This window comes from Pelodiscus sinensis, chromosome 1, assembly GCF_052426305.1.
Source record: "Pelodiscus sinensis isolate ZL-2025 chromosome 1, ASM5242630v1, whole genome shotgun sequence".
In the NCBI taxonomy this organism is placed as follows: Eukaryota; Metazoa; Chordata; order Testudines; family Trionychidae; genus Pelodiscus; species Pelodiscus sinensis.
In genome coordinates, this window is record NC_143052.1 from 212,986,337 (window position 1) to 214,042,972 (window position 1,056,636).

Genomic DNA, 1,056,636 nt, shown 5'->3' on the forward strand with positions numbered 1-1,056,636 from the left:
GGGGGGCCGAGCGCGTGGTCGGGGTCTGGCTTTCCTAGAGCCACACACGGAAGGAGACGCCGCAGTTGGGGGGGGGGGCTCCTAGTGCAGCGCGAATACAACTGTCTCGAGCCTCCCCGGCTCCTGCGCGCGGCCCCGGCAGCCCCCTCGCCCCCAGCTACCTGCGAGCGCCGGGGATTGGCTGCGCCGGCCCCGCCCCCAGCTGCTGACGTAGGCGGGCTCGGTTTGACGGGCAGGTATGGCCGCGGCGCCATGTTGCGAGCGGAAGCGGGGAGCGAGCGGCGCTGAGGCAGGGTAGCTCGCTCCGCCCGGCGGGAGGAGGGGAGGAAGCGGCAGCAGCACCACCAGAGTAGCCGCCGCTGCCGGGTAGGGCCCCGCGCCGCGCCCGCACCAGGGTCCCTCGCCCTGTCGGAGCCGGGGGCTGCCCCGATCCTGCCCCGGCCCCGCGGGGGCGCTTGAAGGCGGCGCGCGAAGGCGGCGGCGGAGTCGAGCGGGGACGATGCCGCTGGCGCAGCTGGCGGACCCCTGGCAGAAGATGGCTGTGGAGAGCGCGGCCGAGAGCAGCACGGAGGTACGGGGCCGGGGTGGGGAGCGGCGCAGAGACACGCCGGCCCCCCTGGCAATGGGGGCCCTAGCTCCGTGGCCCGGGCGCGTTGCCCTTGAGCGAGCGCCCGGCGGGGCAGGGGCTGTGAAACACCCGCCGCTCTGCTGGGCTACGGCCCCCCGGGGCCGGGACGCGCTGTCCCGCGTGGCTGGGCGATGATGGGGAGCGCGCCTGTCCCGGGGCTGGGCTGAGCGAGGTGTCGCGACTCCCCCCCCCCCCCCCCCCCCCGTTTGTGGGAAACTTTCCTTGGCCGCGTGTGCGGGTCGCTCGGCCGCGGGGGCGCCGCGGAGCTGGCCGGAGCTCATAGGTCAGGGGAAGGCCGGAGGGAGCCGCACAGGACTTTCCCCCTCTCCCAGCAGCTGCTGCTGCTGCTCGGAGCTCAGTCCTGGCGTCTGGCTCCCTCCTTGGCCCGAGCGAGTCCTGGCTGGGTGCCGCTTCCTTGTCCGGAGTGACCGACCCACACGCACCGGGGAACCGGCCGGGACCCCACCACTTCCGGAGGAGGTGGGGAGGCTTAGCCTGCACCCTTCCTCCGCTGGGAGCAGAATAACCTGCTTCTGCGTCGCTGCAGGACTTGGCTGGTTTCGTTCCGTTCCGGTATCTGGTTACTGTCACCGCGAGCTACCTCCTCCCGGAGTGGCCCAGCCTCCTCCACAGCATTTCCCAGCTAGCGGATACGGGGTTTAGGAAGACTAGCGTCTAGTAGGGCAACTCTGCATAGCCACCTGCCCCTTTGGCAGGCCAGGCAAGCATATAAGAAGCCTGGCTTCACCTTGCTTAACGGTCTCTCCTTTTCCTTTCTGTGCTGTTGGAAAAGCTCACCCACTTCTCCCATCCTGAAATGCCTTTATTTAGACAGACCTGGATTGTGTCTGCTGTTGCTGTTTTGCAAGCATTTGGGATACCACACGTTGGTAACATTTTCTGTTTGGCCAGTTATGGAAAACATCTATGTGATGCTGTGCAGTGTGGTTTCCTGCTGTTCACAGTGAGGGGCAGTGGGACGTTAATGAGTTATGACATCAAAGTCACAGTTCCGGATGCATTTTTAGTTACTAGTCAGTTGTTCCACGTGCTGGTGAAGAAATTCAGATCCAGCCCAAGTGGGGTAATAATTTAGAGCTTCGGTCACTTCCACTTTTTCTTAAATAAAGAATTGTGTGCTAATGTGGTTTGGAAATCAGATGATAAAGGCTCAAAAGATTTGTAATAATGCTGAGAAACTTGTCCCATTGCTTCCTGACAGACTGCAGATTAGTTTGCCCTCCAATTAAGTGGTTTTGATACCACAATAATTTAAAAATACCTATCCTCCTTACAGTAGTTTTCTCATTAACCTTCCAAGTGGGAGTTCTAGGTGAAATAATTTAGGAAAGGAGAATAATTACTAAGGAATTTTACACTTGTTCTAAGAGGACAAATATTTTTTCCTTCCTGAGACTTATCCAGCATGACTGAATTTTATCATGTAAACTGTCACTTTAATTGACACTCTGTTATATATATTTATAATTAGGGAACATATCAGCTAACTGCTCTGAATATAAGGAAGCCACACTGCTAAATTTAGAAGGTGTTGCATTAATGGATGTGTGTTACTAAATATGTTACGTTTCCATTATTTGCTTGATTTCTCATCTTTCAAAATTCTGGTTTTGGAGGCTACAAACTGAATAATTTATGAAGACTTTTAAAACAAACATTTCAAAGTGTATTCAGTCACTTTATAAAGAAAAGTTACACATGTAAACAAGGCTGTCGTGCACTTTTATTACATGAAACTTAAAAGTTACCTAGAAGCATTACAAAAATAATAATAGCTTATATCTGAAAGGTTTATAGTGTAAGGCTCAAGCGTAACAAATACTGTGCTTCATATGAGTGTAATCCCAAATTATTTCAGGTTTATTTCTTAGACAGGACACAGATAATCATTGATGTTTTTAGTGAATATTCATATTGCCTGTGTGTGGTGGTATTTTAGTACACATTTGCTGTGGAATAGATTTAGTATTCTAAGTTACTACAGTGGAACCTCTCAGTTATAAAAATTTTGGTGATGGTGGTTGTTTATAGTTCTGAATAGCAGGTTCTGGTTCTTTCAAAAGTTCACAACTGAATTTTGACTTAATTCCAATTTGAAACTTTACTACACAGAAGGAAAAGTGCTTCTTTTAACCACCTTAATTTAAATGAAGCAAGTGTAGAGACAGTTTCTGTGCCCTGTCAAATCTTTTTCTAAACTTTCCCTTTGTTTAGTAGTTTACATTTAACACAGTACAATACTGTATTTTTTTTCTTTTGGTTTCTGCCTCTGGCTGATTGCATACTTCCAGTTCCAAAAGGAGGTGTGTGGTGGATGGGTCAGTTTGTAATTCTGGTGTTTATAACTCTGAGGTTCTACTGTTTGAAGAACAATTATGAATATTTGATTAGAATATTAAATGTATATTAGGGATGTTAAATTCAATTAATTGAATTTAATCTAATAGTCAATGCAATTTACTCGATTAGTCGATACTTCAAAGGCAGAGGTGCTGTATAGCAACAGCTGTTGCTACACTTCAAAGGCGAAAGCACTGCAGGGAATGCCTGGCCAGTGGAGCAGTCTCCCACTGGCCCTGTGCTCCCCATGGAGTTTCAAAGCAACAGCACCCTGCAGAGCCCGGGGTCAGCTGAGGATTCCCATTGACCTTTGGGCTCCATGTTGTACTGCCACTTTGTAGTGCTTTGTGGAGCCTGAAGTCAGCTGGGGACTCCCCCTGCTTATCCTGGGCATCAAGCTGACTCTAGGCTCCATGTAGCGCTGCCGCTTTGAAACGCCACGTGCAGCCTGGAGACACCCCAGCTGGCCCTAGGTTTCACGCGGTGATTCAAAGTGGCAATGCCGAGTGAAGCCCGGGATCTGGCTACTGGTTCCTCACGGCGCTGCTGCTTTGAAGCACCTTTTTCTCTCCTCCCTCCCCGACTTCCTCACCCCCCAGCTGCCTCTTTCTGATTGGAGGAGGGAAGTGATTAGTTAACCAGCCTGTCGACTATGCAATAAGCAAATACTTATTTGACTAGTCATTCACATCCCTAATGTGTATATATGGAATTTAAAAAAGAACCTAAACTATGTTAGTGTCCAGAACCTGCCAAAGTTTAAAGGAAGTTGTTTTTCCAACTTCTGCAAACTCTAAAGAAGAAAATAAAGTTTGAAAGCTGTCGGTCAGATCAAGTACCTAAACAAATTACTAATCTACATAATCATATATTTAATGCATATGACTGTCATGTTAGCAGCACTGCAGTCTCTTGACTATTCACACTACTGTGGGAGGTCTTGGTGTTCTCATGGAGTCCTTTTGTGACTTATTCTCTATAGCTGTACATTGGCTGTTATCCACAGCTTTTGTAAATCATGTACATTTACAGTATTTGCAATTGATCCTAACTGAGGACTTGTCCGCATTGTGATGCTTCAGCGCAGGTCATGAAGGCATGAACTTCAGAGCACACCAAAGTGTTGCCATCTAATAGCCCTGTGTGGATGCAGCTGGTACAAACTAAAAGGCACATAGTTTGCATTAGGGATCTTAAATTAAGGTTATTTTAGTAATCGAGAGTTGATAGAATTTTTATCAACTAGTCAATTACTCAGTAGTGGAAGGCAGCCCCACTCAGTCCTGGCTCGTGCCGGGACCAAACCTCGGTGCGGCTCTGCAATTTAAAAGGCAGTGAGAGCTAGGCAGCCTGCCCCCTGGCTCCTATTACATTTTAAATTGCAGAGCCACAATGAGGTTTGGTCTCTGAACAGGCACTGAGCTGGACTGCCTGTCCGCTTAGCTCCTACTAAATTTAGGAGCCAGGTGGACAGGCAGTCCAGCTCAGTGCCTGCTCGTGCCGGGTTTACCCTCTGTGCTTCAGCCTTTTAAAGGTATTAAGAGCCAACAGGTCCCCACTACCCTCCTGCCAGCTCTTAAAACATTTAAAAAGCTGGTGCACAGTGAGGTTAGCTCCCAGGGCCAGGAGCAAACCCTGCTGTGGCTCACTACTTATCGACTAATCAACTAGTTGATTTAAAAAAAATCATTAACTAGTCAATTAGTTGACTCAACTATATTCAGCAACCCTAATACCAATATTAGGGGTGTTCAGCAAGGTTCTCTCTAAGCCAAGGCTGGACAAAATGTGGCCTGGGGGGCTGGATCCAGCCCGCCAAGCCACCAGATCCAGCCCATGGACCGCTGTGCTGGGATGCTCAGTCACACAGCTGCTGTGGGTTTAAAGCACAGTCTGGTGGCTCTCTGCTCCAGAGGGAGAGGAGGAGCTTTGTGTGATCTCCTGCATCCAGTCCAATACTCAGCTCCTGTTGGCCAGTAACAACTGGCAAGTGGGAATTGACATCACCCAATCTCTCAGCTCCTGTTGGCTAGAAACAACCAGCCAATAGGAGCTGAAAAATTGGCCTGACGGATAGGAGCAGCCTCTTCCTCCTCTTGGAGCTAAGCCACATGGAGGGAATAGTCTGCAGCTATAAGTGAACCCAGCTTGCCTTGGAGGTGCTGGCTAGGAGATGCTTAGGTAAGTGCCTCCCAGCAAGAGCTGCCTCTGGCACCCTTGCCCCTCCTGCACCCCCAACTCCCTCCCCTAGTTCCATCCAAACCCTATGCCCCATGTCACAAATCCGTCCCAGACCCTGTACTCCCTGCTACACCCCTCCCTCATGCCAGAATCTTCTCTTGTACCCAAATACCCTCCCAAACCCTGTACCCCAAACCCCGACCCAGGTCACAAGCCTCTCCTTCACCCAAACTCCCTTTCAGACCTCACACCATCTCCTGCACCCCAGTCCCTTACCCCGTGTGCCCTTCTGCACCCAGCCTGCATCCTAGACCCCATATCTCCTCCATAGAAAAGTACAGCCCTTGAACACTTTCCAAAATCTTGGAGTGGCCGCGCACTGATACTTATTGCCTACCTTAGAGCAGAGGCTCTAAGCTGCATGGCAGCACAACCCCACAGCTACTTAATGAGCCCTGCTCAGGGCTGCCATGCACAGAGCTGCCTGGCTGGGGCAGGGGCACTTCTCCCTCAACTACAGCAGCAGTTCCCTATCTGCTGAAAGAGACTCGCTGCTCTGTCTTCCACAGGGAGCTGCTGCTTTAGCTCCATGCATGGCAGCCCTGAGCCCCTGGGCATGGCTTGTTAAGCAGTTGTGGGGCCATGTTGCTGCTTAGCTTAGAGGAAACCTTGCTGTTCAAAGTATTTATATCCCTCACAGGAAAAAAAAGTCATGCAAACTGGTAAAGAGCTTTGGGGTAAAAACATTTGATTTTCTGCATCATCCAAAAAGCAGAAATCATGGATGAGGTCTCTAGGCATTACTGTAATGTTAAGTATTTGAGGTAGTTTGTGTTAATGATGGTATCTACAAAGTTGTATTGTATATAAAAACTTGAGGGAACATTCAAAGTGTAAATCAAGCTCTGTTAAAACCAATGGAATTGTATTGATTTACATCAGCTTAGGTTCTTGCCCTACATCCTTAACCGACTTCTGTCTGATGCTGAATATATATTGTGTGTTGTTTGATCATGCACAAGACACTTTAGCCAAGAGTTTCAAATATTGGGAACATAATGTTAAGCTCCTAAATTCATATTTAAGCACCTGTACTCCCAGTACTTGCCATTAACATCAGTCAATGGGCAGTATGTAAATAAGGGCCTTGGAGCTTAACTTCAGCATGTAGTTATTAAAGTCTTGCCTATCACAGATAGAGATTATTTAAAAGCAAGATAATTTATACTCATTCTTTCACTTACCTGCTGGATCTAGGACTGTCTTGTACTAGTGCAGTCAGTGGGACACTACTAATACAGTATTGAAATGACATGGTTGAAGAGGAATGCCAGTGAGTTATGTGAAAGCATAACTAATATGGTGTAGCATTGATGTGTATGACCCCATTCTTGCTAATATTTACACACATGCGTAATTTTTAAGTACATCAGCAGTTGACCCAAAGCTGAAATTAAATTAATGCATAAATGTTGGTAAGATTGCATCTGTTCTTTGCCACTTGCAGTCATAATGGTCAGCTGTGATTACCTTTGTACTTATTTTGTATATCAGCCTCCTTTGGATTATCATATACTGTGGAATAAGCCACAGGAACAAAGATCACATTGGCAACAATCCTTTACATAATAAAAGTGGAGAAAGAAGTACTGAAAACATAAGCAGGATTGTCAAAACAGAATGCTTCAGTAGATTTTGAAAGTTACTCAACTATTTACCACCATTCCATTGTACTGAAGAATTTCATTACAAAATGTCCTCTACATAGTTCTTTATCATCTCTTCCAAAATCTTTATCTATTTAAATACAGTATTTCTTGGAATTTGCTTATTTCTCTAAATTTATAGAACATTAAACTTTCTAGTTTTCTTTATTATAATAAATCATTTCATCTTATGCTTATCCATAATATGTATTTCAAAGACCACTGTACTAGGGATGTAAGCAACTAGTTGACAAGCAAATGCTTATCGGATAGTCAACTCAACTAGTTCCTCCCCTTTTGCTGCCTCTATCAGAAAACATAAGAACGGCCATATTAGGTCAGACCAATGGTCCATCCAGCCCAATACCCTTCTGTCGACAGTGGCCAATACCAGATGCCCCAGAGGGATGGGACACAACAGGTAATCCTCACGTGATCCCTCCCCTGTCACCCACCTCTGGAGAAACAGAGGCTAGGGACACCATTCCTACCTATCCTGGCTAATAGCCATTGATGGACCTAACTTCCATGAGTCTATCTAGCTCTTTTTTTTTAACCCTGTTAAAGTCCTAACTTTCACCACATCCTCTGGCAAGGAGTTCCACAGATTGACTGTGCGCTGAGTAAAGAAAAACTTCCTTCTGTTTGTTTTAAACCTACTGCCTATTAATTTGCTGACCCTTAATTCTTATATTGTGGGAATATGTAAATAACTTTCCTCTATTCACTTTTTCTACACCAATCATGATTTTATAGACTTATATCTTCCCTTAGTCTCCTCTTTTCTAAGCTGAAAAGTCCAAGTTTTTTTAATCTTTCTTCATATGGAACCTCTAATAATTTTTATTGCTCTTTTCTGAACCTTTTCCGATGCTAATATATCTTTTGAGATGAGGCGACCTCATCTGTATGCAGTAGTCAAGATGTGGGCGTACCATGGTTTTATATAGAGACATTAAGATATTTTCTGTCTTATTCTCTATCCCTTTTTCAATTATTCCTAACATTCTATTTGCTTTTTTGACTGCCACTGCAGACTGATTGGATGTTTTCAGAGAACTATCCACAAACTCTCTCTTGAGTAGTTGTAGCTAAATCAGTCCCCATTATATTGTACATATAGTTGGGGTTATTTTTTCCAGTGTGCATTACTTTACATTTATCAACATTACATTTCATTTGCCATTTTGTTGCTCAGTCACTTAGTTTTGTGATATCTTTTTTTGAAGCTCTTCACAGTCTGCTTTGGTCTTAGCTATCTTGAGCAGTTTGGTATCATCTGCAAATTTTGGCACCTCACTGTTTACCCCTTTCTCTAGATCATCTAGAGCTGTGGTCACCAACCGGTAGATCGCGATCTACCGGTTGATCTCAGGGGCTCTAAGAGTCGCTCTTGAGTCCTCTCTGAATTGCGTGCCTGCGCAGTACATTTTAATTTGATTTCCTCATTTGAGGAGCAGCTACTCACAGAGCAACAACACAGGTGAGTAGAATGGTGGGAGCTGGGAGGTCGAGGGGCTGAAACACTCCGGCCAGCTGGCTGAGGCTTTCAGTTGAAAGAGGCTGCCCCGTGCTCCAGCTGACCGGGCAGCTTCTCCTCTGCGCCCTCCTGCCCTCCTGTTCCCTCTCCCTTGCCCCTCCGCCCCTCTGCAGAAACCTGACCCCACAATGCAGGAACCTGCCCCCCCCTGCAGAAACCAGTTCCCTCTGGCACCCTGTCCCGTACTGCAGAAACCTGTCCCCCTGCCTTCCCCACTACAGAACCCTGTCCCCCTGCTTCCCTCTGCAGAAACTTGTCCCCTCCCCCACCAGCACCCTGTCCCCTGCTGCAGAAACCTGTCCTTCTGGCACCCTGCCCCCTCTCCCCTGTCCCCACTGGCACCCTGTTCCCTGCCCCAGAACCCACTAGCACCCCTCCCCAGTACTGTGTCCCCTGCTCCTGAATGACTTTTCTATGGGTCAGTGACCCCTGACTCAAGGCAGGTTCCCTGCCATTCTCATGAATAAAGACAATGCAGAAACTTTTTATGTTTAACATAGTATTTTATTTAAAAATGAAGCCTGGCCAACAAACCCCCAATTGGGGCCAAGCCCCCATCTGGCCACAACCACTCCTGCATTCCCCCTTCCCCAGACCCTAGATCTGAGCCTATCAAACACTAGAACCCCCTGCCCTGAGCCCCTCACATACCCCAACCCAAATTCCTGCACCTTCACATCCGCAAACCTGTGGCTTGCTTAGTACCCCAACACTGCCCGGCCTGGAGCCTCCTCCCCGAGCCAGTGTCCCTTTCTCCACCTCCTCCTGCATCCAGATTTCCTCCCAGAGCTTGCATCTCTCACCCCTTCCCACACCCAAATCCCTCATTCCCACCCCAGAGACTACACATCCTGTCTCAAACCAGCAAGGGTCCAACTAGACTGCAGGAGTTTTTCAGGATTCTGGAGATATCCCAGAAAAACTCTTCTGCATCCAGGGTTGAATTTGTTCTTCCACTTTTTTTAGTGGAAGAGCAAATATGCTCTTTCAGTCACCCCTATATTCCTCTTTCCATAAGGAATAAAGGGGCTTCCAAAAGAAGGGTTTTTTTTTTTCCTGACATTTGGTCCAGTCTAGACAGGCCAAATGTTGGAAAAACCTCTTCCTACAGAAGATTTTTTTTTAAAAGTAGCAGTATAAGGATTGGGGATAGCAAGTGATGGAGAGGAGGAGAATAGAGAGGGCAGGGCTTCAAGGAAGGGTCGGGATGGTAGATCTTGGCTTGGTCTGTCATTTAAAAAGTGATCTTGGGTGTAAAAAGGTTGGAGACCACTGATCTAGAGAGGCAGCAAGGGTGGGGGAGCAGGAGCCAGTGCTGAGGGGAAAGTGGTAAAACTGGTTCCTCTCCATACTGTCTCTGTGTGGAGCAGGGGAGGCAGAGGCACAGCAGGAAATGGCAGGAGTGGAACTGTTTCAGTCCCCACTTGAGCTGGTTCCCATTGTGGGTGCTTCTGCTTTTGAAATGTATAAAGCCCTTTAGGGCTATTGTACATTTCAAAAGCAGAAGTGCCACAGGAAGCACAGGGTGAATAGGAACTCTCTCAGTCCCCGCTCGTGGCATGCTCTCTGCAGTGCCCCCCTCCCCCCCCCCAATTGCTGCCTCTATAAGAGGCAGCAAGAGTGGAACTGGTGCTGGGTATAGCTGGCTTAAAAGCTGATTTTTTTTTTTCCCGCAGCATAGTCTCTGGGGTGATGCCTTTCTCCCGCTTCCGCTGCCTCTATTATAACTGGGAACTAGGGCTCCCCATGGACAGGGGCTGTTGCTGCCAAGGAACCCCTGTTTGCAGCGGTGAGCCCTGGCTGCCATGAAGCAGCCCCTGTTTCTGGCCAGCACTAGCTGCTGCAAACAGGGGCTGCTGAACTCAGTGTAAGCTGGGACTGAGCAGTCCTGGCTCATGTTGATTGTTGCACCTCTGCATTTTAAATGTAGTAAGAGCCCAGCAGTTCTTACTACATTTAAAATGCAGAGCTGCAGCGCAGGTGGCTCCAGAGCCAGCATGAGCCAGGACTGCTGAGTCCTGGCTCGAGTCAGCTCCTGGAGCAACCCCTGCTGTAGTTCTGCAAAGGCACTTATCGATTAATTGTATAGTCAATACAAATTTTATCGACTATACAATTAGCCAGATAATTGCATTTTAACATCCTTATGCTGTACAGCAGATGCTCATAGATTTTCATGATTCCATAAGTAAAATGAATGTTACAATCACGTGAATATAATATATTATATCCTCCAACCCGTTAGTACTTACTTCAGCTATCTGTGATCTTCTGTTTGCTGATGACTGTGCACTGTTGGCTCATTCAGTGAAGGATGCACAGGAGCTTTTTGATCGCTTTGCTACTTCTGCTCATTGCTTTGGACTCAGTGAACCTCAAGAAGACAAGTTGTGCCTCAGCCTGTTTGGAAACAGCCCAGCACTCCAGTGATCACTGCTGCTGGTACAGTCCTTAAGGCTGTTGACAAGTTCTGCTGTCTGGGAAGTGTACTGTCTTCTAGCATAAACGTGGATCATAATGTATCTGCTCAATCACCCAAAGCCAGTGCTGGCTTTGGAAAATTGACCAAACGCCTATTGAATGACCATGATATCAAACTCCATACCAAGGTAGAGGTTTATTAGGCAGTTATCCTAAATATCCTGCTGTATGGCTCGGACTCATGGACGCTATATCGTCGCCATGTTTTGAAGCTTGATCAATTCTGTATGCATTGTCTGAGGAAGATTGCCCATGTGAATTGGTGGGACAGAATTCCCAACACTGAGGTTCTTAAGCATTCCTTCATGACCATGACACCAGACAGCTTATGAACAAACAGCTTCACTGGATTGGTCATGTTATGAGGATGGATGACACACTGATAGTACAGGTGGTCTTCTATGGCCAGCTTGCTCATGGAAAGTGACTTATCAATGGTCAGTATAAGTGCTGTAAAGAAACATTGAAGGCCAACATGAAGTCATGCGGCATATCTCCCAATGATCTGGAAATTCTAGTTCAGGTCAGTTTGTCCTGGTGGCAAAACCACTTTACAGGCTCTTAATTGCTTTGAGAATCAGCGTATCCAGGCATTCCAGGAAAAGCATAGGATCCAAAAAGAATGTACAACGCCTGCAGTTGGCAGTTTGTGACATTGTAATCGGCTTTGCCGATCAAGGATTGGTTTAGTTGCTCATCAACAGCATTATAGAAGATGAGATCCATCGATCAGTGGCTCAGTCCAAGCAAGCAAGTACTTACTGCAAGTGATTTCATATTGGTAGTTCTAAGCTTGTGAATGTTTTGCTGCCGTAGGGCCCAAGTAACATTTTTCTTTACAAGCACATACCTAGGTAACTAGATGAAGAAATGGGTGTGTGACAGACACTGGTTGGAAGGGGCAAGTGCAAGAGTTTGGAGGGGGATTTCCCAGTCCCTGTGGCTCCATGCAGGGTTAAAACCTGATCCCCAGCATCCACTAAGTGTCTGAAACTGGGAGCTATGTAGCTGAAGCCCTGGTACACCCCATGGGTCAGAAGCCCAGAACAACAGGCAGTCCTGGGGGCAACTCCGCCCACCTCATCTTCTCCTTTGGCCAGGTCTGAGGTGGGAAACCAGAACCTGGGAGTGCGGTGCATGGCTGGTGCCACAGGGCAAGCAGCTGCAGCATTCCATCATCTCCTTTGGCTGTGCATAGCTGAAGATGCTCCTCAGCTCCCAGCACTCTCTGCTCCCACAGAGACAGCTGGTAAAAGCCACCCAGGTGGGGGAACTCAGCTCTGTGGTTGGCAGAGCCTTCTATGAATCAGGACTGCAGGGGAGTCCTCCCCACACACATCATCAAGTAGCCCTCTCCCTATGCCCTTAATTACCCCTCCTGAACCCAGAACTACCCCCTGTCTGGTCATAGGTCCAAGGCCCTTTTTCTCTCTGTTACCATATGGTACTCTCCTGGCCATATATAGCCCCTAGCTGTCTCCTGAGCTGTTCTTTAACTTTCTGAGTTTAGTTCTCCCTACCCCTCCCTTTGAGTTATAACTTCTGGTCATGTGATCCCTGCCAACTCAGGCAGGCTGGCTGTCTTTCTGAAGTGAGTTAGGGATGTGAATGTTTAACCAGTTAACTGGTAAGCCCTACCCTTAACAGGTGAAACTTACCGGTTAAGCTTATCTGGTGGGGGCTGGAGCAGTTCCTCACCTGTCATGGGCAGGGGGTTGCTCCAGCTGTGGGAGGGATCTTCTTTGCACAGGGGCTGCTTCAGTGTCCCCTCCCACTCCAGTTAACCAGTTAAACAAACAGGATTTTACATCCCTTTTAGGGATGGAGTCAGCACTCCCTCCCTGAACCCCACCTTGCAGAGCTGGCTTGAGTCCTGCTGTCCCTACTCCCCAAATAGAAGTCAAACTATGACTATGCCAAGGTCACTGCGCCAAGGGCTCTGAACACCCCTCTCCTCTGGGCCCTGGGAGTTTTATATTATGTGGGGGGTCATGTGGCTCAAAAACAAAACAGTTGAAAACCCCTGCCTAATAGAGCACTTTTCTCCAGGGCCTGGAATGGAAACCATTACCTCTACTGTCAGCAATTATTTTTGAAGCCTGCTGACCTCCTTGTCTTCTCTGTCCTCCATTATGGCTTCCATACCCATCTCTTCCCTCCCCATCTCTCCTAACACACACCTCAGTTACCCTCATTGCATTTCTTAATTCTTGTTTCAGTGTCCTTTTCAGAGATTTAAAACCTTTAGTCCTGAGATTTGCTGTACACCTGAACTAGTGACAAAATTACAATGTAGAATTGAGGAATTAGTGATACGCTTGCATGCTGTGTAAAACTACAAATATCATACCACTAAACTCAGAGTTTCTGCTTTCCAATAGAGTACAGCTTTATTTTGTGTTTTTAGTACACTATAAAGGTGTTTATTCTGGCTGTTACCTCCTCTGGGCTAGAGTGAATGCACAGCTTTCCTAACAGTAGCTTTAGCAACAGCATATGATTACTGCTACAATAATGAAAAAGATCATTTTGTTCTGCTGTTCCAGTTGCAATACAATGTACAGGGACATTAGGGGAGGTGCAATCCTATTCTGCCAAGAATTTTACTCAGCAGTTTTTGAACCTGAAAAGTCTAAATTTGCCACAGACACCTTAAATGTCTCATGAATAGAGCTTTTATGGAGAGTAATTCTTATCTTTCAAGCAAAGGATGAAAACCCTACACCCCTGAAACAAAAATGTAGACACAAACATTGATGGTTAATCCACAGATTCCAAGACCTGATGGGACCAATGTAATCTCACAATCCCATGGCGTACAACCAGTTCTGAAGCAGTAATCACTAGAGTGGCAACTGCTATAGTGAACTAGCCACACTCAACAAACCAAATAGCCACATGTGGCTAGCATGTTAGATACCAGGGACATTGTTTGTGTTCTTGTGTAACAAAAACCCTGGAACTTCACCAGAATAATTCCTAGGGCATATCTTTAAGAAAAACATCCAATTTTGATTTAAAAATTATCAGTGATGGAGAAGCTGTTGCAGTACTTGTTAAGTCTATCCCTTATTTCCAATCTCAAATTGTCTAGCTTTAGATTCTAGCCATTGGATTGTTAAACCTTTCTCTGCTGCACCAAAGAGCTCATTATTACTTGTTCTCCATGTTCTCTACTTATTAACTGTAACAAGACACTCCTTACTCTTTTCTTGAAGCTCAATTGATTGAGCTCCTTGAGTCAATCCCCATAAAGCATGTTTTCTGATCCTTTAATCATTCTCATGTTTCTTCTGTGAACACTAGCCAGTTTATCAATATCCTTCTCAAATTGTGTCAAATTGGACATAGTATTCTAGCAGAAGCTGCACCAGTGCAACATACAGAGATGAAATAAACACTCTGCTTCTACTTAAGGAGTCCCCTGTTAATGCATCCCAGGAACGCATTAGCTCTTTTGGCCACAGTATTACAGAGAGAGCTCAAGTTCAGCTAATTAATTATTCCTCTCTTCCCCCTTCCTCACTATCCCCAAATTGTCACTGTGATCCATCCTTTTCATTATTTACCTCTTCCCCAATTTTTATATCAGCAAATTGCATCAGTCATGTTATATTTTCACCCAGGTATTCGATAAAAATTTTAAATAACACAGGGCCAAGAACTGACCTCTACAGGAACCTACTAGAAAGACATCCACTCAGTGATGACTCCCTGGTAAGTTACATTTTTAGATGTCAGTAAGTTAGCTTTTAGTCCTTTAATGATGCCATGTTAGTTAGGATACAGAATGACAGAAATGCATGGATTTTTATTGCCTTAATTTTATATCCTAGTTTTTTTTAATTAAAATAACATGACACACATTAAAAGGACTAAAAGCTTACTGGTTAACCATTTACATCCTTCCCTCTACCTGAATGTTTTTCTTTTTAGGCCAGACCTCTCTCTTGTCACCTTTACCTAGGTTAGTACCATATATTATGGCTTGCTTGTGCACTGATCAGAGAATGGATGGAGGGAGAACATTGTTTAAATGAATAAAGTAACAAATAACTTTGAGGACTTGACTAAAAGAGCCCTTACTCACCTTGATTTTTAGGAGCTCTCCCTTTCAGGTATTGTAAATGATAAGATTCTCAAAATCCATGCTGTGGGTTGATCTTCACAAGGGTGTCCTGTTATTCTTCCCTTTACCTCGGTACTTCTGAGACACTTTTTGATTCCCTAGAAAAGAGAGAGAAACTGAAAAAAAAATCACGGTTTCCTCTTAACACTTAATCCTTCACACCTTCATAGAAACAATGAAAACCTTAACAATGAATGTCATTTAATGTTAATCAGTTATTTAAACATGCCAGTTTTTGCAGCACATAGGAAGCCAATAAGCAGTCTCAGCAGTTTGTCAATCAAGGTTAATCCAGATAATTGTGAAGATGCTCATTTCCTAAACTGGGTACCTAATGTTCCTATGCTGGATACCCAAAGTTGTAAGCCCTGTGCTTTGTCTATGAAAGGACCGCTGGACCTCTTAAGTCTCTAGGCCAGGGGTGGGGAACCACAGGCCTGGGTTCAGCACCTGAGGCTCAGCATTGGGGAGCCCATGCTGGCATTCCCGCCACCCGCCCACCCACCCTCAGGGCTGGAACACCTAAAATCTACTAACTTGGACACCACTAGGCTCTGGTGTGTGAGGGGAATGTCTTTCTCCTTCTCAGTCAGGGGCTTCTCACTTTGCCTAGAGGGAATCTTTTTTGGGTCAGGGGCTGCTGGCCCACAGAAAAAACAGCTGAGGGCCATACACAAATGAGAAGCAGTCTGAAAATGTAATGTGCAGAATTGATGAAATCTTTAGTAAAATTTAAATAGCCTGTTATCACCCCAGACATGCCATTCTGTGGGGCTTCTTTGAAACACAAGAATGGCTATGCTGGGTCAGACCAAAGGTTTGTCTAGCCCAGTAACCTGTCATCTGACAGTGCTTCATATCAGGTGGAAATGAACAAAATAGGTGGTGATCAAGTGATCCATTCCCTGTCATTCATTTCCAGCTTCTAGCAAAGTGAGGCTATGGACTAGGAATGTTAAATATCAGTTAGTTGAATACTTGAGTAGACTAACCGATAAGAATTCATGAGTTAACTAGTCTATAATCCCTGGGGGCAAGGCCAACAACAATGCGGGGTGCCAGGCGGGAGCTAGTACACAAGGGTAGCCAGTTAAAAACCAGCTTCTTGCAGACCAGCTGCTTGTTGTCCTGTACTGCTGCCTCTGATAAAGAGGCAGCAATGCAGAGTGGCAGCAGCCCCTGTCTGCGGGGCTCAGGGTCTGAACTCCCGGATCCGGCACAAACCGGACCTGAGCTGGGCTGCCTGCCCGCCTGGCTCTTAATACACTTTAAATGCAGAGCCACAGCAGGGGTAGGGCCTGCACCTGGCATGAACCAGAACTGAGCTGGGCTGCTGGCCAGCCTGCTAAAAAATGTTCTGGGGGAGGAGGGCGAATGCATGTAGTCTATAGCATTAACCTATAAGCTTTTGCTTACCAGCCTAGTCATTTAATCTACTACATTGTTACATCCCTACCACAGACACCATTCCTGCCCATCCTGTCTAATAGGTTCATCAATGGCTATCATCCACTAATTTATCTAGTTCTTTTTTTGAACCCTGTTATAGTCTTGGCCTTCTGTTATGTCCTTGGCCTCTACAACATCCTTTGGCAAGGCATTCAATAAGTTGACTGTGCATTATGTGAGGAAATATTTATTTTTATTTTCTTTAATCCATCTGGTATTTTCATTTGGTGACCTATAGTTCTTGGGTTATCAGAAAAGGACAATAATATCTAGAAAAAGTTATAGACAAATAAGGCAAACAATTCATCAGTAAGGTTCACCATCATAACCCTAATGGTGAACTTGGTTTTAAAAAGAGAATACTGTAGTGACAAAGGTCAGAGGGGTAGTCGTGTTAGTCTGAATCTGCAGAAGCGTCTTTGCCCACAAAAGCTTATGCTCCAACACTTCTGTTAGTCTATAAGGTGCCACAGGACTCCTCACCGCTACTGACAAAGTGAATTTCTAGTAGGTGGCAGTACATGGATGGTGCTTGATAGCTTATCTCTTCAGTCTGAGTGGCATACATGTCTATCAAAGAGTTTGAAGCGTTTTTCCAGCCCTGCTTTCATTTTCCCTTTTCAGAGCCTCCACCAGGAAAAAACAGTGAAATGAAAGGTCTCTTCAATTCCTTGACTCCCCTCCAAAAGCATTCTGGCTGCTATGAGGCATTGGGGAAGGGAAGGAAGTTTCTTCCACATCATTCTTCACCTGCCCTATTTTGCAGATTGCATGTTAACTGGGCAAACAGGAGTTATCACACTTAAACCCAATACTTGCTTCTGCTTTGGGTTTTCTCCAGCAGCATAAAATAACTAGCTTTTTGATGGTTTTGCAGCTGGCCAAAGAGTTCTGAACAACAGAATCATTTTTAATTTCGATCTATTGCTACTTCGTAAGCAACAGATACTAGAACTGTCTACAATTAAACTGAAAATAATAATTCAGACGCTTTGTAACTATGCCCAGTGACCAAGATGAGCAACAGTATAATGCTCATGCTTTGTTGCATTTTAGTAACATGCTGTGTTGTGCTTCATAGAAAGAGAGGTAAATTGGTTGGGTATGCTCTTGAAAGTGTGAAGTGGTAATAACCAGGGCCATGACCTTCAAGCCTGAACATCATTGTTCTATTATAAAACTGTGAAGTTATCCATTCCAGCTTGTGTGGGTTTTTTTAACTAAATCAAACTAAAACAATTTTATTGAAATCTAAACTGTAACAATAATTGTTATTTTGCAGCACTTCTGAAAGTGATGGAAATGTCTTAATACATGTAGTTGGGGAAAGGAGTGCTATTTTTGCTGAATAACTCCCATTGTAGGACTCATTTGGACTGCTGTGTGATACTATATGGGCATTGGAGTTTGGGTGTTGCTCTGTGATAGCCACATCATTCTTATCTTTTGATAAAGATGTCACCTTTGTGTTACCCAGTTGAACTTTACTGGGCTTTAGAGACTACCATGCTCATAATATTATTATGATGGGGGCTGTGTAAGCACCCAAAGAAATATTTTTCTGCTTTTTTAACGGAATTCAGCAGTTTTAGTAACATGCTGTGTATTTGCTATATTTATTATAGAATGGGCAACAAATTATGGATGAACCTATGGGAGAAGAAGAGATTAATCCGCAAACTGTAAGTAAAAAATTGCAAATATAAGCAAGGATAATTGTTTTGTGATATATTGTTATAAGTCTCTCAAAGACTAAGGGCTTGCTATAACCCTTGTAGTGTACTCCTTTGTTCATTACACCTAAATTGTATATCATGAACCTATATTTTTCGGGAAAAGCTCTCTTCTGTATTAATCCACTGGTTCAATACAGTATTCCTTGTGTTTAGTGCTGAAATAAATTCAGCTTGTTGTACAATATTCCTGATATTTTTAGTGATACAGTATTTCTCTATGGACGGTATGAAGCTGTATCTTGTGAAAGTCTGGGGAAAACCAGTGACTCTGATAGCTGGAAAGGGCACAAATGTGGCATTTGAGATTAGGTGGCCTTTGGCAGTAGTGAGGGGATACATTTTCCCCTCCATTTAGACTGAGGAATCTGTGATCACCCATACAGGTAAGCAAAGTGTCCCATGGCAAGCTATTGGCTTTCCTCAGTGGTTTTACAGACCATATAGGAAAAACTTAAAAAACAGTGAATAGTCTAGTAGCACTTTAAAGACAAACAAAACATGTAGATGGTATCATCAGCTTTCATGGGCACAGCCCACTTCTTCATATCAGAAAGAGGCAGCAAGGGAAGGGAAGAGAGAGAGGCTGCTGGAAGGAGCCGGCTTAAAAGCTGGTTCCTCTGAGCTCCATGGGAGGGAGCAAGACCGCCGTGGCGGCATTACACCTTTGAAATGCCATATGGAGCCCGGGGCCAGTGGGGAGTCCCTCTGGGGCTTTTGTACATTTCAAAGCGGAAGTGCTTGCATGGAGTCCGGGGTCAGCGGGGCTCCACACAGTACTTCAAGCTTTGAAATACAAATGTACATTTCAAAGTTGGAATGCTGCCTCTGCACCCCTGCTCCCTCCCACAGAGCTGAGGGAAACCAGCTTTTAAGCCGGCTCCCCCAACACCACCTCCTCATCTAAATCATCTAGTCAACTAGTATGTCAATTATGCGAAAAGCTTTTGCTTATCGAATAGTCGGTTAGTTGCTTACATCCCTAACTGACACCAGTGCCATAGTATTATTGTTCATTGTTTTTTTTTTTTAATTGTTTTGTAAGGTCTAGCGTTTTGTGAAGTTGAGGGGTCAAATTTCATGTGGATACAATTTAAATAAAAAATTAAATCTTAGCGCTTTTTTAAGAAGTGAGTTCTGAACTGCATCTATAACAGAGGTCTGCATACTTTGCCTTCTAGTCTGTTAGGGTAAGCTGCTGGTGCACCAGGAGATTCGTTTGCTTGCAGAGTCTGAGGCACATGCTGGCTGCAGGCACGTAGTCTTTCTGCTATTCCCAGCCTATTGGAGCTAACAGCAGCCAATGGGAGCTTAGAGGCATTATGACTACAGCCAGCACATTCCTCAGCACAGGCTGATGTTAAGGAGCTGGGACCAGAATTTTGTATAAGTCGGCTTATAAATGAGTCATTGACTTTTTAACATGTTTTTGTCTGTAAGTTGTGGAGGATCGGTCACCTTATGAACAAATGGGCTTATGTTTAAGTATATATGGTAATTTTTTTTAAACTAAGGCTTACTCATCTTCTCACAAATATGTATTAGATAGTACACTATGACTTTGATCTAATCTCCTGCTTATTAGAAATAATAAGAAAAGTTAGCTCTTCTTCAAGTTCTTGTCCCTATAGATGCTCATCTGTAGGATGGGTATTAGAGATTTTAGTCGGCAGTGTCTGCTAAAGATATAAAAATTAAAACTCACTTACTTAAAACCGATTGAAATTGGTTACATGGTTAAACGCCTTGCGGACTGCTAGCTCTATGGTCTTTAACCAATAAATTATTTGTGATAGGGTGCGGTCACAGAAGATCACTCGGGGTTGCTTCCCGGTATGCTGATAAAGCACTGACACTTGCCTCCTTGCTCTCTGGTGGTTCTCACCACCCTGTCCACTTGGACCAGATCTCCTGATCTCCCCTAGCCAAGGCATGGAATTGAGATCATGCCTCCCTGAAGAGCAATACAGACACTGAAACTCTTCAGGGCTGACAAGAATGCAGTTTTGGGCCCAGCTTCCAGGGAAACAACCCCCAAATGAGATCAGAATCCCAAATAAATTATTCAGGTAAGCCCCATTTAACAATGAAAGGAGGATGTACACAGGGTATTTCATTTTAAAGGCAAAACTGTCTCTTTCTGGCTAAACTGGGGAATTCAGAAACCCAAACTATCTCCTCACAAATAATTTCAAAATGGATCTGACACAAAGTGGGAATACATTTAGTTTTTTGTATGAATACTGTGTGTGTGCCTCAGTTTCTTCCATGCTACTCAGGTATCTATGTGGTAAGGCAAGGATGTGTGATCATTGCTGAGGCCCACAGGGAGCAGGTGTGATGGACTGCTTGGGCACAGAGAATGGTTGGCCATCTGTGTGTAACCCCTCCTGTAGGCTAGCCCAGTGTGAGGTTATTCAGCATAGGGGAAGCTTGTGACTTCTTACACCACTGTGGGGGGAGGGCTAGGCCTGAGGCTGCTTGGTGTGCTCTGCGTTGTGTATGTGTGAGTGCACCTCAGACCAGACCCACTCCGACAAATCACCAGGAACAGGCTTTATTCTGTAAAAAACATAGAACAGGAAAACAGTTCAGCAGCCCCTTCTCTCAGCATGCAGCCTGTGTGCTGCTTCTAGCACAGTCCTTGCTGAGACCCTGCTGGGGGCAGAGAGCTTACAGCACACAACACAGCCCCCTTGGAACACATGTTCCAACTCCCACAGTAACTAAACCCCACATAACCAAGTCCAGGTTCTCCCTTTGCGTCACTTAAACTCCTCTCAGGGTGCTCTATAGCCCTTTCTGGTCCTACCTGTAAAAAACATAGAACAGGAAAACAGTTCAGCAGCCCCTTCTCTCAGCATGCAGCCTGTGTGCTGCTTCTAGCACAGTCCTTGCTGAGACCCTGCTGGGGGCAGAGGGCACATCCTGGAAGGAACCAGGAAGTTCTCCCAACATGCTGCAGTTTGTAGTCCACAACTTGTAGTTCCCAGGGCTGCTGCTGAAACACACTGGACCTTGGGCTACATGTGTATTGGCATTTGATGTCTGGGCCTTTTCTTCTGCAAGAATCAGCAGAAATTGTTGGAGAACAATTGTACAATACTGGTTGAGTCACTGCAAAAGTTGGGGTTCACGGCTCATTTGGGGTGTGTAAGACTTGCCTAGTTGTCCCTGCCAGATGGATTCATTGTGAGAAGGTTACAGAGTGAACAGGGTGATGCTGAATGCTCTGAGGTCAGACGCAAGAACCACTGAAGCCAAGGAGTCATCTTGTCCTGATGAAAATGTGCCCTGAGATTTGAGATGCTACATTTAGTCTTACTAGACGTCATTTGGCATGGTTTCAGAGCACAGAGATTGATCCTGATAGGGTCTCACAGGGCATCGGTGCTTGCTCAATCAAAGTTCAAGTGACTTCTTCTGTCCTGCTTCAGACACAATGTGGAATAACTTACTTTTATCAGGCACTGTGCCTTAGCTATAGCTGTTAGGCCAGATGTCAGAAGAGCAGTATTGTAGTTACTGGAATAAATTACCAATGGAGGTTATGGAATCTCCATCATTGGAGACTTTAAGAGCAAGTTAGACAAAGACCTGATCCTAACACCCATTTTTGATCGCTGCTTTTCAGGGTCTTCAGTTACCACAGGCTTTGAATTGCAAGAGAGTCTTGCAGCTTTTCCACCCTTCCTGCTCTTACACTGCATGTATGGCCCCCAACAGACAGTGCTTTTGCAAAAAATCCAATCTTGTGCTCATAAGGTGAATTTACAGCTACAGTGTACTCCTAACTAACTGCAATACCTCAAAGATATTGCAGGGTAAGTAACCATTCTTTTTAGCAGATGCAGGTGAGAAAAGTATACCATAAACATCTTAATCCTATGAAATATGTAGAAAAAATTCTGATGTGGTAACTTTATGACTTCCTTTAGTATGTATTTGTAGTTTAGCTTATATGTATATGAATAGAATGGGAATCAAATGTTGCTCTTTGTACTATTTCATGTTTTGCTAGCTCTCTAGTTATGCACTGGTCTATCATAACTCAAGCACAGTTACAGAAGTGTGGAAGCGTTATTGAATAGATGTGGAAACTGAGGGACGTTGAATTGGAAGCGGAACGTGTGAGGGAAAGAAAAAAGGTGGTGGGCTTTTTTATAAAACTTCAGGTAGGGCTGGGAATGAAAACTGAATTCATTCATTTTGTATATGTTTTGAGGAAGGCTTCAACAACATAAGTTTGTAGAGGTGCCTGATCCCCAGTCTAATTGTGCCTATCGACTACTGAGACTCATCTTTCTGATAAAGGATTGTGGTATGTGAAGTCAAAACATAGTTCAGAGCATAATTTGATGTTGGTGAGGATGCAACTGTGCAGGGCTTAGAAGGCAAAGGCAAGAAATTGGAAGTTGGTACAGTAGTCGGGATGGACCTAGTGGAGAGATTTGAAGAGTAACATAACATGGTGATCTGAGTGGTTGATTGAATGTTATCAGCTGTGCTTCGTCTAAGAGCAAATGATCTGGGAATTGAAGGCTACAGATGATGTTGCAGTGATCCAAGGTGCAAGATGACTGGTGTATGGGTGATTATTTTAGAATCATGGGCAAAAGAGGAAGGGATTTTATCATTTGCAAAAGAAGTAGCACAAAGACTTTATTTGCTAGGATATCAGTTCTCCAAATCTGATCATCTCTGAGCTTTCCGTAGGTAAACGTTTGCAAGTGTCTTGGGATAAATAATTTAATCTTGAAGTTTTGAATTCTTTCTCTGAGGAAGCTGCAGCTCTAACATAGCACCATGTTAAATACATCCCACTAATATATTATTGACTGTGGTACTAAAAATATTTTAATAGACATAATTATATTTGTATTCTCACATCAGATCAATAGTACTTTAAGTACTGGACACATTTAAATGGAGTTTAAAGCTCTCATGTTTTGTCATTAGCTATTGGGTAAAGGTAGATTGAAATCTTTCTTTCATAAAAAGGCTTGACGTTTTACAAAATATTTTAAACTGGCTAAATAGGTAAAAACTTCATGATACTCTTTTTAAAGGATAATGTTTGTGGATAAGCCAACAAATTCTGCTGGGTCATTAGATTAAAATAAATGAGCACATATAGCCCCATCCATCGTCTGACCCCATATTTTGTTGTCCTCCATATTTTGTTGGTACCAAGACTTTTTCTGCAACATGTACAGTCAACAGGATCCAGCACGTGGCTGTGCAGCACCTACGCAGCACTTACATTGTGCAGAGGGCCTTGCATTTGGCCCTCCTCCGCTGGGTGAATTTTCTTCCTCAACCTTTTGCATGCATTAGTAGATGAATACAAGTAAACCATATAAGCACATTGCATTCCCTTTGAAAAGAAGCTAAAAGTTAGTTACTGTACTTTTAAAATAGTCCTTAATTCACTTTTCAGACAAAAACCTCATAAAACACAAATATCCCACAATAAATTAGTATTCCTGTTTTATTTAATTGTGTTTATAATTTTATTTTTTGTAGATAGATTTCATCTTTTTGGGGAGAGGGAGAACCAGGAATAAATAACTTTTGCAACAGCATGTTGCTATCAGTCTGCCAAGGCTTCCTGTGCTGATCTCCTATGCTATTAGCTACATGAGTACTATTGCCTTCCAGCTTTTTCTTATTTCCCCCACCATCCCTGTAATCAGACTTCGTTTTTCTAACAGTGTTTGACTTGCCTGACAGGAAATTTTCTAATTGCCGGAACAGCTAGTAGCAGCAAGAACATTAGGGTTTGGTCTTCCCTGTTAAACACAGGATCACTCAGAACATTTAAACATCATGGTTTCTTAGCCATGTTTAAGTTTCTGGCTCTACGTATTCGCTCTATTCGGGTAAGTTTGGTTCCCGATTTAAAAGAATTAAATAGAAGTTTAGAATTTTTACAACCTGAAGTTAAACTGATAATTTTTAAGGTGGCATGTGATATTTGCTGCTGTGTGAAATACATCTATGTATGAACTAGTAAACTTCTGATATCTCTATATTCATGATGGTTTTCACTACATTTAAAAAAATGAACTGAATACATAAATTTCTGTTAAATTCATATTTACAGAGCATTTCTTGAAGAAAATATTTTACTTAACTATACAGTTTTTACTTACTGTACAGTTTTCTGAGTCAAATTCCAGGTTTGTTTTAAACTTTGCACTTTCAAATATATAAAAAACTATACAAATGCAGCTTAACATGTCTTGAATTATAACACACAAATTTTTTTTAATAAATAATATTAAGTTTTTGCCTTTTAAATATTAAGAAGCTGGTAGCCAAGCGCTTATTAGAAAAATTGATACTTCTGCTTAGGCAGATTATATGCCTAACTCAATTTAAATGGTACCAATAATAGCAATTTTCAACAAATTATACCATTTTGATTTTTTTTTTTTACATAGTTTAAAGGAAACTTCTAAGCACACAATTGTTCTTTATCACTAGAAAATTTTGTGAAGGAGAGATGTATGCAATATTCATATGTAAATACAAACAGTAACTTAGCATTTAAAATTTCTGAAGGTCAAAAATGAATTTTCATATTGCCTAACTTTCCACTAGTGAGTCCAAAAATTGTTCAGTTTAAAGAATTGCTTGTGTCTTAAGATGCTGGTATTTTTAATTTTTTTTAAATTAACATGCAAAATTTCATGGAATTAATAAATAGAAGATTGACCCAATATTGGGTTAAACTTTTCAATAATACTTTACACTGAAAACTGAACCATAATTTTGCCTACTGTAATTGAAACAGTTAATCCATAAGTAACACTTCAGTGTATATGTAAAACAAAACTAGATTAAGCTTATTGTTAATTTTCAGATGGCAAAAAGGTTCTTACCTAGTTTTTATTTGACTTCTTTTGAGAGATTCTGCTAAAAAGGGTGGATGCATTATAGTATTTACAAGTTACCTGTCTGACAATTTTTTTAAAGGTTGATTTGCTTTTTTTTTTTTTTTTTTAAATGGCATTGCTATATATTTAAAGTTCCGGTGGATTTGAAATGTTCAGTAGAGGAATTTGTAATATGATTCATTTGACCAAACCATTGTGTGTGTATATATACTGTTGCATATGCAGGTTAAATTTTAGTATACCTCTAAATAGTTTACCAAATTAATAACAATAGAAAATGTTTGTGTGTATTGTCAGTATCAATAGACTCTACATAAAATATTGTTCGGTCATTGGGTTAGTATTACTTCCCTTTCTGTAGGTAGAAAAATTGGGTGCTGCACATGTGCAAGAATTTTTTTTTTCTAACCTCATTAGCAGATGAGTTTCTTTTTAATAGAAGAACTTTAACTGCCATCATGAAAGTGCTCTGAAAGAATGGGATCAAAGCTTGTGAATTTTGCATTGAAATCAGTAGGAAATGCAAGTTGCACCCCAAGATTTTTTTTTTCCTATATGAACATCCATGGTCTAGTACAGGAGTTGCAACCTATGGCTCACGAGCCAGATATGGCTCTTCTGGAGCTACTACTGACACCCCCCGCCCCCCCCCCCCCCCCGGCAGCAGGCGGCCTGCTGTGGCACAACAGCCTTATTTCAGCACTGAAGCACCAGTGAGGTGTTTCAGTTGGGGGTCTCATCAGTGAGGGTTGTGTGTGTGGGGGGGGGGGGTTGTTTTTTGGTTTTTTGCTTCTCCCTCGACCCAAAAATATAATAATTTTCTTGATTTAAAAATGAAGCCTGGCCAGCAAGCCCCCAATTGGGGCCAAGACCTCATCTGGCCACAGCGTCATAACACTCCTGCAGCCCCCAACCTTGAACCCATCATACACTTAAACCCATTGGATGCAGAGCAGCCTCTGTCCATAAGGCGCTCGGGGACCCCCATAGGTGGAGGCTGCTTCACAGCAGCCTCCCCTGTCCCTCCGCCCATGCTGCTGCCTCTGATGGGAGGGAGCAGCAGCACAGGCAGGGGAGGTGACACTGAAGAGCTGGTGCTGGGGGGAACCGGCTTTTAAGGCAGGTGGATCTGCTGCTTCTGGGGTGATACAGAGGTAGAAAGAGGGGAGAGTGTGTGTAGTCGTCAAGATTAATTGATAAGCCCAGGCTTATCAGTTAATCAATTAGTCAACTACAGGTTGATATGCCTACTCATCACTAGGTTGACATGGAGCAGGAGGACTGCCTTTTCTGGCCTACAGCGATGTAAAAGAAGTGGGTGGAGTTCAGTGTAATGAAGAATCCTGAACTTCTACCCTGCTGAAGCCAGTGAACCAGTAGCTAAGACACTGGGCAAAGCATCATGCTGGCTGGCGCCGTATAAACACATAGACATAGCAGCTTGAAGCCCAGCTCCTTCAGTAATTTCAAATCAAAGCCAGCATAATGATTGAGACACCAGGAGGGGAATGCAAACAGGATACCCAAAGAGAAGAATTAGAATATAAACTATTTCTTTGGCTACCAATGCACACTGGTAAGTAAAATAATTTTTTTTAAACTCTTTTTTTCAAAATGCATGGAAAACCTTGCTTTCAGGTAAAACCATAAAGCCATATCTGTAGTAACACATCAATTATTTTGGTGTCATTTGACATTGACTGTGCCTAATATTTTAAAAGCTTTTAAAAGCTACCTCCCTTTCCATATTTTAAAGAAGAACAAACTTAAATAATTCTAAATAAATAACTTCACTTATAATTGATTATTAAAGTTGAAGGAAATCTACATTCTGCTTGTTTGCTTCTCTCAGGTACCTTTGTGCTGGGGGCATATATAATACCTTTGAACTGATATTCTGTCTGTTACTTCTCTTTATGATCAATTTTCCTTTCAATTCTTAAGTACTACAGTATTGACATTTCAAACATTGCAAGGGACTGTTCACTACAGAAGCAGCTGTTATCAGTGAAGTTACAGGATAAACTAAACAATTTAGTCATTTTACTTTTTTTTTTTACAGAATTCAAATTTTAGGCGAAAGTTCAGTTAACAATATCATTTTAAACTAGGCAGACGCTTTATGCCATGCTGCACCTCACATTTTTCTAAAACTTCAGAAGCTGTGAAATGTTCTTAAGCTATTAAAATATTTTGAAAGGCAATTTTTTTTATTTAATGAACTAAATAGACTGAGGTTGCTATTTTAAAAACATGTAACATTGTTACCACATTATACAGGCTTGCATTTTTGTATTTAATGTGGAAAACATTTTTAAGCTCTGGAATATGCGATACAAAGATGACTGATTTGCATTTTTTATAGCTTGTTTGTTTTTACAGTTTTGTTTATAGGGATATTTTAGTTTTTCTAGATAGCAATGAAATGATTTGTCCTGACTTTGATAGCAAGTTACAGAAAGTAAATACATTTAGTTGACTTCCTGGCTTAAGGGAGGGGAGGAAAAGGAAATTATGTACAAGTCAGGGAGTTGTGCCAACACTGAGTCATCCTTCTAAAATCACTTGATATCATCATGTTGGATCACTGTCCTTAACAGTGGGGTACCAGAATATGATTATCCTTATATAACTTATTTGAAAGACACTTTAAATATGCTAAATAATGTTGAAAATGTTCCTCGTATTGTTACTTTTCTACTAACATAAGAAATTTCATATAGTATATTTTAAGTATGTCACTGAAGTTTACCCGATATAGTATAAAGTCCAGTTGACTGTAATTGGTAAATACATAATGGGGTTACAATAAATAGGCAGGGGAAACTTCCAGCAGTGTCTACAAGAAGTCTAAGTAACTTTCCAGGGAAATAGTGCTCCTCTTTTCATTCATATCTTTTCTGTTGATGAATACTCACAAGACTTGAAAAAGTCCATGTACCCCAGTGAGTAAAACTTTTCTCTTACCTTTAACAGAATATAAGCTTTCCTGTACAAAGAGTTTCTGCCCTTTGTGGTTGCACAGGTTACACTCCCAAACACAAACTAAGCCTTCCTGCTCAACTGTTTGTAGTAATGTTACTTTTATAAAAAACAGAATGTGGACAGGCAATATACATTACAATCACAAATTGCTCTCGGTGGTAGGAACTAGTACATTCTATGGGGAGAAGGTAAATTTCTAACAGTAGGGAAATAGATAACTTTGGATTTAGTTATAAAATAAATATTTTCACTTTAGAACCGGTCTTTTTATCTTTTATTCTGCTAGAAAGTTGACAGTTCTTATCAAATAATTTCACATGCCAGTCTTATTTGTAGATTTTATATCCTTTTTTGTTTTTGTTGGAAACCACAGCAACAGAGGAGCTCAGTCTTATTATCTGGTTTCTAGTTCCTGTTTACATGGAAATGGATATTGGATCTGCGAAAATATAACATTATAATTGAAAAACTTAGCACTTTTCAAAATTAAATGGAGCCTGTGTCAACTGGATTTTAAAAACTGTTAACTGACAGATTTCAGAATACGAATTTTAAAATAAGGAGTCATCCAGTGGAATAGTTTCTAGTAAGAATTTACAACCAGAAGGGACAACCATATCATCTAGTCCAGTGGTTCTGAAACTGGGTTGGGACCCCAAAATAGGGATGTTAGCATGTTGTGTACACAGTTAACTGATAAGCCTTTGCTCGCCAGTTAATCCTATCAACTACATACACTTGTTGCCCCGGTATCAGAGGCAATGGGCGGGGGGAACGTGAGGGGGAGGTGGGAGCTGGTGGTAGCAGGGAGCTGGCTTAAAACCCAGATTTCCCTAAGCACTGGCTTCAACTAGCCTCCCTGCATATAAGCATGTAACCACTGAAAAATTCTGCAGTTACACATTTACAAAAATAAATATTTGCTAACATCCCTGCCCCAAAGTAGATTGCTTGCATCTCCATTTTAATGGGCTCACTAAGGCTGCTGTTAGACTTGCTGGGCCCTGGGACTAAAACCTGAGTCCACCACCCAGGGTCAAAGCTAACACCCTTCAACTTTTCCCCCCTTCCACTCTCACCTCGGGCGGTAAGGCTCGGGGGTCCTGTATTAATTTTTGTTGTCAGAAGGGGTCATGGTTAAGTGAAGTTTGAGAACCGTTGAGCTAGTCTGTACTGGCACTCCAACCCTCCACACACACTGAAATGAGGTTGAAGCCTCAGCACTGGCTTCCTGCTGCAGGGGCAAGCCTTGTGGGCCAGATCTGGCTTCTGAGGGACAGGAAGAAGCTCCGCATACTGCCATTCCCCTTCCTCCGATTGGGGAATGGCAGCACAGGAAGCCACTCGCTTGAAGACTTTCCCCACTGCTCCTATTGACCACAGTCCTGGCCAATGGGTGGTGTGGAACCAGGTAAGTGCCTCTAAGCCCAGACCCTCCACCCACACTGCTGTGTACCCCCTTTCTGCTGATATCACACTCCTGCATCCTACCTTCCTATCTATCCCCATCTTCAGACCGCTCCTACATCCTACCACCCAGCCAGACCCCTCCTACACATCCACTTTGTTGTCATGGGTGATAGTCTGGTGGTCCGTGGAAAGGTTTACATTGAGCGGGGTGGGCCATACGCCAAAATGTTTGAGAACCACTGATGTAGTGAAAAGAGACATAACAAGGTAAGTGGAGGGAAGCAGAAATAGGACAAATTCATAGTAGAATTGAGTGCATGTTTTTAAGTGAGGATAATTAATGTTTGGAAAAATTACCAATGGTTTGTCCAGACTGTAATCCTTTGTCCAGAGCTGGGTCAGCGTACGTGTTCAGACATCATCCAGGTCTCATTTTTTCTCACCATAAAACCTAAATTATTGATAACCATGACACAGAATCTGAGGTCTATGTTTTGGGTTTTTAAGGAAATAGAGTTAGCAGGTATTCTCAGTGTTAGAGGTGTAGCCGAGTTAATCTGTAACTGAAAAAATTTAACAAATAACAAATAGTCTTGCAGCTTGTTAGTCTCTAAAGTGTTTCAAGACTATTCATTATTGAAAAATTCTCATATCACTTTGTCTCCTAATTCAGACCTAAAAGGTTCTCTACTTATGTGCTACAATCTAATTATAATTCCCCTCATCTTTCCACCAAAGCCAAGAAAAAAAATCTGATTCTAAGGCAGTAAATTCAATTAAGAAAGCTGAGTAAAGATGTAAAGTGTCTGAACATAAACCTGTCCCATGTTTTGTCAGTTTAGATTATAATTTGATGGAATCTCTGAGTGAGGGGGAGAATTCTTCATTTAAAAAAAAATCCCACAAAAAAAGGGAGGCTTTGTGTGTTGCCCCTACTCCCAGCACAATATCTCAGCTCCCATTGTTCTGGGGGTGGGGGCATGTGGTGCGGAAAGGCACATGAAGCAGCCAGCCACTTTGAGGCTGCTCCATGCCATAGTCCCAGTAGGGCAGGTCGTGGGCCAGATTGAAAGGCTTGATGGGCCGGATTTGACTTGTGGGGTGTATCTTGCCAACCCCTGATTTAAATGCTGATTTTAAGCAAAATGGGAAGCATCCTTCAGAGCATTGTTCAACAATTCATTCCTTTTCCTTTAGAACTTCAGAAATTGAAATTGGAAAGCTATTAAGTCACTAGCCTGCTGCTTTTTCCCCTCCTCACCCTCAGAAAATGTGGGCTTGTTCTAACAAAGTTGTTACGTTATAGAGAAAAGGCAGAAAAATATTGTTCTTAGTGGGGTTAAGGGAGAAACTAAATTCTCTACAGGTTTCTCAGTAATTTTCTAGAATATAAATGTTCTCCACACAACTGAAAGCCATAGGTTTCTACTATATTTAGATATGCCATGGGGAAGGGGTATAGAGGATAGTCTTAACTAAGTGCAGTAAAGGTAAGAACAGAAAATATGTGGCCCAAATGGGGACTCACCCATTTTGTGCACTGGAGGAGTGGGTGGGTATTTATATTCTGTGCTTTTACTGAAAGGATCTCTGTCACCCATGTGTACTGGCTCTTGCCACATTTCTCTCCCTCCCCCCCCCCCCCCCAACATACACACATACAGACACACTGCCTCTATATTTTTTTATATCTGTATCTTTTATCGTGTATATTTTCTTTTGGGCCTGGGAGGAAAGAATTGAAAGAATCCTCAATAGTATTATTAGTTTAGATCCCCTATTCAGGATACTTGTAAAATAGTAACCTGGCCTTCATTGTGCACTTTCTCCTCCCATTACACCATCACCCAGTACTCTAGATATTCAGCCAAATTTGGTTGTGATATTTTACAGTCCGTGACTGTTCTTAGAGATACAATGCATTTGTCATTCCACGATCCATCGTCCTATCCTTCTACATCAGAGTATTTGGAAAGAAGGAACTAAGGAGGCTTGGGGTCAGCCAGTCCCTTTTATGCTGATGCCAGTGGCACGCACACAGCAGCAGAGGGAATTCAAGCTGCCCTGACAGGTACTACTAAGGGAAAATCTTATGGCAACTGTGCATAGGGGCACAAACGCACCTAAAGTTGAATGGACATATGCAGCCCATCTCGAAGAACAATAGTTATGGAAGTTCAGTAACCACTTTTTTGCTAAATTAATTACAAGCTTCTTGACTAGTTTTATTTGTCATCTTGCTTCTTAGAAAAAAATAACTTGCTCAATTATTGTGAATCTTTCTTGAATGCATTGGGGGAAAATGCAAGGGTTTTTACATGATTTTTCATAAATGTGTGTTTTCCTGTGTTTTGACGTGCCAGAAACTCTGTGGTGGTTAAAGTACAAATTTATGTAATTATTGTTAACTGATTGATTGAAGAAATATTTTCCTGTGCCATCATTGTTCTAATTGCATGTGGAATGCGGGGGAAAAAATTAGTGTACTGTTTTGCTTTGGTCTTACTAGGAATTTGCACTAAATAAAGCACATGACTTTAACCAAGAGAGATGCTGGCACTTACAAATTAGTTATATAAACATTTAAAAGTGTGTTCAGCAGTTAATGTAGGAACTTAAAGCTTTACAGAACTCTTGAAAGGCAACTTAAGTTAAAATGGCAAGCTTTTACATACAGCATGTAGGATGGCAGTGTGCCAGAAAGCCCATCTAGGTCTATTTTCAGTTCACTGTTTTGCAATGCTGTAATAAAACATGCAGGACAGTGAAAGCAATGTGTCAGTCTCTAATGATGCCTAGACCCCGTTATGTTACTAAATGTTTTGTTATGAATATACATTGTTCAACCTGATATATTCATTAAATGTCACTTCAAAACGGCAGCACAAAATGTCCATAGAAGGGTTTCTGAAAGGTTCATAGGAAAATCTTCAGGAACCTTTTTTTAAACTGGAAAAAATGAGCAGTTGACTAGTGTTAGATGAACCTGCAGAACATGAACAAACTGTTATTCATGTTAGCTGTTCTTCAAGTTTGATAACTTTTTATATATACACTCCAAGATGAACACCAAATTACATTAATATTTTCACATCAACATAAACAATTATAATTTTATTAATGGTAAACTTAATCCATTTGCTGCAATCCATTAATACTTTGCTTAATAGAAAAGAAACTGAGCAATAGTACTATTTTGTTGTGAACTAATGTAGCAATAAGTATTACTGTTCAGGGGATAAGTATATAAGCAAGCATCACATAGTAATTAAGATTAAGCCACAAGCTACTGTCTATAATTGTTTGGGGGTACTAAACAAACAGAACTTCTAACTGCATTGTCATTCTGAGAGACCCAAACCAGGAATTTAAAGTTTGTAAATAAAATATTAAAGAATATTACTTAATTCCAAAATTAGGCTAGTGGCAGGACTAGGCTGTGGCTAATGGTTATTTTTGTTAATGTGAAATGTTGGTCATCATACTTTCTTTTCTTCCTTTGCTCCCTTACCTGAAGTTTATGTAGAATTTTCAGGATTTTTTAAAAATTTGTCATGAATATATCTTTTTTTAAAAAGGACTTATTTTCGTTGAGCATGAGGAATATTGTTGCCACTGTTAGTGTGTACAAGTGATTGTTAAAATGGTAGCATATGGAATATCCAGCATTGTGTAAAGAGGAATTATAGTAACTTTGTTGCCGCTCCAACGCAACGATGTATCTTGCTTACTGCTGTTTTAGACTGTTCCATTAATTAGATTACATCTGCTTTACTGGGCTGATATTTTGAATGTTATACAGCAAGTCACTGGTACGTGTTGGAGCTGTGTTCTTGGAAAGGGTAATATATATTGGTGACCTGCTGGTACAGTAATGGCATAGTCAAGAGGGGACACTTGGCGGGCCCTCAAGAGGTAGGCAATGATAGGGAGAATGGAGGGATAGAAGTGATAGATGCTTTGGCCAGAGGCTCCAAGAAAAAAGCAAGGCCTGGTAATGTCTTTTCTCTCACCCCCATCCACTTTGTCCTCCCTGCCCGACGCTCCTGCCAGTGAGTGGAATTAAAGCACAGGGGCGTGTGCCATTTTGACTGGTGCTCCTCCAAGGGAATGGGAGTGTAGGAGCGGGAGGCACAGGAGCTTGAAAACCCCTGCACCCAACCCTGTTACCCAGCAGGAATGCTGGGTGGGATAAGAAGTGGGATGGGAGCAGAGCCAGGACTGGGTGGATGGATCAGGATGTTAAGTAGGTGGGCTGTAGTCCATTCTTGCCTCCCCAGGACATATCCATCACTCATCAATAGGGCAATGTGTTCTGGTTCCCATCAGTCCTGATCAGCATATGTCATTAGCGATTTACAGTACCGTACTGCATAAGACACATATGCAGATTAGCAGGGCTCGACAAACCACGGTGAAATCCACTCACCAGCCCTGCACCGCGCATGCGCCAGACCCACACTGTGCATGTGCGCACCGCTGGTGAACAGGGCGACTGGCTGAAATCTACTCACAACGGGCGAGTAGGTAAATGGATTTGTCGAGCCCTGCAGATTACGACCAACATTAATCAGAATATGTTCCCCTATTGATGAGCAAAGGATATGCAAACCAATGGATGGGAGGGAGGACTTATACCAGGGTTTCCCTGTAATAAAGCACGAAAGACTCTGTATTTCCTACAATTTTATTTGTTCTTTCCAAGAAAACTCTTATGTGAAATGTATATGCTGAATAAGTGTGTGTCCTATGACAAGATTAGTGTCTAAACTATTAAAGATTTCTTATGGAATGTGTCTGACTTCCTTTAAGAAGACTGACTATGAATTCAGGCATAACATTTTCAGGAGCAAAAATTTTTAAAAAAACCCAAATTATTTTTGAACAGAACTGCTCATTAGTGTGTTACATTAAGAGTCCATAATTAGTTCATAAAATGATTTTTCATAATTCCTATTTATAAGGAATTAATAGGAAGAGACTGTTATGGATCTGTATCTTTGTCACTAGGAATGTAATAGTGTAACTGTTTAAATGGTTAACCAATAAGCATATGCTTATTGGTAACTATAATGGTTACATGCTGCTCCCAGAAATCTGGCTGCCATCTAGTGCTGCTGGTTCTGTATCCGAGCTTGCAGCGTGGGGTGGCAGCCAGCTCCAAGGAGCTTAAAAGCTGGCTTCTGGGGTAGATCCGCTCCCAGGAAGCCGGCTGTCGCTCCATGCTATAAATTCTACAGTATAAAGTTTATGCTGCAGAGTCTGCAGCACAGCCAGCTGCCAGCCCCACTCCTGAGGAGCTAGCTTTGCTGCAGGCTTGCAGTAAAAGTTATACTGGAGGGCCTGCTGGGTGTAATTGTGTAACCACTAAGACTATGTCTACACTACGAGTTTTCTCTGCAAAAAACATGCTAATGAGGGACTCATTTGCATATTTTCTGCCAATCTGTTTTTGCACAAAAACAAGCAGTATGGACGTTTCTTTTTGCACAAAAACCTCTTTTCCCACAAGATTGGAAAAAGGGGCTTTTGCACGAAAAGAAATCGTCCACACTGCTTGTTTTTGAACAAAAACCCAAGCACAGAAATGAATCGGCACAAAATATGCAAATGAAATCATGACTCATGCAAATGAGTCCCTCATTAGCATGTTTTTTGCCGAGAAAACTCGTAGTGTAGACATAGCCTAAGATTTCTAACAATTACAGTTAACTAATTAACCACTCTTTAACATGTCACAAAGATTTCTTAAAATCTAAATTGGGGCACGGGGGGAGTTTTGTATACTGGACTTGACTTCCATGTCCCAGAGCAAACTGTTCCTGATTTAACTGGCTGGCTTTAATTTGATTCAGATAATATAGATTCCTGGCTTGTTTATCTTAAAATCAAGTTGGAGCTGTCCTTCCGATGATGGGAAAATGAATTTTCTAATTGATTTTATTTGTGCAAATTAAGAAGATAGCTACATAACTACTGTATATTAACTGTAAGGAGATCGTTAATGCATTGAAATAAAATTTTTACATTCTTACAAATTCTTTACTGTAAACTACATTCAGGCCTTTTGACAGAAGATGGTGAGAGAGGGGACACGTCGTCAGTTGTCCTGGGGCCTGGCGATTCGAAGGGGCCTGGGACTCCTGGCCAACACTACTGCGGCTACCATGGCAGCGATGGTGGCCAGCACCTTGGGTCCCTTTGAATCACTGCTAGAGCACCACTTCACTCAGCTCTGTGTGTGGGCTGAGACCAGCGCCGCAGCCCAGGTAGTGCTCCTGGCATTGCCTCTTCCACCCAAGAGCCCATCCCTTCTGAGGGCATGGGGCTGGTGTGTGTGTGTGTGTGTGTGTGTGTGTGTGTGTGTGTGTGTGTGTGTCTCTCTCACACACACTCACACTCACACACACACACAGACACCTTGCCCCAGTGTCAATGGTAGCTGTTGGTCCTGCTGACTATATTCTAGGCACCGTGACTTTAAAATGTTCTAAGGAGAGTTCATATGCGAAGGTTTGTAAATTCACAACCTTTCAATGATGTAACTGCATAACTACTATAATTATAACTGGTTATAGGATATTTTAGTTAGATAGGTTGAAATAACACAATGTTTTTTAGTGAATATGAGTTTTGTAAATTATTTGGAACATAGTGTACTTATGAACAACTTTGAATAGTACATGAAAACTGCTAGTTTGAAGAAATCTTAGAATTAAAAATGAAGATTAGAAAGAAGCTGTGAGTCTGTCCAAGATACTCAGGAAAAAATGCCTTCTGACGTTTTATTGTAAATTCAAATAACGTATATGAATAATGTATAAGTAATACCAAACCTTATGGTTCCTGTTTCTTTGAGATTTGTATAGAAAGTGTTCACATCTCCTAAAGGTCTGAAGGTAGTTCCCTTCTTTATTAGTTACCAAAGGGGTGTCCCCGAAGTAAGAGTATACACATGTAAATACAGATATCTTATATTAAATCACATCTATTTGGCCTAGAATAATCACAAAATATTTCAGAATGCATGTAGTTTAATATTAGAATAGAAACACTGCTAGATGTACACAAAGTTTGGAATATTTACAGCAGTATAGTTAGAGAAATATCTTATTCAACAGCCTAAAAGCTTTCAGCTAGCATTCCCCCACCACACTGTGGAGTAACCTAGGCTAGTGAGTGGCTGCATGCATGGCCCTCCTTCACCTGAGTGAGCCAAAAAATTGTCTCAACCCCAAGACCACCTTGTAGATCTACGTGTGTACCTTGAATTTGCAGTGTTTGCCAGTTGAACTGTAGCAGCACTTGAATTAGATGCAGAGAGAGCATATGGCTTTCACAGTGCTGTGTGCAATCAATCACATTTTATTTCATGTGCTTTACATGCATGTCAGTTTTGAAATACCAGTAGGGAAAAACTGCATGGATGAAAATCAGCAGCAACCCTGTGCATAGGCAATGGTAAACAAAATGTCTTGTGGACCACACACACAACCCCAATCAGCTGCATTCAGGTTGCTCACCACTGCCCTACCTCATTCAAGTGTGTTTTTGGCCCAGTTTGTGACCAGTTCCTCAAAAAATAAAATGAATGTCATCTTTTGGTGAATTTTGTATGGTTAATCATGTTTTTAAAAGCCAATCACTTCATCCTTGTGCGTCAATAAATAATAAAATTAAAGTATTCCTCCTCTTGAGTAAATTAAAGTCCAGTATACTAGGTGTTTCATTCTTTGTTAGCTTTTTGTTTCTATACCATTATTCTTGTTTAAGCACCAATGATGTATTTTAAACTGTGCAACACAGCTATAGTTCAAAGCTCTGGGAAATCTTTTACAGCGGAGTGAGCTGCTCTGTTTGGGGAACAAATAATTGGAATGCTCCTGTTCTGCCCTCTGAGGAACATAGTGACAGGCAGACTGCTGCTGCAAGGAGAGGGCTGGAGAGACTGCTGTGCTGCTTTTGATATTCTTTAGCACTAAGAGCACACAGAGCTATGAGAGAATCCCAAGAAGCACAGGGATCATCTCTGCCTTCCCACAACACTGCACTGCAGGATGCTTACACAAATTACTTTGCTCTATTTGTCCATAGGGTGCTAGCAATGTGGCCATGAAATATTGACAATGGGAGGCAGAAAAACCAGTTTGACTGTTTCTCACGTTTGGTGACATTTGCATATTGACAGCATGAATTTATTGTAACATCTGATCACATAGACGACCCCCCCCCCCCATGCAGCACTGCCACTTTGAAATGCCTTGTGCAGCCTGAGGACTCCCCAGCTGGCCCTAGGCTGCATGCGCATTTCAAAGCAGCGTCACGTGGAGCCCAGGGTCTAGCCCCACGATCTATGCGGCATTACCGCTTTGTAGTACCCTCTCCTCTCCCCTTTCCTTACTGCCTCTTGCTGATAGAGGCGGCGGGGTTAGGGAACAAAATAGGCACTGGGAGCTATAAAAAAAAAAAAATGAGAAGATGATAAAATGAGAGAGAACTTAAAGGCACAAAAATCCAAAAGGAGGAGGACAATATACATATAGGCTGTGTCTACATTGGCACCCTTTTCCGTAAAAGGGATGCTAATGAGACACTTCGGAATTGCAAATGCCACGGGGGATTTAAATATCCCCCGTGGCATTTGCATGAACATGGCTACCGCTTTTTTCCGGCTCGGGGTTTTGCCAGAGAAAAGCGCCAGTCTAGACAGGATCTTGCGGAAAATAAGCCCTTTTCCGGAAGATCCCTTATTCCTACTTGAAAGTAGGGCTTATTTTCTGCAAGATTCCGACTGGTCTCATTAGCATCCCTTTTCCGGAAAGGGGTGCCCATGTAGACACAGCCATAGAGACAAGAAGGGAACAATAAATAGGTAACTTTTACTCAGAGGAGAGCGACAAGAACTAGCAAAACCTCTACCAGGTGCCTTAAAATATTAAGGGTAATTACCTTGACAGGAAGATGCTTTTCTCCTCTGTACTAGCACCAAACCTATTTTTGGCATTAACATTTTTAATCATGTTGACCCCAATCCTGCAGTGTCAGCTATTTTGTCTGAAAACAGACTATAAGATTGGGCCCCATTGGAAAAACTTGGGCTGGGCAAAAATGATGAGATAGTCCACATTTCCTTACCTTGCATGAATGTGTTGGGGATTTAACCACTATCCCATATGGGGGATATAAACAGTTACATCAACATTGTGGTGATTAAAATCTTAATGGAAGTTTTTTCCTGAAGTTTCTACTGTAGTGGTGATTGAAAGAGGAGGCTACAAAACTATAGCTAAAATAGAGCTGTGCCATCAAATCGTAACCAAAGCTGCATATTTTGAAAAAAAAAATGCATTCATAAAGTACTACTAGAAGATTTATTCAGCATTGCTTGGGTTCTTAAATCCAGTTTTTGTTTTGGGGGGAAAAACAGAAAATGTACATGGTTTGGGGTTGGGAATGAGCAGTTCAGTATACAGGCTGGCCTAGGGGGAGAGAGGACTACCCCAGGTCTCTCTCTCTCTCTCTCTCTCTCTCTCTCTGCAGCAGCTTGGGGCACAGTGAGAAGCACCACTTCATGGCCACTGTGGATGGGGAGCTTCATCCCTCTCTGCCTGCCCTAAAGGGCCCCAGGATGGTGGGAGGCTTGGTGCTGGGGCAGTCCCAGATGAGGGGAAGGAGTGTGACCCCCTGTCAGTCCCTTTCACCTGCATAGTGATTGTCTTTTTTCTGTATGATTTTATGAAAAGTAGTCCCATTCCAGACATATCACATTTTCCTGGCACAACCAAACCCTTACCTTGCTTTAGTTTTAAATTATAAGCGGAAGCTATATATCAAATTTGGTGGTCCTAACTCTTACCATTTGGGAGGAGTTCTTGGACAGATGGGCAGACTGACTAACTGAAACGTTCTCAGATATGAAGATTACTAGGGGGCTGTGCCTTCTGCTTGTTGCACTTGCCAACCCACCTCATTTGGAGGTAGGCAGCCCCAGCTCTCCCCCCCAGTGGCCAGGGAGAGCCAGGCTGAGACGTGACATCCCTGGCCTGCCCCAGCTGCCAGTTCCCTCTGAGGCCAGACCAGTCCTGGCTTTCTACCTCTTCCACTGGCCACTGGGGCATTGGGCCAGGCTGGGCCACAGCAGGCCCAGCTCTCTCCCTCCAGCTGCCAGGGCCGAGGCTCCCCACTGCCACCAGGGATGGTCTAAGGCTTCCACTGCTCTTCCCCAAGACCCCTTCCCCCCAACTCTTGCCCCCTTATGCCTTATCTCCCCCCATCCCTTCTCTCTCCCTCCTCTTCCTCAGAGCTTGGAAACCAGGGCTGGGGTGAGGTCATGCCCAGCTCTCCCCAGCTGCTGGAGAGGGGATTTCACTGGGCCTGTGCTCTCCCTCCCCCGCCCCGGTTGCCAGGGAGGTGGGGTCTACTCTGTGGCTTTGCCAGTTTCCGTGTTCTCCCCCAGTCACTGGGAAAGTGGGAGGAGGGAGGCCTTGGCACTGGAGCAGAGCACTGGGAAAAGAGGTGGGGAGAAGGAGGGAGGAGTCAGGTGGGACTCAGAGTGATGAGATGATGTCACTCTGTTATCCCACAGGAAGAGGTTTTTTTTTATATATAGTGAGAGATCAGTGCATTGAAAAGTGACCTCCAGTAATGACCTATATTAATGTCTAATCTCACACAACCAAAACATCCTTGCCCTGTCCACTGTTCTGCCCTTTCTCTGATGCCACATCACTATTCACTCCATTTCCTCCTTCCATCTCTCACTCTCTCCCCTTCTCACTTTCACCAGGATGGGGCAGGTGGTTGGGGAGGAGGTGCGAGTTCTGGGCTTGGGTCGAGGGGTTTGAAGTATGGGTGGGAGCTCTGGAATGAGCTTTTACTTTGGGAGAAAATTTGCACATCCTTTGATTTTACAGGTGACACATTCTATTCATTCAACTGATTTGTGTTATTTCTGCACTCTCCATATGTAGAAACTTAGAATTGCCTATTATATAATTAGGATTCAATTCTAGACTGATAATTGTGTGTCTTCATCAGTTTCACTATTGCTGATATTTGTGAATAGATTTGTGATGTTTACAAAATATTTTGGAAGGCATGACATTAACCTGTAGTTATTTTTTATATTTTCCTTGCCAGGAAGAAGGCAATATCAAAGAGATTGCAATAACACATCATGTAAAGGAAGGACATGAGAAAGCAGACTCATCACAGTTTGAACTTCTTAAAGTTCTAGGGCAAGGTTCTTTTGGAAAGGTAAGTTAGTTGTATATATTTTTGTAGAAGGGTTATCAATAGCCCTGATATTGGAAAGTCATAAGGATGACATATTAAAAATATCTTACATTCAAGCTGTAGTCTTAGATTATTTCCTAAATTGAGCTTTATTAACGAAGCACTCAAGTTCTGGCAGTTCTTCACACAGGGCATAGTCAACCTGTGGGACTCCTTGCCAGAGGAGTCTGTGAAGGGTAGAACTGTAACAGAGTTTAAAGAGAAGCTAGATAAATTCATGGAGGTTAGGTCCATAAAAGGCTATTAGCCAGGGGGTAGGAATGGTGTCCCTGCCCTCTGTTTGTCAGATGCTGGAGATGGATGGCACGAGACAAATCGCTTGATCATTGTCTTTGGTCCACCCCCTCCGGGGCACTTGGCGCTGGCCACTGTCGGCAGACAGGCTGCTGGGCTAGATGGACCTTTGGTCTGACCCAGTATGGCCATTCTTATGTTTTTATGTTCTTTTGAAACCAGTAAATCTGTTCCAAATTTAGCTGTTCTGTAAACCATAGAAAGATTCCAATTCTCTCTTCATGCGACTCTGGTATGAAAGTTTTCTAAAGATATTTAGTATTAATATGGACAAGTGTATGCTTCCTGGATTGATTGACCCCTCATATCTTTAACCCACTGTCATATCTGGGGGGGAAAAGAATGTGGTAGGCAGAATGGCCATCAGTAAGGAAAAAGTATTTCACAATGTAGGATGGCTCTAGTTTTGTTCATGGGCTACAGAAAATGAGTTTTGGTTCTGTAGTCACTGAATAAATAAGTGATATTTGGTAACCTCACAGGGTTGTTTCTATCATACAATATCTATCAAAATTGGACAAGGCAGGGCTGTTCCTCATCTTCAGTATATTTGGAGATTTTGATAGACTCATTTGCACTCATCTTAAATGATAACCTTAATACTTTGAGTATTAAAACAGGTACTATCACAAGAAAGATCTCTTTGCTTGCAGATAATTAGTCACTTTTGCACTCACAGGAATATTTAAAACTTTAACTGGGTTCTGGATATGTGCAAGGCTCACAATCAAGTGAGGAAGCTTGAAATATATCCTATGAGCCAACAGTACTTTCTGGTTTCCTCTTAATATTAGAATCCAGATTAAGTACTGATCATAAACCTAAAGATGTTTTAACCTCCTGTTATACTTGAATTCTGAACCAGTCTTAGCTAAAAATCATAATTGAAGAGAGATGAGGACAACCTGTCTATGCCTAATTTAGTCAAGTAAGGCACAGTATCTGCTAAGTTTATTTTTGGTTGAGTGTGTTTTTAATCTGCCTTGTATTTATTTAAGAAATAGCACAGAAAAACAATTATTTGGATAAATAGAAATGTTTTTGACAATAGCATTGACATTCATCTAAATGTTTAATAAGGTACAAATCCTAAAGTTATTACCTGTCTGTACCCTGTTTTTTTTATCAAGAAATACTAGCCAAGTCATTATATGAAAACCTCTGAATTTAGGTAAAGATGAGTAATCCAGGATAAAGAAAGCAATCTTCGAACCATTAGCAATTATATTTGAGATCTCATAGATGACATAGTTTTACAGGTAGGGACCTTCCTGGTCCAACACACTCAGGACCTAACTGGTCCTGGATGAGGAATTTTGCTGGTCCAGGGGAGATTATGTCTGGCTCCTGCTACCAAGCCTCCCAGCTGTCTCCTTACCTCCACCACCTGTCCCTGGAGTGGCTGCCCTACCTGTCCCCCACATCTCCCTGCTAAGCCAGGCTCCCAGTGCGCCGGGCTCTTGTTCCACTACCGTGTGCCAGGCAGCCCAGCTGCAGGGGCCTACCCGCCTGCCCTCCACTGGAACTCTCTGGTCCTGGAACAGAAAGAGTCCCAGTTTACAGAGGTTCAACCTGTATTCATCACTTCTAAAAGGCCTTGATGCCTGGGCAGTTCTTAAATATTAATAACTCATAATTTTGAAGCCACAGTAACTCCAAGGGCCTGATTCTCATTAACACCAGAATATGTTTGTATTTCTCTGGTATCCACTGGCATTTTAGTGTACATGAGATCTGGGCCCAAAAATATTAAATATAGTTTACTGTACCAAACAGTAAAACTTGATTCACATAACAGTTGCATTACATCTAACTGCCCAATGTGTCATAACTCTATCCAGTCACTAGCACAAACATGTGTGATCATCCTCTGTTGTCAGATTTACCCTGAGTGGTTAATAGCAAATACTAAATTATGGCTCAAAATCCCCTTCACTAGTGAACCAAAACACCAATATAAAATGGTTTGTATTTGGCTCTTACTAAACATAGAATTTGTCTTCATTGGAAATCAATACATCACCCTTCCATATCTGCCTTGTTTAGAGATATTAAAAACATAATCCCTCTAAAGAAATCCAGTTATATTGCAAAAGAAAATGAAACATGCTTTGATTGAGTCTGGTATTACTTTACTAATACATGTGATGTTTGATCATAGTATACTATAGCAAGGTAGATGGGCACAAACAGCTTTGTAATTTTCTGGAATATTTTAAAAAAAAACTTTTAGAATAATTAATATATTTCCTTTAATTACTTATGAACAGTTGTTAGACTTGCAGTCGTTATATTTGTTTCCTTTCTAAATTAACTCTTCTACTCATCCCAACTATATGTAATATCTGCAGCTTGCTTATAACTGGGGGTACGTCTACACTTGCTCCCTACTTTGAAGTAGGGAGGCAAATGAAGCATACCGAAGTTGCAAATCAAGCGCGGGATTTAAATATCCTCATTGCATGAGGAGTACCACTTAATTTGAGGGAAAGGATTTAAATCGGACTACCGCATCTACACGCCACAAGTTACATCGAGCAACCGGCATTTTAAAATAGCGACCGTCCGTGAAAATGCTAATCAAGCGCGGGATATTTAAATCTCGTGCTTGATTTGCAACTTCAGTATGCTTCATTTGCCTCCTTACTTCAAAGTAGGGCGCAAGTGTAGACATACCCTGGGTTTTTTGTCACCTTCCTATTAATTCCTATAAAATGTGAAACTGCTTGAAGAGAAATACTTCAAAAACTTTTCTGTAACTGAAGAGAATGGGCAGAATGTTTAATTTGCTGTTTCATTTAATTGCTTTTTAAATGCTTATTAGAGCAACTTCAGACTAAGGATGCTAAGAAGCAGGTAATTGACTAATTGTGTAGTTAAGGGGAGTCAGAGTCCAGGAGCTACCCCCTCTGCAACTTAAATGTAATAGGAGCCAGGCGCACAGGCATCCAGCTCCTACTATATTTAAACTGCAGAGCCGCAGCGGGGGTAGGTCCGAGACGTGACATGAGCCAGGACTAAGCAGTCCCAGCTTGCGCCAAGTCACAGATCACCATGGCTCTGCCATTTAAATGTAGTAAGAACCCCCTGGCTCTTACTACATTCAAAAGGTAGAGGCACAGTCTGGGTAGGTCCGGGACCCAGCACAAGCCGGGACTGAGCAGTTCCGGCTCTCACTGGATCCCAGACCACTGCACTTCTGCCTCCCCTGCCCTTCTCTCCCCCTCCAGCCCTGTGGAGATGGTGCTGGGGCTTTTAAGCCATTTCCCTCCAGCACCAACCAATTCCTGCTCTTTTCCCCCTGCCCCCAAGAGAAGGGGGAAGTAAGTAGTTGAGTAGTGACTCAACTAGTCGCTTACATCCCTACTTAACACTAGTGGTGGGAAAAAGTACCCAAAAAATTACTTGAGTAAAAGTACTGCAATTTCTGGAAAACTACTTGAATAAAAGTACAAATGTAAAATTGTCCTCAAGTACAGGCAGTCCCCGGGTTACGTACAAGATAGGGACTGTAGGTTTGTTCTTAAGTTGAATCTGTATGTAAGTCGGAACTGGCGTCCAGATTCAGCCGCTGCTGAAACTGACCGCCAGTTCTGACTTACATACAGATTCAACTTAAGAACCCCAAGCTTCCCCAAATCAGCTGCTGCTGAAACTGATCAGCGCTGATTCCAGGAAGCCTGGGGCAGAGCAACTCTGCCTCGGGCTTCCTGTAGTCAGCGCTGGTCAGTTTCAGCAGCGGCTGACTTGGGGACGCCTGGGGCAGAGCAGCTGGGATGCTGCTGGGTTGCTCCTGCTCCTCGGCGCTACTGGACCAACCCAGCAGCATCCCAGCTGCTCTGCCCCAGGCGTCCTGATTCAGCCACTGCTGAAACTGACCAGCAGCGGCTGAATCAGGACCTGGGGCAGAGCAGCTGGGGTGCTGCTGGGTTGGTCCAGTAGTGCCCAGAGCGGCGCTGCAGGACCAATCGGCAGCGCCCCAGCTGCTCTGCTCCAGGGTCCAAAACAAAAGCCTGGTCTGCTGGGGGGGGGAGGGGGTCAGCTTACTTATCTGATTAATATTTATCTAATTTAAGAACTTTTTAAAATATATTGAATACAGGTATTTCTTGTCAAAAAAATCTCAGGATCAGATGCTAGACAGCTTTATGCAATGAAGGTATTAAAAAAAGCTACGCTCAAAGGTAAGTGATCATTGAAGTAATTTAATGTACAGAAATTGATGTGTATGTGTGTACCAAACCTTCATCTTTTGCAAACAAATGTAAATATACTGTTAAAAATTTAGTTCGACACAGAGCTTTTAAGTACACATTTAACTTAATTCTAAACCATGAAATATGACAAAGTACTGTCCTTGTATTGTAAACACAAAAGGACTAATGAATGAATGAAAGCATCATGTTCGTAGAATTTTTATGAAAACAAAGCTGTCATGGAAAGAAAACTGACAGGATGACAACAAAGAAGTTGACGTGAATCTGTGTACATTAGACAGGACATTTTCTAAAACTTTTAGTACAAATTTAATTATAATGTAGTTTGATAAAATTTGAAATAAATAATACGCTTGAACCTCTGTAGTCCGAGTGTCCCTAATCCAGGAACACCCATGATACAGAGGAGTAAGTGACTCTGTGTGCTGGTGCTGCCCCTTCTCCCTAATTAGGGTAACGTAATGCAGCAATGTGCTTCCCCTGCAGCTTTTCCCCACCACTTCCATAGCAGTGGGGGCTCATGCCTGGGAGTGGTGGGGAGCATGGAGCCACACGTGACCCCTGGAGCAGGACGCTAGGTAATCTCTCTAACTCAATCCCGCTCATGCCTACACTACGCAGCACCCTCCTTGGCCTGGCAAAATCTTCAGTCCAGCATAACCTGCTTCTAGGGTTGGCAGGTGTCTGGTATTGACCCAGATAGTCTGGTATTTTTGCCTCCTGTCCGGTAAAAAAAAAAATTCAGAAAATACCGGACACCTAAAATGTCCGGTATTTTTTTATTTTTTTTTCCCCTGCCGGGAGGTGAAAATACCAAACACCTGGCAAACCTACAACACACTCAGCAACCGGGCCCGGATCCCCCGCCTAGCTCCACCTCCCCCACCCCTCCACTTACTTGATTCCGCAGGGGAGCGGTCTTGTGGCTGGAGCAGAAAAACAAGATGGCCGGGAGTGTGTGTGGCAGTGTGTGACTGACTCTGTGTAAGTGTACACAGACTGGGTGTGTATGATAATGACAAGAATGCATTCTGGCTGTTGCTGGGTAAGTTTCTGAGAGAAGTCATGCGCTGTTTAAGACTGGGAAAATTGTCTTGCTCTGTTTTCTCCCTCTCCCAGTCTGCAGAGATGGGGTATGGGAGGAAGAGTGAGCGTGAGAGAGAGGAAATCCATTCTCCCCTCCCCGCCACACAGTTCGCAGGTCAATCCTGGAAGCAGCTCATTGTAGGATGGAGCAAGGTGTGGAGAAGGGGCAGCTAAGCACATGTTGTCAGCTATAAGTATACACAGTCTGCTAATTGGCTGGATATGCTGGAGAGAGATGTTGACAGGCCAGATCTGACCCCTGGGCCTGATTTTGCCCACTCCTGGTTAAGTGGGAGGTTTTCTCCCTCCTGTGTGCTTTGACATCAGCGCATGCATGGGCATGCAAGCCTATGGATCTTGTGGCAAGCATATACCTAAAAGTGACCCTCACACTTCCTGTTTAAAGTGTTTTAAAAGAAGAACATCAGAAGGATCTCTCTCAGATCCCTCAAATTGAATAAGATTTCCCCTTGGATGCCTATAACTGATGAGTGTGAAGATGTTAAATTAGTTCAGTTCTGGCAAGGAAAACTCTGTCAGTGGCTGTACATGAGGTCTCTCTCTCCATCGGCACAGACACCTGTGGCAGGCTTTCTGATCTTCTTCATGGAGACAACGCTTGATCTCCAAGTGTCGGGCACCATTCTTGATGGTGGGCCTCCAGTTTACCTGATCCTCCATTTGCCTCTCTCAGGTGTCGGCACCAATGTTATTTCCCCTGCCTGCCACGAGACCTTGTCCCAGTCCTCAGCTTAGCATAGAAAATCCGTTTGGCAAACATGTCAGGTATCTTGACCACATGACCAGACAATCGTAGCTGCCTGTGGGCATTTTCCTGAATGCTGCAAGAATCAGCCTCTGCAAGGACACTAATGTTGGCCTGTCTGTTCTGCCACGTGATGCCCAATATTCTCAGGTACCTTTGGTGGAATTTCTCCAGATATTTAGTATGACATGTATAAGGAGTCCAGGCTCCAGCTCCATATAGCAATGTTGGAATAACAACAGCATTATAGATGTCGATTTTGGTCTGTGTCTTGATGTCACACTCATTGTCAGTGTCAGCATTACTGGACAGATAACATGATAAGGATGTTAAAGACTAGTTGACTTTATGCTTATCAGCTGCTTATCAGATAGTCAAGTCTACTAGTCACTTCCCCTCCCCCCCTTTGCTGCCTCTATCAGACAGAGGTAGAAAAGGGGGTGGGTGAAGAGGGAGTACTTCAAAGCAGCAGCTGTCCCCAGGCTCCATGTGGCATTTCCACAGAACCTGGAGTCAGCTGGACGCCGCGGAAATGCCACACGGAGCCCTGGATCTGCTGGGGAGTCCCGAGCTGGCCCCAGCTCTGCGTGGCATATCCAAGTGCTGCATGGAGCCTGGGGTCAGCTGAGGAATCTAAGTCTCCCGCTGACCCCAGGCTCTAGGTGGGCACTTCTGCTTTGAAATGCACAAGAGCCCCCACTGGGGACTCTTGTACATTTCAAAGCTGGCATGCCATGGATCTCCACTGTCCCCGGGCTTCACATGGAGTTCTGCATTCCTCCGTTGAAACGTACAAGTGCCTATCGAGTAGTAAATTAATTGGTATTTAACATCCTTAATAGAGTATCACGGTCTGCATGTTATTATTTAAGACATAATGACGAATTTTGGTGTACTGCCAAAGTGTCTCAGGGTCTTCCAGAGGGCCTTTTGGTTGACAGTCCAATGCTTTAGTCAAATCGATGAATGCCATATACAGAGGCTGATGGTGTTCCCGACCCTTCTCCTGTAGTAGGCAGGCAGAAAAGATCATATTGGTCATTCCTCACCCTGGTCAGAAGCCACATTGTAACTGAGAAAAGACTTCTTCAGCTGGTGGAAGGAGATGTTCAGAAGGACTTTAGAATTTTACCTGCAGTTGAAAGTAAGGAGATCCCTTAGTAGTTTCCTGTCGCCCTTCTTAAAGGTGGTCACTGTGATGGCATTTCTGAGCTTGCTGGATACGGTTTCTTCTCTCCAGATCATCAGAATGAGGGTGTATAGGCACTGCAGCAAGGATGGACTTCCCTGTTTGAATATCTTGGCGGGGATTCTGTCAGTTCCTATGGCCTTGTTGAATAGTAATAGAGATGTAGCCGTGTTAGTTGTGGCCTTGTTGTCTTTCATCTTTTTTGTGGCTGCCTGGACCTTGCAGATGGAGAGTTCACAATCCATTTCGACATGGGCAGGTTGACTGGTGATCATGTTGAAAATGCTGTTGATAATTGCATAATGGTTGAACAGGTAGCTGAACTATTTCTGCCACTGGCAATTGATGCCATGTTTGGTCTTATCAAGTGATGTCCCATTTGCTGATCATAGGGGAGTGAAACCCTGTTTTGACAGTCCATAAATTACTCCAATAGCATTGAAGAACTCATGACTGTTGTTGGAGTCATCATAGGCCTGTATTTTCTTTACTTTGTCTTTCCACCAGTTGTTTATAAGGACTCTTTGTATAATTCCATGTTTGTTCTGCTGTGATGAGAAGTTGCTATGCTATACTTTACATCATCTGCATTTAATATCAGTTAGTTCCTGGTTCTCCTTATTAGTATCAAACCAATTAGAATGATCACCACCCATCTGTAAGACCTTCAAGCCCCTTACATTAAAAGACCGGGATCCGCATTCAAAGGTCCTTTTAATGGAGGTTGCTCTTTGACCTCAATTACACCACGTGCTACAGACTCGGCACTGACTGACGCATCATCTGTCTGAAGCACACCAGTGTCATCAGTGCATGGGCAGGGATGCCAGGTGGGTTGCCTTATAGACTTTTTGAGATGCTCTCACCACAGGTACTGGCCCCAATTGCTGGCAGTACAGCCAAAGAAGAAGAGGTAAGAAAGAGGGAGGTCCCTTGCAAAAGATAGGCCAAAGGTGTAACCCAAATTGGGCCACCAGCTTTCTGCTCTGCCTCTGAGCACTGCTGAAAAGTCCCCGACACTGCTTCTATCTTGTTCTCTGGTTCAAGCGGCTAGTTTGTTTGTTTGCTCTATACTCCTGAAGTGTTTCAGGCTGCCTAGGATCTCCTTCATTCTACGGCTCGCTTCTCATAGCTGGCACCTGCCCCACCACTGGCACCTTCTAGGGGCAAGCCAGCTATGATGTCCTGGCGCTCTTTCCCCAGCACTGTGCTCCCTGGTGCTGCAGACTGACTTTCCATCTGGAGTCTGTGCCAAGAAGTTCTACTCAAAGATGGCCATCCTGTACAAACACCTCTGAGTTGGAATCAGGAAGATCAAGTCGAAGCAGGAGCTGTGTATCACCATCAGATATGGAACAGCCACAGTGGCAGGCACCATCACAATGGCCCTTTTGAACCCCCTTGGCTTTTCATCAGAAACAGAGCAGAAGACAAGGGTAACACTCGGGGACAGTATCAGTGGCATCAGCTACCTTTGTGCCACCAACAGCACCCTCTGCTCACGTGCCAATTTGAGCCTTGGCACCGCCATTGGCTTTGACCCTAGCGCCTCATGAAATAGCACAGTTGCCAAACACTGACACCGGTCCTACCTCCAACTTCAGTGCTGACTCCCACTCCAGCATTGATTGGGCATTGGTACCTATGCCGTTATCTGCTCTGTGTACACTCTCTGCACCAGTTCAGGCACTGTGTCCACTGGCACCAGCTGCTTTGTCATCAAAGACACCAATGCTGTTCACAGAATCTGTCCTGCTGGTTTCCATCTCTTGCTCCTCTTCCCCCAATGAAACACTGACTGGCTCCATTCCTGGAGGATAATAAGGCCCTTCAGTAGTTCCAAAGGAGAGTGGCACAGGGTCTCGATGTACAGCAGAAGAAGCTGTAGAGAATACAGATCCAATTGTGAACATTTTATCTTCCTCAGCACTGGGATAGATAGCATGCTCATTGATCAGAGTAGACAAAACTAAGGCATTGTGGCAAACAGCATTCTCCGTACCACCAATGGCCAAAAGAAATGGAAGGCAGTACTTTGTGCCATTGCAAGGGTTTGAATATTTATATAGCCTTCTGCATTCCCACTGATTGATAGTCGACACAGCGAACTACCAGGAGAGAAAGGGGTTTCGAGGTCCATCACCCAAAATAGACACCAAACACCTGGACTTATATGGGAACAAGGTCTATTCCACTGGGGGCCTATAGCAGATACGGGTTTAATACATGTAGCTCTTTATCAAAATGTATGGGGTTGGTCCTTCAAGACTCCAGAGTTGAGTTCTCTGCTCTGGTAGAGGGAGGATAGGCTAGTGTCCAGGGCTTCATTGCAAGTAGTTTTGGATGTTTCACATGCCACCCATGAGGATAATGGCCCCAGGGATAGTCAAGACATGGCTTAAGATTTTGGTTGCCCTTTGAAGTACAGCAGACTATTCGCTTGAAGGCGATACCCTGTTTTCTGAAAAGATGGGCAAAAGGCTTCATAGCCTAAAGGACTCCTAAATGACACTTAGGTTGCATATGCCCTCCACTTAGAGGAGGCATTTTACACCCCATCCTCAGTATTGATCATATCCACCCCAAAATAGACAGGATGGGTCTAGGAGGCGACACAGGAATGGCCATAGGCATTAGCCCGGGTCAGGGTTTCTAGCCAACCGAAACCTGTCTTTAGTAATAAGCAGCAGTTTGGAAGGTGTGGTCAGGAGCACCATACCAGTTGCGATGATGGGTCCCTCCCCATTTTATTTTTCATTACAGTTATCCTGTTATTACCATGTGTGGACCTGTATTGCCACAGATCCTTGGATGCTGCATACCATAAGAATGGGATATTATAATTAATTTTCCTTCCTCCTCCCTTTCTGCCTACCCTCCCCATCCATATTCAGGGACCCTTCTAACAAGCAGCTTCTACTTCAGGAGATGCACACGCTCTTGTCTCTAAGAGCACTAGAGAAGTTTCCTCTGGAACTAAAGGAACAGGGGTTTTACTCCTGCTACTTCCTAAACCCAAAAGCTAGTGGTGGACTTTGGCCCATAATGGACCTGCTTGAGCTCAACAGGTTTATAAAGAAGTGCAAGTTTTGTATGGTTTTCCTGAAATCTATTATCCCCTCTCTTGATCCAAACAATTAGTATGCCACCTTTAGCTTGAGGGATGTGTACTTCCACACTGTAATTTGCCAGACTCTCAGGAAGTACCTAAGATTTATGGTAGGCAGTTGTCATTATCAGTTCACAGTTCTCCCATTTGGCCTCAAGCAACTCAGTTCTTCACAAAGTACATAGCTGTGGTGACAGCCTTCCTACATAGGCATCACATTCATGTGTTTCCCTATTGGGAGTATTGGCTTGTAAAAGACTGCTCCAGAGACTAGTACAAACTCGTTGGACACTCATCAGTCTCGCATTCAGTGAGCTAGGCCTCCTGCTGAACAAGTCCAAATAGACTTTTCCCCAGTTCAGAGGATAGAGTTAAGAGGAGCAGCCCTACACTCCCCATGGGCAAAAGTGTATCTCCTGCTATAACATTTTCAGACCACGTCCAAGATCATCCATAGCCTATGGCAATTTCCTACAAACACAACCAGAAATTGTCTCAAGCTTCTCAGGCACATACATGCATGATACTATGTAGTACGCTTTGTACGACTCAGACTGAGACCTCTAAAATTTTGGTTAGCATCCACCTACCAATCATCCAAGGACAGACTGGACAGGCTAATAGTCCTCCCGTTGACCTTATAGGACTCCCTCCTTTGGTGGCTTGACCAAGAACAAGTATGTTCAGGTGTACCTTTGGCAATCCTACGGCCCTCACTGACTTTAGTGAGAGATGCCTCAAACCTGGAGTGGGGAGCTCATTTAGGGGATATGAAAACTCAAGGTCTATGGACTGTAGCAGACTGAGCACTGCACATAAATGTAAGATAGCTCAGGGTGGTCCACCTAGCATGCCAAACATTCAGGTCCCATCAACGTAGCTTATTATAAGGTGTACTTTGTATTAGGGCTGTCAAGCGATTAAAATATTAATCGTGTAATAAATCACATGATTAATCGCACTGTAAAACAATAAGAATACAATCTAAATATTTTTGGATGTTTTCTACATCTTCTAATATATTGATTTCAATTACAACACAGAATATGAAGTGTTCTGAATACGAAGTGTATAGTGTTCACTTTATATTTATTTTTTCTTACAAAACATTTACACTAAAAAAAACTTCAGTTCACCTCACTGAAGTACTGTAGTGCAAATTCTATCAGGAAAGCTGAACTTAAATTTTTCTCCTAATCAAGAGTGTCCTTTTTTTTAGCTCAGCCCCAGCTGCAGGTGGCATAGGGCTCAGAGGTGGGGGTTAGCCCCCAAGCTCGGGGAAGGGTCATCCCCTAGGCTGGGGAGGGGGGTAGACCCCACCATGGGAAGTGCAGAGTTCGGGGGGGGGGGGGGGGGGGGGCTCAGGCCCAGTATCAAATGTGTGGGAGGGTCAGTCCCAGCCCCAGAAGGCAAAGAGAGTATGGCTCGGGTGAGCCCTGGTGGGGAGGGGGCAGAAGGAGAGACAGTTTAGGCAAGCCCCCCCCACCCCCAAGGCTGTTTTATTTTTTTAAAATATGGTCACCTGGGAGGGGACAGGAACGGGTGTCTGGGTCTTTACTTTTCTTATTTACTTCTCTGCTGGAGCTGGAACCATGGCTTCAGGTTTTTATCCTCCTTGCTGGCTGCTTTGTTTTTCCATGAGCCCTCTGGTGGTGGTTTGCTTTACTGCGCCTTACCAGAGAGGGTCTCTGAAGCCATTCATGATGGTTTGCTGACCTTTGCAATTATCAAGAGTTAATTTTTTTAACACATTAATTCTGCCCTGTGTTAATCGCAGGCATTAATGCCCACTAATTCACAGCCCTACTTTGCATCAGTAAACCTGCATACATGCCAGTGGGGTTGTGCCATTTTAACAGTTTCTAAATTGATATAGTACAAAAATGTACGTAGATCAGAGTATAGTGCTGTTGGAGTTCTTGGTTATTGATTTTTAATTTTTCCCCCCAAGGTTTCAAGTACCACCGACTTGAGCAAATCTCAGTTATTAGTGAGATTTTTCAGAAAACAATGTATTCTGAATTAGGTTCTTCATTCAGTCTCTCAAATTTGTCTCTGCATGGATTTTATTGAACAACATCAAGTTTAATAATTTAAACCAAAATATACAAGGAAGAATAAATTAGGGACATGTAAGAGAAATAATCTGTTCTCCCATGAATTATAGTTTGTTTTCTTCTTATATTATAGTTCGAGATCGGGTTCGGACAAAAATGGAACGTGACATCTTAGTGGAAGTTAATCATCCGTTTATAGTCAAATTACATTATGGTGAGTTATAAAAGATGAAATATTTCTGTCACTGTGGTGATAATTCAAATATCTGTGCAAAGAATCATAGAAATGAGTTGGTCATCTATACCTCAATCTTGCAAAGATTTATTGCACATACCTAGCTTTACACACTTTGAATGGTGACCATAAAATTAGTTGTACAATTCTCAGTATATAAAGTTAAGCACACAGGTAAGTCTTTGCAGGACCTGGGGCTTTAGTCCATCCTTTTATAGAAGAAACGTGTCATTTTAAATCCAACTAGTATTTTAAAAAAGATTTGTTTCTACGGCTGCCTATCTCACTTGTCTATTTTAAAACTATTTTCTATCCCTGGTTGTCCTATAAAATAATGTGTACAAATGTGTCTAGTTGCATTCCCATGTAAGTCTGTAGAAATACTATTGATTTTAGTGGCAACTCTGTTAGAGGAAAGAATTAAAATTATTCTCTTCAGCGTTCTGTTAACTGTACAGAGTAAACAAAATGCTGCAAAAGTAGAGAAGTATATTTTCTGATCTATCAGTTACAGCAACTTAGTTTTTTTGTAACAATAGTTGCTAAAAAGTTCAGAAATACGTGATTTTTTTCTTAAGTTGATAGTGCCCCTGTAATATCATATTGTTCCCTACAATTCAGTATTTTTGTACAGTCCTGTTTCCATGTAATTACTGTTGAGTATCATAGATCTACTTATTAGGTCTAATAGCTCATAACACTAATTTGTATTATGAATATTAAATGTATTAGCATGTCACATAAATCTAACTGTTTTGTTATCAAGATTTGGAAAAGAAATGCTGACTGGCCAAATTGTTTCCAGTGGCATAAAGTGTATTGGTGACCTGCCTCTACTATTTTCTTCTGACATGATACCGATTTGTTTAAAGGAAGAATTTATTTAATTATTTTAAGAAACTATGTTTTAATCTAGGAGAGAAAAAATCATTGTTTTAGTAATGGGAACAATGGTAAATTCTGGTAAACTTATTCTTCTGATTATAGTTAAAAATATGAATTAGCTGCTTATTGAAATTTGTTTTTAATGGGTCTTTTCAGCTTTTCAAACAGAAGGGAAGCTATATCTTATTTTGGATTTTCTCAGGGGAGGAGACTTGTTTACACGCTTATCCAAAGAGGTAAACAATTTTTTTACATTAAATATATTGTTCATTGATCTGTTTTGTAGAGGTATATCAAGAGAGTTTAATTTCATTTTCTTAATTATTAAAACTGTGGTTTTCATTAAACAGATTTTAAAAATAAAAGTATATTTCTGTCCCTGCTCTTCAGGGATTTGTTTTTCCCAAGGTACACACAGTGTTCCCTTATTGCTTTTGTACCTTCTCATCTCTTCCCCCTCTACACCAGACTGTTTAAATAACATGCTTCAAAAAGCATTTAGAGCTATTGAAATATGCTTATAAAGGGAGAATAGCTTAGGTGGATATGCCATAGTTTGACTGCATTTATTAACATTATAGTTTTGCTAAATTGATCTGTATTATTATTAGCCTCCCACTCCCCCCCCCCCCCCCAAAAAAAAAAAGAGCTGTGCAAACTTACAGTGAGCGGGATTTGTAATCCTTAGTCTAAGTTTTTAAAAAAAAAAAGAGCACACATTTTTAGCCCTTATGGTCATGAAGATAACTTTCTAAATATGAGCCAGAAGTAACTGATGCAGAGGTGTCTGTTGACGCTGCACTCAGGAGGCGTGATTGAAGCTTATATAGGTTGCTTTCAACAATGCAGCGTCAGCCCTGATCATGATTGGAAAGCCAAATGGAGTTCACAAGAAATCACAAATAAACAGCTTATGAAATATCCAATGCAGGAGATTTCTGGCTTTGGTCTCCAATGAAATTCATGGACACCTTAAAACCAATTGCACAAACCATGGCAGGGTGCAGTTACTTGTTGCATGAATGGAAAATAAAAAACTTTCCAGTGTGCAGCTGTGATCACCCAGAACACCACTGAACATATAACAGCTCGATGCCCATTCACACGTGAAGGGGGCGTGACAATCCCAATGCACTCTACTACTCAAGACTCAGTTATCTGGCTTACTTATCTAATTGCTGCTCTACATTTATATCAGCCATTTAAAAAAAGACTATAGCCTCTGACTGAAGAGGGCTGGGACTTTTAGTGAACTGGTAGCATTTTATTTGCATATTCATTATGCAAATTGTGAATATGCAAATAAACTGCTGGCAGCCCGCCAAAAGTTTGGGAATGGGTTTGTTGGTCTGCAGTATAAAAAAGGTTGGGAACCACTGCTGTAACTATTAGCACTAATGGAAGTTTATCTCAAAAATTCACTCATGCAGTTCTTTGCGTGTATTGTCTCTTCATATTCAGGATTTTGCTTGCCAGCCCTTTCATTTAGATTCACGCTTCTTGTCTCAAATGTAATTAATTTGTACCCCTAAAGCCATTTTATAATCTTGGGCCCAAATGCTTAGATCCACAAGGGGGCACGCATGCTACCTAGCTTTGACAGTGTTTCCAAATATCCATGATGCAAGCATAATACATGTTCTTCTTCTTCCAGTGATGTTCTGTGTTGTATTCCACTGAAGGTTACTTGTATACCAGAGGGATGTAACCAATGAGCAAAGGTTAATGCTATAGACTACATGCATTTTCTCCCTCCCTCCCACAGTAAATTTTTAGCAGGCTGGCCAGCAGCCCAGGTCCTGGCTTGGACCTACGCCTGCTGCGGCTCTGCATTTACAGTGTATTAGGAACTAGGCAGGCAGGCAGGCAGCCTGGCTCAGTCCCGACTCACACCCAATCTGGGAGCTCAGAACTCCCCAGGACAGGCTGCTGCCTCCCTGGTTTTTAAACTGGCTCCCCTCATGGACCAGCTCCCACCTGGCACCCCACACAGTAGTGCAGAGTGACAGGGAGGTCCTCAGGAGTGGAGCTGGAGCACACTGACTGCTTGTTCCACCCCCGGATACTATAGAATAATCGAGTAACTGATACGAATTCATGAGGTTAATCAACTATTCAGTTAACTGATATTTAACATCTCTAGTGCACCATAGATCCAGAATCAGAGAATTTACAACTACTAGTGTCTGCTGGTCTATGCATTCTCCCTTGCTCTGTGTCTTGATTTCGTCCAAGATGACAAAGTGCAGTATAGATTTATTGTACCTTCAGTTCCTTCTCATCACTGCATGGTCTAAGTCAGAGCTGCTTGTGGCCTCTCATTTTTCTCTGATGCACTCTAGAACAAAATCCCATTTTTGGAATTGTACATAGTCGGGCTTTTTTTGGTAATTTGACTTTGCACTAATTTTTAGGAATTAAGAGGCTTTTGGGACTCCATTTCTCTGATTTCCCTCCACCCATGTTTGGGTACTGGATTATACTAACGACACCAGTATTCTAGATCTGTGCCTCTTGCCTTCATTCGTTCTTGGTCAATGACATGAACCAGCACTACCTGTACTGTTTGTAAGAAGCCCACATTTTATCCAGATTCAGCTACTACCTTTCCTTCCCAAGCTATATTCAGAAAGGTTGGTCTCTGTGCCTCAAGAAGCACATGATTCAAATTCCATGAGGCTGCAGTTAGATCCAGGCCAGGAAGCCACCCACTTAACATTAGCCTTAGAAGCCCGGGATCATGTTTCCAATCTTGGAGATTAAGTCCAGTTTCAGTATTCCCCATGCAGAGGCCTAGTCATGAGGCAAGGAAGCATGTACATAAGCATGGCAGTAATTCTTCCTCCAGACTGACAAGGCAACAAGTTCCAGCCACAACAAACTATCACTTCTCGTGCTTGCGAGCCTTGGAATATAACACAAACCACCGGATCTGCTGGTTCCATCTACCCTGTGTTTTTCCAACAAAAAGGCCATGGGTACCCTGCTCTGGGGACCTTTACCACATCCAGCAGATTGAGCCCATTGGCCAGACTGAGGATCCTGGCCTCAGTATCCTTCTTTGGAACCTTCCTATTCAGCAAGGCTACATCTATACTGCACCTCTCTTGCGCAAAAGCTTATGCAAATGAAGTGTGGATTAGCGTATTGCCGTGCTTCATTTGCATAATTAATTAGGGGGCACTTTTGCACAAGAGGCTTTTGCACAAAAAGGAGTTATGTACAGGCAGTCCCCGGGTTACGTACAAGATAGGGACTGTAGGTTTGTTCTTAAGTTGAATCTGTATGTAAGTCGGAACTGGCGTCCAGATTCAGCCGCTGCTGAAACTGACCGCCAGTTCTGACTTACATACAGAATCAACTTAAGAACCCCAAGCGTCCCCAAGTCAGCTGCTGCTGAAACTGATCAGCAGCTGATTCCAGGAAGCCCGGGGCAGAGCAACTCTGCCTCGGGCTTCCTGTAGTCAGCGCTGGTCAGTTTCAGCAGCGGCTAAATCAGGACGCCTGGGACAGAGCAGCTGGGGTGCTGCTGGGTTGCTCCAGTAGTGCGGCTCCTCGGCGCTACTGGAGCAACCCAGAAGCACCACATCTGCTCTGCCCCAGGTGTCCTGATTCAGCCGCTGCTGAAACTGACCAGCAGCGGCTGAATCAGGACCAGAGCAGCTGGGGTGCTGCTGGGTTGGACCAGTAGCGCTCAGAGCGGCGCTGCGGGACCAACCGGCAGCACCCCAGCTGCTCTGCCACAGGCCTGCGGAGAAAAGCCTAGTCTGCTGGGGGGGGGGGGGTACTAGCTGCGCCCCCCCCCCCACCCGAGCAGACCAGGAAGACACGGGCGGCGGACCGAGATGCACCGCGGACCAGGGAGACGGGGAGAAAAGCCTCTGAGGACGCCGGCAGCGGGACAGCCGTGGGGCGTCTGGGCTGTCCCGCTGCCGGCTTCCCCCGCGGCTTTGCAAAGCGCGGGAAAGCCGGCAGCGGAGCAGTCCAGGCGCGCCTGGGGTGCCCTGCCGCCGGCTTCCCCGCAGCTTTGCAAAGCCGCGCGCGGGGATGGGGGGGGGGGCTCGGGCAGCAGGGCTGCCCCGCTGCCCGAGCCCCTCCGCGGCTTTGCTCTGCGTCTTCCTGGTCTGCAGACCAGGGAGACGCAGAGCAAAGCCCCAGAGTACACGGGCGGCAGGACCGCGAGGTCCCGCAGTCCGTGTACTCTGGGGCAGCCCCGTTCGTAGCTGCGGATCCGACATAAGTCGGATCCGCGTAAGTCGGGGACTGCCTGTAGATGGCTCCTTTTTGTGCAAAAACCCCCTCTTGCGCAAGAGCTGTTCTTCCTGAAAAAATGAGGAAGAACGGCTCTTGTGTAAGAAGGGGTTTTTGCACAAAAAGGAGCTGTCTACACGGCTCCTTTTTGTGCAAAAGCCTCTTGCGCAAATGCTGCCCCTAATTAATGACGCAAATGAAGGGTGGCAATATGCTAATTGGTACTTCATTTGCATAAGCTTTTGCACAAGAGAGGTGCAGTATAGACGTAGCCCAAGAGAGTATTTGCCCCTCCTCCCGCTTTAACCATCCTCAAGGAGGTGCTTGGCACTACTCTTGGAGGAGGAACCACTGACTCCAGCAATTCCACTGCAAAAGGAATGGTTTTCATTGTCATCTCCTGGTGTAGCTGTGTCCTTTTCTTCCCTCTCGCATCTGGATGACTTTGAGCAGTTCTAGGTTCTTTTGCACAGAATGACTGAGAACTTCTTATTCCACTGAACAAACAGAAAGTTGGAAGACTTTGCAGACAAGCTTCCTCAGAAAGACTGTGCCCACTTCCAGACTATCCTGGAAGAGGGTAAGTTGGTCGTGAGGGCTTCATAGATGCCACTTCACACAAAATGGCCAGGGGATTTTCATGTGGAGGGAATTGTGACTGCATTAATCTGTTTTCCCAAGGGAAGCTCTGAATGCTATAGAGGACCTTCCTTTTGATGAATTTCATCTCTTCAATCAGAAGACCAATGATTCCTTTCACTTCCTCAGAGATTACAGGGCCACTCTGCAATCCCTAGGCATCTACTTATGAGTACCCAAGTGCAAGTTCTTCCATCTGCACAGAGGTTCAGAGCTCCTCCATTATTCCATCAACAGCCCTATGAACCTCCTTACCAGCAGCAGAAGACTCAAAGCTCCTGTCCCTCTGGTCATTTGTCATGGTCTTCAACATCATATGTAATACAAGTAATATTTCTGGACTTAGAGCCAACAACAATACTTGCCTTTCATCATACACTCAATCTATCCCCCTTTAGGGAGGCATCTATCTCTCTTTACCAGCTTGGAGTTTGATAACAATGGACAAGTGGGTCCTGGATGTTATTAGACATAGCATTGTGAACTGGATTGTATAGCTACCTTGTCCTCCATGCCCCAGGCCCATCTCAGGAACCACTCTCACAACAGTATCCTCATTCTAGAGGTGGACTCCTTAATGCAAAGTGGGGTGATAGCTCAGAGGAAAGAGTTCTATCAGGATGCAGAATTTTATTCCATTTATTTCTGGTACCTAGAAGAAGGGCGCATGGAGACTAATCTTTGACTGACGTCTCGGTTCATATGCAAGAAGTTTCGTATGGTCGCCTTAGCAGCCATAACCCCTTTATAGCCTTGAATGAAACCGGGAAGTGGAGCATGTGTGGATGTGCACACCAATGCACACTTCTTTCAAATGCTGTGGCTCCAAGCACGTAGTGCATGTATCTAACCCTCGGTGGAATACAAATAGGGGCAACACATGTTGAAGAATCTCCAGTTACAGGTAAGTAACCTCCTTTGCACTAAGTGTAATTATGCAGACACAGTGCCCTCAATAGTTAGCAACTACGTAACATTTCTTGGTCTAGCAAAAAGATTGTGATGGAGAATCCATTTAAAAAATTGTCATTCATATACTTACAGTAATGCATGATATAAAGTAGAAGAAAATCAAACTGATTTCTTGATTAAGCAATTTTTAATTTAGTATTTTATCAAAGTAGCTCTTCCACAATGGAGAATGCTTTGTAGATTAAATACAAATGGGGAGGCAAGGTGGATAATCTAATATCTTTTATTTGACCAACTTGTGTTAGTGAAAAAGACAAATTTTCAACTTCACACTGAGCCCTTTCTCAGGTCACAGATCTCTGTAAGCTTAAAAGCTTCTCTTTCATCAACAGAAGTTGGTCCAATGAAAGATACTCTCACCCACTTTGTTTTGCTAATATCCTAGGAACAATATGACTACAACAATAGTGCATACATAGAAATGGCTTATTCAGTTGATCCTTTTTGTGTTTTTTACACTAGCATGGTGGATATTAAAAAACTTCTCTTATTTTGCTTTTTCAGGTGATGTTCACAGAAGAAGATGTCAAATTCTACTTAGCTGAGCTAGCACTTGCTCTAGATCACCTACATAGTCTTGGAATAATATACAGGGACCTGAAACCAGAGAAGTAAGAATCCATTATAGTTACTGCAATGTGTGTATTAGTTAATATTTTATTTAGCAATTCAAAACATAAGGTGTTACATAAATGCTAAATGTTATCTTTAACTATTATCCATTTTAAATTAGTGACTCTACAAGCTTACAAATGAGGGTTGCTTTTAAAAAAAGTGATAGCATTTCCAGTTAAAAAAAGCCACAAGTTTGGTATACTAGATATTGGACATATGTTACCCTGCTAGTTACTCCCCGACAGCTGCTCTTCTGTGATAAAATAACTATTGAAATATGCCTCGCCTGTGCTTTCCAGGTGCTTTAACAGCAGAATGGAGCATAGCATACTCTTGATCACACCATCAGTGAATATGCTGAGAAAAAATGGCCTTGATTTGTTGTCTGTCCATCAGATGTTTGTTTGATCAATATTATTGCCTTTATTGTAGGAAACAGACATTTCCAGAGAAGGGCTGAAGTTTAAACAACTACATAGTAGAAAGTTACATATGAACCTGTTTACTTTTACAAAACCCATTTGAAAACTGTGGAAAAAATTCTCCATGTCTAGTTTTCAATGTAAATTGCAGTGAGATGGAAAATTGAGTTCATGGTTTAAAGCAATATTGTCAAGTACAGTCATTTAAAATAGAATTTTTGACCTATCATAAAGTGGCTCAGTCCAAATTTAATGGGTTTATATTTGTCATGCTGAACCAGAATGAGTGACCACTGAAGTTTGGGATGCCAGTCAAGGTGTCCAGCTCCATCTCGGTACCAATGACTGAATTCTTGCTCTCATTTCCCTATCCTTCCTTTGTTCAGTTTTCTCAGTTATCATAGAATTTTAGGACTGGAAGGGACCTTGAAAGATCATCAAGTTCGATCCCCTGCACTCAGAGCAGAGCTAAGCACCAATATAGATAATATAGGTCTTCAGTGAGAGGGTGGAGTTTAAAACTAAAATAAAATAAAGGCAAAGAGGAAAACAGTTGAGTGATGTTCCCGCGGGTGCTCCACTGTAGGTGTCGGGCTCATCCCGGTGCCACAGATCGGAGTCTTCAACAGCAGTAATCAGACGGACCTCGCATGGGTGGTCAGTGTCTTGCAACGTTCACGCTCTTTCCCTCATGCACATGGTCCGGCTCCCACTGGTTCCTTCTTTGCCACCCTCAGTCAGAGACAGAGTGAGCTCTTCTCCTCAATTGTTGATCACAAAAATAGGAATTCTGTTATTTTAACAGTTAGTTATCATTGATAGTTCATACTTTTTAGTTAGTTGATAAACTGTCATTTGTTTAAAAAAAAAAACATATTCGGCTTCTCGCCGCTTTTGAGAGGGAGAGGGGGGAAGATCCTACAGATAAAGAAGTAAAGTACTTAGTCGAGGAGAACTCACAACAGTTTCTCCTCCCCTCTCCCCAATGCCGGGTTCGCCAGGATTTTAGAAATGCAACACGTCTCGACCCCATGCCAGCATTAGACGGGCACTCTTCTTGTATTAGGTGCCTGGGAGAGGCCCATGTGCCTCAGAAGTGTCGCATTGCTCAAAACTTACAGCGAAAGTTCATTGGGACAGAGATGCAATTACACACGTTCCTCTTTGATAAAGCACTTCAGCCTTCGGACACTACACTGTCCATGGCTCTGTCGAACCTCTCTAGGGCTCAGAAACGTAGGGCTTCTTTGCCTACTACGGGGTTTTTACCATAGAAGTGCACTTCTCTAGCGCGCTCCTTGCTGCCCTTACCAACAAGAAGGGTCAGTACTGCGAATAAGCCTGGTACATTTGGCACACCCTAAGGCCCTCTTGGACCTGAAAACCCGGCACAGGGCACCGTTGGTGCCGACACTGGAAACAAACTCCCGGCATTCAGCACTGAAGGCAGCATTGGCAGCTGCACCTACAAAGACACCAGCACCACAACCCACGGCGCCAGCACCGCCAGTCTCACCGGCATGGGCATCCCACCCTTCACCTGCACCAGATTCACCCGACAGACCTCCGGCACTGAGGAAGGCACACAAAGTCGGATATGCCACGCAGTCCTAGTCCTTCCTCACCAACCTTTTTGCAGGTCCAATATCACCACCAACCGTTGGGTTCTTCAGATTGTTTCAGGCTACGCTATCTCCCTCACTTCACTACCTCCAACCTCCCCACCTTCCCTGTCCCTCTTCAGGGATCCTTTTCACAAGCACCTGCTACAACAAGAAGTCCACCGACTCCTTGCCATTAGAGCTGTAGAAAGGGTACCGACCAAATTCAGAGCAGAGATTTTTTTTTTTTCCTCCCAATTATTTCTTCATCCAGAAAAAAGCTGGAGATTGGAGACCCATACTCAGTCTTCAAAAACTCAACCGTTATCTTCGAAAGCAGCAGTTCAAAATGGTTACTCTTGCAACCATAATTCCAGCACTAGACCACGGGGATTGGTTTGCAGCCCTGGAGCTTCAGGATGCTTATTTTCACATTACTTTCCATCCCACTTACAGAAGATTTCTTTGTTTCACAGTCGGGGAAGTCCACTTCAAATATTGAGTTCTGCCCTTTGGAGTCTCTTCAGCACCAAGGGTGTTCTCAAAAACACTTGCAGTGATAGCCACGCACCTCCGTTGATGTGGTGTTGTAATCTTCCCCTACTTTGATTGCCTTCTAAAGGGTCCGTCTGCATCCGAAACTTCCCACATGATTCTTATGGTGAGACAGACATTTGAGTCTCTAGGTCTGATCATAAATGACCAACAATCCACACTAGGTCCAATCCAGAGTTCATAAGGGAGCATCTGGATTCCACTACAGCAAGAGCCTACTTACCTACACAGAGATACCAAGCTATGCAAGCCCTAGTTGTGATACTTTCCTTAAGCCCTGCACTTTCTGTCCTTACATGTCTGCAGCTCCTGGGCCATATGGTAGCCACAGTATATGCCATGATTGCATTTCTGGTGCCTACAACATTGGCTACCATCCATGTATGTTACCACAAGACACCACATTCACAAATGGGTCACTTTAACATCTGCTGCAATATCTTCCCTCAAGTGGGAAACCATACAACCTCCTTGCAGGAGTCACATTTCATCAGCCTCAGCCGTCTGTTCGTCTCACTGCGGACACCTCTCTTGTCCATTGGGGCGCCCATGTGAACGGCCTATCCATTCAGGGGTGATTGACACCATAGGAAGCAACTTTTCATATTAACATTCTGGAACTCAGAGCTGTCCTCAATGCCTGCAAACATTTCAGAACACATATTTCCAGTTACACAGTCAGAATTCTCTCTGACAACATTGCTATGATGTACTATATCAATCGCCAAGTAGGAGACTGTTTCTGCTCCCTTTGTGCAGGGGCTGTTCGCCTCTGGAACTGGTTTGTCGCCAACAAGATCACACTCGTAGCTTTATACTTACCAGGAATCAGCAACACTGCAGTGGACACTCTAAGCAGACACTTTGCGCCAGACCAGGAATGGGAACTCTGCCAAGATGTTCTTCTACATATCTTCCGCCTTTGGGGATTCCCGCAAATAGATCTGTTTGTCTCTCACAAAAACTCGAAATGCCAACAGTATTGTTCCAGTGCCAGGATCAGCAAGGGCTCTCTGGGTGACGCTTTTCTTAGCGAGGCAGGCGCACTGCTTTATGCATTTCTGCCCACCATGCTCATTCCCAGGGTCCTAGAGATGATCAAAAGGGACAGGGCAAAAGTGATTCTCATAGCGCCTTCATGGGCTCACCTGCTGTGGTTTTCCTTTCTTTATCAGATGTCTCTCCTACCACCTTATCTCCTCCCCAAGCTTCCTGACCTATTGACCCAGAACCACAGGACCCTTCTCCACCTACAGCCTCACGCTCTTCACTTGACTGCATGGCTCCTAATTGGTTCTCCGATTTCGAGAACCTCTGTTCTTTACAAGTCAAACAAGTCTTGATACATAATAGGAAGAACACTACAAAAGCAACCCACACACACAAATGGCGTAGGTTTGTTTCCTGGTGCTCCAGCAAACACCTGGACCCATACGTGATGCCTCTGCATGAAATCCCATTACTAAAAGTATACCTGGTGGCTATTCCTGCCTTCCAACAGTCTGTAGAAGGCACATCCATATTCTCGCACCCTACCACCAAATGCTTCCTTAACAGGTTAACCAACCTCAACCCACCCCACAGACCCCCCCCCCCCCCACCAACTCTGTGGGGCCTGGACCTAATCCTGGACATTCTCACTGAAAACCCCTTTGAACCATTGGTGACTGTACCTCTCCCAGTAGTCACAATGAAGGTGATCTTTCTGCTAACGATTATCTCAGCCTGTAGGGTCAGCAAGCTAGCAGCCTTGATTACAGGACCGCCATACACTATCTTTAACCAACACAGTGTAATATTATGCCCTTACCCAGGCTTCATCCCTAAGGTGTATTCCGAGTTTCATATTAACCAAACCCATTGTTCTTCCAGCATTTTTTCCTAAACCTCATACCTCCGCTCAAGAAGCACTGCTGCATACCCTCAATGTGCATAGAGCACTAGCCTTTTACATTCAGAGGACTAAAAAATGTAGATGGTCCCAATGTTTTCTAGTGTCTCAAGCAGACCGTTCTAAAGAACAATCACTTTCCTCTCAGCACATCTCAAATCTCACTTTCTTGTATCGAGATGTGCTACACGGTCCTCAACAAACCTCTTCCGATAACACCCACATCTCATTCTACCAGCACCGTATCCACATCCACAGGATTTCTGCATGGAGTTCCTCTTAGGGGCATTTGCCAATCAGCCACATCATCTTCTAATGGCACCTTTATGAAGCATTATGCTATAATACACCATTTGGCTGCAGACTCATCAGTGGCCTCAGCAGTACTTTCCACAGCAATTAGACCATGACTCGGAAGCCCACCGTTCAGGTGCTCTCAACCACTGCTACAAAGTCATCTACAGTGGAGTACCCATGGTGACATCACTCGAAGAAGAAGAGGAAGTTACTCAACTTGTGTAGTAACGACGGTTCTTCGAGATGTTTCCCGTAGGTGCTCCATTACCCACCCTCCTCTCCGCTTACGGAGTCTCTGCTCGTAATTGTCTTTATTTCAGATTCTCGGGCAGACGAGAGGAACTGGTGGGAACTGGACCACGTTCATGAGGGAAAGAGTGTGAATGTTGTGAGACGCTGACCTTGCATGCATGGTCCGCCTGATTACTGCTGTTAAAGACTCTGATCTGCAGCACTGGGACAAGCCCAACACCTACAGTGGAGCACCCCTTGAGGGACACATCTCGAAGACCCGTCGTTACTGCACAGGGTGAGTAACTTCCTCTTCTCCTTGGAACTGCAGTCTGGAATCTCTGAATCTTTGCTCTCAGTACTAGACTTTTGAGCTATCTGGAGCAATTTCTAAATGGGAATAAAACTCTCAACAGTGCTTCATCTGACAAAGTTCATTTTGCCTCAAAGGTTTTAGGTAAGGTAAGATTCAATTATACTTAAAATATTGCTGCCTGGGGTAATCTTACCCTTGTTTCTCAAGGATTTTGCAGATTTGTAGCAGCCAGATTCCAGAATAAAGTGTCTATTTCTGTAGAGCAAAAGAATCCAGTTGAAGTTAAAACAGGGGAAGGGGAAGGATATAATTAAAAATGCTACTCTTCAGTCAAGTTAAAGCCTAAACCTCAAAGGCTGTTAAAGACTAGTTGACTATCTGATAAACAAATGCTTATCGGATAGTCGACCAGATAGTCGACTAGTTGCTCCCCCTTCTCTCCGCTGGCTCTATCAGATAGAGGCAGCAAGGGGAGGAGGGAAGACAGGAGTACTTCAAAGTGACAGCACCGCAGGGATCCCAACTGACCCTAGGCTCTGTGCAGTGCTAAGCTCGGGGTCAGCTGCAGCATTTCAAAGGGGCAGCGCCGCCCTATCGACTAATCAAATAGTCGATGCAAAAATATATCGACTATTTGATTAGTGAAATATATGCTACTTAAAATCCTTTAAACCTACAGCTCCCACCTATAGTTGGTGGCTGTAGTGTTAAAAGCCAGCTCATTGAGAATCAAATATAGAAACACAGTGATGCTGTAGGTAGCCAACTTCTTGAGCTCTAAATTTTATCCCTCTGATTCTAGTGGGTTTGGGGGGGAAATTACCCAGATTTCTCATGTTATGATGCGACTGCTTTAAGAAGAGATCCCAAATCAACCCCACTAATTAGCTTTAGAAAACTAATCTGTTCTCTGTAGGAATAATACAAATTGGTGCATCTTATCCTCCTAAAACCAGTTATCCATATTAACTTTGAGAAAAGTGATCTGGATAACACTGTCCCATTTCTTCCAGTGGTGCAAATATTATTTTATTTCTGTCGTGTCCCAATATCCCCTTTATCTTGCTTATGCTTTCAATCAGTAGAAGGTCTCAACAGACAAAACTTAATTCTGAGCCATTGTTCCCAAAGTTGATCTAGCATTTGTTTATTTTTCAGGAAGTAAATACCTTTTCTTATCCTGAAAGATTCTTTGCAAACAAAATAGATGTATATTTTTTATTTCTCTTATCACCTAATTCAATATTCTTTCTCCTTTGCTAGAGTCCTGGGTTGTAACCTACTGACCGTAATACTCTTCCAGAGACCCTTTCCTTCTGAGTTCTTAGAATTTTATCCTGCAAGTCTTCATACTTTTTAAGTAACTGTCTGAAACATAGAGAATTGTATCCATTTTCCCACCACAGCTATTGGTGTCCTCATACTGGCTTTCTGAACCTTCTAGCTAAAGTCCCAAAGAAGGAGGGGACAACTTTGCTAAGTATAGTCTTATGGCTCTTTTTTTATTCCTGGGACAGACTTTCTGGAGAGCTTTTTTAATCAGGTTATTAAGGACTAAATAAGAATGAGAACTCTTTGCTTTTCTCTTAATAAAATTGTTTTCACCTGACATAATTTCAGATTTTGCACTGTTTTCTATAAACTGATCAGAAGATAAAATTATTAATCTATACAGAAGAGGGGGTATTACTGCAGGTTGTAGGAGAGAGGAAATCCAGTTCCCTTTTCTCCAAGATTATGACTAAATGAAGAACCTGGAAAGTCTACCAATTAGGAGTTACCCTTTTTATTTAAAGCACAATTTTTTAAGTGTCACAAGTGGTTACAATAGTCATCTTCTTTGGTACATCTAGACTACATTAATCTGTCAAAAGAAGATATGCAAATTTGGAGCTAATTTGCATATCTTCCAATCGTGTTACTGGAAGAGGTTTTTCAAAAGTGAAAGCAGTTTAGACTGGTTTTTTTTTAAAGAACCCCCCTTTTTCAAAAGAACCCTTCTTCCTTAAAAGTGAGATGTACAGGTTTCTTTAAAAAGGGAGATTCTTTTTGAAATTTGGAGAAAACTGAATTTTTGTTTTAAGTTTTACAGCACTTTATTTTATATTTTTTTACTTTTTACACCAAAAATTTGAATCGCCTGCCCGGCTACGATAAAGTTGTTTAAACAAATGTGTTGCAATGGTAGAAAAAATTTTGTGTTTAAAAACTGTAGGTAGTGGGGGTTCCTTTAATTTTTTTAAGGGATACTTTATAATAAAAAAAAAAGATTGACACACACTGTTCTAGGACATAGAGGTTACATGGTGACTCCCATCCTCGTTCACTTTCTTCAGGCTGGTTTGGACTTTCAGATTGGACTTTCCATATATTTCATGAGGCAACAAATCTTGGTTCTCACAGAATACCCATTTATTATGGGTATGTGACCTATTACAAAAAAATCAGGTATAGTTATGGATTAAACTTCCCCTTACACCTTTTTTTAAATTAATTAATTAATTAATTTGTACCAGCCAGTTTAATCAGGGCTGGGCAAACTCTCTGTATTTGGCCACTCCAGTAGATCAAATTCTATAAACTGTTTCCTAAAGACAAGGTGGTTCTTCACTCTGCCCTTTTTTGTTTATAGGTGTCCTACCACTTTTCATGAAAATCAAGTGGTGGTTCCCCCCTTTTTTCTGCCATTGTTATGGAGAATTGCCTTCATTCCCTGGATGTCAGGAGGGCCTTGAATTTCCATATCAATAGAACCCAGGATTTCAGGGTCAGTGAATACTTTTGCTTTTTGTGTAGGTTCTAAGAAGGGTGACGAGTCCTTGCAGAATGTGTTTTTGATGCATATATTTTACAAGAGCCCACCTGAAAAGCTTAGCACTACTTATATACCTTTTATAGGGTTCTAAATTATCAGTATCAGTTGAAGAAAAAGGATCTGCTTATCTTTGTGTACAGATCAATAAAAATCTCTTCTTAATGACTAATTGCAGTTAAAAATGCAAATCACATTAGGATGTGTAAGGTATGGGATGGAGAGTAGTACAGAAAATATTTAAATGCCAATATTAAAATCGGCGGTGAGTATTCTCATCTGGATTACTGTATATAGACTGGTTACTCCATCTCAAAAAGACTTACGCAATTAGGTGGTTCAAAGAGAAGCAACAAGAATGAGTTAGGGAAATGGAAAAAACTTTCATAAAAAGAAATTGAAAAGATTGTAGTAGTTTACCTGAGAAAAAAGACCTATAAATAAGAGTTAGGACAAAAGAATACAAAATAATTAATGGTATAGTGAAGATACATGGGGAATGTCTATTTTTCCTTGCTACTTAAAAGAAGACAATAAAATAGACGGATCACAAAACTGAAACTTTTTCACATATATAATTAGACTGTAGAATTCATTGTTTTATTATGTTGATTCAAGGGATTAGATATTTAAATGGTTAACGAGTTTGCTTTGTTAAAGTTAATGAAAAAAATTGAAATAATTTCTGACTCTTAGGGGTTAAGATGAGATTTTCATAAGCACCAGTTTATCATCTTCTACGGTGCTTCTTGTACCTTCATGTGAGGCATTCTGGTGCTGCCTGTCAGGCAGTATATTGACTGAGGTGGCCCATAGGTCTGATCTAATACTGTAATTCCTGTGCTTCTTAATGGGGGAAGAGGGAGATAGTGTTGCTTTGGAAGAGGACTGCAAGCTGTGAGGTTTCACATTCATACCCCTGTGTTGCATTGTTGAATTAGATGCCTACCGACTCATAGACTTTAAGGTCAGAAGGGACCATTATGATCATCTAGTCTGACCCCCTGCACAATGCAGGCCACTGAATCTCACCCACCCTCTCCTAGAATAATCCTCTCACCTATATCTCAGATATTGAAGTCCTCAAATAGTTTAAGGACCCCAAGATGCAGAGAATCCTCCAGCAAGTGATCCGTGCCCCATGCTACAGAGGAAGGCAAAAAACCTCCAGGGCCTCTGCCAATCTACCCTGGAGGAAAATTCCTTCCCGACCCCAAATATGGCGATCAGCTGAAGTCTGAGCATGTGGGCAAGCTCCTAGTGCTCCGTTTGGCATATTGACTTTGTTCTTGAAAATTAATTCCTCTGTGTTGTGGAAATGGATTTGCTATAGACTAAGCTGGTTTACTGAAAGAATAGAAATTTTTTCTTATCCAGAAATGGTTGTATTCTTATGAAACCAGCTCAGTCCACAATGACCAAACTTTTAATGGAACTGTTTCTATGGTCATTCTGTAACTAGTACCTGCCTCTTTTCTGAAAGGTATTGTGAAAGGACAGTGTTATTTGCAGAATGCCACCTCATTTTGGCTTTATTACATGCATGTTTTCTGTTGATGTTAAATGGAGCTCTTTAATGTGATCACTTATGCTTTCATCAAGGTACGTGTATTCTGTCCTAATTGTACCTACTCCAATTAGTGCTATGGCAATGCTAGTAGCTTTCTCAGGAGGAACTTGGGGACACATGAATTATTTCCTAAATTCCTGCACTTTCCATCGGTTGTGTATGTCTATACAGCAGTGATGTGGGTGGGGAAAATGGTGAAATCTTTAACTGAGCTGGTTTAATTAAACAAATTCCATTTACGGGTAAGAATGTTTTTGTGAAGTATTGAGGAATGTCTTCCAGATACTTAAAAAATACCTCTCTGTGTGAGAAATAAACTTTTCAAAACCATCTTTTCTGTAGGAACCATGATGGTTCCTACATAGTTGGAGCACAGCAAGGTATTCTACCACCAGAAGCAGCAAAGATTAATAAATTAGAATTTTCAGATGAGAATTTTAGAGGTTTTATTATAAGGCTGTTTTTAAAAATTCCTCAAATTAAATCTTGTTACCATTTACTTTTTTAAATAAATATTTTAATTGTAGCTAAGGTAGAAAAATGTAATCAAACACTCTGTATTTTTAGAAATCATACATTGACTAAATGGTATATCCTTTATAGATTTCGTGTTCCTGAGTTTGAGCCTTGGTGTATCTGTCTTGTAGCTAGCTAACAAAGGTCAAAATTATTTAGCTGTTTTGAGGTCCCACACTTGGATCTGGACTTCTAAAACTCCTGTCATCTGAAGAAGTGGGTTGTGCCCACAAAAGCTCATTATAACATCTACATGTTTTGTTAGTCTTTAAGGTGCTACTAGACTATTTGTTGTGTTTCAAGTTTTTCCATTCCCGCTAAATCAGTTCTTTTAAATGTATACAAACTCTTAATTCTCATAGACCTCTTAATCCTATAGCATGCTGAAGACCCTGAACTCCTTTTAGTGGGAGTTGAAAATGCTTAGTACAGGCAGTCCCCGAGTTACACAGATCCGACTTATGTCGGATCCGCAGTTACGAACGGGGCTTTTCTCGCCCCGGAGGACGGGAGCGGCGGGACGCCCAAATGTGCCATGGTCCCGCCGCCAGCGTCCTCCGGGGTGAGAAAAGTTGCTCCGCGTCTCCCTGGTCTGCTGGGGGGGCTACCACCCCAGCAGACCAGGGAGACACGGAGCAAAGCTGCGGAGCAGGCGGGCAGCGGGACAGCCCAGATGCGCCACGGCTGTCCCGCTGCCGGCATCCTCCGCGGCTTTGCTCCCCGTCTCCCTGGGGCTGAATCTGGACGCCAGTTCCGACTTACGTACAGATTCAACTTAAGAACAAACCTACAGTCCCTATCTTGTACGTAACCCGGGGACTGCCTGTACACATGAAAAGTGTTGTTGTTTTTTTTATATACAAGACCCATTTGTGGTTATAGTAAATGCTTCAAAGATACTATGTTGGTCCTTTGAATATTCTGTGCTGTGTATGTTTCCCTGCTCAGTTTGAGTATTATGGATAGAAAATTCAAGATGAAAGATCTATTGCTGCCACATGAACTACAGGCAGTCCCCGGGTTACGTACAAGATAGGGACTGTAGGTTTGTTCTTAAGTTGAATTTGTATGTAAGTCGGAACTGGTACATATTGTAGGGGAAACTCTAGCCAAACATATCTCCAGACCTCAGTTTTATTCTCCCACACCTCACTTCCCTCAGTCCTTTATTCTCAAGCTGAGATGTCTGCTGAGAAAAGCCGCTCCACGTCTCCCTGGTCTGCTGAGGGGAAGGGGAGGCGCTAGCTTCGCATCTCCCTGGTCTGCTGGGGGGAAGCAGCTAGTGCGGGGTTGCCTCACCCCGTTTGTAAGTAGGGATCCGATGTAAGTCGGATCCATGTAACCCGGGGACTGCCTGTACTGGCAAATACTTTTCAATTTTAGGGAATTCTTAAGAGGTACAGATTCTGTGTTCATTGGCATTGTTTACTAAGAAAGAATCTGAGACAATTGAAAAATTGTCCACAGACATCTTTAGCTGTTTTGTTTTGTTTTTTTAATATTGTGACTTTGTCTTTACAGACTGTTTGTTAAACTATGTAACTAGGATTGAGGCACAACTTCTGAATTTCTTGGTTCTTCTTCGAGTAGTGTCCCCGTGGGTGCTCCACTCTAGGTGAAGGGTCGCCCTGAGCCACAGATTGGAGCTTCGTACAGCAGTTTCTCCTGTTGAGCCACGCATGCCCAGGAGGCGTCTCGCGCCCTTCCTGCCTCCTGAGGACCACGGCTCAACCTCCTCCCTTTCAGTTCCTCTTTAACCGCCCTCATCAGCGGACAGAGCAAACAGGAGCTCCCTGTCAGATTGACTACTTTCCCTTTAGTTATTTAGGCATAGTTATTTTAACCTGTTCTAATCCAAGTTAGTCTCTCCTTGTTTCTTTAAACAAAAAACCCTAGAAATAGGAAAAATAGATTTAATTAAAATCCCCCCCTCAGGGGGCTTGAACTCACCTCAAACCAGGACTCGGGCGTTCTCCCGGCTGTCAAAGCAAGAGACACATAAAGACATTTAAAAAGGGGGGGGGGGGGAAACAGAAGAAGAAGAAGAAGAAAAACCACACAAAGACATACTACAATAACAGTATAGAAGATAAATATAATAAGCTGAAGGAGGAGAGAACTCGCCACGTCCAGCTCCTCAGGCTTTAAAAAATGCACTCAATGCCAGGACCTGATGCTGACTTCAGATGGTCACTCAAACTGCATACGCTATTTGGGGGAGACTCACTCTCCCCACAACTGTACCCATTGCAATTCCCTGACAGAGAGAGCCAGAAAAGATCGTGAGCTGCGCCTCAGAATGATTCTATTTGAAAAGGCTTTACAGCCTGCGGGAGAACAACCTACAACACAGCAAGAGCCTCCCCCGCCTTCCAGTAATGACCTGAGAGCGAGAGCCTCTCCATCCTGCTCCCTTCCAGCCTCTTCCTCTCCCAGACGTAGAGGAGAGGCACACCAGGCTGGGAAGACCCCTACCACTAAGTCTTCGGGGTGATCCTCCCACTCTACGCCGGCATCGGGGCGCACAACAGCTGAGTGGCCCCGGGAGGAAAAGCCGGCGCCGCTTTAAAGTGCGGCACCGCTTCCAGCACTGGCTCCACTTCAAAACTCTGCGGCACTGAAAGCTATAGCACAGCTTAAAGCTGCGGCACCGATTAAAGTCACGGTACCGCAGCAAAAGGATGGGCAGCCTCTGAAGCCTCTGGCACCAGCTGATGCTCTGCTGGTCCTGCCACAGCCAGACAAGGCTGCTAGGGATCAGGCCCAGCGAGAGACAGGAGGCATCACTATCCGTGCTTGCCCTCTACTTCTTACTCTCTTGGGAGGTCTCCATCAAGGCAATCCCCTCCCAGGTCGATATCACCATTATCTCTTCAGGACGCTCCCCTTCCTGATGATGACTGCCACATGGTCTATTCCTCGCGACATCCATCACCTGAGAAGTCTTGCTCCCACCATTATAGGGCTCCACCACAACATAGCCCATGGCACCCATACTGGCCTTACCCGCCTCCACTTTATCCACTGCATTGGGGACCGTGGGAACACTGGGAGCCATATGGACACCGCTCCCCACCTTGCTCCACCGCATCCTGGAGAAGCTTGTCTTGGCCACAGCCCCTACCTCCAGCAAGTCTTTCGGAGGGCGAGGCGGAATGAATATCAGACAATGACTCCGATGCTCAGTCAGTAAATGTCACACACTCTGATGCCCTTGATGCACAACCAGATGACGCTGTAGTACCACCAGACACTGGAACAATTGGCGATCTAAAACAGTTCCAAGAACTATTCAAGAGAGTAGCAACAAGCCAGAATGTCTCCCTGCAAGAGGTGCAGAAGAAACAATACCAATTGCTAAAGAATCTACATCCCACACTACATGGCAGGATTGCCCTGCCCATAGACGAGGCAATAATGGACACCTCAGAAGACCTGTGGAAGACAACTGCATCCATTCAACCAACTAATAAGAAAATTGACAAAGTACTTTGTCCCCTCAAAAGACAACGACTTTCTCTTCACTCACCCACAACCTAACTCACTAGTCGTGGACCCAGCACAATAACGAGCGAAGCTTCCACAATATAGGATGGGCAACGCAGACAAGGACCACAAAAAATTGGACTCCTTTGGCAAGAAAATATACTCCTCTTCCACTTTACAACTCAGAATATCAAATTACTCTGCTCTTAGCAAATCACGACTTTGACAACTACTCAAAACTGGGAGAACTAATGCTACACCTCCCTGACTCCAAAAGACCCATCTTAAAATCAATAGTTCATGAGGGCCATATGATCGCCCACACCGCTCTCCAAACAGCAATGGATGTAGCTGACACCACAGCCCGAGTTACAGCTACAGTGGTGGTGATGCATAGAACTTCTTGGCTCCAGTTGTATGGAGTTCCCCGCAAACTCCAGCCCAAAGTGGAAGACTTGCCATTTGACAAGCAAAAGTTATTTGCAGCCACTACAGACAAAATGCTCCACAACAGCAAAAATTCTAAGTCCACACTTCGCACGTTAGGCATGTACACGCCACCCTATAAACGCAGGTGATATACCCCATATAATTCATATAATCGATACCGATATGGACAATATAATCGACCACAGAGGCCTTATGAAGACACCAGACCAAGACAGCGAGGTCCCAGAAGGCGACCTAACCAAGTCCGCCCACCGGCTACTCAACTATCTAAGCAGCAAATTTGAATATTTGGTCGAGGGCCTGCAAGACCTCCTTCATGATCTAGCACCAGCTCAACATGGCCACCTATTCAACCACTGCTTGCACCCCTTCCTCCCACAGTGGGAATCCATAACATCGGACCACTGGGTCCTAGAGATAATTCGAGTGGCTATAGCATCCCTTTTATTTCTATCTCCTCTACCCTTCACCCTACCCCGTCCCTTTTCAGGGACCACTCTCACGAAACCCTTCTAAAACAAGAGATCGATTGGCTCCTTGTCATCGCAGCAATAGAAAGGGTACCCCGAGAGTTCCACGGGAGAGGGTTTTACTTGAACTATTTCTTGACCGAGAAAAGAACAGCGGGTTGGAGACCTATATTGGATCTCCGCAAACTGAACACATTTCTCAAGAAACAGTGTTTCAAGATGGTTACTCTCTCCGCAATCATTCCTGCGCTAGATCAAGGGGACTGGTTCACAGCCCTCGACCTCCAAGATGCCTATTTCCATATAACCATCGACCTCTCCCGCAGACACTACCTACGCTTTGCGTTCGGTCCAGACCACTTCCAATACAAGGTTCTCCCCTTTGGCCTCTCATGAGCTCTGAGGGTATTTTCGAAGGTAATTGCGATCGTAGTTGCGTACCTCAGGTGGCAGAATGTTGTCATATTCCCCTACCTGGACGACTGCCTTCTAAAGGGATCCTCATACGCCGAAACCACCTCTATGATACATACAACCATGGTCCTCCTCAACCGTCTAGGCCTCCTGATCAACAAAGACAAATCAACGCTGCACCCAGTCCAAGATATAGAGTTCATTGGCGCACGACTGGACTCCATTACAGCCCGAGCATACCTACCTCGGCAATGTTTCGCAACTGTACAGGAAATTATAACCGGGATGCTCACAATGCCTACCACCAAAGTACATACATGCTTCCGACTAATGGGAGACATGGCTTCCAACACCTACGTAGTCCACCATGCTCGCCTACACTTTCGATGCTTCCAGCTCTGGGTGGTGACTGTTTACATCCCATCACAACACCCTCGAAGCAAAAGGGTTACTATCCCATCAAAAGTGCTTGCATCCCTATGATGGTGGACCATGCCAATCTTCTGGTGGGGGTCCCATTCCAACAAACCGAACCCACTATCGAAATTACCATGGATGCTTCCCTCTTCGGCTGGGGTGCACATATGGACAGCCACGAAGTTCAGGGCAGGTGGTCCCCAAACGAGACACTCCTGCACATCAACCTTCTCGAATTAAGAGCACTAAGGAACGCTTGCACACACTTTGCTTTCGACATCACCAATCATACAGTTCGCATCCTAACGGACAATATTTGCACGATGTTCTACATAAACAGACAGGGCAGAGCCCGCTCCCGCTTCCTATGCGTGGAGGCTATTCGCCTCTGGAACTCGTGCATCCGCAACCAGGTCACCCTTATAGCATTCTACCTGCCGGGGGTGAACAATACCAGAGCGGACTCCCTCAGTCGAAACTTCACCTTAGACCACGAATGGGAATTACATATGGAGGTCACAAACTCAGTTTTCCACCAGTGGGAATGGCCATCTATAGGCCTCTTCACTTCAGCCCAGAATACCAAATGTCCCCAATTCTGCTCACGTGCGGGACTTGGCAAGCACTCTCTGGGGGGTGCCTTCCTAATCAAATGGGCAGCCCCCCCTACATTACGCCTTTCTCCCATACCTCTCATCCCAAGAGTCCTACGCAAAATCCTGAGACACAAAGCCCTAGTCATCCTGATTGCCCCATCATGGTCTCGCCAAACCTGGTACCCATACCTTCACAAGCTAGCGGTCCAGCCTCCCCATCCACTACCATACTGGATAGACCTACTATCTCAGGACAACGGCAGGATACTACATCCACAACTCCATACCCTGCATCTTCAAGCATGGCTTCTTTCTGGTTCTCAGAAGACCGCTGCTCGCAGCAAGTAAAAGACCTCCTCCTCCATAGCAGGAGGCAATCCACTCAAAACCTACCAGCAGAAATGGGTACGATTCTCTCTCTGGTGTCAATGGGCCAAAGTGGAACTGTGTCTCTCCACTGAATACCATCCTAGACTACATTATGGACCTTAAAGCATCAGGACTGTCAATTTCCTCTCTAAGAGTACATCTCTCTGCAATAGCAGCATTTCATACCTCGGTGGACGGCTTCTCCATTTTTAACCATCCTATCATGAAGAGATTCCTCAAGGGACTCTGAAATGTGTACCCACCATATAAGGCCCCACCCCCCTTGTGGAACCTAAATCTCATTTTGGACTACCTCGCCAGACCTCCTTTTGAACCATTGGCAACAATACCACTGCCCTTCCTTTTTATGAAAGTCTGCTTCCTCTTAGCCATCACCTCCGTCAGAAGGGTGAGTGAACTTGCAGCACTAATGTCGGAACCCCCTTACACAGTTTTCACGAAGGATAGAATCATACTTAGACCCCACCCGACGTTTCTGCCCAAGGTCTGTACGGAATTCCACGTCAACTAACCGATCGTATTACCTGCCTTTTTCCCGAAACCACACTTTTCACAGAGAGATGCCACCCTGCATACTCTGGATATCCGGAGGGCTCTGGCCTTCTTCCTAGAAAGAACAAAACCATTTCGTAAATCTGAAAGACCTTTTATTTCCATCGCTGAACGATCCAAAGGGACACCAATATCATAGCAACGAATCTCAAAGTGGATATCGACATGTATAATCAAGTGCCACTCTCTGGGCAATAGACAGTTACAGCGCCCACCACGAGCGCATTCCACCCGAGCCACGGCTGCCTCTACAGCCTCTCTGGGCAACGTCCCCTTAAGAGACATTTACTGGGCAGCAACATGGTCTTCAGACCATACTTTTGCTAAACACTACGCTATTCTTCCACAACTCAAGTGACTCAGCAGTTGCCAAAGCAGTGCTCTCTACCACTGCCAAACAATGACTCCGGCTTCCTCCAGCCTTACATTGAATACTGCTTTGTAGTCACCTAAAGTGGAGCACCCACAGGGACACTACTCGAAGAAGAAAAGGGAGTTACTCACCTCGTGCAGTAACGAGTGTTCTTCAAGATGTGTCCCCCCGTGGGTGCTCCACGACCCTCCCTACCTCCTCTCTGCTCAGAGTCGAAATTACTCGGGCGGAGACAAGGAGCTGAAAGGGAAGGGGTTGAGCCGCGCTCCTCAGGAGGCGGGAAGGGCTCGAGATGCCTCCTGGGCATGCGTGGCTCAACAGGGGAAACTGCAGTACAAAGCTCCGATCTGTGGCTCAGGGCGACCCTTCACCTAGAGTGGAGCACGCACGGGGACACACATCTCGAAGAACACTCGTTACTGCACAAGGTGAGTAACTCCCTTTTTTTGTTAGGCTCTGATCCTGCAAACTTGCCATGCACAGATCCGAAAGTCTATCTGAGAAGAGCAGGATTGTAGCCTTAGAAAACGCATTGAATAGATGTTTATGTAACTTTATTAAAATTATAATTTTTAATTGTAAATTCCAAAATTATTCTTCTAATCAGTAGTTTTCTTAGATTTTTACTGTTACATGTCTTTGGGTGTTGATGTTACTCTCTAAAGTGCTATTCTTTATGAAGTTTCTTTTAAGTGTCATGAAACTTTCTAAAACAAGGTTAAAAGATACTTTCAACTGCTTTTTTTTTTTAGTATACTTTTGGATGAAGAAGGACATATCAAATTGACAGGTAAGTAAAAATAAATTCCAGTTTATGAAATTTTTATTTCATATATTGTCTGAATTACTTTTAAAAGAATATAGTAAAATCTGAATTTTCTTTTGCATTACAAGTAATTTTTAAGAACAGATGGTATTATTTAATATGGACTAAATTAAATGGCATTATTTAAATAAGAAATCTGGTTTAAATAACGAGCACTATTGTGACTTTTTTCATGGTTTTATAGCTTTTGTGTTGATTATATTATGCTTAGAAATTCTTAACCAATAGGAAAATTTCATTTCAGTTTGTATGTTTTCCAGATTTTGGCTTAAGCAAAGAGTCCATTGATCATGAAAAGAAAGCATATTCCTTCTGTGGGACAGTAGAATATATGGCGCCAGAGGTGGTTAATCGACGAGGCCATACACAGAGTGCAGACTGGTGGTCTTTTGGTGTTTTAATGGTAGGTTTCTGATAAACCGGAATCTTAGCAAAATGTGGGTTATGATTGGCTTAACCCAGTCACATGAAGTTATTGATAATTAGCTCTACTGTTCAGTTTGGATCAACATCATGGAACAGAAGATTTCACCTCATCACTGATATCATTCCACCTTCTTTCTTTTGCTTGAATGGCATATTGTGTGCCTATGACTTTCTTAACCGGGACTCATAATATCTGAAATAGTGTCTTTCCATAAAATATTTGTTTTTGTAGCCTGTATTTCTGTTTCCTAAGGTTGATTGATCTCAGAAAATGAACTATCAATGGACGTTCAGTTAATCTTTTTGCAATGGATTCCTCAAAATAAGTCTTCATAGTGACTTCAGCCTCTGCCCGGTATAGCTAAACCTGTTTGTTCAGTTGCTTCTTTTGGTGAAACGGTTGTTCTTAACCAGGTAATAAAACAAATTGCTCCTTAGTTCCTGATGTACTTTATGTAGATGATAGGTCCGCTTCTTGGAAATCTACCTCAAAACTGTCGATGAACAGATTATATCACCATTTTCTTCATCAGTGTTGGCTTGTCCACCCTTGTATCATGTTTATTTTCACTTTGCATCAGTTACAGGAAGCAGTCACTTGAAGGAAAAGTGTGTGCATGCATGCACTTGCATGTACATACCAACCAGAGATAATGTTTATATGTGGTAGACACTGTAACTATCAAAATTTAACGTTTTAAGGTGGGACTTCCAAAAGTACTCAGCACTGGGTGAAGTCTGCTCCTATTGAATTCAAATTAATTAGGACTGATTTACAGCCAAGTCTGAGCATTCTTGAAAATCCCACTCTTAAAATATTCTGGGTCCTAAATAATCTTTTGGGGAAGAGGGTAGAGATCTTGGATGAGGATCTGTGAAAATGACATATGAACTCCAATTACAAGAGGATATTTCTTAGTCTTGCTTAGTTTTTTGGTGGTGGGTACTTGTAGATGTTATGAAATATCTCATAAATAAGCTCATTAATTCATATGAAATTTTAGACTTGTATATTTGCGAACTTTGCAAATTAGAAGTAAGCAAATATACATCAGAAAAGAATAATACTGTACAATATCATTTATTTTATTTTGACATGGGTAGGTGTTTTAATTTTAATTATGTATTTCATAGACCACAATTGAATGTACACAGTAATTTTTAAAAAGTCTTGATGAGATTAGACCTTTCTCCAGAATACCTTACCAGGATGTGTGATGAGATTATCTAAGTACTGCAGTTCTTCTGTTAAATTAAATAGGAAAAAAAAGTTAGCTGTACAATCAGTTTCCAGTGCAAAATTCAGTGCTTCATCTGCGGTGTTAAATTGTCAGCATTGAATAATTTTTATAAAAAACAAGGTATATAGGTATAGGTTTAAAAACTGTATGGCTGTGTCTACACTGGCATGAATTTCCGGAAATGCTTAAAACGGAATACTATTCCGTTTTCATTTTTTCCGGAAAAGGAGCGTCTACATTGGCAGGCTGCTTTTTCAGAAAAGCACTTTTTCCGGAAAAGCGTCTGTGGCCAATGTAGACGCGCTTTTCCGGAAAAGAGCCCCGATCACCATTTTCACGATCGGGGCTTTTTTCCGGAAAAGACTACTGGGCTGTCTACACTGGCCCTTTTCCGGAACAGTGTTCCGGAATAAGGACTTATGCCCGAGTGGGAGCAGAATAGTTTTTCCGGAATAGCGGCTGATTTTGTACAGTAGAGCATCGTTGCTTTTCCGGAAATTCAAGGGCCAGTGTAGACAGCTCGTAGCTTATTCTGGAAAAGCGGCTGATTTTCCGGAATAAGTGGCCCAGTGTAGACACAGCCTATGTGGGTTATTGCACTTCCTTATTTTGTACTCAGACTGTTACAGTTGGGTGTGTAATCAGGCTTATTATTCAGTCATAATTATTGATTTACAGTTTCAAACTTTAGGGCCATAATGAAAACTCAGGAATAGAAGTGACAGAGAGCTAGTTGTGTTAGTCTGATCTTGGTAAAGCAAAAAAAGCAGTCATGTAGCACTTTAAAGACTAACAAGATGGTTTATTAGGTGATGAGCTTTTGTGGGGCAGACCCACTTCTTCAGATCATATTCTGAAAGTAAATTGGCATGACCATTATATAACAGTGAAATAGAAGATACTCTGTATGTAACATGACCACATTAATATGGGTGCTTAAATCTGAACTTTATCATTTCATGACTTTTGGTGATTTTAAGTGACCAAATATTGCATGAACATAAGTAAACATATGCATAAACATAAATTTCATTAACGTATTTTGAATTAAATTCTCTGGGTTTTATGTTGCAAAATAGCTTGAAAGCATCAGCACTTAAACTGTATTACAAATTCATAAGCATCTAACATCACCTCACAACATCTTAAAGATTTAACTTTTTAAACTATCTTGAATATATAGGGTGACTTAAACTGCCATATAGTAGACTAAGGGCTAATACTGATAATTACATAATTTTACAAGTGTGCATTTAGAAAAGTACTTAAGCTACTTCAGCTGCTTTTAGTGCACTTTTGCTCTTAAAGGTGATAGTAAAAATGGCATTGTGAGACCATGTTGTGCAGGTCATATTTGTTGAGATTACAAAAAAAAATTTAAGGTTAACGTCACAAGCTATATTCATGATCAGGGCTCAACGATCGCGGCGAAAAACCACTCGCCAGCCCCGCACCGCGCATGCGAGACCTGCCACGGACGAGTAGATAAGCGTATTTGTCGAGCCCTGTTCATGATCATCCACAGTAATAATAATTCTGTGCTCAGTTGTACTTTTCCATCATTATTGTGTCTAAAGAGGCTGCATAATAGTTGAAATTGGTCTGGCAAATGGGAATTAAATAAACAATTATTTAAACAATTTATGAACCTGAATAATGAAACACAGTTGTTTCTCTAAAGCTTGTATGAGTAAAAGGTAGTTAACTTTTTTTTTCCCAAATTAGGCATGATCCTGAATTCTAAAGAGATCAGATTAGTAGACTAAGAATGTGCCTCATTTATACAGACAAGGTGAGAGAGGTATTATCTGTTAGTGGACCGACTTCTGATGGTGAAGAGACAAGATCCACAGAGTCCTTCTTCGACTTTATGGTTCAAAAGCTTGTCTCTTTCACCAAGAAAAAGGGGTCCAATAAAAGATTTTAACTGCTACAACACAAACCTCTTTTATACAGTCACTTTCAGAATAGAACAATATTTTAAAAGTGATAGCTGCTCATTAAAAGGCATTTTAAAATATATATACATGTATAATCCAGATTTTCTCATTGAGCCCTCTGATCTAATTATATTCCCATATACATACACACACACATGCAGTAACTACTTTTAATTGTGCATAATATTATTATCCATCTTTTTTTTTTTTCTAATAAAGAATATTTACATGCCAGTCTTCATTGTTTCACCATTTAGACATGTGGTAGTATTTTTTAACTGGGAAAACTATATTTTTGTCCCATTGAAAAACTCAGATAAACAAAGATACCTTGCTCAAGCTCCCAAAGAAAATTGTATTTAGAGAAAACTAAACATAGAAAGTTACAGGTAAACAGGAATTTTTCAGAAGGTTAGTGTGTAAACACAGAGTAATGACAGAAACTGTTTTGCAGCCTTAAGTTCAGTAAGTGCTTCCTAATGTTTGCAATAATTAAAACTTGTAGCACAAGCAATTGCTTTGCAAAGTCTTAATTATTATATTCATGACTTTTAAAAGACTATTCTGTTGAGTACTTTTGTCAAAAATTAGATATTGTCCAACTCTTGTAATGTAATTGATGCAAGTTTTACTCTATACAGTTTGAAATGCTCACGGGTACTCTACCTTTCCAAGGGAAAGACAGAAAAGAAACCATGACTATGATTCTCAAGTGAGTACACTCTCTTACTTTTGTATCTTCTAAAGGGATGTCCTATAGGCAGCAAACCTGATTTCTTCTCCTCCCTCATTTTCAAAAATAGTGGTATATCCTTGCTCCCTTTTCTACACACCTAATTTGCCTGTTCTTCTAGTCCTTTCCCTTACCAATTTCAAAGAATTTATCATTCTTTTAATCTAATATTTCCTTAATTTATAACTAACTTTTCCAGCCCTATTTTCTCTCCATAAAACTTTCTTTTATGGATGTGAATGTTTAACCAGCTAACCAGTGGGGCTGGAGCAGCTTCCCACCTGCCACGGGCTCCAGCCCTGTAAGGTATAGGAGAGGCATGGAGAGGGGTTAAATATTTAACTAGTTAAACAATATTTTTAGCTGGTTAACCAATTACACAGGATTTTACATCCCTTTTTATTGTACGCTACACGTTTCTGACATAATCCCATCTTTTTTAAAAAAGTCTCCTTCGTCTATTCCTGTTTGTTCCATTCTCCTCCCCCTGCTCCTTTACACTACATGCATTGCCAACAGAGTTCTTCCTTAGTACCTTCCCCCAGTTTTCCAAAATCTGTATCCACCTTTGACCCTCATGAAGTTGCTCTGTCTCCAACCTTTTGAGTCACTGTACGGACCATATTCTTGACTATTTTCAGTGTGGGCTTTGGTTTTGCTTTAGCTATAGCATGGAAAATGCTTGCCTTTGTGTAGTTAGAGATCTTATTTCTGTTGACAGAGACTTGCTGTCTCTCCTTGTTCTCCTTGACTTCCGTGAAATCTTTGATATTGTGGAACCCTCCTCCTGAAACTTTATCTTTATTTGTTTCTTCCTATCAGAGTTTCAGTCCTACCTATCACATCCCTACTTTTCCTCTCTCTCAGTTCTATGCTAAGACCCTTCCTCTGTTGTCATTTTATCTTGGGACCCCAGTCTTAGCTACCATGTGTATATTGATTCTAAATTGTATCTTTACGTAGCGCTAATGACATCTTCTTGACAGCCTGTTTTGGAAAATTACATTTATTATTTCCTCTGATTCCTTCAACGAAATATCTCACAGTTGCATCAGTAAACAGAATCCATTGTTTTTCTTTCCCTGTCTGACTCTGCTCTTCCATTTGCTTTTTTTTTTTTCTTCTACATATTATCTTTGGCCTTGAAGTTTCCTTTTTCCTTTTGCATCTCTTACATGTGAAAAACTGTTCATCAGTTCCAGTTTATGCCATGCTGGCTGAAATCTTTATTCATGTTGTCTTCTGTTAATCTTAATTATTGCTACGTCTTAAACTCTCCAAACCTAAGCAGATATAGGTTGGTGCTGCCTACCTCATGTTCATGGGTGAGTTCTGCACTGCTGTACAATACAGAATTTGCACAGAAAATAATGGGTTTTGCACAGAATTTCCTTCCTCCCACACCCAAAATAGGCTGCAGGACTGCTAGCCACTATTGGGTGCACTGGACCTAGCAGAGCCCAGTTCACAGGTAGACAGCACTGCTGGGGGAAAGGAAGGAAGCTGGGAAGGGAAGAAAGCTGGGGTCTGCAGGGCAGCTGCAGTTCACCACATACCCTGTAGGAAAGAGGTGACATGCATGGAACATCATATAAGCCCAGAATCCAGCATTAGGGTATTTCTCCTTCTGGATCTACAGGGGGAGGAAATGTGAGTGTCTGGGTTGGAGGTGGGGACCTAGTTGGGTGCTGGGATATATATGGGGTATGAGTGTCTGGGCAGAGGAGGCATAGCTGGGCTCTGGAGAGAGGGTGCATGCAAGCATCTGGGCTGGGGAGTGCCATGCAGCTGTACTCTGAGAGTAGGGTGTCTGGCCCCCTGTTGGGCTCTTGGTGGGTGGAGGAGAGAGACTGGAACTAGGTTTGGTGGTGGGTATTTCTCAACTGTACTTCTGGAATAATTTTGTGTCAGTGTTGTTACAGACATCAGGCTGGTCTACATTAAGGCTGTAAGTTGATTTAAATTGTTAATTCAGTTCCACACAGTACATAACTGAAGTTGGCATAATTTAGCTAGACATATACCAGTGTCTACACTGTACTATGTCAACAGAAGATGCTCTCCCATCCACATAGGTCCGTCGCTTGGGGAAGTGGAGTTCAGATGTCAAAAGAAGAGCAATCCCCCATCAACTCAGCCTGTCTTCACCTGACCACCTAAATTGACACTGATGTAGCAATGTCAGTGGTTCCAGTTTAGCTGGTAGTGTAGACTTGGCCATGTATAATTGCCGATAGGTATTTTGAAATTGCCAAAATAATTGTAACTGGTATTGTTTTGACATATGAAATATGCAGAATTCTAAAATATCACATGTAGAATTTTTAATTTGTTGATGCAGAATTCCCTCAGGAATATCATGTACAAGAAGCATGAAACCAGACAGTCGCTCATTCTTTCAAGATCCAATTCAAATTTCCTACCTGATTCTTTTTTTTAATTTAACTAGGGCTTTGTTTCTGCCTACTTTTCATAAACCACATTTTTATATCCCTTATTCTGCTTATACACATAGGACTTCTCTCTCTCCCTCACTGCAATCTTTTTATGCAGGGTGCAAGAGCCCTTTTTGTGCCCTGGCCATTTGAAACAGCCTGCTAATGTCTTTCTGGCTAACTGACTCTCTAGCTGTTTTCATATCTCAGCTGGGCACACATCTCTTCTCCCTTGCCTATACTGTTAAGTTTTAATTATCTACATTTTAATTTCAACTTTGTTTAAATTGTTTAAGTGGGATAATTGTACAAAATGTGATACAAAATTAAAGAAATAAATTACAGCCGCTCCCCGAGTTACAAACAAGTTACGGACCAACACTTGGTCCGTAACTCGAAGTGTTCATAACTCGGATCCCGTAGAGTTACATGGCGACCGCGCTGTTCGTAAGCGTGGACCGCCATTCGTAACTCAGATCCGCATTTACGACCGCTTTGGTCGTAAGTACAGATGGTCGTAAGTGGAGGTGGTCATAACTCAGGGAGCGGCTGTATTCAAGTAGTTTTACAAGCAATTGTAAATTTTCAGTAACTATTAATAAATAATACATTAAATCTTGAATAATATTCAGAAGTAAAAAAAATTTAAAAATATTTTCTGCTAAAATTTCCTTTTACTATCTAATTCTATATGCTATTGAACACAGTACCAGTCTTTTCTTTGTAGTACTTTACTGTCTCATGTCTCTCCTCCCAAAATACTCTTAGAACCCTTTTCAATTATAGGAATGGCATACTAAACCCATTTTCCACTGTCCATTCCTTTCATTCCCCTTAAATTCATACAAAATGCACTCTTCCTACAAAGCACTTATATTTGCTTGTGTTCTTTGTTTTTAAACAGGAAAGCTTTCTGTATGGTTAAAATTGAGAAGTTCTGTCATTTGAAGAAATCGTAGTTTGTAGTTATGAGTAATTTTTTATGCACCTCTTTTCCTAGCCAATGCTTTTGTATAGGATTTGTCTCTGCCCGTTACTAACCGGAGACAAGATTGCTGTCGCTCATGCAGCTATATAACCTAGAAACTCTCCACTGACAGTAGCCATTTTTTGCTCTCTGCTATGGCTAATTGAGAATTTACAGCAGAGTTCTCTGCTATAACAGAAAATAAGCAATGACAGTCATACTTGCTGTAACTTAAGGAAAGGAAGTTGTGACTTGCAACTATATGGCCCTTAGTACAGTTAGATCCATTACTTCCTCTGGTAGATGCAATTATGCTAGAGTTTCCACTGGATTCTCTTCTTGTCCAATAAGCTATTTCTCCAGAAGGTTAGTGACACTTGTATTTTTAGCCACAAATTTGATTCTAACAGTGCTGTCCATCTCCTGTCCTGACTTACCATAGTTAGGGCTGGTCTACCCTACAAAATTAAGTTGACTTAATTTAGGTCGACCTGCCCTCAGTGCAATAATACTATCCGCTGATGCAGTTCACGCTTCCATCCTTCTGTCAGTGGTGCAAGTCCTCACCAGCAGTGCTTGTACTGACTGAAGAGGGGAACTGACAGCCAGAGAGGGCTCACAGCAGGTGCTCCACCCCACCACCAGGTGACAGCTCGAGCAGTAAGCCTGGCAGGGGATCAGGGAGCCTACCAGCAGTGAAATTGACAGTCAGTTTTGCGGCTCCCGCTGCAAGTACTGCTCTCTGTCAGAGGGCTGTTATTCTTATCAATTCCACAGTTAACAGCTAACTGCATCACCCTAACCACACCAGTGTAAGTGCTATGCCTCTCATGGAGGTGAAGTCATGATGTTGGTGAAACAGGCCACTTCTGCAGAAGTAGCATTCTAATGTATGTTGACATAAGCTGCCTTACTTTGATCTAATTCTGTAGTGTAGACCAAGCTTCTCATCCTACTTCGATGAGTATCTGTTTAAAAAGGGATTTATAATCTTTCATTATAACCTCACTGCATCTGGTCTCCTGGTCTGTAACCTGCAATAGCTCTCTTGTGCTACAAGTCCATGTTGTTGTCTTTGGACAGGCAACAGAACCCAGTTCCTTACTATCTACCTCTCAACTGCTGTTCCGCCATGAGTGGAAACAATACCTAGTAGAGTAAGTATAATAAGAGACACTGCCTAGAAAATACACATGTGAGGATGTAACTGCTAGAGGTTCATGAACACCAGAGGAGTAGCTGATGATCAGGCATCATCACCACCAGTCAGCTCATCTTTTTGATATATATGTACTACAATATTGAAGAGCCAATAGACAAAGAAGAAATTTTCTTCAGCTTCTACCCTGCAGAGGGGGATAGCAATTAGGTGTCTTACTAAAGAACCGATGAATAATATGTGATCAGATAGTGGGGAAGTGGCCATCTCCTGCAAGTAGCTTCACTGATGGAACCTTTTGCTCAGAATAGAGGGATGTTGGATACACTCATGTAGTCTGTGTTAGATCCTCACTCCCTGGATCTTTGTGGCAAAGTGAGGAATGGTATATATCTTGGAATGTGATGGGAGACTGGGTAAGAGAGGGGCGAGGGGAGAAAGGAAATCTTATTTTCCTAGAATAGATGCAGAGATTTATTTCAAGTATAAGTGTGTTCATCCCATTTGCCAGAGCCTTTTGCATAGCAGTACGTGTAAAAGGGCATCCCTTGTTCCTTTAGCCTCTCTGTTGGCTATATGAGATGGCACCTCCTCAACCCCGTCTCCGTTCTTACTCACCACCCATAACTTGGAGGTGGAGCTCTGTGTGACTGTTGCATAACTTTGCAATTCATCCCTTTGGCCTAGTTTTATTGTATTTAGTTGTTTAGTTTAGTGTTGGAGGAAAAGTTATAGACTACAATATAGCAGTAGACCTCCTTGATGCCCTTACCTGTGTTGAAGCATTGCCCTTCCTAACAGTGACCCCCCGTGGGAGGTGTTTGCTCTTCTTTAGCAAAGCCTGCTGGTGCTGTTCAGTCTGTAAATTATTTAAAAAGGTGACTCAGGTGGCATGGGACCTTCACCTTAAGCAATACCTGCTTGAACAGACCCTGAAGCCTCACCTAATACCTGAGGTCTTTTCCAGGCCACAGATTAGACTCCAATTCAGAAGATGCTACTGCTGCCCATTGGGGCTCAGAGGCCCTTTAAGAGCTGCAGGAGTACAGTAGTTTTGTCATGGGAGCCAAAGGAGTTTTCAAAGATCAATTGAGAGCTCTCTAGGGGTATGTCTACACTACAGCGCTATTTCCAATTAACTTAATTCGAAATAGTTAATTCGAATAAAACTAATTCAAAATAACTCATCTATACACAAAACCTACTTCAAAATAGCACATCTTGGATTATCTGCTATACCTTCAGGAATTTGACTTGGCACTCTAAGGCTGTGTCTACACTGGCCGCTTGAATTTGCGCAAGAACACTGACGATCTAATGTATTTGCGCAAGAGGGCCAGTGTAGACAGCTAAAAACTGTTTTGCGCAAAAAAGCCCTGATGGCGAAAATGGCGGTCGGGGCTTTCTTGCGCAAAACTGCATCTAGATTGGCACGGATGCTTTTCCGCAAAAAGTGCTTTTGCGCAAAAGCGTCCATGTCAATCTAGATGCTCTTTTCCGCAAATGCTTTTAACAGAAAAACTTTTCCATTAAAAGCATTTGCGGAAAATCATGCCAGTCTAGGTGTAGCCTAAGAGTACAGTTGGCAACAATATTGGCATTTCATCCATTTGTCTGAGAGAAATCTGCTTTCTCCAGTGCAATGGTGATGTAGTTCTCTCCCTGAATCACTCAGTCTAAGAGCCAGTCCCATGGAACATGATCTTAGCTATTCTAATGGAGACTCCCATTTGAGCTGCTTGCTTCCTAACTACTATCCCTCCAGTCTTACAAAACTGTATTCTTGATAGCCACATCCTGTGCCAGAAAGGGGTTGTTATTACAGGCCCTTATGGCTGGGCCATCTTACAGTTCTCCAGAGACAAGGTTATGTTCCGATCACATCTGAAGTTATATATAATCTCTGTTTCATTTGAAGGTAGTCTCTGTTTCATCTGAACCAGGCTGGGTCATTGCCTGTATTTTTCTCTAAGCAGCATTCCTCTGTGAAGGAGCAATGCCTCCATATGTTAAAGATGGACACTGTCTAGCCCTTTTTTCCTCCCTGAACCAGACTGAATTGCTTAGTGCTTTGCACTGCCTGTTCATATCATATGCAGACCACATGAAAGGTCAAGCAGTCTATGTGCAAATCATCTCTAGATGGATAACATCTTGTATCAAGACTGTGTATGTGATAGTGGTGACTACATCCCCTCAGCAGATACGGGCACGTTCAGTGAGAGTTCAGGCATTGTCAATGACATTCCTTAATGGTGTTTCCATATTGGACATTTATAGGGCAGCCACATAATCATCTCTACATGTGTTTACAGACCATTACATGATTGCTGCTTCCTCCAGAGAAAATACTAATTTGGAAGAGCAGACCTTAATCAGGTTGCCTCTGAAACCTACCTCCAGGTGGAGGTATTGCTTTCTAGTCACCTGCATGGAATACATCTGTACTTCTACTCAAAGAAATGGTTACTTAACATTTCTGTGGTTCTTTGAGATGTGATGCAGATGTATACTCCATGATCCGACCTCCATCTCCCCGCAACAGTCTTCCCGTGGACATTTGATGCAAAATAACTGAAGTGGGTCTGGCACCAATGACTCTCATAGCCAGAGAGGGGCTTATGAGATGCAGATGCCAACCCTCAACAGGTACTGCTAGATAAAAGTCTCCAGTGAGCAGGGTGCACAGTCAGCTACTTGGAATATGTCTACATCACATCCTGAAGAATCAGACTTACAGTAACTAATCCCAGTTTCTTATACCATGCCCATCACCAGTGTATGTGATGAAAAGTAGAATAGAGATTGAGCTGTGATAATGTGGGAACCAACATGTGTACACACTGTTAGTTGGGGAGGAAATAAGGTAGAGTGAAGAATAGTATGAGAAACTAAAAGTACAGAAAAGTCAAAACCAAAAACCCCAGAAGCAGAAGAAGGAGAAAAAGGTGCAAGAAATAAGAGTTTAGATGAGATGATCTCTCTCTCTCTCTCACTCTCTCTCTCTTCCCCCCCTTCCGCTCCCCCACACCCTACCCCTCAAATTCTCTGGTCTTTGTTGTCAGGGAAATTGCCCTAAAAGATTGTAGGGGCAGGGCAGGAGGGATGACTCTAAAATGGAGGGCTAAATAGTATTTGTCTTCGCATCTTTCCCTTTTCTGTCATGGATTCCAGTTTGATTTTTTTTCTTTAATTTTGAGAGAGGCTGGACTTGACAAACTGGTGAAATGAGGGGAAATATTAGACACGTACATGACAAATCTTTTCAAATAATGATCATCATGGGTATTAGGCTTTTACACCAGATGTTGCTTTTTCTTACTGTCTACCTTGTTTGCCTCATTGCTATGAAGGAAGAAGTCAGTGTTTTTGTTTCTCAGGATATGTTCCACTTGTGTCTTCCAACTCAGCAGTTCCTCAGTTCCCGCTTGTAGTATTTCATGGATGTTTAAATTGCATCCCAAATTTTAACCATTTTTCTTAGATCAGACTTCCTCTCAAGACTGCTTTTTCTCTTTGTCAAGGAGACTGGCTTACTTGCCATAGATTGGTAAAAAAAAAAATTAGAGTAACAAAAGTGCAACAGTTGACTCAACCCCTACTTTCCTTCCTACCATCTTAGTCTCTTATGTTCCTGGCCCACTACGTAAAATATTGGACTCCTGAAATACCGGAGTTTGAAGTTATATGTCTATGTGATTGACACCATTTTTACTTTTATTTCTGATGTCTAAAGTCAAATCTCAATGGTGTTGATTTGCCTGATGTGGTTGGGGTGGTGGGGGACTAGAAAAAAGTAAGAAGTTGATTCTTGATTAAAAATATTTGCATGCTATAAATGTTGTTTTATAGAGCCAAACTTGGAATGCCCCAATTTTTAAGTTCTGAAGCTCAGAGTCTTCTCCGAATGCTCTTCAAACGAAACCCTGCAAACAGATTAGGTAAAGTGTTCATATAAACACTATTTCAGCTAGTTATTCTTCACGGTCAATAAACTACTATTCAGACTGATTTTTTTTTTTTTTTAATAATAGGGGCAGGTCCAGATGGAGTTGAAGAAATTAAGAGGCATTTATTTTTCTCCACAATAGACTGGAATGTGAGTATTTCAGTAAGAACTTTTTTATAAGGAAATGTTTGTTGACAGTTATAATTTTTAATTTTCTTTCACCACTGCCTTCTCAATAGAAATTATACAGAAGAGAAATTCATCCACCTTTTAAACCTGCAACTGGCAGGCCTGAGGATACATTTTATTTTGATCCTGAATTTACAGCAAAAACACCAAAAGGTAAGAAAATAATTGACGTATTCATAAGTAGAAGAAACTTTGTAATTTTCATACATTGTCTTCTATTTTAGGAACGAGTGGTACTATGGCTCTTTAGAGACAGCATATATATATATATATATATATATTTGTTAATCATGAGCTTTCGTGGGCAAAACCCACTTTTCAGATGAGTCTCAAGTTAATCTGAAGAAGTGGGCTTAGTCCACAAAAGCTCATGATACTATATATATATTTTTGTTAGTCTCTAAGAGTGCGTCTAGACTACATGGCTCCGTCGACGGAGTCATGTAAAGTATTTTACTCGACATAGTCAATGAAGCGGGGATTTAAATAATCATGAGCTTTCTGGCACAGCTGATCCAGCACAGTGCAGCAGTCTAAATGTGGCGCGGGCGACAAGGGAAGCCTTTGTCGACCGCTCTGGTAAACCTTGTTTCACGAGGCATACTGGAGCGGTCAACAAAGGCTTCCCTTGTCGACCGCGCCACATCTAGACTGCCGCGCTGTGCCGGTTCAGCTGATTGTTGGCACAGCGCGGCGGCCATTTTTATTTTAATGAAGCGGGGATTATTTAAATCCCCGCTTCATTGACTATGTCGAGTAAACTACTTTACATGGCTCCGTTGACGGAGCCATGTAGTCTAGACGCACCCTATGTTGCCACAGGACTACTTGCATAAGCAGGGCTCGACAAACCGCAGATTCTACTTCCCCGTGGCGAGTAGATTTCAGCCGGTCGCTCCATGCGCCCCATTCACCGGTGCTGTGCGCATGCCCAGTGCTGGTTTCTCGCATGCGTTGTGCGGGACTGGCAAGTAGCTCTCGCCGCGGTTTGTCAAGCCCTGTACATAAGAATGGCCGTACTGGGTCAGACAAAAGGCCCATCTAGCCCAGTATCGTCTGCTGACAGTGGCCAATGCCAGATGCCTCAGAGGGAGTGAACACAACAGGTAATCACCAGGCAATCTCTCTCCTGTCATCTACTTCCAGACAAACAGAGGCTAGGGACACCATCCCTATACATCCTGGCTAATAGCCATTGATGGATCTAACCTCCATGAATTCAACTGTCACTTTCTTGAACCCTGTTAAAGTCCTCGTCTTCACAACATCCTCTGGTAAAGATTCCACAGGTTGACTGTGTGCTGCTTGAAGAAAAACTTCCTTTTGTTTGTTTTAAACCTATTACCTGTTAATTTCGTTTGGTTACCCCTAGATTTTATATTATGAGAACAAGTAAATAACATTTCCGTTTTCACTTTTTCCGCACTAGTCATGATTTTATAGGCTTCTATCATATCCCCCCTTAGTCTCCTTTTTTTCTAAGCTGAAAAGTCCAAGACTTTTTAATTTCTTTTCATATGGGACCCATTCCAAACCATTTTTGTTGCCCTTTTCTGAAACTTTTCTAATGCCAATATATCTTTTTTGAGATGAGGCAACCGCATCTATATGCAGTATTCAAGATGTGGGTGTATAATGGTTTTATATAGAGGCAAAAGTATATTCTCTGTCTTATTCTCTATCCCTTTTTAAACTATTCCTAACATTGTTTCCTTTTTTGATTGAAAACATCCACTCAGTGGGGAGCAGCAGAGAACTATCTACAATCACTCCAAGATCTCTTGAGTAGCTATAGCTAAATTAGTCTCCATCATATTGTATGTATAGTTGGGATTATTTTTTCCAAGTGCATTACTTTACATTTATCAACATTAATTTTCATTTGGCGTTTTGTTGCTCAGTCATTTAGTTTGTTGAGATCTTTTTGAAACTCTTTACAATCTGCTTTGGTCTTAATTATCATGAGCAGTTGAGTGTCATCTGCAAATTTTGCCACCTCATTGTTTATCCTGAGCTCCAGATGATTTATAAATAGGTTGAATAGGATTAGTCCCAGAACAGACCCTTGGGGGATACTGCTAGTTACCTCTCTCCAATCTGAAAACTGGCCATTTATTCCTATTCCTTTAACCAGTTATCAGTCCATGAAAGGATCCCATGCTGACTTACTTTAGTTAAGAGGTTTTGGTGAGAGACCTGGTCAAAGTCTTTCTGGAAATCTAAGTACACTATATCCACTAACGCTCCATTGTCTACATGTTTGTTGACGCCCTCAAAGAACTCTAGTAGATTAATAAGGCATGGTTTCCCTTTACAAAAACCATGTTGACTTTTCCCCAACAAATTATGTTCATGTATGTGTCTGACAATTTTACTCTTTACTTTAGTTTCAACTAATTTGCCTAGTACTGGGTGTATAGACTCATCAGTCTATAAGTGCCATGATCACCTCTAGAGCCCTTTTTAAATATTGGTGTCACATTAGCTATCTTCTAGTCATTAGATACAGAAGCTGATTAAAGGATCGGTTACAAACCAATTAATTCCGCAATTTCACATTTGAGTTCTTTCAGAACTCTTGGTTGAATGCCATCTCCTCCCCGTGACCTGTTACTGTGAAGTTTATCAGTTTGTTCCAAAATCTCCTCTAGTGACACCTCAACCTAGGACAATTCCTATGATTTGTCACCTAAAAAGAATAGCTCAGGTTTGGGAATCTCCCTAATATCCTCAGCCATGAAGACTGAAGCAAAGAATTCATTTAGCTTATCTGCGATGACTTTTTATCGTCTGTGAGTGTTCCTTTAGCACCTCAGTTGTTCAAGGGCCCCTCTGGTGGTTTAGCATGCTTCCTGCTTCTGATGTACTTAAAAAAGCCTGTTTGCTATTATTTTTTGAGTTTTTGGTTAGCTGTTCATCAAACTCCTTTTTGGCTTTTCTTATTATATTTGTACACTTAATTTGATAGAGTTTATGCTTGTTTCTATTTTCCTCACTAGGATTGTACTCCCACTTTTTAAAATATGCCTTTTTATCTGTTACTGCTTCTTTTACTTGGTGGTTAAGCCACGATGGCACTTTTTGGGTTCTGTTACTGTGTTTATTAATTTGGGGTATACATTTAAGTTGAGCCTCTATTACAGTGTCTTTGAAAAGTCTCCATGCGGCTTGCAGGGTTTTATCTTTGGCACTGTACCTTTTAATATCTGTTTAACCTCTTCAATTTTTGAGTAGTTCCCTTTTCTGAAATTAAATGCCACAGCATTGGGCTGCTGAGGTGTTTTTCCCACCACAGGGATGTTAAATGTTGTTACATTATAGTCACTGGCATTATAGTCACAGGCAGTCCAGTTATAGTTACCTCTTGGACCAGATTCTGCACTCCACTTGCTGTTTTTAAAGTTAGAGACTAACATAGCTACCCCTCCGTGTCTTCTATTTGTTTAGATTTGACATGTATGACACTTAAGACTTGCTTATATACAATCTCTTCTCTAATACTGTAGGTAATATTAAATGCAGTTAATTACTTGTAAATTAGTATATTGAGGATGCAAAAATACTTTCAGTAAATAACAATCTCCAAACTGGTTTATGGTGTAAAAAATGTTTCCAGTGTTTAAACTATGACATTACACTCACTTCTATTCAGTACAAATTAGAAATATTGGTAATGAACTACTTTTGGATTTTTGGAATAAATTGGAAAGAGGTCTTCCTAAAGACATTCGTTCTGTTTTTCAGATTCTCCTGGTATTCCACCTAGTGCTAATGCACATCAGCTTTTTCGGGGCTTCAGTTTTGTTGCTATTGCATCAGATGATGAAAGCCAGGCAATGCAGGCAGTTGGAGTTCATTCAATTGTTCAGGTGGGTGCTGTTGTTGAAGAATAAATGTAATCATACCAAATTATTTAAAAATGAGTTGTCCTTTGCATAAAATAAGATTTAGCTTTGTTATGCCTTAGATAAACAAGATACCTGAAAACGCTTTATAATAATTAGACTGATTAATAGTACTGTAACACTATTCCTTTCATGAAATATCATGTAAACTTTAACAGCAACTAAAGACAAGAAAATGTCAGATTATTTTATTCAAAGAACAGTGCCTCAGACAATGCAGCACCTCTGCTTCTGTACATACGGTATGATCGATCAAGCATGGATTTTGAAAGCAAACATTTTAGCACCTGAGCAATAATGATTGTTCAAATATCTAAATAATCCAGCCTTATCATTTTGAAAAAAGTTTACATATTCTGTATAAAGTAAATCCTAAAAAAAGAAAGTTGCAGTTGGATTATTTCAGCGTGCACAGGAACTGATTTCCTAGTAGAATTGGGAGAGCTGCTTAAATATTTACAATGCTCATGATAGTTTATTTGCACACACTTCAGGTGTTTAGTGGTGAGGATTTGTCGATATTCATGTACTCATTGATTCGTAGATAGTTGTGCCAGAAAGGACTATTGTGATAATCTAAATTGACCTGTAAGGTTATAGAATTTCCCCAAATAATTCCTAGCACATAACTTTTTGAAAAATATCCAATCTTGATTTAAAAGTTGTTGGTGATGAAGAATCTATCATGACTGTTGGTAAATTGTTCCAATTTAGACAATGGTTTGTTTTAACATGAATTTTAAACTGACAGTGTCCCTCTAATTTATCTGTCTCGAGTGATATCGCCTCATAAATAAAGCTACGTTTGGAATTTGTGGCTGGTTTGTGGGTGAACAATACTTAATTTTCATAAACTTTCTTCATTTTCTCAGTTTGCTTTAGAAAAGAAATAAGGAATTTGCCCACAAAGGATGTACAGTGTCAAGAAAATTAAACAAGAGAGTAGGACATGGATTGGAAGAGATTGTTTTCCAAGGGAAACAAAAAAGGGTGGAGGAGAGGGAAGAGTAGCTGCAGAGGTTAAAATCCCTATTAATTGGGTTAAATTCACAAGGGTCTAAGCAAATAGGAGCATGTACTTTACAAACTGACATTGTCTATCTCTTGTTTATCCTCCACTGCTATTGACTTTCAGTTGCATTGAAAAAACCTGTACAATCCATTTGAGTTTATTGGCTTTTAGAAAGTTCAGCCCAGCTATGTTTTCTGGCAAAGCCAACTTCACAAAAAGGCTGTGTCTAGACTGGCAAGTTTTTCCACTAAAGCAGCTGCTTTTGCGGAAAAACTTGCCAGCTGTCTACACTGGCCGCTTGAATTTCCTCAAGAACACTGACTTCCTACTGTCTGAAATCAGTGCTTCTTGCGGAAATACTATGCTGCTCCCGTTGGGGCAAAAGTCCTTTTGCGCAAAGCTTTTACGCAAAAGGGCCAGTGTAGACAGCTCAGATTTGTTTTGCACAAAAAAGCCCCGATCGCGAAAATGGCGATTGGGGCTTTTTTGCGCAAAAGCGTGTCTAGATTGGCACGGACCCTTTTCCGCAAAAAGTGCTTTTGCAGAAAAGCGTCCGTGCCCATCTAGACGCTCTTTTCCGCAAATGCTTTTTGCGGAAAATCATGCCAGTCTAGACGTAGCCAAACTGTATTTTTTAAATCCACCTTAAAACCAGTTTGCTATCTTGATGGAACAGGGAGTATAATATATTGTGGGCTATGTATTCTCTTGACGTTTATGCTGCTTATTGTCCTTCAGTCCTGAATCTCTCTGCCAACTGTGCTATGCTTTCTTTTGTTTGCACAAATTTGCAGAAGGAGTTCTTCTCTGTACTGCTTCCTCCTGTAAACATTTTTCAAAACTTCTCTGCTCTCTTTTCACTGTACCCCCTTCAACCACTTCCTCATTTTTATTTCCCCTTTTCACATCTGCAGGATACTCAGCTGCCTTCCTGCTAAAGTTAGGCATTCTTTGTATGAACTCCCCTACCGTTTCCCTGTACCAAAATACTGTTTCCTTTGTGTGCAAAACAGGTTAACAGTTATTCATTCTGCCTTTTATCCCCAGACTCTAATTTATACTACTACTTCTGCCTGTAATTCCTAGCAAATTTGCATCCACTGTGTCAAAAATTCTCATACTGAGCACTACACTTGCAAAAAAAATCCTAATTTTACCATCCATATTTTGCCATTGGAGACCAGAAAAATTGCAATGTATTAAGATTAATGGGAAGACTTGTTAGAATTTCTGTGATTTCCTATAAATAGATGCCATTTATATGATTTATAGTGTTTATCATCCAAACAGAACATTATGGGATTTTGAAAACATTTTGACATAACAGGACTATCATATTAAAGAACCATAGGGAACAAATATTTCTTCAAGTGCTTGATCATGTCCATTCCAGTTAGGTGTGCATGTGCCGTGTGCCCAGATTGCCGGAGAGTTTCCCTTAGCGGCATCCATTGGGCCAGCTGTGGAGTCCCATGGAGTAGTGCCGCTATATCAGTTCATATACAAGCCTGCTAGCTTCCACTCCCTCAGTTCCTTTTTACTGAGCTCCCTTCTCGCTTGCCTGCAAGCTTGATCTCAGGAGTATTTATAGCGTTCTAAGTAATTAGCACTTGTTAAACCCTTTTGTTTCTTATCCAAGTTACTTTCTCTGTTAGATAGTTAGATAAGTTGTTCGGGTTGGGGCTCACCTGTTGCGTCCCCTTTCCGCCCTGCCCATGGGGCATGCCAGGGCATCACGGTCTTAAGCCAGGGCATGATTCATGCTTAAAGTGTTTGGGCAAGGCCCACGTCCCAGCTAACTGCAGAATCTGCCACAGTTTCAAACCCAGGACTCAGTGCAAGAGGGACTCGTGCTTGAAGATGTTCCTTATGGAGTCAGCACTTCACCCAGCACCATCTTCAGACTCGGCACCGGAGTCCAGCAGCATACCACCTTGGGTACAGGAGAATCCCAGTTCCTCAGAGGTGTTGAGGTGCCCTACAGCGCAGCATAGCTCACAGTTGCTGGTGCAGAGCAAGAAGAGGAGAGGGGCAAGTCTACGCCCCATCATGTGCCCGAGGTGCACCCCCATTTGGGGCACCCTGTCACAGCTGCACAATCCACTAGGTCTGCTGCTCCTGGGCAGGAGCGTGGTCAGTCAAGCGCGACCAAAAGCCACAGTGAAGGAGAGGAACCAGTTCAGGTCTAACGGCTCTTCACTCTGGATACGTTCAAGGTGGCACGGGAGCTGATCGAGTTGACAGCTGACTCTCCCTCTCCTCCTCCGGAGTGCTAGAATCGGTCTCAGGCTTGGGCCTTGTCATCGGCACTGGATCCAGGTAGGCCTGCACCACCCTCGGCACGTGGTGCGGCATTCCCCGGCTTTCATGTCAATGCTGGCACCGATGACTTCACTCTTTCAGGAGTCCAGAGAGTGCTCAGCGTCGAGCATGCTCATCCCGGCAGCCCAGTCAGCAGCACTGGAGCACCTCATGCCCTCTTCACTGGTGCAGCACTGGGACAAGCTGACCTCCATGGTTCGGCATGCAGAGAGACATTGTTCCCCAGGCCCGACCTCCGCCCCACTGTGGTCGGAGTCCGACCTGGAGTCGGTACCATCAAGGGTGTCCATCTCTCATTCCTGCTGTCAGCACCGCTCAAGTTCCCGGAGCCAATCCCCATCCCGACACCGCTCTAGGTCTTGGTGCCATTCTAGATCCCGATGCCACTCCGGGGCTCGGCGCCGTTATCACTCCCAGCATCGTGAGCGCCACAACAGTGTCTCGAGCCTCACAAATGTGGCCTCCGTGGTGGCAGGATCCAGACCAGTGGCTGTTCTGGACCCTCTGGGCATACCACCAGGCCCAGGGGAGTGATCCCTCTATGGTGGGGTCCACACGTTTGGGGATCCAGGCTCCACCTTCAGCCACCCCAGTGCCCCAGCACCGCACGTCTTGACAGTACGGGGGGAGTCTCTGAAGCTCCAGTTGGAAGAGGGCGGGGGTCATGGGCCATTGGAGCAGTCTGTGCCCCCTCTCAAATGTTGGAGTGGCCCCATGAGAATTCATTGTCCTCCCCTGACGAGGCCCTGGGATTGGCTTCTTTGTCCGCGTTGGCCATGGACTCCCGGGCCCATCTACAGTTTCTCTGGAAACTGGACCAAAGCCTCGGAGTCCAACTTGAGCGGACCTCCAAGGACTCAGACCCTACAGTCAACATTCTTAACACCGAGGTGCCGTCTCGTGTGGCCCTGCCCCTAAATAAAACAGTGGGCAAAATCATGAAGGTCCTCTGGCAGATGCCAGCATCTATCCCGCCCACAGACAATCGGGCAGAGAGCCAGTACTTTGTCCTTCAGGTGGGCCATGAGCACCTGTTCTACCATCCGCCACCCGGTTCGATATTGGCACAGGCTGCTAATCACTGTGAGAGACAGGGCCAGCCTGCCCCTACCCCTAAGAACAGGGAAGCCAAGCACTCAGACTTGTTGGGTCGCAAGGCCTATGCCTCGGGGGGAGGTCTTCTACTCAGGATCACAAACCTGCAAGTTGTTCTGAGTAGGTATGCTCATTAGGGATAGCTCAGTGGTTTGAGCATTGGCTTGCTAAACCCAGGATTGTGAGTTCAGTCCTTGTGGAGGCCATTTAGGGATTTGGGGCAAAAAATTCATCAGGGGTGATACTTGGTCCTGCTGTGTAGGCAGGGGACTGGTTTCAATGACCTTTCAAAAGGTCCCTTCCAGTTCTAGGAGATAGGCAATCTCCATTAATTTAATTTGTGGCAGCTATGGACAAGTGTGGGGAGTTGCTGCCTCAAGATTCGAGGCAAGAATTCAGGGCCTTGTCCAGGGAAGGCAAAGTAGTGTCCCAGGCCACACTTTGGGCTGCCCTAGATGTGGCAGCCCGTACTATGGCAACAGGCCTGGTCCTGCATAGGGGCACATGGTTACATGTGTCTGGCATTTCCCCAGAAGTCCAGAACACAATCCAGGACCTGCCCTTCAAGGGTGGTGGTGTTCTCGGAGCGAACCAACACCAGTTTCATGGGCTAAAGAGTTCTAGGGCAACCCTGTAGTCCCTGGGCATCCACATCCCCGCCCCACAAAGGCGCTCCCTCCCTAGGGCCCCGCCTCACCCTGTCCAGCAGAGGAACAGGTCAGACTTCCCCAAGCGTAGAGGCCACAACAATAATAATAATAGGAACGGCAGATGTCCCTCGCATTCTCCCTCCAACCGAGGGGATGGGCCCCTCCAGCAAGCCTCGGGGCCCTAGGCCGAATCTTTGAAGGTGCGAGCGGGGACAGCAAACCAGGCTCAGACCGGAGGCCCTTTACCAATTGCCTTTTCCCTTTCTACCATGCCTGGTCGCTTATCCCGACAGATTGTTGAATTTTTAGACACAGTGAGAAGGGGATACCCAATTCCTTTCCGCTCCCACCCACCCCTCCCCCCCAATCCCTTTTCAGGGACCCATCTCATGAGTATCTTCTCAAGGTGGAAGTTCAGAAACTCCTCAACCTGGGGCAATAGAGGAAGTTCTGTGGGACCTCAGGGAAAAGGGTTTCTACTCCTGCTACTTCCTGGTCAAAAAGGCCAAGGGCGGCTTCGTCCTATTCTGGATCTGAGGGATTTGAATACCTTCATAGTAAAGTCCAAGTTGCCCTCCATCATTCCTTTCTAGACATGCAAGACTGGTATGCTGCCTTCGATTTCAAAGATGCCTATTTTCACATTTTGATTGCACCTGCACACAGGCGCTGCTTATTCTTCAGGATGGGCCATGACAAGTATCAGTTTACGGCCCTCCCATTTAGCCTTTCCACTGCCCTCAGGATTTTCACAAAGCGTATGGCAGTGGTGGCCACTTTCCCGAAGAAGTGGTGGGTCCAAGTTTACCCGTACCTAGACAATTGGCTTGTAAGAGGCTCATCCTCGTTCCAGGTGATAAGCCATGTATCCCTCGTAAGGGAGACGTTCCTCAGGCTGGGCCTCATATTGAACGAGGCCAAATCTACCCTATTTCCCACTCAATCGATAGAGCTCATGGGAGCTCTTTTGGATATGACACAGGGCAGAGCCTCCCTTCCCTTGGGGCGCTTCATGACACTGAGGGACACTATTCTGCAACTACAGTCATTCCCCACTACAATGGCCTGCTGTTGCACAATGCTGCTGGGGCTTATGGCAGCCTGCATTTACATGGTATGCCATGACAGGTTCAGAATGAGACCGCTTCAACTATGGCTGCACCATACCCACAACCCAGCTTTCCATCATATGGACACGGTGCTGACAGTGCCCGCAAACGTGCTGAAATCCCTCGAGTGATGGCTGTGCGAGGGAGTGTTCCGCAAAGGGATACTGTTTCTCACCCCTTCCCTGTCCATTCAGCTGGTGACAGATGCCTCCGACACGGGCTGGGGAGCCCACCTTGGGAAGCTCGGGACGCAAGGTATGTAAGGCCCCATGGACCTCTCTTTCCACGTCAATGTCAGGGAGTTGAGAGCTATCTGCCTCGCCTGTGGCGTGTTCCTACTGCAACTGTGAAGCAAGTGTGTTTCAGTTTTGACCGACAACACAGCTGCGATGTTTCATATAAACAGACAGGGTGGTGTTTGCTCCTGTCCCCTGTTCAAGGAGGTTCTCCTCCTCTGGGAATTTTGTGATATTCACCCAGTGGCCACCTCTCTCCCTGGGCTTAGAACGAGCTGACAGACCGCCTTGCGGGTCCTTCCAGGGGCACGAATGGTCTCTGAGGGCTGACTTGACCCTCTCAATCTTCCGCAGGTGGGGGTTTCCCCACCCGCTCAACAGGAAGTGTCCTTGGTTTTGCTCTCTATTCAGGCACAGTCCGGGGTCTCTGGGGGATGTGCTGATGATCCCCTGGTCTTGGGGCCTGCTGTACACCTTCCCCCCTTCCTGCTGATCCCCAGAGTAATCCTCAGGGTCAAGGAGTTCCAAGCCTCAGTGATCCTGATAGCCCCAGCCTGGCCTCATCAGCATTGGTTCCCGGACCTCCTCGCCCTTTCAGTGGAGCAGCCTCTGGCCCTCCTCCTGTGTCTGGACCTAATCTCACAGGAGTTCGGCAGGCTTAGGCACCTCAACCCCTGCTCCCTGCACCTCCATGGCTAATGGCCTCAGAGAGGCAGTGTTCAGAGCAGGTCCAGGCAGTCCTCCTAGGGAGTCTTCCTACCTGGTGAAGTGGAAATGGTTTGTGATCTGGTCAGGTGACATGGTCCCCCCTACAGAGGCCCCGGTCCCAGTTATCGTGGACTACCTCCTGGGGCTCAGGCTCCAAGGACTGGCTTCCTCCTCCATGTAAGTGCACGTAGCAGCCATCTCAGCTTTCCACTCTGGCTCAGTGCAAAGGACTGTCTTCTTGGAACCCATGGTGCATTGATTCCTCAGAGGCTTAGACAGGGTTTACCCTCAGGTACAGGAACCAGTGCCCTCGTGGGACCTAAATTTGGTGCTCTCGAGGCTCAGGCGTCCTCCCTTTGAGCCCTTCCCTTCTACAGCTTTCCTGGAAGGTGTATTTCCTGGTGGCTATTACCTTAGCCAGGTGAATATTGGAATTCAGGGCCCTAGTAGTGCCCCCCGCCCCCGCCCATATGGTCTTCTTTAGGGACAAGGTCAGGTTGTGCTCCACCTGGCTTTTTTGCCCAAGGTGGTGTCTGTCTTCCATGTTCATGAGGATATTTTTCTCTCTGTATTTTACCCTAAACAGGCATTACATACGCTTGATGTGAGGCATGCTTTAGCTTTTTATTTAGAGAGGACCAAGCCAAGCCCTTCTGCAAGTTCCCCCAATTGTTAATTGCGTTAGCAGATAGGATCAAGGGTCAGCCAGTGTCAGCTCAGTGTATTTCATCCTGGATCTCAGATTGCATCAAGGCATGCTACGCGCTAGCACAGTTTCCAGCCCTGCCCATTAGGGCACACTCCACAAGAGCGCAAGCCTCTTCCATGGCTTTTGCGGCCCAGGTGCCCATTGTGGAAATTTGCAGGACTGCTACCTGGTCCTCAGTGCACACTTATGCTACAGTCCGTCTCTAGGTAGGCTCCTACCCTGCTTCCTGGGGGGCTAGCTTTGGAGTTACCTAAGTGGAATGGACATGAGCAAGCACTCGAAGAAAAAATGGTTACTTACTTCCTAACTGTTGTTCTTCAAGATGTGTTGCTCATGTCCATTCCACATCCCACCCACCTCCCCTGCGTCAGTGTGTTCCAGCAAGAAGGAACTGAGAGGGTGGAGGACCAGTGGGGAGATATATGCACTGATATAGCGGCACCACTCCAGGGGGCTCCCCATCTGGCCCAATAGATACCACTAAGGGAAAATTCTCCAGCAATCCATGCACACTGTTTCTTTTAGATCCAATTGATTTGTAATATAGATGGTGTATATATTTTTAAAGTATTCATCAATTGATTATATTATTTTGGTAGCAGTTGCACAGAAACAGCGTTCAGTTTACTGATGGATATGAAGTAAAAGAAGACATTGGGGTTGGTTCTTACTCTATTTGCAAGAGATGTATACATAAAGCTACGAACATGGAATACGCAGTTAAGGTAACAAATGTTTAAAACCTCTTAATTGCTAACAGTCATGTTCAGAATTTAGCCATAGAAGTTAGTTAAATTTATCTATCATAAAATTGCTAATTTTTCTTAGTGAGTAGAAAAGTGTGAACGCAAATGTCACTTATTCATTCCATTTCATATTTTGCAATTTTATTTTATTTTTTTATTTAAATGCGGTACAGCAGTATTATTCTTCGAGTGTTGACCCGTGGGTGCTCCACTGTTGGTGTGGACTCATCCCGGCACCATGGATCAGAGACTTTCAAGCAGTCATCAGGAGGGCTGCGCATGTGTGCAAGTGGAGAGCGGCATTCCTGCCTTTGAAGTAGCATGCGCAGTCCGCTTTTCCCTTGGTACAGAGGAACTCAACCCTCTCCTCCTCAGCGTGCTTTGCATATCAAAGAGAAGCAATTGACAACCAATTGAGTACTTTAGATAGACTCCTCTTTATTCAAATAAAAACAAACAAGCAAGCTGCTAGTAGCTCTCACTGAGGCACAGGGACAAGCTGTGGGAGCTGAGTCCAACTGAAACAAACAAAAAAAAACCTAAGGAATAAACCAACTAATAACCCAAGCAGACAGCTTGGTTTACACAACTTGGGGAGTATACTCTGGCTTGGGGAAGACATGCCAGTTCTACTTAAGAACGAGAAATATGGAAGATGCCAGGAGCCTATGCCAGTCTCTGATGCCCACAGCGAATGCATATGCTGTTTGGGGGATACATACGTACAACAAAAATATGTCCACTGCCACAGCCTGATAGCGAGGGCTTGCAAGGAAAGAGCTCACAGCCTGCATGCTGTCTGTTGACAAAGCCCTTGATCCCCATAGCTTTAAAGGGGGCAGTAAGGGCTCAAGCGCAAAATTCCCTCAGGGCAATCCCTCCAGCCCTTTACTTCAGAAAGCATGGTCAGAAACCAGCCCGCTCTCTCCCCCCAAGAATCAGTAAAGAGGATGAACCCAGCACCTCGGGCATGGGGAAATCTTGAGCCTCTTCTATGACAGGCTCAAGAGCGCGCTCTAAACAAGCGGTCTAACCATCTTCCCAGGAATCAAAAAGGGCACCTACTAAGAGCCCTGATGTAACAGAGGCACCAATAGCATCAAGGACACCTGGAGTGCCTCGAGCACACTCAGTATCCCTGGCACAATGTGAACCCCCTATGCAATCTCCATCACAGGCACTCAGAGGGTGTGTCTAAACTACATGGCTCCTTTAATGGAGCCATGTAGATTAGGCTGATCGGCAAAGGGAAATGAAGCCGCGATTTAAATAATCGCGGCTTCATTTAAATTTAAATGGCTGCCGCACTGAGCCAACAAACAGCTGATCAGTTGTTTGTCGGCTCAGCGCGCTAGTCTGGACGCTCCCGCGCCAACCTGCAAGCCCTTTATCGACCTCCCCGTTATGCCTCGTAGGATGAGGTTTACCGGGGAGGTCGATAAAGGGCTTTCATGTCGACCACGGCGCGTCCAGATTGCCCCGATCTGCCGACAAACAGCTGATCGGCAGAGTGGGGCAGCCATTTAAATTTAAATGAAGCCGCGATTATTTAAATCGTGGCTTCATTTCCCTTTGCCGAACAAACAAATCTACATGGCTCTGTCGATGGAGCCATGTAGTCTAGACATACCCAGAGGTGACAGGACTAGTCCCAGCTGCTCTTCAGTACCTCACGCTAACTCCACATCCCCCGGGGTCACAACTGCACCCATGCCACCACTTCATGTACCGGGGGCTCATCAATGGCTCACCGGACATCATCCCACAGCCGTTCCCCAATGCTCAAAACAGGCACTGCCACAACCGGACATTAGGGCTAGAACTGGGCCCCCCACTCAGCCTTCGACACGGCACCACTTTTGCTCCCCATTACCGATAAGGGGCTCACCATGTTCACCTGCTTTGTCTCAAATCATTGCCTACCAAGGGGATTCAAGGAATAGGTTCTCATCTCAACACTCCTTCCCAGAGAGTGCAGATCCTTAAGGGGCATATGACCTACCTCATTATCAATATCCTCCTGGCATCCAGAATGGCACTATTATGACAGACACCATAGCCAATAGTCACGGGGCACTTTGTCATACCTCCACTGCTCCTCCTACACTGCACAGAGGTCTGTGACCTCTATACATTCAGACCCATCGCGTTCCCCATCTGAGGGCATGGATCCAGAGGAAGGGCAAATTGAAGATGAACCAACGGTCCAGCAATCAGACATACCACCCAATGATAACTCCTCGTCTGCTCCTTATGAAGCGGTTATCCCGAATGATCCAGCACCTTGTGATGACCTTAAATAGTTCCAGGAGCTATTTAAGAGAGTAGCTGTCAATCAGAACTTAGTCTTATCAGAGGTGCAGGAAAAATACCACAAGCTCCTAAAGAAGCTGCAGCCCTCTGCAAAATCCAAAATTGCCCGGCCTCTAGGCGAAGCTATTCTTGAGACAGACCGTAAAGTATGGCAAACCCCAGCCATGCCCCCCTCCTGACCAACAAAAGGGCTGATCGAAAGTATTTTGTCTTCATCAAAGGGCATGGAATTCCTGTACTTACACCCTCAGCCTAACTCCTTGGTGGTTGATGCTGCAAACCAAAGGGCCAAAAACCTGCAGCACAAGGCTCAGACACAGGACAAAGACCACAAATGCTTTGATGTCTTTGGGAGGAAGATGTACTTCTCCTCAACCCTGCAGCTTCGCATAGCCAACTATACAGCGTTGCTTGCAAATCATGATTTTGACAGTTACACGAGACTAACAGAGTGTATGCACACTATTGCAGCGGACAAAGGCAATCATTAAAGAGGGATACACTATATCCCGGACAACGCTATAAATGGCCCTAGATGCTGCAGATACTGCGGCTGGATCTACTGTGATATCTGCAGTAATGAGACCTGAATCTTGGCTGCAAGCAGCAGGAGTCCCTAAGGATCTCCAGGCCAAAGTAGATGACCTGCCATTTGATAAGACCAAATTATTGTTCAATATCTTCATCAATGATGTAGATATTGGGATAGAGAGTACGCTTATTAAGTTTGCAGATGATACAAAACTGGGTGGGGTTGCAACTTCTTTGGAGGATAGGGACATAATTCAAAATGACTGTAGCAAGTTAGAGAAATGGTCAGAGGTAAACAGGATGAGGTTTAATAAAGAGAAATGCAAAGTGCTCCACTTAGGAAGGAACAATCAGTTCCATACATACAAGATGGGAAGCGACTGTCTAGGAAGGAGCATGGCGGAAAGGGATCTAGGGGTCATAGTGGACCACAAGTTGAATATGAGTCAACAGTGTGATGCTGTTGCAAAAAAAACAAATATGATTCTAGGTTGTATCAACAGGTGTGTTGTAAGCAAAACTCGTGAAGTCATTCTGCCGCTCTACTCTGCACTAGTTAGGCCTCAGCTGGAGTACTGTGTCCAGTTCTGGGCGCCACATTTCAAGAAAGATGTGGAGAAATTGGAAAGGGTACAGAGAAGAGCGACAAGAATGATTAAAGGTTTAGAGAACATGACCTATGAAGCCAGGCTTCACGAACTGGGCTTGTTTAGTTTGGAAAAAAGAAGATTAAGGGGGGGACATGATAGCGGTTTTCAAATATCTAAAAGGGTGTCACAAGAAGGAAGGAGAAAATTTGTTCCTCTTGGTTACTGAGGACAGGACAAGGAGTAATGAGCTTAAAGTACAGCAGGGGAGGTTTAGATTGGACATTAGGAAAAAATTCCTAACTGTCAGGGTGGTCAAATATTGGAATAAATTGCCAAGGAGGTGGTGGAATCTCCCTCTCTGGAGATATTTAAGAACAGGTTAGATAGACATCTGTCAGGGATGGTGTAGACGGAGCTTGGTCCTGCCTTGAGGGCGGGGGGCTGGACTCGATGACCTCTCGAGGTCCATTCCAGTCCTATTATTCTATGATTCTATGATTTGCTACAGGTACTGACGAGGCCTTGTACTCTAGCAAAGATTCGCTCACTACTTTGCGCACATTGAGAATGTACACTCCACCCTACCAGAGGAAGCGCTACACACCTTACCAGAGACAGTCTTTATTACACAACAGCAGTACCAGCCTTTTGAACAGAATCACTTCCAATCTTGAAACCACTGTAGAAGAGCCCCTAACAACTGCTCTTCCATGACTCACACCTCTAGGCAGCAAATGTGAGAATTTGGTCGAGGGTCTGCCTGACCTCCCTGCCACTCCAATACCTGGCGAGGCCAACATATTTCAGAAGCATGTGTGGGAAGCCTCTCTAACCCTGTTTCACTGCCAGTGGTGGTGGCAGGGAGGTCCTCAGTTGGTTTTTAATTGCCCTGGCATAGCAGATGGGACCCAGTCATGCCAGGGGGGGGTGTTAATGCATGGAGATCCTTATTCTTCCCTCCCCCAAAAGCCCTGTTGGTGGATGGAGGGGGGAGAGGAGTGCCTGCTAGGAGGATCTGAAGGCTGGCACTGGCCCGAAGGTAATTTGAGTTTGAGGCCCCTGGTAAAGATAGTAAGAAACTGCCTAAGTATATAGGGTACAGACACACCAGAAAGCTACGATATATTGCCTACACAGCCTCCTGTATGTCCCAGAAGTGCTTCCTATGTCTGTACTGCTTTTATAGACATATATATAGTGTGTTTCTGCATTCCTTTAGACAGAGTCTTTCCCTGGTGCAGCAAAAGTGTCTGCTGGTGGTGGTGGGGAGGCAGCAGGGAAAGGCTCTGGTAGGTCCAGGCTGCTGAAACCTTTCCCCACTGCAGGAAAAAGGCTCTGGCAGCAGGGAGCTTGCGGCTTCTCCCGTAAGTAAGCATATGGTAACTGCTTTGCCATTGTATTCTCAATAAACACGGCATATTGCCTTTTCCCCCATAAAGATCCCATGTGCTTCTTATAAGCATAACAATCCTAAGTGAATGCTTTAAAAGTTACCAGAGGATAGGTGGGGTACTACCACCACCTCTTCTGGTGTTGGTTGCTAAGAATAACTTGGACATCTAACTGTAGGAGAAGGTGCATGTCGGAGAATCCCAAACAGACAGAGGCATCTCCCTGCAGCCTGGAGTTAGGTGCCTAACTCATTCTGAGGGGTGAGCTTAGGACATCCTTCTCTTTGGTGTTTTGTATCAACTAGCTTAGGTGGCTACCTGCTCAACATCCTCGCTTATGTGAATCTGAGTTTTAGATGCCTGTCTCTCTCCATACATCGTATAGGCAGCATAAGTAGCTAACTTGGGGTTGTGGATCCTTTCTAGGTGACAGGATATCTCAAAATTAAGTCCCTCCCTTTGTAGATCTCTTCCCAGGTGCCTAGCTGCAGCCAACCATACTAAAACCAGTCCAGTAATGTCATCCATCCAGGGTTCAGTAACACATGCAAAGTTAGGGGCTTTATGCTTTACTAAATGGACTAAATGGTTAAATTGTTAATTGGCATCTTCACATTAATGATTGTGACGTAAAGAACCCATTTGTTACCCACCAGTAATCCACTACATCTAAAAAAAATTCCACATTCTTCTCAAAGATTTTTTTCCTCCTCCACTACCTAAGGTGTTTTGTAGCCAGCATCCTTGTAAACATTAGTGAGGAATGTTTTGCATTTGTGCAAATGAAAACACGTGCTTGCTGCATTTTTTCAGTTTTTAGAAAATATTTTTTCTTACAAATTTGCTTGGTTTTCTAGATTATTGACAAAAGCAAAAGAGATCCAACAGAGGAAATTGAAATCCTACTGCGCTATGGACAGCATCCAAATATTATTACCCTTAAAGATGTAAGTAGACCCCAAAAATGCGTTCTTTGATAGGGTATTATAAAAGTGCTTTCACTCTTTGTTTTGTATCTGTCAAAGAAGAGCATGTATGTTTTAGATGTACCTAAAAAGTTATTTTGTCTGCTATAAACAGTCATTTCAAATGTCTTAATATACTTTTCCCAATATCCAATTTTAAAATAAAATATGTAACTCTTATTTGAGGCACTTAACATAGTAGACAGTTTAATAAAATGCAATAAAATACTAATCACAGTCTGAAATTACTAATTTTTTAAAGTTCAGTGTTTGTTGTAAAAGAGACAAAAGATGAAGGGACGGGATGGGGAAAAGCTAATAAATAAAGGTTCAGCAGTGGTCATTCAAAAAAACTTCAGGACTATGCAAATAATTTTCAGGGGGTGTATATTTTTATATCATGCTCATCACTGTAGTTGCACATCTATGTCCCAGTCAAACAGGTCTGCCAATCTAAGGCACGATGGCGGGATACCTAGGTGATTAGTATTCAATGTGTAGTAAATGTAGAGTGGATAAAATCTCCAATCAGAGGTGCAGGGTACATGCACATCTGAAATGGAGACCCCACAGGAAATACATCTCCAAATATTCCAGCTACCTCCTCTCCCCATGAAGCGTCATGGACCCATAGGCACATTCAGCTTACCTCTAAATTCACTCAAAATGATATGTTTCATTGTATTACCACAAAACATTTCTATTTTGAAATACCTGAAAAAAAGTTTCAACATTTCCAAATGAAATGTTGTTCATATTTCTACTTTTCATCCATGCTCAGATTTAGGATGAAAACAACTAAAGATATTGGAATTTTTCACAGGATGGAAATTCCAGTTATTACTCAGCAGTAGTTATTACTCAGCAGTAGCTGTTTCACCTTAAAGATGTCTGCATTGAAATGATGGATATTCAAAACACTGTTTTCTCAGATTTTTTTTGGCGGGGGAGGGGTGCCTTAATTTTACAGCACAGTTTATGCCCAACTGTGGGGAAAAAATCTATAGCATTTTTCAATACAAATTCATTGTTGGGAATGATCAAAGTACAAAGATACTTGGTTTTGAAATTAATTTTCACTGATGTCAGGAAAAGCAGAACTGTACAGCCAAATGTTGTAGATGAATACCCAAACTGAATTATGAAAAACATTGGTTACTTTTACCTTTCTCTACTGTTAATCAAACAAGAACCTTTCAGACCTTAAAGGCCACAATGAGTGTAGGTGAAGGATGACAACCAGGCTAAAATTTGAAAAAGTGGTTACTCTTACCATTTTGGATCTTTAATGACACTATCATAAAATTTTCCCATTTCTGTTTTACTTGAAATAGTATGAACCTACGTTGGAAGAAATCAACATCTCCTTTAGACCTATGAAACTTTTCATTATAGTGTTTAGAATTATTTAATTTATCTGCTTTTATGGTTTGTATAACATTAAATTTCTTAACCCCAAAAAAGTTGGTTACTGTTTTTAGTTAATTGAATTAATTCATTCATTAATTTACATTGAAGAAATAGTATATAGTCCTTGGTCTCTGGAAGAAACACATTCTATAATTTGTCTTTTTCAAAAAACTATAAAAACTATGGAATTAATGGCTAAATTAATCCCATAGCTTTTTCTTCTGCATTTGGATGCAACCTTACTGAAAAGCATGCTTTCTACAGTATGAATTTTGTTTTTCATTTTGATTATTATTGATAAAGAAAATAATGTAAAATACAAAGCCTCCTATATAACTGATTTTAACTACACCAGAATGTAGTTAAAAACATAGAAATTGGTCACTTTTAAACATTTAAGTAACTAAAAACTTTTTCATTTTGAAACCCAAAATTTGCTAAGTTTATTAACCTATAATATAAAATAATAAAGTGTATTTTGAGAGGAGAAAGATAGAAATGTTCCATTTCCTCTTGATTATTCATTAAATACACCACTTCATTTTATTATATGTTCATATACTATATATCATACATATATATATTGCATACATATTATATAAGTATATATATTATGTCTATAATTTATTATATATACACATATACTCACACATCCTCAAGGATACCTATTTTTTAATGTGAAATAAAAGTAATTTCACCATTTTTGGCACATACTGTGGGGCGAATAATCTTACATTTTGGAAATTTATATTGAAATATATTGAAATCATGAGGGAATGGTTTCTCTAAAAGTACACTTCTGCATAAAACAAGGAGGATCATGTAACGAGGTGTTCTTTTAAAGAGAAGCCAAATTTTGAAGCAGATTGAAGTTAAAAGCCCAGGGAAGTGCAATAAAAATGAAATTTGGTATTCACATACAGGTTGTACCTCCCTTAACCAGGACTCTGTAGCCCAGCACCAACCATGGATGTTCCTGTACCACAGAGCCCAGGAACAGAGGTGTCTGACAATGGGGCAGAAGTGCTGTAGGAAGCTCTGGTGACTCAGCGGGGAGCCCCAGAGTGTGTTGCGGAGGTGGGGGGACACAATGGGGAGCTCCAGCTCAGTGACAGCCATGGAGCACCAGTGGTGGCCAGGGAGCTCTGGCCCTGGCTACGGAGCTCCAGGCCCAGGCACAGAATCAGGTAGCTGCGGAGATCTGCACCATCTGCGGAGCACCAGCTGTGGCACTCCGGTCCCGACAGCAGCAGGGCAGAATCTACAGAGCCCCCGGGGTCTGGAGTAGCAGTGGGGGCAGGTTGGAGCCCAAACCCAGTGACAGCCTGGGTGTCAAGAGAGATGGGACTTCTCCCTGGTCCAGCCCATTCCCTTACTCAGGACCAGTAATGTCCTGAGGATGCTGAACCAGTGAGGTCCAACTTGTATTTGCTTTCGAGGCATTTCTATGCAGCTTACAATCTGCAATGTTCCTTAGTGGCAACATGAATATCTGGTCAGCTACTTCGACAGAATAGAATAGGTTTGTAGCCAATTAGTTGCATGATATTGGAGAGAAAAGGTGGGTGAGGTACCTTCTTTTATTGCATCAACTTCTATTTGTGAAAGATAAGCTTAAAGCCACTTAGGGTTCAAGAGCTTGTCCCTCACCAACAGAAGTTGGTCCAGTAAAAGTTATTTTCTTACCCAATTTATGCTCTTAAGGTGATTTTTGAAAGGTCCCTTTATAATGCTCAAAAATGCATGTTGAAATGGCCAATTTCTAGGCATTGCTGAACTTTTTTTGCGGAATAGTTACTTCATGGTGAAATAAGCTCTAATTCAGCCTCACAAACTTATTACCTCCTGATGACTGCGTTAAGATCTGATATGCATTTAGATTAGATCAAAGTAGTAATCTGATCCCTCCTAAATTTTACACATCTATTCTTTATATTTAGACATTAGCCTAGCAATTTATTGCATGTTATTCAATAACTGTTCTTAGTGAATAAAGTTTTGTGATCATTTTGCAATTTAAAATATTGTTTGAATAGGTTGCTTTGGGAGTGGCAGTGATTCCACAGGTTTTCTAATGAAAAGAATTGTTTGGAGTTATCTGCATTATCTTGATGCCCTTAGAAGAAAATAACTTTTAAAAGTTTACCATGTTAATATATTTCATTTTTGAAGGTATATGATGATGGAAAGTATGTATATGTGGTAACAGAACTTATGAAAGGAGGAGAACTGCTGGACAAAATTCTTAGGCAAAAATTTTTTTCTGAACGAGAAGCTAGTGCTGTCCTGCTAACAATAACAAGAACTGTTGAATACCTCCATGCACAAGGGGTAAGTCTTCTACTTGAAGAAAACATTTAGAAATTCATTAACTGAAACACACTCTGTGACAGTTTGCAAGGACAAATCCATATCTGATGCAGCAGGGCTGGCCCACAATATTTTGGCACCTGAAGCAGAGAGCTCAAATGACTCCCCCATGCAGCCTTTTCTCCTGCCTGCCTGTTACGTCTCTTGTGCCCTCCTTCCTCCAGCACAGCACTCCAACCATCTCTGTGCATCTAGAGCAGAGAGAATACATATCCACCAGCAGCAGACACAATTTTCTACACTCTGGGTCCTAGTGGTGCCCTCTCCCCCCCCCACACACACACACAGTCTAGCACCTGAGGCGACCCCCTCAGTTTGCCTCTTGGTAAGGCCAGCTCTGTGATGCAGTATTCCAGCATGCATCATTAAACAAAAGTTTCCTAGCAAATAACGATGCTGCACTAAACCTTTTCTCCAAAACTCAAACTCCTCATAGTGCAAAGCTCATTTTAACAGGTGAAGTAATTTAGAGGTGAGGGAGGTTAACATCAAAAGTGGAGAATCTTTGTATTGTAAAAGAAGGGACCCTGATGGTTAAGGACAAACTGAGTAACGAACGATTGGAAGCCAGTGAGGTGATAAGACAGGAGGTGGTGATGTCATCAGAACAAGTGAATGAGGCAAATGGATGAGATGCATCTGTGTCTGATAGGAAGAAGAGGAAGAGTTATAATTAATAACTTAATACATTCATTTGCTTCTCTGCCATGGCTTCCCATTATGTATGGTTACAGTTTTTGTGATAAATTCAGGATATGACTTCAACATGTATATCAAGCAACAGTCCTCAGTAGTTAGCCTACATAATCTTTGTTTCTCCAAATACTATAGTTCTAGGAAATATGGAGATGAAATTACTTGGTGTTCATCATTATAACTCGTGTCACTTTCATGATCAGTGCCCTAATTTAGAAACTGAACCTAGAGTATTCTCAAAACGAACTCATGTATTTCACCATTCTGACATTTTGGGTAGCCAAAAAACAATGCATTGTAGTGTACTGGAATTGATATTAGAAACATCACCTTTTAAAGTCCATTGCTAACTTCAAGTTAAAAATAAATTAGTAAGCAATGAAGTAAATACTTACAATAGAGAACACTATAATATATTTTGGTTTTTGTATTTATTTAGGTTGTTCATAGAGATCTGAAACCTAGTAACATTCTTTATGTTGATGAATCTGGTAATCCAGAATCAATTCGAATTTGTGATTTTGGCTTTGCAAAACAGCTAAGAGCAGAAAATGGTCTTTTGATGACTCCATGTTACACGGCAAATTTTGTTGCTCCAGAGGTAAGTATCAAGTTGTAGTTTATATGCCTTCAGATTATTTTAAATTTCATTATTTAAACATTATTTCTCCATTATTGCATGATTACAAAACACTCAATGAATTAAGCTTTTGAAACAACAGTTGAGATCTTAGATTCATATGATGATGATGATGATGTCACCAAAATCATAATTTTTAAGAAAACACTATAGTTTAATATATTTGCTTTTCACAGGTTTTAAAAAGACAGGGCTATGATGCTGCTTGTGATATATGGAGTCTTGGTGTCCTGCTTTATACTATGCTTACTGGGTAAGTTTGCAAAAATTAAGTGGGCTTTTTGGTTGAGAATAGTTAATTTAGCCAAGCAAATAATGTAGTGACTATCGTCTCAACCCTGCAAAATGCTGATATTGCTGGGAGGTGCTGGTGCTGGTTTCAGCGGGAATTGAGAGCGCTCTGCACATAGTATCATGCTTTTAAGGATCTGATTTATAAAATAAACTTCTCTATAAACGTGCTTAACTGTTGTTAAATCAAAGATTATATCAATTGTATATTTTGTAGCCTTAGGATTATTTAAGAATCGGAATAGTTATATGCACTGGTTCCCACTAAAAAAGCTAAAACAGGAGTTGGCAACCTTCAGCACGTAGCCCGTCAGGGTTATCTGGCAGGACACAAGACATTTTGTATACATTGACTGTCCACAGGCACAGACACTCCCAGTTGCCACAGTTTGCCACACTTCTGTGGGAAGTGGCGCAGACCATAGGGACATGCTAGGAGCTGCAGAGGGCTGTGCTTGCGAGTGGTCAGTGTAAACAAAATGACTTGCACCCCATAACTGGGTTACGTTGATGGTCTGCGTGCCTAACTTTGCTGACTCCTGAGCTAGAAAGTACTATGCATATTGAAGAGAATGTATGTATTTAAAATGTACAAATGAAGCTTTAGATTGAGTACTCAAAAGAATGAATCAGATCACTTCAAACCATGTCATCAAATGATATATACAACAGAAGTATCTGCTTAAAATAATACATTAAGTGCAAGTTCATCAAGTAATAATTCCAGATCTCTTCTCTGAAATATACCACCTTTATTATCACCAATTTAACCTTTGCATACAAGTTACCCTTAAGGTTCTTTTTAAACTATTTATCTGGTTATCATTTATTTACTGTCACAGTTTGAGTATGCCTGGTCATCTTAACCTCTTTACTAAGGCAAAACAACCCACATGTATAAAAATAAGCGTAACTTATAAAAATAAGTGTACTTGTTAGTTCAATAGCAAGGATGTGGTTTGTTGAATAAGGTAATCCTCTAAGCTCAGTGGCTGCTGCTTCTTTCACGGATAGGCTGGGTATTTGTTCTTTCCAGGTCCTAATCAAGTCCTCCATTTTCAGAGTTCCTGTATACGGGTAGTCCCTACATTTCATTATGATTATACTGACTTTTGGCCATCACAAGGACGGTCCCTAGAGCTGTGACTCAGAATTAGCCTACATTTAGACATTCTTCATTATGAAAGGAATATAGTAAGAGAGAACAGGTCTTTATTCCCATGCTACCATGCATTTATCCTGTTTATTGTTTTGGGTGCTTTTTCTATCAGTTTTACTATAATTTGTGATGTTGGAGAGAGGGGCGTGTTAATTACATTTATTTTGAAAGCATTGGTAATTTGTGGTCTGACTTTAAATAAGGATTGGTGTCCCACATGGAAAAGCTATTAATACTGTGAACTTCTTTGATTAATTAGCTACACTCCTTTTGCAAATGGTCCTGATGATACCCCAGAGGAGATACTGGCACGAATAGGTAGTGGAAAGTTCTCTCTCAGCGGTGGTTACTGGAACACAGTTTCAACGACCGCTAAGGCAAGTATATTTTATTGTCCTTGTGTGCATGAGATTTGTAAATGACTTTTTTTATCACAATAAAAATTGCTTGTAGTATTAGACAATGTAAATTTTAAAGGTTTCAGATTTTTTAAAAAAAAATTTATTCAGCCAGTCCTTTCTTCTTTGAATAGATATTAATTTGATAATTATGAACCCTTCATGTTTAAATAGTCACGTGTAGGAAGAAAGTCAACCATGTTTTGTACCATTGTCATTTCATGTTTTTCTTCCTATATATTTTGAAATCCCTCTAGTTTAATCTGCTTTACAGATGTTTTGAGGTTGGGTTTGTTTTGGGGGGAGGGAAGAGGTTGCACAGGAGGAGGAAGATCTGCAAACTTTTCTTCTATGCTGAAGTGCTGTAATAAAGCTAATATATGAGTGTGGCACCTGAAATTACACAGATTATCTAAATCTGCATGATGTTATTACAATAAAGACCAGATGCCCTAATTCTTGGATTTAAAAACGAAATAATAAAACAACATTTTTGTATTGTTCTTGATTTGGGGGGGGGAGGTGATTTATTATTTTCAAAGTATCAAAGGAAGTTAGGCAGCATATACATTTAACTATTTTTAAAACATCCACTTTTTTTGTTACATAGTAACTAGGGGGCTGCACCCCCTACTTGCTACACTCACCAACCCTTTCCCCGCTCCCCCCCACTGGCTGCTTTCGCTAGTCCTTATCCTGGAGCTCCATCCTGGAGCCCCTCCCCCTTTCCATCCTGACCCCCACCTCCACTCTCCATTCTTACACATACCATCCTCCCTAATCTCTCCCCCTTCTTCCATCCCTTCCCTCATCTCCAATCCTACACCGCATCTTTCCCTAACCCCCCCTCTGCATCCCCACGCTGCCCATCCCACCTGCCTCCATTCCTATATTCCCCTCACCAATCGCTCCTTATCGTACCATACATCCCTACATATGCCCTATCCCCCTCTCTCCCTCCCTATGCACACCCTGCCTCCTCCCACAAATTCATCAAGCTGACCCCCGCCCTGACCCCCAAAACACCAGCAGGCTGGGTAGCACATCCCTGGCCACTGCAGCAGGAGCTACAGCCCAGCCCCAGCCCAACCTTTCTGAATGGGCTTTATGGGCAGCTTTGCTCCCTGGCAAGCCTAGCGAGCCCGGAGCACAGAGTATCTGCTCCAGAGAGCCAGGAAAGTGGTGAGGGTGTGAGACCTGCCCAGCTCGCGGGAGGTCTGGGAGAACATGCCTGAAACAGGGGCCTGGCCCCAGGTCACTGGCACACACTGGAGCTGCTCACCTGGGGGGAGACTTGCAGCCTGGTCCCCAAGCGCTGTGACTGGGCCCGGGGCCACACAGAGTAAAGCCATGTGGTACGCATGTGGGCCAGACAGGCTGGGAGCAGAGCCCAGAGGAAGGCAAACACTCCTCCAAGGGGCGTCCCTCCCCTCCCATTTCACAGGGGCTGGTCAGCAGGGAAGCTGCCTGCGGCGCTGGTAGAATGACAAAGTGGGGGAGAGGGACACCTGCAGGGCAGAGTTTGAGTAGGCAGGGGCGGTGAGTGAGAGGGTTAGGGATGGCACGTTGGAGAGGCTGCAGGTGAAGAGGCTGGTCACCAGGGAAGCCTGCTGGCAGTGCTAGTAACATGGTGAGAGGCTGTTGGGGGGAAGGGTAGGTGGTTCTAGGCTTGGAGTTGGGGGCATGGCGACACAGGATGTCTTCCCACAGGGGGAAAAATTAGAGAGAGATTATATTTAAAACTAAGGGAGGAAAAGGAAGTGATTGAGACGATAGTTCAGTGTCTTCAGTGCACAGAAAAAAGGCATATGTTAAGCTAACTCTTACTGTGTTAAGAGATGTAAAATGTTATAGACAGTGAACAGGCTGCAAATTTACACAAATATTTGTCATATGAATTTGTTTACACTGAATAGTGAACTGCTAGCATATTGACTATTTATAGCTATTGTTGTAGCTGGTTGGTTTCATGCCTTTTTCTTTGAGAAGTCCCTGTGGATTCTCCACACTTGGTCTTGATGCTGTCCCGGCGCCTGAATCGGAGATTTTGAAGCAGTCCCTGCCATGACACACATGTGCAGCATGAACCAATGGACACCATGTTAGTAGGCACCATGCATGCGTGGCCTGATCCCTCCAGTTCCTTGTCAATCACCCTTGACCTGAGACAGAGCTCTGCAGTTCTCTGCCTTACTGACACTCTTCAACTAGTTATTAGTCTTTAATTATTATTTGAGTGTTGTTCTTGTTACATTGTTAGTTAATTGTAGTTCTTTATTTAAAAAAAAAAATGTTTCATCATGCCCAGCTCTCCAGGTTTTAAACGGTGCACCTCCTGCAGAGACACAACCCCAGTCCCGACAGTCACTCACAGTGCATCAGATGCTTAGCGGAGCACCATTTGTCGCAAGATCATCCCCACTGTGCCAAACTCAAGGCCAGGACACTCAGGGACAGGGACCTTCGCCTAAAACTGATCCTGCTGGAAAAAAAGGTATATCCTGCTTCAGATCCGGGAAGGCAGCCCAGGGAGGTATGCTCGCCTCAGGCTCCCCTCAGGTCAAGAAGGCATCAAAAAAGAGGAGTTCCTCTGTGCCTCATCATCAGCCCTCCTCCAGAAAGTGGTCTCTACCCAAACTATCAACACTGAGGTCCCGCATTAGTACTTAAGATGCTCCAGGTACCTCAGGCATGATAGTGCTGACAGCAAGGGCCCAAACACTGCCCTAAGACTACACTGGTACAGGTCACAGTACCGTCATCTACATCGGTACCATCTCATTCATCAGTGGTACTAAAGACCTCTCAAGTTCCCTTCCAGTTCTAGTATTCTGTGATTCTATGAATTTGGCAGACTCTTGCATCGATCCCACCTATGTGCAAGCGTGCAGACAAAAAATACTATGTACCCGCCAATACCTCAAAAGTTCTCCTTACTCATCCCACACCAAGCTCTCTAGTGGTGGAAGCTGCACATCAGTGGGTGAAACAACATCGCTTTTGCACCACTCCACCAGGTAAAGACACTCAGAGGCTTGACCTCTTTGAGCGCAAGACATACACTTCTGCAACTTTACAGTTCAGAATTTCAAACTATTCAGCCATGCTAGTGAAATATGACTTTTGCAATTAATCCAAACTCATGGAGTTTGCTGGCAACATCTCTGAGGCAAAGAGACCTCAACTTGCTGCCATACTATTGGAGGAGCATACCATTTCCTGAGCTGCTCTCCTGGCAGCACTTGATGCCGCTAACACTGCTTTTAGGACCCCGGCCACTGCCATTGTGATGCGTAGAGCCTCCTGGTTCTCTTCAGCCACGTTCCTGCATGAGATCCAATCCACAGTGGAAGACCTGCCATTTGATCAAGAGAAGCTATTTGCAGTTAAGACCAATGAGGTCCTCGTACTATGAAGGACTCCCATGCCGCTCTCTGCACATTAGGGATACATACACCTGCCAGCAGGAGTAGATAATACTGATATCGTAGATAATACTGGTATCAGCCCATCAGCAGCCACGCTATCTTGCCTATCTTAACTAATGGCAGGATAACAGCCCTAACAGAAACTGAACCCAGCCTCAGAGCTTTTGGGCCGGGGCCCTCCACCGCCATCAGCCAACAAGCAAATTTGAATGCTTTCTTGAGGGCCTTGCAAACCCCTGACAAATTTCAATGCTGAGAATGACTACACAAACTTTCCAAAATTAGCTCCACCCATTCTACCATCAATGTGCTTACATCACCTCTGACAGATGGGTGCTCAACATTATTCTGTCGTTACATCATGCTGTTCCTCTCCAAGTCTCCTATCCACCCTCCTACCCTGTCCCTCTTCTGCGACCCCTCTCTTGACGCCCTGCTACAACAAGAGATGCTGCATCTGTTAGATCTAGGAGCCATAGAACTGGTTCCACAGCAGCACAGAGGCAGGGGCTTCTATTCCTGCTACTTTCTAACTCAAAATCAGGAGGCTGGAGGCAGATTCTGAATCTACGCAAACTGAACAAGTTTTTCAAGATGCAACACTTTCATATGGTCAGTCTATCCACCATTATCCCGGCATTGCAATAAGGTGATTGGTTTTCAGCCTTTGACCTCCAGGATGCATACTTTCATATCCTGATTCATCCCGCTCACAGAAAATTCTTGAGATTCACAGTAGACCCGGTCCACTACCAATACCAAGTCCAACCCTTTGGTCTGTCCACAGCCTCTCAGCTTTTCTCCAAGGTACTTGCTGTAGTCACAGTGCATCTTCACTCTGGGAATAATTATATTCCCCTATCTCAATGACTGCCTTCTCAAGTCATCCTCCCAGATGGAATCAGCATGCATGACAGCAATGACCATACAGTGCTTTCAAAATATAGGCCTTTGAATAAACTGGGAAAAGGCTTCTATTCACCCTTCCCAGAACATACAGTTCACAGAGGCTCTCCTACATTCCACAGTGGCTTTGAGCCTACCTCATGAAAGATTCCTCGTCATTCCGACATTAGCCACAATGATTTACCTTGTCTCTCGCACTACAGCCAAGGGTTTTCTGCAACTTCTTGGCCAAATGTTGATCACAATATTTGTAGTACCACATGCTTGACTTCACATGCGCTGCCTACAAGTTTGGTTTTCCAGAGCATACAAGTCTCACAAATACCCCATGTCACTCTCTCACAATACCGCATGAGGTCAAAACATTGCTCCTTTGGTGGACCAAACCAGCCAATCTTTGCACAGGTGTACCGTTACTTCAGCCTTCTCCCTCATGCATGATTACAACGGATGTTTCGCTCACTAGATGGGGCACTCACCTCTGAGATCAGACTGCCCAAGGCCTCTGGTCCACTCCGGACATATCTTTACACATAAATCTCTTAGAACTGCATGCCATACACAATACTTGCAGATATTTCCTGCTTTCCATTGCCAACAAACATGTCTGTGTCCTTACGGACAACACTGCTTGTGTCTTCTATATCAACAGACAGAGTGGGGCCAGATCTCCATCCCTTTGCACCGAAGCCATAAAACTGGAATTTTTGCATCACAACCACATACCAGGTATCTCCAACATGACAGCCGATGCTCTCAGCAGACACTTTCCCCGACCTCACAAATGGAAGCTCAGCCCTTAGATAGCATGCTCCCTTTTTCACAAATGGGGCCAACCATCAACAGATCTATTTGCAATGTCACACAATATCAAATGCACTCAGTTTTGCGCAAGAGAAAGCATAAGGACAGGATCTCTTGGGGATGCCTTCCTTATCTAATAGTCATGACCTCACTTACTCCTCCTCCCTCATATCACTTCTGGACAAGGTCATTCAGACGATCAGGACAGACAGCTCCACAGTCATCCTGACAGCCCCCGCCTTGCCGAGACAGCCATGGTAGCCCTTCCTGCACGGGATGTTGATTCACACACCAGTCACTCTCCCTCTCTGACAGTCTAATTGCTCTGGGGCAGATAGCCCTAACCTACCCGGATCTACAGAAGCTACATCTAACAGCATGGCCCCTCTGTGGCTCTCCCACTTAGAACTAGACCTCCCAGAACAGGTTTGAACAATCATCATCCACAGCCATAAGGACTCTACCCATGCTTCCTACACTTACAAGTGGAAGCGATTCTCAGCATAGTGCACATTGAAATGGCAGGACCCACTGTCAACACCCCTGTCTCTTATCCTTGATTATCTACTCAACTGAAAGCAATCATTGCTCTTGTTTAGTTCAAGGTCACCTAGCAGCCATTACAGCCTTCCACCACAAAATTGACAGCTACTCTGTGTTTACTCACCCTACAACCAAAAGGTTTCTATCATACAATCAGTGCCTGCCTGGGATTTTTGGCTAGTACTACGAGCACTGACCAGGCCGCCTTTCGAGCCCCTCATCTCCTGCTCCCTTTTGTACCTGTCCATGGAAGTTGTATTCCTCGTTACCGTCACATCAGCTTGCCGCATCAGAGATATAGCGGCACTCATGGCCAACCCACCTTTTTACAGTATTTCACTCTAATAGCGTTACCCTTCTAACACATCCAAAATACTTACCTAAGGCTCCTTCATCATTCCATATAAATGAACCTGTAAACCTATCTGTATTCTTTCTAAAGCCATATGCAAGGGTATTCGAGCCTGCCATGCATACCCTTGATGTTCGATGAGCATTGACTTTTTATCTAGAAAGAACTAGGCCCTTCAGACAGTCACCTCGCCTATTCCTCCCATTAACCGATCAAGTTAAGGGACAGCCCATATCAAAACAGAGGCTGTCAAAATGGATCACAGACTGTATAAAAATCACTTGCACATTCAAGGGCCTACAGCCATCATTATGCTTGACAGCTCATTCCACCAGGGCCATATCCACTTCTTCTGCGTAGCTATGCAAAGTGCCACTAACGGACATTTGCAAGGCAGCCACCTGGGCATCACAACTTACCTTTACTAAGCACTATGCTCTGTCCTACCCAGTTGACATCACAGTGGGCTGCGCAGTGTTATCATCCACTTAGCATAACATTCTGAAGCCTCAACCACTAAGGGGCAAAACTGCTTGTTAATCACCAAGCGTGGAGCATCCACAAGGATACCTCTCGAAGAAAGGAAGGTTACTCACCTTGTGCAGTAACTGGAGTTCTTTGAGATGGTGTCCCCGTGGATGCGCCACAACCCACCCTCCTCCCTTCTGCTTCGGACCTGGAAGCCTCCGGGGTAGATAGAGAACTAGAGGGATCGGAGTGCACATTCACAGTGTCTACTAGCAAGGCGCGCACTGATTCGTGCTGCGCATGCGTGGCCAAGCAGGGACTGTTTCAAAATCTCTGATTCAGGCACCAGGATGGCACCAAGACCAAGCGTGAAGCATTCACGGGGAAACTATCTCAAAGAACTCCAGTTACTGCACAGGGTGAGTAACCTTCATTTTTTACACATGGCAATCTATATATATATATATATATATAACTCCCTGTCCTTGGTAAACAAAGGTCCCATCCCTGACATAGATAAACAAAGATAGTCTAAATCTGGAAGGATACCTAATCATAGCATTTTTGTCCTTGCTCAAATCAAGAGTAAACATCATTAAAGAATAATCTACAGCTAGATACACGGCAGAGGGGGCTTCCAAAACTTAATTATTTGAGGGCATTGGAAAGCCAAATCAGGGCTCAGTACTTATGGCCATTTGCTCCCAAGTCCATGAAGTCTCTGTGAGGGCAGCAGTAATTTGGCACTATAGGTATAATGTCAAAAAGTTTTTGATAGTATCCTTCATTCCCCTCTGTCTTGTTATAATAAAACCCTAATAGGCTCAAAGAATTCTATTTATTTAAGCATGGGTTTCCTTTTCTTGGCTAATATCTTTAATTTGCTCTGTGCCTCCAGGTGTCTTGATTTCTAAATACTCAAGTATTTTCCTACAGTTTATGTTAAACAGCCTGAATGACGTGTCAGCCTCTTGTCCCAGACAAGATATAGAATTACATCTGACCTTATTCAGTGCCAGGCCAACCACTCATACAGGAAATTCTTCATGTGTCTAAAATCATTCAGTTTTTAAGAAGTCATTGTATTAAGGCATTCATTGCAAACTGCACAATAGAGAGTTTGTTTTATAAGAAAATGTTTACATGCTGTTTACAGAATATCTTTAGGCAGTTTAATATTACTAAATGCATTTTTCCCATAAGCAATTGTCACAGGATTAGAAGTTTTATACTATCCTTACCCATACCATAAGGAATCTTACATCAGCCCAATTAGAACAGAATCAAAGGTCTCCCGGAGTCCACTCCAAGAATTTTCTCTTGGACCACTGCCTGAATTTGCTGCTGCCACCATCAGGCAAAAGTGTGCCCTCGAGCATCTGTCATAACCACCCACTCAACGAGAGTGCAAACCTTGTTGGCAACTTCTCTAGCCCAAGAGCTCATTCAGAATATCACTAGGGCAGCAACCTGATTGTCAGTCCACACATTCATGTCCCATCACGCACTTACCTAACAGACCTGAGATGATGCTGGTTTCGGTAGAGCAGTACAGGTTAAAGCTCTCTAGTCCAGCACTCTGGGGATCTGACCAGTGCCGAACCAGAGAATTTGCTGAACCACAGGAGGTCAATATTGTCTAGCAACATTAGTAATCCTTCCACTGCTTACTGGGCTCTTAGAAAACATTTAGGGATAAATTAGAGCTAAATAATAGCACAGAACACTGAGAGCCAGGACTGGTGGCTGTAAGCAAACAGTGGGACTGCAGGAAACTTGGCCACACCCATAAGTGGACATCTGGCTGGTTAAATCATGCTGGACCAGAAAGCATCAGACTAGAGAGGCTCAACTTGTACTGTAAGCTGTTTCCCTGGAGGTGGGCTAGGAGTTTACAGTGGTACTGCATGTGAGCCATTTAGAATGGAATCAACACAAGTGCTTGAAGAAAAAATGGTTACCTACCTTCCATAACCTGTTGCTCGTGTCCTCTCTGTTACCTGTCCTCTGGCCCCTCTTAGGGTTGCCAGCAAGAAGGAACTACATAAAGTCAGTAGCACCAACTATACCAACGCATGACACAGCATAGAGCCAACCCTACAGATGCCTCTAATCAGCTAATGCAAAAATCTCTGACTCTGCACATGGGTGCACATACCTAGAATGAAATGGACATGAGCAACAGACCTTGAACAGTTATGAAAAGATAGGTAACCATTTCTTCTGTGTCATTGACAGGACCTGGTTTCAAAGATGCTTCATGTTGACCCACATCAACGATTGACTGCTGCCCAGGTTCTTAAACACCCTTGGATAGTTGACTGTGACCAGTTGCCTCAGTACCAGCTAAACCGACAGGATGCTCCGCATTTGGTGAAGGTAAATATGTGTATGTTTAGCTACATGATTAGCTAGAATTAATTGTAAACGAAAACATTTGGTCTAAATATTAATCTGAGTTGCATGATTGGGAGTTCAGTAAACTTCATTAAGCCATGTGAACTTGTTTTACCCAATGTACAAGACTTCAAATGAATTCATCTATGCAAGAAATCTGCTCTGTTTACAAAAAAGCAGTACTATGCAATCTCCATGCTGTTTTACTTTTTGTGTTGAGACAGATTAGAAGTTAAATGAGTTTATAAATAGTGTTTCCCTGGTGATTGAAATGGCTGTTGCGTAAATTTTTAACTCTGTTTTTAAAAAATAATTCATTTGAGACTTTAAGTGATCTAGTTGTTTACAGTGGAGGAGTTGTAGTTGTATTATTCCTACAGTGGTTTTAGTAGAAGGATTGTAAGTGTAAAAATTGATATTTTAGAGTGGAAATGGACTCTCTTCCAATTAGTTTCATTAATTATATACAAAATAAAATGGAAACTTTTATGAGAAGTTATTGGTGTATTTATGTAATAATCAATGCTTGGTAGTCTAAAACCATTTTATATCAACTGGTTTTTATTTATTTTTTATTGTAACCTGCATGGGTGAGATTGAATTCCCATACCTTTCCACACACAGATGAAGTCCCTCAAAAGCCTTAAGTCATGATGAGCCTGTCAACGTCAGAAGAGAGATCTTATATCTTCAGAGTTAATCAAAAGATCATAGCGCTTCCAGTACTAAATTGCTTAGAAAGGAGCCAAGTTTAGATCCTAGGCATAGATTAGAATTTTCTAGCAATCTGTGCATTTAATTAGACATAATGTTTCATATTTATATAGACTAACAATAAAACATTTTAAAAGCAATTTTTTAGAGAAAAGAAATGGTAGGCAGACCGTAACAAGGACAATCCCTTGGGATCTAGCACTTTTGGGATCTAGCACAACTTAATTTTGTAATATAAATATCAGTGGTTTTTGTTTATTTGTTTAAATGTCAGTTGCCTTAAATTAACATAGCAGAGTTTTTCTGTGCTGCAAAAAAGAAACATGCTTCAGGTAGCTAGAATAATACTTTGGTAAATCAAGCCCATTGTTTTTAACCTACAGAAAACAGTTTTGATTGTTAACAGTAGTACATGATTTAAAGATCTTACTATTTCTAGAATGTAGTAAAGCCACTTTTTGTTGTTGTTGTTTGTTATTTTACCTCTGTCTTCTAACCTTTTAGGGTGCCATGGCAGCCACCTACTCTGCCTTGAATCGCAATCAGTCACCAGTTTTGGAGCCAGTAGGCCGTTCTACTCTTGCTCAGCGGAGAGGTATAAAAAAAATTACCTCAACAGCCCTGTGAAGTGACCTCAACTAGATACTTGGTACCATGGTATAAGATGATAGCACAAATCATGGCGACAAGTAGCACATATCTGACAGATACCTGCAAGCACACACTGTCCCAGCTGGTACCCATAATGCTGCTGCTGCTCCTATTGTTGCTACTGCTTTCATCTATTCTCCCTTTAAGCTATTGATGGCAAGTTACTGACCTTTCTGGAGCTTTGGATGGAGTGAAAAAGAGGAAACACAATGAAAATGAACATATTCACTGATTGAATAAACTAGAAGAATTCTGAATGCCAATTCTGTCATAAAAATACACTGAATAAAGCACTCTGCACCATATAGCATTATTTTTATAAGAAATATTTCTTGTCCCCTGAAATATTCTTCGTTACACGTTGGGTTGGACAATTTATGTTAAGCACTTAGCTTAAACAATCTGTTTATATTAGCACTGTATACTTTGTGCCATCCAACATTTTGTATGTTTTTTGTAAACAATTCATAAGCAGTACTTTTATGTGCTGTTTTCTTTAATGTATACATGCCTTGGTTTATTTAGAGATTTTATTAATCATTTTGACAGTAACTCTGGTTAAACAGTTCACCTGGATTGATCAGTATTGTTGGACCGCTCTAAAACAACCTGACTGTTAAACAGCTATTGAATGTAATACTATGAATGTGTATTTTTCCTTGTCTATGTCTTTTCTACATTGCCATGTTTTTGAAGTTGCATGTCTGTTACGAGAACCAGAGGGATGTTGTAGTATTTAAAATTTAAACAGTGGGTTTCTCACACATGTAATAGGCAGCGCCTCCATAAAAAATGTAACTTGATCCACTGCCCTTTTCCCCTGATATTCCCCCACCAATTACAGGACTCAGGAATCACTGCTAGCCTCCTTCAAGATAGTTTTCTTACTTTTTCTGATAAACCATTTAATATTTTTACTTAAGAGCTGACAAATACTTTGTTCAGCAGGTGCTGGCATTAAAGCAGAAATACCATGCTGTCACTAAAGCAAAATATAATGTCCATCGATAAACAGCAGCTTACCAAAAATGGATGTAAACTTTGTCTCTTGTGGTTAGAATATGCTGGACTGTTGCATAGAGATGTTTTGGTTTTTTGTTTTATTCTTGTGATGCTCTCAATTTACAGTTCAAAGCAGAGTTAGAGGAGAGAATCATCCAGTATTTTCAACTGACAGCTGAGGGATCTATCTTCATCATTGATCTCCTTGGACTGGTTATCACCAGTCCAGGCACCCTTAACATTATACTGTCCAAGTTTAAACAAAACCACCCTCTTTGTGTTTCTTGATGCCAATATTCTTCCCTCTTTTCCTTTTTAGTGTGTGTGTAAAAGGCTCACATTAAAGTTAGTTTAAGGTCTGAAGCCACAAATGATAAAATGTGCTTGTTTTTATGTAATTTGAGATTCACTGCAAATAGCTGATCTTGAGTGTGCACTGGAGCATGTTAGTTTGGCTGATATCCCATTCTGCCCCAAAAAATGGTAAATCAGCTACTTGTATCAAATACCCTATTCAGAAATATCCAGAGCTACTAATTGTGGAGCTCACTGCACTTTTTTTGTGAACAATGCTATTTAGGAATCAAGAGATCAGCACAAATGGCAATATGTTTATTGGTTAATTAGTCTGTTCACTTATTTTTCCAATAATGAATTTGTTAGTTTTTCTACAGCAAGAAGTTTTCAAATAAATGGGGGAGAGTGAAGTCCTCCATTAATGTGACACCACATATTTCCTCCTCCTTATTCATGGATCCATATGAACATGGAATAAAGACTCTTCCAGAAGCTTTTAGGTATTTCTTGGAAAATAGAAAAACTTAAATTCTTCTAAGCTGCCTGAAACTTCACAGTTAAACAATTAGCCATTGTTTTAAGTGTCAGGAATAAAAGTAATAGTTTGCCGGTTTAGTGCTCTAAAGTGAAGAAAGCAAGACATTCTGGTTCCCTTATAATCTTGTTAGGATCTCTGAAAGGGGAGTAGAAATAGAGGATTGGAAAGAGAAGGGATTTTAATTGGCGAACAAACAGTTTAGCTTCCAGAATCAACTTCATCCCTGGTGTTAAAATGCTAGAGAATCATGCTGTCAAATAGTCTCCTAAGAAAAAGGTAGGAGTATGGGGGAATTATGTTGACTCCATACTCCCTTAACCAAAAAGCTAGAGGCTTCGAATGTCATTTTGTGCTGTCTATGCTGATGTCCCTCAAGGGGTCTGGAGAACAAGAACAGCCCTTTGCAAATAAATAGTAATAAGAGTTCCTCTATTAAACCTGCAAAACAGTCTGTTGTATCTTATTTCTTAATACCTTGCCGTGGTGCTGAACTAAATTTGGCAAGGATGATGATGAACTAAAGACTTTCCAAGGCAAGATCCAGAACTTCCACAGGCCCCTCAAGCTGTATACCTGTGCTCAATGAGGCATGGTAATCCAAGCGAAATGGAGGATTTTAATGTTGCTTTGTATTAAAAAATTACTTTAACGGGAGGATTTTTATTGATCTCAAAAAGTTGAATAGTTGTCTTGAACATATTTGTTTCACTACTATCCTCAGAGTAATTACAAATTTCATCCTTAAGCAATGTTGTACAATTGAGTAGTGGCTCTTTGATTTTGTTGAGAATTCTCCATTTATGCAAGAAAATTCCTTAATGTTAAAGTGAGGAAAAGCCACTTGCAGTATAGTCTTTCCTTTGAGATAAACTAACACCATTGGTGCTGCAGCCAAATAGTAGTAATCTCTTCACCCTTCAATATGCCTTTCTTCAAGCCCATCAGTGACTATAATTCAGGCTCAACAAAAATAAATAAACCATGTCTCCCAGAAACTATTTTTAATTTCTTCTCTTAAAAAGTAAACATTGTCAAATCTAGGTAATAGATATCATTTTAGAACCATACTGCTGGAATAAATACAGGGTCTTTCAAGTTATAAGATGATCAGTAACTGAATTCAGGAAGAAATATCCCACATATGCTCAATAAACGGGAGCACTTTTGGGGATTTTTATGCCTTCCTTTGAAACTTTTGGTATTATGTCAATATAACAGACCAGAAGGACAATAAATACTCATATATGGTCATTGCTGTGCTCCTGTAGTTCTTAATTTTGAAGTTGCTTCATTTATTCTGCCCCTGTTCCCTCACAAACTCAACCTATAGATCAGAAATTTCATACCCAGCATTCATCATTTACCTTTCATTGCAGACTTCAAACACTCCTTTTACCATCACCCCAACCAGTGTCAAACTAACCTCATTCCATCAGTTTCCCTATATCTTTCTTGCCTTGACAGATGCATCTCCATCTTGTGAGAATATCTGTGCACCCAATCTACCAGAGTTAGGGCAATATCAAGACAAATTACTCTGGCAGAAATCCATTGATTTTTGACACTGCATGTGTGTGTAACAGTTGTCTAATTTCAGAAGTTAGCTATTGTATGGCAGTCTATTTGAGCTAGACATAATCCTCTGCCTGGCTCTGTCTGAAAGTAGGATGAAAGCACATTAATGGAAGCACAAAAAGGGTTGCTTTCAGGTAACAGATGCTTAAACCTTTGTTTCCCAGTGCTTTGTAGTTGATATGTCCAAGCAGAGACCATTAGGAAATGTGAATGTGATCAGTATGTTGCCTTTAAAAAGATGCTGCTCCCACATCTTACTGTGTTATATGCACAAGCAAGCAAACCATATTGGTCTTTTAATTTCTTCAATGACCTGTTTCTCAGGTTTGATCTAGAGTCATTTTTTAAGGTGTGCTGTTAGATGGAGTTGTATAAAACAGCCTAATGAATACCATAAATACTAGTTAAGACAAAGTGATTGTATTTTAACACATCCTAAACTACTCAAATTAAAGTCTAGTTATATTATTGTTTTAAATCCTAGTTTCAATGACGTGTTTCTGTTGAGAAAATTCATTTTACAGGAAAATGAACCGAGTTTTATACAGGACTCTTTCAGGGGTCTGTACATCTTTTTTCTTCTCATTTGTAAGGATGTGAAATTAAAATACTATTGCTTACATGTAGCCTCAACTCCTTAGTGCACAAATTTGAAGGGTGTATAACCCACTGTGTAAATTTTCACTACTGCCCTTTTGTCTGCAAAACATAGCAAGTGACTCTAGAATACAAATTCATGGAAGAAGGAGAAAAATGAAAAAGTGCAGATACAGGTGACTAACCTATTTTTCAAAGCAAAATTGCCAGTTGCGTGAGAGAACAGAGGGAAGGAAGGAGAGAGGGAGTAGCTACACTACTCAGCTTACATGCATATCTAACAAAGGTGAAGATCATTCATAATCACTATTAGTACTGAACAAAACTTGTATTGAGTTTTTCAAATGAAGTATTTAAACTTGATTTTTAAGAGAAAAAGGCATGAGGAAATAATTTTTGTTTTGTTTTTGTTTTTGTAAATGTAGAATACCAACTAAAGCTCTACTTTTCTATTATTGGAAAGAGGCTTCTAGGTATGTCATTCCTTTGGTAAACATCAATGGATAGTGGATGAGTTTTCACTCATGAAAATAATGTAAATGATTAGCTTTATCTTGATGCTCTTGACCTAATCAAAGGGAAGGTGCACTCATAAGGGATGTAATTATTTTGCAGTCTAGTGGAGGAGGGAGGAATCTACTTAAAACAGTTTTTAAAATGATGAAATCACAGATAATATTTTTCTACAATTCTGTACAATCGTACTTTATACTAGTTTCCTCCGCACAGCATGTAAGTGAGTCTAAGGTACTGCATCAGGAATTGTATTGTACCTTTTGGCAGACAATTAAAATAGCATCTCTTCAGGTGCTTGGAACTGCTGTCATATAATTGAAATGCTAGTAAAAAGGGTTAAATAGTACTGAATACTTCAAATGATTGTTTCATTTAGAGTATGATCTAGGAAATTTTCTAATCATACTATTAATGTATAATCTAAACTGTTCCAGATGTATCTATGAACAGTCCTGGAAAGATATCATTGCTTGCATCCCTGTCAAATGGCAGGTTTTGTAGTCTTCAAATGAAATTGAAATTTATACAATGAATAAATTTTCAAACATATGAAAACAAATGTTTGGTTTTTTGCGTTTGATTTTTCCAATACTAATGCTTATTAAAAAAGACTGCAGTGTGGTTTTTAACTCACATTTAACTAACTTTGCTCCTAATACAATATGTATTCCCACCTAGAAATAACTAATTAAATTGTTTCTAAACTAATAAAAGTAGTTTGGTGGTGGTGTTGTTTTTCCTGCACTTACTATGCTGGTGTTTTGTCAAACATTTATTCCACTACTTTGCATTTTTATTCATCTGAACCTTTATGAGTACAGTCAACAGAGGACTGATGGGGGGAAAAAAGACCTTAGTAGAAGGTCTCATTCACATTCAACTCTAATTAAAAACTGTATATTTGTAAGGTGTCCAGACCAAAAGATTCTAAAAATATTAAAATTTGGTAGTACTTAGACTGTTATCCTGAAGCTGCTTGCATGTGGACTAACTGCTGTGTATGTATAAAGTGCCATTAAAGTCACAGGGCTCTGTGCAGATGAAATTATCCATCTGTACACAAGAAGCTGAAGATGGGATGGGGGGGGGGCATAAATTGTAGGCTCCAAAGAGCAGGAACCTTGTTTTTTCATTTGCCATAAAGTGCTAAATAAATTTTGAAAATTAAAATGTTACAAATTAATGAAAAATATATGGAAATACTGATTCAGACAAAATCACTCTTTACGAGTCATAAGGTATGGCGAACTCAAGTTGTGATTCTGAAATTGTATAATCTCTTCAAGCTTGCAACACAGAAAAATGAGAATTGTTAGTCAATACAAAAGATGTGAAATATTTGTATATTTTAGGTAAAATGGCAATTATGATAGGAGATACAGGGGGGTTTTTTAGATAGATTTCTCAGTAGTCTTGTTAAATTCATGGAGAAGCTGAATACAGTGTGAAGGTATTTCATCAAGCTTCCAGAATCAATAGAAATACGGTTTGCCTTCACAACAACCAGGAAAAAGTGATTTGAGAGACTAGGGGGGTACTGTATGTTAAACTGGCAGATTTTTAAATGTTTTCTTGTGTGCATTTGAACCCAGTCTGCCCATAACCAACATGAAAAGTTCAAATGGAATTTTAATTATATTTAATGTCTCCCATTTTGATATTTCATTAAAACAACATAAAGACTTAACATTTCTGATAAAACAAAATTGTCACAACGTCAACCAGCACTGTAAGTGAAACTACACAACATTTGTTTCTTATCCTGAGAAATGTCTCAATCTTTCCCTGACTGCAAGTCATTTTTTGCTTTGTACAGAAACTATCACAAACCCTACCTCTTAAAAATTACAAAGTAGGGTAACAGTGCTAGTTGAGGTTGTGACAATTTTGTCAGAAATGTTAAGTGAGGTCCACCTGTGAATCCCCTAACTTGCTTAAATTCCTGAGAAGGAGGGTGGAGGGAGACAGGCTGTAGGACGAATATAGTAGGAACTATAAAAAAACCTATATCCCTGTGCTAAAGCTGGTCACAATATTAAACAATAGTGTAAATTATTGTGCGCAAGCATTATGTAATCATGGAGCTTTTACAATCAAACTATAAACCACTTGTAAATTATCTCAGATTCCTAGGCATAGTAACTTTTATTTATAACATGAATATACATTTATATATCACTCAGCTCCATTACAATATTAAATTACTTTGAGACAGACATTGATTGCTTAATTACAGATTGGAATATAATAGTAAAAAAAGTCAAGGGTAGCCATTCAACCTGATTTTCCATATTTCCTTGTTCTTGAATGAAATCACGCAGTTTTAATAATTTTAATGTAATTCTTTATATGGTTAGCTTCATTAGATTTTAGTGATGGTTTTTGCCAACAAAGAAAAAGATAGAAAAGATAATCCTAGAAGCAGTTTGTCAAAGATAAATCCCATTCCTGGACAACTAATACATAGCAAGAAATAGAGGAAGCAGGATGGGGAGAATGCAGATGAAGTCACATGTGTTAGATTATTTGGGGGTGGGGGATCAGTGTGCTAATGCTTAATAAAGGCTCTAACACCAAACTATCAAAGAAAAAATAAAAGTAAGGGAACCCAAAACAATCCTCAAAGATCTTCATAGGATAGAAGGCATTTGATCTTGGGAAAGCAATTTTATTGGTTCTTGATTAGATATTTATCTTTTGGGCATTTATCACAATTTGTAGCTGGAAGGAACAAATAAGGTCTTGGTATCTCTAACATGTCCATAAATGTTTCTCAACACATGCTTTTAAACTAATATCCAAGAAAATGAAAGGACTCATTTATTACACTAAATAATAAACTAAATCTCCCTACAAAAGCACAGGAACAAATTTACAGATGCACCCCTGGAGCCCCAACCAGGGTTATTCTATCTACTACCCAAGTTTAGGGTTGCCAGATGGTTTCAACAAAAATACCAGACACACTTGACATTACATCACAATCTACATTACATCTTATTTAGAAAATACTGGATATTTATATTTTTCTCAATTTGTTTCTGAACAGAAAGCTCAAATACTGGACTGTCTGGTTCAAAACCAGACACCTGGCAAACCTACCCAAGATCCATAAACCTGGAAATCCTGGAGGCTCATCATCTCAGGCATTGGCAGTCTCACTGCAGGACTGTCTGGATATGTGGACTCTCTACTCAGACCCTACACCACCAGCACTCCCAGCTATTTTCGAGATATTACTGACTTCCTGAGAAAACTACAATGCATTGGTGATATTCCAGAAAATACCATCCTAGCCACAATGGATGTAGAGGCTCTCTACACCAATATCCCACATGTAGAGGGAATACAAGCTGTCAGAAACAGTATCCCTGATGATGCCACAGCACAACTGGTGGCTGAGCTCTGTGACTTTATCCTCATCCATAACTATTTCAGATTTAGGGACAATTTATACCTTCAAACCAGTGGCACCCACATGGCCCCACAATATGCCAACATTTTTATGGCTGACCTGGAATAACGCTTCCTCAGCTCTCATTCAGTAGTGCTTCTCCTCTACTTACGCTACACTGATGACATCTTCATCATCTGGACTCATGGGAAGGAGGCTCTGGAAGAATTCCACCATGACTTCAACAGTTTCCACTCCACCATCAATCTCAGTCTGGACCAGTCTACACAAAAGATCCATTTCCTGGACACTACAGTGCGAATAAGTGATGCTCACATAAACACCACCCTATACCGAAAACTTACTGACTGCTATGCTTACCTACATGCCTCCAGCTTCCGTCCTGGACATACCACACAATCCATTGTCTACAGCCAAGCACTAAGATACAACCACATTTCCTCCAACCCCTCAGACAGAGATGAACATCTACAAGATATTCACCAAACATTCTTAAAACTACAATACCCACCCGAGGAAGTGAGGAAACAGATTGACAGAGACAGATGTGTACCCAGAAGCCCATTGCTACAAGACAGGCCCAACAAAGAAAATAACAGAATACCACTGGCCATCATATATAGTCCCCAGTTAAAACCTCTCTAACGCATCATCAGTGATCTACAACCCATCCTGGACAATGATCCCTCAATCTCACTGACCTTGGGAAGCAGGCCAGTCCTCGCCTACAGACAGCCCACCAACCTGAAGCAAATTCTCAACAACTTTACACTACACCACAGTAACTCTAACTCAGGAACCAATTTCTGCAACAAACCTCAGTGCCAACTCTGCCCATATATCTACACCAGCAACACCATCACAGGATCTAACCACATCAGCCACACCATCACAGGCTCTATCACCTGCACATCTACCAATGTAATAGATGCCATCATGTGCCAGCAATGCCCCTCTATCATATACATTGGCCAAACTGGACAGTCCCTACGTAAAAGAGTAAACAGACACAAATCAGATATCAGGAATAGTAACACACATAAACCTGTAGGACAACACTTCAATCTTTCTGGACAAAGAGATTTAAAAGTAGCCATTCTGCAACAAAAAAAAACTTCAAAAACAGACTTCAAAGAGAAACTGCAGAACTACAATACTTTTGCAAATTTGACACTGTCAATTTAGGATTAAATAAAGACTGTGAATGGCTAGCCACCTACAAAAGCAGTTTCTCCTCTCTTGGGCTACGTCTACACCATGAGTTTTCTCAGCAAAAAATAAGCTAATGAGGGGCTAATTTGCATAAAACACAATCTCATTTGCATATTTTCTACCGATCTGTTTTTGCTCTAGGGTTTTTGGGCAAAAACAAGCAGTGTGGATGTTCTCTTTTTGCACAAACACCCCTTTTTCCGCAAGATCCTTATACCCCAAGAAAGCATGCTGGTTGTTTTTGCACAAAAACCCTAGTGCAAAAACGGATCGGCAGAAAGTATGCAAATGAGATTGTGACTCATGCAAATGAGTCCCTCATTAGCATATTTTTGACAAGAAAACTAGGAGTGTAGACGTAGCCTTGGTATTCACATCTCTACATCAGCTGCTAGAAGCGGGCCACATCCTCCCTGAGGGTACGTCTACACTGCATCCCTAGTTCAGACTAGGGATGCAAATGGAGACGACCGAAGTAGTTAATGAAGCAGGGATTTAAATATCCCGCGCTTTATTTACATGATCTCGTTGGAGCGCTAGTTCGAATCACAGCTGATTCAAACCAGGAAGTGCACGCCGGGTCGCGTTAGTTCGGACTAAAGCCCTTAGTCCGAACTAACGTTACTCCTGAAAAAATTAGGAGTAACGTTAGTTCAGACTAAGGGCTTTAGTCCGAACTAACGCGTCCTGGTAATTATCCTTATGATAATTGGTGCTTCTGGACATGGCTTGCATGTCCCTGCAGCCCCTGAGAGAGAGGCAGAGCAGGGGGTCTCCGCATGCTGTGCTTGCCTGCAGACACCACTCCTGCAGCTCCCATTGATCAATAGCGGGGAACCGTGGCCAGTAGAAGCTGTGAGTTCAATGCCTATAGATGAGGGGCAGCACGTGGAGCCATGGAGTCACTGATGTACACGTGAGCTGATTTCAGGAGTAAGCCTGCCTTAACCCCACTGCTCCATCACCTGGAAGCCATCTCAGTTAAATGGTGCTCAGCCAGAGACTGCATCCTGAACCTCTGCCCCAGCCCTGAACCTCCTCTTACATCCTGAACACCCAATCCTCTGCCCCAGACATGAATCCCCCTGCACTTAAACTCCTTCCCAGAGCTTGCATCCTGAAACACCTCCTGGATCCCAATCCCCTACCCTGAGCTAAGCACGGAGCCCTTTCCACACTCCAGATTCCTTGGCCCAAGACCAGAGCCTGCACCCAGGGGCGGATATAGGCCAGGGTGAGTGGGGCGGCCGCCCCAGGCCCCGCGCTTCAAGAAGCCCCGCGCATGCGCTGTGTCAAAGGTGGGGCCCCATGAACTTGTGCTGCCCTGGGCCCCGCAAAATTGCCATCTGCCTCTGCCTGCACCCCAATCCGTCAGCCCAGCCTGGTGAAAGTGAGTAAGGCAGGGGGATAGAGTGAGCAGGTAAGGCCCTGGAAAAGGGGTGCAGCAGGGGCAGGGCCTTTAAGAAAGAGCAGGAAGGAGGTGGGGCAAGGGTATTCAGGTTTCAGGTAGAGCTTACATAGCACTTAAATTGGAAAAGCAATCTTGTGGTTAAAAAGGTTGGAGACCACTGTCCCAAAGCATGGGGAATGGGGTGGCTGCCCCAAACCGCCAGAGGATGGGCCAGCTCTGCACATACTTATCCAGCTTCCCTTTTGCCCATCCTGCTCCCCCAATAGCAGTGTTTCTTCAACTGTGTTCTATGGCGCACCGGTGTGCTGTGAGGCAGTCGGAGGTGTGCAGTGGAGAACAACAGAGTTTAAAATGGCAGGGAACTTTTTTTTTGGGGGGGTGCTTAATAACTTTCCCCCAACTTTCCTCCCCCCCAAAAGAAATCCTTGGTGTTCCTCATTTTTAAAAAATGATTGTTTGATGTTCCTTGGTCTTTTAAGAGATACTGCCCTACAGTGTCCTCTTTTGGGGAACTGGAACTATGGTTATCCTAAGCAAGGTTTCTCCCACTAAAAAGCATGAAATGGTAACACCGTTTTTGGCAGATTGCTTGTGTTTGCTTTCTGGGGTTTGAGCCATTCACTGGTCTCTTGTTTTCCAGCTTCCCACCCCCAAACTGGTCCCGTTTTTAAGGCGGGGCAGATCCCCACATTAAAATGGGACATTAGGAAAGTCGACAAATATGGGCACTTGCACAGCAAAACCCTCAGCGCCAGCAACACAGCGCCCTGGCTGCAGACAGGACACTGCGCAGCGCGCGGGGAACGGGGCTGGGACACGCGCAAGCACCACCACCGTCCCGCCCCTCCCCCAATTCCTACCTAACGCATGCGCATTTGGGAGCGGGGCGGGGCTTTGAGCAGTGAGTCATGAATGGTGGCAGCCGCCGGCAGCCAGGGGGCGCTGGAGCGCGAGCCGGAACGCACGCCGCAAATAGCCGCAGCCTCGTCTTGTCTCGTCGCCTGTTGCGGTCGCTGCCTGTCGCGCGACTCTCCAATCTCAACGGCCTCCACGAGACTCGGTGCCCGCGCGCCGCCCGCAGGCCCCGTCAGCCCGCCCGGAGCAGCGCGTAGGACTCCCCCTCCCCCTCCCGCCCGCACTGAGGAGCGGCCGGCGCCATGCCCAAGAATAAAGGTGAGGCCGCGCGGGCAGCCCCTCAGGCCGGGCCTGGGCCCGAGCGGCCTGTGCCCGGGGGTCGGTCCGCGCCGGGCGGGCTGCGGGGCAGCGCTGCTCCGGCTCTAGGCGCGGCCTCCCCTCGCCGGCTCACGTGGGGGACCCGGGCGGGGCGGGCGCAGCCGCTGCGGCCTGGCCTTGCTGCCGGGCTCCAGCGTCGCCCCGTGTGAGTGACGCTGCCCGGGGCAGCCCCGCGTCGCTGCCGCCCCCGCCTCCCTCTGCCGGGCGCGAAGGAACCGGGCCGGGCCTGGGGTCTCGGCTCCGCGCTGCCAGCGCCCGGGTCCCTCTCGGTGGGCTCCTCTCAGGCCGGGGCCCAGACGTGCGCGGCCTTTGCGGCAGGTGACCGCGGCGGGCGGGCGGGCGCGCGGGGGTAGGGAGCAGTCTGAGTAGTGCAGGGGTAAGGGGGGGGGGGTGTATAGAGAAGCAAACTCCGGGGGCAAGTTTGGTGTCTTTCCGCCCTGTGGCAGACTCCAACTCCACGGCCTGTGCTATGTCCAGGCCCCGGCAGCGCTGTTGGTTATTATCTGTACTGTACACATCTGTACTGGGGCACTGGCCGATGTGCCTATATTTTAGCAACCCTAACGGGGGATGTTCACATGTGGCTCTTCACGGTCTCTTTCCCCTCATGCTGACAAAAAAAGAGGAGAGAAAGGAAGCAGCAACTTTTTTGTGGCAGGGTTTACAAAACTGTCAGCTGCTCTTGCTGAGTTTTCAACAAGAAAGGCTAATCCTGTTGCTGAAACGTTGCTGTTTAAAAGGAACACCTCGATTTGAAAATTACTTTCCAGCTAGATATTTGCACCTACTGATGCTCCAAGGAAATTGCCTAAAATTAATTTTCTTTAATTTTTAAATTTAATCTGTTGAACTTTATCTAGTTTATAGTCACTTTCATTGTTTTGTTGGTAGTAAGGTACACTTCCTGTCTTGTGTATTTGCATAATGATATCATTTACTGATTTGGGGTGAAGGGTGCCTATAGATGCTTCTCCTATCCAGGCAACAATGTGTTGACCAGTAGCAGCAGTGCCACAGCTGAAACTGGAGATTCATCACAGTGTCCCTTTGTAGTCTGTTTCCTGAACAGTCATGAAGGCTGATTAAGGAAGGTCAATCAAAATAATGAGGAGTCCTGTGGCTCTGCAGAGACTAACAGATTTATTTGGTCAAAGCTTTTGTGAGCAAAATCCCGCTTCATCGGACAAGGTGGGGTTTTGCCCACGAAGGTATGTGCCCATATAAATCTGTAGGTCTTTATGGTGCCATTGGAGTTGGCACAGATACAGACTCTCATGGTTACTTCTCTGAGATCCACCAAAATGCAATGAATCACAGGTTCAGAGTTGATGGCAGTAAATACTCTTTTGAAGACTGCTGTTACCTGCGTTTCAAAATGTGTTTAAATAATAGTGCTGTATAATCTTTTAATTAATCCCTGGTTTGACAAAGGCAAAATAAGAACAAATATGGGATTATTTGGTAATAAATATTGCTGAATTTGATCCAAAGAAACACTGAGCACTCCAGACCTTAATATGCTAATGGTATCTTGTTTTATTTATCATTGCTCTGAGATTGAGGGACGGTACTCAAGAGATATGATTCAGTTTCTCCTGCATTTTTCTTTTGTGGTGTGGGACCGAGGAGTTTATATGCACATTAATTTCTTCTGTCTCTGTCCCATGTGGGATATTTTTCTTGTATCTTAGCCCCAGAATTAGGAAGGGATTGAATAGAAATGAAAAGATGATAAAATTATTGCCGAACTCGTTTTAAGTTGTTCCTGCAGCTGATGCTGGACTTCTAAGAGTCCAAAGAAATAATTTTTTTCCTCGTATCGTATTTATTAGGAACATAAACATTACCATTTGTCTTTCACAGTTTTGATATTAGCCAGCCTCTTCATCCTTTTGAAAAAATACTTGAAATAGTGATTGTCACAGCACAATGATGATCAGCTTTAGCACAGGCCTAGATATAGTGCTTTAAATCTTCAATAGTGAAATTAGGTACACAGGTCTAACAAATATTGATATTTCATCATTCCAACACGTGCTTTTATATAGGTTTATAAATTGCGTGTGGTAATTTATTTATTTTTTCAATTTAGGTAAGGGAGGTAAAAATAGACGACGAGGTAAGAATGAGAATGAATCTGAGAAGAGAGAATTGGTGTTCAAGGAGGATGGACAAGGTAAGATTTTTGAATTGTAATTGTCATTACATACATTCAGTCAAGTATAGTAGCAGCCATACTTTACAGGCTTTTATATAAGGGATAATTGGGCTGAAGCCAAAATCTAGGATGTTAAGTCTTTGTTACTGTTTGTATTTAAAGTGACTACATAATATATTTTACACTTCACCCCTCTTAGATTTATGTATGGTTTATTTTTCTCCGGAATATGTTGAAATGATATATAAGTGCTTGCATTTATTATCCTTGACTTCCAGAGCAAGTGCGCTCAGTTGACACATGGCAACAATAGGTGAATCAATCACCAGCCCACTCCACTTCTCAAGACAGATGACAAAAAACAAGCAGACCATTTGGGGATAGGAGAGCACAGCGTTATTTTCTCCCTTCTTCTGGGGTGTTCTGACTCCTACCTTTAGGAGTCCTATTGCTCTTACAAGGATGGTATCCCTAAATCACAATGAAAAGCTCACTTCTTTCACGCTTATTAGCCTTTAACTGAGAAATGCAAAGTTCCCAGCACCTCTGTCTGCTGAAAGATCTCATGGGAAGGTGCAGGCAAGAATGTCCTTCGCTACTTGAGTACAACCTCAGTTTCTCGGACAATGCTACCGATTGCTACAACTTCATACCTTCCCTTGGCCTGCAGGCGGCTCTTGTACATTTCAAAGGGAGAGAAACAGCAGTCGGGACCAGAGTGAGAGGGATTGTTTCAATCCTGATCACGCCATTTCCCTGTTGCCTCCCCTGTCCCCAACCCCTACCCCCACTCAGTGACAGTGCTGTAGGGAACTGGTTTTTAAGCCGGCTCCCCTCAGCACCAAGTCCTGCTCTCCCCCGACCACCCTCCAACCCCCTGTTGCACCTCTCTGATAGAGGTAGCAAGGGGATGTATGCGACTAGTCAAGTTCCTGCTCGACTACCTGATAAGCATTTGCTTTTCAGGTAGTCGACTAGTCACTTACCTCGGTAGGAATAACATATTGCACCTTCTCCTCACAGAGCCTCCAGAGTATGCTCCTGCAGGGAAGGGCAGTCTTTTGTTCTGTTTCTACAGTGTCTCACACAGTGGGATCCTGGTTCATGACGAGGGTTTCTTGGTGAAACTGTAAAATAAATACATACTTTTTGTAAAACTTCCTGATGGCTGTTTAAAATTATTATTACATAATTCAGCAACATTTTGGCTTCTCTCTTCCAGAATATGCTCAGGTTATTAAGATGTTAGGCAATGGAAGATTGGAGGCACTGTGTTTTGATGGTGTGAAGAGGTTATGTCATATCAGAGGGAAGCTAAGAAAAAAAGTAAGTCTAACTTATGTGGAAAATAAATGAATCCTGTTGTGCTAGATATATAATCTTCTGTAAATTGACATTGCACACTCTGAAATAAAGGGGACACTTCTAAAAAATCCCTAATTATGGTATTAGCAACTTTAAATTACTAAAATTGAACATATTTTAAAACTCACATTTAGTTTTTTCTGTTTGTTAGCTACTTGCACTTCTCTTGACTCGGGCAATAAATCTTGCCCGTAGTCACACTGACTTTAAGGTTCTTAGGGACTGTAGGTGTTCCAGGGAGGTTCTGGCTTGTGTTTAAAAAAAAAAAAAGTCAGTTTTTTATTTTATAGAAATACTTCAATTGGACTTGGGTTTTATAAAAACCTCTGTTATAAACTCTGAATTTTGGATTGAGTTTAAGGTTACTGGGTCACGATAACCTGGTAGATAGCATGACAGTAATTAAGATTGAGGCTAGCTTACTGTTTAACAATTCTAAAATCTTCATGCTTTGTTGGATAGTCTCACAAATTGATGTACCTCACGGGAGTAAAATTAGTGATTCATATTGCAGGAAATGTGAGGGTTCCTATAATCTCCTAGAAATTATATGCGCAACAGAACAAAGGCTCTGTTGCACACCTGATTGTTTTGCAAGTAGCCTGGCATTAGAATAACGGAGCTCAAGGTGATATTCTGTGGCAAATTCAGGCATAATTTTGACTGCAAGGATTGTCAGTTTTCTGAAAATGTATGTTATGCACATTGCTTTTTGTTTATATTCTGTAGGTGCTCCATTTGAATTCTGGAAACCTTGCCTAAAAAGCAAAATTTCTGGTTAAATTGATAATTCCATAACATGCATACTCAGATTTTACTTGAGAAATATTGTCAAGGAAAATAGCTTTAATTGATAGAGGGAAGATAAAGTGAGCAGAAGCATTAAAGTAATAGTCATGCTCTTTACTACTTTCCTGAGCAGTGGAACTGAGTGTGATCAAAGAACAGCAAGTAGTTACTCCTCTCATCAAAGTCAGTGTGGTCAAAGGAATTGTTGAATTTCAGGAAAAGCACCTATAATAGACATACCTTTTCCTAATAACTGGTATATTGTTCACATCGCCTAATGGGGAGTCAGGGTGTTGTCGTCAGTCAAAATATTATTTTAGGTTTTATCATGAAAAATAAATGTAGAAACCCTCAATTTTCTACCCACATTTTTCTAATGTACAAAATCAAAAATGTGCATGCATCATTTTCACACCCTCAAAGTGCTGTTGTTTTTGTGAAAGAGATCCAAAGAAAGTGTCAGATGCTAATGGGGAAATTAGTTGCAGTACCATTTAAGAATCATCAGATGAGCCCTTCAGGCTCCCAACTGCTATAGAAAAATGAGGCAGCGCACAAACTACGTTAAAAATTTTAAAATGATACTTTAACATAAAAAGACTTCTCTTGACTGTGTTCTGCCTATGTTAAAATGGAAGTGGCCCTGTAATCTTACTAGTGGTACTGCCCCTCCGTAATAATGTGGTGTCACATTAGAGCCAGTAGTAGTTTTAGTGGATGTATGAGATTGCTTAGTTAAGTTCTAGGATTCCAACCCTCCAAAAAGCTTGTTTTTAATTATCAAGGTGCTGTCAAATCCATGTGCATAGGGAAAATGTTTGGAAAACTAGTATAGGTATGTAACACAGTAGGGTTAGAATAGATTTAGGTAGGTTATTTCACAGCTATACAATTCTCTTATACTGCAGAAGGTTGGACAGGAGTCCTTGAAACAAAGTGTAGAGTCTGGAATTGCCTTGCTACAAACGAATGTGTTAGGACTGTGAGTTGGTCACAGATTCCATGAGTTTCCAGGGCCTTTGTAATTTCCGCAGCAGCTGGCTTAAGGACCTCCTGAGCAGCTTGGCAGCCTTTGGGCCAGTCACACCAATCACTGCTGCGGCAGTGTTGGGCCACTCGCCTCCCCTCTCCAGCAGCAGTAGGTGTTTGGGTGTAGGAGGGGTCTCAGAGCTGGGTCAGGAGGTAGTAGCGACTTTGCAAAGCCTGGGGGAAGCCGGCGGGGGGGCAGCCCAGGCACGCCTGGGCTCCTCCCCCGCCCGAGCCCCTCTGCGGCTTTGCTCCCGGTGCCTCTGGTCTGCTGGGGACCGTCTCCAGCAGACCAGGGACACCGGGAGCAAAGGAGGGGGAGGGGCGCTGGGGTATAAGACGAAACCCTATCTTTTCATTAAAAAATTAGGGGGGCGTCTTATACGCCCAGTCGCCCTATGCGCCGGAAAATACGGTATTCTTTGTGTCTGCTCTTCCCCCCTTCCCCCCCCCTTCCCCTTACTTTTCCCAGTTTTGTTTAAGGCCCAAAAAGAGAGCAATGAATATAATTATCAATCCTGTGATTTCTCCCCCCCACCCACACCAACTAGGCTTAATACTTGACATACCAATTTTGGCTCATTTTCCTCTGGTGTCATATCTCCTGTTTTTAACTAGCATGATTTCAATGCAGTCCTTGAATTGTATCAGCTTAGTCTTTTTGTTTAGACTAATTCAGTTATTCTGTCTCCCTTTCATACCTTTTCACGTTGTATTTTGTTATGCATAATTTTAACATCTTATTACCTTTTACATACTTCTTACACTTGAGCTTACACTTCAAGTGAATTTGCAGCCCTACAGTGGACACTCCCCTGCAATTTGATGTCCCATTTGACCCCAGTAGCTATTGTAGCACACTGTGCTTCCTGATAATATGGAATAATAATGATAGAAATGTAGCCGTGTTAGTCTGGTGTAGCTGAAACAATATACGGGACTATGTAGCTCTTAGTCCTGTATTTTGTTTCCTGGAATAATAGCCCCCAGTTTAGGGGTTAACTGCACCTCTGTCCCATTGGTTGTCTCCTAAAAGAACATTCTTTCCATTTGGTAAACCTGATAAGTGTCAAAGTCCTTCATACTCTTTCAGCAGGATTTGCCCCTTTGGTTACAATCAGACATCAATTGTAAGATCCAAAACAAGGGCTCCTCAGCCAGTTCAGGCTGGCCTTCAATACTAAAGGCTCATTCTTTGGTTCCTGAAACAAAACACCAGATTAACACGGCTACATTTCTATCACTATTCTTTGGCTCCTGAGATCCTTGAACCTGTTTTGAATCAGTATATTCAGGTCACCCAATGGGAGGTACTTTTCTGCATTTTTTCTGTTCTAGGTCTGCAGTAATTAAACCTCCCTCTCTCCCAGTTTTAGTTCTTAGAGGAAGCTGGGTAATATGCCAACATACAATTTCTGTCTTACACAGATAGGCTGTGTCTACACTGCACCCCTTTTCTGGAAAAGGGATGCAGATGAGACAAGTCGGAATTGCAAATGAAGCGGGGGATTTAAATATCCCCCACTTCATTGGTATAAACATGGCTGCCACTTTTTTCCGGCTCGGGGCTTTGCCGGAGAAAAGCGCCAGTCTAGACGGGATCTTTCAGAAAATAAACCCTTTCTATTAGCGGGTGAGGGGAAGAAATAGGGAGGATTGAGGTTCAGGGCTTCCCATAGGCCAGATTTAACTTTTCTGGGGTTCTAGAGTTAGTGGATGTTGTGGACCCCCTTAGGCTCTGGGGTGGGTACAAAAATGAGGGGTTCAGTGTGCAGAAAGGGCTGCCAGCGAGTGGGATAGGGAAGGAATGCAGGATCTGGATGGGTGGTGGGGTGCAGGAGGAATTGAGGTCTGGGTGGGAGGTAGGGTGCAGAAGCACGCTGGGAATAGGGTGTCTGGCCAAGGGAAGGAAGCAAGATCAAGGGACAGTGCAGTGTGTGTCCAGAAGAGAGGATGCAGGAACAAGAGTGGATGCAGGAGCAGGGTGGGGATAGGTGTCTGGCCAGAGGGGAGGGAGCAGGAGTGGCTGGGGAGGAGGGTGTCTGGCCAAGAGGGAGGGCGCAAGAGCAAGCTGGGGGTGTGGGGTCTTGGCAGAGGGAGGAGAGTGAGTGAGGGGCAGTGGGGTACAAGGGTCTGACACGGGGGCGGGGGTGCTTATCTGGCTTCACACCCAGTTGCACTGTGGAAAGCCTCGAATAGCGCATCACAGCATTGCTGTTCTTCCAGAGGGGGAGGGAGTTCAGCTCCTTCCTGGCCAGCGAGTAGCTCCTGGGTTCACCACTCCCATGACTGTCCAATTCATTTGTCCTGCAACAGATATTGGCTCCCAGCGTCCCCCCACAGCAGGACTCTTGGGCGCGTCACAGGCTGTGAGGCAGCCAGTGACTGTGCAGCATTGACACTAGAGCTAGGTATACAGGTATCTCACACCTGGTGCAGAGATGCAGCTGGCTTTGGGGTGGGGTAGGAGAGTTGTTTAGGTAGGGATCCTCAGCTCAGTGCTGAGACGCAGCCATGTCTGGGGTGGAGCTGTGTAAAAGCAGCACTGCACAGTTGTTCAGTGAGTTTCAGGGAGAACTGTTAATTGGTGCTGATGTCAGTTCCCTGATGTGATGCTGAAGGAGTCTGTGTCCTGTCCTCAGCTGAGGGGGAGTGTGTCTAGTTAGAGCAGGGGGGTGATTTTAAAACAATGGACTGACCTGGGAATCCTTATACTTCCTGAGGGCAGGCCAGGCCTCGCTCCTCCCCTTGCATCCATCCAGAGATTGTGCCCTGTCTGTCTGTCTGCCCTGCTTCCTGGCATGGCTCGAGCTGTGGTGCAGTCCCTGGGGTCTGCTCCTTGTACAGCCTTGCCTGTGGGGAGGGGTCACACTTTTACCATGTGCCCCAAGATCCTACAAACTCTGAGTCTGACCCATCACACACCAGTCCTCTATTCCCCCATTGCCTCCTCACCCCTGACCCCCACCATCCCACCTCATTGCTTCCTCTTTCCCCAGCTCACTCGTTGCCCCCCAACCCAGCTCCACCATTGTCTCCCCCACCCTATTGTTTCCTAGGATCCAGCACTGTCTTCACCCCCCAGCCCCCACACCACATATCCCCTCCCCCCCCCCCCATCTCTCTGCAGCTCTTAGGGTCACTGGGGGCAGACTTGAATGGAGAGCTGGCTCTGGTGGGGAAGTTCAAATCTTTCTTAACTCTCTCTTCTCCTCTGCACCCTCCCAGCCAGAAGCCTTAGTTAGTGTTCAAAGCCTTGCGGCTTTGCGGGTTCCCCGCTGGGTGGGGGAGGGAGAGGAGTGAGATCAAGCCGCGGACCACCTAGGAGGTGGCTGCAGACCACTAGCAGTACACGGCCCGCACTTTGAGAACCACTGTACTAGGATGAACTGACAGCCTGGCCTGTGACTGGGCCAGGTGTTCCCCTCCTCTGCAGCTCTCCAAGCTCCCTTGGCTCCCCCTCCAGTGGGCGCTGCACACTCCACTCAGTGCTCTCTATAACAGGCCATCCTGAATTGAGCCAGGTGCCGTCTCCTCCCCTTGCAATATTTGCCCTTGCATCCCAGCATCTCTGGGAGAAATCTCTCTCTGTTGCCTATTCCCCTCTCCGGCCGCTTTCACTTTGCTGAGAGAGCCTGTTGATGCTGATGATGTGGTGATGTCATTCTGTCGCCTGGCAAGAAAAATCTCTATCTGTCTCTCTCTCTCTAGATATGTATCATAGAATCATAGGACTGGAAGGGACCTCGAGAGGTCCTCGAGTCCAGCCCCCCCACCCTCAAGGCCGGACCAAGCTCCGTCTACACCATCCCTGACAGATGTCTATCTAACCTGTTCTTAAATATCTCCAGAGAGGGAGATTCCACCACCTCCCTTGGCAATTTATTTCAATATTTGACCAACCTGACAGTTAGGAATTTTTTCCTAATGTCCAATCTAAACCTCCCCTGCTGCACTTTAAGCCCATTACTCCTTGTCCTGTCCTCAGAAACCAAGAAGAACAAATTTTCTCCTTCCTCCTTGTGACACCCTTTTAGATATTTGAAAACTGCTATCATGTCCCCCCTTAATCTTCTTTTTTCCAAACTAAACAAGCCCAGTTCATGAAGCCTGGCTTCATAGGTCATGTTCTCTAGACCTTTAATCATTCTTGTAGCTCTTCTCTGTACCCTTTCCAATTTCTCCACATCTTTCTTGAAATGTGGCGCCCAGAACTGGACACAGTACTCCAGCTGAGGCCTAACTAGTGCAGAGTACAGCGGCAGAATGACTTCACGAGTTTTGCTTACAACACACCTGTTGATACAACCTAGAATCATATTTGCTTTTTTTTGCAACAGCATCACACCGTTGACTCATATTCAACTTGTTGTCCACTATGACCCCTAGATCCCTTTCAGCCATGCTCTTTCCTAGACAGTCGCTTCCTATCTTGTATGTATGGAACTGATTGTTCCTTCCTAAGTGGAGCACTTTGCATTTCTCTTTATTAAACTTCATCCTGTTTACCTCTGACCATTTCTCTAACTTGCTAAGGTCATTTTGAATTATGTCCCTATCCTCCAAAGAAGTTGCAACCCCACCCAGTTTGGTATCATCTGCAAACTTAATAAGCGTACTCTCTATCCCAATATCTACATCATTGATGACGATATTGAACAGTACAGGTCCCAAAACAGACCCTTGCGGAACTCCACTTGTTATCCCTTTCCAGCAGGATTTAGCACCTTTAACAACTCTCTGACTACGGTTATCCAGCCAATTATGCACCCACCTTATCGTGGCCCTATCTAAGTTATATTTGCCTAGTTTATCAATAAGAATATCATGTGAGACCGTATCAAATCCCTTACTAAAGTCTAGGTATATGACATCCACCACTTCTCCCTTATCCACAAGGCTCGTTATCCTATCAAAGAAAGCTATCAGATTAGTTTGGCATGACTTGTTCTTCACAAACCCATGCTGGCTATTCCCTATCACTTTATTACCTTGCAAGTGTTTGCATATGATTTCCTTAATTACCTGCTCCATTAGCTTCCCTGGGACAGACGTCAAACTGACCGGTCTGTAGTTTCCTGGGTTGTTCTTATTCCCCTTTTTATAGATGGGCAAAATATTTGCCCTTTTCCAGTCTTCTGGTATCTCCCCTGTCTTCCATGATTTTTCAAAGATCATAGCTAAAGGCTCAGATACCTCCTCTATCAGCTCCTTGAGTATCCTGGGATGCATTTCATCAGGACCTGGTGACTTGCTGACATCTAACTTTCCTAAGTGATTTTTAACTTGTTCTTTGTGTATCCTGTCTTCTAAACTTACCCTCTCTCTGCTTGTATTCACTACGCGTTAGGCACACCTCAAGACTTCTCAGTGAAGACTGAAACAAAGAAGTCATTGAGCATCTCTGCCATTTCCAAGTTTCCTGTTACTGCTTCTCCCTCCTCACTGAGCAGTGGGCCTACCCTGTCCTTGGTCTTCCTCTTGCTTTTAATGTATTTATAAAGGGTCTTCTTGTTTCCCTTTATGCCTGTAGCTAGTTTGATCTCATTTTGTGCCTTTGCCTTTCTAATCTTGCCCCTGCATTCCCATGTTGCTTGCCTATATTGCCTTTGTTGTTTGTCCTAGTTTCCATTTTTTATGAGACTCCTTTTTTAGTTTGAGATGATGCAAGATCCCCTTGTTAAGCCAAGCTGGTCTTTTGCCATATTTTCTATCTTTCCTACAGAGCGGAATTGTTTGCTTTTGGGCCCTTAACTTCCCTTTGAAATACTTCCAACTCTCCTCAGTTTTTTCCCTTCAGTCTTGCTTCCCATAGGACCTTACCTACAAGTTCTCTGAGCTCATCAAAATCTGCCTTCCTGAAATCCATTACCTCAATTGTGCTGGTCTCCCTTCTACCTTTCCTTAAGATCATGAACTCTATTTACTTCATGATCACTGTCCCCCATACTGTCTTCCACTTTCAAGTTCTCAACTAGTTCCTCCCTATTTGTTAAAATCAAATCCAGAACAGCTTCTCCTCTGGTAGCTTTTTCAACCTTCTGAAACAGAAAGTTGTCTCCAATGCAGTCCAGAAACTTATTGGATAGCCTGTGCCCCGCTGTGTTAGTTTCCCAACATGGGTATGTCTAGACTACAGGGTTTTGTCGACAGATACTGTCGACAAAGCTTCTGTCGACAAAGAGCGTCTAGACTACATCCAGGTCTGTTGACAAAGCAAGCCACTTTGTCGACATAACAGTGTGGACGCAAAGGACAGTGTAGATGCAATAATGCCTTCTATCGACAGAACTCTGTCAACAAAAGGCGTTATTCCTCGTAGAATGAGGTTTACATACGTCGACAAAACTGCTGAGTTTTATCTACATTATGTTGACATAACTCAAAGGCAGTGTGGATGCAGGTATAGTTTTGTCGACAAAAGTCCACTTTTGTCGACAAAACCCTGTAGTCTAGACACACCCCATATGTCTGGATAGTTGAAGTCCCCCATCACCACCAAATCTTGGGCTTTGGATAGTTTTGTTAATTGTTTAAAAAAGGCCACATCCACCTCTTCCACCTGGCTAGGTGGCCTGTAGTAGACTCCTAGCATGACATCACCCTCATTTTTTACCCCTTTTAGCTTAACCCAGATATTCTCTACACAGCTATCTCCTACGTTCATTTCCACTTCAGTCCAAGTGTGTACATTTTTAATATACAAGGCAACCCCTCCTCCCTTTTTTCCCTGTCTGTCCTTCCTGAGCAAGCCGTACCCTTCCATACCAACATTCCAATCATGCGTCCCATCCCACCAGGTTTCTGTAATACCAATGATATCATAGTTGTATTTATTGGTTAGCAATTCCAGTTCTTCCTGCTTATTACCCATACTTCTTGCATTTGTATATAGGCATCTAAGATACTGATTTGATCTTGCCTCCCTGTTGTGCCCTGACCCTCCTTTCTCCTTGCCATTATAGGCCGTAGTCCGCCCCCCCCCCCCCATTTCCAACCCATCTCCCAGTCCCGCGCATTCAGCACTTACCTGTGGGCTTTGCTCACCTGTCCCCGTCGAACCTAGTTTAAAGCCCTCCTCACAAGGTTAGCCAGTCTGTGTCCAAACAAGGCCTTCCCGCTCCTGGAAAGGTGAACTCCAGCTCTGCCAAGCAGTCCTTCCTGGAAGAGCAGCCCGTGGTCAAGGAAGCCGAAGCCTTCCTGGCGACACCATCCTCGCAGCCAGGCATTCACCTCCAGGATGCACCTTTCTCTGCCCGGGCCTCTATCTTTGACAGGAAGGATCGAAGAGAATACCACCTGCGCCCCAAACTCCCTCACCTGTACTCCCAAAGCCCTGTAGTCACGCCTGATCCGCTCAGTGTCACACCTGGCAGTATCATTTGTGCCCACATGGATGAGTAGCATGGGGTTGTATTCAGAGGGCTGGATAATCCTCGACAATGCCTCTGTAACATCTCGGATACGGGCCCCTGGCAGACAGCATACCTCTCGAGATGAACTGTCAGGGCAACAGATGGGCACCTCAGTTCCCCTCAGAAGAGAGTCTCCAACCACCACTACCCTACGTTTCTTCCTCGCAGTGGTGGCAGGAGACTGCTCAACCTTGGTGGTGCAAGGCTTGGTCTCCTCCACTGTGGGGGGTGACTCCTTGTCTCCTGCAGAAAGTATAGTGTAATGTTGACAGAGTTTTTCCGTTCGGGTGAAAGAACATTCCTGCCAGACAACAGAATGACATCATCAGCATCAACAGGCTGTCTCAGCGAAGCGAAAGTGGCTAGAGAGGGGGGGGTTGGCGAGTGTAGCAAGCAAAGCCTCCTAGTTACTCTTTAGGAACAGTTTTCCAATCAGTTATGCACTTTAGGGGAATGGTAACTTAAAATTCCCCTCATTGCCAGCCAAGCTTGCAGAGGCAAGTGTAAGTACAGCAAAAGGAACCCTCCCCAAAAAAATTATGCTAACAGACAGGACATGTGATCAGTTGACTCAATTGTCTTAACACGTACCTAGATTAAAAACACACAAAATTAAGTTTCCGGGTTTTTTTCAATGATGTATGCTGTTTGGGAAAAATCAATTTAAGCAAAGAGACTGAAGTCTTAACACAGACATGTCTGCATCTAATATCGGCCTCTGTAGTAGATCTTAGGAATCTGTGCATCTGATCTCTGTGTAGTCTGTATTCCTATCTAAGTGATGAGTCGCACCTTTCTTACTGAGGGTTCTCACACTACTATGACAGGAAAAGCCTCCCATTCGCACCAGACATTACAGGATATCAGCAAGTATTTAGTATTCCAATAAATGTTCAGGAATTTAAGTTTAATTAATGCAATATTGTATTTGTATTAGTTATTGCATTATTTGTATTGCGGTAGTGCTTAGGGCAGTGGTCCTCAAAATTTTTGTGGCCAATAGCACATTCATGTTTTCAGAAGAATGTGGTGGGCGCCAACAATTTTTCAAGGCTTATTTTGTATTTGCCCCCCTTTGGAGAAAAAATAGAAAAAAGGCATCAACTGCGCAAATTGAAGGCTGTTTTCATATTAAATGTGAATTGGGTAAATTTGATAGAAACTTAATTTAGTTGGATAATTTTTATTTTAATTATATTGTAATTAATTTTTAAACAAAATCCTGCATTAATAAAAAGGGGGCAGATGTCCAAATGTTAAGCAAAAAAAGCACCCTGCCCCCCAAAAAATAATCATGGCACCTTTACATCTCACACTCCTCATCCCCACCATCTGCTGCCATGTCTCCTCCCCTTGCTCCATCAGCTCCCCTGGTGCCTGCTGCCCCCCAGCCTCTCACCCTCCTCTGCTGTCCTGACTTCTGCCCTTCTCACTGCCCTCAGCCTTCCTGAGACCTGCCCCTCTCCACCAGCCCTTCTCCTCCCCGCTGTGCCCACTCCTCCAGTAGCCCTACTCTGATCATGTGAGCTACCCCTCCTCATCCCCTCTCCTAACACCTCCCTCTACACACCTGCCCTGCCTCTCTCCTCTGATGCTGGTCCCTCCCCTGCAGGTGTCTGCCCTTCTACTTCACCCCCAGAATCTCCTGGCACCCGCACCTTCCCTTACCCCTGCACCCTCTTGGTGCCTCCCCTTTCCCTCACTGCCCCTGCCTCCTTTGCCCCCTTTCCCCTCATGCCCCTGTGCCCTCTCACATGATTTGCTTCATCGCTGTCTTCCTCATGCCCACCCTTTCTTTCAAGCCTTCTCCCAGCGCCTCCCCTCCCCTCTCTAGCCCCCAATGCCCTTACCCTCTCCTCTCCCAGCAGTACCCTGTCCCCCTTCCCACTGACACCTCCCCTCCTGCCCTTTTCCTTATTGTGTGCACTTGGCCCCCTGGCATTTGTCCCTTGGTGCCTTCCCCGTTCTTCTCCTGACCTGGCCCCCTCCCCTCAGCACAAGCCCCTTCCTCTCCCACCCCTTTCCCCTATTTTTCCCACACCCCCACCTTGTGCTTTCCAGTTTGAGTCTGTGATTGGGCCTGGCCCCAGTTGCTTCCGTGACCCGGGCCTAGAGCTGGGCCGCGTGGTTTTAAAATTAAAATCCCGGGCCATCACGTCATGGCATGCCAGGTGTCTCCCCTCTCAGCTGTTGTGCGGGCGTTAGAACACGCTGCACGTGTGCTCCCTCTGATGTCTTGCAAACCAGCGTCTCCCCTCTTAGCTGTTCCATGGCAGCATGCGCTCCCTCCTTCCCACTTTGGAGACCACTGTTTTAAAACACCGGTGCGGGCACACACAAATGTCCCAGCAGACGCCATGGCACCCATGGGTATCGTATTGGGGACCACAGGCTTAGGGGCTTCAGTCAGGTATCTCTTATCAGGTTAGGCACCGTACAAATGTTTAATGGATGGTCCCTTGCCTCAAAGTTTTTTTTTTTTTTTTTTTTTTTAAATCAAAGTATAAGAAATGACTCTCTTCTTTTATTGCAGACCTCCTAAACCTCCTAAACCACTGGAATGCACAGTGAATAGTTGAGCATATTTTTAATTTTCATTTTCTTTAATGTGAATTCATATTATCTTTGAAAAAGGCCCATTCATATATTATATCTTTAATAAATAAAATAATCCAACTTTTAGTAAATCACTGTCCAGTTTAGATTTTTTGGGTTTTCTTTTCTGCTTGTCTTTTTTTCTCATCCACTTTACTATAAAGTTTTATTTTTTGTGGAACGTGGTCAGTAAAATGGATACAGACTTCCCTATTAGTAGATCCACCAGGTAGAGTTTAAATTTATTGCTGTCAATTGCTGTGGATTTGCAGGTTTTTTTAACAAATGTTCCTTGTTTCTGACTTTCAGGTTTGGATAAACACATCTGATATTATATTGGTGGGCTTAAGAGACTACCAGGTAAATATTCTTGATTTATATACTGTTATAGTACAGAGCAGTGTTTCCCAATTGGTGCTCCGTGGAACCCCAGGGTTCCGTGGACCAAAACGAGGGATTCCGCAAGGAGTCGGCGCTCCCCTGCTCTCTCTGAAAAAGAGAGAGAGAGAGATGGCTAGCCAGCAGAGGCATAGGTGGTGAGTTGTGTGGGCTTGTGGTGCCCATGCTCTAGCAACATTTGGAGCTGGAGCGGGTCCCAACCCCCTCCCCCCCGCGCGCGTCCTCCCACCCCGGCCCCAGAGCGTCTCTCCCCCGTCCCGTCCCTGCCGTGCACAACCTTCCCTGAGCTCTCCCTTGCTGGCTGCTGCTGCCCTGCGCAGCACGCTCAAACCAGTAGGTGGAGACACGCCCGGACGTGACATAACGTCACGGCATGGGATTTTAAACTTGCTGGGCGCTGTGATGTGCCACATGGCTGAGTTGCGGGTTCGGAGTCCGGGGACAGAGCACAGACTCCGGCCCCACAAAGTGGAAGGCAGAAGGTACAGGAGAGGGAGGGAAGGGAAGAGAAGGGGCTTGTGCAGAGGGAAAGGAGAAGGGCTGGGAGAGGAAGGTGCTTGTGTGGAGGGGAAGGGAAAGGCACCAAAGGGACGGGGTGGAGGAGAGAGAAATGGCAGGGGGCCAAGCGCAGACGATGAGGAAAAGGGCAGGATGGGAGGTGACAGTGGGAGGGGGACAGGGTGATGCTGGGAGGGGAGAAGGTAAGGGCATTGGGGGCTACAGGGATGAGTTTAGGTGCTGGGAGAAGGCTTGAAAGAAGGGGTGGGCATGAGGAAGGCTGGGATGGAGCAAGTCAAGTGAGAGGGCACAGGGGCATGAGGGGAATGGGGGCAGAGAGTGGTGAGGGGTGGGCACCAGGGAAAAATGGAGCAAAGGGGGCAGGGGAAGTGAGGGAAGGGCGAGACACCAGGAGGGTGCCAGGAGTAAGAGAAGGTGCAGATGCCAGGGGATTCTGGGGGTGAAGCAGAAGGGCAGTGGAGGGACCACCACCAGAGGAGAGATGCAGGGCAGGTTTTTAGAGGGAGGTATTAGAAGAGGGGATGAGGAGGGGTAGCTCACATGATCAGAGTGGGGCTACTGGAGAAGTGGGCACAGGGAGGAGAGAAGAGCTGGTGAAGGGGGGCAGGTTGCAGGAGGGCTGAGGACAGTGAGGAGAGCAGGAGTCAGGACAGCAGAGGAGGGTGAGGAGTGGGGGGGCAGCAGGCACCAGGGGAGCTGACATGGCAGCAGAGGGAAAAGGTAGAGGGGTGGAGGAGAGACAAATGCCAGGGGGCCAAGCGCAGACAATGAGGAAAAGGGCAGGAGGGGAGGAAAAGATAGAGGTTTAAAAATATTTATTAATTACTTGGGTGGCACATCCAAACAAGCCACATGAACTCAATACTGGTGCACAACACAATTCATTTTGCTCATGTGAGGAAACTCTTAGGCTATGTCTACACTGGTTGTTTCTTGTACAAGAACATCTTGCACAAGTGTTCTTGTGCAAGAACACATCCACTCTTCCATGTGCGAGCTGTGCTTTTGCACAAGAGCATCTATGTCAGTGTGGACACTCTTGCCCAAGAAAGTGTCGATGGCCATTTTAGCCATTGGGCTTTCTTGCTCAAGAAATTCATGTTGCCTGTCTACACTGGCCTCTTGCGCAAGAATAGTTGCTCAAAAGGGCTTATTCCTGAGTGGGAGCATTGTAGTTCTTGCGGAAGAAGCCCTGATTTCATAAATGAGAACATTAGTGTACTTGCGCAAGAACACATGACCAGTGTAGACAGGCAGCAAATTTTTGCGCAAAACCGGCTACTTTGGCGCAAAATCGTGCCAGTGTAGACACAGCCAAGGGGAGGGAGGAAGGCAGGGGCAGGGACTCAGCACTAGCTCAGCATGTCTACGTGGTTTGGAGGAAGGTGCAGGGAAATTGAGCTCAGCTGGGTTGCAGAGTGGGGAGGTCTAGGGGGCTGGGCTGGGCTGTGGGGTGGGTGGGTGGGTGTGTGTGTGGGTGTGTGTCAGAGCTCAGTTTGACTGCAGGAGGAGGGAGGTGCCGGGAACTGGGACTGGACTCCAGGGGAGGGAGGGACAGGGTATCAGCTCTTGGCTCAGCAGTTTTGTGGAGCTTGGAGGAGGTGCAGGGAAATGGGGCTCAGCTGTGTTGTGGGGGAGGCATGCAGGGAACCAGTGCTGGGCTGAGGTGGATGGGGGAGGGCATACAGAACAGACAGGTAGCTCAGCTGGGCTGTGAGGGGCTGCAGGGAACTGGTGCTGCACTCCCTTGGATTGTGAGGGATGGTTTTGGGGAAAGTGCAGGGAACCAGCAGGAGTGGGCAGCTTAGTTCTGTTGCAGGGGCTAGAGGTGCAAAGAAGCCTAGTGGGGAAGGGCGGGGAACCAGGAGTCCTGAAATGACCTCCCCTGGTCCAAAAATTCCTCATCTGGGACCAGTCAGGTCTAGAGGGTGCCAGATCAGGGAGGTCCAACTCCTACCCAAGTCCCCTCCTCGCACCCTCCCTCGTAGCCAGACACCCTACATCCAGCCTGCTTCTGCACCTTACCTACCACCCAGACCTTGTCCCCTTCCGCCCCCCAGCTCCCTCCCAGATCCTGCACCCCATCCCTATCCCGCTCCTTGGCAGCCTTGCCATCCACCCTAGCACCGCCCTGGCCCCAGCACCTTACCTCACACCCCAGGACTCAGCACTGCCCTGGCCTAGGCCCCAGCACCCTGCCATCCACGCTAGCACCCAGCAGCACCCTGTTCCTTGTCCCAGCACCCTGCCAGTCACCCTAGTGCCCAGCAGGACCATGTCCCTGACCACAGCACCCTGCCACCTGCCTGTCCCAGCACCTTGCCCCAGCACTCTTCCACCTGAACCAGCATCCTTCCACCCAGCAGCACCCTCTCCCCAGCCCCAGCACCCACTAGCACTCTGTCTCCTACCCCACCAGCACATTTGGGACCACATTAGTGAGGCTTAGGGGGTTTTGGAGGAGCTTTTTTTTTGTTTTTTTGCGTCTCACTTGTGTGGCCCCAGTTGACTTTTCTGTGGGTCAGTGACCTTTGACTCAAAACAGGTTCCTCACCCCTCTCATATATAAAGACAATGCTAAAACCTTTTGAGTTTGACATATTTTATTTAAAAATGAAGCCTGGCCAACAAGCCCCCAATTGGGACCAAACCCCCATTTCACCGCAGCATCATAACACTCCTGCACCACCTGACCCCAAATCTGAGCCTATCATACACTGGAACCCCCGTCCTGAGCCTCTTACATCCCCAAACTCCTGCATCCCCACATCCTCAGTCTTCTGCCACAACATTCCTCCACCATCCACACATCACAAATCTGTGTCCTGAGCCCATCATACTCAGAACCTTCTTGCCCTGAGTCCCTCTCATATCCAGCCCAAACTTCTGCACCCTCACATCCACAAGTCCTGGCTTGCTTAGCACCCCAACCTTCCACCTGAACCCAACACTCCCCAGTCTAGAGCCCCCTCCCTGAGTCAACAGCCCCTTCTACTGCGTCCAAATTCCCTCCCAGAGCTTGTACTTCTCACCCCTTCCCACACCCAAATCCCTCATTCCCACTCCACACCTCACTCTCACTAGGTTGAGACAGGTATAAGGGCTGGGGATAGCAAGTGATGGAGAGGAGGGGAACAGAGCGGATGAGGCCTCACAGAAGGGAGATGGGGGGGGTCTTGGGGAAAGAATGTGATTTTCATGAATTGGTGGGTCCCTCTTTCCTCCCCTGCCCCCCCCCCCCCACCTTTTTTTTTTTTTTTGCTTGACAAGTCTAGGGGTTCCTTGAAATTTCTGAAAAGGGTTCCTTGGCCAAATAAAATTGAGAAACACTGGTGCAGAACATGGCTTAAATAGCCCTAAAAATCTGCTAAGGAGTACTGAACAAATAATTTCTATTTCAGTGGCACTTAAGTGTTGAATTGTATCGTGTTAAATATGTTTCATATTTGATTTTGATTTTTGTTATGCAAGGCAAATCCAGTCATGAGTAAATGGACAGCTTTTCATCCAGATTGCTTTGCCCCTTTAGAACACATGTTCATGGAAAATGCCTCTTAGAAATTGCTGCTGGGTGAGCTGCTCCTGTGCGTTTCCCTGCCAAATGCAGCAAAGTGCTCCTGTAGTCTAGTATGGTAGGATGCCAGCCCTCACAGTTAGGGATGTGAACGGTTACCCGGTAAGCATCACCCTTAATGGGTGATAGTGTAACTGGGAGTTGCCTGCTGCAGGCAGAGGGCTTCTCCAGCCCCATGGGGCTGCCAGAAGCTCACGGATTAGGAGTCGGCAAACTTCCCTCTCCCTTTTCCCCAGCCCCCAGCTGCTGCCTCTGATCCTGCATGAAGCTGCCAACTGCCAGCCAGGAGCCAGCGGCCCCTGCCCACGTGCTCCACGTGCAGAGAGGGGAACACTCAGACTAACTGCGCTTGCATTTTCCCCTTTTGTGGTCCAGCAAATGCTCCCACTGTTAGGCTTCTGGCTGCTGGCCCTTGCTCTCCATGCTGCATAGTTGCCTAACTACAATGTGTTTTTTCCAGTAAGTCAGACTTCCTACACAGGCCCCAGAGGAAATTTATAGTAGGTTTAACTCAAAACAAGCGTACACGTGGATAATCTTTCCTTTGCATATTTTGGGGTTTTACTTTTCAGATTCTGGGAATGAAACTCAGTAGACAAAGCACTTGACGTTGACCAAAAGTCCATTCTTGTCTCACCCATTGTTCAGTATAAATGTTTGAATTTCAGAACACGTTAGGGTTTATGATAATGTATAACCTTTTCATTTAATACTATGGACTCCAAAGGTACTTAAATTTAGTTCAGTAAGGTTTGTCAAGAATATGGCAGAAAATTGCCATGTCTGTCATATCAGCCATTTCACTCCATTTTATTATTTGAGCCCTTTGTTGTTTGAAGAATCCTCTTTTAATCTGTCACAGAATCGAGAGACTAAGTAAGCTTTTTTTAAAATGTCTGCTCTAGTATAGTAGTTACAGTTGCCACTGATTGAACTCAATATACAGTAAACTTCCGATAATCCGGCACCTTTAGGACCGAGGGGGTGCCGGATTACCTAATATGCTGGACTATTGGAAAGGGAAGTTATGGGGGGGGGGGGAATTCCACTCCAGACCTCTCATAGCCCCCTCTTCCGATAGTACGGCTCTGCCGCCGGCGTCCCCAATTCAGCCGCTGCTGGTCAGTTTCAGCAGCGGCTGAATCCGGGACGCCGGCGGCAGAGCAGCTGGGGTGCTGCCGGGTTGGTCCGGTATCACTGCCCCTTGGCGCTGTGGAACCAACCCGGCAGCGCTCCAGCTGCTCTGCCCCAGGCGTCCCCAAGAGCAGCTGGGGTGCTGCCAAGTTGGTCCCGCTGCTCCGAGGGGTAGCGCCACAGGACCAACCTGGCAGCACCCCAGCTGCTCTGCCCCCGGCTTCCCCGATTCAGCTGCTGATCAGCTTCAGTAGCGGCTGAAGCCGGGCACAGAGCAGCTCCAGTTGTCCGGCTGCCCGGAGCACTTCCGGGTTCCCGATGGTGCCAGACCATCAGGAGTGCTGGAGCATTGGATGCCGGACCAATGGAGTTTTACTGTATATCAGATTTTTAAAGAGCTTAGCTTTTGTAAACTGTATGTCTGTAATGTATGACAGATGTAATAGATGTGCCTTGAAAAAGACGAGTTTAGAATGCTTAACAAAAATTAGGTTTCATAGAGGGAAATTTGTAATAATCTGTATAGTAGGAAAATATTTAGGTATCTCCAACTATGTTTTAGAGTACAGTATGGTTAGTATGGTTTATCTCTTTCATTTGTAGTGTCAAATGGAATAGTTAACTAGACTCCAACTAACAAGCACATTGCTAGTTTGTCATTTTAGGAAGCAGAAACCTTTCTACATTGCTGACTAATACAGTGAAGTGTTCTTTTTCTTAGGATAACAAGGCTGATGTCATTCTAAAATACAATGCAGATGAAGCCAGAAGTCTGAAGGCATATGGGGAACTTCCAGAACATGGTAAGAATCTTTCAAGATCAGTTTGGGAGTTGGTCATGAATGTGGTCAATAGGTCACAATGAATTTTCAGTTTTTAATGTATGCATTAACTTTTAAAAATCTCTCTCTCTAGCTAAAATCAATGAAACCGACACGTTTGGTCCTGGTGATGATGATGAAATCCAGTTTGATGACATTGGAGATGATGATGAGGACATTGATGATGTGAGTAATAAAAATATTACTCATCTTATATTTGAAGTGCCCACTGTAGATGATACTGTTTTGTTTACTACTTATTTTAGGTAGCATAGCTTATTAAAGCTTTGAAGTCTTTCACCAGGCTAGGTATTATTTCTCAAAGGCTGGTCAGTGACTTAAGTAATTGATATTGGTCAAAAATCCTGTCCTTTGACATTATGGCCCTTTTTGCATACCTGCATGCTCTTAAACCAGTGATTTGTAGGATATTATTCAGTGAATTTTGCTTCCAATTTTCAAAAATAGAATGTCATACCTGGCAAAGTTTGATCCTAAACACAGTTCATAGGAGCTAGTAACAAATTATCCCATTGTGGTTGATGGAATATAGTCAACATCAGCAGTCACTACTGATTAATCAAATTGATGTGTTAATTTCAGAGCTTTAGTATAGGGTTCACAAATGAAAAAATTAAAGGTTGAGAACCACCTGAAATTTCAAATTTGGACATCTTAGATCCAGTCAGCAGACCCTGGGTTGCTCTAGATAAGACAAGTGCCCATCAAAATGAGCAATGACACAAAATCCCCGTCTCTAACTCAGGCAAATTCTGAAAACTGTGTGCCATATCTTATAAACATGGGATTTTAAATGGGGAAAAATATAGTCTAAAATATAGTCTTAGACTGTTGATTAATCATGTATATAGTGGCATAAGATGGTCATAATACAGTAAATAAGGTGCAACAAGCAGAGGACAGGATTTCTACCCAAAGGATAAGAGGATAGACTAAAACAGTATGAAGAAATACTATGAAGTGTTAGCATACTTGCAATTTTTTTTAATCCAGTTGCAGAATTGGTGAGTAATACAAGCTCAAATCCACAGTTATTGTGTGAGAAAGTTACATGATTTGTATGCTGAAGCACTTAGTGGTGGTAGTAGTAGTAGTAGTAGTATTTCAACAGAAACCAGTTCTTTTTGTCAATAACTTCTTATTTGTATTTTGATTTGGAACTTTACCTTACTGTTCAGATTTTTCTTTTAGTTTCTTCAGGAAAATCATAGTCCTCCTTGTTTGCATTTTACTGTTTACTCATTGAGATTTGACATTGATAATTAACTTCCCCAGAGTAGATGAGTTGAGAGGGGAGGGGCAAGTGATTATATACTCATTAACAAAAAATGGCAAAGGAAGGTGGAAGGGGAGAGATCCGCTGTGATATGAGTTGTGAATCTTTTGTTCTCTAGGATAAGTTGTTAAAATACATCTTAAACATCAAATTGTTTGCTCACATAGTCAACATTTTAATTTTTCTCAATGTGCTGTCTTTTTTTCCCCCCTTACAGATCTAATTTGAATTAAGAGGTTTACATTCCAACTTTTTTCCTCCAAGGATTATTCTACATCGATATTTTGGGTAAAATCCCTTTCTTTTAAGAAGACTGAAACGTCAGTAATGAGTGTAACTTGTTACATCAAACGAGAATTTATTTTCAATGTTTGTTTTAAAGTATTTATATTTCTTTAGAAACAGATAATGCTGGATTATCTTAAAGGCTAAATAAAATGCCACAACAATTTTGTCTTTTCACAAATTAGAGCTCTTACATCTGGATGGAAGTGAGACAGAGTAATATCTGCTGTAAAAGCCTGCATTCTTGCCTTTTATGCTTTCATCACTACATTTCCAGTTAAACCTGTATTTTGAAATAAATTTGTTTATCCTGTAATTATCATGGATTTTGATTAAATACCCAGTTCAGATTAGTGTCCAATCATACTATGCAGTGTCTTTCTGTATACCCCTTGCCTTGAAGTTAACTTGAAAAGATTTTGATAATATAAAAGGGAGGCAGAAATCTTCATTCAAACTTCTGATGCATGGGTCTGCTTTTCATGTTTTAGTAGAATGCTGCTATTTTTATAATAGTTTTGATAATTAAGCACTCATTCATTCAAAGATGTAAAGTTGCCACAATGGGAGAAAAAAATAAATGTAAAAAATAAGCAGCTTCTTAAATTTCCTGTTGTTTAAAGCTGTCATGTATGTTTGAATAGCTTTTCTGTTTTTAAGTGCAGTATTATACTGTAGTTGCGGAAATTGAACACTTGGTGGCATTCAGTTTAACAGACACATTGATACTAAACCATTTACAGTTCTGTTTTTTATACTGAAACATGCATAAAATAGTTTTCCTTCAAAATAGCTGCCTAACATTCTTGATGGGTTAAACATACGTAGAATATTTTTACATTATTGAAAAGGTATTGTTAAGTTAGAGTTTTAAGTTCCATACATTGTAAGGTACTACTTTGAAAAGGTTATGTAAACTTTGAATAACAGAATATAAATGAAAAATTAAATTAATGTCAGATTCTGAAAAATCTTTTTATCCAGAATTAACCAGAGACACAAACTAATGGAAAGATTCTCTCCAGCTTCTGAATGGAAGAGTCAGCTTTAAAAATTGAATAAAGACTAACAAATTCATGGAAGTATTTTCATGTGCTAGCTTTAGTTTGTGTGTCCTTTTTAATAATGTATTTTGAGTTCAACACTTAAAAGCAAAATGGTAGTCTGCAAAATCTAATTTTCATTCGGTGCTATGTAAAATTCATTTGACATTTGTATTATATGGTCAGGGCATTGACTGTATCTTTAAAGTTCAGATTGGTCTTATTGCTTTAAGTAGACTTTCTTGGACACTGAATATTCCAACAAATTCTCTTAGAACATGTAGCAAAAGTGTAACTTTCTACCTTTTCACCCCAGTGTGCGGTATATGGTAGGTTTCCGTTTTCTTTGTGTGGAGTCAGGAGTCATCACAGGGACAGTGAAACATTTTCTACAATACTCTATATTTGCAACTTATTACATATATTTAAATGTATAAAGAATTTTATAATCCGTGCTGACCCCAGCACTGGCTCCTGCTCCCGCCCCTTGCTGCCTCTCTCTGTTAGAGGCAGCAATGGTGGGGTGGGGGAGAAGTGACTACTCAAGTTCCTACTTGACTACCCTATAAGCATTTGCTTATCAGGTAGTCACCTAGTCACTTACATCCCTAACCCAGCACAGCCTTCCTGCTCCATTGGTTTACATCAGTTGTGTTGACTTTTGTGACCCTTACATGCCTAAATTTCCAGCAATTCATGATGTAATTTTTTAATTGTCATAGAACCTGTAGTGAATATAAATACACTTTCTCCCTTTCCAGAGCTTTTAAAATTTAGCTAGAGGCATGGCATTTAAGGCTTTTACTATTAATTGGATGGGTGTCACAATAGATAAAATGTTGGCATTAACTTGAAAATGCTAGAATTAACCATTGGAAAAGATTCAGTGGTGTTGACTAAATCATCCTGCCTGTCCACTTATTGAAGAGACTGCTGCCAGGGAATTTGTACTTTTTATTCAGATATGAATCCATCATTATCATATTGTCACTGGGAGGGATGAGCAAATTTTACACTGATTATCTTCATTAGTTACAGGGAACTATATTCATCATACAAAAGTCCACCAATCTATTACTGTATTTCAGCTTGCAAACAGATCTGGATTTGTCAGTTACCGGAAGTCTTGCTCATACTTGTGTGCCCACAATGGCAGATGGCACAGCCAGACACCCTTGCTGAAATGCTTTTAGGAGGGAAAATTCCCAGCTTCATTTTCCAGACAGACATAAGGATCTTGCGCAAAACAGGGTTTTTTCACACACAAATCCACACTGCTTCTTTTTGCGCAAAAATCCCTTGCTCAAAAAGAAATGGCAGGAAATATGCTAACGAGATCGCGACTTGTGCTAATGAGTCCCTCATTAGCATATTTTCTGCTAGAAGAACTCACAGTGAAGACGTAGCCTTATAGTCTATTTATGGAGCTTGACTGGCTTTATGGGCAGAGGACAGTGTCTCTCCCTCATCCATTCCAAGCAGGTTTGCTTTAGCCCCCCTTTCCTGGGAGGAATGGAAAAACTGGGACAAGCAGTTCCACTCCCACTTTGATGCCAGGACCGGGTGCTAGATAGAAGATTGCAATTAGGTCCCTGGAATTCATTTAATAGGAGGGATGGTGGTACGTTGAGCTCAGTCATCTCTGCTCACTCCGCACAGCGTAGACAGTAAAATGTAAATGGTGGATGATAATGGACTTAGTACAGATACAGCCCAAGACAGTGTGTGCAGTAACGAGTCTCTGCAACTAGCTGGCTCCTACTGCCACAATTTAAAAGATCTCTATTGATATCCCAGGCTGAGGTCTCCAGGAGGTTGCAGGGCCATCTAGATGTCATGAATAGAGGGGGTAGAGCTGAGCTGTCCATCCTTAAACTAGGGATGTTAAATATTGGTTAATTGAATAGTTGATTAACCTCATGAATTGTTATCAGTTAGTCTACTGATCTATAGTCCCTGGGCTGCCCCTGACCGGGAGGAGGGGTCTGAGCTCTTGGACCCAGCATAAGTGGGAACTGAGCCGGGCTGCCTACCTGTCTCCTAATCCACTTTAAATGCAGAGCCTCAGCATGGGTAGGTCCGGGACCCAGTACAAGTTGGGACTGAGCTAGACTGCTGGCCAGCCTGCTAAAAAATTTACTGGCTGGAGTGGGAGGGGGGAATGCATGTAGCCTACAGCATTAACCTATAAGCTTTTGCTTATCGATTAATAGACTATTCTATTACATCCCTACTTGAACCCCAGGCTACCTTGAGAGACCAATGATTTAGAAGTTAGCAGAGGATATGGGAAGGAAGGGATAATACATCTGACCACTTTAAAGAGAGGACAATAATTAACCACTTTAAATACTGTTAGCACAATCTCTGGAACTGGTTCTGCTGCTCACCTTCAGAGTGCAGTATGGCAAATCAGTTCAGAAGAGACCGATGCATAGGCATGTGCTAATTTCAGTGACTGTATGGCTGTTGGGTATAGCGAACTCCAATCTTGAGTCATTCCCATGAGTTGTTTAATGAGCTAAAATCATATGAGACCTGTTCAGTAATTCTGCATCTTTCTGGCTGCGTCTAGACTGACATGATTTTGTGGAAATACTTTTAATGGAAAAAATTTCCGCAAAAGAGCGTCTAGCTTGGCACAGATGCTTTTGCGCAAAAGCATCCATGCCCAGTCTAGACGTGCTTTTGCGCAAAAAAGCTCCGATAGCCATTTTAGCCATCAGGCTTTCTTGCGCAAAAAATTAAGCTGCCTGTCTACACTGGCCCTCTTGCGCAAGTATTCTTGCGCAAGAGGGCTTATTCCTGAGTAAATAAATATGAGTATTTATGCAAGAAGCACTGAATTCTTACATTAGAACGGCAGTGTTCTTGCGCATATTCAAACGGCCAGTGTAGACAGCTGGCAAGTTTTTATGCAAAAGCAGCTGCTTTTGCCAATATCTTTCCAGTCTAGATGCACCCTCTGTGTCTCATCCATTGACGTTGATCAAGGTCTCATTCGGTATCTACTCTGTCAACTTAATGCGGAAGCAGGGTTGTTTTATTTTGAGAGCTCCATCCATTATTGAATTAGACAGAATGGTTCTATCTCTGATGGCTGCTGGTTTTCATGGCAACATTCATTCATCTCCAGGCAATAAATTCCTGATATAGGGAATCTACCTTACCACCTGGAACTGGTGAATCAGACACATCTTTGGAGCATCTTTCCTTGCAGAATACAAAACTTGTTTTGGTTCTAGCCATCAGTGCTTGACAGTTGTTTTCCTAAAATAACAACATGATCAGCCTGAGTCAACTTTTCTAGTCCTGGGCAGAGCAGTTTCCCCTGTGTATGTATACTACCCATCAAGAGGGGGACATGAATGCCATGGCTTACATGTCCAGAATAACCTTGCTCAGAGTAGAATGTGCATCTGGAAATGCTTTCTTTTAGTGTGAGTCAATTTGATAATGATTGACCTTGAATCTAGAAAGCAGTCACCTGCTTTGTAGCCTCTCCGTGTTATTGGACTTACAATGTGAGGTGGTGAACAACCTCTTTCAAAGCTTGGAAGTCTGGGCTGTGTGTCTTCCTACTTTTTCCATTTCCCTAGAACCATACAAAAATAGGAAGTAAAAAACAGCAGTGTTACTGTTTGTGTTTCTAGCTAAAGAAGCTATGGCTTTTTGAGCTGATTAATGTGCCATTCAATCATCTGTGTTGAAGTCTGCTAAACCAAGTTGCACTAGTTGTCTTGTTTCATTAGAAGATCAGAAGGTACTTTGGCAAAAAGAGGTAATTAAAGAGTTTTTCTATCTACGCCAGACAGTAAAATGTCATTTTTCATTCACCAAGTCTGAGGTCTAGTCCTGCTACTGCTTTTAGGCACTGTTAAGCAAATGCCCTTAACTATACTGACATCTTTCATTACATTTCTGATCTATTAAATAAATTAGTGTTTATGCACAGTTAAAATCTGTTACAACCATGTGGAGTTCTAATATGCTTGCATTGGCCAACAGGACCAGAAGATCAGTATTAATCGTGCTTTCTGGTGCTTTTATCTCATTGAATTTTTTATTTGTTAGCCAGATTTGCACCAACCAGCTAACTTGCATTAAAACTTTGTTGATGTTAACAGAACTTCATGCTGCAGTAGACAGAGCTGGGCAATCACAAGTTAGTCATCTAACATTTGTCTAGCTCTTTACAATTGCCGCAGAACAATTGAGTTCTTCATGCTTATTGTAATGCCACATATCCAGTCATATGAGACTCAGAAATTTCTGGATTCACATTCTGTAGTTCATGGTGTCATCACCCTGTGTTTGGACTGTAACATGTATAATGCCATGTGATTATGATGTGTGCTTTACTATATGGGTGAGAATGAGGAGGAATATGTTGGGACAGGATATGGGGGATGCTTACAGACCTCCACCTCGTGCTGATGGACGGTCCATTACAGAAAGGGTGACATGGAGTGCCTTGTGTGTCAGTGGTGCTAACTGAGATTAATGCCGCACCTTGGACCAAAGCATGAAATTAAATGTCCTTTATGAAATAGAAATAGTGCACTTGTCATTTCCAGTGGTGTACTGTTAGCCACTATAATTCCAGACCACAGTATGTGAGCTTTATAGACAGTAACCACATTTGGGCAGCTCAGCTGCCATTACAACACTGAAAAGATGTACAAACAGCAACAACTCTAAACCAGCACCAACTACCTACAAAGATATTACAGTACAAAACATTCTAAACATCAAGTAAAAGTAACGGAAAATACAGATGTGCAGTGCAATATGGCAGCATTATATCTGTTTCTTCCCCTATTCCTCCTCTCCCAGCTTCACAAGTTACAGTTGTCCCAAGGTTGGATGATTGTATTGTTGAGATGAAGTGACAGGACTGGGCAGGAGAATTTAGAACCAACTGGTTTGTGATCCCTAAACATCCCTCAGAGATGTCTCTGATCTCCCAGTCGTAACAAATATATTCCACCAATGTAATTTTCATCTTTAGATAGTTTCTTCAACACCAAGTCCTCCCTTTACAGATGTTTATAGGTTCACCTGCTGGATTCTGAGCTTTATTTCATAGTGGTCACCTGACAGCACGGCCATTCTGCATCTCCAGCAGCAAGACATCCCTGGTCCTCTGTCACTTGCTTTTCAGATTCTGCAGCAGATTCACAGGGCTTTTGGCAACCTCCCCCCCCTTATGTTTGAAACTGACTCAAAGGTTCCTAGCAGAGGAAAAAAAAGTCTGTGAACGTCCTTGAGTCCTACTAAGAATTTTATATCCTTTCCATGTAGCTGGAAAAAACAAAAAAGTGCAACTTTTTATCTGAAATGCCATTCCTTTCACATCCCTGTGTGTCTGGTTAAAGCATATTCTTAGGAAAAGAATAGTGTGCTTCTGAAAATTTCCACTTTTAATAGGCAGATCTTTTAAAGGGAGGCAGTCAATCTTGGTGATACAATAGCATTGGTGATTATTTCAAACGTGTGGACTGATGAAGTCATGCTGAGATTCCAAGCTAGAGGAGAGAGTCATTATTTCAGTCATCAGAAAAGACACAGTTATTCAAGAGAAATTTCTTCACTTTTATACCAGATGAACTGAGAAATAACAATTGAAGGGGCTTGTGAATTACAGAAGGCGGAGGCAAGTTTACATTGTTCAGAAATCTGGTAGCCCACCTGGAATTTCTACTATGTGAAAAATTGTACTATTTCTTACAAATGGACAAAAACAAGATCTGCAATTAACTTGCTGCTACACCAGTGAGCAGGTGATACCACATTCTGTCTTAATATGCTGTTGAACTCTTGGGTGTATCTAGTAGTGCTTCTAAGGAGTGCGCAAGCAAGCTATAGTTTATCAGGATTCTGCAGTGTGTTTAGTCTTTTGCACACTTGCAGTGCATTTCTGTTAATAAATTGGTAATGTTATCAGCCACTGGAAATGGTTCCTTTTTTCTTTCTATCTAATTGAAGAGTATCTGTTAGGAGGAATAAAGAGAGAGAGTGGGAGATGGAGGGATGCAGGTAATAACAATGCAAAAGATTAGGATGAAAGACTAAAACTCACTCATAATAGCCTTTATAACAGAAATATCTTAGTCTTTACCCAACTGCCATACTGTGTTCGTTTTGATTTAATTAACCTTGCAGGAAAAATGCTCAAAGTCATTGGAGCTTTCTCTACCTTAGGTTCTCCCACTGCTGTTAACAGTGAATGAGCTGACAGCTTCTGCAATAACAATGAGAACCTCCTGGTTACAGAACTTCTATAGAGCATCTGACATCTAGCAAACTATAGAGGACCTTTTATTTTCCAGCAAAACTGATTATATTCATTAAAGACTCCCATGCTGTGCTTCATTTATTACTGGACCCCCAGCTCCCAAAAAGCATTAATATAAAGCCCCACAACAAAAATATTCTCAGTAGTATTACAGGAAGCCAGGATATTCATCTAAGATGTATGCCTTTTCTAGGAGGCTATAAAAGCCACAAAGAAGAAGCTCCTCAGTTCTAACTCAGATCAGCCACTTCATCCCCATTCAGCTCTGGGGAAGCAGAATATTTGACTTCTTTCTGGAGGACAGTGATAGAGTCATTAGTAATCAACAGATTATTTTGCCTGACACTGTTTGGGGACAGAGACACTTTCTCAATGTTTGGGAAGCCATACAAGCAGACAGAGACAAAATCTTACGTCAGTGCTCTAAGAAGTTCAGATTCTGTTCTCACTGTGAGCCAGTTTAAGTTCCCCTTCAGCATTAGGGAAAGGGTTTTTTTACTCACGATACTCTTCTGATCCCCAAATCCAAAGAGGGATCTGAGACCTGTATTCAGTCTTCAAAAATTAAACAAGTTCATCAAGCATATAAGATTCTGCCTGGTTTCCCTAACTTCAGTCCTTCCCCCCCTAGATTCTGAGATCTGGTTTGTTGTCTTCAGTCTCCAGAACTCCTACTTCCACATAGTTGATGCTTGTCAGAGGAAGTTGCTGAGATTCCTGGTTACAGGTCAGTGTTATCAATACACATCCTCAGGTCTTTCAGTTCCCTGAGAGTCCAGTTGGCTATGATCTTGGCTATTCATCCTTCCATTCAAGGAAGATTAATTTTTTTTCTAGCCTCATGCTTGCCAGATTTTCAAAAGTTGTTGTCTGGCTTTCTTCTCCTATAAGGGACATGGTTCTACTCTAGGTCCTTAATATAATATTGTCAACCTTGACAGGTCTTCCATTTGATCCTTTGGCAACTTGTCCTTTGCCTTGCTTGTTACAAAATAAGCTGATTTAGGGTGGATATTAGAGAAAAAAACTCAATTGTCAGAATAGTTAAATACTGGAACAGGCTTCCAAGAGAGTCTATAAAATCCTTATCATTGGAGGTTTATAATAGGTCAGAAAAACAAATGTTAGAGATGATCTAGGTTTACTCGGTCCTACCACAGTCCAGGATACTGTGTTTCTCAACCAGTGGTACAAGTATCCTTAGGAGATACTTGACAGAAGTCTGGGGGATACGTCAAGACATCTGAAATTTGGAGAAAACTGAATTTTTGTTTTAAGTTTTACAGCACTTTATTATTTTTGTCCTTTTTACACCCAAAAATTTCATCGCCTGCCTGGCTATGATGAAATTGTTTAAACAAATGTGTCGAAAAAAATTGTGTGTGTCTGAAAAGGGGGTACTTTAAAAAAAAAGTGTACTTTATAAAACAAAAGTTTGAGAAACACTGGACTAGATGTTCTCTTGAGGTCCCTTCCAAACTGACATTGCTGTGCCTCTATGAGAAGCTCTCCCACTAAAAGAAAAAGTTTAGGTTTGAAACTAACCATTTTTTCCAGTTTGGTCAATTAACTGAAATTATTTGTTCACTCACTTCTAGTAAGTATATTGAAGTCAGTAGGTTTGACGGTTTAGCTAAAGATCTGTCCTTAAAGTGAAATTCTGGACCCACTGAAGTCAATGGCAAAAAGTGATATATTAAATATGATCAGTTAAACATTTTATAGCTATTCATTTGAAACTTATCTACCATAGTTCAAACATTACACGCTGTAGAAACTATTTGGTCTTATTTTACTTATCAATATTGCCTGAAGCCCTGATTTACGAGTTAGGCACAACAAGCTTTCAGTCTTGCTCTATCAGAGTTTTAATGACCTATATACATGCTTTTAGTTTGTATATGCTCAATCACACACGATTAATTAGCATGAATAAGCAGGTCTCGACAAATTATGGAAAACCCTACTCACCAGACAAAAATGGGACTTACTACCCTCCCCCCGCAAAAAAGTGTTTTTTTTAATGGCATAAATTCCTAATAAGAATAAGAACAGTAATTACTAATACATTCTTAATAAATATCACCAAGTTATTAATAAATATCTTATAAACTTCTGCCTTTTCCCTCTGCTGCCATGTCTCCTCCCCTTGCTCCATCAGCTCCTCCAGTGCCTGCTGCCCCCCAACCTCTCACCCTCTCCTGCTGTCCTGACTCCTGCCCTTCTCACTGCCCTCAGCCTTCCTAAGATCTGCCCCCCTCCACCAGCCCTTCTCTCCCCCCCCCCCCATTAGCTACCCCTCCTCATCCCCTCTCCTAACATCTCCCTCTACACACCTGCCCTGCCTCTCTCCTCTGATGCTGGTCCCTCCCCTGAAGGTGTCTGCCTTTCTGCTTCACCCCCAGAATCTCCTGGCACCTGCACCTTCTTGGTTCCTCCCCCTTCCCTCCCTGCCCCTGCCCCTTTTGCCCTCTTTTTCCCTGATACCCACCCCCTCAGCACCCTCTGCCCCCGTTCCCCTCATGCCCCTGTGCCCTCACACATGCCTTGCTCCATCTCCACCTTCCTCATGCCCACCCCTTCTTTCAAGCCTTCTCCCAGCACCTCCCCCTCCTCCCTCTAGCCCCCAGTGCCGTTACCCTCTCCTCTCCCAGCATCACCCTGTTCCCCCATCCCACTGACACCTCCCCTCCTGCCCTTTTCCTCATTGTCTGCACTTGGCCCCCTGGGATTTGTCTCTCCTGCATCCCTGTCCCTTCCCCTTTCTTCATCTTCTCCTGATCTCCTTCCCTCCCCTCCCCACAGCACATGCCCCTTCCCCATATTTTTCTCCTCCCCTCTCCTCCCCTCCCCTCCCCACAGCCCAGCCCAGCCGCTTCCCCTCCCCCAGGGCCAAGTAAAACATCCCCCCCCCCTTTTTTTGTTGTCTTTACACGTTTGCATTTTGCAATGGGTTTTTGTTTTCATTTTTGTCCCAGCATTTTAGCCCTATAAATAGCAAATCGCATTTTCATTCATTTTTTTTCCATAAAGGCAAAGGCGCTTCAAGTGAACTCCCCCTTTCACTTGCTGCTGGGTCACAGCAGCCTTTTCCCTGAACCTGTCCAGCCCCTCCCTATGGACAAGCACCCCTCACTCCTGACCCACAGGGGAAACAAGGTGCAGGGACAGCACAGAGCCAGAGGGGTGCAGGCAACAGTGGGAGGCGGGGGGCAGCGGTGGCACAGGGAATGGGAGGCGCAGAGGGACGCAGGGATCGGGGGGAGTAGTGTGCGGGGTGCAGTGGAGGCATGGGGAATGGGAGGGGCAGAGGGATCGGGGTCTAGGGGCAGTGCAGGGAACAGGCAGCACAGAGCTGGGGAGGGAGCAGGGATAAGGGGGAGCAGGGTGCGGGGTGCAAGAGCAGTGCAGAGCCAGAGGGAGAGCAGAGGATCCGGGGTGCAGAGGCGGCATGGTGAATGGGCGGTGGAAGCCAGATGGGGCACGGGGCAGGCGCAGTGAGCTGGGCGGTCGGCAGGGAGCGGTCTCTTGCCGGCAAGAGGTTGGGGCTGTGGCAGGACTAGAGCCGGCGGGGTGGGGCCTGACTCTGCCGCGCACCGCAGCCAGCTGCCGGGGACACACAGCCAGAGCCGAGCTGCTGCGGCCCTTTAAAATCAGCCGGGCCACGTCACGCCAGTGTCCTGGAGTCTGCCGGCGCTTCGCCTCCTCACACTGCAGCTGCACCCAGTCAGCCCAGCGCTGAGAATCACCGCAGTTCCCCCTTCCTGGCAGCGCTCTGCTCCTCCGTCGGCTGGCGGATTGGATTGGGCCACACTGCCCGTAGTGCGGGCTTTGGCCAGCCCGTTACAACAGACCACCAGGCCAGTCCGCCCCTGCACTTGCCAGCTGGCAAAATCTACTTGCCACGGGCAAGCGGGCGAGTGTATTTGTCAAGCCCTGTGGATAAGATTCCCAGCTTATAAAAATGAAAGAATAAGGAAAATAAACCAATTTCAAAGCAAATAAAATAATAATTTGCCATTTCAATTATTCTCTTTATAAAAATGCAATTTCTATCCAAAAGTTAGTGATGCTGTGCCCTTTTAAAGAAATAAACAAGCAAACAATGAAGACAGGGTAACTGTTAAAGGACTTTTCATGAAAAAAGAGACCATCTGAAATCCTTATTTCAAGGAAAATACAAGTTTTGTTCTTTTTTTCTCCCCTAATTATATTCAAAGTGACTAATCAATTATTGAGATTTAGACAAGGAGACGTTTTTAAATTTAAATTATGTATTTTATTTTTAACAATATTCCCACTCAGTGCTCTGAATGTATGCAAACTATAAAAATCACTAGAGGGCTGCGCTACCTGCTCAGTACACTTGCCAACCCCCCACCTCTCAACGGGTAGGCAGCCCTGGCTCTCCTCCTCCCCCAGTGGCCAGGGAGGGCCAGGCTGAGGTGTGGCAGCCCTAGCTTGCCCTCTTCCCTCTCCCTGGCTGCCAGGAGGAGGCTGGGCCAGCTCTGGCGCTCCCCCTGAGCACCAGAGAGGAGGTAGGAGGGACACAGAGCGACATGATGACATCACTGTCATCCTGCAGGAAAACATTTATATATAGAAAGAGATTAACCAAATTACCACCTAACAGGGCACAGTTCCCTGAACAAATAGTTCCATGCTCATCTTCATAGAGCTACTGCATCACCAGTACCAGTCAAGGAAGGACCTGATTCAATGTCCGTGGAAGACATTAAGTCTTTTAACTGATTTCAGTGGAAGTTAGACCAACTCACCAGTGATATGAGTCTACAGAATATCACCAGAGAAGGTTGGAAGGGATCATCTGAAACATCTTGTTCAACTGGCTGGATTAAGAAGGAAAAATATTATAGGCCCAGTCATACAAGGGATTAAACATGTGCTTAGATCTTTGCAGACTCAGGACCTAGGTATTTTCTATGTGCTTACATAATCTTTCTTTTTAATTCCACTGGCTCTGTCATAGCTTCCTTATAAGATAAATTCAGCACCACTATTTAAGCAGATTTGATAGCTTGCACCCCATGCAGCTCTTCTATATTGGATGTTCCAGGGCCTGGACCAATGTAGGAATCCCTAAAATTGCCATACTTTTTCTTCTTTATTTTTTAATCAAAGGATTTACTTGCCATTGTTCAGGTCCTTGTGTGGGCTCAGGGTAGGGGGAAGTGCAGAAGTGAGGGCGGGGGAGGGGGCAGAAGGGAGGGGAAGGAGGTAGGGAGATGTCAGGGAGCTCAGGGTTAAGAGTTGGAAGGGGTAGGAGGGCTCAGGGCAACCCTGAGGTTGGCGAAGGCTGTGCTGCCTGTCCCCTATCTGGTGATGAAGAGACATAGTGGTGGGAGGGATGTGCTGCCCGGCCCTAGCTTGTGCCTGATCCAGCCAGGACAGGGCTACATGGCTGGTGCTGCTCTCCAGAGGGAACCTCAGTGGCAAGGCTACTGGCCAGTGGAGCTACTCCCGCCAGTGCCAGGAAGCCAGGGAGCACTGACCCAGCCTCAGAGTACTGGGAAGCCTAGCACTGCAGTCCCAGTCTCCTCAGCCACAGAGCACGAGAAGGGTGTACAGCATGGACCCAGCACCAGTAATAGCTTAGGCCCCGGTAGTACATAGGAAGAGCCAGCCATGGTGGGAAGCAGGTGGGATCCTGGGGAGACCCAACAAGTGTGGAATGATTCTTGGCTGTTTAGGGAGGCTCAGTCTCCCCCAGTCTTTGATACCCACCATCCATGCCTGATTGGCTGTGCTTCATGCACTTTCTTTGAGTGGTTCTAGGGCAGCCACTCCTTCACACAGCTAAAGTAATTTGACTTAATACAGGGATACACAATGGCTTGTGTTACACAGGAGGTCAGACTAGAATCTAATGGTCCCTTCTGGCCTTGAACACTATGAAATCTATTAATGTTTGCTGAAAGGGTGCTCATTTGTCTTACTGGCATTGCAAATGCACTAGTGCAGTTACACAAACACTACAAACAACTCAATTTCCTTCAGGCAAGTATCAGTGATTTCAGCAGTTGGCGATGAAAAACCTAAAAAAATGTTTCTGTGACTTGAGGCCAAACATTCCATTCTTCAGGGGGAGGGGTTTTCTTTTTTACCTCTCCAAACAAATCCTGAGACTGTCACAGCCTGTTAAAGTATGAACAAGGAGGAGCACATTTGCCATTTCTTTGCCTAACATTGTAGCAAAACTTCTTTAGTTCAGTCCCGGAATCAAAAATAATACAGTGGCCCCTGACAGAAGCAAGGGAAAGCATTGCAGGGGAAATCCTGCTCAGGACATATTCAGACAGTCTATAGCTCATCTAGTGGGTGGGACGAAACCATGTGAGGGAAACGAATATATCCAGTACAGATAGAATCTTTGGTGTATTTAGCTACCAAACTCTCAAGACATCTCTACTGAGTGCATGTGAACTGTGATATTTTTTTTCAGAAAGTTATAACTTCGCTAAATTTGGGTGCATTTTTTGTGGGAGTTCCTCAGTAAGAATGACTAAGATTTTTTTTTTTTTAAATATGGGAAAATATATTTTCCCCTAAACTCATTCTTAGAACAGGATGAACCGTTTTAGATGAAACATTCCAGAATAACTAACAGCCTGAGGGAGATGTCCATCATGGACATTTTCAGCCAGAATGATTTAACTTTGGTGCAGTTATCAGCAATTGAGAACAGGGTAAAGTTAGCAACCTTAACTTACAGGCATTACTACATGCACCATCTATAATTTCCAGTAGTAAATCATAGTTTTGTCTAGTCATGTTATTTTAATGATACATGTAAAGCAAAGCCCAATTGAATATATTGACTTGAAAGAAAAATATTTCACAAGCAAGTTCCAACTAAACAATTAATGTGCAGGAAGAAACTGTAATTTAGCTGAAGTAGAAGTAAAACTAAAATATTAACAAAATCTTGTTGCCTATTGTTATGTATTTTCATGTCTTGCAGACTTGGAGTTCTCATTTGAAGAAATGGGTTGTGCCCACAGTACAGGCAGTCCCCAGGTTATGTACAAGATAGGGACTGTAGGTTTGTTCTTAAGTTGAATCTGTATGTAAGTCGGAACTGGCGTCCAGATTCAGCCGCTGCTGAAACTGACTGCAAGTTCTGACTTACATACAGATTCAACTTAAGAACCCCAAGTCAGCTGCTGCAGAAACTGATCAGCGGCTGATTCCAGGAAGCCCGGGGCAGAGCAACTGTGCCTCGGGCTTCCTGTAGTCAGCGCTGGTCAGTTTCAGCAGCGGCTGACTTGGGGACGCCTGGGGCAGAGCAGCTGGGGTGCTACTGGGTTGCTCCAGTAGCGCCGCTCCTGGGCGCTACTGGACCAACCCAGCAGCACCCCAGCTGCTCTGCCCCAGGTGTCCTGATTCAGCCGCTGCTGAAACTGACCAGCAGCGGCTGAATCAGGATGCCTGGGGCAGAGCAGCTGGGGTGCTGCCGGGTTGGTCCAGTAGTGCCCAGAGCGGCGCTGCGGGACCAACCGGCAGCGCCCCAGCTGCTCTGCCCCAGGGTCCACAACAAAAGCCTGGTCTGCTGGGGGAGGCACACTAGCTGTGCCCCTCCCCCCAGCAGACCAGGGCCAGAGCAAAGCTTCAGAAGCGCGGGAACCCGCCGCAGCTGTGGCTTTGCTCGCGGTGCCCCTGGTCTGCTGGGGACCGTCTCCAGCAGACCAGGGACACCGCGAGCAAACCCACCGCGGCTGCGGCTTTGCTTCCGGTGCCCCTGGTCTGCTGGAGACGGTCCCCAGCAGACCAGGGGCACCGGGAGCAGCTTTTCTCGCCCCGGAGGTCGAGGTGGCGGACCACTGCCTGCAAGCTCCGGGGCGAGAAAGCCCCATTCGTAAGTGCGGATCTGACGTAAGTCGGGGACTGCCTGTACTCTCTCTCTCTCTATATATATATACATACAATTTGTTAATCTCTAAGGTGCTACAGTTAGTTTTTTATAGTAGGACAGAGTAGCAATAGTACTACATTGTCTATTAAAAGTTCACTGTTTCTATGTAAAGTAAGATTTGTTCAATCCAGCTGAACAGTACATGTCTTTCCATCACAAAATGTAGGTATCTTACACTCTGTTAGTACTAAAGCTGCCAGAGATTTTGCAGGAATTAGCTGAAACTGATATATCAGAAGCAAAGCAGATGTACCAGCTAAACTGTATAGCTTTCAATCCTGCTCCTTGATCACAAACATGCAGATACAAACAAGAAAGAAGCAGATTTCAGAAATCCAAAAAGCGATTTCCATAATTATTTTTGGAGCTTGTCATGAGATGTATAAAGAAAATCATCACACTTGCACAACAGATCAAATATATATGAGTAATCTTCCCCTCAACCCAAACAATGGAAGGACCCATGTATTTAAACTATTGAAATTACATATTTCATGTTTTTCAAGCTATATTCCACACTGAAAACCAGGCAGTATGTCTTGCAATTAAATAAGAAGCTAATAATGAGAGTTTGCCATTGGGTTATCCAAGATACTGTGTGACCTCCAATAAGCCACTTAACCTTCTTTTGTTTCAATCCACTCAGCTGAAAAAATGAGTTAAATCAGGACCTCCCTGTAAGTCAGCAGCTACAACTCATTTGTCTCCTCTGGATAAACTATTTACAAGAACCTAATTGTCAATGCATGAAGTCATGTTGCTCTACAATACATACATTGCATGCAAAGCTATGATGCAATGCATCTCTTCATAATATTAAAAAAAATCAACAGGCTGAAAGCTTGACATCTCCCAGGTAGTGCTGTCTTTTCCTTCTAAATGCCAGTGAAATTTGTTTTCATCCTGAATATTTTTAAAAGTTCACTGCCTGGTATTACAATTTCTTTATTGTGGAAGTGCAAACTTTGGAACACAAATTATATACTGACAGCAATAAAGAATTAGTGAAAAAGGAAAGAAGATAGAAACTTTAATTCTACTTAAAACACTTTCAGAATTCTTACTTTTTTTTGTCCTATAAATATGCTTTTATCTGATATTTATTTCATGTATTGGTTTTGTGAATAATCAGGGAGCAAATTTGCACATTAGCAGGTCCACGTGTATGAATCCAAATTCCACGTGCCACCTTTTTCCACAGAGCATGTGCAAAGCAGTCAGAAAGCAGCTGAAAACTGACCATCATGACGTACCTCTCACGATTGTCCATGGCACTAATGATATCTTAAATAATAGTGCACCTGGATCCAGGTGTTTTCTCCTTCTCCCTAAATATACCACGATTCAAGTGTTTTAGTCCTATTGGAAACTGGTAGGTGGTCTTCCACATCTAAAGCACCCTCCAAGTGTTTTGGTGTGTTTGTAGGGGAGGTTTCATTCCTGCCAAAAACTGTCCTGGTGAAGTAAGTTTTTTCTCCTGCTGATTGTTAAAGAATATGCATGGACTTGGACTTTGTATTAGAAGTTGTCAAGCCAGAGCAAGAGCCCTTGAAACAAATTTTCCTCCAACCTGGGAATTAGAAGTATTTGAAAACAAAAAGAGAGACCAAGTGTGTGATGACAAAGGGTGTGTAGCAAAAGGGATGTAACTCCACAAGCCGGTCTCTTTGAGTACATCTATGCTGCAGAGCTATTTCAGGATACCAGAAGTTTCCTGAAATAGTTATTCCATGTCTGTTGAAGCAGCCCATTATTTTGAAATAGATTTTTGAAATAATTAGTGGCTTATTCTGACATCCCAGTAACACTTGTTCCACGAAGATGAAGGGACATTTTGGAATAGTGAGTTATTTTGAAATTAAGTGCTATGTTTGGTTTCATAATTAATGAAATAAGCTATTTTGAATCACAAAATAAATTACACAAATTGTATAGCACAAACTGTGTAGCTTATTTTGAGCTAAGGGAAATAGCGCCAAATTATGAAATAAGCTATTTTGAAATACACTTGAAATAGTCTATGCAATTTGTGCTACAGAATTTGTGTAGCTTATTTCGAGATAAGGGTGCTGTATTACCCCCATTTTCTAGCCTCAGGGGGTAGCCATGTTAGTCTGTAACTTTAAAAAACAAGAAGTGGCCCTGTGGCATCTTGGAGACTAACAAATAGAAAGGGATCTAAGGGTCATAGTGGACCACAAGCTAAATATGAGCCAACAGTGTGATGCTGTTGTAAAAAAAGCAAACATGATTCTGGGATGCATTAACAGGAGTGCTGTGAGCAGGACATGAGAAGTCATTATTTTGCTCTACTATGCACTGATTAAGCCTTAATTGGAATATTGTATCTAGTTCTGACACAACATTTCAAGAAACGTGGAGAAATTGGAAAAGGTCCAGAGAAGAGCAACAAGAATGACTAAAGGTCTAGAGAACATGACCTGTGAAGGAAGACTGAAAGAACTGGGCTTGTTTAGTTTGGAAAGAAGAAGACTAAGAGGGGACATGATAGTGGTTTTCAAATATCTAAAAGGGTATCACAAGGAGGGAGACAAATTGTTCTCGTCCTCTGAGGAGAGGACAAGAAGCAATGGGCTTAAAGGGCAGCAAAGGAGGTTAAGATTGGACATTAGGAAAAACTTTCTGTCAGAGTGCTTAAACACTGGAATAAATTGCCTAGGGAGGTTGTGGATTCTCCATCTTTGGAGCTATTTAAGAGCAGATTAGATAGCCATCTACCAGGGATGATCTAGACAGCACTGGGTCCTGCTATGAGGGCAGAGGACTGGACTCTATGGCCTCTTGAGATCCCTTCCAGTTCTAGTGTTCTATGAAATACAGGATCACGAGCTTTCATGGAGAAAGTGGGTTTTAGCCACAATAGCTCATGGAGCCTGTATATTTGTTAGTCTCTGAGGTGCCACAAGACTACCCTTTTTCTAGCATTATGGCAAGCAATGAGTAGTCCTTGGTTTCTAAGGTCTCACAGAATAGAGTATCATGAGCTTTCTTTGGTCGAAATCCATTTCTTCAGATGAACTTGAGTGGAGACAAAAAAGCTCAAGCGTCATTATCCGGCATCCTGAAGCCACCACAGCTGGGAGGCCAGGGAATGTCATTCCCTTCCCCCCACAGCCCTTGCCCGCCAGAGCGACCCCGGCAGGAGACAGCGGCCGGGCCCCGCTGAGCGCCCCCGCCCGGAGGAGCGGAGTTGCCGGGCCAAGGGCCGCTCCCGGAGCCGGCTCAGGTGCCCGGGGCAGGGGGCGGGCGCTAGACGGGCCGCCACACGCCGGCAACGCGCGGAAGGAGGGAAACACCTGCAGGCGCCGCCGCCCCAGCCGCTGTGCGCGCAGCCAGCACCGGAGCCCGCCGCCGCCTCCCCTCTCCCCGCAGCGTCAGGTGCGGCCAGCGCGCCTGTGCGGCCACCCGGAGCGCAGCCGGGAGCAGCAGCCGCGCTCGCCCGCCCGAGCGGGAAGATGGCGGAGCCGGGGGTTGCCGGCACCTCCCCGCCGCAGCTGCGGGCACCAGGTGAGGGACGGGCGGGGGCGCCAGGTGCAGCGGGGCTACGGCCGCGCGGCGGGGAGGGGGGGAGCGGCGCCTCCTTGCCTGGCATCAGGCTAACGCAGGGGGCAGGTGCCCAGCCACGCATGGGGGGTGACGGAGCCAGGCGTGAGGGGCGGGCAAGGCCTGAGCGAAGGACTCGGGCCCTGGGCTGCAAAGGCGCCCGGCCCCTGGTGGGGAGAGCGGCGCTCGCCGTGGGGCAGGGCCCGGGGTGCCCGGCCCTGGGTGTTTGGTTGGGTGCGGGGCGACTTTAGTCTCCGGGCGCTCGTGAGAGAATTGGGGGAGCTCCCCGCATCCCGGGAGCTCCAGGCCGGGTGTAAAAAATGCCAGGGAAGGATTAGCCGGACTTGTGGATCCCTGCGTCTGTGGGAGCCCGTGTCAGTGGGAGCGACACAAGGAAGCTGTTAATGCTGCTGAATGGTTTGCTGTTCCCTGGGGTGTCAAACATGATTTGGTTCAACACTCTCAGAAAGGGAGCGTGTGTGAGAGTGAGAAAATCTGCTCGGAGCCCTGCGAGGGTTACACGGGGACCCTTCGGATTCACATCCACGTCCCTTTGTAGGCTTGTGTTCATTTTAAGACTATTTTTTTTTTGGTATAGTAAATACTTGCTATGAGATAGTGCTTAGGTGTCTTTTAAACTGTTGGGTTGGTCTTGCAGGGCAGAGGTGTATACATTTCTCAACCATTACATGTGTTGCCAGCTATGAAATGAGCTATATTTTAGCCTAAAGTAGGTATCAAGGACAGAACATCTAAACACAATTTCTTGCAGTGCCTGGGCCTGTCTATACTGGTAGGCCAAGCCATGGAATAAACTGGTTAAGCTGGTATTGAGTTTGACTACTCAGTTTAATTCTGAGTCCTGTGTAGGCTCAGCTTCTCAAGGGCCCTCCTTTCCTGCTTCATTCTAAATAACCACATTATAAGTTCCTTGGGGCAAGGACTGACTTTTGCTATGTGTGTGTGCGCAGCACCCAACAGAATGGAGCTCTGATTTTAATGGTGATTTCTGGGTGCTACCACAATATAAAAATGATTACATTAGAACATATTCAAATGTTGTTTGATTTGCAAAGTCAAGCATTCCAACACCTGGGAATACTAGAACTTCAGTTGTGAAATCTTATTTTCCTCCAATGCCTTGTATGTGTGGGTGCTTGCATTATAATGGATATTAATTATGTGGCTAATGCCTTTTTTCATGACCTCTGCTTCAGTCAGTGCACAGGAGGGACAGTGCTCAGGGAATGAAGGAGCTATTCGATATATTTTTATCTCCATCATCCAATATGTGGCCCTTGCTTTATTCACTGCACATCATAAAAAACCATGCACTGAATACAGAATTTTTTATTTACTCATGGTGCTCATTAACTGTAGCATCAGAATGCCTCACTGACACTAATACATTTATTTGCACAACTTCTTGGGGGAGATAAGAGTTCTGTTATCCCTGCTTTACAGATGGGGGAAACTGTGACAAGTACTGTACAGTGATTTGGTTGACACACAATGGCAGAATAAGAACATGCAACTTCAGTTACTGATAACTCCAGATTATACTGCCTGACTCTGCTGAGCAGCCACAGCTCCCATTGACTTCTGTTGCTCTTCAGAGCATTGCTGATCATCTGACCCTTGGTATTGCAAGTTGGGCCCCTAGAAAATGAGAGAGAAACAGTGGAAGTGACACCTGTCTTACCTCCAAGAGCATCTTTAATCTTTTTGCATTCCCTGCTTTGTTAATATACCTTCCAACTGCTAGAGACATGAGGTGGGGCCGTACAAATAAGTTTCATTGACTGTAGGCTTATCAGTGTCATCCATTCTATGCTATGTCCTGTGGAAAAAATAGTATGTTATTGTGTGATGAAAGAATCTGCACAAGGTGGCAGAATGATGGTTGCATGGGTAATTGTAGTAACTACTGATCCTGAACCACCAGGGTTTGAATCCTGCATTTTAAGCATTGCAACATAAGAGTGCTACCCCTTGAATTATAGGACTAAATATATTGGCTGGTAGCCAAAGACTATTTGAACCTTCTACTAAAAGAAGTGGATACACTGAAAATTAGTGGGTTATATATACATGAGTAACCCCATTCTACAGACAGAATAAAACATAAAGATATGCAGTGTGATAGATTGACTGAGATTTGGATCTGCTTGAATGGGTAGCTGGGATTTATTGCTAGTCCCAGCTTAATAATAAGTGTGATGGATACACAATTACTAAAGCACTCAGCAACAGAGAGTTTAAATACTCTTCTGGTATTGAAATATTGTTTGTCTTCACCTGAAATATTGTTTGTCTTCTCCTGGGGTTCTCATCTTACCTAGGGTTGTCAGGCATATGGTTTTGACTGGAACACCTGGTCAAAAAGGGATCCTGGTACTCCAGTTGGTACTGTCAACCAGGCTGCTATAAATCCAGTTGGCAGTGCAGCAGGGGCCCAGGGCTAAAGCAGACTCCCTTCCTGCCCTGGCTTTATGCTGCAACTGGAAGCACTCACCAGGTCCTTGTGGTCCGTAGGTGCTGGAGTGGGCAGTGACTGGGAGGCTCTGGATGCTGGTCCCACCCTGAGTGCCAGCTATGTAACTTCCCAATGGGAATTGCATCCAAAGGGCTTAAAAGCGGTTCCCCTAGCACAATCTCCGTAGGGGACAGGGGAGGTGGAGGCACAGCGGGAAACGGTGCAAGCGGGGACTGAAGCAGTTTCCTTTGCTTCTGCTATGATTCTGCTTTTGAAATGTACAAGACCCCCACCAGGACTCTTGTACATTTCAAAGACTCAGGTGCCACAGGGAGTATGAGGTCACTGGGACTCCCCCACTGGCTCTGCACTCCCTGCGGGGCTTCCACTTTTGAACTGTAGCAAGAGCCTGGTAGGGCTCTTGCTACAATTCAAAGGCGGAGGCACTCTTATCAATTAATTGAATAGTTGATGGATATCCCATTGATTATTCAATTAGTTAATCTAAATTTAACATCCCTACTCCTGCACCCCAAATTCCTCCTCCCTAGCCCCACCCAAGAGCCCACAACCTCTCCCACACTCCACACCTGTTGGCCTCAATTCCACCCCACAGTTCACACCCCCAGCTGGAGTCTGCACACCAATCTTCTGCCCCAACTGGATAAAAGTGAGTGAGGGTGAGGATGTGAGCAATAGAAGGAGGGAAATGGAGCAAGTGGGATCAGGCCCTCTGATGGTCGTGGCCTTCGGACAGGTACGGAGCTGAGCAGGGATTTTTTTTTTTTAAAATTAGAAAGTTGTCAACCTTAATCACACTGCAGGAGGTATACATGTGGGGAGAATATTTCTGTCCTCTTTTGTAGCCCTGAAGGTGGGCAGGAGTATACAGGAACTGTATTTTGGGCACATCCCATCCCTTCTTCTGATACTTTAGCTGGTCTGGCAGTAACTTGCTGGATTTCCTGTTCACTGGGATTGCATGCTGCTCTGGTAGAAGTTGTGGGATCCCAGCTTCAGAATGTTCGTCAGGTTTTTTTTTTTTTTTTTTTTTTTTTACATGCTGCCAAAATCACACACAGGTGGCATAAGCCCTGGTAGAGAAATAGGGTTTTCAACAGTTTATATTCATTAAAATCTGAGCAGAATTTTCATGATACTAATAAACTGTGCTTTCCCCCTGCTGAAACCTTGCTGCAAATAATAGTGGTGACAGAGCTCAAGAAAGATGGTGGTAATCTTGTTTAATGAGAGGTGTTAGGCAAACTAAGTATTGGAGTGTCTGCCAGTTCTGTTTCTAATAATAATAATTAATTATGAGGAATACTGTAAATACCAAATGTCAAGCTCTGTGAAGTGTACTTAGATCTGTCCTGGAAACCTAAGGAAGAACTCTGTGGTTTTGATTATTTTTCAGGGAAGTGTTTTTTTCCCCTTTCAGAAAAGATTGGTCAAAACTAGGAGGATTTAAGAGGGTGACACATATGGCACCTAGTTAGGTAGAAAATATTCTAAACAGTGGAAATATAAGGAGTAACTTCTTACATATGTCTTCAGTTTTTTTGGCTGCTATGACGACAGCATACACTCAGCTGACTTCCATAAAAATTTCAGTGTATAGGAAAGTATACTAATGTTGTTTTATAGTATTCTTTTATGTGAGACATTTATATTGTTTTCCCAAGGTGTTAGTTTCTGTGCTTACTTTTATGTGGTATAATCATTTCATAAGCATCAATTTTAGTTCAGAATAGCGTAATGCATTCTCTAGTTACATAAATAATGGCTTAGAGGCATTACCAGTTAAAATTATTATTGTACTTTGATTAAAATGAAGTAAGGAACAATAGCTTGCCTCTTTGAACAGCAAAAATGGAGGGGAAAAGAGTTGTTGCTTGAATATCATCAGCTATAAAAATGTAGCAGCTAAAAATCTGAACATCACAGTGTTAGCAGTCTTGATACCATACATAATATACATATTTCAGTGTGCATTATTGGGCTCTCATAAATATGGGGGAAATACATGAGGGTTAACTTAGATATTTCACATTCTTTTTGGATGTGTGATATATTGACTGAAAGGAATACATTATGTATGTCATGTAAATAAAATTGTGCATCTTACATGTTGAAATCTTAAGATTTTTGTAGTACACACTTTTTATTATGTATTAAAACAATTATAAATTTCTTAGCAATTCTTTTAACTTTAGATGTATTTATATCTTAACCTCGTAAAAAGAGAAATTTTGAACATTCTGTCGATACTCTTCAGTCAGATACTAACAACACATATCCCATGCACTGAAATGTGAGAATTTGTGATTGGTGACCAGATTGTTATTTTTAAGTGTTCATGTAATAAGGTAAGTCTTTTTTTTTAAAATCTTATTCCTGTGAATTCCTCCATTGGCAATGTATTCTGTGGTTGGCAATCCTACTTGGTTCTTTCGGGGTGGGGGGGAGCTTTCCCCCACTGCGGTGATATTGGCAGTCTCAGTGGACAGTATTTTAATAGATTAGCCATCTTCAAATTATTGCCTTTTTATTTTGATGAGTAACTAAGCCTGGCTCCCCTCAAATCATTGGCTCTCCCTGTGTACAAGCTGGCTTTCATTAACTTCATTGCAGCACTATCTGTGGAAGGAAATCACAATCTCCTTCTGCTAGGACCAGACACACAAGCTGTTACTAAACTTTTTGGCTCAAGTAGCTCTAAATTTTGGGGCATTCTCTGATTCTTAATAGCAGTTAGTCTCAATTTGAATGTCCATATTCAATTTCTATGTTTAAATAAAATAAATGTTAGGTATAAAAGTTGTAATTAAATGTATTTATTCAAGCACTATAAAAAAATGACTAGGCAGACAAACACTATGTTATGAAGTGTGAACCATCACACCTACATTCTGGTAGAACCATCTCTCAAGCCACTCTTTTGTCTACCTTTTATCATCTCTAACTAGCTGTCACAATTATTTCTAGCCTATCAAGTTAGAATTTCAGCAAATCTTTGGAAGTCTGTTTGCTCCAGGTTCTCCTTGATACAATTATTTTTCACTTTATGTGAAAAACAATGTTTTACCTAGGTCAGTACACCATGTTACAGTTATTTGCATAGTACATATTAATACAGTGTGTTCCATTGTTGCTTCATCCAAGTTTAGCTTTCATACAGCATGTCGGTCTCATACTGGCCCTGGTAAATGTCTAGTTTATTTTCTTTTCTTGTTAAACTGTTTACAGGAGTACTAGTGTACCTTAACAAAAGTTTCACTAATAAAACACCAAAGTTCCTCTAGTACTTCTGTGAAATTGATATAATGATTATTTAGCCTCTCTCATTTATTACCATTTACTTCCTTTTTGTATGCATTTGCTGTAAGTGACCTGCATGATTCACAGATAATTTTATATATAGATAGATAGATAGATTGTGTTTTCTATAACTGAGAGGATTTTACTGTTCTATGCATGTGTTTATATGCAGACATATATATTGCCCTTAGTCAGTTTCTCTGTTTTTCCATGCTCTAACTTCATAAAACTATACAATTTTAATTTTCAAACTGTTACAGTATGTTAGTCTGCCGCTTTACTTGTGCCCAGTGCTTGGTTTAGGTCATTTAGTAGGCTACTCACCAATTTAGTGTCTTAAAATCTTAGCTAGACATTTTACAGGAAAATAATATACAGTACAGGCAGTCCCCGGGTTACATGGATCCGACTTACATCGGATCCCTACTTACAAACGGGGTGAGGCAACCCCGCATTAGCTGCTTCCCCCCAGCAGACTAGGGAGACGCGAAGCTAGCGCCCCTCCCCAGCAGACCAGGGAGATGCAGAGCGGCTTTTCTCAGCAGACACCTCAGCTTGAGAATAAAGGACTGAGGGAAGTGAGGTGTGGGAGAATAAAACTGAGGTCTGGAGAAATGTTTGGCTAGAGTTTCCCCTACAATATGTACCAGTTCCGACTTGCATACAAATTCAACTTAAGAACAAACCTACAGTCCCTATCTTGTACGTAACCCGGGGACTGCCTGTACTGAGTCTTTAGCTATACCTGTCATTGTACTTGATCTCTCTGTAACTGATACTGGTGTGTGTGCACACTTGCCTCAGTGTGGGATTGGTCTTCCTCCTGGGAAATGTCTTGAGACAGAGGAAATGCATTTCACTGTTAAGATATGTCTACACTATGTAGTTTTAGCACAGTATGTAGTTTAGTGTCAACACAGTCTAGTCTCTAAAAGACAGTTTGGATGAATGTTGTTTGTCAGCACTTTTGCCAACAAAATACTTCCACCCCTTTTGAGGAGGTTTTGCATTGAAAGCAACGTTCACACTTGCCATTGTTGTCGTTTGTTGGGAGGTTTTTAAAGCAACGAAGAGCGACACAAACATTGTGAAAGTCTAGTAGAGAGAGCCATAAATGAAACGGGCAGAGTCTATCAAGGTTATGATTGATCTGTTACTTAAAATCTTATGTTTGACATTCTCTCTCCTTCAAATAACGAATTTCATTTTCTTTGTCTTGACTTCTGCCGACGGACTGTTAAGATGGCAGCATTCCCTGTTTGAAAGTCCCTTCAAATGAATATTGTGAAGATCTTAAAGTGATGCTTTATGTAATTTAGTTATTAAAATCTTTCGTTTTAAAGAGCAGTTTTGCTTTAAAATTGTTCTTTGTATTTGGTGTTTATATAGTATTTTTGATAATGTAATCAAATAAGATGGCCAGATTATCTCCAATTATTGATTATTTAAGTGATTAATGTAATTATACTTTCATTTAACTCTTAACAGTTTTCTCTCTTTGGTTAATCTGAGTTTGTGTCAAATGTGAGATCAGACAGACCGCATCTAATTTTTATATCTCCACTCTTGCTTAAGGTGTGCCTAATTAGCATGTCCATGTGTTTCTGTGAATCTTAGTGCAACAATTCTCTTTGCCCAATTTAACCTGTAAAAAGCATACATCTGCTACATGTTCTTTAACCTATATTAACAATGCTTGTAATAGTCATTCCAGAATAATAACCGAAAACCTTTGCTTTCTCTAGATTGTTTTCTGTAGACCAGTGGAACACAAATGGGAGGGGGCATACGCCTAAAAGGGGCACAAGAAGTTCTCTGAGGTGGTGTGAAGAAACTTTTACCTTCCGCCCTTTTAATAAGCATACAAATACTACAGTTACCACCATTACTTCTGCACTGCTGTTGGCAGTGATACTGCGTTCAGAACTGCGCAGCTGAGGAGCAGTTGCTGCTGACCGGAGGTGCTCATGTTGTGTGTGGCATGGGAGGACTATTTTTTTTTAATCCTGTGCCAATCCCACCATGCAATTCCTACTCTCACCTGTTCCATATTGCACGTTGATTCCCTTCCCCCCCATTCCCACTGTTATGGCAACAGGTCCTTTTTTGTTTCTTTCTTGCTTCCTTACTCTAGTTTCTAACCAGGGATCCCAAATTGCTAATGACTGGAAAAGACGCTCATTTTAATGGATTTTATTTTTCCAATGTTTTGGGGAAGCAATTCACATTTTAAGTAGCCTCTCTGCAGGTAAAGTAAATGAACCTTTAAATATTTAAAGTCATTTCATGGTTTCTCAGTATGCAAAATTCTTTTTCACCTCAGTTATTATTTTCCTTGATCTATCTTTTTCTGACTTGCTTTTGGATTGGTTTTGTTAATACTAAAACAAAAAGGCTAAGAATATCCTTCTAAACAGGAAAAACTCAAATATGTCTGACAAATAAAAATCACAGTTACAAACTTTAATTTAATATTCAAGAAACCTTAAGAAAAGTGTTCCTCACTTTATGGATGAGTCATCTTTATTGCTTTCTATTGTCAGAATACAGGCATTCTAGTCTTTTGTAGAATTTAATTTCCCTGAAGATTTCTTATCCCATAATGAGCTGAAATAGATTTTTATCGTATATTCAGTTCCTGGTATGAAAAAAATCCAGACACACTTTTCTCTCCCTATTCGAGACACATTCTAATTGCTCCATTCATTTGCTCTCTGTAGTTTAAGCAGCCAAACCTTACCTCTTTAATGAAAATTCATTTTTATAATTTATATCTAATGTCAAATCAGTTCTGTGAGTTTGTTGTGGGGTAGAACAGTTTCCTTCTAATTTCATTGTACATGTGTCAGTTCGCTGTTGTAAAGTTGGTGTGTCTGCCTGCAGTGTCTTCCTAAGTGGGTTGTTTTGTCAATGATGTTGGCCTTTATGTTCCTTTTAGAGCTTCTGCTGCATTTCTCACCTCCAGTGATCGAAAGGAGATGGGGCACATAGAATATTCTTTAATCTTGCGGAGCTACTTACTAACAATCATATGAGAATCAGGATGTTCCTTGTCACTTTTTCTGTTTTAATACATTTCCCCTCATGCTTGTTTTAACAGTTGGGAAAAGTAACATTAACTCCCTTTATGAGAAAAATGGGAAGTGTTTAAAAATGAACAGTTTTAGAGATTTGAATTTATGATAGGAAAGGGCAGAAAGGGTAATATTGGTGAAACCATATGTCAGGTCCTGGATGCCAAGCTCCTTAGAAATACGTAAAAAGACAACATGACCACTGTTCCCTCTAAGATTTCCCAGCTGTGAGTGGGGTGAGTTTTGTCTTGTGCACCTACATTGACATCATGTGCACTTGTTCGGATGCGCACTACTGCGGCACCCACCAGTTATGCATTCTCTCTGTCACACTCACACGCTCACGCATGCACACACATACTCTGTTGTACAAGGAAAATACCAAACCAAGGGATAATTAACAAGGTGCATGACCTTAGGATACAGGAATCAGGAGTGCAGGGAATGGGCGGTCTGGGGGTGGCTTGGGCTGGATGATTCAGGGCGGGGGAAGGTAGGATGGGGCACTGAGATGTCAGGGAAGTGACAGCTCCCTGCTGTATGGAAGCTGGATCTGGGCTGCCCATTCTTGCGGGGGGTGGGCCAAGACTGTGCTGCCCAGCCCCCCAGGAAGCTACTCACTGTGGGTAAGTGGGGCTGGGCTGCTTGGCTCCTTCAACCAGTGGACTCCCAGCCGGCTGGCCGGCAGCTTCTGAGGTAAAGGTGCCAGGGATGCTGGCTGGTGGCTGCCCACCTGGCTGGTGCTGCAGCAGAGAGTCAGGGGGATAGATTTGGGGGCCAGGCGGCAGTTTTGACCCTGGGTCTGCCACTGCCACACGCCATATAGCGTCTCCGGCTCCAGCCCAGGGCAGCTGCCGCCGCCGCCACTTGGCAGCTCCAGTCACAGCCAGGGCTGCCCAACCAGCTGCCGCCTGCCACGCAGCAGCTCTTGTCCCAGCCGGTGCCTCCCGACTGGATGCCACCTTCCATGTGGCAGTTTTGGTCCCCAGAGCTGCCGACCAGCCACCTCTCTACATGTGATGGCTCTGGTCCCGTCTGGGCTGTGGCATCCTGCCCACCGTAGCTTGAACTGGGGGCCAGTGAGGCTGCCCAAGTAGGGACAGCCTCATAGTGCCCCGGCACCAGCCAGAGCAAATAAGGGAGGGCAGGCCAGCCACTCACACCCCACATCCCTGCCAGAACCCACCAGGCCACTACAGCCGCCGCCGCCGCTGCCGCCACCACCACCACTCACCTTCCTGTTGGCCAGTTGGGCAGGCCTAAAATTTTTGTGTGAAGGCGCGCAGCTTAGGAGGAACCCCAAACATGACGAAGATCTGTTGATTTCCTGTTCCTGTCAGATGATGGATGGCATATTGATCTCTGTAAGTTTAATTCAGTTAAATGGGAAGATCCAGTGTGTTGAACAGAAACCAGAATGACTGACTGTTTTTTATGTTAATAAAATGTTCTTTCTGGTATCTGGAGTGTGCAATTAATTCAGTTTCTGACATAGAATTCTGGAATTTTTAATGGGTCTTTGATCCACAAAGAAAGATACAGACTTATCATAAGACTAAGCGAGCATGCTCCAGGGTATTGACTGCAGAAAGAACTTTGAAGTCGTTTTTATTTTCAGTCATTGAGTGTGTTGCTTTGAGTAAATTGGGCTATCATTTGAAGAGAGCTATAATCTAAGTAAATAATCTTCCTTTATCTATATGGAATTAATTAAATGTTTAAAATAAACTTATTTTATTGTAAGTAAAATAAACCCTGAATTTGGAAAACCTTAATCACTTAAGGATGTGCTATTTATTTAGTTAAGCAGGGCATAGGACACATCATAAAATGGATCTTGCTCTGTTCCAAAAGGAAATAAACATAATCTTCCATTAAATATCAGGACATGAATAAACACTGTATTAATAGCATTTTTAATACTTGAGGCAATGATGCCTTTCTTTTTACAATACTTCACATGATATCATGTAGGCATGTTAAAATGAGTGTATTTTGGTAAATTTTCAGCGGGTACATGTTTACATGCAGGAGGGTAGGAGCAAGTAGGAACCGATGCTTGTGGGGAGCCAGCTTTTCAGCTGGCTCCCGCATAGGTGCCTGCCCCCCCTTGTGCTGCCTTTGTATCCCTTCTACTTGCCCTATTCACTCCCTAGCACTGCTGCCACTGACACAGAGGCAGCAGTGTGGGAGTGGGAGAGGCCCTTGCATGTAACCATGACGGTTAACCGATGAACCCAGGCTCATCAGTGAATCATTTACTCATGTACACTATTCTATCCCTAGTATCATGACTGTATTTTAATAACAATAGTAATGCTTTCCATGTGTATACTTTTTTCCAATGAAAGCTCTTCACAAATAATAATAAAAAAATGTACCGTATGAGGGAAGCAGGTATTCTGGTTTCCCTGATGGAAGAAGCTGAATATTGCAATTAGTCAAGATTGCAAAGGACATCTGAGGTAGAATCTAAGTTTTATTCTCAGTCTCTTGATTTTGAGTCGTGTGTTTCAGATACAAGATATCCTTCCCTGTATTCAAAATATTTTATCTGCTGTTAACGTGTGAGAGTGTTTGTTGTCCAACTTCAAACATCTATTAGTGCGAAACACAGGTAAATGCTGTGGCTATGATTAGGAAGAGCAGTTATGGAAATGCTAAAGGTCTGGTCTGAAGCTCACTGAAATTGATAGGTGTCCTTCCATTGATATCAGTGGGGTTTTTTATTAGACCCTGGAAGAAGACATCTAAGGCAGGGGTGGGGAACCTCTGACCTGCAGGCTGGATCCAGCTCACCAAACAAATTCATCCAGCCTTCGGGGGTCCAGTGGCTGGGGGTTGGTTTAAAAACGTCTCCCAGTCTCCCCTGCAGCGAGGCCAGGTACTTCCGGTTCTTCTACTGACATGGGAGAGGCCCACGCAAGAGATCTGGTGTGAGGGAGAAGGTCCATATGCTGGAGCCCTGTGGCGTTTCCGCAAGGAGGAACTGAAAAAGGCTGACTGCCAGCAAAACTCATTTTGCTGAGAAGGAGACATGCAGGACCAAAGGAGAGAGAAGGGTCGAGGGAAGAGAAGCCCTGGAGCCCTTTCCTTGCCTGGGGCACTTTTTGGGAGGCAGAGGAGGCCACAGTGGAGAAAGCTCCCCCCTCTCCTTCTCTGAATAGGCTGGGTGCAGCAGGGAACAGCGTCCAGCAGAGTGGAGCCACATGCTGCCAGCAATGGCTCCTTAACAGTTAAGGAGATATGTGGGACCAGAGGGAAGGGTGGGGGCAATCACTTGCAGGAGTGGGAGGGAAGAGAAGCCCCCCCCAGCTCTTTCCCTGCAAAAAGCAAACTCAGCCATCACACTAAAATTCTAAATAAAAAAATAGAACATCATACCACATCAAGGCGTTTTATAAAATTTTTGTGTGCGCATGTCTCGTTTTTTGTTTGTTTTTCTTCTCACTTTTGTATGAGAAGATATCTCTGAGGGTTAGTGGTCTCTGACCCAAAAAAGGTTCCCCGCCCTGATCTAGGGGTTTTCAAGGTGGTATTCTAGAATGTGGCTTTGTTGTTTTTCTGAGGTTAGATTCTAGAACGTTGGTTCTTGAACGATAGGTCACGTCCCATTTTAAGGGCTAACTTAGAGTGGGGATGTAACCAACTAGTTGACAATCCAATAAGCATATGCTTCCCCCCCTTTGCTGCCTCTGTCGGAGAGAGGCAGCAAGGTGGGGGAGCAGGTGCTGGGGAGAGCTGGCTTTTAAGCCAGTTCCCCCCCAGCACCATCTCAATGAGGGATAGGGGAGGCAGAGGTGGTGGCTCTTAAGACATTTAAAAAGCATAAGTAGCAGGGGGGACCAGGCGCGAGCTGGGACAGCTGATTCCTGGAGCCACTGCGGCTCTGCAGTTTCCCTTCCTTATTAACTAACTGACTAGTTGATTAGCTGATTAAATGCCATTTAACATCGCTAGCTTAGACTTGCTGGGGTCTGGGACCAAAGCCTGAACCTGATCATTTGGGGCAGAAGCTGAATCCTGAGGGTGTTTGAACTCAGGTTACAACCCCCTGCCTGGGAATGAAGCCCTTGTAACTTCAGCTTTGGTCCCTCCTTCCCAGGACAGTGGGGCTCAAGCTTTGCTATCCTCTCCTTGGGGCTGTGTAGTGATATTTTTTGTCAGAAGTGGGTTTCGATGCAATGAAGCTTGAGAGTCCCTGTTGTAGAAGAGAGTCTGAACAGGAATGACGCAAAGGGAGATGGGACGCAGAGTGCATGATATAAGTTGTTTTAGGAATGCTAATGTGTACCTGTGTATTTGGTTAACTGATGAGTCTGGGTTCATTGGCTAACCCTAACGGTTACAGGAGGCTGGCTCCCCATGAGCACCAGCTCCTGCCTGGGCCCCCACAGGTAAACATTGTAAATTTCAGCAATTACATGTTTATAAAAATTAACATATTTTAACATCTCTAGGTTGTTTAGGGAGACTGCTCTATGGAGAGAGCAGAGTTTGTAAAGTCACTGAATCCTACAGTTAGTCAACTGACTGTTGACAAGCTGAAGACCTAGAATAAAATCTGAGACAATTGCATCAAAGCACAAATTAACTGAGATCCACCCATTTTTATAAGATAATGTAAAGAGAGCTTATTATATCAACTATTTTGACAGTATGAGGGAAACTTTGCATTTTGGTTTGTTTTTTCTGTATATTGTGCCCAATATGTTTTATGTTCCTGAGTTTTAGGTATTATTCATTTGTCGTTCATGCTCTGATAAGGTCTTCAGGGCTTGAAAACTTTACTTGGCAATAATTTGCAAGAGTACTATTCCTACTGTTTTAAGCCAAGAACTCCTATGCTGCTATGACCCCAGAACCATATATGTGCAACTGTCTTTGATTTACTGGTGAGTATGAAGGTGTGCCTATTGTGTAACCAACCTAAGTAATATAGTTCTGGGCAGGCCACTTTGAGTTTAGAGGCTCCAGCCCCAAATCCCTGACATATCGTAACTTCTCATCCACAGGGTCATACTAAAGCCAAAAGACTATATGAAAATGAACACTTGAGACATTTATTAACAATTAAGTCAGTATACCAATAGCATGTATATTAAAATGTAACTATAATTGTGAGTTTCCTCTGCAAGCAAAAAAATCTTCATTTTAGAAATGCTTTTCTGGCTTCGTGTGTAAACTCTTTTATAATTTGGAGTACAGGCAGTCCCCGACTTACACGGATCCGACTTATGTCGGATCCGCACTTACAAACGGGGCTTTCTCGCCCCGGAGCTCACAGGCAGCGATCAGCCACCTCGAGCTCCGGGGCGAGAAAAGCTGCTCCCGGTGCCCTGGTCTGCTTGGGACCGTCTCCAGCAGACCAGGGACACTGTAAGCAAACCTGCAGCAGCGGGGGGGTCCCGTGCTTCTGAGACTTTGCCAGAGCAAAGCCTCAGAAGCGGGGGACCCCGCCGCTGCTGCGGGTTTGCTCGCAGTGCCCCTGGTCTGCTGGAGACGGTCCCCAACAGACCAGGGACACCGCGAGCAAACCTGCAGCAGCGGGGGGGTCCCGCGCTTCTGAGGCTTTGCCGCTCTGGCTGCCGCTTTGCTCCCTGTGTCCCTGGTCTGCTGGGGGGGGGCGCAGCTAGTGTGCCCCCCCCCAGCAGACCAGGCTTTTGTTGTGGACCCTGGGGCAGAGCAGCTGGGGTGCTGCTGGGTTGGTCCAGTAGCGCCGAGGAGCGGTGCTACTGGAGCAACCCAGCAGCACCATAGCTGCTCTGCTCCAGACGTCCCCAAGTCAGCCGTTGCTGAAACTGACCAGCGCTGACTACAGGAAGCCCAAGGCACAGTTGCTCTGCCCCGGGCTTCCTGAAATCAGCTGCTGATCAGTTTCAGCAGCAGCTGACTTGGGGTTCTTAAGTTGAATCTGTATGTAAGTCAGAACTGGCGGTCAGTTTCAGCAGCGGCTGAATCTGGACGCCAGTTCCGACTTACATACAGAGTCAACTTAAGAACAAACCTACAGTCCCTATCTTGTACGTAACCCGGGGACTGCCTGTATTGTGTCCAGTTCTGGGCACCACATTTCAGGAAAGATGTGGAGAAATTGGAGAGTGTCCAGAGAAAAGAGCAACAAGAATGATTAAAGGTCTAGACAACATGACCTATGAAGGAAGGCTGAAAGAATTGGGTTTGTTTAGTTTAGAAAAGAGAAGACTAAGGGGAGACATGATAGCCGTTTTCAGGCATCTAAAAGGGTGTCATAAGGAGGAGGGAGGAAAACTTGTTCATCTTGGCCTCTGAGGATAGAACAAGAAGCAATGGGCTTAAACTGCAGCAAGGGAGGTTTAGGTTGGACATTAGGAAAAAGTTCCTAACTGTCAAGGTAGTCAAACACTGGAATAAATTGCCTAGGGAGGCTGTGGAATCCCCATCTCTGGAGATATTTAAGAGTAGGTTAGATAAATGTCTATCAGGGATGGTCTAGACAGTATTTGGTCCTGCCATGAGGGCAGGGGACTGGACTTGATGATCTCTCGAGGACCCTTCCAGTCCTAGTATTCTATGATTTTATGACCAGATTTAGTGTATGGTTTCCACAATTGAAGAAAACACCATTTGAATTTTGCTCTAAAAGGACTGCTTGTACTCTGTTGTACTTCCCAGCCATATTGGATCCATTTTTATAGGCTTGGCCAATACAGACTTGAATTTTTAATTTAAAGCCTTCCAGAGTTTCTGATACACGAGTGGCAATTTCTTTTCCGGTTTGTTTCTTGATTTTGTTGAACAAAATGAATCATTCTTCAATTGAAACCTTTGCACTTCCTGCAATTCTAACATACTGAACAACGAAGGTAGTTTGTTCTTTATGAGAACAGTCTGGAGTTGCATCAATAATAATTGAGAAGTACTTTGCATTTCATATCTCTTCAAGAATTGTTTGCACAATAGTCCAACACAGTTCAATAAACTCATTTTATATTCTGGTAGACAGATAATGGACTTAGCTCAAGTGGGTACCAAGAAAGCTTCCTTTTGTAGGATCACTGGCCAATCCCCATTCAGAAAGGAAAAATAATTACATTCAATATCTGCTCAATGACTTTTTTCCCCCCAGTTATCAGTTTCTGTGTTTATTTCACTCGGGTAAGTTTTCAATTGAACTGTCAGCTAGTGCTGTGCTACAAGCTGATTTCCATGTAACATCATTATCTTTATGCGATTCTGAAGTTTCACATGCAAGAATTTGGTCTTTCAACTTCCTTCAACGTTTACTGATGCTCCAACCAGGTGGATCAGACAGTACTGATGCATTTGAGGTATTACTGTTGAAAATGAAACAGGATACACAGTACAGAGCCTGCTTTTCCATGCTCCATCAGAGCCAGTGTCTTGTGTCTATCTCTCCATTTGGAAGGGTTTTTGTCAGCAGATGGGTGGAAAAAGCATGATTTTCAGCATCTTTCAGTATATTACTTGGAATCTGAAAACAACTAACTTTGGGAAATGACTGCTTTTGAGCAACTTTGTTTTTATCAAGAAGTCCAATATCAGGTTCTGATGCCACTGTTGTTGCACTGTGTCAGTCATAAGTTCTTGCTCTTGTTGTTGTGCAGCATCTCCGAGGTCCTTATTTTCTGTCTGCACAGTCTCTAAATTAAGCATAGATTCTGCATCTATTGCTATTGGCATTTCTGTCTCTTGACTAATGACCTCATTTTGAGGCAGTGGCATTTAAATGTCATTTGTGGATACAAAGTTTTCATCACCAGAACTGGAAGTGTCACTGTCAGTATGGTCACCATCTAATGGCTGAGGCATCTTTTTTATGAGAAATGATGTTATTGGCTTTATACTTGTAATTGCTGCTTCACTCTATTGCTTTCGCTGTCTCTTACTTGCACCACTTTCACATTTTCGTTTCGTTTTTGTAAAAGGGTTCTTTTAAAACACAGTAACACACAATTGATTAATTCGCTAAAGTCTATTGGTTATAAAAAAAATTAATTGTATATACTTCGCAATGAATATTATATAATAATGGTTTTAGGGTGTTATGTACTACCGCCCTTATAGCTTTATTTGAAAATCCTGAAATTTCATCTAACATGTTCCTGTTATTAAATTCCTCTAATAACTGGTGCATTTCTATGAATATGAAGATGGGGGGATTGTCAGATTAGATATAAAGTTTATTAAAAAACTAGAATTAAGTTTATCACAAAAAAAGCCTTTAAAGGTGAATCTAAAACTGGATGAAGAGGAACCTGATCTGGTTATTGTATACGATGGCACATCATAAAAAACAGGAATACGAAAATCTCCTATGCACAGATAAACATCTAATTTAAAGGTTAAATTCGCCCTCAGACCAAGCAAAATCACTTTACAGTAACAGAATTAATTACAACTTTCAAAATCTTTAAATTATTCAAAGACTACAAACAGCATTTTATAACATAGAATCTCTAATCACAGAAACTACTTCAGTCATGTAGATGAAAACTTGGATGTGACCAAATAATTGGCAAAGGCCTGAGGTTCCACAGTGATTTAAATAATTGTTTTGCAGGTGTGTGTATATATAGCTTCTTTTGTTGTTTCTGTTATAACTGCAAGGTGTATAATGAATGTAAATGACTTGGTAGAAAAAAATGTCTCCTGAGGCCGAGGCTAAATGGCCCTCCTGCCCCCTTCACCCTGGATAGGGCTTGCTTGAGGGCCACACATAGAACCTGGATGGGCTGGTTGCATGCCCCAGGTTGCCCACCGTTGCCCACCATTGCCATACACATGACAACACTAAAAAGCTTTACTGTTTATTGGGTATTTGCAATGGAAGGTAAGTTGTGTTGATTTTAATGGACATAGTAGTGAGCAGTCAGAAGACACTGGAAGTTTTCCCTAGTGCTTTCAAATAATGCCAGTTTTGTTATGGTCAGAAATTTCCTAGAAGGTATTAAGTTAAGTAGTTTTGTTCAGTGAACAGTAATAGAAAACTTGCCTATAAAAATACATTTAAACCACTTGCTCCCCTTGTTAAAAGTAAAGAGGGACTGAGGGAGGCACACGTTAGTGGATGTTGCAGAAGCAGTGAATGGAGGGAGGGATAGCTCAGTGGTTTGAGCAGTGCCCTGCTAAAGAGAGGGTTGTGAGTTCAATCCTTGTGATAGGCCATTTGGGGCAAAAAATTGGCAGACATGGTACTTGAGCCTACTGTGAAGGCAGCAGACTGGACTTGATGACCTTTCAAGGTCCCTTCCAGCTCTAGGAGATAGGCAATCTCCATTAATCAATATTGCTCTAAGGTAGCGGGTAATGGATGTTAAGACGTGTGCTTGGTTGGCAAGAGTTATTACCAGTTTGAAAATTTCACTGACAAGCTCTGAAAAAAAGCACTGTAGCAGGAGGAGAGTTATGCTGCCGCAAGGCCTGTCAGCAGTGGAAGAGGATTATAGAAGAAGATATAGAGTCTTTAATAAAAGCACATCTTTTCTTGCTGAGATGGGGAGGGAGGTGGAAGGGGATGAAGGAAGAGTGCCTGCAGCCAAGAGCCTACATGGTGAGTTCCTGAGTGAATTACTCAAATGGAAGGACCTGGCTTTTGGGGATGAGGAAAGAGGAAATATAAGTGAAAGCATGGCAGTTATGTGGAATAGTAAGGCAATGAGGTGTTATCCCCAACCCTTTAAAATCATGAGAAACAGAGGCTTTTCAAAAGCTTAAATATATTTAAAGTGATTTCTGCAAAATGTTAGGTAACTGTTGTCCCTGTGATCACCGTATACTAGTCTTCAGGGAAATTTAAATTATAACTGATACAAACCATTAATCAAATAAACCAGAGAATGTAGTAAACTTTAAAAAAAATCAAATAATTGGAGCCTTCTTTCTTTCTGATCTAGAAATGTTTAGTTTTTTCTGTAAGAATCTGCTTTAAGTATACACAGACAAAAAGGTGGAATTTCCTCCAAGTATTTCTCCTTGCAACTGCCTATCTCCTTTGTGAGGAACCACAAAGAGAATCATAGAATTCTATTTTGGGGACTACATAAGTTGAAATATTTATCTGCATACATTGTTTCTCATGCATCAGATGTGAAATCTGAAATGACACATTACTATTCAGATGTTGTTTAGTTTGGAAAAAAGAAGATTAAGGGGGGACATGATAGCGGTTTTCAAATATCTAAAAGGGTGTCACAAGGAGGAAGGAGAAAATTTGTTCCTCTTGGTTTCTGAGGACAGGACAAGGAGTAATGGGCTTAAAGTGCAGCAGGGGAGGTTTAGATTGGACATTAGGAAAAAATTCCTAACTGTCAGGGTGGTCAAATATTGGAATAAATTGCCAAGGGAGGTGGTGGAATCTCCCTCTCTGGAGATATTTAAGAACAGGTTAGATAGACATCTGTCATGGATGGTGTAGACGGAGCTTGATCCTGCCTTGAGGGCGGGGGGCTGGACTCGATGACCTCTTGAGGTCCCTTCCAGTCCTATTATTCTATGATTTAGAGATAATCACCAGTTTCCAGGGTATTCGTATTTCCTCCCTAAATCTCAGATAATATGTTTAGTTTTAATTTGTTTTTTGGTCTAAGTAGAGAGTAGAAGCTGTCACTTACATATATTGTGATTCTTTTGAGTAACTTTAAGCTTGATGCTGTCAGAATTTAAGGGAAAGCAGCAGAGGTATGATAGGATCTCTCAGGTTGAGGCTATGTCTATGCTGCGTTCTTTTTCTGGGAAAACCCCCCACAATTTTTGTACTTTTTTCCAATTTTTTTGGGGTGGGGGGTGGGGGTGGGAGAGGCTTTTCTGACATTTGGCCCATCTACACAGGGTCAAATGTGGGAAAAAACTCCTCTTTCGGAACACCCCTTATTCCTCATAAAATGGGGAATACAGGGCTTCTGAAAGAACACGCCTGCTTTTTCTGAAACTGTTCCAAAAAAGCGGATGTGGGATGAGTATCCTGGAAAAACTCTGTAGCGTAGACATAGCCAGAGTGGCTCCTTTTTCTGAGACTCATAATATGAGTCAGTCAAGAGTAAGAGATTGGAGAATCCAAGATTAAGTTCTTACAGATAAATATACAGGTAAACATTTTGAATTTCTGGTAAAAAGGAGTATATTTGAAATGTTGTAGAGCAGACTTTCATAGTCTGCTGTAATGTGTGTGTGTGTGTGTGTGTGTGTGTGTGTGTGTGTGTGTGTGTGTGTGTGTGTGTGAAATACATATATATTTTCAGTTACTGAATCCTGCATTAAAAAGGTACCATTCATGATGGAGCAACAGCAGTGTGTCATCAGGGTGTTGGAATGAATTGGCTGAGCTGCATTACCCAGGGTGTGAATTAGGACTCTTCCAAATAGTAGTCATTTGTTGGTTGCCGGGCGGGGTCAGTAATTTTGGCAATCTGAAAAATCTCAAAACAAAGAAGCACTCACTTCCTATAGAGTTTTTAAACTCCTCCTCAATCATGTTTATCTGTTTGGCTGAAGTTGGAGCAGAACTTTACCAGAGAATTGTAGATGTGGGGGAAGACTGTGTAGCTATCTTCATGCCACAGGCTTATTGCTGCATTGGTCAGCATTGAGGAAAGCAGAGAGCCAAGACATGTAAAGTATGTCAAGTGCAAGTTTTAGAGTGAATTTCACTTCTAACAATAGCTTATTGTTTTCAGTACTTGCATGTCCAGTTTCGTATTGGAATAAATGAGACACTCTTTAGCATAAATTATAAAACAAAGTCCATTTTTACTTGGAACGTTTATATGAAAATATCAAAACCCATGGTTTCCTAGGAATACGTGGTGCTCTACAGTGCTGTTTCCAATCTCTGGTTGATCAAGAAACTTTGATTTTTTTCCCCTTCAATGCACACCTTGTCATGATTATTCTTTCCTTAATTATCTGGAATCTGACAGTTACAATTAGCAGAGATGCTTCAGTTATGTGTTAGGCTAGAACTGTGTAGTAAATGGCACTGTTAGTAAAAGTCATCCTCTTATGGAACGTGATTCCAAATAGATGACTTTCTAAGAAGGATGCTGCGATTTGGGCTAAGGAAGCTTTCATGTGAGGTTTGGGTTCACAGGGAAGATATGTGTGCCAGTTGGTAATTAAGGACAGAAATAGCAATGATAATTTAACCATGTGTGACTTGCAGAGCTTTTCAGATAATTTAAAACTACACTGGGCACTTTCTGGAGAAGAGATAGGAAAGCAGGTGGCTTTTTAAATTTTGTTTTTTACAAATACTTGCATGAATAAAGTAGACACACACTAGTCAGGTAAAATTTGATCCAAAATGTGTTTTGTAATTATATTTTTTACCAAACAAAAATGTTTTTAAGAAATAATACAAAAAAAATTAATGGGAAAATCTCTGAAAGTGGCTTCTTACTATATCAATATGAAAATGATTAGGCAGCTTTCATTGTCAAAGTACAGTGAAATGTGAAGGAATAAACAAACAGCATAAATACTGCAAATATTGAATTTTTTTAAAAAATGTGTAGTATTTAGAGTGCTGCTTCTAATAGGGTTAAGGGTTGCTTACATAATTTTTAGAAAAGAAATCAGTAATAGACTGAACATGATCCTGGATCTTCCAAGTTTTAGTGACAGCTCTGTTGTGGACTCTCTGTATATTACTGAGTACACTCCTGCACTCCATGCCTTTCCACCCCAATAAGGATAAGAAAGATAATATCTAACAAGGGTGTTTTGAATAGTAATAGTAGTAGTGTTTTGAAAACGTAAAGTTAACAAAATCAGACTTTTAAAAATAGCTCATTCTGCAAAATTCACACTGCTTGATGGCTTTAAAAGGTACCTTCCTGTGGCCAGGAGGAATGTGGGTGTCTAAATGGTGTTGGTGGAGTAAAGCGAGGAAAAAAATCTCGAGGGAAATATTTTAATCCGATCTATTTTGTTACTGTTCTTTTGTAGGTGCGGGAGGGGGCGGAATTCGTCTGACAAATTGACGGAGAGGAAAACAAGAATATCTTAACATCAGATTTGTTGGTGAAAAATGTGTCTAGGTGTCATGTTTACAGTAATATTGAGACTATTACGCTAGAGGCATCCATGTGTAGCCAGTCTAAACTGTGCTGGGTTAACGATTCAGGATGTGAAACTGAGATGGTGTGAATATGGCACAAACACCTGTGATAGGCTTGTTACTATAATGTATCAACTGCAGAGTTGGCATTCATATCTCTAAATCTTGGATTGTACAAAATGAGTATCCACATCATGGGAGCAAAAATAAAATTGAGCACATCCTTTAAAATTTTAGCAATTTGGTTGCACATAATAAATGAAATTTAAAAAGCAATCAGAATTGTTTACTATTTTTATTCTCTGAAGGCAAATATCACTGGTTAGAGTATGATAGACAGTGTTTCAATTACAAGATTGATGTGTAAATATAGAACCAGAAATCCATGTTGTAGTTGAATTTTCTTTAATTACCTGAATGAATATTCTTGTGAATGTGCTTTTTAGATATATATAAAAAGGGTGTGTGTGTGTCTTGCTCCTAGTTAATGGTCATGGAAAATAAATACTTTCTCTAAATAGTCATATTCTGTGTGGGGATGCATGCCTGAACTTCTACCATGGGTGTTGGTTAGAAATGATTTCATCCTACATGTAAATGGTTTGGCGGGCGGAAGGAATGCAGTTCAGTAAGATTATTTTTGTACTGTCTCCACTTTTTGTATGTCCTTTGGTATATGAGGTCCCCATTTGCTACACAAAAGCTGCAATGTAACAGGATACTGGGAGGGTGGTGATTGGCTGGTCAAGATGTCTCTGCTTTTCAGGTAAAGGGGATAAGGAAATCCAGACCTTTTTTCAACTAGGGATATCAGTGTGTAGATGACTACACAATTAACCAATTAGCCTGGTTTTATCAGTTAATCTCGTTGACTACGTGGATTCCCCTCCCTGCTGCCTCTGTATCTTTAAGCTAGCTCCCCACTGTTACATCGTTTGAAGTTTAGAAAGAAATCATTTGTAACGCAGAGAGCTGGAAGCAGCTGCAAGTGTCCATTTATTCCATAACACAGAACTAACTAGAATCAGCCCAAACGGGCTGGGCTGACAACAAGATCTAGATCTACAACAACCCAATACACAACACCCATGAGCACTGGATCTGATAGAGAGGCAACAGTGCGGAGGGTGAGGGGGGAGGTGATAGGAGCTGATACATGCAGGGAGTCAGTTTGTAAGCTCCATGGATCTGCCTACCCCCGTGGTGGAGGTGGGAGGGAGGAGGAGCTGGTGCTAGGGTGAGCCGGTTTAAAAGGGTGCCTCTATCAGTGCTGAGTGGCAGGGAGTTCCCCAGGAGTGGGGCTAGGAGCACACTGGCTGCCAGCCCCACCACCAGGAACTATTGAATAGTTGTCTTACTGGTGAAATTCGATGTGGTTACATCACTATTCAATTACATGCTATCTAGCATCCTTATCTACATCATTACGGCCCTGTTTGAGATGGTACCCTGAATAGGGGCACTCCAAGCAAGGAATTCTAAACCACTGCCCTGGGCTACTTTCTGTTAGAGTTCCCTCAGTTTGGGGTGTGTTCCCTATAGTCCAGTTTGCTAGTGTGACTTGCATCCTGTGGCATCCTATTGTGAATCTTGAGTGGCTTCTGCTGCAGTTCTGTAGAAAGAGCCTAGAAGTTTGGTAAAGCCAGACCTCACAATGTCTCTGGGCTAGAGTCAGCTAGTTATCTCAATTGGTGGAGGCTCCAAGGTCTCCTTCACAGTCTCTCTTGGCTGGGAGACAGGGTAGTAGCTAGCTCCTGCCTTTTTGCCAGTCAGTCCTGATCTGGGCCTTGCTCTTTTCTTCTCTCCTTTCTCCAGGCCTAACTTTTGTTGCAGGTATAAGAGGGTGGGGCTAGCTGGGCCCAAAAGCTCTTCTTAACCCCTGCAGTACTGTTTGGTGGTTTTTCCACTTCATTTCAATCAGATACGTATTTCTAAAGGTAGAATAGATGACAAAATGTCAGTAGACATTGGTACATAGTGTATTTAAGTAAATACAGAACACCTCTTATAATAATAATCTAAAATGATTCCCAGTGAAGTGTAAATTACCAGTGTGGCTGAGGCTTCTACATTTTATTGGAAGAGATTATAGGCGTGATAGAAAAGCAGGAAAATGGGATTAAGATTAAGTAAAGGTCACGTATGTTGTACTAGCTTTATTTCACTACTTCTTCTGTTTTCTTAACCATAGTCAGTCTAACTCTCCTTTCACTAAACTATGAAAACTTTGAGACCACCTTAGGTTTACCGCTTATGTTTTAAGGCTAACGTACTACAAGTTGTGAGGGCTCAGCACATTAAGCATAGTGATAGAAATGTAGCCGTGTTAGTCTGGTGTAGCTAAAACAAAATACAGGACTATGTAGCACTTTAAAGACTAACAAGATGGTTTATTAGATTATGAGCTTACTATTTGATCTGAGGAAGTGGGTCTGGCCCATGAAAGCTCATCATCTATTAAACCATCTTGTTAGTCTTTAAAGTGCTACATAGTCCTGTATCACATTAAGCATGATACTGAAAGTATGACACTTGGAAAACAAAGTTGGTGTGGTCTGTCTAATGCAGTGGTCCCCAACACGGTGCCTGTGGGTGCCATGGTGCCCGCAGGGGCATTTGTGTGCTACCGCCAAGTGCTCGGGGTTGGCCTGTGTCAGCCGACGGTCAGGGCTCCCTATATCTGTCCCTTAAGACCGGCTGAAGTTCTTTTAAATTGTGCTTGGTTCTGTTACAGCAACTGAAGGAGTCAGGTTAAAACTTAAACAGTTACAGGTTTATTAAAGAAGCTTATAAATCATATGGTTACAATGGCTATTGCTCTATTTCTTAACTATTTGCAAAATATAAGTCTTAAAAATGGTTACAAAGAAGATAAAGATAGAAAAATAGAAATAATGGTACCAAGTAACAGCTTACTCTTTCTATGTGTACACTTAAGACAGAGGACCACATCCAGGTATCATTTTTACCCCCTTCTGTGCCTCTCGACTCCAGCATGTCAGGCCAGGGCCGGTCCCTCAATTCCTAGGAAAGACGAAAATACGAGGTGGGCGTCCCCATAGAACCTCGGGAGGTCAAACACCTAACCCGACCAGCAGGTAGACGGTAGAATGACACTCAAAGTGAGTGTGTGCTGGGCCCATCTTTTATACTCATGGGGTCACGTATTTCTCTTTCTTATCTGTAATGCCAATTGATGCTGGTCTGTCTGCTGTGAGACCAGTTCTTACAAGGGAGTTGTGAACTTAATTTACACTTGTAACAGAGATTTGAGATGATTAAATTGGAAGTACGGGACATTGTTTTCTCAGTGGGAAATTCCCCTTCCAGGGACTGTGTGTGTTCGAATCAACATAGGTGCCAGCCGCAGCCTTGAGGCCAGCTTATTGACTTAGCTGCTCTCTATCCACATATCTGTGTTTCAGCTTCTCAGGATCAGATGAGCCAGCATAGACTATGCTGATATTATTGCTCCTTCTCTGTCCTGTGCTTCAGAGAGGCAAATAAGATGGATGATATGGGGTTAGTCTGTCTGGCCACAGCCTGGCCCCGGACATGTGGAGCATGCGCTATGCCGGAGCTGGCTTCGGGTGCATGGCGCACGGTGAGCACCGGCCCCAGGAGCGTGGCGAAGTAGCCGCCTGCACTCCGGGCACGCAGCGCATTGGGAGCGCCGGCCCCGGGCACGCGGCTATGGAGGGGGAAGGGTGGCCGTCCGTGCTCCGGGCGCGCGGCGCATGGGGAGCACTGGCCCCGGGTGCACGGCTATGGGGTGGTTGGGGCACCGGACCCAGGTGCGCAGCGAAGTGGCCGCCTGTGCTCCGGGCATGCAGCTCATGGGGAGCGCCGGCCCCGGGCGTGCGGCTATGAGGGGGGAGGGGCACCGTCCCTGGGCATGCCGCGAAGCATTAATTAGAGTGTCTCTGACAGATAGAGGATCTTTTTTAAAAAATCCACCTTTCCATAATTTTATGTACTGAGCATGTACTAATAGAAAATTTGGTTTTGCAAAAAAAAATTCTTATTGGAAATTATATTTTTGATCAGCTCTAATTTAACCATAAGGCCTGGCTTTGCTCAGCCCACTTATCCTTGCCTCTCCTCCTAGATGTTCCTTATCCCCCTTTGTCTTGTCATTATGAAGATTGTGAGTTAATTGAAATGGGGGCTATCTTTTATTTGATTGTCTCCTAAGGTGCTATAGGACCATTGGTTGTGCAAGTTTTTTCAACCAAAAAATGTAGATGGTATCATGAGCTTTTGTGAGCACAACCCACATCTTCAGAAGAAGTCGGTTGTGCCCACTAAAGCTAATGATACCATCTCCATGTGTTGTTACCCTAATAGCACCTTAAAGACTATTTGTTGTTTAAGTTTTTCCTCTTACAGACTAACTCTGCTAACCCTCTAAAAATTTTCTTTTATTATGCATCACTCAGCACACTTGGTGCCACAAGCTTGATAGGAATCTCTGGGTGTTTCTGCAATAAAAATAACACACATTGCTATTTTGTCTTCTTCGTGTCCTTTGGAAAAAAAACTAGATACAAAAAATAATATTTTCATTCTCCATGAGATTACTATAACACATTAATTAAAATTCCTAGCAACCATATATAGAATCCCTGTTTGAACATGTAGGTATTCTATGCAATATGGACATGAGGAGAAAACCTTTTTTATTTAACACTTGAAAGTTTTAAAAATCAAGAGTCCCCCCCCCCCAAAAAAACCTCACTCCTACTTCCTCCATCACAGTAAAACACAATGTTATATGATATGAATAGGATCACATTTAACAATGTTTAAGGTGTGTTGATTGAAAAATGTCTTAAATGTTGGGAAAAACTCCATATGTGGAATGGCAAATTAAAGTATTTTTTTCAAAGTATATTTGCACTGAGTACAGACTTACATAAATATAGGACTGGTAGGGACCCCAAGAGGTCATTAAGTGCGTCTTTTGTGCTGAGTCTGAACCAAGTATACATAGACTGTTCCTGACAGGAATTTGTCATTGGAGATTTTTAGTAACAGCTTGGACAGAAATGCCACAATCTCTACTGGAAGCCCATTCCAATGCTTAAATATTCTCATAGTTAAAAAGTTGTTTTTCTAATATATGTGATGAATCTCACTTCCTCAGATTAAGCCCATTACTACTTGTCCTACCTTAATCAGTAGATAGGGAGAACAGTTGATCCCCATGTTCTATATAACAACTTTTAGTATGATATGAATAGGATCACATTTAACAATGTTTAAGGTGTGTTGATTGAAAAATGTCTTAAATGTTGGGAAAAACTCCATATGTGAAATGGCAAATTAAAGTATTTTTACTTTTACAGAAGACTGTTATCAGGTTCCCTCTCAGTCGTCTTTTCTAAAGACTAAACATGCTCAATTTTTATTATTCTTTCCTCAAAGTCAGTTTTTTCTAAATCACTTAATATTTGTTGCTTTCTTCTGGAACTCTCCAATTTGTCCACATCTTTCTGTTCAAAAATGGGCACATTTCTTCAGCTGAGGCCTTATCAATATCCAGCAGAGTAAGGCAATTTCCTCCTGTGTCTTACTTACAATACTCCTGTTAATCCACCCCAGAATGGTGTTAGCCTTTGTTGCAACTGCAACACGGTGTTGCATATATTCAATTTGTGATCCATTGTAAGTCTTAGATCAGTGGTTTTCAAACTTAGGGTCATGACTTAGAACTGAGTCACGGAACGTCAAGCACTGGATCTCCTTGCTCCATGGGGATCAGGTGACCACTGTGGAGGTGCTAAGGCAGGCTACGTGCCTCTCCTGGCACCACAGACCGCTCTGTGCTCCAGAAGCAGCCAGCAGCAGGCCTGGCTGTGAGTGAGGGTTGGGGGGCTGTGGTTCTGCGCACTGCCCCTGCTCTGAGCACTCCCCCTGCTCTGAGTACTCCGCACTCCCACTGGCTGGGAACGTGTTGCTGGGCTGCTTCTGGAGTGCAGCGTGGTCTGTGGTGCCAGGAAGCCTGCCTTAGTGCCCTGCTGTACTGCTGACCAGGAACCACTCAAGATAAGCCCCTCTTGCCCAGCTCTGACCACCACCCCCAAAACCAGAGTCCCCAAAAAGCTCTCATCCTCAACCCCACCCTAGAGCCCACACTCTAGTCAAATTATGTTGGGTCTTGGGCATCAACAATTCTCTTCAACTGGGCCATGAGAAAAAAAGTTTGAAAACCACTGGCTTAGATCCTTTTCTGCAGTACTACTGCCTCGCCCAGATTTTCTCCATTTTAAAATTTGTGCCCTTGATTTTTAACTTGTGAAGTGAAGTATTTTGCTCTTGTCGTTATTCAGTTCCAGCTTGTTGAATTCACACCAGTTTTCCAGTTTAAGGTCATTTTGAATTGTACTCTAGTCCTCTACAGTAGTGGCAGTCCTTCCAGCATGTGTCATATGCATATTTTATAAGCATGCTCTCCACTTTATTATCCTCTCTATTATGCATTAATGAAAATATTGAATAGTACTGGACCCAGGACAGTTCCTTTTGGGAATCAGTTAGATACGTCCTCCCAGTTTGACTGAGAGCCATTTTTAACTGTTCTGTGAGTATACTCTTCCAATGAGCTATCAACCCACCTTGTAATCATTGAATCTATATCATATTTTCCTAGATTGCTTATGGGAATGTCATGTGAAACTGTGTCAAACTTTACTGAAATCAAGATATTTTCTGTCTGTAGCGCCCCCTCCAAATACACTAGGCCAGAACCTATCAAAGGAGGCAATTAGATTGGTTTGGCATGATTATTCTTGAGAAATGCAGGTTTGGCTATTCATTATAACCCTATTAGCTAGATCAGGAATAGGCAATAAGCCAGACTGGCGTGCCAGTGTCCTGGTCCACACCCCTTCCCACAGCTCCCATTGACCATAAATGGTGAACCAGGCTAACGGGAGCTTCAAGTCGCTGTACCTGCGGAGGTGCAGGTAAATAAAGAGCCAGCTGCCCACCCGGGGCTAATCCTGGCGAACTGCCTCCGGCCCACGGGCCAGTTATTGCCCACCGCTTCTCTAGGTGCTTACAAACCGATTGTTTAATAATTTGGTCAGTATCTTTCCAGGTATTAAAGTAAAGCAGAGAGCTTTATAAATCCCCAGAGTCTTTTTCTTTCCATTTTAAAAGATAGATATTGTATTTGCCCTTCTGCAATCCTCTAGGATCTCACCTGTCCTTCATGAGTTCTCAAAGATAATTGCTAGGAGTTCTGAGATTTCTTCAGCTGGTTCCTTATGTATCCTAGCATGAATTTAATCAGACTCTACTGACTTGAATACATTTAATTTCTCTAAATATCCTTTAACCTGTTCCTTCCCTGTTTTGTTTTGCATTCCTCCTTCCTAGTTAATATTGATTGTGTTAAGTAAAATCAACCTTTTTAGTGAAGACTGAAGCAAAATAGGCATTAATCACCTAGCTTACTTGAGGTCATCCTATACAGGTTGAACCTCCCAAATCCATGACTCATCATTGGTCCAGCCCGGTTTGGCTGGGGAACCCCTGGAATCAGCAGGCCCCAGTCAGAGAACCCCTGGTGGCAGTTGGGCTGGGCGGCAGCACGTGAGCCTTGGCTGGGAAGCCCTGGGGAATCCCCAGTGGCAGCGGAGCATCATTGTTTGGGTGGCACTGGCAGGGGAACCTGGGAACCCCCGGCAGCAGCGAGCGAGAGCCTCAGACTAGGGAGCCTGGGAGCGGGGCAGCCAGCAGGGAAGCTTGACCTCCCCTGGTCCAACAAACTCCCTGGTTCGCGACAGCTCAGGTCCTGATGGTGCCAGACCAGGGAGGTCCAGCCTGCATTAGCTCTTCTTTACTGTTCAGTATACCTGCACTTCACCTTTCTCTTGCTCCTAATATATTTATAGATCATCATATTGCCTGTTATTGTCCTTAACTACCCGTTATCTGAATTGGTGATAATTTGTGATAATTCTTGATCCACAAATTGCTTTTCTTCTTTGATCATTTAATTTGATCAGACACAAGTATAATCTTGTATAGTAAAATCAGTATAGTGTGATGTGTATGCTTAAACATATAAAAGTACCTTGTATGTAACTTGCTTTTTAAAATCCCAAATAAATGTCCTTCTTAGCAGAGGCTAAAGATTCATTGTTTGCATTTGGATGGTTTTGTACTTACTGATAAATTAACAAAAATATGTACTTTATTCCTATTTTCAAAATATGTTTTGTGTATTCATACTGACTAGCAGAGAAGCTTGCAGTTTGTCCTATAGTCCACGAGCTTGTTACATTTTCTGAGGTTATATAACAGTGCCAAGCACACAACAAAAAATGTGCTCCAGAGAGAAATACATAAAGCATTGAGTATCTATTGTTCATTTAGAAAACCTTTTATTTTCAATATGAAGGCCCTGTAAATCAAATAAGCCAAATACTGATTGAAATGAGGTCAGTTGGATGGGAGAATGATCCCAGTTCAGTAACAGCTCTCTGTTCGTGTCTGTCTTTGTGGGCATTACCAAGAACAATACACAGGAAAAAGGATGATCCCTCTCTCTTTTGTTGCATACTAGGAATCGATTCTCTGCCCTGCCAGTAGAAAAGTACACTTTTACCTACTCTCCTAATGTAGCCCTCCACCTGATATGAACTACACAGTATTCTATATCTGCGGTTCTCAATCTTATTTGATGGTATCCTCACCTTCCCTTGTGTGATTGGGCAGTGTAAACTACTACAGACACAAGTGCATAAAAAAATCAATATGCAACTAATAATAAAAACAGTAGACATTGATTCAAACAGCCAACAATTCATTGTAATAAGAGTGAAAGCAGAGGTACGATTGTGTGAATACTTACATTTAAATGTGTACATTCCAATTTACAAACAGATTCATGTACTTTGTATAATGCTATGCTATGCAAGTTTAACAGAAATCCATCAAAAGACTGTTGCCTTCATATGTCTGGAGGAATCAGCTTTCCTAGTTATTCATTGCTGTGGGTAAAATATGCACTGTATTTTTTCCCTAAAGCTTCTCATGTCCCCTCGTCTTCTGAACACATTCCATCCCTGTCGCTATCCTCCAGGAGGGTCCAGCCCCCACTTTGAGAAACCTCTGTTCTGTCTCATCACCGGGTAGTGAGAACTCCTTTGCCAAACCCCGCTTTTGTGGGCTTCGTTTATACTGTGAAAAAGCATCATATTAGAAAATATTAACACTGTATTAAAATTGGGGGAAGGGAGGAAAAAACTTGAGCCCCATCGCCCTCAGAGAGGCCAATGGCTTCAGCCCCAGGTGGGTGTTTGTAACCTGAGCCCCATCACTCAGGTTCCCTGGGCTTGAGCTTTGGCCCCAGTAGTGGGGCTCAGACTTCATTTTCGTCCCTGGGCCCCAGCAAGTCTTAACGCCAATCCTGGCACCCCATTACAATAGGATCACAACTCACTTTGGGGTACTGACCTATAGTTTGAGAACTGCTCCTGCAGAGCAGTGTTTCTCAACCTTTTTTTTATAAAGTACCCCTTTTTCAAAAAAAAGTACCCCCAGTACCTACAGTTCCCCCTTTTAAAAATATATATGTACTCCTTTTTAAAAAAATGTACAAGTACCCCCAGTACCTACAATTTTCTCACAATTTTTTTTCTACCATTGCAACACATTTGTTTAAACAACTTAATCGTAGTCAGGTGGGCAATGACATTTTTGGGTGTAAAAAGTACAAAAATAATAAAACCCTGTAAAATTTAAAACAAAAATTCAGTTTTCTTCAAATTTCACTTGTTACCATACCCCCCAGACTTCTCCTCAGTATCCTTAAGGGTACTCGTACCACTGGTTGAGAAACATTGCTGTAGTAGAGGTTTTAACTGCTCATCTTAAGGAACTTCATGCTTCCTAATGCGTAACATTTTTAATGTACATACAAATGTTGGCATTCTAACTTTTTGTTTTAAAAAGAATACAGAATTCAGAATAGTTTGCAAAATGACAAATTATGTTTAAGATTGCCGCACAAAATAATGTAGGCTAAGAATTTAAAAATTCCTGCTCTTTGTAAGCACATGCTGTTGAGTGAGTGAGTATTTCAAAAGTAAAAACAAAATATATAGTGCTTATTCTAATTTAGTAGTAATTTTATTGCAGCCGATTTTTATTTTTATCTGGCTATATCACACTATTTTGCTACAGTGTGAAGGATGAAAATCTTCTAGATCCACTCTTCTTTTGTTTTAAGCCGTTGCATTTTAAAGTACACAGGACACAGGGAAGAACTGGTTGAGTAACTAATCTGTATAAGGTGAATGGGTGGGTGGAGGTGGAGAGAAAGCCCCCACTAGTTTGGTACCTGAGCATCAAATTCATTCTCTTCAGAGTACACTTTTACCCATAGAGCACACAGTAGTGGCTTTTCTCCTCTCTCGTGGTTCTAGGAAGAGGCGAGTGGTATCGATGATATAGAACAGGTTAACCAACCCTTCTTTATAGTGGTGGACACTGTACGGGTGAGCTGCAGTGTTGCTCTGGGCAGGTCATAGGTACTCTCCATACTGATTCTGCAAGAGATTCTGCATGGATGCACCTGTGTGCCTGTGCAGAACATCAGTGACTGCAATTTATATACGTATGGGTCCACCTGTATAGATCCATTTGCAGGATTAGGGCATACAGTGCCTGCCACAAAGAAACACCAACTCTGAGTGAGGTCTCTGAATGCTATTAATAGAAGGTGCTTTTGCTACAACATGTACGGTATCTTGAATCCCAACTACATTTAAAGGCAGTTGGTTTTGTTATAATAATGTCTTTCGGAGCTTATCTAAATAAGTTTTACTCCCCAGGGATGGTGTTATATTGAGAGGGTGCTTTATTTGTTTTTTTTCAACAGTATGAGAAGATGAAATAACATTGGATTCACTCTTTGTCTGCACCTTCAAATTCCTAATGAAATAATTGGACAAGTCTCCACAATACAGTTGTCCTTTTTGTTACACTTCAGGCAGCACTGCAGTAGTTAATCTAATGATGGTGGTTTAACCATTAATACTTATTAAGTGAATAGGTCTAAGAGGGTGTGAACTGCACCTATCATTTTGCATTGTCTGCGGACACAAGGACTGAGTATTTGAAAGTTTTTCAGCAAGCTTAAAGGGTTTAAGAATTTTTAAAAGTGAGATTAGATTGTGAATTGCAATAAGACTGCTCTCTAAAGAAGTGCCAGCTTGCTGAGTTGCAGTAAACTGGCCCAACTCAACCCTTGATTGGATCCCCATGAAATGATAGCAATTCTGTTAGCTGCCTCACCCTTAAACTAATTGGATCTTTAGCTCTATTGATTACTTGAATTTCAGTTGCCTTGGGCATGTGTTTTTCCTGTTAAGATAAAAGGAGGCCCTACATACTTGTTGTTAGGTAACCATAGTCTCGCTCACTTCACAAGTTGCCTGCAAGCAGAAGCACATGCAGCCAAATTATGATTTTTCTACTGTAATTACTTATGAGGGATAAGACTATAATGCTTGCAGCAAAACTGATGCAGTGCAAAAACTGGCACTGTCTCAGCTCTGTGAGAACAATATCTATAATGCCTATCCTGAATGTAATGAATAGTCTATGTGCCTCCTGCATGGTGGGCACATTAAAAAGGTCAACAGCTTCACTGAAGAAAGGAGATGCTGTATTCAGTATAAGAACTTATAATGGTCCTTCCAATATCTTGGCTTCTGACAATGGCCAGTACTTGGGAAATGAACAGAACAATTATCAAGTGATCCATCCCTTGTTCTCCAGTTCCAGCATTTGGCAGTCAGTGGCTTAAGGAGCATACACATTGAGCAGATGTTTTCAGAGAATTCTCCACAATTACTCCAAAATCTCCTCCTTGAATGGTAACAGCTAATCTAGGCCCAATGATTTTGTACAAATAGTTAGGATTATATAATGCGCATTACTTTGCATTTATCAACTGTGAATTTCATTTGTCATTTTGATACTCAGTTGCCCAGTTTGATGGCATCCTTTTATTTGTAATTCCCTGAATTCTGCTTTGGACTTAATTTTCTTGAGTAATTTGATATAGTCAAATTTTGTCACCTAGCCCCTTTTTCCAGAACATTTTATGAATATGTTGAAAAGCTCTGGTCTCAGATCCCTGGCGCACACTATTGTTTACCTCTCTCCAAGCTGACCACTTATTCCTATTCTCTTTTCTATATTGTAACCAGTTACAGAGCTATGAGATGACCTTCCCTCTTATTTTATGACTACAGTACTTAGTTTGCTTCAGAGCCATTCGTGAGAGATCATTTCAAAGGCTTTCTGAAAGTTCATGTATTCTATATCCACTGGATCACTACTGTTCAATTCTGTTGATGACCCCTTCAAAGAACTCTCAACATATTGGTAAGGCATGATTTCCCATTGCAAAAGCCTTGTTCATTCTCCATTCCTCCCCTGGCCAAAAATAAATAAATTAATCTATAACTGATAAGTTGGTTAGTCTGTTCTTTGCTCTAGTTTCAACCAATGTGCCTGTTACTGCATTTAGACTTACAGGCCCGTAATTGCCAGGGTTGCCTCTGAAACCTTTTTAAAAGAATTGGCATCACATTAGCTAACCTCCAGTCATCTGGTACAGAAGCTGAAATAAGTGATAGCTTACATACCTGTTAGTAGTTCTGCAATTTCATGAGAGTTCCTTCATTACTCTTTGGTGAATATAATCTGATCCTGGTAACTTACAACTGTTTAATTTCAGTTTCTTTCAAAACTGCCTCTAGTGACACTTCAGTCTGCCAGAGTTTCTCAAATTTGTCACATAACAAGAATGGCTCAGCTATGGGAATCTCCCTCACATCCTCTGCAGTGAAGATTGATGCAAAGAATGTATTGAGCTTCTCAACAACCTTGTCTTCCTTGAATGTTTCTTTAGCATCCAGAATATATCTATTAAGGGGGATGCACTTTGTCTTGCATAGAAATACTGGAGAAAGTAACAATTCTGTGTGTATATAGTCTTGTCCCTGACTTGGACCCATATTATTGGGTGGGTGGGGTTCGTTTGGGTATTGACATTATTGTGAAGAAGCATTAAATGTGCAAAGCTGACCATACTCCTTTCCATCACTTTCAAAAAGTCTAATAATATAAGGGTTTTAATAAGAGCAGCAGTGGCTAAAGACTCAGGTCTTTGAACTACTGATGTAATCTCCTTTCAGTCACTGAACCAGTAATAACATTTGTTTTGCTCACTGATTTTTCATTACTGACTGGATAGGTTGTACTGCCTAAGGCCTGGCTTTTGGCACTTTAGCTATTGGTTCTTTCCTTTCCTGTCTCAGTGGAAAGTTTTCTTAATGTGTATTGTACCTTCTTGCCTAAGCAAACCCTCACCCAAACCCTAGTGCAGTTCTGAGGAGGATGTAGGACACAAATCTTATTTTTTAAAAGCGAAGCACTTAAAAAGTTAAATACAGGCTGTACCTCCATTAACTGGAACTCTTTGGTCCGGCAGGACCGCAGATGTTCCTGGACTAGAGAGCCCAGGAGTTGGGCCCAGTGGTGGGCAGGGGAGCCCACTGCTAGAAGGCTCTGGTGGCATATTTAGCCCTGTGGCAGGGGGACCACCAGCATGGGGAGCTCCCGTTGCACAGCTAGGAGTCCCATGGGTGGTGGTCAAGCAGTGAAGTGTCCTGCAGCAGGGGGCTCAGGTGGCACGGGGAGCTCCTGTGATTTGTACACAGCTGCTCCCTACAGCAATGTGCTACTTAGGGAGAACTTAGGGTTCTACCGATAGCACATTGCTACAGGGAGCAGCTCTGTATGAGACACTGGCAGTACAGCCAGGAGCATGGCAGGGGCGCAGGCAGTACAAGGAGCCCCGTGGTGTGGCTGGAGCCATGCAGCAGGTGCTCAGGTGGTGCGGGGCTAGGTTGGTGCTGGGAGTGCCACAGTTGGGAGTCCCAGGGCTGGGGGGTCTAACCAGGGCCGACAGTAGAGCTGGCTGAGGGCAGTGGGAGCCGGCTGGAGCCAGAAATGCAGCTGGCATGTGTCTCGGAGACCAGTGACAAGGGACCTCCCCTGGTCTGGCCAATTCCCTTGTTCGGGACCAGTCAGGTCCCAAGGGTTCCAGACCAAGGGTTCCAATCCGTATTTACATTTTGTCTGTCTAACAGGGTGGCTACTTAATAGGTGGCAAACAGGTCTTTAAATTTTCCAAAATTGGGGGAGTCTTAAGGCACAGGAACAACAGCTCAGGGAAAGTAAAAATGGCTCTGTATGACAACTTAGATGTGTTCAAATTCATGTAGGTATCCTTATGCTGCCTAGATCTTCCTGAAGCAGCTTTAACCCAAGAAGAAAAAATTCAAACTAACCTCTCTGAGTACTATTCATCTCTCACATTGGCTAATCATTTTTTCTGTTAACGTTTTTGTTTAATGTATTGGTTGAGATTCTTTGCTCAAGGGTTTATGAATGTTGCTATAAAAGATACATTTATTGATCAAGGTATCCATGTTGGTTTGCATTTTAATTCAGAGAAGCAGGCTTAATTCCAACATCAGTATATAAGTACAACAATTTAAGATGTTTTTCTCTTCAGTGGATCTCTGGCAAAGTTTGGATGGGCTACCATCAATCAGTTCGGTTAGTTTAGCTGAAAAACAAGCTTTAGTTCACATAGCTTAAAAATGTCACACTGACAATTGTAATCAGTTTTTATCCTTTTGGGTATTACCACAAGATATGGATATATTTAGTCATAACAAAAACGTTACACAACACATCTATGTATATCAACATTCTGGAATTGTGCTTGAAGACTAGCTACTTGTGTACTTCAATCCAGTATAGATAAAAATTCACACACGTTAGTAACAAGGGATTTGCCAATTTTCAAGGTCTCTTCTGTATATTCAAAGATTCCTTGGCATAAATATCTTCCATTGGTATCTCTTTCATTTTAGATATTGTTTATGCTAAGTTTAAGAACCATCCAATACATGTCTGACTATTTTTGGAATGTACAATCTTTAAAATTCGCTTTAATAAGGCTTTTATACACTGGCATTGCTTTTTGAGTTTCCTGAGTTGTTTAACTTTCACTTTGTTTTGGCGTGGCTCTTAAACTAGAAGCTTCATTACACCAATATTTACATAACACTGAAAAGTAATAATTTAATCAACATTTTCTTACTGAAAATCTTTCATGCATCTCCCTCTGCATATCATACTTAAGACAATATATATTATTTTTAAATTTTAGTGGAATTTAGACAAAACAAAATGAGATGGTTTCCAGCAGTGTAATGTTAAGATATCGTTGTACGTCCTTTAATGCAAGAAACTTCCCTGATATTTTAATCAATCATGCATGAAGACATAAAAGTTCAATAAATATGTTGGCATGATAAAGTCCTTCATAAATAAATAAATCTGAAGTTTCATTGAACTTAGGAACAGTGTTGGTCCTGTTTCCGTAACTGAATAATAAATAAATATTGAAACTGTCATTGTTTGAGGGAGGACAGAGTGGAGCAAATAGAGTCATGGCTTGTCTCTCCTCTTCACTACTTCTGTTTAAAAAGTCAAAAATTGGGAGGGGGGAGAAAGGAGAGGAGTTTAGGAGAAAACTCAGGGTGTTTTTTTTTTTTTTTTTTAAACCAGCAAAGGTAGAGAGAAAAAGATTTACCATAATGGCCTGTATCCCATTCCCAAACTAAACAGTGAATTTTGCATCAGTTTTTCATTTTGAATACAGAAAATATCACCATTTCAGTATTTACATTATTGATATTGATTTTAAAAAGTCAAAACTGTCCTTGTGGCTTTCAGATGGTTGAAATTGTATTTTGTGTTAGACTCACTCACTTTGGGGCAAGAGCTAATAGGCATGCTTTCCACAATGAAAGAAACAAAAAATGTATTTCAGAATGTAGTTTTAAATGGAGATTTGTAAAATAGATTATTATTGTATTTAAACACAAAGTTTATTTAGTATAATTATACAAAATTTATTTTCTCTGACTTGTTTTCTGTTTCTGCCAGGAAAACTGCTTGTGGAGTAAAACTTAAGCTGAGATCTTCTTTGCTAATGTGCAGTCAGATCTTCTTAGCTTACATGCAAGTCACCCTAGATATGCTTGTTCTGAGTTCAAACAAGAAAACCTTTAACCTTTCAGATAAAGATTTAGAATTAACCAAAATGACTGATGAAAGTTGTGGATAATATGTCCGAAGATGCTGTCTTAACGTCGAAGATGTAATCCTTCAATAAAAGGAATACTGTCACCTATTGAGTGGGTTAAAATTTGCATTATTCTATTGATGATAAAAATAATTACAATGTATTTCAAAAGCGACGAGGAGTCCTGTGGCACCTTATAGACTAACTGAAGTGTAGGAGCATAAGCTTTCGTGGGCAAAGACCCACTTCGTCAGATGCATGCCTCTGACGAAGTGGGTCTTTGCCCACGAAAGCTTATGCTCCTACACTTCAGTTAGTCTATAAGGTGCCACAGGACTCCTCGTCGCTTTTGCAGATTCAGACTAACACGGCTACCCCTCTGATACTTGACACAATGTATTTCAAAAGACTGTTTCTGGTGGTTTCCATACTATGGTAGGTGCAGTACAACCTTACAAAAAGATATGGGTCTTGCTCCAAAGAGCTTACTCTAAAAATTGGGCTCACTAAATTCAGTATGACCTAGAAAGAGTGTTCTCCATCTATGGGATATATATGATAACATAATTGGAGAATTTTTTTAGTAGGGGTTGCTTCCCCTCTGGGTCAATGGGTACATTGCTGGATATGTTGCTCATGGTTAGGGGAATCTGCTAGGTGACACACCAGCTGTGACTTTGGCTGGATGCTCAGTCAGAGCCACTGTTCATTGGGGTCACTAGACTGCAGTTGGGAGCAAACAGTTATCTCTGCCCTAGTGTCTGCAGTCTGGATGGGGCAGCAAGGCACCCAAAGTTCAGGCCTATATTCAGAGCTAAGCAGCAAGTGGGGTAGGTGCCATAGCTTTGGTTGGATGGCCGACAAACACAGGATTCTTGGCCCAGGGAGGGGAACCTGCCATCGCAGGTTTTGAGGTGATGGGGGGGGGGTAGGTCCACTCCACTGTGTCCCAGCCCAGGGCACTACCAGTGGCATGGTGGTCTGCTACCAAGTTAGCGAGCACCAGGGCTGCAACACACTGATTGATTGAGTCTCTGTCAACAATGCAGCTGGACTAGGATCAACTGCAATGTTCCCTCTAATCTTTTCCATCCATGTGTAGGAAAATGTTTCCAATGTGCACTGGAGCATGTGTGAATGTGCACCAACAGTAAAAACAAAAAAACTAAATGTGGGCACTCTGCTGGGTGACATCTGAATAATTCCTGAGTGGCCTCACAAGCATACAGCTTATAGGGAACTGGTCAGCTGTTCCTGGACCACTTTCGAACTCCCCCACGCCCCTCAATTGTACCTGATCTGTAGCGGGTTCTCTGGGTCCAGCAGAAAGGCAGCTTGTGGTAGTTCTGGCAATTCTTCTGTGGCTCAATCCACAGGAGGTTCTGGCAGCTCAGATCAGCCCTCAGCTCCAGAGTGGTACTCTCCCAGGGTATGTCTACACTACCCCCCTAGTTCGAACTGGGGGGGGGGGGTAATGTTGTCATACGGAGTTGCAAATGAAGCCCGGGATTTGAATTTCCCGAGCTTCATTTGCATAAAGCACCCAAATGGCCGGCCAGCGCCATTTTTAAATGCCGGCTAGTTCGGACTGCGTGCCGCGCGGCTACACGTGGCACGAACTAGCTAGTTCGGATTAGGCTTCCTAATCCGAACTAGCTGTACGCCTGGAACGAGGTGTACAGCTAGTTCGGATTAGGAAGCCTAATCCGAACTAGCTAGTTGGTGCCGCGTGTTGGCGCGCGGCACGCAGTCCGAACTAGCCGGCATTTAAAAATGGCGCTGGCTGGCTTTATGCAAATGAAGCTCGGGAAATTCAAATCCCGGGCTTCATTTGCAACTCCGTATGACTACATAACCCCCCCTCGTTCGAACTAGGGGGGTAGTGTAGACATACCCTGGGAGAGTACCACTCTGGAGCTGAGGGCTGGTCTGAGCTGCCAGAACCTCCTGTGGATTGAGCCTCCTGGGATGAGGCATACCTGGGAGGTCGACAAATGCCTTTGATGTCGACCGCGGAGCGTCCAGACTACCGCGCTGAGCTGACAAACAGCTGATCCGCTCAGCGCGGCAGCCATGTAAATTTAAATGAAGTGGTGATTATTTAAATCGCCGCTTCATTTTCCTATGCTGGGTAGTGTAATCTATATGCCTCTGTCGGCAGAGGCATGTAGTCTAGACGTACCCTTAAGTGGGCCAGTTGTTCCAAGACACAGGAAAAGCTTCTTTCTGCAATAGTGAAACCTCAAATTGGGATTAACTCTGTTGCTGTTTGACGCTTATGTGGATTCTGAGGTAAAATCAACTTACCCCTTCTCCATGTTGTACAGAGCTACCCTGTAGCCAGCAGCAAACTCCAGACAAGGTAGTGGAATTGACATCTGGAGTTTCCCTAAGGAGAAACTGTGTGTGTGTGTGTGTGTGTGTGTGTGTGTGTGTGTGTGTGTGTGTGTGTTTAGACTATTCATTTTACTATATACATCAGAAATGTGCATCCGTCTGTCCATCTGCGAGTCCGTTTGTTCAAGAACTCCTCCTATATGGCAAGAGCTAGGGCCACCAAATTTGGCATGAAGCTTCTTCTTGTCATAACTTAAAGCCAGGTCAGGGTTTGTGCCAGGACAGTGGGATGTGCCTGGAATTTTTTCTCATAAAATGGACAAGGAAGGGTTTGGTAGAGAGGAGTATACTGCAGAATGACCATAGGGGAACAGCTATGGTGGAGGGTGGAGAAAGGGACCGCTATCTACTATATATTTCAAAGTGTTGGTCTGTTGTGTGTCTTTTTGTTGCCCAGCCAAGGGACATGCACCTCTCCCTTGGCTGTGCCTACTGAAGTGGCCATGGAGAGTGGCTTCTCACCTGGCCCCAAGCTGCTTCAGAGAGGTCCCTGGGGCAGCCTGCGTACTGATCCCCTCATCCCCAGCCCCACCTCAGAAAAATGATTTAAATGAAGAAAAAGAAAACATATAAGGCTCTGAGTAATGCTGGGTAAATCTTCTAGTATTTTTAATAAAGAGGAAAAATGATATAACCCTGGGAGAAAAGATTGACCTAGAAGTATGCAGAAATGCAAAATTAGACAGTGCCCCATTAGCTATGTCTGCCCAGGAAAGGGCTTTAGTGTCTTTAAATATATACCAGTGGGTTTTCTTTCTTCCATTGCTGGTGTGAAACACTTTGGCAATGCTTACCTTATTGTATTAAATTTTAACTTTTGCACTGTTCTCTACATGGCTGTTATATAGTGCTGTACCATGGTTATAACCCTGTTTGGTGTTTCTGCATGCAAGAACAAATCCTATGATAACATGGTTGTGGCGTTATTGTGTTGTAACACGAAGCCCTGATAAGGTCACTTTGGCTGTTAAGTCTCTTACTCCAGGGGGAATTCTGCACCAAACAATTCAAAGTTCTGCATATTTTGTCAAAATAATGCAATATTATAAAAACTATTGATGTTATTTACATAAACTACAATACAGAAAAGTCACAATTTGACTCACATTTTCTAAGCACATGAAAATTAAATCTCAAATGCTTGCTAACTAATACCCTATGTTCGTATTATAACATTTTAAATTACTTAGACATAAATACATGATAGTCATACAGTTTTGCTAATCACTGTCTTGGACCTGACTCAGGTACTTTGGGAAGTGCTTGGTTCTGATTGCCTTGACATTTTATGGACTGCTTGATAAATCTTTTATTTGCCTGTGTAATTGTCTCAGGCTGTGGGTGGCCTGGCTGCCTCCATACAACTAGTCCCAGAGCCCTGTCGTGGGGCAGGGCGGGGTGAACACACAACCAATGGTAGTCTGAGCCAGGCCCTGGGATCAGGGCGAGGTGAACAAATAAACATTCACAGTCTTTAGGACAGGCCCTGAGATCAGGGCAGGCAAATAAACAGTTGAGTAACCCAAAGGGTTCCCAGGCGCAGGCCTTTTTTCAGGCTGAGCCAGGGGTCAGGTCTCCTTGCTGGTGGAGAGCCGACAGGTGCAGGTGGTTTCTCCCTTCAGGGGGAACCTGCCACCCAAGGGAAAAGGGCGGGGGGGGGAGGGAAACGGGACACAGGCCCACTTGCTCCACTGTGTCCCAGCCCAGGGCCCTAAGAGTGGCAGGGCCAGCTGCCACCGGATTGCCGGGGCTCTTGGCCGCAACACACCTGTCTGGTCAGTGGGCTAGCGGGGGTCCGGACCACAACCTGCAGCCCAGCTGACCTCCATGTCCTCGTCTGGTGCTAGGTTGGCTCCCTCCTGGCTATTTCCCGTTTCCTACCTGGCTCTATATCTGCTCTGCAAGCTCCACGGGGGCTGGAGGAACTGGCAGGGTGTCCATAGGTTCCAGAGGTAGTGCTGGCAGAGGTCCAGTGGGTCCAGCCCATTCTTCTGGATCCGGTGTTGGTCCTGGATAGGCAGTAGACCTTCGCAGGGGTCTCTGCAGCCTCTCGTAGTTATGGTGCTCTCACAAGGGTTGCAGTGGCCTGGAACACTTCCCAGGGAACAGCAGTGGTCCTGGTGGCCCAACCTGGTCATCCTGCTGGGGTTGGCGGGGTAAGGCTCACTGTTGCCTCTGGAGCTTCGGCCGAGCCTCCTCAGCTGCTGGGTTCCAACTGAGCTAGGAGCTCCCTCTCTCATACTTCCACCCTTCTGCTTCCTGGGGGTAGGGCTGTGGCGCTCTGGCACCGCCCACTAAACGGTCTTTAGGGAAACTTCCTGCTCCTGGTCATCAGGAGACCATGTGTTCTCCTTACAGCACTCTGTCTTTATTTTTATTTTTTTAATGGATAAGTAAAATAAATCCTGAGCTGTAATCTAACCACATGGTGCCACTTTAGCACAGGAAAAAAAGTGAGAAAGCACATAGATCTTTCTAGATGAGGATTCCCTTACTGTTGTAATAAGACTCTTGACAATGTAGGGGCCTTAAAACATTTTACAGGTTTTATGCTCTTAGAGGAATTAACTGAGTGGTGTAGCCAGAAGGGGGCCCATTTGGGTTGGCCCCGACTTTGGATGGTTGTGCAGTTCTGGGGGTGGGGTTAAGCTGCAGTGTCCTGTCTTCATTCCCTGGCTGCAGCTCCAGGTAAATCCAGGTGCCCTGTACTTGATCCCCAGCTGGAGTGCCAGATAGGTTGGCGGGGATTGAGCCTGGAAGCAAAGTGGATGGGCCATGGCACACTCAGGCCCACGCGTAGCTACACCCCTGCGGCTAACTAACAATTAAAACAATAGACCTTATACTACACTTGTGCCTTAGACGATGAGATCAGTTAACTCAGGCAGGCTGCTTCCCTGATGCCTCCTGCATAACGAAAAGCTCTACACTTACGTGACAGGGAGCTGCAACCGTGTGTGTGTGTGTGTGCGTGCGTGCGTATGTCGATGCATACCAAGTCTCCTCTAGGGATGTTAGATAGTGATTAATTGAATCATCATGCAACTTCATTAAATTTTAGACAATTTGAGTCTATTTGAGAGTTCCCGGGGGCAGGGCCAGCAGTCAGTGTACTCCTGGCCCCACTCTTGGGGAGCCCCCTGACACTCTGAGATGCTTCCTTAAAAACCAGCTCCCTGCACTGACTGGCTCCTGCCTGCTGCCGTGCACTGCTGCTTCTGATACAGAGGAAGCAATGAGGGCAGCAGCAGGCCCTGACCGCAAGGGGGAGGGAGAGGAGGGGAGTGTTTAAGTGCCCCATGGACACTTCACTGGCATCCCATGGAGCAGCCTCTGTCTGCAGTGAGCCTGGGCCTACCATGGACAGAGGTTGCTTTGCAGCAGCCTTGCCGGTGCTGCTGCCAGCAGTGCAGGGAGTGAGTGGGCAGCTGTCTCCGCGAATCCAGTGCTTGTGGGGAGCCAACTTAAAAGCTGGTTCTCCACCGACACCACCTCCTACCTCTCCTCCCCCCCTCGTTGCCCCTGATACAGAGGCAGTAAGGAGGAGGGGAATGCGGGGAGTGTAGCCGATAAGATTAATTGATTAGCCTAGTGCTTACCTGTTAGTTGTGTAGTTGACTACACATTGACATCCTTAGTCCCCACCCCTCCAAGGTTATCTCGCTGGCAGGCACACCCAGTACTCCATTTCTTGAGTTTGAGGCTGCTCCCAGCATGCTGGAACAGATGCACTACCAGGGAAGAGGCACATATCCCCTGGTCCTTTTTTGCATTTTTCTGCATGGGAGGGCGCAGAAAAATGTGGGACATATAAATTCCCCAGGGGCAGTCTCTCTAGATGGTATAATGATAAATGCTGTAAAGAAACCTCAGATAACTGATAAATTATGGTTTGGAATGGTGAGGACACTATTCAAAATACTGTTCTGGAACTGCTGAGAATTAAATTCCAAATCAGTCCCAATGTAAACAGTGATTTAGCCAGTCTACAGTTAACAAATGTGTGTTGGGTGGGAATAGATGATCGTGATGTTTTCCCATTTATTACTCCTGCTGGCCTGAGGAAACTGCAAAGTATCATTACACTTTACTACAGCACTCTGCCTTTCTGATTTGGTCACAACGCTCTCACCATCTTGACTTGAGTTGCATGGTTATTTAACGGTTAAATTAGCACATCCATGATCAGAAAATTAACCATGCTACATTTGCTCAGTTGGACCATATTTCTTGTCACGTGTAATTTTGGCTGGAAGTCTTCATCATTTTGTATACATCATACTCTCTGGACTTCTGTTGGCTTTGATAAAGATTGCTTTTGGCAGCTAACTGGATATGAATGGAAATGCTGTTGATACAAAAAACCTGAAATGTGTTAAATGTCCCTGTGCTATCTGAGTAACTTGCATACTGGTTGCTAACAGTATAAATGCACTCCTTTACAATACATTTCCAGAGCAAAGATGCGAAATGTTCTTTTTATTGTTTTGGGAGATGGTGAGGGATCATTCATTGCCCATTTGTAGGCAAGCCTCATTGCTCTTGTCAGTGGTCCAAGATTAAAAGTCCTTATTTTAAGTACCTGGAGAGGATGGATGCCCAACAATGTAAGTATGCCAAAGCACGCACACTCTAAAACCAGTCATTCAGTGTTAGAAATAAGAGGAAGAGAGATGTATATAGGTGTTTTTTACACTAGGGATGTTAAGAAGCAGATATTTAACTAATCGAGTAGGTGATAGAATTTTTATCGACTACTCAGTCAATAGGCAGCTGGCTTGCTCCGGGTCCATGACCAAACCCCGCTATGGCTCTGCAGTTTAAAATGCAGCAGGAGCGGGGGAGAGGAAGGGCAGGCTGCCAGGGCCAGCCCACAACATTTTGGCACGTGAGGCAGGGAGCTCAAATGACGCCCCCATACTCCCTCGCTTGGGCCAAAACTTTGACAGGTCTCAATTCTGCTTTCTTCCTGTTCTACTCCTCTCATGGTACTGCTCTGCTACCTACATATGCACCAGCAGCAGACACAATTTTCTATACTCTGGGTCCTAGTGGCACGTCCCCACTCCCCCACAGTCTGGCACCTGAGGTGGCTGCCTCAGTTTGCCTCATGGTAAGGCCAGCCCTGCAAGCTGCGCAGCTCCTACTGCATTTTAAATTGCAGAGCCACAGCGGGGTTTGATCACAAACCTGGCTTGAGCTGCGACTGAGCCAGGCTGCCTGCCCAGCCGACAACAGCCCCTGTCCACAGGGGGTCCAGGTGGGGAATTGGGACCGCCCCTCGTGGACAGGGGCTGCTTTGTAGCAGCAGCTCTTGCCCTCCTCTCCCCGCCCCCTGGCTGCCTCTGATAGAAGCAGCAGCGAAGGGGAGCAGGCGGCACCACGGTGCTGGAGGGGGGCGGAAGCCTAGGCTTATCGGGTAGTTTATTACTCCCTTCCATCTCTCTTTTACACTAGCATCCTAAAAAGGGAAGCAAAGCAGAATATATAAGAATACAATGGAACAGTATCGGTTGTGCTGTAAAATTTTAAAGGTCAATATTTGCATTTTTACTGCCTTTCTCTTAGACAAATGTATATGCTGTAAACATTTTTTCAATCTCAGTAGATTTTTAATATACAAATCAATACCTCTTATCGTAAAAGGGCAGGGTTTAATTTATCATGTAATTGTGCGTCTGAGGCATTAATGGACCACTGAATGTCTTAATGTTACATTGATCTACCAAATTAAAATGGAGAGTTGAGCCAATCAATGAAATGTAATATTTAATACATTTTTTTATATTTGCTGTTCTGATGGTGAGTAGCATCTTCTCAGTTGAGTTCTGATGGTGAGTAGCATCTTCTCAGTTGAGTTCTGATGGTGAGTAGCATCTTCTCAGTTGAATTCTGATTGCTCAGCAAGAAAAATACCCTTGAAATAATAACTTATAATGGCTAATATTTTTCACTAAAAGACATATTTAGAGAAGTCACAGCTTAGTGTCCATTTTTACTAGTTATTTTTGTATAATTCTCAGTAGTGAGTTTTATAAACGTCTTTGAGACCTCTACTCTTTCTTCTTATGCTTCTGAGTTGCAAAGTTGATGGAAAAAGTGGATCTTTTACCAGTCCGTGTTGGTTGGATAGTTTGATCAGGCTAGTGTGGCAAGTTATAGAACAGTAGAGTAAATAGCACAGATATGAAGGAAAATGCTGATTCACCAAAAACAAAACTTTTTGCAAGGGAAATAAAAGATGGAAATCAAAACAATGTTTCATTTGACCTGAACCAAAGTTGTTGTGTTTTTTCCTGGTCTTTGTTCACCAAAATTTGAGGTTTTTATCTTCTTCTGCGTCCCCCCCCTCCCTTTTAGGGACATAGAAATTTTTCAAAATTTTTCAAAATTTTACCAAGATGGGCATTTTCAGCCCCTGAGTTGTAATCCAAGTTCTGATCAGGCATGGATAAAACACACAAAATCTGTGGTTTAATATCTATCTGTAGATTGGGAGATATCTATCTCAATAGGGTGTTGCAGATTATTACACACAAGTCTAAATTATGTATTAATATTGTGGTTTTAGAACATTTTCCAGCATGAATATCTTGACTATCTGAAGTATTTGATATAACTGAGACCTTAGCCTCCTTTAGAACAGTGGTTCCTGGCCTGTAGTCTGCAGACCCCTGAGGGGTCCACAAGGGCACTGCAGGGGGTCCATGGAAAGTTTTAAAAGTAAGGATCAGTGATCCTTCCCCCTCCCCACCTCCTTCTTGGAGTGTGTGAGAGAAGGTAGCTGCTGTGAATCCTGGGACATGGCTTGCTTTTGATCCCGTTCTCTGGAAGCTAAGGGTGTGCAGGGAAAATGCTTGCATGCCATGCATGCCTCTCAGGCCTGGCTGGTGTGTGAGAGGTATGTATGGGCTGCAAACACTTTCCCCCTCGCTCCCTTAGCATCCAGGGAATGGGATCAAAAGCAAGCAGCTACTTGGAGCGTATGGCTGCTTCTCCCCTGTTCTCCAGGTTGCGACTTGCTTTTGATCCCATTCCCAAGATGCAAGAAGAATGAGGGGAAAGTGCTTGCATCCCATGCATGCTTCTCACACCAACCAGGAATGACAGGCATGAAAGCACTTCCCCCACGCTCACTTATCTTCCGGAGAACAGGATCAAAAGCAAGCCGCATTCCAGCGTGCACAGCTACTTCCCCCCTCCCCCATAACCTCTATGGTCCCAAAAGTTCCACCCTTCCCCCTACCCTCTCAAAATTCCACCCTTGAGGAGCTGGTAGTTGGAAAGCTCCCTTTGGCCACAAGTGCCCCCTCCCTCTATAGATAGGCAGGGGACGGAGGGAAGAAGAGAGGAGGGGAACGGAAGGCAGAGGAGGAAGCAGTGTGGGTGAAGAGCAGCCAATGGGACCTTGGAACCTCCATGATCTGCAGTCTGCACTTCCCTCAGCCCACACTGAAGCTGACAAGCTGCAACTGTACTCTGGAGTTGGCTTATAAATGGGTCAGTCACATTTTACCTTTTCTCCCCTCTTTTTTGAATGTCACCCTGCTCTAATTGTTCAAAAGCTATTACAGTGGCAGGAAGGGATTAGCTTGATCGCTAGCAAAAATGGATGAGTGGATCAAATACAACAAAAATATATGGCATCTCAAAGTTGTTACGTTTTAGTGTGGACATGCTGTATTATCTCTCAATACTACTATATTTGTTTAGAAAACATGAACTATTCTAAATTTTAAATTATTATCAAGTAATAGAATGTTAGAAAACAGCTGTATTATTGGGGGGGGTCCGTAAAATTTTAATAGATTAAAAAGGGGTCCGTATGCTCAAAAAGGTTGGGAACCACTGCTTTAGAACACAGGTTTGTTGCTGTGGGAAGAGCAATAATTGCCAAATGTAAATGGACACTCTTTCTAACTAAGGGATTTGTTCTTCAAGAGGATATTACGATGGAAAAAAGAAGAATGATTTGAATATTAGAGGAGCTGATTTTTGTGTCTTTGTAAATTAGTTATAAAAATATAATTATCAACCAGCTTTTGACATTCAAAACCCACATTGTGTGCATATGGTAGCCAAATAAAGCAATTTTTATTTGCAGAATTGGCGAAGTTAACATTTCTACAATGAAATCGGTACAGTAAAAGCATAATTATGACATGCCAGAGGGAAATTAAAATGAGGGAAATAATTTTTTAGTTTTCATTTTAATAAGGAAAAAATACTGTTAAAATTGCATGCCCCATGTAAGTTACCAACACCCGTAGAGGCATATTATAAACACAAATTGAACTCCAAACACACATTTGAAGATATTAAACTGATTACAAAACTTACTCAGTCCTAATATTATTGTGCAGTATGCAACACAGTTGTAGCTGTGTCAGGATTAGGATGTCAGACACACAAACTGGGTGAGGTAATATCAAAGCATTTTGCTTTATATTTGACCTAGTCCTCATCCTCAAAGGAAACCTGCCCAAAGCTTTCAAAAGATAAGCCAGGGAGCTAAAATTCATTATCCTGCTAGACATTAAAAATCATAGCTTGAATTACACCCATTTTTTTCATAGGGTTGGGAGATGAGTGGAAGGTCTGGCACTGGCAGCCAGGCCTGGACCCGCCATCACACTCACCGACAGCAGTGAGTTAATATGGTGCGGTGTGTAACTCGAACTCAGGAACCAATCCTTGCAACAAACCTCGGTGCCAACTCTGCCCACATATATACACCAGCAACACCATCACAGGACCTTACCAGATCAGCCATACTGTCACTGGTACATTCTCCTGCACATCCACCAACGTAATATATGCCATCATGTGCCAACAATGCCCCACTGCTATATACATCGGCCAAACAGGACAGTCCCTACGTAAAAGAATCAATGGACACAAATCTGATATTAGGAATGGCAACATAGAAAAACCTGTAGGGGAACACTTGAGTCTTCCTGGACACACAATTGCAGATCTAAAAGTAGCCATCCTGCAGCAAAAAAACTTCAGGACCAGACTTCAAAGAGAAACTGCTGAGCTACAGTTCATCTTTAAGTTTGACACAATCAACTCTGGATTAAACAAAGACTGTGAATGGCTTGCTAACTACAAAAGCAGCTTCTGCTCTCTTGGAATTCACACCTCCAGATCAGCTGCTAGAAGTGGGCCTCATCCTCCTTTATTGGATCCACCTCGTCATCTCCAGCCTGATCCTGGCCTGCATATTTATTCCTGCTTCTGGAAATTTCCACTACATGCATCTGACGAAGTGGGTCTTTGCCCACGAAAGCTTATGCTCCTACACTTCAGTTAGTCTATAAGGTGCCACAGGACTCCTCGTCGCTTTGACAAGGAAAAGAAAGCTTTAAGATGTGATTAAAAGCGAGGAAGTGACAAAAGTAAAATCTCTGCAAGCTGCATGGAAACTCTTCAAAGACACCATAATTGAAGCCCAACTTAAATGTACACCCCAAATTAAAAAACACCGTAAGCCAAAAAAGTGCCACCGTGGCTTGGCTTAACCAAGTAAAATAAACAGAGAGAGATAAAAAGGCATAGTTTTAAAAAGTGGAAGTCAAATGTTAGTGCAGAAAATAGAAAGGAGCATAAACTCTGTCAAATTAAGTGTAAAAAATGTAATAAGAAAAGCCAAAAAGGAGTTTGAAGAACAGCTAGCCAAAAACTCAAAAAGTAATAGCAACATGTTTAAGTAGATCAGAAGCAGGACGTCAGCTAAACAGCCAGTGGGGCCCTTGGACCAGTGCTGGACTGAGCCATACTTGCGCCCCGGGCACGTGGTGCCTGATTGTCATGGTAAGAGGCGCCATGCCCCCAGGCAAGCAGCCCTTGCGCAGCCGAGCCCCCGGGCGCCAACCTATGGGGGGGGGGTGCCTGATTGAAGTGGTAAGGGGCGCCGTGCGGCGTATGCGCAGCCCCGGGCACGCAGCACCCCTTACCACTTCAATCAGGTGCCCCTCATAAGTTGGCGCCCCGGGCAGCTGCCCGGCTAGCCCCCCCCTTAATCCGGCCCTGCCTTGGATGATCAAGATGCTAAAGGAGCACTCAAAGATGATAGTCATAGCGCAGAAGCTAAATGAATTCTTTGCTTCAGTCTTCACGGCTGAGGATGTTAGGGAGATTCCCAGATCTGAGCCATTCTTTTTAGGTGACAAATCTGAGGAATTGTCCCAGATTGAGGTGTCATTAGAGAAGGTTTTGGAACAAACTGATAAACTTAACAGTAACAAGTCACCAGGACCAGATGACTTTCACCCAAGAGTTTTGAAAGAACTCAAATGTGAAATTGCGGAACTATTAACTGTGGTTTGTAACCTATCTTTTAAATCAGCTTCTGAACCTAATGACTGGAAGATAGCTAATGTGACAGCTGTAGTATGTCACTTTGGAGAAGGATAAAATGGTCTCAGATTTGACAGGATATTGACATCTTTCCAGTGTAGAACACAACATCAAAGGATTAAAACAAAGGAAGACTCATAGTCAGCATTTCTTTAAATTCATATCTGAAAGGTTGTATTATTTCCACCAGGTGCATGTTACATCAAGGGAAGGGTGTAGTAGAGACTAGTCTATATTTGTATGACTTACGTTAAACAGTCCACACGTACCTGGTGGGCATCCAGAATAGTAAATAAAACCCCTGTAATTCTCCTGCCTAAAAAAGCTAAAATACCTGGGGCACCCCAACTCAAGTAGTTTTAAAATTAGGTGAGGCAGAGTCTCTTTAATAATTTTATTAATCACAATTATAGTAATTGTTTGTTTTTAATTTTTGTAAGCTTTAGGTTTATTTTATTTTAACAGTTACACAAAATTGAGGGAGGATCCAATTATTTGATAATATAGACATTTTGATTCAAAAAGTTAGCTTTGTAAAACTATAAAGCACAAGCTGTCAATATTGTATGTCAAAATATACAGTACAAAGTAAATACTTAAACTAATAATTTCTGTTTTTAATATTTACTAATCCATTTGTAACAAGCCTAATTCTAATTCTGAATCCCTGGATTTTGATTCTAAGTTATCAAACAATAAGTTTTTTTAACTTTTCTGTAGATATTTATCAGTGTTAGTTTTGGGGGGAGGAAATCAAATGTTTACAGGCATTTGCTAGAAGGTTGCATGTGTGTACGTGTACAGAAATGATTGCCTGGCAATATCTCCAGAAAATTAAGAATTAAATGATTTTATAAACTTTTTCTGTAAGTGATGCTTCAGTAATATATAGGGTGAGTGTAGACTGTTTGCCACCAGCAAGAAATCATCCTAACATTTCCTTTTAAAAAGGGCTCCAGTGTCCTGAAATCCATTGTACTACTTAATCTAGTGGTGGCAGAAAAACTCTCCAGGTGGAGAAGAAATAAGGGAACATTTGACTTTGACTAGCCCTTTGAACATATATAGGTCCATGGTCCTTTTGTTAAATTACATTATTTGGAAGCATTTATGTACGGGTGAGAAACAAGTGGGCGGTGGTGTTTTTTGTATGGTAATATAAATAATAAAATGAAAAAGTATTTTGATATCCAGTTCCAGATCATTACTTTGTCCACATGGGGGCTGTACAAGACTGCAGAATACGCTGTTTTTGGAGTTTCCACTAAGACTGTTGTTAGTTTTTTGGACCATAAGAACAGCCCTATGATTTCTGGACCTTCCCTGCCATCCATGTTAACTACATTCCAGAAGTATATTGTTGTAAAGAGTACAGTAGAACAAGTGAAAAGGACTCCTCTTTCCCCTTTTCCTTTTTCCTCCTCCTCTCCCTAGAATGTGGATGCAAGGTGCTTTTCCTGTGTTCAGTACATGCTGGCAAAAGATAATTAACCCTGATAGCAAGCAGTTTTTAATATGTAGCTATGGAATTACAGTTTCCGTCATCAAACCACAGAAATCAAAGTAAATGGCACACCGATCTTGGTTGTGACCTCTATGTATAATACTAACAACAATAAATACTTATAATTGAAGGTTTTATTTTTATAAAATCTGATCACTGTTCTCCAAATATATTTAATGTTTAATATGGAGAAATTAACTCTAAATTACATATTAAAACTATGCTGATGCTGTTTGTTTAAATAACGTAAGTGCAGATTTAAAAATCAATTTATCTTCACTGCAGATACCAAATCCCTACTATACTCAAAGGCATATTTTAGGAGGGCTTTTATTGAGACTCAGCCTGAAGTCAATAGATGGAGAAGGAAATAGGTATGACAATAGGTATTCCACTTTTTTTTTTTTTTTTTGGGATAGCTAACTATATTTACAGTACTTTCTTGTGAAGTTGATAGGCCATGGCACAAAATGAACTGGAGTAGCCATAAACAGAAGGTCTTCAGGATACCTTCCTTCACATTCTTCAAATGTATTATTCTGTTTGTATTGTGGTAGGGATGAAAGGCTCTGATCAGGGTTGGGATTCCTTTGTCCTAAATACCACTTGGAAACATAAAAGAGCTTCTGACCTAAGATGCCAGTTTTGCAGATATTTACACACCTGATTATCTTATCTGATGTGAGTAGCCTAACTGAAATAATTGGAGTTGCATACATTCACTAAAAGTAAGAATATGCATAAATATTTGCAGGCTCAATGTCTAATTCAAGACAAGTTCAACAAGTGAGTGTAACCAAAAAAAAAAAGTGTTTTAAAGTGGAGGCGAGACAATGACTAACAGTAACACATCATTCCATAGATTGTGTCTTCAGCTTGATGGTTCTGAGTAATTTTTAAAGTTATTTTTATTTTAAAAACTATAGAAGACTGCTGGCTTTTATCCTAGCACTCTCTACTAGCCTCAAGCTAAATTGTGTTACTTATTTTAGAAAAGTAAAGCATTACTTAGAAGCAGTAATTATTCTAGTCCTCTGAAGCAATTGATTTTTTTTTTCTTTCTGAAAGATGTTGACTTGGGCTGACCTCCATTCATCTAGTTTTAAAAGATGGATGTGCCCCAAGAGACTATATGACCAAATAGAAATCATGCACTTAATTTTTGGGTATTTCATTTGCTTAGTGAGAACATGAAGATGCAGTTTTCCTGAGGAGCCAGGGAGCAATACATGTATTCTCAAAATACTGTCTGTGCTCAGTTGTCCTTTGAAAGTAAATTATTATTTCATTCAGTGAACAATGGAGGCCCGTGACTATAGGTGGACTCAATCGCCGCCTAGGGCGCTGCCTTCAATGGGGTGCCCGGAGCGCCCGATGATGACGTCAGTCCTTTGATGGCCTTGCAGGCAGGGGCACCGATCACGTGTTCCGCCTGGAGCGCCAGCTGCCGCAGCCCGCCTCAGCCCGCTCCTGTGGAGGAGATATGCATGGTTAAATATCTGAGCAGAGTGAATGCTACAGTCTGATAAAATTTGGTTCATATTTCAGAGATATTTGAAAATTTCTACTGTTGACAAAGTAGTAGCCTCTTTATACTTAAAGCTGCAACCAGATGCTGCTAAAAAGCCCTGACTTCCACCACCTGCCTAGAATACCTGGATTATAAAACTTGTTTGTAAAATTGCTAGAGTTACCATATTTAAATAAGATATTTAAAACTGCTTAATTACAGGTAACTAAAATTGGAAATTTGCGATGTTGACTTTTTGGTCTAACATTCTTGTCTCCCTCTGACTGAAAAGTAGCTTATTAATAACTTCAGAAATTTTCCATGAAGTTAAATCATCATCTTAGAGTAGTGTCCTGTGGGTGCTCCACTGTAGGTTGTCACGAGAACCACGGGTCCGATGATGCATACCCAAGGGGGGAAGGACAGAACCAGGTGGACCATTCTAGTAAATAAAAGATATTTTTATGATAGTGATGAATTTATAGTATTTATTCTAAGATTTTTAATTGACCATGTCAGTAATGAATTTACAATATTTATTATATTTATTCTACGAATTCTAGTTGAATGTATCCGAAATATAAGGATGGGAATGGCAAGGGGAATAGTCTCTGCTCTAAAGATATCAAGCTATACTAATTAATAATAGTGATAACTACAAACTCTATGTACTACCAAAATAACTATAACACTAAGCTATACAACAAGGAAAATCAAATCATACATACCAACTTATACAGCACATGGAACATTTCAAAGATATCGGTTCGGTTGCGAAGGCCTTGGTTACGCCTGAGAGTCGGGGGGAGGTGGCTGTTCGGTTGATCAGGCCGGCCGTGCTTTGAAGTATACGGGAAGGCACACGCATGGTGGTGCGTGTGTTGCGAAGACCTCCTCGAGCGAACTGTGCGATGGGTATTTATCCCCAAGTCTGCACATCGCTTTCCCGTGCTTACATATTACCATATACGGCCCAACGGTCACCAAGTGGGGGTATGTGTCACAAGGGCTGGGCCGAAACTATGCAGGTTTCATGCAACCAGGTAAGCCCTGCAGTTCTCATGCCAAGGTGATGGGTGGGAGAGTCCAAGGCTATTTTCCCCTTTTCACACCTTCCCTTTCCTAAAGGCAACGGTATGCAGGAAGGGTGCAGCCGGTTTCTCCCAAGGAGTATTGTGGCCCACTATAGCAAGAGCGGTCTGGCCTAACTTTTTACTGGGGGGTAGTTTTTTTTCTAACATAGGTGTTGGGCTTGTCTCAGCACCGCAGATTGGAGATCTTTTTCAACCATAGTCCACCGAACCGTGCATGTGCGAAGCGCATCTCGTGCCTTTTAGCACAGTTTGTGTGTGCATGCGGTCTGGCTCCTGCTAGTTCCTCCTGACCGTCCTCAGCCGCGGACGGAGTGAACCCCCTCTCCTCAGATTCCTGTCAGGATTGAGAGAGAATTTGTTTAGTTAGTTAGTTAATCATTTAGTTGTAGTCTTCGTTCCTATAGTTAAAGATATAGTTATATCGTTTAAAAAAAATTCCTTGTAAATAGTTAGCTTATTTAGTATAGTCGCCTCAGATGAAAAGGGACAACCATGCCCGGATCACCCGGCTTTAAAAAGTGCGGTGCATGCCGAGAAGCAATGCCCGCCTCTGATGGACACTCCCTTTGTATAAGGTGCCTCGGAGAGGGGCACATTCCGCAAAAATGTCCCCATTGCTCCAAACTAACTGCGTGAGCCAGGAGGGACAGGGAGATGCGTCTAAAAATGCTCCTCTTTGATAGACCATTACAACCACAAGGTACTGATGCTCCCCGTTCAGTGGAGCCTTCCCGGCCCACATCTTGGCGGCCACCATCTCCCAAGAAGACGAAGAAAAGACCTTTACCCTCTCGGTCTTTACCCCCGACGCAAGTCAGCGTCAGAGATAAGCCAGGCACCTTGGGCACATCCGCTTCATGCAGCCCCGATAAACTTAAACAGAGCCGCAGTACATCGGTGCAAAATCCATCGTTGTTCGGCTCCTCAGTGCCAACTGTGACATTGGTGCCACATTCAGCACCAAGCGCTCCACCGGCACTAACACCATGTAAGGCACCAAGCTGCTCGTTGGCACCAACTGCTGCCTTGGCACCGACTGCCATCTCGGCACCTGCTGTACCACCGGCACGGCCTATCATTGAGGCCCCGGTGCACCATCCCTCATTGGCACCGCACACGTACACAGTGCCGTTATACGAGGCACCGTAGGACATGCTAACAGTGAAACCAACCACACATGACAGACGGCACCCTGGGCCCATGGAAATCTCCACTCTGGCCTCATCCTCACCGGAACAATTCCCTGCTCACACCACCAGCTGCCAAAAGGCACGGAAACTGCCAACTCCTTCCACCAGCCCAGACCACATGCGCTTCTCCCCGGAGCTGCCCTCACCTTCTCCAGCACATTCAAGGCACTCACCAGGGCATCACACATGGCGAACTTATTGTTCCCCACAAGTCTAACCTCACTACCACTACTGGTACTGATGCTCCATCCTTACACTCCAGGGGAAGATCATGATCTCCCAGATCACCAATGCTTTCTACCCACTTGTCATACCATGCAACACACAAACGGGCATACTATACTAGGTCTCCACATAAGTCCTGTTACTATGATCGCTCACCAAACCGCTATCGCTATTACACTCATCATTCCCACTCATCTCGCCGGGACACATTATCGCCTTCATCTCCTCACCACTCACATTCCTCACCTTCCGAAGATCATTTGTCTGCACCACCCTTAACAAGACCACCAACTCCAACTGGTGCTCCGCCTCCCATACCTTCCATGTCACACACCGAGCAATACCAGCAACCTCCTTCTGAACAGGGAGAATTACCAGGACAATCACCCACTGACCAATCATCATCATCACCAGATGATGCAGTCTTTCAAGGTGACACTTCCCCATCAGATGACCTTCGTCCGTTCCAAGAACTGTTTAAGAGGGTAGCAGACAGCCAGCATGTATAGCTTGCTGAAGTACAACAAAAACAACATCATTTGCTCAGGAACCTTCAACCCTCACATCCAGCCAAAGTTGCACTACCGTTAGATGATGCCATCCTAGAAATAGCGGATGATATATGGCAGGTACAAGCCTTGACTCCCGCTACCAACAAAAAGCGGACAAGAAATATTTTGTTCCAGCGAAAGGCATGGAGTTTCTCTTCACCCAGCCACAACCAAATTCACTGGTTGTGGACGCAGCTCAGCAGAAGGCAAAGGCTCCGCAACAGAAACCCAATGGGGCAGATAACGTCTAGACCTGTTCAGCCGAAAGATATATTCTTCGGTGACACTGACCCTACGCATGGCCAATTATGCAGCATTATTGGCCAACCATAATTTTGACAGTTATGCGAAGTTGGTCCCACTTATGGAACACTTACCCAACACTAAGCGTGACATTCTTAAGGCAGTGGTCCAAGAAGGCTATGCAGCCTCCAGAACAGCTCTGAATATAGTCCTGGACCCAGTGGACATTGCCGTGCGCACCACAGCCACCTCTGTGGTCATGCTCAGAGTGTCATGGCTGCAACAGTCAGCTGTCCCAAAAGACCTTCTGTCTAAACTTGAAGATCTTCCATGTGACAGGCAGAGTCTCTTTTCCGAGAAAACAGACCAAGTCCTCCACTCAGGCAAGGATTCCAGAACCATACTCAGACCTCTGGGGATGTAAACCCCACGTTACCGGTGTAAGAGGGACACACCATACCAAAAGCAAAGACTATTCTCCCACCAAATGACCTCATATAGACAGCATGACCAGCAATGCAACAAACAGTGTCAACAGAGAAGACGACCCCCATCAAAAGTGTCTGGCCAGCACAACACCAGACAATAGGTTTGACGCTTCGGTCGAGGGACTCAGAACTATACCGCTCAATGACCACACTCGTGCCACAGACACTTTATTCCACCATCACCTAAGGACTTTTCAACGATGATGGTCCCATATCACCACCAACAGATGGGTCCTTCAAACCATTGAACTAGGTTACACCATCCCCTTCACATCACTGCCTCCCCCACCCCATCCCTCTTCAGGGACCCCTCTCATGAACCTCTGCTAAACCAAGAAGTACTTTGTCTACTGACCATTGGAACAATAGAGAAAGTTCCAGACGAGTTCAGGGGCAGGGGTTTTTACTCCTGATAATTCTTAACGAAAAAGTTGGGAGGTTGGAGGCCGATTCTAAACCTTCAAGGCTTAAATTGATATCTTCGAAAGCAACATTTCCAGATGGTTACCCTAACTACAATCATCCCGGCACTACACAGTGGAGACTGGTTCACGTCCTTCGATCTGCAGGACGCGTATTTTCATGTGGCCGTCCACCCGGCCCACAGAAGGTTCCTTTGTTTCCAAGTAGGTGCAGACCATTTCCAATACAAGGGCCTGCCCTTCGTTCTCTCATTGGCTCCCAGGGTTTTCGCCAAGACTCTGGCGGTGGTGGCAGCATACCTACGTCGTCTGGGTATAATGATGTTCCCTTATCTGAATGACTGCCTAATCAGAGCACCTTCGTCAACAGAAACGCTTCATGCCACAAATTCCTTGAGAGCAGTCTTTGAGGCGTTAGGCCTGCTTCTCAATATTCTGAAATCAGTCATGACACCCCATCAATCAATACAATTCATCTGTGCCCACCTCAATTCAACCAAAGCTCGAGCCTTTCTACCAATGACCAGGTTTCAAACAATCCAAGACCTGCTACAAATACTTTCTACCAGTCCCAAAACATCCATACTCCGCTGTCTACAACTCATGGGACACATGGCGCCCACGACGTATGTCGTGCAACACGCGAGGTTACACTTCCGGTGCCTTCAGTACTGGATAGCCACGGTATATACCCCGAACACCCACGACATCCACAGGACGGTTACAGTCTCTATGTCAAACAATTGCTGACTTGGTGGATTATCCCCAAGAATCTGGTGTCTGGCATACCCTTTCATTGTCCCCAGCCAACAATTCAGCTGACTACCAATGCATCACTCCTTGGGTGGGGCACCCACTTGAAACCCAAACAGGTGCAGGGCCTATGGTCCTCCAAAGAATCGTTGATGCACATCAATTTCCTGGAACTACGGGTGGTTTACAGTGCCTGCCAACACTTCCTCCCTGTAACCCAGAGCCAAGTTATACGAATCCCTACCGACAATATGACCACTGTATATTACATTAACAGACAGGGAGGAACTCGGTCCCAATCCCTTTGTGCTGAAGCGATAAGTTTGTGGAACTGGTGCAATCACCACAAAATCTCCCTTCCCACAGACTATCTCCTCGGACGGCAGAATTCCACAGCTGATGCACTGAGCAGATATTTCTCCATGAACCACGAGTGGGAACTACATCCAGAAGTACTCTCCATCATATTCTATTGCTGGGGGTTCCCATCAGTAGACCTCTTCGCCACTAGTCTTAATGCGAAGTGCCCCCAATACTGCTCAAGGGTCAGGATTGGACGGAACTCCATGGGAGACGACTTCTTGTGCAGTTGGAGTCACCGTCTTCTATATGCCTTCCCTTCCATGCCCTTAATCCCCAGAGTTCTGGAAAAGATAGTTATCGACAGAGCTACAGTGATTCTGATAGCCCCCTTCTGACCACAACAAACGAGGTTCCCTTACCTGTATCGCATGTTGGCTCGCTCTCCATATCCTTTGCCCAGATGCCACGACCTGCTCACACAGAACACTCGATTCATCCACAGACCGACCACCTTGCACTGATAGCCTGGTTGATTCCAACAAACATAGATGATATGTTCGCAAGCTGTCAAATTTTATTACATAGAAAATCTACCACACGGTACCACTTACCTTATAAATGGACACAGTTTTCTTCATGGTGTTCTGAGATGCACTTAGATCCCTACTCAGTCCAGAATCCGGTGGATAGGGACAATCTCGTACATCTTAAAGACTCTGGCCTTACCTGTGTTCCTATTAAAGTACACATAGCTGCTATCACTGCTTTCCGTCATTCAGTAGACGGCTTCTCAGTCTTTTCACAGCCCGTGACAGATTTATGAAGGGGATGGCTATCCTCTTTCCACACCATAGACAGCCTGCCAGACCCCTGGGATATGGAGCTAGTCCTGAACACTCTAACACAGAATCCCTTTGGACCTTTAGCAACATGTGACCTACGCCCTCTCACAATGAAGATCATCTTCCTGCTCGCGGTAACCTTTTCAAGGAGAGCTGGGGAACTGTCTGCCCTATCAGTTTCACCACCCTACACAATATTCACCCCTCAGGAAGTTTTATTACGCCCCCCTCAACCTACTTTTCTCCCCAAAGTAAATTCAGAGTTTCACGTAAACAAACCAATAGTCCTTCCCACGTTCTACCCTAAACTTCATTCTTTGACGGATCAAGCATACCTCCATACCTTAGATATCAGACAAGCATTGGCATTTTACATAGACAGAACTAGATCCTTTCAGAAGTTGCACATGCTCCTAATATCCATGGCTGAGTGCTCTATGGGCCATCCCTTATCAGCACTGCGCATTTCATCAATCATCATCGCCTGCATAAAGAAACGTTATGCTTTGCAAAATAGACCTCTACCACATGCGCTGAGAGCTCACTCAGTGCAAGCAATAGCCACGTCAATCGCTTTCCTGAAAGGGGTTTCATTGGGAGCAGTGCCGGACCGAGCCATACTTGCGCCGCGGGTGCACAGCGCATGCGCGGCTCCGCCCCGGATGCGCGGCGCCTGATTGACATGGTAAGGGGTGCTTTGCCACTGGGCGAGTGCCACATGCGCAGCCATGCCCCCGGGCACGCGGCACATGCACAGCCCCGCCTCCAGGCACCAATCTTATGTTGCCCACATGATAAACGTAACTACATTTAGGAGTTAGCTATTGAAATGGGATGAATTTTCACTGTAGCTCAATTGGAAGGAAGTGAGAGAGGTGCGGGTTTCCTTACTACACAGAAACAAACACCACATTCTTTCTGAGAAGATGAAAATGTTTAGGAAACATTGGCAAAAATGCATCCAACACAAATGTGAGTGTTATTAACATTGTAAATAAAGGGAGATATAAAACAGCAATCTTATTAACATGTAACCAGGAAAATGTAGGTAAAGTAAATCAGCAATAGTAAGTTAAAAGAAATTGCCATACTGTAGCTTAAATCCATGTTTTTTCCTCAGATTTGTTTATGGAGGTTCTTAAACTGGCTGAGGTGCCCTTGTTAGCTGACTGCTTGGACAAGTTATGGTGTAACTCGGGTTGGGTGGAATGCAGGAGGGAATGCATTAGGGATATGAATGAATAGTCAACTATAAGCAAATGCTTATCAGATAGTCAACTAGTTGCTTCTCTTCTCCCCCTACTCTTCCCCCCCTCGCTACCCCTGTCAGAAAGAGGCAACAAGGGGAGGAGGGAGTGGAAGGGGTGCTTCAAAGCTGCAGTGCCACATGGAGCTTGGGGCCAGACCCCGGGTTCCATGTGGCGCTGCTGCTTTGAAATGCTGCATGCATCCTGTGGCCAGCTGGGACTACCCCACTCATCCCAGGCTCCATGTGATGCTGCTGCTTAGAAACGTCGTGTGGAGCATAATGCTGGGCTCCCTGTGGCGTTTCAAAGAGGCTATGCTGCATGGAGTCCGGGGCCAGCCTTGGGGCTGTTGTTACACTTCAAAGGCAGAAGCGAACTGATGGACTAATCAAATAGTCGATGCAAATTGCATCAATTATTCGATTAGCTAATTAATCGAAATTTTACATTCCCAGAATGCATAGGACCTCTTCTACTATGGGTGATAAGCACTCTAGGCCATTTGGATGACAATGCCGTTTTAACATGGCTGGGGATCTGGTGAGGAAATATTGTGCTGAATATGGTTATGAACAAGCAAGTGTCTTCTGTGCTAATCAGAGTGATATTAATCCCACCTAACACCAAGGGAAAAGCGAGAATTTCTTGGCATGTTGCCAGATTTTGCCCGCCCTGTTTTGGTGTACTTTCTTGACATTTGCAGAGGTCCTATCTATTTGCTGGATAAGAAAGAAGGTTTTGAGTCAATTTAAATTCTGGATATTTATTCAAAAATCCTTTCTTTGTCAGTTTGTCCTTGGAGAGCAAATTGAACCAATATACATGAGTTTCTCTTGATATGATAGGAGTTCTCTGGAGGTATTTTAGCCTGAGTGAATTTGCCTAATCCTGATCTTCTCATGGAATTGCATACAATCTCTGGCCCACAATGATGCATTAACTTAATTCAATAGGGTTTAATTCAAGATATTGCAGGAATCTGTCACACTTATCAGCAGAATATTCTTGCATATGCAATGACAGCCCAGCTGGAGGAGGGGAGTGTAAAATACAGGGCAGAACAGTGATTTAACAGATTTGTTAGTTCTCAGCAGTATTTTAAAGTAAGGAATTATATTTTATAATAAAATAGAAAAAAAATTAATAATCGAAAAATGAATTATTACAAAAATCTAATAATACTGTACAGTGCCAGATTTTAGGATGTATACAGCAAGACAGTTATGAGATCAAGGTTAGTTCTTTAAGAAACAACAAAACAGCTTTGATAAGCTGATGGCTAGGTCAACCTTTACATACTAAATGCAAGTATTTCAAAACAATTGGTGTTTTGGTGGGGGGAAAAGCAATTGAATCGGGAACCCAGCAACTTAATTACAAGGTATTAGATATGGGAGCTCAGTGCAATGATTCTAGAAAGGCAATATTTTCATTTTCTGAGGCAAAATTCTGCTTTCTTCAAAGTACAGAAATTCCCTACAGGATTTTTAGAAATATATATTGTTCTTCAAGTAGTGTCCCTGTGGGTGCTCCACTCTGGGTGCTGGTGCATCCTCGCGCCGGTGACCGGAGATTTTCCTAGCAGTGTGCGCCATGCACGCACTGTGGCGCCCCCTTATGCCACCCCTTCATGCCGTTGGTGTCTGTTAGGTGCGCATACGGCGTGGCTTCCTCAGTTCCTTCTCTACCGTCCTCAGCAGCAGACAGAGCTTCTTTCCTTCCTTCTATTCTACAGAGAAATGACAAAAAAAGATTAATTCCCCTTAGTTTCCTCACATTTCCAAGTTTTAAGCCCCTGCACCCAACCCTATAACAAACAAACAAAAAAATTCCATCAGCCCGCCGCTTTTCGTCGTGCTTAATGCTTCAAAAGATATGAGTCGTGCCGGGATGCGATGCCTGTCTCTGATGGGCGTTCTGCATGTATAAAGAGCCTTGGAGAATCGCACCAAACACAAAAGTGCTCTCACTGCTCCAAATTGATGGCTAGAGCATGCCGCAACCTCACTAACAGACTAAAAACCTTCCTTTTTGAAAGGTCTCTCCAAACACCTTCAGAGCACCCAACATCTGCCTCAAAATCACCATCAGAGCCAAAAGTATGGACAAATCACATCCCTCTACCTCTTTTGACAAGTTTGTCTCTCAAATGAGACTATCTCCAGCCCAATCCTTACCCTTGGCACTGACTGCCTCGAGGGTCAGCACCGCGGACAGACCCGGAATATCGGGCACAGCACCTTCCAAGATGCCGGCACCGCATAAGAGGGTGCACTTGGAACCCAAACAAAAACAAGTGACACTGACAGCACCAGCCACACCCATCCGACCAACACAAATACCACTCGGCACCTAAGCAGCCAATTTGCTTGGCACCAGAGAGACCGCATGCCGATATGTCACCTCTAGACCAATCGGCACAGCCTACGCCCCTGGCACTGAGCAATACAAGAACCTCGGCACTGTCCCAGGAGCATCAATGGCACAATGCTCCTATCAGGAGCCTCCCCGCACCGGCATCCCCAGACTCCTCCATACAATCAGTGCGCTCTTATAGATAGCCGAGTCTCTCTCGTGTCCCGAGTGAAACCGGTGCCGAACCATGCAGCCATTTTTCTTCCCAGCAATCCAGCCCGGCACACAGAGCACCATCCTGGGACACTGGGACTGCTACATACACATACCCACCATCACCCTGCTATGCGCCTCATTATACATATCTGCCACCCCCCTTACTTGGGGCAATGGCAATCACGGGAGTCACGTCCTCATGCAAAGACTATAAGCAAATGCTTATCAGATAGTCGACACGCTAGTTGACTTGTTGCTTCCCCTCCCCCTTTTCTGCCTCTATCAGAAAGAGGCAACGAGAGGGGGGAGTGGAAGGGATGCTTCATCATGATCATCTATTGTAACCTCCTTCACATCATAGACTACAGAAACTTTACTCATCTGCTACTGTATTAGGCCCATAACCTCTGACTAACTGAAGTCCTCAAAACTTGATTAAAATACTTCAGATTACAGAAAATCCACTATTTACTTTATTGATAACTAGCAAGTGACTCATGCCCCCACACTGCAAAGGAAAGAAAAAAAAAATCACAGGATCTCTTGACAATCTGACCTGGAAGAAAATTCCATCTTGATCCCAAATATTGAGATTTACAATGAGATTGCTGACATTTGTGGGAGGAGGAGTTAGGAAGTTGATATTATTGAAATTAATCACTGTGTTGGAATGAATAAAAAGCAAGGAGCCAGTCAAGTGGCTTGGAAAGTCAACTGCAGGCATGCTTATAAGATCTGACATTGTAAACATGATAAGATGCATGCAAAACTTTGCTGGGAAAGAATTATCTAGATGAAGAGGGATGTGAGTTACTATAGTGTCCCATTTCTGGCAGTTGGAAATATTTGCAATTAGCAGACTTACCCATTGTTGCCTGGGTCCTTCAGGGCAGAGCCTTGAGGATGTGCAAGGGCAGTGCAAGAGTGAGGGTTGGGGGCTGAGGAGGGACTCCTCTCCCACCAGGGGCCTGTTCTCCCCATCTCGGCCCCCTCCCCTGCAGCCATCAAGGGCCTTTTTTCCTGCTCCTCTCATGTTTAGAAACCTTCCTCCGATTTGAAGACTAAAGTGGCTGGTGGCCAATTTATAGCCATTTGTTTGCCAATGTTGATTCTAAAACACTACTTCCCTGGTGTCTATCTCTCTGATGCATTTACTGTGAGCAATTACATATCTCCTTCAGCCTTTATTTTGTTTGGCTAAACAAGCTACACTCTTGTAAGTCTCCAGTGATCATCCTAGAATCATTTCTCTGAACTTACTGCAATTTGAATTAATCTTTCTTAAACATTGGAAACCAGAATTGTACACAGTTTTCTGAATGAGGTCTCACCCTGTTTGGTATAATGGCATACAACCTGGGATTGCATTAGCCTTTTTCATAGTTGCATCATATTGGTGGCTCAGTCATCCTACCAGTACACACAGATCTTTCTCCACCTCTGTCTTCACCAACTGGTAGGTTCCCAGCTTATAACAATTTTTTTTGTCATTTCTACTTAAATGTATGAGCTTAAACTTTGCATTATTAAGATTCAACCCATTTCTGTTAGTCCAGTTTACAAGGTCACCGAGATCTTTTGGTTTGTTATTTTGGTGGTCCTACATATTAGCATTACCTCCCCACTTTGTGACAGCCACGGTTTTATTAGCAGATGCACATACTTCATGCCAGGGTTATTAATCAAAATGTTAACTAAGGTTGGTCCCAAGATCTTCAGGAATTCCACTAATAAACTCCCTGTAGTCTGACAGTTTAATTTTCAGTATGTCCTTTTGTGGTTTCCCCTTTCCTTCTGTTCAATGGGAAGTTCTTCTTATTATGGTAAAAGCTGTTATCTTGAAAGTTGGGTAACTGGAGAGTGCCTTTTACTTGAATATTCTGGTTAACTGAGAGTTATACAGCCGGTCCCCGAGTTGCGAACGGTCGAGTTACGACCATTCGCATTTACGACCAAAGCTCCCATGGAGCGGTCGTAAAGGCGGTCCCCGAGTTATGAACACGACCCGCGCTTATGAACGCGCAGTTGCTATGTAACTCAATGGGGTCCGAGTTATGAACAAATTGAGTTATAGCCAAGTGTTTGGTCCGTAACTCACTCGTAACTCGGGGAGAGGCTGTACTTTACTAATGGAATACTACTTTCTAAAAAATTAGAACAAGATAAAATGAATAAAATATAAAAAAATATGCAAGTACTCATGATCCAGCACATACTGGACTTCCCTGGTCTGGCACCCTCTGAACCTGGTCATAGTCAATGTGCTCCCATTTTTTGGTTCGTAAAATATGTATGCGTATAGATAACCTACTGTGCAGAAAACTTTATCTTATAACACTACGTAGCACTACAGACATACACAGTGTATACCCAGATCATTAAAAACACACGACATGAAAACCATGTTGATCCTAAGTTAATCTTTCTTTGATTCAGCACAAACTTCAGGATCTCGCAGTACCTCAGGATCATCATTACCAACATTACTTATCATTGAAGATGTAGACGGTGGAGGAGATTGGGCTGAATCTGTAATGGCCCAATGACACCCTGGAAGCTGCTTTTTTGAATAATCCTCTGATTTCAGTTTGTTTACTTGTCTTCTGCTTCTTTTCCAAAAAAGTGAAGTGCAGGATATGCAATTGCATAACGTGGGCAATATGCTAGTTCTGGTTCCTAGACTGAAGTTTTGAATTGGGAGTTATCAGAAATGCCAGTTACTTGAGCTTTCTGGTTAATTGAGTGTCAGATAAGAGAGCTTTTACTGTATCTTAAGAAAAGCTTTCCTAGGCTGCATAAAAGCTTCAGAGGGGTAGCCGTATTAGTCTGTAAGGGTTTGTCTAGACTACAAGCCTCTTTCGAAAGAGAGCGTGTAGATGACAACCACTTACTTCAAAAAAGCGAGCCGCTTTTTCAAAAAAGGGCACCCAGGCAGTCTGGATGCTCTCTTTTGAAAAAGCCCTGTTTGCATTCAATAGAACCTTTTTTCGAAAGAGCACTTTAGAAAAAAGGCGTTATTCCTCGTAAAATGAGGTTTTCCACGGTCGAAAAAACTGCTGCGTTCTTTTGATTTAATTTCGAAAGAACGCAGCAGCAATCTAGACGCAGGTGAAGTTTTTTCTAAAAAAGGCCACTTTTTTTCAAAAAAAACCAATAGTCTAGACCACACCCTAACTGGAAAAACTTAAAAAAACAATGAATAGTCCTGCAGCACTTTAGAGACTATCAAAACACGTAAATGACATCTTAAGCTTTCGTGGGCATAGCCCACTTCTTCAGATGAAACTGTATGTCACAGTATCCTGAGAAACAAGGAACTATTGAAACCAAAGGAATGTATGATCTTTACTGTTAATTTCAAAGGTGACCATTCTGAATTCCTTGTAAGATAACCTAATATTTCTTACATTATAGCTAAATTTGTTATCTTTCATGTTGGTAAACAAATGATTTTATCAGTTTAGGAATACTACTGAAGTATTAATGAGTTAATGTTGAAAATGTATGTTCTCATTACTGATTGTAGGAATGTGGTATAAAATTGCTAACTTTGAATTATGAATCTGATATTAGATAATACAAGTTTTTTGAATGTTTGCTCATCTTATTAATGTTTTGAAATTATTTAGGACAAGATTAAAATAGAATATTTTAATTATTGGGAATTATTATTATGATTTTATAATGAACCTGGGAGTTATTTAAAGGTAGCATCAAATAGAGGAAACCTTCCTTTCTCCTCTTATGAGAAAGTTGAGAGAAACTCTCCTCAAATTAAAGTTAAGCAAAAGAACAAAGAAGATGAAAGCTTTAACTTAAAAATTAAGTAGAATTCTGGAAGAAATTACCAAAATACTTCATTCAGTTGTTAAGTGGTTCAAGAGGAAGTGGCAATGGAAAATTTAGCCAAAAGATTTTTCAACGAATCTGTTGGAATATACTTCAATAATGCAAAACAAGAAATTTAAGTCAAAAGAAAAGGGTTGGAAACTGTTGAAGAGGTGAACTTTTCTAAAGATTGGTTGCCCTCTACTGGATGACTACAAAACATGAAATGACATTTTGACTTGTTCAGATGATGAATTTATTAACTGCAATCAGTGTGCCCTCTAAGATTTTCCATCCTTGAGCAGGTTGAATTTTCTTTTGGGTGGGTTGAAATTTCTTATGTTGAGGTAGTGTGTGGATATGCACCCACCAGTACAAACAAAAACCATAGTCCTTAGGTGTGGAAGAAAAAATATTAAAACAAAGAATAATTAACAAGGAGCAGTGCTTATGATGTTTATTTAATATGAAATCAAATAAAAAATTAACACTACCCTTGGCTGAAGAAATGGGTTGTGCCCATGAAAGCTCGTGATATGTATATATATTTTTTTGGTCTAAGGTGCTAAAGAACCACTGTTTTCTGACATTTTTTTTTTTTTGGTTACAGACTAACACAGCTACCCCTCTGAGACCTGCATCCTCATTGTTTCTAACAGACAGATGCATGTTTCAAAGATCTTGCAAATAAGGTTTCATCCTACAAAACCACTACTTCTAACTCATAAGAGCCAGAACTCAATCAGAGAGGAAAGATCTGGTCTTAATGCAATACAGTTTACCATGTATGAATTAGTAACACAGGATTTAAAAAATCATTAAGATCAGTTAGAATCTTTTTTTATTTTAAGCCATTAATGCTTATGTAAACTTGGAAATGTAATCATGCAAATGTCCTGGTGCAAGCGCACACACATATACGCATGCCTTGTCTTGTTTCAACCAAATCCATCCCCCCACCCATTTGCAGCTTCTGCACATGTAGATTGTGGCTGTCTTGTTTCCTGCAGCTAGGGAGGGAAGCTTTCCAAGCATGGACTCAGAGAGTTAAAAAGGGAAAGGCTAAAGTGATCAGAGATGCTAAAACTGGGGAGTCCCATTTTCAGTGACCGCGCAGGGACAAGTTTGGTCTTGCTCTCACTGTAGGAGATACTAAGCTGATTCCAAACAGGGTAAAAGTATTAAAGCACCAGAGAGGGGGAAGAGAGAGGTGCTGTCTTGTTACCATGGAGCCAGGGAGGGGAGCAAATTGGCAAGAGCAGGAGGAAAATACGAGGCAGAGAAGTAAAAAGAGCAACTGTTTTGCTCTGAATGGGCAGCTGGGGAGTGGACACGGGAAAACGGGATCCCTACCCAACCAATTCCCCAACAAGACAGAGGCAAAGGGAGGAGCAGAAAGGAGGGTAGGCTGCTGCCCTTTTAGCAGTACACAGGGCAGGGGAGGATTTGTGAACAAAGCAGAGTTGACCCATTTCCTGTAACTTACCCAGCTTTTCCCACATGGCCAGTGGCAGGCAATGAAGCAGGATCCCTCCCCAATTCAGCCTGCACCTTCACCAGGATCTGGGACACATGATCCCCTAAGTACTTCCTGTCTCTGATTGGAGAACTCACTCCCTGTTTCTCCCTCCCCCCCCCCCCCCCCCAGACCTTCCAGGAGAGTTGTGGGAGATCCCAAGTAGAGGCTGGAGCCAGTACAGCAGGCAGAAGTTGCTGCTCCTCCACCCTGAGAGCGCAAGTGCCCTGCCTTCCTCCCCCACCAATCAGCTGAGCTCGCTACCTGTAAGGGGAGCTCTGAACCTCTGCACGGGACTCAGAAAAGGGTTGCACAGCCACTCAGCTTACAGGGAACCTTGCCTCTGCAATCAAATCTTTGTATGTCTCAATTTTAAACTTCCCAGTGGGAAGATGCTAGAATCATAGATTGATTCATTTTTGGAATTGGACCAACTTTTCAATGCAAAGGAATGGAAAGATACCACACAAGTTTTGCAAAATTCAAGTTTGTTCTCTCCACCTAAGAGAGTCTGTGGTTTCTCTTCATTGAGAGATTCAGTCTTTGTCCAAAAGCCTTAAATACAGAAGCATCCTGATCTCAACTCAGATGAATGTGTCCTATTAATGTAGAAAAATGCTCAGTGATTGTGTCCCCAAGAGATAGTTTCTTCTAATTGAAAGCCCTTTATAACAGGGATGTCAGCATGTAGACAACTACACCGTTAACCAATAGGCCTAGCCATATCAGTTAATCGTGTCGATGACATGCATTTCCCACCCACCCACCCCATGCCTCTGTATCAGAAGCAGCGGAGGGAGGGGAGTGGCAGCTGGTGCCTATGAGGAGCTGGTGGCAGGCAGGCAGTCTGTGCAAGAAGCTGGATTTTAAACTGTCTCCCCTCGTGGACCACCTCCTGCCTGCCCAGACTCCCTGTGGACAGAGACTGCTCTGAGGCAACAGCCTACATACACAGGGACCTCAGACCCCCTGAGGATGGGGCTGCTGCTACCCCACACTGCTGCCTCTGTACAGAGCAGCAGGCAGGCAGTCTGCATAGGGAGCTGGTTTTTAAACTGTCTCCCCTTGTGGACCAGCTCCCGCCTGCCACCCCATGCTTCTGCCTCTGATATAGCATGAGGTTGCAGGGGACTCCACAGGAGTGGGGCTGGAAGTACACTGGCCGCCAGCCCTGACTCCGGGGACCAGCACATAGTCCTGTACAGGGCTCGACAATCTATGTAATCTACTCGCCTGTGGTGAGTTAGTTACAAGCAGAAAGAGCCGGGTTTGGGAAATCTGCGCATGTGCAGAATGATCTGCGCAGGTGCAGAACGCCGGACAGCGCGGCTGGTGAGTGGCACTCGTCACGGCTTGGCGAGCCCTGGTCATGTAACTGCTAAGATTTCATGCAGTTACATGACTATTCAATTACACGATATTTAACCTCTCTACTTTATAAGATGACAACTTGAATTTTTGAACTTGAAAAGCCCAGAGTCCTAAATATAATTGGGATGTGCAATTGTAATCTCAAAGTCTGGGGATGTTGGTAAATATTTCTAAATTAATGTACTTCCTTGCATCTGTCTAGTATTTATTTAATTAGATAGATGGCACTCTAACTTCTATTTCAATCTGAAGGCAAGGGTTCTTCCTAAAATCAGTTTGGGAGTGTTGTGTATAGGGATGTAAGCAAGCATTCAACTACTTGCTTCCCCCCTCCCCACTGCCTCTGTATGAGGCAGCAAAAGGGGTTAGAAACAGGAGCTGGTGCTGCGGGGAGCTGGCTTAAAAGCCAGTTCCTCCCGGTACCGTCTCTGCCTACTCCCACTGCTGGCTCTATTGGGTAGGGGATACAGGAAGCTGTTTAGCAGCAGCCCCTGGTCCATGGGGGTCTCAATGAGGACCTGGGCCGCTGCAAACAGGGGTTACTACTGTATTGGCCTGGGATACTGTGAACAGGTGCTGCTGGACCTGGTACAAGCTTGGACCGAGCAGTCCCGGCTTGTTCAGGCTCTAGACTGCTACGCTTCTGCGTTTTAAATGTAGTAAGATGCCAGTGGCTCTTACTACATTTAAAATGCACAGTTGCAGTGGTCAAAAGATATATTGGCATTAGAAAAGGTTCAGAAAAGGGCAACAAAAATGATTAGGGGTTTGGGATGGGTCCCATATGAAGAGAGATTAAAAGACTTGGACTTTTCAGCTTAGAAAAGAGGAGACTAAGGGGGGAAATGATAGAAGTCTCTAAAATCATGACTGGTGTGGAAAAAGTGAATAAGGAAAAGTTGCAAGGAGTCCTGTGGCACCTTATAGACTAACAGATGTATTAGAGCCGTGGTCCCCAACACGGTGCCCGCGGGCGCCATGGCGCCCGCGGGGGCATTTCAATATGCCCGCCAGGTGCTCGGGGCTGGCCTGGCCCCGGGCACGTGGCGCACGGGCGCTTGCGGGGAGAGCGCGCTTGGCGGGGGGAGTGCCGGGCACTCGGCGGGAGGCGGCGGGGGGGAGCGCCGGCCCCGGGCACTCGGCGGGGGGGGGGGCCGGCTCCGGGCCTGCGGCCCTTGGAGGGGGCCCTGCCCCCGGGCGCGCAGCTATGGGGGGGCCCCGCCCCTGGGCATGCGGCTAGTTGGGGCCCCGCCCCCGGGCGCCCGGCGGGCAAACGGCCACGCCCCCTGGCGCCTGACAACCTAAAAAGGTTGGGGACCACTGTATTAGAGCATAAGGTTTCGTGGGCAAAGACCCACTTCTTCAGATGCAATAAGAAAAAGTTATTTATTTATTCCCACAATATAAGAACTAGGGGTCATCAAATAAAATTAATAGGCAGCAGGTTTAAAACAAACAAAAGCAAGTTTTTCTTCACTCAGCACACAGTCAACCCGTGGAACTCCTTGCCAGAGGATGTGGTGAAGGCTAGAATTTTAACAGGGTTCAAAAAAGAGCTAGATCGATTCATGGATGTTAGGTCCATCAATGGCTATTAGCCAGGATGGGTAGGAATGGTGTCCCTAGCCTCTGTTTGTCTGGAAATGAGTAACAGGAGAGGAATCACGTGAGGATTACCTGTTGTGTTCCCTCCCTCTGGGGCATTTGGTATTGGCCACTGTCTGCAGACAGGATATTGAGCTAGATAGATCTTTGGTCTGACCCAGTATGGCCGTTCTTATGAGCCCGCTCCAGGAGCAACCCCTGCTGTGGCTCTGCAGAGTGCCTCCTCTTTTCAACTAATCATAAGTTGATACAAATTGTATTGACTACACAATTAGCCAAATAACTGCTCTTTAACATCCTTAGTTGTGTACCTTCAAATGCTCCTAACATTTAGGACTTTTTCTCTCCTGGCTAAGCATTCCTTTTATAGCCTGTTCATGGGCTATAGGATCATTTAACATGATACAAGAGCATTCTTTTTTTGAATTTCCATGCAGCTGTTAAGAGATGGATTAACATTTCTTTTAGGATTAAACGTAATTAGAGACATTTGTGGGATTAAATTTTATTTCCAGTTAAATTCATGTATCGTCTAAGAATCAGAGTTTCAGTATAGTAATTGAACAGAGAGGAGGAGGAAGGAATTGACTGACCTCTTAAATATTGAAATGTGGGAAGATGTCAGCAGGGAACCATTTGGTATCTGTTCTCACAGCTACATTTCCCTTTCAACATAACTCATAATATCTTTGGTTACAGTTGCAATTGTAACTAAGAAAAAAAAGGAGAAAGACATTAAACAGTGCTTGTAGGTTAATCCAAATGACTACACATGCTTTACCCCCTCCCACCTCTATTCCCTCCTGCTGCCTCTGTATCAAAGGCAGTAAGGTGGGAAGGTGGAAGCCAGTGCCTGTGGGGAGCCAGCTTTTAAGCTGACTCCTCATGAGCACTGGATCTCACAGAGCTGCCTGTCCCCTTCCCATTCCCCCATCCCTGTGGCTGCCTCTGATACAGAGGCATCAGCATGGAAGGTGAGGAGTGCAGGCGGGAGCAAGTACATGTGGGAAGCCGATTTTCAAGCTGGATCCCTATGCATATTGGCTCCTGTGGAACCTCTTGCCCCCCTCTTGCTGCTTCCCTCGGAGGCAGTGCAAGGGGGATCCAGGTGGGATCTGGCTTGGGGGAGATGGCCTAAAAGCCGGCTCCCCAGGGGTACTGGCTTTGCAGAGCTACCTCTTCTCCCTCCCACTGCTGTGCTGCTCCCTCTGTATCAGAGGCAGCAACCCTGGGGGAGGGAAAGGGAGAGTGAAGCGGAATGCCGGAGCAGCCCTGCAGGAAGCTCGGGGATCGAGGCTGAGCTCAAGCTACGGATCACTGATAATCCACCAACTGCAGTTTGAGAACCGCTGTACTAGAGCAAAAACAAAAACTCTCAGCAATAATCCATAAGAGTAGGGTGATTTTTTTTTAAATGCACTAGTTCTTTGGCTCTCTTTTGATTTTTTTTTCATTTTCTTTTATTAAAATTCCTTTTTCCTCCTCTGGTTTTAGTTGTGGATGGATTTCTGAAAACTGATGAAAGGCAAAGATTAGCAAAAGAAAGAAGAGAAGAAAGAGAAAAATACCTAGGTAAGTTGACCTGTGCATTTTTGAAAGCTATAGATGAGTTTTTAGTGGGGCTTATATTATTAAAAGGAAAATAATCACGATTTTCCTTCTCTGGATTGAAAATGTTATATTTCAGTCTATTTTTGTTTTTCTATCCCCTTGAAATCATTTACATTGCTGGAAAATTTTAACAGAATCTAATTCACTTTTAGATCGAGAGCCTAATGTTCTAGGACTTTTTCAGCTGATATCAGTGTACAGCACTTCATAGTCTATGGTTAACAATCAAGTTATCTTCAGTAATTTTATATTGAATATTACGAATGCGATATTAATATATGTTTAGATAATGACTTTTTGGAAGCTGATGTGTATGATTCTGTGACGAAGTCAAGTCTTGAATAATATCTAAAATGAAAAATTGATTGGTTATGGCATTGTCATTTTATCTTATGAGTCTTTTAACTACCTTAAAATTTAAACTGAAGTTAGTGAGAGAGGCATAAAGTAGATATGTTCTTTGCCTTGCTGTCACATGAATGAAAGTTTACAAATTCTTTTTCAGTTGTGGAAGGCAAAAATTATTTTCAGACTCATTGGTGTAGTTTCCGATGCTTTGAAGAACCTAATGGGAAACGAAGGGAGAGGGAGACACAGACCTTTCTCTCTCTGAATAATTTTTTCTACCACATTATTACAGACAGGGCAGGTTGTCCAAAACTTTTTAGAAGTCCTGCTTTCCGTTCCTTATAACTCTGCCAAACTTTCAATATTTAGATTGAAATTTGCCTAGTATTTTTGGAAGATTTCACCAAAATTATTCTGTTGGCAAGAACAAGGCTGAAGAAAAGATGATATTTTGCTCATGTCAAAAGTCTCTGGCAACCTATTCTTTGAAAAGTTGCAGTGCCTCCATTTTTTTGAGTAGGGACTTGAAATTTAGCAGGGCTGTGGCCTTTGTGTGACCTTTATACTGCAGTTAGACACCTGCAGCTGGCCCATGCCAGCTGACTTGGGCTCTTGGGTCTGCCAACAAAAAGGGGAAAAGAGGATTTTCGCTGGCAGTGCAGCAGAGCTAAGGAAGGCTTCCTGCTCGCCTTTGCTGCATGCTGCTTTCAGAAGTGGCTGGTGACATGGCACGTCCCTGCAGCCTCGGACAAGGGGCAAGGCGCCTCCTCCTGAGTGCCAAATCCTGTAGCTCCCACTGGTCCCAGTCTCATTGCCCAGCTAGTCCTTGTGTTAGTCCCCCACTTAGCTCCTCAACTGATCCGTCTCTCTTCCCCATCCTTTCCTACAGCTCCATACCCATTGGCTTTGACTCCCAATCCTCCTCTTCAGGTTCCTGATTTAGTTCTAGTGTCTGAACCTTCCCCTTCTGGCTCCTACGCTAATCTCTTCGCCCAAGTAATCGCAGCTTTCTCCCCTGCACTTTTATCTGATGTCTTCCCACCTTCCCCCGCCTCATTGATTCTCACTCCCATTCTCCTTGCCCATTAGTCCTACTCTCCATATTTGGCTCCTCACTCAGTCTCAGTCTGCCAGTCCCTTCCCCATGTCCTTGCCTGTATCCCAGTCTCATTTGGATCTTGCTGCCAGTCATAGTTTCCTTTCGCCACTCCGTCCGCCTGCAATTGCAGTCTCTCCACCCCTTGCAGGCTCCTTATTCCACTATACTCCCCCTGCCCTCTCCCCCCACATAGACCAGTCCTGGTTCTTGTTCTCTCTGAACTCAAATCAGGTATCTTTCTCTCCCATACTGATCCCAGGCTTCAAGAGCACATCAGGGAGAGTCTCCCTCCTCTTATTTCAGGTGCCCACATCTGGCACTGGCACAGGCTGCTGCAGCCCAGCACTGTTCTCGCAGAGAAAGCCCTGCCGAGAGCCAGACTGCATAATATTCAGTCCATACAGAATCTTTGGGGAATTTGTCAACGAAAAATCTAAAATCTCCCTATTGAGCATGTGCAAACTGTGATTTTTCTAAAGCGTCTATTGACCAGTTTTTGGCAGCTTTCCACCAGGATAGGAAAGGGCACATCCCTGACAGTGGGAATGTCTAGTTTGCAATTAGACACTCCTGGCTTGCCCATGCCAGCTGACTTAGGCTACAGGACCCTAGCTAAGGGGCTGTTGAATTGCAGTGTGAATTTTGGGCTCAGACTGGGTTGCAGGCATTAGGACCCTTCAAGGTGAGAAGCTCCCAGAGTTTGAGCTTCAGCCTGAAACGAAGCCTCTACAATCACAGTTAAGCAGCTCTTTCACTCAATCCCTGCAAGCAGGCCTCCCAGCCACAGTTCCAGACCCTGGGACAGAATAGTCAATGCAGGCACAAACCCTGCAGCATGAACTTGGTCCAACTGACATTTGGGCGGTGCTGTGCCTGTGCTGGCTGGTGCCCAGTGAGCTGCTGGCTGCACTGCTGAGCCTGCTCTTCTGGCACAGCCAGGCTTCCAAATGCCCTCCTGGTGGGGTTGCCAACTGTTGTCTGACCATGCAAACCCAAAGACCCTTTGCCTTGCCCCACATTCCATCTCCTTCACTCTCCCTCACTCACTTTCACCAGGCTAGGGTAGGTGGTTGTAGTGGAGGAGGGGGGCGGTTAGGGTCAGACTCTGGGAGGGAGTTTGGGTGCGGGAGGAGGGTGTGGGATGCTGGCTCTGGGAGGGAGTTTGGGTGGTGACAGAGTCAGGGGATGGTGTTTACCTCTGACAGCTGCTGAAAGCGACTTGCACACTCTTCTGGCAGCAGCTTTTAGGCTGCAGGGATTTTCTGTGCACTGCTGCCCACAGGAACTGCACCGGTGGAAGAGGAATGGATCTCAAAATGGTTAGGTGGGGAGACTGGAGCTGGAACAGCCTGACATATGGAGATGGGGACTAACTGGGTGAGGCAAATAGGACTGGATGTAGGATTTTTCAAACTTTAATAATATTCTGTTAATGTAGCTTTTAGTGTGCGTGTAATATATATTGAAGTGGGTGTGTATATTCACTCTTCTACCTTCATATCTATTCTTAATTATTTTTCTATTGCCTTTTACCTTAAGTTTGCATGAGAACTGCAGCTTTCTTAATTTGATTCACTCCTGCTGTTTATTCCCCCCATACACTTGAAATAACAGTCCTGTTTATCATGTTGCAGTCATCATTCTATAGCAATAAATTAATATTTCAAAGAGTATTATAACTTTCATGTGGAACAAGCAACTGAGACAAACTCAACAACAAAAATACATTTTCTTCATATAAATAGCCAGAGGTGACAAACAAGGTAACTGAAAAGTACAAAATTACTACCAGAATAATTTCGGTTAACAGAAGCTTTCCATATAGCTTGGGCAACCATTTCAATTCTTTCTTTAAAGAAGATACTGCAAAAGAAGATAAAAGAGAACAATCAGCCTTTACAGTTCCAAAACCCACATTCCGCTCTTTGTCTACATGACTCCCTTTTAAAGCCACAGAAGGCATTCATGTGCACAGAAGAATTTAGCCATAAAGGAACTCATAATATATACAGAGGCAGGTCACTTGTTAGTCTGATCATACCATTCATGAAAGAAATGGATCACCTGCCAGTTTGCAAACAAAGAGTTTGCTCATTACTTATTATACTAATTAGATTTTTTTTTCTTGTTTGCCAGCCTAGAGTATTTTTATACATTTTGTTGGCGGGTGTGGTGTGTGGTGTGTTTGTTTGGTTGGTTGGGTTTTTTTGCACCAGTGTGTCCTGTATATTTGCATTTTGTCATACTGTTAAATGAGTTTATGGGAGGGGGGGATAAATTCAAGTTAAGTGAATCTTTTTATTTATTTAAGCTGCCCGGGAGCAGCAAATTTTGGAGAAGGAGAGAAGAGCAAAACTTCAGTATGAAAAGCAAATTGAAGAACGATGGAGAAAACTGGAGGAACAGAGACAGAGAGAGGAACAAAAGAGAGCAGCTGTTGAAGAGAAGAGGAAACAGAAGCTCAGAGAAGAGGAGGTGAGGTACATTGGCATGGCATATAGTACAGCCACCAGTAGCATCACTGTAATATAAGAATGCTTATGCTTTCAAATGAGCTATCCAATAATTATGACAATAGGACTCAGCCTTTGCTGCTATAAGGACCATTCTTGCTACAGGCTATTAGCCAATCATTATGCCTAAACTTACAGAGCATATCTGAGAGATGCACAAATATTGTTTTTACATTTATCTGTATGTGTTGAGGATGTTTTATTGAGCACATTGAATGGTATACAGTACTTTGCAAATTGTACAGAGATGAAATGCTCTGTGGGCTGCAGGGAAGGAAGTATTTGAGAAAATTAGCACTGCATCTCTGAAAGTTGATCATTTCTGACACCATTAATTTTTCGTAGGTTTTTGTTTGTTTGTCCCCATGTGTTTCTGCACCCCATGCACTATTCAGCCTCTGCCCCAATCTGTGACCCCTCCTATGCTCTCCATCTACCCCATATCCCATGTTCCTGACCTGGCCCAATGGGTGTGATTCTGTGAGGAACTTGCATGCTTCCACCCGGCAACAGCTGCTTTCTGTTCTGGTGGCATGCCTTTGCTGGGGGAAAGACATACCGTATTTTTCCGGCCTATAAGGCGACTGGGCGTATAAGACGACCCCCTAATTTTTTAGTTAAAAGATAGGGTTTCATCTTATACCCCAGCGCCCCTCCGCCTCCTTTGCTCCCGGTGTCCCTGGTCTGCTGGAGATGGTCCCCAGCAGACCAAAGGCACCGGGAGCAAAGCCGCAGCAGCGGCGGGGTCCCGTGCCTCTGAGGCTTTGCCAGAGCAAAGTCTCAGAAGCGCGGCACCCCCCGCCGCTGCGGCTTTGCTCCCGGTGCCTCTGGTCTGCTGGGGACCGTCTCCAGAAGACCAGGGACACCGGGAGCAAAGCCTCTGAGGACGCCCCGGCAGCGGGACAGCCCCGGCGCACCTGGGCTGCCCCGCCGCTGGCTTCCCCCGAGGCTTTGCAAAGCTGCGGAGGGGCTCCGGCGGCGGGGCAGCTCAGGCGCGCCTGGGATGTCCCGCAGCCGGCTTCCCCCGAGGCTTTGCAAAGCCGCATACCTGGCGTATAAGATGACCCCCGATTTTGGGGGGATGTTTTTTAACATCAAAAGTCGTCTTATACGCCGGAAAATACGGTAATTACAGGACTTTTTCAGCAGAATGCATTTTCTGTAGAGAAAAAAAGTTCTGCACGGTACATGAAGTCTGTGCATGCACAGTGGCACAGAATTCTTTCCAAGATTAATATACTCATTTTAATATTAAATATTGATGTCCTGCTTTATCTTTGAAGTGGCTACACACGTTATGAAGTACAGACTAGAGTTGGTCTGGCTGCTGACAGAGACAATGGATGTGGGGTATGATACAATTCCTAAGGGCATGCCTACACTAACCACTTAGATCAAACTGTTAGATCAATTTACAGCCACCAAAGTGGCTGATGTCCACACTACCCTCCTTCTGTCAGTAGTTGCGTACTTACCAGGAGTGCTTCTATTGACCGCAAAGGAACTGAGTGTGTGGGTGGGGTGAGATTGAGAGTTCTCAGCCCCACTCACCTTCCCAGCTGCCTAGGCTTCTTGCTTCTCTGAGCAGGGAGCCAGGAGAGCACAGCACAGCTGGGAATGGAGAGCTGGGCAGGCACAGTCTAGCAGGGAGTTGGGGGCAGCTCTAGCTGCCAGTCTTGCATTAATAGTTGACTGAAACTGACAAAGTGACTTACCTGTACTGATATAAGCTGTATGCCTCTTATGGAGGTGGAGAAGTTATGTCGGTGTAGTAGGGCACTTATGTCAGCGGGACAAGGCTGAACTGTGCATTGATGTAATTGGGTTAATAATATAAGTTGCCTTATGCCCACCTAATTGTGTAGAGTGGGGCTGGTGGCCCAGGAGAACACTGGGAAAGCCCAAGGACTGACTTCCCCTGCTCTGGCAAATTCCCTAGTTTGGGACAACTCAGGTCCCAAGGGCACCGCACAAGGGAGGTCTGACCTGTACTCAATTTGTTTTTTGTTGTGGTGAACAGTGGCCTAATTTCTGAAGTAGTTTTCTCAATGCAGCATGTGCGTGAATGTATCTGTGCGCACATAGATGGGAAGGTGACATAGCAGACAAGTGTGAAATGAGATGGTTTTAAAAATTCTTTGTTTTGTGCTTTTTTTCCCCATTGTTAAAGAAGCAACACATTTCTGATAAATTGTGGTGTAGCAATTTAGTCAAACCTAAAAATATTATTTTATGAAGTCCCAAGGCACTGAATTATCAAATGAGTAAAAACAAAGTGAAAAACCCGAGTTCCTTAACATAGGGAATTGCATAATGGCAACAATTGAAATGTTTCAGAGTTAGTGCTTCTTTATGGTAAAATAGGGTATGTTCACATCTCAGACTAACCTTTGCAGTGGACTGTTGCAGTTCTTTGTAAAAGGCTTTAACAGATCAGAAAGGATTAAAGACTTAAAATAGAGTGTGAAAGTTCCAGTTCTGCTGAACATACAGGCCCACAAGCTTGTAAGACACTTCTGAGATTTCACTTTTACACTTAAGTTAATTGCTATTATCCGATTGTTGTTAATCACAAAGTTCTTATTACTATCTGCTTAAATGTGGGAAGAGATTGAAGACGGTGTGGGCTATACTAGACCATTGCACTTGCACTGTAACTGATTAAGAATTTAAAGTTTTTTGAAAAAGAGATGGGTGAAAAAAAATGTAATGGGACAACACTGATTTTCCTAGAATAGTTAAATCTCAAATCTTGTAGGGACATACATTCTAGATGGCTTTGAACCCTTCCTTTCCCAGAGACCAAAACACCTTTGCAAAAGAGAGAAAACATATTCATTTTGCCCTGACTTCATCTTCAAAAGAGAAAACAAAATCTGGTCTCTCCTGCCTTAGCTGTAACATCCTGAGTCTAGGATTTGGTTCTTTGTGCACTTGAATGTCTGTGAAAATTATCTGCTTCATTTTTGGAAAAAAAAAATCTCACACCAGGAACAGCCATAATTCTTTTATTGGCCAGGGTGGAAAATGTTTTTCATAGAATCATAGAACTGGAAGAAACCTCTAGAGTCGTCCAGTCCACTGCACTCATGGCAGGACCAAGTACCATGTAAATCATCCCTGATAGACATTTGTCTAACCTTTTCTTAAACATTTCCAATAATGGAGATTCCACAACCTCCCTAGGCATTTTATTCCACTGTTTAACCACCTTGACAGGATTTTTTTCCTGATGTCCAACCTAAACCTCCTTTCCTGCAATTTGAGCCCATTGCTTCTTGGCCTATCCTCAGAAATGAAGGAGAATAATTTTTCTCCTTCCTCCTTGTAACATCTTTTTAGGTACTTTTGATTCACTCCTGCCCTGCTTGAGCTGCAGAGCAATAAATACAGAACTTGTGGCCAGCCAATCAGTGGAGTATAAAGTAAACAAAGCTGGGTGGCACAGCAGTGTGGCACCATTTGAAAGTTGGAAGCCAATGACAACCGCCCTGCTTGCTTGCCTATGTGCCATATGCATAATTGAATTGCTCCTGTTTTCCCTTTATAATAAGCAACAACAGACTTCTGTCTCCTTCTGAAATTACTTCATTGCCATGACAGTACTCCCTAAATATGTGTTTAAAACTAATTGTATGCAGTTGGAAATTCATATCAATGATCCATCTGGGGAAAAAAAAGGTAAGTATAAGAACATAAAAATTACTATACTAGGTCAGACCAATAGTCCATCTAGCCCAGGATCCTGTCTTCTGACTACGGCCTATGCCAGATTGTTCAGAGGGAATGAACAGAACATGGCATTTAGTAGTGATTCATCTTCTGTCCAGTCCCAGCACATGGTAGTTAGAGGCTTAGGAATATTCAGAGCATGGGATTACATCCCTGACCATCTGTGACGGCGCGTTGGGGGTTCCCCGTCTCCTGCACCCCGAAATGGCACAAACAGACTGCACCAGCCGGTGGAATAGAGGAAGTTTATTGCCTCTCCAGGATACAGCATAGCACAGATGGAATCTGGTCCCAGAGCTGGGCTAGGCTGCCTCAGGCCCCCTTGAGTTGGGGGGAGACTGGGCCCCTAAACTCCAGCTCCTCTCCCTAGGCTGTCTCCTCCATCCTCCCAGACAGCCAGCAACCAACTAACTCCCTTCCAGCCCTGCCCCCCAGCCAGGGCAGCATTCACCTTCCTTTGTTCCTCTCCATGGGGGGTGTCTGGCCACTGGTTCAACAAGTTTGGCATTACCTTGGCCTAGTGAGGTTTTCCCTGCTGGGTCTTGCTCCAGACAGCAGAGGTCACCACATCCCAGCAAGTACCCCCACTACGTCACACCATCTTGGCTAGTAGCCATAGCTAGAGCCCTGAGTGATGAAATTTCCATTGACTACTTGATCAGTCAATAAAGGATGGGTTGGGGCACTCGCTTTCCCCACTGCGCCTCTTCCTTTTAAATGTAATAAGAGGCAGCATTGGGGGGGAGAGAGGGGATAACTAGTCAAGTCACTACTTGATTACCCAATAAGCACATGCTTATCAGGTAGTCGACTAGTCACTTACATTGCTAACCCAGAGCTACCTGTTGGATTTCCACATTTGTGGAGGCTGCTGTCCTTTTTAACCATGTGCCGGGGGTTCCGCAGGTCAGTGCTCACCAGGCTGGGGTGGGGGAAGAGAGAAGAGAGGAGGAAGCGAGTCAAGCAGGGTCAGCACTCTGCCCATCCTGCAGTGAGGTTTTAGGACGCAGCTTCTTGTGCCCTTTCCCTGACAACAGTTGAGGGGCCTCCCCTGATGCCCACTCCATCCACCTAGTGGCAGGGGATGGATGGGGAGAAGACTGCTGTATGGTTATCTGCTCCACTATCCACGGATGTGGATATGAAGCAGATATCCTCAGACATGCAGGGCTCTATTTTCCATGAACTTATCTAATTCTTTTCCGAACACAGGTGCACTTTTGTTCATCAAAACATCCCAAGGCAATGAGATTCACAGGTTGACTGTGCATTGTGTGAAGTACTTCCTTAGGTTTGTTTTAAACCTGTTGCCTATACATTTAGATGGCTTACCCCTAGTTCCTATGTTAAGTGTATGCACCATCACAAACCTCTTTTAAGAAGAGTAGATGGTGATTTTAAGGAACACTGCAACTAACTACACTTGAACTTCTTTAATCTGGCAACTTTGGGAAATAGGTGATGCTGGATTATGGAGTTTTCTGGACCATGGGTGTTCACCATAATGAAGGGTAAACAAAGTCTGTAGGGGCAGCTAGCCAGTGTCAGTGCTTCAGTCATGTGAGAGTTAGGGGATGTTAAAATGCGGTTAATTGGCTAAGCAAGTGGCCAACGGAATTTTTTATCAACTACTCCATTAGTCAATAAGGGAAGGCAGCCTGGTTTGTGCCAGTCTGGGACCTTCCCCTGCTGTGGTTCTGCAGTTTAAATGTAATAAGAGCCGGGTGGGCAGGAGCCTGGTTTAGTCCTGGCTTGCGCCTGGCGTGAGACCTACTCCTACTATGTGGCTCTGCATTTTAAGTGTAGGAAGAGCCTGCCTGCCCTCCTGGCTCTTGGTATATTTCAATTACAGAGCCTCAGTGGAGTTAGGTCCCAGACCCGGCGTGAGCCAGGATGGAGTTGGGCTGCCTGCCTGGCCAGAGCAGCCTCTGTTTGCAGCCAGCCTGGGCCACTGCAGACAGGGGCTGCTTTGCAGCAGCCTCCCCGACCCCTCTCCCCCACATTACTACCTCTAATAGAGGCATCAGCATGGGGGGGAGCAGGTGGCATCGTGGAGACGGTGCTGAGAGAAACTGGCTTTTAAGTTGGCTCCCCCCAGCACCAGCTCCTGCTCCTCCCTCTCCACCTAGGTTTATTAGTTACAGGTGTTCCCAGATCAGACACACAGATTAAGGAGGTTCAAGTGTATATACACTGTTTTGATTCTATTTAAATTCTCTTTTTTTGTTTTGCTTACTTTTGTGAACATTATTTTTTTCTCTAACCTGACAGCTGGTTGTTTGAAACAGTAGGTACAAATATTCAAGCAAGAACATGACCGTTTAAAGCTGTCCTTTTAATAAATTCCTTTTTGTTTATAGCTATGATAGTTGTAAAATACTCTCCAGTCTGAGAAAAAAATTAAAAAGACAATATTAACATTGTATCTACCATTATGTTGTGGTTTAAATGAACAAGCACTACAAAATAGGTAGATAGAAACATACGCAAAATCTAGCTCCCAACTGTAAGATCTTGGTAACATTATGGGATACATTTTGTATTTTTGAAACTCACGTTGGGAAAGGTATGCCTTGTTTGTTCTTTTTCTTGTGTGTGTAATATTTTGTATAGCTGAAAGGGAAGATCTTTGATCAATTTACTTGCATTTTCTATGCTAATGCTTTTTTAAAAAAGAGATAATTTTGAGTGATCCAGTGGTTCTGTTCTTTATACTGAAGAAACTTAAGTAGATGTATAGATGAGCTTTTGGAATGCAGAAATAAATGTTATATTTTCCTCTATGAACAGTCAATGGCTCTTTTCAGGTTTTGCTTATTTTTTATTTAACCTTCATGCAAAGCTCATGGAATATTATAGAATTGTTTTTGATGGCTCAACATGTTTGTATTGCAGCAGTTACCTTCACAATAGCTATTACATATTCCAGATGGGAAGTAGGCAGGAACAGTGTTTGAAATGTCTTTCAAGTAGGTGTAGGATCTGTAAGGAATGCATTTGTGTCCAACTGTTTAGCTATTCTTGAGAAAATAAATTGGATGTTGCAGTACTAAATCCAAATGTTTTTGCTAACTCAGCATTTTATAGCCTATGTTGATGTATATGTGTATTCGTTTTGTGAGATTTAATATTAAATCTGTGATTCTCTGATGAAAGGCACTATTATTTATATACTTTTTTGAGTGCTTGCTCATGTCCATTCCATGTTAGGTGTGGGTAATCACTACATGCACCAGTGCTGGTAGTTTTTCCCTTAGCAGTATTCATAGGGGACTAATTATGGCGCAGTATGAGGGGTGCCACTGCCTCCCCTACCCCAATCCTCAGTTCTTTCCTACTGCCAGTGACAGTACATGGAACATTCCTTTGCTCTGGCAAAGCTCTCTCCAGATCTGTTCACTCTGAGCTTTCTGCTGTAAATAGTTAGCATTAGTTCTGTGTGTTGTAAATTAGGGTTAGTGTCCCAGATGGGATTTAGCCCCAGAACAGGGCATGCTCGGCTCCATGAGGTTTAGGGGCTGCAACAACTATAAAAAGCCTAATTATAAATGCTTTTAGCCTCACACTAAGAGAGAAGGGGACATTAGGCTTAATGTCCTCCTAATGGAGTCAGCGCTGACGGCTGGAGTCAGCCTTGAGCGGACTCAGCCCACAGCACCTCGACTACAGCGCGAAGCACCCGGCCAGTACTGTCATTGGATGGGCAAAGATCCACCTCCCTGGCACCAGCCAGTAAAAAGAAGGTGGCTGGTAGAGGCAAAGCTCCTCTCCACAAGGGCAAGGAAAGGGCTGGAAGCAAGCCTAGACTCACGAAGAGCAGCTCATCCCCTCTAAGAGGGAGCTAGGCCCCAGCTTCAGTTGAGCAGGCTAGCCCTCCCAGGGACCCGCCTGCCACCTTGGATAGCATCTTGGGAGTCGGGCACCTAAAAATGTCATTGACTCTGGAGGTCATGTAGGCAGTGCAGGATGTTCTGTCCCTCCAAGTGCTGCCAACACCAGTCACCTCCACTCACCTCCTCATGGAGCACCCTGCCAGCACTCACCTGCTCAGAGCCACCACGCCGAGGATGTAGAGTCGTTGGCAAGTTGGAGCCTTCAGCAGTAGTCTCCGGGTTCTGAACATTGCTCTGTGGACCCAAAACATCAGTCGCTAGCAAGGGGGTGCAGGTCTGCTGAGGTGTGCACCACTCTTAGGAAAGTCTCTATTGGGACTCCCAGTACTGGTCCCTGACTTACCAATGTAGGTCGTCATTTCAGAGTCAAGGCACTGGTCATGTTGCTGCTTCTCTTCAAGGCACCGGTCAGGAAGATTTGGTATCAATAGCTGGGGTACCATCTGCTGTACACTGACACGGGTCCCAAGGATCTCAATACGATGGGTCATCACCCACGTACAGATCCTATTCAGAGCATGGCAATTGTCCCAGCTTGGACTTGGACATTTGGTTAGTCTATGGGTACGTCTAGACTACATGCCGCTGACGACAGAGGCATGTAGATTAGACTACTAGACATAGTAAAATGAAGCGGTGATTTAAATAATCGCCGCTTCATTTAAATTTACATGGCTGCCGCACTGAGCCGACAAACAGCTGATCAGCTGTTTGTCGGCTCAGCGCGATAGTCTGGACGCTCCCCTGCCGACATCAAAGGTATTTGTCGACCACCCAGGTATGCCTCCTGGGATGAGGTTTACCTGGGTGGTTGACAAATACCTTTGATGTCGGCAGGGGAGCGTCCAGACTATCGCGCTGAGCCGAGAAACAGCTGATCAGCTGTTTGTCGGCTCAGTGCGGCAGCCATGTAAATTTAAATGAAGCGGCGATTATTTAAATCACCGCTTCATTTTACTATGTCTGGTAGTCTAATCTACATGCCTCTGTCGCCAGAGGCATGTAGTCTAGACGTACCCTTAGAATGGTCCCGAGCCCCGGAATTTGGCCTTCCCTCCCGGGCTTCAGAGTCTAACCAGGAATCCCTGCAGGTAAGTCAAGATCTTCCTTCCATTGCATCGATCATCCTGGTGGCACCTCCGATTCTTACGACCCCAGGGACAATGCCATGGCTCCCCTGCAATCTGTGGGGCTTTGTATGGCCTTACCAGTGGCAAAAGGCAGTGTCTGTAGCCTCCAATAAACATTTGTCCATAGTCTCCCATCCACAGAAGATGGAGACCACTTTGCAAGGGACCCCACGGATGCTTCAAATGGTGGACAATGCCCCATCAAACAGGTTGCTTAAGTGGTGATGTTGGTCAGGCAAGCATCCTCCTCCTCCTCTCTTGGTGAACTATTGTGGGGCCTCCACCTACAATCTGCAAGGACAATGCAGAAGTTCTCCAGGAACTGTTGAGGAGGGTAGCCTCAAGCTTGGAGCTGGTAACTGAGGAATTTGAGGAGCTCTCCGGCACTCTGATCAATGTCCTCACCTCAGCAGTCCCAGCTAAAATTGTGCTGCCAGTGCATGAAGGGGGTGGCTAAGATCATTTAGGCCCTTTGGTCGCAGTGATGAAGGAGTTTTCCATTCTCTAATTGGGCAGAGCAAAAATACTACGTGCCTGCAAGAATGTACAAATATCTATACACCTACCTTGCCCTGAACTCATAGTAGTGTCTGCTGTCAAAGAATTGGCAAGGCAGGACCACCTGGTGGCTACTCCTAAAAACAGAAGCAAAGAAACTGGGCCTTTTGGGAGGAGAGGTTTATTCATTTTTAAGCCTGCATTTACAGGTGATAAATCATTAGGCCTTCTTGGGACGCTATGATTTCAACATTTGGCAATCTGTGACTAAATTTGCAGATACTCTCCTGCAAGACCCCAGAAAACAATTCCAGGCACTACTAGAAAAAGGACAGGGAGTCACATTAGTGGCACTGCTGGTAGCTTCTGATGTGGCTGGTTCTGCAGCACAGACTGTGGCTTTTGCTTGTCAACTGAAGTCCAGCAGTCCATCCTGGACCTTCCCTTTGATGGCCAGACTCTGTTTGCAGAGAAAACAGACAATAAGTTGCATTGCCTCAAGGACTCACATGGTGCACTCAAGACACTGGACCCGTATGTCCTGTGTCAGCAAAGAAATTAATTTAAGCTACATTGTCTCTACTGACTATGCTGCTGGTGAGAAGAGAAGTCCTTCCCTAATAGAGCCAAGGCCTATAGGTGCCGTCAGGTCTCAACACAAGCTGGCTCTGCCCATCCTTAGTATGGGTCAAAAGTAGTATTCTGAGGGTGTGCCGAAGGGCAGCATCCCTGCCACTGTCCTGGATTCTGCCCATCTCATTTTCTCCCGTTCGCTTTCTTTTTTCCTTTTGGCCTGGGTTTCTATAACCTTGGACCACTAGGTCCTCAGTACTGTGGTGCAGGGCCATTCCCTTCAATTTGTTTCTACTTCTCTACCCCATCTTTCCTACCCATCCTGCTTCAGGGAACCCTTTCATGAGAATATACTGCAGTAGGAGGTGCAGAGCCGGCTGCAAGTGGGCGTGTGGAAGAAGTCTGTCTAGACCTCAGGGGAAAAGAGTTCTACTTGTTGTTTTCTAATCCCAAAGGTCAAGGGTGGTCTGAGAACTACCCGGACCTGTGAGTCCCAATAAGTATCTCAGTAAGTTGCAGTTTGCGTGGTCTCCTTGGCCTCCATCATCCCTTCCCTGGGTCCAAGAGACCGATATGCCTCCTTCAAATTGAAGAGTGCATGCTTTCATGTAGAGTTCTTTCAAGAACACAGATACTTCCTCCCCTTTACTGTGTGATCATCACATTACCAGTTTGTGTGGTGCCACCATTTGGCTTGGCAGTGGTGTCAAGAATGTTTACGAAATGTTTGGCAGTGGTGATGGCCCATCTCAGGCATCAAGGAATCCTCATTTATCCTGGTCCAGCAATGGCTGGCTATGGTCTGCACCCCATCCATGGATCACCTGGACAAGATTGTCACCATTCTGCCAGATGTATTTACTATGATAGAATGATGGACTGACCCCAGGACAGTCCTAGATGGAGTCTCGTTTGTCAGCCTATGCTCATCATAGTCACTGGTACTGGATGTCTCCGAAATTGGTGCGATGTGAACACAAGGTATGTGGTCTTCAGAGGTGCTGTTGTGACATATAAAGGTGAAAGAGCTTAGAATGGTTTTCCTGGTGTGCACAGTGTTCCTCCCGCAGCTCTCCAGCCATGTGGTTTGTGTGTTGACGGATGTCATGGCCTTGATGTATTACATCAGCAGGCAAGGAAAAGTGCTCTTAAAGATCCTCTGTCAAGAGGTGCTATGTCTATGGGAATTCTGCAGCCAACATGAGGTCTGTCTTGAGGCTTTTCATCTACCTGACGTTAAAAACATGCTAGCCAAACAGCACATCTGGGGACAGGGGCATGTGACCCTGTGTGCCCCTTATGCATTACCTTTGAAGACCAGTCTCCTCTGCCAAAGTGAAAGAGGTTAATGGTAAAAAGGTTCGTGATTAATGTCAGCAGAGAGTTAGTGATTCAATATATTGGCAGGATTTTGAGATTGGGTTGGGGCTTTGACAGGGATGAAAAAGGGAGATAATATGGCGATCAGGGACAGAGAATTCAGAGCACAAGAATCCAGTGTGTGGTGAAAAACAGTGTGACCAAAGCAGTGAGTAAAAGAACTTGATCCGTAGCTTCAGATAAAAAACAAACCAATGAATGATGGCTAAGCAAGTGAGAGGCTGTGCAACTGGATGGATGTTTAGCATGGAGCTGAAGTGGCCAAGATTGAGAGAGGGCAGTTTGGAGGAAGTAAGGAAAGAGGATCAGGATCATAGGAGGCAATAGATGCAAGAAATAAGTAGAGGTTAAAGAACCAGATGATATCCCTTGTGAAAGGGAAAAAGAGGAAGAAAATAAAATGCCACCATCTCTAAATCACAGAGAGAGCGCATTGTAAGGGAAGGTGGAAATGGGCATGGATGGAGGAGGAGTCAGGCTTCAGCGAGGGCCAGGAGGCGGAGGTAGTGGGACAATTACTCATAAATTGGCAGTTAGAGGTGGATTGCCAACTCTGCAGGATTGTCCTGGAGTATCCAGGAATTAGGGATTGATCTTTATTTAAAGATATTATGTCATGGGATGACACATCTGGTTCAGTCAGAATAGGCGACCATAGAAGTAATAGGTATGTGTATCTATATTGCACCGTGTATCTATATTGGACCGGAATATGCAACTCCGATCAAGATAAAGACCCTCTTAAATGTCTAATTTGTAGACGGTATGATGGGGGACAGAGGGATTTTTTTTTAAATAATATAAATGTCATCCTGCAAATGCAACTTGTTTCTGGTTTGAAGTGATCATTTCTCTGTACAGCTAGGAGGAGCCACTGGCTTTGCAGCAATCTAGCTTTAATACTGGAGGAGAAAAACCTGAGGCTTGCTTAGACAAGAAGGAGTTAATGCTTGTCAAGCATTATTCTTATACAAATTAAGTCCAGAGCACAGCAGCAGACTCACCAGTGGGAGCAGATGCTAGGCAGTGATGCAACCTGTGGTATTTACTTAGGCCTCTGTAGTGACCTCAGTGGCTTGCAAACAAAGGATACTTCTCTGTGAAGGTAGGTAGGCATACTGGTACCTTCTGTGTTCACTTGTTTTCCTTTTGTTGATAACAGGTTCTTGTAATAGTGCTGTGTGGGGTGACAAACCATATTGATCAGAAAAGCGCAGGTGAACTGAATTAGATTTTATTTCTCTGTCTCAATTTTTTGCAACAATTTAACCAGGAACGTTTAGAAGCCATGATGCGTCGGTCATTAGAACGTAGTCAGCAGCTGGAACAGAAACAGAAGCGATGGACCTGGGGAGGAGCACTGGCTGCAGGCTCCGGAGGGAGAGATGGTAAGTGAAACAAGCTGTCTGCATTGCAGAGCCTGAAGTGGAGAATGCATGAGATTAAAGATGGAAAGAAGGTACCCGTTTATAGCTATTCTGGTGTTGTGAGGATTGTTGATATGTAGCATGAATAAATGCTTTGTAATCGCTTACCAGGTTTCCTGTCTATGGTATCTCCTGGGAAGAAAGATCATTCCTAAGTTGGTGAAAGCAGATCATTTCAATAGAGTAATCAGAAACTGTTCTGGGAATCACAGAAAATGCTAAAATAAAATTTAACACCCACAACTCATTTAGCTCCCTACATATTCACAAAGGGGTTGAGTATTGACCAAGCCTTTGCAGAAAACAATCTATTTTTGTCACTGTCGCTTCACAGGGATTTCTAGATGATTATGCAGCATTCACAGTTAAAAAGGATTTTTCCACATACTTTTTGTTGTTGCTCTTTTTGATTTGGCTTCATAATTATTTCATAATCAACCATGAATTGCTTTTACCTTTTAAAAAGCATATATCTTCAGTTTATATCATTAAAATAAACTGGGTTTCCAAATGGACTGGCTTATTAAAAACAACAAAAACACTCTGTGCTCAGATGCTGAAATAGGACTGCTGCTCTCATCTAAGCTAAGTGTAAATATGTTTTAATTGGCCACGTTAGAGCAAAAACATTTTATTTTATTTCATTATACAATTTTCAGGGTTTATTATTTAAGGAATATTGGTAAAGAAATATACCTGCAACATAATAAAAGCATCTCTTGTGCTTCTACAAGCAGACTCGTTATTTTTCTAGTATAGCTTATAGCATGATTTTTTTTAACCTATTCGGTAATATCTTTCATCTCTCTTTGCGGTAATATCTTTCACCTCTCTGATTTTTCTGCTGTATAGGTGAATCAGAAAATACCCCACCCCCTCTCCTAGGTTTAGCTGCCAACACCCTTCCTTCAGACCCTGTGACCTCTACTGCTGCTGCTGATTCCTACAATGGTATTTCAGAGAATCACAGTACCATAGTGTCTTGTTTATAACTGTTCTAATCACTTAAAACCATTCACTGATCTTGTCCTTCCTAACCACTGATTTTCTTATTATTTCAGTCTGGTACTATTACCATTAAAGATGTGGAACAAATGTCTTTTTTCTTTTGATTTTTGTCATAGTGAAGCAATGCATGCCTTGCATTCCAGCACAGTGGAGACATTTCATAATTTCACACTAACTATGGACTTGAATAACTCAATAAATTCACATTTTTGTCAATTTGTGGGCACGGATATATGTTTTTGTAATTTTTTGTATGTATGTCGTTTGAGTAGCTTGTTTAAGACAGATTTAATAAGGGCAGAGGTTCTATTTTTTAAATATTTCAGTTATATAAAAAGAGTCAATATGGAGATAGCATGTCACCATCATGTACCTATTCCGTCCAGTCCCACAATCTACATTAAGATACGTTAAAAATTAGTAAGCATTGTTATTGTATGCTGAAGTGTTTTGGACATTGTAATAATGATTATGAATTCTGACTCTAAATTTGTCCTTTGACTTTATTGCATTTTGTTTCATATGTTACATTAGAATTTTAATTTCAAAGGACTGTGAAATAGATCTTATATGTCTGGGCTAGGAATGAATTATGCATACTGGTGGGTTGTTGGTTTTTTTTAGTGGTGTTTATTTTTTACTTCAGCTGCAAATATATTTGACGTTTTAGAAATCTAGCACAGCCAATCTACTCGATCTGTTTCTTCAAAGATGGGCACAGTGGTTAGGCCAGCAAAATGCATGAGTAACCAGTGTGGTGCAAATTATGTACAGGAATCTCCAGGACTTACTTCTGGGTAGACATGGGTATACACAAAGTAGTATTTATGTACAAATAAGTGATTTGCAGGTTTGTGTGCATTTTCTGGAAGCAACCATTGCACCTGCATTTTAAAAATGTGAAAATAAGGAATTGTATTGCTTATGTAGTTCAAAAGGCCAAATCTTGCAGGTGTCCCATAGGCAAGACTTCCACTGTTGTAAGTGGGAGTCATTGTTGATCAAGGACTGCAGAATTTGGAACGTGAATATGAGTTACTAGCTGAGACTTTTTTGTTGTTGACAGAAGAAACAAATTTTTTAAAACAGACATCCCCTTGTAGCTTCTGACTAAAACATAACATAAACAACATGTCCTAGTTCACTGTGAGTAAATAGGAATAATTATCTAGATAACTTACTTTAGCAAACAATATTGCAACCAAAATAAAAAGAAATGTGAACACTTGGGCCAAAACCAAGTTACTGTTTTGAAAGTTTTTTTGCACGTGATGGTAAAGACTGCAATGGTGCTGTCATTTCCTATACATGCATACATTAGTGTTGAATATCTTGAGTTTTGCATTAGAATAATACTTGTGAGATGTAGCTCCTCCAGATTGCAGCCGAGAGGTGTCAAGGAAGAGCTCAGATTTGTTATGTTTGTGTTGCCTTATATACTTTCTTCTTGTACAAGAATTGCATTTCTTTCCTTGATACAATTTCATTCATTTGGATTTAGTGTTAAGTCTCTTGTTCCTGGCATTGTATTACACAAGGGCATTGTAAAATTGAAATATTAAAATCATAAGTGGAAAAATTGTATCCCAAGCTGTATCCTATCAAATGCCGGTATCTACAGCATTTGGAATAGGATTACCTGCCCTACGTTATTCACTGCCCCCCAATGAATGACAGGGTCTATGAGTACAAAATGAAAGGTTAATTTTGGACGCATTCAGTAATGTAGTATGAATATAAATATCTTTAATGCGTGTCTCTGCAGCATGTGACAAACTTTCAGCTTCTACAATGAATCTGCCAAAGCAAATGGAGTCACCAATCAGTAAGCGTCTCTCCTCCTCCACAGCAACAATAACATATTCCCCTGACAGAGGCAAGTGAATATGCTGCTCAGTCTCTCTTATCAGCATGAACTCTTCTGTGTTTAAAACGTACTTTCTTGTCCATAGATCTGCTTGTAATGTTTGAGTTCTTTGCATTAATTGGTTCAAACATTATTAAGGTTGTGAATTAAATTTATCAGTAAGAGTTCTTAAATACATAAAAGAGCTTTGTAACCAGCCTAGGATTAATGCTACCATGTTGGGGATTGCCAGCTGCATGTGACGAAATGTTGCATGGCAGATATAAGACTATGCCATGGAGAGCAAACTGCACCTTCATGTAGCTGTTTTGTATGCTGGTTATCTGTGGTGTTGTGGCTGAATATTGATGAGGAATGGCAGGATAGTGAAAATGTTGGCCAAATTAATGAAAGGAGACAGATTAGGGTTGGGTTTTTTGGGGGGGTTTTTTGTTTTTTTGTTTTTGAGATGTGATGGTTCACACTCTGCACCTTCAGTAAATATGAGGATTATTTAAACCATAAAACACAGTAGCCATTTCTTACTGGTTGTAAATCATCTCGTGATGCACTAAGAAACCAGGCTGTGCACAACATGTAATTGCAGTAATCCCCCAGAGATGCATTGCTTGTGACATTAAGCATATTAAGAAACTATATTATTGGGCTCAGATGTGAATGTACTTACTGTTATTGACAAAAGTTTATCGTTGTGAGCCAGTTGGAAGTTGTCATTTGTGTCAAGGGTTCTAGAGCCTCTTAATCTGACTAAAAGGCCTGATGTATGAGAGCTCTGCAGATGATGAGCACTCTGCAAGATTACACCCTTTAAAAAATATTAACTGAACTGAAAATACTGAAGGATTTGTCTCTTGGTGAATTGTTTTTTAGAACAAATGAGAAATATGTTGTCAGAGAGAAACAGTAAACATAATTCATTTTAAGTTAGTTTTAGAGTTGCCTAATGAATGTAGTGATGGGTGGCTTTATAAATGCAGGTAATGGGAATTTATTTATAAATGTATGTAGTCATCTCCCATATTTAAGAGGAGGAAAGACATAAGGGTACGATGGATAAAGATGGTTTATACAACAGTGAGACTGCATTTTAAATGATTCCCAGTGTTCTGAGCACACAAACCAGGAACTGCTTTGTCATTGGGGGGAAAAAAGCAAACCTTTTCATGCTGAGTCATGAACACGACCATTTTGCAAAAGTCTTCTATATAAAAACAAGTTTAATCTACTGTATTTATTACATAGGCTGGAAAATAATTTAAGTGGTTTAAAATGACAAAAAAACAGAAATCTCCTTTAGAAGAGCATTACATTTAAACAGCATTTTAAAATCACAAACAGGCTTTTTTTTTGTTCATTTTACTCTATCATTTCACTAGTTTTATTTATTTTAAAAATTGTTTTTGTTTACCTTTTGCTTTTATAATTTTTTTTGTTTTATTTGCTCCCATCCTTCAGCTCACCGCATGCACCTTAGTCCAGTGGAAAACTTTATTGTTTCTCGACTGCTGACTCCCACAGAGTCTTCTTTAGCCAGAAGCAGAAGTACATTAATGCTTTCTGAGCAATACAGTGATTCAGGTAAAAATGAAAATTGTGCCATTTGAAAATGTTAAGGTATGTGTTTAGCGGCACTTGAAAAATTGTTTAAAGAGATACTGCCTGTTATTTTCTAACCTAATTTTGTTCTCCATTTTGGGTAGTAATGTTTCAAAAGCATGGAAATATTTACGTCTACTATTTTGTCCTTTTCAGTTCTTACCTTTATATATAAGAAAATTTGGTGACAAGGTCTTCAATTTGCTAACTAAATAAAATCAATAAGAAATTTCAAACCAGGGAGGAATAATTGAGAGATGTCAATTTTTTGACCTACATTACAAAGTGACCCATTTATAGAGTTAGAGAGAGCACGTAATGTAGTGCTCTTTATCTTGAACACCCAAATAAAACCAAAAATACAAGTTAGCATTTTAAACATGTAACTTCAACCATAATTATTTTATCAGGGCTGCTATTATTTACTATAGAATCAACTTTGTCTTTTTAAAGGAACAGATCATAAAAAGATTTTGTTCTTCGATATACTTAGAAATAAACTAGATGCATAGAGTATTGGGTATTGTTGGAAGGCTTGTTCCTTCACCCTCCCACTTCCCTGGTCCTTCTCTCATGAATTGAGAACAGCAATAGTTGAAGTCCAGAGATGTAAATAACTCTGTTTATTAGTGTTAGCTTCCAGCAAGCTTGAATCCAGTTTCCTTTCTTTTCTTCCTCTGTTCCCTTGTTTTTTCCCACTTGCTTTCTATTTGCCCCTAATATACATAGCAATATTTTCAAGTATACCTTAACCCTGTGGTATCCAGCCCGCTAGCCCAAGTGGCTATTTGGCTAGATTGAGTGTGGCTAGTTGACTTGAACAATGTGGCTATTTGGCCAGTTGAGTGTGGTAGCTTCAGAACTGGTTGGACACCATGGCCTTAACCAATCATCCTACTAAAATTTAACTGACCAACTCTAACATATTGTAACATGATTATCTAACTGATTTTATCCCCCACCTTAACTGGTTTACACTCAGCAAAATTAATTATACAGGAGACAAACAATCAAATAACCAGACAGAATCATAGAGATAAACAATAGAGAGTTGTGAATTGGTTCGCTGCCAGACAGAAAGTTATCAGACTAAGTTTCTAGGTTCTTCCCTTTATCTGACATAGATAATAGCCCCAAACTGTTGGAATGTGCCTTATTTCAATATGAACACTTTGGACTGGTTTGGAGTGTGCCAAAAGCCTTAGCTTAAGAACAAGGCCTCAGAGAGAGAAACTGTTTTTACATAGGCCTTTAGAGGCAAGCCTGAATATCTGTGTCGTAACAGCTATCAGCTGTTGTAATGATGAATATATTGATATAGATGTGTAAACTAGAAATTAACAGAGTGCTAGCAGTTATTTTGTCTTTTCTATATGTTACAATCTAGACCCTTAGCATCACAAAACTAAATCTGGCACCAGTCTTACTGACTTTATGCATATGCCTAATCCCATTGACTTCAATGGGACTACTCAGAGGCACGCATTTGCAGAATCAGGACCAAAAGCTGGAAAAGTTTTGTGCACCTCTTTTTTTAAATAGACCTACTGCAAATGAAAATACTTTTCAGGACAAAACTGTGATAAGATACAACATCACTGTCATCCTCATATGATGTGACTTAAATGTATTCATGCTCTAACAAAAGTATATTACAAAGAAAAGAGACATTCTCTTTCCCTTCACTTTTTCTTTATGGTTTATAAAGCTGGAGTGGACTCATTAAAAGATTCTCCAGATTTTGTTTCTACATGAAAAATACTGTATTTTGGAAGTTAAGATATACAGTATTTTAGCTGTGGGAGAATTTCAGATTTACTGTTCACAAAGCAACTATCTAAAAGAAAGCCAGCTCAGAAAGTCACTGTACTCTGCTGTTAATAAAAGAAGAAATGCTAAGCCAAAGAAAAAGTGTGTTGCTTTTACTTCAGAGACACACAGAAATGTAGGACTGAAAGGGACCTAAGTAGGTCATCTAGTCCAGTCCCCCTGCATTGAGAGGAGACTAAATCTTTTATGGTTTCCTTATAACTTATATAGAAGATACCAAACCTAAAAAATGTTTTATGTTTTGCCTTTTCTCACATTCTTCCAGTTAATATATTTTTTTCACATGTGAAAGGTGCCCTCCATATTACTAAAGAAATTAGGGATATCAACGAGTAGTCAACTAAACGATTAACCGATAAGCCTAAGTTTATCAGTTAATCTTGCCAACTACTCTCATCCTCCCCCCCCCCCCCCCCCCATGGGGGTGTTGGGAGCAAGAGTTGGTGCTGGGGGGAGCTGGCTTAAAAGCCTGCCTCTCTCCCCCATGCTGCTGCTTTTACAGAATAGATGGCAGTGGGGGGGAGAGGAGGCATCTCCCGGAGCAGCCTTGCTGCAGGCAGAGGTTGCTTTGCGGTAGCAGTCCCTGTCTGCAGGGGGTCTGAGCTCTCGGCAGACAGATGCTACTCTATATCCCAAAGAGCAACTTTTGTCTGTGGGGAGCTCGGACCCCACCACAGACTGGGGCTACTGCCACCCCGTACTGCTGCTTCTGTATCAGAGGCAGCAGCACGGGGAAGCAGGCAGCTGATCTGTGAGGGGAGCTGGTTTTTAAATGGACTCCCCTTATAGACTGGCTCCCCTGCCCCCCTGTGCTGCTGCCTCTGATAGAGAGGCAGCAGTGAAGGGTGCCCGGGGGTTCTCTAGAGATGAGGTTGAGATTGCACTGGCTGCTGGCCCTGCCTCTGGGGACTATCAAATAGTCGTGTAACCAACAATAATTTATGCGGTTACATAGCTATTCAATTATATGATAGCTAACATCACTAAAAGAAATATGAGCAAAACACAGAATATCCTCTTTTCACAAACCTTTGTTCAAATTTCAAGTAAAAAAAAAAAAATGAAAAAAGGAGGGGGGCAGAAAGCCCTGTGGTTGTGGCATCATGATGCTTATACAAGTGAACTTTCAAATTCAAGGCTATGTGTAATAACACTAACTGCATTTAATATGTGCACTGTAACAATAACTGTGCACTTGTATTAAGTGCACAATTATTATTACTCTCTCAGACCAGGTTTTTTTAGGACTCATGGTTACATCTTTTGAAAGCAACAGCTTGATTTGTGTGATTGAGACCTTGTCTATGCTTGACACACACTACAGCCAAACAGATGCTGCACACTGCTGTAGTGCTTTAGTCCAGATGCTTACTACTGCGATGGGAGGGGGTTCTCTCATTCATGTAGCTAATCCATCTCCCTGAAAGGCAGTCGTCAGATTGACAGAAACCTAGCACCTAGCACTGTCTTCACTGATTCAACTATGGCTATCCTATTAACCTTTTAATAAGTATTTAATAAATGAGATCGGTGCTCTTCAGAACAAGGGGGAAACAAATCACAAAATCTGTCCTTACAAATTAATTCAGAATTTATATAGGTAAAAGAGAGAGACTTTAGTTCTCAGGCATTTTATGGGCTTTTAAAAATTGACTTGATTTTATGGTAATGCTTTTTAGTGATAGCATTTTTGGTAAATGAGACAATTCTGCACATATGCAAAAGGCACAGATTTAATGTGATTTAAATATCCTTTTAAACAAACCTTTAATAATGTCATTTGCCATGTCTAACATTACAACATAAAGTTGTGCTGTTTTCTCCTCTCCCCTACTTCCTCTGTCTGTTCCCCTTCGCTCTTGCTATTGTACTATAACTCTTTAGTATTCCATATCTGTCCTCGTGTAGCACCAGCTAGTCCTCTTAAATCTCCCTACAAGCCTTCCCCCACCCGAAGTGCAGAAAGGAAGAAGGCAGCATCAGCTTCCACATCTGATACCATGAAAGGGGCAACTGCAGCTGAAGTCACAGAGGTGAGTTTAGAACATGTTTTAATTGCATTCCTGGACAAAGTTGTGTTTCTTTTAGTTGCTATATTTTATTATTATATGGTACACCTTTTTTAAGAACAGAAAGCAAAGCATTCATGTCCATTTGTAGTTCCATTCTCTTGCCAGTCAGCAGGTTTTTAATATCTTCCCAGATAGCAATGTGGCCTCTTATTAACCAGCATTAGTTGGAATGACATTTTTGTATTCAGAGAATCTACATTTCTGGCAGTGAACCATATTGTCTGGATGGGCTGTGTCTTGTGAAACCAGTACTTCTGGGAATGGGTTTATATCTGCATTGAAAATAAAGCCACCCTACTAGTGAATTGCCAAATTTTCCTTATGCTCAGGTAGCTAATGTATTGGCAGCATCTCTAATTTATACATGTCAAATTTCACTTATTTCTGTAAATATCATTTTAAGAGGAAATGTATTCAACATTTTCACTATTGACAACTATACGTTTTCCATAGAGCCATAGAAACATAGCTTAGCCTGAATGTTCCTCGTCCCTACATAGCATCTGAGAATAAGAAGTCAACTTTTCTGCCAAATCCCATGGGACTGCCATATTTCTTGTAATAATTGATAATTTATGGTGCTTGGTCCTGCCATGAGTACACGGTACTGGACTTGATGACTTTTTGAGATCCCTGAGGTTCTTTCCAGTTCTATGATTCTATGATAAGAAAACATGTCTGTGTAGATGTAGACGTCAGTAAGATTTAGTTGCTTTTGAAAATTCTACTCGATTCCTAGGCTCCAACAAGGGCAGTGCCCTTCTGTACTGTTCCACTAGTATTTGTTTATGGTCTGAAAGATGTTATTGCAGCAGCATATACTGTGTGTACAAGACATGAAAATATATATACGTTATGGCTGGTCCCCGAGTTACGAATGGTTGATTTACGACCGTTCGCATTTACGACCAAACCTCCCATTAAGCGGTCGTAAAGGCGATCCCCGAGTTACGAGCGCAGTCGCAATGTAACTCAATGGAGTCCAACTTACAAACATTTCGAGTTACGGCCAAGAGTGTGGTGCGTAACCCGTTCGTAACTTGGGGACCGGCTGTATTTTAAAAAGATCTTGCAGTTCAGTTGTATATTGGAATTTAGTAAACTTCCATTTTATGCAAATATGTTGTGTGTCTTTCTGTTAATTATCTATCTGTATCATTGAAGCATTGCTTTTAATTAGAAGCTAAACAAAACCACCCGAATTTCTTTTTCCAGTATGAGAAGATAAAGAAAGAAAAGCGATCCCCAACATCTGTTTCATCATCTGGCCTAGGATCTCCTCTGAGAAGGTCTGATTCTCCTGCAAGCATGTCTAGAAGATCTGCATCACCTGCACTATCGAAGTATGAATATTTTCTCATTGCTTCAGTACTTTCTGATAATATCTTATTTCCATAGGAAAACATTAACTGCTCAGGGGCGTCCTTAGAAATTTTGATTAAATTAAGATTGTTTTGAGTACAGGCAGTCCCCGGGTTACATGGATCCGACTTACATTGGATCCCTACTTACAAACGGGGTGAGGTAACCCCGCACTAGCTGCTTCCCCTCAGCAGAACGGGGAGACACGAAGCTAGCGCCCCCCCCAACAGACCAGGGAGACGCGGATCGGCTTTTCTCAACAGACACCTCAGCTTGAGAATAAAGGACTGAGGGAAGTGAGGTGTGGGAGAATAAAACTGAGCTCTGGAGAAATGTTTGGCTAGAGTTTCCCCTACAATATGTGCCAGTTCCGACTTGCATACAAATTCAACTTAAGAACAAACCTACAGTCCCTATCTTGTACGTAACCCGGGGACTGCCTGTACTCATTTTTTATTTTATTGTGTTAAATGGCCTGATAACATTTCTCTTTATCTAATGTAGCTGGAGTCTAAATACTTTAGGTTGGTCGTGGTGCCAATTCCACTGTAGGAGGTCGACAGGAAAAACACTCCTGTCAACTTCTCTTACTCCTCACGATAGCGAGGAGTACAGGTGCCGACAAGTGTGCCCACAGTGTTCAATTTAGTTGGTCTTTACTGGACCTGCTCAATCGAACCCCAGAAGATCTATTGCAGAGCATCGATCCTCCGGTAAATAGGGATGTTACATACTGTGTAATTGAATAATCATGTAACCACATCAAAGTTTAGCAGTTACATGGCTACTCAATTGTTCCTAGAGGTGGGATCAGCAACCAGTGTGCTCCCAGCCTCACGCCTGGGGAGCCCCATGCCACCCTATGCTGATGCCTCTGTATCGGAGGCAACAGAACAGGGTGGCAAGTGAGAGCTGGTCTGTGAGGTTTAAAAACCAGCTCCCTATGCAAACCGGCTCCCACCTGCCACTCCGTGCTGCTACCTCTGTGTCAGAGGCAGCAGTGCAGGATGGCAGCAGCCTGTTCATGGCAGGCTCAAGCTCCCTATGGACAGAGGCTACTCTGCAGCAGCCTCCCCTGTCTTCCCTCCCCCTGCTTTCCCCATCCTGCTGCCTTTGATAGAGGCCCAGACTTATCTGTTAATTGTATAGTCAATATCCCTACTGGTAAATGGAGACGTGACCTAAAAAATTGGCTAGAGTACAAATACAAACATTAGTCTGCCCCTTTTTGAACATATTTAATGTTGCAATTTCTGTTACTGATTATGATAGTCTAGTCCACAAATTTATCACTCTCCATTTAAACAAATTTATCCTTAACTTCCTTATAACTTCATCCTTTCTTCCTTTACTTCAGTGTAATACTGTTTGAGCTGATTACTGCTAATAATAGTTCTGTTACCCATCTCCTCTGAGTCCCTTGGAATATTCATGCCTCAGTCTTATCCATCTATGATATGATCTCCTTTTTCTAAATAGCATAAAGGAATTGTTTTTAACCTTGCCAAATCCTGATGCCATGTGAGTCCAGTTTGACACACACCCATCTTGAACCACAATAACAAATAACAATCCAACCTTCCCTCTCTTTGAAACTTTTCGCATGTAGCCCCTTCACAGAGTTTTGTGCATATAAGTTTAGTGTTGGTCAGTTATTGTAGGGATTTCATGGAGACGTTTCTAAAAGCAATCTAGCCCTTGGCACCGTGGCTATGTTTCTGCTACAAGCTAGGAGTAGAATTCCACCTGCTTGCGTATGCACATTTGCATTAACTCCCCTGGAGCTAATATGAGCATAAACAGCAGCATAATCAGGGTAGCACCAGTAGCGGGAGCGGAGGCACCGTTGAGCCATGTTGAGTACAAATCCTCCTGAAACTCATATTCAGCTTGACTCAGTGATGCCACTATTGATGCTACTGTGTACCATGGCAGTGTTGTTGTTTATACTCATGAGTTAGTGCAACTATGTATGCATAAGCAGAGGAATTACACCCCTGCCTTGTGGTATAGATATAGCCTGTATGGATGCACATTCTATCTTCCAGAAGACCCCAAACACTCAGCCACAAAACATTCTTCCTTCATGTTTCCATCCTGGGTTTCAACAAAATGTCATATATTCAATATATAGTAAAGACTTGTATGTCCCAAATGTTGGACTTACATATATTTGGACCGAGATAAATTCATGTAACATTGAAGAATGAAAAGGCAGCTCTGCTGCAGAGGACCCATTTTTAAGCATCATTTTGGACAGCTCAGGGAAAACTGGGGCTCAGTGTGTATGATGGCAGTCAAACATGTAAACAAAGAATTAGTTGATAGAAAGGATATGAAAAATTTCAAATAGTATTATAAAAATGATGGTATCTCTTAAATGCTGGTATTCAGTAACACTACAATCACCCTATCTCAAAGACATACGAGAAATAGAAGCAGTTCAGGAATGGGGGAGTAGTGACATGGAAACACTCCGGGATGAGTAGAGGTAAATAAGAAGGGACAAGTTAGAAGGATGCAAATTAATGAATGGTTCAAAGTGGGGGAATAATAGGACCTGATTTACCTTTTTCATATGATAGAACAGGAGGACATTGAATGAAATTGAAAGGTGCCACAAACTTAGAACTCATGAAGGAAATATTTTAATTTGCTATGTTCTTTAATATAGGTAAGTGGTTAACATAGGACCAAGGAAAGATGTTAGATTTTTTTTTAAAAAATGGGCACTTATATAAATTAAGGATGTTAAGGAGAGGGTATGTGGCTAATTGTGTAGTCGATACAATTTCCAATGACTACATGATTAGTCAGTAAGGGGAGGTGCTCTGCAGAGCCATTGGGGGGGGGGGGAAGGGACAGGGATTGCTCCCGGAGCTTGCACGAGCTGGGACTGAACAGTCCTGGCTCATGTCAGCTCTGAGACTGCTGCAGCTCTGCCTCCCTTTACTACCACTTTCCTCCCCCCCCCCCCCCCCCCCACTGCACACTGTGGAGATGGTGCTGAGGGGGAACCAGCTTTTAAGCCAGCTGCCCCCAGAACTGGCTCCTGCTTCCCCCCACTTGCTGCCTCTGATACAGAGGCAATAAGAGGAGGAGCGAGTAGTCAAGTAGTGACTTGACTGCCAGATAAGCCTGGGCTTACACCTCTAACATGAATAGTAAGAACATCCACAATTACATTTAGACAAAGGCTGAGTGAAATGATTAAAAGAAAGGTGTTTATTCCCCTAAAAGGACAAGATATACACCTGGAGGCATTCTGCACCAAAAAAAATAAAAATTAAAAATGTTCTGCACACACTATTTTAGATATTCTGCAAAATTGTACAAATTTAATTTGTCAAGATAACACCACATAATCATGTCAGTTTCTATTCTTTCGGTAATTTATTTCAAAGTACCTGTCAACCAGTATGTCTATAATACACAGAAAACCAAACTGGGGGGAGGGAAAGGGACAGACACCCGCAACCAGTCTCCTTCAGAGCCCAGCTGTGGGGGCCCCCAGCCTACACACCTGTACCTTTCCCCCATCAGGCCTTAGCTGTGCCACTGCCCAGATGGCTGCCATCTCCTGCCCACCCCATCCCAGAGCCCAGGGATCCAGAGGGAGAAAGAGCCTGATGCTCAGTTCCAGGATTGTGGAGAGCTTCCTGTACACCACCTTCTCTTTCTCTCAGGGCATGCAGGGAACTGCGACTGCCAAGAACCCTTAGATCCCACTCTCTTCCCCAACAGTGTGTTCTATGTACCTTCCAAGCTAGGCTCTTCTGTGTCCAGCAGCCCTAGTGGCACCTAGCAGCACTTCAGCCCATTTCTGTGCAGGAAATGAAATTCTGGGTGCATAATGTTAATTTTTGCAAAATTCTGCATTACACAGTGGCACAGAATTCCCCGAGGAGTACAAGGAGACTGAAAGAGAGTGATAATATGGGGAGGAAATAAATAAGGTACCAAAAGAACACTAATTAGAAGACAAGACAAAGTATATAAAGTTGTCTGAAATTACATGAGTCTGGAAATGGCAAGAAGCACAGAAATGTTTTTAAAGGATAATCTTAACTTACTTAATATGGAAGTCTGTTAACGGGCAGGGAAGTTGACAAAGTGGGATAGCATGGCAAAAACAAGGAATTATTTTTAATTTCTCAGTTGCCAGTGGATATTGATTGTTTTAAATGTTGACCGCTTCCAAGATGCCTCCCCTGATCAATAATACTTAGAACTCTTAAAGCTTTCTTCATCTTCAAAAATCTTGAAAAATCAGCTAATTTTCAAAATATCCCTCTGAGTGTGGGAAGATAAGTATTGTTATCCTATTTTATGGATAGATAGAGTGATTAGGGACCACTTTGGGCTTGCCTTTACTCATGTGAGAAGTTCCACTACACTCAGTGGGACTACTTGCCTGAGTAAAGCAAGCAGGATTTAGCCCTAATTTTTTTTTTTACCATAAAGTGTAAGACATAGATGGAGCCAGTACTGGGGCCAGGAATAGAAAGCAAAAGTTTTGGTCCAAGTCCTCTGTCAGGCCATTAGATTCTCTCTCAAATCAGGGAAGCATGTGGCCATTTTAAATTATTGTTCCATTGCAAGTTTTTCTCTGACCTTTGGTCTGCCTGTATGAAGAATTCCCCATTTCTTCTAACTTTATTTGGGCCCGGCCATAGTCCTCCTGGTAACAAACAGGCCCCAACCTATTCAAGTACCTGCAAATTTTCATATTTTGTAACATATTATTTTCTCTAGGATGCTTGATGTACAGTATATTTTTTTAAAAGATGGAAAAGTGAATCCAGTGATGATTCTCTGTGGATTGTCTACTTCCAGACCTGACCTGTATGTGTCTGGCTTCTGTTGCTAAATCAATTTAGATTTTTTGCCATCAGTCAAGCTTACTATGGCCCAGTCCTGCAATTTGATCCATGTGGATGGACCTTTATATCTGTGCAACATGTTCTCCAACCCAGCAGGATTCTTTATGGGCTCAATCTATTTTCATGGATCAAATTGCAGGATCCACATATTGGATGTGGAATGATAATAAGATCAGTTAAAAAAATTGAAAAAAATCCCTACAAGATCCCACTGGAAATACCCCTGTTCAGTGATTAATTCTTCATGTACAGTTATATTTTTAGATCTATCCGTTAGCCAGTTTTTAATCTATTCATTAGGCTACCATGATTTTCATTAGGCTACCATGATTTTGTCTTGACTGAGGGTGGGAGAGAAATAAAGAAAAGACACATACTCCGTATTCTACAATATTTACAGTTTACTTCCCTCAGAGATAGCTAGCAAACAGAAGGCACTCATGCTGAGATGCTCCAGTTTCAGAGCTGTGTTGACTTAACTGATCAGGTATTCAGACAAGTAGTAAAGCCAGGCAAAGCTGTGTTGGGTCAGGCACTACTGGAAATGAAAGGAAGAAATGAACCAAACTCTGGTGTTAAGGGGGAAATTGCTTCCAAACATTTGAGAAAGTATTACAAGTTACGAACTGTGCAAAGCAGAAATGTTAATGCCAATCCTTTCAAAAAGGAAAACCTGGAAGTATGGCAGTCTCTTGGATTTGAATTAAAGTGGGCATGAAACAAACAGGATGTCAGAGCAGTTCATTTCTGATTTTAATATCTTCCTTCTAATCTATATGGTCTTTCCATTCACAAGCTAATGTGAACTTGGCTTTTAGAACAACAGATTGTTCTCTTCTCTGCTTCTTTCAGATCAAGTTGGGTGTTAACTCTAGCTGGCACTAGTAGGAGACCTCAATTTTTGTTTTTATTGATCTTCTGGTGCAGCAAAACATATGTTTTACCTGTCCTTGTTTCAGTTGAACTAATCCGAGAACTCTTCCAGTGCTGTTTTCTACACATTCCTCTAAAGCGTCATCTTTTTCCCCCTTCAGAAGTGGCAGGTGTTGACCCACAAACAACAGTGATTCCTCAGAACATTTGGAAGGCTTGTGCCCCTGCCTTGGTGTTTGTCCTTGCTCTGCTTCTTCTGCTACTGTGTCAGTACAGCATCTGCAAGAGTTGTGCTAGCAGGTGCTGCATATGAAGGCCCAGGATTGTAGCCATCTTGCCCAGAGTGGGAAAGGAGGTACAATTGGGTGGTTGGGCAGGAAGTTTCTATGAAGAAGTGGAGGGCATTTGTGAGGCAGATGTTTGACTCAGTCCTGTAACGCTGTGTGACCCGTGGAGCTGTTAGTAGAGCTCTGCAAATCCACAGATATCCAGAGACAGATTTTGCTGCTCAGATGCAGATATACATTTTTGTATCCACTCAGGGCTCTATATGTTTGGGTTCGGTCTTTCAGTAAAGAGGGGGAAAAATAAGAAACTTGCTTCAGAAATGACCCTCTACTAGCATCTTGGAAAAGAGGAATGCTTGAGGTGTCCACCCAATCAAAGTGTTGTTTCTTTTTCACATTTTTGAAATATGGGATGTGAAAACTTCAGAATACAGATTCTTATTGCTGCTATACATTTTGTTTAATAGCTATTCCTCTGTCAGTGTGGAATAAGTCATTTTTACGGTTGTTACAGGTTTTATTTCTGGTTTACAGCAAATATCAAAACAAGTAAACCACCGTTCTCTTTTCCTCTCACCAGACAACCACAAAATAAGATGTAGAGAGATTTATTCAAATTAACATTTTAACTCATATTTTTGCTCCAGTGTAGTATATGATGGGCAGTTCTTCTGTCTCATACCTCAGAGTAAATAAAGAGATATAATTGCTTATTGAGCCCCTTCCCTACCATCCTGTTTAATATAAAACTGTAATTATCCCTTAATCAGAATATAATTAGTGTTGTGGTAATGCTAAAAGTAATAACTCAGCCTTAGTTAAATGACTGGTTCTCCTTGTATCAACAACTAAAACAGCGATTTGCCAAAAATGTGTTGTGAAATGTAAATGGTGATTCAAGAAATTTAGGAAGAGCGTCACTGCAATCTGGCAATTCCTCTGTGAAAAGGAAAAAGGATGTCAATTAAGTTTTTTTTACAAATTGTATTAAATAGAATATATAGAAGTAGTTTTATCATTGAACATATGAAAGCTAAAAGGGTTTTCAATGTACCTGATATGCTTCATTCATTTTTATTTATTCATTTAGTGTCATAGGTCTACATGATATTTTACATGTGAATAAAACAAGGTAATTTCCTTCAGTAGTTTATATTCTAACTCAAATGAAATTTGGACACAAAGAAGGGAAGTGAACAAAACACAGCAAAGAACAAAAAGGGGAAAGTTCTGTCAATAGACTGCTTAGAGAGTTGACTGTGAAAGAAGTTGTTTGGATAAACAGTTTTCCCTGCCTCCCCGCCATGCAACCTTAAGCAGACTAGAGGCATATCTTTTAATGGAACTTAAGTCTCATTTTCAAAAATGACTTTCCATGAAAATTAGGCTCCTGAATGCCTGCATGACTTTTGAAAATATAACTTGGATACCTAAATCATGTAAATGCTTTGTAAATGTTATCCTGGGAGAATGTGTTAGATTGGAAAACATGTTAGATAACCTGCTTTTAAACAAGGACTTTGCACGTAGAATAGACACAGTTTAAAAGTGTTAGCTGCTTGTGGTCAACTATGGACTCCCCACTAGGATAAACCACAACCAGCTAAACTGAATTTATGGTAGATGCAAAGTTCAGGTTTAAAAGAAGTTAGCTCACATGTTTCTAAATGGGAATTGTTTTCCAAGTGTAGACATGATCTTAGAACTGCAGTGTCTAACCAGTACTGCTATAGTGAACTAGCCACACTCAATCAGCCAAATAGCCACATTGTTCAAACCAACTAGCCACACTCAACTGGCCAAATAGCCACATGTGGCTAGTGGCTAGCGTGTTAGACACCATGGTTTTAGAAGAATTAAATTCCTTTCATGTGCTATTCTGAAACATCTCACAGGAAGTGTATTTGAAGGAGAGACTCAAATGATCGACAGGAGCACGGTTGTTCAGTACCTTAAAGAGGGGAATCAAGTGGAAGTTAAAGGAAAGTCAGTGAAGGAATTCCAAAAGGCACTAGATTTGACGCTGCCGAAGGAGCATAACGCATGCTTTTTTTTTTTTTTTTTAAAAGCGTATGAATAGATTGGAGCAGAATGCAATGAAGGGAAGGTTGCAGTAATCAAAGTGGTAGATGATCTTGCCCATACTTGGCTTTCATTTCTCACTGCTAAAGGACTGCTATAAGGGAGAGGAATGGTTTATTTTATGGATATCATTAAAATCAAACTGCAAGATTAATTATCAGGTTATATGTGGAAGAAGAGGAGATAGGAATCACATGATGCCAGATTAGAACATGGGCCTCTACTAGATGATTTAAATGAGGAACTCAACTGGTTCTGCCAGTAGAGGAGCTGATAACCTGACATTTCACATTCTAAAGGATAGTAATGTGAACAGGGATGGGTGGTGTGTGTGTATGTGTATATTATATATATATATATATATATAAAATAAAATTCAAGACCATAAGTAGCATACTCTTTATATATAAAAATAGCATTTATTTTCCTTGATAGTCTGAAGTATTGTGTCAAAACCTACAAGAAAGGAGTAGCAAGTATCCGTTAAACTAGAACTCCTCACTAAATCCATGTGTAATTTATGGACTTCTCTATCCCTGCCCTTCTCCAAACTACAGGACAGTTACGAAGACATATCCACAGTCTCCTAAAAATGTTAAACAATATCCTGCATCTCCCGTGAAGAACCGTGTCACCTCTAATCTCAGCCAGGAGATTCCAAAAAAAAAAGCCGAAAAGGAGAAAGAGAACACCACCAGTCACAAACCCCAGCTGTCTTCCACTGAGGAGGTTGTGGGCCAAGCAGTCGCTGAGAAGCCTGTGCCTTCTACAGGAAAGACTGACAGCAGTGAAGGTGGGTTTTGTTGCAAGGATATATCCAAAGCTGCTGCAGGTACATGATGCTTTTAAACAAAGACTTTTTCTTTTCTTTTCCTAAACCTATTTGTAAATCTGAAGTGTACAATAGTGGTCGAAATCACTGGTTATATAATTTCCACCATGGTGACATTAATTATGCGCAAAAATGCAGCATGAGATGGTCAAACTGAGGATTCCTATCAGTGCATCTCCTGGACCAAGGTTTTCAAAAACAGGAGCCTAGAGTTAGTCATTTTCATCAATGGAAGCATAAGGATTCATGAATTTGAAAATCAGATTAAGGTTTTAGATGCCTAAGTAGTCCTAGGGTGTGGGGTTTTTTTTTTCATTTTTTAAAAATTTTGACCATTTTGGATTAAAACTTTCGCTTTACTATATTCTTCATATCAAAAAAATCTGTTAAAATCCCTTTTTTGCATTTCTGTTTTTCATGCTAACAAGATGCTCCCCATTCAGCTGTGCTAATTATTTGAAGGCAACTGTCATTAAATTGAGCTCCTTGAATGCTCCTAACATTTAAGCCAAATTTTCAAAACTTAACTTTATTCTGCCTGGTACTTTCCTGAAATATGAGGCTCTGTCTGAGCAGGATCAGGTTCATGTATCTAGACAATAGATGCCACTTGCAAGTATTTTCTGTTTCTTTGTTTTAAGGTTCAGCTAAATTGTTACAGCATTTATGATATAAAATATTTAACCACACAATGAAAGTTATTTTTATATTAATCTTATTTCTACGGCTTTGTCAGCTGTTTTACAGTGCCTGGTACTTTATAGACATACACAAAATAAAGACCCAGACCTAAGGCGTTTCCAGTGCATGAGGGATATAGAATAGTACTTGTAAGGTGGATACTGGGAGATGGCTACAGTGAAAAGATAACATGCTTATTGAATACATGTTAAATGTGTGTGTTTATGTAATACAGGTGTTGTGTAGCTTTTATTCTTTTCCTGACTCTCATTCTAACCACAATGTTCCAGTAGGAAAACCCACAGCAGGAACTACTGATGCAGAAGAAGCTACAAAAATTCTGGCAGAGAAAAGGCGGCAGGCTCGTCTACAGAAAGAACAAGAAGAACAGGAGAGACAGGAGAGAGAAGAGCGGGAGAGGTACTTAAAAAGAATTGGGGTGATAGTAATTAGCACCCAGAAATCTAAGATCAGCGGCCCATTGTAAAAAGTACTATAGAAACACATAGTAAAAGAGAGAATCCCTATCCCAAAGAGCTGACTTATCATGGTAGCTCAGAACTTTTGAAAATCAAGCTAGGTACTCAGGAACCTAAACTGAAAACCTCATTTTTTAAAAATGTAACTCAGATAACTAATTACAGAACTCATGTCTTTTTACATCTTGTGCAATAGAAACACATTGTTATCCCTGTAGAAAGCCTGAGGTTCCTTGTTCTTGCCCCACTTTACACCCTCCAGCACATCTAAAGTGTCTGTCCTTGGAGGACTGAAGGGAAGGAGTTTGCCATTACTCTTTCATAATTGATAGCTAGAGTCACTGTCAAATATCACCATGCCATAATAGATTCTTTCCCTCACCTTGCTTCCCCTGTGGCTAAGTGAGTATGAAAACATTACAGTTCTCTGAGCTCTTGCTAGCCTGAATTGAGGTATGCATTTACAGGTTAACTATCATGCAGTCTGCTTTTTCCTCCTGCTTCCCTACTGAACTGTTAGGCATCCTGAAGTCCCTATGCTGTCTGGCTAAAATTGCACAGGCACAAGAGACCTCCAAGGAGAGCCATGTAGCCCAAGGATCATGAGAGGCTTAGCACTGGATGGAAGGATTAGGTCCTAATTCTGCAATCTCTTCTGTTATGCATGTCAAGCTTCATACATGTAGCATTTGAAGTGCTGAGGCACTAAACTTGGCAGATTTTTTTAAAACCAGTTTATTTAGAAAAGTCTGAAACTTTAAGCAATTCAGTAAAGTAGGGGGTTTTCTCCTATCTCCAACTGCTCTGGGGAACTAATATACATGAGTTTCTGTACAGCTGACCCACTTTGCTCTCAGTGCCCTGTAGTTTTGTTTCTGGACATATGCACATATGAATTGAGCAGAATACACAAATGAGTTTGAAAAATGTTAATTCTATGTAGTGTAGCTGAAATTACAAACATCTTTTTTTTGTTTGTTTTTTTGTTTTATTTATTTTTTTGTTTTGTTCTGTCCTACTTTAGTCACATCACTGTTCAAAGGGAAATGTTATTTCTGCAAAACATTAGATGGAGTGAAAATCAGGCTAGAATGGAGGCTAGGTTGCAACTTAAATTAAGGAGTTGTGGCCAGTGCCTCCATTGATTTGGAGCCCATTCCATACAAATGTATGTAGTAGCATATATTCAGACCCAGATTTACATTCTGTGCACCTTTGAGTTCTGTGTTAACCAAAGTGCTGCACTGTTAAATGTGCTGCCGTGTCTTTGAAGGCTAGAGAGGGAGGAACTGAAAAGAAAGGCAGAAGAGGAAAGAATTCGCCTAGAAGAAGAAGCTCGTAAGAGAGAGGAGGAAAGAAGGCTTGAAGAGGAAGAGGCGAGGAGAAAAGCAGAAGAGGATGCCAGAAGGAGAGCTGAGGAAGAAAAAATGCTTAAGGAAAAGCAAGAAAAAGAACTTCAAGCCAAGCTTGAAAAACAGGTATAGTACAAGATACTTTTTACAAAAAACTCCTGTTAAAGGAAGAGAAATCTAAAATACAATCTGCCTACAGGCAATGGGCCTGGTTTTCAGACATTCTGAGAACAGCAACTCTAGTGGCATCAATAGAAATTTTTGTATGCTCAGCATTTCAGAAAATTGGGGCCCCATCTTTATTTATGAACATTGTAAACAAACTACTAGTGTGGAAAAGCTATTGAAGAGCTCTTATTAACTTAGTCTTTTGCTTCTTAGATCAAGTGAAAAGCAGTAGCACACTGTAGAGAAGATAAAATGTAATCTAGAAATTCCTTCAGTGATCCTTTTTAAAATGGGTGCAGCCTAATGAAACTGAAAACTCGTTCACTTTTGTAAGATGCTTGTTGCTGAAGTTATGCCACACCTGGCAGCCTACGCAAATTTTTATAGAATCTGGTAATTTGTCTAAAATAAATAATGGCTCTACCTTAGCTTACACATTTTAATTAGAGAGAAGCAGCTGAAGCAAAGGCCCGAGAGGCTGCTGAACATATGCGCCTGGAAAGGGAACAAATCATGCAGCAGATTGAGCAAGAAAGACTGGAGAGAAAGAAGGTAGGTTTTCATCTCTGATTTAAAAGAATTAGTACCTTTCTTATTTTAAATGTACAAATCCAGTAACCTGCTCAAAAATATCCAAAACAGACATTCAGTTGAGTAGGAAGAGTTGAAGTGTTTTTAAAAACGTAATCCATATAAGCTAGTTTTAAACCCAGAGAAACCTGTACCTCAGAGTTTGCAACAAACTTAGTTATTATTTTATTATTATTTTTATTCATATTTATTGTGGCAGGGCCCTAGGGGCTTGCTGAGAATGGGGTCCTCTTGTATAAGGCACTGTACCCACACCCACACACGCACAGTATTGGACTGCCCTAGCCCAGAAGAACTTACAATTTAAATAGACTAGACAAAGGGTAGGACAAATGTTACCACTCAAACTAATAAGGGACAGAATTTTAATTATAGGAATGTGATGCTTTAAATAAATGTACTGTGTTGTCGTTGAGAGAGTAGATTTGTGCTCTTAAGGAAAAAAATGTTGTTATCCAGGTGGAAAAAGCTTTCCCCTCACCCTACTTTGCCTCTGAAGGGATGGAGAAGCAATAGTAGAGCCACTCTATTGCCATTACAGCAGTGCTTTCCCTCGTGTATGGAAATGGCTGGTGGTTCTTTGTATTTCCATACTTACAAAGTCACACTGCATGGCTGTAGGTGGCTGGACAGAATTTTCACCAGATTTGTAGAAATCTCTGTCTTTAGTTTAGGTAAGAGATGCCTGAGATGATGATGATGTAAAAGCCTTCCCTTTTGTGATTTTTTTTTTTAAACTTCATTCTAAATTATTAGCCTTGGAGGGTGAAGGGGTTTAACTCTAGGGTCAAACCCTGGAACACAAGAACTAGAAGTGATATCTTAAAATCTAAAATAGTTGAAATCTATAATACTCTGGGCAAAGACACAATACATTTAATGAATTAATGTTGGAATTATGCTTGCAAAGAGAGTTCCCTTATCTTCTTCCCCTCCTCTCCTCTCCTCTGAGTATATCTACACTTCAGTAAAAAACTCACAGAGCTAAATCTCAGCATTAACTTGGACCCCCAGGGCTTGGGATGTAGGGCCAGAAATTTCCATGTACGCCTTTTGACTAGAGCTCAGGCTCTGAGAACCATAGAGTCTGGGCTCCTCAAAACACCTACATTGTTGTTTCTAGCCCTGTAAATCCAATTCAGATGACGCAGGCCAGCCATGGCTGTGCTGCACGTCTTTTATTGCAGCGTAGATGTACCCTCTGACTTCTTCCTTTCTAGTGGGGACAGAGGCAGAGAGAAGTTTGTGATAGGGATGTAATAGTCAATTAACTGATAAGCAAAAGCTTATAGATTCAAGCTGTAGACTGCATGCATTTCCTCCTCTCCACCCTCCCCCAGTACATTTTTTAGCAGGCTGGCCAGCAGCCTAGCTCAGCCCTGGCTTGCGCCGAGTCTGGGACCTACCCCTGCTGCAGCTCTGAATTTAAAGAGTATTAGGAGCCAGTTGGGCAGACAGCCCAGTTCAATTGTGGCTCACGCTGGACCTGGGAGCTCAGACCACCCCAGACAAGGGCTGCTGCCACCCTACACTACTGCCTGTATCAGAGGCAGCAGTGCCGGGCAATAGGCAGCCAGTCCACGAGGGGAGCTGGTTTTTAAACTGGCTTCCCTCATGGGACAGCTCCTGCCTGGTACCTTACGCTACTGCTTCTGGTACAAAGGCAGCAGCACGAAGTGGCAGGGGGCTCTTGTGGGGTAAGGCCAGAGCGCACTGGCTGCCAGCCCCACCTCCGGGGACTCTAGAATAGTTGAGTAACCGATAAGAATTAATGAAGTTAATCAACTGTACAGTTAACCAATATTTAATATCCCTAGTTTGACACCAGAGTTAAATCAGCCTTCCCTGCAACTTGTTACAAGTTGAATGCACCTCCTATGCCAGCTACACAGCATGTCTGCCTTGTAACCTTCTGATAGGATTGATTTACTTTGATTTCTAGCGAATAGATGAAATAATGAAGAGAACAAGAAAGAGTGAAACACTGGAAGTAAAGGTATGGAACAGTTTCCCACCCTCACAACCAGGATATTGCCCCTGTGGGTGGGGGGGAGGGCACTGTCACATTGCTTCAAAAGAATAAATGCTTTGCCTAGAAATGTTCTGTTCTTATTCTTCTGATAAATTTTATAATGAAGAGTGACTGTAGCTCCACCATGCAATCAGTGTCCCTCTTGTAGGCAGTAGAGGGGTGAGCAATACATATAGTTCAGAACTACGAGTAGTTCTGAGAACTGGTGGTATTGTGATTTTCATTGTCTGTGCAATGAACCTCCTCCCATTTGAAGATCAGTTAATCAGTCATAGAGTTCTTATGCTCCTCATGTTAATTCTGATCAAGGGGCAGGATTAACAGCAGGGGTGCCTGATGGTGCACCAGCATTTACTGGACAGAAGTAAAATGTTTGACTCTCTCTTCAGACTTTTACTTCATAACATTGTTTTTAGGGAAGATGTTTATTTGACATGGGAAGCTCTAGTTTTCTTTAAAAAGACAAAACCAGAAACATGTCCTGTCCTCTCCATGTTTCCCTAAAAGCTACCAGACATTAGACATATGAGGGGAAGCTTTGTCTGGTCTGGGGGAAGAACTGGGGGCTTGTGACTCCTTCAAGGGTTCCTCTCCTTTGGGTGGAGCAGGAAGAAAGGACACTTGAGTTGAACCACAAGCGGGTCACTAATCCATGGACACGTTGGGGAGGAAGGAGGGTTGTCACATTTTGAGTGCAGTCCTAACCAGTAAGAGGTTGTGCCACCATCTGCCCAGTGACCCTGTTTGTCTGCAGACATGCACTGAGTGTCTGTGTTAAGCAGTCCTGCTTCAATAAATTCTTGCTCCAGCTATTTGCTTGTTTCACCTCAGCCATGTGCTGGTCTTCACCCACCCTGGTTACTGCTAGCCAAGTGACCCCAACATAGCCCCTGTGCCGAGTTGTACTGCCTTCTCCTGGAACACTCAATGAAATAATATGGTTGGTTTGTTCCTACAAAGAGACAGATTAGAGCTTTTTTTCCTTAAATGGAGTAAATACACACTTCCCTTCAAGCATGTCACTAAGGTGTTTTTGTTGTTGTTGTTGTAAAAAAAACCCACAAGGATATTAACAAAAAAACATAAATTAAGTGATGCCAAGGAAAAGGAATAACGGTAAAAAGGGATACAGACAAAAAAATTAAAAAAGAAGCTACAGCCTTGGTTTGAGGTAGATTTCTTACCAATCTTTTCCTTTCTAGATGTGCCTGACTTTCTCTTAGTCAGGACTTTCCACAGAACTACAATGCGCTGTTTTCCTTTATCTTCCTTTATGAAAGATCTTTGCCTAGGCAGGTTTTTCACTTATATTCAGTTTCCAGAGACTTCAGCCTCCTTGTCAACTTGCAGGAGATCTGACCCCTTATGTCGGTCTAGTGATTGATGCCAACATGGCTTCTTCTTTCACCTGGTATTATCTTTATGGTGACTATATTTTCTGAACCAAAAATAGGAACACCTTGGCCACACCCCCTGAAACCACTAGCCATGCCTCTGACCACTTAGGCCCTGCCCACCTGCCACAGGAAGTCCCACCCCTGGGGTAGTACTTCTGGGGTCAAGCTGAACACATGACCAGAAGTAAAGGGTGTCATGTGACCCCCTCTAAGAACTTCTCCCACCATCCTCTACTTTTAGGGATGGGTTTGGGTCCCATAAAAGCCTCCTATGCAACTATACTACAATTGTATAAACCCAGGGTCCAGACCTAGGGTCCCATGATACTGCAGTGCTAGGGGTCCCATTTCAATTCAAGATAAGATCCAGGATCTAAGACCTATTACTTTGCAGTGTAGATGCAGCCCCATTTGACTCAGAGTCTGGGAATCATCCAGAACTATCCCACAATTTCATGGGACAACTTCCATAGTCCTCTTAATGCTGTGGTTCTCAACTGGTGGTCCATGGTGACTTTTTCGGTGGTCCACAGTGGTCCAAAGTCACATGGCGTGAGCAAGTGCTGCCGTTAGGCTGTTTTACACCATGTTCACAAGCACGTGGCTTGTTCATCCATAGTGTCACCTAGGACGCAACCGTATTGTGTTGCCAGTAACTTCCATCTGAGGCTCTGAGCGTCAGTGTAGCTGCTGCCATCGTGCTGAGCGGTTGCTGTGTCGTTCATCCTGTACTACATGTGCTGAAAGTGGTCCATGAAAATTGTTTGATTGGCCTGGTGGTCCGTGGACTGAAACGAGTTAAGAACGACTGTCTTAATTGATGATGCTTACTGGTTCTAATTAACTGGTAGTCAGAGGAGGCTGGCGCAGCTCCCCTTCTGTTTCAGGAAGGGGGGTGCCCCAAGCCCACAGAAGGCCCGCTGCTGCAGACAGGGATTGCTCTCGTCCAGATCAGCCCTGTCTCTGGGTAACTCGGGGGGCTGCTCTGGAGGGGTCTGGGAGCCAGTGGCAGCCCCAGTGTGACCTAACATTAACCGGTTAACTGATGAGTGGGAATTTACATCCCTAAGGAGATGTACTACAACTGCATTTTTTGAAGTTACTGCAAAATTATCAAGTGTCCTCTGTTTCCACAAGCCAGAATGACAATACTGAATTAACCATGACAATTACGGGGTGGAGAAGACCATGTCACTAACCCTCCCCACCACTACTTGAAAGGTACATTGCCCGTGGAGATCAATGGGGCTGGGCTATTTTACATGTAAAGCTACTGATAAATGTATATGTGGCAATGCCTATATTATGTAAATAATACTTAATAATTGCCAAATGAGACCACTTCCCAACCTGCTTACAAAGTGCCTGATCCAATTTAATTTTAAACTAGGATTGGGCCCAAAGCAATCTGTCGATATTGCCCAAGAAGATCCAGGTAATATTTAGACATCCTTCAAAAATATAATGGACCAATCAGTCAAAGCCCCACTGCCTGGTAGAGGCAATCTTTGAAGAAATTTGGAGAAACTGCTCACCAGCCAGACACCCAGAAAGTTCTCTATAGTAACTCCTATCATCCCTCCATTGACCTATTTACCATTGATAATGAATGGTCAATTAGTTACCAAGATCATGTTATCTCATCAAACCATCCCCTTCATAAACCCATCTAGTTTAATCTTGAAACCAGATAGACCTTTTGCCCCCACTACTTCCCTTGGAAGGCCGTTCCAGAACCTCACTCCTCTAATGGTTAGAAACCTTTGTCTAATCTCAAGTCTAAACTTCCTACTAGCCAGCTTATATCCATTTGTTCTTGTGTCCACATTGGTATTAAGCTTAAATAATTCCTCTCCCTCCCTGGTATTTATCCCTCTAATATATTTAAAGAGTGCAATCATGTCCCCCCTCAGCCTTCTTTTGGTTAAGGTAAACAAGCCAAGCTCCTTGAGTCTCCTTTCATAAGACAAGTTTTCCATTCCTCGGATCATCCTAGTGGCCCTTCTTTGTACCTGTTCCAGTTCGAATTCATCCTTCTTAAACATGGGAGACCAGAACTGCACACAGTATTCCAAATGGGATCTCACCAATGCCTTATATAACAGCACTAATACCTCCTTATCCCTACTGGAAATACTTCACCTAATACATCCCAAGACCGTATTAGCCTTTTTCACGGCCATGTCACAATGGCGGCTTATAGTCATTCTATAATCAACCAGGACTCCGAGGTCCTTCTCCTCTTCCGTTACTTCCAACTGATGTGTCCCCAGCTTATAACTAAAATTCTTGTTATTAATCCCTAAATGGATAACCTTACACTTCTCACTATTAAATTTCATCCTATTGCTATCACTCCAATTTACAAGGTCATCCAGATCTTCCTGTATGATATCCCAATCCTTTTCTGAATTGGCAAATTTTATCAGGACACTTCCACTTTTGGTGCCAAGGTCAGCAATAAAAAGATTAAATAAAATTGGCCCCAAAACTGATCCCTGAGGAGCTCCACTAGTAACCTTCCTCCAACATGACAGTTCACCTTTCAGTATGACCCGCGGTATTCTCCCCCTCAACCAGTTGCTTATCCACCTCTCAACTTTCATATTAATCCCTATCTTTTACCAATAATTCCCCATGTGGTAGTGTATCAAATGCCTTACTAAAGTTGATGTAGATTAGATCCACTGCATTTCCTTTATCTAAAAAATCTGTTACTTTCTCAAAAAAGGAGATCAGGTTGGTTTGACACGATCTACCTTTCGTAAAACCATGTTGTAATTTGTCCCAATTGCCATTAGCCTCAATGTCTCTAACTACTTTCTCCTTCAAAATTTTTTCCAAGATCTTGCATACTACAGATGTCAAACTAACAGGCCTATATTTACCCGGGTCACTTTTTTTCCCTTTCTTAAAAATAGGAACTATATTAGCAATTCTCCAGTCAAATGGTACAACCCCTGAGTTTAGAGATTTATTAAAAAATTTTGCTAATGGACTTGCAATTTCATGTGCCAGTTCCTTTAATATTCTTTGATGAAGATTATCTGGGCTCCCCGATTTACTCCCATTAAGCTGTTCAAGTTTGGCTTTTACCTCGGATATGGTAATATTTACCTCCATATCCTTAGTCCCATTTGTTATGTTACCATTATCCCTAAGCTCTTCATTAGCCTCATTAAAGACTGAAGCAAAGAATTTGTTTAGATATTGGGCCATTCCTAGATTATCCTTAACCTCCACTCCATCCTTAGTAATTAGTGGTCTTACTTCTTCTTTTTTTGTTTTTTTCCTATTTATATGGCTATGAATATATTTATATGTGCTTGAATATAATTGAGAAAAAGCATTCTAGGTACAATTTATATTATCGAGCAGGTTTTTTCAAAGGTTCTCAGCCATTTCTCTGAGTCTTAGAACCTTGTATCTAATGCAGTCAAAACATTGTTTGGTTACAGAAGGAAGAGCCAAAACTGCAGATAGCATCTACTTTGACTGAGGAGAAGCAACCAAAAACACTTGTTCTCAGTCAAACAGGTAAAAGCCCTTCATTTTTGTTTTGACCAATATTCAGTGTTGATAACTTGAAAACAAAAATCCATAACCTCATATTATGTTGTACTGTCACGGATGCTGTGTTTTCATTCAAAAGGGGCGTGCGTGCGTGTGTGTGTATGTAAGAGAAAATAGAAGTTTGGTTTACCCTTTATGTAGAAGCAGAAGACAACTATCCTGAGATGTAATATTCCATTCCACAATATGTCCCAGAGAGCATTTATATAAAAGTTATTCTTGCCTGCAGATTTCTGTTTTGTAGGTTCTCTAGGAATATTCTCCAGCAGCCAAGCTTGACATGGTTTTTAAATATGGTTTAAAATACAGTCCCTTTTTATTTAATTTGGTTTAATAACAGCATATATATTTTAAAGTATATGAGAGATATAAATAGGAAATGTGACTTTTCTCTTTTTCCCCCTTCTCTGGGGCTTCTTCATGCTTGTTGTAAAAGATAATAAATAATTTTGCTTCTCTTTCCAACTGTCCTACAGTAATGATGATTGACAAGATAATATGATAGGTCACTTTCATCTGTAATTTCTATGACTCAAATAATTTTGTGTTTAAATATAAACCCTACTATTGTCATATTTCCTAATGAGGTTCTTTTATAGAAATCAATGGACTGACAGTTTCCCAGGAGAGTAAAGTTTTAGGATGTGCTGCTTCTGAAACACTTTCTCGAGATATATTTTCTAATGGACTTAAGTCAGTTAAGGGGCTTATTCAGCTGGATGCCATTGATGGGAAATCTAACAGCATGGATGATTCAACAGATGAGGATCAGTCTATGGATGAGAGGTATGCATCACTTGAAACACATAACTTTCAGGTAACTATTCAGCAAACCAAAAACAACCTAGCAAAACGTATACTTTGTTCTCATTTGTTAATCTGTCTCTCTGAACAGCCCAGTTCCCAATATGGACTCCTGTGTCACTACTCTTTATATTTTCTGACCAGTAGTGTGCTCTCAAGAAGAAAATGCACTTTCAGATCAAAGGCTAAGGACAGTCTCTTATATCACACTCATATCTTACAAAATACAGGACTATGTAGCACTTTAAAGACTAACAAGATGGTTTATTAGATGATGAGCTTTCGTGGGCCAGACCTACTTCCTCAGATCAAATTGTGGAAGAAAATAGTCACAACCATATATACCAAAGGATACAATTTAAAAAAAATGAACACATATGAAAAGGACAAATCAAATTTCAGAACAGAAGGGGGATGCGGGGAGGGGAAAGGTAAATGTCTGTAAGCTAATGATATTAGAGGTGATAATTGGGGAAGCTATCTTTATAATGGGTAAGATAACTAGAGTCTTTGTTAGGACCCTGGCATAAAGTGTCGAATTTTAGCATGAATAACAGTTCAGAGGATTCTCTTTCAAGTGCAGTCTTAAAAGGCTTTTGAAGCAGGATGCAGGTAATTAAGTCATTGAGACAATGTCCTTTCTGGTTGAATGGCAAGAAACTGTTTTTTCTTTGTGATCCTGTCTAATATCTGTTTTGTGGGCATTGATCCTTTGGCGAAGTGTCTGAGACGTTTGTCCAGTGTAGAAGACGGACACTTTTGGCACATGATAGCATAAATTATATTTCTGGATGCGCAGGAATATGTGTTCTTGATCTTATAACTCACTTGGTTAGGCAAAATAATGGTATCAGCAGAGTGAATATGTGGACAAAGCTGGCAATGGGGTTTGTTGCAAGGGAAGGTACCAGGGTTGGGATTAGTGTGGTATGTCCTGTGGTTGTTGGTAAGAATCATCTTGAGGTTAGGTGGTTGTCTATAGGAGACTATGGGTCTGTCTCCCAGAGCCTCTTGGAGTTTAGTATCCTGTTCCAGTATAGGCTGTAGTTTATTGATAATGTGTTGGACAGGTTTAAGTTGGGGGCTGTAGGTGATAAGACAACCTCCCTGGCAATTTATTCCAGTGTTTGACTACCCTGACAGTTAGGAACTTTTTTCCTAATGTCCAACCTAAACTTCCCTTGCTGCAGTTTAAACCCATTGTTTCTTGTTCTATCCTCAGAGGCCAAGATGAACAAGTTTTCTCCCTCTTCCTTGTGACACCCTTTTATGTATCTGAAAACTGCTATCATGTCCCCCCTCAATCTTCTCTTTTCTAAACTAAACAAACCCAATTCTTTCAGCCTTCCCTCATAGGTTATTTTGAGTGAAAGTTTCCTATTGTACAGTATATTCACCAAGGGAATTGACATTTTAAGATTGTACCAAACCATAGTCCTGAATTCTTTTGAGTTTAGTAAATTCTCATATTTAATATTGTATTATTGTAGCTTTTTAAAACAGCAGGCCAAATTAAGCCCTGATGCCATTTGTTATGATGTTAAGTTCATTTAATTTTTAGTTATAATGTTAACGGGTGGGGTATGAACACTGTATTCAAGGTACTTCAGTAAGTTTTGTTTTTCTTTATTTAAATCATTGCTTTGGGGTGGGGTTAGGCATGAGAGGTTGTATGTACAGGCTGATTTGGGGAGAGAAGACAACACACCTCTCTCTCACTACAGCTTGGGGCCAGGTAAAAAGCACCTCTCCATGGCTGCTGCAGCTCCAGTGGGCCCAGCCAGAAGAGGGGTGCTTCTTCATCTTGCCCCCTGCACTCCCCAGACTGATAGAGGAATGGAGTAAACTCTGCACTTCCTCCTGGCTGCCTGACAAGGGGAACAGCCAGCAATGTTCTGGTATGAAATAGGGATGTTAAATTTAGTTTAATCAAATGTCGATGGATTTTACACTCACTCTTACTCTCACCTCACTCTCTCTCTCTCTCACATATATAAAAATATAATCTGGTATCTAAACATTGATAAACAGATGTCTACAGTTTTTGCTTATTTCCTCCTGTTTCTCTAACAAATTATCAACAGGGCATGGGGACATTTCAAGTCCAATTTTACTAAGATATTTCTTGTTAAAATCTTGTTATAATTTTCAGATGTAACATTAAAAAAAGAAAATTAAATGGGCCTAAATGAACTTAATGTTATAATTCATTTCATAACTACTGAAGTAATTAGAATTGCATTAGGGCCAAATATAACTGCAAATTAACATTGATTAAAAACATTACTTCAATATTAAGTATCACGTTTTACTAAAATCAGGGAATTCAGAAGTATGGTTTCTAGCAACATTAGGATTTCAGTTTCCTTTTTGTGCTGCATTTAATTTTGTTCTGTAAAAGTTACATTTTAAAATTTCACATGGTCAAATATATCTGTTAATTTTACGCATTTAAAAATCTGACACCACGATCCTGCAAAGGTTTATCCACAGCCTTAACTTACACTCTGAAATGTATTTATTGAAGGCAGTAAAACTACATGCTGTTCATAAAATATGTGTGTAAACCTTTGCAGAATCATGCCCAGAATTTGTATGAGGAAATTAAAAAGAGTAAGTATAAGAGACCTGATAGCTCAGGGAATGGAATATTTAGCCTTTAACCTCTGGGTCACCAGTTGAAATCCAGCCTCTCTGATATTAGTTTGTAATCTCAGTCCAGAGGTGGTGTCCATACCACACAGCCACCACCAAGGCCAATATTTAGGAAGTATGAAGACAGAATTACTTTCTTCTACATTTTGGCCTCTTGGTATGTTGTGCCTGTTCTGAGGATAAATGATCCAGCTTTCAGGGTTGTTGTAAACCTTTTCATGAACACTAAATTCATTGCTGTGTTTTCTAAGAGCTTACAAGACTTTTTTTCTACTTGTTTCCTTTGTTTTTCGTACAGTCCTGTTTCAAAAGAAGAACTTATATCTATCCCAGAATTTTCACCCATGGATGAACTCATGCCCAGTGTTTCTATGGACCAAAATGGAACAAGTAATGCCAAGGCTCTTGAAGAACTCTTGGATTTCACAGGCCAAGCCACTTACTCCAAGATATCTAGTGAAAACATTAGCATGGATGATTGTAACAAAAACTTGATTGATGGATTTAACAGTCCTGGGCAGGAGACTACACTAAACTCCATCTGTTGACAACCATACGACTCTCTTGTAAAGGTGAAGGTACAATATTTGTGACAAACACCTAAGATAAAACAAGTTATTGAGAGCGTAGATATTTAAATTTGGCATACTCTCCCATGAGTAGACTACTTAGGAATGTAAGAATTGGCATAGTGAAAAAGATGAGTTGTCCACTTAGTCCTGAGCCCTGTTTTAGAATGCAGTGTGTGATAGAGTCTATAATAGCAAGTTGTAAGTCTTTAGAAGGCTCCAATGTAAAACAAAACAGAACTTTCCAAATTGTAACGGTAACTTTTCCTGACCCATGATGCTTATCTTAAGCCCTAAGGGTGGGGAAACTTTCTTCGGCTGGGAGCTGCTGACCCACAGAAAAATCAGTTGGAGGCCACACACAAGTGAAGAGCAAAAAAAAAAAAAAAAGAACAACAAAAAAGGCTGCGGGGAAGGGCACTTGCACATCACCTCACTCGGGGGGGGGGGGGGGGGGGGGGGATGCTTTAGCCCGTGAGGAAACACTAAGGCTGCAGGCTTGCCCCCACAGCAGGGCCAGGCAGCATTTGCATTCTGGTCCTGCAGGGAGGCGCCAAGGTCACGAGCCAGATGAACTCCTCTGTGGGCTCAGGTTTATTAGATTTTGAGGGGCCCTAGTCTCCAAGGTGGGGCCAAAAAGTGAGGGGTTCAGTGTGTGACCAAGGGCTGCAAGTTGATGCAGGAGGGGTTAAGGTCTCTGACTGGTTTCTGGAGTGGGGCTGGGACTACTGATTTGGGGCCAAGTTGAATGGGCTTAGGGCAGGAGATCAGGGTGGAGGTATGGTGTTTTGACAGGAATTAGGGTGTCGGAGTTGGCCCAGGGTGGGATGCAGGGTCTGGGAGGGAGCTAGGGCTCTGGAGGGGGCTCATCTGGGTGTGCGGAATCTGTGGAGGGAGCTAGGATGTGATGGGGGCTCCAGGGTGGGGCACAGGGTAAGGGAGAGAGTTAGATACTTAGTGTTCAGGAGTGGGCTCAAGGTTGGGACAGGGGAGTTAGGTGCAGGGTCTGATAAGGAGCTACGGTGCAGGAGGGGCTGAGGACTGGGGTGCAGGCACTTACCTGGAGCAGCTGGGGGATAGGTGGCATGCACCACCCCATGCAGCTCCCATTGGCTGTGATTTTCGGTCAATGGGAACTTCAGGGGGCAGCACCTGCAGGTCAGAGCAGCATGTGGTATGGTGCTTCCTTTGATGCATGCAGAGATGTGGCTCCAGCTCAGGGTGACAGGGGGAGGGAATTGCAGCCTGCAGCGCAATTCTTTCTTTCTTTCCCTTTCTTTCCTCCTTTCCCGGTCAGGAAGGACTAGCCCCTAAAACTCCTTTCTTAATCTGGCCCTGGCTGCAGACCAGAACCAGCCTGCAGGCTGTAAGTTCCCAGTCTTTGCCCTAAAGTATGAGAAGTCATGGTCCTTGTATCTTATGCATGGTAGTTTATCTGCAGGTGCTATTCTTCATTTAAAACAATGCTCTATCCTTTTCTGAAATGTACTAAGCTTTTTGCCTAAATACTCTGCAGATAGCAGTTTCACGGGTTAATTAAATGTTGCATAAAAAGCATTTATTATCAGTTCTAAATTCTCTTCTAATTTCCTCTTCTTGTTGTATTAAAGGATAAACAGCAAATAACTGTTTGGCTTTCTCTACATTTGTATTGTTTTTATATTCCTGTCATACTTCTCACTCTTCCCCTTTCAAATGAAATAATCCTAGTCTTCTACAGGGATAGAATTCCCCTATCACAAATGTGTTCCTGTCTCTGAACTCTTCTGCTCCATATTTTGAGATGAAGTGACACAAGGGAAACATTGCAAACCCTTGGAATATTGGTTAATCTGCTGGTGTTGAACCTCTTGGGAAAAGAGCATTTCCCTAGGTTTTATGGTAATTGGTTAGCCACCTGAGTCAAATTCAGACTACTTTTCCTATCCTTCAAGGATCCGCACAACTTCACTCCTTTATACCTTTCAGCTTATATTTCCTTTCATCATCCATTCTTGATTCCTCTCTTCTGCCCAAGCAGTTCAGCTGGCTGTTGACTTCATGTTGTGCTCCCTCTTAATCTTGTCTCTGTGATTCTTGTCACAAATACCTCCCATTATATGCTAGGTCTGTACCCATTTTGTTATCTGTCCACCCTCTCTTCCCTCTGCCTTATTACATAATCTATTCCAAAAAGCCTACAGGTTGGACCTCGCTGGTTCTGCACCCTTGGGACCTGACTGGTCCTGAACAAGGGGATTTTGCTGGACCAGGGAAGGTCCTTCTCGTGGCTGTACTGCCACCAGGCTAGGGCACAGCCTGCCCCTGCTGCTGCCAGGGCCAGAGCACCTCAGTTAGAGCTCTGCAGCCGGGGAAGAGCTCCGCAGCCAACTGGCTCCACAGCTGGAGCCGGAGCTCCCTGGCTGCTGCTGGGGTCAGAGCTCCTTGACTGGGTCTGCAGGCCCACGACCATGTCCAGACTAGAGCTCCCCAGCTGCTGGGGCCAGGGAGCTCTGTGGGGGCCAGAATTCCCTACCATGTCATCCAATCTCACTTCCGCCCCCCCCCCCCGCCCCCCCACACACACTCTCCAGGCTCCCAGCTGAGTTGCCAGTGCCCCTTATAGCACTCCTGCCTTGTTGCCAGACCTCCCTCTTCCTGGGCTCTCTGGAACATCCGTAGTCCATGCCGGAGCACAGATGTTGCTAGACCAGGGAGTACCAGTTAAGGGAGGTACAACCAGTACTAACTCTAGCTCTCTGCAGTTTGTGAATTCATCAGGTGAATGCAAAGTACAAAAATCTGAAAGGAAAAGATCTGAAAATGTAATAAAGCAAAATAAACCCCACATAATATTAATCTGAAAAATATGAAATTTACAAGATATGTCTCATCCTCCTGTGTTTGTTCACCTTGCTCCTTGACTTGGCCAATTCATCTTCTTGCAATTTCCTTTCAGTGATTCCTTAGAGTGCAACGTGTTTGCAGCAACAATTTTGTCTTTCCAGTAGTCTGTAAAGCACTTAGCACATTCTTGACATTCTACAAATAATAAATTGATATGGGGGGAGAGAGATCATGGAGGATGAGGAAAGCTTGTATGGCTGTTGGAAAGATGAGTCCTATTAGTATGCTTTCCTATATTAAAGTTTCCACTTCATCCCTGATGGGAACCCTTGTCATGCCCCACCTCACCTGCACCTGGTTTCTCACCATATTCAGGAGGAGTGCGGAGCTAGCACATGTCCAGCTAGGAGTGGAAAGAGAGTGGAATCCAGATTGGTTCTATGCTGACAATTTAGCCATTAGCCATAAGAACTCATTGCATAGTTCAGAACTATAGATGTAAGTTCTGCATCTGATTGTGGACAGTGTATTTGTGAATTATACAGACAGTAGTTGTACTTAATAAAATGTTTAAGACTTATCTGCAATTACTTGCACTAAAGCTGTTGAAGCTACCTTTTGAACATAAATATTTCAGTGGTAAACTCAGGGTATAATGAAAAACATAGACATGTCATAGTTTTTAATTGTATCTAATTTCAATTTAATAACAGAGAACTATTAAAAGGACGAGTCAAGTGTGCAGCAAAATGGAGCATGGTAGTGATTGAATTTTATTATTTTTTAGTGCTGTAGATGTACACAATATTGTACATACCATTAACAGTCCTTTTCCTGGAAAGTATGCAAGCAAAGTCAGAACAAATGCAGTATGATATAATCTTTAATTGTAATATTGTACTTTATTGCAAGAGAATCAGTTCTTAGTTATAAGAATTGCAGCCATTTTACTTACGTAAACTGTTTGATTTGTGTTTTTTAATTGACAGCGGAAGTAATTTGTGGAGGATATACATCCTATCATACTGCTGGCAGTAAAATATGAGCTTTTCATCTGAAAGAGCTTCTTCAGTCTTTGAACACTGGATTTCACATAAACAGAGCTGAATATAACTTTGTCTTCCCATGTGGTATGTTGAGTAACTGGCTGTTCTTGGTGGATGCCAGGAATATATAGCTTTGATTGGTTTCAGGGAAGATTCATTGTGCTTTAGAATTTGGGCTTCAGCTGCTAATAAAACTCTTCTTTTTTTTTTAATTTAAATTTCATCTGAATACATCACTGTGATTTTTACCCCGTGCATTTTATTTTTAAATCATTCTTCCTTCAGTTTTGTCAAACAGCTACTTGATATCATTTTTTCTTGTAAATACTCTGAGGTTTACCAACGGTGTGTTGGAATTAAATAATGTACTGTACTTTAGCTCTGTGCCTATCTTTTTTTAAATGGGGAAAAATACTGAAGAGTTCTTGGCAACTCTTTTTTGCAGATGTATGTATAATTGCAAAACTAGAACTGAGGAAGCATGAAAACAAATAATTATGCAACTGCTGGAATCAAAGGCACCTTCTTACTGACGGTGGAGGGTAAAATTTATCTCCCTGCTACAATGCATCACACATGGCTATTTTGTCTTAAGTCACTAGTGACATAGCAGTTTGTTAATACTAATAATATCTTGTGTTGACTTTTGCTGAAGTCTTTAAAACTCCCTTGACATAACACTTGTAAACAATGTAGACATAAAACTTAATGTAGTCCTCTAATATGAATTACATAACTGCAGTCATTCTAAGCAAGTATGTCATGGGATTCAGATATATGCTGAGTTAATTTTTGAGATCAGTTATTAATGCCAGCAGGCTTTCATTTATGTGGATAATTATTTTGTGTCTTCCTAGAGACTCAAAAAATATAATCAGCAGTAAAATTATATGTAGATAACGCAACAGAAATACGAAGTCTGTGAGACACTGATGTCTCACTCACACGGTATTTTCACCTATTTAATTATATTAAGCCTCTTTAGTTAGTATTCAACAAACATCTATATGGGGAAATTCATACTGAGAATGTAAAATGTTGACATTATGTGCCATATAATGTATTTTGGTTAGTTTTATTTCTTTTGGTGAACTATGGTAACTTTTAAGGTATATTCTGTGCTGCCTGGAGGACATTTTTGTCTAAATCTTTAAAAAAAAAATCATAATTCTGTTTGGAGACTAACAAAAAAGTAGAAACTTTTATATGTAGAAAAGTTTACAGTGTAGCTTGGTCTCAATTGTAGCCACTTTCTTCTGCTTTTAAAGCCAGCAACTGTTTAAAAATTGAAGTAGCCGATAAACCTGTGTGTGAGTATATAAAGAAAACAACTAATAGTTCCTTTTATGTTGGTGTATTTCAGCAAAATACCTTTCTGGTGACTGTTCAGTAAGCTGTAGCATGATATCGTGTCTTCCAAATTAGTCCTACAATTGTTTCCTAAATAATAATAAAAGAAGAAAACAAACTACTTATGTTTGTTTTGCTGTGATGTATTGTGTTTAGCAGATGTCACCTGAGATGTTATATTTTAATATGGTATCATTGTATAACCTCTAGATTTCCTCATTTGCATGACATGTAAAGCATGTATAACAATGAAATACATTTTCATTTGAGTCTGACTTGTTTCCTAGCTTTTTTTCCCCCCTTGTAAAATAATCATGGCAAAAAAGGTACCGAAAAAAAAGTGCAATTTGGTGATTTTTCTCAGCAAGGCTTAATAATGAACAAAGAGAGTTTCCTTATCCTCTCAAAATACTTAATTTTTTACCTTAGTTGTCATTCTAATGTGGTGATTTGCTTCTGCTAGCCTGTTCTATTCTCTTATTAGATTTCTCTCAGGTACCTGAACTGTGAATTATCCACATTGCAAAGCAACCTGCAATATAAATGTTAAACTGCTCCTTAGACTGAAGACAAATATCTCATTTTAGAAAGAGGTCTGCTTGAGCAATAAAATGCTAACTTTAATTCACTAAACTCTTGGGGAGGAGTAGTCAAGAAAAATTTTGTTTTAAATGTAAAGTAAAATAAAACAAAATAATTTAAATACAAAAAAAATAAAATATGTAAGTCTGATACATTTTAAACTGTACTGACACTGGGGTACACTAGTTATATATGTATACTCTGATACTGGCACGGATATATTTTAGAGTGAACTGTCACCCAGGATAACTCTTTCCATCCCATACATATTTGGGTTTCATCCCATACTTATTTGGGTTCTGTGGTACACTGGGTCTTTAGATTTCTCCATACAATTGCACTGTAAGGTGTTAGGAGGTGAAACAACTAGGTGTACATATAAATAACAGCAGATCCTTTTATTGACTTCCAGAGGTATTTTCAGTGGGTTTTGGCTGACTGACTGAGGTTATTGCTCTTGTAGAAAAAAGACCATGTTGGGTGGAGGGGTTTAATTAATATTTTTACTCTTTATATTAGTATATATATTTGCTGCTGTGGTTCAGAATTATGGAATGTACTTTATTTATTTAGGGCAATACTCCTGGAACTACAGTCTGTGCACCACAGGTGATCCTCCAAGTTCATTCTTGAGATCTACAGAATTAAACCATTTGAGAACCAAGCAGTAGAAAAGGGGGAAGGGTAGTTGATAAAAGTGATGTTTGGTATGAAGCAATCCACAGAATGGAATTGTTGGAGATTCACAGGAATAAGCCTTTTTCATTATGTTAGATGAAATCCTATATTATTACATTGGTAAGAAGCTACAGAGAAGTATTTACAATACTTGGCTATCGCAAAATTACTATAATCTGGGTATACAACTGATTGAAAGATGGTACTCAGTAGTTGTCAGTGGTTCACTGTCAATTTGAGAGAGTATAGCTAGTGAGGTCCCACAGGGGTCAATCCTAGATAATACTTAATATTTTCATTATTAAGATGAATAACGAAGTGGAGGGTGTGGTTACACAATTTGCAGATGACACCATGCTGGGAGCAGTTGCAAGCTCTTGCAAGGTTAAAATTCAAAATGACTTTGATGAAGTGGAGAACTGGTCTGAATTCAGCAGGAATAGAGTTCAATAAAGACACATGTTAAGTACTTCACTTGGGAAGGACAAATCAAATGTATAACTACAAAAGGAGAATAGCTGACTAGGTGTTAGTGTTGCTGAAGAAGATACGATGGTTATAATGGATCACATGTTAAATATGATTCGTCAATGTGATACAATTCATCTTCATTAATACAAGGTATGTCTACAGTGCGGAGTTTTTTTGGAAAAACGGCATGTGTGGATGGGGGAGAAGGGAGTTCTTTCAAAAGAAGAGGAAAGAGGAAAAAGCACAGGTGGCCTGGTGCCACTCAATCCATAGTAATCACAGCTTAAATGCGAGAGAGCATCCATTCAGTGTGGATGCTACCAGTCAAAAAAGCAGATAGATTTTTTTGATGCGCTTTTGTTACGTAGACGCTCTTTTAGAAGTTTTTTTTTCCGGAAGATTTCCTCTTCTGGAAAAGCTTCTTCTGAAAAAAGCCTGCAGTCTATACATAGCCACACAGTCCTTATGTTATCATCTATAAAAGCACTTGTACTTGAAAATTAGAGGGTACTACTGGTCACACTAACTTTTATTATTTATTTTATGGGGAAAAGACAATTTAAATTTAGAAGCAGGGAGTGAGGAGGGAAAGGATTTTAAGAGTTTTTTTTATCTGAAATAAAAGCTAACAATTTCTCGTCTTGCAGAAGAGTTTTATTACTCGTGTTTTCCATTGTTATCTCATTTTGTGCAGGCTGAAATACTGAAATATGGTGAGATAGTCTTGCTGTATGTCTGATAACTGAAAACCAAGGAAATGGAAAAAAATCTGTTTTCCAACCAGTGGCTTGGATGACTGGATCAAAAGGACCTTCTAGATCCCATGATTCACAATTAGCCCTTCCTCCTGAGAAGGAATTAGAAAATCAGAAAGAAAACTAATATCTGGCATGATTTATATATTCCTGAAACTGAGTGTGTCTTATTTTAGCAATAAGTCACGTGAGCTGTATATTTCATGCATAATTGTGCTGTCTAAGAAAAATCCTTGCAGTTATTGGTAATTGAGTAATCAGCACTTGACAAGATTGGACCCCCAAAAAGCCAAAGTTGTATAGAAATAGAAGACTTTTCATGGGTGTGAGGTAAGATAATAAACTGGAAAATTATTCTCAAACTATTTCCTGTATTTTTCTGAGAACAATAGCCACATATAGTTACCAAATACTAGGTATGAGCAATACTTGTTAATCCCATGGAAAGACAGGCTAGTGCAGGCTAGTGGCTGGCAATGTTAGGGCAATGCAGGCATAATACCATACCTAACTTCTAAAAGTTCCGATGTTCCTTATGTCATCACAACAAGGCTGGTGACAGACTTCACCGAGCCCTGGGCAAGTTGTGTGGGGAGGAAGAGGAAACCCTGCTCTGGGGGTGGGGCAGGGTCTCACAAGGGGTAGGATTTAGGGGCAGCCAGCCATGAGCACAGCCCAGACTATGCCATGCGTCCCCCCACCAAGCCCTCAGTGCTGCCTGGGGCTCCAGCAGCAATATAAAGGTCCCAGGGCTCCAGCTGACACTGGCAAAGGGCAAAACTTACTGTGTTCTAAACCTTTTTAACCTAATGTGGCAACATCCCGAAAAATTAGCATCTTTCATAAATATGGGGGAAGTACGAAAATAACTGACCCTCAATTCCCTGAAGAACTTGATTGACCATGGATTTAGAAATGATATCCAGTGTTACATGGGTATAACGCTAGTGACTTCTCTGAGATCACTCCTAATTTATATTGGTGTGAGTTGAAAATCAAGACTAGAGTTTTCACTTCTACATTACCAGCCCCAATATAGTCAGCCCTCAAGACTAACAATTCTCATGGCTGTCTTGTGAAATCAGGATGCTCTCTAGTTGAGGGCAAGTTATAGCACAGCTGGCAGAGACCAAAAATTGAATGGGCACAGAGACCGAACAATCCTCTCACCTCTAGAGATGGTGCATGCAGCTCAGAATTGATATGGCCAATATGGAGATGTTCGTTCTGCTGTGCTATTTTCTCTCTGTTAATAAGTGGAGGACTTCTGGGGCATCACAAAGCACTAAAGATTCCCACACAATTTAGGAAATAAGTAATATCTTATTTGCCTCTTTCTTCTTCCATTAATTAAAGCTCTAATTTTTTTTTACTAACTGTAATCCTGGTGATATTATCCAGGACTCTGATTTTTTTTCTCTTACTCAGTGTCCTAGATCTCTAAGGGTACGTCTAGACTACTGCGTTTTGTCGACAGAAGTTTTGTCGACAGATACTCTCGACAAAACTTCTGTCGACAAAGAGCGTCCAGACACATTGAGTTCTGTCGACAAAGCAAGCTGCTTTGTCGACAGAACTCCGTAGTCTGGACGCAGTGTTACAGGCAATAACACCTTCTGTCGACAGAAGGTGTTATGCCTCGTAAAATGAGGTATACCAGCGTCGACAAAACTGCTGAGTTCTGTCGACGTTATGTCGACAGAACTCAGCGGTAGTGTAGACGCTGGTATAGTTTTGTCGTCAAAAGTCCACTTTTGTCGACAAAACTAGGTAGTCTAGACACACCCTAAGGCTATGTCTACACTGGGAGGGTTTGGCAACAAAAGTGCTGTCCACATGTAAAAGTCACCAAAAGTGAAAACCAGTCAGACTAGTTTTTCTGCCTCCCATTGTTGAAATTTCATGGCCATACTGCTAGCACCCGGTGAGAGAGAGAGCAATGTGGGTAAGCATTCCACAGTGCAGTGTTGTGGGAAGGCAAAGCTGATCCCTGGGCTTCTTGGGGTTCCCTTGTAGTTCTGTGAGCGCTCTGTGCTAAGGAATGTCAAAGCAGCTCTATAGTCTCTCTAGCCCTTTCCCTGAACCAGCAGTCTGCCTGCTGTTGCATTCCTAGTTCAGGGCAGAACAGAAGCAATTCAATGATTTGTTTGTTTGTTCTTCAAATGGAGCAGTACATTCAGCTGTCAGATACTTCCTGGAGCTTTGAAAGGGGAGGAGGGTGCATGCCCAATGCCGGCCCATTATAGGGGGCGCCGCATGGGGCTGCCGCACATGTGCCCAGGGTCTGGGGGTGCCGCACGTCCAGGGGCGGGGCCACGCATGCACTGCACTCCCGGGGGCGGTGCTGCACTCCCGAGGCCTGGGGCACACGAATGGCTCGGGCTGGCCCTGTGAATGTCTACAGGACAGCAGAGATCACAAAACAGTGAGCAAGACCATCAGGGCAGGCATTATGGGATATTGGTGGAAATCAGTTCTCTCGACAAAATGAACAACAGACATTGGATCTTTGTTGACATTAAAGGGAGGAGAAAAGACAATAAGTCTCTCGCAGGGCTGGAAGTTTTTTGTTGCCAAAAGGCAGTTTTTGGTGATAAAACATGGCAGTGTATGCAAGGCCTTAGTCCAGGGGTATAAGAGATGGATAGCGGGCTGGATGCAGCTTGCCACCGTATCACTAGTACCCTTACTACTGAGCAGCTCATGCTGCTTTAAACTGCTGACTGCTAATTGATCTGGATGCTGGGGAGGGACAAGGAGGCTTCCTTCATGTGCTGTCCCTGCCCCCTAGTAAAAACCCTTCTGCTCCCATTGGCCAGTTTCTGGACAATAGGAGCTGAGAAATTTTGCTGGAGGCAGGGGTAGCGAGCAAACCCCTCTGCTCCACATGGAGCAGCCTGCCCATATGACAGGCATGGAGCTTGTCTCAGGTTCCTGCAGTGCTGTTAGCTGAAAACTGCTTAGGTAAGTGCCTCCCAAACACACCTTGCCTCTGGCACCCTACCTCCTCTCTTCCCCCAACTTCCTGTCCCAGGTCACCATCCAAAACCCTCTGTATCCCCTCTCCCTACCTCCTCCAGATTACAATTTTCTCCCAGACTCTGCATCCAGGCCAGAATCCTCTCTTGCACCCATCCCTTCCCTGATCCAGCACTCAATTCCCCTGCCCCAGGTCACCATCCAAACCCTCTGTATCCCCTTTCCTCCCTTCTCCCAGGACACAACTCCCTCCCAGACTCTGCTCCCCCCGCACTTCTTCCCCAGGCCAGAATCCTCTCCTGCACTCATACCCCCTCCTGGACCCTGCACCCAAAGCCCCTACCCCCAGATCATAACCCCCTCCTTACCCAAACTCCCTTTCAGACCCCACGCCCCCTTCTGCACCCCAGTCCTATATCCCAACTAAGCTCCCTTCTACACCCCATTCACCGTCCCAGACCCCTCCATAGAAGTGTAGCCCTTGACAACTTACCAAAATCTTAGCATGGCCCCCCCATTAAAATTATTGTTCATTTTGCCTTAGTCTGTCTATTCCCATCTCCTAGATACATCATTATATCACTTCCATTTAATTATCTGTATTATGATAACAGTAGCTCCAGTGAAAATCAGGACTCTGTTATGTGCTAGTTGCTATACTAACATGTAAGATCTTGCCTTGAGGGTGTTTATAATTTATTGCAAAATAAGATACAGCAAATGGCTTTAACAAACAGTGGGAAGAAATGGGTGAGGATAAGGGCAACAGTGTCACTAAGGAGGTTCACAGACTGAACACTTAATATTGAATCATGAACATTAAAAATCACATATAAATATCAGTAATCCCTTCAAATCATCTACCTATTGAAATCCAAAATCATGCCTTCATTTTCTCATGCCATCAACTTATTGCAACTTTTCAGTGTAGCCTGTGCAAATTCTAGTTCTGCCTGCTCACATATGCAAAAGACTTCAGCCCATACTTAAACAATTTCACTAGTGTCTTACTGACTACTTATTCAAAATTATTTGTTCAAAAATGTTTGTTAATGCTTTGGTGATCAAGTTTATATTACATACCTATTTCTACACTAAATACCTTCACTAGTTTAATTATTTTAGCTTTAAACTACATTGTACAATTTGTACACCAGTAAGTCACCACAGTCAATACAGCTGGAGGCAATAGATTTGTTTTGTGTTGCTACAGGGAAGTTATGATGATCTTATAAATATCTAGGCACCATTATGTCTCAGAAAAGGAGGTTGGAATCCTATATTTTATTTTACCAACCAGGATAATTAGATGAGTTGTTAGGTTCAGAGTAAGACTCTATTTAAAGAATAATTTGCTGATGCATTACTCAGCTCACTTAGCAGCTCTCTTAACCTTCAGGTTTAATTATTAAATCCCATTTCTTTTTTCCATATGTATAAGTCACTCAATATCAAAAGGTCCTTTTTAATAAGGAGGATCCCAATTAACTAAGGAAATGTTGGCTACTCTTTGGAGCACAGAATCGGGAGATCACAGATATGCAAACTGATCATTGCATTAATTGCTTATCTTTTTTTCTGGTTTAAGTCCTCACTAATCTGGGTGAGATATAACTCACCTGACATCAGTGTAGATATAGCAAGTGAGCTCTGATTTCAGTTTCAGGCCTAAGTTTCTGGAAATTAGGCAACATAGCTGACTTATGTCATCTTTGTGAATGATGCTTAGTTAATTTGTTTCTACTGCATTATATAAATACTAAATATTACTATAGATTTTTTTAAATAAATGCTTTCTGTACCAGAGGTGTAGCATGGGTGTTATGCGCTCGGGGCAAAAGCAAAATTTGTGACCCCCTCCTCCCCCTGCTGCTGCCACTGTGTGGCAGGGCCCTGAACCTGGCACACAGCTGAGTCTCACCCTGGGAGGGAAGGGGAGGGGGGCAGAGCTTGTACCGCATCTTCTCCTACCTCCTCCAGTTTGGGGCCAGGCCCCCACATGCACTAACCTGCCGGCAGAGATGGAAGAGGGTGGGGCTGAGGGTGGAGAGGAAGCTCCCGCTGGTAACAGTGGGCGGAGGAGGAGCAGGCTAGCCGAGGGATGACAGGGAGAGCAGAGGGGCACTAAATTAGCCGCCCTCCCACCCCCCCGCTCCACTCCTGTTCTGTATGTAGGTATACAGCGCTCTTATTTATTAAAGAAAAACAAAACTTGTGGTTTATTCAGTCAAAGAATTTATGTATAAAAAGGAGAAAAATACCTGGATCTCCTAAGAGGGGCATGTGTGAAGGGGAAATGAAGTTCAGGCTTTTATTGAGAGGAGTTAAAATAATTGTTGTTACAAAAGCATATTTAAACTGGGTTAAAAAATGGTAAAGCACATTTCTCTTGAAGTTTGCCTTCTCCACTTCTATTATTGTTTCTTTGACAGCTCTCTTAGGCTATGTCTCCATTACCCGGTTATTTTGAAATAACTCCTGAAATAACTATTTTGAAATAAGCTTATTCCTCTTTGCAAGCAGGAGTTACTATTTTGAAATAACAAGCCTATTATTTTGAAATAACACGCTTGGTAGTGTGGTACTCGCCTTGTTTTTTTGAAATACAGTAATTCCTCGCTTAACACATGCCTGATTAACACGTTTTTGCGATAGCATGATTTTTTGGGGGGGAACATTTTTCGAACAACATGACCCTCCTTGCAATAACACGATTTCTCCGACAGGCCAGCTGGTCACTGGCAGCTGGGTGGGGCTTCCCATGCCTCCTTGCAAAGTGGCTGAGGTTTGCTGCTTGCCGGGCTGTTCCCCAGCGACCCTTGCTCACTGGATGCAAGGAGGCAGAGGAAGCCCTGCGCACCTGCCAGTGACCGGCCAGCTGGGGAAACCCAGCCACCGGTTGCAAGCAGGGGGTGAAGGAGAGGGAGTGAGGCATCTGGCTAGAGGGGGTTGCCGGGGAATGGTGCGGCGAGTAGCGAACCTCAGCTGCTTTGCATGGAGGCAGGGGAAGCCCTGCCCAGCTGCTGGGCGACCAGCCACCTGGGGAAACTCAGCTGCTGGCTGCAAGCCACCTCCCCTCCCCTTCCCCAAAGCCAAACACCTCCCCTCCCTGCTATAACCCAGTCCCCTTTCTCCCCCAACCTTATGTCCTGGTCCCAGCTGCTAACAAATGCAGGCTGGAGCCGCGAGTGCAAATGCAACCCCCACCTTTTCCATTATTTTCAGTGGGAAAATTGATCCCGCATAACACGTTTTCACTTAGCACAATCATTTTCTGAAACTTATCTACCATGTTAAATGAGGAATTATTGTAAGTGCCCTTACACTTCCTCCTGTTTCAGACTCTCTCTAGAACAGGGGTCGGCCACATCCAGCAAGTGCAATGAATGGGCTCCTCCTCATTTTTCCTCCCGTCTCCCACGACGGTGAGCCTGTGCTGGTGATCCAGCATCGCAACCCCCCTCAAGATTGTAGCTACTGCCGGCTTCATGCAGGAGAGGGGGGAGCGCATTCCTTGTGTGTGCCCCACAAGTGAGACTGTGCTCGGGGATGGGAAGAGGAAGAGTCTAGACGCATTTGCGTGCCGCCACAAGGTGCGTAACACTTTGTTACGTGTGCTTCCTCTCCACTTGCAGAAGTGGAAATTATGTAAATCAGCTGAGCTGCCCCTTGCAGCAATTTGGCCCTGTCCCTTTCCCCAACTGGGGAAGCGACTTCACTGCACATTCCTGACTCGGTCACAGCGCCCAGGATAGGAGCCACTTGCAGCCAGTGGGGAGAGCGAGGAGGGCACTGAAGGCCAAAGTTTGGCAGCTCAGGCTGGCCTGGGAAGCCCCAAGGCTCCACACTGGATCCACACGGGGCCGGACTAAGGGGCAGAGGTGGGCTAGCCAGGCAGCTGCCCAAGGCTCCAACCTACGGGGGGCGCCTGACTCCCGGTGGGCTGCAGCGGCCGCCTGGGGTGGGGGCCGTGTTAACCTCCAAAGCACTGGCCAGCAGCGCTCTTCCCCCCACGGCTGCAGGGCCCTGTACGGCCAGGCGCAGCCCGCCCCAGGTGGCCCCAGGCTGCGCGCCATTGGCAGTGGCTGGGCCAAGTGAGCAGCGCATGCGCCGTGTGTCCACCCACACGCCCCGGGGGTGGGCCTGTGCATACGTTGTGCACCTGGAGGCGGGCCTGTGCGTCCCGGGGGCGGGCCTGCACATGCACCATGCGCCCGGAGGCAGGGCTGTGCGCCCCAGGGGTGGCGCCGCATGCCTCGGGCGCAGAAATGGCTCGGGCCGGCCCTGCCTCTGCACAGGAAAAGCCAGAGAAGAGCCCCGGGCAGGAGACCAAGCGGGTCATGTTGTGAAGAGCCCTTCCCCCACTTCCAGTAGAGTGGCAGGGCCCAGGGCAGGACAGTTAAATCTTGGCACATCACTTTGGAAAGGTTGCCGAGCCCTGCTCTAGACTAGAGGATGTCTTGTAGCACTCTTTCTCCTCTAAAACATCTCATGCACTAGGGCTGAGTCACAGTCAAAATGAAGCTCTGCTTTGGGCTGTTAAACTGCACACAATTAACTGATGAGCCTGGTATCACCAGTTAACCTGCAGGGTTACATGCAGTGGGGGCAGGTGAGAGCTTGTGCATGCAGGGACCCAATTCTGGAAACACTTTTGCACATGCTTAATATTAACTACATATATAACAGGTTGCAGAATTAAAACCTGCATTGCTAGAAAAGGATTCAGAAGTAAAGATGATGTTGCTGTTATTTCAGGCTATGTAATATAAAAATGTATCTACAGAGTATTTTCTGTAGTCAGTCTGAAGAAATTTAAAATGTGATGGGATACTCTATCTGCCCATTTTTAAGTTTCAGATTGTTGTAAGACACGCTATTGGTCTGAATATCTGCATTTTATAAGGCCATTGTTTTTTCATGGTAAATATGTGATTAATGAATAATAGAAAAAATAAGATGTTTTCTTATTTTACCTGGTCCACCTTCTATTTCTTGATTATGAAGATATTCCTCTTTATACAGTCACAGTTCTATATGGTCTAAAAGTGTAGTAAACGTTAAATGTTTATAAGTAAGTTGAGCCTGTTGGCACTTAAGATTTTTACACAGATGCACTTTTATTTGAAAAGATATATGGATTAATATGGTTTCTGTGGGAGAGTTATTGTCCCAGTGCAGGGGACTTCCCACAGGGGAATTGGAGTGGATGAGCTAATGCCCTTCCAGATGGGGGTATTGTTGCCCAAGCACTACGTGGGGGAAAGCATCAGATGAAAAGGCTGTGGAAGCAGGGAAAAAGGGGATTTGTGTGCAGCCATCTCAGGTTTGTTAGCAATAGAGCAAAAGACAGGCCTATCCAGCCATGTGAGGGTGGTAAGAGACACTTTCTTTGCCTGGCTTTGGGAGATAAGGATGGAATGCTGACTCCAGTGGGGACCTTGAGCTAAGGTTGCTTCTGGAGAGAGTATTGTATAAACAAAGAGATAACCGTTAGCCGTTGATGTATGTAACAGGAGAGTATATATACTTGTATTTTACTGATTATATTTTGAAAATCTGTCCAAGGAAGGGGGCCACCCCCCCCCATCTGACCGCAGTCTTCCTTGGCAAATGCTCGAAATAAACTGCCTCTGACTTGTTGCTTACATATGTAGAGTGAGGACTTGTTTTCTTCCACAAGGCATCACCCAAGGCATAGTCTTAGAGGACAATGTACTGAAGACCCATGTAGCAGCCCTGAAGAGCTGGGCCAGATTTTAAAAGATATTTAGGTAACAAATGGGCTTTTTAAAAGCTAGGAGCTGCTTTCCCCCTTTCAAAATCTGATGAATTTGGTGAATATTTCGGAACTAAATTCTATCCCAAAGTGGCAACATGTGAAATCGCACGGTGCTGGCCAGAGGTGCCAATTCCCCCTCCCCTCCCCCGACCAAAAAAAGCCCACCACTTGACAAAGGCCAGCACCCTTTCAAAGGAAGCTGAAGAAATGTTGACACCAACCCAAGCCAGCGTTAGAGTCACATAATCCTACAGAATAAACCTGTGTGGTACAAAATGAAAAAAGAACACAACGGAGCAAGAGAAAGGAGACGCGCTCCAGGGCGAAGGCTGCGCGGCGCTGCTGGAGCTATTCCACCCAGCAGCAGTGCCAGGGATTACGGGCTAGTACAGGGCCAGTGCCGCCCATTTGCACAAGGGGGAGGCAGGGAACTGGTGAAGTCAGGCCCCCCCCCCCCCCACACACACACCGCGAGGTGCCGCGCGGGAGGAGAAAGGCAGAGGGCGGGACAGGCGCGGGAGCAGCCGCTCGCACCAATGGGGGAATCGCGCTGGGCGCTCTGCAGCCCCTGCCCCGCGCCTCGCGTCTGGCCCTGACGCGGCGGGGAAGGGGGCGGGGCTCCGGGCGCCTTGAGCAGCGCAGCACGTGCTGGGGGGAGGCAGGGACGCGCCCCCTGGCGCTGGCGCGCAGCACGCGAGCCGCGAGAGCGGTGTTGTCCTGGGCCCCGCCCCCCTGCACAGACTCCGCGCGGGCACTGTCCGGGCAGCGGCTTCGCGGGAGGCCCCGAGCCTGCTCCGTCCCCGGGCGCATGCGCCGCGCCAGCCCCGCAGCAGCAGCAGCAGCGCGGTCCGGGCAGTGGCTTGTCGCGTGACGCTGGCCCGGCTCGCGGCGCGGGAGGCGGCGGCGCGAGGTGAGTGTCCCCGCGGGCGGGCGGGGGGTGTCCGCGGGGGGGGGGGCGGGGGCACCTGCTGCGGCCGGGCCCGGGGCGAGCTCGCGCCTAGGCCCGGGGGCGGCGCCGCGCTGGGGCTCGGGAAGCGCCGCGGGGACGGGGGGAGACGCGGGGCCTGCCCGGCCGCCTGCAGCCCGGGGGCCAGCTCCTGAGCGCAGCCTCCCCTGGGCCGCTCCAGCGGGCAGTGCTGGGCCCAACACCAGCCCCGCCCCCTCCCTGTGCGGGCCTGTGCCAAGCTCGCCGCGACCCCGGCTGCCTGGTCAACGCCCCTTCCCCACCCCGCTGCCAGCCTGGCGTCAGGTCACGTCCCGGGCCGGCTCTTCCCGCTTGGTTTGCGTGGGAAGACCTTGTCCACTCGTCACCTGGCAAGAACAAATAAAACCTTGATTGGTCTGGAAAACGGCTTGAGATGGAAATACCAATCCAGCCCCCCCCCCCCCAGCAAACCGCGTCTTAACACCCCCCCCCCCCACTCCCCATCTTACACAGTGTCCCATAGACCTGGACTGAAAGGAGTTGTAGGCTCTGCAAAAGATCCAGACAGACTTGGGCTGTGCTAATCTTTTAGACTGGGGAAGCTCATCCCTGTGGTGATAGGTTCAAACCCTCTAAAATAGATGAAACAAAATACAGGACAATGTAGCACTTTAAAGACTAACAAGATGGTTTATAAGGTGATGAGCTTTCGTGGGCCAGACCCACTTCCTCAGATCAAATAGTGGAAGAAAATAGTTACAACCATATATACCAAAGGATACAATTTTAAAAAAATGAACACGTATGAAAAGGACGAATCACATGTGATATGTGACTTGTCCTTTTCATACGTGTTCATTTTTTTAAATTGTATGCTTTGGTATATATGGTTGTGACTATTTTCTTCCACTATTTGATCTGAGGAAGTGGGTCTGGCCCACGAAAGCTCATCACCTGATAAACCATCTTGTTAGTCTTTAAAGTGCTACATTGTCCTGCATTTTTCAGCTACACCAGACTAACACAGCTACATTTCTATCACTATTCTAAAATAGATGGTCTCTTGTAATGATGGTGGATATGCATATGATCTGATTTGTCCAGGTTTGTTAGGGTCAAGGCAAGTTTGGGACAAGAATTATCATGAGGGTGTTACATCATGGGTATGGTCCAATTTGGTCAATTTTATGGTCACAGGATTTTTCAAATTGTAAATTGCATGATTTCAACTACTTGAAATTTGATTCTGAAATTTCACAGTGTTGTAATTGTAGGGGGTCCTGAACCAAAAAGGAGTTGTGGTAGGGTCACAAGGTTATTGTAAGGATGTTGCTATACTTCTATCCTTACTTTTGTGCTGTTTCTGGTGGTGGTGCTGCCTTCACAGAGGAGTAGCTGGAGAGTGGTGGCTGCTGGCTGAGAGCCAGCTTTGAGGGCAGATTCTCCACCAGTAGCAGCACAGAATTAAGGATGGCATGATATGGTATTGCCTCTCTTCTGTGCTGCTGCCTCCACAGCTGGGCCCTCAATAGTTGCCACTCTCCAGCCACCCAGCTCTGAAGGAAGTACAGGTATCAATACTGGGCCTTCCCTAAAATAACCTTCTCCCATACACCACTCCTCCCCTTTTGGGTCAGAACTCCCAATTTAAGAAATCCAAGTCTCTCCTATGAAATCTGTGTAATATAAGGTAGGGTATAAGATAAAAGCACACACAGACCTGATTTCATGCGGGAAGACTAGATTTCACAGTCCGCGATGTGTTTTTCATGGCCGTGAATTTGGTAGGACCCTAATGATGAGGCTAGTCAATAGTTCTCAATGATTCCATTACATTAATTTTTTCTATAAATTCTGTGTAGGTGATGCAGCAGAAATGAGTTATTGTTTTTATTTTGTTCTGAACTGAACATATGTGAAGATGTTTCCTATCCCAAGAACTGTAGGATTTTTCAGTACACAACCTTGCACAGATTAACTGAAGTTGTGTATTTCTATTAATTTCATTTACTGGGTGCAAGTTTTGTATATAGGAACTGTTATTTTGGTTTCAGCGTTTTCTTTCTGTTTAGTGTATTCTTACAGAATTAAATGAAAACAACATAAAGACATTTAGCACCAGTTTAAACTGAAAGTAAATGTACAATAAATATACATGTAGTTGAGGTGGTACAAGCTTTTGTGGAGACAAGCCCTTAATACCTAAGGACTTGTCTAGTTAGAGCTATGCAATTTTATAGAAACTTTTTTTGCCTAGTTATGACTAAGGTGTAATACTTCTAAAAGCACCAAAATGAGGTAGGAGGCAAAGTACCATTTCCAAAAGTGACTTAGTGTCTACATAAATTATGTCAAAATACAGCCATCCCAGTTATTAATTTCCTTGTGTATGTATACACAGCTTATTTTGATTGTATTGTCAGTTCGGGGTATTATGAAAATCATTGAGAAAATAGGGTATTTGCTCCCTTGTCACATCAGAACTCTTACAAATTTTACTCAAGTCCTAAAAAGATAGAGAAGTGAGACTTGAAGTGAGGGAGACCTAGAGGAAGACGTTCCTATCATATTATGAATTATGAAGTTCCTATCATAATTATTTTATTTATCTCTTACCTTTGTAAGTCTCTATTCTTTCTTGAGTCTTGTGGGAGGGGGTTGAAAAGTGCCCTGTAAATGGAAGGCTATTCCATAGAGCCTAGCGCAAGGTGAATACAGACTGATTTTTTAAACATTTAAATATGATTTTTAATTTTTTTTATTATCAATAAAATGCAAACATTTCTCATTTAAAAATAAGTTACAATTACATGTCACCATACACATGCTACACATACACTTAGTCTCATAAAAATGAATTAATGGCTCTGGTCTGTCCAGGCTGATTATTAGCTCTTGCTTCTTGCAAACTCTGGGCTTTCAGTTTTTCCTCAGAAGACTAAAAAGTAATGCGCAGAGAAAGATACAGACTGGTTAGGTTTGTTTTTGTTCTTTGCTTATGTGGCGGTGGACCTTAGCCAAGCATGGCAGAGGAGTTAACTAATACATTATCTTAAAGACAGAGCAACTATATAAAGGAAAGGAAAGGTTGGAGGCAGCATAAAAAGGAACAGTGGAATGGACTGGAAAGAAAAATGGAAGAAATCATTCAGTGCTTGCTGTGCGTATGCACACACACTCTTTCCTGTATTCCAATACACTTTTGCAACAGAAGAACTGGCCTGACTGCTGGGCCTAAGAGAGAACCTATCTGGGAATATTTTGAATAAATTCATTCCCTTGGTAAAAAAGGAAAATGTGTCAAGTGTAAGTGGTGCAAGAAGGTGCCGGTCCTACTTGCAAGAATGAAACATCATAAGGAAAACTACTTATTGGGAGAAAATAAAGTAGATGTGGGTATGGCTGAGTGAATCAACTGATTAGTAACTTCAATAATTCACTTTTGTAATATAACTTTCTTGAAGACTCTCTCTTCAAGGATGTAGATGACGTGATGATGTCACTCTGTGGTCAAGTGAGGGAGAGAGCTTTTCCAAGGGAATGCCATCTTTTACTTGTTTTCTCAAAAAAACAGAAGTGTCACTGAGTTCAGTGGGGCTCACTCCAAAATTAAGTGCATTCTAAGCACAGTCTCTTTTTTTTCCTAACTTTACTTAAATCAATTTTTTTGGTGTTTTAAATTGTGATAAAAATCAATGATTTAAATCACTTTGATTTAAATCAATCCACCCTGGCCCTGCGCATATACAAAATTGGTATCCATGTCCGCAGAAATGATCTCTGGATGCCCATGGATATGAAGTGGATATCTGCAAACTTGCAGGGTTATAGATACACTCGTAGCTGCAAAAATAAGCAACGGGTATTCACATACAAATCTCCAGATTTGCAGGGCTCTACTGTGCCACGCATAAGGGACAGCATGGAAAAAGGCGCAAAAATGCCTGTTGGAGAAGCATATAAAAGTACAAAACATAAAAACAGCCATACTTGGTCAGGCCAAAGGTCCATCTAACTCAGTGTCCTGTCTGCTGAGAGTGGCCAATGCCATATGCCCCAGAGGGAGTGAACACAAGAGGTAATCATCATGTAATCCCTTTCCATTCATGCACTTCCAGGATACCATTCCTACTCATCCTGAGTAATAGCCATTGATGGCCCTAACCTCCATAAATGTATCTAGCTCTTTTTTTTTTTTTTTTTGAACCCTGTTAAAGTCCTGATCTTCACAATATCCTCTGGCAAGGCATTCCACAGGTTGACTGTGTGCTGTGTGAAGGAAAACTTCCTTTTGTTTGTTTTAAACCTGCTACCTATTAATTTCATTTGGTGACCCCTAGTTCTTATATTATGGGAACAAGTAAATAACTTTGCTTTATTCATTTTTTCCACACCAATCATTTTATAGACCTCTATCATATCCCGCCTTAGTCTCTAGGGATATTATTTGACTAATTGAATAGTCAATGGGATTTCCATGGGCTATTCGATTATTTGCTAAGGGCATCTCCCTCTTTGAACTGAAGCAAGAGCTCTGTTGGGCTCTTGTACATTTCAAAAGGAAACTTTGCAGGGAATGGGGTGGCTCAGCCTTTGAAATGTACAAGAGGTCCAGCTTCAGTCCCCTCTTGTGCCATTTCCTGCTGTGCCTCTACCTCCCTTGCCCCCCGCAGAGGCAGTGAGAGAGAACTTTTAAACTAGTTCCCCCCCCCAGAACCAGCTCCTGCTCCGTCCTTCCCTTGCTGCTTCTCTCTAGTAGAGGCAGCGGGAGGAAGCGGGAGTGACTAGTTATATCACTAGTCGTCTGTACGATAAGCATAAGTTTATCAGATAGTCGAGTAGTCGCCTATATCCCTAGTCTCCTCTCTTTTAAGCTGAAAAGTTCTAATCTTTTTAATCTCACTTCATATGAGATTCGTTCCAAACCCCTAATCATTTTTGTTGCCCTTCTCTGAACCTTTTCCAATGCCAATATATCTTTTTTGAGATGAGGCGACCACATTTGTACAGAGTATTCAAGGTGTGGGCATATCATGGTTTTATATAGAGACAATAAGATATTATCTGTCTCATTCTGTATCCCTTTTTAAATGATTCCTAAGAAAGGGAATTACTCGAGCCTAGGACATTACTCGATCAAAGGGAATTACTGGAGAGGCTAGGAAATCAGAGGCTGGGGCAGAATTGTGGGGGGCCTACAAGGCATGATTGAGAAGTTGAAATTTGACGTACAGTGGTTGCTGAACAACACTTCTGAAGTCTTGAAAGTTCTAATTGGATTTTCTTGAATATTTTAAAAATATTTTCTTTTGAAAGTGGTAGTGTGGGAAGAGATCAGCATTTAGTTTTTGAGACACACCCTTGTAGTCCTGATGAACCAGCTGTCGTTCTTAAGTAGTGTCTGTGCTGTTCTGTGCTCCTCCAGATCTGCCTCCAGCAAAGAGACTCTGATATTATTGCCACTACTTTAGTGCATATGATCAATGGACGTGCATTTCAAGATCTTTATTCTTGGATTATGTCACCACCTTGGTTTAGATTGATTAAAACAGGAACCATATGTTAGCAATTTCAGGGGAAGGCGAAAGAATTCTCCAGGGTGACCTATTTTATAGTATAGTTGGGTAACATAGTTAAAAACATAGAAATATATGGCTGAAAGGGACCTCAAGGTAATCTAGTCGAGCTGCCTGGGCTGAGGCAAGACCAAATAAATGCAGACCGTTTCTGAGAAGTGTTGGTCTAACCTGTTATTAAAAATCTCTATGGACTGGGATTTCATAACTAGCCTTGGAAATCTCTTTCAGTACTTAATTATCATTATAAAGTTTTTCCTTGTATCTAACCTAAATCTCCTTTATTGCTGATTTAGCCAATTACTACTTATCCTACCTTCATTGGGCATGGTTAACAATTGATTACCTTCCTCTTTGATAACCTTTAGCATATTTGAAGACTCTTATAAAGTTCCTCGTTTAATTGTTTGCAAAATTAAACATGTCCAATTGCTTTAACTTTTCCTCATAGGTTAGTTTTCAAACCATTTTATCATTTTTTGTTGCTGTCCCCCGAATGCTCCAATTTATTCACCTCTTTCTTAGTGTGGTGCCCAAAACTGCATAGAGTACTCCAGCTAAGACCTCACCAGTGCATTAATTTAACATTGGTTTTTATATTTCTTCTTTATGATGTGTTAGAAGATTTATCTGGTGTTGTGTGGGGTCCATAACTCAATATTTGTTTTTTGGAAAATACAATTAACATGTACATGCTTCATTTAAATCATTGCTCTAGAGTAGGGTTGCAGATGAGGGGTTCAGTATGCAGGCTGCTCCAGGGAGAGAGAACTACCTCTGCCTTTTCTCATGGTAGCGTCTTGGGGCCAGGTGAGAAGCATCTCTCCATGGCCCCTGCAGTGCCAGGTTAGGTTGGGTAGGAACTGCAGAAGGACCACCTGTGCCCTGGCAGGGGCAACTCTGGGTTGGGTGCCATGGCTGGGGGTTGGCATGGAGCAGAGGCAGCTTGGGATGTTGCGGTGATGCCTCTGGCCCTAGCACAGAGCTACTATGGCCGGGAAGGAGGGAGGGAAGGGAGAAAAAGGATAAAGCACCCACTTCCATGGCCCCAGCACGGAGCTGCCACAGCTGTAGGGGAGCTCTGTGGTGGGGCTGGTGGGCAGAGGTGGTATTCTGCACACCTATCCTTGACCCTCTTTCAACATCTGCTATGTCGATTTTGATTTAGTGATTCTTTCTCTCTTCTGTTTGGTTTTATGAGAAGCAGTCCTATTCGAGGCACATCCTGTTTTCCTGATACCGCCAAATCCTTGCGTTGCTTTAAGTTATTATAAGAGGAAGCTGTATACCTAATTTTGTGGTCATAGCTATTACTTTTTAGGAGTTCTTGAACAAACACACACAGAGCAGACTCACTCAAATATATAGTAGATAAATTGGAAGAATTACCTTCTGTGTCTTACATATATATGTTAATGCACCCTGGCATACTTGCCTTTTTCTCAGCCACGTAACATTGCCAACTCCACATACCTTTTTAGCAGTATTACTGTCTGGCCAGTTACTTCCCATTTTGTTGTTGTGCATTTGATTTTTCCTTGACATGCGTAGTAATTTTCACTGGGGATGTAAAATGTTAAACGGTTAACTGGTTACTTGGTAAGCATTAAACATTTCTGCTTTTCACTTGTCATCATTGAATTTCATATTATTGAATTCAGACAAGTTCTCCTGTTTGTCAAAATTGTTTGAATTATGATCCTGTCTGCCTAAATGATAGAAATCCCCTTCCAACTTGATGCAGTCTGAACATTTTATAAGCATACATTCTGCTCCATTATCAGGGTCCTTAATAAAAATACTAAATAGTAATGGTCCCAGGATAGACCCTTGCCAGGACCCCACTAGTTATGCCTTTTGTATGGTAGTGGAACTTAGGTTATTTAAAAACTACTCTGTGAGTATAAAAGTTTCAGAGGGGTAGCCGAGTTGGTCTTTAACAAGAAAAACTTAAAAAACAACAAATAGTTTAGTAGCACTTGAAAGGCTAACAAAACATGTGGATCAGTGGTCCCCAACCTTTAGAGGCTCCCGGGCACCCGGGTGTGGGGTCACTCATGCGCCGGGGGCGGGGCAGCGTGTCCTGGGGCACGCTAGGGGCGGGGATGCCCTTTCACCTGGCGCTGGTATGTGCCCCAGGGCCAGGGCCGCCGGAGCGCCTTGTGCCGTGGCCCGCGGCCGCCTGAGCCGTGCGCCTGGGGCTGGCACCGGCGCCGTGCACCCGCATGTGCCCTGAGGCTGGGGCTGCCCAAGCGCCGCGCACCAGGTGCCGGTGCGTGTTGCGTGCCTGGGGCCGGTGCCTCCAATGCGCCGCGCGCCGGGGGCGGGGCCGGCCCAGCCCAGGTTGTCGGCGGGCGCTCACAAATGCCCCGGCGGGCGCCATGGTGCCCGCGGGCACCGCGTTGGGGACCACTGATGTAGATGGTATGAGCTTTAGTGGGCACAACCACTTCTTCAGATGAAGTGGACTGTGCCCATGAAAGCTCATACCACCATCTACATGTTTTGTTAGTCTTTAAAGTGCTACTAAACTATTGGTTGTTTTTTCTGTGAGTATAGTCTTTCAACTACTTTTGCATCTACTTCATATTAATTCCCTCTAGAGTATATTTCCCTAGCTAGTCTTTGAAAGAGCCATGTGTGGCTGTCAAAAGTTTCTTACTTAACTCTAAATGTAGTACATTTACTGCTTTCTTGCCCCCTTGACTGGATACAATAAGCCATCTTAAAGAAGAAAATTAGGTTGCTTTGGCATGATTTGTCTTTGGGAAATCCATGCTGCTTATTTCTTTTAACCCTGTTATCTTATAGGTGCTTACATTTAAGGTATCAAAATATTCCTTAACCTGTTTCTTCTCTGTTCCGGTTTGAGTTCCTTCCCTCTTGTTGTTAGTATTAATTGTGTTAAGCATCTAGTCACAATTAACCTTTTCAATCAAGGCTAAAGCAAAATAAATGTTAAACAGCTCATCCACCTTAATCTCCTGTTAGCTATCCTTTTCTATTAGGTAGTGAACTTGCACATTCTTTTGCTTTTTTCTTTCTCCTCATATGCTTGTAGAACAGGTGTTGGCAGCCTCTGTCTCAGGAGTCAAATATGGCTCACTAAAGAGCCAGATATGGCTTTTCTGGAGCCCCAACTCAGCCACTGCTAGCTTCCCCCACAGCAGGGAACTAGCACTGGTGATACAGCTCCCTGCATGATTCAAATGCCGATGCTAACTTCCTGAGGGGATGGAGGAGAAAGCTCCGAGCCTCCCTACCGGATCCAGCATGCAGAGAACAAGCAGAGTGAAGTAAGAATAAGAGCCTCAGGAAAAGGGCACTTTTTCCGGAGGATCGGGGCCAGTCTAGACGCTCTTTTCCGGCTTTTTTAAAGGCCGGAAAAAAGCGGCGGACATTTTTATTTAAATGCCGCGGGGGGGTATTTAAATCCCCCGCGGATTTCCCTACGACGACTAGTGAAATTTACATGCCCCTTCCGGAAAAGGGGCCAGTGTAGATGTAGCCTTCATGTTTCCCAGCCAGGAACTGCCTTGCTCTCAGACCCTACCCCCCCCAGCCAGGTGTTCATCTCTGCATTCCTTCCTTTGTCTCTCCCCCTGGGAAGAGCAGTGTTATCTGCTCATGCTGCAACTAGCTGTCTGGGCCAATACACATGTGGGTGATTCAGTGGGAATCACACATCACAGAGCAGGGGAACCCTGGGTTACAGAGCAGACAGCACCCCCACTACGTCACACCCCCACATCCCCAAGCTCCTGCCCTGCACCCCCACACACTCCAACCCCCTGCCCGGAGCCTATCCTACCCCCACATTCCCTAACTCCTTCATCCCCAGTCCTCTTCCATAACACTCTTGCGCCCCCTCCACAGCAAGCTTGTGCTCTGAATCCATCCTACACCTAAATACACCCCAATCCAGACTCCTGTACCCCCACATCCCCAGCTCCTGGCCATAATTTTGATAGAAGACAGCCTGAATGTGCATATGAAGTTGGATTTGACCAGTTATGATGTAAACTTCAAAGAAATGTATGAAAAGATTCAACAGCAGAAGTCCCATTAAATAAAGTCTGTGAGTACAAAGTTTCATTTATGCTATTATTAATCATTGTCATTTATCAATAATATTAAATTGTATTTTTTCAGTCATGCAAAGAAAGTCATGGACATTCTTATACAGCTCTTTGTTGACCACTTGTTCTGAATTTTGATGTACAGAAGAGTCCTGATTATCCGACCTAAACGGAAGCAACAGGTGGTCGGATTACCGAAAATATCGGATAATAGGTTGTACAGGGAGGGAGGGATAGCTGCCGGCGCCGCTTGGTCTCCATCCCTGCCTGGCCCCTTCCCTCCCTCCAGCTCCCGGGTGCGGTGCCATTCTCCTGACTCACTCTCGGGAGCTGCAGGAAGAGAAGGGGGCAGGCAGGGATGGGGACCAAGCGGCGCTGGCAGGAGGCTCCGACCCGCGGGAGGCTGCTGGAGCCTTTTCAGCTGGGGAGGCGGCATGCAGCATTGTAGCGCAGAGTGGCTGGCCTTGGGGGCCACATACTCGCGCTGCGCTCTGTTGACAATAGTCCCCGGCTAGGTCGGAATAAAGCAGAATGTTGGATTACTGAAGGTCAGATAAAGCAGAATGTCGGATAATCCGGACTCTAGTGTAGTTTGACTCTTTGATTTGAAAAGGCTGCTGACGAATCTCTTCTTATTGCCTTTTATATTCCTGGTGGGATGTAACTCATTTTGTGTTTTAATCTTTATGATTTGTTTTGTCTCTACGTGCTTGTGATATTTCTGTACTTGTCCTTTGCGATCCATGTTTCCATACTTGGTAGGATTCCTTTAGATTTTCAGGTTATTAAAATGCTGCACATACAATATTGCTGAAAGCTCTTTTAATGATTTTTTGAAAATGAACTAAATGTTGGAGAGGGAAATTTTAATTTCCTGCCAAGGATGTTAAGAAACGCGTCATTGGCTAATCATGTAGTCGATACAATTGGTGTGTCCCCCCAGCTTGTTCTGGGTCCAGGAGCTACCCTTGCTGCGGTTCTGTGGTTCAAATGTAGTAGAAGCCGGGTGTGCAGACAGCCTGGCTCCTACTACATTTAAACTGCAGAGCTGTAGCAGGGATTGCTCCCAGATCTGGCACTAGCCAGAACTGAGTAGTCCTGGCTTGCGCCAGTTCCGGGACCGCTGTGGCTTTGCATTTAAACTGCCGTAAGAGTCACCGGGCTATAGAGCCGTAGTGGGAGTAGCTCCCAGAACCGGCTCATGCTGGCTCCAGGACCATTGTGGCTCTGCCTCCCCTGTCCCTACCATGCACACTGCGTAGGTGGTGCTGGGGGCAACTGGCTTTTAAGCTACCTGTCCCCAGCTCTGCTCTTCTCCCCCCCCCCCCCCACCTCTGATACAGAGGCAGCAGGAGCAGGAGCAGGGGGAGTGAGTAGTCCAGTAGTCACTCAACTAGGCTTATTAGGTACTTCAGCTGGTCACATTTATTCCTATTTCCTGCCTTTTTGTGATTCTTAAAAAGTTACCTCTGTTAGGTTTTACACAATATTGTGTTATATAGCATTCAGCTGTTAGAGAATTCTATAGAAGATTGTGTTGGGATTCTACTCAGGCCTTTTTTCTTGTCCATGACACTAAACTGCAAAACGTAGATATACACCCTCTCACACCCAGGGAACAGGGTAGAAGAGGAACTTGAGCTCAGTTTTGTTTGTTCATGAAGTCTAAAAGTCCCAAAAGGATTCTATGAGATGAAGGGGTAATACCTTTTCCTAGTTTGCTTGTTAGAAAATAATGTTTTATTTCCCCTGAAAAGGCACTCCAGGAGACTGGGAAGCTATTGAAATCAGGAAATTGCAAAAACCTGAAAGATGAGTATTTGACTGTCTGAGGGCTTAGCATGGCTTGGGAATACCTCTTAATTCCCATAGAGTTCGAGCTTTCATTATGTGGCCCCATGGTCCATTATGGCATGGTGCAGTGCAGCATTGGGTTGGCTTCATTTCCTCCCCTGGCATTTTGCTCCTTCACTCAGACTCCAGTGCTGATTTGTCATGATCTTAGTTCTCCAGCTAGATCGCACTAAAGTTCCTCCCCTTTTGGTGCACCCAAAGTCCAAAATCAACATGAAGAAATGTAAGCTCTTTCCTTATTTAAGGAGAGTGTGGTAGCAGTTGTGTTCCCCGGTTCCTGGCCCTAGCTAACATTCTCTCCCACAGTGAGAGGTTAAGATGTGTGCTCTCTCACCCACCAAATAAATCATTTGGACTCTTTCCCCTTTAGTTCCTGCCTCAAGGCCTGATAATCAGCTTCAAGTGTTTTAGTGGTGTTGATTAGACCTACGAACCTCACACGTAATTTAAAAAAAATGAAATCCACTGAATATGAACTTGAAGATACATTGTTGTCTTGCCAAATCTGCAGACTGCCTAGAATTCTGAGAGATGTTAAGGACCTTTCTTCATCTTTGAAATGTACTAACTAGGATTTCTCTGGAACACTTCACAGAAATATCTAGATAATGTTTGTGGTTGTTGTTACAAAAGGTAGAATTGGAAAAGATCTAGATCTGTGGTGAGTAACCTATGGCCTTAGTGTTTCCTCTGCAAAAAATTGCATTTCTATTGGATTTAAAATACAGGCAGTCCCCGGGTTACGTACAAGATAGGGACTGTAGGTTTGTTCTTAAGTTGAATCTGTATGTAAGTCGGAACTGGCGTCCAGATTCAGCCGCTGCTGAAACTGACCGCCAGTTCTGACTTACATACAGAATCAACTTAAGAACCCCAAGCGTCCCCAAGTCAGCTGCTGCTGAAACTGATCAGCAGCTGATTCCAGGAAGCCCGGGGCAGAGCAACTCTGCCTCGGGCTTCCTGTAGTCAACGCTGGTCAGTTTCAGCAGCGGCTAAATCAGGACGCCTGGGGCAGAGCAGCTGGGGTGCTGCTGGGTTGCTCCAGTAGCGCCGCTCCTCGGCACTACTGGACCAACCCAGCAGCACCCCATCTGCTCTGCCCCAGGCGTCCTGATTCAGCCGCTGCTGAAACTGACCAGCAGCGGCTGAATCAGGACCAGAGCAGCTGGGGTGCTGCTGGGTTGGACCAGTAGCGCCCAGAGCGGCGCTGCAGGACCAACCGGCAGCACCCCAGCTGCTCTGCCACAGGCGTCCGGAGAAAAGCCTAGTCTGCTGGGGGGGGGGCATACTAGCTGCGCCACCCCCCCCACCCCAGCAGACCAGGAAGACACTGGCGGCGGACCGAGATGCACCGCGGTCCCGCCGCCTGGGTCCTCCGTGGCTTTGCTTCCCGTCTCCCTGGTCTGCTGGAGACCAGCAGACTAGGGAGACGGGGAGCAAAGCCTCTGAGGACGCCGGCAGTGGGACAGCCCAGGAGCCCGAGCCCCCACGCCGCTTTGCAAAGCCTCGGGGAAGCCGGCAGCGGAGCAGCCCAGGAGCGCCTGGGGTGCCCCGCTGCCCGAGCCCGCCCCACGCCCCCGCGGCTTTGCAAAGCCGTGGGGAAGCCAGCAGCGGAGCAGTCCAGGCGCGCCTGGGCTGCCTCACTGCCCGAGCCCCCCCCCCCCGCTGTCCGAGCCCCTCCGCGGCTTTGCTCTGCGTCTTCCTGGTCTGCAGACCAGGGAGAGACAGAGCAAAGCCCCAGAGTACACGGGCGGCAGGACCGCGAGGTCCCGCAGTCCATGTACTCTGGGGCAGCCCCGTTTGTAACTGCGGATCCGACATAAGTCGGATCCAACGTAAGTCGGGGACTGCCTGTATATACTAATTATGTGCATTTTTAACCCATTGGTTCTTGTAAGTTGCTTCTGCATTCTTTTTGCAGCAAACATGATACTCTATGGCTCAAATGATGTTACTGAGTGGGTTAGTTTTCATGGAAGTCTGCTAAAATTGTACGGATTGGACCTCACTGGTCCGGCATCCTCTGGATCTGAGTAGTCCCGGATGAGGGAATTTGCCAGATCAGGGAAGGCCCTCTGCCTCTGGCCCCTTAGCCTTCTGCCCTTCCCTACCGCCAGCTCCTTTGGTCATTTCGTCAGCTGGGCAATGCAACGACCCCAGCCGTGCTGCCATACTGCTCCAGACATACTGCCAGTCAAGCTGCCTACCTGCCATGGCTCCAGACAGGCTTCTTCTGCTGGGCTGCCGTAGCCCAGCCTTAACTGCCAGCCAGGGTGCCACAGCTCTGTTCCCACTGTCAGGCCGGCACACAGCCCTGCTTGGACTGCCATGGCACAACCCTGCTGCCAGGTCGGCACATATAGGCTGCCCCTGCCTCGCTAGTATGGCCCAGCTACCGCTGCCTGTCTGCTGAGCCTCTTTCGTTCAGCAACATCCATGGTTCTGCTGGGCCACGGATGTTGCTAGACAAGAGAGTCCCAGTTTAAGGAGGTGCAACCTGTAGTTAAATGCCCAGCAGTAAACTTACTCGGATAAGATATTTCTGCTGCTTATGCTTACTAATGATGTTTTCAGAAATTAAAATAATGTAGAAAATTCTTTTACATTTTTTGTAACAAATCCATTGTTGCACTGCACTTTGTTTTTTCCTTCAGCATGGTCAATTTTATAAATTCTGTAGCAGGTCATTTTCCTGCTTCCATCTTCCGAGTGGAACTCGGACACGTGGGACAGCCCATGTACAACTTCTGTATGATACTATGGACACTATGTTTATGCCCGGGCAATGATGTTTCCTGTTTGCTTCATACTGCTCGTGGAACGGAGAAAGGGGACTAAATAGCTGGTCATTGAGGATTTTTAGTTGAGTAGGTCTTGATCTAATAAAACAATGGAATAGCTGGCCCCTTGGTAAAAACAGTTCTCTCCAATTTGTCCATAGAAGTGCAGAGAATGTGTCAGGAAAGTGGAAAAAGAAGAAATGAAGTATTAGGAGTCAGTGTTCATTTTCAAAACTACAGATACTGGGAGAGTCAGAAGCACAAAGGCCCTGCTTTCTGGGTTAGAGGGACTTTGATTGTCACACTTGCAGAAGCGAAAGGAAGCTGGTTGCAGGAATCTCAGCGGACTACTCTATGATTCAAAAGAGAAGCTGGAGGAGCAAGGTCAAGGAGAAAGGACCTGGAAGCCTGAAATATTGTATACCAAATTACAAAGAATGCTCAAGAGTAGTGAGGGAACTGAGGCAGGGAATTGCATACAGATGTTTTCTAATAAAGCAAGGTGGATTAAAACTGGTTACTTCTTGAAAAATTTAAAACTGATTTTTATTGTATTTTTCTTTTTAATTAAAGCTGTTTAAAAACAATCTGAATTTAATATAAAGTTACTATCCACTCTTAAAACATTTAAATGTATTGTGAATGCATGAATTTCTGTGATACACTGATTTATACGTTGCTCTTCTATATAAAGAAAAAAATTGGGGAAAAAGTCTAGCTTTTGAAATCAAACATTAAGGATATGAAACAATAGATCAGCTGAAGTAATTTAAGTGACAGTCTTGTTTTCAAGGAACTTAGGTTTTATTTGGCGTAAATTTGAAAATTTCCCCTAAGTGTCCTGAAATCTGTTTAATTTATGGACTACAGTTAATCTGTTTAATATTTTAATAGTCATTTTTTTAGTTGTGTAAATATGAAACATCTTGGAAATTTATGTATCTAAAACAATTATGGGTGTTCTGTTTAGTAAAAACAAACTTGACATGCTGTTTTATGAGTTTAATTAAATTCCAGTTACCTTCCTAATGCAGCTTGCCACAAGTTGTGAGCTGAAAGTTAATTATCTAGTAAATAAGAAATGTATAATTCATCATTTTCTAACAAAAGTGTACATTAAATAAAATCTGAAAATATTCAGATGTATTATTGCTTAAATAACTGTGTGCCCTTCTAGATAGCAAAAAGATTTACCGCATCAAGTATAAAGGATCTGTTGAGTTGTAAATCAATATGTTTTAATGGTTATCAACCGCTGACAGTGTACTTCTTTTATTTTCTAAAGAAAGATATACAGTGAACCCTCGTTTATCGCGGTAGATAGGTTCCAAACCCGACCGCGATAGTTGAAAATCCGCGAAGTAGGGACACCATATTTAACATGTATACAGCGAGCCCTCGCTACTTCGCGGTTCGACCATCGCGGATTCACGTATATACATAATGTAATGAAAAAAGTCCGCGAAGTCGTGAATGGAAAAGTTGATTAAAATCAATTATGTAAGTCAGGGCTTTCCCCGTGGTAATTTAAATCATTCCACCCTGCAATAATGAGTGATTGGTTTAGAAATCCTTCTGCAAATTCTTGTTTATTTGCTTCAGCTATCACGGTCACTGAAGAATTAAAGTATAAACCTGAGTACCCAGTAGTGTGGAGTTCTGGAAAGGGTGTACTCAGTGCTTTTTTTTGTTTTAAAAAAATAAATTTAAAAAGAAAAGGTGCTGGTTCTCCAGGGGAAAAGTTGTTGAGCTCCGACTGGAGGTGCTGGTACTGCATCTGGAGGTGCCAGTACTGCATACCGGGCAGTACCTTCACAAAAAAAGCACTGGGTGTACAGTACTTAAGTTACTGGGAAGTGAGTGTGTGTTGGCACATAAGTCTTTGGACCAGGGCATCTGGACCATTGATACCTTCCAAGAAGGGATGCCAGACGAGAGTGTTTCCAGGGAGTGCGTCTAGAGGTGGAAGAGAGCAAGTTCCTAGAGTTCCCTCTGATCCAGAGGAACTTAAAAGCATGAGCACAATCACAGAAATCTGGTGAGTCTGAGGAAGAGGGGGAGATATACCAGGTCTATGACAGCTTTTTAATCTCTGGCTCATGAATATACCTCATCTGTTGAAGAGGGTGCCAGTTTTGTCCTGCCACCTCATTTATAAGTAGTACAGAGTTCCCAGCTAAAAATCTGAGGATCTAAAACTTTTCTACTAAAATTAAAGTTGAGAGCAGTTGGGTTTTAATTAGGATTGTCAAGTGATTACAAAAATTAATTGTGGTTAATCTCATCTATTTAAATATTTTTAGATGTTTTCTAAATCTTCTCATATATTGATTTAAATTACAACACAGATTACAGAGTGTATAGTGCTCACTTTATATTTTTTATTACAAAACATTTACAGCCTCTTGCCAATTTATGAACCAGTTACGGACCAAGCAATGGGTCGTAACTTGGTTTGTTCGTAAGTTGGACCCCATAGAGTTACACACAACTGCGCTGTTTGTAAGCGTGGATCACGTTTGTAACTCGGGGTCCGCCATTTATGACAGCTTCGGTCGTAACTGCGAATGGTCGTAAGTCGACTGTTCGCAACTCGGGGACTGGCTGTACACTGTTAAAAAAAAAAAAAAAAACCTTCAGTTCATCTCACTGAAGTATTGTAGTGCAAATTCTGTCATGAAAGCTGAACTTAAATTCTTCTATTCAAGAGAGTCCTTTTTTAGCTCAGTCCCAGCGGTGAGCGGCACAGGGCCAGAGGGGGATCGACTTTATTGTGGGCAGTGTAGAGTTTGGGGGGGAGCTCAGCTTCCCAACTGCAGGTGGCATAGGACTCAAGGGTGAGGGTCAGCCCCCAAGCTCAGGGGAAGGGTTCAGCCCTGTAGAGCCCACCATAGGCAGTGCAGAGTTTGGGAGGAGGGACTCAGCCTCAGAATCAGATTTTGGGGGAGGGTCAGTCCCAGCCCCAGGAGGCAGAGAGAGGGTGGAGTGGGTGAGCCCTGTCACTTGGGAGAGACAGTTTGGGCAAGACTCCCCCCCCCCCCCAGCTGTTTTATTTTAGGAAATATGGTCACCTGGGAGTGGAGAGGGACGGGTGTCAGGGTCTTTACTTTTCTTGTTTACTTCTTGTTTACTTCAGGTTTTTTTCCTCCTTTCTGTCTGCTTTGTTTTTCCATGCGCCCTCTGGTGGCAGTTTGCAATACTGCACCTTACCAGAGATGATCTGAAGCAGCTCATGCTGGTTTGCTGACCTGTGCGATTAATGTGAATTAATTTTTTTAACATGTTAATTCTGCCCTACGTAGGCACTAACACCCACTAATTGATAGCCTTAGTTGTAATGTGTCTGGATCTGTCTCATGGGTTAGCTGTTTTCTGGATTGAGCCTCTTAATTCTTGGTTTCTCTTTTTGCTGAGACACTGAGTTGTACATGCTCTGGTATGCTCCTCATAGCCTGCTTAGATATTGCTTGGCGGATGGTCAGATGAGAAATCTTCAGTTTCTAAAACTCTTTCTGGATCGGGGTGGGCAATAATTTTTGATGGGAGTCCACTCCAAGATTTTGGAAAGTGGTCCATGATATTAAAGGAGATTGGGTGCAGACGGGAGCTTGGGGTAAGGGGCTGAAGTGCAGGAGGGGACGTAGGGTCTGGCAAGGAGTTTGGGTGAAGGAGGCGGTTGTGACCTGGGGCATTGGACTGGGGTACAGGGATTTGGGTTGTGACCTTGGGCAGGGGGTTGGAGTGTAGGATCTGGGAGGGGGCATGGGTTTAAAAGGGGGCAGAGGGTTTGGCTTATGTGGGGTGGGGAGAGTTAGGGTTGGGGAGGGAGGAGCTGGGGTGCCAGAGGCAGCCAGACTTACCTGTGTGACTCTTGGCCAACGGCCCAGCAGGGTTCTCAGGCAGCCTCCCTGCCTGCCTCGCTCCCTCAGGCTGCCGGGGCCATGTGTGTTAGGATATGTCTACACTTGATTCCTCCTTCGAGGGAGGAATGCAAATGTAGACATCCGAAATTGCAAATGAAGCGGGGATTTAAATATCCCGTGCTTCATTTGCAAAATCACGGACTGCCGCTTTTCCGCAATAGCGCTATTTGGGGACATCAAACTCGGTCCCTGCGGGGTTATTTCGAGAGAGAATCCTTCCCTTGAAATAAACCTTACTACTCAAAAAATGAGGCTTTAGGGTTATTTTGAGGGAAGGGTTTTCTCTCGAAATAATCCCTTGAGGACCGAGTTTGATGTCCCCAAATAGTGCTATTGCGGAAAAGTGGCAGTCCGTGATTATGCAAATGAAGCGCGGGATATTTAAATCCCTGCTTCATTTGCAATTTCGGATGTCTACGTTTGCATTCCTCCCTCAAAGGACGAATCAAGTGTAAACATACCTTTAGTGAATATGAGCCTGAGGGAAGTGGGGAATGATGCTTTGCATGCTGCCTGTTCTTCAAAAATCGGCCAGTGGGATTGTTCTGGGGGTGGGAGCAGCACATGAAGCATCACTCTCCCTTCCCCTATGTTCAAAGCTGAGAGAGAAGCACAGCTGCGGCAGCTGCTTTTCTGAAGAGCATTCGGGGGCAGGGCAGGGCAAGCAGGGAGTCTGCCTGAGGTTCTCTGCTGTGTCCACAGGCTGATCCAGTGGCTTGGTGGGCCAGATCTGGCCTCTGGCCTATACTTTCCCTAACCCCGTTCCTGATGGTGCATGGATAGTAAGCTTTACTGGGTTTGTGTGTGGGGAAAATGCCCTTCCTCTCTTTCTCCTTATCTCCTGCACAGCCCAGCTCAGCCCATAGACAAATCATGTCGCTTACCTAATCCAAAAGGCTAGAAGAGATTAGGGATATTAGCATGTAGACAACTACGTGATTAACTGATAAGCCTGGGCTTATTGGTACTTCTGTTGACTACATGCATTCCTCCCCTCCGCCTGTATCAGAGGCAGCAGCGTGGATTGGCAGGGGGCTCCCTGGGAGTGGGGCCGGGAGTGCACTGGTTGCTGGACCCCACCCCGGGAGACTATTGAATATTTGGGTATCTGCTAAAATTTGATGTGGTTACACAACTATTCAGTTATACACTATCTAACATCCCTACTAGAGAAAGCCAGACTGGAGAGGCAGGGAGTCCATGGCAAGGAAGCATGTTGTTCTACTGAAGGGAGCACCTGAAAGAACCATCTAAGGGCAATTTGTCAAAGGCAGGAAATGCTACAGATTGAACTTCTTTAGTTCGGCATCCTGGAGATCTGACTGGTGCCGAATCAGGAAATTTGCCAAACCACAGGAGATCAGTATGGTCTAGCAGCATTACCAACACTTCCACTGCTTACTGGGCTCTTAGAAGACATTGAGGGGTAAATTAGAGCCAGATAACTGCACTGTAAGCCGTGGCTGTAAACAAACTTTATGGGACTGCAGGAAACGGCCACACCCATGATAGGCGAACATTCTGCTAACTGTAGTAATTCTAGATCATGGATGTTGCTGGACCTAAAGAAGTAGGATGAAAGGCTAAAGAGGTAGGACAAAAAGCCAGATAAAGGATCCAGTGGACTATTAAGTTGGCAGTAAGGGACCATTGTGATCAACTCTACAGAATACTCCATAGTCCACACATTTCATGGCCTGTTTAGAGGCCTTAGCTAGCTGCTGATTTTCTAGTTAAACTTACCCATGATAGGGGTTTTTTTTTTCCTGGGGGCAGCTCTAGTTCCCTCTCCTATCTGCTAGGTGACCACAGATCTGATTGGCAATTCCTGAGTCCAGTCATGTTGAACATAAATCCTCATGGAGGAGTCAGGAATCTATCAGCATACCCTCTTCCAAGACTTGTCTCTGACAAGGAGATCAAAGAAGCTGCAGCCCTATGGAGTAGACAAAAAGATTAAATCTGCCAATAAAAGTTGGTCCAAGAAAAGATAGTGCCTTGTCTACCTTGTTTTTCTCAAATAGCCTTCATACAGCTATCCTACTAGTTCTGCAGAAATTTCCTTACCTCTGCCTTGTGTCTCGGTCTGATTCAGATAGGGTAAAAGTTCAGAAGCCCTGCTCCTCTCCTTGCTGCCTCCTGAGAAGAATGCACATGAGAGGAGGGAAGGGAATACAGAGCATGGGGCACTTTAAACTCAGTCATAGATTCTCTTTCAGACTCTTGCTAAGTGTGTTATAAGGATCTTTGCACCTACTCTCCAAGCACTGTTCTCAAAAAGGCAGTGGCCAAGAAAAGCTGTCATGGAGACTCAGGTTCTTCTTCCAGAGAGGAATGTCAGCTCTTAGAATTGAAACGAGGGACGAGAAAAAGGAGATGTTGGATAAAGCTCTTACAAATAGGGAAGACTTGCCATAAGCAAGCAAAAAACAATTTTCCTCCCCAATAACTCCCACAAAACTAGGCATCACAATGTCCAGAAGGAATTTTTCCTCAGTTTCAAAATTAGTTCTTTTATATCCCCTTAAATGGTATCCTGATTATGGAATAATGGGAGGGCCCTGCAGTACCTAGGATCTGTGGCACAATGGACTTTATTGAGTTTCTAATTCAAAGCTTGTGGATTTGTATCCCACAACAGTTGCCAGGAGACAGGCAAGTGACTTGACCCCTAAAGAAGATCTCTGAAACGGATTCAGCCATTTAATCTACCTGCTTGACTCAAACCATCCTGGAACAGACAGAATTACTGTCTAGCTTCCTCCCAAAAATAATCAGTCTCAATACCTGGGACTAAGTCTTTGTTTACCTCTGCCTCTTTTCATGCTTGGTATTCTCAACCAGGGCCATGGCCAGCAATATACACATGCCTTAGTACCAAAAAAAAGTAAATTTGTGGACTAAGCACAAATATTCCTGTTCTTGCTTTCCATATTTTAATTTAATGTTAATGCTTTTTAGAGGGAGCTGGCTAGATGACCTAGCGATTCTTTCACATATTTCCATGATTTTAGGTAAGTAACACTCTGGATCGTTGTCCACATAACCCTTGGAAATTGAACTATGAGGAATTTTTAAAATAAATTATCTGTGTTGTGGTTTTTTCTAAACCATAATCTTACCTTATTGTCAGGAAGTCAGATTACTTGACTTGGTTCCTGTGTTAAAATGAATAAAACATTTCCATGAATCAAAAGGAATGCCTGATCTGGAAATTATAATAGTAACATTTATTCCCAGGTGAAATCAAGTATATACTATCAGTTTTTCGTATGCTTCCAACATGATTCATTGCTGATGTGGATGATAAGGCTTTTTCTTAGGTTTGACTTAACCATGTTAATTCCACTTTTAGTTTGATTGTATTGGAGTATCATGGAGTTCTGCCAGTCTTTGTGATGGCTAGGGATGAACATTATTACCTCTTTAGCATTACTGCTTCATTTACAGTGGGGAGTAAATAGAGATTCTGCTTCTTCAGATGATCCCTTTTAAATATTAAGAATGAAATACAGAAACTTTAAGACAGCTATGAAGGGAATACGTTTTTGATAAAGTACATAAACCATTGTGCTTTTTCTGGATGGGCAGAGTTGGTGATTGGAAGGAAAAGAACTGATTTCTTGCAAAAATAATTGAACTGGCTTTTATTTGAAAGTGTGGATCAGTTAAGCATATTTTCCAATATGGTCAGTAGCCAATATTTTAAACATTTTCATTACACAGGATTAAGGGGGCATGGTTAGATGTTTGGCTGCATGTGTGTGTTCTCCTTCTGTACGGCCCTAGCTTTGTGCAGTGAGCTGGTGCAGCAGACCGCCCAATGACCGTGAGATCCTTTAAGATACAAAAGCACTCAGCCAGATTTATTGCCAACAAAACACGGTCCTACCTCCCCTGATCAATGTTTACAGTATGCCCCCGACAATGGACACAGCTCAGTGAATGGCAGAATTTTCCATCCTCTCCACCCCCTTGGCTGGCCAAAGACATTGCCTCTGAGATACATTTTTATACACCAATAAAACAAGTTACATATTGTCCCTGACCTGTATGAGGGTGCCCCCCCATTGCCTTGAATCTTTAAGTTTGATCAAAACTTGTCTGTCCATCATGTTGTCATCCTGACCTGATCCTTAAAAAAGGTTGGCTTGTTCCTGTTATCTTTGGGGTATGTATTTGGTGTCAAGGTGTCCTGGTAACACCTTTATGGAATATGTTTGCATATATATTCTTGTGCCTCGCACTACTTAGGAATGTGTGTTTCTGCAAGATTGTCCCAATTCTTGCCAGAATCTATAAGCAGGAGCTGCCTCTCATAAAGCAAAATTAATTTGTGAGCATCTACAAAGTTTTGACTCTGCTAATTGAGGCCTCAGCTCTCATACCAGGCCTCTGATAGGCTTTTGCTTAGGCTTGCTTTCTACTACAATGGGAAATCACTTATAGCCCCATTGTGATACAGGTTGGTGCCTCCCTTGGCACCTTAGAGTTCCGAAAAAGGGATTTTGCCCAACCAGGGGACATCAGGCCTCTGGGCTCTCCCTGGGCTCCTCTTCTGGCTGCTGGTCCCGGAGAACCTGGAGGCCTGACCTCCTTCTGCTCACCTGCCTGGTTCTGCTGCCCCCAGCCTGATTGCAGAACTCTGCTCCCTGTCCCCAGCCCTGCACAGGGTGACAGCTGTTCCCGGGGCTTTTTGTCTCTGTCAACCTGACCTGCACAAGGTGACAGCTGTTTCTGAGGGGCAACCTGGTTCCATGCAGGATGGCTGCTGCTTCTGGAGCTCCTTGCCTGCAAGTGCCTGGTCCCACCCAAGGCAGCAGCTGCTCCTGGGAGACTCTGGCTCCTTGCGGGGTAGCAGCCTCTCTAGTCCCGGGACTACAGGTCACTGGCTCCGCATGCTGCTGCCATCAGAACAGCTCCACTCCTAGCTGCGCTCGATATCTGCGACTGGGGCATTCTGGTCTAGCAACATCTGTGGACCTGCCTGACCACATATGATGCCAGACCAGAGAGTCCCAGATGAGAGATTCAACCTGTACCATTGATATCAGTGAGATAATTTTTGGAATAAAGTGATACTCCATCTGAGTAAAAATTTTGCTATTTAGTCTTTTAATTTTAAATAAATTTGAATGAAACCATTTGTGTGTACAGTAAAACTCTGATGGTCCGGCATCTGATGGTCCGGCACGCCTGATGGTCCGGCACTATCAGGAACCCAGAAGTGCTCCGGGCAGCCGGACCATTGGAGCTGCTCTGCCCCCCGCTTCCCCGATTCAGCCGCTGCTAAAACTGACCCACGGCTGAATCAGGGATGCCTAGGGCAGAGCAGCTGGAGTGCTGCCGGTTTGTTCCTGTAGTGCTGCCCCTCGGGGCTGCGGGACCCAACCCAGCAGCACCCCAGCTGTCCCCAAGTCAGCCACTGCTGATACTGATCAGCGGCTGACTCCAGGAAGCCCAAGGCAGTATCAGCAGCGGCTGACTTGGGGAAACCTGGGGCAGAGCAGCTGGGGGGCTGCCGGGTTAGTGCAGTAGCGCCGAGGAGTGGCGCTGCGAGACCAACCCGGCAGCACTCCAGCTGCTCTGCTGCAGGCGTCCCCAATTCAGCCGCTGCTGAAACTGATCAGCAGTGGCTGAATCAGGGACGCCTGGGGCAGATCTGGACTATCAGAAGGGGGGGCTATGAGGGGTCTGGGGTGGCATCCCACCCCACCCCAGACACCTCATAGCCCCCCCTTCCGATAATCCGGCACCCCCTGGGTCCTAAAGGTGCCAGATTATCAGAACTTTACTGTATTAAGTATCTGAAATTTGAGTAGTGTGGCTCTCGTGCACATGACTTCCGCATTGATCAAATTTACTTGAAATTTGGAACTCTTATGAGGAACTTAGTATAAATACCATTGGCATATGCCACGATCTCTGCTTCATTGCAAGCATTTTGCCAGCCTTTTTGACTTTTTGGCAGCACTTCTTCATTTTTGTGCCACATGAAAGGATTTACCAAAGGTTAATACCCAGACATTTGGTATTTACAGAAAAATCACTCACAAAGTAGCTGTATAGTTCTATTAAAAAACTTCAGTCTGTTGCCAACTGTTATATGGTAGGTTATGGCCCATCTCAATGAGAAATGTTGGTTCAGATAAACTTAGAGAACTATCTTGGTGTCAGGGTGGTTCTGTAGAGGTTGTCTCCAATTGCAGCAACTCACCACCACTACACCAGGTCTCCTTCACGATTACCACCATGTTTTATTGTATTTTTCCAGCAGGTCACAGCCTGTAGTGTTGTTTACATATAGTTAAAATGCCTAGATCGTTTCCCTGCTTGCTTCTAGGGAAGGGAGCAATACCAGCTGCATATAGTCCTGTTTACTTCCAGTTCCTATCCCCCTGCACTTTCTTCCCATCAGTTTATGTAATCCCACCTGCTTGGGTTGCTGCACTTGACTTAGCGTTTGAGCTGTAGTTTTACTCAATTGACATCTTCTGTCAATCGCCTGACTTCCATTTAGGTCCCAATTAATATATGTTGGTGGGTATTAAAATGACGAAGTGCTGAGTTAGCTCCTGATATAGCACACACTGTTGCACTAGGTTTTAAACGGTTACCCATATCATAAGATCTGAATGCTTGTGGTGGTGATGTTCATTGGAGCTCATCAGTATGCCCTACTTCTGAGTTGCAGTGAATAGAATGATTTGTTAATATGTAACTTTTCCTGCTGTGTGTGTTTCTTGTATTTGTTATATTTTCCAATAAGCCCCAATTGATGCAATCAAACAAATAATGTTATGCAGCAGAAGTTTGAATTTTATGGTGTTGGGAAAGAAAAGCGTAAACCTGACTTGTTTAAAAAAGGAAAATGTTTATTGTTATAATTTTTAAATATATGTCCAATAATGAGGTTATAAAAACTTAAAATATAGAAGTTGCAAGTCACCGCTGGGAAAGACACTCTCACCAATGGATTAAAAAGTGAAATATATAAGGGAATTTAAACTGTTTTTTTCCTGTGTGTTTCCTTTATTTTAAACTAGTAAAATGTAATTATGAAAAGGTGACCTGCAACTACTAAAACATTTTTAGCTAAAGGCACTAAGAGAAGTTCAGTTTGTGCTGACAATAGACTCTTAGATTTACAAGGAAGAAAAAACAATTAACTTCTGTAATGTCCTAAATGTTCCTCCTATGTTTGCTATTGTGACATCGAACATAAAATGGTAACATGATTATAAGGTTCAGTTCTTTCAGGTCATGTGTGACATTACTTTTTTTTTCAAGGGTTCCTAAACACAACTATCATGGAATTTAGAGAGGAAAGGGAGCAATTGCCATTTTAAATAAAATAGCTGTTTTTTCTTGGGCTCGCAGTCTCAGAAATCATTTTACATTTAAAAAAAAGTAAGATTTAAATATAGTTAAATAATTAAAAAACATAAATCTTCTATTGATATGTCTTGCTTAAAAATTGTCTGGAAAACCAGTTGTTGTAGCTCTGATCTGACTAATAATTCATATTTTTATAGATTCTAGAAACTAATTGACATACACATGAAAAGATGGCTAGATCTAGATCAAGATCTCCCAGGTGGAAACACAGGTAAATGTTTAACCTTTATTATGGATTATATTTGTTTTTAGAACATAATTTTATATGGGAGTGTATCAAACAGCCCATATCTTTTTAGGATAGCAGGAAAAAAGATATTAGGACTAAAATGTATATTTCAATGAGAACATAGAACAATATTTTATAAAATAAATATAATCTGCAAGAGCAAGTTTTCAGAAGTAAATTGTTTCCATGAGTTCTTGCTTACATGAAATTTGAGACAGATAGTAAGTGGTGATAAGTTTTGAACATAAGAACGTCCATAATGGGTGAGACCAAAGGTCCATCTTATGACAGTGGTCAATGCCAGGTACCCCAGAGAGAATTAACAGATCAGGTAATCATCAAGTGACCCATCACTTGTCACCAGTTCCGAGATTCTGACAAACAGAGGCTAGGAAAACCATCTCTACCCATCCTGGCTGCTAGCCATGATGGACCTATCCTCCATGAATTTATCTAGTTCTTTTTTGAACCCTGGTATAGCCTTGACCGTCAACATCCTTTGGTAAGGAGTTCATAGGTTGACTTACTTTTGTTTGTTTTAAACCTGCTACCTATTAATTTAATTTGGTGACCTCCTAGCTCTTATGTTATGGGAAGGAGTAAATAACTCTTCTTCATTGACTTTTTTTTCTACACCAGACATGATTTTCCAAACCTTTAACATATCTCTCTTGTCATCTCTTTTCCAAGCTAAAAAGTCCCAGTTTTATTAATCTCTCCTCATATGGCAGCCCTTCCATACCCTAATTATTTTTTGCCCTGTTCTGAACCTTTTCCAATGCCAAGATAGCTTTTTTTTTTTTTTTTAAATGAAGTCACCACTTCTGCGCATAGTATTCAAGATGTGGGTAAACCATGGATTTATATACAGGTAATAAGATATTCTGTGTCTCATTCTCTACCTGTTTCTTAATGATTGCCACCATTCTGTTTGCTTTTTTGACTGTTGCTCACATTGAATGATTAGAGAATTATCCACTAGGGATGTCGATGTGTAGTCGACTGATTAACCGATAAGCCTAGGCAGTAAGAAGGGGGAAAGCAGGAGCTGGTGCTGGGGGGAGCCAGCTTAAAAAGGTCAGTTCCCCTCTCCCCCATCCCAGCACTGGCTCTGTGGTGCTGCCTGCCCCCCGGGCCTGCTGGGCAGGGGAGGCTGCCACAAAGCAGCCCCTGTCTGTGGTGGGCCCGAGCTCCGTGCGGACAAAAGGCTGCTCAGCAGACAGAGGCTGCTCCATGGGAGGCAGTGAGCCTGGGCTTGCTGTGAATAGGGTCTGCTCTGTAGGGCTGAGCAACTGATGTCAATGAGTAGCTCTGGAGCTTTCTGACAGCCTCCCCATATCTCTCCCCCCCCCCCACCCCCAGCAGCCTCTGTCCACGGGAAGCTCGGATCCCCCATGGACAGGCTGCTGCCTCTGAGTCAGAGGCAGAGGGGCAGCAGGCAGCTGGTCTGTGTGGGGAGCTGTTTTTTTAATTGTTCCCCCATGGACCAGCTTCAGCCTGCCCCCCTGTGCTGCTGCCTATGATAGAGAGGCAGCAGTGGGGTGGCAGGGATCTCCCTGGGAGTGGGGCCAGAGCACACTAGCTGCCAGGCCTGCCTCTGGGGACACTAGAATAGTAAAGTAACCGATAAGAATTCATATGGTTACTCGACTATTCAGTTACCCGATATCTAACATCCCTATTATCCACAGTGACTCCAAGATCTCTCTCTTGAGTGGTAACAATTTAGTCACCATCATTTTATCTGTCTAGCTCTTTTCCAATTTGCAATACTTTGCATTTATCAACATTAAAATTCACGTGCTTTTTTGTTGTCCAGTCGCATAGTTTTGTGAGATCTTTTGAAGCTCTTTACAGTCTGCTCTGAACTTAATTATCTTGAGCAGTTTTGTATCACCTGCAGATTTTGCTACCTTGCTGTTCACCCCTTTCTCCAGATTATTTATGAATATGTGCAATAGGATTGGTCCTAGTAAGGACCCCTGTGGGATACCACTGGTTCATTTATTCCTACCCTTGGTTTCCTATCTTTTAGCCAGTAATGAATCCATGAGAGGACCTTTCCTTTTATCCCATGACAGCTTACTCTACATGAAGGCTTTCTGAAACCCAAGTACACTATATCCACTGGATCACCCCTTGCCCAAAATATTCTAGTTGATTGAGGCATGGTTTTAGAAAAAACATGTTAAATCTTCCAAATAAATTATAGCTCCAACCAGTTTGTCTAGTACTTAAGTTAGATTTGTTGGCCTGTAATAGCCAGAATCACCTCTAAAGCCCTTTTTTAAAAGTGGCACCACATTAGCTATACTCCAGTCATTCGGTACAGAAGCTGATTTAAAAAATAGGTTACAAACCACAGTTAGTAGTTCTGAACTTTAACATTTGAGTTCTTTTAGAAATTTCAGGTGAATGCCATCTGGTTTAAGTGCTTTATTACTGTTTCGTTTATCAATTTGTTCCAAAACTTCCTCTAAGGACACCTGAATCTGGGACAGTTACTCAGATTTGTCACCTAAGAAGATCGGCTCAGGTTTGGGAATCTCCCTCACCATCCTCAACCATGAAGACCAATGCAAAAAATTCATTTAGTTTCTCAGCAATGATCTTATTGTCCTTGAGTGCTCCTTTAGCAGCTCAGTCATTCAGCGGTTCCACTTGTGGTTTAGCAGGCTTTCTGCTTCTGATGTACTTAGAAAAATTGCTATTTCTTTTTGAGCCTATTAATCCTGCAAGACGTTTGTGCATGAATGGCACCAGTTTAATTTGAGACAGTCCCACTTCTACTTAAAACAAAAAACTCTGGTTAGAAATTAAATGACTGGTGTGGACTGTTGGGCTTTATTGGGTAGGCTGGATAAAGTCTTTCCCTGCTGAAGAAAGGAGATGGTTGCATGGTACCAGTTTTGGCAAACTGTCAAAACCACTTGATTTCTTGTTGGCTCCAATAGGTGTGAATGTACCTTTCAAAGGTGATGTAGTATTATGAATATGCAGACGTCTATTTTGCTGAACACTGCTTTCTAGAATTGAGCTAGTAATTTGAAATGAATTTACTTAGGAAAAACTCACAAGAAGACAATGATTTTCTTGGAATTTACTTAAGCCTTTTCCAGTAGTTCTTTATGGATTAAACACAGAGTTTGCTGTAAATAGTCAGTAACTGATTAGTTTAAAGACAAGATGCTTTGGTCTGGGATTGCCTCCTAATTCTCAGTGGAGGTTACTACTGTCTTATTGTTTTGGAATGGCCTCTGCCCAGCAGGTGTCTGGAGATTATTTTATTTTTTTAATGCATAGCTGGCCTTGGCATTTAAAAAAATCAGATAAATGTATTGTATTCAACATGCTTTCATTATGCGTTTAAGTACATATGGAATATTTTTCATGTGCAAGTGTCACATGAATTTCTGATGGGACATTGTGTATTTGAATAATTAGTTGTATGAACTCCATATTTGCATATGAAAGTGCATTCAACCATTTTTTTAAGAATGCTCAGAAGCACTATTTAATGTATTCAGGTATATAATTACTAACAAAAAGATGTAAGAAGGTAGAGATTAGAGATGGTTAAATTTCTTGATTTATGAAAACTTCCTAATGGCAAATGTAGTTTTGTAGAAATCAAAATTTTCTGCAAGAAAATGTTAATTTACATAACCTTTTTAGTTTTCTATGAAAGGACATTTTGAAATTAAACAATACTTCAAAGTGGAATTTCTAAACAAATTTCTGTTTCAGTTTTTGGAAACTGACATTTTGACTCTTCATATTTCGGTTTTTGAATGTTTAGGGTCCCTCCATTTTCAGCCCCTCCCCTTTTGTTTCCACTGGAAAAATTTGAAAAATTTTAAATAACTGAGTGCTTTTTACATTTGCTTATTGTTTTCCAACATTTTCCAGTGTAATAGAAATTGGGGGGAGGGGAGGAGTTTTTAAATGAAAATTTTGGAGAAAATTTTTTTTTTCAGTTAAAAATTGGATATTTTCCTATAAAATTTTTTGTTAGGGGAAAAGTCAAGTTGTAATATAGGTTTTAGCTGAAGTACACTTGCCCTGGACTTGATAATTTTGAATATTTTGGCTTCTTTAAATTATGAAGCATATTTGTTCTAACAATTTTGTATCTGTTGTTTTGTAACAGTTACAATGGAATTATTTTTTTTTCTTGTGTAGGTCATTGTCGCCAGCATTTAGGAGCCCAGAACACCATAGACAAAGGCATGCTCATATTAATTATGACTGTGACTATAAAGGATTTAGGAAGGATCTAAAGAAACCTATGTCTTGGAGAGAAGAAGATGGGAAATATGGACAGAGCAATTCTAGATTTGTATCACATGGAAATATCCACCACAGAATTTACGAACATAGATCACCTTCACCAAACTTAAAAAGAATTCCTTTAGAGGATACATATAGTCATAAACCTTACAGAACACATTCATCAGAGAGAAGTGAAAGCAACAAGAGATTCCAGTTTCCACCTAAATACTCAGAAATACCCTACAAAGAATATGACCGACCCCTTTACCCTCACAAAATGCAAGAAAGGTATATATCTGAGGACTTAAGAGTCACTGGAGATGGGAAAGGAATTAAACCTTTTCACAGACCATTGGGGGCCTCAGGTAAATTTGAAAGAAAATGGCATGAAGCTGAAATAAGACACCAGAAGTTACAAGAAGACAAATATGGTCAGTCACTCCGAAGAGCTTCTGAAGAATTTACGACCAGGAACTCTTTGCAGAAGAGGTATAGGAATAAAATAATTAAACCTGGGTAATGTGGTGTTAAGCCTCAAGTGAAAGTCTGTTTTTGTTATAGGTGAAGATTTCCACCTTGAAAGGCATTTATCCATTTGTAGTTTAATTGTGGGCAACTGGTGGTAGAGAAGTATTTTATCTTTTTAAATAAATCCATGTACATGGCTAGAGTATAAAAGGATCATATTTTCCTTTTAAGTGCCCCTGCACTTCTGTACTCTGGCTTGAGGGATTTTGGGTTAACTTTCCACACATTCTGCATATAAGGCCGTGCTATCCAACATTCTGCACGTAAATTCTCACTTTCTTCTCTAGTGCAAGTGTAAATTGCTTTATGTCAACACAGGTATCCTGAAGATCGTGATTACAGAGAGCATGGGCATACATCTAAAAGAGCTAAAGAAATTGAGAGAGATGACGGAGAAATAGCAAGAAATCAGAAATGGAAGCAAGATCGTTCTTTTCCACCCTACCAAAAAAAAGAGGAGCAAAGAAACCTTGGTTCTCAACCTCATCGGTCTGCTGAAAAGGAATATACAAAGAGTTCTGTTACAAAGCTAGCATATGACTATAGTCACAAACATCATAGACACCTTGATGGGGCAAAATCTTTTTCTGATGATAGAGCTCAGAAGTATGTAAAGCAGGAAGACCAAAATTATAATTTTCCTAAGGGTGCTCGGAATAGCAAAGAGTTAGATCATTGTAGTGGTGGAAGAGTAAGACGGACTGAAGAAGGAAATAATGAAACAACCATTAAGTATAGTTCAGAGAAGAGCTGCAATGCATGTGCTAACTCTTACAAAAATGATGTTGATCTGAGACCCTTTAGTAACACAAAGAAGGAAAGAGTAAGGAATGAAGGGGATTTCAGAAAAAAAATGGATTCTTCCAATAGCCATCATGACACAAATCATACAGTTTCCGATGTGAAAATGTCAGATGTCACACCTAGAAAGGAGCTGCTCACAATCAAAGTGGATATGAAAAAAATAATAAACAAGTACAGGTACCTATTTATTCTTTGTTTCTTATTTAATTTTTGAATATTAGGGAAATCAAAGATTCTTAAGGTGGTAATTAGGGCAAAACAAGGTGATTAGTTGTTCCTTCATACAAAACTTGCTGACTCTAATAACTTACTATTTGTTTATCTGAAAATAAAATAGTACCTGATTATAAGGATGTGGTAGAAAAAATGTGCTTTTTTTTCTCCCACTGAGGTGCATTTACCTACCTATATACGGTTTAAAAAAGCAGGTACAAATCTGGTTTTGTCCTTTCTTCTGGAATAATCATTTAGAATGGGATTTTTGTTGACTTTCACGGAAGTTGGGTATTTACTTGCATTAGGCTCCTTTTGAAAATTACAGCCTTTAAAATGGGTGTGATCTCAAACACCTGAGCCCTCACATCCAGTCAAACTGTGGAACAAAATGTTATATTTATGGGCTGAATAATTAAAATGTGTTGAAAAATATTGCTGGGACAAACTAACATTTTACCCCAGGCCAGATGGTATTTCTGCAACAGCTCTGAATGAGCTTGTAAGTGAAGTCACTAACAGCTATAAAAAAAAGACATGATCATAATCAACCACTGTGCCTGTGCACTGGAAATAGCAAATGTTGTCGCTAACTTGAACCAATCAGATGTACTTAAGTGCCAATAAATTAACAGATTGCACTATAAATACCTAGATGGAAATTACATGGAGGGACAAACCAGCGTGACTTCTTCAGAAGTAATCATGCTACAGTATACTAGAATTAAGTGCCGCTGTTTTGGCGCTGTTCGTTTAATGGGTTGGCCATCCCCGGTTTATATAATCTGGGCTAGAGAACTTTGACAGAATCCTATACAAAAAGCTACTTTGGGGAAGGGTGGGGGAATTAGTCATGGTCTGAAAGGTAAAGTATTGGGATGAATTATTACAACTTTGCAAAAGATGAGCAATTGGGTGTCATAAGATTGTTTGCTAGGACTAGTGTTTATTAATGAACTGTAGAAGAAGTTGAACAGTTAACTGGAAAAATATTGTGAATGATCATATTTTTTCAAGAAAGAGTTAGAATCACAAAAATTAGATACAGATGTGGAAAAGAACATCTACAATTATATAAAGTAGGAGAAACATTTTTATAGGGGAGACAAGCAGTCATACCTCATTGCAAAAGCCAGTTTCTGGCAAATGTTAGGAAGAAATTTCCTGCACTGGGTAAGCTGCTGGTTTTACCTGATATAGGAATTCTTGGGTTTGGATTGGGTTTTCTGGCAGGTGAACAATAAATTGATGCTCTGGATGTCTGAGTGGTTTACATTGATAAACTAACTACATCAGTCTAAGTAGTACCAAAATACTAAATAGTCAGAAACTCCTCGTTTATCATGGGAACTAGTCCACAATATTTTTCCCTCCCCATCAAGGTTTCCTTTGTATATTTTTTTTCTGTCTGAAATCGGTAATAAAATGTGGAGTTCTGTTCTTGATAGAAGAAAATAGAGAGGTGCTTTCCAAAAGCAAAATTTTAAAAATCCAAAGCAATAATGTGGAACACGGAAAGGTGTTCTGTGTGCTTTCCTAAAATACAGTAAAAGCTCTGTTATCTGGCATTTACATAAGGAGAAAGCTCAATTAATGGGTATTTCTGATATTATCCAGAAATACAAAATCTTCAATCTAGCAACCAGTACTAGTATACTGCCCAGCACATTATGCAATTGCAGATTTTGCACTCTCCTTTTATGCAAAAGAGGCGGAAGACAAGTAAGCAATCTGAAATCATGGATTTAGTCAAAAAAGCACCTTCCTGGTTGTCAAAACGATCATTATAGATTCAGCCCAATCTCCTTATATACCTTCTACATTGGCAATAAGTGATGTTGATAGTGCCTTCTGAATCATCAAAGATTAAATTAGGTTCAGTATATTTTAGTGTTGTGTGATTTAGTGACCTAGACACATGCTATGTTGCTCATAGTGTTATGTAGTGTAATAAGATAACCTACTGTATAGAAAACTTTACCTGTATACACCTAAATGCTTTGAGTGCAATACAAGTATTGGTTTGTTGAGTACCTGTATACTGTTTTATACTTTTTATTGATGATGTTGTATTCTAATTCTAATTTCCTAATTAAAATCGGTATTCCATTGGTGAAGTATAACTCTGTTAACCAAAATATTTGATTAACTGGCACTTCTTATTTCCCTAACATGCTGGGTAACAGAGCATTTACTGTAATGACTAAAGCATTCATTTAAAGAAAGGTAACAGAACAAGATTGTTGAATGTATTGCTGTTCTCAAAATAGTTTGAGAAACTGCAGCAATTTTGGAGACCACCTTAATTTACAAATAATTAAAACGTACTTATTAAAAACACCAGATACTCGCTGCTGCTTTGATATATTGACCAGTGAACTGGATTGCTTATAAGAAGCCAATCACCAAACTTTTTGATTATTGGATCATTATTTGAGGGGATGATAGTGGGAGGGAATAGCTTGGGCTAATGTTTTTCTTTCTTCCTCTTTGTAACAATCTTTTAGGTATTCGAAAATTATGTCCACGCTTTCTTCTCTTTTCCAGAATAAATAAACTTTTTTTTCCAATCTTCTTTAATAGGTCATTTTTTTCTAGACCTTCAGTAGTTTTTGTTGCTCTTCTCTGGACTTTTTCCAGTTTGTCCACATTTTTTCCAAAATGTGGTCCCCAGAACTGGACACACCACTCTAGTTGAGGCCTAATCAGTGTGGAGTTGAGCAGAATTACTACTTGTGTTTTGCTTACAAGAGTTGTGCTAATGCAGCTCAGAACAATGTTTACTTTTGTTGCAATAGTGTTAAACTTTTGACTAATATTTAGCTTGTGGTTCACTATGACCCCTAGATCCCTTTCTCATAGACTTTAAGGTCAGAAGGGACCATTATGATCCTCTAGTCTGACCCCCTGCACAGTGCAGGCCACAGAATCTCACCCACCCCTCTGAGAATAATCCTCTCACTTATATGTCAGATATTGAAGCCTTCAAATAGTTTGAAGACCCCAAGATGCAGAGAATCCTCTAGCTGTGATCTGTACCCCATGCTACAGAGGAAGGCGAAAAACCTCCAGGGCCTCTGCCAATCTACCCTGGAGGAAAATTCCTTCCCAACCCCAAATATGGCGATCAGCTAAACCCTGAGCATGTGGGCAAGACTCATCAGCCAGACACCCAGAAAGTTCTCTATAGTAACTCCTATCATCCCTCCATTGACCTATTCCCACTGATAATGAATGGACAATTAGTTACCAAGATCATGTTATCTCATCAAACCATCCCCTTCATAAACCCATCTAGTTTAATCTTGAAACCAGATAGATCTTTTGCCCCCACTACTTCCCTTGGAAGGCCGTTCCAGAACCTTACTCCTCTAATGGTTAGAAACCTTCGTCTAATCTCAAGTCTAAACTTCCTACTAGCCAGCAGTACTTCTTCCTAGGCAGTCATTTCCCATTTTTATATTTGCAGCTGATTGTACCTTCCTAAGTGGAAAACTTTGCATTTTTCCTTATTGACTGTTTGATTTAAAATGTGAGAAAATTTCTTTCCCTAAGATGACATTTTGTCTTGATCTACTGTTTATTTTAATTTTTTGTTAATATTGCAGTATCTCTGAAAGTTACTAAATACATTTATGCAAATTTATTCTAGGACTACTTCTAGCCATACTGTGGAGCGGCAGATGTCACATGATCTGGTTGCTGTTGGCAGGAAAAATGAAAATTTTCATCCAGTGTTTGAACATATGGAATCTGTAACACAAAATGCTGAGAGCAACCCATCAAAAGAATTTACTCAGGAAATTATCACAATCATTCATCAAGTTAAAGGTGATTATAATATTTCATGCTTGTACATATAAACTAAATTAAAATGTTTTGGTATTTACCAGAATACTATCTATTTGAATACAAATAGCACAAGACAAATAAAGCCTCATGCAAGTTCTAAGCAGTATGTGCGATGGCTGTGAAGTTGGGCATGTTAAGGTTTTGGTAATCTAAAATAAAGGAAATCTGGTGGTGTGCTGCTAAGGGTGCAGGAAGGTTTTTTGCTAGAGGAGCGATCAAATTGAGCTGTTTGTCAAGAAAGTCTTGGGTTTCTGTCCTGAGTGAAGTCGGTAAGGAATACTTGAAGGGGCTTGGCAGCCTGGAGAAGATAATAGGATATTGGGCTCTTGATTGTTTAAAGGTAGAGTTCGAAATGGGCTGCTGGGAAAAAAAACAGTAATTACATAGTTTTTTATGTTAAGTAAAAACAGAGTCAATTCGCATTTTGTTTATAGTAAAAACTAAATACAGAACTAGGGCTGCAGTTCTGTGTCATAATCAGTATACAGAAACTATTTCACCAGTGCAGAGTGCTGTTGACCTCAGTGGGACATTCATGTGCATCCTGGTATTGCAAGATAGGACAGAAGTGTTTCAGTGGAGAGACTGGTTCCTCCTGTTCAACTTTTCTTGGGAAGAAAAGAGTGAGATGAGATGTACAGATGAAACCTCTCTAGTCTGGCACCCTCAGAACCTGACTGGTGCTGAACCAGAGAACTTACTGAAACATGGGAGTCAATTTGCCTTGCAGCATTAACATTTCCATTGCTTACTGAGTTCTTAGAGGACATTTATGAGTTGATTAGAGCTAAATAAGGGCACAGAACACTGAGAGCCAGGACTGGAGGCTGCGAACAAACTTTATGGTACTGCAGGAAACTTAGCCACATATCATGGATGTGGCCATCTGGCTAACTAAAATCATGCCGGACCACAGATGTTACTGGACCAGAGAGGTTCAACCTGTACTTTGTTTTATTCAAAACTATTAGCCATTTATATTTGCTGCTCCTTTCATTTGTCGGTTTAATGTTATTAATTTTGTTGTAGCACTACTTCTGTATCATACTTGATTGTGACAATCCATAGTTTCCAATATTTAAAATATTGTATGGCTAGAGTTGATAAACTCTTAAATCCCTTTGGGTTGACATTTTTATTTACTGTATTAACAACGTGTGTAATCATTAATTTTTAATTAAATTAAAGTAGTAGGATGGCTGCTATAGTTTGTGTATAGTTTAAGTACTAACCATTGATCAGTGAGAGTTAGGATTGGATTTCAAATATTAAATCAAAATAATTTCTATTAGTATTTAGTGTTATTTAGTATAGTTAATACTTAAATAGCATGGTTGTGCAACTGCAATACAAACAATAAAGTAACATTTTTTCATTTAATATATTTTTGCAGCAAATTATTTTACATCTTCTGACCTAACTTTAAATGAACGCTTCTCAAAAATTCAAGATAAACCAGTTGTAAATTTAAATGAAGTTAAGATATATTCAGATCCGGAAATTCACAGGTAAAGCAAAAACTTTGTGCTATTATTTATATTGATTAAGGTACTTAATTGTTTTCAGTATATGTTCAGCTTAATGTGAAATATGAAATAATAGCGTATTTATTTTAACAACTTTTAGTTGACTTTAAATTGCATAGTATCATTATTTTAAATGTGACCATAATGACAGTGGCTTTTAGTTCAAAGTGATCGTTCTCGTCTGTGTTCTAAAGTATGACATTACCCTTATATAATTTTGGCTTATTACTTCAGGCGAATTGATATATCTCTGGCAGAACTTAAGAATAAGCGAGGTATGCCATGTGAATCTGGACAGGTATGCTATTTTTTTTTATGTTGAGAATAAGTTACAATGGTAATCTGTTAGCACTTCTGATGCACTTTTTTCATAAACTTGTAACTTGTCCATAACATTCCATTATTATATAAATATTGACCCATCAAACAATGTTAAACTACTTTAATTTTTTTAACATTTTTGCATGTAAATTTAAAAACTGAATATTGATGGTTCAGGTGCCTTTTATTTCTCTGGCCACTGAATAAGCAGGCAAATGTATTCTGTGCTACATAGAGTATTCAAAAATTTATGCTGTGCTTTGTGAACCCAGAACCATTTGAAAGTGGTTTAAATGTTCAGCTGATGCCAGTTAACCTATGGATCCAGTGTTGCACCTGTAGTTATAAAGAGCTCTAACTTCCTTCCCCTTCCCTTCTCCTAAGCTAAACAATTGTCCTGAGTATTTCACTTTTTGTAGGCACAAGCAGCCATGGCACTGTTTACCATAGACCAATTGTATTGTCAGTATACATTAATTTAATAATTATAGCTGTAATTATATATTGTTTAAAAATGTTAGGCTCTAGTTAATATGGATCCAAAAAAGGATCCAAGCTTCAAGCACTGCACTGTATTTCACATTTGGGGCTTAAAGCGTTTGGGTAAAAGGCATCCAGCTGAGGATACTTGGGCACTAGTTTGTGATATCAGAACAAGATGCAAATAAGGAAAGAGGGGATAGGCTTTTCCATGTGGTCCTCTATCTTAGGCTTTGGATCATCCAATCAGAAGTGCTCAGATCTTTCTCTAGAGAGGGAAGACAAATCATTGGTTATAATAGTCAGTTCAGAATGTCATAGTTATCTATTCTGTGTTAAGAAACATCATGTTGAGCTATCAAGATAGCTTAGATGTGGCTGTTTCAAAGACACATTCAAAAGCTAAGCCTTTGTTACCAATTTCAGTGTTGGGAATCATTGCCTTTTAAGGTCTGATCTCCTAGTTCTCCAGCTTCTTAACTTCTGGATGTTGAGCTTGATTCTTAGTAGGTTTATGACTACTCCTTTTGAATTTTGAAGATCTGTTTTGCTCTGTACAGTACCTCTTTTTCTCCCTTCCCCCAGTAAAGTTGTTTTGCTGGTAATTGAGTAAAATCTAGACTTTGATGATGGACCTTTCTTGTTTAGTATTTTCCAAAGAGAAAGTAATGAAGCATCCTTATTTAATGCTTCTGAATAAACTGTAAATATGAGCATCATCTAAAATAAAACTTAGGTTTATAGATTCTGTTCAAAGCTTCATATTGTGCTTAGGAAGGCTAGCTCAATAAATTAAATTTAAAAACAGATGTTTGAAAAGTAAGCCATTTTGGAAGCAATTACATTTGATTACTTTGATAATAAGACCAAAGGAGAGGAGATCTCTAGATTCTTATTCAGATGGTTAAAAATGACAAGTAGTCCTATGGCACCTTAGAAGCTTAACAAATATACAGGATCATAAGCTTCTGTGGGTAAAACTCACTTAATCAGATGGGTACTCATATAATAGATTTTGTTAGTCTTTAGGGGCCCCTTTAGTTCTCCTCAAGCATCCCTGAGGTGGCAGAGCTGGCTTTTTGCAGCTCACTCTGTATGGAACCATGTACTTTAACTACCTCACTGCCGGTGCCAAGTGGGAGCTGACAGCCATAGACCCAGTTCCAGAGTTGAAATAACCCCAAAACAGCTTTTTTTCTTCAAAACAAAGCTCCCATTATTTATTCATTCACTAACAGTACAAAGTATACAGATAAAGGATAAACACGATAAAATCCTACACAATATTTCTCTTTATCTAATCCTAATCGCAATCTCTCACATAATTTAGCAAGTTCATTTGTCTCCATCTGTTGGTTATGAGAAGCTGACTGCCACTACTTCAATTTCTGCTTTTGTCGTTCTTCTCCTTATTAGCCTGTCAATTCTCATTGACTCCTGGGGCAGACACTCTTAACTTCCTTTCCTTTGTTAAGGCCTAGAGTCTTGTAATGATTTAGTGTTCCCTTGAATATTTCTCTTTTCTCAGCCTTGATAAAACTTCTCACCAGAATTGAGTCTGAGAAGCTTTCCCTTCATGGCCATAGGCCTGCCTGTTGTGTTTGAGTATTTGATAGGATATGCCTTATCTTGGCCATTATAAATGCAGAGTCATGTGCTGTATTCCTTGATGTAGATATTTCCCACTTCATTACACCAGACCTGAAAGAGTGCTAGCACCAAGTGGGACTTGGAGCCTGTTCTACCAGAGGAGCCACTTTCCCAAAATCTCTCATTAATGTACCTTTCTCTGTAAGGATGCCACTTGGAATTCCACTGATAGCTTTATTCTGTACTTTTATCTCAACTTCATAGTGAAGTAGGATGCTCATTTCCAGAGGGTTAAGTATTGTGCCCTCTTCCTGCTTGCTAATCTACTATAGGGCAGATTTATAGAGGTAACTACAGAAAGGAAAATGGCAGCTTAATTACCAGTAACTGGAGTTCTGTGCTTCAAATCCTGTTAATTTGGGATCTTGTAATTAGTAAAATGAAACAGAGAGGATCAGCAGATAGTTACAGAGTCGAACTCTTTATAACCAAACTTTGTATGCATGGGTCATTGTGTAAGTCTGCTTCCTTCTTGCCCTCAGATGGTTATTTTTCTTTAAAATGGGTTTGCACGCACAAGACAAGCCACAACACCTACTGTGTGGTGTTTGTGGCTTGATTTTGATCAGTTGATTGTATATATCCAATATAATTTCAGTAACATTTCCCTTTCCATTACTTAGACTATTGTAAGAATTCTAGAAGATCCAAATGATCTACGGCATGATATAGAGAGAAGGAGAAAAGAGAGGCTGCAGAATGAAGATGAGAGAATGTTTCACACAGACAGTGTAGTTCAAAGGTAATCTGCCTTTAGTGTGTACATCTGTATGCCTGAGTCGGGGTTATCAGAATTTTTTGCATCTGTTTTTAAGATTTTTCCACAATTTAGTTCCAATGTGGTATGCTTCCTTTTTGTAAGATTGGTCCTTGAATTTTGAGTCTGATTCCATTATAAACACTCCTAGGTCGTCTTCTGTACTGGTTGAATCTCTCTCCAGCAGGACCATGGATGTTGCTGGGTCAGAGAGACCCATTGGAGGGCCAGAGGCAGGAGCTGTGTGGGGTTGGAACCCAGCCAGGCTAGCTGCTGGGAGCCCTGACATGGGAGTACAGCTGAGCTGGTGGCAGGCAACTGGAGTGCAAGCAGCCTCCTGCAGGGCAGTAGTCTGCTGCAGTGGGCCCAGGAGCCCTGACAATGGGAGACTGTGGGCTGCTGCAGCAGTGTTGGCAGAGCCAGTGCTGCCCCAGTAGGGCTGTCAGGGTCGGGAACCTTGGTGGCTGAGCACTGGTCTGCCTCAGTGGGGCTGGGAGTCCCGGTGGTGGGGCTGCTGGTGTTGCCATGGCAGGGCCAGAGCACCGGGCAGGAGGGCACTAGTCCGCTAGGATGAAGCTGGGACCCCAGCAGCCAGGACAGTGGGCTGCCGCGGCACAGCAACAGGTCTGGTGGGAGGTGGGAAGCCATCTGGGAAGCCAGGCCAGGAGTGGAGCTGGACAGTAGAGCTGGTGGCAGAGGGCCAGAAATGACCTCCAGTAGTGTAGCAAAATCCCTTCTTTGGGGCCACTCATGTCCCGAGGGTGCCAGACCAGGGAGATCCAACCTGTAGTAACAAAGAACAGCTTTGAAAGAGAGAAAAGCTTAACTTTTAGTAAAGGTGAACTACAATGTCAAAATCAAAATTAAGCCTTCTTTCAGATATTCGTACTGGTCAATAGGGATGTCAGCATGTAGACGTCAACACGATTGACCAAATAAGCCCGCTTATCGGTTAATCTTGTTGACTACTTGCATTTCCCTGCTCCTTGCTGCCTGTGTACCAGAAGAAGAAAGGTGGGAGGAGTGGGAGCCAGTGCCCATGGGGAGCTGGCTTAAAAGCTGGCTTGCACAAGCACTGGATCCACTTGTCTACCCCTGTGCTTCTGCCTCTGATAGAGAGGCACCAGCGCAGAGGGTGAAGAGGGGAGGTGGTGGCTGATATGTATGGGGAGCTGACTTTCAAGCAGGCTCCCTGTGCATGATGGCCCCTCCGACCCGCCTGCTTCCTACAGAGGCAGTGGGGAAGAGGGGCAGGCAGAAGCCAGTACCGGGGGGTGGGGGGGGGGGGAGCTGGCTTAAAAGCCAGTTTTCCCCAGCACTGGGTCCTTGGTGCCGTCTTTACTCCCCCCCCCCCCCCCCCAGCCTCAAGCAGCAGCTTCTTTCTGTGGCAGCCTGGGCTTGCCATGGACAGAGGCTGCTCTGTGGCAACGGCCTCTGTCAGTTGGGGGTCCAAGCTCCCTGTGGACAGGGGCTGCTGCCACCCTGTGCTGTGTCAGAGACGGGAGCACGGAGTGGCAGGGGGCTGCCTGGGAGTGGGGCCAGGAGTGCACTGGCTCCCGCGCTCATGGACTATTAAATAATCCACTAGAATTTCATGCAGTTACACAACTATTCCGTTATACTCTATCTCCCATCCCTACTAGTCAGGCTGGCGGAAGGAGGAAGGAATTCAATTCAGATTTTTTTTTAACCTTTTAACATTTCCTGTTTGTTGTAAAATTCCTTTGGAATTCTTTGGTTCACTGACAGTACTCTGGAACAAATTGTTCTGTGTAACTACCACTATTTGTGATGTCCCCATCTGGGATACCTTCAGTGAAGGCAGGAAGCTCTAAGAATATTTGAGATCTTTTGAGAGAGATTTAGTTAAGCTTATTACTGCACTGAGTGACTCCCACTGTTTGATTAGAGGGAACATTCAGCACAGAAATGTCTGTTTAACTCAATTGTACTACTTCACTTGTTAACCTTACAATTAACCTGACTATACAGAGATGACTTCTTTGCACAGAAAAGAATAATTGTGAGGTAAACTGCCAAATTGTAATGAATAAATAGCCAAAGGAAAATGGTCAGCTGTATAGTCTCAAAAATAAATTTTGGCTTGTAGTGACTGCTGCTTTTTTATGGTGAATCATTTTAGGCAAATGTTGACACTACTGTATTTCTGGTGGTCTGTTTAGGAAGGAAACTGAAGGATGTACTATCAGTAAGCATTTTTTTGTGTACTGCATAATGTCTGTTTTAATTCAGAACTTAAAAAATTATGAATTTTATATGGTTTTATTTAGAAGACTATTTAGTCGTGTTCATGCTAATGAGCTATTGTTTTTCTATCAGGAGAGTACATAAAAGGCCTTTTTAAAGCAGCATTACACCTTTATGCGTTTGAAACTAACTATAAAACCCAGTCTTATACTTCAGGCAATTATTTTTTAGCTTTATCTTTAAACTGTACATAAGAGACCAATGTGCAATTATGAAATCAGAAACCTCTGCAAATTTTGTAGGAAAAAATATAATTTTGTGCTGGATTTAGAGAAGAAATGTAGTTTTCTTTTGTGCTTGTTGCTGCTTTTGGTGATTTGAAATGCCAAAGATTCTTTATTATTCATACAGTTATTCTTCCTATCCTGGACTTTTATAGGCTTATATTTTATTAGCCCAGAAAGGATCATTTGATTGTGTAGTCTGATGTGCATAACATTGGTCAAAACCAGATTTTTAAAATTCTATTTTCAGCATTTATTCTTGTCCCTTCTTAATCCAGGGTGCTAAGAGTATGTTGTATTCAGTATTTTAGTAGATGACTTTCAAAAGGACTTGAATCCCTAAATCATTTAGGATATGTATACACTATAGCTTATGTAAACAGAACTTAAGTTGCTCAGGGGTGTGACTAAAACAGAGACATACGTTACATTGATATGAGCACTAGTGTGGACAGTGATGCATTGAGAGAGAGCTTCTTCCACCAACATAGCTTCTGCTGTTCGTGGAGGTAGTTTTAGTATACCAGTGTGAGCACTTTTTTCTGTCAGAATAGAGCCTCTTCACCAGGTGTGATGCAGTGGCATAGCTGCATCAGTGCTGCTGCACTGTTGTAGTGTTGTACTATGTGGACATGCCCCTGTGTACTTTTGAAAATCCCTATTAATTGTACATAAATAGATGCTGGATGTTATACTGCATACTAAATGGGGCATGAGGAATAGTTCTTGTGATCTTGAGTTCTAAAAATACAGACTTAGAATCCTAGGGCTGGAAGCAACCTCAGGAGGTCATTGAGTCCAGCCCCCTGCTCAAAGCAGGACCAATCCCAACTAAATCAACTTCTTCAACTTGAACTAAAAAAACCTCTCTATTTTATAAGAGCACTAACAGAACTATGTTGGCTAGCCATATTAGGCTGAGACAGTTTCCAGCCTTAGGATTATTAAAAGACCTAACATATACAGTAACAGCCAGCAGAGGGCAGGAATACTTAAGCACATGCATTGCTGAATTGTTTGTAAAGAGCTTTTCAGTTGTATGAAGAAGATTTAAAGAAAGCACAAAGAATCAATAGATTGCCTATTTATTAATCTGTGTCCCAAGTATGCAATATTAATTTCATTTAGTTTAGGTTTCAACAGTGAAAATGGATCATTAGTAATTTTCAGTGTGCCAGTATAATTTCTTTTATACTTTTATATAATTTAAATGTTTAAAATAGCTTGGTTTTGAAATATTACTGGGTTAGTTGTTATTGCTTTTTTATTTTCTGTATCCAATCAGGAACGATCACGATTGCAGCTTTTCAAAATTACAGAACTCTCGAATTGATGGATTCCAAAAATCTATAAGATTCATAAAGCCACCTTTCAGAAAATTTATTAGAAAACCTCTCATGGTAAGTTGAAATAATAGGTCACTTTCCTTGTCTTTCTCTTCTATTTCCCTTATACTCGTGTTTAAAATTTTTGCTGTGTTGTTTGGGGTAGCATGAATTTTAAGTCCCTTGAGCCCTTGTCATGTTAAGTTTCAAAAGATGATTGGTTATATCTTAAAATGCATTTGCGTTAAACTGTATCTAAATAGTACTGAAGTTTATTAGTCATAGGTAAATTCTAGTGCAGCTGGACTTTCAGATGTTATAACTGTTAAATAGTGTACAAAAAGATATTAGATTGCATGAATTGTGACATTATTCTGATTTAAAATCTTGCTGCTGCTTCTTCTTGATGCTTATGTACCACTCCAAACATCTTGTACTGGCTTTTTACTTTCCTGGCATGGAGATGGCTGTTGGGAATCAAGAACACTGTTTGATTTAAACTTGAAACTATTTATAGTGAAGTCCGAACATTTTCAGGAGAGTCAAGATATGGGGAGATCAATTTCTAACACAGAATAATCAGAGCAAGTAATTGCAATTATAACTTACCAATTTCCACAGATCATGGGGAATTATTAAATTAAAACTTGTTTTGATTGCAGCGTGTGTTCAAGAAATTTGATGATGCATTACATTTTCCCTTCATAGAATAGGCATATCAAGTCTGGGTTTATCAGTCACTGTTGATGGTTACACGCAGGCTCCTGCCCCGCTCCTGGGGAGCAGTGCAGGGGGCATCAGGGGCAGCTTAAAAGCCAGCTCCTGGCATATACCAGCTCCAGGGTATCAGCTGGCTCCCTTGGAGCGGTGCCAGCAGGTGGGAGCCAGTATGTGCTAAGCCCGGCATGCACCAGCTCCTGGGGAGCTGGCTGCTGCCATGTGCTGTAGGTGCATGTAATTGTGGGACCACTGAAATTTTCAGTGGTTGCATGGTTACCCAATTACCTGCTTTTTAACATGTCCATCACAAAATACTTCCACCTAAAATACAGATTAAAGGTTTTATTACCAAGTGATTCATCTGAAGTCAAATATAATAATTTTGGATGTCACACAGAGACAGAGCTAGCCCACACTCCGGTGGCTGAACAAATCACAAAGTGCACATCTTGCTTGAATTAAGTATCCTCCTCTGCAGAGAGATACCTTTTTGTTATCTGAAAGTTAGATTCTAGAAAATTCAAGAAAAAAATTGAGACTAGAAATAATTGGAATAATTAAAATTCATCATTTAGGTAAAAACTCGTGGTACCCTGTTTAGAAGAAGCCTTTACTGACACCTCCATAATGAATCTTTTTAAACTAAAATTTGTCTGTTAAATTTGACAAAATTATAACCAGGGGTCCAGCGCTGACCTGCAATAATTAGGGAAAAAAATGTTCCCTCTGAATAATTTATTTATAGATAAATGGTTATAAAGTGTTTACTAAGGACTGGTCTATACTGGGAAGTTACGTTGGTATTATTGGTGGTGTGAGAAATCCACACCGGTGAGTTAACACGTTCAACACCATGTTAAGTTCATGGAAGATATCTTCAGTCGACCTAGTTACCGTCTCTCAGGGAGGTAGATTAACTAAACTAGTGAGAGAACTCCTACCATCAGTGTAAATAGTGTTTACACTGAAGTGCCACAGTGGTGCAGCTGTACTGCTATTATTGGATATAGAAATACTCTCAGATAAATGAAGCATTGAATAAGCAAAGGCATGCAGAAAAACTTTTGCTCAAATAAGGACAGTGTAAACTGAAACTCAGCTCTCAACTTCCTGAATTTTCAAATTACTTCTTTCGTGCATGTAGAATAAATAAGACATCTTTTTTTTGTGGTCATCTTTTATTTAAAGTGTTGACATGTCTTGTCAGTATTTTAATGTCAAACTTCATGGGTTCATCAAACTTTTCTTTTGTCTACCAGATGTTTCTTTTCATTATTTGTTTCACCAACTACTAAAATGCTTTGGGGATATAATATGGCAACTCTTTAACAGCTCTGATAGTGCTACAGGATGCGAATAATACTTAATTCAGAAATTAAATTGAAGTTACACACTTCAAACGTGAGAACTCAGCTTACTGGTTAACAGAATCTAGGCAAATCAAGAGCAGTTGGTTCAAATGGGAACTGAGTTAATGCATTGTCTGTCAGGAGTGCAGTGAAAACTTTATCTTGACATTAGGCTGAAAGTGTTAGGAAACTGCAAACCAGGGAGTTTTTGGACAGCAGAAAATGCTTTTTCCTTGACACAAGTTCTAGGAATGATGAGTTGCTGAGTAAGAAGCAATGGCAGCTATGAAAGAACAGCTACTGAATAATGCAGGGCATCGGGAAGGATGGGAAGCCAGCCATGTGCTAGCCAGTTTTAAGATGAGATTCCTGCCACAGAACAATCTAGATTGTCAGCAAAAATTATAATGAGTTAGTGCTAGCCAAATGTTTTAAAGTGATTAAAAGGGCTTTTAGGGAGAGTGCTAGAGTATTTTTTACCAGTCCTTATTAGTCAGAGTTTCCAGTTGTGGCAGATTAGCATACCAGAACCCCTTTTAGGCCTTGTCTTGCGCAGGCACACTTGTTATTCCTTTCTCCATCTATCTTCTTTTCTTTTTCTATTTCTGTGTTGGTTTTTGCTTTTTAAAATTGTTTCCATTTTGTCCCTTCTTGCTATTTCCCCACTTAAGGTATGTCTAGACTACATGCCTCTGCCAACAGAGGCATGTAGATTAGGCTACCTGACATAGTCAATGAAGCGGGGATTTAAATCATCCCCGCTTCATTAAAATAAACATGGCCGCCGTGCTGTGCCGACGATCAGCTGATCCGGTACAGTGCGGCAGTCTAGATGTGGATCTGTCACTGGGGAAGCCTTGCCAACTGATCCTGTAAACCTCGTGATCTAGAGAGATTAAAAAGATTGTGTGGAAAAATGCATGCTGTTATACAGAGGAAATGCAGATATGGGAGGGAGAAACCTGAAATGTTGGAGGTTTGTGAAAAGTAAATTAAGTACAATAACCAATGTATTATGGGAACAAAATAGGCCAGAATCTTTGAGTTGTATAAATGGAGGTAATGTTATGGAATAGTAAGTTATTACCCTTCCATCTGACCTTTGTTATGTGTGCTGGGGGTAGTGACTGTATTTTACTCCAACCCTGCCCACAATCATAAAATGGTTTGTAAACTGTTTTTAATCTAGAATTATAAAATATGCTAAAAATTTGTGAAAACAAATCAATCCTGACATTTTGTGAAGTGTCCCCTATAATAAGAAGCTAAATCTTTAAATAAATAGATCTCAAATTGCAACAGATACATTACATAAACATGAATCGCTTTAGTTGGCTCAGTTTTGGTTCTGATTAAGGAATGCATCCTGGGTTATGCCGAAGAACTGTATCAGTTTAGCATACCAGCAAAACCAAAGTTTAGGGGAACAAAAGAGTGAACATCTGCTAGTCTTTGTTTGGCGTATTGGATCATGCAGTCATAAGGTATATGCTTTTGAAAATGACAAAATACTACCTTAACCACTCCCCTTTTAAGTGTATTAATTTTGGATGATACGTAACTATACAGCGAGAAGATTGTGCCAGAGGGGCAGGTTTTCATGAGCAAGCATGGCAGGCAGGCAAAGCTCTAAGAATAGTATTTTTAAAAGAATATTTAAATAGGGGCAGAAATAATTGAAGTTAATAAAAATGATACTTGAATTTAGATTGGAATCTAGTTTTTATGGAGCTGTATGGATATTTCTGCTTAATTTTTGTGTTTTCAGTATTAAAAGTACTTTGTGATTACATCATGCTTGACTGGCTCTTGAAAAATGATTGGCTCGGGCATTATATACAAACATTAAAGAAGCAACTGATATTTCTAAGATTTGAATCTGAGTGGCAGGTCATATGGATATTAAGATCATGCTTGTTGTGAAACTAAGAATGTTTTTTATATAAAATGATTGTCTTTGCGACAACTGAAATAATACTAGAAATTTGATATAAGCTTCATTTTTATTATAATTTGACAGTTGTTAAATGGAGAGTGTCAAATCGTTTTGGTCCAGAATTTAATATAGTTGCCATACTGGAACAAATATGTGGACTATTTAGTCTGGTGGTATGTCTCCTGACAGTAGCCCTTGCTGTAGTTTGAGGAAGGTGCAAGAAACCCTATAGTATGCAAACTTTCTTTTGTAAAGTTCTCATGCTACAGGTTGAACCTCTCTGTTCCAACTCTCAGGACCTGACCAATGCTGAACCAGGGAATTTGCTGGACCAAGGGAGGTCGGTATTGTCTAGCAGCATTACCAACACTTCCACTGCTTACTTGGCTCTTAGAAAACATTTAAGAGTAAATTAGAGCTAAACAACAGTACAATAGTACTGAGAGCCAGGACTGATGTCTGTAAACAAACTAAAATGATGCCGGACCAGAGAGTGCCAGACTAGAGAGGTTCAACCTGTAATACTTACTAGTTACAGCAAAGTTTAAACTATGAAATATAATATTTTATCTCCCTTCCAATACTCTTTTGTTAACAATAACTGTTTAGAACTCTAGATATTATAGTTATCTATATAACTGCCTGATCACTCTTTGAATCTTTGCAAAGTCTTGCCTTCAGTGAGTTACACATACTAATTGCATTTTTTTTAAAGCTGATATCTTTTGATTTACTTAAATGCTCCTGTATTCTTGAATATTATGAGACAGAACAGAAGCTCCTGATGTATCTTCTCTGTACCACTCATTTTATACCTTATTACAGGCAGTCCCCGAGTTACGCGGATCTGACTTATGTCGGATCCGCAGTTACGAATGGGGTTTGCTGCCCGTCTCCCTGGTCTGCTAGAGACCAGCAGACCAGGGAGACGGGAAGCAAAGCCTCTGAGGACGCCGGCAGCGGGACAGCCGCGGTGCGTCTGGGCTGTCCGCTGCCCGCGTGCTCTGCGGCTTTGCTCCACGTCTCCCCAGACCAGGGAGACGGGGAGCAAAGCCACGGAGCACATGGGCAGTGGACAGCCCAGACACGCCGCGGCTGTCCCGCTGCCGGCGTGCTCCGCGGCTTTGCTCCGCTTTGCTCCCCGTCTCCCTGGTCTGTTGGTCTCCAGCAGACCAGGGAGACGGGGAGCAAAGCCGCGGATCACGCCGGCAGCGGGACAGCCACGGCGCGTCTGGGTTGTCCGCTGCCCGCGTGCTCTGCAGCTTTGCTCCCTGTCTCCCTGGTCTGCTGGAGACCAGCAGACCAGGGAGACGGGGAGCAAAGCCGCAGAGGACCCGGGCGGTGGGACCGCGGTGCAAATCGGTCCCCCGCCCGTGTCTCCCTGGTCTGCTGGGGGTGGGGGTGCAGCTAGTACGCCGCCCCCCCCCCCCCCAGCAGTCCAGGCTTTTCTCCGGACGCCTGTGGTAGAGCAGCTGGGGCGCTGCTGGTTGGTCCCGCAGCGCCGCTCTGGGCGCTACTGGACCAACCCGGCAGCACCCCAGCTCCTCTGACCCAGGCGTCCTGATTCAGCCGCTGCTGGTCAGTTTCAGCAGCGGTTGAATCAGGACGCCTGGGGCAGAGCAGATGGGGTGCTGCTGGGTTGGTCCAGTAGCACCGAGGAGCGGGGCTACTGGAGCAACCCAGCAGCACCCCAGCTGCTCTGCCCCAGGCGTCCCCAAGTCAGCCGCTGCTGAAACTGACCAGCGCTGACTACAGGAAGCCCGAGGCAGAATTGCTCTGCCCCGGGCTTCCTGGAATCAGCCGCTGATCAGTTTCAGCAGCAGCTGACTTGGGGACGCCTGGGGTTCTTAAGTTGAATCTGTATGTAAGTCGGAACTGTATGTAAGCCGGAACTGGTGTCCAGATTCAGCCTGTTGAAACTGATCAGAGGCTGATTCCAGGAAGCCCGGGGCAGAGCAACTCTGCCTCAGGCTTCCTGTAGTCAGCCGCTGGTCAGTTTCAGCAGCAGCTGAATCTGGATGGCAGTTCCGGCTTACATACAGATTCAACTTAAGAACAAACCTACAGTCCCTATTTTGTACGTAACCCGTGGACTGCCTGTACTGTATTGCCTTTTATTAATTTCCTCTTAGCTACAGTCCCAGTCTCTTCAATCTCTCTTCAGATGTATTTTTTCCATCCTCTCAAATATTTGTCCTCTTCAGAACCCCTTCTAATTCTATAATAATATCCTTTGAAATGGGTAAATAATGAACACAATATCTATCCTATTTCATATGCATCCTTTTTGCTCAGTATGTAGCTATAGAGGTCTTTACAATGATCCCCAGATTTTTTTTCCTGACTTGACACAGTTAATTTAGAAACCTATCAGTGGAGGAATAGTCAAATTTGCCCCGCTAGTGTGCATTTCTTTACATTTATCGTAGCTGAACTTCATCTATTTATTGTCTTAGGTAATCTCTCTGAATTCTTGTCTAGAATTAACCAATCCCAATAACTTTGCCATCTGCAAATTTTACCAACTCACTCCTCACCTTTCTTTTGAGATTATTAATAAATATTTTAAACACCAGATTTCATACAGTACCATTAGGCACCCCACTCTTTTCCTGACATGTACTTCAACTTTGTTTCCTGCCTCTTAGCCTGTATTTGTTCCATGACAATACTTTGCCTTTCATTCCATGACTATCTAGTTTCTGTCACCTCTTGTCCAGGGGTGAATAAGAGGCTGCTAGTGGGCTGGGATGCGGCCCACCAAGCCACTGGATCTGGCCCATGGCTGCCTTGCTAGAACCCTTAGGCAGAGAGCAGCTCATGCTTTAAACAGCCAATTGCTCTCTGCTCTGGACTGCTGGGGAGGGAGACTTTGCACAGTGCTCCTCCTCCCACCCTTCTCCTCCCCACAAAATCTCTAAGCTTCCATTGGCCAGATTCTGGCCAATAGGAGTTGAGAAATTTTGCTATGGGCAGGGGCAGCATGTGAAGCCTTCTCCCTTCCTCCTCTGCCCTCCCTCCCTCCCCCCCCCAGTACCTGGAGCATACCTATATAGAGCAGCCATCTGACTGAGACTTCAGCAGAGAGCTTGCCTCGTGTTCCTGCATGGCTGCTGGTGGGGAGCCACCTAGGTAAGCGCCTCTTAGCCAAAGCCTGTCTCTGGTACCCACCCCCCACTACTTGCCCCAGCCACGAGCCAAATCATTTGTACCCCTTTTCCCCCCTTCTTACGGGTCACAACTCCCTCCCAGACCCTGTAACTCACTCCTACACCTGTTCTGCAGGCCAGAATTCTTTCTTGTACCTCTCCCTGACCCTGCACCCCATTTGCCTGCCCCCAGATGTCACCAAAACCCTCTGTACCCCTTTCTTCAAGATTACAACTCCCTCTCAATGCTGCACTCCCTGCTAGAGGCCCTCCCCCAGGCTGGAATCCCCTCCTGGACCCTTACCCCCTCCTGGACCTTGCACCCCAAGTTCCTTCCCCAGATCACAACCCCCTCCTGGACCCAAACTCACTCTCAGACCCCATGCTCCCTCCTGTATCTCAGTCCTCTATCTCAAGCTCCCTTCTGCACCCTACCTTTGTCCCAGACCCCCGCACCTCCTCCATAGAAGTTCGGCCCTTGACCGCTTGCCAAAATCTCCGCCCCCCATTAAAAATTATTGCTCACCCCTGCTCTCATGAGAGATGTTTTAAAGACCTTTTGAAAACAATTTTTCCCAATTCTGTTAGCCAAACCCTTTTCTGTTTTAAACAAACTAAATTAAACATTTTTTCATGTTTCAATTCAAATAAACCTTTCACTGAATTTAAAACCATTTTCTGCCATATTTGCAACCTAAATAGTAGCTAGTACACGAGAACAAGTAGAGAAGCTGTCAATTTTTGTTTTTGTTGTTCAAATTGAATAGAGTAAAAATCTAGCCTAACTGAAGAAAGAGAAAATAAATTCAGATTTTAATTGTTTCTGTTCTAAGTAATATAACATCTAAACACAAGCAAGACTTTTAAGTATTAAATGCATATTTAAATTGTCTTCAGCTAGCTTTTTCAACTAACATTGTTCTATTTCATTAGTATTAAGCAGCTGTAAGACAGATCTGGTTGCATAATAATTTGGATATGTAGGCACATGGCCGAAATTGCAGACACGGTGCTGCTTACTGGAAATATAACATTAGGCTGTAATGCATTCTGGAGTGTTGCATAGATAAGTGGCTTTCAACATTTCTGGATTATTGTATCTCTTTCAGCAGTCTGATTTGTCTTGGGTACCTCAAGTTTCACCCTCACTTAAAAACTACTGGCTTACAAAATCATAGTTATGTGGGATTTGATCATTTGAAACATAACTGGCTTTGTGATGACGAGGAAAATACATAGTGACTTTCCAGCCTGTAGCAAAGGTTGCAAATCTCTCGACATCTAAATAGACTTACATTTAGAATGGGAAGGAGCAGTTGGTTGTGGTACATGTAGGTACCAGTGATGTAGGGAAGGATAGGAGAGAGGTCTGGGAGGCCAAATTTAGGCTGCTAAGTAGGAGATTGAAGTCCAAGACTTCCATGGTAGCATACTCTGAAATTATTCTAGTTCTGAATTCAGGACCAGTTTGACAGGCAGTGTCAGATGTGTAGGGAGGATGGGTTTAGATTTATTAGAAATTAGAGAAACTTTTGGGATACAGGGAGCCTATGCAGGATGGGTGGGCTCTATCTAAGCCAAAATTTAGCCAAGTTGCTGGTTCTTACCATTAAAAAGGTTGTAGGGCAATTTTTAAAAGAAGGGCTTGGAGAAAGCTGACAGGTGCAGGATAGCACATGGTTTAGACAGTGACATCCCTACAGGGAGGCTCTATTAATGGAGATTATCTATTTTCTGGTAAGAAGAGAATGGAAAATGATAAAATATTATTAGAATCTGATGAGGCAGACAGGTAAAAGATGGCAATTTCTTAAAGTGATTATATATCAATGCTAAAAAAAAAGTCTAAATAATATGATGTGTGAACTACAGTGCCTCATATTCCATGAGTATATTGATATAATAGGTATCACAGAAACTTGGGGGAATGAGGATAATCAGTGGAACGCAAAGTAATACCAGGGTACAAATATACTGGAAGGCTAGAACAGGTTGTAATGGTCGGTGAGTGATACTGTGTGAAAGACAGCATATGTGAATGAAATATGAAGTAAAAAATTGTAAATGAACCAAATTGTACCATAGAATCTCTATGAATAGTAATTCTGTGCTCTAATAATAACATAATAATAATAAAATCATCATTATATAGCAGTAGGGATATATTACTGATCACCTTACCATGATGGTGATAGTGACTGTGAAATGCTCAGGGAGATCAGAGTCTATTAAAATAAAGTAGTAGTGGGGGATTTCACCTATCCCCATAAAGACTGTGTACATATCACCTCAGAACAGGGTGCAGGGTGTATTGTTTCTTGGCACCTTAAATAATTGCTGCTTGGAGCAGCTGGTCATTGAACCCACAACAGGAGAGGCAATTTTTGATTCATTTCTAAGTAATTAAAAGATACAGTGCCAAAAGTGAAGTCCCTATTAGTTGCATGGAAATGTTTTTTAAAGACCCCAGTTTCATGTATATTCCAAATTTAAAAAAAACACCATAGAGAAGCAGAAGAGTGAGTCCATGGCTAAACAATAAAATAAAGAAGTGTTGAGAGACAAAAGGGCACCCTTGAAAAGTGGAAGTTAAATCCTAGTGAGGAAAATAGGAAGGAGCACAAACTCTAGCAAATGAAGTGTGAAAAAAAATAATTAGGGAATGTCAAAAAATAATTTGAAGAACATCTGGCCAAATACTCAGTCATAGCAATAAAGTTTTTTGAAGTACATTAGGAGCAGGGAACCTGCTAAACAACCATTGGGGCCATTGAATGATCAGGATGCTAAAGGACACTTGAGGTTGATAAGGCAGTTGCAAAGAAACTGTGTTCTTTGCATTGGTTTTGATGGCCTAGGTTTTGAGAGATTCCCAAACATGAACCTTTTATTTTTTTAGGCGACAAATCTGAGGAATTATTGCAGATTGAGGTGTCATTAGTGATGGTTTTGGAACAAATTGATAAATGAAATAGTAAGTCTCCAGGACCAGATGGTATTCACCCGAGTTCTGAAGGTACTTTAATGTGGAATTACCGAACTGTAGTTAGTAATGTATTATTTAAATCAGTTTCTGTACCAAATGGTTGGAGGATAGCTAATGTGATGCCAGTTTTTTAAAAAGGGCTCCAGAGGTGATCTCAGCAATTACAGGGTGTGATGGATGGCATGATGGATAGAAGGGGTGCTGGCCAGCATTTGGTGACTAAAGGGTTAAACTCAGGTAGCTAAGGAGCTAGGAGAACCAATGGAATACAGCGCTAAAATTGAAATTGAGGTGATATGCCTGCCTGCTCTGTGTGTGTGAATTCTAAATTAGGAGCTGGAGGAAGCAAGATGAAGTAATCAAACAGAATTACCATTCCTACAAGAAATATTGGGTATGGAGATGGACTGGGCCTTGAAGTACGGATGGGTATGGATCATGAGTAGATGGAGAAATGTATGTTTAGTTGCAATTGGATATTTTTCTTTGTTTTGTTGTTTGGTTAAACTTCTGTGTGTGAAATCCATGCCTGCCTCCCTCCATTCATTATACCTAAGCTGTGCCAGCGATACCATTTTTCCTCTGTGTTTTAATCTACTCTTTTCTCAGTTGCTCTGTAACACCTAGAAACCAAGTATGCTTTATCAAGTATATCTTTTGGTTTGGTTAATAAAATCACCTTTTTAAGATGACTATTTGATTCTTGTGTCCTGAAAAGTAACATGAGGTCTGTGTATATGCCTGCCTAGGCTGAGAGGTTAGCTATTAGAGATTTGTGGTTTGTTTTTTTGTGGGTTTTTTTTTCTCAAGCTCTCTTGTGGTAAGAGCTTGAGGTACCTTTCAGAAAGAAGCTCAAGTGTTTTTTTTTTCTGGTTTTCAGGGTTTTATTTCATTTGATGGTGGCAGCCTATCCCCCAGGGCCAGGGAATCTGTGACTTTGAGGAGTTTTGTAAGCAGATTCCTATACCTATAAAGACAAAGTATTTTAAGGTCTCCTGCAGGCCCCCACTGTCTGCACTCGGAGTGCCAGAGTGGGGAAGAGCCCTGACACAGGACCATAAGCCTGACTTCACAAACTGGTTGAAACTATATTAAGGAACAAAATTGTCAGATACATAGATGAACATAATTTGTTGGGGAAGTGTCAAACGGTTTTTTAAAGGGAAAATCATGCCTTACTCATCTACTAGTATTATTTGTGGGGTTCAACAAGCATATGGATAAGGGATGTCAGGAGGATACAACGTATTTAGATTTTGACAGGATTCATCACCTAAGACTTCTAAGCAAAGTAAGCTGTCATGGGATAAAGTGGAAAGGTACTTTCATGGATTGGTAACTGTTTCTCATTAACCAAAAGACAGGGATAAATGGTCAGTTTTCAGAATGGAGAAAGGTAGATTTGTGGTATCCCTGGGGGATGCGGGGTCTGTACAGGGACCAGCCCTATTCAACATGTTCATAAATGATCTGGAAAGGGGAGTAAAAAGTGAGGTGACAAGATTTGCAGATGATACAAAGTTACTTAAGATAATTACGTCCTAGGCAGTTTATGAAGAGCTACAGAAGGATCTCACAAAACTGGATGACTGGTCAACAAATTGGCCAATGAAATTCAATGTTGATAAATGCAAAGTATTGCACATTGGAAAAGATAATCCCAACTACATTTATACAGTAATGGGGTCTAAATTAACTGTTATGATTCAGGATAGAGGTGGTGGAGTTATTGAGGATACTTCTCTGAAAACACAGTGGCAGTTAAAAAAAAAAAAAAAAAAAAAAAAAAGCAAACAGTGTTGGAAATCATTAAGAAAAGTTGTGGATAACACGACAGAAAATATCATATTGCCTCTATATAAATACACTGTATGCCCACATTTTAAATACTGTATGCAGATTTGGTCACCCCATCTCAAGAAAAAAATATTGGAATTGGAAAAGGTTTTTGAAAATGGTAACAAATTATTAGGGATATGGAAAGTTTCAGTGTAAGGAGACATTAAGTTATGGATTTTTCAGCTTGGAAAAGAGAAGGCTACAGAGAAACATGTTAGAAGTCTATAAAATCATGATTGATATGAATCAAATAAATAAAGAAGTGTTACTCTTTCTCATAACACAAGGACTAGGGATCACCAAATTAAATGATTAGCCAGCAAGGTTAAAATAAACAAAAGAAAAGTACTTTGTCTCAAGTCTTGCCAGAGGATGGAGTGAAGGTCAAGACTAATAACAAGGTTTAAAAAAGTACTAGATAAATTCATGGAGAATAGCTCCATCAATGGCTATTAACCCGGAAGGATAGGATGATGTCTCACTTTGTCAGAAGCTGGGAATGGGTGTTGGGGAAGGATCACTTGATGATTACCTGTTTTATTAATTCCCTCTGGTACACCTGGCATTGGCTACTTTCAGAAGGCAGGCTCCTGGGCTAGATGGACCTTTGGTTTCACCCAGTATGGCTATTCTTATGTCACAGCAGACTATTACTGAAAAATTGCTTGCTTTCTTATTTTTACAACATAATTATAAAACATAATTGGAATGAAATATAGTATTTATATTTCAGTGTATAAAATATAGAGCATTATAGATAATGACTTGTTTATTTCTGAAATTTTAAGTTTATACTGACTAAGCTAGTGCTTTTTCTATAACTGGTTATAAAACCAGGCAAATATATAGATATGTTGATGTATCTTGAGGAAGACCTCTGCATACCCCCAAGTGTACACTTACCCCTTGTTGAGAACTACTGACATAGATACTTTTTTTAATGACGGTTTTTTTTAAGAACACCAGAACTGTTTCAAAAATGAAAAAAATGAGTTATGTTTGAAGGAAATAGTCCCAACAAATTCATACTTTTTCAAGCATTAATGATTGATCATTAAAAGAAACGTTACAATTGTATGGTGAATTTTCAGTTGTTAAAAGAAGAACTTAGCATAATTTAAGCACTGCCTATATGAAACAATTTCTATTACATGCATCTGGAAGATACATTTCTATATGAAAATATACGTAATACATGTTGGATGTTAATGTTCTAGCTCCTGGAAGCTGTGCTGGAAACTATGGGAAAACAGTCAAAATCAGTTTGCCCTCTGTTTATTTTTGTCATGTACAGAATGAATTTTGTTATGTGCACCAGTATGGAGATGATGTATGACACATCACTCCCATAGCGGTGCACATAACAAAATTCATTCTGCACATAGTCGCAGTTTGGTGCATGAAAGGAGCTCAGGGTTGGGGGCATAAAGGCTCTGGCTAGGGGTGCGGGCCTTGGGGTGGGGCTGCTGATGGAGTATTTGGAATGCAGCACGGGGCTCCAGGATGGAAGGGTTTTGAAATGCAGGAACAGGATAAGGGCAGGAGGTTGTGGTGGGGAGTGAGGTCTGGGCAGGAGTTAGGATGGTGGAGGGAGTTTGGGGCTGGAGCAGGCCACTGGGGTGCAGGGTGCTTACCTGGGGCAGCTCCCATTTGGTGGTGAGGAACATGTAGCTCTATGCTGTCCCACGCTCACCTGCAGACACCACCCCATCCTTGCACGCCTCATTTTCTTTTGTCCATGATTCCCAGTCAATGGGAGCTATGGGGACAAAACTTCTCCAGCATTTGCAGTGATGCAGCTCCAGTTGAGAGGGGAGGGGCGAAGCAGGGGGGGAAGAACAGCAGTACTTAGAACTGCCTACTTATACCCCAGGACAGGCTAACTTAGAACATAGGCTTTGTGGGCTGCAGCCCAGGCCTTGGGCTGGGCTCTTTAACACAGAGCCTTGGGCTGCAGCCGCTAAAGCCCCTTTCTTTATCTGGCCTTGTTGCTGGGGCTGGAGGAGCTCACCTCTCCCCTAGCTGAGATCAGAGGAGCGTGCCTCTTCTCCATCCCCAGCAGGGAGCTGAGGTGGCTGGAGCAAAGTGGCCTCTCCCCCAGCTGCTGCAGCTCCGTGTGTGGCAGGCTTGTTAGGCAGCTGCACAGCTTAAAGGCAGTGTTGGTCAGAGTGCACAGGTAAAGCAGCCATGAGAGGGAGTGCTGCTAGTGGAGGTGCTACATTGTTTTATGTAATCAAACCTGTTTAATGCCCACACACTCGGGAGTTGCAGTTACAAACACCACTTAGTCATGTTACTTGCTTCTGAAATAGTGCATATCCCTAGGGTAGATGAGCCTCTCCTATTGCTAGCTACCAGTCTGAAGACAAGATGAAAAATAGTCCTCTTTATGGAAAAATCCAATGCTGTTCTTAAGTTGTTCAATGCATGGATCTTACGGAAATGAGTGTGCTAGAAATGCATATGGCTGTTCTAAAGTCATGAAATCTGACTGGGGCTATATGATTTGGTGTGGGAGAAAGTAGTCTTGTTTGCTAGGAATGTTAGCATGGAATCGGTTACACAATTAACTGATAAGCCTGGGTTTATTGGTTAACAATGACTACATTCAACCCCTTCCCCCTTGCTGCATCTGTATGGGGGAGGAGCTATGGGATCTGGTGCCCAGCTCTGCAGCGCCTCCTTGCCCCCCCCCCCCCCCATCCCCGCTGCCTCCCGTGGAGGCAGCAGCACAGGGGAGGAGGAAGCTGGTGCTCCTCACAGAGCTGTCTCCTCCCTAGACCCGTGGGGGGTGGGGCAGGTGTGAGCCAGTATACATGGGAAATGGCTTTCAGCCTGATTCCCCATGCGTGCCACAGAGATGACTGCTCCTCTTTATCAGAGGCAATGGCGAGGAATGGGGCAGGCAGGAGCTGGTGCTCATAGGGATCCAGGCTTAAAAGCTGGCTCCCTTCTGTCCCTCCTTCCCCACATGTAAACATGTAATTGCTAAAATTTCCAGTGATTACATGTTTACCCAAACATTAGTTAACATCCCTTAGTTAGTTTGCAAGCCAGGAATCACTAAAGGATCTGGTTGTGTCATTCCTGTTTCTCCTCTTTCCCCCCACAAGAGGGCTGGTGTAGGAGGTTGCTATGCTGGCTCTGTGCCAGTTGATGGCTGTCTACTCCACATAAGGGTAATGCTCTGACTGCTTTACATTGCAAAGGGGCTATATTCTGGAGTGATGCCCTATGTCTGCTGTGGGAACTAAAATCAGTCTTTGCAACTTACACTCCAGATCAGTAGGTATTGCACCACTGCAATTTCATTGATTTAATCAATCTCAGATGTAATCTTAGGCCAAAAAAGGTATAGTACAAATTAGTTTAATGTAAAAATTGTCCATGTTTCATTGAAATTGTTTTTAACATTGTTAAACTATTTGTTAAACGTTTTTCTAGAATTCTTATTATGCTGCAAAAACCAATGACATCTTTACTCACAGACCATTTGGAGGACACCTTGACAATGCAAGGCCCTTCAGAAGACCTTTTAAGGTATCTTGTGTCTCTTACCGTGTGTGTGTGTGTGTGTGTGTGTTGCATAAGGTTTCATTTCAGGCTGTGGTTTTGTGATTTAGATATGTTGCTGTAAATGGACAGATACGTTAATAGTGAGATTTTCAAAAAATGGTCAGCATTGGTTGAACTTTGTTCTCACTGACATAATACGGATTTACCTGTTTACCGTGACTTCAGTGAGAGAGAACTGAATGATTGAATTTCCCCTTCCCTTGGTCACTTACCAGTTGGCATTCTATCATATTTTGGAAGACTAAGTTACTAGAATTTGGATTCTCCCATGTAGATGAGAGCTGGCTTTCTCAGGGTTTAAGTTTAAATACTAATATTAAGGAAGAGGTAGGAAAATTGTAAAACAATAAAGGGGAGTTGGCAAGAAAGAAGGGAAGGGCAAGATTATTGGGCTAGTGTTCAGAAAGAAAAAATAACCATGAAGAGCAACTTTAGAGTCAAAATTGCAGGGGGAAATGGGAGTTTACTAATACATCTGACTAATAAATAGATTTGGAAAGACACTAGGGTTTTTATTAGTAAATGTTGGTGTACATCAATTTCACCATACACACAAACCAAAAAAAAAATTTCCATCCATAGTAGACATTCACAGATAGGTAAAGTGTGTATAAAAAAGAAAAGAGCTTCAGAACTTAGTTTCCTTTAAGGATATTAATTTTGTATTTTTGGCATGTGTGACAGTTTATTTCAATAAAGCTTTAACTTTTTGAATCACCATTTACTGTCCGTAAATGGTCGATAGCAGGTTCTGGGGTCGGTTTTGTTCAACATCTTTATTAATGACCTGAATGAGGGGATGGATTGCACACCCAGCAAGTTTGCAGATGACACTAAGATAGGAGGAGAGGTAAGTATGCTGTAGGGTAGGAATAGAATCCAGAGAGACCTAGACAAATTGGAGAATTGGGCCAAAAGAAATCCGATAGAAGTTCAACAAGGACAGTTGTATCTACAGGCTAGGGAAGAATCCCAAGCACTATTTACAGGCTGGGGACCAACAGCTTAAGCAGGAGTTCTGAAGGAAAGGACCTGGGGATTACAGTGGATGAGATATGAGTCAAGTGTGCCTTTGTAGCGAAGAAGGCTAATTACATACTGGGATGCCTTAGTAGGAGCACTGCCAGCAGATCTATGGAAGTGATTATTCCCTTTTATTTGGCACTGATGACGCCACATCTGGAGTATTGCATCCAATTCTTGGTCCCCATTACAGAAAGGATGTAGATGCATTGGAGCAGTCCAGTGCAGGGTGACATCAATGATTAGGGAGCTGAAGCACATGACTTATAAGGAGAGGCTGAAGGATTTGGGCCTATTTACTCTACGGAAGAAAAGAATGAGGTGGGATTTGATAATAACCTTCAGCTATCTGAAGGCGGGCGGGGGAGAGGGGGGTTCCAAAGAGGATGGAGAAAGGCTGTTCTCAGTGGTGGCAGATGACAGAACGAGGGGCAGTGGTCTCAGATTACTGTTGGGGAGGTCTAGGTTGGATATTAGGAAAAACTGTTTCACTAGGAGGGTGCTGAAGTGCTGGAATGGGTTACCTAGGAAGGTGCTGGAATCTCCATCCTGAGAGGTTTTTAAGTTCCAGCTTGACAAAGCCCTGGGTGGGATGATTTAGTTGGGAATGGACTCAATGACCTGAGGTCTCTTGCAACTGTACAATTCAATGTTAAATTGCCGGATACTCTCCATTATTTCCTCGATCCATGAAAATTTAAATAGATAACAATTGAAATAAAAAAGCTTAAATAAACATTATCAGTCAAAATTTATTTTTAAAAAATCCAATTCTGTCAAATCTGTGTACAGGTTGGACTTCCCTGGTCCGGCACCCTCGGGACCTGACCGGTCCCAGATGAGGGATTTTGGTGAACCAGTGGAGGTAATTTCTTTACTACCCCCTGCCTGGTCGGCTGGCCTCCTAGCGTCTCCTCATCTGCTGCTGGTCTCACGGCTCTGGCGACCCTTCTGGGCAGCCACGTGCTTTGCTGGGGCTCCAGGACCCGCTGGGCAGCCGTGTTCCGTGGATCCCTGCCCCAACATGCTACTGCAGCTCCCAGCTCCGTGAGGCAGCCACGCGCATCTCCCAGCCCTACTGGGCAGACATGCTGCCATGTGCTAACAATGGGCTCACTGAGGGCAGCCCACTACCCTGCGGGCCACACAGGAATCTTGGCCACTTGCCCTCCACCAGTACTCTCTGTTCCTACAAAATCTGTGCCAGACCCATGGATGTTCCTGGACCAAAGAATCCCAGTTAAGAGTTTCAACCTGTATGAGGAAATGCCTTGCATGAATACATTCCACCAGGAATGAACATTATGTTGTCATAACGGTACATGAGAAATTCATACCACCCTTTTCAGTTGCCCTTCTACTGCATTCTGTGTGCCTTTTTCATGTAAAATTGTCCTAAATCTATATGATGACTCCTAAATATGTTTTATATTTACTCATTTTATCTGCTTAAGTATTGCTTGTAAATTTTACAGGAGCCCCAAGATGTAAGAGGGTCAGCAAAATCACCCTATTCTGGGGTTTTGCAGAGGCTTCCCAATATACCTTGACTGCAAAAGGCAACCTGGGGTCAAAATTAATTAAATTTAAAACAAAGATTACTTGTATCTCTTCCTTCCTGTTGTTAGTGGCATGCTGTGCATAGGTCCAATTAGGTCCATTCATAATGGGAAAGAAAAACTCTGATCAAATCTGGGTCAGCCTCTTCTAGTTTTCCATTTAAAAGTGGCCTTGCTATGAGGCAATTAGGTCACTGACCCCCAGTCCAGACTATCTCTTTTTCCGTGAGCCATGTGAATGGTTAATCCAACTCTTTCACGAAACACATTTCAGATAGGCTACTGAATAATACTTAATATTTTACAAGATTGCCTTAAGGATTTAAAAAAAAAATACATAAAGTCAAAGACATTCCCTCATTTTACAGATAGGGAAATTGAGGCAGAATTATTATGACCAAGTAGGTAAAGGGATGTGAAAGGTTAACTGGTTATCTGGTAAGCATCACCCTTAAAGGGTGATGCTTACTGGTTCTGGTTTAACCAGTGGGGGCTGGAGCACCTCCCCACCTGATGTAGGCAAGGGGCCTCTTGAGGACAAGCGCTGCTCCAGACATTCAGAGCAGCCCCTGGTTGTGGTGGTGGGCCGCTCTGGCCTGGCCATGACAGGGTGAGGAGGCCTCCAGAGTGGCCCCCTTAATTGGTTAACCAGTTAAACATGAGGTAAACTTCACATTTAACAAATTTACCAATTACACAGTATTTTACATGCGGTAGTACGTAAGGTAGTTTGCTTCAAAACACACGGGTGCCTTTATAGCAAGGTGCACTAAAGGATCCTAAAACAATCTATGTAATTTAAACAAAAGACAGAACTATGTAGTACATTAAAGATTAACAAGATGGTTTATTAGGTGATGAGCTTTCGTGGGCCAGACCCACTTCCTCAGATCAATATGTGGAAGTGGGTCTGGCCCATGAAAACTCATCACCTAATGAGCTTTCGTGGGCCAGACCCACTTCATCAGATCAATATGTGGAAGTGGGTCTGGCCCACGAAAGCTCATCACCTAATAAACCATCTTGTTAGTCTTTAAAGTGCTACATAGTTCTGTCTTTTGTTTCAACTATACCAGACTAACACGGCTGCATCTCTATCGCTATGTAATTTAAGTGCAAGATGACTTATTTTTAACCTGTTAACAAAAGTGATAAATCCTAAAAAATGCTAATGTTTATAAAGATAAGTACTTTATCTTGAGGAAAAGTGGAAGTGTTTGGTTTTTGTTTTTGTTAAAAATCTGGGTGAGTGGTTGCATTTAATAATAGGGTATAGTTGAAGACACTGCTGTCCTGATTGGAGACCCTGAAAATTATTTCTATCTAATGGCTCCATTCTTTTAAGTAAGGATAAGAATCAGGAAGCCTGAAATTAGAAGTTAGTACCTCCCCTTTATTACCAGCACAGAGGAAGTAGCTGGTTCTATTACAGTAGGCTCATCGCTGCCTGCTGTATCAACCCTTTGGGTCTGTTGGCTCTTGATGTAACTTAAAGCAGCCTGAAGTTTGGATTCTTTCATGTTGGCCTGGAATCCTGTGTGTACTGGGGGCACATAAAGATGAGCTTTAAGCCAATGTTGCATTCGTGCAAGCAACTTGTGCTGTGCACCCCTTTCCTTACGTTTTCAGTATCTCTATGGGTACACAGCATATAGATCAGCACTGTGTTTTGCTTGTGTGAACAGGAAATGGATTGTTTGGTATGGGAAAAGGGATATTGATTTATTGACTTAAAATTCCTAACCTAAAATTTCATCAACTTTTTTTTATTGAATTTTCTCTTGTATTACATATAATTCTTTGTTGAATTTTGATTTTGTTTTGTATTCCTGAGATGGTAGTTTGACCTCTTTCTAAATTAAGCCTTTTGGCTGATTAAAGATGTTAGGCAAATCTCTCTTCCCTTACGTATAAACAAATTCTGTCACTAAACAAAAGTGTTTTGTTCAAAATATTTAAATTGGTTGCCTGTGGTGTATATTAAATTTATTAAAAGAGTAACACATTATAGAGAAGTTTTATGCAAGGATATGTAAAAGATTTTAGTTTTAAAAAGCTCTTCTTTTGACTTGGTGTTTCACAATGCACCTGGGAGATGAGGGCAATAAGTAAACATACCAGGTGGGTTTACTGGTCGATCATTTAAATAAAACTATTGTCCTGGAATTCTGATGACTTGATCAACTGTTTGACTTGATCAACAGTCCTGGTTGTATTCTGGAATAGCTTAGATGTTTATATTATTGGTTACTAGAAGATTTAGTGGCATTGCTCAGGTCCTTAACTCATTTAATTTTTGTGTTTTGAAAATGTGCATGTTTCATTTAAATCATTGCTCTGAAATGAGGCTGGAGATAAGGGGTTCAGTATGCAAGTTGCCCTGGAGAGAGAGGACTACCCCAGCCCTCTTTCACTGTAGCAGCTTGGGGACTACAGAGAAGTGCCTCTGCATGGCCGCTGCAGCAGACACAGCCAGAGGAGGGGTGCATGTCCCACAGCTGGGGCAGGTCCAGGTTTCCTCTGCCCTCTGCACAAATCAGGTGAGGGAGAGCTTCAAACCCCCCCTCCCCTCCCTTAAGGTTGCCTGTGGGGTGGGAGACTTGGAGCTGGGGCAGTCCCGGACCAGGGATGAGGGGAACACTTTCCCCCAGACAACCCTTTCACTTGCCTGGTGAGTCTGTCTCTTTTCTGTATGGTTTTATGAGAAGCAATACCATTCTGGGCACATTGTTTTCCTGGCACACCCAAATCCTTACCTTGTTATAAGTTATGATAAGAGGAAGCAGTGTACTGAATTTGGTTGTCTTTGCTCTTACCATTTAGGAGTTCTTGAAGAAACAAACACATAGACTCATGCATAGGCAGACAAAATCTCTCATCTATACAGTAGATGCAGTCTTTGCTTTTAAAAATAAAATGGTTTGAAAATGTTAATTTATGAAGTGATGGTTTTAGAAACACAGTATTAGCAATCTTTGTAAATTAGTTTTACATTGATTATTATATGAAATTTTTATAACCTTAGGTTGTTTCATGTTTCAGATTGAAGCCTCTTGAGGTTTTCCAAATAACTTGGAACAATAGAATGATTATGTAGGCAGAATCTGTTTAAACTGAATAAATTAGTCTTTGTAGAGTTAGTCATTTGAAGTAAGCTACAGTTTGTTTTTGTATAATTTGATAATAAACACAGCAGTAGGTAAGCTCTCACATTACTATCTATCTTTGGTATTTCTAATGTGTCTACCATCACAGTGCCTTCTTGCCAAATATACAATTAAGATTCTTAGTAAGTGTATCTACAATTGACTATACTTTTCATTACTGTTGTCTTGGTTTTTCCTGAGTCTTGTGTGGGTGAAATGATTGCCTTAGGTCATAGGGTTGCCAGATGGTTGAAACAAAAATACCGAACACATACCCCCTTCTCCCCAAAAAAGGGAAGAAATTCTATTGGGTGGGGGGGAACCAAAGTTGTTGAGCAAAAAAAAAAAAAAAAATAAAACAGCATGTCCCCTTTAAGAGTGAGTGCAGGGATAGGAACAGGGGAGCGGTTGAGCACTAGACCCAGGGGAAGCATTGCTTCGCCTAGATCTTTTGGCTGGCAACCATTTTGTGCCGGCAGCCTTGGAGAACCAGGTAAGCATGGGGGCTGGGATCGGGGTGTTTGGGGGGGGCGGGAGGAGGCCGGGTGCTGAGTGTTTGTAGTGCTGCCAGGTGCGCGGCATTTTCGCCTCCTGGCAGGGGAAAAATTCAGAAAATACTGGACATCACAGGTCTCTGGTATTCTCAATTTTTTTTACTAGACAGGAGGCGAAAATACCAGACTGTCTGGGTGAATACTGGACACCTGGCAACCCTATTAATTCAAACATAGAATTTATGACTACAGCAGCTCAACTCCCTTTCCCTCCTCTTACTCTATCCGTTATTTGCTTATTTCCATAGAGAGACAAATGCAGAGGGATAGCCTTGGAACCATCTTCCTAACCACTCTTGCTAGGAGGAAGACCAGAAGATGTGGAAGGAGAGGGAAGCTCAGTAGCTTTCTCCCAAGCTGGAAACAATAGTGATGGCTGTTGAAAAGCTTTTTGGCTGCCTCTCATGCTGGGAGGCAGATTCCTTCTGGTAGAAGAACTCCCCTGCACAGCAAGCACTGCTTAATGCAAGATGCCTGCCAATTGGGGTCCAGGTTGCCCGTGCACATAGTTTAGGGGGAATCTTGGTTTTTATCTTGCCAAGATTCAGGGGCTTAATTTAGAAATTTAAAAATATTTCAGATTCTTCTATTATTGCAGTATATTTGCATGAAGGATGATGTTGTGTTGTATCCTAAGAGCAGTCAGGTTTGGATCTCCTGTTAGAAGTTTAGCCTTTAGCAGCTATCTGCCAACAATCCTTTGCCTCCAGCTTCAATAAGCTTCATGATGGTCACTGATATATGAATCTTTCTTGGTAGATGCAGCTTTCTCAGTATAGCGTGGATGGATATAGGGTCTCTGAAATAGCAGAAGTCTCCTAGCAGTTTGTATAAACTATTTCTTCTCTTGTGCAAGCCATTTTAGCTGCACACTGCAAGTTCATTGAAAAACTGGTTTAAAACATTATGAAGCATGTGATTTCCCCCCCCCCCCGCCCTGTCAGATTAAAACCAAATGTTACCAGAACTCTCCAAAACACTTTTCAGTGAGGGCTATTTTAATGACAAAATTCAGATTTCTTCTTCTTATAGTTAAAGCTATTCATGAAAAGTTACAAGATGTATATATGGGGAAGATTTATGCTTTTCCTCTTGCATCCTTTTTGTATTCAAAGGCAGCTTCAACAATTTTTTATTAAACCTCTTTAAAAAAAAATCTTCTGGCAAGACCAAATTTGGAAATTTCAACAAAATGTTAAATACCCTTTATACTATAATAAATCGGGTTGGAATTATTGCGGCATCTCAATGTCCAAGAATAGAAGACATGACACAAACGTAATTATAGTGGATACTGCTGCTCCTGCTACATATGTTGTCTGTCCATTCTAGCATTTATCATGCCATTGACTTTTTATTTCTGTTTCCCTGTGGCTTTCACCCTCAGTCCCACTTCAAGTAAATTCACAGTAGCTCAGTGCAGAGGTGAAGGATCATAAATCTGTGGCTTAGGTGTTCTTTCAATGATTTTTAAAGACTGAAGTGATTCCAGGTAATGCCATTAATGTAGTATCTTAGGGTACGTCTACACTAGCCCCCTCGTTCGAACTAGGGAGGCTAATGAGGGCGCCCTAAATTGCTAATGAAGCGCGGGATTTAAATATCCCGCGCCTGATTGGCATATTTCTGTCCGGTCGCCATTTTGGAAACTGACTAGCCCGAAGTAACTGCCCGTGTCTACACACGGCAGAGAAGCGGGATTTCGAGAGAAACCCCTTAGTTTGAATTAACTGTTAAACCTCATTCCATGAGGAGCAACAGTTAATTTGAACTAAGGGGTTTATCTTGGAATCCCACTTCTCTGCCGTGTGTAGACGCGGGCAGTTACTTCGGGCTAGTCAGTTTCCAAAATGGCGACCGGCCGGGGCTATTTAAATCCCGCGCTTCATTAACAATTTCAGTCGCCCTCATTAGCCTCCCTAGTTTGAACTAGGGGGCTAGTGTAGACGTACCTTTACAATCAACATATGCACCAGAAATTGCTCTTGGATGAAGTCCTGAGTTTTACCGTTGAGTTAATAAAGTTAAGATTTTACTCTTTAAAGTTTGTTTATTGTTACAGTGGTCTATGTAGATATATGAAGGCTATCCCCACCCAAAAAAAAAAGACCTTGTCTCTTCCTTTCGTCCTAATTTATTGCCCATATTTTATAAATTCTTCAGTACTCATAAGTTTGGTATTAAAATCTGTGCTATGAAGGTAACTTGAGCTAATTTGGGCTGTTGTCCAATATGTGCAGCTCTGCAGTTCTGTCATATGAACAGTGAGTGGGTCTGAGGTGTATTAAATAGGAGTCAAGGAAGAGGAATATTCATTTATAAATTAATACTACTTCAGTACTGTAAGTTTTATGTCTGTATAATTATGTGATTGTACTTTAAAATCGTTGAATATAATAAAATACAAGAGGGCCTTTTCTACCACAGTTCTGAAATTCAATCACTTTGTCCATTTTTTTTCTTTTTTTCCCCCTCTACAGAACAATTTTACAGATGGCCGATTGCAGCACAGTTATAAATCAGGCTTAGTACAGAAGGGTTTATATATTCAGGCTAAGTACCAGCGGCTACGTTCTGCTGGTGTAAGGGGATTTACCACTTATAAATTCAAAGAAGGATTTTTGAGGAAAGAAAAGGTGAGTCGGATTAAAATTAATTTTCCCTAAACTTTTTGTGTTATAAAATGTGAGTATCCAAATGGTCCACTGCTATTTTAGAATCCACGTGATGTTGTTTTTCTAGCTTGTATGGATATTCTTTGGAATACTAAACTGAAATTCTTCCTCTCCTCCCCCCTACTCCAGGAAACTTGATAACTGAGACTTTTAGTTGTTAGCTGTGGCCTTTAACATTGCTTCTCTTCTGAAATCTCAGTTTTGGCAATCTCCTCTGTAGTTCAGCTGAGCTGATTTTAAGTGGAAAAGCTAGTCCTTAATGTTTGATAACATCACAGCCTGATAGATTACAGCCCCTAGTTGTCTGAAGACTATTTAGTGTGTCCTTTCAAACAATTGTTAACTACATTCTGTTGTATAAATGTGTTGTTTTTCAGCACATTACCCAAGGATGTAAGCCAAATATTCAACTTAAAAATCATCTAATTCATATGCATTGGAGTGCTATATTGACAAACAGCGTACAGTAGGGGTTCTCAAACTTTGTGATACCACGACCCCCTAAAATGAAAAATGATTTTGTGTGACCCCCCTCCCCCCCACTGCCCTGGGTCGCTTCCTCCCCCCTTCTCACCAGACTCCTTGCCCTCCTGGAGTTCCTTCAAGACATTTGCGGTCCTCAGTGCCCTCCCCCCTACATGCTCCTTCCCCCCTGTCTTTCTCCTCTGTGCCTCTTTTCCACTCCGCATCCTTTTGGTTCCCTCCTCTCATCTCCTCTCCTCTGACCCCCACTTGCCCTTATTTACCTCCGGGTCCTCTGCCCCGACCCAGTCCGGCTGCCTGAAGGACCCTGCCCTCTCCCAGCTGGGGAACTGTTCAGTCACCTGGCAACCGTGCCTCAGCTGGCCCCTCGTGCATCCGCACCTGCACCAGCCTCACTCTCTCGCTGCCTTGCCTTCTCCTGCAGCTGAGCCATGCTCCTGGAGTCCTAAAGTCACGGCCATGCTGCACGGCTTGCGGGCAGCTGCCTTCCGCTGCCCTGCCACTCTGTGGCCTGGGGGAGAGGGGTTGCAAGTGAAAAACCGAATCCAGCTGCGACCCCCCTCTAAGTTGCTCGCAACCTTCCTCCCCTCCGGGGGGGGGGGGGGGGGGTCACAACCCTCAGTTTGAGAAATGCTGCCCTACAGAGCAATGCATGCCCTTGTTTACATCGTTAGATGCACTGGGATATATTATATATATTCTTTGTGCATAAAAGGGAGACTGAAACTGCTTAAAGCAGGGATTGGATGACTTGAGTGAATAACTCAAAAAGTAATCCTGTTCTGTTCACTATCTCCCATGTATCTGGCACCAGCCACTGTCAGAAGACTGGATACTGGGCTAGATGGACCCAGTATGGCCAGTGTTATGTTCTTAAATTTGGTATATTGGGGCATATCTAGACTACGCAGAACGGTTGAAAGAGGATATGCAAATTCCTTCGTCAAAAAGCCGTTTTTCCTCAAAAAAGGAGGTTTATGTGGCTTTTTGACCGGGGGCTTTGCCGAAAAAGCCTCATCTTAATTACTTTCACTTTCGAAAGCTCTGCTTTCAACAGTGCGATTGGAAGAAGATATGCAAATTTGCATATCTTCTTTCGACTGTTCCCTGTAGTCTAGATGAGTCCTTTAAGTATTTATATATTTGTTTATAAACTTACTTAATGGTACGACTTATGTTTTTAAAATACTCAAATGAGTGGTAGCACTCTACAGAGTTGTGTGCTATGGAAAATGGAGAATTGTTGGGGTACCCTGAATTGCTAAGGTCTGTCATCAGTATATTTGTAATTTTGACAGGGAATAGTCTGACATAATTAGGAGTGTCCATGTTATAATAACTTTGTAGGGTGCACGGGACAACCCTGTTGTAGCACCTGATGGAGTATCATGTTGCAGCTATTGTAGAATCATGTCAGGAATACTATAAGGATTAGTAACAAATAGGGGACCTGAGTATTACCATAGCATCCTAAAGGTCCTATTTGAACAGTCTTAGCATAATCTAAGATGTATCTTCATTACTTGTTTTGTAACCATGGTGTCTGTTAAATGTGCCAGGCAAATGTTTTTGGCATGGTAAAGTTAATGATGTAGATAAAGTCTGTGTGTGCTGCAAAGGCAGTACACTGGAAACAGGTTGTGCTTCTCACATCACCAAACTGTCCTGACCATTCCTTTTTAAGATCTCTGATGAATACCACATATGCTTTCTAGATGGAAAAAAAATGACTAAAAGATCAATTCAGAAGGATTCCATATTCTGAAAATTATAAACTTGTGCTATAATAAAACAAATGTACAGTTGTTTCCCTGTAACCACAGGGCAGTGACATATATTTGCTAAGTATCTTATTGCTATTTTACACTTGAATGCTAGAAATTCTTGTCTAAAATCCATTAAAATAGTCTTCATAAAATTTGGCTGCTAAAAGTTATAGCATGAATCTTTGATCAGTATAATTAGGCTTTTTTAAATATTAATTGTATAACCAATAAAGAAATCTAATATCTCTCCGTCACAGCAAAATAAATACTGTATCAAAATACAGGAAAACCACTTAACTAGCTGGAAAACTTTAGAAACGGGCAAATTTCTGAGCTGAGCAGAAAACTTGTTAAAAGCAAAAAAAAAAAAAAAAAAAAAAAGAAAGAAAAGGAAACTGGAGCTTTGAGCCAGGCTGCTCCTCAGATGCTCTTTCCCCACCCCTGCCAGATGTGCATGCAGCATGTACCTGGGGGAGGGGCGAATGGCTGCTCTGCTGCCTGATGATAGGCTGCATCCCAGGCCCCCCCCCCCCCCCCCCCCGCAGCTCCTGGCACCCCTGCGGCTCACGCCACCTCCGTGCTACCTGGCCTTCCCCCTGGCAGGTCAGCCCTCTGCGACTCCCAGCAGCTCGGTACCCCCGCAGCTCATGGCAACCTACGCACGCCTTCCCCCCCCCCCCCCCCCCCCATAGATCAGCCCCCTCGCGGCTTCCTCCCCAGCAGGCTGCCCCACCACCATCTCCACCCCCCGGCTTCCACCGCGCACCCCTCCTCCCCCAAACCAGGCCACATTCCAGCCCCCACCCTGCTCCCACCCCCACCTAGGATACCTGGAATTTTTAGAAAACCGGTGCGACCTAATCCCTGGGCATTCTGGATAACACAGATTTTACTGTATGTGATGTGGCCTTGTTCCCTACATGTCACTAGCCGTTCAGAAAGCTTCATCATGGCAACATGTTATTACATTTCAATAGTTAATGTATTTTACCCACAAAATAAACTTGTTAAATAGTTGATATTTGTTAAAATGGGTTACAGTTGATATGATATACATGGATTCCTTAGAAAGTACTAGTATAACGTGTTGATTGCTAAAAGCTGATTTTTAAAAATGTGAATGTCCCCACTCAAGTTGTACTTCAGTGTTGAAAGCAAGCAATTTAATTATTTTAGCTAAAGAATTTTTCCAAAAGCTTCTACTGGAAACAAAATTCTGTCACGTTTTATAACGGGTTGATGATTAACAGCTTTATTAAACAAGTTTGTTTTCAAACCCAGCAAGTCAAGAAGTTTCTTATAACAATCCCTGATATGCTCATCTTATCATGTCTGAACCCTTTATAAACTATAATTGTGGTGTTCATATGAATAACCAAATTCCATATCAACAAAAACTCATCTTAAATATACATTTAGATATTCAAAACAATAAAATGACTGTTTATTCACCACGTTAATCAACATATTTTCAGTTCATAAGTATGTTAACAAATTTTGATTGTCTAGAATAGGTACTGTTTTGAATGACTGCTCATGTGCGTTCCAATGTGTGTGCATATGCCTCATGCATGATCGTCAGACTTTTCCCTCGCGGTACCCATTGTGTTGGTTGTGGTACCCCTGTGGTGAGGTCTTGCAGTGTAACATATATACTCCTGCCAACCCAACTCACACTTCAGTTCCTTTTTGTTACCAGTTGGAGCTTCTGACTTTGTGATACCACGACAAGTAGTTAGTCCTAGTTTAGCTTTGCTCTGTGTGTGTGTGTGTGTGTGTGTGTGTGTGTGTGTGTGTGCGCGTGTGTTCTAATTACATAGAGTAGTAAGTTTAGGGGGGTTCCTCCTCCTATTGTTTATACTCCTGCAGTGTGCAGCAACCTAGGGTTTCAAGCAGTGTGCGAAGTGTGGCAATCATTTCCCCAGAAGGGATCCTGAAATTGCCTGTTTGAAGTGTCTTGGAGAGGCTCACCTGCCTGATAAGTGTAATGTCTGAAGGGGTTTAAGTCATGAACCAAAAGGGAGAAGGTCTAGCGGCTTAAGTGAGCATCATGGAGTTGGCACATAGGCCTCAGCCAGCCACTCCAATGCCATCTGTGTACAGTGCACTGGCCTTGGGGCATGAGACTTCAGTGCCTTGTCCTGAAGAGTGGTATCAACACCATTCTTTGGCACAGAAAATGGACTTATCCTCCTGGCACCAGTCCCATTCCCTGGTGCTGTGCAAAATGATGGACGGGGTCAGATCTCCCTGCAGAAGCAGGGATGTTAAATTGTGTTTAATCAGCTAATTGAGTAGTTGATGGAATTTCCATCAAATACTCGATTAGTCAGTAAGAAGGGGAGGTAGTCACTGCAGCTGCAGCTCTGCAGTTCAAATGTAGTAGGAGGTGGGCATGCAGCAATCTAGCTCCCACTATATTTGAACTGCAGAGCCACCGTGGGATTAGCTCCTGGGGCAGTGTGTACTGGGACTAAACAGGCCTGTCTCATGCCAGCCCCAAAGAGCTAATCCCGCTGTGGCTCTGCTGTTTTTAAACTGTAAATTTAACTACAGTAAGCACCACTCAATTCTTTCTATGTTTAAAAGGCAGAGGCGCAGCTTGGAACCCAGCATGAGTGGGGACTGCGGCACCTCTGCCCTCTCCCCGTCCTTCCCCCTGGCACCACGGAGACAGTGCTGAGGGGAACTTGCTTTTAAGTTGGCTCCCCCGAGCACCAGCTCCTGCTTCCTCCCCACGATAGAGAGGCAGGAAGGGGAGGGGGGAAATGCGAGTAGTCAACTATTTGACTATTCTTTTACATCCCTATCCAGGAGGTGTAGTAAGACCCCAGAATTGGCCTGCATCGCTCCCAGCCTACGTGGGCTGAGTGCTTCAACCCCGGCACTATCGATTCTGGCCCGACAAGTGGTCCATAAAGTCTGGTGTTGGTGGACTCCCCAATGCTGTTGGTAGTGGAAGAGGACTTTGAAGGACTTTGACCTTCCCTCCATGCCAGACACTCTTGAGGCTTCATGGGACCTCATTGAACTGATGGTGACGGCACAATTCAAGGCACAGCACTTTCCCTCAATGGCACTGGTGGCACTGGTCTCAGTGTTGTCATTAGCACCACCATCTGCACCCATGTTCACAGCAATGGTAACGTCAGTGCACAGTGCCTGCATGGCACAATTGGCTCCACCTCAGATCCAGACTATGGCTGCATCGCACAGCATTGGGATCTCTTTGGCACTATGGGAAGTCCACTGCCATGCTCAGTGCCTGCTCACCTCTGGAACTGTCTGGGTCATAGTACTGCTTCTGGCATCAACACCAGGAGGCACCAGCACAGGCCTGGTTTTCACAATGGCAGGTGCCCTTTTGGATACGTCGGTGGCACCTTCCACTTGGGGGCTATATTCTGCCTCAGCAGTGGCCCTAGCCCCACCTCCTGTGTAGGACCCGAAGGGGAAGGAGAACAGGCTCCCCAACTCCCAGCTTGCAGGTACCGTGGAAGGAGAACAGGTGAACCAGGATGATCTGGTTCTCTTGGTGCTCTCTTCTTTATCGTCACCAGATGAGGCCATGGCGGGTACCACCCTGTCACTCTATGGACTCTAGAGTCCACCAGTTGGTGCACAACTGCATGTGGCTCCTTGGGCACATGGCCTACTGCACCTATGTCCTGCACCATGCCCACCTGCACCTATGCCTGTTCCATGTGTAGTTGCCATCAGTGTTTAAGCCCTCCAGGAGACCCCCTTGACCGTGCTGCCGGCAGCCGGGTGTGTACTTGCTGTGCTGTGGTATGTACTTGCTGGGCTGTGGTGACCCCTGCTGTCTGGAGCAAGACCCAGCAGGGAAAACCTCACTAGGCAGAGGTAATGCCAAACTTGTTGAACCAGTGGCCAGACACCCCCCATGGAGAGGAACAAAGGGAGGTGGATGCTGCCCTGGCTGGGGGGCAGGGCTGGAAGTTAGTGAGTTGGTGGCTGGCTGTCGGAGGGCATGGAGGAGAGCCTAGGGGAAGGGGCTGGAGTTTAGGGGCCCAGTCTCCCCATCTCAAGGGGGCCTGAGGCATCCTAGCCCAGTTCCTGTAACCAGATTACATCTGTGCTGCGCTGTGCTGGAGGAGCAATAAACCACCCTCAATTCCACTGGCTGGTGCAGTCTGTTTGTGCCATTTCGGGGTGCAGGAGACGGGGAACCCCCAACGTGCCGTCACACTGGGCAATCCCTCCACCGGTGGATGCAGCCTCAGATAGTGTCTGCTCAGGTCCTGTTCGTGGGCCTGCAGCCAGAGATCACCCTGGTGATGGACGATTCGAACACAGGTTGAGGGGTGCCCCTAGGTGATTTTTGGTCTTGCTCAGAAATATTGTTACATATCAATGTCCAGGAGCTCAGGGTGATCCAGCTCACTTGCCAGGCGGCCCGGCCTCACCTGCAAGACGTCTGTCATAAACATGACACACAACACCATAGCGATGTTTTAAATTAATGATGGGGTGGTGCTCTCTCTGCTTCTCTGTGCAAGGAGGCCATCAGCCTGTGTGATCTCTGCATTTCTCACAACATTCATCTGCAAGTTTTACAACCTTGCAGATCACCTCAGACAGTCTTTTCAATCCCACAAGTGGTCTCTCAAGGTAGATCTGTCTCTAATTTCTGAGAGTGGGATCATCCCCGGGTGAAGCTGTTCGCGACCCACCTACACAGGAAGAGCCTGCAGTTCTGCTCCTTTCAGGGCTGCAGCCGGGGGTTCCTTGTTGGATGCTACCTGTCGTGGATGCAGCAGTACCTGTATGCCTTCTCCGGGTGCCATTAGTACTGAGGGGACTCCTCAAAATTTGACAGGACAAAGCAGTGGTGAAATTCATAGCACCAGCGTAGTTAAGGCAACACTAGTTTACCACACTGCTGTCCCTGTCAGTGACCTGGCCCATGACACTCCCTCTGGTTCCCAACCTGTTGATGCAGGAGTTTGGCCAGCAGAGCGCTACCTGATCCTGGAGTTGCTCCACCTCATGGCACGGAAGCTCCATGGCTAAACCTCCTTCAGCTCCAGTGCTCTGACTTGGTCTTGGAAGTCTTAATGGGCATCTGAAGCCCTTTACTAGGGCTACTTATCTTGCCAAATGTGTCTTGACTCTCCAAGAGACCAGAGTTCCCCTGCTACTGGACTGTCTCCTTTATCTCAAACACCAGGATCTGGCTGTCTCGTCTATTAAAGTATACCTTGCAGCTATCTCCGCTTTCCACCCAGGTTTGGGAGTGAGGTCCATCTTCTGGGACCTGATGGTAGATCATTTCCTTAAGGGTCTAGATTGGCTTTACCCTCAGGTGAGGCAGTCGTTATTACCATGAAACTTGAACTTGGTGGTCTCCTGGCTCACAGACCAGCACAGTCATCTCGGCGCAAGCTTTGTGCGCGGTCTTTCTGGCGCAAGTCCTGATTCAGCACGTCTGCAGGGCGGCTACATGGTCTTCAGTGCATATCTTCATAACTCATTATACCATCATTCAGCAGTCTTGGAATGATGCAGTGTTCGGCAGAGTAATACTGCACTTAGCAACGAGTTGAGGTCCAACCCCTTGTCTGTACAAACTGCTGGTAAGTCACATATTGGAATGCACATGAGCAATCACTTGAAGAAAGAATGATTACTTACCTTTTGTAACTGTTGTTCTTCAAGATATGTTGATCATGTCCACTCTAAATATCTGCCTTCCCCTCTGTCAGACTGTTCAGGCAGGCAAGGACTGAAATGGGAGTTTGGTCAGTAGAGGTATGTATATGCAACACCGCAAGGCATTGCCACAATGGGGGCCACAGCCAAACCTGATGGGTACTGCTAGGGAAAAGTCTTTCATTGATCATGTTTGCAGTGCATATGCACATACGTTGGAATGGACATGAGCAACACGTTTCAAAGAACAACAGTAACAAAAGGTAAGTAGCCATTCTTTTACAGATTTTAAGAGTGTTTCTAATTATTTGTATTAAAATTGCTGCTTTTGCAAGATACATGTACCTTCTGGGGGGTAAGCCACAAGTTCCCAGCCTGTATTGCTCTGCAGATATACACACAAGTAGCCCAACTGATATTATTGGGACTGTTTCAGTATGTTAAAGGGGTTCACAACCGAGCTGAGAGAACAAAAGAACAGACTTAAGTGTGTTGTACTCTACCCGTATTTGTTTCTGGTACCAACTCTGACAGTTTAGTATATTTTCATATTTTTGGCCAAAAATTTCAAACTTGGATAAGCACTTAAAGGTGTAAAAAATAAGCTTACTGCTTTTCAAAGATGCTGAGTTTCTGCTGACTTTGGAAAAGTTAGTATATATTGTATGATTTACTTTTGCCTTCTAACATTGACTTGAAAATGTACCAGTCCAGGCACAATTCATACTCCCCCACCCTTTGCTATGATGTAAAATGACTAAAAAACTCTACAGTTGTACCAGTTTAAAATATTTTGTCCTTGGTATGTAATTTTTACAAAGCTGATTCTTTATTCTTTATTTAATCAGCAGTGTGGACTCTTTAGTAAGAAATTTTGTGCATTATTACATACCATAGAGTGAAAATTAAAATTAATAAAAGTATGAATTGCTAGAGTTTTTTTCCATTGTTGTGACCTAGACATAACAACTTTTTCCTCTTAATAGGAACAGTCAGGCATTGCCACAGAAACCTGAACTATTATCCTGAAGTGGAGTACATACAATAACACGGCAAGGGAGCATCAGTTTGTTTTTGACAACTTTGTCAGGAATTAAAAGGGGAGAAATGAACTAACACTGTAACTGTCTTGATAAAATAACTATTTTTCAGTAGTGGAATGCTGCAGAACTTTTTTACACTTTTAATAATTGCTTTTAAATTACAGCATTCAATTGAAAAGTTGTAATATGGTACCTTTAGTTCCTTTTGCAGGAAGTCTCAAAAAATTGAAAGGAGTCTTATTTATTGAATACTTTTTCTCTAAGCATGATTTTATGACTAGAACTTGAGTTGTTATACCCAGAGGTTTATATGTTAAAGAGTTTATTGCTTACATAATAAAAAAAAGGAAAAAAATGTGCCTGAATTAATTCAGTGATAACATATTGGCTCAGGACACTCCAAACAATGACTTCTTAGGTTGTTCAGTAGAGTTTATAGCTCTCTTCAGTGATTTTCTTAAAACAATCTTTTGTATTTCATTTTTGCTTTATACTTAGTGGGTTTTTATATATATAAATTTGTAAATAGAAAAATTGTAACAGTTTCCAACATTTGTTAGAAATCTATAATGGTATGTAGGTATGTCATGTATTACATGGCTGTAGCTTATAACCACACAGAGATGTTTGGGTTAGTTAGAAGACTGGTTGACAGTAAGCAGAAATATTCTGTCACTTTTTCCACATACATCATTTTGTGATTAAGCAACACATTGTCTTATCTTCTGCTATAAGTGACTTCCTTGATTCTAAAAATGGACTTAAAGATATGTAACAGATAAGAGGAGTTTTTAAAAGCATTATCTAAAACAGCTCCATATAACTGAAACAATATTAAAAAATTTATAATTTTTTTTATTAAAATCCTATTCATTTTCCACATTTAGCACCCTCAATATTATGCTGAATGCAAAAATCAAGCAAGCTGATATGTAATAGAATGCTCAGATCTAAGGCCATATTGTGTTCATTTCCCATTTACAGTTTGAGCCTTAATCTAGATGGTGTGTTGTTTTAAAGATTTATTTCAGACTTATTACAAGTAGGCTAAAGATATATAAAAAAATAATTTTTCCAGGGGGAAATCCCTAATTAATTTTAAGAAGAAAGTTATTGTCATCCAATATTGTGTATTTTAATAATCTCTAACAAAATAATAATAGCCATAAGAGTACACATTAGAATCTCATTTATGGAATGTATTCAGAAAGCTGACACGGCATGTGAAAATACAAAGGAAAACACTTAGCTTTTTGGAAGATCAGTTTATAAACTGTACATACTGCATGATTTTTCCAGATGCCTTCAGTAATAGGAGTATTTGACTTATTGAAACTCCTAAACCATGGTTCAACTGTAAAATGGTTAATATGCTGAAATCTTCCTAAAAACTTTGAAATACACTTTGGTACATAGGTTAGTCCTCATGTAGGATAATGTTCAGTACTCATTAGCAGGGCTTGCCAAGCGGCAGTGAGCCCCGTTCGCCAGCTGCGCAGTTCTGCGCTCTGTGCATGCGCAGATTGCTCTGCGCCGGCTCTTCCGGGGTGTAATCTACTCACCACAGGTGAGTAGATTACATTGTTTGTCGAGCCCTGCTCATTAGTATAACTATGATTCACTTAAAGCATGGGTGGGCAATAATTTTTGAAAGGGGGCCACTGAAGTGGCTGCGAGCCAACCTGGAAGGGACGGGGCCTTGGGTTGAGAGCTACCTTACCAAGAGCTTTGCTTGGCTTGGAGTCCCTACCCCCGACTTCTGGCCAATGGAAGGGACCTGGAGCAGATGGCAGGGTGCTGGGGCTAGCCTCCTCCCAGAGTTGTCTGGGGTGGAAACTTAGAATTCACATAACATGGCTGGCAGCTCCTGGCTCCTGTGCTAATTTGTTTCCTGGAAGGCACCTATCAGGCACAAGCCCCCTTTGCATAGAAGAAGTTGAAAGGGCTTGCACCTCCCGGGCAGCTCCCAGGCAATGGGCCTGTGGAACCGAGAGCTGCAAGGGTTTTCAGTTGATTCTATTTAAAGGGCTTGCGCCTGCCGGGTGGCTGCCAGGCAACACAGCTGCCCAGCAAGCGCGAGCCCCTTAAATAGAAGGAGTTGAAAAGGCTTGTGCATCTCTGGCTCCCAGGCAACACACTAGGGGGTGGGACCTGGAACTGCCTCGCAGGCTGGATCAAAACCCTAGGTGGGCCTGATCCATCCCACTGAGAGGGTTTTGCCCACCCCTGAATTACAGACTTAAATGTTGTCTTCTGTGAGTGTTTCCAAGAGCTGAGTGTAGGATTTAGGTAATGCACATATTCTTCTCTGTTGTTTAGAAATCATACTACTTTTTCAGGAACTTTTAGTATGTATAAGCCAAACAGAAAGCATTTCTTTGTAATAGTAAATATTAGATTGTCTACAGTGAACCTGTCCAAATTTTGGCCCGATTTGTGCTCAAATTGTCCAACAGTTGTGCTGTTTCTGAATGTGGAAAACTATCTGTAAACAAACATACACACAATAGATTGTGAACTGATGAAAGAGCATTGCTTTATGGGGCAGTACGATGTTGTATTACTGCTGAAAGGTTTTCATTAATGTTGTCACAAAAGTCCTGAACAAAAATTATATTTTGAGTCAAATAGAAAAAATGGTTATATGAGACAACTCCTTCATATGTGATAAAGGAATTTGATACTGTTGTGGGAATACACAATATTGGTGTAGCTAGACATCTAAGTTCACACATTTAATGTAAAAATTCCAGTTTTAGAAATATGACTTCTTAGCTGACTAGTATGTTTTGCTGATTATACATATGACACTGGGTAGCTTTATTTTGTACTTCAGACATTTCTGTGCACGGTTTTAAAAGACAATTTATGGTAACACATTGCACATGATAAATATTTTAGACTGTAGGCATTGTAATTTTATAAACTTTTTCTAGGCAGTTGGTGTCAAACACTGATAAGTCATTGTTCTTTGATTTGCTTTGACATGCTTTTCTTAAAAGCTCATCACTTGTACAAATTGTTGTTTACTAATAATTAAGCAATGCTAATTCAAGATTCTTCTGCATTAGTTTAATAAATTGGGTGTAGAAATATTTTAGCCTACAGGGTTTTACAGAAATATATTTGCATTCTAGGTCTTTTAAAACAGTCTTACTGGCTACTTGCTGTTATTCAGTGATCTAGCTGTGTTGCAAAGCATGTGCTGTTCTGCTAATTGGGGGAATGTTGCAGAGATGACTCCCTTCACATTGTGGAAAAACTTAATTACATATTGTGTGATAACAAATCTTTATACGCAAATGTACACACACACACACACGGTCAGTATTGCACATTTGACTGATTTCTGTGTCACCGTATATACTCGAGTATAAGTCGACCTGAATATAAGCCGAGGCACCTAATTTTACCCCAAAAAACTGGGAAAAAGTATTGACCCGAGTATAAGCCTAGGGTAGGAAATAAGGCAGCCTAGGGTAGGAAATGAGTCGGGGCAAAAGCTGCTCCGGTGCTCCCGGTCTGCTGGAGACCGTCTCCAGCAGACCAGGGGCACCGGGCGGGTTCCCGCGCTTCTGAGGCTTTGCCAGAGCAAAGCCTCAGAGGCGCGGGGAACCTCCGCTGCTGCCGCTTCAATCTGGGAGCCTGTGGTCTGCTGGGGACGGTCCCCAGCAGACCACAGGCACCCAGATTGAAGTGGCAGCAGCGGCGCTTCCCCGCGCCTCTGAGGCTTTGCTCTGGCAAAGCCTCAGAGGCGCGGGACCCCCGCTGCTGCCGCTTCAATCTGGGAGCCTGTGGTCTGTTGGGGACCGTCCCCAGCAGACCACAGGCTCCCAGATTGAAGCGGCAGCAGCGGAGGTTCCCCGCGCCTCTGAGGCTTTGCTCTGGCAAAGCCTCGGAGGCGCGGGGAAGCGCCGCTGCTGCTGCTTCAATCTGGGTGCCTGTGGTCTGCTGGGGACCGTCCCCAGCAGACCACAGGCTCCCGGACTGAAGCCGCAGCCGCGGGGGGGGTCCCGCGCCTCTGCGGCTTTGCCCGCCTCAGTTCGAGATGCTGACTCGAGTATAAGCCGAGGGGGGCATTTTTCAGCACAAAAACTGTGCTGAAAAACTCGGCTTATACTCGAGTATATACGGTCAGAGGGATACACCTGCTGAGAATAACAGACTGAAATATCAAAAGGTGGAAGAAGGAAGTTGGTGAGTTTTATAAGAAAAATGAGACCATAAAAAATATTTGGTGCCTTAACACTGCATTAAGGGAAATAACCTCTTGCTGTACAAAAAGAAAATGTCATTCTTAAAATTAGTTTGATGGAAATGTGGGCAGGAGACACATGTGGATTACAATAGCCACTTTGTTTCATGATGCAAGTAATTCTCAGCCTCCATATTGTAGCTTACCTAAAAGGCAGAATACATATGTACTTTTATTGGAAAAGCCAATTGATACTACTTTTGTGAAGTGCTAGCTATTGAATATGTAATTAAGTGTGACAGCCATTCTTTTTAATTTTCTTTAAAATTGTGTAGATCTTTATTGTTAAATTGCTTTCAGTCATCTCAAAATGACTATACTAGAATGATGCTTGTCATATTCCAAATAGGTATTTTTATAAAATGAAATGTTTAAATTATTCTTCACCGGTGTCCAAAAATGCAGAGTTAATATGATCAAAGTTTCATTTTTCAGTGTGTAATTGCTTTGGCGCATACATTTCTGAGCAATTGAAATTGTACATTGCATGGCTATACCCCTAAATTAATCTTTTGGAACTTTTGATGGTCAGACTCCCAAAGTTAAAAACATTGTGGTAGTTAGTTGTAAAATTAGAGAGCCAATGCACTAGTAGAGCTCTGCCTTATCCTCTTGTGTGTGATTTATTTTTAAGAACTTTTCAAAATTCAACCATTTACTTTATGTAAAGGACTTGGTTATATCCAGGTTTCGAGACCAGAAGACTACCTCAATGCAGATGACTAATTTCTTTGGGGATCCACCTGAAGGCCCAGTCTGGACTCTAATTATACCTAGCTGTCATCTTCTTTTCCACGGCCTCTGGATGAAACAGACATTCAGCTTCCTCTCTCTGAGCTTAGAGGTACACAGAGAAGCAAAAGGTTGAAGGTCTTTGTGAAACTCAATAGCAAAGTAAGACCTTTCAAAACTGGCTTTTCAGCCCTTGGAAAAATGCATCTCCATCTTGACTCAGACGTGGTGAACAGAGAGAGGGGGGATTCGGTAGAGTGATTAAGATACCCATGGTAAGTGATAAGGATGACTTCGAAAATACACTTGGCTTTTCAGTATTCACCTCAGAGGACAGAAACAGCATACAGTCTTTATTAAAGTGTGCTTTATCCGCTGGAAGAATCTCCTTTTCCAAAGCCTTAAGAGACAGCTTGCCTCTGTTTAAACTGATATTATTGCCACCCTTGCCAAGTTTTCTATATGTCTTGGTAAAAGCAAAAATCTTAGAATTTATACATCTCCCAGTGCAGGAAGAATGGGCAAAAACTTAGTGCCTAGATATGTGCACATATCTCTTGCCTGTGACATGACTTTATTCTATTGGTGCAAGATAGGAAGATACTTGGTGCTTCAGAATTCCTGCAAAAATAAATTGCTATAAATATAATTTAAAAATAGCAACTGCAAGAACTATGAATGCTTACCTACAGCTGTCTAACTCCTCATTAGACTTTTAGGAAGCAGTTGAATGTTGACCACAGTCTCATCTCAGTCTTGGGTAAGAGAAAATTTCAGTGATAAGGAATTGACATAACCACTTTTATAACAAAGTGCTTAGCCTGATTCTTGAGTAAGTGCTTAGGCATGTGACTTTTAGCACAGCCTAGTGCCTTCTTACTTTCTTCATTTGCTTTCTCACCAAACACTATACTAGTCATTGCTCTGAATCTTGTCTGAGTCATTTATCTCACATTGTCTTGAAATGTTGGTGTAATATTCTGTAAATAATTTAGTTTCTAATCTTACTTTGTGACTGATTTCTTTTTCTCATGATTTTTTTATTCCAGCTAATGGGGTTTGGAGGAAGGGCTTTCCCATTGAGTTGCTGCTTAAGTAAGCAATCCTTGGAACAACAAAAGCTCTTTTTCTGTGGTTAGACATTATCAACGGTTTTCCATCCAGCAGGGATGTGCCTAACTGTCCATTTTTAATAAATGTTTAAAGTAAACCCCATCTGTACTGCAGTTCCTCTCCATTAAACCTTTTAAAATGAAGTTTAATATTATTCCTTGTGGTATGGATGGGGCATAGCATTATTTTTAAATTTCACTATTAAGTGTAAAACTTACTAAAGTGTGCCTAGTCTCCTGATGTACGTAGGGACTTTGGAAAATGTTACCCTATGTTTAATAGTTTCCTGGTCATTAACATATGTATTAACTCTCAAGTATGCATTTGTTTGACTATGTACAGATACCATATTAATATACAGATTGTTTCTAGAAACTATAAACAGATATTTAAACACATTTTAAGTTTTTAGAGTTGCAAACTGTTTTAATGAGTTGTTTTAGTAGCAGGAATTGATATGTGTATTTACTTCAAGTAGTATCCAGTTTTCCTTAGAAAAAATTCTAGATTCTATAAAAATACCTGTGTACTACATTGCTTTTTTTCTTAAGGCTTCATCCACTGCTCTTTTGTGAACGAAAATCTTCAATCCAGTTCTAATTTTGGATACATTTCATTTCTGGCTAAGAGAAACAATATTACCTCCCCTCCCCCCCTATTTTATATTTCTTGTCTTTATAATGCCCCAAAATGTTCTTAAATTTTTAGAACAATGTTTGGCTACTGTGATGGTGGATACAATAGGAAACTCTAGGACAGGCTCTGAATATATCACTTATTCCATTCAAAAGATGTTGCTATATTCTTTTTTATTGCTTATTTGTACACCACTTATGGGAAGAGTGCATTTGCTGTGTGTGTGTGTGTGTGTGTGCGCGCGCGCGTACACGTACATATTTCTGTTGAATGCGGTAACAAACTGAAGCCCATCCATGTTATCTTACACATACTGGATAGCAAAGTAAAGATCGGAAATGAACCAAACTGTTCTGTAGAACCTCTGTGGTTAGTAATTCCATTCTCTAACAATAATAATAATAATAATAATAATATAGCAGTCAGAATATATTTCTGATCACCTTACCATGATGGTGATAGTGATTGTGAAATGCTCGCAGAGTTTAGAGAACCCATTTTAAAAAGTAATGGGGATTTCAACTATCCCCATATTGACTGGGTACATGTCATTTCAGGACAGGATACAGAGGTAGTTTCTTGACACCTTTAACTGCTGCTTGGAGCATCTAGTCCTGGAACCTACAACAGGAGAGGTAATTCTTGATTTAGTTCTAAGTGTAGCACATTATCTGGTCCAGAGCTGGACAGTTTGGAAATAGTGACCATAAAATAATGAAATGTAATGTATAGTGGGAAAAGCACCACAACAGTCTAAAACTGTAGAATTTAATTTCAGGAAGAAGGACAACACAAAAATGAGGTTAGTTAGAAATTAAAAGATACAGTGCCAAAAGTGAAATCCCTGTAAGCTGCATGGAAAGATGTATACGCCCAAATTAAAAAGAAAACCAAAAAAGTGTTAGCATGATTAAACAAAGTAAAAGAAGGGGTGTGAGAAAAAAGTATTGCTTTGAAAGTGGAAGTAAAATCCTAGTGAGGAAAATTAGAAGCATAAACAATGGCAAATGAAGTGTAAAAATTTAAATAGGAAGGCCAGAAAATAATTGGAAGAACAGCTACTCAGAAATTAGGAGCAAAAAATTAAGTACATCAGAAGCTGGGAGCCAAACAACCAGTTGGGCCACTGGACAATAGAGCACGCAAGCATGATAAGGTCATTACGGCGAAACTAAATAAATTCCTTTCCTTGGTCTTACAGATGAGAGGGTGAAGGAAATTCCCAAACCTGAGCCATTATTTTGAGGTGGCAGATCAGAGGAACTGTCACAAATTGGGATGTCATTAAAGGAGTGTTTGGAACAAATTGATAAACTAATCTCTCTCTTTGTCTGTCTGTCTGTAGGTCCATTTGTTCAAGAACTCCTCCTAAACAGTAAAAGCTAGGGCCACCAAATTTGGATACATCTAAACTACATCCCTTTTTCGATAAAGGGGTATAAATTAGATGTATCGAAATTGTAAATGAAACCAGGATTTGAATTTCCTGTGCTTCATTTACATATTAGCGTCCATGGCTTTTTTTTCTGAAAAGCCGCTTTTTGGAAAAAAAAAATGCAGTCAAGATGGGGATCGTTCGAGAGAAATGCTCCGTTTTGAAAGATCCTGTAAAAAATAACAAAAAACCACGGCCGCCATTAGGTAAATAATGCATGGGAAATTCAAATCCTGGCTTAATTTACAATTTTGATATAATTGATTTACATCCCTTTATCGAAAAAGGGATGCAGTTTAGATGTACTCTTTGGTATGCAGCTTCCTCTTCTCCTAACTTAAAGTAATGTCAGGGTTTGCTTATACTAGGACAACCAGAAGACCTGGGGAAAGGACTGTTTTCCCCAAAGTGCAAAGGAAAGGACAACTGTTAGGGATACGATATAAGAGGGTACACTGATGGACCGCAGGGGGGAGCTCTCCTGTAGTGTGTCCACTGGGGGCAGCCATATCACCGTGGGAGTGGCCAGCAAGGCTGAGTCTCCAACATCTTGCCTGCCAACACACCAAGTAGCCCTCCTGCTCCAAATCCTTTCCCTCTACCAGGCCACAGCACCACAGGAGAAGGGAGGGAAAAGAAAAAAGGTGCCTGGTGGCTAGGGGAGAAAAAAGGCTCCTGGTGGAAAATTGCCCTGGTGATTGGAGGGAGGTTGAGAGGAGAGTGTGTGCTTGTGCTGGATGGGACCTCCCCCCCCCCCACCCTGAGGTCATTCTCACCCCAACCCTCACTCTTGCACCCCTCACTCCCAACCTCCTGCACATCTTCCCCACATGCCCTTAATTCTAACACTTCCCCCCCCCCCTTCACACATACACTATTAGCCCCCTGCCCTGAAAAACCTGGGCAATGCTGAGTAAGTCTGTTAGTAAGAAATAAGTCACTAGGACAAGATGAAATTCACCCAAAGTTATGAAAGAACTCAAATGTAAAATTGTAGAACTAACAACTCTGGTTTGTAATGTAGCCTTTAAACCCGCTTCTGTACCAAATGACTGGAATATAGTTAATGTGATGCCAGTTTTTTAAAAGGGCTCTAGAAGTGGTCCTGGCAGTTACAGGCTGGTTAGTCAAACTAGTACCAGGCAATTTGGTTGAAACTATAGTAGAGAACAATTGTCAGATACAAAGAGGAACATAAATTGTTGGGCAAAAGTCAACCTGGTATCTGTAAAGGGAAATCATGCCTCATCAATCTACTAGAATTCTTTGGGAAGGTGGATAAGTGGGTTCCAGTGGATAGTGTAAATTTCTAGAAAGCTTTTTGACAAAGTCCCTTCTCCAAAGTCTCTTAAGCAAAGTAAGCTGGCATGGGATAAGAGGGGAATGTCCTTTTCATGGATTGATAAATGGCTAAAAGATAGGAAACAAAGGAAAGGAATAAATGTTCCTTTTTCATAATGGAGAGAGGTATCTAATGGTGTCCTGCAAGGGTCTGTATTGGCACCAGTCTTATTTAACATATTAATACATGATCTGGAAAAGGGGTAAACAATGAGATGGCAAAATTTGCAGATACAAAACTGCTCAAGATAGTTAACTCCAAAGCAGACTGTGAAGAGCTTCAAAAGATCTTACAAAACTGTGACTGGGCAACAAAATAGCACATGATTTTTAATGTTGATAAATGCAAAGGAATGCACATTGGAAAACAATCTCCACTATAGGTATAAAGTGATGAGGACTCAATTAGCTGTTACCACTTGAGAGAGAGATGTTGGGTGTCATTGTGGATAGTTCTCTGAAAACATCCACTAAATGTGCAGCAGCAGTCAATAAGGCAAATAGGATGTTAGGAAACATTAAGAAAGGGGTAGAAAATAAGACAGCGAATTTTACTACCTCTTTATAAATCCTTGAATACATCTTGAATACTGCATGCAGATGTGGTCACTTCATCTCAAAAAGATACCTTGTCATTGGAAAAGATTCAGAGAAGGGCAACAAAAATGATTAGGAGTATGGAACGGTTGCCATATAAGAAGAGAGTAGTAAGACTGGGACTTTTTACCATGGAAAAGAGATTACAAGAATTGTATGATTGATGTCTGGAAAAACATGACTGGTGTGGAGAAAGTGAGGAGTTATTTACTCCTTCCCATAACATAAGAACTAGGGCACACCAAATGAATAGGTAGCAGGTTTAAAACAAAAGGAAGTATTTTCATCTCACAACACACAGTTAACCTGTAGAACTCCTTGCCAGAGGATGCGGTGAAGTCCAAGACTTTAACAGGGGTTAAAGAACTAAATACATTAATGGAGAATAGGTCCATCAATGGCAATTGGAGTATGGCTGTTCTTGCGGTGTAGATAATACCCTGAACTTTTGACTTCATTTGGAGCTAATGCCTTACTGTTCTTATGGCTAGTATCAAAAGAGACACGTGCTGAAACTGTAGTGCTGGAAAGGTATTTCCACACTTTCTGGTAATCCTTCAAATTAAAAAAAAAAGGGGGGGGAAAGCCATTGTAACAGGGATGATTGGTTATTTAAAGAGAACTTAAGCATTCATTCATATTGTGGAAAGGTGAGTCATTTAGTACGTAGAATCATATAATACTAGAAGTGGAAGGGACCTCAAGAAGTCAAGTCCCAGTCCCCGGCCCTTACGGAATCTAGCTGATATTCTGTTTTGTGTTGTGTGAGACTTCAAATGTAAATTCTTCTTGTGCAGTTTGTACTGTTGCATTTGTATGTAAAGACAGGCTCTCCTGTGTTAAGAGATTCCTCTGCTTGCCAGCTGTGGAAGAATGGCTTCAAGAAATTTTCCAGTGCCATTGCCTGGATTGAAAAGTGTGAAACAATAAAATACAGTTCAGTTTACATCTCTGCTTTGCTTTTGATGGAATTACATTAATGGACAAGCCAGCAAAAGGAAATACATTTCTATTCTTTCTTTACTGAAAATTGAGTTTCACAATTTTAATTACAGATATGCCCAATAAAAGCAAAGAAAACATTTAACATTAGCCATTCTGTGCAATGTTTTATTTTTCTGAACATGTAATTATTCTTTTCCAAAGTAAAATTTAAATACTTTTAAGCTGGTTCAGTTTAAACTGCTTGAGCACATGAAATCATTTTCATGGAGACAGGAATCACTCTCCTACAGGCATTGCTGCACATTTGGAAAAAAAGCTAGTTTTCACGGACATACTGTATTACTAAAAAATTAAACTAGGTATTTATAAAGCACAATGTGTGTATGACATCTACAGTGGAAATCATTCCCCTATAGAGTTTACATTCTGAGAGCTGATTTTCTACCAATAAAACACTTTATCCAAGTCCTGATATCATATTCAATCTATTTTTTTAAATTAACAAATTGCATAAACTCATTTTCTACTCCTAGGCAATTTTGCCTTTAATGAAGAGTTTTTATAACTTCTGTTTGGTTACTGAGAATTATTTTTCAAACAGGAAATAATATGCTCCACATGCTAAATCCATTTCACTTTGGCTGCTAGCGTTTTTCCATCTTCACAGGTAAATTAATGCTAGGGAGAGTGAAAGAAATAGTCTACAGCAGCCTGGGGCAGTTAAAGCTGCTCAGTAGTGCCACTGTTTCTTTATATTTCCTGTATCTTATCTATAAAAGTAGTTCTTGATTTCCCCCTTCCCTCCCCCCATAGTGGGAGTCTGTTTCCATTGATATATATTGCTCTTCCAAGACCCTGGAGCCTCTACATACACTCCAACCTCAGAAAAAATACCGTTTACCAAAGAGATAGGGATGGAGAGAGAGACCACATGGCCTCTTTCTGTCCAAAAACGTTATTGTTATTGAAATAGCATAATGAATTATTTTGATACTTAGTTTCATTGTGTCAATGTCACAAGTGTTCACTGCCTTCCGATACAGAGTGCACGTCCTTACGCAATACTTGAAAAGTAGGAACAATCACTACATGAAATAGATTAGATATATACATTTAAAAACCACTATCACCTAGCCTCCTCTGTCAGCTACAGCACAGTTGATGCCTTGTGTTGTCTCACTTATGTCTTTTTTTCCATAGCCATATGATGGGTGTTCATGTATCTTCTCTTGGTTTAATTTATGTTGGTGAGAAAGAGCTTTTAAGCTCTGCAGAAGTCTTCGGGTCTCTCTCCTTTCTCCTCTCTTCACACCCCCCCCCCCTCCCCGAGTTTGTTCTGGTGGAACAGCCTAACTGACTAGGTCCATGCAGTCATTCTCATTCAGGTCAGTATTGAAGACCACCTCCTATCTGGTCATCGCGAATAGTGTGTACAGACCCTCTCTGCATAAACCCTGACCCTTATAGCGCTACAAAGTAATAGACCACCTCCTAGGAGACTTTAAAAATACTCCGAGTAAGAATTCGAAAGATGATCCAGCAGACCGCACTGAGAAGGGCATGAGCGGTAGAACTGGTAAGTGGGCTACAACCCAGGGCCAGAGCAGGCTTATGAAAAGATCTGGTAGAGCTGAGCTGCTCTTGTTGCCCCGCCTGGCTCCACCAGGTTGTGCTGCTGCAATGGAGGTGTCGGTTGAATACAGCTTGGGGTGTGATGTGGGGGGCAGCATTTCGCCTTTAGGTGTCAGCGATCATTCAGGGGAATGAAACCGCTGCTCTCCATGGGCTTGTGCGGGTTTATAAAGCCACCCCGATTGTTTTCGCGGTCTGCGGTTGAAATCAACCCTTCCTCCTTCCCGGAACTCAGTGGCTATAGGGGATGGTGAGCTGCTTTTTAGCAACAATCTCTGTACCACTGCCCCTGCAACCCAGCCTTTCACATCCTGGGCTGACAATCTGCCTGCCTCCCTCTTTCCTTTCCCGTGTCCCTACGGGGAGGAGGAGCATCCCCAGCCTTCCCTGGGCGGACCCCGGGAGCCGAGTTCCCCCCACGCCTGCGCCTCTCGCCTCTGTCTCAATAGGGTCACCAGCCCCCTTTTTCCTTCCTTCCTTCCCCGCTGCTGCTGCTGCGGGCGGCCCGGGGCCAGGCGCTGGAGCCGGGCTGTGGCTCGTTCTCGCGACACTTCCCGCCGAGCCGCTGATTGCGGCGGCAGCTGCAGCCAGGCAGACCCAGCGCCTCGGCTTCCCCCTTGCCCGGCTGCACACGCGGAGCCCCAGCGGCCGGGGGGTGTCGCCGCCCATCCGAGCCTGCAGCCGGCGCCCAGGGGAGGCAGCAGCAGCCGCCGGGACCGGGTCGCTTGCGGAAGCTGCGTTGTCTCCTCCCGGTCCCGTTTGGATGCTGCGGAGCCGCTAGCGAGCCCGGCTCGGCTTCTCCCCAGCGGCTTCGCCTCGCTCCCGTCCCCGCGGCTGCTCAAGCCTCCTCAAACTTTGAACCTGCCCCCGCTGGCGGGCAGAGCCCGGCTCCACACCCATGGGTGAGTGAGGGCGCGGGAGCTCCCGGGGGCGGCTCCTCTCGCTGCAGGACGCGCCGGGCAGGGGCAGGGGGCTGCTGCCTCCTGCGGTGCTGGAGGGGCTCGGGCTTGCCCAGGCGTCTGCTGCCTTTCCGACCCCTGCCCCCTGCTTTTTCGGTGCAGCCCTGGGCATGGGGGCAAGAGGGAGGCAGGTTCCCCTGGGGCGGGTGGCTGGTGCTTGCAGGCAGCTGGGCTGACACGTTTGCAGTTCCTCCCGGGGACCAGCTGGCTTGCGGGGGCAGCGCAGCAGCGAGAGGCTGGAGGACGAAGTAGCGGGGAGCCGGGGCCCGCCGGAGCCTCGCGGGCTGCGCTTTTCCTGCCGAGGCGGCCGGGCGGTTGCCGCTTGCTCCTTGCGAGGCAGGAAAGCCGAGAGGCCTGCTCGGCTCTGACCTGCCCCCGGCTGTGCGGGGCCGCACAGGCTCCTGACGTTGCTCTCGTAGCTCCACCGAGCCGCCCCGCCAGGCAGCTCACCAGGGTGGGGCTGCGACCCACTGTGAGCTTCCCCCCTCGCAGCCTGCCTTGGGAAGCCCCCGAGGAGCGCAGGCTGGAAGGGTGGCGCTCGTGCACATAGGGGCTTGCGAACCTAGTGCAGCCAGCCGGGCGCAAGCTGCCCGGGAAGGGGGAAGGAGGCAGGCGCACGGCTGGCCTGGGGTGGGCTCTGTACCTTGGATAGCAAGGCGCGCGGCAGCTGGTGGAAAGCGAGACTTAGGGTTATTCATGCTGCTCCGTTTGTAGGTGTCAGGAAAAGCCCCGTATTTGGGGGGGAGGGTGTCTCGAAGGCGCCGCTGCTGTGCTCCGGAGAGCCCGGGGTGAATTGTCCTTTTATGCTGAGCGTGGCGCTCAAGAGAGGCGGGGGCGACAGCAGTGCCAGGCTCCGGCTGGCTTGGAGGCGCACACATGGGCCACAGCCTGCTGGAGCCTGAACGGAGCCAGACGCTGTTGTAGCCATCAAATATGTTGAGCGGTGTGTGTGTCACACGCATACACGTTTCTAGATTGGGGAGGGATTCGTGAAAGAAGGCAGCAAAAGAGCCCCCATGGTGTGTTATAGATACCCAGTGTATGCGCACAAACTCTTGCACGTGAGGATTAAGTGTAGGACCAGTGGATTGAGCTAGGGGAAGCGGCCAAGTGTACTTGAAAAGCTAGCTTTTAAGTTCTTTTCTCTGTTGTACTGCCGCCCCATTTTCTGTACAATGAAGGCAAAAAAGCAGTATCCTGTCAATTACAGTGAATAAATTTAGTGGCTTATGTAAGCAAGCATACTTCAAATTTCTATATCTGTAGTGATACTTGATGACTTGTTTGAGAATCAACAAATCTCTACTGCTGCCTGACATGTTAGAGGGATATTTATGACAATACATGTAACTACTGTAATGCACGAAGATACACAAAATTAACCACCAGCTTTTTGCTGTTGAACTTCAGTTAGTTCTACAGTCCAAAATGAAGTGTGTTCAGTCTCGGGGATGGATTCAGTTGCCTTGATTTGAATTTAGTTGCTAGTTGACAGTAGGCCAACATCCTAGAATAACACACTTAATTGATGTGTTTTAGAAGGCAATGTGGGATTAGATCATTGCTGTTAATGTTCAGGGAACATTCATCTCCCTTTCTGTTCAGGAGTAGGGTTGCACTCCCCATCTGCGATGTGTCTTTAATATGGTGCTTGATGTAATTGAGATTTCTTTTTTTAAAGAATGGATAAGCAGAGCTGTCTCTTGGGTGTAATGTTCATTCTTGTGGTGTAACAAATGAACTTGGACCAAAATATGTAACAAAATTAATTACGCTATTTTATTAGGTGGATGTAATCAAATCCCATGCTTCACAGCCTTAGCCAGCCATCTGTTGGGGCCAGGCAGGATTCCTTCCCTGTCCCCCATCTTGTAGAATCCATGAAGTATTAGAGATTGGCCAGGGAAGGAGCTGGGGTACCCCATGGATTGGATCAGTGCCCTGAGGCCCTTAGTGCCTTATTGATGCCTGGCTGGTATGTCTTGCTCATATGTTCAGGGTCTTATTGATTTTCAATCTGATGGGAGTTTTTCTTCCATTCAGGTTGGCAGAGATATTGAGGGTTTTGTTTTTGTTTTGCCTTCCTCTGCAATATGGGGTGTGGCTCACCTGCTTGGCTCATCTGGGCATATCTCACCTAATCAGTCTCCTGCCCTTGCAAAGGCCTCCGTCATTGGTGACACCTCCTTCTCTCTTTTAGTTTGCTTATGGAAGGGGTATGGAACCTCAGACCTGGAGGGGGGCAGATCCAGCCCCCAAGGTTCAGCATTCTATTAGCCTGGACCCCCCCACCCTCCATCCCCCCGGCTCTGGTGTGGGAGGGGAATGTGGTGAGTGTCTTTCCCCTTCTCAGTTGGGGAACATGGCAGTGAGGGTTCTTCCCCCCTCCCCTTCTTTTCACTTGGGTGTAGCCTCCAACTGATTTTTAATGTGGGTCAGTGGTCCTGGGCCCAAAAAAGGCTTCCCACCCCTGCCTTATTTTTGTAATAGTTTACATTTAACACAGTACAGTACAGTATTTGCTTTTTTTTTTAAATGGTCTCTACTGCTTACTGATTATGTATTTCCCGTTCCAAATGAGATGTGTGGTTGACTGTCAGTTCGTAACTTTGGTACACCTAACTCTGAGGTTCTACTGTGTCTATATATTAATAAATAAACCCCAAAACTGTGAATCTTGTCATAAATGATTAAAAACAAACTTGACTGACACTTTTTTAAATCTTCTGTGTTTTTGAAAACCTGCATATGGGTCCCATCTTACATCCCCCTCTAATATGTCCCACACTGGGCTCATTTGTGTATGTCTGTGCTCAGTAAATAAAACGACTCCTTCCCCAGCCCTTCCCTCTGCACACATGAAAAAACATGTTAAGATCATAAAGTGAAGAAGTGCTGAGAAGTTAGGAAATGTTAGAATTAAAGTTCTTCAAGCAATAGTACATGTCCATTTCACTCTAGGTATGTGCTCACCCCATGCACCAAAGCTGTGGGGGGGAGGGAGTGGAGTACCTGTCTGGGTGGCACATACACCTTTGCATGCTTATGCTGATAGCCAATGGCATAAAAGGGTGGGGTTGCCATCCTTCCCTTGATTCCTTCTCCCCACCTATGGTAGGTAGTTAGCACCTGCGTGTGTCACACTAAGTAGTAGTTAGTTTAGATGTTTTTATTTTACACATTTGGACTTAATGGTGTCATCAACACTGAGTAGTGGGGCATGCCTACATTCCAAAGGTGTAAGTATCTGTTGTTTAATGTGTTTGGAAGGGGGTATGTTTGAGAGCCGTGTCCAGTCTCCAGGGGATTCAAGGCTAGGACCAAGAAATATGGAGAGATGAAAAGTCTGAGGTGTAGTCATGTTAAGTCTGTAACTTGGAGGGGAGAGGGAGGGAAGGATAGTTCTGTGGCACCTCAGAGATTTAACAAAAATATACATAAAGTATGAGAAGTAGGTTTTGCCCACAAAAACCCATGATATTCTCTCTCTCATATAAATTTTATATATCTATTTGTCTGTATGCATAACATTTATCTTTGTTAGTCTCTAAGGTGCCACAGGATTACTTGTTTCTGTGGAGATGAGGCTTTGATACTTGTTGGTGGATGCAGTTTTACGTACTTCCTCAGTGGGTATGAACTGTACCTCAGAGTGCATCTCTGGACATTGGTGGGATTCAGAGAGGAGGCATCATTCTCCATCTCCAATGCCATGCAAAGAACAGAAAAAGCTGGATTGAGACCTGCTTTGCCTTTCAGTACTTGACTAGTCAGTGATACAGGAGGCAGAGTTTATGGGTACCAGCTACTTCTTCATGAGCACCAGTACTCATCCTCCGCATCGTGTCACTTAATTCCAGCTTCAAGGTAGCAAATGTTGAAACCCATGACTGCCGAGGCCTATGTTCCTATACAAAGTAAATCTTTGATACTGTCTCTGCTAAAACACTGGTGTGTCCCCTGTTATGATTTCAGGGTAATTGGACCTGTATTCCTTGTCCAAAGTTCTTCAAGGTTGCCCGTTTCAGGTCCCCTCTCTTAGGCAGAGATCTGCTTCTCCCTCCCCTCTTGCTCCCAGGAAATTTTAAAAGTTCCCTGGACTTAAACTGTTTCTTCTTCAGCAAGCCAGGTGCCTAAACAAGCCAATTGTAATGTTCTGCTTCTCTCCAAGACTACAACTAGTGTTTGCTGCAATTGTATGTTACCACACAGCTCTTTTTTTTTTGTTTGTTTTTGTTTTAAACACTTTTATTCCTAAGGTAAAAGCATAACACAGAAAACATATTAAATAACTGCAACTACTTGCATCCTGGAAAGCCTACTGGAAGTCCTCTCCAGCTCCAGTCAGTGGCTGGATTTTTCCCATGGTTACAAGTTCATGCCTCTTAGATTGAAAATAAAGGCTGGGCAGATCAGCCTTTTCTTTATGAAGTCTGGGCCTTTGATCTCGGCATCCTGTAATAAGTAATGAGCAGGCAATCACCGTCCTCCATAAGGTGGAGCTTCTAAAGTGTAGGTCAGCAACCTTTTCAAACGAAAGAGCCAAACTACATCAAAAATCAGAACAGGTGTCCAGCAAAGAGCCGTATAAGAATGTCCATTTGCATGATTGAAAATATACAACTTAATATTATTAATTGACATGATTAAGAATAGCATAAATGAAGCACTGTACTCACAGACTTTAATAGGACTTCTGCTGCTGCATCTTTTCACACATTTCTTTGAGGTTTACATCATAACTTGTCATTCAGGTTCATGCACGTGTAACCCCCTTTTTCCTCCCTGGGTTACTCAGGAGCAGGTCACACTCAGCAGTTTGCCTGGGCGCCTGATGGTTTTAACCCAGAAAGAGATCCTGAGCACTCCAGTGGTGATGGTGTTTAGTTGGGGAAATCCCTATCCACCCCCTTGCTGAAGTCCCTTGCTAGCAATGAATGTTGGAATTGGTCCTGCCTAGAGCAGGGGGCTGGACTTGATGACCTTCTGAGGTCTCTTCCAGTTCTATGATTCTATGAATGAATAATGGCAGTGCCTCCACCTGGCTGGCCTTGTACACACTCACTGGAGTGCCTTGAGAGCCTCCAGGAATATACTCATTCCAGCTATAATCTGGATCTAATTCCAGAACAACACTACAAATCATATACATCTAATAGATTACATTAAAATAAACAATCTTTACTTAACTTAAATAAACCGGGTTTAACAGATTAATAGTGAATAGCATTAACAAAGTGCACAACAATAATTGGAACTTATATATCTAGCAATATTGATCCCACCCCAGAGGATGCACACCCCTGGACTCAAGAGTCCCAGACTCTTGCTAGCATGGGTGCACTTGAAGAACTGCAGCTGTAATGGAGATTCTCTGTCGGCAGTGTGTATGAGGGTCCAAGCTAGGCAGCAGCTCTGTCCCAGGCAGCACTTTACCAAAAAGGTCCAATCACTTACAGCCTCATGCTGTGCCTATCAGAAGCAGCCTGCTACATCCCAGTCCCATAGACATCTAGTCCCAGTCTGTAGCTGCACTCTAACAGCCCCTGGGCTGGATCAAACTCCTCCACAGCAGTCTGGCTCTCCTTCTGTTCCAAACTCCAAAGGCAGAGTCCCAGACTGCTAGGCCTCTCTTTTCATGCACATGGAGAGCCTCTGATCTTCCACACAAGAGTAGCTTCCTTCCTGTTTCTCCCAAGGGCTCATGGGAATTGTAGTCTGTGAGGCTGGATTGCGGCACACTTTCCAGAAAATAAGAAAAGGCACCTTTAGTAAAGGGACTACACGCGCATTTATTTAAGCTACGTGAGTACATGGTTTTTAAAATATTGAATTAATTTTTCATTTGAATTTTAAAAGTTGCATGCATTTTGGGAGTGACGAGAGCCATATCTGGTTCCATACTGAGCTATATTTGGCTCTGGAACTTTGGGAGTGTGTTCAGTGCAAATGGAATCATGGAGATTTTTAGATGCTAGACTTTAGCCACTCTGAGTGTGTGCAAACTATGATTTTTTTTTTATATTAAGAGACTGGCAACTTGGACAAATTAAGCAGATGTTCATGAGAAGGTAAAAGCACATCTCTGGCAAACATCGGGTCTCTGCAACAAAGCATGGAGTACTAAAGTTTCTCAGTGAAATGGTTAAGAATTTTTGTTTAATATGGGCATAGCATATATTTCCTAATATTATCTAGTTTAGAAATGATTGGAAAATGTTAAGATGAAACTCCTTCAGCCCGCTCCTCAGTATATTTTTATATTAAAATCTCCCATAACACTTTTTAAAAAACTTGGTCCGCTTCCTAATTTCTAGTATTGTTTTTTCTGTAACTAGGTACTATCTTGCTTCCATTGAAAAAATTGTGAGATTGACTGTTGACAAGTCCAGATGAACTAGAGTGGTTCAAAGAAGCATTTCTAGTTTGGTACATCACATCCTGTATACCATTTGTGAACGCCTTTCACTGTATGAGTTCGTCATGTTGTTTTCATAAACTGTAGTAAGCATGGTGATGTATTTAAAGATTAAGTGCATAGATCTACTGGAACTACTTCATAAAAATCACAAATTGACTAGCTTCTCTTTTCTCCCAGGAAATTACAAACCTCACAAATGCCTGTTTTAGGTTGCATGCCTACTGATTATATTTTAAACAATACAAGACATACGTAGAGATTCTGAAATTAAGATATAAAATTGTACATTTTTAGTTAATCTTTTGGGACCACATAAGTGTGATTTTTGAGAATTATTTCTAATTGCACAACTTTTTTTGTAATGCCAGAATGTTCCCTCTGGAATATCACTTCACTTCTTCCTGCCTCCCCCACTGTTGTTACAGGGTTATATATTAACCTTTGCTTCAGAGTCAGTAAGTGAGAGAGAAGATTTTCTGCAGATGTGCTGTGGGTAAAACAGCTGCATTCTTATTGGCCCATATACCAGACAAAGATGCATAATTGGGAAATTGTGGGGTGGTGGTTAGTATTTCATTGAGCCCTTCTGGACATCATAAGGAATCCTTCTCTATTCAGAGTTAGAAAAAAATTATGCCTTAATTAAAATGTTTTCCCCTTTTTGCCAACAATAAACATCCTTCTCTTATTACCAGTGGTGGTCATATAAATATTCCTATACTGTTTATGAAGTTTAAGATTTCTGCTAATCATGATTATTTAAGAAGGCATTTAAATGTATTTTGTAACCATTATTTCCTGGTTATTTTGAGTTAAGCAGGGTAACATTTCTAAAAGGTGTGTGCTGGAATTCATATAGCAGACCAGCATTGACCTTATGGATAAGACATTGGCTCTGACTGCCTCTACTTAATGGGGCCATGTGTACAGTGAGGGAAGGAGGAGTTACAGTTGTATGTAATAAGCAGCTGAACTTCCATCTCCAATATTAAGGTGTATTTGTGCCCTGGTAGATGTGAAGGAGGTAGAAAAAATTAGAGATAATTTCATTTGCTCTGTGCCAGTTTTTAGATCACCGTTTACTCTCTTATGGGTTTTTATAGCAGTCCTATCGCTGTGTGTGTAAAATTAGAGTACAAAAATCTGAACCAAGAAAGTGTTTTTTGGGGGGGGGAACATGAATGCAGGCTTTGGGAATTACATACTGTAAGTATTCTGTTGATTTTTTTTTTTTTTAAATAATAATACAGTATGGAGGATGGAGAATGTGAAAATCAGATAATTGCTTCAACTTATGTGAAAGTAATCACAGAGTGTCTGCTTCATACCCAGAGGAGAAAGTTAAAGGCTTTAAGTCTGTGAATATGTGAGAGAGAGAACATATAATATTACAGTTTGGTAGTTCTGAATTTTATTAGTCAATACAGAGTGATTGTTCTTTCCTCCTTATCAATAACACAGATGGGCATGTGTGGAAATGTTGTCTTGGGAATTCCAGTAGCAATAGATACCTACAGGCTGTAAGGCGAAACAAATATTGGTGTTTCAACTCCCCCCCCCCCCCCTAAAATCTGAGTTTGACTTGCTAAAAGAAATGCCCATGATGATATAAGATAACAATGTATTTTCAACAGTTTGGGAAGCAGCACCATTCTAAGTGACACTCACAGTGGAGCTTAAACAGGACTATGTATTTCAGCTACACCAGACTAACACGGCTACATTTCTATCACTATTCTACAGTGGAGCTTGTGTTTCTTTTAGATTCTTTTTTATGAGGAGGAAATAGAAATATTGATTAGAAATCACTGCTGTGATTAAAATTACCTTCTGTAGGTGCAGGGAAGACACAATACAGAAACTTGTATTTCATATGAGAAATTATTGCTTGCATCCACTTATCTATAAATGTCAGTGTAGAAAATTGCATTTTGAGCTCTTTCCTTCAGTTTTACTAGAAATGTTTCAAACGAGAGAATCATAGAATACTGGAACTGGAAGGGACTTCGAGAGGTCATCAGGACTAGTCCCCTTCCCTTATGGCAGGATTGAGCACCATCTAGATCATATCTGACAGATGTCTGTCCAACCTGATCTTAAATATCTCCAATGATGGCAATTCCACAATCTCCCTAGGCAATTTATTCAAGTGCTTAACCACCCTGGCCGGAGGTTTTTCCTAATGTCCAACCGAAACCTACCTTGCTGAAATTTAAATCTGTTGCTTCTTGTCTTATCAGAAGTTAAGGAGAATATTTTTTTTCTCTCTCTTCCTTGTAACAACCTTTTAGATACTTGAGAACTATTATCAAGTCCCCTATAGATCGTCTCTTTTCCAAACTCCTAGTATGTATTAAATAGCAACTCCCTCTAGAGCTGGTGCCTTGATTTATTCCTTCTAGAGAGATGGGATAACAAATATCATTGGGAATTGGCTTCATGGTTTGCAAATCAGGATAGAATAAGGACCATAGAAATATAATCAGCTTTTGTCAGCCACAAAATTAGTGTCTAGTTACTATTGTGGTTCACTAGGATAAATGGAGCATACTGTCCAAGAGATTTGTCTTGTTTGGTTTGTATGTGTTGTTTTTATTTGTCCTATGGTTACCTAGAGCCCAGGAAATCTTGTTCACTAGTTTGCTATTTATTAGCCACTAATGAAATACTGATATCTCAAAAGCATAAATCTGCACTTCTGTTTATTGAAGGAGTTTGTAGTAGTCAGTGCATAGGACTTGTATTTTATATACTGTAAAAAAAATCAACATGAAAACTTCTACTGAACTTTTCAGTCCAGTCATTCTTCATCCTGGATTGTATTCAGTTGCTAATGACAGCATAATTCTTTTTGCATGCTTTACTACTCTTTTCCCATATAGACAAACTTGTTAAAATATTCAGGTAAGGTTAACAAAAGAATTTGAATATAAATATACTGGGGAGTCTTCTGTTTTTGAACTAAGTATACAGTGCAAAAACAACTCCATGAGATTGCATAAACCTTCAGTTCTGGTTTAAATCTGATGTGTAGTCTAGTATGCAGCTGCTGCTGCTTTGCCACTGGCTAGGATAATTTAAAATTCTGATAACTTCACTCGATTTGTATCCATTAGGGATTTGTACAGTGGGGAAAATTCTTCAGATTTAGGGCTTGAAATGAATTAAACCACTGGCTATTGGTAAACTCTTGGGCTGCATATAGACTGGCATGATTTTGCGCAAATACTTTTAACGGAAAAGTTTTTCCGTTAAAAGTATTTGTGCAAGAGAGCATCCACACTGGCATGGATGCTTTTGCGCAAAGCACATCTTTTGTGCAAAAGCATCCGTGCCAGTGTAGACGCTCCCTTGCGCAAAAAAGCTCCGATGGCCATTTTAGCCGTCAGGCTTTCTTGCACAAGAAATTAACTTGCTGTCTACACTGGCCCTCTTGCGCAAGAATACTTGCGCAAGAGGGCTTATCCCTGAGCGGGAGCGTCAGAATATTTGTGCAAGAAGCACTGATTTCTTACATTAGAATGTCAATTTCTTGCACAAATACTCATGGCCAGTGTAGACAGGCGGCAAGATTTTGCGCAAAAGCGGCCGCTTTTGTGCAAAATCTTGCCAGTCTAGATGCAGCCTTGGTCTTTGCATTTAACGTGTCTAGGTGTTTTCCTCCTTATTTCTAAGTCCTTTCTGTGGTATTCATGTTGTTCTCAGGGAATTGCTTGGACTTCAGCTCTTGTGAAGGAAACATAATGGAAATACAGACATTATAATAATCTTACTTAGTTAATGAATGGGGACACTTTTACAAAAAAAATTATCAATATGGAAACTTTTTAAAGATCAGCTGTTTGATTTGTGCCCTAGTTCCTAATTATAAAGCATACTGATTTGTTTTGCAAGGAGAATGTTGACATCTTGTCATAAGATGTTCGCATTTATGTTTAATTTTGCTGAGGTATGAATGTTGAGTGGTTGGGGTGTTTTTTTTTTGGGGGGGGGGGGGGCGGTTTAAAGACCATAGCAACAAATGATTTATGGAGTTTTTTGCCAAACTTTATGTAAACTGGTGACATCTCAAGGCAAGGCTGATCAAGACCATGCTGATGTGCTCAAAAATGGTCTGGTATTCTCTATTAACTTTTTTGTGGGTGTGAAAATGGTCATAGTCTTACAGTTTCTGTAGTATGAAATCTCCAAATATTTTAAAGCTGCAGGCATAAGCAGAAGTTTACCAGCAAGCTAAGGGATGATCTAATCTGAACTTGAGTGCAAGGCTGCTGGGAGGGTTGCAAAAGGGGTAGCCGCCTTAGAGACTGACAATTTAAAAGTGCTTGGGGCTCCTTGTTGTTACCTCTGCAGCAGCTGGAGAGCCAGGTGTATTGCCGCTGGACTTCTGGCAGTGCTGTAAGTGCTGGCTGGGGAAGGCTAGTCCCAGCCCTGCCCTGCCCCTTAAGCCATCTTCTCCCAGGGCCAGGAGCAGACTCTCATCAGTTTTGGTTTTGTAGCCATCAAGTTGCATGGCTACAAGATAAGCCTCACACCTGATTTGTTTGAAGGCCTTGGAGAAAAGTGAAGCTTGCAAACCACAAAAATTCTCTGTTTGGTCTACAAGCTTCCTGACAGAAAATGGCATTTCAGAACCTATGGCACTCTTCATCTTGGGAAGAGAAAATCATGACCTCAACAACCAGCCCACTTCAGGGTTTGACTAAGCTCTCCCCACACCCAAAAAGGCCTCCTAGTAAGAAGCTCTGAACCAAGAAAAGCACTGCCTGCCTCCTTGACTGCAGTTCTAGCTTCTACTCTATTGGTTACGTCTACACTGGCAGTTTCTTGCACAAGAACTGTTTTGCGGAAGAGTTCTTGTGCAAAAACTCTTCCACAAGAGAATGTCTACACTGGCATGTGCTTTTGCGCAAGAGCATCCATGCCAGTGTAGATGCTCTCTTGCGCAAGAAAGCTCTGATGGCTATTTTAACCATAGGGGCTTCTTGCGCAAGAAATTCATGTTTCCTGTCTACACTGGCTTCTTTTGGAAGAGCTCTTGTGCAAGAGGGCTTCTTCCTGAGAGGGAGCATCAGAGTTCTTATGCGAGAAGCCCTGATTTTCTACAGTACAACGGCAGTTTACTTGCGCAAGAACGTGCGGCCAGGGTTGACAGGCGGCATGTTTTTGTGCAAGAGCGGCCATTTTCGCGCAAGAACGTGCCAGTGTAGACACAGCCTATATGATTCCAGGAGACAGTCGAAGAGTTTGTGAATCCCAAACTCTCAATATTTTTTCCTTTTTCTATGTTTCTTTTGTTTTTATTATCTTGAATGTGTCCCAGACCATTTTATTTCCCCAATGGTAATGTATGAAAATGTATGTAAGAGTTACCTGTACATCTACATGGGTAAGGTACAGGAAATAGTTTCACCAGGTTTAAGCAGCTACACACGCACATGCACACACAGTCTCATAAATGTACTTATTAAAGTGTGTTTGAGTCCTAAGGAACTTAAAGCTGTGTGAGCTGTAAACTGCCAAACAAAAGTTAAGCTCATCTGTGTTGCTTAAAAGCCTTTTTTAAAATCTGTTTGATAGATCTGAGGGCAGGAAGGAACACAGAGTAAGGTAAGGAATTTTTTGAAATTTATGGAAGAAGCTTTATAATTGTCTCAGTGGACAGCTATGACATTAGATGATGATGACTAGATTCAGTACCAAGGCAGCAAAATTATAGATGTGAATAACTTAAGCTGGAGTTCATAAACAAATGGACAGTAATCTTCCTAGATCCTTTTTTAGAATTTATAAAGATCAGTTATTTATTGTGTTGATTTTACAGGGCTTAACTCACTTGATGTAATTCAAATCCAATATTGAGATTAACCCGTTGATTCGATTTTGCTTTCATAGTTGTATTGCTTTTATTCAGAGTTCAGTGTTATGTACAGTAACAGTGATATATTTCTCTATTTTTATTTTTGTTTGGTAGCTTTAATAAAATGTATTAAACATAGTCATACTTCTTTCAATAAGCAATTTGGGTCCCGAGTCCTTAATAACTTGGGTGGTAGTTAGCTGGTCAACTTAAGTCTTACCAGCTCTTCCTTGTTGGTTTATAATTCTGGTGTGCTCCCTTCCAGCTGTGGAAGAGATTTGTGATCTGATATGTATGTTCAGCTGAAGGTGTAATATGGGAGAGCATTAACCTTCACTTCCTCTTCCTTGTTTCTGTTGATGAGGTTGCAGAATTACATTCTTGCATCATGTGTGTTATCTTGGACACAGCTGGGGAGACAGTTCTTATTTGTGCAACAAAAAGCCAATGAATGAATAAACTGGGGTATGAAACACTGTTGCTGCTTCCTCTTGTGTTACAACACTTTAAAGTTCAGTCTGGTTCGAATATGCTGTGTGGCAAAGCTCCTACAAAAACTCATTGGGTCCTGTGCTTCCTACAGATTTGCTTGCCTCAGAGACTCCAACAAGACTACTTTTTTATAGTCTTCTGCTCTGACCATGTCACAACTGCAATAGTTTGCTTCCTCTTCTGCTCTGAAGAAAGATCTGCCCTCAATCTGGAGAAGTCTCCAGTACCAGGAAATGGAAGTGATGATAACTCTTTTGCATCTGCAGTTTCTGATATTATTAAATGGCTACAAATAGTATGGGTTGAAAAACTTTTGTGAGTTTTACTTTGCCTGGCCATTTAAAATATTCCAGTTGATCTTTGTTTTCTTTTTGTCTCATACCTGTCAGAATTGTTCTGATTAACTGCCTATGTGCAGTCTATTTTTCTGAAGATGGCATGCTTTTAATGTGAAGTAGCTGTAAACAGGACTTTCTGTTAATCTGATCATTGACGTTTTGACTAATGTTCATGAAAAATTGGGATAAAAGGCTTTAGGGATACCTGTTAAAAAGTCCTGCACTGCTATCTGGCACTTTGTGAGGCTGCAGACTCCAGGCAGTGGTGAGACTTCTAACATTTTGTTCCTAGCATATTATAGTTTTGCTATTTTATGCAAGGAATAAAGGTTTACTAAAACAAACATGGATAGACCGCTTTCTTTGTTCCCATGTTCCATCCCCCAAACATAACCAATAGCTTCCCACCCATTGGCCTCTTAGATACATGTCGACGTACCTATTTCTTGTAGGGAATTACTCTTCCTCTGCTTCCTTACCTCTTCCTTAAACACCTAGAAGCCTTCTTTCCTCTCCCGGGCATCCAACCCTCACTTTCTCCTTCTCAGATACTGCTGAGTGCTTCCTTATTCTGCATATCTTCTATTCCTTTAAGCTCACCTTTCCTTTCCTCTCCCCTCCAACTTTTCTCCATCATTCCATCTCTCCTGTTTTATCCTCAGTAGTCACCCTCCCATATGATCCAGTTGCAACTTCCTAGTTTAGGCTGATCTAGAGGAGTTATAAGTCTGGTTTTTTTTTGTTCCAGCTCTCTGGAGATGCTTGGTACAGGATTCAGCAATTGCAAGGCTAATGCACAATTTCTCCTCAGAATGAATGGGTGGAGGAGGACTTGTAACTTAAGTTGTGTCTCAGAAGTGTGTTGCTGGCCATCCTGATGCTCCATTATTGGGAGAAGGTTTTTGGGAATGAAGTTATGGGTCTTGCATGATGCCTGGCTTGTAATCTATCCCCAAATTACGGACTTTGGCTAAGAATTCCTGGTTCTTTGCCTCTGCAAACTTCATCCCTAGGACAGCTACAGGGTATCTGGTGATCACAGATGCAGACAGAGGCAGTCTCTTAGATAGCTTTGCCCATTTAAGACTTTAATGTTCAGGACCAGCATCTTGAAAATAAATGCTGAACTGCATAGAAAATGCAACATACTGTTCACACTATCTTTTGAATTGTCCTGCTTAGTGAAATTTCCTGAACAATGGGCCAGTTTCCTGGGGGAACTAGCTCCTGAGAGCCTGCAGGGCTTATTGCTGAGGTACAAACATTTGGCAGGACACAAAACTGTTCACTGGCACATTACTTTTAAGTTAAATTACTAGCTGTAGTTTTTATGCCATTTTTCATTTTCCTGACAATCTCTCCCTGCAGAGGCAGAAAATGAGGGCCTCACTTAAATACATTCCCTCTAGGTCCTAGGAACTGTGACTCTGGATAAAGATGGCCCCCAAAGCCGTTTGACTGGAGCACGGGTTTTGGATCCAATTGACCAAGCAATAAGAAGTGTCTAATTCTTAGAAAGTATCTGTAGAAGACTCGAAGTCTTCTGGTTACTTTTCCCTGACAGTTGAAGGCTAGAAACATTTTTCTCAAGGGGAAGGGTAGGAAAATCTAAGCAGACGCTTAGGGAATGGAGAAGCATAGTGGGTAATAAGAGTCTAGTCAAAGCTCTGTTTATATGCTACAGCTGTCAGACTCTGCTGTTAGCGCAAGTGACCCATAACCTTGTATGGTCTTTGGAAACTATTCCAGGCCAGAGACTAAGAGAAGAGACACTCCTCCAGACAGAGGTCCTTCCTTTCAGCACCTAGGACTCTGCCCCCAGACAGTAAGGTGGAAGCAGTGAAAGAATCTGATCAGGTTCTTGCCTTGCTTTGCAGTATAATAGGGCTGCATTCGCCTGATCTTATAGACACTCTGGTGCCACAGAACTTTTTGTTGTTTATTGCATCCCATTGCTGCAGTCATGAGCTGCTCCCGTTCCCTAGATGGTTAATGTTTGTGCTTAGTATTCAGTTCTAACTCTCACACAATAGTTTTCTCTAAAGTAGCAGGCTCTGGCGAAGTCTACAATGGCACTTTTCTGTCTCAGAGGTGTAAAAAACCACCCCCACTCGGAGCACAGCAAGTTACAACACTGCAAAGCACCAGTGTGAGCCAGGCTACAGTGCTGATCTACTCCCCTCATGGGAGTGGTTTGTTTGTATAGTGCCCTGGAAAAGCTCTCTCCCAGTGCTCCTGCCATGACCAGCCACACTTTCCGTTCAAAGTGCTGCCATGGCTGCGCTTTAAACAATTAAGTGTAGACAAAGCCTCTGTAGTTATAACTCTCTGCTGGAGCAGTTACTCTGGGGGAACCTATTATGTCTACAGGCTAGTCTCGTTCATAGTGAAAATTGGTGACAGGCTTTCAAATCTATTATGATTGCATCAGTGTCCCCCTCCCCCCTCCAAGCGGTCTTTCTGTGGAAAAGGACTATAATGCCTCCCTTTTGGGGATTCCATCCATTTGCCTCTGGGCAAGAGCTCACTTTTCTGGGCAACAGTCCTCAAGCTTTAAGCAGAAGACATGAGGCTCTCTAGAAAAGTAAGGTGACTATTTCCCCAGGTGGATTTAGCCTCTAGGAGAATTGTCATCCCCATGAACAAAGTTCTAGGGGGGGGGCCTCTAAGATTTTCCATTCTTGGGTGGGTTGAAATTTGTTATGTGCAACACTGATGTTGGGGTAATGTGTGGACGTGTACCCATCAGTATAAACAAAAAACCTAGATACAAATCTATATCTTAAATAGTCCACAGGTGTGGAAGAAAATATATTAAAACAAGGGATAATTTACAAGGAAGAATGCTTATGATTGTTTAATATGAAATCAAATGCAAATAAAATTAACATTACCCTTGGTTGAAGAAGTGGGTTGTGCCCATGAAAGCTCATGATACTATTGATATATTTTTTAGTTAGTCTAAGGTGCTATCAGACCATTTTTATTTTTTTTTTTACTTAGACTAACACGGCTACCCATCTGAGACCTTTGAGTACAGGTATCATCATCCTTTATAACAGACAGATGCATATTTCAAAGATTGTGCAAATAAGGTTTCATCCTAGGAAACAGCTAGCATCACAACCAGTACTTGCTGCTCCTGACTCATAAGAGCCAGAACTTTACCAGAAATCAAAGATCTGGCCTTAATGCAATGCAGTTTACCATGTGTTAATTAGTAACACAAGATTTTAAAAAATCCTTAAAATCAGAGTTTTAGATATCTGCAACACTCAAATTCTATTAAAATAATCTTTTTCTTTCTTATCTTAAGCCATTAACACGGGGATGGGCAATAATTTTTGATGGGGGGGCCACTCCAAGAACTTGGTAAGTGGTTGAGGGCTGCACTCTTCCATTATATTAATGGAGAAGGTGCAGGGGTCTGGGATGGAGGTTGTATGCAGAAGGGAGTTTGGGGTATGGGATCTGGGAGGGAGTATGGGTGAAGTAGGAGATCGTGACCTCGGGCAAAAGACTGGGATAAGGAAGGGGTGCAGGGAGGGGTTTGTGACCCATGGCAGGAGTGCGGGGGGGGGGGGGGGGAGGGTGCAGGGATTTGGGCTATAACCAGGGATAGCAGATTGAGGTGCAAGGTCTGAGAGGGGGCTGTGACCTGAGGAAGGTTGTAGGAGGGGATGCAGAGTCTCGGAAGGTGTATGGGAGCTGGAGCATGGGTACAGAAGGTTGCATGGAGCAGGAGAGCAGAAAGGGGGCAGAGAGGGAGGGGCTGGAGTTCCAGAGAGAGGCTCTGTCTGGGAGACCATACCTGGCTCCAAGCCAGCAGCCCAGCAGGTTCCTTAGCCAGGGTCTCCCCTTTCCCAGCCGGTCAGCTGATCGGCTCCCTGCCTGCATGGGGAGCTCTGAACCTCTGTGTGGGGCTTAAAAAAGGGCTGTGTAGCTGCATAGGCTTTTCTGGATCTGGCCCTTGAAGCTCAGGGCCCCCCATCCACTGTTGGAGAGCCTGTGCTGGCATTCCAGCCCCTCCCCCCCATTGTCCCACTGTGAGGCTGGGGTGCACAAAATATACTAGGCTGTGCCCATTTAGGATCTAGTGTCTGAGGAGAATGTGGGGGTGAGGGTGGTTTGTGGTTTTTTGTTTTTTTTTTTCTCACTTGCGTGTGGCCGACTGATATTTTTTTTTTTTGGGGGGGGGGGATCAGTGGCCCCAGATCCAAAAAAGATTCCCCACTCTTGTTCTAGGAGATTTGTGTCTTTAGCTCTAGGCACGAGAGCCCCTTTCTGTTCAGCTAGAGAATTTTTAAAAATACATTCCATAAGGGGAGGAGTAGTGTTTTGCAGAGCCACATCAGGTGGGTCCATTGACATTAGGAGCACAGTAAGATCAGGACAAAGTTAATGGCTGACACACACACATTCTTCTGTTATAAACACTATTTTAATAGCATTTACCATTAATTTTCCTTTTTCTCTTAAATGCCAGCCAGTATTTGAATTGGAAAACTAAGGGCATTAAAGATACCATTTAGAACTTTGTCCTTCAAGATTGCCTCTTGAATTCTAAATTTGTCATTTTGAAAGATTTTTAGTACTCAGATTCAACACCTCATCTGATGTGATGATTGGGTTTATTTGCCCCAGATGGGGCTGAAAACTATAAGTAGGTGAGTCTCTATATCCAATAGCAAAAACAATATATTCTTTCAAGTCTGAATAATCAAAGGACAAGCTAGTAGTAAGAATAAAAACAGAAAGCCAGGAAGATTACAAGAGATGTAGCTTCTTTTTTTCTTGTTTTGATTAAAAATAGAATCTCATACTAGTAGGCGTTGTTTGATTAAAAAGCTTTTTCCAGGTATTTGGAGCTTTCACTACTGTTACCTCCATAATTACATCAGGTTATGTTTAGTTAATATTGTTCATGGCTTCCTCATATTTGTCCATTATTATGTCGTGGTTTAAAGGCTAGCAGAAAGCGCTGATGTGAGCGGTAGTTTACTGTTTTATTGGCTCATAAAGGTGAGCTTAAAACTAAATATTGTCCTGCTCTGCTGTAGATTTAGAGATATTAAAAAATTAGTTCCACTTCTGCACTGAAATAGCATGCACAGGGCCTAAAAATCAAGTCTGCATGCAGTTCAGGGAGGTGGGATCAGTTATTGTTTTATCTGGCCTGTAATGAAAGTATTCTTACTGAGTTGTTCCAGATCAGGGCATGCATTGCACTGAGTATTTCTCATGGGTTGGACACACATATACTTGCATAAGAGAAAAGGCAAAAAAGTTGAAGATTATTTCTTTCTATTTAACAAAAAGTCTAAGTCCTGATAGACTCTTTTAACACAAACAGGAATGCAATTGTAATTTTAATCTCTGGTAGTAATAGTAGATTATTATGTCACCCCTGTTTTATCAGTCTGTAACTTCTCAAAATGAAATATTTGATGGAAGATACCTATGCTTAGGTTAAGCTAAAAAGTGATCTAAAATATTTTAGAAAACTGGACAGTCTGTTCAATAGTTTGAGAGAGATGAGGCTGATAAATTTATACTTTTCCTTTTGCAAATGAAAAATAAAATGTGTAACTTTTTCACGTAACTCAAAGGCAGAAAATTGAAAGTGGACATATCAAGAGTGCTTAGGATGTACATTGTCTTGAGACAAGGAGAAATAATTGAATTATAAAGCTGTAAATTATTCAAATTGAGCTCTTGAGTATGTCAGCTACGATTTTTTTCTGCAAAGTAGGGCCTGATGAAGCCTTGCTTCTTGTGATATTGCACTGTACATCCTCTATGTCCAAGCTAAAAGACCCCTGGCCTGCTGCTGTCAGGTTGTTGTTGGGAGACTGGGCAAGTGAGACTGTAGATGCTGTGGGCAAAACTGACATCACAGCTCTCAAGTAAAAGACAATTGCAGAAAAAGTAGTCGTCGTAGAATTTATTTATTTATTTATTTTAAGAAGTAGCCATAAGTTTTGCATATAGCACCTAAGTGCACATTCAGTAAGTAAAAGCAGAAACGGAATGGATGTGTAATTTGGCTGGGTAAGTATCATTTTGCGGAAATGTAAGGACTAGCTGTTGCATTTGATTGCCAAAAAATGTCCAACGTGGGAGATAATGAATGGTTGAACATCAGCTGTTTGCAAACTGCTAGTTGAGTTTGGCCATATGATGCCGACCATTGCTTCTTAACCTGTAGTCCACAGACTCGTGGTGGTTTACAAACTTTCCAATATTTCTAAAGGGTCCGCACTCCATTCTAAATATTTTAGGGGCCTGCAAATGGGAAAAAAAGTGGAAAACCACTGATGTAGACTCATAGACCTTAAGGCTGAAAGAGGATCATGATGGTCATCTAATCTGACTTCTTGCATATCACAGACCAAAGAACTTCCCTCTCTCCTTCCTCTAACAGACCCCTAACTTCTGGCTAAGTTACTGAAGTCCTCGAATCATGTTTTAAAGACTTCAAATTACTGAGCAGCCACCATTTACATTTGTTTAAACTTGCAAGTGATTGCCCCATGCTGCATGTGGACACTCTCTCTCCCTCCCTCCTTCCCCCCGCCCCAGGATCTTTGCTAATTGGACTTGGAAAATTCCTTCCTGACTTCAAACATGGCCATTGACCTTGAGCATGCTGGCAAGATTCATCAGCCAGACTTCTGGGAAAGAAGTCTTTGCATGAAAATAGTCCATCTGTCTATGAATCCCTCCTAGGGGTCGAGCATCTCAAACCCCTACTATAGCACCATTGTCTGAGCCATTTGTTGATCATCATCATCTCACCTCTTCTTTTGTTGTAGGGACAAGTAGCATCCCACTGAAAATCACCTGAGCCTTTCACAGCTTACACATCTGGTCATTTTGATTCTTTTTCCATTCCTTGCATTGCTGCTGCTGCTTCTATAGCTGTCATAGACTTTTTACTTAAGCTCTAGTCAAGGACAGGAAGACATGCCCCCACCTAGTACCCCAAACTGACACTGAGACTCCCCTCTCTTTCAACGTTTTGTCTCCTATGTCCTTGCTCCTGCCATTCAAAAGGTAATTTTTCCAAGTTTTTTCAGTAAGTCTTTAGGTTTGATGATGCCTTGAATAACAATGCAACTCTTGTTCCTCAAATAAATAAATACATCTCTCTTATATCTAAAGGAAAAGCACAATTTTGTGTAGCTTATGTCCTTTATTAACTTCAAGTTGCTTGGGATAGGAGTTGGACACTCCTTAAGTAGTTCCCAGCAGGTTTTATATGAATACATTTATTCCTGGTTGCATCAGAGTTGTTTAATCTTTACTCTTAAGGGTTAGTTACAGTCTATTTCACTTTCATTATTATTTTCAGGTTGAGCTGTACAAACATTCCTCTTCAGGGGCTAGCAAAATTTTAAAACTCCAGCATTGAAATCCTGGCTCTGTTGACATCAGTAAGAAAATTTCTATTGACTTCACCATGGCCACAATTTTACCCTTCAGTGTGTTCCTTTGCACCTGGTGTATCCTCTCCTGTTTCCTCTGTGCAACTAGTGGAATGTGGTAACCTACATGAGGAAAAATGAAGTTTAAAAGAAGCAACTTTTAAAACTGATTTTCCTTCTAAAACTTCTTGAAGGTTTGGAGAGGTTTAGAGTAAGTGGCTGTAAAACTCAGACTGCAGAGTTACAGGTTATGTGCACTGGGTCAACTGAAATATTTTTCAGGTCCTGCTTATGGAGACAGGAAAGCTTGAAACACCTGCTGTATTTGGAAGATGCACTTCAGTTTTCATTACTGAACCAAAAATCAAGCTCTGTCATTGGCAGTAGCCTGGTTCTAGATATGAGTGCATTAGGCAGAAGGACCACTTACTAGAGCAGCTGTTTTCCCCTTTGGAGAAAGGATGAATACAGGCATTTATCAGCCTTCCAGACAAATGAATGCTATTGTGATTCTATAGTCTCTAAAGGATTAAAGGCTTGGCATGGCACATCTGTAAACGCTGTTAGATCTAATGTGGAATACGAGGAAATCTCCACCAATATGGGTCTAACTGCTACAAGTTGGAACTAATGTGGCTTTGTCCTGTTTCCTAGCTTATTTTTAAAGTTTTGTATTGACTTGTCTTGTGATCACATGATGTAATACATATTGGCTTTAATTTGGTATTGATATGTCTGTGACTAATTCAAAGGTCTGGTGGGCGGGGAAGGCGAAACTACTTATAGAGTCCATTCAACAAGATATCATTTAACAAATGTTAGTGCATTTTTCTCTCTGTCTCTGTCTCTGTCTCTGTCTCTGTCTCTGTCTCTGTCTCTGTCTCTGTCTCTCTCTCTCTCTCTCTCTCTCTCTCTCTCTCTCTAACTTTGAATGTGGGAGCCTAATGAGATCCTTCACAGCACACGGAGTTTCCTTCAGGTGTAAACTAATTTGTGTAATTCTTTATTTCCATAATTAGAAATCCTAGACCTGTGTGATGGATTATGATTGTAGTAAATCTGTGGCTAAGGGCAATCCTGGAACTGTAAAATATTCTACCTATCCTACAAAGAGAGAGATTTTGCTAGGGGCAGGGTCAGCACAGTTTCTCAGATCTCACTGCTGTTGCTAACTCTACCAACCTGTTCTCTTGGTACATGATCATACTCTGCCTTCTCCAGGTCCATAATGACCATACCAACTTGCTGTTTTCTCTGAACTTCTCCATGAGAATTGTAGCAGAAGTGTAACATCAGCTGTTCTCCTTCCCATACTGATCCTTCCAAACTTGAACTGTTCCAGGTGGATGCTTTTCAATACCTTCTCTGGTAGAATCCTAAAATACTACAACTGGAAAGAATCTCGAGAGATCATCTAGTCCAGTCCCCTTCCCTCATGACAGGACCAAGCACCTTCTGATCATCCCTGATAGATGTCTGTCCAACCTGCTCTTTAATATCTCCAGTGATGGCAATTCCACAGCCTCCCTACGCAACTTATTCCAGTGTTTAACCACCCTGGTATTAAGGATGTTTTTCCAATGTCCAGCCTAACAGCCTCTCTTGCTGCAATTTAAGCCCATTGCTTCTTGTCCTATCAGATCTTAAGAAGAACAATTTTTCTTCCTCCTTATAAAAACTCTTTTAGGTACTTGAAAGCAGCTATTGTGTTCCTTCTGTCTTCTCTGTTCCAAACTAAACAAATCCAATTCTTTCAATCTCCCCTCATAGCTGTTGTTCTCTGGACCTTTAATCATTCTTGTTGCTCTTCTCTGGACCCTCTCCAATTTCTCCACATCTTTCTTGAAATGTTGAGCCCAGAACGGGACACAGCGCTCCAGTTCAGACCTAATTAGCGCAGAGTAGAGGGGAAGAATTACTTCTTGTGTCTTGCTCAAAACACCGAGAATGATGTTTGCTTTTTTTGCAACAGTGTCACACTGACTCATATTTAGCTTGTGTTCCACTTTGACATCCTAGATCATCCCTTTCATGCTTCCCTACCATGTGACATGAGCTTATCTGGATGATAATTAGCATGTAGTGTAATAGCCCTTTTATGTTTAAAATGTTTATTTGCAATATTTTTAACATTTATGCTCATAAACATTCAAATTGCTGAATGCAAAATTGTCTTAAAAATATTCACTTTGGGATTAGGACCTTATCTAACAAGTTGCAGTGCAGGTTGAAAACCGCTTATAAACTGTGTTGTGAAGTGCTGACACTTTTAGCTATTCTGCAACTGATACATGAAGTTTTTGTTTATAGCCATGCTATAATTATTGTGTACCAAAATATATTTTTAAGGAAACTAATTTTTAAATGACTGAATAGTTCATGATAACTAGTAAAAATTACTTAATATTTAAAAATACAAGCCCAGTTAGAATCATTGGGTTGTCTTACTGAGATTTATGGGCAACATTACGTGCTAATAATTTCACTGTTGTGATTAGTTACAAAAATACAGTTAATTGTGTTGTCATGTGTTGATTACTCAAATATTACCTGTACATTTTAGTTTGAGATTTGAAAGCCATTATTGTCCCTCTGTCAGTTCTGATTTTGTGGTTGTATTGTGCAGCATAAGGGTTTATCAGTTTACATGAAACTTACATGATGCCCAAATTGAACTTTAAATTTCCTGCTTGTCACAGGCAAGCTAAACCGTTTACTGCACACTCTAGTTTCAGGTGACAGTAACTGTGAAATGAGAAATAATGTTGGAATAGAAGGTTGCATGACCATATGGCTTCTGTTACTTCAGTGGAACTTTGCCAAAGACTTGAATACCACTTCCACTATGCTTAGATGCTTCAGATGTCTCCAGAAATTTTGTGATACAGTATTCATTAACATAGTTATTGCTGCATAGTAACAATCTGTGATATTCTTGATACCACATAGTGGTGTGGGTTAAGATAGCACAATTCTGATAGCTTCTCTGAATTTTTATCATGTTGCTAAAGTTCCTTTTACTGTCTTTTTAGGAATTTGTTTCTATTCAATAATGGCAAGAAATAGTGATAGAAAATAACGAGTAGAGGTAATCAATGAGGGAAAATTGCTGTGTAATTATCAACAAAGTCTGGTTTCAAGTGTCTAAATATCTGGAGGTTTGGGGGGGTGTATGTGTGGGAGAGCTGTGATGGCAATAACTTAACCTTGTCTTATTCCGTTACACTGAGCTTCAGAATGTGGAGTATTTTAAATTTATGTGAAAGACTCCTGGTGTCCATAACCGGCATTTAATACTTTGTTTCATGAATCCAAGTAAATAAAACAAGACCTCTGTCCCTGGCATGGCAGTAGTGAGTCGACTGGTGTCCGTCCCTAACAGGACTTTTCATAACTGGGTCTGTTTATATCTCATGGAATTTTTCTGTTACAATTTGGATTGATTGTGATATTACTGGAATGAATAGCAGATCATATTGGGACAGGAATGAACCTCGAGTTTTCAGATCAACATAGCTTGAATTGCTGTGGTGTTTGATTTCATCTCTTCATGTCAATGAAAAAGGCCTATGGGGAAAGTGCACTGCAGCTCAAAGGAAGAAAAAGGATATTGTTTATAAGGGTTAGAATTATGTCTTCTGTTTCTATAGAGGCATCATGTGTATGTTATTTTGAGGTAAAATTTGCCAAAAGTAAGTAGTGCAGTGATGTAGGGCCAGATACTGTATTCCCTAGTGTCACTGAGAAGTTTCCTCTTGTCTTTAGTAGGAGTAGGTTTAGACTAGGGATGTTAAATTTAATCAGCTAATTGAGTAGTTGATGGAATTTCCATCAACTACTTGATTAGTTGATAAGGGGAGAAATTGCAGAGCTGTAGTAGGGTTAACTCCTGGCCCCAGGAGCTAACCTTGCTGTGGCTCTGCCTTTTAAATGTAGTGACAGCCACCTGGCTCTTACTACATTTAAAAGGCAGAGGTGCAGCGGGGGACCGGGTGCGAGCTGGAAATCAGCTGTCCTGGCTCATGCCCGGTCCCCCACTGTGCCTGTCTCCCCTGCCCTTCTGTGGAGACGGTGCTGGGGAGGAGCTGGCTTTTAAGCTGCTGCCCTCCCCTCCCTCCCCCTTCTGACTTTGATAGAGGCAGCAATGGTTGGGGGGAAACAACTAGTCAAGTAGTCCCTCAACTAGCCTCTTACATCACTAGTTTAAATCAGAGTCTCAATGTATAGGTGAGACGATGGTGTAGAGAGGAGGAGTTTATGTTTATTAGGAACTGGGGAAACCTTTGAGATAGAGGTAGCCTATACTGGAAGAATGGGCTCTACCTAAATCAAAACATAATCAGACTGCTGGCACTTAACATTAAATAGGTTGTAGAGCAGTTTTTAAACTAAGGACTGGGGGAAAGCTGACAGGTGTGGGGGAGCACATGGATCGGACAGACATCTATTGGGGAAGTTCTGTTACTAGAGATGCTCTATGTTCTAGTCAGGAGGAGAGGATGGAAGTATGGGTCAGATCAAATGAGACACAATCAAATGAAAAAGAGTCTAACACATCAGGAAATGGAAGACAGATAAATAGTGACAAATTATTAAAGGGCTTATTTGCAAATGCTAGATGTCTAAATAGTGAAATGGGTGAACTGGAGTGCCTAGTTGTAAAGGAGGATATTGATAGGGTTTAAGACCAAAGCAGATTGTGAAGAGCTTCAAAGAGATCTCCCCAAACTAAGTGATTGGGCAACAAAATGGCAAATGAAATGTAATGTTGATAAATGTAAAGTAATGCACATTGGAAAACATAATCATCTATCTATCTATCTATCTATCTATCTATCTATCTATCTATCTAGCTATCTATCTAGCTATCTATCTATCTATACACACACACATACATACACACACACACACACACACAATATGATGGGGACTAATTTGGCTACAACTACTCAAGAGAGAGATGCTTGGAGTCATTGTGGATAGTTCTCTGAAAACATCCACTCAGTGTGCAGCAGCAGTGAAAAAAGCAAATGGAATGTTAGGAGTAATTAAAAAAGGGATATAGAGAATAAAACAGAAAATATCTTATTGCCTCTGTATAAAACCATGGTATGCCCACATCTTGAATATTGCGTACAGATGTGGTTGCCTCATCTCGAAAAAGATATATTGGTATTGGAAAAGGTTCAGAAAAGGGCAACAAAAATGATTAGGGGTTTGGAATGGGTCCCATATGAAGAGCAATTAAAAAGACTTGGACTTCTCAGCTTAGAAAAGAGGAGACTAAGGAAGGATATGATAGAGGTCTATAAAATCATGACTGGTATGGAAAAAATGATTAAGGAAAAGTTATTTACTTATTCCCACAATATAAGAACTAGGGGAAACCAAATGAAATTAATAGGCTACAGGTTTAAAACTGACAAAAGGAAGTTTTTCTTCACATAGTGCACAATCAACCTGTGGAACTCCTTGCCAGAAGATGTGGTGAAGGCTTTTAACTGGGTCAAAAAAAGAGCAAGATAAATTAATGGAGGATAGGTCCATCAACAGTGTCCCTAGCCTCTGTTTCTCTGCAAGTGAGACACAGGGGAGGGATCATGTGAGGATTACCTGTTGTAATCCCTCTCTCTGGGGCATCTGGTATTGGCCACTGTTGGTAGACAGGATATTGGGCTAGATGGACCTTTGGTCTGACCCAGCATGGCCGCTCTTATGTTCATTAATGCATAAGCAAAGCAGAGCTTAGTTCAAAATAGTATGTGAAAGGTTAACCAGTAAGCATTACCCTTAATGGGTGATGCTTACTGGTTCAGGTTAATCAGTGTGGGGCTGGAGCAGCTGCCGGTCTACCATGGGCAGGAGGCTGCTCCAGCCTCACAAGGCTCACCATGGCGAGGGGCTGCTCTGAATGTCTGGAACAGCTTCCATCAGCAGCAGACCTGGGTGCCTCACAGGCAAGGGTTACTCCAGCCTAGCTGCAGTGGGGGGAGGGGCAGCCCTGCTTATGGTTTATAGTTAACTTCACATTTAACTGGTTAACCAGTTACATGGATTTTACATCCCTAGAACCTGCTTAAAATCACTTACAGGTGAAATTAATTCGATCTAATTGTCCATGGGATGCTCTCCTATCTGAAATCATTCTGCAATTTAGGATGCAAGCATCTGTTCCAGAAAAAATCTAGCACAGCAGATCTCCAGTTAAAATCAATGAAAGTCACCTATTAGGATCTAGGCTTAATCCTTTATATTAAAAAAAAAAAAAAAAAAAGTTAGCAGAATGTATTATTCAAAGCCTGTTTTGAAATATGGATGTGAAAATCCTTTAGCATTTTTTTGAAAATGAACTGTGATTTAATAACTGCAACTCGGTCCTATAAATTATAAAGCATCTCTTAGGCTTTTATGTGCTATTTTCGATACACGTAAACTTGGGTGACTTTTTTCAAAATTGTATATTTCATTATTTTGTTATAATGGTTTTCACATTACTTAGATTTAACCTCTTCACCACTTCGTCCCAGAGCTGTGGATTACTCACTTTAAAAAAAATATGTAATTATCTAGTTTCTGTGAAATTTTCTCCCTTGCTGCGCCAGCTGCTATTTTGATCAGGTTATATACATTTGAGAAATAACTTTGGAGTTTCCTAGTAGGATGCAGATTTAAGGAGCATCTGTATCAGTGAGTGAGAAGTTTCCTCAGGAAAGAGGACATACATCTGTGGCTGTAAAGATGTATCTATATAAATGTGAAATAATACTTTAGCTTCCCCAAGCAGCTGCAAAGTCCAAATAACAGCAGTATGGTCCATTTTATTCTGTATTTTGTTTTGAATAGTGCCAGTAAAGTTGAAGTCACTTCAATTTTACACTGCTCCTTGGGAGAGCTGTGGGCACAGAATGAGAAGCAGGAACTGGAATTGTGTGAAGAAAGAGGATTTAAATATAAGGGATATAAGAGTTGTACAATATTGATACACAGTATTTTCACTCTTCTTGTAGCAGCCAGGGAAGGGGGAGGCAGTGCAATTTGAAGAGCCCGTCCTGGGAGTAAACCTAGAGCACTGTTCCGTTCCTGTCTCCCAACCACCCCCTAAAAGGTTCATTCATAGAAACTGAGGGGAGACCTGCTCAACTTAAGAACTGGGGCTAGGAGCGAGTATGAGAGGGTTACATTCTTCACTGTCAGCAAGATGAGGATGGAGGCTACTGGGTTTCCTTAGAAGAGAGCAGAAGAATCTGTCAACCCAAGGGACTGTACACATGGTCAGATCTGGAGGCAGTTGGGCCATGTTACAGCAGTAGGCCTTTTTAAAAGAAGGGCTTGGGCCACATAAGGCCTTGCCCTCACGGAGGAAAATGCGTTGCCTGGACCGAAGTCTGAAAAAATTATCTAGGCCTACAATAGTGACTTAGACCATGAAGTCGTCTGAGCTCCAGCAGTCTCACCAGGGCTTCTGCATGGATACGCGTCCTGATTAACCAACCACTCAGACTGTCACAGGGGAATATTCTAATTTTTCATATTGTTCCTAGATGAATAGGGCTCTTAGTCAGGTGTCTGATTCAAGCTTTCAATGAAAGTAAATTTCTTGTAACAAGTGGTGTTGAACTTCCTCTCACACTATCAGTCTTGTTCTATATTTTATAGGAAGTGGGCCCTTTATGGCCTATGTGGTGGTAGTGGTCTCTGTGTCTGTGTCTCATTTGTTTTGTGGTCCCCATAGACGGGCCAGAGGTTCTCACCAACAGATCTTTCTTCCCAGATCCCTGAAAAGGTGCCACGACTGAGAGGGAATTTATCTTAATGGTTCCCTCTGAAGGCTAGTGATGGGACACTCCATTTGTGGTCTCTCAGGTGGACCAAAGCTGATGAACAAATGCTAACTATCCATTGAACAGAACTGTCCTCTAGATTAGGGATGCTAAATATTGGTTAATTGAATAGTCGAGTAACCTCATGGCATTTTATCAGTTAGTCGACTATTCGATAGTCCCCAGGGGTGGGGCCGGCAGCCACTGTATCAGAGGCAGCAGCATGGGGTGACTGGTGGGAGCTGGTCCATGAGGGGAGCCAGTTTAAAAACCAGCTCCCCTCGCAGAATGGCTTCCTGTTGCCTTGTGCTGCTGCTTCTGAGAGAGGGGCAGCAGTCCTTGTCGAGGCGGTGTTGGAGCTCTTGGACTCGGTGCAAGCCAGAACTGAGCTAGGCTGCCTGCCTGGCTCTTAATATGCTTTGAAATGCAGAGCTGAAATGGGTGTAGGTCCCGGACCCAGCGTGTGCCAGGACGGAGGCAGGCTGCCTGCCCGCTTGGCTCCTAATACATTTTCAATTCAGAGCCACAGCAGGGGGTAGGTCCCAGACATGATGCAAGCCAGGACTGAGCCAGGCTGTTGGCCAGCCTCCTAAAAATGTACTGGCAGGGAGAGGGAAATGCATGTAGTCTATAGCATTAACCTATAAGCTTTTGCTTATTGGTTAATTGGTTAATCCACAATACTATTACCTCCAGAGCTGGCTTTAACAAGCGCGGGGCCTGATTCTGGGGGCGGGGCCCCGCATGCTTGGGAGCCTGTGCATGTGCTGCGCATCCGGGGGGACACTGCGCATGCGCTGCGCGCAGCCCCCTTAGGCGCTGGGCCCCATTCCAGGGAATCGGCCGAATCAGTCTAAAGCCTGCCTTGATTACATCCCTACTCTAGATTTCAGTCTCTGGTGCAGAAGGAGCATTATTTTGTTTGACAAATTCACTGTTATACATTAAAATGGTTTCTTGCTCTTTATGAGTATTTACTGTGGTAAAAGGCTGTGATGTCTGAATCTTGGTAGGACTGGAAATCTTTATTAGTGTGAGAAACTGTTTTTTGTTTTGATTAAAGGTCTCCAGGACGTTCACAAATTTAAGATGTTTTGTGGCCTTTAGCTCTTGACCAAAAGCAACCCTATCATCTAGCAACAGCTAAATGATATCTCTTTGTGTTAATGTAACTCTAGGTGTGTGGGTTGAATTAAGAAACTAGAAAATATTAGGCAATATGTGTACTTAAGTAGAGACACCTCTCCGTGTGTGTATATGTGCATCAGACTTCTTTGAGTTGGGGAAGAGAAACAATAGTCTCTTACCCAGCCTAGTTTAATATAATGTTCGATCTCTTTATAGGTTAGGTGGAATGTTATTGGGATCATCTCACAATCTGTGGTGGTGTTGCCATCTTTTCTGAGCCAGTGGGGGTTTGCTCACCTTCATTTTACATCTGTAATTGATATTTAACTCAAGATGGCCACCTGGGCTTTACATTTTGTAATCTCAATTAACACTTCTTCAGTGGTGCAGTTAAAAAGAGGTGCGGTCAGAGTATGGCCCCTGATCAAGCTGGGTTTCTTGGGTTAAGACAGGAGACTTTCCTCCTCCCTGTCCCAACTTTACCCAGACCTGGCTCCTGAAAGAAGCAGCCAGTAACAGCAAGGTATTGCCCCCTGCTGAGCCCTGATTGACTTTTGCCTGCTTCTAGCCTTTCTAGATGATGGAGGACCAGTTCTTGTTTGTTCTGCAAGTAGCTGGTGCTCTTGGATGGCCTCTTCAGGTAGCTCTTGGAGGGATGAACTGACTTCCCCTTTTCTCGAAAAGGCCATCTGAGGATAGTGTCATGGTAAAATGGCTTCCAGCAGGGAGCAGTAATACACGATTACTAGTATAATAGTATATATTCCTTTTATCTGTGTCAGTTGCCATACTCCTTGACAGTTCACTCTGTATGCTGTGTAAGAGATCATGAGAGTTGTCTGTACGGAAAGGAAATTCATGTAGGTGTTTCTGTTCCTGCTGCTTCAACTTCTTAAGGGGTAAATGTTCAACAGAATGTCCTTGGAGTATGATTTCCCATCAAAGGAGATGTGGCTTCTTGAATGCATTTCTGACATCCCCTCTTCTTTTGATATCTGGTAGAAAAGCCTCTAGAGATAAGAATGTATTGAATGCTATTATAGCGCGCCAAAAACAAACGAAAATTTCCCTCTACCATTGAGTATTGTCTTACTAGTAGCAGAAAAATTATTTCTTTCTATATGGCTTGCCTCTGATATTGGCTTTTTTTAAAAAAATATATTGCCATGGTAAATCAAATATTAAGATACAGTAGACTTCCAACAATCTGGCACCTTTGGGACCTAGGTGGTGCCGGATTATCGGATATGCCGGAGTACCAGGAGGTACTATAAGGAGGCATATTCCCAACCCAATCCCCCTCCCCATTTTATGCTCGGGTCCTGGAGCCGCCGGTACAGCCATGCGTCTCCCTTCAGGCGCTGGGGCACATGTGCTGAGCGGCCGGCTTTTCAATGAGCTGTCCGGGACGCCGTGCGTGACCCAATCCCTCTCCCCTCCCCTTCCCCAGAGCCAAACACCTCCCCTCCCTGCTGTCACCTAATCCCCTTTCTCCCCCAACCTTATGTCCGGGTCCTGAAGCAGCTGCCTGTGGTCAGTGGCCAGCTGCTAGTATGTTTAGGCTGGATGCTGTGTGCACTGGAGACCGTGAATGGAACAGCGCGGGCTGTGAGTGCACATACAGCTCACAGCGGCCCAGCCATGAGAGCAGCTGACCTGAGCAATTCCGGGTTCCAGTTGATGCCGGACTATCAGGAGTGCCGGACAGCTGGATGTTGGACTATTGGAGTTTTACTGTATTTAGAGAAAAAAGATTTGTCCATTCCCTACTAGAGAAATGTAGTGGAGTGATGCAAGAGGCTCTAACAAGAAGTAATGGGATGAGTTTACCAAAGTAAAATTACAAAAACTTCCTGATGGTCAGGGCTGAACAAATAATGCAGTCTACTCGCACGTGGCGAGTAGACTGCAACCTGGAAGAGCCGGGTTCGGGTGATTTGCGCATGTGCAAATTGCTGGACAGCGCGGCTGGCAAGCAGGGCTCGCCGCGGTTCGGTGAGTCCTGCTGATGGTGATATATTAGATTATGGTTGTATTTCCTGAGGGAAGTGGTGAAAGCTGAGGTTTTTAAAATAAGATTAGACAAAGTGCCAGGAAATTTACTGTGGATCTCAATTCCACACTGACCGAGGGTAGAGCTCAGTAATGTTTCAGGGAGTGGAGGGAGAAACTTTCCCCATTTCTAATAGAGCTTATTACTGCCATTATGAATTCCCTAGGCCTGAGAGAGAGAGAGAGACACGGCCTAGATTACAAATATTTGTATTTATAATGTGAGAATCTGAGGGGTTTGTATTTGTGGGACTTTTATTCTTCTGGGAAAATAATAAGGCATACTCCCTCGCATGATTGTAGTGGAGCAGGAACAAGTTTGTGTTTGTTTGCTGACATTTGGTGCAATTGTAATATTTGAATTTCATGTCGTCTTAGGCACATCTTGCAAGTGAACATCAAGTTTTCCTCCTTAGTGAAATCCTAAGAGTATAAGCACATAGCAGAGCATTGCGAGGCTGAGCTTTGCATTTCTGAATCAAGCATTACTTACAGAGAGATTGTTATAGTGAAATTTAGCATCATGCAGAAAATGTAATCAGTGCTTTTGGGGGAAGCAATGATTTGTCTGGCAAACTGGGTTGGTTTTGAATGGTTTTGAACACCATTTCAGAATAGTACTGAAATAAGATAAGTATTTATAAAAATAACATGAAAAAAAGCTATGATCTTTTCCCAGAAATGGATACCAGTTTGTAATGCTGAAATCTGAATAGGTACTTGTGCAGTGACACACATTTTATTTTTGTTAATGAAAGATCAAATAAAATAAATGGATACAAATTGCTGCCTGTCAACCAATCATAAAGGGCTTCTCAAAGGATCTGTCCCCAGCAATACTTGTGACAGCAGCATATCGGTGTTTTTGAAGTCGTTAGGTTAATCGGATGCTATTCCTGTTGCTCAGCAGCTGTTATCAGGTTGTGTTGGTTTTTCTTTTTCATCTCTGAGGACATGAAAACTTTAATCAACCTAACAAAATAAATACTTTTGCCTAACTCTCTGCAACATGTGGTTGTTTCTTTTCTAGTGGAGGCGATAGTGGAGTTTGACTACAAGGCTCAACACGATGATGAGCTGACAATCACAGTTGGTGACATAATCACCAATATCAAGAAAGAAGCTGGAGGATGGTGGGAAGGACAGCTCAAAGGCAGAAGAGGTTTGTTCCCTGACAACTTTGTAAGAGTGAGTACAAAGTGAAATAGTTCTTGCATATTGTACTTATTAGCTTCTATCATTGTTTGATTTAAAAGCAGTCTTTTATCATGCTACTATTTATATTTTTGAATCATATGCATTTGTGTGTGTCTAGTTTAGTTATGATATCATTAAAACAAAGACAAACACACCTTATTCTCTGCTTTTCAGAGGTTATTGCCGCACAGTGGTCTGAAAAACTCAGTTCCTTGTAGGGATGTCCAAGGTTAATCGGTAAGCACCACCATTCCTGAGTGATGCTTACTGGTTACCTGGCAGCCTGTGGGGGTGGAGAGGGGGGAGCTGCTCCAGCCTGGCCAAGCCCACTGCGCAATGCTCCTGCAGCCCTCTGCCTGCTGAGCCCAGCCTGGCTGAAGCAGCCCACGGTGCAGCAGGCCTGTTCAGCCTGGAACAGCCGCTCCCTCCTCTCTCTCCACCTTGTCCACCCCACATTGCAGGAGAGGAGCCACTCCAGCCCAACTGGGCCTTTTACTCTGTGCATGGAGGGGTGGACGACAACATTTAATTGAATAACTGGTTAAATGTAACATGTAAATGATGCAGTGATAGGGTTGCCAGATGGTTTAACAAAAAATACAGAACATACCCTCTCCCTCCTTCCCCCCCCCCCCCAAAAAAAACCCCACTGGGAAAAAATTCTGTTGGGGACAGGGGAGGAAAGGGGGAGACCAAAACTGTTAAGCGCACCAAAAAAAAAAAAAAAAAAAAATTTAAAAGGAGACTGCCCCTTTAAGATGGCTGCCATCTTGGGTGCCATTTTTAAAACCCCACAACTCTGACCCGGAAAGCACAGGGAAGCTGGGAGGGGAATCAGCAGGGGCTGTTTGGGGGGGGGGGGGGGGACAGGAGCAGCTTCACAAGCTGCACTTCTGGGGGACAAGAGCCGCATGTGACTTTCGAGCTGCAGGTTGGCCATGGCTGGTGTATAGGGAGGCATCACGTGGCCAGCTCCCGGGTCTCTGCTGGTCACGTGGGCCAGAGCCATGTGCACTCTGCTCCCACTCCAGGCCGGCGCCCCCCCACTGCCATATGCGACAGGGGAAAATTGTCCCCGCTGGGCTTCCTTCCCAGGGAAACAGGAAAAATGTCTGGTATTTCCTGGTTTGTTTTTTTTTACCGGACGGAGCTTGCAAATACTGGACTGTCCAGGTGAATACTGGACACCTGGCAACCCTATGCACTGATTAAACAGGATTTTACTTCCCTAGTTCCTTGCAGGCCTCAGGCTATTAATAATAGCCTCTCTCACTCTCCTATACACTGTATGTATTTCTAGGTAGGTAAAGTGCATTATGGTGTGGTGTAAAGGCTTTATCAGTTTGTGCTTGCTATAGACACGTTATTGACAAATAGTGAAGCCATGGGTGAGTTGTGCAGATTTTTTCCAAACAAATATGTGTAAAATCTTTATTTCATATTTCTTCTTCATTTCCAGTATGTGCTACATATGGTGCAGAAATACTATATTTAACAATATTTTCAAGAGTTCTTAGTAGTTTGTGTATGGGCTCTTCATTTCCTCCTCTTACAAGAGCATCCAACCTATTTTGCACTGTGAGATGTGAGAGGGGACCCATATGCCTATACAGTGTGTCTTTGGTTTAGAGCTTCTTGTTTGCAGATCCCGAGATAATTTTGGGACATTAGTTACTATGAACCTCGCTCTGTAGGCATGAAATAGAGGCATAACTACTAGAATAAATTATGACTAGCTTTTCTAGACACTGATATTGGGATTTTTGTAATTGATATTGCAGCTCTTCAAGTCTGAGAGAATTTCCCCTTTCCAGTGGTATAAAGGTCCTATTTGTAGCTGTTCAGACACTGCATGGTGGACTTCAAACATATAAATGTTACTGATACAGGATTGAATATTGTTCCTTGTCATTTTCTGGGTAGTAGGTAAAGTGGTCTACATTTGGTTAAAGGAGGAAGAAACTGTTCTGTGAAAGAGGTGTTTTTTTACATACATACATACAGGGCTCAACAATTAGTGTAATCTACTCGCCCATGGTAAGTAGATTACATGCCGGCACAGCCGCGCAGCACAATCCGCGCATGCGCAGCGTGCCGAACCGCATGGCTGGTGAGCCGGGCTCGCCGCCGCTTGGCGTGCTGTGTGTGTGTGTGTGTGTGTGTGTGTGTGTGTGTGTGTGTGTGTGTGTGTGTGTGTGTGTGTGTGTTTGTGTTTCAAACTTTTTTGAAAGCTTCTCAAAAGTCCTTCTCCTCAAACATTTTTGAGGTTTAATTGCAGATCATGGTAGTGTTTAATTTCCCAAATAAAGGTTGCAGGTCATATATAATGGGAAGTGTTAGGCAACTGAAGTGTAGGGGTTGCTTGCCAGATTCCTCTATAATCTAATAGAACATCAGAGTTACAAATTGATCAGTGAGCCACACACCTCTTTTGGAACTGGAAGTATGCCGTCAAAGAGCAGCAGAGACAATAACGCGCATCACAAAAAAGCAAATACAGTACTGTGGGGCAGTGTTCCTTCTAGTCTTTTCCATTCATATGTGGAATAAATGTTTATGTGCACCAAGGCATGTGCTAATGGGCACCACAAGTAGAAACAAAACCTAGTTGTGGGCACTCTGCTAACCAGCTGAGCGGCATCTGATTCTCTTCTGAGTGGCCGCACAAGTACACCCTTTACAGGGTATGCTGTCGTAGGGTGTTCAATATAAACTACTACAAAAATAGGTGAGTTTCAAAGCTGTATTGAGTCAACATTCAGTTTTAAACTTTTGAAGAGGGGAAGTAATGCACATTTTTCAGGTCCAGGGAACTGTAGCTATTCTTTTGTGCCAAGGAAGAATGAGAAACAGGTAAACAGGGTTGCATGCCCTGCAGGCTTTGAAGGGGAGTTCAATGCCAGTTGTATGTTGAACCTCACGAAAAGTTTTCATGGTTTAGTTCTGGAAGAGGTAGGATGAGCATTTCAGCCTGTGTTTGCATGGATTGGGTGCCATGAAACCTGTGACAAGATTGCATAAGAGTCACTTAACTCAAGGGTTGGTTTAAGGCCTTTGGAGTTACCCTGCATTTTGCCTGCAAATGGGAATGATTTCTGTTCCCATCTGTTCCCTACAATTCCTGACTGAGAGATGCCATAATACTGGCAAACTATTTGGTAACTAATTTTTCTGTAGTATTATTTTTATGTTTATTGTAAGGTCTAGATCACAACAGTAGTAGTATGTCTGCCATACAAAAAAGATTGCATATCATTGGAATGCATATGGGCAAGAAAGCGTTTTTTTTTTTTTTTTAAATGGAGCGGTATTCGAGAATAAATATTTACTTAAGTTGCGAGAGGAAAATGAGCAGTTCTGGTTGTGTTTTAGAGAAATTCTGAAGTAGTTAAACATGTAGATTGTATTGGAGGGATTAAAATATGGATTATGATGGAAAATGTGCTCTTTTGTAATTGGGTTGCCATACGAGAATAAGGCTATGAGAACATCCCAGCTCATCAGGAATTTTACAGCAATCAAAATTGCTTAAATCATAAAAATTAACTAAAATTCCTGAAGCATGGTTGGAAGCAGGTAGAACATTGTCAACAGAGAGAAAGGATGAACAGGCGGTAAAGGGAATAAATACTGTATATTAAATCATTTTTTGGGGGAGAGTGAAATTATACAAGAAAATTAAAAACAATATGGGAGCAAAGAGCTGATGGCACTGGAAGTACTTTTTGAAGTAAAGTAAAACCTGTGTTATCTGACATGCTCAGGGATTAGGGCTTTCCGCTTATCTAAAATTCCGGTTATCTGAGGGTCCCATCAACCTAAGAAAAACCAATGGACAATAATAGTAAAACTCAGATTTTTAATATTTGTAGTTTTGTAGTGTGAGGCAGTCAGTCTCACATTTCCGTTTTAAGTTAAAGATGATTAGTACTTCTTAAATAAAAAATTAAGCCAATCATGGTAAACCAAGATTGTGCGCCTGAAGATTTGACAGTATTGTGGCTGGGGGCAATGCCGGTTAACAAAGTTTTCTGGTTAACAGAGTACCGGATAACAAAGGTTTCACTGTACCTGTAACCAGAATGAAGTTTTCATCTCTAGAGAGAGAAAGAGAGAGAGAGACTAGAAAAATTTATAAATGCATATTGCAAGAGAATGTTCTAATGAAAAGACAGCATAAAAAGAACAGATGTGAGAGAGAAAGGGGGAAAGGAAAGTGATTATTGGTGAGTGTATTTACAACTTCAGTAGCCTTCTTCATCAAGGGACTTTCACTGTGAAGTTACAGGAAGGATACTTCCTGCTCTTGAACCTGCAGAATAAATATACTGAAAACATGCAAAACAGATATCAAAGACAAATGCTGTACATTTTATAAGGGGAGAGCAAACAGATACATAGGGGCATATTTGTCATATATGACCAATTCAATGCAAAAGATGCAACTGTGAAGGTGCTTAAGATCAGGGCTCGCCGAACCACGGTGAGCCCCGCTCACCAGTTGTGCTGTCCGGCGATCTGCGCATGCGCAGATCGCCCGAACCTGGCTCTTCCGGATTACAATCTACTCGCCATGGGCAAGTAGATTGTATAATTTGTCGAGCCCTGCTTAAGATATTGTTTTCCCTCTTCCAATTTTCTGTGACTGTTGTCAAGGGTACATTTGGTCTGGGAAAAGTGTCTATATAGGTGTGAAAATACTTTAGCTGTTCCTCATTCAAGCCCTAATTTCAGATTCTGCTGTCAACTCACTTCTGTTATAAACAATGATTCACTACATTGATTTTTTAAAATTTGTTTGAGAAGTAGAATGTTCTTTTATGATTCTTGCCTCTCAGATTTGGTAGGTGGAGAAGTATGAATACAAATATGGAGAGTTTTCCCTTAACTGTATCAGCATCCAGTACCATGTATTCTCCAGAGACAAATAATTTTTTGAGGGGAAAAAGGGGAGGGAGGACTAAAATTCTATGGCAGGGGAAATTGATTGAACTTCTATTTTTAACCTGTGCATTTTGGGGGGGGTAGAACGTTTGTGCTGAGTCTGCAAAAAATTAAATGTGCGGACACTGAACTTCTGGGTTGTACAGGCGATGTGTACTATGTTTGTTCCTCTTTCTTTGGTGTTAAAAAATGTTACTAGGAAACAGATGGAAGTTAAGAAAAAAATTGAATTCCTTGCCAAACCTTGCTTTCAGTGCAACAAACTACTTGACAGTGCAGCAGCAGCTGAGACAGTTAGATTGTAGTGATAGCAAGTGGAGATGCAGAAAGCAGGAAATAGTGGTGAAAACCCACGCTTGCTGGTTTTAATTTACAAAGGCAACTGTGTGTGTGACCTAAAGGTGCAGTACTGGTAAATTAAAACCAGCAAGTATATGCTACAGTAGACAGTCTTTATCCTTGTCAATAGTCCAGGTGACCTACACATATTATTAGCAGCAGGCCTGATGGGGAGGAGACGACGACAAAGGAATCAGTTGCCTTGTGGTCCAGCAATTCAAAGGGACCTGGAGCTCTGGCAGCAGGCCCCTTTGAATTGTCACTGGAACACCAAAGCATGGCTCTAAGAATGGGGGATGGGGGGGTGGGGGTGTGCGTACTGCGATCTGGAATGCCCTTGGCATTACACCTTCTGGGGCATGAAGCCACCTTCTCCCCACCCCTTGCCTTAGGACCTGAGGTGACTGTGGGCTCCGCTGGTTATCAGATTTGTAAACTCCACTGACTCCCTCTTTGTATTAAAGCAGATGACAATCCTCTAAATACTGCAAATCAGTTGTTGAATTTCAAAGATGATGTATATGCTAAGGCAGTCTCTCTCAAACAGTGGTACAGGTACCCTCAGGGGTACTCGAGAGACGTTTTGGGGGTACGTCAACACAACTGAAATTTGGGGAGAACTGAATTTTTGTTTTAAGTTTTACAGAGCTTTATTATTTTTGCACTTTTTACACCCAAAAATGTCATTGTCCACCCTGCTACGATTAAGTTTTTTAAACAAATGTGTTGCAATGGTAGAAAAAAAATGTGTGTCTGAAAACTGTAGGTCCTGGGGTACTTATAATTTTTTTTTAAAAGGGGTACTTCATATAAAAAAAAGGGTTGAGAGAGACTGTTCTAAATCACAGGTGTGAAATGAGACCTGAAAGTACTTAGGTTCAAGTGCCAGGAAACCAAAGAGGTTATTGGGGCTATGGCTAAACTTGTACTTGCTCAACAAAACTTTTGTCATTCATTGGGGGCAAATGCAAGCGTGAACAAAAGGACAAGCTACGTTTTGGGAGTAGAAGTATTTTGTCCGCAACAGGGTTGACAAACAGTGTTCACATGCACTGACTTGTAACCGCAGGGCTGTCGACACCGTCTTGTCACTAAAAAGCTGTGTAGTGGAGATACAGCTTTAGACAGCTATGTCTGCTGCTTAGCCACCTGATTTTCTGTTCCTTTTTTCTGCTTTTGTTACATTTTTGCAAAGCTTAAATAGCACTTCACTGTGATGTGCAGGGAGATACCATCATGAGAAGCCCATCCAACCAATAAGAGAGAGTTAGTGGAGAGGGTGCAGCTAGTCTGTTCTTGAACTTTTTGCTGGGCTCCCTCATCAATATAAAATTTGAAAATTTAGGTATCACTTAGAATTGTAAAGCTCCCACATTCCCTGGCAGGCTGCTAGAGAAGAGCGAGCATATATTCCTTCCTTCTTGCATGCCGCCAGAGCATTCCAACCATTGTTACCTTTGATATCTTTGTCTCAGCCTTCTGGCTGAATGCTTGGTGGTGTATGGGTTCTCTGTCCCTCCTCCAGCATCCCCCCTCCCATCTCTGCAGCCTACCTTAAAGCTTCCTGAATCTGACTCTGAGATTGTGCTCATGATTTTATTTGATTCTTGTTGGTTTTTATTGCTCAGGAAGTTTGAAGAGCAGTACTGAAAACTGAGCATTGCCTTGCTAATTTTGTTCAGAAACTGCTTCTGAAGTCTATATCATCTACAAAGGGTCTGAAGTTATCTACAGACTGAGGAACAGAACAGTGTCCGCAGTAGGAAGGTTATCTGCTCAGTTGGCCGGTGGAGGCTGGTGTAGTTGGAGGGTCGCCTTTAAATTGCTGCATTCTGGTACGATTTAAAACATCCCTAATTAAATATAGATTAATTCTTGAGAGGTATTGGTCTTCAGTGCCTCTTAATTGCCATTTAGTCCTTGGAAATAAAAGTCAATAGCCCCACTTTTTGACTCCATAGTCCTAACTCGGGGAAAAGTCATTACACTTTTTACCTTAGGTTAGTGTCCCTGAAACTGCTGAATTTATGGATGATACTTAAATATATTTATTTTTAATGTTTCCTGTTGTTGATTCCTTAGTATCTTTGTCACATACATTATGCATTGAGTAATTGATAATACAGTACTAATACCACTGCTACACTGGGTTGTTGTAGAGGCAATTGAATGTATAAAATGTACAAAAACAGTCTTTTTTTAATTAGCTTTTACTTTCTCTTACTTTGTTTTTTCTTGAGAGAGTAAGTTCCATTTTGAAGCATATCTCATATGGTTAATTGCATTAAGGAATAAAATGTTTGTTGTTGGAATTTTCAATAGAGGATTCTAAACTTATATTTATCCAGTAAGCGTTAAACTCAAAATTTGTTTGTTTTGTGTTTCCTTGCCTGAGACTCCAAGCTGGGGCAGAGGAGAGGCAGGAACCTAGAGCAGAATTCACCATTTGGGGATAAGTTCACAAAGTGGTGTCCTGGGGCAGCAGGCTTGCAGAAATTTCTGTGGTGTCCAGAATGCCCAGCCTGCACCCTTCTCCCAAACTCTCTTCTCCCACCCCCACCTGCCTATGGCTCTGAGTGTGAGCTTGGGTGCAGGAGGAGTGGGGGCCTGAGGTGCAGGCTCTGGAATGGAGTGAGAGGATTTGGGATGTAGGAGAGGTGCAGGTTCTGAGAGGGAGTTTGGATGTAGGCTCTCGAGAGAGTGGGGTGCACAAGGAGGTACGGGGGGAAGGACTGAGGGGTGCCACTTTTAGCTAGGGCACCCCCTGTGGTAGTTGCTGGTGAGGAGGGGGGTCTCTGGATGTTGCTGCCCACCTTCAACCCTGCATGCTGTCCTCTGGCCCCCAACCCCAGATGTCTTAGAATCTTAGAATTCTGGATGACTTAGAATACCCCTGGGGCCTCTGCCACCTTCACTGGCAGCACAGCAGGGCTAGAGTGGCTTCCTGCTGCTCATTTCCTGCAGCTGCAGACACGTGCATCACTGCAGCCCAGGGGAGAAGGAGTGTTTTAAGTTGCCCTTGAGCAGCAGGTGGGGCTGGCGTACACACTGGGGGGTAGGGGATTCAGGGACCAGGGGACAGCAGGGGGCAAGTTTTGCTGGAGCCCAGCCCCAGGCCAGTTATATTCCTGGTGCTGGGGTGCCACAGGCCTATATAACTCATTGGTAGTGTTTCCTGTAAACAGTGCACTTATGCATCAGCTTAGGAGAGGTTTGAACGCCACCCAGCTGATTAGCAGAACGTCCATAGCTAGGTTTTTGTTTCTACTGGTGCGCATATTTGCACATGCCTTGGTGCCCATAAAAATGTATTCTGCACATGGATGGAAAAAATCCACACATGGATAAAAAAGATTAGAAGGAACATTGCTCACCATCTGCATTGGTGGTGTTTGTCTGCTTCTGTACAGAAGACAATCATCGCAATTTCCTTTGGACAGTTTCATCCATCTGAACTGTGCATTGTGAAAGTGAATTGAATCTGTGGGACTGACGTATGGTATTTGTTATTGATTGTCAGGAAGCACAGGTGGCAGTGACTTTCTCCTAATGCAGTTCTGAAAGATTGGGAAGCAGCGCCTTTATCACTGTGATACTGTGACTTTATATTTTGTTCCCTTTCATGTGTCTGAGTTCATTTCTGGCTTCCTTCCAGGCTCCAAATATGTCCTCGTTAGCTGTGTGTGTGGATAGGTTGGTTATTTATGTGTGTTGGGTTGCGACCTTTTAGACTAGTTCCAGCATTTGTTTTACTACTGAGCAATGCTGTTGTCATGATAAATTCTTGTTCTTGTTCTTCAGGTAAATTATCTTAAGATGCTTGGAAGCCCTTGAAGTACAAATGCCTTATGTTAAAAAACAAAACAGCAACCCCTACAGTTTTGCATTTTCAGAGGCCCTAGGACAGCAAAGTTCTGTCTGTCTTTCTTTTTCCTCAATGGGTATGCTGACCATCCACCCCAGATTTTCCAAGACAATCCCAAATTTAGATGTCCTGTCCCGGTGAAATGTCCCGGAAAGTCCCCTGGTTTTGAAAGGCAGCTAAAAGCGTCTGCATGCTGCTGATCCCTTTCTCCCCCCTCCCCCCAATGATATACTGGAAGTGATTGGCTGCTTCTAGCACTGGTGCTGTGACCAGCAGGGAGCGTGTGTGGTGGTGATGCCACCAGAGAGCTCCGTGGTCCCTGCCAGAAGTCTGTGGCTGCCAAGCTCGGTGGCCCTCTGCCACGGATGGAGGCTCCCGGCTGGAGCCCATGGTATAGCCGAGAAGTGTCTGCCCCAGTCTGGCCCTTCTCCCATGGCAGCCTGGGAGAAGGAAGGAAGGGCTCAAGCTTGGGCTGGAGCAGGGGAAGGGGTTTGGCAGAAAACACCCCCAAGAGAAGCTGCTCAAGGACCAGGAACTGAGTCAACGTGAGCCAATCTTGCTCTGCTGAAAATCGGGCCTGTGGCCAGATTCTGGGAGTGCTTCCTGCAGCCGGGTGGCTTCTGGTATCAGAAGGTCAGGAAGGCCTGGCTACCTTTCCACCCAGGTTTCCTCCAGCTCCCCAATCTTGCTGGGGGGTTCCCATGCCAGGGCAGCGTAGGCCCAGAGGGATCCACCAGCCCTGTCTTGCTGGGAGAGTCTCCCCTTGGGAGGAGGTCCCGTAATTCTTTGCCAAGGGGTGTTGTGAAGGCCAAGACTGCAGCAGAGTTGAAGAAAGAACTACAAGTTGGACCTCACTGGTCCGGCACCCTTGGGACCTGACTGGTCCCAGATGGGGACATTTTCTGGACCAGGGAAGGTCCCTCCCCTCATGATTCATGCTACCATGGGGCTAGGGCTCCAGCCTGCCCCTGTTACTTTCCCAGCCCCCCCCCCCTCCCCAGAGCTCTCTAGATGCTGCGGGGGCTGGAGTGCCATGACCAGAGCTGTGCAGCTGAGGCGGAGCTCCTCAACCCGGGCCAGAGCTCCCTGGCTGCTACTGGGATAAGAGCTCTCAGGCGGCAGTTGAAGCTCCACAGCCTCTGGGGCCAGGGAGCTCTGCAGGAACCAGAACTCCCCCCTGTTGCGCCCATCCCCTCCCCTCCCTCACACACTGGGTTCCCGGTTGAGTCACAGAAGCCCCTCTGCCCTGCCTCCAGACCTCCCTTTTCCTGGGCTCTGTGGTCCAGGAGCATCCGTGTCCCTTGCCAGACCAGGGACTTCCGGATACGGGAGGTAAAACCTGTAGATAAATTCATGAAGGACAGTCCACTAAGGGCTATTAGTAGGAGCATCCTCTGCCCAGCCCTCCCCTCCCCTCCCACTGGCTCAGAGCAGCAGGCTCGGCCTCCTGGCGGAACCGCGCCGTGTTCTCCCTCCCAAGACTGGCATGTGGGGGAGGAGGTGGCTGAGCCGAGCGGTGCTGATTGCTGCTCCCCCACTGGTGATTAATAGGCAGCGGCACATCAGTAGCAACAAAAAGAAGGGGAAAAGCCTGCCACAAGGCGGTGTGGGTGGGTGTTCTTCCCGCCCAGCCCCCCAAGCACTCCAGAGCATCATCTTGAATCAAGATTGGACTCCTAATGCTGCAATGTTATGGGACCCTAGGGATGCAATTGCAGTATAGTTGCATGGAGGGGGGGGTCCTTTCCATCTTGACCCTGGTAGGTGGGTGTGGCTAACGGGGGTCATGGATGTGGTTAATGGGAGTCAGGTGATGTGGCTAATGTGCCCCCATTTTTGGTTCAGAAAATATGGTCATCGTATCTATGGGAGAAGATACAAATCTTGAGATGCAATAACAGTATTTGCAGTGAAAATCATAGGTTCCTAGAAGCTAGAGGTAGAAAAGACCAGTTTTGACATCATTCACCTCCTGTCTTTTTAGGATTGTTTAATCCGGACAAGTTGGATTTTTGCATAGGATAAATGTTAGAAGAAATGGTATAGATGGAACCACGTCATCTTGTAAAGCTATGACTGATATGATTTGTATGATGTCATCTTCAAAAGTCATTAGATTATGAACTTTTGTGTGTGTTTTTTCTGTTTGTGTAGGATGATGTATAAGTGGCATAGTATTCTGGAGGTTCATGACAGAACTATGAGGTTTAACAATTCTTTCTACAAAGGGTTACTCCCACACACAAACTTAGTCTCACAGGTAGAATTCCATTGACTTCAGTGGAATTATGCAAATCTTTAGCATAATTATAATAATTTCATCTTCTTCCAGATACCTCAAGAACACACAACAGATACAATGGAAATTTTATAGCGTGACAAGTAAGAGGGGCAAGAAAAGACCTCAGGGATTGTAATACTAAATTTCACAGTGGTGCAAATTTTAGCAAGTTTTTACTCTTGAGTAGATGCTGTTGCACCTGATTTGTTTTGTGTGAGGATGAATAAAAAATGGCACAAATTGCGTAGGCAGATCATTAACATACATATGTATGAGTGTGATAATGAAGATACGTTTTTTAAGTTTTTTTCCTATGAACCCAAATACCAATTGTGTTAAGATACAAGACCCAGAAAGAAAGAGTACAGACAAATTCCTAGTAAAAGGAAAACCATCCAGTCCATTTGAATTGTTCCAGATGATTGAAATGTAGAAATAAGAAAAAAGTATGAGTGGTGGGAAGATAGTAATTTTTAAATGTTTTTAGTTTTAATTAAATAAAAATGAAGGTCACTTTTTAAAAATGCTTAATTATGGTATAGAATAAATGTTCTGTCTGGGCAGCAGCAGGACCCAAAGAAGCAGGCATAACCAAATATGTATACAGCAAAGATTAAATATATATTGACCCAAATCCATGTTTTACCAGAAGTTTTAAGATGCACTGTATGTAACATCCATGTAATATGATATTGCAGTTTATGGTTGTACAAATAGGGAAAAATTTAAATCTGGAACACATGTAAATTAGATTTTAAACATTTGTCAATGTACATTTTATAGAATAAATCCCTTTAAACATTGTGATATAAGCACAAGAAAGATTGTTAAAGTACTTCATTGTTGTTATTAGACAGAGAAAAATTGCTCTGCTTGTAATTGTGTTGCTGGATTCATTAGCAGTCTTGTTTATTCAAGCTATGTTACTGTAGATGAGAGAAACTTAAACAACAAATGGTTTGGTAGCACTTTATAGACTAACAAAACATGTAGATAGTATCATGAGCTGTCGTGAGCACAGCCCACTTCTTCAGATGACTGGAGATGAGATGTGATGCTTTAAACTTCTTTGCTTATGAGTCAGGTGACTTTGATAGAGGGACTAGGTGGACAAGGTAATATCTTTTTGGACCAAGATCCATGTTTTGTTTGTCTTTAAGGTGCTGCTAGACCATTCCTTGCTTTTAAAGTTTTTCCAGTTACAGACTAACTTGGCTACTACCCCTTGGAAGCTTTTGAGGTACACAGAGCTCTAGTCTGAGAGAGCTAGATACAAGGAGGAACAGTTTGTTTAGCCTAACTAATTAACACACATTTTAAGAGACCATTAAAAGTGAAGTGGCCTGTTAGCACCTCTGCAGTAGTGTGCGCCTGCACACACACACAGTTGAGCAAGCTAATGGCAAAACTTTAACTTACTATTTTATAAAGGCATTTCTAAAACAGTATTACCATAAAGAGAGCTAAATTGCTCTCTTTAATAGATAGCTTTGGTAAAATATAGATGGAAAAAGTGATTACGTGTAGTCAAAAACCCCTGTGCTAATAATAATCTTTGAATGGGAACGTCTAAAGTTCAGCCACAGAAAACCCTCATGTATGTCTCAATGTAGGTTTGTTCATCGGCATAATTTTTCATGTTTTACTTGCCTTTGCTTTTGTGGGTTTTAGTTTTCAAACTTTAGCTGTATTCCATTGTTTTGTTTATGCTTATGTCTGGCAATTTAAGAAGATTGAGGCAGGACAAATGTGCAGCAGTAAGAACATTTAAAAGTAGCGATTGTTTCCTGCATTTTCTCTTTGTGTTGCAGAGAGTATAACCTCTCTCTGTCCCCATCCACCTTCTTTTTTTTTTAAGTGCAATAGGATCACAGATCTCTGAACCCATGAAATGACTGTCACAAATTCAGGATAAAGTAGAGAAAAAGATATGATTGTACATTTAAAAATATTTTTGTAATGAAACAATTACAAGGAAAACCATGGCATACTTGAAAGGAAATAAAATTTGTTTTGTTCTGATGTAAATGAAAGTTATCATCTTTGCGAAGTTGTTCTTTGTGGTGCAAAAGTCTTCATTTTAAATGTATTTAAAACCTCCCTAGCTGCATATTTAGGGCCTAGTCCTGTCAACACTTATGCAGAGGAATAACTTAATGTATATAGTCCTAATGAAGTCATTTGAATAATAACCATGAATAAACTTACTAACACTTGTTGCAGGGTTGGGGCTGTCCTTAATTACTCTTTTGAGGATATTAGACTCTATTTCGAGAGAGACAGGATAAGAGGTCTTTTCTTGGACTAGTTTTCTGTTGATGACATGAAAGCTCATCCCCTATTAAACCATCTTGTTAGTCTTTAAAGTGATATATATTTTTTCCTTTTGTTGCCACACAAAGCTCTTCTTTAGATCTTGGGAAGAGTAATAAAAGTGTCTGAGCTACATACAAGTTGGAACAGATAGTTAGGCATAAGGCAGTCGTCACCAACCAGTAGATTAGGATCTACTGGTAGATCTTGGAGTCTCTGACAGGTGATCCTTACTTGTATGGCCTGGTGCCTATCAAGTGCCAGCACTTCAGCTGCTGCTCCTCCTACTGCTACACATCTCTGGCCCTTTGCCTTGGAGCTGTTTCCCCAGGAGCCTGCTGCTTGATGGGCAGGGAAGACAGAGGAGGGCAATAATATCAAGGTGCTGGCCCCCGCCCCCCCGTATCCTATCTCCACAGAGCCGGGAGGAGAGGGGGACAACAGACTAGGGATAGAGAAAGTTTGCTAGCTGCTTTTGGGAGTGGTGCAGGGGTAAGCCTGCCTTAATCCCACTGCACCATCACCCAGGAGTCACCTGAGGTAAGCAGTGCCAACTGAAGTCCACATCCTTAACCCAAGTCATGAACCACCTCCTATGCCCTAAGTCCTCATGCATCCAGTCTCCCAGAGCCTGCACCTAGAACCCCCTCCTATGTCCCAACTGCCTGCCCCAAGCTCTGTTCATAGCCCCTCACTCTAAATCCCTTAACCCAAGATCAGAACTTTCACCCTAACCCTCTGCCCCAGCGTGGTGAAAGTGAGTGAGGATGGGGGAGGGAGGGAGGGAGGATGATGGAGTGAGCAGCGACAAGGCCTCGGAGAGAGGCAGGGCAAGGAGCATAAAGGAGGGTGGGGCAAGGGTATTTGGGTTTGAGGTAGATCTTACATTGCACTTAATTCAAAAAGTGATCTTGTGCTTAAAGTTGGAGACCACTGGCATAAAGGATAATGCTTACTGTAGGTAGCCACTTGAATTGGAATGGAGGCAAAAGGAATTTGAAATGGGCAAATAGGATATGTCTACACAGCAAAATAAATCTTACAGCTGGTGTGTGCTAGCCAACTCAGGCCACATCTACACTGGCAGATGTAAAGCACTGGCAGTTACGGCGCTGCTCACAGAGTGCAGCAGTGAAAACGCTATTGGGTGTCCACATTGTTGGCAGCCAGTGCAGTAGCATGATTGTGTTTGCAGTGCCTTTTGGAGCAGTGCATTCTGGGCAGCTATCCTACACAGATCCTCTTCTGCCACAGAGGTTTGTAGGAAGGTGGAGAGGAGACACGGGCCATCCTGGGTCCTGTTCAAATGCCTCATGGTGCATCACTTCCCATCCTAGTAACCCTTGTGCTTCCGTCTGCATTTGGCATCATGTTTTAACGGCTTCTGTGCTACACTCTGTGCCTCTTCAATCTGCAGAAATGGAAATGCAGTTAAAAAAGATCCTGCTAGGTCTCACTAACACATCACGAATGGCAGCGGAGTTATTCCTGAAGCTACAAAGTGATGAGGAGGAGTCCATGCACCGTTCGTACTACACAGAATTTCAAGTGGCAGAGGTGCAGAGGCGCTGACCATGGCAAAATGCCACTTTTGGGCTTGGGAAACAAGCACTGAATGGTGGGATCACACTGGCATGGAAACTTGGGATGGCAAGCTGTGGGTGCAGAGCTTTCAGATGAGGAAAGCCACTTTCATGGGACTGGTACTGAGCTCACCCCACTCTACTGCGTAAGGACATTCAAATGAGAGCTGCCCTTCTGGTGGAGAAGCATGTGGTGAGCTACTCCAGAGAGCTTTCACTCAGTTGCTGATCAGTTTGGAGTGAGAAAGTCACCTGTTAGACTCATGCTGAGGAAAGTGTGCAGAGCCATCATTGGCATCCTGTTCTAAAAGACTGTGACTCTGGGCAAGGTGTGTGAAATTGTGGGTGGCTTTTTTTGGATGGGCTTCTCAAACCTCAGTGCGGTGACAGATAGCACACACGTTCCAATTCTGGCACCAGACCATCTATCCTCTGAGTACACTAACTGCAAAAAGTGTTTTTCCATGGTTCTGTAGGTGCTTGTGAATCACTGTGGGTGTTTCACAGACATTAACCTGAGAACACTGGCCTGTTCAGAAAGCTACAAGTGGGGACTTTCTTCCCGGACCAGAAGGTTACCGTGGGAGAAGTGTGATCCTTGGAGACCCTGCCTGCCTCTTAATACCATGGCAGCCATACATGAGAAGCATTGACAGCAGCAAGGAATGATCCAGTAACAGCCTGAGCAGGTGTAGAATGACTGTAGAGCAGTGTTCCCTCTAATACTTTCTACCTTAGGTGGATTGAATTTTTGGCCGGGGGGGGGCGGCTGGTTTGAAATTTCTTATGTGCAACACCAATATTGATGTAGTGTGTGTGAATTTGCACCACCAATACCAACACACACACATTTTATGCAGTCCATATGTATGGGAGAAAATATATTAAAACAAGGGATAGTTAACAAGGAGCGGTGCTTACAATATTTAATATGAAATCAAATAAAAAAGAAAATTAACACTACCCTTTAAGTACATGTATCATCATCCTTTCTAACTCAACCTAGTAAAGACACCAAAATGCGTATTATCCGCACATAGGTCAGCTTTAAGATGCTAAACAAATCTGAGTCAACTAGAAATAGCATTTACAAAGAGAGCATGACTAATACAATATTTACTGATACTCCCCTTTTCAGTAAGAGTCATTCACTAAGGCTTATGCAGTTTCTCTAGGGAATGTTTAAGATCCGTGCCATAAAAACAGATACAAATTCTCCTGGTCTGAAACTTTCACCTTGTATGTGGCACCAACTCAAAGGGGTAGCCGTGTTAGTCTGTAACTGAAAAAAACGTAAACAATGAATGCATTCTGCAACACGTTAGAGACTAACGAAACTCAGAATAGAAGCCCCAGAACAAATTAACACATGGCTTCTGGGTTTGTAGACAGATGCTTGTTTCAAAGAGCTTGCAAACAAGGTTTCATCCTACAAAACAACTAGCATCACACCTAGTGCTTACTACTTCTGACTCATAAGAGCCAGAACTCTACCACATAGCAGAGATCTGGCCGTAATGCAATACAACATACCATGTATTAAATAGTAACACAGAATTTCAAAAACCAAATTGTTAAGATCAGAGTTTTAGATATCTGCAACACTCCAAAGAAATTCTATTAAAATAATCTCCCCCCCCTTACCTTAAGCCATTGTATACTTTGGCTTTGAACTTTTCCACAGAGCCCAGAAACACCTCTGCGCCTGCGTCAGCATGCAGCTTACAGGGAACTTGACTGTGGAGTGTGCTTTTGGCTGTTTGCAAGCCAATTGCTCTGGGCTGGACAGCTGAGGCTCAGCACCTGGAAGCAGAGTTTTAACAGCTTGAGACCAGGGTTATTAGAGAAGCACAGCATGGGGCCGTGAGGATCAGGGATACCTTCAGGTAGCAATTTGATGCTGAAAGTCTGTAAAACTTGTTGCCGTGTGTGGGAGAGCAGTGGCTGCATTCTGGGAATTACTCTGCACTTAGTGCTACAGTGCCTGTAGCTTCGCTGGGGTACTCTTGCTTTCATGCAATGAAATGAAGATTTCTTTGAATTACATTTGTTAAACACAGTAAACGTAGGACACGTTACCCATGAAACTTCTGCGCGAGGTGGGAAACAGGGAGGGAGAGGCAGGAGGTGAGGCAGGCCCCAAGAGTTTCAGAAGTCTGTATATGTCCCAAGTTTCAGATGCAGCCCCGCTGTCTGATGTGTGTTGCAAGGTCAGGGAGAGGACGGGAAGGGATGGGCTGTAGTTCATCAGATCTAAACTGCATGTAGATGGGCGTTGAGTGCATCGGGAATCTATATGGATGAAGGCTGGGTGGGCAAGTGTGGCGGGTGACGGTGTGTATGGAAAACAGTTTTGGGACATGGACTGAAATGCTCCCCAGGTACCAGTTAACAGGTTAACTGATAAGCATCACCTGTTAAGGGATCCCATTAACATCCCTTGTTAGGAGCTCAGATTTGCCTTCTGAGGTCAGCTCTATCATTGCACAGTTGCAGCATGTTGCAGAGGGTCCATTTTTAATATAGACAGAGCCCTGCCCTAACCCCTTTCAAACACTTTCAGGCTTTGTCTACATTGGTGCGATCTTGCGCCAAAGCAGCCGCTTTTGCGCAAAAACATGCTGCCTGTCTACACTGGTGGGGAGTTCTTGCGCAAGAACACTGATGTTCTAATGTGTGAAATCAGTGCTGCTTGCGCAAGAACTGTGATGATCCCGCTTAGGAATAAGCCCTCTTGCGCAACTGTTCTTGCAGAAGAGGCCAGTGTAGACAGACAACATGAATTTCTTGCACAAGAAAGCCCAATGGTTAAAATGGCCATCGGAGCTTTCTTGTGCAAGAGAGCATCTACACTGGCACGGATGCTCTTGTGCAAAAGCACATCTCTTGCGCAAAGGCACATGCCAGTGTAGACGCTCTTGCGCAAATACTTTAACGCAAGAACTTTTGCATTAAACAGTATTTTCGCAAGATCATGCCAATGTAGACGTAGCCTCACTATTCACACACCTAATGCTGCCTGACTCTCCCAGAGCAAGCGCACATACAATACACAAACCTCACAATGATGAGTTCACCACCAGGCTAGGGGAAACACTGGGAGCAGCAGAAAGGGATTCCCATTTGTGCTGGGGGAGCAGGGGTTTTCATTTGTGCAAGGCTGTACTGTACTCTGGGCAGGTGTGAATTTGGGAGAGGGCTCCAGGGGGGACTAAAAGATAGTAATTGCCACTCATTTCTACAGACTGTGTTCACCCTGGAAGACATGTCGCTACTTAAGGTGAGCAGGGAAGCCGAGCAGGGAAGCCATAGTGGGTCTTTTACTTGACTGCAGGTTCTGTCAGTGACCATATGCTGCTTGTCTTTGCTCAGTGATGGTCCTCCCGCTCCCCGCGTTGATAGCACAATGGTGAAGGAATGTCAGCCTTTAGGGGTTACAGAGCATGTTTGCTTTGCCAACAGATTTGCAGAGGCATGTGGCACAGCCGCTAAATGACACTTCTGCAGATTCCTGTGAAATAAGAGATTGAGTTAAGGGTCTGTTTGCCATCTGACCGACTCTGCTGATAGCAGCATCACACAGAATCAAAAAGCCTCCTTTCTGTAACCTTCCTGCTCCTCGCAACTCACTTGAGTGCTTCCTGAGACCCAACCCACTTGCTAAGTGCATCATCCACAACCTCCAAGAGCTGTGAGTGGCTCGGCTCGGCGGGGGTAAAAACCAGCTCATGACTGCAAGCCTCTATGAATTCCTGTTCTGGCTCTCAGTCCCTCTCCCCCTCAGCACATTTGGCCACGACTTTCTCCTCCTGTCTTGGCCCACTGTTTGATGGCCCAAGTATCCATGGGGAGAGTTTTATGAACGCTCCTCCTAAATGGGAAGAGCTAAGACCACCAGATTTGAGTTGCAGCTTCCTCTTATCATAAACAAACCCTTACTTTGTTTGCTTTAAGTTATTTCTGGAAAATGGGTTGTGCCTGAAATGAGATACAATTGCCAGGTAGGTGAAGAGCTGGCTGGTGTGTGCGCACTCCCCCTCCCTGACCAGGACTGCCCCAGCCCTGAGCCTCCCCTCCCCAGGTGTCCTTTGGGGGGGGGTGGGGGGGGGGCTGAAGCTTCTTCCCCTGCTTCCTATGGGAACATTACTGGCTGTTTCCTTTATTCAGGAAGTGAGAAGAAAGTGCACAGTTTGCTGCATTCCTCACTCTCCCTGGGACGTGCAGGGAACAGATGAACCTGGACCTGCCCCAGCCGGGTGACATGCACCCTTCCGCAGGCTGAGCCCTTTGGCACTGCAACGGCCATGGAGAGGCACTTCTCGCTGGGCTCCAAGCTGCTGTGGTGAGAGAGGGCTGGGGTAGTTCTCTCTCCCTAGGGCAGCCTGCAAACTAAACCCCTCATCTCCAGCCTCGCCCAAAGCAATGATTTCAGTGAAGCATGTAGGTTTTCATTTGATTTTCCAAAAACCAAAAACTGAGCCAAGGACCCTGAGCTACAGCATATAAATCTTCTAGTATACTTCATTTAAACCACTGTACATAATCTGATTATGAGCTTTTTCCTATAGCTTTTCTTTACTTCATAGTTATTTGTGTTGTGTGGGTGGGAGTTTTGTTTTTGTTTGTCTGCTATTGTGGTCAGTCAAAGCAGAGACAACTTTTTTAAAAGTGAGAGAGTTAATCTTTATTACAAATGATCCATTTATATGTCCCTTTTTAAAATGGCTACTGAGAGTTAAGATATCAGAGCGGCTTTTTGAATTAAACTGGACTTTTTTTTTTCAAAATCCTTAAAGGGAAAAGTACATTCCCTTATTCAGTTCTTGAATGCAAACTTTTCGCCTGAAGCATATATCTGCAGCTGAGCTTTAAAAGTCTCAGAAACTAGAGATTTATAATGGAGCAACCAGTAAAACCTACCCTGGCTCTATCCTAATCATGGTGACACTTTCTATGTCACTGAAAAATGTTGCTCTCTTTCACTGCTTCTGAAATATTCTTTTCTCTATCATAGTACTGTGCATTTTGAGATTTAAAAATCTTAAACTGTTGCCCAGTCTTGTAGAGTGAAGTGCACTAGCTCTTCTGTAGTGATGGTTCAGTTGTTTGTATGAGAGCCTTTAATTTTTTTCCAGTGTTTTTTATATCAAATTGAAACCAGGCATACAGTCTATTATTGTATCTTGGTTGCAGAACTTTTGGTGATGAATTCTTTATTAGGATTTGAAATGGTTGCAGTTTGTTAGTAACCTTTACTTCCTTTTGCTAACACAATGTCTTTGTGTTGCAGAATTTCTGCTCTAAGTTAAGCACAGTGTAAAAATCAACAAAATATTTAGACTAGTTTTGTTAGGGAAATTTTATTTAATGCATCTAGAGGCGCTTCTGAGTATCCCTTGGGAGCATGTCCTCCTTTAAACATGAATGATCATGGAGTCAACGAAGGATGCAAACTGGCATGGTTCCTGTGTTTGGAGAGTAGGAAACAGAGAATTAGAACTGAAAGCTTCAAGTTTTGTGATGCAGCACAGAAACCACTGTGTTGATGCTGAATGCTGACAAACATACTCTTGTTTGTGACACCTGTATAGAAATAATAGTCCACTATAGATCATCCATTCACTATGGGATTCACAAAGGGGTTCTTAGCCTTTCTCTTTCTGAGGCCTCCCTGAAAATGCTACAAAAACTCCAAGGCTCACCTGTACCACAGAGTTTTTTTTCCTGCATATCCTGTAGATTAAAAGCTGTATTAAATGGATTGTTCTACAGTTAACTATACACATACAATGTATTAAAGGACAATACAGGCACAAAAATCACTGATTTTTTTTTTAAATGTATGCTATGTAGTGGTGGTGATCAACAGTTCTGTCGGGATGTGGGAGGCATTTGTAAGAAGCACATGTAACTGCCAGTAGGCAGATTTGAACCTGCGGCCTCTGGAGCTTAGTGTAGGCGCTTCTACAGCTTGAGATTTAAAGCTAGCTGGCTCTTGGCCTGGGCTGTAGAGGTCTCTTGTTCTTTTCTGTTGCTGTGGTCTGTGCCACTGCATGGGATAGTGAACCACACTAGGTGTGTAGAACACATGCACGCGCGCCATGGTCAATGTTCATCATGGTTCAGTATTTTGTTTTCAGTGGTGCCATGGCTGAAATTCCAGCTTTGGAAGTAGGTGATACTAAAGGGGATCAAAATTTTCAGTGCTGCAGAAGAAACAGTGACGTATTCATTGGAACATGCACACCAAAATGTCTCCAGCTGCATTTCTTTGAACCTGGTTCTGAGGGAGCTCTCTGATGAAATGTCAATGACCTCGTCTAACAATTTTGATGGAACAATGGATGGAAGTTTTTAGCTTCAGTGTTCTCACTGAAGGGGTATTTAGTCCACATGTGTGTAACAGCTTGTTCTGTTCTGAGTTCAGAAAAATAAGCATTAAATTAGTTAAGCAGACCAGGCAGATGTGCTACTAGCTGAGGTTTAATTACGTCAAAGTCAGTGTTTGGTTCCTGAATGAAAGAATGCAAGAACTCAAACATGTCAGTAGCACCCCCACTAACATGAAGTTTCCAGAGTTGTAGTTTTATTTTTAATGCCTCAGTGCTTTCACGCTGGGCAATAAAATTAGTGTTCCCATCTTGCATAGTTACATTGAGTGAAATGAGTAAGTCTGCTAGGTAACCCAGTGTTGCTAGCTACACATGTTTTCAGCGCTTCATCAAATTAAGTTTTCTTATTAACTAAGAGAGTATATAACTCTTCCTTGAGATTAAATACATGGGCAAACAGGGCCATCCCTAGGAGACTGTGGGGCCTGGGACAACACCCTCTCTGCCCCGCTCCACCGCTTTCCTTAAGCCCTTCCCCATCCTCTTCTAAATAATGCTAAGACCTGGGGAGGTGGAACAGAGCAGGGCTGGTAGCTCTAATGCCTCCCCTGAAGTGTGGGGCCCAAGGTAACCACTCCAAATGGTTCCATGGACATGATGCCTCTGGACAAGCATTGTATCTTGAGAGAGCCATTTCGCCTCCATATGTGTGAGCAAGTACACACCGGGAGTATGTTGCCCTGGATTTAATACAATTTAAAAGTGCTAGTGCTGTATTCAGAACACTGTGAAGACCTGGTACAATATTTTTTGCAGCAAGTGCTTCTTGGTCTAAAAAGCAGTGTGCCCAGTTAGGCCAGGTGGAACAGATGTTTTTGCACAACACCAGAATGCTTTCCAATCGTTGCTGTGGCTCCATCAATACAGACCCCCCCCATGCAATTAGTTTAGTAGATTTCTGCTGAAATCGTTTAACAATTTGAAAATATTGTCTTGAGCTCTTTGCAAATTGAAAATGTTGTCTTGAGCTCTTTGCAAAACTAAAAGCTATATTCCACACATACTGAATACAGACATGTAAATGGGATAGTTTTGAAATGGCTGTTGATTCATCTGGTTTATAGCAAAAACATTGTCACATATAAGGCTGTCAGATGGTTTAATCAAAAATACTGAACACCCCCCCCACCCAAAAAAAAACCACACTGGGGGGGAAAAATTCTGTTGGGGAGGGGGGAAGGGGGGGTGAATAAAGTTGTTGAGCAAAAAAAAGACCCCAAGAGTTAAGTAAAAATAAATAAAATAAAACAGCATTAAAAGATCATGGCCCCTTTAAGTGCATGCAGAGTCAGAGTAGAGCTAGGAAGAGGAGAGGTTGAGCACTAAGACCCAGGGAAGGCATTGCTTCCCCTTGCTCAGGTCTTTAGGCTTTTTGCTGGCAGCCATCTTGTTTTCTTGGTCGAGCCAGAAGAGAGCTTCCCTGTGGAACTAGGGAGGCGGGGGCTGGGATCAGTTACTGAGTGTGTTGTAGGGTTGCCAGTTGTCTGGTATTTTCGCCTCCTGGCACGGAAAATAACAAAAAAATACTGGAAATTTTAGGTGTCCAGTATTTTCTGAATTTTTTTTCCGGACAGGAGGCAAAAATACCGGACTGTCTCAGCCAATACCGGACATCTGGCAACCGTAGTCACATAACAGATCAGTACACTGAACAACTGTCATCCTCCATACAAATGATCAGTCGTTTGACAGAGTCATTTGACATCAGTATCTTAGCTTCTCCTCTCCAAACACTGCCTTTATTTCAATAACACTTGGCACTTTCAAAATTTCAGCAAGCATGTGTGATTTTTTTTCTTGTTTTAGTTATTTAATGCATACTATATAGAATGACCTTAAAAGCTTTTTAGCCGCAGTCATTGTAAATTCCATTATTGCTTTAGTTACCAAACAGTTTCTTGGTCTTTCACTCAAAATGAATGGTGCTTGCTTATCCTCGGGGCTCACCGGGCGGCGGTGAGCCCCACTCACCAGTCGCACATTTCTTCGCTCTGCGCATGCGCAGATCGTTCTGCGCCAGCTCTTCTGGGGTGTAATCTACTCGCCATAGGCGAGTAGATTACACTATTTATCGAGCCCTGCTTGTCCTTATAGATGTCATGCTTTGTAATTAAATGCCTCTAATTTGAAGAGCTTCAAACATTGAGTGGTCAGTACTGAAGCACTAATTACACACCGCATTTAAAATGTATCTCCACTTTTGGAACAAATAAAACCGAACTTCAAATAGTTGTCCTCGTATTTCCTAAATCTTGTGAGGTTAATCGTGGCTTTATGTTTCTTACTCCCATCTCCTCCTCGGTACTCTTCACCCATGTTGGTAGTTGAACTTATTGAAGGAAGTTCAGTGTCATCGCTCTGTGGGTTTTATTGATTTTGACATTGATGGTCAAATGTACCCAAGTTGGACTCACTGGGCCCAGGACAGAAATCAAGAAGTGAGCCCTTGCCTGCCAAGTCTCTGGGGGCAAAGCCAGAGCTGGGCCAGAAGGCCTTGACTCTGACCTATAGTCTGAGTGATCCCCACCCCAGGGGCTGACCTGGAAGTCTGAGTCTCCACCATCTTGTCAGGAAGAACTTCCACCCCACAGCAGGGCGAGACTTCAGCCCTTGGCTACCTTCAGCACTGAGGATCCCTGCTTTAGCCCCACGTGGTCACTGGATCTCATGGCTCCAGGATGCAACCCTTGCTCCTAGCTTAGCCTGGCCAGCCCACATGGACTCCCAGCTTCAGCCCACAGCACCATGGATCCCAGCTTCAGTCCTATAGTAGCAATGGGACTTGATGCTTCAGTTCCCCCAACCCAGGGCTGCACCAGAGCTTGGGGTTTAAGTCCAGGCCTCCTAGCTGTACACCACTGCTATATAGAATCATTCACCATCAGAAATTTCCCCTCCCCCCCCGACACTATAACAATGGCACTGAATAATATAGCAATCCATCTTTCTGCTTCTTGTATGTCATGGGTCTGATCTTGCCCTCTGTGGAGGCAGTGGAAAGACTTCATGGGTCTGGGAGCAGGCTATACAAGTCTAGGTCTATCTTTTTAATATTTTTAACTTCTGTTGATTTTCTTTTGAACCATTTGATAAGCAGAGCTGTTTTTTTACAATAACTGTCATCTATGAAGCTAGTCACTGATGTTTTGGCAGGACGTGTGGTTACTGGTGCTATCAAAAGGAGGTGCCCAAAGTGTCTAAAGTGATGAAGCTGCTAGAAGCCCCTACTCTGTGTTGTGCTGTTTCATGCTGAATGTCATTAGAACATGAGTAATAGCTGCAGAAAATTTCAGTACATAATACCTAGAAAAACGGTCATAGTTTTGAAGACCTTTATGGCATACATACACGGAATTAGGCATAGAGTAGCAAGTTTAACTCTGAAATTGGTATCTTGCATGTGTATAAGTTAAAACAAACACGATTTAATCTGAGCTTGGGTATTGTGAATGAACAATCAGAAGCTGGTTCCTATGGAATGTTGTGTCCTAGGTGATTCTAAATATAACTCTTCTTAAAGTTATTATAAAGGTCTTTAAATCACAAGTTATTGATGATCTCCAAGTAGTTAATACACAGGGAAAGGTGCCCTTTTAATTTCCAAATACCACATAAAATCAATAAATAGAAACCATTAACCTCTACAATTTGTTGTTTAAACATGTATATTTCTCAGGTCGGGGGTATTCACCAGTATAAAATTGAATGAGATTTACTGCAAAAATATTATGTAGGACGATACAGTAATACTTGGGGGGGTGGGGGGGGGGGGGGATTGAAGGAATTATGGATGCAAGAAACAGTGCTGCCAGTGATAATAGTAAATTCTCTTGTCATCTCTCTCAGAAATTTAATCTAATAATGTAAACACATCCAGTATCTTTGGAAAATGGATTCTTCCTTTCTTTTCCTTCCTTCTTGCCAAAGAATCTGCAGTTATAGAGGGCATATGGTGGGTGTCTTTTAAAGACAGAAGTTGGGCCTAATTGGAAATAATTCCTTGCATACCTTCCTTCTGTCTGATGTGAATTCTACATTCTTTGAAGATGGGATTGAGCAGGGGTGGAAATAATTTTTAATAGGGGGCGGGGGGCACTCCAAAGATTTTGTTAATTGGTAAAGGGTCATACTTCTATGAAGGGGGAACAGGTGTCTGGGCCTGTGGGGTGTAGAAGGGAACTTGGGATTGGGCAGTGGGGTGCAGGAGGGAGTGTGGGGTCTGAGAGGGAGTTTGGGTGAAGGAGGAGGTTATGATCTGGGGCAGTGGCTTGGGGAGGGGCAGGGTCCAGGAAGGGTTATAGATGCAGGAGAGGATTTTGGTTTGGGAAAGGCGTTTAGGAGTGGATGCTGGGTCTGGGAGGAAGTTGTGCCCTGGGAGAAGGGGGAAAAACGGGGTGATGGCCTGGGGTACAAAGTTGGGGAGGAGGGGAAAGGAGCTGGGGAGCAAGAGGCAGGCTCTGGTTGGGAGGCGCTTACTTAAGTGTCTCCTAGCCAGCAGCCCTATAGGAACCTGAGACAGGCTCCATGCCTCTCTGCTGGACTGGTTCTGCTCCAGCACTGGGAGCAAGGAGACTTTGCTTACTGCCCCTGCTTCCAGTAAAATTTCTCAGCTCCTATTGGCCGGATACTGGCCAATGGAAGCTGAGGGATTTTACTAGGGGGCAGGGACAGTGCACAAAGATTGCTCCTTCCTGTCCAGCATGCAGAGTGATTAGCAGGCTGCTGTTTAAAGTGGCTGCAACTGCTTTGTAGTAAGAATGCTGGCAAGACAGCCGCGGTCTGAATCCTGCCCCTTGGCAGGCTTGTAGGCAGCCTACTAGCTGCCTCGTGCTCATCCCTGGGAGAGAGGTTTAAGATTTGGACTCTCTGTGTGTGGAAACTAAATAAGAATCAATATCCAGGTGATTACATTTTCAAGTACAGGTTGAACCTCTCTAGTCCACAGAACTCTGTGGTCCAGAAATATGTGTCATCTGGCATGATTTTAGATGTCCACTTTTCATGGGTGTGGCCAAGTTTTCCATAGTCCCATAAAGTTTGTTTACAGCTACCAGTCCTAGCTCTTGGTGTTCTGTGCAGTTATTTAGCTCTAATAACTAAAATGTCCTTTAACATCCCAGTAAGCAGTGGGAATGTTGGTAATGCTGCTAGACAATACTGACCTCCCATGGTACAGAAAACTCTCTCATTCAGAACCAGTCAAATCCCGAGAATGCTGACTAGAGAGTTTTAGCCGTTAGAAGGCTAGAGATAGTTTGACCATACTTGTGACATGGTGTCCAGATCCTGGACGTAATGTGTGATATAGAGCACTGTTTCTCAACTGTGGATCTACAGTCTTGTAATGACTACTAGCATGGTTTTTTGGGGGGGTGGGGTGGGGAGGCACCAAAATAAACCAGTCTTTGGCCCTCGGGCGTGGGACAGGTGCTGGCCCTTGTGTGGCAGGGCACAGGGACAGTGTGCCACCTTCAACCACTGATTCACTTCAGCGAGCCACCCAGACTGTGGGTGAGCACAAGAAACGATCAGTTTAATGCAGCTTGTAATCTGCTGGATATAGGGTTGCCAGATGGTTTAACCAAAAATACCGGAAACCTCCCACCCCACCCCCCCCAAAAAAAACTGTTGAGGGGAAAAAAAGGGGGAGACCAAAGTTGTTGAGCAAAAAAGAGGACCCTGACAATTATTAAGCAAAAAAAATTTAAATATACCAAAAAACCCAGCATGGCCCCTTTGAAGCCTTCTTTTGATGGCATCCATCTTGTTTTCTTACTCCTCTGCCCCAAGACAGCTTCCCTGCGGAACCAGGTAAGCAGAGGAGAGGGGCGGGGTCCGGGAGGAGAATGGGGGCTGGGCCCAGTTGTTGAGCGTCGTAGGGTTGCCAGGTGTCTGGTATTTTTGCCTCCTGGCAGGGAAAAAAATCAGAAAAACCGTACATTTTAGGTGTCTGGTGTATTCTGATTTTTTTTTTTTACTGGACAGAAGGCGAAAATACCGGACTGTCCAGGTCAATACTGGACACCTGGCAACCCTAGCTGGATATGCAGAAAAACAGTTGTGGCACAGGTGGACCAGAGTTTTTGTAGCATATGAGGGAAGGGGAGGTTCAGAAAGAAAAAGGTTGACAACCCCTGCTATAGAGCATTAGTTCCTAAGTCTCTCTTTAAATTCACCTGTCAACAGGTGAGAGAAGATGTATCTTGTTGGATTGTTATCTTAATGTAAAATGGCTACAAAGTATATGAGGCCATATTAAATAATAAAGCTGTATGTATCAGGTATCTTTTAAGATATCTCAGAGGGGTAGCCTTGTTAGTCTGTAACTTTAGAAACGAGTAGTCCTGTGGCACCTTAGAGACCAACAAAATAGGTTTATATTATAGTATCATGAGCTTTCTGGTGAGGTGGGTTTTACCCACAAAAGCTCATGATTCTACATATTTGGAAAGTCTCTTTTAAGATAGCTCAGTTGTACAGGCTATCACAGGAAATGTAGCTAGGGCATGAAATAGCAAAAGTTTAAAATATGAGCAAAACATTTTGTTTCATTGCAGAAACTGTAGCTGGGCTAGCACAAGGATGCAATTGGCCCATTGCTCTTGTCTGCTAGGTGCAGTTTTGTACACCATAAAGGAAAAATTGAGCATATGCTATGTGTATCTCGAATTATGGTAGACTGTTCTATGTGAAGGTAAGGAGCAGACCAAGACTGGGACTAGGGATAAGATGGTAAAGGACAAAGAAATGGAACAGGAAGCAAGCAGGAGAGGACAGATAAAGTAAAGAGTACAGGAGATTCACAAAAATACAACATAATAAATAATTATTTTAGTGAAGTGAGCCAATGAGATTGAATACACATTTTTCATTTCTTTCTGATCATTACCACATATTGGTTTTCAGGCTTTTTTTTAGTAGGCTACATACCTGGCTTCCAACTCAAAGCATGATGTTGTCCTCTCTCTCCCCCCTCCCCCCATCCCCTGCTTTTTTAACCTGTAAGGCAGTGGTTTTCAACTCGTTTCAGTCCATGGACCACCAGGCCAATCAAAAAATTTTCGTGGACCACCTCCTTTTTGAGACACGATAAAAAAGCAACCGCTCAGCATGACGGCGGCAGCTACACTGACGCTCAGAGCCTCAGACGGAAGTTACTGGCAACACAATGCAGTTGCATCCTAGGTGACATTATGGATGACGTGCTGCGTGCTTGTGAACACAGCGTAAAACAGCCTAACGGTGGCTCCTGCTTATGCCGTGTGACTTTGGACAATGTTCCTGTGGACCACCGAAAACATCACCATGGACCACCAGTTGAGAACCACAGCTGTAAGGGAAGGGATAGGGTTGGATAGTACTGTGAAGCTATGTGATGTGTTGAAGCATTTGGATGAAATCCCCTCTGCCCCAAAAAATCACAAGTTTTCACCCAGCTTTTTGTTGTACTCTTCTCCATACCTCATATTGTGGCTTATGGGAAGATAAATATTTTCCTCTATATAAAACTCAGTGGCTGGCTATTACACTTTTGGTTTCTAAGGCTATGATACTAAGACCTCAGTGGTTCAGGAGCCAAATTAACTATCAACATTACCCAGAAGAGCAACAGAAGTATGAATTTAATTGTTTCATTTACTATACTACTGTATGTTCAGATTTAAATAGCATGACAGGGGAAATATTTAGTTTTTATACTGTAGAATCTGAGTTATGAATACCAAAATTATGAAATGATTGGTCAACCGCAGACTTCGTTTGGAACTAGAAGTATGCAGTCAGGCAGCAGCAGAGATTAAAAAAAAAGTACATTACTGTGTTAAATGTTAACTATTTAAAACAGGGGTTCTCAAACTTTGTGATACCATGACCCCCCTGTAAGTTGCTTGCGACCCCCCCTGTAAGTTGCTCGTGACCCCCCCGGGAGGTCGGGACCCACAGTTTGGGAAATGCGGATTTAAAATAAAGGGAAAGTTTAAAATTTTTTTGACCAAGTAAGGAAACTATTTCCGTGTTTTTTCATTTAAATTAAAATGGTTAAAAGCAGAATTTTCTTCTGCATAAAAAAATTTAAAAGCTGTGTTTAGTTAGTGTTCAGCTGTAAATTGTTGAAAGAGCCACCATGAGCTTTCAGAGTTACGAACAATGTTTCTATTCGTGGCATTTGTAATTGAGTTCTATTGTCTGTCTATATATATAATTCTTATAGCAAAATGACTAACCAAGTATTGTTTTATCAGCTACAATTGGGTAATAACATAATGAAACATCCTAATTTGTTAATAACATAAATTGGTTAATAATTGAATCAGTGCTTTAATATCATGTGCTGCATATAGCCGTGAGAAACTCATTAAACAGCCTTTTGTGGCTTGCAAGCCTCTGTCTTAGTGTCACTCCTATAAGGGTACAGTTCATCTTGTTTTCCTCCTTATTTCTAAAGATGGTGCAGGTAGTGCTTTGTAATCTTTCCAATAATCCTATTTCTGGAGTAGTCTTAGACTGCCATTACTGAGGCTCTGAATGGCTTTAAGTCTCTTTCCTTTTGTGTTATTTTTTTTAACGTAACTATTACAAGAACATATATTATTTCCTTGTATTTTCAGCAACAACTAACTCTAAATGATTATGACACTATACCTTTATAATAATAAACTGATACCAAGCCATATGATAGAGGTATGCCCATGTTGTTTATTTTGAAATAAGATTGTTTCCCATTTCCTTTCAAACGGCACTGAGTTCTGTGGTTATCTTGTTGAGATTTGCTCTGTTATGAAGAAGCAAATCAGGCTGAACCATGTTGTCCTTTGTGGTCTTCCTGAATATTTCCCTGCCATCAGGATGGCTTGCTTGTTAGTTACTAGATTCATTTTGTATTCTTTTCTCCAAAACAACTTGTATAAATCAACATATATGTTTCTGTTTGTGGGACTAGATCTGTCGGCATGTACATCATCTCCATACTGCAGTATGAACAGGGAGCAGGTTGGCATGATTTTTTTTTTTACTAATTAAAAACACATACTGAAATAAGCAAGTACCAAGCCGCTTATTTTATTTAACTACATACAGCCTGTTTGCTGCTTCTCCTGGGGCATGTATAGAACATTTCAGTTCATTTAAATAGCATCCCTTTACAGTCCCTACTGAGCCATATAATCCCCCTCTCTTCTGCTGCTAATTATAGCCTCCTCTTACGTGACCCTTTTTCCTTGCAGCCAGAAAAACCCCAAATCATAACCACCAGAGAAAAAGTTGAATAATTCAAAGACAATTTTCTTAGTGAAATGAGAAAAAATTATAGGCATAAAAATTGTAATAGGTGTGGGGTTTTAAATGCCTTTGTAGAGTGACTGGAATAATTTGGCTGCCACATCAATCAAAGACTCAGGCTCCTCTTTTGTAATTTACTGAGAGCTGTGCTAAGTGCGAGCCCTTTTGTGAATAGGGCCTTTCCAGATTAGAGCATATGAGCAGTTTTTATTCTCTATTAAACTAAAATTAATTTTCAGCAGCCAAAATCTAATGCTTCTCTCTCTTTAGGAAATAAAAATGCAATTACATTAAAAAGTAGATTTTAAAAAAATTATACATTGTGATCCAACCTGCAGCTCCCTAGATCAGTCTTGTATATGTTCAAACATTTGCCAGTCAAATTCTTCTTCGCCTTTCTTCCCTATCGAGCCCTTATTGATTATCATGGGAGCCACACATACACATTTGAGAGTACAATTTGGACCTTAAATTGAGTGGGGTTTGGCAGAGTGTGGTCAAGGTACTTTTGATAGCATCTTGGAAATGAAAGGTTGATTTGTGGACTTGGGAAGCAGTTGACTTGGTAGTCAGATCAGAAGCCAATGATGCTGTCACTGGGAACAAATGAGAGATTTTGAGTCAGGAAGGATCAGAGATGGGGGAGTTCAAATACACAAAGAAAATTTTTAATTAACAGCAAGTAGATGAGTTCTGGGTAGATACGACTGCAGCAGAAGTTGAAGAGGACAGAAACTGAGGAGGAGGACGTTCAAACAGTCAACAACATGCGCTGTTAGAATTGTACTGCAATGATATTGAAGACTGAGTTTGGTATAGTTGAAGTTGACAGGTAATACAGAGAAGAGACTGTGGAACCAGGGCAGAATCTTGCTGGCATGATGGTAGAGAGGTCTGTAACCAAGGACTGTGTATTGCCAATTCACAAACAAGGGGTGGTATAACTAAGACATCAACATGGGGAAATTAAAATTCAGCTCCAGTGCACTTCTGTGCTTCCTACTGCCCAGCTATTGCCCTAGTTAACTTGAAAGCCTGCAGTAGCTATCTCCTCAGACTGAAAACTGTAGCTTTAAACCATCACTTGCCCATCTGTGTTACAAATGATAGGAGCTAAACCAGGATTGGCATGGTGACCAAGGCTTCAGGAAATGCAGAACACTTGAGGTCAGGAAGCGTGACCGTGCCCTCGTCAGAGGGGGGCTCTCCTGTATATGTTGTTCATTCTTCTAGCCATGTTGGACTTCAGTGAGCAAGTTTGGAAGGGGGAAATGAGACAAATTTATCCCTCTGTGAGGAGAAGGTGTGTATTTTTTTTTTAATGCCACAGTGACTTTGCATTGATATAGCCTGATTATCCTTTTCACAGGTTGCAGTCAATGGCAGAAGTGTAATCAATTCCTGTTTGACTTATTTGCTAACTTTTTTTCCTTCCATGGTCTTACTACTTGCAAAGATGGGATAATTAACCTGCTTGCTCCGTACCTTATTTTTATTACTGCTCCTTCGTAACATCAGCGTTATAGATATAATCTGAAGCTTCATGAAGCAAAGGGTATGACTTCTAATGGATTGCACCCAATAATACCAATAATGAAATGCAATTTCCTCATTCTGTGACTTGTTTTGAAAATTTCAAATGTGGCACTTGTTTCTCTCTTTCCCCCTTCTCTAAATTGCATCTCATGCTCTGCGGCTGCAGGCAGAACAACAAACTGAATCGGGGTTCTGAATCAGTGTGACATGTTCAAAACTGTAACTTTCTGGACCAACATTGTTCTTCTGCTGTATTAAAATCAAGAATAGAAATCAAGTTTTGAGGTTTTTGTTTTGCTAGGGAAAGCTGAGCATCTCTCCTTATCCATTTCCCCATGGTTGGCAGCAGTATTTTGTTCCCCACCCTTCACCGTCCACACACACCTTTTATAAAGCCTAATATTCATTATTAATAATAGTTTTGGATATGTAGTGCTGGAAATAGCGCCATCTGAAGCCCGTTAGTGCAGCTTATCCTTCAAACTGGTACATCTTTGCTGAACCACACAACACACTACACTACCTCCTTGCCATAGGTAGGCTAACTGTGCTGCCGCTGCAGAGTTCTGGGCCCTCTGCAGATCTAGGAGCAAAGGAATAAGTTAGAGTGCTAGCTGAGTTTTAACAAAGTCCTCTAACTCTTCTTCTGGAGGAAAACCACCTCCTCTCATTTGTTATAAAGTGTATGACCTTTTAGATGTTTTAATGGTTTAGCTTACTTTCCCTATGTAAAAGGTAACACATTCTTCTCAGTAGATTCAAACATGGAAAAAGAGTATGCGTGCATGCACCAAGTGACTGCTGAAATGACTGCTGTGGTCATTTCTGTGCTGCCAGTATTTAATTACTGTTTTGTTACTTTGAATATAAAGATGCTGTATAAAAATAAATTTTCTGGAGATGGGGATGGCAGGATACAGTTTCACTTTCTGTGAACTTGGAAGTATTGCAGACTATTCTATTTTCATAATTTCAGGTTTGTCTTGGCACAAGGAAAAATAAAAAACTAGTTGTTTGCTCTGAGAAACATTTTTAACAGAAGCAGAAAGGCATTTATGGACTGAACATGGTACTCCATTGGGTTTAAGATTATTTTACTGTAAGATATAGGAAAGCTATTGCATGCTGTCATTCGTGTGTGAATATTATATGGTTCAGCCATGTTTTAAAATCCTTTGCATGCTCATCTTACAGTAGATCTGGGCAAAATACGGCTCATGAACTGAATCTGGCTTGCCAAGTTGCTGGATTTGGCCCCCAGGCAGGCTCCCCACTGACTTTGCCCCACCTGTACACCACTCAGAAACGTGGCTGCGGGGTAGTTTTTCTTAAATTGTGAGTCCAGAGGTGAGCGAGAGAAGCTTTAGGAGCTGCACCAGCCCCTAGCACAATCCCACTGGCCAGTTTCTGTTTCGATAACAAGCAGCCACAATGCACAAAGGGCTTTAGAACACATGTTTGCTGCCTGTGTGGGAGCAAGACAGGCAGCAGTGTTCCCTCTAAACTGCGTGACAGCTCAGCTTCACAGGTGAGTAATTAGCACCACCCAGTCAGAGGCTCAGGGGCTCCATGACAGAAGCTGTACTTTCAGGCAGCTTAGAGGGAACACAGGCAGGCACAGAGGCTGATTCAGGAATTGCTGCTGGCTGGTAAGTCTCCTGTCCAGAGCCTGCTTCTGGTACCCCATCTTTTCCTTCCCCAACCCTCTGTCCCCCACTCACTCCTGCCCACACTCTACATACCCAAATCCTCTGCCCCCCTTTTGTACCCATATCCCTTCCCAGATCCAGCACCCCAATCCTCTGCCTCAGATCACAGTCCTCTCCTGCCCTAGTTTACAACCCAAATCCCTATGCCCCTTCATGTGCCCCAGTTCCCTGCCATAGGTCACAATCCAACCCCCTGCAGCCCAGTCCAGTGCCCCAGGTCACAACTGCCTCCTTCACCCAAGCTCCCTTCTGCACCCAACCTCCATCCCAGACACCACACCTCCTCCATTAATATCATGGCAGAGAGCAGCCCTCAACCACTTTCCAAATTCTTGGAGTGGCCCCCCATCAAAAATTATTGCCCACCCCTCTCTTACTGTATGTGCAGAGGACTTACTGTATGGTCCCTTAGATCTTACAGATAGCCAGAGCTCTATAAGTTACGTAAAGCAAAATTTACTACTTGTGAAATTATTTTATCCTCTAAAGAAATTACAGCAGTTTACATTTGTGCTAAGAGATTGTCTTAGTTGAAATTTTTGTCACTCGTTAAAGATAACATGTATTCATTTTTGCATTGTGACTGCATAAATAGTGGAAGGAAATGTAGTCCTTCTTGGCCTTCTTGCTATCCTTTCAGCAGCAGGTGTGGAAAGGAAATCTCAGGCTATGTCTAAAATACATTCCTCTTCTGAAAGAGAAATGTAAATGAGCCCGATCAAAAATGCAAATCAAGTGCGGATTTACAAATCTTGCGCTTCATTTGCATAATCGTGTGAGCGCTTTTTCGAAAAAGGGTTGTTCGAAAAAGAAACTGCAGTCTAGATGGGGTTCTTTAAAAAAAAAAAAAAAAACCTTTTTTCGAAAGAATCTGTACACCTAATTTTATCAGGAGTACAGGTTCTTTTGAAAAAGGGGGGTAGTTCAAAAGAACCCCATCTAGACTGTGGCTTCTTTTTTGAAAAACCACTCTCATGCGAATTATGCAAATGAAGCGTGAGATTTGTAAATCTGCCCTTCATTTGCATTTTTGATCGGGCTCACTTACATTCCTGTTTCGGAAGAGGAATGTGGTTTAGACGTGCCCTCACTGACAAACTCTTCCAGTGAGAATATGGCTGCTAAAAATATGCTAAACTGATGAAAGTGAAGTAGGGAGGGAAGAGTGAGGCATTGCTGTAGTTTGTCAAATGTTCTCTAGTTCAATGGGTTTTGTAGTTTGTCCACTGAAATGGAAAATAGATAATAGACAGATGACTTCCCTCTTCAGAGACTTCGGTAAAAAGTGATGAAAGCTAGTATTTCATGCAATGGCAAAACAAACAGAATATAGGATTTGCTGTAAAAAATTAGGCCATTGAGCCATCAAGAGAGGTATTCTGTTTTTAGCAGGGGATCTTTACCGGCTACCTCAGTTCCACAATCTATTCTATATTTGAGAGAGTTTGTGAGCAAGCATGTGAGTCTGAGTCTGTTCAAGAATTCCTCCTAAATGGTAAGAGCTAGGACCACCAAATTCAATATGTTGCTTCCTCTTGCCATGATTTAAAGCAAGGTAAGGATTTGGTTGTACGGAGACACACAAAACCATACAGAAAAGAGACAATCACCAGACAGGTGAAAGGGGCCTACTGGGGAATGCCTCTCCCTGCTCCTCATCTGGGACTGCCCCAGCCCGCATCCTCCCACCCCCCACACGCCCTTTAGAGAGGATGAGAAGGGCTGCATCTCTGCCACCCCTCCAATTCCTATGAAAGCATCACTGGATGTTCCTTCATCAGGGAGTGAGGGAAAAGTTCACAGTTTGCTTCATTTTTCACTTTGGCTTGGGAATGCAGGGGGCAGATTAATCTAGACCTGCCCCAGCTAGGGGATATGTACCCTTCCCTTGGCTGTGCCCACTGGAGCTGCTCACCTGGCCCCAACTTCTCACCTGGCCCCAAGCTGCTGCAATGAGAGAGTGCTGGGGTAGTCCTCTCTGGGGCAGCCTGCATACTGAGCCCCACAATGATTTAAATGAACACACACACAAATTAGTAAGGACCCCAGCAATGATGAATCTTCTAGGACAGTATAAAGTGGAGGAGAAATTCCTTTCTGCTCACTGTGGCGCATAGCTTGCTGGAACATTAGATTTATCTTTCTTTTTAAAACTGTCTGGTGTGGATTAATTTTAAACGTTTGGTGTGTGGTTCCTTCTCTCTGTGTGTGTTTAGTGATTATTTTAGCTTAAATAATGTGCTGGGTTTTATTCAAGATACATTTGAGGAAGAGAATTATCTGGCTAAGAGTTTAAAGTGAACAGCAAAATCTGAAATATGTGATGCTCCTAAGGATGTTAAGAAGCGGGTAATTAGTGAATCGAAGCCATTTGTATCGACTACACAATTAAACGATAAGGGGAAGTGCTTTGTCCCAGATCACGTTGGATCCAGGAGCTATCCCAGCTGCAGCTCTACAGTTGAAATGCAGTAGGAGCCACTGCGGCACTGCTCCCCCCCCGCCCCACACCTCCTGGAGACTTTGTCGGGGGAAACCTGCTTTTAAGCCGGCTCCCCCCAGCACACATTCCTGCTCCCCCTCTTGGTGCCTTTGATAGTGACGAAGGCAGGGGGAGGAAGTGAGTAGTCACTCGACTAGTCGCTTACATCCCTACTCCTAATGGTGAAAGGCATAACTTTAATTGGCTACTGTCATAGCTTCCAGTGCAACCATCATAACACAATATATATCTAGACCTGCCTTAATTAATATATAATATTTTTTTGTTTTTTACCTAATGCAGTTTGTTTTACCTGCATTAGAGATAATATGGAAAATGTTGGAGAACTTTGTTATGCTCACCTATTCTGAATTTAAAGCAGTGGCTCCTCTTATTCATACAATTTTTTCTCAATTTTTGTAAGCTGTTTTAAAATTTTTGCAGAGAACTTGTCATACTTGTGAACAAAATTCCACCTTTTCTGTAGGTACTCTTGCAATTGTCCCTGTCTTCATGCGGAGAGTAGAAGTGTCTTAAATGAAATATCAGAAAAACACGAAGGATATATAGCGGAAGTCCAGCCTGTGTTTTTAAAGAGTGAGTAGATCTGAGGTGGTTTCATTTCCTGTGTATAACTGAGGTTTTTGTTTAATTTGCAGCTGTTGCAGAAAGTTGCATCTTTCTGTCGTTTGCTTGGATTGGGTAGATCTGCCAGTGTATTGCAGACTGCAATAAGTGGTCTTCAGAGGATGACTGGGAGCTCACTCCCCTCCTCCCAAAGCAGAAGCTCTAAATGTCTCTCTCTCTCTCTGTGTGTACTTGGCTGCCTTCCTATCACCGCAGTATGTATTTGCCTCATAGTCTTTAAGGTATTTATTTGCACAATACCCCTATAGGGCAGGGAAATGTCTGGAATTTACAAATTTGTGACTAAAGCACGAAGGATATGTCTACTCTCCAATTAGTCACCCGTGGCTGGCCCATGCCAGTGGCCTCAGAGCGGGGCGCAGGCTGAGGAGCTGTATACCTGCAGTGTAGACTTTTGGGTTTGGGCTCGAGCCCAAGCTTTGGGACACTCCCTCCCCCCCCCCCCTTTTTGCAGGATTCAAGCACCCATTGGACCATCCTTCCTCTTTCAAGAGCACCACAATCTAATCTAGTCTGATGGCAAGGTAAGAAGGGAGACCTTTCCCTCCTGTATGTATGTAACAGGTCAGGGAAATAGATTTGTCAGTCAGTCATTCCAGAAGATTACACCCACCCATAAGTGAAGTGGTGTGCCATATTGTTATCAAAGGAGAAATCATACATTTGGGGAGAAAGTAAAGGAAAAGGAGATAGGGATGTAAAAGGTTAACCGGTAAGCCTAAGGGATGATGCTTACTGCTTTCAGTTACCTGGCAGGGGCTGGAACAGCTCTCCAGCTGCTAGTGGCAGGGGGCTGGAGCATCCCCTGCCTGCCCCCCCTTTTTATTTGGTTAACTCATTAAAGATAACGTTTAACTGGTTAACCAATTATATGGGATTTTACATTCCAATGCCCTGCTGCAATTCTCTTGCTTCCCAGAAGACATCTCGCTAGGATTTGTGGGAACAAAGGCTGTTAGTGGAATCTGTGTGTGTGGGGAGGGGGGATGGGGAGAGAATGGATGGTTGAAGGGTCTGTTGCTGAAGTGGGATTTGATAGGGAGGGACAAATGGCTTGTGTGCAAGGATCTCTTCCAAATGGTTGTTATAAATTGATGAGTATTCAGATCTGATATATTACCTTTTGCAGTTTACCTGTCATTAATTAATAACTGTATCAGTGAATAGCTTGTATGCTAGCTATGTGGTGTGCAGTGATCCCCGTATGAGTAACATCTACTAAGCAAGGGGCACTGGGTGTTGGGATGCATATGCGGAGCCTAGTGTACCTGTTATGGGAACTATAGTTGTGGAATATCTGACCTGTCACCAGCCATTCTGGGTTAACAGGAGTGGTGGGAAAGTGACAGGCAGCACGTCCCTCGGCCTGCGCTGCTTCCCGCAGCTCCCCTTGGCTGGGAATGGTAAACAGCAGCCAATGGAAGCTAGGATGCTCCGTGCCTGCAGATGCTCCAAGTAAACAAAATGTCCAGTAGCCTATGCTGATGAGCTGGGACCGGAAGTTTGCAAACCACCGATATAGAGTTAGCTTATGAATTGTGATTTTTACAATATTTTTTTTTAACTTGGAGGAGTCAGCTTGTGAACATATGGGCTTATGGTTGAGTATACATGGTATTCTATGGAACAGCAACTCTAGGGCAGAAGGGAGGAGGAAATAAGAGGAAGACTAAGCAACACTGAGCAATGATAAGTCACACAAAAGAGTTCAGAATATTTAGATTACTTTTTAAAGTCTAAACAAACTTTAACCTCTTTGTGAACCGCAATATCTATAAAGATAGCACACTACTAAAAAAGGACACTTCAAACCATCAACTCACCAGCGTGTGATCTAATGAAAACCAGGTACGATGTTTCCTACCCTCAAGGGCAGCTGATCAGAGATACCGCTTCTGTGCACAGTAGATAGTTTAAAAGTCACTGCCGTCAACTTGGGGAGTACATTTTCAATTCCTAATCAGAGACACATTTTCTTGTCAATGCACTTGCCTTTGAGAGCCAAATGTTAGAGCTTTAAAGGAGTGGGTCTGGGTGATGGCTTTTCACTGAATTTCTTAGGTAAAGCTTGCATGGTGTGGGTAATGGGATGGAGGAAGATGAGCCCTCCCTCACGGAATTAAACTGCTTGCAGACCCTCTGGGTTTTCTCTTCAAGATGGAAGTATGGGGAATTATTATTTAATATTATGGCATCATTTTGAGAACCCAGTTGGGATTGGGACCAAATTGTGTCCTGCCCTATACAGACATGAGCAAGCACACATTTTCTGCCCTAAAAGCTAAGATGGTCCTGAATATTCTGACTCTCTGCCTGTACTTCACCCTTTAGTTAGAAGAAACAGAAACATTTTTGCTCCTTTTATCCCAAATTGTAAATCAAACATAAATAAATATATTACAGTTTATAAACACAAGGAAAGGCAAAGGAAGCTAAGGGAACACGAACAAATACAGTGATTTTTACTTCTGGTTGGTCTGTTTGCGCTGCTAGTGCCAGACCAGAACTTAATTGTTAAACAAAGAGAAGGGAGAGGAAATAAAGCAGGTGGGTACAGTAGAGTGATTTGGAAGTTATATAAGACACAGGGTCTTAAAAGTCCTCCATCTGATGTCTAGGCTTATTATATATCTATAATATATATGCCTAGGGGATATATATTGGAGATTTTTAAGAGCAGGTTAGACAAATACCTATCCCGGTGGTCTTGATGGTACTTGGTCCTGCCGTGAGTGCAGGGGACTGGACTTTGACCTCTCGAGGTCCCTTCCGCTCCTATGATTTTATGTACCTTTGGAACAGTTTGTCTTTGTGTGGGATAGAATTCACTGTAGGAAATGCCTTTTCAGCGTTTTGTTGTTGCTGTAGCCTAATCACTTCATACAACAAAGGCAAACATAACAATTTAAGATACTCAAGTACCTTATTAAAATGTCTGTGTGCATCAGTGATTGGTACGCATGACTTGCCTCTATAAGCCCTCTGGATGCAATGTGATTTTCAGCTAATTAATATAGTTCTTTCAAGAGAGAGGTCTTCTGTGCTTGGCTTTTTTCATAGTCACTGGAAGATACACACTTTTGCTCTCCGATTACATGCAAAACTTAGGCCTGAGTCCTGCAACTGACTTTTTGTAGGCACATCTAAGAGTCATGGAGGCTCCATGTGGGCATCTGTGTAGAGTGAGTGAAAGGCTTGAGGCTAAGCTGTTCAGACTGTGAATTTGGAGGCTATGTGCTCCTATGCATGAGAGAAGATTACCTTGGTAACAATGAATAGCTGTTGTTTCCCTAACTTCTCTTTTGTAACTAAAATATTGGTGGTCGTTAAACTCTAAAGTCATTATGACCTTTTAAAAACTTTCATGTCTAGTTTAATAGTAAATAAATTTTTGATAGCTTGTGTGTTTATTCAATTTTATTTTTTTTTGGTTTAGTGTCTAGATGTTTAAGGCTAGGTTGACACCCATACTCCTTGAGTAATCCCCCTGATTTTTTTACCTCACTTTTTTAATAATAAGAACTGAAGAATGAGTTTGTCTATGTAGGAAGGCTAACCTATTTGCTTTCCGAAAAAGAAATCTGCAAAGAGATCTGTTTGATCATTTTAATTTATAGGAATTGTAACTATAGGTCAAAATGCCTGAAACCAGATCTAAGGGATCTCACTCTGTGCTACTGGCATGGACCCTTTCTGTCACCTCTATGAGTAGAGAGTGCAGTCTCTCCCAACCTTCTTTCTTATGATGTTGGGAATATGTGAACTAGTTAAACTCATCCTGTTTTTTATTCTTTCCAAGAAAGGAGAGATTTCCAAGTAGTTACCAGAGGAAATTTAGCTGATTTGCTTTAACATATATAGGGTGTTAAGTGGGATATTCTTGTCTCCTGTGATCTCTTGCTGTGATTTAAAGGAAATTACAATTAAAGTTAAGCCCTAGTTTAATTGAGAGGGAGATGCTTGTGGGATGTGAGGGTTCCTTGGCTCTGTAACTATCTTTCTTGGTCCACTAGAAGCTAAAGTTGATGACTCTGAAAACATGCTGTAAGACTGGAAAGCGGCAGTAGTGATTGTGGTATTGAAAGTGTCTGGGAGTTGATGGTTTGAAGTGTCCTTTGTTAGTAGTGTGCTATCTTTATAGATGTTGCGGTTCACAAAGAGGTTAAAGTTTGTTTAGACTTTAAAAAGTAATCTAAATATTCTGAACTCTTTTGTGTGACCTATCATTGCTCAGTGTTGCTTAGTCTTCCTCTTACTTCCTCCTCCTCTTCTGCCCTAGAGTTGCTGTTCCATAGAATACCACGTATACTCAACCATAAGCCCATATGTTCACAAGCTGACCCCTCCAAGTTTAAAAAAAAATAAAATTGTAAAAATCACAATTCATAAGCTAACTCTATATCGGTGGTTTGCAAACTTCCGGTCCCAGCTCATCAACATAGGCTACTGGAAATTTTGTTTACTTGGAGCATCTGCAGGCACGGAGCATCCTAGCTTCCATTGGCTGCTGTTTGCCATTTCCAGCCAAGGGGAGCTGCAGGAAGCAGCGCAGGCCAGGGGATGTGCTGCCTGTCACTTTCCCGCCACTCCTGTTAACCCAGAATGGCAAACAGCAACTACTGGAAACTGAGGGGCTTTGTGCCTGCAGACACTCCATATACATAAAATGGCCCAGCATGCCAGTGATTTGCCCTACTGGGCTGGGAACTGAAGTTTGCTGATCTCTCCCACCACCAAGTTTAAAAAAAAAAGAAATTGGTAAAATACAATGGCCTGTTCCTAAGCTGGCCCCTGCTCTTTACAGCCTCATTTTTTACCAAAAAAATTCAGCTTATAATTGAGTATATATGGTTGTTATTGAAAACTTGTTAACTTTTTACAGTTAGTTTATTCAGTCTGTGTCATAATCATCTTTAAATACAGTACTGATTTGACTCAAGGATTATAGTAAGAAAATGAAAACGTAATCTTACATTTATCACAGAAAAGGTGGAATGACCTTTCAATGTCAAGACAAAAAATCATATATACATTCTGGCTACATCTACACTGTAAGGTTTTTGTGCAAAAACAACTGTTTTTGCAAAAAAAAAAAAAAACCCACCACGCGGAGAGTCCACACCTCAAATGCGCTTTTGCGCAAGTAAATCAACAGTAAAATGGCAGAAGAGAGGGCTTTTTCCGGTGTAGGTAAACCTTATTTTACGAGGCATAACTCCTTTTTGCACTACAGCTATTGCGCAAAAAGGCAAGTGTGGACACTCCAGAGGGTCTCTTATGCAAGAAACCCTTATGGGAAAAAGCACAGGTGCTCTGATGGCCATCAGAGCTTTCTTACACAAGAGCGTCCATACAGTGTCGACACTCTAGCACAAAAGCACATCACTTTTGCGATGGCTTTGAGGTGTAGACATGCTCTTGTGCAAAAGGCTTCTTGTGTAAGAAGTCTACAGTATAAATGTAGCCTCTAGTATTACATATCGAAGAATTGTATTGGCATAAAACCTGCAGTCAAAGTTACAATATTTTTGCATTTTTAAACTGTACTATTAAAAGTTTTCATGTTTAATCTGAACACAGCTATAGGTTTATTGTTGTAGGTACCGGATACAAGCTTACTTTCAAGCAAAGCATGTTAAGTGCAGCAATCAATGGACAGTTGTGGTTCTGACAGGAAAAACATTTTTCTGAAAATGGATGCCTGGTTGTCAAACTCAGTGGGGGTTTTTTCTACTGAAACTAAGCTTTTTAAAAAGGAGAAAACAACCATGGATTTAATATATTATTTTTTCCTCTATTTTGGGAGCAGCATGTTTGAATAAATGATTTGCACAAGGTGGTAGCGTTGACTATTCACAATATATACTTTCATGTGTGCTCTTTCTTTCTTCCTCCCTCCCTCTTTTCCTTTCTCCCTCTCTTTCTTTTCTGAGGGACTCTGTTTTAAATTATGTAAGTGCCAGAGTGTATCTGGCTTTTTTTAGGATTGTAATAAAGTATCCCCACTCAGAGAGAGATTCGCCTCAGAGCTCTCCTGAAGTCCTTCCTGTATCCAGCTTCCAAGCCTTCCATGCAGGCCATGCCGCGGCTTCTGTGTGCAGCTCACCACTGGCATTTGGCTTTTCCCAGCACACTTTGCCATCTCCAGTATGGAGAACAAAGGCTAAAAAATGCTTTCTGGCAATGAGCAATAAGGCCCAGGGGTCATCCAGCAAAACACCCGGGCCTTCTCTGGAGCTATGTGAACATGCCTCTGTGACTAGGGCTCTTAGCCCCCTTAAGGGTCCTGGGAGTGATATGGGACCCACCACCCTACTTGCACCCTTGTCATCCCAAGCCCAAGCACAGAGAGAGTGCAGGTCTCCACCTACTCCGATGACATCTTTGGAGTTGGAAATCTTTTTGTATTTCAGTGACCTGGCTCATCAAAGGCAGGTCTCTGGAGCAGGTGCAAAGAAGCTCCGATCTTGTTCCTTTTCTCCCTGCACACTGGTTCGTAGTCCCAGTCTCTGTCCACCCAGGCCAAGTCTCCGTGTTCCTTTTACTCTTTCTCTGATCTCAGTGTCCTCTGCCAACTCACTCAGGTACCAACTATCCCCATCACTGGCTCTCGGTCACAGTCTCCACGTCTGACTAGTCCCAGTTTGCTCCTCCCTCCATGCCAGTCTCAGTCTTGCAAGATTCCTTCTCAGAATGTACACTTCTCTCCCCCCAGTCTGACTTTTGTCCCCTCTGTATTAAAATGAGATGGCTTCCTTTTACATACCGGCAGCAGGGGGCATACAGTCTACAGGAGAGCCAGGCTTTGCTCTCTACTCTGCAGCCTACCTGGGAGCAGCCATTAAATAGAATTTCTGGGTAAGGATCATAGCTCGGAGTGGAGGAAGCGTATACAGTTGTTTTGTGGGGATGGTGTATGCACAGTCCAGTTACATGTAGGAGCTGTACGGGGGTTGAGATTGCTTAGTGAAGATAGACACTTCAGAGACTTCAACTGCTACTCTTTAAGAAGTGTCTACTTGCGAGGTTTGTAACTTGACCATATTTGGGAAGATTTTATGGCTATGGCAGAAGTCACATTCCTGACATCAAAGCCATCCCTGCTGCCAAATTTTAGGTTGCTCTTCTCATGCTTAGGAGAGCGAGAGCTGTTAAAAGAATAGTTCACCATAATTTAACATGAACAAAACATATTTTTGCTTACCCATGTTCCTATACCCAGTTGAACTGTTTTGACTGACATATTCCAAAATTTTCCAAAATAAATCAGACACCCTGAATGTAGGATATCAGGATAAACAATTAAAGTTTGGCACAGTTAAACAGCTGAATTCTGAATTCTTTATAAGAACTGATATCAGGCAGCCTTAATGATAGGCTGCGTTAACAGCCTTATCTAATATCAACTGACCAAAAAGTTACCTCTGAAGGAGCCAGAAGGGGTCAAATTTTACTTGACAACTAGGTTTTATAAAATATGTTTTTACCAAACCAAAGTAAGACCAATGGAAGCAAGTATTCATTAATAAGAATATTTTGATACACGTTTAACAGTTTTTTGTTTTATTTAAAATATTCCACCCCCCATGTTTGTGACCCAGAAACTGCTGCTTTGTGTTATTGCATGACCAATAAAGTGAACTATGAAGAAAAGTGAGTGGTTTTCATTGTAGAAGCTGACAGAAGTGCAAAATATAAACAGTGGAAAGTAAATTGGACTTTGAAATGTTTTAGCAATCTAATTCCTTTCCACACTGCGAATTCTAACTGGCTACAAATTGAGTGAATACTTTAAATATAATTGATTTTGTATTCATGTACCACATGGCTTATATTCAGTTAGTAATCAGGGGCAGTGATCTTTGGCAGTATGGGTTGACATATGGTGATGGTTTTCCTATGATCTGTTCAGAGTACTGTTTTATCGGAGCATGGAAAGAACCCCCAGATTTGCATAAGCAGTTTGGTTGGCCCTGCTGCTTCCTAGTTCTCTGTACAATAAGTCATCCCTGTGTGCTTTGCGTCATGAGTGCCAGTTGCTGCTCTATGTAAATCTGTCTCCTGTTGAGGTACCATAGGATAACTGCCCAAATGTTGCTAGAATGCGCTGAAACAAACATGGTTGGGTAGCAGAAGAGAGATGGACATGTAAATGCAGTTGTGATTGCAGATTAGCAGATGTGAAGATACCAACTGAACCATGTTACTTCTATTCAGAATCACTGAGGACATGGTTGCTTCTCTTTTTTTTCTCACACACATTTGACATGACAGTTCCCTTTATATGTTTTATGTTTGACTGGTTTATATTTACATTGCTCATTTTGTTCCTGTGAATTAGGTTGAGACATCATTATCTAAAAATGCTGTGTTGCTTTGACACTGATCCCTGTTTATGCTGTATTTCTGCAAGCTTTCCTCCATTAGTAGAGGATCATGTGTATATTATACCACTGGGCCTTGTTTGGAATTAGCAATCCAACAGTGTGGGGGACAGACTTTTAAATACTGGGTTACATATTGTAGGAAGAAAAGGGAAGTGTGAAGTATCCTATTAAGACTAGTACAAAGTGGGGATGTATTAGTGAAACCATTTAGACTGATGACTGATAAAGCATGTATTAGAGCCCGCAGCCTGTAACCATGTAACTGCTAAAAATTTTAATGGTTGCACGGTTACTTATTTTACTGCTTTTTAATATCTCTAGTGCAAAGTGTGTCTTGATATTTCAAATAGGTTTAATATTGACTTAAAATATTATACAGTATTTTAGATAGATCAGTGTTGGGCAGAAATAATACTTACCTACACTCAAAAATCTTTGACTCTACGTAGTGGTATAGGAATCACTGGAAAATGTTACTAATTTGATTGCCATAACTGCAATACTGAGATGATGTTATTGGCATTCGTTTCTTCATGCAAATTTTTTGAAATTGATATGTATTTTTCTGATACTATGTGTAATCTATATAACTATTGTATGGACAGTGGAACAATGGCAGAAAATGAAACAATTTTATTTTTTCTGGGTTCTTATAGTAGTTTCCTTATTAATTTAAATTAAATTAATCGGGTCATGTCTCAAAAGTAACTGTGTTGTGTTAACATTTAAAAAAAAAAAAAACTACGATGACATACTGCTAAAAAATCTATGTCCCTCAGCAGCATGTTCCTTTGGAGCAGAAATAGATGTAACCCTCTCACCTACTGCGTGTCATGTACAGGCAGTCCCCGACTTACGCGGATCCGACTTATGTCGGATCCGCACTTACGAACAGGGCTTTTCTCGCCCCAGAGCTCATGGGCGGCGGGTCGCCACCCGTGTCCTCCAGGGCGAGAAAAGCTTCTCCCGGTCTCCCTGGTCTGCTGGGGGGGTCCAGCGGCTTTGCTGGACCCCCCCCCAGCAGACCAGGGGGACAGGAGCAAAGCCGCCCAGGCGGCGGGGGTCCTGCCGCCTGGGCAGCTTTGCTCGGGTCTCCCTGGTCTGCTGGGGGGGAGGGGGCGCAGCTAGTGCGCCCCCCCCCCCAAGCAGACCAGGCTTTTGTTGCGGGACACCTGGGGTAGAACAGCTGGGGTGCTGCCGGGTTGGTTCTGTGGGAACCTACCGGGCAGCGCCCCAGCTGTTCTGTCCCAAGCTCCAGATTCAGCAGCTGTTGAAACTGATCAGGCTGATTCCAGGAAGCTGGGGGCAGAGCAACTCTGCCTCCGGCTTCCTGTAGTCAACCCCTGGTCAGTTTCAGTGGCAGCAGCTGAATCTGGAGCTAGTTCCGACTTACATACAAATTCAACTTAAGAACAAACCTATAGTCCCTATCTTGTACGTAACCCGGGGACTGCCTGTATTGTCCCATGTAGTGGGACTTAGACAACGAGTTTCCAATAAGGCCTTAGCTGAGTGCCAGCTGACTTTTAGCTCAAGCTGTACAGGCTTGTGCATTGAGCTCCAGAGGACTCAGGTGTGATTCTGCCTGTTGGCATTACATATGCTCAGTAAGCCATTTAGTCATTACACAAGTATGGCCGTACTGAGTCAGGCCAATGTTCCATTTAGCCCAGTATCTGGTCTTCCAGCAGTGGTGAAGTTGCAGTGGGAATGAACAGAACAGGGCCATGCTCCACCATCCACACTCAGCTTCTGTCAGTTGGAAGTTTAGGGATTCATAGACCGTATGGCTGCATCCCTGACCATCTTGGCTAATAGCCATTGATAGACCTATCCTCTATAACATTTAGTTTTTTGTAACCCAGCTACACTTTTTATGGCCAAGATGAGTGCAGTGTATATATTTACTTAGGAGTCAATAAGGCCATGTCTTATTGTAACCCTAAACCTTAAGGATGAATAAAAGGAATGTCTGGATCACTTTCACTTTCCTCTAAAAGCATATTTTGATGATCTGCTACCATACGTGACAATGGCAAGGTCTTGAATTGTTTCTTAATTCAAGCTGCTTCTGGAGCAGGGGTCGACAATAATTTTTGATGGGGAAGGGGGGGGACGACATTGTTAAGATTTTGAAAAATGGCCAAGGGCCACTCTCTTCCACAATATTAATAGTGGAGGAATGGGTCTGGGATGGAGTTTTTGTGCAGAAGGGAGCTTGGTGTAAGGAATTGGAGTGCAGGAGGGGGGTGTGGGATCTGGGAGGGAGCTTGGGTGAAGGAGTCAGTTATGACTGAGGTGCAAGGGTTTGTGTTGTGACCTAGGGCAGAGGACTGGGGTGCAGGAGGAGGTGCAGGAGTTTGGGTTGCATGGGGTAAGGAGGTGGGGGGCGCATGCCTGGGGCAGGCTCTGACCCAGGAGACTTGCTTGGGTGACTCTCAGCAAACAGCCTAGCAGGTTGCTCAGGCAGGCTCCCTGCTTGTCCTGCCCCTGCATAGACTGTAAGGGCCATGTGTGTCTATGAATAACTACGAGCCTGGGGGAAGAGGAGAGGTGTGCTTCATGCACTGCCAGTTCTTCAAACAGGCAGCTCCCATGTGGCCAGAAACTGACCAATGGGATTGTGCTGGGACTGGTGCAGTGTGTGAAGCCTCTCCTCCCTTCCACCAGGCTCACGGCCGTTGAAAGACAAATGGCCCAGCAGATGTTTTTCTGAACAGTATATGGGGGTGGAAGGAAGGGTGGGGAGACTGTCTGAGGCTCCCCGCTGCATCCACACACTGGATCCAGTGGCTTGGCAGTCGGATCCAGCCCACAGGCCCTATTTTGCCTAGCCCTGTGCTGGAGCCTTTGATGAGATTGTAAAAGATGCTGATAAAAGGCAATGGGAGTCCATTTAAAAAAAAAAAGGTGAAAATTTGATTTAAAAGCTAAAAAGCAGCCGGAGTTTGGTCTGCTCTGTGTGTGTTTGTGTGTGTGATTGAGTGTTTGGGGAGGGGAGGGGGGAGACTTTAGTGTCCCATGTGAAAATTGATCTGATGAATCACCATAACAATTTGTTTCATGTTTGTTTCATATTGTGTGGTTTCTCTGTGTCATCTCTGTCATGGTTGTTAGACGTTATTATTTCCATGCTCTTAAATTGTATTTGAACTTGGAGACTACGTATGTCACCATTGCGGGGGAAGATGGTGGCAGTTATGTAAGCATATAAGGCATTGTCTACAGTAGCCTCTGCCGTCCATCTAATCTACATGACTTTGGCTATGCAAAAAGTGTAGGTGAAGTAATTGTACTTATTGCTAAGTCTTCTGTGCAATTAGGTGGGCTGGAGCTGCTCTCCCATTGACTCGGCTACTCTTCTCGTCCTGGTTGAGTATCAGAGTTGCTGAGAGAGCACTCTGATTGATTTATCACATCAAAGCAGATGTGATAAATTGACATCAGTAGATCAATTGCTGCAGCATTTATCCATTGTGTAGTGCATATGAGTCCTGAGCTAACAATGGTGTCTGCGAGCTAGAAATACACAACTCTTTCTGGCTTCCCTAATAACTCCCTGTCTGTGGACAGTTTATAGGTAACCAGACCACATGCAGCTCTGTCAGGGTTTATGCATCATCTATAAAAATATCAAATAATAAGTAAGGTTGAAAATAGAAATTCTTTGATTGTATAGGATATCTTGTTATGTCTGCTTTAGATTTCCTTCTAGTTAGTGTCTTCAGTACTATCCAGAACATGCTTAAACTGGTCTGAGCTAGGAGGTGGTTGTTTTGCATACACTACTGTTTGTGGTGGCTCATGCAGTATATATCTATATTTAAAAGTTAAACATTTTGTTGCAAAATATGAATATAAAAGTATAAAAAAACAAATACCACTTAGTGTGCTATATGCCCAAGAGGAGCAATTACTTCTAGTTCTGTGCTCTCTCTAATGGCAGTTGGGCGGTGGGAGGGGGTCAGCTAGATTTATTTATTTTTTAAGCATAGCTTCATAAATTTATGTACAAAAGAGTTAATATGAAGAAACAAGAGCGAGATGTTTTGGTTAGTCTGCACTAGGTTTTTTTGCATAAAATTTCACACCACATGATAGCTTTGAGAGAGGGTCTGCAAAAGGTACAGCAGTTTGTTGTCTTTGAAGGAGTTTGCCAGAGAGTTTTGGAAGGATGCTATCTAGTGGTATTCCTGGGGGAATTCTGAGTAAAAAAAAAAAATAATAAAAAATTGTGCTCACAATGTTTTTAAATTCTGCACATTTTTGTTCGTCAAAATAACACTATATAATCACACCAGTTTTAATTGTTTTGTAATTTTATTTCAAAATACCTGTCAGCAACTATGCGTGTAACAATGTGGACACACAAAATTGACACTCATCCCCACACATATTAAAGCCCAGGATCCAGATGGAGAAACAGCCTGATGCTGCATCTCGGGCTTCTACAGTTTCCAGCAAGCTATCTCCTTCCTTAATGGCTTGCCAAGAATTGTAGCTGCCTCTGCAGTATCCAGTGTCCTCTGATAGCATCCAGTAGCCCTGCAATCCACTTCTGTGGGAGGAAAGGGAACTTTTCTGCACATGACATTAATTTCTGTGCAAATTTGGCATTGCACTGTGGTGGAGAATTCCCCCAGGAATACAATGGAAACAGAATTAACATCAGAGTTGTGTGGTCTTTGGTGTATGGTACAAAATATACTTGTATGGTCCTAAATAATTGGTAGTCCCGGGCAACCATCCATCTCACCCGTAGGATTGCCAGATGATTTCAAAAAAACAAACCTGCCAGGGAAAATTTGTCAAGCTGCCCCCCCCCTCCCCAAAAAAGGGGGTCTGGGAGTAACCAGAGAAACTTGTAGGGAGGATTCAAGAGGTCGGGTTGAAATGCAGTTTGTGGCCCGGCCCTAAGACTGTCTCTGATGGCAGCCCTGGGAGATCACCCAGCTTGCCCGTCCCTAAGACTGGCTCTGCTTGTATGTGAAAGAGGAGATATTTATTTTACAGATGTAGGTGACTACAGTCCCCGCTTGCCCTATGCTCCTGCTGCGGTGCTTCAGCCTTTGAAATGTAGTAAGAGCCCCACGGCTACATTCCAAAGGCTGAAGTGCTTCAGTGGGAACCGACAAAAGTGGGGACTGCTTCAGTCACTACTTGTGCTGTTTCCCTGCTGTGCCTCTGCCTCTCCTGCCGCCCATGGCAGCAAGGGAGGGAAACAGGAGCCGGTGCTGGGGGGAGCCGGCTTAAAAGCTGGTTTCCCTCCCAGCACCACCTTCAGGGTGCTGCCAGAGGCAAAGGAGTGGGGGGATAGGGGAGGCTTCTGCAAAGCAGATCCCATCTTCAAGGATCCCAGTGGGAAGCTGGGCCCTCCCATGGACAGGGGCTGACATCACCAAGCAGCCCCTGTTGGCAGCAGCCAGGGCTGGCCATAAGCAGGGGCTGCTGGACTCAGTGCAAGCCGGGACCAAGCAGTCCAGGTCATGCTGGTCTGGGGCACTGCACCTCTGCATTTTATGTAGTAAGACTGTGCATTTAAAATGCAGAGCCGCAGTGTGGGGGGCTCTCAGAGAGGACTGCTCAGTCCCGGATCAAGTCCGCTCCTGGAGCTACCCTCTCTGTGCCTATGCAGAGCAATCCTGTTAACTAATCATATAGTTGATACAATATGATTAGCTAGGTAATTGCAATTTATTATCCTTAATTAGTTTGTGGTTTTGTAGGTATCCCGTAAGTTGCTATCTTAATTGTTTCACAGCAGTTTTTTAAATATATTTGAAACGTGTGAGATTTTAGTACCTTATTCTACTGCTGGAAATTTTAGAGATGAAAATGTGGTGGAGAATTCCCCCAGGTGTGTGGTGAGGTGTGGTGTGTGGTGAGGTGTGTGGTGAGGTGGAGGGGTATTAAAAAGGATCCTGGGAATGGGACTTTAAATGAATGTACTCATAGTATGTATATTTTAGTTATGAATCTTGTATATTTTGGTTATGAATATCATACAAATGTTAGAAGTATTAAACATAGATGAACACTATTTTTGTCTAAACCACTTTCTGTTATATTTCAGAGGGGGCATTTGGCTCTGATAAAGTACCACCAGACTGTACTACATAACTGTGCAAAGTGCAAGACTGTATTGTATAAATTGTCACCTATGTTTTGGTGTGTTTTTTATTATGAAACACCAAGTGCAGATCTACATGTTTTTAGCGTAGATGTGGAAGCACATAAATGATGCAAAAAAATATAGGTATCAGTACCCAGTGGAGTGAGTAGTGATTTCAAGGACATGATAGAGCTTTTGAATGCTCCTAAACTCCTAGCACTTAATCTCTACATTCTTCCTGTAACCATAAAATAGCATTGGGAAAGATTTTTGAGCCACTTTTGGAGATGTTTGATGCTTCATGATCAGATCATCTTATAGCCCCCTGTTGCACTATACTGAGTATTTTCAGGATTGGGCTTTTAGCTTGAATCAACACTTGGAGGAAAAAGTGGAGACACTAAGTAAATGAGCATTAACGTTGGCCCATATGAAGTAAGACCATAACGCCACACACTGAGCCCCTGTGTATTCCTTCTGGGGCAAAAATAATGAGAGAGCGAGAGAGAGATTTGTAGCAAGGAACATATACAGGCAGTCCCCGGGTTACGTACAAGATAGGGACTGTAGGTTTGTTCTTAAGTTGAATCTGTATGTAAGTCGGAACTGGCGTCAGCCACTGCTGAAACTGATCAGTTTCAACAGCGGCTGAATCTGGACGCCAGCTCTGACTTACATACAGATTCATCTTAAGAAACCCAGGAGTCCCCAAGTCAGCTGCTGCTGAAACTGATCAGCAGCTGATTCCAGGAAGCCCGGGGCAGACCAACTCTGCCTCGGGCTTCCTATAGTCAGCCCTTGGTCAGTTTCAGCAGCGGCTGACTTGGGGACACCTGGGGCAGAGCAGCTGGGGTGCTGCTGGGTTGCTCCAGTAGCGCCGCTCCTCGGCACTACTGGAGCAACCCAGCAGCACCCCAGCTGCTCTGCCCCAGGCGTCCTGATTCAGCCACTGCTGAAACTGACCAGCAGCGGCTGAATCAGGATGCCTGGCACAGAGCAGCTGGGGTGCTGCTGGGTTGGTACAGTAGCGCCCAGGAGCGGCGCTGCGGGACCAACCCGGCAGTGCCCCAGCTGCTCTACCCCAGGCGTAGGCAAGAAAAGCCTAGTCTGCTGGGAGGGGAGAGGGGGGCACTAGCTGCACCCCCCCCCAGCAGACCAGGGAGACGTGGGTGGCGGGACCGCCCGCATCCTCCACAGCTTTGCTCCGTCTCCCTGGTCTGCTGACCAGGGAGATGGGGAGCAAAGCCTTGGAGCACGCCCGCAGCGGGACAGCCCAGGCGCGCCCGGGCTGTCCCGCTGTGGGCATGCTCCGCGGCTTTGCTCTGCGTCTCCCTGGTCTGCTGGGGGGGCTCCCCCCCCCCCAGCAGACCAGGGAGACGTGGAACAGCTTTTCTCGCCCCGGAGGACGGGGGCGGCGGGACTGCAGCACATCTGGGCGTCCCGCCGCTCCAGTCCTCCGGGGCGAGAAAAGCCCCGTTCGTAACTGCGGATCTGACATAAGTCGGATCCGCGTAACTCGGGGACTGCCTGTATACTGTAAGGTGCATGAGCCACATTCAGTAATCCCAAGATTTGGAGTGCTTTCTCCATGGTTTGGACTGTGGAGTGTGTAAATTGCCCATGTTTGGAGAGACAGAGGATGCAAATATTTTATCCTTTAGTTAACCCTTTAGTTTTACTGTGGATTTTTTGTTGCAGGTATATGCGACAGTTCATGTGTTGAGGACAACTTAATGCACTGAGTAGCTGTACTCCTAGAGAAGGGAGGTGATGGTAGCAAAGTAGTAATGGGGATATCCCAGGATATCAAGTTATCCAAAACAAAGTTCCTTTAAAAATATTTATAGGAAAATATCTTGAATTCTGGAGATGTTACTAAGGCATTGACTTTCCCCAAGCGTAATGAATCTTTATATAATTCTGAGATTGTGTTGAAATGCATCAGTGATTTTTGGAGCCTGCTAGTCACTGCATAGTATTTCTGAAAATAATTAAAAAGAAAAGGGGGAGGCTTGATTGAGAGAGCTTGGCGTTACCATGAGGGACTCACAAGCCCCATGATGGATGAAAAGTGAGCAGACTTGTCACTGCATTGACAAGATAATAATGAAGACCAGCTGTGTTGAAGTGCATCATTCTTTCTAGTGCCCTTTTAATTAATCAATATTCTTTAGGTTGTCGCTAGGTTTTTCTAAATGATCATGACTTGAAAATATGATAGAAACATCTTGAGTTGTTTCCTTTATTTCTCTTCCTTCCCCCATTTGACCTAACTCTTTTTGTCTGGGGCATTGTTAGAGAAGTGCTGTCTAGATTGTGACACTCACGTAATCACTAACCATCTCCATAGGTGACTCAGTTACTCTAATGATGCCTCTTAATCCTATTATATATTTAAAAAGCAGCTGAAGATTAAATACTGGGATGTATCTTAGCTCCCTATGCCCTGATCAAATGATGTAAAGGGACTGCAAAGGTAGTACAACAAAGCAGTGGGGATGGAGTTGTATCTGGGTAGTGTAAAATTCTCATTACCAGTTCTCTCTCTCTCTTTTTCTCTCTCTCTCTCTCTCTCTCCTGGCTCTGCCTGACATAGAAGGTGTCTAGGTAGGGGTGACTGGATCACTGCTCCTTTCTGGCTGTTGCTAGTCACTGTAATGGCTCCTTGGACTGAATTGACCTTAAGCAACCTTAGGTGACGCAAAACAGCTTTGTATCTGGCTTCTCAGGCCCTCTCTGAGTGCAGCTCAGCTGGTCTGGATGCTTTTATATTATGTTTGCTTGTAAACAAATACACACACATTTCATGTGCTGATCTGTTTGAATAAAAACCAGCATGACTCCAATGGAAACTAGAGTTCTTCTTTGAGGAGTGTCCCTGTGGGTGCTCCACCTTAAGTGTTTGGGTGCTGCCGTGTGCCTAGTCGGAAATTTTTGGCCGCATTGCTCTCTGGTAGGCTGTGCACACGATGCAGATGGCACGCACCATGCTGCTACTACACATACGCAGCGAACCATCCCTTCAGTTCCTTCTCTGCCACTGCTGGCATGGGTCAGAACTGTAGTTGCTCTCCAGCTTTTTGAAAAATTTCAGATTTGTTCTTATACTTCGTATAGCATTAATAATAGCATTCATAATTAGTAGGTTTTTTTCCTAGTTACCATTATTATTTAAAAGAAACCCCACTTTTTATTGTGGTGGTTAAGGCTGTTTGCCTTAGCAAAAATTTTTTTCCTGGGATGCCTGATTTCCCAGGATTCAAACGTTGCCTGTCCTGTAGGCTCTTTCAATTCCTATCTTCAATGGGCACTCTGTGTGTACATGCCACCGCAGTGCCAACACTGCAAGCAGCTAATGGCCCAAACATGCCAGGCAAGGGAGCTCCAGCTTAAACTTCTCTCCCTTAAAAACACGGTGAGACCAGCGTCAGACTGTTTTTCCTCAGCCCATTGACAACAAATCGCTTTTTGCCCATCCAACAACCAAGCATTTCCTTAAGGGCATGCAAAAAAAGAATACTTTACCACCTATCAAACCTCCCATCCCAGCCTGGGACCTCAATTTAATACTCCGGGCCATCACCCTTAGACCATTTGAACCCATGGTGATATGCTCCATGCTTCACCTTTCTATGAAGGTGGCCTTATTGGTGGCCATCACATTAGCCAGGAGAGTGAGTGAAATTGGTGAACTTATGGCAGACCCTCTTTCACAGTTGATTTCACATGGATAAAGTGGTTCTGCGCTCATACCCAATGTTTTTACCAAAGATAACCACCTGTTTCCACTGCAAGGAACCCATAATACTATCTCTCTTCTTCCTGAAGCCTTATGTCAGCGCTAACGAGACTGTATGGCACACACTCAATGTATGTAGAGTGGTCACCTTTTACTTGGACAGGATGAGGGGAATCCACAAAACACCTAGACTGTTCGTATCCACTACAGAGTGATCCCTGCATATTCAAATTTCTACCTAGAGGCTGTCCAGATGGATAGTAGAGTGTATCTAGTTAGCCTACTTCATCTTCAGCCAAAACCCTCCATTGTAACTACGTGTCCATTCTACGAGGGCCATGGTGGCTTCTACATCCTCTCTCAGTAACATACTGCTTATGGACATTTGTAGATCTGCTATGTTGTCTTCTGCCCATACGTTCACCAGACATTAAACCCTTGATACTTACCTCTCTGAGGGTACTAGATTTGGGCACACCGTTCTGGCCACTGTCCAGGATATTGACTAGCTGAAGCACTCACCTCCAATCACAGGCACTGCTATATAGTCACCTAAGGCGGAGCATCTACAGGGACACTCCTCAAAGAAGAAAAGAGGGTTACTCACCTTGTGGACTAATAGAAGTTCTTTGAGATGTTTGTCCGTGTAGGTGCTCCACCACCCGCCCTACCTCCCCCTCTGCTTCGGACATAGTTGTTTTCTCTGGGGCAGAGAAGGAACTGAAGGTATGGTTGGCTGTGCATGCCAGCCTACCGGAGGGCACTGCTACCAAAAATTTCTGACTAGGTATACAGCAGCGCCCAGACACCTAAGGTGGAGCACCCAAAGGGACAACCATCTTGAAGAACCTTCGTTATTGCACAAGGTGAGTAACCTGTCTCATTTTTCTTCTGGGTGATCTCTGAATATAGTAGTATAAGAGAGACAGACATTTCTTCCTGGTTTGTCAGTAGATATTTATAGCAGTGGTAGAGTAACTCTTGTTCATCAGTCACTCCCTCACTTACTGCATCTTTTGCACTGTCTCTGTAACCATGACTGCATGGTTGATTCTAAACATAGTTGATGTTCACACACCATGAGGCTAAAACTCTTAATAACCATGGCAGTTCACCGTGTGTGACCCCTGGCCTGTTACCAATTCAGCATTGTGTTTAAGCTTTGTGGTTGGATTCCATAATTGAATCTGTGGGTACGTCTAGACTACATGCCTCTGTCGCGAGAGGCATGTAGATTAGGCTACCCAACATAGTAAAATGAAGCGGCGATTTAAATAATCGCCGCTTCATTTAAATTTACATGCCTGCCGCGCTGAGCCAACAAACAGCTGATGCCGACAAACAGCTAATCAGCTGTTTGTCAGCTCAGCGCAGTAGTCTGGACGCGCGGGTGTCGACATCAAAGGTATTTGTCGACCACCCAGGTATGCTGCTTCATTTTACTATGTCGGGTAGCCTAATCTACATGCCTGTGGCGACAGAGGCATGTAGTCTAGACGTACCCTGAGTGATTGAATTGGCCTTTCTTCCTCCCAGCTCTGTGCAATAGGACATTTCCTTCCCCATGTGCGCTGGTGATTCTGTCTTCATATTTTACTTGCACTCTGTTCCAAATGAAGCCTGATGGGATAGCTACCCAGGAATTCCCTACGTTTATAGACACAAATGTGGCATAGGATGTGTACATGGTTGTGAAGTTAGAAAAGCTGTTGTGTGGACACAGCATGAACTTCAATACTCACATTTTGATGTTGGTGGGTGATACGGACCCCTCAGGATTCAGAGACAATCTCTTGGGGGATGGCTCCTTCATACCACAGTTTCATGGATAATGTGAGGGTGGCATCTGCCGTAACGAGGGATGAGTAAGCTTGGATCCTTAGGAACCCCCTCAAAGGAAGAGAGGGGTAACTGCACCAATTTACTGAAGTTATGAAAAAGGCATTTGCTGTTAAAATATTACGTGAACCCTTTAGTTCAGAGCTATTTGTTTTTTCTATCTGGTACCAAACAAAAGTCCTCGGTGTTTCTGTGGAAAAGTTGTCAGGTCTTATTTTTGTTTGCAAAATCACAGTTCTAGTCTGCATGGGGCCCCTAAGCTGTTGAAAAGTAAGAAGAAGAAGAGCTGAGCTTACTCTTGTGGAATACTATAGTATGATTGTCTGATGGCTAGATTTGCCAAATGGTGTAACTTGACCACTTACATCAGTCTGAAGTGAGCATGAATGCCTTGGGCTTGATCTTTGATTTGTATCAAAAGAAGGGAATAGGTATGTTACATTATTGTTTCATTTGAAATCAGTGCTTAAATGCTGATGATTATCAGTGATCCTGAACAGGGACAGAAATATATTGTATATTTAAAAATAAAGGGATTGCCTTACTGGATCAGACCAGTGGTCTGTCTCTAGTCCAATATCTTGTCTCCTCTAGTGTCCAGTCTACTATATATTTTAGAGAGTTTGTGCATCTGCCTGTCTGTGTCTATTTGTGAGTCCTTGAACAAATGAACTCCTAAACAATGAGAGCTAGGACCACCAAATTTGGTATGCAGCTTCTTATAACTTAAAACAAGGCCAGGGTCTGGTTGTGCAGGACAATGGTTTACGCCCTGGGCTGCCCTAGAGAGCAGTCACCCACCATGCTGATAGCTCCTGCTTCTCTGGGATGGCCCCAGGGAAAAGCTGGCAGGTGGCCTGCACAGCCTCTCTTCTCTCCTTCCCCCACACACTCTCTGGGCTCCCAGCTGAGTTGCTGGTGCCACTTACAGTGCTCCTTCCCTGCTGCCAGACCTCCCTCTTCCTGGGCTCTGTGGTCCAAAAACATTTGTGGTTCATGCCGGATCACGCATGTTGCCAGACCAGGGAGTCCCAGTTAAGGTAGGTACAACCTGTAGGTGGGCTGTTTCCCACAATATTAACAATATGAACACATATAATCCTTCTGTTTTTGTTTTAATTGTTTTTTTTATTTTATTCTTATGACTGATGACAAACACTAATTATTTGTAGGTACAATTTTTGAAGTTTGAAAATATAGAATGTACTAGTTTGCTTGAAACAATCTAACTCAGTGTTTCTCAAAGCGGGCTGTGAGCTTTTGGAAAGCCACTAGCAGGCCTGTGCTATTTTGTTTACCTAACGGTCTGGAGCCTTGTGGCTTCCATTGGCTTCGGTTTGCTGTTTCGAGCCAAGGGGAACTGCGAGGCTCCGTGACTATGGACCTTTTAGATAAACAGAGGAGTGTGGGTCTGCTAGTGGCTTTCCAAAAACGGGTCAGTGGCCCACTTTGACGAATGCTGATCTAGGTAGATGTGCTTGTGTGGCTGTCACATACTTTGCAAATTACATGCTAAAGTAAACAACGCATAAAAATAGGAATAACAACATTTATATATGCCTGTGGAAAAAAATAGTACAATTACAGAATTTTTATGGCCTGGAGAAGCAGAAATAAGTCACATATCAACAGTTGCTAGGTAAGGCTTGTTCTCCCATCTATAGGCCATCTTTGAAGAGAGATGTAGCCATAACAAAGTGCCATTTGGCAACATTGATGGGTCAGCTACACATCAAGGCATTTTATTTTGAGGTCAAGATCTTAATCCCAAATCACTGCATTATCCAAGATATACTGAGCCAAAATACTACTGTTGAAAAGAATAGGCATGACTTTTCATATAACACAGATCTATACTTGTTCTGGTGGTTATTTTCAAGCATTCATGGACCTAAAGTTTGTGATATTTAGCCGCTTTCAAGGATAAGCCATGTAAACTTGGTTTAGAAAGATTGCAGTCACAAACTTTTACTCACTTGCTCCATTGCTTTCATATTTTAATCCAGTTGCATTAAAGTTTGTCTATCTTTCCTTTCCCTCTTTTTTTTTTTTTTTTTTTTTTTTTTTTTTTAATAGGAATGGTCTGAAACTTAAACTATTTGGTTTGATTTCCTACATTACACTTAAACATAGGGTAGTGTTCTTGTAGCCATATTGACCCCAGGATATTACAGAGACAAGACAAGAGATGTGTATGAGCTTATTTTTCCACTAGCAGAAGTTCATCCACTATTATAGGTTGTTGTTATTTTTAAATTAATAAAGTTCAGAGCCAAAAGGGACCATTATGATCATTTCTGACTTCCTGTATATCACAGGCCACAGACCTTCCCTTATTCCTGGAACAAATTTTCAGTAGAATCAAATCATGGGGTTTTAAGCTTATAAGACATTTAAATTGTCACCATTGTGTGAAATTAATACAGAGATTCGGACAATATTTTTTTAAGGAGAGTAGATATTGAGATTTTAAAATTTAAAGCTTTGTAAGTTATAAAATATGAAGTTTATAACTTTGTAAGTTATAAAATATTTTTCCTAAATCAAACTCTGTTCTTAAGAGGATTTTTCTTTCTTGCCTATTTGTAAATTTCAGCTATGGTTGATGGAAACTATTTTGTGTGTGTGTGTGTGTGTGTGTGTGTGTGTGTGTGTGTGTGTGTGTGTGTGTTGAAATCAATGTTCACTGACATTTGCTGATAAAAATCTAATTCTTCTAAGCTACTTCTAATGATTGAGCTGGGTGAGACCTGGGGAATGAAGAGGATATTAAAAAGTAAGCTATATTAACTGTCATCTATTGCGGTCTAGAAAGGATTTTAGACAGGACCTAAGACATAGTTTTTGTAAACTATGCTGAACAGTGATTTATAATCAACAATTATCACAGGAAACAACAAAAACACATTATTTAAAAAAAATAAAATATGCAGTTCAATATATTAAATTTTTTTGAAACCTGTCATTGTGCAATATGAAAAATCCTGAATGATATAAATATTGTTTAAGATGAGACTGTTGTAGGATCAAATGGTAGCCAATTGATTTTTGAATATTGTTCTGAATATTTAGAAATGAAAGTATTATTTTGTGTGTTTAATTCTTCTATATTTTAGTGCTGTTCGAATTAAGTTATTTAAACAGACTTTTATGTGAGGTTTTTCAGTCCTGTCTCTGTTACTGTCTTAAACAGCATGTCTGCTGGATGCGTTTTCAGTGAAAATTACTATAATCTAACAATTATTCTGAGACCAAACTAAATACATTTCTATAGAATCATAGAATAATAGGACTGGAAGGGACCTCGAGAGGTCATCGAGTCCAGCCCCCCGCCCTCAAGGCAGGACCAAGCTCCGTCTACACCATCCCTGTTAGATGTCTGTCTAACCTGTTCTTAAATATCTCCAGAGAGGGAGATTCCACCACCTCCCTTGGCAATTTATTCCAATATTTGACCACCCTGACAGTTAGGAATTTTTTCCTAATGTCCAATCTAAACCTCCCCTGCTGCACTTTAAGCCCATTACTCCTTGTCCTGTCCTCAGAAACCAAGAGGAACAAATTTTCTCCTTCCTCCTTGTGACACCCTTTTAGATATTTGAAAACCGCTATCATGTCCCCCCTTAATCTTCTTTTTTCCAAACTAAACAAGCCCAGTTCATGAAGCCTGGCTTCATAGGTCATGTTCTCTAAACCTTTAATCATTCTTGTCGCTCTTCTCTGTACCCTTTCCAATTTCTCCACATCTTTCTTGAAATGTGGCGCCCAGAACTGGACACAGTACTCCAGCTGAGGCCTAACTAGTGCAGAGTAGAGCGGCAGAATGACTTCACGAGTTTTGCTTACAACACACCTGTTGATACAACCTTGAATCATATTTGCTTTTTTTGTAACAGCATCACACTGTTGACTCATATTCAACTTGTGGTCCACTATGACCCCTAGATCCCTTTCCGCCATGCTCCTTCCTAGACAGTCGCTTCCCATCTTGTATGTATGGAACTGATTGTTCCTTCCTAAGTGGAGCACTTTGCATTTCTCTTTATTAAACTTCATCCTGTTTACCTCTGACCATTTCTCTAACTTGCTAAGGTCATTTTGAATTATGTCCCTATCCTCCAAAGAAGTTGCAACCCCACCCAGTTTGGTATCATCTGCAAACTTAATAAGCGTACTCTCTATCCCAATATCTACATCCTTGATGAAGATTTCAAACAGTACGGGTCCCAAAACAGACCTTTGCGGAACTCCATCTGTTATCCCTTTCCAGCAGGATTTAGAACCGTTAACAACAACTCCCTGACTACGGTTATCCAGCCAATTATGCACCCACCTTATCGTGGCCCTATCTAAGTTATATTTGCCTAGTTTATCAATAAGAATATCATGCGAGACCGTATCAAATGCCTTACTAAAGTCTAGGTATATGACATCCACCGCTTCTCCCTTATCCACAAGGCTCGTTATCCTATCAAAGAAAGCTATCAGATTAGTTTGGCATGACTTGTTCTTCACAAACCCATGCTGGCTATTCCCTATCACTTTATTACCTTCCAAGTGTTTGCATATGATTTCCTTAATTACCTGCTCCATTATCTTCCCTGGGACAGACGTTAAACTGACCGGTCTGTAGTTTCCTGGGTTGTTCTTCTTCCCCTTTTTATAGATGGGCACAATATTTGCCCTTTTCCAGTCTTCTGGAATCTCCCCTGTCTGCCATGATTTTTCAAAAATCATAGCTAAAGGCTCAGATACCTCCTCTATCAGCTCCTTGAGTATCCTGGGATGCATTTCATCAGGACCTGGTGACTTGCTGACATCTAACTTTCCTAAGTGATTTTTAACTTGTTCTTTGTGTATCCTATCTTCTAAACTTACCCTCTCTCTGCTTGTATTCACTACGTTAGGCACACCTCCAGACTTCTCGGTGAAGACGGAAACAAAGAAGTCATTGAGCATCTCTGCCATTTCCAAGTTTCCTGTTACTGCTTCTCCCTCCTCACTGAGCAGTGGGCCTACCCTGTCCTTGGTCTTCCTCTTGCTTTTAATGTATTTATAAAAGGTCTTCTTGTTTCCCTTTATGCTTGTAGCTAGTTGATCTCATTTTGTGCCTTTGCCTTTCTAATCTTGCCCCTGCATTCCCGTGTTGCTTGCCTATATTCATTCTTTGTAATTTGTCCTAGTTTCCATTTTTTATATGACTCCATTTTTAGTTTGAGATCATGCAAGATCTCCTTGTTAAGCCAACCTGGTCTTTTGCCATATTTTCTATCTTTCCTACACAGCGGAATTGTTTGCTTTTGGGCCCTTAACAACGTCCCTTTGAAATACTTCCAACTCTCCTCAGTGTCATGGAACCCTAATTTCAGAATTCATTCTACTTGCCCAGATTTTTTTCCCTTGGAACAGTTACACTGCTTTTATGACCATTACTGTTCTGTAACAATAGGCGAATATTCAAGACTTTCTTTATACATAGAACTAAATTACGTGCTCACATATTCTAGGGTGGGCAAGAGGTGGCTAACAGGCCTGATCTGGCCTGCTGAGCCCCCAGATCCAGCCTGCGGCCACCTTGCAAGCACCCTTACTCCGGAGCAGCTGCAGCCACTTTACATAGCAGACTGCTAATTCCCATGCTGTCTGGGCAAGGAGGAGAAAGCTTTTCATGTTGTCCCCACCCCCAGCAAAATATCCAAGCTCCCATTGGCCAGTTTCTGGCCAATAGGAGCTGAAAAATTTTGCTGACGGAAGGGACAGTGAATGAAGCCTCCTCAGTCCCTCCCTTCCTTCCTGTGCTGGAGCAGAGCCATGTGGAGCAGCCCCAGCAGCACACAGGGATCCTGTCTCAGGTTCATGCAGAGCTGCTGGCTGGGAGCCTCTGGCACCCCACCCCTTCTCGCCACCCAACTCCCTGCCCCACCACCCAAACCTTCCGTATCCCCTCTCCCCACCTCTACAGGTCACAATTCCCTTCCATACACTGCACCCCTCCCCCAGACCAGAATCCTTTCTTGCATACGTATGCCTCCCTGACCCCATTCCTCCACTCCACATCACCACTAAAGCCCTCGGTACCCTCTTTTCCCCCTTCTCCCAGGTCAAAACCTCCTCCCATATCCTGCACCCTCTCCAACACCCCTTTCCCAGGCCAGAATCCTCCCCTGGATCACAAGTCCTTGCCCCAGACCATAACCCCCTCCTTCACCCAAACTCCATCTCTGACTCCACACTCCCACCTGCACCCCAGTCGTCTATTCCAAGCACCCTTCTACACCCCACCCATCCTCCCAGACTCCACATTCCTCCACAGAAGTGCTGCCCTTGACCATTTACCAAAATCACCTTGAAGTAGCCCCCATTAAAAATTATTGCCCACCCCTGCTCTAGTGTAAATTGAAAGTAGTGCTACTGAAATCAGTGGAGTTGTTCCTAGTTTACAGCAGCATAAATTAGACCAGAAAGTGATTCACTATGTCTGAAGTACATTGAACAGATCAGAATTACACTCTCTTCAAATAATTCTTTCTATTTATGAGTTAAATAGTGACCATCAATGTGGTAAGTATCATGAAAATGAATTTGAATGACCTTCCTAGTAATTTCTAGGAAAGTATATTTTCAGGTGTGGTAAGTAATGATATCCAGTGACCAAGGAAACTGGTTCTTGACATGGACACTCCATGGAGAATTCACAGTAATAAACTAACTATGGACGTCAGCTGGTGTGTGTGTGTGTGTGTGTTTTTGTTTGTTCGTTTGTTATTCGTAGTGAAAAGAGCTACACACGTTTTGGGGGGAACGCCTTAATCCCAAATATTGTTTTACAGGAGAAAAGTGAACACTGCATATGTTCCAAGGTCTTTCATAGAAAAGATACATTGACCCTGTTCTGCCAGCAGAATGAATAGCCTTTTTACCTCCAATGAAATAAAACAAGAAGTGTATTTATTGTGAGTCTTAAAATAAATCTCCCAAATGCTAGGAAACGCCTGTCAGGTCTTTCTGCATGACACCATCTTGTACTAGTACAGCACTGTCTTGCCACGATCTTTATAATCATTGATGCTGGGATATGCGTGTTAGTGGTGGAATACCAAGAATGGATGCATTAAAATCACAGGTCCAAAGAAATCAAACCCCTCCTTTTGATCAATACAGCTTACTGAGTGTCAAAAAAAAAATAATATCCATATGTTTGATTTAGGTTAGAAAGCTTATATATTGAAGATACTTCTACAAAATGTCCAGGTTAGGTGGTTGACTTTTTTTATAGAAGGTTTCTGGGCCATTGGTATTGTTTTAGTAGGAACTCCTCTGCTGTTGCTGGATACCTGGCCTAGAGGGAATTACATCAGTCAGCTCTTCTAGGTTGAATGTTTTAGCCATTGCAGTGAGGAGGCTTTGGGAGACGTGAAAAGAAAAGGAGAGGCTTCTAAGTGAGCTGAGGGGAATTATGAAGTGCTTACTGGCATGCAGACGAGCCAGGAATATACTGACGTGTGTCACTGGTCACTGTTACACACAATACGTGATTGTTTATTTACACAATCTGATATGACTATTCCATGGTTTCTCTGATTTCACAGTTTAGTGTGGCATTTCAAAGAAGTTGCAAGTTGTGAAAACTGCTCCATAGGATGCTTTTAAGCCAGGTCCCCCCAGCACCGGGTCCTGTCTCCTCCCTCCCTCTCCCCCTCCCCCCGCTACCTCTGCAGGAGGCAGAAAGGGGGGGCAGGCGGATCCATGGAACCAGCACGTGAGGGGAACCTGCTCCGCAGGCGTATCTGCTCCAGCCTGCCCCTCTCACCCTCCACACTGCTGCCTTTCTATCGGAGGCAGCAGTGTAGGGGGTGGGGGAGCTTGTATAGAGTTGGCTTTAAGCCAACTCTTCACAAACACCGGCTGCTGCTCTTCCCTTCTCCCCACAGCTTCTGATAGAGAGGCAGCAAGGAGGGAGGGAATACAAGCAGTTGTCAAGATTAACCGATAAGCCTACGCTTATTAGTTAATCGTGTAGTCGTCTACATGGTGGCATCCCTAGTCTAGACCGTCTGGCCAGTGGACTAGCATGAGCAGCTGAGGCTGGTAATTCTATCCCATTTGTAGAACTGTGTGTATGAGTGTGTGCGCGTGGTGGGTAATTTTTGTAGCTAGGAGGGGTAAATAAGTTCTGCCTTCACAATAAGTGCAGCACGTTGCTTTATCCTCCTAACAGGATTTTGCTAGTTGTATTTCTACAAGTGTAACAAGTGGATGGAAACCTAAAAAGGGGAAAGCTCTACCCTGCAGCTCCTGAAAGGCAGTCGGTGGCTTACACATTGGCCTCAGACTTTTCTCGGTTCCAGGAATAGCAAAAGCAGCATTACAACAAAGCCTTCCCACACAAGAAACTATATACTTACAGCCACTAAAAGGTGGCAAGACAAAAATTTAATGGGATGGAAGGGAGTATAGCTGGGAGTGAAGTGCTTCTGAGTTCATGCCAAGCATCTGGGGCAGGTAGCCCCTCCTGATACTAACACTGCAAGTGCTACACTCTGCTTTTAGTGAGCTAGCGTAGCACATAGCAGAATGGAGTCCCAGGTCTGCAGCTACTCCACACACAACTATTTGAGCCTCCACACTTAATATTACTTTTAGATTTTCACTGTAAACTTGAATTGACCTGCATTCTAGTGAATGGATTAGCTCTTCTGATTCTGGATAGCCAAGCACGTTTCTGTTAACTATGCAGTTTTATCTACTATTCATTAAAAGCCCATAATGAAACTTAAGGCTGAGCAGTGTAGTTAACCTTATGTGGCTCCAGGAACTTTGAATTTTCTACTTAGTAACTCTGAGCCAGTAGCATCAGTCAATGAATACTGTATTAAGCAATTTCAATAGGAAAGTACCATAATTCCCAGAGTTCCCTTATCCTTGTTAAAGGACTTAGACCAGTGTTTCTTAAACTGTGTTCCACGGCACACCGGTGTGCCACGAGGCAGTCAGAGGTGTGCCACTGAGAACAGTAGAGTTCAAAATGGCCACCCTTAAAGGGGCAGGCAACCTTTTGAGGGGAAGGGGGGGGAGGCGCTCAATAACTTTTCCCCGGCCTCTTTTTTTCCCCCCCTCAACACAAAATCCTTGATGTTCCTCATAAAAAAATATTGTTTAGTGTTCCTCGGTCTTAAAAAGTTTAAGAAACACTGACTTAGACCTTAATTAAACAGCACTGTTGCATCATACCTGCTGCCTATTTTCCATCATTCACCCACATCCTTACATCCTCCCCTCTGTTCAGTCTGTGTTGTAGCAAGGTGGTGTCCCAGAACAAACCCCACTGATGACCTGTCATGGCCCTGTAAGAATTCTGCCCTCAGCTCCTTCTTGCTTCTCCAAAATAACTTGCTCACAACCCAGAGTACATTTTAAGCTTTCATAAAAATCCAATGTACTTTGGCCCCTCAGACCCAAATACTCCATCTTGGTGAAAAGATTCTGTAGCCTGCCACCATGAGGCTGCCTATTGCTTCTCTCTTGGGTTCAGGGATTTCACAGATCTCCGTGTGAGTCAAAGTAGTGGTTCAAGCTGGCTTCACTGAGGCAGCTAGAGCTATGTTCCAGCCCTGCTTTACAGAGCCTCTCTCTAAGAATCTGCTAAATGCTGTGGTGTCATCCCGTTCAGGGGAGAATTCCCTGATTAACACCTGGCTCCCATTCCTCATTTTATGGAACAAGATTGGCTGGCACCAAGACCAACAACTCCTTAAAGGGACCGGACCATTTTCTTACCAAGATGTCAATGACCTTGTCAAAGCAGCAATGGACAAGACTCTCCATGATCTTATATAGTTTCTCCCCTTCCTATATTCACTCTTGTGGTTTTAATATCCATGATTTCCAGTCACACTGGCATTGCCCCAGTAGACAGTGATGCTTTGGAGGACAATAAAATGGGTAGCCGTTCTTGAAATAAGTCTTACGTGGACAAGGTATGCTTATGGAACATTGACAGAACTTCTTGTGTGTGGACACGAGATCTGGGGGACCATGCAGTGGTTAGCATAATGAATTTCTCTAGTATAGGCAAGGCTTAAATAGGTTCTTTTGTTTGAAATTTAAAACAAGAAACTTTTTTTAAGGGAAAGGCATAACTTGTCCAAGAAGCCTTTTTAAAACAAGGAATTTACTTTGTCGTGATGTCCTTCAGTGTTTATGCCAAGTTTTGTACTATGCTGTAGGAGGGTGTGCTGAGTAAGTATTGGATTGAGAAACTGGGATGAGAAGTTTCAGTGTGACCCATTACTTCAAAGGTAGCATGCAAATATAATTTGTAAAGATTGAGTGATTCTAGATCTTGACCTCCTCCTTAGACTGAGATGTGAATGCACCTTCCTTCCTATAATTAATTAAATTCTGACATGCTCCTGAGGCTGTAGGGCATGACCACACCCCTTCCAGTCCTACTTCTCATTCTCTGCTTGTTTGAAGCAGGAGTAAGCAAGATCGTTCTCTGCACTCACTTTTCTCCCATAAGAGACTATATAAAACAGAAAAGGATCATCTCAACAGATCAACCCTGGTCTTCTTTCTGCTTGTTTCTCTTTCCTCAGCCATGGTAGAGCAGGCTGAATGGAGAAAGGACATGAGGTGCTCTATCTGTGATTAGATCTCAAGAAAGACAGAGAAGTCACCCATCTCCGCTCCCAACAGTGTGCCTTCCCTCTGCCTGGGGGAGATCGATTACGAGTCTAGAAGGGTTGTTGGTAACTCTGCTTTTCTCCACATCAGCCAAGACTTCTGAGAAATGCCTCTTTTAAGGGTAAGTGCTCTCTACTTTTGTGGCTCAGCAAAAAGGGCTGTTCTCACTGGTCAAGAGCTCCTTTTGGGGAAAATCAAAGACTTCTCAAGCATCTTCTGGTCTACTGCTAAAGAGAAATGCTTCATGATCTGCACCAGTTCCTCATAAGGATAATTAGAAACCTTGAAAATAACTCAGAAACTTTTCTGATTCCTTTTTTTCCCCTCAAAAAGATTCTGTTTTCCAGAATGCTCTCTTGCCATAATGATAGAAATGTAGCCGTGTTAGTCTGGTGTAGCTGAAACAAAATACAGGACTATGTAGCACTTTAAAGACTAACAAGATGGTTTATTAGATGATGAGCTTTCGTGGGCCAGACCCACTTCCTCAGATCAAATAGTGGAAGAAAATAGTCACAACCATATATACCAAAGGATACAATTCAAAAAAATGAACACATATGAAAAGGACAAATCAAATTTCAGAACAGAAGGGGGATGCGGGGGTGGGGGGGAGGTAAATGTCTGTGAGAGCTCTCTCCCCCCCCCCCCCCCCCGCATCCCCCTTCTGTTCTGAAATTTGATTTGTCCTTTTCATACGTGTTCATTTTTTTTTAATTGTATCCTTTGGTATATATGGTTGTGACTATTTTCTTCCACTATTTGATCTGAGGAAGTGGGTCTGGCCCAACAAAGCTCATCATCTAATAAACCATCTTGTCCTGTATTTTGTTTCTCTTGCCATAAGTTATATATTGAATGATGAACATTAGAGGTCAGGGACTTAAGTGGTAGGCTGAGACCCAAAAGGATGCAGTAGTTTAAAAAAAAAAGAGAGATAGAAGCCATATGATGTGTTTTCTAGCCCCAGAGCCTCAGGGAATAGCCTGAATTGCATCTGATGTGTGCAGGAGGAGGAGAAGATGAAATGCCTTGGACTGGAAGAGAGAGGAAGTGATTGGGAAACAAGTTCTCTGTTACGACATATGAAAGAAGTATTTGTTTTGTGGAACCTAATTTTTCTGAATTGTGGAGTACTTGCAGCTTCTGTCAACTTCCTGTTCAAATGGCGGGTGCTCAGTACTTCTGAAAATCAGAATTATAACATATTTCTGTGAAATTGGCAGGTGGTTGCCAGCAATGCTTATGAAAAGACCTTTAGGCTAAAGTGTCAGAGCACAGAAGGAAGTGTTAAATTCTAATCTCTGATTTACAAGTCTGGCAGCACATACTGCTCACATGGAGTGTGATTTGAATAATGATGTGTCTACTCCTAATCTCATTAACCCTGATTTAATCCAGGATTTTATTGCGTTAATGCTTGCTAACTTCAATAGCACTAGTCAAACAAGCATTCCTGTAAATATCTTTCTAAAAACATATGTCCGTGAGACTTTTTTTTTTTTTTTGAGAGGGAAAAGATGCAACTTAAATGAGAAGACTCCTTAAAACACAGGGAACTGGATTTTACCCTTGTCTGTATCTTGAAATCAATGGGGTTTCACAGTTTGTTTTATGTTTATGGTAAATACAGTGGACTTTACTTTTTGCCTTTGTAATCAAAGGCTGTAGAAGCTTGGATTATTGGGTTAAGAGAGTGACATACATTTGAAGGGCAGCTCTGTCAAGAAACAATAAGCTTTTACCAAATATGTATAATTTGCCTAAATCTTTTTATGCCAAAAGGCTTTGTGCTATGGTATTAAAGAACTGTGTGGAGACTGGGATGTTGGGTATATTTTTCTGGACTGGTGAGGGAAATGGATGAGCTGTCACTATGGCTTTTTAAAAAACGGTGACAAATAAAAATGTCAGTATTTCAAAGTTGATATGTTTTTGTTTTACATAGTGATTTTACTTTATTTTCCCCTTCATTGGAAATCATTTGGGGGGGAGGGAGGAAAAAGCCTTCCCTCACCCCAAATTAAAATCTTTCCCGTGATTCTAAACTGAGAACTCAACACGCTGGATGACTTAGGCATTGTTCTCATTTGAAAATCCTGCTGTAAAGAACTGTCTGGTGTATGAGCGGATTCTGCTCTGAGAATTTGCTTTATGTCGCCCACTGAACCTGCATGTGTCATAGGTAGTGCTTTATGCTATTGTTTAATGTATTATGCTTTACCATAATGTCTGCAATTTCTTGATTCTAATGCTATTTTTCCATATCAGTTTACCTACTTCAGATTGTAAATAAGGGGGGAGAAAGAACAAAGATGCAACCTCTTGAATTAATGATTTTAAGGAACAGCTTGCGTATCAGTGATAGAGCCTTTGCTGTGCTCTCAGCAGAAATATTTGTACTAGGCTAAATATAAAGATTGACTCTTTTTGAGTCATCTTCCTTTTATTCATCCCTCAAAGTAATAGGTTGTGTGTGTGATGGAAGCACAGTTATTTACCTCTCTTCTTATAAATTCATAATTATGTTTTTCTCCTTATCAAGAACAATTTTGTACTTTCTAAGAAGTTAATGATGGTTTGATTCTTTTGGAGAAAAATAAGCCCTCCACTTCCCTCCTCTTCCTCTCTCCCCCTCCCCCCGCCTCAATTGAGGAGCTTGAATGGAGAGGCAGAAAAAGCACAATGGGGTGTGTTTCCCTTCTTTCTGTTGTGATAGAGAAGAGCTGGCTGGTGGATAGAATGTTCAGTGCCTCTCTACAGATGTGGCAATCTGGGCTGGGTGTATGTGGGGGTGTCACGTTACTGGAATTTGAGGGAAGCAGCCGGATCGTGGCTGCACCCATAGGTGGGGGTGCTGGCCCCAACAATGATATAGAAGGGGGCCATGTGGGGTATTGAATAGGAGCTTGTTGTTTGCTGATCCTGTGTACGCTATTTATGTGAGTGTTTAATGTCTGTGTGAGCAGATAGGAATCTGTAATCTGTGTGGAAGCTGAATATTTCTCTGAATGTGGTTAAGCATTGCTATGGACAGGCTGAGTAGCGAAGCCCTGTGGAACAATGGCACTTGATGGGCCAAGGACACACCTAAAGCATGAGGGCGGAGACCCAAGAGCTGCCAGCAGAGAGAGGCTGAGGACCAGGTGACCGGCTGAGACCAGAAGAGGCCAGGAAGGGGGTATAAAGAGGCCATGTGGTCGATGCCATTTTGTTCTCAGCTCAGCACTTCATCCCAGAGGCAGCATTGCAGGGATCGAAGAGCCCGAAAGACCTGTGAACCCATCCTGATCTTAGGATGTGCAATAAGAACTTTTAAACCAGCAGCTGCAACATCTCTGCTAGAGCCTGCATCGAGAACTGGGAGATTCGGTGCATGTAACGTACTGTACTTTAATAACCTTACTCTCATGCTTTTCTTTATGTTACTAAACCTTTAGTTGTTAGATGCTAAAGGATTGGCCCAGCGTGATTTGTGGGTAAGGTCCAGAGGGTAAATTGACCAGGGATCTGTGGCTGGTTTCTTGGAACCGGACAGAACTTGTTCGGGGTAGGTGGAATTGGGTGCTAGGACCGCCCCACCTGTGTATAGGCCCGGGGCCATCTGGGGCACGGATATTGCTGGGGTGTCGGAGGGGTTTTGCTCGTGAGGCTTCAGGCAGGCTGCTGAAGCGCTCTGTGGGACTGGTTTGTGGCCTGTGTGGAGAGGTCACCAGTCTGGGGGCTGTAAGGAGCCCCGGATTTGAGCAATTCGCCCCGAGCGGACACCCTCAGCTGTGCCCAGACACGGCCCGGTCCGTCACAGGGGGTGTAAGAGTTGTCGGACCAAATGGGTCACTGAAACTGTAGTCTTCCCTGTGTTGCTGGGATTATGGTGAGGGAGAGTGCTCCTACTCAGTGGCAGTTAAAAGCCTGGCAATCTCTCCAGTGCCATGAAGGTTGGGGAGGGGTGGAGGCAGGGGATTCTCTATTGCTGTTAGGCTATATGTCAGGGGTGGGCAATAATTTTTGATGGGGGGGGCACTCCAAGATTTTGGAAAGTGGTTGAGGGCAGCACTCTTCCATGATATTAATGGAGGTGTGGGGTGGAGGTTGGGTGCAGGAGGGAGCTTGAGGTAAAGGACTGGGGTGCAGGAGGGAGACTAAAGTCTGGGCGGGAGTTGGGATGAAGCTGGCAGTTGTGACCTAGGGCAGGGGACTGGAGTGCAGGGGTTTGGGATGTGACCTAGGGTAGGAGGGGATTGTGATCTGGGGCAGGAGATCGGGGTGCCAGATCTGGGAGGGGGTATGGGTGTAAGAGGGGGACAGAGGGTTTGGGTATGTTGAGTGGAGGAGCAGAGAATTGGGGCAGGAAAGAGCTGGGGTGCCAGAAGCAGGCTGTGGCCAAGAGACTTACTTGTCAGCTGCCAAACTAGCCTGCCTGCCTGCCTGGCCATGTGCTTTATGAATAACTGAGCCCAGGAGAGGGGGCGTGATTCTTGGTAGCTGCCTGTTATTTCAACAAGCAGCTTCCATTGGCTGGTTTCTGGCAGAAACCAGCCAATGAGAATGTGCTGAGGGAGGGATGGCTTCTAAAACAACTCCCCCCCCCCCCCACTCCAGTTTTAATACAGAAACAGAGCCCCGTAGTTGTGTTTCTGCATGGCGGGCGGGGGCAAGCTGAGGAGACTGCCTAAGGCTACCTGCTCCCTCCACAGGCTGGATCCAGCCCACCGGCCGTATTTTGCCCAGGCCTGTTATGTGTGGTGACAGTCAGGGGAGCTGATTGCAGCCAGCCTCCTGAAGACAATTCTTGCTGCCACAAAGCTTGGTGCCACCACTCCACTGTCTGTATTTTAATGGAACAAATACTTGACTGAGGATTAGAAACTAGGAATGAATGCTGAAGTGAACGTTGGTGGGCACTAGCAGGCGACTCCACTGTAGTGCAAATTAAATCACACATTTTAGTTTCCCCTTCATCTCCAGCCTACCCAAATCCTTTGCAATCTCACTGTTTGTGCCTTTTGTAAGAGATTATTTTCAGTCTTGTGATTCTGCATTTCTGAGAAGTTAGGTTTTGATGCAGATTCATAAAAAATTATCCTCATTTTTAAGGTCTTTCATGTAGGGATGTTAAATAAAAATATTATTGTAACTGTAAAAGCGACAAGGAGTCCTGTGGCACCTTATAGACTAACAGATGTAGTGTAGCATAAACTTTCGTAGGCAAAGACCCACTTTGTCAGATGCATGTAGTGGAAATTTCCAGAGGCAGGTATAAATATGCAGGCCAGAATAAGGCTAGAGTTATCTGGAAATTTCCACTACATGCATCTGACGAAGTGAGTCTTTGCCCACGAAAGTTTATGCTACACTACATCTGTTAGTCTATAAGGTGCCACAGGACTCCTTGTCGCTTTTGCAGATCCAGACTAACACAGCTACCCCTCTGATATTGTAACTGTGTAGCTGCTAAAATTGTTAGCTGTTACACAATAGCTCACCCGGAGCGAGGCTGTCAGCCAGTGCGTGCTTGGATGCAGGCCCCACTCTTGGGGAGCCAGCTGCTGCCCTGTGCTGCAGACTCTCATAAAGGAGCAGCATTTGGCTCCCCAGAAGCTGGTGAGCTCAGCTGCCTCCTGCATGAGAGTCTGCAGCGCAGGGCAGCAGCTGGCTCCCTGGGAGCTGGACCGGGAGCTGGCGTGTAACCATTTGGGTAACTGATAAGCTCATGCTTATTGGTTTCCTGTTTAAATAAGTGCACTCTTACACATCTCTACTTTCATGGCCTATCCTTTTGCTACTTGATCCTCTGTCCTGCACTAGGAGAAGATGATTCCCATCGCTACTCTGTCAGTAATGTCCATCTTCATTGCCTGTTTGTTAAACTGACAAAAGCACCTTTCTGCTTTTCCCCGTGTTGCCGCTCATACAATGGAATCTCTTCCTCTAAACATCCACAAACATGGACAGTGGGTGTGGTAAGCTGGGGAAGGCTGTGCCTCCCCAAACAGCCTGTTGTGGCCCTACCCACATTGCATCCCCAAGCCCCCTCCTACAGTTCCCAGCATTCTTCCAGGCTGGCTGTGGCTGGTTCAGGTGACCTGTTGCTCGGACTTGGAGTGGCTAGTACAGGAGCCACGCTGCCTGCACAGTACTCGGGATGGAGGCACTGCTGCTATGCTGCCCAGCCCCTCGAGGCTGGGGTCAGGTGCCTGGTTGGGGATGCTTTGGGCTCCTGCAGCAAAGGGGCAGGACCATGGGTAGAAGAGGAGAGGCTAGTCTCCACCAATGGCCAGTTCACCAGCCACTCACATCCACAAAGCTGCCTCAGTATCCTCTCTCAAATCCCTCCTTTTCCGTGATGCCTACAAAAAAACTTGACAATAATTATGCAGCTGGTATTTTGTGATCACGGCTTTTATCCTGACCACTTTTGTGTCATTGTTTCCCTGTTTATCTGTTGTGATAAACATCTGTTGTGATTTTTCTTATATTTGGAATGTAAGGACATGAGCGCAGGGACTGGTTTTTTGGTGTTTTCCCATGCATAGCACTGTGGAACCTGCTGTCTCAGTGGGATCCCTAGGCATTATCGTAATATAAATTAATAATAAAACTAAATAGAGAAAGGGACCTGAAACAGAATAGCAGACCTGAATCTCCTCACTCCTTTGCAACGGGTGAAGATTGGCTCCAGAACTGTACCTTCTGACTTAGACTCACTCTTTAGTTAAATACATAAATTACAGAGTTTGGTTGCTTCCTATTTTTTTGTTGTACTTCTCATTTTGAGTCTTGATGAGACAAACATTTTAAAGATCTTTAGCATGTATTTGAATGTCTGTCTATCTGTTGTCTTGTGCTCATCAACATCATGTCCCAGCTCCCCCCAGAGAACTTTAACTATAGTGCATTAATTGTCTGATTTTATTTCACCATGTTTCCTTTAAGGCAGTTGGAACTGTTTATTTCCTTCCTCTCTGTCTGCCTCTCACCTCTTCTCTTTCCCCTCCCCCTTCAACTTTCTTATTTTCTTGTCTGTTTTTAGTTGCAGCTGTGGATAATTTAAATTGTAAAAGCGCATTGAACAATTTTCTCTGAACTGGAGGGTTAAGAGCTATGTTTATTGCCTGGAGCAGGAACCACTACTGAAAAGCCACACACGGGGGTGAGGAGGGAGAGTCTATCGTGCATTTATAAAACAGAGCTGAGGGAGTACTTAGGACCTAAATGATCTGTGGAGTTTATTATTATGATGTAAATATCTATGGTGATTTAGGTCTCTATATTATACAAGGCACTTTACATACATAGAAACTAAGTTCCTATCTGGAAGAAGTTTTATGATGAGACAAGCAAATATAAGATGCAACACAAGACAACACAGCTGTTTCAGAAAAGGGAAGGTGTGGGACTATTAAGACCCGGCTCTTGCTATGGGGGAAGGTCAGCTTAAGCTATGCAAATCCAACTACATTTAAAAAAATGTAGTTGAAGGTGATGTAAGGTGAGCTTCAGTGCCATCCTCACAGTGGGAGATTGAAGGAAGAAATGCTCCCATCAATTTCCCTTATTCCTTGTGAGGAGGAGTAGTACTGGTGCCAACAGGTTTTCCCCTAGTGTTTGATTTAGCTTGTCTTTACTAGACCTGTTAAATCAAATGCCAGAAGATCAATCACCCCACAAGTGAACCCCATCAATTTTCCCACAGGTGAAGACGTGGCTTCAGAGTATAGGGAGAGGGATTGCTGGAAAATGAGATCTAAGGAGACAAAGTATCTGATAAACACAAAGGCTGAGAGTGGGAAAAGCAAGAGAGAAGGTAGGAGAAATGGAGAGATAGGCAGAGTAAAATCCATGTAGGATTTTGGAGAGAAAGGTGAGATGCTTAAATCTGTTGTGGAAACCTCGGCAGGATATGACACAGTCAGAGTGCTTCAGCACCTTGGTTCATGGGAAGGTTGGAGTAGCAGGGCATGTGAATGCAGGAGTCCACAGCCATGGTTCAGCAAGCTGTTAATCACTGTAAAATATGCTAGCTATTGGAGTTTATTTCCTCTTTTTGTTAGCCGCCATTTTATTAATATGTAATAACTTTGAGAGGAAAATACAAAACAGAAACCTCCTATACTTGCAATAAGTGTAAATTGTTTATATTAATGTCTGACATGAATTTGTTCCAAAGGCTTATATAGTTCCACACTGCTCATTACTGGTTCTCAAGTACTTAAGAAGTATGTACCTGTTTAATAATAGAATTATAATAAAACATTACAATTCTTATTTAGTTTGACAGAAATAAAGGTAGCTCAGAGTCCTAGTCCTTTTTACATGAGCAAGCTCATTTATGCTAAGATAGTGCAGTGGTTTTAGATCAACACAAGTTATAAAATATATATTAGGAATACAGTAATGAGTAAGTTATAGATGACAAACCTTCCAACTTTACTAAGGTCTAAGATAAACTGTCTAACAACAGTTGTAAGGCTTCCCACACATCTGTGCAACCAAGCAGACAGCACTGTCAAAAAATGATGGATGGGGTCCAGTAATTTCTTAGCAGCAGAGGAAGAAAGTGAGACCAAAAGCAGTGAGGTGAGTTGCTCAAGCAGAAAGCATTCCCTGCAAAAAGAAGCACTCTAGGGCCCTGATCCTGTGCATGCCTAACTTTACATGTTGTGGGCATTCCTACTGAAAATAATGGAGCTACTCTCAGAAGGAAAAGTTCAGCATGTGCATAATTCTTTGCAGGATTAGGGCCTACATTAGATGCTGATCATGAGAGACACTGAAATAGGCTATGTGATGAATTCTGAAGTTAACATACACAAATCAAAAGAGCACAATGAGCTGTTTAGAGAGATGTTGTATAGAAATAAGTCAATAACCGAAAAGGACTGCTGGAGACCGGAATTATTTGCTGAAGTTTTGACTTGTAGAAATTCTAGAGAAAACTGGGAAACTGATAAGTTTTTTATCCCTCTCTACACACCAGCTACGTTATTGTATCCCTGACTGGTAGTTGGTGTACATAATAACCACTGAAGGTGCTAACAGCTTCCTTAGTGGTATCCTTCCTGTTTTAGGAATCTATCTATTGACTTCGATTTTTATCTGCTTAGGTCTAAGTACCCATTCTCCAGGTACTTACTGATGCTCTCTCTCTCACTCCCCTCCCTTTTTCTTTATCTTCCCCTCCCCTCTCCTATTTATTTTGAGTTTTCATATCCCCAACTCATAACTCCAGTCATCTGAAGAAGTGGGCTGTGCCCACGAAAGTTCATGATCCCATCTACATGTTTCGTTAGTCTATAAATTGCTACCAGATCATTTGTTGTTTTTTACTGCTATTACGACTAGCCAGTGGAGTTCTTCTTTTATCTCACACTCAATCTGTAGTTTTGGTGCCTGGTCCCTAGTTTGTTTCTTTCTGGCAATGCCTTATGTTTGGTGGTTATATGTGTATTTGATAATGTAGAATAAATATCAAATTTGATAATTTAAAATTAGCATCAGTTTGGTTAAAGAAATGTGTTGTAAAATAAATAAAAGAAGATTTGAAAATGAGTTGTAAGCCCAGAAAGAATGGAGTAGGGAGGATGTCTGGTTCAAGACATAACTAATAAAATAAGACAAAGTTTCTAAAAAGAATGCCTCTGACCAATAGAGGTGATTGCATATGGCTTTAAATAAGACAAAGTGAATCTGAATTAGAAAGAATCACCCCACATATTAGTGCTACATTAATAATTAGGGTCCATGTGATCCTAGGTGTAATAGAAAAACTGGTCAGCAAGTAGAAAGAAGATGAGGTTTATTTCTTAGAGATATATTGCTATCCAAGCTGGAAATTACCAATGTGAGTCTAAGCAACCTTAGGTTTGACCTATTTCTAATTATTTTGATGAAATGCTTATAAATGTTTTGTTACTGTTTGGATGTAGTAAATTGCATGTTTAGACTTTTTAGGTGTGCTTAAATTGTATAAATACCATTTGGCCTTTGGATTTAATAAAGGAATTTATGGTTAATGTACAGGCAGTCCCCGGGTTACGTACAAGATAGGGACTGTAGGTTTGTTCTTAAGTTGAATTTGTATGCAAGTCAGAACTGGTACATATTGTAGGGGAAAGTCTAGCCAAACATTTCTCCAGAGCTCAGTTTTATTCTCCCACACCTCACTTCCCTCAGTCCTTTATTCTCAAGCTGAGGTGTCTGCTGAGAAAAGCCGCTCTGCGTCTCCCTGGTCTGCTGGGGGAGGGGGGGGGGGCGCTAGCTTCGCGTCTCCCTAGTCTGCTGGGGGGAAGCAGCTAGTGCGGGGTTGCCTCACCCCGTTTGTAAGTAGGGATCCGATGTAAGTCGGATCCATGTAACCCGGGGACTGCCTGTAGTGTTTTGGTGGTAAAAATAATAATCCCAACACATAATAAAGGAGAAACAAAGTTCAATTAATCTGGAAAGATTTGTGGGGAGTGGAAAGCTGGGGCCAATGGGTTTCTATAGGCCCCTAGAAGGTTTTGACACTTTGCTGCTTTACTTCACTTTTATATTCTTGCCCTTGCGCTTTGCATGTCCCTTTTTAAATGCAGCTATCATATTTACATTATAAGAGATAAATGGGTAATATGGTGCCAAAGATGGTCATTAGTTGACAGGGGTATTGATGTTGACCAGTACAAGAGATTTGCTGCAGAAATACTGTGAAGTTTGATGTAAAATGATATTTTAAATCTTGCCTTATTTTAAATTGTAGAGAACAGTTGGAGGAAATGACTATAAAAAGCTGTATATTTTAAAATACACACTATAGTTTGAGTATGGAGAAGCAGGGTAGAAACCTCTGTTAACATTCTTCATATCAGAGGGTTCCATTATCCTATTCTGATAATTAGAATGTGTTGCATGCCATCCCTCTAGGCTTCTATGAGTCTGTATTCCTATTCCTATTACCATATTTGGCTTTAAGCAACGTACAGGCAGGCAGTAGGGTTTTGAGTTGTAAAATGTCTCATTACTTCTTAACTTGCCTCTGTTTTTTACTGCTTGTTGTTTTGTTTGTTTTCAAAAGCTTTAGAAATTAATATAGAATAATTTGATTAACCCCCTTCCTTCCAGAGTGTATTTCCCTTTTTCAAGTATAAGCCTTAGATATTGTCTTGGTTTGTGACAATAATTTGCGCACCAATTTGCATAGCTTCCTACAGCTTTGAGAAATGAAAGTGACCTACTGTCTAGAACCTTTCATCTCCAAATTAGCACAGAACAGCTTTTTATGTTGCAATTGTTGCTGTGGAAAGCTTGCAGCAATTTACTCAATTGTTTCTAGCTAATTTGCACAGTGAGGCTTGTAAATGCATTGTTGGAAGAATCGGTTGAGTTAAGTTCTTGAAATGTTCCATTAATAAAAATGCAGAAGTTCCCTTAGTGAATTTAACTTAGTAAACTAATAAAGCAAAGCACTATTATAAGGTAAATACTATTGAGTTCCCTCTACTATTAGCACTAGACCTTTTAAACATGCAGTTTAGAAAAAGTACTGTGTGTTAGTGCATATAACCCGCCGGTTATACAAAGTTTTACAAACCCTGCAACCTCCCCCTCTCCCCCCGCAGGGTATACATGTCTGCGGGGTATGCAAGTTTATTTTTACTTGCCTGCGCTGCACTCTCCGTTCCCCCCACAGGGAGAAGGGTAGATTGCACCTGGCTGCAGCTGCGCGGAGCCTGGGTGCGAGTGCAGCTTCCCTCTCGCAGGCCAGCCAGATCACCTGTGCTGTGCTCTCTGTTCCCCCCTCCTGCAGGAGGGTGGGATGTGCCTGGCTGCGGCTGTGCAAAACCTGGGCACGAGTGCGGCTCCCCTCCTGCAGGCCGGCCAGCTCGCCTGCGCTGCGCTTTCTGTTCCCGTCTCCTGGAGGCTGAGGCTGGTATGTGCAATTACCAGGTACCTTAAAGTAGTGTATATAACCTGCGGGCTGTACACGTGCACGGGTTATCTAAGACGTTTTTTACACATTCAGGAAAAACTGCGGGTTATACATGAGTGTGGATTATATATGCTAATTTACGGTAACAATCGGGTTACTTTTGGGTATTGTTTCTAATACCTCTGAGCAGATTTTCTCAGGGTCGTGGTAGTGGTGTACCCCACATAGTAGTATTAGCTGTAACTATGGTGACAGAACTGATTTACGCATTTCCTCTTTATTGGGGAAATATTTTGTTAGAAGTAACTATATGCAGGCACAGTAGTTAGACTGTTTCTTTCAATGGTAGTTAGTGAACAGCCCTGAAAGCAAAGCCATATATTTTAATATAAATAGTAATAGACACTTTAGACTTACCAAAAGCTTTTTTTTCTTTGCAAACTAACAACCCTGCTATTTAACATCACGTGTAGAATTTGCTAGTTATAGATGGAGGGGAGCCAACAGCTTCTGTGGGCCACTGGGCGAGGTGTCAGGGGGTGGTGGCTCTACACTCCCAGAAAAAGCAAGGCCTCCGGTAGAAAGGGCCAGGCTGGGATGGCAGGTCCTTAGTGGTGCTTAGAACACATCACACTGGCCTCCCTATTCGTCACAGCTGCATGGAGTGTGTGGGGTGCCACTCTGGCAGTGTTTTAAAGGGCCGGGAGCCCTGGGCTCTTAGAATCGCTGCTCCCCAGGTCAACTGCCTCCTTTTACCCCTCTCTGTTGGTGGGCCTCTGTATGGGTGACAGGTTGCCTCCTCTGAGATGCTGCTGAGTCTGCCTGTTCTGCCAGCCTGGGAGCCCTTTCTGCCCATCTTGCTGAGTCAGGTTATTAAGCCTCCTCCAGCAAACACACAGACAGGCACAGCCACACCAAATTGCAGAATGATATACACTGAGAAGACTCAGTTTAAGGGATTTGCAATAGAAAAATGTACCACTTAGTACTGGTGACTGTAGAAATTAATTTTTCTGAGTCTGATTAGTTGGAGAACATTCAGTTTCATATTGATATGGGATCTTGAAAAATCCACTTAACAGTGGTGCACGAGAAACTACCTCTGACAATAAGGCAGGCCCTCTGAGATCATGCTTGAAGACGACTAATGTTCTGACATACTAGCTCCTTCCACCTAAATTGTCAGTATCCATTTGATATTCTCAAAAATATTCTGTCACTTAGAGTTGCAAACTTAGTTTGGGAACTCCAGATTTAGAATGAACACGTTCATTCTTTTTCCATTTTAAGATTTTAAAAATATACTCTTGTAACAGTCCATGTACTGGATTAGTCTATTTTTAAAACATATTGTTACCTTTTTAAAATACATATGTATTGCCGACAGGCAGAACCAAATCTAGGGGTTTAGTGCAAGAGCTTGAGCTAAAAGCCAACTGACTCTCAGCTAAGTGATTCAAGTGCCACTAAACGGACAGTACACCACACCCAGAAGCTGTGTGGGTTCACATGCATCATTTTTAGAGTATACTTATGGATCACCTGTAGTAAGCATAGGGATAAGATACTATGCATGGCTTGGGAAGCCCATGCAGTGTCACACTTTTATTCCTTAGAAGTGCAGTATTATACAACTTCTGCTTTCAGAGATCTGTGCATTAATTGCATCCCACGTTGCATGTATTTTGGAAAGTGGCAGACAGCTCAAGTTCGTAGAAATAATGAATAATACTACAATGGTTAAGTAGTGTTATTTTGGTAGCTACATTTTAACAAAAACCTTGAGGAAAAATATCAGACAATTCACAAAATTGCTGCTTAAGACATTTTGGGCCTGAAATAAAGCCCAAGTTTAGATGTTTGAGAGACATTACAACAAAAACAATTAAAAGGTGAGTTGGTGGATGGATCTCTCGCCTAGAACTTGGGAGACCCAAGTTCAGTTTTGTGCTCCATCACAAGTTTCCTGTGTGACTTCACAGGGATGTAATGAAGATTGTTAAAGTTCATGTGGTGTTCAGATATTACGATGATGGGGCTTTATAAGAACCGAAAGGAGAATGTATTTTAATGTCTCCATGAAAAGTTTGTGAAATGGTGCTCTTTGCATATGTTGAGTGAGTATTAGAGCTTTCAATTAACATGCATTAATGCCTGTGATTAATGCAGTCCAGGATTAACATGTTAAATTTTTTAATGTGTTAATCGCAGGTGTTAAAGCTGCACTGCCCTCGAAATGCCACTGTGGCGCTTCGAAGGGGCAGTGCAATGTGGAGCCTGGGGTCAGCTGGGGACTCCCCAGCTGACCCCAGGCTCCATTGCCCCTTTGAAACGCACGCTGCCACTTTGACCCCGCTTGGGGTCCGTGTTGCAGTGCCCCGTTGATGAGCCACCACGGCACTTCAAAGGGGTGCTGTATGGAGCCCAGAGTCAGCTGAGGACACTAGCCGACCCCGGGCTCTATGCCGCAGCTTCCAACCGCAGCCCCATTGAAACACCACTGCCCCGCTGAAATACCGTAGTGGCTTTTCAAAGGGGAGTCACACTCGATTAATCACACAATTAAATTTTTTAATCACGTGACAGCCCTAGTGAGTTTATTTTTTAAATTATAACTAATTAAAAACTATTGTGAACACCTTTACTCTGGCTCCAGCGATTAGGAAGGGAATGGTATTACTTTGATGAAAGTTCACTCCACTTGTTTTTCCCTGTCCAGTGCTAAAAGGACAGTCTATTTAAAAGGTAGTCAGTTGCAACATATGTTCCATCAGTATTTGTTGGTATGATACCTGCCCTGGGTGACCTTTCCAATATTTGTAGTGCTAGTCAGATTTTCCTATTTGAAAAACATGTTTTCCTACCCCCCTGTTGCTTTGTTGAAGCAGCAAGAGGGTAAAATGACTTACTTTTGTTAAGGCAGCTAACTTTGTAGGTTACTTTGTGCTATGTTATCAAATGCACAAGTATTCATGTTGGAACAATGGTGAAAAGTATTTTCCTGTAATCATTCAACTAGAATAATCTTAGGCAGTGGTGGACAACCTACAGACCATTGGGGTTTTATGTGTGGCCCATGAAACATTTGTTTTCCATTCCCCACAAGCAGGATTATCAGATTCTGCTAGTGTTTGTCCGTGTATTTTTTTTCCCTACCAATATTCCCAAAGTGACGTGCATGCAAAGGAAGGATACATGAAGTGAGGTGTGTGCTGATTGCACACTATATTGACTGAGAGCTGTGTGCTCCCTCTGCATCCAATCAGAGTGCTGCCATGGTTCAGTTGGCAAATCCTGCAAACTCTAGATATGCTAATTCAGGTACCAAAACTATCCTTTCCCATTGGTTATGACAATCTTGTGGCCCACTGAAATGATGGAGGGCCATTCATGCAGCCCCCTCACTAGCCTAGGTTGCCCATTGCTGATCTTAGATATTACTAGTAAAATAGGACAGACATTTTAGAGAAAGAAATGTTATTACACTGGTGAAATTAACCCTTTAAAGCACTGATTAGGGAACATTTTGATAATTTATTAGCCTGAATATGGCTAGGTTTTAATTGTGGCATTTCTGCATGCAAATATGTCCAGGGATTGTGGAAGAAATATATTGTGGCTGTAAACACACTAACTATAACACTACAGCAGTGTGAATTAAAATAGTATTCTTATTGTGAGAAGGAAGGAACAGTTTTAAAGATTTTAGCTCTCACAATCTTGAGTTGCCCACTAGGTGAATTTCAACATTAATTTCATTTAATTAAATGTATTTGGAAGTCATTAAGTATGATAAACATGAGTTAAAAATGTCTAGTTGTTTCATGCATTGGGGTGGCAGTAACCTGGCACCAGTGTAACTGTACAATAGTAAGAGTGTAACTCTGTTTTCTGCAGCGAGAGGAAGAATAATTCTTATTATTTGGGTTATTTGGGATATTTGCCCTCTGAAGAAGTGGGTTGTGCCATGAAAGCTTGTCATACCATCTACGTTTTTTGGTTAGTCTCTAAGGTACTACAGGACCATTAATTGTTTGTTTTCCAAATTATTGTGAAATTTTAAAATATGGTGAGTCTAGTTATCAGATTTTGATCCTTTGGGAATTAAGTTCACATCTGTGACCTTTTCCAGTACTGGGCACTTGAGTTAGTGTTCTTTGAGACATCTTGTAAGTTATTTTTCCTTTTTCCTCCCATATAGGAAATAAAGAAGGATATGAAGAAAGAAAGTATTGCCAACAAACCACCAGAGAAGCCCATAGATGAAGTTTCCAATGGAAACCCATTACTGTTTTCTGAGACAATTATTAGAACCACCAGAAAAGGTACAGTATATCAAAATAGACACTGTGGTTAAACCAATTTACTTTGTTCAAAAAAAATTAAAATAATGAAACATAAGCTTTTGTTGTTTTTAGTGTTAAAGCACAGCATTTATACAGTTGTGAATGGCTGCTGTTAATGTTGGGAAGATGATAAAAATCTTTCTTTGGACTGACACAGATGTAGTCAGTATGCCCATTTTCATTTGCAAAAGCACAGCTCCTTTCCTTCTAAAGAGATCTTGCCAAGATTTATTTTAATTAAGAGAAGCTACATGGATGGATTACTGAAGCTTATCAAACTGACTGCTAGAAGCATGCAGAGAGAGAGAGAGAGGCACTGTCAGAAAATTTCAGTCCTGAATGTATCTTTTTCACGTTCTTTCCCAAACAGAAGATGTGGTGTGATTTGTTTTTAGGGTCCTAAAAATGATGCCAGGAGATGGGTAGAGTAGCAGAGCTCTCCTTTCTCTCTCCCCCCACTCAACACCTCAGACGTCTTAGTGGAAAGAGAAGAGATAGAAAGTTCTTTTTTTCTTTTCCAGTAGATGAGAGGATGGAGCTTCAAATTAATGAAACACTGCCTACACCAAATCTGATATGAAAGCTATAGCTTTCAGCTCTGCCTCTTGCCATCATCTGGGGATGGCGTCAGGGCTTCTTAACAGGGCAGTGTTGCCCCACTTTTATATCTGTATACCAGATGGTTGGTGAATTTTTCAAATGCTGCCTCCTTCCCACAGCTGTCCCCACTTTCAGAAACACTGCACCAAAGTAACTGAGTAGCCTAAGACGTAAATTGTTTTCAGAGCATCCACTGATTTGGGGTTTGTTGTCATGGTTATCACTAGAATAGCAACAGGGCAAACCAGTCACCCAGAATGGGGTAATTTGAGGGAAACCTGACAAGCACAAACGCGACGTTCGTAGATAGCCCTCTGCCCCTAGTTATACATGAGGAAACAAAGTTAAGTAATTGGGTTACCATGACAAATGTCCCCATCTTCAGCCTCTTAATAACCAGAGTAATTTTTTAAAGGTAGTAAGGTGGTTACCAAGAGCCAGATTGAGACCACCAATTCATGTCACAGAGATCACTGAACATGTGTCAGATGATAGCTGTTCTGTGGTCAGTACCAGGCTAGAATGAGTTCAGATCGGTAAATTAGGAGGTGTAACCCCCTACCCATAAACCATCGAGTCAACTACTATGTATGTGTTAGATATTAAATTGACCATTCTGGACAAAATATTTTTAATTAGAAAAAACATAATGGCAAACTAAAAACTTTGAATTTATTTAGTGTCTTTGAGCAAACTATCACATTCTGAATTGAATCAATGCAGTTTTAACAAACGTAATGCTGAAACTAAGCTGAGAAACTTAATACACTTGTCTAAAAGTTATTATATAGCTATAGATAGGTTTGCAGGGAATAGATTTTTTTTTTTATTGGTAAATGTAGATTTTTCTTTTCCCATACAAATAGAGTTGCCAGCTCTCCAAGACTGGTCTGGATTGGAATCAGTGATGACTATTGAAAGCAATCCAGGAGATTTTAACAAAATGACATTGTCACGTAGGGAAAAAATCTCCAAGAATAGCTTCAGTCAGAGCTAGCAAACCTGCAAACAAACAAAATAAAAGATGTCCATTGATAATAATTGAAATGTACAAGTAGATAAAGTAAGAGAAATCTAGTCTGAGAACATATTCGCTTGATTTAAAAGCATATTTAAGAGGAATTTGATAAATTTGGTCTTTAAGGTTTATTTTTTGAAATTCACATTGTGTTCATAATTAAAATGTAAGGCTTCTTAGCAAAGGTAAAAATAAAAAAAGTCCTAAAAACTGTCAGCACAGAAGCAAATCACCTTGTCTTGTTTTTAGAAGATAGTACTTTTTTCACATAGAACAAATAACTGTTGGCCGAGAAAAAGGTAGCAACCTTGATGTAAAATGTTTAATCCATTATTTACACATTTCTACAGTGTACAAAAATATAATAGTCTCGATCTTGAACCCAGTAGACTGTATATTCAACCTTCATCTGTAAAATAAGCATATAATATTCTTAATATCAATTTTTCCAAAATGTCTCCTTTTAGTAAAAGGCCTTCATTTTCCTTTGTGAGTTTAACTATAAGACAGGTTAAAATAAATCACTCTCAAGAGAATTGGAAAGTATTTCCTTCCTCTTGACATTTGATTCTAGTTAAGTTAAACATTAAGAGAGAGTCCAGATTTTCTGGCTTAATATTAAAGCATAGTATATCTACAGTTTAATCTTTATATTTTGGAAAAAGATATAATTTTTCCCTTTTTTATTTTTATACACAGACTCAGTCATTGTTGCTTAATAGTCTTAGTATTTACTGTCAGTAGCCTTGATTCTGCAACTTGATCCATGCAAGTGAATCTTTGCACCTAAATAGATCTAGTGGGAGAATCAGGGCCTAAGAATAGTATAGAGAATTTTTAAGAATTGAGAAGAAAGGGTTAATTGCCATGCAATCAGTTGAGATCAGTTCATTATATATCTTTTATGTTTTCACACCTGGGTTAAGATTATACATGTCATTTGTAATATGGAGTAATTGTCCAAGTTTGGATCTGATTTTATATTCCGAAGGCTAACTTGGAAAAGGTGGAATTTTATCTTCAAAAAATCTTAAAAAAAAAAAAATGGAACTAGCCAAGGGATCCGTTTCTGTATTAAGACCTGATTGCATCTTCTCTCTAATAACAGTAATATTCCCAGTTTGTATTTGGCCAAAGATGTGGAAATGTTTCACAAAAATTAATCTTCCCAACACACTAGTTAACCAAAGTGACATTGAGAACTCACATGTGGCTCAATTTCATTTTGGTAAAGACAAGCTTTTCTACAGCTAAGGGCAAGAGAAGCCTAAGTTACAAAATCATCTGCAAAATCCTGAAGCACCAGTACCAAGTCACCTGGCTGGGGCCGGCTAGTACATAGATAACATAACATTATCTACGGGACCCATTGATTAGATTGACAGATAAGCATTAAATGAAGTAGGAACAGGGTCAGTCATAGAGAGTGTTCTGTTATTACTCTTGGAAATAAAGATCTGTATTGTTGCTCATTTAGACAGCCTGCACGGCTAAGGACAGAGATACCAAATTGTTACTGTGGTATAGCACCTAAAACACAATGTGACACACATTAAAAGGGATGTAAATCAGCAGGTGTTCTCTAACTTTAGCTCACTTGTGATTGTCATGCAGCATTACTTCCTCAATTTTTATTTTCACTTATACTGAGTGTGTAATACCAAATTGTAGCACTCTGTACATCAAAACATCACCCCAGAAGCCTCATATTCACCACTGGAACCATAATTATGTGTTCTGTACAAAGTATGCCTTATGAGGTATCATTTTGAAAATCTTGATCTGTTGTGATCTGTTGAACATGAATTATCCTGTTGGATTGTATGTGGTATCACATGCAGCTGTATGAAGTATTGTGTGTACGTGTTACTGAAATATGTTGTGAGCTTGGAACATCCACAGTCAGCCTTTCAGGCACAACAATGGAGTAGCCAGACATGTTGATATCCCAGAAATTGTATACAGTGGAGACTGAGGGCTATGTTCACACTTGAAGTTGATTGACAAAACTTTTGTAGTTCACAAGTGCTTAACGATCCTGCCCTCAAACAACTAGGCTAGGTCTATACCAGTGGTCCCCAACGCGGTGCCCGCGGGCGCCATGGCGCCCGCCGGGGCATTTGTGTGTGCCCACCAACAACCTGGGCCGGCCCCGCCCTCGGCGCGCAGCGCATTGGAGGCGCCGGCCCCAGGCACGCGACACGCACCGGCGCCTGGTGCGTGGTGCTCGGGCAGCCCCAGCCCCGGGGCACATGCGGGCGCGTGGCACCGGTGCCGGCCCCAGGCGCACGGCTCGGGCGGCGGTGCCAGCCCCGGGCCCACGGCACAAGGCGCTCGGGCGGCACAAGGCGCTCGGGCAGCCCCGGCCCCAGAGCACATGCCGGCGCAGGGGGAAAGGGCATCCCCGCCCCTGGCGTGCCCCAGGATGCGCGGCCCCACCCCCCGGGCGCCCGGCGCGTGAGTGGCCCCGCCCCCGGGCACCCGGGAGCCTCTAAAGGTTGGGGACCACTGGTCTATACTGTGCTCTCTGGCATAAGAAAATATGGAAATGAAGCGAAGCGGTAAATATTGCCCCACCTCATTTGTATACTTAATGAGCAGCCATTTTGCACAAGGGGCTTTTGTGCAAAAAGGAGCCATCTACACGGCTCCTTTTTGCACAGAAATCCCCTCTTGCACAAGAGCCGTTGTGACGGACCTGGCCGTGTCTGGGCACAGCTGAGGGCGTCCGCTCAGGGCGAATTGCTCAAATCCGGGGCTCCTTACAGTCCCCCTGACTGGCGACCTCTCCACACAGGCCACAAACCAGTCCCACAGAGCGCTTCAGCTGCCTGCCTGAAGCCTCCCGAGCAAAACCCCTCCGACACCCCAGCAATATCCGTGCCCCAGATGGCCCCGGGCCCCATACACAGGTGGGGGGTCCTAACACCCAATCCCACCAACCCCGAACAAGTCCTGTCCGGTTCCAAGAAACCAGCCACAGATCCCTGGTCAATTTACCCTCTGGACCTTACCCACAAATCACGCTGGGCCAATCCTTTAGAATCTATATCTAAAGGTTTATTATCACAAGAAAGAAAAGCATGAGAGTAAGGTTATTAAAGTACAGTACATTACATGCACCGAATCTCCCAGTTCTCGATGCAGGCTCTAGCAGAGATGTTGCAGCTGCTGGTTTAAAAGTTCTTATTGCACATCCTACGATCAGGATGGGTTCACAGGTCTTCCGGGCTCTTCAATCCTTGCAGAGCTGCCTCTGGGATGAAGTGCTGAGCTGAGAACCAAAATGGCATCGACCACATGGCCTCTTTATACCCTTCCTGGCCTCTTCTAGTATGCAGCAGGTCACCTGGTCCTCAGCCTCTCTCTGCTGGCAGCTCTTGGGTCTCCGCCCTCCTGCTTTAGGTGTGTCTTTGGGCCATCAAGGGCCATTGTTCCACAGGGCTTCACTACTCAGCCTGTCTATAGCAATGCTCAACCACATTCACAGAAATATTCAGCTTCCACACAGATTACAGATTCCTACTTACACACATAGACATTATACACTCACATAAATAGCGTACATAAGATCAACAAACAATAATCTCCCATTCAATACCCCACACGGCTCCCCCCACATCAATTTCTGGGGCCAACACCCCCACCTAGGGGTGCAGCAGCGATCTGGCTGCTTCCCTCCAGTTCAGCAACGTGACAGCCGTTCTGCCGCTTTTTTCCAGGCAGGACTGCTGTTGCGCAAGAGGGGGTTTTTGCTCAAAAAGGAGCCGTGTAGATGGCTCCTTTTTTGTGCAAAAGCCCCTTGTGCAAAATGGAGGCTCATTAAGTATAATATAATATATGGAGATATACCATCTCATAGAACTGGAAGGGACCTTGAGAGGTCATTGAGTCCAGTCCCCTGCCCTCACAGCATCCCTGACAGATTTGCCCCAGATCCCTAAGTAGCCCCCTCAAAGATTGAACTCTCAACTCTGGGTTTAGCAGGTCAATGCTCAAACCACTGAGCTATCCCTCCCCCCTATTCACTGCTTTACCTCATTTGCATATTTTCTTGCACAAGAGAGCGCAGTATAGACATAGCCCTAAAGTATGGCCATGGCAAGTGAAAGTGTGACTTCTGTTTGGTGGGCAGCAGGACTCTCCTGCGGACCAAGGGAAAGCGGGCAAATAGCGTTCACACACACTGACTTTTAGAGGAAAGGGCTATATCAGCACAGCTTTGTAGTGTGGACATGTGCTCAAAGACACAATGGGGACTGCTTGATCCAGATGAGCAGATTTCCTTCCCTTAGTCACAAGCATAGATCTTTCCAGTCAAGTTGGAAGAAACTATAAAGATGGGACGGGACATCATGACTTGGCCTCACTCCCCCCACAGCTCTGTATCTGAACGCATGCCTGATAGGCAAAGACTTTGAATGGGGGCAGGATGTTCCAGGGCTAGCAGAGAGCCCTAGCTGGGGTTTTAAACTGTATCGTGAATCAGGGTACGGCACTGCTTCATTCAAGTCTGGTTTTATAGAACTTAGACTGCACATTTAATTTATTTCTTAGCCAGGGTGTCAGAACAGAAGTGATGGGGCGGGAGAAGAGGGGGTTAGGGTGGAGAGCAGCACCAAGAGGCTTTGGCCTTTTTTGAAAGTGGATGGACCTGGCCCAACCAAGTCCCCTACCCCTTCTCTTTCCTCTGAGGCCCACATCTCCCAGCCAGGCTGGAAGCTGGATCCTGTCTGTAGTAGGCCCTGAGAGCAACCACTGGCCCATGTCTCTGTCCCCTGCCCAGGCAGGTCCATGGCTCCCCACAGCTGCCCAGATCATTCTTACCAGGGCTTGACTGCAGTGCTTTTGCCCCCAAGGCATCACCCTCATCCCAGGCCAGAAGCCAGATACAGGGTAAGAGCTGTGGGGAGTCAAGGATGGGGGAGGCTTCAGAGGCCTGGACATGGGCCATGTGCTGCTCTTGGGGTCACCCTACCCCAGGCAGATGGAGGAGCCTGGACTCTCCAGCTTACCTCTGGCTTGGCTGGTGGGGTGGGACCCCCTGTTTCTTACGGAACCAACTTTGATCTCTATGCTTAATGCTTATAGGCACTTAAAAACTATTTGTAGTTAATAAGCCTGTATTGAATTTTACCTAAAATATAAGTTGAAGTGCTTGGAAAATCTCAGCTCAGTTTACGTAGGCTACTCTAGTTCATCCTGTCCACATTGAGGGAGGGGTGAATTGAATAACAAACTTACACTAGTCATGAGTCTGACAAGGGCAAGAGGGTACAGTTCTGAGGTGCAAAGCTGGGGTGGGGATTGGCTGGAACTTCTCTGGTGAGTGGCTAGAAGAAGCATGTGTGTAACTCAGATGGGTGTGTCCCTGCCCTTGGCTGTCTAAGTGCAGTGTTGCCTGAAGTTTGTAGTTTGCCAAGATCATCATGGTGTGAGAGAGAGCCCTTCAGCCGTCCCATAGTTCAAGTTGAATCCTGGGATCCCTGTCACACTTCTATTAGATGTTGCTTTGTCTCTGAGTGAACAGGTAAGTTTGATTTCTTCACCTACATCTGATTGGTATTTGAGCTTAGACACATGTCTGGGTGGACACTCACCATCATGGCGCCTCATGCCTGTAGCACTGGGAATTAACTTGGAAGTAGGGAGCATCCCTCTGGTGGGTGTCCCTCTGTGTCCTCTCTTCACGCTCCAGCTCCAGACCTGCATCACTCTGACAGCGCTGTTCTCTTCAGGACCCTGCCCTATGGCAGTGCCCACTCCAGTGTGTCTCAGTGCCCTTTGGGGGAGAGGGGTGTTTTTCAGTCTTAGCACTCTGGGGTCCTCCCCTTCCAGGGAACCTCCACCTCCCCTATACCCACCTCAGTGACCCATTGCCAGTCATCATCTAGCCCCTGTCACAAACTACAGTCTGAAATGGCCATTTGTCATTGGCAAGGGGATGTGGACCTGCTGCCTATTGCTATCTCGGTTGCCCCCTCTGCAGCCCTTGTACTCTCAGGCCTTGCCTCAGGCCCTGCAGCCTGGGAGTGAAGTCAGGCCAGAGCTCCCCAGCCCTGCCTGCTTTTCCCCAATACTGCTCTGTCTTGGGAGGCCTCCAAGTTTCCTTAGTAGCCAGGTCCTTCCTGCTCCCCAGCTAGACCAAGTTGGAGTCTCTCCCTCCCAGGGCCCTTATTTATACAGGCCCCAGCTGTATTGGCAATATCTGTCTCAGCTGCAGGCTTTGTTCTCAGCGCTCTACCAGGGCTGGGTTTTACCCTTAAAGGGACAGTGCAGGGCAGATGCCCCATCACAACACCCATTGCATTTTTATGATGCTCTTAGCATGTCAGAAGAAATGCCTGCTAACTGAAAAATTGTCATGAGTGGAAGTTAATATGCTTTCAGTAAGGATATACAGGTGATAGTTTAAATTTCAACACCATTGCTGTTTGTGGTGAACTCCTTTATAGCAGTATGCACAAAAATGTTCATGGGGTAATCTGCTCCTGCAACCAAGGAAAGAGGAGGGTTCCCGCCCACTCCCTCCCTGAAACAGTGCATTACTCTGCGTGGGTCCATTCAAACCTGTTGTCTTCCTAAGAGAGCTTCCTGTTCCTTGTCAGAACCCCGTGATTTCCTTTCAGGAGACTGCAATCGTTCAGGCTGACAAACAAAAGCTGTTTTAGCTTCTGCCTTGTGCAAAGTACCATGAAGGTCTCTCTTTAGCAGACTGTAAAATAAACAGCCAGCAGGCTTCTTTTCCTGTGCAGGATGAGCTGAAAGCAGGAATAAACATAATCTAGATCTTTTGGCTGCAGGTGCAACAAAGCGTAGTCCGAATGAAAGCTGAGATTTCCCACTTTGATAGGTGTTTCAGTTACTTCGGTACCTACGAGATTAGTGCTTTTTTCCTAGGACTGTCTCCCTCGCCTGGCAGCTGCCATTCTGTCTCCTGTCTGCTCTTGGCTGGTGAAGACTGAGGAGCACCATCCCACTCTGAGCTCTAGCCATTAACTTTTGCTTCCCAACCCTGGAGCTTTGTGACTTTCTTCCTTGGTTCTGCACCCAGCCATACTAGGATCCTCAGGACCAGCACAAAAATCATGGTCTGGATGGTCCCTGATTAAAATACATCATTTGTTTGGAACACATGCCAAATGAAAATGACCAGGACTTGTCAGTGGCTCTGATGAAGCTGGCCCTGTGAAGACTGAAAGATAACTCCAGAACTGCAGTCTTTATTGCCATGGGTGATCTCCCAATGGTAAAAAATATACTGACTAACTTTCTCAGGGCACATCTACACAGTAGGGCTAAATCCAAAATAAGCTACACGCCTCGAGCTATGTCAATTGGGTAGCTTAAGTCAAAATAGCTTATTTTGGCTTTTGGCGCTGTCTACACAGCAGGAAGTCCAAGAAAGAGCACTCTTCGTCTGACTTTCCTTACTCTTTGTGAAATGAGGGTTACAGAAGTCGGAGTAAGAAGTCCTCCAGCTCACTGATATTTTAACATTTTATGTTGAAATAACTGCTTGTAGCGTAGATATGGACAGTTATTTCAGAATAATGTTAGTTATTCCAAAATAACACTACTGTGTAGATGCACCCTCAATGGTTATCCAGGTGCTTTGATGGAAACAAGTCACGCTGTCTATACTGGGTTAGCTGAGGAAGAGAGTGGCATGATTTTGTATCTATGGTTGTAATGCATCACTCAGTGCTTTGGCAATAGGTGTTTCATTTCATTTTAAATTATACAAATAAAAAAGGGGGGGTTGCAATCCTGTGAGCATTCAGCTTTCCTATTTCTAAGACATGGAGGATACATGCTGAATAGGGGGGCAAGATTCATGCCTTGCTTGGGGTTTGACTAGGTTACGAAATGGCTAATAGGGTAAAAGTACCACTGAAGCCTTCTTCCCAGGGATCTGCTCATCCTCCTTTTCTTTCAAAAAATGAGTGGGTACATATGACTAGAGGACTCCTCAGAATGTTCCTATGTGGGGAGTTTCAGGACAGTTGGTGCTGGCACTCCTTGCTACGCTAGGCTGCTGATTTAGAAAGACATGACTTCCATCCTCCTGCTGGTTTTGTGCTGTGGCTACAGCATTTTCCACCCCCTGCTTCTCTCTTCTGGGTGAGGATAAAAAGGAGTGAGGTTGTGATTATTCAGCTGCACTCACTAGGAGAGCCAGGGCAGTTGAGGCAGCCTGTTGATAGGACCATATCAGTCAATGAGTGATTTTTGGGGTGTGGACAGAAAGCAGTGCCATGAAGATCTGCCAGGGTTTACTTTTCATTGTGATATTGTTTAGGGACCTACTTAGCTTGTGTAAATGAGAGGTCTCAGAGTAACTCCTAAGCTAACATTCATGTTTCTGCCAATTAAGATTTATTTTTATTACATTTGTCACAATACTTCTAAAAACGTACATGTGCTTTTGTTTAATGTATGTTATCTCTTTAAAGTTGGTGCTCTGTTACAGATAATGACATATAATGAGCTATTTTGGCTACATATGAGATGCATTTTTCTTACGGTGTTTATTGTGTAGTTTGACTCGAGTCAATCTATCCTATAATATTGTGGAGGAAGTTACTTTACATTTGAGACCAGAAGGAAATTGAGATCAGTGTCTGTAAGCTTTACTCTTCAAAGGAATGACATTTAGGAGTCCAAATGGGAATAAACATAAGAGGAAGTGACACATGGACTAGCATTTTGAGAACACAAGACAATGAAACATATAGAATAGCATTGTAGAAAATGCTTTTCTTCCTTTGTGTTGTCAATCTGTTGATACTTCTGATAACATAACACAAAATTTTACTTGGAAGTTTGCTGTATTACATAGTTCTCATACTGATGTATGTTTTGATTAAGGGAGAACTTGGTTGTACTTTGAATCTGCTTTTTGATGGTGTTTTTACTATGACTCTGTAAACACCCACAACCAAACAGCTCTAAACAAATATAGTAATTAACCTCAAATCATGAAAGATTGACTATTTGGAAGCTGAGTCCAATACAGTTGTTATAGTGCCACATGTTTTGTCCTGTTGTATGATCTGTCACCATTTCCATCAAAACAACTTATTTTCAGAAATTATTATAGGTTTTAAAAGCATTCTCCCAGCTAAAGTGCGACATACATGGTATGAGCCTGTGTGTGCGTTTGGGATTGTTTCTCTTACACAACTCAAAACATTTTGATTCCTATGGTTAAAACCTACTAAAGTCACAAAGAATAACAAGTTAAATTAATGGTGTTAGGCAAGAAAACTCCCTTGATAAAACACAAACTAGCAGGCTGTTGATAAATGTGTAAGCTAGATAATTCTTGGGAAGATAGAATTACCAGGTATGTAGACTCTCATTGTTCTGAGTTTGGTAATTGAGAGGCACAGTGAGACCCCAAATGTTTGTTCCTCTTGTGCATTGACATGAGTCCCTGTTGGTTCCTTAAGAGTTTTATTACTCTAATTTTTCATTGTTTGTTTTATCAATCATCTTTCAAAAACATCCATTCCTCCCATGGCACACTTCTGTGTATGCCTTTTCATTTTTCTTTTGGGCCAGGAAAAAATGTAGTTTTTGCTAAATTTGAGTGAAAACGCTTTTTAAAGAACTATCCCCTATATCCTATGGAAATCTCATTGCGTCTATTAGTACTATGATGTTATGGAAATGATACTGGAATGAAGATTTAGATCGGGCTTCCCTTAAACCTCTCTCTGCAGTGCCTTCAGTTCAATGAAGCATTTTGCTTATTGCATTGGGTATGATGGTGTCCATTTAAGAGTCTTGAAGCATGTTACAGACACTATTTAATGTAGCTTCACAGCACACTGATTGGATGTGATAAAAAATGACACAAGGAATACTGTACTAGTAAGTGATTTTTATTTCCTGGCTCCGTGCTCCTAACATCGGTCAGGGTTACAAAAGGTAATTATACCCTGTCATATCACAGGGGTGGTTATTCACTGGCTTTATTGGCAACTTTATTTTTTACATATATGGAAAGTGAAACACAGGTTAAGACTGTGTGGCCAGTGGACGATCAAGATGCTAAAGGAGCACCCAAGGAAGACAAGATTACTGCAGAAGAGCTAAATGAATTCTTTGAATCTGTCTGCAGTGCAGAAGATCTGGACTGCCTCTGTTTGAGGTGTCAGTTAAGAATGTTTTGGAACAAATTCATAAATTAAAGAGTAATTATTCACCAGGACCAGATGGCATTATACCAAGAGTTCTAAAGGAACTCAAACATGAAATTTTGAAACTACTAACTGTGGTGTGTAATCTTAAATCAGCCTCTATACCAGATGACTAGAGGATAGCTTGTGAAATGCTGATTTTTAAAAAGGGTTCAAGAGGTGACCATAGTCATTAAAGCAAGCCCAACCATTCAGACAAAATGATGGGGTCTAAATTAGCTGTTACTATTAAAGGAAGAAAGGTAACACACAACTCTTATGCTCTTGCATAGTTCTCTGAAAACATCTGCTAAGAGTGAATGGGTAGTCAAAAAACGTTAACAATGTTAAGAGCCATTAGGAAAAGGATAGACCCTAAAACAGAAAAGATCATAATGCTAGTGTATAAATCCATGGCATGCCCTCACCCTGCATATCACATGCAGTTCTCATTGCCCCATCTCAAAAAAAGTTATCTTAAAATTGGAAAAGAAACAGAGAGAGGCAACACAAATGATTAGTGTTATGGAACAGCTGTCATACAAGGACAGATGAAAATGACTGGAACTGTTGATCTGAGAAAAGAGATAACTAAGGGGGGATTTGATAGAAAGCTATAAAATCTTGAATATGGAAACACTGAATAGGTAAGTGTGGTTTACCCACAACACAGGAACTAGAGATTATCTAGTGAAATTGATGGGCTGCACATTTAAAACATATATCTAAAAGTACTTCTTCACCCAACACACAGTACACACGTGGAACTAATTGTTGGGGATGCTATAGAGGCCAATAGTATAACTGGATTCACACCAGACTAACACGGCTACATTTCTATCATGGATTCACAAAGAATCTGATAAATTCCTAGAGGATGGCTCAAACTAAGATGGTCAGGGAGGCAATCCCTTATTCTTGGTGTCCCTAAATCTCCAAATGCCAGAAACTTGGACTGTATGACAAGGAATGGCTAATTTCAAATTGCTCTGTCATGTTCATTTTGTCTGAAGCATGTGGCACTAGTTGCTGTTAGAGGCAGAATACTGGGCTTGATGGCCCAATTGCTCTGAACCAGTAAGTTTATTTTCTATTGACCTAAAACTAACTTTATTTTCTGCATGTAAAACTTTTAAGGGCCTACGCCAAAGATTGAGGTAAATGAAAAGATGCATGATGACTCTTTAAATCAGGGCCTGAGTACTTAGTTTTCCATATGTCCCTTTTCCGCCATTCAGGAATCTCCCCAACGTCCTCAGCCGTGAAGACTGAAGCAAAGAAATCATTTAGTTTCTCCGCAATGGCTTTATCGTCCTTGATTGCTCCTTTTATAACTCGATCATCTAGGGGACCCACAGGCTTTTTAGCAGGCTTCCTGCTTCTAATGTACTTAAAAAACATTTTGTTATTTCTTTTTGAGTTTTTGGCTAGCTGTTCCTCAAAATCTTTTTTTGCGTTTCTTATTACATGTTTACACTTGATTTGACAGTGTTTATGTTCCTTTCTATTTATCTCATTAGGATTGGACTTCCACTTCTTAAAAAATACCTTTTTGTCCCTCACTGCTTCTTTTAAATGGTGGTTAAGCCACGGTGACTCTTTTTTAGGTCTCTTGCTATGTTTTTTAATTTGGGGTATACATTTAAGTTGGGCCTCTATTATGGTGTCTTTAAAAAGTTTCCATGCAGCTTTCAGGGATTTGGCTCTAGTCACTGTGCCTTTTAATTTCTGTTTAACTAACCTCCTCATTTTTGTGTAATTCCCCTTTTTGAAATTAAATGCCAAGGTGCTGGACTGCTGAGGTGTTCTTCCCACCACAGGAATGTTGAATGTTATTATATTATGGTCACTATTCCCAAGAGGTCCTGTAACGGTTATATCCTGGACCTGATCCTGCACTCCACTCAGGACTAAATTGAGAATTGCCTCTCCCCTTGTGGGTTCCTGCACTAGCTGCTCCAAGAAGCAGTCATTTAAGCCATTGAGAAATTTTATCTCCGCTTCTCTTCCTGAGGTGACATGTATCCAGTCAATATGGGGGTAATTAAAATCCCCCATTATTATAGAGTTCTCTATTTTGGTAGCCTCTCTAATCTCCCTCAGCATTTCTATGTCAGTATCGCTGTCCTGGTCAGGTGGTCGGTAATATATCCCTACTGCTAATTTCTTATTATTGGAGCATGGAATTTCTATCCATAGCGATTCTATGGAACATGTTGATTCACTTAATATTTTTATTTCATTTGATTCTACATTATCTTTCACATACAGTGCCACTCCGCCACCCACCCGGCCTGCTCTATCCTTTCTATATATTTTATATCCCGGTATGATTGTGTCCCACACATTTTCCTCATTCCACCAGGTTTCAGTGATGCCTATTATGTCTATCTCCTCATGTAATACGAGGTACTCTAGTTCACCCATAGCATTTGTGTACAAGCACTTTAAAAATTTGCCACTGGTTATTTGTCTGCCCTTCCCTGATGCATTGGATTCCTTTGTATGCGGTTGTTTGTCAGCTCTGGCCCATGGTTTGCCCTCTCCCCTCCTCTCTTTCTGACTACAGCTTAGAGAATCTCTATCAACGGATTCTCCTCTAAGAGAAGTCTCTCTCCGATTTACGTGCATCTCCGCACCAATCTGCTTTCCCCCATCTCTTAGTTTAAAAACTGCTCTACAGCCTTATTAATGTTTAGTGCCAGCAGTCTGGTTCCACCCTTGTTTAGGTGGAGCCCATCCTTCCTGTATAGGCTCCCCCTCTCCCAAAAGTGTCCCCAGTTCCTAATAAATCTAAACCTCTCTTCCCTACACCATCGTCTCATCCACGCATTGAGACTCTGAAGCTCTGCCTGCCTACCTGGCCCTGCGCGTGGAACTGGAAGCATTTCCAAGAACGCCACCATAGAGGTCCTAGATTTCAGTCTCTTTCCTAGCAGCCTAAATTTGGCCTCCAGGACATCTCTTCTACCCTTCCCTACGTCATTGGTACCTACATGTACCACGACCACCGGCTCCTCCCCAGCACTACACATAAGTCTATCTAGATGCCTCGAGAGATCCGCAACCTTCGCACCAGGCAGGCAAGTGACCATACGGTTCTCCCGGTCATCACAACCCCAACTATCTATGTTTCTAACGATTGAATCACCCACTACTAACACCTGCCTCTTCCTAACTGGCGTTCCCTCCCCATCAGAGGTATCCTCAGTGCGAGAGGATCCCGCAACATCCTCTGGGAGGAGGGTCCCAACTACGGGATGGTTTCCCTCTGCTCCCATTAAATGCTCTGTTCCCTTGAGACTTTCATCCTCCTTAAGAACACTGGGGCTCTCAGACTGGAGGTGGGACAGTACTACAGTGTCCCGGAAAGTCTCATCAACATAGCTCTCTACCTCCCTTAGCTCCTCCAGTTCAGCCACCCTGTCCTCCAAAGCCCGAACTCGGTCTCTGAGGGTCAGGAGCTCCTTGCAACGGGTGCACACATACGCCACCTGCCCACAGGGCAGGTAATCATACATGTTACACTCGACACAATAAACAGGATAGCCCCCACTCTGCTACTGGGCTTCTGTCTCCATGTTTGTAATGAATAAGTTTAAGTATAAACTGGGATTCTTTTTAAACTTCAGGAGTATAGATTATTCTAAGAGTTAGGTTTTAAAGAAGGACAGAAGTCACTAGTGCCCTCTAAACTCCCTCTCCAAACTCACTGTTAGCTGCTCCTGGTCGCGCTCTCCCTGGTCGCTGAGTCACAGGCTTATATAGCTCTGGTAGCCCCTCCCCCTGACTGAGGCTCAGCCAATTAACAGAGGCTTCTAGATTTCAAACCTTTTAGAAGCTCCTTCAAACAGACAAACACAAGCTCAGCACACTGCAAATAACTCCCCCCCCCCACACAAACACACACTCCAGACAGCCACTTACCACAAGGGTCCCGTTTTTACTCTTCTTTTACCTGGAGAACTCCCTCTCCAAACTCTCCTGTTACCTGTTCCTGGTCGCGCTCTCAATGCTTAATTAAAAAGAGTAGAGACTAAAAGTGTGTTTCATTAAAGTTCATCTTGAACCAACAAAATAACCTTGTTTTTCACAAAAAAATTATAGCTTTTAAACTTACTACTGTTTACTGGAAATAAAAGAAAGAGTCTAGCTATTTGCCACACTACCAGGTTTTTTTTTACGTTCCAGACCATTTACAGTGCCCATCTAACTTTGCCGTTTGCTTCTAAAATCTGTCAAAGCTGTATGGAAAAACAAGATGAAGATAACATTCCTGCAAAATTATTGGCAATAGATCCCTTAAGTAGGAAATAGGATTTTCATTTTCTCTTAGTCATTTACTATTTTGATCTTAACTAGTTTGCACAGAAATGATTTTTTACAAAGAAGAAAACAGATTTATGGAATTTTGTAAAATATGGCATTTTAAAAGACCAAGTTACTGGCAGTTTTGAAGGAATGAAAACCAGAAGAGGCTGGTGTGCTTTACTTTTATGGCCCTGAGCTATCTTGAAAGTGGTGCAGTAACTTAAATTGTAATGCACCTGTAGAAATGAGGGAACTAGAGGTGAGGCAAATATTTAAACTTAATAAATATTTGACCCTCTGGCTGTGTCCAGACTCAGGGGTTTTTTCGGGAAAAGTAGCCTTTTCCTGAAAAAACTTCCCCTGTGTCCAGACTCAAGCCGCGTTCTTTCGAAATAATTTTGAAAGAACGTGGCTTTTCTTTCGATGGCGGTAAACCTCGTTTCACGAGGAAGAACGCCTTCTTTCGAAAGTTCCTCTTTCGAAAGAAGGCGTTCTTCAATGTAAATAGGGCTTCCTCGAAAGAGAGCATCCAGACTCGCTGGATGCTCTCTTTCGAAAAAGCGGATTGCTCTTTCGAAAGATCCGCCTGCAGTCTAGACGCGATCTTTCGAAAAAGGCTCTTTCGAAAGATGCTTTCGAAAGAGCCTCTTTCGAAAGAAGCCTGCAGTCTAGACATAGCCTCTGTGTAGAACACTGTTTTGCTGTGTTCTGGGGTTTTGCCACTAGTGGTGCACTAGAGTTTCAGAAGCTTGATAATTCACCAGGACAAGAAGCTTGATATAGTCTGGAATGCTTCAGGTTTTAGAGGAGTTTGATATAACAGTGACTTTATTTCCCTTGCATCCTCATTATAAAGGTGTCATTTGGTAGTAGTCACTTCTCAGGTTTTCAGTAGTCTTCTTTATCTGTGTCAATGCTTAAAAGTAGAAGCAGTTCACATATTGGGGTCCAAAGCTTACCTTAATGATGAGAAGATGCAGTTACTGTCATCTTGGCCTTGTTGCTCTTTGGAGTTTCAAGATAAGACCCCTTTTGATGTTGGATTTCAACCAACTTTTGAAGAGGGAAAAACACAAATTTGTCTTGAGAGGCTGATATGTGCCATACACTTTTATGAACTTGAAGAATCCTACTGTAAAACTTCTCATTTCATTTTCCAAATGAAAATATTTAAAGTATAGAACCTGGTCCTGCTTATGTCTGTAGAGTCTTAGGCTATGTCTAGACTGCAGGCTTCTTCCAAAAGAGAGCGTACACACAGCAAATGCTCTCTCTCTCATTTGTTGTGATTACTATGGACCAAGTGGCCACCAAGGCACCTGTGCTTTTTCCTGGAGGCCTCCTCTTTAGCGAAAAACCCCATAACCTCTTCCCCATCCACACACGCCTTTTTCCGAAAGAGTTCTTTCAGAAAAAGGCTTCTTCCTCGTAGAAAGAGGTTTTACACAGCAATGAAACAGCCCCACAAGCCCAAGTCAGGTGGCATGGGCCAGCTGCAGGTTTTTCTTTTCTGTGTAGACATAACCAATGCAGCCCTAGGTGCTTTTTCCTGAATGTGCCTTTTGAAGTTGCATTCTTTGACTTCTGTCTGCCTCTTGTAGCATTGTATTATAACAGTAATGTGCAGATCTAAGTAAAAGTTTCACCTGCTTATATAATGACACCCAATTATTTAATTTAAACTCTCTTAATTATTTATAATTACTCTTTCACCAACCCTGTCTTGGACCATCTTTGTCAAAACACAAGTTAAGAACAGAAACAGGGACGCTAAATGTCGTGAGCAGCTGTATGTCTGAGGAATTTTCATTGTATATTGAAGACACTTTTTTCCCTCCAGCTGGTTACGTTACTTCAAATAGAAATCTTTCTAGTTAACAAGAGAGGCCTCAGAGTGCTGAGGAAGGGGTCTGTTTGGTTTTTCAGGCTTACTGGAAGATCTGAAGGGTTCTCAGTTTGGCTTCTCCAGATGAATCATAGTTGTGCTCTTGTAACTCACAACCACTGGGTGTAGTTCACTGTCACATGTAGTGGCACTTAGACCACTGAGCCAGAGCGAGTGAGAGCGAGCTACCTGGGTTTTAGAGCAGGCTGTTAGAGGCTCATGCACAAAGTGTCAGAGGTACCAGGTTCAGGTCTTCCTGTTGGTATTACACTATCATGAGATCGGGGCATAGTGGCAGGAACTAATGCTGTGGAAGGTGCTGCAGCACACCCAGTTTTATTTGCAGGGTCTTGACTGCAACCCCACTCCCAGGTTCCTCCTACTGCTGGCCTTAAGTCTGGGGCTGCACTCCTGGCCTCATACCTGGGCTCCTGGCTGCAGGAGATCTGTTCCTGGCCCTGCACATGGGGGTTTGGTTCTTGCTGGCGGCCACTGGCTCCAAGTCTATGGCCCTATTCAACACCTTGTATCAGGAAGGACTCTGTACACAGATTTCTGGCTGCCGCTGGCCCTGCACCAGGCACTCTGCTCTTTGTCCCATATGCCAGGTTCCTTGTCCCCTCTTCCTTGCTCATGTTCCACCCAGACCCCAAGCCAGAGTCCCATTCCTGGCCTCAGATGTGTGTTGGGTATGTGCAGATGGGAGTAAAAGGGGGGCAAGGTAAAAAGTTTGGGATGGGGACCACTGGCTTTCAGCTCCCCCATGTAAAAAATGTTCCATTGACACTGTATCTGTGAACAAGGAAGGGTGACAAATGTTTGAGAAAAAGCAGAGTTTCTACCCAGGCTTACTGCTACTGAGGTCATAGATTCAGCTCCTCCTCAGCACCTCATTCTGTTAGGTTGAATCAAAACAAGCTGTCGGGTGCTCTAGAAATCTAGCACTCACTGAGGCTGACCCATAACAAAGAATCAGAAAAAAAATATGTTGCTTAAGAGTTGTCAGAAACTTTTTTGTTTATTTATCTTCCATTAACTCCTTGAGAACTCAGCCAGATAGAATCCCTAATTTCCTACAGGCTGTACAAAGCTATAAAGACAGTTTCTGTCTTGAAGAGCTTACAGTCTAATTTAGGGCAAGGCATCAGAAGTGAGCTAATTAACAATAAGATGGGGGATAAATGTAATATGATTGTGCATTAATGCAGTTATAACAATATCCCAAATTCATGTAAAAACAACCACTGCTTATTACTTTCTTCAGTGTGTTATGTGCTTTTGTGTGGGCTCTGGGGAAGGGAAAGAAGAAAAAAGGGAGGAAAAGGGTGTAGACAGGAAGGAGAGGAGGGAGTTGGGAGGGTTCAGGGTCAACAGGATGAGATCACAGTGAAAGAGAAGAAGTAGATACCAGTAAATGTTGGCAATAGAGTCCATTAACTGAAGCTGAAGCAGTGAAAAGATCAGAGAGGAGCTATTGTGCTGTGATGTCAGAATTTCTGAAAGGTGCTTCCCCATCTTGCTGCTGCTGCTGTTCTGCTGGAGGATTTGTTTTGTTTTTGAGGTGGGGCTTGGAGGATCAGTTGAGACAGATAACATATGGGGAGGTACCAACACCAAATTTGAAATTTTCAATCTGGAATTAAAAGAAAAAACACATTTTTTATTTTTCCTTTTATTATCACTGCTGAAAGTAATTTTCAGCACTTGATATTCCACTTAACCACTTAGCTGTTGGCATGTGATACAGCTGCCTTCTTTAGTGTCAGCATGCCAATGGAACTTTTGACAGTCCCACAGGGGTGTTTCAGATTCATTAAGCAGGTGCATTTTGCTCCATGTAGCTGGCATGCTAGTTAATATTGAAGCAATTGTATTTTTAAGCATCCATCATGATGAAATAAAATGTATTTCTCTGATGTCTGCCAATGGTGCAGTTCACATATGCACATGCACTCTTTATTGCGCTCTTCCTTCTTTAATATGACCCATGGAACAATAGTATTTTACTATTATTTGCTATGTAAACAGAAAAGAAGCCATTAACTTCAGTACATTGAATGGGTGGTGGGATGTATTCAAAATACAAAAGAGGATAGTCATTTGCATGAGGGAGGAGTGTGAAGGTACACCTGGGAAGCTACTTTGTTGTGCTTGATAGATAACAGAAATTAATGTTTTTGCTGGAAGTACTTAAGCAAAACTGGAACAAAGCTGCTCCTAAATGAATTACCTCAACCACTAATGATAAAAGGCTAAAAAGGCATTTGTAGGAAGAAAGAAGGGGGGATAAATAGGAGCCCACAAACTGGGAGAGATGAGCCCAAGTAAAATAATACCTATAACTAACGTGTCTGTAAAACCATAAGAGATTGATTACACCTTTTTTTGACTTGATTATTCCTGTATTAATTAGATTCATTAGGTACATGGCGAAGGGAAGAAAGGACAGATGATTCATTCAGTCTTGTTCTCCTGTCAACAAGAAATAATGACTGGTACTAATGGTTCTGAATTCACAGGAAAATATTGTGAGAAGATGCAGCAGTATTTTATAGAGTTCTGTTGAGTGCTAAAATAGAAAAGTAAACAAAACCTTTAACCTACTTGCTCTCCAACTCTAAAACAGATACGTACAGGAATGGCTTTTCTTCTGAGCAATCTGCCTAACACCTCACTTAATGTAGGAAATCAGCTGTTCTGTATGTATTCAGACTCAGTAGCAGCCCTAGAGGAGCTGCTGGCAACTGGCACCCTAGGCAAAACGCACAATCAGCACCCCCTCCTCCAAAGCCCTCAACGGCCATTTATCTTGGTGCCCTAGGCGACCACCTAGGTCACCTGTATTGACGGGCTGCCGCTGGACTAAGCTGGTTTTGTTCAGCATGGCTCAGCCACTAGTTAGTTTTGATCACAGGAGCGTGCATTGGAAACGCCCTATGCAAAAGCAGAGCTGAACTGCATTAAATATGATACTGTTCACTGGTGTTTTTCTTTAATTTGTGATGAGGGGAGAGAATATTAAAGAACATTTGTCTTTTTAACTGAGCTAATTCAGAATAACTCCTGGGCCAGATCCTTGGCTCGTGTGAATAGGTGTCATTCCATGGAGCGACAATGCAGGTGTGACACTTTACAGTAGCTGAGGAGCTGGTCCAATATATTTGACTCCCCTTCAGAAGTGAAAGTAAGGAAACATGCTCCTGTGCACTGCTCTGGCAAAAGCCAGCTTCACTCCAGCAAGAGCGGGCCCAGAGTGGGTCCTGTGACTTCTGATTTTTCCTGGGGGCATTCAACCCCTGCTCAGTCCCAGACCCTGCCCCTGCTCCACTCTTTTCCCCCAGGCTCCATCCCTACTCCACATCTTCCTCCCCCTGTTCCATCCCTGCCCTTCCTCTTCCCTGCTCCTCCCTTGCAGGTCTTTTATATGCTGCTGGACAGCTGTGGTATGGCAAGCAGGGGGTACTGGGGTGGTGGTGGTGGTGAGGAACAGACTTTCAGACCCACACCCCAGTTTGAGAGCTGCTGGAATAAGGCATCACATGTAATTATTCCCTCTCATGTCAGAGAGAGAGGATATGTTTATAAATACATTTAAATACATTTAAAAAACTCAGAAGTGGTTGGAGTTTGATATTTTAGTGAGAATGTATGATTCATGTGGGTGTCTGTGTTAACTAGAGTGAAAAAGTGCTAGACTGACAGTTCTGCTGGCTCACGTTATTACGTATCCATAAAACAAGGTAGCTCAAATAATATCAATTTTCTACACTGCCTCACCAATGTGCTCACCACCCTCATCTGGGTGGGAGAGGGGCTCTTAGAAGAAGTCCAGATTTCATCTCCTTTCACAAGACTGATGGTTCTGATGATCGTTCATTCAGCAAAACACATGCTTAAGGCCTCTTTACTTGAGTTGTAATCCTTGATACAGGCATTTGTGCATTACAAATTGACATGAAAGAGCACTCACTGCTTTCCTACTAGCCACCTAGTATCTGTCCTTCCCTGGCTCAGAGAGGTGACACGACAGTGAGGCAGCATAGGGAAGTTTATGCTGTTTGTGCTGCTAGGGGTAGTACCTCCTCAGATGATGAGTTTTGATCTTGTCCAAAGCATGTATTTCTTATACTACTATGTAATTCCATGCCAGAGTGGTGTTTAGGTGTAGATTCATTTAAAAGATATATCTGTATTCTGCTCTAGATGTGACAAAGTATAGATGAGAGTAAAGAAAATATTACAACCTTTTCTCCAAGTGTGCATGAAAAAATGATTGGCTTCAATAGTGTTCTGAAATGCATCTGCTATGCCTCCTAGGACCCATGCAAGCTGACTTGGGTCATGCAGCTTGAGTTAAGGGGATTTTTAACTGTGGCACGGATATTTGGGTGGGAGAGTCCCCAAGTTCAGGCTGTAATCCAACTCCCCAATATCTACAACACAATTAAGCAGTTCCTGAGCCCCATCAGCCCAAGTTATGGGCCAGTCACGGTGCCTGACTCCAGTGTAAACATACCCTTTAAAATATGAATCTGAGAAGGAAATGTCAAGCAAAGTCATCAGCTGAATGGGCAGATGTCATCTTGATAACTTCTTTTGCAAAGACCCCTGGGCTTATCCAGATTCAGCTTTCCTTGTCTTGTCCCCTTGTCTGGGGAAATCACACTCCCGTAAGTCCATGGGCTTAGTGCCATTTCCAAGCCCTTTTCTCAGAATGGATGCCAGGATGAATACTCAGGGAAAAAAAAGTGTCTCCTAATCTTTGGAAAAGCACTTAAAAGCGAGTCTGAGGCATAGGTGGTTTGACAGTATTTTCAGGGATCTGGACGCAGGGATGAGCTGTTGATGATTTTTTTCCTGTAGTCCTCATCATGGAATGCTTAATGTTCAATAGATGGAACATTGTTTGGGGGTGTGCATGTTTACAGTATACATACAGAGATGTTAGATCAAAATGTAAATATTGTTGCTTGAAGGTTGTACTCTCCTTTGTTAGAATTCAGAATAACAAATCAAACCACAAAGCGCGGAGAGAGAGGGAAAGCAGGCAGCTCCCTAAGGCAAACACACAACTCACCTTCTTGTTGGCTGCATTTTTCAGAATGACAGTCTGCTCGTACACCTTTCTTGCTAGGGTCACGGAGACTTCCAGCATGCAGACTAGCCTAGTGCACTTAGATCACAGTGCTAAATACAGCACCCATACCTCACCTCATGTAGAGAATGTCCTCCTTTTGATCCTCCAACAAGCGCAAAAGAACCGTAACTGGAAGGGGTAGTCAGTGCAATGCAGACCATAGAAGATGATTGTATAATATATCTCACAGTGTACGTATGGTGGTGAGTGTGACGGCGCGTTGGGGGTCCCCCGTCTCCTGCACCCCGAAATGGCATGAACAGACTGCACCAGCCGGTGGAATAGAGGAAGTTTATTGCCTCTCCAGGTTACAGCACAGCACAGATGTAATCTGGTCACAGAGCTGGGCTAGGCTGCCTCAGGCCCCCTTGAGATGGGGGAGACTGGGCCCTTAAACTCCAGCCCCTTTCCCTAGCCTGTCTCCTCCATGCTCCCAGACAGCCAGCAACTAACTAACCCCCTTCCAGCCCTGCCCCCCAGCCAGGGCAGCATTCCACCTTCCTTTGTTCCTCTCCATGGGGGGTGTCTGGCCACTGGTTTGCAAGTGACTCATCCTGTTTTGCTGGGTCGTGGTACCCACAGCAGCCAGTGGGGGTTACCCCAGAGCCAGCAGCATAGAAACCAGCCAGGTACCCCCACTACGTCACAGTGAGAAGAAGTGTGAACCCCAGAAATTTTGTAGACTTCAGGCACAGTTGCCAATGGAGAGTAGGATTGCCAACTTGATAATACTTAAAAACCAGACTCCCCAGGAGGAGTGCCGGAACCTGCACCAGCTCTTCTCCCCGAGGTCCCACCCCGGCCCACCTTTTTGACCCCAAAGCCTCATCCCTCCTCCACCTTTTCCCCCACAGAGCTCTCCACGGCCTCGCCTTCTTCCCCCAAATCCCTGCCTCTTTCCCTGAGTTCCTGCCCCATTTATTCCTCTTCCCTCTCCCCTGCATTGCTCATTCTTTTCCTCCTCCAAACTACCCTCACAGTCAGGAGGGACTTGTCTGCAGAGTTGGGGTGGGACTGCTCTCTCCCAATAAAGATAGGAGGTGGCCCTCGCGGAATAGGAACTGGAGCAGGTGATGATCCAGCACCTCCCTTTAGGTGCCTGGTCAGTAGATCTGACTGGACACTCTCAGGGGATGATCCCCTTTTTGACCAGATTTTCTGGTTTAAAAAAAAAAAAAAAAAAAAAAAACTGGGCACCAGGGCACTCTAGATAGGAAGGTGACACTTCTCCAGTCAAGCAACATTGACACTGTGATTCTGGGTGACTTTGCATGACCACTTCTACCTTGGGAAGTGAAGCTTACCCAGAGAGAGACAGATACAGTTGCACATTTGAGAAGGTGCAAGATGTCATTGCTGTGCACTTGAGGCATTTCAGTGACAGCTGTAGTAATTAAAATATCTACCTGTTGCACTTAGCAAAATATGTGAAAGTAAAGGTGAAACCTGTAAAGATCACAGTGGAGTGAGATTTGCTGAATCTCATGCTCACACGAGTCAGGTAAGCTATTAATAATCAGGCCAATATTCGCACAGCCTGGTAATGGCTGGCCATGCTGCCCATATGACACTACCTTCCATTTGGAAGTATATTAGAGAATGGGATTGATCATGTATATCTATGACTTAGGTGCCACTTGTTGCCATGTTGGTAATGAGTTTCTAATTATGTATTAAATTTGACCTTCATTATCCTATTAACTTAATTTGTATGGTGAATATTATGATGTGTAGAATCGTGGTTATGTTGATGGAGGTTTATCCTCAGTTGTAGATTTTATGTGCTTTTGTGGTGTTGGGATGGATTTGTCATGGATTTAGTCATTTGGGTGTTTTATGGTTTAATGATGCTTTGAATTATCAAGAGGAAGTTTTATGGAGGAGTGATTTGTTGTGTTGATATTCAGAATGGTATGATTGGCGCGCATAGTACACTGACTTCCCCTTAGCATTTTCTCTATTATAGCCACACACCCATGAAAGACTTCTTCACTATCAACTCAGAGTAACATATTTATTAAAAACAAGGACAGTTGGATGAATTTTATAGAGACATACATGTATCCAATTGGGATTTCAGTTTTCCTTTCTTTGGGTACATCAAAGGATAGAAAGCTTCAGGTATGTTTACGAGGAAATAGGAGAGTGGGTATTGTATTTGCTGTATTGTCCTAAGTAAAGGTGGTGTTTTGGTGGTGCAGGCACCCGCATAGAAGCTGGTTGCTGTGTTGCCTATTCTGCTCTTTTCTTGATGCCACAGATACTGATTATAAATTATTCTTTGGGCTATGTGTCCTCTGTTCCTCATTTCCCCCTCATGCTAAAAACAGTTCATCATGGCTTCCTGAATCTGCCCTGCCTTTCAAAATGGTTCTTTCTTTCTTCTACGTGAACTGACACATCATCAGCATTCCTTTCCCTCTCCCTCTTTCATGTCCAGGTATAGCTATACCTCATTTCCCTTTTCCTGGGATCAGTATTGTCAGATGTCCCCACCTTGTGAGTCTCATCCACCTGCTCTCAGCACTGCCTCTGTAATGGCCATTAATATGAAAAATAGCAATTTAACAACCATGGGGGAGTTGAAAAAAGGGTATAATGGTGTTAGAAGCAGAGTCCTGTTGAAAATTGCTAGGAGTCATGTCTGTCTAAATCATTTAGGTGCTTTGAAAATCTGCCCTGGAACTCATTCATTCCTTAGAATGCTTAGGGATACAATGAAAGTAAAAATCATAATTCAGTTTCAGTTCCAGTATTTTTCTTTTCCCAGGGACTAGAAATATTAAGTAGGTGTAATTGTGATAAGACTTAAAACATATATTAAAACAATATGGGGGCTTCTTAAATTATAGGGAGAAGGGGAGCTATAAATGTGAGGGGAGCACTTGTGATGCTCAGTACAAGTGGACTCATAAAGGTTATTTATTGGAGGCCAGCAGGAGCTTCAAACAACTCTGTGCAGAAGGACCCAGCAAAGGTGGAAAGGGAGTTACCAAAAACATGAGGGAAAAGGCTGATTAAAATTGCATTAGGTTTGTTCACACAGATGTCAGAGGACCAAATACGGTTCTGCTGTGCCTTCTAGGGAAGCAGGTCAGAGAAATTTGTATTGCCCCAAAAGGTGATTGTAAGGCTCGAATATTGGTTTATAAATGGTTTTCAGGCATTGCTGCTGGCGATTTGGGGAAATTAATGGGTCTGATTACTTGGTATTTATACAAAGTTTCTAAAGATGTTTGATTTCTAATTGTGGAGTTTCCTCTTGGAGTAGACCACCATCTTATTAGCTACATAGCCTCTGATGCTCATAGGTTTAGTGGGCCACAGCAACAGGAGTGGCTGGATTTTTTTTTTATGAGGCTAATTTAACACTTTCCATAACATGTTCTCTGTGCACTGCACAGTCAGGTAACCAACAGATAACCGAGTACTACATAAAATGCCCTTTCATGAAGTGGGTTACGTTTGGATTATAGCAATTTTGAAACAGTAGGTAAAAAAAATAATAAGAAAGCTTAATATAGGCAGAACAGTTGAGGGTTCCTCCTGTTGTATTTTCCCTTTAGGAGCTGGAAGATGGTCAGCTTTATAAACTAGCATGCTGGGCAAATGTATGTTACTGGATCAGTACATTGCATTAGCAGGGCTCTGGTGAGAGAACTTTTGGAAATGTCATGGTTTAATTGCCATTTAAACACACATGTGTATGGGTGGCCTAAGAAGTTGCCAGCTGAGGAGTAATTTGTCTCAATATAGACTAAGATAGGACCAAAAACTTGGTTAGCCTATTACATAAGAGGCGTTTTGTGATTTTACCTTGTTTTAGTTAATTAATAGTAGATGAAAGCCTAATTTTAGTCATTTACCGATGAGGCTTAAACCATTATCTATCGTCAATAAAAGCTTTATTTTAAATGTTGAGAGTTCAGAGCTATTTATTTCTTAAGGTAAAATGAACATATGAATTAGGGCAGTCAATTAATCTTAGTTAATGCACACAGTTAACTCAAATTAATCAGTCACACTGTTAATAGAATACCAATTGCAATTTACTAAATATTTAATGTTTTTCTACATTTTCAATTTATATTTGATTACAAATATTTGCACGGTAAAAATAAAATAGTATTTTTCAATGGATCTCCTACAAGTACTGTAGTGCAATCTCTTTATCATGCATGTGTATCTTACAAAGGGAGATATTTTTGTTGTTACATAACTGCATTAAAAACCAATGTAAAACTTTAGTCTGGACAGATCTGTTCAGCCAATCACTAAAACAAACAAGAAAAAGCTCTCTGGAACTAGGCGGAAAAGCTATCTATTTGTCAGATTGTCTCGTCTCTGTTAATAAAGCTTTCAAAACATTGATACTCATAGGTATATTCATTTATGTGAATGATGTACTAGTATATAAAATGAGTTGACAAGATACAACTTGTGTTAACATATTCTTAACAATTTAGTTACTCAAATCTGTATAGAGATTAGAGTGTTCACTGTTTATTATTTTATCTACCTTGAATAGGGGCTTTGCAAGCATTTTCATAAACTGATGTTTGAAAGGTAGATTTCACTTTCATTACAGCTTCCCTATGTAAATCTTCCTCCGCTGTAATCTTCCTGAAACAAATAAAAAAACAGTAACAATGAGCAGCAAATCCAAATACCAAGTCATTGTGTGTCCTCCAGCCACACTCATTTTGTTTTTCTTCTGTGATAGAAAAGCAAAGCATAAACCCCATCCACCATCACTGTAGAAACACTGTTATAAGCTGTAGCAGCGTACTTAGGTTTATTACTGTTTTGCTAGTCATACTCCATATTAATCACCAGATTCTCAAGGCTGACACAGTAAGTTTATATAATGCTTTTAAAAAAATCAAGCACTGTGTCTGGCTCAATTGCTTATCTCTTTTTGTACTCTTGGATTTCGATAAATGAACTTCAGCATTTGCCATGACTCCCATTCCCTCTGCCCCCAAAAAACACAGTCACTAATGACTCCTTAGCTCTGTTTTTTTCTTGTTACTGAAACCACCGCTGAGATTATGAACTGGAATTTGTATATACCATGTTGCTATTTCAGGGAATTAGATGGCATTGCCAGGCAACTGTTAACTGAAGATATTGTTTTGTGATTAATGACCACAGCAGCCATTCTGGAGTGAAAGAAATCTGTGTTTTTTAAAGGCTACCTAAGGCATCCTGCTCTTGAGAATAGATTAATTTAAATTGCTTTGATTGCAATGTTTATTTTAATCTGTTTTATTTTTAAAGAAACTCACTTTCACAAGATAAGACACAAAAATCTGATGTACAAGCAGCTGCCACTGTTTTGTTAACTAAAACATTTCTAAGATAGTAAAGAGTTAACTTAGATAAACTACATTTATTAAGCATTTTCATTTTGCTGGCGTGGGAATATTTTATATTCTAGTTCAGTGAACATTTTACGTATTCATCAAAATGTGTAAATTGTATTGTTTTCATCCGAGTTGAATTAAAGTAATAAATCCAGCATGATCAACATTGTGTTTGCTTGTTAAAAATAAAGATATGTCCAACTTGTTGATGCATAATCAAACTGATCTAGGAGCGTCAAAGCATATTTCACATGATAAATGACTGACTAAATAAAAAGGATAGAATGTAAGTAATTTTTGATACTTCATTGGAAAGACTTAGAATGATTCAGGTCATTAAGCTGTGGTTGGGATGGATGACAATTAGGAAGTGTTGATGTAGCAGCAATAGTCACTTCTTCCGGAGCAGGCTTAGGAAGGCCATTTGTTTCGTCTTAAATTGGACAATCCTGTTTTTCAATGGTTCCCTTCTCAAAACGGAAACAAAATCAGATGAGGCTTTGTCTGGTATTACACAGGTGGAAGATGGCTCAGGTCATTCTCATGAGTATCAGAATGTTCAAATAAGCTATATTCCTTGATTTGTACTTTGTACTGACACTGTGGGCACAAAAATGAGACGGAGCATATACTTGTCACTTGCAGTTTAGCTGTAGCTGCCTCTGCAGTGTTTCTTGATGTTTCTTCCAAGTTTACTTTCTATACATTTTAATATATATGTCTCTCTCTTTTAATTTGTCCATGACAGTTTTCTGTATCCTCAGAATGTCTCCTACCATTCTCTTTAGTCCTATGTTTAGGGTGTGTGATTATTTTATCATGATTTTCCATCAGGATTTAGTGGTGGTTGAACCAATAACATGAAGATTGAGTTCAGATAAATTTCTAAAGAATTTCTCTGATCGCTTCCCCTTCTAGGTCCTTTTAAAAAAACACACACATACCACACCTTCCAGAGGCATACTTCCTCACTTCTGAAGACCACATCCTTCTGCAGCAGATTCTAGTTCAAATCCTAGGTCAACTTACACATGCTACATCCTTATCCCATGGCAGCAGTTAAACCCAGTAACTCTGCTGAGTCATGCAACTACATTTCCATTAAACCTGAGGCTTTTTGGTACTTATACCTTAGGGAGCGCTTCTGCACCCACTAAGATAGGAAGTCTTGGAGCACAGAGACTAATGAATGCCATCATAGTTACAGGATGCTGTGTTGCGGGTCCCACTGTTACCTTGCTGCATTCTGCATTGAAAATTTTATGTTTTTATAAGAAGCACATGGGAACTTTTCCAGGGGGAAAAGGCAATACACCAGGTTTATTGAAAATACAGCATGTGCATTCTTGGGATGTTAAAATGCCTGTAATTAAGTAACCATGTAATTGTGCACATCAGAGGCAGAGGTGTGGGGTGGCAGGCAGCTCCCCGAGAGCTAGTGTGCACCGGAGTCAGCTTTTAAGCCAGCTCCCTGCGTGTAGCACCTGCTGCCCTGCACTGCTGCCTCTCTATCAGAGAGAGCAACGCAAGGCAGCAAGTAGCTCCGAGCTGCATGTGGCTGTATAGGGTAAACCGATAAGCATGAGCTTATCAGTTACCCGTTTAAAGGACGGACGGACACACACACACCCCACCCAACACTTGTGACAGTTTAGTGGCCAATTAGGTGGGGCACAAGGAAGGAGCCGGGTTCTGTCAGCTGCGGTCTGATGCTCCAAAGTCTTCACAGAACTAACCCAAAGCTAACCCAACTGAGGAGAGTTGGAAGTATTTCAAAGGGACGTTGTTAAGGGCCCAAAAGCAAACAATTCCGCTGTGTAGGAAAGATAGAAAATATGGCAAAAGACCAGCTTGGCTTAACAAGGAGATCTTGCATGATCTCAAACTAAAAAAGGAGTCCTATAAAAAATGGAAACTAGGACAAATAACAAAGGATGAATATAGGCAAGCAACACAGGAATGCAGGGGAAAGATTAGGAAGGCAAAGGCACAAAATGAGATCAAACTAGCTACAGGCATAAAGGGAAACAAGAAGACCTTTTATAAATACATTAAAAGCAAGAGGAAGACCAAGGACAGGGTAGGCCCACTGCTTAGTGAGGAGGGAGAAGCAATAACAGGAAACTTGGAAATGGCAGAGATGCTCAATGACTTCTTTGTTTCGGTCTTCATCGAGAAGTCTGGAGGTGTGCCTAGCGTAGTGAATACAAGCAGAGAGAGGGTAAGTTTAGAAGATAGGATACACAAAGAACAAGTTAAAAATCACTTAGGAAAGTTAGATGTCAGCAAGTCACCAATCCTGATGAAATGCATCCCAGGATACTCAAGGAGCTGATAGAGGAGGTATCTGAGCCTTTAGCTATGATTTTTGAAAAATCATGGCAGACAGGGGAGATTCCAGAAGACTGGAAAAGGGCAATTATTGTGCCCATCTATAAAAAGGGGAATAAGAACAACCCAGGAAACTACAGACCGGTCAGTTTAACGTCTGTCCCAGGGAAGATAATGCAGCAGGTAATTAAGGAAATCATATGCAAACACTTGGAAGGTAATAAAGTGATAGGGAATAGCCAGCATGGGTTTGTGAAGAACAAGTCATGCCAAACTAATCTGATAGCTTTCTTTGATAGGATAACGAGCCTTGTGGATAAGGGAGAAGCGGTGGATGTCATATACCTAGACTTTAGTAAGGCATTTGATACGGTCTCGCATGATATTCTTATTGATAAACTAGGCAAATATAACTTAGATAGGGCCACGATAAGGTGGGTGCATAATCGGCTGGATAACCGTAGTCAGAGAGTTGTTGTTAACGGTTCTAAATCCTGCTGGAAAGGGATAACAAGTGGAGTTCCTCAAGGGTCTGTTTTGGGACCCATACTGTTCAATATCTTCATCAATGATGTAGATATTGGGATAGAGAGTACGCTTATTAAGTTTGCAGATGATACCAAACTGGGTGGGGTTGCAACTTCTTTGGAGGATAGGGACATAATTCAAAATGACCTTAGCAAGTTAGAGAAATGGTCAGAGGTAAACAGGATGAGGTTTAATAAAGAGAAATGCAAAGTGCTCCACTTAGGAAGGAACAATCAGTTCCATACATACAAGATGGGAAGCGACTGTCTAGGAAGGAGCATGGCGGAAAGGGATCTTAGGGGTCATAGTGGACCACAAGTTGAATATGAGTCAACAGTGTGATGCTGTTGCAAAAAAAGCAAATATGATTCTAGGTTGTATCAACAGGTGTGTTGTAAGCAAAACTCGTGAAGTCATTCTGCCGCTCTACTCTGCACTAGTTAGGCCTCAGCTGGAGTACTGTGTCCAGTTCTGGGCGCCACATTTCAAGAAAGATGTGGAGAAATTGGAAAGGGTACAGAGAAGAGCGACAAGAATGATTAAAGGTTTAGAGAACATGACCTATGAAGCCAGGCTTCATGAACTGGACTTGTATAGTTTGGAAAAAAGAAGATTAAGGGGGGACATGATAGCAGTTTTCAAATATCTAAAAGGGTGTCACAAGGAGGAAGGAGAAAATTTGTTCCTCTTGGTTACTGAGGACAGGACAAGGAGTAATGGGCTTAAAGTGCAGCAGGGGAGGTTTAGATTGGACATTAGGAAAAAATTCCTAACTGTCAGGGTGGTCAAATATTGGAATAAATTGCCAAGGGAGGTGGTGGAATCTCCCTCTCTGGAGATATTTAAGAACAGGTTAGATAGACATCTGTCAGGGATGGTGTAGACGGAGCTTGGTCCTGCCTTGAGGGCGGGGGGCTGGACTCGATGACCTCTCGAGGTCCCTTCCAGTCCTATTATTCTATGATTCTACGATTCATAGCTGCACATCCCACTTTCATAGTTGTAGATCCCAACTTTAGTCTATGGGTTTTTTCAGTGTCATACTGAAGTCATCTAATTGTTTTACCTCAAGGCTGCTTCCGTTGTCATGCTCCATCAGTACTTTTGAATGTCCTTCGAGTGACTGCATCTCATTTATCTGATTCACACACCTCGCTTACAGGTGCATGCCCTTGCTTTACAGTAGCCAATTGTGCCTCTCTTTGGCCATCCTGAATTTGACTGACACCTGAGTTCACAACTTCTCGCAACCATTCTGACCATCTGGTGCTGGAGTCCTCTGTCTCTTGTGTTCCCACATTTACACATTCCCAACTTACACAAAGGACAGTTCATTTCAAAGAAAGCTATTTCTCCTACAAAAGAACAGGCAGGATTTCTTACAGACGTAGAGAGTTAAAAAAAAAAAACAATTTTAAACAATGTCTTACTAACTGACAATGCCTAATGCAGAATACTAGGGAGCTGTGCCCGCTGCTTACTATGCTCACCAACCCTCCCTTCCCCTCGGCAGCTTTCGTGGCCTGAGAGGGTGGTGATGTCATTCTGTCACCCAGCAGGAAAAACTTTTGTATATAGAGAGAGTTTTCAGTACCTAGCAACTTCTATAAAGCAAAGCTATACACATGTATGTAACTACATGAAACAAAGCTATACAATGAAGCCTATATAATTACTACTATGTGACAGGCCTACATCACTGCTCAGCTGCTACTAACAGTGGATTGGGTAATGAGACATCATGGGAGGCAGTATGGTCTAGAGCAGGGCTGGGGATCCTCAGGCCCGGGGGCTGGATGTAGCCCCCAGACCTGTCTGGATCTGGCCCATGGGGCTCAAGGCTCTTTCCAGCATTGGGGAGCCCATGCTGGCGCTCCAGCTCCTTTGCCATCCTCCCACGGGGCTGTAGCACACACAGTCTACTAGCCTGGGCCCCTCTAGACTCTGGTGTGCAAGGGGAATGTGAGGAGTGTATTTCTTCTTCTCAGTCAGTGAGGGGATTTTTTGTTGTTTTTGCTTCGCACTTGTGAGCAGCCCCGACTGATTTTTCTGTGGGTCAGCGGCCCCTGACCCAATAAAGGTCCCCAAAGCTAGTCTAGGGAACAGAACAACTGGATAGGGACTTGGGATGCCTGGGCTCTGTTCCTGGCTCTGCCACGGCTTGCTCTCTGGCCTTGGGTAAGCCACTTCACCTGTTTGTGCAACACTGTCTCTGTCTCTAAAATGGGAATGATGAAACAGACCACTCTGTGTAAGGTACTTTGAGATTTACTGATGAAGAAAGCCAAATAAACACTAGGTGTGTGTGTTTGTTCGTTCATTGTCTGTTGGGAGTGGATATGAGAATAGGTTGCCTGGGAGAAGTGAGCTGGGGAGGGATTTTCATGAATGCTTTACAACTCTTAGCAAAGTTTACATTGGGAAACAAGTTACAGTAGTCCCAGTTTGTTTAATCCCTGTCAGAAGAGAGTAACTACTTTCAGTAATATTAAACAGTCTGTTAGAAACAACATCACTGAATTCATCTTTCACTTTGTGAGAGTGTTTAATTCTTGTGTGTGCCTATAGATGGTAGTATTTATTGACAATTAAATTCCAAAGTAGTCAGGCAATACTAAAGTTAAAGTTCTGATAGAAGTGTTAATTTTGCTATGTTAGACGTATGTATTGTTTTTCAGGCTGCATCTGGTTAAATGTGCCTCTTATTGTAGTTTACTATTTCTGCTGTATCACATAGACATAAATATGCAAGATAAGCAGCAAATCAAATTAATGTTACTGCTTAAAATTTAACTTTTGCTTTTTATGTTTTTTTTTTTTTAATTATTCAACTTCATTGTTACAGTGTTTGCAGAGTAGAGGCTTAGGGCAGGGGGTATTATTTGGTGGGGCCTTCTTTCCGCCCTGCCCTGGCTGGTGGGGCCTTCTTTCCCCCTTTCCCTCCCCTGAAGGCTGGCAGGAGCCTTTTCCCTCTCTGTCTCCTGCCCTGGCCGGATGGTGGGGGCCCTGTTCCCCCCCCCCTGCCCTCCAGCACTGCAGCCAGGGGCTGGGGAGGCAAGGGTTCGGGGCCGGGGGCTACTTACCTGATCTGGTGGGAGGCAAGATGGCAAGCCCCAGCCTCCGCTAACCATTCTCTTGGTAGTGTGGTTGCCCTCAGTGGTCACTCTGCAGTATAATAGCTTTCCCCTGTGCTCTCAGTATCGTGGCCCTTCTCTCTGTGCTCCCTCACTTTCCCTGTTACGGAAAGTAGTCTCATTCCTGGCACTTCTCATTTTCCTGGCACAACCAAACTCTGAGCTGGCTTTAAGTTAGGAGGAGAAGAAGCTGCATACCAAATTTGGTGGCCCTAGCTCTCACCCTTTAGGAGTTCTTGAACAAACAGATTCATGGACAGACAGATGCACTTTTCTAAACTGTAGATGTCCACTCTCAAACTGACATCTTTTTTTTCTGCTGGATCTGGAACAGATCCGAGGTGGGATTTTATGTTTTCTTCCCTGAGTATCAACCTCCCTTCCAACTCCATTTGAGTGGTTAAGAGAATTAGAATTCAGGTTTTAACATCCTGGTTAGATGTCACAATTCAATTCTTATGAATATTGCCAAAGTGCTCCAGGATAAAATGGAAATCAGGACTTGATATTTCTGTTTTTGTTAGTTTTATTTAAGTGGGTTATGAACATTAAATCCTGTCTCTCCTTCAGTCAATGACAAAACTCTTGTTAATTTAAATAGGACCAAGATTTCATGGGAGGACTTCAAATGCTATCTTCAGTAAATCTTGCAGGATCATTAAGGGCACCAGCCAGTTTGTTATCCCATTTAAAAATAAGTTACAATTAAATTTTATCACAGACATGCTACGCATATACTTACTGTCTCATAAAAATTAATTAATGGCTCTAGTCTGTGCAGCTTAACTACCAGCTCTTGTTTCTTGAAAATTCTTGTCTTTTTCAATTTCTGTTTCTCCAGAGACTAACGTGCAAAGACAGACAAAGGCTGCATAGGATTTTCTTTTTTGTTCTGTGGTGGTGAACCATGGCTAAGCATGTCAGAGGAGTTAGTTAAGATGTGGTCTTAAAGATAGACAATATGTAGGGAAGGACGGAGACAGCTTAGAAAGGAACAGTGAAGTGGACTGGAAAGAAAAAGGGAAGGTGCTGTTCAGCACACACACTCAGCTTGCTATATTACCCCCACACTTTTGCCACAGAAGATCTGCCATCGCTTCTGGGCATAAGAGACCCTATCTGGGAATATTTAGAAAAAAATTGTTCCCTGGGTAAAAACGGAAAATGTGCCAAGTGTAAGCAGTACAAGATGATGATTTAGGCCCTAGCTGCAAGAATGTAACATCATAAGGAAAATTGTTTATTGGGAGAAAATCATGTGGATGAAGATGTGGATATGGCTGAAGAACAGTGTGGATCAATTTTGCAATGCATCATTTTTCAAGAATCTGTCTTTGCCTTTTAGTATAAATGTGATTTCACAAGCTGTTTGCCATGTTGGATGCTGCTGCACCCACTAATTTTGCCCTGTGGGTACTCCACTGGAGCACTCAGAGTCAGCGCCTATGTTCTAGTGATGTTACATATCGTGTAATTGAATAGTTGTGTAACCACATGAAATTTTATCGGTTACATGAATATTCATGGTCCCAGGGGTGGGGTCAGCAGCAGTGCGCTCTAACCCCGTTCCCAGGGAGCCCCCTGTCAACCCGCGCAGCTACCTCTCCGTGGAGCTGGTGCTGAGGAGAGCCGGCTTAAAAGTATCTGTTTCTGCCTGCCTCCCCTCGCTGCCTCTGTAAGAGGCAACAAGGGTGTGTGTGAGTGTCTGTGTGTGCGTGCGCACCATTGATAGGCTTAATCAATAAGCCTAGGCTTGCCGATTAACCGTTTACTTGACTATATGCTAACATTCCTCCTATGATCCAATACACACTGAGTAATATCTGATTTCTGCATCAACTGGTAATCAACAAACTCTTCTAGCTCATTATCTCAGATGGAGAGAGATTGAACATGTTCTGACATCAGCCAACAAAGTACTCAGCCTGGTCAGAAGTACAGTTTTCTCTAATTCACAAAAACTGCCATTTTTAATATCTCATTATTCAAAGGTAGCATCTCACATGCATACTTGGCTAAGCAAGTATATGACCTGACGGCACAAAAGAACTTCCATTTTGCAACGGGAGTAATATCCTCTTGTGACTCCAACTTTCCATACACATTGTTTTGGGACCAGACTGATAACACTGTTTGTCATCTCGGTTCAGCACCTGAGTAAAAACATTTTAAATCTTTAAATATTTACTGAAAATGAGTGAGACAAGCTTAGGAATGTGTGTGAGACTGAGATAGTATGCTAATGAGTGAGTCTCCCATCCAGTGGAACTTGACATGTCTGGGTCTTGTCTTGTTTCCTTTGAAGTCTATGGCAATTTCCCTCCTCCACTAACCGAAATCAAAGTGAGTCTTTCATTGACATCTATAGACTTTAGATAAAGATCCATATAGGCTGTGCCAAGCTTTGTTAGATTAAAATTTAATTAAAAAACATGAACAGCTTTTAACGTTTCTTAAATTAGTTAAAACTCCCTTATGTGTTGGATAATTAAAAAAACGATCAACACGTATTTTGTCTTTAAAGCTAACAATTATTAAACAAAGGACTTAATTATATGTATGTTAGTAAATTGAACTGGTTGCTTGTGATCATTATACTTCAAGATTTTAGAACTATTAGATCTCATCCTTGCTTGTCTGATTTTTTTTTTTTTATTTATAGATTAAAAGGGGGGGGGGGAGTTATGGGTTTTTTTTTCAGCTCCCAATTAGAGCTTTGAATTTAACTAGTTGAGTGAGCTGAGTTAAACAAACTGAAATAAAATAAAACATCCTCTCTACATTCGCAGAGGAGGACACCGATATCAAAAGCAGATTTAGCATTTCAACAAACCCGTTTTGCAAATGCTTAATCAGTGACTTCTGGTACCTCAATGGTTTGTTTCTTCAAAGCTTGGTTGTAAAGAGGAGCTGTTTAATATTATTTTTTAAATTATTCTAATAGACTATAATAAAATTTGGCCTTAATAAGGTTGTGATAATTTCAAATTTAATTTTAAATAGGTTCATTTAAAAATCTATAGTTTATTCAATTTAAATATTCATGTTTTGATTTTTTTTAAATCTATTTCTGTCCATATTGGACCCTTAAGAAAAGCTAAGTAAAACTGACCTTTTCTCTTCAATCTATCATAATTGTAATGAAAATTTGATTTAATAAATAGTGAATAATGTTTAGTTGAATCCAGTACTACTCAATATAATTAATTTATAAAGTGTCATTCTTGTTACTTGTTCATAATGCACAGCAATTAAAATAATGGAATTTTTGAGCATGCTGGGCGGTAGTCCATTTTGTAGGCTATTATGAGACTAGGCAACATTTCTAGTGGCTCTGTGTGCCAAGTTATAAACATCATTGTGCACATTATTTTAATTAGCTATTTTTAAATGTTCATATTTTGGCTTCCTGTCCTAGACCCTAGCTATAATTATACTATGCATTTTATTAAACATTTCTGATAGGTATCCTGATAAATAGATTTCTATTTGTGAATAGGTTTACTATGACGTGCACTTACTTATAAATCCAGAGTGAAGACTTGTGCTGAGAATATTGGAATTACATGATTAAACATTCTGCTCTACCAATTGCGATTGAGGTTGCAACCTCATTCTTAGTTGTGTTCCTTTGTGCATATGCCTTATAATATAGAGTTTAATTATGTGATCTTCTACTATTTAAAAAAATAAAATATATTATCTGTTTTTCTGCCACCATAACTCTAAGTGCAGCATCTTGGTATACTTTTGTATTTTTGAATAGTGAGAACTGCAGTTTCTGTTAACAGTTGCATTAGAAGAAAGTGGAACTGGATGATACTGTCTCTCACCTTCTGTTCTTTGCTGTTTTCCATTTAGATATTTCTTTAGAGAGAGATCCAGGGAGAGAAAGAGGTGAGAGACCCAGAGACTAATTTAAGGGTACTTATGATGTTTTTTCAGGAACTTTGAACAGTTGGGAATATTGAGTGCTGTGGGTTGATCTTTCTTCTTTGGTATCATGATGCTTTCATGCCTTAATGTACTGTATAACTTCTGTGAATGTGTCTGAGAGGAACTGTAAGTTCATGATCCCCATAGTTATAATACTTTGCATTTCTGTTAAGATTTTGGGATCTCAGAGTTTTATAAATGTCAAGTTGGGCTCACAATACATTGGGGAGGGAAGATATACAATTATCCCTATTTATAAATGGGGAAATTGAGCTCCAAGTACCTTAAACTTACCCAAACCACACAAGAACTAAGAGATCAGGGAAGAGAACACACATCTCTTGGTTCATTTTCTGTGCTTTTGAAACAAACTAGGTTTGTTCCTAAATTTTAAAACATATTTCTCACTGTTAAGATTCTCCTCTGCCCCACCTGCAGTTTTCTTGGATTTTCCATTTGCTAAAGCTCTGCTGTCGATGGAACTGAAGCCAGTGGGGTTAAACTCATTATCATTTTATTTTTAACTTTTCTAGTTTTGTTGTGATATGAAATGGATCTCAGAACATTTGCCTCTTTTCCTCTACCTTTCCCACAGGAGCTGGAGTAAGAGAATAGCAGTAGACAAAACAGTATGTTGGGCAATAGGACTTTTAGCTCCTTCGTTATTCCACATTGTCACTCTTGCATTGTAGAGTGCACACATCATGCATTGAAACTGTGTTGAAGAATTATTAAAGGCACTAGGATTTTTTTCTGAACATCTTTCCTTCTTCGATCTATGACTTTTGTGTTTTGTATATCTTTTTTTTTCTGCTGGACTGTGGACTGCAGCATTGAAGGAGCTTCCTTTTCACTCATCCTTCTTTTGTACTAGGACTTGCATTACAGTATTAGAGGACCTCCCACATTGTAGAGGATTTTTTTCCCAATAAAACAGCAGCAGTTCCCCAAGGTTGGCCCCAGTGGGCCACTGTTACTGTATTTGCTTGCATCTCCACAGGTACGGGTGATTGCAGCTCCCTTTCGCCATGGATCGCTGTTCTTGGTCAATGGAAGCTGCAGGAAGCTGTGTAGACTGGGACATGGCTTCCTCTAGCTTCTGTTGACCAGGAACAGTGATTCACAGCCACAGGAGCTGCAAGTACCCATAACTGCGGAGGCGCAAGTAAATATAGGGCTGGCCCATCTGGGGCTAATCCTGTGGAACTGAATCCGGCCCACAGGCTGGTACTTGCCCACCCTTGCCTAAAGAGAAGCATTAAGGAACTCTATTATTACCTTGGTGCCTAAGTCAAGTCAACAGCTACCACTTCATAAGTGCTGATGTTCATATAATGAGGATGTTTATCATTAGAGAAAGTCTGTTTTTTATTTGCAATTTTTTGCACAATCCTGAAAGCATTCTGTGTAGAATGCACTTATTGAAGGTACAACCCAGAAATCACCTTAGTAAAATCATTAGTGTGTTACAATACCTTTTATTAGTGCTAATGAAGAAAAAGAAACTGATATTTTTATGAAAGAAGAACTGAGATAGTTAGGTCAGCTGCATGAAATGTATATTTATATTTTTTACAAAAATTCCAGTAGTCATCTTCCATGCATATTATACCTCAAAAGGAAGGGAAACTTTCTCGTAAAGCTCAGGATGGGAAAATTTAACAGCTGAGTCTTCTAGTGAAAAGTAATCTGAAGAAGTGGGTTGTGCCCGCAAAAGTCATAATACCATCTACATATTTTGTTAGTCTTTAAAATACTACCAGACTATTTGTCTAGGTTTGTCTGCATGGGCCTTGCCTCTGCCCCTGCTTCTTTTACATTTTAAAAGACCAGCTTTCCAGACAGGGAGAGGGGGGTGAGAATCAGCAATTATCTGACTTTTCTCATCCATTTGTCCTAAGGAGCATTTCTAGGACTGTTAATGAGTACTTTTGTGGAAAAATTTAAAAAACAACATAGTCTAGTAGTAGCACCTTAAAGACTAACAAAACACGTAGATGGTATCATGAGCTTTCGTGGGCACAGCTCAATTCTTTAGATGACTAGATTATTAAAAGTCCAGATCCAAGAATAAATCAGGAAAGGGAGTGGGGGAAGAGAGAAAAAAATAGTGAATTAATCAGTGTTTCTCAACCAGTGGTACAAGTACCCTTAGGGGTACTCAAGAGAAGTCGGGGGGGGGGGGGGGGAGAGGGAGGGGTATGTCAACACAACTGAAATTTGTAGAAAACTGAATTTTTGTTTTAACTTTTACAGTGCTTTATTATTTTTGTACTTCTTATACCCAAAAATTTCATTGTCCACCCAGCTGGACAAGTTGTTTAAACAAATGTGTTGCAATGGTAGAAAAAAAAATTGTGTGTCAGAAAATTGTAGGTACTGGGGATACTTATACATTTTTTTAAAAAGGGGATACATATATATATTTTTAAAAGGGGGTACTTTATAAAGAAAGGTTGAGAAACGGAATTAGATTGTTCAAGTTACAAGAAAAATTTGCACCTCTATTAAGTACCGGTTGTTTGGTTGAGTCATTAGGATGTGGAAGGTAGTGTGCAAGCCAGCCCATATCTTTATTCATTCCTCTCCGATAGGAATCAACATGGTAACTTAGAGATCCATTAATGAGTGCCCATCATGCCAGTTTCATGATTTTTTAAAAAACTTACTTGTGAGGTGAAGAACTGCACTGACAGTATAGCATAGTTCATACATTGGAAGGAATCTGAACAAGAAATGTCCTTATTTATGACGGGGGGGGGGGGGGGGCGGGCGGGCGGGCTGTGTTTTAATTGGTTTCTATTATTCTCCTTCCATGATCCCCCCCTCCCCATGCATAATGCTGTTACTATTCTTTGTTTTGGTTAGTGGCTCTTTAACCAAGATGAGGCTGGGTAGGAGATGTTTCAGCAATTAAATTACAGAAAGTTTTCTCTTTCCCTCATATTTTCACAAAAATGTCCAAATAAAAATACATTTGGGCTACAGGCAGTCCCCGGGTTACGTACAAGATAGGGACTGTAGGTTTGTTCTTAAGTTGAATCTGTATGTAAGTCGGAACTGGCATCAGCCGCTGCTGAAACTGATCAATTTCAACAGCGGCTGAATCTGGACGCCAGTTCTGACTTACATACAGATTCAACTTAAGAACCCCAGGCATCCCCAAGTCAGCTGCTGCTGAAACTGATTAGCGGCTGATTCCAGGAAGCCCCAGGAAGGGGCTTCCTGAAGTCCGCCACTGGTCAGTTTCAGCAGCGGCTGATTTGGGGACGCCTGGGGCAGAGCAGCTGGGGTGCTGCCGGGTTGGTCCAGTAGCACCAAGGAGCGGTGCTGCAGGACCAACCGGCAGCGCCCCACCTGCTCTACCACAGGCCCGGGGCTTTGCTCCACGTTTCCCTGGTCTGCTGGGGGGGGGCACTAGCTGCGCCACTCCCCCCCCCCCCGCAGACCAGGGACACGGGGAGCAAAGCCACAGCGGTGGGGTGCCGCGCCTCTGAGGCTTTGCTTTGGCAAAGCCTCAGAGGCGCGGGACCCCTCCGCCTCCCCGGCTTTGCTCCAGGTATCCCTGGTCTGCTGGAGACGGTCCCCAGCAGACCAGAGGCACCGGGAGCAAAGCGGCAGCGGCGGCGGAGTCCCGCGCCTCCCCGGCTTTGCTACAGCAAAGCCTCAGAGGCGCGGGACCCCTCCGCCTCCCCGGCTTTGCTCCGGGTGTCCCTGGTCTGCTGGAGACGGTCCCCAGCAGACCAAAGACATCCGGAGCAAAGCGGCAGCAGCGGCGTGGTGCCGCGCCTCTGAGGCTTTACTCTGGCAAAGCCTCAGAGGCGCGGGACTCCACTGCTGCTGCCGCTTTGCTCCCGGTGCCTCTGGTCTGCTGGGGACCGTCTCCAGCAGACTAGGGACACCGGGAGCAGCTTTTCTTGCCCCGGAGGTCGAGATGGTGGGACCGCTGCGCTCTGGCCGGTCCCGCTGCCTGCGAGCTCCAGGGAGAGAAAGCCCCGTTTGTAAGTGCGGATCCGACATAAGTCGGATCCGCGTAACTCGGGGACTGCCTGTATTTGTTTAGCAAGCAATATTCCAAAACTCAGTCTTGCCATTTACCTGGCTGCATTTAAATCAATACCCTACATTTAGATTAGTGCACAAGTATAAATATATATGTGATGGACCTACTGATGGGCTGATGCATTAAAAAGAGAAGAGGAGGAAGAAAGTGATAGTACAAGTTTAACCTTTCTCTAGTCTGGCTCCCTTGGGACCTGATCAGTTCCGAACCAGAGAATTTTCCAGACCATGGGAGATCAGTATGGTCTAGCAGCATTACCAACACTTCCATTGCTTAGTGGGCTGCTAGAGGACATTTAGTGGTAAATGAGAGCTAAATAACAGCACAGAACACTGAGAGCCAGGACTCTGATGGCTGTAAACAAACTTTATGGGACCAAGGGAAACTTGGCCACAGCCATGATAAGCCGACATCTGGCTAACTGATATCATGTTGCACCATGGATGTTTCCAGACCAGAGAGTTTTGGACTAGAGAGATTCAGTCTGTAGTAGAAGAATGACAATTTATTCTTTCTTGAATATCCTGTTGTATAAATTAAATTCAAGAACAATAATAGATGGAAGGAGAAGAATGCTCTGTGGTAATACCTCTCTATTGGTATTTTGTAAATTGATTCTAGGCACATTCATTAGGCATTGCAAACACTCAAAATTTTTAACAGTGCTTATTTATAATAGTGAAATGCTGCTTCATCTTTGATGTTCTCCCATGAAGTCGGTTCAGGGGTTGTGTAGCTGGTTTGCTTTTTCAAGGAGCTTCATTTTGTTTGTTTTCATCTAAACATTTGCTCTATTTTTTCATCTCCGTCTAGGGGAGAGAAATCGGAGGAGACGATGTCAGGTGGCTTTCAGTTACATGCCCCAGAATGAAGATGAACTGGAGTTAAAAGTTGGTGACATCATTGAAGTGGTGGGAGAAGTAAGTCACTCTTATGTACTGTGTAGGCACATAGTTTTCATTTGCTTTGTACACACCTTTCAGAACCATTCAAAAGAGAAGTTTTTACTGTTCTTTGTGTTATGTCAGTTTAGATTTTTTTTTTCCTCTTATGATTTTGTTGTCATTTGATCTGCATCAGAGCTTTGCCTGCAGGAATATATGCATACTCCTCACCAAGTGGCATTTGAACACAGATCAGTTTGTAAGATTGGGCACCAGTTACAAAAGTTCAAATGCTTAGAACCTGCAAGTGGTTCTGCATATACAGATGTGGTTGCTGAACCGAATCCATAGTGTTCAGTCCTTACTCCTTCTAAGGCAGGGGTGGGCAAAAGGGCTTCCGCGGGCCAGATCCGGCCTGCCAAGTGGGTTGATCCAGCCCGTGAATGCCCTGACACCCTCCCGTTCCCAGGCCAATCAGGGTTTGTGGGCTAGGAAGCACAGAAGTGTCCTGACCCCACCCCTTCCGCCTGAGGTCCTACTCCTTCTGGGGTGGCCAGGGGGCCATTTCAGAAATTTCTGAAGTGGCCTCCCTGCCTAAATTATTGCCTGCCCTTGTTCTAAGGCAGGGTTGGACAAAAGGGCCTCCACAGAATGGATCTGGGCCTTCGCGGGCCAGATCCGGCCCACCAAGCGGGTTGATCCGGCCCATAGTAGCCCTGACTTTACCCCACCCCAGGTCAATCAGGGCCTGGGGAGGAAGAGGGAGGTACGCAAAGTCTCCTCCTGCCTTGCAAGGGGTTTGACACTTAAGTCAACTGCCAGCTACTGCTTAGCTGGTGGTTGACTCTAAGTGCGGCACTCCCTGGCAGGGTGGGGGCATGGAACGAGAGATTTCACATGCTCTCCCTACCCCAAAGACCCTGAGTGACCTGGGGGCAGGGAGGGAGCGTGCAAAGTCTTCTCCCAATGCCAGGTGCATGGGTACCTAGAGGGAACCACCAGCTGTTCAGAACAGCTGGCAGTTCTCTCAGAGTGGGGTGGGGGATGACAGAGACTTTGCATGATCCTCCACCCCCAGACCAATCAGGTTATGCGGGTGGGGAAGCAGAAATTGTCTTGGCCCTGCCCCTTCCACCTGAGGCCCCGCGGGGCGGCTCGGGGCCACTTCAAAAATTTCTAAAGTGGCCTCTGGTCAAAAATTATTGCCAACTCCTTTTCTAAGGACTTGGTCTTGCTCTATTTAAGTTGCTAAAAGTTATGTTCTTGGTTAAATATCAGGACTGGGTCCTAAAATACTACCTTAGAATCTTTAGAATGAATCAGGATATGCTCAAAGTCATTTAATTTTATTTTATTTGAAGTGATTTACCTAAGGATTTAGTTTGATGAAAAGACCAATAAAACCTAGGTTTTCTGCTGCCATGATTTATTTCTAGGGATTTTTTTTCAATGACTGAGCAGCTAACAAATCAGCATTTGTTATTCTGCTGAGGATATGGCCAGATTTACTTTTCTTTTCTCTGTCACTTAAATGGCCAACAATTTATTTATTTAAAAAAAAATCTGTTGCAGTCTGGTCAGATCTCTGTCGCCTGTAAAGACTAAACTTGACATATCCAAATGTGAGGGGCTTAGTAATCACGTTTCTTCTTTAACCTGAATGCACACACTGCACGTTGTCCTTTCCAGTACCAGACACCTCATGTCACCTAACTAACTTTATTCTGGCTGTGAGCAGAATTGTAATGTAGCATGTGAAGATTACAGGATATTGGCTAGGACATTTGGATGACACAATTCACCCCACATTCTAATGAGTTCCAAGACTGAATTTAAGCTCTTCTTACTGTGAAATTTATTCTTACATGAACATAGAAAGCTTTCTTTGAATTGCCTCACTTAACACTTGATAAATCTATCTTTTGAAGAACAAGGCGATGGAATAAAAAGCCCTCAGAACATTATCTAAATGGGCCATCCATGAGGAATCATATAGTTAACGAATTTAATTGCCCTCTAGAGTTCAGCCAACAAATCTATCTCCTATTTCTTTTCACATATACTTGAATAACTCCCCTCTTTCCATAATCAGTACAATTTTTCAAATGCAGGTGAGACTGAAATTGTTTACATTATATGTGGAAGTTGTAGACATGAAAATTAAACTTTACACTCCCTCACCTTCTAACCCCTTTACACACATGCTGACAGTTAAGGGAATGTTTTACATAAATAGGCATGTACATAATATTAAAATATGTTCAATTAGCAACACACACATCTGTCATGGAATTCATAATTCTGTCTTGATTCTGTCTGAAGGGAGTCTGAGTGTCTTGCAGATTCTGTACTGGAGAACTTGTGACGTCCCAGAAATAACATTTTACTTAGAATAATTCATCTTTAAGATGTGAATTTCTAACCTGTGGAATTATGATAATAAGCACCTCAGTTGTGCAAGCCAGAAACATATTTCTGTAAAGTTTCCTTTACGATGTACCAGAAAATGTATATTCAGATTACAAATGCAAAAACCTGTTAGATGGATCATGCTTTGCAAAATGGTCATTAATATTTAGTAATACCACTACAAAATTTACGTACTCAGCCTAGAGTAGGGATGTTAAATTGCGGGTAATTGACTAATCGGATAGACGATGCTTTTTGCATTGACTGTTCGACTAGTCGGTAGAGCATCTCTTCCTTTGACGTGTAGAAACAGCCCTAGGGCTGTTACTACACTTTAAAGACAAAAGTGCCACGTGGAACCTGGGATCAGCTGGGGGTTCCCCCGCTGAACCTGGGCTCCATGCAGCGCTGCTGCTTTGAAACACTGTGGGAGCGCAGGATCCGGCTCCTCCCAGCGTTCCAAAGTGGCAGCTCCACGTGGAGCCCAGGATCAGCTGATCCCAGCCTCCTTGCGGTGCTGTCACTTTGAAGTGCCATGGGAGTCCGGTGTCAGGCTCTGCCCGGCATTTCATAGTCGACTAGTCCTTCATATCCCTAGTCTAAGCCAGTGGTTCCCAACCTTTTTTATAGCACGGACCAGCAAACCCATTCCCAAACTTTTGGCAGACTGATAACATCTTACTTGCTAATAAAATGTTACCTGTCTACCAATCCTCTCACCTGCTTACCCAGTCTTGTCACTGCACATCTCTCTACCTCCCATCCCTGAACCCTCTGACCTCATCCAGCCAACCCCGGTACTCTGTGTCGCTGTATTATTAAACGTGCCCAGCCAATCATCTGATATCTCCTATAGCCCAGTAATTGCATTACCTCACAAGTCTCTCTTGCCAAGCCTGTCACCCCAGTGCCCATTGTCTCCCACTTCAACACTCCCTGCTGCCAACTTCCTTTTGTCAATCACCTCTGTCCTGCCTGGAGCCTGTCCTGAATCCACTGTCACTATCCACCTTGACACTGTGTCCTAGTGACCCCTGCCTGACTCAAACTGACAACCACCCATTTCTCCAGATCCTGCCCCACCACTCCCAATGCTCCCTGATTCTGCCCCACTATCCCCGGTGTCCCTTGCTCCACAAACCCCATGACTGACTGTTGCGCCAAACCCTGATACTGGCTCACTGACCCTGCAGCTGCCTGTTCCACAAGCTCTGAGGCCCCCCAACCCTGCTCAGACACCCTCACACCAGCTGCCCCCTGAGACAGAAGCACAAGCTGCACTGCACCTGGCTGTATAATCACTGACCCACTGCAACCCACCCCTTCTTGCCCTTTGACCTCTACCCTCCCTCAGCCCCAACCCTCCCCCCTTAACTCCTAGCTCCAACCCAGCCCCTTGTTCCCCAGTGCCTAACACCCTTTGACCTCCACCCCTTCACCTGCCCTTTGACCCTTTAACCTCTGCCCCCTATAGCCCCTCTTGCCCCGTGACCCCTCCACTCACTCACTCAACACCCCTTAGACCCCACACCCACACTCCCCGGAGTGAGGCTGCACCCTCTAGGGAGCATGGCCATTACTGCCATATGGGCAGGGGGAGCATTCATTGGTGGTGTGCACACATACCCTCCTCCTTTGCACCCCTTCTCTCCCCAAGCAGGTCTCCCGCCCCCATGAGTAGAGGCCTCTCCTTCCTACCCTCTTCCCCCTCCCCATAATAGCAATCTGCTTGCCACTGCATTTCTAGTGCAGGGCAGAACAGGAGCATTCCAGTGATTTTTCTCTGTTCCCCAAACAGCAGCATGCTGAGGGTTTCTCTTCACTTCTGAAACTAAAGCGCAGCTGGCAGTGCTTTAAAGTGGAAGTGTGGCCATGGCAAAGAGCTCTCAGCACTCTATGTAAACTACCTTCATGAGGGGAGTAGCTAACAACAGAGGCTCTGCTAGGACCCCGTTTACATAGGCACTTTAACTTGCTGTATTCAAGCGGGTGGGTTTCACACTCTGGAGCCAGAAAGTTGCAGCACAGTACTCTGATGAGCTTCAGCTGTGAGATCCTTCTGGTGCTTTGAAAGGGGAGGAGCACATACCCGCAGGGCAGGCACTGTGGGATACAGGCGGAAGCCAGTTCTGATGACAGAACAAACTGGCAGTGTCTACACTCGCTCTTTGTTGACAATAAAGAGAGGGGAAAAGAACGAAAGTCTCTCTGGGTATGTCTACACTACCCCGCTAGTTCGAACTAGGGGGGGTAGTGTAGTCATATGGAGTTGCAAATGAAGCCCGGGATTTGAATTTCCCGGGCTTCATTTGCATAAAGCCGGCCGGCGCCATTTTTAAATGCCGGCTAGGTCGGACCCCTTGCCACGCGCGGCACGGACTAGCTAGTTCGGATTAGGAAGCCTAATCCGAACTAGCTAGTCCGTGCCGCGTGTAGCCCCGCGGCACTGGGTCCGACCTAGCCGGCATTTAAAAATGGCGCCGGCCGGCTTTATGCAAATGAAGCCCGGGAAATTCAAATCCCGGGCTTCATTTGCAACTCCGTATGACTACATTGCCCCCCATAGTTCGAACTAGGGGGGTAGTGTAGACATACTCTCTCAAAGTTAAATTATTGTGTTGCCGAAACCAGCCATTTTTCCCAACAAAAGTTGCATTGTAGTGTGTGCACTCTCACAGTTTGGTTGCCAGAAGGCAGTTTTTGGTGACAAAACTGGGTAGAATGGTATAAGGCCTCAGTTTAGCAACAGAGATCCATACTTTCTGCAGAAGTAAGGGTCTCTTAGCGTACATTTACACAGCAAGCAAAATCATGTGGTAGCAGGTCTCAGAGCTTGGTCTACACTACTAAAAATAGCTGTGTAGACATTCAGGCTTGAGCTAAAACGTGGGCTCTGAAGCCTAGAAAGGGGAGTGGTGGGCTCCAGAGCCCCAGTCTGAACATTCACGTGGCTATTTTTAGCACCATAATACCAACTCCATAAAGCCTGAATCTGTAGTGACAGGCCCTGAGATTCTCTGCTATGGGCTCCTGCTTACTATATAGACACATGCTTAGGGTTTTCTGTAGCACCTGGTAAGTACAGATAGGTATTATAGGAAGTCCCAAGTAGCAGAAGCTGTTTTGAGGCTTGAGTATAGTGGAGTAGCAAAGAGGTACAGTCTGAACCTCTTTAGTCAAGCACCCTCAGGACCTGATCGGTGCCAAATAACAGGAGGTCAGTATTGTCTAGCAACATTACCAACACTTCCACTGCTTACTGAGCTCTTAGAAGACATTTGGAGGTAAATTGGAGCTAAATACGAGCACAGAACACTGAGAACCAGGACTGATGGCTATAAACAAACTTTATCAGACTGCGAGAAACTCGGCCACACCGATGATAAGTGGACATCTGGCTAAGTAAAATCATGCTGGACCACAGAAGTTGCCACACTAGAGTGTGCCTAGCTAGAGCTGTTCAACCTATACAAGTTTGCCGTGTCTTACACAAATTAAGCAATCACCATTTGAACTGTAAGATTGCAATTCTGTCCATTTATTGGAATTGCTGAACAAACTGAATGCACTTTGTTGTTGTAGCTGATGTCATAAGAACCCTTTGATAGAACAACCAGAAAAGAACTATAATTTCATCTGAAATATAAATGTATTTTGTATCATAAGATCAAACATTTGAAAGAGTGGCCAAATTTTCACCATTCCCAAGGTTTGTGATTGTTTGCTCTTTACATGTAGTAGGATTTAAGTGGTTGCAAGTGAAAACAGTCAGATCAAAGTAAGTTACTAAATCAAAATGAATAAAAATTGCTTATCTAGCGCTAATCCTCTCAAAAAAACTTGTTATATGATAATTTTTACCCTGAACAGTTATTCTAAACATCTCTTTCACAAGCTAAGCAGCCTCCTAGGTTGGGCCTGATCCTTCTCTCCGTTCAGTCTCAGTCATTCCTAGGAGGCGTCTTAGATGGAAAAAGTGGGGGTTGTTCTCCTGGCATCTGGCAACTCTTTCAATTCTTTGCTCCCCTCTTCATATTGCTTTTACCCATGGTGGGAATTCTTTGCGCTTAGTTAAAACTTTGCTCACCTTGCGTGGAAAATTACCAGATCCAAAATGAATTTCAGTATCAGGTGGGCTGGCTGCATGTCTTTCTATGGCCAACCACAGTTTGGGCTTACAGGACAAACAAGATTGTTCACAGGTTGTTGACTTGATCACTGAACCATGCAGATTCCAGGGCATCAGTGATGGCCCCAGGCCCACTGCCGGGATGGGGGTGGGAGACAAATGGGGCATTTTCACTGGGACCCAGAAATTCAAAGGCACTTGGGGCTCCTGACCACTGTCCCCGGTCAGAGTGGTGGCGGACAGAGCCCTGGGCCCTTTAAATTGCTGCCAGAGCACTGTGTGGCACACTCAGGCTCTAAAGGTTGGTAGTGGTGCCCCACTCAAGGTAGCGCTGAGCACTAGCTGCCCCTGGACCTGCTGCTTCCTCCTGAGGTCCTGCCCCTTCCACTCCCCGCACCTTGCCCAGGGGCTCTCAGAGGCTCTCCGCTCACCTGTGTGGCCCCCATTAGCGCATTTAGAATGATTAACAGAGCCATGCTTCAAATTCACACAGAAGAGCTATAAATGCACAAAAATAGGATATACAGATTCAGCAGATTGTAACCAAAATTGATGCTCTATGACCTGTTTTGCATAAGGCATCTTTGAGTTATGAGAATTGGCTTGTAAATATGAATATGCATAAGGCATGGGGGATGGGAAGTCACATTAATTTATGGTAATACCCTTTAAGGCCCAATCCTCTTGGCAAGCAGTGTCTTGGACTACTAATAACAGGAAAGGTAAAGCCTGCTGGTAAGTCTTTGTGGTATTGGGGCTTTAAAATATATTACAGGCAAAAAGTGATAGTGCTACCTATTGTTAAGGACACCTAGCATTTCCATTAACGCAGTGCTTTCAGATTCGTGTAACTTTAACCATTCATACTAAATTTTTGTTTTGAAAGTCTCAGCCATTTATAAGAACAAGATTAGTAAAAAAAATGCTTTATTGCTCACATAAAAAAATTATCATCATTTTATTGAGAAACTTTGGGGCAAGAGCTTAAAATTTGGCAGAGGGGTGGCCATAGTTTCAAGGATGTTCCTTTTGCTGTTGCAATCAAAATTCATCAACATATGATCAAATTATAAATCTTTGAATAACTTCTGCCTGTTACCAAGAATGCTGAATGAGAGATGGTGGGGAGGAGGAGAAGGGTAGGGCTTTTCTCACAATAATTCTTCTTGGGCCACTCTAGTGCTTAAGGCCAGAACTGAGAGCAGGGAGACTGCCTCTTTTATGCTTCCAGTGCTCCTCCTGCTGTCACACGGGTTGAGAGGATAAGGAGGTTAGCAATCTGTCTAAATGCAGAGAGTAGTGAGAAATGGTATGGGGAAAGAACTTCACAAGGTGAGGTAGAAACTCATAGATGAAAGTGGATTTTATAGGAGCAGACAGGGAAAGTCTGTGCTATAGAAGCAAAAGGATCTATCAATGCTAGAATACATACCCTCCATCACAACCTGAAATTGAAGCCAGTATTCTTGTGACTTTCTGCTGTCAGCAAATAGCTGTAAAACTCACAAGCAAAGTGTCTGGTTTCACCTCATGTGGCTGGTTGACATAGAAGATAACTATATTACTGTTAAAACAGGTCGAACCTCACTGGTCTGGCAATACCTATGGTCCAGCATGATTTTAGTTAGCTGAATGTCCACTTATCGTGGGTTTGATCAAGTTTCCGGTGGTCCCATAAAGTTTGCTTACAGCTATCAGTATTGCCTCTCAGTGTTCTGTGCTGTTTTTTAGCTCTAATTTATCCCTAAATGTCGTCTTGGGGCCTAGTAAGCAGTGAAAGTGTTGTTGTTATTTCCTTGTGACAAAGCAAAAAAATTGTGTAACAACAGTAACACTTTGTGATGAAGAGAGCTGATAAGCCTTGGCCTGGCGTAGGCTTATATAGGATGTGTCCGCACAGTCATGCATTATTACGTAGCATTGCTCTGTTTATTCACTTTGAGGAAATAGAGACCCACTTGCTACAATATAGACCTACAGTGGTTTGAAAAATCCTCTGGTTTGGCACCAGTGATGTCCCAGGGTGCTGGACTAGAGAGGTTCAACCTGTAGATAATCTGTTAGCTCAAGTGGTAGAGTGCTCTGCTATGGATATAAAGATCTGAACCTGCAGATGGCCTAAGTTGTGTGCCAGTACTGTACAACATGATGAAGATTCTGGTTTTATTTTTGTATTAGGTAAATAGTTTAAATAATCTACTGTAAAAGAACCTTACAGTTGCAAATGTAAGCAGTAAAATTAGGAAATTCCACACTATGTAACCTTAATTCAGTCTCCTTGCCAAGGAGGTTAAAATGCATTTATTTGTGTAAATGTGTAACCACTGAATTTTTTCAGTGGTTATACCTTTACACGGGGTGGCTGGTAGCTGGGAGGGCTTAATTTGATAGTCTGTAAGTTAATCTTCTCATTTGTTTGAAATTTCTGTGAAGATCCTTGAGTTCTCTAGAAATGTACATCAAGTTAGCTAACTTAAGTTAAAAGCACACCTTTTTTTTCCCAATTGGAGGCAAGAAAGCACAGTGTTGTATTCTCAAGCATCTCTCTAGATTGTCTGTTGTTGCCCAGTCTCAAATCTCTTCTCTTTAAATGAGGTGATTAGGAAAGCACACCTATACAATTACAAGTGTATTTGAATCTGAATGAGACCTTTGATAGATAATCAGTCTGGGTTTCAGTCTTCATTTGGAATTGAGTCCATACTCATTAATGTCATTTAATAATTTTTGATGACTTTAGATCTGGTTCCACTGGATCTTTTGGTTATGCTGGCTCTTTCAGCGGTTTTTGATCATATTACGTGTAGGCTGGTGCTGTGATGACAAGAGGTGGTTGTTGGTATATCTGGATCTTCCTTCAGAGTATTTTCTTATCTTGAAGAATGAATCCTGTCAGTACTTAAGAACAAAGAATTCTCATCACTGAGGGATTTGGTGTGCTGTCACAAGAATCTGATCTCTTTCTCATGTTCGTCTGTGTTCATATGCATCCCTTTTTTACATTATTTCTATCAGCAATCTGCATTGACTTGCCGCAGAGTATCTCTTGTCCCATGGATTTATCATGATTTTTCCTCCACCATGGAGGAATGCTTTGATAAACTATTCCCAGCTGATTGAGTCAAAGCTCTTACTTTTTTTTTTTTTTTTTGATTGAGAAAGTCTTGCTGGTACCACAGAGAAGATGATTGTGGGGGTTGCCTGCAATGTTCCCTCTAACTTTATCAGCTGTGTGTGGAATACATTTTGTTATGTGCACAAAGGCACGTGTGGATGTGCACCACCAATAGAAACACATGCTGCCCAGTTGTGAGTGCTCTATACATTCTGCTAATCAGCTAGGCGGCATTTGAATCTCTCCTGGTTGAGCTTACAGGGAACACTAGTTGTCTGCCTCTTTATGTCCCCAAACATTAAAAAGAGAGTTGTTCGGAAAAGTGAATCACATTAAAAATCTTAGTGTCAATTCCAGTGGAAGAGCATTTATTGGATGTGGCTGTATAGTGGTTCCTCTCCTACCCCTAGTTTTTCAGTGTATTTTGGCATCTTTCCTCATTTCATGAACGCCTCCTGCCCATGCAGTTTGATTGTTAATTCCCTCTTAGCACGTCTTTAGAATGCAGCAACATAGTATGTTTGCTTGCAGATTTTGAGACACTGATCACGTTTTTCCATCTGCAATACTTCAGACAGGCAGATGTCTCTGATTTTTAAAATGATGAATGATGTGGGCCCCAGCTGTATTTTATAACTCCCTTTTGTGCTTCTTTGTGATTGGTTGGTGGTGTGTTCTGTATAAATGGCTGAACAGGAACGTATCTCCCATATATATACGAAGTAGGCTAATAAAATATCTCCATTATATCTCATATATGTTGTTATACTTAAAATGTAGTACTCTCAGCATCCAGGCTTGGCAAGTCGACACACTTTTCCTTCCCAGAAGGCTGCCAAAAGATTTAACTAATTTTTTTTTTGAGGGAAGGAGGAAAAACAGACTGAACCAAAACCAGTATGTACATACAATATTGTCTAGAAGAGATGAATTCAAGAACCTTTCCTCTGTTACAGGAACCTTGATTTCCTTTTTTGTGGATGAGATTAAAAAAAAAGGGGGGGACGATTTTTACAGCGCATAAATGCTAGGCAAGAATTAGGACTCAGGTGCATAAATTCTGAAAACACTTAGCTACAGTAACAGATTTTACTGAATACTTGTACCTTCTGATAGGCTATTCACATGAATAATGCATTTCCATTTGTAAGCTTTTATTGGTGAAGAATTAGCACATCATTTCAAACCGTATGGCACAAGGTTGTCTCCATTTGGAGCTGCTAAATCCCAGAGACAGTTTTATGTGTAGTTTGCTGTACAAAATGATTTTTGACTAGTACGTCTAAAGTTGAGGTACATTTCATGTACACACCATTGTTGTATAATGCTGTTGAAACAAATACTTATTAAAACATGGGACTCCCTGGTAACCTTTGTGAAGCTCACTGTGCATAGTGCTTTGGGAAGAGTCTATTTTTGGCTCTAGTGCAGGGGGTCTCAAGCTCAGTTTTCCTTAGGGCCAGTCCTCAAATGCTCCTAGTGGGTCAGCAGGCACCCCTCTGGCAGAGTTCCAGGAATGCATGGGTCTCTATGCATTTTCTCCCAGCTCCTGCATTTCCCAGACCTGCCTACTGGTACGTGTGTTCCCCCCACCCACCCCATGCGTCCCTTTACCCCACTTGTTGCCCCTGGACAATTAAAAACCTGCTGGGAGCCTTCACCACTACCTGCAGCAGGGCTAGAGTGGCTACCAGCAGCTAGCTCCCCACCACTCCTGCATATCCCTGTGTGTGCAGAGCTGCCTCCATCCAAAAGTGAAAGCTGTCAAACTATTGACTCATTTTGTGAAACTGGCTAGATATCAGCCATGCCACCTCTCCTGTGTTGATCACAAGCTTCTTGATAATTGGGGCTTAAAAAGGGGGGGGGGGGAGGAGGAAAGAAGGTCCAGCCACATTATTAGAACTAAGTCTGATCTGGGAACTTCACTACTTGATATCTCATGCACTGCTATCAATTGTGATTGCTGTGACTAAATAGATAGTGCTTGTTTGCTGGTGCATGGTATTAGAAGGGAATCCCCACTTTTTTATTATTATTTATTTTTAAGATTTTAGGTCTCACGATTTGTGGTAAAAAGCTAGAAAATGTGCCCTAACTTCAGCCAAAATCTCGAACACCAGATGCTTAATAAAAAGATCCCCAAATATATTTTTATCTGTGATTTCAAGAAGCCATTCTCTTTTTGGAGATGGGGAGTGGCGGCTCATTCATGAGTTTTGAACGCTTGGAGTTGGCAGTATAGTACGTGCAAGTTGATAGTCTTCTCCTGTGACCAGAAGTCTTGACAGAGACCAGGATCCTAGAAAAGACCTGAAACTGAATTCTCACCCTGACATTCCCATGTCCTCGTGCTGGAATTCTCCCTCCTCCCCCTGCCCTCCCACCACACGCACACATGTACACTAACATCCACACCTTTGCTCACACGCATGCGCACACACATACTCTCTCTCTCTCTCTCTCACTCACATCCACACCTTTGCACTATTCTCCATCCCCACCCAGGATAACCAAAAGCAAAATCCATTTGCCCCACCCCGCCGGCTGCAGAAGTGTGTCAGCTCTGTCAGCTCCCTGGCCAGCGTGGTTTGCATCATGACAGAGGCAGCCAGAATATCTCCCAGACTTAGCCCCAGCAACAGAGGGTTCCACTATGTGGGCACCAGGGGCCTGGGTGCTGCTGAGAGCCATGTGTATGGATGAATTTTCTCCTGTTGCCTGCTTTCCTTCCCTCTTCATCCCTACCCCGTGGCCTGCCCCACAGGCTGGAAGCTGCGTCGGCCTGATGAAATAACTTTCTGGAAATACTTTGTGGGCTGGATCGGGGAAGGGCTCGGGTTGTAAATGGCCCATGAGCTGGGAGTTTGAAACCCCTGTTCTTAGCATCTTGCTCATTGGACAGGAGCTAGAAATGCCACGAAGTAGTCAGCAGTACGTCTGCTAGATGATTTAAGGATTAATAGTGATGAGAGTGTGGGTATAAGTAAATGGTACTGATATCAGTTTATTGAAAAACAAAGATAAGCAGTAGGAAAAGTTACTTTGGAGAGCTGTAAATGGATAACAATGGTTGGCATTAAGAGTGCTCAATCCTATTTGTTTGCCAGATTGGGACCTAACGGTCTGCACAATTCCATTGAGTGTGATTATCAGTAGACTTAAGTAACTGTTAGGGTAGTATGGGTAATAAATAGGGCCAAATCAAATTCATGGCCATGAAATATGTTTGGACTGTGAAATCTGGCCTTTTGTGTGCTTTTCCCTGCACTGTATACACTTCTTAAGGGAGACCAGTGTTTCTCAGATTTGGGGGGTGCTGACCCAAAAGGGGGTGGGTGTGTGTGTGTGTGTGTGTGTGTGTGTGTGTGTGTGTGTGTGTGTATAGGCACCCTTACTTTTGTGCTGTTCTCAGAGTTGGTGATACTATAGAATGCCAGCGTTACTTAGCTATGTCTTCAGAGCTGAACGCATCGCTAGCAGCTGCTGCTCTCCAGCTGCCCAGCTTGGAAGACAGCACTGCCCGTCTGTAGCAGTGCAGAAGTAATGGTAACAGTTCTATAATTTCTCCTCTAATAACCTTGTGACCTTCCCCCCCTGGACTACTGCACTGTGACATTTCAGATTTCAGAGGGGTAGCCGTGTTAGTCTGAATCTGCAAAAGCGACGAGGAGTCCTGTGGCACCTTATAGACTAACTGAAGTGTAGGAGCATAAGCTTTCGTGGGCAAAGACCCACTTCGTCAGATGAATCTGACGAAGTGGGTCTTTGCCCACGAAAGCTTATGCTCCTACACTTCAGTTAGTCTATAAGGTGCCACAGGACTCCTCGTCGCTATTTCAGATTTAAATAGCTAAAATAATGAAATTTTATTATTTTTAAAATCCTGTAACTGTGAAATTGACCCAAGTGAATTTGGTAGAGCCTAGTAATGAATAATGGTTCCATTTTGATCAATAATGTCTTCTGTGAATAATACTACCATTATAAATAGAAATGCTTTATATATGTACAGTAATAAAAGGTTCAGCTCAGGATTTTAACCTTATAGTTTTCCTCTTTGAAAATTATTATAGGAAGTGTCTGGATTTTGCAAATATTATTGATTATTTTTCTCTGTATTTTTCCAATCCTTTTAGTTCAACGAGAGAAGGCAAAACCAAACAAGTATTTTTCTGGGACATTTGAAGATGATGGATGAAATCCAGCCCCTTCTAAAGCCAATGGCAGTTTTGCCATTGACTTTCAACGGGGCCACTGTTTCACCCAGAATGTCTTGTTTCTTTTCTCTAAGGCAGCAGTTAGCTAAAAGCCATTATTCCCAGAGGTGTGCTTGACCTTATTGATGTTACTGATGCATGAACAAGCTGTTTTGGCACAGTAAACTGAAGTTGTTAAATGAAAATAGTCATGTTGATTTGCACTTCATTCAAAATTAAAGGTTAAAAAAAAATCAACATCGGACAAGAATTACATGAGAAGCAGGAGAGAAAAATCCCTAAAGTAAAAATAACTTTCTATATGTACTTTGTAGTAATATTGTATCAAAAGGAAGTACGTATACAAAAATAAATCATGGCATATGTCTGGATGTCAAGATTCAGCTACTTCATCTACAGGTTGAGAAAATATTTGCAAGAAGTTGTTGCTGACATCCTGAATATGTTTTTAATAAATGAATTACAATGTAAGAAATTGAGACTTTCACAGTTATTTAATATGTAGCTGAATTCTTTGCAACTGTGTAAGAGTTTTGTTTCCACAAAAAATAGTAAACATAAATTGGTACAACTTGCAAAGCAGTCGGAATCTACTTTTTGTATTTTTTTTTTCCAGAAAAGAGATGGGTCAAACCACAACTGATATTTCTCAGACTGAAGCTGTCCTCTCCTGTCACTTTTTTGTGAATGGACAGAGTCTGACAAATGAAAGCGATTAAACTGTCAAATATACGCTTATCTGATGCAGAGAATAAATGATTCCCTGCTGTCCTGTTACAACCTGAAGACATGTGGTATTTAGGGACTGTCATTTCCTAGTATGATAGTCTGCGTACATATTGGCTAGGCTACACATGAGGGAATGAATCATTTTTAAGAGCTATATTTATTTTGTACTGGAATTACTTTAGGAAGTTGCATGCTTCTTTTGCTCCCATTATTTATTTCTATAGGTCCTGTTGACTCTTACACACATTTATACTGTTCTTCATATTCATTTAGTCTTTGCAGATTCCTTAACTTTTACATGATTCATGATGTTGTCATGTCATGCAGTGGAACACTAATGACATTGCTTGTAGAGATATGGTATTTTTTTGTTAGTGTTCTTCTTCAAATCCTGTCACAAACTGGTGTGCGGTGTTGCTGTGCACAGTTCATGGAATGTCATGTTTCAGACACTGCATTTTCTTGGTGATTGAGCTAATTTTTACAAATGTGAAGTTTAATAACATTCTATAATTTTGAAGTATTACTCGGTCATTTTATTTAATGACTTGTCTCCTCCTATGATTGAACAAATAAAAAAAACCCCACAGACATGCACAGATAATATATATCCATGTCATGCATATAAAAAGGTGGATACCATATACAAAGTGCATCCCATACTTGTAAAAATGTATACGAACTGTACAAAATCAGTGTTCTTTTCACATTAGTTCTTAATACAATTTGTTTTTTAAAACATTTAAATTTAAAAAAGGTGGTATACATATTTATATTAACACTATTTTATTTGTTCTGTTTGTTTTGGTCCAGGTGGAGGAGGGCTGGTGGGAAGGAATTCTCAATGGAAAGACTGGCATGTTTCCATCCAACTTCATAAAGGAAATTTCTGTTGATTCTGATGATGTGGAAATTGCACGGGAGGAGCAACTAATAAAGCCAAGTAAGGAATAAAGTGTTATCAAGTTAATCTATTTTCCTCTTCTTTATTGACTTTTTGCTATGCTGGAATCTTCTTACCTTTTACTTGGAAGAGATTCAGAGTGTGTTGTTCTAAATTTGGTGCCAGGAAAAGGTTGTTTGGCTGTTGATGCTATAAGGGTATTAGCACCTTCCCCTTTATAGCACTTTTCATTAGAGACCATTGCAGCTATAACTGCCAAGGGCCCAGGAAATGATGTCATTTTATTACTTTAGGGCTTCTATTTCATTATGAAAATACACTACCATTTTGTCCTTACATGCAGTACCTCAACAAAATTACCCAAAAAACCCTATTCAGTGGTTTTGCTTATTTATTTTAGCAAGGGGCTAGGAGCGCCAGACCTTATTCAGTAAGTCCTCCTGGGTATTTAAGAATTCGTAATTATTGGTGTGGGACATGCGGCACTTTCTCCCTCCAGGTGCTGAGCATGCTACTTCCACATTCATCATTCCCAACCCCTGCTAGCCAAAGGAGCAAAAGGCCAGAACTGGGACTCAGATTTGGTTCTCCCACTGCGCCATCCACTCACCTGGATTTTCAGTACTGTTGCAGGTGAAAAGCATGTTTGGTAACTAAGCTTGCAGTAGAATCAAGTTAGTAGTGGATTCTCCCAATTTGTAACTTTTTCCTTGATGTAAGGAGAAGAATAACCTAAATCATACATCCGATTCTGTATGGAATGGATGATACGCTGTCTGGCTGCATTTTAGTTTCTTCAAGTAAAAATTCTTGGCCTGATCTCCAAATTCTGTGATCACTAGATCCTCTATTTTAAAAATATTCCAACAGTATTTGCATATCTTTGCATAAATGCATGTTTACTTGCTAAATTGCTCCCTGCCTAGCTATTTCCCATTTGCAGCACATTTAATACTTGGTTATATAGTGTTCTTAGGAGAGCTGTACAGGAACGACACGCAATTGGATGAAAGATGGTGCTTTTGTGGGACTATGCCAAACTCTTAAACTTGCCAAATTTAAACAAAATATTTATAATTCTCTTATGAATGAGAGTGAAAATCCAGTGTTTCTGAATTTTAATTGAAAATGTCTTAATGCAGCACTCATTTGTTTTTTATTAAGAAAAAAATTGCTGTCTTTCTTCTATACCATAGAAATAAGATTGTAGTGTTTGGAAGAGGGTTTGTCTAATTTCTTATAAGAATGGGAAATCTTTGTGGAAGTATAAATTACTTGCTTTATATGCTTGGGGTTGGTATAATAATCTGTGTAGAGAATATTGCTTCAGTCATACTGCTTCAAAATATTCTGCAATTTAAAAAGATGTGCAAGGGGAAAATTAATATCCACAAGTAATATTGAAGTTGCATGTTTCAGTATGTAGGCAGGCTATACTTTGAAAATACTAATTGCAATTATAATTTTTCAATAAAAATGCAATGAAGTGGGATGGAATTAATCCCAATTTGTCAGTAACATTTCATAAATTAATTTGTAGAGTCTTAAATTTGGAATCCGTATTTTATCCTCTACATTTTACACCAATGGACACTTTATAAAAATGTTTATAGGTAGGCAAATTTCCAGGAGCCCCCCTCCCCTTCCCTTTTCCTCTATGGGAGGAAAAATGGTCCTTTTCTTTGGTAATGTTTCATTTTTAGCCTTATGTACATACTTGTTACGATAAGTGCTTTAAACAGATTTGACAATGGAAAAGAAGAGTAAAAAAAGTCAGCACAAAATACTTATATCCTTTCAGTTCTGCTCATAATAGGGACGTGAATGGTTAACTGCTTAACCATTGCTAGTTGGAGCAGCTCCCGGGGCTGCTCCAGCCCACTGGCCTGGGCAAGATGCAGACAGGCGCTGTTCTGGCCAGGTTGGAGCAGCCGCCATCTGCGGTGGGGGAGGGGCGGGGCACTCCAGCCCAGCCTCCCTACCGTTGTCCCACCTTTAATTTTGTTAAGCATTGCAATTAACCCGTTAACCAATTAAACGGGGTTTTACATCCCTAGTCCATAATGACAAAGGTGAACAATTTAATTAACCAATGAATGCAGGATTGGGACCATATGGAAATCATGCATATACATACCTCCAGGGGAGCTCAGATCTGAGTGAGTTCATTCTATCTACTGTTGCTTCATAAATGCATGGCTACCTATAAGGGTATATCAGGTACCTCAGTATATTAAAAATCTATACATTTGATAAGCATTAATTTCACACATCAGTGGGAAAATGTCATTTTAAATATTCCTATTTACTATTTTTCCAAAGCAACAGAAGAGTTATAGAGTAAGCCATTGGAGGGCTGCCATATGGGGATAATAATACTTACCCCTTTTATATGTCTCTTGTGCAGCTTGATTAATCAAGGCGTTTAAAGCAGTTTGGTATCCTCAGGTGAATTGGGCTGCAGAAATGCAAAATATGAGCATGATTTGGTTTTTAATAAGTCGTATCGTATTTTCTCTCTTAGGATAGATAATCTAGTGCCATGGGTCAGACAGGCAAGGCTGTACTCAAGGCTTTGAGTGGAGAAAATGTCTGTGTGGGGGGTGGAGACTAATATTCTGGGTGAGTTCTAGGAGCCTTGGTATTTTGGAAAGTACAGTCCTAACAAGATAAAAGATGCAATACAGAGCTTAATTAAGGTCTGCTTTTGATATCCATGCTCCCATTGAGTTACCCTTCATTTTTCAAGGAGTCCTATTGATTTCAAAAGTAAAGTTGTCTATTGGTATAAGATAATACCCACAAGTTGTGTATACTTTAGTTTTATCTTCAGGGTTGATCGGACGCACGAACCTCTTTTAGTGTAATTATTCTCTCAGATGTCTTAATATTTGTTTACTTGGTTTTAAGATAGCTTAACAAAAAAATCATGAAAATTGCCATGTGTAATGAAACTGAATATTAAAACCTAGTGATTGAAAGTCATATGTTAAGGGGGCGATTTCACAGTCATTTTAATATGCCTGTTGCATATTATAACATAGAAGGACTATGGGATGTATCTAACTCTCTTTTGTATGTGTGTAAATTAAGTTATGACTAGTCTTAATATAATATATTGGATATTGAAAAACATATTGGTCATGGTCACAGATAAATCATGAGTCCCCAGTACTAAAACTGATATTAGACTCTGCAGCAAGTGATTTAGTTAGGTAATGCAATACATCTTAACATCTTTAAATTTCAGGTCTCTTCACTGTCATGCAGCCAAATATTTCCTTCTCTGCTTTCTTAACAGCTGAGTGAATGTTGTAATAGTTTTCGCTTAAAGATGATCTGCAAAGGAGCAGTGAGGGTGAATTGGTTTGTGCCTTTTGTTATGTTGCTTGCTTATGGCTACAGATGGTGTTGGATGTTTTCATTTCTATACTGTTTTCTGCCTGTGTATTATAATGTGTGTGTGTATATATATATACAGTATATATATATATATATACACACAGCTCTGACTATTTTTCCCCAGAAGATGTTTTGGATGACTGAAGAACTGGTAGGACAATGACACAATGCTATACAATGAAATTTGCACTAGCTAACCTGTTTGCTGTCTCACTGTAAATAAACTCAATAAACAAAACCCTGCATCCTTTTTTGGGCAGGAAAGGCATAGCCTTAATCAACTGAAATGGGAAGCAATCTTCAGACTGTTTAAAGCTTTTTAGGTTTTGCTTGTTTTTTTGTTAACACCTATTTGTCTGAATAAGCTATTGAATTTTTAAAAGTATTTTGCATCTGACGAAGTATCATGCATCTGACGAAGTGGGTCTTTGCCCATGAAAGCTTATGCTCCAATACATCTGTTAGTCTATAAGGTGCCACAGGACTCCTTGTTGCTCTTGCAGATCCAGACTAACACGGCTACCCCTCTGATACTTAAAAGTATTTTAAGATTCATCATGTCATCCTTCAGTCAAGAACTGTTAACATTTATAATTCACATTCAAAACCTTGACTAAGTCCCTCAGCAAAAACATGTTGTTTTTGATATTTTTAACATCTTGTCTACAGTAAGTGAATTTTGGTATTTCAGTGACTAGCAGTATTCTGGTATTTCGGTGTGTCTACATCCGGGGCAGGACCTGATGTTAGTATGTACATCAGTGCGGTGATATTGATAGAAATTTCCGTACTATAGACAGGGTCTAGGGCAAAAAAACAAACAGGAAAAAAAATGGTGGAACAGTCTTTTTAGGCTGTCTGTATATCTCAGATCGAGACCAAAAAAGGTGTGTCACATCTTTTTTGCTGTTCATTCACACATGTAAAATGATTCCCTCCCCCTGCCCCATTTGGCCATTGGAGATTATGGGAAACAATACATTATACAGCTCAACCACTGTGCCTTTAGCAAAATCATTAGAGATTTCCCTATCTGATATATATACAGCAAGAATATTTTTAATTTCATGTCCAGTCAGATAGTGTAGCTAATGGTCTCATTGTTTTGCTACTAGAACTCTTAAAATGTTAGTTATTGAAAGCACAGATTAAAAACTCTTCCTCTACCTTCTTTTTACCATCATTCGATCTCTCCTTCCCCTCTTGTGTTTTCTCTTTCCTTCTTTTCTTTCATTTGCTGTCAGGAAAGTCTGCTTTTCAAGGGACAGTTCTGTACAGAGTGGCACCATCAAAGATTGACAGCTACAGACGCTATAACAGTGAGTGTATTTAAAATTGAAGAGGCAGTTTCAAAGGTGAAGTCTTGCTCCTCAATATGTGTTTGATTCTTCTACACTTGTAAAGTATCTCACTTATGGCTGCACCACATGTAGATGTACGTGTCTATGAGCTAGCTCTTTATTTGCTGCTGACAAATGCCATGATTGTAGTGTAATGAGAAAGTATTCTCATTCTCTGTGCATGTACATATATCTATACAATGTATGTTTTCACACGACAAGCTGTCAGTTGTGTTGGCTTTAAGTCACAGATGTGGAGTGCAAAGCCTTTGGTCTCATTATTTCATCTACGTGAGACATGCAGATTGGAGGTTAAACCATATTCTCTGAAGTGTGTAGTTTCTTCTACTTATAGGAAACTAGCATACAACAGTTGTTGAATATATAAAACATATTTTTCTTTAAAGAAAAATGTGAAAAGGAATTTTGAAGAGAAAACCCTGCATTCATTCAAAATGAAATAAATTACATTTGGCTGTGCACCCTTCTTCCTGTGCTGCCCGTGACAGCAATTACTGACGGCATTTTGGCTCTACATACTGTACATTCAGGAGGAAAGTAAAAGATCTGTCTGTTCTGGCTATTTTCTAAGCACCAGTCTGTTCATTTCATGATCAAGCTTTTTGCTCCTGCATCCCGGAAGCCTGGAGTGCATGTTTCATTCCACATGCTTATCTGGTCTTCCTCCTTTTTTTTCTCCTCTCCCTACTGCAGTTCTAGCTCTCAGAAAAAGGCAAAAAAAAAATATGAAAATGAAAGTCAAAGACAAAGATGAGGAGGAAAGAAATACAGAGAACTATAGCAGCCAGAGATACAGCATCACCATGATAATCCCCTTGACTTGTCCACTGTCAGCCTGTGACTCTCTAGGGTAACAAGAAGTCAGTACTTGTACTCTACCTGGGCAGTGAGGCTGTTTTGGCATATGTATCCCTCCAGTGAAGCTATTTGTTCAGGACAGCCTAGTGGAGGCAACAGTGTTCCTTTACTCTGCCCCTACACATGGCTGTGTGTTGCTCCCACCTCCCAGAGACTGTGGACCAGTTACATTGTGCATCAGAGCACATTCCACTCCCTCTTACACTTTGAGTCTGCCAGGGCAGTAATTCCGTGCTTTGCTGTCTCTCATTCAACAGGGGATGTTTGTTTGTAGTGATGAGCTTTTACAGTTCCCCCTTCTTCCTGAATCAGTGCAGCTGCTGGGGCTGAGCTCTCAGAAGAGGGTGCTGTCTCCTCAGCAGTGGCTTTATGGTATGTCTGTCTGCAGGCATTCGTTTCTTTTTGTGGCTCCTCTTTCCTACTCATGTTTCAAACTGCTCTCAATCCAGCTGGAGCAGACTAATTGCGTGGTGGTTGCTCTGCCTTCTGCCTTGGTGGTCCCTTCTCTGGCACTTAATTGTGAGGCTCTATGTATTCTTTCAGATTCTTCCCAGACAACTTCCTGTCTCTGATGATGCATTTGGCAATGCTAGACTTCGAGCCACATCCAGGGTTATGTGTTGCTATCCATGTGTGCATCTGAAGCTAGAAAGCCATGGGATTCACACAGATATGCCTCTCTGGGCAGATTTGAGACAAGGCAAGAATCTGATCTATCAGCACTTTCAGGGATTCATTCTCCTGAGCCAGGCTACCTCTACACAGCTCCCGTCTTCTGCTTCATTTGCATGATTAATTAGGAGCCGTTATTGCACAAGAGGTTTTTGCACAAAAAGGAGCCATTTACACCGCGCCTTTTTGCACAAAAAAACCCCTCTTGCGCAAAAGCCGTTCTTCCTCAATTTTTTTGTGTGTAAAAAGGCGCTATGTATACGGCAAAAACCTCTTGCACAAAAATGGCTCCTAATTATGCAAATGAAGTGTGGGGATATGCTAATCTGTGCTTCATTTACATAGGCTTTTGCGGAAGAGGCAAGCTGTGTAGACGTAGCCCCAGTGTCCAAAAGGGGTATGGTTTATCTCTCTTCCTCCTGTTTGTCGCCTGACTGACAAGACTTCTTCTTTGATACCGACTTCCGGGTTTTCTCTTCCAAAGCAGCCCTACTGAGGCTGTGCTAAATCTGTCCCCTCTCATATCCTACCCAGTGGCTTTTGGGTTTAGACAAAGGATTCTTTTATTTTGTAGTTGTGATAGCCCACAAAATGATAAAATTAAGTCTTGTATTTATTTCTCTCCTGTTGCTGGAATCTTACTTGATAATAGGAGAGTTCTTTGATTTCTCCATGAGTTAATCTCAAAAATAAATTCACATGATATATTGAGATGCTTACTGTTCTTCCAAAAGCATGTCTTGATTCCTCTCCTTCTCAGATGAAATAACTTCACTTCCATGCCTTCAAGTAAGCTCCATTGTACAGTATTCAGGGTTTGAGGAAAATCAGGATTTGCTCATTTCACTTTGAAGGTCATAACAAAAGTGGGACATTTAGTATAGTGGATTGAAAATTATTTTCTTCTATCCTATGACCAAGTTAAATTACTATATTCTAAAATTGTTAAATGTCATTCAGTTAGGGTGTAGGAGCTTTCTTGCTACCAAGGACCAAAACACTGTCACTGAAATTTGTAAGATCATCTCCTTGCATTTATGGTCAGCCTTATCCCTTGGACTGCTCCTTTTCTGCTGACACCACTTTTTTGGCCAAGAGTATGGCAAGCTCCACTATACAGTAAGCCTGACTCTTAACATGTTTTGGAAATTGCTGCTGCTGATCAGGATGGCTAATGGGGATATATGACACAGGAAATTTACTCACCAGTAATTTTATTTATCACAGTCCTCTCTTCTCCCATCTTACATTCTTTCCATGTCGCCTCAGAGAATACTACTTGGAATTGTTTTATTTTTACAATCTTAATTTCTCCCTCTTGCTCTTTTCCTTTCTTTCTCCTGGAAGTGCTGTAGCTGAAGGAAGTGGGCAGATTGGAACATTCAGTGTCTTGATTGACAGATATTTGCCTTGTCCTGATAAGGCGAACCATAATGCTGTCAGTAATAACTGCTGTTTAGTTTGATGGAAGAAGACAGGATTGTTACAAACAGAATTTTTCTTTAATGCTTTCTCTTCCACCAGTTTACTCGTTTTTTCCCTTTTAAATACATTTTCTAATCTTTGAGTAACTGTTGCTGGTAAGAGTTCAAAGAAAGCAATATGTGATTCATGTACCTATTTATAATATGAATATTGCTGAAAGATATGAACAAAGTTAATGTATGTAATTTCAAAAATTAATTAATTTTAGTAAATTTGAAGAGAGGTATACATTTTTTCCATTTCTCTCACAATATCTCCTAACTTGCCTACGGTATTTGCTTACTAAACCAAAAATATAACTAATTATATATAGCTCATACAATATAAAGTAACATTTGAGGAAACAACAATGCTAAAATTTGGTGACATACAATTTTCCCGAATAAGAATTCGCATACTAAGAAATATTGTCTGGAAAACAAATGTGCAGATGGAGGAGTGGAAAAAGCCAGTGGTGGAGAAGAGGGAGAAATGCATCAAATCTTTCCAAAGAACCCATCCACAGAAAATGTTTTGTATCAATCATAATAGACCATTTTTCTATGGCTGCAAGGATGAAATACTGTTTGGTGGTGGTTATTAAAGGTTCCGTCATGTAGTATAAGCAATGTATTCCTACAACTACTCACAACAAGAGAGACGAAAATACTTCAGAAATTGAGATGGCAGCAGACAGAAACACAGTAAAACTGGACAAAAATGAAATTGTGAGAATACTCTGTGATCTTTTTATGGAGACTGGGAAAAAGCCACCAGCTTCAATTGATGGCTCCAAATTCATGCTAAAGAGTTTTCAGGATTGTGCTCATGCTGCACTGCTAATGCATGCTGCTCCATGGTGCAGAAAACCACTCCCCTTTACCCTGCATGATATCTTGCTAAGGCATTAAGAATTCTGGTCTGGCTGCTTGTCACATAGCAAGAATCATTGTGCTAAGAAAAATGAACATGCTGAAAGGAAATGACAATGTTTAGACTCCAAAATTACATACCCTGAAAGAATATATCCAATAATAAATAAGTGAATGAGCAATGCAGAGGATAATCTAAATTTACAATTTGTATGTATTGTATATTGCGGCAGAGGCATGTTTAATTACTGTTTTGTCTGGTTACAATGTATGTGCTTGTTTTGCAAAATGTGCATTTGTAGTCATTGTTCTGAGCTAATGTTTTAAATCAAAGTTTCATGTAAACCGTTTTTCCTTTGTTTTTAATACTAATGTGAGGTAGCATTAATGAAGCATCAGAAAAACACAGGGATATTCAGAGAGAACAAGATGAGTGCTGGGTGTGCAAAGAAAAAAATTGTTGCGGGCTCTGTATGTGTGTGCTGAGTGCCTGCTCTCTCCTCTCAGGAGGAAGGAAGAAAGCACCCTTCCTGCCTCACTTCTTGACAAGATAATCATCTGCCTGTCACCTTGGGCCACATGAAAATTCATCAGCCAAGAGTTCCACAATTCCAAGCTGTCAATCTCTGCTAGAGGGAAAGAAAATACTTCTTCCTTCCTTCTTTCTTCTTTAGAAGTCAATGGGAGTGAGAAACAAGCACCACTTAAACAGTTCTTCCCTTTATCCCATTAAACACAGCTGACTGCTTTTCTCTCTGGATGCCAGACCAAATTAGGAAAATCTCTTAGCTATCTCAGGTGTTTGCCTCTGAATAGCTGACCTTTGCACCACTTGGTCTGGTAAAGCTTAGAGTGCATTGGGGAGGCAGGGTGGAAACATTGGCTATCAGGTATTCTGCCACAGTTACGGGTGGGGATTTTGCCAATGCCATGAAATAAAGAGTAACAGTACAGAATAAACATGAAATTGCTAAACAATACATTAAAATAAAATGTTCTTTGAAGCATGAACATGTTTTTTTTCTTTCTTTTTGGCCTTTTCACTTACTTACATTTAGAAACAATTATTTTTCCTGTGTTTTGAATAGGATAAAAACAAAAACAATTTGCTGTGATTAAAATTAACCTTTTGAGTTTATACAACCCATTATCAGGTCTGAATATCTCTTTGTGTTCTGAAATCCAGGATTGATGCCAGTACAACTCTGGGAATATTGGTTTGTTGGTGTATTAAGTCTGATGGTTCTTCTAATCTCATTTGTGCTAATCTCAAAACCACTATAGTTTGGCACAGTTTAGAGAGGTTGCTCCAAGGAGACGTCAAACTGAAATAGCAAGAGTGTTATAGATCAGGTCTTCAAATGCCTTGACACAGTTTTGTTTTGTTTTCTGAGAAGGAATTGGGTCTGAGCTGACTTTAGAGATAGTGGTGTTAAACTCTGACCTGCATGAGTGCTACTTTATCTAACACATTTATTGTACACATGAAATAAATAGCAAAGACGATGCTAGGACTGCAAACATGTTTATACCATATTATGTATGTCTATGCTCCACTATTTTTTCATAGATAGCAGACAAAAGTCTAGCTTCCTAGAGTCAGATTTGGAAAATTTACCTTTATGCTGGTGCTTCTCTCCCACCTTCAACTGATTAATGTTAATAAGGGGCAGAACCAAACCCATCAGTCACTGTCAGAAGGGAAATGTCCTGCCTCCTGTCACTCATTTCAGGTTTTTAGCTAGCCATCCCAGCTGCTGCAGAGCTTTTAGGAAGACTTTATTTTAGACTTTTAGACTAACAATTCAGTTCCATAATGAATGTGCCTAATTCCCAGCCATGGCTCAAGGCTGCATTTGATTTTGGGGGAAGATTGTTCCCTCAGTTCTGCTTATTGAACAAAGATTGGCAGGGACTCGGCGTTTAACTGGGGGAGATTTTAATCTGTGGCTACAGAGTAATCAGAAAATTCGACTGACAATCTTGACTCTGAAAAAACTTTATAGAAGAGAGTACAAATCATATGACAGCTTGAAGAAGTCCATGAAGTACAACAGGAAAAAATACTTTTTTGTAAGGCAGCTAAAGCAAGAGTAGAAGTCTGTAGTTGCTTTCCATTGCCCCAGAGCTATCAGAAGGCCTCAGAACCAGCTTTTTCTAGAGAGAGAGCTTTCAGTGGTGCTGGATTCTCAATTTTGAAGCAAACTGGACAATATGATCGGGGTTCCCTAGGGAACTGTGCAAAAATTACAGAACAGCTTTATCCCATTTCCAGTTTCAGCAAGACATGAAAAGGTCACTAAATGAATGAAATCATCCATCACCTACTCCCTATCGTTCATGTTCTTGTTTCTAGCCTGAGAGAATTGCAGACAAATATAGCAGGGTCCTGTCTAAAACATCTAAATACATTTTTAATGGAAGTTTGTCTTTAAAGCATTTCCATTTAAGCATCCTCAGACAAACTCTATGATTTTGTAGATAGATGGCAGCCTTTTATTTTATTTTTCTAATTTCAGTTATTAACATCTGATTTTACTTGTGCTCCCAGAGTTCTTTTCAGTAGAGTGGCTGAAATAATATTGGCTTTAGGGAAGAGTGAAATTCACTTACCTCTTCCACAATAATTTTTCTGATCTGGATTCTGAGTAGAGAAAAATTGAACCAATTACACATAATGACACAGTTCCTAGAGGATTTTGGATTCAGGACAGACAGTGCCTGGAAAGTCAATAACAGACCTGGGATGAGGAGTCCAGTAATGCCATATCCTTTGTTTTAGAAAATATCCTCTCCACACTTTTATACTCAGAGGAAGATGGAGGATATATATATACACATAGTGTACTTAGTTTTGGAGATTATCCTGCTTCCCATCCTGGAGGCACCCTACTCTGAAAATCCACTAAGCACTAAGAAAAATGGGAAAATTTATCCATGGTTTCCTGAAAATGTGCTTTCTTTAAGTAATATGGTCCACACATCTACCTACTTGAAGACAAATGGATCATTCAGAATAGGTATGGAAATGGACATTCAAGGATTTGGGTTTATTGTGATTAGGTCGAATTTACCATTATCAGCACAAACAGATACTTTGTTGTGTTTTTTCTCAAAATATATTTAACAAGATCTGTAACTTAGAAAAGTAGATCTGAGTGATTGTGGCTGTAGAAGTTCCCTCAACTGGGGAGAACTTCATGAGGTAGGGCATTCTAGTCTGTTCTCTACTGGTTTTCATACCATGCTCGTCACCCTAAAATCTGAGAGCCCACCAACAGTGCAATAAGCAGTGTGACTACCCAACTGTCACTTGCTTGTCCTCTTATATTCTTCCCAGAGGGAGAAGCATGGGCAGTGGAATGTCAAGTTTTGATAAGGTATTTTTTTTAAATCAGTGTGCTGTGTGTTTATGTAAGGGAAGGCAAGGTGAAAGTGGTGGGGTTTGTGATTTTCCTTTAATTCTTTGGAGAGATCAAGCCACAGGCTCCGAACATCCCTGGAGAATGTCCCGTCTCCCACACAGATGAACTCTTATTGTTGAGAGTTCTAATGTGCCAGAGTAGTGTGGCTGTCAAGCACTCTGTTGGCTTTATGGCTTTATAGGTGATTGTTTAGATACCCTGAACCCAGGCCAGGAAATGATCTGAAGATACAATCTTGCACTTGGCTGGAAATTTGAAGGGACGCCAGTGGGGAGAGCAGAGGACAGGTTTGATCTGTGCATGGAAGCCTGTGTTGCTGAGGGACAACTTTCTGTGCCTGTGGAGTTTCCTAAGTGCTGAAGGCTTCATGCCCAAGTGTATCACCATGCTGCAGTCCATCGGAGAGGTGACACAGACCGGGTGTTCATCCACCAGGATGTCATGGAGTTTCCTAGCCAAGCAGAGATGGAAAGAATTACATGCAGATTATTCTGGGTGAGAGCTCAGTGTCCTAGATTACAGACTGCATCAACCAATTGTGATTGTTTATCTAATACCAAAGGAAAACGCACTGAGGTGCCAAGTCCTTCAAAACACTCTTCTGTGTGCACCAGTGCCATCTCTGTCTTGTTCTAGTTCAACTTCAGCCAGCTCTTCTTTATCCAAGAGCTGCTTTCATTCAAGCAGTCATCTGTCTTGATGACAGTTTGTGTTGAAGGGATAGATAGTGCTATGCGTCACCTGCATATTCTGACACCTCTGGTTCTGCCCTTGAACTGCAGACAGGCTGGACTTAAAACATCCATTGTAGTACAGCTGTGGACCTTACTACTCAAAGAAAGGAAATTTTCAGGTCATACATTTTCCTATTCATTGAGAGTAGTAAAGCAAATTGGAATGTCAATTTTGATTTATTATATTCCTGGAGGAGGGTGTGCATCTGTGCTTTTCTTACAAAGCTGTCTAATCTACAGAGAGATTTAATTCTTCAGCAGGGATAATATTATGCCACTCATTTGATTGCAAATGTATTTAAACAGCCTTTAGCTTTGTATTTCCCTATTAGGTAATGTATCTTTAGATACTAATTGCACAATTGGCTTGATATGAGTCATAGAGATTTAAAGTACAGTATATCTGGTCTGAGTTTAAGTGCCATAAGTACAATACTTGAACTTCATTCTAATTTCTTGGACTCTCTTCTGAGTGATCTGTGTCTAAGGAAAAAAGGTATTTTAATGTATAGCAGAGGCCTTCGTCAGGGATAACATTTTAATGTTGGATGAGAGAGAGAGAGAAAAAGAGAGAGTGTCTGTATGTGTGTTTTGTGGGCTAGGAGAAGTTCTAACAGGTATAAGAAAATGATGAAATAAAAAAAAATCTAATAAGCACTTGGCACAAAGAAAGGACATCCACTTTACCTGTGATTTTTTTGGGGGAGGGAGGACTGCTATTTGCTTTTTTACCACAATGCTCTGTTTTTTAAAATATTGTCAAGCTTCATAGCTAATTTTTCTCTTCTTCCACCCTCCACCCCTCATTCTTCTGGCAGGTTTAAGAGATGCTACAGGCTCTGAGAGTGACGGTGGTGATTCAAGCAGCACAAAATCAGAAGGAGCCAATGGAGCAGCAGTAATCCAACCCAAAAAGGTCAAAGGGATTGGCTTTGGAGATATCTTTAAAGACAAACCAATAAAGTTACGTCCAAGGTCAATAGAAGTAGAAAATGACTTTCTACCAGTGGAAAAGGTACATATTATAACTTAATTCTATCATTGTTGTCACTGCAGTACTTCAAAATGAGTTTGACTTTCATCTCCAAAGTATGATTAGCTAGAACTGAGAGCTTTATGTTTGTTTTTCTTATTCCTAACTTTGTATGACTCCTTTTGTCATCTGTTGTGCCAAAGGCAGAAGAATAGATTCCTGCAAAACTGATGACTCCTCTACTTAATTTTTGGAATAATGTTATTTTCAGTGAAGGTTTTATTCCTGTGCTCACACCTTCATCTTTGTTCTAAATAGCTACCAGTTCTGAGAACAAGACTGCACAGTTTGTATTAGAAGTGTGATCACTTATACGACACCATTAAGAGTAAAAATAATGCCCAGTTTTTATGTAAAGTTAACATGGTAGCATAATGTTACTGTACTATCAAGCTGCCAAAAAGGAAACTTCAAAAAGTACCTACAGTTTTTTTAAACAGTGCTTATTCATTTAAAAATGCATTTTTCATACTACTACACTACCTGCAGAGGGTGGAAATTGTTTTATTCTCTTCCTTTGTTTGTGTGACACACAAAGAAGATCCCAACTAACACTTTGGTGGAAAACTCTCTTTGTTAAAGATTCAAACACCTTCACTCTTTCATTTGAACCCTCAGAGAGGTCCCTTCATTTTCTAGTGTCCAAGGAAAACCAGAGAGACAAGATGACAAGAATTAGTATTTCTACTCATACTGCTAATAGGAAGGGGGAGGAGGGAGGAGCTTTTTAGCTTTTTCATACCTTCTATGTAGAATGAAGTATGTAACATAGTGAAACCCCCCCCCCCCCCCAACAAAATCCTTCCCCTCAACTTTATAAGTAATTATATTTAATGTGTATGGATAAGCTGAGACATAAGGCTTGGTTTTGTCAGACGTGTGCATGCTTGGAATTCTGCTTATCTTTGGTAAAATTCAAATTAGGTTCTGCTACAATGTAAACATTTATATGTGCTGCTTTAAAATGTTGAAAGAAACAGTAACTACCACCTGAATTGGATAAGGAAAGATTCAGGGTGTCTTTTTTTTTCTTTTTACGTTGATAGTGATGGTTGCTTAATACTGGATTTGTATGAGCCCAAATTGTTTAGGCCCCAAATTCGAGAAAGCATCTTTCTTTAGCTTGTAATCAATAAGATTTAAGCTTTTGCTTAAAATGAAACATGTTAGTTAAGTGCTGTTCTGGTCTTGAGCTAAAAACATTTCCTATTACTTTAGTAAATGTGTATTTTTAGTACAGGCAGTCCCCGGGTTACGTACAAGATAGGGACTGTAGGTTTGTTCTTAAGTTGAATCTGTATGTAAGTCGGAACTGGTGTCCAGATTCAGCCGCTGCTGAAACTGACCGCCAGTTCTGACTTACATACAGAATCAACTTAAGAACCCCAAGCGTCCCCAAGTCAGCTGCTGCTGAAACTGATCAGCAGCTGATTCCAGGAAGCCCAGGGCAGAGCAACTCTGCCTCGGGCTTCCTGTAGTCAGCGCTGGTCAGTTTCAGCAGCGGCTAAATCAGGACGCCTGTGGCAGAGCAGCTGGGGTGCTGCTGGGTTGCTCCAGTAGCGCCGCTCCTTGGCACTACTGGACCAACCCAGCAGCACCCCATCTGCTCTGCCCCAGGTGTCCTGATTCAGCCGCTGCTGAAACTGACCAGCAGCGGCTGAATCAGGACCAGAGCAGCTGGGGTGCTGCTGGGTTGCACCAGTAGCACCCAGAGCGGCGCTGCGGGACCAACCGGCAGCACCCCAGCTGCTCTGCCACAGGCATCCGGAGAAAAGCCTAGTTTGCTGGGGGGGGCGTACTAGCTGCGCCCCCCACCCCACCCCAGCAGACCAGGAAGACACTGGCAGCGGACCGAGACGCACCGCGGTCCTGCTGCCTGGTCCTCCGCGGCTTTGCTCCCCGTCTCCCTGGTCTGCCTCGCTGCCCGAGCCCCCCCGGAGCTTTGCAAAGCCGCAGGGAAGCCGGCAGCGGAGCAGTCCAGGCGTGCCTGGGCTGCCTCACTGCCCGAGCCCCCCCACAGCTTTGCAAAGCCACGAGGAAGCCAGCAGCGGAGCAGTCCAGGCGCACCTGGGCTGCCTCGCTGCCCGAGCCCCCCCGCAGCTTGCCTGGGCTGCCCGAGCCCCTCCGCGGCTTTGCTCTGCGTCTTCCTGGTCTGCAGACCAGGGAGACGCAGAGAAAGCCCCAGAGTACACAGGTGGCAGGACCGCGAGGTCCCGCAGTCCGTGTACTCTGGGGCAGCCCCGTTCGTAACTGCGGATCCGACATAAGTCGGATCCGCGTAAGTCTGGGACTGCCTGTAGTTCTGGGACTGCCTGTAGTTCATTTCAGGCAGCTATATAGGTAAAGAAAACAAATACAATTTATGCAGATATTCTTATGAGCTAGATGCATAGTCAGTATTTGCATGTAAATAGCGTTTGTTTATGATTACTTTGAACAGTTACCTGTGAATGATGCACATATGGACCTTGACCAGGACTGTAGAGGCATTCAGTATTCATTTATCCACATCTAATTCAGATGTCTTGGAATTGACAAACTGCAGTGCTTTGCTAATACCATATGGTTAAGTTTGGGACAACTAGGGTGCGTCTACACTGCACTGTTATTTTGATATAACTAGCATTATTTCAAAATAACAATGTGAGCATCTACACAGCCATTCTGTTATTTCAAAATAATTTCAAAATAACGGATGGCTTATTCTGAAATCTGTAAACCTGATTCTACAAGGAATAAAGCCTAATTCAAAAACTAGCTATTTCAAAATAAGTGGTGTGTAGATACTCCACTGCTGGTATTTTGAAATAGCCCCTCCTCAGGGCCATTCTAAGTTAGTGCTCCTCAGTGCCTCCTGGGGCTCTAAACTGAGATAGCACATCCACATTAGGGAAGCCTACCTCGGACTAATTTTGAGACTTCCCTGTAGTGTAGACATGCTATTTCAAAATAAGTTATTTTGGAATAACTATTCCGGAATAGCTTATTTCAAAATAGCCGTGCAGTGTAGACATACCCTTAGATTTGTATTGGTGAAGGTTGGTAAACTTTGATATCTGTACCAACAAAAAAGTATTTCCATCAGTGATGATTGAAATATACAGATGGGTAAAGTTAAAAAAAAATGCTGCTTAAGATATTTTTTATTAAAGGTATTTACTGTGTATATTTTGACACATGGTGTTGACAGTTTGTATTTTCATTATTAGAAAGCTTTTTTTAATCTCAATATCTAGGGTCATTAAATAATGCTGACATACACTCTGCCAATATTCCACAACTGAGAAAATTTAAAAATAAAAAAGCTTAAAAATAAACTTAGATATCAAAATTATATTTAAAAAAATAATTCTGCCATGCCTACATAAGACAGATTTCTTGTGTTTGTGGTTCTCTGTAAAGATATAGAAATATTTGGTAAATGGGCTATATATAAAATAGAATATAGACCCATTCACCTTTTAGTCATCTAATATGGCTAAATTTGACATGTCCATCTGGAAGATATTAATTGGCTTTTGTGAAATGAAATGAGGTCTTAGCACACATTTTCCTTAACAGAAAGTATCATTACCCCTATTTTACAGAGGGGAAACTGAGATGTGATTTGTCTGAGGTCAGACAGGAGTCCACGACATAGCCAGGAATTTAATCTAAAATCCTTTGAGTCTTAGCCTGATGCCGTAATTACAAATCCATCCTTCTTCTATATTTACATTTCCCCTAAAGAAGATTTTTAATGGAATGTGATTACATCATATTTGCAATTAGAATACTTTTCCTGTATTTAGTAACTTCTGAGGCTGCAAGTAGGGAATGATTGCACAACACTTACCATAGGCACACACCTATTAACGGCTAGAGCAGTGGTTCTCTTGGGGTATACAGACATCTTCCAGGGGATACATGTACATGTCTAGATATTTATCTAGTTTTATTGCAGGCTACATAAAAAGCACCTGCAAAGTCAGTAGGAACTAAAATTTTATAGAGACAATGACTTGTTTACATTGCTCTCTGTGTAATACACTGAAATATAAATGCAATATTGATATCTAATCAATTTATTTCATAATTATAAGGTAGAAATGAGAAAGCAAGCAATTTTTCAGTAACAGTGTGCTGTGGCACTTTTAAAACTTTGTCTGATTTTGTAAGTAGTAATTTTTAACTGAGTGGAAAATTAGGGTACACGAGACAAATTACACTTCTTAAAAGGGGAAAGAAGTAAGGAAAGCTTGAGAACCACTCAGCTAGAGATCCACTCAATCAAATAGAATCTGATTGACACAAAATAATCAGTAAAAGATATTTCCTCACCCACCTTGTCTTTCACAAAGTAATCATATGATGTTGTTACAGTCTTTGCCTGATCATGGCACACATTTATCATACACTGTCACTACATCATCCCTGCTCTCTTTCACGCATATCCTCTTGGCTACAGGCAGTTTTGCTCTTCATTCTCATCTTCTTCAATTTCTCATGCTGGCTGTTGGGAGGAAGAGGGGCTCCATTTTTGCTTCCTGTGAAGGGAGGGAATACCAGTTGCTCCTGTTTCTTTATTCACCTGTGTAACAGAGTAAGTGAACAGCTGCATAGAAGTTGCTGAGTTTGCTCAGTGCTTCCTGTGCTGCACAATATATTAGGCAGATAGATGGTCCTGTGAGTGCGCAGGCCAGGCGGTCTGGTTTTCAACAGCAACACCCAGTCAAAAAAGGACCCTGGCACTGACTGGGCCTTTAAAAAGTTTGGTCAGCTTGACGTACGATATGGTCTGGGCGGGGCACGATATGGGGTTTGGGGTGTAGGTGCTGGGACCTGTGATTTTTCTGAGAGGCTCTTTTTGCGCAAGAAACCCCTGCAGCATATCCACACCTGCCTTTTTGAGCAAGAGCTGTAGCGCAAAAAGGAGTTATTCCTCGTGGAGAGAGGAATAACTCTACCAGCAGACCAGGGGGACGGGGGGGGGGGGCAACGCAGAGCCAAGCCGCGGAGCGCGCGGTCAGCTGACAGCTGTCAGCTGACCGCGTCCTCCGCGGCTTGGCTCTGCGTTGCCCCCCCCATCCCCCTGGTCTGCAGACCGGGGGGGGGGGGTGGCAAAGCAGAGCAAAGCCATGTGTTCCGCCGCTTTGCTCCCCGTCCCCCTGGTCTGCAGACCAGGGGGATGGGGAGCAAAGCAGAGCAAAGCCATGGAGCCCGAGGGCAGTGGGACAGCCATGGCGCGTCTGGGCTGTCCCGCTGCCCCCGTGCTCCGTGGCTTTGCTCCGGACACCTGTGGTACAGCAGCTGGGGCGCTGCCAGTTGGTCCCGTAGCGCCGCTCTGGGCGCTACTGGACCAACTGGGCAGCACCCCAGCTGTTCTGCCCCAGGCGTCCTGATTCAGCCACTGCTGGTCAGATTCAGCAGCGGCTGAATCAGGACGCCTGGGGCAGAGCAGCTTGGGTGCTGCTGGGTTGGTCCAGTAGCGCCGAGGAGCGGCGGCGCTACTGGACCAACCCAGCAGCACCCCAGCTGCTCTGCCCCAGGCGTCCCCAAGTCAGCCGCTGCTGAAACTGACCAGTGGCTGACTACAGGAAGCCCCTGCCCCGGGCTCCCTGGAATCAGCCGCTGATCAGTTTCAGCAGCAGCTGACTTGGGGATGCCTGGGGTTCTTAAGTTGAATCTGTATGTAAGTCAGAACTGGCGTCCAGATTCAGCCGCTGTTGAAACTGATCAGTTTCAGCAGCGGCTGAATCTGGATGCCAGTTCCGACTTACATACAGATTCAACTTAAGAACAAACCTACAGTCCCTATCTTGTACATAACCCGGGGACTGCCTGTACTTAAAATTAATATATCTTTCCTGCTTCTAGTTTGTTTTTGTTTGAGAATTTAGCCTTGATGCTGGTGATCTTTAATTATACATTGGAACTGTTTATGTGGGCGGGGAGGGGGGGGGTGGGAGAGGTGGAGGAAAGATAGGGGTTCAGGAGCCTTTTTAAAGCTCAGGAAGGTTTTAATTAGCAGACTTTTGATACTCTTTGCATACACAAACATGGGAAGCTAAGATAGTAAATAGCGTGGCACAAATAATAAAATACCCAGTCTAATTCAGCTTTGATGTTTCATTCAATTGTCTGTGCTTTATGTAATTAAAATGTTTCAAGTTTTTCAACCAAAAAATACCTCCAACTTTATATTCTGTGAAACTGAGTGAAAAGCATATATTTCATATATATTTCATTATGACTTGAGAAGAATTGGTTCAGTGGAAGTTTGAAATTAAAATGTTCATCAGGAAGTGGTTTTGATGACTCAATAGATTGCATTCTGCCATCTGAGCCATTACTAAACCTGTTCCACAGCGTGGTGTTGGGGTGGTTATTGTGCTTATAGAGATGCTGTCAGTCAGAGAGTTGTCACCCACATATGAGAGGTAAAAACAACCTTGTGATCATTTCTGATCATTAAAAAAATACTGTGGCACATTTCCCAGCAGTAGGTACGTCTGCTTGGTTGTCCTAACTAGATAATTTATCATTTTTTTTTACAAAATTTCTGTTTTCATTTGTTAAGGTATTTTGTTTCATGTTCTTATGCCTAAATTTTGTTATATTGGTATTGATGGTACTAAGAATGGCTACTACATTTTATAATCAGAGAGAGTTGCTTTTTAATAATGATATATAGAATGTATAGATATGTTTATATATACACATATCGTAGGAATTTGCGGAATGTTTTGAAGATTGATAAGCACATTGCATAGATCAGAGAAAAGTGAAGTAAGAATTTTTTTTTACAACTTACTAAATATGATCAACGTGATTGACCTCTGATTTTTCAGTATCCATATTATTTTCCATTTCTAATAATTTTTGTATATTTGCATAAATATCTTTATAGGAGACACAGAAGTGTTAAGATTTTATACTTTTGTTGTGGAAGAGGGGATATTTCTGTTTAAAAAAATAGGTAGTTCATCATGTGGAATAATTTTAGCTCTTGGCTTTTGAAGTGGTTAAAATTGGGTAAGTGGAATATGACAGAATAATTTTTCAGTTTAATTATATTATTTATGTGTTAAAAGATTTTCTGTGTGAGTTTACAATCTTTTTTTAAACATTCTGCTTATGTTGCCTTTTCTGGCTGTCATATGCATGAAGCTAGTGAAGCTGAGCTTTCTGTCTGGAAAGGCAAGGAAACCTCTACCTTAAAGTAAGCAAAACTACGAAAAGTTCCAGGTTTCCTGTGAAATAAACAAATGCAAGCTTTGTTTTCCTCAAAGCTCAGAGGGCCCTAAATGTGACTCAGTTTTAGGCTTGGTCTTTCAGACTCATGAGTTTAGCTATTACAAGGAAGTGGGAGGACTCCGATGCTCTTCTTGGACACTTTTAACTGTAGAAGGGAAGCTTTACTTCACAATGGGAGAGGAGGTATTTCTTTTTAAACAACTTTTTGTTTATTGTTAACCAGCTAATACTATGTTGTAACTTATACTTTGCAGAACACAGATATTTGTTAGGAGGAATCTTTGGTTCTTTTTATAGTGGACATGAAAATAAACTATTTGTATTAGGATCTTGAGCAGATGGGAACTCCATCTCTGTTAAGGAAGAACATATTAAAATAAGGGATTACTCTGGGAGGACATAGTTTGTTCTGCAACTATTTTGTTGTAATTTTTTCCTATTCGGTCAGTTTGGCCATTAAACTTACACAGATGTTTTCAATTGTTATGCTACTTGTTTTCCAGTCTTTTACTCCAAAGAATAGTGTAACTTTGCTGTTCCCATAAGCAGTAACTATTACACCATCTCTCTAGGTTGTATAGCCATTTCAAGAGTTTGCTTTCTAAACAAAAATCTTGTTTTTTCTCCAAAACAATTTAATGTAACTAAAGTTCTTCCTTAGTAGAGAGGGAGCACTTTAGTGTTTGATTTTCTGTGAGGTCGCCTGTGGGGTTTGCTGTATGAATGGGAAAAACTGAAATTGGTAATTTCTTGATGTTGTCATGTCTTTTTTCACTAAAGTAATGAAATCTAAACAGCAGTCATTACTTCATGTAATTGCAAAGAGGATTTGTGCCAATTGATGATGTATGTTATGAAAGTGTCTAAAATACTGAAATGAAACACACCAAATATATTATTTGATATTTTATTTTTAGCAAATAGTTTTTTGTTGTTTGCTTGCTTGTGTGGTAGATCCCTCTCTCTAAATTTGTGCATTTAGAAGTAGAAGTTTGTGAGTTCTCATTCAAACATGAAATGAAATACAAGGTTCCCCGAATAGACTTTTAAGCTTACAGTATGCCATGTGTGTCTCCTCTTCCTGCTTAAAAAAAAAAGTGGGGGGAGGAGGGAGGAGGAAAGTGAACAGAGCCAATATAATAGCTTGATATAGTGTACAGGATGAAATATCTGTAGTCTGATTTAACTATTTGTTGACCAAAGAAATTTAACTGGAAAATTATCCTGACACAGAAATACTTATTTTTTCCCAAATATCCTAAAATACAAGCTTATGGATGAGAGTTACTAAGAACTTAGTGAAAATCTTCCATTAAAAATGTTTGCGGGAGAGAGGAGTGGGACTGTAAACTGCCAGCCAGAGGAACGCCTTTGAGCAATGCTGCTTAAATGGCGACTTCTAGACAGGTATAGACTGTGGTCTGCTGTGTTCTTTCTGTTCTGATACTTACCACACTCTGGCCATCCAAACAGAGCAAAGCTTCGTACACAGAGCTGCCTGTTCCCTTAAAGCTGTCTTTGTGCGAAAGGTGCTTGCTGCAGAGGAAAACTAAGATCACACAATCCTAGTCATTTTCCATTTGTATTCCACAGTCCAGAGCTTCATGCAGAGGGTAACAGATAAGTTCCCGTCAGTTTCCTTGTTCATGCTGTGCCAAACAACTTTATTCTTGGAAGGGCTGGTAAGGGAAATGGACAAGATTGCTAATCATTTTCCCTTACACTTTTTCACTGTATAATTTGCTGCTAATATTTTACTGGCCACTAAAGAATGTTTTTAATAAAAATATCTCCAAAGGAAAAAAATAAAGTTATATAACTAAGCAGGATGGACAAAATGGCATAAAGGGATGGTAAAATGTCCCATAACAAGGAAAGATGGTGGCAGAATAAAGACCCAAAAAAGGAGTAAAAGTAAGAAGGAAACAGTAATGGTGGGGAAAATTCCTTTATTGCTCTGATTACAATAAAACATACCTTCCAAATGTGCAAATATTAGCAGTTTTCTTGGTTGTTGAATTTGTGGTGTTTTAGGGTGGAGTAGGAGGAAACTCCATTAATTGGAGGATTGAGTATGTCAGAAAGGCATTCCACAAATCCTCTGTTCAGGGAGGTGGAGGTGTGGAGAGGGAGGTGTTTGTGACTGAATCCCAGGTAGTAATAATGGTCCATCATGGTTGCAGAGGAGACTGTGAGCTAGGCTAGCAGAACAGTTTATCAATTAACTTTTGAGAATATTATCAAATTTGATTTTATCATTTCTGGCATTATAACTTGCTGTAAATAACTAAATATTCTCATTTTTATTATCATAATAAAGGAAAAAACTGTCCTATTACTTTCTTTTTTTGGTCATTAATTGTAACTTACTATAAGTATAAAAAGAAAGGAACATGGGTAAAACAAAATACAAACACACACACAGCAGAAGATTGCAAAAGGCAGTTTTGTCTGATGGCTTCCCGGAGCATAGAACTGGGAATCAGGAAACAAGGTTTTATTCCTGCTTGTGTCCTCAGTTGCACTGTTGCATCTATAAAATGGGAATGTTTCCCTACCTCACAGGACTCTTGTGAATAAAATCCATTAACAACTGTGAATTGCTCTGATACTGTAGTGACTAAGGCTACGTAAGTATCTTTACAGATAACCCTTTTATCTGCAAACTTTTGAGATATGAAGAAGCTCCTGATACAAAGAAAGAGGGCATCGTTTCTGGGGGGAGGCGGATATAGGCATAATAGTGGAGAGAAATGTATCATCTCTCAATTGAGGGAAAGAATCTAGATTGTTTTTTAAAAAATATGAAAGTAGCAGATGATGTGACCATACAAGAAAAGGAATGGATGGCAGAATAGACACAGAATAAATACCAGAATGTTGCACAAGAAAATATAGTATAATACAAGAACTTTTCTTGGGTTGTGTGACAATTCTGAAGCATTTGTTCTGCAGACTAGCCAAAATTATTGATGCAGAGGTGACCGTAACTTTGTTGATTCCGTGATGAACCAGGGCTCGTAGCTATCTTTAAGCAGCAGCATCCCTTGTTTCTCTCCCAGTTGCACATTCTATTGATGCTGGAATGGGGTGAAAGGAGCCACAACAGCAAATATTCTCAACCTGCTTGATTCCGTACAGCTGCAAATGATGATTAGAACACAGGAGCCCCATTGGTTGCTGTTACAAAAGGAGGATGTTTAACAAAAGAAATCTGTCGTCTGAGCTGGAGGGTGCAATCTGGAGCATGCTAGTTGCTGAAAGTTTATGTTCCTCATGAGAGAGCACAGAAGGATTTAACCCAGGATTTGTAGATTGATTACAGAATACTTCTCAAATGACAGAAAACTGATTCTGAACTGTGTTTTGAATTGCAACCCACAAGTGGTGGACTTTCTAATGAGGGATATACCAAGAGGGGGTATAGCCTTCAGTTGCACGAGTCATCGTCAGTAGAAGTTAGGATTAAAAATATAGAGACAGAGGGAGGGAGGGAGGGAAGGAAGGATATTTACCTTACTTTTCAGATATGTTCTTGTCAGAAATCTGACCTTCCGCTGTCAATCTCCAGTTTGAGTGAGAAAGCAAGTGAGTGTGTACACTCATAGGTTGTTCACATACCTCATTTAGCTGTGTATATTTTTTGTTCCTTTGAGATAAGGCAGCTAGGTGCATGGTGCATACATACATTTAGTTCTGCATTTGCTCTCTTTCATTTCATGTGCTAAAGCTTTTTACTTGTCTGTGATTCTAATATGTCCCGCTTCATTTGCTTAGGCATTATCCACTTAGCTAAACTGTTGGTCTCAATTCTCTGCTTTCACTTTGTCACTTGGATATAATAATCCCAATAATGTCTCTTGGGAGGAATGATTTTTAGATCATTAACAAAAGCAATTACTGAGAGTCTGGCAGCATCAAATGTCAAATTTCAGATTTTACAGATTCATAGATATTTAAAACCAAAAGGGACTATTGATTGTCCAGTATGACCTCCTGCATAACACTGACTGTAGGACTTCCCTGAATTACTTGTGCTTGAACTATAGCTTCAAAGAGAGGATTAGAACACTTCAACAGCCCCATTGGCTGAACTAAAAATGCCTGGGATGATGAATCCATCACATTGGGTAAATTATTCCAATGGTTAATTATCCTCCCTGTTACAAATTTGCACCTCATTTCTAGTTGGAATGATTGGTCCAGTTTGTTTGCTGTTAACCTGGATTGTGTTTGAACTGGCAACTTAGAGGTAAAAGTCTCTGTATGCCTTTAGTTCTCTGAGCTATCCAGGCTTTCAGTCCTCAAATGTTATTTAATTGTCAGGTCTATTGATTAAGAGGTAAGGGGTGTAAAATTAGTACTTACATATTTCCCCTCCTTAGTTGTATGCTGTAGAGTGTATTTTGATTTCTTTGATGCCTCAGACAATTATTTTTTTAAATGTAGTAATTCTTTGACTATGATCTGCATTGATAGCTGGTTAGCTATGTGCTGCTGTTTCTGGTCCTTGCTTCCAACTTCCAAATTGCATTTAAAAAACACCTAGATAGTTTTACCTTCAAACAGTTGCTGAAGTTACTACTGTGATGTCATTTGATTCCACATGAGCAGGTGAGTGTCTGTGGTTCTATCTACACTGCAATTTAAAAATCCATTGCTGGTCCATGCCAGCTGACCTACACTCATGGGCTGAGGGTTGTTTAATTGTGGTGTAGACATTCAGGCTCAGGCCATTTGAAGATGTCTCATTGCAGTTGTAGACATCACCCATGAGACAGTCTCTCTATTTAGATTTCTTCCTTCCCAGTTTGAGAATCTCTGCTTTTATGTGTAACTATAAAATACATAAATGTGAAAGATATAAACTTTACTACTCTGCATAAATCCCAGTGTTTTTACTGATAGCGAGCATGTATAATATTGGGAGTTTAAAATAAAATGTTCATAGAATCGTAGAACACTAGCACTGGAAGGGACCTTAAGAGGTCATCAAGTTCAGTCCCCTGCCCTCACAGCAGGACCAAGCACTGTCTAGATCAGGGCTGGGCAAAACATGGCCCGGGGAGCTGGATTCAGCCCGCCAAGCCATTGGATCTGGTTACAAGCATGGGGCAGGCTGCATTTAGCTGCTATTTATGGAAACTCTGCCCCTGCCAATCAGCTACTCTCCCTGCCTGCGTGGGGGAGCTTTGAACCTCTGCGCAGGGCACAGAACATAGCTGCGCAGCCACTCAGCCGTACAGCCTAGAGGGAACTTTGCCACTTCCTCCCAGCTTCCCCAGCCTGCAATGCTGTCTCTGAGAGAGAGGCAGCAGTGAGGAGGATGAGGGAGGCAAGGGGGAGTTGATACACATGAGGATTCAGCTTTCAAGCAGGCTTTCCGTGCATGCCAGCTCCATGGACTGGCCTGCTCACCCCCTTGCTGTCTCCTACAAAGGCAGAGGGAGGCAAGCAAAAGCTGGTGCCATCTTCTCCCTTCCCCCTCACAAGCTGCCTTTATCAGAGTCAGCAGCATGGTCGGGAAGGAGGGTGCAGGGGACGCTGCTACGAAACAGCCTCTATACACAATGGCCCAGGCTTGCCACAGACGGAAGTTGCTCCTCAATGGCAGTCCCTGTCTGCAGGAGGTGTGAGCTCCCTAACAGCCGTTAGTTCGAGTTAACTTCCATAACCGCTACGCATGCAAACCGCTAGTTCGAACTTAATTCAAACTAGCAGAGCGCTTAATTCGAACTAGGTAAACCTCATTCTACGAGGCCCAACGTCTAGTTCAAATTAAGTAGTTCGAATTAAGGGCTGTGTAGCCACTTAATTCGAACTAGTGGGAGGCTAGCTCTTCTCAGCTTGCCCTGGTGGCCACTCTGGGCACAGCCAGGGAAACTCTTCTGCCCCCCTCCCGGCCCCGGAGCCCTTAAAGGAGCATGGTCTGGCTACGGTGCCCGTGCCAGGTGCAAGCCTGCCAGCACCCAGCCAGCAGACCCTGTACCTGGCACAGCACAAGCCAGCCACCTGCTGCCACCCAGACCTCCACCTCTTCCCAGGACCAAGCTGGCGGCTCCCAGGAGCCTGCCTGGGGCTGCAAGAGGCGGGCGCCCGCCTGGTCTAGTGCAGAGATCATGGACCTCATCCAGGTTTGGGGGGAGGCCTCCAACGTCCATGACCTCCGCACTAGGCACAGGAAAGTGGCCATCTAGGGCAGGATAGCTTCCAGCCTGCCACCAAAGGCCACATGCAAACCCAGGAGCAGGTTTGCATGAAAATCAAGGTGGTCCAGTGAGACCCCCGACCTTGAGCCCTGAGCTTAGAACATAAAAACATAAGAATGGCCGTATTGGGTCAGACCAAAGGTCCATCTAGCCCAGTAGCCAGTCTGCCGACAGCGGCCAACACTAGGTACCCTGGAGGGGATGGACCGAAGACAATGACCAAACCATTTGTCTCACGCCATTCATCTCCAGCCTTCCACAAACAGAGGCCAGGGACATCATTTCTGCCCTCTAGCTAATACCACTCCATGGACCCAACCTCCATGACTTTATCTAACTTCTCTTTAAACTCTGTTATAGTTCTAGTCTTCACAGCCTCCTGCTGCAAGTAGTTCAACAGGTTGGCTATTTGCTTTGTGAAGAAGAACTTTCTGTTATTATTTTGAAGCCTGCTACCCATTCATTTCATTTGGTGTCCTCTAGTCCTTATATTATGGGAACTAATGAAGAACTTTTCTTTATGCACCCTCTCTACACCACTCGTGCTTTTATAGACCTCTATCATATCCCCCGTCAGTCTCCTGTTTTCTAAGCTGAAAAGTCTCAGTCTCTTTAGCCTCTCTTCATATGGGATCTGTTCCAAATCATTTTAGTTGCCCTGAACATTTTAGTTGCCCGTTTCTGAACCCTTTCCAAGGCCAAAACATTTTTTCCGGGGTGAGGAGATCACATCTGTACACAGTACTGAAGATATGGCGTACCATAGTTTGATACTTCCCCTCCTCCTTCTTCCCCTGGCTTTCCCTTTCCAGCTCCCTCCTCCCAGGTTTCCCCTTCCCCTCTCCCACCCTCTCTCTTCCCCTCTCCCACCTCCTTTTCCCAGTCTCCCCAGAGGTTAATCCCCCCTGCCAGTTTTGTTAAAGAGAGTTTCTATTTTTGAACACGTGTCCTTTATTTTGTACATCAGGAAGGGGGGCTAGGTAGGGGTAAATGGAAGGAGGTGAGGGAGGAATGGCGTACGAGCCCCCAATGGGGAGGACTGGGGTGGCTTTGTGGGCTCCTCGGGGTGGAAACTCTCTTGCAGCCCCCCGATTGACACCCTACCCCCCCGGATGGCAGCCTGCAGCAAGTGCTGCCGGGCTGATGGCCGAGTGCTGTGATGTGCTGAGTGAGGGCACTCACGGCACTCCAAGCCAGGACTGCTTTGCTGTCCCTCATTGAGGTAGACAAGCAAGCAGGGAACCCTGAGAACTGTCTGTCCGGGGTGGGGTTTGGGTCCCTTTAAGCACAGCCCTCGGCTAGCAGCAGGTCCACGCTCTAAGTCCTAACCTGATGCCCTGCTGGCACTGCTTCCGGCCAGCCTTAACTTCGGTTCAGGGTCCACTCAATGTGGACATGCTAGTTTGAATTAGCAAAACGCTAATTTGAACTAGTTTTTAGGTCTAGATGCACTAGTTCGAATTAGCTTAGTTCAAATTAACTAGTTCGAATTAAGTTAGTTTGAATTAGTGCTGTAGTATAGACATACCCTGAGGCAGCAGCATAGGGGTGGCAGTCAGGAGCTGGGAAGCTGGTTTTTGAACTGGGTCCATTTGTAGACCAACTCCCACGTACCACCTTGAGTTGCTGCCTCTATTAGGCAGCAGCACAGGTTGGCAAGGGGGGATCCCTGAGAGTGAGGCCAGGAGCACACTGGCTGCTGGCCCCACCACCAGGGACTATTGAATAGTCGTGTAACTGCTAAAATTGCATGCGGTTACATGACTCTTCAATTACACACTATCTAACTTCTAATTTCTAGGGGAATTCATATATGGTGTATTTTTCATACACTGGGAATAATCAATGACTGCATACACAGAATATTACAGCGGCGAGGAGTCCTGTGGCACCTCATAGACTAACCGAAGTGTTGGAGCACAAGCTTTCGTGGGCAAAGACCCACTTCGTCAGACGAAGTGGGTCTTTGCCCACGAAAGCTTATGCTCCAACGCTTCGGTTAGTCTATGACAGGGGAGTCCAAACTTTTTTCAAAGAGGGCCAGATTTGATGAAGTGAACATGCGTGAGGGCCGACCATTTTGCCTGACATTCTTTGAACCATTAAAATTAAATGCAAATTAACTATTTTATGCAAAGTTTATTGCAAAGAGCATACTTTTCATTTCGTCACATGGATGACAAATCTAAACGGGTGTTAAATCACTCTGCCTTCCATATCTGAAGGCCAGATGGAAAAAAAAATCCAGGAAGCTGAAATATATGTCAGGAACATTGTAAAGTACATTACATATTATTGGTAATAAAGGTTGTCTGTCAACTTTTAAGTTCAAAAAATATGAACAGGAACATAACACCAAGTATATATGTTGTGTCCAAATATATTTATAACTGATTTAGACCAACTGACATTAACTGAGATTTTACAATGTATTCATCTCAATACATATGGATTCGTTGGGGGCCTTAAAAGCTAGATCTTGCCAAATTACCTGTGGGGCCATATTAAACCGGAACACAGGCCGCAATTGGCCCGCGGGCCGGACTTTGGACATGCCTGGTCTATGAGGTGCCACGGGACTCCTCGCCGCTTTTGCAGATTCAGACTAACACGGCTACCCCTCTGATACTTGAGAATATTACAGGTTATTACTATTGTACATTTAAAATTATAGAAAAAATGGAATGATACTGGATTACTTGGCAGATAGTCTGTAATCACGCCATGAGGAAGTTATAATGCATTCCCATGACAGAGCAGAATTAAGGCTGTACTTGCAATCTGAATTGTGGCATTTCCTGGCTTTTTAATGCATCTGTGATACCACACACGGTTGTTAGTTTAAATTACTGTATTTGTGAATAACATGGTAAAGTGGCTAGCAAATAATTAATCTCATGGAACATCAGGTTTTACATTAATAAACAAATGGGAACATACATAGTTGAACTCCTTGTTCTAGTAGTGCAGGCTGATGTCCCTTTTTGCCTTCTGTTTATTTTAAAGGTTTTTTTTATGGTTTTAATTGTCATTTAGCATCAGCAAATAAAATACGATAAAATAATAAATGCAGAACTGTTGTTAAGCTGCCTGCATAGTACACCAGCGCAATCATATTATATTTTTGCAACCTCCTGTATCCATTGTTTCTCCTCATTTGTAATATTATGGTTACAAACAGATTGGTGCTGGGCTTGTCATTTTTCTCTTTTAAAGTGTCATGTACTAGAACTGTATAAGTAACTTCTTCCACCAAGATAAATGCTTTTTCTTCCTCTTAACATGTTATTTTGAAGTATCCTTTCAAGTACCTTTCGACATCATTGAAATCTTTCTCTTTGTCCAGCTAATGAAAGAGTGATTTTTTTCACAATAAACATAAATAACCCTTTCCTTAAAAATTCCAAGAGATAAAGCAATTTTGAAAGAGAATTTTTAACCTTTGAAAGCACATGAGCTTGTTCAGTATGCAGGGCACAGACTAGTAATCTTAAGTGCTGATGAAAGATGGAAGTTTATCTTTTTTCACAGAAAGAGAAAACAATGATTAGATGCAACCTTGATGAACAAGCAACTGACACTGCCAGAAATGGAAAACCCCAACAAAATCCTGCTTTGCTTTTAATAATAATCTAATTTGGAGCCCCCTTACTTTTTGCTTTTGTGTTCGCTTGTCTGCTTGAATTCGGGTGTACTAAGTGTGTCTGAAATACAGGAAGCATAAGATGCTCTGACATCCATCAGCACTTTATTTCTATGGCACTGAGTGGACAGAAGGTGACCTGATATGATCACAACCTGTTTAACACAATTTTGAATGAGAATTATAGCACTGAGAAAGTTTCTCTAGAAGGGGATTAATCTAATTTGTCAATTTTCAAGTTCTTATAGTGAAAATGGCCTCAAATGTTTCATGTTTGTTTAAATTTCAAAAGAGAATTTTAATTGTGTTGAATTAAATACGTTTATGTATTTCTTGACATCGTTAGCTATTTTGTGTATATATGCTTGGATTTTAAAATTGTTTGTCTCTAAAATATCATACGTGCCATGCATTTAGTCTTCAATGAAGTTAAAGAGCTTTGACTTTGAAGAAATTTGGTTTAGAAATAACAGAGAGCGTATTGCTTAAAATATTCTATAATGTGATTACTATTATGCTGTCTCTGTGTGTAATCCTGGTCTTTAGGACGTTGATGAGAGTTTTGCTTATTTACTTCCATATGGTCAAGATTTCATCTTAAAAGGCATTTCATATTTGTGAATTTATTACCTTTATTAAATGATTTCCCCAGAGAAGAATCAAGATATCAGTGTTCCATTCATTTTCCATGCAGTCTGAAAACAATTTTTTAAAATCTAGCAGAGATGTGTAGTACAAAGTGACAGTAATTCATAACTTGTATATAGGTTGTTCATATGATTCTTAATCTGATGTGAGAACAAACTGCAATTCTACAGGAAAATTCAATCTAATGGTGTATGTGATATTGGAATATTTTTAGATTCTACTATTAGGGTGTATCTAGACTACAGGGTTTTGTCGACAAAAGTGGACTTCTGTCAACAAAACTATACCTGCGTCTACGTTGCCATTGACTTCTGTCGACATAGCGTCGACAGAACTCAGCAATTTTGTCGACAGCTGTAAACCTCATTCTGTGAGGAATAACGCCTTTTGTCGACAGAGTTCTGTTGACAGAAGGCGTTATTGCATCTACACTGTCCTTTGCGTCTACACTGTCATGTCGGCAAAGTGGCTTGCTTTGTTGACAGAACTGGATGTAGTCTAGATGCTCTTTGTCAACAGAAGCTTTGTCGACAGATACAAAAGCCTGTAGTCTAGACGTACCCTTACAGTGTAATGGAGTTAGGCCCTAAGGCAGAAAGGGCCATAGAGAAGTTCTCCAGGTGGCTAGAGTGGCACGCAGGAAACCAGACAATCGGGGGCCAGGAGGGAATATATAAGAAGCTGAAGGACTAGAGGCAGCTGAGTTATAGCTCAGGCCTGTAAGGGAGAAGTGTGAAGGGCAGGAATGGCCGGCAGAACCAGGGACAACTTCCAGTGGAGCTGTTGAGAGACAGATGGACCTGAAGGGTAAAACCCTGAGCTAAGGGTGAAGGAGTTGTCTCCAGGAGGGGATGCTCTAGAGGTACCAGTTTTATTCAGAAAGAGGCAACAAACTGAGGGAACAGCATCAATCAGAGACACTCTACAGAGGGTATTGGGACGGGCCCCTGTGAGAGGCATACCCCGGAAGGGCTTTGTGATTGCACAAGGAGTGTGACTCGGCCAGAGGGCTGAGTAGCTGCAAGGCTTTTAAAACTGAAGCAGTGCAGGAACCTGCACTTGGCCAAATGAGGGTGCTCACTTGAGATGCCGATAATCTGGTTTTACCTATCTGTAAAGGGATGGTGACATACTTTAAAAATATGTTTTATTTATTTTCATGCTGTACTCAGTGAAATCTCTTCCTGGAAATTAGAAAATAAAACTTGAAGTATGTGTGAGTCTGTAAGTGCAAGCAAGATTGTTTTTTTTTTTTTTTTTTTTTTGAACAGCAGGTGTCCGCCTGGGTCACACATGCATTCTGTGGTGTCTCGCGCTCCCATAGTAGGGCATAAAGAGTGGGACAACCACAACCCTCCCCAGTTCCTTATATTCAACTGTGACAGCAGGTCAGAGCCTGGTGACTATCCAAGTCACTAGTTCTTAGTTTTAGCTACCCATTCTCAGATATCTCCCTACAGACCTTTATTACTCTCTTTCTCTTCCACATATGACCACGGTGATCAGTATTGACCCATCTGGATGGTTAGACGCCCCGTGGACAGACTCCACCTTACAGGACTACTTAACATGACAAATTCTAAACCTGTGGGCTTCCAAATCTGTCTGTCTTGTGATGAATTAACTCCCCTAAAAGACAAGCACAGCAAATGTTTCTTCTATTTCGGAGCATTCTATGTACTGAGTAGATGTCCGGTGTGCCTATCATTCTTCTTTGGGACATGTGAAATGTCTTGAAACTCCATGAAGGTCTCATCATACACTGAGGAGATGAGTTCTGCAAGCAGTTAAACCAGTCTTATCCAGCAACCTGTCTAGCAGATGAGCAGTGCCAAACGTGGGCCTTGGGAAAAGACCTGGCACTAGTTCTGATGTCCCAGACACTGAAGCCGACCATGGCATAATCAGCACTGACGCCAGCACCAGTGATTCTGGTACCAAAGTCTGGTATTGAGTTTGGAACTCACTACACTGTACTCCCATAAGGAAAGGCCACCTGGAGGCTCTAGAGATGAAACAGGCCTCACATGGTGTCAAGTACGGGTGGTGATCAGCAGCCCCCAACACAGACTCACTTCTCTGGTACTAGTGCCAGTGGCAGTGATGCACCTCTCATTGTCAATGCCTGCGCCCCTGAGAGATCTGTACTGGTACCAATACAAGCCGCAGTATATACATTGGTGATGCCCTTAAAGGAGGTGCATTCCTCAACACCATCACCATGGCAAATGTTCTGCCCCTCTTCAGCGATCTCTGAGGTTAGGTGTACATTGCAGGGAGATCTGCAGCTTTCCCCTCAGGCTTGATCTGGCCAATCATGTTCCAATTATAAGCCCTCCTGGGCCTATTTGGAGAACAAACTCCCCACCATCATTTCTGGTGAGACCACTCAGAGCAGGGGTTTTCAAACTTCGGTCCAGGACCCACCAGGGAAAGCCCTTGGCGGGCCTGCATCACTTTGTTTACTCTAATGCTCGGCAGCCACAGAGCCTTGCGTCTCCTCGTTGGCTGCAGTTTGACATTTCCAGCCAAGGGGAGTGGCAGGGCTTCATGGCTGTGGAGTATTAGAGTAAACAAAGCGGCACCAACCTGCCAGGGGCTTTCCTGGCGGGTCTATGACCCACGTTAGATACCCCCTGACTTATAGCACAAGGAAGAATCAAATTTAGGGAAAAAGCAACATCAGCATCTTACCTTCAAAGAAACTAAAGTAATGTCTAGTCAGTGAATGAATCAGCATCCCCAGCACTGGTACTGCCAGATGACTGTCTTTTCAGGAGATTGTTGAGGATTGCTGAGACTCTGGAGAAAGAGCTGTCAGTCAAAGCAGAGAAATCTTGCAAGCTGTTTGACATCTTGTCAGTTTCTAGTCTAGCCAGGATCACTCTCCCCCAGGGCTTGCTTGTTGACTTGACTTTCTGGTGAAAAAATTGTACTTCTCTGCCTTCTTACAGCTGTGTGGGGCTAAGTGCCAGATCAGATCTTACTGGTAGGGTTGAGAGATACTTTCAGAAAAAATCCTGAACATGTGGGAAAAATTGGTTGAGCAAAAAGAGAAGAAAAAAAACCCACCAAGGGACCAAACTTGTTGCGGGGGAGGGGGAAGGACCCGCCTGACACAGCAGGGGAAAAATGTCCCTGCCAGCCTTCCATCCGAGAAAAACAGAAAATACCGGACACTTTGCATGTCTGGTATTTCTGGTTTTTTTTTACCAGACAGAAGACGCAATTACCGGACTGTCTGGGCGAAAACCGGACACCTGGCAACTCTGCTTACTGGCAGAGTGTGACTTTTTAAACTGGGACAAAGCAATGCCTTTCCTCTTGAAGCTTGTGCATGGCAACAGGGAAGAGGTCAGACACATAATTGAGGCTAAGTGGTGGCTAATACATCCACATAGGTTAGTGGTCACCACCCAGTAGATCAGGATCTACTGGTAGATCCTGTAGCCTCTGACATGATCCTGACTGGTTTGATCAGGAGGCTATCAAATGCCAGCACTTCAGCTGCCCCTCCCTCCCCAGGAGCCTCCTGCTTGCTGTGCAGAGTGGGGGGAGGCAGAGCAGGGGTTTGCAGACGTCAGTGTGTCCCTCTTTCCCATGTAGCTCATCTCCACAGAGAAAGGATCCAAGGGGACATGACAGGGCTCTGAATGGAGGGAGCTTGCTGGCTGCTGCTCCTATGACTGAACATGTTCAATATACTTCGAGGCAATGCAAGTCTGTCACTCTCACACACTCTCTTTCACACTCACCTCCTGACCCAACAGCTACTTTTAGTGGTGGTGTTAATACTATTACTTCATTCAAAAGTGTTATTTTAGGTTTTTCACTGGTCTTTGTGGTTTGCTGTCCAACCTAGTGGCACTTAGACCACTTAGACTATGTCTACACTCGCAGCTTCTTGTACGAGAAATATGCAAATGAGGCTAAGGGTGGCATATTTCTGAGCCTCATTTGCATACCTAATGAGCTGCCATTTTTGCCGAAGAGGCTCTTGTGCCAGAAGGAACTGTCTACACTGTCCCTTCTTGCACAAGAAAAACCCTCTTGCGCAATGCCGTTATGCTGAGGCAGTATAGACAGCTTCTTTTGGTACAAGAGTCTTTTCTGCAAAAATGGTGGCTCATTAGGTAAGCAAATGAGGCTCGGCGATATTCCATATTTAGCCTCATTTGCATATTTATTGCGCAAGAAGCTGCGAGTGTAGACATAGCTTTGCAGAGAAAAAGAACGAGATTGGTCAACAGCCTTAGCTGAGGGCCAGCTGGCTTTTAGTTCAAGCAGTAGAGGCCCATGTACTAAACTCCAGAGGTCTCAGGTTCATTTCCACCTTTTGGCATTACATGTGCATTTCATAATTTTTATTTCTCTCTTATGCTTAAATTTAATTTGTTGAGTAGTGAGTTCTAAAATGCCACGCCTGTCATGGCTGAAGTAATTATCCCCAGGGCAATTTCTTTTTCAAAATATATCTAGGTTTTTTATTTCTAGGGGTTGTGCGCATCTTGCACATTACCTCGATATTGGTGCACATAACAAAATTCATGCCTTCTAGCTGAGGACTGGAATATTGGCTGGGAGTCTCTTGGAATCGGGCCAATTTTCCAGAAGCTCCTATAGCCAAATGAGAAATTTCCACTAATAGTCTGGCAGCACAGCAGGGCTAAGGCAGACTCCCCCCTGCCCTGGCCTTGCACTGGTCCTGGAAGCAGCTGGCATGTTCATGTGGCCCCTGGTGGTGCTGGGGCAGGGAGTCTCCACATGCTGCCCCTGCCTGAAGGCACTACCTCTGCAGCTGCCATTGGTGGGAATGGAGAACCAAGACCAATAGGCGGCGAGGGGGCAGTGCATGGAGCCACTTGCCCTTCCTTCCCTATAAACCCCTGCTGGATATGCAGGCTGCTTTCTGGAGTGGCAAAGGGCCAGGATGGAGGTGAGCCTGCCTTAGCCACTCTGTGCCACCACCTGGGAGCTGCCTGAGGTAAGTGGTGCCCAGCCAGAGCCCATATCCTGAGCCTCTACCTGAGCCCTGAGCTCCTCCTGCACCCAAACTCCCCCCCCCCCCCCCAGAATCTCCGTTCTGCACGCCAATCCTCTGCCCCAGTCTGGTGAAAGTGAATAAGGATGAGGGAGGAAGGGGGCTGGAGCGAGCAGGGCTGGGTCTCACAGAAGGGGCATGAAAGGAGATAAGACAAGAGTATTTGGATTTGAGGTAAATCCTGGATTGCATTTAAATTTAAATTTTGTGCTTAAAAAGGTTGGAGACCACTGTTATAGGTGGTGATGGATAGCTCTTCTCATGCTATAACCACAGGGGCATCCAGAGCGGTTTCCATTGTGGCATAGCTGGGCATTGTGGGGAGTTGGGCAGAGGTATAGATGGAAGAAGTGACCTGGTGAACAAAGTAGACAGCTATATAGGAAGCCAGGAATTTAAATCCACCCTGCAAAGAAACTTTTCCTTCCTTTAAGGACATTTTTTAAATGTAAGAATTAAACTTTGCTCCCAGGCTGGAGTGCCACTTTACTGACCACTCAGTTACTATTAACTCAGTCCTTTCAGCAGAGCTCATGCAGAGGGTCAGGAAACCAATGGTAGCAAAACTCAGTGTTGTTGTCATGGAACTTATCACCTGTACAGCTGAATTTGGTGCCGCAAGAATTGCTGATTCTAGTCACGTCTTTGTTAAATTTCTCTGACAGTGTAGGATACATTGACTTCTGGAGAGCTTTATTTAAATGTAAAATCATTTAGATTTGATGCTAAAAAGACTTTAAGATTTGTGTCCCTTTTAAGATTTAAGTAAAAAATGTATTCCTCGCCCCAACAAAATATCAGCGCCGTGTTTAGTTGATGAGAAATGTGTTTATGCTCCTGTTCATTCAACATCTGGAAGATACTGGTAACTATTTTCTAGAACTGTTTCTATTTGCTTCCTTTCTTTTTTTGTAGTTGAATCTCCATCTCATAATTTGCCTATCACAGGACATTTTTATTATTGTTTTTTTCATTTTCTTAGTTATTAAAATGAATACAAAAGGACAATGGTCTAGGTTTTTTTTATTATAGTAATAGTCTTGGATTTTTGCCTAAAGCTAAAAATTGTTCCTTTCATCACACACAAACAAGAGTCCAGAAATAGTAACTGAAAAAGCAAAGGAAAAGCGGTCTGTGCATTCTTTTCTCCATTTCCCAATCATTGGTGTTTTCTGAACTTCTGAGAACATGCTCGGGCATTGTCTACACTTACAAGTTTAAAGTGCAACTGTGGCAGGGCTTTAAACTGAAAGTGTGGCCACCACACAAACACTGGGGGATGGATTTCCCAATGTTCTACATAAACCACCTGCACAAGGGGAATGGCTATTCTGGTGTTGGCTGGGAAGCAGAAGATCTAAGTTCTCGCCCTGTGTCCACAACAAACTCCCTTTGTGATTTTGAAGTCACTCTGTGCCTCATTTTTTCTACCTGCTTTAGAGAGCTGGCAAGTCTTCATTAATGTTTGCCTAATGCAGGGGTGGGGAATCTCTTTTGGGTTAGGGGATGCTGACTCACAGAAAAATCAGTTGGGGTGGGGAGCATAGACAAGTGAGAAGCAAAAAAGAAAAACCAAACCCTCCCTGACTGAGAAGGAGAAAGACACTCCCCACATCACCTTCACACGCCAGAGCCTAAAGGGGCCTAGGCTAGTAGATTTTGTGTGCTCCACGTAGGACAGCGGGAGGGCTGGCATACCAGAGGAAGCTCCACAATGCTGGGGGGAACGCCAAGCCTTGGGGGCCAGATCCATTCAAGCCAGGGGGGTTGCAGCTGGCCTCTGGACCTTAGGTTCCTAACCCTTGGCCTAATGTTCTGAGATCTTGCTTCGTAAAATTGTTAGTATTCTGATTGGGGTGAATTTGGGGTGATGAATAAACAAAAATGAGAGAGGATACTTGATATTCACCCTAACTCTTGTATGTCTGCATTTTGCTGTGTGAATCATTGTTTCTGAAAGATTGTATGTAATATTTTTCTCTCCAGCAGGAAGTGGTTTCTTTTCTACTGTGTAGTAAGGAAAAAGTGGCGAAGGATAGAATTATCAGAGTTTTGCTGAGCAATGTTAGAAGTGTTTGTCACTGATTCTATGAAGAAATAGGAAGTACCTATGTTATTTTTATGAATATTGTGCTTGCTTCTCTGTGTGTGTTCATAGTGGGTTACTTGCTAAGGAATTAGATCAGAAGGGGTTGTTATGGAAAACAAGCAGGGACAGATAAACAGTGGCCTAGATCAGAAGCATCCTGCAAATAAACACAATAGTCAGATTCATAACTATGAAGAAGGTACTTCTCAGACTTCACCCTGGTTACGTAGTGCTTTTGCTGTGAGACACTGGACATTCAAAGGCACTGATCAGTTAAAAACTATTCCCTTGAGAAAAGGAGGTAGGAAGCTGACACAGACTGATGAGAGTCTGTGGTCTGCAGCAAGTAGGTTGTAACTTCACAGCCAAGAGAACAGGATGGCTCAAACCTAAGTAATGTTTGTGTATGAGCTTGAGTAATGTCAGACAAAAGTAAGACAGTGTGCACGTAGATCTGTTGTTTGAAACCCATTTTTGGAGAGCTGTGCACCTTTTGGCAATATCAGTCATACTTTGTTTTGAAGAAACTGGTGGGTATAAACAGCCACCCTTTCATCTGAGCTAAATAAAGGAGCAGTTAAATGCTTCTTTGTTTAGTAATAGCTGGGGGAAAAAAGAGGCCACTACTCAAAACACACACTTCATGCCAAGACCAGCCAGAGGTTATGTCATGCTGACTGAGGGGTTTCCTGAGGACTGATAACAGCAAATGCTGGATGCAGAAGCAGTTGGCTTCACTTCTCTCTTCCCCTTCTGCAAGAGTAGTGTTCAGGATCACTCTGCTCTCTGTCTTCTGCCTCCATCTCCAGCAAAATGCAAGTAGCCAGGGGCTGTTTTGTTTCCTGCTGAACTTCTGCTAAAGGAGCCAGTGATGTTTGTGCCATCCTTTCCTTCCTTTCTCGCTTCCTCCCTCCCTTCCTCCAAGGGAGGAACCAATGACTTACCAGTCTAACTCTGTCCATGAGCTTGGAATGCACTAACTTCATCCTGTGTTCAGCTCATTAATGTTTGTTGTTTCTAGGTCATACATATATTTTCCCTTGAGCTAAACTCAAAAAATCATTTGTTTATTTTAGTATACAGTCAGTTACTCACCTGTGATTAAAAAGAATCTGGATACCAAAATATTTTTCTCCCTAATTGTTTGAGTGATGTCCTCATTACAAAAAAACTGTTTTAAAAAATTCCTTAGGAGTCTCTTGCTGGAGCTAGGGTAACATACACTGTATTTGTTCTTAAATAGTGCATATGGACTCTTTGGAGCATGTGCCCCAATATATCCCGTAACTATTTTTGACGTAGATGTCACACATGAGTGTGACAAGTTGGACCCCACTTTTTGGGTGCCACTGGACTCCCACTGAGCCTGTCTTTCTTACCAGCCTGCATTTCTCTTACTCTGTGCCACTGTCACAGGCTCTCTAGTCCTTTTCCAGTGCGTGCACACACATATGGGTAAGGACACAACCAGCTACAGAATCTCACAGATTCTTCACTTGGGGAATTACCCAGCCCACTACACCCTCTGGAATGAAACCCAGGATTATATTGTCTTGTGCTGTAAAGAGATCTACCTAGCGCGAGCATGTGAAATTCACCCTCTCCCTCAATGTGGAGGCAGATGTGCACAGCTCTTCCGCCTCCCCCCCTTGTGAATTGCACAAACTAGGTTATAGTATAAATAAGAAATAAGATTATTAACTGCAAAAGGTAGATTTTAAGTGATTATATGTGACCGAAAATAGATCAAAACTGATTACCTTAGTAAATAAACAAAGCTTGCAGACTAAGCTTCACACACTAGATAAAATAGATAGGATATCCATTAACGAATTCTCACCATGAGGGATAAACAAGCTGGCAGATTCTTAAATTACAAGCTGTCTTAACTTTTCCAGTTTTTCATAGACAGGAATACAGTCCTTCTAGCCTGGGGCCATCACTTCTGATAGTTAAATCCTTGTTCATCAGATGTTTCCCAGTGTCTTGCAGGAAGAATGAGGTACCCCAGTGATGTCAATGTCCCCTTTTTAAAGCTGCTTCCCACTTGCTGGAAAGTACTTTTGTTATGACTTGAATCAGACACTTCCCACTGTGTAGTGATATCTTTGAGAGGTTTCTAATGTACACCATTTCTGAGCTAATCCTTGTGTTTGTGCATTTCTTCTGTTAGCTGTTAACATTGTTTGTCCTTTTTACTGTTGTACCTGAAAGGCTGGTTGTAGGTGTTTTCAACCTCTCAACATGTTTCAGTAACATATCAAGCCAAATTTCGTAACTTCACATAAAATGGTAGCACATACAACAAGACATTCATGTCTAGCAGATCAAAACTTTAGAATGATACCTCACAAAGTGTACTTTGTGCAAAACGTATCGCAGTTACATGATAATGGTGCATACAGGCAGTCCCCGGGTTACGTACAAGACAGGGACTGTGGGTTTGTTCTTAAGTTGAATCTGTATGTAAGTCGGAACTGGCGTCCAGATTCAGCCGCTGCTGAAACTGACCGCCAGTTCTGACTTACATACAGATTCAACTTAAGAACCCCAAGCGTCCCCAAGTCAGCTGCTGCTGAAACTGATCAGCGGCTGATTCCAGGAAGCCTGGGGCAGAGCAACTCTGCCTCGGGCTTCCTGTAGTCAGCGCTGGTCAGTTTCAGCAGCGGCTGACTTGGGGACGCCTGGGGCAGAGCAGCTGGGGTGCTGCTGGGTTGCTCCAGTAGCACCGCTCCTTGCTCCTTGGCGCTACTGGACCAACCCAGCAGCACCCCAGCTGCTCTGCCCCAGGCGTCCTGATTCAGCCACTGCTGAAACTGACCAGCAGCGGCTGAATCAGGACCTGGGGCAGAGCAGCTGGGGTGCTGCCGGGTTGGTCCAGTAGTGCCCAGAGCGGCGCTGCAGGACCATTCGGCAGCGCCCCAGCTGCTCTGCCCCAGGGTCCACAACAAAAGCCTGGTCTTCTGGGGGGGGCACACTAGCTGCGCGCCCCCCCCCCCCCAGCAGACCAGGGACACGGGGAGCAGAGCCGCAGCGGCAGCGGGGTGCTGCGCCTCTGAGGCTTTGCTCTGGCAAAGTCTCAGAGGCGCAGGACCCCGCTGCAGCTGCGGCTTCAGTCCCGGTGCCCCTGGTCTGCTGAGGACCGTCTCCAGCAGACCAGGGGCACCGGGACTGAAGCCGCAGCAGCGGCAGGTTCCCGGTGCCTGTGGTCTGCTGGGGACCGTCTCCAGCAGACCAGGGGCACCGGGAGCAGCTTACGAACGGGGCTTTCTCGCCCCGGAGCTCGCAGGCAGCAATCCGCCACCTCGACCTCCGAGGCGAGAAAGCCCCGTTCGTAAGTGCGGATCCGACATAAGTCGGATCCGCGTAAGTCGGGGACTGCCTGTATTTAGTTGTCAGAGTATCACAATGAGGTTTTGATACAGTAATATATACTGTTCTAAGTGCGTGGTGATGTTTGTAGCCATTCTTCACCCCACTTGCCTCTACAACTACTACCCTTTAATTTCTCAGCCCATTGAATACATCATCTGCAATTATTCTATACAATTCCTTTCTTCCAGTTCTATCCAGGACCATCTCCAGTCTGTCTTCTACACATTAAAGTGCACTGAAACTGCTCTTGTCAGAGTCTCTAATGAACTTGTCCTAGCCAAAGCTCTGAACCAGCTGTCCCTCCTCATCCTATTGATCTGTCTGCTCTCCTCCAGACAGTGAACCATGCTCCTCTTCTTGAAATCATTTCCTCCCTTGGCTTCTATGACAGTCCTCTCCTGGTTCTGATCCTCGCTCTCCAACTGATCTTTCAGTGTATCCTTTGGCGAAGCTGCCTCATTTCCCCCTCCAGCGTTCTTTCTCTGCCCCCATTTTTTCTTCTTCACCTAGTAACTGGACAATCTCAACCACAGACAAATTCAGGTACCATCTCTGTGCCTAGTGACTGACAGATCTACTTCTCAAGAATGTGTGGCTATCAGCTCTGGCACAACAACAGAGCCAAATCTGAGCTCTTAATTTCCCCCCAAGTCCTCCCCAGCACTTCTTTTCTCAAGCATGTGGGCCAATACCACCATCCAACCTGTAACTCGGATCAGTAACCTGGGCACCTTCAACTCAGACCTCTCTCTATTTTCTTGTGCCCAGTCTTTGTCTAAATCTTGCAAATCCTTTTAACATAACATCTCTATGATACAGCTTTTCCTAGCCATCCCTACAGAAAATACTCTCATCCATGCTTTCGTCATTTTGGTTACTGCAATATCCTTGTCTCTGGCCTTGACAAATGCAATGTTGCATCATTAATACCAATTCAAAGTGTTGCTGCTACAAGGATCATATTCCTAACCTGACACTTCAATGACATCAACCCTCTCTTTGAGTTCCCTGCTCTACTGTACCAAACACAAGCTTGTTTGCCTTTATTTCAAAGGCCCTTCATGGCCTATCCCCCCCACAACTAGCATCTCTCATTCCGTGCCAAAATGTTAACTCCTGGCTCCGATCAGCCCAGGATGCCAGCCTACATTAACCCGCTTGTTAAATTTTCAAACAAGCAAAAACAATCTTTTTGCTATTGCCATGCTACCCTTCCTCCATGAGAGGAAATCTTAAAAACCCACAAACTCCCTCATTAGCCTCCCCAACACGCTCCATACGGCCACTAAAGCATGGTTTAGCTGTTGGTGCTCTAATGTCACTGCCTGCCTTGCAAAGCAATATTTATTGTCTCGTCGTTTTACTGCATCATCTGTCTGCATCTATCCGTTGTCTCTTGTCTTATAATTAGACTTAAAGTTCTTTGGGGCAGGGACTGTCTTTTTGTTTTGTGTTTGTACAGCACCTCACGTGCTGGTTCTCAACCTGTGGCCCATTTAGCAAACAGCTGCAGCCGAGCTATGTGCTTTAAAAAAAAATCCAAAAGTTGCTGCTCCAGTCTGACAGGGTGGGGCTGAGTGAGTGGGAGACAGCATCAGGCCTCCCTGCTGGAGGACTCCTGCCACCAGGGAAGGCTAAGCAGCTTCCTGTGGCAAGGGAAGAGCTCAGCAGTTCAGTGCAGGCGGCCCTGCTGGGCAAGTAGATCCTGTATGATCCCAGCCCTGCTCCTGCTCCAGCCTGGTTGATCGCACCTGAGCAATCCAGACACAGTCAAATCCTGGGGGGCTGGTGAGTATGGTCAGGGAGCTGTGGAGGGTGGCTCTGGTAGTGAGGGGATAAAGGGTTGTTGCGCGGGGTGCTGGGCAGCATAGGCAGAGGAGCTAGAAGTTTGGGGGCTCTTCCAGCACCCTCAGGTTTTACAAAGGCCTTCACTCCTGGCTTTGTATCTGGGACTCTGTGGAGTCATCTCTGGGCAGGGGCAGCTGGGCATATAGGGGTCTATGGAGGGATCTTTGTAGGAGGACACTGGGCACAGGAGTCGGGGGAGGGGTTCAGACAGGCAGGCAGATGTGGCACATAGCAGGGGCCTGTGCTCAGGGAAGGGGCACATTGTCAGTGAAGTGCTGGGTAGGCCAGAGTCTGTCTGGCACAGAGTTTCTCAACCTGCGTCCCACAGTGATAAATCGGTTAAGAACCACTGTCATAGCACATTAGGGTTCTGGCCCATGACTAGGTGCCATGGTTATACAAATAATAAAAGTAGACAGGTGCTTGACCACAGATATTACAAGACTTTCCAGGGGAATAACTTTCTTGTGGGTCAGAATAATATATTTACAGAATTAAAATAATGGACCTATAAAGAGATTGCTGTCAGTGAAAAAGACAATGGTTGTGCTGTTCCTTAAGGTTAGCTGTCTACTCCTGATGATGCTACATTATTATACTGCTTGGTGAACTAGATAATATTTCTACTCAAAATGATAAAAAGGGTCACTGTCAACTTAAAAGGCACATTGATGTGTGAAATTTGTTTGCTTGTTACACTTAATACAATTATGATAGAAGGAAATTATAGATTCCTCCCCCCCCCCCCCCCGACATTGTTTCTTTATTTAGCAGCACTTTTTACTAGTCAGTTTCCTTTTATAATCTGTTTACCCATTCTGGTTTTGTTGGTCTTTCATACAGCAACATTGAAGAGGAAAATATTTTGTAAAGTAAGAAAATGTGACTAAATATCACAATAATTGGTAGGGGGTATTTAGGGTAGAAATATTACTTTGAAATCTTTTTACCTTTTTCTTTTTTCTCCCCCACCCCTCAATCTCTTGCAGACTGACTATTGTGAGTTGTCCATGTCCCCTTTTATGTAATTCCCCGCTCTTTTTTTATAATGATTTCTGCATTGTTGCTAAAGCTCTAACTGGGAAAATAAAGGTTTAAAGAAGAATAATTTATTTATTTCAGACTGTTGGGAAGAAATTACCTCCAGCTACAGCAACTCAGGAGCCAACGAAAATAGAAATGGACAGCAGAACCAAGAGTAGGTCTCACTATTTTTGCTTTATTTTTCTCCTTTGCACTCAGAGCTATTGAGTCTTTTAGGAAGTCTTGAATATTTTTTCTTAGGTTTTAATTCGAGCAATTTTCTATAGGTCTGAAAAATAATAAAAGCAAGATTTCAAATATATTTAGCATGGAGCTTTGAGTTGGCAATGTTTAAACAAGCCACTTTGTTTCAAATACGTTTTTGAATTGTTTTTGCCCTGATAATTTTACTCCCATCTCTCTGCCTCCAAAAATCAAATAAAACTATGTCATCCACCCTTAGGCTGAAAGCGCTTTTAGATTAATCAGATATGAATGTGATCCAGCTTCAAACTGCAAATTGTAGGTGTGTTGTTACTATTAGTGCATTTTCTACATGCTGCCTATTTTTGCTTTTTGGTTTTATCTCTAAACCAGGCATGTCCAAAGTCCGGCCCGCGGGCCAAATGCGGCCCGCGGTCGGATTTAATACGGCCCCCCGCTTCTCCCAGCTCCCCGGTGCTTTTTTTAACTGGCGCGCTCAGCGCGCCGCTTCGGGCCGCCGCCGCCACGGTCCCAAACCCTGCCCCTGCACTCCGCTTTGGGGCTGAGAGTGCAGGGACAGCCCCCGCTTCCTCCCCCTCTCCTGGCTCCCCGGCACTCCTCTGACTGACGCCGCTTCCGGCCGCTCTGCCGCCGTCCATGGCGGCCGCTGCGGTCCTAAAGTCCACCATGTAGGGCACGTCCACAGCCCTGCTCCCCCGCTTGGCTACGGGTTCGCCCTGCCCCCGGGCCGCCGTGAGGCCAGCGTGCCCTGCACTCTCCACCCGCCTCTGACCCTGCAAGCCCTCTACCTTGGGGCTGAGAGTGCAGGGACGGACTCCGCAGCTGCTGAGATCAGGGACGGACTCCGCAGCTGCTCAAGCTCAGTATCTGCGATTGGCCCTGCGCACTGTCAGCTTCCTGGCGGGCTCAGGCACGTGGAGCTCATCATTAGAGACTTCGCCACAAACAGCCACAAAGGCAAGAGAATTCTTGTTGGGCAGTGTATTAGTGCAGTGTATTACTTGGGCAGTGTATTAAACCTCTGGCACTGCGCTCACATGATCCCTTCCCCTTCTGGTCAATTTTAAAAAATGGCGACTGTAAATAAGAGAAGGAAAGTTGACAGTGAGGGCCGCCGCTTCCAGGACAGGTGGAAAGTGGAATATTTCTTCACTGAAATAGAGAATCACTGTGTTTGTCTGATATGCCAAGAGACTGTGGCTGTTTATAAGGAATTTAATGTCAAGAGACACTACCAGTCGAGACATAGCACATACGATAAGCTTACAGGGCACGACCGCAGTGAAAAGTTGAAGCAACTTGAAGCTGTTTTAATGTCACAACAGAAATTTTTCATAAGAGCCCGTGAGTCAAATGAAAATGCCACAAGGGCGAGCTATGAGGTGGCAACGTTAATTGCTAAAAATTGCAAATCTTTTGCTGAGGGTGACTTTATCAAAGAATGCGTTATGAAAATGGTTGAGAATATCTGTCCCGAGAAGAAGCAAGAGTTTGCCAACATTTGCCTGGCTCGTAACACTGTAGCACGGAGAATTGAGGAGATTTCATCAGATATTAAGAGACAGTTGACATCCAAAGGAGTGGATTTTGACTTCTTTTCAATAGCCTGTGATGAAAGCACGGACCTATCTGACACAGCTCAGTTGCTGATTTTTATGAGAGGGGTGGACGATGAAATGAATGTGACTGAAGAGCTACTTGACCTCCAGAGCCTTACGGACCAAACAAGAGGAAAAGATTTATTTGTTTCTGTTAGTTCCGCCATAGATGACATGAAACTGCCTTGGAACAAAGTTACTGGGATTATTACTGATGGGGCACCTGCCATGGTTGGTGAACGAAGTGGATTATCAACCCTAATCTGTAACAAGGTGATCGAAGAAGGAGGCAAAGCTATTAAACTCCATTGTATCATTCATCAGCAAGTTCTCTGTGCTAAACATCTCAAATATGATCAGGTTATGAAACCGGTGCTAAAGACTATTAATTTTATTCGCTCTAAAGCCCTGTGCCACCGCCAGTTTAAACAGTTTCTACTGGACATCCAGGCTGAATACGAAGATGTTTTATATCACAACGATGTAAGATGGCTCAGTCGGGGGTCTGCACTGCAGCGTTTCTACTCTCTCAGAAAGGAAATCGGAGAATTCTTGGAAACAAAGGGACAACCAATGCGAGAACTATCTGATCCTATTTGGCTGGCTGATTTGGGGTTTCTAGTTGACATAACAAAGCATCTGAATGTACTGAACACGAGTCTTCAGGGGAAAGATGCAGCGGTGAACCAGCTTTATTCACACCTCAAAGCCTTTGGGACAAAGCTGCAACTTTTCATAAGGCAGTTGTCACAAACACAGCCCAATACCATACATTTTTCAGCGTTGCAGGAAATAATGAACAGTTTTCCACAGGACAATATCAGTGCGCAAACGAGCAGGTATGCAGCAGACATTGCATCTCTGGCTGGGGAGTTTAAACGGCGCTTTCAGGACTTTGCAGCTATTGAAAAGGAGATCAGCCTTTTCTCCACTCCATTCTCTGTTGACCCCGATGATGCTCCAGATCAGCTGCAGCTCGAGCTCATTGAGCTGCATTGTGACAGCGAGTTACGCAGTCGTCACCAACAGCTCTCTCTTGAGAACTTTTACCGCCAACTGGATAAGAGCCGGTTTCAAGAGATTCGAACATTGGCTAAGAAAATGCTGAGCTTGTTTGGCTCAACATATATGTGTGAGAAGACATTCTCTGCTATGAACTGTAACAAGAACCGCGTGAGGACAAGACTAAGTGACTCTCACCTGCGTGACATTTTGCGCATCAAAACCACTGCCTTTGAACCAGACCTAGCCTATGTACTGCAGTCCAGATCTCAGTTTCACCCTTCACATTAGTGTAGGCAAGTTTTTTTTTCAATTGAGATGAATACATTGTAAAATCTCAGTTAATGTCAGTTGGTCTAAATCAGTTATAAATATATTTGGACACAACATGTATAGTTGGTGTTATGTCGTTTGCCGTTTGCAATAAACTTTGCATAAAATAGTTAATTTGCATTTAATTTTAATGGTTCAAAGAATGTCAGGCAAAATGGTCGGCCCTCACGCATGTTCACTTCATCAAATCTGGCCCTCTTTGAAAAAAGTTTGGACACCCCTGCTCTAAACTATCCCATTAGGTGATAGAGTTTATGTAAGAAACAAAATAATCCAACAAAATAAAATCATTTAAGTGTGTATAATTCATAGCTACCTGAAAAGGGCTAAAAGTAATAATTAGGCCTCTCGGGAAGGTCACTACTTAATCCAGTGGAGATGTATTTAATTATCACACAAAGTATATTAAACACAAACTGCTTATATTATAGTCTTTTTGTGTGTGTGTGTGTGTGTGTGTGTGTGTGTGTGTGTGTGTGTGTGTGTGTGTACTTGTGCATGTGCAGTAAAAAATATAATTAAATGTATTGGGACCTAAGGGGAGGTAGACAGAAATAAGGGGGAAAATAAAGCCTGAATTAGCAAATAAATTGATTTGAAAATGAAATTTACTATTTATAGGTTAAAATTTTTCTTCTCTGAGCCACACCTGAGGCACTTTATTAGATGTTCTCCACTTATTCCCTTGATATCAACAGAGATCTCAAGGGACTAATGAGAAATAGCTAATAAGAAATCTGCAATAGAACAAATAGGAGACTATGGCTCATAGAAATTAGAGCTCAAAAAGAATGACCGTGCTAGGGATGTAATAGTGTAGTCAATTAACCAATAAGCAAAAGCTTATTGATTAATGCTCTAGACTACACACATTCTTCCTGAGCCAGTAAATTTTTTAGCAGGCTGGCCTGCAGCCTTCCTCAGTCCCGGCTTGCACCGGGTGGTCCAGGACCTACCCTGGACAGGTTAGATAAACATTTGTCAGGGATGGTGTAGACAGAGCTTGGTCCTGTCTTGAGGGCAGGGGGCTGGACTCGATGACCTCTTGAGGTCCCTTCCAGTCCTATGATTCTATGATACCCCCTGCTGCAGCTCTGCATTTAAAGTGTATTAGGAGTCAGGTGGACAGGCAATCTGGCTCAGTTCTGGGTTGCACCAGATCCAGAGCTCAGGCCTCCTTCTCTCCTAGATGGACTTTTGCCACTCTGCACTGCTGCCTCTGTACAGCCTTACAACATATACTACTCAATTATTTTCAGTTTTAAAATGAGCCAAAAACTTGATGTTTCCACTGCTTTCCTTTTGGAGTCTGTCCCCTAACCTCAAAAGCTCTCCTTGTTAGGAAAATGTTCCTAATTTATAGATTACATTTTCCTATATCTTCTTTCATGTAATGATTCCTTTATATCACTTGAACTTCCCAACACAGTTCCTTTCCCTCTTGAAGTTTCTACCCTTCAGATACTTGTGGGTAATTAACATCTTCTCCTAAACCTTAGTAACCATTTAGCATACAGGCAATGCTGAGTTGTATAGAATTACTTATAGCAAAGTAAAAGGTGGTGAAAGTTATCAGTGATCCGTGGCTAATGGGAGCTGCAAGCAGTGTACCTGTGGACATGCAGGTAAATAAAATGTCCAGCAGCCCTGGTGAACCATGTCCAGCTAGTTATTTCCCACCCCAATGTAGACATAGATTTTAATGCCAGAAGGGACCATTGTGATCATCCTGTCTGACCTGCACATTGCAGACCACAGAACCTCACCCACACACTGCTGTAACAGATTCCTAATCTCTGGTTAAGTTACTGAAGTCTTTAAATTGTGATTTAAAGACTTCAAGTCACAGAGAATCCACCATTGACTCTAATTCAAACCAGCAAGTGATCTCTGTTGTGGGGAAAGCAGAAAAAACAAGGGCTCTGCTAGTTTGACCTGGAAGACAATTCCTGGTGATCAGACAATGAGCATGTAGGCAAGAATCACCAGTCAGACACTTGGGAAAGAATTCATTGTACTAATTCTTCTCTCTGGCCATTTGGAGATACTTGCTACTAGCAATCACAAATGGGCCACATGCCAAGATAGGCAATCTTCTCATCCCATCCCATGCATAAATTTAGCCAGGTAAGTCTTGAAACCAGGTAGATGTTTGGACCCTTTGAAGGCTGTTCCAGAACTTCTCTCCTCTGATGGTTAGAAACCTTCACCTAATTTGAAGCCTGTACTAGTTTTTGGATAATTTATATCCCTCTTTCTTTTGCCTACACTGTCCCCTAACTTATATAACTCTTCTCCCTCCCTGGTGTTTATCATTCTGCTGTATTTACAGAAAGCAGCCTTCATTTGTTTAGGTTAAACAAGACATGTTTCTAAAGTCTTCTCCCTTAAGGTGGGTTCTCATTCTTTTGATCATTCCAATAGTCCTTCTTCTCTTCTCCTCAATTTGAATTCATCTTTCTTAAACATGGGAGACCAGAATTGCATACTGAATTCCAGATGAGGTCTCACCAGTGCTTTTTATAATGACAGTAATGCTTTCCTGTCTCGACTGGAAATACCTTGCCTGATGCATCCTAGGTTTGCATTAGCCTTTTTCATGGACACATCACATTGGTGGCTCATAGTTATCCTGTGACCAGCCAGTACCCCCAGCTTTTTCTCCTCTCCCTTCCAACTCATAGGTCCCCAATTTCTAGCAAAAATTCTCATTGTTGGTCCCTAAGTGCTTGAATTTGCACTATTTAATTTCATCCAATTTGTTTGTCCAGTTTTTACAGTATCCAGACCTTCTTGTGTGATACAGTAAAATATGCCTTAGTGACCACTTCTGAAGAGAGACCATCTGTGACAAGTGACTCCCCGCAGAGGCCACAGCATGTGTTCCCCCTGATTTAACTTTGAAGAGGGACCACTTGTCACCTGTGACCAGCATCCATATTTTCTTACACCTAGCCATAAAAACAAATCTGAAGGAGAAATGATCTTCCTTACTTCTGTGCTGCAGCTGACAATGGCATTGCCTTCAGAACTGTGCCTTTGACCAACAGCCATCATTCTCAGTCTGCCCAGCTCTGGAGGAAGCAAGCCCTTGAAGAGAGACCACCGCTTACAAATGACCCCTTTTGCTAATTGCAATGAGTGGTTGCTCCTGGCAGCTGTTACTGTATTCTGGTCCTCCTCAATGGATATTATCTGGGCCCTCCCCAGTTTTGTCCCATTAAGCTGTTTGAATTTAACTTCCATCTAGATATGGTAATTTCTCCCTCCATATCCCATTAACCACCCTGCCATTACTCCTAACCTCCTCATTACTCTTATTAAAAACTGAATCAAAGTATTTGTGTAGGTGCTGAACCATGCCTAGACTATATACTCTCCACCTTATCCCTAGATTATCTAATATCCACCCTGTTTACCAGTCCCACTTCCTTCCTTCCTTGTTTTGTTTATATGGCTAACGAACCTTTTGCTATTGGTTTTAATTTCTTTTGCAAGATCCAACCCTGCTTGGCTTTTAGCTAGTCTCATTTTCTCTTACAATTTTTGATCTCCAAGAGATAGCTAAGTTTGTTTTTGAAATCAGGAATCCTAATTGCACACCAATTTTTAAATCCTTACATTTAAACTGAATTAGTCCATGATCACTCAAACCCAGGTTGACCATGGCAACCAGTTCTCCAATGAGATCGTTGATACTTACCAATATTAAATCTAAAATGGCATCATCTCTTGTTGATTTGGTGGCTGTTTAGTAAGGAAATTATTCAGCTATCATATCCAGGAAATCTAGGCCCCACAATTGTAGAAATTGTCCTCCGATCTTTATCTGGGAAATTAAAATCTCCCATTATCACACAATTCTAAGTAGTATTTATTTAATTAAAAATACTAGAGATCTCTGTCCACGTCTGGATCCACTCCTGGAACTCTGTAGCGTACCCTAGCACTCTCCCAGAAGAGCTTTTATTACCTTTCTCCCTCAAAGTGATTTTGATACAGATTCCATTTTATCTATTCCATCACTTTTAATTTGTTTACAGTCTACAGAAAGCTTTGACATAATGTAATTATGCAGACGTGCCTCAGTACCAAACAACTTAATAGGAGACAAACCTTAAATCAATTGCAGTGATCATGTATTTAACTTATAAAGAACATTAATAAGAATGAATAACAGCTCAGTGAAAACAAAACTCATGAACAAGATTTTTTTTAAATATCCAATATTATATGAAATAAGTGTTTTTGTAATAATAGTTAATCTGTAACAGTTGGACTACAGGCATGTGATCCAATGTTCTCTAGGTTAAAAAATCTATTCCAAAATAATTGCTGTACAGTATCCTGAGTATTCTCTTATGTTGTACATCTGGCACCTCTTTTATGTGATTACAATGCATCCAGAATTTCTCAGGGTGCCTTGACAGCACAACTTCCTGAATAAGTCTCAGTGTAGCAATCTGTATAAACTAATTGTATAGGCCAATAGCATTTATGGATCAGTGTGAATACCTACGATTCATAATAATATTGTGTTTATGCCATTGTTTCTGTCCCACTAGGTATAAGTAAAAATTGAAAAGTAGAAACAGCTGAACAGTTCTCACAGATACTTTTAAGGTTTTGAAAGTTGTATCAAGCAGGAGAATTTTCTGTGTGTTTTTGGAGAGGCTGCCATAAATCCAAAAGGTCTCCAGTCCTAGGCTGTTGCTAAATGTTTCCCAAGCATGCTAGGTAACATCATTTATCCACTCCATCTTCAGTCTTAGCGTAGTGTCTCTTCGTAGTGTCTCTTTCCTCTTTGTTGAGTATTCAATGCAGCATGAGTAGAAGGGGGTCTGAATCCTGACACGAGACTCAAGGTTCTACACAGAACAGATGCTGTGCCACTCTCTGGGTTCACCTACGCTGCACCTTTATCTTAAAATTAGCTATGCAGTTTGAGCTACACAAATTGCGTAGCTTATTTCACGTTAATTTCGAAATTAACACAATTTAGCACTTTTCTGAAATGTCCCTTATTCCTCATGGAACGTGATTTACAGGGACGTCGGAGTAATGAGCCTGTTATATTTGAAAATAATGGGCTTGCTCAAAAGATGCGGAATAGCTATGTCGGGATACTTCTGGTATCCCAAAATAGCTCCACAGTGGAGATGTAACTTTAGAGGGCTAGATTAAGGCATAATCTACTGATCCAGCTCCAAACTGTGAGGAGGCTCTTGGATCCACGAGCTGGATCCTAGTGTGCTTTTTGCAAGGGGTTGGTATGGTGAAACTGCCTACAGTGTCATGTAGCTGATCTGCAACTGCTAGAAGCAAATATTTCCAGTGGCCACTTATGAGACACTAGATGGGGATGGCTCTGAGTTACTGCAGACTATCCTTTTGCAGGTATCTGGTGGATCTTGCCCACATGCTCAGGATTTAACCTGAAGGAGTTTTACCTTAGGTCAGATTGGCAGAGACCATGGGTTGTTGGTTGTGGATGGGTTTTTGTTTTGTGGCCTTCCTCTGCAGCATGGGGCATGGGTCACCTGAAGGTGTAAATGGTAGTTTTCTTGTAATTTGAAGTCTTTAAATCATGTATTGTGGATTTAGGAAACCGCCGATATTAAGTGTCTACAAAAGTAGTTGAATAAGGTTTTGTGGCCTGCAGTGTCCAAAAGGTTGGATGAACTAGATGATCATGATGAACCCTTCTGACCTTAAAGTCCCCCATGGGTCTATCCTGGGACCAGTATTGTTAGACATATGCAGAAATGATCTAGAAAAAAAGGATAAACATTGAGATGACTGTCAAGTCACAGGACCATGGCCTATCAGGATTGTGGATTCGCTTCAAGATAGAGTCGATTAGGGATAGATAGTTGCTTTTATTAATCTCACTATGTCACTACTTTTACAGGCTTAAAACTGCCAGATGGTTGCACAGCTACTGCAAAGTAATACAAATAAGCATAGGCAGAGCAATGCATATAAGAGTAATAGGCACTTGGAAATGCTTACGCCCGTTTAGTCTGAGGGAAATCCCATTCCAGTCACCTTGCACCTGGCTGCAGTGGACGTGGCTCCAGCGAGGGGGGATTCATGATGCCCTTTGAGGTAAAAGGTCTCTGATGGAACTCAATGGGCACGGAGCTTCCTACACTAGCTATGTAGGGAATAATTCCGGACACACTGGGTGCAGGTGAAAACAAGCAGAGGGATTTTTGGCTCACACAGCTGGTGGAGTACCCGTCAGGAGTTAACCTGGCGAGCACTAACTTAACCAAAACATACATTAGATTATATAGGCAGCAGATGGGCAGAGGGGAAGTGATTTGATAGGTCTAGTGGCGGAAATGAGATAAGCACATAAGCCAATAAAATATAAAGGTTATATAGGATCCCTGCCCATCGCCAATTAAGCATATTATCGCTAATACAAATAATTATTCCTAACAAGCTAAATAAGCCAACATAAACAAAGGCACGTTGATGGCATTTTGTCGGCCGGAAATATAATGCATCTCCTGCGGGGGTGGTATTGCCTTGACGTGATCTTTGGGATCCAAGCTTATTTTCTAGGAACAAAGCAGACAATGAAAAACAATCCCGTGCGGTTGTTTGGTACCAGCCTTATCAAAATGAGGCCCTTTTGGAATGTGGTTGCCAGGACGACCAGGGTCAAGTTAACAGCTGTCTTTGTGCTTCCCAGGCCTGGCCTTAATTTAGGATTTGAGTTTTCAGTTCTCAGCAAGATACGATGGACTGCCTCAGTTTACCGCTACAAGCTATACTACAGTTGTTTACCGGGTGTGCGCGTACCTGGCTTAATGCCATTCTTATCACTCTTATGAGATGAAACCGAGGTCAAGCTTATTTACTGCTCATTAGTTTCCCAGCTCAAGGCATGGGTTCAAGCTGATAAAGCCCAGCTGCTGTTTGGGCTTGCAGCATCCTACACCATGCTAAGATGGGTACAGCAGGGATGGAAACTTCCATCCCAGGCCTGCTAAACTGCAGGATCCACATACGACTTTTGTGTGACACTGGCAAATTTTGCAGATGATATAAAACTACTCAAGATAATTCCAAAGAAGACTGCAAAGACTTACAAAGGGATCTCACAACAGTTGGTGACTAGGCAACAAAATGGAGGATGAAATTCAGTGTTCTTAAATGCAAAGGACTGCTCAGTGGAAAACATAATCCCAACTATACATATAAAATGATGGGATGTAAATTAGGTGAAAGATCTTGCAGTCAGGATGGATAGTACTCTGAAAATATTTACTCAATGTGCAGCAGCAATCAAAAAACCTAACAAAATATTGTGAATCGTTAGGAAAGGGATATATAATAAGACCAAAAATATCAAGCGTGTCCAACCTGCAGCCCCCCCTGCAGCACATCCAGAGCCTGAGAAAGAGCCCTGGGACCTACAAGGAACAGACTCTGAACTGTCCTTACACTCTGCAAACTTCTGGTTGTGATGTCCCCGTGCTACAGAGCAGGGATTATGTGTTCTCATTTAACCTTTCTAATTTTTTCCTTATTCTTTTCTTTTTAATCAGTTGCTGTTTAATAAATTGTATTTGCTTTGAACTGTATATAATGATCACTGGGTCAAGAAAGCATCCAGCATCCGGCGAACAGGTGATTGCTAACAGGGAGTTTTGAGAGGGAGTTCTCCAGGTGAAGGAGAAGCAGATACAGGACTCTTGAGGGAAGTGTGTTTTGTTATTGGGGCTTTCTCAGTGTGTGCAGAGCTTGTGTTTGTTTGGTGTGTGGTGGTTTGTGGGGTTTTTTTTTTTTCCCCCTCCTCCCCCCCCGTTTGAGTGAGGCTTTAGAGGGAGAGTTCTCCAGGTAGAGGAGAAGTAGATACAGGAGTCTTGGGAGAAGTGGGTGTTGTGCTTGGGGCTTTCTTGCTGTATGCTGAGCTTGTGTTTGTGAGTGAGGGTTGTGTGTGTTCTTTTTTGTTTATTTATTTATTTATTTATTTTCCCCTGTGTTTGAGAGTGAGGTTTTTTTTTTTCCCCCTTCCCCCCTCCCCTTGATAGAGTTTGTGCTGTGATTGGTAGGGGCTGTGATTGGCAGGTGGAAACTGTTGGCTTCTAATTAAAGTTTGAATTGTAGAAGCCTCTGCTGATTGGCTGAGCGGCTTTATAAGGCAGTGGGCAAGCGACCAAGGAGCTTGCGAACAGGTGATTGCTAACAGGGAGTTTTGAGAGGGAGTTGGGAAGGGGAGAGGGAAGGGCGGGAGGTTCTCTTGTCTTTCTTTTTAAATCCCTTCTCCAGGACAGCAGCGATGGTTGATGATGCGTCTGCTGCTGTTGTTACCTGCACGGCGTGTGCCATGTTTGTCTTCCTCCCGGAAGAAAGAACGGATTTCATCTGCACCAAGTGCAAGCTGGTCGAGATTTTGGAAGAAAAAATTAGAGGACTGGAGGCCCAAGTGTCGACCTTACGCTTGATCAGAGAGGATGAAGACTTCCTCGATAGAAGGCAGTAATTGATCCTTCAAGCACGGCAGGCAGAGGAGCCAGTGAGGGCAGTACGCGACCAAGAGGAGAACTGGCAGCATGTAACTTCTAGAAGGGGAAAAAGGCCAGCACGGGATTCCCCCGATGCTATAGAGGTAAGCAATCGCTTTCAAGCTCTCTCCACAGGCTCTGCAGTGCTGAATGCTCTGGAAGGGACCTCACAAGGTAGAAACCAGAAGGGAGCACCATCTACTGAAAGGCATGGGATGCGTAGTCCTAGGGATGGGGGTTCCACGGCCACCACCCCCAAAAGGAAACGACGGGTGGTGGTGGTCGGGGACTCCCTCCTAAGAGGGACTGAGCCATCCCTCTGCCGTCCGGACCTGGAATCTCGAGAGGTGTGCTGCTTACCGGGAGCTCGCATTCGGGATGTCACTGAGAGGCTTAGCAAGCTGATCAAACCTTCAGATCGCTACCCCTTCCTGCTTCTCCATGTAGGAACGAATGATACGGCCAAAAATGACCTTGAGCGGGTTGCTGCGGATTATGTAGCGCTGGGAAGAAGGATCCAAGACTTTGGAGCGCAAGTGGTGTTCTCGTCCATCCTCCCTGTTGAAGGGAAAGGACTGGGCAGGGATCGTCGAATTGAGAACGTAAATGCGTGGTTGCGCAGGTGGTGTCGCAGAGAGGGCTTTGGTTTCTTCGACCATGGGACTCTGTTCCGGGCGGGAGGATTGTTAGGAAGAGATGGGATCCACCTAACGAAGAGAGGAAGGAGCATCTTCGCGGGCAGGCTTGCGAACCTAGTGAGGAGGGCTTTAAACTAGGTTCATCGGGGGACGGTGACCAAAACCCTGAGGGGAGTGGGAAAGTCAGATACCGGGAAAAAATGCATAGAGCAAGGAGCGAGAAAGGAGGACCCCAGTTTCGAATGGAGAAGATAGTGCAATCAACTGGTTACCTGAAGTGTTTGTACACTAATGCGAGAAGCCTGGGCAACAAGCAGGAAGAACTGGAGGCCCTGGCCCAGGCCAAGAAATATGATTTAATTGGGATAACAGAGACTTGGTGGGATGACTCGCATGACTGGAGCGCTGTCATGGAAGGGTATAGATTGTTCAGGAAGAATAGGCAGGGGAGAAAAGGAGGAGGAGTTGCACTATATGTAAGAGAGCACTATGATTGCTCTGAACTCCAGTATAAAGAGGGAGAAAAACTTGTTGAAAGTCTATGGGTCAGGTTTAAAGGAGCAAACAGCAGTGATGTTGTGGTTGGTGTCTGCTACAGGCCACCGAACCAGGTGGATGAGGTAGATGAGGCTTTCTTCGAACAACTGAGCGAAGCTTCCAGATCGCAGGCCCTGGTTCTCATGGGGGACTTTAATCACCCTGACATCTGTTGGGAAACCAATACGGCAGTACACAGGCAATCCAGGAAGTTTTTGGAGAATGTTGGGGATAACTTCTTGGTACAAGTGCTGAAGGATCCGACCAGGGGCCGTGCACAGCTTGACCTTCTCCTCACAAACAGGGAGGAACTAATAGGGGACGTAGAGGTGGGTGACAACCTGGGAAGCAGTGATCATGAGATGGTAGATTTCAGGATCCTGACCAAAGGAAGAAAAGAGAGTAGTAAAATACACACCTTGGACTTCAAAAAAGCAGATTTTGACTCCCTCAGAGATCTGATGGAAAGAATCCCCTGGGATGTTAACATGAAGGGGAAAGGAGTCCAGGACAGCTGGCAGTATTTTAAAGAAGCCTTATTGAAGGCACAGAAAGAAACCATCCCGACACGTAGCAAGAGAGGCAAACCTGGTAGGAGACCGGATTGGCTTACAGGGGAAATCCTTGGTGTACGTAAGCACAAAAAGGAAGCTTACAGAAAGTGGAAACTTGGACAAATGACTAGGGAGGAGCTTAAATGTATAGTTCGAGAATGCCGGGGGGTTATCAGGAAGGCGAAAGCGCAAATGGAGTTGCGACTGGCTAAGGATGTGAAGGATAACAAGAAAGGTTTCTACAGGCATGTCAACAAAAAGAAGGTGATCAGAGAGGGTGTGCAGTCCCTAATGGATGAAGGAGGTAACCTAGTGACAGAGGATGTGGGGAAAGCTGAAGTACTCAATGCTTTCTTTGCCTCTGTATTCACGGACAAGGTCGGCTCCTGGACTCCTGTGCTAAGCGACGCAAGATGGGAAGAAGATGGACAGCCCTTGGTGGGTAAAGAACAGGTTAGGAACTATTTAGAAAAACTAAACGTACACAAATCCATGGGTCCAGACTTAATGCACCCAAGGGTACTGAAGGAGTTGGCAAATGTCATTGAGGAGCCTTTGGCCATTATCTTTGAAAAGTCGTGGAGATCGGGCGAAATCCCGGATGATTGGAAAAAGGCAAATGTAGTGCCCATCTTCAAAAAAGGGAAGAAGGACGATCCAGGGAACTATAGGCCAGTCAGCCTTACCTCGGTTCCTGGAAAAATCATGGAAGGGATCCTAAAGGAATCCATTTTGAGACACTTGAATGAGAGGAAAGTGATCAGGAATAGTCAGCATGGATTCACAAAGGGCAAGTCGTGCTTGACCAATCTGATTAGCTTCTATGATGAGGTAACTGGCTCAGTGGACATGGGAAAGTCAGTGGATGTTATATACCTTGACTTTAGCAAGGCTTTTGATACGGTCTCCCACAATATTCTTGCCAGCAAGTTAAGGGAATGCGGATTGGATAAATGGACGGTAAGATGGATAGAAAGATGGCTAGAAGGCCGGGCCCAGCGGGTAGTGATCAACGGTTCGATGTCAGGATGGCAGTCGGTTTCTAGTGGAGTGCCCCAAGGTTCGGTTCTAGGACCGGTTTTGTTCAATATCTTTATTAATGACCTGGATGAGGGGATAGATTGCACCCTCAGCAAGTTTGCAGATGACACTAAGCTAGGGGGAGAGGTAGATACGCTTAAGGGCAGAGATAGGGTCCAGAGTGACTTAGACAAATTGGAGGATTGGGCCACTAGAAATCTCATGAGATTCAACAAAGACAAGTGTAGAGTCCTGCACTTGGGACGGAAGAATCCCAAGCATAGTTACAGGCTGGGGACCAACCAGTTAAGTAGTAGTTCTGCAGAAAAGGACCTGTGGGTTACAGTGGATGAGAAGCTAGATATGAGTCAACAGTGTGCCCTTGTAGCCAAGAAGGCTAATGGCATATTAGGATGCATTAAGAGGAGCATTGCCAGCAGATCCAGAGATGTCATTATTCCCCTTTATTCGGCTTTGGTGAGGCCACATCTGGAGTACTGTGTCCAGTTCTGGGCCCCCCACTACAAAAAGGATGCGGACGCATTGGAGAGGGTCCAGCGGAGGGCAACCAAAATGATTAGGGGTCTGGAGCATATGACCTACGAGGAGAGGCTGAGGGACTTGGGTCTGTTTAGTCTGCAGAAGCGAAGAGTGAGGGGGGACTTGATAGCAGCCTTCAACTTCCTGAAGGGAGGTTCCAAAGAGGATGGAGAGAGGCTGTTCTCAGTAGTGACAGATGGCAGAACAAGGAGCAATGGTCTCAAGTTGTGGTGGGAGAGGTCCAGATTGGATATTAGGAAAAACTATTTTACTAGGAGGGTAGTGAAGCATTGGAATGGGTTACCTAGGGAAGTAGTGGAGTCTCCATCCCTAGAGGTGTTTAAGTCTCGGCTTGACAAAGCCCTGGCCGGGTTGATTTAGATGGGATTGGTCCTGCCTAGAGCAGAGGGCTGGACTTGACGACCTTCTGAGGTCTCTTCCAGTTCTGATTCTATGATAAGGGGATGGTTGGATGAAATAACATGATCTTGGTAACTAATTGACCATTCATTTCCAGTTGGAAATAGGTCAATGGAGGGATGATAGGAGTTGCTATAGAACTTTCTGGGTGTCTGGCTGGTGAGTCTTGCCCACATGCTCAGGGTTTAGCTGATCGCCATATTTGGGGTCAGGAAGGAATTTTCCTCCAGGGTAGATTGGCAGAGGCCCTGGAGGTTTTTCGCCTTCCTCTGTAGCACTGGGCACAGATCACAGCTGAAGGACTCTCTGCATGTTGGGGCCTTCAAAGTATTGGAAGGCTTCAATATCTGAGACATAGGTGAGAGAATTATTCTAAGAGGGGTGGGTGAGATTCTGTGGCCTGCACTGTGCAGGGGGTCAGACTAGATGATCATAATGGTCCCTTCTGACCTTAAAGTCTATGAGTCTATGAGCATGAAGAGAGCACCCCGGAGTGGGGAAACCCTAGCCCCTGCTCCAAGTGACTTATAAGGTCGGGGATTAAGCCCCAGAAAACCTAGGCCCAGCCTTGTTGGGATTTCGAGGACTCTGCTACTCAGGAGAGTGGAAGGGGAGCCCTCAGGATCAGGGTAAAAGAGGCCTTTGCGTAAAAGAAGTGAAAGCGGGGACTCAGATCCTTTCGCTGGTCTGTTTCACCGGGGTGCTATAGAAGTCGGGAAAGTTCCCCACAATAGCAGGACCATTCTCCTGCTTACATATAACCTGTACCTGAGGTTCAGGCTGTGGTAGAGAATCAGAGAACTGTTAGTTCGATGATTGTCTTCATTTTTCCCACTGTCCTAGGCAGTTGTGTGGAAGTGGGGACCATTTTTTACTCCATGATTAGACACAGCCAGTTGAACCCCTGTTCATTCTCCCTGGGATTCCCTCAGCCTGGTGGGCAAGCTGGTAATAGAGTAGCCGCAAACCCTCTGCTTTCTTGCTAGAGATGTAGCAAATGGCCATAGAGGGAGCTCCTGAGCTGCTGCAGTAAATAAGGTATAGCAGCTGCTTATGGGCACCTCTGGATCACATCAGGGCTGCTATTTGGACTGCATCAGAGGTGACAGGAGGCAGCTGGAGAGGGAGTCCTCTCCATAATAAAAGGCCAGGTTAAAATACTATGTTTTTTAAATCACAGGATGTGGCCTGAGGAATGCACTTTAAATGAGTCAAATATATTTTTCTTCTTGACATGGCTCCCTCAAACAGAGAGTTTGATGAAAAATGTAATGGTTTTAAAGAATGACACCTCAGATCAATGTAATACAGCAGATGGCAGTCTTTCTTGCTTAGGCCTGGAAATTATAACAGCAGATATTGCAAATAGATGCAGCTGGGAAATACATAAGGAACAAGGAATGGGAAGTAATCATTTCCCTATGCTTATTACTTATCAAGGGCAAGGTAAGGTTGAAAGTGATGAAAGATTACCCATCTGGAATGTTAAGAAAGCTAATTGGTAGCTATTTGCAGTATAATAAATGAATAATAGAGCAGCCATTCTAGGCATACCTAAGATATTGAAGTAACTGTCAAAGAACTCACGTCCATGGTGGTGCAAAATGGCAGTTAAAGAAAGGAACAAAGCCAGTTAAAAAAGAAAACATGCAATTAATACACAGTATCTGATAAAGTGTAAAAGGCAAGAGCACAAAGGAATTATGGTATCAGAGAGAGCTGGAAGAAGTACTGTGAGCAAATAAATAAAGATATATATGGGCAAATTAGAGTAACGAAGGGAATTCAGAACAAGAGGGGTCACATTTCACACCTAGTTGGGGCTAATAAAATTGTTAGACGTTCTGATAATGAGAGAGCAGAAGTTTTAGAAACTTTCCAAGGGGTGAGTAAAAATGAAAATCAAAGGACAATTTTCCATATGAATAAAATACAGTTAATTGAAAAGAATCATGAAAAATGTGGTCATTATTTCCATTTAATGAATGGGTTTGTTTATGGGAACTCGAGAAAAACTATTGGTATCAGCAAGTATACATCCCCAAGTAAAGATAGTGTATGCAATATAGTGCTCAAATATCTCTCTGAAAGCAATTTGATGGTGTTCTTGTAATTATATAATTATTATAGCCTGCTCATAAGAAGCCAGACCAGTTATACCCGGTGATCTCCATAGACCAGAGTCAAAAATCAGCAGGGTCAGGATACTGGAAGGTCAGAAGAAGACGACAAATTAGAGGTCAGAACCACTATTTGGGAACCAGAGTTAGGCTGAGTCGTGATAATAGTGTCAGAGGCAAGAGAAAAACTGGGAATGAGGAATCACAAGTCAGATGCCAAGAGTCAAGCCAGGTCAGTATTCCAGGAAATCAAGCTACAGGAACAGAAAACACAAGACATAGTCCAGAACACGCTCCCGTTTCTCTTGTTGGTTTAAGTAAGTCCAGTGGATCAGCCAGCTGCTCTGGGATTCTATCAATTGGATTTCAGGGGCATAACCTCACTCTGGGGCTGGAAATTCAATCAGTTTCACAGTTAAATGCTCCACAGCTACTGGTCCCCTAGGCTGGCAGCGGTGGCCAGGAGTTTAACCAATAAGGTTAACCGATAAAACTTATACGTCCCTAGTATGGACTGAAAATCGTCAAATTGCATGTCTTCATCTTCCCCTCTGACCCCAGTATTTCTTTGCAAAAATTTGTGTGTGAACATAAGAATGGCCATACTGGGTCGGACCAAAGGTTCATCTAGCCCAATATCCTGTCTTTTGTCAGTGGCCAATGCCAGATGCCTCCGAGGGAGTGAACACAAAAGGGAATCTTCAAGCAATCCCTCTCCCATCACCTATTCCCAACTTCTGACAGAGGCTAGGGTCACCGTTCCTACCCATCCTGGCTATTAGCCATTGATGTACCTAACCTCCATGAATTTATCTAGCTTTCTTTTGAACCCTGTTCAAATTCTAGCCTTCACCACATCCTCTGGTAAGGAGTTCCACAGGTTGACACTGCACTGAGTAAAGACAAACTTCCTTTTATTTGTTTTAAACCTGCTGCCTATTAATTTCATTTGGTGACCCCAAGTTCTTATATTATGGGAAGAAGTACATAACTTTTCCTTGTTCATTTTTTCCATACTAGTCATGATTTTATAGATCTCTATCATATCCCCCTTAGTCTTCTCTTCTCTAAGCTGAAAAGTCCCAGTCTTTTTAATCTCTTTTCATATGGGATCCATTCCAAATCCCCTACTCATTTTTGTTGCCTTTTTCTGAACATTTTCCGGTGCCAATATATCTTTTTTGAGATGAAGCGACCAAAACTGTACACAGTATTCAAGGTGTGGGTGCACCATGGTTTTATATAGAAGCAATAAGATGTTCTCTATTCATTTTTAAATTATTCCTAACATTCTGTTTGCTTTTTTGACTGCCTCTGCACATTGAGAACTATCCACAATGACACCGAGATCTCTCTTTGAAGTAGTTATAGCTAAATTAGTCCCCATCATATTGTATCTATAGTTGGGATTATTTTTTTCCAATGTACATTATTTTACATTTACCAACAATAAATTTCATTTGCCATTTTGTTGCCCAATCACTTAGTTTGGTAAGATCTTTTTGAAGCTCTTCACAGTCTGCTTTGGTCTTAACTATCTTGAGCAGTTTAGTATCATCAGCAAATTTTGCTACCTCACTGTTTACCCCTTTCTCTGGATCATTTATAAATACATTGAATAGGATTGGTCCCAGGACGGACCTTTGGGGGACACCGCTAGTTACCTCTCTTCATTCTGAAAACTTACCATTTATTCCTGCCCTTTGTTTCCTGTCTTTTAACCAGTTATCAATCCATGAGAGCACCTTCCCTCTTATCCCATGATAACTAACTTTACTTAAGAGCCTTTGGTGAGGAACCTAGTCAAAAGCTTTCTTGAAATCTAAGTACACTATATCAACTAGATCCCCCTTGTACACACGTTAGCTGATCCCCTCAAAGAACTAGATTAGTAAGGCATGATTTCCCTTTACAGAAACTTTGTTGACTTTTCCCAACAGATTATGTTTATCTATGTATCTGACAATTTTATTCTTTACTATAGTTTCAACTAATTTTCCTGATATTAACGTTATTGCCAGGATCACCTCTAGAGCCTTTTAAAAATATTGGTATCACATTAGCTATCTTCCAGTCATTGGGTTCATAAACTGATTCAAAGGATAAGTTACCAATCACAATTAATAGTTCTGAAATTTCCTATTTGAGTTCTTTCAGAACTCTTGGGTGAATGTCATCTTCTCCTCATGACTTGTTATTATTAAATTTATCAGTTTGTTCCAAAACCTCCTCTAATGACACTGCAATCTGGGACAATGGCTCAGGTTTGGGAATCTCCCCAGCCATGAAGACATACGTATGCATATGTTTAGGAGTTTTGAAGAGTATGTTATTGTAAAAATATATCTTTATAATAGTTCAGAGCGAAGTTTCAAGTCATTTGGTGACACTTAAGAGAGCTGCTGATTTGTGTGCCTTGTATACTATTCTAGTCTACAGTGTGAAGCTGATGAAGAAGGAGGTTCAAAAGTGATGGCTAGGAGTACTAAATATAGGGACTGTACAAACTTTTTTTGATGAAGAGGTAGAGAGTTTGCTTTATGCCTATTTTGTTATTGTCTACAGTAGTAATTTAGCAGATTTCTAGTGATAGCCATTGTTTTAAGCATCATTTACTGCTAATCTCATTTTTAAAAAATAAATTCCATTGTGGTCTTCAGAAATCAGTTTTTCAGGGTAAATATCCAATGTCTCTCACCTCTTTGTTGGCAATTAGTGTAAGAGGCTGGAAAACCAGCATCCCATTTAATTTATTGGGCTTGATTCTGATCTCAGCTTTGTGGCATGTGTTAACATGTCTCAGGAGATTATATTTCTGTATACATATATGCTGTGGGTCTGAGATTAGAGTTGGTCCCTTTTTAATTCAATCTAAATGCAGTTGCTGAAAGTAAATATATTTCAATCCTGTTGTTATATTGTGCTCAAGTGATTTATGGAAGTCTGAATGTGGTGAAGAAAGGTAGAATATTATCTCATTTTGTTAATGTGATTTTATGTGTATGAACTCTTTAGCTTCTTAATTGCTTATTTTTGCTCGTCTTAAACAGCATTTCCAGAAGCTTGAAAGTTGATTCATCCTTTTAATGCAGTAACCCATATCACTATGCACTCGTAAGGGTTACTAAGACCTACATTGATTGCTCTTTTCTGCAAGCTCTTCTTTGAGACAACTGAGATTTTAATTCTAATGTAATACCTTTTCTGTTGATTCACTGTAGACTGCTGCAAATTGTTTTCTACCTGATAGTGAGAACATAACATCCAATTAATTCATGGAGGAGTAATTTTTGCACCTGAGAATGCAAAGTCTCCTGAGTCACATTCATGAAGGAAAATCACTTCCTCCAATAGCCCCTCCCAACATTCCGTTCCGTTTCATAAAAATGAATCACTAAGGTCCTGCCTAATAACAAGAGGCTTTACACAAGATGCTATACACACTTTTTTTTACAGTACAGTCTTAAATTGATACCAGCTCAGCATACATTTAAGATGTCTGTTATTTGTCAAAACCTTTCAGGATGAAGAGATTCTGTAAATACAAAATTATGATAACGATGATGATTTAAGATTGCCTAGATGCAAAGGAAATGACAAGAATATAGTGGATTATATCAGTGTGTGTCTCCCCTGTGATTCACTTACTCCACAACTAGCTCTAGATCAGTGCATTAAAGCCTTCCACCCTCATGTCTCTACCATTCTGCCTAATCCCTTTTACAGTAGTATGGTGGCAGGCATCACAGAGGAAGTGCTTAAGATGTTGAGCTGCGGTAACTTCCTTGCTTAGCCCCAGAGAAGAGACTGAGGTTTCAACCTCCAGACAGGAAATTAACTTTTTCCATCGCACCTCAAATCCTAATTGTGGGACATAGCCTCTCCCATGCTGAATCCCTAGAGTATGATCTTTTATTTTGACTAGAGATGTTAAAATGAGTTTAAGTAATTGTGTAACCATTGAATAATTTCAGTGGTTACATGGTTACATGCTGGGGGCAGACGTCTCCCCAGAGGCAATGTGCATGGGGAGCAGCCTTTTAAGCCTGTTCCCCACACATATCTGCTCCCATCTGCCTGGCATCTCCCTAGGAGCTGGTGAATTCAGGGAGCCTGCATGTGACCATGAATGTTAACCAGGGAGCCCAGGCTCATCTGTTAACCATGTACACGGTTACACTTTCACATCCCCATTTCTGACCAATATATAAATAGTAGTGTTTGTAAATTGTTATTGGAAGATGTTCTCTATTTCTGGAAAGTAGCAGAAGAATTCCTCCTTCATTCTTGTCAGAGGATCTTTCTAGGGGGATGTTCATCTTCCTTTCTAGATCATTATTTCTTCAGAGGAGGAAAAAGATTACAAACTGATGGTTTATGTATTAATTTTCCTGGCTGGCAAGAATAGAGCTATGAGTCAGCTCTTGATATTCTTGCATCACAGCTACTAAGAATTCATCCCCTGCTGAGGAGTAATATGTGAACCAGAAAAAGCCCTTGGCCCCCATTAAAACAGTCTAATTGCTAAAGCACCATGAATTTCCATGCACTGTCATATATGTACGTGTATATACATGCATATTTTGCAATATGCATGCATATGCAATATACATGCATATTTTGAAATTGCTTCATATTAATCTGCATCAGCCCCAGCTTTCTAGTAAAGTGCTCTTATTTAAAATATTGTATATTTTTATATATATTCTAAAACCAGAATTGAATGTTCCCATTACCTTGTAGATCCTTAATGAGGATTGGCACACCTGTCTTTGCTGCATAGCAACAAGTCATAATTAACTGCTTTTTTGTGACAGGTGTGTTGATGTTAGGAGTAGGAGTGGTTGGTATCTGAGAACTGACACCTTATTTATAGACACTGAAAAAAGAAAGGGAGAAAAATCTTTATAGTAATAAAGTTGGAAAATATCCATTAATGATGTGGATCTTCGAAGCAATGTTTGAGAATAATCATGGCATTTTATTTATGATTATTTTGAGTTACCAGATTAGAAATATCTAGCATCTTATTTAGGGAGGAGAATAAATGGCCTGTGTGGCCTCCTGAGTCTTTTCTATCTCTAATTGCTGTGAGCCTTTGGAAAGACATATAGCAACACTGATGGGAATAACAAATGCTTACTTTTTTTTTTTATGGAAATGGTTCATGGCATGTGGCAGGCTAGAGTGTATTTTTTTTATTTTGTTTTGGGGTTCTACAAATCTGTCTCCCCCCCCCCCCCCCAGCTGATAAATACAGGAATTGTCAATACAGATCTTCTGAATATTTAATGTAGTTTGTGAAGATCTTACAGTATAGAAAGAAACAAATGGAAAAAGATAAAATAGCACCTTATACAGACACTTACCAAAGTATAGTGTAAATATATTTATGTGAAATAGTCGGATAAACAATGTTATAAGATTGTCATTTATTGAATTGCACATTTTTCCTTTCAGTCAAGGAGTATTGCAAAGTAATATTTCCATATGAAGCACAGAATGAAGATGAACTGACAATCAAAGAAGGCGATATCGTCATACTTATCAATAAGGTAAAGATAGCATTATCCCTTCATAAACCAGAATACAGCTTTCAAAAATATGTATCACTACAGCAGTGTAGTTTGCTGTATGTCTGTATTGAGTAGATTGCTGATGGGTTTGTTTTGGTTAGCATTGGTTTGACTTTTTATCGTGGTTGGGTTGGGGTTTCATTTCTTTTTCTCTTTGTGAATATGTGCTTTTTAAAAAATGACAAGCATTTGTTAATTACATTTAAAAACAAAAACAAGCAAAAACCCCAACTAGCCCAAAGATAATGGGTCATAATGTTTTTACACACAGTCAAACTGGTTGACTTTAATATGATTAAACACATGAAATGAACAGGCCAAGGAGAACCATTTTTCTCCCTCCTCCTTATGAGACACTTTTAGATACCTGAAAACCGCTACCATGTCCCCTCTCAGTCTTCTCCTTTCCAAACTAAACAAGCCCAATTATTTCAGTCTTCCCTCATGTTCTCTAGACCTTTTATCGTTCTTGTTGCTCTTTTCTGGACCTTCTCCAATTTCTCCATCTTTCTTGAAATGTGGTGCCCATAAGTGGACACAATACTCCAATTGAGACCTAATCAGCGACTTCTCGTGTCTTGCTCAAAATATTCCTGTTAATGCATCTCAGAATCATGTTTGCTTTTTTTGCAACAGCATCACACTGTTGGCTCATATTTAGTTTGTGGTCTACTATGACTCCTAGATCCCTTTCTGGAGTACTCCTTCCCATTCAGTCGCTTCCCATGCTGCATGTGTGAAACTGATTGTTCCTTCCTAAGTGGAGTATTTTGCATTTGTTGCAGTTTATTATCAATTTGCAATCAATATTAATTGGGAGAAATGAAATTTGTTTTGTTCCATTTAGACTAAAGTTAGTAAACATGAGTCACCGCTGTACTTGAACGATCACTTTTTCTTGAATTTGATTGTTTATTGTTCCATTTGCTTTATAACAGCTCTTCCCTAAGCCACATAAAGGTGATGCCACCCTGACTCCCTCAGTTCCTTTTTACTACCCCATGGCCTTAGAGCCTGAGCTCTGTGTGGTATCTTCCCCTCAGACTTTCATCTCAGTTTTTGAGAACTCTTCATTGCATATTGTAGAGGTGATACATTTAGATTTAGTTTAGTGTTAGCTACAGTAGTTGGCTGCCCTTTGCAATGTCCTTAGCAGAGGTCAAGCATTTTCCATTGTTCCCCCTACTAGCCCAGTTATAGCTGTCCTGGTTCCCATCTCTGTCCCCTTGTTATCCCCATGTGGTCGTTCTGCAGTATAACTGTCCCTCCTGCCAGACCCATTCCTTTCCATTTTATGAGAAACAATCTAATTCCAGGCACACACCATTTTCCTGGTACAACCAGACCCTGACCTTGCTTTAAATTAGGATAAAAGGAAGCTGCATACCAAATGTGGTGATCTTTGCTCTTACAATTTAGGAAGAGTTCTTGACTAAATGGACTCTCAGAGACCGATACACATTTCTAAAATATATAGTAAGATTGCAGTGTTATTTTTACCTTTCAACTCTTCAGCAACAAAAGTCAGACTTTTTTAGCAATCTAACTGGACTCTGAAATGGTATCTGTTCAGAAGATAGAGCTTGTTTTATACTAAAAGAGAACATATTTCTTCAAAAATACCACATTTTAAATGCATGCTGTGATTTACTGGAATGCCTTCAACAGGAGCGCTGAGGGGTGGATGATAGACAGTGTTTCCAGTCTCAAGAAGCTATAAGAACTGTCTTTAAGAACTACCTTTTATCTTGCTAATAATTCCAGAATTCTCAACTTCCTGTAAAAGTTTACACTGATAGTCACGTAATGAAGCCATACTACGTATTCCTGATTGACCAGGAAGACACTGGCTTCCAGAGCAGAAAAAAATAATCTTGTAATTAAAGGATCCGTCTTTTTTTTTTTTTAAAGGAAAAAAAAAAGTTTTCTTTCCAGACATTTTCCCTAATAATTCAACTTTTCTCTTCTCTGATAGATATATAGTGGATATGGGACAAATATGGATTCTTTAAAAAAAAAAAAAAAAAGTTTATGATCTAATATAGCAATTTAAGAAACTTCAAGTCAACCAGAAAAAAATAGCCTATTTTGTATTCAATTTTCTCTCAAAATAGTAACGGCTAAAATACCTTTTTATTTGCAATAAATGTTCACTCACAAATTCTGGGTTTCAGTAATTTGAGCATGTGCAATGACCATGTCAGCCTTGTATACAGACACTGAAATCAACAAGTGAGTGAGCATCACATAACATTATTTCATGCAAGAATTTAAGAGCCATAGTCTTTAAAGAATAACATTAGTTGTCTTACTGAGTTCTAAAGGCCCTTACAAAATTTCCTTTGGGACTCTGAGTATTCCCACGGCTACACTGCTTCTTTTTGTGCAAAAACCCCTTGCGCAAAAAGAATTGGCAGAAAATACGCTAATAGCATTGTGACTCATGCTAATTAGTCTCTCATTAGCATATTTTCTGCTGCAAAAACTTGCAGTGTAGTCAAAGCCCTTATGTTATAACTGAAGTGTCAGCACCTTTTATGATGATGATTTTAGGTGTTTGCAAAATCAGGCCCTTAGAAAATGACTATGGAAGAAGCATGGTTGTTTAACCACAGTACCTTATGCATTATCTATATTTAGGAAAAAAGGAATGAGCTCACAGAATAAGTTCCTTTTCTAAAATAATTTGATTTACTGAGAAGGTTGTTAGAAAAATAAACTGTTAGTAACTGTCTATCAGTTGTCTTTCTTTTTTTTTCCTTTCAGTTATTGTGGTGATTATACGTGCCCTCGATTTTATTTTTTACACTTGGATTATTTCCATATCTTGTGACTTTCCATTGACTGGTTTGACTAAAAATAAAGCACCAAACTAGGTCTTCGTTGAGATGGGGGTTGATGAAATATTCATGTAACCAAATGCAACTGAAGTTGTACTGCTGTGATCAGAAGTGTTAGTGAAACAGTCATTTTCTGAATGACTGGAGTAAATGTTCAAGTGAATTAATTGTAGGTGATGAAATAAATGACACTTCTTTTTCTTTCTTGCCTACATATGAATAAAAGTTATTTGTTAAACATGCATGAAAATGAAGTTCATGCATCTTTGACTCCTTGCTCCCTTGTTCTTATCCTTCTGTTCCTATCCTACTAAGTTCAGCTTTCATTGACTCCAGTATACTACTGGGCTAGACCAGTGTCTTGCAATTAAAAGGTCATATTATTGTTGGATAGGCAAGAATGTGACTTTTGGCAAGCAAAAGTGCTGGCCACAGCTGTGACAGTGAGTTGCCAAGTTGTCACATGAGTACAGTGGTTACAATTTGCATCTTTTAATTCTGGCTGTTATCAGAACCACCTCACGTTTGTTGGCTAATCTGGTTTTATTTGGAATATGGACATTAAATGTGCAGGTTCAATGAGATGTATTTATTTCCCTGTGGTAGTTTTTCTGCTGAGTGAACATTGCAAGTGAATCTCTACACAGAATTATTTTGTTCAGTGAACATGATAATTTTTGCTGCATGTGCAATATTTCATCAAAGCATGTCAAATTTGCTACCGATTACCTAAATTCTGATTCTACTGATTACTTAAATTCATAGTTTAAGGCCAGAAGGGACTGTTAGATACATCTAGTCTGATTTTCTGCAAATTACATTTCACTCAGGTACCCCTGTAGTTGACCCAGTAACTTGTGTTTCACTAAACCCTAACTTGTATATGACTAATGCATATCTTCCAGAAAGGCATCCGGTTTTGATTTCACGATATCGGGAGATGGAAATTCTACCATTTCCCTTGGTAATTCATTCTAATGCGTCACGGGGTATGAAAACTCCATCTTGTTGTAGGGTTGTGATATCACCGTGACTACTATCAGATGATCTTTTAGATAAAGGCAGCACAGCTCAATGGTGAGGGTCAAGATGACTGGCTTTGGATTAGAGGCAGTGTGGCCTAGAGGCCAGGAGGCAGAGCAGCTGCCCTTGGGTTTGGGTCATGTGGCCCAGAGTCCCGGGACAATAAAGAGTGGGTACCAGCCCAGGGCCCTATCTGATACGTGTATGGTCACCACTCTGCCAGTGAGGATCCTACCACAACATACTGACTTTCCTTGGGTAGGAAATATCACTCATTTGTCCTCCCTGGGCCACTTCCTACCACGAGTCCTGAACATGGGGTCGATTTGTCATCAGAGTCTCCGAGCTCCTTTGCACAGGTAGCTTGTTGGGGCACTGATTCCTGTCTGCTGGCTGTAGGCAACTGGTCTCATGCCTGGACTTCAGAATCTCTGGTTCATGTAGTAGTGGCTGAACTGCATATTGGGCTGTCAAGTATCAGAGGGGTAGCCGTGTTAGTCTGAATCTGCAAAAGCGGCGAGGAGTCCTGTGGCACCTTATAGACTAACTGAAGTGTAGGAGCATAAGCTTTCGTGGGCAAAGACCCACTTCGTCAGATGCATGTAGTGGAAATTTCTACTACATGCGTCTGACGAAGTGGGTCTTTGCCCACGAAAGCTTATGCTCCTACACTTCAGTTAGTCTATAAGGTGCCACAGGACTCCTCGCCGATATTGGGCTGGAGTCTCTACCGAGCGTTCTTCCTCCCAGACAGACAGTCCAAAATAAGCTGGACCCAGGACTGTCCTTACAATTTATGAGTCACTACACCAGTTACCTGAAGTGGATTCTCCTCCCTGCACCCAGTTTCACAGTGGCTTGGGGTTTCCCTTGCCCTCCCCCTCCCCCTTCCGCTGTGCGGCTTCTGTTGGGGCTTGGGACTTCCCTGTGTTGGTCACGGAGCCGCAGAGATTGACGATTCCCCTCTGCCCCCAGCCTGGCAGGAGGGAGTCCTGAGGTCAGAGGATAGCCAGCTGATAGGAGGGCAGGGAGAAGACAGGCCTACTGCCCTAACTGGCCTGGGGGTGGGGGAGCGGTAGAACCTCTGTGGGCTAGATCAACTCACCTCGTGGGCCAGATCTGGCTCACAGAGACCCTTTTGCCCAACCCTGGACTAGATGATTGTGAGATATTTTTCTTCTACCTTCCCAGGTGGTGAGTTTGCCAGTCGGTGTAAGCTCTTGCTAATTTTTAACTGAGGTAGTTTTTAAGAATCCTAGCTTATTTACTGAATTAGAGTAATTGTAGCTCCTCTTTTGTAAAGATCTTTAACAAATAGTTATATATTGCCTTAAGAAGTTCTCAATCCCAATAACTAAGTTTTATGACTAATGATAGGTTGAGCCCTTTGAATGCTTGAGGATAAAATGGTCTCCTTATGTATGAAGCAGTGACTTCACCTGGAATAGATGCAGTGAGCTGCAGATTCAGAGTTTTGCTTGTCATTTGACTCTTATTATATCTTCAATCCTCAATTTAAGAGGTCTTTTAAAAATATATACTTACTGAAAATTTCTGGAAAAGTGTTAACACAATTGGTCTAAGGCTAATATTTTGAAATCTCAAATGTATCGTTTTTGCTTTTATAAAGTATGGAATTGGTTATCAGTTATGGGGAAAATGCAAGAGAGAGAGACCTACAATTATGGTAGTAATATTTTAATATATCGTTACCAGAATACGTCTGACACAGGAAAGCTCTCTCTACTAGAAATGTAAAGCACATTCATGACTCTTCCTAATCATGTGGTTTTGCCAACTCAACATCTTTTTTTTATATATTTGCTTTACAAAAGCAGAAGGAAAACAGACATTTGTAGCATATAATTGCCAAAAGCAGGAAATATTTTGAGAGCGCCCTTCTTCAGGGAATAAGGCATTATATTGAAGATTTCTGTAATTTCTTTCAGAATCTCTAGGTTACTACTATTCCGGGATTTTATTTTCCAAAGGCTCTAGTGGTTTACTATGTCTCACTCCCATTAGTTTGATTAATGTATATTTTGGCTTGCTAATTATCTGTATGCTTTATTTATAAAATGTCAGGTTTAAATAAATGTTGTATAGGCTACATTTTTCCAAAAGTGTTGACAGTCTGTGAAAGCTCATCTATTTGCATGGAGAAAAAGTCCTTGTATTGGAGTACAGGCAGTCCCCGGGTTACGTACAAGATAGGGACTGTAGGTTTGTTCTTAAGTTGAATTTGTATGTAAGTCGGAACTGGTACATATTGTACCCGAGGTGTCCCCGATTCAGCCGCTGCTGAAACTGACCAGCGGCTGACTACAGGAAGCCCGAGGCAGAGCTGCTTTGCCCCGGGCTTCCTGGAATCAGCCGCTGATCAGTTTCAGCAGTAGCTGACTTCGGGACACCTGTGGTAGAGCAGGACCAACCTGGCAGCACCCCAGCTGCTCTGTCCCAGGCGTCCAGATTCAGCCGCTGTTGAAACTGACCAGCAGCGGCTGAATCGGACACGCCTGGGGCAGAGCAGCTGGAGTGCTGCTGGGTTGGTCTGGTAGCGCCGACCCTTGGCACGGCGGGACCAACCCGGCAGCACCCCAGCTGCCCTTGGGGACGCCTGGGGCAGAGCAGCTGGGGTGCTGCGGGTTGGTCCCGCAGCGCTGCTCCTCGGCGCTACTGGACCAACCCGGCAGCCCCCCAGCTGCTCTGCCCCAGGTGTCCCCAAGTCAGCAGCTTCTGAAACTGACCAGCGGCTGATTACAGGAAGCCCGGGGCAGAGCAGCTCTGCCTCGGGCTTCCTGTAGTCAGCCGCTGGTCAGTTTCAGCAGCGGCTGACTTGGGGACGAGCAGCTGGGGAGCTGCCGGGTTGGTCCAGTAGCGCCGCACCTCGGCGCTGTGGGACCAACCCAGCAGCCCCCCAGCTGCTCTACCCCAGGCGTCCTGATTCAGCCGCTGCTGAAACTGACCAGCGGCGAGAAAAGCCTGGTCTGCTGGAGGGTGGGGGGGGGCGCACTAGCTGCACCCCCCCCCCCCAGCAGTCCAGGCTTTTCTCGCCTCGGAGGACGGGGGCGGCGGGACCGCCCAGACGTGCTGCGGTCCCACCGCCCGCGTCCTCCGCGGCTTTGCTCCGCGTCTCCCTGGTCTGCTGGGGGACCTCCCCCAGCAGACCAGGGAGACGCGGAGCGGCTTTTCTCGCCGCGGAGGACGCAGGCGGCGGGACCGCCGCGGCGTGTCTCGGCAGTCTGCTGGGAGGGGGGCAGCTAGTTCGCGGTTCCCTCACTTAAGTAGGGATCCGACGTAAGTAGGGATCCGACATAAGTCGGATCCACATAACCTGGGGACTGCCTGTATTCAGAGAACTCACTTGCCCATATAAAACCCCAGCATGTGCACATACATTCAGCAGCTACTTTTCAGCTGACTTGCTGTGATTCATTGGTCTCAACAGTGATCTACAGGATAGTTGTAACTGTCCGTTTGCCAGTCACTCTGTGACAAACAACTTTTTGGAAAATCCTAATAAGCTGTAACTAATAGTTGATGTCTTAACTAGAGCCTCATACTTAATTGTATTAAGATGTAATTGTACATTTAAAAGGTCACTATTTACACTTACCTGCCAGCTCAAAAATACAAGAATCATGTCATAATTCAAAATGATCTGGACAAACTGGAGAAATGGGCTGAGGTAAATAGCATGAAGTTTAATAAGGACAAATGCAAAGTACTCCATTTAAGAAGGAACAGTTTCACACACACAGAATGGTAAGTGACTGTCTAAAAAGGAGTACTCCAGAAAGGGATCTAGGGGTCATAGTGGACTACAAGCTAAATATTAGCCAACAGTGTGATGCTGTTGCAAAAAAAGCAAACATGATTATGGGATGCATTAACAGGAGTGTTGTGACCAAGACACGAGAAGTCATTCTTCAGCTCTACTGTGCGCTGATTAGGTCTCAGTTGGAGTTTTGTGTCCCGTTATGGGCTCCACATATCAAGAAAGATGTGGAGAAATTGGAGAAGGTCCAGAGAAGAGCAACAAGAACAATTAAAGGTCTAGAGAACATGACCTATGAAGGAAGACAGAAAGAATTGGGCTTGTTTAGTTTAGAAAAGAGAAGACTGAGAGGGGACATGATAGCGGTTTTTGGGTATCTAAAAGGGTGTCACAAGGAGGAGGGAGAAAATTGTTGTTCTTATGCTCTGATAATATGACAAGAAGCAATGGGCTTAAACTGCAGTAAGGGAGGTTTAGTTTGGACATTAGGAAAATCTTCCTAACTGTCAGGGTGGTTAAACACTGGAATAAGTTACCTAGGGAGGTTGTGGAATCTCCATCTCTGGAGATATTTGAGAGCATCTATCAGGGATGGTCTAGAGACGGTACTGGGTTCTGTCGTGCGGGCAGGGGACTGGACTCGATGAGCTCTTGAGCTCTCTTCCAGTTCTAGTGTTCTATGATTCTATGCTGAGCAAAAGAACACTTTTTGTAAATTGCATAGGTGTAGCTCTATACCTCTGTTGATACATGATATTGCTTTCCATATATAATATGAATGACAAAGAATAGATATAATGGCACTGTAGCTTGTTTGCGGATCCCCAACTATTTCTCCCAGTCTTTATTTATTACAAGTAAAAACCCTGCCCTTACTCTGGTAGATCTTTAAATCACTAGTAGAGGGCAAACCCAAGAGGAGCAGCATCTGCCTGAAGTATATAGGCTGCTGCTTATTCCAGCTGTAGTGCCTCTCAAGCATCTTGCTGCTGTGGAGAAGAAATCAAAAAGCACCACCTATTGCTAAAATAAATGGAAAATGTGACCAGAAGTAAAGTGGAACAGGCAGAAGCAACTGGGCTAAAGTGGAAAGCTGAAGATGGTAGAGCTGCTTCTGTTCTTTTCCCATCAGTCTTTTGACCTGCCCCCGAGAGATGTTCAAAAGCATAAATCAAGCCCCAAAAAGCCATGAGTGGCTTTATAATAATAATATATAAATAATAAATTTAAGATTCTTTTTGTTTTATTTCTGGTTTTTGAGCCTTTGGGGTACATTTAAGTCATGTTGTTAACCTTTTCTCCACAATGGTGAAGACTAGACAAATATTTTTCAAGGAAACTGAGATTCTCCTGCAGTCACTTTTATCTGTACATTCAGGCATTAATGAAAATACAAAATATCACAAGGCTTTCAGTAACAATCACAAGAAGTGGGCAACATGGGAACATCCACTGGCTTTTCTTCCCAACCCCGTAATGAGAAAGGGGTGCTTGCCACTTTCCAAGTGTGTGGGGAAAAGGGCAGCTGGGGTTCTCTCCTAAAATGCAAATCAAAAAGATGTCAGAAGGTATGCAGAAGTGACTACAGTTGTTGCTACAATCTCTACAAGGGTAATAGAAAGGAGGTAGATTTGTGTTTACACAGCTTCATTGCTAGCTAGACATCTTCAGTCCTGTTGCTCTTGATCTTCCTGAACCACTTCAGGTTTTCTAAGATGTTGCTTAAGCCTTAGGATCTGGCCCTCTGTTACCAGATACAGGCTGCCAGGATCAGACAGCTGATGCCATTGGAAGCAGCAGCCATAGCTGCTTGTCTTCAGGCATATGTTGCCATTTTAAATTCTTCTGCTGCTACCCCTTGCTTTGCTCCCAAAGCATGAAATTAGGTGGTGGCATGGGTTGGGTAGGGTGGCTGGATGTAAAAGGAAAACAAAGGGCTAAATTACTACTGCTTGTCATTAAAGTGATTAATAATGGTCACTTAAACAGCATGATGCTCCCTTTTCAAACGTTTTAAGTGAAAAATAAAATAGAGTAGCACTTGCAATAAAACTCAGTTCGGTTTACCTCTTTTATCATATTTTTTTTTAAAAAAAGCCTAGACTTGAATATTGTAATTTTTTATTAAGTAGAGAATTAGGAAAATCGGTGTTGTGAGTTTATATGAACTTGAACTAGAAATATGCTTTTCCATTAACAAAGAAAATAGTGGTTGCCTTGTTGACCCTTTTAGCTGGTTCAGAGTCTAGAGTGCCTCTCAGAAGCACTTGTGTGATAAAAATAAATTCCTTTGTGACATCTTGACATTATTTGCATATGCATTACATTATATAAAATAAAAACTAACGTTGTTAGAATATATTACATTATTTTTGCCTCAGATTGAAATTAGCAGGGCTAAAAAGATGTGATAATTTCAATGAGAGAAATTTCAATTCTCAAATCATTTTGCAAAACCCTTCAATGCAAGAAGAGTGCCTTAAAATGAATCCCAAGAGAGTGAGACTTGGCAGGTCATTGTAATAAGATGGCTTTGAAGTTACTAATTCATTAGTGCCTTTAATTTCAAACTGTCACATGGGGCTTTAGCTAAGAAACTTAAATTTTAATTAATGAGTGGAGGTAAGGGGTGTCATGGCAAAATCCCCAAATACTTTGGAAAATGGCTTTTTCTTCTCTGGGAGGAAAATCCCCAAACCAACATAATACAAGTGTCATACAAATAAAGCAAAATTTGAATTCAGTTCATCCAAACAATGATTCAGATGGGTTGTATTAATGATTTGGGCTAAGGGTAAGTTTGCCAACATTGTGCCAATATTAGTCCACCCCACAGGCAGAGTGTAATAAATACAGTGTTTGTGGTACTTCTGTGTACCAAGGAGTTCCTGTAAATAAGGTCTTTATCTTACTTGTATTCTGGATGCTCCTGATTCTGTGGTCTTATCGGACCCGGATGCCACCAAGAGAATGAAAAGGCAAGACAAGGCTGTGCATGGGCTAGGGATGTAAAGGATTAGTTGACTAGTCGTTCTCCCCTCTATCAGAGACAACAAGAGGTGGGGAGACGAGGGGGGTACTTACAAGTGGCAGCGCTGCACAGAGTCCAAGATCAGCTGGGGAGTCCCCAGCTGATCCCAGGCTCCAAGCAGTACTGCCATTTTGAAATGCTCCCCATCTGATCCCAAGCTCCATGAGGAGTGCCAGCTTTGAAATGTAAGCATGGAGCCTGGGGCCAACGCAGGACTTTGAGTCCCCTACTGACCTCAGGCTCCATGCGGGCACTTTTGCTTTGAAATATCACCATCAACCACAATAATTTGGATCACCAAATCACACAATCTCTAGATGTATTTCTGTCACCCTTTTTCAATCTCTTACTCTACATCACACGTTTAAACATACTAGGGCAGAAATACTTATAAAATAGTTAATGAAAATCTCACACGCCTGTATTATAATACAAAGACATGAATGTATAACCAGGGCTCGACAATCTATGGAGAACATCCCGGAAGAGCCGGGTTTGGTCGATCTGTGCCTGCGCAGAACGCCGGACAGCGCGGCTGGCGAGCGGGGCTCGCCGTGGCTCGGCAAGCCCTGTGTATAACCATTTAAAGATGGTCAGAGTGAAGTCTGATTGGTTATTTGGGATACTGGTGAAGAGACATGGGTTGTGAATGGTGAAAGAGAGGAAACTGATAAGTAGACTGTAGACCTATCTACTTAATCAGCTTCCATACTTTGGAGGATCGACTTTATAGAGGTTCTTTCGGTTATAATAAATGTTCCAATACCATATTGTAGCACTGTCATCCTGAAGAAGGAGCCCTGTTAAATACACATTTTGAAGGTGCAGTTTAACTATAAACTGTAAAAGAAAAGGCATAATAGCACATAACCATAGCTGACATCTATCAAAATAATTTAACTATCATGACAGAACAGATAGGACAAATGTCTTAAACTTGGGTCCTTAAAATTACGTGCACATATCCTCCTTAGGCATCTACATAAAATTAACTTTTACATAAAAGTAGCCTGATTTTCAGAGGTTCTGAAAGTATCCACCTCTCACTGGAGCAGGCCGAGTAAAACTCCCATACACTGCATCTTTTTCATCATAATCCTTCAGTTTTAAAGGGGTTTCTCTTGCAATTACAAAAGCTATCCTGTAAACCAACATATAAAGGGTTCAGAGTCATTACTAAGGTTGTCAAATGTCTTATCATGGACAACAAAAATGATTAGGGGTTTGGAATGGGTCCCATATGAAGAGAGATTAAAAATATTTGGACTTCTCAGCTTAGAAAAGAAGAGACTACAAAGGAGATATGATAGAGGTCTATAAAATCATGACTCGTGGAAAAAGTGAATAAGGAAAAGTTGTTTACTTATTCCCACAATATAAGAACTAGGGGTCACCAAATGAAATTAATAGGCAGCAAGTTTAAAACAAACAAAAGGAAGCTTTTCTTCACTCAGTGCACGTTCACCCTGGGGAACTCCTTGCCAGAGGATGTGGTGCAGGCTAGGACTTTAACAGGGTTCAATAAAGAGCTAGATAAATTCATGGATGTTAAGTCCATCAGTGGCTATTAGCCAGGATGGGTAGGAATGGTATTCCTCTATTTGTCTGGAAATGCGTAACAGGAGAGAGATCACATGATGATTACCTGTTATGTTCCCTCCCTCTGGAACATCTGGTATTGGTCACTGTCGGGAGACAGGATACTGGGCTAGATGGACCGTTGGTCTGACCTAGTATGGCTGTTCTTATGTTTTCATCACACAGATCCAAACACTCTTCCCCCTCTGCCCCGCCTTTCCTGAGGCCATACCCTTCCCCCACAAGTTCTGAAGTAATGTCCCTACTCACTCTGTCTCCGCTCCCCTGCTCACTCTCCCCCACCCTTATTCATTTTCACCAGGGTGGGGTATAGAATGAGCTCTGGGGTAGGGCATAGGGATTCAGAGTGTGGGACACTGTTTTGGGCTGAGCTTGGGGCAAGGGGTTGAGGTGCAGGTGAGAGTGGGGGATGTAGACTCTGGGAGGGAGTTTGGATACAGGAGGGGGTTCAGGGCTAGATATTGGGGTACGGGAGGAAGTTCAGAGGGGGTGTGGTGTGTTCCAGTAGGAGTTTCAGGACTGTGGCAGGGGCTGTATTCACAGACAAGGTGGGCTCCCGGACTAATGCGCTAAGTGATGCAAGATGGGATGAAGATGGACAGCCCTTGGTGGGTAAAGAATAGGTCAGGAACTATTTAGAAAAGCTAAATGTACCCAAATCCATGGGTCCGGACTTAATGCATCCGAGGGTACTGAGGGAGTTGGCAAATGTCATTGAGGAGTCTTTGGCCATTATCTTTGAAAAGTCGTGGAGATCAGGAGAGATCCTAGATAACTGGAAAAAGGCAAATGTATTGCCCATCTTCAAAAAAGGGAAGGACGACGATCCAGGGAGCTATAGTCCGGTCAGTCTTACCTCAGTTCCTGGAAAAATCATGGAAGAGATCCTTAAAGAATCCATTTTGAGGCACTTGGAGGAGAGGAAAGTGATTAGGAATAGTCAGCATGGATTCACAAAGGGCAAGTCGTGCCTGACTAATCTGATTAGCTTCTATGATGAGGTAATTGTTTCTGTGGACATGGGAAAGTCAGTGGATGTGATATACCTTGACTTTAGCAAGGCTTTTGATACGGTCTCCGACAATATTCTTGCCAGCAAGTTAAGGGAATGTGGATTGGATAAATGGACTGTAAGATGGATAGAAAGCTGGCTAGAAGGCCGGGCCCAACGGATAGTGATCAACGGCTCGATGTCAGAATGGCAGTCGGTTTCTAGCGGAGCGCCTCAAGGTTCAGTTCTAGGACCGGTTTTGTTCAATATCTTTATTAATGACCGGGATGAGGGGATGGATTGCACTCTCAGCAAGTTTACAGATGACACTAAGCTAGGGGGAGAGGTAGATATGCTGGATGGCAGGGATAGAGTCCAGAGTGACTTAGACAAATTGGAGGATTGGGCCACAAGAAATCTGAATAGGTTCAACAAGGACAAGTGCAGAGTCTTGCCCTTGGGACAGAAAAATCCCAAGCATTGTTACAGGTTGGGGACCAACCACTTAAATAGTAGTTCCGCAGAAAAGGACCTGGGGGTTACAGTGGATGAGAAGCTGGATATGAGTCAACAGTGTGCCCTTGTAGCCAAGAAGGCTAATGGCATATTCGGTTGCATTAAGAGGAGCATTGCCAGCAGATCCAGAGATGTCATTATTCCCCTTTATTCAGCTCTGGTGAGGCCACATCTGGAGTATTATGTCCAGTTCTGGGCCCCCCACTACAAAAAGGATGTGGACACATTGGAGAGGGTCCAGCGGAGGGCAACCAAAATGATTAGGGGGCTGGAGCATATGACCTATGAGGAGAGGCTGAGGGAGTTGGGTCTGTTTAGTCTGCAGAAGCGAAGAGTGAGGGGGGATTTGATAGCAGCCTTCAACTTCCTGAAGGGAGGTTCCAAAAAGGATGGAGAAAGGCTGTTCTCAGTAGTGACAGATGACAGAACAAGGAGCAGTGGTCTCAAGTTGTGGTGGGAGAGGTCCAGGTTGGATATTAGGAAAACCTATTTCACTAGGAGAGTGGTGAAACACTGGAATGGGTTAGCTAGGGAAGTAGTGGAGTCTCCATCCCTAGAGGTGTTTAAGTCTCGGCTTGACAAAGCCCTGGCTGGGTTGATCTAGTTGGGATTGGTCCTGCCTAGAGCCAGGGGCTGGACTTGATGACCTTCTGAGGTCTCTTTCACCTCTATGGTTCTATGATTCTATGAAGGGGTCTGGCTCCAGTAAGGGACTCAGGAGAGGGGTAGGCGCTTAGGGTGTGGTGTGAGTGGAGGGTGAGGGGGCTCCAGCTGGGTGCACTTACCTCGGGTGGCTCCCAGTCCATGGGGCTAAGGTAAGCTCCCTGCTTGTCCTGGTTCCATGTTGCCCCCAGTGGTGGCTTGCAACTCCCTGGGCCCCTAGGAGTAGGTGGCTGGCCAATGGAAACTGCAGAATTAGTGCTCAGGGTGCGCGTAGCCCGAGACCCCCATACCTCTTGCCTAGGCTCTAGAGGGACATGTTGGCAGCTCCTGGGAACAGCTCAGAGCCTAAGTGGCCAAGGAGCCTGCCTTAACCCTGCTGCAATGCTGGATTGCTAGTGGTTTAAAATCTCCCTGATTAGCTTCAGTAGCTTGTGGGAGAAAGAGCCCAATTCTGAGAGACTCCTGGCAAAACCGGGGGTGTTGGCAACCCTAGTTATTACTGTGCTCCCTAAGTGAGGCAGCTTTTAGCATTTCCTTGCTGCAGGAAGTGAGCTATCCTTTATGTTTATAAACACACCCTTCCCCAGAAGAATCATGTTTATATTCCTAGGCAAACTGCACTTAAAAGAAAATCCTCCTTTTGGTCTGTAAGCACTCTTTTTTACCAAACATTCTTCTCAGTTTGGTTCATACAGAACACCTGTCCCTTCCTCATTGAAGATCTGTCAGCAGTGGCCCAATGCTAACACAGCTGTGCCTGGACTAAATCCACTTTAGAACTGCAATTTGTAACCCAGTTTTCCTGTCCTCTGGCTGATTAAAGCAGCGGCGCGCAATCTGTGGTTTGCTCAACCAAATTCAGTGGCCCCCGTGGGGAGTCGTGAATTAAAAAAGGTTGCGCACTCTGATCTAAAGAAAGTGAATGGTGGGTTCACGCGGGGAGGAACGACATGTGAGGGGGTTAAATAAGAGATCTGCTGGCCAGACAGGTTAAATAGAGAGAGTGAACATGAAGCAATAAAGTTTAGAAAGGTATGTTATTCCCTTCTTGACTGCAGCTGCACAAAAAGACAGTTTCCCCATTGAAAGCCTCAAGGAAAGATAATAAATGTCAATTTCCCCACCTCTATACCATGTCTCCCCCATTACACCCATCTCTTACTCCTATCAGTGCTCCTATTAGGACAATACCCATAACATTAACCAAGGACAGAGGTAAACAAATATTTCCATTATCCTCTTTTGTTGAATCAAACACAAACTCCCTAAAACCTTTCTCGAGTGTGACAGGTTTCCCTTGCTTCTCTACCCTACCTGTACTACGGGGAATAACTTTCACACAGGTGTTAGCATTGAAACTGAATGTACAAAACAGATTTGGTTTTCACAGAGACTGTGGCAGTGAAGCTGCCTTAGCTTGTGTCAACAAATCATAACTAAGAACTGCCTTCTTGTAGCTAGCAAGACCAGAATTCTATTAGCCAAAGACTGTTTCCATGTTCTTTAGGTTTCACACAATAGCATTGTTTGCTGGCCAAGAGGAATGAGATCTAATTAGGGATGTGACTAATTGACTAGTCGACTATCTGATAAGCAAAAGCTTATTGAATAGTCGACTCGTTACTTCTCCGTCCTTGCCACTTCTATCACAAAGAGACAGCAAGGGGGCAGGCGAAGAGGAGGGCATGTTTTTAAGCTGGTTCCCCCCAACTCTGTGGGAGGGGGCAGGAGTGCAGTGGTGGCCAACTTAGAAATGTATCAGAGTCCCAGCTGGGGCTCTGGTACATTTCAAAGTTGGAATGCCACCTGCAGCCAGGCTCTATGCGGGCACCGACCCCATACTCCATTCGGATGTTTCCGCTTTGAATTGCACAAGAACCTCCTCTGGGGACTCTTGTACATTGGAAAACAGGCACACAAGGGCGGATATAGGGCAGGGCGAACGGGGCGGCCGCCCTGGGCCCCGTGCTTCAGAAAGCCCCGTGCATGCGCCGTGGCGCCGCTGCGCGTGCACCGTGGCAAAGGGGGGCCCCCGCAGAATTATGCTGCCCAGGGCCCCGCAAAACGGTTATCTGCCCCTGCGGGCACACCACGTGGACCTTGAGACCAGTGGGGAGTCCCCCGCTGACCCAAGCTCCATGAAGCACTTCTTCTTTGAAATGCACAAGAACCCCCGGTGGGGTTCTTGTGCATTTCAAAATTGGAATGCTGCGTGGAGCTTGAGGCCAGCAGGCCGCCCAGAAAGACAAAATATGACTTCATTGGGTTTTTTAGCTTATATAAGCCAAGGTAGAATTTTTGACAGTGCCCCTCTTAGGAGATAAGTGATCCTGCTGCCCATAGTCTTGTTTTGTAAATAATGCTTATGTTCCTTAAGTTTGGCAGGTGGTATCAGAAAACTGGTGTGCCAAATATAAGTTTTCTTTGCTTACGTGCCAACAGATCTTATGCTCCTTTTATTTTCATCGTCTTGTGGACCTGATATTTTAACTTGCCTCTCTTGCTCACTATAGGCTCCAGTTTCAGAATTGAGAGTTTTGTCGTCTTTTTCTGACCTCCCTGGAAAAAATCTGTTTTCTTGAGATGGCTCCCTTTTATGTATATTTTTTGCAGATGTGTTTTTTCTCATTTTTGATTGCATTAAGAATGACCTTTCTCCCATTTCTCATGGTCATTGCTAATGTCAAAAAAGGGATCATTCTTTTAGTGGCTACAAGAATATATGCTTATAATTATTGGCAAAATTCTTAGGTGTGTTGGTGATCGCTTGTTGTCAGACTGTTCTGGTATCTGTTGTTTCTGGCATTTGGTATTTTCTCTGACACTAATATTTTTTCCTGTTTACTTTTACTATTTTAAATAAATTCCTTCAAATCCTAGGTCACATTGACATTTTATCTGATATTCCATGTGATTTTTTCCCCTTCGTTTATGGAGTATGTCTGCACAGTAACTAGGAGGCATAATACTAACCTGGAATAGACATACATGCACTAGTTCTGCCCAAGCCCATGTGTTAAAAATAGCAGTGTGGCCATGGGAGCCCAAGTACATACTTGGGGCATCGGGTTGTGTTTATTGTGTTTTTTAAAAACATAAGATTCTCTTTTTTCAGATAAGATACTTTGGTGACAAATTATTTTCTTCAGTCTAATAGTACTTCATATCCATATCTGCAAAAGTGAGCCACAGATATTCACATCCATATGCATGGATGCCAATACCTGTAAATATATAGTGAATATAACTCTGGATTTACAGGGCCCTACTTCACCGTGGTCTCGTGATTAGGGCATTAGACTGGTGTGTCAGAAAATGTAGGTTGCAAATTGGCATCTGCCACTAGGCTGCTTTGTGATCTTGGGCAATCCCTTCTTCTCGGTCTCTATTTTCCTATCTACTAAATGAAGTTGACACTTTCTTCTGTAAACTGATTTGAGATCTATGGATAAAAAGCTTTTTATATGAAAGCATATGAATTAGCCACATCCTTTATATTAGTTTTCATTGCTTCATTAATTTTGCAGAGTAAATTTAAAATTTTCAGCCTTAAAATAATATGAAATAAAAATTCCATAGTGTATTACAAATAATTTCACCAGTTTTTCTTTTTAAAGAGACGAAATGGTAAACATCTTATTTAATATTCAGTATGTCATATAGGTTTTGTATTTCTCCTAGCCTGGATGACGAAAAGAGTAGTCAAAAGTTTTTGTTTTAACAAATCATTTGTATAAGTAATTTTATCACATAGTCAGGTTCCTATGCGCAAGTATAATACTCCTATTTGTTGGTTGAAAACTGCAGAGGAATATTTATTTTTGTTTATAAAGATATCTGTTGGAAACTTCAAAAGAAATTAATTAAAACAATTCTCTTGGCTTTTGGCTTTTGTTCTCTTGGCTTTTGGCTTTTGTTAAAGCTTATTTTAACATAAGCTAAATTTTGGCTCAAACTCCTCCTGACAGTGCTTCTTTAAAACTCTGAATTAAACACTCCTGTTCTTATTGAACACAAAATCCTCTTTTTTCTTATCTTGTATTTTCATGGTGGATTGCATGGTGACATCATAGATTATGTACACCCAGTCTCCATCCTTGGTTTATTTTTGATGAAGTCTCCCCATCCTATCTTCTCAGGCTCAGAGAAGAACCTTCTTACATATGAGATGAAGAATGGAAAAATTAGAGAGGCAAGGTTGTCTGAAGGCTTGCATATAATATGTGAAAAATCCTGTGTGGCGATTGGCTGCATAAGCCTGATTGACAGGTTGTAGGGGATGGGGGGACACCATCTGTTCTGGATTAATGAACATGATACCCAACAAATCTGTTTATGAAAATGAGTAAACTTAAAGAATTAGAAGCATCAAAGATAAAATTTAACCGGAGTGAGAAAATAGGGAAAGGATTTCCACTGTCATAAATAGGGATGAGAGAGACTAGTCGTCTAGTGATGCGACTAGTTGTTTGTTCCCCACCTTGCTGCCTCTATCAGAGAGAAGCAGCAAGGGGAGGGAGCAGGAGCTGGTGCTGGGGGGAGCCATCTTAAAATCCAGTTGTCCCCCCCTTCCCCCAGCACCATCTCTGCGGGGGTAAGGGACGTAGAGGCACAGCCAGAAACAGTGCAAGCGGGGACTGTAGCAATCTCCACTCATGCTGCTTATGCTGCGATTCTGCTTTTTTTTTTTTTTTTAAATGTACAAGAGTCCCACTGGGGGGTTCTTGTACATTTGAAAGGCTGAGGCAGCGCAGGGCCTGCTCAGGAGTCCCATGCTGGCCCTGCTCTGGGGCTTCTGCTGTTGAGATATACAAGAGCCCTGGGGCTCTTATACATATCAAAGGCTCAGTGGCCCCACACTCTCTGCAGGGGGGCTTCCTTTTGAAATGTACAAGAGCCTCAATGGCACCGCGCTCCCTGGGGTGCTGCAGCCTTTCAAAGGAAGCCCTGCACTCCCTGTGGGGCTTCCGCTTTTGAACTGGAGACTAGCTGGCGCCCTTTATACTAATTGAATAGTCAATGGAAATCCCATTGACTATTCGATTAGTTAATTAAGCTAATCTTAACATCCCTAATCATAAAGAATAAATAAAGCCTTGACTTAAAAATATACATGCACATAATCATCAGGAATATTAGCTAGAGCTAAATAGTGCCATTGTTATATGCAAAAATATTTAATCTCTGGAGAGTACCATTCAAATCTAAATTGGGTCATAAATATTTTGACAAGTTCAGATTAGTACCAAAAAGATACCACATTAGAAGACCGCCACAAAACATAGCATAATTCTATACACTGAGTAGTAGTCTCTATTGAAAGAGACATCGCTCAGGAGTAGGAGAGTTATTGCACTTCAGGAAAGAAGTAGGTGTAAAAATTCCTGCCTATATTTTTAAGTCACTCACCGAGTATGTAAATGTCACAAAGTTTGGGGGTTTTTATGTCATCAGTTAGCCAAGTATCAGCCCAGTTTAAGATGTAAAAGCAATGCTGGAAAATGAAGGCATTCTGAGTGCAACCCACAATACTAAAATAGGAGGGAAAGCTGGGGGAAAGGAAAATAAACTTATCACAAAGAGAGAAGTGGGAAAGACTAGGAGAAGTAAGTACGGGTTGAATCTCTAAAATGTGGGACACTCTGCTCCAGCACCATCCTTGGTCTGGCAGGACCACAAATGTTGGACCAGAGAGCCCCAGCTATCTAGGTTCAAAAGCACAGCCCTGGCCAGGGCTTTTGGCCAGGAGCGCAGCCCCAGTCAGGGCTGGAGATAGCAGGGCCAGCAGAGAGTGGGGAGCTCAGAGTCAGCTGAGTACGCAGCACAGGCTGGCGTGGCACAAGCTGTCCTGGGCTGGCGTGGTGGGGGTTGCAGCCCTGGTCAGTCCTAGCAGGATGTGGGGCTGGAGGCAGCGGCAGGCAGCATGGAGCACAGCCCCAGCCGGAAGCAGAGCCTGCAGCTGGTTAGGGAGCCTGGACCTCCCCGCATGTGGAAAACTCTGTTGTTCGAGCCCACTCAAGTCCCAAGGGAAGTCTGACCTATAGAATTAAAGAGTTGTTCAGTTGCCTCTGTTTGTAGATCATGGAGACAGTAAATCAGAAGAGATATTATATGCGGTTAAAAATCAAACAAAAAAGGGAGAACCAGACCTTGCTCTGATCTGACAATGCATAAATAACTGTCCAAGATACAATATCATTTAAATAGTTCTCCTGAGATGAAATAAGGTAAACAAACTGAACAGAAATCTGTCAGCAAAAAGTTCTGTCTTCTTTCATTTTAGTACTAATTTGCTTTCCCTCGTTTAACCCTCTCTCCCTTACATACACATTATACAACTTCTAAAAAAAATTCAACAAACAGAGGCAAAGTAATGTAATACTGAGCAAGATTTTTTCATAGTGTGGACTACATCTTATTGAACAGAGAGCCTGCTTTGCAGATACTGCTTCTTTCATTTGCACTCATCTCAGATCACTATGGCAACTAAAGCAATTGCTTGCCTGGAAAAGCAATAGTAAGCCCATGCAACCTTAATTTGGCCCCCTTGTGTGTCTGCATTATAATGCTGTCTTTAATTACCATGATCACCTGCTGCTATTTTTTCCATAGGACCCCTGCTTCAGTCATTGCACATTTTGGCTAATGCTCACTGAATGAGCAGCTATTACATATATGATTTTATCTTTATAATTCCATGTGTGGCCTCACACATTTATTCACTGCTCTGAATACAGAATGCCCACTTTCTCGTGAGCTTTTTATGGTGCTTATGCTGTAGTATCTGAGTGCTTCACAAACAATTAATTCATCTTGATAATACCCTGTGAGGTGAGAGGGGTGGTGTTACAGATGGGGAAATGAAGTAGAGAGTTTAAGGTCAAAAGTTTTCACTAATTTTGGGTGCCCAATTTAAGAGGCCTGTTTTTTTCCAGTATTCAGCATTATACAGTAAACTTCCGATAATCCAGCACCTTTAGGACCCAGGGAGTGCCAGATTATCAGATTTTCCAGACTATCGGAAGGGGGGGCTATGAGGGGTCTGGGGTGGGGTGGGATGCCACCCCAGACCCCTCATAGCCCCCCCTTCCGATAGTCCGGCTCTGCCCCAGGCGTCCCGGATTCAGCCTCTGCTGGTCAGTTTCAGCAGCGGCTGAATCGAGGACGCCTGCAGCAGAGCAGCTGGAGTGCTGCCGGGTTGGTCCGGTAGCGCTGACCCTTGGCGCGGCAAGATCAACCCGGCAGCACCCCAGCTGCTCTTGGGGATGCCTGGGGCAGAGCAGCTGGGGGGGCTGCCGGGTTGGTCCCGCAGCGCCACTCTTCGGCGCTACTGGACCAACCCGGCAGCACCCCAGCTGCTCTGCCCCAGGTGTCCCCAAGTCCGCTGATACTGATCAGCGGCTGACTCCAGGAAGCCCGAGGCAGAGCTGCTCTGCCCCGGGCTTCCTGGAGTCAGCTGCTGGTCAGTTTCAACAGCAGCTGAATCCAGATGCCTGGGACAGAGCAGCTGGGGCGCTGCCGGGTTGGTCTGGTAGTGCCAACCCTTGGCGCTGCGAGACCAACCTGGCGGTACCCCAGCTGCTCTGTCCCAGGTGTACCCAAGTCAGCTGCTGCTGAAACTGATCAGGGGCTGATTCCAGGAAGCCAGGGCAGAGCAGCTCTGCCTCCAGCTTCCTGGAGTCAGCCACTGGTCAGTTTCAGCAGCGGCTGAATCGGGGACAGTTGGGGCACTGCCAGGTTGGGTCTCGCAGCCCCGAGGGGCAGCGCTGTGGGACCAACCGGGCAGCACCCCAGCTGCTCTGCCCTAGGCGTCCCCGATTCAGCCGCTGGTCAATTTTAGCAGTGGCTGAATCGGGGAAGCTGGGGGCAGAGCAGCTCCAATGGTCTGGCTGCCCGGAGAATTTCTGGGTTCCTGATGGTGCCGGACCATCAGGAGTGCCGGACCATCAGGAGTGCCGGACCTTTGGTGTTTTACTGTATAGCACTGTATGTTCAAACTGTAACCCACACACCTAGACCACAACAACAGCTAAGATCAAGAGACCTCTACAGCAGGAGCTGGAAGCCAGCTGGCTTTTAGCTCAGAGGATGGAGGCTCCTATACTCCTCTTCAGAAGTCCCAGGTTCAGATCCACCTGGTGGTGGTTACAAAAGTACACCTCCCGTTTACTTCATTTGCAGCTGTGAGTGCTCGGTACTTCTGTAAATAAGTCCCCAGGATTCTCATGTTTGGCACCCAGAAAACGAGGAACACACAATTAGTGGCTCATCATGAACATTTTAAATGGCTTGCTCAGTATCATGTGGAAACTGTGTGGCTGATGCAGACACACAACCATAATCATAAGACTATCCTCTTTCTTCCTGCAGTCCCTTGTCTTACACACCTCTAAATTCTGTGACAAATGAGGCAGGGTCCTCCAGGCAGCAGCTTAATTGACTACCTGACACCAGTTCATTCCTGGAGGACTATCCATCCTGTGAAAAATAGGGCTGTGTAATTAAAGACCTCAATGTTCTCTTACTATAGTTTTTTTTTAAGTCATTTCCTAGTTTTAAAAAATTCTATCATGTGGAATCATACTGACTCTCAGGTTGGCTAATCAACAGCCTTTGAACTGCACATCCACCTAAAAGGCCTCTCCCACTTAAGTTAACTTAGTAACTGCTAGCAGAGGGAGATGGTTATATTTGATGTGAACCAGACATTTGACCGGGACGAGACACTTTTGTCAGTGGGTTTCACAGTACTGACAGCAGAAGAATGTAGAGTTTCAGGATCCCTGGGAGAGAGTGTTCTCTAGTGGTTGCAGACAGATCTGATCCTGTGACCCTAGCATGTTCCTGTCCCCCTCTTCTCCCATCAGACCCTCTGAGGCTTCTGCCACACTTCCACTCCGTGCCTCTTCATGAACTCCCTCCCCTGGCTCCTGCCCCTTTCCTCTTTGAACATGGATTACCTCCCACTCATTTCTCAGGCCACTTCAACATCTCCTATATTCCTTCCCCTCTGTTCTTATTTCTCCCTCTGTCCCCACCCCACTGCATTCCAGTTAGGCTGCTTCATCTTTCTCCTCCATGCTGCCTAGGCCTCACCAAGGGGAGATAGGAGAAACAACTGACATGAAAGTCTCCGCAGGCCTGCCTTGGATTATTCTCACTGCAGATAGACTCTTTGTCTTCAGAGAATTTACCTCAGTGTCTACTGGGTATGTGAGATGCATGATTTTTCCAGAGGCTTTTAACATGCCCAAATGTGGGTGAATATTCACAGGGTCAGCAAAAGGCACACCCCCAACTCAGAGCAGCCCTTTGCCAAATATCAAGCCCTAGCTCCAAAACACTGAGGGGGAGGGGAGAGTAGAGATTCACAGTCCAAAAGCTATAATACATTTTAATATGAGCAAAACAACATATTTTTCCCTAATGTCATTTTTTAAAATGAATGAACCATTTTAGCTGAAACTTTTAAAGAAAACTCAGCTTGAGGCAGACACCCAGCATGGAAAATTTTAGTCTGAACTGTTTCATATGGCAAACATATGTTTCATATGAACAACAGTGTCTACCATTTTAGTTATAATAATGATTAATAATAAATAATAAAAAAAACTTGTTAAATTGTCATACTTTTTCTATCTCGCTATTGCTGTTCATTATCAAGATACCTTTTTTATATAGATTAGTAGGGTTGCTAGGTGTCCAATATTGACCCGGACAGTCCAGTATTTTTGTCTCTTGTCTGGCAAAAAAAAAAAAAAATTCAAAAAATACTGGGCACCTAAAATGTCTGGTATTTTCTGATTTTTTGTTTTCCCCCTGCCAGGAGGTGAAAATACCAGATACCTGGCAACTGTACATGCACTCAGCAAACGGGCCCAGCCCTTGACTTTCTTCCTCCCCCCTTCCCCTCCCCCGCCCTCGGACCTCCTGATGCCTTTGAACCCCCCTGCTTACCTGGTTCTGCAGGGAAGCTGTCTTCTGGCTTGATCAGGAAAACAAGATGACTGCAGGCACAAAGCTTCAAAGGCTTTTCTTAAAGGGGCCATGCTTGGTTCCCCCCCCCCTTTTTTTTTCTCAGCAGAATTTTTTCCCTGGTGGGTTTTTTTTTTTGAGGGGGGGTGCTGTTGGTATTTTTAGTTAAACCATCTGGCAACCCTAAGAATTAACCTGTGCCTCCAGCTGGAGTCAACTAATCATGTCATAATTTAGTGTTTTTGTTGTCACCATGTTAGTAGAATTGTTTTGTTGTACACACTAGATTGTGTTATTCATGGAATGCTGCAGAAGATGATGCCTTATAGAAGTTTCTGGGTGCATGTAAACATATTACTAATCATTGACTGGCGGTGATAAAGAATGAACCCACATATAACAGTTCGAATGGGCTTGTGATCAAATTGAATAATTGTAAGTTATTGTATCAAAGTCTGTTTGAAGAGGTTTTACATGTCTTCATGTTTACACTCTTCGTATTAAAACAAAGGACACTTTTTACTGCGTAGAGTGCATTCTAAAATGTATTTGTTTAATAAAATTATTTTATTTCTCTAAAATTAAATCAGAAAAAAGTAATATCATGTCTGCCAAAAGGTCTTATTGGGTTACTGTATCAAATCATAGCATTTTGCTTTAAGCCCAACCAAACTTGATTAAACACTTACATTTATTGTTCTTTCCTCTTTGCTCCACACAACATGAGCCAGAGTGATTACTGTAGCTTTTATTTAGGAGAGAGCTCTGTGTACCTGAAATTCTAGAAAATTGTCCTGCTGTCGTGAAAAGGCAGCAGGCTATGGCTAACAGCCTTTCAACCCAAAAATCTATATAGCATGCATACTCATTTAATTTTTGACATTTTACTTTCATGTATTGTAGGACTGCATTGATGCAGGCTGGTGGGAAGGAGAACTCAATGGCAGGCGTGGAGTGTTTCCAGATAACTTTGTCAAGCTTCTTCCCCCTGATTTTGAAAAAGAGGTAAGTGTAATTATTTCCCGCTGTTTTACTTTTCATATAGGATGAAATTTGAGCTGAAATTCTTCTCTGGATTTCTGTGATTCGTACAGATTAAACTTAGAAAAATAAAACAAAAATGGTTAGGGAAAGAGCTGGATAACAGCAGCACCTATCCATGGACTGTTCATAGCTTGAGGTCTTACTATGTAATTCCTTGAATGGTATTGTGCTGGCCCATAAAACCAGTCATCCAACCTCAACAATCTTGTTCTTAAAGCCTTTGTGCTACATTCTCCGTTCATCTGAGACCAAATGACTAGATATCACAGTGTAATTTGCTCGGTTTTTATGGTGCAATAATGATCAAAATCATTAACATGTCTACAGTGTGTGTGATACAGTATGAAACATTAGTCTACCAACTTCTTTTAGACAGATGTCATTTTGTCTTGCCAGAAGCCATAATTTAAAGCACTCTTCCAGAAAGAAATGGGTGAAATTCTAGCATGTGTTTGAGAGAAGAAAGCTAAGCCTGTTTAATGACATGTTCATTTAAGCTCTGTCAAAATCCATTTTTTTTTAAACTGTGGGTAAGTTTTTTTTGCTGCTGTTTATTTTAAGATAGGCAATGTTGTTTATTTCCCTAACACCATTTAGAAATTCTTACATTTTCTGAGAGAACTCGAAGATTCATCCTTTCTAAAGAAACTACCCCATTTTTAGGAAACTCTTCTGTCATCAGGGTAATACCATGCGCTTGTAGATTTATAGTTCAGTGTGATTATGTAAACCATCAATGATAAAATCAAAATTCAGGGCCAGTTGCTCTTAAGGGACGGATGGTAAAATTGGATACCAGATTAAATAACTTCGAAAGCTTGATAAAGAAATCACAAAACAACTCTCAGAAGCATAATTATTGAAGATGAAGGTGCAATTTATTATGGGTCTTGTGAGAGCAACAGAAACTTTCACAGACTAAAATGTCATTCCTCATTAAAGTGGATAGCCTGGAAAAGAGCATGGCGCCTGGACATGGAAAAAAGGTGATGTCTAGAAAGGTCAAAGAACCTTGAAAAAAATATGCACGGGTGAATTTTCAAATAATAGAAGAAAAATGTTTTATCATATCCAGCATTTGTTGTACAGCCATCTGTTGGAACTTTCAAATTTTTTAAAATCTAAGAACATTATACTCTTTTAAAAGTAGTGTAGCTGTTTAAAATATCATTTATATCATTTATATAAGAAATTGTACAAGAGATTTTCTTACGTGTTTCAGAAAATATGTTTGTCAGACCCCTCTATTTAACACAAACCAGTATGACCACAAACCAGTACTTGCATACAGGCCAAAGTAATTTGTGATAGTCTATCAATTTCTTATCACATGAGGACTGTAGATACTCTGTAGGATTTGTAACTGCTCACCACTTCTGAAAATCAGGACCCTTGGGTGCCTAAATAAATAGGTTTCCACCTTTAGGCCCTATAGTTTGACATTATTTTTTAATCTCAATGATTTACCCACGTGTCAAAAAAACTCTTAACAATCCCATGCTATAAATGCAAGCCCATTCTTTATGAAAAGTTGCAGCTTAGATTACCTCACACAGGAAAATTCAGACACTCCCTATTTATTTCCTTCTGAATAATCCATCTACAAATTTAGTTTCAAGTAAATGAACATGAATGATACAATTATATTGATTAAACTTCTTGTGTGTTTTCTTCATTATACCAAGTCTTTGTTAGCAAATGCTTACTACATCAAAAATTTTGTTTTCATCCCTCACATGCTGAAAACTATAAATATTTGTCTTCTTAAAATTCTACTATAAAGTCCCCTCCTTTTGCATTTTTGACTAGTCTCTTGAGCTGCATTATATATAGTGACGTAAAACTCCATAGTTCCTCAAAATAGCCAACTTATTGGCTTCTCATATGTTGTTTAATTGGATAAGAAAAATGTATGTTCTGGGATGCCCTCAGGAATCTTTCTGCTTCCAGAGTTGTGAAAAATTGGAGAGGATTTTTTTATCTTCTTATTTGAACTTCCATGTCACATAGAAGTATTTACATGGACATAGCATGCATATACGTGTGTGTGTGTGTGCGCGCGCGCGTGCGTGTTGCATGTGCTTACATACTAGGCATTTTAGTCTTTAATTGGAATGTGAGAATGAAAACTGGGAATTCTGAAAAGGGAAGAGATGAGAACATCACACCAATAAAGAATGTCCAGGGCCTCTAATTATGGCTGTGGTTAAAGCTGAATAGTTCATTTTATTTTTAATTTTTACAGTACTGATGGTAATTATTTCTCATGGTAATTGAAGTATCTGTGAAATCTACTGATGAATACTGTGAACAGGTGTAATTAGTGTTTTCCAAAAATGAGTATATGAATTTATCCAATTCTGCTCATCTAAAGTAGAGGGAAGTGTTAGGAAACAAGTGCTTGAATGGATTAATGTCATGAATGATACATCTTCTAGTGTAATCAGTGTCAAGAGTTAAGTAGCAAAACAGAAAATATCTGAATTTACCACATAGTTGGCAATTCATAGTCATTGGGATGGGAGCCAGAGTGAGAGAAACTCTCTAGCTTGGTGATTAAGACACTCACCTGGGATGTGGGAAGGCCAATTTCAAAATCTTGCTTTAATCATTATACAAGTGGAATAGATTCAGGGAAGACTGACCAAGTATATGCCAGAATATCTCACAGCCCAGTAACTAAGGTACTCTTGTGCAATTTGGGAAATCCAAGTTCAACTCCCTGCTCCACATTACGCAGAGGAGGGAACTGAACCTGGGTCTCCACACCTCATTTGGTGCCCTAACTATTGAGTTAAAACTTATAAGGGAGTTGCCAGTGGCTTCACCACCTCATTATTCTAGCCATATTCAGCAGCTAGTCTTTCTTTGCTTTTGACAAAATGTCTGAAATCGAGTTAAAATATTTCAGATGTGATCAAAATGAAATGTTATCCAAATGTATTAACTTTTCCCCCCCATCTGGTCAAAACTATTTGGCAAACTTGGCACAAATTTGCAAATAGTTTTGGTCAATTTGAAATGACATTTTTGGGGCAAATAAACTGTAAAATTGAAATAATACCATCCTCTAATTTTAAAGGGGTATTACGAATATAAATTCATTAATGTTTGTGAAGCATTCAAACCCTATGCTAATGAACCCTTGAAGAAATTGTTTTGCCTTCAGAATAGGGTTTGAGCATTGTGCAATAAAAACTTGGCACACATTAAACAAAGAGGAGAAAAAAAAGACATAGGAGTTCATAAAATGAATACTGTCTATCCTGTGTATTAAATGATGCAAGGGTCTGGTGGAAATGATAGTATGTGATCAAAGAGTAAGACTATAATTAAGTTTTACAGAACTAGATTTTTATTTTTTTTTAATTTAGATGGATAATATGAATGTCTATTTTAACCATTTCTCCCAATTTTTACTGATTTTAATTAGGACTGTCAAGCGATTAAAAATAATTGTGAGTAATCACACTGTTAAAAATAATAAATATTTTGGATGTCTTCTACATTTTCAAATATATTGCACTCAACTACAACACAGACTACAGGTGCAGCGTTCACTTTATATTTATTTATTACCAATATTTGCACTTCAAAAAAAAAAGAAATATTATTTTTCTATTCATATGATACAAGTACTGTAGTGCAATCTCTTTATCATGAAAGTTAAACTTGTACATATAGATTTATGTACAAAAAGTCCTGCATTCAAAAATAAAATAATGTATCACTTGAATGCCTACAAGTCCAATTAGTCCTATTTCTTCTTCAGCCAGTTGCTCAGACAGGCAAGTTTGTTTACAGGATATAATGCTGCCCACTTCTTGTTTACAATATCACCCAAAAGTGAAAACAGACATTTGCATGGCACTGTTATAGACGGCATCACAAGATCTGTATGTGCCAGGTGAGCTAAAGACTGATATGCTTGGCCACCATTCTGGAGGGTAAGAGGTAAGAAGGGGGAGAAGTAGTGGGGAATAGGGGAGGAAAGGAATGGGGTGGTGGGAAGAATCAGTGGGAAATGGGAGCATGGGGGAGGGAGGTGCGGTAGGGGAAAAGCCAGTGCAGAATGGAAGTGTGGGGGAAGAGGAATGAGAGTGTGGGAGGAAAGGCAGTGAGGAAGGGAGCTTGGGTGGAGAGAAGGGAAGAGGAATGAAGCTAGGAGGAGCAAATTGCATCAACTATTCGACTATGTAGCCCCAGAGATGCTACACTTCAAAGGTGAAAGTGCTGCGGGGAGCACGGAGCCAGTGGGGACTCAAGCAGTCCCCCGCTGGCCCCAAGCTGCAAGCGCCGTTCCAAAGTGGCAGCACCATGTGGGGCTCGGGGTCAGCTGGGGACTGCTGCTTTTAAGCACCCCCACCACTCCCCCCCCCCCGCCTTTGCTGTCTCTTTATGATAGAGGCAGCAAGGTGGGGCGGGAGCAACTAGTTGGCTAGTGTGTTGACTATCCAATAAGCAATTGCTTATCAGATAGTTGACTAGTCGTTCACATCCCTAGTTCAAACCTCCATGCTTGAGCCTTCTGACTTATCTGTTCCAACCAGTCTCTGTGCCACCTCTGTTTCTTTTCCACCCCTTGGCTCCTGCCCAAGTCTCCTTATCTGATGATTCTCAGGCTCCTCATCCCAGTCTCAACTGTTTGCCCAGTGAGTCTCCTCCCTGGCTCAAGACCAAGTTCCAGTCTGCTCCTCCATGCCTTAACTTGCACTCTCCTTTCTAGCCAGTCCCCATTTCCTCTTCTCTGCTATTTGTGCAGTCTGCTTCCTTCCATCATGCTCCTGACACTAGCTCCTAGTCACAGTCTCCATCCCTCCATCCTCAGGCTCGTCAGCCAATCTTGGACTCAGCCTGTCTCCTCGCTAGTTATTTGTCCGGGTCTCTGCCTTTCCAGTCCCGCTGCTTACCCTCCCTCCATTTTCTCACCCAATCTCAGTGTCCTCCTCCTCCCACCTCATCCCCTTCAACCACCCCAAAGTCCCTCCTGCTCTCTCACTCCCAGCCTCCTTGCCCTACCAACCCTAGTGTTCCTTTTCCACCTCTGTGCTCCCGACTGCCCCATTTAACCAATCACAGTCTGTCCTGGTGCCACTGGCTCCCTGTATCTGCTTGTCTAGCCAGTCTGTCTCCCCCCTGTTACAATCAAGGGGTCTCTCCCTTTCCCTCTAGTCCCAGTCTTATAAGACTCTTTGGCCCAATGTACTTCTTTCTCCCTCTGCTTTGTGCCCTCTGTATTCAAATCAGATGGCTTCATCTTCTGTGCTGCCTGGGCATACTGGGGCAGTCCAAAGGTCCATCTAGCCCAGTATCCTGTCTTCTGACAGTGGCCAATGCCAGATGCCCCAGAAGGAGTGAACAGAACAGAGAATCATTAAGCAATCCCTCTCCCGTCACCCATTCGCAGCCTCTGACAGAGGCTAGGGACACCATTCCTACCCATCCTGGCTAATAGTCATTGATATACCTAACCTCCATGAATTTATCTAGTTCTCTCTTGAACCCTGTTAAAGCCTTAGTCTTCACAACCCCCTCTGGCAAGGAGTTCCACAGGTGGACCGGGTGCTGTGTGAATAAAAACTTTTTTGTTTGTTTTAAACCTACTACCTATTAATTTCATTTCGTGACCCTCTAGTTCTTATGTAATGTGAACAACTAAATACCTTTTCCTCATTCACTTTTTCCATACCAGCCATGATTTTATAGACTTCTATCATATCCCCCTTTGACTCCTCTTTTCTAAGCTGAAAAGTCCCAGTCTTTTTAACCTCTTCATATGAGACCTGTTCCAAACCCCTAATCATTTTTGTTTCCAGCACAGTGTCCTGCCTTACCCTGCCCTAGAGTAGCCACTACAGAGAAGACCTTTGAACCCCATCATTCTTGGATTGGAATATACTCAGTTACTCTACGGGGATGGTGAACCTACTGTCGTTGGATGTAAGAGCTGTGAGGGAATTGACCATATTCAGTGAGAATGGAATCCTCAGAGACTGTAGTTCTAGGGTGGGAAACCTTTTTTTTTTTAGTTGGGGCTGCTGACAAGTGAGACGAAACCCCCCTCCCCCCCCCAAAAAATCTCACTGACGTGGTTCCTGACTGAGAAGGAGAAAGACATTCCCCACATTCCCTACACACCAGTGCCTGAGGGCCCAGGCTAGCAGATTTTGTGTGCACCAGCCCCATAGTGGGACAGTAGGGGGTGAGAGGGAGGGAATGGAGTGTCAGCGTGGACTCCCCACTGCTGGAGGGGAGCCCTGAGCCTTAGGAGATGGATCCAGGCAAACTGGGGGCCACATGTCGCCCCAAGCCTGAGGTTCCCCACCTCTGCTGTAGATATCTAGCTTTAGTAAATCTTTACTAAGCACCCGTGAATGGTGATTTTTATTTCACAGGCTTGTAACTTTGCTGAATTTTGAATAATTTTTGTTCAACTTCCCTCAAAAAATTCAGCCCTGAAGTTATAAGCAACTGAAAACATGGTCTTGTAATGAGTTGTATCAGGCAACCTTAATAAGTGGCATTACCAGTTCCACCTATAATAAAGGTGTCCCAACAGTGTTCCTTAGTCAAGAAGGTAATGGCTTTTTTTCTGGAATCATTAGGTTGCTAGGGATTAAGTAGGAATAATAATCATCAGGAATGAGGAATACCAGAGATAGTATCTGTATTTCTTTCTGTGTGTGTGTGTGTGTGTGTGTGTGTGTGTGTAAATAGAAATATATCTACTATATATCTGAGCGTTTGTCTGTTTATAGAAGAACTCCTAATTTGTTATACAGCTTCCTCTTATCATAACTTTAAAGCAAGGTAAGGGTTTGGTAGTTCCAGAAAAATGGTATGTGCCTGGATTGGCATTGCTTCTCATAAAACCATACAGAAAAGAGAGACAGTCACCAGGCAGATGAAAGGGGCTGGCTGGGGGCATCCCTTACTATCCAGAACTGCCCCAACCCTGAGCTTCCTTTCCCTCCCCAGATTCATACAGGTGGACATTGCTGGCTGTTCCCCTTTGTCAAAGAGTGAGAGGAAAGTGCACAGTTTGCTGCTTTCCTCATTCTGGCTGGAGCGCGCAGGGGCCAGATGAGCTGTGCACGTTGTTCTTGCTCCCCGATAGGTATAGGAAGGGGAAGAGCTAGAATCCTGGTACGAATCTGGAATGCTTCAGCCTGCCCTATGCACACCCAGTCCCCTGCCCAGATCCCCTCCTTACCTCTCGTGCCTGCCCACCCCCCACATCTCCAGCCCCCTGCCATGAGGACCTCCTTAAGGATCCGAGCAACACTAGGTAAATGTTCTTTCTCTCTCTATATCTATATATACATATCTATACATAGATATACATCTTTATCTATATCTATAGATAAGAACATAAGAACTATCTGTATAAAAAGTTTCATTCTCAACAGGTTTGACCTTTTATTCTAAGTGTGGAGTTAAATTAGCATGTCATATGCCCCGTTTCATTTTGCATTCACTCCAAGGCATTTACAGCGTACGTCAATATGGTGCACATGCGCGCGCACACAAAAGGAAACACCACCCAGAGCTAATCTACATAATAGAGAAGAAAAAGAGATCTGGAACTAATTCAATGATCATGTTTGTTTAACATGTAAAGTGTTTTAGTTATAGTAGGAAGGATGGTGATAGCAGATACAATAAGAGTAAATGATGAATAATAGGCTCTCAATGCAAATAATTAGCTTTGTTTAATCAAGAATGGGAAGCCTTAATAACTGCTTGCAGATATTCACAAATGGGATAACAACCATATATTGGCAAATGACTAAATGTAACCTTTGTAGTATTTCCTGTGTCTTGCATTTCTGTTTCAACATAGTGTAAGAAACATTTCAGCTCCTGGATAGCCTACCCATTTTTAAAAATGTCTTTGGATATTTACAAGATTAAATCTTAATTGCAAAGGCTACTTCAGTATTCAAAAGGCCATTGTTTTAACTAATCAGTAGTCACTTAATGATGAACATTTTTCTGAAAGAGATTTCAAGTATAAAAATAGTGAAGTGGCAAATTATTACTCAATTACAAGTTCTTTCCTGAAAATCTTTTAAATAAATTTAGTACTTGTGAAATTTGTGATTGACAGGACATGTAATTCTCACTGTAAGTACTATCTGATTACATCAAACGTTTGTGTGAGTTCAAGTGTTTACAAGCAATCTGTTTTCTGATTTTCCTTGATTTTAGAGACCTAAGAAACCACCACCTCCATCTGCTTCTGTCATTAAACAAGGGTCAGGTAAGGCGCTGATGCTTTTATAAAATATACATGAAAGAAACACATTTCATATAGAACATGTGTATTTTCAATTTTGTATAGATGCCATCAGTATCAAAACCCAATATGCAGGAAGAGGCTCAGTCACTAACAGTAAACCGGATACAAGATAAAAAAGTTTACACAACCATGAAAGATTTTGGTCTGTTTTCTAAATAGATTGTTAGTGAACTAAAAAAGGATACGTTCCAGTTCTTTTTTGAAAATAATACAATAGAAGATTTATCTGAAATACTATGGTTCATTTCAAACCATTATTTTAAGCATGAAACAATTTTTGGGATTTAAAACAGATTGTGATAGTGCATGAAAGTACATAAAGACATTTTTGCAAGGCAATGTCATAATGTTAGGGAATATAAACTGTAGTAGGAAAATATATTTACTTACATCTGCAGGCTCCATCTATGCTAAAGATACATGCCTTTTTTTCTGTCCATTTGCAACTTAGGCCCTACACCTGAGACTGGATCTGCATTGGTGCAGGGATCCAAATGTGTGGCTCTAGTTGCAGGTTCAATCCCGTAATTTCAGTTTCTTGTTTTTCCTTATTTTATAGGTAGGCATAAGGGCACTACTAACCATAGAATCACACTGAAACTAATTTAGAGGACAACCTATGTTGTAACCAAGTTTCTTGATATAGCTGCATTTTTAGAATGGCTAAGTCCAAAACTATACTACTGCAGCTGAACTGGAGATAACTATTGGTCATGGTAACATAACTACAATTTGCCTGCCCAGTGGAAATTAAGTATCACCATGTTTAAGCATGGGGGTTTAAACATGTTTTAAAACTCTTATCCCTGCTATGGAGAATGAGGAAGATATCTGGATTATTTTTATCAATATTATATGTACTTCATTTTATCTGCTTGTTGATATTCTGCCTGACTACACAGAGTTAAATCAAAGGCAGCTGTTAGGGAAAACAAGCAAGAAAACTGAGGTACATATCTGTATTGTTTTCTGGGTGAGCAGACTCTATTCATGTAAGAATGAACCATGATGAAACCCAAGTAATGAAAATCAGTTTTACCTCAGATAAGATGTTAGGATAAAATTTTAACAAGTGACTACTTTTAAATGGAATATACACAACTAAGTTTCTTAAGGTGCCTTTGAAATTTTAGCCCCGAAGACAGAATTCAAGTTGTATTCTGGTCATAATTACAACTCAGGCCATGTCTCCACATGATGTGCTGGAGATCAATCTTCTGGTGTTTGATTTAGTGAGTCTATTTAAGACTAACTAAGTTGAACGCTGAGGGCAGCTCTGGTCAGTTGCATTTGTTCTGTGAAGACTGTGCCAAGTTTGGCTTAAGGTAAGTCAACTCCAGCTACTTATTTTACATACCTGGAATTGCATGCCTTAACCCGACCGTCCAGCTCTAATGTAGACCTGGCCTCAGAATGAATGGATTGTTCTCAAAGGCCACTAGTTGTTTTCCACCCAGTTGTTGTCATAGTGGTGAAGGCACTAGTGAGGACAAAGGACTTTAATCACTGTTTTCCCACCTCTCGGTTAAAAATCCAAAGGCTGCTCTACAGTGGCATTCCCGCCATTACTTACCACGCTTGGGAAATTTAGAGTAAATAAGCAAGTGTAGACATAGCCAGTCTAGCCGTGGTTTTCTGCCTATTGTTTGTTTCAAGTTTGTGTTTCAGTTCACTATTGTGAATCAAGAAACTCTGATATAAATTTAACTCAGTCAATCAGTTGTTTCTATTATTTGTTTAATCATGCCAATAGTTCATTCTTACTTTATCTTGAGACACTTAACAATATTTAATTTTAATCTTTGTTATTCAGATGATCTACCTGAATCATTGCTCACCAAGAGCAGTATAACTTTGCCATCTACTGGTCAGTGGTGGTTGCATTGTTAAAAAAAAAAATCAGCAAAGCTTTATCCACAAATGAAGTTATAATCCAGCATATGTTGTAGAAATCTCTTTAAAGGATTACACTTCTGTTTATATCTCTGCCCCAAGTTTCCCTTCCGTAAAATTGGGAGAACAATCATTTCAAAGCAACAACATTACAATAGCCTTGCCAGATAGATGATATGCACTCTTTTTCAAAGTGAAAATAGAGGCATAGAGAAATTAAATGATTTGCTCGGGGTCATTTGAGTTGGGGACAAAAGCCAAGACAAAAACTTAGGTGTTTCAGGTTCCTACTTCCAAGTCCAGTCTACTGATTGAACCATGCTGTGTATGTGCAGAAGTATGTCTAGGTAATGTCTGTGCAGTACTTTGAGGATGAAGGGGTGGGGGAGGAAAGGGGGAATCTAGAGGGCAGTAGCCTTCCCTCCTAAGTTTGAACCCCTGGATTTCATGATTGAGGTTTGCTTAAAGCCCACACCCTGACTCCAGAGGCAGTTCTCAAATGCAACAGTTTGGGCTGTTTGCAGCTTTGCCTTTGGGACAGAGAGTTTGTTTAAAAAAAAAGAGGGAGGGAGAAGGTGATTAAGAATAACAAACAGCTGGTTATTCAGGTAATTGAAGGATCATAGGATCATCATGAAAACATTGCCGGGTATTCCATGTAAAAGATAGGGAGGAAAAATGTTGTGCTCAGGGATCTGCATTTAAATCACTGCTGTTAAACTTCTCATATATGTTCTTGAAAAAGGGGTAAACAGTAACTACAGGCAGTCCCCGGGTTACGTACAAGATAGGGACTGTAGGTTTGTTCTTAAGTTGAATTTGTATGTAAATCGGAACTGGTACATATTGTAGGGGAAACTCTAGCCAAACGTTTCTCCAGAGCTCAGTTTTATTCTCCCACACCTCACCTCCCTCAGTCCTTTATTCTCAAGCTGAGGTGTCTGCTGAGAAAAGCTGCTCCGCATATCCCTGGTCTGGTGGGGGGGGGGGGCGCTAGCTTCGCGTCTCCCTGGTCTGCTGGGGGTAAGCAGCTAGTGCGGGGTTGCCTCACCCCGTTTGTAAGTAGGGATCCGATGTAAGTCGGATCCATGTAACCCGGGGACTGCCTGTACTCCGAAGCTGACTGCGAAGTTACAAAGGGATCTCACAAAACTGGATGATTGGGCAACACAAAGGCAGATGGAATTCAGGGTCGATAAGTGCAAAATAATGCACACGAGAAAATATATTCCTAAATATAGATACAAAAATGCTGGGGTCTAAAACAGCTTTTACCTCTTAAAAAAGATCTATGAATCCTTGTGGATAGTTCCTTGAAAAATTCTGCTCTGTGTTCAGTGCCAGTTTGAAAACTAAAAAGCTAACTGAATATTGAGGGTTAACTATTGAACCAAACTATAACAGGGTTCCAATAAGAACATAATAAGTTCAAAGAGGATAGGTCCATCAATGGCTATTAGCCAGACTGGGCAGGAATGATATTCCTACCTTCTGTTTGCCAAAAGCTGGGAATGAATGACGTGGAATGGATTATGATGATTGCCTCTTCTGTTTATTCCTCCTGACATACCTGGCATAGGCCAATGACGACAGACAGGACACTGGGCTAGAAGGACCATTAGTCTGACCCAGAATGGCCATTCTGATGCTCTTATATAGAGCTGAAACGTATCTGCCCACTAGATCCAACTTCCCTGCCAGAGCTGGGAGAGAACCCAGGAGTCCTGACAGGGTCTCTCCCTCTTCCCAGAGTTAGTAACTAAGTAAGAATATACATTAACATTTTAAGGCTAAGTAAGAAAAGAAAGTGGGGATGGCTAGGCCCCACACTCAGAAAACCATCATCCAGCATAGTCCGTCAAGCTCTCACATGGAACCTGCAAGGAAAACGCAAAAGACCTTGGACAACGTGGAGAAGATCTGCTGAGAATGAAGGACAACAACTGGGGTACTCCTGGAGTAAACTAGAAGTTTTGTCTCAAGTGGAGGAGACTTATGGATGACCTATGCTCCACTTGGAGTACAAGGTTTTAAGAAGTGTTCCTTAAGTGACTTGCCATAAGATGTCAGAATGTTAGTGTAGAGCAGAGTGGGACTAATATTTAATTGTCTTTCTTTTATACAGGCAGTCCCCCGGGTTACGTACAAGATAGGGACTGTAGGTTTGTTCTTAAGTTGAATCTGTATGTAAGTCGGAACTGGCGTCCAGATTCAGCCGCTGCTGAAACTGACCGCCAGTTCTGACTTACATACAGATTCAACTTAAGAACCCCAAGCTTCCCCAAGTCAGCTGCTGCTGAAACTGATGAGCGCTGATTCCAGGAAGCCTGGGGCAGAGCAACTCTGCCTCGGGCTTCCTGTAGTCAGCGCTGGTCAGTTTCAGCAGCGGCTGACTTGGGGACGCCTGGGGCAGAGCAGCTGGGGTGCTGCTGGGTTGCTCCAGTAGCACTGCTCCTCGGCGCTACTGGACCAACCCAGCAGCACCCCAGCTGCTCTGCCCCAGGCATCCTGATGCAGCCACTGCTGAAACTGACCAGCAGCGGCTGAATCAGGACCTGGGGCAGAGCAGCTGGGGTGCTGCCGGGTTGGTCCAGTAGTGCCCAGAGCGGTGCTGCAGGACCAATCGGCAGCGCCCCAGCTGCTCTGCTCCAGGGTCCAAAACAAAAGCCTGGTCTACTGGGGGGGAGGGGGCACACTAGCCTCGCCCCCCCCCCCAGCAGACCAGGGACACGGGGAGCAGAGCCGCAGCGGCAGCGGGGTGCCACGCCTCTGAGGCTTTGCTCTGGCAAAGCCTCAGAGGCGCGGGACCCCCCCGCGGCTGCGGCTTCAGTCCCGGTGCCTGTGGTCTGCTGGGGACGGTCCCCAGCAGACCACAGGCCCCCAGACTGAAGCGGCAGCCGCGGCGGTTCCCCGCGCCTCTGAGGCTTTGTTCTGGCAAAGCCTCAGAAGCGCGGGAACCCGCCCGGTGCCCCTGGTCTGCTGGAGACGGTCTCCAGCAGACCAGGGGCACCGAAGCAGCTTACGAACGGGGCTTTCTCGCCCCGGAGCTCGCAGGTAGCAATCTGCCACCTCGACCTCCGGGGCGAGAAAGCCCCGTTCGTAAGTGCGGATCCGACATAAGTCGGATCCGCGTAAGTCGGGGACTGCCTGTATATGAATTAGATTCAGTGCTCCTGTTAGCTAACTGCTAAGTTGTCTGCCAAAAAAGCAGAGTTTTCCAGTGCCTTAGTAGCCCTGGGATACAGATGATGTGTGTGTAGGGGGAGGGCGGAAGGAATTGGTCCCCCCCTTTGGTGCTTGATTTGTACTGAGTATGCTCAGTAATACTGCTGAAGCTGCTGTCCTCAGTTTGCCTCCCCATGCTCTCATTCCCCCTCTCCCCTCCCCCGGCATAGACTCATAGACTTTAAGGTCAGAAGGGACCATTATGATCATCTAGTCTGACCCCCTGCACAGTGCAGGCCACAAAATCTCACCCCTCCTAGAATAATCCTCTCACCTATATCTCAGATATTGAAGCCTTCAAATACTTTGAAGACCCCAAGATGCAGAGAATCCTCCTGCTGTGATCTGTACCCCATGCTACAGAGGAAGGCGAAAAACCTCCAGGGCCTCTGCCAATCTACCCTGGAGGAAAATTCCTTCCCGACCCCAAATATGGCGATCAGCTGAACCCTGAGCATGTGGGCAAGACTCATCAGCCAGACACCCAGAAAGTTCTCTATAGTAACTCCTATCATCCCTCCATTGACCTATTTCCCACTGATAATGAATGGTCAATTAGTTACCAAGATCATGTTATCTCATCAAACCATCCCCTTCATAAACCCATCTAGTTTAATCTTGAAACCAGATAGATCTTTTGCCCCCACTACTTCCCTTGGAAGGCCGTTCCAGAACCTCACTCCTCTAATGGTTAGAAACCTTCGTCTAATCTCAAGTCTAAACTTCCTACTAGCTAGCTTATATCCATTTGTTCTTGTGTCCACACTGGTATTAAACTTAAATAATTCCTCTCCCTCCCTGGTATTTATCCCTCTAATATATTTAAAAAGTGCAATCATGTCCCCCTTCAGCCTTCTTTTGGTTAAAGTAAACAAACCAAGCTCCTTGAGTCTCCTTTCATAAACAAGGTTTTCCATTCCTCGGATCATCCTAGTGGCCCTTCTTTGTACCTGTTCCAGTTTGAATTCATCCTTCTTAAAAATGGGAGACCAGAACTGCACACAGTATTCCAAATGGGTTCTCACCAAAGCCTTGTATAATGGCACTAACGCCTCCTTATCCCTACTGGAAATACCTTGCCTAATACATCCCAAGATCGTATTAGCCTTTTTCACAGCCATGTCACAATGGCGGCTCATAGTCATTCTATAATCAACCAGGACTCCGAGGTCCTTCTCCTCCTCCGTTACTTCCAGCTGATGTGTCCCCAGCTTATAACTAAAATTCTTGTTATTAATCCCTAAATGCATAACCTTACACTTCTATTAAATTTCATCCTACTGCTATCACTCCAGTTTACAAGATCTTCCTGTATGATATCCCGATCCTTTTCTGAATTGGCAATAGCTCCCAACTTTGTGTCATCCGCAGATTTTATGAGGACACTTCCACTTTTGGTGCCAAGATCAGCAATAAAAAGATTAAATAAAATTGGCCCCAAAACTGATCCCTGAGGAACTCCGCTAGTAACCTTCCTCCAATCTGACAGTTCACTTTTCAATATGACCCGCTGTAGTCTCCCCTTTAACCAGTTGCTTATCCACCTCTCAACTTTCATATTAATCCCTATCTTTTCCAATTTAACCAATAATTCCCCATGTGCTACTGTATCAAATGCCTTACTAAAGTCGAGGTAGATTAGATCCACTGTATTTCCTTTATCTAAAAAATCTGTTACTTTCTCAAAAAAGGAGATCAGGTTGGTTTGGCACGATCTACCTTTTGTAAAACCATGTTGTAATTTGTCCCAATTGCCATTAGCCTCTCAATGTGTCTAACTACTTTCTCCTTCAAACATTTTTCCAGGATCTTACATACTACAGATGTCAAACTAACAGGCCTATAGTTACCCGGGTCACTTTTTTTCCCTTTCTTAAAAATCGGAACTATATTAGCAATTCTCCAGTCAAATGGTACAACCCCTGAGTTTAGAGATTTATTAACAAATTTTGCTAATGGACTTGCAATTTCATGTGCCAGTTCCTTTAATATTCTGTGATGAAGATTATCTGGGCCCCCCGATTTACTCCCATTAAGCTGTTCAAGTTTGGCTTTTACCTCGGATATGGTAATATCTACCTCCTTATCGTTAGTCCCATTTGTTAACTTACCATTATCCCTAAGCTCTTCATTAGCCTCATTAAAGACTGAAGCAAAGTATTTGTTCAAATATTGGGCCATTCCTAGATTATCCTTAACCTCCACTCCATCCTTAGTCATTAGCGGTCCTACTTCTTCTTTTTTTGTTTTTTTCTTATTTATATGGCTATAAAACCTTTTACTATTGGTTTTAATTCCCTTTGCAAGGTCCAACTCTACCTGACTTTTAGCCTTTCTCACTTTATCCCTACATGCTCTAACCTCAATAAGGTACCTTTATTTATTGATCCCTCCCATTTACCACTCCTTATATGCTTTCTGCTATTTCTTAAACACCTCTCTGAGATGCTTGCTCATCCAACTTGGTCTAACACACCTGCCTATAATTTTTTCCCCTTTTCTAAGGATACAGGCTTCTGACAGCTTCTGCAACTTTAACTTAAAATAATTCCAGGCCTCCTACACTTTAAGATCCATAATTTCTTTAGTCCAATCAACTTCCCTAACTAATTTCCTTAATTTACTAAAGTTAGCCCTTTTGAAATCAAAAACCCTAGTCTCAGATTTATTTTTGTTTATCCTTCCATTTAATTTAAACTGAATTAGCTCATGATCACTCGAGCCAAGGTTGTCTCCTACAACCATTTCATCTATGAGGTCCTCGCTACTCACCAAAACCAAATCTAAAATAGCACCCCCCTTGTTGGTTCAGCAACTACTTGATGAAGGAATTCATCAGCTATCACTTCTAGGAAAATCTGAGCCCTATTATTATTACTAGCTCTTGTTCTCCAGTCTATATCTGGAAAGTTGAAATCTCCCATGATTACACAGTTTCCATAAGTATTTACTTCATTAAAAACATTAAAGAGGTCTCTATCCATATCCAAGTTGGATGCTGGTGGTCTATAACACACCCCAAGCACTATCCCAGGGGAGGATCTGATAGTTTTCTTCCCCAATGTGATTTTTGCCCAAACGGACTGTGTCTTCTCCATTCCATCACTTTTTATTTCTTTACAATCTACCTCATCTTTGATATACAATGCAACTCCACCACCTTTACCCTTATTTCTGTCTTTCCTAAACAGCACATACCCTTCAATACCTGTACTCCAGTCATGCCTAGTATTCTACCATGTTTCTGTTATTCCTATAATATCTGGTTTCACTTCCTGGACCAATAGCTCTAGTTCCTCCTTTTTGTTACCTAGGCTCCTCGCATTGGTGTACAAACATCTTAATTTTTGCTGTTTAGCCTCATTCACATTCTTTACCCAATTTGGCACAGACGTTATACCTCCAATATGACCTATTAGACTAGTATCCACCCCACCCTTCCTCATGTTCATTCTCCTACCCCCAGCTATATCCTTTCTTACTTTGTTTTCCTCCCTCTCAGTGTTAAAATCTGGCGTAGAGATTACCTGGGCATCTCCCAACCGTCTCCCCCAAATTCCTAGTTTAAAGCTCTCTTAATAAGTCGAGCCAGCCTCCATCCTAGAAGTCTATTTCCCTCCCTACTTAGGTGAAGTCCATCTCTAGAGAACAGTCCTCTGTCCATAAATGCCTCCCAGTGACCATACATCCCAAAGCCCTCCTTATAGCACCACTGCCTAGGCCATCTATTGATCATCATAATCCTGTCACATCTTAGTTGCCCTTCTCTAGGAACAGGCAGAATCCCACTAAAGATCACCTGAGCCTCAATTTCCTTGAGCATCCTCCCCAGCCTAGCATAGTCTCCCTTAATTCGTTCCAGCGAGAATCTAGCCGTATCATTTGTTCCTACATGAAGGATGATCAATTGATTCCTTCCTGCTCCCTTAATAATTCTCTTCAACCTCAGTTCCACATCTCTTATCTTAGCACCTGGCAGACAGCACACCCTTCTATTCTCTGGATCAGCTCTGGTTACAGGCCTATCTATTCTTCTCAATAAGGAGTCCCCAATCACATAGACCTGCCTTTTCCTAGTGACAGTGAAATTCTCTGGTCTATCTCTAGCTTCCTCTGGCTGCAAGTCCTTGCCATTCCTATTTTCCCTTGTAATCCTAATGCTCATTATTGGTGTTGTCTCCATTAAGTCTTCCCCTTTATCTATGGGACTAGCCACTCTTCTCTTCTTCCTTACCCTTCCATCTTCATTATCTACCTACTGTACCCCTTCTACATTTTCCAGCTCCACATACTTGTTCTTGAGCTCTATTTTTCCTTCACTGACCCATCTTTTCCTCTGCCTGGTCCTCTGAGTCACATGCTTCCGCTGTCCATTTTCTTCGCCCAGCAGTCCCCCTTCTGAGGCCCTTGATCCTGCTTCCATCTGCATATCTAAGCTTTCCCCTTCAGCCACGTCGTGCCTTTGCCCCATCATCTGCTCAAACCCCCTTCTAAACTCGACCAGAGTTTCCATCTGCATCTCCAGTCCTCGGATCTTTTCTTCCAACAGCTCTATCAGGCGGCACTTCATGCAAACAAAACTCCTTTCAGATACCCCCTCCAGAATCATGTACATACTACAGCTACCACATCCAATCATCCTCCTTGTGTTCTCTACTACTTGGGCCATGGCCACTAATGCTGCTGTGTTTTATCTACTTTCTCACCAAAATCCTATTAGTCAGGTGAACACAAAAACAAACCAAAACACCTCCTCCACAGGAAAAACAAACTCCAAACAAGTCCCACAATCCAAACTCCCACTCAAACTCCCCTGTTTATAGCTCTGTTTGTTTGGCATCTGTGCCGCTGCCTGACTGGAAGGCTACCTTTATAGGACCCCTAATCAGTGAAGCCTCTCACCCTAATCAGGGCTCAGCTTCTCTTCCAGCACACTGCCCCTCCAACAGAACTCCCACTCAAACTCCCGTGTTTACAGCTCTGTTCGCTTGGCTCCTGTGCCGCTACAGCTATCTGCAGCATGTACAGGTTGCCCCCCCTCACACACCAAAATCTGAAATGGAGCTCCTGGGGTGAAGATTGCTAGACTTGTTGTTATAAATTAATATCTCCTGCCATCAAGCACTATGTGAAATCGCTATTTTACCAACATGGCATTGTACTTTTCCAATCTTAACATGAGGCGAATTTTGATATTTATTGTTTTGAATACTTGGTTGGACATGATATGAACAATTAGATCCAGTTGCATGCTAAATAATTAAAAATCAAGCTAGTCTATTAAAAATAGCACAGGGTAGAAATATAATTAATATGCTTAGAATTTTCCTTTGTCTATAATACAAATTAAAACTGGGTTCTATTTTGTATTGTAGTATAATCAGGGCCTTAACTATTGCCTCATCCTGTGCTTGAGATGGATGTGTGGGTTACTCATGCCTAGAAACCTTGGCAAGCTGGTTTACAATCCTTTGTCACTATGTAAATTTCTCAGGATGTTCCACCTGAGTTTAGAGAGGCTAGCAGTAGTGTTTTCCTCTTCTGTGGTATAAAAGGGTGATTTGATGGGCGTGTCTTAGTTTAATAATGCTTACGGGCATGATGAGCTATACAAGTGTTGCCTGTCTTGAATAGAGCAGTTATAGAGAAACAATGGCCAGTAACAACCACTAATGAGGGGCCATTTGCATTGATGAGTTGAGTGTTAGGGACCAGCTGCAAGTGTTGTGCCATATTCAGAAAATTTAAATATGCTTGAGTGCTACATGACATGCAGTGAAACAGATTGAACAAAATAAAAGTGTTACATAGCTGTTTTAGACGTTGCTAAATTAAATTGTAGTTGGCCAATGAAATTTAGCCAAAACCTGTACTTTATTTGTGTTAAGTATTGTAAAGACAGCATGATCAATTAATACATTGGATATTCGACTGTTTTTGTAGCATCAGAAAGTCCCATTTAATTGACTTACTCTACAGAACTTTCTCCTCATTGAATTATTTTTTATTCTAACAAAAATATAGAGTGAAAGGATTGTAAAATGTATTCTGACTCCTTGATATTTTGAATGGAATATTTGTGTGCACATTTCACAAAATATTCTACAATTTCATTTTGCATGTGCCTTCTCTCCTGAAATGTATTAGAAATCAGGTAACTTGGCTGCAAAGACTACACAGTCATGAAAATTGGGAAATCAAAAAATCAAAATGGGAGGCGTGTCTAAATTTGAATGTATACCTTTTTGCTTGATTTGTTTTCAGATACCTTTTTGCAAAATCCTGAATTTTCCCTTCTTTTGACAGGTACCACAGACCGAAAACATGAAATCAAAAAGGTACCTCCTGAAAGGCCAGAATGTCTTCCTAATCGAACAGAGGAGAAAGGTATGAAATAGGCTCCTATGTCTCCTGTTTGAATAGAGATGGACAGAGGAGATTATTTTAAAGTTTTCATTTTCCAATCAGTAGATAGGTTTAATTAAGTGTATTTTGTACACATGAAAGTTGATTGATGTGCCATAACTTACTTTTATGCATTTCTTTTTTTTTCCTTTTATAAACTTTATAACTTGGCTTTATAACTTTAGGTTAACTCTCCTTAACCTAAATCACTAGCTCACTTTCATATATCTATGAAATGCATCATATTTTCCATCAGTTAGACAACACAGTAGTAAATTGGTCTCCAGTGCTCTGAATGCCCCTGCTGCTTCTTCGAGTAAGGTGTGTTGGCACCTTGCGTCTATAGTCAGAGATTTGTAGCAGCAATACCCCAGGTGGTGGTGGTGCACACAAGGTATGCGTCTCGCGTCAGTGCGAGTGCTTAACCGCTATGCACCATCAGCTGTCCTTCAGTTTTTTCTCTACTGCCTTAGGCTTACGGCAGCTCCATGACTTCAATCTCCTGATTAACCTCTAGATAAGTTCCTTTTATTGTTTATCTATACCGGTTTCTTTATTTCCCCCTTCTTTAAAAAAAAAATCCCTTCTCTTATTTTACACCTGTCCTCAATGCCCTTAAGGGCAGTTTCATTTGGGGATGACTGAAAGCAACATGCCAGGGTCCCCTGGGTTCAAATGTTGCCTCACTTTGTGGACTTTCAGTCCCAGTTTCTGACCGACACACACACATAGTGCATCCTCTGCTTGGGAGAAACACATGTACCTCAGAAGCGTGCACACTGCAAGAAACTTTCTGCTAGATCCCATAAAGCTAGAGACCTGCAACACAAGCTTCTCCTAATGGAGAAATCACTGAGACCATCTTCCGACCCTGAGACTAGGATCTCTATGGTGCCAAATTCCTCTACAGCGGCTTTGACCACAGATCACACCTATGTACTCTGAAAGCTTCTCCTCCTAAACAGCCTTCAACACAGGCTGCAGACATCATCCCAAAGAAAACGAGCTAAAAAACTGCATTCTCCAACCAGAAAATCAGCCCCAGTATCGATGGCACAGACCATCTTGTACCGAAGTGCACCAGGAATATCTGGTACACAGATGTCCTGAGGGCCAAAGGCAAAGGAAATGTCAGATCCTTGCTTTGGTGAGCAAGCCAAGAAAACTATCCTCCAGCTTGGCATCCACAGCACCGAAAAAGCCAGCACTAAGAACATAAGAACTGCCGTACTGGGTCAAACCAAAGGTCCATCTAGCCCAGTAGCCTGTCTGCTGACAGTGGCCAGTACCAGGTGCCCCAGAGAGGGTGGACTGAAGACAATGATCAAGCCATCCTTCTCCAGCTTCTGGCAAACAGAGGCCAGGGACACCATTTCTATCCCCTGGCTAATAGCCTTTTATGGACCTAACCTCCATGAAATTATCTAGTTTCTCTTTAAACTCTGTTAATAGTCCTAGCCTTCACAGCCTCCTCTAGCAAGGAGTTCCACAGGTTGACTACACGCTGTGTGAAGAAGAACTTTCTTTTATTAATTTTAAACCTGCTACCCATTAATTTCATTTGGTGTCCTTTAGTTCTTCTATTATGGGAACTAATAAATAACTTTTCTTTATCCGCCCTCTCCATACCACTCATGATTTTATATATCTCTATCATATCCCCCTTCAGTCTCCTATTTTCTAAACTGAAAAGTCCCAGTCGCTTTAACCTCTCTTCATATGGGACCCATTCCAAACCCCCTAATCATTTTAGTTGCCCGTTTCTGAACCCTTTCCAAGGCCAAAATATCTTTTTTGAGGTGAGGAGATCACATCTGTACACAGTATTCAAGATGTGGGCGTACCATAGTTTTATACAGGGGCGGTAAGATATTCTGTGTCTTATTTTCTATCCCTTTCTTAATTCCTCTTTTAAGGCAGAGTCCCCTGTGTGCACACACAGACACGAATGACTCCAGCACTAGCTGTGTAAACTCACATGCACACCCCAGCACTGACCTTTAAGGTACCACCACTGTTAACCACTCATGCTGAATTATGCTTGACATCGGTACATGGAACACTGCTTTTCAGTACTGATGGTACCCCAGTTACCCCAGTTTGCTTGGGCCCCAGTCCTATAGCAATACTCGCCAGCTCTGCCTCACCCTCTGTCCATCCTCTGGAGGATGAAGATGAGGAGGAGGTGACAATTCACACTCCACATAACTCCTCCCCCAAGCAGCTTTACCACCACCCACCAACAAACTTTGGTGCTAATGTAAGTGGTTGAATGATCCCGCTATTGTGGGGAACTTTCCCGGCTTCTATACCACCGCAGTGAAACAAACCAGCGAAAGGATCTGAGTCCAGCTCCCATTTCTTTTACGCAAAGGCCTCCCTGACCCTGAGGGCTCCCCTTCCAGAGTCCTCGAAATCCCAACAAGGCTGGGCCCAGGTTTTCTGGGGCTTAATCCCCGACCTTGTAGTCACTTGGGGCAGGGGTTAAGGTGTCCCCACTCCGGGGTGCCCTCTTCACACTGGAATCTTTCTTGACCCAGTGATCATTTCATACAGTTCAAAGCAAATACAATTTATTAAACAGCAACTGATTAAAGAGAAAAGAATAAGGAAAAAATGAGAGAGGTTAAATGAGAACACATAATCCTGCTCTGTAGCACGGGGACATCACAACCAGCAGTTTGCAGAGTGTAAGGACAGTTCACAGTCTATTCCTTGTAGGTCCCAGGGCTCTTTCTCAGGCTCTGGCTGTGCTGCAGGGGGGGCTGCAGGTTGGACATGCTTGCTCTAGCAGTGACCACACGACTTCAGGCTCTAGGTGGCAGGACCCCTAGAGTTACAATCCCTCTCCAAGCTTGGCCTGCAGGGCCTCTTGGCTGGTGGCATCTCTCTGCCCAGAGCCTCTCCCCCCACTTTGCTGGTCCCAGCTGCTCACCACACACAGCTGCAGACTGTGCTGCTTTGCCAGCCTCCAGCTCCTTGTGTTGCTTCTCTGACCCCTTGGGCTCTCGGGTCACTGCAAGTCTGCTTCTCACCACAGGGTCTGCGCTCCTTGGGCTGTGTGCGCCTGGCTCTGACACTGCAGGTTTGTCTCTCAACACAGCTTGCTCTTCTTGCTTCTCTTCTCAGCTCTCTCTCCTTTTCTCAGAGAGACTCAGAAAATTCCAGCTCACACAGAGGACGGGACCTGGCCTCCTAATTTCCTCATTGGCCTGTCCAATCAGGATGAGCTGGAGTGTTGGTCTCTTTCCATTGTCCCTGGGGTCTATCAGTCTCAGGGCCCTGATTTCTCATGGACCCTTCCCCATTTGGTACTGGGAGCTGGCCAACCAAAAACTCCCACTGAGTTTTAGTAAGGGGTTAACAGTTCCCTTACACCGTTCCCATCAATGCCCCCACTGATATCAATGCTTTCTACATGGCCATGTAGAGCCCAAACCCAGGCTTCATGCAAGATGACAGCTCCTCACATTACCCAATCTCCTTCACCCTCTATTCCACCACTGACTCGGAGGAGGACCTAGATGAACTGGAGGATGCCCCTGTAGGCGATGACAGTTGATGGTAGGTGGCAGTTAACCACTCTCACTGATGAGAGGGAGGTATTGGGGTATTGCTGCTACAAATCTCCAACTATAAGTCCCAAGCGCCGACACACCTAACATGGATCATCCACAGGGACAACCATTTCAGAGAACTTATGTTGCCATTTCATCTGATTTTTTTTTTTTTCCCCAGCTAGAATGATCAACAAATACAAATTGCCATATGGCTGTTTTTGTGGTCCCTGATTCCTTCAAACTTAGTATTGTAAAACCTCTGAAGAGGTAGCCTCCCTCTGTGTAATATTCTGCAGTATATGCATAGAGGTTTGTGTTTCTATTCACAACATATTGTAGAGACAATGTTGTCACCGATGGGTCTGGTATGTTATGAGAGATAAAGGGTGAGAGTTTTGCCACTGACTTCAATGGAGCCAAGGTTTTCACCGAAGTAATAATCTAGAGTGGTAAAAATGTCTAGTTACATCTTCTAATATGCATTTACAGCATATTTTATAATGGGACTATTTCATTTGTATGTAATCTATGGACGTCCTAGCAATAACAGGCATTGGCCTGGTAAAGACTTAAAATTTCCTAGGAAAAGTAATGAGTTTAACTAACCACTTTTGAAACTTGGAATCTCAAAAATTAGGCTCATTTTTTAGAAGTAGCTCCACTTGCCCACATTTGTAAAAAATCAGGCCACTTTTATTTAGATGCCTAAATACAAATCTGGATATCTAAATGTTGTCCCTCAAGTTGTTACATTTTGACCCTAGTATCTTAAGATGATTCCTTTTTAATTTAAATGTATTTATATTAAATGCCTGCAGCATACATTTTCAGAAGATATTGAAATGTTTCGGCAGAGCATTAAGAACATATAACATTATTATCCTTATTTTTGTACTCTTCTAACTGAACATTGTGTTACAAAGTAAAAATTATATGAAGTTGGACTTTGGGAAAATGTTTCTGCGTAGCGTATAATTCTCTATTCTTTTATTTTAATAGTTATTTATATACTACATTTTTAACTCTTAAAATTAGAAATTACACTCAGATTCAGACATTGTCTGCACATTTCAGCCAACATCATGTTTAATGTAGATTCAAACTATTTAAATGTATATAGGACATTTTATATATTTATATATGTATAAATATTTTATACTCAAAAGAATGAAGTAAGGCAGAACAGTGAAAAATGCAGACTTATTTCTTAGATGTGTTTTAATGAACAGTCATTGCCTTCGTGTATTGTAAATCTGTGTATGCCAGTGAATTCCACTTAACAAGGTCTTTGTTCTTTCTTGGGGGGGGGGAATTGATTTAAAGAAAGACCAGAAAGAGAGCAAAAACTGGTAGATTTGCAGAAGCCTTCAGTTCCTGCTATACCGCCAAAGAAACCTCGACCACCCAAAACGAACTCTCTGAACAGACCTGGTTCAATGCCCCCAAGACGACCAGAAAGACCAGCTGTGCCTTTGTCTCATACAAGGTATTTTTTCCCATTTACCCAGAGTTTCTTCAGTTGATTGGAAAGTTGCAGATTTCACAGTGTGGATTTTCTGTAGCTGTTGCTGTTCATTTCCAGTTACAATTTTCTTTGAAATAATAGTAAAGATCTCTGGTTAAATACTTAACTATCATACTGTCACACTGTCTTTAGCTACACTTTGATCCTACTATAATGCAATTGAGTTGTTTATCAATTACGTAGTTGACAGATTTATTCCTGCTGTAAAGTTTGTGGGTTGTGTACATTAGCATGTACAACCAAGATAACTAATTCAAGTTCAATGGCACTCTATTAACTCAGGTTACACCAAGACCAACAACTCTAGATTAGCCAAGCCCTCTTTCTACTCTCCAGGGTAGTGAAACCAGCTTCAAAGTGCTATCTACTATGAATGTCACACAAGAAAAAAGAAAGAAATATCTAATTCTCTAATCTCTTATGGAAGTAAATATTACATGTAAAAGTAACTGGCAGATTTTTTTAATAAAAAAATGTGTTAAGTTGATATTGCCCCTTTAAATGCTACACATGCTAAAGGTTTTACCACTCATTATTTTATTAGCTAATTTAAAATAATGGGTTATCAAGGGTCTCTTTTGCAACAGGATACAATTTGAGAGAACATTTTATACGAATAAGGCTAGACATTCATATAGTGAAATATATAAAACAGTCTTTTAATTATTTGGATAACTCAGAAACTTGGAAAAATAGGGCAAAAGTGATGTTTTTGTTAAATGTAGCTTGCAGGAGATTATTTTTTCAGTCATTTCAGTTTAATGAACTAATAAATATTTTGAAAGTATTTTCTGGTATCTTATACTGAGATCTGTAAGACTTGGGCCAATTAAAATATTAAATAAAAATAGAACTCCTACAGTGCGGAGTACAATAATTTTGCAGCGTCTAAGGGAAAAATATGATGCATTTTAATAAAATTCCCCTTGGATTTCTGTTGCCGTTGGTTAGCAGAGTCAATTCTAATTTGTGTGTGTGTGTATGTGTTACATCTCATGGGTTTCATGGGCTGTTTTATATTTTGTAATAAAAAGCAGTTTTTTCAGTTAAATAAAATAATTTTCTTTTGGAAGCTGGATAGGACTTCAAGGACTTATGAGTTAGGTACCAAGAAGGCCATGGCAACTAGCTTGGATGTGGAACAAAGTTGCAATTGACTTGTCTCCAGACATCTTAACTTGTTTGGACACGCTGCTCTATTGGTACACCAGTTACCAGTAGTTCAGGTCTCTATTGTAGACAAGACACATATTATCTGTGAGTTGACACTTGAACCCAGGATTTTGCCCTTTTTTTCTGAGATATGTTTGTCTGAAGAAAGGTTTTTTTTCCACGGTCATCTATTGGAGATTAATATGAAGGATTGTAATAGCAGAAAGCTATACAAATGGCAAAAGGTCTGTGCCAGAAATTGAGCACTCAAGATCTGAGTAACCAGGGTGCTGCACCACCTAGTGGCTTGAAGCAGTTATTACAACCAAATATATGGTTTCTGCTTTCAGCACCCCCACTATAAAAAATGGTCCAGCATCCCTGGGAGCAACCCTATAATAAATTTTCATGTGTGTATGATGGACAAATCCTGTCCAGCATCAAGTTCAGCTTCAGTATCTTCCAACCCAAAAATCATAATATATAACCCCAGCAAAACAGCATTAAGATGCACCTCCTTCTCAGAACACTTCCAACTAGTACTCTTCCGTTAAATATGTCTCTTCAAAGAAATCGAAGGGAGGACAAGTTAGGGCAGTTGTTAGGATTGCCACCAGGACTGTTAGTTTGTTATACATTTTTTCCAGCGATTATAATAAAAAAAAAAAAAAAAAAGAGAGAGAGAGAATTTTATTGACCAAGTAGATAATTCTGAACATCCTCATTTATCATCAGTATCTTTCTAATCTAGTGTGCCAGGAATTTCTAGTCTTAATTTCTTCTGTTTCCTCATCTTTAGAGATACCCTGTCAATGTAATATTTCATAAATATGATCTTGTTTTACAGATCAACAACTTTTTTTATCTTTTAACATTCTTAAATATTCTCTTTAATGTACGGTAGTGCTATCTCTTTGCATCCAGTTTTTTGTAATTTCTTCGTTTTCAACAAGACTTTCTAAACTTTGTATCTATTACAGCATTTTTAGTCTGAACAGTTCTAATAGCTACTGCCATGTTCATGCTTATAAATCTGTCATCATTAATAAAATCTAAACCATCCTTTGCCAGAATATACCACCAGAAGCAAACAGGTGGTATATGGTTGAATCTGCTAGTGAATAATAAGGAGCAAAATCTTTAAGAGATCATGCTTTATTTCTAATTTATTAATATCTAATACTACTAGTTTAAGAAACACACTAAATATCTAGGTCATTAGTAACAGGGACAGCTATATATTTGGCACATTTTCCCAAAATGTGCAGACATGTACATATAACACTATTATAGTATTTAATATATTGTTACATTAGTGACAGTTATTGTGGGAATTAAGCAGTATCGTCAACCTCGCCATAATATGGGAAATATTCCATGACTATAATACACATTTTATTCCATAAAGTGCACTAAAGCTGTCTTGAATTCTCATAGTAAATATTCACAAAGATGTTGTGTATGACCTGTGCAATATAACCATGTGCTCCTACTGCTAATCCCATTTTATTCTCTCTGAATGGCCATATTACTTTGATAGACTTAATCGGTATGTGATTGTTGCGCTTTTATGCATGGAAGGAAAAGCAGGGTTACTCATAACTGAATCCCTGTTGCTTTTAAAAATTTCAGCCCCTCCCCCCCCCCATGTAAAGTATCATCATTCCTCTGTCATGTTCTAATGCTGAAGAAATTTTCACTCTACAGTTACTTGGTTGGGGGACATCCATGAAACCATAGAGTGGGATGAATAATACAAAAATCTTCATCTTCTAGTGCAGTTTCTCTCATATGGAGCCAGCGTCACCGCCAGGGGCTTTTCTTGTGGCCACAACCTCCTGGGTTGTGATGGAAGGAGGGGCAAAGTAGCAACTCCTCCCCTTCTCTGTTGCTCCTGGATGCACTGCCTCAGTGTTGGTTGCTGGGATTGGCAGGAGGGACTGGCCCTGCCCTTCTCTGGAGACACCTGGGGCATAGTGCTGGAGGAGCAGGCAGCCAGAGAGTTCCTTATCCTCCTGGTACGGCTGGGCTCAGGCTTTTGGCTCCATGCTCAGGCCCCAGCCATAGGTCTTCAAGCTTTGGTCATGAGGCTTCAGATTCCATCTCTCTGCTGTGTCCCTTGATTCCCCTCTCAGGACTTCATTTGACTCCAGATTTGCCAGGGCTGAGTAACTCTGTTGTGAAAAATGGTACTTGTATGTGTGTTAGTTTCACTTTTCACATCAGACTTACTAGCTAGCGATACATGCGTTGCAATAATTTGGATGTGTATATTGTAAATAGTTATTTATTTTTCCTAATGCTAATTCAGTAATTTAGGGGAAAGTGTGAGAGCACTATTAGTGGCTGCACTCTGAGGCACCACAAATTTGTCCTGGGAACCCCTATTCTAGTGAGAGACACTTACCACGAAGAGGAAACTGTTTCCATGAACAGAATGGAAGACTGCTAGATCTCATTATCCCAGCCTGACATTTTTTCTCTTCATCCATTTATCTACAGATTTGTGGTTCTCCCATATATAATATATATAGGCCTTAATTATTAATTGTAAGCAACTAAAATTAAGCTGTTGAAGGGTAGCCCTTTGCCCTTAGATTTCCTTCATATTGAGATGCTGTGAGTATTTGAGGAATAATTTAGGACACAACTGTGTCTAAAATAGCTTTTTGACAGGTGTTAAAAGAGAAATGAGATAAGGTTAATCCATGCAGTATGTCTGCTTACTAGAGATGGCTCTCTGTGACAGGTCGTAATAATTCTGTACTATACAGGAGGAACACATTCCTTTTTATTAATTGCAAGCTGGCAATTTAGTGTAACCCCGGGAAGCTGCCAATATTATTGTAACCCACAGACAAACTCTGATAAATGTTCTCTTTTCTTTTTTTCACCGTAGGAGTGAGAGTACAAAAGTAGAGTTAGTGGGCAGTACGGTATCTGGAACCTTGGAGAAGGACTCCTCAGAAAGAAGCAGTGACATTGGTAAGTTGCTGTGTTTTTGTAGTTCTTCTAACAAAGTTATGGTGTAGATATCTGCGTTTTGGTGGCACTTGCTCTGCTCCAAGAAGTAGTGAATGGGTTCATACTGAATTTTAAATGCAAAGTTAATCACATGTTCCTATTGTTGCATAAACTTTTTAAAGAAAAAACAAATATGAAACAGATTTATTTGGCATGGGAAATTGATTTTATTGTTAAAAACCTGAAGAAATTGCTTAGGCCAAATGAATAATTGTACTATATTTTGGTAAAGTAAAGATTAATGTATATTCTGTGTTTACAGTGTGTTAAAGGTGTAGATACCAATAATTTTTACATTTTTAAATACAAGGGAAATAGAGACTAATTTTAAAAAAATCAGTTTTGCTAAATAAGTATTAAAGGAAATGCCTGTTCAGTTTTAAAATGAACATGAACTCACCTTGAATTAAGATAATTAATCGATATCCCTAAAACATTTACAGTTGTGTCACCTTGAAGAGGAGTAAAGATAATTATTTTTAATTTTTTTCCATTGCTAAGTTTGAAATCTGTAAAAGATGTTCATGAGTGGGATATTGTTGTAATGGAGGTGTTGAAAGTGAGGTGTTCTGATTCTTGTTTATTTCTGAAAGCAAACCCAGGGACAGAGTCACTTTTATGTGGAAGTAGTCCAGTGACATCTGCTCCAGTCACTCAGTTTGGTAACAACTGTGTGGCAGCAGACATGTTTTTGTAAGAGGTAGAATATTTGTACTCTGAATGTAACCATTACTAGAACTCATTGATAGCATATAAAGTTATTTTGATTTTTTTAAAATAGAACACATGAATATTAGCCCATTTGGTAAAATATAATATTATGCATTCATCAACAAGTCTGCCTTTTCTCTGGACTTGAAAGAAAAAATGTTATTTTATATATAAAAATGTAATATTTGAATTTAAAATATAAAAAGCAACCACACAAATAATTTCTTAGGTTTGTGAAAGTGACCTATATTGTTGCTCTCAGTACTCATGTATCAGCTTTTTGAATTTGTTACTGTCAGTGTATTCTATTGTAGCAAACATGTTCTAAAGGAGTAAATAGTATATTTTTTTATTTTAAAAAAGTAAACATAGCGAAACACATTACAATTAAACTGCATGAACTGTTTTGAAAGTCTACAGTATAAGTCAACAGTATAATTTGGAAATGCAATCAATTTCATCATTTAATATTGCTAGCTTTTATTATTAATGTTTGTAAATTTAATTCAAAGCTGGTAGGCGGTTGTGTATTAGAGGGAGAAAATGTTGTACCAGCAAATAGCATATAATGGTGTGATATATGTATCCTAACATGGTTAATGGGTTGTTTGATGTGATAAAAAAACCGATTTTTAAAAATGGCTATCATGGGACAACTAGTAAATTTCTGCTCTTTTCCGGAACCATTCAGACTTTTTATTTTCTGAGGTGGGGGCTGGTAGGGAGAACAGAAGCAAATTAAACAAATATCACCCAAGGGCACTGAACACAAAAATAAACAAATCATAATTGCAACATGTTATTTAACGTTTTAGGCACTGAGTTACCAATAACTTTAGTGGAAAGAACTGTGTCTAATGATAGAATAGCATGAACACTTAGATAAAAATAACCTGGTACTGTTAAACATACAGGACATCACCAAGACATGACTTTAGAGCCTATTAGAGTTCACAGAAAAAATTATTAAGTTGGGACTGAAAGGTGCCCCAGAGTTCATAATTTACTTGGATTTTTAAGAAACTGTTCTGTGATGGATTAAAACTTTGTAGGCTAAAGTGGGTTGTAGTAAGAGATTGCTCCTTACAGTGGAGAGGAATTCTTTTCATAGGGTTTCCTAGGGGCCCATGTTATTTTATAGATTAATCGTTTGTGAGAGGAAGACACGCTAAAGTGATGAAATGTTGGTGATAATAAATTAAGTAAAAACCGTAGAGAATGGAGATGGCTTTAAAAGCATTGAGTTAATGGGCAGCATGAGGTCAAAGGGAATTAAATTGAGATATGTGTAATGTAAGGTAGTGAGTATTACCAAAACTGTTTTAATTTTATAAAACAAAAAAAAGTGACTACTCATGGGAGTTAGCAAAAGTGGCCACTTATAAGTGGTGATCTCTCTTCGAAGGTTTGCATGCCCGAGAGAAGTGATGTTCTGTAGCTTCTGCAAGTAGTAACGTGGGACAGATAGTCTGTCTTCAGAGATTGTCTCTAAGGCAGGTTTTATTGTACATGCTAATGAGCTCTGAGGAAGAGGACAGCTTCCACCTGCTCCCTTTTGCTTCCAATAAAGTTGGGCTCAGTACCATAGAAAACGTACAAGCAGAGACTGTAGCTGTTGCAGGAGTAGTTGTTGAAGAGGAGGAACCCTACATGGCCCTTCTCATAGCTCTTGCATACCCATTTCGCTGTCATCTTGGTCACTGGGTTACTTCCCATTTCTACAATAGCTTAAACAAAGCTGTTCTGGGGCACTGAGGAGGAGGAGGAACAGCAGTAGTTAGTCAGATGTGGCTCAGTTCAATTTCATAATGCTACAAAGTGCTATGCGTAGGATGGTGCTTCAGCACTGGGCACTGGGAATTTTGAAACCTTCCTACACTTCACTGGGGCACTCCAACTATCAGCAAAGTTCTACTGTACTCTGTCAGAGAGGTGTTGAGTATTGGCACACAAATTATAACTGAATTGCCATTGCTTGAGCTTCACTAGATTGATATTGTACAATTCAGTTAATGTTGTAATACCAGAAAGTTATATTTCAATAGAAATATTTCAATAGATACTAAATCTACAAAGGGGCTTGTCTTCATTAGCAAATTATATTGAGATGGAAGTTAACCTTGAATAGTTAGCTAACACCATGCTGATGCCGACTTTGTGATCTGTTTAGACAGACACACATCATGTTCTACATGGTCTGGGGTAAACCCTACTCTCATTTGGATTTATCCATGACTTGTCCTTCTCTATACAGACTGAAAGTTAAGGTCAGGATCATCTTAATGCAACTCCTCAAAGTCATATTCCAAAACTGATGTAATTTGCTAGCGAAAACAAGCCCCCGTATTGTTTATCTCCAATCGTAGTAAATTGAGAGACTAGCTGATGGAATATGTTTGATTTTATTACTGTCTTTTTAATTCAATTATCAGTAAAGTGAAGATCTTACTTTACAACTATTAACACCCTTTTTACCATTGTTTACTTGTACAGACAATCTTTTAAAAATGTGTTGGAGAAGGCTGGTTTACAAAATACAGTATTTTAGTTAGACATACAGTAAGGAGTATGAAAACCAAACCATTCTCCTTTCCTCCTCACTTCTTTTTTTCTTTTTTCCCCCCTATTTGTAGTGATGCCTTTCTTTTCCTTTCCACTCATATTTCATCAAGCTTTTCCCATTTACATCTCTTTACCATGGGTAACTCTTCTTCACTTGATGAGGGTAAGGCTTTTTTCCATCTGTTTTCTATCCTGACATTTGCTTTGTTAAGAAGGAATAACATGCATTCTGTAGAACCACTGTTATGCATTTTGATGATATTTTTTAATTGCTAGTGGGTAGATATGGTGCAATATTTTCTATCACGGTATGTTAATATTGTATCAAAAACATAATCATTACAATTTCTGATAAACCAATAAAATTCCATTTAGAGGGGGGTTGTCTCATTTATATGTTTTATGCATGCATTATCAATCAATAACTGGTTTCTGTTTATCAGGTCTTTATATTCAATACATCCATTTAATTGTGTCATCATTCCATGTTACACAGCAGAAGGACCATTTAATAACATCTTTAAACTGTTAGCTAGTCTGAAGTAAAATATACAAAGTGGGGTTTTCAGAAACACCTATTGACTTTCAATAGACTCATGAGCCAATAAGGGCTTGTCTTTGTGGGAAATATTTTCAATTGCGCCAGTATAAGTATACCAGTACAATTAAGCAACTATAGTTATACCATCTGTAAAGACTTTTATTCCGATATAAAAGTGGCCTTTATCAGACTGTCTTAGGTCTGGTCTACACTAAAGATCTATATCAGTATAACTACGTTGCTTAGAAGTGTAAAAAGTTGACATCCTCGAGCAACATAGTTTACGGACCTAACATCCTGTGTAGACAGCTCTATGTTGGAAGAAGTGCTTCTTCCATTGACAATGCTACCTTCTCTCAGAGAGGTGGATTAACTATACGTACAGAGAGCGCTCTTCCATCGAAGTAGAGCATCTTCATTAAAGCACTACAGTGGTGCTGTTACATCAGTGTAGTTGTGCTGTTGTGGAATTTGAAGTGTAGATTTTGGATTTCTAAATCATTCACTCTTTAGTTTAGACATCACAAAAGATGTATACAGTTAATGCAAACTAAGACACCCTGGGTGTGTCTAGACTACCGAGTTTTTTCGGAAAAAAGTGGCCTTTTTTCGAAAAAACTTCACGTGCATCTAGACTGCTGTCATGTTCTTTTGAAATTAAATGGAAAGTATATAGCATTTTTTTCAGTTTTGGTAAACCTACTTTTAAGAGGAAGAATACCTTTTTTCGAAAGAGAGCGTCCAGATTGCCTGGGTGCTCTCTTTTGAAAAAGCGGATTGCTTTTTCGAAATTCTTGTGGCTATCTAGTGGATCTCTTTCAAAAGAGGCTTGTAGTCTAGACATACCCCCTGTGTGCAATTCTTCGCCTCAATTTCCAGAATACTCCTGAGCATTCTTTGGGAGTTAGTATTTTTTCAGGGTGTCACGTCCCCTCTCCTGGACCTCACTCCTCCAGATCAAGCGTCTCTTCTGAATCATAGTGTCTCCATTTACTCCTGCCCAAGTCCCCATTTGCATTTCTGACCCAGAAATGGTTTTAAAGGCAGTGCTAACATCTTGATTCTTTGTTCTTATTTTCTTTCCATTCTGCAGACAAGTTGGAAAGAACTGGTTTTTATGTAGGTTGCAACCACCTCAGTGTTCTGCTAGGCTAGACTTTATTCAGTTGATGATTATCTTTAATGATTTTCCCATTCAGAAGCAGACACCCTGGCAGAAGTCCCCTTCTATTTACCACAATAAATATGCCGCAAGAATACAGCAAAGGACAGCCAGAGGGATCATAGCATCAAACAGAATTCATATGTTGAACATAAACAGGTCTCCCAGGCCATCACAACTGGAATAAGTGTGTGCAGATGAGAAGTTATACTGATATAATATAGTGATTTAAATTCACATCTTGTCTATATGGCAATTTTGTACCAATTTAAGGTAATCTGTTTTTTTTAAATTCCACCCATAGTTCCTACTTGCCTGGATCAATAAGTATCAATCTGCTTGCCCTCAGGAATACAATATATTTTATAACAATGATATTTTTGGAGGCTCATGACAAAAGAAAACTGTTAGCAAATGAAGTTCTAATTCTGGTTTCAGAGAATTACAAAATAATTCCAATCAATAATTAAAGTAGAAGTTTTTCCTCTGTTTGAGTGAGGAATTATTATATACCTCTTTAAAAGATTACATGAAGGTTTTTAAACCCAAAATGTGACCTATGTTTCTTTCTATTATTGAAAGTAATTTAAATGGTAATCTGCCAATATTTACTGTTTAAAATATATTCAGTAGAATCACACAATAATCCACACACAAAAAGTAGTCTCTGTACCTTTCAGGAAATAATGAACTGTAACAGTGTTGCCAACCCCAAATGCTCAGAAATCATGAGATTGGCCAAGAATGAGGTATATGATAGATTTAGTGTGTGTTGTTTTATTTGCCTTCTGCTTTTTTAGCCTTTATGGTACACTGGGGTCACATTTGGACATTTTCTCCACTGCCACAAGGGCTAGAAACTTTCTTTTTCTTTAAGACTGAAGGCTGAAATCATCACACATCCACTTGACTTCACAAATCAGGGCGTTAAAAAAACACTAAATGTCATGAGAATCGTAATAAAATAATGAGAGTTGGCAGAGATCACGCATGGATCTAAGAGAAAAAATCTGTTCAGTGTTTATCTTGTCTTTATCCTCTTTACTCTGTAGGTTTGAAGGATCTCTAAAATTATGAACAAAAAACACCTAAGTATTCAGAGCCATCCTTACCTGTGTACAGCTGCATATGGCACCCAAACTTTGGGGCACTACTGGATCTTAGGCTACCTCTAGACTACAAGCCTCTTTGAAAGAGAGCGTCTAGACTACAAGCAGATTTTTCGAAAAAGTGAGCTGCTTTTTGAAAGAGTCTAGACACTCTCTTTTGAAAAAGTACAGTTTGCAAAGAGAACTTTTGAAACAAGGTGTTATTCCTCGTAAAAGGAGGTTTACCGTGATCAAAAAACTACCGCATTCTTTAGATTTACTTTCGAAAGAATCATAGAATACTAGGACTGGAAGGGACCTCGAGAGGTCATCGAGTCTAGTTCCCTGCCCTCATGGCAGGACCAAATACTGTCTAGACCATCCCTGGTAGACATTTATCTAACCTACTCTTAAATATCTCCAGAGATTAGGATTCCACAACCTCCCTGGGCAATTTATTCCAGTGTTTAACTACCCTGACAGTTAGGAACTTTTTCCTAATGTCCAACCTAAACCTCCCTTGCTGCAGTTTAAGCCCAGTGCTTCTTGTTCTATCCTCAGAGGCCAAGATGAACAAGTTTTCTCCCTCCTCCTTTTGGACACCCTTTTAGATACCTGAAAACGGCTATCCTGTCCCCCCTCAATCTTCTCTTTTCTAACCTAAACAAACCCAATTCTTTCAGCCTTCCTTCATAGGTCATGTTCTCTAGACCTTTAATCATTCTTGTTGCTCTTCTCTGGACCCTCTCCAAAATTAAGCATCTCTGCCATTTCCAAGTTTCCTGTTACAGCTGCAGTCTAGACGCAGGTGAAGTTTTTTCAAAAAAAGGCTTTTTTTTTTTTAACCCTGTAGTCTAGCGACACCCCTAATGTCTACTGATCCACGTCTTCCTATCCCTGTTCTGTGGCTCTGCTTCTTCCGGACAGGATCTAGTTAACTTAAAAGTGAAAAAGCCTGCCAGACCTTTGAGCAGAACATTGAACCTGTGAAAGAGCCATAGAAGTGGAAATGAAGCCATTTAACAGAAATTTGCCAACTCCCGATATATACAGACAGTTTCTGAATTTACTGTTAGTCTACAGGATTTTAGTTTAAAATTTGCCTTTAAAAAAAGTTCATTAATGTGTTGCTGAAGATTATAAAATCACATCTCTAAAAAAACATCATGCAGGCACTTTTCCCAGGCTGCTGTTGGGCATAGGGCAGGCCTGGGCAAAATACCCTCCGTGGACTGGATCTGGCCTGCCATGCCACCAGATCTGGTCCTTGGACCCCCTGCCTGCTACGTATATACACACACACACACACCTGAGAAGTGGGTCATTGTGAGCCTGGAAGAGGGAGGAAAAGGTTTGTGCGCTGCTTCCAGCCCCAGCACAATCCCATTAGATAGTTTCCAGCCAACAGGAGCTGCCTGTTGTTAACAGGCAGCTTGGGAACCACCCACCAGGCTCCTAGCTGTTCAAAAACCACATGTCCTGTGCAGCCAGTGTGGGGGTGGGGCTAGCAGGGAGTCTGTTTGGAAAGACTGCTGGCTGGAAGTCAAGCAGGTAAGTCTCCCAGGCAGAGCCTGCCTCTGGCACCCTGACCCTTACCCCACATAACCCAAACCCTCTCTCCCCTCCTGCCCCCATATCTCTTCCCCGATCCTACACCCCAGTCCTCTGCCCCAAGTCACAACCCCCTCCTGATCTAGGTCACAGCCCAAACCCCTCCTGCACCCCCGTAGTGGCACGAACAGACTCCACCAGCCAGTAGAATTGAGGGAGTTTATTGCTTCTCCAGGATACAGCACAGCAAAAATGTAATCCAGTTACAGGGCCAGGCCTAGGATGCCTCAGCCCCCCCTTGAGATGGGGGAGACTGGGCCTCTAAATCCCAGCCCGTTGCTTAGGCTGTTTCCTCCATGATACCAAACAGAAACTCAAAACTCTCTTCCAGCCCTGCCCCCCAGCCAGGTGCTGGTCTCCACCTTCCTTCCTTTGTCTCCCTCCCTGGGAGGCTGAGCCTGGGTGTCTGGGTTAATACACATTTGGGAGAATCAGTGAGAATCCCCCATCACAGCGCAGGGGGACCCCAGGTCACAGAGCAGACAGCACCCCCACTACACCACACCCCTTCCTTAGGTCACAATCTCCTCTTGCCCAAGGTCAAAACCCAAACCCCCTACACCCTAGTCCCTGAACCCAAGTCACAACTGCTTCCACCCAGACGCCCTCCCAGAACCCTCACCCTTTCCTGAATCCCAATTCCTGACTGTAAACTCCCTTCTGCACCCAAACTCCATCCCAGACCCTGCAACTTCTCCATTAATATGCAAGAGTACAACCCTTGACCACTTCCCAAAATCTTGGAGTGGCTCCCCATCAAAAATTATTGCCCACCCCTGTCATAGGGGCACCAATTTAATCACATTGTGTAGGGCTGGATAATTTAATTTAGAAGGTTGAGAAAGCTGTTTAGGGGAGGAAGCTGTTCTTGATTTGATTTTAACAGATAGGAAGGAACTGGTTGATAGGCAGCTTGGGTGAAAGTGACCATGAAATAATAGAGTTCATGATTCTAATAAATTGTAGAAAGGAGAACAGCAAAATAGAGACAATGGATTTCAGGAAGGCAGATTTTAGTAAACTCAGAGAGCTGGTCAGGGCCGGATTAAGGGGGGGGCTAGCTGAGCTGCTGCCTGGGGTGCCAACCTATGGGGGGCGTCTGATGGCAGCTGTAAAGGGATCCGTTCGCCCAGGGCTGGGGGCTGCACGGTGCCCCTTAGAGCTGCCATCTGGTGCCGCACGCCCGATTGCAGCTGTAAGGTGTGCAGTGCGCCAGGGGGTAGGGCCGCACATGCGTCGTGCGCCCGGGGGTGGAGCTGCGCATCCGTCGTGCGTCCGCTGCCCGGGGCGCAGAAATGGCTCAAGCTGGCCCTGGAGCTGGTAGGTAAGGTCCTATGAGAAGCAAGACTAAGAGGAAAAACAACTGAAGAGAGTTGGCCGTTTTTTAAAGGGACTTTATTAAGGGCCCAAAAGCAAACTATTCCACTGCGTATGAAAGATAGAAAGTATGGCAGGAGACCACCTCGGATCAACCAGGAGATCTTATATGATCTCAGAATCAAAAGGGAGTTGTATAAAAAGTGGAAACTAGGTCAAATTACAAACGATGAATATAAGCAAACAACACTGATATGCAGGGACAAGATTAGAAAGGCAAAGGCACAAAAAGAGCTAAAGCTAGCTATAGGTATAAAGGGTAACCAGAAGATGTTCTACAGGTATATTAGGAGCAAGTGGGAGACCAAGGACAGGGTAGGCCCCTTGCTCAGTGAAGAGGGAGAAATAATAACAGGAAACTTGGAAAGGCAGAGGTGCTTAATGATTTCTTTGTTTGAGTTTTCATCAAGAAAATGGATGGTGACGGGATGCCTAACACAGTGAATGCTAGTGGAAATGGGGTAGTTTTAGAAGTAAAAATAAAAGCACAAATTAAAAATTACTTAGAAAAGTTAGACTGGAAAAGGGCAAATATAGTGCCCATCTATAAAAAGGGAAATAAGAGCAGACCAGTCAGTTTAACTTCTGTTGCCAGGGAAGATAATGGAGCAAAGCAATTCTGGAATCCATCTGCAAACATCTGGAAGATAATAAGGTGATGGATAACAGCCAGTGTAGATTTATAAAGAGCAAATCATGTCTAACCAATCTGATAGCTTTCTTTGATAGGATATCTAGCCTTTTGATAAGGGAGAAGCAGTTGATGTGGTATACCTAGACTTTAGTAAGGCATTTGACACAGGCTCACATGACCTTCTCATCAATAAATGAGGGAAATGCAACTGAGGTGTGTGTGTAACTGTCTGGATAACTGTTCTCAGACAGAAGTTATTAATGGTTCATGCTGGAAGGGCATAACAAGTGGGATTCCACAGGAATCTGTTTTGGGACCAGTTCTGTTCAATATCTTCATCAACTATTTAGATATTGGCATAGAGAGTATAATTATTAAGTTTGCAGATGATACCAAACTGGGAGAGGTTGCAAGTAATTTGTAAACTGGAGAAATGATCTGAGCTAAACAGGATAAAGTTTAATAAGGACAAATACAAAGTACTCCACTTAGGAAGGAACAATCGTTTCACACATACAGAATAGGAAGCGACTGTCTAGGAAGAATTATTGCAGAAAGGAATCCAGGGGTCATAGTGGATAACAAGCTAAACATAAGTCAGCAGTGTGACACTGTTGCAAAAAAAAAGCAAACATGATTCTTGGATACATTAATAGAAATGTAGTGAGCAAGACACGAGAAGTCATTCTTCTGCTCTACTCTGCGCTGATTATGCCTCAGTTGGAGTATTGTGTCCAGTTATGGACACAATACATTTCAAGAAAGATGTAGAGAAATTGGAGAAGGTCCAGAGAAGAGCAACAAAAATGATTAAAGGTCTAGAGAACATGAGCTATGAAGAAAGACTGAAAGAATTGGGCATGTTTAGTTTAGAAAAGATAGACTCAAAACGGGATATGATAGTGTTTTTCAAGTATCTAATAGGGTGTTACAGGGAGGAGGGAGAAAAATTGTTCTCCTTGGCATCTGAGGCTAGGACAAGAAGCAATGGGCTTAAATGGCAGCAAAGGAGGTCTAGGTTGAACATTAGGAAAAACTTCCTAGCTGTCAGGATGGTTAAAAAGTGGAATAAATTGACTGGGGGGGGGGGGGGGTTGTGAAATATCTATCACTAGAGATATTTAAGAGCAGGTTAGAAAGACACCTGTCAGGGATGATCTAGATGGTGCTTGATCCTGCTTTGAGAGGAAGGGACTGGACTTGATGACCTCTGAAGGTGCCTTCCTGTTCTAGGATTCTGTGATTCTATGAAAGACTGTGTCCCGGAAGTACTCACTGATTGCTGCTGAAAAATGTAGCACTGGCATGAGATTTCTTAAAAGCTCTTCTATAAGGTAACAGAGGGAAGCTCTTTTATCAAAACTGGGGGGAGAGAAGATCTTGAAATATAGTAAATTAGTAATTTTCAGACTAGGAGCACCTGCTAGTGAGTCATTGAGATAGCTGGCATGTGCTGCTAGCCATACTCCTTTTTTCCTCATAGTAAATTGCATGGAAAGACAGTTACAAATAGACTGATAAGCTTTTTTCATTTAATTAATATCTAGTTGCTAGACAGTACTGATATACATTCATAAATGAAAGGGGGCATCACTGTGATTTTGGATGGGAGAGGTAGTGGCAATGGAATAGTTTCCCTAATAAGATACAGTCCACTCCACAATATGTAAAAGCCCTTGAAGAAAGAGTTATGAAACAGATAGTATTGTTTATAAATCCTGGCTAAGCCATCTGCTCATTTTGTGACTTCAGGCAAATAACTGGATCACCTTATTCCTTGCCAACCTCATCTGTAAAACCTAGAAAAAGTCTCTGAGAGCAAAATGAGAATTATATTGAAACGAGAAATCCACATGCAGCTGGCATCCCCCAACACAATGCAGTACTCTAACAGTTATATAAAGCAGCCAAAATTAATAGACTAGCAGGGGTCCATTAAGCTGTAATATTTGTTAGCCTTTGAGGATTACCCATAACTATAGTCTTGAATTGTAAATATTGTAATCAGGGAGATAATAATAATTCATGAAATAATTAACTCCTTAATCTTACAGGGGCCAGGAAAAGTGGCAAAACAGAAATGAAAACCACTCTCCATGTGTGCCAAATTGTCTAAAGCAGCATAACCATTTATTTTCACTTAGCTCAGTTTTTTTACCTCTAAATACTTTCTTAGCATCTTCAGAATCTTTAAAAGTAAAAACTTGATAAAAGTATTGACCCAGAGCTTAGCAGGGTACCAAATGGCAACTTTCAGCATTCACTTTTCAACTATCCAAGATTCATAATAAAATCTGAAAAGGCAGCTATTTGCTTTAGAAAAGAAAATCATCTAATTATTGTGGTGCCTTTGGTATCCAAATCCTTGCACCCAAAACTAGAGATTTGGTTGGCAGAGGTTTCACATACAATCTGTGTTATTCTAAATGCAGTAGATGTAGAAACAGGAAGCCTTCCTGGTAAAATTGAATGAATTGTTAACAACTGGTGTTCAAATTGAGTGAGTCTGCATTTCATGATGGACAGAGATCTGCTATCCTGACTCATGATAAGAAACCAATGGCAGACTCCTTACAAAAATCAAGTACTATTCACGATGAGCAAAGAGTGGGAGAATCTGGCCCTTCATAAAGAAATACATAGATAATAATCTTGGTTTACTCAAAGTCCTCAACAATACTTAGATTCTTAATTTTTTAATTATTACCTGTATTTACTGAATTTGCATTAATTAACATGCAACATATTTCATTAATCTCTATCTCATCAAGCATATATGGATTTCTCATGCTTATTATCTTTTAAGATTTCAGTACAATAAAATACTGATTCTTCTATCCATTGATCACTTTTCATTATTAATTTTCAAGCAAAAATCACTTTGTTTTATTCTTCCAAAACAACAAAGATACTTAATCGAAAGAAGAAGGAAAAAAACAATCAAAACCGTTTTGAAACAAGCTTAAAACCATAGCCTATTTCTTGACAACTTGGTAAAATGGCTTAACTTTTTTTGTCCCTTTTTGAGGAGAAAAAATCCCTTCCAAGCTGAAAACTTGTATCCCATTTTTTTCCCACGTGGATCTGTTTTGAAAGCAATACCATTTTTGAACCACCCCCACCACCCTCATAGTCCCTAAAAGATACTGTAATGGGAAGACGCCTACTGTGCTAATACAGATTGAACCTCTCTGGTCCAGTAACATCCATGGTCCGGCATGATTTTAATTAGCTGGGTGTCCACTTATCATGGGTATGGCCAAGTTTCATGTGATCTTGTAAAGTTTGTTTACAGCTACTAGTCCTGGCTCTCGGTGTTCCATACCGTTATTTAGTTCTAATTTACCTCTAAATGTCTTCTAAGAGCCCAGTAAGCAGTGGAAGTGTTGGTAGTGCTGCTAGACAAATTGATCTCTTGTGGTCCAGCTAATTCTGTAGTTCGGCACTGGTCAGTTCCTCATGGTGCCAGACTGGAGAGGTTTAATCTGTATACCTGGGAACATTTCTTGCACTGATGTTTTTCATTTTAACTGAAAGGGTGAGGTCATACCAACTATTCTTGGACAGCAAGCAGAACATTTCAAGGAAGATTGTGCTAAATTAGCATAGTATTAGTGGCTGGCCCCAGTAAATGAAACTAGACCAGGTGTAGTGTGGTTTCAGTGCAGATGCTCCTAGTTTGGCCAATTGGGAGAAGGTCAGTATCTGGGGTTATAAATGGTAAGAGAGAATATGGGGGATGGGGAAGCTGAGATCCACTGAGAAAGAGGGAGGTCTGGAAGTTAAGAGATTGGAAGCGTTGTCTTGGGAAAGCTATAGAGAGCAGAAAACTCTCTGTAGGCCTCCCTGTTAAGAGGGAGGGATTATCAGGAAGTGAGTGGTGGGACTGGCCTACTTCAAGAGCCAGTGCCAGCAGGCTGAAAAAGGCTCAGGGCAGGATCCAGTGAAGTGGCTAGTTGGCTACTTTGCCTAATCCAGGATACTGAAAGGCTGGGGACCCCATGGAGGTGCTAGCTTGCTATCCTTCCTGAGGCAGAAAGCCATGGCCAGAGAGAAGATGAAAGCAGAAGAAGGTGATGTGAGGCCTGCTAGTTCTCTGAGCCAGAGAGTTGCAAGGGGAGAGAAACAGAAGGTTGTGAGTGAGGCATGATGAGACACACCAGAGCCATGCTGGACAGCATGATGTAGGATACAAGAGCTCTATTTGATGTTCTTTTTGGACCATGGATGTGGGACTTGGTATTGGAACCTATTTTGCTATGGTTTATGTTCTCAGAGCATTATTTTGTAATCTGTCAACTCTGCAAGGGCCCACTGTACTAAAAAAGACTTGGTTTAGACTATCTGTGGGGGACTCTGAAGGTGGGAAACTGAGGCGGGTGCATGTGTCGTGCCACAGCCTGCTGTAGGAGTGCACCCTGCGTGGGGCTGCCTTATCACATAGACCAGACCAGAACAGTTCCTTAGGTTCCTCCCTGTGCCTCATGAAGTCTAATATGTTATGATCCTCAGTAGTGAAACAACATTAGTACAGTTGTTTATTTGTATATTTGTTGTTAGCTAGTTTTTAGTTAAGAAATTAAATCATTTGATGATTTCATCTGATAATAATTCATGGGTAAGATCATCAATATTACACTTAAAAAAGGAAAAGTGCTGATTTCATCAATCGTTTTATATCTAACCACAACTTTGAATTAATGTCACCCTTTTTCCTTGATTGATTTATTTGACAGTCCAGTTAGTTACCTGTAGTAGATAATTATCTTTTATAAGACAAAAAAAGAGAGAGAGAGAGAAAACAGTGGAGCTTTGGCCAGAAGTTACAAGACAGAGGACAATTATTACAGTAAAGCTGTCGGTGTATTTTCTTAGTTCAGTGGTGGACAAGAGAGGAGTCAAATAGGGATGTTAAATATTGGTTAATTGACTAGTCGATTAACCTCATGAGTTCTTATTGGTTAGTCGACTATTCTGTAGTCCCTGGGGTGGGGCTGGCAGCCAGTGTAATCCGGCCCCAATCCCGAGGAGTCCCCTCCTACTCCACACTGCTGCCTCTGTATCAGAGGCAGCAGAATGGGGTGCCAGGCAGGAGCTGGTTTGCAAGGGGAGCCAGTTTAAAAAAAACAGCTCCTCTTGCAGACTGGCTGCCTGTTGCCCTATGCTGCTGCCTCAGATACAGAGGCAGCAGTGCAAGGTGGGAGCAGCCACTGTTTTGCAGTGGGTCTGAGCTCCCAGACCCATCATGAGCCAGAACAGAGCCAGACTGCCTGCCCACCCAGCTCCTACTACACTTTAAATGCAGAGCCGCAGTGGGGGTATGTCCCAGATCCCACGTGAACTGGAACTGAGCCGGGCTGCCTTCCCACGCGGCTCCTAATGGGCTTTAAATGCAGAGCCGCAGCAAGGGTAAGGGTAAATCCCAGATCCACCACAAGCTGCGACTGAACTGGGCTGCTGGCCAGCCTGCTAAAAAATTTACTGGAGGGGGCGGGGAATACATGTAATAGCATTATCCAATAAGAATTTGCTTATCAGTTAATCAATTACACTGTTACATCCCTAGAATCAAGAGGGTCAGAATTTACTTTTATTCCCTATCTTTAAATCTTTAGGCAGAGTTGTGTATAGTGGTTAAAATATATGTCATTGGTTCTAATTCAAGTTGGGCAACTCATTAACTGTGTGATTTTAGGCAAGTCACTTAACTTCATTGTGCCTCATTCCCTTCAGCTGGAAAACTGGATTGAAGTGAGGCATTGCTGAAATTCAGATGCCACATTTGAACTAAGATTTCCAGATAAAATAAATTACACCTAACAAAAAGCAACACTAGTGGGCAAAGGAGTGATTTCAGATATATTCTGGTTGGTTGGACCTTTAAAGTTTAATATAATCTCTTTCACGGTGGCCCATTGCATCACCTGACCTTGCAAAGATGAACTTGTAACTATAGACTGTCAGATCCTAAGTGTCAGAATGTATAACATGCCACAGTGGCAAGACTTGCGTGTAGATTACAAGATCCAACAACAGATGTGCTAGACGAGGCATATTCATTAGAGGTGGGTGGTTATTTGTTGAGCGTAGGAAGAGTTGTTCCTAAGTTGTTGTAAAACTGTGAGGAGAATAATCTTTACACTCCAAAAAGGTTATTAAAAGTAGTGTACATACCTTCTCGGGGATTCTGGAGTAATATTTCTGAACCAGAGATACACAGTTTAAAATCTAAATACCATTTAACTTCTAGTCACCAAATCTCTGAGTACCTGAAATCATTTTGGCCTTTCTACTTCATGTGAAATAGTTTATCCATGTAATGGGTCTTAATTTTCTATTATCTGTCATTTTAAGAGGATTACCCTTGTGTATTATATCAACATAGCTTGAGCTGCAGAAGATTAATTGCTCTTTTACTAGGTCTGAATACCAATCCCATTTAACTCTTTGATATATATATATATATATAATGAAGGATTTGCAGACTTTGGTTCATAGTCAAGGTGTTTTTATCAAGTTGTTTCTTGAATCACATATTCCAATAATTTGATAAAATAGGGGGGCCACAGGGGCGATAAATCTATTTCATGCAACAATTGCAGTAGAGATGGCTGAAACAGTGTTGTTTATAAAATAAAAGAGTGATGTTATTCCATCTGATTCAAATGAGTTCAAGAGCAGTAATATTCTTTGAAGTGTCATACACCTCCCTCAGTACTAGCATGTAGCTGAATTCAGTAAACACTCTATCAGTGTGTTTCACGTCACATAAAGCTAAGCCAGGTTCCCATTTCTGAGTCTACTTATTCTGGGTCCTATAATGTTTTAGGAGTCTGAGATGTTTTCTTTTAATTGTTATTAAATCTGGTCTAATGATAACTGTCAATTAGTGATCGTTATCAAATGCTGTAGTGCAGATTTAAAATGAGCGATACAGATGTTGGGAGAATATGCATACTATTTTCTGCCTCAAATTTCTCAAGAGAAAAATGATTAGCCTTTCTAGCAGCAATAAGGTAATTTTACAGCTGCATTTTATGTTTCACATAACTGGGACAGTTCTGTCATTCAGTTTTAACTACTCTGCTAGGCCAAAAAAAAAAAAAAAAAAAAAAGGCTTGTGTACTCTTTCCATGCTGGATTATAACTGATCCAAAAAAGCAAGCAAGCATGCATGGCACAAGCTAAAAGAGCCTAGATTTCAGTTGCTCTGGGTTTAAAAAAAACACAGGGTTAGCTACATTCTGAAAAAGTAACAGAAGCTACATGATGCAACAGGGACTTAATTTCTTTGGGATATACCAAGGCAGAAGTTTGGTTTTGTATTTAAGATAAATTCATTTTGTTTCTCTTTGAGTCAATTCTGAGACTCATTCTCTATGTGATTTTTGTTTTTAAGATCTGGAAGGTTTTGACTCTGTAGTACCAGTTGCTGAGAAGCTCAGTCATCCAACTACAACCAGACCAAGAGCTACTGGCAGACGACCTCCATCCCAGTCACTCACATCTGTACGTTCATTTTTTTCTTCCTTTTCTTTTAAAATTATTTTCTGAATTTCTTTTCCTTTTCCTTTTCTTGGTAAGTATCTGTGTTGTTCAGTCCTTTCATTTATGCTTACTCAGCTGCGTCACTCGTATTAATGAGGTGCTGGAAGTGCTTTTCAGGGAGCCCTTTTTAAAAATTCTGCCATGATTTTAAATATAATTTTTAAAAATTTCCCTGCCAAAAAGTTTTACCTACTCTGGAGACACAACTAGATCATCCCTGCCAAGCATGATTGGAGCTAATAAAAAAATAGTTCATGAGAATTATTGGAATCGACTAGATTGCACTCTAGGTGTTAAGTACTTGCTAAACATTTTCCCAAGGAGAATTTTTCCTTGGTCTTTTAAGGAGGTTTTTTAACTGACCCCAACTGTCAGATTATACAAGTTGAATTCGGTGCTATATTGGCAATAAAATACACCGGAACAAAGTATCAACATTTCAAGCAAAGTGAATTGCATGTGCTAGTTGTTTGCCAAAAGGTGTTACATTCTTCCTTGATTATTATGATTACAAGAAAACATTTTTATTTAAATGGTAAATCAAATAAATATACCAAAATCCCTCATCTTTCCTGTTTGCAAACATATACATCCCTGGAAACTAGAGAGTGTCACAGACTAAAGGGAATTTCTTTGTGTGAGCCTCATATAAGGAACTCATAAATGACACACACACTTTATATAGCATGGTACCATAATAATATGGCAGTTGCAGTGCTTCTGCACATTGAACCATGCGTTTAAATGTAATTGTCCAGGCACCTACAAGTTGTTTGAATGGGTTTTTTTTCTCTCATATTTTACTGTCTCTTCTAGAAGAGCTGTTATTTTTGGCTCATAGTTACTGTGATGAAACTCACCTCTCTTTTTCACCACAAGAAAGAAATAGAAAGGGGCAATAGACAGAATGCTCTATGTCTTATAACCCACTTGAACATCAATTATGACTTAATAAATTGTATCTCTCAGGTGAAGGAATCTAAATGATCTGTTGGTTGTGCCCATGGTCACTGTTTAATAGAGCTGAAAAATCAAAAGACACTCCCTGACATCTTCAAATATTAAACATTTGATTGGTATAGTGTACAGTCAGATAAGTTCAGTAACAACAATTAAAGAAAATTTAAAAAGAAAATTATAGACAGGAAAAGATGGAATTGAAAGGACAGAACAAGAAGGAGAACAGAAAATTTCTGTAGCTGCACATGATTTTTTCATTTATAAGAATGACATATAATAATGTGATTTCCAAATAACAGTCTCTTTCACTTATCACTTAAGATGTGTCTACACAGCAATTCCATTATTTCAAAATAAATTTGAAATAATAGACAGCTTATTCCAGCTTCTGTAAACCTCATTCCACAAGGAATAACGCCTCTTCTGAAATAGCTACAGTAAACTTCCGATAATCTGGCACCTTTAGGACCCAGAGGGTGCCGGACCAACCCGGCAGCACCCCAGCTGCTCTGCCCCCGGCTTCCCCAAGTCAGCCGCTGTTGACCGGTGGAGGACTTTGGGAAGCCGGGGGCAGAGCAGCTGGGGTGCTCTGCCCCCGGCTTCCCCAAGTCAGCCACTGGTCAGTTTCAGTTGGGTTGGTCCCATAGCGCCGCCCCTCACCTGAGCGGTGCTGCGGGACCAACCCGGCAGCACTCCAGCTGCTCTGCCCCCGGCTTCCCCAACTCCGCCGCTGGACTTGGAGAAGCTGGGGGGCAGAGCAGCTAGGGTGCTCTGCTCCAGGGCTTCTCCAAGTCCACCACTACTGAAACTGACCAGCGGTGGACTTTGGGAAGCCGGGGGCAGAGCAGCTCCAATTGTCCAGCTGGCTGGAGCACTTCCAGGTTCCAGTTGGTGCCGGACTATCAAGAGTGCCGGGGCCACTGGATGCCGGACAACTGGAGTTTTACTGTATTTTGAAATACTGGAAGTGTGGACGCTCCACTGCTGCTATTTTGAAATAGTTCCTCACCAGGGCCATTCTAAGTAATTACTCTCTGGGGCTTTCTAGGGCTTTAAATCGAGGTAGCATGTCCACATTAGGGGAGCCTGCCTTGCACTAATTTTGAGGCTTCCCCGTAGTGTAGACGTGCTATTTAGAAATAAGCTATTTTGGAGTATTTCTTCCGAAATAGCTTATTCTGAAATAAATGTGCAGTGTAGACATGCCCTTATTGTGCAAGTACTCACAGTGATAAAAGGCACCCTAACAACTATGGATACATCCTGTTCAATTCTGTTATAAGACATATATAAGCAGCTCTTAGCTCTATATGATGTATTTGTTTTTTCTTAAATCCAACAGTTAGTAACCCAGAGGACCAAGCTATGTATCAGAGCCCAATTATGTTTGATAGGGGCCCAACGCTGTTACAGTTATGGGAGTCCCTCAGTTTCTTCCTTTTATTATTTTGGCACCACTCCTGTCCAATGGCAAAGAATCAGTTGTTAAATTACATTGGTTATTTCACTCCATTTTTTTTAAAGGTGATAGGATAAAGCTGAATTAAAGTTAAAATGAGCAAAACCATTTTAATCTTCGGCCATAACTAGTAGTAAGGCTTTAATTACCTAATTACCAATGGCAGTCATATTCAGTTACATTTTCTGATGAGCTAGCTACATAGGGCAAATCCAAATCTTGGTGAGCCAAAGGCTCTTCCTCTGTCGTGAAACTGCCAGTGCCCCAGACTCACCGCCTTTCAAGCATGTTGTGCTAGATTATATTTAATCTCAAAATAAAAGGTTGAGTGAGCCAGTAAATACCAGTCCACAAAAGCTTTTCAAGCAAATAATTCTAATGTCTCTGAATCTGTTCTAGAGATCAAATTGTGCTCTGCTTCCAATATATGATCACTATAATTTTGTTGTTTTAAAAAGCAAAGATTTGATAATGTGGAAATGCTGAAACTTTTTGTGTATAATTCTCTCTCTTTTATTGTTGGGAAGTCTAAATAAGAGTATGCTGTTGCTAACAATAATGTCTCATGTTCACATGCCAGAAAAATAAAGTGGAAGGAACGTGTGAATGGATCAGCGTGTAAATTACAAAAGAACAAAAAAGAAAGGTTCCATTACTTAAACTAAATCCAAGTCACAGTTTGTGACTGACTGTGTGTGAGGTTATGGGGTAAAGGATGCAATGAGCTTTCATCTCTTCATATTCCTACACAGAGGCCAGGCACAATGCGGCTATGGAATGCAGGTGGTGTGTGTGGATAACAGCACTAACCTCCCCAAACGCAGTAGAGTGAGGTCTGTGGTTGTGTAAGGCAAATGAAGCCTTTCCCAGTGTGGTGGAAATGAAGTAACAGTAGCATATATACCTTGTTAGCCTCTGGGAAATTCTGGCTCATTAAACTAAAATTCTTCTGGGAACACGATGGTGCTGTGCACCCTCTCCTATATGAAGAGTGACTTTAAATTGCAATCTAGTCCTATGCATATGTTATTTCAATATTGCTCTATTTGCTACCCTTTTAAAAAGGAATTAATTCAAACAAATCTTTGAAATTTTTCTTTTGAGTTATAAGTTGTCTTGTATGATGACTTTTTTATATGTTTAATTATTATTTGATATAGAATTTTCTACTTTAAAAAATAGTCTTGAATGAAAATATCTGAGTGTTGTTGGGGGTTTTGTTTTTTTGCCTACATAGTCGTCCCTTTCAAGTCCTGATTTCTTTGACTCACCAAGCCCTGAAGAGGAAAAGGAAGAACACGTGTCCATTATACACAAAGCAACTGAAGTGTCAAAGAAAACAAAGACTGTTACAATATCACAAGTAAGTTAATTGGGATGGTTTGATTACGCTGCATTTTCTAGTTTATTGTCATATACATGCATTCTTTTCTTTTATTTATTTCATGGTACCCATCATCTCAGTAACTGGGCAACTCAGGGTACTTACAGTGAAATGCAACCTCTTCCACTGCAGATACAGTTTATTGTGGCAAAATCCTTATACCAACTCAATGATCAGAATAAGGTGTACTAGCAACACTTTTTTTATGGTATTATTGCATCTATTCTAGGGCTTTTGCTATTATAAAAATGTTGCAAAAATCATATCCTGAAGCAGTATTACTGAATCACAAACTTTTCTAATGTCTATTATGAATTCTGTTTGAACTTAGAAAAATTACTGAACCTCTCTGTACTTTATTTCCCTTTCTATATACTCATTAGGGGTTTTATACTGCTTACCTCTGTAACATTTACTCCTGGAAGAATTGAACATTCTTTGCACAATATTTTTGTAAAATTGTACATATTTTATTTGTCAAACAACAACAAGATAATCATTCCTATTTCAGTTATTTTGGTAATTTATTTCAAAATCCCTATCAAAAAGTATGTCAGCAATGCACACAATAAAAATGATTCTCCCAGAAGTTCAGCGTTAAAGAAACCCTGTGACAACCCAGTTCCAGTCTGAGGTTGGGGGGAGGGGTCAGACACCCACGCTCCCCCTCCCCATACAGCCCAGTCACTTGTACCCACTTTTCTGAAACCTCCTTCCTCCCGACACCTGCACCCTCCTCCCAGGCCTTTTCTTTCCTCTGGCTTCTTTACTGTTCCACCACAATGTTGTTGCCTTTCTTCTGTGGTTGCCAGAGTGGGGCATCCTGTGCCTTTTCCCATCCCTGCAAGATGAGGATCAAGCCAGGCAGCCAAAGCATCAGCCTCTATTCCTCCAGGGCTGAGCTCTCACCTCACTGTCAGGTGGGCTCTCTTAGGGTACGTCTAGATTACATGCCTCTGGCGACAGAGGCATGTAGATTAGGCTACCTGGCATAGGAAAATGAAGCAGCTATTTAAATAATCTCCACTTCATTTAAATTTAAATGGCTGCCGCGCTGAGCCGATCAGCTGTTTGTCAGCTCAGCGCGGTAGTCTGGACGCTCCGCGGTCGACATCAAAGGCATTTGTCGACCTCCCAGTTAAACCTCATCCCAGGAGGCATACCTGGGAGGTTGACAAATGCCTTTGATGTCAACCGCGGAGCGTCCAGACTACCGCAGTGAGCTGACAAACAGCTGATCGGCTCAGCGTGGCAGCCATTTAAATTTAAATGAAGCGGCGATTATTTAAATAGCCGCTTCATTTTCCTATGCCTGGTAGCCTAATCTACATGCCTCTGTCGCCAGAGGCATGTAGTCTAGACGTACCCCTAGTGGCGGCCAGAAGCTCTGCAGCCCCAAGTCTTCAGGAGAAATATGGAATTCTGCACAATTTGTGCAGTACACAGAGGTGCAGAATTCTCTAAGTATAGTATTTTCTTTAAGGAAAAATCTTTACAATGTATTATTTATTATTATTAAATATTGATCCTTAGTCAAGGTTTCATCCACCCAAATGACCCAATTATCTGCATCAGCTATGGTTCCCCAGTCAGTCAAAAGCCCAGCCAAAAAGGTAAGTCTTGCACCATGTCAAACTCCAGCAATTGCTGACTCATTAGGAACATATTCAAGAGGTTATGAATCCCTATTAGGAATATCTTGTGGACAGGCAGAACTCAAGAACAAAAGCCATCAAAAAGCTAGAATTAAATCTAAAAGGAAGAGAGAATGAGATCATTGAGTTCTAAGCCATTTCATATTTTACTGGAAGGTGAACAGTTGTTGCTATAAAACATGTCATATTAATAATATATCATCACAGTAATTTAGAGAAAATGGAACCATGTTGTTAATAAATACAGACACCTGTATCTCCTGCTCTAAACTAGCTTATTGCTATAGCTAAACATTACAAGAGAGTAGCCATCACAGAGAATTATAGTCAAGGTTTTAAGCACCAGCTTTCATTGAACTTTAAAAAAAAGTGTTATATTCTGTTTACTGAATCCTAAATGTATGAAGCACACTTATAGAAAGAAAAACATAGTCTGGTGGATAATATATTGGACCAGGAATATGGGTTTTAATCCCTGCGCTACCAAAATCTTTTGAGACACCTTGTGCAAGTCACTTTCTGCCTATGTTTCTCTTTCCTCTTCCACTCTGTCTTATCTGCCAAGGGGTTGCGTGTACACATTTTTGCACCACTTTCACTGAATCAATTTAGAAACAAATATAAATTTACTGGAATAAGCTGTATATAGGTGAATAAGCACTTTTTTGACACACTTCATCCTTCTCACAAGTTTATACTACTCTAACTATCAATATAAAATCACACCCTATCTTAAGTAAATTGGTATACAAATTGTGTGTAGCTCAAGCCTTACACTGTACATTTTTCGGGGTCAAGAAATTTTACTATGTTTGTACAGTACCTTGCACAATGGGCTCTCTAGGCACTATCTTCACACACGCAAATATAGATTCGATATTTTAGAAAATACCTTTGTCATGGTGTTACTAAAAGAATACTTTCTGTATTGTTCCCTCTGCTCTGGGCAGCATTTTAATCAGTCTATTTCCAGAATAGTGCCAACATCATCATTGATATTTTGGCATGACAAGTTTTAGTCTAACTTGAAGTCAGACACTTCAGTGATGTGGGCCCATATAAGTATCTCTATATAGGTGGACTAAGACAATGAAACTTCCAAGACCCAGAATTCTTGTATGGAAATGTGGAGTTGTAGACATGAGCAGAGACTCGGTTTAAAGGTTACTCAATCTTTTAAAGTCGTTGAATATATTCTATTTCTCACTGATAGATGATTACTTCCTACAGTATGTTATATATGTATTCTGATGGAGAATAGTCTGGGATATTTGAGGAGTATATTGCTCTAAGTAACAGTATGGATACAGTAACATTTATTTTTCTTTAAACATGTTTCATGAATCTTTCAGACAGAATCTTTCATTTACTAGTTGAAAATCAGAACTGATTTGATATTGCAAGAAATCTTACTTGGTTTCTCTGCATGGCACAAATTCCATTCTCATAGAAAAAGGCCAGCTTGGCCAACTGTATTCTGACTTATAATAAAGTGTGAAACAATGTGCATCAGTCACTTAATTTTGTTGGAGAATTGCTTGTGTTTTCTGAATAAAAATGTAAATTTTCTGTTTTTCTCATTCTTATGCCTGTCTTATTGGTGACCTAGACTTTGTTTTCCTGGTCAGTTGTAACAATACTGATGGAAAACATCTCTGTGATGGACTGAGGGTCTCTGGCAGGCTCCAATTTTGATATTGTGGCTGTTCAGAAAGACAGATTTGAGTGACAGTGGCATATCATATCTGATATGCAATATTCAAGCATCTGGTTCTAACCAATCCCATCAGTATGACTATAGCGCAGTTAAATATAGGTAATATGGAGAGATGTCTCCATTTCAGGAAACCAAAGCTTTTTATCACTGGCAACTGAATGTTCATTGTTTTTGTTAACAGGTGTCTGATAATAAAACATCGTTGCCTCCAAAGCCAGGGGGTTTGACTAGTGGGAGTAATGTACAAGCATCATTATCTTCCTCATCTTCACCTGCACTTCATTCAGTTTCTGTGGGAACAACAGGCCATAGGTCAAATTCCCCATCTTTGTTCAGTACTGAAGGAAAGCCAAAGACTGAGCACTCAAGCCAGGGTCTGGCAGCCTTGGAGGAGCTGAGAACACAAGTGAAGGAGCTAAGAACTATCGTTGAAACAATGAAAGATCAGCAAAAGTAAGCATTAGAAACTAGCTTCCATTCTAAGTATTTTACTGTGCTTTGTACTAATGTTTCCCATATAATACGTGTGTTTGTGTGTGAAATTCTTTGATCATTTTGTCACAAAAATGGATTTCATAAAGAACAAGTAGATGTTGAGAGAAATGTTAAAGCACTGAAATGGTTATTCAGATAGTTTGTTACAGCGTCTCTCTTACCAAGAGAAGTTGGTTCAATAAAAGATTTTCTCACCTAGTTTCTAAGATTTATTTTGTTCAGATCACAGGCCTGGCTCAGAGCACAGGCCTGGCACAAAGCAGGCACAACACTTTCTCATCTAAATAATCACACTCTGCCTTCCAGAGGTCAGAAACGATTCCTTGTCCCTTTATCACAGCCCCTGGACAACAGACCATTATTTGGTGACCTACACTTAGGAAAGATCTATGTTATGATGAAGTTTAAATAGTGCAGTGTTAAACAGCTTTAAAACAGTTTACACATGTGATAGTTTCTTACCAATTCCTGTAACCTGCCAATGGACTGATCCAAATTTTCTATCATCATATACAAAAAATTTAATTGGGAACTGAGTCAGTAATGATGTTCCTGCCCGGAGCAAGTTTTTGTGGCCAAAGAACTAAACCTGTAAACACAGAACTTTTATTATAATGGGAACCCTTATTCCTTAAGCATTCATTGGCTTCTTTGTTATCCATAAACAGTGCTATTTATGTCAGTTGAACAAAAATGTTCATCTGCCACACAGCTGTTTTCCAAAAGCATAAATGAAGTCACTCCTGTTTATTACATGTTTTAAATTAAATAATGCAAAAGGTTTTTAGGATATACATGCTTTGCTAGATCATTATTCAGAAAATACAACAACTGGTCGGTGTGTGGGGGGTGGGAAATGGTTCAGAGGTAATTAACATTTATTTTAATATGAACCTTTTTAATTTTTCCATTTTTTTAATAGAAAAGAGATTAAACAGTTGTTGTCTGAATTAGATGAAGAGAAAAAAATCCGTCTACGATTACAGGTATTTGAATCTTATATGTCTGGAGCAAACTTAACACGAATGTTGGCAAGTCAAATTTAGCCTCAAACTTAGGGCAAGCTAGCTCTTCTAACACTTAAAATAAATACATTCTGTTAATGTAAAAAAGAATTCAAAGATATGTATATGAACAAACGTATATTCCCCTTGCAGAGTTTGCAGTGTAGCTGCTGTTGCATTGTGTTAGTTTTCATATATTCATGCAATATCTCGAATCTGAATAGTCTGTTTTTATTGACTAAGTGGAGTGAAATAGGAAAAAATAGATAGTTTAGCAGTGAAAAGTGAAATCTGTTTTTAAATGTTTTAACTTTAATCATCTAAATGGATATTCATAAAGGAATGAAGGAATTTATTTTTAAATGTGACTTATAATCTGCGAATTACTTTTTATTTAAGAATTGGTCTTACTTTATTTGAAAAGTTAATTTCAGCTAACCAAATTAGGCTCTTTCTCTTGCACACAATTCTACTAGTTCTAAAAAAGTGTCAAGATTAATAAAAAAAAATATTTAAGAATCCAGGTCCTGCTTCTTTAACATTCAGTACTGAGTCATCCTATTAATTTAGTCATTTAAGGAGTGAAGGTAGCAGAACAGAGCCATTATTTGGACCATCAAATATACTATATCAAATATAATGTAACTTTCAAACTACTTTTCATTATTTATAGATATAAAGCAAGTTGATCAATGTCATCATTTTGATATTTTTGCTTTTACTTTGAGACCTTTGTTTATTCTGTATTTGTTATACTGGTGATAGAAAATCAAAACTTAATTTCAATGGGCTGTTCTTACTTAGTAACATACTGTTCAACACTTGTAAGCATGGCAGAACTGGGACCTTCTGAATATTTTTTTCTGCATAGGGAAATTTGTCAGATACCATAGTTTTTAATCGTTAATAGTCAATTTAACTAAGGTTAATCAGTTTTCTATAGAAATTATTGGATTGGCCTAGCAGTTAATACCATTTAGAGTTCTGGATTCCAGTTCTCCAGGATATAACTAAGTTTGTCTAAATACAGAGCTGATCTGAAATAACTAAAAGTGTGATTTTTTTTTTTAAAAAAAAATTATAATGTGTGTGGACATTCATATATCAGTTTAACGTAGCTTATATTGGTTGAGCTTGAGAGCTAAACTGATATGAGTTTTAAATAGCTATGAGAGTCCACTCGCACACACAAGTTGCATTGATTTAACTAAACCAGTCTAAATTAAACCAGATTAGGCTTAATCTTAACATGGGACTTAACCATATTAGGTTAGGTTCATTTTCTAAACAATGAATTCATACCACCCCACCCGTTCCAGTGAGTGTAAAGGCTGTTAGTCAGTTTCGGTACTCTTTCTTTTCACAAGGAAGGAGTAATGGTAAACCTTACATGGTTGACTTTATGGTAGTGCAGACACAGTGTTAGGCTTGGAGTGATATAAAGGTTCAGTCTCCACGCGATGGAGAAGAATCTGAGGTAGTCAGTTCATGACATGTTCCAGTAACTATCTCTGCCTGGCTCTGGAAGAAGGGAGCCATTTCCAGTTCCTTTAGCAAGAATGAGAGTCATCTGAATGTGTGAGGCATTTGCTGATGGGAATAACAAGGGGATAACAGGGAAACCTTTACTTTCAAGCACCCTGAGATAAGATGCTATGTTCAACTGAATTTACTGCTGGCACAATGCTTGAATTTGATAAGACACACTAATAAACCTTCTAATCAGATTTTTCTTTGCAGATGGAAGTTAACGACATAAAGAAAGCCCTTCAATCAAAATGAACGCTTGATAGGTGGAATGTTACGTTATTCATCCTGACTGAGACTCAAATTTATGCCCCAGCCAAAATAACTTTGTGCCAAATGATTTAAGAATTGCCTCAATATCCCTTTGTTTGAAGGAATCAGCACAAGAGTTTTTGATAGCACAGCACAAATTCCAATGAAGACGAAAATATTCCATGGGATGCAGTCGCTGTATGGCACTGGTTGTGACTGAAATTGATCTTATTGTGCTAAAGTCTCTACTTACAAGATCACAAATGAAATGAAAACTCAGGCAGTTTAGTCCATAGTGGTACTATTTTGATGATATTTTTCCATAAATAAAATGTATTACAGATTATTCGTTTACAAGCTTTATGATTTTGACTTTTTTTTAATTGTCTTTTGTCACAGATTCCTAAAATATTTGTACTGCATATAGCCAGGAATGAATGTTGCTGTTTGGGGGGTAGGGGATTATTTTGCTTCAGGTAGAACAGCCTATTTTTTGTGTTATGTTTTAAATTCTATTACATATGCAATTTTGTGTCCAAAAATAATCTACAAGATAAATTTAAGTTTGTGTAGAATGGCATATTTAAAAGAAAAAGATAGAAAATCTTGTCTTTAAATGATTTGTGCCTTCTTATTGCCACCCACTGATTAGAGCTGGTTGCAAACCAGATCTCAATAATGTAGCTGCCATGATGACACCCCATCACTTAAGTCCGCTAGAGGTCACTCTTTTAACAAATAGCTGCTCAGTCAATGTAGCCAGTTGTGTGGTAAGGAAGGATAAGGTTGGGAGCAGCTTTGGCTTACCAGCTGTGGCTTTTTAGCTTTCCTCTTTAGTAGGACTTTCATTCAGCTAGAAAATTCATCTCTGTTTGATTTTCATTAGAAAAGTTAAACACCTGCCTCCGATCCCATTATTGCACACTTTGAGTGAACACAATATGCATTACTAAAGCAAAAATAAATAAAATTCACTAAAAATCATCAGTTAGAAGGTTGTATTATTTCATGCACGAGGTTCTTTTTGTTGTGTGATGTTGTTGAAGTTTGATATTTATGTGATGTCATTTGCCACATTCTGTTGTAAGCTTTTTAATATAGATGAAATAGAAGGATTTCTTTATAATACATTTTAGCAACTGTTCTTCCTTTCCTGGTTTTATGGAAATCATGTTTACTTCATCTGTGTATGAGGGAGAGGGTGTTTATAATGAAACATTTCAGCCTTTGAAAGTAACCTGTTTCTTTCCTGTTATTAGAAACTTAAAACAAAGTATTATAAGACTGTTCTGGCTTCATATTTAAATGGTAGCAGGTTTCATTTAGCCTGTGAGAGTGGTTTTAATATGTTTCTCTAATGCCCACTATGTCTGTTTATTGAGTTAACTGAACCAGCTAACTATGGGTATTTTTGCCCAGCTTGTGGAATGAGTGATTGATAATGTTAGTATTAGGGAGCAATAAAACCTCACAAAGGATCTATTTATTCATCATATCAAGTGTTATTAATTGATATCACCCTGAAGTTCCTACTCATAGTTTACTATTCTTCCTGCTAAGGGTGAATGAGTCTTATTTCTCAATCTGTCAGAGCCATTCATAAACTCTGAAAGGGTCCTCATTTAATTATATGGGGAATTCTTTTATGTCTGTTTAAACACACACAAACATCCCTGTACACACGTGTTACCTGAAGGATTCTCACCCGAGTGTTCTGCATGGCTTTACAGAACTTTACCCTTGGATTGATTTCCTTTGCTTTATGCTTTGTATGGAATGAAGGTGACTGAGATTATTTACCATCTTTGATTTAAATTATGGTGTTTTCTTAGTTGTAACTGGAACAAAAGCACTAATTGTGTATTTTGTCACAGAGATGTTTTTTATTTAATGTTTTTAAACAACTGCATTGTGATTTTTTTAAAAATAAAATGTATAGTCCCATCCTGGTTTTCCAGCAACAAAGATTACTAGTTTATTAATTTTTGTATCATTTATGAGGCTAACAACAAGTTTGGGAAAGTAGGAGGACATAGGATGTATCCCATAAGATTCTGCTGGGGTTCTGACTGTCTGTATTTGAAACTATTATACATAATTAACCAGTTTCATAATGCAGTAGATTCCTAACTTTACCCCTGGGGAAAAGAGCTATGGGATTAGTGATAAATTATTGTTTCCTGGACTGGACCTTGAATTGTAAGAGGCAACTCTAAAATGTTGCTTTTGTAAAAACCTGTCTGAACTCAGTATGGACTTGCCTGAAATTAGATATCATCTATATTTTTCTTCTGTTAAGAAATTAACTTATTTTATAAGACTGTACTTAAGAGTCCAACATATCATACTTTGCAAAAGAAGATTAAATGAGATTTTATTAAAATATTTTGTTCAAAACTTAATTGTTCAGGGAAGACGATTTCTGGGAAAAACAAGTTGTTCTTTCTGCATTTCATGATTAATAGAAAAATTTTACAAAGAACATGAAATCCCCCTTTAAAAATGAATGATTCATAAAGACCTGTGGATATTAACTGCTGCTTATAGAAAGGATCATTTTTATATTCAAAGAAATAAAAAAAATGTTTGGGAGCTGCGAAGTCATAATGATAAAATGTGTTTGAAGAGTTATTTAAAATTAATTTCCATTAACCTGCACACACAAATAAGCATTCTGGTTGCAAACGTGAAGTTTTGTGATTTAATTTCTTTCATGTGAAAATTGCTGTTAAGCGTCACTTTTATGCCTTGGAGTTATTAATAGTTCAATTGCTTTTTCTTTCTATAATCACTTGTATTTGGGCCACCATATTACGTATAATTTTATTCATTGATGTTTTGCCTATGTTGTGTATGGTAATGCTTTATATAATTGAGTGAAAGAAATTATGTATACCTCAGGTGGCAAATCCATAATAAAATAGAGCCCCACAATTTACATATTATTTTAGCAAATGCATTTTGTTAAATATGTTTTATTCATTTTGTATTTATGCAACTGGTAGGAAATATGAAAAATCCTTCAAAATTATGCTTTTATAAAATCACCAATGATAGGGCCTAGTCTCTGCTAGATGTCTTATATTTTTTGTTAGCATTAATAGAAGAATAAATGTTGAATAAAAATGGAACCCATAAAATAAAAAAAAAAAATCAAAGCAGGGATTAAACTCTAGTAGAGGAATTTCACTTTTTTGGTCAGCCTTTTTATTCATGTTCCACTTATAAATGAGTTATAAAACAATTGTTAGTTGCTTATAGACCTTAGAGATGTCAATGTGTAGACGATTACACAATTAACCGATATGACTGGCTTTATTGGTTAATCCTGTTGATTTACATGCATTCCCCACTCCCGCCTCACCTTACTGCCTCTGCATCAGAAGCACCAAGTGGGGGTAGGCAGGGGCCAGTGAGCACCAGATCTACTTGACAGTTCCCCCCATCCCCGCTCTGCCTCAGAGAGGCAGCACCATGGAGTTTGAAGGGGGCAGGTGGGAGCCAATACACATGGGGAACTGGCTTTTAAGCCAGCTCTCTGTGCATGCTGGCTCCATAGACCCACCTGCCCCCTTCTTGCTGCCTCCAACAGAGGCGGTGGGGAGGCAGAATCCAGTGCTGGTGGGAGCTGACTTAAAAACCAGCTCCCCCCAGCACTGGATCCACAGAGTCACCTCCCAACTTCCCCCACGCTGCTGCCTCTATATGAGGCAGCAGCATAGGGGGTCAGGGGAGGCAGCCCCTGTCTACAGCCACCCTGTGCTGTTCCCTCTGTATCCGAGGCATCAGTGCAGAGTGGCAGACGGAAGCCGGTCTGCATGGGAGCTGGTTTTTAAACCACCTCCCTTTGCAGACTAGCTCCTGCTTGCCACCCTACACTGCTGCCTCTGATAGAGAGGCAGCAGTGCAGCGTGGCAGGGGGCTCCCTGGCTGTGGGGCTGGGAATGCACTGGCTGACGGTCTCACCCCTGGGGACTATCAAATTGTCACGTAACCAATAATGTTTTGTGCAATTACACAATTATTCGGTTACACATGTAACATTTCCATAGATGTGCTTGAAATGATCTGTAATGCATGCTACTGAGATCTGTAACATGCTTGTAACATCTAAACATTATAAATGATTTATGAATGTAATCTAAATATAAAGCATAAGCCACCTTTCTATATATATCAGGGCTTATTTGCTTTATAAGCATCTACTATTTGTTTTGATTCTGCAGATGTGTCGCACTATGTTTGGGACATGGGTGGTGTTGCCAACCCCCCCCCCGCCCCCCTGCAGAAACCAGGAGATTATTTTTGGGAGGAGTGGGGAGAGAGGAAGCAGCAAGTAGCATTCTCACAGGAGGGAACAAAGTGCAGCAAGAGAAAGGCAGTTCTGTTCCTTTCCCTTCTCCCACTCTATCCCTGCAACACCGGCCCGGTTGTGTGTAGGGAGTTGAAGGGAATAACCCATGGAGAAAGCAACATAGGTGGGGAGAGGGAGAAATGTGGTGGAGGGTTTGAGAGCTAGCAGTGCTGCAGTTACCACACTGAAGATAAGGAGATTCAAAAATCAAGACAGTCAAAACCACAGTATAATCAACAAGAAATCATTTCATGATTTTTTGGGGAGTGAGGTGTCAAGCACTTTGAGGTTAGCGGTACACAATGGGAACTGTCATCTATTATTGTTCAGCAAGAAGAGGAAACCAGGCCACTTAAGAGATTGTTTTGAATTCCATGAAGTGCATGGAATCACCATATTCATTTTTAGTTACTGGTAGCTAAAGATACTAATGAGAAATCTGTTTCTGCTTGGGAGCAGTGGCATGACTCATGAACTGAACAAGTCTGAGCATTGGAGACTTAACTTTATAAGCCACTGCGTTTTCATACATTTCCTTCCTGCAATCAGTCCCCTTCACCTTTCCACACACCTGTCATCTCTCTCTCTCCCTCTCTCTTCAGGGGTTTGAATGTAAGCTGCTGCTTGAGAAGGCATCCTCTGAAAGCAAGGGGATTCCAACACCCTCCACTCAGAAAAGAAGACAAGAAAGCATAAGGTACATTTCCTTTCCATTGCCTCGGGTAGCTGCAATGCCACTTTACTGACGTCTGACTGACTGGGCCTGAGTGCACACAAACCTTACTGATTAGTGCTATGTAAAGCCATAAATCAGCAACAGGCCCATATCCACACAGATTCTGAAAGGGAAGATCTCTGCAATAAGTGGGTAAATATGAAATACTGGTGTCTTGCATGCCCATGAATTGTGTGTCTGTGGAGGAGAGTCCCTTAAGCATACGCTTTTCTAAAGTGAGAAAATGTCTGTCTTTGCAGCACAGTAGTTACAAGATCACAAGAGTGACGACAGGGCTCTGGGAGTACGGGTGAAGGAGACTGGAGCGCAGGTGGTGTTCTCTTCAGTCCTTCCTGTCAAAGGTAGGGGCCCAGGCAGAGACAGGTGCATTCTACAGGTGAATGCCTGGCTGCAAAGATGATATCTCCAGGAAGGTTTTGGCTTCCTTGACCACGGGACGCTGTTCCAAGAAAGACTGCTAAGTAGGGATGGGGTTCACTTCTCGAGGAAGGGGAAGAGCATATTTGAGGACAGACTGGCTAATCTAGTGAGGAGGATTTTAAACAAAGTTCGATGGGGAAAATGACCAAAGCCCGGGCTATAGCACAGACTATAATAGCTGAGATAAAGGAGGGACAAGACAGAACTGGGGGACAAAATCAAATCAGTATCTTAGATGCCTGTATATAAATGCAAGAAGTATGGTAAATAAGCAGGAAGAACCTGAAGTGCTAGTAAATAAATACAACTATGAGTCAGTATCACAGAGACTTGGTGGGATAATACACATGAATAGAATATTGGTATAGAAGGGTACAGCTTGCTCAGGATGGATAGGCAGGGGAAAAAGAGAGGAGCTGTTGCCTTATATATTAATGTAACCCTTCCGCTGGGTAGGCCCAGCAACAACCAGGGCTGGGTTCAATATCTAGGGGTCCCTCTCACACAGAACTGGCTCGAGCCCCCACCCAGTAGCCTGGGAAATTCACACACCCCTGTGCGCCTCTGAGAGGCAAAGCTTCCCTACTTGCAAGCACAGAGTCTAAATGTAGAAAAGAAACTTTTAATGAAGAAGAGAAGTCGTATGGTATTATCTTGGGAAAATACCACAAACAGAGTTTGTAGCCCCCTCCCCCATGAGTAACTGTCCCAGCTCAAAAGGACTGAACAATGTCTTTTGCCTCTCAGGCTCACCAGTTCCAACAAGGTACGGGTTCCATTCATTTACCCAAACTTTCTCCGTACCCCACGTCAAACGTCCCACTTACAGCTCTGTCTAGTCAGTGCAGACCCTGACACATCATCCTGATAACTCCACTCCTTGAGCCTGAGGCTATGCCACCTTTGTGCTGCTCCTGCTGGTCATTCCCGCCAGCCACTCCACTGGCTGCAATGGGTCTGGCTCCTGGCCAAACCAGTGATTTCAACTCTTGAGCCACCACCTAGGCTGGCCAAAGATTCCAGTTTCCACATGGAGTCTGCTTTAGGTCTGTCTTTAAAACCAGGGGGAAAGGGGCAGGTTGAGCCAGTCTTACAGCTCACATCTGGCAGGCATGAAGCAGGCTGACTCAAGTCCTCCCCCCCCCCCCCCCCAACTCAGTTCACTCAACTCTGGCAGGGGGGAGGTTTGTTCCTCTGAGACCTCTTACAATGATGGTGTTTCTCCTGCAAGCACTGGTGTCATATTTTACAGTTCCCACATTTAAGGGTAGCATTATTTATGACCCCCCACAACAGCCCCAAATTATTTACAATACACCACATTCCATTCCAACACTGATCCTCTTATCAGCCCTGGCTGAATTGGATTTACATAGCCACACCTCGTATTCCCTCCCGCTCCTGGCATGAGCTGTATTTACATGTTAACAGTTAATCTTGCAGAGCTAAACAATTGGAGTGAGCACCCCCACCCCCAGGGCAGCTCTCTCCTTTTAGCTGGCTGCTAGCAAGCAGTAATTCAGCCCCGGCTTACATCAAAAATGTATACACTTGAACTGAGGTTGAGATGGACATAGGGGACAGGCTTGTTGAGAGTCTAAGGGTGATGTCATGCTGGGGGGTCTACTACAGACCACCTTCTTAGGCAGAAGAGGTGGATGAGGCTTTTTTTTAAACAACTAACAAAAGCATCCAAAGAGCAGGATTTCCTGGTAATGGGGGACTTCAACTATCCAGACATATTTCAGGAAACTAACACAGCATGGCACAGATTATTCAGCAAATTCTTGGAGACAATTTGTTATTTCAGAAGGTTGAGAGAGCTACTGAGGGAAAGCTGTTCTAGATTTGATTTTAACAAATAGGGAGGAACTGGTTGAAAATTTGACAGTAGAAGGCAGCTTGGATGAAAGTGATCGTGAAATAGAGTTTATGATTCTAAGGAATGGAAGAAAAAAGGAACAGCAAAATAGAGACAATGGATTTCAGGAAGGCAGATTTTAGTAAACTCAGAGAGCTGGTAGGTGAGGTCCCATGGAAAGCAAGACTAAGGAAAAAAACTGAAGAGAGTTGGCCATTTTTCAAAGGGACATTATTAAGGGCACAAAAGCAAACTATTCCACTGCTTAGGAAAGACAAAGTATGGCAAGATATCACCTTGGCTTAAGGAGTCAGATGAAAGTGAAAACTAAGAGTACGTCTACATTAGCTCAAACTAGGGATGCAAATGTAGGCAACCAAAATTGCTAATGAAGCGGGGATTTAAATATCCTATGCTTCATTAGCATAATCTCGCCCGTGCGCTATTCCGATCGCCAGCTGATTCAAACCAGGAAGTGCATTTCGGGACGCGTTAGTTCGAATCAAGCCCCTTGGTTGGAACTAACGTTACTCTTCATTTTTTGGAGTGCATGGTAGTGGGGCTGCCCAGCAAGGCTGGGAGACCCAGTGTGTGACTGCCTGGCAGGGCTGGGAGCCACAGTAGCGGTGGTGACAGTCCAGTGATGTTGGGAGCCACTGCCGCAGCAGCAACCTGGTTGGGCCTGGAGCAGCAGCACGGGGGTGCCAAGAGCTGCCAGCTTCACTCTTAGCTAAAAAGGTTAACTGTGACTAAGTGCTTAACAATTAATTTTGACAACAAGGGGGAAGGAACAGAAGCCAGAATAGAGAAAGAACAAGTAAAAGAACAAAGATTTATTGCAGTCGACAAGACCAGATTAAATTCACCCTACCATATGTAAGGAACTAGCTGAAGCAATCTCAGAACCATTAGTGATTACCTTCAGGAACTTGCAGATTATGAGTGAGATCTCAGAGGTCTGGAGAAGGACATAGTACCTATCTTTAAAAATGGGAAAGAGGACCCAGAAATTATAGACCATTCAGTCTAACTTCAATACCTGAAATTGTTACTATAACAAATTATTGAACAATCAATTTGTAAGCACTTAAGAGGATAATAGGGTAATAATGAATAGGAAATATGAGTTTGTCAAGAAAAATTAAGCACAACCAACATAATTTCCTCCTTTGTTAAGAGAACAGGTCCAGTGGCTGCAGGAAAACATTTTAATAAGCTTTTTGACACAGTCCCACATGACATTCTCTTAGACACACTAGACTTCCAGGGGTCAGTGCAGAGTCCAATACTATTCAATATTTTTATTAATGACATGGATAACAGAGTGGAGGGTGTGGTTCTACATTTGTGGATGACACCTAGTTGGAAGGGGATGCAAGCACTTTGAAGGACAAAAATAGAATTCAAAATGGCCATGATGAATTGGAGAATTAATCTGAAATAAACAGGATGAAATTAATAAAGGCAAGTACAAAGTGTGGCACTTCAAGAAAAATCAAATGCATAACCACAGAATGGGGAATAACTAGCCAGACAGTAGTAATGCAGAATGTGACCTAAGTTTACACTGGACCACAAATTGAATATGAGCCAACAACGTTATGCAGCTGCAGGCAAGGAGAATATAAGAATGGGGTTTATTATCAACAGTGCGGTATGTAAGACACAGAATATAAGCATCCTCAGCTGGAGTACTATGTCCAGTTTGGGGCACCACACTTTTTAAGAAAGATGTGGACAAACTAGGGAGAGAAGAGCTACACAAATGATAAAAGGTTTAGAAAACTTTTTATTTGTGAGGCAAGGTTTAAAAAAACGCCACTACCATCGTGGGTATGTTTAGTCTTGAGCAAAGGGACCTGGTGACAGTCTTCAAATATGTTAACAGCTGTTATAAAGAGGATAACAATCAATTATTATCCATTTTCACTGAATGTGGGACAAGAATTATCTTAATCTGCAGCAAGGGAGATTTAGGTTAGATAGGTTAGAACTTTCTAACTTATAAGGATAGTTAAGCACTGGAATAGGTATCTAAGGAATCCCTGTCACTGGAGGTTTTTTACAAACAAGGTTGGACAACAATCTGTGAAGTCTACGTATACTTGGTCCTGCCTTAGTACAGGGGGCAGGACTAGATCATCTCTTGAGGTCTTTTCCAGTCCTATATAATAAATATCTACTAGAAGACTTACCTGGTGTTGTCTGGGTCCTTCAGGGCAAGGGGCTGGTAGTGTGGGCGGCGCAGAAGTCAGGGCAGGGGCAGGAGGGCATTTCTCCCTCTTCCCCAAGCTGGGGGCTCTCCCTTCTCCCCTGGCGTGGGGGTGGGCTCTCTCTCCTCTCCTGGCCTGGAGGGAGCTCTCCCTCCTCCCCAGCTTCTCCCAGGATGCAGGGGCCAGCAAGGGCCCCACTTAGCTGATCTGCTGGCAGGCAAGATGGTGGAACGCAATCCTGCTGGCCACTCCCTTGGTGGTATGGCTGCCCCCCTCTCATATTGCATCCCTCAGAACAGCATACCCTCCCTTTGCATGTTATGGAAAACAGTCCTTTTCCTGGGACTTCCAGTGGTCTTTGCACAACTAAACTCTTACCTTGCTTTAAGTTAGAAGGGGAAGTTGCCTACCAAATTCGGTGACTCTAGCTCTTACCATTTAGGAGGAGTTCTTGAGTAAATGGACTCACAGACAAACATTCTGTGTGTGTGTGTGTGTGTATATATATATAAATAATATAACAGTGTCCTTAGTAGGGGGTTGCATCAACTTAATCTGTTTACAGCCAAATTAGTAAAATAGCTACAAAAACTATATGCATTTACAAGCTGTTGGGGTTAGTAAAGATAAAATGCTTAAACAGTCCTTCAGCAGATGGTCCTTGGACTTCCTTTCCCATCTACAGTAAGATTACTCTTGAATCAAAGACAGTTGTACACACAAGTTCAGTCGTGTTGGAGAGCTAAATATCACTTAAGATAAGTTATATGAATTGTTAACAAAATGACAAAGCTAGGAAGCAATGCAAACAGCTTGACAAAACAGTTCTGAAATATCTAATGAGACGTAACTTTCTCTTTACATTTTCAAATACAGTAAGGCCCATTTTTAAAATTATAATCGAATTAGTTTCTAAAATAACTGTTGACATGACAATTAAGTATTATTCTAACATATTGTCTTGATAAAAATAAAAAATCAATTCATGAGCCTATAATTAAAGCAAAATCTTCTGTTGTGTTTCTTGCATTTCTTCTTGCTGTAAGTAAAGCATAAAGAGTAATGGTTTTATGGAAAATCAAGATTAGTGTGTAGGTCAAGTGTTCTACAAATGTGTGTCAGCCATCTTAATATGATCTGTACTAAATAAGTTATCTGGCTTTCAATCATTTAGAACAGTGGTCTCCAACCATTTTACACCCAAGATCACTTTTTAAATGACAGACCAAGCCAAGATCTACTGCCCCGCCCCTTCCTTGAAGCTCCACCCCTTTCTTGAAGCCCCGCCCCCTCTATTCTCCTCCTCTCCATCACTTGCTATCCCCAATCCTTATACTGCTGCTTTTTTCTTTTTTTTTTAAATTCTTTTGTAGGAAGAGGTTTTTCCAACATTTGGCCTGTCTAGACGGGACCAAATGTCAGGAAAAAAAAACCCTTTTTTTTGGAAGCCCCCTTATTCCTTGTGGAGAGAGGAATATAGGGATGACTGAAAGATCATGTTTGCTCTTCCACTAAAAAAGCGGAAGAACAAATGCAACCCTGGATGCAGAAGAGTTTTTCTGGGATATCTCCAGAATCCTGAAAAACTCCTGCAGTTTAGCTGGACCCTTGCTGTGTTGAGACAGGATGTGTAGTCTCTGGGGTGGGAATGAGGGATTTGGGTGTGGGAAGGGGTGAGAGGTGCAAGCTCTGGGAGGAAATCTGGATGCAGGAGGAGGTGGAGAAAGGGACACTGGCTCGGGGAGAAGGCTCCAGGCCAGGCAGTATTGGGGTACTAAGCAAGCCACAGGCTTGCAGATGTGAGGGTGCAGGAATTTGGGTTGGGGTATGTGAGGGGCTCACGGCAGGAGGTTCCAGTGTTTGACAGGCTCAGATCTAGGGTCTGGGGAAGGGGGAATGCAGGAGTGGTTGTGGCCAGATGGGGGCTTGGCCCCAATTGGGGGTTTGTTGGCCAGGCTTCATTTTTAAATAAAATACTATGTTAAACACAAAGAGTTTCTGCATTGTATTTATTTATGAGAATGGCAGGGAACCTGCCTTGAGTCAGGGGTCACTGACCCATAGAAAAGTCATCTGAGAGCAGGGGACACAGTACTGGGGAGGGATGCTGGTGGGTTCTGGGGCAGGGAACAGGGTGCCAGCGGGGGCAGGGGAGAGGGGGCAGGGTGCCAGAAGGACAGGTTTCTGCAGCAGGGGGGCAGGGTGCTGGGGGGACAGGTTTCTGCAGAGGGGAGCAGGGGGACAGGTTTCTGTAGTGGGGAAGACGGGGGGATAGGTTTCTGCAGTAGGGGACAGGGTGCCAGAGGGAACTGGTTTCTGCAGAGGGGAGGCAGAGTGCTGGGGGGCAGGTTTCTGCAGCAGGGCGGGGGGGGGGGGGCAAGGGAGAGGGAACGGGGGCAGGAGGGCAGGGGACAGGTTTAGGGCAGGGAAGAGGGAACAAGGTTGGGGGCAGAGAGTTCCCTACACCAGCCATGGAGGGAAGCCTCCATTATGCACTCCCTCTGGGCTGAGCGCAGGGCAGCCGGGCTGGAGCAAAGAGAAGCGGCTGCCCGGCCAGCTGGCCACGGCTCTCAGCCAGGGTGCCCCACACTCCACGTGGGCAGGCACAGAGGAGAAGCCGCCCGATCAGCTGGAGCGCGGGGCAGCCTCTTTCAGCTGAAAGCCACAGCCAGCTGGCCCAGGAGTTTCAGCCCTCCCTACCTCCCAGCTCCCACCATTCCGCGCAGCTACTCACCTGTGTTGTTGCTCGGTGAGTAGCTGCTACTCAAATGAGGAAATCAAATTTAAATGTACTGTGCAGGCGCGCAGTTCAGAGAGGGCTCAAGAGCAACTCTTAGAGCCCCTGAGATCAACCGGTAGATCTCGATCTACCGGTTGGTGGCCACGGATTTAGAAAAAAAACAAACTGAGAATGAATTTAAGGTGGACACTGTAGTTTTAAGAGATTCTATATTATAACAATGGTAACATTTCTAAAGGGCTGTTTCTTTCAGGTGAAAACTTGTGGTTCTCAGGAATGGCTAGGAATGGGCTGAAAATGATTGACAGGATGATGATTACCTGTTTCTGTTCACTCCCAACCTTGCATATTGTGGGGTGCATCTGGGATTGGCCATTGTTGGAAAACAGGATACGGGGCTAGATGGACCTTAGCTCTGACCCACCCAGTATGGATATTCTTTGTTAACTTTAGAGAGCAATAAATTAACAGTAAAAAATGACTGGAGTCCATCAGTTAAGGCTGGTGAATTAGCTGAAAGAAGGTTGAAAGGAGTAAAGGAACATCTGTCATGCCCACCTCCACCAGATCCAAGATCTTTACTACTAGCTTACAGAATGGGGGAAAAAGGTGGGAAGCTGAGTCTTTTTGAGCTCTTCAAAGAAAAGTTGGTAGCAAGATACAATATACTGAGGTTCCCCAGCACCTTGATGAGCAATCCAATGTAACACACCTGAATGTTTAAAGTTAGAAAGTGTCAGGACCCAGCGTAGGAGTGTCTGAGTTCTGCAATTACACAGCTACGCCCCTGGAAAAACTAGTTTTGAGGGATGGGAAGAGTAGGCTTGCTGGATTGACCTTAAAATTCCTAAGAGAAAGTGGAAAAATAGGCCAGTCAGCTGTCCTCTTGTGACAGGATAGTACAGTAAAACTCCATTAGTCCGGCATCCAATGCTCTGGGACTCCTGATGGTCCGGCACCATCAGGAACCTGGAAGTGCTGGGGCAGCCACACAGGCTTCCCCCATTCAGCTGCTGCTGAAACTGACCCATTCAGCTGCTGCTGAATCAGGGAAGCCGGGAGCAGAGCAGCTGGGGTGCTGCTGGGTTGGTCCCGCAGCGCCGTTCTTTGGCGCTGCGGGACCAACCCGGCAGCACTCCAGCAGCTCTGCCCCAGGCATCCCCAAGAGCAGCTGGGGTGCTGCTGGGTTGGTCCCGCAGCCCCGAGGGGCAGCGCTACGGGACCAACTGGGCAGTACCCCAGCTGCTCTGTCCCAGGCGTCCCCAACAGCAGCTGGAGTGCTGCTGGGTTGGTGCTGTAGCACCGCCCCTCGGCGCTGCGGGACCAACCCGGCAGCACCCCAGCTGCTCTATTGCAGGCATCCCCCATTCAGCTGCTGCTGAAACTGACCAGCAGCGGCTGAATCAGGAACGCCTAGGGCAGAGCTGGACTATCGTAAGGGCTATGAGGGGTCTGGGGTGGCATCCCCTCCCACCCCACTCCAGACCCCTCATATTCCCCCCTTCTGATAGTCGGCATATCTGATAATCCGGCACCCGCTGGGTCCTAAAGGTGCCGGATTATCGGAAGTTTACTGTACTGTCTCTGTGAGGGAGTCTAGAGTTCTTGGGTTTTTTCTCCTTTTCAGATTCAGCTAGCTATCCTATTTTGGGTTGTCCCATATTGTGGGGTGCATGAGAGTGGGATAGAAATGTAGTGTCAAAGGTCATACCATCATCTTTTTTTCTTCATCAGCAGCTGTCCATGTATCTTTCTCTCCTTACCAGAAAACCAGGAGAAAAAACATCCAAATACACAAGCTTTTGTGAAAATCACTGCAGAGTAGCCCAACAGCAATCCTAAAAGGAAGAGCTAAATTAACTAAACTCTTTTGGAGGACAGATGTAGCAGGTTAATAAATGAGACCCTGAGGGACAGGAAACACTTTGTAAAAATCTAGAAATCTCAGGAAATTTATCCAACAAGTTGTAATTGCATCCCAACACTCCCAGGATATGCCTACTATATATGCATAAAATCTTTTACCACAATTTCTCCAACATTTATCCCCATTCAACCTGAGTGATATGAGGTACCACTGAAACAGTATAAAGACATTTTCTTTTTTTCTGTGCTACAGACGAACATCCCAGTTCCCTGGGCTAACTTGTCTATCCAGGTCCTTTTCCCAGAGATAGATATTTGTTACGAAAATTGCCTGCAACGATTGATATAAATTAGCTGGTTTCAGGCCAGAAACTGGCCAACGGGATTGTCCTTGGGTGAGGTGGTTCCTGAAACTTCCCCCTCCCCTCCAGTTTTAAAACAGAAATGGAACCCTGCAGCCGTGTGCAAGCAGGGGAGCCTGCCTGGTGCTCCCTGCTGCCTCCACGGGCTGGATTCGGTGGCTTGGCGGGCCGCATTTTGCCCAGGCCTGGTGTTAGGACTCCTGCAGTCTTCTATGGTTGCCTTGATTGACAATGTCTAAACTAAGGTCAACTTTACTTCTGAATGTGTCCAGACAGGGATTTAAGATGCCATATCGGGTATGGGGCAATGGCGTCCTTGCTGGAAGAGTTGGCAACCCTTGTAATGTAATGTGTATGCAGTAACCTCACACTTTGAGTCACCCCATATAGACATGCCCTTAATAGGGGAAAAGAATAAGGGAAACAGGGAGGCCTCTGTTAATTCATTGAGTTTAAAATGCAGTAAGTGGTTTCCCATGACAGCCACACAAATGGGGCTGCAGGCATGCAGACATACCTGAGATGGTGAAGCAGTGTTAGCCACATAATATCAGTCGTAAAACTGAAGAATAATGGTTTATATAACATGAGTCTGCATTATAGTCTGTGCCTTTAGTGTTAAGAAAATGTGTACTTTTAACATAGGACAGATAATATGCATTAGCTATCCCCATTGGGAAGCAGACTAGAGACAAAAGCTCTATTTCTCAAAAGGCAACTGATTCAAAGGAGTGCCTCATCATAAAATATCCTTGCTGTTGGTAGTACTGAAAAAGAAACTTGTCAGAATGAGGAACATCAGTAAAAAGTGTCATAAAAAAGTAGCATACGTATAAGGCTATTAAAATATGCAACCGAAGGATCAACAATGCAGTAGAAAAAAGTCCATATTTATATAAGCAACAAAAGAAGTAATAGAAATGTGAATTGTTCACTTCAGGGTTTGTAGGATGGGGACTTACAGAACTAAGATTTCAATAGGAGGGATACTGTCAAATGTATAAAGTGGTTATGTCAAAAGACTGAGGGGGAAAAAAAAGCAGAAGCAAAAACCAAGTATATTTATTTTTGTCATGACCTGTGTCTGTAAATCTCATGATTTTTGAACCCCTGGGTACAACATATCTTGCGCAGGGGTGTACACCTATATTTAGTTAAATTTACAGTGGAAATGTATCTTTCAGAAGGATTTCATATACAGAGGCAGTATGTTCTCTGGGCCAGATTTTTAAAGGTATTAGGTAACTAGTGGGATTTTTGAAAGTTTTGGGGTGCTTTCACCCTTAACGAAAACTGACCTGTAGTGAACTTAGGAACCAAGTTCTCTGTGTAAGTGGCAACATGTGGAATTATACTATGTTGGATAGAGGCAACCCGCCCTCCCCTCCCAAAAAAACCCCACCCTACTTTACACAAAGGCAATCCTCAGTCCTAGATCAAAGGAAACTGGAGAAGTTTCGATACCAAACCAAGAAACCAGACAGCCTTGAAGTCATTGGATCCCAAAAAATAAATTTGTGTATTTAAAAAATGAAAAAGGGCCCAATTAAAAACAAATGTTGCAATAAAAACAGGAAGCGCTACACTGCGAAGGCTGCGCGGTCCTGCTGACGTTATTCCACCGATCAGTATTTCCAGGGCTTACTTGCTATTAAAATGCCAGCTAAACAGGCCAGTGCCGCCCATTTGCTCAAGGGGAAGGAAGGGCAATGATGAAGCGCTCCCACACACATAAATAACCTCCCGAAAGATAACCCGCTGGAAGGCGAGAAGGCGCCTGCCCGGGAAGAGAAAGGCAGAGGCCGGGCCAGGCCGTGGGAACAGCCGCTCGGACAAATCGGGGAATCGCGCTGAGCGCTCTGCAGCCCCGACCCGAGCGCGGAGCCTTGTAACCCCTCGGATCGTGTCTGACCACGGCGGGGAGGGGACCCCAAGCTCCTTGAGCATCGCGGCACGTGCTGAGGGGGACGCACCCGGCCTTGGCCAGCAGCACGAGACTAGAGCAGGCCCCCTTGCCCAGGGAGGGGGGCGGCAAAAAGCCCCTCCGCCCCCACCCGCACTGTGTCACCGCCACTGCTGAGTCTTGTGCCCCCTGCCTGCCTGGCAGCGCCCGGGCCCTGCTCCCCACCGCAGCTCCTCCTCCCTGGCAGTGCCCTGAGCCCCGCCCCGCCCCGCCCCAGCTGGTTGACCCTCCCGCTTGGTCTTAGCGTGCAGACTCCGCCCGGGGAGGCAGCGGCAGGGCGGGCAGCGATTGCAATAGGCGGCGTCGAGCCGGCCGGTGCCGAGAGCTCGGGGCGCTCCCCCTGGGCAGCCGCCACCGCAGCTCCAGCTTGGCGGCGTCCCGGCCCCTCCGCGTGGAGCGGCGAAGTTTCCCAACTCTGGTCCCGCCGCTGGGCTCGGGCTGAGCCCCCCCCGCCCCGGCCCCGCACCTGCCTGGGAGCTCGCGCCCCCCTCCGCCTCCCGGGCCCCGAGACGCGCGCGCTGCCCGGGCCCGGCAGGAGGCAGCGCCCCCATGTAGCGCGGGGCAGCTGGCGGGCCGCATGGAGCACGGCGGGGGCGCCGCGGCGGAGCAGCCGCCCCTCAGCGGGGAAGCGGAGCAGCAGCCTGGGGCCGAGGCGGCGGCGGCGGCGGAGGCGGGGGAAGGCGGCGCCCCTGCCCCGCGCCAGCGCTCCCTGCGGGCCGTGTATGTGCTGAACGACAGCCCGAAAGCCGGGGCGGGGGCGCGCAGCCCGGAGGCCGGGGCGCTGCAGTGCCTGGTGCGAGCCTGCGAGGCCCAGGGCGCCCAGCTCACCACGGTCAACTTCGGGGAGCTGGACTTCGGGGAGACGGAGGTGCTGGACGCCTTCTACGACGCAGGTGAGCGGGGCGGAGAGCAGCGCCCGCTTGCCCCTCAGTGCCTGGCGCGGGGCGCTGGGGCGGCGGCTGCAGAGTGACGCCGAGGTGCAGGGGAGGCGCTAACAGCGTCGGGCGGGGGGAGCCTTGTTCAGGGCCCCCAGACTAACTGCCCTGACTTAGTTCCGCAACCTGAAAACCCTGCCCGACCCGGCACATACTCAGGCGCTGCTCGGAAGAGCCTGTCTCCGTTAACAGGAATGGTCTTACTCAAAACGATCAGGACAGCAGCCCCGTGGAGGGTGTCTCCAGCCCAGCGAGGGGCGACCATAGTGTGAGTGGCCCCCCTTCATCTCCCGGGGTGGCAAGACTGTCCTAACCAAGACAGTGCCCTGGAATAGGGTAGTTTTGCTGATTTGCACTCCCCTCTCTAGGAATTGCAGTGCAAGCTGATTGAAACTTAGCAGCACGTGGACTGGATGCAGAAGGAGGGGATGGCTCTCACAGTCAATGTTGTGTGCAGTCAGCACACCCCTCGCTTCATATGCTCCTGCTTGTCACTTTAGGAATGCCCGTAGGAAAAATAACTACGCAAATAGAAACCAGCAGAATCTGGCAACCCTGTACATGGGCAACAGGAAACAAAATTTCTGGTGGGTCCCCGAGAAACCTGATGGACTTCAGGTTACTCACCAGGCCCTAGCCTCTGACTGCCAAAAGCGGGGACTAGATGACAGGGTGTGGATCTGTTCTGTTGTTTCTTCTGAAGCACCTGGCACTATCCATTGTTGGAAGAGAGGATACTGGCTTAGGTGGACCTTTGGTTTGACCCGGATGGCTGCTATTAAGAAAATAAATCAGATGCTTCCCCCTTTGGATCCCCATGCAATTACTTAGTTTTCTTAGAGGCCTAGTATCTCCCTCTCCTCTGATATTGAGAACGAGGGTGTTTTGGCTTTGGGGTTTCAAGTCAGACTTTGCTCCGCTTAGTCTTCATCTTGCTGGCTTACTGGAGGCTGTATGGGCAGTAGAAGGTAATGGTCCCCTTGCATCCCTTGAAATGAGAAGAGGCAGGAACTGTGAGCCTGCCTTAGGGATATATGAAAACATGAGAATCTATGGTGAGCTGGCTAAAGAGCATGAAAAAAGAGGCGAGATGGAAAGAGGAGAATTTGGGGGACTGTTGGAGGGGAGTGGAGTGAGCATGATAATAGTTTGCTTTATCTGGAGGGGACTGAGTGTTAAAGATATTCTGGGGCAAAGATAAGAATGGAAGAAAGTGGCTCCCTGTACCGTTGAGCTCTTTTATTTCTTCTATAATAGGCGACTTTAGACCTTTTTATTGTGTAAATCTTTCAGAGATTGTCACATGGACAGCTCCCTTCTGATAATCTTGCAGACCTTCCCTCTCTCCATAACTCAAGCCACCCACACCTTTCATGATCCCTAATATCCTTGTGGCAGCTATTGCTTCCCTGGCAAAAGGATGTTAGAACTATTTTTAAAATGTGCCTGTAATTGCCTTTTAATGAGATTTAATAACTGGAAAGAGTAGCTCAAAATATGACTAACTAGCTCTCTGCAGAGTATAACAGATGCTCCACGAACCACAGTCTGGGAACATATTCTGTCGGACTAGCATGGGGCTGGTAATGGGACATAACCTGTTACCTTTAGGTCACCTAACAGGATTAGGCATCTGAGTGGACAACCCTATGGATGGGAGGGCAAAAAGTGCAATTGCCAAGAGCCCAGTGATTCAAAAGTGCCTAGGACTCTAGCAACAGTGGCAGCTGGAGCCCCAGACCCTTTGAATTGTTTCCAGAGTCCCATGCAGCGTGCTCTGGGTGGCTGTGAGGGCACTGGGGGTGGGGGAGGCAGCGCGGGGGGGTGGGGGAGGCAGCCCTGCCCCTTCCACCTGAAAGCCCTACCCCACCCAGGAGTGCAGAGCTGTCAGCTTTACTGAAACTAGATATTGGAAGGAACAAGTGGATTTAAATTTTCAAGGGCTTACTTACTTAGCAGTTGTTGAATTTGTGAATCCATAACATGAGTTTAAAAACTTCTTGTAAATTTATTTTCTTTATTTGATATAACGATTTAAATGTACTTTACATCTTCTATTTCTGAGAAACCTACCACCACATCATTCTGGTTCCTATTGAATGCTGCTGATATTCCAGTTGGAAGTAGCCAGCCCTACTCTTCTTTAACAGGGCAAAGATATTACTACTGAATGATTCCTGACATCCTAGTCCATTAATGGTCAGAATTCTGTAGCCCATCATGACAGTGAGGTGAGAATAGGCCTAAACCTCCTTTTTGAACACTATTTAAATTCTAACAACTATTGTGTTTCCCTCAGTTCTTAAATACCCACTCATTTTCGATATCTTTGTTTTCCTGACAGTATGCCTAGGGGAGTTAGAAGAACTGCAAACAGATGCTATATCTTTTACATGATTTTTATTCTAAATAGAATATGCAGTGATGTGTATAAGTCATCAAATATTAATTTTCAATATAACATGCAGAGAAGACAGTGAGCACAAAGAGAAGGTGCAGAATTTTCTGAAATTTTCCTTGGGTGTTGGAAATACCTTCATTATGGTGCAAGGGGGTAGGCAAACGTTTTGGCCTGAGGGCCACATTGAGCAGGAAATTGTATGGAGTGCCGGGTAGCGAAAGTTTGGGAAAGCTGTACCTCTGCAATGTGGCTTGTCTCCTGCCCCCATCCACTCCCTCTGATCTCCATCCCCTGATCATGCTGCACAGAGCATTGGGGTTGACCGTGTTACCCAGGTGCTGGGGAAGCTGAAGCTGTGGGGGGGGGGGGGGGCAGAAGAGGAAATGCTGGGGGCTAGCCAGCCCTGCTTGCTGTGCTGCCTGGGAGCTGGGCTGGCTCCTCTTGGCAAGGCTATCTGGACCCTGCATCCCAGCGAGAGCTTGGGATTTGAACTGAAGGGTCTGACGGCCTGGATGTGTCCCGTGGACCATAGTTTGCCGCCCCTCTTCCCCCCCCCCCCCCCCAAATCATGATCCTTTCAAATGCTGAGCCATATGAGAGAGTAACTTGCAGGGCAATCGGACCAATTATAACATTTGGAAAGCTTTCTTCTCTTCATTATTTGGAATGCTCAAATGTGTTGAGAACCACTGCTTTATGGCAAGCTCTATTGTCCCCCGGCTGGGCTTTATTTATAATTGAGCCTGGCCCACCCTGCAGTGCCAACAGGCAGGTTAATCGATCTCTCAGGGTCATATTCATATTCTTCCTTTCCCACCCATATTAACCTTTTCCCTAGATGTGTGGGATGAGCACCGCATCAGAGGGAAACCTACAATTCTAACAGTCTGAACTATGCTCATCTGGCCAGTGAACTAAAGGGAGAGCACTTAAGCTTTTAGGTCCTTTACTTTTGCAGAGACAAATTCTCTACTGTATATATTTTGTAAGTTATTTTGAATATTCCTGTTTGAGATTTAACAGTTCAACCATGAGAAAAAAATTGACTGACTTCATATTCTATTTTGATGCATTTCAGCTTGGCCAGGGATGACAGGTAGAGCATTTGGAAGTACAGTGTCAACGAAGTCTGCAGTCAGTGCCTAATCATACTATAAGCTAATTGTAGTGTTGTCAACACTCATAATTTTAAGACTTCTAAATATTTGGTGTTTTTTGGGATCATGTGGCTTGCCCTAATAGTTACTGAGAGAAGCTTGAAACATTGACCAAAATTTACTCTAGATGCCCAGAAACCCAAAAGCTAATAAATAGAACCAAAGTGTGTTTTTAATCTAATTCTTTTTAAGCAAATGTCAAGGTTTTTTGAATGCTTGAGGTTGGCAATATGTGGATTGCCGTCCATAGTATAGTTTTGCCAATTAACCAGAAATATGAAGGAGGGGGAGAAACATTTTTCCAGCTGCAAAACAGGGACTATAGCAGGGCATGAAACTAGTTGTTATAGTTTATAGGAGGAAAACAGTCATGAATTGAGTCAGTTTCCCTCAGATAGCCATGGATGTAGGTTTGGGATAAAGCAGTAAATTAATTATGACATTATGGTTAATACAGAGACTAAATTATCTGCATCATAAATTAACTTAATAAAAGCTGCAGTTGGATTTATTAGTTTGGAAAAACAACCTCTCATCCCATACGTGGCAGTTTGAAAAAAAAAATTAGGAATCCTAGTGGTGTGTGTGGTTGGTGGGTTTTTTTGTTTCCTTTTGTTTTTATATCTTGTTTGCCTTGCCTGCAAAGAAAATAACAGGCTGAAATGGGAATTTAGAATTTATGAATGAAAAGAGAGTTACAGGATTATACTGTGTGGGAGTCACTTTCAAATAGTGCTAGACTGGTCAGTTCTCCTGCTCTAATCTAAGTTGAAAATGAAAATATGCAATAGAAAAGCTAATGTTTACAGCAGTATTTACTTCCTGGCACCAGTTTTCCTTGCTGAGCAGAATTGCTATGTGCATTGCTGTATAATGGGCCAACTGTCTATTTCAGTTACTGGCAGCTTCTCTTGGTGTATTTAGACGTCTGTGTGTCTGAATTGTTTGCTTCAGGTGTTCTTTTTTATCTAAATGGATACAGTACATTCATTAAATCTTTTAAAGCAAATTTGAGAAAAGGGTGTAATTATTAAGCTGAAAGGCAAACATAACATCTGTTGTTTTTTCTAGTTTTATACATGCACCACAAGGTACTGACCTTATCAGTCTTAGTCAAGCAGAGAAGATGCAAAATGTATTTGTTTGAAGCAGAATGAAAGGAAACTTAAAAATGTCCAACAGACAGAGTTCTCTAGTTAATGTCAAAAATTGCACCTGACCAAAAGTAAGCGTAGACATTGAAAAATTACATCATCTTGACGCAACAAGTGACGACGGAATTTCTGTGGAAAATAAGGATGGAATGAATCAAAATGGATTTATGGAAGGTATATCAAGTGAACTTGACAGGATCTTTTTGTTGCGGATATCACAGATTTGATTGATAGAGGTAATAGTGTTGATATAATATACTTAGACTTCTGTAAGACATTTGACTTGGTAATACATGACCTTTTGATTAAGAAACTAAAATAGTATAAAATCAACATGGCACACAGTAAATGGATTAAAAGCTGGCTAACAGGCTCAATGTAAACTGAATCATCATTGAGCTGGAGTGTTTACAGTGAGATGCCTCAGGTGATGGGTGGCAGATACAATAGTCCAGGGAAGGCATTGCCTTGCCTGGTACAGCTGGGAACCCGACACTGAACAACTAGGTCACGGTGCCCTACTGAGAACCCTCCCCCTTCTGAGAACCCCACTGCCTCCTGAATACCATCTCCCCTCCCCCAAAGGTCCCAGCTGCTCACTGCCTCCTTCCTCATGAGAACAAGGGAGTGAGGAATGACATGGAGAGCTGGCAAACTGAGGAGACTCAGCATGGGGGATTGGGGCCTTCAGGGTGGGAGGACCTGGTGCTTGAGGAGGCTGCTGGTTCAGTCAGGGGATTGGAGACTCAGTCCAGTGCTGGGGGTGGGGCAGTGAGTCAGGGAGGCTAGTGATGGCTTGGCTGGATGTGGCTCGGGTGGGCGGGCTGGAGCTCTTCCAGTAAGGAGAGCCTCTCAAGGCTTTTCCTTTTATAGGGGACGGGTGGACTTCAGGGCTGTCTGGCATGCAGGGGCAGGGCCTTGGGTGGAAGGGGCGGGGCCAAGGGCTTTGTATCCCCAACAAAGGAATCTCCCACCATCCATGGTCTCAAGGATTGGTTCTTGGCTATGTGCTATTTAGTGTCTATATTATTTATTACCTGGAAGAAAACATAAAATCATCACTGATAAAGTCTGCAGGTGATGCATAAGTTTACCAAAAAGTGGTAAATAATGAAGAGAGCATGTCATGCATATTTGGATCGCTTGGCACAAGAAAACAATATGCGTTTCAATAGGGTCACGTGCGGTGTTCCTTCTAACACTTTCTATCTCTAGGCGAGTTGAAATTTCTTATGTGCAACACCAATATTGAGGTAGCGTGTGGCTGTGCACCACCAATGCAAACAACTCACGCACGCACATTTAAGCAGTCCGAATGTGTGGAAGAATGTATATTAAAAAAAATGGATAGTTAAGAGCAATGCTTACGATATTTAATATGAAATCAAATATACCCTGTATTAAATAGTAACACAGAATTTTAAAAAAATCATTAAGTTCAAAGTTTTAGATATCTGCAACCTCCCCCCCCCCCGCAAAAAAAAAACGATTAAAATAATCTTTTTCTTTCTTACCTTAAGCCATTAACACCTATGTAAATTTCCTTTGAAATGTAGTCATGCAAATGTCCTGGCCACACACACATACCCCTTGCAGCCTGCTTCTCTCTTCCCCCAAAGCCAGCTAGCCAGAGAGGACTGCAGCAAGTGAGTCAGGGATACCCTAAACAAATTCCCTCCCCATCTCCACCTCATTGCACAGATGCCAGCACCCACCCCACCCCTTTTACTCCCACCTGTTCCTGTGCAATCTTCTCCCCCTAATCCAGGTGTGGGCTGGGATAAAATCCTGCTTCTCAAACTAGCAGGCACCAGCAGTCTGTCTTGTCCTAACTCCCACCTAAAACAGAAACAAATTATCCCCCACCTCACAGCACAAACTCACTCCCCCTCAATGCCAACAGCTCACTTCTTTTCTCCACTGACCCCATGCAGTCAGCCTCTTATCTCCCGCTTCCCAGGAGGCTTGAGAGTTCCTGCCTCTCTCTCCTCAAACAGACAGGAGTCTCCAAACTCTCCTCTCCTCTGACTCCGCCTCAGCCAATCACTCTCTCCTTCCCTCCCCCCAGCCCTCTTCCTCCCCCAGTCACTTATTTTCCCTTGTTTACCTGCTCTGGGAGCAGCTTCGTTTAGCTACTTACTTAGTGAGACGACAGCCTGCCCCTTGCCAGTCAGCTGAACTCCCTGCCTATGCAGGAGCTTTGAACTTTTGAGCAGAGCTCAGAAAACAGCTGCGCATTTGCACAGCTCACCAGGAACTTGGGTGACATGCCATCTCTCCCTCCCCCAAGGGTCCCAGCTGTTCAACACGTCCGTCCTCCCGTAGAACAAAGACTTACAGAATGGATGCTAACCTCTGTAAAGAGCTGTCAGCCGACTCCACTGATGTGATCAACAGATTATTTATGGATCTAACTGGCAAAGAAAATTCCACACTGACCACATTGTATACTCTGCCCCACCACACCTTACTGAACTTGGCCCCATTGCACATAAAGATGATCAAGAACCTGTGGGAAAATATTAGTGTCGCAGCCTCCAAAACAGATCCTCTGCACGCCTGGCAAGTGAAGCCAGAGAACAACTGTGGCTGCTACTAATGGGAATAGTGAACCCCTCTTCCAGAGGAGCTGTCAGGGACCTACGGGTGAATTTAGACAGATTGGGTTCATTAGCTGAGAGAAACAGCCTTCTGACACCCTGAAGACTCCAGCAGGAAGCCTTAAATCCTGCAGCAACCCTAGGATTATGCTGCAGGCATGGAACACTATTGGGCAGCCATGTTTGTGGTTCTGCTTCCTGTTCCTGCTCTTCACTCCCCTTTTTCTTCTAGCCGTCATTTCAAATCCCTGCTCCTGCTCCTTGTCTCTGGTTCTTTTCCTGATTTAGCTACGTCTGACTCCTAGTCCCCACTCTTGGTTTCTGCCTCCAGCACAGCTGGTAGCCTGGCTCTGATGCCCAGCCCCGGATTCCCAGCACTAGCTTGTTTCCTGCACTTAGTATTAGCACTTTGATCGTAGCTTCGCTTCTGATCTCTGGCTCTTGAATCTGGGTCACCTCCTGGACTTGACCAAATGGCCTGGCTACATTTGTTGAGTCCACTAAGCCAGCCTCTTGCCCTGACCATTAGGCTAGGTCACTCATACCTTGGTGGTTACAGTTTGAACAGCCTGGGAACCAGGCCTGCTGGAGGTTGTGACTGTGCCTGCTGGGGTCTTCAGCCAATCAGGAAGCTGGATTCATTAGCTGAATGAGCTGAGGGCAATGAACAGGGTTTCATGAGAGGTGTGGAGAAAGTGAATAAAGAGTTATTTACTCATTTGCATAATACAAGAACTAGGGGTCATCAAATGAAACTAATAGGTAGCAGGTTTAAAACAACCATAAGGAAGTGCTTTTTCTCTCAATGCACAGTCAACACGTGGAACTCCTTGCCAGGGGATATTGTTAGGTCCAAGTCTATCACAGGGTTCAAAAAAGACCTAGTTAAAGTCATGTAGGTTAGGTCCATCGTGGCTGTTAGCTAGGATGGGCAGGGATGGTTTTCCTAGCCTCGGTTTGTCAGAAGCTGGGAATGTGCGACAGGAGATGGCTCCCTTAATGATGATACTTGAACTGTTCATTCCCTCTGGGGCATTGGTCACTGTCAGAAGACCAGATACTGGGCTAGGTGGACCTTTAGTCTGACCAGTATGGCCATTCTTATGAGATCATCTGCAAATCCCTGACAGAAGCACACTTGCCATAGTCCTTGGGGGGGAAAAAAACAGAATGGTTCAGTCAATCCTCAAGAAGCCAACACCCGATCCTTAATATTTGCAGTGACTGTACTATCTTCAAGCTCCCATTCCTGGGCAAAATAATTGAGAAGGATCATAAACACACGACTCCAACAACATGTCATCAGCCAGCTTCCTGTATTCCTCACAGTCGGGGTTCAGATCAGGGTGCAGCAGGGACAGTGGCCGTAAAAGATTTCTCATGGCCTTGGATACAGGTAAGATCTCCATGCTTGTACTGCAGGACTTCTCTGCAGCCTATGACACACTGGATCACAGTGATGCATGCTAGTCCCACTTCTCTTTGATATATACCTGTGACCACTGGTGGAGATAGTGAGCTGCATTGGGGTGTCAAGAAGAAATTATTTCTATGCTGTTTGGACTCTGCGTAGAAATTTTTGCCCTTCAAAAGTGCTTCAGTATTTTGCAGCAGCTTTTATTTTCTTTTGGAACCTAAAATGGTAAGTGTGTTGGCATCCTTTTGTCTGAGAGAGATGATGGGAATTGCAGCCTATGGTTTGCAATCTCATGTGATTGAATAGTCCAATCCAAGATTCACAGGATCTTTCACAGTTACTGCCAATATATGTATCTTGATTGGGAACTACTTGTTCCTGTGGACTATTTTCTCTTCAAGCTATAGGAGCCAGTTTCTGTCTTGGACTTTGATGTCCTAATGGAGATGATGGCACCATTTATTATGTACAGAAATTTCCCATTGGACAGAATCAATTCCAAATCCTTTGCATGTGTTTTTATAGTGAAGCATGGGATGTCCTGTTGTTCTTGTTCCCTCTGTGTAGCAAGTCCTTGGGCATTTGCCGGTTTTCCAGCCTGCTCAGATAGACAACTGTGCTAGCTGGGCTTTGCTTGAGTGGGGCTATCTCACTTGGTAAATTTGCTCTTTGAAGAACTTCTGCAGGGGTGACTACCTTGCCATTTGGCGCTAAATATGCAACGTGACCAATGTAGGTGGAATGAAACTGTTTAACCTTTTCACCTGATAAGCATAGATTGTCCATGTTCCCCCACCATATAGGAGAATGTGGAGGATGCATGCTTGGCGCACTAGAATTTTGGTTTTGAGGGTAAGCTTTGAGTCATTCCATGCTCTTTTAAGTACCAAAAAAAAAAAAAAAAAACCCCAAACCATAATGTAATGGAGTAGCAATCAACAGGTTTATAGATAAAGTAAGACAGTCATTTAACATTTCACTAGTTTTCATTAATTTAGAGCAAATGTAATTACCAGGGTATATACCATGTAAATGAAATGTGATAACATTCCCTTTTGTTCTGTTCTAACAAGAGAATTGAGTCAAACACAGTATGACCTTCTAGCAATTCTTTGATTTACGCATATCCGAGAATTGCCCTATTCATGCACAGCCTGTTACAGCATCACACCTGGATATTAATTTACAGAGAGATTTATAATTTGGTGAGAAGGGGTTGTTTGTGCTGTTTAATTCTATGCCTCTTAAGGACAGAAGCCTGAATGAACTGAGCGAATGGCTCTTCTTGTTTGCATCAAAGAAGAACCTCTCCCCTAACAGTTGTTTGCCCAGATGTTCATGAATAAGAAAAATGGTCACCAATTTAGTTGAATTAAATATCCATTAGAATCTGTGATTGCTACTTTTGTAACATTCAGGCACCTCTACGCAAGGATAGAACAAGCATGGAAATTGGACGACTGTTCTTTTTAAAAGTCAGATTCTGGTGTGTTGGTTTTTGGCATGATCAAGAAGCCCACTGTAAGTGTTATAACCAGTTCTGTAGATGGAGGACTATGGTTGCTAAGACTGAGATGTTTCATGAATACTAAACTGAGCATAATCGTGATGGAAGGTAAGACGGAGTGGTTTCTGCAAGATATTAAGAACAGCTTTTTCTCTCGGACCATTCTTGGATTTGTTCCAAACTACCTTGAAAATAAGGGACCCTAATTTTTAAGGTGCTAAGGACACTTGGTTCTCTTTTACTTTGATTCAAGTTTGAGTATCCTAGCACTTCTGAAAATAGATCCTGAAGACTTGAAAAATATTCTATTTTTAATAGCTAGTAAATTCAAGAGGCGATATCCTAGCTGTGATAAAGCCATAGACAAAATTCCTATTAGTTTCAGGGGGAACCGAAAACATCCAGTCTGTGTGCAGTGACAGTCAAAAAAGCAAATAGAATTTAGGTATCATTAAAGAAGGAATAGAGAATAAGCCTCTATATTAAACCATGGTACGCCCACATCTTGAATACTGTGTACAGAATACAGTTACGCAGTATGTAGTCACCTCATCTCAAAAAAGATATATTGGCATTGGAAAAGGTTCCGAAAAGGGCAGCAAAAATTATCCCTTATGAAAAGAGATTAAAAAGACTTGGACTGTTCATCTTAGAAAAGAGGAGACTAAGTGGCAAAATGATAGAGGTCTTTAAAATCATGACTGTTGTGTGAAAAATGAATAAGGAAAAGTTATTTACTTATTCCCACAGTATAAGAACTAGGGGTCACCAAATATAACTTATAGGCAGCAGGTTTAAAACAAATAAAAGGAAGTGTTTCTTCAGTCAGTGCACAGTCAACCTGTGGAACTCCTTGTCAGAGAATGTTGTGAAGACCAGGACTTTAACAGGGTTAAAAAAAGAACTAGATAGATTCATGGCGGTTAGGTCCATCAATTTTGTCTGGAAATGGGTGACAGGAGAGGGATCACATTCCTGCCTTGAGGGCGGGGGGCTGGACTCGATGACCTCTCGAGGTCCCTTCCAGTCCTATTATTCTATGATTCTATATGATTCTATAATTACCTGATGTGTTCCCTCTATATTGGCCACTGTTGGCAGACAGGATAGTGGGCTAGATGGACCTTTGGTCTGACCCAGTAGGGCCGTTCTTATGGGATCAGGTTTTGACTTCATTTTCAGATTAATGAAGTAGTCTTAACCTTTGGATACAAGGTCCAGAATAATTTAGCAATAGCTAGTGAGCCAATATCTATGACAGACTTTATATTTGTGAAAAATGCCAGACCTTCTGTCCATCAAGGCTGAAACTTTTTTGTTGAACTATTGGATAGGTGTAACATAGAGAAATAGCAGTGTAAACTGCTTCACGTTTCCACCACTTTATTTATTCTAAATCCAAGAGGTAATATGCCTAAAAATAAAAAAGTGTGTGGCCTGCCTAGCCTTTATCCAAACCCTGCACTGAATTAAAAATATAATGAACTAGATGTACCTGGTGTTTTTTGAAAATAAAGTGAAAATGTTCATGCTTCATTTAAATCATTGATCTGGCATGGGGCTGGAGATGAGGGGTTCAGTATGCAGGCTACCCCAGCCTTCTCTCACCACAGCAGCTTGGGGCAATGTGAGAAGCAACTCACCTCTCCATGGCTGCTACAGTTCTACTGGGCACAGATCGGGGGAAGGTCCATGTCCCTTGGCTGGGGCAGGTCCAGGTTCGTCTGACCATTATACTCTTCAGTCAGAGGGAGGAATGCAGCAAACTGTGCACTTCCCCTCATTCACTGACAAAGAGGAACAGCCAGCAGTGTCCTCCTATGCATGGAAAGGAGGGGCGTTTCAGCCCCCCCCCAAAGGGGTGCCTTGGAGGGGTGGAAGGCTCAGGACTGGGGCAGTCCCAAATGGGGTGGAGGAGTGCCCCCAGCCAGCCTTTTTCACCTGACTCATTCTGTCTCTTCTGTGTGGTTTTCTGAGAAGCAATCCCATTCCAGGCACATCCAAGTGCCCTGGCACAAATGCTTACCTTGCTTTAAGTTCTGAAAAGAGAAAGCCGTATATCTAATGTGGTGATGTTACCTCATACCATTTAGGAGGAATTCCTAAACAGACAAACTCTCTCAAATATAAATTTATTTTCCTGAAAAATATCTACTATATAATGAAAAAGAGCATACATACACTCCATGAAACCTATAACAACACTAAAAGTTACATTCAACCAGTCCCGGATATTATAAAAGAAGCATTTTTAACAGTTAGAAAACTTAAGATGGTTATAAGGAAGAAATTAAGTCCTCAAAAAGTAGAATACTGAAATGACATAAATGAGTAGGGGAGTGGAATAATATTAATTCAGCTACTATTCCCTAAACGGATAACCCATACATTTCTGTAAATACATTTTGCATACTGGTCAGTTACAGTTAATGTCCGTGTGTATTGAGGAAAAGAATCTAGATCAGGCCTGAGCAAAATATGGCCCGTGGGCTGGATGTGGCCTGCCAAGCTACCAAACCTGGCTGATGAAGGCAGCAGGGAACCCCAGGCAGGCTCCTCTGCTTGCCTCATGCAGAAGTGCTGTGCCGGGGCTCCATTTCTGTTTTAAAACTGGAGGGGAGAGAGGAAGTTTCAGGAGCCACCCTGCCCATAGCACATTCCCATTGGCTGGTTTTTGGCTAGAAACCAGGTAATGAGAGCTGCTTGTTGGATTAACAGGCAGCCAAGAAGAGCCACACCCCCTTACCTCCACTCAGTTATTCAATGAAGCACATGGCCTGGCAGGCAGGCAGGTTGGGAAACACTTTAAGTTCTGCAGGCAGGCAGACTAGTTTGGCGGCTGGCTGGGAGGTCTCTTGGCCACAGCCTGCTTCTGGCACTCCAGCCTTTTCTTGCACCCCCACCCCATCAACATACCCAAACCCTCTATCCCCTTCTTATACCCATGCCCTCTCCCAGAACCCAGTCGCAACCCAAACTCCTGCCCCAGATCACAGTCCCCTCTTACTCTAGGTCACATCCCAAACCTCTGCATTCCAGTCCCCTGCCTTAAGTCACGACCACCTGCTTCATCCCAGCTCCCTCCCAGACTCCAGTCGCCCTCCTGCACCTCAAGCTCCCTTCTGCACCCAACCTCCATTGGAGAACCCTGCATCTCCTTCATTAATATCATGGAAGAGAGTGGCCCTCGACCACTTTCCAAAATCTTCGGAGTGACCCCCCTGTCAAAAATTATTGCCCACCCTTGTGCTAGATGATCTTCCGTTCCTCATACCACGTTACTCTATCCTTTCCATATCTTAAAGAGACAACTATTGGCTCTAACCAAGACTGAGGGCTTGACTACAGTTCAGTAGCACAGTGGTATTGCTATAGTGCTTACTGAAGACACTACTGATGCTGACAGATGAGCGCCTCCTGTCATTGCAGATAATCCACTTCTCTGAGAAGTGGTAGTTATGTTGATGGGAGAAGCCCTCCGATGAACATGATGCTGTCTACAGTGGGGAGTGAAGTCAGTATAACTACATTGCTCAGGATCATGAGCAACTTAGTTATGCTGCCCAACAGCTCTTTGTCCGTGTAGATTCTTGCCTTAGTACCCTTCCTATCTAATTGCTATACTTTTAATAGTTAAAAAGAAGCAGATAAGGATCAATCTTCAAGTGCTTATAGATTACCAATTCTGCCTACTTGTTTTCCCCTTTGATACATTCATACCCTCTGCTCCTTCTTTCCCACCCCCTTCCTTATTTTCCTTCCCCCCTCTCCCTTCTCCCCTATTTATTTTGGGTTTGTACATCCTAAACTCAAAACTCCAGTCATCTGAAGAAGTGGGCTGTGCCCACGAAAGCTCATGATACCATCTACGTGTTTTGTTAGTCTATAAACTGCTACCAGACCATTTGTTGTTTTTAAAGTTTATCCTGTACAGGCTAACTTGGCTATCCCCTGAAGCATAAGTTCCTAGTACATACCAAGCTTGACTTCAGTTTGTGGTGTGCATTGTCTATATTTAAAAAGTCAACCACTTTTCTTACCTACCTGTCATCATTTGGCCCCAAGGAAAGCAATTTTCCCAACAGAATCTCAGACACTAACTAGAAGCTACACTTCAGTCTTTCGTGATGTCTCTGAAACACCACTACAAGGCTTTCTTCTGTCCTGTAGCTAAGACCGTCTTATCACCTGGCACAACTCTAGGAACTGATTGCACCCATTGATTTAAAATGAGTAGGATCAAGCTTGTAAATTGATGGGCAGCCACATTTTGAACCAGCTGATTTTAAGTGATGACTTGTAATTTAAAGGAAAGAATATTAGAGTAATTAAGTCTTTAAGGATCAAAAGACTTGCATAACTGTAGTGTTTTCAACAACCGGTTCTTAAACAGTAAATACTACATGTCTCTTATGGAGGCAAACATACACGTAGTTTCAAAAGTACTTCATTTAATCTGGCTAGGGACCATGTGAAATACAGAAACTTGCTGATTTTACATGGAGACATTTAATCAGAAGTGGTACCATTCATCAATTCAATTGTCATTGTAAACATTTTGCAATAGCGCATGCTCCTGGGATATTCTATGGTGTTATTGCCTTCAGTGCCTGGTTTGCCTGATTGAATGGCTTCAGAATTACTAAGCATAAAAAAATCTCACCTTACATCAATAGAAGCTATTGTAGTCAGCATCTTTCAAAAAATCAAGCCTAATAAAAATTTGGGGGTTTGGTGCCTAATAAAATAATAAACAAAATAATAGGCTAATAATATTGACCGTTTTTCCTTTAATTTCAATAATTCTGTGTAATTATTTGTACACCATACAAATATGAATAATACACTGAACTGAAGCATAGGGCTACAGTCATACCCAAATAGAACAACTACTAAATATATACCAGCAGCGTAGTGTTCGGTTTCAACTAATCCTGAAAGCACTACATCTACAATTGACCTTCTAGTGTACAGAGCACATTAAAAATAGAACTACAGCTTATTTGTCCCACTCTTCTATCCTGTCTCATAGGAAAAATCGAACACAGTTTATCTTTCAGCTCTGCATGGCACATTTAAAAGCTAAGATACAAATTAGAATGTTACGAAACCAACATCATTATTTTGCTCCAAAAATTAACCAATAAATTATTCTTAACTTCAAATAAAGAAATGACTGACAAAAAACAGGCTATGAGCATTGCCAAGCCCTGGTGTTAAATATTGGAGTCTTTTTATTTGCTTTCTGGTTATATGAGCTTTTTGGATGTGTTTATGTAACCCAGGTTCGAATCCACCTGGCGGCTGTTAAATTTGCATCAGGTTTTCAGACTCTTCTCTACTGCTATTGAAGCTAAAAACTTTAGTTTTAATAAAGGTTGCAGTCTGCTGATTCCAGTATCTGGGACTTTAATAAAAACATTAAATTTCATGACTCACAAAAAAATCATGAGATCTGGGCGCACACAGTGTGAAGAAATTTACCATTAAATGGAGAATATATTTCTATCCACTTATTTAAAAAAACAAAACAAAACCTAAACCCTAAAAGAATTCAGATGTTTCCAGGTACAGATGTTTTACCTCTGATCCTGTCTTGGAATAGCTGAGTAAATAGAGTTAAATAGGGATGAGGTTAGGCAAATATTGTCCTCTAATGTGCTTGTATGGAATATACCAAAATATCAATATGTAGCCTTAAAAACCAATACAATAAAGAACCCTCACAAATACACGAAGTAATGCACTGAACATGCATCAGATAATCTGTTACACGTGCAAAGTAACTGTACAATTTCTTTCAAATATCTAGAGATGAAGAGGTATTGTTGTTTGGACAATGAAAGGAATAAATGCCACTTTTCACTATTCAAAAGAAGCGTGCGGTATTATAGCCAGGTTTATTCCAGAATATTAGAGAGAAAGTGGGTGATGTAGTATCTTTATTGCCGTGATTCTCAACCAACGCACATGCAAGTATGGACACACCCAGCTGGAGTACATACAGTTGTGATCAACTCTGCCTGGGAAAGCACATCTGAGAGATACTTCTCAGTTCCTAAGGCATGCACCCCCTGTGGAGTATAAACCCAAAACTGTACCATCTTGGTGCTGCACAGAGAGCTGCATAGCCTAAGCTCATGACATTCATGCCCTCCCTAATGGGGTTAGGGAATATACAACAGCTTTTTATCCCAAGTTATGACTTCCACAAACTGGTTCTAGTAAAACAAAAACAAGTTTAAGTGATTATAGGGAATTGCCTGGCAAACAAAAATGCAATCTACATTTAAGATACTACAGTAAAACTCCATTAGTCCGGCATCCAATGCTCCGGGACTCCTGATGGTCCGGCACCATCAGGAACCCGGAAGTGCTGGGGCAGCCACACAGGCTTCCCCCATTCAGCTGCTGCTGAAAGTGACCAGCAGCTGAATCGGGGAAGCCGGGAGCAGAGCAGCTGGGGTGCTGCCAGGTTGGTCCCATAGCGCTGCCCCTCGGGGCTGTGGGACCAACCCAGCAGCACCCCAGCTGCTCTTGGGGACGCCTGAGGCAGAGCAGCTGGAGTGCTCCCGGGTTGGTCCTGCAGCGCCAAAGGACGGCGCTGTGGGACCAACCCGGCAGGACCCCAGCTGCTCTGCCCCAGGGGTCCCCGATTCAGCCGCTGCTGAAACAGATCAGCGGCTGATTCCAGGGATCAGCAGCTGAATCGGGGACCCCTGGCAGAGCAGCTGGGGTGCTGCCGGGTTGGTCCCGCAGCGCCGAGGGGCGGCGCTACGGGACCAACCCCGCAGCACCCCAGATGCTCTGCCTCAGGTGTCCGGATTCAGCCTGCTGATGAAACTGACGTTGCTGGTCAGGTTCAGCAGTGGCTGAATCAGGATGACTGGGGCAGAGCAGCTGGAGTGCTGCCAGGTTCGTCCCGCAGTGCCAAAGGACGGCGCTGCGGGACCAACACGACAGCACCTCAGCTGCCCTATTGCAGGCATCCCCGATTCAGCTGCTGCTGAAACTGACCAGCAGCGGCTGAATCAGGGGCACCTGGGGCAGAGCCAGACTATCGTAAGGGGGGAGCTATGAGGGGTCTGGGATGGCATCCACTCCAGACCTCTCATAGCCTCCCCTTCTGATAGTCCGGCATATCTGATAATCCGGCACCCCTTGGGTCCTAAAGGTGCCGGATTATCGGAAGTTTACTGTAAATAGTTTGGATACAAGTAGCAAATTCTCACCTTTAAATGATTTAAGTCTGCTGCCCTTGCTTTCAGCTTTAAAAATACAGATGTTCCTTTCACAAGCTAAAAGTCCTTCTAGCCTGTGTACAACACTTCCCCACAGCTAAGGCTGTTACTTAGGTGTTTCCAAGAATCTTTTTGGGTGGAGAATCAGTAAAGAACCATGATGTCCCTCCTCTGCCTTAAATAGTGTTTGGATGTGTCTGGACTGCATCCCATTTCTTTAAAAGGGATGCAAATTAGAGGCATCGCAATTGCAAATGAAGTGGGGATTTAAATCCCCCCCTTCATTTGCATAAAAATGGCTGCCGCTTTTTTTCCGGCTCAGAGCTTTGCCGGAAAAAAGCGCCAGTCTAGACGCGGATCTTTCGGAAAAATAAAATCTTTTCCGAAAGATCCCTTATTCCTTATTTTAGGGATGCAGTCTAGACACAGCCTTTATGTATGCAGGAACCTAGTTTCCAAGCTTGGTTCCTATGCCTGTCTGTGGGAAAACATTGGTATTACAGGATGGGGTCCAATACCAGGTGATATTGTCACATTCCCATGTAGTGTCAGCACAGCTATGATTTGAACACTATTCATAGCATCCTGAGGAAGGCTCCTCAGGGGTGATAAACTTCTTCTAAGGGTTACCGTTTTCTCTAATGGCTCTTTACACTTTGAATTCTGCATAGCGGGCTGGCTGGAAACATCTTTGTAATACAGCTATATAAATATTCCTAACTTCAGGTAAAAAAGTAATATATGCATACACGTAGGATAATCTTATTCAGTAAATTATAATCCTCTTCTCCATAAAATATGTTATAGTTATGCCGTAATCATAATATGGGATTCAGTATCACAAGTGCTCTGATTCTTCTGAATTTTTGTGTGTGATTTGTAAGCAAGTATTTTTTAGTCATGTGTACTCCAAAGTTACACAAGACAAATTTGATTTCTGAAAGTGCAATAGTCTGGAAATGTTGAGAGCCACTGTTTTATTGGATCAGCTTCTGCTGGTGCTAGAGACAAGCTTTCAATCTTACAGAGAGCTCTTCTTTAGGTTTAGGACAGGTATCCACACAGTTTCACAGCTAAATACCAACTAGAACAAATTGTTTAGTATAAAGAGTTAACACACGTTATAAGAGACCGTTCAAGTGAAGTAGCCTGTTAGCACCTCTGCAGTTATAGGACACAACAAGGGAGAGGAAAAGGGAGGACAATAACTAACCAGGGATCATCATGCTTACGTTCACAGAACCAGTAGCCACCCTAAATACATTAAGAAATCTGTTCTCTACAGCCAATCAGATACCATGGAATGTGCTCCAAGGAGAAAACCTGGAATACGCACTTTAACATACTTAAAATTGCCGTCATCAAAGTAGTAGGTTGTGTTATGGAAAGAGACACTCGTATATCCCAAGAGAACCTGCGTCAGTATGGAAAACAAAAATCCTCTGACTGCACACCCCTGTTTGTCAGCTGTTGTCCATTATGAAGCTCATATAGGGTATCCTTAAACAAGTATAACCCATACTTGATGGGGACCATAGCCTGTAAGACGTATTTTTCCAAATCCTCTCTTCTGGCCCTCAGACAATCTCCCAACTTGCCAAGCACATGATCAGAAGCAAGTTTCCTACATACCAGGGCACAGCAACTTAAAGTGGTACCAGATCCTGCCACAACAGCAGATGCAAAACCTCCCCTATTATGGCCTCACAAAGAAACTGTAAGAGTCAAGGTTCCTGCACATGACAAAACATGTTGTGTATCTCATCTGGTATTCCAAAAGGAGTTATGCGTGTGTAACCCCCAGACAATCACTACACTCTCAAATGAACTCACACAGAAACATACATTAAAACCAGACCTACTGGGTCAGACCATACATCCTTCTAGCCCAGTGGCCAATGTCAGGAGCCCAAGGGGAAAGAACAGAACAGGTAATCAGTAAGGCTACGTCTAGACTACATGCCTCTGGTGACAGAGGCATGTAGATGAGGCTACCAGGCATAGGAAAATGAAGCGGCAATTTAAATAATCGTCGCTTCATTTAAATTTACATGGCTGCCGCGCTGAGCCGACAAACAGCTGATCAGCTGTTTGTTGGTTAAGTGCTGTAGTCTGGACACGTGGGTGTCGACATCAAAGGCTTTTGTCGACCACCCAGGTAAACCTCATCCCAGGAGGCATACCTGGGTGGTCGACAAATGCCTTTGATGTCGACACCCGTGCGTCCAGACTACCACGCTGAGACGACAAACAGCTGATCGGCTCAGCGTGGCAGCCATGTAAATTTAAATGAAGCGGCGATTATTTAAATCGCCGCTTCATTTTCCTATGCCTGGTAGCCTCATCTACATGCCTCTGTCACCAGAGGCATGTAGTCTAGACGTAGCCTTAGTGATCCTTTCCTTGTTGCTCATTCTTAGCTCCTGGCAAACAGAGGCTTAGGATGCTATCTCTGCCTATCATGGCTAATAGCCACTGATGGACTCTCTTCAGACCGCATAGAGCAGTGGTTCCCAACCTTTTTTATACCAGGGACCAGCAAACCCATTCACAAACTTTTGGCAGATGCGTAACATTTTATTTGCATACTCATAATGTGCATAATGAATGTGCAAATAGGCAAATAAAATGTTGCTGGGCCGCCAAACCTGCAGCCCCCCCAACCCCTCTTCAGTGTCAGCCCTAACACAGAGCCCCCCACCCCTACACTACTCCCCAGTGCCAGCCACTAACCCCAGAATCCCCTGCACTCAACCTCTCCAGTGGCAGCCTCCCACTCTCCGAGCTCCCCAGTGCCAGCCCCCATCCCAAACATCTCTGTGCCAGCCCCTGCCCTTTAGAGCCCCTACCACCAGACTTCCTTGTGCCAGCGTCTATTTCCAGAGCCCCACTGCACTCAGCCTCCCCAGAGTCTTCCCCTATGCCAGTCCCCAATATTAGCCCCACCCTCAGAACCCCCCAGTGCCAGCTTCCCAACCTGGACACCCCAGTGCCCCCCAGTGTCAGCCCCCTGCTTCTTAGAGCCCCCACCCCTTAGTGTGTGCCAGTACTAGCCCTGCCCCCCTTTATTAGCTTTGCCCCCAGAACCGTCCAGTGCCAGCACCCTGCCTCTTGGAGCCCCCCCACCAGAGTCCCTCAGCACTAGCCCAAGCCCCAGTGCCTGCCCCACCCCTCCTCACCTAGCCCTGCACTGCTTCCCAGCCGCCAGCTGAGTGCTGCTGCCCAGATCATGGCTGCTCTGAGGCTGCATCTTGTGCAAAAAGCCCTGTCTTCTGATCTACTGTACTTTCTCTTGTGCAAAAACGTACTTGTAGTGTGGACGCTCCACAATATTTGAGCAAAACCAGCTGTTTTTGCGTAAAAACTCTGCAGTGTAGATGTAGCCCTGGTGAGTATATGCAGCGGTAATTCTAACACACAAATATGCATGCTAGCAGTTATACACCGAGGTAACTTATGTTGAACCGAAGTTTGCAAGGCAGACATGGTCCAAATAAGTAGCAATACCAAACTGAATTGCAAAATAAAGACAGAATATTCATAAGAATAATACAGACAACTTCCAGCTCATTAAGAGACTTAAAGTAAGATTAAACACATTCCTAAGGCATCAGCTAGAGAGAAAGATCTCTTTCCCATTAACACCACATTGTCATTCACAAGAATTCTAACCCAACCTCTAAATGTCTCTTAAAATGACAGTCATCTTCTAAACTTACAGCTTCCATCTGGATCCTGTGCTACTGTCTTTATTACTGCTAATCACATGAGCATTGCTAGATTATCAGCCTGCCTGCCTCTACTTTAATTACTGGGTTACAATGTTGACTTCTATTTCTCTGAGAGAGGAGGATTCTGAGGATTGTTTGAAGATTCTGTATCTTTATAAAGTCTCTTATTTGAAAGTAAACTCTGCTAAATAAAACAAAATTCTTTGAAGTCTCGATGATTTAGAGCAGTGGTCCCCAATGCGGCGCCCATGGGCACCATAGCACCCGCTGGGGCATTTATGTGCGCCTGCCTAGTCAGAATTGTGATGCGGGATGGCTGGGGGAGGATGGGCCGCACGCGCTGCGGAGCCAAACTTGCGCCGTGACGGGGCGTGGGGAAGCGCCGGCGGTGGGAGAACCTGCCGGGGAGCGCGGCGGGGAAGCCGCGGGAGCAGGGCGGCTGGTCCGGAGCAGCGAAATGGCTGAGGTGGGAGGGGAGGGGTCTGGCGCAGGTGCACTTGGCACGGGGCTGACCGGCCGGATGATGCAGCGGGATCATGTCACCCACCGGTGTGGTGCCCGCCACACAAAAAGGTTGGGGACCGCTGATTTAGAGACATTAAGAAGCTTAAGTGGGGGAAAAAAAGTGAAAACTGAAGATCAGGTTTCTCCTGTTTCTCTGAAATAGAAATGTACTTTGTTATGGTGTAATAAAACATTCAGGTATTATAAAGGTTAAAAAAAAGTCTGGGCTGAAACTATTTTTACAAGACTAATCATTGACTCTGTATACATAAAATGTGGAATTATATAACTGTAATCTGCACAAAACAAATTGCTGTACATACAAGTGGGGGCTCACTTGTCTACATAATTACCCATTCCGTCTGTGGAAAAAATGCATATGCAGGAATATAAACCATTTACATATATGCAACTTAAGAGCGATTTTTGAAAATATGTCCTCAGCGTCGAAATACAGGCAGTCCCCGACTTACGCGGATCCGACTTACGCGGATCCTGTAGTCAGCCGCTGAATCTGGAAGCCAGTTCCGACTTACATACAAATTCAACTTAAGAACAAATCTACAGTACCTATCTTGTACGTAACCCGGGGACTGCCTGTAATCAGAGTTTTTAAAAACAGTTTTAAAAAGTTAATTTACATTTAGCATGTACATAGTATTTTGCATGTTCAAAGAGCTTTACAAATTTTAACTGATTACTGCTACTGACTCATAGACTTTAAGGTCAGAAGGGACCATTTTGATCATCTAGTCTGACCCCCTGAACAATGCAAGCCACGGAATCTCTCCCACCCACTGCTAGAATAATCCTCTGACCTATATCTCGGATATTGAAGTCTTTGAAACGATGGTTCAAAGACCCCAAGATGCAGAGAATCCTCCCGCTAGTGACCTGTGCCCCATGCTACAGAGGAAGGCGAAAAACCTCCAAGACCTCTGCCAATCTACCCTGGAGGAAAATTCCTTCCCGACCCCAAATATGGCGATCAGCTGAACCCTGAGCATGTGGGCAAGACTCATGAGCCAGACACCCAGAAAAAAGTTCTCTATAGCAACTCCTATCTTCCCACCATTGGCCTATTTACCACTGATAGTGAAAGGTCAATTAATTGCCAAGATCATGTTATCTCATCAAACCATCCCCTTCATAAACCCGTCTAGCTTTATCTTGAAGCCAGATAGGTCTTTTGCCCCCACTACTTCCCTTGGAAGGCTGTTCCAGAACTTCGCTCCTCTGATGGTTAGTAACCTTCGCCTAATTTCAAGTCTAAACTTCCTAATAGCCAGCTTATATCCATTTGTTCTTGTGTCCACATTGGTATTGAACTTAAATAATTCCTCTCCCTCCCTGGCATTTATCCCTCTAATATATTTAAAGAGAGCAATCATATCGCCCCTCAGCCTTCTTTTGGTTAAGGTAAACAAGCCAAGGTCCTTGAGTCTCCTTTCATATTTCCAGTTTGAGAACAACTTATACCTCCAGATCAGCGGCACAGCCATGGGTACACGCATGGCCCCACAGTATGCTAACATCTTTATGGCTGACCTAGAACAACGTTTCCTCAACTCCCGTCCCCTTTCACCCCTTCTCTACCTACGGTACATCGATGACATCTTTATGATCTGGACGCATGGCCAAGAAACACTGAAGAGATTCCACAGAGATTTCAACAACCTACACCCCACCATCAACCTCAGCCTGGACCATTCTACACGAGAGATCCACTTCCTGGACACCACAGTACAAATCAACAATGGAAAATTAGACACCACTCTCTACAGAAAACCCACCGACTCATACAGTTACCTACATGCTTCCAGCTCCCATCCAGAACACACCACACGATCCATCGTCTACAGCCAAGCCCTTCGATGCAACCGCATCTGCTCTAATCCCACTGACAGAGACCAGAAGCTTCAGGATCTCTACCAAGCATTTATAAACCTCAACTACCCACCCAGAGAAATAAAAAAGCAAATTGAAAGAGCCAGACGAATACCTAGAAACCATCTACTTCAAGACAGACCCAAGAAAACCAACAATAGAACACCACTTGTCATCACCTACAACCCCCAACTTAAACCTGTCCAACATATTATCAATAAACTACAGCCTATACTGGAACAGGATACCATACTCCAAGAGGCTCTGGGAGACAGACCCATGGTCTCCTATAGGCAACCACCTAACCTCAAGATGATTCTTACCAACCACCACAGGACATACCACACTAATACCAACCCTGGTACCTTCCCTTGCAACAAACCCCGTTGCCAGCTTTGTCCACATATTCATTCTGCTGATACCATTATTAGACCTAACCAAATGAGTTGTAAGATCAAGAACACACATTCCTGCGCATCCAGAAATATAATTTATGCTATCATGTGCCGAAAGTGTCCGTCTGCTATGTACATTGGGCAAACATCTCAGACACTTCGCCAAAGGATTAATGCCCACAAAACAGATATCAGACAAGATCACAAAGAAAAAACAGTTTCTTGCCATTTTAACCAGAAAGGACACTCTCTCAATGACTTAACCACCTGCATTCTGCTACAAAGACCTTTTACATCTGCACTTGAAAGGGAATCCTCTGAACTGTCATTCATGTTAAAATTCGACACTCTCCGAGAAGGAATGAACAAACACTCAAACTATCTTACCCATTACCAAGATAGCTTCCCCAATTATCATCTCTAATACCATTAGCTCACAAACATCCCACTCTCCCCACCTCTAATATCATCAATTCACAGACACTTACCTTCCTTCCTTTCACCCCCCCCCTGCATTCCCCTCCTGTTCTGAAATGTGATTTGTCCTTTTCATATGTGTTCATTTTTTTAATTGTATCCTTTGGTATACAGGCAGTCCCCGGGTTACGTACAAGATAGGGACTGAGGTTTGTTCTTAAGTTGAATTTGTATGTAAGTCGGAACTGGTACATATTGTAGGGGAAACTAGCCAAACATTTCTTCAGAGCTCAGTTTTATTCTCCCACACCTCACTTCCCTCAGTCCTTTATTCTCAAGCTGAGGTGTCTGCTGAGAAAAGCCGCTCCGCGTCTCCCTAGTCTGCTGGGGGGGGGGGGGGGGAGCGCTAGCTTCGCGTCTCCCTGGTCTGCTGGGGAGAAGCAGCTAGTGCAGGGTTGCCTCACCCCGTTTGTAAGTAGGGATCCGATGTAAGTCGGATCCATGTAACCCGAGGACTGCCTGTATATGGTTGTGACTATTTTCTTCCACTATTTGATCTGAGGAAGTGGGTCTGGCCCACGAAAGCTCATCATCTAATAAACCATCTTGTTAGTCTTTAAAGTGCTACATTGTCCTGGATTTTTCTTTCATAAGACAGGTTTTCCATTCCTCGGATCATCCTAGTGGCCTTTCTTTATACCTGTTCCGGTTTGAATTCATCCTTCTTAAACATAGGAGACTAGAACTGCACACAGTATTCCAAATGAGGTCTCACCAATGACTTGTATAACGGCACTAACATCTCCTTATCCCTACTGGAAATACCTCGCCTAATACATCCCAAGACCGTATTAGCCTTTTTCACGGCCATGTCACAATGGCGGCTCATAGTCATCCTGTGATCAACCAGGACTCCTAGGTCCTTCTCCTCTTCCATTACTTCCAACTGATTTGTCCCCAGCTTATAACTAAAATTCTTGTTATTAATCCCTAAATACATAACCTTACACTTCTCACTATTAAATTTCATCCTATTACTATTACTCCAATTTACAAGATCATTCAGATCTTCCTGTATGATATCCCAATCCTTTTCTGAATTAGCAATAGCTCCCAACTTTGTGTCATCCACAAACTTTATTAGCACACTCTCGCTTTTAGTGCTGAGGTCAGTAATAAAAAGATTAAATAATAATGGTCCCAGAACTGATCCCTGAGGTACTCCACTAGTAACCTCTCTCCAGCCTGACAGTTCACCTTTCAGTATGACTCGCTGTAGTCTCCCCTTTAACCAGTTCCTTATCCAGCTCTCAACTTTCATATTGATCCCCATCTTTTCCAATTTAACCAATAATTCCCCATGTGGTACTGTATCAAATGCCTTACTGAAATCGAGGTAGATTAGATCCACTGCATTTCCTTTATCTAAAAAAAATCTGTTACTTTCTCAAAGAAGGAGATCAGGTTGGTTTGGCACGATCTACCTTTTGTAAAACCATGTTGTAATTTGTCTCAATTGCCATTAACCTCAATGTCCCTAACTACTTTCTCCTTCAAAAATTTTTCCAAGACCTTGCATACTACAGATGTCAAACATTATGCTTAAGAAATTTAACTATGTAGAAGACTTTTTCACTACACTACTTGAAATTCTTATGAAGCATAAAGTTTGGAAAGTAAGTAATATAATAACTTAGAATATTTTTTTAAAAGATTTTTTTTTAAATCTAGCTTAACATGTTTCCCACAAGCTTCCCTGAAACCCACAGTGAGCCCTTAATTTCCCCCCAGTTTCCACCTCTTCAGACTTTTCTCCTTCAGAGTCACTGATAGCAGTGGGTAATGGAGACTTGGACATATATTCCTTTAGATTCAGAGCCTATCCCTTGTGCTCCTTGATCAGCCTGAAAGAGGCTGTCATTGGTAAATGACAGGCGATATTCTCTTTTATCCTTGGAGCCAAGAGCACTGTCTCCACTGTACTGACAATATCAATCAAATTGGAAGGAGAGAGAGAACACATTTTCCTAAATGGCAAACCAAAGCACTAAATGCTCATCTGTTGAGTACAAATACAATAGTATAGGATGTTCTGAGATTGAATCAAGAATGTGTGGTAAAGGTCACTGTTGTTCATAGGACCCATCTCATTTATTGCAGAAGTAGTAAGGTGTGTAGTGAAAGAGGCATGGGACTACAGAAAGAGCAAGATAGGTCTCATGGTTCAGGCAGTTAAATGTTACCCCAGAGAGTTGGATTCTTGTGCCATAGAGTTCCTATGGGATGCCAGACAAGTCACTTAAACTAAACTTTTCACAGATGGCCACTTATTTCATGTTTCCTCATTTTCTGGGTGTCCAGGGCGAGATCCCTAGGACCAGATATGCAGAAGTACTGATCATTCCTTTTGAGTCCTGAAAGTTGGTGGAGTTGTGCTTTGAACATATAGGCTGTGTCTAGACTGGCAAGTTTTTCTGCAAAAGCTTGCCAGTTGTCTACACTGGCCGCTTGAATTTCTGCAAGAACACTGACTTCCTACTGTCTGAAATCAGTGCTTCTTGCGGAAATACTATGCTGCTCCCATTTGGGCAAAAGTCCTTTTGCGCAAAGCTTTTGCGCAAAAGGGCCAGTGTAGACAGCTCAGATTTGTTTTGTGCAAAAAAGCCCCGAGATTGGCACGGACGCTTTTCCGCAAAAAGTGCTTTTGCGGAAAAGCGGCCGTGCCAATCTAGACGCACTTTTCTGCAAGTGCTTTTCATGGAAAAGTTTTCCATTAAAAGCATTTGTGGAAAATCATGCTAGTCTAGATGTGGCCATAAAGTGCAATATAATGCTAAGTACTCTGAAAAAAATCAGTTCCTAGTCATCTCAAGATGGGGACCACAAAGCAGTAGATGTTCTTTACCTTAAATTCTCTGTGACTTCATTTCCCATTTGTAAAATGGGAACATTATTAGCATGATTCAAAGATGTGTTGTGAAGATAAAATATTTATGAAGTACTGGATACAATGGTGAGAGCACCATAAAAACACCCATGAGACATCTACTTTATATTTACATATATTTATATATGTAGCCTTTTGATCCTTTAGCTGAATGGATTGATTTTAATCATGATTTGAATGAGTATGCAGGAAACCTTGATTTAAATAATCCGGTTCTGCCCTTTAATTCTGCTCTGACCACTGCGTTGGACTGCCCATACCATGGTGTGTGACAATGGGAACTCCCTGGTCAAGGTCTCTCAGAGCACACCTATGATAGAGGAGGTTGAGCCTAAGTTTGGAGATGAAAGTCATGGCAGCACAGTTGGTGTACAAGCTGTTCTGCCATGGAGGCTATGAATTAGATAAGAACAGCAGATGCATTTAATCTCTACTCCTGTATCATCATTTGCATAGATGTCACTAGAGCTGTGAGGTTTCCCTGTGGATCTCAGGACAGTTGTAAGATAATCCTTTCCCCTTCTTCCACCGCAGCAATACTAGATCAAAAAATGAGGTTTCAAAGTGCTTCATTTACATCCCTTGTGCTAACAGAGGGATGTAGTCTAGACGTAGCCAAAGTTTCCACAATTTGCTGAACAATTCAAAAAATGAGGTTTACAGGATCTTTCGATAAAGCGCCGTTTTCGAGAGAGCCGCGTCTAGACCATGGTTTTGATTTCGAAAGTGCGCTTTTTTGAAAGAGCACCATTACGTGATTATGCAAATGAAGCGTGGGATATTTAAATCATTTGCACTTTCGAAGTGCTTCATTTACATCCCTCTGTCGAAAGAGGGATGTAGTCTAGACACACCCTTTGAGAGGACCAATTGAATTGGTTGGAAAGTATACCAATATGGGGTGGAGGGAACTAGTCTGATTTGAATAGTGAGGACAGACAATTATTCTCCCTACAGCCCTCTTCCTCCTCCTGATTTTTGAAGGATGTCCACAATTAAGGCATGGGAAAAGGGTTTGTTCTCATGAGGTGCTTGAGGGATATGGTATCTTGATACATGGTTTTGGTCACTTGTGCGTTAGTATGAATCAGTTACTGACCTGGAGGCTGCCTGCCGTGATGTGGTTTGCCAGATTGGGCCCTTGCTATCTCATGATAAAAAGGCACAGGAGTAGGCACATCGGACTTGCTTTCCCTCAGGTTCAGCATTCTCCTTTCTGGCATTAGTAGTAACTGATGATAACATTGTAGCCATTTACTACTTAATTTACTGCATATATGTGTATCTCTTCTCAAGCTGATGCAAAAGCTTACTTGTAAGCAGACAAAATGCTGTATCAAATGTTTGGATTTTGTCTGTCCACATTTAATTACATTTTTTTTAACTTTTCAGCAAAAGTAAAAATCAGTTTGAAAATGATTTTGATTTTAGCTATTTTTTCCCTCTCCCTCTTATTACAGATGTTGCAGTAGTGGACATGAGTGATGTTTCCAGACAGCCATCACTCTTCTACCACCTTGGAGTGCGTGAAAGCTTTGATATGGCCAATAATGTTATACTTTACCATGATACTGATGCTGACACTGCTCAGTCACTTAAGGTAAGGTCCTCACTTCAAAATCTACTTAAATGCAGATCTATCTTTTCATGATGTTGCAAACATAGAGCTTGATCCTGTGAACACTTGTGCATCTTGAAAACTTTATCCATATGGCCTAGTCTAGGAATGTAAAATGCTGTGGTTAACTGGTTAAATGTTAGGTTAACCTTAACATAAACAGGTGGGGGGGAGGGAGACATGGAGAGCCACTCCATAACCTACCAGTTAACTGGTTAATCATTAACATCCCTATTGCATATTCAAAAAAATGGGAGCTTTTGTGTTTCTAAAATGATAGGTAGGGAGGTTATAGGCCTAATAATTGTTTTTCTTCAAACCTCCAGACATGGAAACATATGTAATTCAAATTTTCTTTACATTTTCTTATCAGTGACTGATAAGGTTTGTTACTCTCTCTTGACTATTATAAGTACACTGTAAAAAGATGTTATGATCATTGTTTAATGATGACACATTTCATTTTATTTAGGGCCCGTACATACTTTTATTATGAGTTAGTGTACTCTTCTCAATTATTATAGGTTTGTTGAGTGGGTGAAACTATATGCACGCACACATCATAAAATTCATCTGCAGTGCTGTGTGGTGAAGATAAGAAAGATGTCATCAAGAAAGCTTTTTATAAGCTTGTTCTTTAATTTTAAATGAGGGACATAAATATTTATTACACTTTAAGCACTCTGGCCAAGGATAGACTGTTCTGGACACAAATAATACTACCTGGGTATTTCTGTCTCTTTGAACAGTATAGAGGCAGACATCATCTTCTGTGCAGCAGATTCTATTCAGACTTCTTTTCCTTACCTCCACATCCTCTAGTCTTTGTCTTAAGACCAGAAGAGGCTACTAGATCATGTACTCTGTCCTTCTGTATGTCACAGGCAAGCAACTCCTCTCAGCACCCACACACTTAACCCAAAAATGGAAACGAGGCCAAACTAAATGAGATCTTTAGAGGACTGGATTATTATGTGCCACAAGCAGAGAACTAGAGGGCCTAGTTTGCATTAGTGCATAGTAGGGAAATGATTACTTGAGAGACACTCAGATAATCTTGGCCAGTGACACACAGGGTATGTCTACACTACCACCCTAGTTCGAACTAGGGTGGTTAATATAGTCATTCGAAGTTGCAAATGAAGCCCGGGATTTAAATATCCCGGGCTTCATTTGCATCTTGCCGGGTGCCGCCATTTTTAAATCCCTGTTAGTGCGGTAGGTAGTTCGAACTACGTACTCCGTGCCTCATGTAGCCGTGGGCACGGAGTCTGCACTAACGGAGATTTAAAAATGGCGGCACCCGGGAAGATGCAAATGAAGCCCCGGATATTTAAATCCCGGGCTTCATTTGCAACTTCGAATGACTACATTAACCACCCTAGTTCAAACTAGGGTGGTAGTGTAGACATACCCACAATGACGTGTTTCAGAACAAGGAGAAGACCTCAAATGACTGCGGCACACCTGTGAGTTGTCTGTAGAACGCCAGTGTTCCGCGGAACACAGTTTAAGAAACAAGGAGTTAGACCCTAAGCACATGAGCAAGAACCAATCAGCCAAATGCCTGAGAGAGAGAGAGAATGTTGGTGCCTCCTCAGGTCCCTGACCCACCCTCTGCAATGGCCCATCTCTAACCTTTTGCTTCAGAAGAAAAGTTTAAAAAAAAACCAACCCAGAATACATTGGAGTATTGGAGTGGGAGAGGGTTATAAACACATTCATGAATTTATCCAGCTTTCTCTGAATACTAATTAAGCTGTTGACCCTGACAACTCCTATTAGGAGACTGTCCAGAATCTTACCCATCTCATGGTTAGAAACATACTGGTAATTTCCAACTTGAATTTGTTCACGACCAATTTATATCTATTCTTGATTCAGCATTGTCTGTTAGCTTAAATGGCTCTTCGTTTTTCCTGATATTTATCTCCCCAATGTATCTTCCGAGGGCATTCAGAATTCCCCCTCAGGCTTCCAGTGTTTTCTGATAAGATAGGCCCTCCATTCTCCTGATCTTCCTAATAGCTCTTCTCTGCACTTGTTCCAGTTTAAACTCATCTTTCTTGAACTGTAGAATGTAACCTGTCACATCAGTCAGCTTCTGTAATAGACAGCTAGAGATTAGGGATGTAAAAGTGTAGCCAATTAACCGATAAACAAAAGCTTATAGGTTAATGCTGTAGACTACATGCATCCCCACACTTGCCAGTAAATTATTTAGCAGGCTGGCCAGCAGCCCGGCTCAGCCCTAGCTTGCGATGGGTCCGGGACCTACCTCCACTGGATCTCTGCATTTAAAGGGTATTAGGAGCTGGCAGGCAGGCAGTCCAGCTCAATTCTGGTTCACACTGGGTCCAGGAGCTCAGACCACCCCATAGAAAGGGACTGCTGCCACTCCATGCCACTGCCTCTTCTTCAGAGGCAGTAGCACATGGCAACAGGCAGCCGGTCCACAAGGGAAGCTAGTTTTTAAAGCTAGTTGGCTTCCCTCACCGACCAGCTCCCACCAGGCACCCCATGCTGCTGTCTCTGATACACTGGAAGCAGCGCAGAGTCTTCTTGGGAGTGAGGCTGCTGACCTGACCCTCAGGGACTAGAGAATAGTCGATTAACTGATAAAAATTCATGAGGTTACTTGACTATTCAATTAACCGATATTTAACATCCCTACTGGAGATAGCTAATGTCACGACAATATTTTAAAAAGACTCCTGGAATTTACAGGCTGGTACAAGTTGGACCTCCCTGGTCCAGCATCCTCAGTACCTGACTGGTCCTGGACAAGGAAGTTTGCCAGACCAAGGGATGTCAGGCCTCCAGTCTCTTGGGTGGGTCCCAGACATGTTGGCTTTGCTACCCCACCAGCTCCACTGTCCCACCAGCTCTGCTGCCCTTCTGGCCCTGGCAGCAGGCGCCGCTCTCGGCTGTTGGCAGCCTCTACTGCTGGGGCTTTCTTGTCCAGTGGTTCTCTGGTCTAGTAACATTCGTGGTCCTATTGGATTCCTTCCTCAAGGCAATGCCCCTACTTTGCCTTTCTTCACTCCCTCCCCTTTCCCTCCATCACTCTCTCTCCCCCACACTCACTCACTCTCACCAGGCAGGGGCAGGGAGTTGGGGTGCAGGCTCTGAGCTGAGGGTGGGACTGATGGGTTCAGAGTTTGGGAGTGGGACTCATGGCTGGGGCAGGAATTGTGAGGCGGTTTTGTGGCATGGATTCTGGTAGGGAGCTTGAGTGCAGGAGGGGCTTACAGCTGTGAGTACAGGAGGGGTGAGGGCTCTGGGTGCAGGTTTTGGGGTGAGAATGGGGAGGAGCAGTTTGGAGTGAAGGAGGGGCTCAGGGCTAAGAAAGAGGACTGAAGGCAGAGAACTGGGAGGGAGTTTTGGTTGTAGGAAGAGGTGCAACACTGGGGATAGGGTTTGGAGTGCAAGCTTAGGCCATGTGGTGCTTATCTTGGGTGGCTCCCAGAAGTGGCTGGTGTGTATGGCTCTCAGACTTAGGGGCATTGCCTTCGCCTGTCGGCACCGCCCCCGCAGGTCCATTTGCTGCGCTTCCCAGCCAGTATGAGCTATGTCGGCTCTTAGGGTGGGGACAGTGTGCAGAGACCCACTTACTGCCTCTGTGCCTAGAACCCAGACGGATATGCTGGCTGCTTCTGGGAGCCACGTGGAGCCAGGGCAGGTAGGGAACCTGCCAGCCCTGCCTAAAATCTCCTGAATGGCATTCAGTAACCAGTGGGAAATAGATGCCAACTCTGTGAGACTCCCAGCTGATCTGGGAGGGGTGGCATCCCTATCTGTAACTGACTAAAGGACAGGAAACAATGAGTAGGAATAAATGGTCAGTTTTCAGAATGGAGAAAGGTAAACAATGGTGTCACCCACTGACCTGTCTGGGCACAAGTGCTGTTCAACATATTCATAAATGATCTAGAAAAAGAGGTAAACAGAGAGGTGGCCAAATTTAGAGATGATACAAAATAACTTAAGATAGTATAGTCCAAAGCAGACTGCAAAGTTACAAAGGAATGTCACAAAACTGGGTTACTGCGCAACAAAATGACAGATGAAATTCAATGCTGATAAATGCAAAGTAACACACATTGCGAAACATAATCCCAAGTGTGTGTGTGTGTGTGTGTATATATATATATATATATATATATATATATATATATATATATATATATATAAAATTATGCTGTCTAAATCAGTGGTCACCAACCAGTAGATCGGGATCTACCAGTAGATCTTGGAGCCTCTGACAGGTGATCCTGACTGGTTTGGGCAGGAAGCTATCAAGTGCTGGCACTCCAGTTGCCCCACCACCCACTGTCATGCTGCTCCTGCCCTCTGCCTTGGAGCTGCTCCCCTGGGAGCCTCCTGCTTGTTGTGCAGAGTGTGAGAGGGAGAAGAAGTGGGTGCTTATGTCAGGGTGTCCTTCCACTCCCCACCTCTGTACCCCATCTCCACACAGGGAGAAGGGGATGGAGGGAGCTTGGCAATGCAAATCTCTCTCTCTCTCTCACACTGTGTGTGTGTCTGTCATTCTCACAAACACACACTGTCCTTCACTCTCATCTCCCAACCCAACACATATGTGGGGAGTTGTTACTACTTTTACTGCTTGCAAAGAGGGTTATTTGTGGTTTTGACTGGTCGGTGCATTTCATAATTTTCATTTCTCTCTTATGCTTAAATTTAATTCTTTGAGTAGTGAGCTCTAAAATGCCACACCTGTCATGGCTGGAGTAATTATCCTTATGGGAATTACTGTTCCTGGCAGTGGCTGGCATGTCCCTGCAGCCCCTGAGAGAGGCAGAGCAGGGGGGCTCCACAAGCCGTCCTTGCCTGCAGACACCACTCCTGCAGCTCCCATTGATCAATAGCAGGGAACTGTGGCCAGCAGAAGCTGTGGGCTCAGTGCCTGTAAATGAGGGGCAGCGCATGGCACCATGCAGCCATTGCTGTACATGCCAGCTGATTTCAGGAGTAGTGCAGGGCCAGGGCAGGAGTAAGCTGCCTTAACCCCGCAGCTTTACCAGCCAGAAGCCGTCTCAGTTAAACAGTGCCCAACCAGAGTCTGTCTCCTGAACTTCTGTCCCAGCCTTGAGTCTCCTACTGCACCCAACCTCCTGCCCCAGAAGTTAGTCCCCCTGAACTCAAATTCCTTCCCAGAGCTTGCACCCTGAAACCCCTCCTGGACCCCAATCCTCTACCCTGGGCTATGCCCGGAGCCCCTCCCACACTCCAAACTCCTTGGCCCAAGACCAGAACCTGCTCCTCAACCCTCTACCCAGCCTGGTGAAAGTGAGTGATGATGGGGAAGAAGAGGGATGAAGTGAACAGGGTGAGGCCTCAGAGAAGGTGTGGAGCAGGGGCGGGGCCTCAGAGAAGAGGCAGGAAGGAAGCAAGGCACAGTTATCTGGGTTTGAGGTAGATCTTATATTGCACTTAAATTGAGAAAGCGATCTTGTGGTTAAAAAGGTTGGAGACCACTGGTCTAAATTATCACTTGAGAATGAGTTCTTGGGTCATTATGAATAGCTCTCTGAAATCATCTACTCTGTGTACAGAGGCAGTGGAAAAAAAAGCTAATGTTGTTAGGAACCCTTAGGGAAAGATATGAGACAGAAAATATCATGATGTCACTATTTAAAGCCATGGTACACCCACACCTTGAATCCTGCATGCAGTTCTGGTCATCCCATCTCAAAAAAGATCTATTAGAAATGAAAAAGGTACAGAGACAGGCAAAAAAGTGATTATGGGCATGGAACATCTTCCATATGAGGAGAGATTTAAAAGGCTTGGACTGTTCAATTTAAAAAAGAGATTTAGGGGATGTATGATAGTTTTCTAAAATCATGACCAGTGTGGAAAAAGTAAATAAGGAAATGTTATCTACCACTTTGCATAACACAAGAACCAGGGGTCATCTAATGAAATGAATAGGCAACAGATTTAAAAACAAAACATAAAGAAATATTTCTTCACATGACACGCTGTCAACCTGAAGAACTCATTGCTAGGGAATATTGTGAAGGACAAATAATTAACTGTGTTCAAAAAAGAAATAGGCCAGGTCTACACTACATACTTTTACTTTAGTATAACTATATCACTCACAAGTATGAAAAATCCACATCCCTGAACAATGTAGTTATTCCAGCTTTAATCCCTGATGTAGACAGAGCCAGCATAGCTATTGCCTTTTGTGGAAATGGAATTATTAAGCCAGTGTGAATGCTCTTTCCCTTTGAGTTTAGGGTGTCTTCACCAGAAGCTCTACAAGGGTGCGCCTACACTGCACTGTAGGTTGACAAAAAATGTGCAATTTGAATTACACAAATTGTGTATCTTATTTTGATGTTATTTCGAAATAGCTTATTTCAAAATTTGGTACTGTCTACACAGCACTTGTTTTGAAATAAATGGCTATTCCGAAATGTCCTTTACTCCTTGTGGAATATGGTTTACAGGGATGTCGGAATAGCAACCCCGTTATATTTCCAGATAACGGGTGCACTCAAAAGCTGTGGAATATTCAAGTATTCTGAAATAGCACTGCAGTGTAGATGTAGCTCAACAGTGCAGCTGCGCTGATGCATGTCTGTAGTGTAGACATGCCCTCAGATAAGTTTGTGGAGGATAGGTCCATCAGGGGCTATTAGCCAAGATGATCAGAGGTGCGACTCCATGAGCTGAGGGTCCTAAGGCTTTGACTGACAGAAGAATTGGGCATTTATCAAGAGAGCCATCGTCTGTCTTCCACGTTCCCTCTGAATTATTTAGCATTGGTCACTATCAGAAGACAGGATCCTGGCCTTAGATTGGGATGAGCTAACTTGTTGGTCCAAGGGCCACGTCTAAGTAGGGAAACTGTTTGTTGGGCCATGAATGTATGGCTGGGGCAGGCAGTGGGGCTGCGAGGTGCAGGAGAGGGCTCAGGGCAGAGGGTTGAGATGTGGGAGGAGCTTCTGGTAAGGGGGTTGTTTGCAGGAGAGCCTTCAGGGCTGGGGCTGGAAAGTGGGAAGGGGTGAGGAGTGCGGACTCCAGCCAGGCACTGCATACCTCAGGTGGCTCCCAGTTGGCAGTGCAGTGGGGCTGGAGTAGCTGGCATGTCCAGCAGTGGCTCCTGGAGGTGTGAGGGGGACAGCTGGCTCCGTGTGCTGTCCCTGCCTCCAGGCACTATCCCCACAGCTTCCATTGGCCATGGTTCCCTGGCTAATGAGAGTTGCTGGGATAGCGCCTGTCGATGACAACAACTCACAGAACCCTCTGCCCCCATCCTCCTGGTGCTGCAGGGATGTGCTGGCTGCTTCTGGAAGCAGCACGGGCCCCTGACAGGCAGGGAGCCTGCCTTATCCCCACTGTGCTACTGGAATGCCTAAAGGCTGGATTAAAAGCCCTGACCATACAGATGCAGTCCGCAGGCTGTACTTTGCCCACCCTGCCTTAGATGGACTTGGACTTGACCCACTGTAGCTGTTCTTATGGTAACCAGAATTGTTAACGGTATGCAGATGATGTTTTATCAATGCCTTGTATGATGGCATCAGTATTTCCATGCCTTGTTCTTCTCCTGTATTGATTACTGTATTCTCCTCTTCAGCTGCTCTGCTCTTCACTTCTTCTCACTCCAGTTCTGTCCAAAAAACCATTACTAAATTCTAATTATTATTGTGGCATTCTAACCATGGTGAGCACCTAAAATGAGGGTCTTACATTTTTGTTTCTTCTCAAATTCTGTGCCACTGTCTCCTTTTGTTCCCACTCAGACACAGAATTTTTTTTCAGTCCATTTTCATCTTTTTTCTTCACTCTCAACCTGTCTCTTATTCTCTTTCCTTTTGTCCACCAAGCATAATTTTTCTTTCCTTTCATTTTGGTTCCTCCTTGAAAACAGTTTCTTCTAAAAAGCCATTGTTGGTTCTCTCATGGCGACCTCCCACATCCAAACTCTTACGCTATTTCTTGTCTATCTTAATTTGTACGTTAACTGAGGCAGGAAATATGACTTTGTCTATAAAACAGCATGCACAATGTTAGGCCTATTGAAAATAATAAATCCAGGCATATGTTTCTAAACTTTTCCTTGATCTTTGTTTTCCAGGACATGGTGTCTCAGAAAAACACAGTAAGTATTAAATCTTAATATTTTTAACATAATGTGAGGATGCCACAAATGATTTAACTTCAAGTGACTAACATGAAAAATACCACTGGGTATTGCATAAGTGGGAATGCAAAGTCATGCAGTAGTTGCTATACAATAATCAAGAAGGCTGCTTTCTTTAGGTACAGTGTAAATTACAGAAAATCATGCTGACTTCTTTTCTAATATATGTTACTGGTGATAGTTTCAGAAAGTAGTTTCTTTGTGACTGCTGGGAAGATGTACACAATAGATTTCATTTGACTACATGACCCAAGAGGTCGGTGAAAAAGCTTGAGGCAGATTTTGATAATGATTATATATGGTAGATGGACAACCAAGACTGCTCATTTTAAAAGTTTTGGGTTTTTCTGTGTGTTTGGTTTTTAGCTGTGATGCTTTTTAAATTCCAGGAAACATATATAGAAAGATTCATGGTTCTTACAAAAAGAAATATGGTTCTTAAAACAAAATTGTTAGTATTACGTATTCTTACCAATTAAGACTAAACAGACCAGAAAACCTAGTCCAATTTAAAACACATTTGGATGTTTTAGTTCTGTACTATATGCATTATATATGTAAACTAATGTTAAAGGATGATTTAGCTCTTTCTGTGGTTATGTAGCTTATGACATTTTAGATCATATAAGTGGCCATTCTCAATTTAATACAGTATTGTCTAAAGTTGAGAACTAACTGTTACTTAGTAGAGATCCAAAACCTTGCTTTTTTAACACTTTTAGTTTTCATTCGCACATTCACCTAAGACTTTTATTCTATTTTGCATTACAGAGCAAGAATAAAGACACAAACATGTTAATTTTTCTTTGAAAACAAGCAGTTTTAAAACTTTTAAATCAGAGCTACGGGTTAAATTTGGTAGCTATAAAGCACAGCGTAGATTTAAAAAACTACTGTGGATACCAGTGCATATAGGGCTAGATTAAAGTAAGAATATGAGTAAGAGGTGTTATGCTCTCAACCCATTTACTTTACCTACCTGGTAAGGCCTCATTGTAGCTCCAGATGTAGAATGAAGTGAGCTCACTATTGTCTGTGAATATGCTCCCTGCAAATACAAAGGGTCAGGTGGAACCCTTGTTTCTGCTCTAGCTGGCCTGAGCAGCTGACTAGGTACTATAAGGAGACATAAATTGACCTTTTCAAGAGCTACACTATTTGTTGCATCCATACCCAGAGCAAGAGAGGAGCAGAGGAAGCATAGTGATTGAATCTCAGTTTCTCCTCCGAGCTGATCTTGATACGGTGCAATTATGTGCTGCCTCTTCATTCAGGACTGTAACTCCTGATATCTTTGACTGAAGTGTTTACTGACTGTTGTAGTAAAATGCCATCTCAGAGAATAACTAATTTTAAATACCAAGCATGTATTCTTGACTTTTTGAAAAGAAAAAAAAAAAGAATTTGGCTTGCTTGAAATGTGATAGTAAATTATGCTTACATTTATTTTATTAATTTGTTATCTCTGATCAGTTTTATTTGAAATTACTGTTATAAAGTTGCTAAGTTAACAAACTAATTACACTAGTAGATCGAAGTTGTATAACTAAACTGAAATTACTGTTTCTCTACATAAACAAGAGTCTGTTTTCTCCCCTCCAGAAGTAACTGCATTCTGTAGACAAGATTGCAAGTTATTGCTGTTACAGTATTCTATCAATGATTCATTTGAAGCTTCTGATAAAGAGGGTTACTTCACTCTTTGAATAATTACAGTATCAGTGTACATGTAAATATAAATCAGATGAAGTGAACTGCTAATTAGCCCTTTAGGTTTAAATGGTGAATATTTTGCTACTGTGACATGTGTTTGTTTCTTGTTTAATTGTTCTCCATTGGGGAAATCCTTGCTTTAGTGTACAGCACTGACTGTGCCTTCTGTTAAGCAGTGGAGATCAGTAGGGGAAAGACTATTTCCCATCTCTGCCTTGAGCTATGTAGAATTCACAGAGTTGCTATTGCAGTTTTCAGGAAGTAGTGTTGCCTGCAACCCCTTTGTGCTTTGCTGGGAGAAGAATTGAAACCGTTCCTAGCTACATTATCCCTCTCATTCTGGCAGTGCAAACGCAGATCCTCATGTATTGTATGCTAAGTACAGACCTACTGCAGAAATATTAGGGTTGCCAGATGGTTGAAACAAAAATACAGACCCTCCCCCCCCCCCCCCCAAAAAAAAACCCAGGAAAAAATTCTGTTGAAAGTAAAAAAAAAGGGGGGGGGGGGAGACCAGAGTTGTTGAGCAAGGACTTATTAAGCCAAAAAAGAAATTAAATTAAAACAGCATGTCCCCTTAAGAGTGAGTGAAGGGATAGGAACAGGGGAGAGATTGGGCACTAAGACCCAGGGGAAAAGATTGCTTCCCCTAGGTCTTTTGGCTGGCAGCCATTTTGTGCTGCAGCCTTGGGGAACCAGGTAAGCATGGGGGCTGGGGTCGGGGCTAGGGATGTTGGGAGCCAGGGGGGAGGCCAGGCGCTGAGTCTTTGTAGGGTTGCCAGGTGCCTGGCATTTTCGCCTCCTGGCCGGGGAAAAATTCAGAAAATACCAGACATTTTAGGTGTCCAGTATTCTCTGAATTTTTTTACTGAACAGGATCCGAAAATACCGGACTGTCTGGGTGAATACTGGACACCTGGCAACCCTAGCAGCAGAGCCTGCTCTGCAAAGCAGCCGCCTGCTACCCAAAGCAGAGAGGCAGACCCCAGGGCAACACAATGGCAGGGTGGGGGAGAGGGGAGGCGACCCTGGGTAGGAAGGTGACTCCCCCATAGCCAAGTCTTTGGGTGTCCCAGTGGAAGGAAGCGGGAATTCCACCCTAGTCAGTTTGGCTGAGAGCCCATGGAAAGCGCCTAAACAACCACAAAGCACCTGAGGGCTTCTGTCCTGGACTACAGCTCCACACCCTGCTTGAACAGCGCTCAGGGACAGGACTTCTCCTTCTCCTCCCCAAGGCGTCACTCCTAGGCCAGAAGCAACCAGCTGAAGGCTCCCAGCCCCCGATCACGCCTCGCCGCCCAGCTACTCTCCCCGCCCCTGCCAGGCTTCTGATGCCACCAGAGGATCGGGGCCACGATTGCTGCTGGGAGCCTCAGGTTGCGTTAGAAGCCTGGTGGGGGCGAGGGGAGTGGCTGGGAGTCCCAGCCAATCCTCCCACCCACATCAGGCTTCCATCTGGTGCCCAGCTGGAAAAATCAGAGAATACTGGACACTGCACGTGTTTGGAATTGTCTGTTTTTGTTTTGGTTTTGGTTTTTTTTTACCTGGCAGAGGGAGCAAATAGCAGACTGTCAGGTAGGATACCGGACACCTGGTAACCCTAGACACACTTGCCATTACATCACAGTCTACATTGCATCTTATTTAGAAAATACCAGACATTTATATTTTCTCAATTTGTTTCCCAAACAGAAAGCTCTAATACTGGGACTGTCTGGTTCAAAACCGGACACCTGGCAACCTTATGCAGAATCTTTTCCCTTAAGACACTAGTAGGCCACCCATGTCCTGTGGGCTTTTGTGGGCCCATTGGGGTTATACATGCGGCCCGCGTAACACTCTTCTGCCTCTTCCCTCCATGCAGGCTGAGAGCCCTGCACTTAGCTGCTCCTCCCCTTCCCTCTCAAAACTTCTGGAATGCAGTGAATGAGCTGATTCATGGTACTCCATTCCAGTATTTCTGGAGGGGGATGTGCAGGGATGGTACATACTTGGGGGGAGAAGGCAGGGAAGGAGCCAGGTGGGGATTTGAGGGGAGGGGAGGGGTGAAGTGGGGGCATGGCCTGCAGTTGGGGAGGGAGGGCTGAGCAGCTCCTGGCAAAACAAGAAGCCGCACACATTTAAACCAAGAGCATGTATGAGATGCATGATGATTGCCCACCACACACAGAGCTATCTGCTTCCTCTACTACTTTTATGTTACTTTTGCCAGCAATTTAATTTGCCCCAGTAGTGGATCACTTTGTGTTGGACAGGCATGATACAGAAGGAGAATCAAGTGCAATGTAATGAATCTTATTCTTGGGGTCATAGCTAGTGCCCATGACCAATTGCAGTCTAGTGTCCCACTGAGATGGATGGCCACCCTTGTGGCCCATTCACTAGCCTTGGTTGCCCAATGTTGCCATAAGGACTTAATATTTTAGTGTTGTCTTTTATTCTGGAAATCTCAAATCCCATAAAAAGGGAGAAGAAAATCACAGTGCGAGAGCAGTAATTGAAATGCATAAAAATGCAGAGTAGATAGATGTCAAATGTTTTCCTTGTAGTGATTGTTTCTTAATCTTAAATAAATAAGTAAACCTGAGGAAATGATTACTGTTTTCCCGTTAAGGAAAATGTAAATCATTATACCAAACTCTGCTTCGGGGAATGAAGGAGTATATAGAGAAAGTTGAATAGAAATTGAGAACACTATATTGCAAACAGTTAAGCAGTTCATTTGGTATTTGGCCTGTATCTGTAGCTGAAACATGAAAACCACAGAGCAGCTCTGTAAGGCTGAGTAATAAGATTGCAACATAGATTTAACAACCTATTATATGAAAAATATAAGGGTGGGAAAACTGCAAATATAGCTTCCAACATCCGTAATGAAATATTTTGAGATAAGATTGGAATAAGAGTTTGTTCTATTTGACTTCCCCAAAGCAAGCAATTAAAATTCTGCATTGCTAATTTACTGCCCCACTGAGATGTTTAAAGCATGCAGTATGCAATTCGGAGCTCAGTTCCCAAGACTGAATTGAGCTCGCATGTTATTAAAGGTCAAAATTCTCCATATCCCTTCCATTAGGTATTTCTTCTTGTGTGGAACTGATTGTAGCCTTAAGGGCAGTCCGCTGCTTATTTCAGTCAGAGATAGGGTAGGCATAGTTCTACTGTTTCTGTCAAATCAGTTATCTAGCAAATAAATCACAAATATACAGCTTTGTAGAATCTTTTTTTTTTTTTTGCTGTTACTGTCACCGGTTCCAGCTTGGGGGGCTGGCGTCAGGCTCCCCGGGGGCGGGGTCGTACCCCCCCTAGAAGTCCCTTCCTACCCCAAGTCCGATCCCACCGGCTCTTGTCCTCCCGCGTCCCGTGGGGTAAGTCCTCCAGGCGGCCGTGCCTTGCCTCTGGCTTGCCGTCCACCCTGATCTCAGCGGCCGCTGGCTCTGGCCTCCGTCCCAGCCACGGCTCATCCGTCCCTGCCGGCCTCTTACCCCGTTCCTGGCCTCTGGCCCCGCTCGAGTCGTCTCGTGGCTTCGGTGCCGCCAACTCCTGCAGGGGGAAGGGGAACTGCCCACCGGCTGACCGCCCCGGCCTGTGCTCCCGGTCTCCTGTTCCTCTCCCCCGCCCTCCCCCCCCCCGGCCTCCGTAGGCCGCTTTTTAAACTCCCCGCCCAACAGGGATTGCCGGCTTCCGCCCGGCCGGCCTCACTCCCCCGGCTCTGGGGTCCTCCTGCCCGCCGGGTTGCCTGCCACCCTCCACCACCTCTGCGCAGCGGCAGACGGCGTTTCCCAACCCTGGCCGCGGGAGGGGGTTTCCCGGCTCTTGTCCCCCCCTCCCGGGGGGCTGGCTGCCCTTCCCTGTGCCGGGGTCGAGTGCGGGGTTGGAGTCCCCGTCACACACCTCCACCCCGGTCTCCTGTACCTCCCCGGCTTCTGGACACCTAGACAGAAAATCCACGTTCACGTGATCTCGCCCCGCCCGGTGTACCACCCTGAAGGTAAACTGCTGCAGGAATAAGTACCACCTCATTACGCGGGGGTTAGCCTCCCACATGTTGTGCATCCACGTCAGTGGTGCGTGGTCCGTGACTAACACGAAGGGGCCTCCCAGAAGGTAGTATCTTAGGGTATGTCTACACTACAGCACTAATTCGAACTAACTTAGTTCGAATTTGTTAATTCGAACTAAGCTAATTCGAATTACCGCATCTACACTTAAAAACTAGTTTGAATTAGCGTTTTGCTAATTCGAACTAGCATGTCCACACTGAATGGACCCTGAACCGAGGTTAAGGATGGCCGGAAGCAGTGCCGGCAGGGCATCAGATTAGGACATAGAGCGTGGAGCTGCTGTCTCAGGCTAGCCGAGGGCTGTGCTTAAAGGGACCCGACCCCCACCCCGGACAGACAGTTCTCAGGGGTGCCCCGCTTGCAAAGCAGTCCTGGCTTGGAGTACCCTGAGTGCCCACACATCACAGCACTCGGCCATCAGCCTGGCTGCACTTGCCGCAGGCTGCCATCCGGGGGGGGGGTCAATCAAGGGGCTTCAGGAGAGCTTCCACCCCCCGAAGCCCGCAGAGCCAGCCCAGTCCTCCCCATCGGGGGCTCGTACCCCATTCCTCCCTCACCTCCTTCCACTTACCCCTCCCTAGCCCCCCTTCCTGATGTACAAAATAAAGGACACGTGTGTTCAAAAATAGAAACTGTCTTTATTGAACAAAACTCGGGGACACTGGGAAAAGGAGGTGGGAGAGGGGAAGAGAGAGGGTGGGAGAGGGGAGGGCAACTAAAATGATCAGGGGTTTGGAACAGGTCCCATATGAAGAGAGGCTAAAGAGACTGGGACTTCTCAGCTTAGAAAAGAGGAGACTGAGGGGGGATATGATAGAGGTCTATAAAAGCATGAGTGGTGTGGAGAGGGTGCATAAAGACAAGTTCTTCATTAGTTCCCATAATATAAGGACTAAAGGACACCAAATGAAATGAATGGGTAGCAGGCTTCAAACTAATAACAGAAAGTTGTTCTTCACAAAGCAAAGAGTCAACCTGTGGAACTCCTTGCTGCAGGAGGCTGTGAAGGCTAGAACTATAACAGAGTTTAAAGAGAAGTTAGATAAAGTCATGGAGGTTGGGTCCATGGAGTGGTATTAGCCAGGGGGTAGAAATGGTGTCCCTGGCCTCTGTTTGTGGAAGGCTGGAGATGGATGGCATGAGACAAATGGCTTGGTCATTGTCTTCGGTCCATCCCCTCCGGGATAGCTGGTGTTGGCCGCTGTCAGCAGACAGGCTACTGGGCTAGATGGACCTTTGGTCTGACCCAGTACGGCCGTTCTAAGCTCGGGGCTCAGGGTCGGGGGTCTCACTGGACCACCTTGATTTTCATGCAAACCTGCTCCTGGGTGGCCAGGCTGGAAGCTATCCTGCCCTAGACGGCCACTTTCCTGTGCCTAGTGCGGAGGTTGTGGATGAGGTCCACGATGTCTGCACTAGACCTCTTTGCCGACCTGGGCAGGCTCCCCGGAGCTGCCAGCCTGGTCCCGGGAAGAGGCGGAGGGCTGGGTGGCAGCGGGTGGCTGGCTTGTGCCGTGCCAGTTGCAGGGTCTGCTGGCTGGGTGCTGGCAGGCTTGCACCTGGCACGGGCACCGTAGCCAGCCCTTGCCCCTTTAAGGGCTCCGGGGCCGGGAGGGGGACAGAAGAGTTTCCCTGGTAGTGCCCAGAGTGGTCACCAGGGAAAGCTGGGGAGGGCTAGCCTCCAACAAGTTCAAATTAAGTGGCTACACAGCCCTTAATTCAAACTACTTAATTCGAACTAGGCGTTAGTCCTCGTAGAATGACGTTTACCTAGTTCGAATTAAGCGCTCTGCTAGTTCGTATTAAGTTCGAACTAGCGGTTTGCCTGTGTAGCGCCTATCAAAGTTAATTCGAACTAACGTCTGTTAGTTCGATTTAACTTTGTAGTGTAGACATACCCTTAGTGTTTCCACTGCCCATCTAATAGCCAATGTCTCTTTCTCAATTGTAGAGTAATGTTGCTCTCGCAATAGCAGTTTGCGGCTCAAATATAGAATAGGCAGCTCCCCTGCTGGGTGTTTCTGCGCTAGCACTGCCCCGATACCGACGTCAGACGCATCCGTCTGCACTATGAAGGGTTTGTTGAAATCCAGCTGGGCCAGCAGCGGGGCGGAGGTTAGACGTTGCTTTAATTGGCGGAAGGCTTGCTCGCACTGGGCCGTCCACCGCACCTGCTGGGGGCTGCCTTTCGTTGTCAGGTCCGTCAGCGGTGCCGCTAGTGTTTCAAACTGCGGAATAAATCGTCGATAATATCCGGCGAGGCCCAAAAACTGCCTCACCTGCCTCTTTGTAGTGGGGGCCTTGTAGTCCCGCACCGCCTTTACTTTGGCCACCTGTGGCTGTAGGCGTCCCCGCCCCACAACGTAGCCCAAATACGCCACTTTTGTTTGGCCGAATGCACATTTTTCCGGGTTGGCCGTCAGTCGTGCTTCCTCGAGGGCCCGCAGTATCGCTCTGACCTGGGTCAGGTGGTCTTCCCAGGACGTGCAAAAAATGACGATGTCGTCAATGTATGCGACAGCGTACTCCTGGTGGTCCCGCAGCAGCTTGTCCATGGCCCTCTGGAAGGTGGCTGCCGCCCTGTTGAGGCCGAATGGCATCATTGTGAACTGGTATAAGCTGAAGGGAGTGGCAAAGGCAGTTTTTTCTTGCGATGCGGGTGTTAAGGGGATTTGCCAATACCCCTTCGTGAGGTCGATCGTTGATAGGTATTGGGCCTGCCCCAGTCTTCCCAACAGCTCCTCCACCCAGAGCATCGGGTACGTGTCAAATCGCGACAACGCGTTGACCCTCCGGAAGTCGATGCAGAACCTCAGGGTTCCGTCGTTTGGGGACGAGGACGATGGGGCTCCTCCACCCGCTCCTGGATTCTCGGATCACCCCTATCTGCAGCATCTTGTGTATCTCCTCTTTTACCGTGCCCCACATCTTCCGTGTCAAGGGCCGGAGGGGTTCCCGCACCTTCTGTCCCGGTGTGGTGCATATGTGGTGCTGGCCCAGTGTCGTCCTGCCCAGTCGTGTTGATAGTACCGATGCAAACTCCCGCAGCACGGCTTCCATTTCCCGTTTTTGCACCGCCATTAGTTCCGCCCCTAGGGTGGCCTTCCCTGGCATCTCCTCTAGGTCACCCCCCCAGGGTCCTAATTCGGGCTCAGCCGGGCGGGTTGTGGCCATCAGCCCCTCACGGGCCTTCCATTTCTTCAATACATTTATATGGTAAATCTGTGTACCCTTCCTGTGCTCTGGCATTCGGATCTCATAATCGACAGGACCTACTTGCCGCACGACCTCGTAGGGGCCTTGCCACTTGGCCAGTAGCTTCAACTCAGCGGAAGGTAACAACAGTAGTACTCGGTCTCCGGGTGTGAAGGTCCTTACCCGTGCGCCCTGGTTGTAGTAGTGTGCTTGCTTGGCTTGGGCCTTTACCAGGTTCTCTCTCGCCACCTCCCCCACCACCTTCAGTTTTTCCCGTAGTTCTAAGATGTAGGGGACAGTACCTTTTACCTGTGAGCTCTTCTTCTCCCACTCCTCCTTGATCAGGTCGAGTAGGCCTCTCAGCTGACTCCCATAGAGCAGTTCGAACGGCGCGAACCCTGTGGACGCCTGTGGTACCTCTCTTATGGCGAATAGGAGGGCCAGCAGGAATTGGTCCCAGTCCCGTGGGTCTACCTCCACAAATTTCCGCAACATCGTTTTCAGTGTTCTGTTGAAACGGTCCACCAGCCCATCCGTTTGTGGGTGGTACTTGGAGGTACGGAGCCTCTTGACCTTTAGTAGCCGACATAACTCCATCATGACTCGCCCCATCAAGTTGCTTCCTTGGTCGGTTAGTATCTCATGCGGTAGGCCTACCCTAGAAAACATTTTGACCAGCTCTGCGGCTATCACCGGGGCCTTAGTGGTCCGGAGTGGGACCGCCTCTGGGTACCGCGTCATGTAGTCTGTTACGACCAGGATATGTTGGTTGCCCTTGCGGGACCTGTCCAGGGGCCCACTAGTTCGAGGGCTGTTCTTCGAAAGGGGGTGTCCACCACCGGTAAGGGTACCATGGGAGCTCGGGGAACGTTCCTCCCGGCCACCCGCTGGCACTCGGGGCAGGATTTGCAGAAGTCCTTAACCGCTTTGTGCACCCCGGGCCAATAGAAGCGTGGCAGTATCCTTTGCAGCGTCTTTTCTGCCGCCAAATGTCCTGCCCAGGGGTTTGCATGCGCGGCCTCCAACACCCTCCACTGATAACGGGTCGGCACCAGGAGCTGCCACACCTCCCCCTCTTGTCCCGGCCTCGAGGTGACCCTATATAACTGATCGGCTATTACCTCGAACCGAGGCCCCTGTTTCCCTTGCGTCCAGGGGTCGTCGCCCGTCGAGGTATGTTCCCATGCGTGCTTCAGGGAGTCATCCTCCCACTGCTCTCGCACAAAGTCCAGGCCGGCTTCTGCACGTTGTTCTGCTGGAGTTTCGTTCGGGGCGTCCCCCATCTGGGCCTCCCGGGGGGGCCCTTTCTGTCCTCCGTGGCGGTGCCCCGCCTTCCTCCCTGGCCGTTCGCCTTTTCCCCCACTCCTCAATTAGTCTTTGAAAACCTGGCCAATCCCAGCCTAGGATTACGGGGTATGCTAGGTGCGGGGCCAGCGCGACTCGGCATCGCTTTGTCCGGGGGCCCTTCCGTATAAGCAGCCACCGGGTCGGATACCGCTTGACATCCCCATGGATGCACTGCATCTCTACAGCAGGGGCTTCAGGCTCCCGCTGTGGCACCAAGTCGCTCCGGACTACCTTCCAGTTACATCCGGAGTCTACTAGTGCCCACACGTTTTTACCCTCTAGTCCTACCTGCACTGTGATTTGTCGTCGTCCCGTCGTCTCGCCCGCCGCGAGGCGGTTAAGGCTCTGCCATACAAACAGTCCATAGAAGGGCACTCTCGTCGGTAATGGCCCACCTGCCCGCACTCGAAACATGCCCCTCGTTTTCCGGGCTTCAGCGTCCCCGGCGGTCCCCCCTCCTGTTCCCAGGAGGGACTCCTCTTTGGAGCTTCGGGGGCCCTCATCCGGGGGTCCTCTCCCCACCCTTTCCACAGGATGGGTGGCGCGCCGCCAGTGCCTCAGGCTCTGCTCGGCCGGACCCTGCCGCGGTCCTGTCTTGTACCGGTGCCGGCCACGATATCACCGGTTCCGTCTTCTTCCCCTGCTGCTGCCATATAGTTCTCCAGGATCGACGTGGCTTCACCCAGGGTCGAGGGTTGGTGTCGTCGCACCCACAGGCGGCCCTCCGATGGTATGATCTGCAAAAACTGGTCCAGCACGATCATCTCCACTACCTGGGTGGCCGATCTTTTCTCTGGCTCTAGCCAACGGTTGGCTGCCTCCCTAAGCCTCTGCACTACTGCCTGCGGGCCCTCCCCGGGGCGATACTTCTCCTCCCGGAACCTCTGCCGGTATGTTCCCGTGGTGATGCCCGCCTGGTCTAAGATGGCCTTTTTCACTTTCTGACAGTGCAGGGCATCTCGGGCGGGCAGGCCCCTATAGGCGCCTTGCGCGGGGCCGGTAAGATAGGGGGCTAGTAGTGTCGCCCAGCTTTCCTTTGGCCATCGGGCCGCAGTGGCGACCTGTTCAAAAGTCACAAGGAAAGCCTCCGGGTCATCGCTTGGCGTCATCTTGACCAGGCGTAGGGGCAGGGCCAAGGCCGGGCCTCCCCCCTCCCCGGGCGTCCCGAAAGGGTTCTGGACTCCCCGAGCCCCCTGCTGCAGCCATTGGTCTAGCTGCCTTTGCTGCTGCTCTAATAAGTCCTTCACTACCTTCTGCTGCTCCCTCTATTGCTCCGCCAACCTCGGGGTAGGAGCTGCGTTTGCTGTTGCCGCTGACTCTCCGCCAGCCCCTCCAGCAGCTTCCCTGTATCCATACTCTCCCCCCGGAGTCAGGCCTCCCCCGTCCACCCTGAGGTCCTATTTTTTTGGGGGGGGTGCCCTCCACCCCCTAAGGGCTCATGCCCATGTTCTCCACCAGTGTCACCCGTTCCAGCTCAGGGGGCTGGCGTCAGGCTCCCGGGGCGGGGTCGTACCCCCCCCAGAAGTCCCTTCCTACCCCGAGTCCGAGCCCACCGGCTCTTGTCCTCCTGCGTCCTGCGAGGAAAGTCCTCCAGGCGGCCGTGCCTTGCCTCTGGCTTGCCGTCCACTCCGATCTCAGCGGCCGCTGGCTTTGGCCTCCGTCCCAGTCACGGCTCGTCTGTCCCTGCCGGCCTCTCGCCCCGTTCCTGGCCTCCGGCCCCGCTCGGGTCGTCTCGTGGCCTCGGTGCCGCCAACTCCTGCAGGGGGAAGGGGAACTGCCCGCCGGCCGACCGCCCTGGCCCGTGCTCCCGGTCTCCTGTCCACCCCCCCCCCCCATGCCTCCGTAGGCCGCTTTTTAAACTCCCCGCCCAACGGGGATTGTCGGCTTCCGCCCGGCCAGCCTCACTCCCCTGGCTCCGGGGTCCTCCTGCCCGCCGGGTTGCCTGCCGCCCTCCGCCACCTCTGCGCCGCGGCGGACGGTGTTTCCCAACCCCGGCCGCGGGAGGGGGTTTCCCAGCTCTTGCCCCCCCCTCCCAGGGGGCTGGCTGCCTTTTCCTGTGCCAGGGTCGAGTGCGGGGTTGGATTCCCCGTCACAGTTACCATGAAGCAGTGATGATTTGTGAGCTGACTTGCAGTTCTATTCTTGGACTTGCAGGATGTATGTATGGGGGTAGTGTATTTATCCTTAGAGGGCAAGGATGAACTTGCCTGTTTTATTAGGTTTCCTACTTTCTCTTTTTCAAATCAAGACGGGATGGTTGCAGGAGTGTAACTTCAGAAAATCAGAAGCAGAGCTGGTCAAAAGCGTGACTTTCCACAATTATTTTGTAACATTTGTCAAAGTAAGGACAAATAAGATCACAAGAAAAAACAAGATGTAGGAAGAAGTGGAATTAATTAAGTTTTTTAAAAGATTGCTAGAATCAAAGGGCAGTATAGATATATTTAGGAATGAATAGGTTAAAAATCATCTGTCATTAATGGTCTAGTTATTTCTTAGTCCTTCCTTTATTGTAGCGGACTGCACTATATAATCTCTTGAGGTCCCTTCCAGACTCCAGTCTATGATTCTATGAGTCTATGATAGTGGGACGCATTTGGTTTATTTGAATATGGGCAGTGAGGGATGGTCCATTAAGTACAGCTCACATGGGAAAGTAATCACAAAATTATAAAAATATTGGGCTAGAAGGGATCTCAAGAGGTAATCAAATCAAGCGCTCTGCTAAGGCAGGACCAAATAAGCCTAGACAATCCCAATAGGCATTTGTCTAATCTTTTATCAAAAATCTCCAGTGATAGGGATTCCACAATCTCCTTTGGAAGTCTGTTTAATTGCCTTTTATAATTAGAAAGTTTTCTTAATATCTAATCTCAGGTTCGTAGCAAGGGTTGCTCACCCCGGGCGCATCATCAACAGGGGCACAAAGACACGATAAGTACAAATAATAAGATGTAAAGAATAAAATTAAAGAGCGTGACGCATGCTAACCTAAGGAGCAGGGGGCGCAAAATTAATAGTTTGCCAAGGCACAAAAATATCTGGTTACTGTGCCATCTAATCTAAATCTCTCTTCCTGCAGATTAAGCTCATTATTTCGTGCTCTACCGTTAGCAGCCATGGAGCAGTTGATCATTGGCCTCTTTATAACAGCTTATAACGTATTGGGTCCCAGATCAGTTTTCTTTTCTCAAAACTAAACATGCACAGATTTTTTTTAACATTTCCTCATAGATAGGTAAAGGGTTTTTTAAAGCCTTCTATAATTTTTGTTGCTGTCCTCTGGACTCTCTCCAGTTTGTCCACCTCTTTTGTCTTGCAAGCTTTTCAACTTGGTATCACCCACACTTTTTATAAGCATTTTCTCTGTTACTCCACTATTCAAGTCATGAATTAAAATATTAAATTCTATACCCAGGACTGACCCATGCAAGACCATAATAGACACACCCTTTCAGTTGGATACTGAACAACTGATAACTATTCTGAGTATAGTCTTTCTAATATATGTCCTTAAATTGGTGGTTTTCTAATGATCCAGAATTAACAATCTGTTATACTCTTGTTTTGGTGAAGGTGTTTAAAGAAAAATAGTACAAAGATTTAAAAAAAAAATCTATAAATCAAGCTGGTTATGTTACTAAATATCTGTGAGCCTGATCCAAAGTCCGGTGAAATCAATCTGAGACCTTTCATTGACTCAGATGGGATTTGAACCAAACACTGTGATAGCTCTTTATTACAGACAGTGGATGAAATCCTGCCTCTGTTGAAATCCATAGCAAAATTTCCACTGAATTCCATGGGAAGGATTTTACCTCGCCCAAGGGTGGGGAACCTCTGGCCCACAGGCTGCATACAGTTTATCAAGGTTACCCACTGATGGGCTGCCAGATGGTTTGTTTACCTGAGTGTCTGCAGCCATGGCTGTTCACAGCTTTGCCATTCCAACCAATAGGAGTGGTGGGAAGTGGTAGCCCACCCCACATCACTTCCCACAGCTCCCATTCACTGGAAATGGCAACCCAGGGCCACTGGGAGCTGCCAGCAACCATGGCTGCAGATGCTCAAGTAAACAAACTTTCTGGTGGCTCACCAGGGGCTAACCTTGACAAACTGCTTGTAGTTGGTGCACTGGAGGTTCTCCACCCTGAGTTAGTGTCATTGCCACAAGGAATTGTTATGTTGCCATCTAGGTAGGAAATCTGAGAAAAGTTTCAGTAGTTAATTAGATTGTAAATATTACCTGAATTTAGTGAATCTGCAGGAAAGGTAAATATATAGAACGAGATTCTAACACCTATACTCACACTGTGTAGTGCTTTACACAGCAGTCGCAATCCAAGTGAACCGGGAGCCTAGAGACTACAGCAATCAGTGCCAATAAGGATGAGTCAGGATCCTGATAAGTATTTTAAATTAGTAAGTTTACATACTATTTTCTTATTGTAACCTCACTTCATTAAAGTTTGTATGATATAGTTATTAGTTATTTTTTAAATCAGAATAGTAAGCGTCTATTTAGACAAGCATCTGAAGTAGAACACCAACCTCAAAGACTTCCCAGCAGGACACACAAATGAAAACTGTTTGACTTCTCACTAGAGACTCTTTTAATACAAAGTTTAAAACAAACAACAAACCCTTGCTAGTGGGCTTCTTTGAGGAAAGAAGTATAAAGAAACAAGTAACCTAATGAAATATAATTAGAAGTGTTTCTGTGCATGAAACATGTCTATATATACCTTTGATTTTAATACTCTATATATTAAATATGAAAAATATTAATGCAATTTAAGGATTCGTATTTAAGACCAAAGAGGTCTATAAATGCAAAAGGTAATGTTTCAATGGACACAGTAGTTCACCTCCATTATATATACGTTATAGTATGTGGTTAATTATTCATGTAATAATTAACTAGTGATTGTAAATGAGAACATATGCTGACAAAACTGTAAACTGTCATTTCTGAAAACTTCTTTGAGCTTAAAAATTATATATAAACTTGTAGTGTGTATGTTTATCTTCTATTGTATCTCTCTCTAATAATTTCTTTCTTCATGTGTCCTATGTCTGTCTTTTTATTATTGTATACTCCCATGTTCTTTATTTTTCCATGCTGTTTCATTTCGATTTGGAGTAGGCTGCAGTTGCCAACCATAGAGCTTTTCTTCGGGTCCACGTACCTCCTGAGTACCACAGTGGTTATGTGATAGGCAAAGTATGTATTATTTTCTATTCTGCTTTCTGGCTAAATAAAAGTCATTTTAGAATTATTTTATTACTGTACCTTTTAATCATATTCATTCAAGGATATTTGAAAAATAATATTTTCAGGCAGTTGCTAGTTTGGATTAGTTAATATTTGGAAGTTATATCCCATAGCCTAGGAATGCATTGTATTGTGTTTAAAAAAGAAATACACACCTTGAATTTTCAAAAAATGTACATTCAAACTTTTAAAATGAAGTACTGCATATAAAGTATTTTAATTTTGTTAGGAAATCAGTTGCACACAACAGTTTTCTATTGTGTCTGTCATTTTTCTGCATTGTTGAAAACTACCTTGATTCTTAAGACAACTGATGAAATGAACTCCCTGTGATTCTCAGACAGGGGTCTGGGGCCTGCTGGAGGACCATGAGCAGGTTTCAGGGGAGACTGCCAAGCAGGACCAGCTTTAGACTTGTCGAGGTCAGTGGCAGAAAGCTGAAGCCACAACTAAAGGGGCTGAAACCCAAGGCCCTGAGCCTTACCACCTGGGGCTGAAACTGAAGCCTGAGCAGTGTAGCTTTTTGCAACGGTCCCTGTGGTATGGGGCCCCAGCCATATAACTGCCATGCTTGTGATTCACTAATTCTGGCTTTTATATGCAGAAAACCAGTTACTGTGCACAAGTGGTCTGTGGAGTTTTTAGAGAATGTTGGGAAGGCCTCAGAGAGGTTGAAAATCCCTATTCCCATGAATTGAGTTTGTTCTTTGCTGTCCAGTTATATGAATTAAACCATATTAAGAGAGTCCTTTATATGAGATCTTAAATACTCTTACCACTTGGCTACACAGGGAACTCAATTCACATAGCTCTAGCAGCATAATTATACCACTGTAATTATGCCAGTGTAACATCCCATGTGGATACTCTATTTTAGAATAAAAATAACTTAAGGTGTGGGGGGGGGGGGGGAGGGGTATTGAGCAATTATTTTAAAGTTAGTGGTATGTATTTGCTACTCACTGTTATTTCCTTCACCTAGCTCTAAAGACCCAAGGAACTTAGCACATTATAGAAACAAAATAAAAGTCACTCTTCTAAAGAGCTTACAATCCTAGTTTTAGACCAGTCATGACAGATTAGTGACGTGTGCAAATGAGGAGAGGGAGCCTGGGGTAACAGTAATATAAGCATATTTTTCCATAGACTAGCTGTGCACAAATTGTAGCTGTTAAATATTTTGAATAATGGCGATATGATGATGATGGGTGACCATTCATTGCCGAGTATGACCATCTTCCATTGTAGTTTTGGACCCTCAGGTGACTGATAAGGCTGATCTTTAAATCTCAAGTTCTGTTACAGTGGGGACAGGTGTTTGCAGGTACAGCTGGAGGCTGTAGAGCAGTCATGTCAAACATTCGGCACACGGGCCGCTTGAGGCCCGATAGATTTTTTTTGCAGCCCACGATTACGTCTTTATAAATTATCTAAGTGCGGCCCACTCGGTTACATTGTTTGTAACAGGGGTAGCCAACCCATGGTTCTTGATTAAGGAAACGCAGTTCCTGCTGGTTCTGAGCCACGCGCCAAGACTGCTCACGGCTGACCGCTCTGTGCATGTGCCCCAGCGCCTGAGGGAGAAGCACGTGGTGGCGGCTCCAGGATTCAGGCATTAGGCTAGAATTGGGGAGGGGGACAGGCTCTGGGGGAGAGGAGGGGATTGCGTTAGAGCAGGGGAGGGGGGAGCTGGAGGTGCCTGGCTCTGTGGAAGGGGGAGGGAATTGGGTTAGAGCAGGGGAGGCTGAAGCACCTTAAACTCAAAGTCTTCATGAATGCAAATAACAATTTTACATATCAAATTATTGTATTCTATTCAAACAAGACCTGAAAAAAATTATAAAATATACCTAAAACATAATCTATAATAATAAAAAATTGCAGCTTTCCGATAGAAGTACATTTTCTTTGGTGGCCCTGAAAGCTACCAGTTTTCGTTTGTGCGCCCCTCAGTAGGCTTTGAGTTTGACATGCCTGCTGTAGACCATGACTAGAAGCCAGTCTCCCCTTCCTCTTGTGCCTCTTCTCCTCCTCAGCTTGTTGGCGGGCAAATTCAAAATGCAGGGAGCCATTGGGTAGGACTTGTCTCCATTTTGAGCGATCCTGGGCAAGTGTCACCAAGTGTCAATGTCAACGTTGCACTTCTTTAAGTTATCCTTTAGCAAGTCCTTAGAATGCTTCCATTGTCCTCCCACCTTACAGTATCCTTCTCTCAGCTGAGAAAATAGGACCTGTTTTGGGAGGAGATGTTCTGGCATCCATACAAAGTGATCAGTCCAGCAAAGTTGCTGACGGATGATCTCTGTCTCGATACTGGTGGTCTTTGCCTCTTCCAGAACACTAAATTCTTCCAGTTACCGTAGTCTGACTACAGCTTGTCTAACCACTATCAGCCCATAGTGTCCTACAAGCACCACAGTAAGAAATAGGACAAATTGAGGCCCTATGCATACCTCCTCAGCCCCAGAAGCAATCCTCCCTTTCTGGAGAAATAGAATTATCAGGCAAGGACCTCCCCTCCAGTACATACCATAATAGCCAGGATGTGTCTGAGATGGTGGAAGGGTCAGGACTGTTGCCTTCTGCCACACTGAATCCTCTACTAGGATGTGTCAGTGGCTCTTCTTTCCCATACCCAAGAGCATGAGGTCTTGGGTAATAGGCAAGTAAGATGTTAAACCTTTCTGAGCTACAGGCTTACTGCAGAATTGTGGGTTCATCACGGTGTTTTACATTGAAGTAGGGCACGGCCCATAACACATTTTTAATGGCTGTAAATTTGTTAGTGTCCTACTTTAATGTAAAACACTGCCTCACAAAAAACCCCTGCAAGACCATGGTTTAACCTTCTTCATACTCTCTTCTCTTCAGCACTGAGGAAAGCGTAGGAACGCTAGGCCCATGCATCAGCTCCCACAGTCACGTACTTACACCAGAAAGTTTCTATCACTTATTGGGGGAAAAAAAAAAAATCTGGACATGTGATCCAAGTGCAATTAATGCAGTGATGGCCAGCGATGCCCAGCCAACAGCCGCCGCTTTCCGACCAGCCAGCTCTGAAGGCAGCAAAGATGCATGCTTTTACCTTATACTGTTCAGATTTCATAGGGGAAGCCAGCCTTTTTCAAACTGGAGTTACAAAGGTACAGTATTGCACATTGCCACCCTCACATCTTTGCTGCCTTCAGAGCTGGATGGTCAGAAAGTGGCGGCTGTTGGCTAGGCATCCAATTCTGAAGGCAATGCCCTGCCAGCAGAAGTAAAGGTGGCAATGCCTTATCAAGCCATCATTACTTCTGCACTGCTGCCTTGAGAGCTGGGCGGCTGGGAGGGGTAGCTGCTGACTGAGGACCCAGTTCTGCAGATTGCAGTGCAAAAGGGTGGCAATAATATACCATGTCATCCTTTCTTCTGCGCCACTGCTGGTAGCAGCTCTGACTTCACACTATATGCTTAATGTTAGAAGTGCTTTCCAGGAAGTCTTTTCACGTCCCTCTTATTTGCATTTTATCTGCCGATATCTTAAAATGGGGGCGGGGAACCTCAGACCTGGGAGCCAGTTGTGGCCCACTGCTTGTTGGGATCCAGCCCCTGAGGCTCAGGGCTCCCCACAGCATTGGGGAGCCCACGCTGGTGCTTCAGCTCTCCCCCTCGCCCACGGCACTGGAGCATACAAAATCTATTAGCGTGGGTCCTCCTAAGCTCTGGTGTGAGAGGGGAATGCGAGGAGTATCTCTCTCCTCCTCAGTCAGTGAGGTTTTTTTTTCTTTGCTTCTCATTTGTGTAGCCCCCAACTGATTTTTCTGTGGTTTGCCGGCCCCAACCCAAAAAAGGTTCCCCACCCCTATCTTAAAAGATGTGTAGCTTCCACTAATACATATCTTCTTCCCCTCGACTGCAAATAAAATGGTTCTATAGTGCCATCTCTTTGGATCTGTTAACCACTGAACATACTTCAAATACTGTACTTAGAATTTTGAAAGCCTTAAATAATAGAAGACTAATTCAGTGGGAAAGGAAGGGGACATGTTTTCATCTTGGTTCCTTTATGTTAATAGAGATTAGTGGGTTTGGAATTGCTGATTGTCCCAAGGGCACATATTTGAGAGGATGGGAGGGAAAGTCAATGTTGTTGAGATCTTGTAGCTTTGGAAAGGTCTTAAGCCTTAACCTACAGGTCATGTTTACACTGGAAAAAATATTGTCTTAAATCTAGTTAAAATCCTATGAAGGCAAGGCAGGCTTCTGTGGTTTTAACACTTATGAGCCACTACTATTAAACCCTAGGTTCCCTGTAATCTTTAACTTGACTTGCTAATACAAGTGCTAGAAATATGGGTACTGGGAGTGCTGCCATGCCCCCTGACTTGAATTGGTTCCCTTCATATTCAGGGTTTACAGTTTGGTTCAATGTCTCTCAGCATCCCCTCTATACAAATTATTCCAGCCTCTTTGAATGTGATGACTGTGGCTGCCTTGTCTCCATTATGATTTTCATTCTATGTAGCTAATTTGAGTGAGTGAGTTAATAGCACACCTTTTTGTTCTTTTGTGAAGATACACTCACAGTCTATCAAAATATAACAATGGCATCCTTCCAGGAAAAGATTGTAAAAATTGTTATTGTTTAGAGGTAGATGGTGAAGTTCATGTCACTAATGATTCTGATAGCTCCTTCTTGAGCTTGGGTTTTCTTTGTCTAGATTTTTTTAAAGTTATAGTCTAGTAGGCCACCTGATAGCTCAGTTGAAATAATAAATTTTAATTTCTGTGATATTTAAGGTTCTATGAAAAATTGGTGAATAAATACTAAGAATTATTTCTTAAATCAGTGTATAGGGCTAAAATGATTTACTTACGCTATATTTACACCGTAACTGATAACAATTCTGTACTTATTCTTTAACTTTTTACAGTTTTAGAACGTATATTTTCTAACCCTAGATACTTATTTGCTTGTATTTTAGATTACAAATATTTCAAAATAATTCAGGTAACTAGTAACTTTAGATTATCTAAATGTTGCTATATAGTCTTACGTAGGCATTAATTTTATTTATCTTGCACAAGTAGAACAGTAAGTGTAGCAAGAAGATATTGGTGCTGTTTGAGTCATTGAGTAACACTTGCATTTGCCTCGCACGTGGCAAAAAATTAGATTCATAAGACAGTGTTTTTCTTTTGGACTTTTAAGTACTCTTATTGATGCCAGTAGGTGTTCCAGCTGGTGGAATAATCATAAAATATGGCTCCACAATCTGGCGGTATAGCTCTTACACTAGGGAGCACTTAGTTATGAATGGCAGTGAAGTGTTTCCTTGCATGAATAAAATCTATATATCACAGAGCTGGAAAAGACTACTGGAATCATCTATTTCATGCATCCTTGCCTTCTTTCTGTCATTTGTTCTACTTTCTTACAGTTTTCTTGAATACCTGGCATCATATTGCTTCCCCTACTAGCTTCAGTTTGCATTTATTTTTTCAATTAATTTTAGGCCATTACAGATAATTTTGCAATACAAATCAGATCTCATAAAATATTTTGCACAATAAACCTCTTACGTCATTTTGTTCCTTGCTCTTTCTAAAACATCTTGCTGCTCTTCATTTCCTTGTTGCTAAACAACTTCTGCATTTCACTGACTGGTGAAATGATTATTATTATGCTGCAGAGAGGGCAGTTTCCTACTGAAGTTACTAATGCAAGTAATTCTATTAAAATCCATAGGCCTGTTTCTGTGAGGATATTGGGCCAATAGAGGAAAGATTCCCATTGACTTCAGTAGTCTTTTGATCAGCCGGATGACTTATAAAGGATAATGGGAGTCATTTGTAGTAAACAAAGCCTCTATGTAATGTAAGTTATTCAACATCACTGCTTTTCTGGTAGCAATAAGAGTAATCAGAGCTTAAAAATAATCTTCCTGATTGGATGTGTCGCAAACTTAAGTCCAGTGCTGCAGGATCAGGGTATTTTTTGTCAAGGTGGAAAGCTTCCCTGTGGTTATATAAAAATATGACCTGAGTTTGAGTCTAGGTTTTTAATACATATTCTATAGCTGGGGTTCCCAAACTTTTTGACACGAGGACCAGTAAATCCATTCACGAGCTTTTGGAGGACCTTTCACATTCATTTGCATATTCATTAAGCAAATTATGAATATTCAAATAAGTTGTTTCAGGTCCTCCCACAGCCCCCAGTACCAGCTTTAGCAAAGCTTTTGATACGGTCACCCACAATATTCCTGCCAGCAAGTTAAGGGATTATGGATTGGATAAATGGACTGTAAAATGGATAGAAAGCTGGCTAGATCAGGGTTTCCCAAACTTTTTACTTCAGTTGGAACCTGGTTTTTTTTTTCAGTACTGTTTTTTGCAGCTCAAATAGATAAACGCATATTAAAAAAAAGAATTAAAAATGAATACATTTTCAGTGTTTCACCCAGTTGCATCCTCTGCCCAGCCTGGGCCAGGACTTCAGGGACCCGGTGCCGCATGGGCACTCCAGGAGGCAGGAGCAGGAGCAGTTTGGGAGCAGGGTATCTGGCTAGGAGGGAGGGTACAAGGAGGGGTAGGGTTGCCAGGTGTCCAGTTTTGTACCGGACAGTCCGGTATTTGAGGGTTCTGTCCGGGAAACAAATTGAGAAAATACCGGACATATAAAATGTCCGGTATTTTCTAATTAGGTAAGTTTTATTATTATTAGGTGTATCAGTCCATAGCTGTGAATTGCCTGGCTGGTAGATGTGCTCATTCTGCTTGTGTGTGTCTACCAGCCAGGCAGTTCGCAACTACTCGAAGGAGGGTATGGGGTGTGGGAGGGGAGAAATGGAATCCCCGGAGCTGGACTCACTTGTGCTCGGGTCTACGTGTGCCCAGGTCAGTCCCGCTTCCCGCCGGCCGATTCACCTCCCTCCCCCCGCTTCTCCTCCCAATCTCCCCTGGCTAGCCCCGCTGCCCCCATCCAGCCCTGCCTCCGGTGGCTGGTTCTCCCATCCTTCTCCTCACGATCTCCTCCGTCCAGCCCCTCCGCCCCCCGTCCAGCCCTGCTTCCGCTGCCTGCTCACCCTGATCTCCAGCCCCGCTGCCCCCAACCCTGCTTCTGCCGGCCAGCCAGCTGCCCCCAGAACCCTGCAGCCCCCAACCATGCTTCCGCTGGCCACCCGTCCACCCCGATCTGCACCGGACAGCCCCGCTGCCCCCAACTCTGCTTCCCAGAAGCTGGTTTCCCCGACACACACACACCCCTCCTCCCAGTCCGCCCTGCCCCGCTCCCCTCCCTGCAGCCATGCTGAGCCCCGGTATTTCTTGGGAATTGCTGTTCTATAGAAACAAAATAAAGTCAAACTATTGTAATTCCTAAAACCATCACTTTGAATTCTGTGGCACATGTGAGTGGAAATGTTTATGTGAAAACATCATGGGGTTAGGACTTAAGACCTGCTGCCACTATATCAGAAAGTTTAAATAGATTTCAAAGATCTCTGCCTAAAGTTCAGTTTCTAGTCTTCCCAATTGCAGGGAGAGCTGGAAAATACAAATTCTAAGGACTCAGACACCAGCAAAGTGTACACTGAGTAATCTGACACACTGATTACCTGAGTTGTTTCATTTATATAGCTAGTTCTGAGGAGGAAGGATGGTAGAAAGACAGAAGTGTAATCAATGATCACAGTGTTAGAAATGTGAATAATGTTTTGTACGAGTAGTCAATAGGCAGATCATGGGCCTATCTATCTGGACCACCAGGCATTATTGAATGAACCCCCCAATCTTTTTATTTACTAATAATTATTTTATTTTTATTTTATTATTTTCTTTGGCATCTGGGCCTTGACTATAGACCTTACCCAAGATATGTGGACCTTGACAAAGCATAGACTATCTCTGCTGTACTGCGTGATGACATTTAGTTCAACTACGGTAAACAGGAATGTGGTGGTTTTATTAGCAATGATGGCTCTTCTATAGTTTTCAATCATAATAAACTTCATCTATTTGAAGTTCAAGTTCAAATTTAAAATGAGGATGAAATGAAAACTCTCACCTTCTAGTGACTGCTTTATTGACATATACCACAAAATCTGTTCCGCTCTCCAATCTGTTTCAGGACATCTTCGTCCTTCCTTTCCAGAGCTGTGCCGTTCTCCTCTCTTTCACAGCAGCTGTTGATCTACTCCTTGCTGCTGTCTTTCTGCCAGTCTTTAGAGCAGTCTGCACAAGGTTTTTCCCAGTCTTTGGTACTGCTCAGGCTCAACGGAGAGCACTGCTTCATACAGCCCGGCCAGGCAACCTCTTGCCTCCTAGTCACAAAATGTAACAGTTTTCATAAGTTGTTTCTCTTCAGGTCTAGTGCTTGATTTCTTCACTCTTAGTAATGTGCATAGCCCCCTCCCCACTTCCCACCCCCGCCCATGTGAGGTAATTTTGCCCACACCTGATTTTATGTAAGTCTCACAATTGTTGGTGTTTTTAAACCACAGCTCCTTGGGTCATGAAGTAGGTTTTCAGTCCTCATAGTTGCAGGGTGTTAACAAAATTGCAAATGTGAACACTGAAGTCTCAAAACCCAGAAAGCAAATAGAATTGTTGATTTATTGTTTAAAACATCCTGATTTGTGTGGAGCCAGAGTCACAATTTTTGGATTTGTTAATATAGGACAGGACTGGGCCTCTTAGTCCAGAATGCAGAAAGGTGTATGGATCTTAAAATATTAAGTATCACCCCATATGAAGTGTGTCTTTTCAGTTATAAAAATGTCACTGCCGGTCCCCTTTTATTATGTTAATGTGAAACTGATCTATTGAATAAGAGTGACAATTTCATGACAGTTGTTACCTTGCATAATTTGCCTAACCCGTATTCTGAATATTTAATTTAAAATCCCAGTTATATAAAAATAATTAAGGTAATATTTAAAATTAGTTGTGGTATTTAAATTCTGAAGCTCTGGTGACGCCACTATGACATTTTGATGGTTGTTGTTTTCAATAAACAAAATGTGTACTGTATAGTAAACTTAGAATTTTTATTAAATTTGGATCTCCATATATTTTCATAGCGTATGTTTACACTGCAGAGTTTTTTCGGAAAAACAGCCATTTTTTCAAAAAAAAAAAAAAAACCTCACGTCCACACTGCACTCACTTTCTTTCGAAAAAAAAATCAAAATAACAGAGGGGTTTTTCCAACATTGGTAAACCTCTCTATGAGGGAGAAGTCTTTTTCCGAAAGAGCTCTTTTGGAAAAAGGCATGTGTGGACAGGGAGAAGGGTGTTCTTTCGAAAGAAGAGGAAAGAGGAAAAAGCACAGGTGCCCAGGTGGCCACTTTGTCTATAGTAATCACAGCTGAAATGCGAAATAGCATCCACGGTGAATGGACACTATCTTTTGAAAAAGCAGATCACTTTTTCCATGTAGATGCTCTCTTTCAGAAGGAGTTTTTAAGATCTCTTCCGGAAAAGCTTCTGCAGTGTAGACATAGCCATAAAGACTTAATTCTTCCTTCAAGAAAGCTGCTCCTACTGAATTCAGTAAGCACTGTGGTCTTTGGCATGTCTGAAAATCAGGCCCAAAGTATCTCAAGTTGAGCATGCCAAAGAGGAGGCATGCAAAGTTAATGAACATTTGCATAAACTTAGCAGCCCATTATTGCTGATCAATAAGCAATTGAGCAATTAATTAAGATTCAGAATGAGATCACTGCATCCAGTTTGTGTGTGTTTACTGCTTCCATTTGCCCTCTGAATGTGTCTGCTTTTCCTTCTAGGCTTCCAGTGGGAATTATTATTTTATTCCATACATTGTTACACCTTGTGCTGATTATTTTTGCTGTGAAAGTGATGCCTTGCGGAGAGCCTCTGAGTACATGCAGCCTAACTGGGACAACATCTTGGGACCTCTTTGTGTTCCACTGATGGACAGGTTTATCGCTCTTCTTAAGGACATTCACGTTACATCATGGTAATGTTGATACATTTATACTTCCTATCCCTGGATATCTTTTTCTGTATACAAGGGGTTTCAGAATCCTCACAAGGGTTCAGTGTTCAACATGTTTAACCCCATGTTAAAAGAAATATCTTAATTTGATTTAATCAATATTGCTATTATGTAGCTGTTGTAGTAAACTAATCATCTTATGACAGCAATGGATTAAATTCAGTATCGAAAATATCAGTCAGCAGAGTCAGAACTGCCAACACAGCCCCTTGGAAAAGGGAAGAAGTATTATAAAAGAAAACATAAATTATAGTGCATGGTAGGTCTTAAAACCAAAGACCATCTTTGCTCTGCACTGTGAACAAACAGTATGGCATTAACAGTGCTCAAACAGACTAGTGTCTGAGCGGCACTTTTTGGCACTCAAATTGGATAGTAATTGTAAAATGCTGCTCTGGGCCTCAGCTGTCTCATGGTGACTCTTGTTGACTGACCCATTTTGACATCCCTTTGTTTACTAGGCACTATCCATTGTACCTCTCCTATACTTTTCACATTCTCTTCCTCAGTCAAAATGTTGTGCAATGTCTGTTTTGTGCCATGCGCTCTTTCCTTCTTCTGTTTCCATAATGACAGGAAGCTCCTATCCTATGGAATAGGTTCCATATGATGGGTAAACTACGTGATCATTATTACCCTTTGGCTGTGCTTGTCATCAGGTCATAGCACAATCATGGGAAAACTCAATTTGGATTCATGCTCAGCATCATTTGAAACGGTGCAATTCAGCCTAGATTAAAACTCTGATCAGTACCTACCCTGTGCTACTGCTGTTTTTATTTATTACTTGACTTACTGTAGCAGCTACGAGCCCTAATCATGTACCAGGATCTGATTATGAAAAGCTATGAACAAACATAGAACAAAAAGATGGTCTCTACCCCAAGGAGCTTACAGTCTATTTCAAGATTGCTGAACTGCAGCCATATTGTTGAGCAGAGCTGTCTTTGTTCAGTGTTATCAGTAGAGCTCAGATTTAAGTTGGTGCATTTTTGTTTGTGACAGCTGCTATGTGGCACTCCGTTCCTACAGTACATTAGATCTTGTGATGTATTTTTATTCTAATTTAAAAGTATCTGATTATGATGTCATTTTTTGCTCCTCTGTTTCTTACACTGCCGTTTACAGGCATATTAATGTGAAGGTGGTGAGGTAAAGAGGAGGGATAATGTGACACTGTCAATACGGCTTACATTTTATGTGGTGTCTTTTATACAAACTCTCTCCTCAAATGTTTTTAAGAGTTAACTGGACAGTTACAGAGTTAGTAAGAGTAATGGCAGATGGATGTGAAGATGTATAGTAGGGACAAGTGACAAAAGGCAAGTTTTAGTGAGACACATAGGCAGCTAAGTCACTTTAAAAAATGGGACTTGGGCTTCTAATAGAGATATGAAGGATTAACCTTACTGTGTGATGCTTTCTGGGTAACGAGTGGAGGGCTGCCAGGTCTGGGAGCTCCGTGGGCTGGGGGCCGTTCCAGCTGGGCTGAAGCAGTGCCCTGCCCAGGATCCTGCTTTAACCAGTTAAACATTAGGTTAACTTAACATTTAACTGGTTAACTGATTAATCGGGATTTTACATCCCTAGCTTCTAAGTCTCTTAAGTGCTTTGAAAATTTTATCCTATATCAGTTGACGTTAATGTAAAAAGTACAGTTTAACATACACCCAGAAACAGTGCATGAGAACTAGGAAAGGTAGTGTGCAAAAAATTAGACATGAGTTTGCAGTGACAGTAAAATAAATAAAATATGAAAGCCTTCCATTGACTCTAATGGCCATTTCTTCAGGCCTTCGCTGTATTATCTCATGAGAATACTTTGCAAGTGAAATATGCTATGGAAATAAGGATCAAAGCATTACTGGATATTGAGAGAGCTTAATTTCCTCTTCTACACTTAGGACTTCAGAGGAGAGCACTTTCAACTTCTCTTGGAAAAGTATTTATATATTTCTAAGTACCTGTCACAATCTGGATATTAATTAGTAAGCCCTGGGGTTAGTACAGGCAGTCCCCGGGTTACATGGATCCGACTTACATCAGATCCCTACTTACAAACGGGGTGAGGCAACCCCACACTAGCTGCTTCCCCCAGCAGACTAGGGAGACGCGAAGCTAGCGCCTCCCCCCCAGCAGACCAGGGAGATGCAGAGCGGCTTTTCTCAGCAGACACCTCGGCTTGAGAATAAAGGACTAAGGGAAGTGAGGTGTGGGAGAATAAAACTGAGCTCTGGAGAAATGTTTGGCTAGAGTTTCCCCTACAATATGTACCAGTTCCGACTTACATACAAATTCAACTTAAGAACAAACCTACAGTCCCTATCTTGTACGTAACCCGGGGACTGCCTGTAATTGCTCACTACAAGTTACATTTCAGATAGACTACATCTTTTTTTTTTTTAATCTTCCCATGTTTCAGTGTAAACTTATTTTTAGTATTTAAAAGACATGACAGTTGTTATTGTGGCTGTTCTCTGTGTAATAGTATGTATTATGTTTATTAAGTTAACTACAGTTAGTCAGATAATGGATGGCTCTGGCTGCTATTCTCCATTAGATATAGATGAAGGATTTTATATCACTGTTGTTACTTTGTTTAGCATGCCATTTTCTGCTTTCTTCAGAATAAATGTGTACATTAATGTGTTTATTAGGGGCACTGTCCTCTTACTTTACTAGGTCTATTTAAGAATAAAAAATAGAACTTGTAATTTCACAATGCCTCATATAAAATATTTCTTAAATGTGTGAACTGAAAAGAATAGTTACCTTAAACCTCATTCCAATAAAGAAATACTAGCACAGTTTTAACAATGTAGCCAAACCTCCATTTAGAACATTCTAACAGTTTCTTTTCATTTTTATTTATTTTAGTGCATATTGCAAGGAAACACTATTGAATGATATTAGAAAAGCTAGAGAGAAGTATCAAGGAGATGAATTAGCAAAGGAGCTGGCCAGGATTAAGCTCCGTATGGATAATACTGAAGTCCTTACTTCTGACATTGTCATAAACCTGCTTCTTTCTTATCGAGATATCCAGGTATATTATTGATGTGAAAGTAAGGAAGATTGTCTTTCAAGTGGGTTTGTTTATGGCTGTTCTTGTTTGTGGCCTGTTCATTGTATATCTTCTTGAATTTGGAACACAGTATTATTTTAGTTTAAGGGAGGTTATTTCTTTTTCATTTTTACCTATAAAAACAAGAAGTTTATTTTGTTTTTAATTTTTATATCCAAACTTTAAGCAAGTGTAAACTAAGAAAAAGAATTTGTCCTGATTTTCAACATTTGCTACATGAGTCTGGGTTTACTATGTTTCATAACTGGCTTAAAAAGGAATGTTCTTTTTATTTTAACCCAGCACCCTCTTGAAAAAATAGCTTTTTGCATTTTTGAAAAATCACTGATTTTGGTAAAACAGGGCCTCTCATATAATACTTAGAAGCTGTCCATCGTTGTGAGTGACATTTCTCTCTCAAGACTTATTTTTACCGATCCATTAGAAATATAGAATTTGCTCTGTTGATATTAGCACTTTTGATTCCTGTGTCCCTCCCTCAGGGCACATCTACTCTGTAAATGAACATGTGATTGAGTGTGCATTGGCACACCCAGGCTACGTCTTAAGTAGGAATAAGAGCCTCCGGAAAAGGGCACTTTTTCCGGAGGATCGGGGCCAGTCTAGACGCTCTTTTCCGGCTTTTTTAAAAGCTGGAAAAAAGCGGCGGACATTTTTATTTAAATGCCGCGGGGGATATTTAAATCCCCCGCGGATTTCCCTACGACGACTAGTGAAATTTACATGCCCCTTCCGGAAAAGGGGCCAGTGTAGACGTAGCCCCACTGTAACAGTAATCTAGCTGGCATCAGTACAGTGGTAGTGAGGAAGTGGTGGCATGGGCTTTGGCACCCAAGTACAAGCTGTCTGGGTTGCTGACCCTGCTAGTATCTGTGACTCCATGATTGTTACCTGCACTACCTAGTTAACTGAGTTAGGCCTACCCATTCTGCAATAACACCGTCACTTTTAGTGCAGATGTACCTAAACTGGGTATTTGTCAATCATTAGCAGATCAAGAGAGAGAGATCATCATATTGCCTTGTCTTATTCAGCTCTCTGTTTTATCTGTATGTTTGATTGCTTGTGATGAGTTCCCGCCAGTTGATTTCCCTTTTGATGTGCCTTCCTATTCCTTTAAGTGCTTTCTTCATTAGGAAGTTTAATTACAGACTTTGACTGTTCTTCAAATGGTAAGAAGATGCTGGCCCTCTGGGACCTCGTTAATATATATCTGAATGTGTCAGGGTCAGTAACGTATCAGCAAGATGCCAAGACCAAGGTTGTTTCTTTAAGTAGCGTCCCTACGGGTGCTGCACTGTAGGTGTGCTTGCACGCCTATGCTGCTGATCAGAGAATGTTGATAGCAGTGTCGATTAGGCCTGCATGTGTGTTGTCCCTCCATGTGCTCCATCAGGAAGCTAGCCAATGCGGGCGGGCAAATGCCCTCTCAGTTCCTTCTCAAATGCCCCTGGCTAGAGATGGAGCTATTAGCAGTCTGTTAATGACTATTATCTCAACGTTTGTAGCCTTGACCGTAGTTTTTAGTAATAGTTATTGTAGTATTTTTTCTCTTATTTTCTCTAAATATATCTATAAATAAAGAACGGGGAAAAAATAAAATAAAATCTTTCTTATTGGGGGCCTTTTCCCCAGCAGAATAAGTGTCCAGGCATGAAGAAGTGTTTCTCATGCAACAAGATTATCCCCATTGCGGATATGCACTCACGGTGCATTTCTTGCATAGGGGAGGGATACAGCCCTGAAAAGTGCACTCCCCAGCTTAGACCTTGGTCACTCAAGGACAAAAACCTGAGGCCAAAGATTATATTCATAGAGGCAGCCTTCAGGCCCTCTCCAGACTCATGCCATGAGTCACCAGGCAGATGAGTCTTCCTCACAGCTCTCGACATCCACAGGCTGGGGGGGAAGAAATCAGTAACTGACTCCTCACAATTTGAAAAATAGAATGGAAAGGCTCCACATTGAGCCATGAGCTACCCACAAATGATCCCCAGCATGCTTGGTATCCTTGGCACTGTCGGTACTGAGGCAGATCAAGCCCCCAATACCCATCGCTTAAGAAAGTCTATAGCAGCAGGTGCCATTGATGTGTCTACAGACCCAAAGGGCACAGGCACCGAGTCGGTGGCACTGAGGGAGAAGACCGGAACAAGCACTTGAAGGTGCTATCTGTACGTGATGCCTCATCAGTACAAATGCCCCACTTGGCACCTGAGCATCTAGAGCAGGCAAGATCTCTGTCTTCCTGGGCACTGTCAGTTGGATTAAGCTGGTCAGCACCAGTGGAATTCCAGCAATTGTGGGGCTCTGTATAATCAATATGCCAAAGTCCCCTCTCTTTGGTACTAGAACCTGCATGCTGAGTCTTTGTCTGACATGGGAATGTGCCCTGCAGCGCTCCCCTCCTCTCTGGTGTAGAGTCAGATAACAAACCAATGGGGGAGATCTCAGTACTCCTCCCAGGCTCCCTACAGTCCACAATAACGCTAGAGCCCCTAGACATATCCTCATATGGCCCAACTGCCATCCTTCCTGCTATGGGCAACCATGGCACCACCACTGGGCTCTACGCCACCACTACCCCAGTGGCCATGCTGGGATTCCTGGTCTACATACCATCCCCATCCCTCACAGGCTTCTAGTTCCACCACAAAAAACCCTGTATTCCCTTAGCCCATGGTATCCAGGCCTTTGGAACCTCAAGGAGAAATCATAGAGGAATGTGAGGGCGATGTCAAGGAAGAGGCGACTGAGAGACCATTTCCTCCTTCCCCTCCCCAGATGAGGCTGTCGTGCCTCCCCCGCTGTCCCTGGCAAATTGCTTTCACCTCTTCCAAGAGCTTATGATGAGAGTATTGGTTTATGTCTAGGTATCACTGGAAGAAGTCAAGGGACACACATTACAAGCTTCTTGGCATCTTCCATTGTTTTTCTTCCTCAAAAGTTGCTCTCCATATTAATGAAGTTCTCCTTGATTCCACAAAAACCATATGGTAGACCCAGCATTGGTCTCACCAACCTGCCAAGTAAGATGACAAAAAGTATTCTATTCCTGAAAGAAAGACAGAATTCTTCTTCTTCCACCCCCTCTTTCCCCATTCCATTGTGGTGGTTTACTGTAAATTCTTATGGTTGTCAACACCAGATAAGGTCCATTCCCTACAATAGGGACTGGAAGTGTCTGGACTTTTTTTGAGGAGGAAGGCATATTCCTCGGTCACGCTTCAGTTTCAAAACACTGATTTCCAAGCCTTTGTGGAGAAATATGACTCTGTAAACTATTTGAAACTGAATGATTTTATTGATGTGACTCAAGCAGATCAATTTAAGGCAATCATTCAGGAGGGTCAGCAGCAAAAGCAATAGTATAAATGCCCTAGAAGTAGCTGACACTGTGGCTGGATCTGTCTCCATGGCAGAGGTGATGCAATGTGCCTCTTGGCTCTCTCTATCTGTCAGGCTTCCCAAAGGAGCTACATTCAGTCATTGACGACTCCACCTCCAATGCCACCTTCAGTGGCACACTGCTGTTATCAGTAAGGGTATGTCTACACTACAGTGTTATTTCAAAATAACTCATTTTAAAATAACAAAGCAGGGCTTGCTAGCGAGGCTGCCCAATGAGACAGCGGGGGCCAGCAAGATGGGGGAGTTGAGAGGGTGTTGGCCTGTATGTGCTGACTAGCCTTGTGGTGGGGCATGAGAAGACACATTGCATGTGCAGGCCTAACAGACCCAATCAGCAGTGCAGGGATGAGCACACATTGGCACGCCTAGAAGGGGACATGTTTCGAAGAGCTATTGTTACTGCATAAGGTAAGTAACTACTATTTGTGCACAACTAGCTTGCCTGTTGATAAATGTGAGTTGTCCTTGGCCACACTAACCAGTACAGGTTGGACCTCCCTGGTCCAGCACCCTCAGGAGCTGACCAGTTCCATCGGAGGGAGTTTGCCGTACCAAAGGAGATTGGCCTCTCTGCTGACAGTCTCCGGGCTCTCCCAGGATCCGTCAGCAAATCATCACGCTTCCCAGCCACTGGGCTTCCAGCTTGTTAGCTAGCCCCAAGAGTGCTGGGGTTCTATTGCCCCAAGGCTGTCAGACTCCCTGTCCCAGGGCCACCGGAGTTCTGCAGCCCTGAGGCTAACCCGGGATGCCAGGTCTCCGCTGTTCCAAGCTGTGGCTCTCTAGTCCAGCAGCATCCATGATCCTGCCAGACCACAGATGTTGCCGGACCAGAGAGTCCCAAACCAGAGAGGTTCCATCTGTAATTATTATTGTCACTAAATTGGTAAAGTTTTCAAGTGAAGAGCCTGACCCAGCTGGGAATTTAGGTTAGTGATATTTTCTCTGATTGGATTTTTTTTTATTGATATCAGGACTACGATGCTATGGTGAAACTTGTGGAAACACTGGAAATGCTGCCTACCTGCGATCTTGCTGATCAGCATAACATTAAATTTCATTATGCATTTGCATTGAATCGGTAAGGATAACTGCTAGGTTTTTTGCATTCTCTATAAGCATACATGTATATTCATAAACAGGACTCGCCGAACCACGGCGAGCTCTGCTCGCCAGCTGCACAGTTCAGCACTCTGCGCATGCACAGACTGCACTGCATATGCACTGATTGCGCTACGTCGCCGTGCCTGGCTATAATCTACTCGCCCATGGCGAGTAGATTACCTTAATTGTTGAGCCCTGTTCATAAGTTTAAAATGTGTGTGCTATATTTTTGTGTGTACGTGTGTGCATATATGGGTAACATCTGTCTCACTCACACCCATACCACTGGAACACTATTCTTGAAATAAATTGCTTTTGTTTGCCATAACCATGGGTTGGTCTGTTTGCACCAAAACAACTTTTAACATTTGAAATCTCAGAACAACTTTTAAAAACAGCCACCATTTGGTAAAAGAATAGCCATTCCACAAGAAAGGATAAAAAAGATTCAAAGTGCACTGAAATACATGAAAAAACCTCCCACTGACTATAATGGGCTTTGGATCAGGCCCAAATTGCTTAAATGTTTGAGTTCTTGATTACTGTTTACTAACAGTAAAGGAAACATGGGTGAGTTATTAACGTAATTAATGACAATTGTTAGTTGAACCATAAACTGTATTTCCGATCGAGGGAAGAAAAGCCCATTTGAGCCTGCCTGCTTTTACCCTCTCTATCTTTCCTGGAGTGACAAAGATAAATGTTCTGTTTTCTCCATGTATTCCTCTAGGCTGATTTTTCCATAGTACTTACCTACAACGACTACTGTATTTTAAAATTATAGTGAGGAAGTATTTAGCTTGTTTCTGTGGAAAATAGGTCTTCTCAAATAAGTCTGATTTTGTTCTTTTGACAAAATTACAAGTTTATTTGATAAAGGTAATTGTGTAAATGCAATATACTTAGATTATTATAAGGCATTTGATTTAGCACAGTACAACATTCTTAAAACTTTGCCCGAATGTAACCTTTTGGCTAAAATTTTCCATTTTTGGTGTCTGTCTCCCTGTATTTTTATGTATGCATGAGAGTTTCAGCAAAAAGAATTCAGGCTGTCTGGGAATGAAGTTTATCAAAACTGCCTTCCTCCTCCCCCTGTGTAAAATTTTCACGGACATAATTGAACATTTGTATTGATTTGGGAATTTGTGGTTGGCAATTGATCAGGGAAGTAGTTCTGAGGTCAGGTAAATAGCTTTCATTGTTTCTGTGAAGATTTGTCTAGTTTTGACCAGGTCATGAGCTGCAAAAAACTTCCATTTGCAAATACATAGAGGAATTTGTTTAATCATGTTTATTATGGTAATGCCTTAGGGACAACCTAGAACGGGGCTCCAAGTGCTAGCCACAGTACAAACACAGAGTAGTAGACCACCTCTGCTTCCAGTCTAAATACAGTGCAGACACAAGGTAGACATCCAAACAAAGTGAACAGCAGGCAGCAGCAAATGTTATGTTAGTTCCATAATGTATTGTGTGTATGTGTGTATTTATTTAAGTGAGGATGAGCTAAAGGAAAGAAAGAGGGGACATGGAAAGGAAGGGGGCTGAGGGGCGAAGGACAGGAGAGGAGGATAAAAAGGAGCATGTGTGCAGTGACTCTAAGGTGAAGAGACTGGAGGTATGTCTATGCTTTGAACTGGAGGTGTCAATTACAGCTCCAGGAGACGCATGCCAGTGCTAGCTGTGATCAGATATGAATTCATTGGCATGAACAGTAAGAGGGTCTAACTGCCCTGAGTATGTTCCCATCCGACATTTTAGGCCAGTGGGCCGACAGCCTCACTGGGCCACTGGGCAAAGTGGGGAGGGGCTGGCTCCATGTGCTCAGAAGGGTTGGGGTCTTGGGCAGCAGGGGAATAAGACAATTAACCCTTAGTGCCTACCAGACTATGCTTCTTTCTACTCCCCCTCCCCCGCCAGCCCTTACAGCTGCCAAGAGCGCACTACTTCGGGACTCCAAGAGTGATTCAAAGGGCCCAGGGCAAGTGTCGCCTTTGTCCCTCCCAACTTTGGTGGGCCTGCATTAAGCACATACTTCAGGTGCTTAACCACTCCCACTGTTTTACTACCATGACTAGACTCAATCATAGCTACCACAGCTATGTCACCTCCAGCTTCAAGTGTAGGCATTATCAGGGAGGGAATTGCGGGCAGGATATTGGAGCGATTAGTCATCAGCACAGGGCAGGGTAATTGTTTGTATGATTTGCTATTAGGAGTCATTATTGTTAATTATTAATTCGTTTGTATGATTAGTTATTGTATGAGTTATTATATTAGTGCCACAAAATCCCATGCAGCTTTTGGAAGATGTTGATGGAGTTAGAATTCTACAAACTCTGCAAAATGATCTGTTCTTGCACCTGCTCTCCTCATTGAGTTACCAGTCTGATTGAGTCTGATGTTCATTTGGAAATAAGAAGGAAATGTATTATGCTAAATAGCTTCCTAAAAAGAACAACTAATTTTCCACCAGCAAGAATGCAAAAAGTACTTTCTGCTGTTTACAGATTTCTGATCCAGTCAGAGTAATTTTTTTTTAATTACTTCCCTTTAGAAATTTTCAAAATGCATTTGCTGCTTGATACCTTATTTTGAATTTGAAAATATTTTTAGATCAGGTCTATTTACATATCTGGTCAACTTAATTTTTTTACCCCACAGACTGGTTGCGGTATTAACTTTCTGGGTTGTTTTATTCCTGACTTATTGAATTTTGTTAGTATTAAAAAGAATACAAAATGATGAAGTTATATCTAAGATACTGATTCTTGCTTTGCAAAACAGGGTAAAGATTACTCATAATGTAAAATAAAGTGTAGCAGGAAAAACATAGCATAAGTAATAACAGAATAACTGATTTTAGGAACTAGAGCATACCAAATGCCAGACACTGATGAATCTATCTGATATGTCTACACTACAGATAAGATTCAAGCAACCGCAGTCCATCTTCTGGGGTTTGGATTAGTGAGTCTAGTGAAGACACGCTAATTTGAACTGATGTGGCGTTCCCATCAATGATAATAGTCCTGCGTCTACACGGAGTAAGGGAAGTTGAAAGAAGAGTGTTCTCTCTTTGACTTCCTCCTGCAGTGTGGATGATGTCAAAATTCGAGTTAAGATACTTTGACTTAAGTTACACAATTAACTTAGATGAAGTGGCATATCTTAATTCAAATTTATTCCCTAGTGTAGACCAGACCTCTAATACTTAATATTTCAGATCAATTATGTCACATTTCTGAACATAATCATCAGAAAATCTCATTCATTCATTTTCTCTGCATCTTCTTCAATTAAGTTATTGTTGGCAGTTCATTTAATTTAGTCTTTTCAGTTAGATGGTTGAGCTGTACTATAAAGAGCTAAAGATACGATACATAATTAGGAAGGAATCATTTCTGGGGGATTGAACTCTACAAATTTATGTAGAAAAAGAGCAGAGAATAGCTATACATTTATGACACTATTTACTACATATTTGAGAGTTTGTGTGCTTGTTTGTTCAAGGCTAAGAACTTGGGCCACCAAATTTAGTTTACAGCTTACTCTACTCTTCTCCCAACTAAAAGCAAGACAATGGTTTGATTGTGCTAGGAAAATGGGATGTGCCTAGAATGGGATTGCTTCTCATAAAATCATAAAGAAAAGAGACAGAATCACCACGTAGGTGAAAGCGGATGGCTGGGGGTATGCCTGCTCCCCATCCTGGGCTGCCCCAGGCCTCCTCATCCAGTCCCCTTTATGCAGAGTAGGGGGCCTGCAGCTCCCCCGCCCCCAGTTTGTACGTGTACGTTGCTGGCTATTCCCCTTCTCCAGGAAACAAAGGGAAAGTGTACAGTTTGCCACATTCCTCCCTCTGGCTGGGGAGTGCAGGGAACAGATGAACCCGGACCTGCCCCACCCCAAGGGACATGAGCCCTTTCCCTAGGATGTGCCTGCTGGACCTGCAGCAATCATGGAGAGGCACTCCTCACGTGGCCCCAAACTGCTGCAGTGAGAGAGGACTCTGGTAGTTCTCTCTCCGTGGAACAGCCCGCATCCTGAACCCCTCTTCCCCAGCCCCACCCCAGAACAATGATTTAAATGGAGCATGGGCATTTTCATTTTATTTTCCAAAAACCAAAAATTACTTGAGCTAAGGACCTAAGCAACACTGCGTAAATTGCCTAGTTATAAATAACAGATGATAAACTCTCCTACCACAGAACCTATGCTTGAGGAATTATCTGTGACACACAGGTCTCAGCAGGGGACACAGCTTTGGAGCGTAGCGCACATATTATCAGGGACTCTTCTCCTTGCTTCATTTTATTTAATGTAAGTTCAATGGCTAATAAAATGTCTAACAACTATCAAGGACATCAAGGAAGATGTCTGTCTGAGGATCAGCAGATTAGATTCCCATGCTTGCATTTGTCTTAAAATGGGTAAGTGAGTGAGTGATGCCTGGGTCAGAATCTGGAGCATACAGCTTTTACTGTGGCACTTTGTCTGGGTTGGCACTGAAGTTGCCAAGACCTTTTGCATTCTGAAATTTCAGTGATCATGTGGATAAGTGCTCTTCATGGTTGACTCAGGATTTCATGGTGTTTTCATGACAAACATGGGTCTGTCTCAAGTAATTTCAGGCTCTGTGCACAGAATGCTGCACACTCTGGACTTTAGTATGGCTTTGGGGAAGGCGAAGATTATATTTGTAATACTCCTGGGCTGTGTCTAGACTGCATCCCTTTTCCGTAAAAGGGATGCATGTTAGACACATCATAATTGCAAATGAAGCGGGGATTTAAATCCCCCCCGCTTCATTTGCATAAAAATGGCTGCCGCTTTTTTTTTCCAGAGCTTTGCCAGAAAAAAGCGCCATCTAGACGCGGATCTTTCGGAAAATAAAGCCTTTTCCGAAAGATCCCTTTAAGAGGAATAAGGGATGCAGTCCTGGTGTTTGAGGTCAAGGTTCATATCCTGTTGGGGATAGTCTGCCAAAACACATTTATGAATCCATTTGGATTTGATATTTCTGTAACAACGATGAGAAATATGCCCACCATTCAATGGCCGTAAAGTGAATCTGTCATAGTCTAGTACAATATATTATAACTACATTTTGTCCTCTGCCCCAATACAATGGTTCTTAAGCATCTTCCCCTTATATGTCCTCATGAGTCATCATTTGTCTACCTCAGGCTGAAATGGTTTGCAGAAACTATCCCCAAAATGGTTCAGCCATTTGTGAGAACAAGGCTAGGAAAAACTTAGGTTCCTGTTACCCATGTTAAAAAATCCTGTTAATGTTTTCTTCGACAAGCTGTAGCATATCAGCACCTTGGAGCCAGTGACTTAACATTGGCCTTTGTATCAGAAATGTGCCTTTTTTCTGCCCCATGAAATTTCATTCAAATTTGACCAATTTATAAGAAAATCAGTTCCCACGTGGCTCAGTGGACTTTTCTTACATTTTATCAACTAAATTCCCCAAAACTCCATCCCCTCCGTGCATGGTGTGGCCTGGGGCTTAGCAGGACTTTCCTTGAAATTGCAGAGCTTTGTGGCTGCAGACTGTACTGAGCCTGGGAATCTGAACTGAGTCTCTCCTGTGCTGTTAATGCAGAAGGGACAAGAGCTGATCCTGCGAGGGGACAGTAGATTGAGACAAGGTTGGGAGAAAATAACTACAGGTGAATTAACTACAGTAATGGAAAACTCTCCTATCACTGTAGAAAGCATTTACACCAAAGCGCTACAGTGGTGCTGCCATGCTCTAAATATAGATATAGCCTGAGCCTGGTGGATGACTGGGGCCATGAGCAGGGCAATCAGGACTGGCTGGACAAGGACACTGGGACTGGGAAATGGGAAGAGGGAGTCTGATATCAAATTAAGAATTGTGGGGTGGGGAGTATGGGACTGGGAGGGTAAGGAGACTGGGGACTGAGAATCTGTGGGGCGAGGGATAGGAGACTTTCTCTCTCTCTCTCTCTCTCGCTCTCTCTCTCATATATGGGTTTTGCCCACGAAAGCTCACGATACTATATATTTTTGTTACTCTCTAAAATGCCACAGGACTACTCATTTTTAAAAGTTGTTTTGCCTGTAATTAGATTGTTTAATGCTCAGAGAATAATCAAATGGCCCTGTAGATTGACCCTTGGTGTTTTTACTTGCTACATTAGTTTGAATATCAATAGTCTAATTTTTTACTTTCAGCTGGAATTTTACCATGATGACTGTCCAGAGGTGATTTAGAGTTTAGTCACATGAAACAGGATTTTGATCAACTTAAAAATAATGATTTAAATTATTATTTTGAAGATGTCCTTGCAGTCTAAACCAGGACAGTCCAAATATTACTCAAGTAATGGCTGCATGGGGAGCTTGCCCAGTGCCAAGGGCTACATCTGACTATTAATAAAGGAGAGCAGATTGCAACTACCTTAAAGCTGACTTCAGCCCTCACATAAGGCCTGTGGTGTAGTTACTACAGCTCCTGCTATTCAGCGTTCTGGAGTGTAAGATTTCTGTTTAGTCCCCCAGCAGTTCCATCTTGATTCATATTAAATATGAGGGAGGCTGCAGTCATTACTGGTTATTAACAGTGACTAGAATACTATGAGCAAGCTATTAGAGTGATGGGAATAACACTATGCAATGGATTCATGAGTAAATAACTAGTTATTACAAGTAATAACCATAGGAAATTATTCTTCTTGAAAAGCAATTAGTGTTTTGCAATGTACTTCTGTAAAAAAAGGCATCATAGGGGTTAACAATTTATTATATATCAGTGATTGGCACCTAACATATGCAGAATTTCAAGAAAAATGTTTTTTCCACAACTGGAGCCCTGAAAATTCAACCTACAATCTGAAAGTCAAGCTGAGTTCTCATAATGTATCACCAGTATTAAAGGATCTGCAGGCCAAATTATGACCTTATTGACACACAAACAACCCCATTAGCCTTCAGGAGGCTCATTATTATATTTTGAGTGAATTGCACATCGAGTGCCACTACATTATGTGCTCTAAATTATTCTAGGCCTATTTCTTGCTGAAGATTTTTACTTAGTGGTACTTTAGATTACCCATCAGTAACTGGAAATTGGGCAAATTTGACATGGAGTAATTGAGATACAATATTTATTGTAATGCTGTGATGCCATTTTTTCATCAGTCCCCTCATCTTCAGTTTTAGACTGCTTTTATACTGAGTCACTTTTATTAATAAAAGTAAGTGTTCAAAATGTATTAAGTCACAGTAAACAGTAAGTGTTGCTTTTTGAACACATTTACAATTACTTTTGTAAATGACTGTATTTATTCTTATTATGGATTATGCTGCCTCGTGTTCTCATTATTCTGTAATATGACACTGAGATCATATTTATAAATGATAGCATGCATAGTAAACTGTTGATGACAGCTGTTTCAAGGGTGATATCATTGATCTGAATAAAATACTGGCTTGTGTGGATTCAGGGAAAACTTGGTCAACCTAACTGCCAGCACTGATCTGTGGGGGGAAAATGTTCTGTTACCTCCTTCCACTGATATTCAGCATGTGTCATGTAGCAACCAAAATGGTGGGGATAAGAAAGATGGAGAAAATATTTTATGTCCTTTCTGAGCAGAGAAATACAGCTAAGATGAAACTAAAGATAAAGGAAACCAACTTTTCTTTTGTTTGAATTAGGGCCCTTCTATAATTGAATCTCTCTCTCAGAATACACAGGATTCTATCAACCTGTCTAGCCATGGTGCAAACAGAAGTCATACAAGGGAAAATCTCAACAAAGGTCCAGACAAAAATTGGTAACATTACAGTTGTACAAAGTGTCAAATGCTTCCTATTTGCCTAATCCCAGATCTCCAAATCCTGGCCCCAATGAAGGTAATGTTGATTTCAGTGTGGTAAGACTGTGACTCTGTGAATCGCTCTGGCTTGTTAATTACATTAGTGTTCAGGGGGTTGGGAGGTATAGCAACACTGGAAATGACCAACGTGGTGTTTTTGGTGATATGGTTAGAGTGATAACTAGGCCCCTATCAAATTCACAATCCATTGTAGTCAGTTTCTTATTTCAGCTATTTCAATCTGAAATTTTGTGATGTTGTAATTGTCAGGATGGGGGGGAGCAGGTTACAAGGTTATTGTAGGGAGTTGGTGGTTGTACTCCTACCCTTACTTCTGCACTGCTGCTGGCAACAGTGTTGTCTTCCCAGGCAGGCACTCTTCAGTCATCCAACACTGGAGGCAGCACAGAAGTAAGAGTGACAGTACCGCAAACCCCCCTCCCCCCCAAAAAAATAACCTCCCAACCATCCTTCAGCTCCCTTGTGGGTTGGAACCCCTTGTTTGAGACACTACACAGATTACACAGGGAAGATCAGTATATCGGGTGAAAGCAAACCAACAACCAGATTTCATAGGAGGAAACAAAATTTTGTGGTCCATGGCATGTTTTTCATATCCTGAATTTGGTAGGACCTAGTGATAACACAGTTACTGGTAAGAAATAAAAAATACAGGGAAAGCTTATGTGAAGAGTGAAGCCTTGAGGGCATAAAAGAAAAATAATAGCATATATTGAGTGCTTTACATTTTGCTGTGATACAGAGGGCAGGATTGTAGATAAGAGGGGATGGGCATGAAAATAATGCTGTGGGAGGGTTTTGAGAGGCTGAAGGGAAGGAGAATTTAAGGAAGTAAAGTTGTAAGAGAATCATATTCTCATGAATGGTGGTTAGCCTTAATGAAAAATCAACAAATTTCTTGTAAGTTTAGAGGATGGTGAATCATTGGTGCCATTAGCAATTATGAGCAAATAATATGAAATCTTCTTATTCCCGATTCATGAATCATCAAAAACCAAAAAGGCCTAGTAGTCCATTTGATATGCATAGGTGGTGAGGGATTCCTGCGCATCACTGAGGCTGTCTCTACACTTGTAGAGTTTTTGTGTTGGCAGTTTCCCCAGTGATAGGGAACTGGTAAACGAAAAGGTCTAGTTTCTGTGAAGGGAGTGTGGGGAGTGTTCACAGACCATCCTGGGTCCCAGCACAGCCTCCTCTCCCCCAAACACTGATCAGCTCCAGTAGCTCAGCGTTCTCCAAGAAGTTGTTTTGTGGAACAGCCATTGTCACCTGGCTAAATAGTAAGTGAGCACTTATCAAGAAAACAGGAAGGAGAGTTTCAAAGTTGCAGGAAGAAGGGGACACATCTGTTTACCTGGTGTCAGAGCAACAGAGCTGCTGGCCAGAATGGTCACCTAGGCACTGCGAGAAATCCTCCAGAGTGTTAAAGCTGTGTAAACAGAAAGAATGTGATTTCACTAGCACATCACCACAACAGTCTTACCAATAAGATTTGTATGCCTCTTGCAGAGGTGGTTTTCTGTATGCAGTGAAACTTCTGAGCTTCACCAAAAAAAGTCATTGGCAAGTGTAGAAGCTCCCACATTTTTGCACAAAAAAGGGTTGTGTTTTTTTGGTGCTTTAAATAACAAATGTAGACATGCCTTTAGACCAGAGACGGGGAACCGTTATTGAGTCGAGGCTGTTGAACCACAGAAAAGTCAGTCGGGGGCCGCACGCAGGTGAGAAGCAAAAAAAAAAAAATCAACTCTCATTGACATGGCTCCCAGCTGAGGAGAGAGACATTCCCCATATTCTCCTCAAACACCAGAACCTAGGGGGGCCCTGGCTAGTAGATTTTGTATGCTCCAGATTCATGGGGAGGTGGTGGGACACCGGAGTGTCAGCGTGGGCTCCCCAATGCTGGGAGGAGCCCTGAACCTTGGGGGCCAGATCCAGGCAAGCCAAAAGCCACATCTGGCCCTCGAGCTTTAGGTTCTCCACCCTTGCTTTAGATTTATCTTTTCCAGCTTTACTTGTTCCTCTCACAGAAACAAGAAAACATACCTCAATTGTATATGAATTACCTTTGGGTTTTTAAATCAAAGGAAAAAATTACTTTAGTCAGAGCTGCCAAGTTCCAAAACAGGACTATGTGCTTGAGGGAGAAAACAGTTTCATTACTTAGCATTAAAACATTTTCAAAACTTATTTTGGCTTTTTAAAGGAGTCCCATTTATTTAACAATTTATATGTGCATGTATATAAAGATGTGACAGATCATTGGATGTGACAAATGGGCACCATTTATAGAGAATATTGTGAGTGAGCATTGTCATTTTAATTGTAGCCAGAAGTGATGATCACTACGCAGGAATGTGTGAACATAGCTTATGAAGGGTATGAAATTAAGATCTAAAAATATATAAGAGGCTTAGAAGATATAAAGATACTAAAATGAATTTATTTTAGTTCATTGTCCTCTAAATAGCCAAGCCATTCCAAAGAGCAAATTACTGACAATCCTGTGATTCACGAACCTCCCCCGGCTGTATAGCCTTTCATTAAAAATTGTAATAGCAGCTTGCGTGTGAATAGGCAGAAGTTTAAAAAAAAAAGAACAAAATAAGGCAGTGAAGTAGGAAGAATTGACAGTAATAGAGAGGGATGGGGGTGTTCCAGCACCCTTCCCCTCTCTCATCAGTAAGAAGGTGGAGGAGAGTAGTCCTTTTGACTGTTACTGTTTATAATACAATGTAAGTATGTGTTTCCCAACCTGCACACACATACTAATGCTAACTCACGATGATCTAGTGGGAATTTAAGTAGTAGTGCAGCTGCGGTAGTAGGGACAATAGCAGAATTCCATTGATTTCGGGTGATTTGTACTGGGTATAGCTGAGCCATGCAATCATGGCCTCTGCACTGCAACTATGCTACTATAGGTATTTGTACTATTGCTTGCTCAATGAAAGATAGTGAAAATATGCTAACTGGGAATCACACTTCTGGCCCTTAGTATAGATGAAGCCTGGGTAAGTGCTAAAGTCACCTTATCAGTGCCTTGTTACCATGATATACACATTACAATATCTATCAAAGTATGTATAAACAAAATCCCAAAGGTTTCTAAGTATTTTACAGTTACATTTAAAAGACACTTCCCACCCCCAAAATACTTCCAATATATGGACCAGATCAGAAGTATGTTGAGTAGTACCTTGTTAGTAATAGGAAAACTTGAGGAGTAGGGCACTCTTCATCATGAATAACAGTCTCTCAGTCTGTCCCTAAATTAAAACAGATGCGGTGAATGAAGAGGCTGGGACTGTAGAATGTATGAGAACAAGGGGTACAAAAGTGAAGTTATACAGTAACTTAGTTTTGCAATGTGTATGAGCTGGCTCATCTTTCATATAGGAAGTGTATGTATATATACTTTGTATTTTGATTGATTGTGAATGAAAATACATTTGTTTGTAGGTGGTGTATGGCATGGCAGTGGTAGGAGTGAGGGATCCAGTTAAGGAGAAGGGGATAACTTGGCAGGGATATGGGAGAAGAGGATATTGGGAATGGGGAAGTGGGAGGAAAGCTGAAGGGTGAGGCTTAGAAGGGCAATAGCAGAAGGCTATGGCGTGGTAGGCAGACAAGTAAAATTAGTTGTTGACAGAGGGCATGCTTAATTTGGCCAATTGGTCCTTGTGCTAACTTGCACATATCAGGAAAATGTCATGTTTTCTGTTAGCTCGGCTAGGACATTACAGTACAATGCGCAATAGAGTTTCCCTGGTGTTGGCTAGAGTGGCCACCAGGGAAAGCTGGGGAGGGCTAGCCTCCCACTAGTTCGAATTAAGGGGCTACACACCCCTTAATTCAAACTAGTAAGTTCGAACTAGGCTTAGTCCTTGTACAATGAGGTTTACCTAGTTCGAACTAAGCGCTCCGCTAGTTCGAATTAAGTTCGAACTAGCGGAGCGCTAGTGTAGCACCTATCAAAGTTAATTCGAACTAACGTCCGTTAGTTCGAATTAACTTTGTAGTGTAGACATACCCAGGGTGTGTTTCATGAGGCATAAAGGATCTGATGACAAAAGGTTCTGGGGTTGGCTGATTCCCATCTAGACTACCATGCTGTGCTGACAATCAGCTGATTGGCACAGCGCGGTGGCCATTTTGATGTAAATGAAGTGGCGATTATTTAAATTGCTGCTACATTTCCCTTTGCCGAGTACACTCATCTACATGGCTCCATTGATGGAGCCATGTAGTCTAGACACACCCTCAAGCTGTACAAACTGTAGAGAACTAGTTACAAATCTATGTAGCCATATTACACTTTTCTTTTGCACATCTTGCACACAGAAGAACATGTTTTGCTGTAGATATATTCTATGGGCCCTGTTCCATCTGCTGGTTACCCAAGGGAACTGAGCTGCTTTACTGGAATTAAACTGTTTTAGTGGAAAAAATGCTAAAATTACCAGAAGCAGCTATCTGCCCTTGGCATTGCTGACAAAGAAAGCATAGATGTTCTTAAGTATAAGTCTGTTTCTGTATATGTAGAAAGTAGGGGTCAGGAAACTATAAGCAGATCTGAAAATGGGTTAATAAATGGTTTGAATCCTCCTAGTTATTAGCAAAATGCTGGTAAGTGGTTTTTAAGCTTTAAAACCATGCTTCCTTTTCATTTGCAAATGCGTTTTTGTTTTTTGTTGACACTGATGTGCCTTTTTGATGTAAAAATGAGAGTCCATTTTAAATTTACTGAAAACTACATTGTATATCTAAGTTTTATTAGGCAGGAATTCTGAAGGAATGTTAATAAACATTTTATGAGTATATAATATTTTACCTGCCTGGTTTTTGTGATGACTATGAATGTTAAATATTTTTAATTAGAAACTCTTTACAGTTGTTAATATTTAGATTTTTAACACCCTTGTCTTTTATTCCACAAATTAATCAAGGAATAAAAGTTCACTTTATTACTGTTTCCCCAAAGCTACATGATGATCTTCCTCATCATGCTGGACAAAGAGAGCTCAATCTGACTTTCCCCTTAGCCAGTCAATATTACCACAGAACTGGCTGGTGGCAGTCACTTCAGAATTATGGGTCCATCCCTATAAACACTGCAAAGTATAGTGCAGTGAGCAGTCCCATTGACTACCATGGGGGTAGTTGCAAATGTTGTGGGGACTGAGCCTCATGTGAAGGGCTTGTTTTCCATTCCCAGCACTTGTCTGTTCCTGGATGGCAGGACCAGGTGAGAGATGGAGAATCTTTAATAGATCTGAATAGTCTGGACTTTATTCAGTTATTCAATTTAACAAGTAGTACCTCTCTGACAAGAGAGTTTTATTTCTACCAGACAATACACAATTACGTTTTAGTGGAATCGGAGCAAACACTAAATCTACTGTGCATCTCAGACTTGCTGTTTTGAATTTCAACTCATTCATGTAATTTTCTGCATTGGTTTTAGAAGGAACAATGCAGGCGACAGAGGGAAGGCATTACAAGTGATGCTTCAAGTCCTGCAGACCTGTGATCACCCTGCTCCCGATATGTTCTGCCTGTGTGGGAGAATCTACAAGGACATATTTCTTGATTCTGACTGTAAAGATACCAGTAGCCGAGACATTGCCATTGAATGGTAAGAGAAAAAGCAAACCCATTTAACAGCATTTTCAGAGTTTTACATCTGCCTATAAAAAAAGCATAGCAGAATTTATCTCAACAAGGCTATGCCAAATTATAAGGCTAACCTCTAAGGGCTTTACTTCCTCACAGTCCTGTTTTTAAGCAAATTCCTACTGAAGTAAAATTTGTCCTTGGCTTAGTAAGAATTGAGAAAACTTTGAGTAAGGGCCTCCATTTTGGCTAACTGTATCTATTAGGCCATGTCTACACTACAGATAAAATCGAAGCAGCTGCAGTTGATCTTTCAGGATTTGAATTAGTGGATTTAGTGAAGACATGCTAATTCGAACTGAGAGTGGTGCTTCAGTCAATGCTGGTAGTCCTGATTCCACAAGTAGTAAGGGAAGTCGAAGGGAGAGTGCTCCCTTCGGCGTCCCACAGTGTGGATGGCGCCAAAATTCGAGTTAAGGTAATTCAACTTAAGCTACACACTTACCATATCTGAAGTTGCGTATCTTAATTCAAACTTATCCCCTAGTGTAGACCAGGGGTTAATGTTGTTTTTTTTGTAAGATGAACAAATTCCTGGTCCCTTGCTCTTCTCTATTACTGATATGAGATGGGAATGCTGCTGCCCAATGAGTGTATTCAGGATGAAATTTGTAAAGACTTCACACAAGACCTAGCGCTACCTACATCTCACTTAAACCCCGAAATAGCTACCCTGCGTCTTTTGAATGCATCCACTGCTTTGAAATATAGCGGACACGCAATTTTGCCATCCCTGTAATCCTCATTCTACAAGGAGTGAGGTATGGCTCAAAATAGTGCTTTATTTCAAAATTTGGCACTGTGTAGACAACGCCAAATTTCGAAATACTCAAAATAAGATATGCAAATTGCATATCTTATTCCAATTTTTGGGTGCTGTGTAGATGCACCCTAAGAAAGAACATTGTTGTGCATTTCCTTTGTTGTATTAAACATTAATTTTTTTAAAAATAAGTATCTCAGATTTTCCTTTCTCCAAATCGTGCAAATTTGTGGGACACAAAATTGAATGCAGAAGCTTTCCTTTCCTCTCTGACAGCAGGTTGAATCATGCTTTCTAAAGCATGTCCCTTTCTGGGTTGTGGTGTTACAAAGTAAAAACATGTTACCCTCTCCCTAAAAATACTTTCTTCCCTGGGGGCTTTCAGCCTAAAACACTTTTTTCCCCAGATGTGCCTTGTTTTGTCTTTAAGGTATGTGAACTCTAGACTTTGTCTCTACAGGTACCGCAAAGGATTTGATCTCCAGTCAACACTGTATTCTGGAATTAACCTTGCAGTTTTGCTGATTGTGGCAGGGCAACAGTTTGAAACCTCTATGGAACTAAGAAAAATAGGTAAACAAACAAGAAGTGTTTGTTCTATTTAATGAAGAACAGTTTTATTGTGTAGAACTGGGTATGAGGGTTATTGCCCCTTTGTCCCTTTATGCTGCCACAGAAGGGGTCTAAATTTGCCCCAGGGAACAGACCCCAAATATGATCAGCCTCCATAGTTGCCAGAGAGGCATCTCTGTGCCACCTGTTCAGGTGCCCTGGAAACAATGGGGAATTAGAGCACACACAGCAGAGATGGAGGGAGGTGGCTGGCATGAACAGGTTTAGATTGGTGACCCGACTATTCTGTGCTACTGCAGTGGTTCAGGGTTGGGATGGTAGCAGAGGTGCAAGTTAGGAGGAGCTGAGGGCCACTACAGCCACTGAATCATGGAGACTTCCTGTACCAGAGTGCTGAGATAAATCTGGTTTAAATGTAGCTCATCACAAAGATAGGAGCCAGTTGCCCAACTCATGTTCAGATTTCCCCAAAGTTCAGGAGCTTGATTGAAACCCACCCTGGGTATAGATAGGTCTCTGAAATAAAATTATTGTATTATAGATTCAATTGCGTTCTAGGCAGGTGATAGCCAAAAATCAAAGTTCTGCATTTGGAATTGGATACTCAGTTGCATCAGAGCAAAGGAGGCCAAGGGATGCCAAAGTAGCTTTAAACCACTTTTACACCTCAATCCTGAGACCAGTGTGCACCAGCCCCTGACCTAGGGACTGTTCCAGCATGTGGAGGTTTCTGGGGCATAGGGACAGCTAGCTACATTCCATACTCTAGGAGCCAGAATGGTAGTGTAAGAATTACTACAGTGGCCCTACAAAAAGAAATCCTTTGCTGGCCCAGTACAGCCCGGTTTAAGGCCACGTTTTGCCACCACAGCTGCACAAAGTATAGGGTCCAGTAGGAGTAAATATTCCCCATTCTTTTTTTTAATGACAATTCCATCTCTCAATTAATTTGTTATAGTGATAGTATAATATGCAAATTATTCCATTTCAAATAAAAGCTTTCTTTTAATGTGAAATTTCCAAGGTGTGCGGCTCAACAGTTTGCTGGGAAGAAAAGGAAGCTTAGAAAAAATGAATAATTATTGGGATGTGGGACAGTTTTTCAGTGTGAGCATGCTGGCCAGTGATATTGGTAAGGCAGTGCAAGCAGCGGAGAAACTATTTAAACTGAAGCCTCCAGTGTGGTAAGTTGTATGCGCTAATATTAACTGCACTATCATCGGGGTGAAAAGCCCTATTTTGGGGGATTTCCATAACTAGATTGGACTAAATACTAGAAAATGTCCAGTAGGAAACAATCCTACATAAATAGTTGGAAGAACTGGACAATGTAATAGATTTCTAAATCTCAAACTTTTGCAACTCTGCTCTGTGATTTGAACTTGATTTTCATTGTGGGTTTTTTCTGGTAGAAAATAAAATTATCCATCAGCTAAAATAGAGCTGATTGTAGATTCCCCTGAAATGTTTATGGTAAGGGGAGGAGAATGGTGGCAGTGATGCAGACTGAAGTAGAATTCTCTTCTAGGTATTGGTAGGTGCAACCCATTCTGTCCCCAGGCAATCAATACATTAGCGTCACTACATGGGGATCCATGTAACAATGTACTTCTCAAATCAGATGTGCATAAAAGCACACTGTCAATTTATGTTCAAGTTTGATATCAGGCCTATACATTTGTAAAACCAACAGTCATGACTATATCCTATAGAATTCATTTTATTTTGTTTGAAATTACATGTGAGTTACTAACTTATTCAAAGCTGTGGGGTGGAGGTGGATTCTTGGTCTCTCTTTTTTTTTTTTCCTTGACTGGCTGTATGTGTTCTAGGTACTTGAGGTCATTAGTCCAGAACTTGTTGTTAATCCAGCGTTTCAAGAAACTCACCATAGAGCATTCTCCCAGACAAGAGAGGCTGAACTTCTGGTTAGATATCATTTTTGAGGCAACAAAGGAAACAACTAATGGACTGAGATTTCCAGTAAGATGCCCAAATAGGTTTTGCCACATATATTTCTTTCTTATGTTTTATTTATTATTAGATTGGCAGCAATAGACATTAGAAGGCTATAAACACAGGCACTTAATTTCCCAGATATTATTGAATATCATTTACCAAAATCTAGCCTTTTCTCAATCACTCTTCATTTAAGGGGTCATTTAACCAACCTAAAAACAATTACAGTAGCAAACATACCACAATAATTTTGTTTTATTGTAAATAGGAAAACATTGATTTTTATAAGATAAAAAATATATGAAGTGTCTGGTTTGAGATTGCTTATTATCCTAGATCATTATCCTTCCTGAGATCTTACAGCATAGGTACTATTACATTTTGCTAAACAAAACTTTGGATTTTTTAGGTATTAGTGATAGAACCAACCAAGATCTATCAGCCTGCATATGTGTCAATCAACAATGAAGCAGATGAGAGAACTGTCTCTCTGTGGCATGTCTCACCCACTGAAATGGTAAGACAAATCGCAACACACATTTCACATAGCTAATGATGCTCTGTACTGATTATACTTGTATAGCTCCTTTCTTTACTTATGTATCTTGGAGCACATTAGAAACACTTAAGCCTTGTTACATCCCTGGGAAATAAGTTAATTAATACCTCTATTTTACACTTGGGGAAATTGAGATACTGTAGAGAAGAGGAAATTACTTGCAGAACTGGGATTATTCAACGGCTGATCGCATATTAGAACTCAAGTGTATGTGGATCTTGGTCCTAGGCTCATTTCACTAGAACATGCTCCAGAGAAATGGTTTTAAGTAGTGTGATTGATACTGCTTCCCTCTTTAATTTTCTGTTTACATTAGCACCTGTGACTTTTTTACAGAGCTGTAATTCAGAGCTAATCTACATTTATTACTGGTTATTACTGATAAAGCATCATAAAGTGCATGGTGTTGTAGAAATTGTAAAGGTTTTCCAAACAGTGGGGGCAACAAGAAAGAAGATATAAGGTTATGAGTGATTAATGACAATAGGAGTCAATCTTTGATGGGATTTGGGGTTATAAGAGAAGGTGTAGGAAGAGGTTTAGGACAGAGGTGATGCAGACTGTTATGAAGTTGTCCAGACCCTTGAAAGTGAGCAGTAACTTTAATTTGATGTGAAAGAAGAATAGAAAGTAGGACCAATAAGGGGGGAGACGCTGTTGGAAAGACACGAGAGGAAGACAACTGTTGCGGCCTCAGTGAGATGAACTATGGAAAAGAGGTATGATAGTCTGAGAGTTTGTGATAGCCAGAGCATGAGATGGTGAAATAATGGACCCAATGTTTTAAATATTTGTGCTTCCCTGAAATCTAATCTGGCCCTGGTCTAGTGTGGCTGTGTACTACTCCCAATGCAAGCCACACATATATTACACAATTTTGCCATAAAGAGCAGATTCATTGTGGGCTGTTGTTACTTTTGTTAACTGACAATAGTATCCAAGACACCATTCACAAGCTGGGGATAGGACTTCTGATCTCTCTCTCTCTCTCTCTCTCTCTCTCTCTTGCACTTTCTGTGCAAGAGCTTCTAGAAATAGAGAATTCATAGGAACCAATTGGGCTAGCTCTGTCTCTGCTGAAAATGGAAGTTGTGCTGCATGAAAGAGAAGAGCAGGGCAGTGGGTCAGTCCTACGTGGTTTGGGGTTTTTTTTTAAATGTTTTTTTTAATGTGAAAAGAAAGCTTATTTGGTCAAAAGATGCAAAATTTGGTAAATTAAACTTTAAGCTTCAACTTTGCTTTTGAAACTGAATTCTATACTGGAAAATATGTGTCTGAATCCACTGTGATGTTTTTAAAATTACTTTTCCTCAAGTAAATAAAAATAGTATTTAATATAGGTCCCACATCTACATAAAATTATTAGTAATTTCACATTTTTTAAAAAAATGGAGATGTGGCCAAGATAACAAGCTGAGCTTAATCTGTGGTTGACTTAGATCTTTGTTCCTTACAGAAACAGATTCATGAATGGAATTTTACAGCTTCCTCCATTAGGGGAATAAGGTTGGTATGTTTGAAAACAATTAATTATGGTTTCATATTTTATGTTTCATTTGTCAAATGAGCCTGCCTAATGATTTATGAGAATGAACTCTGCTTTTCATTCCCTGTTAAATCTTATCTTCTGCCTAAACTGCTTCAAAACACTGTAATAGGGAAGAGTCTGTTTTTCCTTAAGTCAAGCAGAGCAATGTATTTCTTTTGTAAAGAATCTGACCTAATATGTGCAAGTTTTATTTTGAAAATCAGTATTTTGAACTGTACTTATAATTTTCATGTTCTGCTAACCCAGGAATTCCTAGTAAAACAAAAGGAAAAAATACGTAGCACTTTAAAGACTAACAAATAAACTACCTTGTTAGTCTTTAAAGTGCTATGTATTTTTCCTTTTGTTTTACCAAGATAAGACTAACATGGCTACCTCTCCATTACTTTCCAGGAATTCCTAAAATTTTTGCCACCACAATCCTTTTTTCACTAATTATTTACTCTCAAGATCCCCGACAGCATGGAGGATACCATTTTGCCCTAGAAAATGATGTGGTCTTTACAGTATGGCCTTGTATGTATGGTGTATATGAAGTCTTGCTCCATGGAGAATGTTGTTTTGTAGAGTAAAATGGCTTCTTCCAGGTATTATGACCTTGCACACACTTTACACGAGAGGTCACACTGTGTGGAGCAAAATGGTGTCTTCTGTGCACCAGGGAACGTTACCACTCTATTTACTGATGGTGTGATCCCATTTGGGGTTGTGACCATGGTTTGGGAACCACTGAGCTAAACCCCCTCTCCGTGCCAATCACACTTTGTTAGTTGCACATCACTAGAGTCTAGATTTCTGAGAAATAAATTGTAGTTGCTTTTCCATGGTTTCCAGTTCTCTTTTTTAAACAATGAAGGCCAGCTGAAGACTTGTGCATTAGAAGACATTTATAGAGAAATCTTCAGTCTGCAAGAAAGTACACAGTATAGGTGAAGTATAAAAAAAAAAAATTCCGATATCACATCAGCAAATGTGATTACCCAAGCTAGTTATAGAGCTCCTGAGAGAAATGAGGCAAATGGGATAAACTCCTTTTCTCTTCTCTTCCTGAAATTTCTTGATCAAGAAACAATTAATAATATTGTCCATAAGCTTCGTTCCTCAGTTTGACATTAAATCCAAGTCTAAATGTAAATAAGACTCGTCCGGGATCTCAGCTAGGTCTCCGAAGCTTGGGATGTGCTTCCTCACCTTGGGGGGTGAGGGGCAGTATGTAACCCACATGCCTAGTGTGGTTCACTGTCTCATGCAGTGTTACCTAGACCAAAGCAACAGATAAGAATAAGAGACCTCTACAACATGAGGCTAAATGTGGAATTTCACTGAGCCTCATTTGCATACCTAATGAGCCACCATTTTTGCGGAAGAGGCTCTTGCGCTAGAAGGAGCTATCTACACTGCCCCTTCTTGCGCAAGAAAAATCCTCTTGCGCAATGCCGCTATGTTGATTATTTTCAGGAATAACGGCATTGCGCAAGAGGGTTTTTCTTGCGCAAGAAGGGGCAGTGTAGACAGCTCCTTCTAAGAGCCTCTTCCGCAAAAATGGCGGCTCATTAGGTATGCAAATGAGGCTCAGCAATATTCCACACTTAGCCTCATTTGCATACTTCTGGCACAGCAACCCACCAGTGTAGACATAGCCCTAGTGTGGGACACTGTCCCATGCAATGGTACCTAGACCACAGCAACAGATAAGAACAAGAGACCACTACAGCATGAACTGAGAGCCAGCTGGCTTTTAGCTCAAAGGGTAGAGGCTCCTATACTAGGTTTCATAGATCCCAAGTTCAGATCTGCCCAGTAGCAGTTACATTAGTACAAAACATCAATCCAATAAAGAAAATACATTACAACAAAGCGTTCTAAACTCAGAATCTTGGAAAAGTTACAAATAATTTGCCCATATAACTGAACACTTTAAGCAGTCACATAAAAATCATTAATTGCATATTTCCTCTTAAGTATAAGCTTTGAGCTCAAAACTGTACCTCTTGGATTAAATAAAAATAATAACTAACCAAGCAATAATAACTAACCAAGCAAGACCAGTCATCTGAAGAAGTGGGCTGTGCCCATGACAGCTCATGATACCATTTACATATTTTGCTAGTCTTTAAAGTGCTACTAGACTATTTGTTGTTTTTTAAGTTTTTTCTGATACAGACTAACTCGGCTACCTCTCTGAAGCTTTCAAACAATAAAATAATGTTATGCACTTCTTCTCAAAATTTACAGTAATTAAAGACCTCAGAGAGAGGCAAGAACAAGCCATGTTTTAAACCCTCAGCTAATACATTGTGTTTCCTAACAAATTATACCCTTTTAAGACTAAGTCTTGGTTACCTTATTCAAATGAGCAGGCTGTCTAACAATACTGGACTGAATAAAGTAAGCAGGCTTTGGACTATGAAGACCAAAAGGCCATGGATGATTCCATATGTCCAATAGGTGCATGTGAAGACAGATTTTGGGTTTAAATGGCTACCTTAAATGGGTGAAATCCATTCTGCTACATCCATGCAACACAAATGGATCTGTTTCTGCTGTTACTGAAATCAATGAAAGTGCCCCAGTATCACTTAATATCAGAATTTGGCTCTCTATTTGAATGAGGCTTTATAACTAATTGGCTACTATGGGGCAAATCCTTTCTGAAGCACAGAGACGAAACAGGTGGGAATTCTGTAGTGGCTCTGGGGAAATAATCCTGCTGTGCACCCATTGCTGCAGCCTCTGGATCCTGGCCCCTTCCCCACCCAGCTGTGTTGAAGAACAATGACTAAGGAAGCCACATAGCCTCCTTGCTGATAATCCTTGCCATGCCCACCCTCCCACAAATATTCAGATGCAACAGCATGTTGAGAGCCTCCACAGAGTTGTTGGTCCCTTGCTGTAAGGATATGTGGGTCTCAAACCTATGTTTTCTGGTCCCTGAGCGACCTCAGCATCCATACTGCCACCTCATTGCTCTGGCAGCCTGGTGATGGACAGGCTGTGAATCTTGTGTGCCCCCAACACCATTGGAAATTCTGACCCCAAAGGATCGAATTGGCAGTGCTGCCAGAGTCCCTGATTGGTCCAGGTGCATTACTTAAGCTTGGAGAGGGCCTCAGCAATAGGAAGTTGATTGTGGAATTAGGTGGATTCTCAGTGGGCTTCTATTACGGACTCTCTTGCGATGCTCTTAAATTCTGGCATCTGGCTTGTACTCTGGCTTCAGTTCCTGACCCTCAGCTTTGACTCCTGGCTTCCAGCCTTCCAACTCTCATCCTCTGTGCTGGTTCCAGGCTTCCAACTACAGCTTTTACTTTACTCTTGGTGCTGGTTCCTTGCTCCGGACCCTATCCCAACCCTATCCTGGTCACCCGTACCCTGACTGTGACACTTGCACTGAAATTCTGCCTACCCGATCTTCAGTACTGCAGAACCAGCACTCCTCCTCCAGCACCTATGTGACTGTGATGGGAGCAGCCAGGGTTTGTCCTTTGTTGCATGGAGAAATATTAGGTTATTTTTGGTCCTAACAAGCTTCCAAGACAAATGAAATGATTAATGTTGCTAGCATGCATGGTCACCACAAAAGAAGTCCCCTAAGTATGCTAATTTTCTGAAATATGCATTAATTACTTTAATGGTCTTAGTTTGTATAAATTCATCATTGCTTAGCATAACTGTAATTAAATTGCTTTGGCTCCTTTCTTAAACATTCCTGTGGGCTCTGAAACCCTGGGAGGTATAGAGCTTATATATTTAATATAGAATAATACTTTTGATCTTCGTTCACACTTACTTTTGTCTATCATAATTGTTCTCTTTATAGGAGCCAGCAAATCTTAAATTCCTGTGGCATTCCTGTTATATTTAGTAAACCGAAAATCATATACATGGATACTGATTTGTTCCACCTGTGTATTACCTTTGAAAATTCTCATTTTTTATTTTAGTTTCGTCAGGTAGCTTAATCTGCCTCCTACGTTTGTAACCTTTCTGCCACGTGGAGCCAGCAGCAGGGGTGGTTCTTCATCCATCCAACACAGAACTGGCTTGAGCACTCACCCAGAAATGTGGAAAATTCCGCACTGCCCCTGGGTGCATCTGAGCAGCAATGCTTCTCCACTCACAAGCAGAGTCTGAGCATAGAAAATAAATTTTAAATAAAAGGGAGGGAAATAACACATTAATTTGGAAAGACACCACAAGCAGAGTTCGTAAACAAAACCATGAGTAAAAGTCCCACCCCAGGTAGAGTGGGCAATATCCTTTTCACCTCAGGTTCTTATGTCCTGCAATCTGATTGTCCCCTTCACATGCCGAACCCTTCTCTGCACCCGGCTATTGCTGCCCTTGGTCAGAGCAGACCCAGGGTTCAGAGGTGCATTTGCAGAGTTCACCTCCCATCTTGAGCTGGGGGATGGAGCTCTTGATGATGCATGTTTAGTTCTGTTTGTTGAACAGTGTGGGAGAACAGATCAGACCAGTCCAGGCCAAGGAGGCTGTGCAGTTTCCTGAGCAGAATAACCTTCCCTCACTGCCTCTCTCTCATTGAGCTCTGAAAGTCGAGTCCCTGCATTTAATAGTTGGTGTTGGGTCACAAATTAAATTCATTACAATGAGCAAAATACCACTCCATTAGTGAATATCTAACCAATCTAAGCAAACCAGGAGCAAACTGTATTTCCATAAACATACCCAGAGTTTCTTTCCCATTCCAGCTAGCTGGAATAGAAGTGTTCCTTCTGATCCTGCTGTGACACACTGCTACACCAGAGATTGCTTCATCAAAGCCAAGTTATGCAATACCATTTGAAATGAAGAGTTTTACCATGTGTTTTATAAGTAAAAGAGCTGGCTGCAAAAAACAAGGGTCCCCCTCACCCATGGTACCACTACAGAGTGGAATAAATACAATATTATGAAACATTATACACAATGTTTTTTTCTGGTTATGGCAGAATTCTTACTAGGTATTTTAGAATGTTACCATTAAATGTTACTGCAGCCCAAAATATTGAGCATATTTCATGTTCTCAGATGAACAATGCTTTTACAAAACAAAGTGCCTTCTATGCATGAGTAAAGTACTTTTCCAAAATTATTGAATGGGGGAAGAAAATATCATTTAGAGTGAATTTTGCTGAACTTCAGAGGTTCCTTTACAAAGAGGACACGCAAAAAGCTTCTGCAAACTCTACACTTGGTTGAACAGGGCTTCATGACAGTTCTGTGCAGTCTAGTGTGGAGGGAGAGCCTGCCGGCTGCTCTGGGAAAAGAGGAAGGGGTTGCGGGAGTTTGCAGTTATGAGGATCCTATGGCTTTGGGAGGGATGCAAAATGTTTTGCAGTTCAGAAGCTATTCCAATCTAAATACTAGTAGCAGCGATGAAGGGACTGTGGGATTTCTGTATGCATTGTTTAAGGACTGAAGGTGAATTCCATTTCTCCCCATTCCTGCATAGTTGCTCAGCACCTAGTCATGTCCTTGGGCTCTGTGCAGCAGTGAACAAAGAGAATCATTTTTTCTACAAATGGTGTGTCCTCTATGAAAGATGTGGTTGCGCGCTAATCTGACCTTTAAAGGGTTCTAAGAAGCTTACTCACTAATGTATATTGCCATTATTCCCTTTTTGAGGGTTATTGCAAATGCATCCAACGTATAAACTAAATTTGTTAACTTAAACAAAGACTGCCCTAGAATCTAAAATGATACTAAATTGGTTCAGTTTCCACTGATGAGCAGTGAAATGTTAGGAAATCATGTAGGTTTATTAAGGAAGGGGGGGAAAAAAACTCAACCTGGGATGAGGATTGTCTCTAACGAAGCCAACATTAGTTTTGCCATTGACTTAATTGTGGCCAGGATTTCACCCTCAATTATATGTGATACAAAAATACGTTTTTATATGTAAAGAATTGTGTATTCTTGCATTTGTGAGAGAGTTAACTGTGTCCTTGATAAAAGAAGTCTGAAATTGAATAATGCCTAAAATACTGCTGCTTCCTTCTCCATGCTGTCTAATATGAACATCTAGAGTAAAACATTTTAACCATTTTACAGCATATCCAAGTTTGACGAGCGATGTTGTTTTCTTTATGTCCATGACAACTCTGATGACTTTCAAATCTACTTTTCCACAGAGGACCAGTGTAGTAGGTGAGTTCATTTTATCACTAATAAAACTTATATGGTATGTGACTGACAAGGGCATTGGAGCCTCCCCAAAAGTGTGGGGAGGTTGGGGACCCAACCTCTCCTCTTCCTCCAGAAACCCTGGCCCCAGTCAAGCTGGAAGCTGGAGTCCTGAGGCCCCTTGTCCAGGGCAGGTGGAGGGACCCAAGCTTCCCACAGCTACCTGTGCAGCTCTCGCCAGCTCAGCTCTGGCAAGAGATTGGGACTCAGAGCTGCAGCCTGGCCATGCTCAGAGCCATGAGGGCAGCTCTGGAGAGCTGCAGTGGACTAGCCTTCATTGTGGACAGGCCCCACTGAGAGCAGCTCCTAGACCATGTCCCCTCTCACTCTTCCCTCCAGGCCAGAGCCATTGGAGTTATAATGATGAGCTGCCACGGAGTTGGAGACCCTCTATCTCCCTGGGGCTCAGCAGGGACACAAGCCAGGGGCTGCTTTTGGCTCCCTGCCTTGTGGGCAAGTGGAGGGGCCGACACGACATCCAGGCTCCTCAATCAGGCTCCATGACTGCCTGGCTGGAGGGTGGGGCCTCAGGGGGAAGAGGAGAGCAAGGGGCGTGGCTGTCTGCCGGCGGAGGTTACTGGTGGGAACTGTCAACTGGTTGACTATTAAGCATACCAGTAAGCTTAATGGTTAACCCTTTTACCATCCCTAAAATGAAGGAAACATATTACAGTTTGTTAGTAAATGTATTGCTTTGTGCTTGGATTAAGAAATTCTAGCTGATCTTTTTCATAGAGAGCATTTGCTGATTGTGTGATGCCTGTCACTTGCAGGTTCTGTGGTTTGGTTAAGGAGATTTTGACTGATGGTGTGGGTAGTGCTTTGGAATTAGAAGGAGAGATTGACGGGGACACACTGGAAGTAAGTCATGTTTGTGGATAAAATACCTGAAAACCTTAAACCATTTTTCTCCTCTCGTATGAATTTGTTTAAGAAACAAGGATCAGGAAGTAACATTTAAATTCTTGAAAATTCATAGAAAATGAATTGCAACACTCCTGTAATTCATTATATAGAACAATTAACTTTCTTGTGGAAAAAACTACAGGTTTTCATGTAACATGGTGAGCCAGCTACTATAGTGGATGGAGCCACAAAAATACACAAGAGTATAAGTTATTGATATTGAAAATTATTGCACACGTGATGATAATTGGTTGCTATACACCAAAGGTCGCAAAATATTCAGGTTGTGTCCAGTCCCAAAAGCCCAAACGCTTATCCCAGGTCACATTGTACCTTAGCTTTATCACCAAAAACAATGCTTGTAGCCAATATAATAACTAATGAAAGATTTATCAACTACAAAATAGAAGTGAGAGTTATTATATGATTAAAGCAGGCAAACATTTATACACAAATGAGTTAGTGTTTAGTTTTAAAAAGTGACAGAGTTGTAGTAATATGTCAGCTCTGAATGTCTTTTAGGAGTTGACCCTAGAGATCTTTGCTTCTGTTTCATAACTTCAGTGTTATGAGAGTCCAAACAACCAAAGAAAGATGAAACATTTTCATGTCAATTATTTTTATTTATTTTTTCTCAAATTCAAGATGATGGGACAAGCCCTTTTGCACTTAGCCTCTTCATGGGTGTGAAGGGGCAGCTAACAAAGTCTTTGTATTGTGATGTCCCTCATTTAGGTTCAGGAGCCTTCATGATGGCTGGGAGACAATCCCTCTTGTCTGGGTTCACAGTTTCAGAGCAAACATTTTCTACAGTCATAAATCAAAAGCTTAAATATTAACTTATAGCATGTGATAAAGATATTATAACTGAGATTATTGCATGCAACACCTTACAAACATTTCATAGAGTCTGAATACTAAATACATTGTTACAAGTTCAGTGCCCATCTGAACATCCAGATGAAACTGACTGGTTTCTGAAAATAAATTTGTCAGTGCACAGCTGAGACCTAAAGCCTTGGCAAGAATTTGTACCCAGTCTGCCAACATTTCAGCGACAGCATGAAAAATGCTGAGTGACATATTCTTGATGGACTTGAAGAGCATGTAGAGATTGGAAAGCCTTACCTGGTAACCATAGATGATATTAATGTGAAAAGAAACTTTGGAAAGAAAAAGAAAACTTAGTGTGAATGTTCAGACCTGATGTTGCAGTTTTCAGTCAAAATTCTTGAGATTACCAGGGTTGTCTAGGTGAAGAACTGCATGAAGGGGTGATGGTAACATTTTAAAATGATAGTGACTTGGAGTAAGAGCTACTCTTAACCAGGATTTAGATTTAGAACTAGAGCCAATTTTGGATTCTTTGAACCAAGTGGTATTTACTTGTATAGCCTTTTATGCATGTCTGGACATTCCTCAAAATCTGAGGAAGTGTTTATCTGTTCAAGAGTTGTTATTGAATCCCAAATCCCATTGGCTGGGGAACATCAGACTGCCTTGACCAAAGTCTTAGGAGGAATGCCTGCTTGTTCATAACAGCAGTTGAATCACGCACCAAGGAGGCTCTGTAGTTGATCATGTGTGCAGATTTTCTCCTGCGGCAAATTAGTATGGACTTACTGTACACCTAAAGAAAACAGAACCAGGACATACCATATTGCATCTGGTACACAGTCTAACAAACCTACTGTACACCTCTTAATGGAATTCACATGTCCTGAGAAACATGTCAGGGAACATGGACTCCTTCTCTAGGCTGAGAATTAGTTTAGGATTAATCTATGCAGAGCTGCATCCCAACTTCAGACTGTGCCATGCAGCTGATGTCATCTTTATGAACAGTGTAGCATTCCATAGCTGTGAAACCTGGGTATGCTACTGCTGAAGAACTCAATAAGTTTTACATGTAACACTTCAATCAGTTGTTCATGTCACATTATCGGAAAATGCTATGAATTTGGAAGAACTGAAACATTGGAAATTAAACTACATTAAGGCTTTGTTAATTCAAGTACAAATCATAGAATCATAGAACACTAGAACTGAAAGGGACCTCGAGAGGTCATCGAGTCCAGTCACCTGCCCTCACGGCAGGATCAAGCACAGTCTAGATCATCCCAGATAGATATCTGTATAACCTGCTCGTAGATATCTCCAGAAATGGAGATTCTACTACCTCCGTAGGCAGTTTATTCCACCACCCTGAAGTAGGATATTTTGTTAGGGTTAAATAACAATAGAATATTTCAGTATGTGTTCTGTACAGTAATGATATAAAGATGGTATAAATGAACAGAGATAATTTTGAAGACAATTTGTAACAGCAGTGATCTAACGGTGCATGCTTGAAGAAGGCAGATCTCAACGTTGCAGTCGATATTGCAGCATGACATAGGCATATTTAACATAGCAGACTGTAAAGCTTACGCACTGCTTTGTAAAAAAAAGATTTATTAGTTCATGCAAAAGCTTTTAAAATGTACTATGCTAATTCTGTGTTCTCAAATTTGTATATGAATCAAAAGCACACTGTTTAGCCCATCTCTCAAGTCCCAACAGAGGTTCTTTGGTGTGAGTAAATGTACTTTTGTCTGGAGGGATCTTTGCAATGGGAGTTCTCTACAGTGAGGTCACAATAGAGAACCAGAACTTCAAATAGTGTAAATCAATGTAGCATCATTGAAGTCAATTAGCTGCACCTATTTATACTAGTTGAGGATATGATCCACCATGCTCCAACAGAAATGTATACAGCTACTTAGTTTTGTATTTTTAATTTTCTTTTAGAAGGCCAGCATATTTTTCCTCTTTTAAAAAACCCTCATAATGAGGAGAAAATGTTGAAAATGAATTAGCTACAGCTGAGCTATGAAATAAGTATAGTATTTTTTAAAACAAGACATAGGCATTATAATGAGATTTTTTTTGTTCCTACTACTACATGTAGATTTCAAAATACTTGGTGATTTTCCTCTTGTTTTTGTTTACTCTGAATAATCCTTTATAAATTCTTCCTTTGTTGATCTCTTTACGGATACCATCTCCACACCTTCTTGTCACTGAATTTTTGGGCCCAATCCTGCATTCTTCATTCAGGAAAAATTTTTGTTGAGTAAAGTATATTTAGCAATTATGTATCTAAACACCTATTAGACCACATTTTATAAAGCAAATAATAAAGGACCGGTGAGGTTTTTAAAAATTATGTACGAGCGGGTTAGACCAATATATAATCATTCTGATTAAATCTTATTTGCAATCTAGAAAGTGGTTTCTATTGTCATTATTTGTGTACCCTTATGCATACCTTTCTGCTTTCAGTATGAATATGACTATGAAGAGAATGGTGATCGAGTAATACTAGGGAAAGGTACTTATGGAATAGTTTATGCTGGACGGGATCTTAGCAATCAAGTCCGAATAGCCATCAAGGAAATTCCTGAAAGAGACAGCAGGTGAGTCTTAACATAATAATAAACCTGCATCACCAATGAAAAAAGCAGTAGGTTGCTTATAAGACTTTTCTCCTTCTAAAATGTATGTGTATATATAATAGATTGCAGTATAATATTCCAATACATGATAATTGAATTAGTTTATTTATAGCTTTAATCATTCTGTTTAGGGCAAGTTCAATGTCTTCCTCTTTTTCCAGTACTACCAAACCACACCAAAAGTATATGCTAATTTGATAAAATCTTTTATGAGGATCAGGATTTTTTTAGTTGTTTGAATAAAGAGTCAAACATTATTTCTTGTGGGAAGCTTTTCTTGTACTCCATTTTTTTGAACAGCCAACCAGTCATGCTGCATTTTGAATTTAGTGACAGAAAGTTTTCTAGGGACTTGGATGAGACCTGTAGACTCATTTTATTTAAACTAAGAATTAAAACTAGGTCTCCAAAGATGTTAATCCAATATATTTGCATGCATCTTCACCTGGTCCTCAACTTACTTCTTCTTGATAGATATTCTCAGCCACTGCACGAAGAGATAGCGCTGCATAAATATCTAAAGCACCGGAACATTGTCCAGTACCTTGGTTCTGTTTCTGAAGACGGGTACATTAAGATCTTTATGGAACAGGTCCCAGGAGGTTTGTATCATTCTGGGCTGGGATTTTTAAAGGCGCCTAAGGAATCCAACTCCCAGGAATAGTCAATAGAAGTGGGGCACTTAATTGCCTTAGGAGCTTCACTAAATCTCAGCATTTACATGTTGCTATGCTCTACCTGACTTTCCTGTTGAGAAGTTAATTGCAACTGTCATTCTTCTGTTTATAAACAAGTTTTCTGTGTGTAAACAATATATATGAAATGGTACAGTTGTCAAGATCCTATTAAATCCCTTTTTATAATAATTATACATTCACAAACTGTATTAAAAGAACATTAATAAAGTCTTGCACTCAGAAATTAAGAAATGCCAGACATCGAAAAAGTGATGCACTTTTGCAAAAGAGAGCATCCAGACTGCCTGGATGCTCTTTTGCAAGTAAGCAGATATTGCTATGGACAGAATGGCCACCAGGGCACCTGTGCTTTTTCCTGTTCCCTCTTATTGTGCAAAGAACTCCTCTTCCCTGTCCACACACACCTCAAAAAAGTGTTCTTCCTTGTGGAATGAGGATTACCAATTTTTCAAAAACCCCTCTGATCTTTCGATTTACTTGCACGAAAACGTGCTTGAGGCATGGACGCGCTGCAAGTTTTTGCAGAAAAACAGCCATTTTTCCACAAAAAACTCTGTAGTGTAGACATAGCCTTAATGAACAGTTGTTCAGTATTTGTTTTATACTCACTATTAAATGCGTGGCTACAGGCCTAATTTAATACACATTATTGCTCAGAAGAGAATTATTAATTTCATCTTGGGCTTTTCAGTGGTACTCATAACCATCTGGAGATATCATAAATGTAAATAAATTTGTTCTCACAATAAGGCAGTATGATTATACCCATATTACAGTTGAGAACCCACTGGCATAGAGTTATTAAGGTAAAAATTGTCAACTAATGCTGGCTGCCCAATTTGATACAAGTGGGATCTGATTTTTCAGAATGCTTTGCATTAGTTGGCATTTTATATATTCAAAGCGCAGCTCCTATTGACATCAGTTGCTACTATGAGTGCTTGGCATTTTGGAAAAACAGAATCTCAGGTATCAAATAGAGCACTTAAAAATGAGGAAAAACCCAGATAATGATCATTCATCAAAGTGTGAGTTAAAAGTCTTGCCTAGCACCACACAAAGAACCCTGCAGCCCAGGCAGGGATAGAGTCCAGTTCTCTGAAGCATCATTCCACTACCTTAGCCACAAGACCATCCTTTCCTCTTTCTGCCATCTCCTGCCTCGTTAACTATACACCTTCCAAATTTTGAAATAAATGAGACATGATCCTATAGACCACAGTTTCTTTGATTGTACATCCTTGATTCGCCCCCACAACAGGTCCAGTCTGTGCCCTATTTGAGGCAGGGATCTTGGGGCCAAATTATGTCCTCAGATAATTAAAGACTATTATAAATGCATACACACAAGGGAGGCACCTTAATTCTGGCATTTCTTATCTTTTGTGTGCTTAATAATGCAGTTTTTAACATTTTCTTTCTGGGTGTGCTATTACTTAAACTTAAAAAACAGAAATTCCATCTCTGGTTTCATACTGATACCCCATTATTATGGTTGTAATCTTTACATCCATCACATAGTCCTCTGCTAATTGAGCTAACAGAGTAAGTGATAGGACTAGTAGGTTGTTATGTTCTCTGTGGACCAGCACTAATGGGGTGTGAGAGACACATTTTGTCTGAGCCTAGCATGGCCAAAAGAAGCTCAGAGTGACATCTGCAAGGGAAGTTCATCTCTCAGTCCTGGACTGGAGCATTCCCAGTGCATTTGTAATATTGTGGGATTTAAACCAATAGATTAACCAAATTCTTTACTGAGCATGCATGACTTGCCGTTTTTGTTTTCCAAAGACTTATAAATTGGTGTCAAATTTAGATTAGATTTTTCAGACAGGTGGCTAAAAGTACATGTCTGACACCTTTACCACCGCATGCCAAATTTAAAGTACCTGCTCCAAAAAAGTGGGGAAGGGGCACAATTGCTCTAAAAAAATTGCCAGAAATTTTAAACATGAGCAAAACAGCATAACTTCACCAACCTCCATTTTCTTAAAAGGCTGAACTGTTTTACTGATTTTTTTTTTTTTTATTCAGCTTGAAGCAGACACCCAGCATAGTAAATTCAGCCCGAATGGTTACAATTTAGCAAAAAGCTGTGAGCAATCAAAACCAGGGTCTTCTAATGGGAAGAGGGGTAGTGGAGTCAAAAGACCTAACTAGCTTCATGGCTGAACTTGAAAATTTACGGAGGGGTGGGTATGGTATGATGAGACTGGCTGCAATGGCACGTAGCTGATCTGTGACTGCTAGTGGCAAATAACTCCAGGGGATGCTGATGGGACAGTAGATCTGGAGAGCTCTGAGTTACTGCAGAGAATTCTTTCCCAGGTGTCTGGCTGATGGGTCTTGCCTTTGTGGTTGGGGATGGGAAAGAATTTGCCCTCGAGTCAGACTGGCAGGGATACAGGGTGGGAGTCGCCTTTCTCTGCAGCATGGAGCAAGTTCATTAGCAGGTTCAAACAAATGTAAATGGTGGATTCTCTGTAGCTTGATTTGAGGACTTCCGTAATTCATACAGAGTTTATGGGTCTATTATAGGAGTAGGTGGGTGAGGTTCTGTGGCCTGTGATGTACGGGAGGTCAGACTACATGATATGATCTCAGTAACAGGCAATCTTTATAAGTGTGGGATTAGCCCGTCTCTTTCTTATAATTAATGCTTCATTTAATGCTTCATTTAAGTGGAGAGTACATATCAATATATTTTGAGGGTAAAAATCTTTGCTTGTAGTTCAGCAAAGCAGCTATTAAAAAGCAGGAAATTAAAAGTTAAACTTCCAAGACTCAGACTCAAGGATAATTCAGAGGGTATTTTAAAAATACATGAGAGGCATGAGATGATAATCGTGTCTCAATTGTTCTCTCTTTAGAGCCCCACTCAGAGGTGTCAACTACATGGGTGCTTCCCCTGTCCCCAGCGCCCTCCCAGCGCCTTCCTGCCCATTGGTGGGCCCTGTCAATCAGCTCCTCCCACCACCTCCCTCCCACCCCAGTCAAATGTTCAGTGGCATGCAGGAGGCAGTCAGGGAGAGGAGGAGTATGCTCCGGGGGTGGGGAGCACAGACAAATTGAGGACGAGGCAGAATGGAGTGAGAGTAGGAAGAGAGATGGTGAGGTTTGGAGGAAGGACTGGAGTGGGGGATCTGAGGTGCAGTGGGGCCAAGCACTTTGGAGAAATGAGGAAGCTGGTGCCTGTCTCTCATTGTCTCCTGGCCATTCTAGGGTTATCAACTTTCTAATTGCAGAAAATCAAACATACTTATCCTGCCCTGAGCTCCTGCTCCCAGTTCACTCCATTCCCCCTCCTTCTGTTGCTTCTCTTCCCCCACCTTCACTTGCTCATTTTCATTGCCTTGGGGTAGGCTCTGGGATGGGTCTGAGGATGAGGAGTTTGGAATGTAGGGAGGCAGCTCTGGCTTGGAGTAGGGGTTTGGTCGCAGAATGGAGTGTGGGGTACAGGTTCTGGGAGGGATTTTGGCTGCAGGAGGGAGTTCCGAGTTGGGGTGTGGGAAGGGGCTTCGGGTGCAGACTCCCAACAGCACGGACTTCAAGCAGCTTCCAGGAAGCAGCAACACGTTCCTCTAGCTCCTAGGTGGAGAGGCAGCTAGGGTGCTCCACACAGCTCCTGTCTGCTTGCGATGCCCTCGCAGCTCCCATTGGCCAAGGTTCCCAACCAATGGGAGCTGTGGAACCAACGCTCCAGGCATCACCTATGAGTGGGGGCAGAGCGTGTAGCTCCCCTGGCCACCCCTCTACGTAGGAGCCAGAAGGACACGTTGTCGTTTCCTGGGAGCTGTGTAAAGCCAGTCATGGAATCTGTCTGTCTGCCTTACTGGTGCTGCCGCCAACAGGACTTCTAATGGCCTGGTGAAAGCTGTGCTGACTGGAACCACCAGGGTCCCTTTTTGACTGGACATTCCAGTTGGAAACTGGACCTCTGGCAACCATATTGCCAAGATTGCCACCCTAACATTGGCACATGCTTGTGCTAAATTCATTCCAACATTTCCAACCACTTTCCTGCCCCTGGGCAGTACCAGTTGGTGTTGTTTACCTGATGCTTTATTCTGTTTATGCATTCCTCCTCCCGTATATGTTGTTATAGTACTTTCTGAACAGCTGTGGGAGAAAGGGTGTGGCTGAACTAACTCTTATATTTCCTCACCACCAGCTAGCCTTAAAGGGACAACTATTTAAATCATGTTTACACTGGTAAGTTACAGTGCAGCAAATCAGCTCCTAGGGCTGTAACTCACGAGGTGTCCACCCTGGCAAGGCATTTAGTGAGCACAAACCCCACAGTTGCTGTGCTCTAGAAAAACCATCTTGATAAGAGGTGCTGAGGTGTTGAGCTTTTTGCACTGGGGCTACAGTGCTGGGATGCCAGTATAAACACTTCAGTTGCTTTCTGCAGAGTAACAGGCCTCCAGAAGTGTCCCATAATCCCTCAAGTGGCCACTCTGGTCATTTTTTTTAAAACTGTTGTCTGTCCTGGAGACGTGCATATCCCCTTTCAAAGCTCAGTTGCTAACAGGCTGCATGCTGTCTGGGACACAGAGCAAACCATTCAGGTGAAATGCTCATGCTGTTCAACACAGAGGCAGGCATGTGCGTGTGTGAGAGAGAGGTTACTGTGCAGAAAGCTTGGGAAGGAGGTCGGGGGGGTGATGTCGGTGTTTCCCTCTCCCCCTGCCCCAGGATTGGTTGCTTCTGCCTGAATTTACAAGTCAGCATGCTGACGCCTGCACTGTCCCACCATACACTCCTTCCCCCCCTCCCCCCGTCACACATTTTTCCTCCCTCCCCCTGCACTTTAGATGAAAAGCAGCCGTGAATGTAATTCAGTGGGGCTGGGAATCAATGGAATTTGGAAACCTGCATCATGTGACATTACCTGCCCCATGCAGCATTATAAACACTTCCCAGAGCACCCTGTGGCAAGTTGAACTGTGGGGTAGCTACCACAATGCACTGCTCTCTGCACTGTTGCAAGAGCTACTAATGTGGGTGCGCTCCACCATCACAAGGAGTACAGTGTGAACATGCAACAACAATTTAATTCCAGTGCTTCAATAAAACAGGCATAACTTGCTGCATAGAAACTTGCCAGTGTAAATAAGGCCTACAGTTTAGTTCTGTCAGGAAACTTCCAGCTTAGAAAACTATAGGCATGGACTGAAATCTCCCTCAACTAAGTTTTCTAGAACTTAAATAGACCCTATTGTAAATTCTGTGCCTACTTGTCATAAGCAGAAAATGTTGCAGGAAATGCTTCTGTGTGGGCAGTGAACCTGCCCTGTTTAAGGAGATTAAATCTGGTTCACTGTCTCCACAAAGTAGGAAAAATAACAGTAACCCATCTTCCAATCTCTGTGCATGATGTCTCCAGTCTCTAGTTTCTTTCTGGAACATTCTTTCCTCTACCTCCAGCTATTCCTGGCAGTCATATCCATATTAACAAATTAAAGGGGGAAAGCTTTTAGATTGCTTAGCTGTCAGAAGAGATTACCTTCTCTTAACATAGCTATAGTTTGCTTTATTTAATGTGACATACAATGACATTCGCCCAAGTCCATGCTGCTTTTCATTAAGTGCCTATTGAATGTGGCTGACCCTAACGTGCACACCTATGATTCTAAAGAGGAGTAAAACTAATCCAGTGCTTGTGTGCAGCTTCCTCACATCATGGCTTAAAACCTGAGTTATGCATTAGATGCTTCCCACCCTCTCATTCAAATAGATGGTGGAAACAAGTAGGGAATGAATAGAGCCTTTGCTCTGCCATTCCTCTGATGTGGCAGCCAGTGGAGCTGAGCTGACAGAGGAGGAAAATACCTGCATTCAGTCAAGGCTTCAATAAATCACTTCTGGCCTGAAGGAAGTGGGCTCATCCTGGGGTTGCACCCCACCACTGTGCTCAGGACATTGACCTGAAGTTCAGTCTAGCTCTAAATTTATTATTAGTGACCTTCAAAAGTTGACTTTGTAACACTGCAATCTTGACATGTTTTCCTCTTTATCTAACCCAGGAAGTCTCTCTGCTCTTCTAAGATCAAAATGGGGCCCAATGAAAGAACCTACAATAAAATTTTACACCAAGCAGATTCTGGAAGGCCTTAAATATCTCCATGAAAACCTGATTGTACACAGAGACATAAAGGTGAATTTCTCCAAGTGTTGTATTTTGTACAGTAGTGATAAGGGGATTAATTTCAGCACCTCTTGCAAGATTGTTACATTGATTATAAACAGTCGTACTTTTAGCGGGAAGGAGCCTTTTAAAAAAAACAAAACAAAACACCACTGCCCATGGAAGTTTCCTTTGTAAAAAGTGTTTGTATCGTTCTTGCTGGAATCTTGTTGCCAGCGTGTTGGAATATATTCCAACAATCTGTCTCTTTCTTTTCTCCAGGGAGATAATGTTCTGGTGAACACATATAGTGGGGTAGTAAAAATTTCTGATTTTGGCACTTCCAAGCGGCTCGCAGGGATCAATCCATGTACTGAGACATTTGCAGGTAAGAGGAATTGAACACATTTCTTAAGTTTCCCCTTTGGTGATGGTGGTTCGATGCTCTAGTTAGCATTCTTATTTAGGGTTCAGTTTTGAATTCCTCACAGACCCAAAGTTCCTGGGGAAGCCACCGAGAGCTTTGGGTCTGCAAAGAAAGAATCAGACAGCTTCTGCTTTGAAGAAAACAGAAAGTAAGTTGGTGCAGGTTACATGTAAGGATTGGCTTTTTTCTTTTTCTAAGAATCCTATTTGAACCTTCTAATTTAAAACCCAGACCAAAAATGTCTTTGGAAAGTTTTATTGCAAAATCTTGAACTCCTGTACCTCACAAAATACCACAGACTGGAACATAAGGTTTGGTGATAGTTTAATTTTGGCTGACAAAGCTTTCAAAACTTTATTGTGGTTGGATCATCAATAAGATGTTTTCCCTATAGTCAATTAGCATGCTGTGTGTTTAAATCATAAAATAGGGTTGTGCCAATAACCAATACTTGAAATGTAAGCTGCAGTTGAGCCTACATAATTTTATGTATGTCATCCTTTGTAAGAAAGCTGGAGGAATTACATAATTGCTGCCAGAGTGTGATGATGGAAAAACTTTTTTTTATCACTCTGAATACACCCTTGAGAAGCTAGAAACCGTCTTTTGTCTCCCCATCCTGTATGGCCAATCACCATGTCTATATAACTTTTTCCAAACTTGAAAATATTGCTGCTGTTCTGCCAGTAGATAACCTGTACTGTGATTTTTAGGAAACAGATGATAGCTCTAGGGATGTGAAAATATATTATCCTTCCAGTTTTTTGCTCTTCTGACAGAGCAAAGAATTGAGTAATTACATAAGCATATTTTCCTTTTCCTGTCTATAGCTTCATTGTTACACAGCAAGTTTTCCTTCCCCCTTGACTTTGCAAGCTTTTATTTCCTTTATTGTGTAAGAGTTCTTCTTGATTTTATGCAAATAAGTATCTGGCTAAAAACAACCAGCCTTGTATTTTCAAACAATGTGATCTCTTTTTTTACAGACCATGACAAACAATGGGTCAGTCAGTTGGTCTGTTTTGTAATTAACTTCTCATACTAAAGTATTCAACATAAAGACTCATGTTTCATTTATATGATATTAAAACATAGTTTAGGGAACTATACATTCATGAATTACCAAATGAATAAGAAGGAATTTTAACTAAAATTTACTAGTTTTAGATAAATATTTCCATAGATTTAATGTTTTTCATTAAAGACCAGTACTGTTTCATGTAAATATTGAAGTACTTGAAAGAAAAGTTGTAATCACTTTAGATATTACAGTTGTATTCAGTATCTTTGTGGACTGTATGGCATTAAGTTTATGAATGGCCTATGTATCACTGGCTTCAGGGAGTAGCCAAGTTAGTCTGTACAGGATAAACTTAAAAAACAACAAATGGTCTGGTAGCACTTTATAGACTAACAAAACATGTAAATGGTACCATGAGCTTTTGTGGGCCAGAGACTGTATAAAACTCTGGGGAAAGAGTTACCATAGCTCCTAGAGGAGCCAAAACAGTGAAGGGTGATTAAAGTAATCACTTAGGTTGTAAACACCTCTGGAGAGATATCACCCCCAGCGAGGCTGACATATATTGACTCAGAATGAGTTTTCCAGATGTCAACAGACTAAGAAAAGCCTTTTGATATAAAAAAGGCTGAGCTGTCTTTATATATATTCAGCAAATGGACAGGACCATCTGCCCAACCCTTGTGAAAGTCCTGGAATGATTTTGACTTACTAGGGTCAGTTAAGTCTGAGGGTTGATCACTAGTGAGTTTTAACATGTGTTAAGGAACTTTGTTGAGTTTTATCTATTTTCTCTGTAATGCTTTTACCTTAAGGATAAATGTATTTTGCTTTTATAGGCCGGGAATGAATAACTTATAGACATTGTTGTAATCCCTGGAGAAAAGTAATTGACAGGTGCTGGACCTTAGTCAGACGTGCTGAGGAAATCCCAATGGAGTTCAGAGGGACTGCAAGCCTAACCCAGTGGTCTCAATGGAGAGAAATCTGGCTCTGTGCCCAAGAAAGGTGACAGCTAGAAGTGTGAAACCTTAAAAATTGATAAATTAAATAGTAATAAATCACCAGGACCAGACAGTATTCACCCAAGAATTCTGATGGATCTCAAATATGAACTTGCAAGAACTAAAAACTGTGGAATGTAACCTAGCACTTAAATCAGCTTCTGTACCAGATGACTGAGAGATAGTTAATACAATGCCAATTTTTAAAAAAAGGATCCAGAAGCAATTACAGGCTGGTAACTTCAGTAGCAGGAAAATTACTTGAAACTTCCATAAAGAACAGAGTTATCAGAAACTTCAATGAACACAGTGTGTTGGGGGAAGATTCAACACAGCTTTTGTAAAGAAAAATCATGCTTCACTGATCTATTAGAATTCTTAATGAGAGTGAGCAAACATGGACAACAGTGATCCGGTGAATATAGTGGAGCCTCAGCAAAGTCTCTTAAGTAAAGTAAGCTATCATGGGATAAGAGGGAAGGCATTCTCATGAATCAGTAACTCGTTAAAAAGCAAGAAACCAAAGGTAGGAATAAATAGTCATTTTTCACAATGAAGAGAAGTAAATGGTGGTGTTCCAGAGGAATTGTATGGGGACTGTGCTATTCAATATATTCATAAATGATTTGGAGAAAGGGAAAACAGTAAGGTGGCAAAATTTGCAGAGGATACAAAATAACTCACTTAAGTCCAAAGCGAACTGCAAAGTTATGAAGGGATGGCAGCCAAATAGCAGATGAAATTCAATGTTAAATACAGAGTAAGGCACACTGGAAAACATAATCCTTGTTTAGAGCTTCAGTTCATAGCAAATATCCTCCAGAAGTGAGAAGCAGGATTGAAGACAGAATTGATGCTCTCCGAGGGCTTTTTATATCCTCAACCGTATGAAGGGAATGCCATTGTGTTTGCTGTGGAAAACTACAGCTACAAGATGGAGTTTCACATGAGCAAGTCACCTGTCAATGTATGACTCGGTTCTTTACAGGTAGAAGCCATTGCTCCCAGGACAGTCTGAACAGTTACAGGGAAGCTCATCAGATGTGGATTGGCACCTCCCAAGACCCATTGTCAGTCAAGTACTTCTACTTATCTTGAATAGTTGAGATGCTGGCCAAACCTCTTGTTAGTGTCGTCCTGAAATACAAATATAGAGCCAGTACTCGTAACTTCACATACAAAAATGATACACACATATGAAGGGCATAAACATTAACATATGTAACATAACACATATGAATGGCATAAACATAATCAGATGCTTTTTAAAGGCACTTCACCTGCCCCATTTACATGATTTGTTGCAAAAGTAATCTACATGTTCATATCACAATCCAAAAACATCACACTCCCAATGCAAAATTGATGCAGGAAAAGTGCAACAAATACCACTTGCTGCATCCCAGGGACTCCCGTTCTTGGTTCTGTAGTTCTGTCTGTTCTAATTCAATATTAGAAATATCAGTGTATAACTGGAATGGTTTATGAAAACCATGTTTGTCTAAAACAGGCTTCATTGTAAGGTTCACTATGGAAACAACAATATCATCGAATCCTTTTACATCCTCATTTTGTTTCCTGTTGTGGAGTCTCCAACCATCTCAACATGTTCATTTTACTCATTTCGTTTCTTGTGGCTGGCCAAGATAATGCTTCATTATGTTAGATCAAATTATAGTTTTATACACTCTACCTTTCATTAGCATCTTTTTGTCAGGAGAACTGGAATCTGCTTCCACCATTTGTATCCACCCAACTTAGGTACAATACTAGTCTTCACTTCAGGGCCACCCACTGTCAGCAACCATTGATCCTAGGAATTTAAATACTTCTGTCTTTTATAGGCTTGGTCTTACCAGTATTTTCTTTATATGCAGTCTATCCAAAACTGTTTTCCCTGTTAAAAGTTGGCTTGCAAGGGCTCACCTTCTTCCAAGGTGGCACCCTACATGTCTTCTCACTCACTGCATTTATGACAATCACAAATAATGTTCAGTGCTGATCCATGGTGCAGGCCAATGCTAATTTGAAGTTCTTGACTGTATCCCCATTTAATTTTGACTGATAGACATTCCATCATATATTTTCTTGATTAAAGTAATGTATTCTTCTGTCACATCTTTCCATTGCAAACTCCACCAATCTAGTTCTCTTGGAACATTACTCTAAGCCCTCTCTGGTCCATAAAGACTGTTAATTAGTTGCCATCTCTCTTTTCAATGCTTTTCTTTCCCAGCACAAGTCCATATTGAGCATTCCAAATTTCAGCCATTTCACACACAAGCTTTTCATTAATCCTTTCCTATAATTTTCATTAATCCTTTCCTATAACTTTCATGGTGATCTATCTCTGATTAGTATTAAAAAAGCAATAGATTTGAGACTGGTGTTCTTCACTGGTGTAAGTTAACTGATAGCTTTCCCTCTGCTGAAAGTGTGTGTTTGTGATCATCAAACCCAATACCAGAGAAGTCTATAGGAACCCCTTCAGAGTTTCTGGTTTCAATGTCATGCCCTCCATGGACTCCTTCATTTCCAGTCTTCTCATTTCCAGTGCGTGTATATAAATCTGTTCCCATACTGATCTTCTTGTTGGGTAGCATGTTTTCAGTAAAGCATAACTTCTCAAAAAACGTTTTATCTTTGATCCTCTCCTAACTGTTGGTGCATACCAACTTACTATCCAGATAGTTATCTCTTCCAGACACTCTTCCTGACTCACCAGTCAATCCAACATTCTGGTAACCTCAGTCACAGGCCTCTGCTTGGTTTCATCAAGAATAACTCCAATAGGAGATTGAACTCCCTAGTAGTAGATTTTGTGATTCCTCACTACTTTCTGTAGCTTCTCTGTTTGGTCTTTTGCACACCTGCTGGATTTATATGTCTTCTCTTTAAGATCTCATATAGCTCCAAACTTATGCCAGTTAATATTCCTACCCCAACTTCCACATTTGTTTACTCACTGACTTCTTTAACTGTAGCAGACCATGCCCAGTTACAACAGTCTAGCACAGTGGTCTCCAACCTTTTTACACCCAAGATCACTTTTTAAGTCTCAGAACAAGCGAAGATCTACTGCCCCGCCCCTTCCTTGAAGCCCCACCTACATTACATGAGGAAATCTCATGTAAATGCACTGCACAGGTGCGCCGTTCAGAGAGGGCTCAAGAGCTACTCTTGGAGCCCCTGAGATCTGCCGGTAGATCGCGATCTACTGGTTGGTGACCACGGGTCTAGCACAACTGTGCTATGTCACTTATGAGGATCTTCCTTGCCTTCTGGGATACACTTTTTAACAAATATCCCGATTTCCTACAATATCCTGGGAAGACCTTAGTGTACAGGCAGTCCCCGACTTACGCGGATCCGACTTATGTCGGATCCGCAGTTACGAACGGGGCTGCCCCAGAGTACACGGACTGCGGGACCTCGCGGTCCTGCCGCCCGTGTACTCTGGGGCTTTCTCTGCGTCTCCCTGGTCTGCAGACCAGGAAGACGCAGAGCAAAGCTGCGGAGGGGCTCGGGCAGCCCAGGGGCGCCTGGGCTGCCCGAGCCCCCCTCTCCCCCCGTGGCTTTGCAAAGCCGCGGGGAAGCCGGCAGCGGAGCAGTCCAGGCGCGCCTGGGCTACCTCGCTGCCCGAGCCCCCCCGCAGCTTTGCAAAGCCGCGGGGGGGCTCAGGCAGCGAGGCAGCCCAGGCGCGCCTGGGCTGCTCCGCTGCCGGCTTCCCTGAGGCTTTGCAAAGCCGCGGGGGAAGCCGGCAGCAGGACAGCCCAGACGCCCCGCGGCTGTCCCGCTGCCGGCGTCCTCAGAGGCTTTGCTCCCCGTCTCCCTGGTCTGCTGGGGTGGGGGGGCGCAACTAGTACGCCCCCTCCCCAGCAGACTAGGCTTTTCTCCGGACGCCTGTGGCAGAGCAGCTGGGGTGCTGCCGGTTGGTCCCGCAGCGCCGCTCTGGGCGCTACTGGTCCAACCCGGCAGCACCCCCGCTGCTCTGGTCCTGATTCAGCCGCTGCTGGTCAGTTTCAGCAGCGGCTGAATCAGGACGCCTGGGGCAGAGCAGATGGGGTGCTGCTGGGTTGGTCCGGTAGTGCCGAGGAGCGGCGCTACTGGAGCAACCCAGCAGCACCCCAGCTGCTCTGTCCCAAGCGTCCTGATTTAGCCGCTGCTGAAACTGACCAGCGCTGACTACAGGAAGCCCGAGGCAGAGTTGCTCTTCCCTGGGCTTCCTGGAATCAGCTGCTCATCAGTTTCAGCAGCAGCTGACTTGGGGACGCTTGGGGTACTTAAGTTGATTCTGTATGTAAGTCAGAACTGGCGGTCAGTTTCAGCAGCGGCTGAATCTGGACGCCAGTTCCGACTTACATACAGATTCAACTTAAGAACAAACCTACAGTCCCTATCTTGTACGTAACCTGGGGACTGCCTGTATTATGTATCTTGTTATTGTGGGCTGAGAGTATGTGTAAGCTCTGTAGGGGAGAAGGTGTGATGGTTATAAGACCTGAGAATTCTAAAGATTATACTGAAAATGTACCAGACAAGTATGAACATTTGGGACAATAAGTGGTTAGTGGATTTCATGGGGAATTCCCAGCGAGAAGTTAGTGCAAATTCGCTTGCTCCAACCATGCAAAAATCCAGCCTTTTGAAGGTACTACATGAGGAGAGAGTGACTGCTGGTTACAGATTGCCAAGATCAAAGAGCCAATCTACATAAAGAAATGACTGATCTGCTCAGCCTTGGTTCTGGCTCTAGATCCAAGAGGAATGAACTTGGTAACCAACTTGATAACCGCATGGCAAACCCATATTTGGGTTTTGAAGGACTTAAACCTATCAGATCCCTAGATTGGAGTTGTGGGTGACCTATTGTAAGCTTTTTAGCAGGTATGTAGGTTCTCTTATTATTTTAATATTCTTTCTCTGTAACATTTTTACTTTTAGAATTAATATGTGTGCTTAGAAAGAGCTCTCTGATAATGATTGTAGCAATACACTGATTGCAACGTTTGGAGAAAAAAGCAAAGTGCTGGTGCTGGCCTTTTTAGGAAATCTGTCTGGCTGATCATATCACAGTGTGAGTCAGAGAATCTTATGTCCCTGCTCAAGAGAGGTGATGGTTAGGAAGAGGAAGCTTGAAGTGGGTGGGGTTTTTTTTTTTTTTTTTTTTAACTTCTCATAGAGGAGCTGTCTGCTGAGGCTTGTCAGCCTTAGCAGACAGCTCACCTAGGAGAACGAATACTCCCATTTCAAGCCCAAGTCCTGGCTCAACCAGACTTATGTAAGGCTCAACCAGACTTTAGTTGTCATCACGGGGTCTCACACCTTGCTGAGAGATGTCACCAGTTTGTCTGTGACTGCTTACTGACTATTTGCAGCTGTCCTGCATACCTGCAGGATGTTCCCCTATCTGCCATCTAGGTGTGCATGTGGAGGGAGTTGGCCATTCCTACCCAAGGAAGTAATTCATTTGCAGAAATATTCTGAAATCTGTGTTGACTTGCGAACAGTGTGAAAATGATAAGCTGTCACTTTAAATCGTAAAGGGTTTCCTGATTCTATTTGCAGGCTAGGATCATGCATAATGGGTCAGTATCTATATAGCAAGCCTAGAGCCAGGTGGGGGTGAATCCTGCCCTTCTGTCTTATGGAGCAGCCTGTTTTCTCTCTCTGTTTTTGGTTTTTGTGTATTAAGGTTCTAGATTTTTAAGTAAAAAGTGTTACTTTTGTTATTCTCTAACTTTTCCATTTGTAAGCTGTCAACATAAAATCCTTATTGCTACTTTCCTTTTAATTGCCCAGCCAATAGCACAACTTGGAACAGTGGCATTGAGGTATTTGTTTCTAGTGGTCTTATGAAAATATTATGTTTTAGATAATGTATGTTGTTTTTCACCTATAAACAAGCTGATCTTTTTGTTAAGTGTACCATCCTGGAATATATATTTTTTTACAAAGTGCTCTGAGATGGGCAACTATTTGAGCATGGTAAAATAAGTTGCTAATGTCTGTTCTTTAAAAATGTATTGTTGTTATATTATTTTGTAAACCTATTTCTTAATAAATTAATGTTGGATTAGTTAATTAACATTCCAGGCAGAGCCTTATTCACTTTTGTTATTAGCATCTCTTCTGCCTCAGAGGAAATTGTATAATACATGTTATTCTTTCATTAGAGTTCATAAATTTCTTCATAATGTTTTGTACATGTAATATAACAAGTCTGTTAAATCTGTTTCTTGCTCAATAACTTTTGATGATTTTAAAATTACTAAGATCCCCTCACTATGTTCTGCTTCCTCAATTTATTTCTGCTTGGACTGCCTACTATACTTGTGAAGTTAGGGGAGGTTACTTTTTGAACTTCTTTTTCCTTGAAGTAATGAGAATGGGCTTATACTCTGTTACAGAGCTGGGAACTGAAAATGACATTTTTTCCATAATGGCAAAAAAATGCCACCCTAAAAAAAAATCTTTATTTTGTATCGGATTATAGAAAATGTCTTTAAAGTGTATGAAACCTACCAGTAAATATAGTGTGTCAAACACACATTGCATCCTATCCCAGACCCGCCCTTTGGAGGGAACCCAGTCCATTATGATTTGATCCAGCTGATGAATCCCATGTGCTTCTAAGTGCCCTGGGTGGTAATAGTGACTAGTCACTGTTTCTAACAATGGGTCTCTCACACACTCTGAAGTGCAGAACCTGTGTCTGGCCTTCCTTGGGCCTCAGGACACTTAAGTTAGTTGCTTAGACCATGAAACCAGCATCACAGGCCTCTCAAGAGCTCAGTTGCTTAGACATGTTTCCCGAGAATTCACCCAGCTGTGGGAGCTCTGATTTCTTTGAGAGCAATGTCCCTGTGGGTGCTCCACAGCAGGTGTCAGTGCGTCCCAGCGCCGCAGACCAGATTCCTGATAGCAGTGCATGGGGGGGGCCGCGCTTGCGCAACAGGGAAGGCAGACGGGCACTGGTTGATGCGACCGTGCTCTTACTGTCCTCGGCTTAGCAGGGCTCTTCACTCTTCATTAATCCTTGTAGATAAGTAGTTGAATATTGTTATCTCTTCTTCCTTTACTTCATGCCTTATCCAAGTTCATCTCCCTTAAAAAAAGAAATCCCTCCTTTTTTCTCCAAGTTACAATTCCCGCTGTTTGCTCTTCACTCTATTGATAATGCCGGGGTCACCGGGCTTCAAACATTGGTCAGCCTGCAATGAGGCTATGCCTGTCTCTGATGGACATTGTATGTGTGTCGAATGCCTTGGCGAGTCCCATATTCAACAGGACTGACAACACTGTGCTAAACTCAAGGTGCGAACATGCAGAGACAGGGACCTCTGCCTGAAAATTTTTACCATAAAATCGCGAGTATAATGCACACTTTTTTTCCAACTTTTTTGGGGTCAAGGTCAGGGTGCACATTATATATAGGTGTTTTTAAAGTTTTATTTTGGCAGCACCCTGACTCTCTGCCTTCCCAGTGCTCCTTCAGGCTGCACCCGGAAACTTTCCCGCTGCAGCGCGGCACGGGGATTGCTGCTCCATCAGGCTCCCGGACAAGGCGAGGAGCTGGCAGCACCACCAGGCTGCAGCACCCTGGCTCACTGCCTGCCCGTTGCTCCTTCAGGCTGAGCCCAGGGGTTCCCGCGGCAGGCACGAGCTAGGCGAGCACCAGGGAGGGAAGAGGCTGTGCAGCCCAAACCTCCCGGGTGAGTCTGCAGGTGGGAGTGGCGCATCCCCTCCCTCCCACTCTCCTGCAGCCCATGGCTGCCTCCTTGAAGCAAGTGAGGCTGGGCTTGGTGCTGGCGGGTCAGCTTCTGGCTGCAGGACAGCCACCTGTGGGCAGAAGTTTTGGGGGTGCTAAGCTCGATGGCTTCAAACCCCGGGGCACATTATACATAGGAGTTCAGATTTTTTCATTATGCTAAGATTCCAAAGTCAGGGTGCGCATTATATTTGTGATTTTACAGTGTGTTAGAAAAAGGCGCAACATTCCACCTTGGATCCTGGCATGTGGATTCCTGATAAGGGGATACCCAAAAAAGGGAAAATGTCACCAAAGAAATGTGCTTCTTTGTTTCCTCGCAAGCCATAGTTGCCTAAGTGGCGTGCAACTAAAATATTGGTACCGACAGACCATCTTGTCTCAGCACTTACGATGCCCTGAGCATTTCTGGTACTGATAGGGTTCTCTCCAGACACGGTGCCCACATTGAGGATACAGGCCCTTGCAGGCCTGCCTCTCATCCTTCGGCATCCACTGCTGCGCCAAGTAATCAAACAACTGAATCCCTGGCACTGAGGATTACTGGCATGGCAAGGCACGGCAACAGCCAGTGGCACAGCCAATTGGCACCATTCCGTCAACTAACGGTGCCGCAGCTACCTCAGTGCCACAATCTCCATCGGTTCCGACTACAACTGCACTAGCTCCAGTACCATTTACGGTACCAATGGCCCTGGCACCGTCCACTCCAGCACCTGGGTACTTACATCACAGAAACCTTACAGTGTTGTCTATGTTTAATTCTCCATTTCTTGGTACTAATACATCACCTCCGTCAGTGGCACCAAAACATCTCTCATTGCCTATGCTTTTATCCAGTGATGATGGCAATGAAGGCAATTTTTTATTCTCACCCCCAAGTTATTGCCTGATACCAAAATGTCTGCACCATCAACTCATCCCAGTTTCAGGCACCCCATTACTTCCAGTGTGCCCCCCTTGGGCTCACACCCATGGATGCCATCGCTTATGCCTTATGCTGCACAATGGCAATATTGGAGCGTATGGGTTCATGACCACAAAAAGAGACATTCAAAAAAGAAACCTACACAGCCTGCATACTCTCCTCTGCCACAAACCCTGTCGCCACAGACAAAGTATCAGGAAACCGCACATCCACAATCTCATGAGTCGGGCTGTGATATGTCTGCAGATACAAACTCATCCTCCTCTCCCAATGAGGCAATCATGGCACCACCCTTAACCACAGCTGGGGACTTTACAGCTTCCCAGGACCTCTTTAAGAGGGTTGAAGTGGAACTCAATATTGCCACGGAGGAAATGCAGGAGACACAGTATGAACTCACCAATATCCTCCAAGCGATGCCGTCATCCAAGATTGCTCTGCATATTAATCCAGCTATTATAGAGCCTGCCTTGTGGCACACCCCTGCAACTATCCCCCCAACTCTTAAGAGGGAGGATAGGAAATATTACGTCCCCTCAAAGGAGTCAGAATTCTTCTTCACCCACCCATCCCCAAACTCTCTTGTGGTGGATGCTGCCCATCAAAGGAACAAGCAGCATCAGCCTCATTCTGTCCCAGCTGATAAAGATAGCAAAAGGCTGGATTTGTTTGGCAGGAGAGTCGACACCTCATCCATGTTGCAGTTCAGAATTGACAATTACGCTGCATTCCTCAGTAAATACGATTTTAACAACTACTCAAAATTCAACACTTTTATTGGGGATATACAAGAAACAACAATTCAGGGTGGTCATTGTGAAAGGACACGCAATTTTGAGAACAGCTCTACCTCTCAATGCTGCAGATACTGCCACTAGATCAATATTGACTGCAGTTGTTATGAGACGGACCTCTTGGTTTAACTCTTCTGTATTTCCACATGAAATTCAGGCAACTGTGGCAGATCTACCATTCAAGGCCAAGAAGTTCTGTTCAACCAAGACCGTCATGGTCCTTCATTCCATGAAAGATTCCCGGGCAACACTACGCTCTCTCAGCATCCAGACACTTGCAATCAGGAGGAGGCAGTATCGACGCCAACCATATCCAAGACCAAGGTATTCAACCTACACCTATCAATGCCAGAGACAGGACCAACAGCCGCAACAACAACGTGGTCATGACAGGCAACAGCGTAGATGCAACCAGAGCAGCGCTACCAATTAGCTGCCCCAATTGAATAAGCAAATTTGATCCATCGGTTGAGAGAACAAAAATGATTCTGTCCACTCCACAGTTGCCAATTAACAATAAACCATTCACCCATCACCTTCTGCCAACTGACAGAACATAACATCTTACATAACATCTATAAACAGTCCTATCAGGATACAAAATGCCTTTTCTCTCCATCCCTCCCTCCCATCCTCCTATCCCGTCACTCTTCAGGGACCACTCTCATGAGACCATCCTACAATAGGAAGTCGAGCACCTCCTCCAATTGGGCGCCATAGAAGTAGTCCCACAGGAATACCGCAGGAGTGGTTTTTACTCACATTATTTTCTCACACAAAAGAAGACCAGGAGATGGCATCTAATTTTGGATCTGAGAGCCCTTAAGAAATTTGTAAAGAGGCAAAAATTCAAGATGGTAATGTTGACTACCGTTACCCTTTCTCTGGAACTGGACGATTGGTTTTCATGTCTCGACTTACAGGATGCCTATTTTCATGTTACTATTCATCCTGCTCATTGATGGTTTCTCCGTTTCATCTTAGGTACACAACACTACCAATATACAGTCCTCCGCTTTGGACTCTCCACAGTGCCGAGAGTTTTGTCCAAGATATTGGCAGTGGTTATGGCCCATCTCAGGAAACAGGACATTATTATCTATTCTGAAATAGTGTTGAAGTGTAGATGTACCCTCAAAAAGAACCTGTAAACTCATTTGCTACTCTCTGTGGCCCTTTTTTTCCACATATCTTTCTAATTCATTGTTTGTAGAGTTGGAGGTAGGGTTAGCTTATCTACGTCAAGCGAGAGCTTTCACGTTGTGCAGTAAAAATATTTTCTCCCAACTAAGACATGGGAAAATACAATCTTATGAGTTAGTGTTGGTGGTAGAGTTTCAATTAGAGGGACAGTCTTTCAGTAATATAAGGTACATTTGAAATTACAGACACTACATTTGAAGAAGGGATTAAATGATGATGTTGTATCTGTTTGATAGATAAGAAAAGCAAATATATAACTTGTGTGCTCTTCATTTTTTGTCTTGATTCAGGCACTTTGCAGTATATGGCTCCAGAGATTATAGATAAGGGGCCTCGAGGATATGGTGCACCAGCTGATATCTGGTCACTGGGTTGCACTATCATTGAAATGGCAACAGGAAAACCTCCATTTCATGAGTTGGGGGAGCCGCAAGCAGCTATGTTTAAAGTAAGAATAAATTTTATTTGCTGGATAGCTTGTGAAACTTGACATAGTACCCGTTAATTAAATTTTGATATAGTTAATATTTACAAGTTAAATATTCTGAGCAATTTAATCTGCACTGGCAATGTAATTACCTCTTGTTGGAGAAGTTATTCTGCACAGGGTCAGGGTCCAAACTGGGATCTCATTATGCATGTGAATGCTTCAAGATGCAACACTCAGCAAAGTGCCATTTCCAAAGGGCAGGATTCAGCGTGCTGCAAAATTAGGATTTCTGAAAATTGCTGTTCCTGACCACACCTCTCACTCCCTGTGTTCCTCCAGTCCTCTCAGCACCTTCCTTTTCTACTCTTCTCCTTACGCCTTCTTTCTTGGCACTTCAGAGAGCCCCCCAGTTGTTATCTGACAAATGTCCTCTCTGCTGCCTTAAAAGCTTCCCTGCCAGAAAATCTGTTTATCTTTTCTTTCCAATGTTCCCATCCTGTCAGATGCCAAGAGTCACCTGGGAGACACTGAGCACTTTCAGCTCCCAATAGTTTCCATGGGGGTTGAGAGCACACTACCCTTTATTCCCTTAGGTTGCATGGTCTTTGGACTAGGGATGTGTCTTGCACCATTTGGTAATGTGATGTATACATTGGCAGTGCTATGTGACTGGTCAGCAATAAAAAATAAAAAAGGCCTTTTAACTAACTACTAAAATAATCTTATTTTTATAACATCAGATTTATTTGTTCACTTTATGTTCTGAGTACCAGTTGTGGCACTTGACAAGATGTGTATGATCTAATGATAAGATATGGAAATGCAAAGTCAGGAATCTCTTCCTGACTCTGCCACGGGCTTCCTTTGTGTCCTCTAACAAAACATTTAACGTCTCACTAGGCACAGTTTCCCTATCTGTGTAATAAGAAAAATATCATCCCCCTAACCAGGTGTAGCACATTTTAATTCATTAATACTTGTAAACTGCTTTGTGATCTTCTAGTAAAAGTCACTGTGTAATTGGTATTATAATAATAGCAAAAACTGTCATAATAAAATCAAATATCAACCATTAAACACAGTAAATTAGGCTCCAATCAGCAAAGCACTTAAACACATGTATTATTTTAAGCACAAGTAGTCCCATTTAACTCAAAAGGAAAGGAAATGGAAGAGGGAGGAATTTATAATGGTCTTTTAGTTATGTAGTCTGGCTTACTACATTTTCAGATCCATGAAAAGCAAAAGTGATTTCCATGTCACGGTCTATGTCCATTGTGGTCTGTTTCTGTCAGCAGACACCTTTTCTAGTATCTGGCTCTTTGTAAAACTGATCTTCTCTTCATGAGAAGTGTGATATATCTTTTCTTTAAGATATGCTTCTGAGCCATTATTAAAATATTGGTCAAAATTCTGGATTCCCTGTCAGAGTTCTCGATGCCCTGGTGGGCTGTGCACAAGTTCACAGAATGACTAGTGTGGGAGATAAGCAGGGCCTTGCATATTTCCTGCTTTTGCAATTATGGCATTTCCGCTGAATTCTCTTTTGCCGCAAAATTGTATTCCTGACCCACCTCTAATTTTTAATGTTTAAATTAATGTTTAATGTTCCTTAATTTTTTTAAAGTTGTGTTTCTTGCCTTTCTGCTTGTGATGACAACCTTGGAAAAATGCAGTGAGTAAAATAATAGGCTGTTTGAGTTGGCCAAGAATCTGAAACACTTAAGGGTGTGTCTATACTGCACCTGTAGCTCAAAATAAGTAACGCGATTTGAACTACACAAATTGGGTAGCTTATTTCAAGTCAATTTCAAAATAGCTTAAATAACCTTCTATTCTGAAACATCCCTTACTCCTCGTGGAATGAGGTTTACAGGGATGTTGGAATAGCAAGCCCGTTATATTCTGAAATAACAGGCTTCCTGTTAAGATGCGGGGTAGCTATTTTGGGATACCTCATTTCATGAGGAGTAAGGGAAATCAGAGGAAGAGGGCTCTTCTACAGACTTCCTGCTGTGTACTCAGCGCCAAAAGCCGAAATATGCTATTTCAACTTAAGCTATGCAATTGACATAGCTGAAGTTGTTGTGTAGCTTATTTTGGCTTTAGTCCTGCTGTGTAGATGTGCTCTAACTGTGAGAGGTGTAAACTGTCTCTTTCATCTCACTCGGGATTCTGTGTACATCATGGAATTTGGCATTTTTCAAAGAATGTCACATAATTTAGCATTTTAATAATTAATTGTGATGTTTTATTGCAGCTGCACATATAGTGTTTTTGGTTTTCTGTCTCCTTCCATACTGGAACCTGCCTGCATCTATGTCTTGCTTGGCACTTTTCCCGAAAGGGGAACAAGCCAATTGGATTATGGTGCATATTCTCCTTGCTGTTCTATAGAACCAATCAGGAAGGGAGCCAGACTCCAATTTGCATCCAGGAAGCTGGCAGTGAAGGCTGGGTAGATAGGCGGCCTAGGTGGAAAAAAAGCCTGTGAATTTGCTGCTTGGAATCTTGTACTGCACAGGAAATGTCAGGTCTGGTTTGAAAGGCGGCATACCTTTGGATGTGCATGGAAACATAGCTTGGAAGTAGTTAACGCATTGGCATTTTATATATACTCTACACTACAATTCAAATACAGGCTCTATTGTTCAGCATTTTGGCTTCAGCATGCATTACAAGCAGGCTTTACTGGATCTCACAAAGCTAAATTCCAATGGTAAATTTATAAAAATGCCACAGTGTGTTAATACAGTTAGCCAATGTGAATGTTTAGACAATTCTCTATTTCAGCAAGCTGCTGTCACTTGTTTAACCACTTAGCTATCATCTGCCTTGTGGCTAGCATAATTTTCAGGCTCATTTTGCATGTTTTCCAGTCTATTTTACATAAATATGTCAAGGCTGAAAAGAATAACTTTGCCAGATTTGTACTGCATGTGCAGAATGTACGGAACAACTGTGTCCTAAAGGATACACCTACTCTACCAAGAACCCCACTCTCCCCCACAGCAAGTAGTCTCAGAACTCCAGTCAGCTATGCCAGTTTCCTGCTATGGGGCTAAAAATAATGTGGATATTCAGACTCAGGCTGGTCCCTGTCTTCTGAACTGGGACAGGGGTTAGTGCTCAAGGTCAGGGTCCAGCCCTCACCTGAATGTTCACACTGCTGTGGGTTGCTTGGTTTGTGGTGTTTCATGTTTGTGTGCATTGTAGACATACTCAAAAATAGTTATGTACAGTCTGCCCTGGGATTAAAAAATCAGTAGCTCAAGCTGATGCATGCAGAGGGACCAGGTTACTATAGAGCAGTGTTTCTTAAACTGTGTTCTGTGGAACACTGGTGTTCCGTGAACAACTCACAGGTTTTGTTACTTCTTTGTTTTTGTCTTTTTTGGTTTGACAACAATTTTTTTTTTTTGAGGAAACTTTTTGTAGGTGTTCCGGATTAAAAAATATTATTGTTTGGTGTTCCGTGGCCTCAAAAAGTTTAAGAAACGCTGCTATAGAGTAACATTTTGAAATAAATATCTGTCTAATCACATTATCCAAGTGTAGGATCATGTTGATTATGTAATTTCTAGGTGGCTGTCATTGCAAGGTCTTAGCTGACATGAGGCCTTAGCACTGGGTATAATGAACGCATCTGGCCATGGCTAAGGGCTGACTGTTTGCCCTTGTGCTAGCATGGGCACAGGGTAGTTTGGCACCTGCAAAGTAGGGTAGGGTCTGGGCACCAAACCAAGGCAATGGGGTATCAAGGAACTCAGCATTACACCTGGAAGTTGGTTTTGATACTTGGGGAGAAGTGTATACTGGGAGAGACGGTGCTGGCTGGCTGGCATAAAAAGAATAGAAGGGCATAGCAGCTAGGAGGGAGAACAGAGTCTGGAGCACTTGTGGTGGGGATGGGCAGACCCAGGTGTTGCACAATGCTTAGATAGTTGGATCTGTTCATGTCTTAGAATCATAGAATACTAGGACTGGAAGGGACCTCGAGAGGTCATTGAGTCCAGTCCCGTCTAGACCATCCCTGATAGACATTTATCTAACCTATTCTTAAATATCTCCAGAATGGGGATTCCACAACCTTCCTGGGCAATTTATTCCAGTGTTTAACCACCCTGACAGTTAGGAAGTTTTTCCTAATGTCCAACCTAAACCTCCCTTGCTGCAGTTAAAGCCCATTGCTTCTTGTCCTGTCCTCAGAGGCCAAGAAGAACATTTTTTCTTCCTCCTCCTTGTGACACCCTTTTAGATACTGAAAACTGCTATCATGTCCCCCCTCAATTTTCTCTTTTCCAAACTAAACAAGCCCAATTCTTTCAGTCTTCCTTCATAGGTCATGTTCTCTAGACCTTTAATCATTCTTGTTGCTCTTCTCTGGACTCTCTCCAATTTCTCCACATTTTTCTTGAAATGTGGTGCCCAAAACGGGGCACAATACTCCAACTGAGGCCTAATCAGTGCAGAGTAGAGCGGAAGAATGACTTCTCGTGTCTTGCTCACAACACACCTGTTAATGCCTCCTAGAATCATGTTTGCTTTTTTTGCAACAGCATCACACTGCTGACTCATATTCAGCTTGTGATCCACTATAACCCCTAGATCCCTTTCTGCCACACTCCTTCCTAGATAGTTGCTTCCCATTCAGTATGTGTGAAACTGATTGTTCCTACCTAAGTAGAGCACTTTGCATTTGTCCTTATTAAACTTCATCCTGTTTATCTCAGACCATTTCTCCAATTTGTCCAGATCATTTTGAATTATGACCCTATCCTCCAAAGCAGTTGCAGCCCCTCCCAGCTTGGTATCATCTGCAAATTTAATAAGCGTACTCTCTATGCCAGTATCTAAATCGTTGATGAAGATATTGAACAGAGCTGGTCCTAAAAAAGACCCCCGCGGAATCCCACTTGTTATGCCCTTCCAGCAGAATTGTGAACCATTAATAAATACTCTCTGAGAATGGTTATCCAGCTAGTTATGCACCCACCTTATAGTTGCCCCATCTAAGTTGTATTTGCCTAGTTTGTTGATAAGAATATCACGCAAGAATATCAAGTGCTTTACTAAAGTCTAGGTATACCACATCCACCACTTCTCCCTTATCCAAAAGACTCGTTGTCCTATCAAAGAAAGCTATCAGATTGGTTTGACATGATTTGTTCTCTACAAATCCATGCTGGCTGTTCTCTATCACCTTAAGTCTTGACTTCAGTTGGGCCGGTGTAACCTGTCAGGGTGGTTAAACACTGGAATACGTTGCCTTGGGAGGTTGTGGAATCTCTGTCACTGCAGATATTTAAGAGCAGGTTGGATGGACATCTATCAGGAATGGTCTAAGCCGTGGGTCAGGGAGCTAGATATGGCTCTTTTGCAACTGGAGCTCATCCCCTCACAGCAGGGAGCCTGTGCTGGCACTCCAGCCTCATGCCGCCCCACAAGATTGGAGCGCCAGCACTGGCTTCCTGTAAAAGAAGGGGAGGGTGAAGGGAAGCCTCAAGCCTCCCTGCTTGATCCAGCTTGCGGGGAAGAAGCTGGAGCCAGAAGCAGTGGTACGGTGCTGCTCCCCTTCCCCTCCCCCGGCTGAGGGGAGCAGCAGCACTCGACTGCACTTCCTGGAGGCTTTCCCCGCTGCTCCCATTGGAACAGCGGGGAAAGCCTCTGGTGTCTGGGAGTGGTGCGTGGTGTGAAAACAAGTAAGTGCCCCACATCCCCTCATGCCCAGACCCTGCACCCAGTTTCCTGCCGAGACCCTGCACTCCCATCCTCCTCTGCTCCTGTCCCCTTTCTACTTGACAGACACCCTGTCCCCAGCCTGCTCCTGTGGTTTTTTTTTTTTTGCTTCTCACTTGTGTGGTCCTCACCTGATTTTTCTGTGGGTCAGTGGCCCCAACCCAAATAGGACTCCCCACACCTGCCATAAAGACAATGTTGAAACCTTTTGTGTTGGACATCATTTAAAATAAAATAAAATATTAAGTCTGGCCAGCAAGCCCCCAGTTGGAGCCCAACCCCCATCTGGATGCAGCATCATAACACCCCTGCACCCCCCATACTCTAACCCTGAGCCCATCATACACTTGAACCCCCTGCCCTGAGCCCCTCGTATTCCCACATTCCCAAACTCCTGCACCCACACACCCTCGGTCTCCTGTCATAGCACTCCTGCACCCACTACATACCCCAATCCTGTGCCCTTAGTCCATCATACACCCAAACCCCCTGCCATGAGCCCCTCATACACCTCAACCCACACTCCTGCACCCCCATATCCCCAGCCCTCTGCCATAAGATTGACAGAAGAGAGCCTGAATGTGTGCATGAAGCTGGATTTGACCAGATACAATGTAAACTTCAAATAAATGTGCAAAAAGATGCAGCAGCAGAAGTCCCATTAAATAAAGTCTCTGAGTATGTTTCATTTATACTATTATTTATCATTATGTCAATTATCAATAATATTAGTTTGTATATTTTCACTCATGCACATAGACATTCTTTGTAGGTCGCTTGTTCTGAATTTTGATGTAGTTTGGCTCTTCGTTTTAAAAAGGTTGCCAACCCCCGATCTAGATGGTAGTTGGTCATGCTGTGAGGGCAGGGGACTGGACTCAATGACTCCCGAGGTTCCTTCCAGTTCTAGTGTTCTATGATTTTAGGATTCTAGGACACACATCTACAGGAGTAAACATTTGCAACAGATATATAGCTAGATCCCCAGCTGTGGTAAATGAAGCCCAACTGACCCTCCACTGACTAGTCGAACTCTTCACTTGCAGTCATTGGAGCTATACCAGTTTACGCCAAGCCAGGAGCTGGCTAATGGACCTTTTGCAGCTACTCATTGGAAGTCAAATAACTGTCTGTCCATATTTTACTTATAGGTTGGGATGTTTAAAATTCATCCTGAAATCCCAGAATCACTATCTGCTGAAGCAAGGGCTTTTATTTTGCTCTGCTTTGAACCTGATCCGAATAAGCGTGTAACAGCATCTGATCTACTCAAAGACCCCTTCTTAAAGCAGGTGAACAAGGGCAAGAAAAACAGAATTGCGTTCAAGCCTTTAGGTAAGAAATGATCAGCCAAGTACAAGGTAACATCCTTACGTATTACATAAAAAAATTGAATCATTAGCCAATTCCTCTCTGTTATTCAGGATCTTGAACATACTAAGAAATCAACTGGCATTAAACTGTAGCAAGTACCTTGTGGTTTTTATTTATTTATTTATTTGGCTTGTTGAAATCTCCCCATTGGCTAAATGAATGAACAGTTTTTCATAAAAGAAAAGTTCATTCTGTCAAGGTTTTCACAGGTGACTTAAACTTTTGGCTGCATACCAAGAATCACCTCAAAGAGGTGATTTTCACAGGATTGGTGCTCAGCACTTTCTGAAATTAATTAAGGACCTGATCAACGCTGCGTAAGTCTCCTAGTAGAACATAAACATACAGTCATTGCAAAGTTCTGTTCTCAAGTTTGTAGCGGTAAAATTTATAGACTGCTAACTTGTAAAGTGAAAGTCTCTGGTAACTTCCAAAAGATTGGAAGATGCTTCAGTCCATAGGCAATATGCTTTTTAGCTGTAATTCCACAGTTCAGAGAATCCGAATAGGAAAAGGGCAACATGGAGATATTTCAGATTCCAGGATCTTTTTTATCCTCTGCCATGTGCTCGGCATTTTAATGTCCCAAACAAAGCACACAGCACATTTTGTGGAATATTACTGGCACAAAATGGAGTCCAGAGTCACATGAACACATCACATGTCCTTACATGGCTTGATGACTCACAGGGAGTAAGAATTGGCTTGTTGGAGGCTGCAATGTCAGCAGGATGAGCCACTGAGGCAGAATGAGTTTGTTCTGTGGTCCATCCTGAGAGTGAAGTGTCCTTAATGGGCCATTAAGCTTAAACAAGGTGCTGGCTGGACTAGATGTAAACTCCCTTGTGGGTGTTATCCTAGGAACAAACACAATGGTGGTCCAAGTATATAGCCAATATTCATAACTTGGATAAAAAAATGATAGACACAAATAAACAGGATAATCACCCTTAGCAAATCATAACTTCTTTGAGTGCTTGCTCATGTTGATTCCATCGTAGGTGTGCTCATGCCCGTGTGCATGGCAATTACAGATTTTTGCCTTTGCGGTATCCATAGAGGGCTGTGGCACTCTCTAGAGTGCCGTGTTCATGCTGTGGTATATCAGGTGCTGCCAGCCCAAGTCCTCTCATTTCCGTCTTACTGTCTGCAGTGGTCAGTTGGTGCCCCTCTCTCACTTGACAAGAGCTTTTAGGATGTTTTCCCCCCTTGGACTTAATGCTTTTTGTACATTGTTGTTAGTGTTAAGTAGTTGTTAAATGTAGCTAGTCGATAGTATGGGTCTCAGCAGGGACATTGCACCAAGTGGGCCATGCCCCAGGTTCATGGGTTTAAGCCCTGCTCAGATTGCAGCAGGTTTATGTCTGTGAGTGACCCCGTAACAGCTGCATTACGTGCTTTGGGAAGTCACACATCAGAACTTCTGTCTGCACACCAGAAAGCTGAGGGTTATTTTCCTCAAAGCTCTCATCATTGAATCGGCTCTTACTACATATAAAAGGCAGAGATGCAGCGGGGGTCGCGAGTGCCTCCTCCCATATTGACTAATCGAGTAGTCAGTGGAAATTCCATCAACTACTCGATTAGCTGATTAATCAAAATGTAATATCCCTAGCACAGTGCAGGCTCCTGCTGCTGGTGCTGGCCCTCCAGCTCACTAGCCTGCCAGCTGCTAGCCAGCCCCTCCCACCTCAGGGGGGCACAGTGCATGTGGCAGCAGAAGTAGCAATGGGAAGGCTTGTCTAACAGTGGCATTATTAATGATATATAGGACCATATTTTGGTCAGACAGCATCACAGGTGCCTAATATGGCGTATCGATATTTTGACAACTAATGACCTAATTTTTCAGTGACCGCTATTTCCATTGAAAATCTGGCCACGTTGTCAGCAGGATGCATAGTGAGCACCGACCTACTGAAGACCCACATTAGAATGTGAAACATCTAGCCACACAAAGATCATAGAATGCAGACTGGAAAAGTCCTTATTTTCCCCTCAGGTCATCTGTTCTCTCAGGGTATGTCTACACTACAGCACTAATTCGAACTAACTTAGTTCGAATTAGTTAATTCGAACTAAGCTAATTGGAACTAACTGATCCAGACTAAAAAACTAGTTCGAATTAGCGTTTTGCTAATTCAAACTAGCACGTCCACATTAAGTGGACCCTGAACCGGGGTTAAGGATGGCCGAAACAGTGCCGGCAGGGCATCAGATGAGGACTTAGAGCGTGGAGCTGCTGCCTCAGGCTAGCCGAGGGCTGTGCTTAAAGGGACCCGACCCCCACCCTGGACAGACAGTTCTCAGGGGTGCCCCGCTTGCAAAGCAGTCCTGGCTTGGAGTGCCCGGAGTACCCACACTGGGCACATCACAGCACTCGGCCATCAGCCCGGCTGCACTTGCCGCAGGCTGCCATCTGGGGAGAGGGGGCAATTGGGGGGCTGCAGGAGAGCTTCCACCCCCAGAAGCCCGCAGAGCCAGCCCAGTCCTCCCCATCGGGGGCTCGTACCCCATTCCTCCCTCACCTCCTTCCACTTACCCTTCCCTAGCCCCCCTTCCTGATGTACAAAATAAAGAAAACGTGTGGTCAAAAATAGAATCTCTCTTTATTGAACAAAACTCGGGGAGACTGGGAAAAGGAGGTGAGAGAGGGGAAGAGAGAGGGTGGGAGAGGGGAGGGCAACTAAAATGATCAGAGGTTTGGAAGAGGTCCCATATGAAGAGAGGCTAAAGAGACTGGGACTTTTCAGTTTAGAAAAGAGGAGACTGAGGGGGGACAGGATAGAGGTCTATAAAAGCATGAGTGGGGTGGAGAGGGTGCATCAAGAAAAGTTCTTCATTAGTTCCCATAATAGAAGGACTAGAGGACACCAAAGGAAAGGAATAGGTAGCAGGCTTCAAACTAGTAACAGAAAGTTGCTCTTCACAAAGCAGAGAGTCAACCTGTGGAACTCCTTGCTGCAGGAGGCTGTGAAGGCTAGAACTAGAACAGACTTTAAAGAGAAGTAAGATCAATTCATGGAGGTTGGGTCGATGGAGTGGTATTAGCCAAGGGGTAGGAGTGGTGTCCCTGCCCAAAGTTTGTGGAAGGCTGGAGAGGGATGGCATGAGACAAATGGCTTGGTCACTGTCTTCGGTCCATCCCCTCCAGGTTCCCTAGGGTTGGCCGCTGTCGGCAGACAGGCTACTGGGCTAGATGGACCTTTGGTCTGACCCAGTACGGCCATTGTAAGCTCAGGGCTCAGGGTCGGGGGTCTCAGTGGACCACCTTGATTTTCATGCACACCTGTTCCTGGGTGGCCAGGCTGGCAGCTCTCCTGCCCTAGACTGCCACTTTCCTGTGCCTAGTGCGGAGGTCATGGACGAGGTCCACGATGTCCACTCTAGACCAGGCGGGTGCCCGCCTCTTGCAGTCCCGGGCAAGCTCCCAGGAGCTGCCAGCCTGGTCCCGGGAAGAGGGGGAGGGCTGGGGTGCATCGGGTGGCTGGTTCGAGCCGTGCCAGGTGCAGGGTCTGCTGGCTGGGTGCTGGCAGGCTTGCACCTGGCACGGGCACCGTAGCCAGCCCGTGCCCCTTTAAGTGGGCCGGGAGGGGGGCAGTAGAGTTTCTCTGGTGTTGGCCAGAGTGGCCACCAGGGAAAGCTGGGGAAGGCTAGCCTCCCACTAGTTCGAATTAACGGGATACACACCCCTTAACTAGAACTAGTAAGTTAGAACTAGGCTTAGTCCTCGTACAATGAGGTTTACCTAGTTCGAACTAAGCGCTCTGCTAGTTCGAATTAAGTTCGAACTAGCGGAGCGCTAGTGTAGCGCCTATCAAAGTTAATTCGAACTAACATCCGGTAGTTCGAATTAACTTTGTAGTGTAGACATACCCCCACTGCTCCCACTCACCCACCCCAAGTCAGGAAGGGTCTGCAGGTGCCTTCCTCCTATGTTAAGAATTGCTCCATGCCAAGCAATCTTGCTTCGTCTCCTTTTGCCGCAAGTGGCGTCTCCTTGTGTGACCAACATTAGGTGGCCTTCGTTCTTCCTAATATGGCCACAGGACAAATTCCTGACGTGGCAAATGAAGGTGGGCCTACCTAGCAAACACAAGGCTGTGAAGAGCCATGCATTTATATGTGATGTTTTATTTTGGTGACAATTTAAACTCCTTACTATTTGAAAATGAGCTGTGTCCTAAGGAGCATTACAGAGGTTTACACGAAACCCTCCCTTCCAAAATAGAAGCAGTTTGAGATGGTGAAGACAAAGACTCCAAAACTTGCCTGAACTTTTAGCTTCCGAGCCTAAATATGTGCTCCCAACCAACAACACCTCTCCTGCCACATATTCTGGTAAATAGGCCTGAAGGACAATGTGTATACCTAACTACTCATTTATTTTTTTTCCTCATTTCCAGATGAAATGGGAATGATTGTAGGAGCTCTTTGGTGGGTCATGAAGGAGATAACAGAAAGCAGGGGGATGCAAGAGAGGCAGATAGGTAGAAGGCCAAAGAGAGAGAAAATCTTGGTCCTATAGTCATGGCTTTGGCAGGGGTAATTGGATGCACCAGCAGTTACTTATGGCCTAGGAGGACAATATTAATTTGAGTTTAAAAATGCTGTTTCATTATATTCTCACTGAGCAAAAGCAAAGAATGATCTCTGTTAAGTACCTAACCAAATGATAGCTTTATAGTAGTCAGTGTGTTTGAGTTCTGTGCTTTTCAAAGCCCTACTCTCTCACACTGTTGTTGCTGTGCTTTATTTAATGATGGGTGTGGCTTGCTTGTTTGCTCTCGCTTGTTAGACTATAATCGCAGTACGTCCCTCCCATTGCCCATCCATGGGGAGCAGGCTGGCAGTAGCAGTAGTGAACATGGCTCTGTGTCACCAGATTCTGATGTACAGCATGATGTGTTCTTTGAAAAGACAAAGCGATCTGTTTCTGAGATCCCAACAAAGCATCCTATTTCCCACTTACTGAGGTAAAGCTGTCTAATTGTTTCTGTCTTAGCCTCCACAAAGCTCATGCCGGTTAGAGTCACAATCATGTTTTATCCTAGGTAATTTGTGCATGGAACAAATAGATAACCAGATGTGTTCAGTAATTAAATCCATTGCTTAACCAGAAAATCTAACATGAGACTGGCCATACTGGGTCAGACCAAAGGTCCATCTAGCCCAGTATCCTGTCTTATGACAGTGATCAATGCCAGGTACCCCCAGAGGGAATGAACAGAATAGGGAATCATCAAGTGATCCATTCCATCACCCATTCCTAGCTTCTGATAAACAGAGGCTAGGGACACCATCCCTGTCCATCCTGTCTAATAGCCATTGATGGAGCTATCCTCCATGAACTTATCTAGCTCTTTTTTTGAACCCTGTTATAGTCTTGGCCTTCACAATGTCCTCTGGCAAGGAGTTCCAGTGGCCTAAAGCCTTGAGTGGATATAAAAATTGTATCTGTATCTGCAAAAATGAACCACAGATCCACATCCATAACTGCGGATGTAATTACCCATGGATAAAACATGGATATCCACAGATTTGCAGGATTCTAGATACAAAATTTGTATCTGCGTCCACATCTACAAAAATGAGTCACGAATATCCGCATCCATGGCTGTGGATACCTGCAGATGTCCACTGATTTGCAGGGCTCAACAGTGGCCCAGTTGGTTGTTTAGCAGGCTTCCTGCTTCTGATGCAGTTAAACATTTTTACTACTGGTTTTCAAATCTTTTGGGCAGCTGTTCTTCAAATTCCTTTTTTTCACTTTCCCAATTATATATTTATACTTTGTTTGCCAAAGCTTATGCTTCCTTTCTCTCTTCCTCGCTAGGATTAAATTTCCACTTTCTAAACAACACCTGTGTGCCTCACTGCTTCTTTTACTTTGTTGTTTAGACACAGTGACACTTCTTTGGTTTTCTTTTTTATGTTTTTTAATTAGGGGTATACATTTAAGTTGAGCCTCCATTATGGTAACTGTAAAAAGTTTCCATGCAACTTGCAGGGATTTCACTTTTGGCATTATATGCTTTAATTTCTGCTTAATTAACCTCATTTTTGTGCAGTTCCCTCTTCTGAAATTAAACAATACGCTGTTGGGCTGCTGTGGTGCTTTTCCTGCCACATGGACGCTAAATCTAATTATATTATGGTTGCTATTATCCAGTGGTCCAACTATATTCACCTCTTGGAGCAAATCCTGTGTTCCACTTAGAACTAAATCAGGAATTACTTCTCCTGCAATAGTCAGTTAAAGTGTCAAGAAATTTTATCTCTGCATCCCATCCTGAAGTGACATGTAACCAGTCAATATGGGGAGAGTTGAAATTCCCCATTATATATTATTTTTTTGTTTTAATAACCTCTCTGATCTCTCTGGGCATTTCGCAATCACTATCATCATCTGGTCAGGTGGCTGGTAATATATCTATACATTATTGTTTATTTTTTGTTGGGGGGGGGGGGTGATTGCTGAAATTCTGTGGTATAGTTGGATTCATTTTAAAATGTTGATCTCATTTGATTTTATGCTTTCTTTCACATATAGGGCACCTCTCCCACCAGCACAACCTGTTCTGTACTTCTGGTGTATTTTATATCCTGGTATTAGTTTGTCCCATTGATTATTCTTATTCCACCAAGTTTCTGTGGTTCCTATTATAGCACTATCTTCTTTTAATACATAGCACTCTAGTTACCCATCTTATTATTTAGACTTGTAGCACTGATATATACGCATTTTAAAAACGTGTTACTTTTTAGCTGCTGCCATTACACGATGTAACTGAACGGGACTCTTTTACGTTTGACTGTTTCTCATCAGATCCTGCCTGTAATTTATCATCTTCCATCTTCTTACTAGGACATAGAGAATCACTGTTCTCTAACAGATGTCTCTGTCTGAACCACATGCTCTTCTGCACCCGTCAGCTTTCCACCAGCTCTTATTTTAAAAACTGTTTTATGTTCTTTCTAATTGTAAGTTCCAGAAATCTGGTTCCATTTACGTTTAGATGGGGCCCATCCTTCCTGTATAGTCTCCCCCTTTCTCAAAAGTTTCCTCAGTTCCTAATAAATCTAAACCCCTCTTCCCTACAGCATCATTTGATCCATGCAGTTCTTACAGTATAGCTGGCCCTGCACATGGAACTGGAAGCATTTCAGAGAATGCTAGCATCGAAGTCCTAGACTTCAGTCTGTTACCTAGCAGCCTAAATTCAGTTTCCAGGACCTCTCTCCTATCCTTCCCTATGTCACTAGTACCTACGTGTACCACTGATTCCTTCCCACACTACACATAAGTAAGGATGTCAAAGAGTAGTGACTAGTCAACTACCCGATAAGCAGGAGCTTATCAGGTAGCCCTGTCGACCACTTGCTCATTCCCTCCCCCTCCCCTGCGTTTTTGAAGGGAAGCTGACAGGAGAGGACACTGTCTGAATTCCTGGCCCTAGGTCTCATCACACACACACACCCTACCCCTGCTCGCTGCCACTGCATTTTTAAAGGGAAGCCAGCACAAGGGCTGAGACCTAGGACCAGGAAGTCAGCCAGTGCCCTCTGAAGCCGGCTTCCCTTTAAAAATGCAAAGTGGCAGGTGGGAGTTGTGCTGAGACCCAGGACCGGGATTCATCCAGTGTCCTTTCCTGTCAGTTTCCCTTTAAAAATGCAGAGTGTCAGCAGGAGGTTGTACTGAGACTCAGCATGAGCCAGGAGTGAGCGCTGACACTGCCCTTCCTTATCGACTAATTGAGTAGTCGATGGAAATTCCATCGACTACTTGATTAGACAATTAACCACTACTTAACATCGCAACACACAAGTCTATTTAGACGCATTGAGAGATCTGCAACCATTGCACCTGTCAAGCAAGTCACCATGCAGTTCTCCCAGTCATTGTAAACCCAGCTATCTATGTTTCTAATAACCAAACTTCCCCATAACTTTTGCCTGTCTCCTCATGGAAATGAATTCCTTCCCCTGGAGAGGTATCCTTAGTGGAAGGGGATACCAAAACATCTGAAAGGAGCATCCCAAGATGGTTTCCCTCTGCTCCAGTGGGAATTTCTCCTTCCCTGAGATTTTCATTCTCCTCAACAGCACAGAGGCTGTCGGAGCGCTGCTGGGACCATTCTAGTGTGTCTCAGAAAGTCTCATCTGTGTGCCTCTCTGTCTCCCTTCGCTTCTCCAGTTTAGCTATTCTGATCTCCAAAGCTATTACAGGGTCTCTGAAGACCAGGAGCTCCTTGCACCGAATGCACACATATGCCACCTGCCCATAGGGCAGGTTATCATACAAGCTCCATTGGGTGCAATAAACTGGACAGCCCCTGCTCAGTTGATTTAAACATTGATTGTATTTAACTGATTCTTGGAGATTTCTGCCAAATGTGTCCAAGAATTATGCAGGTTTATAACAACAGATAAAACATGGGCCATATGGAGGCTCCAAAGCTCATTGGAGTCAATGGCAGTCTTTTTTGTTGATTTCAACAGGATTGATTCAGGTCCTTGAACAGTAACTGCAAGTGTTCCTTATATTAAATACACAAGATGAAGCCTGGGAAGAAAATAGTTTCCTGATCAGAGGAGAACATGAAACATGACACCTTCAGAAACATTTGTTTCAATGTTCGATCAGATTGAAATTCACTGTTATGCTCGTTCTCTTTTATTTTCACTTCTTGTTATTGACTGACTTGGTGCAGCAAACAAGGCCAGACTAAGTTGAAATAAACTGGTGTAGTTCCATTGGCTTGAGTGGAGTTTGATGAATTACACCATCGGAGGGTCTGAACAGTCTTTGACAATTATTCTGAAATGAGCATTGCAGTGACAGAAATAAGATGAGATTAGTACTGATTATTATTTATTCATCTATATAAATATTCCTACCCACTCCTCGCTGTTTGATATTTCTAATGCTTAGTTATGTCTTCAGCATCTTGTCTTGCCTTTGGTCTAGCATTCCTGATGAGAATTCTGCCTCAGAAGACCGGAGTGCTTCTCCTTCTCTCGAGGATAGAGATTCTGGACTCTTCCTGCTCCGGAAGGACAGTGAACGCCGAGCAATTCTCTATAAAATTCTTAAAGAGGAACAAAATAAAGTTGCTTCAAACTTACAGGAGTGTCTTGCCCAGGTAATATCATTTAAACTCTGTGTTTTGTGTTTAAGAAGGAAAATAAAAGTAGAGTAGAATTCCTCTTGTTTATGACAGATGAAAGAGGGTACCTGTAGATGTTACCATTCACAGCAACTCATCCTTCCACATTCTAGGTTTATACCATGCCCCTTTTTGATGTGTACTAACTGGCAGTCACACCTGACTTTCTGTTTCCCTCACTGTCTTCTTACTAGAAGAGATTTCTGTAATGGAATGCTGAACTGATATAATATGCATAACATTCCTTATTTGAATGTGTAACAACTATAGGTGGCAGTGCATTTAAGGATCTTGTAGAACACACGTCTCATGTACCTGTCTGTATGGTGGAAGCTCTATAGCTGGTCCATATCTGGCTCAGGACACTGACCTGCTAGTAGCAATCTGAAATCTGTTGTGTTCAAGGATTACATGACATGTGATTTCCATGACAAGTACTTTCTCATTTAAGCACAAGAGAGTCTTAGGCAGGCAGAATGTAATTATCCAAACTGGACAGGAAACTCTTGGGGTTGTGAACTTATTTGTATGAGAAGCTCAAAGGATGGTATACACTGTACCAGGGTTTTGATTCAGTGTTCAATCAAAAGGAAGGGCACCATCTTCTGAATCATCAACATATGAACCTCAGCTAACCAAGTGTTTAGCAAAGCACTTGAGCAACCAAGGGTAAAAATGCCTTCCTCTCAGGGACAAAACCTACCTGAGGAGCTAGACTGTGTGAGCAAGAGATTTCTACAGTTGCTGGAGGGAAAGAATTCTTTACTTCAAGCCACAATGATTATGTTCACTGCAAATACAAATCCATGACTGGCCTGTGCCAACTGTCTTGGGCTGTGGAGCTCATACTAAGGGGTAGAGTCCCAGAGCTTGTGCTGCTGTCTGAGCCCAAATGTCTACGCCACAATTAAACAATCCCTTAGCCAAAGCCTGAATCAGGTTACATGGGTCAGCCACAGGTTTTTAATTGCAGTGTAGACCTATTGATTGTGAGTGTTAAGTCACTATGTAGTGCCATTGCTCAGTGGAGAACAGTGGGTGTAGAGGTAGTTCAGACTTCACCTTGCCTCATTCTCTGCCCATAAGCCATTGCTTGCATAACAAAAAGCACAGAGCCTACCCTCACTGTGCTGAGTCGAATAGGCTTCCAAGAAAACTGCAACTATCCTGTTATGTTTGAGGACTTATAGTGATAGGGGCAGAAATATCCTTTTAATGCAGAAAATCTCCAGTAATATGAGAACATCAGTGGTCGCATAAAGGTAAATGAATTAGACTTGGATGAGAAGCCAATTTTGATTTTTTTTAAATAGAAATTTTTGAGGCTTTCTTTGGTTGTTTTCGAGTTAAAAATTTGCCAAAAACACACCAGATATGTTGAAGAGCTCTTAACATAAACAGCAGCTGGGTTCTTTACATAATGTTTATATTCTGAACCAGTGCAATTAAGTTGCAAGCAAGAGAACAGAAGTAAAATGTATGATCAGATATGTATGAAAATGATGGTTTGTTTGTCTCTTTCTTGTGCATTTTTGTGTTGTATAATCCTCCCCCACCCAAAAGTAGTGATGAATGAATTGGTTTAAAGTTCTGCCTTCTGTTGCACATGAAAGCATATGACATCTTTGAAAACTGCCATCTTCATTTCTAGGGATGTGAACATCTAGTCAACTATCGGATAAGCAAATGCTTATCGGATAGTTGACTAGTCGCTTCATCCCCCCCGGCTGCCTCTATCAGAAAGAGGCAGCAAGGAGCGGGGGGGAAGAGATGGGTGTGCTTCAAAGCTGCAGCACTGTGTGGAGCCTGGGCTCAGTTGGGGACTCCCCTGCTGACCTTGGGCTCCATGTACCACTGCCGCTTTGAAATGCTGCAGGAACCAGTGGGGGACTGCTTGAGCCCTCCACTGGCCCTGTGCTCCCCACAGCGCTTTCGCCTTTGAAGTGTAGCCACAGCCCTGGGGTTGTTGCTAGACGTCAAAGGCGGAAGCGCCCTTATTGACTATTCAATTAGCCAAATAATCGAAATTTTACATCCCTATTCATTTCACTGGTCAATGTAGCTCTCCCTGGTCATCTGCATTTTTCTCTGATACAGATCAAACTAAATTCTATTAGAGCAGCACAGAGTGAGTCCAGGTAAAATGCTGGGTGGTGTCTTGCCCTGCATCCTTTCTAGTGCACAGGCCTATTCCACAGTACTAAACATCGTTGACATGACAACAGTGGTTTGGTCTGACTTGTTGATCCAAGTTCAGCCTTAGTGTATGCAGGTGTAACTCTATTGCACTGTTAGAATGTAGCTCATTCTGTGTCCTGCCTTAACAGTCTACTTAATCATGCAGTGCAACACTGACTGCATGTCTAGCAGAAAGCTGTCTCTGATGCAGTTGCAGTGAATCAGTAGAATTAAAGGAGAAGCCTATTGAAATGGAAATGAAGCAAAAACCCATATTATGCTGGACTTTCATGTGTTCATCATTCTCTCCGTATACACAGAGAAAAGAAAATATAAAAAGTACTGACTAAACAATTAAGTATCCTCTCTCTTTGCATTACAACCCTTGATTTTGTTCTCTCACATTACCATTACAGTATATATGATTCTTAAGGCTTGGCAAGGGCAGAGAATACAAGTTTAGTAAACCTAGCAGATGTGTGATTAAAGTTCCGTCACTTGTGTATGGTTGTGTGAGAAAATATAAACTTTAACCCTGTAACATTAGCTCTGCTAAACAGTTAGGGTACGTCTAGACTACAGGCTTTTGTCGACAGAGGCTTTGTCGACAGATACTGTTGACAAAGCACATCTAGACTATATTCAGTTCTGTCGACAAAGCAAGCCGCTTTGTTGACCTGAGAGTGTAGATGCAAAGGACAGAACTCTGTAGACAGAAGGCGTTTTTCCTCGTAGAATGAGGTTTACCGCCATCGACAAAACTGCCGAGTTCTGTCGACGTTATGTCGACAGAACTCAGCGGTAGTGTAGATGCAGGTATAGTTTTGTCGACAAAAGTCCACTTTTGTCAACAAAACCCTGTAATCTAGACACACCATTGGTTCTTAGATGCAGAGGATTTATTGTTTCCTTGTGTGAGTCTTGATGTAATACATTGAATGCCTTTGCACCAGAACGCTGAAGAACTACTACTTTCAGACAATCACATCAAGCAGATAATTGGCATTTTAAGGGACTTCATACGCTCTCCGGAACACAGAGTGATGGCATCCACAATATCCAAGCTAAAAATGGATTTGGATTTTGACAGCAGTTCCATCCATCAGATTCACCTGGTGCTGTTTGGATTTCAGGATGCGGTAAGTCCTCCATTTGTCAGCAGAAACTAGAAGCAGAGGGAGAGGCATTCCACTTGACTATGTATTCCTTGTATTCCTCTTCTTACTCCCAGGGCTCTTCTGGCTGAACCCCTGCTGTGTCTCTCTGCTTTCCTGTTCCCCATCCCTGCTTGTTCCTAATGGTCCCCTCTGGACAGCTATTCACTCCTTTAGCTACTTTGGGGCCTTATGTGTGATGTGTTAGAAGAGCTGGGGGTGTTGGGTGAGTGAGAGAGGTAACTGGGGTTGGCGAGCCAGGAGGTAAGAAGGGGTGTGTGGTCGGTGTTGTTGAGGTTGAGGGAGAAGAATCTGTTTGTAGGAGACCCAGGTAGTGGGGAGCACAGCTGTGTGGACAGCCTGGGTGAGGAGGAAGCCCAGTGCTTCTGTGCTGAACAGTCAATGCTAAATGGTCTCTCTTGAGGAGGCAGCAGCAGCAGCAGCAGCCATTGCTACCTGGCATACTGAGCACTAGGCAGAGCCCTGGATGCATGGAAATTAGGGGTGTCAGCATGTAATTGACTAGTCAACCGATAAGCATCAGTTAATCCTATCAGCACTCCCCTCCCCCTTGCTGCCTCTGTATCAGACTAAACTGGAGAGAGTCTAAACAACTTGTGTTCTAAACTGAGAGCATATTGTTAGTCTTACATAATATTAATTTTATTTATTATGGCTACAAATGCGTGAGATCCATTAGCAGCTGCTGAGAGCACTGCATTCTGCATTTTATTGGCAAATGGGAAATTTGGAAGTTGTTGTCCATGGGCTGTTGGAGTCTGAACTCAGTGTATAATAATTTTAGTCTCAAAGAGGAGAGGGCTGTGCTGGATTCTACAATACAGATTCCCATTAATTTACAGCACTTGATCTGAATCTTTACAAAACAAAGTTTGGTCAGTGCTGTCTAAGTCCTTTGCTGATGCTTTTGCTTATTTCTATATTCATAGGTGAACAAAGTATTAAGGAATCATTTAATTAGGCCTCATTGGATGTTTGCAATGGATAACATAATTCGCCGCGCAGTCCAAGCAGCAGTCACTATTCTTATCCCAGGTAAATCAAAACAAGTCAGTTCTAGTTTCTAAATGAAATGCTTCCAAAGTACATCATATACGGTTTCACTTTCTTTCCAGCTGATTGATCCATCTCATTCCTGAAGTTTGTTAATAGGGTCTGGAGTGATTACGCTTCAGCTGGAGGCAGGGCGGTGGACAGGGGCTACATCTCTAGACTATGGGGTTTTTCCAGAGGTATCCCAGAAAAACTCTGCTGCATCCAGGGAACAAGTCTCCTCTTCCGCTTTTTTCTTCAGAAGAGCCAGACGCGCTCTTTCAGAAGCCCTGTCTTCCTCCTTCCATGAGGAAGGGCTCTTCCAAAAGAGGAGGTTTTTCCAAAATTTGGCCCAGTGTAGATGGGCAAAATTTTGGAAAAGCCTCTTCTGACAAAACTATCGGAAAAAGGTACGCAAATTGCAGTCTAGACGTAACCAGGGATCGCAGTTTTTCAAGTTACTAGCAGACAAGGCTGGATGGAGTGAATTGGATTTACTCATTTGTACTCTGCAGTACTCATTTGTACTCTGGGGAAACCTAATTCTTTTGGAGCCAGGCCATAATTTAAACCAAGGAAGGGGGAGTGCTTCATTTGATGGTCTCTGTGGGTATTCCGTTTGAGGTGCACATGTGCTCCTTACACTTGAGACTGACTTTATTATTAGTGTCCATTGGTCCAGTCTGCCTTCCCCTTGTGCTCCCACCTGAGAGTACAAGTAACAGGGTAGACCAGCTACCTCTCTAGTTCGTTTCAATAACCTATGCTCTGAGGCGGAGCTCCTTCAGCGTCCACTGCTTTAAGTGCTCTTTGTTTTAGTATAAAGAGTTGTAAATGGTGTGTTATACACATTTCTTCTAGAGTTAGTTAGTTTTAGGAGCCATTGTTTGGGAGTACCTTTGCACTCCCCATGCCAACGTAGGTTATCCCTAACATCCAAAATGCCAGGATTCAAGGTCTCCATGGTCTGCTTCTAGGCCTTCCTGGTCAGTGACAACTACAACATTTGTCTGTATTGCTTCAGGGAAACTCATATCTCCTCCAAATATGTAGGCAATATCCTCCAAATATCTCAGCAGGCCCACTGATGGGGGTGGAGAAAAGGGGGCAACTGCTCCAGGCCCTTTAAATCGTTGCTAGAGACAATGCAGCATGCCCCAGATGACACTGAGGGCTGCCTGGGGGAGGCTGGCCCCAGCCCCATCCTCATCTGGGGGCGCAGAACGATATCTCCCAGCTTCACTGTTTGTCAGTCTTTCCCTCACTCAACCCACCAATCCAGTAAGTTCTGACTTCAGACATTGCTGATGGATTCCTCAAAAAAGCCCCAGTCCAACCTTGACCCATCAGACCCCTGTGTACATTGGGGTGAGGCAGCGAGGAGCACTCTTTGAGTGTGGTTGTGTCTGCACTAAGAGCAGAATTAAGGACTCTGGTGAATAGGCAGACATGAGAAGTGTAAGAGTAAACAATCTCACAACGACCTGCGTAAGAAATCCCCCTCTTAGTCCTCATCGAAGGAGAAGACTTCTTCTCCGATGCAGTCTGCGTTGAATGAGATTCTGCACCCCAGTACTGGTACAGTACCAGTTCTGTGTCTCTAAGAGGCAGAAGTGATGCAAGGCCATCAGCCACTGAAGGAGTGGGAGCATTCTGTGTACCCATGAGCAAAAGGTGTGAGTGAACAACTCCTATGCCAGTGCTGACTTAGATGGAAAAGGATTCATTGGTTACTGAAAACCACTGTCTGCTCAAAACTAGCACCACCAGCATCAGTGGTCAGATATGCTATCTTGGAGACTCTTACAGTCTGTGCAGATCACTGATACTGCCTCCACACCATTGTTTTGTCACTCATTGGTACCGTCTACCAGTGGAAGCATAGTATGACCATCACTGCTACCAACAGACCTGCCTATAGACACACAGGCCTCGTGCTCCTCCAACAAGCCTAGGATCAGTGGAGAAGAGCTAACCAGTCTTATCAAAACGGGAAGTTAGCTTCAGCAGAGAGTCTAAAAATCTAATGGGCTGGGCACCTTCTCACTCCCACAAGACCTGGCTTGAGACTAGTGATGACTAGACATAATTTCTAGAACTCCTAAGGAGAGCTGCTGAGATACTGCCTATCCCTCTGGAAGAAGCATAGGTTACCCTTCCTAAACTACTCAATATCCTTCAAAGTGCAGATCTTAGAAATGTAACATTGCCAGTCAGTGGGGCTATATTAGGACCAGCTAAGATGGCCTGACATACCAGCCCTCTGGTTCCCACTCTGAAAAGAACAAAGGGGAAATACTGTATACTGTTTACAGGGGCAGAATATTTATTCTTGCATCCCACTTCGAACTTCTAGTGGTGCAGGCTGTTACTGAAAGTAACAAGCACCATCAATCTAGATCTACACCCAAAAAATAAGGAGGCCGTATGTCTAGACTTCCTGGGGAGAAATAACTTCACTTTCACAAGTTTACAGATTTACGTAGCAAACTACCAAGCTTTAATGGTGAAGTATGAGTTTATAATCTAAATTTGCCAACAGGCTGCCTCAAACACACAGACTTCCGTTCCAAGCAATCATCAGAGAAGGTAAATTGTTAGCCAGGTCAGCCCTCCAACTCTTTATAGATACAGCAGACACAGCCTCTCCCACAGTGCACCATGTGTAGTCATGAGATGGGCTTTGTGCCCCCAGTCCTACCGATTTCCCAGTGAAGCTAAATCAACCCTGGAAGATCTGCCTTTTAAGGGAAAACCCCTATTTATTGAGAAGATGAACGAACCATTATACATTCTCAAATATTCAAGAGCTACACTCTCTCCCTTCTCTGCTCACAGAGACTTTGTAAATAGATTTTAGCCTGCATTTTGCTTTGCTATGAGTTGACTGCAAACTCCTCCACAGCATGAGAGAACACTTCTAACCAGAGCCCATTGTACATCTCTAACTTCACTCTAAGTCCCTCTTCTAGAGATTTACAGAGTAGCAGTGTGGGGCTCTGTGCCTATCTTTGAGATATTTTGCCTTGCCACATGCTTCTACAGAAAACATATCCTTCAGTTTGTGGTACAACAGGGTTCCTCACAACGTTCCCCACCCTGCTTGTGAGTCCCCTCAGAAGGAAGACACGTAGAGATCATCATTCAAACAACAGTCTGGTTGCCTGCCTTGTACAGTAACTGGAGATCTTCGTGATGTGTTTCTCTGTGTATTCCACTACCCACCTTTCTTCCCCTCTGCTCCATATACTTATCCTTAAAGTTGTTTGGGATAGAAAAGAAACTGGAGATATAGTCTATCCACATCACCCCTTATGCCCTTGGTTTGGCACAGAATGGTGCATGAGCCAATTAACACTGCTAGTGAAACATTTTCTGGTCTCAGGCACATGGAGCTCATGTGCGGCTCAAGAGGAATACAAAGAGGTACATCTTGAAGAATGCCAGTTACTGCACAAAGTAAGTAATCAGACTTTACTGGAATTCTCCTTCCTCTAAAAGCAGCTCTGTCTCCATTTCCCCATTATATAAACAAAATCCTGAGTATCTACCCATCTGTCCATGCTATTTATTACTTTTGCTACATCACCAGTGCATCTGTCATATTATAGACAAGTAAGATTGTGAGCGAATGCCACGCTAACAGGGACCTATCCACAGATGACTGCACTACTCTTCTCACTGGTGTTATTTAACCCTATTTAGAAATGGTACCACAGAGTCTGTGGTCCAGTTAATACAAGAAACAAATGCTATCTTGTGCTAATGCTTGTCAGGGTTACATTTTACTCCCCGCTACTGGTACGTGCCTTATTAAATTCCATATCTAAGTGTACTCCACATAGGAAACTTCAGGATGAAATCTCATTGCTACTTTATTCAGCTGAGGCAGCTTTTTTCAGTTAAAGAGGAAAATGCCACCCATTTAGATGTCCAGAAAAGGCGTTGCTTTCTTGTGATTTCCACTTTCGCTGCCTCCAAAAAAGAGCCAGGGTGTGAGATACTGTATTGACTTTTTCATTGGTCTGTGCAGAGCTTCAAGCTCACTTTGAGCCAGCTTCAGAGACTGAAGCTGTGGAAAAAGATGCCGATGAAGTGGAAGATGATTACCAGCCAATGGAACAAAATGGAAATGAGGAGCCAGTTGTCACGTCTGGAGTGAGCACACTCAGTTCTGTGGTGTCACATGAATCACAGCAGCAACAGCTTAATCTGCAGCTAGCCAAACTTAAACAAGAAACAAACAGGTAACCTCTATGTTTATGTTTAAATAGATGACTAGGAATCTGTTTATTCCTAAACATATTTTCCTCCAAGCACAGCGTTCTCTAGTCAGAGTAGAATTTGCAGGAGTTCACATAGTCCCCAAAGGGTACTCAGTAATATATCTAAGCACTTGTATAACTTTAACCAAATCCAGCTTACAGTTTACAGAAAGAACACAGAAAAAATGTTGGGAGTACCATTAAGCCAGGAGTCGCATATTCCCAGCCTGCAGGCCAGTCCTGGGCTTGGGACTCCCAGTGGGCTGGGGGAGGGCTGTCCATTAGTGGCCCCCAAACCCTGCCCCTTCCCACCATTTCCCTACCCTCTTCCCCCCATGGTATCCTGTCCCCCAAGGACACAACTTGGGGGATCAGTGGGGAAGCCTGGTTGTGGCGTGACGGCAGCAGTCACACTCCAAGCCCCCATAGCGGTAGGCGTGTGCCCACCTAGTGCCCGCTGTTTCCCCGTGGCTGTGGAGAGTGAAGGCAAGAGGGGGAGGCAAGACCATGGCCACCAGGCCACAGCAGGCCTCCCCATTGATCCCCAGCATCCCCATGCTCAGGGAATGGAGAGCCATGGGGAGGAAAGGGCAGGATGATGGTGGGAAGGGACAGGACTTGGCACCAGTAACAGACAGGGATCCCCTCCCCTAGAGTTCACCAGAGACTGCACAATTTCTCTGGCCAAGACTGGCCTGTAGGTTGGGAGTTTGAGACCCCTGCACTAAGCATTGACATGCTTTTTATTTTAAATACGTGTTCTCAAGTAAGGGTGCCAGACACTGGATAGTAAATATAAGTATAGGATTCCCAATGTGATCTGAACTTCAGTTTTCTCACTGCACTGTGGAGTAGTGGGACATAAAATGAAAATTCCCCATTTACCAAATGTGTCTAAATTTTACATCCGAAAATTCCAGATAATCATGTACAATTATTGGTCTACGAACTCTGGTTCCCTGCCACTGTGTGTTATATCTTATTTGCATTAAACCACTCAGACTGTTTTGTATATCCATATACAGTAGGACTCACTTCAGTCTCTTGGCCCCAATAACAAGTTCCAGTTCTTTCAGGAATTCTTGTCTGATTAAAAAAGATTGAGGAAAAATCTGATATCTTGATAGTAGATGACACTTTAAAAGCTGCAGTGGGGTCACCATAGGCTTAATAGGGGATTACACAGTAAAATAAGGAATGCATCGTTATTGAATTATTTAAACTTTGGGATCTCTGGGGACCAGCATAATAAAAAAAAATCAATCGGGATTGGGTCCTGTCAACCTGGTGCTGTTGCAAACATAAATAGATAGTCCTTCATGAAGGGAAAAACTCAGTATTGATGTCAAAATTGGTATAGATGAAAGAATGATTCTTTACCCCACAGTCACTGTGGTTACTATAGAGAGAGACCTGTAGTTCTTTGCGATTTGTTTTCTGTATATATTCCACTTCAGGTGCACTCATGTGCATGAGATTGGACTCTTGAGTAGCAACATCTGTTGAGGCTGTATATGTGTCCTCTGCTTCATAGCTGTGTGTAAAGAATGTGACCGTTGCCACTGCTTTACAATTCCTTCACTAAATCCTGAATTCAACGGGGCAAGGGTAGTAGAAGTAACTGGGAAAGAGGGTGGGCCAAGAAATGCATGTCGACAATATATCCCAAGGAAAAGAATTACTAGTTTTGTAACTAGTGTTCTTCTTCGAGTGATTGCTCATGTGTATTCCAGTTAGGTGTGTGCACGCAGCGTGCGCTCGTTGTTGGAAGTTTTTCCCTCAGCAGTGCCCTTAGGCCAGCGGGGAGCCCCCTGGAGTGGTGCCGGTATATCGGCCCATATATACCACTTCTGGCCCCCTCACCCCTCAGTTCCTTCTTACCGCCATAACAGTCCTTGGAACAACCCTCAGCTTGTCTAGCGATAATTGTCTTCGGTATTGTTCTCTGTTTCTTCAGTTAGCTTAAGTACCGAGAGTTAAGTTAAAGACTCTTTTGTTGTTTGCTGTTTTTGTTGCTGTTCCCCGCCGCGGCGCGCATGCCCGGCCTGCAAGACTTTAAGTCCTGCAAAAAGTGCCACAAGCCTATGTCCCGTGCCAATCCTCATTCCTCGTGTTTAAAGTGCTTGGGAGAGATGCACCTCACGGAAGCCTGCAATATCTGCAACGCATCTAAGCCGTGAACGAAATGCGAGAGAGTCGCATCTTAAGATCATATTGAGGCGGCTCTCCAGCCGGTACCGGCACCGGAGTCAGCACCGGGTCCTCAAAGCACACCAGTGTCAGTGTGGGACTCCCCCCTGCACCGTGCCTCACCAGCACCGCAGAGACCTCAACACCGGTCTCAGTCTCCGGCACCGCAGAAGAGGAGGAGGCCTAACGGAATGGTCCCCTGCTAGACACATGCCCTCCGTGCACCCTTCAGTGGGGGACGCGGCGCCGGCAAGTCCAGAGCCCGGACCTTCCAGGTTGGGTGGACTTTCCTTCCAGCATAGGGAGCCGAGCCTCTCCCTCCCAGCTTCACCGGCACTGCTCACAGCACTGACCGGCGGTGCACCCCTACCCATGGTGCCTTATCAAGAGGTGGCACCGGATACACCGTGGTACCATGCCCTGGCACCAGGTCACACCGTTCCAGCATCTACCTCTGCACTGGATGTCCGGACCACCATGCTACCACCTCCGCCTCGGCACCGTGGAAAGCCAGAATCTATGACTAGGCACGCAGCTGCTCCGCGGGTGTGTGTCGGCTCCTCCCTGGTCTGCCTAAGAGTACACGTCTGACTCTGAGGCAGAATCCATCTGGTCTTCTCGGGGCTCCCGGTCCCAGTCACGGCACCGCTCCCATTTGCGGCACTGCTTTCGGCACCATAGTCCGCCTCATCCATACCAGCAGCAATGGCCACAACCAGTCCCGGTGCAATAGTGGCCTCCTTAACCCAGAGCCCAGTGGCCATTCTGGACTCCTAGAGCGTATCACCAAGCCCAGGGAAACCCCCCCTTCCAGGTCAGCTTCGGTCACAGTGGGTCCTCAGGCCCCTCGCACTGGCCAGTCATTGCCCCCAAGCAAGCCGTCTCCTGGTCCTTCGGGGAGTGCGGCTCCGGTGAGCTAACTTCCCCCACCCTCATCTGCTAATAAACCACAGGAACCGACACTCTCAGGAACATCTGTCAGAGAAGTCTGAAAGGGATCATTGTCCTCCTCCCCTGACGAGGCTCTGGGAGACTCTGGGCCATCCATGGCCTCTATGGACTACAGAGCCCACCAGGGCCTCCTCCAACGTCTGACCCAAAGTTTGGGAGTCCAGAAGGATAGGGTGTGTGATGACTCCGATCCCACGGTGGACATCCTCCACACAAATGCCCCCTCTAGAGTGGCCCTCCTGATTAACAAAATGGCCAAGACCTCCAAAGCCTTGTGGCAGACTCCCGCGTCCATCCCTCCTATTGATAAGTGGGCCGAAAGGAGATACTTTGTCCCCCAGGAGGGTAATGAGCATCTTTTTTCCCACCTTCCACTGGGCGCTCTAGTGGTACAAGCTGTGAACCAAAGAGAAAGGCAAGGTCAGCCTGCCGTTGTCCCTAAGAACTGGGAGGCCCAGAAAACTGACCTGCAAGACTGGAAAGTCTATCCGTCTGGTGGTATCCAGTACCGCATTGCAAACCAACAGGTCCTGGCATGCGTTTAACACCTGGGCCTCGATGGACAAATTCACGGACCTACTTCCCCAAGATTCCAGTGCAGAAGTCAGAGCTCTCCACGAAGAGGGGAGAGAGATTTCCAGGGCGGCTCTCCAGGCGGCTCTAGACGTGGCGGACTCTGCTGCCTGAGTAATGGCCTCCGGGGTGGTCTTATGCTGCAGCTCCTGGCTACAGGGTTCTGGGGTTCCCCTAGAGCTCCAGAACACCATACAAGACCTCCTTTTTGAAGGCGCCTCGATTGTTTCTGAGCAAACTGATCAGAGGCTCCATGGCCTGAAAGACACCCGTGCTACCCTAAAATCATTGGGCATCTACACCCCGGCTACCCAGAGGTGCTCCTTCCTCATTAGGAATGTTCCTAGAGCACCTCCCCAGGGTCCACATACCGACTTCTCCTGCAATAGGAGCAGAAGCGGTAACTGCAGGAACAATAGGTGCTGCCCTCGCCTGACCCCAGATCACAACCAGGGGTCCCCCAACAAACCCTTCAGTCCACATCAGGGGTTTTGATGGGACCTACGAGGGCAACCTTCCAGTCTCCCCATTTCTCTTCCAGGACTGTTTATCCCACTTTACCCCAGCCTGGCGGTCTGTCACTTCTGATCGCTGGGTGCTCGAGATAGTGGAAAGGGGTTATGTAATCCCTTTCCACTCCCCTTCCTAACCCCCCTACCCTGTCCCTTTTTCTGGGACCCCTTTCACGAGCCACTGCTTCAAGAGGAGGTCCAACATCTCCTTACGATAGGAGCGATAGAACGCGTTCCCCCTGAGTTTCGGGGGAAGGGGTTCTATTCCCATTACTTTCTGGTCCCAAAGGGGTCTGCGTCCCATCCTGGACCTAAGAGCCCTCAACTCCTTCATCACCAAAGCAGAATTCAAAATTGTAACATTGGCGTCCATAATTCCCTCACTAGCCCCCGGAGACTGGTACAGTGACCTTGACTTAAAAGATGCTTACTTCCACATTCCCGTTTCCCCCCACCACCGCAAATTCCTCAGATTTACTGTGGGCCCGGACCACTACCAATTCATGGCCCTCCCATTTGGTATTTCCGTGGCCCCTCAGCTCTTCACCAAATGTATGATGGTGGTAGCCGCTGCACTCAGAAAAAGGGGTATCCAGGTGTTCCCCTATCTAGACGACTGGCTCCTGAAGGGGGACTCAGTCGTACGTGCAAACCCATATCACTGTAGTGCACGCACTTTTCAACGATCTAGGTCTTTTGTTAAAGTTGGACAAGTCAATCCTAGCACCCACTCCAATAATAGAGTTCGTGGGAGCCACCCTGGACTCTACCTCAGCAAGACCCTCCCTACCCAATTCCCGGTTTCTCACGATAGAGGTGGCAGTCAGGGACTTTCTGGAACTCCAGAACTTTCCAGTGACCACCGCCCGGACTTGCATGCGCCTCCGGGTCTCATGGCTGCCTGCACTTATGTAGTGCAACACGCCAGGTTGCGCATGCGCCCACTACAGATGTGGCTATCATGAATCCACAAACCAGTCATCCATTCATGGGACAGGGTGGTAATGGTCCCTGCTCCTGTCCTCCTTGAGCTGAACTGGTGGACTAACCAGGCAAAGGTCTTCACAAGGGTACCATTTTCCAGGCCGGTACCATCCACCCACCTTGTCACGGACGCCTCGGACACCGGCTGGGGAGCCCACTTGGGAGACCTTCACGCACAAGGTATGTGGTCTGTGGACGAGATCTCCTGGCATATCAACATCAAGGAGCTCCGGGCAGTCTGACTGGCTTGTGCGGTTTTCCTTCCCCACCTCGGGCAAGTCTATCCTCATCCTATCGGACAACACGACAGCAGTGGGGTATATAAACAAGCAAGATGGGGCCCATTCACCTGTGGGAACTTTGCATCGGGGCGGATATCCACCCAATGGCCTCTTACCTCCCCGGTTCCCAAAACTTCCTAGCAAACAAACTGAGCAGGTCCTTTGCAGGACACGAATGGTCTGCACCATTAGGTGGGATGTAGCCCAATCTGTCTTCCATGCATGGGGGTCTCCCCATCTGGACCCCTTCACCACAGGGCAGAACAGGAAGTGCCACCAGTTCTGCTCCCTCATGGGACAGGGCTCACTGGGAGATGCTCTCCTTCTCTCCTGGCTGCAGGACATACTATACGCCTTCCCACCATTCCCACTAATCCATAAGGTTTTACTCAGGGTGCAGGAGTTCAGAGCATCCCTGATTTTAATTGCCCCAGCCTGGCCCAGGCATCATTGGTTCTCAACCCTCCTCAATCTGTCATGCAAGAGACCCATGACCCTCCCGTTGCTCCCAGACCTGATTACTCAGGACTCAGGCAGGCTCTGCCACCCGGACCTGCACTCGCTGCATTTGACAGCGTGAAAGCTCTGTGGCTAACAGCTGAGGAACTTTAGTGCTCAGAACGGGTCCAGGAAGTCCTACTGGGTAGCAGGAAGCCCTCCACTAAGACCACATACTTGGCTAAGTGGAAATGGTTCTGTATCTGGGTTGCCCAGAAGGGAGTAAACCCAAGGCAAACTGCAATCCCCTTGATCCTGGATTACCTGTTAGACCTCAGGCTCCAGGACCTCTCTTCCTCTCCCATCAAGGTTCACTTGGTGGCCATTTTGGCCTTCCACCCAGAGGAAGGGGGGAAAACTCTGTTTGCTAACCCAATGGTCAGCAGCTTTCTGAAAGGGTTGGACAGGCTCTACACGTCCACCAGTGGGACCTAACCCTGGTCCTTTCCAAAGTTATGGGACCCCCATTTGAACCTTTAGCGACGTGTTCCCTTCTATACCTGTCATATAAGGTGTCTCTCCTGGTGGCACTCTCATCTGCCAGGTGGATATCCGAACTCAGGGCGCTCACCTCAGATCCCCCCTACATGGTGCTTTTCAAAGACAAGGTTAGGCTCTGATCCCACCCAGCTTTTCTGCCCAAGGTGGGGTCGTCTTTCCACATCATCCTGCCGGTCTTTTACCCCAAGCTACGTGCATCTGGGAAGGAACAGGCTTTACACACTTTAGATGTGTGCAGGGCAGTAGCTTTTTACTTAGACAGGACAAAACCATTCAGGAAGTCACAATTCTTTGTGGCCATCGCTGAATGGGTGAGGGGTTAACCCGTGTCCTCCCAGTGGATCTGCTCCTGGATAACCGCTTGTATCAATGAGTGCTATGTCCTAGCGGGTGTACCAGCTCCACCCCTTAGACTGCACTCCACGAGAGCCGTGGCAGTCTCCACCGCATTCATGGCAAAGGTTCCTATCCTGGACATCTGCAGAGCCGCGACATATCCATACCGTTGCCAATCACTATGCTAACGCATGAAGCCAGGCAGGGCGGTCCTCCACTCCTCTGTAGCTTCACCAGCTGGCCCTCCTCCATAGGTTCTGCTTTGGCGTCACCTAATTGGAATGCACATTAGCAATCACTAGAAGAAGAAAGAACAGTTACTTGCCTTGTAACTGTGAATCTTTGAAATGTGTTGCTCATGTCCATTCCAAATCCCCGCCCACCGCCCTTTCTCCACAATATTCCAGTAAGTAGAAACTGAATGGGTGAGGGGGCTAGCAGGGGTGTATATATAGGCCAATATACCGGCGTCACTCCAGGGGCTCCCCGCTGGCCCTAAGGGTACTGCTGAGAGAAAAACTTCTGATGACGCATGCACGCTGCGTGCACACACCTAATTGGATTGGACATGAGCAACACGTCTCGAAGAATCAGTTACAAGGTAAGTAACTGTTCTTTCTTTGATATATGTTGCACATGTCCATTCCTTGTTAGGTGTATGTACTCGCCCATGCATGGTATGGGAAGGTTTTCCCTCAGTGGTAGCAGAGGACTACCAGCTCTGGTGCTCTCTGGAGTGGTGCCAATATGGTGTGGTATAAGGGACACCATCGGCTTCCCCCATCCTTCGTTCCAGCTTGCCAGAAACTCTGACAGCAAAGGAGAAAGGCAGGTCCTGAAATGGACATGAGCAACATATCTCGAAGAACACCAGTTACAAAACAGGTAACTGTTGTTTTTGAGTGCTTGTTCATGTCCATTCTTTAAGGCTTTGTCCTCGTTGCAGGGTTTTTGCTGAAGAGATCTTCCATAAAAACATTTTGCACAAAAACCTGTCCACACCTCAATGTGCTTTTGCACATCCACACTGCATGATGGATGCTCTTGTGCAAAAAAGCTGATTGCCATTAACAGAATGGTCATCAGAGCACCTGTGCTTTTTTCGATATGCTCTTTTTGCACAAGAAACCCCCTGCGGAGCGTCCACACATGCCTTTTTGTGCAAGAGCTGTATAACTCTACTGGCAAAAGCCCTCTATCCTGTCGATTTACTGTTGTTGGTTTTTGTGCAAAAACAGCCATTTTTTTGCAAAAACACCTTGTAGTGTAGACATAGCCCAAGTGACTCCTAAGCGGTATCAGTGGAAGTGAGTATGAGTTCATAGATGTGAAACTTGTAGCACCAGTGTCTTTTCTGGCCTGCTGAGAGATGGCATAATGTGCTGTGAATGTGTGAACAAAGAACCATATCCTGGGTCTACAAATGTCCTTGCTGGGCACTCTTGGGGGAGTAGAATCATTGGTCCAGTCGCACTGCCCATCTTACTATGGGTAAGTCTGTCCACTAGTTATTAGAATATGTGACTACATTTACTGTATTTGTATGTTTAGGAAAAAATTTCAACTCTGGGTTAGGAATTAGACTGCATTTTGCTTGCTGTGTTGTGTATGAAAAAAATCATTTGGAAGGGGAATTAACTCAGCAATATGTACATATAGCTCATGTAAATGATGGTGTTTAACTACTCTTTTTTGGAAGTACGCAAGATACTCTCAAGAAAGGTGAATATAGATTTTATTCTCAACTTGACTAGCTTCGGCTTTGGTCATGTTTGACAGGCTTCTGGAAGTCTTGGTTCAGAAGGAGAGAGAGTATCAAAACCTCTTACGGCAAACTCTAGAGCAGAAAACGGAAGAGTTACACAGGCTTCAGTTACAGTCCAAGTCTGGAGGTAGGAGGGTTTATATTTGCTTCACACTCAGTTCCAAATGCTTATCAAAGCCTCTTCTTGAATCAGATTTTTATTAAATAGAACTCACTAATTTTGCATGGTTGCAGTTTTAACCTTGGAATAGTCCAGCAGTGTGTCAGGACCCCAAAATGGTTTTAGACCCCATTTTAAAATGGAGTCAATTGGGCTGACGTTAAACTTGCTGGGCCCCAGATTTTAGCTTTGTATTACTTCCCCACCTAGCGGTGGCAGAGCTCTTGTTTGGTTCTCTCCTTGGGGCTGTAGGGCTAAGGCACACTCCACCTTCAATCTCCCCTCCTGTGGTTGTGAAATAACTTATTTGTCAGAAGAGGGTCATGGTACAATGAAGGTTGAGAACCTAAGTAACAATCTAAGACAAAACCTGTGGCCCACAGCAAGGTTTCCTCAATGGGAGGAAATCATCAGGTTGCTGATGCAGAATTGTACAGCTGTCTCAATATTTTCTAGACCAGAAATAGCATGTTGTTGACCTGTTAATTTAATGTATGTTATTACAGAATTGCAAAACCTTCCAAGAGCTCCTGTACAGAATGTAGACCAAGAGCTCCTAGACTGGTTAAGACAACAAGGAGCTGACTCAGATGCAATTGAAAGGGTAAAACACACAAATTAACACTGTTTGTTAGTACTAATTTGATTCAATGAAATAATTTAGGAACAACTCTGCCTTTCAGTTTACTGAAGAGGATTACACACTGAATGATGTCCTTAATGATATCACTAAGGATGATTTGAGATATCTTAGATTACGGTAAGACAATGTTTAAATGCCAACATTGCCCAGAGTACCTGCTTGCCCTTCTATTGGTCTTAACATAAAAATGTCACAGATTACTGTAGTGGCCCTTACAAAAAAAATAAAAACACAAAGCAGCTTGATTGCACTAACTTTTTTTAAAATAGAAAATCCTTAGAAAGGGTTCTTGCTATTGTAATAAACTTAAAAGAAAATGTCAACATTAAATTAGTAGCCCAAGTCTTTTAGATAACTTGATTTAAGACTAATCTTTTCATTATATGATGATTCTCACAAAGCAAGGATGATTATGGGTGGCTTTTCTGTCATTCTAGAAAGTTCATACTCATTGAATGCCCTACTGGTTTTGATAGAGTACCTTTGTGCATAATTACCATATTTTTCCAAAAATTACTTACAGCCTTTGATCGTAAAAGAATTCTTAATAAAAAAAAGCAGATTCTTCTTACTCAATATTAATCTCTGGCTGCAATAGAAACGCAGTTTGTATCTAGTGATAGAGCCCAGCTTGCTTTGGTCAGCTGTCCCCTACTTGATATCACAGTGGCACTTCAAAAAATTCTTCAGTGCTGTCCATGAGTACAATTACTAATGTTTTGAATTTTAAATACAATTTCTAATTCTGTTTTAATTTCATCTTTGTAGTGGTGGTCTTCTCTGCAGAATCTGGAATGCAATATTAAACCACAGAAAAATGGCCAATAAGCCCTCAGAAACGAACAGTTGAATCTCAGACAGTACAGCACATTCCAAGCATTTCTTAAATTATTTTATTTTTGCATTTTGCACAGCTAAATGGCCTGTTTATCAATGTAATAATTTAACTTCAAAATATAAGTACAGTCAACTGTAGCACAGCTTTAAGACTGCCCCTAATTTTTTAAAAATGTGTAAAATAAGTATATTAATGTATTTCACCTGCCAATGTAAATATAACTGCAGCTGAAGAAAAGAGCTTGCTGTTTTTAGTAAAAAAACATGCCATATACTTAGAGCTGTCTAAAATGCATTCTAATTTTAGACATGTATAATTCTATCACCTGCACTGAATAAATATCAACCAAATGTATATAAAGGATGGAGAACTTGTATGTGGCTACAAAGGTATCTAGAGTGTCGCTATAGCTTTTTTTTACATTAAATGTTTGCTTTGTGTTGCTATTTTCATTTCCTTAAGTAGTAAATCCAATTTAATAAAAAAATCAAAACACTAGTTTGTAGAAGTCCCTTCTACAGACTTCTGAATTCCAAAGGAAGAAGTTGAAACAGTAGGGTCCTAGCATCTGTTAAGTCCTTACATGAGCAATAAACAAAGTTTTACCACAGATAACTTAAAAATGCTTTCATACCCAAAGCAAATAGGCAGAGACACCACTTTAGTGTTACAATTAATATATTTATATACTGTACATAACATGATTTATTTATTCAACACACAAAGGAGTAACTTTCATAAGTAAAGCAATCCAAAACCACCCATTAAGCAAATTTATAGCAATTGCTTTATCCTAATTCAGCTCCTCACTTATAGGCATCCATAGACGCCTGCATTCTTCTACATAATGTTTAGCTCTCTTTAGCTGACATTAAGTTTGTTTGGAAAAGTAAAATTGCTATGAACAGTTCATTCTTACAACAAGTACAAAATGTAATCGTTCCGTCCAAAAAAGGCCATAAGGTAACAAGCTGCTGGAGTAATTTTAGCCAATGGACTTGTATTTGATCCACTGACTAGGGCCACGCACTTCAAAAGGGGGCTCATTTTTGTAGATATGGTTGCCTAATTCTTCCAATGATGGTTCTGGATCAGTGGTAGCAAACTGAGCAGCCTCCTCAATTTCCTTCCTTACTTCCACATCAATCTCCTAAAACACAGAAGACCAAGTAAGCTTTGATTGAGAAGCAATGTTAGTTCCTATAAAAGGGGGTAGCAGATGGAATGGTCACTGATTATTGCTGCATTTCTTCCTTTCAGCAAGTAATGCAGCATGAGAAAAGGTCACATCAGAAGATCCATAATCAGACAAACTTCTAGTGGCATTCAATAACTGCAAGATTTGGTTGTAATACAAACATGGGAATTTCAAATGCCTCACAAGATAACACTGGGTCTGAAGTGTAATTTTAGCCTATCATACTACAGGATTCATGATCTCACGCTCTCTTTCCATTACAGCTGCTAACATGTGGTGAGATCTTTTGCAAACTTTACCGGTTAGTTGTTGAAGTTCACTAATGCCTTAGGAAATGGTTTATTCCATCATGAGTGTGTTGAGTGCTAAACTAACTCCTCCCTACAGCACCCAAAGGCTGTATTGCAGTCATTAATTGCTTCTTAGGTCAGTTATTCTTTTGGCATGTTCAGGATACGTCTCCACAACAGCATTATTTCAGAACAACATAAAATGCATCTATATAGCAAGCCATTATTTCAAAATATCAAGCCTGGAGGACTTCTTACTCTGACAGCTGTAACCTTTATTTTACGACCATGGTCACCAACCAGTAGATCGTGATCTACCGGTAGATCTCAGGGGCTCTAAGAGTAGCTCTTGAGCCCTCTCTGAACTGCGCACCTGGCCGTACATTTACATTAGATTTCCTCATGTAATGTGGGCGGGGCAGTAGATCTTCGCCTGTTCTGAGACTTAAAAAGTGATCTTGGGTGTAAAAAGGTTGGAGACCACTGTTTTACAAGAAGTAAGGGAAGCTGAAAGAAGAGAGTTCTTTCCTTTGACTTCCTGCTGTGTAGACAGCGCCAAAAGCCAAATTAAGCTATTTCAACTTTTGCCTGCTGTGTAGACATACCCTCAGACTTCTGGTAGTTTTATTAATTTTAACTTTTTTCTAGATTTAACTGCTATTTATGTTCCAGTGATTTGTTTAGTATGACGATTGGCAGACTCACTAGATGAGCTTGGCAGAAATATTTTTTTTTTAGTGTAGTGTACAAAAAAAAACCATGAACTTCAACTTTCAGAGATATGGAGAGGTCAGACAATTATTTAGTGACAATTAACTCTGAGAAAATGTCTGTATGAAATCAAAATATATACAATAAATATTCTTAAGCAGCATTTTTCTCTCACTTTGCCTTTCTGTAAATTTCAATTGAAATATTTTTTCCTTGGGTTTGTGTAAGAATTAAATAATCATCAACATCTAATCCCTCCAGGTTTATTTAAAGAGCACAATTTAAAAATAACCTCCCCTCATCAGGAAATGTATAATGCACCTCAAAATACCCCAAGTACAGTAAAACTCCGGTGGTCCGGCAGCTGCTTCAAGTTGTTAGAGTAATTGATTAACTGTGGCTGGATCCACAGCCAACACGCAGTTAATGTAACTTTCCTCTCTACTGCCGAGGGGGAGGGGGAGGAGGAGGGGGCGAGGGTGTGCCAAAGCAGCCGCATTCAGGATGTTCTGGTCAGTTACAATCACTCGGGCTGGATCCACAGCCGACACGCAGTTAATGTACTTTAACTCACCCCCTCCCTCTCCCACCAACTCCTACCTTCCCCTGCCTTCTCCCCCCCCTCTCCCCCCCGGCAGTAGAGAGGAAAATTACATTAACTGCGCGTCGGCTGTGGATCCAGCCGGAGTGATTGTAACTGACCAGAACGTCCTGAATGTGGCTGCCTGCCTGTCACCGCCTCTCCTCTTCCACCACTCGCAGGCTCTGCCTCCCTGTAGCAGGAGGGAGGGTTTGGCACTCCCCCGGGACCTGCCCCTGCCAGAGTACCTCCTGATAGTCCGGCATTTCTGATAATCCGGCACCACCTGGGTCCTGGATTATCAGAAGTCTACTGTAGTAGGTTTTTTTAAAAAATACAAAAACACCCCTTCCCTTCTCCTCTACCCCCATCCAAGAGCTGCCACTCACCTCAAAGTTTGCAAGGGACTATACTGTACCCAATTCTGTTTCTCAGAAACAAAATATATGCAGTAAAATGTAACCTCACTTACATATAGTTTTTACTCAGTTATATAAAACTCCTTTTGTTTAAAGAAGAAAACAATGACTATTTTCATTAATCTCTTATTTCTCACCAATAGCACTGTTAAACAGGCTGAGGGGGAGAACTGTTGGCAGCACCATCACAGGGCCACTGACTACAATGGGCACAGGCCATCACCAAAAGTTGTCTGAAAAATAAACGTAATACCTTCAATTCTTCAATATTAGAAAGATTGTTGTTAACCATTCTGTCCTTCAGCAGAGTAATAGGGTCACTTTTGCTTCTGACTTCTTGAATTTCTTCCCTAGTACGATAGCTATGAGAGAGAAGCAAAGACATGCATTATATAAGTTCCATACACTACCACCAATTCATTCAATTAATGAATACACTTCAACTGCTACTGAAGTAACATGAAAAAAGTAATTATTGGCCTGCAGGCTAATAAAATGATTGTGCTGGGATTGAAAATATGGGTCCAAATCCCACTCTGCTAGACTTTCAGTGAGATTGGGCAAATGACTTATTTCCTCTAAAGCCTCATCTAAGTTGACCAAAGTTATTCTACTCCAGCTACATGGATAACATAGCTGAGATTGACATACTGCATACAGTGTCTATACTCTGCATTGATGGAAGACTCTGTTGACTTCTCTTATCCTCTTGTTCCAGTGGAGTACTAGAATTGATTGGAGAATGCTCTGCAGTTGAACTACTAAATCAACCCTTGCTGCATCAATTATTGATCCTCAGTTAAGTGTAGACAAAGGTTATTTCTTTATTTCATGAGGGATGTGTTAATGAAGATTAATTCATCTCTGTCAGATGATGGGGGATTTAAGTACTTAGAATATATTTGTACTGTTATTTTCAAAATTATGGTCTGAGATCTCACAGGTATAACTGGTTAAAACTAAAAACACCCAAAACACAAAAACAAAAAACCCTTAAAGAGGAAGCACAAGAAGGAAGAGAATTCTGCTTTTACACTAAGCTGTGAATAAGAAAATTCTTTGATCACTGAAGAAATTATCAGCCAGCCTTCAGCGACTAACATAAAATATAATCATCTACACATGGAAGGAATAGCATATCAGGATCACCTCTTCCTAGACATTCTCGTCACCTGACATTGTTTTTCCAGTAGCTAGAAAATATTCTTCCTGAAATAAATAATCCACATGGAAACTTTGGCACAATGATCAGTCCTCAGTGTATTTAAAAATGCATGAAGTAGCTAGTGTATTAGGGTGAAATACTAAGATGGCATTTTTCATTCCAAATTAAAGTACTGTTACTTAATTTCTTTACCAAAGGATAATCAGCAGCCTTCCTTGAAAGCATGTACTAGAGAGGTATAAAAAGCAAGCTGTTTTTCAGTTAAAAACCTTCATAAAATTGTGGAAAAAGGAATTTGTTGGTGCAGAATAAACAAGGCCTTCCTGCACATGACATTTTGAAAAATATTATCAGGACTTATGCCACTTCGAAGTATTATGAAGCAATTGAGAGAGAGAGATTAATGTGATGCTTGCAATATAAATCTATGAAGAGACACAAGAGAGCGTTATTGGCTGGTGATGTGTTATTAGGCAATGGGATCTGAGTGATCAAGTTGACTCTCATAAGCAGCAAGATTTCAATTTTAATTTTTTTACATGCCTCAATGTGGATTTCAGAAGGTACCATTTAAAAAGTGTGATGGGTGGCATTAATTTTTGGATTGATTGTGCAAGTACAGGGAGAAAGAGGAAAAATTACTACCAACTTTTCTAGCACTCACTAGGCCTAGTGTATAGATTAACCACTAGAGTAAGTTCACACAATCCTTTTTACTGTACCTGATTCCAGGGTCGCTCATACTGTGTCCATGATAGCGATATGTCTGTAACTCCATCAGCATAGGACCCTGCAAAAATAGTTCATGGATATTTTAATGAGCCTAAAGAGCAACAATATCATACTCTACAGCCCCAAGCATCAGACCATTCTGTGAATAAAACACCGCCAACGCTCCTGTAAACCATCTTTCCAAGTTATCTCTATTCATTACATATGATGTCTTGCAACACAGACAAGAGATATTTCATTATCCTTAAACAATTCCTAGATGGCTCTCAAGAACTTTGGATAAACATGTTGTGAAGGCAATTCAATAACCTCACTTTGCAGCTTGTTCTCACTACCTGGTTCTTAAGTAATTAAACAACATAACACCTCAGCTTCAGAAGTCAGTCCTCCATTATTCTGCAAATTTCAGCTGTATAATATTGTCTTTTATTTTCAAGATTGTAATAGAGTTGTCCTGGCGCTATCAGTATTAATTATGTCTCTTGTGCTTCTTTCATGCCAGTACACTTCTGGTGTCAAAAACAGTGTTAAAAAATTAGTTCATCCATTTCACCTGCTTCTTTAGAACCAAAGAAGTGGAACACACACTCCAATACAGAAGATCTTCATTGTGATTTTATCCATGTCTGAGCTTGTGTAAGTTACAACCTGTACCATACCCTCCTTAGTTTGACATCCTTGGAACCTGACTAGTCCTGAACCAGGGAATTTGCCAGAGGTCAATGCCGGTTGCCACTGGCTGCCAGGCTCTGCTCTGGTGGCAGCAGAAGGGCTGATATTGACCAAGAAGTGACTGAATGGGTGGAGGGTGCACTCGGAGGAAGATGCAGGAGCAACCAAGCCCTGTGCTAGTCAAGCTGCGCTTCTGGACCTCGATGGCAACACTCCACAGCCACCCTGTCTCTTCAAACATCCCCATCCAGTCCCTGCTCGGTCATTGCTAGTGCTCCTTTGCCACAGGCTGCAGGGCCCCACTCCAGCGGTGGCAGAGGGCCGCTGCTGATGAGGTGGAAGGGGGGCGAGAGGGGAGGCACTCAGGAGAAGAGGCAAGATGGATGCAGAGTCCAAGGAGCACAACCCCATAGGAGCATAAATGTGGCAGCTGGGCTGCACTCCAGCCTCTTTCCCCCGAGTGTCCTCTGTCCCTGCTTCTCCCCATCCCTGAGCTTATGGCATACTGGAAGCTCTGGAAGGGCAGGAAAGGAATTGCTGAGCGGGTAGGCTAGCTTTTCCTCATGAGTCCTCCAAACCACAAAGTTCTCACAAGGATGCTGGACCACAGATAGCAGTCTGGACCATAGAGATTGAACCTGTTTTTACTCTTCCTGGGTGCCTACCTCACAAAAATTTACTTCAGTTATTTTATATTTGTTGCAAATATAACAGTATTGTTACCTCACTGACCTTTTAATTGGTATAGACAATGTTTAAAATGTAAATATTCTAAGCAGAAGACATACAATGGATGAAAATACATGCTTTTTAGTTGTAATATGATTTTTTTACTTTTACCATTATTAATTGACTTAAAGGCTGTGTCTACACTGGCATGAATTTCCGGAACTGCTTAAAACGGAATACTATTCCGTTTTCAGTTTTTCCCTAAAAGGAGTGTCTACATTGGCAGGCTGCTTTTCCGGAAAAGCCCTTTTTCCGGAAAAGGGCCAGTGTAGACAGCCCAGTAGTCTTTTCCGGAAAAGAGCCCCGATCGCCATTTTCGCGATCGGGGCTTTTTTCCGGAAAAGACTACTGGGCTGTCTACACTGGCCCTTTTCTGGAACAATGTTCCGGAATAAGGACTTATGCCCGAGCGAGAGCAAAATAGTTTTTCCGGAATAGCAGCTGATTTTGTACAGTAAAGCGTCGTTGCTTTTCCGGAAATTCAAGGGCCAGTGTAGACAGCTCGCAGCTTATTCCGGAAAAGCGGCTGATTTTCCGGAATAAGTGGCCCAGTGTAGACACAGCCAAAGTGTTTAGACAGTCCATTTCTGGAAAACAGAAAAAAAAATCAGATCAAATAATTATATAAACATGTTTGACACTAAGTTTCCTTAATTGAGAAGAGATGCAAAGAGAATTTCAAAACGTAATTTAAACGGAGAGTACTGGCTAAGGATGAAATTTTGTATGTGGGAATAATATAGCACAAAATAATTCATAGTAAAGGACTGATATTGAGTAACTTACTTTTCCAGATCTACAATAATCAGCTGCAAACTTCGTTGCTTCCCTCACACAAAGAATATCCATGCCATCTACCTGTTAAAAGAAAAGTTTTTAAATTAAATAACAAAAAAGACATCAGAAGGTGAACCAAAAATCTAAATGCCTAGACGCAGTATGAATTCATGATCTCTAATAATCTGCTCCATTATAAATATGGAAAAGATGGAAATCGTTCTTACTCTTATTCCTGGAATGAAGTCTCCTCTTTTGTAGTAGTCAGTGCTGGCTGCAGCTCTCTCTACTGAAGTACCCATTCCATACCTGTTGTTCTCGCAAATGAAAATGCATGGCAGCTTCCACAAAGCTGCCATATTATATGTTTCAAATATCTGACCCTGAAAGAAAAACAGTTGGTATGTAAGTTGGGTCCTTCTTTGGATTCTTTGATTTTTAAGCATCAAGGTCTACAAGGTCTTTCACTTCCAACAAAGGTCTGATAGTGAATTTAAATTCTGAATCAGTTCAGTCTAGAAAGAAGAAAATCATAGAATCTAAGATCTACAGTTCATCTTAATCTGTATGTAATAAAACACTATTAAAAAAAGAAGTATCCCAAGCCCATAGATAACCACCATCAGGATAAACTGGAACATCAAAGAAGTCAAAACCCTAAAATATTTTCAATAGAAAATTACATCAATAAAAGCAAAGTTGGACTATACATGTAAAATGATACTGTTCCACTTTAGTTAACTAAAGTCCCAACAATTCTGTTGTATTATCTACTGTATGCAAGTAAAGGTCACAGAAAGGGTCATCACTTGAGAATCTCCATTTACCAGTGGAAAGTGAGATGGCTTCCACAGCTGTGGGGAGAGGAGATACTAAAGCACAGATTTCTGTATAAATTGCTACAGTTAAGTTTCTAGCCATTATTGCAAAAAGTAACCTTTCATACATGAATCAAGTGTAAACTAGTGAGTTGCTATGCCCAATCCTAGGTCTTACGAATGCTACTGCTCATGGATTTCCCCCAAGCACCAACAGAGCAATGTCAGAAGAAAATTAACTAGGGTTGTCAAATGATTTAAAAATTGCCGTTAATTGTGCTATTAAACAATAGAATAGTATGCATTTAAATATTTTTTATGCTTTCTATATTTCCAAAAATATGTATTTTAATTACAGGTTGTACCTCCTAAAGGTGTCAGACCAGGGACCTCACCAGTCCTGAATGATGGAATTTGCCAGACTGGGGAGGTCCCTTGCTGCTGGCTTCCTAGTTCACTGCTGGCTCTGCTTCCAGTCCCAGTTGAGCTGCCTGTCAGTGATCCCTGCTGGACTGTTTCCCCTCCCCCAACACACTATCAAGTCCCTGGCTTCAGCCCCGGCTCCTCTGCTCACCCGGCCCTGCCTCCCCTGCCAGGCTGCTGCTAGCCCCACCAGCTTCCTAGCCCAGCAGGGCTTCCAGGTGCTAGCTCTCTTGCTCTGTGACTCCCGGCTCCCAGGGCTCTCTGGCCTGGGAACATGTTGCTGGACCAGAGAGACCCAGTTTAGGGAAGTGCAATCTGTACACAGAAAACAAAGTGCACATAGTTATTATAAAGATTTGCACATTAAACAATACTATTTCTCAATTCCTCCATTTTAAATATTGTATTGCAATCTCTATCATGAATTTACAAATGTAGAATTATGTAAAAAACCTTGCATTCACAAATAAAAATGTAGAACTTTTAAAGCCTATAAGTCCACTCAGTCCTATTTCTTGTTCAGCCAATTGCTCAAACAAGTTTGTTTACATTTACAGGAGATTATTATTAACAAGAAGTGGACATTATCACCTTAAAGTGAAAAATAGGTTTTTGCATGGCACTGTTCTATCCAGCATCACAAGATATTTGCAGGTCCAATGCCCTAAAGATTCATGTCCCTTCATGTTTTAACCACCATTCCATGTCCATGCTGATGACAGGTTCTGCTTGATAACTATCCAAAGCAGCAAAGCCCAACACACGTTCATTTTCATCTGAGTTAGATTTTACCAGCAGAAGATTCATTTTCTTTTTTTGGTGGTTAAGATTCTGTAATTTCTACATTGGAGTGTTCCTCTTTTAAGACTTCTAAAACATTCAGATTTTGGAAGGCACTTCATATTCTTAAACCTTGGGTTGAATGCTGCAGCTATCTTTAGAAATCTCACATTGGTACCTCCCTTGCATTCTGTCAAATCTGCTATGAACATTTTTCTAAAACAAATCTTCTGAGTCATAATTAAAGACATCTATAACATGAAATATGGAAGAATGGTGGCAACACAGATCAGAAGATATACAATTCTCCCTCAAGGATTTCAGTCACAAATTTATTTTATGCTTTTTTTTTTTTTTTTTTTTTTTTTTTAATAAGCATCATCAGCATGGAAGTATTTCCTCTGGAACGGTGGCTGAAGCAAGAAGGGGCAAACAAATATTTAGCATATCTATCACGGAAATAACTACAAATGTCATGTGAATGCCTGTTTCCACATTCAGATGACATTGTAAATAAGCAGCAGACAGCATTATGTCCTGTAAACAAACATACTTGTTTGTCTTGGTTACTGTCTGAATAACAATTAGGATTTGCAGGCACTAAAGTTTTACTGTGTTTTGTTTTTGAGTGCAGTTACGTAACAAAAAAAAATAATCTACATTTATAAGTTGCACTTTACAATAAAGAGACTGCACTGCAATACTTATATGAAGTGAATTGAAAAATACAGCTCATTTTTAGAATGCAAATATTTATCAAAAATAAAGTGAACAGTGTTGTAACTGAAATCAATATATGTGAAAATATAGAAAAAATCCAAATGATTTAACAAATTTCAATTGGTTTTCTATTGTTTAACTGTGCAATTAAACAGGTCATTAATCACGTTTTTTTTTTTAATTTAACTGATTAATCGACAGCCCTAAAAGTAACACTTCAGAACTCTGGATGGCAGAGAAACTCACAAATCATGTCAACATCATGCTTCTCCTACTTAGAAAAGTCATTAGCAACAGTAGAAGCAGGTACTGCTCAGAGTAAGTCTAGTGTATGCAAAGACATCTTCCTTAGCACTTGCCGGCTGAGACAGAGAATGGCGAAGACCCAACCCCACTCCCTCACAGCTTCCTAGAGAGGAAGAGAGAGCTCCAGTAGGGGGAGTGGTGGAGAATATGGCACTTCAAAATTATAAGAAAGCGCCTATTAGCAATAAGTTTAAATGAAATATGTGCTCCCAAACAGGTTCAACACCCTGCTAGGAATTCCAGGATCCTTTGCACTTCCAATATGTGAAGAACCATTAGGATGAAGACTTCCATCACCACCACCACTTCCCTTGCCCCTTAAATATATAGTGGATTTCAGAATTTGGAAATTTTAAGTTTGGAAAATTTGTAAGTTGAGAGAGTTTGTCTATGCCTCTGTGCGTGCATCTGTTTGTTCCAGAACTACTTCTAAACAGTAAGAGCTAGGACCACCAAATTTGGTACATAGCTTCATCTTATTATAACTTAAAGCAAGGTCAGGGTTTGGTTGTGCCAAGAAAACAGGATGTGCCCAGAAGGGGATAAAACCAATCAGCAGGCTTCCTACATGTACCAGCTCCCGCACCTCCCTTCCCCTCCCCACCTGCACTGTTGCCTCAGATTCAGAAGTAGCAGTGCTGGAAAAAAGGGGGAAAAGAAAGACAGATAGCTCAGTGGGAGTTGGTATGCGCAGGGGTGAGGCAGTGCTGGGGGGAGGCGCATGTACATGGCCTCCTGCCTCTCTCTTCTCCCTTCCCCTCTGCCTGTGTATCAGATGGAGGGGGTGGTGGTGTGTAACAGAGTTAACGAATGAGCCCAGGCTTATCAGTTAACCGTGTATACAGGTACACATTAACTTCCCTACTTCTCACCTGTCCCCAAGGTCCTACAGTAGAGAGGCCTGGGGCAGCTTGAATACTGTACCTCTTTTCTCCAGCCTCACCCCAGAGCAATGATTTAATGAAGAGAAACAAAAAATTGTGTTAAAAGACCCAAGCAAACAGTGATCTTATTTTGTGAAGTAGGGAGCTACCTGCTGGTGAAAGCTGATGACATCCCTTTTGTGTATTGAGAGAGTAAAACAAAAATGAATTCAGTTATGCACCCGAGCAATGCCGGGTCAATCTAGTATTTACAGGCAGTCCCTGTCTTACAAACGGGTTACGTTCCAAACACCTGGTCGTAACTCGATTTGGTCGTAAGTCGGAAATACCCTTAAACGTGCTGTTCGAAAAACTTGACATACATGGCTCTCAACTCAAAAATATTATAATGGGGCTAATGGGAGGTTGGTCGTCAGTACAGATGGTCGTAAGTCGGTGTGTTCGTAAGTCAGGGAGTGGCTGTATATAACTCAGTGTGAAGCCTGAAAGTGCGCAGACAAAGTAGCAGCCTGGCAGTGACCAAAATGTATCTGGTAACTGCTCAGTAATTTACACAACATGACTTTGGCTCTTATCTAGTTATCAGTAGGCAACTGTCTAAATTATAAAGCCCAAAAAGCTGCCAAACTTACTGACTTCTACATACAAGTCACAAAATGATCGACAATGTCAACAGCGTATACAGAGAACTACTCTTACTATACACATTTAAATCAAGAAAGCTCACCTGATTGGCAGCACCATCTCCATATAAAGTAAGACAAATCTCATCTTTGCCAAAATAGTTACAGGCCAAGGCAATCCCAGCTCCAAGAGGAACCTATGTGAATTATACAATACAGATTTAACAGGCCAAATTGGTATTTTCAGAGCTACATTTGGAAAAGTTGGAGACAGACAGCTATGAACTATAAAAATTAACTGTTTAAATGTATGCAACTGATGATGAAAATAACTACAAAGGCTGTTAACTCATTTCCATAAGATTTGATTCCTATTACAATCAAAATCTAAACTCGGGTTTTCACATAGCATTAAATAATATCAATAGTTTAATCTCTTATCTGTTCAGCAATATGTTTCAGTTTGTGAAGAATTAAGTGGAAATGAATTTAGAATATGGTCATGTCCAGCAATAACTGTTGCGGGCAGATTTATAGTAAGAAAAGTAATGCTGGCACAAAGTATTTAAGGGAGATATAATTTGATTTTTAAATGTTAGCATATTGTATCCTTTACTATACCTGAGCGCCAACAATGCCATTGCCACCATAGAAGTTCTTAGCATACATATGCATTGATCCTCCTTTTCCCTTAGCACATCCTCCTTTTCTACCTAAAAAGTGTAGGCATGTAATGAAAAGACAGACCCTTTTCCAAAGAGGCTGCATTTTAAGTATCTGACAAGATAATAGGGCTATAAACAGATGGAGAACATAAAAAAATACTGCAACAACTACATCTATTAAACACTAAATGAGATTAGTGAGAGAAATGGAAAACATGTACTGGAACAGTCCCATTCATTCTATAATATCTTAGTATTTTCTATCAAGAAAGATCTTATTTGTGTTCAGACAACCCCTGCTATAGCAAACAACATGTGTTAGTCACAACCTAGTGTAAATATGGTTCCTGAGAGAAAGGTTCTAACATGGGTTTTCCTGACTAGTCTAATTTATTATCCCAGCTTCACTGTAGCAATTACCATAGAAAGAGTACCATCTTATAACCAAGTTATCCCTGGTAATTCCTTTGTGCATTATAGATAAAGCCATGCTATGCTACAGCTCTCGCAAAGACAAAAGCAGTAGTACAACTCAGGGCCTGAACCAACCAAACTGCAGGACTGGAGGGTCTCAAACCCTATCATGAATAAATAAGGTCTACCAGAAGCACAGTTTAGATGGGATCTATTGCACAAATAATAATAAAGCTACTGCAGCAAGACATGCTTCTAGGTAATGCTTGTGTATTGAGTCTATGATATCAAGCTTCCAGATTAACTGAAGAGAATAGTATTTTGTATTTCTTACTCCAAGTCAGAAGGAGAATCTGAGTATTAGTTACCCTGTGACTTTACTGAGTGGCATCAGGAGAAATCACAGAATGTTGCGACATCCCATGTCCAAATGTATTTAGTATGTCAGACAGTTTAGATCAGTAGCTTCAGGAGGTAGCCGAGCCTGTTGTTTTTTCTGTAACAGACTAATGGTTTGATAGCACTTTATACACTTACAAAACATGTAGATGGTATCATGAGCTTTCGTGGGCACTCTGGTCATCTGAAGAAGTGGGCTGTATCCACGAAAGCTCATGATACCATCTACATGTTTTGTTAGTCTATAAAGTGCTATCAGACCATTTGTTGTTTAGATCAGTGATACTCAAGATCTCGGTTTCTCAAGAGCTACTGTACAGCAATATGGCTGGGTACAGCAATAGTTGTTGCAGGCAAGTTCATAGTAAGAAAAGTGATGCTGGCACAGAGCATCTAAGTAAGATATTATTTGATTTTAAAAAGTTAGAACTTTGCATACTGTATCATTTACCTTGCCTGAACCTGAGCACTCAAAAAAGTCACAGTTGTGTGAATTCATGGTTTCATTTACTCTAGTACCATATACAGGCAGTCCCTGGGTTACGTACAAGATAGGGACTGTAGGTTTGTTCTTAAGTTGAATCTGTATGTAAGTCGGAACTGGCATCCAGATTCAGCCACTGCTGAAACTGACCAGTTTCAACAGCGGCTGAATCTGGACGCCAGTTCCAACTTACATACAGATTCAACTTAAGAACCCCAGGCATCCCCAAGTCAGCTGCTGCTGAAACTGATCAGCAGCTGATTCCAGGAAGCCTGGGGCAGGGGCTTCCTGTAGTCAGCCACTGGTCAGTTTCAGCAGCGGCTGACTTAGGGACGCCTGGGGCAGAGCAGCTGGGGTGCTGCTGGGTTGGTCCAGTAGCGCCAAGGAGCGGTGCTGCGGGACCACCCGGCAGCGCCCCACCTGCTCTACCACAGGCCCGGGGCTTTGCTCCACGTCTCCCTAGTCTGCTGGGGGGGGCGCACTAGCTGCGTTCCCCCCCCAGCAGACCAGGGAGACGCTGAGCAAAGCCGCGGAGGACCCAGGCGGGATCGTGGCGCTGATCTGGAAGCGCCGCGATCCCGCCCAGGTCCTCCTCCGCTTTGCTCAGCGTCTCCCTGGTCTGCAGACCAGGGAGACGCTGAGCAAAGCGAGGAGGACCCGGGCGGGACGCGGCACTGATCTGGCTCCTCTTTCCCCCCCCCCCCTCCCCAGCAGACCAGGGAGAGGCAGAGCAGCTTTTCTCGCCCTGGAGGACGGGGGCAGCGGGACTGGGCGTCCGCCGCTCCCATCGTCCAGGGCGAGAAAATCCCCGTTCGTATCTGCGGATCCGACATAAGTCGGATCCGCGTAACTCGGGGACTGCCTGTATACATATTTAAACAGTATGGCAGGGGAAATATATTTGTACATATGTTAGTCTCACAGCAAAATGACCAAGCAATATTTTATCAACTACAGTTGGTTAACAATGTAGTAAAAGTGTCTTGATTGGTTAATAATTAAATCACACTGTGTTTTAATATCAGGTTCACGAGCCACAAGTGGCAGCACTTAAGTCTGAGTATCACTGGTTTAGATGTTATCCCTCAGTGCCGATGCAAGTTAAGTACAGCAATGCCCAGATCCCCATTTATCTTTATACAGCATGAACCTGTAAGCTCAGCTAGGATCTCTCGGATGGGAGTTCCACGTGTGTAGGCATAGCCATGAGCCCGATATGCTGTTATCAAGTGATCTGTTGGTTTTATGGCAGCTTCGAGTCCAACACAGCACGCTTCCTGTTGTAGAGGAAAAATAAGACTGACAATGGGACAAAACATCAGATTCCTCTACTCAGCTCTTGAGGCTGGGAGCCAACGTCCCTATTCCATAGTTAGAAGACCTGTAGCAATGGAGGGCATCACATACACTCAACTACCCTGCATCCCAAAGAAACATACCCCTGACAAATGAGACTGGCGCTAGGTCCTTTGAGTGTCCACAGACTACAACAGTCTGCAGCTCCAAAATAATCAAAACCAGAACAGGACGAAACTGATGATTAGGTCAAGGAAGGTGAGAGACTGGGAATGCTTGTGGACCATTGGCACTGCCTGTGTAATCAACCACTTAAGCACTGCTCTTCCCATGCTCCCTAAGACTGACCTTTTCCCTTGCCCATAATTAAGGCAAAGATTTTGTCTCACGTATTTTTAGTAAAAGTCAGGGACAGGTCACAGACAATAATGAAAAATTCACAGAAGTCCATGACCTATCTATGACTTTTACTAAAAATATGCAAAACAAAATGAGGAGTGAAAGGTTCCCCAAATCACCCAAAGGGACCCTGCAGGGTCACCCCACCCATTCAGATTACCCCCACTGCCTGTGGCAGCTGAGAGTTCAGGGTCTACTCACTGCTTGGGAGCTCTGGGACACCTCTGCCCTCCACCCTGACTGGAAGCTGTTGGGTGCCCTTTGTGGCTGAGAGCTTAGGCCCCTGCAGCTCCCAGCCCCCAAGAGTAGCAGGGATACTATGACCCCCAGGCTCAAGTCACAGAGGTCTCTGGAAGTCAGATTCCACGACCTCCGTAACAAAGTCATAGCTCTATCCACAACTGACAAGTGGAGACAAGTATCAACCAACTCCCAGAAGATGGGATTTATCATTTACCTGACCATCATACAAGTGGCAGAAGCCACGAATAATCTTCTGTTTATATAGCTGATCTGCCTTCAGTTCCATGCGCCGAATGGTCTGCATAGTCCTGTAATAACGGAGTCCCTCTTCCCGAGTAAGTACTGTTGTGACAGGAGGACCCTCTTCCAGGCGATGGAGATCGCATTTCTACAGAAACAGTCATGGAGTTACTTCAGTAACGTATGTTCTTGTTTGTCATCTCAGCACTAAAAATCTAATGTATTAATAATGTTCACGTTCCACTTGGTTTTTTGAACAGGAAAACCTGAATATATAGGTCTAAACCAGTGGGTCTCAACCTTTCCAGATTAGCGTGCTTGTTTCAGGAGTCTGTTTTGTCTTGCATAATGCCAAGTTTCTTACAAGCTACTTAAAAAACAAATTCACTAAAGTACAGGTTGGACCTCCCTGGTCCGGCACCTTCGGGACCTGAGCTGTCCCAAACCAGGGAGTTTACTGGACCTGGGAAGGTCAGTGCTCCCCTGCTGACTGCCCCGCTCCCGGGCCCCTCTTCCTGGGGCTCCCTGCACTACTGCTGGCCCCCAGGTTCCCCACATTGCTGGATCTCCCCATGTTGCTGTCTGCACACTGCCCCAGTATCCCCCAGGATTCCTAGCTGGGACCACCTGGACGGTGAGACCCTGCTACCGCATGGTGTTCCTCAGGGTTCCGTGGCAGGAACCGACTAGCAACCTTGCACCTTTGCTAGGGCTGGCCCCAGCCCCTGGGGTTCCCCCGGCAGGGCTGCCCGCCTTCACCACCCCCGCTTCAGCTGGGGAGTTCCTCGGCCCGTGCTGCCCAGTCACCCCCCACCTCACTGCCACCTGGAGTTTCCCAGCCAGCGCTCCCACCACCAGCAGCCCCACTGCAGCAGGGTATATTCCCTGACTGGAGCTGGGATTCCCTGCTGGGGGGTTTCCCCTGACAGGGCAGAGGCTCCCAAGCCATATCTAGTCCCATTGACATTGGGGGTTCCCCAGCCAGGTTGTGGGCTTTGCAGCTGCTGCTGGCCCAGCCTGGGCACCCCAGCCCTTGCATTCTCTCAGCTGGCTCCCACTCCTGCCTCTGTTGTACTCTGATCAAGCAACATCTGTGGCCCTGCCAAACCATGGATGATGCTGGATCAGAAAGTCCTGAATCTGGAAGGTTCAACCTGTACCACAGCACACTATCAATGAAAAATTGTTTACTGTCTCATTTTTACCATATAATTATAAATCAATTGGAATATAGTGTACCTGCATTTCAGTGTATGCTATGTAGAGCAGTATAAGCAAGTCACAGTCTGCATGAAATTTTAATTTATATCAACTTCACTAATGCTTTTAATGTAGCCTGTTGTAAAATTAGACACATATCTATAGGAGCTGATGTACTTCCTTGAAGATCCTGGTGTACTCTTATTTGAAAACCACTAAAGTAAACAAATAAAACTGAAGTTTTCATATTGCTTCAAATCTCATGGCATATCTACACAGCAGGGCTAAAGCCGAAATAAACTACGCAACTTGAGCTACGTCAACCGCTTATTTCAGCTTTTGGCACTTTTTATGCAGCAGAAAGTCAGAATTAGAGCATTCTTTCTCTGACTTCCTTTACTCCATGTAAAATGAGGGTTATAGAAGCTGGAGAAAGAAGTCCGCCAGCTCAACATTATGTCAAAATAACTTCTGTGTAGACACAGACTGTTATTTTGGAATAACATCAGTTTCAGAATCCACCCAGATCAGGCTACTGCCTGCCCCTTGGATGCATTGGTGTTACGCAACTATGGTTCAGATCTCTGACACCAAGAGCCAGCCCATAAGAATAAGGTTTCATCCTGGCTCTTACCAGTCCAATTACTCTTTACACAGTAATACCAGCCTTTCCAGTCCCATGTCTTCTTAACTATGTCTGGTCCCAAGTTCTTAACAACCACCTACATTTTTCATATCTGCTCAGTCATCCCTGAAGACTGTCCCCCAGATACCAGCTTATTTTGGCGCACACTCCACACAATTTTCACAACAGAAACCTGATTGGTATGAAAATAGACAGCCAGAGGCTTTGCACTTTCTTATTAAGGCCCCTTTTCTAATAAGGGTTGGTAATCTATTGATTTAAAAGGTTCTCAGCTTACCCCTTAGCTATAAGGGGGATCCAGTATTAACAGGCACCAGTTTCTTCCTTGTCACCTCTACCCTTTTTCCCAATACCCCAGCCTACCATGCCTCTTCCCACCCTCGCTACATAAGAAAAGCTGATTGAAGCAGGCAGGAGATGCTTGGAGGGAGAAGAGTGTGCTGACTGAAGGTGGGTGCTAATCACCCACTAATTTATTTCATGTTGGAAAACTTTCAGAGAGATGGCACCTATGTCAGTATTTATTCACAGTCCCCTGCCTTCACATTGTCCCCCAAGGTTCTGGATGCACTTCCATTTTAAAATGGTTTGCCCCTCTTTCTTCCTTCTTAGTCACTATTCACAACAGATATTTCAAACACTGGTTTTTCAGTTTCAAAACATCCCTATTTGCTTTGATGGCTCCTCATTGTTTTTTCCTGGGCTAGCCAATGGCTACATCTTTGAGGCTAGTCTCCGCTGGCTGGGGATATAGTTCATCTCTGCTTCATTGCTTCACCACCCTGTTGTGAGGTGATGCTACAATTTTCTATACATACCCCCATACATAGATTCACAGCCATAAACTGTATACGTCTCATAATGGCTATTAAGGTCTGTGTACGACAAGCATTCATAGAAAATTTTACTCAGGATAATTTTACAATACAAAAACATAACATATAATCAATGGAGGTGCTTATTTTGGGGGGTTATGCTTTCCGATCTCTCTTTGGGATATCTGGACCCTGATTGCCACACGTGGGGAGCAGCAAATGCCACCCCTCCGACAGAAGACTGTCAGGAAAAACCAAATAGGAGAGAATGATTGAGCTCGTTAAAATAACCTACTGACTTCAAACTTTAGATTCTGCAGAAACTAAAATAGGGCCAAAAGATGAACAATGTATTTCTACTAAAAGCCAGGTCTCTCTGGTGCCTACAAGCAAGGTGGGTATGAAGACAGACTTTCATCCTCATGAGTCCATGCAGATGATTAGCTTAACTAGCTCTCAAGACATGTACTAAAGGACAAAACTAGCACAACAAATGGGTATAAACTAGTCATGAATAAATGTAGATGGGAAATTACAAGGCTTCTAGCCATCAGAGGAGTGAGGTTCTGGAGCTGCCTTCCAACAGGATTAGTGGGGGTAAATAACCTACCTAATTTTAAGATAGCTCTTGAAGTGCTTATATTATATATGGTAGTTGCCTCAACAGCAAGATACTAGGCTTCATGACTCAGGAAGTTTCTGCCAGTCCTGAGTTCAGGATATTTCAGTTTTTCACCTCAATAATTTATGCTATTTCCTGAGCTTTTTGGTTATTTCAGAATCTTACTTTAGCATTTTAAATATTACCAATGGCAATAATTTTTATTCTTGTCATGCAACTTGACTTTTTTTCATGCACTGAAGAAATATCAGTTGTGAACTCCTGCCAGCTGCAGATAGATAAGGAAATGTTTGGTTCTGAACATTCAAAATGATGGTGTGTTTTTTTTTTTTTTAACAGAAAATCAATACATGAAATCCACAGTGGCAATAGCTACAATACTTCTATTAAATGCTAATTCTCAAAAATGAACTATTCCACTTCCTTACCTTAACATCAAATGTAGCCTCACTTGCAAAGTCTGCATAGTTACGAGATGCCACCACCACACGGGAAACCTAAAAAAAGGAATATGTATTATGTAACTTTAGAAGTCAACAACTATCCCAAGGAAAAAGAACATTTCCCCAGTCACTTAAACAATCAGTCACCATTATACTTAGTGATAGAAATGTAGCCGTGTTAGTCTGGGGTAGTTGAAGCAAAATGCAGGACAATGTAGCACTTTAAAGACTAACAAGATGGTTTATTAGATGATGAGCTTTCGTGGGCCAGACCCACTTCCTCAGATCAAATAGTGGAAGAAAGTAGTCACAACCATATATACCAAAGGATACAATTTAAAAAATGAACAAATATGAAAAGGACAAATCACATTGCAGAACAGAAGGGGGATGCGGGGGGGAGGGGGAGGAAGGAAGGTAAGTGTCTGTGAATTGATGATATTAAAGGTAGGGAGAGTGGGATGTTTGTGAGTTAATGGTATTACAGGTGATAATTGGGGAAACTGTCTTGGTAATGGGTGAGATAGTTCAAATTCTTGTTAAGTCCTTGTTGGCAAGTGTCGAATTTTAACATGAATGACAGTTCAGAGGATTCCCTTTCAAGTGCAGATGTAAAAGGTCTTTGTAGCAGAATGCAGGTGGCTAAGTCATTTAGAGAGTGTCCTTTCTGGTTAAAGTGGCAAGAAACTGTTTTCTCTTTGTGATCTTGTCTGATATCTGTTTTGTGGGCATTAATCCTTTGGCGAAGTGTCTGAGATGTTTGTCCAATGTACATAGCAGACGGACACTTTCGGCACATGATAGCATAGATTATATTTCTGGATGCGCAGGAATATGTGTTCTTGATCTTATAACTCACTTGGTTAGGTCCAATAATGGTATCAGCAGAATGAATATGTGGACAAAGCTGGCAACGGGGTTTGTTGCAAGGGAAGGTACCAGGGTTGGTATTAGTGTGGTATGTCCTGTGGTGGTTGGTAAGAATCATCTTGAGGTTAGGTGGTTGTCTATAGGAGACTATGGGTCTGTCTCCCAGAGCCTCTTTGAGTATGTTATCCTGTTCCAATATAGGCTGTAGTTTATTGATAATGTGTTGGACAGGTTTAAGTTGGGGGTTGTAGGTGATGACAAGTGGTGTTCTATTGTTGGTTTTCTTGGGTCTGTCTTGAAGTAGATGGTTTCTAGGTATTCGTCTGGCTCTTTCAATTTGCTTTTTTATCTCTCTGGGTGGGTAGTTGAGGTTTATAAATGCTTGGTAGAGATCCTGAAGCTTCTGGTCTCTGTCAGTGGGATTAGAGCAGATGCGGTTGTATCGAAGGGCTTGGCTATAGACGATGGATCGTGTGGTGTGTTCTGGATGGGAGCTGGAAGCATGTAGGTAACTGTATGAGTCGGTGGGTTTTCTGTAGAGAGTGTGTCTAATTTTCCATTGTTGATTTGTACGGTGGTGTCCAGGAAGTGGATCTCTCGTGTAGAATGGTCCAGGCTGAGGTTGATGGTGGGGTGTAGGTTGTTGAAATCTCTGTGGAATATCTCCAGTGTTTCTTGGCCATGCGTCCAGATCATAAAGATGTCATCGATGTACCGTAGGTAGAGGAGGGGTGAAAGGGGACGGGAGTTGAGGAAACGTTGTTCTAGGTCAGCCATAAAGATGTTAGCATACTGTGGGGCCATGCGTGTACCCATGGCTTTGCCGCTGATCTGGAGGTATAAGTTGTTCTCAAACTGGAAATAATTGTGGGTGAGAACAAAGTTACATAGGTCTGCTATCAGGTTGGCAGTAGTGTCCTCTGGGATAGTGTTTCTAATTGCTTGTAATCCGTCTTCATGTGGGATGTTGGTATATAGAGCTTCTACATCCATGGTGGCAAGGATGGTATTATTGGGGAGGTTATCGATGTTTTGTAGTTTCCTTAGGAAGTCAGTAGTGTCTCGGAGATAGCTGGGGGTATTGGTTACGAAGGGTTTGAGAAGAGTGTCTACATAGCTGGATAGACCAGTAGTGAGCGTGCCAATACCAGAGATGATGGGACATCCGGGGTGCCCAGGTTTATGGATCTTGGGAAGTAGATAGAACAATCCTGGTCGGGGGTCAGGAGGTGATTCTGTGTGGATTTGTTCCCGAGTAGCTGTGGGGAGGCTTTTAAGGAGACAGTGTAGTTTCTTTTGGTATTCCAAGGTGGGATCAAAGGAGAGAGGTTTGTAAAATGTGGTGTTTGAGAGTTGTCTGGTTGCCTCCTGGTTATAGTCGGCCTTATTCATAATGACCACAGCACCCCCTTTGTCAGCTGGTTTGATTACAATGTCCAGGTTGTTTTTGAGACTCTGGATGGCATGGTGTTCAGCGCGGCTAAGACCACTAATACCAACCCTGGTACCTTCCCTTGCAACAAACCCCGTTGCCAGCTTTGTCCACATATTCATTCTGCTGATACCATTATTGGACCTAACCAAGTGAGTTATAAGATCAAGAACACATATTCCTGCGCATCCAGAAATATAATCTATGCTATCATGTGCCGAAAGTGTCCGTCTGCTATGTACATTGGACAAACATCTCAGACACTTCGCCAAAGGATTAATGCCCACAAAACAGATATCAGACAAGATCACAAAGAGAAAACAGTTTCTTGTCATTTCAACCAGAAAGGACACAGTCTTAATGACCTGCTAACCTGCATCCTACTTCAGAAGACATTCAAATCTGCACTTGAAAGGGAATCCTCTGAACTGGCATTCATGCTAAAATTCGACACCCTCCGCACCGGACTTAATAAAGACCCCAACTATCTTACACATTACAAAGATAGCTTCCCCAATTATCACCTCTAATTAACCTCTATTAACTCACAGACATTTCCCCTTCCCCACCTCTAATATCATTAACTCACTGGCATTCACCTTCCTCCCTGCCCCCCCCCCCCCACACACATCCCCCTTCTGTTCTGTAATGTGATTTGTCCTTTTCATGTGTGCTCATTTTTTTTAAATTGTATCCTTTGGTATATATGGTTGTGACTGTTTTCTTCCATTATTTGATCTGAGGAAGTGGGTCTGGCCCACGAAAGCTCATCATCTAATAAACCATCTTGTTAGTCTTTAAAGTGCTACATTGTCCTGCATTTTGCTTGAGTAGTTGAGTAACCTCAAATTCTTTTTGGTTAGTTGACTATTCTATAGTCCCTGGAGGTCAGGGCCTGCAACCAGTGGAGAAGCCCCCTGCTACCGTGCGCTGCTGCTTCTGTATCAGAGGCAGCACAGTGGGTGCTGGGGGGAGCTGGTCTGTGAGGGGAGCCAGCTTAAAAAACAGCTCCCCTTGCAGACGGGTTGCTTGTTGCACTGTGCTGCTGCCTCTGATACAAAAGCAGAAGTATGGGGTGGCAGCAGTCCCTGTCCAGGAGGGGTCTGAGCTACTGGGCCTGGCACAACCCGGAACTGAGCTGGGCTGCCTCCCTGCCCAGGTCCCAATACACTTAAAATGCAGAGGCCCCTGGACTCATCATGACCCAAGACTGAGCTGGGCTGCTGACCAGCCCACTAAAAAAATTTACTGGCAGGGGAGGGGGGAAATGCGTGTAGTCTATAGCATTAACCTATAAGCTTTTGCTTATTGGTTAATTGACTATACAATTACATCCCTAGCACAGAATGACCCAGAGAAACACAGTCATAGCTTGGAAACAGTGTGAAAATTAGGGATTTTAAGTAGTGATTAATTTGATAGTTGAGCAGTCGATGGAATGGCACTTAAAAGTGCTCACTTCCAGCTCATGCTGGGTCTCAGCACAACTCCCAGATGTGGTCTGCACTCTTAAAGGGACAGAGAGGAGGCTGGCTTATTCTCTGCTTCCCCGTGGGGTCTCAGGACAACCCTCCCCAGCGCTGCCACTCTGTGTTCTTTAAGGGACTGAGCAGCCAGTCCCGCAAGACTCAGCACAAGCCTCCCCTCCCTTCCCCACAACTCCTTCCCACTGCCACTTCGCATTCTGAAAGGGACAAAGCAGCCAGTCCCACGGGTCTCCACATAAGCTCCACTCCATCTCCAGGCTGCCACTCTGCATTATTAGGGATAGGGGAGCCGGCAGCAAGAGCACGCTGGCTCAGTGTGTTGGACCCATACATTGCAAATGCTGCAGACCAGAGACCTGCGGAAAAGGGCCAACCTTTCTTGGTTTCACTGTATTTCACTAAGAGGGTAGGCTTACCAGGTAACCTTTCCCTCCCCCCAAAGGAAACAGAGCACTTTAACACATTGCTGGGAAGACTGCTTCCAGGCTTGAAAGACCTTGTAATGTAAATAAGGTCTTCATCCTGCAAATGCTAATCCCTGTTGCACTTGTGAGGCACTCTGAAGAATCAAGAAGCTAAAAAACAAAGACCTGGCATCCACCCTTAATGACTTTCAAAGGCTGGCTCTGTCCCCAAGCAAACTGTAAAACCTAATGGCAGTCACTTATCTGAAACCCATAGACATTGTTTGGGAACAGGCAACTCTAGTCACAGTAAGGAGGAGTCCTGTGGCACCTTATAGACTAACAGATTTATTGGAGCATAAGCTTTTGTGGGCAAAGACCCACTTCATCATGATCTGAAGAAGTGGGTCTTTGCCCACAAAAGCTTTATGCTCCAATAAATCTGTTAGTCTATAAGATGCCACAGGACTCATCGCTTTTGCAGATTCAGACTAATATGGCTACCCCTGAAACAAAAACACCAGACTAACATGGCTACCCCTCTGATTCTAGTCTCAGTGTCACTGAATCCCCTGAGCTAGGGCTCAGAGTCAGGCATGACAGGTTACAAATAGATTCCTTTTAAAAATAAAAAAGGAACTCTGGTTTCTGGAGTTCTTGTCCAGCCAGATCTTGCTTCTCTACTTCCAGTCCCCTCCCCAGCAGCCCTCTGAGGCTCAAAGGGAATCCCATTCTCTTCTCATGCTGGCCAGTGCAGCTGGAGATCAGACTTTCTGTCTTTCCCAGCTCCTTTCCCCACCACTCATGGGCTGGCACTGAGGTGGACTGTCCTCTACCTGACTACTCCTTCACATCCTTAGTGAAAACACAAGAGCAAGGGGCCTAAGACACATAAAGCTTCAAAAAGGATATGTAACAGAACAAGCAGTACATTTTAAAACAAAGTGTGCATGAATTAGGGGGACTATTCTACACTCAACATTACCTTGTAACTCTCACAAATGATCGTTATGCTGCAAAATAATGTAGCAGATTCTCCCCCCGCCCCCATACACAAGACATGGACATCAGGATTATCCATCCATTTAGTGTCTATTCAGCAGAGTGAATACAACATTTAACTCTGTTTCCAAAAGCTCAAGTTGCTATCTAGCACTACAAAAGAGCAATTCCAGTAACTCATTCAGCCAAGCAGCTGACATACATGGTCTCCAAAAAGAAGATCATGAAGTTCCCTTCTCACCCCATATATATTTTTTAAAAGTAAGTCCTTACAGATGGATATGTAAAATCCTGTTTAATTGGTTAACTGATTAAACATGTTTAATCCATTAATTGATTAAAGGGGGCACAGGCGAGGGCAGATAAGGAAAAATCTAAGATTGAAGATGTTCAAGAAAAATTCTGAAAATTATATTAAATTATTAAAATGCAGCAATACTACTAGTGCTCTCTAGCCATTTTATGTGTGAAGTTAAAATGAGCAAGTATAGGTACATATAAAAAGCTAGAAAGTTCATAAAGCAGATTATGTATGTATACAATTTTAACCGGTCAAAACCAAATTTTTACAGAAGTGATGAGGACCTTACCTCACTAACAGCACCCTAAAATAGCAGCAATTGGAGGAAACAAAAGAGAGAAGAGTCAGCAGCTGTAATAAAGCATTTCAGGGAATAAATAATCAATAGACTAGTAGCAAAATAAAAGATAGTGCTACAATTTATTTTGCTTATGGATGCACTTTGGGGACTCATGGCTTGATTCTTCCCTGCTCTGGACTTCATACCTGTGCATATGGCATACAAACTACTGTATAAGTAAAATATTACCTTATGAAGTGTATGTAAGTGCTACTCTTGACAGACAGTATATTAACACTGACTCTGAACCAATATAAGTAACAACATCCAGGGGAAAGAATCAAACCCAAAATTTTCAAACCAGGAAGCCTAAAATTGGGTTTCTAAATAGAACTAACTTGGGCACTCAAATATACAACACTAAAGAAAGCCCAGGCCATTTCTAATTGGGTGCCTCAATGTAGACTTAGGAGCTAGTTATCAGCAACTGCATTTTATATTTAAAAGATCACAGGTAGTAAAAGAGCTACATTAGAGGGGACATATCCACTGAAAGATTATCTCCTGATCTCCAGGAAGGGTACTCTGCTACTTCCTTCTGTAGGGGCTATCATTGTGAAAGTAAAGTTTAAATGCTTTAAATTAGGGGTGTAGCCTCATAATACTAAGTGTCCTAAAATGTATTTAAAATATCAGTTCTTGATGAAAATGACCTTCACAAAAGCAGTGACAACATGTATTGTCAGGAACTAAACCCAGCAGTATAAAAGGCCACTGTAAGATTTACAAGAGTTCATAATCTGAGGGGGGAAATAGTTTGTCAAGTATTTAATATTTTAACATTTCATTACTAAAACTACTTTACAGATCTCTTAAAGGCCATTTTCCTCTTCCAGGAGGCTCCCTCCCTTCTGCAGAGTTCCTTATTTCTGCAAGGGTACATCTACACTAGGAAATTATTTCGAAATAACTAAATTCTAAATAACTCCCGAAACAGCATCCCCCCACTATGAGGGATCCTTGAAATTAATCCAAGACAGGCTCCATTATTGTGAATATGCTCCCACAACTCAGAGCCCCAGAAAGCACTGGGGAGTAATTACTTCAAATTACTCTGGGGAGTTATTTCAAAAGAGCAGCAGCGAAGCATCCACACTAATGCTATTTCGAAATAAGTGTTATTTCTGAGGAAAGCAAAAGTACAGATATTGAAATAACGCAGCCCGTTATTTCAAAATAACTTCCTAGTGTAGACTAGGGTCAAGAGAGCTGTCTGCCCTTTCTGAGGTAGTCCTCTCCGGCTGTAGTGTCTGTTTATACAGCTGTAATTTATAAAATACAATCAGGTCAAGAGAATTTATTTCTGAGGAGTTTGGGGGGTTTTGAGTTATCTGCTTCACCCAAAGCTGTTCTCAAAATGAAAATGTAATAGAAATCCATTTATAAACTGCTTCATGGAGTTAAATTTAATACATTTTACTTCACTGAAAGCATACTGAATATGAAGTTGAGCAGCAGGCAAAAAAAATCCTAAGCATAAGAATGGGGTGGAGGGTGTACCAGAATGCATAATGAAAGGAGAATGGAAAAAAAATACATATGAATTGTGTTGCAAAAGACATCAAGTGTGTAGAAAAGGAAAGGCCACTGACAACTGAAAGAATTGTCTCTGCTTCTACTCATGCCCTCATTCCATAATCTTGGAAGTAGATGATTGGGCAAATATACAACTCTAAAGAAAGCCCAGGCAATTTCTAATTGGGTACCTCAATGTAGACTTAGGAACTAGTTATCAGCACCTGAATTTTATGATTTAAAAGATCATAAAAGTAGATGTTTGGTCTATCAGCCTGGCAAGTTTAAACAAAAGACAAAAAAGCCCACTCATGTGCCCAGGATGTTAAATTGCATTCAATCAGCTAATTGAGTAGTTGATGGAATTACCGTCAACTACTTGATTAGCTGATAAGAGGGGAAACTGCAGAGCTGCAGTGGGGTTGGCTCCCAACCCTGGGAGCCAACCCCACTGCAGTTCTGACTTTTAAATGTAGTAAGAGCTTGGCAGATGCTGGGGGGAACCGGTTTCTAAGCCAACTCCCCCCACCCCGCTGCCTCTAATACAGACAGCAGTGGGAGGAGAAGTGACTTGTTGAGTAGTGATTTGACTGCCGGATAAGCCTATGCTTATTGGGTAGTCGACTACTTGACTAGTCACTTATATCCTTAGTCCAAGCTGCAGAACAAGCAGGAGAACAAACCTAACTCAGAAAAATCAACCTTTTTAATACAGTTCTCAAAAGTGTATTTGCTGATTTACAGAACTGTAATAAGACACTCTAGAAAGTAAAAGGACAAATGGGTGTATGTTGTAGCATAAGGAGGAGGGAATAAAATGATACACTAATCAGCTCATTTGTCTATTCGTATTCAACCCTCAAATTTGCCAATTTTCATTTACAGAAATTGTCTATTACTATTCTCCTAAAAATGCTGCCCGTTCATTCACTTTGTCTACTGGATAACTTTAGGCAAGTCCCTTCACCTCTATGTCTCAGTTTCCTTCTTTTGTGAAAGGGAGAAAACTCCTCTAAAGCAGTTTGAGATCTTAGGATAAAAAAATACTGTTTTAGAACTAGGTATTACTAACCACTTTTACTTTCTATTTTTAACCCACCAAATCCTTTGTCAAAGTAATTCCTACCCATAGCAATGCCCCCTTATGTCCTTTCTCTACACAGCAAACCTTAATCTAGTTACAAACCAGAAGTAATTCTGCTAAAGTCAGAGTTACACTAATATAAAACCAATGTAAGAAATAAAAGCTCCATTAATTTTTAGCTTCTCTTCCAAAGTCTTCTCCACATTAGCCCCATGATGCTAAAGTGAGCAATTCATCCTATTGGTCTCAGGGCTTGTCTACATTTACCATGCTGCAGCAGTACCTCTATAGCACTTAGTGAAGGTATTTCCTATACCAAGGGTTGGCAACCCCGGGCATGTGTCACAAATGGCACACAAACCAATTTTCACTTGAATGCAGGGTGGTAGCTCAGCCCCGCCCCTGCCCCCACACGCGAGAGCTCATGCTGTGGCTCCAGCCTCACCTTCACAGAAACAGCTGTTCGGGTGGGGAGCAGGAGAGGCATGCACATGTCCCTGGGGCTGCCCCTGCCCCTGCCCAGCCTGGACATACAGCTCCTGGTAGCTAAGGGGTTAACCTCCCCCTCCCCATGCTACAGGCTCTGTCTGATTCCTGCTTCAGGAGGCAATGGGGATGGGCCTGCTCAGCTGGGCGGCCTGTCACATGTGGCACGCCAGAGCCCAGGGTGTGCTGCATTGCTCCCCGCAGGCTGTGTGCAGGAGCAGGATGCCCTTTCCCCAGCCCCCTGCTGTGCCAGGCTGAGCTGGAGCCAGCCTGGGCTCTGCCTGCCTCAGCCCAGGAGCCACAGCCTTCAGGCACATGGCTGGGCTCAGTAGGGAAGAGACTCTGCCCTTCCTGCCTCTCCTCATCCAAGCACTTGTGCCCTCCCGGTGAATGCGCTGGGGGCACAGGGAAGTAGGGGCAGGAAGGAAGGGTGAAAGAAGGATGGGAGGAGGCAGGAGTTGCACTGAGGGACATGGGGCATTGCAGGGTGTCAGGCTGGAGGAATCATAGGGCTGAGGCTGGAGCAGAAGGAAGATGTGAGGGAAGATACAATTTTACTTTGCAGAAGCTGCACTCTCCTTTACTCCCCACTTCTTTGCCTCCCTCCCCAACTAGCTATTTGGCCGCATTCTCATCCTCTGACCTTTTCTGTGTTACTCCCCCCAAACTCCTTTTCATACCCCTACTCACACCCTCTCCTGCAGCCAAACTCCCTTCCAGACCCTGCCCTCCTCACCCATCCTGCACCACACTTCTCATCCAGATCCTGCATCCCTGTCCCACTTGCTGGCAGCCCTGTCCTGCACACTGAACCCCTCATTTTTGTTCCCTCCCCAGAGCCTAAGGGGGTTCACAAAATTCACTAACTCTGGAACCCCAGAAAAGTAAATCTGACTTATGGGAAGTCCTGAACCTCAGTCCTCCCTGTCCCTTCCCCTCACCTCACCTCACGGGGCTGGCATGCCAGAAGAGTGACGTATCTCACTTGGGGGCCACATCAGTGAGGGTAGGATGTTTCGAGGAGGAGTTTTTTTGCTTCTCACTTGTGTGGCCCCCAACGGATTTTTCTGTGGGTCAGTGGCCCCGACGCAGAATCATAGAATCCTAGGACTGGAAGAGACCTCAGGAGGTCACTGAGTCCAGCCCCCTGCCCAAAGAAAAGGTTCCCCATCCCTGCAATAAATAAAGAAAACATTGAAACCTTTTGTCTTGGATATAATATTTTACTTTATTTAAAATGAAATGTAATAAAATAACATGAGAAAGTTAAAATGCGTAATCTGTTTAATAATTTAAATTAAACTGTTCTCCCCAGCTGCAGCACTAGCAAAATGGCTTGGGCTTAATTATGTAATTAATGGTGAATTTCCATTAGCAACTGGTAGACTGCAGAAAGGTTTATGCTGTGAAGAAAGCCCCTCCCCCACTGGGAGAGAGGCACAGCCCAGGTTAGGAGGGTTAAATCTTGGCACACCACTTTGGAAAACAGAGAGGAGTCCTGTGGCACCTTACAGACCAACCGAAGTGTTGGAGCATAAGCTTTCGTGGGCAAAGACCCACTTCGTCAGATGCAACACTTTGGTTAGTCTATAAGGTGCCACAGGACTCCTCGCTGCTTTTGCAGATTCAGAGTAACACGGCTACCCCTCTGATAGGAGTTGGAAGAGTGTGCTGTTTGACACTATTTAGCAACTTCCTATAGTTGATCGGAAAACTATTTTATTTGTTTTTGACAGGATTTGCAGAGTGCTCTTTGCTATCCTACTTAGGTCAGTCCAGTCTTTCCTTCACCAAACTTGGGTACACTCTTGATAGTGAAGGGAAAGTAAGGAGCAAAAGTGAATTGAGAGCGATAAGAAAGGCAGGAAGCAGCCTGAGTGTCTGAAGGCTTCAATTGTCTCCAGTGCATCTTTTGCTAAATGTATTTAACAGAACAGTGATGTATACGTTTAAATAGAATATCAACTTAAAACATTAGTAGAGGAATATGCAGAAACATTCAGTACTGAATGTGTTAGTGAAAGGTAAATGTTTTGGGAAGTTAAAGGGGACTCTTTTCCTGACTGCTAACTTTAGTGATCGTGGGTCTGAGAGCAGTCCACACTAATTGAGGAGAACTGACTTTGAGTTCTTTTCCAGTATGCCACTGACCTTCTTCAATATCACATGGGGAAAAAAGCTTTCCCAGTTACTACTTGCACATGGATCTTACAGCTGATAGAAAAGGGGTGGTGAAGCCAGCTTGTGCAGCACTGTGCTTTGCAGTGCTAGTACAGACCTCCGAGGCTTGGTCTAATCTAGGCACTTATGTGGGTATAACTGTGTCACTCAAGGGTATGTATTTTCCACAACCCTTAATAATATACTGACCTAACTCCCAGTGTAGGCAGAATTGTGTTGGTAGAAGAGCTTCTCCAGTTGACATAGCTACCCCAACTATTGGGAAAGTGGTGTATATACACTGACAAAAAAGCTCCCGTTGGTGTAAGTCAGGGGTCAGCAACCTTTCCAAAGTGTCAAGTATCAGAGGGGAAGCGGCGAGGAGTCCCGTGGCACCTTATAGACTAACTGAAGCGTTGACTCCAACACTTCAGTTAGTCTATAAGGTGCCACAGGACTCCTTGCCGCTTTTGCAGATTCAGACTAACACGGCTACCCCTCTGATACTTGACACCATGCAAGGCACTGCATTTAGCTGTATGGAGTGGAAATCTATCAACCTCATGAAGAAACTTGTACAAGTACAAACAGATATCATCTTTCTCTCCAAATGCAAACAGATGGACATTATACCAAATGGACTGAAGGTGAAAAATCCATTGCTATCTACATACTGCACAGACTACAGTGAGAGATTATGCCATACACTATCTAAAAAACTGAGGAACCACCTGATCAGCATCCTGTACAGCAAACAGGAAAACATCAAAAAAGAACTCTCCAATCTGGAGTCTCTCATAAAACACCAACCTTCCCCACAAATGGACTTTACTAAAATAAGATAGGAGATCTACATTACACACTTCACTTCTCTACAGAGGAAAAAGGACCGTAAGCTGTCTAAAATCCTACCTACCACATGGGGCCACAACAGTAGTACCCCTAAATCACCCAGTAATTTCAAACGCCTAGTGAGCCAAAACCAGAAAAGATTGTACTTCCACGAGAACACAGAGCCAACTCCTACTATCCAGTTTTAATTGCATATCGTGATAATATTTATACCACTGCAAAGTTATACTGCACTTTACAAACCCGTATTGGCATATTCCACCATCCCTGAACTATTTACAAGGTAAATTAAACAAAGACTGACACAAGATACAAGGAGAGGTGTAGAACTGATATGGAAACGGAGAAAAAGGATTTCTAGAAGAGAGTTTTGATGAAAGATCTAAGGAAGAAGCAAGATTTGGCAGATGAAAAGAGGGAGACTGTTTCAAATCTATCAGCAGTATGATGGGAGGCACATCACAAAATAATTAGGACGAACATGTAGAAACTGACAGAACCAGGAGAGTCTGCAATGCTGCATTCCCATCCCCTGTACGCCCCCCACACCCGAACCCTGGGCCCCCTGCACCTCACCCCACACTTGAATTTCGTACAGTTACTGTGGTCTCTCCAACCCGCTGCCCCCAAGGGGGGCAGGCTGCGATAGGTCAGTATCTGTAGGAAATGTAGGTCACTTTCAGCCCCTGGCAGGGAGGCCAGAAGCGACGTAGCCGGGGGAGAAGCAGCAACAGGCCGGTGGCCCCACGGAGGCAGCTGTAACGTGCAGAGAACTTGCACGAGCCACCCCCGCGAGCCAGTCTGCCAGGTGCGGGGCAGGGCCGGGCGCGCTCGGGAGCCCCTGGCAGGCGAATCCCGCTTGAGCAGTGACGGGGACCCCCCGGGCCACAGGGACCCCCCCGACCGACACCCCGGGCCGGGCAATTCTCCGCGCTCCCCTGCCGCGCGCCGGGAAGCAGCAGCCACCGCGCAGTGCGGGGGACACCAGCCCCCCCCCCCCCCGGACCGAGCGGGCGCCCCAGGCGGGTTTTGGTTCGCGACAAAAGGGAGCGTCGGGGGGCGGCTCCTGCCTCCACCTCCCGCTTCCGACGCGGCCGCTCCCCGGATGGCGCAACGGCCGCTCCCCCCGCCCAGCGCGGCTCGATCGATCGCCCCCCTCACCGGTCTCGCGGCGGGGCCCTGCAGCACGCGGGAGAGCGCGGCCAGCAGCATCTTGCGCATGGGGGAGGGGGAAGCGGCGGCGCCTGCACGAGCGGCCTCCTGCCCTCGAATCTCCTTCAGCCAGCGCCGCTGGGCCGACCCTAAGCGGCCCGGAGTGACGACGGCGGCGGCGCTGCGTCCCGGCCCGCGCGGCGGCCTAGCGTCGCCTTTCCCGGAGTTCCCGCGCGGTGCACAGGCCCCCCCCTCCCAGCGCTGGGCGCGCCCGCAGTACTAAGTGAGGGGCGCACGTGGCCTGAATGAAGCGGGCGGATGAAGGGGGAGGGGAATGGCCCGCTCCCTGGCCCGAAGTGCGCAGCGCTGCAGCCCCTGCTGCAGGTGCGCCAGCCCCCGAGTCCTGTGCATGTCCCCCACCCCCAGCACATGAGCCCCCCCCCCCCCGCTTTCGGGGGAGTGGATTAAAACTTGCGTTTCTGGCCTTCCTGGTTCTGGGAAATGTGAGCTCTCCCTAGTCAAAGGGCAGAAGACCCAATAGAAAAGTCAACAATTATTATTTTAAATTGCTTTTTAAAAAATCTCACCTTTGGGGGTGGAGGAGAGCTTGACACATGATCGCCCAGGGCTTGTCGTTAGTAAAGATGTTAAATATCAGTTAATTTACTAGTCAAGTAGTCAATGGAATTTTCATTGACTATTACTGGACCAGTCCACAGGCACTTTCCACATTCCTCCTTTGAAATGTACAACAGGCTCTCCTGGGGCTCTTGTAGTTTTCAAAGGAGGAATTCGGAACTCCGAGTATATGGGGTCACTACGAAGTTCCACTGATTCTGGGCTGCTCACGAGTGCCGGTTTTGAAATGTACAAGAGTCCCCAGTGGGGGCTCTTGTGCATTTCAAAGTGGAAGTGTTCTCGTGGAGCCTGGGGTCAGTGGGAGACTCAAGAGTCCCCCACTGACCCGGGCTCCACGCTGCACTGCTACTTTGAAATGCCACGTGGAGACCAGGATCCCGGGCTCTGTGCAGCATTTCCGTGGAACCCAGGATCAGCTAGGGACTCCCCAGTTGACCCCTGGCTCTGCTGTGCTGGAACCTGGGATCAGCTGGGGAGTCCCCAGCTGACCCCAGGCTCCACGCAAATGCCACAGGGTTTCAAAGTGGCAGCCCCACACAGCTGAGCCTGGGGCAGAAGCTGTTCCAGCAGCAGCCCCTGTTCATGTGGAGTCCCAGTTTAAATGTAGTAGGAGCCAGGCTGCCTGCATGCATGGTTCTTACAACATTTAAACTGCAGAGGTGGAGCAGGAGTAGCTCCTGGACCTGGCATGAGCCAGGACTGAGGACACTTTCCCTTACTGACTAATCATGTAGTTGATAATGTTATTGACTACATGATTAGTAGATTACCCACCTCTTAACATCCTTAGAAGGAGCACAAGGGTCAGCTGACCTAACTTCCTGCAGAGATGCAGGATTTGTTGTGTTTAAACCATCCAAGAAAGATGCCTATCCAGACTCTTTTTGAAAACTTCTAGTGAAGGAGCTTCCACAGTCTCTCTAGTCTAGGCAATCTGTTCCATTGTCCTGCCCTCTGTGGCAAGAGAAAAACTTTTCTCCATCTTTATGGCAGCCTGTCAAGTACTTACAGCTATTATAGGCTCCCTTAGTCTCCTCTTTTCCAAAGTAAATGTACTCAGTACCTTGAGTCATTGCTAATATGACTTGCATGATCTTCCTTTGTTCATCTTTATTGCTCAGCTCTGGATCTTTTCCAGTTTCTCTACATTAATTCTCAGGGACGACTGGTGAAGAAGGACACAGGGCGGTACTAGCCACATGATCATCTCCGCACGTGACTCCTCCTCACACCACCCTGAGCCCAGGGAAGTAATAGGACAACTGCTCTTGCCCTGCTTCTTCCCAGCTCCCCCTTGCTTGCTCTGCCCCTCCTCTACCTTTTCCCCCAGCTCCTCACCCCTGAAATTATGCAATTTGGGGGACTAGCAGGGGTTTGGGATCAGTAGCAGGGGTTGCCCGTCCCCCGCCCCAGTCACGGGTGGCGGTGGGGGGAAGCAAAGCAACATGGCCCCAGCTCACAGCATTCCTGGCCCCACCATTCTGCTTCCTGCTACCCATTAGTGTGAGGGGTGCCCAACCCCTGCTGCAAATGCCAGCTCCTCCCATTAGTTCCCTGGGACATCCAGAGACTCTGGCTCCTTACCCCTCCTGCTCATGGTATTGGGGGGTCACATGTTCCCCATGAGTCGCCGTTGTCCTTCCTATATGTTGGACAAAAATTGGATACGGTACTCCAGCTGACACATCAAGCACCAAGTAGAGCAGTATTATCACCTCCTGTGACTTGAATGCTATGCCTCCATTAATGCAAGCTGAAATTGCTTATTTTGCAATAGCTTCACATTGCTGACTCATGTTGAGGTTGTGATCTGTAATGTTCTCTCCCACAACTCCCAGGTCCAAGCCAGTTATCTCTCATTCTGTATTTGTGCTTTTGGTTTTCCTTCTCTAAGGCCATGTCTACACTGCACACTTCTTGCATAAGAACTGTTTTGCGCAAGAGTTCTTGCACAAAAGTTCTTGCACAAGAGAGTGTCCACACTGCCATGTGCTTTTGCACAAGAGCGTCAATGGCAGTGTGGACGCTCTCTTGCGGAAGAAAGCTCTGATGGCCACTTTAGCCATAGGGGTTTCTTGCACAAGAAACCGCTGTTGCCCTCCACACTGCCTTCTTGCAAAAGAGCTCTTGCGCAAGAGGGTTTATTCCTAGTGGGGAGAGGAATAACTCTTGCTCAAGAAGCACTCTTTTCTGATGCTTTACTGTAAATTTGCTTGTGGAAGAACGCGCATGCAGTGTAGATGATCTGCAAGTTTTTACGCAAGAACATCTGCTCTTGCGCAAAAAGCCTGCAGTGTAGATGTAGCCTGTGTGTAGGCCCCTTATATTTGTCTTTGTTTAATTTAATTTTGTTGTCTATAGTCCAGTTTTCCAATTTATTAAGATCCCTCTGAATTTTAACTCTATCCTCCAAAGTGTTGGTGCTCCCCTCCCAACTTTGTGTCTTCTGCAAATTTGATCAGTATGCTCTCTATTCTCACATCCAAGTAATTAATAAAGATATTAAGCAACACCTGACTCAGAACAGATCCTTGTGGAACCCCAGGTGAGCTCTCCCTCTAATCTGGCATCCTCACATTAATAATTACTCTTTGTTGCAGTTATTTCACCAATTATGTAACCACTTAATGGTAGTTCCACCAAACCTGCATTTCTTCAGCTTATCAGAATATTTTGTGGTACTGTGTCAAAAGCCTGGGGAAGTCCAGGTGCATTATATCCATCACATTTTCCTTATCCATGAAACCAGTAGCCCTGTCAAAAGGGGAAATCAAGGTGGTTTGATATGATTTGTTCTTGGTAAATCCATGCTGAATGCTAGTGATTTACCCCCTTCTCCTCCAGGTATTTGCAAACTGAATGATTTATACATTACTTTAGTAGTTTCCCAGGTATCAAAGTCAGGCTAACTTTTTAAAGGTGGGCACTATGTTAACTCTTTTCCAGTCTTTGGGACTTATCCTGCCATGTCTTCCTGGAGTTTGCATATTGTATTTCCAGTGCTTCTGAAATTTCTTCAGTATCAAAAGGCAACACTATGATACTACCTTCTGCTTGACTTAAAATTTAGGACTCTTTAATATCCTGCAAAATGCAGGTTAGACTATTGAAAATCTGCAATGTAAGAGGTAGGAACCCTAAGTTTATGAGGGTATCAGTTACCATGGTATCTCTCCTGCTCAAATAGAAAATGTCAAATTTAAAAATACAAATTTGGATCATTGCTCTTTCCCACTCCCTTTAAAAATCATATTACTTTCCATAATGATATTTTGATACAGTGACATATTATGAATATTTTAACAATTATGGAAATGCAAGATATTTCTGACGGGAAAGTGACCCATTTTCTCTCTTGAAAAATAATAAAACAGTACTCAAAAGCCCCTGCAGCTCCCAAACTCACCTGAGGCCAGGAGATGCAGTGAACTCTGCTCAGTTGCCAGGAGAAAAGAGGACCTCACCACAGCTCCTGGCAACCATGAGGAACTCATCGTGGCTCTGGGTAGCTGAGGGATGCTTTCCGTGGGCCAGAAGCTGCAGTGAGCTCCCCATGGCTCCTACAGTTCCCCCCCACCCAGGACATGAGACCTCTGTGAATACACAGAACAGTGAATAAAGATTCCACAAATCACAAGGGTTTCCTGTTTCTCATCTTTTAAAACTGAAAAACTTGTCATTTTTAATATTCTGTAATAATTAATTTGTGTCTTTCAGTTGATTTAATACAGAAAATTAACCCTTGAATGAGGTAAAAGGAGGCTACAATAAAATTAACAGTAGAAAACACAAAGAGAAAATAATCCTTTTGTAGAAAGCAACAGTTTTATATAACCTCTCAAACAAACAATGACATATTTAGAATTATTTATCATTTTGATCTATAATTTTTTAAACATTTTATTGTTGCAGGAAATTATGAAAGGGGTCAGGTAATATGGTGTTCACGTAATATTTAATGACAGTAGATGTTGAGATTCAAGAAGTTAAAGGTTTATAATAATTAAAACACAAATTGTCAACATCCCATGTGAAAATTTACAAAGTAAATAGCTTTAAATAAAACTGCTGTGAGTTCTCAAGCATTTTTCTAATTTTGTATATATCAGTGTATTTGTATATCTGTAAATTTCAGTCACTGTCAATGGAAATATTTTTGTGGTGTGTATTTATGTTTAAATTTATGTTTAGTGATAAAAATCTAGTCCTTTGAAGCCTATATGCAGTGGATAAATAATCTTAGGGATGTTTTCACCATTACTGAAACAGTCAAATTTCATTTATCTGAACCTCATGTATACAAAATCTGAATATTATCCATAAGGTTTGACTTAAGCTCATAAAAATTACATCCCCCTATGAACCAAACCTATGATTATCTCAAGAGTTAGGTGTTCCCAAAGGCTATGTCTACACGACGTCTACACGGATCTTAAGAGCAAGCCCATTATATCAAAATATAATGGGCTTGCTATTCCATCGTCCCTGTAAACCTCATTGCACAAGGGATAAGGGACGTTTTTCAATAGCGCTTTATTTGAAATAAGATTGAAATAAGCTGTGTAATTTGCCTAGAGCAAATTGCATAGCTTATTTCGAGGTAAGGGTGCTGTGTAACACCCAAAACTTTTAGATTACAGATTGTACTATATCTTACATGTTTGATTGAAACAACAAGAAACCTTTCAAGGATAAAAACTGGGTAACATAAAGATAAAAAAAGCATAGCATTATAGCAAAAATGCCATAAGGTGTCACTATGACATAGGGAAAAGCTACCTTCCCCATTTTCAAATACTGAAATCAGGTAGCTATTGAGAGTCACAGTAGTGGCTCAATTCATGGTAGAAGAAAAGCATTGTATGTTGCTTGGTTACTTGGAAAAGCAATATTCAGACAGTATTAAGGAGATTAAAGTAAAATTGTTTCAATGAAAGGGGCATGCCTGCTTGTTGTATTGCTCTGTTCCATATCTAGGCTATTTCTTTCCTATGCCTGAGTGCAAGAATTTATTTTAGTACCAAAGCTCTCAACATTGCCACAACTGCCAGTGCTTTAATCTTCCCCAATTATTTGCAGTTTAGTTTTGTGTCTCATGTTTGTGCTACACATTCGCTTTTAATGTAATTTTCAAATTTGATCACAAGTAGTATTTATAAGAATGGAACCCACAACACATAAAAACAGGAAAGGGCTGTGCATAGTAAAAAGGTTTTGGAGCTCCTACAAAAATCCTGAGTGGCTCCACAGTGAACAGAAAGTGTCATTTCTTAAAGGCTGTGGGATAGCCGCCTTGAATACTTTAAATAGAAAGGCGGGGTAAAAATATTTAAATATATCATTAGCAGTGTGGCAAAAGTAGCTCCATGCACTGCCAGACATCCGTGCTCCACTGACCTCAGTTTAAGATCCAAGGCACTGAACCATGCTATCTGTCAATACTGTCAGGCTACGTCTACACTGCAGGCTTCTTGCGCAAGAACTTTTTGTGCAAGAGTGAGTCCTCACTGCCATGTGCTTTTGCGCAAGAGATGTGATTTTGCGCAAAAGCATCCATGGCAGTCTGGACGCTCTCTTGAGCAAGGAAGCTCTGATGACCATTTTAGCCATAGGGGTTTCTTACGAAAGAAACCCCTGTTCCCGTCCACACTGCCTTCTTGCGCAAGAGCTCTTGCTTTACTGATGCTTTACTGTAAGTTTACTTGCTCAGGAACACACGTGCAATGTAGATGTAGCCTTAGGGCGGGGGAGTCCAAACTTTTTTCAAAGAGGGCCAGATTTGATGAAGTGAACATGTGTGAGGGCCGACCATTTTGCCTGACATTCTTTGAACCATTAAAATTAAATGCAAATTAACTATTTTATGCAAAGTTTATTGCAAACGGCATACTTTTCATTTCGTCACATGGATCACAAATCTAAACAGGTGTTAAATCACTCTGCCTTTCATATCTGAAGGCCAGATGAAAAAAAAATCCAGGTAGCTGAAATATATGTCAGGAACATTGTAAAGTACATTACATATTATTGGTAATAAAGGTTGTCTGTCAACTTTTAAGTTCAAAAAATATGAACAGGAACATAACACCAAGTATACATGTTGTGTCCAAATATATTTATAACTGATTTAGACCAACTGACATTAACTGAGATTTTACAATGTATTCATCTCAATACATACGGATTTGTTGGGGGCCTTAAAAGATAGCTATTGCCAAATTACCTGTGGGGCTGTATTAAACCGGAACACGGGCCGCAATTGGCCCGCGGGCCGGACTTTGGACATGCCTGCCTTAGGGGGTCTGACTTGCCACTGGGTTGCTCCATTTTTATGCTGATATAATTTCATGATTGTTTCTCCCTTTCTCTGTAAAACATATACACAATGATGTGAAATAATGTGTAGATTGCAAAATCAAGCTTTCAAAGGTCAGAATGAAGGTTGCTTGTACAACTTTCATTATAATAAACTTAAAAAACAACAAAGTCTAGTAGCACTTTAAAGACTAACAAAACATATACAGGCAGTCCCCGGGTTACGTACAAGATAGGGACTGTAGGTTTGTTCTTAAGTTGAATCTGTATGTAAGTCGGAACTGGCGTCCAGATTCAGCCGCTGCTGAAACTGATCAGTTTCAACAGCGGCTGAATCTGGACGCCAGTTCTGACTTACATACAGAATCAACTTAAGAACCCCAGGCATCCCCAAGTCAGCTGCTGCTGAAACTGATCAGCAGCTGATTCCAGGAAGCCCGGGGCAGAGCAACTCTGCCTCGGGCTTCCTGTAGTCAGCGCTGGTCAGTTTCAGCTGCGGCTAAATCAGGACGCCTGGGGCAGAGCAGCTGGGGTGCTGCTGGGTTGCTCCAGTAGCGCCGCTCCTCGGCACTACTGGACCAACCCAGCAGCACCCCATCTGCTCTGCCCCAGGCGTCCTGATTCAGCCGCTGCTGAAACTGACCAGCAGCGGCTGAATCAGGACCAGAGCAGCTGGGGTGCTCCTGGGTTGGACCAGTAGCGCCCAGAGCGGCACTGCGGGACCAACCGGCAGCACCCCAGCTGCTCTGCCACAGGCGTCCGGAGAAAAGCCTAGTCTGCTGGGGGGGAGGGGGCGTACTAGCTGCGCACCCCCCCACCCTAGCAGACCAGGAAGACACGGGCGGCGGACCGAGACGCACCGCGGTCCCGCCGCCTGGGTCCTCCGCGGCTTTGCTCCCCGTCTCCCTGGTCTGCTGGAGACCAGCAGACCAGGGAGACGGGGAGCAAAGCCTCTGAGGACGCCGGCAGCGGGACAGCCGCGGGGCGTCTGGGCTGTCCCGCTGCCGGCTTCCCCCGCGGCTTTGCAAAGCCGCGGGGAAGCCGGCAGCGGAGCAGCCCAGGCGTGCCTGGGGTGCCCCGCTGCCCGAGCCCCCCCTCGGCTTTGCAAAGCCGCGGGGAAGCCGGCAGCGGAGCAACCCAGGCGCGCCTGGGGTGCCCCGCTGCCCGAGCCCCCCCCTCGGCTTTGCAAAGCCGCGGGGAAGCCGGCAGCGGAGCAGTCCAGGCGCGCCTGGGCTGCCTCGCTGCCCGAGCCCCCCCGCAGCTTTGCAAAGCCGCGGGGAAGCCGGCATCGGAGCAGTCCAGGCGCGCCTGGGGTGCCCCGCTGCCCGAGCCCCCCCCTCGGCTTTGCAAAGCCGCGGGGAAGCCGGCATCGGAGCAGTCCAGGCGCGCCTGGGGTGCCCCGCTGCCCGAGCCTCCCCCTCGGCTTTGCAAAGCCGCGGGGAAGCCGGCAGCGGAGCAGTCCAGGCGCGCCTGGGGTGCCCCGCTGCCCGAGCCCCCCCCCCTTGGCTTTGCAAAGCCGCGGGGGGGGGGGGGGGCTCGGGCAGCGAGGCAGCCCAGGTGCGCCTGGACTGCTCCGATGCCGGCTTCCCCGCGGCTTTGCAAAGCCACGGGGGCGGCGGGGGAGGGGGGGCTCGGGCAGCCCAGGCGCCCCTGGGCTGCCCGAGCCCCTCCGCGGCTTTGCTCTGGGTCTTCCTGGTCTGCAGACCAGGGAGACGCAGAGAAAGCCCCAGAGTACACGGGCGGCAGGACCGCGAGGTCCCGCAGTCCGTGTACTCTGGGGCAGCCCTGTTCGTATCTGCGGATCCGACATAAGTCGGATCCGCATAAGTCGGGGACTGCCTGTAGATGGTATCATGAGCTTTTGTGGGCACAGCCCACTTCTTCAGATGACCGGAGCTGAAGAAGAGGGCTGTGCCCACGAAAGCTCATGATACCATCTACGTGTTTTGTTAGTCTTTAAAGTGCTATCAGACTATTTGTTGTTTTTTAAGTTTATCCTGTACAGACTAACTCAGCTACCCCTCTGAAGCTTTCATTATAATGCATTAATATGTGTTTGTAGGAGAGCCATCAAAAAAATTGCTGAAGGATCTGCAGCCATTTCCCCACCCCCAGGATGTTAAAAGATAGAGAAGAGTAGCTGAGTAGCCTACTAATGAAAGCTGTACTCTGATCCCGGGTCGGCAGACCCTTTGCTGAGTACTTCTTCCCCGTTGTCAAAGACAAGGACTCTCAACACTGTCCTGCCTCCACTCATGGCTCAGGTGTCACAAGCAAGCACTGATTTCAATCACAAGTGCCACAGAAGAAGACGACACCAGAAGGGTGTTGTTCTGCCCTGGCAAAGCTCCAGGAGCCGGCTGTTATGAAACCCAAGTTGGGCCACACTAGTTCAAACCCCATCTGCCAGTGACAGTTGCATTGACTCCTGCCCTCGTGCAAGGGGGTTGAGTCCAGACTCTTCTTGCCTGCCAAGGCCGAATCAAAAGCTGTACCTCCTTTTGATTCCAAAGGCATTTGAGGCAGCCCAACCCCCTGGATACTGCTAGTGATAAAATCTGCCAGCTGCTGTTCAGGCACGTGTACACACCTAATTAGAATGAACACTGTAATGTAACAGTGAGGGTGAGGCACCACTGTGAGGGTCAAATCAGGGAAAATTGCTTAGAACCAGGGCTACTTAAAACCTCAGTAGTAGAGGCCCTTCTCTTTATGGCACCAAACCAGCTACAAAGAACACTTTGTCACACTAGCAATCTCCTCAGACCAGCAGTTCTTATTCTCTTTGGCACTGTTACCCCTTAAGCTTAACCAATAAACTAAAATTATCCCTCCTCCTTTTTAAAATGGCCATAGACAAGAAGAAAATTACAATAAAAATGATGAATTGTATTTCATTTTCTTATACATTATGTTGAACAAAATTGAACTCCTATTGTATTTTAAACTTTTTACCCTCTGAAATATGCCAAATTATCCCTTAAGGGGTAATTACCCCCAGGTTAGGAACCACTGCCTTAGACAGTGAAGCTTTATCTGTGCTCAGGAGCGGCCTGAGGCCGCCTGCGGCAGCTGGCACCCTAGACAGAAGGCACGATCGGCACCCCTGCCTGTTCGGCAGTCAATGGCCATGACGTAATCACGGGGTGCCCTGGCCGGCGGCGCCGTAGGCAACTGCCTAGTCTGCCTACGCTCACAGGCCGCCCCTGTTTGTGCTACAACAAGCCCCACTCCTTACACAAGTGAGAGATTATGAAAATCAAGCTCACCAACTCCGACACTTTCTGCCAATCCTAAAAGACCAGACACATTACAGGTCAATTTATACTTCCGATCTTACCCAAAAGAGCATGCTGTGCCAGTCCTTTAGAATCTAAAATCTAAAGACTTACTAATAAAAGAAAGAAAATGTTGAGAGTAGAATTGTTAAAGCATATTACATACATCAATCACCAAGTTCTAAATGTGGGCTCTTAGCAAAGATATAATAAACTGCCATCTTAAAGTCTCTGGAGCACATTCTTTGTTAAGTTGGGACAACATTCCTTCCCGGCTCTGTGTTTACCTCAAAGATGCTCCTGAAATGAAGAGCAGGAGTGAAGACAAAAATGGAGGAATCCCTAGGATCCTTTTATAATCTTGCCCATGTGGAGGGAAATCCATTGTTCTTCTATGTGATGGTACCTTTGAAAATGGAGCTGATCATAGGACTAAGAAACTTGTTCATGTCCTTTTTAGGAAAACAGCCATGAGCCCATGGGGTACCTGCTGTTTTGCAGGTTCCCAGCAGAATTCCTCAGGTGTTTATTGCTATTCACTGAGTAACCACCCCTCACAATAAGTGGCTGATGCCTGCTGCAGTCTCCCAGACAAAAAAAAAAACATTTAAAATAAAAGTACAGAGTCCATATTAATAACTTTATATGCCATATATGAGCAGCAAACAGAATCAGCATAGCATAAGCTTTCATTAGACACCTCACATAGCCCACTTTGCACAGAATTTGGGGCAAACCCACAACAGACGGTTCAACAATGATCTGCATTTTCCTATTAAAATCCAATAATGTTACAGACATGAACACATCTTGAAGAACAACCATTATGAGACAGTGAGTAATTCTTGGATTACAGTCCAGTGCCACAAGTGTAAAAGAACCTTCCTTCTCTTTTGGCCACTGTGAGGAAGGGCCTTCTTCAACATATAGCATCTGATCATATAGTTAAAGACTGCATCGTGATGCATGCTCATAAAGGGACCAAATTAAAGTTGTGCAGATTCCTTTAGGGCCCCTTTACAGCTTGCAGGTTCCACAGGATTTTAAGTGCCAGAGTAATACTTTAATATATTTTTGAAAAACCTAAGGGCCAGATTGTGCTACACCCTTGTGAAACAGGAGTAGTCATAATTGCAATCTATGCCAGTGGAGCTCTGGGGCTGTTTACTCCCTGTTTTCCCAGAGGCAAAAATCCACCCCAAATTGGCCTTGAACAAACAAAAATGTGGGTTTTGTTTTTTGTTGTTGTTGTTTTGAAATGACTTTTCCTTTTGAATAATACAAAAAGAGGTCAAAATCAAATTGAAGTGTCTCAGTTTTGTCAAAACAAATGTTTCATCTGACCTCTCCCACCTTCTTTCTCCCTATTTTTTTAATTTTTCTTTGTGGAAACTTTCCAAATGTTCAGTTTTTGTTTCAAGTTGGAACAAAGCCAAATTGCAAAATCTCAGGGTCCTTTGCAAAATGGAACTTGCATCCTCTGAACAGCTCTACTGCTGGGAATGGGCTTAGGTTTTGGTAAACATTATCCTTCATCTCTTTTATTGCTCTCATATATGGGCTGTTATAATTTTTGGCTTAGAGGTTTAGGAGAAACTTCTTGACCATATCACTTAGTTACATTAGATATGAAATGTCTGCTCAGTTCAGTACTTGAAATGATACCCCAAAAAGCTATCAGTAAAATCCCAAACAACTGCCAATGTACAAATGCATATTTCACATAGATTACTGTTGTTGCTGTATAGCTCCCACAGGGTTTCCCAATTGTCTGTGAACATCAATAGTCTTTCCTGCAGAGCCTATTTACAATAGTGATTCCAGGACAAAAAGTTGCTCACAAAGCCTGCTGAGTGGAGGCTTGGCTTTGTCTCCAGTTGCCATAGTAACAAGATCTCACCTGTCAACATCTGATAGAGACAGAGGAAGGTCCTATGGATCTTCACCATCTTGATGAGAAAAACATTTACCAGACAAGTTTTCAGACTGGGGCCTGTTCTAAGACCCACTGAATGGACGGAAAGTCTCCAAGTCTTGCATTAGTTTTCAAATATATCAATAAATATGGATTTTGTGGTCATGCCTATCTGAGCACCTAGTATTTCTATATAATGCTAGGGAGCTGCAGCCCCTGCTCGCTATGTTCACTATCCCCCCTCTCTCTGGTGGTAGGCAGCTCCAGCTCTCCCCCCAGCTCCTGGAGAAGGCCAGGCCGAGGCATGGCAGCCCTGGGCCTGCCCCCTTCCCCAGCCCTGGCTCTCTCCCCCTGGCCGCTGGAGGAGTCCAAGGCCGGGTCAACCCCAGCTCTACCCTCTTCTGCCCCTCTCTGCTGTGCCAGGCCCAGCTCTCCACACCCCACCCTCCCTGGCTGCCATGGAGGACTGAGGCCAGACCAGCCCTGGCTCTACCCCCTCCCCACCCGAGCCACACTAGCCCCGGCTCTGCCCCATCCTTCCCCCAGCCACAGGGCAGGGCTGAAGCTGCGCCAGCCACGGCTCTCTCCCACTCCCAGGCTGCTGAGAAGGGCCAAGGCCTTGCCAGGTCCGTGTCTCTCCCTCCCGCCACCAGAGGGACAGAGGCTGCAGCACGGCAGCCCTGGGTCCCCCAGAGCACTGAGAAGGGTAAAGGAGGGAGGCTGCAGTGCGGCAGCCTTGACTCCAGAGCACTGGGGAAAGGAGGGAGGTGAGGAGGCAGGCGGCACACAAAGTGACTTCATGATGTCATTCTTTTGTCCCACAGGAAACATTTTTTATACTGTATAGAGAAAGAAATACAAATCAGCAAAAGATATTAGTGTATGTAATGCTCTTATCTTTAAGTGTGAAAGACATGAATTACATTGGGTATATTGACTCCTCATACTTAAACATTTAGTTCCGTATGCTGCAATTTACCACCACTTTGGATAAAAGAATATGCTGCATTTGTTGACAAACTAATTTGTTTAAGGCGTAGTTTCTGTGCCATTATTTCTTTTGCCTCACTAGTTTTAGTTGTTCTTGAGCAATGACTATTTTTTATTAGGATTGTGCCTGTGATTTTTTACCATGTGACACTGTGTCCCTTGAATCTGCTTTTTCTCCAGCATATGTCTCCTATTTTGTGTGAGAAACAATGCTCTCCTACGTGCTTCTTCCCCTTTCTCACCAGCTAGACTCCAAGGCTATGTCTACACTGCCCCCTCTTGCGCAAAAAAAATATGCAAATGAAGGGAAGCGTGGACTATCGCTGCGCCTCATTTGTATAATTAATGAGGCTCTGTTTTTGTGCAAGAGGCTTTTGTGCAAGAGCCGTTCTTCCTCATTTTTTTCAGGAAGAACAGCTCTTGCGCAATAGAGGGGGTTCACGCGAAAATGGAGCCATGTAGATGGCTCCTTTTTTGCGCAAAAGCCTCTTGCGCAAAAATGAAGCCTCATTAGTTATGCAAATGAGGCATGGAGATATTCACCTCGTTTGCATATTTTTTGTGCAAGAGGGGGCAGTGTAGACATAGCCTTGGAGTCTAGCTGGTGAGAAAGGGGAAGAAGCACGTAGGAGAGCATTGTTTCTCACACAAAATAGGAGACATATGCTGGAGAAAAAGCAGATTCAAGGGACACAGTGTCACATGGTAAAAAATCACAGGCACAATCCTAATAAAAAATAGTCATTGCTCAAGAACAACTAAAACTAGTGAGGCAAAAGAAATAATGGCACAGAAACTACGCCTTAAACAAATTAATTTGTCAACAAATGCAGCATATTCTTTTATCCAAAGTGGTGGTAAATTGCAGCTTAAAGTGTAGACATAGCCCAATAGTTTTGCTGTGGTATCATAAAAAGTAGCTCAGGGTCAGCTGCCATTCTAATGATCATTAACTAGTTTGCTTTAAATGACATTGGGTGGAACTTTTTCATATTTGGTCATTCAAATGACTTTATTCTCTAATACAAAATGTTATTTACATTGCTTTTGATTAAAAGATTGGCTACATAAAGTAACCTTGCAGAATGGCCCATTCAGCCACATGCCCATCTTGGTTTGGACAATCATGTGTGGGAGAGGGCAGCAGGGAAAATTCTTGGGCTAGATTCTTCCACTGCAGAATGGAAGTAAGTCCCAAAACAGCTGGAGGGAGTTTCCCTTTTCCTGCTGGATACATGGGCCCATTAGTATTTTCCATCATCAACTTTATAGCAAGGGTGGGTGAGCAGATTGCGCATCTGGCCTAGCAGTTTCCATGATGAATCTGCAAGGCTGAAATACAGAAACTTGTTTAGATTTTCGATTTTAAGGATTATAGGATTTTCTTGCCAACCCCTAGGTCACAAATAAATTAACTTCTAAAAAGAAACTGCTTTTAGCTGTTATTAGTTGCAGTGCAGAGAGATTTATGTTTGAGAAATAGTTAAAGCCTATTGTAGAGCACTTCATGATGGCACATCAATTTCCAATTGCGTTTCATCTTGAAAGTATTTAGTATGTCAGACTTCAATAATTGTTAATGGAAATCTGTGAAGAATAGATACCATTGAGATCAGGCATGTAAACACAATCATTTTTACTTAATGGTCCACTCAAGAAGGTTACAGAAACTTATGAAATAGATGAAGACACGATCTTTATTTTCAGATGTTTTATATGGGATCCTTGTAGTGCAAATATTTTTAATTTAAAAACAACAACAACAAGTAATGCAGAAAGTGAAAACATGAAGAAATGATGGTGATAAAAGTTTATTAGATGTGATCCAGCTGGCTGCTAAGGATTGTGCTTATTTGCAGTGTGAATTTTTGATGGCTCTTGTTGGAGAAGTTTATGCTGAAGAGCAATTCTGAAAACATGAGCAAGATTAGATTTCCTGTTATGCAGCCAAATTTTACATAACACAGGAAACTTGATATCCCGGTGGCAGAATTAGCTTAAATTCATAAATTGTGAAGTTGCATATATGATTGGCATTATTAAAGTTCATATGAAGACTGAAGGAGATGAACTTTGTAATATATGGCAGTGGTTTTCAAACTTAGGGTTGTGTCCCAGTACTTGGTTGTGGAATATCAGGCACTGGGTCTTGTTGCAGCATGGGGATCAAGTGACCAGTGGGGGTGCTAAGGCAGCTACCTGCCTGTCCTGGCATCACAGACTGAATTGTGCCCCAGAAGCGGCCAGCAGCAGGCCTGGCTTCTAGGTATGGGAGGGAAGGAAGAGCGTGCATAGGGCTCCATGTACTGCCCTTGCCCTGAGCAGTAGCTCCACACTCCCATTGTCAGGAACCTGCTGTTGGCTGCTTCTGGGGCACAGCATGGTCTGCGGTGCCAGGAGAGAGAGGAAGCCTGCCCTTAGCACCCCTGCTGCACCACTTACTGGGAGCTGCTGAAGGTGAGCCTCTCCTGCCCCAGCCCTAACCCCAAGAAAGACAGAGCTTCCTCTTACACCCAAAAGTTCTCATCCTCAACCCTATCCTGGAGCCCACACTCTGGTCAAATGATGTTGGGTCACAGGCATCAACAACTGAATCAGGACAAAAAAAGTTTGAAAACTACTGGTTTATGGGGGCATGATTGGGTGTTCACCCCACAATAGAAAGGAAGGGGTTCAAAGGAACTGAAGGAGTCTGTGTCATGTGAGGGTTCACTCACTTTTACGCACAGCTGACTCGCTTTTACGCATGGCTGCTTCTCTCAGGGAGGCTTGTGGGGAAGTCATCGGCTGCTCTGATGCCGACACGGCCCCTTTGGGTGAGGTGTTCTCTTCAGGTCACTGCCCTCCAGCAGTGACCACTCCATTCCTGGTCCACACCCCCTTCCGGGGGGCAGGGAGGGGAAGGGGAGGGAGTCATTGTTCTTCCTTCAGTTCTCCTTCCAGGGTCTCCCCTACTCCCTAGTTCTTCCCGGGAACAGCCAGCTCCCTCCTGGAACACCTCATTCCTCAGCGCCCTCCCGGCCTCAGTGGCCCACTACCAGTCCCTCACTAGCCCCTCTGGGCAGACTACAGTTTCTCCAGGCCCCTCCTCTCTGGCCATGGGCATGCCTCTGCCTGCTTGGTTGCCTCCTGCAACCCTGCCTTGCAGTCTTTTGGCCTGGGGCTTCCCTGGCTTGAATTCCCCCAGCCACAGCTGCCTCCATGCATGCCACGGCTGCCTTCTTGCAGCCCGGCCTTTTAGAGCTGCCTTCATGCGAGTCCCGGCCGCAACTGCTTCCTTGCAGCCCCGGGCCTCAGGCCAGGTAGCCTGGGTTTGTTAGGTCCAAGCCTCTCTCATTGCAGGCAGACTGATCTCTCTCCTGCTCCCAGGAGTTGCTCTTATAGCCCTCAGCTGGGCCCTCCTTATCTGCCTCAGCTGGGCTTCCCTCACTCCAGCTCCCAGCCCCTTAAAGGGCCATTAGTAGGAAACACCCTGGTAACTTGAGTTCCTGACCTCTCATTTGAATCTTGGCTCTGGCTTGACTTTTGTCTCTGCTATCCAGTGCCCTTCAGTGTGAGCTAGGGCTATTGATCCCCTCTATGACCACTATACCTGATGTCTGCTCTGACCAGGAGGCCAGACTGCACTTGTCCAAGTCAGCTGACACCAGATTATCACTTCTGTCTCAGCACAGGAAATGCCTAAAATCAGTTAATTTTTTTCACCCTTAGCTGTCATTTCTTTAAATGCCAAAAGGCCTTTAACTAGATAGCCTGTTCAGTTGGTAGGAACATTTCAATTTGGTAACCTATTTACAGTAAACGTCCGATAATCCGGCACCTTTAGGACCCAGGGGGTGCCGGACTATCAGATATGCCGGACTATCAGAAGGGGGGCCTACGAGGGGTCTGGAGTGGGGGGGAATGAAGGGGCGGTGCTGAAGGACCAACCCGGCAGCACCCCAGCTGCTCTGCCCCAGGCATCCCCAAGTCAGCCATTGCTGAAACTGAGCAGCAGCTGATTCGGGGAAGCCCAGGGCAGAGCAGCTCCAATTGTCCGGCTGCCTGGAGCACTTCCGGGTTCCAGGTGGTGCCGGACTAGCAGGAGTGCCAGACCACTGGATGCCGGACAACTGGAGTTTTACTGTATTTCTTGGATAAAGCTTTTGTTCACTTCCAGGTTAGTTACCAATGCTAGTCTTTCTGCTCCATGTCCATTCAGAAAGGTACAGGGCCATAGAAGCACTTGTGTAGCTAGAATTTTTGTGATGAGATGAGTAAGAGGATCAATTTGTTATTGAATGTTATTATGGAGTTTTCTCCAATAAGTTTCATTCTTGGATATATCCCGATATATTTGGTAATAAGGCGGAATGTTCTGATGTGCAGACTTGGTTGCTAAAAAATTAATCCTGCAAAAATGGAAAAGTCGATCCCCACCAAATATTGATGCCTGGCTCAATGATTTGATTGACATTACAGATAACCAACTACTGGCATTTCACAGACACAGAATCCCCAAAATGTTCAAAGCAATTTAGGATAACTTTTTGGAGGTCTATGATTATTGTGGCCCTGCAGATAGTAATCTAACCCTCTTTATTTACTTTGAATCTGGTATTTTGATATATTTGTTGTATACAGAAACATTAATAAAAATATGAATGTAAAAAAAATCTGAAATCAAACTTGTTTGCATGGTTTCACAGCAGGAGAGAGACTGGTGTTACAGTCACAAAATTTGGGATGATGGATTTTCTGAATCTGGAATCTATACTTATATTCCATTAAAGACTTCTTTAATTTGCCACTGATTATTAATTAATGTAAGGTTCTAAATCCTTCAGGAACAATCCTGAATCTACATAATGGCCCTCATTATGTATTTGGCATCAATATAGTTAAAAGATTTATAAACATTCATGTAGCAAGACAGATCCCAATTGGACACACATCTAAGGAAATTCAAGAGCATAAATTATTCCAGGAAGGATCTGGAAGAAGTTACTGAACAAATTACCTCCAGGTCCTCCTTTTTCCAGACAGAAGAATAGGAATAACTTATTCATTTACCTATTTTTAGCCAAACCATGCCCCATTTTTTTTGCTGGCCACCATGACTACATAGGACATGAAGATAGAGGACCCACACATTTTGAAGGAGTGGAAAATAACATAGGTCAGACAAAATGCTTGGAATGAAGAATGCTGTCAGATCCCTAAAAGCACATTTTAATCTCAGAGCCATGCAGAAGTCATTAAATTTGAAAAATTATTGAAGAAGTCAAAGGAGAATATGCATACCTAACATTATTCCATATCTTCTCTCAGGGTGTGTCTACACTACAGAGCTAATTCGAACTAACTTATTTCAATTTAGTTAATTCAAAATAATACATCTAGACCCAAAAACTAATTTGAATTAGCGTTTTGCTAAATCGAAATAGCGCGTCCACACTGATTGGACGCTGGGTCGCCTTTAAGGGCAGCTGAAACCGGTTCCAGCAGGGCATCAGGTCAGTAGTTGCTTTGTGTGACTGCTGTCTGAGGCTATCTGAGATTCGTGCTTAAAGGGACCACCCCTGGACAGCCGGTTCTCAGCTTTTTCGCTTGCTTGCCTACCTTGCCAAGGGACAGCAAGCGTTTTCCTCTCTGCCTGCCTGTGTCAGTGGTTCTCATTGGGGACGCCGCCACAGTTGGCACCATGGAGCCAGAGCTCGCCCTGGGCATTCTGGTCCAGTTTTTGGACTTGCTGCTGAAAGCCTGCCAGCAATGGGTGGAGGCTGCCTGGCACCATCTGGTGCACATCAGCCTCCTGCCCCTCCCCCTGGCCTCCCTTGGGGGCCATGGAGGAGCCACAGCAGCGCCCAGACGCAGTGTGCCCCACCACATCTGATGTCTGGACACCAGCAGCGACTGGTGGGACCGCATCGTTCTGGAGCTCTGAGGCAATGGGACACTCACATGAGGCCCGCCATCCCCCTCCAGAAGCATGTGGCCATCGCCCTGTGGAAGCGCTCCATGCCAGACAGCGACTGATCCGTCAGGAACCAGTTCGGTGTGGGAAAATCCACCCTTAGAGCAGTGCTCATGCAGGTACGGCACGGGGCAGTACCAGGGAACAAACACTCCCAGCCACCCGGGCACCCCAGTGATTCGCGGTTTGATGTGTCTCTCTGGAGGTGGTCAAGGCCATCAACAGGGTGCTGCTCTGCAGGATGGTCCGCCTCACCGACCTGGACGCAGTCATCCAGGGGTTCGGCGCCCTCGGCTTCCCCAACTGCAGGGGGGCCATCGATGGGACTCACATCCCCATCCGTGCCCCGGAACACCAGGCCTCCTAGTATATCAACCACAAGGGGTACTTCTCCATCATCCTGCAGGCCGTGTCTGACCACCGGGGCCAGTTCACGGACATTAATGTGGGCTGGTCCGGCAAGGCACACGACGCCAGAGTGTTCTGGAACTCTTCTGTGTGCCACCATATCAGGGTCGGAGATGTGGACATGCCCGTCTGCCTGGTGGGGGATGCGGCCTACCCCCTACAGCCCGGGCTGATGAAGCCCTACACAGGACACCTCAATCCCTCCCGACAGGCCTTCAATGCCAGGCTCACCAAGGCCCGCATCATGGTGGAGGGGGCCTTCAGACGCCTGAAAGCCCGATTTCCGATGCCTCCTCTCCCGCCTCGAACTTGCCGAGCACAATATCCCTCCCATGGTGGCAGCATGTTGTGTGCTGCACAATTTATGTGAGCGGAAGGGAGAGGTTGCAGGTGTGCCTGCTGGTCTCGGTGTGGGTGGCTGTTCCAGGCAGGGTGGTGCGCCCTGCAGGCCCAGGTGCTGCGGCTTGGTGAAACAAGAACAGTGGTCAGTTCTCCCTGGGGACACAGTGGGTGAAACCCAGCCCCACTCTGCACGGTGAGGTTGGAATGTGGGGAATGGACCAGGGCCCCTGCATGACACCCAGCTGCTGCTCCGTGGTGGGCAAGGCCCAGGCACATGGTCCCTGGGCTCCCTCTCCACCCCCCCCACCCATACATATAAGGGGAGCATGATGGCACTCACATGTGGAGCCTTCCCCGGCCTCAAACAACACAGCAGAAGTGCTCTGTGGGATGACTCGGGGGTCTTGGGCAGGCTCCCTGCAGGCTCCTGGCTCTTGGCGTCCTCCTCTTCCTCCATTTCTGCCCTGGGGTTGAACACCACCCGGGAGGCATGGACTGCATGTGCCCCCAGGATGCGGTTCAGGGCCTCAAAGTGAGGGCAGGACTCTGGGTCGGCCCCGGTTGGGAGGCCTTGGAATAGGCCTGCTGCAGGTCCTTAATTTTGTAGCGGACCTGTTCCTGGGTCCGCATGTGGCCTCTGGTGGCCAGGCTGGCAGCCATGCGGCTGTAGACGGCTGCATTCCTATGCCTAGTGAGGAGATCGTGGACATTGGAGGCCTCCCCCCATACCTCGATGAGGTCCACGATCGCCGCACTAGACCAGGTGGGAGACCGTCTTTTTCAGCCCCGGGCAGGCTCCTGGGAGCTGCCAGCCTGGTCCTGGGAAGAGGTGGAGGTCTGGGTGGCAGCGGGTGGCTGGCTCATCCTGTGCCAGGTGCAGGGTCTGCTGGCTGGACACTGCAGGCTTGCAACTGGCACAGGCACCATGGGCAGACTGTGCCCCTTTAAGGGCTCCAGGGCTGGGAGGGGGGCAGAAGAGTTTTCCTGGTTTGGCCCAGAGTGGCCACCAGGGCAACCTGGGAAGGGCTAGCCTCCAACTAGTTCGAATTAAGTGGCTACACAGCCCTTAATTCGAACTACTTAATTCAAACTAGGCATTAGTCCTCGTAGAATGAGGTTTACCTAGTTCGAATTAAGCGCTCCACTATTTCGAATTAAATTTGAAATAGTTGTTTGCATGTGTAGCCGCTCCTAACGGCTGTTCGTTTGAATTAACTTTGTAGTGTCGACATACCCTGAGTGGGTTAGTGACACCCACTGATGATTTATCGCCTAGGCCGCTACTGTTCTAGTTCGGTATTTCTTAATGCGCATATTATTTACCATACTTAAATACTAAATGATAAAAAGATAGAAATGAAGGTTCCTTGAGCAACTGTTTAGTTCAGTTTGCAGCACTGAGTCTGAGGCAGAACCAGTAAGTCCAGACCATCCCTGAAGGATATTTGTCTAACTTGTTCTTAAAAACCTTCAGGCTACGTCTACACTGGCATGATTTTCTGAAAATGCTTTTAACGGAAAATTTTTCCGTTAAAAGCATTTTCGGAAAAGCACGTCTAGATTGGCAGGATGCTTTTCCACAAAAGCACTTTTTGCGGAAAAGCGTCCATGCCAATCTAGACGCGGTTTTCCACAAAAAAGCCCCAATTGCCATTTTCGCGATGAGGGCTTTTTTGCGGAAAACAGTACTGTGCTGTTTACACTGGCCCTCTTGCGCAAATGATTTGCGCAAGAGGGCTTTTGCCCGAATGGGAGCAGCACAGTATTTCCGCAAAAACACTGACGATCTTACATGAGATCGTCAGTGTTCTTACGGAAATTCAAACGGCCAGTGTAGACAACTGGAAAGTTTTTCCGCAAAATCATCTGATTTTGCGGAAAAACTTGCCAGTCTAGACACAGCCTCAATGAGAAGGGATTCCACAATCTTCATGAAAGCCTATTCCAGAGCTTAACTGTCCTTATAGTTACAAGATTTTTCCTATTAGTTAACCTAAATTTCCCTTGCTGCAGATAAAAGCCTTTTATTTCTTGTCCTACTTTCAGGCTATGTCTACACTGCAGGAATTTGTCGGCAGAGGCAATGCAAATGAAGTGGTCATTAGCATTTCTTGTGCTCTCATTTGCATAGTCTCTTCTGATCCTTTTGGCAGAAGAGGTTTTTGCACAAAAACAAGGAGTGTAGACAGGGTCATTTTGTGCAAAAAAACCAACCCCTTTTGCACAAGATCCTGTATAGCTCCTTTTTCGAGGCATAAGGGATCTTGCTCAAAAGGGGTTTTTTTGTGCAAAATGGCCCCATCTACACTGATTTTTTTGTGCAAAAACCTCTTCTGCAAAAAGGATGGGAAAAGACTATGCAAATGAGAGCGCGAGAAATGCTAACGAGCGCTTCACTTGCATTGCCTCTGCCGACAAATTCCTGCGGTGTAGCCTCAGTGGACCTGGAAAACAACTGATCACAGTCCTTTTTATAAAAGCCTTTACATATCTGAAGATTGTTATCAGGTCCCCCCCGAATATTATTTTTCTTAGATTAAGATGCCCACTTTTATAATCTTTCCTTACAGGTCAGGCTTTCTAAACCCTGTATCATTTCTGTTGTTTTCCTCTGGCCTCTTTCCAATTTGTCTGCATCTTTCCCAGAACCGGACACAGTGCTCTAGCTCAGGCTTCCTCAGGGATATGCAGAGTGGAACAATTACTTCCTGTGTCTTATATATGACATTCTTGTTAATGCATCCCACAATGATATTTGCCTTTTTTGCAACTGCATCAGAATGTTAGTACATTTTCAATTTGAAACCCAATATAACTCCCAGATCCTTGTCTGCAATACTACTGCCTAGTCAGTGACTCATCATTTCGTACTTGTGCTTTTGATTTTTTTTCCTTCCTATGTGTAATACTTTATACTTGTCTTTACTGAATTTCATCTTGTTGATTTCAAACCAGACTCAGGACAGACCCCTGCAAGACACCACTAGAAACGTCCTTCCAGCTTGACAGCAAACTCAATATACTCTAAATATAAAGTATAAATGTATGCTGACAACATTCCTCCCACCCCAAGCCACTTCTACTGATATCTGCAATATTCTTGATTAGACAACGATCTCTAACTCCTGAAAACAAACTAAAGACCCAACCCTGTATTCACATGCAGAAAATTTCCATTGCTGTCAATGGGAGATTTATGAACATCAAAACTGATGGATCAAGCTCTAAAATGGGAACTGGGTTTCTTCAAGTAATCTTTAGACAGACATCTTAAAGGGCTACTGAACATTTGAGGTTGCTAAACTGAATTTTAATACTACCCAGAGGATAGTAAAAATGTGTGTGCTTCTTTTCCTGCAATCCCCCGTCATGCGGTAGTCCTTACACAGACAGTCTTTCTCTCTGACTAGCCAATTAACCCATCATAAAACGGGATTTTCAGGTCTTCTCTCCTGTGCTCTCTCGCTCTGTCTCTCTCTCTCTCTCCTCTTACTGCCTCCTCAGCTCTCCTCCGCCTCCTGCCTCTCTCTCTGTCTCTTTCTTTCTCTTCTCCCCCTCCTGCCTCTCATTCTCCCTTTCTCTTCTCCTCCTCCTCCTGCCTTTCTCTCCCCTCCGTCTCTCCCCGCTCACCTTCCTCTTCCCTTTCCCTCCCGCCGTGGCGTTTGGCTGAGTGCTGCCTGCTCAGCCGGGCTGCTGCAAGGGAGGGGGGCAGGGTCGTGACGTACACGGCCAGGGGGCAGGGCTGTGTACGTCACTGCCCTGCCCCGTTTCCCTCCCACCGCGGGGGAGCCCAAACAGCCCCTTGCACTGCTGGCTCCCCCGGCGGCCCAGCTGAGGGGTGCAGCACTCAGTTGAGCGCCACAGCAGGAGGGGAAGGGGGGGGCAGTGACTTACATGGTCCCAGCCCCGGCCGTGTACGTCACCGCCCCATCCCCTTCCCCTCCCACCATGGCGGCTGGGCTGAGCGTTGCGCCCCTCAGCCAGGTCCCAGAGGGGGAGGGGAAAGAAGGGTGGTGATATACGTGGACCCACCCCCTGGCCGTGTACATCACTGCCCCGCCCCGCCCCTCCTTCCCCGCGACAGCCCAGCTGAGCATACAACACTCAGCCCAGCCACCACGGAGGGAGGGGAAGGGGGCGGGGTGGTGATGTGCACATCCAGGGGGCGGGGCTGTGTATGTCAGCGTCCTCCCTTTCCCGCCCACCGCAGGGGAGCCCAAATGGCCCCTTGTGCTGCTGGCTCCCCCAGCGGCCCGGCTGAGGGGCACAGCACTCAGCTGAGTGCCACAGTGGGAGGGGAAGGGTGGTGACGTACACAGCCCCGCACTCTGGCCGTGTACGTCACCACCCTGCCCCCCTTCCCCTCCCTCCGTGGTGGCTTGGCTGAGTGTTGCGTGCTCAGCCGGGCCGCCAGGGGAGGTGGGGCGGGGCAATGATGTACACGGCCAGGGCGCGGGACTGTCTACATCACTGCCCCCCCCTTCTCCTCTCCTGCGGTGGCCTGGCTGAGGGGCGCACCACTCAGCGCCACGGCGGGAGGAAGAAGGGGAGGCGGTGATGTACACGGCCCTGCCACCTGGCCGTGTATGTCAGTGCCCTGCCCCCTTTCCCCTCCCACTGGGGCTCAGCTGAGCGGCACAGCACCAGCGCCACTCAGCTGAGCCAAGGCGGGGAGAGCAAGCGGTGGCAAGCAGCCATTTGGGACTGGCCACTCAGCTGAGCCCCGGTGGGAGGGGAAGAGGGGCAGGGCGGTGACGTACACAGCCAGGGGGTGGGGCCCAGCTGAGCGGTGCTCCCGCCGGGGCTAGGGTTGCCAGGTGTCCAGTTTTCTACCAGACAGTCCGGTATTTGCACCATCTGTCCGGTAGAAAAATTCAGAAAATACTGGACATGTGCAATGTCCGGTATTTTGTGAACTTCCACCTGGGCGCCGGAGGGAAGCCTGGTGGGGGCGGGGGAGTGACTGGGAGGTGGAGCACGATTGGCTTTGGGAGCTCTGTGGTCACGTGCAAAAGTCGGGTGGGGTGGGGGTCGGTGGGGGCCGGGACTCCCAGCGACACCCCACCCCCCGCCCAGCTTTTGCACAGGACCAGAGGCTCCCAGTGCCAATTGTGGAACGAGGTGTACCGGTAGTTCGGAATAGGAAGCCTAATTCGAACTACCTAGTCCGTGCCGCGTGTAGCCGCGGGCACGGAGTCCGAACTAGCGGGGATTTAAAAATGGCGGTGCCCGGCAAGATGCAAATGAAGCCTGAGAAATTCAAATCCCGGGCTTCATTTGCAACTTTGGTTGCCTACATTAACCACCCTAGTTCGAACTAGGGTGGTAGTGTAGACATACCACTAGATCTTGAGTTATAGTGAAAATGCATCTTGATCTTGAATCCATTTTCAGAAGAGCATTTAAAAATACCACATAAAAACATCAAGCCTGATCTACCTCTCACACTATTTTTATACCAGTGCAACTGCACTGATTTAAAAGGATTTCTGACTAATTTTCATAAGTGTCACACAGCAGAATAGGGTCATATGAGATGACATGCTGGGGATACCATGTAAGATTCATTACATCAGTTGTGATAACTTAAATATTAACTGGTACTGATATCGACTGACAAAGAAAATATACATTTTACAAAAGTCCAAATTTTAATCTCCCGTGCATATCACCATGTACAAATAAAAAATATCAGCTTCTGTGTTAAGGGTTCAGAGCAATGCTTTACCACACACTAAGGATGGTGTATGTTAGGTGGTATATATACCTATCAGCCATGTCTTATTGGTGTATTTGTACTACTCCTGTGAGGACATGGTTAAAAATTAAGAAGCAGCATGTTTTTCTTTTAGTGCAATCTTCATTGTCACCAAAAGGATTTTTAGTCTTTTCCTATTTTACATTACTACACATATTTGTTAAAATTCTTTTTCCAAAAGAAAAAAAATGGACATAAGAATCATGAAAAGAATATGGGGGTTCTGTGCTTCTATCAGCAGTTTTGGCTTCCTGTATCCATTACTTCTGTCTCATCTTTCAAAGTTCCAGTAAAACAATCAGAAACTAAAACAGCTCTTTAACAGCCGTGCTCCAGGTGACTTGGAGAAGGTTTTCCCCCTTCTACCTGGCTAGAATTAAAGCAGGGCAGACATTGCAGATCATTTGTAAAATTATATTAAAAATCTCAGAAATTTTGCCAACTAGACGCTTGCTGACCAAGCCAAATGCTATAGTGGGTAGAAATTTACAGATCAGATTGGCTTGGCTTGGTCAGCAAACAGATGGTAAAGTAGGTTTGTTTGTTTTGGGGTTTTTTATTAAAAAAATCTTAGTGTGCCTGTTCTGCTTCATCACCAGCCAGTGATGGAAAAGAAATCAAGGATAAGTCTATGCTAAGGACTGTGCACAGCTCTTCAGATTTTCTATATACTAATAACATTATTTTAATGATGTGCCTAGTCTCCAAGCTCAAAGCCAGAAGTGTCAACTTGCATCATTTCTTGACCAGGTGCCGGTTTTGTTCACTGGGAAAACAAAGTGTCAAAGTTATTTTTTAACTTCTTCTTTTGGCAGTCTGTTTTATTCTTCCAACCAGTATTTTATGAAGGAGGGTTACACTACACAGATTAACAAGAGACTGCAGGCTATGGACACATCTATACAACAGAGTTATTTCAAAATAACTTATGTGAGCATCTACATAGCAAGCCCGTTATTTCAAAATAATTTAAAAATAACAGGCTTCTTATTTCAAAATCTGTAACCCTCATTTCATGAGGAATAACGCCTATTTTGAAAAAGCTATTTCGAAACAGGGCGTGCGTAGATGGGGCAGCTGACGTTATTTCGAAATAACTGAATTTCTTCTCTCGTGGGAAATAATTGGCTGCTTTTAGTGTGACAGTTACAAGACTCAGTGCTGCCACAGTCACACTGAATCCAACAGGAGCTGAAGACACAGATCCTCAAAGGTATTTATGTACATAATTTTCACTGAAGTCAACGGGAGTTAGTGTTTGGACATCTTTGAGAATCTGGGCCAAGATGCTTTGGACCATGCAGAAGTGGGACTACTGATCCACCAAAACAAAGTGTAAATAGTATACTAATAATTATACATATGTGAAAGAGTGAGAAGCTTGATTCTGAACAATTTCTTATTTCCACTTTGAACAGAGCACACCAGCTTAGAATTTATTTCCATAACAGTGTGCTTCCTTTGCAGCAAAGGCATTGACTCATTCTAAGGAATGTATTCCATTACAGCTCTGCTGGCTTGTACTATAACTTTATGTAGAACCAGTTAGTTGCCATGGTAACTTTGACCTACAAACAAAAAAAATCATGAACTCTTTCAGGACTGGTTGGAGTACTTTTAATGACAATGTAAGGCTAGTGGCATTTTGTTTTTTAAAGGAAGGGCCAGCCTCTCCCGTAAACATATATCTCCCTGAGGCAATCTATGTCCATTTCAGAGAAATCCTAGCTGGCTATATTATATATAGTTCTGAAGATAGATAAAAAATGTAAACTAAAACCATTACTCTATTTCTAATTAATCTGAAGCAAGTATAACTGATCCACAAAGTGGACCACCCTTGATGTAACTTCCAGGTTTGAAACTGGGTTAGCAAGGTTATAGTAGTTGTCATTTGGTATTTAGAGCAATAGAGTGCTGTTATATAACCCTTTGGAGATTGTAATACTCCAGACAGGTGAGAAAGAAAGCAAAATTGTCATGGACAATTCTTAAGACAAGTATGATTTATTAGTAATAACTCATACACACTGCTTGAAAACCTCACATTTCTGGGTGATCATTTCTGTAGGTTTTGTTGCTACATAAATATTGTAATCACCTGTAGAAAGATACAGTGTAGAAGAGGATGTTTGAAAATATGGTAATTTCTCCTTGTTAATGAGAAAATGCTCAAAAATGCCCTTGATTCAACTTTGAACTTGGTATCAGCTCACTCTGCCATCTTAACAGTCGGCTACGTCTAGACTTCACTGCTTTTCTGGGATATCGTAGGTATCCCGGAAAAGCAATGCCGTGTCCAAGGAATGCGTCTGCTTTTCTGAAAAAAAAAAAAATCAAGAAAGTGGATGCTCTCTTTCGCCATCTCTGTAAAATTCGTTCTACGATGAATAAAGGATGTGTCGAAAGAGCACTTTTTTCCAAAGTTTGATGCCTTGTAGACATGCCAAATTTCGGAAGAGCCTCTTTCGAAAGTAAATCAGAAAAAGATATGCAAATTTGCGTATTGCAAATTACATTTCTTTTTCCGATTTAACATTGCAGTGTAGACCTAGCCTAAGAGAGGTAGATGTATTAGTCTGTAACTTTAAAAACAAGTAGTCCTGTGGTGCTTTAGAGACTAACAAAAATATATATAGTATCATGAGTTTTTGTGGGCAAAACCCACTTTTTCAGACACTCATCAACCCACATGTGTTGATCTTATGAAGTAAATTAACTAATAATGTGATTGATAGGATGTAGGATTGTTCTTGGCTCCCTGATGAATAAGGCATCTCAGCTTCCCACTCTGGTTTAACAGGCACTCTAAAGGAGAGCTATAAATTAGCTGCTTAGGTGCTAGAGTGCATAAATGGCTTAGGAAGCTTTGACTCCACATGTAGGGATGTAAGTCTTGGTTGAATTCCAAACTGGGAACTGAGGATTTTGGGGGGTTCATTTTTTCCCTGCTTTTATTTTCTTGCTGTGAACATTATTCTGCTTGGTAAAAGACCTTGCTCAAAGTAACTGTTATTGTTCTGGCTGTCATTTCACCATTTTAGAGTGACTGTAAAGAGTGTGGTAGCAGTTGTGAGGAGAGAGAAAGGGGTCTTACTTGTTCTTTCTGAATTATATAGCAGATGGATATATTTGGTTAAAATAACAGTGAAAAGCAGTGATTTTAGTACAACACCTGCATATGCTGTAAAAGTATCAGCTTCAGAAACTACTTCATGAAAACTTAATCGATTTTTAAATTGAAAAAGCTCAGTGTGAAACTATGCAATTTCACAGTTTTCTGCAGCCAAGTTTTTGCATAAGCACAGATTTGAACTTGAGAGCACAAACTGTATTGTCATACACCTACCCAAGACAGTATTTTTCTTGGCTGAAAACTTGTCTATGAAAAACAGCACATGCAAAAATGTAGTTGGTTTTATTTGATTCTCCAATAGTCTCATATAGCAGCCTCATTTAAATTAAAAATGAAATACAAAATCAAATAAATGCAGTAACCCATCACTTGTTTTCATATCAAATGTATTTAATTTTAGCCGGTTCTTATATTTCAAAGTGCTGCAGATTTTTGCTTCTGATGCTGCATAATCCTATCAAAGAAAGTCTGCAGGGGACATCAGCCAATCAGGGAGCAGTTGGTGCTTTTTGGCACCTGGAGAGACAGTTTAGGATTGTGGGATTGTGGCTGGTAGTTTCTGTTAACGTGATCAGAAGTGAATTAGTTAAGAGTACAGTTTGCCTCTTTCAAAGTAATTGTTTCAGGCTGCCTGTAGACTCATGAAGGCAATGCTGCATCAGTTTATACTCAAAAGTTTATATATTTGAGGGTTTTTTCTCCCATAACTATATGTGACTGATTATATATATATTCTACCTATCAGTCATGGGGATTTATGCTACTAATCCTCATGGTAGTATTTGAGCACATTCCACTTAAAATTAATAGCAATTGTGAAGCCTCTAGTGGGGACTCTGAAGGAAAGGAGAGATTATTCATCTTGTGCAGTAACTGGAGTGCCTTGAGATGTGTCCCTGTGCATATTCTCCTGTAGGTGTGCCTGCACCTTTCATTGGAGAGTTTTTACAGCAGTGCCCATTCGGCACACACCTGTACCCCACACATCCTCATGCCCACATTGAGGCTATGTGGGGCTGTGCAGGCAAACCCTGTCCTCTGTTTGTTCTCGACCACAAAGTCTCACAAGGAAGTCTCCAAACAGTCGGGAAGGAGGGTGGATAGCAGAGCACTCCCAGGGACACCCCTCTGAGAACTCCAGTTACTGCACAGGGTAAATAATCTCTTTTTCTTTGAGTAGTGTCTCTCTGGCTGTTCCAGGTCTAGTGACTCCTGAGCATACCCTCCCTAAGGAGGTGGGAGGTTCAGAACAGAATCAATATAGAAGAGAAAATTGCACTGCCTGCAGCAGCATCTGGTCCAGCCACAGGAACCAACACATAATGCTTAGAAAAAATGTGAACATAGGACCAAGTTGCCACTCTATACATCTCTGCAATTGGTATAGCTTTAGTCAGAGGCAGATTAGCGGTCTGTGGGGCCCTGGGCCAAAGCAAGTGGGGGCTCCCACCCACTCCTTCCAGCTGCAGTCCCCCCCAGTCTCTCCCCTGGTGATCTTGCTGGAAAGCAGAGTTGGAGTGTAGGTGCTCTCCTGCTCCCCAGCAGGCTCACTAGCCATGCAGAGTAAAGCAAGCTCCTCACCCTGAATCCACTCCCTAGCAGGAGCACCAGGTAGGCAGAGTGGGACATCCCCGGTACCCCAACTCCACTCCACAGCAGGAGTGCTGAGTCAGTGGAGTGAGTTGGGTTGGATGCAGGGGCACCCTAATTGGCTGGGACCCTGGGTATGGATCTCATTGGCCCAGTGGTTAATCTACCATTGCCATTAGTAAGGCTACAATAGTAGGTGATGCACTTGTAGAATGTACCATCACCCTTTAAGGGAGTTGAATATAAGTTTGGTTATAACAGATCATAATGCACCTGGAGATCCACTTTGACACTCTAGCTACGTCTACACTGCAGGCTTCTTGCTCAAGAAGCCTTTTGTGCAAGAGTTTTTGCACAAAAACTTCTTGCGCAAGAGCACATCCACACCTCAAAGCGCATCGCAAAAGTGATGAGCTTTTGAGCAAGAGAGCATCCACACTGCATGGATGCTTTTGTGCAAGAAAGCTCTGATGGTCATTCACAGAATGGCCATCAGAGCACCTGTGCTTTTTCCCTTTTTCTCTGGAGTGTCCACACTTGCCTTTTTGTGCAATAGCTGTAGCTCTAAAGGGAGTTATGCCTCATAAAAGGAGGTTTACCTACACCGGCAAAAGCCCTCTCTTCTGCCATTTTACTGCTGATTTACTTGCACAAATGCTCATGTGAGGTGTAGACACTCCACAAGTTTTTGCGCAAAAATGGCTATTTTTGTGCAAAAACTTTGCAGTGTAGACATAGCCTCTCTGTTTTGAAATTGATGAACCCTTGTTTCTGCAACGGGGACAAATAAAGCAGGTGATCTTCTAAATGCTTTGGTCCTCTCTAGATAAAAGGCAAACACCATCCTTACATTGAAGGTATAGAATATGAGTTCATGAATTATTCAGTGTGGGTTTTGGGAAAATATAGAATAAGATAATGGTTTGATTAATATGAATTTATGAGGACATCTTAGGAGTCTTGGATGGGCCCACAGAAATACCTTCTCTCTAGTGAATATTGTAAACGGGAGGGAAGGGTCTGCCATGGAAGCCCCAATTCTCCAACCCTTTGGGCAGAAGTGATGACTACCAAGAAGTGTCTTCACAGATAAATCTAATAAACAACATATAGAAAGTGGATTTTTCATAAGGCAATTAAAGTCTAGATGGAAGTCCCAATGAGGAGGAAGATCTCTGATATTTTTGACAAACCTCCTAGGAATTGTATTGTGACAGGGTGAGCAAAGAGTGAAACATCCCTAGTGGGCATGTGAAAAGCTGTTATTGCTGTTAAGTGTACCTTATGGCTTTAACACAGGCCTGGGCAAAACATGGCCCATGGGCTGGATCCGGCCCGCCAAGCCACCAGTTCTGGCCCTAGATAGGCTCCCCAGCTTGCCCCACAGACCCACGCGCCATGCAGAAACGCAACTGCTGGACTCCATTTCTGTTTTAAAGCTGGAGGGGAGGGGGGAAGTTTTAGGAGCCGTCCCACCCCCAGCACATTCCCATTGGTCAGTTTCTGGCAGAAACCAGCCAATGTGAGCTGCCTGTTGGAGTAACAGGGAGCCAAGAAGAACCACGTCCCCTCTCCTCAGCTCAGTAATTCATGAAGCACATGGCCAGGCGGGCTGGGAAACATCTTGAGCTCTGTAGGTAGGCAGGCTAGTTTAGCAGGTGGCAAGTAAGTCTCTTGGCCACAGCCTGCTTCTGGCACTCCAGCCCTTTCCTGCCCCAACTCTCTGCTCGTTCACCCGCCCACTCAACATACCCAAACCCTTTGTCCCTCTCTTACACTCATACCCCCTCCTAGATCTGGCACCCCAATCTCCTATCCCAGATCACAATCCCCTCCTATCCTAGGTCACATCCCAAACCCCTGCAATCTAGTCCCCTGCCCTAGGCCACAACCGTCTGCTTCATCCCAGCTCCCTCCCAGACTCCAGTCTCCCTCCAGTCTCTCTCCTGCATTCCAATCCCTTACCTCAAGCTCCCTTCTGCACCCAACCTCCATTCCCGACCCCTCATCTCCATTAATATCATGGAAAAGTGTGGTTCCCAACCACTTTCCAAAATCTTGGAGTGGCCCCCTATCAAAAATTATTGCCACCCCTGCATTAACAGCAAGACCCAATGTTCTTGATTTTAACAGATGATCCAATACACTGGGAACAAGAGACTGAGTCAACAAAATATGAATGACTGAATGACCCTTGAAGGAAATGCATAACTTTCACTTACTGGGGACAGGAGAGTCTCCTAAACAGTGAAGGCATTCTGGAATCTCTGCCATTGATAGGAATTGCCTCATAACAGGAGAGGCACCTTTTGAATCCCATTCGTGAGAGATATCACAAAAAATTACCCCCAAAAGTGGGGGACATTCTAATAACCATCTAATTATATCTAGTATTTTTTCCATTTATTTATTTTATTTTTAGAAAAGGAAAAAAGAACACCTTTCTAGCAACTATACCCTCTATAAGGTAACTAATTATCTGCCAACTATTTTTAGAATATTATAACAAAACAGCATGGTACACTCTTATCTCCTGCCAAAGGCAGTTGAGAAAGTACTGAAGGTGGTTTGCACACACAACCCTGTACACTTTTGGTGCAGGGTATAAGGATGTGTGGGATGCACACGGTGGCTGAAAGTGCACTGCTATTAAAACTCTCTAATCAAAGGTGCTTAGCTCAGGTGTGCCTGAAATGGTGCAGCCACAGAGATGTTATTCAAAGAAAAAAGTTTCAGTTCTTGAGAACTGTTCTGCATCAAGATACAAGCAAACTGTTGTACGCTTCTATTGAAGATTCAGCAGAGCTTTGTCTTTGTCTCTAAAAATAGTTTTTGCAGTGCAAGTCACTGGTTTAGGCCTGCAATACAAAGAGTTTGGAACCTGTGTCTCTCCTGGTATGCCCCATGACGATGGAGGCCAGCTGAAGTGCTTGAGCTGGCAGTTCTCCAGTTTGAATGGGAGTGGGCTGGGGAAAGTGCATTGTCAGTACTGGGGATCCCTCTCCATAGGGAACCAAATTCTTCTCTTAGTCGAACAGGACTCGAGCCTGTTGGACGTCAGGGCATTTTGAGAAGTCTTTCTGTTTTCTCGGCCTTGACGGAGAGGGTAGGGTTTAAAATGGATCCAAGAGCCTGCATCTGGGTGAGGAAGAACTTGGTAACTATCAATCATTGTAGCTGGAAGAATTTAGTTTGATATCTTTTCTTAAATGTTTGTTTTTACTATCTCTTTGATTTAGTTTAGCATCCTTCTTTGTTATTATACATTTATCAAGATTAACAGTTAATCCAAAACTGTAAAAGCTGTAATACACTTACTGGACTGCCCATGTCAATAATAACAGCGCTCTCCTTAATAACATTAATCTATAAAACATCATAACCCATCAGCTAGCCAACAGTCTCCTCACTGAATCAATCCTCTCTCCTTCTCACAAATGCTCATGAAAAAATATGGACTTTGTGGCATTCTTGGAAGGTGCCCAAATGAAACTTTAGGTGCATTTTTAAAAATGGAAAATAAACAGAATCATCTGCCAGGTAACATTTAGGCTTTGCTGCTTTCCTTCTCCAGTCCCCTGAAATTAAATCTGAACTTGCTTTGAATCTCAATCCTTCAGGTTTTGTCACTAACATAGTTCTCTTTTATAGGTAATTCATTTTGTTCTTGTTTTTATGATCCAAAGTGAAGTCTTAAATTTTCCTGGACTGCTCTAATCTTGAAATAGCTCTACTGAAAGATTTAGTTTGGTTCAGGGAAAAATTAAATATATAGTGGAGACAGTTAAAGCTGTGTTAGCATTTCCTACCTTAACAATATTTTAAGCACCTGCAGTTTTGATTAAGTTCATTGGATGGATTCCATTCATAACCTTAGTATGAATCAGAAACTGATTACAGAATCTTCTGGATAAGAAAGGTAACTCGTGGTAGCAATCGGGAAGTGCACTGCTCCCCTGTGCCTGCACCAAAATCTTAATTGCTAAACGGGGTACATCCTGATGCCCCTTCTGTGTTCCCCTGGGTAGCGATCCCTGCACCTCCTCCCCCACAGGAATCTGTTCAGATTATACTCAGCTGCACCTCAAGAAAAAGTCTTACCATATGTTTCCAAAGTGAATTCTGGGAAACATAGCGGCATGCTTAAGATGGGGTGAAGGGAGAGAAAAAAGTCTTATTACTTTTGATCTTGTATAAAGCTTTCAAATATCTGAAATGTAGCATATTGAGAAAAGGACATCCTTGTCGTTGGTTGTTCCAGTTTCCTGGTACTTATGACAGCATTGGCAACCTCAAGAGATTATGAAAAATAATGAGACTGGCCTCAAAATCATGACATTGAAAAAAGAGACTATATTGTGGTTTTTTGGTTTGTCTTTTCATCACATTTGAACTCCCTCTGCCTACCCACAATGTGGGTGCATCTAGACTGGCAAGATTTTGCGCAAAAGCAACTGCTTTTGCACAAAAACTTGCCAGCTATCTACACTGGCCGCTTGAATTTGTGCAAGAGCGCTGACTTTGTAATGTACAAAATCAGTGCTTCTTGCGCAAAGACTTTCACACTCCTGCTCAGGAAAAAGCCCTCTTGTGCAGGAATACTTGCGCAAGAGGGCCAGTGTAGACAGGAAAGAACTGTTTTGCGCAAAAAAGCCCCGACGATCGGGGCTTTCTTGCGCAAAATCGCGTCTAGATTGGCAACGGATGCTTTTGTGCAAAAGCACTTTTTGTGCAAAAGCATCCATGCCAATCTAGACATGCTTTTGTGGAAATACTTTTAATGGAAAAACTTTTCCGTTAAAAGTATTTCCGCAAAATCATGCCAGTCTAGACGCAGCCTGTGTGTATGAGAGAGAATTAGTTTTGCCAAATGTCAACTCTTCCAAATTGACTAGAGAAGGATACTTTAGCTCCTGATTCAGCAGCTCTCACTCCCATTGCTGCATATCCCCTGTCCAATCATTAGTGTTGTTCCCCCATCCCATATTTAGTTCAGTGCTGCCCCTACTCCCTGGGAAGGGGAGAGAGTTGAGACTCCCTAGCTTCACTTTTGCCATAGAGGGGTATGCTGCAGCCAATTCCATTGTCTCCCTTCCCAGATAGAGAGGGCAGTTCTAAAGGCTTTGCGTGTCCCTCTCCCCTTCCCAAGCCGAGCGCTGAAGGGAGGGAGTGGGGAGGAGCAGAGGGATTATCATGTCTGCATTTCTCAAGGGAATAATAATGTGGCAAACAGATCTACACTGAGGGACAAAATCGAACTAAAATATGCAATTCCAGCTACGTGACTAGTGTAGCTAGAATCAACATAACTTAGTTCTAATTTCTGTGGCATCCCCACTGCAGAAGGTTGATGGGAGAAACTCCTGTTGATTTCCCTTACTCCTCATGACTTGGTGGAGTACTGGAGTCGATGGGGGTGCCATTAGTGGTTGATTTACTGGATCCTTATTAAACCCGCTAAATCAAACCGGCAGATCAGTCTCCACAGCATTGATCTCCCAGTAAGTGGAGACAAGGCCTGAGCTGTAGAGGTTTTTTTGGTTCCCTTCTCTCTGCCCTCCTCATGTGAGAACAGTGAGTTAGGGAGAGAGACCCTGACAACTTTTGCAGGATCAAACTTCACAACAGGGTGGAGCTTCTCCTATCATCATTAAAGGAGCTCCAGACCCATCACTCATGAAAAAAACCCAATGAGAATTGGCAAGAGTGATAATGGGCCAGGTTGCTTCCTACATCAGCTCAGTCACATTAGGAATGCAAGAAGACTCCCCTGCCACTTATACCGTTCCTGCACCTCTGTAACATTCAAGCACAGTTGTAGTCTTTGTGTTCACTTATGTGCAAAGATAATGTGGCACTGGTGGTGCTAGCCAAGCTACCCTAAAACAGAGTATGGAAAAAGCAGAAACATGACCCCTTTACCTCTTCTGAACTGGTCTGGAAAGATGGCTGGGCATCAAAAGGAGTACTTACACCTTTTTCTGGTGTACCTTTGTAATCACACTCCCTCTGACATGCTGGGGAGCTTTGGAAAATATTGTGCCCTTGACGTACAATGTCTTCTGGGTAGGACAGTACCAATAGCACACAATCCACACCTTTATATTTATATAACCTTAGATCAATGCCAGCATTAAATGCTCAGAGATAATCCTCTTGATGATCTTCAGTGGAACCAATGTACATACCTGAAAGTGCCATGCACAATGATGAATAGCAGAGCTCAGAAAAACAAAGAACCTCCTACCACTGTAGAGTAACACTCATTTCTTCCTCAAAGCATACGAAGGCTAAACCACTATAAGTAACAAGTGCTGTCACACCCCTACTAAATAGAGCCAGTTTTTCATAGAGCCAATTCCTCCAGGGCTTTGTTTGTCTGAGCTGTTTTGTTTATTTAAATGTTAAGTTTCATGGCTCTCCCTTTTAGTTTTGCATAGTACTGTCACAGTTTCATTACGGATCGGACACACAAAGGGCGTGAGCCTGTGAGAAATTATCCATAGGAAATTCTTATTTGGTCAGGCTAATCTATCTGATTTTGAACACATCAAGTTCGGGGTACATCAACACTGCAGTAAAAACCCTATGGTATAGAATCTCAGAACTCAGCTCAGGCTATGTCTAGACTGAAGGCTTCTTTTGGAAGAACCTTTTTTCGGAAGAGATCTTCCGAAAAAAACTTCTTCTGAAAGAAAGCATCTACAAATAAAAGCATATCGAAAAAGAGATCTGCTTTTTTGAAAGATAGCATCCACACTGAATGGATGCTATCTCTCATGTAAGCTGTGTTTACTATGGACGGAGTGGCCACCAGGGCACCTGTCCTTTTTCCTCTTTAGAAAGAACTCCCTCTTCTCCATCCTCACACACCTTTTTCTGAAAGAGCTCTTTCGGAAAAAGGCTTCTTCCTCGTAGAAAGAGGATTACCAGTGCCAGAAATCCCATCTGTTCTTTCAATTTTCTTTCGGAAGAATGCGATTGCAGTGTGGACATAACTCCGACAAAACTCTGTAGTGTAGACGTATCCTCAATTGACTCGGGCTCTCAGGCCTTAGGCTGAGGGGATAAAATAGCTGGACTCTGAGACCCAGCCCTCTCCTAGGATTTCAGAGGTGGGCTCCAAAGTGCCAGGTTTACAATGGTGCCAGCCCCACTCTCAGAAGGGGCCCTAGCTCATGGTCCCATCTCCCTGCTCCACCTGCGTTCCTCTCTGAGTCCCTGCCCCCACTTCACCTCTTTCCCCTGAGGCCCTGCCAATCACTTGCTACTCTCCACACCCTTTTGCCCCTTTCCCCCAGGCTCTGTTTGCTCCTCTCCACTCTCACCCCTCACTGCCCACCCACTGCTTGCCTTTCTCCGCACTTTCCTCTCTCCTGCCCACCCACTACTTGCCCCTCTCCACTCCCTCCTCCTGTGCAAACCATGGGTGGGGCCTCAGGAAGAAAAAGCAGAGTGGGAGTGGGACCTTGGGACAGAGCATTAGTGGAGCTGAGGACAGGGCCTTGAGGTGCTGTGTGGGCAAAGTGCTCCTTGGGGTGGAGGATCTCTAAGCTTGGGTTTCTCAATTCTCTCACATCTTTAGCTCTATAATATTGATAGTATCTCAGTCACTCCAGCCTCTCTCCATCTTCCCTTCCTCTCTTTGCTCTGTGTTCTCACCTGGCTTGTTTTCTTCGTCCTTCTCTCTTCAAAGTCCTCTCTCCCTTTGTCTTTTCATTAAGCACATCCTCTTCTAATTAACCCCCCACACCTGCTGGGCCCCACGAATTGTGACACCAGTCTGATGTTTGCAAAGCACCTGCTTGGGCTTGTATATTCTGTCTCTTTCCCATCCTTTGTCTGTCTTTTCTATTTAGTCTGTAAGCTTTTTAGGGCAGGGACTGTCTTCAACTCTCTGTTTCTACACTGCCTAGGTGTGAGGCTATATTCTCATTCTGTCTGAAGGGAGTATTGCAATCGTTAGCACAACACAAACAGAAATACTCCTGAACCAAGAAATGTGTTTAATTTTCACTGTTTAGAGTAGGGGTTCTCAATTTTTTTTCTTTCTGACCCCCTCCCCAACATGCTATAAAAAAAAACTCCACAGCCTTCTTGTGCCATAACTGTTTTTCTGCATTGCTGTATTAGATTGTAGTTAAAGAGTTAAACACACACACACACACACACACACACACACACACAAAACACAATATAATATAATATAATATAATATAATATAATATAATATAATATAATATAATATAATATAATATAATATAATATAGGAAAGAATAATAAAAGGTACAAAAATAAAAAAACCCTGAATATTATTTTATTTATCCACATTGTGAAACTTGTTGCTAATCCAGTGGCTGGGTGTGGTGCTGAGGTGAATTAGAAGGTGGAAGTGGTGCTGTTTCCCTGCGTCCCATTATCCAGGGCTAAGGCCTGAACCCACATCCCTTTAGTTAGGCCTGAAGCCTGAGACCCATCACTTGTGGCTGCTGAAGCCCCATTTATTTTGGCAGACTTCCTGAAACCCACTCATGGCCTGCTGGTTGATAATGGGTGGTTTAGACTGTATTTTAACTTTGTTGTTTCATTGCTTCACAAATGATCACATTGTACAAATATAGGCCAATTAAGGCGTCTGTTCATCTAGTCACTGACCTAATGTAGGAAAAAATTGGGGACAGCATAAATTTGCTATGAAATATAATTTCCTTTGGAAAATTACTAACTTAGCCGTTGCTGTCTCATTTGTAGTCACAGGATGGAAGGAACCCCATCTGTAGCCAGAAATGAACTAGAAGGGATTCACCTTAGCAAACAAAGTAAGCTTGTCAAGACCAGAGGAGATTTGCATCAGATTGCATCTAATGAAGTGCAATTTTGATCCACAAAAGCTTATGCTCAACTAAATCAGTTTGTCTTTAAGGTGCCACAGGATTCCTTGTTGTTTTTCCAGGAGAGATAGACTTACCTTAGTTGGCCTTCCCTTTCAGGTCAAAGCTTTTACCTTATTCACTTGAACCGAAAGGACTGAAACATCTGTATGCTACAGATTTTTCTTCATCCATACTATTTGGCTGCTCTACAATCTTTTCTAACCAGCTAAAACTATTTGACACTAAATATAATCAGATTTGATCAGTTAACAGTGTAATAGTTGCTTTAATAAAGTATGTTTGGATAGTTGCCAATAAATTCTGGGTATGGATATTATCCTCTATGGATTATACCAGAATTTAGCATGCCCCATTTTCTCTGTGTTTTCTGGCACTTACTTTGTCAGCCTATCTGGTCTTGCCTTGGCATCTTATATAACAACCAGTTTGCCTATTAAAAAAATGAGTTTTGTACAACTGGTGAGGCTATTATTACCTATTTTTCATTTTACAAGGAAAGGAAATATGTGCATGTGGAAATGAGAGAGATGTTTTCCACACTGGAGTAAATTTGACAAGAGAACATTTGTAGGAAACAGTATTTCCATATGTCCCGTCTATGATTTTTAAAAACACAATTGAGGTTCTTTGTGTCTTTTGTTATTCAGCCTTTACAGTATACTTGGGTCACATTTGCAAGCTTTTCTCTGCAACCATGAGGCTAGAAAAAAAAATACTGTAATGAAAGTGAGCTTCTCGTGAAACCAAAGGGTCCCAGGAATTGGGGCCATGAAAAACACCAGATATTACAACACTTGCAATAATATTGCCAGTGTTTGCAACAATCAGGACAAATTATGGTACATCATTCTTCCCTCAGTTTTTATTTTAGATATTTACATTTTAGTGAGCAGCCTCTATCAGTCTCTTATTCTTAATATTGCACAGAAGAGCCATATAAATGGTGTTTTACAAGGCAGACTGCAGCTATAGAAATGTGTGATATTGCAAATTTAACATTATGATTTCAAAGAAGTCTTACATCTGAGAAGATGGGATAAAAGAGAGCAAGCTATTTGGAACACAAATCATGCTGAAAAAATTAGAAAATGTAAACAAAGTTATGAAAAAATGAATCTAAAAAAGGGGTTTATTTTTAAATCTGCTTCAAAGTTTGGACAGATATTTTTAAATAAATATTATCAGCTCAGTTTTATCAGCTCCATGTCAGAAAACACAAGGGAGATGAAAAAAAACAAGCAAAGGCACTAAGTGGCAAAAGGCAGTGGTGACCAAAAAGGCAGAGGGCAACCACCAAAACTGCTACGGCTGACAGTCCCTGCAAGAGGTCCCAAAGCACGCAGCAGGAGAGAAACGGCTGTCCAGGGAGATCCCTTTAAGCACGTGTCTCAAAGGAGCTCCAACCTCCACCCCCGGAAAGGGCTGGTGCCCTTTTGCCCTCTGCAAAATGGTTCCGGGCTTCTGCTTTTGCGCAAAAGTGTCCCGCCAATGTAGACGTGCTTTTGCGCAAAAGCGCATCATTATAATGATAACTCCGGGACCAATCTAGACGCACTTTTGCGGAAATACTTTTAACAGAAAAACTTTTCCGTTAAAAGTATTTCCGGAAAATCATGCCAGTCTAAATGTAGCCCCTATGTTTACTTTAGCTTTGCTCCTAAATGCGCTTTAGTTGGCAAGTAAACATGTCAGGCTAGTGTTCGGAAGACGCTTGCAAATGTTAGCCTAGGAATGCATAGCACAAGAAGCCTATAGCACTGAAACACCATTTCTGAAGACACCAAGCTGGACTGCTATTCCTCCAGAAGGGTCACAAGAGGAGCAACTCCTGGAAAAGTCACGGAGAATAAAGTATCAGAGGGGTAGCCGTGTTAGTCTGAATCTGCAAAAGCAGCGAGGAGTCCTGTGGCACCTTATAGACTAACCAAAGTGTCGGAGCATAAGCTTTCGTGGGCAAAGACCCACTTCGTCAGATGCATGTCAGAGAATAAAGAGATGTTTGAGATTGACATAAGCAAGCATGGCTGCTCCCTGTTTCCTAAAATCTTATAACAGCCTACTTTCCCACATGTCAGGCCTCTGTCCTCACGCAAAGCATCCTGTGTGTCACAGAAGTTCTGGCCATGCCCTATAGGCATGGTGTATTCTTGGCATCTTCTCAGGGAAATATGGGTGGATTATGTGAAGCGAGAAGACACATATCTGTTAACACTGCCCCTCTTATTTACTTTCACACACACTCGGGCAAGCTTCTGCTGGAAGCCTTTTTTTTTTTTTTTTAAGGAGCATGGTGATTGCTATGGGGGTTGGACAGTGTGGTGAAATAGAAATAAATTTAAAAAAACATGCAGGAAATTCTTTACAAAGATTTTACAGTGATATCATGAAACAATCCAATATGGTATTTACACACATTCAATTCTCTCTAATCAGAAGAGCTGGATTCTGCTACCTTATCTTACTTATTATCTTACCTTATTATCATAGGAACTCAGGAGCTTGATGATGGCCCATTCTGGGGCACATGATCAAGAGGTACCAGGCTGTGTCAGCAGTCTTCACCTTTACAAGAATAAGCAGGTGAAAACAGGTACAAATGGAGAATTACAAGCCCATTTGAAGGCAAGTTGTACTTGGAGGTTTCTAAGTCTAATGATCAATTATCTAAGGATAACAATTATAAATATTATTCTGAAATTAATAATATCCATTTAAATATATTTTATCTGATGCCTATCACATGGCCATCATTAAAAATAAGTGACCATTTGCCAGCTATTCATAAGATAGGAAATAACTGTGGAGTCTGTGTGGTAACTCTTGATTTTAATGGCAGCCACTTTAAACATTAACCAAATTCAAAGGGAAAACTGGAATAGTCTGTTGTTTAAGTAGGAAGCAAAAAATGCTTTTCTTTGAGTAAAGTACACTATGGCCAGGCCCGTGCACAGGAATTTCTGGGGGGGGAGGGGAGTGGTTTGTAAATGTGAACCGCAAGGGTGCAAATGCACCCCCCTCATGATCCCCCAAGTAAGTGTGCTCCAGCTGGCCAGGGGAAGGCAGGAGTGGTGGTGCATTGCCCGAGATGCCCTTCCCCATGCTCTGGTGGGCTAGTGGAAGGCTGGGGCTAATTTCCACGCCCCTTCTCTCCCCTCAAGAGCAAGGCCCAGCTCCAGACCAGAGCCTGCTCCTGCTATATTTTTAATATGTAGTGGGCAGCAAGGGAAGCTGGCCTGATTGTGTGTCAGAGTGAATAAGAGGGGCAGTGTTAACAGATATGTGTATGTGGGGGTGGGGAGCAGAGTTGAGAGGAGAGCAGGTATGACAGAGACAGTGCTAAAGGGCGAGTAAAGGTGTTGAGAGAGGGTCTGGGTAAAGATGTAGGCAGAAGTTTGTGTATGATTGTGTATGTGTAGTGTGGCAGGATAAAGGGGTAAGTAAATGTGTGTGTGAGAGAAGGGGGTGTTTATCTGAGGGGCAAAAGTGAAAGGTGGGTGAGTAAATAGGGCTGGCTATGACTGAGGAAGGATTAAGCTGATAAGCGATGCTGTTCAGAGCCGCAGTGGGGGTAGCTCCAGGAGCTGACTCCAGCTGGGAATGAGCAGTCCTGGTTCATTCAGGCTCTGGAGCCACCTTCACTGTGGCTTTGCCTTTTAAATGTAGTAAGAGCTGCTGGGCTCTTACTACATTTAAAATGCAGAGGTGCAGTGATCAGTGCTAGCTGGGACTGCTCAGTCTTGGCTCACGTTGAGTCCACAGCCTCTGTTCATGGCTTAAAGCTGGTTCCCTCCAGGACCGGCTCCAGCTCCTGCTCCCCATCCCCAATAGAGGCAGTAAGGGTGGGGGGAAGTGAGTGGTCAAATTGCTACTCGACTATCCGATAAGCATTTGCTTATCAGATAGTCAACTAGTTCACTAGTCGCTAACATCCCTAGGGATATCCCCAAATTATTGAAACTGTCTTGTATACATTTACAGGCAGTCCCTGGGTTACGCACAAGATAGGGACTGTAGGTTTGTTCTTAAGTTGAATCTGTATGTAAGTCGGAACTGGCGTCCAGATTCAGCCGCTGCTGAAACTGACCGCCAGTTCTGACTTACATACAGAATCAACTTAAGAACCCCAGGTGTCCCCAAGTCAGCTGCTGCTGAAACTGATCAGCAGCTGATTCCAGGAAGCCCGGGGCAGAGCAACTCTGCCTCGGACTTCCTGTAGTCAGTGCTGGTTAGTTTCAGCAGAAGCTGACTTGGGGACGCCTGGGGCAGAGCAGCTGGGGTGCTGCTGGGTTGCTCCAGTAGCGCCGCTCCTCGGTGCTACTGGACCAACCCAGCAGCACCCCATCTGCTCTGCCCCAGGCGTCCTGATTCAGCTGCTGCTGAAACTGACCAGCAGCGGCTGAATCAGGACCTGGGGCAGAGCAGCTGGGGTGCTGCCAGGTTGGTCCAGTAGTGCCCAGAGCGGCGCTGCAGGACCAATCGGCAGCGCCCCAGCTGCTCTGCCCCAGGGTCCAAAACAAAAGCCTGGTCTGCTGGGGGGGGGCACACTAGCTGCGCCCCCCCCCCCAGCAGACCAGGGACATGGGGAGCAGAGCCGCAGCGGCAGTGGGGTGCCGCGCCTCTGAGGCTTTGCTCTGGCAAAGCCTCAGAGGCGCGGGACCCCGCCGCGGCTGCAGCTTCAGCTTCAGTCCCGGTGCCTGTGGTCTGCTGGGGACGGTCCCCAGCAGACCACAGGCACCCGGACTGAAGCGGCAGCAGCGGCGGGGTCCCGCGCCTCTGAGGCTTTGCTCTGGCAAAGCCTCAGAAGCACGGGAACCTGCCCGGTGCCCCTGGTCTGCTGGAGACGGTCTCCAGCAGACCAGGGGCACCGGAGCAGCTTACGAACGGGGCTTTCTCGCCCCGGAGCTCGCAGGTAGCAATCCGCCACCTCGACCTCCGGGGCGAGAAAGCCCCGTTCGTAAGTGCAGATCCGACATAAGTCGGATCCGCGTAAGTCGGGGACTGCCTGTATCTTGCTGCAGCCACCCCCTTCCGAGGTGCTGCTGCCTTCTGGTGGGACCCAAGAGCCAGGCAGGAGGTGGCTGAGCCATGGGAGGCAGAGCCTGGCAGCAGGTGGTGGAGTGGAAAGTCGGGGCCCTGGGGAGCCTGAAGTGCAATGAGGAGCCACTGCTGCCCCCTGACCCTCCCCATGGAGGCACGTGTGCTGCACCACGTATTGTGTGGAAAACTTAAAAAACAACAAGTAGTCTAGCACAGGTGTCTCCAACCTTCTTAAGCACAAGATCACTTTTTAAATTTAAGTACAATCCATGATCTACCTCAAACATAAATATCCTGCCCTGCCTCCTTTGTGTGGCCCTTCTGTGAGGCCCTGCCTATGTTCACTCTGCCCTCTCCCCCTTTCCCATTCTCCCTCCCCTTCACCAAGCAGGAGCAGAGGTTTGGGGCACAGGATCTGGTCTTGGGCTAAGGGATTTGGAATGTGAGAGGGGCTCTGAGCTGAGCCCTGGGCAAAGAGTTGAGAAGCAGGAGGGGGTTCAGGGTACAGGCTCTGTAAGGGAGTTTGGGTCCAGGGGCCTGGAGCAGCAGCTTGGGGTACCAGACGGGGTTCATGACTGAGGCAGGGGTTTGGAGCTGGCTCCAGCTGGTCACTGCTTACCTCAGGTGGCTCCAGGGTGGTGGTGAAGTGGAGCTAAGGCAGGATCATCCCTGCCCTGGCCCTGCACCACTCCAAAAGCAGCCAGCAAATTCTCTCCATCCCAAGCCCTGTTGTGCTCTCCTGTGGAAACAGAATACAGGGTGGGGGGCACCCTGACATAAGCACCCCATTCTCTTCCTCCCCTGCACAGCAAGTAGGAGGCTGTGGGAGGGGGAAAGGGTTACAAGGAGGAGGCAGCTCTAAGGCAAAGGGCAGGAGGTGTGCCGCAGTGAGGGGACAGGCAGCTGAAACATGCTGTGCTTGGTAGTCCCTTGGCCAAACCTGTCAGGATCACCTGTCAGAGGCTCCAAGAGCTACCAGTAGATCCCAATCTACTGGTTGGTCACCACTGGTCTAGCAGCACCTAAAAGACTAACAAAACATCTAGATGCTATTGTGAGCTTTTGTGGGTACAACCCACTTCTTCAGATGAATAGCCATCTGAAGAAGTGGGCTGTGCCCACGAAAGCTCATGATACCATCTACATGTTTTGTTAGTCTCTAAGGTGCTGCTAGACTATTTGTTGTTTTTTAAGTTTTTCCAGTTACAGACTAACTCGGCTACCCCTCTGAGGTTTACAGGATCTTTCGAAAAAGGCTTCTATTTTCGAAAGAACCGCGTCTTGACTGCTCTTTCAATTTCGAAATAGCACTTTTTCAAAATAACGCCATTACGTGATTATGCAAATGAAGCGTGGGATATTTAAATCCCAGCTTCATTTGCACTTTCAAAGTGCCCAATTTACATCCCTCTGGGATGTAGTCTAGACACACCCAAAGTGATGATGAGCAGAATCTGCATACCAAATTTGGTGCTCCTAGTTCTTATGTTTAGGAGTTCTTGAACAGACTCTCAGACAGAAGATACCGATAGACAGATAGATGCACAAACTCTCTGAAATATATAGTAGATTATAGCAATCTTGGATCATAACCCAGCACATGTTTAAGAATGCTTTCACTACAGATCTGACAAAACACAAAGAAGGTACAAACCTAAGATTTCGAAAGATAGCTACAACACTCAACCCAAGGTTTAAGAATCTGACACGCCTTCCAAAACATTTCATGGATGCGGTGTGAAAAATGCTTTCAGAAGTCTTAAAAGAGCAACACTCCAATGAGGAAAGTACAGAATCTGAACCACCAGAAAAGAAAATCAACATTCTGCTGGTGGCATCTGACTCAACTGATAAAAATGAACATGTATCGTTCTGCTCTACTTTGGACCACTATCTAGCAAAAAACAACACTGACATGAATGCACATCCTCTGGAATGGTGATTGAAGCATGAAGGGATATAGGAATCTTAGCACATCAGGCACATAAATATTTTGTGATGCCGGCTTACAACAATGCTATGCGAACACCTGTTCTTACTTTCAGGTTACAATGTGAACAAGAAATGGGTAGCATTATCTCCTGTAAATGTAAACAAACTTGTTTGTCTGGGCTATTGGCTGAGTAAGAACAAGATTGATTGGACTTGTAGGATTTAAAGTTTTACTTTTTTAAATTTTTGAATGCAGGAATTTGTGTACATAAATTCTACATTTGTAAATTCAACTTTCATGATAAAGAGATTGCTCTACAGTACTTGTAAAGGGCAATTTCTTTTATTTTTTTACATTGCAAATACTTATAATAATAAATAAACACAAAGTGAGTACTGTACACTTTGTATTCTGTTGTAATTTAAATAAATATTTATATGAAAATTTAGAAAACATCCAAAATATTTAAAATATTATCTGATATTATAGTTTATTAATATTTTAATCATGTGATTAATCATTATTAATATTTTTCATCACTTGTCAGCCCTAATTTAAATCAATCCACCCTGAATATTTTTATTGTATTGTTATCAAGTTGTATCAATTAATAATACAATTTGATAAGCAGCGTTATGTATTCATTTCCTGAGGGTACACATATCACTTTAAATGCCAAATCTGATGATCTGATCTGCCCGTCATCTATTTTCTTGCTCCTAAATCTGCCAAGGAGAAGTTTATCTCTGGGCACATGCTACTTATATATGTTTCACATAAGTAGGCTGATGGCCAGTTTTCTTCAAATCAGTTAAGAGACCAAATGGTGAATACATTTGAAATTGCCTATAGACATTTCTGCAGTCCTTATCGACATATCATCTAGAAGCTGGAATGGGAAAACTTGCTCAGCTAACTGCTCCCAACAAAAACATTTATCGCCCAGAATTTAGATTCATATCTCGGTTATGTGAAGGTCAGTATTTTTACTCCAGCTGAGATCAGAAGCAGTAGTACTTAAACACAAGGACAGCTGTTCTTAGTATTTCTTATCTGGTCAGGAGCACTGGGAATCTCATACCAGCCTGTCCTCATGGAATTTCCAATCCAATTTTATAGGCCCCAGTGTTTCAGATAATTCTCATTACAGCTCATTGAGAAGTTAAAATATTATAAATAAATCATCACCACAATACACAGATTCACATCGTTAGTCACAAATATCTGTACAGCTGCCAAGTATCGTTGAAAACATTTGTTAATCTGGAAAGTTTCACAATTTTTAGCATGAAGATAAATTGGCTGAAGATTTCAACTATAAATGCTTTATTTACTGATCTTGTCTTTAAACTATTTCAGGCCAAGTAGAAACAATGCTGTAATGACCTCTTTAGAGAAAATAGTTCATAATCAAGGCACATGATTACAAAAAACTCCATCTCAAAATTATTTGTCCAGAGTACAGATTAAAAACATATGAACTCATTATTGCCCCCAAAAAAATAAGGATCCGTTCACAAAAAATAATCATCTACAAAAGGGATGCTCGGTTAAGAATAAAATATGTTTTATAATAAATAGGCCACTCAACTCTGATCCTGGTAACCTTCTAAACAGAGTCTGAAGGTCCAAATCTTGATGTCTTTATTCAGGGCCAGATTCTGACCTCTTTTTCACACTAACACCCTACTTCATAAGTCATTTAATTTATTTCTGTAGGGGGACTACTCACTGAGTAAGGCGCTAATCAACATCTGGCAATTAGAATATATCCCTCAGTTGAGACCCTATTCTAACAATTTTCCATGCACTGCACCTAGAACTTTGCTGATGACTAGTTTAAACCAGGAGCTTCAGGGGGTAGCCAAGTTAGTCTGTTACAGAAAAAAACAACAAATGATCTGGTAGCACTTTATCGACTAGCAAAACATGTAGATGGTATTATGAGCTTTCGTGGGCATGGCCCACTTTGGTCATTTGAAGAAGTGAGCTGTGTCTACAAAAGCTCGTGTGATACCATCTACATGTTTTGTTAGTCTATAATGTGCTACCAGACCATTTGTTGTTTTTTAGTTTAAACCAGAATGAATTCTTCTTGTCATTGCTCAGTCATTGCACTCTGGCTTCAACTTGTTCCTCTTCCAGATCCTCAGCTGGTGTAAATTAGTATTGATGGTGCTATGCCAATTTACACGGTAACATACAATCCTTTCAAATCCTTTATATATTGCATACCATCTTCCCTGCTAAGGACGAAATCATCATCGTTTGAGCATACCCCATGATTCCTACCAGTTGATCCCTAGTTCAGGGTCAAGATTTTAATTCTTTGTCAAATTCAGGACAATCTCTGTCCTACATAGCCTCATCTTTGTCAGACTTTTTGTAGAAAGAGATGCTCAGAGGTCCAAGTAATGAAACGGTTGGTGTTTACGAGCTAATATTCATGTTTCCTTTACAGATCTGGATCAACCAAATGGGATCCTCATTTCCCAGCTTTGCTACTAGAGGAAAATATCATTGCACTGCCCTCAGAATGTTTATTTCCCTCCATGATCTTGATCACTTTATTAAGACTGTTTTGCTGCAAGACATGTAACTACAGGGACTTTCAGCCAGCCTCAGATTCTGCTTTATCTTACTAAGCACACCAGCTGCCAACTGCCACATTTTTTTCTGGCCAGTGAGTTGCTCTGGGGGTTCTACTGCTGCTACTTCTGCTCTTCCCTGGTTAGAACACATGCAGGGTATGTCTACACTACCCTGCTAGTTCGAACTAGCGGGGTAATGTAGGCATACCGCACTTGCAAATGAAGCCCGGGATTTGAATTTCCCGGGCTTCATTTGCATAAACCGGACGCCGCCATTTTTAAAAACTTTTGCGCAAAAGGGCCAGTGTAGACAGCTGAGATTTGTTTTCCGCAAAAAAGCCCCGATCGCGAAAATGGTGATTGGGGATTTTTTGCGGAAAAGCACGTCTAGATGGGCCATGGACGCTTTTCTGCAAAAAGTGCTTTTGTGGAAAAGCGTCTGTGCCAATCTAGATGCTCTGTTCTGAAAATGCTTTTAACGGAAAACTTTTCCGTTAAAAGCATTTCCGGAAAATCATGCCAGTCTAGATGTAGCCCCTGTGTTCAGGAGAGAGCCTGGGCCACAGCAGTGTCTGGCTCCTATCTGTAGGATGTGCAAAGGAAGAAAGGCTGAGCTGAGATTATCCAAGGAGCCTCAAGTAACTAGGTGCCAACTGCCATTTGCTTTCAATGGGAGTTGGGCATCTAAATCTCTTAATTCTTTGGAAATCCCAACCAAGGTCCTAGCACTGATTTTCTCCACCCTGACTTCTGCACACCCACCTCAAATCCAAGCACAAAATAAAAAAATAATTCAAACTATTTTTTAAAGCAAACAGAAATCTATTCTGAAACCAGGAAAAAATTCATAACACTGAATTGGATTATGTAATATTCTCCCAAAGGAAATAGGGGAAGCCTAATTAATTTCTAGAGTAATTTAAAACAAGACTATACAAAAAATGCAATAATAATATACCACAGAAAAAAATTCTGCACTGGCCAGAGATGGAGTAGATGACCTAATAGGTCTTTTCCATCTCCCCTTTCTATTATTTTGCGATTTATTACTGCAGAAGGATAGCACTTCAGAGACAAGTCAACAGTGCCTGTTAATGATGCGTGGATTACTCCCTCCCATCTTCATGCTGTAGATCCGTGCACACCCATATTGCAGTTATGTCATGAGATTACCATTTGGTAGAGGAAAGGCGTGTTCAGAGAAAATAAGAATTCTGCATTTGCATTTAACCTTTTACATTCAAAGAAGAAATGTTAACCTGGGAGGATAAGATTACTTCATAAAAACACATTAATTTACCGCACCAATATTTTTCCTTAAAAACAACAAAGGAAATTTTAAATAAAAATTCATAGGAGACGTTTACTCTAAAAGAGGTCTGAGGAAGCTCCTTTGTGGGTTTACGAGGATAAAGTTTCATCAATATAAAGAACAGAATCTGACATTTAGTTGCCAAATTCCTTAAGTGCACTAAATACCGGTGATAAAACTAGTTGATACTGCATTGCAGGAAAACTCAAGCTCTACTGTTCAAGTTTATCTTAGCCCAGATTAAAATGAAAGCCAGAAAATGACAGACTAAAATAAAGTACTTAAATACATTGACTGAATTACTGCCTATGGAACACACTGATTCTTAGAAACAACAGTAGGCTTTGGACCATTTTTACTGTGAGGCACTACAGGCAGTCCCCGAGTTACGCGGATCTGACTTATGTCGGATCCGCAGTTACGAACAGGGCCCTCCCTCTCTCTGGTCTCCAGCAGACCAGGGAGAGGAAGTAAAGCGGCGGAACACACGGGCAGCGGACAGCCCAGACGCGTCTGGGCTGTCCGCTGCCCGCGTGCTCCGCGGCTTTGCTCTGCTTTGTTCCCCGTCCCCCGTCCCCAGGGAGCTTTGCTCTGCTTTGCTCCCCGTCTGCAGACCAGGGGGACGGGGAGCAAAGCAGAGCAAAGCCGCGGAGCACGCGGGCAGCGGACAGCCCAGACGCATCTGGGCTGTCCGCTGCCCGCGTGTTCCGCCGCTTTGCCCCCGTCCCCCTGGTCTGCAGACCAGGGGGACGGGGAGCAAAGCAGAGCAAAGCCGCGGAGCCTGGGGTTCTTCAGCAGCGGCTGAATCTGGACGCCAGTTCCGACTTACATACAGATTCAACTTAAGAACAAACCTACAGTCCCTATCTTGTACGTAACCCGGGGACTGCCTGTACTTAAATACACTAAACCCCAGGTCCACAAAAGGACTAAAAATCATAATGAACAGGATTAAATCATAGTACAGGTTGACTTCCCTGGTCCAGCACCCTTGGAACCTGACTGGTCCTGGATGAAGGATTTTGCCAGAATAAAGGAGGTCATTTCTGGCCCCTCTGCTGCTGGCCCCACCCTCTGCCCTGCCGCCCCACCAGGCTTCCCGGCTCCCCAGCAGTGCAGCTGGGTCACGCTTTGGGCTTCCTGACCCCTTCTGTCCACCCCCAAGCCCAGCTGGGCCATGCACTGACCTTCCTAGCTCCCCCCCATCCCAATTGAGCCACACGACGGACTCTCTGGTTCCCCCGGACAGTCCAGTTGGGTTGCGTGCACCAGTTTCCCCCCACCTCTGCTGCCCAGCTGAGACACGTACTGGGCTCTCATCCCCCTTCCTCATATTGGGTTGGGCTCCTCCCTCCCCCACTGTATCATGCCAGGTTTCTGGGCTCCTTCACCTCCCACAGTGTTCTGGGACTCTCTGATCCTGAAACATTTATGGTCCTGCCAAACCACAGATGTTGTTGGACCAGAGAGTCCTGGTTTATAGAGGTGCAACCTGTAATACCAAATATCGTTGTTTGGGAAAAGTCCAGTTTCTAGAAATGGTCCTGTTAGACTGGTTCGAAAAGGGCTTTTCCATCATTCTGAATTACTTGTTCTTACTGATAATATGTATGAACCTAAAAAGGTTCAGATCAGGATTGACACCTGAAACAAAACACTGAAAAACCTTCAGAGGGGTAGCTGAGTTACTCTGTAACTGGAAAAAACTTAAAAAACAACGAATAGTCTAGTAGCACCTTAAAGACTAACAAAACATGTAGATGGTATCATGAGCTTTCGTGGGCAAAACCCACTTCTTCAGATGACCGGAGTATTAAAACTAAGGTGCTACTGAAATACCAGTCTCTGTGAAAATTGTTAAACTCTGAAAAAAAATAGGGTCAAAATCTAAGATTAACTTCTCGTTCAAGGGCTTACTTTGGATAAGGGAAACTGCTTATCCAACTTTCAAGAACCTTCGTGTTTCATAGATTTTGCATCACCAGTTCTCTTCAAATACTTGGAGGCCAAGGACCAATGCATTTAATTATTTTTCAAGCTTTCTCCCATGTGCAACAACAAAGATTTTTTCCCAATATTCTTCTTCTACGTTAATGAGTTTTGGCCTGCAGCATTGGCTACATTCCAGGCACAAATTGTCTTCTAATATCTGGGTTACCACATGGAAAAGTTACCTCAACCCTTCAGTTATTTCTGCACCATAAATCTCTAATACAGCTTTAGGCTAGTAAGATCTGTATTCATTACCATCTGAATATTGGCTAAATATTTTTTCTACCAAATATGTCTTGGATCTCTATCTCATTCAGTCATGTTTTAAAACATTTGCAGGTAAAAGATCCAAAAAACAAATGTGATAGACGGGCAAAATATTAGCTATGTTCTATGACAGTAAATTTGAATATGCTTTTATTGCTATATTTAGCTTATTTTTGAAAATGTTCTTTTTTACACTGGTGAAGATTAATTGGTGGAAGATTATCACCTATGAAAGGAAGTGTGGCATAATTTTTTATTGCGTGACTGTTCACTCTTTCCTTCTATATTGAGAAATTCACTTTTTTACTTTTCTCATTTTCAGATTATGTTCTCTCTTTTTTATTTCTCTCCTTCTACTAGCTTTTGCTATGTTATTCCTGGAATTAATACCATAAATTTCTGAATGCAAGCTCTTCACTCACTACAGCCATCACTTTCTACCAGTCACCAACAGTCACAATTTCCACAACAAGGGACTTCATAAAATAAAAGGAAAATATCCCCAAGGTTCTACCATGCCAAGAGTCTGTAGGTCATGGTTCCCTGCAAAGATGTTTCAGCAGTATCACTTGCCAAGGATCAGCTACTTGGAGAGCTCCTTGAGCAAAATAAAGCTGTTAGTGGTACAAACAGACAGCTTGGAATGTTGTTGCTCTTATTTCCCAGTTCTCTCTTATTTTTTCCCATATCCACCCACCAATGTCATTATAATTTTAACCTTTTTTTAAAAACTGTACTCTACAAAATAATTTGGATAGGCATGCTATAAGCCCAATCCAAGGTCCAAATGATACCAGTGAAAGCCTTTTATTTGATTCAGTGGTTGGATCAGGATCAACCATTTTCATGGATTGTTTGTTTTACCCCCAACACTTCCATTTGAAAACTTTTCTAATTGAAGAATGGCAATTATACCGAATCTGTGGGACAAACTATACCGAATCTGCAGTCACAGTAGATGGTTAAAGGTATGCTAATTCAATAGGGTGATGAGATGTGGTTAAGTATCTTGAAGGGAACATAAAAAGTTATCTATATTGTGGGTGAGGTAATGCAGGGGTAATGAATTATTTTTTTTATCAAGGTCCACATTTCTTGGTCAAGATATAGTCAAGGTTCAGACTCCAGAAATGTTTTTACACTACAATAGCAATAATAATAAGTAAATAAAATGATTTCACAGTCCATTCAAAAGCATCTGGCAGTCTGAATTTGGACTGTGGTGCACCTGTTGACTGCCTCTGAGGTAATTCTTTTATTGGACCTACTTCTTTTGATGAAAAAGACAATAATTTGAGCCTACATAGGGCTCTTTTTGAAAAAAAGAGCCTGAAAGCTTGTCTCTTTCACCAGCAGAAGGTCCAATAAAAAAAATATGACCTTACCACCTTCTCTCTAATGTCCTGGGACCAACATGGCTTCAACATAGCATAATATCTATATAGTAACAGGCACTGATAATTTCTTCTAGAGCGGGGATGAGCAAATACTGGCCTCTGGGCTGGATCTGGTCTGCCAGGGTTTAACTCTGGGGGGCCCCCACACTGCTGTATTTACCTGCGCTTTTGCAGGTACAAGGTATCACAGCTCCTGTTGGCCACGGATTGCCCTTCCTGGCCAATGGCAACTGCAATCATCTGTCCCTATGGAAGTGCAGGTAAATATAGTGGCAGTGGGCCACCAGGGGCTAACACTGGTGAACCACCTCTGTTTTATTGCCCACCAGTGTTCTAGCATTTAGAGTCCTAGATACCAAGTTTAGAAGAGATAATTTCTTAATGGCCAGATTTCTGGAGTTGAGAATCTAGGTTTTCATTTAAAAAAAAAATCTAATTCTTACAGCTGAAGAGAAATGACTGAAAATTTGAATTAACTGTGCTGTAAATAACGAGACGCCTAAAAGCCAAGCAGACAGTATTCACAATTGAGTGCTTTTAAAAATCTCTTGCTTTTTTAAGCTAATCTCATTAATTTGGAAGACTTAATGTGTGTTTTGAGTACTTGACTGCAGCCACCCTGCAGTCTAGAAACCATCTGCACAACAGGTCAGGGAGTTCCTCCCTGCACCAAGAGAAAACATCTTCAATCCCACAATTCATCCCATACTCTTTATGTAATGCCATAAAATACTACACATTGTGGGAGAGTGTAATGTAGATGAGTTGATGTTGCTATGGGAACTTAAACTTTTGTCTTCCTTAGGTTTTTGTTATTTTAATTGTATGACCTGAATGTTGTATTAACATAGTAATTTGAATATAATTAGATTTGAAAGCTTGAAAAGCATAAGTGTCAATTATATTAGGGGTGTGTATGAAAGAGATGAGTTGGATCAGGATTCTCTAAGTGATGTTTTCTTGGTGTAACCATGGCCAATAAAGTATTTCTCCAACTGTCCTACAGTGATTAAACTTTCCAACAATACAGAGTGGATCTTTCCTCACTGAAGTTTCCAAGGGATTTTAAGCGAACATTTAAATAGAAATCCTTCTTCCACTTCTTTTATCATTTGCTAAATAAGACAACAAATGTTCCCTAGTTTCTTTCACTGCACTTAATTTAGGAGTAAGAAAAGTCTGCTTATGTTGCAAATTGGTTAGCTACAAACGGCACATTACTCTGAAAAAGGAAAAAGAAATCAGATTTTGGTTGCCTGTTTAAAATTAAATAATTAAGACATAGCAGTGCTTAATACTCATCAACACATTGCCTCCATTTCATAGGAAGACCCCAACCCTACAACTGATAGCTTGCCGGTGGACTAATGCTCTGACATACAGTTCTATTGACTTTTGTAACTTGTTTTGTAGCTTGTTTTATATGGTCTGCAAGGGCAGAAAAATGCTATTTGCACACTGGAACATGTGAATCAGATATTAGCAAGTACAATAAGTGCTCAGAGTGTGAGGAAAAGAGAAGGGCTGAAATCCTGGACCCATCAAACTCAACGGGAGTTTTGTCATTGACTTCAGCATAGCCTGGGGATTTCACCCAAGATCTCCCAAGTGCAGATTATAAATTCAGCATTGGTTTTATTTACAGGTTGCGGGATTATTAAAGTATTTTTCTGCTTTTTACTTTTATGATATCAGACTCTCCAGTTCTCACATTATTTATATAGATATTTTTTACCGATTTCAGATTTATAATTTATACCACAGACTCACGCACACATGCATTAGTGACTTCCTAATGCAAAATAAAGAGCATGCCCCCTAACTCAAGCCGCTTACAAATCAACAACCTGACCCTGGGGAAACTTGTAGGGCAGGGCTGCACTGGGCTGTGTTGTCCTGGAGTTACAGATCCAGGACTATATGGGGTCCCCAGCAGCCTGCTGAGCCAAGCCATCAGGACACCATACAAGTTTTCAAAAGAAACCTGCATGGGGTTCATTGAAAGCTTTATGAAACATATCTTGCCACAAAATATTTAGGTTTATTTGGATGAGCATTTTCTGATGATAATGTGTTTCATTGTACAATTCTCAACTAACTGTAATAGGTACCTATCACAGGTAGTTATCGTGGACAGTTATCGAGTTATCGTGGACAGTTCTCTGAAAACTTCCACACAGAGTGCAGCGGCGGTCAACTAGGCAAATAGGATGCTAGGAATTATTAGGAAAGGGATAGAAAATAAGACCCAGAACATCTTACTGCCCCTGTATAAAACTATGGTACGCCCACATCTTGAATACTGTGTACAGATGTGGTCTCCTCACCTCAAAAAAGATATTTTGGCCTTGAAAGCGGTTCAGAAAAGGGCAACTAAAATGATTAGGGGTTTGGAACGGGTCCCATATGAGGAGAGGCTAAAGAGACTGGGACTTTTCAGTTTAGAAAAGAGGAGACTGAGGGGGGATATGATAGAGGTCTTATAAAATCATGAGTGGTGTGGAGAAGGCTGATAAAGAAAAGTTATTTATTAGTTCCCATAATAGAAGAACTAGAGGACACCAAATGAAATTAATGGGTAGCAGGTTTAAAACTAATAAAAGGAAGTTCTTCTTCACACAGCGTGTTGTCAACCTGTGGAACTTCTTGCCAGAGGAGGCTGTGAAGGCTAGGACTATAATAGAGTTTAAAGAGAAGCTGGATAAATTCATGGAGGTTAGGTCCATAAAAGGCTATTAGCCAGGTGATAAAATGGTGTCCTTGGCCTCTGTTTGTCAGAGGCTGGAGAGGGATGGCAGGAGACAAATCGCTTGATCACTGTCTTCGGTCCACCCTCTCTGGGGCACCTGGTGTTGGCCACTGTCAGTAGACAGGATACTGGGCTAGATGGACCTTTGGTCTGACCCAGTACGGCTGTTCTTATGTTCTTATCAATGTGACAGTTGAACTGGTCTTATGAGGTAACTGTATGTATTGTGTAGTACAGTAACCCAGTCTTCCGACCATGGCAAGGTTCTTTTCCACATGACTAATGCAGAGTATCAGACGCAGCACTGACTCTATAAATAGGAATGTTGCAAATATCATGGCCTTCTTCTACTGGGTTGGAATTCCAAACTTGAAAACCTCCTATTTTATATTCCACTTCTTTTTCCCAATCAATCATTCCAGCCACAAAACTTCAAGTTGGAAATCTTTGAGATTAAAACAGCCATTGGTGTAGATCCAAAAACCCTTCACATTTGTTAAACTTTACAAATATGAGTCATTCCACTGAATTTAAGAGGACTATTTAAATCAGTAAAATTTTGCACACGTATGTTTGCAGGATTGGGACATGGATGGCTGTTAATGAACTCAGATCAATTACAGCACATGATAAATTGGGCACCACACATTGTAGTGTACGCATACTATCACCATCACTATTATGGATTCATGTACAATTGTAAAGTGAGTGGGGTGATGATCTCATCTAAATTAACCAAACAAGAAATTTTACACCAGAAGCAGCAGATTAGGGCAAATGATACCAATTTAATAGAAATGTTTTTAAAAAGCTTCATTTTAAAATACAAAAATACAATATGCAAAGGAAACACTTGGCCATTTATCTTGTGTGTCCAAACTGAGGCTGTGATATTGTAAAATAATCATGAGCTGAGCATCTGGATTTGCTGTGATACATTTCTGGAATTTCCATTTAAAATTTGTTTCCTTCAAATCCCTTTTCAACACCTACTTTTCTCCACTGCCTCTGGAATAACTGTTCCACAGCTCTTTGTACATAAGACTACAGCAGGGTTGTGGTAATGGGGGTAGAAATGGGTAGCACACATAATGTGTGACTCTTGGTAAGTATTCATTTTTAAAAAGGCATCTGTTGTTCTTTTTAATCAACCGTTCCCTTTTTTTCCCACTCATATTTTTCAGTGTCTCTTATCAGATTATGCACATTCTCCTCTTATAAGCATAGACATCCAATTAATTTCCAAAAATGACACATCCATTCAGATCATTCCAAATGAAATAACATAGGGGAATTCACTAGGTCCAACTTGATTATAATGTGTTAAATCTAACGCTAAAATTGCATACTTGGGTAGCTAATGTTTTCATTGCTGATAATTGTGAGATAATCCTAGACTAGGTATTGTACATACAACCATGTGATGTGCCCCTCTTCACTCTCAAACTATAAAAGCAGACTTCTGGTCTACCAGAGAAAACTTAATTTTTTGAAATGTAGAGCATAAGGATATACTTAGTCCCCACTTTCCTTGGCAGCCAGCAGAAACAAGTGAACCCAAACTTTAAGATATATGCTGGAATAACAGAATATAGGCAGAGTGAGCAACTAGCAACCTTTGGGTAAAGAAATGAAGGCTTCACAAAACAAAGCAAAGCTATACACACATGCTATCAGTACAGTTGGTTCCACTGACTTTAGTTAGGGTTCACCGACACGTCACTGTAAGACATTATTTGCGGTTGCTCATAACTTTGCCAAAGTTTAACTCTTTTTGCTGACATTTGCCATGTGAGGTGACTGCCTCACTTTTTTTTTTTGAGGGGGGGGGACAGCAGGAGGAGAGTGCAGAAAGTTTTTAGATAAAATGGCTCAGTGCTTTCCAGCTTAGAGAAACTCTAACATGTTTTGTCCATATTAAAAAATTCTTACAACCATTCTGTTAAGAGACTGTAGTGGCACTGTGATCTGGAGGAAGGGCTTGAAATTTGGCAATCCCTGTGATGTCAGGGATGTGTCTTTTATTATCCCTTTTTTATACCGGACTAAATGCTCCTGATCTCATTAGCCCTGTGACAATTCATTAAAATTTGGCTCTACTAAGAGCCTCTGAAAAATCTCTGTGGACATACTCAGTAAAGACACCTTAAAGTTTGGCAGCTAAATTCCCCAGAACCCATCTGTACTGAGCCTGCTTCATGTGATTGTTCTGCGCACGTGTCATTCCCACATAAGCAACTGAGCACATTCTACTCTAGTGTTGCAGGGGCTGAACAGGCTTTCCCAGCAGTTGCTCTTCCCAGTCACCAGCAGCCACTGTGGCACCACATGAAAAAAATTGAAGGCAACACATCTGGGGGCTCAATAGTTTGAACATTGGCCTGTTAAACCCAGGGTTGTGAGTTCAATTTTTGAGGAGGCTGTTTAAAGATTTGGGGCAAATCTGCCAAAGATGGTACTTAGTCCTGCTGTGAAGGCAGGGGACTGGACTCAATGACTTTTCTAGGTCCCTTCCAGCTCTATGAGATAGGCATATATCTTCTGGGCTCTCAACATTCCCCAATCAGAGCCCTAGAAATATGAAGCAGGAGGAAGAAACAAACATGGGGCTATATCTACACTCGCGGGTTATTGAGCAAGAACAGCTGTTCTTCTGGATGTTGGTTCTTGGTTCAGTAAAATGGCGGGAGGCTTAAGGCCAAATACCCAGTGAAAATATTGCAAGACAACAAGTTTGAACAAAGAAGGAATGATTTATTAAACTGAACAACTTAAAATGAGCAATTACCCAATATTTGCCACAAAACAATTGAACCACAACAATTTTTAAAACTCTACCTAAGTTACAGCTAAGTCAAATATATGCACATTTCAAAAACTGTTTCTTTAAACACACTGACAATAGCAAAGATAAAAGTTATAACTGAGCAATATATTTTCTAACCCGTCTCTTTTAAACCACTTAACAAACAGTAAGGGTAAATTAAATACTTACGAACTCAGCAACAACAACACAAAGATATACAGGGAATCGGCGCATGCTCGAGATTCGTATACCCCTTTTTAGATTCGGTGGGTGGGAGGCGGCCTTTGGGTGATCAGTCCTAAGCCTGACTCAGATTCTGTCTTCCAATATTTGGGAGTCCTCCCCGAGCTTAGGGCTCAGGGGGTTTTATGTTATTGCCTATTACCATATTTGGTATTGTTTGTGCTCTGGGAGTGGCATGGGTGTGGTCTGGGTGCGGTGTGATGCCCATATGTGGTGTTGAGTGCTGGACTCTGGCAAGCTCCATTTTATTGGTAGATAAGCCTTGTTGCTATCCATGTGATGTGGTGAGGTTTGCTGAGGTAGATCTCGGCTATGCGCGCAAGGCCTGGCCAAGAGAACCCATACTTGACACCAGAAAGTGTCCACACTGCCCACCTGCTCTTGCGCAAGAAGATTTACAGTACAGCGTGGTTAGAGAGGGCTTCTTGCACAAGAAGGCTCTTTTCTAACAGGTCTAAGCCCTCTTGCACGGGAGCTCTTGCGCAAGAGGGCAGTATGGATGCTCAGCAGGGATTTCTTGTGCAAGAAAGCCCTGTGGCTAAAATGGCCATCGGAGCTTTCTTGTGCAAGAGAGTGTCCACACTGCCATGAACGCTCTTGAGCAAAAGCACAGCTCGCACATGGCAGTGTGGACGTTTTCTTGCGCAAGACTTCTTGCACAGGAACTCTTGCACAAGATGTTCTTGCGCAAGAAGCTGCCAGTGTAGACATAGCTCCAGAGTACAGCAGAAGGGTGAATAAAATAAGAGGGAGCCCAGCAATATTCTCACTAATCTATTTATTTGGGCAGAACATTTTTTATGTGCACCAGGGCATGTATGAAATTGCACCACATGTAGAAACAAAAAAGCTAGCTGTTAATCATCTGTGCAGCATCTGAATCTCTCCTGTGCTGCTGCACAAGGACACATCTTATAGGCAACTCTGGGACCCAGGCCAGGTGACTGAGCCAAGCCTAAGAAATCTACATTCCTCTACTGTCAACAAATAGCTTTGAATCCCACTGGCACGGGATAAGACAATGAGGAATCCTATGGTACCTTAAAGACTAGCAAATTTATTTGGACATAAGCTTTCATGGACTGGAGCCCACTTTGTCAGATGCATGAAGTGGAAACTTCAGTTTGGCAGAGACATATACACATGGAAAGAGGGGAGTTTTACATGACTATGCAGAGGAACCCTGCTAAGAAGACCAGTTTAATCAGTGTGGATGTGGCCCACTCCCAAAAATTGATGAGAAGGTGAGAATACAAAAAAGGGAGAAATGACTTGTGAGCTAGCCACTCCCAGTCTCTCTTGCAAACCAATCTGATTGTGTCAAGTTTGCATATGAATTCCAGCTCTGCAGTTTCATGCTGCTGTCTGTTATAGGAAGTTTTCTTGCTCAAGTATGGCAACTTCCAAATTTGTTACTGAGTGTTCAGGGAGACTGAAGTGCTTTCCTACTGACTGTTGAATTTTACCATTCTCAATGTCTGATTTGTATCCATTTATTCTTTTGCCTAGAGATAGTCCAGTTTGGCCAATGTATATGGCAGAGGGGCATTGCTGGCACATGGTGGCATATAGCACAGTAGTAGATGTGCAGGTAAACTAGCCCCTGATGGTATGGCTGGTGTGGTTAGGTCCTGTGATGGTGTCAATAGGGTAGATGTGTGGACACAGTGGGCAATGGGGTTTATTGCAGAGATTTGTTCCTGGGTCAGTGTTTCTGTTGTGTGTGTGTAGTTAGTGGTGAGTATTTGCTTCAGGCTGGGAGGCTATCTGTACCTGAGAACTGGCCTACCTTGCAAGGTGTGTGAGAGTGAGGGATCATTTTCCAGGATAGGTTGTAGACTCTTGATGGTGTGCTAAAGGGGTTTTAGCTGGGGATTGCAGGTTAGTCAGTGACGTTCTATTGCTTTTTCTTTTTGTTGGGGTTGTCTTGCAGTAGGTGACTTCTGGGTACCCGCCTGGCTCTGTCAATTTGTTTTTTCACTTTCCCAGGTGACTGTTGTAGTTTTAAGAAAAATGCAGGACAATGTAGCACTTTAAAGACTAACAAGATGGTTTATTAGATGATGAGCTTTCGTGGGCCAGACCCACTTCCTCAGATCAAATAGTGGAAGAAAGTAGTCACAACCATATATACCAAAGGATACAATTAAAAAAATGAACAAATATGAAAAGGACAAATCACATTGCAGAACAGAAGGGGGATGCGGGGGGGTGGGAAGGGGGAGGAAGGAAGGTAAGTGTCTGTGAATTGCTGATATTAAAGGTAGGGAGAGTGGGATGTTTGTGAGTTAATGGTATTACAGGTGATAATTGGGGAAACTGTTTTGGTAATGGGTGAGAAAGTTCAAAGTCTTGTTAAGTCCTTGTTGGCAAGTGTCGAATTTTAACATGAATGACAGTTCAGAGGATTCCCTTTCAAGTGCAGATGTAAAAGGTCTTTGTAGCAGAATGCAGGTGGCTAAGTCATTTAGAGAGTGTCCTTTCTGGTTAAAGTGGCAAGAAACTGTTTTCTCTTTGTGATCTTGTCTGATATCTGTTTTGTGGGCATTAATCCTTTGGCGAAGTGTCTGAGATGTTTGTCCAATGTACATAGCAGACGGACACTTTCGGCACGATAGCATAGATTATATTTCTGGATGCGCAGGAATATGTGTTCTTGATCTTATAACTCACTTGGTTAGGTCCACTAATGGTATCAGCAGAATGAATATGTGGACAAAGCTGGCAACGGGGTTTGTTGCAAGGGAAGGTACCAGGGTTGGTATTAGTGTGGTATGTCCTGTGGTGGTTGGTAAGAATCATCTTGAGGTTAGGTGGTTGTCTATAGGAGACTTGGGTCTGTCTCCCAGAGCCTCTTTGAGTATGGTATCCTGTTCCAATATAGGCTGTAGTTTATTGATAATGTGTTGGACAGGTTTAAGTTGGGGGTTGTAAGTGATGACAAGTGGTGTTCTATTGTTGGTTTTCTTGAAGAATGTCTGATAGAGATTCTGCAGGTGTTTATCTCTGTCTGAGGGATTGTGGATGTGGGATCTGTCTCATCTGCATCTAGTGGTTGCTCCCTACTTCTGTTACCACTAGTAATTCTGTTAGCCTACACTGCAGAGAGATCTATGCTGTGAATCTAAAGGTCTGAACCCTGCCGATGACCCAAATTGGGAGTGTGGTTCCCCATTAAAAAAATTAGAAATCTACATCCAAAAAAATTATGATTAAAAGGATATTAAGATTACAAATTCAAGCACTCAGATTTTGGGAAATGGTGCCTATGCTTAACTGAGTCTCTATATGAGAATTATGATGCAGTCATTAATTATATACTACACACATACTTTTTATCCATTGGTTGCTTTCCCAAGGAATCCCTCATTATCTGGAATTCTAAATACTGTACATTTGCATTGGAGTAGATTTGTGCAGGCTTTGGATATGAGTAAGGGAGCTGTGTTATTTATTCTTTAGAGCTTTCTTGAGATTAACAATTCCATTTCAAGGCAGCTTCTAAGGTTTCAAAATTTGTTTTTGAGCCACATTGGAACAAAATCAAAAGCTTTTGAATGTTTTTGTAAAAATGGAAAGGTGTCAAAATGTTCGTTTGCAGATGAAAATTGAAGCTTTGGATTTAGGAAGATTTTAGTAAGCAAGAGACTCATGTGTTGTGGCTTAGTAGTTGAGGCACTGGCCTACCATGTGGAAAAAAAATCAAGCTTCAAGTTTCTGTGCTGGCTGATTCAGAGCAGAGTTCATCACAGCAGATCACCCTGAAGTTTTCATTGAAACTGATACGTCTCCAATAAAAATGTCAGCTTTGTTGAAATGAACTAGCTCTATTCTTTATGCATTGTAGTCCTTGGAATAAATAGTGTGTGGTTTGAAGAATAAACAGATTTCATTTGGTTTCTTAAATAATTATTTTGTAACAATTCCAAGTTATTTTAGGTGCTTTTAAAATCTCCCTTTGGATATTCATTTGGTGTTCAGTTGCACTGAAATACTTATAACTAATTAATGAGCCTTTCATGCTGTTAAATGTGAATTCTCTGTAATAAAAGTTGTTGTGTCATTTTATGGCCAAGAAATGTTATTTATTTAATTAGACGATCTGGTTTTCTAAGGAAACAATTTTCTCTTTGACCGGATGTTCCGCCTCTTCAATGTTTAGAGTAAATATAGTGCCAAAATTTACATCAGAGGCATCTGTTTGCATTAGGAAACTTTTGGTAAAAATATAAATGGACCAACATAGGCTTGTTCAGCAGAGCCATGTAAAGCTACTGAAGGTAATTGAGAATGCTTGAGCCACTAGTGACCTCTCTCCATTCTGAAAATTTACCATTTATTCCTACCCTTTGTTTCCTGTCTTTTAACTAGTTCTCAGTCTGAGACTGACTACTTTCTGAGGTAGGTATAGTCACACAACTTATTGTGCTTACATACTATTTGTATCATCTTTTATCAGATACTCTTCTTTTTGAATTGTCTTCCTTTAGCTATACTAACAGTAATCTCCTACATTGTGGGGTATTTCTGATAGAAATTACAAGAACTGAACATGCCTGAAAAGTATACAACTGTAGGTTAGTTTATATTATATACAAATACTCTCTCACACAAAAACTTCATTAAGATGCATTTAAGTTACTGATATATATTATTAGTCTTAAGGCCAAAGAAACCTCTCTAGACTGTTGCAGTTTTAAAAACCAACAATAAAATTAGCCATTTAATCTCAGAAAAATAAGAGTTAAGATTTATCTTTAAAGAAATCTAAACATTTGAAAATATAGGTATGCACAATTAAAGAACTCAAATAACCGACGCCCTTCTGCTGCCCCTGTTCCTTTAGTGACATTAAATCTCCAGACTTTCCTTTATTTTTTTCATATTCATGGTCTGATACTGAATACCCTTACTCATACAAATGATGGTTTGCAGGATCAGCTTCCTACTTCATTAGATGTGTTGTATTTGGACCAAGTACATTCACTGAGGGATTTAAGAAGTTACAGGCTATGGCTCAAATTCTGAGTAATCTCAGCACAGTTTAAAAGTAGGGAGCAAAGTCTGAATTACATCGATTTTGGAAATCATCGATTTTGGAAATTCTCTCTGTGGCTTTACAGATTTTAGAGCTGGCTTGCAATCATTCTGGTCTCAAAGTAAGCTAGAACAATTTATTCTAAGTATCTGAGAACAGGCAGAATGTGGAGGAGTTTTGGCCTTATTCTTCTCTCCCAGATAAGGCAACAATCTGTAGGATTGCGGAAATCAGTATGGATCAACACAGTTTCAGCTGTCTTTGGAATATAATAATGATGCTTCTGAAAAGGTATTAAGCAATAATAGATCTGATCTGGTGTTGTAGTTAGGGCTTAAAATATTATCCCATTTGAGCCAAATAACTTCCCTTGCGGTAAAGTGGTCTATCTTCCATTCTTGATGTTTTTTAGCTCCATATCCAGATTTTTAAAAAAATCAGATTGCTTTTACTGGACTATGTAAAGATTTTTTCCTCTAAAGGAGAAACACTTGGTCTATCAGATTTGTATGCAGTATGTTTTATAACTTGTGATCCAGCCATTTATAATACACCCTCTAAAATATTATTGGCAATAATTTAGATTAATTACTCTTATCAGTTATTGCAGGTATATTGTACCCATTTCTCACCATAAATGCATGAATTGTCAGCATACATCTAGAAAAGGTACACATGTTTTTTTTAAAACAACAAATATCTGGGTTTTAAAATGCTACTTTACATTTTCAAGTAAGGGTATGTCTACACTACAGCGCTAATTCGAACTAACTTAGTTAACTTAGTTAATTCGAACTAAGCTAATTCAAACTAACGGATTCAGACTAAAAAACTAGTTCGAATTAGCGTTTTGCTAATTCGAACTAGCATGTCCACATTAAGTGGACCCTGAACCGGGTTAAGGATGGCCGGAAGCAGTGCCGGCAGGGCATCAGATGAAGACTTAGAGCGTGGAGCTGCTGCCTCAGGCTAGCCGAGAGCTGTCTTAAAGGGACCCGACCCCACCCTGGACAGACAGTTCTAAGGGGTTCCCCGTTTGCAAAGCAGTCCTGGCTTGGAGTGCCCTGAGTGCCCACACTGGGCACATCACAGCACTCGGCCATCAGACCGGCTGCACTTGCCGCAGGCTGCCATCTGGGGAGAGGGGCCAGTTGGGAGGCTGCAGGAGAGCTTCCACCCCCAGAAGCCCACAGAGCCAGCCCAGTCCTCCCCATCGGGGGCTCGTACCTCATTCCTCCCTCACCTCCTTCCACTTACCCTTCCCTAGCCCCCCTTCCTGATGTACAAAATAAAGAAAACGTGTGGTCAAAAATAGAATCTCTCTTTATTAAACAAAACTCGGGGAGACTGGGAAAAGGAGGTGGGAGAGGGGAAGAGAGAGGGTGGGAGAGAGGAGGGCAACTAAAATGATCAGGGGTTTGGAACAGGTCCCATATGAAGAGAGGCTAAAGAGACCGGGACTTTTCAGTTTAGAAAAGAGGAGACTGAGGGGGGATAGGATAGAGGTCTATAAAAGCATGAGTGGGGTGGAGAGGGTGCACCAAGAGAAGTTCTTCATTAGTTTCCATAAAGAAGGACTAGAGGACACCAAAGGAAAGGAATGGGTAGCAGGCTTCAAACTAGTAACAGAAAGTTGTTCTTCACAAAGCAAAGAGTCAACCTGTGGAACTCCTTGCTGCAGGAGGCTGTAAAGGCTAGAACTAGAACAGAGTTTAAAGAGAAGTGAGATAAAGTGATGGAGGTTGGGTCCATGGAGTGGTATTAGCCAGGGGGTAGGAGTGGTGTCCCTGCCCAAAGTTTGTGGAAGGCTGGAGAGGGATGGCACGAGACAAATGGCTTGGTCACTGTCTTCGGTCCATCCCCTCCAGGGTCCCTAGGGTTGGCCGCTGTCGGCAGACAGGCTACTGGGCTAGATGGACCTCTGGTCTGACCCAGTACGGCCATTGTAAGCTCAGGGCTCAGGGTCGGGGGTCTCAGTGGACCACCTTGATTTTCAAGCACACCTGCTCCTGGGTGGCCAGGCTGGCAGCTCTCCTGCCCTAGACGGCCACTTTCCTGTGCCTAGTGCAGAGATCGTGGACAAGGTCCACGATGTCCACACTAGACCAGGCGGGTGCCCGCCTCTTGCGGTGGCTGGCTCGAGCCGTGCCAGGTGCAGGGTCTGCTAGCTGGGTGCTGGCAGGCTTGCACCTGGCACGGGCACCGTAGCCAGCCCGTGCCCCTTTAAGGGGGCCGGGGCCAGGAGGGGGGCAATAGAGTTTCCCTGGTGTTGGCCAGAGTGGCCACCAGGGAAAGCTGGGGAGGGCTAGCCTCCCACTAGTTCGAATTAAGGGGCTACACACCTCTTAATTCGAACTAGTACGTTCGAACTAGGCTTAGTCCTCGTACAATGAGGTTTACCTAGTTTGAACTAAGCGCTCCGCTAGTTCGAATTAAGTTCGAACTAGCGGAGCGCTAGTGTAGCGCCTATCAAAGTTAATTCGAACTAACATCCATTAGTTCTAATTAACTTTGTAGTGTAGACATACCCTAAGAATCCTATGAAAACGGAATAGTGTATATCAGGGGTCTCACACTCCCAGACTTCAGGCCAGTCCAGGCAGGAATGATTGTATAAACCAGCCTGGGACTCCCAGTGGACTGTGTGTGAAGAGGGAGTGGGGGGACATTGTCTGTTAGTGGTGTGCATGGCATATACTATCTGTGGGGATTGCAAAAATTCCTTGTATTTATTCAGTAGGACTTTGAAGCAAAATGTGTTATTAAATCATCTTTCTGTGGTGTTTACTTGTATGGTGTTGTTCATAAAATCACGATTAACACTGAAGGGATGTATGATATTTCCTGATGCAAGCCAATTGTCTGGCAATATTGGTTGTTTTTTCAAGAGTACTAATTCTATGACAGGCTCTGTTCTTATTTTATAAGGCAGATTTTTCTCCATTTTTCTTACTTACATGCGTTATCTAGGAAGTTACAGTATCATAGAATCACAGAGTTGGAAGAGACCTTAGGAAGTCATTGAGTCCAACCCCTTGCCCAAAGCAGGACCGACCCCAACTAAATCATCCCAGCCAGGGCTTTGTCAAGCCAGGACTTAAAAACCTAAATAATAACTAATTGAATGACTAAGAATATGGGGAAAATTGAGATAACTTACTGCACTACATACTGGAAAAAAGGTTTAGAAAATATTTCTCCTGGATCACCATTCTCTGATTCCATTCACTACCCTCTTTCCTTTTGTCTCTGCAATAGAGGTTTTCCATGCAGGAGTTATTACATATTCCGGATACATTTTCAGCCAATCACAGTTCTATACTCAAAGTTCCGGAGCTTCTCTACAGAGCCAAAGATGGCCTCATGAGAACATTAGGAGTTGTTTCCTTCTAGTTCTTGTAAATGTATTTTTAGTTAAATAAAGATTTAAACACAATTTTTCCCATCATTTCTTTTGTATTCCACTTGGAGCTGTGAAAATGTATTCCAGACAAGTATCATTATAAGGCTATTTTAGAAGGAAGTCCTGATTTACGTCCAACTGAGGTGAGACCCATCAGAGCCCTGCAAATTTCTATGCTTCTAATGTTCCGAGTTATATTCCCCCTCTGTTGTTGACTTGCCCTCTTTCCAGTGTGAACTTTGCAACATTTAGTTCCTTTGGCATTCACTCTGGGTTTTCTGAAGTCCCTATCGTTGTATTACCGTTCTAAGCACTGTTTCAACAACAGGAACATTAAAATCAGAACTTATACAGTACAACTTTAGGATTTCAAAACTTCACAAATATTCATTAAGCCTCAAAATATCCATATTTAATAGCAATGGGTTAGTAAATTGCCTTTTTGCAGATGGAGAAACAGAGACAGAAATGTTAAGTCACTTGTTCAAAGTGTTATGCTTGTAGAAATAGAACTAGCAGAATCTTGTTAGGGGGATAAGACAATGTGCCACATTTAGTGTGAAGGCAGAACTCATTTACTAATCCTAGCTACTAAAATTACCCACCCCACATACATACACTCAAACACACAATTCTACAGATGGAATAGAATTACCAACCTCAATTGTTCATACTAGTTCACTGGCCAGGCTGTCTAGACATGAGGAGATGAGCCGGCTCGTGTCAGTAAACACTGATGCTCTTGGAGGATGATTGTAGAACTGAAAGACCCAATTCTATAGTTTTGCCATCATCTTTTTATATGTTTTAGTCCATAGATATTGTCCTGTCCCACTGCCCTAGAATACTGTATGACTATGAATCATCAGTTAGCAGTAGGTGGGACTTTGATCTTTTTCTTGATGGGGTTTTTGTTTCTCACTTTCTTGGGTGGGTTCTTTTGCAGGGCTTACTTGCATTGTACTTCTCCCATAAAGGCGGTGCTGGCAGCTGGTCTCTAGCCAGGCTGGCTTCATGGACTGATTCCTTTACAGACACAGACACAGACACACACACAGACACACACACACACACACACACACACACACACTTAACTTTACATAAAAACATAAGAACGGCCATACTGGGTCAGACCAAAGGTCCATCTAGCTCAGTATCATGCCTGTCAACAGTGGCTAATGCCAGATGCCCCTGAGGGAGTGACCAGAACAGGTAATCATCAACTGATCCATCTCCCTGTCATCCATTTCTAGCCTCTGACAAACAGAGGCTAGAGACACCATTCCTACCCATCCTGGCTAATAGCCATTGAGGGACCTAACCTCCGTGAATGTATCCAGTTCTTTTTTGAACCCTGTTAAAGTCCTGGTCTTCACAACAACCTCTGGCAAGGAGTTCCACAGGTTGACTGTGTGCTGTGTGGAGAAAAACTTCCTTTTGTTTGTTTTAAATCTGCTACCTACTAATTTCATTTGGTGACCCCTAGTTCTTTTATTAAGGGAACAAGTAAATACTTTTTCCTTATTCACTTTTTCCACACAAGTCATGATTTTATAGACCTCTATCATATCCCTTTTTAGTCTCCTCTTTTCAAAGCTGAAAAGTTCCAGTCTTTTAATTTTTCTTCATTTGGAACCCATTCCAAACCCCTAATCATTTTTGTTGCCCTTTTCTGAACCTTTTCCAATGTCAATATATCTTTTGTGAGATAAGGTGACCGCATCTATATGCGGTATACAAGATGTGGGCATACCATGGTTTTATATAAAAGCAATAAGATGTTCTCTGTCGTATTCTCTATCCCTTTTTAATGATTCCTAACATTCTGTTTGCTTTTTTCACTGCCGCTGCACATTGAGTGGATGTTTTCAGAGAACTATCCACAATGCCTCCAACATCTGTCTCTTGAGTATAGCTAAATTAGTCCCCATCATATTGTATGTATAGTTGGGATTATTTTTTCTAATGTACATCACTTTACATTTATCAACATTAAATTTCATCTGCCATTTTGTTGCCCAATCACTTAGTTTTGTGAGATCTTTTTGAAGCTCTTCATAGTCTGAGTTGGTCTTAAGTCCTCTTCAGCAGTTTAATATCATCTGCAAGTTTTGCCACCTCACTGTTTACCTCTTTCTCCAGATCATTTGTAATTAGGTTGACTAGGATTGTCCCAGTATGGAACCTTGAGGGACACCACTAGCTACCTCTCTCCATTCAACTTTAAAACAGAGTTAAGAGAGTACAAAGTTTAAAATGGGGTTTCAGTTATAATATGGTTAAAATGGGATTTCAATTACAATTTCTATAAAAAAAAGTTCCCTAAAAAAGTTACAATAACAGATTCCCCAAAGGCAATTCTTAACAGGTTACTAACAAATTAATCCAAATCTCATTCATAAAAATTGGGCTGCAGTTCTCAAGGTACTGTTGCAGTTCAGAACAGTTCGCAAGGTAATAATGTCACATTTGTAGAAAGTATATTAAAAGGGCAATTTCATGTGGCAGCCCTACACAAGGCCCAAGTTGTAGTCATCCTGCAGTCCTAGAACTGTGGAACCAGGAATAACATAGCCAGGGCTGGTGGCCCTTCCCCCTATGAAACCCTGTTAGTGGTTGCTCATAACAATGTTTTGTTTTAATTCCAGACAAATCTGTTCTGTTATTTTGGAGAACAAGAGTAGCCTTCACAAAGTTATTGTCACTCCTGACACAGCACTCAGGCTCAGCCTGGCTCCCTGATGTAGCATGCAGCTCCATCTTCCATTTGCTGGGCTGCCAGAGTCCTTTCAAGCTGTTTTATTACTGGTAACTTGCTCTGCATCTGTAGTTCTACTCCCAGCCCTGTTTCAGGGTAGGGCCTGTGGATCCCAGCACACTCCCCAAACATAAGCCTTTGAAAAAATCACAGAATGCACATGCTTGATGTTAGCAGCTAAAAATCTCTGCAGATTCCATCCTCAGTGAGTGTGTTCAAATCTCTTATAGCAACTAGTGCTGACTAGACCATATATCCCCATCGGGCAGCTGAGTATGAGCTGTTTCCTCACAGCTCCCGTGCGTGACTGGACTGAGCATTCACCATCCCCACACAGCTACTGAGCATGCTGCAGCTCAGGACTTTCCCTGAAATTGCTGCTCCCAGCAGCTTCTCCCCCAGGCTGGGATAATGTAGAGCACTGGAATTGAGAGCAGGGAGCCTGTCTCCCGTTCCTATCATCTCTGTGATCCTCCTGCTGTCCCCGACAGGAAAGAGGAGGAAACTATCCAAACTAAATGCAGGGGGGATGAAAGCTGGATCGGGGGGAAAGAAGGTGATAGATTAGGACAAGGAGTTTGGTGAGACTGGGACTGGAAGGGGAGAGCGGAACTGCAGCTGAGAGTTGAAGATGGAAGACTAGGCATGGCTTGGTAAGGAGACTGGTGCTGTGTGTGATAGATATGGCAATTTTCTGTAATCTTGAAAAACCATATTGAATAAAGTTTAAGTGTTATTGGGATCCATTGGACTAAATGCAAAGGTTCTATATTATTGTGGGCCAGGATTCTGTGTAACTGCTCTAGGTGGGGTGATGTGAAATGAATCTCAGGAAGTGTTATGAACTTCAAAGGACCGTACTGAACAATGTACCGGTCAAGAATGGACTCTTGGGACAAACAGTCATGTGGTTTTTCTAATGACTCTCTATAGGGAGGAGAATGCAAATGCCACACTTCTACGTACAACCCCAACACCCCAGCCTTTTAAAACCAGGCCTTTTCTCTGCTGTTTGCCTGTTCCAGGACTCTCAAGATCAAAGGCCCAAGCTATGTAAAAGAGAGACTGAAATATTCATGTGTGTGCTAATTCTGAGCTAAGGTGGTTATGAATTGACACCCACAGATATACCCATTGGTGGAGTTTGAAGGAATGATGCCTGCAAGAACCTTTATTGGAACTGGGGATGACCTTTAATAAGCTTTTTAGAATGTATGTATATTTCGCTATTGTTTGTAATGTGCTTTCTCTATAATGCTGTTACCTTAAGAATAAATGAGCTTACTTGGAAAGTGCTGTGACTGTTGGGAAATCACACTATCTTTGAAGCCACACATGTTGTGTCACAATTCAGGGTACCTGCACTTGCATTCCTTCTCTGTGATTCTTTGAGAACATGCTTGGCTCTTGGCTCTTCAGCCATTCCTGTCTTGAGTAGAGGCCCATGCCTCTCTCCTTCCATATCAGTATATTTGCAGTCCACACAGTTCCCTATTTATACGGTGATATCCCCAGCAAGCCAGACTGTGTAAAAAGGCCAGTGCCTGTGCTTTGCTTTCACTTCAAAGGTTATAAACAGCTGTGTCCAGTTTTAGGCACCACACTTTCAGAGAGGTGTGGACAAATTGCAAAGAATCCAAAGGACAGCAACAAAATGATAAAATGTTTATAAACCTTGACCCATGAGGATATGTTACAAAAACTGAGCATATTTAGTCTTCAGAAAAGAAGACTGAGTGAGGCTCTGATACCAGAAACATTCAGATCAGAGGGAATGTATATTCAAGCCTGCTCCAAAGCCCACTGAAGTCAATGGAAAGACTCAAATTACTTCACAGGGCTTTAGTTAAGGCCCTTGTTGCTTTGTTACTTGTAGTGAAATGCATTTGTTTGTACCTAACAATCCAATTGAAGTATTTCATGTGACTCACTGAAAAGTAAACAGGTATTTTAATGCAATCATTATGTTATTTTAATGGCAGCAATCTAACACCAGTCCAATGTACAGGCAGTGTTACACAAAGCAGTAAAATTCTCTTAAGTTACTGATACGTTGAAAAGGGAATAATAATTAAAACACCATTAGAAAGAAAGCAATCCCTCGGGATTGATTTATGTAAAAAGGAGTGTTTGATTAAAGATCACTTAACTTGCAGTATGAATTGATTTGTGAAATCCTGCTCTTTATTATTAGCTACATAATTAAACTACTGAGTTCCTGTATTGGTTTTCTTTTATCGTAGGAAAAAGTAATTTATAGCTAAGTAAATGAATTGAAATATTAATTACCATAGTAACTTTCCTATGTTACTATTATTGAAAATGGAATCTTTTGAAGACAAAAGTACTTGCATTCACATTTCATAAACTTTAGCAAAACTGTAAGGAACATGGGGAAAGGAAATATATAGAATCCCAAATTTAAATCAAACTAACATACAAAGGGAACCAAGATTGGTAATTATTTATTTGCCTAATATTTTGAAGGGCCCTTTTTTTCTCCTTTCAAGCTCATCTGAGGAAGTAGGTTTTCCCACAAAAGCTCATGATACGAGATAGATAGATAGTCTCTAAGGTGCCACAGGACAACTTGTTTTTAACATTTTGAAATTATTTTCTATTGCAATGTAGTTGATACACACAAGTAACTACATAAGGTGCATGATTACTTGGCTCGCCTATTACATACATCAAGACCAGGATTATCCAGAGCCATCTAATCCAAGTTATGTTATATTGGGAGCAACAGAATTGTCTTCTGGCTCAACAATAACTGTGCACCTGAGAATCTTAAAATGTAAGAGGATTTTAAATCAACTGAAAGCTCTTCTTTGCTTGCTAATTCAAGTGAAATATGAGCCATTCTAAAAACCTAGAAAAACTTCAAGGTCATTGCCAATAGCTTGGATAAGCAATAAAAAAGGGACATAGAACAGGCTAATGGTATAAGGACATTAAAAATTAAAAAGGAGCTATTGATTTAAAGGTGCTATCTCAAGGCTAAATAGCCCTAACTAATGACTAAATGGTGGATCATATATTTCTGACAATGTGTGTACCAACCTATTAGTGTTTATCAGGCTTTTGCAGTTGCCCTGTAAATGTTACCCATTCTGTATTTTATCTGGACAGTTTGCACGTAGTTATTAAAAACATAATAAAGAAAGAAAATGGGCATTCCAGCCTTTTCACAAATCATTACAAACACTAATTTGAGTTTCTATATTTAGAAAAAAATGAGGAAAGGTAGTAAATAACAGATTATTTTAGGGACATTGTAGGCCCAATGAAAAGGTTTTGCATTGTGGCACAAATCTCTCTGAGCACTACACTCCCGTATCTTGACTGAGCATTTGGGATCTCTGCTGATGGAGCAGGGGAATCCTCTCTGGAAGATGGAACATCCTTTTTCATTATGCATGAAGGGTGGGGCTGCAGAGACATGATTAGAGAACTGGTGAAACAGTAAATGGCTGGACCTGACTTCTTCCCTGGGTATCATCAGCCCTGTCCCCAAACAACCCTTGTGTACCCTGCAGAGTTGGCCTATGTACTGTATACACTGTGCATATCTCTTGTCCAATCCTCCAAAATCATGCTATCATCTTGTGCAAGAGAACCACACTGCCGGGAATATTTCCACATACCCAGAGGAGAGGTAGGATTTGTCCAGAAGTGTTCAAATTCTAAATGTAGGCTCTACCAACAATGTAAGTCACTTAATTGTGCGATTTTTCCCTTGGGTGTGATCCCTATGGTATGCTTGCCATTAAATCTCTAGAAACCGGCTTTTGTGGTAGTTACCCATAAGAAGAAGATTACATGCTGGAGATGCATGCTGCCTCAGAACCCGCTACCAATGGAGCCAGAGTTCCTGCCCTGTTTCCTTCCTTACTCTGAGGAGGGAGCCAACTACTTTACCTTCTTTGGGAGTGCAACTTACTCTTCCTTTGCTCTAGGGCAGAGGGGCTGACAGTCACCAGGTGCCCCGAAGCAAGGTGTGATGGGCCTATGTGGTGAGCTGGATCCGTGCCCCTGGAAGGGGCGGGGCCAAGGCAGTCAGCTCTCATCACCACCCAGACTGTGGCACAAGCCCTCAGAACTAGAGATGTTAAATTTAGATTAATCAACTAAGTGAATAATCAATGGAATTTCTATCGACTACTTGATTAGTCGATAAGGGCGTCTCCGCCTTTGAAATGTAGCAAGAGTCCTGCCAGCTCTTGCTACATTTCAAAGATAGAAGTGCCCACGGGGAGCACGGGGCCAGCAGGGGACTGCTTGAGATCCCGCTCCCCCTGTGCTCCCTGTGTGCTTTGCTTTTGAGATGTACATGGGGCTCTTGTGTATTTCAAAAGCAGGGAGCATGAGGCCAGTGGGAGGCTTGAGTCCCCCGCTTGCCTTGTGCTCTCTGCAGCGCTTCTGCTTTCGACATGTAACAAGAGCCCAGCTCTTGCTACATTTGAAAGGTGGAAGCGCCGCCAGTTCCCCACTGTGCCCCTGCCTCCCCAGCTTTTAAGCCAACTCCCTCAGCACCAGCACCTGCTCCCCCTCTTGCTGCCTCTCTCTGACAGAGGGAGCAAGGGGTGGGGGAAGCGACTAGTTGTATCACTAGTTGACTATAATTAGCATATGTTGATTGGATAGTCGACTAGAGCACTAATCACTTACATCCCTACTCAGAACTGCACAGAGCACGTGGTGTCCATGGAATTTGCGGCACCACACTCTAGTAGGAAATCAAAGGGGTCTGAGGCTCCAGCCATCACCACTGCTAGAATCACCAGGCCCCAGCAATTGCTCCCTTGGCACCCTTCCCATTGGAGGGCCTTCTCTGGAGATGCCACACCATCTTCTCCCTGCCAACTTGCTTGTAGGGACACTGTAACAGGGAGGGGATACTCACTTCACTTGAGCACACATTTGGCCATGTGCATGTGCCTGCCCTCTTTCTCTCTCATTTCATCCCTGCTCCAGGATAAAGCAGTGCCCAGGGCTCCCTACCTGAAGACAATGTCTTTGCCCCCTTGGGCTTCCTGGCTATAGCTATCCAACTGGGCCACTTTGATTAGTTCCCCTTCTGGGGTGCCTCAATGTCCAGGCCACTTCCCTTAGTGGCTAATGAGGGGTGGGGAACCCAGGCCCATCCACTACTCTGGGTCCCAGCCCAGGCACCCTGGAGATAAGCTTCTCTAATTCCCTATAACACTTTCCTACTATGTCTCTGCACCATCTTCCCCCTTCCTCAAGGACATGTCCTAATGGAGTCCCAGCAACAAGCTCAGGGCTCATTCTCACTCTTCCTGGCTTCTTGGATTGCCACTTTCTATCTGGGGGTCTGTAGCTCTGTCAGCCAACCACACCACTCTCCCTCCTACAGCTCCAGCGAGGAACTGAACTCCCTCTGGCTCTACAGCCCTTCTTTTCTGAGTCCTGATTGGCTGTCTAGGACAAAGCCATTCTAGGCAGCTTGGAAAATCTCTCCACTGTCCCGTTTTGGGGTGGAGAGTGGCAGGGCCACGAGGCCTTTAGAAGGGAGCCTCAACAGATCTGATAGTCCTTGTGTGACAGGATATATCGTGTGAACCTTTGGCTGCCCTGTTGTGATGAGAACCCCCATCTGAGTGCCCCTCACTTGGCTTTGCAAAGTTATAGGGCCTTACACACCTACACAGGCAAGGAATGTCTAGGGAAAATGGAGACTGCTACATGCCAGTGGAGAATTAAACATCAACAGAAACTGATGACAGATTGCACGAACTCAAATGAAGGAGTATCTTGAAAATTTGTTGTTTACCACTGTGTAAATCAGGAGTGGGGAATCTCAGGCACGGAGGCTGGATTCAGCCCTTGGTTTGCCTGAATTTAGCCCCTGAGGCTCATGCTGCCCTCCCCCTGCTGCAATGGTGCTCCAGTCCCCCGCTCCCACTGTGGCGCTGGAGCACACAAAATCTACTAGGCTGGGCCCCCCTAGGCTCTGGCATGAGGGGAATGTGGGTCTTTCTTCTGTTCAGTTGAAGGCCACATCAGTGAGGTGTTTTTTGTTTTTCTTCTCACTTATGTGCACCCGCTGCCTGATTGTTCTGTGGGTCAGTAGTCCCCAACCCAAGAAAGGTTCCCTGCCTCTGGTGTAAATCCAGAGTAATTTTGTCAGTTTCAGTGGTGCTCCTCTGAAATTAAACTAGTGAAATGAAACAGAAAATCAGCCCAGCTGTTGCAGCCTGATCTAAAGACTCCCAGGTATCACCGAGAGTGTTGATAGGTTCCGCTCCCAAGATCAGGCCCAGTCAGATTATTATTACAATTATTTTATGGTTGGGAACTCTGATGTATACAGATGCAACACACACACTATAGGAACTCTTTTATATTTATAAACAAATATTTTATGAATACATTTAGCTAAGTCACACACCTATCTCAGCAAGGCAGATAGAGATAATACAGAAAGTGCATCTGAACATCCGTGCTCATGTAGATACATCTCTGTATTAATCATTCTCTCATTGAAGTTTTTAATTTTGTCTCAAGTTCTTTTACATAGAAACTTTGTATCTTGTAGAATAGAATAGTGCCTAAAAATACGTAAGGTAAAGAGAATGTCTTTGTACCCCCTTTTGTTAATTGATTGCCTTGTTGAGTGAATGAGGTGTGAATGGATAAAGAGAAAGGCAAGTACCTCTAGACCAGTGTTTGTCAACCTTTTTTTTTTTTAATAAACTACCCCTTTAAAAAAAAGGTACTTAAGTACCCCCAGTACATACAGTTTTTGGACACACACAAAAATTTTCTACCATTGCAACACATTTGTTTAAACAACTTAATCGTAGCCGGGTGGGCGATGAAATTTTGGGGTGTAAAAAGTACAAAAATAATAAAGCACTGTAAAACTTAACACAAAAATTTAGTTTTCTCCAAATTTCAGTTGTGTTGACGTACTCCCCCGCCCCCCAGACTTCTCTTGAGTACCTCTAGGTATGTCTACACTAGCTCGTTAGCTCCCCATTCCACGAGGAGTAACGGTAGTTCGAATTAGGATCTTTAATTCGAACTACCTACTCCGTGCTGCGTGTAGCTGTGGGCACGGAGTTCGGACTAAGGGGAATTTAAAAATGGCAGCGCCTGGGAACATGCAAATGAAGCTCAGGATATTTAAATCCTGGGCTTCATTTGCAACTGCGCTTGCCCTAATTACCCTACTTAGCTCGAACTAACAAGCTAGTGTAGACGTACCCTCAGAGGGTACTTGTACCACTGGTTGAGAAACACTGCTCTAGACCAGTGGTCTCCAACCTTTATATACCCAGGATCACTTTTTAAATGTCAGGACAAGTCAAGATCTACCCCTACCCTTCCCCAAGACCCCACCCTCTTTGTTCCCTTTCTCTCCATCACTTGCTATACCTGGCCCTTATACACTCTCAGGGTACGGCTAAACTGCTGCTTTTTTTCCAATCCTTTTGTTGGAAGAGATTTTTCTGACATTTGGCCTGTCTAGCCTGGGCCAAATGTTGGAAAAACCTCTTATTTTGGAACCCCCCCACATTCCTCATGGAACAAGGAAGACAGGGGCTGCCAAAAGAGCACGTTTGCTGGAAAAACTCCTGTAGTCTAGCCATACCTCACTGCGTTGACACAGGACATGTGGGCTCTGGGGTGGGAATGAGGGATTTAGGTGTGGGAAAGGGTGAGAGGTGCAAGCTCTGGGAGGGAATTTGGATGGAGGAGGAGGAGAAGAAAGGGATGCTGGCTCCAGGCTGGGAAGTGTTAGGCTCATGTGGAGAGTTGGGGTGCTGAGCAAGCCACTGGCTTGTGGATGTGAGGGTGCAGGAGTTTGGGTTGGGATGTGTGAGGGGCTCAGGGCAGGGAGGCTGGGAGTATGATGGGCTCAGGACACAGATTTGCAGTGTGTGGATGGTGCAGGAGTGTTGTGGCAGAAGACTGAGGATGTGGGTTTCAGGAGTTTGGGGATGTGAGAGGCTCAGGACAGGGGGTTCCAGTGTATGATAGGCTCAGATATGGGGTCAGGATGGGGGTTACTGGAGTGTTATGATGCTGTGGCCAGATGAGGGCTTGGCCCCAATTGGGGGCTTGTTGGCCAGGCTTCATTTTTAAATAAAATATTATGTCAAACACAAAAGATTTCAGCATTTTCTTTATTTATGAGAGAGACGTGGAACTTGTTTTGAGTCAGGGGTCACTGACCCACAGAAAAGTCAGTCAGGGCCACATAAGTGAGATATAAAAACACAACCCCTCCAAACCCCTCAAGCCTCACTAATGTGACCCCAACTGTGCTGGTGGGGGCAGGAGACAGGATGCTGTGGCAGGGGACAGGGTTCCAGTGGGTGCTGGGACAGGGGCCAGGGAGCTGGTAGATGCTGAGGCAGGGTGCCAGTAGGTGCTGGGGCAGTGTGCTGGGGCAGGGGACATGGTACTTGTGCGGGTCTGGGTGGGGGAGGGGTCCGAGACTGGTACCTGGGGATCCTGCAGCTGCACGCCAAGGTCCAGGAAGTGTGCAGGCTGCTCCCCCATCCCCCAAACAGTGGCACGGTACCTGAAATGCCAGTCCATTGCATGCCAGGGACTTTCTTCCCCTGCTGCCTTCCAGTGTGGGGGGGAGAGAGTGGGAGTCCTGGACCGCGCCAGCTCCAACTGCTCGGGCAGGGCGTGCCTTGCTCCTCTGCTCCCCACAGCAGCGCACACTGCTTGAGCTGGCATGCTGGGGACTTTCTTCCTCTGCTGCCTTCCTGCATGGAGGGAGGAGGAAAAGTGGGAGTCCTGGACTGCTCCAGCTCCAACTCCAACTGCTCAGGCAGCGAGTGCCTTGTTCCTCTGCTCCCCATGGCAGCACGCACTGTCTTAGCAGTTGGAGTGGGCACAGTCCCTGACTCTCACTCCCTCCCCCTACCTTCCCCCATGTGCAGGAAAGGAGCAGGGAAAGAAAGTCCCCAGTGCGCAATTGACTAGTGTTTTAGGTACCGTGCTGGCTGTTCGGGGAGGGGTGGGTGGGAAGATCAACCCGTGCACTTCTGGGACCTGGCACACAGCTGCAGAACTGCCCCCACACCCTGCAGGAAGCCCGCACTACCTCCATTGTCAGCACGGGATTCATCTTGGGAATGGGGACAGCGAGGGGGGCCCCCCCGAAAGCCTTGCAATCAACTGGTCGAGCCTCCAGGATCGACCAGTCGATCGCGATTGACGGGTTGGTGACCACAGCTCTAGACAGTTGCAATGGTTGGAGAGGTGATGGAAGACAGATCCAAAACCAATGAGACCTGTTAAGCAGGCTCATTGAAAGAAGACTGGACATATAAATGGCCTTGGCAGAAAGTGCCTGCTTTTGGAAGCCCTCCTTTGGAAATGAATGTGGCAGCACTGAGACATCACCCAGACGTAGGTGCCACAGATGACTAACTGCATATGCAGATGATGACTCTCACAGATTTTGCATATGCATAAGATGATAGATTTGCATAGAGGGAAGCTACTATAAATTAAAGGTATCTTGCAGGAGGATGCAAGATTTCATCTTGTGAACAGGGGAGCATTGATCTTGATCAGCAGAAACTTGACTCCACCCCTCCCGCACCTACCTCACCTGGTCAGTGCAGTTAGGGGGAACAACTATTAGTAACAACAACAAGACAGAGTATGCTTGTATGTGTATAATATATCATATGCATATGATAAGTATTGATTGCTATATATATTACCAATAAATGTGGCATTTTGTTTTATTGCCCTGAAAAGATCCCATGCAATACTTTAAGTACAACACTCACCATCCCTTGCAGAACAACTGGAAATGTTAGCCATTATCTTCCTCATCTTGTCACCATCCATATCTTCAGCCAATGACTGGAATTTCAATCCTCAGAGCTGAATGGCTAAACTTTCCCCTGTATGAAATCTAAGCAGGCCTATGACCAAAAAGGATCCTTTCCAAGGGACTTTATACCTTTGCAGCAACCACTTGGCCTGGGAGAACACAATAAGCTTTTGATGTACCTTTCTGTCACCCAAATGTTGTTACAATTAGCATGAGATAATTTAACCATTAAACAGCTCCTACATAGTTTGCCACAACCTTCAAAGAGACATATACACAATCTACTTCAATCAAGTTTCACCATAAATGTTCATAATCCATTCTGATCTTGAATCAAAGCTATAGTAACAGACATGGATTCTTTACTCACATCACAAGACCTGAGCAAATGCCTGCTATTTCAGTGCTCTAACAATGCACACCTGCATTTCAAAGTTCTACTCTAACCTAATGTGATAACCCACCTATCACTTATACATCTTCCTAATAAGCCTTTAAAGGTTGACCCTGGGTCATTCAGGCTATGAGCCTCTTAACTCTTTCTGGCCATGTGACACATTTTAATCAGATGTCTAATACTTCACTCAGATAACGTCTCAACCTATATGATTATATATTTGCTAAAATCAAGGTAGAAGCAATTTTCTTTGCCTACTTCTCTTTTCTCTCCCATGTACGGAATGTAAAAGCACTTCCTCTTTCCAGTAACATTTTAGCTGCTGGTCAAAGCCTCAGTGATTGTAGCTTGGTAGATTATGTGGTATGGACTAACTGCTTAGTTACAAGGTCTATTAAGACCTGTGGGGAAATAAAATGTTGATACTTTCTGGCAGGTAAAATTCTTTGTTCCTCTAATATCTCTTAGTCAACCATTTTTATATATTATTATTTAATTTAGTCTCCTAGAATTTTTAACACTCTGCTTTGGTGGAAGTTGGGATTATACTTACAGCTGTGCTTAGACTTCTCATTTTCTTCCCCATTTGAGTCATTATCCACTGACAAGCATTAGTTATTATATTACCATAGACATATGATCATACGATTAAATCACTGATTAGGATGATTGAAAATACCCTATGGTTTATTCGTACAAAGCCTTCTCCATGATCTTTTATATATTTGTATGTTATGTTTTGGTTAATCACAAACAGAATTTTCAGCTGATTACTCCACTTCCTCCAACTTCTACTCCAAATCTTACTAGCTAGCTTTACTCTAAATCTACACAAAAAGCTTTTGACACTATTCATATGTAGAGGCATCCCTCCTTAAATAAATAACCACTTAACCAATTTCAACACTTACCGGTACTTTTAAACAAGACTGAAGAAAAACAGAGAGAAGGGAGATTCTGCTCCATCTTTCTTCCCTCAATTGCTGATGTGCTCTTAGCTGACTGAGAAGTTATTACAGAGTCAGGACCTATCAAGCAGCAAGGAGGGAACTCAGGAAGACAGAGCTGTGCACAGACCAGGAATGTTGAGAGGGCTTGAAATTAAGGTAGCTCAAATCATACAAGTTCTCAGTTACTGAGGTCTCTTAAGTGGCAACTAAAACATAAATTAATCAACTCCCCTGCCACCTCAAAGTGTGTGTCATCAGTCCCTGTGGAACTGCTATTTTTAACTGTTGTTAGTACCTCAAAATTACAACCCTTAACATGTGTATAAACCCCAGTAACTAGTTAATAATACCCAGCGAGGAGAGCAATCAGGCTGATGTTCCACATCACACTGCTTCTATCCTGCCACTGGCATGCCAAGTAAATCTGATGATCAAGAACTCAAGTGCTCCTTTCTTTGGTGTGTCTATGCACTCTCCCCTAGATGGGCTTATCACGCCCTTTTTTGCTAAGAAAAGCAGAAGCAATATACTATAGGGCCGTGGTCCCCAACCCGGTGCCCACGGGCGCCATGGCGCCCGCCGGGCCCTTTACATGCGCCCGCAGAGCAATCTGGGCTGGCCCCGCCCCCGGGCCTGCGGCAGGTGCCAGCCCCGGGCGCATGGCCGGCCCCGGCCCTGGGTGCGCCGCGCGTGCCAGTGCCGACCCTGACCCCCGCCCCTGGGTGCGCCGCGCATGCCCTGGCCCTGGCCCCGGGGGCGCCACGCCGGTCCCGGCCCCGGCCTCGGCCTCGGCCCCAGCCCCAGCCCCAGGGGTGCCGCATGGAACCTGGGCAGCCCCTGCCTGGGATCGCGGCACATGCCGGTGCTGACCTCGGGCGTGCGGCGAATGCTTGGCCACGCCCCCAGTCACGTGGCCTGTGAGCGGCCCCGCCCCCATATGCACAGCATGTGAGCGGCCCCGCCCCCAAGCGCCCGGCAGCCCCAAAACGTTGGGGACCACTGCTATAGGGCATACCATCATAGGCTCAAAAAGATTACATTGTACTATTTGTGACTGCCAAATCCGGGGATTAGAGGTACAGCTACTTCAGTGATCATGGGGCTGGGATTACCTGCAATTTGTGGTATAGGTTGAACTTCTCTAGTCCAGCACCCTCGGGACCTGACCAGTGTTGAACTAGAGAATTTGCCAAACCATGGGAGGTCAGTATTGTCTAGCAGCAGCATCAACACTTCCACTGTTTAGTGGGCTTCTAGAAGACAGTTAGGGGTAAATAACAGCACAGATCACTGAGAGCCAGGACTGGTGTCTGTAAACAAACTTTATAGGACTATGGGAAACTTGCCCATGAAAAGTGAACACCTGGCAACTAAAATCATGCCTGACCATGGATGTTGCTGTACCAGAGAGTGCCAGACGAGAGAGGTTCAACCTGTATTAATAATGTAATTGACCTCTGAGGACATTCAAGTAAATATTGAAGCTGTCTACTTTTTTTTCACCCAGGTCAGTAGTTTTGGGGTACAAGTCAAATGTGTGGTGTTGCTTATGTTTGTGCTAGGTAATCTGAAAAGCTCTTTGTGTCTTATCCCTGATAATATTTGCTAAAATTATTGTTGTTCTAAGCAATTAAATTAGAAACACATAAAGGGCTTGTTTCTATCAAGATAAATCCTGTTTTCATAACTAAAGTTTAACCAATAAGGCAATGACTTTTGATACATATTGTGAAAATGCAGATTTTATATTCAAAGCCACTGATGGTGATTGCTAAAAGAAGATGATACCTTCTATGATTATGCAATGGTTGTGTTCATTCTCATTGAATAAATGGAAAAGGAAATATTTTTCAACATTACTGATCTTTTCATCCTCATGAGTAAAAATTTGTCTAGAAAAAAAATGACTGAGAGCTGATGAAACAGAACTGCCAGAGAGGAAGGGGAAATTGAAATCCCTTTTTGGTTGCCGCATATGAGCCAAGGAGATGTTACACCAAGTTCTAACCATTGTTTTCCTCAACTAAATAACCTACAACAACATTATTCTGATTGACAGTGATCTAAAGCATTCTGTGGTTGCACTTCGGAAGCAACAATATATTCCGTTCACCTCTCACAATACCAACACCCATGACTGTTAAGTTTATTCTGCAGACTAGTAGAAAGGAGTACCCTAAGAGCCACTAATGATCCATGCACCCTACTCCGGCTATTTCTACACTACGGGGTTTTTCCAGGATTCCAGAGGTATCCCGGAAAAACTCCGTTGCGCCCAGGGAATGTGTCTGCGTAAGAGCAGAAGCGCTCTTTCAGAAGCCCTGTCTTCCTCATGAGGAAGAAGGGCTCTTCCAAAAGAGGAGGCTTTTCCCAAATTTGCCCAGTGTAGACAGACCAAATTTTGGAAAAGCCTCTTCCGAAAAAACTATCAGAAAAAGGTACGCAAATTGCGTTCTGCAATTTGTGTACCTTTTTCTGATAAATCATTGTAGTCTAGATGTAGCCTCAGAGAATCACTGCTGCACGGGGATAAAAAGTCAGGAACCTCCTCTCATGCTGTGCAACAAAAGCTACTGAAGTGAAGTTTTGCTGTAAAATAATTTTCTTCCTGTTTAATAAAGGTCACACATATGCTCTTTATAGTATAGTGACTGACATGCACATCTCTCAAGTTTTTCATCTCTCATTTCTGTGGAACTCTAAACCAATTAATAACGATATAACAACACAGGTTCACATACAAGTATCAGAAATGGGGCCTCAGGAAGATAAATACTTTTGGTCTATGAGCTCACTGAAAACATTGATACATGTGTGTAGGCAGGGAACAGGTTTTTCTTCTAACTTTAAACAAAAGCTTTACCTTCCTCTATAATTTCTACATGCCTCTGGCACCGAAAGAGAAAAACCTTGCAGACCAGATGGCTTTGTCATCCAAAAACCTCAGTAGTTCTCAAGGAATGCATAGCATACAATCAGACATTCTTGCTACATTCACAAGAAAAAAATAGAGAAATACAGAATTCTACTTTTTGTGAGTTTGAAACTATGAGTATCCTTAACATTGTGGGTGAAATTGACCTAGGTACAAAATTCCAGCACAAGGACCACTGAACCACTTGTATGGATGCCAGGCCTGCCGATAGGGGGAGGGGAGGCAAAAGGGGTAACTGCCCCACTGCTTGGCAGTTCAAAAGGGCTTGTCTGTTCCTGAGGCAGCAGCAGCAGCCAGAGCCCCAGGCTCTTGAAATCGCCATTGGTGCTCTGGGAAGCACCAAGGGCTGGTCGGAGGATAGGGAGGAGGTGCAGCATGGTTTGAGTGGCACTGGGAGCTGGCTGCACCCAGCCCCACCCTTTCTACGCAAGTACCTGCCCCCCTTCTGGAGTGTGGAGCTAGTTCTCCCCTACGTTGCCCAGGAGCCCAGCAATTCTGTCTCCTCCCCTGGGGGTGGTAAGGAATGCACAAATCTGACCCACTGCACAGAGATGAATTTCATCCTGTATGAAAGGGTAGGATATCATGCCTGACCTTTCAGAAAGTTTTTGTGTTTCTACTTCTCAAAACGGCAGCACATTTAAAGAAAAAGTTGCTGACCAGTTAGCAAAGACAAAAATCAGGATGGTTTAAGGCTTAGTCCTGTGAACACTTAGACACAGGAATAATCTTATTTACAAGAGCAGTGCTACTGGATTTAGTAACACTACTGATGTGCATAAAGGCAAGCATGTTTTTAAGTGTTTTCAGAATCAGGACCTTAATTTATAACCTTTCTAACATAAGGACTGTCTTCCTATATGTCTGTATAGTGCTTAGTGCAATATTTCCTAATCCAGATTGGAATCTTTATGTGCTACTGAAAAACAAAATAAACGTAGTTCACTTAGGGAATAAAGATTAATGCCATGTGCTGATATAAATAAAATTTACACAGGACTGGACAAAGCACTAGAGAATATAATTCTATTTTGGCACTTAGGATCAACTGGACTTACCTAGCATAGCAGTTCTCAGACTTCATGGCGCCACAACCTTTTCTGACAATAAAAATTACTAAAGGAGAGGAGACCAAAACCTGAGCCCACCTGAGCCCCAATGCCCTTGGTAGGGGTCAAAAGCCCAAGAGCTTCACTTCCAGGCAGGGGGCCTGTAACCTGAACCCCATCATCCAGGGTTAATGCCCTCAGGTTTTGGTTTTGGTCCTAGGGAAATCTAATGCCAGCCCTGGAAACCCCATTAAAAAAGGGTTGTGTTATGTCATGGGGAGTTTCACAGTATAGGAAGAAATCAGTGGAAATGCAGAGAGCTGGAGTAGTTGCAAGTGTCCATTTTATTGCATAGCACAGAACTAACTAGAATAAGCCCAGACTAGCTGGGCTGACCCCAGTGACCTACTCAGTTACCATAACAACAAAATCTATATCTACAACCCAATATACAACACTTTGGGGTCCCGAGCTACAATTGGAGAACCACTGACCTTGCATGTCTTTTTTATTCTCTTAAGTCTGTTAATGTGAGTCAGTTGTGGTGATACCCTACAACTCTACCAAGTAATGTGACTCTTTTCTACTTTATTAATTATAGTGCTAAAGTAATGATTTTGGGGTTGTTTTTAACTTCTGTCTATTTTGTGCCTGTCCATACCAGCTAATGTGACAGAGGAATGCTAATAACTCACAAGCAACAGAACCTAATGTACTAAATGCAGCTTTACAGCCCCACCTTTTCCTTTGCTCTCTATGTGCCCAGCCTATCCATGGAAGCTGCTGTACAGAAGGTAAGTGATGATTGATCTGCTTAAGAATTTGATAAAAGGTGGCTTTGGGCGTGTGTGCTGCAAGTGCATAGCTATTTTTCTGCTCTCATTTTAGCCACACCTTCTAGACTAACTTCTCAAACAAAGGCTTTGTTGGTGGACAGAGCAGAGGCGGGCTTTGGAATTTTTTTTAATGTTAAGACCTCCACTCAGGAAGACACTTAATTTGTTTTCATTGATTTCAATACACCACTTGATTTGACGTTTGTTCTTGCTTTCACTGTTGCATCCAGCTACTGTGCTTGTGATGATAGTGGCACAAACACAGCTAGGCCAAATCCGAATGTGAATACTTGTTGTTTATTCAGGCACAATATCAGCAACGTCAATGGCATTTTGCTTTCATGGGAACCGAGGAATGCAGGATTTAGACCTGTGTTCAGAGGCATAGTGAAGGGGGGATAGGGGTAGGGGCATTTTCCCCCGGGCACCACGCCAGGGGGGCGCCGGGCTGGGCTGGGAGAAAAGCGGACGCTGCTCTGGGCTCTGGCCTACGTGATGCTTTTGAACAGAGACCGGGAGTTGGCTAAGTGCTCCCGGCTCTCTACACGCTGCGAGCTGAGCCAGCAGGGCCGGGTGGCAGCAGCGACCACTGTAAAGGTTAAATTCCCTTACCCAGCCGTTCCGTTCCTCCTGTGCCTGGCTCGGGTGGAGGGGGGAAGGATTTGATGGGGGGCACGCCCGGCGCTAGGGGTGGGGCTGGGCTTGCTCAGAGGGAGGGGTGAGTTCGTTCAGATTGGGGCTCTCTGGGGGGTCTGGCTCAGGGGCAGGGGTGAGTGCTTTGGGATGGGGCATTGGGGGAGCTGGCTCTGTGGGAGGTGTGAGTGCATGGGGGGATGCTGGTGAGTGGCTGGCTCTGGGGGGAAGAGGAGGGTGCATTAGGGTTACTTATAATTTTTTTAAATAAAAGATACTTTATACCAAAAGGAAAAACTTACAAAAATAATACTCTGGTTACATTTTAAAGACTAACAAACATATAGATCAGGCATGTCAAACTTGAAGCCCACTGAGGGCCACAAATGAAAACGGATAGCTTTCAGGGACACCAAAGAAAATGTACTTCCATTGGAAAGTTGTAATTATTTATTATAGATTATGTTTTAGGTATATTTTATAATATTTTTATAATTATAATATAATTAATATATTTTATAATCTAATATTCTAGATTATGTTTTAGGTATATTTTATAATATTTTTATAATTATAATATAATTAATATATTTTATAATCTAATATTCTAGATAATGTTTTAGGTATATTTTATAATATTTTTCAGGTCTTGTTTTATTATAGTACAATAATTTGATGTGTAAAATTGTTTACTCAAAATAATTTTTAATTTAAATAAAAATTTAAGGTACTTTTAAATTTTGTATAGGTACTTTTAAATTTTGTATATGATACATAACTTGTTTTGTTGAAATAAAAACAAGTATAGACCATGGTCAATCAAATAGAACAGGCTTCTGTAAAAATTTCAGATACTTTGTAAGTTTGAGATTTTGCATAAACATATAATTATTCATGCAATTGCAAAAAATTGACATATATTTGATATAAAATTAATATACATTTTGTGATTTTATTTGGAAATAAATAAATAAAAACCAAAACATTAACAAAATATCCCCCTCCACTGCCCCAAAGCCAGGCACTCCCATATCCCTGTTCTAACCCAATTCCCCTCTGTTCCCCCAAAGAACCCCCCTCTAACCCAATGCCTGCTCCCTCCCCCAAACCCAGGCACTCTCAGTCCCTCCCTGGCTCCCAGAGCCAGTGTCGCTGCCACCACACATTTCTTCCTCAGGCACTGGGGAAGTGTGAGCACAGCAGCCAGCTGTGAGCAGGCACTTGGTGCCTGTGCAGAGCAGCCCAGCCAGCAGTGATCTGTACTCAGCCACGTGCTCTGAGTGGCCAGTGGGCCACACTTTATTTTTTTATAAATTGTTTTGGCAGGCCACAAAATTTTTTTGATTGGGCCACATGCAGCCCACCAGAAGCCTGTCTGACATGCATGATGTAGATGGTATCATGAGCTTTTGTGGACACAACCCAATTCCACCCACGAAAGCTCATGATACCATCTACATAAAGGGTGGGCAAAAATTTTTGCCCGGGGGCCAATTCAAAAATTTTTGAAAGTAGCCCTGGGTCACCATGGAAGGGGTGGGGAATAAACAGGAAGAAGTGGGGCTACCCAGACTATGATTGGTCTGGGGTGGGGGAGCCACTTTGCCCCCTCCTTCCCACTAGGCACCCATGTCTCTGGTAGGGCAGGAGGAGGCTTTGGGCCCTCCCACACCCCCTGGCCAATCAAGGTTTGAGGGCAGGGGAGTGTGGGAAGCCTCCTCCTGCCTTGCAAGGAGTACGTGGTGCTTGGAAGTGCCGTGTGCTGCTCGCTGAGTGGGGGCAGAGCAGGGAAAGCTTCACGTGCTCTCCCAACCCAAGCCCTAATTGGCCTGGGGGCAGGGGAGCAGCAGGGCCTCCACAGACCAGATCCAACCCATGGAGGCCCTTTTGCCTACTTCTGATCTACATGTTTTGTTAGTCTTTAAAGTACTACTAGACTGTTTTGTTGTTTTTTAAGTTTTTCCTATTACAGACTAACTCAGCTGCCCCTCTGAAGCTTATAAAAAGGTTCTGTACTATTCCATTCCTTTTTGCCTCCCTGTTTCCTTTCTCCTTTGGTGAGTTGGGAAGGCAGGAGTTTTGGTAAAAATGTATCAGACATGCACACAGTGCCTGCTCTACCTCAGCTGGTGCTGGATAATCAGAGCCTCAATTCTAAAGGAGTTGGCATTACTGAAGTGATAGATCACCCCACGTTTTGTTGCCAATTTTCCATCTCCCAGTCATAGCAGAGACTTGGGATTAACGTGGCTTTCTCAACTAAAAGTCTTATACATGTTTGGATGTTGTGGTTGTGAACACCTGGAGAGGCAGTCTGCTCAAGGCAAAGTTGGCCTTGAATCTTGATGTCTGTGGCTTCAGCTGAATGGCTTGTGTGAAATTTGGAAGAGCGGCTCGGAGGGTCTTGCAGGGTGTCCTCAGACTTAGGCTACTTATTACTTCAAATGCCTTCAAGAAAGCGAAGGTGTGTATTGTGTGTTAGTTTTATTTAAAAGTTTTTCGGATTGTTATTTTAACAGGTAAGTTAATCTCTTACATTGATAACTCGCGTGTAGTTTTTTGCTGTGCGATAATGTGAAAAACAATTAGGTTAACTAGGTAAGTAAATGGGCAGTTAGGAAACATTACAGATTGCTTATAATACATTTATTAGGTATCTTGTTAGTCTTTAAATTGCTACATAATTTTTTTTCTTTGGGGTTTACCAAGATTCGACTAACATGGCTACCTCTCTATTACAATAAATTTGATATGCTCAAAATCTTTTTTACTTTTAATCATTAAAGCAATATGTTACTCATTTGCTGTAACAGTGGCACCAATATTTAAAAAGGACTCTAGAGGCGATCCTGGCAATTACAGACCGGTAAGTCTAACTTCAGTACCGGGCAAATTAGTCGAAACAATAGTAAAGAATAAAATTGTGAAGCATGTAGAAGAACATAATTTGTTGGACAAAAGTCAACATGGTTTCCATAAAGGGAAATCCTGTCTTACTAATCTATTAGAGTTCTTTGAAGGGGTTAACAAACATGCGGACAAGGGGGATCCAGTAGATATAGTATACTTGGATTTTCAGAAAGCCTTTGACAAGGTCCCTCACCAAAGGCTCTTGTGTAAATTACATGGCCATGGGACAAGAGGGAAGGTCCTTTCTTGGACTGAGAACTGGCTAAAAGACAGGAAACAAAGGGTAGGAATAAATGGTAAATTTTCAGATTGGAGAGGGGTAACTAGTTGTGTACCCCAAGGGTCAGTCCTGGGACCAATCCTTTTCAACTTATTCATAAATGATCTGGAGAAAGGGGTAAGCAGTGACGTAGTAAAGTTTGCAGATGATACCAAACTATTTAGGATAGTCAAGACAGAAGCAGACTGTGAGGGACTCCAAGAAGATCTCACCAAACTGAATGATTGGGCAACAAAATGGCAAATGAAATTTAATGTGGATAAGTGTAAAGTAATGCACATCGGGAAAAATAACCCCAACTATACGTACAGTATGATGAGGGCTAATTTGGCTACGACAAATCAGGAAAGAGATCTTGGAGTTATCGTGGACAGTTCTCTGAAAACTTCCACACAGTGTGCAGCGGCGGTCAAAAAGGCAAATAGGATGCTAGGAATTATTAGCTGAAGCAAAATGCAGGACAATGTAGCACTTTAAAGACTAACAAGATGGTTTATTAGATGATGAGCTTTCGTGGGCCAGACCCACTTCCTCAGATCAAATAGTGGAAGAAAGTAGTCACAACCATATATACCAAAGGATACAATTAAAAAAAATGAACAAATATGAAAAGGACAAATCACATTGCAGAACAGGAGCGGGATGCGGGGGGGGGGGGGAAGGAAGGAAGGTAAGTGTCTGTGAATTGATGATATTAGAGGTAGGGAGAGTGGGATGTTTGTGAGTTAATGGTATTAGAGGTGATAATTGGGGAAACTATCTTGGTAATGGGTGAGATAGTTCAAATGTTTGTTGAGTCCTTTTTGGAAAGTGTCGAATTTTAACATGAATGACAGTTCAGAGGATTCCCTTTCAAGTGCAGATGTAAAAGGTCTTTGTAGCAGAATGCAGGTGGTTAAGTCATTGAGAGAGTGTCCTTTCTGGTTAAAATGGCAAGAAACTGTTTTCTCTTTGTGATCTTGTCTGATATCTGTTTTGTGGGCATTAATCCTTTGGCAAAGTGTCTGAGATGTTTGTCCAATGTACATAGCAGACGGACACTTTCGGCACATAATAGCATAGATTATATTTCTGGATGCGCAGGAATATGTGTTCTTGATCTTATAACTCACTTGGTTAGGTCCAATAATGGTATCAGCAGAATGAATATGTGGACAAAGCTGGCAACGGGGTTTGTTGCAAGGGAAGGTACCAGGGTTGGTATTAGTGTGGATTACTACAGAATCGTAGTTTCATACGAGCAGGCAAAGAATATGGCCCAGTGATTTCAATACATCTTTCCAGGTCTGGAGCATGTGTACAGAGGCCCAGTAACCATTTTGGGGGCCTGCACATCCCTCCTGGCAAAATGGCTCCTTAAAGAGATGTGCTTCCATTTTTCCACTTCTGCACTTGCTCCTAATTTATCTCTCCAAGGAGCATGGGATCTCACATAAAGTCATAGATAACAGAAGGGAATGCTGCTGAAGACCAAAGTCTTCTTTCACCACTAATTCATGCCCTCGAGGGCTGATCAAAAACTTGCTTTTGAAGCTGTTTTTCTTTTTTATGAGACAGAAATTTGTGTTTTTGAATAAATAAATGTTGGCAGCTAGTGTCTATTTTCCTGGAGATTTTTCTAATTTTTGCTGGAAACCTGAAATCATGGAAAAATTTGCCAAAACCTGAAATAGTCATTTTCATTGAAGTTGGCAGCAAATATTTTTTTACTCTTCATCAAAAAGCCAAAATCCCTGAAGCTGTTTTGGCTGAACATTTTTAGGTTTTCAGGTTTTTGGCTTTTTTGACTAATAGACAAAAAAAAAAAGTCACTGCCAATTTCAATGAAAATGAAATCGTTAAAAGGTTGTCAATATTTTCATTGATTAAAAAAGCTGTTTTTGATTAACTACAACCTAGCCCAAAGTAATTGAATTATTGATAATCCCCCTGTGCAACAATTTTCAAATCATACGACTGTATAAGTAATAGATTTAACTAATAATATAGCGGAAGAATGTAATAAGTAAATATTTAGTTACTAGCATAATAATGGCATTTGTAATATGTAGAGCAAACAGAATTATGTACTAATGGCTATTTCCTTGCAATGGAAAAGAATTGGAAATACCATTAAAAGATGCTGGTTTTATTGAACAGTAGAGTGACTATGGATTTTTCATACTGTCTTTTGTGTTAATAGACAAAATACTGGTCCATCAGTGAATATTTTATGTGGCCTATGATATTGATTAATGTTAAAAATAATCTTATGGAATTACCAGGGAAAAGAAGGTGACTTGCACTGATTTCATTTCATTTCATATGTATGGTTAATAATTTAACCATAGGTCTCATGTTATCTGCAGATCATCAGGAAAAACAGAGCAGTAAGAAGCGGATGTTAACCACTGCTCCCAATAATATTGGTGAAATTCTGTAATTGTCATTATGCAATCAGCACGCGCAAGACACTGAGGTGAAACTGGGAATGCCCAAACTGGCCATGCATATTCTAATGAAGGAGACTTGTGGTACTGTCTTGTGGTACTGATGTGTTATAAAGCACTCATGTATGTTCATTTAAAAATATGAATCTTTTAAGCCATTTCCTCTTCCAATAGTTATAATGGAATGTAACTTTAGATGCTCTCTTTCACAAACTGGTGGAGGTTTTTTATACAAGATGTGTTCATGTGTTCAGTTGGTACCATGTGATGTTTTAAAAATGTTGCATTGGTGGTTTATTCATTATTTGCTATTTGTCATTCATTATTCTCTTGTTTAAAATGTTTTAGTTGTTCAGTAAGAAAGTTGGGGCAATACCATGAGATAGAAGAGACTAATCACATACCATGAATAGTGAACAGACAATAATCAATTACTGTATTCTGAAAAAATGTGGTGAAATGAATTTGCATCAACTATTGGGTGTATATTTAATGATAACAAATGTTTGTGAGATTAGGATCAGTTTGTGAATTAACCACAAATGGAAAGAAGTCTCATTTGCAATAAATAATCCAACTAGCTCTAATAACAGTAAGGACTATTTGCGAGAGTTGATTAGATATAAGTAGTTTTAGGATATAATCTCTCAGGGCTTTGTTTTCACTGCAACTCAATGTACTGCACTTGAGCTAGTCTGTCTCCAGTGAGAGCAGCCTCCCAGCCAAACAATACTAGGTTCAATGATTGGATTAGCAGCACAGAGTGACTGGAGAGCAGGTGATGAGCTGTGCTGACAGGCTGTATCTGCATCCCCAGTATATTGTTAGCTCCAGCATTCAGCAGCGCTTGAGCTTTAAACTAGATTTGAGTGACCAGCAAGCTTGAGTTTAAAACTCCATTTAACTTGAGCTAGTGATTTGCACATATGAGCAGAAGTCAGGAGAGGCTGGGAGGGATAGCTCAGTGCTTTGAACATTACCTTGCTAAACCAAAGATTGTGAGTTCAATCCTTGAGTGGGCTATTTAGGAATTTGGGGACAATTTGTCAGTGTTAATATATAGAGATATACCTATCTCATAGAACTGCAAGGGACCTTAAGAGGTCATTGAGTCCTGCCCTCAGGGCAGGACCATCCCTATCTCCATATATTAACACCTGAGGTATTCCTTAAACAAATACTTGTTGTGTGGTTCAACTTATTTTAGATCCAAAGGAAACCGGTACACTTCAGGGCTACTTAACCACTTTCTTATTTATTGCAAGCTTTAAGCACTTAATATAGTTGGTTAAGTTTTTCAAGCCTTAAGAACAATTACTGTACAATATAAACCTTAAATACTATAAATTATAAAGCAATTAATACAACACAAAGTAATGCAAAAGCAATTACTAAAAGATCTACTATATTCAATGATAAAGCCTAATTCACTTACATTTCACCCGTACGCTACCTACTACAGTGCCAGGCAGGAGGTCGTCGTTCCGTCTTTTTCCACCCATGGGAATGCCACCACTGACGTAGCAGGTATGAAGGGCCTAATCACTTCTAGTTACATCGAGCAGGACTTGTGGGTCAGTCCTGCCCATTCCCTCCCATCGATTGTTCTTGCAAAACCCAATTTCTAATAAGATTTACCAAATGATTATGTATTGTGCAGGATACGTAAAATGCCCAATGCCCCTATTTGGGATACATCCTGCTGCTCAGGATGTTGTTGCTATGTGCGCAGTTAACAGTTTCATGGCTGCATCTGTATGTTTTGCTTATCAGAACAGAAGTACCAGTACAAGGCTGCTGGTCCTGTGTCGTTGACGGCTTAATCTGCATTGTTATGCAGAACATTTCCTGAGTCGTACAGCTTTCTTTATCAACCCAGCCTTGCCTGCGTGCTTTGTTACACCAGACACGAGACAGGCCAGAAATCCACACTTTGGACAAGGCAGACATCACCATTTATTGCCAGAGCAGGGTAGTCCAGGCTCCCCTACAGTACTGCATTGAAATGAGGCCAGGAGACTTGGAAGAGATGGGTCTATTATTCAGTTTAGACATGTTTAAAGTGTACAAAATCTGTAACTGGTTTTTGAGCTCTTCTTCAACCAAACTTTAATTCAGCACCCCTGAAACTCTTGTAGGCAGGATAGTAGCCATTAATCCCCTTATCTTGATTAAAAAAAAAGAGAGAAGAGGTAATTAACTTTCCTTCAGATTCTTATCTGGATATAAATGTTAATGGGCTATTAGTATCACAGGCTCAATGTTATTTATAAATAGGAGTGATTGGATTTCCTGCAATATGTCTTCTTGATATTGCTGAAGTTAAGTGCAATCCATTTATATTGCCTCCCAGTGAGTTATACTCTGCCATAATTGTCTGAACAGATTGACGGAGATAAGAAAGGTATGGTCCATTTTTAAAAGCTCCCCAGTTGGAAAAATGGGGATCTCTGCTTAATAATGAATGACATGACAGGGTCAATTACTTCAGCATCAAGTTTAGTTTACAAATGAAATTTTAAAAAATGTTTTGTCTTTTCCTTCAAAAGTCAGAATGGGATCTGAATGTCCAGTTGGAAGCTTTTTGGCTTGTACAGCAATAGCTGTAGGAATTCTGCAACTGAAATATAGTTAAAAACACTGTTGACATTAAGATTAACTTAACAGAAAATCTTGTCCAATATGCATATTGTTTCCCTCTTACCTTATTTTTATTTTAAAAAAATTACTACAGATGAATGTAGTAATTCCTGATGCTTAGTTTTCACTCAAAGCATTAGCCCAAGTTGGAACTTGAACAGTAACAATCTTGGAAATGCTCACTCTTCTACAGCTGTATTGACCCCAACAGGAATACAGTATATTGTTAATAACTTATGTTTGCAAGTAATGTAAGCAGATCTAACTTGGGACAGATACAGGGGGGAGATCTTTTGAAAAGATACAATTTTTGTCCTCAGCAGTTATTGTGACAGTGTCAACATTTACCCATAGTTACCATGCTGTGATATTTATGGTACCAGTGCATTTTCTTTAGATGAGATTCTGTTAGCTTTACTCATATTGAGTAGTACTTTAGTCTACAAGCAGTCCCACCTGATGCCACTTATGGGGGAGTAAAATGAATATACAATGTGTTCAAGACTATCAGAAGAATCTGATCCATTATTGTGTCTCAGAGCTAATCTACACTATGTAGGGAGATCTATCTAATTTACGCAACTTCAGCTATGTGAATAATACTTGGATCTTCTTATTGCAGCATCTTTATTGTAGAATGTTGACAGGAGATGCCCTTCCATCAGCTCCCCTTGTGTTTCTTATTCTGGTGGTGTACTGAAGTAGATGCAAGAGCGATTGGTGGTTGTTTTATCGTGTTTGTACTAGTGATTTATTATACTAATGAGTTATGTGTTTTCAGATGATAACTCAAAAGACAGATTTTGTACACCGATTATTACAGAGTTGCATAGGATTTGGTGGTTAAATAGTGTAATGGTTATCATGCCTGCTTTTTATGGCAGAAAGTCCTGGGTTTGAATCTCAGTGGAACCTAAGCTTGAGTGATTGTTTTTTAATAGTCAGCAGGTTTAAAACAAATAAGTGGAAGTATATTTCACACAACGCACAGTCATCCTGTGGAATAGGCAACAGGGAATGAATCACTTGATGACTAGCTGTTCTGTCCATTCCCTTTGGGGCACCTGGCATTGGCCACCGTTGGAAGACAGAATACTGTGCTAGGTAGACTTTTGGTCTGACCCAGTATGGCTGTACTTGTGGTCATATGTTTGTTTCTCCTCAGGATTATTTCTTTTAATTTTGTGGATCTGGTCACTTAGAAAAAGAAAGTATAGCTAGCTTTTGTCTGTTTGTTTTTTTAGCAAAGAGAATCAGAAAAAAACATTGAATTTCCTCACCACAGAATAGGAAAGCCGAGCCGCTAGAAAAACAAAACCCATATTTCTAAAGCAGGGACCATGTTTGATCCTGCAAAACTCTGAGCATTTTGACCCCAATCTAATAAGCACATGATCACATTTTTAACTTTAAGGCTGTTAGTATTTCCATTGACTTGAATGGAATTAATCACATGATTAAATTCTTTGATGAATTGGGATCAGAATTCAACATTTCAATGGACTGAGCTCTAAATTGCGATTTAGCTAGGAAAACTGCAAAAATCTAGAATATCTGAACAAAATCATAGAATCACAGAAACGTGGAACTGGAAGGGACCTTGTCTAGTTCTCTTCACTATTATTGACACCGTACCTACCAGGTGTTTGTCTAACACACTCTTTAAAATCGCCAGTGAAATTCCACAACTTCCATAGGCAATTTATTCCAATGCCTAGCTATCCTGACTTTTAGCAGGTTTTTCCAATGATCAAACTAAACCTCCTTTGCTGCAATTTATGCTTATTGCTTCTTGTCCTAGCATTAGTGGTCGAGAACAATTGATCACCTTCCTCTTTATGTCAACTTTTTATCTATTTGAAAACTGTTATCATGTCTCCCCTCAATCTTCTCTTCTCCAAACCAAACAAACCGACTTTTTAAATCTTTCCTCATACGTCATGTTTTCTAGACCTTTAATCATTTTTGTTGCTCTTCTCTGGACTTCCTCCCGTTTGTCCACATCTTTCCCGAAGTGCAGTACTGAGAACTGGACACAATAAAGGCCCTTTCTAATAAAGGCTTTGTGATGGGGTGTACCAGCACCACACAGAACTAACAGGGGTTAGCCAGATTACCCTGGCTAAAGGAGCCCAGCCTCCTCAGCCCTGCTGGGCATGATCAGCTTGTAGCCCAGCTATAAAAGCCTGGGGAGAGGCTCAGTCTGGACTGACTGCCAGAGGAGAAGGACCTCAGGCTAGAGCTCCAGATCAGCAGCAGCCAGCCGCCCAAGGGGAGAACAGCAGAGGCCCCAGTGCTGCCTGGGACATAACCACCGCAGACTACCAGGGAGGCACAGCCCCAGAGGAACCAGAGGACCCTGCGACAATGTGGGAAGACGGCCCATTGGAGCAGGGAGGCTGCAGGAGCAACCTCTCCCACCCAGAGATCCTCAGCGTGTTTCGGTTGGATTCCCCACCGAGGGAGTGGTAGACCCTTCTGACACTCATAGGACCCTGGGCCGGGACCCGGTGGAGTAGGGAGGGCCCGGGTCCCCTTACCAGGGTGCAGCCCCAACCGCGTGACTTGGCTCAGTGGCCACCCAGCCCTTCCTTAAAGGGGCGGTGATTGACTCTAATAGTGACTCTGGCCAATGGGCCGTCCTGTCCTGCCTTAAAGGGCCAGTGATTGACTTGGATAGTGTCTCTGGACATTGGGCATTCCAGTGCAGCTTTAAAGGGCTGGCAAGCAACTTTTATTGCCTCTGGCAATTGGGCCATGCACCCCCAAGGGGTGGGGCCAGACTACAGATTGTTGGGCACGCGGGGCGGGCTGGGAACTCAGATAGCCCCATGACATGGACCCCTACCTGCTGGGGAGGGGGAAAGAAGGACTGCCCCATGGCAGTCCTTTTCAGCATGGAGTGGAGTGGAAGAATTATTTCTCATGTCTTGCTTACAACACGTCTGCTAATACGTGAATGGTATTTGCTTTTTTTTTTATTGCAACATTGTTGACTCACATCAGCTTGTGTTTTACTATAATCCCCTGAACCTTTTCAGCAGTATTCCCTCATTCCTAGACAGTCACTTCCCATTTTGTATTTGTGTGGTGAATGATTCCCTCATAAGTGCGGTACTTTGCCTTTGTACTTGTTCAATTTCATCTTATTTAATTCAGACTATTTCCTCAGCTTGCCAAGATCATTTTTGAAGTCTAATGCTGTCCTACATACTTGCAACTTTTCCCAGATTGGAATCATCCACAAACTTTATAAGCAGGGCTCGCCAAGCGGTGGCGAGTTCCATTCGCCAGCCACGCGGACGTGCATGCATTGACCGCACTGCGCAGCCCCACTGGCTTAAAATCTACACGCCACGGGCGAGAAGATTGAATCATTTGCCAAGCCCTGTTTATAAGTATACTCTCTATGCTATTATCCAACTAATTACTGAAGATATCAGATAGAACCAGACACAGGACAGGTACTTGTAGAACCTCACTTGATATGCTCTTCCAGCTCATTTGTGAACTACCAGTAACTACTCTGAGTCTATGTCTACACTACAGGGTTTTTCCAGGATACCGAAGGTATCCCAGAATAACTCCTCCACAACCAGGAACGTGTTTGCTCTTCCACTTTTTTTTGTGGAAGAGCAGACATGCTCTTTCAGAAGCACTGTCTCCCTCCTCCCATGAGGAAGAAGGGCTCTTCCAAAAGAAGGCTTTCCCCAAATTTGGCCCAGTGTAGACGGGCCAAATTTAGGAAAAGCCTCTTCTGAAAAAAACTATCGGAAAAAGGTACGCAAATTGCGGAGCACAATTTGTAGTATAAACATAGCCTGAGTATGGTTTTCCAGTCAGTTGTGCCCCCAGTTTAGAGTAAGTTCATCTCTAGGATTTATTTCTCTGGTTGATTTATGGGATTGTCACACGAGACTGTACAATGCAGATGTTCAGTTTGTTCTATCCTGCCGTGCCTCTCCCAAATGTACGTGATTTATCCAGAGATTGAATTGGGTCTGGATTTACCCAGAGATTGGAAAGGTATTTAGGCACTGCTGCACTGGATGTGAGCATTCAACTGTTGATGGGATTTTGGCTCCTAAATGCCTAAATCCCCTTTGAAAATGAGATTTAGGCTTTTAAATCTATGAGGCGTTGCAATGGTGAGTACAGCTATGCTTAAACACCTTTAAAATCTGGGTTTGAATGTTTTCCCCAGCTGTTACATATGGATGCTGCTGATCTCTTATTCTGGGCATAATTGACTGAAAATGTTTTTAATTATGAAATCATTTTTGTTCTGCATTTTTACAGCAGCTAGAGCAAAGTCATCCTGAGCCACTACTATGTCTTCCATAATACAAATTATAAATAATACAAATATTGAATATTAGGTTGCTGTCCTTTTTCTTGAAACACTAGGTGATAATATAGATTAAGAATTTCAAGCACTTTTAAACAACATCACATTTAAGGTAATCAAATGGGGAAAAAGTAGAAAGCACAAACTTTTTGTATATGTATTTCATAATGTAAATAAGATACATTTTTACATGTTTTAAAAAAAGAGAAATCACTCAGGGGATAATAGTTTCCCTGGCAAATTTTACAGTTTAGTAATAAGCACCTGACAGCACAGGACCAGAATGGAAATGGTGACACAAATGAAACTTAGTGTTGTAGTTTTTCCTGTTATAGTACGTAACTCACATGTCTTCCTAAAAGAAATAATTTCCTAAAAATTATGAAAGTAAGCATCAAATGTATTTTTCCTCGAAATTTTTTTGGCATAAGTTTGACCCATCAATAGTAGGGCTGAAATGCTCAGCTGGTGTAAATTTGAATAGCTCCACTGAAGTCAGTGGATGTGTGCTTGTTTACATCATACAAGGATATGGCCCAAGAAATCAGAATAACTTTAGGCTAACAAGAACCGTATGCTGATTGAAAATGTAAATAGATTGAATCATTATAACTTATAAAACCCCATGAAATAGACTTCTCAGACATCCTGTGACTGGATGCATCTATCCAATACTGGCCCAGCTAGGACTGATCATGCAATGTGGTCTAGAGGCCTTGCCCCTTCTTTGCCCCATCTGGGCATGCTTCCATTGAAGATAGGGTACAAAGGGAACAACTCTCTTCAGTTGGGGCTGACTGAGGAGGAAAGCAGATTCACGCTACAGGCTCCTGCAAGTGATGGCCTGGGTCACACAGATCCCTTTGAAGCCAGTGTTCCTTCTAAGATTTTCCATCCATGAGCGGAGTGAGTTTTGTCTTGTGCACTAATATTGAGGTCATATTCGCTTGTTTGGATGTGCCTTCATGGCACCCAACTTATTAACAAATATCTTATAAATATTTTAAAAAGTGTTATGGAAGAAAGAATACTAAAACAAGGGATAATTAACAAGGTGCATGACTTTAAATGTTTATTTAATATGAAGTCAAATAAAAAGGTTAATACTGAAAAATGTTCAGTAGCCAACTTCCTGGCTACGTCTACACTGGCCCTTCTTTGGAAGGGGCATGCTAATTTTGAAAGTGGGAATAGGGAAATCCGCGGGGGATTTAAATATCCCCCGCGGGATTTAAATAAACATGGCCGCCGCTTTTTTTCCGGCTTTGGGAAAAGCTGGAAAAAAGCGTCTAGACTGGCCCGATCCTCCGGAATAAAGCCCTATTCCGGAGGATCTCTTATTCCTACTTATTCCCAAAGACGTAAAAAAAGCGGCGGCCATGTTTATTTAAATCCGCGGGGGATATTTAAATCCCCCGCGGATTTCCCTATTCCCACTTTCAAAATTAGCATGCCCCTTCCGAAGAAGGGGCAAGTGTAGACGTAGCCCCTCTGTTTATAGCCCTCTTCTAGACCCTACCCCAGCTGGGCTTCCTCCTTTCAGGGAACTATGTTAATTGGCCTTTCAGACTAACATTTAGAAATTTAGTCAATGTCAACTTTTTTGGGAACCATTAACTTAAAACCCCCAGCTTGATTGCAAACTTCAAAGTTTAGGTAATTAATTACCTCTCATTATAAAGAATAATCAATAATGAATATATTTACAAAAATTGGACTTATTGTCTGACACAGTAATGCTCCCTTTATAAAGTGTGCATGGACTGATGGGTATGTTATAAAAATCTATTCAGGGCAAGGGGATTAAGGAGAGCTTTACAGACAATTCCTGAATGACCAAATTGAAGATGCTGCCTGACCTGGTCCTAAGTGTATTTGCATTTATCAACAAACTCAAGCTGTTCAAGGCACAACTTCAAAGGGAGGAACTGACACATTTTCCCTCGTTGTTAAACGTAGGTCAACAAGCAAAAATTATCTCACAAAACTAAGGCTATGTATAGACTGCAGGTTTCTTTCAGAAGAAGCTTTTCTGAAAGAGATCTTCTGAAAAAAATTCTTCCGAAAGACAGTGTCCACACTGCCAAAGTGCATCGAAAGATAGTATCCTGACTCAATGGACGCTATCTCACATGTAAGCTGTAATTACTATGGGTGGGATGGCCACCAGGGCACCTGTGCTTTTTCCTCTTTCCTCTTCTTGTGAAAGAACTCCCTCTTCCCCGTCCACACACGCCTTTTTCCAGAAGAGCTCTTTCAGAAAATGGCTTCTACCTCATAGAAAGAGGTTTATTAATGTCAGAACTCCTCCGCCACGTTTTTTCGATTTTCTTTCAAAAGAAAACAATTGCAGCGTGGACATAATTGACGTTTTTTCAGAAAAATGGCTGTTTTTCCGAAATAAACTTTGTCATGTAGACATACCCTAAATGATTGGGCAACAAAATGGCAAATGAAATTTAATGTTGATAAATGTAGGTTCAGAAAAGGGCAAGAAAATGATTAGGGGTTTGGAATGGGTCCCAAATGAAGAGAAATTAAAAAGACTGAAACTTTTCAGCTTTGAAAAGAGGAGACTAAGAAGGGATATGATAGAGGTCTATAAAATCATGACTGGTGTGGAAAAAGTGAAAAAGGAAAAATTATTTACTTGTTCCCATAATGTAAGAGATCACCAAATGAAATTAATAGGTAGGAGGTTTAAAACAAACAAAAGGAAGTTTTTCTTCATATAGAGCATGGTCAGCCTGTGGAACTCCTTGCCAGAGGTTTTTGTGAAGACCAGGACTTTAACAGCGTTCAGGAAAGAACTATATAAATTCATGGAGGTTAGGTCCATCAATGGTTATTAGCCACGATTGGTAGGAATGGTGTCCCCTAGCCTCTGTCAGTGGCTAGGAATGGGTGACAGAAGAGGGGTTACTTGAAGATTCCCTGTTCTGTTCAATCCCTCTGGGGAACCTGGCATTGGCCACTGTTGGAAGACTGGATACTGGGCTAGATGGACCTTTGGCCTGACCCAGTATGGCCTTTTTTATGTTCTTATTAATTAGTAGTGTACATATTTACACATATATATCTTCATTATAATCACACATATTGTGAACCAAACATACAGTTAACACAAAATGAATGATTAACCTCTCATGCTTGTGTAAATCAGGAGAAAGTTCAGTGAAGTCAGTACAGTTATACTAGCATAAAAATAAAGTGAGAGCAGAATCAGGGGTTTGGAATATTTACTGAACAGTGTAAATATATGTATTTGAGAGCTATAAGTCTCCCTTATGATTTGATCAACTGTTAATGAAAAAATACATAGATACACAGTTTAAAAGTGTTATTTCTTTACTCAAGATAATTAAAAGATAAAATGTTACAATCTCAGAATGTAAAATTGAAAGCAAAGTCCAGGAAGCAAGTTCCTGTATTTCTGCACTATAATCACTTCTCATGTTGCTAAATTTACTAAATCTTAAGCCTGGAGCTTTTGTGGTTTTTTCCCCTCTAATTATCAAGCGTGAAAGTAAACTCTACTTATTCAGAAATTCTTAAACTTGAAAGTTTCTTTTAGTCACTTTAATCATATAACAATAGCAAAAGAAAAGGAGCTGAAACATCTGCTACCGGGATTAGCAGAGTTACCGGGACCTAAAAAAGTTTCTTCTGTTATGCTCTCCATAATCCAGTTACTATAATCAAGTTCCTTCAGACTTCAATGGATATCTAATGTCTTTTAAACTTCTATTATATTTCTAAATAGAACTATAGAAATCAAGTGCAAGTAAAAGAAACCACTTTCATGAACAAACTTAAAAGGCTGATTTAACTAGAGAACAGTACACTGAGATTAAAGTAAGAGGTTCATGCATTCTTGCTGGCTTTATTAAAAGAAAACAGTTTTTCAGTTATGAATAAAAATAAAAAGTGATTTTTGTTGATATGCAACAATTTTGCATTGAAAAATGATTTTACAGCAAAATAACAAAGTTTAGGTGTGAAAATAAAGACTTTTCACCTGGGGCAAGGTGGAAAAATATGATTAATTGTAGGATCATTAGGGAAGTATCTAAAACTGATTTGAATATTAATATACACATTTTCTCAAATATCCTGTGGCTTTTTATTAATCAGTAGGGCAGCTCTCTGCCCTGGTTAAGGTTCCAGGTTGCATATAATATCAAACATATAATAGTATCTGTTTTCTTTACAATATATTGTCATTTCTTTAATAATTTCTTTGTGAATTTTGGTAAGAGGGGCACCTTTGGCCATAGTTCTCTCTTCACCATGGCACTCCATTACTGAGTTTAGTGGGGGTGCACTGGCACACGTGAGAGAAATGTGCAACGCCACTAATCACTACATTTTTGAAGCACTGTGAAGAGTTTAAGGTTGCGTCCCTCACTAAAGTCAGTATCAGTTGTATGCAACTAAACCCCACACCATACTTTTTGAAACTTTAAGGATACCAGAAATTCATTTTAAAAAGTTTTCAAAGAAATTGGAATTAAAATATTAATACATTGAAAGAGAGAATCCTTGAATTTTTGACCTTACTAAATTACCATTTAAACAAACAAACAAACATTAATTTAATATGATTGGTTATTTTGAACTAGAAGCACATTTCCAACCGACATCTCAGCATATTTTATAGAAAATAAACCACAAAGAACAAAGAAACCACAGCTAATGCACAGAAGCTTTAACAAGTACTATGACTATTTTTCTAATTTTGTATTAGTCCCTATTTTTACCTTCCATAAAACAATACTCATTAAAGTACAAAAGGTGCACATAAAAATTTGATGAACCATGACTAAAATTACACAGTAAGAGTTTACAAATATGGTTCTCCTAAAGTTAATCACCAGAGTAAATAAGGTACTCTTGTGCAATGGGAGGTGAGTAGGGGAAATGGGCAATGAAGGATAGTGATAGAAATGTAGCCGTGTTAGTCTGGTGTAGCTGAAACAAAATACAGGACTATGTAGAACTTTAAAGACTAACAAGATGGTTTATTAGATGATGCACTTCCTCAGATCAAAAAAAAAAAAAAAAAATGAAGGGCAATGAAGGACTTTTGATATAGCTGTATCTCCACATCAAGGGCACATATAACCTATGGAAAACCAGGGGGTATGTCTACACAGCAAAGTTATTTCAAAATAACAGCCCTTATTTCGAAATAACTTTCCTAGCGTCTACACAGCTAAATCTCATTCCACGAGGAATAATGCCAAATTCGAAATAGCTATTTCGAAATAAGTGCTGTGTAGACACTTATTTTGAAATAGGGGGCCTCCAGCCTCCCCAGGGTGCCCTGGTGGCCACTCTAGCCTCAACCAAGAACACTTCTCTCCTTCTCACCCTCCCCAGAGCCCTTAAAGGGGTAGACACTGGCCACAGTGCCTGTGCCAGCTCCAAGCCTGCCAGCCCAGAGCCAGCAGTCACTGCCCTTGACCCAGTGGCCCCAAAACATGAGCTAGCAAGCCACTGGCAGCCAGCCCTCCGCCACTCCCCAGGAGCAGTCTGCCAGCTCCCAGGAGCCTGCCAGGGCCCAGAGAAGGTGGGCGCCTTCCTGGTCCAGGGTGGAGATCATGGACCTTATTCAGGTTTGGGGGGGACGCTCCCAATGTCCATGATCTCCGCACTAGATGGAGGAACGTGTCTGTCTAGGGCAGGATAGCTGCCAGCCTGTCCACCAAAGGCCACATGCGAACCCAGGAGCAGGTTCGCATGAAAATCAAGTTGGTCTAGTGACCCCCAACCCCGAGCTTCCCCTCCCACTTCTTCCCCTTTCTTTCCCTTTCCAGCTCTCTCCTCCCAGCTGCTCTTCTCCCCTCTCCCGCCTCTCTTCCCCAGTCTCACCAGAGTTTCATTCCCTCCCCCCCCAGTTTTGTTAAATAAAGAGAGTTTGTGTTCATGAAAATACATGTATTTTATTTGACATCAGGAAGGGGGGTTAGGGAGGGGTAAGTGGAAGGACGTGAGGGAGGAATGAAGCACAAGCCTCCAGTGGAGCAGACCAGGGAGGCTCTTAGTGCTCCTCAGGGTGGAAGCTCTTCTGCAGGGCCCCCTGGATACTGACAGCCCCCCGATGGACCTCCCGGATGGCAGCCTGCAGAAAGTGCAGCCAGGCTCACAGCAACACGTCCAAGAAAAGCACCAGAGTGCCCAGGGTGCCCAGAAGTAGGCAGCAGAGCCGGGCAGCAGCAGGTGGCAAAGGGTAGCCAGCAGGCTCTGAGTGTGCATGGTGCCAGCGCTGTGCAGTGGGTAGTGGCGTCTCCCACGGCCCTTTAAAATCGGTGGGGCGGGGCGGGGCTGGGCATTGCTGGGGGGCGGCTGCTTACCTGGAAATGCCGCCTTTGGAAATGTGCCTCCCCAAGCACATGCTTGATTTGCTGTTGCCTAGAGCTGGCCCTGAGTGGAGCCATAGCTGCAACCCTTTTCATACTCTCTAGCTAGAAGAATGAAATAGGCACAATGGAGAGCAAACATTATATACTGAAAAAGTACTCACCAGTAAATATCCATTTGCCTGACAGGGGCACTCTGCAACCCACATATATCTATGAACTACCAGTGGTCTATTGACCTCTATGACCTTGTTCCACAGCTTGATTCTGACAATGTTATGATAAAGCCCTTGTTTGAGACAGACAGACAGTCCTTGTAATCAGTTTGTGTACATTTTTGGACCTTAATTTTTTTTGTAAATTTAATAAAAAAGAAACCAACAATCCACAACCCTCCAAATGTTTCCAAGATGAGAAGTTGCTTGTTAAGATGCACTTTGAGTAGATTTTTTATGGACAAGTTAGAATTCCTTGAAAATATGTTTGTATAATGGAAATATAAGTGGTGATAGAATTTTAAAGCGAATGAATGCCCTCAGTAGGGACTTAAAATATTTTATCGCACATCTACACAGCAGGGCTAAAGCTGAAATAAGCTATACAAGCTGAGCTATAGCAATTGTGTACCTTAAGTCGAAATAGCTTATTTTGGCTTTTGGCACTGTCTACACAGCAGGAAGTCCAAGTAAGAGCATTCTTTCTCTGACTTCCCTTACTCCTCATAAAATGAGGGTTACGGGAGTCAGAGTAAGAAGTCATTCAGCTTGACATTATTTCAATATTTGGTTGAAATAGCTGCTTGTTGTGTAGACACAGAATATGTTATTTAGGGATAATGCCAGTTATTCCAAAATAATGCTGCTGTGTAGACATAACCTCACAGTGCTTCCATGGTCTTGCCTTCAGAACTGCTTCTATCCTTGGAAACTCTTCTTTTTAGTTTTCTTCAATTTTAATTTGCACCTTATTTGGGGCTTTGGTTGATATCAGTCTTTTACCACCTCAGCAGTTGTACAGTTTTAGGAGTGTGCAATCTACCTAGGAGAGAGCAGATCGATGCACATTCATTTTGGGGTGACAGAGAATTTAGCAGAAAATTATTTTAACTCCTAAGGTTATCTTCCCAAAGACAGTGTCTAAGGATTAAATTCTGTTGGACAGAGCACATCTGTACAGCAGCTTGGGTACTGACAGTTTGATCACTCAATGACAAATGCAAACAAACATCCTCTGTAGAAAGTCTAAAGACGTTTTGTCAAAGATAGCAGCGCTGAAGATTTCGCTTTTGAAAGCCCAGTACTATGAGAAACAGCATCTTTATCCCTCTGTGGTAGCTGCATTTAACTGGGGCACTGAGCCTAATTGATCCCAGAATTAACTCATTGTGAGTCTGAGCAGATGGTGCTTCAGAGGACACTTGTCTGTGACACTTAATAATGTCAACGATCAGGGTGAACTCAAATCTTGCTGTTTTAAGAGCACAGTATAAGACTCATTTCTCTGAACAAGACTTCTCCCTAAAACTAGTGAAATATGCATTTTCTTGTCAAGCTGGTACTTAGGAATAAGCCACTTAGATATAATATGAACCTATCTTTTATCGCTTTTGCAGAGGATGGGATCTCTGTTACTTTTTCACGAGGAAACTGATATAGTAATGTACTACTAAGGCAGATACCTCCCCTGAGTGCAGGAGTTTGCATTTGTATCTCTGTGCCAGCGGACATGTAAAATCACACATAAGCAGACAGTAATCTAAGGAAGCTCATTTGTATTGTTGGTTTCAGCTAATAGTTGACATATATTATGCCTCGTACATGCCAACTTCTGATTTGAGAATATTAATAATTATCTGGTATTAATTGGGTGAAACTCTGACTTGTACAGCAATCTCTAAGCACAGAAGCATTTGGTGTCTTCTGTAGGACACCGATTTTCTGGACAGGCAACTGCTTCCTCTTGTTACTCATACCAACTCTGATTCAACTTTCTGGTGCTCAGTATACATGCTTTTAAAATCAGACTTGAGGCCTTACAGTTCAGTTCCTTCCTCTCTTAAGCATTTAACTTCTGCCTACTTTAGTAGGAGTTACACACACTCATAAAAGAACAGATCCTTTATGCTGTGCATTCCTATAACTCCAGTTAGCAGGGCCAAAATAACAACTTCTCATCTCATTAGTTTTAATCTTCGAGAGTCACCATCAAATAAAAATCACACTTCTGCCTGATTTTTTTACCTACTATCACTGTAAGTAAAACCTAAGATAATTATAACTTTTCTCTATTTTAATTTGCTACATGTATGCATTTTGCAGTGCCTTGTATCTAGCCAGTTTCATTGTTTCTCCTGATAGACATTTGCAGTGTTGTAGCCATATTGGTCCCAGAATATGTGAGAATCAAAATGGATGAGGTATTATCTTTTATTGGACCAACTTCTGGCAATGAAAGGTACAAGCTTGCAAGCTACAAAAAGCTCTTCTTCATGTGGGAAGAAAGAAACAGACCTGTTTGAGGAGGTCACTTGAAATTAAGTGAGTAATTGGGGATTAGATTATTATGTGAACAATATTATAATCAGTCTATTTGCTGTGTTGTTTACATGGGGGGGGAGAGGAAGAAAAAGAAAAACATTAAAAGTGTCAAACCGCATAAAATGTCAGGAGGACTTATGTTTAATTTTTAATTAGCTATTTTTAAAGAAAACGGATTCCTTTATCTTTTGAATGTAGTGCTTTGTAAGGAAATAAAGAGCTGGGTGCCACAATACATTATTTTTTCTGCTTTTTATATTTGATATAGCTAGGGGTATTGCAAGTAGTGATTATACTGCTTTGAAACAGAAACACTTGGAGGAACTAGCTTGTATCACCTACACTAATTCTAAAACAGGTATTCAGCATATACAGGCAGTCCCCGACTTACGCGGATCTGACTTACGTCGGATCCGCACTTACGAACGGTGCTTTTCTCGCCCCGGAGCTCGCGGGCGGCGGGACCGCCCAGAGCGCAGCGGTCCCGCCACCGTGTCCTCCGGGGCGAGAAAAGCTGCTCCGGGTCTCTCTGGTGTGCTGGGGGGGACTCCCCAGCACAGCAGGGAGACCCGAGCAAAGCCGCACAGGCGGCGGGACCCCGCTGCCCGTGCGGCTTTGCTCCTTTGCCCCGGAGCAAAGCCGCAGAGGCGGGGGGACCCCGCCGCCTCTGCAGCTTTGCTCCGGGGCAAAGGAGCAAAGCCTCACGGGCAGCGGGGTCCCGCCGCCTGTGCGGCTTTGCTCGGGTCTCCCTGCTGTGCTGGGGGGGGACTCCCCCGCAGCACAGCAGGGAGACAGGAGCAAAGCCGCAGAGGCGGCGGGACCTCTGCGCCTCCGCGGCTTTGCTCAGGTCTCCCTGGTCTGCTGGGGGGGTGAGGGGGCGCAGCTAGTGCACTCCCCGCCTAGTAGACCAGGCTTTTGTTGCGCGACGCCTGGGGTAGAGCAGCTGGGGTGCTGCCGGGTTGGTCCTGCGGGGACCTACCTGGCAGTGCCCCAGCTGTTCTGTCCCAGGAGTCCAGATTCAGCCGCTGTTGAAACTGATCAGTGGCTGATTCCAGGAAGCCGGGGGCAGAGCAACTCTGCCTAGGGCTTCCTGTAGTCAGCTGCTGATCAGTTTCAGCAGCGGCTGAATCTGGAGCCAGTTCCGACTTACATACAAATTCAACTTAAGAACAAACCTACAGGCCCTATCTTGTATGTAACCCGGGGACTGCCTGTACCTCAACAATTAAATGAGGAACAAAAAGGCCTCCTTCACATTTTTTTGTCTCTCTTCCCTGAGGCTTGTACAGGTGACCCCCCAGCTTATGATTGCCTGACTTATGACCCCCCCTGCATTTATGACCACCCTGCTCTAGCCCAGCCTCTGAAGTCCACCTGCACAGCGAGCCACAGGGTCAGCCAGCCACCTGCAGCCTGAGCTGTTTCTGGGTGCAGCTTGTGCCACTGGCTCCGGGACATGCCAGGAGCCACCTTCCCCTGGCACAGCCCCTGACTGGCTCTGGAAGCAGCTTGTGCCACGCCACCTCCACCCGGCATAGCCCCCGGCCAGCTCTGGGTCCAGCGCGCTGAGGGCTACGAGGCAAAGCGGGCCAGGAATGGAACCCCCATTTATATAATTGCGCCTATGGAAAATAAGGGTTCGACTTATGATAGCTCGACTTACGACGGTTCTCCAGGAACCAAGAAGGTCATAAGTGCGGAGGTCACCTCTATTTCATTGCTGGAATCTGCCACATTTGAATGCACTGTTTGTAATTGTGAAATGAATGCTGGAATTTCACATATCATAGACACATGTTTGGTTGGGAAATAAAAAAAAGGACATTTTTTAAAGAACTGTAGTTTAAAAAGTAACTTAAAACCTGTGAAAATACATGTTGTGACCATTTATTACTTCTCTCTTTTGATATCACTATTAAGCATTAATGTATGGTTTGTTATTCCTAAGGACCAGTATCTAGCATTGCACACTCAATAAAAAAGCAAAAGAGCAATTTTTAACTTATGAAACCAAAT

General features: G+C 43.0%; 7 protein-coding genes, 3 long non-coding RNA genes and 1 pseudogene across 40 annotated transcripts; 8 read left to right on the forward strand and 3 right to left on the reverse strand.

Moving 5' to 3' along the window:
- Positions 1-228: 228 nt before the first annotated feature.
- Positions 229-132,932, forward strand: RPS6KA3 (ribosomal protein S6 kinase A3). Of its 2 annotated transcripts, none has more exons than XM_006116147.5 (22): positions 229-571; positions 18,101-18,157; positions 40,645-40,761; positions 45,197-45,278; positions 53,652-53,732; positions 54,795-54,874; positions 61,005-61,111; positions 79,227-79,264; positions 79,561-79,703; positions 83,549-83,619; positions 92,054-92,142; positions 92,236-92,300; positions 92,390-92,492; positions 96,084-96,208; positions 104,685-104,810; positions 110,514-110,603; positions 114,204-114,362; positions 115,537-115,698; positions 115,914-115,990; positions 117,447-117,564; positions 126,325-126,465; positions 127,702-132,932. In XM_006116147.5, the coding sequence occupies exons 1-22, from the start codon at positions 500-502 to the stop codon at positions 127,822-127,824; spliced, it is 2,226 nt and encodes a 741-aa protein (XP_006116209.1). In that variant the 5' UTR covers positions 229-499; the 3' UTR covers positions 127,825-132,932. The 2 variants fall into 2 exon arrangements, with proteins under 2 accessions (XP_006116209.1, XP_006116210.1); XM_006116148.5 differs by having other exon boundaries at positions 104,688-104,810.
- A 128-nt stretch (positions 132,933-133,060) lies between these two features.
- On the forward strand, positions 133,061-137,212 carry LOC149525704 (uncharacterized; annotated as a pseudogene).
- Positions 137,213-139,351: 2,139 nt separating this feature from the next.
- EIF1AX (eukaryotic translation initiation factor 1A X-linked) lies at positions 139,352-164,103 on the forward strand. Its single transcript, XM_075913392.2, has 7 exons — positions 139,352-139,584; positions 141,737-141,820; positions 143,025-143,128; positions 155,302-155,352; positions 161,340-161,421; positions 161,534-161,625; positions 162,954-164,103. The coding sequence occupies exons 1-7, from the start codon at positions 139,569-139,571 to the stop codon at positions 162,957-162,959; spliced, it is 435 nt and encodes a 144-aa protein (XP_075769507.1). The 5' UTR covers positions 139,352-139,568; the 3' UTR covers positions 162,960-164,103.
- Positions 164,104-181,497: 17,394 nt separating this feature from the next.
- On the forward strand, positions 181,498-310,695 carry MAP7D2 (MAP7 domain containing 2). 11 transcript variants are annotated; one of them, XM_006116155.5, is made up of 18 exons: positions 181,498-181,823; positions 255,496-255,573; positions 259,371-259,534; positions 272,052-272,166; positions 273,058-273,156; positions 274,979-275,089; positions 276,536-276,658; positions 280,415-280,539; positions 281,794-281,921; positions 290,623-290,858; positions 291,869-291,998; positions 293,331-293,535; positions 294,025-294,129; positions 296,111-296,164; positions 301,056-301,134; positions 301,758-301,956; positions 304,928-305,201; positions 309,014-310,695. In XM_006116155.5, exons 1-17 carry the CDS (start codon positions 181,772-181,774, stop codon positions 305,175-305,177), a joined length of 2,253 nt encoding a protein of 750 aa, XP_006116217.3. In that variant the 5' UTR covers positions 181,498-181,771; the 3' UTR covers positions 305,178-305,201; positions 309,014-310,695. The 11 variants fall into 11 exon arrangements, with proteins under 11 accessions (XP_006116217.3, XP_006116214.3, XP_006116215.3 ...); XM_006116152.5 differs by having other exon boundaries at positions 181,500-181,823; positions 280,391-280,539; positions 304,928-305,207; XM_006116153.5 differs by having other exon boundaries at positions 181,502-181,823; positions 280,391-280,539; positions 291,872-291,998.
- On the reverse strand, positions 191,892-194,240 carry LOC149525705 (uncharacterized). Its single transcript, XR_016348187.1, has 3 exons — positions 194,115-194,240; positions 193,112-193,264; positions 191,892-192,092 (listed from the first exon to the last, which is right to left on the reverse strand). It is a non-coding gene; the product is annotated as an uncharacterized LOC149525705 (long non-coding RNA).
- Positions 310,696-322,289: 11,594 nt separating the features above from the next.
- On the forward strand, positions 322,290-446,500 carry BCLAF3 (BCLAF1 and THRAP3 family member 3). 7 transcript variants are annotated; one of them, XR_012898455.2, is made up of 13 exons: positions 322,290-322,577; positions 348,340-348,413; positions 352,614-353,192; positions 353,550-354,212; positions 357,901-358,079; positions 359,494-359,608; positions 359,861-359,924; positions 362,701-362,819; positions 366,612-366,726; positions 382,075-382,170; positions 390,969-391,124; positions 399,139-399,348; positions 400,072-403,639. XR_012898455.2 is itself a non-coding variant. In XM_075913540.2 (13 exons), the coding sequence occupies exons 3-13, from the start codon at positions 348,373-348,375 to the stop codon at positions 400,099-400,101; spliced, it is 2,157 nt and encodes a 718-aa protein (XP_075769655.2). In that variant the 5' UTR covers positions 322,291-322,577; positions 332,118-332,246; positions 348,340-348,372; the 3' UTR covers positions 400,102-403,636. The 7 variants fall into 7 exon arrangements, 6 of the variants coding, with proteins under 6 accessions (XP_075769669.2, XP_075769678.2, XP_075769687.2 ...); XM_075913540.2 differs by lacking the exon at positions 399,139-399,348 and adding an exon at positions 332,118-332,246 and having other exon boundaries at positions 322,291-322,577; positions 400,072-403,636; XM_075913554.2 differs by lacking the exons at positions 399,139-399,348; positions 400,072-403,639 and adding an exon at positions 446,342-446,500.
- On the forward strand, positions 404,138-411,329 carry LOC149525706 (uncharacterized). Its single transcript, XR_016348189.1, has 2 exons — positions 404,138-405,390; positions 406,165-411,329. It is a non-coding gene; the product is annotated as an uncharacterized LOC149525706 (long non-coding RNA).
- On the forward strand, positions 413,268-740,387 carry SH3KBP1 (SH3 domain containing kinase binding protein 1). Of its 8 annotated transcripts, XM_075913587.2 has the most exons (19): positions 413,268-413,716; positions 446,342-446,499; positions 530,749-530,872; positions 569,252-569,287; positions 574,203-574,309; positions 589,689-589,818; positions 603,386-603,582; positions 634,812-634,887; positions 657,682-657,776; positions 683,117-683,218; positions 691,469-691,520; positions 702,984-703,064; positions 707,966-708,128; positions 712,219-712,304; positions 729,429-729,538; positions 733,234-733,359; positions 736,934-737,205; positions 738,170-738,233; positions 739,992-740,387. In XM_075913587.2, exons 1-19 carry the CDS (start codon positions 413,713-413,715, stop codon positions 740,031-740,033), a joined length of 2,025 nt encoding a protein of 674 aa, XP_075769702.1. In that variant the 5' UTR covers positions 413,268-413,712; the 3' UTR covers positions 740,034-740,387. The 8 variants fall into 8 exon arrangements, with proteins under 8 accessions (XP_075769702.1, XP_075769710.1, XP_075769729.1 ...); XM_075913595.2 differs by lacking the exon at positions 569,252-569,287 and having other exon boundaries at positions 413,271-413,716; XM_075913614.2 differs by lacking the exon at positions 413,268-413,716 and having other exon boundaries at positions 446,343-446,473.
- A 5,364-nt stretch (positions 740,388-745,751) lies between these two features.
- LOC142823146 (uncharacterized) lies at positions 745,752-757,831 on the reverse strand. Its single transcript, XR_012898459.2, has 3 exons — positions 757,685-757,831; positions 754,066-754,192; positions 745,752-750,653 (listed from the first exon to the last, which is right to left on the reverse strand). It is a non-coding gene; the product is annotated as an uncharacterized LOC142823146 (long non-coding RNA).
- MAP3K15 (mitogen-activated protein kinase kinase kinase 15) lies at positions 756,096-915,532 on the forward strand. 6 transcript variants are annotated; one of them, XM_089774904.1, is made up of 31 exons: positions 757,302-757,438; positions 766,014-766,188; positions 786,299-786,438; positions 794,573-794,596; positions 810,104-810,181; positions 820,006-820,199; positions 823,116-823,284; positions 827,706-827,812; positions 841,183-841,353; positions 842,615-842,727; positions 843,752-843,911; positions 844,560-844,710; positions 845,096-845,203; positions 846,702-846,751; positions 852,849-852,944; positions 853,754-853,841; positions 857,211-857,344; positions 857,858-857,985; positions 864,111-864,241; positions 864,494-864,599; positions 877,650-877,807; positions 884,680-884,863; positions 889,701-889,878; positions 893,874-894,048; positions 897,204-897,389; positions 898,355-898,460; positions 902,491-902,704; positions 911,328-911,440; positions 911,980-912,077; positions 912,157-912,233; positions 912,885-913,204. In XM_089774904.1, the coding sequence occupies exons 2-31, from the start codon at positions 766,089-766,091 to the stop codon at positions 912,964-912,966; spliced, it is 3,819 nt and encodes a 1,272-aa protein (XP_089631030.1). In that variant the 5' UTR covers positions 757,302-757,438; positions 766,014-766,088; the 3' UTR covers positions 912,967-913,204. The 6 variants fall into 6 exon arrangements, with proteins under 6 accessions (XP_075769609.2, XP_075769601.2, XP_075769618.2 ...); XM_075913494.2 differs by lacking the exons at positions 766,014-766,188; positions 912,885-913,204 and adding an exon at positions 914,215-915,532 and having other exon boundaries at positions 756,096-757,438; XM_075913486.2 differs by lacking the exon at positions 766,014-766,188 and having other exon boundaries at positions 756,097-757,438.
- PDHA1 (pyruvate dehydrogenase E1 subunit alpha 1) lies at positions 913,615-945,965 on the reverse strand. 2 transcript variants are annotated; one of them, XM_075913659.2, is made up of 12 exons: positions 945,742-945,964; positions 938,433-938,447; positions 932,633-932,701; positions 928,896-929,069; positions 927,894-928,020; positions 925,403-925,494; positions 924,886-924,978; positions 920,455-920,610; positions 920,237-920,308; positions 918,040-918,107; positions 916,406-916,514; positions 913,615-914,104 (listed from the first exon to the last, which is right to left on the reverse strand). In XM_075913659.2, exons 1-12 carry the CDS (start codon positions 945,799-945,801, stop codon positions 913,940-913,942), a joined length of 1,200 nt encoding a protein of 399 aa, XP_075769774.1. In that variant the 5' UTR covers positions 945,802-945,964; the 3' UTR covers positions 913,615-913,939. The 2 variants fall into 2 exon arrangements, with proteins under 2 accessions (XP_075769774.1, XP_075769783.1); XM_075913668.2 differs by lacking the exon at positions 938,433-938,447 and having other exon boundaries at positions 945,742-945,965.
- Between the last annotated feature and the right edge of the window lie 110,671 nt (positions 945,966-1,056,636).

Coding starts and splice junctions, on each gene's coding strand:
- PDHA1 (XM_075913659.2), bottom strand. CDS start 945,801: ATGCGCAAGATGCTGCTGGCCGCGCTCTCCCGCGTGCTGCAGGGCCCC. Junction 925,495..927,893: donor GATCCTAGCTGAGCTTACAG/GTTCATGCTGTA, acceptor TACACTTTTTAG/GTAGAAAAGGAGGATGTGCT. Junction 916,515..918,039: donor ATGAGCGACCCTGGAATCAG/GTACAGTAAAAA, acceptor TCTCTCTCATAG/CTATCGTACTAGGGAAGAAA.
- SH3KBP1 (XM_075913587.2), top strand. Junction 703,065..707,965: donor TAATCGAACAGAGGAGAAAG/GTATGAAATAGG, acceptor ATTGATTTAAAG/AAAGACCAGAAAGAGAGCAA. Junction 729,539..733,233: donor CATCCCAGTCACTCACATCT/GTACGTTCATTT, acceptor TTGCCTACATAG/TCGTCCCTTTCAAGTCCTGA.
- RPS6KA3 (XM_006116147.5), top strand. CDS start 500: ATGCCGCTGGCGCAGCTGGCGGACCCCTGGCAGAAGATGGCTGTGGAG. Junction 18,158..40,644: donor AAGAGATTAATCCGCAAACT/GTAAGTAAAAAA, acceptor TTTCCTTGCCAG/GAAGAAGGCAATATCAAAGA. Junction 79,265..79,560: donor AGGACATATCAAATTGACAG/GTAAGTAAAAAT, acceptor TATGTTTTCCAG/ATTTTGGCTTAAGCAAAGAG.
- BCLAF3 (XM_075913540.2), top strand. CDS start 348,373: ATGGCTAGATCTAGATCAAGATCTCCCAGGTGGAAACACAG. Junction 354,213..357,900: donor AAAATAATAAACAAGTACAG/GTACCTATTTAT, acceptor AATTTATTCTAG/GACTACTTCTAGCCATACTG. Junction 358,080..359,493: donor AATCATTCATCAAGTTAAAG/GTGATTATAATA, acceptor ATATTTTTGCAG/CAAATTATTTTACATCTTCT.
- MAP3K15 (XM_075913486.2), top strand. CDS start 757,123: ATGGAGCACGGCGGGGGCGCCGCGGCGGAGCAGCCGCCCCTCAGCGGG. Junction 844,711..845,095: donor CTAATGGACTGAGATTTCCA/GTAAGATGCCCA, acceptor TGGATTTTTTAG/GTATTAGTGATAGAACCAAC. Junction 877,808..884,679: donor CGCAAGCAGCTATGTTTAAA/GTAAGAATAAAT, acceptor TTTTACTTATAG/GTTGGGATGTTTAAAATTCA.
- MAP7D2 (XM_006116152.5), top strand. CDS start 181,772: ATGGCGGAGCCGGGGGTTGCCGGCACCTCCCCGCCGCAGCTGCGGGCA. Junction 181,824..255,495: donor GCCGCAGCTGCGGGCACCAG/GTGAGGGACGGG, acceptor CTCTGGTTTTAG/TTGTGGATGGATTTCTGAAA. Junction 276,659..280,390: donor TGAGCAATACAGTGATTCAG/GTAAAAATGAAA, acceptor ATAACTCTTTAG/TATTCCATATCTGTCCTCGT.
- EIF1AX (XM_075913392.2), top strand. Junction 143,129..155,301: donor GAGGGAAGCTAAGAAAAAAA/GTAAGTCTAACT, acceptor TCTGACTTTCAG/GTTTGGATAAACACATCTGA. Junction 155,353..161,339: donor TGGGCTTAAGAGACTACCAG/GTAAATATTCTT, acceptor TCTTTTTCTTAG/GATAACAAGGCTGATGTCAT.